The sequence below is a fragment of the Calonectris borealis genome, chromosome 6, assembly GCF_964195595.1.
Source record: "Calonectris borealis chromosome 6, bCalBor7.hap1.2, whole genome shotgun sequence".
NCBI classification, from domain to species: Eukaryota; Metazoa; Chordata; class Aves; order Procellariiformes; family Procellariidae; genus Calonectris; species Calonectris borealis.
In genome coordinates, this window is record NC_134317.1 from 8,378,473 (window position 1) to 9,475,031 (window position 1,096,559).

Sequence of the window (1,096,559 nt, forward strand, 5' to 3'; positions counted from 1 at the left end):
CATGAATAATTTGAGCTCTTTGTATATATTCACATAGGAAAATGGTATTGCCCTGGGAAAAAAGAATGGGTCCTCCTTTCCTGGCCGGATACGCCTTCTTCATTGTGGTAGGTTTGGTCTCTCAGTGTAGCTTTTTATTCTCTGACCTTAGTGTCAAAAAGCTTCTTTTTTGTTGTTGGGTTTTCTTTAACTTGTTCCCAGATGTCTGGTGCAACCAATGGCAATAAAAGAAGTAAAATAAAGAAATTTAGAATTCTATTAGAAGCCACGGAAACAATTCCCTGAGTATCCATTGGCTTAAATAACTGTGTAAGTAATTTTGCCAAAAGACATCTAATGGACTGTTTTAAAAGTAAAATCAGCTATAGCAGTGGTGTCTTTTTTATTTGTTTTTCAACAAATACATTGTTTTAGTTCTTTCTTGTATTATGGCTGTATATCTTACAGTATCAGTTATTAAAGAATGAGTGAATATGCTGTTTAGGTATGTACCATAAAATGTTATAGGTGTGCTATGAAGTATTTTTATAAATATAAAACCAGAGGAAAAATCATGAAGTACAAACCAGTTTAAAGCTCAGTTAAAATGAGAGGTGGTCCAAATTGTCAATGAAATTTTCACAGTTCATGTTTGCAAATCTAAATTCTATGAATGATTTCTATATTTTTTAACTACTTATACTAAAAGCATCTGTAAGAACATGCCTGAATTTGGTGCAGTCAGATTCTATAGCAAGAGCTTATCCCAGTTAGAAGTGCCCATTAGTAAAAATAACTTGTACATTTACACACATGCAAATCCCTGTTTATTTATATATATTTATGCCTTTGGAAGAATAGAGAGACAAAAGAAATGTATGAAATCAGACTAGGTGAGAACATTATACAAATTCTTTACACCTCAGCAAATAATTTGCCTTTGTGCACCTGCACTCCAGTTTCATGCCTTTCTCTTGGACACCTTTGTAATGCATTCTGTAATAGGACAGATACTTAGTTGAAATAGTAGTCTCCATTCTGCGGAGGGGAATTCCCTTGCATAAATTGGTTCATTGGCTCCCCGAGGCAGATAAGTCACTCTCCCAAGGGGAGAGGGACAAGGGAGTGCTTCTGGGTGCGACATGCTGAAGGAAGTATACCTGCAGAGGAAGATGGGGAAGAAGGTGCGTGAGTGTTCCTCCAACGGGATTTGTAGAGCAGAGTGTGAATACTTCTCCAAGAACTTCTGTATGTCAATGACCTAGATGGTTTCCCTTTAAACATAAAACAACAGTTCCAGTGGAGAAAGTTAAGTGCCTGAACTGAGCAATTTATAGAAACAAATGGTTCAAGAAAGAGTAAAAAAAATGGGAAAGAGTATAAAAGAAGCGTATAAAAGTGGGGAAAAATTAAGTTGCAGGAAGATTGCATCATTCTCTTAAACTGTACTATATGAATAGATACCTTGGTCAGAGATGACAGCAGCAAGCCCTCTGCCTCTGTATCTTCTAGGCTCTGTGTAAAAGGTGTATGTGCTGGAATATTACTTACTATGGTAATTTTATTTTAAAAATTAATCTAGTTCTGGGGTTCTGCTAATGAACCAGTTTTATTTAAAGATAGCACTGATGCAAGTTATATCTTCAGTCTTACAGTTTGGATCAAACCCTTAACTGCTGTTTATTTGATATCCCTACTTTGTTCCCCTACTCCCCAGCCCTTAGGCATAAACTAAGGTACGAAACCATATCCTGAGCTCCTAGGAGTGCTTTAAAATCACATTATTGTCATTAGCATCTTCTAACTGAGTTGGCCATACAAAAGAAGGTATTCTTTGTCTTGTGAAAGATTTCCCCAAGCCATGATCAATCTAGGAAGTACTGCTAGATCAGTATGGCAGTATTCCATGGATGTTAATGGTTCAATTAGGCCCTGCATGTATGGAGTAGTGTGTCCCTACTAGTCATTGTCTGTCTTTGTTTTCTTAAACCAAGCAATGTCTCTTTCAAATACAGAAGATTAAATTTTGCTTGACAGCCCCAATTTCTTTTGCTTCCATGTTTCTGAGGCTAATCCTGACCATTGTGAATCTTCCAAAATGCAATTTTGATTTATAAAAATCCTTCAATTAATTAAACCCTGACAACTTTCATGTTTTCCCTTCACATGCTGGCAGCACTGACGTGCTGTCCTTGAAAATGTACACAACATGTAAATTAGTATGACAACAACTCTGAAAAGCAAGATTCTTTTAGACAACTGCAAGTGCATGTGTCTCGTTCTCTTCTTTGTCTGCAGTTTGAAAGCTTTGGCTATGGCTTTGGAGGTGTTTGGCCGTCACTCAGAGACTGGCTGGGCATTGGTGTATTTTGAGGGAAGTGGTGAGTGATGGCCTTTGCATCACTTGTTTTGGTTTTTTTCTTCCACTTTCTTTCAGTTATTAAACTGACTTTATCTGGACCTGCAAGTTTTCTCACTTCTGCTCTTCCTAATCTCTCCCCCATCCTGCTGCTGGGGCGAGCAGCTGCGTTGTGCAGCTGCTGGCTGGGGTCAACCCACCAGAAGGAAGGGGTGGGAATGGAGAAGAAAAGGACTGGGAAAGAAAAGGAGGGCCCTCATTATTACACAGTTTTAGACTTTGTCTACTGTGTGGAAATATCTGTATGGATGGTCTACCATGACAAAACTGGATAGTCTACCATGACAAAACGTTAGAAGCTCTTGACTCTATTACTGTATTATTTACCAGAAGAACTTCTTAAGAAATCTTCTTAATGTGCAGGAAACCACCATTTTTGTAGTTTGGGTTCTGGCAGTATCTCCTGCGAAAAGCAGTAGTATCTTATAGTAAGAAAAGTATATGAACACCATAGTTGCAGTCCAGGAAGGGGCTTGAGATAGAGCATGTTATATTTACATAAACTTACTTATTAGATAATTTTAAAATTGGTATTAGCGACACTTTATCATAAGAATTATATATATATAAAATATATAAGAATTATAAACAGACTTGAGGAATGGCCTAAAGCATCACAATTAGTGTTAAAAGGAGTTTATGCTGAAAGGAGAAATATAATACTGGAGAAGGAATAATAATGAAGCTCCTCAGTTGAGGTAGTAACCAGTTTTATTTCGTATTTTTTCTAAGAACTAAGGGGTAAAATGATGCCCCAAAGATGGAAAAGATTTAATTGCAAATGTATGAGAAGAGCTAAACTACCTCGCTTGTAGAAATGGATTTCAATTTAGTGATATAAAATGCAAAATCCTAATTTCAGTAGATAAAAACAAGAATGTTTGCTATCAACTGGGAGATTACCTGTTCAAAATGCCAGTAGCAGAGAAGACTTAAATATTGTAACAATATGACAGACCTGACTGTATGATGCAGCCATGAAAAAAAAAAATCTTTGAGTTGGGTGGATAGAGATGAGGAGGCACAGATCCATCCTATAAAATCTAGATACAATACTATATCCTGTTCGCACTGTGTATAGGTGCTCCTGTTTAAGAAGGATTAACTAATACTGGAATATAAGCCAGAAAAAAACCTACAAAGGCAAACAGTCTAGGATAAAGTCTTTTTATCCTAAGAAAGAAAGAATAAGGTTTGTTTAGCTTGACAAAGCAAAGGCTTAGAGGAAATGCAGTTGCTGCATACAGATGTATTGGTTGAAAAACACCAGAGAGGGAAAACAGCCATTTACCCAAAAGGAAAATTTGGCGTAAGAACAACCTGGGTCATTACTACATTCAGGCAGGAAATCAGAAGTTTCTAAATGTCAGATGTTTGAGGTTCTGCAATGTCCTTCCCGGAAAAGTAATGGGAGTAAAAATCCCTCTCTCCCCAGTTAGTTTTGGGGATGTTCTTTAATCAGCGTATGAAGGGGATTCATGACATAGCTGGCTGATAGTGGGGGCTGAATTTATTAATTTAGGAAGTCCATTCTAGTATCTTGTCGTATGTATTGATAGTTTCTTCTAGCTGCCAGAAGCAGGTAAGCACACTGTATTAGCTGTATGGCAGGTATTTATACCTCTCACAGAGAGCTGTCATGCTGTCAACATTATCTGTAATGAAACCACTCATCACTTAGAAGGCTCAGGAATGGCAATTGCAATTGTTATAACTCAATATTCAGTTTTCCACTGCTGGGAAGTGTGCCTTATCTTTAGTACTTAGCATTTGGAAGCTTTTAGCCTAATCAACAGGCTTAAGTAAAGTGTAATTTCTTTTTCAGTTTTTCCATTTTTCCGGCCTATTGGACGTGTGCACTCTAAAAGAGTCTGAGAGACACAACAGGAGATGTGAAGCCCACATAACCAAGAAGGCAACTGCAGATTTTCCATTTAGTGTTTTAGTTAGACTTTTCCTTGGAAGGTGCAGTCCATCTTAGAAATCCCAAGATAAGTGCACAATGGCTGAGGAACTTTTTTTTTTTTATGTAGTCGACTCTTCCCTGTAACACCACTGCTTAGTAATGTTCCCAAAACAACATGCACTTAAATATACAGAGAGGGATTTACCTAAAAATACCTAAAAATCCAAGGTTACTAAACACAAATGCTCTTGACTTACTCCATTACATCGGTTTACTAAGTTCAGTTGTATTTACTGAATGCCTTTTAGAGGGCAGCTGATGCTAGGTGTCTTTAGCACGAGAGAGAATGTTCCAGAATTGACAGTATGTCTGGGCTAAGGTCTTAGTCAAGTAGCGCTTTGAATATCCTTAGAAATTGTCTTCTCTTCAGTTATGTAGAGGAATCAGGGAAAACTTAATGAGTGACTAGACAAGCAAATTGTGTTGTCTCAGTTCTTTCTCCTTTCTATAAAAAAATTTAATAGAACCTTTTTTCTCTTCTGTTAAGATGTTCTGAGTAGAAGCACAGTCCACTGTCCTAAAGTGGTTTGTAAAAAGTGGAGCTTGTACCTGAGAAATATAAAAGGCGTTGTCTTTGTAGGTGCTTGTCACGGGAGCCTACAATTTTTTCATCTGCTCGTTTTCCCCACCAAGCAATCCCCTATGATCTGAGCAAATTCTTTTGCTCTTTATTTAAGTTGAACTTCTGGATGTCTCATCCACTGGGGTAACTTGCTCATTAGGTTAAGTTGCTAATGGCAACATTTAATTTAAGTAAGTGGTGTACTTTACATAAGGGGAGAAAGAACAGTTAACGGATACGTAGACCGGTTAGGTTATTTAAAATACAAGCTTTATTTGTGAAGTAAGAAAATACTATCGGTGGCTGTAGTCAGAAGCACAATGCTGAACAGACAGAAAAATTGACTTGTAAATAGGTCTTTGGGAGGTTATAACTCAAGTTACATATATTATTCATGTAGTAGTAAAGCCTGGAATCTCCATTTGGAGATAAATATTTCATTGTGCAAGGCACTGCACAGGTAAAATACAGGGAGGGTGTCCTCTTTCCCAACCACCTTTTTCAATCTAATGAGAAAATATATGCAATAAAGAAACAATGGGACTGCACCATAATAATGAGCATTTTGAAAGCATAGTTTAAGGTTTCTGAAGACAAGATGGTAGCTTTGGAATTTTAGTTTCTACACTTCAGCATTTCATATGTCCTGTTAGTAAGACATGTCTTTATTTTACAGGAACTAAACAAAATGTACCTCAAAGGATGGGCAGGTGTAAGCATGATGGGAGTTTTCAGGTAGGTCATCTGCAGAATTCCTATTCCTTTTAGGTCAGATTTGTTAGACAATCAAAGTCCACATCTATTGGTTTTGATTTAGTTCAATATTTAGCATTCATTTAGATGGGTTATCTTTTTTTTTTCTGAGTCTTTTTATACCAGGGAGCAGCTAATACAGTGAGAGTCAGATGTGCAGTGGCCCTGCAGAGTCTGATTCACCTGCTCATATCCTGCTCTCTCAATGATTTGCATGGATATTCTGCTAAGAGCACCCACTGAGATAATCTGGCAGCCAAATAACTTAATCCTTGTCATTCTTTCTGTGGCTTGCTGGATGTTAAAAGGACAGGGAAAAATAAGAATGAAAGGAAGTAAAAGCTCTGGTTTTGCTTGCTTGTTTTTATTTCTTTTAGCTGCTGTAACAGGTGCCTTATTATTCAGCCTAAGCAGTAGGGACTTGTAATTTAGGACACATGACAATGGACGATAGATAATCTACGTAAGAAACAGGGCATCAATGAGCATACATTCCATCTATACTGATTAATACAGGAAAATTTCTAAGTAGACCACTATCTCAGCTTTGCCTGACGTTTTTCACAGGAAAGGCGTGTCAATAACCCAATCTTTCACTCACCATCTCTTTCTATTAGTGGACTTTAACAATAGCTTTGGGTCATAATTTGAAAATGTAAGCAGTGTTAAAACACAGAAGCTATATCGTCCCTTTCAACAGTCTATGGGCATGGTTCAGGTGAATTAATTACTTACATTTGAGTAAGTAATTTGAGACTGCAATCCCTCTGTCCTCTGTTAGTAGTAGTGGAGGCTGGGGAAGGATGAATGCAGTTCACAGTACATCATGGCATTAATGCACTCCTCCTACTGAATGGTTTAGGATGCAGGGATTATTGGGCAGGAAAATGGACTCCTCTCTTGATTGCTGCACTTAAGTGTTTCTCTGGGGCACTTATTACACTAGAAAATACAAACCATAATCCAAGAAATACAATGATATAAATAAATCCCTGGAGAAAAGTTTTGCTGCCGCTGTCTGCAAATAGTGCTATTACCCATAAATGGAGGCAGCAAATGGAGAATGCATGGGTGAAATACTTTGTGGTTATTCAATTTTAGTACCATGTATGCCTGTCTTTTCCCAATCTTTGCCACGGTAATTGCAAGGAGTTACTTGAATGAATCATCAATTACTAGATATGACTGGATTTGACCAGGGTAGGGGGCAATGTTAAATATTGATCATTTGTGTATCAGGTGTTTGATGGCATATAAGACCGTGACAAGAAAAAGGTGTGGGTTTTTCTCCCTAAAACAGGACACAAAGATAGTTGATACAGGGGCATGGTATTCATTACTCAAGTGCCATAGTACCTCTGTAAATTCCCATTTAAAGAGGTCTTGCCTCCACTTGTATGATACATAGCTGGCAGTTGTTAATCAACTCTTGCTGATAAGTTATTTTGTGCCTCTCACTTTTTTTTTCAGGAAAAGGCATAACTACATGCCTCCAAAAAGTTTATTTTGCTATGCCGATGGCTCATACAATGCTGCAAATTGTTCTATTTACCAAAGCATCTCTGGCCTCAGCATCTGTGGGCTGCTGACTGGCTGCATGAAATATGCTGGGCTGATAACATCAGACTTTCTTTTGTTGTTTCTAATTTGGCTCATGTGTACTTACAAATGTCCTGTGACATTTATACCTACTCACAACTGTAAAAGTTGTTTTCGGCTATATCAGAAATGCTGGTTTAAGTAGGATTGGCATAAAGCCTTCTGGATACAGTCTTTTGAAACTACTTCCAAGGTTTTTCCTGTAACAAAGCACAGAGCAAACAACTTCCAAGTTCTCTAAATGTAGCAAGAGCATCTGTTGACTTCAGAAATGAGCTTAGTAACGGTAATGTCTTTTCTGCTATATGTCCTGGAACCAGCAAATGCTTAAATTGCTTTTCCTTTCCTTTTTCTTTTTCTTTTTTTTTTAAATTTTCAAGTGAATTCTAATACCTGTATTTTGGATTTGAACACGTCAAGGGGCACTTCTAACAGTCATTTTAGCTGTGTCTAGAAAAGGACATAGGAGATTGGAAAAGGAGGTGATGGGTATAGGGAGGGAAAGAGCAAGATTACAGTGTCACTATTCTGGTCTGTAAAAATCTCCAGTCACTGACTATTTCTTGTCTGCCCCTCTCCTGGTAAATGTCACTGTGCAGACACTGAGCAGACAGAATGCTTAGTAGTTTATTTTGAGTTAATGGGCTGGTGGAAGTCGAAACTGTGCAACATGATTAAGAAAGCTATTTTTCTTTGCAGAAGCATCAATTATTCACAACATAGTCACACCTTTGGAAAAGAGGAAGAAAAATGGACTCAATTTATGGGAAGCTCGTATACACAGTTGCCAGGAACAAGGAGGGAAAGGAAAACAAGTACAACCTCTATTTGCAAAAGTGTGTTTTGGCATACCTTCTGTATCACAATGACTGTAGCTCCATGCAGAATTGATTTACACCATACGTTTGAAAAGCAAACCCTAGAGAGTAGGCATACATTTTTTTGGCCAAATGTCCGAAAACAGTGTTGATATGAGACTGTCATCCTGAAGGCAATGAAATGTCAATGAGGATAGTGCAGTAGAAACTGTGGCTTGAGAGGAAAAAGAGTCTTTCATTCAAAGCCCATAAGATGTCTTCACTATTAAAATTCAGCACACTTTCAGAAAACAGACTGAAGGAGGAATCAAATAGAGTTTTATGACTTCATAACTTTTACAAGTCTCTTTAAAGCTCTCCATTATTATTCACTCTTCAAAGACAGTCTATGGCATTACAGAATATCAAAGGAGCAGTCTGAAAAAAGTAAGCTTTGAGAACCAATTACTAAAAAGCGATAGTACAAAATGCATTTATCGGTTAGCTTATCAAGACTCTGATACAAGGATTGATTCGGAGAGGAGCAGCATGCCTTCACGACATTCACTGATGATAAATCACCTGTGAGAAGTCCTTGGGGAACATATATGTAACTAAAATTAGTACACACATCCTAGCACAAACGACATCTATGGCTGAAGTTGGCGGAAAACAGTGTACTTACATTGCTACATCTTCAGAATAAGTCAGGGTAAGTGATATCTGGCTGCATACCCTGGAGTTGCAGGTTGTCCCTGAACACTGTAGTCTCTGAATAATATCTTGTAATTTATCCAGCACAAGAAGTCCCTAAGAGGACTACATGATATCTTCCTATTTCTCCCCTTTTCAGGGTCCAAGCTCTGCTTGAGAAATTAATGATGTGGGATATGATTTTACTTTCAGTTTTTAATAATTTCATTTAGTGTATGTGCTTTACTGCAATGTTCTAAGGTTTCAATTGAAAATGTGTTTATTCCCTTCCCCCACGCTCCCTGCATCATTGCCCCTTGCCATAGATGTGTTTGTGTCTGGGAAGCAGGGATTGGTCAGTATTGTGGGAGTCGTTCTTGTCATGGGAGGACTTATTTAAAGGAAAGCTTGTCTTGCCATCTTCTCTAAAGATGCCTGGACTCTAAAATCATCTAATCTCCTCTGCAATATTCATAGCTAGATCCTTCTGACTAACCGTGGTCTATCCTTAGCTCTCATGTATGTCACCCTGACCTCTGAAATCTGTATTATAAGTCAGCCAAGTGTAATACCTTTAAAGGAAAGTTTTTAAGAGTAAGAGGAGCGAGGTAAGAGTATGTATGCATGTGCATGTATGTGTTGTGGGAGACATGGATCAAAGGAATTAAGTGATATCCAGTCCCCTATCATGAAAAGCAAGCTCTGCATGACTCAGGAGCTACCTTCCAGCCCTTTCCATATTCCTAGTTTGAATGGCAGCTTTATATTACAGTTCTTTTATAAAAACAAACATTGGCATAAGATTATATTTTTTTTTTTTAGCACTAACACATTAACAACAATCGTAGTAGCAGCTTCGTCAGGGGTATGTAGAAGTCCTTGTTGCAGAAAGAGTTGGTATATGCAGTTTGCTGTAGTGACTGACAAATGGATTGACTGAAGCAAGAAAAAACAGCTTGGGAAGAAAGAATATGTGACTTAGACTTTTATGTCTACAAGCCATTAACATCCGCTGTTCTGATGTGTGCCAGTGGGGCAGGGAAGGAAGGAACAAGATGAGATTGGCCCCAGTGTGTACCGGTAGCAAAGCCAGTTGTTGGGCAGTGGGATATAAGCTCCCTGAGAAGTTTTGTCCCTAGGAACAGAGCTAAGGCTCTTGGAACGCTTCTAGGTGAGTGTGGCTCAGCTGGTGGCCTGCACGATGCTTTCATCTGGCTTACCAGTGCTTCCCTGGAGGAGACAGGGAGCAGCTGTTCAAGGCATGAAGGTAGCCCACATGGCTGAATCAGCCCTCCTGCGCCTGCCACAGAGAGACAGGCAGTGGCGGCTGTTGTTGTTGCTAAAGGTGAGGGACTGCCAAGTTTAACCCTGACTCTCAGTGAGGCTGTGGCAGGAACAGGAGGGTGCATTTGGCGATCGCTGCTAGGAGCACTGGGTAGGTAGTGGATTGGGGGTGGGAGTGGGTTTCGTGGAGCTCAGAGACAAACATATCTGCAGATAGGTAAGTGGGAAGGGGAGAGCCTTCCTTCCCAAAGCCTGAATCTGGCCACAGTAGAGCTGAAGGCTGGAATGCTCTCTGCAGTATCCTGCCAATTATGCCTGAGGAGACAGTGTCATTTTCCTCCTCTTCTTGCATCGCATGGGCCTGCCAGACCATCCTCACAAGTAAAAAGAAGCTCTAGGAGGTAAGTCTTGAATGAACTTTGACTCCATGTGACCACTGGTTAAGTAAAGGCAATGGGCACTGCTGCTCTGTGCACAACACATATGAAATCATGATTGATTTTCCATGCTTCTAACTTTACTACAGTGTGGCCAGGGTAGGAGACTCAGCTGCCAGAATGGTTTCTGGAAGGAAGAGTGCACACTACTTACAGACATCTCTCCCTTGGCTTATGAGAGTTTTTTTGTTGTCCTGCTTTGTTCTGCTTGTTCTTGCTAAATGCTAGACTGTAATTCTAATAGGAGGCTGTTACACTGAGACATGAATTTGAGCGATTCACTGTGGATTTACTAAGAAGTTCTTGTGGAAGCAGCCGTGCACATCCTGAAGCTATAGACTGAGGTAGATAATAAATTAAAAATATGAATCCAAGACACAAATGAAAACTTCTCCTCTTCCATTTGCAGTCTTGATTGGGCAACTAAAAATCGTGAAAAGGAGGAGATATTAATTGTTTTCTACTTAACAACAGGACAAAATGTTTGTGTGTTTTTTTTTTTTTAAATGTGAGACTCTTGGCTGTTTGACACAATTATTTGGTTTTTTTCCTTAATATTCCCTGGATATTTCTAAACCTTTGAACAAAGGGTTTGATTGCAGGTAAGTTTCAATAATAGCTCTGCACATTATGAACAGCAACATCAGGCACTAGTCAAATGAAAAATACAAAGCTCTCCATCTATTTTAGACTTATGCAGTCTTATTTATATGGTCAGTACTAATCCTTCGCTGTATGCACACACAGACACACTATATGTACACAGATTGTAAGACATTATATCTCTCAACTAGTATCAGAGCAGGGCTGAACCCACAATGAGACGCTCTGCTACTTGTAGCAACTTCAGTCATCTTTTTTGAAGTGTGTTATAAGGGATTTGAAAGGCTTGATCTTTAGGCTGAGAAAGGAAGGAATTAAAATTATCTTTTGTTTCTTCCCTCTTTTTTTCCCCTCTCTTCTGTCTGCCTCTTTCCAAGAATTTATATTCAGATTGGAACCATAAGTGGTTTCTTTCTGCCCTTAGATCACCCTGCCCTAGAAATACCGTGGTGACTCACAAAAGCCCGAGATAAAGTGTTTGCATTCAATGGTGCTATAAATTAGTGATACATTATCGTAATAAAGAATAAGGGATGTAAAAATGCACGTTTTAAAAGCAAAAAAATAGTAAATAGATCTAATAAAAACCATTGCCCTGGCACAACACCCGCTTCCCTCTTTGAAAAACAGTAAAGCTAAGTCCTTCTGCTTTGTAATTATTTTTTATTTAAACTGAAATTGTTATAGTTGTTTATTTCATGACCAGAATGTTTCCATCTGGTGTATGATTCATACCACTAACAAAGCAGACAAGTATTAACTTTGTGATTACTCCCTACCTTATTAAATAATTTAGAAATCATTTTATTAACTTTATAAATTAAACAGTAACAGTGCCTTCTGCAAATAGCAAAATCTCTTTAAATTGCCTTTGGGAATATTTCCTAAAAGTTTATCTGTGTTAGTTATTCCATATGAAAAAATGTTCTTTTACTTGTAACCAGCTGCCACATAGAGTAATACTGAAAGCTACTACTAATGTTTCCCAAGACTGTTTATATACCAATGACTGAAAAGAAATCAATCCTTTTGTGTCTATGTCAAAAACCTATTTTAGATCACGTAGGCTATATATATATTTTTTTACATAATAAAGATATATATGACCGTGTCACATTGTTCTAGGATTCAAAGATAGTAATCTCTCTCTCATATTTCCAAAGGGAAAGCTTTGTCTGATGATTTAAATAGCAGTAATGTGTCATCTTTTAAGATCTTGATCACCAAGGCATTAAGAATAAGAATGTGAACAGTTCCTGTAACTTTTATATACACAACAGACTTAATTGTCTTACAGAGTAATTTCACAGTATTCATTTTCCTGTGCATTAACACCACATGTAACACATACTTAAGGATTATTGTTTGTCGCTGCTGCTGCTGCGGCAATATATGGCAAGATTTTTCATTCTACCAAATCAAAACAAAGTTTACTGGAACACTGGCAGTGAAACTTAAATTTTCCAAGATCAGTAGTTCTAAGGCAGACCTGCCAGCTAAACTGCTTCAGGCTTGGCAACCCTGAGAATCCAAGCAGGCAGTTTTTCCAGAGATCTCAGGATCTGCATTGGGAAGTTTAAGAGCCCAGTTCTAACTAGCTGGTAACATAATGCCACTGGGCGCAGATAGCTTATTTCATATCTGAAACGTGTTTTATATTATTTCGGAAACAAAATTACTGCCAAATTTCCATCCTTGAAGATTCTTGGATTTGGTCCCAGTGGACTGAAATCTTGTTTCAGAAACCAAACTCATCCTAAAACTGTGTGTGTAACAGAAACTTTCCTTTTCCACCTGTTTCTGCTTTGGAAGGAAATACAGCTGTGCTGCCTAAGTCTAAAATCTCCTGTCCCTAAATCAGTTGCATCATCCAAGCTAGACATAAATTTCTTTCTTCAGATTTTTCATTGAAATACTTAGTGATTTTTTTTTCAGCGTCTTAAGCTTAGAATGCTTACATTTAAACAATCTATTTAATTTAGTACCAGAGGGCTAAATGCTGATCAGTGACCTCATGAAAGCGATCGCTTTATGTCCCCTTTGTTTTAAAATCTGTAGCTTTCTCTTGTGGACAATTACGTCTTTCTTCTCTACCCTCCTCCTTGACAATAAGCACTGCATACTTACCCTGGGATCCAAAACTGTCAGCCTGGTTTTTTTTCCTGACTCATGCATCATCAGTGATTCTACTGAAAATATGTAACCCAAAACTGAATATAGGTTGCTGCGCTAGCCCTGAAGATCTGACAAAGGTTGCTGGTAACAAGTTAGGGTCCTTGTCTTAAAGTTGGCTGTTCACAGGCTTCTGTGGAGGTACAACACCGAAAAGTGGAATTCTCATCTGCTTAATATACAAGGCGGCATTGGGTGTTATGATACATAGTTCAAAAGAGCAACAAGTGATTTAGTCAGCCAGTTTTCCTCATCTGTCAGAGTCAGACGACTTATACAATCTGTGGTGAGAAATAGTCCTCACCCAAAACTAAGCCAGCCAGCCGTGCTGCTTAAATTAGGCACTCCAGCAATCTTGTATCTGAGATCCCTAGTTACGAAGTGGAAACAAATATACTTCCTGTAGATTTTATTTGTGTTTTGGAGACTATATCCCTCAATGCATATGAATTGCAAAGGCACAACCTGATGAACTCAGTAGAAAGGTCTGCAATTCAGATTATTTGTGAAGTCTTCTAAAATCTAGTTTTAAAACATTTTTTGCATGTATAATATGGAGATAAGAACTAAGAAATACTGTGCAAGTTATAACTTATTTTCTCAAGTTCTGGGATCAGTCCTGAAGCCCTCATGCAGGCAGACTTCTAGTGGTTTTTGTTCATAGGTGGGAATTCAAGTTCACCAAAGGTGAAATGGTCCTACAATATAAATTTTATTCAGTTTTTTGAGGGAAATAATGCCACCTTTCCCACTGTTCTGGTTGGTACAGCTGCTGCAAGCTCAATGATTTTTAATGGTATTTTGAAGTGACTTAGGAAAGAGCGGGGAAAAAGAAAATTAAAATGTACATTAAAATTTAAAAGCACATAAAAGTACTTAAAGTACAAATCATTAAAAGATATAGTCAAATTTATATAGAGAATGATGATCTCTAATCATGGCAATAAATAGTGTGGGTTTTGTAACATCATGAGACCTGTCAAAAATACAGCCACAGAGCAGGAATCACAAAATCAATCATTCGTCAAATCCACTATGAATGAGCTGCTAAATCACAACTAACCCAAAATTATTGCAGATTATTTTGTTTAATAATTTAGACAGATGAATCCAGAAATGGAAGCCCTACTTACTTTGTTCTCTAGTGGTATAAGTCTGTAGAAAATCCTAATCTTCTTGAGACCAGTGGGAATTTTACTGTTGATTGAGCAAGGCTATGGATTTACCCCTGATTCTTGCTGCTGTGAAAGGAATATCAGTACTAGTGAGTCCAGATGCTGGAACTGCCCAGACAGCAGCAACTGTAAGAGAATTACTGGAAACTCAGTAGTTGGATAAGCACTCAACAAGGAGGAAAGACAGGCATAGAGACTAGCAGCTGTTACATTCAGTAGATGACATGCCTGAGATGGGATGGAGAAACAAATGCATCTTCACAAGAACTGAGCCTCTTCCACTGTAGGTGGGAAAATAGGTTTGTGAGAAAGAAGAATAAACAGTAATTCACAGCCTCTACAGAAAGGGGGAAAGTATGGAAAGAGAAGTAGAGGAAGTATTAGAGAAGTATTATAAATTCATTAGAAGTAAAAAAAAAAAAAAAAAAAAAAAAAAAAACAGAAAAGGCGCTCCAGTGTTACACAGTGGTACATAGACTGGTTAAATGTTCTGTGGGGAACAGAGCTACGGAAGACTGAATTTCCGTCTGTTATGTATTTATATCAGCAAGCCATCAAAGAATGTTTCATATAAAATAAGGAACCAAGATTTGATCTTTCTTTTATTAGGGGAAAAATCAAAACCACAAAAAGTTTCCTGTTTGGTTTATTAAAGTGAAAAACCCAAATTAGTACTTTTTCGAGCTGAATCAGGCCCACAAGAAATTTGCTAGAAATGGAATACCATGGGAATCACATTCATAATCAAGAAACTAAAATCTCCAGCTAGCGACGCAGAGTAAAAAGCAGTAACTAGAACTGTAAACATGATGGCATTAAAAATTCACTGTTGCAAGAGGGTTGTCCAGAATGCCTTCTCAGAGAGGAAAGAAGTTTAATAGCCGTAACTTCCCGTGAAGTGCATATGCTACTGAGCATTCCTGTTAGGAGACAGTTTAATAATTTAAAAAGATGCAGTTTCAACAGTGGCTTTTGTGGTGCTTAGAATGAGATAACCTTGGCAAAAGGTCCAAGGTAAAAATTTTATAGCTGTAGAGTGAAACTCAGACATTTTAGTATGATGCATATAAGCCACCTTTGACCAACTGTTTTGTTTCCCATTAGTGCTCCACATTGAGAATGCTGATATTTCAGCAAATCTGAGATCTGCATTCGGCACCCGGGACATTTAATGCCCAGACTTTTTAATGGATATCTAATTCTTCAAGTTTTTTACCGTTTCGACTAAGGCTTTGAGATTTCCTGGTTCTCTATGAAGAATGCACTGTCGTAGCTGGGAGGTCCTGAGTGGTGGTGGCCATGTTTACGGACAGGTGTATTTTTTCCTCTGTTGTGTTCGACACATTTTACAGTGACATCTAGTGACTGTTTTAGTTAAATGCAGGTAGTACTTCAGATCTCGTTTCTGTCATTGTTAGCTCTACTTTACTTCCACTGTGGTGAAAAGTCCATGATCTGAAGCCAAGGACTTTGCAAAGGCACTGAAGTTTCTCCATTTCTGGACTCTCGGTGCCTTCTTCCTCACTGTCCCCCGCTGGATGCTTGCAGAATGGATGTAGCAAATTGGGCTAGAGCTGCTTCAGGTTTTTCACAGTCTTTACTGAAGTCTCAATGTTCATCACTTTTAGTATCTGTCTAGTGTAAATACATTTAAGGAGTAGAGGAAAATCCATGAGCATTTGTATTAATCCTCCTGCTTACTTTTTGTTTATACTGGGATGATTTGAAGTAGGAACTTGCTGATCTCCTGTTCTGGTAAGCAGGACAGAGACAAGTTTCCTAATTTCTAAACTCAAAAACAAATCTTATGAAAAGAACGAAGAAAATTAGACTGGGAAAGTAGACTGGGAGAACAGTGTCCCAACATTACTATCTGATATACAGATGTTTCTTCCAAAAAGGCTTTTCACAGGGCAGGGAGAATGTGGATCAAGACACACCTAGGTTATAAGCAACCTTCTCATTCAATGAGAAGGCGTGGACATCCTTTTCCAGGCTGTTCAGAGCCTGAGTGCAGTAGCTGCCTAGACCCCTCTCCTGCTCAGTGACTCATTTTGCCTGTTCCCACCTTACCTGTTCCTCAGGTAAGGGTGGGAGAGGAATCTTGCCGTTCTATAAGCCTAATCAATAAAGTAAACTGTTCACGGACTGCAGTAATGGAGCAGCTTGTCCTTTATGGCCTACTTCATGTTGCTTCTCATTTTATGAGATGAAACAAACAGTGTCAGAGATACAAGCCTTGACTCCAGCATCAGATCTGAATGTGCCTGAGTTTGAGATCTGGGCTTAAACTGAGGCATTCCTAAAGTTTGAATTCATCCCAATATGAACATGAGTTTATTTTTCAAATCAAGATTATAGTCCATGTCTGTCCTTATCAACTGGTACTCTAGTTTGCAAACTTTTAATTTGATATTGTTTATCCCTTTTGCACTTTAACAGGGATAGGGCTGAGGGCTTAAACCTAGCAACTTTGCGTACATTTTGACTCTTTTCTAGAAGTAAATAAACAGCGGAGTGTTACCCATGAGCAGCCCTGGTGGTCCCTGGAGGTAACTGGTTTGGCACCATATTGTTATCTTACCATTAATCATACAGTTTTTGCTTTTTTCCTTTACTGTCACCTTCATGTAATAAGGCCCAGATGCCAGCAGCAAAGTGCTTGCTTATAAATGCAGGCCTTTGCATTGTTGAATTTCTTTCCGTGTCTGGACTCTACACCATAGGGCTGTGCAATTCTTTTCGCATGAAAACTTGTTCTCAGTTATTGGCATTACCTTCCTACTCTGTGTTACCTGAAGCTTCAATACCATGCACCTTCTTGGACCATCTTCTCCTTTGACCAATATTGTTATTAAATACTAAGCAGAACTGGGACTGGCACTGATTTCGGAGAGACACCCCTTTTCTTCCCAATAGTATAAACAGTTGTAATCTTGTCCTCTTACCTACCTAATAGTTATTCTTTTAATCTCAATTTTTTCCACTTTAATAATTAATCTCCCTTGAGGCAGTGAAAGCAATTCTTGGTTTAAATCTATAGAGATTAGTTCCAATGCATTGAGCTTGTCTAAAAAAACAGTTATCTTACTGAAGAGAGACACTATAGACTGCCACAATCTAGCTTGATAAAACCATGTGGCATTTTATCACAGTTTTCATTTACCTCTGTCCTAGATTTACTCATTCTACAGTAATGGTACTAAAGTCTTGCAAAATGTCAGTTCTGTCTCCTCACTTGCTCCTTTTAAAAATACACATAGCATTTTTTTTTTCTCTGGGTCATAGGGTATTGCTCTCAAATTATAGGAACAAATATCCTATCTGCTGTACCAGTGATTTTTTTACACCTTTGGATGGAGACTATTTACCCCTTTATTTTCAGTTTTATTGTCATTATCCAAATTTTGGTAATTCATAGGATGTGGTAAATGCTTCATTCCTATGAGGTGCCCTGCTCTCACTCTCATGAACGTAATCATCCCTACTGAAAACAGAAGAAAAGCTGTATTTAATTGCTAGGCCAAACCTAAATTTTCCTTTGACACCACTGCATTGTGACTGGCTAAAGACCTCACTTCTTCCCTCTTTAGTCTTTCTCTACTTATGAACTTAAGAGCCAGGGTTCTGTTTTCTTTATAAGTCCATCTAAACCCTTCTGGGTGTATTTCTGTACCTTTCTCATCTGAAGAATGCTTTTTGCCAATGAATGCCCTTTCCATTCCTGTACAAGCTCTCTACTTAGTCATATTTTATATTGAGGTGTCTATTCTGATGAGTTTTCCTTTCTTTTGAGATTTGATTTCAGTTTTTTTCATTATTTACACACTTTTCAGGTCAGGGGCAACATACATATCTGCTCCGGCCTCTCCCCCTTGGATATCATGCACTGTGGATGACACAGCTCACAAGGACTGGCTTACAGTCTTTCGAAGCTAAGGAAGCAGTGTAGTGATCACAAGGCATATTGCGTGTTTGGGAGTGAGAAATGTATGAAAGAAAAAGGGAGTGAGAGACAATGGCCAAAACAAAATAAAATAATTCAGCATGGTATCTCAGATGTGTGCGGAATGCAGAGAGACTTGAAGTAGCCCATAGGAAATGCTAAGTGCTATCTATACCTGAGATCTTTCCCCTTGTTTAGGGAGATTATGGCATCTGAAGTGGGCTGATGCTCTAAGTTCACAACCTGCTCCCAAATACAGCTGCCAGTGACTTGAATGGCTGTAATTTCCCATTTCTTTTTCACCAGTGTCTCTCAGTATTAGGCTATAAATGGAGGCAGAAATCTCATATCCACTCTGATTTTCGACATTTAAAAAGTGGGTCACTGTGCGGTATTCCTGGGGCCAAGAGGAGATCAAACAGAGATGAAAACCATTGTGGCGTCTAGTGTTCAAGGTGCTTGGCTGGAATGGGAAGCTCCTGTGTCTAGACTCTGCTCCGGGGCTTATTTGGTTTTTTATCTAGTGGTTGTTTAATGTAAATTGTGTGTGCAGTATTGACAGCTGAGACTAGAATTAAATGGAAGTTGTTTCTTTCTGTCCTGCACTTTGCCCAGACCCGCAAGCTCAATGCTGAGCTGTGCAGGATAGGTCAGTCCTGAGTGTTTGCTTTGCACAGAACCCTAGACAGTCAACAAATTATTGCTTGAAAAAAGATATTTTGTGATTCTCATTGTTGAGAAAGCTGTTCTGTATTGGAGTTTTTCATTTGAGCAGGAAAAATTCCTCTTTTATAGACTAAAATCCCACCATTTGCTTTATTTAAGATATATATGAGATATATATAGATTCTATTCAATTACATTTTTAACCACCTGGGGTTATCCACAGCGGTTCAATCCATCGGCATCATGCCAAATCCATGTTTCTTTAGACAGCTATGTTTGTGAAACATAAGAGTACAAAGCAAGCAAAGGAGAAGGACATATTCACAACAATTTCTCAGGCTCCCTCAAAACTTCATTTACTTGCTATGGACTCTTCACTGAAAGCCTCAGGCATAATACGAATGAAGATAATGCACTGTGGGTTTTGACAATTATAGAAGTTTCAAAATAATTAAGAATGCAAACTACTGATTAAAGAGTTTTTGAAATGCTGTATCAGTTTATGAATCATCTGCCCATTGGTCATAATATACTGGCGAATTAAAAATTAGCTGAAGGATATCAATTAAAGAAGATTAAAAGAAAAATGCTACTTATCATGCAAGAGAATGGAATGTACTCATTGTTGAAGCGAACCTCTAACACTTTAATATGTGTATAAGCTTATGATGTGTGATTCACTCATTATTGCAATATGTGGAATTTGAAACAAGCAGTATGTGCTCCAGAATTGGCAATTTCTTACAGGATTGAGATTCTTCTGTCAGCCACTGCTTTTTGAAGTGGCCAGTTAAATTCAGAGCCAGAGACAAGCTGGCCTTTCCAGATGGATTCTTTAACCCAAGATTTTGAAAAACAGAAGTTCTGTCTTTATTTGTAGTCCTTTAGATATGTCTGTAATGGTGGGAATATTTTGTTTTTATATCAGCTCTTAAATATTATTGTATATTGTATTTCTGTTTTATAATAGCAAAAACTACCTGTTGTTTAGTGTCCAGCAGTAGAAAATCCTAGATGTTGTGAGCAAGTAACCATTTGATTTTGGGTCAAACAGACAAGCATTTGATCTCTCTGTTTCTGTTTTCCATTTTCTGAACTGGGATGGTAGTTTTTGGAGCATGTAGCAAAGATGTCCTGGGTTTACAATCTCCCTGTAATGCATGAATGAAGTGCTACCTTCTGTGAAAGCATCTTTCATTAAAGTTCCAGATAGTTTATGGGAATGAAAATCTATTTTAGGAACCACTTGTGAGTGGGAGAAAGGAGGAAATGAGCTCTCTTGGGTACCCCTCCTTCCAACAATGTTGCTGTAAACTTTTCTTTCTGAGGAGAGAAGGATTCCCATTTGCTTTCCATTCATATATTTTAAAATGACCGGAAGAGTAAATTACCCCTACTAACAAAATCTAATACCTCTTATACCTATATTTCAGTGCATGAGAATCAAACTCAAATCTTGGGTGCATTAGATAACAAGAGCAGAAGCTGTGACATATCTCCAAAACTAATTTTCTACACAGTATCTGTTACTTTCTGACATCTCTTTCATCTAAAATGTTGAAACCAGCATACACAGATGGTTGCCAGGTCAAGTCTTACAGCTTTGGTACTGTTGTGACTGTGGCATTAGACCAATGGAAAAGCCAGTCAAGAAGGCTGCCCTGGCTTCGCTTCACTAGTCTGCGCTGGAGTGTGTCCAGACCTGGAATGTTTGGAGTGTATGGAGAGTTAGATAGCAAACATGATTCAGAAACGGAAGCTAGTTTGACTAAGGCTGTTGGTAACATATTGCAGCAGATGCGGCTGGGTTAAAAAAGGCCTGTTTATTTCCCACTTACAATAGTATCAGAACCCAACAGTGCATGAGGGTGAAAGCCAATGGAGGAGAACCATTTCTTTGCTAAGCCATATTGGCCTGCAGTTGTTCACTGGGAAAATATGCTTGCAGACAGAGCTGGATGCCACTGCTGCATGTGTGGCTGAAGGATGGGCTGCCAGGCAAGGGGACCTTGTCTCACTGCCGTGCGACCTACTTTACATGCAATACTGGGAAGTGCTGGATATTGTAGAACATTTTATTGCTGGTAAAATCTGAGAGGAAAAGAAACAACAGACTGTATTAAGCAGAAATGCATGTCAGAGGGTAATCACTCCTTGCACTGCATGTCTCATCCATTTCTATTCCAACGTGCATATGTTCTGGGTATCTAAACACCTCTTCTACTACAAGAGTGACGTTTTCCAGTAAAGGAACCAAAGTGCTGAGAAACTGAGGGAATTGTACAAGGTCATACAAGAACTTGTGATTAAACAGGTAGTTGAACCTAAATTTGTGTTAGGCTAGTGGTCTAACTGATGCCCCATGCTACCTCGATGGAAGGAAGACATCCTGTCATCCCTCAATAGCTTCTGGGGAAGGTGCACCCAGAAGATTAGCACCTCTGTAACTGGTGCTGATGGAGAGGACTCATTTCCTCAAATCGAGGATCCCTTGCAGAGTGTGAGTTGCCAGCAATCTACTGATTTGCACTGAAAGAGCGCTGTTTTCTGGACTCCTGCAGTTCCTACCTGCAACAATGTATAGACACAACAGAATACCTACAGGTTTTCCCATTTGTCTTTTTCTCTGGTAGTAAAGGGCTGAGAAGTGCTGTGAATCAAAAGATTAGCTACAATCACACAGCTGTCACAGTGAACTGTTCTGCATCCTGCTGCACTGGCATTGCTTTGTGTTGGAAGAATGAGTTGTGATGTGCAGGGACAGGTAAAGCGTGTTGTTGCTTCAGAGTAAATGAATGCTAGAAAGTGTGCATACACATGATTTGGACATGTTTCCTGGGTTGCTGAGGAAGGCAACAAATGAGCGGTGAAGGAAATCTTTTCTAAAACATTTATGGCAGCGTGGAGAATTCCTCTTCTGTAATGTTCTTATAATTGCTGTGATGTAGAGCTGGTTGAACATTGATCCCATTGTAATGTTTTGCCACTGAAAAATGTTGATTTCAATAGTCAAGGTGTATCTTTGCTTGTAAACTTGTCTGTGAAATTCTTTTGAGGTTATTTGTTTTGGTAAGATTGGAAACGTGCAAAAATAAAGTTATTCGGATATTTGAATACAGATACTTTCTATGGAATATTGGGAATATTAAAAATATTTGTCTCAATGAAACAAAAATAAAACATTTTGCACAGAATTCTGAAATTTTTGCTTAACTTGTGTGTGATGAAATTATATCTTGCAATGTCAAAATTTCTCCACAGATGTTAAGTTCTGCACTTAGAGCTTCCCTGTAAGTCTAGAGGACATCACTCTGTCAACTCTCTAATAAGAAAATGAGCACGGAGAATATCAGGGTCTTCCCATCCTAGTCCAGGCTTGGCCATGACCTCTACGGGCCTTGGTTGTCTGTAATGCTGCTGTGTTGACAGGCTTCTCAGAGCTTTGTAAAATGCTAATTTGAAAGTTTTTGGATGTGAAGTTTGTTTTGTGGCAAGAAACTCCATTTTACCTCCTCTCACCAGAAGGACTTATTACCTATCTGGCTTCAGAGTAAGAGGACATACATGACTCAAAATTCTGTTCAGGCTGTCCTGACATTTCCTCCTTCCAATCATGAAAAGCCTCCAGCTTTGACACCCAGCTTTGATCTAGCTTCTCTTTATGCCAAACATATATCATTAGTCTGCATTTCCTACATTTAAAATTTATCTCTAGAATAGCACTAGGGTATGCTGGTATGGTCGCACAAAAGATGTAGTGATTGGAAGCTGCATCACACATACTTACCAGTGTACCTATGTGTTTGATGATAATGTGTATTAGGCTGTCTGCAGTATTAGTCAGGAATTGGTCTCAGATCAAAGTCTGTCATTTCTTTAAATACCTTTCAGTTGCTTCTGCATCTATGAGCCACTCTGTTCTCTTCCAGTTCAAAGAAAAGCTGGTTGCTTTTAACCATTTGTAGTTTGTACTAAAACAGAAGAGGAGAACACAAATCATACAAGGTGACTATTGCTTGTGCCTATTAAAAATGGTCAATTTTTGGATGGAGGCAGGTGTTGTAGAGGCATCTCATCAGTACAAACATTCTCATTCCAGTGCTTAGTACCTCTGTGCTTTCTAAAGAGTTTTTCACTATATTATCTGGAAACCTGGAGTCCTTTTGAGTGCTAGAGCTGCTGTACGTGCTATCTGTTGCATTAGTCATGATCTTCTTGCTGTCACCTTGTGCCTCTGGCCAATTGATTGTCTTTCTCTGTATAGTTCAGCTGTGAGAGCAACCAACAGTCAGTTTGTGGGTGCCTTTCCCAAAAAGATGTCAATCTAACTCCCCCTTGTCTCTCTCGCTGTAGTGATTCAATATAAATGTTATGAAGCCACATCAATGCCTAAAGAGCTTTCTCTCCCCAAAATGCTTTGCTGCTTTTTAAATGTGCTTCCTCACTCTCAGGAGACTCCATCCAAGGTTAACGAGTTTTAGGAGAAGCTTGGAGCCATTTGCTATCTAGCTTGAAAGAAGCATGTATAAGAGCAGTGGCTCCTGTTCACTCGTGGACTGGGCTAGGCTTAATTAAAATTGTACTTCTTAGATTTGAATGTTTAATTTTTAGCAGGATCAACCCCAGTCACTCATTTAAAATAATGTGAGACACCATTTAGCCTCTGAATGATGATTTTCAGTTATTCTGAAACCTTTTCTCATCACATCTTGTTTTCTTTTAGCTAAATGAAGTGTAAGGAGTGCTGATATTCCAGAGAGAAGTTAGCCGGCCTAGGTTTCTTACCTAGTGAATAGATTCTAAGACAGGTCTCTGTGCAATCACTCCGCAGCAGAAAAACCTTGCTAGATGACACCATGCAGGTCGTTTTGCATTAAAATAAATATGCATTCTGTTCCAAATCAGGATGAGGTTCCCTGCCTTAACTGCAAACCCTTTTATTACATGTGGCTACAAAGTTCCCTTCCTTCCTTAGGCTCACCAGCCTCTTCACTCACAAGTAAGCCTGTTCACTCAGCAGAAGGGACTAATCCCAGTACAAAAGTGTTGCTGTTGCAAAAACAGGGAAATTTTTTGGCCGACTAACATCCATAGCAAAACTTTGAAGATAACTAAAGATAACTAAAAAAGATAACTTTAGTGGACTGCAACTTTCGTCTAAGATCTTTTCTGCAAAGAAGCCGTAAAGTAAAAGTGAACTATGGTCAGCCCCCAGGGATAGATTATAGAACCAGGTGCCTCTTTTTGCAAGCCTTACCAAAGAACTCTGAAGCTGTCCAAGGCCTGTGACAAAGATTGTTTCTCTGTTCTCCAGTGAGGGTGCATGCACCTCTTAAAGGCTATAAGTGAGGTGCTGCATTATAATGGGTAGTCCAGTTTTAGAATTCCCTTGGTCCTCTGTCTCTAACAGTGTGCCGACTTCTGGAGAAGGTATTGTTCTGCTCTGCACTGTGCCACTTGGACACATTGTACTCTTTAAGTACGTAGAGACCTGAGATGCAGCAAAGAGCAGTATGGGCAAAATAAGTAAAAAAGATCTGTTAAATACAGAGGTCTTTTGACTTAATTTTCTGCTTACCCATGTAATTGCAGGAACTAAAATGATTGTGACGCATGCTGTTCCTTATGGTGAATTACTGAGATCCTCTGGGGGTGACCTAGCTCAGCTCTAGTTATTCCTTTCAGATGAGGTTTCAGAAATTACCTATTATTTGACAAATCTGGCATTTGGAACAATCACTTTTTTTTTTTTTTTTGCAATGCCTTCACAGTGAATGCACTTCCTCTGGCAGGGAAATCAGTGTGTAACTTCAGACTTTGCAGTTGGCTTTTCTGAATGTCTCAAACAAGATTCACAGAATGCTAACGCACGGAAGCTCACGTCCTGTTGAATATGTCTCTTTGCTCTTAGCGGCTGTCTTGTACTTCTGTTCCAGCACTTCTGTATCCATTTTTTTTTAATGTTAATAATTTTCACAACAGTAAGAAGGGTACAAAATTTATGTGGCAGCAATGGTAGCTACAGTCCTCAAATGAGCAATACACTTCATAGTGAAACATGACCAGCTGGCCCAGCCATATGAGTCTGGTGATTCTTCATAAGCTTGTTTTGACTAATTTCGAAGGTCCCTGATGAATTGCCAAAAATGAAGCCACAGCCTTTGCTACAAGGGGACTCTCATCACCTTTTTGTTTCTTGGTTACAAAGCCACCAGAACTCAAACCAAGATGGCTGCTTTCACCTCTAATTGGAAACCTTAGCTGAGTCATTTAATTGCAGTCAATTATTGCTGTCTTGGGTAATGATACGATGCCACCTTCGAGGCTGATTGGCCACTTGCTCCACAGTAGAAGCACCAGTAAGTAATAGGTTTAGATAAGAGACTTATCTAACACTGCAGGTGCTGTTTATGCCTTCTGCAGAGAGCCCTTCTTTTGTTCTGGCATTGCTGTTTTGACACAATTTTATCCAAGCACTTCTGTACATGTGCACTCACAGCAATAGAAAATGGAACACATCAAACCTGTCTTTTGACAGAAAATGCCTTTAAAAATCTTTCCAGAGAGTATTCACTTTGTTCTGAATCCCTTTTCCCCCAATGAGATGCATGGGAAAGAACCTCTTATTTTAACCCATTCTTCTCTTCTGTAAAATGAATTTTAAAAAGTTGAAACTCCTTGTTTGTCCCTTTTCTCTTGTGCACCTACACAGCATTGGATTTTTCTTGAAAGTAATATGCTTTATTACTGTTTTGAATGTTGCAAAATGCTTCCTTTCAGCCCTAATCTGTGCCTTGCCTTAGCAAAATTGCCATTAAGAGCCTACTGCTGCCTTTTGTCCTAGTGGGTCAGTCTACAAAAAAATTACTCAGCAGATTCCTATAATATTAAAGATGCCTTAGATGAGGGTATCAGCCGTGGTACCCGTCAGGCTGTGGGATGCCTGGAGTACATTAGCCAAGTGGCAGGAATGCAAGGACAGACTGACTGGGGCTGTGGTCTGGTGTCACTCTCTGCGTACCCACCTAATCTGGGGTATCCAGAAAGAGATGGCGGATTTCTCTTCTCACCAAGCTCCCAGCCCCTGCATCCATCCGTGAGATTTTTCTCAGGCAAACTGTGGGAGTTGCAGTTTTGCAGGAATCTGGCCCAGCGGGGGGGAGGCTGAAAGTACCGATCCCAGAGAGCAGTGTGTTGGCAGTGCCGTGACAGCTTCTTACGATGTCAGGCTGATCTGAAACAATATAGTTAGGGATAATCTGGGAAAAAAAAAACTAGTTTGGAGCAGTTTTCTTTTAATAAAATAAAAATCTTGTGTTAGAAACCAGAAAATTAGTTCAGTAGAAAATTCTCAGTGTTTTGCTGGCATTATTAATAAATTTGCCACCTTTTATTGCTTTCAATTACTTTAACCCTTTCAATACCAAACCCACAGTAGTAGATTATTACCTTTCTTTCTTATTCTTTCAGCGTTTAGAAAAATCCTTTGCTTCTTTAGTTTGGTTTATATACCTAAAGATAATAGAAAAGGAAGATAAAACTCCTTTCCGACACTGTTGGAGCTGCTGTTTGCTTACATGGGGTTCATGGAGAGGCACAGCAGGTGTCGGGGCTGCCAGTCAGCCGGAGGGTACTCACCACATTATTCCTCTGAGTTGCTTCCCGAGTCACTTCTTGGAAAAGTGCTGCCATTTCTCATGCAATAACAGAAGACAGCGGAATGGAAAGCTAGAAAAGCAAAGTCTGATTAGTTTATAAAGGATAGCACAAACAATAAATGAAAGTTATGACCAGTTGTGAACAGGAGAAGCGTGAAGGACTGAGACGAATTTATACTCTTCTAGCTACCTTCTAAATGAAAAATGGGCATAAAATCCTCAGTGTGCTGATTTGCATGCATGAGAAAAGGGGCTGGCTGGGTGAAAAATAGCCGATAGTGCTCATCCTTCACTTGTTAAATAATCTAGACAAAGGATAGGAGAGAGATTCATCGCCAGTGTGTTTGTACCTGAGTGATTGCAGTGCCATTCTCCCAGCTGGATTAGCCCCCATGGCTTCTCGTCTGTAAACTGTTCCAGCTTTGTGCACCCCTCTCTGCTCACAGTCATACCGAGGCAACCTGGAAAGGCAAGACAGGCCCGGTTTGAGGCCGTTGTTTCACACCTATGAAAGGACACCCCCTCCCCAAACAAGGGGGCCGGGGCCGGGGCCGGGCCGGGCCGGGCGTCGCGGCCGCTGCCCACCAGGTGGCAGCAAAGGGCCGGGAACGCCGCCGTGGGCATTTTGGGGGGGCCGTGGGTGCGGTGGGGGGGACGGAGCCTGCGGGCACCAACGTGGGGAACAAAAATACCCAGCTGCAGCCGTGGGAGCTCTGAATGGCTTGCATGGGCATGTACACGGCTGATGTTTTTTAGATGAGCTCTGTCTGGTTCCGCAGGAGTTAAAAAGAAATACAAAATCAATACGACACTGATTAATTGCAGTGGCATAAATAATTGTAATATTTATTTTTTAAAAACATTTCTTCAAATACATTTTGATATTCTACAGATCAGGTGTTAATAAGTTGCGTTTCTGGAGTGACCCTTACTTCAGAGCTCATGTATACCCCCTGTAAATGAGCTCTCTCAAATTCCCTGGCATTCTTCCTGACAGTGTGCGTAATTCTGTAAAGTCTTTAAAGTGCCTATTTCATGTTTGCCTGCCTACTTATTCCTAATGAAGTGCATGAATTCATAATGCATCTTGAGATAACATTAAGATTTGTAGCCTAAAGCAGGAAAAAGTAGAATGGCAAATACTTGGCCTTTGCTGATAACTTGATTGGTTGTAAAGGGAAGGTCAAAATTCATATGCTTTACAATTAATTTCTAGCAACTGTCAGCTGCTTCCCAAGACCTCATGTCACTCTACTTATATGTGATTTTTATATTTAACTTCTACATTAAAGAATTTATGAGAGTTCTAAATCTCCCTCTGTTAACCACAGATGAAGATGCGCGGTCTCGCAGCCCTTTAATCCTTATATATCAGTCCATGCTTTTCAAAAGTTGCGTAGATAGGTATGTATTAGCCTAAACGTGCCTATTCACTTTCTTCGATCTGATGACAACATTTTTTGGAGGCTGGACTAAAACTAAGAAATGCTTTGTTTTAAGAGGTGTTCTAACATACACCTCAATCCCACTTTTATAGATGGTTTTAAAATGTACTTTTTTTTTTAACAAGGAAAGCGATAATGCCACTCTGTAGATATTAATCAAAGCTGTTGAAACTGTTTTCAGAAATTGCTTGGGTGTCTGGAAAGCTGTCTTATTAGAAGGCAAGGATGATGAATAACCGCTGTCCCGCATATCTACTTTTGTGCCATAGCACTTTTCATTCGCAGATCTCAAAATGCTTTCTTTTCAGCAACTCAGGCACTTTCATGATCTGTCTCTTTTATAGACAGTTGTGTCAGATGAGTGACTTCTTGTTAATGACTGGCAGAGCTAGTAGGAAATCCCCCCTCATGATACTCTAGAATTTAGGAAGACAAATTTATCTCCTTTGAAATGAAAATGCATCTTACCATTGTCCTTACTGGGACATTTCTTCTTTGAATGTGTTCACATATAGTAAATTCATTTCTTTGCAATGAGCAGAGGGAGGAGTTAGCTGCTTGCTCACTGACATAGTTAGAAACCTTTATTGGAGGTCATTGGATTAGGTTGTTCCTATGTGCGTAGGGTTGTTTTTCAGCCTGAAGTATTGTATGACAAACCCTGGGCCAGAAAAATGACTTTGGGATGCAGGTTAACCAAGTGAGTCAGTCTTCACCATGGTGTTTGATTGTTTTCAAGAGAGCATTCCCAGCTGTGAATGTCCAAACCAGTACTCTTTGGTATTGTACTGTAATATGTTTCTAAATATTTTGGTGAAGTGATATATGGCAAGACTATATCAGATATGCCTATAAAATACATACGAGTTGGAATAGGTTGGCATGTCTACCTAGCACAGCTGGTTTCTGTACGGAGTTACTGGGCAGGCACCAGGAGGCTGTGTGGCTGCAGGAGCACGGTGCTGATGCTCTCAGCTGTGCTCATCAGCCTAAGGACAAACCAGCTGCAGCTCTTCAGGTCCCAGTACTAGTTCATTTAGGGTTATCTCTGAGCTGACTTGTGAGAGGTAGGTATTCCCCTTACCCTAACTAGAGAAATGTGGAAGAATCCAGCACAGCTCTTGGGCCTTACAACGCATTGCCCTTCTTTTCTTGCTTGCCCAGTTATCTTCATATATGGATCAATACGTTGCAGTGTGGTACACAGCTGTGTGTCTCTAAGTGGAGAGTTGTTCAGAGAGCTCCTCTGTGATTACTGCAGGTGAAAGCAGGCACCTGGGATAAATGTAAAGCAGTGGATGTGCTGCTCTTGTCCAGGACAGCAGGACAGGGCTTGTTTTCTGCAGGGAACATGTCAGAAGTCGCTTTGATATTGAGATTTTGCTTTAAATTAGGGCAAAAAAAGAATATGATCATCTTTATGTGAGCAACAGGAACAGGACTGTAGTCTCCCATTCCCCTGTCTAGCTTCCATATGTCTTCCACTTCAGTAGCATGCTGAAGCATAATCTCATTTGCCTTTTGTACGTATTTTTAGTATTTTTTGCTTAAGAGCTTTGGTCATGCAAAAATGCAAAAATGACTCTTTGCATTCAAATAGAGTCAGTACTTTAGCTGATCATTCTATTGATCTTCTCCAAAAGATATTTTACCAGTGAAAGTTGATTGAATTTAACTGAAGTGGCAGAAGATTTTGAAAGATGTAATGAGGCCTCAGCCTTTTTCCCCCCCCTCAGGTTTTATTTGCTAAAATCCTAACAGCTTGAGCATAAGTGAGAGAAAGCAAGATGGATGGGAAAAGGCAATTTAATGTTGTAGAATTAGTTTGAATTTCCTTCGTATAGCATATGTGGGCCATCTTGGCATCTTGCTGTGTACGTTTAGAGGATGGAGTACTCAAATAAGCTGAGCTTTTTCCCCTTCACATTGATCCAGTAGGGTTCCACATAACCTATCACCTGGCCAAAAGCTCATTACTGTGTGAGTGAGTCAGCTGGTATAAGCAGTTCTCCTGCTGAACATGCTGATCCTGTGAAGCTACAAGTGATTTTAAATCTTTTTTTTGTTTTAGCCAGAGATATAAGGAAGCATGTATCACTTCTGCAGGATCATGCATTTCTTGGAGTTCACACAAATCAGTTTACAAATGAAAGTGTAAGGGCAAGTACAGCCTTCGCTTCTTTGCTGAATCAGTAACAGTACCTGTTCGTGTCAAGGGAGGAGGAGAGGAACAACAACAAATACTGTTCCAAGAGCACAAAGAAAAGGGGGAATCTTAGTAGTGGTACTGTGAGGTATGAACACAGAGTTAAGCTGGAACAACAAGGGGACAAGTAAACTGTCCCCAAAACAGACCTGGCCCAGCTTGTGCCTGGCTCTGGCCACATCTGTCATTTGTTGTATCTGGCCTCAGGGCAGCCCTCAGGAAGAGGGTGGTTGGAGCATGTAGGGACCTGTATGCCTGGGCACATCTGGCATTGTAGTAGGCATCTGGCATGTGTAGTTAGGCTCCTGCACAGTGAGGCTTGTCTGGCAGCTCTGTACGCAGGAGGTTGGCTCTGAGGGCAGACAGGCCTACAGCTGTTCTGGAGTTGGCCTTGTGCAGTCAGTCTCAGATCTGTTCCTGTTGTGCTTCCAGAGCTACGTGCATCCCATCTTTGGGACTGCCCGCGAGCTGAGTAACTTAAAAGCAGTGGGGAGTCAGCACTTTGTCTAAGCATAAAAGGTCATGTAACTGACTTTTAAAGGGCTTCCCAGTGCGTCTCTCATAAGAATCAAACAATCCTGATGATACGTCAGTTTTCACAGGGTTTTGAGGTAGATACCATATTGCTCACAGACAGGCTGTTCTGATCACTTCTGTAGGGAATAATGTACATTTTAGCTACCCTTCCGCCACGAAGTTTCAGTGGAAAACTGCATAGATGATTAACAAACTTGTGCCACTGGAAATTTCTGAGAGCTTGCTAGGTATGCTGTACAGGGCAATGGCATTATACAGTCTTGCAGCTTCATGTGGTGGCTGCTAAAAATGAAACCTGACTATTCAATTAAAATGATATTAAATGGTATTAAAAGGCAAATGCTTGTCCTAAGCAAAATTGCAGCTAGGGGTCTCTGCCTATATGTAGGAGGCAGCAAAATGGCAGACTAAAATGTGTATCAGAACTCATTTGTCACTCTCAGAAGTTTGTCTGGTAGTATACTGGAAGGATTTTCTGATTCCAGATAGGTAAAAGACAGGCTTTATGTTTCTATGGCACGTACACTTAGGCATACTCCTGCTAACACCTTTCCTTTGTGTGGCTCTGCATTATGCATCTACCAGCACATAAATGATTGTCGCAGGTATGTTGTTCATTGGCTTCTCTGGGATTTAAGATGCTCCTTCATGGGTTGCCTAGCAAGGAAGGACAGGGTATGGCTGTCTTGTTGGCTTTACTGTATGGCTGCCAACAACAGCTACTACCCTCTGTTGCTACTTTGCCTAGGAGTTTTTTACCAGAAAGTGTCATTTAATGTGAGGCAAAAAGCTCAGATTTTAGCCCTCTGTTAGTGGTGTAAGCTCTTTCTTTCTGCAGGTCTCCATATCTTTCCCACTGCAGAGGACTTACGTTCATTACAATGACAGCGTATCCATCTTTGGCTAGAGGTAGTGACACTTCTTCTCAGAAAATTTTCTTCAGAAAAAAAGTTTGGCTGATCAAAGTGCAGTATTACTAATTTGGACCCTTTTCAGCAGTGAAACACGGTGTAAAACTATGGTATGCATTTGTGTAAGAGTGAGGAACCCAGCACCAAAGTAATTTGCATGGATCCGTGGCATAGCGGGAACAGCACCTCAGTTTCCTAATCTTGAGGTCAGTGGGGGTTTAAGAGAGGCGGTCTCCTCTGCTAATGTCTGAATTGTTAAAAAGTGCCTGCTGTAGAGAATGTGATAAGTACCCAAGAGTGAACAGAGAAGCCACGTAAATCTCCTGGATTGGTTTAGTCCCCAGTGGCTGAGATTTTTTAGATCAAAGAAACGGAAAAATATAGAAGTAGGAACATGACAGCTCCCCAAATGTAACTGCTCCAGGTTTCTCTTTTTGCAGGGGAGCTGACTCACAATGGAGGGAATGTGTTTTTTGCTTTCATTCTTTCTGTATTTTTGGATCTGAAGATTGTTAGTTTCTCTTTGAAGAGTTTACTTTATAGCTTCATGATGAGCTGCAGGTGGCTTGTGGAATCGGGGTGACAATATATCATTCATTATGACACCTTTTGCTGACTAAGAGTGTCTTTTAAAAATGAATTGGTTGATTAATGCGCATTTTTATTAACATTATTAATTCTCAGCCTACTTTGTACATGGAACTGACCTGGAAGAAACTTGCTCAAAAAAGCATCAAAAATTCCCTAGTAGCATAAAGTGAAGTAGCAGCCTTCTCTCTGCTGCGTGCAATCAGTGCGAAGGAACTGTAAAACAGCAGAACCAGGTATTTCTCATTCTAAAATTAACAGTGTAGTTTTTAATGAACAAGGTATGTGAGGAATAAACATTTTATGTGTTATATATGATCTAGCTCATAATAACCACAGGAGAAGTTATCCCTTTTACTGATACAAAATGCATATGGGAAAGTGCTGAAACAGTAAGAGGCATGCCTGTCATAACTGACCAACTCTGGCAAAGTGCTTGGTACTTTCCTTTCTTACAGACATCCACGGGAGTTGAAGGCATGCTGCACTTTGCAGTAGGCACTTAGCACATCTATTGTAATCCATTTTTAATGTGACTTTTACTTTGAAGCTGCATAGGAAAAACAGATACAGCAATGGGATATTATTGCTAATGTTTCTAGATGCAGCGAGGTCAGAAAGTACAAAGTCTTATAGCAACTACCTCCTTTGACTCTAGATAGAAAGCTATAGAAGTTAGGAAGATAAACAAAGTTGTTTCACAATTTTCAGCATGTTAATGTAGTTTGAAACACTCGCATTTCCAGTTTGCAATAGCAGGGTGTCTTCCCCATCAGCAGAGAGTAGTCTTGACCCTTCTTACACTGACATCAAAAATACTATTGTTCTTGACTTTGCTGGGGCAATTTTGATCCTTGCCTCTGATTTTTATAAAAGATGAAATCAAGGGACATGTGTTTATCAGGGAAGATTGTGGTTGTACAGTTGGACCTCTTCTGTTCACACACCAAAGTACATTTACAGCATTATGAAAGCGCATTTCATCAAATCATGTAGTCAAACTCTGCTCCTTCTGTCTGCATAGTTGGGATATGTCAAGTATGAGTGCCTCCGGATGTCCACAGTCATTTCCTCCTATCTTTGATGGGTACAGGGAAGTGAGAATAGCAAACACAGTCAAAGATGGACTTCTTGCTACTTACTCGTTCAGAGATGCAAAGGTTGCACATGTATGGAGTGATATGCTAGAGGTGTGTAGCTCTTTCATGTCTGGGCGGCACGGCTATGTCCTGCACCACCACACCCAGTCCAAACATGGTTTCCCCTACTGCTTCATGATGCTGTGAAGAAAACGGAGAATGGAAGTTTGGGTAATTATAGAAGGTCTTGTCCTTACTTGGTTGCTCGTAACTCTGTGAATAAGATGCTTCTTCCTGCCTTCATTATTGGTTGAAAAAAAATTTGGGCTTACCCTGCATTAACTACAGCAGTCGTGATCATTCCTTGATTTGCAAGCTGGTTCCATAGAAACAAAGAGGGCCCATTTTCCTTTTCCACATCAAAGCACACTAAGCTTCTTGTCTGTGCCTCATCAAAGGAATGATTTCAGCACATGTATTCCTCAGAAAATGACAGGAGGAACTAGGAAACAAAATTGAAATGAAACATTAATTTAAAAGAACACAAGCATCCTAATTGGAGATTTACTTTAACAGATCTCTCCATGTCTGAAAAATGATGGCTGGGAGCATAATCAGGCTTTCGGCAGGCACCTTCCCTGGATTGTTCATAACTCTTAAATCTGTTTTCTACGATTTTATAATGAATTTAGAAGCCATCATCTGTGTGGGTAATCTAAGGGACCACATCTTGATCCTTTGCTCAAGAAAGATGTATTCATTAAAACTGCTAAAAACAACAGAGAACAGAAGGCATGTCAAGGTCACTGTAATATTCTTGTTCTGAAATTACTGCAGTAGTCTGTACAGTATATATATAAATCATATCTGGGCCAGCTAAGTTCCACTGACTCAGCTAACGTTACACCAGGGATGAAGTGGCATAGGGTATCAGTGCTTTCTGTGACAAAGCAAATACAATGTGTTTCCGAACTATGTTCATCTTATACAGTCAGAAAACCATTGCAAAAGTGAACACCCCAAATTCTCATCAGTCAGGGTTCACGGTGGGTATAAAAACTATTCCTTGTGGCTGAGGAGTACAGGCTGTCACAGTGCAGTCAGCAAAGAGAAGCTGCCTCTGTGTCCTTTACAAAGAAAATAATTGTCTCATTAATATTAAAAAATACCCAGCCACATTCGTCGGGTTAAATTCAAGAACGTATTGTGAATGTTTGAATATATTGCAGCTTACATGTGCAAAGACATCCAGTACTAATTCTTTCAGAATACCCTGATGATGGATTTTTGAGCGTTTATAGGCAAGAGATTAGAAAAGCCACATGTCGAGAGTGACAAGGAGACAGACACACAAACACAGCGTCTGGGATGGAGGAGCGTTTATTAATAAAAAGAGACGTCCATACAGTGCTGACTGCTAGCAAGTGATGCACTCCCATGGAGTGGGTGTGAGTTTCCCATGGAATTAAATTAAGTTCCATTTAATCCTGTTTATTATTTAATTAAAAGGCAGGGTAGCGGGAGACCTGCATCTCCTCTGTTGGAGCCCTTCACTTTTTAGCGCTCAGCTTTGTGTCATGCAGTATGAGGTGGAAAGCAGCTGCCCAAGCAGTGTCCTGGATTTCAGGGCACAGTGACACTACTGTGTGTTCATTGAAAGGATGTATATCATTGCATCTTGTTGCTTCATGACTAATGTTCAGGAGAAAAAAATAAGGAAGGCAGACAAAGGACTTTTCGGTAAGGTGGACAGACAATGTAATCAGAATGGTATTTATACTGGGGGACTGCTTTCAGAAATCTCTGCTCTCACTTTCCTATTCTAGACTTGGGCTATGCCTTGGTCCAGATTTACTGCCAGCTCTAGATCCCCTTTATCTGAAATGATGGCTGCAGCAGGGCCTAAATTAAGCTTTTAATACAAATCCATTAGGAAAAGAAAAAAGAAACTCATTACCTGGACTCTACAAGAGAAACAGGGGAACTTGACAAAGGGCTCTGAGGATAGGCGATAGGCAGTAGGCGATGCATGGCGTGTGGCATAACAATGTTTTACGTAGCATTAAAGGTCAGGATGCTTATTCGGAGACTTCATCTGTTTCCTTTTGAATCTCTGTATTTCCTTAAGGAAAATGCTATGCAATGTCTGTGTTCTCTGGTCAGGTTTCTGATTAAACTCGCTATCTGAGGAAGGCCAGATAGAGTAAAGCAGTTTCGGTGGAGGCAGTTAAGGAATCTTCCTACAAACGTATTACTACTGCTACAAGTACTTTAGCAAAGTAATCTTTGCATTAGTTTTTCAGGTGTTTGAACTTAGAAAGTTAGCAAAAGCATTACTTTCTAGTTTAGTTCTTCAGTATGCAGGACAGCCTATTGTACTAGTGTTTAGTGTGTGCGCTATGTGCGCATGATAGTTGTAGATAGATGTAATGGAGTTCTTGCTGCTGACTGCTGTTTTTAGGTACAACCCGAATGCAAATATTAATAACAGGCTGCTACAATAGACAATGAGATATGTATCTGGACAGCTGGGTACGCTGATCCATAGCGTTCACTTCAGTCCCAGCGCAATGATGTAATCTTGCTGCTTTCTCAGCACTTGATTTAGAGGCCTGCCTAAAAGCAAGCTTTTCCAAAGATTAAGTCAGAACTAGACCGAGATGATGCAAGACAGTAGGACAATGTGGTGAAAGGGATATCTTTTTCCAGAGGAAATCCCCTCCGTTAATGAAGTTGGCAAGTTACGCGGTATTTTCTGTTTGGGAGTGGTGGGAGGGTGCAGACTCCTAAGGTAGCAAAGGCAACTAGAATAATTGGTTTGAATTTTGTTTGTCTTGGAATTTGCTGTTTTTTTGATGCAGACCACGTGTTTTGTTTGACCTCAGGATTGAAGATATTCTGGGTGATCACTTTTTGTGTGGTGCATCTCTTTGCTTCCTCTACTGCGCCAGCTGCCTGTTTCCAAACACAATGGAAAATGATGACTAATCAGTGAAGCTGAGGCTACCTTACAGGCTGTTTCTGCCTTTATTCACCCTCTTGAAAGAACATCTGGGACTCTTCTTCCAACAGTGCTTTGATTTTTAGCTCAGGAGGAATGGGAGCAGGATGTTCTCTGTGAATCAGCCCTAACCCCCATTGGTCTGACAAACCAAACCCAAGTTTTTTGACCTTGTTGGCAAGTTTTTTCTGTTTATTCATGAATTTTGCTGTGGTCAGGACATGGGAAAGATTTTGGCTTTTCATGTTTGCACTGGAAAATGCTTCTGCTTTTGTTCATTCAAATGGAGAAAAGGGTTTTGTTCTTCTCCTTGTACTGAGAGTATGAGAGGAAACTGCCTGTATTTCCATTGCTGTTTCTACATTGCCATGGGAACAGATTTGAAGTGCTGCATCCATTAAGTCACTTAATTGAAAAATGGCACAGTTTATCCATTCAAACTGCACTTTTGCCACTGCTCTGTGTATGTCTACATGGCACAATGTAGTTTTTGAGCTAGTTTGGTCCCAGAAGCAATATAGCTGCATTAACTGCAGTTGAGTATGATGGTTTGGGTTGGGATAAATAGCATAGGCAGGGCAGCGTGCTGACATAGCTATGCTGCCAACTCAGGCTTGTGTGAGATGATTCAGAGTTAGTTCAGGTATATACAGTGATATAATGTAACCCAGCATAACACTGCATTTCATTGCACAGGACTTTCTTGTAAGACTTCTCATAACACTTTGCATCCAGTTACTGTTTACTGGTGCAAAAATTTAATGTCCTACCTACTTTTTTGTTCATTTTTAGGTTGGTTTCTGGTTCTGGAATGCTAAATCAGACTTCATGTTACTAGAATAAAGCTTTCAAATGTAATTCTTCTGTAGTATAGTAATTACTGCTTCTTAAGCATGGCAGAATCAGGAGAGAGTGAGGCACGAATTGAGGCAAAATGAGGCCTCCGGAAGAAACTGCAGTGCTTGTATTCTTGAGTGCAGAATACTTAATTGCCAAAGAATTTCTAAGTGTATGTTAATATGATAAAATCTATCAAAACTGTATGAATTTATGTATTCTTACCTAGTAGTGTTTTTTTTTTCTCTTTTCCATTTTAAAACCTACCTCAAGAGTGAAGAATAGAGGAGTAATCTTTGAGTACATTCATATTTCAAATGAGACCCAATTCATAGCCTTTTAACCTCATCTGCAGGATCTGCTGGTACGAGCATTTTCTATGAGGAATAGCATTACCATTTTGAGTTCTCCATTTGAACAGAGAGAGAATGTAGAATATTGATTATAGAAGTTTACAGAGGGAGTTGTAAGTACTTGATAAATGCTTTTAGTGTTCTGCTACTTTGTGTTTGTCATCCTTGGTGCTGTAGGTACTTCATATAAGGTTGTTGGCTGGGTTCAAAAGGGCAGTGATTCTGCAGCCAAGTTGGAGAAGATGGGCTACTAGCAAATCATACTGAAGTCACCAAAGGAGTAAGGGGAGGAAGGAAGGAAGAAAAGAGAAGATTTTTTTTTTCCTTTTTTTCCCCTGCATTACTATTGACAGCTCCCTCTTTAGTACTGCCAGCCTTTCTCTAGCAGTCAGTAAAATGTTATGTCTCTTTATCTCTCGGACAGAAATGTGTAGGCTAATTTCCAGATGCCTGCCAATGATAAATAATTTAAAACTCTGCAGAGAATTTATGATTTTTTAAAAACTGTTTAAGCAGTTACTTGACAATTTATGAAGAGGGAGCTGGGTACAAGTGAGAAGCCCTATGGTAGTAGTTCATAACGATTCTAGAAGGCAAGAACTTAAAAAAGACTAACCCTGAAATAGCGGTTGAAATACTTTTACACTCCCTAGAGGTCTGTGGTCGAAATCACTCACCAAACTGATTCTAGAGAACACAGAGCATTTCAAAGTGTGAGGAAGGGAATGGTTAAGTCTGAGCTTTGACTTTTTAACAACAGGTTAGAGTGCCACTTGACGCCCAGTACAAATGTCTCCTTTGAGCTCTCTGCAGTGGGTTCTGTGTGAGGGGAATTATATTTGGTAGCTGATGAACTGCCCTTCCTGTGAAATCTACTTGAATCGAACTGATCCACAGCTGATATTTATCAGTAGCACAAGAGCGAGTGAGTGTTCATTTGGGACGTGTCTCAAAAAAGGTTTGATGGATTAAAATGAGAACTACCCAGTTATATGAGTCTCAGTGATGTTCGTCTTATTTAGTGAGGTGAGTCCCGAACGTTTTGCTTGAAAAGGGGTGTAAAAGATAACCAGTGGGTTCTATGAATATATTAGGAATAGGAAAAAAAGAAAAAAACAAAGGAAAAATGTAGATTCCCTGCTTAATAGGTGAAGAGAGGAAATAAAGGGTGAGGCAGAGAGGACTGGAGTAGTCAATGCCACCTTTGTTTTGGTCTTCACCAAACAGTTAATTGTGATCAGATGCTTAATGAAATTAATAAGGGGATAGGCATGCAGGCCAATGCAAAGAAAGAATAAGTTTTGTGTTTTCTAGTTAAAGGGCTCAATGAACCTCAGGCTTGGTCTAGAGTACCTAAGGAGTTCACTCGAGTGATTTCTCAACTATTAGTGGCTATCTATAAGATTTCATGAATTGTATCCCAAGGGAGAGGAGAAAAATGAGCATAGCAATTACCTTTACGGTGAAAAAATATGGAAGATCTAGTGGATACTAGAGCAGTCAGTCAAATTTCGATTCCTTACAGATTCTGAGCTAAGACATTCAAGACTTTTATCTTGACAAATAATGTAATTGTGGTAGAATAACTGAACTACCAACAGGGTGGAAGCAGTATCTTTGAAATATCTGAGTGTTTTTAAGTACTTTTTAGGTAAAGATTTTTTTGACAGTCCCAAATGCCATTTCTCATAAGCCAGCTAGGTAAGCTGCTCTAGAGATCGTTGCCATAACACAATAGCTTTTTAAAAAATTTTTAAAGCCAGTTGTTAACCTGTCTGTGTGGTTAGCGGTGGCTTAGTATGGAACGGGGAGGGCTTCTGGAGTTGGGGCAGACCAGATCTGTTGTATACTCAGTTCTGGTCAGCATTTTCCTTTAACAACTTGGATAATGAAGCAGCAAATGCAGTTACAAAACTTGTTATGACTCAAAATGAAGAAGATAGGGGGAATGAAACACACTGAAGGATGACATCAGAACAGAGGCTAAACTGGAAATAAAGTGAAGTTCCATTTTTGGAAATCAAATACATACGTACCACAAGGCTTTGGCTACTCAGCTGTGTGCCAACTACATGATGCACTTGTAAAAGGCAAATATCATTCCAGAATGTCATAGGAGGAGTGTCAGATGTAATTACTCTGCTCACCTCAGTGCTGGTGAAGGCTCAGCTGGAATCCTGCCTTCAGCTCTGGGCACCACACTTCCAGAAAGAGTTAGAAAGAGCTGAGAGGAGAGTAATGAGAACAGCAGGTGGTTTAGAAGACATGAGATTGGAGGTAAATTATGATTATTTCTTTCCCCTCAAAGAAAAAAGGAATCACTTAAGTTGCAGCAAAGATTTGCACAGGATTTGAGGTTTCTAATTGGATTTCTAATTGCTGTCTGAGGAGAGAAGCGTTTTTAGGCAGAGGTGAGGTGGTGGAAATGTAGCCACAGTCTCACTGCAGAACAGCTAAACCCCTCATGGGGTAACTTTCAACATGCTTTGAGGAAATTGTGATTGGTGTTAATTTGACTAAATACACTGGGCTAAAGTTTCTGCAGTTCAGAGCTATCTTCCTAAGCCATCCTGCAGTGTGGCTGGGGCAATCATCTCAACTGGCCTCACCACCACAGTTCCTGCCTCTGAGCGTGAGACGTTGAGCGTATTCCCCTCGGGAATGGAAATGGGATTATCTCAGTGTTATCCATGATCTATTCTGAGCTTTTTTCCCACAAGCATTCTCTATTTTTTTAATACCCTTCTAGTGCCGTCTGACTCTCTCCAGTAATACCTTTCTTTCCTCCATATTTTTCAAGCTTTTTTGCTTGTTCTGGTTTTGCCAGCCATACCACTGGCCTTTCCTTGCTGTGCAAATTCTTGCAACCACAGCGCTTTCTCATGGTGCTAGTGCAAAGGCTGTTGCTGTGGGAAGCCAGAAACTGTTTTCTCACTAGTGATGACAAAATAGTTGTTTAGACTTTCTAAGTCAACCACCTACATGCTGAAACAAAATGCAGGATAGTATGGAGGTCCATTTAATTGCTGCTTTGGTGGGGCTTTTAAATGACACAAAGCTTGTGCAGCTTACCAGGGAAGATACAGTCATGTCTTGATTTTTTTCCATGGAAAGATCCTAGGCTTTTTTCAGAAAGTGTTTCTCACCTAACTCATTCTGTACAGTGTAAAACAGATGTTCTTTTACTGTTTATATGGAACATATAGGGTTCATAATATCTAGGGTTTTCAGGCAGTACCTAAATTCAAATTTATGTATTTAAACTGAATAAGGACCTTGAAAGTATTTCTCTTACATACATATTTTAGGCTCACTTACCTATCCCTCTAGGCTAGGTAGGCTGTTACTGTTATCTCAAGAGTTGCCATGGAAACAGTTTTACACTCTACTTCCTTTTCATTCTGTTTCTCTTAGACAGTATCTGTCTCTTTAAATCTGTGGCCATGCTAAAATGGAAGTAAAATCCTAATAATTAAATACTGAGAGTTACCTCTCCAGCTGATATTGAGCAAATAAATTTGTTGAAATCAGTGAAGCAGTGTCAAATGACAAGGTGAGAACCTGTCCCTGGATTTTCAACTCTTCCTCTCCTCTTTTTCTCCAAAATTCAATATAAAACTGCTTTGAGATCAAAGCCAGGTATTGTAAGGTAGAAGTTTTTCAAGTGATGAATGGTCTCTTTTCAACTGTGATGTGTACATCTTCTTCATCCTGTTGCTCTTCCTGGGTAATGGCAATGGTTTATGCAAACGTAACTGACAGAAAGTCTTAATGATTTTAAATTTTGAAGAGTTTTCAATGAAGTCATCAAAGGAAGATGTTCCACTTGGATAGCATTTAAGTACTGGCATATGTGTATGAACTCCACATGGCAACCAGGTATGAAGGTCACTCGCTAAATTGAAAAATGTGTCAGAAACATGGGTTTATAATTTGTAGACATCAAAGCAATCATACAGAGCAAAACACATTGAAGGGGAAGTGGCTTGTCTCGTCCTTAAAGCTCAGATTTCAATAGGGAAATTGGAGCTAAAATGAAAGAATCAAGAAAGCCTGTATTCATGTGATCCTTTATCTTGTAGGGGAAATTTTATCAGTGTCTGATGAAAAAGGCTTAGCAATACCCCAACAAAAGGTTAAGATTATATGTTTGCAAAGTGAACTCCTAACTTTAAGGACTGTTTGACAGAAAGGAACTGTAGTAAAGGTAACCAAACAGAAAATGGCAGCCATCAGTTCAGTCTGTACCCGGTCTCAGGAGGACCGATATTCTTGCCCCGAGTCTACTGATGAGGCAGTGATGGTATGGTAGTTAGTTTTCGGAATACAGTGGGTGCCCTGTTTGTTTCAAATTTATCTAATAGCGGGCAGGTACTGTATCAGCATGATTCCAAAACAGTACTCCATGCAGCTACTACATGGGTTAACAGAAAGTGAGACACCACAAACAACCTTGACTGAATTTCCTTTTATTTCAGAAATAATTTTCTAGCACCTTTAAAGATGAGTGGTTGATACAAATATGGGCTCAGAGTACAGAACATGGTCTAGAGTATGCATAGAACAAATCTGACTTAAGAGTAGGGGGCAGAGCTGAAGGTCAAAAGGGCTGATGAGCTAGGGGTTGTTGGGATAGATACAGGGCTGATGCCTTCAAGAATTACCACTTAGCATTGGGATAGCATTAAGGACAGAATATGAACTGGCAGAGTCTGATGAGATAAATTCACTGATGGGTCTCAAAGGGACCTAAGACTTCTAGGGTTCTTGGGTTATGGCATGCATTACTGGAGGTCAGGGATGGGCATCTGGTCTGATTTTAGGACTGTTGCTTGTCCATCTGGGCCACAGGTTTAGATCTGGGTTAGAAAGAATTACTGGGGTAGATAAAGGCAAAGCTCGAGCTTTGGGATTGGAGCTAGGGTTGTTACTAGGTTCAGAAAGACTGATAGTGTGAGTTAAAAATCTTTAGCTCATGCAGCCTTTTATGTGGGCGTTATTTCATGCAGACCAAATCATGTGGCACTTGTTGAGAGAGACTAACGTTCAACATATCATGTCCTCACAGCTGCCTTGTCATGATGTTGCAAAAAAGGATATAAAATAAATCTCTGTCATCAGGTATTTATTTTTATTTCCTTTATGAATCCTCTAATTGCAACGTGACTGTTTCAGGTGGTATGTCTGTACAAACATCTGAGCTGTGCTGAAGTCTATTGATTTCAGCCTGAATATCTCCAGTTCTATAATTACAGCTGACTAAATCTCTATAAAAATCATCCTGCCATACCAAATCCTGTAGTGAGAGCGCATTGAAATAGAACTATGGTAAAAGCTATTCCCACACTCCATATGTAGTAATGAACTAAACATTTGTTGGGTTTCAGCAGGTTTAGAATTGTGTTTGGGGTAACACAATTTTTAAGGCAAGATGATGCAAGTTTTGAGGCCATGCTATGAATTCCTATAAAAAGGGGAATTAAAAATGACTAGTGCAATTAAAGCTTGTCAAAATAATTACAATAATGATAGGAAATACAAGAATTTATCTGCTTCTGCATAATATAAATGACAAGAATACATAAGAAAATCAGCAAATGCGAGAATTATGAAAATTAATACTCTAAAAAAAATCAGAGAATCTATCATTAAAGGAGGTTTCTTTCATCTTCTTCTGACTATGTCTATTCATTTAAACTTGTATTGTATTATACAAACTTCTTTGTATGGTTCAGTGTATCTCAATTAAGATTTTACTGCCCTGTCATAAAGCTTATCACAGGCTAAAAGTTTTCTTTTATTTCTCTTTCTGTGAAGCCTGCCAAGTTCTGTATAAGCTGTCACTCACTGTATTACACTCAGTGGATGAATACAACAAAGAAGTTGTCCCAAATTTCTCAGGTTTTTTTTTAGACCATTTACAGTCTATCCCATCTTCCTAAATCCCCTGCACAGAGCTTTTGAGTCAGAAATTATATCACTGCGGTGCACCAAAACATCATACAATAGACCTGAAAAACCAACAAGAACACCTATCATTTATTAGGTATATCTAGCAGCGGCTTCTTTTATATATGTAATTTATAATCAAAAGATACGGTATGTTAATGATGAATACAGAAAAACTGATTCACCACTTCAAACTGTAAATACAAAATGTTAATATTGTTACTAAGAGTGCTATCTCTTTGACCCAAGACAAAAGCAAGAGTTAAGAAGTCAGTACCTGTTGTCATGACATCACTGCAGTGGTTACTCTTATAATATGCATGGGAAACCTGGCACAGAGGCATAGCCTTCCACCTGCAAAAGCCTAAATAGACTACGCAGTGTCAGCAATACAGAGAAGGGACACTGAAAAATGTTTGCTTGCTTATGTGCACATTCAAAGTACTTTGCAGAAAATCTCACACCAGGTAATAAGTCTTTCTAGTGTCTTTATTTCTGAGGTGAATAACATTCAGTAATGACCAATGGGCTCTGAATGCATAATAGAAGTATATTTGGTGCTGAATTGCATGAAGATGTTAAGCATGAGTAACAATTTAGAGTATTCCTAGAGAATTTGCATCAATATAAAAATGTAAAAGATCAGAGGGAGTTTTTGACAAAAGGCTCACAAAGGGTGCTCACATTTGTCTTCGGCTACAGTGGGATGTGAGTGCCCAGCCCCATTGCCTTCTATGAAGATGCAAAACCAGATTTAAAACAAAATAGTATTTCAGTGGTGAGAGAGCATTCAATGTTCAAAGAGGGAGAGTTTCTGAAAGTGTCATCTACATCTGTTCTGTGCCCTCTGTTAAGGTGGACGAGAATGTAAAGAATTAAATGTTTGGGTGACTGAAAAGGATGAGCGGTCTTTCTCCTAATGCTACAGTACCTTACTCCTCTTATCCTGAAATAAGTCTTGTCTTGTGGATAAATAATGTCTCTGATTTCTTTAGGTTTTTATTTGAGTTTTATTTGGTATTGCACTGTTGGGTGCACATATACCATGGGGTGAAATTAATGCCCATATTGTCTAAGTATGTTAAGCCATTTACAGTATTTCTTTTAATTAGTTCTCTTTTCCCAGCGTTATGCAGAACCATGGCAAAGAGCTGGGATATGTTTCAAGCTGACTATGAATGAATGAATTGAAATAAAAGGAGTGCTGCAAAGATCATTGCTAAACTTCTCTGGAGCATTCCTGACATCTGTGTCTTGTCTGGATTGGATATTTTAGTATGATTCATTCTGCTTTCATCTGGAGGGCATTGATCATATTAATTTTTAATGCTGTAAATAAACTACTTTTAGTTATCTGTGATTTTTTGGGGGATGACATTAGCTTTGTGTCAGCATCTCAGTGAGATTCAAGCTAAAATTCTGGCCCTTCTGAAGTTAAACAGGAGGTTTGGCATTGACGTCAGTATATCCAAGATTTTCACATGGTTTTTTCTGACTGTCCTTCTCTCATTATACTTAAATGTCATGAGGCACAGCCAGATCTCAGCAGAGAGGGTTCAGTTCTACTAGAGTTTAGTAGTATGATTTTCAAATCGAGAAGGACGATAATGTTTCACCTGTGAGAGTTACCTATTCTTTTCCTTTACAAGGAAAGACATGAGTATATGGTGCTATGCATGAGCTGCTCTATGCATACACACAGACAGCTTTACCACCTGTGTAAATTGTTAACAAGGTCACCAGGAGCTGGGATAATTCTTGCACCCTGAATGAGAAAGTAGAAGAGGGTGCGCCATTTTCCTTCTTCTCCCATCACTTGCACGATGAGTTGTCAGAGTATGACTCTTGGCAAGTACTGCAGCAAACTGCTGAGATTCACGTGGCAATTAAAGGACATACTAAATAAGTAAATGTTTATTTATGCAGTTGCACTGCAAGATTGTAATCCCTGCTTTCAGGGGCGTGCCACACTGAGCTGCAGAAAACTACAGCAAAGTTCACAAGATGAGTTTCACTTGTCATGGTCACTTTGAACAAATATTCTCAGCAAAGTAAACTAGTTAAAAAAAACAAGCAGTCAACAGTAGCATTTCATACGCACTCTTCCAAAACAAAACCATTGTGCTGTTAAATTGCATCTCCTACTTCTGGTTTTAAATTTTTCAATGTTTTCTCTCTCGGGATTCCTGCTGGAGGAACTATTGGACAAATAATCATCATTTCTATGTTCCCTTGTGAAAATCAAATGCCTGGCCAGGCCATAAAACATGAGTGTCTTAGTTTTAAAACCACCAGACATTTGCTGGAAATCAGCTGGAGAGAGATCCCTATTCAGTCCTCAACCCTGCAGGCCTTCACAAAGAAGCCGCACAAAGAAATATATAGGGACCCACACACAGTCTTGCAAGATACCTGGGCTGAACTGGACAGCTGGGCTTTTAAGGTGTCTAGGTTAGACTGAAACCCACGCTGTTAAACTCCCGTGTGTGAGGGAGAGGTCAGTTCATGTAGATGGAGGCATATTAACTCTCTGAACTCAGGGACTGGGGTTTCCTTGGCTTTTCCAAGTAGGCAATCTGGTTGTCGGGGTTATTGCCGTGTTAGAGCTCTTGGGAGCTGGAGGTATTATCCAGATGGGGCTCTCCAGTTCTGTGGGTGCGGCTTTGTCCTGGTCCCTGTCTACAGAGAAACTGCTCCTCATTCTCTGGGTTTAGGTCCAGGCAGACCAGTCAAGCCTAAGGAGGATAGATCTCTCTGATAATTTGATCTAGGATAGAAAAGGTTTGTGAACTGAAAACGATGCAGACAAAATCCCCCAAGAGATCTGTAATTATATGTAGTAGCATTCTACTAAATTGAGAAAGCGTTATGCAGAGGGGATGGCTATCATCCGTTCTCCTGCCCTGGAAGAAGGCTCTTAATGATTTGGGTGGAAATTGTGTCCAAAAATCTGTATCTTTCATCCAGTAGCTAGACATCTATATAAACGCAATTATTTTTATTTTAATTAATGATTATGATAAATGGGAGGTCTGCCTTGATCATTTTCCTTGGGTTTTTATGCTTCTTGAATTACATTTTTAGTAGCGCTGAAGTATCTAGAGGAGGGGTGCAGTGAGTTTCCATCCATGTATTAGTTGACAGGACTGACAAAAATATTTGAAGCTGTATTTTTTCATGGGGGATAAATTTTTTTTACAGGAAGGATGATTTTACTGAAAACTGTTGATCTTGTATATCTGTGACTTCATCCTAATTTCTGAGCATGAAAAATGTGCTTTTTTTATATTTCCACAAGTATCATAAAAATATAACTTTAAAAGTTTTAATTTTTTTACAGATTTTTTATGGATTTTTATTTGGTTTTAGAACACTTTTAAAGAAGCTATAAAAGAAAAACTACCGAAAAAAAGCTTGTAAAAAATTAAAACATGTGATGACCTATTTTGGAAATGTAAAAAATAATGTTTTCACACTTCAAAACTCTTAGGGAAGGTAAGTTTAACCTTTATGATATGCAACTCTTCTGTGAAAAATTTTAGAGAGCAGCAGCACTGACTTTTTTGCAATAATCTCTATGATAGATACAGTTCGCTTTGTCTTTACAGACTTTACTAACACTGTAATTCTAAAGGTAATTACATTCAGATAATGACAATAATAGCAACAGAAAAAACATTCTGAATCACATAAGGGATGATGCAAATAGTTGTCATTAGGTGTTACCTTTCATTTGTGCCTCAAGAACACTGAATTTTGTTAGTAATAATTCTTTGCTAAAAATTAGGACAAAAGTGGTTTTACTCTTAATACGAGGAGTCTCAAGTTTGTGTTTGACTGTGTTTATATGATGTAATTCTCTAAGACGTATTTCTGCATTACTTGGCTGCAGAAACTGACTGAGGGTTTAAAGTGCAGCCTTTGAGGAGTACTGTGAATAGGTTTTCAATATAATGTGTATTTTTAAAGCTCTGAGATGAGAAAGATGATGTATCTTAAATTGATTAGAGAACATCTTTTACAGTTAGAGATGCTGCATGACCACTGTGAGTTGTGCATAAATCTTATTTCTTTTTGGCAATGATTTTTATATGTTGTTTGATTTATATTCTGAGGTGGATGCCAAGAGACTAGCAACATAAATCATGAAAATGAAGCAGCCTAATATGCAATAGCTAGTTACAAAATTCATACTTGGTATTAGATGAAATAAAGTGTAAATACTCCGAAGATGATCGAGCGCGTTAATCTACAGAGTTAATCCAGCTCTGCATGCAGAAACTTCACAAGATGACTGTGCTGGTTCCTTTGGGCACTGGAACCTTTGCACAAAGTCTTGCCTCCTTTGATGTTAACGGCCACTTGGCTTGCCTGATGCCAACATTTCATCTTGGATTGTGATCCTTCCCAAAAACATTTTAATAGGAGGAGCAGAAAGATGTTTCAGTCCAACTGACCAGTGGAAAACAGGGAGCAGAGCATTAGGAAGGAAGGTTTGCACAAAGGCCGTCTGTGGAGCAGATTTTTTATGTTGTATGGTGCCATCAACCTGTAGCAGTTGGTTGTCTGTGGAGTCCTTCTCTGGGGTACATTACAGGAGCCTTTTTTGCTCACAGGCTTGGCACTTCTTTCCTGCCTGTGGTCGCAGATTATATTTATTTGGGAGCTGTCTGAGGGAGAGCGCTTTGAAAGCACAAACTGTATTCACTGGAAGTCCAGCAAGTAGTAAAGCCAGCACACTTTTGTATGTAAGAGTTCATATGAGCTTATCAATGCCTATGTAAGTAAAGAGGGGGCATCTCCCCCTCTTTTTCTGGTAAGGATAAGGAAGATTGAAATGGCAGCTTTAGGAAATATTGAATATGAAAACACGACATAGGCAAACAAGCATACAGGGTACAGGATTTATGGAATCGTGCAGCTGGTATGAAAGAGCTCTTAATAAACTTCGTGGACAGAAAAATCTACAGAGTAGAAATGCAATCAAAGAAAGTCCTGGGATTTCCAATTGAATTTTGAGAGGCTATTGAGGGCGATGAGCCTGGTCATAACCATGGAAGTTGCAGATAGTGAATGTCCAAGAGGATCTAAATAGCAGGCCTTTTTGTGAGGAGGTTAATAAATGGAAGAATGCGAATGCGAGGAAGGATCATGGAGAGATCAGTTAGTGCAGGAAAACAGAGCTAAATAGGATGCAAGGGGTAAAGGCTACCAGTAGTAAGCGATGGAGTGTCAATAGGAACAGCCAGCCCGTCTGAGACAACGAGAGGAAGGAATGAAGGAATTTCTGAAAGAAAGTATCTGTGGAATATATCAGAGATGATGGTGGAGTTGGATGTGGTGTCAGGTAGTATAGCAATCTATTAGATTACAAGGAAAATAAGTAAAATTACTAGCTGCGCAATAATGGAAGAATTTAATATCCAAGAAATAGATTAGAAAAATAAAAGGCAGGGCTGAGATACTCCTGGACTTGATGGGAATTAGGTCTTTACATTGAATAGTTAATTAACCACCAAGAAGTACCAGTTTTGGCTGGCCATTGACATCAACTTGGACTGAATCATCACAAATCGGTTTTGTTCAGTTTTAAGACAGAAAAATGTAGGCATAAAGCTGAAGTTGAGTGCTGTGATGCTTATGGTGTTAGTGGTGTTTGCAAAACTAAGGAGCACAAGGATATCAATCCAGAGAGAGCCTGGAATTACTTTCAACTGAAAATACAGACACAGTCTGAAGCTTTAAATCCAGGCAGACAAAAAGGAAGAATTGGGGAATGGGGCAAGTGTCTCTCAGTGAGCAAGTACTTAAAGCTGGACATTAGGAATAAGCAAAGAAAGGAGAAGGCCTGAAAACCTGGTTGAACTGGATCTTGCACAGAGAATCTCAGTACAGATATACAATCAAAAGAGCTAAGAGGGCCTGTTGTGTACAGAAGCTCAAGGGCAATCTATGTAAAATCCATTTGACGTAGTTTTCAAAAATGTTGATGACATCCTTTAGGATGATCTAAATAATCTCCATTGTAGCATACTGAATGAACTAGCAGATGAAATTGCATGGCTAGTAACAAGGGTGTTTAATCAATGTGTAAATAGGGAGATACCTGTGGCTGGAGTTTTCAAACATTCAGAAGAGGAGAGGAGGGAAGTGTCTGCACAAGCACAGACATGCTGCTTTGTATTCTAAAACTATGCAAAGTCTTGGATTTTGAAAGAAAACTATTTAATGACATGGAGGCAAACTTGAATTTGGAATAGCAGCAGAAGCAGCTAGAAGATTTTGTGTAGTTATCTAGTGTCAGCAATATTTTTATAAGGTAATCATTCATACTTTACTTTCTGCTACATCCATGCTGTCTCTAAATGTACTTGAGGTCTTTTAGTTCAACGGACACAAGGATTAACAAATGTTGTGTAGTTAACATTAGTGTTGTTTCACCATTACCTGGTCTAAGCCAATTGTAAAGATGGCCATGACACCACCCTTACAGAAATACTTGGTAGATCTTAACATAAATAGAATTTGAATGTCCAAGATTTCAACCTCAAAGCTCCCAGTAGCTTATCCCCAAAATTAAGGCTATCTTAAGTCTATACTGTGCAAATTATGTCTTCTGGATTCCTGCCACCTATCTTGTCACATCTTGCTCTTTCTAGCGTTTCGGCTCTTTTCACGGTATAACCTGAAGACTAGTAGCAACATGAAATACACTAGACACAAAAGAGTATTTGTAAGAGACAGAGAGAGATTTTCTTTCAATGATGAGATTTCAAATGACAGGTGTGGGAAACATTTCCCCCTCTTTTTTTTTTTCTCTTTTTATTTATAACTGTTTCATTCCATTTCACCATTGGATTTGTGGGCTTTGTGCCAGTAGATATACATTTTAGATATATACGATTGAAAATACTGTGGTCACTGAATGAATGAAAAATACACTCTGTGTGACTAGTGAACAGTTATACGCATGCTTTCTCTGGCTGACCTTGCTGACGAGACCTGTTAGTCAGCATGGGAGCCATTTGGAAGGGCAAGAGACAAACAATTACAGGTTTATGTGCCTAACCTTTCTGGCAGGAAATATCCTGGAGACGTTAATAAGATGTGAGATCACAAAACATCTGGAGAAATATCAGCTGACAAAAGCGAGCTATTTCTGGTTCATAAGGAATAAATTGTGTCTGACAAATCTGGAAATGGAGAAAAGCAGTAAAAATGAGACAGTGGATTGGCACTTTGAAAAGACTTGAAGAGGAATTGCAACATCAATGTTATGTATAAGGATTTGCAAATACAGCTGTAGAAATGACTTTAATAGCCATGCTCAGATAAGACGACAGGCACTTGGTCTGGAGGTTTCTTTATGCACAGTCTTTAATTAACCTTTAATTAAATTAAGACTGTAATTCATCTTTAATCCATAGCTGATCTGTGCTCAGTGGGCTCTGATCACTTCACTTGAACTATTAATATTTCTAAGAGGACAGTATAAGAAAATGTAACAAGTTAAGACAGAATGAAGACAATATGATCTTAATTCTTTAGCTGAATGCAGCCCTTCATGGATAGGGGCTTTTTGTAATTACTTGAACTTTAGAACAGACCACTTTCCCCACCTATGTGGGGATCCTAAAACGTGCTCTTTCTTTGTGTCCCCAGCAATAACAAAATCCTTCTATGTGTGCCTGTATCTCAGAGGAAATATAACCTCATGTAACCCACAAACTTCCAGCCACAGGGGAAAAAGTTACATAGCTAAGGAGAGGAGATTATTCTGTTTTTATACAATATCAGATAATCGATTACTGTTTTGCAACCTGGAAACAATTTCATATTGATCATCCATGTATGTATGTTTGCCACAGTGCTGAAATTAACATTGTTATTCATTAATTTGGATAAGTAGCTGATACTGTACTACAGGGAATTAACTCTAACCGCCTACCTGCTATTTTATCTTCCTGGAAGAGGCTGTGGGAGATTTTCTGCGGTGTCCAGGAACCTACAACACAGTTTACCATCTATTCTGTCTGCTTATCACAGGCTGTAATTTATTAAATGCTTTGATATCCATTGAGATTTAAACTGCTGTGCATGTAAATGACTTAGTGTGGTCTATTTCATCTTGTAGCTGTTTGTGGGGAATTATTATTATTTTGTGTGTAAAGCACTGAACTGTCTATACAGAGTTCTTGCGTAGGAGCTACAGAAATGATCCGTTTGAGTCCTATAAGAAAGCAGTGTCTTCCTGTTGGTTTTCACAGATGTGTTCATAATGTTGATTCCCTGGTTTTCTGCTATTGACTTCCTTCTTTCCCCAGCTAGCACATGATTTTGAGCAAGATTTGGTGTAAACCTCAAGTCCGTGCAGGTTATTTAGCATAGAAACTGAATGGGGGCAAATGGGTATCTGCTTTCTAATTTCCCTGTTGACAGACATTTGGGAGCCTGAGCTGACTCCCATGAGAAACTCTTCCCTCCCAGCTGAGGTCCTAAATCAATAAAGTACTCGAGCATATATTTAGCCATAGGAAGGTGCCTCAGTCCTGCAGATTTTCACAAATTCTAAGATTTGTTTTAAATATATACCTTCTAATTGCAGTTGGTTTCCTCAAGCAACTTTATAAATCCTAAAGTCTGAGCTTCAATTCCACTTCCACTCCTGGAGGAGACAGGAGTTCCAGTCTCACGTATGCCAGTGTTATCTAGCGTTTGAGGGATGCCTCCCAGTGGAGGCATCTGAAAACAGAGCATGATGCTTTTTTTTTTAGCTGTGAAAGATTAAGTCTCTTGTATAATGATGAAGTTTCTTCCATAAATTATAGTAAACCAGTAAATCTTTTTTTTTTCCCCCTTGTTTTTTCTCCCAGAGAAAAAACATCTTCCTATTGCAGATGGTTAGCATAGTTTTTGACACAGGAGAAAGCTTATAATGATGCTATGCAGAGATAAGAGGGCTGTGTGGTATAAAAGTACTTCTATATTTCTCCTTAAGAAAGCCTACACGCATCAGTGTTGGAGAAAGCAATTTCCCATACATGCCTCAGAAGGGTGGTGTTTGAGGATGAATGTATTTCCCCAAATGATTAAAAGCCAGTGTTTGCAAAGCACTTCATTATCTGTGGATGGGCAAGGGTGCAAATTTAAGATTGCTTTGAAATACTTACTCACATCTATTGTGCGCAAACAGCATAAAACAGTGAGTGGGACTATCGTTCAGGTAAGAATGTAATTTGGGAAGATTTTTTTCAGATGATATCATCATTTAGTTCTTCGCTTGGCGAAACCACTCACAGAAGACAAAACAAGTTTTGCATATTAAAGCTGTTTACTAGGTGTCAGATGTGACCATATGAAGGCCAGTCCTGCAAACAGTTACTGTCAAGCATGATACTTCCCAGTAACCCTGGCTGGACAATGATGCGGTACTATGTCACATGTATACACAAACATAAGCTTTAATTGTGCTGACTTTGAAATCTATGGCACAATACCTACCATTTCAAAAACTCACATTCCACCATTTTTGTTGGATTTAGTCCTGGTTAAACTTCTGCTTCCCCTTTTGTTCTCTACCTCATTATCTTTTATCTTTTTATGAGGACAATGGATGTAATTTTGTGTCATCATTACACTTTCTCTCAAAAAGGCAGAAATGTCTTCTCTTCTTTATACTGTGGGAAACCAACATAGTTATACAAACCCAGAGCCAAAATAATCATATGCTGATAAATAGAGACCTAAACTACCTCATGGACAAATAACTCCAATCTGGATTTTTTCCCCCAAATGGGAAATGTTCCAGCAAGTGAGGGTAGGCAAAAATCGTGTAATGAATTATAAATGTGAAGTGCTAGCAAACTGTTCAGTAATGTGCTATAATGTTAAATACATAAGATATTAACATAAATTTTCTTTGAAAGTTATATGCCAGTGCCATGATTTTTAATATGGATACAGTAAGATATTAATTGATTGGAAATTTAAAATGTTTTATAACTTTAAAACAAAAATGTAGTCAAACAGGTTTTCTCTCTGTGTTTACTTTAAGACTCTTTTTGTGTAATTAAAAATGCAAGACTTCTGCATAAGCAGGTAAATTAATTGGCTAGCATAGAAACCATATCCAGAAGCTCTAACAGGTGGAGTTCTTTTACTTTACAGATGAGGGTAAATCAACGTAGTTCAGCATCAATTAAGATCTGTCTCCAAATTCACTCTTATGCTCGATACCTCTAGAACATATGTCCGTCTTACACATTCAGCATGGTACAGTTACTGATGGGTATACTGTAAACTTTATAACAAGTTGGCTCCTAAATTACTAACACATTCAATATTGCACAATAACATTCACCTAACATTCAAATACATCCCAATGAGATGTAGAATCTGTGTTCAGAGAGAGGCATTTGAGAAATACAAACACAGACAAGGTACCAGAACAGGGGTACCTCTTTCCAAATCTTGAGATGTATAATGTAGTTTTTCCATAGAGATAGAAATATGGGAACTGCTGAATGAACTCTCCATTTCTTGATGATCAAGGGTGGAGGAATGACTTTCTGGAAGATATTTGCTAACTAAACATGTTTTGCTGACTGTATACAGAAATGAGTGGGTGAAATTCTGGGGGGGGGTTGTTGTGTTTTGTTTGTTTTTTTTTTTTTTTTTTTTTAAATGCAGGTGTTAGATGAGATGATCTAATGGTCCCTTCTGGCCCTAAGGCAAAGTGCAGCCTCCACTTGACAATTATTCATGGAGCTCTCTCAAACCCTTTTTACCAGGCCTTTGGGGAAGGAGGTTCCTAATGGGGAAGAATTTTATAGAGCAGAAAAGTGTTTGCCAGCAGAAATATTTGCTGTTGGCAGTTGATTTTTTGGGGAGGAGGGGAGGTTTGCCAAGGTTTTAATTTGAAATGTCTTTTAAAACTTCATTAAACATGCCTGTAGCAATATTCAGGCATGTCTTTGTATATTTTGCCCTGGTAAAAATAAATAGCTTTTTTTTTTTCAAGGCAGAGAAACAAGAGTTCGCATATTATTTAATGGCAGAGGTAAATTTCATCTTGTATTTGTGTGTCTCAGGGAAAAAATAAGGGAATATGACTAGCATCTGTCTCATGTCACCTTTCTTGGAAGCAATGCTTTCCAGCATTGCTAAATTCATCCATCTCTTGAGCAAACTGTCAGACATTTAGAGAACCAGAGCTGGACTTTTGTTAGCTCTGGTTCACAGTGATGACTGTGGAATGCTTACTTTTGGAAATCATGGCCGTTTTTTAAAAGCAAGCCTAGAAACATTTATAAAAGTAAAGTAGCACAATATAATGGTGTGATTTGTAACCATGGGTAAGTCATCAAATGTACAACGTGTCAGACAACCAAGGTGTTAGACAGTCCATTGTACAGGTTACGCACAATCACCAGCTGGTTCTGTATCTGCAAAGCAATCTGGAAAACTGAGGATGGCTTGTTGGTAGGACCACCAACAAAATGTTTGCAAGCCTTTTGCACCATTTATCCATTCATAATTTAGAAATTATAATAGCTTTTTGGAAAATACTTTGCTTATGACCCACTCCATTCAGTATGATGCTTTGAGCAGAAGACAGTGCAAGGAGCCATGCTGTGTCACACAATCTGTCACTGAACTGCATGAATGGTGCCCGTGTCAGCCTTTTGTCCCCGGCCACAACAGAGACAACTGGCTCTCCCGCATATAGGTGCTGCTGGGGTGGATTGTCCTGCGAAGAGACAGATGTCATTAACGAATGATATACAGCAGGCAGTGTGGCTTGTGGGGCTTACAATGGCTGCAACATCCAAAGGCCATATGTAGTGATCTCATTAGTTTCTTGATTGCCTCCTGCACAGGCTGTTGGAAATGTTTAAAAGTGCAAGTTCAAAAGGGAAAGTAATGTATCATGTTTGGATTTTATCCTTCAGTCATGCAAAGCAAACAGAGAACCTGCTGAGTTTGGAAGCTAGAATTTTTAGAGACTAGAGCATATCTTAATTGTGGGTCTGTTAAATGGCTTTGCCTCACACCGTATTTCACCGTTGTCTCCCACAGTCAAAGAGTCCAAAAAGATATTGAAGACATGCAAAGTCCTTTGGGTATTTTCAACCTGAGATTTTTATCCACTTGGTTCTGTTTCAGCCCCCACAGATGTTTATCTTTTGCTAGGAGTTTAAGGGAGACATCTGCAGAATTCCTGGGATGTTCACCTTTGGATACGGCTGTGAAGAAAAACAAATAATATGGATAATGTTTTATTGTATTCCTTTTAGTTTTATTTCTCCGTCCTCGGTTTCAAATGAGTATTATAGGCACAGCTACATTCTACATCTTAGTCTGCTGGGGTGGTTTACCTGTAGTCTGCTTTGATAACTTTGGGAAACATTTTGATCTTGGTGCTCAACAGCATTTTGCATTGTCTTTACTCCCTGTTTTCATCAATGGGAAGTTCCCTTCCAGTCCACTCTTTGTTATTTCATTTTAACTATGATTTCCCACTTTCTCAGAAGAGCTTGTTTCTGCCTGAACTGGGCAGCCCTTTTACAGTAAACACCAAGTGGAGAAATTTTCCTGGGCAAGATTTTTTACAGGGGCAACATCTTTGTTTTCAGAAGGATATATTCAATTGTAATTGGCAGCTTTGAAACCACGGTAGACATTTAAATTTTAACTGTTAAACCTAACACAAACACAAGCTGTTATATTTTTTACCTACAACTCAGCATCTTTAAAAGTGATGCAAAGTAAAAGCAAAAGCATCTCTGATGCTTTGAAAAACAAAAGCATCAGTAAACTTCTTTCTATCCTTATCCTTACTACATAATTTACAAACTCTTTAGTGCAAATGCAAACTGTTGTTTAAAAAGTGTGATTAGATATTAATTGTTTAGTGGTAATTACAGAAAATAATTAGCAGGAATAGCATTCCGTAAGGATCCTTCTGTTTTACCTTCATTGTCCTGCTCTCTCAGATGGTTTTCCTACTGGGTGTAAAAGTTAGTCTGAAAACTTGATTTTGAATTCCAAACTTAACTGTTCCTGGAGGAGGGTGATGGTTGAATTATTAATGGCTGATGTCTAGTTCAGCTTTTTCCTGAGCTTTACTGTCTCCATAGTTCTGAGTTCAGAGTCACCGTGATCCTTATTGCCTCACATCTAAAATCTATCAGCATAACCCTGAATTATTCTCTTTGTTCTCCACAGACTCTCTTTGCAGAAGAGAGCATTTATGCCTTCCACCCACTTTACAGGGCATTGCATTCCCTCTATCTCGCAATGAAAATGTCTGGGTAGACTGAATTTAAGATTAGTACAAGAAAATGGTATGGTTTTAGTGAAATATGACAAATAGTTCTCTACCTGATGTATTAATTCATCCTGTAAATGTTATACGCCTGTATCTAAATTGTGGTTGCAGGCCACACCGGAGTGGCTTTGAAAACTATCACAGTGGTGGGAACTTCTGAAGTTTGTCTGACTGGCAGAATGCAGGGTAGTGTCCAAAACCTGAGGGCCAGCACAGCCTTGCTTCTTCCAAGTAGTGGTAACTGAGGTTGGAGTCGTAGCCCTTGTGGCTGTATAGATTTCTGGTGGGATATCCCAGGGCAGCACATTAAAATTGGCTGCAGTATTAGTCATCTCCTGGCTGCTCTTTCCCTTTAAAGATGTCACTATCTATGCCCGTGACATAAGAATAAATACTTTTATGTAAATATTTTCCAAGTGGGATTACTCATTATTAACACAGACAGTTCTGAAGGCAAATACAAACAATGTGTGTCAGCAAAAACATTATTATTAAAGAATTCAGACTTCAAACCACATCATGATTCATAGAGCACCTGACTGATTTTTTTTGCTTCTCAATTTCTTTTTTCCTCTTCACTGAATATGAAAATGTCTTACAGGGCATATTTCCTCTAATTATGGATCTGACTGATACTATACCACAGGTTTACCAGAAGGCTTGTGTTGGTGTCTGATAAACTGGAAGCATGGGGGAGGATTCCTTGGGTAACATGTCTGCTCAAATGTTGTATAAGTGGAGGAGAAATGGAGCAAGTGACATTAGGTTAACATAAACTGAAACAGAGCTACAAAAGGTCCATCTGAAATGAAACTGTGTGGTGAGATGGGGACGCAAGCAGGGCTTTTTTTACTGTAAAGGAAAGGCTGCAAGGCTCATCTTCAGTGAAACCTGATTGAAGCCTGTGCGTTTTAGTGCTTTCTGGCATGTAAGCCTCAGCTGCTAGTGCCTTGGGTCAATGGCTTTCTGCATACATGTAAGGCACTAGGAAGGTGGTGAATACTATGGTAAAATGAAGTAGATAAATAATCATTAAATAAATTCTGAATTCCCCTCTTATTTACCCAGTTTTTTAGACTGTACTGAGAAACTCTCTTGCAGGGAAGGTTAGGGTTTTGGTGCAGGTCTGAACTTCATTTCACTGGCAGAGGGATAGAGCAGGACTTCCTCCTGTGCAGCCGCTGTTGCTTTAGTCTCACTGTGCTGCAAAAAGTACTTCTAAATATTTAATTTTTTTTTCTTCCTTAAGAATACTTTGCATGGAATCACATCAATATAGTGATAGATTTTTACACTCTTTGGAATGGGAGAAGAAGAGAAGATGAAAGATGTAATATATAATTAATTGCAAATTACCTTGTTTATAACGTTTTAAGTAACTAAATTTGTTTTGGTTTTTTTTTTTCACCAAATGAGTCTGCTATGCTCTGTGATACCTTCCTGGCTCAGGTCTCTTAAATCACAGCTGAATCTCTTTTATGAGGCCTAAGGGAAAGTCGAAGGTTATGTTCCTTGGTTTCTTTTGTAAATACGTTACAGTCCATTTCATCTAGAATCTGGCTCTTTTCACAGCTGGTTGTTGAGTCAGTTCTATAGGCTCTACTGTGATTTAAATCACTTAATATCCTGTCCTTTTTTTTTTTGGTAATGTTTCTTTTTCAAATATGAAGAACACTAACATTCATGTAGATGTAGATTTTAAAAAGTACACCGTGGTTTCACTGGACATCTAAAACTATATTATATTTCCTTTATAGGTCTGGTATGTGGAAAATAAAAAAAAGAAGTCTTCATCCTAATCCACATTTTTAAAAAATGACTACATATTCAGACTTCAGTAATACATCAAATAATTCTTTCACTGCTTAGTTTATATCAAAAATATACCAAGTTTTATCAGATTCTTTTCCAACTCAAATGAAGCAAGAGGACAGGAAGGTATATTAAGATGAACGATGCTTACTTCAGAGAAATGTATGACTGAAACACTTTTCATTGTCTGAAACTCTTCATGTTCTTATTTCTGTGAAATTATTTTCTTCTCTATGCTCCCTCAGTGCTAATCAGTAAATGAGCTATTAGACCTTATGTAGAGACCCATAAAATAACTGCAGATTAATTTTATCATCTTGGTTTTGGTGCAAACTTCATGATTTGAGGAAGTCAGGAATTTTGTTTTCTTACTTCTGCTTTTTCGTAAAAATAACTGTTTCCACAGATTTCACAGGCTATGTCAATCTGAATATAAGCATTTTGCTTACAGAGCTGAATTACAGCATGTTGTTTGAAATCAAGCAGGTAATGAAGTCAATAGAGGGAAACAATACCAGTCCACTTACTGGAAAGATCCCTAGTGGCACCTCTTTGTGCACTTGGGGCTGCTTTACATCCGTCAGACATGCACTGCAACACCTACACTTGTCTCAATTTGCCACAACTGCCTTAAGGTCTTTGACTCTTGGGCCAAGTTCACAGGTTTATGGAGGCAACTGAATTTCCCAGACACAAAAATATAAAGTTGATGGTTTTGCTATTTGTAAAACAGAAGAAAAGGAAAAGGCACACTGAGAAGCACCATGGTCTTGTGTGTAAGGTATTTACCAGTGTTTGTGGGGATGATCTAAACTTTGCATGCATTACTGGATTTATCTATGAAGCTTAAATCGGGATCCTGTTTTATCTGCAGCTGAAGCTGACAGCTGGTGAAGGAGAATAAAAGACCTTTGGGGTTTTGGCCCATCATGGACTGCTTTATAGTGAAAGCTTCTAAGCATCTGAGCTTAAAAATGCAATGTGCATCCTCCAGTAGTACATGTTTGTTCTTGATTCTTACATCTTTCATTTTCTTGCCAGAGGGGTAGGTGGATTTGCTGTGCTGGGGAAATATGACTAAACTTGGCCTGAAACTTAACAAATTGTACACTCTTTGCTGATGATTATTAAACCACAGATTCACAGATCTATCTTTAAATCAGCAGCGACCCTGAGACTCTGCTTTCTGCACTAGGAGATGACATGAGTAGGTGATAGAGCAGAAGGAGCAAAACTCTTCATCATGCAACTCTGAGGAGCCCATCCTCCCTCTTGTTCACATCTATCAAAGGTCTAATTTCCACTCAGGTCATTGTTTTTTGCTACAGCAGTCTTCCAGTGCTCCAAGATCTTTTTCTATAAAGTGCTCCAAGATCTTTCTTTTCCTCCTCTCTCCCCTCCTAAATCAACTTTACTATTCTATGCCTTGGTCAGCTTTTCTGCATCTTTTTCTTCTATGAAATGACATTGAGTCCCACAAATGTCCAGTGTTTTCTTCTTGTACAGTCAGAATAAATAGGAATTATGGCAGCAACTCCATGGCAAATAGAATCCATCCCACAACACAGAATGGACAACCTGGAGATCCTCAAAGACCAAAATAGCTCCTGTGCTGCAAAGCTGTCATCACTTGTACAATGATTTGTAGTCCTGGGATTTCTCTCATCATTGACCAAATGAATGGATCTTCCTTCTATTATATTTTTCATCCAATGTGTACTTTTTCCATACAAAAACATTGCTGAATCCCTGTAAATTCCCACTGTGCAGCTACAGGCTACTGCATTGGTCTGTAGACAAACAGTATTGCTATTTTCCTGTATGAATGTAACTCCTTATTCCAACTTGACTTGTGACAATATCAAGATAAATTCCCTCTACATTTCGTTATAGATTTTTTTTTTTTTTTGAGTGCTATCTGGCATGCCCAGCCAACTTCCATCTGGAGATTTTTAATTGGGAAGGAGGTGGCAAATCTTTCCTTTTAATTGCAACATGACAGTAGAATAAAAATAGGATATCAAATATGTTATATCTGCTAGGGTTGCTAAGGCTTATAATCTGGGTCTTCATTTTCAATTGCTTTCTGTGCAATGAAAAGCAAAACTTGTACAATTTTTTTTTTAAGAAAAGTAATAATCAGAACATAGCAATGGTAGTTCAGGAAAGAAGTAATGTGATGTCACTGAGGCCCCATGCAGCCCAGTGCCCCATTACTGTGCAGAGTAAGTCCAAAGAATAGTGGCAGAAGAACAGAACAATGAAATGCTCCCCACGTGCCCTCGCGTTATCGACAAGTCAATCCATCATGAGTGCACAGCGTAGCATCTGGGAGATCCAGATGATACACACTGTAGTTTTCCTGTATCAGCAGTAGTGTCTCTATTGTTGCCTTTTAAAAGAGCTTTTCTAGCGAGGCCTAGGGCATGATTGAAATGCTTGTTATTGCAATTGCTCTGGCTCAATCAATCTTCATGCGTGATACAAGGCCAACCCGGTCTTGGGCTCTTTATCTGCCCCTTCTGCTTGCAATTGTTAAGAATACACTTACTGACCTAAGAGCTAACAATTTTTTTTATGTGAACCATATGCAGGTACCACATGGTGAAGAGAACACATTTTAATTGTGATTCTAATTGCTCAACGCAAAAATATTTGTTTTAACTGACTAAATCCCAGTCAAACCTTCATCTTGGTATGTTTATGGCTGTTTTTTTCTAATGTACATTCCTGTGGATTATTTTGCAAGACACCCCATGGGTGTGTTGAGCATCTAAGCATCCTTGCAAACAGTTACTGCAGATGTATAGCTATAATTCGGGTGAATCATCATTCCTCTTGTTAAAGTTTTACAGCAAAATATTTGGCTAAATACAAATGGGAGAGGTCTATTTAGGGATCAGAATAAAAGCAACCTAGGTTTGTCATGCAAGGAAGAAAATTGCCTCAGATATGCAGTTTATTTAGATTTAATAAGTCCACAGCTGGGCAGTATATTTAAAAGTTAAGTGCTGTTCTACTGTCAAAATACTCAGGGCCTGATTCACTGTCAGTGTGTATCAACACAAGACCCTTGAATAGGATTTCTGGAAAAGAAAGCTGGTGCAAGCAATCATTTGCTGGAACATAGTGTGTTTGAATCTGCGTTGTAAGTGGAGAAGGGTTAATGTGACCTCAACATACATGGTACTGACCTGGGTAGTTAGAGGATGCATTGACTCAGAGCATCACTGCTGAGGCTCTGGAAACTCCAACTGTAAACAAACCCCACATTTGTTCCTGCAGACATCCAGCTGTCCTTTCTCAGTCCTGCAGTATGAATATGCTTAAAAGTGCTTTGTCATCAGGAGATGCTTTAAGTAATCCGTTGTATCATTTTGAACTTAGATAAAACCCATCTGTGAAAAGTTGTATGTGAGCTATGTGGTCAAGAAGGCACAGGGCAAAAACTGTCCTGGCACAAATCTCATTTGATCTAGTGAATGCTTATTGTCGTCTTGGAAATAGAAACAGAACAGAAAATGCAGCTGCCCATACTAGAGCACCTAAGGGCCTCAGAAAATGCAGGAATGATGTGAAGAAGGAAGAAATTCCTTAAACCTGAATCTCAGGTCTGGCAAACTGAAATGCCAAACTTGCTGCTTCTTTCCAGACTGTGGCTGTTTTATTTTCATCCTTTTTTGTCAACTCTTTTGCCTTTTTCTTTCTGTTGTTCATTGACCAAAATGCTCTCGTTCTGGTTGGAGTGTTTATACATGCTCATGTCCACTAATTTGAGTAACCGTAAATACCACTATCCTACAGTGCTCTCAGTTTGTTCAGAATTCAACCACATAATTACTTGGTGCAGAAGGTTTGACCATATCATTCTCTGCTGTGTTCAGAAAGCTTCATTGGCTTTTGGAGGAAGAGTGAAGCAATTGGAAGATCTTACAGCTAATATACAGCGCACAGTGTCCTGCTTTATTTTTATAACCTTAGAAAATTTGGACTTGTTTACTAGTCATGCTGTAATTCTTTGTCCCGCTCTCTTTCCCATGCCTCTATAAACAAAGAAAATTCTGCTAAAATGTCACCTATGCTCAGGAAAATTTAGTACAGCATTGTGACTAGAATAGATTTTTAAAAGAATGATATTTCTCATGTAATAATACAATGTTCAGCTCCTGTAACTGCTTTCAGCAGAGGATTTCACAGATAAATTCCTTGCCTCTTGCCACCACAGTCATTTGAGGAAAAGGTTATCCCCATTCTGCAGAGCGAGGAACTGAAAGAAGAGACAATGACAGTAAATCTGTGGCTGACTGGCAGATGTCAGTTCTCTCATTTCCATCTTGTGGCTGTCATTCCTGGCCCAGCTCTTCCTTTCCAAGTTGCGTTTTGCCTCTGCATCACTCTGAAACTCAAACCAACAACTACGCCAGCGGCTGCTGAGAGCGCAAGTCCTCTGCAGAGAGGTCCAGTCACCCACATTCATGCAATACCCGTTAAAGCCTTCCAAACCTTTGCAGCCAAGCCTAAGGCCACCTGTAACTTCACTATTTAGGTTCATATTTTAACACAAACAGGCTTTCAAAAGTTTTTCCACCTTGTTTTACGCTCTTATTTAGTCCAAGGGAATAATTCTACAGGAGCCCTAAAGTGGATGTAAAATAATCAGCTCTCAATATTAATGCCGCCCAGCCTTCTTGGTTATATTCCCTTGGCAAAAGCCATTGCTGGTCGACAGTTTTACCTGGCCAGGTTGGGCCAGGGCACTGAGTGAACGGACTGCCCTTCTCTCGCCCACCTGCAGTGGAGGGGGAGGTCTGTAGGAGGGGGGTCTCGGTTCACCCCTTGCAGGGCTCTGTCTTGGCACCTAGCTGGAAATTTAGCCTTTGAGAGGGACTTGTGCCTGAAGCACAGACGTCCCGTTCATCACAGCTAACCATGAGGGTCTCTCCAGTAGGAACCACGCTGTTGGGGTATGTGTCTGTTTCTGGCTTGCATAGAAAATACTGACTGGTGGCACCTTTCCTCAGCGCACTTTATCTTTAGCTGCTCTTTGGAAAACACAGAGTAGTAGGTTGCTTCCTCTGGTAGCTTTATGTGTAAGGCTTTTCAGAGAACTGTTATTGCCAAATACCTTTAAGAGATGGAGCCACAGATTAGAAGTAGGCAGAAGGATTTCTATACAGCCCTGAATCAGTGCTTCAAGTACAAGGGGACTGAGGTTTAATATGTGACTTCATGTTAAAGTCCTGACTTCAGCATGTGCTGCTAGTTTTTTGGTTTTTTTTCCAGTTTCTCCCCATGCATCATACTGGACACTGAGGCCAGCCATCTTCTCAGAGATCTCACTCCAAATATAAAGTGACCAACACTAAGTTTATATAGTGTTCAGTAATGCAGTGGCTGACACTCCCTTTTTGGATGTACTTTCTCTACCTACAGCTAGTAAGTGGTGAGTACCGCCATAAAGAAACCCAGTTGTTAACCAAGAAAGTTAAGTAACTTGCCCAAGGACATACTTTGAAGTGGCTGGTTCCACCCAGGTGGATTTTTGTGGTGCACCACTGAATGCAGTACAGTTTAGCATGAGCAGAAGGGATCACCCATATAATCTTTTAGCAGTGTGTTACAAAAGTCAAGTTTTCTATACTAAGCAGAATAGATTGACTCCTTTGTTTCAAGGGATTAGAAATTAGTTCGGACTGAAATGGGAACAGGTGGAAGCAAAACTTACTCCCAACTGTTACTGTATTTCTCCTTTGCTGGACTGAGAGACTACAGTTGTGTAATCGTGAAGACAATTTTAGACTCTTTTGAGAATACAGTAAGTTATGTTTTACCTGTCTGTCTCTGGAGAAGAAAAGCTTTAATTAAGTCTTACTTTAATTATGTCCCATCTATACAGTACCTAAATGTATTATGAGAGTATGACATTTGCTGTTTGCCTGCCTTCTGGGAAGGTTTAGATGCTGAATCCTCTAAGTGCTATTATTAAAAGAATATGTGAAATCAGATTCTTAATATATGCATTGTTATAATAATTGCTAAGTAGTGGTGAAAACCAGAGTGATTAAAGTATGATCTGGAACTTTCTTCTGAAATAATAGAATTCTGTGTTCATATAAAAATTCCCCAACACTGGTGGTCCTGATGATCTGCTGGTATGGCTGGTGTCCTGGATCAACGCCTTATTTCACAAAAATCAGTATTTTAGCAGTCTCATTGGTAACACTGTGCATTACCATTCTGTGCTGTTCCAATACATAGTTTAATTAAAAAAAAAACAATCTTTGCAGGTTGTTTTATCTTAATTAAGCTAATGAGAATGTCATAGTTTCTAATATTTATTGAAAATAATGTCCTTGAAAAGAACTTTCAGGCATTATTTATTACAAGCTGAGTGAGTGTTTATGACCAAGAGATTGATAGAAGTGTGCATAAACAAAACATTCAGCTTTTCTAGAGGTCCTTAATCTCCTATGCTGAGTATCCATTGGTCTGCCTCAACCTAACTGTGCGCTTATTAAGCTGATAAAGGTAATAAGAATGAGCAGCCATGGACTTCTCTGTGTCTCCCCCGACTTCTGTAACTTAATCCTCAGTGAGAAGTCCTAGAATAGCAGTAGATGTTTTAAATATTTTTAAATATCTACAATGGAGTGTTACATGTTGTCTACGAGGGAAGAGTGACACAATGATACTTTTTCGCTATATATAGTTTTTCTATATTCTTTTATATTTCTTTTCAAGTTGTCACAGCTTGACATGTGAATCTGCTTGGTTGTAAGGTAAGCCAGCATGCAACAACTGAAAATTACATCTGTCTTAATGCATCAAAGAAAATATTGTTCACTTGAAGATGATACATCTCTCCAGGGCCGCAGACTGACTCCCCTGAAGGTGAATGTGTATCCACGCAGGATGCATAATTTGGATTGGTTTTGCTCCACCCCTGTTTACTTTTGCCCTCCAGTCAGTTATGTTGTCCAGACCTGTTTGTAGTCAGTTGCGTTATCCCACAGCCTTTGGTGTCTTCTGCACACGCCTGTCTTCTGCCTTGAAAACTTGAACTGTCAGACCATGCCCTTGCAAAGGAATGGTCTGAAGTTTTTCATATCGACCATGTTTGGTCTTATTCTCCTCTTCATGAGCAGATTACTACCTTCTCCAACAGCAGTGATTTGCGAGGCACGTGATTCCAGCAATTCTGAATATAAACTCAAATTTAAAATATCTTTTCCCTTTTCAAGTGATATAAGGCAACAAGAAAGTGATAATATTTTGCAGGGAAAAATTGAGAAGTGATGGTGAGAAGTCCATGGACACTGATATTACAATAAGCTTCCAAATTGATGTTAATGCTGAGTAATATGACTTTGTGCCTAGCCAGATTTGCTGAGGATATGAATTTGGCCTTGGACACAAACTAATTGTTATTTTTTGAAAAATCTTTTCCACATTTAGCACTGTTTGGAGCCTGCTTAGAAGAATGTAATAGGGCTGCAAATACCTTGTTGCAGGAGTGTGCGTAGCAGATAATAGACCAACAATGCATGCATCTTAGTTTTAGGGAATTGATCTGTCAAAGGATGTCTATCATCTCAGCTCTTGGTATTTCCGTAACATGCTCTGTGTTCCAGTTCCAGTATCAGATATTTTCTTCCTTCAAAGGAGGTACAGACAGATGACATTTGAACTTCCAGTAGAATGACGACATGGAAGTATTTCTCAGAGTGCTGCTTACTGCGAAGGAGAGGGTTGGTTTCTAACATCCCCATATCCGTTGCTGTTGCTCTCAAGAAGGTGAGGTGTTGATGCACAAGGAAGGTGATTGTCTTCCTCACCCATTCCACTACTGCACAGTATCAAGGTCTTGCAATCAAGTCACCACCATCCAAAAAAAATCAGATATCTTTTGTACACATTCTTTCGTTTATAAGGCCTTGACTTTGCTATTCAGAAGCATAAGACATAAGAAGCATCTTGCTTTTGTTAAGCGCTGTTTCCACTGGGGATATGTCAACATGAGTAAGCAGTGCAATGCAGCAGGAGTGGTGTAGTGGAGTATAATTGTGCCAAGGACCTGGCATCCATGCTGTGAGTTTCAGGGTTTTTTTATATGGTCTTCATGAAGATATGCCCTATATATATGTAGGGCTGAATTGGATGTAGTTCCTTCAAGGCAGAGAGCAAGGGATAAAGAACCAGATTTCAAAAGAAGTTCAGAGAAGGAAATGTATTTTCATAAATATACATCCTTTCCCATACACGATAGCATAGTGGAGTTGTGCATGTGCTATGATGCCTTTTGGGTGATGCTTAGGAAAATGTTATAGGCCAGTGGAGCTTAAGTCTGCTGTTATCCTACACTTGCCTGCCCAGACCTGGAAATCTTGACATGTACAGAAGGAGGATGAGGAGGCAGAAAGTGGTGTCAAATGTACAGAGGTAATCCCACTTTGTGAGCACAAAGGCTGCAATTTGTCCGCTGCTTTCCTTCTGCCTGCCCACCTCAGTTAGGACCAGGGAAAGTCTGAGCATCCAATTACTTGTCTTCACAGCGTTTCCCATGGGCAATCTCTGGATTAAAGAAAAATAATTGAGTGGTCAGTGTTCTCATCTTGTTTTTAAAAACCTGCAATAAGCCTTATTTTAATATTTCCACCTCCTAGTTTCTGGCATATCGGTGAGATGACATATTCTTTCTAGGGTCCTCTTCAGAGACATCATTCTTCTTGTCTTTTGTCATATGTTTCACTAGGACTCTGCTGGGCTGCTGTTTTAATAAATCCTACATGCTTGCACTCTCATCCCCCTCACCTCCTTCATTTTTAACCAGGTATCAGTTACACTAATAGCCTTATATATCTCCTGAAGATGGTTCTGTTAGACTGGAAACTGGTTCATTGATGCATAGCATTTGCATAAGATAAAACCAGCTTTTCATTCATTGTGGGGTTGCTCCTTTGCCATAGTTCATTTTTGCTTGTGTGTACTACTGTAATGGTTTTTTTTTTCTCTTGTCCAGCTGAATGCCAACAGCAGTTAGGGAAGGAAGGCAGCGAAGAATTGCCATTAGGCATGGTGGAAGTATTCTTTACTGCTTGATGTCTCTGCTTTTGAAGAATTGATTATCTTTCCTTTGATAGTACCCATATTTCTCTCTCTGCCTTCTTTTTTTAACAGTTTCTGAAATTTCATAGTAATGCTTTTCCTTTTCACTGTTCTTAGGGCTATTAACTGTCTTAATAGTAAATGTTTCATATGCTTAAGTTTTGTCAATGCAAGGGTTTTCTTGTGGAACTGCTACCAGAAAATCAGTTTAGTGTACAGCTTTTCTGAGGCTTATTGTGGCTGTGACTCGAATCTCACATGAGGCTTGAAAATAAATCAGTCGCCCTCTTTTGAAAATCACACCAGTACCGTTTCTTTGGAAACATTTGCCAGTGTCTCACATCTAAATAATTGTGAAGATAGATATTGAAGCTAAATAATGGCCAATTGTCTTCAATGTCCTATAACAATCAATGGCACGTCAAGGCTTCATGGCTGTCATCACGCAGCCCATGACAACGCAGGGGATTCCCAGAGTGACAGCATGAATAGAGCGCTGACCTTTCTCTTGCCAAAGTTTGTTGCTTGCCACTTGGCAGAGGCAGGAGGACAGGAGCAGGCTGTTACACATGCTGCCGTTTGCCCTGTCTAGCACTCCTCTTCATCCACCACACCATTCATTTTGATACTTCCCCAGATATTTACACTGCAGCACTTCTATCAGGAAGATTTTTTATTTTTTTAAACAAACACATAAAGTCATGTAGGCAAAAGTGTAAAGTTTTCAATTATGCATGAGTATGGATTCAAATATGATGTATGTTGGTTGCTTGTAATGATCTAGGATTTTCTTTTCACTTACAGCTGAAGGTCACAAATAGTTCTGCAATTTTATTCTCTTCTCCCATCCGTATAATCTTTTGAACTTGGTGGGAGTTTTGTCATCTGTTTTGGTAGGCTACAGATGAGATAAAGGTGAGCGGCTCTCTAATCTTCTGTTTCTGCTTGGATGAGGGTGAAAGAAGTCTGGATTTAAGCCTCCACTTCTGTTTCCTTTGGCTTTCAAAGATCTAAGATGCTTCCTTGTGCTTTTCAGCTGTTAACCTGAGTCAGCTCTGATCTGGGTTATAGCCGCAAGTGTCTCTATGTGGGACAATTATAAATGCATGACCTAATGGAGGAAGGAAGGCATTGCAGAGCTGGGTTCATGTCCCAGTTTGGTCATAGGCATTGTGCCTTCAAAAGGAGGAAGGCAAGAATATTTCTGTATGTCATGAATATATTTGAGGATGAAATACATTAAGTGAGTGTGATATGGGTTACCATAACAATGCAGGCAGAGTCTGGACAGTTGCTTGGCCCTCTCTCAATGAAGTATCATAAGGTAGTTAAAAGGTAACAAATGATTGGGCTTCTCATAATTTATCAAATGGCTTTGGCCATTTCTGTGTGGTTTTGTTTGGGTTTTTTTTACGTCCAGTAAGTTCCCTTAAGACGTCAGTACACTGAGGTTTTCCACTTCTTAGGAGTATAAGCCAGTTAACTATGGAAATTTCCAGAGTTGGATGGAGTCAAATTATTAAAATATGCAGCTCTTCTGTAGTATAATGGTCTCTCTCTGTGGCATTAATCCTTCTCCTTTTCATACAATGCACTTGAAACGCTGCTTTTCTCTGTAGGCGGCAAGTATTGTCATAACTTCACTTCAAGAACTATTCACCTTTTAAATGTAGAAAACAGTTCTCATTGTACTTCAGCTAGAGAATAATCCCTTTTCTTTCGCTTGTTCATCCTCCGTGGTGCACTGATGATAAGTGAACTCTCAAGCAGTTAGTTACAATTTCACAGGAGCTTTCATGGATTGCAGAGCTCTGGGTTTTTCAGATACCATGCGTTCAATCAGCATCACTTGGAACGTCTCTCTGTTTTTAAATCTGACTTGTTAATGTCGTTACATTCATGCATTTTACAGTGTGAATTCTTGTGGTTCTCTCCTTAATGTCTTCTCATTCTTTTTTTCTGAGCAGCTGTTGGTAGCTCTCCCTACTGCTGTCAACTCTTAAACCTCTGCGTTACAAAGTGCAGAGTAGGGTGAACTTAAATTAAGGCTCTGCAAAGTTGGCTTACAATACACATTAGGAACCCAAAAATAAAGAGAAATCGAAAAACGAGCTATTCCTAATATAATGTACTAAACTTAGTTTATACTTTGATCCTTGAATAACTAGCACGTTAGAAGCTTTTAAAATAATATTATATACAAAAATCCAGCTGGTAACATTTTTGATGTGCTGCAAGTATAGAAACAATAATACCAGTGTTAGAGCCACATCGCTGTTTAGATCAGATAGAGGAAAAGCACAAGAAAGGCCTCTCTCTGGAAACGCAGTGATGTTTGAAAACTAATGCTGAGCGCTGTAACTTTGCAGACCGCTCTGTAAATGTATCAGTTGGTAATACATTCTGCTCCCAGTATAAGCAAAAATTTAGCAGAGAATTATTAATTACATCACCACACCTATATAATAGAGTTCACTGTAGTTATGTAGGAGTCAACGGTATTCAAGCAGTTTCTTTTGATGAAGTAATCGGGCTGCTTCTGGGGCCTGTTTCAGCTGCTAGGGGCGTGCTTCAAATGTAAATGACTGCCAAATGGATTCCTTCTAAATTCCAGCCAATTAAAATACATTTAAAGTGCAGCTGGTGGAGAGCAAAAGGCTTATAATTGCGTAAGAAACGTTTGGGCATGAAACAAATCCCTGAAGTTTGGTGAACGAAGATTATTAAATAATGCATTTCTGTAGAAGTAAAGCAATCAAACAAAGAGCTTTCTGAAACTGCAGTCAGAAGCAAAGATGACACTTTTACCACCACCTTAAAAGAGACAAAGCGGGAGTGTGTTTGTTAGGGTGTCAGTTTTCTACCCTTGGCTCTTTAAACCATGCAAGTTTGGCAGCTTGCCCTATGTGGTGCTGCATACAAATATTGACAGAACAGTGTGGTATTTGTTAAACGCCTTCTTGGGAAGCAAATGATTAAAACTCTGAGGGAAGATCTGAGAACCTCAGACATTATATTTTTTCTCAGTGGCACTATAATATTTACAGAATGAAACAGAAAATAGTGAATGGGGTGTAATGAATGACCTTCCTTTTCTGCTTTGCCTTGTAAGTAAGGACAGATTTTTTGTTTAATGCTTTAAATGTTATTATAAAGGAGGTTTACAGTTAGTAGCACTGAAAGATGCCATTAACGCTTTTGATTTAACCTCATGTTTTGAGAAAAAGCTCAGCTGATAAAACAGACGGTGTAAATAGGTGAAAGACATTACCCAGGAAGTAGCTGTGTGCAGTCACTGCTGGTATTGTGTCTGATAGACGCACAAACCTTTACAGACTTTTTAATACACAACTATATTTGAATGTTGGTACTTTCCAGATATGTCACAGTCATGCTTGCATCTGCCTAAAAGTGAAATTTCAATTTTTTCTGCTTTTAATATGGCTTTATAAAATTTTATCTTAATCTGTTTAGTAGATCATTGTTCTGATTTTAGAAATGGAAACAAAGATTTTTATAGGCAGTTCAGAGTGGGTTTTTTCTATGTAATATTTTATCTGAGAATACTGTCTTTACCCGTTTGGTATTAAACAGTTGAAATTAGGTGAATGAAAAGTGTTTCCTATCTTATCTCAGGTTTTTCTTAATTGTATCAGGAAGTAGTAAAAGAAATCAGAAAAATGTCTTCTAGAACTAACAAGTATTGGTTTCTAGCTGTTGTTATATCTTATCATGTGAAATTCATATGAAATCATTTGAAATTCCTGATTGCTTCCTGTTCCAGCATACATGGTCAGTCAGTCTGTTTTGGCTTCACTTTTGTTAACTGTGCGTAAAGACTCCCACAAATTTCAGATCCTATTGCAGCAGTAGGGGTTCCATTAAATGTGCCTTGTTAATTGTTAATGTGTAAGTAGCACAGAGCACGTGCCAAAGGGAGGCTCATAAGAAATAAGCTTATTGTCAAAATAAATGTCAATTAAATTATAAAATCAAGTTTTAAAGGCATTTGTCAAGAAAATAAATATGAGTACACATATACTATAAAAATAACTGTAATGCAGTTAAACCCAAGAAAATTCAAGAGAATCAACACTAAAAATCTCTGAATTGAGGGGTTGGTTTTCTTTTTCAAATACCCTTATTGATTGGCAATTATTCACAGAGGGAAATCTATTGAATAGATTGAAACTATTTTGTTTGGGTAAGTCCTACTCATTACCAGCCACTGTTACAAAATTAGGGTCAATGTGTATTTAATTGCAATAAGTATTATGGAAATAGATATGTCTGTATGTTTATGAAATTTATGAAATACGTAGTATACATAAAATAATAAAAAATAATGTACATAAGTTTTAGCAGCACCTGGTCAATAACAGCATTAAAGACTTGATACAAGCCCAAAGGCAGTAGGAGTACAGAAGAGTGCAAAGAATAGTTAGCTGATCATAAGGAAGTGGGATAGACCCAAACAGCTAAGACTGTGATAGTGTGCTAATACTAATAGAAATTTCTTTTGTATGCTATCTGACTTTTAATAAACTGCCAGTTTAGGGTATTTTTGAGATCTGCAGAAGAACAGTGCAACATAAGTAGATTTTTATTACAAAACACCAAATAACCCCTTTCTAAAGTTGGTAAATGGGGAAGCTGATAACTGAGTGTAGACCCACCAAAAAGCAGGCTGTTAGTTGTCTTTTTTTGATGGAACCTCAGGGCTAACAGTGACACAATTTGTTTCAAACTAAGCCTCTGTCTTAAACAGGCTTGATTCACTCAGTATAAATCAAAAGATGAATCTAGGTCCTCCTACATAATAACATTTTTCATGTCATTTACTTTTCCTTTACACATACGTGCAATGATGGATGTATCCCCTAGGTCCAGTGATTCATCTAATATACCAGTTACCTTAAGGAAAGCAAGAGAGATGCTTAGAAAGTATACAAACAGGTGAATAGGATATATTAGCACTTCTGTATTTCCTTCTTGATCTCATTGTACCAGCGTTTGGCTGGGGTTTAGCTGTTTGCAAATCAGAGCGTCCTTTGCTGCACAATTAAACAGTGAGCAAGTGTCTCCTCAGGGAACTCGCTGACCTGTAGGCACATGCTGCCTGGTGTCTGGAGCTTGGTGGAGCTTAAGCGGAGCTACGTATGAAACTTTCCAAACTGCAGTGCACTTCTGCACAGGTGTTGAGGAAATAGTTTGAGAACACTTAAAAATTTTTAGATGTCCCCAAGGTTAAATATCCTTTGGAAAGCTGGCTTTCTGGATTGTTTCCTTGGATATTAGCCCTTAAATTCTGCCAAAACATGGGCAGGTTTCTATTGGGCTTTTCCCCAGAATGACTTGCTGAAAACTTGTACAACTTCGGTGTGTCTCCACAGGGAAAATTACATAAGTCCAACTAAGAGTCGGTGTAATTTATAATGGCAAACAGATGAGAACTTTCCTGGAGTTTTCCCCTGGGTGGTATTACTCAGTGATTCTGCTACAGTAAAAGCCACTACTACTTCATGTCTTTGGCAGGTCAAACTCTGAAATCTTTGAGTATCTGCACATATACCCTCCTTTATTAAGAGACTCGCATGGAGTCTGTAATGGTTATACTGCCCGTAGGACTAGAGAATGGCTATTCTGCTGGTTTCCTAAAAAGCAAAGTGCTCTTTGGTTTCTACATTAAAACATCCATTAATTTTAGGTAGGATTTACTATTCCTTCTCTTACAATTTTGCTGGTGCTCTAGAGAACTCTGGAGGACAGAACTGGCCCCATCCTTATGGGAAGTGGTACAGCAGCAGAGGGATGTTAGTACTAATTAGTGGATAAAGATGAAAGTCTCGCCCAACCTGAAGCCTAGCTAGTAGCAAAACTCTTTCTACCTGGGCAGACGGGGGATTTTTCCTAAGTGTGTGGTATTCTCCAGTAGCTGTGAGGATAGAGGCCTCTGCATTCAAATCCTTGATAATGACTCATGTATGATGCTCAGGTACAAGTGAAGGTATTGACCTAAGGGAGCTGTTGCCCTGTGTCAGCCCTGATAACTTTGATGTTTGGCACTTGTTTCTGTGACAGGAGCTGCATGACCCATGCTTCTCTACTGCTGCTCTGTCTTCTACCATGGTCATCAGAGCTCGTCCTGAGATCTGCGGTCCTCCTGGCACAGGGACACAGGGACAGAAAGAGGCTGTATACAGTGGGAGACTGTGGGATGAGTGTGTTAGCTCGGAGTACATTTGGTGCATCTTTCACATTTTCTTCCTAAACTCATTATCACTCCAAGCACACTTGGTCTGTCCTCAAATGAGGACAAAATCCCTGCTCACATTGACGTGGGATTTGAGTGTTAGCATTTTGCCTCTCAATGGGCAGTGGTCTAATGGTCTTTCCAGGAATTTGCCAAACACTTGAACTCTCTTGAGTTGATGCTGCTCTCTGACCAAGTGATAATCACACCTGGCCATGCTGATGACAAAACTGGTGCCTGGGAAGGATCAAACCCTATTCCCAAGTCAGGTAAGGATGAGGAAATCTTGGGGGAAGCAGGAGAGAAGAGGTTGAAAATGTGATTGTGGCTCTTTCAAAGAGTGGCAGAGAGTAAAGGGAAGTAAGATCCTCAAATCTAGATCCTTTTCCACGAATGCAGTGTAAGAACACAAATGTTTCTGTAAAAAATGGATCTTCAGCTCTGAATATCTAGCAGGCCATTAGGTGGATTATGCAGGGTCAGAAAGATGAAAGAAATAAGAAGCTATGTGCTTGATTTTTGTGTTCATTTCTGTTAACTGGAATTACGTTGCCTGTATTTCAAATTTTGCAAATGAAATCTTCATTTTACCCTTAGTCTTAGCACACTCAGATTCCAGTAATTTCAGAGTAATTGGTAAACATGATGACAGCCTTTTCTAATAAGCATGGTGAACATTTGTCCTGGTTTCGGCTGGGATAGAGTTAATTTTCTTCCTGGTAGCTGGTATAGTGCTGTGTTTTGGATTTAGGATGAGAATAATGTTGATAACACACTGATGTTTTCGTTATTGCTGAGCAGTGCTTACAGTAAGTCAAGGCCTTTTCTGCTTCTCACACCACCCCAGTGAGTAGGCTGGGGGTGCACAAGAAGCTGGGAGGTGACACAGCTGGGACAGCTGACCCCAACTGACCAAAGGGATATCCCATACCATATGACATCATGCTGAACAAAAAAACTGGGGGGAGTTGGCCGGGGGGGTGCGGGGCCACTGCTAGGGAACTGGCTGGGCATCAGTCAGTGGATGGTGAGCAATTGTGGTGAGCAACTGCATTGTGCATCACTTGTTTTGTGTATTCTTTTATCATTATTATTATTATTTTCCCTTCCTTTTCTGTCCTATTAAATTGTCTTTATCTCAACCCATGAGTTTTACCTTTTTTTTCCAATTCTCTCCCCTATCCCACTGAGGGGGAGGGAGCAAATAGCTGTGTGGTGTTTAGCTGCCTGCCAGGTTAAACCACAACAACATTAAATTTCCATGACCATTCCAGGGTCCTGGAAAGCTCTGATAGTACCTGTTGGGCTGATAGTCTCTACAGAATCTTGAAAAGTAATTTCATGGTTCTGCATAGGCTGGTTTGGGTGATGTTCCATGCAAAACCCTGTATTGTTAGGAGTCTTCCGTCAGTGCTAGCCAGATAAATACCATTGCAGCAATGTGCAACATGGTGTGGAGACATCTTTTGAGACTTGAGAGTTATGAGGGAGTTGAGAGTGATGTTCAGAGCATGAACAACTTGGAACAAAATGTCTTGAAAAAAGCCAAAAGGGTGGTGCTTGTTTTCCAGATTAAAAGTGAAAATCTCTGATGTTGATTACAAAGTAGAATTTGTCATTTACACCGAAGTTGTGTCTGATAGTTTGCTCATAATCTTGTGACCTGCGAACGGAAAGCAAGTGCAACTACTGCACTGTGTATTTATAGAGAGATTGCTGGAAGAAACTAGAATAGTATTCATGTTTCTTCAGCTTCATCAAACAGTAAGTTTTGGTCCTCAGCGAGGTGACCCATTCTTTCCTCATTCTTCTCTTACTTGTAAAGGACAACAAAAGAACATTCCATGTCCCTTGCTGGTGGTATCATAAAGCCACACCATGGATTGCTGTTGCACTTTGGGCATGTTTGCTATTACAAAATAAAGCCCATTGGGACTTCAGTTCTGGGATTTTTGGTTTTGTGGGATTTTTTAAAATAATTTTTCCATTTTGTTTGGTCAGTCATTGATTTGGCTAGTATTTTCTATGGATCACATGTAGGAAAGTTGGGGGACAAGTTGTTGGGAGGACAGATAATTATTACCAAACATAGAAGTTGTGTAATATGTAGAGGAAGAGAAGAAATACTAAAGTAATATAAATGGTTACACCCTCTAACATGGTTAGTGGAAAATCTAAACGAAAGAGTAATGTATACCAGATGTGTATATCACAAGGAATATAATTTTGGTAGGAATGATTTCCAGTAGGAAATAGTAGAAGTAGGGCAAATCAGAATGTATTGCGGTAGATCACTTACTGGCAGGGCTCTGTGAGCACTTGTTAGTATTTGTGGAACTAGTTCTTTGGTAAACTTCTTCATGTTACAGTTTTATGTCATAAGGATAAGGGGGTGATCAATAGTCATTGACTAGTCAATGACAAATGATCAATAGTCAATGACAAAGCATAAACTTAGAGCTATCCTTTAATTACCCAAATTATGGGACTGGCAATACTGGTTCAGGTTGTCCTTCAAAATCTGGAAGCTATAAGAGCTCTGGCAGCTATCTCTCTGCAGAACTTCACCACAATGGTGAATCTATCCCTTAATCTATAATAGTCTTTAAAGTGATCATTTCAAATCTCACACTATCTGTCTGAGAGCCTATGGATAAACTGAGAAGATTAACCTTCTCAAAGTTGCTTATGCAGTTTGTTGGTGGCAGAACAGGCAACTCCCCAGCCTCTCACCTAAGCAATAAAATCATCGTGCATACAGTGAAGTTGCTGACGATCCTTTCCTCTCTAGAAAGCAATTCTAATGAAAATAGTATTTTAGTTATCCAGAGTTGGACAGTTCAGCTCAGTAGTCCGGAACCTTAATCTTGTTATGGTAACTAGAGTTGATAAATGAGGACGTAGCACTTAAATGACATTTTAAGGCCTTGGTGATCAGTGCGGGTAGCTGTGGTTCACAAAATGGATCCTGGGCCTTAATGAAATTATTGTTTCAGACACACACCCTGCCTACAGGACCAAAGTAATTTTCCTGTCCAAAGTCAAGGAGTTGTCCCCTTCCTGCCTTCTGTGGTAGGAACCACTAAGCAAGAATTCAGGGTAATTTTTATATGACTTCTTCTGTGGTAGCCCACATGAATGTTGTCTTTGTCCCATCAACCCAGGAGAACTTCGCCTGGATAGGCAGCCGGACTCATTACTGTGAGCTTTGTTTCTGTAGGGTTAGGCTGTGTCTCTAGACACCGATTTGTATAAATGTGATTGCTCCAAGGAAGGAACTGCCTTTATTTCCTTCATTTGTTGGAAGAAAAGTAATTTACTTCTATTTTCCAGCCTGTCACTCACACTGGCTCAGTTTTGTGGCTGGTCCTAAAGGAAAAGCCAATTTTTTATTCTTTCCAAATTTTACTGAGAAAATAACAGTAGCTGTGTAGTTCCTACTCTTTCCACTCCATCCCCTCTATGCCTGTCAGGGATATATGCAGAGGCACTATCAAAATAATACCTGTATTTATAGTAATCTTCTTTCTTCAGTCTAGAAAGGCTGTGTACAGCTAAAAAAGAAACTGACCCACTGCAAAAGATTGCATGGGGGACAAAATGCATTCCTGGAACCACGTTCACATTCAAAGCAGCACTTTTAACTTTGGCAACACTCTCTGACATTGCAATGTGCAACAACCAACTATTGCTATGCTTGTTAGTGCAGGTTAATTTTTAAAAATTACTTTATACCTCGTTGATGCTCCTACGGAGAAACCCAGAGCTGATGTTTTTTTTCTTTTGCCATTTTTGTTGCTAACACCTTACTTTCAATATTGCGATGTATATTTAGCTTTTCAGAAATGCATGAATTGTTATGCACTTTTGTAACATAGAGGTACATGTTACGAGGAATATTAAGTGTAAAATTTCATGGTTTACAAAATCCTGTAGAGAATTATGTAATCCTTCTTTCTTTTGCAATCTAAATCCAGCTGGGCTGGGTAAGCACTCGACTGGGAGGTGTGAAGGGTTACCCAGGCTGCGCAGGTAACAGCCATGGTGATCAGACAGTGCACGCCCCACGCTAACTCAGTGCTGCAGGGTTGGCTAACTCGTGTGGGTGGGATGTACATTTACAGCTGTTCTGTGAAATAAGGTATTGTGAAGTGCTTTGTGATTGCCTGGCTTGACGTGATGCAAACATGATGTATCACTATTGACAGTAAATACTGAAAGAATATTTTATTGACTAGCGCTCAACGACAGAGCTTTATGAGAACAGAAAGCAAGTCCCCTGTGCTGCTGGTCCCCTGAGGAGACTGTGATGGAGTGCCAAAACTGAGTAATTTTGAAACTAAGTATCTGTAAATGGATTCTTTGTTCATTTAAAGGCGATAGAGGGAAGAGCATGGAGGCTTCTATGGGGAATGGCAGGGCTTTGTTGTGCAACACAAAGACTGCGTTTGAATCAAGATGTAGGTACTTCTAACAAGATCTTTTCTTGCAAGGTGAGGCATGCCCTACAATTTCTCCAGAACCCGGTTTATAACCCTGAAGTTTGTATTAGCTCTTTGAGATTGCCCTCCATCTCTTCTTCTGAGCTAACCTCTCCTCCATCATGGAGGATCTGTTAATGAGGTGTTTCTTTCATTGATTACTAAGAATTTCACACAGGTTGTACTGTGCGCAAAGACACGTTTTCTTTAATGGTAAAACTGTTGATCTTTCTGCAAGGCAGCAGGCTGATCTATGTGCCGGGACTTTTAATTGGAGGGATTTTTTTCCACTACAAAGCTATTTCCTTCATACACAAGAAAAAAAAATAAGGAGGGGGAGAAGGGAAGAAAAGAGCAGAGCAAACATGAGGAAATACTTTAATTTTTGTCATTGGAATGGATCCTAAGATAGGATTTATTGTCATTGCTATATTGAACTTGCTTGCTGAGCCTCAGTGCAGCTGTGACAATTGGTGTCATCCAAGAATATGCTTTACTGACAGATGGAGATGGCTTTAGAGAGTAACTTATTCTTCAGTATGATTTAAGACATCAGAATCTAGGTGCAGCTTCATTTGGACTTTGTTAATACTGAGAAGATCCAGCTTCATGCAGCAGGTGCTGGACAGCACAAGAACTCCTGCGGTGGTACTCCAGGTGCTTGGTTAATGTCCTACTCCCCAGGGCATTTCATTCATCCGGCCTCACTGCTGCTCCTGCTGCTGCCTGCACCAAGATTTTGACAGTCAACAGAATCAACAAAGTTGGAAAAAAGGCTATTTCAAAGTGAGAGAGGTACAGGGTGGGGCAGAAGTGCAGACAATTGGTTGGCCAAAAGTCACACAGGTGACAGTGGCAAAGTTTAAAAAAAAAAAAAAAGGCAGACCCAAGTCGTCTTAATTGCTTGTGCTTTAACAACCACTACCACAACATCGCCCTTCCTCTGATTGTGAAGCTCTTAACTAATTTTGTTCATTGCAATGACAGTCCTTGTCATAGAACTTCTTCAAAAGATGAGCGTGTCCTTGCCTTTTGACAGTTACAGGTCAACTTTTGACAGGTTATTTTCTTTGAACTATTATAATCTTTAATTTGCAAAAGAAGAACTTCCAGAAATGAATGCTGATTGTATGAAGCTGCTGCTCTGTGCCTCCTGTAGAGCAGTGTCTTGTGAAACACCTGCTGAAGTTTGAGTCAATAGCATAGTTTGTCATTTGTCAAGTGTCCCTCTTAATAAAGAAAAGGGAATAAAAAGTCATTTCATGTGTCGTCGCTCACTAGGCAGACAGCTGCATAACACATTCTGCTGTGAAATCCTGCTGATTCTGTGCAGTGAGTACTGAGGTTATGCATTTGGTCTTCAGGGCCTAAAAGTGACCCACTGCAGGGGGACTAAGTTCATCAAAGATTTTAGTGGTTTTGATTTTAGAGGATGACAGTGAGGATGTCCAGGATGGGGGGAGAAATACTTCTGCTGATTTTGGGAGATCAGGATTCCACCACAAGCAAAAGACCAACAGCAATCTGAAAGGATGGCCGTGCAAAACCAGGTGGATCTAGATGCTTGGCCCAATTTCTCCCTCTAACCCTGAATCAAAACCAGTGTGAGAGCTCCTGCTTTTGACATATGGGACAGTCACTGCACCACACTATGTATGTCTTTTGCAAAACAGAGATGCTAAGATATGCTGGGACTACAAGTAATCGACACCACAAATCTTTTGGGGTCACTCATTATGAGGGAGTGTATGCCATGCCAAAATTAATTCTGCAAACGCAAAATATAAGGTATTATCAGTGGAAAAAATAAAGGGGAAATACTCTTGAATGAAATATCTGGATGAATTAAGAAATAGAGGACAAATTATATTGGCACAAACTTTTGCAGTCCATATGTGCCAGAGGAGCCAATTTAGACCAGAAAAGAGCTGGCACCTGTGTATCTAGGGTGTTTTTTTTAAAAAAGCACATGCTGAAGCCAAATAAATGTATCTAATAGATGCAGTTGGAAAATAAAGCTGTTTTTTCTCAATGAAGTATGTATGCTAAGAAACTCTTCCTTTGTGACTGCAATTATCAAATGTGATTTTTCTTGGCCTGTTACAGAATTACATATAAAGCATATTGGGATCTCCTTATCTGCAAAATGTAACTTCCTTCATGCTGAGTGAGTGGTAGGAGTACAGGACTGGAAAAACTGTCTATTCTTCATATGAGTCAACTTGTATTAAGAAAGGTTTAGTGATGCAGATGTGGATCACGGTAACTGGTGGCAATGTGGCAATTTGAGTAGCTCACCAATGTCACACACATGATTTTTATCCTTTTCCCATTGAAATGACCAAAAGAATTCTTGAACTGCTGAAGTTTGAGTCAACAGCATAGTCAACCTGTTAATTCCCTTGCTAACAAAATATGGCATAATGAATCATTTACATGAAAAGTTTAACTTGGGGAGTGGAAGTTCATCCTTCCTACTTTTACGTGGGAAGAAATGTTACATAGAGGGTCTTGTTCTGGGACAGACAATACATCCTGTGTGTCTGATAGTTCTTCAGGTTTAATTTGGAGTAAAAATTTGTTCGACGGATCAGAGAGCTTCACTAGTGTGGCCCAAAGGTCTGCCTGTTATATAGTGATGAAGGGGAGAACAAGTGGACTTCCCTAGAGATTCACCATAAAATCCCACCATCTTGGCTCTTTTTTTTCCCTCTACACTTTGTATTTTGCTTACCACCTTGGGGAAAATCTCATAAACTGTTTTCCTCTGCAGAACCCCAGTACTTACTGCTTAGTTTTTTTAACAACATTTTTGACCATTGAAGAGGATTGCTTGAACCGACATGATTCAGAAATAACTATCCTGAGAACAGTCTGCTGAGACCTCACGGACAATTTTATTTTATGTACTGGAGGTGGAGGCTCCAAGCCCCTGGCAAATGCTGTCACAGATCTCAGTAGGGTCATTTTGCGGCTTTGCTTGAGAGAAAACAATAAAATAATTATTCAGGAAAAAAATTTGAGAGCTTGAAACACTTTTTCTTTATGTATACCAGAGCCACAACTTGGCAAACAATAAACAATGGGAAAGTTTGTCTCAGTAACACAACTTAGCAGAATAAAAAAGCTGGAATTCTTTCAGCAAAGTATATTCTATTCTTCTCAGATATTATGAAAACTGATGTCACTTGTAATTCCTCAGGAAAGAAAAAAATCCCTACAGTTTGCAGTACATCAATGCAGTCATTTTTTCCTCTCACTAACCTATAAAAAGACATTGTATACGAATGTTATTTTCTCTGCCAGAAATGCATTCCTGGAACATAATAAAGGCTTTTCTGTTGTTGTCCAGTAATTTGGATAATAGTTTCTCCATGAAGTTTCATAACATTTATTTACTACCATAAATGATTGGACCAAGTGGTTTCAGCAGTCAAAACTGGAATCCCTCTGCAATAAGCTTTCTTACTGAATTAATTTTGTAAATATTATGCCTAAAATAATTTCAAATGACAGCTTTAGATGAGTAATATAACATGGATATGAAATAAATCTGTAGAGCTCTGTGTATAAAGCACAGAAAATTTTAATGGAAGAGGCATCAGCTATGTAGATTCAATTAAGCAAAACTTTTTCTAGAATTATTGGCACCCTTGGATAGTTACAAGTATTTCTTACTTGGATCAATTAGATGGCAGTAGTTGTGGCCAACAGCACTTTTTTGCTTTATATGTGTAGTGCCTCAAGAGTTTCTCTTCCCACAGAATGAGGATTCAAATTTCTGAAAAGTCTTCCTAGACTGCTGTGAGGCAAAGCCCACTCCTTAATTTACCAGCCAAGAAGCAGCAGCAGGGCACGCTGCCTTACACTTATCTAGGGAGATCATAAGAACAGCAACTGTGTGAAGTATCCCTCTTTATGCAGGGACTCACACATCTTTTGGTGTTGTAACTTGTGGTTATCCAGGAGCGTGGCTTCTGTGCGATGCCTCAGCTGCATACCAGGCATAGCTGGTGGGCAGTGCTGGCTGTAGGAGCTCCCAGAGCAGGAGGGAAATGGCATTTTCCTGTAGCCCTGTGGTCAGCCCTGTTAGTTAAGGCGTAATGGAAGTGAATTTGAGGGGACTATTCCTCTCATACGCTTTGGGAAGTGTGGGAAAGAGAGGGAGAGATGCAGCTTGGCTTACTGTGTAAAATATATTGTGCTGGGTAACATAAAGCTGAAGGGTCTGATATTAGCAAAGCTGACATCTTTTGAGCTGGAATCAGCATTTACACAGCCAACCGTTGGGTGAAGCACATGTGACCTAGTTTGTGTGTATCTGCTGTAATTGCTGTTTACAAGGATATTTCAACTTTGCTTGGGTAGTCCTCATTTGTATATAACCCACTGGGAAGATAGTGGTATAATGAGTAATGCTATGCCCTCTTGTCTTTACTCATGTAATTGCAAGGAAATCAATCAGAGCTCATCCTATCTCTCACTCTAGCCATGTATCGCTCAAGAAAAGTGCTTCTGCATGTCAGTCTGGCTGAAATTCTCCTTCCTTTTTGATTTGCTTTGTCTCCTTGGCACCTTGCCTTCACATACTGGTTGTGGTTTACATTGCTCTCATTGCATGCAGTAAGTAATAATCACTGAAGGTGACCAGAACAGTGTAAATTATGGTATTTAAATTCAAGATGATGCCTGCCCATTTTGTTTTTTGGGGTCTGTTCTATTCCACTATTTTCTCGTGGTGCTCATTTAATCTGAAAGATGAATCACTTGCTGATGGATTTAACAGTCTTGATTTTTTTTCACAGAGGTACTAAGCATCATCCCCCTTCAATCAAATGAACTTTGAAGTTTAAATTAGGTTCAGGAAGCACAATGAAGTAAGGGTTTAAAACGTAGTATATTATATAGTCTTGGGGACTCTCCAATGTGAAACAGAAAAAAAATAAGGAGGAGGAGGAGAAAACAACCACAACTTGTGCTGTCTGTGGGAGCATCGTGAAAGAGTTTAGTGTGGGGGTCCATGAAAGTGACAGGACAGCCCTCTGCTCTGCCACGGCTGCTTCAGATCTGGAATTCAGGTAGCGAAGAGCAAGCTAGATTTAGCCAGACTCTGTTTTTCCAAATGCCTAATGCAACCTATAGCTAGAAATATTATGAGTAGCGTCACGTATCATCACAATGACACTTTTTTTAGCTGGAAGCATAACTGATTTCAAAGTTATTGGAGGATGAATGTGTTATTTCAAGTTGGTTTTTTTTTAATAAAGGTTTTGCTTGATTCTCATCTGTAGGAATATTTGCCATAGTTTTTGTTTTTCTGTTAGTTCAATAATATTGTTCCCCAAAGAATTTGCCTTTTTCCTTAAATCAGATCTTGATTTTAAATAACTTCACAAGGGTGTTTCATTTCTATGAGTGGCTTTTAGGCCTTACCAGGCCCTACGGGGCTGAGCAGAACCAGGTCCCTTTGCACTCCCTTGCATCTTCCCATCGACATCAGCGGCCGTTGGTGCTTGAAACAGAATTACTCCACTGAGTCCTGAAAGTAGGTTAGACTGATATTTTTCACAAGCTTCCCTGGAGGGAGTTTTAGATGTGCAAATCCCAGTGAACTATCATCTCAGTGAAATGTCACCGAGACATCAGATAGACAGAGATGACTCCCTTTGCTTCCTCTTGGAAACTTTTGGAAATTGGAAAAGGATCTGTAGTGTCAAGAGAGGTCAGAGTGCATGTGTAAAGTGTTACTGTATGTGCATCTTGCTCAGTGCTATTCCTAAAATTTCCACTGGGACAACGTGTTCTTTTTACCTTGCCATTCCTGGGCAATTAGAATATGAAATAAAAAGAAATGTCATCTAAATAAGGCCCCTTTATAATTTCTTGCATAATATTCTGGAATATTCTGGAATGAAAAGAATGACATATTGACTCTACTTATGGCACAGGGGGATGACAGGCAGTTTATAATCCTTCCATCCTTCCCAGAGTATGGCAACAGACAGGAGTCTGGCCTGAACAGGCAGCCGTATTGCTTTCAACTTGGTGATACTGCGTTTATTGAACAAATGCTTTTTATATATATTTAGTGTGAGGAAAGTTAAGGTTTTAAGAAAAGAGACACGATAACTAAGAAGGTCATTTCCACTTTTGTGAGATTTCTATCAAATCAGGTCTGTAGTCTAATCGTCATGTAAATCATTAGAAAATTTTATAGATTTTAAAATGAGCTTTGGATCTTACCCTTGATATCCAGAAAAGCCTAAGTCACTTAGGCCCGTATCCTTGGAAAGACTAAGGTATCCTAATTCACACCTAAATACTTTACCTCCTGGACACTAACTGCACTGAACTGCATGAATATATTTCAACTTTCCTTCACATTGGTGGAAAAATAAGCCTTTTCTTCAGTTGTGGGTTTCATTTAAAGTTCTAAATTGAAAATTTGCAAAATTCTCAGGTTTGGGCTTGTTTAACACATCTGAAGACAAACAACGTAAGAAAAGCCATTAAATGATACATTTCCACAGATAACTAGAAACTCTCTCTTCACTGAAGGAAGTATTTTATTAGAGAGAGTAGTGAAAACTTTTGATCACTGAAACTTTTTAGACCTTTTGGTTCATATCATGTTAGGATCTTACTCCAACCAACCACACAAGGATTCAGTCGTTGTAAATGTGCAATGTGTTGTTGATGTCCTTTTATTTATATTTTTTCTTTCAACCCTACCTGTAGTGCATATGCTTACATACATGCAGATCTATTTCTGTGCCTGTGCAGAATCTAGAGAAATAGTGGGGAAATAATACACTTTTACATATGAATTGTGTAGTGCTTCATTCTGCACAGGCAAAATGATGTAATGAAATATCTCTTTTGTCAGTCATACAGAGCTACAGGCTTTTAATTTCCAGAATTATTAGTCACCTGGGCTTGCAAAAACACCGGTTGGCTGTGTAAGCCTGCTGGTCCAAATACCCTCGCTGTGATGAAAACACCCTCGCTGTGATGCCCCCTATCCCGTAGGTCTCATTTTCCCTTAGCTTCAAAAGAATATTGTTCTCTTGGTACTCGTGATTTCCTGTCTAACAAGTAAATGTCAGAGACAGTGGGGGCTACAGACCTGAAAAATAATATTCAAAAGGAAGACCCGTGATGTTGCAGTGTCTAGGGTCTTCCTTTCAGCAGTTACAAAGGGCACATTAACACCTGATAATAGAAGATTATTCTGTTTCACAGTTCTGCATGTAATTGTAATGGTGCATCGGTCTACTTTTATTTATTGTTTTTTAAAATAATGCACAGGTGTGGTCAGTTAAAAGCATCCTCTCCCAACCCTTCTGCAATGCAAAACCCAGAAAACCCTTTAAAATAATTCGTTATAATTGAACCCCATCAGCTTTGATGCATTTTCCAACTACCTGCAAAAACAGAGCACAAAAACATTATTAATAGACTAAATGCTGACTGAATGTACTGAGCTAAGTAGCAGTCAGCAGAAGGTTGGTCTGGCTGTTCTCGCTGAGAGCTTTTGAGTAATGAGACCTTTGGAAAAAGATCTGATCTTTTCCTGCAAGGTGCCTGAACCAGGCATCGAGGTGTTTTGATAATCGGTCCTTTCATCTCCATCATAGTCTTCTGTGCCCTGTTAGTACGATGTAACAAATAACATAGTTTTTCCTCCAGTGCCTTTAAAAATAGATTTTGCTGTGGTTAGAAAAGTTATTTTGCAGTTTAATTTCCATAGTCAGAGGCTTTTCATTAGCACAGCTTCCTATGACATTAGTTTATTCTGCATGAAGTTCAGTTACATTATGGAAAATCGCAGCAGTAAATATCTACTAGGTATACAGGTTTTCGTAATCAGTCCCTGACAACATCTGTCAAAACAATGTGGGAAAATCCTGGCCTGCTTTGTCATTACAGAATGGGGCTGTTTGTTTATTCAATAGAAGAAATAAAGCATATTGAGAGGAGGCCAAAAGAGCCACACTGACTCAGTTACTGAGACTTCCAGCTTCCAGCTACAGGATATTTTGGTTCCAGCATTTCACATCAATAATAAACAATCTTTATGGGAACCATCGAATGATAAAAATGAGATCATGAATTGAGAGCTAGGCTATATATTTTTTGATCTGTTGTATGCCATAGTTTACATTAGGGTCGATCTTAAGACTGGAAAGAGGCAGGTTCTGTATCACAGCATTTCAAATAAATGTTTGTCAGCTATGTGAGATACTATCAATAATTCATCACTGTAGTTCTTCCGAGATAGTCTGTTGATGCAAACTGTCAGGGCACATGGTAATAATATGAGCATTTATGTGATTTACAGATCTACAAAATAGCAAATAACTAGAAATTTCTTCAACTGACAGTATGCATAGGCTCTTGAACGTCAGAAATAGTGTGTGTGACAGCTGCAGCGTGTATAAATCACGGTCGACTGTTTAAAGTGTTCTCTGGGTATAAGTACATGCACTTATACTGGCATTTTCATAGTCCATTTCCAGTATATGATTGACAGATTGTATTTTATGTAATTGTGCATTTTCTTATGTTTTTATCAACTCTTTAATCCCGCGAGGTGCTCAGTAGTATATCTTGGCGAATAGAATTGATAGAGCTTAAAATACAAATGTTTCCTTGCCATGCAGTGTCACCCAGGCCTGTGGGTTTTTTAGTAATTTGGGTCTTTGGCAATGTACTGGAAATTGTGTTGCACTGAGTGGTTTGTAAAATTTTTGTGTGTGCTCTTGTTCGGTAAGAAACTTAGAAATGATGAGTCATACGGTAATTTATTTTTGTGTCTTGACAAAATTCGGGTGAGAGGCATTCTTTGAATGCAGCTACACAAGTAAGTGCCAGTAGCAACGGGAAAAGCTTCCTTATGTTTCAGCTGAATTCCCACCTTTGTACCAGCCTTGGTCCCGGAGCTGTTCAGGTCTGTATGGTGCAACAAAGCACTGCCCTAACAACAAACTGAAGTTGTTCCCACTTGTCCAAACCTTTCACTTCTGTGCAGTGTATGTTAATCTTGAACTGGCTCAGTATTTATCAGACCCTGCATACGACCAGCCTATGAATGTGTGATTGGGAATGTGAGATTAGAAGATGTATTTACACTAAAAGCAGTAAGGACTACTGGCTTTTTTGGTCTGTTTTTCTCTGGCATAGTGTGGAGGTAGAGCTTTCGAGCACCACTATGGTTGCTGAGTGCTATGGAGGCAGAGGACCTATCTCTTGAACCTGTGTGTTTTAAGGGTTCTTAGCAGCTTGAAGCATTTTATAAGAGCAGCGTTTCTACAGTGAAGGAAGTTCCATTCTTCCTAGGAGTATGTCCACTATGTACTATCGTACGTACTTGAGCAGGAATGAAGAAAGAGAAATGGGAATAGGGGGCAATCTCTGGCATTCAGTTAAGGTAGGAGAAGGGGTGATACATTGGGTTCCTCCTTGTTTTCCTCTCTTCCCTCATATAATCCCATGAAGGCACTTGTATAGTAACTAGGTAAATGACTGAAAGCTGTAAATACTGGATAGATTTCTGACAGTGCACAGGTGTCTGAGACTTTAAGGCCAATCTGTGCAAAAGAATTGCCTACTATAACCCTCTTCAGTGGATATTGGTGGGATTGCAATGTCCATACACTTGGCTCAGTATAGATGATAAATTTGATTTTTGTATGGGGAAAATTTAATAGCTTTATCTCTTTTATTACAATAGGGAATAATACCAATATGCAAGAGTTTGAGGGTATTTTGTGCAAGCATAACACACCTCACTGTGCTGAATGATGTGCAATGGAAGATCACATAGCAGCATTTTTCCTGGAAATCCACGTGAATGTAACTTGATTTTAGTCTAGGATAGCTGTGGCTGTGCGTGCCAGTCCAGCTCTCCCCACCATTCCTTACAGGTTTCTCTTCCTCCTTTTCTTTTCACAGTGTCCCGTGATTGCGTGGCCACAGGGTGATGCCACTCCGCATAAGTGTGCGTCTATCTCTATGGACAGAGAGATTTCATGTGCGTGAGCAGCAGGGATGATTTCCATCTGGGGGGTGAGCTGAGTCACCCTTCGGCTGTGTGACGGGGCACAGGAGAGGAGGCGGGAGGGCATTCCCGGCATGGGGAGAGGGACCGTGGCTTCTGGCAGCTCCTCTTGCAGCACCAGGCCCAGCGTAACGCGAAACTGCAACGTGAGTGACTGTGGATTTGTGAAACCGCTGCCGTACCTCATTGTTTCTGTGGCTTTGTCCTGAAACAAAACTGGTTTTGTATGCCCTCCGCAGTGTGCCATGACTAAACTGTTTGTCTGCCGTTTCCTGGAGGCTGGGAGATTTGCTATCTGAGGCAGGACTGCATGATAGGGATCAGCCACAAGCAGGGTGTGACTTGCCCTTATGGTTTTGGGTCTTGTTTGGGAATGCTCTTTATGGAGTGCTCCTCCTTTGGCAGCACTTCACACTGTGCAGCTTGTGGTACACTTACCCAAATCCCGCGGAAGGTAACGGATTCCCATTGACATCAATGGGCTTTGGATCAGGCTTTTAATCATGGTGTTAAATATATGGACAAGAGGCAGTTTCTGAACGCCTGTGACACAGACGCTAATGGAGCAAGCTCTGTACCCCCCGTGGAGGGGCCTTGCCCAGCCCTGACATCTCGCAGCATTTTCTGAAACTCTTGGTTGCAACTCAACCAAGTTGGGCGGGAGTGTTGATCTGCTCGAGGGTAGGAAGGCTCTGCAGAGGGACCTGGACAGGCTGGATCATTGGGCCGAGGCCAACTGTATGAGGTTCAACAAGGCCAAGTGTCGGGTCCTGCACTTCAGCCACAACAACCCCAGGGAACGCTACAGGCTTGGGGAAGAGTGGCTGGAAAGCTGCCCAGAGGAAAAGGACCTGGGGGTGCTGGTCGACAGCCGGCTGAACATGAGCCGGCAGTGTGCTCAGGTGGCCAAGAAGGCCAACGGCATCCTGGCCTGTATCAGAAATAGTGTGGCCAGCAGGAGTAGGGAGGTGATCGTGCCCCTGTACTCGGCACTGGTGAGGCCGCACCTCAAATACTGTGTTCAGTTTTGGGCCCCTCACTACAAGAAGGACATGGAGGTGCTGGAGCGTGTCCAGAGGAGGGCAACGAAGCTGGTGAAGGGTCTGGAGCACAAGCCTTATGAGGAGCGGCTGAGGGAACTGGGGTTGTTTAGCCTGGAGAAGAGGAGGCTGAGGGGAGACCTCATCGCACTCTACAACTACCTGAAAGGAGGTTGTAGCGAGGTGGGTGTTGGTCTCTTCTGCCAAGTAACTAGCGATAGGACAAGAGGAAATGGCCTCAAGTTGCGCCAAGGGAGGTTTAGATTGGACATTAGGAAAAATGTCTTTACTGAAAGAGTGGTCAGGCCTTGGAACAGGCTGCCCAGGGAAGTGGTGGAGTCACCATCCCTGGAGGTATTTAAAAGACGTGTAGATGAGGCCCTTAGGGACATGGTTTAGTGGGCATGGTAGTGTTGGGTTGACGGTTGGACACGATGATCTTAGAGGTCTTTTCCAACCTGTATGATTCTATGATTCTATGATTCTATGATTCAAGTTTTTTTGAAAGGAGGGAGATTTCACCTAAGCGTGTAAATACATGCCTTTAGGAAAGCTCCACTAAATAAATCCATTATACTGTTATTCAATTCAATTTATTGTTGTCTGTTAATATCTTGTTTTTAAATATGTTTTAGATAGGAAAAAAGTATACGTTTCCATTTGGGATTGTTGAGGGGGAAGCAGTAGGGCTGAAGGCAAAATCTGTTAGGCCACTTTAGGAAGGGTGGCAAAAAACCCCCAAGAACTGCACTTTAATGTCTATTAAATAGCTGGTGTTCTCAGTGAAGCTGCCTCTAGGAAATGCTGTTATTTCATTTCAGCGTCATGCTAAGAAGAGTAACACAATTTTCGAGCTGTTTTCTCCGGCTTTATATAGGTTGAAGGTTTATGTTCTGCTTGTGTTTTGATAAATCTTCCTTCAGGCATAAGGTGTAGAAACTTTTAATTAAAGCTTAATTTCTAGAGCAAGGGGTAAGTGTTGTGGTAAGGCGCAGACACTGGTCGTTGTGTAATTCCCAGACCAAAAGAAAAGATCACCGTAAAGTCAGTACACAGCTGAGGTGGCCAGTGAGACTGTTCGAGCAGTCATGCGTACTCAGGTGGAAGATATTCCAGGTGAACATCTGTCTCTGAGAAGTGTCTCTGATGCTGCCTTCCTCCCAACACCTCTGTTATTTTCCTCAAAAAGACTTCCAGAATATACTGTCTTGAGGGCAACTATTTTCCGTAGACATCCGTAGAAAATGAATACTTCATAGTTGGAAGAAGTGAAATTAATAATTTCGAGGTGGCTTCTTGGCATTTTCTGGAGAAGCCAGGCACTACCTGCTACCCAGCCAGGCCAGGAGCTGTTGAATAGCAGAGGCAGCTGCAGGAGGGGCAGCACGGGAGCGGCGCTGTTTCTCCTCTGCTTTGGCATTGTTTGGGGCAACCGGTTTTCTAGTCCATCACCCCAGACCACACTGCTATTCCCCGTGGAAGTAGGGACATTCCTATAAGTATTTAAGGCATGACCCTTATTTTGAGTAAATTAAAGTTGTGCTGGCTCAAGTTGCTTGAGAGACAGGTCTCCCTTGTGAGGGGGTCACAAGTGCCTGGTGTCAGACAGCCCTGCTCCAGCACACTGTCCTGCCTTACCCACAGCCTCGAGCAGTGTGGGGCATCTCATCCTAAGCATCTGCTTGGATAATGAGCAATTGTGGTTTCAGCTCCTGACACCAAACATTTCCGAACAAAACCAGCTCTGTAGGTCTGGTGTGCTGGAGCAGTGAGCTGAAGTCATTTAATCTCCCCATAACGTTTGACTCTCCACTCAATTTAGGGAGAATTATGCCTGAGTCAGGTCTATAGGAATAACTAAATCCAAATTCTTCCTTCTCTTTCTTGAAAACTGATGATAGTATTTTAATAACTGTACAGAGACCCTGAATATGTAGACTAATTTGCAAGATGTATATAAAAAGTATGTAACCTTCAAGGGACTTGATGGACACTGTCTCTTGCTAAGTTTGTCATTCTAGGTGATAAAAACAAATGGCTGCATATGTATGTAAAAATTGTTGTGGCTGCAGGGAAAATATTGGAGCAATGAGGACATTCTCACTAACTTGGCGATTAGAGAGGCCTTTTTGGCAGGAAGAAAATGTAGTTTGCTTATAGCACCTGCATATACTTGCATGTCTATGATATAGTTTTTACAGCCTTTGGTGTCTATTCTCTCCTTGATATATTTGCAAAATTCATACGATGTTCTTCTGAAAGTTATGCTGGGTGGAGAGGAAATACAGTGCCTAGTACAAACAGTTCCTTGTAAGTGCTGCATTCCTACAGTTATCTGTCATTTAGAAAAAATGCAACTCAATAACCTATTTTTAGCACAGTTTCTGACAGTAGTAATTAAATATATTTTTAAAAATCATAACATGTAATATTAAACCAACTCCTGTCATTATATTTACCATTTCTGCTTTGCATGTACATAGTCCCCAATAAGTTACAATGGCATTTACTGTTAATCTTGCCAACTATCTGGTTGTTGAATCTTTCTGAGGAGAGGAGAAGAGGAGAGGAAAAAAGATACCAAGCTTGCTTGTCTCAGTTATGCTATATTTTAATAACATTGGTTCAGCTTAGTCCTGATTGTAAATTTCTATTTTGTAATGCATCTAGGTATACTAATCCGATATTTTTCAATCTGTTCTGATGGTTGGGATTCTGAGTTTGGTGGAAATTTTTGAGTTGGTTAGGTAGCAGCTGGAAAATACAGTGAACATTCGTACTGGATCAAGCAAAGATGCTGAGATTTAATTCAGGCGGTTTGTAGTGCTGCAGGTGGAGAAAAAAAAGGTGAACTGTAAAGTTAATTAGGAGGAAGTGTCATCTCATCATTTGCCCAGAATTGCTTGGTCTTAAAATAGTAAATAATCACAGCAAACTTCTCACGAACAGGACCAAGTTCAAAAATTACCGTAGGCTTTTCAAGCATTCATAAACTGACTTTTTCAGGGGGGAGTGGTAACCCTGGAGGTCCTGCTAGCTGAATAAGCTATAATTAAGTTATTAATCTGTGATGTTTTATAAATACTGTTTTTCATTGGTATCATTTTATGCAAAAACTTCTGAAATGCATAACCCTTAAAAATAGAAACCTAGTTTGAGGGCCTTGTCTACATGGAGAAGTTAGTGCAAAAGTAGCAGTAAATCACTACGAAATAGCTATTCCACATTGATTCTCTGCAGATATTTCTAATGACCTCTACGTGGTAAGATTGCACAGAGTGACAACTGCACTGTCACATCTTATTTTGCAGCACAACTTTCATGGAGACTAGCCAAAGACTGTCTAGCTCAATAAAATTACTCTGATTTGAAACCACACCAAGGTGTAATGCTGATGCTGCAATGGGAGCAAAAAGTCTTTTATAGCAGATATTTTTTGAATATAGCAGAATACCTACGTTTCCTGTAGAATAAGAATGACTATCATTACTTATGTTGATATTGGTTTAGATAATTATAGTTAGATTATATCATGAAAGCACACATCAGCATTACAGTTCTGGCTGAAATCCTGATATTTTGAAATCCTTTGAGTGGCAGAAAGTCCTAGGTATTAATTGGGCCTCATTACAGAAACAAAAAGAGATCTTGATATGTCCTAAGGCTGCATAACAATAATTTCCATCTGTTTAAAGACATATGCCAAAGTTATTCACGTCCAAGCTTTGGAAAAGCTCTGAAGGGAAATTGTCGATATGGTGGATGATGTACAGAATGTATTGGGCCTCATTTAAAATTCTTAGACATTGTCCATGTACCTGTGGCATCATATAAATGATACTAACTGATAATGCCAACTCACACAGAATAAGATACACTTCTGCATGCTGGGAACTGCTGTCTCTGTAATGTTGGAAGGGTAAGGAAGCAGCGACAGGGCAGGGGAGACGTCAGAGGAGCAGTTCCAGGTGTCTGCAACGGCTGACCTCTCGCCAAAAGGCAAGACTTTTGATCCAAGTAGTTCAGCAAAGCAACTTAGAACATAAAGTAGAGCAAGAATATCTGGGCTAAAACTGTAAAGGGTTCATATTTTCAGGATGTACTAAATATACTAAGCAAGTGGTTCTGGCTAGTGACAGCTAATCCCTTTCATTAATACATATATCCATGAGTGTATGAAAGCTAAGTGTATGGCACTCAACCTTTGAAAGCAGGTTGGAGTTGCTCATCTGAATTGCTAAGATTGTATTTGAAATCAAGGGAACATGGAGCAGGCCATAGCAGTGCTGGTTAGTATGCACTTAAGCTTCTGGATCTTTAGCAGGTATAGAAATTCAGTTAACTGGCCTTAGCCCTTCATTTGATCAAAAAGCAAGGGTGAGTCTTGCTTCATGTTATCACAGACCATTTCAAAGTTGGTGCTCAACTTCAGAACTGCTTTTATTCTTTCAGCTAAGAATAGTGTTTTATGATGAATCAAATGAGCTCACACCATGACTAGGAAAGATTTTTCAGGTTGTGGCTTACACTGTGAAGATAAAGCATTTTCCTGCTTTCTCTTTCTGAAAGCAAAATGGACAGTTTTGACACTTCTGGTGGTCATACGGCAGTGCCACGCGGAGATAACTGAGCTGGCTCTGAACCTGCTCACTGGACTGGGGCAGGACTGTAACCGCGCTCACACAGGGCTCTGCTGAGGGTATTTCCTGCGTTCTGCTCCACACTGGGGAGCTAACGTGGCCAAGTTGCTTCCCAGAACCAAAGTAGCCTATTCAAAGCTACTTCAAACATCTCTGCAAGTCACTGCACCATACTGTGTGAATATCACCTAGCACCAGTCTTCTGCACTTCCATGCACTTTCCATAGTCAACATATGTTGGCACAAAGGGAATGGAAAATGCAGCTACATTGACTTGCTAGCATGCTGCAGGACTTCATCAGGTTTAATTTCAGATGAATAAGAATTTATCACAGATCTGGTGGTGTCTGTTAGTCACGTTTGTGTTTATACTAACGTCACTGAGCAAAATTTGGATCGTGGGATTAAAGTAAACAGTGAATAACGTATACGCAGGGACCTGTTGAAGGATTTGAGGAAAGTTCCATGTAAGATATGAGACCAAAAGTTGGACAGTTATTTTATTTAGATCTAATTCACATGGAAGTCAGCAGCATCTGAATGCATTTCTCTATTGTGGTTGTTTCTTTTAACCATGGATTCCCATTAAAACAGCTCTTTGACATCAAAATCATTCAGTCATTTTATTTTAATGTGTGGCATTAAGTAAGCTGGGTGGCAAATTGTCTTCTCAAACAGATTGACTTGTTTTACCTGTGGGGAAGGAACAGCTGAACAGCTAGGAGGGAAATCTGCCAGTTCAGAAAATTTATTGTAACTTACGTAGCAGAGATGGAATTGTTTGTTTTTGAATGCTAGTTTGCTTTTGATGCTTTTAATCTAACTGAAGTCTTTATCATACCAGTTGAAATTATCCTTGGGGGTTGAGGCTATCACTGAAACTTGCAAAAGTAATTGATACTTATTCTGTGTTGTTCACTGTGTTTATATGATTACAAGATGAGTTTTTCCTCTCTTTATAGCATGCAATAAAATCTTCAGTACTGTAGTAGAGAAGGCAGTGTGATAAACCAGAACAGCCTTTGTTTGATATACCTGCCCTTTTCTATCCAGACAAACAGAACAGAGGGGTTTTTTCCTGCAGGAAGACTAAGAAACCTTTCTCCTCACAAAAATAATTTCAGGCTGTTTCATCATCCTTTTTGCAAAGACACACTTTGGTCTCCTTCCCTGGAAAGTGTCTAGCTAGCTGTTACGACTTGTTATATTTCACAGATTTAAAGTAATCACAGCATATTGTTGAAATCCTAGTGTGTGTACAGTTCATTACTGCTTTCCACAACAACCCAGGATTTTTCAAGAGGACAGCAGAGAGAGGCCTGAGGACTTGCATTGAGGTACTTTTGGGTAAGACTTCATGGTATTGTCCAGGGGTCTGTTGACAGTATTGGGAGCAGTAATTCCTAGACTTTAATTTGTTGGTGGCTCCACTTGGGTTTTAAGCAAGCAGCTTACCCCCTGAGTATTTTACCTGTGACATGGATCAACTTTCTGTGGAACTCAGGGGTGTTAAGAGACAGAATGCTGGCAAGGTGTTTCAGATAGATAGACTGTTGTTGATAATAGTCACTCGGTAAAATGGGGTGCTTTTATCAACTTATATTGTGTGTCACAATATGAATTATATGGTATTAAAACAAGGCATGTTGTTGCAGCTCTTATTTAATAAGTCTCATGCTGGTAGTGGTTCCTCCCTGTCCTGCTTTGAAGATGGAATTGAAAAGAACTTTAAATTATATGAATATATCTCCAACAGTTTTAGGATTGTTGTTTTCTTACAGCCTTTGGGAAAGGATGTGCTGAGTGCCGGTTTGGCTACACGTGACCTGGTGTGGTTGGGACCCATGGTGACATGATGTATTATTTTCACAGGCCACGTTTTGGCCAGTGACCAGAGCTACTTGTGGGTTCTGATTAACTGCGTGTGTGTGTGCTTTGGCAAATAGAGTGGATGATAGGACTGATCAGGTTGTTACTAGGTCCTCATCAAGGGATCAATGAAACACGTAAAGGTAGATAGCGGGGAAGGTTTCTGCCCTCCTCAAGATCTCTCTGTGGCAGGAGCAGGAACTGGCCGGTTTGTGCAGTTTCCTATCCTGGTGAAGATAGAAATAACAGTACTTGAGCCCCACAAAAAGAACTTCACATGGCAAGCGCAAGAAGAACACAGAGCAAAAGCCTGGCAAGGGAGAACGTAGCCTGCCTGAGTCAGTTCATTACTTATTTTTCCTCTACAAGCAGCAATACATGGAGGAAAAGGAGGAAGGATATCTATCACAGAGAGACACTGATTATCATTTGGAGTGAAAAGGTGGAGATGGGCTTACAAATGGCTGAGAGGTAGATGGCAGCTTTTGATCTTTGTGGAATCCCTGTAAGAACTCCTTTTTAATATTGTGTTATCACATTCGGTGTTAGGAGTGCTGTGTGCTCATTTGTTCAAGGGAATGACTTGGAACTGCTTGTTAGAGTCTGGATTTGCATAATATGTTTAAAGGCAATTTAAATAAAATTTAATTCCGATTTATGTAATCTTCTCTGAAGAATTTTTTCTCTTAATAAGTTGATGTGCTGTTACCTCTGTGCCACACAGCGTAAGGCTAAAGCTTCCAGCCAGATTCTTATCTCCATCTGGTGCGTGCACATGGGAGGACAGTTTATAAAGCCATCTGAAATAAATAAATTGTATTCCTTATTTGCTCTGTTTGATCTGATTACCATCTCCTGTAACAAAGCAGGAGCTATGAAATCCTATGACTGAGGGATGAAGAAAGCTATTCTAGTGCTTGCTCTCACTTTGGGAAGGTGACCCTTCCTTTGGTGTGTAAAGGTGTCAGGACGGCGCAGGACGAGGTCAAGCATTGAGTCAAGAGTGCAGGGTTGTGTAGCTGGCAGTCTCCAGGCAAGAACCTCTGCTCTGACATGTACAAAAATGTAACTGATTACTCCAATCCAACGGCCAGTTCATTGATTAAAAGGGCAAATGGGCTTTCATCCAGGAGTGCAGCAGAAAACAAACAGCTAGGCTAAAAAACAAGACTATTTAACCATCTGAGAGAGCATGGAGCCATCACAGCTGCTGCAGAACCTGTCACGACTTGGCTGCCAAGAAGCCAGATGCTTGCATTAGAGGAATGTGTGTTTCACAAGCCGATACCTCTGCTTTCTGACACACAGCGACATGTCCGAAAAGGCAGGAGGAGAGCGCAAATTAGTCAGCCTTCCATTAGGTGCCAGCCTTGCTAAATTAGTCAGCCTTCCATTAGGTGCCAGCCTTGCTGGAACACTGACGCCTGTAGAAATGCATGTTTTCATCAGAAATAGATTATGGAAATAACCTTCTCGTCTTGATAGAGACCACTTTCAATAACCAGCAGGGGACCACTGTCCATATGTGAACTTAAACACCGCATAATGATTGGATCCATTGGAATCCAAATTTGCGGAGGCTTACTCGTGTGATTAAAGATATACAAAAGCCCTTGAATGCACGTTGGTTTTGGGCCTGCTCCAGAATCCACTAATGCCATTGATTTCAATTAACTCTGGATAAGGTCACTGGTGGCTGAATCAATTGCATGATTCCAGAAACAACTGGAAAGGCAAAGAAGGAATAATGGCTTAACCCATGGAATTAATGAGAGCCAGTCCTATGTACTTACTTTTGATAATCACATTTAAAACATTTCTGAGTTCTCTTGTAAGTCAAAAATCCAGCTTCTGCCTACCTCTTCCAGTTTCAAGTGGCAACACTCAAACCAGACTTTGTATGATTTGCTTAACATCGTATTTTACAATGAGGCAATTTATAGTGAAAGCCAATGTCCTTTAAAGACATCCCATCAATTTTCTCCGATGAATGCTTTTCATAGAATTCTACTGAAGCAAAAATTATGGAACTGAAAAAGATTTAGAAATTGATTGCAAATCACTGCTATGGCTGGAAAAATTGTTCTCAGCTCATCTGAAAAGGTTAGATAAAACATTTCATTTTAGCCGTTCTTTTTCTTAAGTGTCAGAATAGGGTGTCAAGGCTTCTTCCTTAAGGACAGGATTTCCCATAGTATAGGATGTTCGTATATAAATGTCCTCTTCCAGGAGGTAGAATATCATCTTTTTAGCTGCTGGAGTGACAGGTACTGGGGAGCATGCAGGTCATTACAGAAAGCTGTCCGGGAGTTCTTGGAGCAATGGCAGTGCCAGGCGTCGAGCACAACTGAGAAGGACAAACCAGACTGATAATATCCGATGACCCCGTATGTAGCGGAATGGCTGATCGGAAGGCAGTTATTGTTGTTATATGTTATTTGCTGCTTTCTCTGAAGCTTAAATTCATAAATGTGACAGAGGAGAGAGCTATTGTTTGTTCCAGTGGTAAAACCTGCCTTTGCTAAAGACCTTTCCCCTATTCTTGACATGCAGGGGAGGTAAAAAGCTTTGAAAAATCACCTAGTAAGGTTGAAAACCAAACTATCTTCGTGATCAAAAGCTTACCAGCCTGATCAAACCGCTGCAACTGAAGGCCCTTTTTTGACAGTGAGTATCTGAGGAGATTCATACACCGCCCCCACACACCTCCTTTTATTCTCTCCACATATTTTTACTTGGTTCAATTGTTTATCCTCTCTGCCAGCTACCCCAGGCTTAGAAAAGAATTTTCTGTCCTAACTTGTGACGATCCCACATGCTTGTAGGTATTTGTTTTGTGAGACATACTTAGCTGTGTTGGTAAAAGTGAGAATAATAGTAATTTTCAGAGAGCATTTTGCTCTTCAGTACCCTGGTGTCATTCGGGAGAAATTTCTGTGATATTTTAGGAACCAGCTCAAGACTTCCAACCATGTGTGACTCCAAGGAAGGCGAATTCTGCAGCCTGCAATTTATTTTACTATTTTTTAAATTTGCCCTCCAATGATCTGAGTATTTATTGTGGGATAAAAATATAACGGTTTAGGATGATACGATATGATATGATATGATATGATATCATATCATATTATATTACAATCTGTTGGAATTTTAAAGTCCTGCAATTTAGTCCTTCTAGACTAAACTGCTCTTCAGTCTGTCAGCTTGTCTGTCCTTGCCCCAGGAGTAGTATCAGGGGGTAAAACAAGGCTTTTACGTGGCCCACAGGCTCAGGCTCACCATCTGAAGCTGTACTGAACCACACAGGACTCGTGGCACAGTTAGACATCCCTCCAGGGAAATACTCTTAGCTCTTACCACCTCCCTTTTAACTAGCCGGGCTGTGAGGTTGATCACCTCGTGCCGCAGCTTTATGGGTCTGTAATGAGAGAGTGGACCCGGAGGCACCTGGATCCGAGCCATTTTCTGCTCTTGTGCTGGTAAGAAGCGAACACACACATTGGGCATGTGCGACTGCAGGGACTTCTGCAGTGCTTCAGGAAAAATGTTGTGCAGTTTAGGTGACTTGATCCCATCCACTTATTGCATTTTCTGAGAAGATCAGACCTTTGTTTTGGCTTCTTCAATGAGGAGGAACTTTCTAAGTTAATAATAAGGAAAAATGAAATGTGGACAGTGAACCTGAAGATGGTATGGATTTTGTGTTAGTATGAGACACGGGGTCTTTAACAGATCCTGGCTATACTGCGATAGGTTGACAAGCTTTACTGATATCCATGTGTAGTTAGATCGGTTCGTTATGTCTCATCTTACCTGTTTGCCCATCAAAAATGAGGCAGTATGAAGCTGAATTATTTCCTCAGATGCGTGACTCAGTTCAGCCTACTGCACATCAGTCCAGGAGCAACTACTGCAGCTCATGACTTCAACTTCTTTATCTTTTCACTCAACCTGTAGCTAGTCAAGGACTGAATTATGCCGTGAATTTTGTTCTAACAAAAGCCACAGCATTCCTGCCAAAAATAAGCTGTATCTGCACAGCCAGTAGCTATATCTTATGATGACTTAGAATAGAAATTAGATGGATAAATGCACTGACAGGGTGAGCTAATGGCCACTCCCTTAATAAGGGCTGTAATTTGAAGAATGCAGAATCTGTTTGTCCACCCGCATGGGAATTCTCCTCTTAGGAAGAATAACTTGCTGGTTAAACCCACAAATCTCAATCCTTGTTTCCTTGCACATTTATTTTTACAAGATCCACCAGTTCTGAAAAGGATTGAGATAGAGCTTACTTAGATGGAAGTCTCTGAAAAATTGCTTTCAGGCAAATTTCAGCCTCTACAGTGCTGCCTGACCAGAGAGATGTGAGCAGTGTGTCTGCTGTCCTGATCCTGCTCATCTAGGTGTGCTTAGCCTGGAAATGCATTAACATTCTCTAGAAAGTTTAGTAAGTGCTGAATTTTGCTAAATAATACAAATTCTTCCTGGGAACAGGCTGCAGTTTTCCTTAAGGCTGGTCCTTTTTTATTTCATTAAACATTTGGCCTTTTCGATTAAATCAGTGGTTTTCTTATTTTATGAATCTATACACTCTTCCTTTCTTCTACATGTGTGTATCTGCATTAGTGTCACGGGACAAGCCAGTTTTGTTATCAAGAGAGCTGGAGTGTAACCTGTGTTTTGCCATTTTATAAATACTTCTAATGGCAGGTGAAAAAATGAATCTTATCCTTGGTCTGAGAAAGCACACTGTAAATCAGCGTTAGGTTTAAACAAAATCTTACTCTTCTGCTGATCTTATGGATGGGCTTGTTCCTGCTGGAATGAGCTGAAGCCTTGTGGAGATGTATATGCGAGCACACGGCCTCGTTCACATTTGCTTAAATGGAGTAGCTGCACTACGGCACTTGCAAAGCTGGGACTAAAGCTGTGTTTTTTGAAATTCATGTTATTATATGTTAGTACTTATTACTCCTATAGCCCACTTCATCTTCAAAGTATTTTGAAGACTTCCTGGATCAAACTAGCAAGCTCTTAATGAGCAAGATATAAAACCTCGCTGACTGCAATGGAAGAGGAACACAACTCTGTAATTTGAGTCAGGGTGGTAAATATAACTCATAATTACACAGTATGGTGTTTCGTGTGTGCTACAGGCTGATTAGCCACAGGAATAAACATAGGGGGATTTATAACAGATCTCCCTCAAAAGCACAAACTTATGTTTTAGAGGCAGCAAGCAGCAGAGGTAGCGATGTGAGCAGTTCCAGCGAGCTCAGCAGCACTACGTCAGCAGGGTATTGCTGCCACTCAGGGCAAGCACCAAGAAAATCAAACACTCTGTCACTAAGGTCACACAAATTTTTTTAATGGCACTGTCTTGCAGGCAAAAGCAAGATCTTCAGCTGGTGCTGACTGCTATTGTTCAGGTGTGTCATTGCATCTAGCTTAATTTACATCAGCTGAGGATCTGACCCAAGATTAATTTGCTCTCTGTAAATACAGGCAGAATTTAGGTTGATGCTCTTACCTGTAGCAATTAAAAATGTAGTAAAAACTTTGCTTCAGCTCATCACTGTGCTCAAGTTTCGGTTGTTTTGTTGTTTGTGGAACGTGCAGTCTAGGGTGTTTGGATGCGAGTGGCCAGGTGTTTCCCAATATTGAAGCTCTTCGTGTGGAAGCGTGTAGAGATAACAGAGCTCAACTTGTCACAACCCTTGGTGGTACCCTTCCAGCATTTGAAGCTCTGACTTGAAAGGACTGACTTCTGAGAAGTCAAGGCACAGAATCCCAGCCCCTCTCTTTCAGCAGGAGGGGATAGATTCAGATTAGTAGCTGAACTAGTTCTTGAGCAAGTACCCCATGCCCCGCTGGGAACTGAGTGTGTGTTTCAGCTCCAAAGCGCTACTTAGTCTTGGACCTCCACCTCTGAGAAGGAAAGGTCAGTATTTATGCCCTTAGCACTTAGTGAATAACTATGTTTGATGCTGTTTCTTGCTTTCTTATATTTTCATCTTTGGAAAGTGAGAAAGTTTTCTTCAAAACACATTGTAACTGAAGTTGAGCTGTCTTAAATCTTGCAAAGATCATAGTTTGTAATTCTGTAGCTTTTAAAATTGGGAATGAGTTGAAACTTTCATTTCAACTTACTAAGGTCCTCTGCTCTGTGCTTTAAAATCCATGCAGATTTGCACCCCTAGTTATATATTTTCAAATAAACAAAAAAATTAGGAGAATGCAGGGGTAAATTCTGAAAAAGGCACTGCTGGCATTTTTAATTTTTCTTTTTCTCCCTGCGCTCTTTCCATGTTGAAGCTGTTTAAGTTGTTCTTACTTTTCTGCTTTCCCTGCAAACACTGTTTATTCATCCTAAGAAAACATCAGTTGGGTAAACAGAAGTATTTATATGTGTAGCACTGCAACTCCTACTAAGATGCAAATTGTGCTGCAGGGAAGATAGTTTGTGCTTTTCTTTCCTCTTCGCTTTTCTTTTTTGACAGTCGGTTAATAAAGACTCAACAATAAGCAGCTGCCTGTGATGTCATTTGGGACTTTGTCCACAGAGCTTGTATTTACAAGTACTGAGCAACTACATAGCAGCAGCAAACCCAACTATCAGCAAACTTCATGTCTGCTGTTACTGGAGGACTTCAGTAGGGCTGTGGAAGGTGTAGAAAGCTAACTCTGTTCTTCTAACCACAGACTTTTAAAGCTTGGTAAATAAACACTGGATAAACTCAAGAGAATTTCTGGACTGCAAAGACTTCTTACGGTTCTGAGTTCTCCAGGGCTGGCATGTTTTGACTGAACTGCTGCAAGTAAGACTTTTGCTGTTTTGGTGTTTTTATCATCTCTGTAAAGCTTATTTTTTCTAGGAGTGTGTCAGCATTACTATTTGTAGTTTTGCTTTAATTAAAAGAGCAGCAAGTATGTAGTTGTTAGGAGTAATTACAGCCATGCGTCTGAGTGTGGTTCAGCAACGGAGTAAAGGACAAATGAAAACTTGTTTCTGGCTTTTGTTTGCATGAGATTACACTGAAGTGGCTCTCTCTTAATTTAAGTGATGAAACTCTAAGATTCTTAAAATCTCATAAGTACTGTCATTAACTGAAGAAAAACTAGTCTGTCTTAAGATTGTTCTTTTATCATTTCATGGTATTTATTTGAATACTCAAAATTAATTTGAATTTTTAATATAATTTCCTTATAGTTTTTAGTACAGTTTTCTTTAAAATTTGTTTTGCTCCTTATGCAGGCATTGATTTAAAGCAAAACTTGACTATTTTTACTTTTAGCCCCTGTTCAAGTTCTGGAGGTATATAAGTTTAAAAGAGAATCATACAGTGCTTTGAAATCTGACACCTTTTGGATAAAATGAGTTGTCAATTATGTGAGAAACAGTAATTTTTGTTTTGTTTTGAGTGTTTATGTTAGAAATCCAACAAATCCTGAAACATCAGAGCAGAAACACTAGTACACTGGTAACTGCTGTGGAAAAAAACTGTTCCTATACTGCCTGCTGTTTGTGGAACAGAACTATGTTTCTGATCACCGATTAACTCATTTTCAGGACAACTAGCTGTGATTGTTATGGAATTATTCCCATTTTGCAAAGGGAGAAACTGGCCCATAGATGTGATTTAATAAAACTTAGTTTACCTACTTCAAAAGCTGGTAACAAGCCCCAAGTCTCCTGCTTCTCATTTCAATCCTTCAATCCTACGCCCATTCTAAATTACTGCGTTTGTAGTGGCTTTTCCAGGGAGTAACCAGATCACAGTACTGTGTATGAGGAACTTTTTTATTACTCTTTACCTCTATTTAATGATCTGTCTTTGTGGAGAGAAAGCACATTTCTGAAGAATGAAATCAGAAAACTGATTGGCAAGTATATAAGGGTAAGTCAGTACAAATCAATCAAATAGGAATTGGAGGATTCCTCCTGAATTATTAGCACTATCGATTTTGTTTTGCTTTTCTTGCTACTGGCTTTGTTTACAAGGCCTCTCAGCCCTACACAGCAACAGATTTTTGGGCCTTCCTATTAAGGTTTGGGTGGCTACAACTGTGGACACCCCTCTTAAGTGACCTTGTTTCTACAGCAGATCAAAACCTGTCTGTCTCTTCTTTTGATATTATAATGTGGCTTGGCACATCAAGATATTGTGCAACTTAGGAGACGTTGTTCTGTCTTTGGAATTGAAGCATATTCTCCTGGGGGTGGGGGGGAGCCCCCTAAATTTAGCTCTGCATTGATGCTATGGGAATGGCAAAGTCTTTTGGGGTTTTAAATAGGCGCTTAAATAAGAGCATAGAGTTTTATTCTTTAGGTATTCATCCTCCTTCAGAAATAGTATAAACAAAAGATTTATATGTTCTTTAAAAGACCTTTTTGTAGCTCAGAAGCTTCCACTGAATGCAAGAGTGAAGACCAGAGAATCGCGATAGAGCCTTTCCCTGGGAAGAAAAGATGGGTTTAAGGTTAGGTGCTTTGGTCCCTACCATGCTGACTCCTGTGGGCCAGCCTTTCCTTCCCTCTGTCACCTTGTGGCCAATAGTGATGATCTACTGCTGTGATAAGGGTATTTACACTTGCAAAGTATTCAGGTATCCTGTTGGCAAATGCCTACAAAAATCTTCAAAATAATTAGAACAAAGCGAGATTAAAAAAAAATGCTCAGGTCCCACTTATCTTTCTCACTTAAATTAATTTTAAGTGCAAGTCAATCACAAATGTGAATTTTACTGCTTTTTAAGAAAACTTCATGGACTTCTCTGCTATTGTTCTTTTGCATGAGTTGTGTATAACTGTTTAGAGGCTTAGATTTAAACAAGTAGAAATCCTGCCCCAGTAAATGTAAAGTGGTAGGGTACAATTCCACTTCCACTTCAGTCAAGAGAAAATCTTCAGCTAATTACCTTAAGAGCAGGAGCAGACTCTCAAAACCTGATGAGCCTGGGGGCATTTGATTTTCATTTTCCTCTCTTACATTTCCCTTCTCACATTTACATTTTCTTTCTTATATTCCGATGTAGCAAATTAGGATATAGAGCGAGCTCACTTTTCAGCAGAGGGATCCCCTGGTTGAATTTTCCCTGGGCCTGAGAAATCTGCCCAAGGATACCGCATATAATCTGATAACATTCTGGGATGGCATTAAAGGGGACAATTGCCAACAGAATGTCAATTCTTTGGGCTTTCTCGCCATCTGAAAAGAAACGGAATAAGTGCAGGCTCCAGCCTGTCATCATCTGACAAGTGGGACTGAGGTTGGGATAAAAGCCACAGAACAAAGGTGCCAAAGGGAAGCACAGTTGGCTGAGGAGCTTAGCGCAGCGCAGCCAGGGCCAAATGCGGCGCAATGCTCTGCAGCTCCTGTGCAGTTCTGCACGTGTTCAGCTCCTGGCAGAATTGGAGTTATGCTTAAGAAAAATCCATGCCAAAGCTGCCAGAACACCTTTGGAAGTTACAGCATCTAATATGCAGTCTTATTACTAAAACAGGATAAATGTACAATGTAAATAGAACATGAACCATTAACACTTATAATACTCTGTTCTGTACTGTCTAATGATACCACTCATGTAGCATGCAGAAACCTGAATTACATTCAGTATTCCCTGATGGTTACATAAATTAGTCATGATGTTTTGGGGATGAAGAGTTACATAGCTATTATGTGAAAAATACTTGGAATCTTTTATGATTCCATTGACTGGCATTCAGGTGAATCACATAAACGTGGTTTGTACAGCAGCAGTGGCTTCTGGAAACTGGCAGTAACGTTGTCTATGGGCTATGAATGATGCAGACCCTGAAAAGCAGGTTGGATTATAAAGCAGTGGATAAAAATTATGTTGCTGAAAAATGGTCTATTAGTATTGACATACAGCAAGAACAAATGCTACTGTTAAACTGCATGTTTGATAAGCTGTCCACAGGACGACACCATTTGTTTTCCAGAGCCAAACTAACCTTGGACAGTCTGCACACACAATAGGTCTGTGCAGAATCAAATGCATGTCACAAATTATTTTCTTTGACAGCGCTAATTGATTATTATAATTCATCGTTATTTAAATTGTTAAATACAACAGTTTACCATATCCTTTTGTTTCTTTGTTGCTCAGACATAATACAAATAGGAAGAGTTAATTACTGCATGCAACAACAGAGGCGAATTTCATTGTCTGCTTCACTTTGATTGAAGCTGTGTTGAATCACCACTGTGGATTTTCAGTAATGATGGAGAAAAGAAGGAAGCAGGAATTCTTTTGCAGTGAAGTTGCTTTTTGATGGTAGTCAGCATTTGTATTTTGAATAGTATGCTTTTTGCAGCTGGACTATATTGTGCTTGCTCCGCCTATACTAAGTATTACCTAATTGTGCAAACTGAAATCACATGTGTACATTAATCCTGCTGGGAATCAGTGACACTCCTTGAGGAATATAGCACAACTTGACATCAGTAAAAGGATTGGATTTGCAGTAAAAGTAGTGGATTCTACTCCACTAGATATGAGCACTTGGCTTTTTTCTTCAGTGCTCTGGTGATGTCCAGAGCTGCATCTGCTGGGTAAAAGGAAGTAGTGCTCTTGGTGCAGGAGCTCTAGAGAGCTTAAGCGGTGGCTTAATTTATGCACATTTCTAAAGCTCCGATCTACGCTGCTGTCTTCTAAGATTTGGTGTAACTTTGCTGTAAAATGTAGGATCTTTTCAGCTGCTCTGAAGTGATCTGACAAAATGGTTCATAGTGATAAGATTTCGGGGGGTTATTTTGCCAGTAGAGGGCCGTGTTAAACTGGATAAAATAACTCCCTCTTGGACTCACATTTTCAGTGAGTAACAGCTTAAAGCATATGGTTGTTTTCAAGGGCAAAATGAGTAAATAATTGGATTTTTTAGAAGCTACTGAATGATTAATTATTTAAAATCAGAATCACATCACTTTTACAATACAACACAGTTCTGTGTCAGTCTAATTAGACTGAATTCTGGTCTTTAAAATACATCATACCTACCTGTTTATTCTAAACTGTTCAAGGTTGATAGATACAGCCCTAATAAGTCATTAAGCTGACATGATATACAGCAGCAGCATGCGCTTTTACTATAATGACACAAATGAGAAAAGAATTGTTTTTCAGAGGTACGATCACGTTTGTTTTTGGTGTGGCCTCTAAACTAGCAGTCATTATTCAGGCTCTAGTGCTGCAGGAGTTGACCTTTGGCAAAATATTTTGTTATCCTCAATCTTTTATACAGGCCTTTTGTGAACTCTGCACAGCTCTCATTTTGCTGATTGCATTTAAAGTCATTTATTGCACAGTGTTTGCCCTTCTAGCAGATGTTAAAGGATTCCCTGCCTTCCCCTTAAAGGCTAGTCCTCCGCAGCATCTAATTATAACCTACACAAAAGATTAACAGATGTTATAATTGTCTTTACTCATTGATTAAATAGTTTCTGCATGATTTGCTCTCTCTTCCCCTCACTGCTGATTTGTGAGGTCTTTCTGGATAAGTCTCATGCATCTGCAATTTGTTAACGGTGGCTGTCTTCAGGTTTTAACTTTTTGGTTTTGTGGTTCAGTTTGAGCAGGTTATAGGTGTTCTTCTGGACAACGTGACAGAAATGTGTTAAAAATGGGTACATGAATACTTGCTTTGATTCCACACATTCCCGTTTTTCCTCTTCCTTTTAACCATTCTGTCAGAAATGTATGTAAAAAGCAGACTAATTTTAATGCATAAATTGGAGACTGGAGGGGTAAATGCTGAGATTTGCTTAGCAGTAGTTTTGTCCCCATATTTCAGTTGCCACTTGCAGAGGAAATTAGTGGCTGAGGAAATCAGTTTAAGAAGAAAATTCCTAGTAGGAGAAAAATCTAGTAGGACTTTCCTAGTAGGAGCTAGTAGGTCCCTAGTAGGACCATTAGAAAACTTTGGGGTTGCTTGGGTTTTTTTGTGTGGTTCTTTTCTCTTTTCACCTTCTTGCAAAATTAAGGTTACTCGATTCTTGAGCTAACTAATCTCTTCTCTGTTGTGTTCCCACACTGAGATGAGGCCTCTTTTCTCGGATGGATCCATAGTCCTTCTCCTACAGCACAACAGTGCCAAGCTTAGCAACTGTTATTTTGTGTTCTTATAAATTTTTTAGCATCTTTAACTAGGTCAGACCAAACAATGTTTCTTTTCAGAGAGGTGAGACATCTTGCACATGTATTTTCACTACTGGGGATTTACTTGTACTTAAATGTCCTTCCCCATTGTTTGGATTCCATATAACATTTTCCTTACATCTTTCATTGACACAGATGTGAGTCATTGGCAAGTCCACAAAGATTTCCATGATAGTTTCTGAATGTCCCACAGTTCTACGAAGCTGCATCTGTCATAGGGCCTCAGCCTGAAGTGCTCTGCCTTGCTTAGTTTAGAATTAGTATAAGTAGAAAGCAAAGTCAATGGAGAGCATTTTCTTGCACATTGTCTGACAAAACCTCTGAATGGGTTAAAGAAGAGAAACAGATTAGAGGCTTGAGGCTTGAATTACGGGATTGGTTATTCAAAAGCCATAAAATATTGTGCTGTTCCCCCTACCCATCCCCCAAATCCTACTCAAACATAAAACTGTTGCCTTGATTCCTAGTCAGAGAAACCACCTGATGTTGAGATTCGGCATACCTTCTCCTATCAAAACCCTTTTTGTATTTTTGGCTACCAAAAATACTCGAGTTCTGTGTGGATGTCTGGGAATATTGACTCAATTAATGCAGATTCATGGCTATGTGGGACATCCTGTGTGATTCTGCTTCACTGATACTGCGTAGAAATATATTCTCTTTACAGTGAACACCGTACATAGTACTGGCTGTGAGATTTTGCAATATAACCTACAGGGCTCTAGGTTTTTATCAGTTTTTAAAGTTGATCTTTTACTCATAATTCATGAGTTTTATTAGCCTGAATAATAATCTTTGCAGTGCACAAAAGCATTTGTCTGGGGATTCAGAACTGCTTTAGAAACAGAGGTACTTTGTTTGTGGGATTAACAAAGAACACTGTATCCTCCTTGTTTTTAAATGACATCTCAGTGCTCCTGAATACTTTCCATTTATGAGCGGGGGGGGGGGCAGATTATAGATTCGTAATAAGAAAATTCCAGGGTGCCAACTGTGCTTGCGAAGTGTATTTTAATTATATAGACACCTGTCCACTACCAACTTGTAATATTTCATAGAGGTCACTGAACAGCGAGCTGATGGAAATGACTTTTATTCAATACCAACCTGGTCTGAGTTTGAAACAGTGATCCAGAGGTGAAAGGCTAAAATTCCAACTACCAATAATCAGATCTATCCAATCCCCATATTATGCTGGTGGTAAAAGGCCTAGGTGCTCTTTGCAGTTACACATGAGAAACATTTAGAAATTACTAAAAGTTCAGCTAAATCATTAAGGATTTTTAACATCTGCTAGTAGCTGCTACTGAAGGAAAGTATTAAAGTGAAACCTGGTGTAACGTTTTACTAAACAGCTCTCTGTTATGTCACTGGCTGTTCGCCCTAATATTTGAGACTAAGATCTTCATCTTTATTTTAAGGTTGCACAAGTAAATGAAAGACAGCACCAAATGAACTCAAAAGAAGAGACAACAGTAGCACAATCTACAAAGTCTTGGGCTGGCCATTCTCCTTGTCTCTCTGCTTGAAAATCTGTAGACTTGTCTTGTATTTAATTATGTGCCTTTCCTAAAACTAATAACTTCCTTCCCTTAAGCTGCAATTCTGTCATGGTGTTATTGATTGGGAATACATCACGATGTTCATAGGAAACCATTTCTGTCATTTATATTTACCAATCTTTAATCAAGTGAATTGCTTTTCTTCTCAATTACCACAAAAATCTCCTGTCACAAGAAAAAGCTTTAAACAGACATTGATAAGGATTTATCGACTAGATGATAGTTTTCAACACAGCCCTGAGAAGGGAATGGTTCATAAGGTACACAGCCATGGGCAGCATGACAACACAGAGGCAGGTGTATACCACAAACCCTAGGCAATGTTTTCCTTGCTCTTGGCAGGGAGGTAATCTTTCTGTCTCCCTAGTAAAGCACTAAAGTCTCACTTTCACCCACTGGCTATTATCTGTGGCAGAAGCAAGTTATTCTTTACTTGTTTTACTTATTCCTCTCTGCCTGAATTCCAGGTTTGGATCCTGTGTGTTACAGGGGGATTCTGAGCTTGGGTGCATAGTTCAAGAGCTTATAACTCCGGGGAGCATATTTGAGACTCTCCCCTGAGGTATCTAACTTAACCAGCAGCAGTAGGAGGCTAGATCCCCTCAGCTCCTATCATATTCAGCTGAGATGGGGTGGCTCACCCAGGCATGAGGCAAAGCAGAGGTTAAGATTTAACTCGGAGGATCCCTACCCAAGAAGACAGGAAGGATATGACATCTTCTTGTGGGTTTAGGACACACCCTTGGGCAAGAAGTCCCATGAAGACCCCACCTGGCTTTCTCGTTTCTTTCCTCTTCCCCTTCTTGGAGTCCCATTCAGAGGTTCTCCTCTCTCCGGTAGCTCCAGGTAACATCACTGTGAGCCAACAGGGAAAACCAAAGGTGAACAGCACTAAAAGCTGCTTAAGACCCCCAACTATTACAGGAAAAAAAAAGGGGGCCTGTTCTAAATAAAAAAAAAAATGCTGCTTTAATGGTTCCTGGTTTGCCCTGCGGGGAGCCAGGTTTAAATCTGTGGAGGGAGTCAAGGATCCTTCTCTGGCTCGTTGCCTACGTAGCTGCTTTCAGTTTGTTGGTGGCAGACTCTTCTCTGCCTTTTTGTTGGGTTTAATGATGTTCTAGTTGCATTTCTACAATCAGATTCATTTTGACAGAATAGCCAAGAGGTGAATGAGAACTGAGTGTCTTCTGCTGCATCGTGCAGAATTTGGAGAAAGAATCATTCCCCTGTTTGGATGCGTGGTGATGTACATATCTGGTAGATAGAGAAAAGTAATGACACAGAGCAGCAGCGCTAATAGAAAGTTTCACTATTAAAGTTTTTGACAAAGAGGAATTATTCTGTAAATGGCACTTATATATACTATATATTATTACCTTCACAGTATAGTGGAGAAACTGAGACTGCAGAAGTTAGTGAATCAACCTAAACCACCCACTCAAGAGCAGGGATTGAACTCAAAATATGGGCAAACACTTAGGGCTTACCTGAAATGAACCAAGTACACTTTCTTTCTTCCTTGCTTATGTCCCAAACTGTTTCTCCCCCCCAAATTAATAAACCTTATGCAGAACAAAATACTTTAAATGTTTATATTTAGTCTCAAAATGCACTTCAAAATTCAAAGTGGATCATTTAGAACATGCAAGTGTATTAACGCTTTCCCCTTGCCCACTAAAAATACTTTTTTCTCAGCTGAAATTCAAGCTAAACAGTAATATTGAATAACTTTGGTTATTGGAGGTGCATGAACTATAATCTTAAAAGCTTTACCTAAACCTGCACAGCATTACTTCCAAGAAATAATCTAGAGGGGAAAAATCCCATTTGAGGCATTAACATGAATTCTAGAAGAGAAGGTGGAAGAATAGCCCTGTGCCAACTCAACTGTTGCTGCTGCAAGCAAAAATATTTTTCAAATTTTAGTGACTGACGAACTTCTGAAACGTCAGTGGTTTTTTTTTTTTTCTTTTATGCTACTTTTGGTAGTTTAATCATTTTTACTTTGCATTCTAAACAGACAGATGCTTGAGAGAGAGAGAGGGGGACTAGAGGATTTTAATAGTATGCCTCCTCTCTTTCTAATATCTTCTGGATAGTACTGTATCCATAATCCCAATGTGTCAGATTATTATCTGTGATGGCAGTCTATATGTTCTCTCCCATTTCACTTGGTAGAACTGAGTGCGGATGAGTTAAAGACTGGAAGAATGACATAAAACATCGGAGAGTTATGAACCTTTTAAGTAGGAAATTCATGAATGTTTTTTAATTTACATTTTTATTAAGTTTCTGGCAGATGGAAAAATTTGAAATCGGTGTGTGACAGCCAGTCTTCACACTGAGAAACTGGAGTAAGCACTGCTGGCAGCTGACTGCATGGGGGGAAGGATGGAGTGGCTCTTTTTTTCCCCCCCAAAGCAAAACCCTTTCACTCTAATTGTCTCTAATGTGGATCAACCACTGCAATGTATAAAGAGAGACTCTGAGAAGAAAGGGAAACAGGGCTCTCTTCTTTTCATCAGGGTCTTCGGACAACTCATTCCTGACAGCATCCTCACTTTCAGTGTATTTTATTGTACTTCATCCTGCCTTATTTTTTTATATGACAAATGTTCCTTTGATTGTCTGGGAATCAATCTGTATTGGATTTCACTTTAGGTAATTTCTTCAGATACTCAGCATCATTTCCCCCTCTATTTCTTTTTAGCCTATTGTCAATAACCTAATCAATTCCTCACTGTCCCTAGTGTTAGTGTCAAATTTGCGTACATGGTCATTCCTTCCCATTTTAGTCTCCTCTTTGTCATTGTTTGAAACTACTATGAAGGGACCTGTTAATTGTTTCCCACTGAGTCAATACTTCAATTGTCTTTGCTGCTATTGTCTGAATTCCATCAAGTTTGTCTATATCCTTTTGGCCCAGAACTCAATTCAGCATTTGAGATGAGATCGGTCTAGAATTGCAGAGAAAAAAGAGGTGAAGGGCTGTTCGGTATGCTGGCACTGTTCAGTGTTCTGTCACCGTCTAAGGAAATATGGATGAGGACAGAACATCTTTCATTTTTAACGTTTTCATAATAGTTTTCTTGGCCATAAGCTGAAGATGGAGTTTAATCAATGGGTATCTGTTCCTTTTAATTTTGCAGTCTTGATATCCCACAGTCCTACATGCTCTGTTGTGTCAGAATAAAGTGAATTTGAATTGGCTGGGGAAATCTCTCTGCAGTTTTTCTTTATGTATGCTCATTGATAGAGAATACATCCCACAACAAAACCGGAGGTGGTAGAGCTGATTCGTACCCTGTCGCCTTTCTGTTGTGAGCATGAGCATGAAGGAGAGAAGTCACTGAAGTGTGTTTGGGAATGCTGGAGATGAATTCCTTTGGGTCTGATCCTTGGATGATGTTAGGCCAGCTGAAATTAGAGTAGACTGCTAACTTCTGCAAAGGCTGAACAGCTGGGGAGCCAGCTGAAGGATTTTTAGTGTCCACCCTTACAGGAGTGAAGTTAGCTCTGACACCTCCAAATTCAGCTCCAGTACCACATCTCTTTTATATGTCTTGCCTGTAGCAGTGAACAGAGGTGACCGAAGAGTCCAAGGTGCTGCAGCTGTAGTTATAGCTGGCCTAACTGTACAGATTTACAGGACTCAGTGAAGGTATTTACACAGCAAAATGAATAATATATGAAGAATTTTTCTGATAAAAAATATGCACGGTGTCCTGTGCGGGAAGCACCTGGAGCTGCTCAGCCTAATGAGGCTGCATCTTCTTGCTTCGTTCCCCTGCTATAGTCCATTCTTTCAAACCAGGGGCTCAGTTCTGGTTTGGCTGGCACTGGAAGAGATCGGCGCTGTCTTTCCCCTCTTGTTCTTCCCCAGAGTGGACTTTAGTCATGGTGGGGTGGAGGGGCTATTTTCAGATTATGCAGAGGGACAATTTGAGCCCTTTCTCAGTTACCCTCTTCCTGGATCATGGAGGGATGACATACATTTCACTGTACCTTATTCTTCCTTATTTTTCATAGGACAGAAAGGGATTACAAGCTTGATTCAGCTGCTTTTCTGGGCTGTTATTGAACTAATACCTTCATTATAAAGTTATTGCCTGTAATGTAAGGATAGGCCCTGGTCCACGGGGAGTGCCTGTACAGCAAGGTGAAATGTGAGACACCGTGTTACAACCCACAAAACCCCAGATTCATTAGGAACAAATTCTGTAGTCTAGACGTTGAAATATTCCCTCTGATGCAAATGACTTTGCTTATCTAAGGAGGATGTGCAGAGCTGGGTGCTGAAGATGTTCCTAGTAACTGAGGAAATATTTCTACAATACTTATTTTATATTGAGGGTTTTCCTTTGAGCCACGTGAACATTTTTAAGTGTTGCCCAGTGCTCTGTGGAGTAAAACCAGATGTCTGAACACTATCACTAAGTTAAGATGATTTTAATAATTCCTCATATCCATGAGCTGGAATACATCAGTAAATAAATCATCTTTCATTCCTTTCATCTCTGCTGCGGGGGAGGACCAAACCAAGTAGCATACATTTGGGACATTTCATCTCACAAAACTGCTTTCCTTCACCAAAATGTACTGTTAGAAAATGTTTGTAGCAAAATACTTTATTGTGCACAAACTGCAAAATGGGTGAATGAGAAACAAGAGAGGTGATAGTGACAAAAAGCTCCTAAGTATATTCAGTCTCTGGTGTCTGACAGGCTTGTGTCTGAATCACAGAGTCATCCTGTGACCGTTGCAGCCATCGTCCCTTTTAGCTGTGCAGGTGGAAGGGGTGGAGTTGCACAAAGAACTGCTGATTTTTAGTGGTCCCTCAGGACTATGATTAGGACAGATGGGCAGGCAGAAGAGATGCTGATTGAAATGCATCTGTCTCAGAGAAGGGATCTTTAAGCACATTTCACAAATTCCTAGTTCTAGTTTTAAAAATTGAATTGGTAATCTACCATTGCTTCCAGTAAAGACCCCCATACAGGTCTTACACGTGGGTTTGAAATTCTTGGGCTTTCTTGAGTAGTGCCTTGAGTTACACCAATGAAAGAAAAATGAGAAGGAAACACAAATCGAACTGAGCAATATGTAGGAAACTTGACTGTATCTTTTAAATTCTTCCCTCCAGTTAGTTGTCTGTCAGGTTGATTCAGATGTTGATTTAATTGCATGCATTTTTCTGAACATTGCAACATATTAGATGAACATATATGAATTTGGTACGTTATCTTTCTTGGTCTCCTAAACCAGATGCCACTTCCTCTGATGAATATTTGTAATTCAGTGTTTGAAACCTAATGAGATTCCCGTTTGGCTCTCCGCTGCCAGCCAGCCATTTTACCGTGAGAAACAAATAGCTCTAATAATGATGTACTAGATTACAGAAGTTGCATCTAGCATTTCATATTTGGCAGCCTTAAGCCAGAAAATGCCAGAGGCATCTTTATGGGGATATAAATGGGACATTTGTTTTTGAACCTCAAAATCTCCACATAACCCTTTAGGTGTGTGACTAGTAGCAATTCCTCGAATGAAATTTCCTCAGGTCCTGGGGTTCAGCTTCTCCAGTTGCCTGGAACTGCCTGTTCCCGACTTAAGCTCAGCTGTAGTTCTCAAGGGAGACAAACGTGTGTTCAAGCTCCCAGAGATGGCTGATGCTCTAGCTGTGTTCAGACCATGCCTTTTGCAGATTGACAGCCTAGACTGCAAAACTTTGCTGGAGGAGGCTCCATGGTTAAGGGAATCCATTTTACCATATAATAATCTGTATCATATAATTTATAATACTATATAGTAATAAATAATATATAATAATGAGTGGTTAGAAACTTACCCAAGAAATGGGAGCTTTGGATCTAATGTTTTCTTGAGCCTGAATAGCCTCAGTTTTGCTTGGATATCCTTTTCTTGGCTGCAGGTCTTACAATGTTCAGAAAGATTTTATTTCAGTGCAGAAACTAAGGATACACAAACACCATTGTCATAATCTATTTTTTATTGATGATAACACTGCAATATATCCTTTTCTTCCATGCTGATCAGTTGCTATCCTGACAACAGATTCATGCTTTCTGTCTGCTTATCTTTCATCGTTTTTGTCTCAATAATTTTATTGCATGATACGAATGCTTCATATGTCCCATAAAACTAAACAGGGGAGGGTAATCCTTTGACCTTTCCAGCATTCTTTGGTGTAATTTACTGGCGATTCTTCTCCTCCCTGCGGCATGGCCCTGGAACCCCGTGATAAAAATGGACAGCCAATCCAAACAGAAAACACTGAAAAGGTTAAAGCTTTGATTATGTTAGTCTATAAATGTTCATAGTCCTTTTTTTTTTTTTTTTTTTTTTTTTGCCAGAAAGAAAATGAGAGCTGAAAATGGCAATGGATGAATCATGCTTATTACAGAATACAGAAATGATATCGGTTCAACCTGTTCTTGTTAATGCTGAAAGAACGTAATCTTGTGCCCTCTCATTTTATTTAACTGCAACCCACCTTATCCTCTTAAATGAATGCATGCATCCATTTAATTAACCTGGTGAGATACTGAGATATAAATCTTTTAAATGCTTCTCATGCAATTCATCTTGACAGCTGTCACAGTAATAACATCTTTAATGCCATATTCTTTATTTTCTGATTTATTGAAATTCCTGGTATTATTTTGAGCACACCGATAGGTTTGCTAGATTTAAGCCTTTAATCTTAACTTGTTTAAATCCTAGAAGCCATGCTATAGAAAGCTTTACTGGTTGTTTAGTTTGCTGAATAAATGGAAGATTATCTTGCATGAAGAAAGCATGAATGTATATTGAAAACAGGTTGGTTGAAACAGGGTGGAATTTAGTAGCTGAGACGCTTTATTTTAAATGCTGTGTTTCTAGAACATTGTACTAAGAATCTGTCCTTTGCTGGCAAGTGATCACCGGTCAAAAATTGTGTGAGACCATCCTATGTGCTCTACTGATTCCCTTTCAAGGGATGGGGTAAGGGCAGGATTGATCCACAGCATTTGGCTCTCCTATTAGTCAACCTTTAGTTTCTTAGTAGACTGCCATGTGTCAGTGTCATCATACTTAATTAAAATCACAACAAAGATGAGAAGGTTCCTTGTCTAGCTTTGGCCCTTCCCACACTTCCTTGGGGCTACTTTTTCACGGCCTTGTAGATGACCACTGGACCGTTTTCAACCAGAATTAGAGCACTACTGGATTAGGGAGTGTTTTGGATCACAAAATAACTTGCAGAGCACGGCTGTTAGGGGGCTGTATGGCCCATGGCAAAGCTCCAATATCCTTTGGAACAGTTTTAGAGATTGTAAGAAATTCGGGGTTTATAAAAAGGAATTATCCCACAGGAAAACAAAAAAAGAGGACTGGGAAAGAGTCTTTTTCTATCTAGATACTTTGTGACTGACTTGACATATTTTATTTTAATATAATTTTCCAAAGCCAGTCAGAATATCTAGGTATGTAGGCAGAATGGTATAGCAGTGCTGTGTTTGCTGCCTTGTAATTACCATAGTATTCTACTTATCTAAGCATTTTAGGTTCCTGCATTGGAATTTTTCTAATTTAATTAACTCATTAATGCTGGCACATGGCACATTCTCCTTCCCTCTCCGCAAAAATGTGGCTTGCTTATCTAAATAGCAACCTAATCCAGTGGGTGTGAATGTACAATGCATACATTAGCACTAACAAACTGCTGACCAGTCTAAGCAAATACCTGGGAGTATTGGGCATTAGGCAGGCAGGCCCTGCTTACAGCATTGCTATGAAATACATTTGTGGGCGAAACAAAAAGCATTTAGCTAAGTTTCAGGTTGCATAAATGTAGATGTCGCTGTAGCTTTCTATTTCCCAAGTGTTGAAGTTTGAAACATCAACTCAAAAGAGAATTTTGGAATTATTTTTCCACTTTATCACTTAAAGTAATGACTAGGCTAAATACCATGACCGGGGGGAGATAGGAGTGTGGTAATGAAACCATTTCATAGCTCACTTTTAATCACCAGGCAGAATTTTGTCATCTTCTGTGAAGGTGGGGTTTTCTGCTGTTACTGCTCTGATGGTTGAAACACTCTACCATTTTAAAAAACAAGGGAAATACTCAAAAAGTTTAGTACAAACCTAGCATTTTTGACTGGCCTAGGCCTGGGAAGATAAATGTCGTGATTTTATAGAACTGAACAGTCTTTGATCAGCTGAATACACATCAAGTCCATAATTCCGGAATCTTTTTTTCTTCCAGTTATGAGAAGGTCCAGACAAAGTGTATAGTACTTATTTCTACTCCTTTTCCTACAAATACCACAACAAAAGCAAGCATACGCACATTGGTGTTAGCACCAGAGTCAGCAAAAGACAGCTGGACAATGACAGATTCAATTCAATTCAATTAGGTTCTCAGGAAACTGAATCACTCCAGAGATTGGTAATGAGATACAAAATCTTTCACCTTTAGGTCACCTGTTCATTCTAACTTACATTTGCATTGATGACAATTTTTACTTTCTCATAGCTGCTTCCTGACCTATGCTAGTGATATTATTTTCCTTCTCCGTTCATTGCTGAGGGATAATACCAGTTGTGGTTATTCCCTTTCAGCCCTAAAGTATGGCTGTCGAACAAGCAAGACTATCAGAGTAGAAAAAAGTGTTTAGAGGTGATCACTGTATAACTTTGGCCTCATTCCATTACCCAACAGTTTGATGTCCACATCACAAAACGTGTCCTCTCATTAACACCTCAGGAACACTAGCAGACTGCTCAGAGGGAATACCTTGCTGCCCTACGGGTGTTTTGCCTTCTGGCAGCGTTAAGGTGTGCAAAGCAGAGGGTGGGGAGGTTGCACTATATCTATTCTGAATTTAAATGAAAGGATGCTAGTTTGCAGAGCTGTCATTTTTGTCATGTGTAATAACTGCTAAATTTATACTAATTTGTAAGAGACAAAAGTAAATACAGTCCATCTCCAGTTACCAAAGAGGTATACTGTGTGCTAGTTCCCAACTGGCATATGATGGCATAGCTCTGTTGAAATGTAACTGCAGTTTCAAATTATCTGAAAATATCTTGGATGCTTATCTAAGGAATATAATGTTATACGTTTTCATCAGCTAAAGCAATATAATCAATTATCCTTTGTTACTACTAGAAATGAAGAAGGTAGTTGTCCTGGTTTCGGCTGGGTTACAGTTAAATTTCTTCCTAGTGCTGTGTTTTGGATTCAGTATGAGAAGAATGTTGATAATACACTGATGTTTTTAGTTGTTGCTAAGTACCCTGCTAGTCAAGGACATTCAGCTTCCATGCTCTGGAATAGGCTGGGAGGGAGCATAGCCAGGACAGCTGGCCCAGCTGGCCAACGGGGTATTCCATACCATGTGACGTCATGCTCAGTATATGAATGGTAGGCGTGATCCAGGAAGTAGCGATCGCTACTTGGTTATTGGTCAGCAGGTGGTGAGCAATTGCATTGTGCATCACTCACTTTGTATATTCTATTATTATTATTATTATTATTTCTTTTTCTGTTCTATTAATCTGTCTTTATCTCAATCCACGAATTTTACTCCCCCCCCCCCCCCCCCGATTCTCCCCCATCCCACTGCGTGGGGGGGAGTGAGCGAGCGGCTGTGTGCTGTTTAGCTACCTGCCGGGTTAAACTGCAACAGTAGTATAATCCAAGAAATTTCTTGCATAGATTTTAGAGAGTGCTTTTCTATGTTAATCACACCATTTCTCTGGGGCGTAGTTTTAGAGCCATGTCCTGAAGTAATGAATAATTCTTGTACTGCGTACTAAAAATGCTACACTTTAGGATATATAATCAAGCTGATGCCGCTGGCTTGCTGGCTTTATGAACAGTGAGGGTATACCGTATTGAACCAAGATCCCACTTAGGTCTTCCCCCGAGGGTTTTTTCTGTGTCCATACAAAATCTTCTTCCCTGAGCTCAATGCAAAACTGAGAAGACAGTAGGCAAACATCTGGGACCTGCATTCTCTTAGACTGATCCCCATACACTTCTTGAGGATACAGGCTTAATCGCCAAGTGCCTCTAACTTCAGTGCCTTCCCCAATACGCTCAGCACAGATGAAGTCCATAGTCCCTTAGAGAAGAGTCCTACAGTGGAAAAATTTCCTGCAGCACAAAGAACTGTAAGATGTGCCCCCAAAGATTTGGCAATGTACATACATGAGTGCAGTATCAGCAAAGACACCATAAATCAGAAGTGACTTTGCAATAGTTCACAGTTCAGCCGAGCTAAATGGGACAGTCAAGGTCTGAATGCTGATCACTGGGGTCTCTGCTGTAAAGATATCGACAAGCAAATTGGTCAGGGAAGGTGGATAAATTTCTACAGTCTGTTCTCTTCGTAACACAAAAATAGTATTTCTGATGATCCGGCAAACTGATTCTCAGTGCTTTTGCATTTCAGGACTGTTCCATTTGGACGACCATTCTCCTCTGCAGAGCTTCCCGGGGGATGTGTTACCTCCGTTTTGAATTGTTGTTAGTCTTTTGGTTGGTCTCAGAGGAAGAGAGATTTACCTGGGAGGGTCATTTTTAATCTGTGACAAACAGTAGGATGCACGAAAATGACCATTCCAAGATGGAAGCTTGTTCTGGTTTTATTAAGTACTTCACTCTGATGATTAGTTTTCTTTAAAGGTCTCCTGAGTTGGGTACTTTGAGGCACCAGCATGTGTTGGTATGATTTGTTGTATTATCTTGTCTGATAATTACCTTTGATTCAAAACTTTAAGTGGGTTCAGCCTTAGGTTTTTAACTCTTCGGGAGAGATCTGTGACAGCCTGCTAATGGTAACATGCCCAGAGATTTGAGCTTCCGTGGTGTGTGTGGGGGAAGGAGTGGAGTCTGCAGGTCTCAGGCTGCTTCACCATTACATGAGTAGGTCCACGTGCTGTGCAAGGTGGGGCTACAGTAAATCCACTCCTTCAAGTGCCCAAGGCAGCATGGCATATAAGCTATAGGAATAATTAATAATAATCCTTTATCCTTTTACTTCTAAACTAGGATTTGGGGTGGTTCCACCAAATACCTGCAGACAGAGACTTCAGGCACTTATTCATATTAAAAACTTGACCTTCTATGGGGATAATTGGCTCCTGCTGTAGCTATCACTAGCTCACTCCTAAGTGGTTCTGTGCTTGCTGATCAACAAAGATTCCCCCTGTGGAAGTCGTGCTCTCCAGGCATGATGAATGCACAGAAGAATGATATAAAGATTACACAAGGTCTTTCTTTTGCTAATTTCTGGCATAATCACAAGAACAGTGTAATACATTACCTCTGTGTTTGTTCAAGTCTATTGTGGTATTTCTTTTGAGACATGATAGCTAATCAGGAAACAATGGTAATTACGTGATAGCACACCACTGAGATTCCTTATTAGCTGAATTAAATAGTGTGTGTAACTTTAGAAATTGTACTACAGAAAGGAAGCAAAGGCTTACAGGTAAACCTGGAAAAAAAACACAAGGAAGGAATGATCACAGTGCAATAAGATTTTCCTACCATTGTGTGTACGTGTTCTCATTGCATGCATTCTTTATATGAATGTGTATAAAGGCTAATTTTTATCCATTTTGGAGAAAATGGCCTGAATTCTGGTCTTGCTTAAGTGTAAACCAGACGTACAAAATAAGTGTAGGAGACACCAGATGCTGTTTAATAGAAGGCTGAATTTACCACTGGACTAATTACAGTTTCCCCGTGGGAAGTGTTTTACAAGAGCAGTCCCAGTTGTGATGTCCACATTGTACCTGCTGATCCCAGGTTGTGTGCCTCCGGGAGCCCTCTGAATTCCAGCTCGCTTAGGAGGCTTAGCCTGGGGCATCCTGCTCTCCTTGCCGGCGGCCTGACTTGGCCCATATTCAGACTCCTCTGTGCCCTCATGGCAGAGCATTCGGGGACAACTTGAGGAAAGAGTTGAGGTGGTTTTATCTGCTTGATGTCGCCACAGCGACAGATGGGCTCGTTCACAGGTGCATGAGAAGTCAAGTCTATCCGTAGGCATACAAATACATCTGGAGGTCACATGCAAGGCTTCTTTTGGGGATGCCAGCTGCGTTACCCTGCAGCCAAGCCCAGTGGTACTCATGCATCACCTGGCTGTTTGTGACGGAAGGTGCTGTTCGCAATATGTAAAAAGGATCAGAAACAGGCAGATCTGTCTTTTGCTTAGTCTTGTTTTTCAGTCAAATGCAATGAATTTCTCTAGGTTGAGCATTAAGTGACGCTGTATGAATACCTCAGCCTTACTGGAATTATGTTTTTAAATAGGCTTCCACATCAAATCTTGACTAAAAAATGTGGACAAATTCTTGTAGTGAAGGTTCTTTGTCCTTAATGGGAGTTAGCCCAGATGAAGAGATATAGGATGTTGCCCTGTGATACAGTAAATGCAGGCAGTATGAGATGCAGGAGAAAATTCCTGTATCTGGTTCTGTATTTATGAGTGTATCTGCCTGCCTTAATTTAGGCTAGATTCTGATTTCTGTTATTATTCTACTACTTTCTGTAAATCCTGAATAAATTCATTAGCTTTGCCCATGTTCCTGAATCACACACAATAAATATTACCTTAAAATACAAGCTAAAACTTTCAAATACATATATCATCAGGAACATTTAGGAAAAGAGAGAGCTGGTAGCTGTTACTTGTAAGCTGTGGCTTGGTTTTAGTAGAAACCATCAGCCAGGAATAACCAAACCCTGGAAAACTGGAAAGGCTAATTCCCTCTGTGATAGCTTTACGGGGTGAAGTTCCTTGGCCATTCTGTACAGGCAGTGGGACGGTCTGGTTATCATAGCAGGATCTTTGACCTTAAGAATCTAAAGAAATTGCTGAGGGCATTCATCTCTCATTAAGGATAATGGGAGTTGAAAACTTTTAGAAGTCTTCAGGATTAGGTCCAAAATTTGTACATCATAGTAGCAGCACAGATGTGCCAACAAGCAGGGCTTACTGAGGAGTGCAATTAATGTGAAACGAACTGTTTTCCTCCCTGCCTCCCCCTCCCTGGCCCCAGGTAGTTCATTGGCTCTGCAAATCCAGCTCCCAGCCCAGTTCAAAAGAACTCCATGAAAACATGGAATGCATTGATAAAGACAGTAGTAGTGGATTTTTTTTTTTTTTCTTTGAGAAGTGACCCAAACATATTAGTAATATTTCTGTCTGGAGTGTTTAGCTTTTTTGGCACAGAAAATTTGTTCCTGGAACACAGCCTACTATAGACACAAAGTCATTAGCTGCTGGGTTATTACAAAGTTAATGATGAAAGACAGAAACTGTTAAGTAGGATATTGAAATGTGCATTTAATTTTTTTTTTTGCAGTGATTCTGGAAACAGTCTGACATTTCAAATCAAAAGGAAAACAAATAACCTCAGCTATGGAGAGAAAGAGACAGCTACAGAAAAGGGAATTTGGGAAAAGACTTTCTCTGGACAGCAGTCTTGTGGTAAGAATGAATATTTACTGAATTTACTGAATATATCTTCTGTCATAAAAATATAGTTGTTAAGAGGCAATACTCACTATGATGTACATTTTAAAGGTGTTTATCTATTCATCAAATATCACAGGCTTTCCTGATTTTTAAGATTCTCCAGAGCAGAAGTGCTGGAGGAATTTTACAGCATCCTAAATAGTAACATGTCATCATATAGAAGCATGTCCCTGAATTCATTGGATTTACACAAGAAAGGAATCCAGACAAATATACCAAACGTGTAATTAAAATCCTACTCAGCCTCTGTGGGATCACTCTGTATTGCTTTATACTTAGTGTATGAGATCTGTAGGTGGCTGAGGTCATCTAATCAGAAATGCTTGTTTTACTATTGAGGATACTAGAAAAAACTTGTTCACCATAGTGAATGTATAAACTGTTAATATACTGTAATATCACCTGAAAGAGAAACATAAATGCCAGATGCTGTAAAATAATTGGTTTTGCTCTACATGGGATTTGAATTCATTGAGATTGTATTCTAGATTTACTTTTAGGTAATGTTTTCAAATGATGACTGAGATTAACAAGGAGTTTTTATAGCTGTACAATGGATACATGACCAGAAAATGGTCATAGATGTTGAACAGTTGTGTAAGAGGATAAACATGCCAGTGTCAAGTACTCAGCATGCTAGTGTAACAAATACTGATACAAGCAAAGCTGAGAGCCAAGGAAACCCATGCCACCTCTTTGACATTCACAGAGGTTGTCTTCTGACAAAGAAGTTTGCTCCTGGATGTTGATAATACAGCTGCCTCTTTTTTTGCGTACTCATATTGCTGGGACTGATGCTGGGAAGTGCTGGGAGCAGGCGGATTTGGCACTAGTAGCTGCAAGGGCTTGGTTCAGGTTCTAGGGGTCACTAGTGAACACCGGTTTGGCTCCTCACACGAAAGCCACAAATATTAAACTTCGCCCAAGGAACTGTACTACTTCGCTCAATAAATAATGAGTCAAATAATTCATGAAACATACTTGATTAACGGGAGGAAAGGACAGCAGCAAGGTAACAGGACACTAGAGAATAACCAAACACTCCCTTCCCAGAATGTACCAATAGTCGTCTGAAGTCCTCATATCTGAAGACTTCTCAAGCAGATATTTCTCATCTCCTTACAGTGTGGGACTGTGGGACCCCAGAGCCCTGTTGCCTGCTATCCTGGGTAGCAAGGCCTCATCCACGCCTGTGTGAACCCCATTGCGTGAGCTGCCCACAGCCCACTCCGGCCAACCAGTCCTGCCTCACCTGCACTGCGGCTTGCTGTTGAGGTTTCCTCCACCAAAAAGGCTAAAAAAACCTCCTAGAAAATAGAAACTCTCCCGTCGCATCTCTTTGGTCTGACTTCTGTATCCCCATGCTGTAATGTGTTGCCCTAATTTGTGGTGACCATTTGTCTCAGGCAAATTTAAGATGATTAGTCTGCCTTGAATTTTACACATTATTATAACGATGTAATTTCCTTCATGTTATGCTACCCTTGTGTTGTGTTTTGTTTTGGTTTTTTTTTTTCAAAGTAAAAAGCTCACTGATGTGCAAAAAGCAGTGAATATGGACTGAGCAGATTTCAGTCTATCCACTGATGCCTTTCATTCATCTGCTGTGCTCTTTAGCAGGGGTCAGCGGAGCAGTCCCTCCCTCCCAGGTTTCCACTGCTCTGCAGGCCTTCAAGGACTCTGCTCTTCTCCCTTAGGCCTTAGCTAGCAGGTCTACACTTCTTAGATAGTGTCAGTTGGCCAGTGAAGAAATGTGCAGAGCATGTTTCAAAAGGGGTCTGTCCTTTTCCTTAACTTTGAAATGACACTGTTTCTTATAATAATGAATTACATCCCTTTATTTTGAAAAATAAAAATAGTGTGAGAGAAATAAAAGTTGTGAAGAGTAGCGAGTTTTCCCCCAGACTCAGAGCTGATCTCAGGACCATAATGAGAAGCTGTTTAAGCTCCCTCCTCTTCAGGCCTTGCAGCTCAGTGCTCTGATGGTGAGAGGTGCCGTTTTCAGGTTGTTCAGCCTGCAACAAAACCTGCCTTCTCAGCTTGCACGCACTCAGCAGGCCACGTCATGCTCCCAGCGCTATTAAAACTATTTCAGTTGTCTTCTAGCTTGTGGGCAGAGAAGGAAGGTTTGGTATGAACTCACAATTTTATTTAATACACTCAGAGTCAAACAAAACCTAGCAGGTTTTGTACGCTCAGAAGTGTGTTTATTCCTAGGGCCAACATCTGTTATTAGTTCTAGGCATGCACACCCCCGAAACAGACTCCAGCCTAAATCCTGCAGCTAAAATGTGCTGCTGTGATCCAAATAATTGGCCACGAACTATCAATATTTATCTGGAGAAAAGAAGAACACTCATAGAAACTGGGTACTGAAAGCTAAGGGAAATGCTAGCAGTTGTGAATTTTGCACAAAGATATTGCTTAGTATGGCAAATCAGTACTGTTTTTCCCTAAATGTTTTCACTGATGCAATGGACTAGATTCAGCCTTTACTTAATGCATTTAGATAGAAATTTTCTTTTCCCTGAGGTGACAACGTGGTCTGCTGTGTGGATGGGAACAAGGAATTAGGTATTTCTGGCTTCCAGTCCCACCTACTGCTAGTTTAGACTTAATTTGTAGCCAAGATAGTGCACTGTGCTTAATTCTTACTCTTTCCTATCATTAAGAGGGCAACAGAGAGAGACATTTGCCAATGTCATAGGGAATATTGTGTGTGTAACACCATCAAAAGTGCTTTGTGTAGTAATCATATTAAAATGCCCATAAGGACTTAATTAGAGGAGAAACAGAAATTGTGGCTATATGAGAAGGTGATGCCTTCTCCCTGCTCTTCAGCAAGTGGTAAGTAGGGTAGGAGATTGTACACAGCTGAAAAACAGTCTTCAGGCACTGGCTTGAGGTCAATTAATTTATACCAATATGTGCCAGCTGAAGATCTGTGGCTGATTAGCCCATATTGGTGCGAAAGTGTTGAAGGAAAGATGTGAGCGAAAGAAATATTGCAGTATTTCAATATTTTGAACACATAAACCCATCATACCATCAGGGTGACACACCCAGTTTTAAAACAATGTCTTCTGCTACGCGTGGCGTTTACAGGTTATGCTTGCCTGTAGAGTTTCTCAGTGCGTACATCCTTTTTCAGTACTTGTATATTACAGGTTGGTATCTGTTGAAGCTTTATATTGAGTAGAATATGTATAACTAAAGAGTGTCATCCATACCTTTAATTAGAAACATATGAGCACTGTTCATTGTTTACTGCCAGCTCTTATTTCATAACAAATTGGGAGAGACATTTTCAGATTGGAGTGCCTTCAGCAGCCTGTGAAATCATACCAGATTCCCTATGACTCCATGAAATTCAACTGGGCAAACCCAAGCACTTTGTGTTCCTCCCATTTTCCCCAAATTCCTGTTCTATCATACCTCCTCTTAATGTTGCCTTCATATCATATGTCTGTATTCATTACCCTTGTATCCACTCTGTTACCAAATTCCATCTAGGCACTATGTTTTAGTCCAGTCCCCTGCCTGCACAAGTCCTTACGTCTCTCTTCTCGTATCTCTTCCAAAAGGTTTTGTGTTTAACCTCTTGGGCATTCAGGGCTGGACGCTCTGCTTGGAAAATCTGGCCCTGATTTGCTCAAAAACAGCTTCTCCTTGTTTGGTGGACTCTTCCAGCATTATCGTATCTCAGAAGGAATTCTGATTTCTGTGTGTTTAAGGGAAACATGTTTCTATTCTTGTACTCTGGACCATGAGATACAAATAGGCGTGTCTGATAACATTCCTCACCCTGCCTGGCTGTGCTGCTTTTTCCATCTGCATCAGATTGTAATCTTCTTGTGGAATGTTTTTTCCATGATTTAATCTACGAGTATTGCATAGTGATGTTTAAAACAAAAAAGTTCCCTCTTCCTCCCTCATCTCTTAGACTCTGAATATATAGGCTACGATGGTATTTGATGGAAGAGCAAGAAAAGGAAAGAGTTGTTTCTGAAAAAAAAAAGAGATGGCTTCAAACTCCTTAGAATACGGATCTGGGCCTTCAAAATATGAACATAAGTTTCATCAGAGTGTTTTTTACTCAGGCCTATCCCATCAAAGAAATGAGGAGGATCCATTTCAGAAACATCCTTCAAACAACATGCCACTGAGAAATTTCATAGACATTGAAACACTCTTCCTTGCACCACAGGCACAGTAACTACTTTTTGACCACCTCAGATAAAGGAGTAGAGTTCAGTGTTGTTTCATATACTACTCTACCCCTTTCCAGCTGGTGTCTTGGGGGAATAAGCTTTACAATGAGGGCAAATAAACCTTTTTAAAATTAAAAAACATAAATGCACAAATATGTTTATAGAATGTGCTTCATAGGACATATTTTTTTAGTGAGTGATTATGGGCCTCATGAATATTTGAATTAATGCTTTACTGGAAGTTAGTAGTTTAAAGCCATGTATTTTAACAAAATTCAGAATCCTACCACTGTTAAGAAATGCCAGATAATGGAACAGAGGAATCGATACAACTGCTGCCCAGGTCAAAGGGGAGTCTTGCTGTTCGCTTCAATGAAATTAGATCCCTATCAGCTTTTAGTCATAATATCACAGGTATTATTCAAAAAATCTCTAGTATAGCCAATAGCTGTTATTGCTCTGTAGGTTTCCAATATTGGCAACAGGTTGGAGATTTTTTTATACACCCAGACACTCATTTACATTTGTAGACAAAGCAGGTAAGCTTGCAGTGACAAATAATGTTTTATAGCTTTATGTTCAGGTGAAACAATTACAAAATATTAATTTCATAACAGTTCTTACAGGCAATCCTATGAGATCAGTTAAGGAAAATAATATCTTTGTGATTTCTGCCTGATATTTAAAAACCAAAACATATCACCCAAGAAGGTGATACGGTTTCAATATAACTTTATACTATCTTATTGTTTCATCTGTTGTACAAGTGATGCTCCTGTATTTTGGTTTTAAAGTTTTCTTCTGCAAATTGATTACAAACAAAACACCATAACTCTGAAAATCAAACTGGTTTAAGGTAGGAGGACTAAAGAAGATCTCTGATTCTTTTTTAGTTCTAAATAACAGGTTTCTGTCCCGTTATATTATTATGACATTAATAAAGCTGTCATATAGCTCCATGTCAGATTGTTTTCTATTTAGACTGGCATATATGGCTATTAAAGGAGAAACAGATCTTTCTGAAGAACATTCTCCCTTATGTGGCTTAAATCCTTAAATCCTTCAGGTTTTGTTAAAAAGAACAGCTTTACAAAGTGAAATAGTGTGAATATTTAATGATTTTAAATTTTTTCATGAATAATTTTTTCATGTTAAATCTTTCATTTCAGCATATGTAGTTGAAAATAACTAGTGAATGAAACTAGGTAAAAAGAGGATGGAAAGGGATTTTTTTGTATTCTTTTTTCACTTCAGGCTGAAATATATGAAGAAAATTAATATGAAAACACATAGAAAAGTAAAAATTGTACTTTAATAAAATTAAAGCACATATTTCCTTAATACAGGTATAATGAAGATGTTTTTTATGTGACAGGGTTTCTTCGATAATATTTGCAATTTATTATTTGGTATGTGGGGGAGGCAGCTTAGACAGGGAATGCTATTAAAAAGCTAATGAAAGGATTGATTGTATTTCAGGTTTTCCCTACAGAAGTTCTTCAACAAAAAGAAAAATGGAAAAACACCAAACCCTAAACAGACCCAAAGCCAAGCTTTTAAGTAACTTGTGTGGGATGAGGAGAGTGTTAGAACCTATCCCTGCCACCAGGGCCACGTTGGCTGCTCTATTCACTGGGGTGCTCTTTGAACATAATAAAAGCCCTATCCTTTGCCTGATCCAAACTGTCCAGTTGTCTCCCAGACCCTTTTGATCAGGAAGAAGTCAATGTTTCAAGCTGTGCTCTTTATTTGTGTGGATAATTCCCAGCCTGACTACACACGTAGTTGGCCCTTACAGCTGTGGTGGCATTTAGCTGGGGAGATTTGAGAACAGAGTATCTTTTTGAAGCAGCCAGCATTTATCAAAGTAAAAGTTGTTTTGTTTTATTTAAAACGAGGCTTTTACTTCTGAAAGCAAGTGGCAGTAAAGTGCTTCTCTGGTGGCTTGTGAACTGTGCCCTGCTGCTTTCATTCTGGTCACACGCTCCTGTGGGGCTCTGTAGGATTAGCTTTAATGACACCACTTTGTTGTAATAAGGGTAGCGGTGTAATATGATGAATTGTGCTGGGGCGTGGGAGTAATACCTTCATCTAGTCTACCTGCGGTTGATTGGCGTCATATGCAAAAACATTAAGTTGAATCGGAGACCTTTGTTGAGAAGTGTGCATCTGTGTGTTATCTGTGAGTAATGCACGGGGCTGGGAGCCAGGCGTTTGGGGGGTAAGTCCAATATCTGTGATCTCTAAATTTCTAACTCAGTTCAGTAAATTTCTAATTCTGTTTTCTCATCAATAAATTGGAGGTTATGATAATTTCTTACCTCGTAAGTTGAGAACGGTCTGTTATTAGCATGTGGCTGTCTACTATTAGCATGTAGTTTGCTTTGATATCTTCAGATGAAGGGTGCCACAGAGAATGTGACATTAGAGCAAAGCTGTGAAGAGTCCTGCGCCAGCAAGGCAGGTGGGGAACTCTTTGTATGTTGGAATTAAATTCAGCGAAGGGAATAGCCCTGACTTTTTGCTAGTTGACTGTGACATTCACTATGTGTCTAACATCACTATGTAACATAATATAATCCAGCATTTAAAAATGAAAGATGGCATTAAAAATATTGCCTACTCAGATGCTGGCTAATGTTCTAACGTTTGTAGCCTGATTATTTTTTTCTCCACCTAAAACTGCTGCCAAATTCCTTATGAATCTGCAAATATTTTCAGTCCTCTCAAACTTCGATTTTTATTTGTGTGTGAATTTAGTATTTAGAATTTTATTCAGTCCTGCTTGGATACAGCATCAGAAGAAAAGCATGTACCGAGAGCATAATCAGGCACTGCAAAAGCATGGTGCAGCACTGGAGAAGACATGCAGAATGTGAGCCTCAAACAAACAGTTTTCACAGCATGCTGCAGAGGCAAGCGAATACATCCGTAACATTCAGAGCATACAGTTGGAGCGTATGTCAAGGAGAATGGTTTAATAAAGGTGACAAGTGTGTTGTTTTGAGGTAGAAGACAGAATACAGAATACAGGAAAGAACAGCAACGAAACACATATACTGTTACTAGCTTAATAGGTTAATGTTTGCACATTCACAGGGAAAACCTTAAAATATAGAATTGACACTTGGTAAACTGAATTACTAAGGGAATATCAGAAAAGTCTATTCCTTATGGCAACATTAGTATTGCCTGCACTATTCTGCAAATCTGACAGTAAGGACATCTACTCCACAGGTTGGGCAAATGAAGTGCTAATCAGTTGTCTGTATAACAGACAGCCCTGGAATCTGTGTGAAACTTTGTTGAAAAAGAAAATCCCAGTGTGGGTAGACTGTGTAAAAACCTTCTAAACAGAAGATCAGATTGTCTGTTGTGCACACCCAGTGCCTTTAAACATCAGGAACTTGCAAGAATTGAGCTATCTATAAATGTATGGCCAATAGCACGTACTTGTCAGTATTTGCATTTTTAATAAAGTGTAAATCGGAACAAAAGCTCTGGTATGTCAGGCATGAGAAAATACACAAGAAAAGAACCATCTGAACAGGTCAGTTCACAGCAGAAGCCAGGGAGAGGTAAGGAGAAATCACTGGTGGGACAGCAGTCCTTAGGCTTTACTGGTATTAGAATATCACTAATGCTAGTAATGTGGGAAACACTGTGGTCTGCATGGGTTTAAGGACATTTACGAGCACAGCAGTCCATCTAGGATACTAGAAGTACAGTCCACATCAGCTTGGATAAAGACAGCGTAAAGTCACCAGCTTCACCAAGTAAGACGGATGATGGCACTTCATGTAGCAGTGGTGGAGATGTCTGGTTTGGATTTCATTTGCAGAAGAGAGATTTGAAAATAAAGCAGCGTGTAAAGCACTGGACGTCCTGGTGGCAGTCAGTTACTGTAAGTGCTGCTCTTGGACTCTGGAGTAGCCTGGCAAAACCTAACATCATAACTAAAAAATACAGGGGTTGCAAGTTCAAAAGGACTCAGTGAACCCAGGGAATTACGTTAGAAGTAAGTGTCGGGCCTAATGTGAAGAAATGGCTCTATTAGGTGGCAGTGCCACGGAAAGAACTGAAATCCTTGCTTGGAGTAATACAGATAGTGACCTATTACTTTGATTAAAGATAGTTTATACCAATAGAAACCAGTGAGCCTTCTCAAGAACTGGAGATGTGGATAAACAGTGAACAGTAGCTGCATAGCAAGCTAGAGAAGATACTGCCTGAAGAGAGAATAAAAGTAAAAACCTCATATATAGCACTGAAAACAAGGAAATAGTGCATAGAGCATGTTGTTCCTGAACAACAGTAGGAACAATATTCCTGCCGGAAGATGGCTCAGTGGTTTATTGATCAAAAGCACTGACACCAACACAGGCAGAAGTGCACTCCGAGAGAGGAATTATTTACCATTTGTTGCTGCACATCAGAAGTTACATCAATAGGTATATACGGCGACAGGGTGACAGCTGAAACAGAACCCAGATCCCTAGAGAGCATGCTTTGACAAACTGCTGGCTTTTGCTTTCTCATGTCTTTGGCACATAAACTTAAAGCAACAAACATGAGACTTGAAGGGTAAAATAAAAGCTTTAAGAGAAATTTCTGTAGCTGATCTGTCCTTGTTCATTGTCACAGAACTTGATGCAAGAGCGGAGGAAAACTAAGAAGTGCAGAGAACAGAAAAGATGATTTTACTAGTGCCTGCAAATTAGCTGGCAGATGGACTGAGGAAAACAGAGGGCAATGATATTCTGTGGCCTTTAAAAAAAAGCAGGAAAATCAGTCCATGTTGCTACAGAATCTCAGCAAATTCCTGTCAGACTTTCAACATGAAAATATTAAATCCTAAGGAATTTCTAAAAAGCTTTTAAAGACACCGATTTGGCTGCAGAGAGGGAACTAAAATGAAAATGAAGGAAAAAGAAGGGCAAATGTCTGCATGTATTTTGAAAGAGATTCAAGAAGGAAACCCCGGCATAGTACAATACAAAATGGGGGTGCAACAAAGAGAAATGTGTGTCAAATGTTCAAGTCGACAAACGCCAGAGACTGAACTACGGTAATTTACAGTTGTGCATAGCAAGGATCAGAAAAAAACGGTCATAGATTCATCTCAGTGTAGAGGACACAACTGTGTGCTGAGAGCTGATTTTTACAGGTTTTCGTCAAAATCATCCAGTTAGGGACATGTTAAGGAGAAATCTTGCTGTGGAGCTATTTGACTGATAGTAGATCTTTATTTTGGATGAAGCCTCACGTCATGATTCGGAGGAGTTTTGATGATTTGCAACGTGCATGCCAGGCTCTGTTCCCCAGGGCCTCCGGGAGTAGCTGGCGGGTGCCTGCTGTCTGGTCCACAGCCAGCTCAGCAGCCTCCTGCCCACTCCTGCCCTCTCCCCGAAGATGCCGTCAAGGAGCAGGCTGCACGCAGGCGAGAAGAGCTCAAGTGGTGCGAGCCTGCTCCTGGCCATGATCTTGGGCTGCTCTCTCCCTTTCCCCATCAATTTAAAAGTATAACTCTTACCAATGTAAGTCCAGCCACAGAAGAGGAAAGGTCACGGAAAGCTTTGGATTTAATGTGAATATGCACACACGCTGCATGGCCTGCCACGTGATTATGTGCCTGGCTGTGACATAAAGGCTGCTTATCATCGGACTAGCCAGAGATAAGCAGTTACCAAGGGAAATGGATATACCAGGGACCCTTATCTAGGTCTATTAAGCTACCAAATACAGCAGTGTAATTGGAGGCTTTGCCTGCCCAGATGTTAAGAGCAGAAGGCTGCCTGTACAAGAGATCTGAGGAGATTGGGGTTAACTAAATAGGGATTTTATTGACAAACCTTTTAAAATGCTTCATGCCTTCAGCAATTAAACATAAGATACACCCTGAGAAGGACAGGTCTCCTCTGTCTCTCACAGTTGCCTTATTCCGCTTGAATACAATCCTGGGGAGAAGAGAGAGACAAATTATGTCCTATGTTGTTTTATTGTGTTGATATAATTCCCTACCCTGCAAGACCGAGAATGAATAGTGAATCTACCTCCTGCTTGTTCAGTCAGGGCATCCTCTCAAATGTCCTATTTTGAATATTGTTGCATCCCTAGAAGAATCTACATTTCTCTCACAGACTTGTGTGCATATAAATGTGTAAAAGGAAAAATATCTTTTTATGATGAGGTATGTAGACATATCCAGATAGATTTATTTTACAAATAGTGATGGTCAACTTCCCCTGGTGTTCTTGAGTTTTGCTTATTTTGTCTGCTTACTCACAGTGAATGTGGGATAGCCTCAAATCAAAGCTATAGTTTTGAGCTGTCTGCAAACCAGAATTTTCAGCCTGTGTTAAAAATTCTTGATACTTGGTTTAGTCCCAGTCCCCCAACTGGAAAATCCTGGTTCTGTTTTAAAAATATATGTATACTTTTGGCCCTCTTGCTCATTTAGTTCTATAGCTATAATAGATGATGTACACTAAAAGAGATGATGTACACTGTTTTGCTCTGCGAGTTTACAATTTTGATCTTTAGATAAAGTGTGTCTTACTGAAAATTTCAGTTAAATAAGTATATGTTTTGCCTTTATGGAATAAGTGTTTTCTGGTTAAAAACCAAGCTGCCAAAGAACTGGCTAAATCTTTCACATAGAAAATATTCTGTTTCACGCTGTCAACACACCTACGCAAAACTGCAGTGTAAATATGTCTTTTGCTCGGCACCCCTGGAGGCAGGGACATTCAAGGGTAGATACTCGAGACCAACATTTTTCTTTTCTGGGGAAAGTGCTTGTCGAGCTCTAATTGCTGTGAATGGCTCTGCTAGCAGTTCGTTTCTACTTACTTCTGTTCTTGCCTCCGAGCTTGCCTGTCTGCTTTTGCTTTTAGGGGCTCGTTTGACCCAGATAGGAAGTGAGCTGGGATCATCGTGAAGCATTTAAAATAATTGGGTATCAACAGCTGGCTTTATGGGAAGCTAACAGTGTAAATCCAGAGTTTTTATGATTTCAATGGGTATTTTTTCTGGCGTACAAAGCGGACCCAAGTAATTTTGGCTGGGCAACAGTTTCCCAACTTATTTCTATAATAATACCTTAGAGTTTTTCATTATAGTGAAAATCTCTAGCAGGTCTGAAGGGAAAAATTACCTCCACTGTTTCCAGACACCCAATATGTTTTGCCTTTGCTTGAATTTATGAGTTTGGGCAAAGATAACTCACAATATGATCGTGTTTCAGGGTAGTGGTTTCTCGCACTGAATCCCAAACCAACATGTAACTGTTCAGAAGGCTTCTATGTGTCTTTAGTGATGTACGCATATGGGACATGGGTCTCCAAAATTCTACCAATCTGTTTTCGCCTCCAGTGTATTATTCACTGCATAGCATATTGAAACAGTTTTCTGAAATAATATTTACTTCCCAACTTCTTGCAAAGTTTTACGGCATAAATTGCAGTCCTAGTCAAAAAGAGCAAGATTTGACTCTTAATGAAAATACTTTTGTTTGTATTGCTTTGTCAGTAGGTTTACCTGTTATCAAAGATCTTTCCTGAAAGACAAATGCTTAAATCAAGTGACTCCACAAGGTGTAATGTAGAATTCCTCTCAGATTTAAGTATTAGACTGAGACAGAACAGGTATTTCCATCCTGGGAAATTTGCTTCATTATTTTGACATTTTGTTTTCAACTAAAACTATTTTTTTTACTTAGAAATGTTAAAAATATCTCCTCTTAGACTGAATTTACTTTCTTCCCATTTTTGCTGCAATGCCTTCAGAGAGTCATCATTTATAGGCCTCACGTTCCCCTGCTGCCCAGCTACGCTACGGCACGTGTGGAGCACCAGGTCACACGGCTGTCAGCCTCTGAAGTGCTGTCTCTGGAGGGGAAGCAACCCCAGACCCTACCTGGTACGCGAGATGGAGGCGGTGGGGTGCTCAGCAGGTGAACTACAGTGCTCTTTCTGACCTTAAACACACCACGCTTGAGAGTACAAACAAAAACCTTCTGACTCAGTAAGAAGGGGTGTGTGGGCGTGTGTGTGTGCATTAAATTCGTGTAAATTGTCCCCAGAAATTAAACATTTTCTGTTATTCTAAAGGAAATCTGTTTTTTAAGAATGATATTGGCATTTTCCTTCAAAAAATCTGATTTTTCTTGTGGAAACTGCAGTCTCCTGTAGAGTAGTCAATAGAAAATTCCTGAACGGCTTTACCAAAGCTATACAAGATGATACTTTTACCTTTAGCCAATCTATCTATTGCCTTATTCCACTAAGTAGAAACTTCAGTGGCACTGATTAGATAGATATCTCAGACAGAAAAGTACATACTCCATATAGGTTAAGGTGACAGAATCTGACATTGCAAGTGTTTGTGTCTTATCTCACTCGTGTCTTTTACATCCCTTAAACTCTAGGAACGTCAGTGGACTTTTTCCTGATGTATATCTGTCTAAGTTAGACAAGAATCAAGCTAACGTCCTCTGTTTATTCTATAGCTATTTTCATTCAAACATTTTTTAGTTATCAAACTGGTATATTATACCTGTTTCTCTGGTTGTTACTGAGGGTTGGATAGGAGTTTTGTCTTGTGTTTTGTATTTGTAAATTGGATTGTCTTGTGATACTGAATCACGCTGGTTGTCACTGGCTAAGCAGCAGGTTCCTCCTAGCCCCCTTCCATGTATGGTTCTGTTTGATGGGATTGTTATTTACTTTCCAACCACCTTGTAATCTCAGTTTCATCTGCAACTTCAAGCTTTCCTTTGAGTACCACATCAACTACATTGTCAAGGCTTTTTTTTTTGTCAGTGCAGGAATTCAGCAAAAGCTCAGGTCTTGCAGTCTCAGCAGGACGCGGAGGGTTTGATTTATGTCTGGATAACAGCATGAGTTGAATTATTGCAGTAGCTGGCTCACAGCCTCCCAGATTGGCTGCTACGTGGTATTCTGAAGTTTGTGCAAAATTCACAGATAAACATGTGCAGAAATCAGCATGCCACACCTATACAAGGCATTATTTTTGAATGTGGCATTGTTTAAACCTAGAACATTTTAAATATGCTTCCCTCCCCATGTGCCTGTGTCTTGGACTATCCCAGTGTTTGTATGCCGTATGAATGAATTTTATGGACATAACATACATCATTGAAGAGGGTTGTCTCGCAACCTTCGCTCTCTTACTGTCCTTGAGGGAGTCGGACACCGCTGGTGTCGTTGGGTTGCTGTTTCCCTCTGGTGCAGAAACTCTGTTTCCTTTCAAAGTCAGTCCTAAGTGACCTGGGAGTCTCCTTTGATGGAGGCTATGTGATTCAAGTAATTAAGTGTTCTTTGCATTCACCACTTTTATGACTACTGTTTAGCAACTAAATTAAGCTTTTTGATTTATAATTGCTTAGTTCTTGTGATTTTCAATTGACTAGTGACTGCAGGTGTATTGCTTTGGGCATTCAACTTTGGGTACTTTACAGAAATGTTGGAAATCTTGAAACACAGGTCCCATTAAGTGGGACACTGTAAACTTTCAGACACTTTAAGTCACCAGTTCCTTTGAAAGTCTTAACCAGTAAGCCTTCACCTCTCCAGAAATTACATTTACAAAGACGTGTTTAACAGGGAGTTGCTAGTTGCAGAAATGCAAGCCTTACCTACCATGCCAAGGTAAAGATTTGTAATTATGCACAGATCAAAGTGTTCTTCATCTGCCAAAACTTTGCTAATGCGAATTTGACAATTAAAACTACTTTATTATCTATAAAGAATAGTTTATGTGGCACTAAAATTACAGCATCTACTCTTTTGAGTACAGAATTAACTTTCTGAAATGAGCAATTATATTAGTTAATTCATTTATACATTAAGCTTAATTAAAAAATAAATCCTTTAAGTATTTCAGGACTGTGAGATAATTTTAAAAATTATATTAATAGAGGAATAGTACCAACTCTTTAAACTTCAAAAAAAGTCAGGCTTAGAGTAAGTACATTTAAAATTTTTTCACACTGTTCTTCATAGCTGGAAGTTACTTCTTCAGCAGAGACTCATGCATAATATTCTTCTTCCTTCCAAATGGTAAATACATACTCCATGTTCTGCCATTTGCATAAAGCAGAGGCATAGGTGCTTTCTTGAAAAATGCACTATTCAAAATAACCGTTACATCCTATTGGGATGGGACAAGACTGGAAAGATGCTCGCTGTTTATCCATGCGCACTGCGTCTCTACTACCTGCAGAGGATGGGCAAGGCAGAAGGTCAATTCCAGCACTCCTAGAACTCACAGTCGTTTAAGGGCAGACTGGGTTAAGGTATGATGTGTATCATATTGACCCATCTCATATGTAACATCGTCAGGCCTTTCTAAGAAGGATGCTGTGACTGACTTGTCTGCCCATTATCGACTATAGGTGTTGCTGATATTTGGGCTAAGAACAGTGTCCCTCACAACTCTATACTGCTGGTCGGGACCAATTTTAGGCCATGGAAAGGGAAGTCCAACACAGCCGGCAGCTTTCTTACCCTCCGTGTCCCCAGTGGTACTCGTAGGTGTGGACTTCTGTCAAAAAGAGTTTTACCACTTTGAGCCTAAATTCAAGATAGTCTTGAAGCAATCGTAATACCCTGTACTTTGATAACACAATGCAGCCAGAAAAAAAAAAAGTTTTGAAAATTAAAATAACCAAATACAGAGCTGTAGTCAGCACTATTGCTGATCACAATTATATGTCAAATGCTTTTCATTACCAGAGCTAACCTCTGTGCCTGTGAGTTTTATACCCTAACGTGCATATATCTCCTTAAATCTTTGACTCTAAATTTGCAATGCTTGTTTTTCAAAATAATTAAAATTCAAAATAATTAAAAAAAAATTTCAAAATAATTAAATTTCAACACTTTTGCTTGTAGCCTTCTGCTGATAGCGTCAACTCTAGTTTTAGCCCTTTTGCCTGACAATTTAGTTAGTATAGGTCTGTGGCTCTGTGCAAACATGCTGTCAGGTCCGCCCTCACATGGAAAGCTCAGTCGATGCCGGCTCTACAGGAAGGTTGGAGATGGGGTGCCCTATAAGCTGGCGCTGGGTCAACTGACTGATTTGAACATGCTTGTTGCACTTAATTCAGTGAGGTGCATTTGAAACTTCTACCTGTAAGCCTCAACTTACCTTGCAGAGATACATATATCATTAACAACCATAAATGTGTCCAATCCTGTTGTAAAACTAGCCTCCGATATTTATTTCCACAATGGTCTGCAGTCCCGAGGTGGTAGGTGTAATCAGCTGAGGTTAATGATACTGTTTGGTGGGCTTTTAGTCAGGTGTGCTCATCGTGCTTTACATGTGCTCAGACAGATGCCCGAGAGAAGGAAGGAAGACACTTTCTGAAATGAAAGAACTACTGCGAATTAAAACTATGTTCACCCATATCCTTGGATTTCTTAATATGTCCAGCTTAGGGCCCATCTCAAATAAGAGGCAATAACTAAGCCAATATATTGTCCCCCAGTGGAATTCAAGATTGCTGGAGATTGCTGAGGTCAATACTGTGGATGAACTTTTAATAGTATTAAATAATTTTCTGACCTTGGCTAATGGTGATAACCGTAATTGGATCTCTTGCTGCAGGGCATAACATGATGTCCTGTAAAGTCAGGAGAGACTCTGTCCTTTCCCTGTACTTACGTTTCACAAAGATCCCGGTTCTGCAGGTCGCTGACTCAATAGGCAGCTGGTTTGATGTGGGTTTTGTCACGTGTGTTCCTATAGGATTAAAGATAAACAAACATTCAAGAGATAGAGTTCAGTGTTTTAATATGTATGAAGTAGAACTAAGTTTAATACTACAATGAATATTAAGTTCCTTTTTCTCACATTAAGGTTAAAACTTAGGACATATTTTGGGAGATGTCTTAATACATAGAAATGTGGAGATACACGTTTCCAGTTACAAAACAGAGATGTACCATATTTGAAAGTAGCAGAAAAAAAATCCAATTTTGTTGCGAATAAATAAGGGGAAACCTTCTAACTCTTGTTTACCTTGTCTTGACTGTTTGAGTTTGTAATTTCAGTTCTTTTCTTCCTTTAGGACTGGAGACTGATAGGTATTTTTATCATTGCCTGTTACGCTTATTAAAATACAAAGTTCTAGGCACACTACTTGGGCTTTGAACTTGCTCTTATTTTCATTCATATACAATCATATGTAAAATTTTAGGAAAGTATCAATCCCTACAGGCAAGATAGGAACATATAAACATATATACAATATATATGTTTAAAATCACTTTTAATGTGATCTTGGAGCACCAGAAGCAATTGCGAGATAAAATATGCAACCTGAACCAGTTCTTGTTTATTTAAAGAGCAGGTTAAATGATATGGTACTGAAGACAGGCAGAAGGAGGGAGGGCAGTTAAGTTTAATGCTAACTGGCACACTTTCTGCCTTGTTAATCTACATATTACAGAACCTCCTTTTCAAAATCAGGCTTGCAGCTTGAAGCTTCAAGGTGAAGAAGAGACAAAGCCTGATTTCACCCCCATAAGCTGCAGCGTAAGTCAAGAATAATTTTAAGAATGTCAGTGGACTAAACTCTTAGGTGATATAAATCGGTATTGACGATAATCAAGCTATTTCAGTTTATATTAAGTTAGAATCAGCTGCAATTACAAGCTTAACAGTCAAGTAAGTGTGACTAAAATCAGGTCAACAGACCAGAAACCTGAAATATTTCCTTTTGCTAAAGCTGTTTCAGGACAGGTTTGATGCTGTTCCATGCAGGACAGGCTGGTGTAATTTCTACAGATTGATGCTGGTCTGAGTGAAGGCGGGAGCCGGGCCCTGTAACTCTGTGAAATTGCTTTGTTCCCTTGGTGGAAATCTCATCAGCATACGCGTCTCTGGTTTTCGTGGATCTATATCAGAGAAAGAAGTGTCGATAGCATAAGCACTTAAGCCTTTTTTGGTGTTTTGAACAGATTGCTTGGCTTGTATAACAACTTAAGAAGTCAAGTGCTCAGTGTAAGTATCCTTCCAGTCATCCTAGGGATTCAGTCTGGGTTCAAATGTTTTATAACCTGTAGGTATTAGAAGTCCTCTCCTGTATCAGTCAACTGAGAGCTTGAATATTTTCACCCCGTGGCTACACGGTCCTTGTAACAACTTATGATGTCTTATCTAAACATCCCTTGCTCACTCTCTGATGTATGAGTCAGGAGGACGAGTGTCACACAAGATATAAAATCTGTTATGTTAAATTTCCCTTTCCTTCAGGGAAAACCTATAAAAAGTGAAAATTACTAACTACCCATTTCCAATTCCCTTAACAACAGTAATGATTAGAAAGCTTTATTTAAATAAAACTGAAGAAATTCCCTATATTTTCTTGGAGGAAAGCATTTCTTTCTCATGGAGGACATACGATTTTCAAAGACTAAAATTTTTACCGCTCTTTATAGGAAATGAATTCCAAGCCTGTGTGTTGCAGCCACTGGGCTTGGCCGTCCCTCAGTGTCCATGCCCTATCTGGTCCAGAGCCCTGGGTGCTACTCGCTAGCTTGATATAGGAGAAAGTAAAAGGTGTCAAGATTAATGGTGCTAAGTGTAATGGTTTTTGCTAAGTTGCTACCTGATATTTGTCTGTGTTGGAAGGACGCGTACTGTGTCGGATGGTGCGATTTTAGTTGACCATAAGCTTGACCTGACAAAGCCCTGTTCACATGCAATTTGCTAGTAAGGTCTTCTCAGACTCCTGAAGGGGAAAAGAGGCAGCTCTGTAGCTCTCTCCCATCCCACGGACTCCACGGCAGCAGGGAGCATCTACCCCGTATCTGTTTTGCTTGTCCAGAGAGCCTGAGAGTTCACAGGAGGAGCTGGGAACTAAACAGATGTGATGTTTTCATAAAATATTGTGTGTTCTGCGTCAACGGAGGGAGCCTGTTCTGTGGTTCTTGGAGGAATAATACCCTGTCTTTATACTTTCCGAAGTTTATTTCAATAAGACTGAACAGTAAAGAAATAATGCAACAATGACATAGTTAACTTGGACAAGCTTGTTGAATTTAACAAGTCAAGGAACTGGTGTTGTTTTGTTGCTCAGTTGGTGTTAAATATTCCCAGTGTGCATGCAAGATGTGTCAAAACCATGTGGTAAGGAAGGCAATTAGTTGTGTAGAGAAGATAAGCAGGGAGCTGGTGCTCATTTTGTATACTTAGGGAATAGCAAGGTAATATAATGTGTGCTACATTTCCACCTACAGTGCTTCTCAGACCCACTAATTTTTGTGTGTTTAGTCTGAAGATTTCCTTAAGAAACAGATTGACTTACAGGCGGCCTGGATTTTATACACTGCATTGGAGAACGGTTTTGCACAGACTGAAACAACAAAGCACAAGGCAACGCCGAATCCGCTGAGCACAAACATGCCTCAGTGAATAGCACTCCCTAAGCTTATTTAGCACTGTACACTGCAAAATATACTAAACAAAGAACAAATTGCTGCTCTAAAAAGCTTGCAGACACAAGAACCTGAATCCATATGATACAGTGAATAATCTGTGCCAGATAAGCCTTCTAGCTGAAATGTTCAAAAGAAGTTCTTAATTGGAGGGAGCAAGGGAGTAAGTGGGAGTTATGTGTATATCATTAGCAAGAGAACAAATGTCTCCAGCTTTAACTAATGTTGACTACAATAAATTAAAATAAAAAGGAACAAACTGACACTTGATTTGAAGCTTGAGATGAGTGTTAATTTGAATTTTCTTGCCGCACCTGGCTTGTTTCATAGTCTCAGGATTACTTAATTGGACTCTTTGTACTTCAATTTTTATATTTTAAGAAATGTCAGGTTATTACAAGTTCCAGAACAAAATAATGTAAAAAAAATTCCTTTCAAGTCAGATACTGTTACAATTTGTTATTCTGTAACTTTGAATGGAGTTTGACTCACCCCGCCTAAACATCCCCAGCTCACTCTCGGCTTTTTTTCTATCTAAGCATTGCCTTCAGCTCTTCCTTCAAACATGTTGCTGCTGATAGGCACCCTATGCTGCCTTTGAGTGTGTGGTTCTTTCTTGAGGGTGACTTGCTGCCACAGAAGTTCAGCTTTTCAAAACGCTGCAGAGTGGATGGGGGAGAGGATTTGCTCATCTGTAACTTTTAAATCCAGGTGATTGTCTAAGGAATTCACATACCATGTTCATTTACTGAGGCTCATCTTTGATGGGGGGGAGGGATAAGGAAGGATCCAGGGGAGGGAAAGTATATTTAAACTTGAACCAAAAGCTTTGACATTACAGTGGTTAGCGTAGCATTACATTAGCATGCTTTGTTGATACTTCTCAAGAGCTTGTGTAGCAGCGCTGCTTAGGCACCCATTGAAATCGGTTTTAAGGAATGCCAGAGAAATGATAAGGTGAATTATACTGAATTAAAGTACAAGGGTGTCCTGGTTTCGGCCCTTTGTCCTGGTTAAACCACAACAAAGGGCAGACCATTCAGAGTTTTGCTTTTTCATATTCCAGAGTCAGGTAAGAAATTTCATTTCTGGTTGGAAACAGAATTATCTTCTCTAAGACCTCTTGAAATCTCCTGTTCGTTTAAAGTGTGTATTTTCTCTTCGCTGATTTGGTGCTCCTGCAAGCTGCAGTTCTTTTCATGCTGTGGGGAGGATAATACCGTATTTAGGGAGAGACTGTAGATTGACTCCTAACTCTTCATGTTTGGGGAGTTTGCATGTTGAAATGCTGCTACATGTAGTACCCAGCATTTCTCATCTCAGTCATTTCCCCCACTGGAGCTGGTCTTATCTTTTCACCATAGCATATATCACAATGATGGGTGGCTGTGGGTATAATAAGTCTCATGGCTGCGTTTTCCATAAGTAATCTGAGCAACTTGACTGTAAATAATGTCAAAAATGTGACCTTTGTCCCTAATCCTGTCATTTTGAAGGATATTTTTAAATGCGACATTTCTATATCCTACAGCATTATCAAATTTACAGTGCACTCCTTGCTTCTGTAAACTTTTAAAGCAATAACATTGGCCGGTCAAGTAAGCAGAGTTATTCAGTTCTGTGCAGATCTTGGGACACAATGAAATTATGATGTCAGGAAGATTCAAGCCTTGCCTTAGTCAACCGAAAATATTGACAGAAAACAAATAAGATCCAGCTTTTTCTAGTGAACCCAAGCATCTTCTTCTAGTGAACCCAAACATCCTTCTTGGATGTGACGATGTGAGTTGAGAACATTGTTTTGTCAAATACAACTCCAGCTGTAGAATTCATATAATGCAATTCAAAAACATTCAATATTTGGTTTCTTGCAGTTTTCTATGATGTCCATTGTAGCAAATATTTCTAAGATAAACAAGCAATAAACCTGTCACTGAACAAATTCTGTTTGTTCAAAAATATAATGGCTGTCCTTGTTACAAAAGCTGTATCTTCAGCTTCACAAAAGATGAAAGAAAAAGACATTGTACTCATAATACGAGTCTGTAAGCACTTGTATTTTAAACCTAATGTTTTGACAAAGTGTATATAACATTTAGAATAATTTTTCTTTAATGATAAAATAAATAAGTAATTAAGCGTAGTTTAAAATTGGAAACTTTTTTTTATTTATTTGATGTCTTAATTTAACATATTAATGTGTTATAGCTGAAACAATGGAATGCTTGGTGGAAATTAGTCTTCGGATTCAAAGTGCCTATAATTAAACCTGAACTGATGAGGTAAAGGGAGACTTTTGCCATGTTGTCAATAGAGCCACTGGAGGGCAAAATGGTTAAAATTGGGTCTAAATCCATCCAGTAGAGACAATGATGCTTATTTGCCAGTAATTCCGCTACAGTTTCATGAGAGAAGACTTCTTGTATTGCAAATATTGCCTATCATCTTCTTAAAAGTTTGCAAAATATAAATTAAGGGGGGTTTATTTGGAGGGTGAGCTTTGTTCTGGGGTGCACAAATGCGATGGGACTGGAGCTTTCGAACACTTGAACTATTTTGCAAGTGGAGGAAGCCACAGAGATGGCAGGTTGCCACAAGCAGCCCTGACCAAAGCAGGCAATTACATGGAGTCTTCACCTGGCATGCTCGATGTGAGTTTAAGTGTGCAATAGTTTCATTTGATCAATTGACATGTCCTTACAACTTCATGTGTGAAAGCAATCAAGAAAAGAAAACAAAACATCCAGCATCTGTGTGGAGGCTTTCAAACAGCAAACAAATGGCTAATAAACCATTGATCCAAACCAATTCCTGCCAAATGGGCATACAGAGAGTGCAGCCAACATGTCACAGTATGGATAGAGGAAAGCCACCTTTGTAAAGTTGCAGCATTTCCACACATACAAAGAAGGAAGTAACTGCAGTATTTTCAATATCATTAAGTTACAACTTTCCGGATGAGTACAAGCCTGTGAGTTACATGGGGGGCACATTTGAAGTGGTAGAATGTAACATTTGGTCAAATTAGGAGGCCTGGGGCATGACTCGTTATCATCAAGGCCTCTCTGAAAGGAAGTGAAATGAGGTATTCACAGGAACCCCCTGAAAAAGTAGGGCTGTCAAAGGAACCACCACTATCATCATAGGCTACTGCAGGAAGACGGTGGTTGTGGGATGCCTTGGTGCAGGTACAGGCATGGGTTTTGGAGATTTTGCTGCCCTGGCAGAAAAGGAAAAGTCAGAGCTCTGTGAGGGACTCATCTTCTTGTAGATGTCCTCACTGCAGCTTTGGGATACACACGGTGTTTGGGGAACGGACTCTCCTGCTGTTCCTGCAGCCAGCAAATGTCCCCAGCCTGGTCACGGTGAAGTGATTCAGAAGAAACTCCCCAAGTGGGAATTAGGAAAGCTCTGCAAGAGGGGTCTCGTACTGGGAGTAGCATCTGTTGCAATGGGCTACAGTTCATTTGCTTAAAATGCAGACAACTTACAGCTCATGCTGAATCTTCTCATTTGATAAATTGGCCCATGTTCTGGACTGTTTAGTGTGGACACTTCTGTTTATGTACTTGCTTGAAGGAAGGAGATACTACTGTGTATTTTACTGTGATTTCTCTTCTGCAAATTTGATGCTATTAGTGTTTTCTAGTTTTTCATTCTGCTCATTCGCCATTGTTTTATCCCTATAAAAAAAGTATAAAAGTAATCCTCAAAGCAAGGTTTATACAATGTTTTTCTAGTATGATGTTTTTCTAGTATTTGAGATACAAAAGGCTTGCCAAACTTCTTTTCAAAGACTGTTTTCCTCCATTTTCTTTCCCTTCGCTACTGAGGTTTCTGAGGCAGTACAGAACTGGAAACCAGCAGTAAGAAAAGGCATTGTGCATCCCCAGCAATGTTTTGATTTTTTGCTTTTTCTGTAACTGTGAAAAATACACAGTTTGCTTTTTGTTCATGACAAACAAGCAATACATGCTACCCTGGAAAACAGAGGGGTGTTGGGTCTAGCCTCAGAACTCTGTCTTTGGTAAATGTGCCTCTTTAAGTTGCATTTTCTATTAGACATGGCAACAACATTAAATTCAAATGCAATTTTCAGGCACTATTGTTGCATATTCTATCAGTACCAAATTCCCTAACAATGTCAGGAGTTAAAGTAATTCAGAACATAAAGCTAAATTCGTAGGGCAGCTGGCCTTTGTCTCTGCACAAGGCTAACCCTGATTCAACGTTACTGAACTGAGATGCTCCAAGTCGTATTAGAGATGCCTAACATCTCTAGTCAGACCTCGTAGCCCTACCAAAGCTGCTTATATGGTTGTGGCCATCTATGAATTCCTGACAGACTTTCTGAGCTCATGGCATATGTTTGTGCAAACAAATATAAAATAGACCATAGAAAAGTGTGTATTAGAAGGGAGACGGTGAAAGGGATTGGCTCATCTCCTTGGTGAAGGCTCCAGGACTGGGCTGGACTGTGGTTAGATTTAAGCAAATCTGCTATATAGCTGGCCAGTAGCTCAGGGCTTCAGGGTTGATGGCTCTATCCTTGTAGATACAGCCTGGAAGAGTTGATAAATGAAGCAGATAGATAAATGAGGATAAAGGCTTATAAACAAAGTCTGCCAATTTTTATATTCGGACAGTACAGAGTTAACCTAGCTTTTACTGTCTGGAATGGAGCACCCAACAGATAACCTTATCCTCCTTTTAACCTTACTACTACCTCAGTAGTCTCAAGAGCTGCTTTAGCAGGCAGAACCAAGCATCCCTTCACTGACTGCATTACTGAATGAAATTCTGTGGCCTTCATTATGCAGGAGGTCAGACTTGAAGATAATGATGGTCCTGCTGCCTATGAAATCTAGTACTTCTGCAGTTCTAGAGGGTTAAGGATCAGGAGCTGGATTTCGGTATCATGCCCTGGTATTACCTCTCCTTGTTATTCAGCTCTGTAATGCTATGAAGCCACAATATCACTAGTGTGATTCTCAGAGGGAAAAGAGATTTGCAGCAGTTTATTCTTCTTTGTAAGCAAACAACCAGGAAAAGCAAGATCTGGCATAACTTTTCAAAGATGATGGGCAAAATGGTGGTGAAAAAGAGAAACCAGTAATTAGTGACTGCTTCCACTAATGGCTGTCCTTTTACCGTGGCTAATGTGTCTTAATTTCATCACCAGTAACTTGAGGCTGCTAGTTTATACCTTTTCTGAAGTGTTTTGCAATCTTGTGAGAGTGCTCTGGAGGACAGGGTATCATTATGATATGTCACTTCTATTTTATGGGTAGAAGTGGCTACCAATAATTTGACACATGGACAAACTTTCATCATCCTGAGTGGAAGCAGCGCGTGAAGAGTAGCTGGAAGCAGTGTATGAAAAGTAGCAAGGGAAGTTGTGTGAAGGGAAGCAAGGGTAGTTAAGGGAAGATGCAAGACAGAATTGTTTCACCATCTAATGCAGCAGCCGATTGCCTTGGGCTCCTCTCCTCTCCCTGACTTTGGGGACAGAAGGAAGAGCTGCTGTACTTTTAACAGAAATGTACCAGCTGTAAAATTTCTTTGACCTTTTGGCCGGAGGAAAATGCCGTACTCAAAACATTAATTTAAGTTTAAACCAATTTTAAACCAAGAATTCCTAAAAAAAAGTATGCATAGTGGGTGAATTTTTTTCACCAATGAGAGGGCCGTTTCAAAGAACAAAGATGCTTTTATATTTATTTTGTGTTAAGCTGGTTTGTAGAAAATCTGTCTGTTCGTGTTCTCTCTGGACTAATGCATCAGATTGTGACTTGTCTTGTCTGCTTGCATTAATAGCATTGATTTATGATAAATGTTATAACACACTCATCTGAGTTTTCTCATGCCTTCAGTGCAGGACTGTCACAACGAACCCTTAAAGAATGTGTGTCTTTTGATTCACTACTCTATCAGCACTGTGTTGATCCTCCAGCAATTTTTAGAGCTATTTGTTTTATCTTTGCCATGTATTGCATGTGCTTTGCTTTTGCTTTTGCTTTTGCTTTTAGAATCCCAATGGAATTTTCAAACTGATCTATCAAAGACCAAGGTGATCTGGTATGAATAAAAGAAAAAAGGAAAAAGGAAGAAGAAAAGTGGGATGTTTGAAACATGCCAACTTGTTGCATCATGTTCTTCATATTAGGGCCAAAACTCAAGAGGGAAAGATGGGGGAAATCCACAGTTTGATTTTTAACTATGGATTTTCCAAGACAGAGAAGGATTCCGAAGAAGTCCTGGGGAACTGTTTTCAAGGACTGTCCCAACCAGTGCAGACCATGTGATGAGTCTAAGATAGATGCCTTTATCACTTTGTATTGCATCCAGTAGAATTAAAGGAGTATAATTCCTTTTTTTTCTTTCTGATGTAAAATGCCAGTTTAAAAATTATGAAATTTCTTGCTGAAATGTATCAGATTTTTATTTATAAAGGTCTCTGTCATTTCCCAGTTCAGCATAGGAAAATTCTAAAATCATGTGTGCTGAGACATTTCTTGCCAAACTCTATTTGCAGTATTTGCATCTGCTGTGGGTATCTTAGGTTGTGCCATTGACATATCACATGAAAATTACCTTTTCCTAGGAGAACTGGCATAAATGGTGTGAACATATGCTGAAATGGGAGATTTCTTCAAAGAGGAGCTATAGGATATGAGTGGGGTGAACACTGAAACACAAGCTAGGAGATTATTCTGACACTGACTTTCCAGCTAGTCTTTCCACGTCACAGAAATAGTAATACTTAACCCGCAAAGATTTGCGAATCATATTCGAATGAAATAGCAATGTATGAATATTGTGCCAGATTTCTATTAGCTATTTTGAAGCTATACATTTTTTATCATACAAAGTATGATAAAATTGGTCCAGATCTCCTGCTTGCCTGTTTTATTTTAACCAACGTTGACAGCTAGAGCTGGTAGAAGCACTCTGAATTAAAATTAAAAGTCAGTGCAAAGATAAACCCTAACTTTTTCTTTAAAATAATTAATTCATTTTGTTGATGAACTCCATTTGCAATACACTCTAAGTCTTGTTAAACAAAGATAACAATATAATATATCTCCACAACATTCAGACACCTGAGGCAGACATTTCTTTATAAAATTCAGGGGCTAGCCTGTCCTCTCATATTCTGTCTGTTCCCTTCACTTTCTGTACGTACACATACACACATGATTATAAATGACACATCATTTTTTGAGGGCAGAATTTGGTTCTGTGTTAGGTACAGTGTGTTTGTGGAACTAATAGCTATAATATTTCTTTGAAATGCTATATTCTGTCTTCTGTTTCTATTTTTTTTTTGCCCTCTAGGTAAGCAAAAAAACCATTTATAGTCAACTGATATCAAGTGAGACATGACTGTAGTGATTGTATAAGGTTAGGAAAACTGAAAGCTGAAGTTAAAATTTTTAGATTATCTTTCACTCAGCAGTCAGTGCATGTACTGTTGACAAAAGAAGAAATCACTCTGCAAAAGATGAGGCATATATTTTGTTTAAAGATCTCGTATACATACAAGGTGTGCATGAAAGTGGCAGAGGACTTAATTTTACTGGCAAAAATAGTAGTTTTGGCACCAAATCCTTGATGTTGTCTCTTTTGAAGAAATACCATAGCTCATAAAGCTTATACGTTAGACTGGTAATGCTTAAATATTGAATATACAAGGGTGAAATGAAAATCAAATGGAAGTGTGGTACATGGAGCCACCCTATGGATCTGTTCCTGTGTGTGTTATAAGCGTGATTCTCCGCATACCGAGAAAAATATGCAGCAGTGTCATTTCTGGTATCCTTCATGCACCATGTGTTACAGTTACAGTGTGTAGTAAAAGGTCTTAGAAATGACAGACTGGAAAATCCTCTTGTGCTCTTGTAGGGTTTGGAAAGGTCCCTTCCAATCCAAACTATTCTATGATTCTATGATCCCAAGGACCGTGGGTATGCATCTGTGTGGGTGCTGCGTTCCCCACATCCCTATGGGTTTCCCACTTCCAGTTGCGAGGATGGAAGAGATAGAGGATGGGGGAAAGGGAAGGAAACCAAGGGAAATCTTGATCTTGGTGGGACTGGATAGCTTCAGCTGTCATCGTCCTGTGCTAATTACAGTCCCAATATACAGTCCCTTCAGTGTACGCCATCCCACCTGTGTTTGGGCACGCTACCTTTTATATTCATGCAGGCTAGAACAGTGAGTCAAGAGCTGCTGGGACTCAGAAAAGCCATTTTGGCATTAAGTAGTCCTGTTTTCTCAAGTGGGATTCAGCTCACAGGTGGAGGGGATGCCAGGGACTCAGAGAGGCTATTCCCTGCATGCTTCTCTCTCCGGGTTATGCTGTTTGTTCCAAACACCTGTGGAACTTATTAGTGTAGCTTTGTGAAAGAGAAGAGCAAAGCACATGTAACAGTAATGAAAAGTTCTTCTTACTGTGGCCCTTGAAGGGAGTGTGGAATCTTATGCGTTTATCTTCACCCGTCCAGTTTATTTAACAGAACTTTAAAAACTAATTTAACATTACTTAGATCACTTCATAGCTGTGCTGAAAATATCTGCAGTTACATTTGATGTATTTATAGGATGTAAATCCATTGAAAACAGTAAAAAGTCTAATTGAGAGAGATGAGTTTTGAATCAAACTTAAATCAATCTAATTTTTTTATCTTCTTTATGATTACCTCCTACCCATCTCCTGAAGGTCCTTTAAAAAGCTTCCTGACGTGCATGCAATAATTCATAACTCCTGTAAAGGTCCCCATTGCTTGGGAATAGAAGGCACTGAATTAGCAGAAAAATGTAGGCTACCATCTAAGGCTGTACAACTGACAGCCTGATGACAAGCCAATAGCCTGCGAGTTTAAACCTGGACTAGATACTTCAAGGCCAAAAGAAATCTTGTCCATGCATGTGTGTGTGTACATGCTGTTGCAGTGGCGTGCTGCTTTCCTCGGTGCTAAGAAGTTCTCCCAGTGATTGACAGGCTCAGGGCAGGAGTTATGATGTCGACTTGTTCTTTGACTGATAAATTCAGTCCCCAAAAAACCCCACAGAAGCCCGTACGTGGGGTTGAAGGCTTTGCAATGGGGTGTATCAGAACTCTTCAGTTTTTTCTCTGTAGTAAGGTATCCCATAGTGGGGTACTCCCTCAACGAACAGGAAATGAATGGAGCAAGGATGCTGTATGTTAACAGCAAGGTGAAGCTGTCCCCTGGAACCCCAGCTCCTATGGCATTTATGCTCTGTATAAATAAACATGGTGTCAGCACAGCGCACATCAAGACTTCCACAAGACACAGCTCACCTTCACCATTCAAATGATCCAAAGTCGCTCCTCTCTTTTTGACTTGATTGTTTTTAGATCTTCTTTCTTAAGGAAATAGAGCAGTCTGAAGATTTTTTCATCCCATTCTATTGAAATATTCTGCGTTTCAGAGACAACTTGTGTGAATACTGTGTCAGGGGATGCCACTCCTATCTTTGGTCCAGGTTCTTCACTGAAGATCCTTCCCATGTCCCTGAAGAAGGCAGCTGTGCTGTGGACTTTTCTGTATCTGATAAAAGTTTTATCATTTTTTTGTTTTCTGGTACAGAATTGAGAGATAAATGCAGTAGATCTACCTCTTACTGTTTCGCTAGGAAATCGTTTTGGAAAAAGCTCATTATTGCCCATGGAAGAGGAATAATGATTTTGTTGGAAAGATGCTTTTAACTTGTAGTTAAAAAACTTTCAACTTAACTTGTAGTTGAAAAACCCTTAGTTTTTTCTAATTTGTTCTCAGCTCTGGATACAAATCCTGAGATCATTGCTCTATTACAACACCATCTTTGCTTGGAAGATATTATGCAGTTGAAGATTTAGACTCTGTACTGTATAGTTGTCTTGTTGGTGTTGATAAACAGCTATAAGAAGGCAAAATTTGTTTTCAAAGCAGATTTTTATCTTTTGGATTTCTTTTCAATTAAGCCTACAATTTCATAAATTTATCAAATGAACACAAACTTATCTGCTAGTTATTCTTTTTCCTGTGGAGTTTGCTTCTTATGAAATGTTATTTCTATTCAAATAGTAGCTTCTGGAGTATCATTTTTAGAAAAGAATAAATCGACTGTTGAATTAATGAACTTTGGATTGTAAGAACAGTTAAAGATACAATTCTATAGAAACCTACTTTAAAAGATAATCGTCACAAAACTTCCCTGTAATAATGAGTGATATGCAGGTTTCATGGTATTATCACAGTTCTAGAAATACGCAATATCAAATGATAGAAAAATTATTAGGTGTTAATACTACCATGATACTGTGTTATCTGCATTGCTAGGTTTGCAGACCTGGTAATCGAGACCTGCACAGAAGACCTTGTCCCCAAAACTGGGGGATGCTAGCTGCGTGCCTGCCCCACCACGGAAAGGTTGTGCTTTTCCTTTTCCTCCTACACCCCAGCACTGCACCAAGGCAGAGCTCTGGCAGGGATGAGATCTATCAGTTCTGGAAGAGGCAATGAAGAGGCCTTTCCTCCAGGTGACCGAAGAAGAGGCAAATACTGTGACCTCCAGCACACAGAAAATTTATTCAGGGATAGGACCCTGCCTTCCTATCCTATCATAAGATCACATAGGCTAAGGAACACAAACTGAGTGTGTCTTCCCCTATCTAAAGTCCTCTAAAGCCACACTGATCCCTTCCCCCAAAATGCCTAATTTCAATATTCAATAATATTTTGATACTTTTGCTATTAAAGACTTCTTCCTCTGGAGCAACAGTTGTTTCTGGTTCCTTGAATTGCTGTTTAAGTCTTGCCCGGTCATCATCCTAAACATTGATTTGGCTAGCAGCCTAGAAACCAGGCGGATTTTTATGGTTTGTGAGGCTGTAGAAAAGTCTGTGCTCAAAATTAGTAATCTTGGGCATAATTTCTTCCTGCTATCTGGGAGGACAGGTTCTGTGCAGAATTACTTGAGGCCTCTGTGCAGCCTGTCGCAGCTGCCAGTGTTACATATACATGGACAGTAACTGATGTTCTAACTTTAGAAGAGGCTGTCAAAAAACATTTTAAAGCTGTATTACTCTCAGAGGTGGAGAATCAGACTTCGGCTAGAAGCCTGGAGCTGAGCTGAGCCGTAGACTTTACCCTCCTGTGGCTTTCGGTGAACTCCCACCAAGGTTTTCTTCACCTTCTCATGTTTCTGCTGCCTGGGTGAGAGGAGAGGAAAAATATTGTTATAGAATAATGCGCTATAATTCTTAAAGGAGAAATTTTGCTTTAGGGCAGGGTATGAGATAATCAATAGGTTTAATATACACTCTTCCAGATGATATGTGGAGTTTCTGGGCTTGTGTTTGTAAATAAGCAAAGAACTTGTGTGAGGAGGCCTGTTGGTTTAGGAATTGTATGTTTGAGGGGTAAAATGCAGAAAAGCTGGAAAGTCCTCTTTTTTTCTGTTGTATATGAGGTTCAGGATCGGCAATCTAATGTTTTACCAACATTAGTTATTTAAAAGGAAGGCGATGATAATGTTATTTATAGCCCAAATGGATGAATGTTGTAAATGAGGCAAGATTTGAGGAATGAAGCAAAATGTTTCATTCAATTGGTATTATGAAAAACAAATAGCTTATTAGGAAGAAGTTGTTACAGGAGGCTACCTTTAAAAAGAAAACGAAATTGCAAAAGCTTATAATGTCCTTTTTGGCTGAAGTGACTGCTGGTAAGAATGAATCAAGCAATGGCTGGGGATTCACAGACCCATGGGAGAAGCAATTTCAGAGTCAAGTTGCAAAAAAATCAAAATGGAAACGTATATTAGTTTTATCCATTTTATACAGGAAAAAAAAAATCATTGAGGATATGTACATCATCTGTTACACTGACCTGCCAATACAATAGTTGCAAATGATGGGATTTGTTTCTGGTGAGCCATTTACTCAGGGCAAGGACAGTAACTGCAATATTTCTGTGGTTTATGGCCTCTGAACACTCCTCTGCTGACATTATTGGAATCTGTTTTTCACTGTAGCTTAGCAGTTCTTATTTCACATGAATTGAGTTGCTCTTATATTTTTAATCTACCTTTTTACTCCTCTTGTTTAAAACTGTATGCAATAACTTCTTTGTAAATAGATTCAAAGCAGGAAAGCAGATGATTTCTGAGCAACTCGAAGTATTGATTTAGAAAATTCCTGGCACAACCACAGCTTGAGCCTGTGGTTCTGTGAATGGCTGTTGCTCAAAGGCAAGAAATACTGACACCAGTTGAGAAAGAGAGTTTGTTAGTTGTTCTGCCTGGTATACTTTAAGTCATGGCAGTTTATTTCAGAAACATTGCCCAGAAGCTGATAAGCTTGAAAGCCCAGTGTTAAAAGTGACTTTTCCCGTGCAATTCTATAAGAATGAACAGAGCTGAATATTTTAATGGGACTTGTCGTGGGTACAAAATGGTTGTGGGTTTACTTGCTGTGAAGAACGTCATAAGAATCTTTGTCTAAATGAATAAATTATCATCTCTTGGCACATCATAATTATTTAAAAAAAATAATTGGCAAGTAAAATTTTTATGGTCCTATGATCTTTTCAAAATTTCTGAGGGTTTCAAATGCCATTAATTATCTCTGTGAACTGCTGGGACCTCACCTGGTCTTGTGTCTGCAGGATTAGACTCTAAATCTGACTGCTGCAAAACCAGAAAAACACAGTATTCTTCAGCCTTTCACCCCAATTTCAGATCAATGTCTCCTAAATGTTTGTGTGTTATGGTTTAAAAAAATAATAAATAAGATTGATAATATAATTCTTGGACTCACTGCAGACTCTTCCTCCCTTTAGTCATTAGGAAAATATTTTCTCTGACTGATCATGTTGTAAAATGTGTTATTTCAAACCACAGATATTGACAATTATTATAAATCACGCTGAACAGGGATAATTAAAATTTAATTTTAAGTTTGTCAAGGTCTTTGGAAGCATATCCTGAGGGCCAACTGTGTCTAGGTTGTGGCTTGTTTCCAGCTGACTCTGGGCCAAAAGTTGACATTGTTGTTCAGCCCCCTTTCAAAAACAATTCCCAGGCACTTCAGAGGGTGAGCGCCTGTTAAGCTGAATAAGAAATGAATAGAGTTTCCAGAATTTGTCCTTAAATATGGGTTGTGGGAAGAAATGGTTCTAAGAATTGAGATAATTTTACCCAATATTGCTCTCTAATTGCTTCTGATTTTCTTTCCACTGCTGACAAATTCAGTGCCTAGCATTGCTACCATGCATTTTCTGAACTTCCTAGTTATTTCTCTGAGACAACGTTGTACTTCACTGCCACCTCTTGTCCTGCTGTTCAGACTGAATAAAGACAGCTCTTTCATATACCCTTGTGTGAGTATATGGCTTAAAACCATACATGGTGTATGAGGACAGTTGCATATAACTAATATGCAGTGATAAGTGGCGTTCCTCTGGGGTTGGTATTCGGACTGGCGCAGTTTAATATCTTTGTCGGTGACATGGACAGTGGGACTGAGTGCACCCTCAGCAAGTTTGCCAACGACACCAAGATGTGTGGTGCAGTTGGCACGCTGGAGGGAAGGGATGCCATCCAGAGGGACCTTGACAGGCTTGAGAGGTAGGCCCATGAAAACCTCATGAAGTTCAACAAGGCCAAATGCAAGGTCCTGCATATGGGTCGGGGCAATCCCAAGCACAAATACAGGCTGGGCAGAGAATGGATTGAGAGCAGCTCCGAGGAGAAGGACTTGGGTGTGTTGGATGATGAGCAGCTCACCATGACCCGGCAATGTGCACTTACAGCCCAGAAGGCCAACCGTGTGCTGGGCTGCATCAAAAGAAGCGTGACCAGCAGGTTGAGGGAGGTGATTCTCCACCTCTACTCTGCTCTCGTGAGACCCCACCTGCAGTACTGCGTTCAGCTCTGGGGCCCCCAACATAAGAAGGACATGGTCCTGTTGCAGCGAGTCCAGAGGGGGGCCATGAAAATGATCAGAGGGCTGGAGCACCTCTCCTGTGAAGGCAAGCTGAGAGAGTTGGGGTTGTTCAGCCTGGAGAAGAGAAGGCTCTGGGCACACCTTCCAGTATCTGAAGGGGGCCTACAAGAAAGCTGGAGAGGGACTTTTTACAGGGGCATGTAGTGATAGGACAAAGAGTAATGGCTTTAAACTGAAAGAGGGTAGGTTTAGATTAGGTATAAGGAAGAAATTCTTCACTACAAGGGTGGTGAGGCACTGGAACAGGTTGCCCAGAGAAGTTGTGGATGCCCCATCCCTGGAAGTGTTCAAGGCCAGGTTGGATGGGGCTTTGAGCAACCTGGTCTAGTGGAAGGTGTCCCTGCCCATGGCAGGAGGGTTGGAACTAGATGATCTTTAAGGTCCCTTCTAACCCAAACAATTCTATGATTCTATAATAAAGTGGTGCAGTTGTACCCTGAACTTGTGCTAAGTTGTCGGTGTAGCTTTTACACTTTCTGAGCAATGTGGTTTACAAAGTGTCAAATGTTCTTGAAATGCATGTGGGAATGTACATTTATAGCAAATACCAAAAATCTATGAGTTGAATGATGTTTCTGTAGGCTCTCCTCCTACAAACTCTTATATATGTTTCACTTCTTATTCATTGTGTCTTTTCTCATTGACATCAGCCAGCCTATTTGCAGTACATAAAAAAGCATGTGTTTAAGTCTGCAAGTTCAAGGCTTTACTGACTCCAGCATAGTTGTACAGATAATATTCTGAACAGGATTGGCTCTAGGTCAAAGAATACACAATGTAATTCATTGTAAGCTAAGAGCTAAGCTGATGCAGCCCCAAGCTAGTGTAGGTAGATTCCTATGAAGTTACTGAAGTAATTTATTTGTGAAAATAAAAAAAACCCAAACCCAAATCCTTGCCTGGTTTCAGCTTTATGTTTACTTTTGGTTAGCTCAAGTACTGTTGCAAATTTTCAGTATGAGTTTGCTTAGCAACTCTTACAAGATATAAGTAAATTAGTATTATTATTCTTTCTTTTAATATAGGCACAATCCTGCAATACTGTCAGAAGAAATTCTGCAAGCAGATCAGGGAGGCAATGACCTTTAACTTTCAATGACTCATGAGCAACAATATTTAGCATGTCTTAATTTTTTTTTTTTTTTACTTTCCTTTTGGTTATCTCATAACTATTTGTGGTATACAGTCAAAAAGCCAGGGATTGCTTGAGTGAGAATATCAGGACATACCTGTGAGATAGTAATTCTAATGTCCACAGTGTGATTTTGGTGGAAAAATCAATACCCCAAGAAACCAAAACCAAACCCTCAAAATCTTAGAACGTCACTTTCTTTCTGCTTTTGAATGTCTGAAAGCAACTAAGAGATCATTGGATGTATTTATTGCTCAGGTATATTTCACAACTGTATTTTAATTTTAAAAAATAATGATTGCTATAGGGATTAGTGATTAGCTGAAAGTATTCAATGTATGCAATATACGCAGATGTGAACTAAGTAGTACTGTTCACGAATGAGCCATTATAGTTACTATAGATAGTTTAATGAAAATGTCAGCTCAATATTCAGTAGCAGTCAAGAAAGAAAATTGAATTTAGGAATTATTAGAGACGAAATTGAGACCAGAACTGTCTGAAAATGTCCCACGAATGTACGACAATATGCTTGCCATCCTCTTACATTCTTCCTTTGCCACCTTCTGCTGGCCACCTTCAGAACCCTTGATCGGACTCAGTTTGGCTGTCCTTTCCTTTTCTAATATTTGAAACTCAGACTGTGTTTTGACATAAATCACATTGCTGTAAGGTGTTTTTATCATATGGTGTAAGATTTTCGCTGATTCTTTTTTCTTGATCTATTTAAAAAAAAGATAAATCAAACAATGCTGAATGTAAGGAAGAAAGGGGATACCTCTTGTTGAAAACTTATTCCTAAATATCCTGTAGCAATTCTGGAAGAGGAAAACCACATCTGAACTAGAGGGTAATTTTACTCTTGTGATCAGCCCGATGGAAGTCAATGAAACTTTTCCAGTGTGTAATGTCTGGCAGTTACTTGAATGTCTGCAACTTGTAGCTCGTAGAATGCTTTTCAGTTATTCTAATAGATAGCATTATATGCTGTTTAAATTAATTTATGCACATTTTGTAGGCAGCAAATGTATGATTTAACTGGAAAGTTATCTTGTAGCGATGAAAAATCTTTATGCCTTGCATGTAGATATTAGTGCAATACGAAAGACACTCTAAAGCAGCTGTTGGATTTGTTTCTTGCAGCTTGACTCTCCTCCTGCCAGCAGTCACAATCCATATAACAGAATGTTTCAAAATGTATTTGGTAGGATGGGGTCAAACAAATTACCCTTAGAAGATTAAAACCTTAATTATTTTGATTAAAGATGATGATTAATTCTACCAGCACTCCTATTGTGTTTATTAACTGTGATAAAATATCACACGGGATTGTGAACCAGTGGCTACTTCCGGTACTGAACAGAAAGTAACGACTGAGTACATATTTGAAGATTAATTTCATTAATAAAATCTGTCACCAGTTAAGACATTAATGGGATAGGACAGTATCTGTGAAATCAGTGCGGTACAAGATTACTTATCCTACATTGATAACTGTTCTTGTAACCTAAGAACTTTGTCAGCAGAATTGGCAACTTTAATTACATTGGCATGGCCATTAGAGTGTTTGAGTGTCAGATGATTAGAATTGATGAACCTTGGTTAATGAAAAGCCCTAAAGGTTAGTCAGTCGTATTTATATAATTGAAGACAATCTCAATTAACTGATAAGGGTTTTTTTTATTTTTTAATTTTATTTTATTACTCAGTTAAAGATAAAAGTAAGATTTCACTTTGTGTTCCATCCGGTTAAGAGGTTTATTTAGATGGGATTGGTGAATTAGTGAATTTGACAGTGTTTTTCACTGTCTCAGTCATCCACTATAGGAAGTCTCTTTATGCCCTTGTTTATGCCCTGCATTACCCCGTGGGCTTCTCTGGCTTGATGCAGTTGTAAAGGAAGGAAGACTATGGCTTCATAATAAGAATGACAAATGCCGTATTAGTTCGCTGGCTAAACTGGTTGCCAAAGCATGCGGGTGTTTCAGGCGTTTCATTGAGTTAACTGCTGTTGCAGAAGTGGCAGACGTGAAGACAGTAATTTCAGCAATTAAGATGGTCTGGATGTGAAGTGATTCATAATATGCTTGTTTGTATCTCATCAAAGCAGATACCGGGTGTTATTATCTATGAATGCTAAATACAGTGATTAATTACACAAGAAAACAAGATAACTTGGATTTTTATGATAAGAAAATGCTGATTCCCTTTGTCACTGTAATAAATGGTTCTGTCTTCCCTTCCTTGCCTGTTTAGATGTATTGAGATAATACTAATTACTTTGTAATTAGTTAGGTGTACAAACGAATATGGCCCAACAAATGCATAGATTTCAAAGCCTCTCTTTTCAGTCCACTGGGAACAGGAATTTGGGGCTATTAATCTAGATTTGTAGTGAAAGAATAGAGAACCTAATACTTTTCCTATGGTGCCAGGACTCTAAGCCCCTGAACAGCGGAAAAATACTGTCAAATTAGAGACAGTTCAGAAAAAATGTAAGCCACCTACTGTCTTTCATTAAGCTGCTTAGAAGTGTGAAGCTTTAACCACAGAGAGTTGAATCCGAGATGCGGAGTGCAATAATACTGGATACTCGTGCCAGGCTGGCAGGAGGCCACTCCAAGGACCATTTGGGAAATCAGGGCCCATCAGGCTTCCCGGGACCTGCACTTTCACAACCAAAATTGCGAGTGGTTTAGGTAATTCATGCTGCCATTGTACAAGGTTGTGCAAGTTCTGCAGAGCTGGCTGGGGCTTGTGCGTAGCTAAATTATCTAGACGAGGAAAATGACTAACTTCTCTCTACTAAAGAGATTATGGGCTGGTTAAATTTTAACTCTGTTAGTATGTGGGCCCCAGAAAGTGTTATTTTATATCCCATTTCCCTACAGGTACCTCTCAGACTGGCTGTACAGACACGGCAGCCTCTGCCACACAGTGGGAGAGGAGCTGCCTGGGCTGTGCCCACCACGGTGCCACACAAAGCCTGTGCAGTACAGAAAGAGGCTTTTTGCAGCTGCAGTTTTACATACTCATTAACCACATAATCTTTAATTTTATCCACCTTCTAGTTTCTTTAATAGGAATATGTAGTTGAGCTGGTTTTTGGAAAGAATGTGGTTAAGGCTATTCTTACACATAATTGTGTATATCCATGGGAAGTACTTTAGTTTGTATTCTTGTGGCCAGATATGACTTGGCTTGCTTTTTATCAGCACATTGTCTATGGAGGCCAGTGTTTCTCAAGAAAGTGGACACTTCAGAATTGCATTGTCTATTTGAAGGCGACTGTCTCCAGATCTTATTCACATCAGTTTCAAACATGTTTGAATCAATGCCTATCTTAATAGGCATTAAAACCTTAATTTTGGTTTTATATCTATGAAACTGAGCGGAAAAATAAAGCAGCACACAAGCAGCAAATAGGCTATTTTGGCATGCATGTGATGTGAGCATCTTCTTGCAAACTATGTCATGCCTCTACTGAAGACCATCTTTTTACAAAATATTTGTTTTAGAAGAAGGAAAAATATACAAATGAAGTCTATGAGCAAGGCGAATAGCTACCAAATGTATGCTATGCATTTATATAAAATATATATGTATAAATTTACCATAATATACTTGCATTTGCAATAACAAATAAAGTGGCCTGGAAGATGACTGAAAATAGAACAATATGATTAGGGGAGTTAAACCCTGATTTTTAGATGCACTAAAAAATGTAGTGTATGCTCATTTATGTGCAAATGTAATGGAAAAAGGCTGCAGGTAAAGTGGCGAAAGCCTAAACAAAATAAACACTTAATTTTCTTTTATTGTACTTTGTGACTATTAATAATATTACGGTACTAAGGCAGAAACATTAAACTAAGCAGGGGAGCAATAAATGTTCCTAGACTGTGCAATGCTGTTGATATTAGTGGCTAATAGCTCCAGAGTTCACATAAAATGCAGATTGAAGTACAAAGAAGATGTTTAGTGGAGTCAGCAGTGGCAGTGAACTGTTTACAGGTGAAACTAATAACCAGAGGGCAGACACAGCAGGGGCATTTTCTGCAAAAGATATCTAAAAGGAACTTTTCGAAGCACTTAATCAGACTGTCTCTGTCCTCAGGGAAGAGATTTGATAATCCCAATTTATTTCTCTTCTAAACTAGCTTCTGAAATAATTAATTATAATGTGCCATGTTTCCATTTATAAATATCATAAAAAATGCAAGGACTATAGGGTGTGTTGATACAAAAAAGATCCACATTGATTTAAGAACATCATGCTGAAGTTATGAGAGGTGACTTGATACCACACTATTGGGTACGTGAATGAGAAACTGGATTTGGGGTTAATGAACCGTAATTAAGTTCACTCACTGTGACATACAGAAGAATGTAATACTCGGCAGAAGTCATACTGTGTTTTGTTTTGCCTTGCAAATCTGGACACAAACTGTTTCCCACATCTTTATCTGAGAGACCATAAAGAAAATACTGACTGCAGAAGAAATAAATAGCCATATATTTAATCGAAGAAAGAAGATCTCCTCCTCTCCTGTGCCCTCAATACTGAATGGCAGGGGGCAATAAAAGTAAAAAACTGACATAATGTTAGATTATATTCATCTTAACACTGATGCACTTTACCAGTGTCAGTAGAATAACTAAAATGAAAATGGGTGTAAAATTATATTAATGTGGAATATGATCATTCAAACCACAAAGTAAAAAACAGTTGGAGGAAATATTTTTTTCTGAAGTGGTTTTATCCAAAACAGTATATCATTCTTTTTTTGGATATTTTATCGAACAATATAATCTGTATTTATTGGCCAAATTGAGAAAGAAAGTATCATTCTTTTGCCTGACTTTGATCAGCATATACATTTCTTTAGGTTTTTCCCCCTTGATTTGATTTATGATTGGAATAGTATGATAGGTTACCTGAGTCATTAAAATACCTTATCAGTGTGCACAGTTGCACAGTAGATTAGATAAGTACTGATTAGTGCATCTCTCTAAATGTATCGTTCTCCAAGACAAAGAATATAGTTTAGGGGCTGGACTACTAGCAATAATTAAAAACACAAATGAGGCAAACAAAATAAATTGTACAGATTATTTATGCTCCTACCCAATTCTGCAATGAGCTGCCCTGTTGGGTTGCTCAATGCAAGAAGGAAGCACAAGCTCAAACGGGATTTCTTCTGTGGACGAAGAGCTGGGGTGCAATTACCCTCTTAAGTATCTCTGTCTTCATACACATGTATCTAGGAAAAATAGGGAAAAGACAGCTGGTAGTACTTGGCATATCATTTAACTCAAGGGCTAATTAACGTGGCTTTATCCAGAATTAGAAATGGATAGAAGTCTGTTACTAAATAAATTGGTTAAACTTTAAGATATTAAAAGATTCCAGGCTTCTACTTTCTGCTGTGACATTCAGCCTTGTACTAAAACTGCATGGCTTGTCTCCAGAAGATAATCTCAGCATTAACTTGTCAGCAATCTGAGAGTCCCCCTTCCGACAGAAGCAGTCTCACTGGAAGTCCTGAGGATCTTTGTCAGTACGCAAGCCCGAGCCATCATAGCAGACTATCAGCATATATGATGATGGTCACCCAATATGAGAGAGTGAAATGTGTGAACTTGACTGGAACAGTTTTCTCTAAGCTGGTCAGAGAGTGCAATAGAGGTCAATTTGTTTTTTCTTCAGTAATCTGTTATCATAGAATCTATTAGCCAGGTTAGAGGTAAAACCCACTATTTTAAGTCTGTCAAAGGGAGAGAGTCATTTTCCTATCTGCTTGCTCAGTCAGATCGTCTCTCTCTTTGTGGTCCTTCATTAGCTCACCTTTCCCTAAATGCATTTTAAGGAAATCCACCTCTCGAGGCCTCCTGTGAAGAGTTGACTTGGCTCTCTGGCCCACCATTAGTATAAAGCTCAACTCTCCACTCTGCTTGGAGAGGTATTGAAAGGCATTCGTACTACTTCCCAGGTCTTCCTCACGCTTCATAAAAACACTCCATCAATAGCCAAAAGACACTTCACTGCTCTCCTTCAAAAGCCTTTAAAACACGTCTTTACTGCCCCATGTACTGAAAAAAATGGTTAGGGTGGCTAGGATTCTGAAATCCCTCCTTATTCTGTTGCCCAAAATCCACAGTTTACGCAGTATCAAAACAGTGAGGGTTCTGGATAATAAGTGGGTCTTCTAGATCCTAAGATAGCATAAGGAATTAATAGTAATTTCATATAACAGACTTGGAAACAAGATTCTCAGTGGTGGGGGGGAAAGGATTCCCATCACTTTCAAGATCTGGATCATTATCCTTTGGAGATGAAAATACATCCTGGTGATAAGTATTTAGTGTTTCCTCAGTGACAGAAAATTCTCCTCCCTGCCTTTCAGAAGTAGCAGGCTGTCCTTAGTTTACCTCGTGGTACGACTGCAGTCCATTATGTTTTTACAGCAGGATGGCAAATAGCATTTCAGAGCTTAGTTACATGTTCCGGCAAAGTTCAGTTGCCTGGAAACTGCTTGTGAATTTGGGTCAAATTTTCCTTCTCATTTCAGAAAAAAAAAAGCAAAACAGCAAAAGAGCTCTGTTATCCAGGGAGAAGGAGATGATTTTGTCCTGCTTTTATAAGGTTCAGTTCTCTCCTCTGCCTCGAGAGCATCGTAGCCTCTGAGCGATAGGTCATTACATTGCACGGGGCATTCATGGTCCCTTCTGTTGACTCTCTTCTACTTTGTATAAATAATTGACTGTCCACTGGTACAGGAATAGGAATCTAAATCTCCCACTACAGAATAAGAAAATCTTTCTGGCTAATTAAGTATTCTGTGCAAAGTGGGGAAGCTTGAACACAAAGAGAAGAAGAGACCCATTATCTCAGGCTTACTCAAATTATCAGTTCCAGTGGCATCTCCTCAGTTCATCATTTTTGTCCAAACCACACTTTGGTCCCAAGCATGGGACATCTCCAGCATTCCGGGTCTTATGCTTTCTATTATTTTTTCTCAGGGTGTTGAAATGAATTTCTGGCCTCACTGTCCAGAGAAATGAGATGCTGACAGTAGTAGGCAGCTGCAATGCACTGTCACACCAGTACAAGAAGAACCTGAGTAAAATGTAATCAGTGAATGTTCAACTGAAAAAGCAAGTTAGGCTTGGTCAACGCTGTACTAAAAGACTGAACACACCTCTTCAGATCCCAGAACTTGTTATAGCTGAATAAACTGAACATTTCTTGGCATGGTATGGTTCAGGATTTCCAACGCTGTCAGTCTTAAAGGAGCCTGTAAGCTTTTAAAATAGCAGCATATTTACCACCACATACAAGCCATCTCTTTGTCTAGGTCATTCATTCAGATTATTGAAATGATACTTTATAAGCAATGGCTTGACACTACATTTATTTATGTTTTTAAGCCACAATCCGTCTCGTATATTGCATTTTATACCTTTATTTTTTAAATGTCTTCTTATCCTGGTTACATGATAGCAGTTGAACTGCAGGTTGTATTCATAAAAACAGGAAGCATTTCAAGAACATTGGCACTTAATACATTGCAGGTTACAGGTTTTGATTTTAAGCCAAACTGTTGTTGTTTTTGGCAAGTATATTTTCCTCTGAACCTGATGCATTTGAAATACTGATGCAGCGGAATTAACTACATGGTTCCAGCTCAAGAGACTTATTCTGCTGGATCACCTGCCTAAATGTGGTCTTTCCTTTTCATCTCTTTAATGATGCAGGACTTTCATGCACGAGTCAAGAGGTGACTTGACCCTCTTTTACCCTCAGCAGTGCACGCTGAATTTGTGTAGAATCAAATGGGAATTGCATGCTGGAATGTAGATATTAATACAATATTTCAAAAAATGACACAAATACTGCTAATTTTAATGCATCTGGTTGTGAAAATAAGGCAGTGGTGCTTCTAGAGCTCATCGTGCCCTGATACTCAGGTAAAGGATTCATACCTATTTCATCACCATTTTTCACCTTCGTTTTGATTCATTTGACTACCAGCACAATTAATCTAATTTCAGAGCTGACAAATATATATGTGTTTGCATCAGGGACAAATGCTACAGTTAAAAATTTTCCAGCAATTGTTTTGTTAATGTTTGAAAGAGAACAGAGTGGAGTTCTTTCCTGCAGGATTGTTGGCTTAAAGAGTTAAAAGTAATAAAATATGTTTTTCTCAATAACTTAGGCAAAGGTGACCTCAGACTAAATAATTGGATATGCAATTATCCTTACAGTAACTCTGATTACGAACCTGCACTTCTTAGACAAAACTTCTGTCCTGAGCAACTTGCTAGTGCATTCATTTCAAAAGCCCTCTTGAGAACAGAGTTTTGAACATCTTTGACCAAGTACAGAAAGAGAAAAATTGGTTATCTATTTTGTATAATATATAAAGCCCAGCAGTGTAGAAAATTTGGAGTAGCGGTATATGAACTTTCTTCTTCTTTTGCTTATGTATTCATCTTGAGTCTTGTGGCATCTCTGATTCCACATGCCTGGTGCAGCACTTAGGATTTACAGGTACATAGCTGTGTTTGAAAGTCAGTGCAAGTGCGCTTTATTATTTATTATTAGATATAGTTTCTGATGGATATATCTCAGAACTGAAAATAGGTAGGAATGGAGACCAAAGCTGTGCGATGTGACTGTGCGGTTTAAGTGAAATTCATCCCATGGCGAAGATGAGAGGTACAACATCCATGAACCATTTACACCCCGCTGATATTCAGGTCTGAGGACAGAAGGGAGAATTCAAACACTTTCCTGCTGGCTTTTGTTAACATTGAATTTCTCACAGCTGTGGACTCTATGCTGAACATGTTCATCATTTGGTTCACAGCTTCCCTTTCTACAGAGGTTTCTCGTAATAGCATGCTGCAAAGAAACAAACTGAGGGGTTAAGCATCAAAGCAGTGGAGTAGAGGAGGAGGAGGAAAGAAGTCATGTTGGAAATTATAGATGTAGCAGATTATTTATAGTTATGCAAAACTGGAAGTCAAATACAGCCAGGAATCTGCTGTCATTGGCAAGGGAAACGGGACCTGACCCTGCATGAGTAGAGCACAGGATCCCATCTCTGACTGAATTAATTCAAGTTGCTAGAATGTGGGCTGGCTGCTAAGTCTTTTTTAATTTTGCTCTTGGCTCTTCTGATGTCTTATGAGTCACAAGTCTTTTACTGGTCTTGTTTTACAGATCTGAGAGCAAGGGAGTGACAGTGTTTACCTATCTCATATGGAAAATGCGAGGCTTAATTAACTTTTTTAAAGACCTGGTGGATCATCCACCAGAAACATTACATCTGTGCTGTGTTATTCTTATCCGTTGCATAAAGTTCTCCCTCAACCTTTGCTCACCTTCTAATGACCTTTTAAAACTGAGCAAATATTATTGAAAATGGCTCAGGGTTTTATATAATATGGATTGCATATTTTTCAGGGCCGGTGATGTGATGACATATGTCACTTAGGGCCCAATAAACTTGCATTATGGTGCTTTCATAACAATTACCATAAATTGTCCAGCTCTGCATGAATTGCAGGACGGCACTTTGAAACGAGGATACAAACTTGAGGAAGTATTCACAAACCTGTGAATCTGGGCTCACAGTATACAAGGTGAACTCTGAATGCCGTGAATGAGAAACAAAAGACATTTTTTCAATTCCTTCTGCATCAAGGCTAAGAGTGTTTTTCCCAAAGCATAGTAGAAAACAGGAAATTCTCATTGATGGGAAGAAATATGTCTAATTGACATTACTGATATCTTGTGGAATGACTTGAATTATTTATGATGGTAAAATTATTGTTTATACTGTACTCACAAAATGGAGGCAAGGAAGGAAATATGGAGAACAGTGCTCCGTATTAGACACAATTACCATCTATTTTTAGGGGTATTCTTAAAACTCAGAAACACAAGGTCTTTATATCTAATCTATATTTATATATCCATGTGTATGGCTCAATGGACTAATGAGCAAAGCTCAGGAAGTGGTGCCAGCAGAGATAGGGATAGAGGGAAGTGAGAGATGAATGTCTGACAAACCTAAAAATAGGGTTAGTTACTCTCTATACACTTGTTGGTGCCATACAGAAAGAAGAATTGTGCTTTTCTGCAGCACCTCAGTTTGGGATACACATTCTGGGTATTTGTGGCATCCCATATTGTACCACAGGATTTTCTAAACATCATAAAATATAATTTTCTAACCTCCAAATATCTCCCTTCCCCAGTGTGAAGTGTGTCAATTTTGGATGTCGCTGTTCTGGCTAAAGATGAGTTAATTGGTGGACTGGAAGCTGGTGTTTGCCCACAGACCAGTGACCAGAACCTAATTACATTCAGTCTGCGCAAAGCGAGGCCAATGCCAAGCCTGCGTCACGTCAGTGCATCTGAAAATTGTATCTCTCGTGTATGCTGGAGTGTGAAAGTCTTTTGTTACTAAGAAAAGCTGCCTAAACAAGTGGAGGGCAGGGCTGGTTAAACTCAGCGGAGAAATCTTCAGACAATGAAATTAAGCTCTTCCCAAGTGTTGTTTTTTGTTCTAGCCTTACCAAGTCATTCCCCTTGACTGATCAGCTAAAACCACTGGATTTGTGATCTGCCTATGCAAATACTTGGATTGCAGAAGTCAGTCCCGCTCTCTGTTTTTTTTTCGTAAGCGAATGAGCACCGTGGGCCTCCTCCCACCAAACTCCTTGTGAAATTATTGGACTGTATTCTTTCAAACTGGTTCAGGATTCTATGAATTGCATCTCTGTGCACCTGCGTGGGGCACCTCCTGTCCCCAGCTGGATTCGGGTGGAGAAGGAAAGGTGGCGATGGCCCTGTAAAGCTGTTCCTTCCCCTGCGGTGGCTGGACACAGGCTCGTGGGCGGGAGGAGCTGCGGGAAGGCAGGGGATCAGGCGCAGGCTGCAGATTTTTTCTGTTCATTTTAAGGGTGTGCCTGGCGGATCCCTTTTCCTAAGCAGACTTCAGCCTTTTCTTGTGATGTGGGTCTTCTCCAGGCATCTGTTGCCATTGTGTATTTTTTTTAGAAGGTAGCACATCTCCTAAGACAAATGCAAACAAGTGGCTTAAAAGGACACAGATATTATAAAATAAAGACCTTTAGCTGAATCCATGGTAAAGAATTACTGCTGCTTTGTATCACTTAATAGGAAGTGCAGAAAGGGTGTCTCGTATTTACAAACTGGGGATCCTCACACACTCATGAGGCTGAACAAGTGTGCTGCTGTGGTGATGGGATTGCCTGGTTTTCAGGGCTTTTGGGTAGGAATGGACTTGTTTTTCCAAACTCTGAAAATAATAAGCATTATCACACATTCATAGATTATTTAAGCAGATTCTGTCCTGATTTACAAACCTCTCAGAAAGTCCTGATAATTAATAAGCTTCCAAAAAGAAATTGGGGGAAGTATCTGCAGTGTGTATGGCAGTTTTCATTATCCCAGTATTTCTTGGGATATAAATGATGACTTGTTTTCAGTGAAGAGCCATCAGAGATAAATTCCACCCATCCCTATGAGAAAGAGCAGAGACTGTTAAATAGAGCTTTATTTCCCCAGAATGGTAATACGGGGGTTTATGAGCTAATCAAAGGCAATGCATCTATTGCCCTTTATTGCAATCCTTGATAGCCTTTCAAAACAGATAAAATTTTCTTCTCCTCTTCATGACACGCATTTTGCCCCACCCATTTGTATGTAGGCAATTTCCCTCAGCACAGATGGCACTCACCCGAGTGCGTCCCCACCGGCAATGTCCATTACGCTGTGTCAGGAAGCCAGGCAGTGAATGGGGGACGGACACGTGCTTGCTTTCGCTGTTGTCATTGCTAGGTGAACAGAAAGGATCCCATCTTAGGCAGATGTGGCAAACTGAAAATGTGAGTAGCAAAAGGCATTTATATTTTCTATTGGAAAAAATTCCCAGCATATGTGGCTGCTCTCAAAGCTGGGGGTGATGTAGCTTTTGTCCCTTTGGTGGGGTAACCCCTTTGTAAATGGAGGCTTCAGTCTGGTGCACAAGAGCACTTAAGGCCGGAGTTAAGTAGTCAAGGAAAACAGCAACAATAAAAGGTTACAGATAAAAAGAGGTATATTTTCTTTTCTGAGCCCTGAGGGCTTGTGATCCCAGTCTATACTTGTTAGGATATGGCACAGTGTAAATTCTCAGTAAGGAACTTTGATCAGAGAGAGGTTTTGATGGACTTTGAGTGAGGCAGTGGTATTATAGCTAACAATAATGTACCTGTCTTCTTTCTATAATCTTCCAATAACCCTTTAAGGAAGCAAATAATTAACTAAGACCTTTTACCTTGATTATGGCAGTTACCAAAACATGATGAGAACAGAGGATGGTACACTGATGAGATCTATTTCAGTGTATGTGGCAGCATATCACTGACAGAGCCTGTAAAAGAGCAGAGTCCAATCTAGAAAAGCAGTTTATAGAAATTCAGAGCCAATGAACTCAGTATCAGAGAAAAACAGGCAATTGCTCAGGATAAGGATTCATTCTTTTTCCAAAATTTGCAGTACAGTTGGTATGCTGAGAATGGAGGATCAGGCTCAAGAGGGAACAAGTGTCAAAGAAAATTCAGGTTTCTAGTGGCTGTAGAGATGAAAATGGACTGAAGAAATGAAATTCTTAAGCAAAGATATGTAGTCTACTGTGCTCATGGTCCTGGCGTAAAATTGATCTTACCCATCTAATGCAGATGATATCTGATGCCCTCTCCTCGGTTACAGAAAAATCCTTTTACCATTTTAATGTTTAAAAAATATAAATCTTGCAAATGTTGCCATATTTTTTAAATAATTAATTTGATAAATGTTCAAATGCTTGTAATTTGCCTTTTTTCCTAAGTTCCTATAGAACATACTTAGTTGGCCAAATAAAACACAAAGCTGTCAGTAGGGTGGAAGATAATTTTCATTTCAGGCATAGCAGTAAAGATTGATTTCCTTTTCCTGAATCAGATAAATCACTTGTTTTTTGAGGGGAAAAATAATTCTTAAATATTTTGTCCAGCTTTAAGTATGAGTACAGGGGCAGGAATTTTGTTTTTATTGTATTTGTGGAGAATACTTATTAGATTGTAGGTGCTGCAGCAAGCACATATAAAAACCAAATCTTAAAGCAGCTGAAAAATCTGTTGACTATGTTCGGGAGCAAACTCAAATAGAGCTCTCAACTTTGATCACGTAAAGACTGAAGTGGAGGCTTTCAGGCTCTCCAAACTCAACTGGGTTGGGAAATGCCTCATGAAACTTCTTGTTTAGTCCACGAGACCAAACACTGAGTCAATATTTAGACTAAGGGCTGGGTCCTCAGCTGGCACAAAATCACATACTTCCACTAATGTGAGCTGGAGCTGGACAGATTTTGCAGCCACTAGCTCTCATGGTTTTGTTACTTGCCTTGTGATGTTTGGTTCCAGGTTTTTCTTTCATTCCCTGAAACCCAGACTCGGGGAACTACATGCAGTCTCCATTTGCGTGAAGATGAAGTGTGACTAAGTGTCTTGCCTGTCTGATGTTGGAGAGAGCCTTGAAAACAATAGCCTAGAGGCCCTTAAACTATAAGGCAAAGAAAACAGACCCCAGATTTATCTTCTCAAATAATATGGTTTATACAATGATGTCAAGATTTTTGCAAACATAGGGCTAAAGATGCTCTAATTTATCCCAGTGGAGAATCTGATCCTAAATATTAGTCAGGAGACAAAAATGAACTCTGTTTATCCAATATACATAACCTCCCTCTCTCTTTCTCACTCTTTCTGCATCTCTGAGTTGACTGTTCCTATGGAGATGGCCAGTCTCTTCTGCAAGCTCATTTTATATTCTGTCTTAGATGGCTACTTAAAGTTGAGATCCACAGGATGTTGGCTCATTCCCAGTTGCTTTGGAGACAGCAAATTTTGGCGGTAGAACAGCTTCAAGTGCCAGTTGGCATAAGCCTTGACACAGCTGTAGTAGTGGGAGAAGAATTTACTTACAAACAAATCTCCCTATTTGAACCCTATTACTATCCTGACAAATTGTGAATGTACTGAAATGTTTTTGCTGAACTCAGAGGATGCTCCTGCAGCTAAGATTTGTATGACTCAGAGTCCAGGAGGCAGCCAGTTAACTGAATCCCTGCCTCTCTCTGCTCTTGAAACACTCTACTCAATTCCCATTCCCTCACACAACCCCCTTCCACCTTGTAGGTATTCAGTGACCTATAGTAAAAGTAGGTATTTGCTCCATGCAGTTCTGTGGACTACCTTCTGACCTAAGGTGCTATGTCTGCTCTTATGTATTTATTAGTTACTGGTAGGACCCACTGGGGAAGATGATGCATTATCCAGCTTTGCCTTACGTGGCTGTGTTCTGCCGTTTAACTTGGGTGTTGCAAATAACCTTCTGTTTAAAAAACACGCAGAGGAGAAGTCAGTGTTTCCGCTTAGTTTCTGAGGCTGAAACGTGGAAAGCAAAGGATGCAGATCCATACATGAATGATCAACAGGGAAGCAAGTATTTCCTATATTAAATTCAGCCAGTTCGTATTAAGCTTGCTAAGGGCATTCCAAAATAAATATATACTTTACCGATACTGTTATAATGCATATATTTTCATTGCCATGGTTTTATCTCTCTTCTGCTGGATTTTCTTCTAGAAACAAAAGATTAAGAGAATACAGCCTCATTTAAAACCACTGCCCTGAGCTTAACCCGCCCCTTCTGCTTCTGTTTCCCATTGGTAAAACCCTTTGTAATGTGGTAAAGCAACAAGAGAGCCTGAACAAGGAACTTTTTTGTGTAAAACAATATATTGCATCCTCAGAGCTGCTCTAGCTCTCAGTCTTTAATCACTTTCAAATCAGCCCTTTTCTTTGCCTTTACAGAGCAGTATTCCAACACCCATTTCTTCACATGGTGGAAGCTGTCCTGCTGCAAATGTTCTCCAGAGATTCGCAAAATATCAGGGTAGAGTCTTCCCCAAAGGGAAGAGAATGATAGGATTTGAAATAACTGAGAAAACAGGGTTCAAATTTAGCAGAATTGAATGGATTAATCAGTTTTCTATTCTATATCTGCATGGTCAGAATGAGGAAAAGCAATAACTAATGTTACCATGCCAAAATGATAACATACCACCAAAAATGATAAAACTGATGTACAAAACAGGAGAATGAAAACATATATTTGAGATTTGTTGTGTTTGCCTTGTAGGCTCAGACCTTTTGGTTTGTGCATGGATAGTTTCACGTTTGCTGAGTATTAAGAGTCCCAGATACTCACTAAGAGTCCCATGCCTCCCCAGGAAAGCAAACAGAGAGCAGCCCGCGTGTCCTGCCCAGCCCCGGGAGCACGGGCTTTAAGAAAGGCGGCAGCTGTCACTAACCAACTCCAAGCTACAAATAATGCTGTATCTGTACCGTGTGCTTACTGTGATTTTAGAGAATAGTTTGGTTTCAAAGTCTTCGAAGAGTTCTGACTGGTCTTGATCTATGCTGCCGTAGAAACAATAGTCTGTCAGCTACAGCCATATTTATTTTTATATATAGGATATCCTAACTTAGAGGTCTGTCAAAAGTCTGTCTAATGGAGGTCTACTGGCTCCTCAAGTCCCGGGAAGCCCATTTTAAACCCTGTTTTACAGCTTCTTGATTCTCCCCCTCCCAAGGGCAGCCTAATGGTGAATGTGAAGTGTATCATAATGGATGTTTTCCCTCAAATCCTTCAGCTTTAAATCCTTTCTTTCTCTAATTCTACTGTGAGTTCATCTCATACTTCCCCTTTTGTGCTATTATCTGCTGTCTATGGAGACCTAGATTTGATCTAGTAAGAAAGCACTGTGTGTCACAACAGGTACTTTACACATCCTTAAGGCTTCTACTTAGCAATAAACAAATAAATAAAGTCAGGATCAGAAAAACTTCCCAGAATAAGATTAGAATGGTTTTGTTTGTCTTTTAACTTTACAAAGAAGCCAAGGAAGATAATGCAATAGTCATATGTTCTTAAAACTGCTGTAAACATACTTAAATCAGTGTTTACGTGAGTGTACTGAATTTGGTCATTTCAGTGTAGAGGCTCATTGCTCTTCGGACTTTTTCACACATTCTGCCATCATATCCTGGGCCAGGTGTAATAGATGCTTCTCAGCTGGCCGGTTTTGGACTTTTACTGATCTTTCCTGTTGTTTGGTAGCTGCTAAGGAAAATTAATCCCTTGATAAAGCTTGAAAGAGTCACAAGCTGAAACACCTTCCAAAGAAGCTAATTTTTCCTCCAGCTATTCAAGTGCACATCAGCATTTTATTTTCTGTAGCTACCCTGGTGACGTGCAACTCTGACCAAAAGGTTCAACTTCCCTGAGTTTGTTTCACTAGCCTGTAATTCTTAAATGAACTTACGAGTTAAATGTTTATAATCTTCTATCTTACTGTAGATACAGAAGACATACCTTGGGTCATAGGCATTTTCATCATGGATTAAAAGTCTTTTTCTCCATTTGGTTTAAATCCAGCAAATTTCTACTCAATCCAGCAGTGGAGATGAAAAAAAGGCTGGCATTTGTACTGCCAGCAAGCGTGGTTTGATTCATACAGGAGATAGTGGTCAAATTAAGCAGATCCTGTTTATTCAGAAGTTATTTCATACTACAGTGACCTGATGTGTTGCACAGCTGACGGTACCTGCACTTAGGCGTGCAAAGTCTCCTCCACTGCTTTCAGGAGCTCTGAGCTAGCGTCTTGTAGAAACAACATTCAAATCCCCTCTAGCTCTTGACTATTCACAGTCAGCAGGCAGCCATTTGACAGTAAGTAGTTTCACATTTCTTGAACTCTGCTTAAAAAGTTTCCAGAGCACTCTAGAAAGTTTGGCCTTGTTATAATGTTTGTGCTGCGAGCGCTCTCTCCGGGTGCTAGTTAACTGATACGTATTGACAATAGTCACTCAAATGAACAAGGATTTTTTTTTGGTGTTCCTGGTAATTTATAGTTTATTACTGCTTTCCTTGCACAGAGTAGGCTCACCATAATATTCAGCAAATCCCTTTTCTTTTTTTTGAAAGAAAATTTTTTCAAATCTATGTGGTTTTCCTTAGTCCACTGTACCTCCCACTGGTGACTATCAGCCTTTCAGAGCAGAGTAAAGGAGAACTAAGGGACTTTCTTTCTTTAATGATCTTCAGCTGCCCAACGTTTGATTTAAATTGTATGGGTATAACATGTTGTTAATCGCAAAGTTATTTGCATTTATGGCCTGCAGCCATCCTTCCCTGGGCTGTGATCTCTTTCAATCTCACATTAAGCCAAGTTTGACTGGCCAATATTTGAATGTTAGATTTTCCAGCCTTTCAATATATGGACACTATGGGAAACGGTGTTTGTAGCTCTTGGGTGACACACTCACCTCAGATCCACCACAGAACCCCAGAATGAGCTAATACTGACTGTACTAGCTGAGGTGCTCTCTCTTGGATGAGATAAGGAAAGTGTAGGATGTATTGGGTGAGGCACTAAGGAGATAAGCTTTTATAAGCACTACTGTGACCACTCTTGGGAAATAGGGAGACATGAGGGGGTATGGGGGGGGAAAGGAAACAACCAATTTCTTCATCATTCTCCCTTGGCATCCATGAATACAGAAAAACTGAGAAGAGTGAGGTCAAAGGAGGGTCTTTTCCGACTCAAGAAAGTTTAGATGCTTTCTCGATGAAAGGCAATGAAGGGCAAAGAATGAAAGAAGTGTCCACTGCGCAGGTTACAGTGTGGGGCAGAAGGCAGCAGAAGTTTGGGAGGGACATGGTGACGCTCTGCAGAGAAGTTGGCAGAGGAGGAAAGCAGTTTCCTTGTTTTCTCTGTTGGTTTGAAAAAAGCTTAGTGACCTCCTTGTAGCAAATGTCCTTATACAGAAGAATGACCTTCAGGTCATTGAAAGCTGCACAGGCAGAGTGTTCCCACTCATGCGAGGGAACGCTGGACTGCAGGACTAATTACTTTCTCCACACTGTGTATGCCATCAGTTTTATCGACATTGCCGCATTCAAAAATATTTATTGTTTCAGAGATTTTTTACCTAATTGGTTCTTTCTGAAAAGATAAAAGCAGAGGATATGGAGAAAGTATTATTTTATTTCTGGAAATGCTAAACTGCCTACTGCATTCTGTGAAAGGCAGGTATTTATTTTTTAGCCCAAGGCCATAGCTGTGTGTAGGACGGCAGTGAGGGTCTTGAATTCCTTCATGCCTAAAAAAGTGAACTATAGATGTCAAACAATGCTCTAAACAAGGTATCGGGGTGGCTGGGCCTACTGTAAGAAACCCCAGGTATTTAGTGTGTTCATAAGTGACATGTAGAAAGAGATATTTTATTTTCATTTATATGTTTTTTTCAACCATACATACTGAAAAGAAAACTTTAATAATTGATGAACATTTTTTACTATTCCTCATGAAAAAGTCATGTTTGGTTTGTTGTGTGACGGGGCAGACATGGCAGTGTTAGAACAGCAGTTATGTTGGATGCTGCATGGTGTACACTGTTCAAAGTTCAGTGAGTACATTCTAAGACAGAAAAACATTATGAGCTTATCAAAAATTGTCTTTTCTTATTCAGCCTGTGGCACAATACGCAATTTATTTAAGTGACATTGAAAAACAATTGCGCTTATTCAGTCTCTTCCAACATCTACTGCAAAAGATGCATTGCCAATAGATTTGATGGAGAAAAGTGTTTATAGTAGTGCTCGGAAAGGTATGTAGTCCAATAGGTAAAACCTGCACACTTGGATTTTAAAATGCTTAACGTGAGTTTAAATCTGTTCCCACTGAGGTCAATGGAAGTTTAATCACTGACTGATTTCACTGGGAACAGAGGCCAAAAGTAAGCACCTTTTAAAATCCCACACAACAATTTCTGGCACACAAATGTGGCAGCTACCAAGACAGTTCATTTTTCTCCCAAACACAGAGCATGGTCCAGGTTTTTTTCATTTCATTTTGGATAAATTTCCACTGGGGGCAATGGGAGTTGGACAGAATTAGCTCAGCAGTCATTGTAAGATGGTAAGACCTCAACTGATATGTCCAAGATGCATAAGTGAATCTGTGAGTTACATTTGTTGCAGTCTGTACCGGGAAAATGTTGCTTCTATGCATGCGTGAAACCATTAACATGCGTAAATGGGTTTCAAGAAAAGGATGAAAAATCTTCAGTGAGATTTTTCGGAATTTACTCTTGTTCCCCAAAAAACGCAGAATGTCGAGCAACATAAATATAGCCTTCAAGGTCTCCATTTCACTTAAAATATTTTTTAAGAATGCAAAAATGGGGACTTGCGATGGAACCACCGGGTAACTCCTTGACATGGATGCTGTGGCAAAGGCAAGTTTTGGAGATAATTGCCAGAAGCCATATGACCGCTGAAACAGCTGCTTTATACTGGGCTAAACTGCTCCACAGATCCATTTATTAAAGAGCTAATTCTGCTCCATGTGAAATTTTTGGTCTTCAGCTCTGAATACCGTCAGGGGAGACATCAGTTGGCAGCAGATGTGGAAAGCTATTCATGTTGGCAACCCGAACAGCTTGGCTGGGGAACTAGTGCAATACTTTTAAATAAATAAATAATAAATAAGCAGTCAGAATTGCATTAAGTAAACAAAGATTTTCCTGTACCAAATTCGTAGTATTTTCTTCTGAGTTTCATGGTATTTTATATTACTTAAAATATTAGGCAGAATTTGACTATTTTCAGGTTTTCTGCACTCCTCTCTTTGTTTGCAGACTTTGAATCAAATTATTTATTTGCAAAAAAGCACAAAACGCCCAAACTTCAACCCAACCTGAAAACATTAGCAGTGCTTCAGCTTCATGATAAAAATCATTATAGGCTCAGGAATGTAGTCTTTTCTGTAGGCTTTTTGATGTCTAGCATTTTTGGCATTTTCTTGAATTTTATAAAAATAGGAAGTTACTAAAGATTCGTGTTCAGAACTGCAGATTTCAGGTATTAAATAATTTTCACCAAAGTTACATCTAATGATAGTTTTTTGAAAATAGTAATTCAATTATGCTGAAAATGGCCTCATGACAAATTGATGTACGTTATCTTGTAAGCCCAGCAGCTTGGTGAGCTCTATCACACAATATCCTTGTGACAAAACTGCCCCCCCCAGTATCTGCTTCCTCCCCGTGACTGTATGTGCTGATAGTGATGAGTCCACAGAGTTTCCCCAGTGAAAAATAACATTTAATAAAACATAATTGGAATATCATCTCCACTTTTTTCTTCTTTAACCAATTAAAAAGATGTAAAGAACCACATGAAAATCTTCTGTCAGGTGAGCTCCAATGCATTTCCTCCTGTCGATACCACGTGCAGTGGTCTTGTACTCAGTGATCGGAGAAGGAGTTTTGCTCCGCGATCCAGCTCACAGCCCCCAGCAGCTGAGTGCTTCTAATGATAGTGTCAAAGAAAACTTCCCCATTGCAGAGCTCCACTAGTTATGAAATATGGGTCAGCTGCTTTTGCTATGACTATTGCACGTCAGTTAATATTTATCAAAGACAAAAATATCTTGCTGCAAGAGAGTAGCATTTGTTCCACTAGTTTCAGAGACCAATTGTGCATGGTTTGGATTTAGAACTACGAAATTGCTTTTGACTGTTTGAGGCTCAGCATCTATTTCAGTGCAGGTTGTGGGTTTCAGAGAAGCACCAGGGAAGGGGGTGGGGAATTAAGTTGCTCAAGAGATTGGATATAGGTTAAGAATCCCTTTCTATCTAGAATAACCATTTGTATTCCATACACAATTTCACAGGCTGATAACTGTAACCTGAAGATTAGTGGCCATCTATCTGAATGGCAGGTGTGAGCTTCTACCAGTTTTTGGTGATCTGAAATCATGTCATGCTGGACAAGACCCTATACATCAACCTCGAACCATCTTGTGATGTTTTTGGTCACAGAGAGTTTGTTCTCTCGGAGCCAGAGGTACGGGAATGGAAGTAAGCCACCCTGAATACCTCCGGTGTAAGTGTGCGGGTGAAGCCTGGCCCAGTCCAAAGCCTGGAGAATGAGCAGGAAAACTTCCAGATGCTTCAGCGGCCCTTGGGTCAGGCACGGTTATAATGGTTTTGACCTGCTAACTTATTATGAGAACTCAACATGTACATCCATGTGTAGATAGAAATTTTCAGACCTGACTTAGTCATTAATAATGACTAGATAACTTTGGATAACTTTACAGGGATGTAAATATTCTGTATTATCAAAGACATGGGAAATTGTCCAGCAGCCACAAACTTCCAGAATTTTAGCTGGGAAGTACGACTAGGTAGACTGCACCTTCTTGTACCTTCACGGCTCCTTGCAAGCAGTGTCAATCCTGCTTTTCCCATTATTTGGTTGGACTAAGCTCTTTGGCTCCAAATACCCTTTTTTTTGTGAAAAAGCTTAAAGGGAGGACAGGGAAGAAGAGATCTATGAGGAATATTTGTATATATCATTCTGAAATCTTTTTGCATCCTATCCCTTTTTGGAATAAGCAAAGTTTGTTGTTAAAAGTCAGCATTTTCCCCCAACAAATAACTGAGACATTGTAACATTTCTTTAAAAGATTCTACCTCCTGAGACAAAATATTGCAGTGGCCTGGTAATAATTGACTTTTTAATGTTAACTACTGTAGCTTGAAACAGCATATGGGCTTTGCATCATTGTTGCTGCTTGATATTATTAGTGCCTTTAAATTTGGAGAGCAAAATTTTGTTCCATTGAGGATGCTGTTGGCAAATTGCCTGTGCCTAAGAGACACACTTAGCCTGCAAATAAATGTACATAAGTGGAACAAAAAATGAATTCATACGAGCCTGTTCATAGTAGTGCGTAGTTGCATCTTTAGCGGGTCAAACAGAAATGGCTTGTTTGCAGTCAGCCGAAATAGCTCTGTCACGGAGAGGGCGGCTGCAGGCCATATCTGAGGGTGGGATCAGCCCTGCAGAAGCATTTCCTTCAGCCTCCTTTAAAAAAAAGTCTGAAAAAACACGTTATTTTATGCTAGTCTGTTGAAAAGTATGTATATATTGGAATTTCTCCTGTTGCTGTGAATGATGTTTTTATATAGTCTTCATTCTGTGGCAAATAATCATGAAGAAATGCTGAAAATCCAACAAAGTCCTTGTTTTCTGTGCATGTTGCTATGGAACACAGAAATCATGGCTGTTTATTTACCATGTTGGTTTCTCTGTTGCATTGGTTTGGCAAGCGTATCACCTATATATGATAACTCACTCAGGAAGAAACCTTTCAGGTCAAACAAATGACTTTGATAAGCTATCAATATTTGACTAAGAGGCTGCGTTGAAAGCACACCCACTTAGCTGGAATTAAAGGAGTAGGATTTAGGACAGGCGATATAATCCAACTTGACAAACTAGTTAAATATTGACAAGAAGCGGAAGAGCAGCAGTGCTCGGGCTGAAGAGAAAAGCGCGCTCTTGCTTTTCTGATTGAGCACATCCAGGATTTTTGTACTCAGAATGAATGGCTGCAGGAACCCGAAGGATCCAGCCCAGTATAATGATCTGCGTGGCTTATCATTTCTTCAATTGTTAAAGGTAGGTCTGCTCTCCCAGAAAGGCAGCTCCTGTAGGGACAGCACCTTGTGAGGAAGCTGGGTGGATAACTCAAAGCTGGTTTAACTTCAAGGAGGTATTTTTATCATGGGTCGCTCAGTTGCATGCAGGCTTACGCTGTTCAAAATTTAATGAATGAAAAATAGGCAGTGAAACATAATGTTGTACATTTTCTGCCTTGTAAATCGGGACGATTATGCACATGTGTGTGTGTCTTAATTTTAAAATGTTTATTTAGTTGGTAGAATTATCATAAGACTGTGTTTTAAAACCGGCTATTAGCTAATGGAGAGACCTCGTTGTCAGTGGTATTAGGAGATTATGGCTTCATTTGCCATAATACACAGAGATAGTCCAAGTGTTCAGCTTTCTGTTTATGTGTTTGTTTAAATTTATTTACATACTTTAACCCATTCCCTAGCATTTTATCTTTCAACAAAATCCTTTTATAATCCAAAAGGTTGGTTGAGTTATCATGCTCCACATGATAACTGAAGAGCTATGTAAATAAAACCTGACATATTAACTGCCTTGGATTCCTGTAGTTTCATATTTGGAAATAAGAAAATGTAGTGTAGATATGGGAAACAGACGTGTTTGCGTTTCCGACAGGGTAATTAGTCAGCAGCTGGAACTTTTGAAACAAAATAACAGGAGCCAATCACCTTCTTTCTATTCCCACAGCAGCAGTAAAATTAGGACATAGAGGAAAATAAAAAATAAGTTGGCATTTTGGGTTATTAGCACAAATGATTTTATAAACAAATAATATATAAACCAAATTTTAACAAGCACACAAGAGAGCAAGCAATAAAATATTCACTGTTTATTTTAACATGTAGTTAAACATGCGATGATATACATGTCAGTTATTGATTGTTACGTACCCCCATATCTAGAGCGTTGTACTGTACAATTCCAATGTGCCATATGGCCTGAACATACCATGCAATTCGTTAGTGAACATATTACAGCTTTATATAGCCTCAGAGAAATGTGGCAACATGGGATGTAATGCTCATGGACAGTAGTTTGTTGGCTCATTTACCAGTGCTTTAAATAGAACGATGCTGGGCACGTTAAATTTGAAGTTTGTTGCTTCTAAAGCTGGGAAATTCCCTGCACTCTTTTTTGTTAGCAGTCCCTCAGTATGAACTGTTGCAGGAAAAGAAGAGGGTTATGAAAAGGGGAAAGTCTAACATGTATATGCAAACTGATGTACAATCGACATCGCCTGGTTCTGCAAACGCTGGGCCCAACACTGAATTCCTGTTTTGTTCTTAGGCAGAAATCACAAGCACGTTGCTTGATAAAAAACTTGGAGCCTGTCCCATGGTACTATAGCCAAGGTACCAAACTGAGAAGAAAGCCATATGTGACACTATTTGATTAAGGATTAATTATGCCATGACATCATCTCATTAGGAAAATTTAATCAATTTTGCTGCCTTATAACATGATAACCTTTGGTATCTCAAATAGCTTCGGGTCACTGATGTATATAGATCACCAACATCAAAATCAGCTTTGTTTTTTTGTAAGTTTTCTAAGTGTACATTGGCATATTGAATCCATGTTTCGCAGTGTAATGCGGCTAGCATTTGGTAAAAAATGAAAAGCATTCGTTGATTACTCTTTGGACGCATCCAGAACCCTTCCACACGTAGAGCTGCCTGGGTGTGCCTCACTGTTGCGTTACTGGAGTTTTCTGCTGTTGCAGCTTTATTGAGATCAGGGGACTTACTGCGGCTTAACCCAGAATTGCACAGTGGTGACATCAGCCTTGTTAATCCAGGAGGGAATTCTGCACATGGAAAGGCTTCCAAACTGAATATAGTTTTTCAGAAAGGAAAAATGGGGCTAGGAATCCAATCCAATATAAGGAACTGACAGTATTATATATAGCAAATAATGGAATGGCATCTTTTCTACAAACAATTTAGTGATACAATTCAAACAACCTACTTCAAAGAATGATTAAGAATATAAAAGAATACTGAAACCAAAAGCTGCAACAATATATATGGGCATGGGGAAGGGCAGACGTGATTTAAGAAAAATACTCTGAGATACTGTACAAATCTTCCTATAACTTTTGCATTCAAAGTGTTTGTTGTGATTACCTGGGTTGAATTTGACCCTCCTGGGGCAAGTGTCTGACTGTGGGTTATATCTGCTCTATGCTGCTGTTGGTGACCTCATGTTCCTGCTTTTCTCGTGCTGATGCAGAAGGGAATGCAACTATGGATTTCCCACTGGGGATTCTTAATATAGAGAGACTGCTTTCACGTGCCCTCAAGCTTTCAAGAGGACATAGATTTTCTTTAAACAAAAGCTTCATGTAGAGGAGCAAAGAAAAGAAATATCCCTCAAATTTTAGGTATGGATGAAACTAAGAAAGAAAATCTGTAGATGGGGGTTGAAGCAGAAATGCACGTTCTCAGGCATGTTCTTTGCCAGAGCACAAGCTAAAACACAGAAAGGTAAATTACTGGGAGAAGTGTGGACATAGAGGACTGTCTGCTGGGAGTGATGCACAGAGCTCCCACATATGTTCCCATGCATCAAAGCTGTGCAAATACTTTGGAAATCTGATTAAAAAAACAAGAGGGAAGAGTCATGATGGCCATGCAGGACAGTCAGCACGGTGAGCAGTCTCATTTTCTTTTGGCTTTTATTGAAGGAAGAATCATTTCTTTTGCAAGGAAAGCCCAGCCATACCGTGAGTGTAAGATATCCTCCACTCATTCTTTTGGCAGTTCTTGCAAAATGTTGCAATAAGCATTAACTGGGAGGACGAACATATGCAGGTGGACAAAATGCAGTATAAGATGAAGTGGGGGCAAGATTCAAGGCTTTCTCATTTTTCATTGCTGCAAGTGGACGGAGTGTGCTCAGTTTTACCTCTCGTATGAAAAAAAGGGCACAAGTAGCAGAGAGCTACTTATCATGAGACAAGCTCCTTGTTTCGTGCCTAGCTCCAGAAGAAGCACAGCACTTAGAGATGCGCAGACAACTTGCAATAGCACGTCTTCTCCTTGGTAACATTCTTCCCAAAAAGAGCCTCATTAACTTGAGTGAATGGTTCAAATTTGCAGGACTGGGGTATCAATCCCTGGGTCTAAAACCAGGTTAATAAAGAGACAAAGAAATCAAGAAAGTTGCTCTGAGTTGGCTAGAAATGAAGGAAATATCAGGAGATTTGTGTCAGTTAGAGCAGGAATCTTACAATAACCACTGCTAGGGACCGCATTCCATGCATACTTGAATGTTAGCTCTGATTTGGCTTTGAATCTGAATGCTGACTCCGTTCTCATGCCGAATCCAGAGCCCAAATATATTTTCTCTATCCCATTTATTTTCCCAGGCCTTGTTAATTAATAAGATATGTGTGCATTCCAGTCCAAGCTCCAGATTTTGACATCCTATGGACTTCAGCTATTTAAAGCACAATTCCCATGAATAAGTCATAGTAAACAAGAGTCAGCAGGAAGTTATCATTTGTTGCTCAAAAAGTAGTGAGTGCTAAATTAAATAAATACCATGTCTTTTTAATGTTCTGTCACACAGACTAAAATCAGATAGAGCTTTTATTGAATCTGGCCCAGAGGTTACGAAATAAAATAAATATAATGAAGTTGATTTGATTCTCCTGTTTGTTTCACTGTAGTTGGAGAAAATGTTTGCTTATGGAGGCATATGAAACATTTTGAACAAATCCAGAAATACTTCTAATCTGCATCTCAGAAACTTGTAAGAAAGTATGGTAGCTTGGAGGAAACTTAACTTTGAATGACCAGACTTAACATATTATGTTTTAGTCACTTGTCACTTAATATCGTACTCCTATTTATGCAGTGAAAACCCTGTAGCTATTTTGTGTGATTGAGCTAAGCCAAAAGTTTGGCAGGAGAATGGGGATTTTAAAAATTAGAAGCTGCTCCTTGTGGTGTCTGGTTTTGTTTAACTATGGAAACAGAAGCTTGAGAGGAACAAAATTTTACTTTGTGATTAAATGGGTGAAAATAAAATTGAATGTAAATTTTCCTATATTAAGCAAGGTAGTTTGAGTTTTCATGCAAGTTTGAAAAAGAATACAACATCTGTTTTGGTAATGTTTTTCATTGTATTTTTTATCAATTTAAACAAAGCCAAGGAGAACAGCAAAGATGTTGTAAGAACAGATTTCTAAGCCAAGTTCACAAATTGGCTTTAAAAGTGATTAATAACCATTCAACATAAGCAGGCAATATAATGTAATCACATTTGGGTAAGACACAAGCGGTTTCATCAGGCTCTCCCTGCAAATGCAGCAGAAAACAGTTTTCTTTAGTTACATTTTGTGTTTCTGGTAAAGTTCCCTTTAGCATCGAAAGAAATTTTGCCCTGGGAAGAAACACGGATTTGTCCATTAATGCAGTATGTTATCCTCATGCAGAACCAGCCACCATCCCGTAAATAAATAGGGACGTCTCTGGTTCTGTGGCAGTAATATAACACTGATCCAGTTGCTGCACTTTCTTGATATTCCAGTACTGTGTTGTTCTCCCTAATCATAATATCTCTGTGTAGGATATAGTTTCAACTCAGGCTGAGTTTTGAGGAAAGAATCTTTGCAACTTGTATTTTCTTTGGATTGTGTTCTGATCCTTGGCCCTGCCTAGGACAGAAATAAAATTGCATGGCAAATCCTCCCTGAGACTGGGGCTTTAAAATCCAATTTGGGGATTTTAGTTTTGAATTGTGACTTGAATCCTTCTCAAACTTCTCCATCTACTGTGTTCATTTCTTCTATGTAATCCACTCTTTAGGCTCCAAAATATGACATAAAATGATATTTTTAAAGATGTATTATATGGAATGTGTTGAATATCTTCAAAGCTTAATAGGAAAATAAACTCTGGAAATAGCTATGTGTTTTTAGAAGCAAGAACAGAAATGCAGTGTGTCAGCAGTGTATAGTAAAAGAAATTTACTTCTAAAAATAAAAAGGATGGAAGATTTTATTTATTTATGTGTAAATAAATCTTAACTTGAACTAAGGATTCTCTATGTTCTATATGAGAGTAAAGAATGGCTTTGTGAATTATTGGCTGTTTTATGGAAAAAAGAGGTGCAGTAGCACCTTTCAGGTAAAACTGTTGTCACAAATAGCGGGCAAAGCCTGTCTGACCCTTCAGCGTATCATCCTAGATAGTGATGGTCCCTCCGTTACCGCAGTTTGCTGTGATTCCATATGGTCTCTCTGCAGACTGCCAGACATGTGGGAAGAGAAAAGCTTGGATTGCACATATGATGACAGGCCAGCTAAAGCCTTCAGATATTCTGCAGTAAGGTCCAGTTGGCTCAAAGGGTTTGTTTTTCTCTGTATCACATTTGAACATGCTGATTGTCAGGTGAGTCGCTGCAGACATTTCTAGCCTTATTGACTTATTACTGGACATCTCCTATTTTTAATTCATAAGTATTCAAAAGCAGAGAAGTTATATACAGTATACAGTCATGGGCACAGAAATCAATCCATAGTTCCCCCGGTTCCCCCATAATTTTAATCAAACAAACATCTGTTTGGCAAAATATTTACTAGTCAAAGCCAGTACTTAGTAAGGCACATACAGAAAACACTGACTGAAGGAAGTGAAGGAAAAACAGGACAAAAAAGACACTCAGTGAATGTAACTGCTAAAAGGTGGATATTCCCTGTAACTGCTACTGATAGTTGGGGACATGATTTTAGAGATGTTTTGGTAGCTAGCAAACATTAACTTAAGGGCTTTGCTGGACTGCTGGTGGACTGGACTGTATGACACAGCAGGTGCCTGTGGACCTCGAAGGCAGTGTACGCTCAGCTTTACCTGCATTTATTCATGTTACATCTTTTTTCTCAAAACTGAACTTTTGCTTCACATACTATATGTACACGTATATTCATGGAAGTCGGTACTGATATTATTAATTTCCTCACTCCATTTACCAGTAGCAGTCGTTTTCACTTGTGTATGTTGCAAACTGCAGTAGTGCGAGACACAAGTCTGTTCTGCAGAAGCTTAGAAGTCCTGAGGAAACGGGTCAGATAGAGACACCTGACCTGGGCAAAGAAATCCCCCAATTTAAAACATTTTTGAACTAGGAGTAAGAGTTCTTGCTGGTGTGTTTGATGGAGCGATACTCAAAAGTAGACAAGTGTAATACAGGCAGAGAAATCTCTTGTGAATGATTTTCCCCTCCAATCCTGACATACATCTAAATCCTGGATTTGTCTCTGGTTTATAAAAGAACTTTATTATTTTGATGTGTTTTTTTCCCTTGCAGTCTAAATTGCAGAGTGTTGTCAATGCTAACAGCTGTACCTACACACCATTGGGTTGCTGGGTGTAGCTCCCGGCACTGCACTGCACTTTCAGCTTGTGCTGGAGAGGCTCTGTGCAGGCACCTCTCTCTCTTTCATGCTTGGCGTTTGTTATCTTTTATCTCTTGTGCTCTTGTGTAATCTTTCCTTTCTTATTCCAGGTCTTGGCTGTGTTTCCTGTGGGATCGTTTTTCATATTTGACATCCTGAAATCACATTTCTGACATCAGCCAAACCTCTTTGCCCCTCATCACTATCCTCACTATCAGTCACCAACACAGACAGCTGCGCTCCCAGCATCGGTCCGCCTCTTCCTTAACTCGTATCAATTCACATCAATTCTCTACATCGCACAGAGTTCGACTGTGGCTTGACATAAGACATTTATTTAGAAGCCACCAAAATATCTATGAACAACTTTTCTATGAAATATTTTGTCGTAATAATCAGAACTTCTTTAGCGTTCCAGGGAGGTATTAGGAAACCTAGCAGATCTGCTAACATCTGGATATTGTGTTGTTTGAGAGATGAGATAATGCAATAGCATTTTAAATGTAATGACCTAAATACTCTTTCAGCTGACTGTAAAGTAAATGGACAAATGAAGCACATTGTTGTTTATGCTTCATTGTGTAATGTTTTAATACTCTGTCATGTTTGGTGACAAGGACTTCAGTTTAACCCATACATTTAATAACTTCATTGAAAATCTTAATTAGAATTTTATAATCCTGAGGAAAATCTATCAGGTAGCTGGGTTTTTTTCCCTGAGTTCTCTGAACTCAACAGCTTGTGACAAAAGTTAAGATAAGAAAAAGTATGTTGCTGCACTGTGCAGTGCTCCCCAGTGCTTCTGCTGGGCCAGGATAAATCAAAGGCTGAGCTAGAGCCATACCTTTCAGCTGGCTCTCAGCACTTTGTATGACCTCTCTGTCACCAGCCCGGGGATAAAGTACTGATGCTCTGTCAGTTCCTAAGTGTGAGCAGCTGGGCTCAAAACATGACCCTCAAGAAAGGCTCAATGAAGGCTCATGTCTTAGGTAGGGAAATACCTCATTCAGCTCCTGTTGCTGTCTGAGCCGAGACTGCAACAACAAGGATCAGCTCACACCGAGCTTCGCGAGGGAAGGGGGAAACTCTGTTGGGGGAACTCTGCTCCATTCTCCAAGACAGCATTTAAGACTGGGGTCCATAAAAGTCTGGAGTGTTGCAATGTCTGACTTCCATGGCTATGGAGCCCAGAGCCCGGCACGAGGTGTGGGTTGCTGCATTTCTGGTGCATTTGGAGCCTTCACAGAATAAGGAAGGGGGGTTGCCTCAAATGGGGCTGCACGGTAGCCAGCACACCGAGTACGGAGGTGCCTTGCTCTACTCACTGCAAGTCAGGTGCCTGATTCGGAGGCTGCAGGCGAGCACCATCCTGACACTCATAATCAAGAGTCCAGAGCTGTCTCTGGACAGCTATTCTCCCTACAGTAATAATCAAACAAACATCTGAAAGTGCAAAATATTTACCAATCACTGCCAGTACATAATAGATGATAGGTACATTCTAGTTCTGCTTTAGAGGTTTTTTAAATTCAGTGGATACCTAAAGCAAAGACACTGGTTCATCCTTCATAGCAGAGCATCCTCTAGCTAGGGTCCTGCCAAGAGGACCATGTTGCATAGCAAACTTTCTGTCTATTGGCTGACTGAAGCTTCCACAGAGATCGATAGTCTGTGGGTTTACCTGTAAGTTTTAACCCTGGCAAATGCTTCATGGATTGTAGTGAGGGAACAATTGGTGTAAGAACTGTGGAGTTGGGCTCCTGTAATAAAAATTTGTGTAAGTACAGAACTTCAAGGATTGACATGTTAAGGATATATATAGCTATAGCTAATGCGCAGCATTTATTGGAACATGCCTCAACAGATCTTCCTTTTATAGGATATATAACTACAAGGAGAAGGGAGAGTGGGAAAATTATAAGTGGAAAGTCTTTTACTTGCCAAAGCTCTGTGTTTTAGACAGCTTGCATAGTCGGTTACATACTGTACAAAGACAGACTAGGAATAGAAAATCTGGCGAGCATCACAACGGTTTTTCTGTTCTCGCCTGACATTAATCTGTGCTTTCTTTACACTCCGATTATCAGGTTTCGGTTACTTTTTGTGCTCCCAACTTGGAATTAAATGAGACAAACCATGTTTAAAAATCAGAATTCATTCTGGCATTCAGATGCATTCGTTACTCTTTCTGTGCTGTGCATGAAGCCGTGTGATCTGCTCAGAGGTGTCCCCGGTGAACAGAGCTAAGGCCACAAATGGATCTGTGGAATTGAAGATGTGAAGTTGAAGATACTGCCTGTTTAACACCAGAAATAACATGGGGTATTAATAATGCAGGTCTCGTATGTTATTAATAGTTTCCTTGGTTTCCTTTTAATTACACAAAACAGTCACACGTCTTCTGGTCCCCCACTCCGCAGAGTAATTTACAAGCATACTCTCTTTTAGACTCTTTCAAAGTCTGCTGCACGAGTAAATAAATGGTGGCAGCTTTATAAAACTGTTGACACCGTTCCAGCATTTAAAACTTCTGTTTATCCAGGATTCAGCAAGGACAGAAATGACTTTCATGACAGAACTCTAGTAATGCTCCCCGCTAAAGCTGGGCTCCTTGAGATACCATTCATTACCTCTGAAATTTATGTCTACTGTGTATTGGCTTCAGGCAGAATAGGGCAAACACTCTTAATGAAGGAGAACTGGATTTTTCTCCTTGATTCATGTAAGTCAGCATCTGATGTTATCCTGCAGATAACTAACAAACATCGAATTTAAAATAGAACAGCAACGAGCTGCTCCCCCCGTTCAGGAAGCCCTCCAAAGCTTCCCAGTGTGCTGCTCTGCACCCCGGGGGGTTACTCTTCAATGTGAATGTAAATATGTCCAGGGAATTATAAAGAAGAGGAAGTTTAAATGTAAACAAAATAGTAAAACCAGCACAAATAGCATGGCAAGTTACCAAGAACTAACAGTACTTATAAAGAGCATTGAAAGAAGAAAGAGATGCAGAGGGGGCAGATGAGTGCAGTGTGTCAGTGGACACGAATTCCTGTGGGGAGAAGGGTGAGGGTGGGATGGGAGCCCTGAGTCCAACCCTTCTTCCCTGCCCATCTCAGTGAGAAACCCTGTATATGGAGCAGCCCTGGAAGTCTGCATACCTGCATGCTTTAGGGAAACTTGTTTTTTATACCAAGAGAAGCCTTACATTTTAAAAGCATGTGAAATGAAACTCTAAGTGGTATCAAGCTCACAAAGGACACCAGACTAAAATGACAACTTAAAAACAATTTCTGTTTTCGGTGTGCTGTTCCTTCATTTGGAAGTCATCAGCCTCTTGCAGGTTAGGGAGCTGTTTTACCTTAGCTGAGGTAAAGGACCTCACTCTAAGGACCTGTGTGTGCTTTCTTTGCAAATACAAAATGCAGTATGGCCATCTCCTAAGTCTTAGCTAACAAAATTGTGGTAGCGTGCCATGATGTGAGCATAGCCTCAGAAAGAAAAGAAATGCCACACAAAAAAACCAATTAGTGCTGGTCATATTTCTCTTCATAGCTTGTATTACACTTCTCAAGTGCTTTGCAGTGCTTGAATATTTCTTTTAGCCTGAAATAAGTTGCAGTTTTTCTGTATGAAGAGCAAAAGTAAGAAAGACAAGCAATAACTTAGAAGTTACCTAATGAGGAAGCGTCCTGTCTGCCTCCTGGAGACTGGGTCTCCCACCTGGGATTCTGCCCTTTACTTCAGCACAGCTTGTGGCTTCACATTGGCTAGACCAGAGGATTTGGATACCCAGGTACCTACTGTCATGTATTTAAATAGTCTCACCAGCACAATGTGTTGCTTTGGTTGAATGCCCATAGATCCTCAGTGCATCACTGACACTGACAGTGCTTCAGTCACACAGTGAAGGAATTAAATAACAAGTAGTATGTGACCGTAATAATGAATAATACATACCATGGGATTAAATAACAAGTAGTATGTGACCGTAATAATGAATAATACATACCATGGGATTCAGAATAAATATAAAAATCTTCATTTGTTAAAATAGTTAGATGAAGAAACCATCTTTTGTAGCGCAGACTGTTTTGGAATGTGCATTTACATGATTACTATATTAATTCATTATAGCATCTTTTTTATTGTAGCTGGGGATGTATCAATCCAACTTTAAAAGTCTGCACCTTTAAATACTACCAAAGGCCCTAATACATGGACAGTAGCTTCCCTACATCTATTGAGCTTCTCTTTATTCAAGAAGGGGCTTAACTGTATATCTGAGGGTGCAGAGCAGGCAGGCTTTGCTTTGGTAAAGAAAGGCACATCTGGATTCCCCAGCCATGCTTATCGGTTCACTGATCTGTTCTAACCTAGATAATGAAAGGTTACAGAATTAGACTGTTTTTTATAAATAATAATCTACTCTATGGTGAATGGATTCTCTCTCTTCATACTGTAGATTATGAGTATCAGTAGAGTATCTGCAGAGTATCAGTATCAGTACGTACTCGACTGATTACATGCTGTAGAGAGACTCACTGTTACCTCTTTACCTTTTTAAGCAGTATTTCAAACATATGTAAATAGCTGTAATCTGTATTACTGGGTCAGAGTTGGTAGATTATTTTCTAGAGTAAACTACGCTAGTCTGCAGTTGAATTGTCATAGTGGGGCCAGTCTTAAGCAAAAGCTACAACAAATATCTCCTGAAGTGTGTCGCAGTCTACACAAAAGATGTGATCTCCGGAGGAACACAGTAGCTTTACTTACTTTATATTTCTTATTTAATCTGAATGAATGTAACCAAGCATGCAGTTACATTGAATATCCATTTAATGCTTTTTAAAATGCTGTGTACAGGTTTTGTCCAACTCATTTCAGTGTAGGACCTTCAGAAGAAGTACATTACTTCGGCTGTTCTTTGTACCCTGAAAGGTGCTCTGGGAAAGCAGGTAGACAAATCAGAAGTGTAACAGAGGCTTTGTGAGCTTTTTTCCAACTGCTGTTTGGATTTTTATGTGAACAAAAGTTTGCTTGGCTTGGGGTTTTAGTTATTTGTGACAACCAAAACTCAGATGCTGTATTATCCTGCACTTGCTTGGCTGCCTTCGTAGGAATATTTGTGAGCTTGGCACACCTTTCATTTGAAATGAAGTGGAAAATCTCCAGCACTGAGTCTGGTTTTGGGTTTCATCACATAACTTTCAAGCTACCATAATCTACAGGGAATTTTCACTAAAATAAACTACATATTTCCTCAGAGTTAGTGAAGAGAGTAATAAAATGTGGATTAGTTGCTAAAAACTCTTATGAAAATTTATTTTCGGTATGCAAAAGGGAAAGAAAATGATTACTCTGTCTCCATGATGAAATGGAGAAAATAATTTTAAAATCAGCTCAGTCCTTTTCTCACTATCTCTAACATCCATGATACTCCATGCACTTTTTACTAGTGTCAGATACAGAAAGCTCATGAATAATGTACCTTTGTAGGCACAGTTGCGACGGCTTCAGCCTACATGTCTTCCTATGAAGGTTAAATAAACAAGCAGTCAGTAGCTGGTTTTTGAATTCCTGCTGAAAACCAAGATTTAACACCCTTTCAGCAGTGTAAAGTTGAATTTATTACAAGAGAACTCATTTGGACTATTTCCCCTTCACAGATCAGGTGTCAATCTACAAACAGCAGAAGTTGAACTTTTTCCATAAGTTTTTGGGGCGTTCTTTTTTCCTAAAATCCCACAAAGCACTTCCTGGCAATGACAACACAGTTATGTCACACTTGTGTGAAATGTCAGAACAACATCACCAGAATTCTGTGTAACCTATCAAAATTTCCTAGGTACCCTTTTACACTAATTTTCTCTCTGCTAATTCACTCCAAAGCATGAAATAATTGCAAGTTTTCATGTGTCCTGATATTATAGGTCACTACAATTTTCTTCTTCTCTCCAGTGTGTTTACTAGCCCTTCAGCTTTGTTTGTGAGCAAATCTGACCATGGTTGAACTTATATCAAAAGGAGCATTCAACAAAGCACTACTCGTTAGCCCTTAATTTCATTGTTTGTTAGCTGACTTACATTCCTGCGCAGCAATCCAAGCAGACAGAGAGGCACACAGGGAGCCTTGGCAGGAATGAAAGGACTCTGCTGGAGGACTGATGAATGCACAATTGACGCTTTCTACAAGAGCGTGGTGGCCTCTTCTTTAAATTGCACTCCAGTGAGTGGAGCTGCTTTGTGCGCTTGTGGGAAGTGCTCTCTGGCAGCTAATTTTTAAGCTTCATCCGCAAGCAGTCGATAGGTTGCAACCCGAGCTATCGGACATTCACCTGGCCAACCCAATGAACACATTCATGATTCATAATATTGATTATTACAGAGCATTATGTACAGGAATGAAGCCGAATAGCCTGAAAAATCTCCAAGTGGAGTGCCAGTCCTCATAACAACATATGTCGTTACCGACACCACCCTGGTTCTCTGTTCTCTGTGCTGACTCTCTGATGAGTAGATAGATCAGTCCAAGCTCTCAACCCCTCATCCTTAAAAGCCATCTATTGACTGGCTCCTGCTACCTTTGAGATCGCTTCTCCTTTCATGACTAACATCTTACAAACAGCTGCATACCAAAGAGCAGAGAAGCTACTTTTTTACTGTGGGAAGTTCAAGACTGTAGGAAATACAGATTATTCCAGAAGCCATGTAAAATAAAGATAATATCAACTCTTCCCAGAATTAAAGGTCAAATTTGTTTCTTCAGTTTTAGATTTACATCAGTAATTTCATCCCACATATTACCTACGCAGCTGGCTCAGTTGAGTACACAAATGGACACACAGTAAATTAGGCTATTTCTCCTGTAGAATGAGAAGGGAAAGATAAAGTGGATGGTTTATTATTTCTTCTTTTGGATGTCCTGAGTTTCTTGGATAAGAAACTCTTGGTGGAGGGGACTATGATTGCAGCTTAGGGAAGATGTATGAAATAGGCCAGAAAGAGCTGCAGTTGGGTGTTTTTTCCATGATTTCCAATTCTTGCCTGTCAGTGGGCATATGTGCATGTATGGAGTGTGAATAGGGATACTTCACTAACGACTCCCAGCAGTTCTTTCTTTTTTTTTGTTCTTTCATGCTTGCTTCATTTGAAGCTATCCAGGCTGCATCACTGAAGACAAAAATATTCAGCCTTGCAAACGAATAATAGATGTAATCATGGATTTTTATTAATTAACCCAAAAGACTGAAATGTGGAAATACTTTCTCTCCTAGTGACATTAAACTAAGAATATGACTATGGTCCTGACTGGCAAAAAATCTCATGTTTAGTTAGAAAAAACTTAACGTGCTATCCTCAATGAGATCAGTCCCCTCAGATCCTCACGTCGGGGAAGCAGCAGGCAGGAATCAGCAGGGCTGTCACCTCCAGAATAACAGCACTGCCTATCACCAGGTGCTTAGGGCCGCGATGCAGCCGGCATTTCAACATGAACCTTGCTTCAGAAATGTCAGTCTTACAGTTGTTCTGCTTTGGGACAAGGGCTAGTCAAAGACTGGCAGGGTGGCTGTTCAGAGAGATCTTTCTATTTGGTGTATATATATAGGTATATAAGATAGGAACACAAATGGATGGTCTCGAAAAGCAATGCTGGAGCCCATATATGAAGTGTGTGATGGGTTCAGTGGTGTTCAAATGTTCATTTTCGGTTTGCTGTGTTAGAGCTTTGCATAATTCAGATCCACATGGAGGTAGTGAATGCCTGTACATTTTGAAAGTAGGGTACATGTCTGGTTCAGGGTCCTGGCTGAGCCTGCATGACATGTGCAAAGTCTTCTTTGCTGTTGCTTTGATCTTGTGATTCGGAGGTTTGGAAAGCTGATACTGAGGGAAGATGATGCATCCCAGAATGATTGTTTGTTCTGTCATGAGCAACCTAAAAGTTGCAGGCTGCATTCTTTTCCAGGTCAAATTTAATGCATATGCAGAATGATAGCCAAAGCCTTTAGCTTCTCCTTATGGTGCTCAAATCGCTGAGCTGTGAAATAATGCTTAGAATTGATCACAGATGCATAACACAGCCCACCTAATATGATAAAACTCCTTTTGGTAAAGGCGCAATTGCATAGAATCCAAGCGCAAGCACACGATGTGTGTACTTTATAAACTGGATAATAAAATAAATGTTCATTGTTACTTTAGGACTCTAGTATTATTCACAAATGTCTATAGATCTTAATGGAATAAATGCAGTATCTGAAGGTGGAGAATACTAGAGGTTATTTTGGCATAAATTGCTTGATTATTGGAACTTCCTCTTAGAATTTCCTGTAAAGCTCATTTATGGAAATAATTAGAAACAAACTCTTCAGATCCACTTTGCCAGACTAATCTTCTTTACAAATTGCCACTCTAAAGTAATTTTGGGCTCTCTGTTCTGAGAAACTTTATCACAAGGAAGAAATGCAATATTAGGTTTGAAAATTAATACATGATAATCTTCTGATGAGTGTTGGACAGCGCGTAATGAGCTTACACTTTTGCAAGCAACTGAGTGAAAAAAATACTGCTGAAATGAAGGAGGAGAGCTGGGATGAGTCTGAATCCTTTTGAATTAAATTTCATACCTTAGAGGATACGTAGAGCTCTAGTATCTGGTTTGCAGTTGAACAAGGTAAATAGTGTTGTGACTCTTTGGAAAGGTATATTCAGTTTTTAGGGAACTGGGGTTGAATACAGGTGATCAGGAGTAGTTTTTTTAGAGACTTGAAACAATACTGTACCCTCTCTGACTGAGATAAGTATAGAGCTGTAAGTGCAATGTTCTGGCTGAACACCTCTGCAAACATAGCTGGCAAAAATTGGCAATGCTGGACACTGGGAGACAGACAGACTTTCATTTTCTCACTCCAGCCAGAAATACAAAGGGTTCACCAGTATCCATCTGCAGAGTCCACTTCTTAAGGCATTTGCTGCTCGCTACTCTTACACCAGCTTTCATGGTCAGGCTTTCCCTCCATTGGCCTCGCAGGACGGAAAGTTGAAATACCTCATTTAAAAACAAGTTTCATCAAAATATTTCTCAGATATTTCTCTGTAGTATTTACTATCTTTGATGAAAATCACTTAAACCTAAAATGTTTACTCTCTCCTGTGATTGGACTGAACATAGAAACATAAAATTGTAGAATAGTTTGGGTTGGAAAGGACCTTTAAAGGTCATCTAGTCCATCCCCCCCTGAAATGAGCAGGGACATCTTCAACTATATCAGGTTGATCATATGATGCATAGCTTTTTAGGTGAGCTTGAGCTTTGTTGCGTTCAATGTATTGAGCACATAAAACAGGTTCTACCTTACTTTTATTTACTTATTTTTATTAGTTTAGCTTGAAGTGTAAATGTAGGTGTAAGTGTACAGCTCTCGCCATAGATGAGTTGCTCATCAGTAATTTCTCATATCTTATATTTTCTTATATACATTCTCATAACAGATAAATAATTACCACTTGCTGCACAGCAAAATGGAAGGAATCTGATATGCTTACCGAATGGAAGGTAAGAATTTCAAAGGATAACCAGGTATACCACTTGAGGAGGAGAAAAGAGCAGCAAACAATATGACTGCTCTGTGCTTTTAAGAGAATACATATCTGTGAATTCTTCCCTTGTTAAAATGTAGGTCTGTGATTGATGTCAGCTGGTAACATCGCTGTCAGTTGCACTGCAACTTAAAACAGACATCACCAGGAGCTTTTCAATGTCATTTTATTTCTGCAGAGTCATATCACGAAGCCCAGTGCCTTACCAGATAACATGTTGCCCTCTTCATTCGTCTCTGGCACTCTTCCAGTGTAGCTATTGTAATTCTTTGGCAGTTCAAATTCAATCGTTTTTTTTTCAGACCATAGTTTACTTAAGAAAAGGTAAATAAAAGAATCTTGTGCCATATGCAAGAATTTTCTCAGGTAAAAGTGCCCCAAATTAATTGGGCAAAACAAAAGTGACCTCCTGCAAATGTGCTGCCTGGTGAGACGTGCCAAGGGCATGGCCCAAAAAACCTGAATCCCCCATTCAGAAATGAGGTGAAAAACTGAGGTTATAAATATACTGTAAATACCAGGATGATTAAAGGTGATGTGCAGGAACATTTCCCAGACTGACTCAACACTGCCTCAGTGCAGACCCTTAATAAAAAGCCCACTTGCTACCGGAGCTGAAGTCAAACCTCTAGTTTCTGACAGCCTGGCTGTCAGCTGTAAACAACCTGTTTTAAAGAATTATTTATATCAGTGGGTAAACACTTCACAGAGCCACAGAGCAAATGGTATCCTGCAAGGTCCTCACATTACCTAAGTGCACATTACCTACCTGCACATTTCTGTTTTAACCTGGAGGTATCTGCTTTTCTGTCCTCACTAGATGTGGAGCAAATTTAGGAGCCTGGATCTCAGCTTAGCTAGGTAAAGCAGAGGGTGAGACTGTCCCTTTCACTGTAATCTGGAAACTACTTCACTAAATGAATTTTATAGGGAGACTTATAATCAGCCAAATAAACCCTGTTTGTGGTAGGCGAGAATAGGGTACAACTTTGTGACCTTGCTGAGGCCGATGCGAGCTTTAGACATTGATCTATGCAGGGATCGAGATTTCATCCCAGACACTGATCAGTACGTTAACTCCCAGTAATTCACAACTGCTGACTACTGAAGTAATTTCTGGAGCTGGGGCAAAAGTGGATTTGCCACAGCCAGTACCTGAAAATTACAGTAAATATTTTCTGCAAACAGATGTTGATGTGAAACAACACATTTTTCTCATTTCTCTACTGTAGAACTACCCAAGACTTGGGTTTCATTATTTCTAATGTGTAGATGCCTCTTGTTCATGACTCTGATTTTCTGCTCACAACTTACTCTTAATTTTTTTAACCATCAAGTGACCAGGAATTATTTCTTGGAAATGCACAAATAGTATCTGCTGCTTAGAAAGAAGTGCAGGAGAATTTTAACTCATAACCTCATTTCTTCATTGAAGGTCAAGATGGGTCTGTTTTCCTATATGAAGGTGCCAAGGCGTAAAAATCTTGTCCTGAAAATATGTATATACCTGATGGTTCGCCTTTGAATATTTCTTTAACATTTGGCCAAATATGAAGCTTTTCCTCAAGGGCTTTTTATTTCAATAAAATGACAGTAATAGGATCTGAATACTGGAAACAATAGATTCTTCTACAAGGCTTCCAAGGGTCGTATGGACATTTTTCTCAATTGTTACAGATATAAATGATGGCTCTGTGCTTCTTATAGGTTTGTTTATTTAAGCCACTGGGTATTCTACAGGAAAGAGAGATTCACAATACAGTTCTAAAATCCTGCAGAAAATACCTTTTTCCATTAAATTCATGCTTTTTTCCAGAAAAGCTCTTTCCTTTAATGGGGGGTGGGCAGGGAAAATAAATAGGGAAAGGGAGCATTAAGACCTCTTCGGAAAATTAGACTTCAAAGCACCAAATATACATTACTAAAACTTAAAATTGGCTTCATTAACTTCTCTAAATTATGCAGGCATTAATAGGATTCTTATTATTAATTCATGTAATTATTTATACTAGTTTTTTGATGGGGCTTTATATGTTTATTTATTTATTTCTGCTATTCCAGCACTGCATTGATGGGACTCATTAATTGTAATGGCATTTGGCAATTTATCACACAGATTAAAAGCCCTTTCCAGATCACCTCTACTCACCCTTTTTTTTGGAGAACATCTTTGGCGTATATCCGGGACGCAATAAATTGCACAATTTTCTTGTACGCAGCATTTCAAAACCTGCATGCCTGAGCTGTATAAGGAAGGCACGCAGTTGAATGTTTAACCACCATTCCTCGCTTTTCTCTCATTTATTCTTATTTTAAAAGAACTCTTTCAGACTTCTGTGTTAATTCTAACCACAAAAAATGTGCTTAAAAATGCATAGAGTAGTATAACAGCTTTGTTAAAGTCAATAATTGGCTTTTCCTGACTGTATTTTATCAACTACCTTCAAAAGGTGCTATAGAAGAGCTTTTCAAATACTAAAAAGCTCTATTATTCAACACTATTGTAACATTAGCAATATAGAGAATAATGTATTCCCATTTGTGCATAATGAGGTTGTAAATTCCTTCGAGGGTTCTGGCAACATTATGAACCACCAGAGCAAACTCCAATTTTTTTTAATGTCACCAAAGTCAGGCCAATCAATTTAGGCAGCTTTTGAAGCAGATTACCCCTTCAGAGCATGGTAGGGCAGCAATCAAAGTATTGCAAACATCAGCCAAGCTGCACGGTAAGCGGGCAGTGTAGGGGATGGAAGATAGAAAAGAATCATTCAAAGTCCTGTTGCTTCTGAAGTCTAAATCACTGAATGAAAGGATGTCATATGGATTTTTTTTTTCAAAGACTTCGCTGTAGTAGTTATATTTTTTATCAAAAGTCAGGTTTTAATTAAGGAGTCTCTCCATTTCAGATTTATTCCTGTGCTCATAGTCAGCAGTCCTGAGCAGCAAATTGAGATTACGTGAGGAAGACAGCAGTCGCTCTGCATAAAGATGCATACACCTCAGGGTGTGTTTGTCCTTCTGGTACAAGCTGCATCTTAATGTTTCTGTTACTGGTGATTTGAGAAATGCTTAAGCCAGCAGACATTCATCACTAATTGCATAAAAGTAAAAATTACAAGGTGATCTGTAGGAGGGCAGTAAAAATGATGAGTGTCACTTACGAGGAATGAAAGAATGGCAGATGATGATGAATGTTTTGAAGTTTTTGAAGATCTCATTATTTTTCTGCACCCATACTTTTTGCCCCTTCCCTTCCATCCAGCGTTACCAGGGTAGTAAAGGATATCACACCTGCAAACTTAATGATGATGACCTGAACTGCAGAAGCTTTGGATTTTACTTTGGAGTTGCCACATGAACAGGTTTTTTTAAAACAGCTCCTTGAATTGCACTTTCCTTACGAAATCCCTGTTTCTATGAGTACATTTCTTCACTCCCAGACACTTGCTGTCTTTGTGCTCTATCTCTGCCTGAAATGGGAGGGATTTTCCTATGAAATCCCTGTGATTTCTTTAGTTGGATCTTCCATGATGGAAACATTTGGCATGTTTCTGTGTTTTCCTGCCCGCTTGCTATGCAAATATGTATGCTTTCTGAGATAGTCCCAGCCTGAGGAAGGAGGGAAGTTGCTAGCTGGGGTGAGGAAGGACTAACCCATGACCTTGGTTGAAAGCTGTGTGTAAGCCTCTAGCTATTGTTCAGCCCAAACTGGATGGTCTGAATTGCTTGTGACTGATGTGCAGTAATCAATCACACTGTAAGCTTTCCCAGCTCTGAAAAGGATACAGAGCTAGGAACGGAGAAGTTAACGTTTCAAAGTACTGTTGTCTACATAATTTTCAAAATTCCGTCCACTAAATTGTATCTAGTTTGAAATTATACCGCACAATATCTTCTTCATGGGAAATCATGAGCATTGACCAAAGACCTTTTCACCAAAGGAAAAAATTAACTTTATGGACACTTTAAAACTACCTCTGAGGCATTCTTCAAAAACATGGACATCAACATTTTGTGAAACCATCACCTTGTACCAGTTCATATCCATCTGCCTAAAAAAGGTAAAGTTCTTATCCTCTGTGCAGAACACAAGCTTTTCTGTTTATAAAATGTTTGGTTTGTAGTTGTGAACATCCAGGCAGGTAGCTTCTCCTAATCCCCAGGGCAGAGGACAAGAAAGATTTGGCGGTCATTAGCGTGCAGAATTATCTCAAACACAATAGATTTTCCTCATGACAAATCACACATAATCTCCATAGCAACCTCACATAATTATGCACAAAATTTCAATGTAGCAACAAAAATAAGCATGGCAGGAGTTGTAAAGAATAGCTATATAGTGTGAGACAGATGTGGGAGTAGATGGTGTATAGAAGACTGAAATGCAACTCTTCCAAGATGTAAAAAATTAACAAAAGACAGAAGGATTGCCTGCTTTGTATTGTGGAGAGTGGTGATTAAGTCAGTATATTATCTGGAAATTGGAGATGATGGGCTCAAATATCTCCTCACAATATAGAGGTTCCTAATAGTGCCACAACAGTTTGAGGAATGCCAGCAGCAGTTTTACCCCACTTTCATAGGATTATTACAGCTATAAAAATGATCTCTAAGTTGGAACTTGGCATGCAAGATCTAAATGCAGCAGGGTTTCTTTTTTTTTTTTTTTTCCCCAAATTTTATTTCAGTCTGTTTGGACAGATTGATTAACAGGAGCTTAAAAATATCATGGGGAGTTTTGTCATCATCCTTATTTATTTATCTATAGGTATCTATCTATCTATTTATTTATTTATATATCTGTTCTTTGGAATTCAGAGATTGCCAATACCTTCCACATGAGCAATTGCTACTGAAAGAAGGAAAGAAGGGCCTTTTCATAGTTTTTGTTTTCAAAACTGCACATGGATTTAGGGAGAGGATGGGAGAACAAGGGAAATTATTTTTTATGCATACTACAATGTTTTTTCTTTCTTACTTTGCTCATAGTACTCTGCACGGCATCCTAGATTAACAGCCAGCCCACTTGTGAATGTAATCATGCTGTATCATTAACGAACATGAGCGGTGTAAATGCAACACAGATTATATATCCTGCTTATATATTCCCGTGCTGATGAACCCAATGATCCCATTATTGGAGTGGGTCCATCTCAGAAGTGGGGGCATCTCAGAGGCCCTAAGTACTTTCAGCTTCAATAGTATTTGAGGATTCCCAGCAGCAGATGCAATAATTAAGTTCATGCTTCAAGGGCAATAATCCTGTGTAAAGACATATCTATGATTAAATCATTCTGATGGTGATTTGCTTTTAATTATCATGGCCTGATCCAGAGTTCTACATCTAACCTGGCTCCTCTGAACTCAGTCAGGTACTTTTAGTCAGCTGATTTTAACTAATGCCATATAAAAAATGGTATAATCATGTTAATTAAAATTTTGGCTAAAAATATGGGAGAAGATATACTAAACTGATCAATAAAATTTCATTCAACTATTTCCATTCAACTATGTAATGTGTTTTATTTAAATTCAAAGATATATTTCAACCCAGAACAAATTTAAGCCATAGGATTTGATAATTTCTTACGTTTAGTATTTTATGCAACAATGCAACTTCATTCCAAGCTTGTCTTCCTCAAACAGCAGATCACAGGGATAGCAGAGGTAGTTTTAGTATGTTACCGCATTAACACATTCACATTGTTAATTTGTCTCATTGAAGACTCTCAGTTTTGTTTATAGACAAGAAAAGCTAAACCAAGAACTGATCATGATTCCTAATCCATGTTTTTCTTGTCCATGAGCAATTAATAATTTTTAATTTGAATAATTTTTAATTCTATGTGAAACTCCGAAGTGAGAATCAAACCAAGACATTTCTCTGCCCTTACACTTTCCAGTCTTTTAGAGACATCATCTTTTCCTCTTCAGGTCTCCTGGATCTTTCCTTTATTTAAAAACCAAAGGTCTTGTCTTCCAAGAGCCGGTAAATATCTTCACTTTCCTTATGGCTGATGGCAGGCAGTGGGCTGTTGCTTTGGGCATCTCAGAAACAAATGGCATGGCATGGCAAACTCCAAACCATCTTTTGCTATAAAAATGAGTAACAAGCTGAACAGATATTATAGACAGGTAGTAATAAAAGAGTTGCTTGGACTATGGACGAATCATGAATGCAGGTGCAAGCAACTTCCTTTTTTTTGTTTAAAATATCTGGTAATTATCACCAATTGTCTGTTGCCACGTAGCCAGATGGTCATCAATACTCAGATGTACAACTAAGACTAAGGACAAAAGTCTGTGTCTTGCGAGTCCTTCTTCTCATGAATATCTAAACATTCACATGACTGAAGTGTGTAGTGCTAAAGTGGAATAGCCTTGGCTGTCTAATGATGAGCTATGTTAACTATAAGCAAGGTTTATCCCAGGATTCTCTGGGTTTTGGTTCTATTGACTTGCACTAATATGAATTAGTTGTTTTGAATCCTCTTTTATAGAGTGTTCAAGATTACGTTAGCTTCTATTTTTAATTTATGTAAATTCTGTTAAATAGGTTTACTAATATTAAGTATTAATGAGTTTTAGATATTTTTCTTGCATTTAATGTATCACTTTTTCTTACTGTTCAGTTAAAATCCTTTCCAAATGAAGCAAAGGTGGCTAACAGAAAATAATTGGAAGTTTGACTAAGATTTTATAGAAACAAGGAAGCAAGTACCGCATCCTGTTGAACTCTATTAACATTTCATACCACAAGATGTTCCATCTGCTAATATAAAACATAATAAGATGATTTGTCAGTAGATATATGCCGAACTTTTTATTCCACTCTCAGTCCACTTTATTTGCATATAAAGTGGCACATTTACACTCAACAATAACTAGTCCTGAAGGAATGGTATTTAAGAGGAGAGTATAATTAATCTATTCAGGTCATAAACATTTTCTTCAGGGCAATGGGCAACCATCTAAGACAACCTTCATCATCATTCATGTACATTACTAAAATACTTTAGAATGAGCTGGCAAAGCTGAAGATAGACAGAATGTTGTCATTTTATTCCAAGGAAATGTTTATGTTTGTCTTATGCAGCATTTTGAGAATTATCTTAACAAAAAATTCCTCTGCATTTTTTATATATGGCTTTGTGTTGATGCTGCATTCTGTTGCATAGTGTGCTTAAATGATGCATGTATTGTGTTTTCTGTCATTTTATGTCAGAGCTCAAAAAGCATACAGGAATTTTGCTATTTTTCAAATATTATGACTGCCTTATATGGAAACTAGTTACAAAGCTACTTAGCAGTTCTAATTATGATAAAAGGTTTTCAGCAGGTCTGGCAAAAGAGAGGGCATTTTCCGAATACATTTTCATGCCACTTTGTCTTGGGGGTCTTGACACGTTGTTTTATAGACTTTAACTATTTCTGTATTTTTCAAAAGTTACGCAGATTGAAGAGGAGGAAGAGAGAGGGAATTGGACAGTGTGTAAGGGAACGCTGTGGTCCACTGCAGTATTCCACCTCCTTGTATTACTGTGAAGGATTTTCGTGTCCTCTTCAGCAAATGTATTAACTTAAGGTACAAGGAGGGTTTATACTGATTACCAATTACGTACAGAGGGAGTCAGTACATAGAGCCAGATTTGTATGGGCATAAATGAGATCCAAATCCGTGTAATTTTTCCCATACTCTGCTTACCATATTTGCTCTGGAGAGCAGTGTTTTGCACTGGGATCTGATTTAAACCTTCTGGCCCATTTCCATAACTCCAGCCCCATAGTTTATAGTCATAAACTAATTCATATTCCAGGAGGAAAGGTCAGAATATCTGCAGTTCACCCAGTGCGCTCGCTCTCTGAACTGGAAGACAGCTCTCTCTCCCTCTGCAGGCTGAGCACATCCTCTCTCTTCCGCTTTTAGTTTCTAGCAGACGTGAAAACAAGGGCCCAAACCACATGCTTTTGCAAGGAGGTCTCTCAAAGTTCAGTACAGTCTGCTGCCACTCACTACGCATGACCTTTGAGAATTTCACAGAAGCAGCCTTCAGTTCAGTTCTGCTGTTGGAGCTTCAAAAAAGTGGGCTATTCACTCCCCAAGAGGCAATGCCTCTGTGCCAGGGTGTACACAGTTTGGTAACAGGGGATGATAAATGGGTAAATAGGCAGAGGGTGTGTGAGAAAATATGGGGGAAGCAGTCATAGCTACCTGAGTTTACATGTGTACATATTTCGACATAATATTTTTAAAAAATGAAAGAAAAAAGGAAAATAATGCTAAGCAGTCACAAAAGCCCCTAGTCAACAAAGCATTTGTTTAAACCACTATATTGCTGTGGCATAGGCTCAAGCCTGTGCACTCAGTTCACTTCAATGCCAATGGAAGTTGTTTATGGAGCCCTATGAAATAAATGCTTTACTTAAAAATATTTTTTAAATATTCATTTTATTTTCTTAGGCACAAAAGAGCCAACAGATAAGCTTTAACCCCAGAAACTGAGTATAGACTGAGCCACTTCTGAGGCATCGTTATTACCCTACGATAAATTGGCTTACCACACATAGATAAGTCACAGACAAGTAACAGTCACAAGAGTGAATCTGAAATAACTGGTAATTACTGATCACAGTACAACGCGAACCTTTCATACGTTGATTAACTGTAACTAATTATGTGAGTTTATGATCTTTATAATCTATTTTAGATATTCTGTGGATGTAGCTGAAGAAAACAACGGCCCACATTTACCAGTTAGGAACCACTCAGTTATTGCAAATGCAGCAAGCGATTCAATCTGATCTTTAAATTTCAGATTTGCTTTAATCTTATGTTCCCAACAAATTCAGACTGCTCTTAGAGCAGCGTCAAAGAACTTGCGACAGCAGAAGATCAATTTGTCATGCTCTTATTATCGCCGCACTTCAACTTGCAGGGAAGCAGAGTTCAGTTGGAGCTTGATAGACAGAGGAACTGATGGCTGTATACTGTGTCATAAGGCAGATGTTAGTGTGTGCATTTCGCTCTGTGCGAGGGAGAAAAAGTGTATAGCCACCCTCATACCATTTTCCTTGTGATTGGATTTTTAATAGTCAGACATCTAATTGGCCAAACAGACGGCTGCTCAGAGGAAAATGAGAAGGCTGTAGGGACAGAGCTGCCTTTCTGAAGGCCACGCATCTATTTGGGACTTAGGCCTTCTCTGAAAATGTGTTGCTAATTTTGGCATATCAGAGGGAAAGAAATTCTGAGCCTAAGTGGGATGGAGTGAAATGTTTTACTTTTTATATATAGGGTTCAGGCTCTTGAGTTTTAGTGGCTTTTAAAAATATAATCACATTTATCCTGTGAGGAACCTTCAGGTTCTCTCACTCTTAATTTTCTACTGACACCCATACACCCATCTCGTAAGACACAGGACAATGCACGCTCAGCGCCTCTTGCTGAGCAGGTGTGCGGTTACGATACGGCCGATCTCCCGTCAGCGGAGGGGCTCACACTGTCTCAGCCTCTCTCTGCTCTGTCCTCTGCGATGGGTTTTTACCTTCCTGAGGAAGAATCAAGCCCTCGGTGGGAACACAGTGGGGTGGATTGCAGCAAGCAAATGGCAGAGCCGGCGAGGAGAAGGTACAGGATTTTCCATTAGCTCCATCTCTGCAAATTTCCACTGGGATAAAGTGAGTTTCAGCAGCAGTAAAATTCATTGCATCTGGACTAACCTCGCAGAAGGAGGCTTTGTGTCTGCAGTATGACAGGAGAGGCATGGCCTAGAGAAAATCAATGATGAGGCAATTGAGAGCAGTGAGCTGTTCCTGTAAAGTGCAAACTTATCACCATCGTAGGCAGATAATAAGAATCGTTTCATTTACACTGTAGAAACTTGTTCAAGGCAGCAGCAGAGGTGTAATAATGGACTTTGCTTCTGGAACTGACAGCAGGGGATTGAGGGAATCCTCAGGCAAACATTGGTCCCTGCATTTTCCCCCCCTATTTTATGAAAGGTCATATTTCTTTCCTGAAACCTGAGGCCTTTTTGAGCTTCTTGAAATCTTGAGCCTTTAGTGCAAGGGCTGCACGAACAAGTGCCCAGGACTGCTGACACCTCCCGCCTAAAGTCTAAACCTACCCCACACCACTGCCAGCAACAGAGCTTATAGAAATGGGAGCTTATAGCAATGAGCCACCTACTCTTTGCCAGCCCCAGTTCCCCTCCCTTGATGACAACAGCACAGGCGGATCCAGTTGCCGTAGCCCTAGTACATGTATTACTGTTCTCTCTGTTCTTGTTCTGGTGGAAGGAGAGAGCAGCGCACTATATATTGGTGACTTATCATGAACAGAAATTTTTGACATGCTTGGATAAAAGGTAAAATTCAGCTGGGTTCAGTGCTATCTTTTAACTATTAGAAGCCCTGCAAGGAACAGAATGACTGTTTAAGGGACTCAGGGATTTCCCTAACTCCTGCACTAAAATTTACCTGTTATTCTGAAAGACATGTAGTCAGTACTACCAAAAACAGAGGACCCAAACTTCTCCAGCTCTGTCCTGTCTTCATCTCGATCTTCTATGCATTTTAGTTCAAAGAAATGGGAAGAGGTCATCTTGCACATAATATTTAGGGAACATAGGAAGATGGAAAACTGTCAGGTTATTCCGCTTGGAAGTCTGGGGACAGTCCGAGGTTAAAAGCCTTTCAGAAGAGGTCAGTTTTGAAGGGTGTGCTCATTTGTAATGGGGTTCTCTTGAGTAATTTAAAGTTCCTCCTGAGATCTTAATGATCTGCCTTCAGTGTTTCTTTCTGAATGCCTGCACTTTATTACCTCCTATGAAGCTCCCAGGGCTCTCAGTGAAATTTGTTCAACTGTTTGCAATCACACCAACCCACCCGCCCATCCCCATGAAGTCATGCACAAAAATCGCAGGATGTCAAATGTCGTTGGCATTTCTTCATTGCCTCTGGAGCCTGAGATCCCTCGGCTAGCTCTGACCCAAGCCCAGACTTATTTATGACTTAAAACTAGAGTAACGTATTTGTTTTTTATTAAGTAAAAGCCCATGAGACCAGTTTTAAAATGAAACTAAAAAATGCTCAGGAGCCTAAATATCTGTCATTTTTGTAATGTACAAGACTCTCCAGCAAGTCATAATGCAATTGATACATTGCACAATTGATGTTACAAACTCATCATGTCAAGATGGCTAAAATGGGCTGTTAATTCATTTATATCCTTTCTTGTGTTGTTAAGGATCTAATACATACACTTTAATAAAGATGAATTGCATAGTTGTTTAAAAAAGGAAATAACTTTTATTTAATCAAAACATTTTCGGTAAAGTACATTTTTTGAAGTGTTTATGGTCTGGATGTATTGCATGACTATTGCTACTGTTCTTGCTGTTTCAACCATTTTACTGTTAGTGGAGTCAATGACCAAATTTTCCATCAAGCAAACGGAAATTAGACACTTGAATCATTTCTTGTAAATTAAATCGTTCTTATTTGTTTTAAACATAGGGGTTTATTGCATGTTAATATTTAACCTAACACTAACAGCCATCAGGATGAAATGAAACATTCACAGTACTCAGCTTTTGGGTAACGTGCTTCAGAACCTCACAAGACAACTTACATCTCTAACTACTGCGGCAATAAAAGCTGCTTAAAACAAAGAAAATTGGAAATACATCCAAAATTGAAAGACTTAAAGTTTTAGAAAATCAGGTATTCCTTTAGAAAACTGTATTGAGTCCTGATCTTAAAAATTCTTGCACATACTTGTGTTTCTGTTTCTGCAGTTTTCTGCCAACCTGGGATAAGAATCTGCTTGGACAGACTTAAAATGGCCCCAAAATTGCAGGCATCTCCAAGATGTGGTCCCCTAACTCCTTCCTCCTCATATAATGATTGCCATGAAAGAAATGAGGTTTTAACCTCAAGGAAGTGACCATTCCATAATTCCAAAGTTTACATATCTGACTGGAGATGCCTTTATGAACCCTGACTTTCGTAACATACAGAGGAAACAGAAAATCAGATTCATTTAAAATGTTCCAAGTTGCCATTCCCAGACTGAAAACTTCAGTATCACTCACTGCTTACACAAAGTTCAGCTGGTGGCTTTTTTTCCTGCACAGTTTTGAGGGTGCTGTAAAATTGTAAGTTTGTATGAACAAATTCTTCTACTGATGTACACAAATTCATGTATTTGCACATACTCAACTGCATCATAAAATAACAAGATTACTTATTATAATGTAAGGATTTCTGAAAGCAGTTGGATATACTTGCAAAGTTGTTGCCCAAGTGAAAAAAAAACCCAAACAACCTAGCCATTGGTTTGTATTACATATTTGAATAACATAAATGATCTCACAGCTGTTCCCCAGGGACATATCACTGTTTGTTGGGGGGCTGGTTGTTTGTTGTAGCAGTTTCCAAGAGGTTTCCTACCTAGCTGGTCCTAAGCAAACAAAAAAGGAATATGGAAGAATGTTAGGTAAGGAAGTGTCTTTGTATTTGCTCCTCCAGCTTGGTTTTAACTCTTATTAACAACATACTCTACCTGTGCTTGTCACCATGTGAAAATTGTGGTATGATGATATTATGGCATCTGCATTTGATTCAAATTCTAACTAGATTCACTGGGTTGAAAGGTTGTATAAAATAATGTAACTGCAGCCTGGGCTGACTACTGTTACAGGTATGAGGCTGCATTTTGCGTTACATCGCTGGAGTCTTCTTGACTTCTGGACAGTTAATGACAAAAATTATACTGCGATGACATTGTCATTTACAAACTAGCAGAAATGTTCTAAATAATACCCAACATCATGTGATGAAGTTAAGCATCCACTTATTTTAATAGGTTTATTTATTTCGTTCGACCCTTAGAAGCTTTCATTGACACTGGACCATTGCTTTTAATTGCCTCACTTAAATAGCACATTTTGAAGCCTGCAATTGTTTTTACGATTGTTAAAACATTGGTTTTAACAATAGTACAACTAATATCAAGAAGTGATTTTTTTTACACTTCTTGAATTTTCAGCCTGGCAAATGCTTGAACACTAAGTAACATTCAAATGAGCTGTCCCACGGAAGACAAATTTTAATAGTCAGTTTTCTTATGCAGCGCAGAGGTAGAGAATAACTGTAGAGTCACCTAGTATTTAATGCAAGCTGGCAGGAGCATAGCTGGTCCTGACATGTCACAACACATAGACCTACCAACATATATCTAAGGCAGCCGTAGCAACTGTGGTGGGCCAGCAACTGAAAAAGGCATTGGCCCCTTTATGTGTCTGTTTCTGCATCTCTTCTTGGCATCAAGGTGCATTTAATTCCCTACAGAAAGGATTAGGGTTCTTTCATGAACATATTTCTGTGCACTGCTCTGTGACACTTCCAGGACAGTCCTATTTTTTTCAGCAAAATCTATTCTCATATAAATCTATATGTAAACTGTCTTCCATTTAGACACACAACCTGTATTTATTTTGCTCTGCCTAGAAGAGAATAGGTTGCTTTAGACAGAAAGTTGGTTTTGCAGCATCTTGGATAAACTCCATGCTTAAAACTTCCTACAAAATACACCGAGGTGATATAAACTTTTTCATTTACTTGAAATAATGCAAAGGGGAAGTTCCGGACACCCTGTGTCAGGCATAACACTGCTTAATTTTTTTCCCGTCTTATTACAAGGACATTCTGTTGACATCTATAACTTTGTGAATGTATTCATTTGAATGTGAATTTGTTTGGTCTCATTATGTATAGCCATTATGTTGGGTAATTTAGCAGCGGTATACAAAGAAAACTGGTGCAAGAAGCTCTGTAAGTTGGAAGGGCAGGGGGGCATTGATTTGGAAGATTATTAGCCTGAATCTGTTAACAAAAATCTGCCAAACACCAGCAGCAGGTTCTTAGCAAGCAGTATGGAGTATGGAGAGCCACAGAGATCCAATTTATCCATGACTAGTCTTCACTCTCAAAAGTGGGTGAAATTAGACTTAGATAGGACCACCATGCAGGTGAAGTTGGTTCTGATATTTGACCTGTGCTGGGCAGTCAGTGTGGTATAAAATCCTTCAGTAAATTAATCTTCAGTGGCATAATGCTTCCCTACCCTTTCTTTCATTTCTTATCCCCTGCTGTAGCCTGCTTGTTTCCGTGTACGCAGAAGAGAAGAATTTATGACGTGAGACTGAAATGCAAAACCTTGTCAAAGCTCAGTTGCTTTGGTACCTCAAACCACTAAATATTTAACAAATAACACTGTGACACTGGGGTTTTCCCTTTTGGTTAGACATTATTCCTAGAAGGTAAGTTCTGCTAAGAAGTCTAAGACTTTTTGATGAACCAAGATTTATAAAGTAATTTAGAGATGTAAAGAACAATATAAATGCTAAGTGTTATTATTCATGAGTAATCAACTGAACAATTAACATAAAGAATGGCAGTCCTCTTACTTGCTCTTTTGATGTTAAATGAAGAGAGACCAATAATACATAATGAATGGAGATAAAGCCAAATGAATTTCTGAATTTTGTTTGTAGATGAGTACATACATCAAAAGGCCATCTGCCCATATAGAAAGGATTAGTGGTTTGGTACCATTTCTATCAACAGCTGAGAAAAGAAGAGAAATACAGTATTTCTCTTCTGTAGTCTCCAGTACCAATATGTTGTAGATTTGACTGTGATACTAGCTGTGACTCAACATTAGAACGCCATACGAAGTTAGAAAGCAGAGGATACAAAGTGCTATTTCAAGACCCATAGTGAACCTCATGAATTTTCACAGGGCATTCTGAGATGGCTGTGATTCCCTGATCAAAGTGGGTGTAATAATGAATCTGGAATTAAAAGTCAGTTTTTCAAGAGTGTTTTAAGAAAAGAGAAACAGAAAAGGAATTAAATGAAATTAAATAATGAACAGAAATGAAATGAAATGAAATGAAATGAAATGAAGAAATTAAATGAAATAATGAAATGAAATGAAATGAAATGAAATAAAATTAAAATAAAATAAAATAAAATAAAATAAAATAAAATAAAATACATCCATATGTAGATTTTGGCAACTCATATACACAATGATTTGGAAAGGAAGCACCCAGCCTTGTTGTGTTTATATTATCACTGAATCTTTTGGTATGTCTCAGCAAAGACTATATACTGTATTTATTTTCAAAGTCACAGCTTAGGAAAGGTTTTACAGGTCAAGCTGTTAAATACCATTTTATTTCATGGGCTGCAGTTTTGAACAATTACCTATGCATATGCCAGTGTTTGAATTTGGCTGAATGCTAAAAGCCCTTGTTTCTTGTGTGAAGGAAAACATGATCTGTGATGTGTACCCTCTGGTTTTTACTGATCTGTTTCTGGGCTTCTGACCAGATAAGGATCATCGAAGTTAGGTGAACAGAAAGTTGCTCTTCAGCATGGCAATTTCCTCTGTCTTTCCTAATAATAAACTATATTAAAGCACAATATTTAATTTTGTGATAAAAGACTTCACTAAGAAAAGTGTTTTGTGGTACAGAAAGGGAAAAGCTGGGGCAATATTGTATATACTCTATTACACAATGTTCCTTCTTCACCTCAACTTAATTCTTGGCCAACAAGAATTGGTGTCTTTGGGAAAGTATACCATGTACATTCGTGGTAAAACAAAACAGAGAAAAGGCTGTCAGTAATACAAAACACTGCAAATAGAATTTGGGATATTTTTTAAAATAAACAACACAAATCTAGTTCTTCATATAGTTTTCCTTGCATATTTTAATGTTAAATATTTAAATTTAGATGCTAAGTTGCAGCATACTATGTATGTTGTACACTGTGTAGTGGGTAATACATGTCACCTGCAGCCTTCAGAATTGGAGAAGGATTGTAGCACTTCAGGTCCTTTCTGAATCCTGCTGAACACTATCAGCAAGTGAACAGTGTGTCTCCACAGCTAATAGCATTTCAACAGCAAAGTTAATAGGTGACTAGTTCTCAGTTGCTGTTGAAGGAGCAGCCTGCATACTGTATCTGAACTGGGGAAGATGTATAATTTATTATGTGAATACTCTTCTCTGAATCTCTCTATTCAGCGCTAGCTTGCATAGGGGTAAAATTTCCCTAATGTGTATTCACTGAAAACTTTTGTGTGGGTGTTTTGATGTCAACAGGCTCTATCCAAGATTTACAGAAATGTGATAGAAAATATATTGTAAACACTATAGATTTGAATACATAATTCATCTGTGACATTACTTACCACAGATTTCAGCAGCTATGTAGATTTTAGGATTTAGACATTCATATGTCTCTAAGTATATCCACAGCTACTTAACATAAAGTAGGCATGCTAAAGAATAAATATAAAACTCTGTGATTCAGAGCAGGAGCTGCCTAGCTGATGCGAAGCCAGAGGAGTCCATCATGCCCAGTGGTTCTTTACTGCTCCATACGGGACATCCTGGAGCTGGTCCAGAGCTGCCCACCAAGATGGGCCTGGACAGCAGATGGAGACGGTTAGAGAGCGGGTTTGTTCAGGCGTACGAAGAGAAGGCTGAGGGGAGATTTTATTGCTGTCTACACCTACCTAAGGGAAAGGTAATGGGAAAGATGGAGCTAGTCTCTCCTTGGAGGTGCGCAGCGAAAGAACGAGCCATGGACGACAGTTGCTTGAAGGGAAATTCTAGTTTGATATTAGGACAAAATTTTTACCATCAGGGTGATCAAACACTGAAACGGGTTGCCCAGTGAGACTGTGGACTCTTGGAGACATTCAAAACTTGGCTGGATATGACCTTCTTTAACACGATCTGACTTTGAAGTTGACCCTGCTTTGCGTCGGGGGGTTCCACAGATAACTCAGAGGTCCCTTTCAACATAAATTACTCTACTCTGTTCCTGGGGTTCATATACCTTTGTCTGAAATATCTGGGCCTAGCCATTAACAGAGGCAGGACTAATGGAGTAGACAAACTGGGTTCAGTAAATCTCAGATACCCATTTTTATTAAGATACAGGAGGCGGCAAAAGTATCAGTATAATTATTATCTGAGTAAACAGATACTAGACCTTTGCGGTCCATCCAACATGGTTAACATAGGACAGATACTTTAAAAATGCCTATAAATAGACAGTTCTCTATAAATATGGTCACCACATGTAGTGCTTCATATGAAAAAATGGCTTTCCAGCTTGCATTTGAATGCTTTGTTAGAAATGAGAATATGTATACATATATATATAAATACACACATTTTGTGAGTTTGGTTCTTTTATTGCTTTTGGCCAACTGCAAATGTACATGTCCAGTTGCTTTATTTCCTATTTTGATTATAAGACTTTTTCTGTTTGATAACAGGAGATTGCACAGAGAAATAGCATCTGACAGTGTGCAAATAAAATACCTGTCCGTTTGTCAGACAGGTTTACAGTCACATAAAAACACACAAAAGGAGTGAAAACAACCGCACAAATTCAGGGCAGACATAAATCTTGTTTGAGTAAAGCTGAAAAGTATAATCTGACTCCTGGAATAAGGGGGGAGAGGGAGAACCTAATGTTTTGAAGTGTCCTGTGCAGAAACTAAGAGCACATAATTCACTTTTACTTTCCATTCATTAGACACAGTTACGGGAAAGGCACTCGGGTTTGGCATCTTTCCCTGCGCTTAACAGGCGCCAAAGGTGACATCCAGGGGGATCCCAGCAGGGGTTCCAAAGTGCCTAACCGCTTACACTGGCACAGAGCGGGATGTTTATATTTTTAAGCTCTAGAGCTCTACACAAATAGGCCCAAGATTTAGCAAGGACACAATAATTGCTTTCCTTTCAAAGCAGGTGACACGTTTCCCCCTGAGAAAAATATAATCCTGCTGCGTTTAGTCATAACAGGAGCAACAGGAGAAAAATAGACGAGGAAGTGGGAAATGTCACCAGTCATGTCTCGGAAAAGCCGTTTGCAGGCATGAGTGAGCCTCTAAGTACACAAAATTAAAACATTGACAGGTCTAAGTTATAGCTTATTGCCCATGAACTGCAAGACCCCAAATGATATTATTTAATAATTAACTGAAATTTTCCAAGTTCAGAGAGTGGTGTGAACTCTTTACTGCTCCTTTTCCTCGCTGATTTTGCCCTGGGTAGCTTGCCTCGACTGAGCAGGGAGAATGTGTGTGCCCCGGGCGGCGTGAGTACGGGCAGCAGCTCCACGGGCTGGTCCGGAGGGAGGATGAGCACGGAAAGGGCTTCGACACCCTTCTTCACATTTAGCAATGCAGACACATGCTGTTCTATCATTTTGATCGATAGCAATAATATTTAACCTCTCTTACTGAATATCTGATATAGTTACCTGGCTGCATCCTTTTCTCTGTTGTTGTTCACGTAGGCCCTGAACCTGGAGTTCATTTCAAAACAGAGTCCTATCTGCAGACTCAGTTAGACTGAGGTTTTCCTCTGACCTTGGGGTGGCCAAGGCAGGAACAGTGCCTTCATATGCCAGTGTAGCTGGATTCTATGTCTGATTGCCTCTCTGGGAGCTTATATATGCTGGTGAAAATAATAATGTAATGTAAATTGGTGCTACCAATGGTGAAATCTAGCCTAATATTGTGCTCCTTTGTCACTGGAATTGCAGTGCTATCCACTGGAAAGCAGCCTGGTTTACAAATTTTCCCAAAGGTTTGAGGGGATGCAAATAATCAGATGTCATTGTGGAACTAATTAGTGTTCCCATATAGATTATAAGTTAGTAAATACTTCCGGAGTTTGCAATCATGTTCAAGAATTTCCTCTTGGTGGATATTAGTATGTGTCTCATATCTTTGGTGTGCATAACCATTTTCAGATAAAGCAGCTATAGCATATCAATGCTATAAATTAAAATTAGATGAGGAAGAAATCCTCAGATCTCCCAGGAGAATAGTACATCTCCACATTAATCCAACTCCAAGATGTACTATATCTGTTAAGAGTTGAATGCTGTCTTTTTTAAAACAAAGGTTTCCCCCGTGTAGCACTAATCATAGCTAAATGAGTAATACTGATTCGTGGAAAGCAGAAAACTCTGCCTTGATTAATAACTTAGTATTAGATTTGAAAGAAGCAGCTCTAATCAGGAGCATTGTAGGAGACAAATAATCTAAAGGTCTTTTTCATCAAATTTTAAAAGATAAACCAATTCAACATGGCTTGAGATCTATCAGCTGATACCTCTTAGCATAGGCAGTACAATCTGTCAAAGCAGCAAAAAATCGCTCTTTCCTGCGATGTCGCTAGAGCTGACTGCATAACTCTCTTTTGGAAAGGGCCTCTCCAGTTTTCAAGACAGTAAGATTAAGTCACTGGATCTTAACTAAATACACACTGTTTGAATTAGCTTATTTTTTGTACATGTGCGTGTGAGTATGTATAATGTACACACACACTTGGCATGTTTTTGATGCCAGGTTAGGGAGATGGATGTAATCAGATTAAAGGACTGGAAGGACTGAGGACATTCTGCTTTCAGCCACGGTCTTGCCAGAATGAGAACGGGACTTGTTCAGTGACTCAGTTTCCCCCGGCATGGAGATCAGTCCAATAATCTCTGTGAAATTCTTCACTCTTTTGGCATCGCAGGAGAGCCTGCAAAGTTTTGCAGTCTGAAATGGCAGACTTATTTGCCTTGTCTTAATCCTTCCCTTGCCCCATATTTACTTTGTGGCTAGACAGATGCTCTCATATTCAGCATGTCCTTCTGGCCCCAGGCATCTGATGCGTGAATGCAAAGTAATATATGGGGGAATTCAGCTATCCACATAAATGATTGTGTCTTTCAAATATGTACGGAGGAGGGTTTTTTTACCTTATGCGGTATGAATGCAAGTATCAAAGGAAAGGAATTTATATGCGCTGGGCTTCCTTGCCCTCCCCCTCTCAGAAAGAGAAAAGTAAAGCTGTTGGATACATAAGAAGGAATGGGGAGACAGATTTGAAAATTCACCAAAAGTCTAGAGGGATTTCAGAAATCTCCAAGGGGGCAGAATGCACGTATTTTCATGAAAATCTCATTAGGTGCCTATCTGCATCTTTAGATGTTAAATGCCCCATCTAACCCATGCTGGTTTGATTCCTTTGTGATTTGTGCTTCTCCCTTTAACAACTGGAGTGACACAGGCAAGAGTGGCTGGACTGATAGACCCAGCCCATACCAAGCTCTGAGATACACTCGTTTATGTGAGCACTGCAGGGGTGGGTGTAATCTGAAATCCCACCCTGAGCATCCTCATCAGGAGAGACTACATCAGGAGAACTCGTTGGGATGCCAGGTCTAGGGCCTTTTCTGCAGGGAGGCTATTTTAGGCACATCCCAGGTGCACGAAGGAGGCATTCTCCTTCAGGCCCTGTTTCTTCACTGCTACCGCAAAGACCTTTTGGTCAAACAATTTTGTTTTATAAGACTCAGAATTATAAAAGGTGCTTGAAAGAAAGAGAGGTGAAAGCAAGAGAAATGTCTCTGTTCCCCAGCAAAACTTCTGAGTGCTTCCCTACAAGTCTCCAACCATAAAGCGTTGAGGCATCTTCCTGCTGGCAGTGCGTGCCGTGCTTCCATAGCGTGCCACCATCTGCACATCCAAATAGTGAGTTTGTGACACTTGAGTTTGTGACAAAATTTCTTTTGAGTCCCGTATGACCAGAGGACAGTACTGTTGTGCAGTGAGGATGTTTGATATCTAAACAGAAACAGTTGGAAAGCAGAAGAGGAGGAAGGTTATTATTCAGTGTAAGGGCTTTTTCTTTCAGAGGGGGATTGCTGAAGTACACATGATATGCATTTATATAGAAGTAATTGGAAAGCTTTATACTGACTAGCTTGCTTTTGTTCTTAAAGCTTTTGTAGATGATTTATGTAAAGTGTTATTTCTATTACTCAGGCATATGAAAAGAAGCAAATTATCTTATTACATTATGTGGACAGTCAAAAGAAGAGTTAAATGGACCATATGACTTTCTCTTAAAACATTAATTTTCTTGTGTTGTCTTTAATTTCCTTGATAATGAAATGTTCACAATAGCCACTGGGTATTACTGTATGAAAGATAAATTAGATCATTCCCGTTAGATGTAAATCCTCTCCTAGACTTGTCATCAGGATATGATTACTGTAAATTTCTCTATACATGTGAAATACCAATCCCTGAAAACATTTCCTGTTGGAAAACAAGAGATTTTCAGAGTGTTTTCATTTAAATACTGTCAAGTTGATGGCTATGGAAATGCTTTTTAAAGGAATGATTAAGGACTGTATCTAAAGTTTGAAAATTGCTTTTCCTCCCCTGAATAAGTTTAATTCTGCAGTATCAATGAGACTTGCAGATGCTCAGCACTTTTCACAGCGAAGCCACACAAGATTACATGACTACGGCTGAGTGGGTCCAATGGTTCAGTTTTATGACTACCTTGATGTCTGTAACACCTTAAAACCCTAATTTCGTGATAGGCTTCTCTTTATGCGAGAAGTGAGATCTGAGAAGTTCCTACATTTCTGCAGGCTTCCCGTGGGAGCTGGATACCTGCGAGATCTGCCCCGCCGCCGCTGTACGTACTGCCTGCTAGCGGCGCTGCCACTGCCGAGGCCGCGAGACAGGGCAGCGCCTTCAAGACTAATCAACCTTTTTCCGTAATAATGCGTATGAAATGCATGTTAGTGTAGATGATCAAGATTTGAAAGGGAACGCATACCTAATTCTTTAGCACTTTCTGGGCTGGAATCTCTTAACTTTTAAAATTTCTTAAAGTTGGTATTTTTTTCCTCCTGTGATTTAACATAAGCTCAATATTTCCGATCTAGATTATGCATGCAAACATCTTAAGGCTTATGGAAAGTAATCTAAATCATCAGCCCTTGCGAAGATCATACAGTAAATTGTCTGTGATTCACGCGTGGAGCACCTATACAGTTCGGATGCAGTATTTCAACCCTTCTGTTGTATATAAATTATTGCCACTAGTTTTGAATACTTAGAAACACGAGATGCTTAAAAAATGCTAGATGACAGCAAAAGGTCAGTATGTGTCAGAGTGCTTATGTAAAATAATTAGTATCCCCAAATGACACTTTTTTTTAAACCAGTTATTTAAAAATCTTTTTGTCCAATTACTCTAAAAACCACCCATTAACAGTAGAGAGGAAAAACTGATTACTTTGTGTATCTCTTGTCTGTCTTCGTTTTGGACTGACATGTCCTCAGTTAATTCCATCAAGCTCGGCATGATTCCAGTTGAAGCTGACCCGTAACACCCTTACACACAGGAAATGGGATGTCAACTTCATGTAAAAAAAGAATGCTTTTAGGTACAGGATTGATACGTATTTTGTTTTAATTTGTCCTCTGTGTCTCAGACCAGAGAACCAAGGCTTCTGCAGGAAATTGTGTATATGTCTCTGTTTCCCAAGAGAGAGACGCAGTATCTAAACATCACAAAGTCGGCAGTAGAGCAGCAGGTACACTAAAATGACTCATCACTTGTTGCCATAGATTTTCTAGCTGCTGATGATAAAGATCTTTAAAATGTAATTCAGTTAAATATTGTAAAGAACTTTTCCAGTAAGCCGCTGTTAGTGACAAGAATTAGATTAGCAGAAATAAAAAGATTTATGCTTATGTTCTCACTGTTAATTCACATTAAGTTCCCTGTGGATTGAAAGATTCATGTTTAAGAAACATGGACAGCTAAGTATTTCACACATAAAATTAAGGGCATTTTTAAAGTTACATTTTTGAATACTAGCTGGTAAGACAGTGTATAAAACAAAAAGCTATCATGTAATCTGAACTGTCACTATATATCCTGCATAGCAGCCAACAATGAATATTTATCTAAACAAGTATTTTCAAGCCTTTCATGCTACAGTTTGTGTTTGTTTCAGTCTTACTTGAATAAACAGAATGTTTCGCAGTAACTGTAACTAATATCTCTAGGCACGTAACATTCGAGATGGATCTGCAATTTAGTGCAGCAATATTTGACTGCAGAAAAATTATTAGCATTAACCAGGGGCTAAATTACAGCTTTGATTTCACTGGTACGGCATTGTACCTGTGAATTCTAAAATGCTGGATGAAATTAAAGGTTCACTTTAATTTTTATAAAAGGGAAATAGATTCTCTTTAAATTGAGTAGTGTCATTATATTTGTTTAGCATCTACTGTACATGGCATACTGAGGTTACAAGCGTTCGGAAGACAAAACATTAATAATATGTTAGACCTCTTATAAAAGCACAAGATAATAATGATAATTAATACAGTTGTTATATGCAGGAATTGAAGGGGGAGTTCTTTGCTTTGTTTGGAACATAAGTGAGGAGGAAAACCTACCAATTTCTACTTTATGAAAACCTTTATGTTATGCTCAGTTGCTCCTACACATTAAACTCAACAATTGGCATCCATGTTCACCCAAGTGCATCATCTCCCTGCTCCACGTCTGACTACAGGTCAATAAAGGGCTCCCCCAGGATCCCCTCTCCATGCGTTGCAGCCGCTCTGGGAGCACGGCTCTAGCTCTCAGCTTTCCATCAGAGCAACCTTTTATACTCGCCTTCCTCGGCTGGTGCACAGCTCGCGCTGGCTGTCGAAAGGACACAGAAGCTGCTGTATGGCCGCTTGCGACATGCGTGTCACTGAGGCAAACTGAAGAGCTGGAGCATTGCGCTCATATAAAAATCCAGCCTGCAGGGAACTGCACCCAAGCAGCACTCGGCTGTGTCATTTTGCATCCCATTTAGTCCACGTATGCTCTCATCTTGCCAGTGCATCTAATGGCCACTACTGTCCCAGACTGATATGGCTGTAAGTGTTTACAGCATCGGTAGGGATGACAGGGTTGGAGTTGCAGCCCAGCAAGAAATCGTGCTTTCAGTGCTTTTGTGCTTTCTGTTCCAGCCAGAATTTACCAAGAATTAGAGGATATAACTAAAGTCACTGCTTTGGCTTAAGTATTTAACAGGCCTACACAGCATAAACGCATGCTTGTATGCTGTTTGCTGACACAAATGTTCCAGTTCTTATTCCCTTTCTGGGACCTTACAGAACTTTCTGCTTATAGCTTACCATTAAAGTGAAACATTTTCCTTCCACTAAATCCACTTTTGCTAAATCCCTGATATACTTAAAGTTTATCTCCAACCAGTATCACATGGTGCCGTCTAGCCTATACACCACTTAGGAAATGCCAAACTTCTTATGGTTAATCCCCTGACCCCAGAAAGTCAGGTTCCATAGTGCACTTGCCTGAACTGCGCTGGGACCGCAAACTCGTCTTATAAGCGGCGACAGTCGGTGGCTGTCAGAGAGCTGCAGAAGTTGGGATCAGAGCTCCTTGTGGGAAAACTGATTTGCAAAACTGTCAGGGAAGGTTAGCTTCCTCACACGCATTGAATTGAATTGTTAAATACAAGAAAATACATTGAAAATTTTACAGGTTTTTTTTTTCATTTGCACAAATAAATACAAGCAGGGCCAATCCTGTTGCATTTATGAATGCTCTTATTTTCTTGAATATCTCATGGAAATCAGTGGGAATTTTGGCTGAATAAACAGTGTGATTCAGGCCACAGTTTACAAGTGATTCATGCCTTAGACTCTGTTGTGTCCTATAATCAATCAAAATCCTAAGTTGAACCTGCAAGCCATGGTAATGACAGCTGACAATACAGTGCTCCCTGTGAGCACGGCTGCTGGTTTTGCTTATAATAAAACTATAAAAATGCAAAGGTATATTTATGTGTTAGCTTCTGACTTATTTCTTTTTTCTCTGCACAAACACAGGGTGAAAAAGCAAACCAATGAACAGGGGATGTTTAGGAGCATATTTATTTGCATGTTCCATCATTTATCTGTGTGTGTATGTTTGTGTATCGTATAGATGAAATGGATGTTCCACTGAATTCAGCATACCAGGAAGAGCCTGAGTGCTGGAAGCAGTTTCTGAGATTTCCTGAGCATTGCTTCATTTTTAAAGCTGAGATAAATTTTTCTTGACTATAGATATGCATGTGCAAGGCATTGCAAGCAAAGCCATTGACACAGAGATTAATTTTCAAAATGTGCTATAACAAGTTCCCTCCTCTGTTTGAAAAAGTTTGTGGCTAGAGCAGAGCATGCTGGCAGGCGGGCGAAAGAGGGGTGGCAGGAGAAAGCAAGCGAGACCTGTCTGGAAAGGAAGTCTCAGCCTCTGGCGCTGCGCATTGCCTTCTCTCTGCTTATCTCCAGTTTCTCTGTCTTCTGCCCATACAAACCCTAAAGGGTCGATAATTTGGGTTTTACTAAACCCCGAGTTACCCTTGTACTTAGAGCAGGGGACAGAAGCTGGAAATCCTCAGAACTTTTTCTTGCCTTGTTTTGCCCACTGATGCTTGGATGCATTTTGGGATCATCAGATTGATATGCCTATAGCATTGTATTGGATTTTTATGTTACATTTATATATTTTATATATGTGCATACAAATTATATTTTGTATTTTTACTAGGGACTTTCAATAAGAGAATGATTGAACTGATGAGCATATACTGCTTTTTTATTTAGTTTGTTTTTAAGTAGAAATAAAACCATATGAAGATACACTTGATTTGTGTGTGTGTACCTTGTTCCTTCTCAGAAGTTGTCAGAATATACGTGAGGACAAGTGATAATGAAGCAGTGAAAGAAAATGATAGAAAACTTCAGGTCCTAAGGTATTTGTTGTTAGGCTGGATGATAGCGATTATTCCAAATGAGTTAACAAGTCTGATACATACTGAGAATGAAGCGTCTTTATCTGTGAATCCCAAATGTCTGTAAAAACCTTAGAATTAGATCTCCCCAACTCTGCAATAGATCCCATGAATGTTTTTCTGTCTTTGTTATAAATAACAATTATAACTCCTTGTCTTCTTTAGTCAGCGTGAGTCACATGCAAGTGCCATATGTCTACGCAAGTCAAATGCCTCCAACCAGCAGTTCTTCTGTGTGTTGTGGTTGATTTATATTCAGAAAAAACATCGAAGAAATGGTTCAGAAGTTGTAATTACCTGGTAATGTCAGAAATGGATTAATTAAATGCTCCAGTGTTTACTCTGCATCTTTATGGCTGCTAACATTCCTGGGCATTTTCTTACAGCATCAGTGTCTTTGCCGGGTGGCGTTTATTAATGTAAATTGGTTTTGACATAAACAACACTACAGCTAATTATTTCATGTAAATATGCACATTGTGCAGCAGCAAACTCATAAAATCTACACATCTTCTTGCACTCATTTTTCTTGATTCTGAATGTCTGGTTTAGCTATATAGAAAATTCCTATGGCCCTAAATAACACTGACGCCTTTTCATTTGTGGAATTTCTGGGATATAAACATTTCTGTCACTCTGACACCTCCTTAAGTTACACATGGTTATCAATAACTTTGAACAAGCAGGAACTGTCACATGTACCACTATGCTAAGCTTCACTTTGTATGTTCATTTTGTATTTCACTATATAGAGATGTTTCATACTGGCTGAGGACAAGAACTTTCCATATGCTGAAGTAACTGGGAGGCAGCCCCAAATCTGCCCAGGAAACATGATCATCCATACCTGTTCCTCTTCCTGGCCAAAAGGCAGTTTTTTCCCATCTCCTGCTAAAATCCTTGGCTGCTGCAATTGCCCAGTTGATTTTTTTGGTAGTTTAGAAGCTCGAAGAGTTCTCGGTGCTTTTTCTTCCTCTGGGACTACCGTGGGTTAGCACAGGCCATAATCTGCTCCATCAACTGCATCTGCTGCAGTTCCTGCTCCCTGCCTGTCACTCAGGATCAGGCCCTAACCAGCCTGCTCGAACCTCATTCACAGTGAGCTACACTCAGGATAGATGGGTACCCATGGACACTCGGCCTTTACGCAGACCGATTACCAAAAGGATCTCCTGATTTGACCCCAAATCAAACCAAGGGCATCCACCTGTCGATGCTGTAGGACACACTTCTATATGATCTTGGTTTTTGTTCCCGCAGTAACTGCGTGTACCTCTGATGTATTGTTCAATGAAGCTGTTAACTGGTGTTAAAAGCTCCATGGCTTAGGGGATGTCTAACAAATTCAAACTTTTCTGGTATGATATCATCCTTTTCTATTTCAAGATAATTCCAGTAAATTCCAGGTAATGCTTTGTATTTGCTTTTACTGATTTATACTTCTTTTTTAGGGAAAGAAAATCAGCTAAAAATAGCATGGATTTGCCTGTTGGACAAAATGTCCAGTTTCCTTTACTTACACAGCCAAACAGAATAATTTGCTCAGTATTTAGTAGAAATGACAAACCTTGCATAGACTGTTATTTGCATAGAGACTTCTAGGCCCAAGGAATGCTAAATTTTTGGAGTAAAAGGTATTTTTACAAAAAAATCTGTCAAGTTCTAGACATCTTCACTGTACTTACTCACTCCTGCTGTCCTTCTTTCTGTTTTAGTTATCACTTCCTCTTGTATTTCATCCATCATCTTGGTTTCTGACTTTATTTCCCACTATCTTACTTTATATCCTATCTTATTTTGAAAAATATTCCAGTCTGTCAAATAAGCACATATTTTTTTAATGGATCCCAGTTTGAAATGGTCTGTCCAAGTGCCTATTTTCTGTAAAATATTGTTTTCATCTATCTGTTTGATCTTAGGAATTTGTCCTAACATTCACCTACTTTACTTTGGGTTCTGCTTCATTGCCCTGAAAGAGGACAGCTGTCATACTGTTTTCTAAATTGACATTTGTCCTTCAACCTAGCTGTTGCTTAAACCATTAACTGCTTCAAAAGTTAGGGGCCAGAATATTAAATTGACGTGAGATCCAGTACGTTGGTTTTACCACTGCCAGAGATTTTCTAGGCCATGGAAAATCTGGGCATCTGCTGGAGCTTCTCCATTTACCTTGATCCTAATGGCTTGGGTTACAGACACACAGCCTCCAGGTGACGTTGCGAGGATTGCTGTGGCCTCTGCTTAGTCATCTGGTTTTGGTGAGGAATCAGGACGCTGAGAAATCATGTACCTTTGAACTGCAGCTGTGTGTTCTTGCTAGGGGACAGCAGGCATCCCTTCCTTAGAAGGAAAGGTCTTACAAGAGAGATACAATGTATTACTATGAATTTTGCAGCATCCTACGAGATTACAGCACTCACTTGTATCAAAAAAGGCGGAATTCAGCAGATTCAGTCCAGCTAAAAACTGCTCTGCTATTTTTCTGCCTGAATCCATCATCAGGCTTCCCTTTGGAAAGCTAACACATGTATTTTTGTCTTTAGTTTCACTCTTTAGCATCACAGGGTAACACCTGGGACGCTCTGGGATTCTTTCCTTCATCCCCAGTACCAAGATACTTAATTGATTTACTGAAAATCTACTTTAATGTAATTAACCTCAATTAGGTCAACTTTTTTAGCTTTTTCTCTTCCAGAATTTAAGTCCAGCATCATTGCTATCCTCCTATCTGCTATGATTTATCCTTCATGTCAAGGCCCACGTGGGTTGTATAAGTGATATGTAAAACCTGTAAAAAACTGTAACCCTTAAAGTGTGAGCAACTCAAACCAGCCAAGCTTCTGGAAATCTGAATGGTGGCAGTGGTTTTCACCAAATCTGTTCTTCACTTTCCAGCTACGGTCTACTAAGCCAGGGAAGAGCCCTTGCAGAATACTGGTCCGTACATCGCTCCTGCACATGCCTGCCTGAGCCATGAGATTTCCTTGTAGAAAATGTCTTACTGGAAAACAGAAGCTTTTATAAGCTGGTGGAAGATAACATAAAATTACAGCATTCTCCATGGCCCTGTGTGGGAAGAACACAAACATCAGGTGTCACTGAGCAGCAGAGTACCCACGTCGTTATCCCAGAGCTTGTACTTCTTTGGGGACAAACTGGCAAAAATTCAAATGCAGCGGGGCTCTGGATACCAGCTGCGAATCTGGATAGCGTTCCTCTGCGAACTGTCTCTGCATCCCTGTACTCAGAGTGCACAGGGGTGCAGAATCTGTCCGCTAGCTAACGAGCTTGTGCTATTTCAGGCTTTATTAAACTTGCTCTCCTCTGTGGATAGTGCCATTTAATAGGGTGCAAAGCGGAAGCCAAGCAGCAGCAGGAGGAAAACCCAGCTGATTTTTTACGAAAACAACTGGCTTCAGATGAGTCAGTAAATCAGTTTTAATCAGTGCAGCTGAGATGTAATATGAACTGTTCACTGAGGCTTAAGTGATTTTGAACAATTAAGAAATTTGCTCAACATATTTATTAAAATAATCATTACTGTTTTTACCATAATGGTGTAATTCCACAGTATGTGCACAAGAGCTCTTGCCAGCCTTCTGCTTCGTTGCAGATGCTCTAAATGTACACTTTCATGCCAGTTGTTAATAAAACTGACAATTAAAATAACATGTTGAAATCAGGTAGGAAAATAATAAATCAGCAATAACGGCAGTTTTAAAAGATCTTCTTTCCTTAAGCCGCCCGGTTTAACTTTTATTGCTATTTAGCACCAAAGGTGAGCAGTCTAGCCAGGTGTGGTATTGAAGGGAGTGACAGAATTATCTAATGCAAAGAGGTTTTATCTTTTTTTATACCTGATTTATTTTTAGTGTGCAGCTGAGTAATGTTGTATAACAGACAGCTCACTCAAATCCTCAATTATAACGCTTTCAGACATGCGAAACACATAGTCCAGACAAGAATACATATATATATTTATATCCTCTTGGGCTGCTGGAAAAAAGCCTATTTTCTATCAAAGGTTTATGCAGCAGGATGATAACAAAAATAAATATTTTACAAAAGTTACAATATTCTCTGAAGGCACTCTCCCTAGATCTAAAGCTTTATCCCAAGGCACTCTTCCAAGATCCTTCAAAGATGACTTGTGTCTCTGCACTTCGTGTAACAGCTTAGATCTCCCCCTCACAGGTCAATCCCATCCACTCTTTGCTTTGCTAACATCATTTCCTAATTGCAACAGTCTGCGGTTTGGCTGCAGACAGCTTTGTTGTTGTTTGATTTCTAATAACCTCTCCCTGTGAAAATACGACTTTCCGCATTGTAACAGATGATCGTGGGCTCTCTATGTAGTTCCCTGTCTCCAGGGCTGGAAAGCTCCAGATACTCGCAGGAACTTGTCTGTACATTTATCAGGTTGTTCATTCGGTGTTTTTCTCTCGTCCCCACGACAAACATCCTCCGCTGTGAAGCACAAGAGCCTGAATCCACGCTGATGTTTTCCTGTCTGGTTTCAAATACAAATACCAGCAGAGTCAAGGGGTAGTGTTGCAGAGGACTGCAGTAGGGCTGTCTGCTCAGCGTCCGTCCCAACTGAACCAGGAGCGGTGTTAGATGTGCCAGAGGGAGAAAGGGATGCTTTGGGCTCTGCAGGGCTAAGTATGACTTTTACCTCCCAGCCCTGCTTCAAAACCAGTCTGCAGGACGATGAGTGCTGGCCTAGGCTCTATCCCAGTTTCCCTATTTTCTGCACAACTTGGGCATCTCAGCTCTGCACCCAGGTCGTACGCTGGGATCTTGTTCAGGACAGGCAGAGCAGCAGCAGGCAGGGCAGTGTCTCCGCATGCCTGGCTGAGGTGTTGGGTTTAGGAGAGCCGGGGTATCCCAGCTGCGGGACAGCCCGGTCCCACCGCAACGCCGCCCACCTCCCAGTGACCACTGCCCAGCAACAGCTCTGAAGCACATGCTTAACTTTTAGCACATGAGTAGCCCTATTGAATTAAGTACATAATCAAGTGATTTGTTGGATCAACGACTGTATCCTTAATCCTTTTCACATATTGCTAAGCTCGTTAAACTCTCTTTGATACCAAGCTGTGCAAGTTCCTTAAGAGAGGCAGAGACTACATGCTATTTCTTTAGCTTAAATTTATCACCTCCAGCTTCCAGCGAGGAACTCCTGTCTTATAAGCCTAAGGTTGCCCTAAGGGTTTGTTCTGTAACAATGGATGGGAAAATGTTCTGTGCGCTGTATAATTTTTGATACCCTGCCCAGCACAACAACATGGATATGCCAGAACAAATACCCACGTAACCAACCGAAATACCGAGCAGTGGATCCCGGGCCTCAGTGGAGGCACTTCATTTCCTTTCTCTTCCCCTTTTTTTCCTGACAGCCATCCAGCTAACAAAGAAAAGAAGGGGAAAAAAAAAAAGGCAAAACAATTAAGCATTGCAACGTTAGATATTTAGTTCTGTCAAAAAACATACTTAGGTATATTTGTAGGCTTGTGCTTCAGCTCAAAACAGTGACAATTTTGGTAAAGCAATTCTCTAACGCTCTCTAAATTAGGTGAGCTGGTATGTGACATTTGCATACCAACTCCTCCTGGATGCCAGAATCTACACAGCTGTTAGAAAGATTTTCTACTGCATTTAAATATATTACTAAAGGTTTTTTCCTTAAAACAGTGAATAGCATCACAGAATAGATGGAGCAGTGAAATCCTCCTGGCTGGAAGCTAACTAATTGAGAAGAAAGGGGACAGGTTTCTTTCTTTCTTTCCATTATTCTTAAAAGGATTTTCAAAAACAATTTTTTTTTTAATCATGGACTCCTCGGTAATCCTGCAGGTTGGGAGGAATCGCTGGAGGTCAGAGTGGGGCTCAAAGCAGGGCCAACGCAGGTTGGCAAGTGCTGAGGTCTAGTCCAATTGTGAGTAACGGCATGGATGGCTATTCCAGCATTGCTATATAATATCATCAGATTTATAAAAATACACTAATTTGGAGCCTGCAACTTCAGATTAAAAATGCTGCATAATTTTGGAAATGTTGACTTGGTCTTACACAGCCTTACTCCCTCCTGCTTTGCAGGTGCTCAGTGTTTAGCCTTCTAGTGGGAACAGGCAGATTTGTGAGCCACTTTTGAAACCCTGGGGCCACTGTGCTTTCACAGCCTTTCTCTCCTATTTGATTGATCTGTCTTATTAGTAGCTAGTATAAGTACCAGTCATGTCTACCTAAGTGATTCTTATCCTCACTCAGTTATTGGATCTTGTCTCTGTTTTCATAAGGAAAAGATATTTTTGTTATGTATGTATGGGTTGCTTGGATCCTTCTTCCAATAATGCAAACTCCTGAAGACGTACGCTCACATCAGAAAACGATGCTCCGTGTAATTTTTCAGACTTGAGAGTTAGCCATGCTACTCAAAGCCTACATGGTACAAGCATTCGTATGACAGAGCTCCAAGGAAGCTGCAAAATATTTGTATTACATCTCTCGTTGTGATCTATTGGGTAGTGAAAAATGTCGGTACTTTACTAAACTGTATATATAGTCTTTGTGAAAAAGTATGATTACTATAGCTTTTTTCCCCCCCAGATTTTATGCTTTCACTGAATGTGCCAAGTTATTCTAAATCAGAGTCGCTCTAAATCTCAAATCGCTGTTTGCTATTTGCTTCACGTTGACAAAATGATAATACTGGGTTCTGATTCAGGGTTTGCAGAATTTGGCTTACTGGGATAGCTGATAACAGAAAAGAACAGAAACCTGGGCTTGGGAACAGAGACCTTGTCTGAAGCAGATGGTTTGCTTTGGACACGGCTGGCACATGAATGTGCCATAGCAGCATAGAAGAAAGGAGGTACTTCCAATCACGATGTTTCTATCAAATTATGGTTGATTTTTTATATCACTTTTGCACACTGACAGATTACATACTCCTGAGTTGCAGGTCTTCAAAGAGAAATAGAATAATATTTCTGATTTGCCACAGGAAAAACTTAACATTAAGGCGGCAGTCATACAGGATAAACACATTGCTTTCTTTTTCCCTATTGTCTTTATTTCTAGATAATATTTTTGAGAAAATTGCTTCAGAATGAGTTTTTTATATTATCATGGTAGAATTATGCAGAATAAAACTGCTGATCCTATCCTTGCCTGTAGGGCAAAGTGCACTGATGAATAAATCAGGAATATTGTTTAATATTACATTAAAAAGATATAAAGGTATTAATACTAATTTATACCAGGTTCGTTGTAGTAAAAAATATTAAGTAAAAAAAGGCAGCTTGTTTTAAAGAACTTGGTACTGCAGCTAATCATCATTACACATTTGTACAGTATATCTTTTCTGAACTGTAATATGTGTGTATTACAGAATGACTTTACTTGTATTGGCTTAGAAGCAACTTGCTGCTTAATTGATGTGGTGTACGCTGAGTAAAATTCAACTCAGTCAAGTAACACTGAGAGCAAGAGCCGATGCTGAAGCCAGCATCTAATCTAAACAGCACTGGTATAAAAGCGATATTAATGCCACTGAAGTTCACCGAATAATGTAAATCTCAGGATTAACATTATTTAATGTTTTCTGAAAGTAACCTCTACAAGATACGTCTATCTACAGCAGTTAGACTAAAATTTAAGCTTGGGGCAGCCACAGAGTTTAATGGAAAGTTTCGCAATACCCAAAGGTTTTCGAGCAACACAGGGTACGGCCGAGATGCACTTGCACAGGCTCCTGGGGAGCAGCTCCTTACTCTGCCTTCTGTCGGTGCCAGGGACCGTTTCTTTGTGGCACGACAGACTTCGATGAACCACTCTCTCTCTCTCTCTCTCAGTCAGGACAAGAAAATAATTACTGTGGGCAGAAGCACAGAATCTCTTAGAACAATTCCAGTCCTGAAAAATAAAAATGTACATTTATATATAAATTACGATAATTAAAATCAGCTAACATTTGTCTTCACCTTGAGAAGACATGATGATGTACTGTCCCTGTAGTAGCTATCTCATTCTCCTGGTCATGAAGATAAATGGCTGAGAAGAACCAACTACTTTGAAACAAAAATCCATATTTGTACACAAAATAAATAATAATAGTAGAGAACCAACCCCTAATACAAACAAGAACCCCATGAAGTGGTTTTGTGATGAATCCGAAGCTAAAAAAGTGTGGCTATAAAAGCGGAGCTTTTGTCTCCAGAAAGTGAAGATGGATTCTTTTCCATATATTACTCCAATACTTGTTATTTCCTGAAGTATGAGGTTTGAAACATATTTTTGCTTTGGTGAGATATTTCAAGAGAGTTATATTATTACTGATAGGTTTTCAGAATAATAGTAATGTGGCTGTGTTGGTACCGCTGTCATACGAATATATCATATTATATCACATGTTATTCTGTGGGTTCATTCTGAAATATTTTATATAAATAACACTGAAGTTGCCTTCCTCCTGGAAATGAAGTGGTATATTTCGATTACTGATGTATTTCTCTGAATAAACATCATGTCTTTGCATTGAGTTTAAAGAATAGGCTTCAATAAGAAAAAAATCTGAATTGTTCATCTGATCATGATTATTTATCAGAAATACAAATACAGCTTTCATATAGCTGATATTGCAAGTTATAGCATCTGCAAATGTTGAGCTGAGTTACGGTTTCATTTTCAAATAGGGTACATGCTATAATATTTTTCATACCATCCATGAAATAAAAATTTGAGTCAAATATTCAGTTCACTTTGATTTATATCTAAAGTAAACAAAATGTGCACCCAAACAGTGACTGCATTGTCGAGAAGTTATTTTTCAGTCTGGATCCAGGGAAGATAATTCTGGGCTTAGAATATGGATAGGTATTTATATGTACACTACCTTATTTGTGCTGCTTGCATATCCTCATCGCCTTTTGTCTTCCCCTCAAATAATCTCTGAAAAGTGTATTGGGCTACTGCCCTGTTCACCTGGTATGAATCAAAATTTGCCTTTAAACTAGATTTTTACATCATTGTGATTTCTGTGTACATGGGATAACCTTGGGTGCAAAATGAAAGTGGACTCCACAAACTGACTCTGACTGTCTTTTACTCAAAATTTTACAAATGCTTTGAACATTGAAAAACTAACCTTTTAATAATTTTTCATTTAGGAATATATGGACTCAAACAAATACATAGAGCATTTAGTGACACAGCTGGAAGAACAACGCTGGAATTTATGGAGGCGAGTACTATCCACGTAAATATTTATTTATGTTGCTATTTTGGAAAAAATACTGCACTCCATAGTTTTCATTCTTGAGTTCAAATAAATGATTGGGTATTCAGTTTCTCCACTTTTTAATTCTTTGCAGACTAGCAAATCTTGCCTAAGTGAAATAAGTAGGGCATCACACATGATTTGAATCTTGCCTTTGCTAATCAGGGCAGTTACACACACGCACAGGTTTCCTTGTGTTCAATTTTCTAAGCAGTGGGTGCTAACTCTATTTCGGATTCTTTTAATTGGACTGAATTTAAGAAATGGTTTTATATTCTTGTATAACTGTTTTCACTGAATGGCACACAAATTGTAGCCAAAAAACCAGCATAGCAGCATGAGAAATTTGGAGTTTTGAAACTAAAATAAGCACAGTTTTAAAATTTTGCAGTACTCTTGGTAGTGCAGAATTTCTACTTCTCTATTCATGTTGCTCGGTGCAGACCGCCCAGACTTAACTCTGGTTTAAGCACAGCATGATTTCCACATGCTGCTGTGCAGCTAATGGGCATTTCTACTCTGCCGTACAGCAAATGTGATAACTGCACAAGCACTTCTGAAGATCTTCTCAAACTCTGCATCCCTCTGGTAAGATGGCTATAGGACCTTGCAAACCTCCATGCATTCATCTGGTCTAGTAAATGTCGTCTACTCACAGGTGGAGGTCGTCAGCTCTTGAAAAAAGGTGCTCACCTCATTCCAGTCCGCGTTTCCTCTTTACAACAGCAATTTTATCACATATGGTACTTCAGTGATATTGCTGGTGTGTTACTGTTGATGCCTTCGTTATCTAGGATAAGAGGTTGTGCATTGTTTGCATCTTTCCAAAATTGATCAAGCATCATTATAACAGCGACGTGATGGCAAAAATGTCCAAATCTATAGATTCTTTATTGTATTTCAGCAGTACTGTTCTCTAGCTGTTTCAGGGCTGTTCTGATATGAAATGGTAAAGATAGCCAAAAAATTACCTAATCTTCAAAAGCCTCAGAAGTCTCACACCCTTAATGAGTTAATTATCTCTTGATCATTTTAAAATTAGTTCTTCCAGGCTTTTCATTTGTATAGAATTGTTATTATCACAGCTGGTCTAAAAAGATCTGCATGACAGCACTTTGAAGTATTTGCTTGTACTTTGTATTTTCAAAGTGTTCAGTATCTATTTATTAACTACTCACTATCTCATATTTTTATAGTTACCAGCTAAATTCCTATCTGGGATAACATTTAATACAGAGGAAATGGAATAATACCAGTGATGAAACTCATTCGACATTCACAGCCATATATTTTTTTTCAATGCAGTATTTAAATTTTTTTTCTAAAGGCATATGAGCAGTGACAATTTTTATTAATACATAGTCAAATATAAAGTAATCTTCAGGGAATAATTTAATCTTCATAGATCAAAACTTATTTCACCTTCGTTCTGATCAAGGAAGAAATAACGATCTGCCTGATTTTTCAGTTGAATGGCTCTCGTACCAAAAAAAATAGCTTTGCACATGACAGTACTAGTTGGTATGCATCTCATAAACTTTGTGGCCTATAGGATATAAAGTAATATTACAGAATTTACAGCATACAGCATTTATGATATGGACTTAGTCTTATTTATAGGCAAAACTCAGAAAGCTTTCTTTTGAAAGTAGTCAAAATAATTGGCACAAAAAATTGAAGTTTACATTTAAGATTACAGAATTCAGGAGATTATTTTTGTAAGAATGAAGGTGATAACATTATATGTAGATGACACTACTGTGGTTACATATAAATGAATAATAAAAAATTAAAAGATTAAGAAGTCTTTGAAAAGTAGCGGGGTAGTGACTTTATTTTATTATAAATAAACATTCAGATGCGTTCTGAAAATTCCGTGGCTTTGGAAAACTGAAGACAGTAATTTATTTTAAATATTATTTTTACAGGGTATTGGCATAAAAAGTTAAGACTTACAATGAGCACTACCAGATAAACCCTTCTGGTTTTGCCGGTCTTCTTTGAACACTTTATTTCTCTCTTTTAAATCTCTAAGATGTTTCATGGTGAGGATTATGCTAATAGCTTGCACTATGCAGGGCCAGTACTAGGCTGTGTATAGCCAGACAGATGTCCTAATAAATCAGCATAGCCCTCTTCTCAGACTTCATTATGCTCTTGATTTGTGACTACCACGATTTTAACCCAGTGGGTCACTAGGCGCTGAACCTGACATTGACCGATAACCCCTACTTTACTCTAGGCGAGCTAATAAAAAAGACAGACACAAATTCTGACCATTTAGCTCCTTCAGCGTTACTTACAGCCGGGAGAGATTTATAGCGGCCAGGCTAAGACAGAGGAGACTAAAGCTGATGTCATGGTGCGCATATCAATTTTACATTTCCTTTACATTTCCACACGTACAATGGGACCCTAAAAGACATGTGGGGGCAAAAATTTCTTTTCATTTTAGAGGACGACTGTTTATACACAGTATTAGCATCTGCTGTGGAGCATTCATTGCTGTAATTGCCGTCCCAGGAGAACTGACTATGGTTAGGTCACATTTTATAGCTTTCTACTAAAATAGACCTCTAGCCCAGCTTCAGATGTTCTGTTCTTTAAAAGCTTTACAGCAACGAGTGAAGGTACCTCACCAGTATGTGGAAATACAGACTTTTTTAACACAGCTTTTCTTACACTGAACATTTTACAATAATTATTTTCACATGAAGAATGATGAAAATTATAGCATATTTGACTTGTCAGTGGTTCCCCCATTTCTCAAGATTGAACAAAATAAATTTATCCAGCATGAGACAAATTTGACCCCTGTTGATGTAAATCACCAACATTTATCACTGGAGATGATGCACAATAGTGATTGTGATTGAAGCTTATCTCATCCACACCAACAAAAATAGTGATTGTGCATCTCACTGTATCAGCTTGAACCAGAACACTTTAGATTATTTTAGATTTCTCTGCCCTACCCTGTCTGGAAATAACTTTAAATAGGATGGAATTGGGTCAGGGGTGGGGGATCCCCCTGCAGTCTTGTTTCTTACATAGTCATTTAATGCTATATCTAATTGAGCTAATATGTATTACTATGTATAATTTTTATGGCAGAATCACATGGACAATCAACATGAGAAGCAGAAATTTGCTCCTGCAATCTTTGCTAATTGACCTTGACAGTAGATCATAATTTTTAAGTCTTGACACATAGATCATGACAGCAATTGCTAGTTCCCTTAACAGAAGAATTTGTATTTCAGCATAGGATGCTTGTCTAAATATGCAAGGGTCAGACCCTGTTCTTAAGACCTTTCAAGGAAATGTTATTATTAGTGCTACTGGAACCAGGACCAAACCTTTAGTCTGTCTTGGTGAAAGCGTTAGGAAAGTTGCCGGGGGAGGGGAGCCTCAATCCATCTCGCTCCTACCAGTTTGATACCAGTGCCAGCAATAGATGCCCAGAGCCTGGAGAAGGATCACAGGTCAGCAGGAGAGAGCCTGAAGAGCAGCACAAAGGAATTCCAGCCACTCCAGCCAGTAAGTCAGCTTCATCAGGGGCCCAACTTAAATGCCTCTATGCAAACGCACGTAGCGTGGGGAATAAACAAGAGGAGTCAGAGACGTGCACACGCCTGCAGGGTTATGATCTTATTGGCATCATGGAGACGTGGTGGGATGCCTCCTATGACTGGAGTTTTGGGATGGAAGGATACAGGCTCTTTAGGAAGGACAGGCAGGGGAGACAAGGAGGGGATGTTGCCTTCTATGTCAATGACCAGCCAGAGTGCATGGAGCTCCACCTGGGGATGGATGAGGAGCTGACTGAAAGCTTATGGGTCAGGATTAAAGGGAGGGCAGGGACAGGTGACATTACGGTGGGGGTCTGCTACAGGCCATCCAACCGGGAAGACTGAGCAGATGAGACCCTCTATAGACAGATAGGAGCAGCCTCATGTTCACAAGCCCTGGTCCTCATGGGGGACTTCAACGCCCCTGATATCTATTGGAGGGACAACATGGCAGGGCATAAGCAATCTGGGAGGTTCCTGGAATGTGTCGATGATAACTTCCTTCTCCAAGTGGTAGAGGAGCCAACAAGGAGAGGTGCTATGCTGGACCTTGTTCTCATCAACAAGGAGGGGCTGGTGGGGAATGTGAAGCTCAAGGGCAGCCTTGGCTGCAGTGACCATGAAATGGTGGAGTTCAAGATCCTTGGGGCACTGAGGAGGGCGCACAGCAAGCTCACTACCCTGGACTTCAGGAGAGCAGACTCTGGCCTCCTCAGGGATCTGCTTGGTAGAGTACCGTGGGATAAAGCCCTGGAGGGAAGAGGGGCCCAAGAAAGCTGGTTAATATTCAAGGATCACCTCCTCCGAGCTCAGGGGCGATGCATCCCAACAAAGAGGAAGTCAGGCAAAAACGCCAGGAGGCCTGCATGGATGAACAAGGAGCTCCTGGACAAACTCAAACACAAAAAGGAAGCCTACAGAAGGTGGAAGCAAGGACAGGTAGCCTGAGAGGAATACAGAGAAATTGTCCGAGCAGCCAGGGATCAGGTTAGGAAAGCTAAAGTCCTGATAGAATTAAATCTGGCCAGGGACATCAAGGGCAACAAGAAAAGCTTCTATAGGTACGTTGGGGATAAAAGGAAGACTAGGGAAAACGTGGGCCCTCTCTGGAACAAAATGGGAGATCTGGTTACCTGGGATATGGAGAAGGCTGAGGTACTCAATGACTTTTTTGCCTCGGTCTTCACCGGCAAGTGCTCAAGCCTCACTGCCCAAGTTGCAGAAGGCAAAGGCAGGGACTGGGAGAATGAAGAGCCACCCTCTGTAGGAGAAGATCAGGTTCAAGACCATCTAAGGAACCTGAAGGTGCACAAGTCCATGGGACCTGATGAGATGCATCTGCAGGTCCTGAGGGAACTGGCAGATGAAGTTGCTAAGCCACTATCCATCATAATTGAGAAGTCGTGGCAGTCCAGTGAAGTTCCCGCTGACTGGAAAAGGGGAAACATAGCCCCCATTATTAAAAAGGGAAAAAAGGAAGACCTGGGGAACTACAGGCCATGCAGTCTCACCTCTGTGCCTGGCAAGATCATGGAGCAGATCCTCCTGGAAATTGTGCTAAGGCACATGGAAAATAAGGAAGTGACTGGTGACAGCCAACGTGGCTTCACTAAGGGCAAATTGTGCCTGACAAATTTGGTGGCCTTCTACGGCGGGGTTACAGCATTGGTAGATAAGGGAAGAGCAACTGACGTTATCTACCTGGACTTTGCAAAGCATTTGACACTGTCCCGCATGACATCCTTGTCTCTAAATTGGAGAGACATGTATTTGATGGATGGACCACTCGGTGGATAAGGAATTGGCTGAATGGTCACACTCAAAGAGTTGCGGACAATAGCTTGACATCCAAGTGGAGACCAGTGACAAGTCCTCAGGTCGGTATTGGGACTGGCGCAGTTTAACATCTTTGTCGGTGACACGGACAGTGGGACTGGGTGCACCCTCAGCAAGTTTGCCAACGACACCAAGCTGTGTGGTGCAGTCGACACGCTGGAGGGAAGGGATGCCATCCAGAGGGACCTTGACAGGCTTAAGAGGTAGGCCCATGAAAACCTCATGAAGTTCAACAAGGCCAAGTGCAAGGTCCTGCATATGGGTCAGAGCAATCCCAAGCACAAATACAGGCTGGGTAGAGAATGGATTGAGAGCAGCCCCGAGGAGAAGGGCTTGGGTGTGTTGGATGATGAGAAGCTCAACATGACCCGGCAATGTGCACTTACAGCCCAGAAAGCCACCCGTGTGCTGGGCTGCATCAAAAGAAGCGTGACCAGCAGGTTGAGGGAGGTGATTCTCCGCCTCTACTCTGCTCTCGTGAGATCCCACCTGGGCTCTGGGGCCCCCAACATAAGAAGGACATGGACTTGTTGGAGTGAGTCCAGAGTGGGGCCACGAAGATGATCAGAGGGCTGGAGCACCTCTCCTGTGAAGGCAAGCTGAGAGAGTTGGGGTTGTTCAGCCTGGAGAAGAGAAGGCTCTGGGGAGACCGTACAGCAACCTTCCAGTACCTGAAGGGGCCTACAAGAAAGCTGGAGAGAGACTTTTTACAAGGGCATGCAGTGATAGGACAAGGGGTAATGGCTTTAAACTGAAAGAGGGTAGGTTTAGATTAGGTATAAGGAAGAAATTCTTCACTACGAGGGTGGTGAGGCACTGGAACAGGTTGCCCAGAGAAGTTGTGGATGCCTCATCCCTGGAAGCGTTCAAGGCCAGGTTGGATGGGGCTTTGAGCAACCTGGTCTAGTGGAAGGTGTCCCTGCCCATGGCAGGGGAGTTGGAACTAGATGATCTTTAAGGTCCCTTCCAACCCAAACCATTCTATGATTCTATGATTCTATGATTCTGTATCCTGCATTTCAAACATGACAATCAGAAAATGAACAAAGGATCAACAGCGCCTTATCACCTTATTACCGTAATGAAAAACACAGAGGGGGAGGACCACAAATGAGCACGAGGACCGCATGGCAGTTCTCCAACACTGCATATTAAAAACAGAGTTTGTTAAATAGATTTGCTATACTTTCATCACCAGCATTAGCATGCTTCTATGCTCCTGGGTTTAATGCTTGTATAATAAAGAGGTGCCAAGTATTAAACAGGTTGCTTTTGCTGTAATCATGAACTTCCATTGGGAGACCATAATTGCTAACAAGCAAAATAGCTCTGCAAGAATTCTTAATGGTGAGCACAGATTAAAATAACAACTGTGATTAGCTTTAAACTGCTTGACTAGAAAAGGACTAATCTTAGGGGAATAAGTTGCATGGCAAACAAATTAAAACCCCTGTGTATGATATTACAGTAATGAAGGCTGTGAAAAAACACAAATGCTACCCCAGCTAAATAAGTTCATGCTCTGCACAAGCATCTTTTTCTTGTCAAGGGCTTAGTAACTTGGCCAGAGGGGAATTAAGGTCAAAGCAGCCAGGTCTTGGGGCTGAAACCCCATTTTAACTCTTTCTGAAAGTTTCAGATAACAAAAGTTACCTCTGGTCTATGATGGTAATTGTGAGTTATAGACTGTATTTGGAATGAATTATCTTGCAAAATTGTTGTTGTAGCCCATGATCAGCAGGCAGAGATTGGTGTGGTGTGGTGTGGTGTGGTGTGGTGTGGTGTGGTGTGGTGTGGTGTGGTGTGGTGTGATGTGGTGTGGTTTGGTGTGGTTTGGTTTGGTTTGTAAGAGCATAAGCTTCCTCCTTCTTTGCTTCTTGATCCACCTGTCTTGTCACACCATCTTGCCTGTGGATAAAGCCAGGGAAAAGGTCTTTTGTGCTATTAGCCACCGACACCCGCCTCTCATCTCTTTCTCAGTTTTTTGTATTGCTGGGTTTTTTTGGGGGTGGTGGTGGTGTTTTTGTTTTTTTGCTACATCTCTACAATACTGCTGGATATAGCAGTGGATATATATGATAAATTTGTAAAATTTATGTAAATTTGTAAAATCCATGATGTATTCCTTTCAGTTCCCTTAGTGTTTGGAGGTGAGGCTGGCCGAGGCAGAGCAGAACTGAGTTCAGCAATTAGGAGTCATTCAGTCACCACAGGTACTCAGATGTTTCCAACTAACATTATAACATCATATATGTCTCTCTAAATCTGGGGCTTCTGATTTCTGACTTTATATGTGAAAAAATTCACAGAAAAATGTAAATAAAAAACATATAAGGCTTCCAAGTTGTCCAACAGAGTTGCCAATACGGCTTCAGATACACATTTCTACCAAGGATTAGTATTTGAATATGCGCATTAGGATACCAATTAAAAATGTATCTGATTTTTGGCCAAATGTGCTTTTCTTTAGCTGACTGTAAATTTGGATGGTTCAGTGAGCAGTGCAGATGTAGTTACAGGCCACAAAAAGCGCCGCCATTGTATTATCTGTGAACGAAAACCGCTCGCTTCCTTTGACTCCCCGGTACAATGCCGATCTCACACCACACTTGTTGAAGATACTTTTTCATGACTGAACTGGATGAGAGTAATGTGAGTAACGAGTATATAGAAAAGCAAGTGTTTTACTGTTTGCCTTATAAATCATATTTTTAATAGAATCACAGACAAGTAAGAGAGAATAAGTTAAAGGTGACAAATGAACCTCATGTACTACCTAAGTCCATTACAGATAGTAAACTTGTAACCAAGGGAAAAACTGGACAGCCGCGAGAACACTTGTTGCAGTTGCAGTGAAGAAGTGCATATTTGAGTATAATTTATCTCAATGCTCAAGGCGGATCACTGTCTTTTAAACAAAAAAAAAGTAAAACGGGCATCTTACAAAAGTTTACAGCTGTTCAAAATTTATCCGTTTCATTAATTAGTCAAAAAAAAACCCTGACCTCAACTGATTAAAGTTGATTGATAGTCATTTTAGGTGTGCAACTCTTTTCCTGACCAATAAGTAAATCTCTTTCAACAGTGAGTCATTTTAACTCTGATTGGGCATATTTTTGTGGAGTATTTACTAAGCTGATTTAAAATTAAGCTCGATTTGATGTGCTGTGGTATATGAGAAATATGACATGGGATGATTTTGGCATTATACATTCATAACAAATATGAATTTTAAAGAATATGACTCTCAGCCTGTTTCCTTTAATTGGAGAAAACTCCCATTAACACTGGCCATCAGTGCTGCATGAGTCAGGAGTGAAGTGTCAAGCCTCAGTTATTGACATCATTACAGAAAGGATTTGGAACCATCTGAATATAATTTCGATACAAGCAAATATCTCCGTATCTACGCTAAACTACTCCGTATCTATGCTAAACTACTCAGATTTTAAAACTACAGACAAAAGATGGAAAAGTATTCTTTAAAAAGTAACTTCATATGGTCATGTTTATAAAATTAAATAAATTAACCAATGTTAAATTTAAAAATGTTAATAACACCCTGTAATTAATTAGGGATTGGGCTATTTTTGCACAGATGTATGCTTGTCATAAAAGCGAGACTGCCAGGGCCATGAATTGATTTGTTTCTCTTAAATTAAAAAATAGAAGGCCTTGAGCAAAATATATTCTTTAGATATATTTGGTAGAATAAGGATCACAAATGTTCCCTACTAAGTTGAAAGGAAAAAAAACTCCAGCAGGGAAGTATGTAGAAGGTCTATTTGACATATGGATGTTTGTTAAAAGCAAAATGCATGAACAGCCCAGAGTAAATTAGATCCTCATTTGTATGCTGGGAAATGAAATGTATAATCTTGGCATGGTTCTCTGTTTGGTTTAGATTTTTTATAAGAACAAACTCTTTTGTGTATGCGGATACACGTATTACTGTAGTGGCTATTTAGGGTTAGAAAAAAATATGCTTTGAGCTGATTTTATCTGAAGCTCAGTGTGTATGGCAGGTTTTTTGTCTGTCTCCTGAAGTGTAGACTTTGGTTCAGGCAGCAGGCAGTGGGCAAACCGCAGACGCACTGCACAACCGCTGCATCGCTGCATGGGGGAAACACCGGCCATCCCAAAAGGATCGGCATGTAGGGAAACATCAGACCACCTACTCATCTGAAACGGTACCCCAGTTTTCAGATACGAAACCAAATAACAGATCAACATAACAATCTACAAGAAATGAATACGCAATTATCTGTTGTTGCTGCTCAGAGATTATCTAGTCCTTTTCAAAAAATCAAACATTTCCAAATGGAAACTTCTCTATTGTCTTTTATTATTATTTGGTGTTGAATTTAGTCTTCCACTAATGTCTAGGCACAGCCACGCTTATTCATGTTGAATCATATTTCACTCCTCAGATAATTCCCATTATTTTATTGGAATTATTTACAGAGCAGAGAATAATTCCTATGAGTAACGGTGACATTGCCCTGAAGTCTTCTCTAAGACTGAACAACCCTATCTTTACACAGAGCCTCCGTTTCCTATTTGGCAGAGGAAAACCCATGGATTTACACCAAGGCAACAAATGAGAATTTGGGCTCTTACAAAAACAGGATGTTAAAATGTATTGTAGAAATGAGTAGTGCACAGACACAGGCTGTGAGACGGGGTTTTAGATGGGGTGCTGGGTTAAGGAAGGAGAAATGGAAAATTTATGAATTCATTATTTTTAAAGTAATGGTATGTCACTGATCTGTTTCACTAATAAAGTCTACAATCAGGGCAGCGCTGATGGCAGATGTGGAAGAGGCCAGTGAGAAAATGTATATGAAGTCATGCAAGTCAGGTTAGCACCTTTCCCTGTAAATCAGTTTAACTCATGAAAGAGAAATTAAATAATCATGTTTAGCATTTCTGTTTCATTCAGTAATGCTCAACCATTTTTATTTTTTCTAAATTACATTAAAGCACGACTTTAAGACCCCAAGTGAGAACAGGGCCTCGTTGTTCCACACAAAGTGAGAAATGTTTTTCATCTTCTCAGCCCCAAGGATGAAACAAGAAATAACATAATTCCCTTTTTACAGAGAAAAATAGTTGTGAATATACTAAGTAATGGAGCTTATACAAGAGATCTGTGTCTAAGCCAGAGTTTTCCTGTGTTCCAGTTCAGTGTATCAGTAACAAGGTTGTATTTCTCATGGCACAGCACTGCGTGTTGTCAGCCTGTTCACTCCTATCTGGGGGATGATCACTGCTTGAATCTTTAAAAGGTTTTACGGCTTAAAGCAGGCTTGGTGACAATCTTATTCTATGCTCTGTGACGGAAGAGCATTTTCTTGTGTCTGTGGTTCATAGCGTGATGAGGCGTGGAGAAGGAGACCTGTCTTTGGAAGTGTCCCCTCTAACTCCTGTCCTTGGCCTTTGTCATTCCACAGTATAAGTCCATGTAAATGATCTGTGTCAGGAGATGCATATTGGCAAGGGGACAAGAGAAGGTCTCTACCCTGTTCTCTTGAAACAATTCATTTTAAAGTATATTGATGTTGCTATGCTGGTGCAAAGCTTTTTAATATAGAGAAAACCATGGATCCCTGTGACATCTGGCTGGGTCTATTACAGGACAAATACCACTTGAGTTGAAAGCAGGACACCTGTGCAACCACAATATTGCTCTGATATCACCTCTTCCTGCTATTTAATGTTAAGCGTGTGCCGATCCATCACTGTCATCCTCCTGGTTTCTACTGTGACAGTCAGCACCGCTCTCCAGGCTCCGTGTACACTTGGCAGTTAAAGATCCAGATGTACTGGAGTGTAGTTCTGCAGAAGTGGCATTTAGATCTGTAGCTAGCCTTATCCAGGAGGCTCACCTGATCTCCTTTGTGGCCCTAACGCTGACTCTAATCAGGCTGGAAAAGCTTGGGGAGGTACTTCACAGCTTTCTGAAAGTTTCCTTTAATTCTATAGGATTTGGCTGGCTTCCTGTTTACACACGTTGCAGGAGATCCAGGGTGTGCTTCCTATCAATTCTGCCTGCTGTATGAAGCCCTTTTTATGTTAACAGATTATATTTTCCATTGCTTTATTTGTTAATAAAAGGGCATAGTTATGTCTATAGCAACCCATATTCTGGGATATGGCCCATTCACACATTATTTTTTTTTAATCAGGAGTAAATTCCAACATATTCTGCTGTAGGGAAAATATGCATTTATAGCATAAACTTGTATAAACATTATTGTAATGGGTTCCACTAGGGACAAAGTTTCAAATCTAAGGCAGCATTCATCAGATATTAAAGACCCGAGCATATTTTTTTCCTACTTAAATCAGCATAGCTCAGAATTTGCAAACTCTTGCTTATGTAGATATTCCCCTGAGATTTTAAAAAATGAATAAAAGCTTGCAAAATACAGACCTCTTAGTTTTAGTACCACCTGATTAGCTAAGCAGAGTCTAGGAAGTTTAACTTAAATAAGCAAAAAATAGAAAACCTAGATTGATCTCCAGCAAATGCTTAGCAGTAAGGGGATAGCAGCTTTTGCAGGATATTTAGTTTGCTGTAATTTATGTAGGACCTTTAAAGACAACAGAGGGATAAGCCTATCTGCTTCCATGTGCTGCCAGAATAGGCACATGCTTGTGCTGCCCAGTACTTGAGGAGGTTTGATGCTAGTTTGATGCTACCTCTCAAATTCTTCCCAGTTCAGTTCCTGATAATGCTGTAATAAATCCAATATTGTTTTTCATTCAGCATTCAGCAGATTCTTAGTCCTCTACCAGGCAAGTCGAGAGCCCTTTTGAGAGAAACAAGTATGTACAGCTTGGTTCCTGTAAGGCTTCCTGTATTTTTATGATCTTCCACTCTTCCCGGTTGGGGAAGAAATATCAAATGCAAAGGAAGTACCTATCTTCCTGCAGAGCCCTGGAAGAGATTGGTCCAGAAACACAGATCAAAAGTTGTAAGCACTCTCAATCCCTCTTCTTTTCTCTAATAACACTGTTATAAATGCTTGAAAAAATGGCCAAATGCTGTCCTTCTCTCAGTGGCAGGAACGTCAGGATTTCCTTCCGTTTCTGTTCTGCAATGTGGAAATGTGCAAATGGCAGCCAATTCAAAAGATACGCAGAATTCCCACGCAAGATCTAAATTTCCATTGAGATCAAGAGAAAACTTTTATAGAATCCTTTTTAGGCTGAACGTAATCATCAGCAGCAGGAGCTGACGGTAACAGATGTCAGCACAAGGCAGCAGCCAGACTGCGAGTCTTCCTGTAGTCCTGCTTACCAGTCTGCACTGGGTTATTAACCCAACGTGGTTATTGGGGACCAGTTTATTCTGGAACCTCTCCTCGAGCGACTGAACTGTGATTTTTTCTGCCAGCACAGGGTGCTCAGTGAGTGTCCCCATCAGCTACTATCGCACAGCTTTTTATGAAATAGCCTGCCTGGCAGTTTTCCTAGATGCGCAATCCTCCCGACATTTGAATTGAAGTCCCCAAAAGGGCAGCGCTGCCACAGGTCTCACTGAACAGTGTCCTGTGTCAGGCTGAAAGAGCAACTGTTTCTATAAATGACGTCAGTACATGCGATTTCTACCCTACTCAGGTATAATAGTTTTGGAACACCACTAGTGTTAAGTGCTAGTAACCTTTAGGTAGAATATCTGAAAATCTAGTATTACATCACCTAGATATAGCTTCAGTCCTAAGTAAATAAATCACTATTAAAAAAGGACAAGAAGGGAGTTAAACTTAGTAACTGTACATTTCCGGAGATTTCCCCCCCCAAGATTTTTAAATATGAAGTTTCTCCCTGAAGCTCTTGAGGATTACATGGTCATTGATTACTGTGCGAATCAGTCACTTCCAACTTGTCATCGTACCTGTTCTTTCCCAAGCATCTCCCATTTGAAAGAGCTGCAGAATGCATCAGCAGGCAGAGGTAAATCACCTCCACAGGTATATCGTGCCAGTCGAGAATCAGAAGTCAGTTTAAGAAGCATCTGTCCCATCTTTACCAGTAGCTTGGCGTCTCTGAGAAAATGACAAAATTCCTATACTGAGCAATTACTGCATTTGTCAGTGCCAGCTATTAGGTTTCTATATTTAAAGCTATGGCTACCATTAATCTATCGAGCTAATGGTATCATCTACTTCATTTTAGTGTTTTGAAGTATGAGCATTGCATTTTTAGTATCACTCCAAAGCAACAGTAAGTAAAGCCATGAATTTTGTTTGAAGACTAGTGTATTGTCTTATAAATGTCTATGCTAGATAAAATTGCACAAACCTAGGGACAAGAAGTAATTAATGATTTGGAACATGTACTTATGGCTGTGTATGAAACTGAGATACTATTCATCTTAAAGAGACACAGAAGAACAGTTATCTCAGCTGTCAGGAACAGTGCAGCTCGATATGCATAAAAAATACTTTCAAGTTGTAATTATAGCTTTACATTGTAGATAAATACTGGGGTTTTTAAATTCTAAATCACTTCTAGTTACCGAGTAGGAGATCAATTCCCTTGCTCTTGATTTCAGTGGATGTAAGCCCGGGCCTGAAAATAATTAAAGAATGGCAATACATTTTTTCATTCTTGTAGACCTGTTTAATCTAGCATATCTGGTGAAATCATTCAATGATTTCACTAGGAATTTGGGAAAGGAGAATTGTGGATAGATACGGTCTTTAAATAAAAGCTTTCTATGCAATAATTTGTGGACTGATAGAAAGACTTGTTGACTAGACTAGCACAGCTTTTTAAGATCTGCAGTATCACACTTACGCAGGGATCATAATTATGCTGGTGATTTTACTGCATCTTGAATTCCAGTTGCAGTTCTGGTCCCCCACTTCAGAAAAGGTGCACCAGAACTGGAAAAGTTCAGAGGAGGGCAGAAAAGGGTAATCAGAAACACGAGATGGCTTTCGTTTATGAACAACTAAGACTCTTGAGACTGACAAAGCAGTAACTTAGGTGGCGGAATGGCACAGCTAAAAACGTGAGTAGCATGGAGAGGAGCAGACTGTCCACTGCTTCTTTCAATGCAAGAAATACAGGGTGTCGGATGAAGCTGGCATGAATTAATCGAAAAATGAATTAAAGGAAGAGATTATCATGTAAGCAAGGTTCAGAGTATCTGCAACAGGGTATCGTAGACTTTAAAAGTGTACGTGGGTTCAGGAGGAGATCGGACAAAGTCATGGAAGAGATCTAGTGAGACGTACTAAACGCAGAGAGGGCAAGTTTGGCTCAGGACATCCCTGAGCTCCCAGACGGCTGGAGAGTGGAAAAGTGTTGTACCTTTCCCTGGACATTTGTGTTTTGCCCTTGTTAGAGAAATGATACTGAGCGACACAGGCCTTTTGGGCAGATCCAGTGCAGCCACTCTTATGTTACCCATGTCTCAAAAGCCATTTAGCCTTTGCAGTTTCAATCACTAATTGTAAAGGAATCTGGATAGGCGATTTAGGTTGACTGTGCAAGCAACAGGCATTATAATGTGATTACATTTTATTGTTAAATATTTCTATTTAAACAGAAAATTAACGTATTTTAAATTCAGTAATTAAAATTAGCTCTTAGGAGAGTTGCTCAAGGTGTTTCCCTGCACAACAAAGCAATTAAACACTTCAGTAGACATTACTTCAGTACTATGTGACTGCTACAGGATCATGGTTTAAACCATGACAACCCTGTTCTAACAGAGAATTAGAATCCATACAGAGACCCCAAATTCTGCTGGATTTGGAGATTCTGACCTTTCAGCTGCCATTCTGCCTAGTTCCCTTCTCATGCTTTTTTGCAGCTTGCTTTCACAGAGTTTTGTAGTGTTTAAGAACATCACTATATCATGTACTCTGATTTGCAGCATAGTATAGGCTTTATACTTCACCCAATTACACTGAATTAAACCCAAGAGCTTTTACTAGCCCAGGACTCTAGATCAGCCCTCAGGAAACTGAACTGTTGTGTCTCATCAGGAGAGACCAAGGTGACTGTGTAAGCTGCTGTCCTGGACATTTTAAGTTTGACAGATTCAAGTCATTTTGGAGGTTCCCATTCTACACTGGAAAAAGGAATTCCCAACCTGGAAGAAAATCTGCATTAACAGACCTGGCTACTGGTTTATCTAAGACAACACAGTCACATATTTGGCTGCAAAGATTGTTCTCTGTACCGCCACAGGAAGAGGTTCCTTCTGCAAAATGCACTGTCTCCAGCTACAGCCAATCTGTTAAGTAAAAGCTGAGCATTATTTCTGGTGGCATATTTAATTCCAATGATTTATTCATTCTTGAGAGTGTATTGCTCCTCTGCTCAGAAACCTCCAAATTCAAAATCCAGAAAAACTCCTGCCACCTTCATTTTTGAAGCTTTATTTCTCCAGTACTTCTTGTCTCCGATTCTCAGATACAGCTCTACCCTTTATTTCATGTCTCAGCATAGTAAGGATTTACTTTGCACCCTGTGATTCCTGCAGTCTCTTTACTCAAGCGTACCCAGCTCTCTTGTTTGCATCATCTCAGGTTTTCTCCCTCTGTTTCCAAAAGCTCTATCTCACACTTTTTTTAATTAAACTAGCAAATCCAGCCCGAGCTCTTGCTTGCTCTACACTTACGTTGTCTTAAATGTATTGTGTCTAGAAATGAACTGATCGCATCCAAAAATAACACCAATGTCATCTATTGTAACTGGGAAAATGTTTTGACTTGCAATTTTTTGACTACCAGATGACAAAGCTTTCAGTGGTTCTTTAGGAACTGTTTCTCCATAAAACACGACAGCCTGCCGTGCATGCCTGCAAACCCCATCCATCTGAAGCCTTCTACCTTCAAGCCGCAGAACCAGGCTCCCAGCAGCCTTACCGGCAGGGACCTCGCCGGGCAGAGCCGCACCACTGAGCGCTTCCCAGCTCATCCAACGCCACGGGCCCGGCGGCTCTGCCACGCCGAGCGCCTTCTCTCCCAACTTTCGAAGACAGCCGAGACGGTATCAACTTGAGATCAGGGTTTCATTTTGGGCTATGCAGAACGAGGGCTTTCTTCGTGCGGTGCACACCGGCGGGCAGGCTGTCCCGCTGGAGGGAAGAGCTGCCCAGACCCGCGCAGAAGCGCGGCCTGAGGGCAGCTGCCCCGGTGCCGCCGGGACGACGCTGCGCGGTGCCCGGACACCCCGTCCCCGGGCAGCTCCCGCCCGCCGCCCCCAGCCTGGGGGAGCCCGGCGGCCCCGGCCCCGCCGCCGCAGACAATGGCCGCCCCCGCCCGGCCCTCCCCCCCGCCGCGGCGAGCCCCTGCTGCCGGCGCAGATTTGCCGGAGCCATTCAGTTGCGACCGATTGCGATCGCGGCAGATGGGCTGGATCTGACAGCCCCGCTCCTCCGCGGGGCCGGGGGCGGAGGGGCCCGGCCGCCGCCGCTCCCCGCCCCGCCGAAAGTGCCACCCCGGGCGCCCGCCCGCCCTCCCCAGGCACATGTTACGCGTCCCGCGGCTGCGGCGGGAGCGGGAGGAGAAGCCGCCGCGGCGAAACAAAGCGGAAGAGGCGAGCGGCGGCGGCGGCGGGGCGGCCGGCCCGGGGGGCGGCAGCCGCTCTGCCGAGGCGGGGGGCGGCGGCGGCGGGCTCCCCGGCCCGCCGGGACGCGCTGCCCCCGCCCGCCGCAGCATGCCCCACCGCCGAGCAGGTAAGGAGCCGGCCGCGCCGCGCCTCCCCTCCCTCACCTGCCCGCCGCGCCTCCTGCCCGCCCCGCCGACGTCTCCTCCCCTTCCCCGGCTCCCCCTGGCCGGCCCCGGCGGCGCCCGCCGCTCCCCCGCCCGGGGGGCGCGGGGCTGCGCGGGGACGGGCGCGGCCCGCAGGCGGGGGAGGCACCTGCCGCCGCTCCGCGCCGCCGGCCCGGCCTCCTCCCCGCCCCGCCGGCCACGCAGCCCGGGGCGGCCGCGCCCGCCGCAGCGCCGTGCGGAAGGCTGGGCTCCGACCGGCCGCCCTCCGCGGAGCCGCCCGCGGGCCGAGGAAGCCCCGACACCCGGCGAACGCGGAGAGCGGGCTCCCCGGGCGGCCAGCCGCGCCGCCTCGGGCGCGCTGATCCCAGCGGCGGCCGCCCCGCAGGCACCGCCGCGCCCCCCCGCGGCCCCCGCCCCGCCCGGCGCTCCGCACCGCGCCTGTGCGCGCCCGTCCCTGCCGCGGGGGCTCTGCCCCTCCTTAGCCGGGGGAAAAGTGCAGTACGCTGTTTTTTCTTCTTTTTTCCTCCTTGAGCCGCCGGGGGAAGAACCGGCGGTGTCTGCATTTGAGCCCTGTTGCTTCACAGGCAGCAGATTTTCTTCTTGTGCTGCGACTCTGGCAGGAGCATGCTAACGATCTTTATTTCTTTTTTATTTTTATTCCTGTTTGCTTAAAGATTGACTCCACCACATCGCACAAATGACCGGGAGGAGAGTGTACTGATGGAAGAAGTACATTAGGCAGAAAAGAGATCTTTTTTGAAATGAGTTCGAGTTAAACTACGCAAAGCAATACTATGTAAAGTAAATGCAGAGTGCTAAGTGACCCACTGCTGTCCGACCAGGCTTTCAGTCGTTGATTCTGGTGGCTTTAGTAGGGTGTTAGATCCACTATCCATCTTCTGAGGTGGGTTTACCCAGAAAACGACTGACATGAGGTAGAATAAGTGTGACTGGGCCTTGCGTTTTCCTTTAGGATAGATATCACATTGTTGCTAACTTTATGTATTTGCAATTCTTTTTCTCCATGTGATGATACAAAATTGACTCCCAAATTGAAATGGTTTATAAACATCCATCATAAATTTTTACATCCCTTAAAAATTGATATTCCAGATAAACCCCTTGTTTATCATTAGAAAGCCAGCAAAGTTTTTAATGAAGTAACATTAAATAGACAAGTGATTTACATCTGAGGGATTGACTGTATACATTACTGGGTTGCAGATAAGCTATGTAAGTAAACAGAAGCGCAGTGCTCTGTTATTGTGCATGACTATGGAGATATCATGGGACTTTTTTGCTAGTTAATAGCATAAGGCTTCGTGGGAACTGTTTGATCTGCAGGACTTTGCTTGGCAGTAGTTTACTTAAGGTTATTACACTCTGTTTGGAGACTTGTATTTGCTAGCCATTATTGCATTCTTAGCTCCAGGCTTCCCAGAGTTACAGGTTAGTAGGTCAATAAAAATTGCACTGAAATGCTGGAATGGGCAGGCCAGATTTTTAAATGTGGTTGGGGAATAACTAGGCGGTAATCAGATTGCTGAGGAATTTTTTTCTGTGGATTTTGATGCTGGTTATTGGTGATGAACCAAAAATATTTTTTTTTTGCCATGAATACCAAAAATGTTTTTCCATTTCTTGTTAAAAGAGGAAACAAATCATATAAGCTAAATACAGTATTCCCTTTCAGGATAAAGCGACCAGAACCCTTAGTTGAATTTACCAAGACTTAGTTCCTTTTGCCAGTGAACACTGGGATTAATGCCACTGGCATTAGACGAGGCTTGCCAGTAGCAAGAATAAAAATGTCATCAAGTCCCTGCTGTTGTAGATTTATGTGTTCCTTTTAAAACTTGAAAAATACGGTGCTGTGCAGGGAACCAGTATGAAAAAGTACATTATTAGGTTGCCGTTGCATTAAAAATACTTTAATAAAAGTTGAGTCATCCAGGTTAAAGCACTCCCAGAACTTCTTGTGACCCAGCAGATTTCAGAGGTGCAGAGCAGAAGCCTGAGCCTGACTTTGTGCTGCCCCTGTCCGAAGCCCTGCTTGTTTCCAAAGCGGCCACAACGTGCGGTGTAGTCCCCATTCCGCCAAATCCTGGAAACTGGTGGTTGTCTGTGTACATGGAGCAGTTCCATTCATGTCACAGCGTACAATTTACGCGGTTAAAGTGAGCCATATGGTGTGTCCCCCCCAGCGCAGTGGTGAGCTGATCATTAAGGATGAATTGGAAGTTCAGTGCAGAGCTCTGATGCTCTGATGGAAAAATGAAAAAGATCAAAACTTCAGGACGGTTTCGGCATGTCTTGTGTAGTTTCCTATTTCACTGAACGTTGCGGACAGAAACTTTATATCCTTTAGCTCAAAAATATTATCTGTTGTACTTTTTGGCTTTTTCAATCTGGTCTCTTTGTACCTCGGTGTTTTTAGAGAGTTTCCTAGGAAAGTTATTCCTGCTTCAGCTTTTTCTCATCTGCATCTTTGCTGTTAGATGCATATAGCACTTACTTATTGACAAGTTTTTCTTGTTGGAGTGAGGTATAAATGTATGCTTTGTAGGTATTTGGTGTCACCTTCTTTCTTAAGCAAAGAGCCTCGCTTTCTGTAATAATTATTAATGGTTAACTTCTCCACTTTGGTACTGTGCAGGGTTAGTTACAACTGTTGTAGAGCGTTACAGCTACACCACTGCTTGACTCCGCCAGATAAAACCCTACACAGATAAGCTCAGCAGCAGCAGCCAGGTGTTGTGCATAAATCCACTTCTTACGCTGATTAATTTTCCATTTAAGACCCTGATTTTGCAACCAGTTAGACACCTGCTTAACCTTAGAGTTCAGCATTGAAACAGATAGGCTACTCTGCCTGTGAAGTTAAGCCTGTGTGTCGTTGTTCACAGGATTAAAGCTTGCCAAAAGGTGCTGTATAAAAAAACCCCAAACAACCCAAACCCCTTTTGCTATGCTCCTGTTCTCAAGAATTGTGGTAGGTAGTTGTGCTATTAGTTTGGTTACTTAGTTAAAATGTAATCGCATAGTGTGATGAAGCTGGCTCAGGACTGGTGTTTAAGCAGCAGGAATTGTGTTTCTGCTTTTGGCTTATGTTTCCATGGAGGTTTGAGGCCGCTTTTTCTACCTGAAACACCACTGTGGTAAAGCTGAGGTTGTCAGCGCACTAACGTAGAATTGCCACTGCTTGGAAATCAAATGATTAAAAGGCAATTTTAATAACATTCATGTAAAAACATCAACTAGAAGCCTGGTAGGTTTTGCATTTCTGCTTCCAATCTGAAGAAGGTCTGGAGGGATTACTACAGCAAAATTCTGTTTATTGTTTCTAACTCTCTGATATTTAGGTCTCATTTACATTGTGTAATGGAGACTCCTAGGAATGGCCAAAGAATTGATAGTGTTAGAATATTAGGTGATGGATACAGACCCAAGCTGATGTGGATGAAATTAAAAAAAAAAAATCAGGCAACTTCTTTCTTTTTTGTTTAAAAATATATTCAAATGATTTAAACATTAAGAGAAAGACTGGGTGTTCTGCCAGCAAGACTCATATTTGCAAAATTCTTCTAAAAGTCAGAGACCCTAGAGTTCTCTATTTCTTTGAGAATTTATTTTTCTTCTATCCCTTGAAGTGAAAATGGGAAGGTTTTTTTTTTCAGAAGGAGAGAATCTTTAAAATACAGAAATAAATGGCTCATAAAGGAGAGTCAAGTTCTGCCTCTTTTGCTGTGGTGTGTGCACTGACAGTTCACATCTGAAACATAAATTATTCCTCCGAATAATCAGAATGCAAGTAAGATCGGGAAGGAAAAACCAAGACATGGAAAAAAAAGTTTGATATATCACAGAAACAAAGTTTTCAGCACTGCTGTATGCTGTGAAAGAACAAAAAGAAACATTCTTCTTTTACCCATCTCTCTCCTCGGGATTTGTCTTAAATCCATGTGGTTCTGAGTATCTAAGCCAAACATTTACCAGTTGTTTTCCATGTACATCTTTGTTCCATCTTCTAATAAGTTTCCTTGCATTGTGTATAAACCCCTTTAAATAGACTCTTGGCTCCTGGTGGCCTGTGTTGTTCTAAATAGACAATGCAGCTGCTCTCTCATTATGTTCACTTGAATCCTTTGGACTTTTCAGTTCTTCTCTGTGCCAAGGTTTTGCCCATGTTGTTGGTCTAAGCCACTACAGGAAGCTAAAATCGTTATCCCATTGTATATTTGCTGATAATAAAGTTACTTGTGACTGAGTATGCCACTTCGTTATTTTCAGCGGTTCTTTTTTTCTGAAGATGAGCTATATGCTTTAAGCTTTTAGAATACTTCCAGGTTTCTGTGGCAATAGCAGTTGACTGTTACAGAACTTTCTGCTCTTTCTTTCCCTTTTCCTTTGAATTAATTGTCTGTGTACCTCTTCTCCATGCCCACTGTGTATGTCTGCGTTCCAGCCTCTGTTCCCAGTCTCAGGTATAAAAGCCAACTTGCCGCTTGTGAAATGATGACCCCGCTGACTTACTGCATCCTGAAAGGCAGCTATATGCTTAATAAGGACATAACTTGTGTAAAATGCAGTAAGTGGTGAGTGTAGGCCAAACCCAGTGCCATAAATGCATCTTTCTCTTGACTTTGGATAAAGTCCAAAGCTACCAACTGAGCCATACTCAACATGTCTTAGTAAAGTGATTCCTGGTGGCTGCTGAAAATGAGATTGAGCCATAATCATTCCTGTTGGTGTTAATGGGAATCTGACATGCCAACTTTCAAACAATTTACTACATATAAAAATATTTTTTAATGTAAATAGCACATGTGGTAGTACAGGGGGCTGCTGGGAATGCCTCTGGTATCTAAGCCCTGGATGAGTATTTGTAGTTCATGAAGTAGGAACAATTTGCTCTATGTTTTACTGCAGGGTTCTCTCCCGTGTAACATCGACTTTACTACTACTGCTACAGCTTGTCTCTTGTAGATGAGTAAGTTAGTATCCAGTTATCATTTTCAGATTTACCTAAAGAAAATGAATAATTACAGTATTGTAGTATGCTGCTATGGTTTGATTTTATTTTTTTTAATGCTCACTCTTGTTAAAAGAAGTAAGTTTAATTTGCATTGGCATTGAAGTAGAGGCTTAGCCAAGGACTCAATAGGTGCATCGGTGTTGCCAACTGACATGGCCCAAGTAAGAAAAGAACTTGATTTTTGCTGCGATCCTTTGTGGGTCCAGGACCACTCCTCCACTTTGTCTCCCAGCTGGCCCTAGAGGTTGCACCAGCTGCTGGTCCTGGGCATGCACCAGGGGGTCAGCTGCTGGGGACCTTGTGTCTACGTTACACCTGGGGTACTCTGGTTGTTGTCCTGGTGCACAACTGCAGGAAGGAATCTACAAGCTTATGAATGGTGTGCTCAAGACTTTAAATGTTGATGCAAGTTTTCACCTAAGAAGTACCCCTCCAGACATTGAATTACCAGTGCAAATGCACCTAGTGGATTAAAATATGGTCAGAAAGAATGTGGCCCAAAAACCTCACAATGTACATGAGAGATAAAGGTCAGCAAATGATCAGAGAAGTAGACCACAGAGTACAAGGAAAAATGAGGAAACATTGGTCAGAGAGCAGCAGTAGCTTTCTTTTGAAATCGAGACTTCTATTTGTTCTCAAAGTCCGACATTCTCACAAGATCAGATGTCTGAAGAGTGACTTCAAAACTGCTAAGACTATCCGTGGCTGGCATTGTGTCTTACAGATCCATATCAGACTGTTAGGTAACAGGAGCCTACAAACGCTGGTGTCTCCTAACTTGTAAACATGGACTGCCTCTGTCCAGACTCCGTATCTGGAAACCAGAAAGTCCCAAAACATCCCAAGGTTTCCAGTCTGCACTCCATGTAAAGGAGCTCCTGGTTTGAGCTAGGATTTGTGGGGCTTCATGGTTCCCTGATGAGGAGCTAGGAGTTGATTCCTGAAGAGTCCAGCCTCACAGAGGGTTGAACACTGGTTCTGGTATTTTGCTAGGAAAGACATGGGTGACAAAGGGCGAGGATGAGTAGCAGTCTCGAGCATATTCGATGATCCCCGAGAATGAAGTAGGACCAAGGATGACTGTTGTTTTCTAAGCCAGTAAAGACTGTAATAGACCTGTATGGCAAGGAACAGGGGCAGCAGAACCCTAAGGAAGAGTAAGGCAGGCGATGTGAACAGATGAGAGGAGGGACTGGGAGATCAACACCATCTTGGTAGGTGAGAAGGAAGAAAATGGCCTTGTTGGATTTTGATTTACTTCCTCTTGGAAGAAAATGGTGAAGTTGTGTTCAGGAAGAGAACTACAGGTTTGCAGGAATTAATCAAAGGTAGAAAATACTTAACTGCAAAGGGATATTCTATTAAGTTTGAAAAGCTGTGTTAGGAAACTGTCAGAACTAAAGGAATAAAAAAAAGTTGCAGTAGAACAGTCTGTCAGGTCTTGAGGTTCGTGATACAGATGTTACGAAGTGCGAGAGCAAGAGTGGAGAAAGATATTGGGATCTGCAACAGCATGTATTTCAGTGAGGGAGGAAACCAAGTTGTAAAACTGGAGGAGAGCAAGTGTGGTATTAGCAGATGTTAGAAATCTTTCATTTTACTGGGACTTGTTTTCTGGCGTGGAGATACTTGCATCAAAGAAAGCTAGTTAAAAATATTTTTGATAAAAGCTAATGCTGTAACTCATTGCTGTAGTATGCACTTAACATAAAGCAAATGATGGCAGTGATCCCTGATGGATTTACTTCATAAAGTAATGAAAATACGCTTGGGTGTTTATTGTGCATTTTGTTGGCTGATTTTGGGTTTTGTGCTAGAGCGAAGGTTGGGTAGGTTGGGATGTATCAATATGTGAGTTTATCTCTCCCTTGTCATGTAAAGGCTTTTCTGAGAAAGATATTTGTAGCAATACTTAGATAAATATTAGAGTCTGGATTAATCTCCTTAACATCTTCACTTGGCAGTGGTGTAGCTGTGATAGGCTTAAGGACGGTAAGCAAGACAAGGTTTTCAGTCATGGGTGTCTCTTATGAGATTAACATGGAAAAGAAGTCAGGCTTTTGGCACATAAGCCCTATTGTCTGTCCTTTCAGTTCTGTTAATCTCATCTTTTTTATGATGGCAGCATGGACCACATATTTTTGAGTCAGATCCAAGTTAGTTGAAACATAATGTGGTTTAGTAGTAGCTGGATCAAACCTCAGTGTGAGGCACATAATAAATATTTCTGGTGTGTTTTGCTGCAAACTTACACTGACAAATCTATGTAAAGGTAACAGGTGAATTAACGAGAACTATTGTTCAATCTAAAATATAACCCGTAGTTCCTGTCAGGCATGGATTTATTGATGGCACTGAGGACTTCTAAGCATGGCATGGCCCTCTTCCCTCCAGTCTCCCCAGTCAATATTTCAGATGCAGAGCTTCTACATGACAGGGTGAAATCACAGTTCTACAGCCGGGTGTCTGCACGCTCTTCCCATTCGGAGCAGTAGTGAATTTCTCTCTGCCTTGGGAAAACTTGCCCTTTTTGGTTTTTTACAGTGATATTACAAAATATCGCATCATTGAGGTCTGGGTAGGAAATGTGAAAGCTCCTTTCCCATATGGTGAGACGAGCACTTAACCAGTGAAACAATTTGGATTAAGACTGCGTTGAAGGTCTTAATTTATTTCTTTGACTTTCTAATATGCAGTGCAACTAAATACGTATTTATGAGAGACTGCATCTACTGCTGTATGGAGAAAGCTGCTTGACCTGATGCTAATTTATTAAAAAGAAGGAATGGACATTCATTGCTAGATCTTTAATAAATACAGCTCAAAAATCTTCTTTTCCCTAGTATGAGAAAGAAGCTTTCACCTGTGGAAAATCATATAGCACCTGAACGATTGGTGAAGGTTGTGACTAGGTTACAAAGAGACAGACTGGGGTGGCTGACCAATGCTGCGTGGGCTTTCCCCGGGGCTGCCCCTGGGAAGCTCTGGCACCTCTGCCTGTCCCCCCAAAGGGATGGCTGTACCTCCCTGACGAGGGTCGTAATTTGATTGTTAGTTGTGAGCGAGAGAAAATGCAGCAACGAACGCGGTCTTGACCAGCTTTGATTCTTATAATAATCCTTATTAGTTTAATGGCCTGAAAATAGCATGCCTGGCTTCAATCTAAAATGCATTGGCCAGTGTAGTAGTAACTTTAGAGAAGTGGATCTCCAGCGGGCAAAATGGAGCTACACCAACAGAGGCCTGCTGCGAACCCAGCCTGTGTGTGCAGATCCTCTTGAGGTAAGGAGGAGATGATACGTAACTTCTCTGTGGAAGCAGTGGGATGGAGGTCTAGATGTTCATGAATAATGGTGATTGTAATCTTTGAGCTAAATTGAATTTTAAAGTTTCATAGGTATCCTGTATTTTAGGCACATGCCTTGCTTTTTAGTTATCTTCTGCCAATAGGCGTAGATTTTTTTGAATGCAACCATAATTGATTGTGCTTGGTGGTTACCTGGATAATCAGCTAACAGCCAGCCCAGTGCCTCTTTTGGTACATTAGCCCACAAATCATACACTCATGTTTGTTTTTTGTAGTGCACTTCAAAGTACCAATGTTTCAAGCCAGATCCTTCAAGATGTTGCATTTTTCCATAGCCGCCAGTAGACCCACACCCAGCTAGTGTCACGTGGCACTGGGGAGAATTTGGCTCTTGCCTGAACATCAGCCTGATCTCTATAATTCTGTCCTGCCTGGGTAGTCCCCATAAGCTGTTTAAATAAGAATTCCTGGTGTGGGCAGAAGTTTTTCAGAAAAACGAGAAAGCTATCGGAGTACCGCAGTGTCGCAAAATGGTACAGTTGAGTGAAATACCAACTTCGGCAAAGATGGAGATGTATGTATACTTGAAGTATATGTATACTCTGGCTTCCTTCCTTATAGGTAGGTTTTGTAATGACTGAAATCTTTCACTACTTTTTGAATGCCATTCTGGATGAAAAACGTATTTCTTCAAAAGTTTGAGAGCCTCATTAATGACCTGTGATTGCTGTTCTACAGGAACTCTTCTGTGGTTGGTGATCAAAGTTGCCGCATACATTTGCATTAGTCAACCTCTGGCTCATTTGTGTCTTACCTTTTGAGAGAAAAACCCTTCATAATGTCTCAGCATTCATAAAAAAAGATGATTTTGTCAGACTGTATTAGAAATCACAGCTTTTGTTCAGGCTAGCTATATGGGATAAAACCCTTCCAAAAGGATAGGAGTTTCACTTAGTGAAATGTGACAGTTAAATAAGATTAGAGATTTCCTCTTGGGCTGCAAGTATTTACTAATTATTTCTATCATAATAATTAACAAAATATTTTCTCTTAAGAAAATGGATAATTTGCACATCGCTATTTTAGATATCTGTCTTGTTTTACATGTTTTATAGGTTCTTTGTAACAGGTTATCATAATAATTATCAATATGAGCACAGTTCATAAGGCTCTGTATTAACTGTTATAGTACTATAATGTCATATCAGCTTTGCTCCCAACAAAATTAAAGAATATGTTGCTCTAGCTAACACGCAGCAACGTTGTAGGGGTTGACAGTTAAGGCTGGTGCCACTGACTAACCCACTGAAAGTAGCATTTTGATTTTTTTTGTGTTGTACTGGGATGAAGGCCAGTTGGCCTCTAAAGATAGTTTCCATAGCTACTGTCCTACAGAGAAGGAAAATGCTGCCACAGCATTTTTCCTTTGGACCTTTATAGTTTTTATGCAAGCTGTCAAGACAATTAATTTTCATCAGATGTATTGGTTATTAGGAGTTGAAAGCAGGGAGGCATGGGTGCGTACATATGATGAAAAAAAGCATTAAACTAAGTGAAACATCAAGAGATTTCTTTATGTACACAATATGAATGCGTTTCAGATTTACAAAATCCCATTACTGCAGCATCTGATATGCTAGAATGCAATCTATGCTCAAAAGACGAGGTCCTGAAACTGCTCAACTTTATTTCTGAGAATAAGCAAGCCAGGCACTGACTTTCACTGTTGCTTCATGTTTGATGTTGTGATCTAGATTTTTAATTCCTTTTAAAAATGAAATGGAAGAAACCCCTCAACCTGTCAGAAAACCTCTTGAACTTCCACTGGTTTAAAATAAAAACATTTTTTTGTACCTCTTGTGTATAGAAGAGCATAAAAAGGGCGGTAAATACTAGGGCAGTATGTTGTATAAAAACAAGCATTGAATATGAGATTATTTCTTGAGGTTAGCGTGAATAATGTCTTCATTTCACTCTGCAGTGAGGCTTCAGGGCACACCATTTCGAAGTTGGGGCTGGTTCTGGGAGTCATTAACATGTGGTTGTATTACCAGCTCAAACTGCGCATTTCCCGTAGATCGCTGAGGCAGAAATAAGTATTTGAGTACTCAGATCGTAATATTTGAGCAATTTGTATAAATTTATGGCACCTTTTCCCATTCTCTCTATGTAAAGTAACGGAAGAGGCTCTGTCTGCTCCCTGTAGTTATGGATTCCGCTGCAGTTACCGTGCTTCCAAACAGCCTCTGTGCTCTAACCTCTGCAGAGATTTTAATGTCAGCTCTCACTCCCCAGGTTTGTCCTCTTCTGTGATGTCTAGGGACAGTACGCAGACCTTACTGAATGGCTTTGACCATAATCATTGACTTCAGGGTCAAACCCAGTTTGCTTTGAAGAACCATGACCGAAACACGTGTATTAGGATTGGTGAAAACTTGTTGGCTTCAGCAATATAAAAATACTAGTGAAAAAGCAGTGTGCTTCGGAGAACTAGAGAAAGAGAGGATGTGGAAGAAGTAAAATACAGGCGTAGAGAGGGTGGGCTTTAGGGAGCACAGTTAGGTAGGTGAAAGCATGGCCCTGTCCTTCAGTGTGGCTGTTTGATGGCTGGCCTGTGAACTCCCGGGAGAATCCTCTGGCCATTGAGGAGGGAGCAGATTTACAGCCTGAAAATGAAAAACTCCAGCTAGACCGAAGAGGAAATAAATAAACTAAAAGTCTGAAGGGTCAGAGGGACATTTTTGCTTTGTAGCAGTGAGAGCATTTTCTTCCCCTACCTCTCTAGTAAAACTCTACCTGTCTGATTTTTGGCTGGCCAGCTAGGCATTAGCAAAAGAGATTTTATATGCCCGAGGCTACTGGAGCTCTGGCTGCAAGGATCGCAGGCTTTCAAGGAGGCGGCTGGGTGTCGGGGCGGTAATTAAGACCCCAGCTGGCGGATCGCGGCCGAGGCTGCAGGAATGTCCCGCAGGTCCTGCTGAGCCGCCGGGGCTTCCAGCGGATGCCCAAATTGTCCTGCTGGCCCAGGGAGCAGGGCTGAGCCTTGCCACCTCCGGCCTGCCGAGGGCTGGCGAACCCCAGCCTCAAGTCATTTCTAAACCCTGCTGATCTCCAGCTCTAGCTATCCTGCTCCGTCACTGTCTCTCTCTTAAAAATCCGGGCTAGTTATTTGTCTGGGGTAACTCAGCTGATTAAATACATGTCAGTGGAAATGGGCTGACTGAAACCAGCCATCTGGCTGCCTGTTTAAAGTACTAAATTGCTGCTTGATATGGTGGCCATAATTTTCTAGCATTTTTAAATACTTTTCTTCATTAATACCTTTGACACTATGAGGTACATGTGTGCGTTTACTTAGCAACTTTTTCCTCAGAAAAGGAAAGTTGATTGATGTTGTTGCAGGGGATGCTCTAAAAGATATCACTGTTTTTAAAGAAAATATGTCTTTGGGAAACTTTGTAGACCGTGACATGTATGTAGCGGAAAATGGAAATTATTCAATACCTATCTAGAAAATAGATAGTTTTCTTTATCTGTCACTTGCAATTCTGAGAGATTGAAGCTTTGGATTTTTAAGTAAAGCTATAATTTTTATAGGTGCATACAGAAGTACTGTCTATAAGTAGGTAAAGTTTTTCACAATGTTTTCACAAGACAGTACCAGGAGAAAGTACCTGTTGATAGACCTCATGTACCTTGAGAGTTTATCTTTTCCTACATCTGAGATTGCGAAAAAAGCATGAGTATGCGAACTAAAATAATTTTGAATTTAGCAAGTAGCTGTATAGTCATCTAACACACTGGGACGTTGTATTGATGCCGAGTGAGAACCTTCTAGACAAAGGCCAGCGGAAGAACTGCGGGTGCAAAGCCTTACCTTATTGCCAGATCAGCAGCAGGGCAAAGCAAGACCTTTGTCTTGGTCACGCATTCTCACCGACAATGTTTGATGAAGGGGTCAATATGTGAGTATTTTGTGCAGAATAAAATCCTAGCATTTCATTTCCACGTGAGATTAGATGTTAACAGCTTTCAGTGTCACCTATGAAAACTGTTTTTATGGGATGTGCAGTAATGAGCAGGTACTGGTTTTATAGTAAGAAATAACATGCAATCTAAAACCATATGTTTTTTTCTGCTTCACTAAAAAAAATCCTTAACATGTCTTCCAGGTAACCTCCAAATGATAGACGAAACTAATTAAGACAATATCTCGTTAAGAAAAATATGTCAACATGGGAGTATCTTAGTGTATCAAAATATGCTTGTTCTTGCAGCATAATGAGAAAGGAGAAGCTATTCTGTTCTGCTTTGGGGACTTTCAGAAAGGAAAGTGAATCCAAACATCTCTTAGATATTGATCCCCTGAGTTCGGAAAAGCTCTGAACACCTGTATAGCAATTTAGACCATTAATAACATGTATTCTGTATATGAAAGTACTTTCAGTTCTTTTTGCACTCTTGTAAAACACCTGTTAAGAAGAGCGACTGTTACAATTTTGCTAATGAACCCCAAGTATGGAGAAGATTGCTTCTGTCAGCTTTCGCGCAGAAAATTCTAATTATTGGTGGTGGATGTTAAAGTAGGTGCTTATCGCAGCCTCATTCTGATTCTTTGAATTCAAGGTAAATGTGTACCTTAGATTTAAGCAGCAAAAATTCAAAATGCCTATGTATGTATTTTCTGGCAGCTGTTTTGATCTCATGTAAACTAAAGGCATGGCCATGTAATGATGCAGGAAATTTATCTACAAAGTTTATCACCAATTTTATATATGGCTGTTTTCCTTCCTACTCTATTAACATAGGTACTTAAAGTGTAGTTCTAGTTTTATGATCTCTAATACCTAAGTAACTTAAAATCAAGGTTAGGCTCACTTGCTTAATGGGCAAATGCCCTTTACTGGCTTTATTTTCTTAGTATAGCTTTTGACTGGGGAATTCAATTTTGAAATAATCAATACCTTGGTTTGAAACTGACTCTTTCCTAATTCTGTAAATGAGGTAATACTTGTGGTGATGCTACGTGAACACTGCATGTGATTTTTATTTTGCTTCCTACTAAAGGTGATGTAGCTGGCTGTGGTGATGACTGTAATAAGTCATTTCAGAGCACCGTTCATTACCCAGATATAATACTGGAATCTTTCTGCTGTGAAAAATGGCAAGGAGCTTTATTCAAACATCAAATCGGTTTCAAAACATGTTATTTGTTGTGGAAACTGGAGAAATGCAGGTTTGCCTAAGTATCTGGTTGACATTTGAACTGCTGAAAATCTTTCCATTTTAAGACTTCAGACAGTTAATATTTTAAGTATTTCTTAATATACATTTAATATGTTTGGAAAGGCCTGAATGCTAACACATCTTAATCCTTATTCACCCGTATCTTTTAAATTACTTGTTTTGTTTGCTAAAGTTGAACTTCCATTGAAGTTGATGCTCTTTGAGCTTTGGGAAGCCGGCCTCATTCACGAAGCAGATCTGGCTGATGTCTTTGGGGAAAATAATTTAAAATGCCCCTTTAAAAAAAGAAGGTTTAATTTGTCTGGGGTTTCTTGGAGGTTTGCTTCCCTGATTCAGGTTTTAAACAGAAAGCTATTTTTTTAGATGGTGTTTACTTGTAACATGATGGCAGTAGACTTTTTCATAGTAGGATTCGCAGTCACATCACGAATAATTAGAAAAGTTTTAGGTAACAGTTCTGGCCCGACTTTGTTGAGCAGCACTAGCTGAAAGGATAGACAGTACCCAAGTTTCAGCTGATAATGTTTTTTCATTTAATATTCAGAGAGCAGGTTTTAAAGATGCAGGCTTTAAAGGAAGTTCAGGTCACCACATGTGAGTTTTTTAACCGAGCTCAGTAAAACAACTTGAGCAAGACAGGTGGATCTTGTGCCTGTTGCTATTCAGTCTTCTCTGCTTCATTCCTAGGCAACCACCGAGGTTGTGATTTGACTATATGTGAATTTAAATGGCTTCATAAATACACACAAAAATACTGTCATTGCTCCACTAATATTTCTGATGTGCTCTGGATTTCATTTTCAGTGTTGTTAAGTGTTAGACTGGTATATTATGTGGTAGAACTGTCATTGATAACTTGGTTTCTCCATACCTACTTGAACATGTTGGAAAGCATTTTGCATATATTACCAGATGCTGTGGCCATTATTTAAAGTGACAACTATAATTTCTATATTAAAATTAGACTCTGTGCATGCCAGCCGCTGTTTGGTTCAGTACAAATAATGGGCTCTCAGTCTAGGCTGGGGTCCCTGTAGATCCGTGTCCTTTCAAAAGCAAGTCTTTTTTTCTCCCCTTTTAGGTCTACTGAGACAACGAAGCTCGAGTTTGAGGTTCCAGTTAATAATCTAATTTGTCAAAACACATAATCAGCCAGAGGCCACTGCCTTTGACTTTATCTAGTCTGCCTTTATAGACAGAGTGATAGAAGAAACAATTATATCATTAGCATGGAACTGATTTTATTGCTGTAAGGCTGCATGAATATGAATTCATGTGTTGCGTTGCTGAAGGATACTTCAAAGTGATTTTCAACGTGCTGGTTTTTTTCTTTCTGGCATAGTGAGACGTGGTTCAGAGAACATTATTTTGTTTAAGGCATACTGAAGCATTTTCCCTAGCCTGGGGGAGGACTGAGGGAAGCCCAGCAATTTATAACTTTTTCCAAGGAAATTTGTTATTAGCTTTCCTCTTTTTTTCCTCTTCACAAAACTAGTAGGTTACTGAAGTTCACAGAGATTTATAGAAAAGTCTGTGTTGCCTTTGCTCTCCAAATCTTTGCAGTCAATAAACAGGATCACATTCCTGAATCTGAAAACTAAGTGGCAATTACTGCCTATCAGTACATCCAAAATGTATTTTATGTAGACATTTGAGAAATGCTCTCAGAAAATAATTATTTCATTAATTTTATATCTCCCTTGCTGGGAGCCCTGTCGGAAGGTCCCTCCAGGGTCTGTATTGATGCTAAGCACGTGCTATGAGTGACGTGTTCGTGCCAGTGGCTCTTTGCAGGTGGCCTGAGAACCAACTGTTGCACATCGTTAAATGACCTGTCGCTCTTAAAGTACAAATCATCCATTTTACATTTTTACCAAAAGTGGATAATTTTACAAAAGATGATCTTGGCAGAGTTTATCTCAAATGTCCTTCAACTATGAAACATGCTTTTTACTTTCAGAATTACGAAAAATGGATGGATATCTGAACTTATTTTCATAATTGGTTCAATTTTTTTTTCACTACTACAGTATAAATTCAAATGCTTGAATAGATGCATTAATGCTTTTAATAATAGAGATCATGGATATACATATGTAAAACCGAATAGCTGATTTCACAGCAATGTTGTAAACATGGCAAATATTGCATGTCTTTCAGCATATATGCTCAGTATTGATCAATTATTAAATTGTATGCTGCAAACCATATTTCTATCATTTTAGGAGCCTTTTTTTCCCTCATATTGGTTGTTGCTTCAAAGTGTATTTAAAAAAAAATGTCTTGTGTGCATTCATTTAGTTTTTACTCCACTGCCTTTGCTACATTTTCTCATTGGGCACTCACAGTCTCCAGTGGTTTCTATACACTGTACCACAGAATGGAAATTTAGAAGTGCAAATACAGGAGCTATGTGGTTTACATGTGGATGTTTTCCCTTGTATAGAGAGCATCTATATTTATGTATGTATCTGATAGGCTGGTTTGGCATATGCTTTGACCCATTCTGATGATTTCCTGAGTGCAAGGTACTCCATGTTACTGCTCTGTAATCCTAGTGCCCGATGCGCAGTCTAGAGGTGGGCAGGTAATACCCATGGAAATCGGTGCTGCTGTTCTTCTGCTGTACCCAAAGGTGTATGTGGCATCTCACTGTTCAGTTTATTTGATTTCCTGTAAAATGATGTGAGACGAATCATAGAATCATTAAGGTTGGAAAAGACCTTTAAGATCATCGAGTCCAACTGTCAACCTCACACCACCATGCCCACTAAACCATGTCCCTTTTAAATACTTCCAGGGGTGGTGACTCAACCACTTCCCTGGGCAGCCTGTTCCAAGGCCTGACCACTCTTTCAATAAAGAAATTTTTCCTCATGTCCAATCTAAACCTCCCTTGGCGCAACTTGAGGCCATTTCCTCTCGTCCTTTCATCCCTCAGGTGAGTTGGTAGAGGAAAGGAAAGATGGGCTGCAGGACAAAATGCCATTCCGGGGGCCTGATCCGAGTTCCAGCTGCCTCTGGCCTTAAAATCGAGACAGTAGAAACGTGTCCACTGATTGAGCAGTATTTCTGGGTCTTAATAGAACAGTATTCCTACTCTTGAAGGTGCAAAGTGAAATTACAAGGAACAACAAAAAAACAATTTAAGAGTAAAGAAAAGGACTCTTTCTGAACAACTTTGATTCTCTTCTGTATTTTCTCTTTGAGTAGAAGGTCATTGCAGATTTGCTAGCAATTTGTGCCAGAATACTTAAGTATTGAACAATTTCATAAAGGAAAAAAGTCAAGAGAGAGAGAAGTCTAGTGAGTGAAACAGAATAAAATCACTTTGATTTTGTTCCTTGTCCACAAAAAAAAACACCAGAGGATGATTTTTCCAAAATATTTTAATGTTCAATTAGAATAGCACATGAGTGACAACTGGAAGGTTACAGAGTGTGCAATAAATGTAGCTCAGAGAAAGAAAAGACATGGTAAGTGCAGCCTGTTAAGAAAAACAGAAGTCTTCATGCTGTGGGCTTTCTGGATGGATAAAACCACATCGCTCTGTAACACCCCCCAAAAAAAGAGATTACAAAGAATACCAGGAGTGTGTTGTGATGATCTGGGAACAAAGGAGTGGAAAACAGAGGTAAGAGGTCAACCAGTAATGAAGCAAAATCAGATACCTTCTTTGAATTATAAAAGCAAAACTGAAAAGCTTTGTAGAGAACAGGGAGAAAAATCTTTCTAAAAGTTCTCACAAACAAATGAGAGCTGGATGTATCACTCAGGCAGAGCAGAAGGAAAGCTAGTTATGAAGAAAGCAGTGGGATCTAAAGAGTTTGGTTGAGCTTAGTGTCCAAAACAGTGTTGGACTTAGTGTCTGAAACAATGTATTTGGTTTTTGTGCTTTACACCCCATTTTTCTTCAGTTGTACATTTGGTCCTTTTTTTCTGAAGAAATGCACTTCTGCCTTTTTTTTTCCATGGAAAAAAGATGGATACAAGAGATGGCTTAGTGGTGTGTTTCTGGGACCTCTGGTTTACAGACCCAGTTGTCTACAGCCTTCTTGCAAATTCAGTGAGTTTCAAAAGCTGGTAATTTACTAACAGCATGTGAAATCAGCATTTTGCGTGAATGTTAACCACAGAATTTAAGAGCAATTAGGATTAGGACTAAGCACAGATCTTCCAATAGTGGTAAAAGACTTGCATGGACAGAATAGGCACTATAAGAAGTAATGTCAGTCTGCTGCCATTTCTTGCTCTTAATTTGCGGCTGAGTAATTTCAGCTATGAAGAAATGTTTCCACGATTTCCAGCCTTATGTTCTGACTTCATTTTCCTAGAGGATAACCATATAAATTTCAGCTAGCACCCTCCCAGACAGCCTCAGGGGGTAAGACTGAAGGAGTGAGAATTCTTTTGTGCTTTGATGCATTGGTTGGAAAAGTTACATTCCTGTTAAGCGTGATGCCTTTTATGTTAATAAACAAAGATCATTAACTGAAGACTGAAGTGCTGCCAATCCTGAATCTTTCATGAGCAATAAATTCTCATTAAAAATCCTTTAGGGAAATGCATATCCTTTCAAAAGAACTTCCACAGCACATCATCTCCATGTGACAAATCTCCAGAGAAAAAATATATATGAGCAACCGGTGATTGGGGGATTTGTTAGCTCAACTTCCAAGTCCTTTGCAAAAAGAAGATCTTGTTTGCTTGTTTCTTCCTTTGTTTTTCATTTTTCAAGGTCTTCTTCAGTCCAGGCTTAGTGAAAAAAAGAATTCACTTTTACTAGAAATGGCTGAAGGGGTTCAGGATTCACAGCTAATTCTGTTTGGGTCACAATCCAGAGAATTCTTCATATATCAGAAGATATCTCCTGGATTCCAAATATTTATTATTTTAAAAAAACTAACACAAGTAAACAATGCAATAAAAATAGTATAAATCTGTGTGCTGTAAAGGTCTAGTACTTCAAACCATACAGAATATCCCAACCAGAAACACAAGGACTGAGACTCCATCTAGTCTAGAGAAAGGCTTGACCCAGCTTAAAAATGAACAGCAGATCACCAAGTAAGAACTTACACACTCACAAGCTGAAAGACACTGCTAGGAGCATTTAAACAGAGGAGAAAGAGCTACAATTTCCCTAATGGCAATGCAGTGCACAACCTACAACAGTAGGCTGGTGTTAAATCTAGAGTAGAGTAGAAGTTCTGACTGATGTGCTGAAGAAAGGCAAGATGCGAAAAGTACCCTTAGGCACAGTGGCTTCTTTCTAGTCCCTGCTCCATCTCTTCTTTCTTGACTGTGCATTTAAAAGAAAAAAGAAAAGAATCTTTCGATGGCTTTGTAGAGGGAGTGGCTGTATTTATATCACTGCTGTTACTTTTAATTTCACCAGGTCACAGAAATCAAAATCTGACTCTTTTGAAAGTGGCATCTGCTTTAGCAGCATCTTCCTTGAGTTGGTGGCTGATGTGTTGCCAGGCTCGTGTCAGCTCTGCTGAACAGCCAAATGTTACCGGCTTCGGTACTTCCAGCAATGAGAGCAGGTGTATTTGGGGATCAGGAGCAGAAAAGCATCTTGTGGGCATGTGAAATGAAGAGTGGCAATTGTGCGTGTTGGAAATAAGAGGGAGTAAGAGGTGGTGGCTTAAACTGTTGTCTTTTTCCCATTGGCCAAATGGTCACGTAGCAATGACCCTGTGCCTCTTTCATCATCCGCTTTGAACCCAGCTGCACTATAAAGCTAAACTGGGAGTTTTTCAGCAACCTGTCTTACTGTCCTATTGTCCTATTGAAGGAAATGGAGCTCCTGGACCATATACTTCTACAGAAGGTGGTTTAGTAGTGTACAAGAAGGGAAAGGTTGTAGTGTAAAATTTGCTTGGAGAAGGTCATAAGAATGATACAGTGGCTCTGAGAACGCTGTCAAAAAGAAGATAAACACTTCTGTTTTGTTTCAATTAGAAAAGTGCTAACTGTAGGCCTTGTACTGTGAAAGAGTTCTCAGAAACAAATTTTAGACATTTTAGAGCATTTTAGGGCTTTCATTAAACAGATGCTTTCGTTTGTATAAAATATTTTAAAATAGCACCTGAAAAGAAGAGCAAGCAGTCATTCTTGTAGTAGAGGATGGGGATCTGTGTGCAACAGTTGCCTATATTATAATTTAAAGGTTTTTTTTCTGAATTAATATTCCAAACTGACTTCTGTTAGTCCTTTTCTTCTTTTTTTTCCTGTTCGAACACTGGGGTTTTCCATGATGATAAGTCTTCGAGAACTTGGCAGCTTGCCTAATCATACAAAGTCCCACTGTATGCTTTTTTGATTGCAACTTATTGGCAGAAATAATACAGCATTAAATACAAATATTACTGTTAATGTAACATTAAAATTGATAAATCAGTCACTTGTGTCAAGAAATTCCAAACTACAACAGTGTGAATTTGTCAAATTGCTTTTGCTAGGTATTTTGTGGTGTGGATTGCAGAACAGAGACAATAAGGTTCATGGTTAATGTACCACTTTCAATAATAACAAATTCTGTGGGACAGATCCTACGCTCATTTACTTGTAGTAGTGTGTTTTAGTAGTTTATGGGATATATTGAATCAAAAGGTTTAAACAGGGAGCAGATCTGCGCAGAATTGGTCCTGCTAAAACCTTAACTATACTTTTCTGTAAATGCAAGCTTTACATAATGCATGGACTATTTAATTTATAATGTGAAAACCTGTACTTTAGATGTATTTCAGAGTTCAGTACTGTAGTGCTGTTTACCTGGTGTTTCTTGGCATTTAGGTGTTTGATGTTTCATACTTGATGTTGCATTAAAGTTGATAGCCAGGTGTAACTCCCTTGCCTGCTGCAGTTTATTGTCTTGTGTTTGGGCTGATTTTTAAAATAAATCTTTCAGTATCTTTCACTACTGTCCACAAACCTTAGAAATTATTAGGAAAATATTAATTTTTTCTCTCCATTTTTGTGTTTCATAAAAAAATCCAGCTTTTTTTTTCCCCACTGATTTTCTTCTTCCACCTGGAATCTCAGCCCAAAAGAAAGGCTTCAGAGGGATATAGCTGAAAAAAATTGCAACCGAATGCATTATCTCGTGAATAATGGTCATAAGTGAGATGTTCCAGGAGATTTGTAAAATGATTGCTTGGTATAATTCATAATTATCCTGATGATTTGGCATTGTGTCATACAGACATTAATCTTTTCTCCTACAACTGAATGTGTGCGTCATAGGGAAGGAATCACTTTTTTTTCCTGTTTTTTTTTCTTAATCAAAAACTGCATTGATTGTGGTGGTTGGTACCGTCTTCTTGTCTTGTGAAGGAACTGAAATGGGGGTTGCTGGCTCTGTGTATTGTCATTCTAATTATTTAGCAGTTACTAATGAACATTTTTTGAAGGTCTCTGTTTAAAAAGCTTTTACTCTTCACTTGCTGGCTTTTCTACATTACCAAGGTTAAAAACCATCTCAAAGCTTGAGAGGAAAAAAAACCCAACACTTTAAACTTTGGGTCTAGACCTCCCTAACTATGTCTGATACTGTTGGCCCCAATATATTCAGAATTTCAGAAGTGGGCTGTGTTGTGGAGTCAGCACAAATAGTGGAAGGAGACACCCCAACATTAAAAAGTAGATATATTTGAAGTTGTCTGAAATATCAGTGAATCATTAAAGTGTATAGTCTTGCACCCATAATTTCAGTGTTGAAAACAATAAATGTCAATGAAGTAATAAAGATTGCCAATGTGAGAGAAGATGCTTCTGTTGAAAATGCATCGCCGTCTGTCCCCATGTACATGCTTAGGACAGAAGAATTACCGTGCTTAAGTGCCCCGCTGACCTCGGCTGCCGTGCTGGTGCCGAGAGAGTAGTTTGTCATGAAAACAATCCCATCATAATCTGCCATGGACTCGTGATAACCTTTCCTTTTCTAATTTCTCTGCCATGGCTCTGCCCCTCTTTCCTAGCCAAAGGCAACCTTACTGCTTTTATAATGAAGGATCTGCCCCCGCTACGTTCCGCTCTCTCTTATGGCACTTTTTGCCTCCTCCTTTCTGACCAAGGACGTGACTCAGCCCTGTGTTACCCCGTTGTCTTCTTCTGTGGTATTTCTTTTGCATTTGGTGTCTTGTTTGGATGCTTCTGGAAAGTAACTAGATGATCTTTGAACTTCTAATTCAGATTTCATATACATTAAAATCCGTGGAAATTGGTGAGGAGCCCCTGGGGATTGCTAATACATATTTTAGATTATAGTTACAATTCCTGGGTGGCTTTTTTCCCTACTGTTAGTGTCACCCAAAGAAAATACAGTTTAAATAAGTTACTACCTGTTTTGTTTGTCTGGATTTGGGAGTATCATGTCTTGTAGAAGAAAAGTTTAATGTAAATGATGTTTTCTGTATGCTTATCTTTCATTCAGAAATGAATACAAATAAATTAGCAATAAATAGGAGCCTGTGCCTTGCTGGTGGCTCATCCTATCTATTCTGCTTCTGCTTGACAGCATGAGTACTTCCCTTATTGTAACTCCTGTCTTTGCAATTATTGTAAAAATAATTAAATAAAGCTCGTACTTTGCTCAGCTTTAAATTAGCAATGAATATTTCTTTGCAAGATGACTCTTTTATTGCCAGATCTAGTTAAACTGTTGCAACTCTAAAAGACTAGTTTCAAAATGCGCACGATGCTGACGTTTATAAAGCACCAAATGCCTTCATTGTACGTGACCTTCAGTAGGAAGGAAGGTTGCAGCATCGCTAACCACTGCGACCGCAAGAGGAGCTGAAAGAGGCGCATTAGTTCACTGCGGTCGTTCCACCCGCAGCTGTTCCCTTGTGAGGTCTCATAGACTCGACGGGGTCGAGCCTGCTCAGCGATCGGATGGGAAACCTCCCTGGAAAACCAGGAGTTGGAGGAAGCGGGCTTGTGGCTCTCCGCACAGACTAGTGCCCTGCCCCTAGGTGTTGACACCGTGCTGGAACATGAGTTTAATGGATTTTAGTGGTGTTTTTTGTGGTTTGTTTGAAAAACAATGCCATGGCGACAAGTGATGATATGGGGGGGGAAAAAGTTGTAGAGAAATAATTTTGGTAGGTGATAAATAAGGAGTGGTGCCAAGGCACAATGGTTAGAGATGCCTTGCAATTTCATATTCTGTGTCTGTCTCTGTCATTTTTCTGACTGTTTTTTCCCTGCATGAACAGAGTATTTACTCACTTTTTGAATCTCCCAGCAATAGTGTAGAGTGGGAAACTCGGTTTGAATTTCTCTGCTCCAAAATAGCCTGCAGAAGGACTTGCTGGTGTATAGCTTGGCCCTTCTGATTGAACACAATCACCAAACATAAAACAAATGTTAAAAGCATATTTTCAAAGCTTGACTTTTTCAGTGGGTCAAGTGGTGATTTTCTGGCTTTACAAATAATGTAAGTTATAAAATGAAAGGAAAAGCTGGGCTTCATTTTATGGTGCAGAACGGACCACTTCTAAATGAAATCACTTCAGAGTGAAAGTTCAAGGAAGGATGAAACATGAAGAAAATACTTTCCACTTCATGAAAAAAAAGGTGAGTAGAGAAACAAATGAGTAACTTGGGAGCTGTCCACGTTCATCCCCTGTGTAGGAAAGTAATAATTTACTTAGGAAAAAGGAAATAGGACAAGTTTGAAATCTTCATGTGTCAATGTTGAAAATGCAAGACCTGTCAATGCACGCTGGCAGGTCGTGGGGCTGCTGCATGCGATTGAGGCAGGAAAGGACAACGTCAGGGTTTGATAGAGCCCTTGTCTTCCCAGTGGATCATGGGGGTTAAGGTTCGCTGAAGCATTAATTTACGTTTCGGACAGTGTTGCTAAGACATTTTCAATTCATTCTGAGTTTTGATTGTGTTCTTCATTAAAACTATAAAATTATTTTTCTTCATTAAAACTGTAAAATTATTATTTACCACTGAAAATACATCCTGATACGTATGGCTGAGATCTTGGCAAATGGATGTAATTCAGCACATTTTAAGGGAATCTTTATTTCATAACTTTATCCAGAAGCTATTTTAAGTAATACCTTTCTGTGTTAGATGCAGAAGCAAAGCCCTGTATCTAAGAGCTTCTGAATATGAGGTTTCAGAATAAAAATGAAAGTGTTATTTCAAAATTTGAAAAGCTGAAGTTCACTGCTAGAGTTTTTTGTGGTGTTGTATCAATAGCAATATAAAGAAGGAGAGCTAAGAAAAATGGAGTCTTTCACTTGTCTAATGTAGCTTTTATTGTGTTGTTTGATAGGAGGATATCTGTTACCAAGTCAGGAACAGTATCGGCATTTAAAATTATGTGGTAGAGGGGGGCTTGTGATGGCATCGACTTACTTACCTACCTTTATCCCAGTGGACTGGGAGAAGTTCAGGTAGCAGAGTTTTGTAGTGAAGCCCTGAGCTGCGTGTGTTAGCTGTCACTGTCGTATGGTACAGGGTTTTTGTCTGGTGCTTGAATGAGTCAAACTGATGGGAAGGGAGAGTGAAGGAGAAACTTTAGTTTGAGAAGAGTTTAGAATTTGCGGGATTATTTAGCACATTTATGTTTTTCTTGGACTAAATGGGCTTTCCTCAAACTGTTGTTTTTTAGAACAAGCTACTGCAATATCTACTAGCGATACTGAGACTTGAAATACATCTTTCTTCCATCCACACAGTAACTACTTGTGTCTCGGTTCCATCTGGAAAGGATATAATTGAATCCTTGTTTGGCTCCTTTAATTATCTCTTCGCAAAGTCCTTGGCTGGGAATTTTGCCACTTACAATGCAAATATTCAAACTTAAGAGCATAAACTGCGCTTTCGAAGAGCATTTTTGTAAACCTTTCATCATTTGGTGGTTTTTCAAAAGCGAACATGAGAACTTCTCAATGAACACGTTTTAATTTTTTAAATCCTCAGAGAAAATTTTGTTTTCTTGCAGGTTAGCTGTAGTTGCTGATTAACTTCGTTAATTAATCACGCTGTAGGGATGAAACATGCTTGATTAAAAATAAATAAAACCGTATAGCAACAAAGTAATGCTACTGATTTTTTCTATTTAAAAGCAAAGATTAAAAAATGAGATTAACTTTGAAGCTGCATGTCAAATGTTCTTTGCATTTGAAACGTCTGAAAGGTTAAAGCAGCTAAAAGCTTATTATTTTTGCAGCTCAGTCATAGTAAAATGCTTATCCAATTGTAACACTGTGTTAAAAAACGAGGGCTGAGAATAGTTGCTGAAGGTGCTGTCTTAATCAAAACTGCCTGAGATGGTGGGTAGTAACCACTGGGTTTATTTGGTCGTGCTTAGACGTGAAGGTCCTTGCTCTCCCTTGTCATGTATCTTATATGAAAACTTCCAACACTGCAAATTGGTGTTAAATGCTGTTGGCTCGTAACAGGATTCTGACCACATTTCTCACTCATTATACTGGCATACGTTTGAACAGAGGTGGTGGGAAGTAGCTTACTGCGGGCGACGGGCCAAGTGCATCACAAATGAAGCTCCCTGGAATGATCTCGCGGATGACTGTGGTCCAGAGGCACGCTGAGCCTCTGCCGTGCGTCCTGCCTAGATGAAGGTAACCATCTGCGAAGGTCTGGCTGCGAGCGCATGGCTCCTTCGCCCGGGGAGTGCAGGCGGGAGGGAGAAGATTTGCTTGCCTCAAAGTTGACTTATTTTTAGACACCGTTGGAACAGATGGCTCTTCTGTATCCGCTATTGCAGTTTTTTTCTCATACGTGATAGGATTCTTTTTTATTTTCTTCAGTTGAAAAGTGGTTCTGTTCCTAATAGCAGCAATATTATAAGGGCAGTATGAGAATGCCGGTCTTTGCTCTCCTTCGCTGGGAAAACTGTTAAGGAAGCCCGTTCTGAACCTCAGCTAGGATCCTCACCCAGAGAGGGAAGAGTTAGGAGGAGCCCTCTTTGTGGGTGGAGCTCGAATGGAATTTACTCTGATAAAATTCCAAGATTCCAGAAATGTGGAACTGATTCCATGTTGGAGGTAACACGGAGAGAGGAAAGTAGGAGTATTCCTCATGTAGGAGGAATAACTAAATAAATCTTTGCAGACCACTGGCAGGAAGTGTATGGAAGAGTGATTTGTGGGGTTTTTTGTTTGTTTATTTTTTTCCTCCTACATCTTTTCTCATAAAATACCTTTAGGCATTTGTTTTGCAATTAAAAAGTCAAAACCCCCTCAAAGGGTATACTTGCCTTTTCCACTAAAACATATTAAGGCACTGAAGTGGTGTAAAAATGTAACGGGCTATTTCCAGCAGACGAACTAAATCCTTAAAATAGAATTAACCAATTTTGTAATTTGCCTGTGATAGTATCCGAGCAAGGAAGAGGGAGGGCAGTACGTGTCTTTTAGAAGCTGTTTTTAGGATACTTTGGTTAAGGCTATCAATGCTGTACTAATGCCACTTCTCAATTTTCAGTAATTTTTCAGATGCGCAAAAGAGGATCTTGATACTATGCTGGAGTAACACAAATGCAACTTCCACTGGGCTGTGGCTGTATCTTTAGGTTTTGCCAATATTCAGCGGTTTTGACATCGTATACGTTTACAAATCACAATATTAGCAATGCCTGGTATTAATCTGATAACCGTGCTTGCAGGGTGCCACCAGCCGGCTGCGCGGGGAGCGTTGTGGGGGTGCAGCAAGCGCGTGGGGGCAGGTGACTGTTAGGGAGACTTAACTTAAATACCACGTCTTTTACTGAAACGGGAGGGAGGACTGGTTTGGTGACCCGGGCGTATGTTGAGCTGTGGCTGAGTGACATGAGTGCTGTCATTCCCACAGTAATTAGGAAGGTGCACGCAGATCTTCCTTCCTCAGCAGGAACAGTTCCTGAGAAATGGCTCGCAGAAGTGGTTTAAAGGCTATTTTTATTGCAAGATCAGGAATAAAATATCGTGGAGCATTTAGCTTTTCCTGCTGGATGAGAGTCACCCAGTCCATGCCAGGAGTGGCTGCAGAGTCTGGGGAGATCATCGGCCGCCGGGCCCTCCCTCAACCCTGGCTGGGCACCTTTGCAGGTTTTTGGGGGACGGGAGTTTCCAGCCCCTGCTCTTCTCTGCGGCAAGAGAGCTGGGAGATGCGTCTGTGCGTTTTCAAGACTTTGTATACTTCACTGCAGTGCACGGCAGGACGGTTTTCTTTCCTGAACCCAAAATGTCTCAGGAAAGCCGGGCGGCGTGGCTGCCGGGCTTGTGGCTGGAGCCCTTCGCGGGCGGCGCGAGGCTGGCCCCGCCGGCCCTCGAACAGCGTAGCTGCGCGGCGCCGGCGCTGCCTGCCCACTGCCATGTCTCAGCAGGCCTGAGCCATTGGCACTCCTACGTTTGCGTTATACTACGTAGTCACTGGGGCAGAGATTTTAAATATCCCAGGTAAGTGCCAGGATGCTGCACTGGGATGGTTCATATCTTTCTTTCCAATTAGACCACGTAGAATTTCTGGGCAATACACGAGTAAATGGAAAATTTCCAACTCGATAATGGATATATTCTGATTTAAAAATCCTTTTGCTGGAAGTTTTCAAAGCTGATCATCTTTTGTAAATAATTTATTTATCTGCAAATTTATGTTTTGTTGTGTACTGATAAATTCTTCATGTGCTGATAAATTCCTCCGATGTTTCTGCAGGGTGCTTTTCTTTCACAAATAGATAATTCTTTAAAAACAGGCTACTTGAAAAAGTGGCTTTGTTTTTCTTAAATCCTTTTAAAATTATGGTAGGTTGCTTAAGTCCCACTTGTTCTGTAAAGTATTTTCTGCTTTGCTGAGCTTCCAGAGCAAATTCTCCTCTTCCCATACACCTCCTGTAGCGGTTGGCTCCTGCACCTCCTTCCACTGTCTAGGTTTTGCAGTTCACATACTTGGTACGTGCTACGTTTTCCCAGTCCATACACTGTGAAAATCTCTTTCTGTTTCTACATATGCTAAAACCCTACTTTCATTCCTTTCTTACAACTGTTCAGGTGAAAGTGTGTTGTGATCACCAAATTCTTAATTAAGCAAATTAATTGCTACATGAGTCAAGCCAAATGTTTGGGTAAGGACTTGATAGGAAAAAAGGCTAATGAAAAAAAAAAGTAATAATTCAGTAGTTACAAAATGCAGCACAGAATGTTTAGGCATAGAATAGTTTTTTTTTAAATTTCATTTTTATGCATACATTTATTGATAATCTAACAGCCTTCCAACTTGTGTTAATATAGTGCAGAATAAAGCTGACGTGCAAGGCTATAGGAAAACAAATAACACAATCTGATCTGCACAGTCTGTTTCCATATCGCCAGCGTGATGAGCTACTTTGTTATTTGAATGGAACAAATGATGTTTAGATTCAGTTGATTTATTGACAGTTCTGTCAAATTGCCACAAAATGAAACAATAACGCAGCCGCTAAATATTGCAGAGAAACATGGTGAGGAGAGCAGGGTCTGCCGGGAGGGTTACCCGAGCGATGTGCAGGAATGCCACCCCGATGGGCAAGCGGTGCATTCTCTCTGCCAGTGAAAAATGAACTGCTATTCACATGCTTTTCTTTCCGTAGGGAGAAGCTGTCTGTGGCTCGGCTGCAGCGAGAAGTTGCGCAAAGTAAGAGTGAAGGAGCAATGGTAAGCTGCGGCAACTCGCTGCTTTGCAATTCTTGTCTTACTGCTTCAGGCCTTAGGTGCGTTTTGTCTTGCTGAAGATGGTCACCAAAGCATTAAGGCTGTCTTGGACGTAATGATGGGTTGTCAATGATGTATTCATAAATCTGAGGAAACTCAAGGCTTTCTCTTGGCTTCCTTGGAAGAGCTGCAGTAGAGAAAAGCCGTTTCCTTTTCCCTGCTGATGGTGCTTACTGGAATTGGAAGCAAGGCAAGCACAGAAAGGCAATTTCAGATCAAAATGCAGTCAATTTACTTGCCTGTTAAATCTTAGCCAACTGCAGAAAAATGGAAGAATACAAACATGGAAGCTTAAAAAAACCTCAATCTGATAATTTTGTAAATCATGTAATGCTCCTTATATCTTCATTTTTCATGTAGCAATTTATGAGATTAGGCTTGTGAGCAAAAGTTGAAATGGCAGATTTTTGGTTAACCGCAAATCTCAATTTATAGCGTGCCTTATCTCTTCAAAAGAATTTTCTTTAGGAGCCAACACGTGCTGAGTGTGCTTAATTACTTAATATCTAAGGAACTCTTCCCATCTGTTAAGGAGTTTGTTTGTCCCTGTCTTCAGATAAAATGTCTTAGGCTTCCATGGAATAAAGCAGACCCATTCAAAAACCTTAAAACCCAAAGCAGTCCCCTTGAACGTACTCGTGAAACTGCTGCTCATTTGAGGGAGTTGCGTAGTTGGCTGTGAGAGAATTTGGTCCAAAGTTTGTTTAACTTAGTGGAGAGAAGCTGTAGAGGGTCTCTGGGGAGCGGATGCTCTGTTAGCTGTGTGATGCAGGGTCCTTAAAATTCCACCTGCCTCCAGTGAGTGCATTTTATAAATCATTATTAGTGATTAATACAATGAAATGAGATTTGGAGGGACGTAAGAAAAACCTGCCATGAATCTATTGCTCTTACCATGGTCACACATGGCTCCAGAAGAGCTGGTGGTGCCTTGTGGGGGGCCCTGCTGGGACAGGGGCTTTTGGGGGGTCTGAATGCCTGGTAGTGGAGGGAAGGAGACGAGCGGGGTTTGCTCAGGCAGATATTGCTGATTTGCCCCGAGCTCCCGCTGCGTGCCCAGCTCAGCTGTGGGAGCCGCTGCCCTCTCCCATCCCAACACCCCCCCTGATGCGCCTGCCCCTGGGTCTGCAGCATGGCCGGGTTGGCTTTGAGACGGGGTTTAAGCAGTTGGGAAGGCTGGCCACTGGGTAATGTTTTGTGTGTATTGGGGCAGGAGTCTTGTAGGAACTGAGAAACAAACTTTTATCAGGTTAAGCCGTAATCCAAGAGTCTGTGACTGAGATAAAACTCCTGCTGCCTCCAGGAGGAGTTTTGCCTGAGGAAGAATGGCAAAGATCGGGCATTGGATTTGCAGTTGCATTTTAGTTTTCAGTGTAAACAATTTTCAAAATCTGTAGAGCTGTTTACTCTATTTGAAATGTTTCCTTTAAGTTTTTTAAACTAGCTTTCCCTTGGAGGCATAGAAATAATATAATATATTGAGTGTAAAATATACTTAGTGGAATAATTCAAGACTTTATGAAATGAGCAATATTGATTAACCTTCTAGACTTGGTAATGCTTTTGGTATATGCACCCACCTTGTGGCTTCATCTCATCAGGGTCAGACACTTCTCATGCCTTTTACTATGGGCTGGTGGGATTAATCACATAGCCCTGCTAACCAGAGTGTAATTTTGTATAATTTGTTGAGAGGCCGAGTGTTGTAACCCATTAGGAGCTGATAGGTAGCTCTCTGGGGGTGCAATCTTCCCCCCAGGTAAATACTAGGTAGTTTTTCTCCTCTTCCCCGAGGGGTAATTTCCACAGTTATCCTGCAACTATGGCCGGGGACGAGTGTGCCTATAGAGACAATTGCTTTGAAGCTGTTGATGTATGGAAACTTCTTTGTGTCTCAGAGCTCAGAACTGGTGATTTTAATATGAAACACAGCAGTCATTAATTAACATTAATGAACTTGCTTGGCTGTGAGCAGTACAGGAGCGGTAAGGGTCCAGGGGATGGAGTATTTGAACACAGGGGAGGCCAGGGATGAAGTCACTTGTGTAGGCTGCGTTCTCGGGGCGTGCAGCAAGGAGCCTGCAGCACATACCAGTTTCGGGGCAAATACTTTAGAAAGATTCACAGTGAAATTTCGGTGAGGGATTCTGAGCAAGCAAGCCTTTGGCAAACGGCAAGGCTTTCTCTGGAGAAGTGGTGGCAGCCAGCAGCATGTCCGCAGGGTACCAAATCGCATGTGCTGCTCTTGTTGGTGTGATGGACATCCCCCCAGAGACGGCACGGAGTCCTCTGGGGCTGGTGGCAAGGATGCCGGGCAGTGGTACCAGCCAGCCGCAGGGCGCCCGAGGGGTTTTGCTGTGCTGTCACCGGCTGCGACTCTGGATAAAAGGGATGGCACCCCCCGCAGCCTCCCTGCCAAGGCAGTCAGTGACAGGCCACAGCTTTATTTAATCACTAATTAGCTAATCGCCTTTACTTACTCCCATTTTCTTTTTTGTTTGTTGTGCTACTTAGATTGACATGAAGGTTTTCAGTGAACTCCTTCATTTGGGAAGGGCGCAGGTGACAGCACATGCCACCTTTAATGCCACCTTTAATGCCTCGCTCAGTCTCATGGAGAGCGTTTCTTATACGAGACGTGAAGGGGGGCAGAGGGCAGAGAGCGCGAGGAGCCGTGCTGCCACGCTGCTGCCCTGCGTCCGGGAACTGTGCAAAACATCACGCAAGCCTTTTGCAGGATGGCACCTCCTTTAATACTGCATTAGCGTTTCTTGCTTCTTTTCAAAAAATACATTTTATTTGGGTTTTGCAGTCACAGGTAGGCCATGAGGGTAAGAGGTGACCATGTTATGTCAACCCACGCCCGTCTTTAGGATGAGCGGAGTCAGTGAATAGGAAGCGTGTGCCCTGTCCCCGTGCCTGCTGCCTTGCCACCGGCGTGCTGGAGGGACACATGGTGCGGTGGGTTTGCCCTGTCCTTCCTGCTTCCCATTTGGCACCTTTTTGATCACAGTGTGAGAAAGCTGTGGATACTCTTCCCTATTGCCTTTCCAGCACAAATCAAGGGGAAAATATGCTATTTAGGATTTGTTTCCCTGCACGGGGGATCGTCAGTTAGCATTTGCCGTAACCTGCAACCAGCTGTTGCCTTTTTGCATGCGGTCCTTGGAAGCGATGGGCGGGAAAGGCTCCTGGTGCTCGGGTTCGCCCAGCGTCACAGGAACCGCTGCAGCGAGGCGGACGTGTACATAAAATCAATACTGTGCTGTAGAAACTATTTAAGCTGTGGTATCTTTGCTCAAAAATGGATTTGCGCATCTTTATAAATAACATATGGTGAGTGATGATGAAATGAATGTTTATGAGGAGACGTTTTTCAGAGGAGACTTCAGCTGAGGTAGAAGATCAGGCAGTATGTACTGTACGCAGTACCAGTGTGTGCACCCCACAGCGCTCCCTGTAAGAAATGTGTTTTTTAATATGTCCCAGAGTTACATTTTTCATGGCTGATTTATTATTGGATTTATTATAATTACTGGAAGGTACTACAGAAGATTAACTAAAGATGCTGCATTTCAAGAGAAATGTTTATCACCAAAAATATATGAATAACCTGTAATATGTTTTTTCCGTATAGTTCTATGGAAAATCTCATACCTCATATATAATATTGAGTGAGTATGTATTTAAAAATTACTTGAATTAGGAGAACTGAATAAATTCAGGCTGTGAATACCTGACAGTTGCTCAGGTTTCTTTATTTTATGAACCACCATCAGTTAATATTGATTATTCATTATCAAAACGCACAATTACTCTACTGCCAGTCCATCTACTGAAGGTTTCAGCAGCACTGAGCCTAGATTGCTGGGTGGCTCTTCCTGTTGCTGATGGTCTTTAATTTCTTAATGTGCATGTTCGCAATTTTCTTAGTCATGTTTCTTCTGACTCATCAAGGTTATTTTACCTTTTTGTAAAGGAAAAGACGATCACTTCATGTGCGTACAGTTCTTACAGCATTTGATGGAGACTGTGCAGGTGTCTGTGGTGACAGAGATTCCATGATTAAAATGAGCAGCTTTCAAAATAGATCACAAGTTTATTTCAAAACATAGTAAAGATTGAAAATTGCTTTAGTCATCAAAGTCTTTCTTTTTTTTTTTTTTAACTTTGAGTCCATGACTTTGGACTTTTGGACACAGAACAAGACCAAGGATAGTGTTCATTTTTGTGAAATTTTCTCAACAGTGAACAGTGCCAGGGTAGGAAAAACATGAGAAAAATGCTGCCACATAGCAGAGTTCTCGTGGCAGAATAAGTGTTGTGTTAGCAGAAATCTATATTAAAAACCTAAAATGAACCAAAAGTATACACAATTACATCATGTTTTAATAACTTGGATTCATTTAATAATTACCCAGAAAAAAATGTTAGATTTTTTATTTTATACCTTTATTTACATCTGTGTTACACAGTTTTGCTACATTGTACTTCTGCATCCAAGTCCTTTAATTCTACTCTATTTTCCATTAGTTCAGTGGCCTGTAACCTACACAAAAGAAATTGTACCACTCTGGCAATTTAGCTGTGAAGGTTAAAGTGGGATGATACTGCCTTTTATATCTACATGGGTTTCACTTAGGGTGGGCCCTAGGCTCTGATTTACCATGTGTCCTGCTGCGTCTTTAAGTGATGCAAAGTGATTATCATGGGCTCTTCCCTGTACCCGTCTATTCCACACCTGCACCCTTTTGTTAAAAAACCACCATGTTAAGTGAATGTGAGGTCCCCACTGAATAGGTTTCCACCCTCTGGTAATCCTTCTGCATTAGATTGATTTATGAATGTATCAGATTCTTTGTTAGCATGTAAACCACTAATTAATTTAAAGCTCTCTGTGGAAAAATTAAAGCCCTGGTTAAGGCTTTCAACAGGCTCAGATGGTGCTAATAATGGAAAAACAAGTTATATTAATGAGTTTTGATGCGATCAGCACAATTCTTGCTTTACAAACAGTTTTTGCTATAAAACAGTAGAGACTGCAAGTTTTTAAATAAAGAGTGGAAGAAGTAAAAAGGAAAGACAGAAAAAAAATCGCAGCGTCAGTAAGATATCCCATTATTACTAGGAACTGAGTCACTTCTGCTTGTTACAACTTTCTTAAATATAATGTGTTTAGATATATGCAACAGCCTTTTGCAAAACTACGGGAAGCGCAAACCAGTCTTTTTTCAAGATTGAAACCGAAGTTGTGATGTAATCAGCTTTGAAAAGATCTCTGCCTCTTCTCCTCACCGCGCGCTGCGTTCACATGGGGACGGACGTGTTGAAGTGCAGAAAAGGTCTTGATTGAAATCATATTAAAATCAGTAGAAAGTCTGACCATATTCTCTGCTTTTCCAAACTCCAGGGTGTTTTGTATGTAATTTTAGTTGTTTGCTCTTTCGATCAAATTTAGACTTTCAATGCGGGTGTTAGTTTTTGGCGAGAAGAAAGAGGACATCAGATCCTGGCTTGACGATGCTTTGTTGAGCTGAGTGAAATGAAGTTGAAAATAGCAACTCAAATCTCCATCTTTTTGGGAAGCTGGAGATGCACAGTTATAGCGGCAGCCCATGATTGTAGGAAATTGTGTTTTTTCCACACCTCTCCAGGGACCTGCATTTACCTCTCCTGGCTCTCGGCACTGCCAGGGCACTCTGTCTCGGGCCACCATCCTGGCTCTGTGGTCAGCACCGCAGCTGATATTAATGCTGCCCCATTAATCAGCTAGCAGGGAGCCCTCTGAAAGGAGCACGGTCAGCATGTTCAGAGGCCCAGCTCCTAACATCTGCAGTACGTACCTTGTTTTTTATGCAGGAGAGAGAATCTTGAGGTTGCTCTTGAGCCGGGGTCTTACAGATGGCAGCACAATGTATTGCCAGTAGCGCGGAGGCACTTTCTGTCACCGGCGTGATGAATCTCTGCAATCGCCTCCAGCAGCTGGGAAGGCTGTTGTTGCAGAAGCACCCGGGTCATTCAAAAATAGATGATATTTAGTAATAAATGAAGTGTTAAAAGATGAGATACAAAAGGCTAAATTGTCTTTCCCAACTTCTGGGTCTTTACGTCTATGAAAACATCTATCTGTGCTTTAATTAGAAAGTAGCAGAGAGAGAGAGAGGCAAAGTCGCCGTTTTAAACTGTCTATTCAAAGAATATTAAATATCCTAAACCGGAAAGAAGCAATCTCACCCTTGTGCTGTCTTCTCTGTGAAGCTGTGTATTTATATGCAGCTAGCCATGCTGTCTAGGTCCTTTTTCTTAGAAACTTCATCATATAGCCCTTACGGAAACTCAGTGACATTAGTAGTAGTTAGCATCAATAATGATTATTGAAATTCTTTACAAGCCTAGTTTAATGCTCCTGGACCTCATTAATTGTTCATACTTCATTAGGCCAAATGTCCTCATTCACAACTTTGCAGTTTTATCTTCAGTGGTTTTAAAATAAAAGATTTTTTTAGTTCTTCTTGTGTCCTGAGTATTTCTTCTTGTTTGCTTCAAATTTGCAAATATGTAGATATTTTCCGTTTTTTTATTTTAAGGCTTTTATAAATCTAAGGATTCGTTATGACTTAAAATTGCTGAGACCTTTCAACAGTCATTTTCCAGTGAAAAAAAATCAACCCGGTTGCTCCCTCTTCCCAAAACAGTACCAAGAGCCCGATTGCCTCTGCTCGGAATCGTCTGCCTTTCAAAGCCTGTGTTACTCTTTCCCGGTTAATTAATTTCAGAGTCCGCTTTATTCACGCAAATTGTTAAAATCAATTTACTTTCATTCCATTGTCGTTTATGGTGTGGGCGCTCCTGGGAGGGTGCTGGGCGCTCCCCGGGCTGGTGGGCTCCTGGCTCTGGCTTTCCACCGGGAGAGGGAGCTGCAGCGTTGGAAACAGCACCCACCTCCACAGCCCCGGGGGAAAGCTGGGATGCGGCGTGCTGGAAGCGCGGTCCTTTTCGGCTTCACTGCGGTTTAGGTTTTGTGGAGCTGGAAGGTATTAACCGCAGTATTTTAAAATGCACAGGACTTTGAAGGGGCTCTTGGTACTTGCCATTGCAAAGGCAGCGATACTCCGTCCTTGCTTTTGGTGTTTTCTTGCTCTGCTTGCCAAGGATGTTGTCGTAGGCACCGGCACTGTAAGGAAGACCGTTACTGTATCCAAAGGAGCGGAAATAAGTTTTGCCCCTCAGCTGGAACTCACGGAAGTTGTCCGCCTCTTCAATAAGTTTCTGCAAGTATTTAGTTGACATAAAAAAAGAGTCAAATAGAGTTATGTAAGAATCAGTGAAAATAGAAAAAAAAAACCATAAAAACGCATTTCTATAAGTAAAAGAAAGTACTTCTGAAAGTAAAACAGAGGCAATCTGTAGAAAGCATGTCATATCAAGTAAATTGCCCGCAAGTAGAAATTGCCATTTATACATTAGATAACAAAGGCAGGGGATGTTAAAAGCACAGAAAATCTCATAGCATCTATGTAATATCGGAGTGGCAGTTGGCTTCAGCGTGAAGCAAATCCCACTTTATGACTAGAAACAGATGTATCCCGCTCTAGGCGATACCTCACCGCTTAATAGGAGTGATGTGCCTATGCACTAATAACAGTGAATTGCAGCCATTTTCATATCAAAGGTTAAGCTCTGCAATCCTGAGCTCCTCCAGGCAATGGCAGGAGTTGGCTCGAGGAAGCCACACACTCACTGGATTACTATTTTTGCAAGGATGACCTGAATAGAGCCACCGATCTGCAGGCTGAAGAGGCAGAACATTTATGGTCGGGTTTTATCTCATGCAAGAAAGGGATCTCAGCTAGGACAGAATTAGTCACAGCGTCTGAGGCTCTGAAGAGGAAAGGTGAATGTATGCACTGGGCCAACAATTTGAATTTTATGCAATCTAGGAAGGTAAATTTACACAGATTAATAGTAGTGAAACTGCTGTGATATACTTGGCGTTGCAACTTTTTTCTTCAAGTAGCTGGGGAAATTAGCATATTGCAAGTAGAAGAAATCACTAGGTTTTTGGTGGTGGTTTTTTTTGTGACCAGTAGTTAAACTGTTCGTGTAGAATTTATAATGCTTACCAGCACTGTAACTTCCATCTAAAAGGTCTGTTTATAGTGTTAGTTCTGGGAACACGGAAAATCCATTGATTTATCTTCTTAAGACTTTGTTCATATTTATTTTTTAAAAATAAATATCTTTTCTAGTGTTTTCAGGTTTTGTGGTTAAATCTTGCAGGCCCACTCGTAAGATCTAAGAAAAACTCTCGTCTTACTGGTTTGAGTCAGTTAATTCAAATCTGGTCACAATATGCATCACAACAATTCCAGCCTTTTTCTGTCATTTCCATATTTGTATCAACTCTTCCAGGGGTTCTGGGGGTGCATTATAGTCGCCCTCATGGTGATTTGGACTCGTTACTGATTTCTCTTGTAAAGTGTGGCTAAAGCAAGGCCGAGAGAACGAGATGGTGCAGAAATACCGATTCCCCAAATTCGCTTCAGTCTAATCAAGTCAATCGTGGTAGGTGAGCATTTTCACTGCTGGAGAGGGAGTACGGTCTTTAATTTCTTCATTGTTGTCATCTAAAGGTGAACTTAAATATCGCTGTAGTGATTTTTATTTTTTGTGATATGTGGCACTAGTCCCTGCACAAACCAAGGTTTTTTTTTGTCTGGGTCCAGAAGAATGACCCTTTTTTTCCCCAAATGGAACAGAAAGGTTATCGGGAGGGAGAGAAAGTTCTGTATAAGGAAAGACAAAGTTTATGTACAAGACTATTGCTCAGTTGTGCTCCTTCCATTAAATGCCTATTTATTGAAATGAATGCAGTGCTCTTGGAGCTTGTACCATGAAGCCGGTGCTGACCCTTGGAACGAGTCAGCTGAAGCAGTGCTTTAGATTGCCTCGTGTTAGAGTAAAAACTCTTTACTGCAACAAGTATTGTTCAATGCCTAGTGCAATGGAGCCCTGACCTGTAATGGAAGCTCCAGGGCACCGAGACAGCATAATAAGGTACCGTTGTCTTGTCCAGTTCCCTCTGGGCAAAGACCAAACATAAGCATACAGAAAGTAGTCTGTTGGAGATGAACAAAAGAGAGATGATAGAAACTGGGAAAAATCGTTGGCCCATTTCCGACCACAGAGCGCTTTGCAGGTAGACGTGAAAAATAGTCGCAGCTCATCTGGGCAAGATTTGAACTTGTGCCATTAAGCCCCATTTGCTTTGTTGTTTTTTTTCTCTTGGCATAGCATAATCACTCCCCTCTCTGCAACTTCTGTTCAAGATTTAAAAGAAATATTAGAACACAGTAAGGAAATAATGTCTTCGTATACTAAACTTACGTAGCTTTGTATAGATTCATATAGCTTGAGCTAGCAACTGTGATTCTTCCTTTCTTTCCCTCCCTACTCCAGTCTCATAAACTTTAATTCAGTTGTTGCTTTGTCAGGAATTTGCTTTTACATACTTTCTGTTTGTTTTGGCTCTGTGTCTGTTGCATTGTGATAAGGCATCTTTTGATATTCTACGGGATCTTTCATAATGAAGATCTCATGACATAGTTTTCCAAGTCTGGAACTGGTGATCAGGCTTGCTGCATGTCCTGCGAGAGGAGACTGTCTAGACTGTGGGAATGACTGTGATGTTTGGGTTGTGTTATTTCCATACCGCTTGGCATGATGCACTCTGTAGTTGTTCTGGAAACTAATAAAAGTACCAAGCCTGATACAGGACCTCACCTGGCTGTGAAGTGGCTTTCGCTCATTCTCCAAACTGTGCTGATAAGTTGTGCTTTCTGCACAGTACCTGTTGTGTGACTTTAAATAACCAGCTGCTTAAAACCCCTGTTCACTATACTCATTAAGGGTCATAGTCTTTAACTTTGATGTCCTGCAAGGCCTGTTACTGCTTTTGCCGCCTAATTCCTTTATAAACTCGGAAAATATTTAATTTCTGATCTAAATTGCTCGTTTGTAAACCAGGCTTTATTCTGACTCTTCTGCTGTTCGTCTGATTGCCTGTGAACTCTTTGGGGAAGAGGCAGGGTCTTATTGGGCATCTAAACAGTGCCGAGAGCCGTTTGGAGCCTGGGGTGCTGATGTGCCATGAATAATCACAGCCTGGCTACTTGGGATGAATACCGAGAGGGGATTTGGCTCAGTATACGCAGTCCACACAACTGTCATTTCGTAATTACATCTTTATGCTGCACATTTGTGATCGGCATCCCTGCTGACACTGCTTATTTAGAAATGATTTCTGAGTGCTGGAGAAAAATTATTATCTCTTGGGAACATCCTGTTCCTGGTAGTATCTATTAACAAGTGCCCTGTGGCAGTGACTGGCAGAGTTTTCCGTTTAAGAAACTTCTTCCATGGCCGCTGCGAGAGGAGCAGGTCAGAATTCCCAGGTGGTTGTTGGAAATCTCACATTATGTATGATTTCCCTGTCATTGATAATGAACCACCTCAGAAGAGAAAACTTGTGATGGAGGAGATACCATAGGAAAATACATGCTTTAAATGAGAAGCTGAAAAATAATTTCATCCTAAAACTAGACTTTGAGAGTTGTGATAGTGAGGCTGTGATAGTCTAAAGGCAGGTTTCCAGCGGTTGTATCTTCCATCAGTTGATAAGGGAAACCTGTCCGCAAACTGAAAAATGGAGGAGGAGGCAAGCGGAAGTCAGGGTGTGAAGAACGCGTGCGGTCTAATGCATTTCAAAAGGAAGAGCTTTAGAAGGGACATAAACAGGCCAGCAGAAATATCCTTGTGAACCCCCAGGAAACAAGAATATCAGCTTATGGAAGTGTGTTTAATCTAGCAGAGATAGGAAGGAGAAACTTTTCTTAGCTTTGTTCTTTTTGTGTAGCTACTGACTTACATCTAGGTGCCGAAGCAGGAGCAGCGGTACTCGATGGGGCTTGTCCCCTACTCCCACTGCTGCAGCTGAAGAGTTGAACTACACACTCGAGCACCCTGATTCCCACGAACCCTGCTCTGCTTGACTTTGCTTGCATGGTCAGTGCACCTGGGGTGTTTCTTTTCAGCCCCATTTAGACAAAGATTGTTCATATTTCACCCGTATTGAATTTGATACCAAACTTGATGTCTTGAGTTAGTGATAGGAAGTTGTTTGTAGTAGTATATTACAGCAGCCCACAGAAGCACTAGTAAAGAGCAAATTTCCTGTTCTGCAGATGCACAGCAAAATTTCTTTCTGGCCAAAGCTTAAAACTATATAATTACAAAGAGTTTGCTAACCCATTCTTCATACTCCTTGTACACAGTGGACAGACAAACTGGTATGGCCACGATCCAGGAAGTCTGTAAAGCATTGCTGAGCTGTCCTGGTCTGGGGCGGGGGGGGTTCACGCTCTTGCCTTTACAGAGCATCTGCCACTGTGAAAGACAAGGGAACCATGTGTGGAAGTGATATGCAACCTTGGTGTGCTGGCCAAAATGTACCAAAAATGTAGAATGACTCCCCTGACTCCTATTCTAGTGCTCTATGCGGTAGAGAATGCACATGGAAAGTCCTGCATCTTAATTAGGTGATTATGTGTTTTATTATCCAGGAACAGAACTTCTGCTCAGCCTAATAGCTGCAACTACTTCTGTTGGATTTTTTTCAACTAGTGCTGAAGGTGGAAGAGGCAGAAGAGAGGAAAGCTGCACTCTTTGGTTTTAGCAGTTGGTATTTTCTGTAGAAAAAGAAACATCTTTTCTTTTTTCTCTCCAAGAAAATCAAACAAACACTTGTAATTGTCAACACTTGCTGTTAAGTTGAAAAAAAACCCAGCAGATTTTTTTAGTCGTGTCTTAAATGAAAGACATGTACGTGACTACGTGCAATTAATAGATTAGAATAAACTATAGTTAGATACAATAAAACAGTTACATCCTATGTAAAAAGATAAACATGGAAATGAAGACCAGAGAACTAAGTTAGAGTTTTTATATCTGTTTTTTATCTTCTGCTGTAGAAGTGTGTCTAGCCTACCTGTTCCAGTAAGGAAAGGGAACTAACGGAGTAGGGTCTGGCTGGTGCTTAGAGTTGAGCTGAATTTGGTCTCTAGAAACATGAACAGACATTCAAGTGAACCTGTTACTGAAAGGAGGTACCACAAAATGGTATCAGGTGGAGACACAGTCTTTCAATTACTCCAGTTTGACCAGTGAACGAATTAAAAACAACATGTAAACTTGTTATTTTATTTTTTCAAGTTCTCCCAGGTACCAGGCTTGCAAACTTAATCTGGCCTCTGAAAGTTGAGCCAGTTCTTCTGCATGTGCGCATCGTCAGCACTAATAAAGATTTTGCAGTGGCAGCTCTGTTAAAAATACCATTGAAGGTGCGCCAGCCAACAAAAAAACCCACCACATTTCCCTATTGCCTTTAGCAGTGCCTGCAGTGCTAAAGGAGTGAATATGATAGAGAGGTACATTTGTCAGAAAACTAAAGCGATAGGACTCTGGCATACATGCAAGGAACAGCTGAGTAAATGAGGTATCTTTTTTTGCAGTTGCTTACCGACTATAAATGGACTCTACAAGTGAACACAGAAAAAAATGTAATAAGATCTGACATACTCATGAGCAATGCTGTAAAGAGCCTGGGAAAAAGAAATGTTCTATGGAAAGGTAGCTAGCAGCAAAGTAGTGATGCCGGAGGTGTTGAGTGTGTCAGCTGGGAGAGGCAAATAGAAGTGTGTGAAAACTTAAAATATTGGCATATCCCAGATCCATGGGGGCCTGGTGGCACTGCAAACCGTTCTGAGCTACTTCTCACAACTGGCATACTTCTCCCATCCTCCCAGTTTTTGTTTAGCCTTACATCTATTTCAGTTTCTTCATATCCTATTTATTAGCAGGAAATACAAATACCTTCATGAGAAATCCAGCAAGTGAGGAAGCCCTAACTCTCTCCAGCACCAAGGCAAGAAACACATGCTACTCCTAGCTTGTGAGTAAATCCCAGAGCTCCCTGGAGCAACGAAGCGGAGTTCCACTGACCGATCCGTTAAAGCCAAATAAAACTCTTACAAGTGTGTTTTTTTTCTAATGCTCATCCTATGCGTGTCCTGCTACCTAACTCCTATCTCACTAATACAGATCCAAGTGCGAAATGCTTGATTCAGCCACATGCCCATTTGTTCTGTGAGCATCCAGTCCTTTAGAAAAGAAACCATTTATATCATCTAAAGAACATGTTGGTTAGTTACAGGGGAAAAAACCCATTTGCTTCGGGCACAGGCTTACAGGCATTGCAGATAAGGAAGAGTTGTTTAGGATGTCACTGTCTCCCTGCTGGGGGTTACTGTCCCCACAGCAGAGTGGGTGGTGATTATGCTAGTGCTCCATCTTCTGCTTCATTGCACAGCCTGCCAGGTTACTTCAAAGCACGTTTGGTGGTGGGTTCAGTTAAACCAGCTGCCTTGTACCCCATCCTGAGCCTCAAGCAATTTTCTGCTGACTTGAACGGCTGGTGACCTCCAGCTAGTCATCAGGAGTGATCAGACTGGGGCAGTGACCTCTTCTACCGTTACAGCTGGATCTAGAAGAAACCTTGTGGCTGGGCCCTCCTTGTCACTGGTACTCTGGGACTGTGTCCCTTCATTGCATACTTTGGAAAGCATAGCAATAAATACTGCAGATATTGCAGGTCCTGCATATTGCTTCATATGAATTCCATAGGTTAAAATCAATGCCAGGTATAAACAGTGTAGCTTGAGTGACATGTCACCTTTCATTGTCTTTTTACATGTCCTTTGTCTTCTTAGTCTCTTTTGTACAGACTATGCCTTATTTCTGCCCCACAGAATAGTGGGGCACTCTTCTATTGCAGCAAGTCACCTTAAATGGATAGGCATCAATGTTTCAGAAATCAAAGTCCAGCATGACCACAAATTCATGGCTTTTTTCTCCCCTCTCTGTCTAGACTTCATAGCCATTTGCAAGTCTGCCAAAAATGCTGGTTTGCAGTAATGTTTACATAGTGGCTTATCAAAATATCGTTACCTGGTTAAAAAGGAACTTGAATACATTTTCTGAGTCTGAGCTGGCCATTGGCTGCCATAGTTCATGGGATTATCTTTTATAGACACCCTAAACAATGCAGACGAGATCTGGAAACTGCCTGCCTTTTAAACCCCCTTTGAAAATCTTTCTTAAATTTTGCAAGAGTATCAGCTGTGGGACTATACTGGTTTACGGACCTCAAGGAAGCTCTTCCCTCTTTCCTCTTCAAGTCTATGCCTACGCTGGAATTTCATCCAAACTGACAGCAAATACCTATTAACTATAAAACAAAACCATGCCATATCAAAAATTAAATGTAATCTGAGCAAGTGCAACTGTGGAAGCCACCCTAAATCATATGGCCTAGAGCTCATCTCATGCACCTGTACAGTATACAGTTGTTTTGAAAGCATTGCTGTAGGTCACAAAAAGTCCAAAGAACATCTAATGCACTTGAGAGAACTACAGGCAAATCTTCTGGCCCTCACTGCAAGTCAAAGTACATTCTGAAGTCTTGGACATGCTGTTAAGCAGGAGAGAGATGTTTAGGCAGGGAAGATCACGAAAGATGCCCTAATATTTGCTATGTGACCACCACGAAGGGTAAAAGTGTACGTAGAGCAGGTTCCTTCAGTGGAATGCCATACTGTTAGTGTGCCTTTCTCCTGTGCACATAGTATTAGGGTTTGTTTGTGGTTTTGAGTTACAATTTTTTTTAATGTTATTTTTGTTTGTTTGGAATGGTTGATTTGCTGCAGATCCACCCCCTTTATTAAAGAAAAATTATTGAAACTTCTCTTCTGACCCAAGGTGGAGTTTCTGATTACTAAATATAGGCAATATCCCATGGGATAAGCCACTTTCTTGAACCTGGATCCTTTTCTAAATCACCTGGGTTCATTTATTCCTAATCTTTGTTCTGTGAGGGGGGAGTTCAGTCCTATGGCCTGTTTATTCAAATAAATCTACTAGAGAGTGACTGAGAGACTTGCCGTCCGGCATCAGTAGAGCATTCAACTCTACAGATGTAGTTCTTCAAGTCTGTGAAGTTATTAGATGTATAAATGCAGGCTGTAACTGTGTTACTACTTAATGTTTTGGTGTGACTTTTATTTATTCAAAGATTTAGTTTTGTTCTGATGAAAAAATCAAATTGCAAAACCTCAGTTTTATTTCGGTGACCGGGAGCTTTTGTTTCGCCAGTCAGCCTTACCTTCTGTGTTTCATACCTTGCTACCTTGATATCCCTTTAGGAAGTGTTCAAGAATTGCGGATCTGATATAGAAAATTGTAGGTGAATCAAACAATTGACAGGTTGCTGGCCCAGGTGGGTTGGCTGTATTCTCTTGCAAGTTGTTGTCTACACACACTCTTTTGTGCTGTTTTATGGTTCAAACACCATTATTATAAATTTTCTTGAATCAAACAAGGGGGAAACATAAACTGGCACAGACTGGGGATTTTTGCTTGTTTGCAACTGAATTAATAAAGACTCATTGTAAACAAGTTACATTGGTTATAAAACTTTGTTTCTAATAAGAAAAGATTGTATATACCTAGTGTTAAAAACAAACACACACCTTTATGCTTGGTTAGACATCTTAATGTAATGCAAGTCACTTACCAAAAAAGCGTGTAGCAAAGGGCTTGGAATTATAATTAGCCATTATCATGCAAGATGTTCAGGGGAAAAAAAAATTACATTATATTGCTTATTAATTCCACTGTTTCTCATTTTGGTATTGACAGAGGTTTTTTCCTCACACTTGTGAATACTAGGTATTCATACGAATTATGTCTGTCTTAATATTGTTTCCAAGTTTTTATTTGATCTTGAAAAACATTTCATTATATTTAATTTAGAGAAATGAGATTTCTTTAATTACTGTCTGTAGAAGCTGTTAGAAGCTCAATTACATTTGCAAATTCATTTTTTAAAAGTGTTACCATTTTAAGATTAATAATTAAAAAAAAATCCATGATCTGACTATGTGGGACTTTCAAGTTCACTAAGAGTATTCTCTCTACACCCCTCCCCCTTTAAGGAAATCATGTCTAAAATGGAAAAATTAATTATCCTAAGAACTGAAGATCAATACAAGGCTTTGAAACTGGGCTATCAACTGTGAATTTGAATGAATAGCAATTGTTTTATTAGGGAGACAGGATTATCAAAATATATATTGCTTACCTTCATTCAACATTGAAAATACGATACAGAGATGACCTTTAAGAAGTCGAGGGAATGACGGCTATTGGGAATGCAGAAGTTTCACCTGCAGAAAGCATGCCTGCGCATATATTGCTGTCAGGGATTGTGTATAACTACTGTGTCTATAGGTGTGTCTCCAGGAAAGGTGCTAAAAGAGGTCCACATAGTTGACTCAAGTTTATTAGTATCTGGAAGACTATGAGTGGGTTTTTTTGTTTGTGTTTTTTTTTTTTAAAGGTGACTCCAGTTTTGTGTGGCCTGTCATTGCGTGTTTCACAGAACTGAAGAGCTGTTGGGCAGTAAGAACTCCCTTTCAGAGGGCTGGCCATACACCATAGCTGTTGAAAGCGATGGGCAGACAGTATTGCCAGCCATCTAGCTCTGTGCTGAAAGGTTTTATGAATTATTTAGGGTTTTTTCTTCTGTAAAATAAATGTTGTCACAACTCCAACTATATATACAGTACTGTTCGTTTAATAGCCTGCCTAATTCAGATTAATTGTAGGCTTGCAATGATAAAGGAGCTTCAGCACAGCAGTTATTCTGTCGTACAGATGCAATTAAAACCATATCAGTGCAGTATAAATAATGCTAAATTAAGTTGCTGTCCTGCCACACGGTGGCAATTTTGAGCTAGTGCACAGTGAAAGCTAGCATCTTATTTTATTCAGAAGGAGTAACTACACCAAGAAAGAGTTTCTAATTTACTTGAATTGCTCTGAAGCAGTGTTATCACCCAGGAATATAAAGTGTGTAAACTACTGTCACTAAAATATCACTAATAATAATAATAAACGTTTCCCATCTTGCTATTCATCTTAGAGCCAAGCAAAACTTGAAGTTTGCATCTGGTAGTCACGGGATACATGTGCTAGTCTGATATAAGGCCGAAGAGAGAGATGTATTAGTATATTAAAATTTCATCGTGGAAAATAAATTATTTGCTGCAAATTATTTTCTTTAACTGTTTTCAAGGCAGTTTTAGAAAATGCTAATACAAATTATTTAGTGTCAATTAGATTTTCCTGGTTTATTCGGGCAGCCTGTCATTTTGGGAGCAGAATCTTATTCTAAAGAATCACCATTTTTTCTTCCTGGAATGAAAAAGCTAGAAGATACCAGCCTAAAATTAGGATACTGCTTTTTTATACTATTTATATTTTGCTGTTGCAGAGCTTTAGCAGGAAGAAGTTTAGCAAAAATGATTACATCATAAAATAATTGGGGAAAAAAGTAGGGGCCTGATACAAATCAAGGAAATTTCTTCTCTAGCCTCTGTAGTACAAATCTGTATCAGGCGAAAGGGCAATTCATTCTGATAACAAAGCAGCCACACAACTTCACCCTTAACTTTCTTATTTTGAAGAGATGTGGAAATAAAGCTACCTCTCCCTCCATGAACCCTCCCAGTGCTTAAGTTATTACTGTTTATACCTTACTGCTTCACTGTGCTTTAAAAACACCTATAACCTCATCCCTGGGAAAGCTTTGAGTGTTTAAGGGTACTTGTCAGCATTCCCAGTATAGCTGGAAACAGTAATGAGGGACAAAGGCATATTAACTGCTACTGTCGGAAAGCTCTGGTTTCAATAGCTGGCTAATTTAATAAAGTCTTGTTACAGTAAAATGATTCAGCTGTAAGCAGCCTGTAAAAATTGTAATAAGCACAATAAGCAATGCACTTCTTTTTTCCCCACTCTTTGGGGTAGTGTTTTTTCATGCTGTCAAAGTCCACTACAAGGAGCGCTACAATGTTCTGCAAAGTTGTTTGTCAGTGCCTCGGTTTATTTTTGCAGAGGAGTATTGATTACAGAATGAGAAACATTTGGTTTAACAGCGATCGATGAGGAGCAAACAAAGGACACTCTGAAGTTTGACTCATTTTAATTTCAATGAAAATACAGTACCTGGTGCAATTTATGATGAAATAAAAAATGATATCTGCTCTCTGTTCTTGTAATCACATTTCTTTCCTGTTGTCTGTGAGTGAAATAAGTTTAGACAGACAGCGGACTGTAGTCTCCTGTGTGCTGGGTTTGGGACCAGGTTGCACAAGGGGAGTTTGGAGGGAGGACTCCTGCCTCGCGTAGGAGCCCCAGGCTTTGCAGGAGGGTGACAAGCAGGTCCGTCTGCCTCTGGAGGTGACCACACCAAAGAGATTTCACCCACCTTTGGTGTAAGACAGATGAGGGTGAACCACCTCGGACTTCTTGACCTGTTTTTTTTGCAGGACCCAAGCACAAGCTCTCACAAGATATCTGTAACATAGAGAACACTTGCACTTTAACCTACAGCTTGGGCCGTGGGCCGCTGGGGCTCAGGCGTACTCTGTGGCACTTGAACAAATACCATTTGATCACCATGCATTATGTTGGGGGAATTAAATATTCATTGCATTGGAAAAAAAAGAGTTACTTTGTTAAAGTAACCGACTAGGAGACCAAGTTGCAAATTCCGGTTTCTATTTCAGTTAATATTTCATAATTAATTGTTGAAAATGGAACTGCTTCCCCATCCCTCTCTCGTCCCTTATCCCAGGCTGTTTCATGGCTCCTGCCTGCAGCAGTCTTTCAAAAGTGGCATACAAGGATGACAAAATAGTGTTTTTGAGTACTTTGAATATGCATATTTATTCATAACAGTATTGGGCATTGACTTGCTAGAAAAATTGATTTTAATGTGCTTCTAGTAGTTGCTATTTGTTTGCTTAATTCTGTTGTCGTTGTTGTCTACTTTTGTGGTGGTGGTGGTGGTGTCTACTTTTGTGGCCAGTTGATTCTCTCTGGCTCATAGGATGTTGTGTTACAGACCAGGCTATAATTCTATTAAATTACTACTTTTATGGCAAGGTATCAGATGCGTAGCATCAGAAAATGCATTAAAAATACATTAAAATGCATTAAAAATACATAAATACTCAGTTTAGGTTAGCAATGACTTAATGGTACTTCAAACTGTAAACAAAAAATTTTATATTCTTTTCTTCCCCTCATTTAAATTCATTGCAAAGTATCTGTTTGAAATCAATATTCATTACACAGAAATTGTGACCCTCTTTAGCAAATGCTTTAAAATAGTTGTTAAAAAATTAATGTGAAGGTTATTAGCCTGATTTTGAGCAACATTAAGCCTGTGTTAAATATTCTCATGTAGACTTTTTTTGACAAAATAGTGCTCCCATGTTAGCATAATTAGTAGTACCATAGTAAAACCCTTCTTATGATGCACTGGGGAAGCAAAGAACAAATTCAAGAATACAGAAGAATCTTATTTCTATTTAAACAGTAGCCCTTTTCACTACTTATAAGGTAACCTTAAAGATGAGAAGAGATTACATTTGTGCCCCTTTAAGACATTTTTGATATTTGAACTAATCAGTTCAGTTATACCTAGCTGTTCTTAAGAATTGCTTTTCATAAGACTCAAACATAAGCTAAACAGAAAAAGGAGGGACCAGTTCCTATGTTGATGTTGGGTTGGCTCCCTTATGAATAGCAACACCCTGTATAGTATGCATGGCATGTGTATACTGAATCCTTTTAATTTTTCACTTGCAATTATCTATAGTTTTAAATCTTGATGCACAGCCATGTTTTTGTTTAGCATATAGATAACATTATTGATCAAAGGAGTAGTATGATTTTTATATGAAAGAAAAATTAAAAAGTTAAAATACTCTGGTGTGGTGGGTTGACCTTGGCGGCTGCCAGGCGCCCACCCAGCTGCTCTCTCACTCCCCCTCCTGAACAGGACTGGGGGAGAAAATAAGATGAAAAAGCTCATGGATCAAGATAAAGGCATAGAGATCGCTTATCATTTACCCTCACAGGCAAAACAAACTCAGCTTGGGGAAGATTAATTTATTGCCAATTAAAATAGATTTGGATAATGTAAAACAAAGACAAATTTAAAACAACACTCAACACTGTCCAAAGTGCAGTTTGGGGAATTTGACTCCCCAACTTCTCCGCTGAGCGGCGCAGGGGGATGGGGATGCGGCTTGAGGTCAGTCCATGACAGTCCCTCTCTGCTGCACCTTCCTCCACACACCTTTCCCCTGCTCCAGCGTGGGTCCTTCCACAGGCTGCAGTCCTTCGGGATAAACCTGCGCCAGCGTGGGCTCTCCACAGGCTGCAGTCCTTTGGGATAAACCTGCGCCAGCGTGGGCTCTCCACAGGCTGCAGTCCTTCGGGATAAACCTGCGCCAGCGTGGGCTCTCCACAGGCTGCAGTCCTTCAGGAAATGTCCCCCATGGTCCCTCCGCGGGCTGCAGGGAAATACCCACCCCAGTGCCGGGAGTGCCTCCTCCCGCTCCTTCTCCTCAGACCTGGGCACTCGCTGGGCTGTTTCTCACACTTTTTTCCTCCCTCCTCGCTGCCTTTGTGGTGTTTTGCCCTTTCTTAAATACATTTTCCAAGAGGCACCACCAGCGTTGCTGACGGGCTGAGCTGTGCCCTGCGGTGGGCCTGTGGCAGAGCCAGCTGGAACCGGCTGGAACCGGCTGGAACCGGCTGTGTCCGGCAGGGGACATCCCTGACCTCTCCTCACAGAGGCCCCACAGCCCCCTGCTGCCAGCAGCCCCAGACACACAATACATCTGACCCACTGATGTTAAGAAAAAGTAAGATTATTAGGGTGACACATTATGGAGGGGTAGGGGAAAATGTTTTTTTGGTGGGGAGGCAAGGAGGAATGAGCTGTCAACAAAGCAGTTTTAACACGGAGGGTGCAAGATCGTCAGCACTGAGGAGGGGAGTCGAGGAGGTCTGGCAAAAAGCGGGGGATGAGACTAGAGGGTTTGGAATAAGAAATGTGCTTGAGTTAGTCAAATGCTTGACCCTGGTGGAGACAAGTCCCTGAGAAGGTATTGTCATGGAGTCGGTCCCGTCATTCAGAGGAGACATCTGCTGATTTTATTTGCAATGAGAGGTAAAGGAGTTAAACTGCAAGCCCCTGACTTGGAAGGCTTGAGTGTCATCCATGTCTAAATTTAAAGTTGACAGCGAGATAGCCCAGAAAGGAAAAACGGTTAAGAAGGCAGCCTCTCCGTACAAAACCTTAAGGTTCCACATGTTCGCTGTGCCTGTTGTGTAGCTCCCGGCCCCGCAGCACCAGGCACTGCCATCTGCCTCCCGTGGCTGCCACCCGCCACGTCCGCTTTCATGTTTTATCACTTCTGCGTTTTCAGCTGGCTGTCGCAGCATCAGGGATTATTCAAGAGAGGAGACGTTTGCAGTTTGGTAGAATGTGAAAGAACCAGGTCCTGACATTTGCGACGCATCCCAAGTGAATTAAAGCAGACATAAATGGTTGAGCACCTCTTAGGAGACGCTCATCGCGTGGCTGCACTGGGTCAGTCCTTAGACCGAGAGCACGGCTATTAACCAGTAACTCTGAAAATAAGTCTTGGTCTCTTCATGGAGTGCTGAGGAGTGATTTGGATTTTTCTGTCAAATACATGCGCTATTTTCAGTCTAGCCATAAAAAGTTTTCATGCGTTTTGTTTTGATCATGACTATCTCAAATTGGATTCCTTCCTTAACTTTGAGAAGACGAGTTAATGTGTGGTACGTATCCCTGCCTCCATGAGAAATGAAACATTTTGACACAAATGTTTCTACAGCTACACAAAAAGGAACTCGTTGAAGTGCAAACGCTGGCTCATGAGCATAATGAGCAGCTAGTGAAACTTGATTGCTGAAATGTTCATGAAAAAGTAATTGCAAACAGTATTTGTTCAAGTGTTAAAATATTCCAGTACTTGCATAAAAGTATTGGTGGAGTTTGCTAACCCTGTCTTTCACTCTAGTTTGTTCACATAAAATTTTTGCATATTTGGAAAGTTATCAGAGATTTGACAGGGTGATGTGATGAAAGTCAGGCTATCTGGAGAGGCTGAAAAAGGGAAGCAAGAGTGAAGTAAGGGTTATACTTCTAAGAGGACAAGGTTATAGCTGTGCTGCAGAAGGTGAGGAGAGGAAGCAGGGAAACTAGTTTGAGCAGAGCTCATGGAGAGAAGAAGCTGCAATTAAAGAAGAATTGGCAAGTGGGAACACATATAACTTCATTGGAAGACGGCAGTGATTTTTCTGGTGTAAAGACATACTGATTTATTTCACGTGATACTTTATTTATTTATTTAACCTTTTCTTCACATGGCATGCTAATTGTATCCCTTTCCAGTGAGCTTATATTCACTATAAAACCTTGAACCATTTCTGGCTAGTTCATTTCCTTTCACACACCATTATTTTGCACAGGAATAATGTGGGTTTAGCACAGAGGAGCTTATAAAAGAGGTTACGATGATGCAAAATTTCTGGAGAATTCAGGGATATGCTAGCTGCTTCCAGGAGACCAAAAAAAATATATATCTCTTTAATCCTGGCATTTCTGTATGTTAGGCTCACTTCTCTCTTGTGACACTTCATTATGGCTTTTCTGGGTTTGAATAAAAATTTAGTTCTCTTTTCTTGTAGATAATATCACTACTGCTAGCAGCTACCTTCTGTGTGTAGTATACATTAGTGTTTTGTGTCCTGGAGACCTGAAAACTTTCCAAGGGTGGGTGGTCTCTTACTCCTTTTTTTCTACCTCTACACTATTTAGTGTCTGTGATCTGGCTGAAAGCAGATCTGCTTTCTGCAAAAAATGGCAGAAGTGCCTCAAGGTTGCCGGTAAATTCTTGTGAAGAAGCACATGAATGAAGGCTGATGGTGCTATTGCTGTGCAGCTGTCCTGTGGGCAGTCTCCCTATTCATACAGGTAGCTGGGAAGAGAAGCCAGAATTTCAGGGCCATAGGTTAGTGCTTTTGTTTCTGGTCTTGTAGCCTTGTGACTTGTTTATTGTTCATCTTATACCGTGAAAGAAGCGTAAGTTTTGTACAGCAATAGTATGTGCTCATGTAATATATATGCTGTGTCATTATGCTTGCTCATGAGGTGGCTGAATTGGAACTGGACATTCAGCTCATTCCAGAAGTTCCTAATGTTTAAGCATTTCATTCCTGTAACGTTATTGTTCTTGTAATGTGAATTTGTTGTTGGTTTATGGGTACTTTTCTTAAGGTAATTCCTAGGTCCTTTCTTCTTTTTTAAAAAAAAAAAACGTGGATATGCTGATCTTTTTGTGTGGGACGATAATACCAACTTCCTCACATGAATAAAAGGAGTAAATGGTAGCAACAGCATTCTCTGACCTATCGGTAAGAAGCAAATGAAACCTAGAAATAGCTTATACAGCTCTTTGACCTGTAGGGGAAAGTTTGGATTTGTGAATCTTTGCTGTATATTCTGTGCTCTACGAGAAAATGTGGTTTTGTGATTAGCAGCAGCATGGCCATGCACATAGATACGGCACACTCATTCTGCAGGACAGTCAGTGGGGCTGTGTGCAACCTGCAAAACATCCTGGCAGTGAGATGGAGGACAGGATACTCATCTGCTTTCTGAAGTGTCATGTTTTGTCTCTCCCCCCCGTGGAGATCTGGCTTTGTACCTAATGTAGAAAGAAGGTTTATTTGAGGAGCAGAGCATAGTCAGCATAGCAGACATGTAGTAGTTGCTGTATCAGAATAAGATCATTGTGGCAGTAGTGACGCCGAATGAGTGTTGAAGGCATGGCTGAATCTCTGGTCTTCAGTGTATTATCATCGTTAAGCTGTTACTGCATCGGGTAGCTCAGGCACAGCCTGGTGCTTTGAGTCAACTTGGGCACTCCAGTTCATAGTGGTACCTGATTTTCCTCTAAAGTGGCTTATCAGTTACTGTAGGGACAGTTATGTATTTGGTTTAAGCCCAATTTCTATAGACACCAGTATCTTCTGAGAGCTTTTCTTAAGCCCTGGGTAGTAACTATATATTTCTTTATGTCATTTTCCTTGCTACTTTCTGACTTTCTGTAAGCTCTAGATGTCTCTTTAGCAGCAGTGAAATGCTTCTATAAGAGAAGATGCTAAGAGTATTCAGCAAGGGCCTCTGGAACAGCATAATTTTGAAGCTGGCGTTGACGGGATCTAAGCTGGAGAAATACTAACTGCTTTGGATATTCTTCCCGTATCATTAGCCTGAGTTATCCTTTGTGAGCCATACTCTGTACTGAAGGTGCTGTGTATCTTCTGCCTGGTGCTGAGCACTCTCTGCTCTTCCTAGCTTGGCAGAAACCAGTGGTTATTCAGCACCTGGCAGAACATGGTTACGTAACAGTAAGAACAGTAATTAGATAATTTAGTTAGAACAATGTATTTGTTTTCCAGTAATTTGTTTCTTGTTTTGCAGTTTTCCATTTTCCAGATATTACATATGACCAACTAGGCAGAAGCCCTCTGTTCTCTGAGTAATTCCCCATATTTTTTCACAAGCATATAGATATTTCATTTAATCCTTTGCAGCCTCCCTTTGTGGCATCTGCTTATTTATCACTGTCATTAAGATCCCTTTTCTACTTGGTAATGTTCATATTTTTGGTCCCTTGGTTACTGCTATTGTAAATTATTATCCAGTAAGATTTATAGCGGTGAGACTTGTACAAATAATCTGTCTCCTCCATTTAATGGCTTAACACTAAGATATATCTGTTGTTTTCTAATGAAACTGTATGTATAATTTCCAGATAAATTTTTGCAGGTATATCATGAAAATTTAGGTCAGCAGTGGAACTACGTCAGACTGTCTGACAGGCTACAAATCGCACTGCACCATGGGCACAGAGATTTTTCAAAGCATATAGGTGGTGACCCCACTGTAGCTTTACAATGACTTATCCTTTTCTTTCTTAGACAACTGACATTGGAACCCCTTCACTGACGGAGTATAATGTAGTACCACGTAAATTGCTTGGGATTTTTTATTGATTTTTTTATCTCATTTAAATGCACAAGGAAAAATTTAATTCCATTTAATTTCCCTGTAACAGGATCACATGGAAAAGGCTGTATATACAATTTTTTAATTCCAATAGCATTTTTTATAACTTTTCTGTTCATTCCCCTGCTCCTCCTAAATTGCGTTTAGCTACTTTTAAAATAGGGTTTTGAAATCATTAGGTATCCTTTTATATGATGTTCTTTCTTTTTTTTTAAAAAAAAAAAAAGATTAGGCCATGACATATGTAGATTTATCTGGGTAGCGCAGTATGTTATGGATTGCGTTTTTTGGTCCTCTGTTTTAAGAATTAACAACAAACATATGCTATTTGCCTTTGAGAACTATGAGTAAAATTAATGACATTTTTATTTCTCCCCTATTTGTTTGATTGGTACTCAGTTTTTAAAAACATATTCTTTGTCATAGTATTTCAGTAAATAAATTCAAATAGACTCTGTCCTGCTGATAGGGATCCTCCTCTCAGCAAAAACAAGAAAACCAGTGGTGCAGAAGCAGGTCCTTCTCTGCTCGTGAGACTGAAACATTAAGAGATGGGTGACAAGGTGTCCTCTTGACTTGTTTCATGCTTCCCATGTCTGCATTCAAGCAAGATAGATCGCAGATCTCAAATATGATTTCTTACATTTATTTTGAGTGGAGGTGAAGAAAAAGAGCTTTGAAGGAGAGGGCGGGGGTTTGTTTTTAAATATGCTGACTTTAGTGAGTCTGAGCCGAGTAAGAGTAGCTCAACATGATGGGGATATTCTGAAAGGCTTTCCATCTCTAGTTTGTTATTCTATGTAACATTGCTATACAAAAAAAGATGGGACTGGAGAGTTAGGGTAATTATTCTGATTGTTTGATGATTTTTCCCAAATTAAATCTTAAATTTTTGCTAAAAGTATGTTTTATGTGTACAATTAATAAATCACTTTTAATGGTCTTTCAGCGTGAGAAGCTGATACATGAGTTGGAGGAAGAAAGACATTTAAGACTTGAGAGTGAAAAAAGATTACGCGAGGTGACACTGGAGTCAGAGCGTAGCAGAGCTCAGATGCGTGGGCTGCAAGAACAGTTTTCCAGGTATGTTGCATAAGTAAACTATGTTCAAAATACGGGAAGAACATACTTTGGTGCAAAAAGATTGATCAAACATGTTGATAGCTTGAATGAATGGAATCTAAGGCAAAAACTGCTCTCCCTCTGAATTTCTGTAAACATTACGGGCTTTTGGTTCAATGATTGTTAGCATCCTGTAAAACTTAAAGGGCTTATGTCATCATTCTATGTAATGGTGAAAATTTTCATTTCTGGAGATTTTGCATTTGTTGGAATTCCCAATATCTTCACTTCTCAAAAAGTGCATGTCATTGATAAGTCAATATTTGGTTGTATGTTTCTGTTAACCAACAAGAATGGGTTTGATCAATCTGAATAAAGGAAAAAAAAGTGATGCCTTGTACCAGCTGGGTAGTCATCCTGCTTGGACATGCTTCAAATCCCTTCCTGCGTTGACTGGACCAGAGCTTTGTGCTAGAACAGAGCTCCACTTACAAGGGAACCATCTTAGAACCGGGATTTAAGACAAACCATTCATATGACCAAAGGATTTGAGTTATTTATTGCTTTCATAATGCATGATGAGATCTTGTACATCAACTAGAATTTTTATTGTTTTTGTCACATGAACAGAAATAAAACAATCAAGACAAAATCAAAAGAGACAATGGAATTTTATGTTGTATATTTTCCATCAAGACTGAATATTAACTCATTCCCTCAGGCCCCTGAATCATTGAAAAGTTCAAGTTCAGCTTAATATGGTGAAAACAAGCTGTGGGGTGGTTTTTTCTTTGGTTATTTTTTGTTGGGGTTTTTAAGGTTTTCTGTGTTGGGCATTTTTTGTGGTTTTTTTCCCTCAGTGTCTGCCATGCTGCTCCTCTGATCTAAGATTGGGTTTCTAGGCAACGCTGCAAAAGCCGTTAATAGCAATAATAAAATTTGTTCTGATCTGTTATTTTGTTTTTGGAAAATTTCCATTAATGATCTTCAGATTTTAAAAAACTATCAAAGTGTTCAGATAAGTCTGAAATTCTTTTGCTAAAAATGCTAAGGATATTTCTTTTTTAGTTTTTTCTTACTGTTCTTCTTCTATGATCTTTGATTTCAATTTTTACTTATTCTGATGAGACTCCTTGAGTAATATATACAAAATAAATCCATCCTATGAATATTCTTGGTTAGAATATTTTGCTCTATTATATATTAATCTTCGTTTATGGAAGAATTTCCTGAATTTAGGACAGTATTATTGTTACAATAACTAAAAGCCTTTGAAATAAACTTTAAAGATGGTGCAGCCCTGATTAAGAAAAAAAGAAAAGAAAAGGTGAAGGCAAACCAGTCTCCAGAGTAACACACCCAGTAACTTGGTAAAATTTTAACTGTTGCATATTCAGATCTTTTCAGGATAACCCTTCATTATTCCTGTGAAACTGTGGTAGTCTGATTCAGTTCTACAGTGTTTCTGAAAAGAATAACTGTATTATTAGTTTAGGATCCCTGAAGTCCACTATCTTTAAATTAATCCATTCTTTTTCTTCCGTTACTATTTGCAGTCTAGCTTGCTCTGATTTATCAAGAAGCAGAGGGATGCAAGTTCTTTGGATTAAAGTTGTTTGTCTCTTTATTTTTGTACCTCTCGTTTAGATAAAGGTGAATGCCATCTAAATCAGTATTATGTTCTTTGTAAGGCTGTCTGCGCGTCAGCTATACTGTTTGAAGGCAAACTTAAATATCACTTTTCATTAATGGCACCTGAGGTTGGCCCTGTTATTACCAATGATGAAAACTGCCGTTCGCTTCATCTGGGTATGATTTTATTTTAGTGTAGACCAGATGCTAGGAAAAAAATGCATCACTCAAATACTTCATTTGCTTTTAAAACATTATGTTTGTTATGATGAATATTAGAGGTTATTTTTTCTTATATATAGTAGAATATTAAGGTATTTGCTTACACAAACAGACTTTCTCCCTAAATGAGTGTATTTTTTCTTACCCTGCTTGAGCAGATAATGAAACTGGCAACTGGATAATCTTGTGCTGCTTAGAGTTTCTATATTGTTTGAAGGATTTGAGACTTTTCTTTTTCAATTTGAGAACAATTAAGTGGGCCAAGGCAGGTGGTGATGGGAGGAGATGTTAAAATCAAGCAAATTAGAAGTACTTTGGAAGAAGATGGCAAGAGAATAATACTTCAGGCCCAAATGTTCTGGCTTTCAGATCCAGATAGACTAAAAGAAGAACATATATTATAGCATAAACGTTTTAAATCTGTGTCATTCATGAACGGAGGAGATTTACGTAGTCATTCCTACATATACATGCAGTGCAGTAGGTTAAACTGTGATTTGGAGGATGTTTCTTTGCATCTCAAAATATTTTCTCTGCATCTTTGAAAGAATGAAACATGATACTTTGTGGAAAGCTGTAAGTTGACCTTTGTAATCAGGGGAGGAAAGCTGCCTATTCCTATCTGAAATTGTGTGAAAACTTTAATCTGTCATATAAGCATATAGTTTGAGATTGAGGAGTTCAGAAGGCAAGGGTTTTTTTTATTGATTGACGTTTCTGTTCTTACCGAGTAAGCAATATTCCAGGCTAGGAGTCTGAAATAAATCGAAGTTCTCTTTCTTAACATCTGTATAAATCTGCCAGAGCCTTAAAGTGACACAGTGGTTAGTTTGATAAATATGTGACAGTTGCTGTAGAAGGAGAAAGAGCTTTTAAAACCAAATTTCTTTTCTAGAATTGTAATGTGGTGTATCCATGTAGTTTTAAATTTGTTTTCTAATTTTATTGGAGGTGAATATATTTAAGATGTAGAAAGATCCTGCAGGAAAACCATTTAATGCTAAAGCTAGGATTTTACACTGTAGTTGGATGCAGTTATTTTTGCATTGCCTTAGTATAATCTCACCTTGAGGTGAAATTCTTGATGTTTTCTTTCTCAAAACCACTGAGATCTGTTGCTTTGCTGCAGCTGTTCTGTTAAATTCTATAAGGCCCTTTTTGGCATGACAATGTATAGATGAATGTTGCTCAAATGCACAAAGACTAACCCTATAAATACCTATCAGCCCAGTTTCTTCCAAGACAGTGTCATGCAGTCTGACTTTCCCATTTTGATTGTCGGTAACTGTCATGTGTATACTGGCGAGTCACCATTTACGTTAGTATTATGCCTGCTGCCTCTTTATCCAGCTCTGGAGGAAACTAGGTTAATTCTTTTTGGTTTGTTTTTTGTTTGTCCGTTTTGGGGGTTTTTTTTTGATTGCTCACAGTTTAACATCAGTTCCTCCTTGAACTTCTTATATCTCGGACTTTAGAGAAGAAGATACACCGTGTCTCATGTACCTCCTTGTTCTTGGTTTCAGGTGTGCTTTTCCTACTTTCAGCAGCTTTCTACAACAGTAGGAACAGAAATGCAACAACCCTGCCTGAAGCAGTAGGTGTGATTTATAGTATCACTCTAAAAAGCACACTAATACACACAATATAAATTGATTACATTTGTCTGCTGTACATCAGTAAGCAATAGAAATTGTTGTCTGTTGAGTACGTACAGTACATGTGACTCCAAACTGGATTAAATGTTAAAGCAGTAAAAGGGGTAGCTTTACTTAAGTTATTTTGATTATTATTTTGGTCTAAATGAAACAAGTTCAATAAACACATTATTGTAAAGTATATCTGTAAACAGTAATTGAAGAGGCTAGTATTAAATCTTAAAATCCCCTTTGGGTAAATTTCAAAAATTCTTTCAGTTAAGATGGTGTTGTTTATGTGACTGGAAAACTGCCTCGGGCTTTTAAGAATGGATGTTACTGGAAAAATAGGAAACGGTCCTTGTTTGATCTGCCAGGGTGCTGCGAATGGGATGAGTGCAATCCTCATTAGATTGTATTTTAGTGTTCCCCTCGCATTAATATTGACTGTAGGGTTAAGCCTGTCACTTCTGACAAGCGGAAAAATGACTACTACAAATCTGATAACACTTCACATAAAAAGGACTGCGTGGCTGTTGGTTTAAGCACATCCTACTTGGTTTTCTCCAATTATTGTTAATTGCCCCTGCTCCAATCTGGCTTTTCAGCAGGTGAGTGGAAATGATAACTATTTTCCTAGCAGCTATGGTAAAGAGATTTTTTGCATTGCATCAGCATGTTGATGTTGCATCATCACATGGTAATTTCTAACACTATCACATCTGCTTGATCTAGAGGTCACCACCTGCTTGCACTTCAGTGGCCTTACTGCCATGACTGGTAATCCATATACAACAGAGACCGTGTCTGGAAAGCATAAACCAGTAGGATGCCTCAGTAGCCCTTGTGGTCAGTCAGTTTGTCTAATGCCCATTGAATGCCAATTTAAACCATTAAAAACATTTTAATCTAGTTTCTAGGGAGATTAAAATGCTCTCCTGGCAGCCATTGATGGTATTCCTTTGATCTTGTCATAGCAGTGATGAGTAAAATACAATGTGGGAATTCACTCCTTGTCTCAGAGGAAGATTATAGAAGGAGCTGTTTACAGTTCTCCTCTTTTGTGTAGTTTTGCAGTAATCTCTTATCATCCTCCCTGCATGGCCTGTATGCAGGGTTATTGCGGGAGGCAGATTGTCACAAAGATAGACTTTATGTCAAAAGCTGACCTTGTCATCCTGCCCTATGTTTTTAGATATCACCAAATTTTATTAGATGTGACTGTGTGAAATGTTACAAAGAAAACTAGTGAATAAGTATAAAACACAACTTGCTGACATGAAAGTGCTCCATGTCTGGTGTGTATCTCACTTGTACACTTCCTGCTTTGCTGCTGACTAGAAGATGTCCATCTTCAAACAAGTTGTGGATTGACCTTGGCTGGCTGCCAGGTGCCCACCCAGCTGCTCTCTTACTCACCTTCCTCAACAAGACTGGGGGAGAAAATAATAAGAAAAAAAACCTCATGGGTCGAGATAAGGACAGGGAGATCACTCACCAATTACTATCAAGGGGAAAGCAGACTCGACTTGGGGAAGATTAATTTAATTTATTGCCAATTAAAAATAGAGAAGGAGAGTGAGATACAAGGACAAAACTAATAACACCTTCCCCCACCCTTCCCTTCTTCCCAGGCTCAACTTCATTCCTTTGTTCCCGACTCTTCTACCGCCACCCCTGAGCAGCATGGTTGGCAGGGGTGGGGGGGGGTGGGGGCTGCTGCGATCAGTTCAAACCACTTTGTCTCTGCCTCTTCTTCCTCCTCACACCTTTGCCCTGCTGCAGCGTGGGGTCCCTCCCGCTGGGGTCTTAGAGTGCTGGGAGGCCTCTCAGGTGTATGGTGTAAGAGAAGTGGGGCTGATGTCTGCTTCACAGGCACCAGTTCTGGAGCTGCTGCTCTCGGTGCGCTGGGCAGAGTGCTTTCACGGGAGGACTGCTTAGCTCTTGGCTGGACTTGCTGAGCCTCAGGACGTGGTGTGAATACCGTTTTACTAGGGCTTTGACCTAATGCTTAGGATATCGATCTTGTCTTTTGATTAGAATTGACAGAGTAAAAGGATGAAGTTTCTTTTAACACTGATGGGGTGAGTATATTAGTATTTTTATTTATGTGCATGTACGACACTTAGATACATATTTCATCTCTAATTGTTTCTCAGAAGTGTCAAGCACTATTTTAAGCAAGATCAAGGAGCTTTTGTGTGAATAGTTTTCATCTGGCAGAAAATAAAGGAATGGTTTTACTAAACCCATGAAATTAAACCCAAAGAGGAGGTTGCCCCAAGCTGTATATGGAGTTTCACCCCACTCAGTTCACGGGCTACTTTGAACTAAATATGCTGGTTTCCTGTAGTTTGACCAACAAGAAGAAAAAAAGGAATTTTATAATTTTTCATACCAGGCTTCATTTTTTCCACTCTTCTGTTCTGTGTATGAATACAGTGGTTTCGAAAGCACATACACATGAGAAATACCTTCAAAGAATGTGTTACCCCAGTTTTCTTCAAAAACTACAGTTCTCATTCTCATGTTAGAAACCATCAGGTTGAAATACATTTTTTTCATACAGAAGTTGAGAAAGAACAAAAGCAATGAGGCCAGAGTGACTGCAGAGGGCTGAAGAACCAGTGTAAACTGAAAACAGAGAAGTCATGCAAGGACCAGAAGTTATAGCACACTGTATTGCATGACGTATATTGACTTACGTAACACTTTTAGATAGCAATGGATTGCTTTGCTTCAGGCATTATTAAAGACGCACGTAGAGGTACATGCAGTTCCTGATCTTCTGTGGACTCTTCAGGCGCTCAAGCTACATTAAGAGCCAGCCCTATTTCAGTACCCCGATGCACAAGTAAATCATGTGGTGGTGTTTCATAGCAGCTCTTAGTTGCTGAAAGCTTCTTTCAAGGGGTCCAGGGAAATAGGTAATTTTTGTCTTCCACAGACAAAGACATGGCTATCTGTGTGCTCAGAAAATCGTGGGTTTGGTTTGTATTTATTTAAGTGCTGACAGTATGCATCATACTTGTATTCCTGGAAGGTTGCATCTATTGCCTTCTGCTGATTATCAGAGCATGAAATGATACTCTGCGTCCTCTGTTCTAGCTAGCACTACAATTTAATAGGATATAGTGAGTTTTTTCCTTTGCATAATGTAATAGATGAGCACCAGAGTAGTACGAGGTTACAGTGTAATCGTTTGGTTTACCCTGTCTTTTAAAACATACAAGACAAAGCCTAACGTAAAAACAATATATCAACATTTTCACCACAATTTAACAGTAGGTTACCAACGCCATATACAGGTCCACACACAACATATAATCCCCTTCCATGCATTAATTTTTGTAATAGAAAGATGGTTTGAATATTCTCTGCACTCCCGTACCATGGTCCTGACCAAGCAGAACCTATCTATATTAGATAGTGTTGGTATGTATCCATAATCTCTCTTGTTATATGACTGTTTCACTCCCAAAGTGAGACATCTCTACCGATGTTGAAGGAAGCTCCTGGAAGCATGTATCAAATAATACTGTGCTTGAGAGTAAGGGTAGGATTCCTGTGCAGATGTAGTGTTTGGGTTTACAGACCCTTTTATGTTAGAAGACAGTGAAAACCTCATTTTGGTGAAATTGCAGACTGCCTTGCTACTGCTGTTTAAAGAGATTGACGTTCATGTTCAGTGTTTATATACTGTGAAATCCTGTACCTGTCGAAGTTCACGGCTCTGTGCATTTTATTTTGCACAATAATAGGCATATTTTTGCAGGTATTTCTACCTACAGATAATTCTCCATTATAAAACATGTTTAGATTTATGAAAGGACAGTGCTGATATAGGAGCTAAGTTCTATTACTGAGTGATGTCGCTGCGTAAGGGCTGTGCTGGTGAGATGTTTCCAAGGTAGATAGGACCTGTGGTTGTCAGGAGAACTTCTCTTACTTATTGCTGGTTTGCTGTTCTTATAGATGTTTTTTTAAAATTGCATTGGAACATGGAAAGTTAAAGTACTGACTGTTTCTTTCCTGTGGAACTTGCCGTAGTTTGGTTTCTTTCTAACTTGGGAAATCGGGAACGTCACAGATGTGTCATGTGCTATTCTGCAATTCCTTGATGCCATATAAGGTAAAGAGTATTCAAAGCCAGCACATTCCTTCACATATATAATAAAAGGATTCCTTTGCTAGACATGATAGATACCTTAATTCCAAGGATCAGCAGAAGGATCAGCAGATTGCCAGAAAAAGATCTGCAAAGATCAGCAGAAAATAATTTGTTTTCCTTTAGTTTGTTTTTTCCCTTAAGTCAAGCTATCTGATATTAATTAACTGTGGTCTAAAAGAACATCTTTTAAAATGCTTTCTTTTAACATTATATTCTTAATTCTGAGCCATTTTTCAGGAAAGAACCTGCCCTGATTACACTGGAAGACCGTCATCACTTTTTCTTCATACCTTGCCTTGATGCTCCCATGCATGATTACCCCCTCTATGTGAAAGACCAAACTCCTTCATACTTAGGTCACCTTTTTATTTGGAGGTATGAGAGAGAGAGAGACACACACACACACGCTCACAACTAAGGCATTTTTACAAAGATTATAAAAGCATGAAAAGGATTATAATGGATGAAAAATTTAAACAGAAAATCATGTGGAAGATAGGAGGATAGAAGGGCATATAATAGATGAGAAAGCAGGAATGCGTAACAGCTGTTCTGTCTTAGTCTTCCCTAAAGGAAAATAATAGCATACATACACCAATAAAGATTGGCAAGAATGATCTGAGATCACAAGATAGAATGTGGAAGGTAACCAGTTAAAGAATTAAGATTAAGTAGATTCAGCCAGGATTTCTTGATCATATTCACAGGCACCAACTGTAGTCAAACAACCACTGACAATTATATGTGTAGGCAGTTGAAGAATGAGTAAGTCCCAAAGGAGTGCTATTTACTTATATATTGTATATAAGTGCACTAAGAAATTGTGCACAGAAGATTAGACCAATTTGTTTTTAATGAAATTTAGATATGGTTCCACAATAGTCTTCATGAAGAAGATAAACAATTATGGTCCCACTGCTCAGTTCAGTTGCCTGTGCTCTAATAAGTGGCTTCTGAGAAACTCTTCCAGGAAGAGATTTTTTATTTAATTTAATGTACTCAGAGGAGAACTGCTGTGGTTAACAATGCTCTGTAGTATCTCTTGAAGTGCTTTTGGAGTTAGAACATGGCTAGAATTAGATGCAACATCCTTAGTGACAGCTACAGATGATCTGCTTTGGGAAAACTTTTTCATGATGGAAAAAAATTGTGATATTCCCATGTCCTGCGATGTGAGGTTAATCCCTTACTTGACCCATTAGGAACTCCTTCCAACCAAATGTATTAGAATAATTTTACAATGTTTTGCAGAAAAGATGATAATAGACAGTATATTTAAAGGTGACAGGCGTCTGTCTAAATTGCAATCATACAACTGTAAATCACTTTTGTATATGTGTTGAAAGTTCATGTGTGCTTTAAAAATATTAAAATGGAAGATTGCCTTTGCTTATAAGACCTCCTAATTTTGTCAAGTCTATATACTATTTCTCTCCTTGTTAATGAACTTCACTATTGACATACTTTGAAGAAGTATATAGTAATGGCTCCATACAATCCGAAAAATCTTCTGTTTCAAAAAAGGCCTTTCATGTAACTAAGTGCTTTTAAAAATACCATTAATTCTTTCTGCCGTGTTTCCTATCAAAACAAATAAGAGAGTTTTCTTTTTAATTGTGGTGGTAGAGAAGTCTTCAACAGTTTAGTTTATTCATGTAAAAGCCGGATCTGGCTTCTGAACCTGATCCTTCTGAACCTGAACATGGAAAACTTCTCTACTTCAGATTGTACGTGTACCTTTGTCTTTTAAAAGTATTGTCTTCATTTCATAATATCTGTATAACAAAAGAATATTAAAAAGGAAATGGCAGGAATACCTGTGAGAGAAGGACAATACGATGATAAAGATCTTGAATCCTTACAGCAGAATATACTACAGAGAGTCACCTTTGAAACAGCATTGTCATGTACATTTTTGAATCCAGTAATTCAAAGAGATCTGTGTAAATGGAAATTATGTCCCAGTAAAAGGGTTAGAGAAGTTAAACTAGGTAAGAAGAAAGCTGGCAAAGAGCAGAGGTTACCTTAGGGTCTGTCATGGATCACTGTGGTAAATTTAAAGACTCTTTTTAAAAGCATCAATCTGGTTTGAGCTACAGGATTATCTGCCAGAGTTGTTTTCCACACCAACACAAGGACTCAGTCTCTCTTTAAAGTCTTCTGTTTCCCTGTAGTGTTGTACAATGGTACCTTTTATTAATTATCCTTCCTGGGAAGGGAGAGGATATGAAATGGAAATGACAGGAATGTTTTGAATCCTCCATTGCATGTGCCTTTCACAACTGGTGGCCTTACGTATGTTCATGCCAGGCATCCATGTGCTGTCCATGCTTTGAGACTAATTTCTGGAAAGTGAGCGGTTATCTTGGAGAGTCAAAAAGACACGCATTTTTTAAATCAGTATGTGTAATGTTAGTTAAGACTGATGCTCTGATTCCATGATTAGATTTAAGTCACTACCCAGATAATACGGATTTATCCCATTTTAATTTGTTGATCCCATCACAGTTGTGGTTCCTTTTGTCATATGATTGTAAACCTATACTTAAAAGCCGTATCTGGCATGCAATTTGCAGCTTATAGACTGTTTCTCTCTACTAATGGGTCAGAGAGAAGCGTGAGTTTATGATCACGATTTTTGTGGTTGTTTTTCTGTTAGATGCTTGAGGTGGCTTGTATTAATAATTTTCGTATACTATAAAAATTGTGCTATAAACTGTAAATGTGTCATTAATAGGCAGTGGTGTGTATTCAGATTGATGGTGGTAGGTACAGAGCAAATTAAACCATGAGGGAATATTATGATTAAAAAGCTGACATAAAACCAAATGATCTTGATAGTGATACTTCTCTTTCATGAGCATGATTGGAATCTTCAAAGGATCATTGGTTGACTGAGTCTAAATTTTACCTTTACAATTTTACAACAAACTAAAACAGGGAGCCTACACTCCCATTCTAATTGCAAGCAGATAAAATCTGATCTAGAAAAGTGCTCAGCCTTTTTAAGATACTGGTGTGCCTTCTGCTCTCATTAAGGGCAGAAGGAAAGGAGTGCTGCAGGTACCTTTGAGGGGTTTGGTGCCTTAAATAATACAGATGTGCAGATTTGTGGTACAGGGGATAAGAACATGAAATCCTGAATGTTATCTCTCTGAGTAGAATAATAGAGAAATCCTTTGTCTTCGATTTCAAAGCAAGGTTTTCTGTTTTTCATGTGTGTATGAGGCAGGGAGGAGAAAAGGGCTTTCTCTGAAGGAAATGGTACAGGCAACAGAACAGGAAAACATGCGACCTGGTATCGCCTGTTGAATCTGAAGGTGGGCCCTATAGATTGGGACTTTTGCTTTCGTCAGTGAGAAACTGTTGTAGAATCATATCTTTACTCACAGTTTGCATTGCTGGCTTTCTAATGCTGGTTTACAAGTAAAGAGCTGGTCTTTAAATGTGACCAATACATAATTTGTAAATATAATCAGTTCGTCATCCTGCTCTGCATAACCTCTTAAGTACCTACACTAACTAATGGAAATAGAATAATTTATCTGCCTGACTTGAGGTGGTAATATATTTTTTCAACCTAGTAGCAATTTGTAGTTTGCATAGATTGGATTCACAGGAGAATTGGATGTTTCACAGGAGAATTATTATGGTAATTTTAATTTTATCTTAGAACTTTTAATTATTCTACAGTATTGTTCTAATGTAACAGGCTATGCAGCAGTTTTTTTGTTTGTCAGTGCTCAAAATTGGACAGGGCAACTTAAAAATTTACTTTTAATCTTTTTCTTTTATCAAAATGTTTTTGGTGTGTGTTTTCTTCTATGAGCACATTTCAAATATGATTATTAAAAGTTGCAGCAAGTATATTTAAAGCTGAAAAGCTATTACATTAGGTGCAAACTGTTTTGGAGTTTTACTTCTCAGAGTGTATGATAAACATTAAGAGAACAGGATGGGATTTGCTTTTCTTGTATAGGCTTATAGACCTAGGTCTTCCAATTATTCATCCCTTACTCTGATACTACATTTTGCAAGGTACTCTACAGGTATATCCTCAGGGATTTATGCCTTGAAGCCATACGAAGTTTGTTTCAGCTGCATGGATGTTGCTTGTGCATTTTCTTGATATACATAATGGAACTTGCTTAGAGGAAAAACGGGATTTAAAAAAGAAAAGATGCTTGTTTTTAGTCCATCAGTACCAGTAGGAACAGCTGTGAGGTCTTTCTTCATTCCTGTTTGAAGGAAAGGCTTAGGATCCTCACTGAGTTTGGATCTAGACCTAGCAGAGGGAATGTCCCCTGGAAAGGAATGGGCATTTCCCTTCTTAAGGATGAAGAAAGCATTGAAGGACACACGCTACAGTTTTAAGTCATTTCACATGATTCAAACTATTCAAATAAATAAGGAAAATTCATAGGCCAGATCCTCACCAGCTCCTGAACGGTGCTAGATGACTGCACTAAAAATGCAACAATGAGAGTCAACTATATATGGCTTATGGCAGGAACGGACCTAAGTAATTACCGTGGGCTTTGCCTGTAATGGGTTTATTGCTTAAAATCTTGATATTTTTTTCAGTGTCATTAATCATGCTGAACTTATATGACTAATATGGTTATAATTTCTAACTCCATAGGGATTCTGTTACAGTTTAATAACAATTACTGTCTACTATTGTAGATAGCTTTTATTGTAAAGCATTGCCAAAAATCTTAATGTGATTATCTTTGCTCATAATGTGAGCTTCAGTTTGCAGATACTGTAAGAAAATGTAGATTGATTTGAATGATTGTTTCAGTGTAACATGGTTTTAATTCCATGTGTAGTGCCTGCCTCATAATCTCAAATTTTACGAATTGGGCACTGCTACCCTTCAGTCAAATTGTGTATTAAATAGCGTTAATTGAGTATATATTTCAGTAAGCATCCGTTATCTTCCAAGCATGCAGTATAATAACTACGGATAGGTTATTCTGAAAAAATTGTCCGAAGGATGTCAATAGAATGTTGTGTTGCATAAAACAATGAGCTCCTCTTGTGACAATCAGATAACTAAGGATACGCTGCAAAAGGATGCAGAGAAACTACAAATCCTGTTCCAAACAAATCACATCGTAGAGAAAACTGAGTATTTTAGGTTCTTGATACACACTCTTAATTTACAAATACCTTGGAGATTTTTCTTTTGCATCATTCTGTTTCATAACATGAATCCCAGTTCAATTGCTTTCTTCAAGATAAGGGAATTTACTCTTCTTGGTTTTCACCACTATTCCAGATAGGAAGGAAGAAGTGGCATGCCGAGGAAGAGTTGCATTTGTCATGAGAAAAGTGGTTAGGAGGAGATGTGAGATGACGAGGCTTAACACTGCAAGGCAACAGAGATTTCTGTAGTCTCTTGTTTTGGCACAGGAGGTTGTGCTGCATTTTAGAACTTGACATACCTTTTTCTGCAAGCCGTTTTAATCCTCCTTTTTGTTCTTCTATATTTGTGGGATTTAATTGTCCAGTTTTTCATGCCAGTACATAGCAGAGAAAGCACATTCTGCCGTACATTGTGCCTGCATTGGAAATCTAAGTAAACTGTGTGTTTGAACTAAGTTTTCATTTGCTAGGAATACAGATTAGATCATTAAGTTTGTAGTGCCCTTATCGGTGTTTGCAAGCTGCGGAGTCTATTAATTGAATGAATGTGGCATGGGTTGATACACTGTCTCAACTGATCAGAAGGTAACCTTTTTCTGCCTTTAGCTATAGGTTTCATCCTTCATCCTAAAGCCTTTTTAGAGGCACTGAGTTGATTGTGGTTTTATTGCTGTGTTCCATTTGTCTTCAGTTGGCAGATTCCTTCCAGCTTTTATCTACTAACTATAAGAAACCTAATCATGTATAGATCATGTATAGATGATAAGCAAATAACAGTAAGCCTTTGAGTATATTACTTTTTGCTGGAAAAAACAGTAAGAAACCAGAAAATTCTGACCACCTGTACTACTTTCTGAAAGGTAGGTAAGGCAGAGCAAGGTAATCAGTAGATTAAAAAGCCAGGGGGTTGACTGACTTTAAAATTATAGTTACAATTATGGTATATCAAAGTACATCTGTGTTAAAAGTGGTCTACAGTGGAGATCCCTCCCCTTGGCTTGTTGAATGCAAGTGTATCTCAGAATATGAATTCTGTTCCAGACAAAGTATTTCTTAATCTTCTCAAGCACTGTAAATGTCTGCTGCTACTACACTTGTATTCTCAAACTGAAGAGGAAAAAACCCAAAAAACAATCCAACTGTCAATGTCTTCCTTAAAAGGCAAATGTCTATCAAATTCAGTTCTTATATCTTAGTCTCAACCCTTCACAGAGAAAAGAGCTCATTTTGTCTAAGACTGTGCAGTAGTGAATAGTGGGAGAGTATGTTATATTGGTGTGAATTTACTGTAGAACCTGTTAAAGAAAGAATGAGGGAAACTTACATTTTTTTGAAAAATATGAGTTTCATGGAGGCCATTTGGATCCGTTTCTGAAATATTTGTTGAAGACAATTTTAGTGTATGCAGGGAAGAATAATGCGTCACTGGTTTCACTAGTTTCATACTTCAGTGAGTATTCTTGTTGTAAAAATACTTTAAATATTCTGGGTCTCATTCAGCTCTTGTGGTCATGTACTGAATTGCTGAAATTTATAGCATTGCAAAATAATGAGCAATATTTTCCCATTCCAGACTTGCCTGCATTTCATTGTGAGCCCTCTGTTGCATATTTTGTGACATATTTAGTGTTTATTGCAGTGCTATGTGTATTTTCTCAATCAGTGTGTTTGTAATAGGACAATTATACTGGCAACTGCAATGTGAAACACATGCATCACGATCCATTGTAGTGCTGGCAGGATGAGAAATGGCAATTGAGGTTGTTGTAAGAGGTTTCCTAATCCTGCTGAACTAAGGAGTGAGATTCTTTCTGAATCATTGCCATCTGGAGTATATAAAAATGTGAAATAACCTTTTATCATTAGGTTGGCACATGCTACTGGAGCAGTATTGGCATTGATGAAGTTCTAATGAAATGAAATACTATGCACTGAGAAAAACTCACTGCTTCATTATTTTGTCTAGGTTCTTCAGAACCCTCCCCTCCAATTTATGAAGGTTATTGAGTAGTTAATAATGTTTTAGTTCTAAAAGACACAGAGTCTTTATTTACAAAATCTGGCATTTTAATACAGATATTAATCTAGTTATAAATACAAAGCAACATGCATGTGGTGGAGAATAATTTGTAATTCACACTATAATCAGGTAATTTAGCTCACTCTTTCTGTTTTCTTGACTTGCTCTACATATTTGACACATATTTATTGCCCATAAATTTTAGGGTCTAAAATTAAGCCAAGAGGCTTCATCCCCCACCTTGTCAGAAGCAATCATGGCACATAATCCTTCCATAATCTGATCACACCCACTGTAGAATAGTTGTTCTGTCCAATTGTTGCTATTGCATGCCTGTTCTGTACTGAACTGCTGTTATTTGTAGTGCATACAATACTGCTCAGTTTATGCATATTTGTTCTTATATCAGGTTCATTTTATAAATACATATTGACTAATCCTGTCCCCACTGAACTTTTGCTTTACCAGACTAAACTTGCCCAGCTTTTTTAGCCTGACTCTTTCCTGTGCCTGTTGCAATATAAGTTAATTTTTCTTGAAGATAGATGGTCTGAACATGTATTTCAGATGGATCTTAGCAATTTCACAGGTATTGTATATCTGTTACTGCCATCTTCCTAGAGCAGGTGCTTCTCCTCACATTGAACTTAGTTGCTCACTACTGATGGGAGGAGAATATTTCCAGGAAATACAGCTGGAACCCTAAGATACCTATAGGCATCTATAGGTGACTTGTTTGAGAGTAAATGCCTGGACTTAGCAATACCCTTACAGGTAGTAGAAGCACAGGCTAAGTTCCCAACACCCTTAGTGTTCACACTGCCCCCACGTCTTCCTTCCTGATCTGTTCTATGTCTTCTCTTGCTGCTGTCCTGAACCCTTTCCTGTCTATCTTCTCTTACCTGTTTTTCCTTCAGTCTCTGTTTATCTGGATTCTCTTTCACTTAAAACTCTCAGCTGAGTTTCTGAATGGCCAGAATTATAATTCTTGCATTCAGGAGAGACTGATATTTGCTTTGTATTTGCTGTTGTTTAACAAAGCTTATATGGTTAGGCACATTTCTAGTTAAAAATACCGTCTGAGTCGAATGTGGAATCTTAATCACTCTGAATCTTCTGTCTGTGCGTTACGTTCTCATTTTGAAGGGTTAATCATTGTGGAATTCAGGGAACTAGATCACAGTCCTTTTTAGTCTTCAGATTAAACAATATGAAGGCTGAGAGATAGGGCTGGATTTAGAAGATGAAGGATTAGGACTGTTTAACTAATTCTTTTGAGGATGTGATTTCATTCTATGATGCTTAATCTGAAGTGGGCCAGTGATTTTGTGATCCCATAAATACAGTAGATGAGAATATATTTTATTTTAAGCATCTTGTTTAGTGTCCATATATTCTTATGTAATTCTAACAGAAATTTATGTCTGCAGTATTGAGATTAATTTAACATTTAAAAAGTGCTAGCCAATTCTTGTGCTAATTGTGTTTATTTCTGCTATAATACACAAAACCAAAACATTGCTGATTTTTCTGTAAATGATATCACTGTCAGTTTCATAAATGCATTGGGATTAAATAGAAAAGATGCGTAACATATTCTTTTATCTTTTTTTTCTTCATGTTTTGTATTAACACATTTCAGTAAAACTCTAAATGCATCTGCTGCTGTGTGTTGTATGTACATACTATTGCTCAAGTTAGTAAGAATGCACAAGAGCACATTTTAGGCGTTCTGTGAGCATACTTGATTTACCCGCTCTTTTATGATTTTCCAAGACAAGTGTTGGTTTTACAGTTAACTAATAACCTGTAAAGCTACAGAGATAAATTAAAAAGGTAAATAGCACTCCTCCTTCCACCAGAATATTTACAGATAAGTCCAAATCGTGATGGTAGCTAACATGCAAGTATCTGAGCTAGCATTCAATGAGTTACACAGCACCAGAAATAGTGTGTTTATCAGTGTATTCTCTAAACCTGCCTGTTCCGCAGATGAGTATTCTGTTGACTGCCCTGCACTGAGCTCCTTGATGCAGTGCTGTTGGTCAGGATCTAAGCCAGCTCATTTAAAGTTAGCTTGGTTATTTGAGCTGCAGCAATGGTTTTGATGAAGAGCATGCATCTCTTGAAGAAATAACATTCAGCAAATTATGTTAGGAAGATAAGCAGTGCTTTAGACGAGAAATAATCACACTTTCAGAAATTTAAAATCTACATTTGAAAAATACATTAATTTAAAAAATGGAAGAAGGATTATCTCATGGTAGTAATAGTGTCATTGCCTTCCTGGTCCATGGAAATAAAGAAAGTTTGTAAAGATTGGTATTGTCTTTTGTTACAGAAGCTGATACAAGTCTAATAAACAATATTATCTCTTCCTAATAGTTCAGTCTGTACTTAGCTTGAAATTTTCTGTTTCTGACCTGAAGAAACACTTGTGTAAACATGTTTCACTCTTTGTTTTTCTGTATCTAAATCAGTTGGCTTTAAAAAAAGATTATGAAAATTATTCAAAATCTTTTAGGATTTATTTCCTCTGTTGGCTGCTAAATGAAAATAATGACGTTTTACAGCTAAGCAAGCAGAGAAATTCTGAACAATTTACTAACTCATATTGTTGTGAAATTATACATAGCATTAAGAAATAGAATGGGCAATATTTAAACGCTGAAAGAAAACCTTGGTAACTGCCAATCTGATCCATCTACCTGGTGAAAAAAGATATGTGTGCAAATGAAAAGACACAAATGAACTCTAACCGAATGTCAAGTCTTTCACAGGCAGATTGCGTTTAATGGAAGCCATATAAATGTTTCAAGTGGCTACTGACCCCATTGTTTCTAACCCCATACTCAGTGGCAGGACATCAGACCTGATGTCTTTCAAATGGTTGTACATGTATGCTCATGAAAAATCTGCCTTGTGGACGTCTGAAAAGGGCCCTATACATACGTAATCCAGTATGTCGTTTGGTATTGTATTCTTGATGAATCAGAAACAAAGTGCACAGTCCACTTGAATCAGGTGATTAATCAAAATCGCATAGTTATGTTATGAAATGGGATCTGTGGGCAGAGACAGTGATTATACCATGGAAAATGTATGCCTTTGCTCAGACCCAGCCAACTAACTCCCTTTTAAAAGGATCCAGAGCAGCCAACGCTGAGGGAATCGAGCAGGAAGAGGGAAGATGCTGTCTATGTCTTGTCTCCCTTTCCAGAACCAAGGATGGGAGATTCAGGTAACTTGTGTTTAGTGAGGAAGCAAATACCAAAATGCTTATTTTAAATAAAATTTTGAGAAACCATATTCAAAAACAAAGCAAGGCCAAACACTTCTCACAAAATTTTTGATTTGATGACGGTTCTTCAAGACTTAGGGGTTCAGAACAGGGACACAAGAGCTTCCGCAGGAGTTTTACAACAACAAAATTAAATTCCCCAGTAGGATGTGGGTAGAAACGGCTCTTACAGCTAGGTCTCCTCTCTTTAGCCTCATAAACAGGCTACACTTGCCACCTGATAAATGTCTGTGTCGGCTTTTTTGGGGGGAGGGGGTGGGAGAGTGGAAGGCTTCATTTTGTCACCCTTTTTTAGGAGTGGAGTGAAAGGTTCTTGATTTCATTACAGTATTCACCATGGGCCTCACTTACATGGGTTTCTGATGCAGCAGGTGTACCCTGGGGCATCATCATGAGCTATTCTGGGTAGTGCAGCTGTGGGAGTTGAGAGCTAAATAACCCCATAGATCTCCGAGTTGGGGATTTCAGCCCCCATCTTCATGTATCCTGTGGAGACAGCAGAAGAAAATACTATGAAAAAAAACCCAAATTTGTTTGTCAGACTTCTCATTTGTAGAATTCATAGTGTTTCACAAAATAAATCTTCAAACAATGTCAAATGTGAGACTAAAAATCATGGTCTTGACTCTGTGATGAACTTCATAAGGTGCCTACTAGGACTGAGTTCTTCATCGAGCATTGAATGCTTTCCTGGAAAGCATACTGAGGTAGTAGTTGATCAAGCCTATTAAGCAGCATTGAATTAATTAAAAAAACACTAAAAAGATTAAAATTGCACATGAAAAATGGGGTAGGTGGGAGAGAACAGTGTTGCTGGATGCCAGGAAACTCTTTTCCTATCTGAATTTACAAACTGTGTGGTCTGACCACCAGTATGCTACTGATAATACAAGACCTTTTACAAATACTTTTTTTTCTAAAGGGGCGAAAAAACCCTAAATTGAAAAATACCTGATACACATTTCTAAAGTTGCCTGTCCACTGTAATGAAGTTTCAGTCAGTGCCAGTCGTCTTGCTAATTGAGAAGATGAAAGCTCCAATTAACTGGTGCTCTAAGTCTGCAGGCTCCCAAATCAGCTTAAGAAGAAAATCTTTGGAAAGAAAAAAAATTCACTGTATAATTTTGGGTTTCAGAATTCGATGTGGCATAGATGTCGGTATTTCAATAAACAAGTTGCAGGTTCAGTACAGAATATTACTTACCGTAAGCACATTCTGATTGAATTCTGTTAAAGCTGATTTAAAAGGTTTGTTGTATTAAAAACTACAACAGAGGTACCTAGCTTTCTGATAAACAGAGTACTGGCAGATCATATCTTTGTAGTTTATGAACATAGTAGATTATTATAAATGTCATTAATTCATTCTGATATATTTTTGCAAAGAGAACAAGAGGATATGAAAAAAAAAGTTGAGGAGCAGGAATATTAAATAAAAGGTGGGGGCAGGAATAATGCTTCTTGTCGCATGCCTGGCTTTCCTGTTTGGGGTTTAAGAAAGTCTGGCTATTAGGATGTGGATTAGTGGAAGATTCATTCTTCTTCATGATGTAGGTCAGACACTAGCAAACATGTGGTGAAGGAAAAGCCTGTTTTCCCCAGTAGCAAGTGGAAACAGTAGCTCTGCAGACTTTGAAACAGAGGACCAGACGGAATGATTAGTTTTGATGTTCCGAGTGCTATGCAACAGATTTGAAATGTATGAGTAATGAAGGCTTCATGCAGAAGAGTCTCTGACTGCACAGTGTGGGGCGACGTTAATGCTTTTTTAAAAAGCAGCTCAGTTCCTGAGTAGCCTTTGTGAGGAGTCATTTGTCCAAGTCAGAAAAAGGAACTGTAAATGTCCCGGAACATGCACAAGAGGAGTGTCCCCGGGAGAGCCTATTCACAGGAGCCTGACTTTAATTTCATGCTAAGAGAGGCTGTTTGCAGGTACTGCATCTTTCTGGAGAAACTTTTCTTATTGATTGGGTTAAGTCTGAGAGAATTTAAGATGAATGATACAGCGAAATTCATAAAGCATGATTTTATACTAATAGTTAAGAGTTCACACTTGTGTGCAATCAATTAGAAGAGGTCTTAAGACCTCTTTTACAGCACTTTAAATGTTGGTCTGAAGAACTGTTTCTTCTTTCAGTGTTTTATGTGAAATCTCATCATTTTTCATGCCATGGAAAGCATATAACTCTGATGTGTCGCAATGTGTGATATATGCAAGCCACAAATTTCAGTGTCATTTACCCATGGTTTAGATACTTGCATTATATTTATAACAGTTTCATAGATTTATCATGGGCTAGTTCCATTGCAGCAAAAACATTCAGAAGGCTTTCTTAATCTCATCTGCAAGTTGTGATAATGGTATTGTTGACTTAGAAATGAATTTCCAAATTGTACTCTTCTTTTGTCTTCTCCTTCCTCTCCATTTTTAGTTTGAAATTTAAAATTCCTATTATTTAAAAACCTGTCACGACAATGACTTCTGAGAACTGACTGCACATAGATCAGCTCATTTGCATCTCTGACTGTGGATCTTTGGAAGTACTGCCTTCTTTATAGACAAATTTACAGTTGTCATTAAGCATCCATCCTATTTATAATTTTTTAGACGCTTTCACTCTTACAGTTAACATTTACATTTTTTAGATTTTTGCTGCTCAATTACATGTTCTCTTTTAAGGGCTAGTAGTTAGAAATATGATCAAAGACAGACCGTAGTTGTAAACAGTTTAAAAAAACCCATACTAATAAACTCAATACTAGGCGTCTTTTTTTTTTTAATTTCTTGCTTCCACTGTGAAGTTGCTCAGTTTAGTTATCAAAGGTGTAGAATAAAAATGGAGGATTGTTTCTATGCTGTTAAGTCCCTGAGGTTTTAATCTTTGATATCAAGAAAGACCCTTGGTGTCTAGGAAGAGACAGTGCACAGGTTTGTAAATTATATGGAAGAATTGCTAGAAAATGAGAAGTTCTTGATACAGTACTGTGCAGTCTTAAGAAGCAGAAAATCTGTCAGTTTGTAACTTTTTTTCAAGTAACTGTTCTTCAAGTATCAGCAACTTAATTTTCCAGCCCCGATATACTGGAAGTCTTAAATTTCAAGATTAATTGAAACATAGTCAGGATCAGATAAGGAAATCATTGTTATCGTTTTCTTTATTTGGCTTCTCTAGTGTCTTTTGAATGGATGCCTCACGAAAAAGACAAGATCGGCTGAATTTCAAAAAAAATGTAAGAATTAAAAGTAGTGGATTGTGTTTTCCAGTTTCCTGATCAAATTAGTTGTGCACTGATATTGTTGTTGTAAAAGCAGTGGCTTAAACATCTTTGAAGACTTCTTGTAGGCATTTTTGATTGTAGAACATTGTGTCCATCAAGTATAAGTGTTCTCATTGGCAGGTGATAAACCTTGCTAAGTCTGTTGATGTTTTAGTGTGTTTTCATAGCATATAAGTCCTAATAAGTCACTGGAAATGCGTGCATACTGTAGTGAAATTAGTCATACCCATCCAGGTTAACTGAATACTTTTGTCACATATAAAAGTAGGTTTTCCTCTTGTCAACTCTTCTTTCAGATGCCTCACAAAATTATACTGGCTGGTATTATTTTAAGGAAGGTTACTATGGAAATTTTGGTAATGGGAGTATTGATTATATGTTCAAAGCATGGCACTTGGAATCATATCTTTATTTCACTTCTAAGGAAAGATTATATCGACCCCCTGCAGGCATTTTAGTAACTAATCTGGATGAATCAAATTCTTCCTCCTGAGTGTAATTAATTTTTAGGCCAATCTAATATTTTGTAGACTGCTTGTTTGGTATAGATCAGCTTGATTGCAATGATCCTTGAACTATGCAATTTCTTTCTGGTTAGATCACGGATCTATCTTTCAGTAGATGTATGTGTTTCCTGGTATGGCATCAGGAGTCTGTTTTCCACACGTTTCTGGGAAAACACTGTCTCTTTATCCTCCTTTCGGTCTACTGCCAGTACTCTGGGACGACAAGATTGATGTAGAAGTTCTGGGTATTTCCTTTCTTTGTCTTGTCAGGATAGGCACCTTTCTAAGAAGATTCTATGAATAAAAAAAATTTTTAAAACTTTGGCCATATGTAATATCTAGGGATGTCGAAAATAGTCTAGGTCTTTTATCTACAGTGTTATCCTATGTAAAAATAGTTGAGGTGAGATGGTGAGAGGTTTGTTTAGACAGCTGGGATTTTTTTTCCTTTTGCTAGGCAGTTTTTGATGTACAAATGTATAATAAGATGTTCTAATTCCAGGAATTATGTTCTTCCCCATCAGTCCCTTTAAGTTCAACTTCTGCAGTTACATTAATACAAAAGGCAATTTTGCTCATATAGCAGCTCTAACAGTGCTGCTTACATGGGTATATGTTCCACTCACTTAGTGTAATGCAGCAGTAAAATGGCAAAATTTATCTATAGGCATTTCTGTATGTCTCAGCACTGCATAAAATCCCAGCAGAGGAATTCTGTGGTAAGTGTGCAGCCTTTCTTTCTAACTGGTGAACTGTATTCTGGGGGATTGTTTCAGCTACAACAGTGGCTTTTTTGGCATGTGAAGTTAATGGTTTCTGACAGGAATCACTATGTAGGCTTGTCTTCCTCAGTTTGAGCTCTCATGTGTTAAGCTTTCACATGTTGGACTTAAACGAACTTATTTACAACTCAAAGAATTATAAATAGGACAGGTTTTGATATTGCCATTCTAAGATTATTTTATGAATTTTCTGTTCTTCAGTAGTTTGAATTTACATTTCAGTTTTCATCTGTCTTCTGAATCATCATTTGTGCCTGAGATAAAGGTACTCATTTGTTAAATCAAATTCTATCAATGATGAATTCTCATGTGCTTAAAATATCATGAATATCTTTTGTTCTTGCAGGGAAGTTACCTGGTATAAAATCTGGTGTTTAAGCATTCCATACTGCAGTGCTGCTGTGCCCAGGAGATACTTCATTGACCATAAGCCTCTGTCAAAACATAATTGATGGCGTTCGGCTCCAAAAATGAAGAGACTATATAGGGGAAATCCAAATTTATCCAATTAGTCATACAAAATCTTTTCCAGTTAATCAGGAAATCTGCTTCTATGTCTTTAAAGGGCATAGCAAGTTGAGATGTTTTTAGAGAACTATTTTAATTGAAAGGATAAAACCCACAAACCAAAAGAAAATTTCACATATTTTTTCCATAGCTGGGTATATGACACCCGTGACTTGTAATTGCTGAAATATGGACATGAGAAAAAAGGAAAAACATGACAATATCTTTTGTTCATATAATTCCCAACTTCCACTAGCAGGTGAAAAAAGTAAAAAGATTTTATGTAACTGCTATAAAGTTTGTTGATTATATCAAGTCTCTTACAAATATAGTAAAAAAGCAAGAAAAAGTCTTTGTTGCAACATTCTGCAGTTAAATATTCTAGCAGTGATTCTAAACTGTGAAGTTGAAGCTTAGTGCAGTGTAGATGAGCAAAGTCCTAACATACTCAGATTTTGTGGAGGATTATCAACTTGTCCAAAGACAGATACATGCCTGCATGTGTTATTAAAACTATGCGAGAGTAAAAATGGAATTTGTTTCATTTATAGCTTTGAGAAGTTATCTCAGTGGATGTAGAAGGAACACATAGGGAAGATATTTGTTGATAAAGAAGTGGAGCACCACTGTGGCCATTTGGAGAAAAATAAACCAAGATACTTAATCAGAAAAAACAAATACTGCTATCTCACATTTCACATAGAAACTTTCTTTTTGGTGTTTTGCTCCTATTGATCTGATATGTAATTAATTTAAATTGAAAATCCCCCTAGAGTGGAGTACAACAGGCATGTAGAAGCAAAAAGACGTGAACCTACTTAACAGCAGTCAAAACCTAAAATATGTGAGTTGTGGCTGTTACTTTTCTACTGTGAAGCCATACTGTTAGACATTATGTGAATAGAGGTAAGTAGATATTCTATGATATATTTTTTGGCTCTCCTTGCACTTACATAATTTATAGGCATGCATTAACATGCACATAATCCAGCCTTTCATAACACTTCGGAATCCTGTCTTTGTACTGAAATATATATGTGAATATAGATTGTAACAATCCCTGTGGCTATTCCTAAAGAGAGGAAGTTGCAAGTGAGGAAAGTAAATGTCTTCCAGCTGAGGATGAATGTGGCAGCTGATGTTGGAGTAAGTTATGTTAATACATGGTTAGCATTTAATTTGCTGCCAACTGTCATCTTCGTTAGAAGTTCTTAAGCAAAAGCTTTGCCATCTACAAGAAAATCGTATCTCGAATACTTCCTGTGATTTTGCATATGAGCCTGATATCCTTACTAAATTTCTGATATTCTTACTAAATTTTTATTCTATTGAGAAAAACCTCCCACTGATTTCAGCAGAGCTTCATACTTCTGTGATGCAAGTTCTTGCCCATGGCTGGTTATACTTGTAACGTAGATGCTGTTATAATTAAAATTATTTAAAATTATTTTATTCAAACCTTATTGGCCATTTAAATGGTTTTCAGCAGCTTGTTGATGTTCCTTATGATTGCCAAAATATTGATGACAAGTAAGATCTTTTCCAGTTACCTGGATTTCCTCAGCATAGCCCCAGCCCAATGCCTGTGCCATTAAAGTTGTTTCATGGGATGGCAGGCGCTGGATAGGGGAGTTATATAGAGTGAGAAAGTCGAACCCTATTGTCTTGTTTTGCTTTTTAATGAGAACTTCTGTTTGCGTTTATTGGAAGAGGCCACTTTATTCCCTTTAGAAATCTGATTGATTTGCTAGTGATGGCACTCCTACAGCAGAGATCGCTAATAACAAGCAAAATAAATACCAAGAGAACATGTGGCAGTCAAATGTGTTTTCACTCAGCCTGTTCTTTGGTAATATCCTAATTCGTTTCTTAAAAGGTTTATTTAGCTTTTTCTTTTAAAATCCTCAGTTTTTTTTCCAAGGACTTACAATTCATCTCCTTTAAGTTGCTTGCTGGTGATCAGCATTATATGCCTTTATTTCTAATTAAAAAAAAAAAAGCTTAAAAGTACACTCCTGGGAGAACTTCAATTTCAAACTCATCATTTCGTATGATGTTGTTTAGTAATAGCCCACTGGAAGCATAAAACAAAATTCTGCTTCTTTATTAACTTGTTTTTACTACTGAACATGGTTGTTACTTTATTATATGAATTCCATGTGTATTGGTCCAATGACAGTTTTCTTGACATACCCCAAAATTTCATGTACTATCTTCTGAGGATCTTAAGGTCTAGCATTTGATAAGTATATTTCTTTCTATAAGCTTTGTCAGGTTCTAAAGAGAGTTTTATGCTTTTTGCTCTCATAGATATACCTTGCTTTCAACATATACTGTCTTTCTGGTTTATGAAACTACATTAGTAGCTCTCCAGCCAGCAGTGTCTAAGCATGACTTAATGAAGAAATGTAACTGAGACAATGTCTGTCTCATCTGTTCCACACCCCTCCCCAAGCTACACATGGATGTGTGTTTTCTATAAAGAGGAGAAGAGGAAATTTTATGGACATTACCTCAGAAAATATGGCTACAACAGTAATGTTAAGTCTTTATCCTATTTATTAGTTATTTCTTCTTCTGGAGAGGGAAGCTTGTACCTAGCTTTCCATTTCTACAGCTCTAGGTACCTCTGAAAGTGACAGAGAAAGAAGCAGGCTGCAAAATTTCAACAGAGAAATCTCTGCTTGGGAGGGGAAACTGGTAACTAAGACAAACCTTATCTTCAAAATTGATCGGTGTTTTGCTTAGTCTCCAAAGTACCTTGTATTAGCATCTTTCATGCTATAATTGGCATTAATAATGTGTTGTGATAGAATTGAAATGCCTCATTGAGCTGCACACTCTCTAATTTTTTAGAGGGTGTCCCATGCCATTTACTGCTGGAGACTCGTAATGGCTCCATACTGATTCTGAGTTAGTTTAAAGGAGTTGCAGTCCTAATACAAGGTCACTGCAAGAGTCTTGTACCCATTTCTCTTCCATTAGTATTTCACAAGCAGGAAAGGACAAGAAATGAAATGTGTTTCCTAGCTTATCAGAGCTATGAGGGGAGTTGCTATTAATTACTGGAACAGAGTGATAATATTAATATCCTTGCCTGGCTGCTCCTGTACACACAGTATCGTATTAAATGGAGTAAGAAAGTGTTTGCTGTCTTTAAGGAATACGGGCACAAATTAGTTCCACTTTCTCTGGGCTTTGTCTGTCTGTTGTATAATTGGAATATAATATGAAAAAGTAAAGGACTTTCAAGTGAAATAAAAACATACCTGCAGAGGGAATAAAAAAGTCAAAATTAGGTGCTCAGGTTCCCTTTATAATGCACAGAGAAAGGTGCTTCTGAAGGGTGATTCATAAAGCCTTCATGCTGAGTGAGAAACCAGCTAGAGCTGAGGGAAAGACTATATCCCTTCATAGAGCTCATGGACGTAAACCAGTGCTACAGGCGAACTGCTCGGAATTTGTCTTTAAACTGGTTGGAAGAAGAAATGATGGTGGAGGGGGTCATCTCTTCTGACTGTTTAATGAAGGCAGCACTTGAGCCAGAATTGGAAGACATAGTATCTACGCACGGCTTAGACTGAGGGAGTCTAGCTGCTTTATCCTGGCTTTCAGGAGAGTGTCCCCTAACTGGCACATGGATGGCCTCCTCGTGGAAATATTTTCCTCTTTTGCCCTAAAGCTGGGCTCCTTCTGGACTTAGTTCATTTTTCATGGATCTATATAACTATGCAGTCACTGGATAAAAATTGCCCACGTCTCTTAGGTGAGTGTCCCAACCATTAACTTAGAGACCCTTCATGCCGTTCTTCACACTGGCCGTGGCCTGTTGTTGAATGTGTTGTTGAATGTGTGTTCTAACACCAGACTGTTACACAGAAGGTCAACATCACCTTTCTCTCCCCACAAAATATGGTTATTGTGACTATGTTTTAAGACAGTTTCTGTTCTTGGCATAAGCAATAGCTGTACTCAAGTGCGCGCACCACATCTGGTGCTCTTCAATGACTCTAGTGCTGCTCTCCTCTGTTCTGATTCCTCAAGACTCAACTCTCTGTCTCAGATGCACAAGCTCGCTTATGGATCCAACTCGCAGTGATCTTAGTGATGAAGTCCTAAATTGTCCTTGACAGGGCTGGGCTTTCTCCTCTATGAGTTTAATTTGGCCAAAAGAATAAAAATTTGCTACAGTGCTTAATGTTTCAACCTTCTTTATATTGTGCACAAACCTCATTGAGTCTTGATTGCTGATAGCAAGGAAAATAATTTGTTAAGTATGTATTATTTAGTTGGTTTATGCCTTGACTTGTAGCCATGTACTAAGGAGACTAGTCTCATGATATATTTAAACTACAAAAGCAAATAATATTAAATAATTAGGAGGTGAGAGACCTGTAAGAGTATACTAAGCATTGCCAAAAATAGGGATTTTAGAAACTTAAACCAAGGTATAAGCAAAAGAATCTGAAACTTTATTTTGAAACCTACCGTTTAGGCGGCTTAGGCAATGAAAAATTATCATTCAGCCAGGGAGAGTTTAAATAGCAAAAAAAACCGAGGTAAGACTTACCAGGCAAATGATGGTCATGGCCTGATGCCACATGGTTCTGACAGAATGCACAATTAACCTTTTTGTTTTATTATGCCTGCTTCAAATACCTGCAAGGTTATAATATTACCCTGGGAAAATGAATTTGAGTGACCTACGGCTAAATAATGACATGAATAGTAACAAGAGATGATAGGTGCAGTGAAGAGATAAGTATTCTTGCTTAACTGCTGAACCTTATTAACTATATATGTTACAGTATATTTAGTTCAAGTACTTGGTTAACATCTATTTATTTTCTAACAATTTGTTACTATGGGGTAATGTTAGCGCTTCACAAAAGCATTACTTGGGCACACTTCGTCATGGAACAAAATTAAAGGTATTGTGTTCCTACTTTACAGTATGTAAACTAATAGTATTACCAAATTTTCATGGGTAGCAGTGATGCAGATATGTGAACATTTATTGAACTTATCGTCTGTTATTGTTTGTCCTAACTCCCCATGTCATTGGGGAAGATGCAATCCTTGAATTTATACGTATAAGCAGTGGAAAAATTGCTGTAACTATTTTGCCTTTCTAAAATACTTTTTTTGATTCTTGTAAGTTGAAAGACATAAACTCATATTCCTTTCCTCTTCCTTTAAATAGAAATTACTGCTGTTGCAAGATACTTGCCTTGGTAGTAAAGTTACATCACCCAAAACGTCAACCTAAATCTGGTTGCGTTTCACTGAACTCAGTCAGAGCCTCCACAGTTTCGTCACCTGTTACCAGCATCGTTTCCGTTCAGGGGCAGCTACTCTTGCAGAAACTAAATTACCTCCCTGACACTTTGCAGGGAGTGGCAAAAAAAGAACTTTTGTAATGGCTCCCAGCCAATGACTATATTAATAAAAAGTGAAAATTGGGGATAGAAGAATAAGCTGAGAGCTTCCAGACAAGAACTGGCCAAAAAGAGATCTAGGAAGTGGGTTATACAGCATTTCGATGTTGATGATTTGGAGAAGCTAATGACCAACTAGTAAGAGTGTCCTATGATTGTTTCATCTTGTCATGGTTTAACCCCAGCCAGCAGCTAAGCCCCACACAGCCGCTTGCTCACTCCACCCTGGCGGGATGGGGGAGAGAATCGGAAGAGTGAAAGTGCGAAAACTCATGGGTTGAGATAAAGACAGTTTAACAGGTAAAGCAAAAGCCACGCACAAAGACAAAGCAGAACAAGGAATTCATTCACTACTTCCCATTGGCAGGCAGGTGTTCAGCCATCTCCAGGAAAGCAGGGCTCCATCACGCGTAACGGTGACTTGGGAAGACAAACGCCATCACTCTGAACGTCCCCCCCTTCCTTCTTCCCCCAGCTTTATATGCTGAGCATGACGTCATATGGTATGGAACATCCCTTTGGTCAGTTGGGGTCAGCTGTCCCAGCCGTGTCCCCTCCCAGCTTCTTGTGCACCCCCAGCCTACTCGCTGGTGGGGTGGGGTGAGGAGCAGAAAAGGCCTTGACTGTGTGTAAGCACTGCTCAGCAGTGACTAAAACATCCCTGTGTTATCAACACTGTTTTCAGCACAAATCCAAAACATAGCCCCATCCTATCTACTATGGAAAAAATTGACTCTATCTCAGCCAAAACCAGCACACATCTTAATGCTATGTGAATTTTAGTCTAAGAATAAAATAACTACTTTTTTTTTTTTTAAGAACGAAATTTCATTATGATTGGGGAAATGAATATATGAATAATTTTTTGGAAGTGTCTGTTGTGATTAATGTAGGAAAGCGTAATACTTGGACAGTATGATTGGTGATATTTCTGAGAGAGGGATCCCGTGAAAAAAAGGCTTGGGTTTACTAACAGTATGTTTTAAATACGGATTTCAAATGAAGTTTTCAGATATTGTTGATTTCTTTTTCACTTGTTTACTTGGGCTGGAAAGAGCTATGTACTGACCTACCGCTGAACCCCAGAATTTAGCTTTGGCTGACTTCAGAGAGTGCTTTTGTACAATGGGCTCCTGTTCATGCCTGAGGTCTTGTTACATTTGTTGTCATCAAACCAGCAGATTTAATATGCTAATGATTTTGATGTTACAGAAATATCCAAGGTAGTGGGAAAAGAAGCATGTTTTGCCTCTTCAGATGCCAAGATTAAAAGAAAAATCTATTTCACTGCTCAAAAATTTCCCTTAATCACAGTAATGTGTCACAAACACTTGCTGTTTGTTCTGCAGCAGTTAAGTCTTGTGTTCCAAGAATTACTCAGAGAAAGAGAGAAACAGAGTATTTAAGATGGGGAGAGGGAGACATGGAAGGGGACAAAATGAAAAATGTAACAGCCATGCGTGAAAGATTTTTTTCTGAACAACATTTGATTGTACTCTTGCTTAGGAAAAAATAGAAGGACATTGGTGTTCAATGTATTGCAGTTAGGCAGTATACTAAAATCAACCTATTGCCGTTGAAGTTGAGGTAAAAATGTCTTTTTCTTCTTTATTGCAATACTCTCCTTCTAGGAGGAATCCAAAGCGCATGAACTCTGTTTTGTTTGAGGAAAACAGTGGGGATAGCATCCCCACAACATAATGTGCCATCCTAAATGAAAAGTAGGAGACAGCAAGGGAAACAAAAATTTCCAACAGTGTCTTTCTCTTGTTTGGAAGATCAGATCTTCCTTACACAACTGGAGAACAATTTTATTCATTATTACTTACTGATTTGAATTGACTGTAATAACTGATTAATCTGAACCATTAGAGTGAATGGATGGCTGTTGTGATGGATAATCGTAAATGTTGACTTACCGGTCCCATTTGAAAACAAACTGGCTGAGCCATCTTAATGAGGTTTTCCTGGAGTGTGTACACATTTCAAATAATTAAAATGAAATTGAATCTGAGTCCCATGTAATTACAGCTGAATTTATTTGATTATATTCCCCACAAGGAGGGTAGATACAAAAGGTTTCAGTAATTTTAAAGCTTCTTGCAGTTTGTAGAGGTTATGTCTCTGCTAATTGTCAGTTTTGAAGAGTTAATGACATTGGAAGTATTTCTGGAGTGCTTACGTCATCTTTTATCATACTTTTCACAATATCCACTTGATTCTGGCTCCCATTTATCCTTTTCTAAGGATGGTTGTATGCCGTGGGCTTGGGGAAGGTTGGATAACACCCTGTGACTGCAGACTGGGATGGGCCAAAAGTGGGGCAGTTTTTTCGCTTCTATTCAAGCTCTTAAAACATTTTTAGTACATTTTTTTCTTAACATTCAATAAATAAATATTTGCTTATAAAAGTGAAAGCTGACCATAGAAGAAAAGGTAGCAGCCTCCTAGAGCGTTTATGTATTGGTCATCACTTCTGTGGTCCTCCTTATGGGTAATATCTGAGTGTTTCTGTTCATAATGGTATGTATAGAACAAAAAAAGTCAGCAATAAAAGAAGGGTCTCTGTTTAAAAAGAAAAAGTTGTAAATTACTGTTAAACTGGTGTGAATTGTTGGTTAAATTGGTGTGAATGTGTAAACTTTGAAAATTTGTACTCCACTGTTCATTGGACTGGACCCATAATAATACATTCCTCAACAAAGTGATAATCAAAGTGAATCTTTAGGATAATGCAGAATAGGCTGTCAGAGCATCTCCTGGAGGATGTGTTATTGAAGTTTATTAATAGATTTTTATTAAGTGTTCCTAAGTAAAGTGTGCATGTATTATCTAGTTCAGAAGTTAGAAAAATATCGCATTAAGATCCCCAAGCTTGCTTTTATAGTGGTGGATATATTCAGTCAGTAACTCTTAGATAAAAAGGAAGTACAATCATAAGTTCTTGTAAAAGTAACACTAATTCTCTGAGATACCATTTTCTTAACTGTAGAAACAGAAGCAGTCAAAATATTTAAGGAAAACTGTCCAGCAGAATTTAAAAAATTATATTCATGGGAATTCTTTCTTTGCAATTTTTTCCTTTAATTAAACATTAAATTCATCTGAAAATTCAGAGTAGCTCAGGATTTGAGTAAATTAAATCTGCCTGTCTTATCTGTAGCAATATCAGCACTAAGCATAGTAATCTAGCACAGAGACTGACTTTCTGTAGAGATTTAAAAATAGGGCACCAAGAAGGAAGCCCTGGAGCCAGATTGGTAGTGTGCACATGTAATGCTGTAAATACCATTCAGTGAAAATGACAATGAAACTCTAAAGTAGCAAAGGTAGAGTTAAAAGATTCTTCTTTAAAAAAAAAAAAGATCCAGCATTTCCTAACACTGCTTAAATGCCACAAATCCTGAACCATGTAGTATCTTACCTCACCTCTGTGTCTTTCACAAGTATAGAGTAAGGCAGATCTTTAACATTGCAGATGCTGTATATTGGTGAATGTTGTCTTTTTTCCCAGTAGTCACTGTGTGACTCTAGCTATTCAATCATCCAACTCTAGCTTTGAACTTTTTCTCACTGAAGGAAGTTGAGGGCCTGTTTTGAACTTTACTAAGACTTGTGTTGTAGGAGATGGCCTGAATTAGGCAATTATTTTAAAAACATACATGAGTGGCTTTGTCTGTCTGTCATTCCTGTTGCATCATGAAATACAAAGACCTAAATGCAGGCATGCTCACCAAAATAAACAAAAAACTAAATACTAATTGTAATTAAATCCACTTTTAATGTGCATGTCTTCTTATTTAAAGTACAACAATACTTTAAATAAACATTTTTCTGAATGTATTTTCCTGTCAATATTTATACATACAATATATGGCAGAATTGTTATATACTGCCACAGGAAGGCATGTCTTCTTATGGTGTTGATCACAGATACCTCCTGAGAAAAGGAAAGCGACAAAAATGGGCACCACTAGGTTAAAGCGAAGTCTTGTTTTTATGACTAGATCATATAAGAAGTCTATATACAAATGGTATTGAAAATTGTATTAAAAGACCTTGGCTCAGAAGATGATTTCCTCATTCTTTTGAGGATGGTACAGTTTCAGCAGTAGCTGAAAGAAGCATTAGCTTTTGGTGGTACAATGTTTTGAGAAGTCCATGTGAGAGTGATTTGCTGTATTTTTTGTTTATTTTTTTAATAGGCAGCTTATATTCCCTGGTCATTGAATTTCTGGTTGTGATTCACAGCGCTGTCCAAATGTCAAATTTATCTTGCAGAAGTGAAGCGCTACTGACCTTGTGTTTATAGTTCATAAAACTTTAGCTGTCATTCGTTTATATATGTGGCATTTAATCTTAATTTTATGCAATGTGTGGGCAGAAATATATAAATTTTATTATGAGGTGACCATTCATTAGGATATATACTTGTGAGTTTTAATAAAGCATGAATGTTGTAATTCAGTATAATCTGTGCAGTCTACATGGCTTGAAAACCTCAAACAAAATTTTGCATCCCAAAGTAAACATGAGTGAAAAAATAGATACCGATAAATTTTTTCCTATGCTATTTTAAAAATAATTAACAGTTGGAACTGGCTGTTCTTCAGCAAAGTTTAAGTTCAACTTCCATAACTTGAATAGATTGCCATTTTAAAAATACTTTTCTTCAAAATCAGCCTTTCACATTTACAGTACTCTCACATTTATGTATTACTACACATTCATATAGCATGGATAATAATGGTTTTTTAAAAACAGGTTTTATGTATGGATTCGCAATGTTTTTGTATGTTTAGACTGAGGTTAACCTGCTCATTTCTACTGGCAAATGAAATAACTTTTTAATTGTTAAAAAATGAAACATTTTTTTCCATATGTTTAAAAAGATAGTGTTTTTAATCCAGCACAATATTATGTCATAAAATATTCATTATCCTAGATCTATACTGAATATAAGTTTTCAAAGCCCAGTTCAAAAGGAGATGATACTTTTTTCTTTCCCAAAATTATTATAGTTAGTGGTTCTGCATTAACGTATATGGATGCTGTAGATGATACTTTCCTCTTGAGCGGTACTAGAAAAGGGACTCGCACACACTGATTTTTGTTAGGTGGGCTGGTTCAGTTTCCCTTCCACTTCTGAAGTTTCCCCAAAATCCTATTTAAGTGTGATTAATCTAAGTAAGTTTGCATCACTTCTCTGAACTGTTTCTGTTAAGGCACTAAGTACTTGGCATTCTGCTGGAATTTATATGAAAATCCTATCCGAGCAGGCTGCTAGTATCAAAGCAAATTTCAAGTCAGGATTTCTCCTTGTTCTTCCTTAAGTACCTGTTGGAGAGGGATGTGTAAGCTCTGGTTCTGACTCTTTGAACAGAACAGGCTTTCAGATTGCCTGTTTGTATGTGGTAATCCTGTAAAATTTTAACGGAATTCAAAGGTTTTTCTCCTACTAAGTGCCATCTACACCATCTATCACCTTATATCCTGATGAGTTTTCGATTTATTTTTCTAAAGCTCTGACACAGGCTGTTTCATACCTTGCTGGGTAGTGGGGTGTCTTATTCTCCACTGACTGTAAGCCATGAGCCTGCCTTATGGTTCTGACCTGCTGTAAATAATGCTGCCTTTGAAAAATCTCTTGTTTGGTGAGGAGCCTGAACTCATGATGCCAACTGCTGTCTTAATCCAGTTGTGTGTTGTAGGGACGGCACCAGGGTTATCTAAAGCATGTAAAGCCCGGTCACACCAGCGATGACTCCATCTGGCATTGCTGAGGAGTGGAGAGGGAAGGTGCTTACACCACTGACATTACACGTCCGGTGCTGATGCTTGGACTGTTGTTTGCAGTAATCTAGCAGCAATGTAGAGACATGCACAGGTTTTAAGTGCTCTGAATTTGTATCTAAGTTAGACACCACGAGTAGCTCAATGTAAGGAATGACACTATCTGTCTGACTTAGTGTTAAAGACCAGGCACCCTTACAGGGTATTTTGGTAGATATCACCTGCCTGTCTTGGTTTTATATTGCTGTCCTTCATGGAATATGAATGGTTTTTCAACTGAAAACACTCTCTCAGGAGTAATATTCAGGCATGTTAAATGTTGAGTATGACAAGTAAAATAGGTCTGTGAATATTCTAGCAGTTAAATCTGTTGGTGCAGCTCGTATCCATCAATAGCTTTTCCTTCCTCTGTGTAATGACTGGCTGGTTGCTCTGACAGAGGTAAATCTTAGTCAACTTGGTAAATAGCCAGTCATGTATGCATCTGACTTTATTATCATTTTCACACTTACTTGCAAATTTAATTGGTAAAAAGATTCCCCAAACTTTAGAATAAACCTGCTTTTTTGTTAATCAGCTTCCCTGTAATGCTTAATGTACGTTTCTCTCATACTGTGATTGTATCTGTAGCTGTGCTGAGACAGTACAAATAATTAACTCTTACTTGTTTATTATTTCTGTTTCTGTTTGGTTCTGCATGTGCTGTTCATATGCTAGGGAAAGTCACAGGAAAGATTTAATGCTTAGCCAAAAATATCTTGTAATTCACCTTTGCATTACTCTTTAAATATTGGGATTACAGAGCAAAGATTAAACCAAACCAGAGAGTTCATATTGTGTCTACAATAAAGGACTAACATGTAAAAGAATGCCTTTACATTATTAAAGAAAATAGGAGGCAAAGTATAGTTGGTGTGGTTTGGGAATAGAGGACTAAGCTGGACTGCTGGGTTTTGTTCTTGACTAAATTATTTACCCAGCCAGATATTGCTGTCACTGAAATCTGAAAGGAAATTTGAACCCTTCTGACTGACTGACTCTAGGCAAGTTACCTAACTTTTCCTGTGCCTTTTATTTTTAGCAAAAATGTGAAAGCTTTTAGGACAAAACCCAGGGTGTAAGTGCTGAATGATTTTGGATGTCTTGTTTCTTCGTTGCCCAACACAAAGTTTGCTAAAATGTCCTTGTTTTCCCAAGATAGAAGTTTATTGCTGTGAAACCTATGCCTGTTTAAAGTAGGCTCGGAAAAGACAGCATATACAGCCCAGTTGCTAGTTTTGAAAAACTTTTGTAATGGGCGGATATTCGTATAAGTGTAAGATACTGTTCAAGCACAGATTCCTATCATTAGCTCTTGGCGCCTAGAACAACTCAAAATTATGTTTGACTTTTTAACTGTGTGATTATAATAGTGAATTAAGTTATAACAGTAAAGGAATGTTGGATATCTTTATATCATCAGATATTCTACAGAATATAGGAATACATGATTTTTATATTCACAGTTGAAAACTGTTGTTCAATACAAGGCACATTTTTACAAGATATACATTCATCATTTAGATCTACTGATAATACACAATCTTTTAGGCGTATTAACCATTTTTCAGCCCTTAATCCTTGTTAACACTCAGGTTCCTCCAGTTTGTATTCGTATTTATATTGTTTGTAAGCAGGTCCTTAAAACAACTCTTTTAACAACAGCAGCCTCTGATAAATAATAAATAATAGTCAATAATCAAATGAGTAGATGATTGCTTACATTTTAAGTTAACAATAGCTTTTTTCTCTCTCTGTAATTTTTCATCAGTGATAGATTGGAAGATTTGTTCCCAAATGAGTTTAAAATCCAGAAGCTTTCCACTTGCTCAAAGAGGTGTGGATATAATCTGTAAAATCAAGGTGTATTTGCTCAAATTTTAAAAGATTTGTCTTTAGCAAACAGTGTTAGGAGTCAAACGCTGGAAGTGATCACCCCACCAGATATAGATTTGTCTCTCTTCCTCCCACTAGACTGTTTTCCATTTGGAGGTGCATCAGTGTAAATATCAAAACAAAAAAGCCTGTGTTTTACAGAAGAATGTGGCCTTTATTGCAAAATGAGTTACCGTATTCCTTCAGCAATTGCAAATATTGTTGGATTTATAAGTTTATTTCTTTAGCAGGTTTAATTTATGCCATTTGCAGGCCAAGCAATTTCTCAAAACATACAATGTGCTTAGTGGCATGAACAGCAAATGAGAGCTTAGGATGATGACGATTAAGGAAATCTATTACACTTCCTTTAGTAATCTGAAAATACTTTGAAATGAATCATTAGCAATGAGCTTAACAAAGGTATAAAAATACTGTGCTAGCACTGTGCTAATAAAAATACTGTCAGCATCTTTATTTTATAATAATCTTGAAATAAAAATGCTATTTAGAAGACACTAATAAAACAGGCAAATAAGGGTATTTTACAAATTACAATTATAGCAGTTATTTTAAAAATAAAGTGAACATGGATGATCTAAAATAATTCAGTTTCATTTCAGTTTCATTTTACAGTCAATCCCAGTATTAGATTTTCTGCAAGATGACATTGCTTGCGTTTGTGTCAAGTAGGATTTTTCTTTGCTGTAAAGGTAACCAGCAGATAGATCTACACTATAAGCAAAAACAGTGTCTGGTCCGGATGCAATTTTTTGGCAGAGATACGATTTTTGCCCTCTTGCTTTATTCTTTCTTCTGCCTCTTATTGCCAGTCGTCTATCTAAAGCTAACTAGGCTGGTAAGAACTATGTTTTCCAAAGTACCTGCAGCCCCATAGTGGGAGGTTTGGCCCGTGCTGGTTTCTGTTAGCCAGAGCGCACCCTGAGCACCTCTGCCCAGCTTGTCTGTGGCAGCAGGAGGGCACAGTGCTGACTTGGCCTCTCTGGGTCACATCTGTAAGAAACATGATCTTTTTTCCTTATAACCACACAACATTAAAACCTGAGTGAATTATTGTGATTGTGTCATAAAACAGCTTAGCTTCGTAACCGAGCAAGCAGGAATCTTAGATGTCTCCTATACCCACAGGTTATATTGCGTTTGTATAACTGGTTAGGGGTCCTGCCTTTTCCCCTGCCCAGCTATGGATATAAAAGGACCTGACATACCTTCTTCTCACATTGATAGAATCCCCTGTCATGCACAAGTTTTCCTGCCCTATGTGGCGTTTTTGCTCATGATGAAGGTAAACTGTCCTTTCTTTCTGAAGAACAAATGGAATTTCTAAAGCTTTGGTACTGTGAGATGCTGCTGTTCAGCACTTACCCTGCATTCCCTGCATGTCCAACCCAGCCTCTCTCATGTATCAATCCGGACTTTTTTGTTGTTATTGCCCTTTTCCCCTCCTGGACATCTAAATTGGTTTTTCAGAAATCGGTCTCCTGCATTGTAATGGTGTATTATAAGATAATGATTGTTTTCTTTCAACTTTTTATAATATTTAATTAAGGATTCAAAAGGATCTTTTTCTTTGTGTTGATTCTTGCTTAGAGGGGGAAAAAAGTCCCTCAGGGGAACTACTAAATTATTTCTTAGTAAGGCAGGCTTGTGAGGCTTTGTTTCCACCAGATTAGCTAAAATACATGCTGTCTGTTCACTTAAGTCACAGGGCCCTGATTCTATGAAATGAACTGTTAAATTCAATGGAATGACTTCTGCCCAAAGTTACTCAATTTTGCAATAATTCATGCTGGTACAGTTTGAAGCTGGTAGACACAGTAGTTTCCAGAGTCATCTAATTTTTCTGCATTCCACTGACATAAACTCAGAATCTTGCAAAATGCAAGTATTTCCCAAGGTTTTCATAGTAGACCTTTATGTCCAGTATCTGTTCTGTAATTCCAGGAAAAAAGTGCTTAACTAGTTCATGACTGAAGAATTTTATTTGCCAAGCCCAATTCTCTGAGATATCTTCAAATAAATGTACGTATTCTTAAAGTGATCTTCCACCTTCACGGTAGCACAAATTGCATGGATAAGGTAACGGTTTATAGTAAACTGTTGATATTAATATTACATCTAATGTTCATTTCTAAAGCCAGAAATGTAGGCTCTGTATGTTATGTTTGCTGTTCCTTGGCTAAACTTTTGCGTAGTGAATGTACCAGCCTTCTTTTCTCTGCTGTAATACTGTTCTACTTTGCACAGGTTGAGGAGGTTGAGGATCTGTCCCCTGAAATTGAAATCCCTTTTTATATAGCTGAGCCTATTTCATTCATATTCCAAAGGATGATGGAATATGATCTACTGTTTGGGTGCATGAAAACTGATTAAAATTGCATCTTCATGTATTTATTCTGAATGCTGCTTCTGAAAGGTGAAAGCACAGAAACGAAGGTCTTTTCTTTATAGAGCACAGATGGCAAGGATTTACATTTCTCAAAGCTTTCATGGTGTCTCAGACCTGATCACAGAAACAGCCCTCCTTTTGAAGGGAAAGAGGGAGTTAATATTGGAGCATTTTTTCTGTGTCTGATGAATCTTTGGTTAAAGCTTCACTGGTATTTATTATCATTATAAAGCTGTTATGAAATAGAAACTGTTAAATCAATTTTCAGAGGAAAATCTGAAACAAAGCCACAAAGGTATCCCATGACAGTGCGAAGTCTTGAAGAGGGGATGCTTGAATCTCAGGCTGAAGTGTTAACTGCTGGATCTTCCTTTCTGAAGCAAATGTGGTTTGAGTTGATTTTGTTCTCTGTTTTAGATATTGTGGAAAAAGTAAATCCTAAGTAGTCATGTGAAATATTTTTACAGAGGAAAAATATCCCTATAGGAAACACTGATGAGCTTCCCAATAAATATTACTGTAATAAATGACCTAACCTTTGTTTCATTTTAGTCATGTCCTACGAGAAGTAAAGAGGGTAGTGTTCAACTAGTGCATTATTTAGAGATTTTTGGAGTACATTTTGAAAGCCTCATACAGAGCTCTGTCCACAGGATTCCCATTAAACAGAATGGGAGCCGCATGGCTAAAATCCTGCAGAGCAGTTTGAAAATGTATCCCGTGCTGTGCTGAAGATAGATGATTAAAGAATGAGTGCTTGAATGGGGAGGATGGAGTGATGTTGTGATTCTCCATTTAGGGCTATAGTTAGACTAAAAATCCTTCTCTAAACCCTTCTTAAATGATCTTCTGTGAATAATGATCTTAAATGATCTTCTGCTAGCTAATAGCTCTCCTGTTTTTGCAAAAGAAATACCGATACATTACAAATAATTACAATAAACATTTGCACCTTAGAAATGTCTAGATGTCCTTTCACTTCTCTTCTCTTTATGCTTACCTTTTTTGTTGCTGTTCCACTTCATTCTTTTTCTGTTTTCTTACATCTTGCTTACATTTTCATGTCCTTTTTTCTTCTCCTCAAAGTTCTCTTACATCTTTTATGCTACTGTTGCCTTTATTTCTGGTCTCCATGTCTTGTGCTGTTCTCTTCCACTTCATTCTCTCCTTAAGATGCTTTCTCAAAATTTTTTCCTCTGCTTTCCTTCTCTGTTTGTATTTCCTTCTTCTCTCTTCTCTTAATCCAACTCTTAGTTTGTCCAGTTGCTCTACTTTGTGGGCCAAAGTAATGGGATATGCTTTTCCAGAGCCCTTTACTCTCCCCTCTATTCCTTTTGTTTTCCATGTTGATAGCTGGCCATCCCTCTGAAGTGTTCTTTACTATTCTCACTGGATTTCTGGCATCATACAACTTAACCTCCTGAACCTATGAGGTGAGAGAGATTTCAAACACTGTGTCGATACAGGGGCAACATTCTGCATGACTTCAGCAAGGGGAAAATGGGAGCAGGCAGTAGTGGAAGCACATAGATGCAGCAAAAAGCCAGTGTTCTTTCTGTATATTTCGGTGCAAATCCTACATACAGAAACTTTCCCCTGCTTTTATTCAGCTCGTCTCCAGGATAATGCAATTTAAAGAGATGGGCCTCAATAGTGACGAATTTGGTATTTTGAGCCTGAGCATTCTGGTGTGGTTTTTTCCTGTTGTTACTTCACACAATGGATAATGGCTGTGACAAAGTAATGTGTTTGGAAATATATGAGGAGTGCTTTATGGCGCTTAACATAGAGGCATGAAAGTGTCCCTGCCTTTTTCTTTTCTTTTTTTTTTAATGCAGTTATTCTTTCTTTCTTCTTTCATCTCATTTGCACCTTGATATTCTTTTTCTTTCCTTCTTTTTCTTATCTTCTTTTGCTTTTGTTAGGCTTGCACACATGCAGAAAGGGAAAACATTAGAAGTTATTAATGACAAAATATATCTAGGTCCTTCTTGGTTTTTTTGTGACCAGTTCACAAATAGTTTAATTCAGCCCTTCTTGTTTGTTGGCATCAAAGCTGATGATGCTGTATGTGATGCTATTCCAGCCCTTTTCTGTGTGCATTGTCATGTATTTTTATTGCCTCATTATCAACTGCTTGTTTGTAGAAGAGCTGTCAATATAATTTTAGAGAGACTACCCCTACCTAATAATACAGGTAATTAAGCCCTTGGAGACCATTATTCTAACCATATATTACTTGTTTAGGCCATTTTGCTATGTTGCTAGGGTTTGGAAATCTACAACCAGTAAGCTTTCATTCTTCTGTCTCCGACATGACTTGTTTTTGTGGTTGTTTTCTAACCACCTGAAATTTAAGACTGGAAGAGTAATTGCTTCTACATCTTTGTAATAGATATGTATTGCTGTCTGAATCTGTCCTCCAGAAGGGTAAACTCCTTTTGAGCAGGGCGGAATTAGAATAGGAAACTGTGTTGTTCCAGGGCAGTGCTGCAGGAAACCCGCACAGAAGGAGGCATTCTTCAGGCTCAGGAGAAGAAACTTGGCATTCACTATCCTGGCAGTCATTCCTGATCTACTTTGGGGAAAAACATATGGAGACATTTTATTTATATATTTTTCATTCCGTAAGTTGGTAATTTGGAGGGTAATGTGAAGGGTTTGTTGTGTGAGAAGGTCCTAGTCACACAGAGAGGGTATCAGGGCATCACCTGTTTATGAAGGGTACAGGGAAAACATTCAATCATAGCTGATCAGCCAAGAACTGTCTCATACCCTCTGTTTGTGAGTGTCTGTCTGAACGTCCAAAGCAAGCTTTCTGCTGAGGAGAAAAAAAGAAAGACAAATTCTAGATATATCTACAGCAGCACATTATCCCTGTTAGGAATTAAAATATTATCATATTATTTGTAGCACAGACATCCCGTGAAATATTCCTACACATTTCATCCATCTTTGCTGATTTTCCATGTAGAGACTTTCAGGAAGTCACAGCTGAATTGAAAATCTCAATTTTTTTCTTTTCTTATTGTAGTCTTTATCAGCTGAAATTTGGAAAGGCTGAAGTCCAGAAAGTCAAAAGAAATTATATTTATTAAGACTCCGTGTTGTCTTTAAAAGTACTTTTAAGCGAATCTCAGGGTTGGGAACCAGAGTCATTGTTTCTTGCTGTTCACTTGATTGTTACTGTTCTTTGTATTTGTGAACATCAGAGGTGACCCATTTTGGGGGGATCCAAGTTCAAAGTGGGAAACTTTCCTGTCATACTTGAGTCCTGTGTAGTTACATTTGCAGGAGTTTGGCCTTTGAGCCTTTGCAGTTGGCTAGTGCTACCTTGTGAATTTGATTTTTGATGTAAGATTTAGGTTATTGAACGAAACCAGGAGTGGTTTCTTGAATGTTTATTTATTTTAAGTCCCATTATCTCCATTAGTAGTTAGTTTTTAAAAGACATTAAATTTAAAAATAACATTTTAAGGGAAAAAGAATGCAAGAATTTAATAAATTTTACAGTCTTTGCCTCTGAAGGCATCAGGACATGTTGCATGGTGTTAAATATAATGAAACTTTCTGAACAACTTTAATGGTATGCATACTTAGTAGTCACTTAATCAAAAGAATTATATATCTTTCTGTACAGCAGTAATATGCATGCTCACTAGCCACTTAATCAGAAGAATTATGTATTTTAAGTGTTTTGCAATTTTTTAATGCTAAACAATTGTAGAATGGTGAGATATAAATATCTCTCTATATCCTCCCACAAATCCTCCAGGTTTCATTTTAGTGCAGAAAAGCAGAAATGTCAGAATGATAAAAAGACAAAACAAAGCTTTTGATACCATGCTTCATTCCAGATCAAACAGTTTGTTTAAGGTTATGCGAGCACTAGCATAAGCTATTCATATGAAATGTGTGAAACATTAACATATCAGTAAAGAGATAGCAAAACTGCCAATTTATTTGAAGATACTGAAATCTTTTTTAAGATACAGAGCTCAGATCACTGATGGAAAGAGCTGAAGATTTGTACAGTCATACCAACAAAACGATATAGAGAGGACACGTCATCTGCTGCTTAGACCCATCAGGGTGAAGAGTTGGCGTCCTGGGTTCTAACAATCACTGGTATTGGCCATGTTAGTTAACCTTGCTCTGCCTCACCTGTGTTCATCTGTGAGATGAAAACTCAGTATATTATGTTAACTTGCATATTCACAGCACAAAAGCTGTGGAACTCAGACCTGTTACGAGCAGTGACTTAGTATATCCTGGGGTGAGGCCTCACATAGCTGATCTTTCTAATAGAATAACCATGTTTGCTAGCACCTGGTGCGTTATGATAATTAAAGCTAGTGTGATTTGTCAGTTAGAAGAACAAACTCAACTTTGTGATAGATGATCCGTGGATTTTTACTGCAGTTGTTCACTAACTAGAGAATGTTAATACTTTGCAATGGATTTCCCAGTCGTGTAAATTAAAAAAGTGGAACATGTTATAGTCAAGAAAATACTATTATTTATTGGTTCCATGAAGTTGGGATTTTACTTACAGAAAACCATATCCACCCATCTTCACAGGGTATTGCTCACAACAGTGGAACCGTCTTAAAACTCCTATAAGATTTGCAAAGAGGTGGAGCTATGAGGAGAGTGAAACAACTTTATATTACGTAGAGTTTAAGATTGGAGTCCAGAATCCAATGGCCTAAGAAAACCTTCAATGGGGAGTCAGAGAGGCTGAAAACAAATCATGATAATTTCTGCAGAAGAAAAAAAAAAAAGTCCCTCCTCTTTTTAGCTTCCTTCCACCTGCTGTCTGTACTCTGGACAGCACAGGTTGGTGTCTACCACAACACTGCGCAGTCTGAGCCTGAAAGCTTCGTGATGGGCTGTGTAGCATAAAAATACATTGTTTGCATTGTGGAGGGTTCTGCAAATGCTTGTGGATGACAGAACTCATTTTCATCTTGCATTTCTCTTGTACCTACTTCAACCCCCCAAATGCTGCCTCCCTCCACATAACATCTTTGCTATTCATGGAAAACACATAGAAATGTATGTAACTATGTCAAGGTGGTCTTGGTACCCCCCTGTAGAAATGTAGAAAACAAAAAAAAAAGTTAAAACCCCATTATTTGAAATTGGAAATATTTGCAGCCTGATTGTGTAGTTGTCTGTAATTTTTCTGTTGCTTTTAATTATGCTGAAACACTGTGACTATTTCTGGTGCCTCCAGCATGAATAGAGTTTGAACTTACGAGCGTATGTTTAAACTGACAAGAGAATTAGCTTTCTGTACGTGTCTGGCTCTACCTACTTACAGTTAATCTGTCCCAAGGTCCCAAATATGTTACTGGGGAATTGTAGGAGGGACAGTCCTTTCATTTGAAAAATTCTTCCAGTTGCCTGTGAGAAGCTTTTCTGTGAGGCTTAGTCTTGGGCTGTTTTTTTGCCTGTAACTTAAAAAATCATATACGGGGCTGGTGATGGAAGACACCCATACAGTCCATATGGCATTTGTCTACCTGTCAACACAGAAATAAACATTACCACTGGTTTCTATTGCAGTTCAGAAACTTTTTGCTGTAGGTGTAAGTTTGATGAGTGAAATCTGTATGGCTGAAAGAGGCAATGGAAACATTTCCAACATTTCCTGGCTCAGATGGTAGTTAGAGCGGTTTCAGAGAAATGTCAGGTCTGCCATTGTGTGATAACAGAATTCAGACTTGTGTGGGAGCAGTGGTATGCCAATGCTAAGGTCTTTCAAAATCCTACCCTAGTTATCTGAGGTTCAAGGCACATACTCACGTTACTTTAAGGATACCTTGAAAATTTCCAGTGGATTCAATGATCGTTCAATTATGTAAATGTTGTGCTCAGTCTTTCAATTCTGTGTAATTTTCAAGCGGTGGTATGGTCTAGCGGACAGAGCACCTGATTAGATTGTCCATTCAAAAGAAGGATCCTTCTCCACTCGTGTAGAGCTTGAGACCCATTTCATTCCAGCATGGCCTTGTGATAGTTGCCGTTCTCATGCACAAGATACTTTATTTTACGTGCTACTCTTCTTTAGATAGCTTGCCCTTCAGGCAACAGTTTGTGTATGCTTTGAGTATGTTTTTAGAAGGAGAGTTTAGCATGAATATGTGAAAAGAGCGTGACTTGTGCACTTTGGATTTGCCACTCGCGAATGCCACAGGGTTGAACTGGCTGCTCAGAGCCTGTGGTGGGGAAAGGGCCGTGATGGTGCTGCAGGAGGATTTGCCTTGGTATTTCTGGATTGATAAGCACCTGTACTGATGAACAGAAAGAATACACATAAATTATACATTATATGTGTGTCTTCTGTTGCTATTATGGAGGATATTATTACTTTATTTTCCAACTGAAATATTAAGGATGGATATTGTGCATTCTGTAGGCTTTGCCCAGCACACTGCTATAAGGCATGTACCAATGTCATATCCTAAGCAGAACTGAAAATGCGGAGAAAACCCCTTGGGGTTTAAAGCCTCAGCATTTCCCATCTGTCAGTTCTCTTTTTAAGTTTATCACGTATCTGTTTTCACTTCTCTCTTTGCTTTTTTAAATCCATTTTCAGTATCTAAATTCTTTGGAGAAGCTTGTGTCTGTCTCCTGGCTACCTACCCGTTTGAAGCAATGGCCTAACAGCTTGCTGCGGGCTCTCTGCAGTAGGTGCACTGAGAACAGTGGGCTTGGACACAGCCCCAGGAAGGAGGGGCCACTTCATCCTGGGGATCACCATGGCTCATGGAGGAGAGCAGAGGGGTGGCTGGCAGGTCACTGCACAGTCTGGAGATGAGCCTGCAGATCAGGGGGACAGCTGAGGAGAGCAGGCAGCCATATCTAGAGGTAATGGAAATCCTTGGGGCCAGAGGGGAGAAGGCAGAGTCTGCAGTTCAGAAAGCTACTAATTTAATTGAAACCAGGTAGAAGGAAAGACATTCCTGCAAGGATGCAGTGAACAGGAACGGTTGTTCAATGAGCTCTCTTTATTTCTGTTATGTCTTGTAAAGCCACTTTCATATTTTTCCTCCTTAAAAAGATTTGATGTTTAATCTAAAATCTGGATTTTTTATTTGTTCAGGAAGGGGAATTGTGTGTGTTTGTTTACTTTGAAGCCTTTTGGTAGCTTGAGGAACTCACTGTAAAAAGAAAGTCTAACCTGATCCATTGGAGAGCTTTGAACGGAGCGGTGAGGGAAGTGAGATGCAGGTAACCCCAAACCTGAAGTTTGAAACTACGTACGAGTAAGCAAACAAATTTATGTGGGAGCTGAGTCAGACAAAAGCTTTTTGTTTGGCTGGATTGTGGCTTTGGAAAGAGAGCTGCAAGGCTTGCACAGAGGCACAGAAGTCTGCCACCAAAACCAGACAGATTGCAGTCTCCAAAGAGACAACCAAAGTCCAGCTGGCGAAAAAACCAACTGATTCACAGCTGAATCAAGAGCTGAAAGAGCTGAGAAACCACATGGAACCTGTTCCTTGGTCCATGATCAGGCGCTGGGGAGGGTCAGACAGCTCAAGGAGCTGAAAGCCAGGCCACATATCCAGGGAGGCTGTAACCAAAAATAGAAGTCAAGAGATTGAAACCGGAGGCTGCCTAGGAGAGAGGCAGGAAGCTTCACTGTCTCACAGATAGGAGCTGGAAGAAAATACCCACCTGAGAATTTTGATTACACAGAAGTAAGTTAAGCTAAAGATGGAGAACGGTATGTTATTGATTTTTTTTCTCTAAGACTTTAAAAATAGAGTCTTGCACTTGTTGCATGGCATAAGGAGATGGAAAAAGCTGAAATACAAACCTCAACTGCTGCAGTAAGATTCTGTAGAAATCTTTGGACACGTCTCCGTGAGACTGTAAGTCAGTATCAAGTTGAAGGAATTCTTGTGACATGCATTTGAAATAACCACCAACTACTGTCACCTCAGCTTGAGGGTGATGAAAAGGGAAGGTGATAGCACCCAGCAAAAGGTAGCTGCCAGCCTGTGGAAATCATGAAGGAATTAGATCAATGGAGAAGGGGTTGAAACCATCATGCACCTTCTAGAGCTGGAACAACAGTGTGCTACCTGTCTCTTGGAGGGAGAATCGTAAAAAGGGCTGTGTGGGACGCAGCTGAACAGAGCACGAGCTATAGAGAGTATTCCCTATGCTAGAAGGGGAATCAAAGATCAGGATATAGGGGAAGGATTTTTTTTAAGGAAAGCTTGCTCTGCCAAGGAATGGTTTTAGGTCTGGGGAGATCGAACCCCTGTAAGGGATATGCTACAGAGGACCAGAGAAGAGAATGGGTTTCCTCTGCAGTGAGACAGGACATAAAGGCATGTCCTACACAGTTGAAGGTTGGTCAGAGAAAATCTTCTTCACGTGTGAAATTACTGTGGCAGACTGTGAGAAACACCTCTCTCAAGGAAGGAAATCAATAAACCTAACTGAAAGGGGTCTGAAAGACCTTTTGGCGAAGTGGGAAATATGTGGGGAAGGTTCTGCAGAGTTGGAGGGCTGAGAGAACTCCTGTGCCTCCTTGCATTAGTGTATTTGAGGAACGATTAATTCCTGTATGGTCTTAAAATCTGTTCTTGGGGAGGACCCCAACAAAATAGCGTAGGGCTTTGGTCCATTTGAAATGACAGAACTGGGAGAGGCACAAAGCTGGCAGGTTTTCTGACCATGTCCCAGCATTGCTGGGGGACGTCACAAAGGAGGTGCCCATTTATGAAGGTGATGGTCCTGAGAAAATTGGGAGGAAAGTCAGGAACTTGATTGCCTTCCAGTGATGCGTCAACCGCAGCAGGGTCTGTCTCACGTGGCCTGGATGAAACTGCACTCGGGCACATGCCGTAAGTTGCAGCAGCGGGGCCCGGCAGGAGATAGAGGCAGCAGAGCTGTCAGAAACTTAGTATCAAGAAGCCTTAAAAGCAAGTCTCCTACAGCTCAGTGGGTCCTTGCAGACAGGTCCTGGCTTACAGACAAGATTTGAGTTGCAGCAAAAATACAGAGTAAGCTTCCTTCTGCCATCTTGGACGCCTGAGCATCTGTGCCCCGTGTGCTGCTCCCTGGGCAGGGAATGATGTTTCCTCCTTTCTAAAGATTCCTCTGGCCCCCTTGCCCAGAAACACACACAGAAACAAAGCCAAAATAAATAACTACATTGCAGTTGGATTGATTTCTTGGTAATCTCTCAACAGCTCAGGACAAATTACATTTTTTGAATGTAGGAATGACTGATTTCATTTCAGGAGGAATAGAGCAAGGACCTGTGGATCATAAATTCAAGTCCTCGGCTCTTGACCCTGCTGTGTAATTAATTTCATAAACTGCTCAACTCTGACTTAAAACTGTTTAGGTTTCTCATCCCGTTACTCTACGTGGCAGGTTGGTTCAGAGTCTCACTTTTTCAATGATTAAAAACATCCTAATTCTAACCTAACTGTATTTGTAACCACTATATTCCCATCTTGTTTTGTCAATCATTGGCCTTAGGTTGATGTAGTTTTCTTTCTCATTTTACTTTTTCTCCCTCGTTCTTTTGTGGAAGTCATACCTGTATAAGCCCTTGGTCTCTTAAGTTTAGCAAGATAAGTTGTTTAGTCTCTTCTCATGACACAGACTCTCGATTCCTCTAAACAACCTCAGAGCCGTCTCTTCACCAAATCCTCTCTGAACGAGACGCTCCTGGACACTGGTGATTCTAATTGCAGATAAAATTTCAGATGAAATCTTGACAGTGCTTTCCACAGTAGCATAAATATTTTATGTTCCTTAAACTCTTATATTCCATGAACAGATTCTGGTCTCACAGTGCCTTACTTCTTCTTCTGTTTAATGCTTTGAGAAATTTATCCTTAGGTTAGGACTGGTGGAGGACTGTTTCCCTACTGTAAACTGACATTTTGTCAAGAAACTTAAGAAGCTTCTGTCAGACATGGGTTTCATTTATTTTTCCCCTAAAGAAAATAGGTTTTTAAAAAAAGAAAAATTGAAAGGAACACTTCAGTTTTACAAAAACTTCAATTTCCTATTCAAATAATAGATATAACAAAAAATGTAATGGTACTAACTGAGATACTTCAGATGAATAGACAGTAAATAGAACATTGAGGAAAGGGGAAAATAAGTGTTCTTAAATAGTGATTGAAGAATGTAGGCTCGGGAATAGTGAGCTTTAGAGACTGTTTTTGCAGATTGTAACAGCTTGATAGTTACATAAGATGCACAGAATCCTTGGCAAAACAGGTTTTTTAGCATAGGCCAGCAAGCAGGCAGAATACACGCGTGGGGGATAGCTATTCTTGATGTGATGTTGGGGTGGGTCCATCTAGGATATTAGAATCATGACCAAGAGAAGATAACCTTTCGTGGTTACCAGAAGGGGGAGAAATATAGGTTGATGTGTAGAAATAGCCTTTCATAAAGCTCCTAATTTTTCTGCTTCACTTCCAAAATTTACGTGTCCTTTGGAACCCTTGTTCAGGGAGCAAAACATGGGATTTCAAGTTAAATTTATAAAGGCTTAACCATTCTTGCATGCTTTAAAAGAATTTATACTAAATCTTTCTGGCATGTACTGTCACTGTGGAGAGTATTATAGATCATAATATAACAATCGCTTTTCAATTAAGGTGCCATGAATTCATGCTTCAAAGATTCTAATTTATAAGAAACAAGTCTCGACTATTATCCTGTGCCATGTTTGGTTAAGCAATCCTTCCTAAAAATGGACAACTGGGATGCTAGTGAAGAAGCAGCAGCCTATAAACTGCAAGAGCACTGGCCATCAGAGCTTTGCAGTAAATTTGACTGTAAGCAGATTTCACCTCCTTGTTTGACAGAAATTACTTTCCTCTTTCCTTTTTCAGATATTCCATGGGTACCTAAAGCTTGTAAGATCCTCTCGGTGCTGGTTTTCTAGTGATATGACCACACAGACATTGTCTCTGTTATGCCTGCGGTTCAGCCTTATCGCTGTCAGCTCTTACAAACTTATGTAATAGCTGCAAACAATGAAACAACAAGTCTCAACTGTGTTTAGCTGAGCTCTTTGTCGTGTTGTAAAGATTATTCTGTGGCATAGAAATCTGAGTGCTGTTGGGAGGTGTTTCTAATTGCCACATGAAGCTGTGTGCTCGCCAGTCCCTATAAGGCTGTTCGACAAGATGGGCCTGTTGTCCAAAATAGACTGTCTCAATTTGACTGAAAATGAAATGACCTATTGAATTTAAGAATTCTTCATAATTTTTCTGAGCTGGTTTAACTGATGATACTAATATGCAAATAAACTACACTTTCATTAATACTGTTAGACCTAAACTGAAAAACTCTGATTTTAGTGAGAGTTGAATCTATTCTTTCTCCCATTTTTGCTTGTTTATTAATTCATAAGAACTTTATGGAGGACTTGAGTTGGAACTGTATATGCATATATAAACATAATAATTAAGAATCCTATTACATCATTAATTTAAAAATGAAATTATGAGCATCTTAAGAAATGAAATCTTTTAGTGAGGACTGCACAGGAATTTATATTACGAACTAAAATGATTTGTTCTGTTGTGTAAAAGGCATCTGATTAAGGTCAGCCTATGAGCAGAAATGGTTCCAATCTGCAACTGAAAAACTGCACCACTGTCTGCACTAGAGATTAGAGCTGGCTTGTTTTTATTCACATTTGGTCAACAGATGGTCCAACTATTCTGTGGGCATTCTGGCAACGTAGAAGTCTGCACATCAATGACAAAAAAACATCATACGAATAAGTAAAATGTCAGTGTTCATCTGAGTAGAATGAATACCTAGTGTAGGCTTCTCGAAAAGTAGCTAGCTGGCTGAACTGAAAGGAGAGAAGCTAGCAAAATATCATGTTATTGCTAAATTAGCCAATACCATTCATTCTGATAAGACTGAAAGAACAGAAACGAGGCTTATATAAAAGATAATGTTATTGGCCTTTGGCCAGAGCAGTTAGCTAATATTTGCTGTCTCGCTGGATTGTTACCTTAGAAATAAAAAAACATTTGATACGCTGTGAATAATTCTTCTGCTCAATTGCATTTGCAAAGAATGGTACACAAAAGTCATGTTTCCCTAAACACAGTAGAAATAAACAAGAGCAGGCAGTTTCTGGTCTGATATGCCTAAGAATACTGGCGCTTTTTTCAAGGTCGCAGTTTTAATATACAGCGTATCTGGCAATATGGCTTAAGTTATTCCTCTCTCTCTCCTGCCTTCGTGTCACCCACACACCCATGCCACAGCAGTTTCCCTTCTCCAGCCCCTGTTCCAGCCTGGCTGTTCTTCCAACTCTATCAAGGGATGGAGACAACTTCAAAGGAAAAGAACAGAAAACGTGAAAGTGAGCGTGAGGAAAACTGTTGCATCCGCACAGCTGAAGCTGTACAGGAATGAGAATTTGCATGAGGAGATGGGGAATGGGAAGAAGCGTGAGGACCTTCAGCTGGAATTGGCATTCAGCATTTTTTTGTTGTAAAACCCAGCAACTTTGTTGTTGTGTCCATCAGTGCTTCTCTGGCTTTTGATCCCTTTCCTCCTCTTACCGGTACTCACAGAGCTGAAACCGGCTGTAGCCCCACACCCTTTCTTTCTGTCAGCCTCGGTGACATCTCCTAAGCCCATGGGTTTAATTTCTGATCTACCTTGAATGGGACCAGTGTTTCCTAGGTGGCTTCAGTTATCTTCCTGTTGTGCGAAGGAGCAGAACTCTTTATTCTGTTCAGCCTCCATTCAGGAGGGTTAACGTTATTACCGGTTTTAACATGCTTGATGAATGCATGTAGATCAAAGACAACTTTTGATGGTGTCTATTAACACCTTTTAAAATGAAAGTGCAAACCTTCCTTCTTTCACTGATGGAACTGAAGTTGATTACGTTTTCATGAGATGGTAGTTCCAGATTGTAGCCTACACTTGCTTTTTACATCCCTTTGAAAGGGCAGAGAAGGGTGAATGTGTTCAGCAGCTGTGCCTCTATAAACAAATGTACTGGCACACACTGCTGCACCTGTAACATAGAGAGTAAATACTAGTAATGTATTTGACAGTCTGTCTAAATTACACAAAACTGACAATTGGCTAGAAATACAGCAGTCGTTTTTTTTTTTAATCTGACTGATTTTGTTCCTAAATGACAGTAATTTTATCATGGTGTTTGGTTACACTGTTGACAAGGTGATGTCTTTTGCACACATTTGTTTTTAATTTTTGTAGCTGAGCTCCAGTAGGATTTTAACAATACAACTAATTACTGTGCATATTCAAAAGATAAAAGAGTGCCCTTAATGTGTTATTCATAACATGGAGTATGAGAACATTGTAAGGCCAGGATTGTCTTTAAATATTAATTTTGTGGTAGCCATGGATGCATTAGGCTCTTGTAAAGAACAAAAACACTGAATGCAACTCTTAATTTTTTTCCGTACAGTTGACTTTTATAAATATTTTCATTCTCTAGAATGGAGGAGACAGTGAGAAATCTGCTACAGAGCCAAGGATCCCCAGGCCAGAATGGAGAAGGAACTGTCAATATCATGAAGATATATCAGGTATTAGTGACTTACTAGCTGTTTTCTTGTGATTGAGAAAGTCTTTAAAACTAAAATTGCACTACTGAGGTAAATGTGTCAGGCATTGTTTTTCTATTTGTTTATTAGTTATGAATACTTGTAAGTGGTGGTTGGTACCATCTACATTTTTTCAGGTGTTTTCTCACCACAGTTTAAGGTTTTTCATTTTTATTGTCATTGTTTTATCTGCAGTTGTTGCTCCTCACGGTTAACAGGGGACAGAGAAACTAGTTTTGAAGACTATTAAAGCACTTAATATTTTAAGTAATATATACCAGCATCTCTAGAAAACATAGATGGTTTTGACAACTTCACCTTCAGATTGTGATGGGTAATTTTATCCACTTATATTCTTACTGAGTGTGAGGTTTCCATATCAAGTTCCATGGTTTCTTATCACTGCTTACGGCAGGTGTGTTTTATCAGCCTCACTTGGGGTAGAGAGAGAGTGTCTCAGGACAGAATTTAGGGGAGCAAAGATTTTAGAGGTTTTTCAAAGGGAACCAGGTCTGTTTATGCTGTTTGTAAGAAAGGAGAGTTTTACATTTTCCTAATGTACTACTGTATTCTGGAAGCAGTGAACCTGAGGTGGTGGAAAGGCTTTTTAAGTGTCTGGAAACAGGAATGAGATACATCCCAGTTAATCAGATAGTCTGGACACAAATTCTTAAAAAAAACGCTTAATGAAGTCAGTCCTATCCTGTATCTTTTTAAACAGAATAAGCATTCCTTATAAAGATATAAAATGCTGAAATAATATATTAAGGTCTATACTAGGTAGCGATCCTTCAGATAAAACACTTCTCAAAAATTCTCATTATATTAGTCCATTCTTGCAACTGATGGATCAAAAATACAGCAATATAGCTAAACAAAAATGTATATTAAAGAGTATTTATCACTGTAATTAAATTTTCATTTTAAGCTTGGATTGAAGGGAAAAGAATCTTTTAGATTAACCTTCCAAAAAAATCAATTTTTCTTGTTAAAATGATAGCCGGTAAAATTTAATTTCAGGACAAATTAAACTTTTTGTTGAAGTTATAATAGAACATTGTGCTTTTAGAAACTGATGATAAAAGTGTCTATATTTTACTCACTACCCTTTTGGGATGCAAAAATGAAACTCAGTTCCCTCCTCTTGGTTCAGAGTTTAAATCTATGCTTCCTGCTCACTCCTGCCACCATACAGTGGGTGTTCTGAAGTGGGCTTGGTGTCAGTCTCTCCTTCGGGTGGATTACTTGTCTGTCTGTTTATAACAGACAGCTGGAATGATTTTATTATCTGCTTTTCTGTATGCTGTCTTACCTTGGAAACCACGATTAGGTTTTAGCTTCTTTGGGTTTTGTTTTTGCACTTTCAACAAGAAAAGCAATAAAGTATTTTGGTTTCAGTTGAACTGAGGGTTTGGGTGTTCTTTATTTTTCTTTTGAGCTGGAAAAAGATTAGCTATGGAGTCTTTTTTAAATTTGAAATTTTGTGTGCTGCTGCCCTAGAGGGGAGATAAACTAGTCATTCGAATTTCAGTGCTTCTATATTTCTGTGTGGTTTTTCCTCCATGTTTTATTTGTTTCTTAATTTTTGAAAAAAGAGAGAATTTGGTTTGGTTTTGTTTTGTTTTGTTTCCTGTGGGGCCATACTGACATAGGCGTTTGTTGTCTCCTGCCAGCCAGGAGAATGGGAACCGTGGTATGTTTAATGTAAAAGCTCTTGGGTTTATTTTCTGACCAACAAAAGAACAAGGCAGTTCTGCCCAGTTAATAACAAGAACAACAATTCTTTGTTTCCCTTCAGCTCTAGCAAACAGCCCCCTCCACCTAGCAAACTGCTGTCTAACCCTTTTTTCCCTTCGTTCTGGACATGGGATTTTGTTTGAATCTGCTAGGTGATAGTCAGGGCTGATTCCCTAAACCCAAGCCTAGCTTTCTTACAGAGTGAAGCCATCTCTGTCCCAGGACATTAAATCACCCATATACCTGTTACTCTAGGATTATTTTTAATCTTGTACTCCACATTGCATAACAGCTTCCTTCTCTTCCTGTTGTCTTCTTGTTCCTGGGAATGTTTTTGCTCATGATATCAAAGTCAGCTTGTTTTTTAGCAATTTTCATTTCTTCTGTATTGCCAATATGCAATGTTCTTTGCTTATGAATTTCTTTTCCTAATTCATGACTCAAAAGCAATGTTTTTTCCTTTCCTGGAGGAATAGCTAGTCCACTGCATCATATACCAGTCTGATTGGTAAAACAGGTCAAAAATGCGTAACATTTCCGTGAATGATGTGTTTTTTCTGAATGTCTCTTTGACTCATTCATCCTCACATCCCTTTTGTTCACTTTTATGACAAACTTCTGAACAAATAGTTTGTTTTCTGGGTATTTCAAGGAATGGCTCTATTCACATGCAAAACAGCGTATTCCTGCCCTCGAAAGGCTACCTGCTATGTAGGTCAGAAATGGGTTCACTTGATGGGTGTTTGTTATTCAGTCACGTGGTAAAAACTATGCAGTGTGATTTAGGCAACAACCGCATGTTATAATAAAAGCTAATACCTGAAAGGCTCTTCAAAACAAATAGTTGGCAAAGAATCTGTGATCTGAAATGTTTACAAAGTATTTTAACATTGGAAAACATATTAATAAGCATTAAATGAATCATTAATATGCTATTGAAACCAACTGTGTGGAAATCATGGACAAACATGTCATCTAATTGTATGATGAATTTTATTGCAAATACTGTGTCCAGGTTTGATAAGAGGCATCAATATTGCAATAGAAGCATTTAATTTGTATCTTTCCAAATGCATCCAGACAGTTTTTTGATATATTTATAGGGGTAATTCACAAATGGGAATAGGGAATAGAACTTGAATGTACAACCTAGGTAACGTTTCCTAAAAACACTGATGTATTCAAGTTTTTGAGGAGATGGTAGCAAATCATCCTGCATTTGTAAGTGAAGTAGAGATGTGAGCTAGTATGTGAAAAAAAGATTTTTATGATCTGAATTCCAAGTTTTATATATATATATCTTCATATACATACACAAAACTTAATGAATATATAAATACTACCATTGTTTTGAAAGCCATCCTTTACAATCAGTTACCTTATAGAACATATTCTGAATCATACCTGTTCTCTGTGATTACTATGATATGATCAGAACTATATGATCAGTATTCAGTGCAATAGAATATCAGATTCTATTGCAGTTGCACAACGATATATTTCATAACAAACAAGGACATGACCTAGGCGATTTCCAGTGTGACTTATCAACATATGTCCCATATTCTCTGACACCATGGTAAGTTAGTTTTAGTGTGTGAAGCCTGTTCAAGTTAATATCTGAATAGTCATAAAAGATACCTCTGTGCAATAAACGCTTTTGATCTATTGACCATTGTCTACATATTTGTTTTTTACAAATCTAATTATTGTTCTGGGAGGTATGAAATTGAGTTCTTATTATAATATCAATATGCCTGACTCCAGAATAAATATTCTTGCTAATAAACATTAAATGTTGCATAGTGATCATGTTAGAAGATTAATAATAATAAGATGGAGCCCAGAGCGTGCAGTATTATTGCAATATTGTGTTCGGTCTTGCCGGGATTCTCACCTGAAGCAAAATGTTCTAACCCTTTCCATAGAGCTAGCTGCCCTATGGGAACTTAATTTGCTGGACTTACAGATGGATGATGTGATTTCTTTAGGGTAAATGAATTTAGAAGCAGGATTGTAAATAAAATAGGTTACCATTTTACGTAATAATAACTGAAGATCTATAATGAATGCTCACGTAAATGTAGACAAGAATATGCATGATTTGAATTGCCATGAACCATCGTATTTCTTGCTTAAAAGTTTACTTGACTAAAAGGCTCTAGTATGTAAGAGCTTTTATGATGTTTCCAAGAGGCGTTGTCCACCTACGAGTAAGACCATGAAAGGCCAAACTAATAGCTCATATATTAATATTATTCTCAGTCAAGACACAAGTACTTTATCTAAGAGAGAGAGTGATCCCCAGAAATAATTGTGTGCAGTACTTGAACTCAAGACATTAAAACAAGCACCCCGCAGACTTGTCTTCCTAAGTTTACGGTTGGACTCGATGATCTTAAAGGTCTTTTCCAACCTAAATGATTCTATGATTCTATTCTATGATTCTAAGTTTGTCCTTGTGATTTGGATATCAAAAACTAGAGTCTCTTTCCTGTTTGATCACAGTACTGGATATCTAGGTAGAGTCTTACCTGATTACAGATCACTCAAAGTCTTCCAAGGTTTTTTTTCGCTCCTTTTGACTTCATGTCAGTGTACAGTAATCAAAATAGATGAGGAAGAGAGTGTGTTGTAAGTTCACAATTTGTTATAATTCTGGAATCGTCAATATGTGCACTAAAGCTCACGTCAGACATGGTGCAGTCACATCAGAGAGGAAGGACGATCTGCTGTTTAAAGCACTGTGTTTGGGAGACTGGATTTTGATTCTTTCATTTGCTACAAATTTCTCCATTTCCTTGGACAAATTCACTTTATCTGTCCATCTGTAACCTTTGTCTGTAAAAAGAGGATAACAACATTAATCTCAGGTATATTTAAGATGTCATCAATATATACGAACAGCTGCTTCTGTGGTAATTGGAACTGTTATAAGTACTGAGCCAGATAATGAAGAGATTTTTTAAAAAAAAAGGCTTTTCGTATTTCCTTGTAAACTTGGAAAAAGGCGTACTTCCCCCAAGGAGTTTGCTTAACATACGAATACTTTTCATAGAAAAGGAATCAATTTCAAAGTGGAGCATGGATGATCTTCAAGCGAGACTATCCTGTCTTGTATTAAAAAATATGGAAGTGAGTTTTTGCTGTTGGGAATTTGGGCATTTTGATGCATGAATTCGTATGAAGAACTTAGGGAAATAAAAACTCATGGCTGCAGGGGTTGTAACCTTTTCAGAACCCCACTGTGCTTCTTTGAGATTTACACTCCAAACAAATACTGCTGTGGGGACCAGTCATGTTCTTTTGATCAGCAGGAACTGAAATCCTGGGTTTTAGACAGCCTGAAACTCACCCCATCTAACGTCACGGGCCCACCCCACCACTTCTGTGCTAGTGCACAGTCTCCCTGACTGCTTGTGCACCGGCTGACATGGTCTAGACTACTTTTTAGCAGAAGGGATTTTCATCATGGTGGACAGTACAGGTATTCAGAGGTTGACTATACAAATTCAAGAGGAGAAAGATAGGAGTAACGGGGTAGAGTTTGTCAAGGAGAAGATCCCTGTGCTGATGTCAGTACTGTTGAGTCTACACCAAGAGAAGTCTGGCTCAAAGACTCAATGGGGATTACAGGTAGCCTTAATAGTAAGGCACTTTTTCAGGTTTCTTTGGCCCTAGGTGCAATGGAGAAGAGCAGCTTGATTCCTTCCATTTCTTTCTGAAAATGGTATGTGTCCTGTCGCATTTTTGCTTTACTGCTCATTTCTGCTTCACTGCTCATTTCGGCACCCATCTGACTACTCTGACATCAAAGTGGTGGCAGACAGTTTGAGCAATTGCAGCCTAAGCATTTTGATGGGCTCTTCTTGCCGAGTAAGAGCTGGCCGTGTGACTGTGGTTCAGCTCTGTTCTTTTTCTGACTCTGGAGGGATGACAAGATTTTGAGAAGTAATGCCTTCAGAAGAGATTTCTCAGGCTTTAGTGTGCACCATGAGAAGAATGGCACACAGCTCCATATCTGTCCTATTTGCAGGGCATCACTACCATTGCAATCATTAACTCACACTGCAGCTTCACAGGAGGAGTGGCTTTGAACATAAGAAAGTTCAGTTCTATTTCCTGCCCTCTTGCTGGATATAAATACGTGTATATGTGCCTGCCTTATCCAAAGCTAAGAAGGAAGATTCATCTGTAAAAATTCAATACTGATAACTTCAATACAACGACTTCTAGCTCTTAGTCATGAAGTCTGGAGTGTTTTGCCAATTGCTTTCCGAAGCAGGTGTCAGAGAGGTGTGACTACGTAAGTGATATAGGCACATTTCAGGTGGCATTGTTGGCCAGATCAACCCAATTTTTTGTCTGCGTGCTTTGTGAGACTCAAATATGAAACAGTTGTTGTGACTGTCACTTCTAATTTGCACAGCCGTTGGTGTCAGCAGCTCTTCCATGAGAAGAAAAACTGTATCTATTGGCAATATAATTTTATCTTAACACAAAATTATACAAGCTTAATGTTCAGGCCGTTGATATATAACATTTTATAGATGAAGCATGGCCATGAATTGAAAAAAAGACACTAGTTGTGAATTCCCTCGCTGAAATCCACATAGGATTTTTAATGCTAACTTCTATTGCAGAAAGAGGACATACATCCTTAAACTTTTATCTCTGGACTGGAAGTGCACACAGGAGACTGCATCAACCAGGCCTTCTAAGCTACTAAGGAGAATATGACTAGACAAAGCTTAGCAGTTTTGTGTCTCCCAGAGAAAGACAGAACAGGAGCACTCTTGGGAGCTCCACCAGAAATCCTGGGCTGTCAAGGACACACACATCTGCTGTTGGACTTCTTTTCCATATAGAGAAATCCAGAGCTAGCTCGGTAACAACTAATTCCTTATGGTTTTCTTCTGGTAGTTTTCCACCACTGTGCAAAGATTCTGATAAGTATTTTTTCCCATATTTAACTAAACTGAGGTTGGATTCTTGCCCCCAAAGGAGAGTGGTGGTGCTTAAAAATTACAGTTTTGTTGCAAGGAACATATGTGCAAATAGTTTTCCCTTTTCGATTGTTTGTAATATAGTAACAAAGCAATGGAGTTATGTTTAACACAACGACGTCCCATAACTGAAATGTGCCATTTGTGTGGCTGTTTCTCAGAAAACAAGCTGTTCTTTCCTTCCCAGAATCCTCTATATATCTACCATAACAGGAGGTGAAGATTGACTGATTTGATGATACTATTATGTATTATAGTGATTGTAATTCTACATTCAGATTTTCCTCTACAATATAGTTTTCTATCTTTTGCTATATTTTTCTTCTAGTTCTTACTTTTGGAATGAATCCACAAAAATCAGCCCGTATACATTGCCTGGACCCTATACATATGAAACAGGCATAATGGAAAGTCAGAGGCACTCTTTGGAAAGCAAGATGATGATGTGGCTCACAGCCTGACTGACACAGGTCACGCTAATGCATACAGGGTCTTTCCATTTATGCACAGCAGGTTGTCTGCAGCCTTAATCCTGCCCTTACTGGTGTTCTTCTGGGTGCCTTTTTTCTAATTCAGGGGATGTATTTGAGAGAAGAGAGTATGGCTCTAACGCGCCTCTGCTTGGTAGTCCTAAGAGACTGGAATAACCGCCTGGAGTTTATAGCAAATATCAGGTTCAAGATAATCTGTCTGCTGCTTGGAGAGATGCTGGTGTCTTTGTATGTGAAGGCTAACTTGTTGCTCTTTTCCTGCATGTATTTCTCACACAGGTAAAATCCGAGCTACCAGCAGTGGGGCTGTGCTGGCACGCAGGCTGAGGGCAGCCCACGCTTCGGCTATGTGAGAAAGCAAGCCTGCGGGGCTGCTGCGGCACGCTTGCCATGGGACCCGGCGCCACTTCCAGCCCCGCTCTGTTTCTCAGCAGAGCAATGAGGTCCCCAGGGAGTTGTTGTCATCTCCCATCTGGCAACTGCTTTTAGAGCTCCTAGGTCTGTAGTGTGACTCCTGGCTCTTGACCAAACGAAGATTTTACTAAGGGGGTCTTATCTCTCTGCAGCCTATCCAGCTCCCTGTCAGGACCCAAATGTGCTTTGTTGACCTGACACAGCATTGCCCATCCTGGGCTGGTATTGAAGAGGTTCTGGTTGGGCAAGGGCATCTGGCAAATAAATAAGAAACATTTTTATCTATCTAATCCTTTGCGGTTTCTGAGTAAGGGTAATGAATAAGAAATAATAAATGGAGACCATTTACTGCAATCAGCTGTCTAGTGACAGAAGTGTTTGGACAGACAATTTGAAAAAACAGTTTGTATTCCTTGGTATTCCAAGGTTGGGTCTTATATATGGCCAAGTCACTTGCTCTCTCCCTATTTCCACATCTCCATAAAGTATATTGTTCACTCTGCTTTTTGAACTGTGATTTGTTTATGTTTTCAAACCAGCAGAAAGCAGTGCTATTTTTTAAATTTTAAAAAGTTGAAAAAAATCTAAAATTTTGCTTATTTTCTGAGGGAAAAAAAGAAGAGATTATGCTATGTATTCACAGACATTTTGTCTTTGAAAGTTATTTTAACAGAATGCACTTACCAGTACACCAGTATATTTATTTTGGAAAGAATGTGCACTGCTGATCAAGAAAAATATTTTTAATTTCAGTTAAATGTATTCAATCTAAACTATAATAACATAGGTGAAAAGTTGAAGTTTTGATCTGATCCAGAATGATTGTTCCTACATTTTATTTTTGTGTGAAGATGCATTCTGAGCTTCTTTCAGAAGTTTTCCTGACAGGACTGTGACACAAACCAACTATTCCCTGGCATTTGCAAAAAATTACCTGGTTATGTAATAATATACTATTTTTTTTGTCCTTATTCCACAGCTTACTTCTTAGGTCAGCTTCTGCAGTTGTGCTTATGGTGAGAACTAGTCAGTTAATATATTGCTGTCATTCCAAAATACTAGTTAATACTCATCTTCAGGTATGTCCTTTAGAGCCTCTTTGTGGTATTCTCTAAAGAAACCATCTATGGAAAACTGGATCAACAAGTATAAGTACTTAGGAGACTTTCTAGTGGGGAAAAAAAAAATTGCACTCAAAGTTTTTCATTTCATTAAAAAGAGTAATTTGGCCTTCATCCAAGTAGTGAAAAGACATTATTAAAAAGAAAAAGTGAAGGGCTGCAGAGGGAAGGAAAATTGGCTTATTTCGAGCAATTTAAATCCAGAGTAATTCTGTTGCCTTAATTGCTGTTACATAACATTTACTGAATTTAATTTTCAGAATAGTTTGGTTTGTTTGTACTTCAGTCAAAGGTAGCTATTTTAATACCGTCACTTTAGTCAAGTGTAGTTACTTTCATACTTACAAACTCCTTCAGGAAAGTTTAAATGCTGCATATAGGTTTCCTGGGAGGAAGGATGATTACTTTAAATATGGTACTATAATGAACCAATTTATAAGAGAATATGTGCATGGAAAATCACACTGCATATTCTTCTCATAATATCATATATACACATATGAAGAAGGAACAACTTAGCTTCTAGAACAATTTTTTTCATCTGCTGATAACTTTGCTATTCAGTGTAGCTGGAGTCTTCCATTTTGAAAAGGAACAACAAACATGATGAGCTACTGCCACACTGCCCTGCCACCACCATGCCTGAAACCTGGCTTGGAAGAATCACTTCCAGAATGGTCAGTCTTTGATTTCGCTTCTGACAGACAAAGTGCCAGAGGCGAGGGTGCTTTGATAATCTGAATGTGCATTCACTAGAGACAAGATGGTGTCAACAGCAATATTTGGTCGCAAGGTTAGCATAGTTCACTTTGATGCCCAGGACTGACGTTCAGCTGGGGACCTGAAGACAAGAAACTCCATCTACGCTTACTGATCTGATAAGTACACTTAATAACGAACTTCACTGTGAAGGTTTTCTTCTTTTACAGTCTTTTTTGATCTGAACTTTTTCAAAAGAAATAGATGTTTCTGATGCATGGAACAGCCAATAAAAGCATCATCAGGAAATTTATTAATGTTACTGCAGAGATGTTCAAGAGGGGTGATAGCTTGTACTAGTGAGAAGTGTTTTGAGTGAAGAATAATATGTAGTACATTTAGATTGATATGCGAGTGGTAGGAGGCTCATATCAGAAACATAAAGAAAGTACTTTGTTCTCTTATCCATCACATGTATTTAATCTAGGGAATGTTACTGCTCACTCTGTTCACTTTGAGAGTGAAATCCAGAGATGAAAATGAAGAATTTTATATGTTTTTCCTGACAACAGTAACGTTAAACTGTGAACAATTTGGGATGTTTCTGTAAAATTTAGTGATATACATGCATTCCTTTCTTTTCCTTCAATTTTGGTCAGCTTGTTCTGAACAAAAGCTGTTAGCTAAACAAAAATGTATTATTATTACACTTGCTGATGTGTTGTCTAAAGCAATGCTATATTTTAGTCTATCCTTCCACTGGGAGAAAATAAAGCAAGAGAAAACAGCTGAACACATAGATAGAAGTAAGCAAGGTAAAACCAGAAGTCATATTTGTAGCCTTATACTCAGAGATCATTTAGATTGCACTGTCTAGTTGCATGTAATTTTTTTTTGCATTCTAACTTGTTTGCTCAGTTACATTCTTTTTTCAGACCTGGGTCATGGTGTTTAACGGGATTCCTATTAGCAAATAAAGAAAATTTTTAAAAAAAGTTGCAGATGGAACAGACATATTCAGGTCACAGTGATATCAGTGACTACTCCTGTACCAAGCATCTTGCAGGAAACACTTGGTGAATTCATCAGTCTTACTTCACATTGCTCTAACTTGACGTAGATGTCTTTTATACATCTCAGGTTTCACCAAATGAAATAGGTTATAAAGCATATCAGAAGATACTGCAAAATTTCAAAGGGCATATTTAAGAGGGATTGAGCCACAGTAAACAAGTGTTAATTATGATTAAGGAAAAAAAGGTCATGGTGGGGGGGAGAAATGCCACTGGAAAACAATTTTAACCTTGTTGGAATTTTAAGTCAGTAGTCCTTGGAGCAATTGCTGCCTTTTTTCAGCTTGTGCAGTCAGACTGAGCTACTTGTGCATAGCTTGGGGCTGTTTTTTTCATGAAAGTACAAAGAAGCCCTCATCTATAGTTTTTATGTACAACAGTCTGAAAATTCTCATTTCATATCGCTCAGTGGCAGTGAAGAATAGTGCTGAACACTAGGAGGTCTGCAGCGGAAATAACACTGAAAATACATCATCTAAGAATACATCAAGACTATAGAATGGCCTTGCAAGAAACAACATTCACAATTTATTATTACATAAACAATTCTGTATATGAATTTGTAAATTGCAGTTTGGGTTTGGAGGTTAAGCGTCTGCCTTTATTATAGCAGGAAAGAGTGTTAGAAGTGTAGTGTAGTGTACCTGGATCACCAAATTCAGTGACTGAAATCTAAAAATAACTATTTAGTAAATATCTTATTTAGAAAGTCCTGTGGAAGCTCCTGAGACACCATGAAAAGTGCTAGATGTTTTGAGATGCTAAGTTAGCCACGTAGCTTGAGTCCAATATTGATTGGATTCTTGGATGCCTGTTACCATTGCCTCTGTATGTAATCTGTTAATAACTACATTGTGAATCATTTTGAGTTTTTTTCTCACATAAGTGGTTATGAGCAATCATAAGCACTATTTAATTATATGTCCTACATATATTTTATTCTTGGGTTAAACGTGTGATTAAAGTGTGGTTTTGGAAAATTGCAGGCGTGACTCTCAGAAGAATTTGAATTTGTAACCATTATAAAACCATTGTCTCTAATAAATTTCAGAAGCTGAAGAATTAAAAGGAAGTCAGAAAAAAAAGCCCCACTCAGGCATCACAATCTGACACTGAAAATTGAAATAGAGATCTTTTGTAACTCAGGGATCTTTACCGCATTGCATCTGAAACACTTCACTTCTCTGGAGGACTTGTGTTTATCACATGAAAATGATATTTAGCTGCTGTAAGCAAAGATGTCATCTCTAATTATTACTTATCAGTTTCCAGACAAGCAATTCATGTCATCCAAAGCTCATTGGGAAAATCAGTATTTCAAAGATCTTGATCTTTTTTTAATTCTTGTTTGGTTCAAGCAGAATTTTGTCACGTGTCCTTGTGAAAGATTGCTGTTCATAATCAGTACTCTAGAGTCCAGATCCAGTTCTATCAGGATTAGATTATGCAATGTTGTATTATTATAGCCACTTGTCCAGTGAATTTTGTAATATCTGTGATTCAGGAACCTCCCTGGGTATCCTGTTCCAGTGACCATATGACCACCTTCATGGTAAACAAACAAACAAACAAACAAACAAACACGTTTTCGTAATACCTAATTGCAATTTCTCATGTTGCAAGCTGCGTGCATGGTATCTGGTCTTTTCGTCGTGCCACTTCCAAGAAGAGTCTGGCTCCACCTTCTCTCTTCCCTGCAACAGATCCCTTCCTATGCAGTTGGCTCCCCGGTGCAGGACTTTGCATTTCCCGTCGCTGAGAGCGACGGCAGGTGCTGTGCTGCTGCTGGTTCTGTTTGGCCTCCTCCCATGGAAGCCCGTTTGCTTGTTAATGGTGTTAATGATTTCTGTTTTCTTAAAGGCTTCTTTCTTGGGTGGGTGGTTCCTGTGTTGTAAAATCTCAAATTAGGAAAAATTGGAACATGAGCTACCTGGGGAGCTATATGATTATTATATATCATGTATTCATTGTTACTACCAGAGAAGAACCCTAATTCCAATTAGTGCCTAATCATGTAAAAAAGAAAATCTAGAATAGATTTTTGCTAGCTGCCTTTCTTTTTCTTTGTGTCATCTGACATTTACTCTTCTTGGTTTGAAATTTCATCGTTACAAATTGAAATATTTTAAAGTGAGTTCATTTTTTCCAATCTTTTATTTCTTTGTGCATGTAGTGTACATGCTTAGAAAACATCTTAAGAAAGAAGAAAGGGCAAAGGACAGACAAGTGATGGTACTGCCAATAAAAATTTAAAACTACAATAATTTGTGAAATAATAGTGGTTAAGAAATAGCTGGCTAAACGTCCCTTTGACACTTGTCTGTTTCTTGAAAAGGTGACGAGTCTTAGAGGAAAGGCATCCCAATGACTCACGCTGCATCCAGAGGAGGGTCAGCCTTTTGCCTTTCTTGGGATGAAGGAGGAGGTAATTTCTGAAATAGGCAGTTTGGTCTCATCTTTTGAAAGCTTACATGTCATCTTTTCTATCACTATAGTTACTCCTTTTGTTTGTAAACAGTGAAAACACTTTCTTGTTCAGTATTCTGAAAGGTGGGTAGAAGGGAGAAGATTGGCTTTATACTCTACATATTTCTTTATATTCTACAAATTTCAGTAAATTATCATTTGGAATTTCAGGTGGATTTCCTGCTCTCTTAATTTATTGTTCTTTTATTTATTAGTGGAAAGAGGGAGTATTCTACTGCTCCTTCCTACTTCATCTAACTGAAAACAGCTTTCTGATAAGTCTCAGTCAGGTCGCTGCATTGTACAGCTTCATAGATCAATGTCTTCAGTGATTTATATCTTCTCATTGATTCTAGAAAGCTTGCCATTTCCAGACTGCAGGGTCTGTTTTCATCTGTTGTTTTCTATTGGCTATAGGGTCTATAGTGTTTGATCAAAAGGTTCATCATCAATGTACTATTTGTTTGATTTATAGAACAAACTGAATACTTAGAAATAATGGTCAGGGCAAGATGTCATTTTAGATTTGCAAATACTGTTGGTTTCAGAAAAGCAATGACAGTTTAAACCAGCTTGAAAAGCTCACACAAGGGGGGACTTGATTGTAAGTTTCTCATTAATTTCCGTGGGAACAGGTCTACAGTGAGCAGCATAATCCTAGTTTCCTTTTAGTAAAATTTGAATATTTAATATCTTTATTGTTTCTCTGTTGACCCAGAGCATTAGAGATGTAGATGAGCCTTTACTGTAGAATTCTCATCAGTCTGCTGTGTTTGCATCCTCTCGTGGTACAGGCATGTGTCTTAAACTCTTATTGGTCTGGGGAAACTAAGAGCTGGGTTGTTGCTTTTTTTGCCTTTTTTTGCCTTTTTTTTTTACCTGTCCAGCTTACTTCCAGAGCACCATTTCCATCTGTTACCTTTTCATAGAAATGAAACTGCATTGATCAGCAGGATAGCACTTACTCTGCCTTTGCTGGACTTCTGACCTGGAGAGTATTTTGCTATTCAGCTTGAAAACCCAGCTTGCCTTTAATTGTGCAATATGTGAGGCATACAACAGAGACTGTTTAGAAGATTCAAAATATGGCCTTTAGTCGAGGTAACTCAAGAAGTATAGGAATCTAGGAAAAAAAAGAAATAAGCTGCTCTACGCCATTGTTTGCTACCTTCAGCACGCTCTCTCCAGAGCTTTCTGTAGGATTTGATCAACATCATGCAGGAGATACACATTTCCTCCTGCAACTCACTCTCTCTACCCCTTCCTGCCTCCTCCCAGCACGCAGCTGCCTTTGATATTAGCAGATTTTTCACTCTTAAGAGGATTCTGTTGTTCCAAAGGCCTTTGTCATCCTCCCTCTTACTTGACTTGACTTTAAGCACGAAGGGTGTTTAAGAAGCACCTGTTTTCTTTGCTTTCTTGATTTTCCACTCCACCCTTACTGTATGTCACCCAGGTAGAACTGGTTAAAGTGACAGGACAGCGCCCTCAGCAAATTGCATGCCTAAGCACAATTTCTAAGGTTAGTAATGCTTTCCTCAATTCTGCAGCTTTTCCAGGTAGGTGACATATCAGGGACCTTTTTAGCCCATGCCTGAAACACTGAAACTCGTTTATTATTACTCAGTGATAAACTAGTTTTGAAAATATGTGAGCTGTACTTAAACACTCATGCAGGGGTTACAGCAGTAAGTATCTTGACATATTCTAGTGCACATCAGAGTAAAAGAGGATGTGTATTCTTGATTATGCCACTAGTGTGCAAAGTTCATCAAATTTTGTAATTAGAAGATGAATGGGTTACTTGTTTAGGTGACTGGGATTTACTCTGTGAGAAGTTGCATTACTCCCTTTTCTGCGATGAAATGTCATAACCTATGCTTTCTTCTACCTGTCCTTTGAAATTGCTGCCCTCAAGTTTGAGCAGGAAAGGTGTCCCTGTGCAGCTGTTTATATTTTATTCCATTGCTAGCCACATCTAATTCATGTCACATTCTCTCCTAAAAATGATTGTTTGTGTTTGAATTACATCAAAGAGATACCTTTGTCAATTTTTTTCCCCGAGTTCATCAAAGTGTTTTATGTCAATGCACTCATCAGGGCAACCTGAAGGGAAAATGGTTTAATGGCTCTTTTACAGATGCTTGATCGTTGCACCAGTGAGTAACAAGCAAGAAAAAACAAAACTCCAACTACTATATTTATGGTTCCTTTGTGATCAGGATAGCACTAATGCTGGAAACCTGATGGATTGGCTCTTTGACATCTATGTTTTGAGGCTCAGAATGAGATCTGTGCCTCATGGTTTGTGTAAGAGTATTCAGTGATTAAGCCCATAGCTTATAAAATTGATTCTTGATTAAAGTTTTAACATAGTAATAGTCAATTTCTAAGCTAGTTAATATTTAAAAAAGACCATTGTTAGAAATGTGATTCACAGTGCTGATTTTTAATTCAGTTGTGTTTATGGGTTTTAATTAAGATAATGTCTTGCTGTTAACTCTGGAAGAGTTATATTTCCACAGTTATTCAAGCTGGACCAGTTCTTCATGAAAATACATATTTTTATGCTTAGATAGAGTTTGTGTTTTGTAGTAGTTACGGGAAATACATCTCATGGAGTAACCCAAAGATCATGAAAGTATGTGCCTTTGTATATAAGAATTATCAAAAAGGGACACAAAGAAAACTAAATGCTCATTAAAGGACTTCTCTAGATTTGTGTTGACACCCATTATTTAATGTTGATTTACCTCACATTTTCCGTTCTTAATCTTCTCATTAGTTGTCAGACTGCATCTGCTTATGTAGTTAGAGAATGTGGTTTACAACGTAGAGGCTGTCCACTTTGTGTTGCACTCAGATGATAATTCACTCTGTACATCTGTGTAGTTCTCTTTTTTCCCCTTACACTTGCTTTGTTGTTTTGAGCAATATTTTATATTGCCTGCTTGTAGTCTCGATGTTTTTCGTGCTCTATCTCATTCTCTCTCTTAACACAGAACTTGGACACATAATTAATGGAGTTAGGATTCACTGTTCAATCCTATGATTTTTATGGACCTCTTGTAAAACTCAGCAGCCATAGTCCACTCAGCAGCAGCAGCTAATAATAACCCAATCTGACTGATTTGTAATAGACTGGGGCACTTCTGAAAATTTTGCTGTCAGTTTGATTCTCTACAGTTACATATTAGTGTGAATCTTAAATCAGTATTCAGGTGGTAGTTTGGTTCTTAGCCCATTATTTAGTAATTCAGATATTAGCTCTAGATGAAAAAAAGGTGAAATGCATTAGGCATGAACATATGTTAGCTTTTCTTCAATAAACTGCTTTATATCTCAGTGGCAAAATGCTTCCGTTGAAAGCTGGTATGCTCAATTTTCTTTGCAACTTTTAAAGAAGAAAATGCAAGTTATTTTATTAAAAAGATTATGAGTTCCACTTTTAAAAAATCTTAAGTAGATGTAGCAGTTAAGTTGGGCGTACGCTTTTGCAGAATTGGCATAGCAGCATGTTTCATAGACCCTTCATGACTCCACTTATTTAGTACTGTAATCATGTAACTAGCAACTTGCTCTGTCTTTTTTTCATTCATATACAAGGGAGATTTGAAGATATTTGCACAGTTAACTTCATTTCCGCCTGTGAGTAATGACATTTTAAAAAATCATTTCAGGAAAAGCTGTCAGAAGACAGTAGGAAATGTAAAGAAGACATGGAAAAAATTCATACGCCAGCAGATGAGGATTCAAGAAATGAAAGCAGCAGCACTGAAGAGGAAAAAGAAAAGACAAAATTGCTACTGGAGCGTTTGAAAGCTCTGGAGGTAAGAAGTTTCACACATAAAAGACCACCCTGCTCCCTGCCTCATTCATTTATTTGCACTGAATCACCCTGTAGTATAAATCTAATCTTTCACAGTTCACCTGTACTCGTGTTATAGAGTATTTTTTTTATGATTCATTTACCAAGGATGAACAAGAAGCTTAGACTTATAACCACTGAAAGGATCCCTCTGTAATGTTGAGCATCAGATATCTTTAAAAAGAACTTAACGCATTATTTTAATTCAATTGAGACCATTTAATAAGAAAAATCATTTTTAATGGTTTTGTTTCAATTATTAATATTGTAAGACTAATACAGGTGGTTTAACAACTGTCATAAAACCAGTGTTGCGTCATTGTAGTTTATTGCTCAACTTTTAATTGCTGGACTGCTTGCTTGGGAGAGCTCAGGTCTTTTTACTGCTAGATTGTGGAAAATCTATTTCCTTGTAGGCCACATGGAGAACTGCACACTGTACATATTGAGTGCATTTCTGGAAAATTAGGATGTGCAGAATAGTACGCCTTGTGGTGATTCCCAACTAGAGGAAAAGTTTTAAAGTTTTGTTAGGCAACCGTGGACAAGGTGCAGGTAAGACTATAACCGCTATATATATGAACTTATTTTGTACTCCTTGATAGAAGAATGGGTTTCAATGTGTATGAAAAAATAAGGCTGTGCATATTTTAATATAATTTTGAACTAGTACAAAGGCATATTTTTAACTTCTCAAGTGTTTCCTCCATTCTCTTCTGTTCAACTGTTTATGTAATGTTATCTGTATGGATAAATGAATGCCTCAGAACGATCTTAGTGACATTTTGCCTATGTAGGATCTCAGTAAACAAAGACTTCATCACTGGGCCTATATATTTTTCGTTAAGTCTGAAGGCTCTTTTGCATCATAATTTTTCTTTTGAGTCGTACTCTGATCAAATGAAAACTCTGGACTTTTGTTCTTGAGGACTTTGTTAAAAGTAAAACATGAACAGTAATAATCATGTTTGGATCTAAATACAGAATCTGAAATTTGAAAGGTATAGGCAGTCTCTGCAATTTTTCTTTCCTTTAAAATCTTAGGCTGTTTGTAATATAAACATATTTAATAATAATTAACTATAATTTTGCTCTGGGGAAAAACCATATGATGCTAAATTTTTAAGCCCATAAAACTCGGAAAAATATACAGTTTCATAGAATCATAGAATCGTAGAATCATTAAGGTTGGAAAAGACCTCTAAGATCATCGAGTCCAACCATCAACTCAACACCACCATGCCTGCTAAAACGTGTCCCTAAGCACCACATCTACACGTCTTTTAAATACTTCCAGGGATGGTGACTCCACCACTTCCCTGGGCAGCCTGTTCCAAGGCCTGACCACTCTTTCAGTAAAGGAATTTTTCCTAATGTCCAGTCTAAACCTCCCTTGGCGCAACTTGAGGCCATTTCCTCTCATCCTATCGCTTGTTACTTGGGAGAAGAGACCAACCCCCACCTCACTACAACCTCCTTTCAGGTAGTTGTAGAGTGCGATGAGGTTTCCCCTCAGCCTCCTCTTCTCCAGGCTAAACAGTCCCAGCTACTAAACAGTTCCCTCAGCTGCTCCTCATAAGACTTGTGCTCCAGGCCCTTCACCAGCTTCGTTGCCCTTCTCTGGACACGCTCCAGCACCTCCATGTCCTTCTTGTCATGAGGGGCCCAAAACTGAACACAGTATTCGAGGTGCGGCCTCACCAGTGCTGAGTACAGGGGCACGATCACCTCCCTGCTCCTGCTGGCCACACTATTTCTGATAGAGTTTACTATAGTCTTGCTTTATCTGTTGATGGAGAATGATTGTAGGTTCTTTGTGGTCTTTTATTTCCAAATATGCATGATTTGTGTTTGCTTTGCCTTGTTCTTAATCAGTCTGCGTGACAGTTGCAGTTCTTTATGCCCTCAATTGATAGGAAGTTGTTCAGTAATGTCACAACCTTTATCAGTTGTGGCAAATTGCCCAGATATATAGCGTAACGTTATGGACAGACAGAATCTAGTTCTGGAAGGTCAGTGAATAGGTGTCCTCGCTGATGTCAGTGTTGTGCAGTGGCTTGTTCCAAAACACGTATTAGTGAATGCCAATACTTCAAGAATTAATCTACATAAATAGTCTAAGGAGCTATCAAAGAAGAAGGATGAACTGCAGGGCCAACATTAATTGTCACCCAAGATAATTACAACAAAGTGTTGTTAATTGTGTGTTGTTTAACGTTATATATTCTTGTGCTTGTTTTTTCTCTTGAAGAATATAAATTGTAATGTCAAAGACTCTATGGTTTATTAATTGAGAGACATACTTTTTTAAAGTTATATGCAATAAGCAGTTCTAATCTTTTACTATTTGCAGAGTAATTATTCTAAATATTTTATTAGTCTATATAGAAAAGAACAAAAATTACTGTTTGTTAGTTCCTGTGCTGTGGGTGTCAGAATCTTTAATCTTACTTTACATTATTAGATGTTACTGTATCATATACAATTAATAAAATCAGCAAGGCTAATAAAGTACTTTCTAAAGTTGGTCCTCCATCTGTGCACTGTAGAATCTGAAGACTATATTTCATGAATATCATGAAATCTTTTAATATCTCTTCATATTAGTTTGTTTGTTATTCAAGTGTGGCTCATGACAAGATGTAGCCTTGTCTGTTAGACCATTGTAAAATTATTCCATCCTCCTCCCTACCTATATTCATTGTCCTATTGCTAGAGTGAGCTTCTCTTGAAATGAGGGACCATATGTATGTACGTATATACATGTATATAAATGTATGTGACTGTACATCTAGGGAAAAGTTTGAGCAAGTGGTGTAACATTTTTATTATATAAAAGTTTAGATTCAGCAGGTAAGTTTTTTTCTGGTTAATACCTTCTTTTGACTGATCACATTAAAACAAAAAAAGCTGGATAAGTCTGAGCTAAGTTTCAAGTGAATGAAGTACCAAAAGAGAAAAGCTATCCACCAGCACAGGGATAAATGGGTAGTTTAGCCAATACATATACAATATAATAGATTATTTAGTTTCTTTTGTTTTGAATATCTATATGGGAAAAGAGTTCCTATTCCATACATGAATTGTTTCTGCTCTTCCTGAAGTACTGGCACAGTAGATAGGAGGTACATGGTGGTTTTCTTCAGGAATTTCTGACAAAGTGAGGAAAACGGTAGTCATCTTGGACTGTTGGATATGGACCACGAAATTATCAAATCTGAGTGTGATTTAAATGGCTTTCTTTAAATGGCTTCCATATCAGTGGAGTTGTATTTAACATTTCTTTTTTTTTCTTATACTTGGGTGCTGTCAAATGTATTGCCAAATAAATGTCTGTAATGCCTTTTAGGTTTTATTAACTTCTGTTTAACCTAGAAATTTTCTCACTGAACAATACAAATCAGTATAATGAAGTGTCTTTGTAGTCAGCCCAAGTGAAAGCTATCATATAATTTGATAAGAAATATATATACATATTCTCTCATTACTCCTTTTACCTATAATCTTTTTACATCCTTTATCATTTACAGCAAATTCTATTTCCACTCCACTGACTGATAAATACCATACATTTCTAATCAAATGAAACAGATGACAAATAACAAATGGTTCATACCATCTTGTATCCCATTTTATGTAGTTGAAATTAATTGTGATTTCCTGGATATCGAAACTCCTTTGTGCCTTCAGCATTTTTAGTTGGCTGCTCTTGAAATGCCACTTAATTTACTTCAGCAGTTATGATCAAATGCCTTCTAACTCTTACAAAGCAAAAAAAAAAAAATTCTCTGATAACTTCTCTGTGTATTTGGAGTGCCTCAAAATGAAATATTAATGAAGTATGGTGAATAACATATCAGCTCCTTGGTTGAATTTAATTTTTTTAATCTGCTTTCATCACCAGAAGTATTGCAATTTTTTTTTAAATGGTAGCCAGAAATGTACAAAAAATATAATTTATTCTAGACATGCATCAACCCCCATACCGCAATTTCAGATATATGTAGGTATATACACAAATACAGTAAAACAATAATGTTATATTTCCAAAGTCATATGCATATAAGTTGGAAATCGTTCACAAAACCTTAATTTGCCCTCCTGGGTATGTTAGGTATTATATGGACTCTTATTGCAAGATTGTATACTATTTCTTGTTTCCAGCAAGAACAGTTTACACAGTCACAGTGCACAGAGGAAGGCTTTGAGAATATTCTAGGTTTGAAAAACAGGGTCTATAAAGGCCTTAAGACTGTCCCAGGGCTTCGTTATCCAATATGGAGCTATGGGCTCTTTGCCCCAATTTAGCCTTAAATGACTGAAATACAGGTTGCCCAAGCACCTGCATAATTGCAAGTGAATTAAACTGATACTGAGTTAGTGTCAGTCTTAATCTAAACAAGTCTGTAAAAGCCATAGTTACTTTGATTTTAAAAATTTAATCAGTGATAAATACTGTGTCAGCGTTGAAGGCTTATTAAAGTCTGTCATTTGCACAGACATTTATGCAATGAGCATAATTCAGTATGAATTAACTATGTCTAACTGTATGAAATGTTCCAGCTCTTCCGGACTTCCTTCTTTACAACTGCAGTAGTGCAACTTTCTGAGAAAGTATTTGCATTTGGTTGATTATGAAGAAAGTAAGCTGACTGGGATTGCTCCAAACTAAATGACCAAAGAGTACTTAATGAAGGTTCTTTTGGACAATGCTCTGCTTTGCCAATAAAAAAAGGGATTCTGTAAGATACACAAGTCTTTTTTTGTGGTGTATCGTCCTTTCACACATTGCATGTCCTCTCAATTCCTCAAAAAGAAAGGGGAGTGTGAGTAGGTGTTGGATGAAGACTCAAGAAGTCTGGATTCAGTTCCCATCTCAGCTGCAGGTTTCCTGCATCCTGTACAGTCTATTTCATCTATTTGTGCCTTGGTACCACATCTGTAGACAGGCAAAGAGCTAGAATGTGGCATGCAGTCAAATACCTTGGGAAGCTGGCTGGTTTCCTCTGGCTTCTTCCATCTGAATGTATTCTTATACTTTGACTCAATGCCCTGGTTTAGTCTGGTAGGGTAACATGTTTTACACAGGAAACAGAGGAAAACAGATTACAGAAGGGGCGGAATTAAGGTTTCGAGTCTAGATGTGTCTATCCAGTTCTTAGATGCTGAGTTACCACATATAAGGAACGTCTAAACAATAGATCCTAGATCCACTCTGCAGGAAAAAAGAATATGAAATGCCTCTACTCACTTCAACACTCTCTCTGTGCTGGTTCCCCTATGAAGATAGGCACAGGATTGACTTCTTAACTGCATTGCTGAAGAGCCCACAGCCCTTCCTCCCAGAGATCACTAGAAGTCTTTCACGTAAGCAGAGTGCAGGCGTGCTCCCTCCTGTGAGGCTTGTGAGTTGATCTGTGTGGCAGGAGTTAGCACGTACATTGCATCAGATGGTGCACCATGCTTGTCTTATGACAAGATATCCATCTGTTATGGGATGAGTAGTGCCTGCGTTTGGGATAGGACATCATGTTTTTGCTAGCACCTCTTCTGTTTCATGGCTGTATGTGCATGCCTCATTTGACCACACACGGTCCCATTCCACTCCCCTCTGTTAGATGAGCAGTGTACCATCACCTTGTTATGGGGAATTAATGAGTTTTGGTTTTGTGGCGGCAGTGTCCACTCTTCAGAAGAGATGATTTACCCACCTTAGCCTATGATGGCGTGCAACTAACACCTTGCTAAAAATGCAATGTTTACATTCAAATTAAAATAAACACTGTAAACAAGGAAGTGGTTCCCCTGGTTTGCTGAGTGTCCCCCTTTCCTCCCAGAAGTTCTGCAATGGGCACGAGTTCCATTGGCCTCAAAAAATAATGATTGAAGGCTGCCCACAGCATTGCGTTTTTCACCAAATAGCAAGCCACTGGGGTAGCATTAAATTGTAACCTTGAAGTTATCAAATGAAAAGCCTAATTCATGTGTGAAAATCTCATTGCTTGTGGGTGAGTGAGACTCAATGAAAATTTCAGTAAACTAAGCTGCAGTAGAAGCAGTATCTGCTAGGGAAGAGTCACGAAACCACTCTAATTTTAATTATAGAATTTTGCCCTCTTGCCCTTTGCAGTTCATCATGGAAAGATGTGTTTTGTTTTAATAAATTGAGCTTTGGGAGAAAACTCACTCAGGATAATAAGCTAAATGTTCAAATATATTAGAGGGGTAATTTCCCTTGTATCATCACCATTAAACAAATGAGGAAGTATGTCAAGTATTTCCCATATTATGTTTTTACTACCCTGCAGAGGAAGAAAGACATGCTAGCAATGAACTGTAAAAAAGATGAAAAAGAAGTATGAGAAGGGTACGTATTTCCTTTCAGTGGATTGAGAAGACTTTTATTTTGAGTGGTGGTTTTTGTTTTCTCTTACATTATTTTCGCTTCTTTTTTTTTCTCATTTTCCATGTACTACAATGTAAAATGGTAAGAAAATTAATAATTATATTATTTTCCATGGAAAGAAACATACAGTATGCCGGAGCAAAGAGCCTGAGTTTCTGAAAATAACTGTGAGGAAAAACTTTTTGTTAATTGAAAGTCAGCTGCTTCACTTTGGTTTACAGGAAATTTGAATCACTTTACTTCGATGCATAGAAATTTCTTAGATCATGAAACTTCTAAATATTTTGTAGCAATGTTCTAAATATTTTGTAGCAACCAGTCTTGTTCCAGCCAATGCATTTAATCTGATTCAGCCAGAAGTCTCTTCTTAGTCCAATGCCTTGGCCATCCACATAACTAGATTCATTATGCTGATCAGTCACCAAAGACTAACCTACTTAATCCTAATTATTGGATTATTTTACTTTTAAATCTTTTCAGTAGGAGACTTTTATAATTAGTTTTCTGAACTGTGCCTAAGAACTCTTTTTTTTATAGCCAGGGATCAGACAATGAGGCAGGGAAAGTCTTATTTCCAAACTTACCCAGTGGCTCATCACTGGTTTCAAAACCAGCCCAATTTATTCCAGCTCTTTGCTGGTAATAGTATTGGCAAACTATTTTAGCTTCCCAATAACTGAGTAAATTTTAAATTAAAACCAGACAAGTACTATCAAGCTGAACGTATTATCTGTTGATGCTTGAACTCTTCTACTGTAGGTCTTCAGTGACTCAGTTGTCCCTAGTCTTTGAGAAGCAAATCTCATGGCTGCTACCTGTTTCTCTTTGCTTTTGTGCTCTGGGGTGCTTTCCTCTTTGCCATCTGTCCTTACCCACTCCTGCCGCAGTCTTTAAATGCACCTCCTTCCCAGAGGTTTGTACCTTCCCTCCTGCCAGCTCATGCCCTCCTGCTGTTCAGATCTTCCACTGTGGCTTTTCCCTCCTTCCTACATGCTGCCCGCGAGTGCATAAAGCTGCATTCTCTGTAGCTGGCTGAATAGCTTTCAGTGGTTTATGCACCTTATCAGTTGGGATGTTAATAGAAATAATATCTTCATATAGGAGACGAAGACTAATAGATGCCTCTTCTGGGCAGAGAGTTAAATTCGGTTAGTATGTGATGAGTATTTAAGAGAAGAGAATGTACTTCTTGCAGACATGTAAAATTATTGAGGATCTAAAAGGACTTTCTTTTTTTCTCTCTCCTTTTACACTTTTTTCCCTAAGCCAGTCAAAATTCATGGCAAATTCTTTTTTGGCATGCAAAAATCAAGATGATCTAGTAGGGATACGAATTTACACAGGGATGTTGAAAATAGCTCTGCCCACTGGATGTAGGAAGAGCTGTTCAGATTTGCTGTGTTTTTCATTGCTGTAACCATTTGCTGCTATCATTAGAGAGAGACTGCTGATCCACTGTTCCACCAAACAGTTCCATCTCCTGAAATGGGAGGGTGCCTTAATATAAATAAGTCTGTACATTAAGTCATTACCTCCATGACTGGTGGAAGAGGCATGGAGAAGGCCATGCATATCTGCATTTTTCTGACTATTCAATTCAATGAAAGCTTAAAATACTTAGTTTCTAAAATCAACCGTGGTGCCTCCTGGGAATTTTAGTCTGAGTAACAGATGGTATTGTTTTCTTTTCTAACTAAGTCTAGGGGAAAAAAAAGAGTATTGAATTGCATCTCCTATGAAGCACCACAGCAGTGGTTCAGAAGTTAAATGTTTTGGGTCACAACATGCAGAGCTTCTGAGTTTTTGGCACATGTTGAAAAGGTAAAAACTTTCAGATCGACTCTCTGCTTTCTACTATACCCACGAAGCAGTAATCTGTCAAATTTTGCTAATGCAGCGAAGTGCTCAACAGAATGTGCTCTGACCAGTGTTCCTATGCTGTTAAGTTTTAAAACTGCATTTAATTGTTTTAAGTGTGACATCATGTCATACCACATCAACTACTTGTATAAAGGGAATTTTGCTGCATATCAGAATTCTTCTCCTTTAGCCTGCTTATGCAGTCAATTTAGGTTTTAATAAAAGTTACTAGCTTTCTAGCATCAGATATTTCAGTGCTCTTATCAAACACATCAGTCTACCCAAGTGAGGTACAAGGCACCTTGGAAAGGCAGAGTGAGTAACTTATACTGTTCCTGATTTGTACCTTCTCAAGGTAGAATGACATAAAATACCTTTTTCCAGAACAGTGAATCCAACATCTTCCAGGTAGAAGAAACATTTCTTATATGCAGTTTTTAATTCACATTAATATTTTAGTCAGGATACTGTTCAGAAGATCCTTTAGTTTACCTGTAGTGTTGATTTTTTGCCTAAATTATGGTGCATGCCGTTGTGAAAATTATTATAGGTAAACTATAGGATCCTCAAGATAGTATATTGAGCTCTGGAATTTTTACAAAAAAGTAAGGAGAACATAGATAAGCATTTAATGTTCATTTTAGCACAACCAAATGTAATTGCATATATTTATTGTAAAAGCAGATTATAAATTCAGTTTTTTCTATGATATTCCAAATTCCAGTACAATGGCTCTTTTCTTACAATTATGTACCACAGAGAAAGCTCTGTGGTACTTGCTTGGCTGACATAACAAACACTCTTTAAATAGCTCAAAGTATTGAATATGGCTACAAGAATAATGATTTGATGCCAGAAGGTCTGAGAAATGGGTGTAGTCGGTGAAGAAAAGGTAAGTCACGGAAGTCAAGGAAAATCGTCTTGGTTTTATTAAACCTGTCAGATTTTCACTATTGAAATAAATGTTAACCGTGTTCTGCAAAGAGTGCTTGCTAGGCTGCAGTGAAGGAATCTGATATTTCAGTCTGACTTTTATAATTTAAATAATGATAGTTTTTCAATGCCCTTCTCTCCATGAATAGTGCCTTCTTGCACATAATCAGTAGATAATGTAACTTACCTTTTTTAGCAATCAGGCATGTGGTACAATTGAAAATTCACTCTCCCCACTGAATGAAATGAGATTTTCCAACACTATGTTATAGATCTAGGTGACTGTTTATCCCAACACATCTATCATTTCAGAGAGAGAGACTCAGTAGTTTTTTTAAATAGTTTCTATCAGGTATGCACTCCAGGCCCAGTTCTACAAAAGCACTTTCTGTGAGCCTTCTCATTGCTCACAGCGGCACTTCTTTCGGAGGAAGGATTCTATGTGACAGAGATTTTAGAATCACGCCTTATATTTTCAATTTACATAATAATGCATGCAATTTGGCTGACAGTAATGACAGTTGTATAGTTCATTAACTAAATAAATAGCTGCAATTCATGTCAAACTAACATTATCAAGAACATCCCAGTATTCTGTGGACATTCTCCACTGGCTGCATAGGAAATCCCAATTAATTTACCTCAACTGTTAGAGCTGAATCCCTTACAACTCTTACATAGCAAAATAATCTCTCTTTTTTCATTTCTCTTTACTGGCCTTGGAAAATGATGAAACAATAATGAGGTCTGCATGGTGATGCACTTTTCCTTAATTTGATAGTGATTTCCTTTTTGTTCATCTTGCAGAAATACAGAATTGGAGATTATAGCTGGTATTCTGGGCAGGTATAGTTACACTCAAATTACTAGAATTACTGGAGCTGTGCTGACTTGTAGCATATAAGGGTCTTGGCTCCTGTGTTGGCCATATGTTTAACTATACATGTGAAATCTTTATGATTAACATACTCATGGAATTCAATATTCACTGGCTTTATTATGCAGCCACTTTAATAATCCACACCAGAAAATACTCAAACGATTATTTTTAAGTCTGCTTAATCTGTCATCATGACAAGCACAGATTTTAAGATTAGTTATAAATATATAAAGAGAATAGATAAATCAAATGTGGAATAGTCTGACTTCGGTCCATTACGTGGGACTCTGATTTCCATAGATACCTGATGGTTCCATAGATACCTGATTACTCACTAACTAGTTATTTAATTTCAATGTATCATCAAAACAGTTATACATGGGTCCAATATAACCTTACATGCATTGACATGTATACCTACATGCATACATACATGCTTTAGTATGCCTTTGCCTGGTTAAGATCTGCAGTACTTTTAAATGCCAAGTAGTTGTTTTTCCATTAGGACAATCTTCCTCCGCTCCCTCCCCAAGTGTTTTTGAATTAATGTTTTCACATATTGCCCATCCCTGCCAGTTTTAAGTTGCCTTTCCCCATACGGGGTCAGGGAGATCCTCCATTCTCTTTCTTCTCAGATGGAGCACCTTTCCTTTGCTTCCCACATCAAACAGCTAAAACAGGGACTCTGCCCCAGGATAGCCTCTGTTCTGCTGTTTAGCAGTGTGCAGCTGTCACCTTCCCATTGAGACCAAGAACTGCCATCTGATCTTTTTGACGTATGTGCCCATGTTTCCTATGCAGGTGGAGAAATGATTAGATTGCCTGGCAGGACTCTCCAGTTGCATCTGGGATATACAGGCGCATAATGCCATCTAGAGGGCAGAGTTTCTTCCCTTCCCGCAGGAATACCTGTGATATCTGCTAACCTTCCATCACGTGTGGTGACAGCGCTCATTCATCTTTGCGATTCATGCATTTTTCTATTCCTCTTCTGGTTAGTATGTATTCATACAAGGCCAAGACTTGGAAATTATTTAGGATAAGAGAAATGCTCAATTAGTAATTACAGCTCTTTCCCTTCAATAAGCCTGCAGGTTTCCTTGTTGTCTTCAATCAAATGGTTTGTTCTTCCAGAGTAGTTTTTCTGATTTTAAATGCTCTTGGTCTTAATGTTTAAGTTCTTTAGGAAAAATTTCTTTTAAAAAGAGGAAGCAAGTAAGACCTAGGTTTGTCATTCAGCTTTTTGGTAAACTGTAAGAAAAAAAGTACTTACAAATCGGTTATTTTGCGAGACAAAGTCCTCTGTAAAGTTACTGCAACAGTTTCAGGTCAGCTGAAGAAATGAGTCTGAGGGTTGTGCATTATGTCAGACTGTTGTGCATTACAGAAGAAGCTAAAATCTTCCTTTCTTGTATTGCATCTCTTCCACTGAAATACTTGGTTAGCATTTCTCTTAATAGTTTATGGTAGGCTGGAAATGAGCAAAGAAGGGCTTTTCAATGAAGAGGTCATATGGCTGAAACAGCTAAAGTTTCTCCTTACCTGCCTCTTAATAGCTCCTTCTTTTTCTTCTTTTAAACCTCACGGAGTTTGCTTCTTTAGACTTTAGACATGTGCCAGAGAAAAGCCTGTTGCCTCCTCCTTGATAATTTCCTTCAGTCCTATATTGCTTTGATGTCATTATGCTTTAGCCCAGCTGGCTAATGGGGTATTCCTTACCATGTGACGTCATGCTTAGTATATGAAGGGTAGGCATGATCCAGGAAGTACCGATCGCTATTTGGTTATCGGTTAGCGCGGGTGGTGAGCAATTGCATTGTGTATCACTCATTTTGTATATTCTATCATTATTATTATTATTATTATTTTCCCTCTTCTGTTCTATTAAACTGTCTTTATCTCAACCCACGAGTTTTTTTCACTCTTACCCTTCCGATTCTCTCCCCGTCCCATTGGGGGGGCGGGGGGAGTGAGCGAGCGGCTGCGTGGTATTTGGCTGCCTGCCAGATTAAACCACGACACATCTATTACCAATAGTGACAGTTGTAATATTCTTTTTCTTAAATAAGCAATGAATGTTCTTTCTGTAACCTTAAATCTGATCTGTGTCATCATGAAAACAGTTTTGTTACACATTGTAGCGTCTCCCCAGTGCCATGCAGAGATAGCTGATCACTACCTACTTTAATTTGATTAAATTAAGGTAGGATGAGTGAAACAGAGAAAGAGGCTGTGTTACAAGCTTTATAAACAATATAGTCTTTTTATATAGTGCCCTGCCATGCATGGTAGTTCAGGTAGCAGAAGCAGTGTAGCTGCATGGCATAGTTTTCATGTGAACTAATTAACTCTTCTTGGAAACCAGGGTGTTAGCCCCAGTAGAACAATATATTAGCAGCCTGAGCCAGCTTTAGTGGATCTTCGCTGAGCTGCTTGGTGTAGTGTTGATGTAACTTCACTGCTAAGGAGACAGCTTGTGTCTTCCTCTTGGTTCCCCATGATGTGGCAGAATATATTTTTTTTCATTCCAGTGGGGGTCGTCTTCGTACTCTCTTTATCAAATGTTTTGTCCTTCACAGTGACCCCAGGGCAACCATTCAAAATTGTACCCAGTTAGATGGGTAAAAACAGGTATTCTTAGTTCATTGTAAAAAAGAACTTGCTAGTATTAGGCAAAAACTGTATTTTTCACAGACAAATCAAATGGAAATAAGAGATGAGAACTTCTCATGTTTTTAAGCAACTCATTTGCCCTGCTAGTGACCTCTGCCAGGCAGGAATATTTCCCAATTGCAGGCCAATTGACAGACCAGTAATGTGATTGATCCTAGGTATATATTACATTGCATAGTATTTCATACATTGATTTATTTTTGTTCTTTTCTCTGCATTTTCCCTTTAGGCCAATTAATTACTGATACTGCTCTTGAACAGCAGCTTGGAATAAGATAACAGCAACATTTTCTCATGTTTGATTCTAATGTATTTGGCTATCTGGTGTCAAATTTGGACATGTGAAGGTGGGTGCAGTTCCAGTGGCTGCACCTGCATTGTGCTTACTTATCTGTGATGTGAATTTGGCTCATTATGTAGATCAGAGCTGGGCTGTTGGGCTGCTGTTGCTATGCTTTTCATGCCTGAACTTCTTACTGAATCCCATCGACTTTGACTTAATGTATGTTCCATATGAGACTGTTATTGTCATCCAAAGCTTGTTTTTTTAAGAACTTCTACAGTTTGCTACATTCTCCTAAAGTGTGTAGTCTCAGGCTTTTCTTGGACCTCCTGGGGATGCAGTTTACCAATAAATATAAGTACAAAGAACAAAATCTGAGATAAATTTTATATGCTGAAGAGCAAGGTTAAGTAGATAGTTGGAAAGTATTTGGTATTGACTGTAACACTTATATAGTATTTACTTTCCATGTGGCTGGCTTTAGCATATATGTTTCTGTACAGTTTCATATTTTCTGTTTTCATGAAATGTTTTCTATTTTCAGTACAAAGCTGTAAAAATATCCAAGTAAAAAAATGCCTCTGTTGTGTGTAGGAAAACACTGTCCCAATAGGCCTATCTTTTACTTTGGTGTTATGGGATACATTCTTGTTCTGGCAGATGACTTCCTTAGATCTATCACTATTAATTTAGGATCTGAAGATAGCCTGTTGTAATTATATGTCTACCTTAGCAAGCAGTGCAGTGTAACAGGAGCACATCCGCAGAGCCAAGCTGTTGGTGCTAAGGACCTGACGTACACATTATATACGTTTTGGGAAGTTTACTTTGGCCTAGCTCTTGTTAAGCCCAACAGCATTTGGAGTTCCTTTTCCGATTTCTTGTAAAAGAAACCCAGTCCATTGGCTCCAAGGCCATACTGCTGTGTGAATTGTAGCCTGGTCAGTGGAGTGATCAGAAAAAACTCTTGAGCAGGACACTCACTGCTCATCCAAGCCAAAAAGCCAGCGTAGATGCACCTGATGTCAGCCAGCACAATAGGAGACATTTCCTATGACCAGTTAGGATAACAGTCGGGAACTGCCACATCAGACATTTTCTAAGGGATCCTCATCGCTCTACATCCATCTTCTCTGAAGTGAGCACAGTCTGCAGGGCAGAAAAAGCAGACACAACTCCAAACTGTTGAAGCTTTTAAAAGAGACAGAATTTGGGGTCTGGGTTGTTGTTCTTTTAAGCCAAATACAATTACTCTGCAAATTCACTAATCCACTCTAAAAGATTAAAAATAAAATGAATCAGAACTTTTAATTTAACAAATGTCAGTGCAGAAATCAACCTCGCGCATATTGCTGTGTGGAGTGAGGGGTATTGTTTGCTACTTACCATGTCTGTAAAACAAAAAAGAAAAATGTTCAAAGCTTTCGGGAGAAGCAAGGTGATGTTTTGCAAATAGAGTTTTATTTCAGTTAGCCAGAAATGAACAGTAATTTTGTGATTCAGTTACTAGAAGTTAGCTATTGGCTACAAAACAATTGCTGCACGTTATATGGTATTTGATCCTGTTCGTAATGCAGTGCACCAATACCTGCTCTACTTTGCTTTGCTTCGCAACTCCTTAGCTGGAAGGGAGAGAAATAACTGAAGCCATCAAAAGAAGTTCATTTTGAAATACCTGGGGCAGTTGACTTATGGGTGACTTCTGATGAAGCAAGTGAAATTGCAGGAAACATTGCCTTCAGAAATAACTCAATGCTCCTGTGTGCTTAAAAACAGAGAAACTTGTTATAAATTTATGTTATGAATTGTGAAACAGTTGACATTAATAGCTTATTGTGGTGGAAACCTTTTAACTCCAAGTCTTTAAAGGAAAAGAGTAAAATGATTCATCATAGGAGAAGGAAAATGATGTATTTTGTATTTTATTATGTTTAAAAATATTTTGTGACAATATCAATTATAACATCATGTAATACTTTAAATCTATTGCATAGTATAGCAAAGAAAAGTCATTCTTTTTCTCAGAATTCAAATAAAAATAAGCTCAAGGGATATTTTTAAAAAGGAAAACCAGCTGTATATTTTTTCCCATTTCATAAAAAGTCATACATGTTTCTTTGGAGAAGCAAAAATCAGATTTTCCCACTTAAAGAATCATTGGATAACAGGGACCTAATATGAGTTTCCCATCACACAGCCAGTGAATGTGACATTTAAGCATATGGGATCAGTGTTTTCCAGGTTGTCAGTTTAAATCACTTTATTTCATAATTATTTTTGTTTGAACTAAATGAAGACACTTAGGATAAATAATTGGGAAAAAATATTTCTTGGTAAAAATTCAGCAACCACTTTCTCTGAAGACAGGGCAAAATATCTGTTGTTTCACCTTCCAGTGAGAGCCAAAATAGCTGGTTATGGGAGACAATTGTTGATGATACATTAAAAGACACACAGGGAAGAAAGCAGGAATGCATTAAAGTGTTTAATCTTCTCTTTCTATCAATCATGAACCCCCAGCACATTCAATTGCTTAGTTTCCTGGGGGAGGGGAGTAGGTGAGTGGGGAGGAGGTTGGTGTTGGTGTTCCTTGAAGATAGTGCCAAATTTAGGTCCAAATTTGAACTCTCTACTATCATTTAATAACAGCCCTTCAGTTCAGGTGCATGGAGCAGCCTAAAAGTACCAGTTACGGCATTAGGGCCATTTTTAGCATTAAACTATGAAATTGTATTTCATGTTCATTCCAATGATATTAGAAAAAATATATAAAAGTCACTTTAAAGGAGAAGAGCTGCTCTTGATAGATAGAATTTCTAGAAATTCAAAAAAATTTTCCTGTATATACGTATGTGTAATCCTTGGCTTCCTGGTACTTAATTTCAAGGTTTTCTACTTAATTCCATTGACTATAATTTTTAATTTATCTTCGTTTTTAAAGAAAAATAAATCACATTTTTAAAAAATTAATTAGATTCTAAAACTACGTTCTGTTCCTGAATTGAATATTTTAGTGTGACCTGCCAAAATTTGAAAAGGTAAATTAAATTTGCTAAAAGGAATAACTAAATTCTTGAATTTCAACTTTTGAAGAAAATGAGCTTAAGGCCATTGTGGCTTATTCCTATACTTAGCTATTGAGGTGTGTCCTGTAAAGACAAACTGTTTGTCTCTTGGGCTTCTTTTTCCATACCCACTTCCCAGCACCATGAATCGGTAGTAATATTGCCTGTATTTACTATGAGCATCTCAGCTAGACAAGTAGAAAAAAATAAGAAATGGGTTCTGTTGGAATAAAGTTGCCCAAAGATTAATTTTCATACATAGATCTGAAACGCCCTATTCTTTTCAAACTCTATACTTAGATTAACCTTGATGTTGAGTGTGCTACTCAGGAAGGTGTGGATAATGGAATCAAAGAAAGTAGAAAACTTTCTCTGTGTCAGTAACCTCATGGTCAAAATTGCGAAGGTTTGAAGGATAACTCCTTTAAAGTAGATTCTAAAGTTGCCTTTCTTATTGCTTGAAAAACTGTCCTGAAAGTATTTGAGTTTTCCTCAAGATCTGAATTAAAAACAAAAAACCTTCTGTTGTGTGGTTAGGCAAGTGAATTTTTTAAAAAGTGGTTGCCATATGTATCATTTCAGAAGGACCCAAAGCCCTGGAAATATTTGTACTGGTTTCAATGTCACTTTTAAATTTGACCAAAATCTTCTGCAAAATGTTTCCTTTCAAATGAAAGCAAGTATTTTCTTTGAAAATGGCTGCACTGAAAGTTTTTTATCAAGCCTTCTGCATTGGATGTGTAGATAGTCAATGGTTTTCAACTAGTCTTTACTAATTTCAAAGAATTAGTATTTCAAAGAATTAGAATTCTCCCTGAAAAGTTCGGTATTTTTGCAAGAAAAACTGAAACAAATGCAACTGACCAAATGTGATATGATTAACTCCTATATGAGTTTTCAATGCAAAGATATTTTTATATATGTTAAATACAATTTGATATTAAACGCAAAATGCCCCTTAAGATGAATCGGGTCCACACAGCTTGCCTTTCTCTCCCTGTGTTAATTGTAAGAATCTTAGTTTCACTTACAATTTCAGGACCTCATACTTTTTTAATGGACCAAGGATTTTATTTTTAGTTCTTTGATAGAGGAAATAACTGTCTGTTAATATTACATGGGGAAGCACAGTAAGTCTGTCAGAGTGAAATGTTCTCAGTTCTTAGGGAGAACAGTTCCATAAGGGAACAGATCACTTAAAACAAGAGGAAAAAAAAGAAAGGGATGGAACAGCTATCTCTGATTCACAGTTTGCAAGGGGAAGGATCACCAAATGTGAATATTGGAAAATCAGAAAATAAACAAATTTCACGACATGCACACACTGTTCCTTGCATAAAAATTCAGTCTTATGTCTTACATTTGTGTAACGGCGTTGTGGCCTGTAACGTTGTGCCCAGGTGCACACTTTTAGGGAGACGCCCTGCACTGTTAGCACAGTGGCAGTTTTGGGAAAGGTGAATGAGTTTCAGCATCCCTCCTTCCTGACTGCCCAAGTCAGTGCTGCTGTATGACGGGATGGGCATCACATAGCTTCATGGGTCTGCCTGACTGTGAGTGAGAGGGCTTTCTCTTGTCTGTCATTTTACCCCTCATTAATAGCAGCTGCTTCTCTTTAGGCAGCCTAGGAATATCGTTTGTGGAAGGTAAGTGCCTTGGTTCTGTGCAGAGCAATGCATCGCACTGACGCGCACAGCTCAGCACTTTATTCAGAGGATGAGTGGTAAAAAATAGGAGTCATGCTGGACTTCTGGTTTTCCATGCTTGTACTTCTATGCTTTATCAAGTGTGTATGCATTATATAGACCATCATGTGTAGTATGTATGTCTTTAACTTCAGGAAATACGCACAGCTTTATGCTGCCTATCTCTGCTTGTTTAGATCTCTTTTACTCCTCGTCCTCAAAAAATGTTTTATATGTGATCATTTGGAAGAATTTTGGGGGAAGAAAAAGCATCCTTCATAATTTTAACCTATTTGTTCAAAGGCCTGTATTGACAGTGCTTTACCTGTGGATATATTGTAAGTCTGTTACATTCTCTGTAAATAATGGTAGAATTTGCTGTTTTATACAATTTGCATGCAGGTAAACATACAAAGCTATTATTGATACATCTTTTAGTAGCCTAGATATTTATTTGCTGGAAGATAAGCCTGGGCTTATAATGCAGTCTGTTTTGCTAGATCTATTCCTAACCTTCTCTTTAAAATGTCAAGTCCAGACATTTCTATGGTGTCAGAAGGGAAAATGTTGAGAATTTTAAAGGCTCGTCGTTCTTAACTACTTTAGAGTTAACCAAAATAAAAGGCAAATATTACCATTCTTGAACCAGTTAAACATTTCCAGCCCCACCTTCTGAAAAATAAAATAAAAAAGTAAAGGTATTTCACAGAGGAATTCCCAGGAATATGAGGTTTATTTTTAGTCGTTTTTAGGAGACAGTCTCATCAGAGGTGTGTGAATCTCATTTGGTTTTGGTTTGTTTGATTCAACTCCTGAAGTTCATATGTTTATCCAGTATAAGTAGATTTGAAGGATTAAATTCTAGTTATCCCCTTCTTTCAAAAAGGAGGCTTCATTTAGGTTGAACACCCGTTGTTTCTTCTCATGGGAACTGAGAAACACTCTGTGGTTATGAGCCCTGGGTGGGAGCCTGTCCCTGCGATCTGCTGCAGACAAACTAGCAAGTTCTGTTTTCTGATCTCTGGCAGCATGAAATCCATACAATTTGTAAGCTGTTACATAATTTCCAGTGTAAATTCATGTTTAAATACATGAATCAGCTCATCAATAATTTGTAAAACATCATATGCAGCTGCACAGACCTTGGCTGCTTTTTGTTAGGAACATTTAAGCCCAAGTTTTTACATAATCTTAAGTGGTTAGCTTTCTGATCTTGAATAAATTTCTGATTTCTAGCATACATTAGAAGAAGGTGGTTATACTGCTTTCTATGAGGCTTCAAAACCATTTTATTGGTAGCACAGCTATAACATAGTGAGATAGACTGCTTATGAGAACTGTTGGTGGCTTGTTCTAATGTCACTATATTTTTTGTGTCAGTAAAGAATTAAAAAATGTATTATTGACATTTTAAATTGCAAGAATGATCCCCACCAGTACTGCCCAGTAAGGTTTAATATGGCCTTTTTGCAGACAATTATAATTAACACTTGTATGGTTCTGTATTTTAGTATTTAACATCACATATGTGTTGCTTTCATGCCATGTTTTATCTGAATGTGAATTGAACATTGAGTAACTATTTCAGATAAAATGTGTCAAGTGTTTTAAGTGTGGTTAAAGAGAATAGCCTATTTTATCATGCTAAAAAAAAATCTGAAAATGATGCAACTGAGAAGGCTAAGGGCCCATGTGTTTTGAAGCAAGGGTGAGAAGCCTGGCTGTCATCATATCACTAATTTGTCCTTTTGGGTTTTTTTCCCCTATCTCCATGAGGCAGAAGAAATAGTTAAGACTAAGACATTTGAAAAAGCATACAATAATACTTTGTTAAGTATAAGTCCGCTAAATTCACTGCTTACTTCATCAGTAGTGATGAAGCTTACTTCATCACCTAGCATTCTCCAGTCTCAGTTACTGTCCTGGGGATGGGGGGCCAGGGAGCAGAGCTGTAGCACATGGGCTGCAGTTCAGTGGGGAGATGCTCCATGGTTGCTCCAGTGTTGCTTTATTGTGGAAAGTGGAAAGCAGAAGGTGGAAACATCCAAACGTTGACAGACAGGTTGTGAGGTACAGTTCCCATTTTACTCCTAGCAAAGAGCTGTCTATAGCAATATAAAAGGCACTGGAAAGTGGCCAGTGGAAATGCTTTCATAGTGCTAGAGTTAAGGCTTTTGTTGCTATAGTTATGTTGATTTAAAAATGCAAATGTAATTTTCAGTACTTCTAACCAGCATAACTATGCTGTTAAACTTCCCTCTGGCAATTTGTTGGGTTAGCCTTTCAAAGGACAAATTTTCTGTGTAACATGGTCAGAATAATACAAAGATATAGAGATGGCTCAAGTGGTAAACTCTTCCTACAACAGCAGCTTACCAAAAAAAATGCCATAAGGACCTAAGGAAAGATTACAACAACATTACTTCTTACTTTACCAACAACAGGCTTTGACCTAGGTTTTGTCCTCTCATGTGCACTGTATGAAGCTGTGACCACAAAAATATACAAAATCAGAAAGCAGGAAAAAATTGCTGAGCACATTTGAAGTGCTTGGACAGCTATTAATACACTGCGCAGGGCATGACAAATGAGTGTCTGTGTAAATCAATAAAGCTTTCTATAAATGGACAAATGGTTTAGTATGAATAACAAAGAAGTGCACATGGTAACTGGTGGTGTAGCATTCTGTCAGGGATTTTAAAGTTCACTGTCATAACTTTGTTCCTCTTGACCTTTATTGATGATACCTTCAAAGCATGTTGAGCTGCTAACTTGACGTACAACCTTTAGACCTTCATCTCCTGCCCATGGCGGGGGGGTGGACTAGGTGATCTTTAAAGGTCCCTTCCAACCCAAACCATTCTATGATTCTATGATCATCTTTTCCCTTAGTGCAAAATACATACTACTCTCCTCTTTCTTCTCTCTTCCTCCCCCCATCCTTTTGTTTTATCTCAACTCTACCATGGTTGAGTAAGGAAAGCTGTCTTGTATGTGCTTCTCTTTTATTCGTGCCTTCTAGTAGAAAATTCAGTGTTCTAATTCATTTCATTGTGGTTATAAAAGTGTAGAGGATTGTCTGTTGAAGAATTCCTAATAAGTACCTGAAATAATTCTTCACTTAAAGACCCCAGTGCACCAAATACATCCTAATTCATAAATCGTTGGAACAGGCTAGGTAGATAACAAAATGCTTTTGTTCCTGTTCTCTTGACTTAATAAATCAAGGCACAGAAAGGTAAAGTTTAAACTTTTTGAAAAACGCTTTAGGGACTTAAATCCAAATCTTATTTTCAAACATAATTTAAGCACTTCAGTTCGCTCTGTCAAGAAGCACACAGAAATGGCTTTTGCAGGATGTTAAGTGAAAGTTATCTTCTCAAGTGCCACTTAAAGAGGCAAACCTGGAGGAGACATGGGTGTCTCATGACATTCTCAGACATGAGAATGTGTCTACCACTTCTACCAAACACAGTTAAATGTTGAACAAAGTACATTTAGCAGACAGTCCTTAACCTGTTGTAATAATCCTCTCTAAAATCATTAAAAACGAAGAGGAGAGAATGAAGAAATCATCCTAAATGTCTGTATCAATGTAAGAATATGTTTATTAAGTGTATATTTATTTCAGCTATTTGTAGTCTGGTGTTACGATTCAGCTGAAAGGTGCCATGATCTATGAGTGTAGGTGAGGATCGAACCCCCAAAAAAGTCTCAGATGAGACACAATGAGAGTGGTGGGAGGTCTCGTGCTTTGGCCATGTAAACCCAAAAAAAGACTGTGAGCTGGAAAGGAGCAGAGCACTTTTTGGCTCAGAGCCTACTGATAATAAATATGTTTTGAGAGGCAACATTTCCCTCTGTTTTGGGGCAGGGAGTGGGGAGCTTGTATTTGGTTTTTTCCTATGATGCAAAAAACTGTAGTTTCTTTTGTTGTTCATTAACAAAAAAGTAAATATGACCACATTAAGGATATATTTGAGATGCATTTTAGACTTCAAGTGAAGATGCATTTTCACAAGAATTTAAAGTTTAGTGGCCGTACTGCCTGAACGGATGCTTTTTGTGTTTTGGTGTTAAGGGTATCCTAAAGCTAATTATCATGACCATTTCAGAAATTTTTTAAAGAATTTTAATTAATTGGCTTGCCTTTACTGATCCAGTATATAACACGTTTTTAGAAACATGAAAAATGCTAAGGCTGCCGTCTGTCTCCTTGTTTCTTTTATAGCATCACGAACAACAATTCATTGTAAACCAAGGAACTTCCTCTTGCCCCAAAGGAAAATTAATTGATTTTAAGGAAACATTGTGTAATGTGAAAACAAATACAGTTTATTTCGTTGCACCTGACTTACGTCTACACTCGTGGGAAATAAATGGCAGATTCTTATTGACTTCAGCAGGAACAGGACTAGACTTCAGTGCATCAGGCGTGTAGTCTGTTTGTTACTAGTCTCGAATGAAACAGTGCAAACAGCTGCCCCATAGGAGAACATACAGAGTGTTCTTCAACATCTGTGAAGGAGAGAGAAAGCTCTTAGCTGACCTGAACATAATCTTCATCATTACTAGGGCTATGTTTTCCATCCTGAAAAAGGGATTAAAATTAGTTGACAAAGTCTCTCGTAATGACTGTATCTTAGCAATGGTATCAATACAAGGCAATCTCTGTTTTATACAAAGTAGTCTGAAGTTTTCACTTTCAAATTGATTTTCCATAAGCTCAGTCTCACAATTCAGAACAAAGTTGTCTCTAATTAAGGCAGTTGAAGGCTGTATAGCATTATCCAAGTCATGATTGAAATCTTTAAATTTTCCAATGTTTGGAGAGACTCTTGTGCAAAATACTTTCTTCCAAATCAGAACTAGGAAGTACCTCTGTTTTGACATTTGTAGAATCCTTGAATCTATAATGATCCAAAAGCAACATGCAATGTTTCGTTTAATGGTAAGTTATGCCATGGTTATATTTGGCTGACTGAATGATACTGTGCTTTGAGAGCTGACCCCCCAAGAAAAGACATGCTTGCCTATAGGTGCTGGTGGCAGGCATTGAATGTCACTTGTCTGCAGCAGTTTGCTGGGCTGCATCACTTTTAGCGTTTGTAAGTCTGAGGACAGAGATGGTTTATTTCTATGTGTAACATAAAATATACATAAATTCCTAGAGGACAGCTACACCTGAAACTAGAAATCACTATAGAAATCATCTGATACCTAAGAGGTTATGTACGAACGAAGTGACTGCATTAGGGGTCAGTACTTCTCTACCACTGCCCCTGGGTGCCAGCAAGTGTGCAATAGCTTTCATGCTGTGAGAAGCGTGGGCATCTTATTGCAGCTTAGCTTACTGTAAGTATGGCCTGAAAATAAAAATGAAAATAAAATGTAATAGTGGTTTCCTCCAAGGAGACCTACTTTGCTTAACTGGCAAAAGATACCTGGAATATGCAATACTGAAGGTAGGCAGATCCCTCTGAGCAAAAATTGAGCAGACTTACAATAACATCAAAACCCAGTGGTTTCTGTTAAATAAATGAAGGTTTGGATTAGGAGGCAGGGTTTTGAGACCACAAGTGCTATTACAGATTTTCCAAATGAATACTTTTGGGGGAATGAGGATTATTATCAAGTATTCAGTTGCAATATTGAGTGATTTAGTATATGAAGTACTGGTTTTCCCATGTTGTGGGAACTGGCACACGATCTTAAGAAAAGTCAGTCAAGTGTCCCCTTCTAGTCAAGTCCTCATTACAAAAATGCCAAATAAATAGTCATGATTTGCTTGGCAATCAAGCAGCACAAAAGTCAAGCTAACACTGACTGCATTACATCCTTTCACCACACTTTCGAAGCCAGTGGTATGAAAAACTGTTTTATTATACAGATGTTTCCACTGTGGCTTGATAAGAGGGGAAATGTAGCATTTATTTATAATGCTGTCAAGTTCAGATTTCCTAATTTTGGTAGCCTATTTGTAAAGGAATAGGTCACTGAAATCAGAGATTCAGCTAACAGATCCAAGAAGACTTAGCTTCCATTTTACAACCTCACAGCATTCAAAAAAAATGGAGTAAGAGAAATATGGGGAGCTCTCTGGGTATTTTGTATAGTACAACTATGTGGTATAGTTCTTTTAGAGATCTCTATATGGGAACAGTCTGCCCAGACTATTTTAGGATAAAATCACACAATATATTTTTATGTTAGTGAAACTGAAAACTAAAAAAATTAAACCCATAGTATGCCAACATGCGTGAGTTAAAGGCTGTGCAGGCTAATCCTTTAATGATTGTTTCAAAACAGTAAGAAGAGAAGGCTCCGGGGAGACCTTATTGCAACCTTTCAGTACTTATAGGGGGCTTATAAGAAAGATGGGGACAGACTTTTTAATAGGGCCTGTAGCGACAGGACAAGGGGTAATGGTTTTAAACTAAAAGAGGGTAGATTCAGACTAGAGATAAGGAAGAAATTTTTTACAATGAGGGTGGTGAAACACTGGCACAGGTTGCCCAGAGAGGTGGTAGATGCCCCATCCCTGGAAACATTCAAGGTCAGGTTGGACGGGGCTCTGAGCAACCTGATCTAGTTGAAAATGTCCCTGCCCACGGCAGGGGGTTTGGACTAGATGGCCTTTAAAGGTCCCTTCCAACCCAAACTATTCTATGATTCTATGATAAGAATTTATTTTGGATGGCATTTTAGGGTAATATTCCTAGAGAAAAATCTGAAAATCTTTAACTCATAGAAATACATTTTTATGTACCAATCATCTCTTTATTTTTATCAATCAATCTGCAAGAATGTGTCTATAAAAGCAAACTGATAACTGTATATGATAGCCTCTTCAGTATGGAGGACTATTTACCCTCCAGCTACTGATTTCTTACTGCTGCATTTACTTCTGCGGCTTCTGCTTCTACTTTGCTACTTATTTCTGCATCTGTACTTTTTGCTGCCACATCTCACATGCTCTCTGCAGGATCACCCATAGACTTTTTATAGCCATATGTTGAATCCATTGGTAGGTGACATTGTGAAAATATGACGCAGAGCATTTTACCACCTTTGCTGGCTTTGATTGTACCCTCAAGATAAAGCACGATTCCATACAGTTGTTTACTTAGACTTGTAAATAAGTAAACTCTATATGCCCTTGTTTCTTACCTTCCTTTCATTCTTTACTCTTTTTCAATATGCTGGATAATTATGTATGTTTACTTTTTCTTCCTAATCTTATTTTTAGGATTTAGCTGAATTTGAAATTGTTGTTAATCAATTTATTGGACTTTGGGATTTTCATTTTGTTGAATCATTGACTTCTCTTAACAAGGAAGAGAGGACTGTGAATCTTTCCATAGAATCTTTCCATACAGTACATTACATTAAATTTTTCTCTAAGATTACAGATGTTAACTGTATTTATGACTGTTGCTTTGTATAACCACAATTCTTTTGAAACAGCATTCGTTTAACTTTATAGGTTGACAGAAGGTTAAAGTAAAGCAAGTAATGTAAATTGTATAATAGTTGTATTTATGTGAATGCATTGGTTTTGGTGTTACGGTTACGTGATGCGTGGGAGACAGAGAGGTTTCCAGAGCCACTTTTAACTCATAGATTTTTATATATTGTTTTAGTTTCTCAGTCTTTAAGAGAAAACTAGTTGAAACTTGTTCTGATGCAACTGTATACAGCACACTTTAGAGATTTTCCTTCTCCAATACTGAAAGAATTCCTAAAGTCAAGTCATAATATATAGAAAAATACGTTGATTTACTGTAATTTACATACCAAATTGTGCCATTTTGAAGTTTGTACTATGCAAAAATATGAGTGCAATGGAAATTAAAGATAGATGAAAGGCACTACTATACAGGAAACTTTATCATATTTAAACTGACATATACAAGAGAAAAATTTTCTGACTTTAAGATTGCATTTAGATGTAGTAAAATACCTCTCTCACTCTTGAAATTATAGGAATTGTTTTTTAAGTAAAGACTAATAAATTTATCTGGTTCAGTTAAGGGGTGTAGTTCACTAATTAGCTATAATATGACCAGTGCATCTGGAGTTACCCATGGCAGAAACCAGGCTTATGAAGAGCTGCCACAGTCAAAAGTTTACATAAGATTGTCTTTTGTTTCCTTTTGATAGTAGCTGCCTCTGTTTCCAAGTGGCTTTCTCAGATAGCAAGTTCACTCTAAACAGAAAAGGGGGAGGAAGAAGAGATACACCAATATCTTCTATAATGTTTCCTTGCCAACTCTATTGCATCTGACAAGATGAGATTGTGGGCATATTTGGAATATCTGCTCTGATATTGTTCTAACTTGTAATGCATGGTGTGAATAATCTCATAAACGAATGTCGCTTCTGTTTTTACTCAAAGTAGCAACTTATAGCAAAATAAATTGTGTGGTGCTTTTTATTCTGGATCTTAAAGAAGTACATAAGTAAGCACCCTGAGAATTTTTATGAATTGTCATGTAGTACAAGATACCCTTTGATTAATTTACATATTTATTTATTTATTCTATTTTACTGTAGGCAGAGAATTCAGCATTGGCTCTGGAAAACGAAAATCAGAGAGAACAGTATGAAAGATGTCTTGATGAGGTAAGGTAGATAAAAAGGTTGTTCTTACCTGGTACTATAATTAAATGAATAGAAATTAATCTCTCCCTCTCTTACAAGGTTGACATCGTTCTGCAATTTTCTAGTATTACCTCATCCTAATTAATTCCAAGAACATGTGTCTAGCAGTCATAGATAATTGTTCTCCATGACCTCTGCTGTAAATCCTGTTTTGACCACATCTCTTCACTGAAAAGTTGATATCCGTGTGACCAATATTTGGAACCGGTTTGGTTTCATTAGGAGGAGAAAATGATAATTTGCCTATTAGGTTTTGTGTACTCCTTCTTTTCTGTAGAGTGGAACACAAGTGGCAGTGGCTTCTTCCGTCAAAAACCCCCAGGCTTTCCTAAGTAATATATTCTGTAACCAGGGAATTTAGTCTCTCAGCTCCCCCTTAGGGTTACATACACAGCTTTTTATGCTGGGTTTTTTCTAGCCATTGGCTCACTTCTACTACATGGCTCAGCTTCTGATCAGACCTTCCAGTTACAGCTACAATGTAATTCACCCATCAGTTACTGTCTGAGCACTCCAGCAATGCTTAACCGTTCCAGAAATCTCTAGTATCTCCTATTGCGTGCAGCTTCCTCCATATATATACTGATGCTTACTTGTTCCTCCCATTTATCCTGAAATAAGGCTCTTCAGCATACACAAGAGCTTAAAATAGTTTTAAGACTTTTAGTAGCTTGAAGAGTTGCTTAGTAGAAATCATTTACCTGTTCCATAATAAGAATGCATAATAACGTAAGTAGTTAGCTAATATGCAAACAAAACAAAACAAAAACTACACCAGCATCTCCGCTGTACCGTTGAGAAAAGAGTGCAGGAGTGTGCAAACCACACATAGCAGATGAAAATTTATGTCTTCATACCAGCTTTCTAAATTTTTAATCAGCATTTGTTGATGTATTACTGGCACGAGCAATACAGTTCCGGTACAAGAAGCCTCCAGTGTAGTGCAGATTTTCATCAGCAAATCCGCACTTTTGCCACTATAGCATATTTTTATCAGGGAGCTGGAGTAAAAGACTTGCAGATACACTTTCCCACTAGGTTATGCTCTGTCTGTTCTGTGGCACTGGGATACCGGCAGAGCCTTGGTCTGCATTGGCCTGAGTCACTCCATTCAGTGCACACTTGAATGATATTTGGATATCTTGGTGATAAGGATGAAATTACCATATAATTACTAACTTTAGTTTAAATTACAGAGCTTAACTTAAAATTATTTCTGATTGTCTGGAACAAAATCTCCCTATATAATTAATTTTGGAAATGAGAAAAGCACCATAATTGTCCATTCCAGCAAAACACTCCATACAGATGATAAGGACAGAAGATACGTTTTTATTGGGTTTGCAGTAACATGATGGATTTCTGATCCAGGGTTGTGTTTTTTACACACTGTTGCAGTTTAAAGAGTGAATAATTAGATCAAACTATGCTCTGAACTTTATTATCTTCAACATTATGTTGGCTATTTTCAGTTCTTCAATATTATCACAGTTGTATCCATCTTCTCCCACTGTGTCAACTTTTTCAGGAGAAAGGGCTTCTCATCACCTGTGGTTTTGTTCTTCCCTGCTTTATTTTTTGTTTGCTTATCTTCTTCCTTTTTTTGTCTTCTGTTTTGTGTGCACTGACCTCTCTTGTCCTTCCCCATGGCTTGGTATCACTTTTTTCTTCTCCTTCCCCTTTCAGCCCCCACAATGCTTTGGCAGTGCAACCAGCCTTGTTTTAGCTGACACAAACTTGGACCTAATCCTTTCTGATCGCTGAGGTGAAGAAGTTGTTGCAAGTGACTCAGGCAACAAAACCATATTTGATAATTGCAAGTTCTGCAGGAGTCCCAGGTTAGCACCCACCTGAGCACATTCCCTTGGTGGAGCCTCACAAGAAATCACATATTCTCACCCTACTTCATTATAGTAACAATAAAGAGAATAGGAGATGAGACATAAATGTAATTGGTGAATAACCCAATCAATGATTGTGAGAACCTTCACTTCCAACCAGAGTTTTCTGAGGATGTGTTGTATGTGACAAAGTCCTTTCCAAACAGGATTCTTACTGGAGATCTTAAGAAAATAAAATGCTCTCCATAAATATTTTTATGGAAAAAAAAAAAAAAGTCTTCCACTTGAAAATTTCTTTCCTTTAAGCCTTTAAGTCTGATGCTTCCTCTGTTCATAACTCACCTTACACCAACCCCACTTCTTGAAGGTGAAAATCTCTTCAGGCCTCCCCTAGTTTGGGCTTCAGGACTTCTTCAGCAGTTTTTAGGAGCAGATGTATCCTCTACAGTTATGTATCTGTCTGTGCTGCAGATCCATTTTGCCCCAGGGAGACCTGATGGGTTTAAAGGGAGGAACACAGATGTTCCTGAGAACACGAGGCTGTGACCACACTCAAACCTCAGACAGCTAAGCCTGCCACCAAAAAATTTGAGTGCCTACTACAGCCATTGTTTTAATTTTGCCTCTGAAGTCCGATTAGTTATCAGTGTATTGAACGTCTCCGGGGCCGATACACAAGAAGCCCTTACCTCTAAAGCTAATACCTAGCCATTCTGGCTGGTTACATGTTTGGGATGCTTGACAGGCCCTTGAGGTAATGAAGGTTGGGAACATTGTTTGATAACTACTGAGAGAATGCTGCCATCTTTCACTCATCATTGAGCATCCTCAGATTGCAGCTTCTCTCCCATGGGCCCAGGCAAACTCTGCTCAGGGCACTGAAGCATCATTTAATCTGGCCACCATGCCAATAGTGTCCCTGCTTGATCCCTCAGGCCTCTACAGCAATGTGATAAGGACAGTTGCTATGCACACTGTGCTTTCTGCTGAGGTGTTGGTGGCCATTAAGCTGCATATGAAGGTAGTAAAAATAATCACCGTGATTTTTCTGTCTGTGTGACAAAGAGATACCAGAGCTGAGTTTTTAAAGCTATGCCTGCCATTATTTTCTCTCATTTTTCTTTTTTTATCAATGATTTTACATAGTTCTTTTCATTCATATAATGTCCTACATTTATTATTGTATAAATGCTTGCACCTGTGACTTAAAAATGCATGCTCTGTAATCATTTTCATGGTAAAATTCAATGAAACTCAAATGTTCATAGAGATGAAATCTGAAAAGAATATGGGTCAAGCTGAAGTGAGTTCTTTACGAATTTTAATAAATATTCACTGATTTTTAAAGTAATTGTTTGTCTTTGAAGTGTATATATAAACAACTTTAGAACCATATTTGGAAGAAGGTGTCATTGAAATATTCCAGTACTTGATAAATAAGAAAAGAGCTCATTGAATTTCAGAAATACTTCATAAACATATCTTTCTGCCTGCAAAATTTAATGCAAAAACCAGAATTGTCTTATTGTACCTTTGGGGTTTGAGGTTAACATGCTTAATCCTAGTTTCCTATCCTGGAATTCAGCTGTCAGTTTATTGGTAAGTGGTAATGTCATGTTTATTCACATCACTGTGCCAGCTGAGATTTCTGTCAAGGTTCACCATACTTACATGCAGGAAATTGTGCAACTTAGAGTAGACAATATTTTTGCTGATGTTTTAAGGATTAGCTAATCAAAAATACATAGTTATCTTAAAAGGGCATTCTATTAAGATCTGGATAAAATATAAGACCTTTCATTTTAGTACATTTGAAATGTGTAAGGAAAAAGGGAATCTGGATCTTTTATCTCTTTTTATTGCAATCCACAAAAGGAAACCTCACCTAAAGATCTTGGCTATTAAATTCAAAGGAAAGGCAGGCAGTGTGAAGGCAAGCAGTGTCATCTCCTACATAATAGCAGATTAAGGAACCGGCCATCTCTATTCTATTCCTTGTTTCACCTTGATTAACTGAATCACAGGTCAAGTCATTTTACAACCTGCTTTTTACTGGGATTGAGCTGCCGTTCTGCCTCATATCAGTGGGAATTTCACATATTCTGCATCTCAGAAGTCAGTCCCTCTGCTTTCAACGGTCTCAGTTTCCTCAGTTTTTGGTAGTTGTGACTATCAGTTTTGTAGTACTGGCTTATGTTGTTCATTCATATCCGTGGTGTCTCTTGATACCTGTAAGTAAAAATGAAGTAGATCTGCTAGCTTAGCAGTTTATTTCCATCTGGACACTAGTGCTGCTGTAGGAGTGGAATGGCAACCTCATTTGAAATACAAAAGTTTGGATATGATTCCACTTATTGACTGCTAAATTAATTTTAGTAACTGCAGAACATTTCACTGAAGGCTTCCTACCTCTGTTCCTGCTGAAAACCAGGAATACAGACCTGAAAATCTTTGAATGGTAATACCAACAGAGTTTGCCCAGTTGCTAGCTACTAGAACAAAATAACCTGATTTTGTAAAGAAACTGGTTACATATCTCATTGAGATCTATGCGAGCTATGGATCACTCTCAGGTACTTTCATTTAAATACCTAACTTCATACACTCAAAGCTGGAAAATTTGTCACATATGCATCAGCAAGTTCAGTTTTTTCCCATTTGGAAGATTATGCCATTTACGCTACTCTCTGCAATATATAAAGCTATAGGAGTAATTTTGTAGGCTATTCTGCTGTGAGTGACTAGTACACACTTCAAAGAACCTTTTAGTTCTTCTTTGGTAAAGTAACTCTATGTCAGAAAGTAAAGAAATAATGTATTCGATATGGTTTTTTCAGTTTGCAGGTAGAGCAAACAGACGTTGAAAGTACATGCCAGAAGGAACACTGTCGGATGTAGATCCTGAAAGCCTATAGGGCAAGGCACACGGTTTTTCAAAACTGTAACATATTTACTTCTGTTGGTTATTACTGTTCTAATATTAGTCTATGTCTTCTGTTAAATCATGTATAGAGCTATTTTATGAGACCACTGTTCCACGGGGTGCCTTAAGTTAGGGACCAGTTTGGAGAAAAAAATTGATACTAGGCAATTTTATGAGAGTGTGAATCAAATGTAACTTTTGGATCTAACAGAATTGAATTATTTACAGAAATGAATTGGCTTCAACTATTTCCTCACAACTCAGTTCACATCAGTGGTGTGGGTTTTTTTCTTTAATCTGCCAAGAGTAAGAAGAATCAATGCAGATTTGGTGATACCTGCATATGCTTTACTGTAATTTGTGAAAGCCAAAACCAAACCAGAAATCGTAACTACTGGCTCTTTTTGCAGAGTGAGATCTCTAGTTGCTCTGCCTAAATGCAAGAGCAAAAATATAGGCAAACACATGGTGTGATAACATATACATATATAGTTTTAAATTACATTAGAAACGTAACATACAAGTTAGACATCATCAACAGAAAATATTATCTCATTCCCTCTTTCTGTCCCTCCTTCTTCCCCTTCCCTGCCCCTAACCCTGCTGGTAAATATAAATTAGAAAGGATGTATAAAATAAATAACTTCAAAAATTCCCTGCTGAATATATAGTTCTACTAATCAATGGTGTGTAATCTCATTCAAGTCAATTATGCTATGTGGTGTGAATGCCTTCCAACCACATTCTGATGACAGTAGGTACTTTAATTTTCTGTGACACTTTATGGTTTCTGCCTGTCATGATAGATGTACCATTTCGTCAATATTGAATCAAGAAACAATTAAACTTCATGAAAACATTCAGGACTCCATCCTCGGCTGGTAAAAGTCAGCTCTAGTGAATGCAGTCAATCCATGCTGATGCACACCAGCTGCATATAGAACTGTGAAATTTTAATCTAGTCCAAAGAAGAGATGACAGAAGTTAACCAAATGTCCATCATATCATACTGCAATTGATACAATACACGTTTGTTTATAATGAGGACTAGGACAGAAGTTGTTAACATGCATTTCATGTATTTTTACTAGTATTATCTGATGAAAATACCAGTAAATAATGAAAATACTAGAATTGGTGGTGGTTGTAGATGGGAAGTGGAGTATAAAGCCACAAAAGAAGGTATTGTTATACATAAACATCCATGATAACATAATTAAACTATTTTATTTATTTATTTCAGGTAGCTAATCAGGTTGTTCAGGCTCTACTTACTCAAAAGGTAAGTTGTGTTTGGGGTATTGTGGTATTACTTAAAGTTTGCAGATGTTCATTGTTCATTTGAGAGATATATATTCTTATATACCATACATTTTTTAAACGATGTTCACACATTTAATTACCAAGGCTGCCATGTATCAGGCCCGAAGTCAAGTTTTTTGTAATCCAAGTGAACAAAAATCTGTGAGACTGTACATTTTTAAGGCTTGATCATATAGGACCCATATCCAATTTTTATTGTTCACCTGTATTGAGACAATAGCAACTGAAAACCCTTCCTCCAAATGATGATTTTTCCATTCCCTATCCATAACGAGTTATGTGGCTCCCACAGTCCATTCCTGTGGAACATAAAACAGATAAATTACAGTGCATGTCAGTAGCTGGCACGCTGACTCGCATTCAGTGGAAGGATAGAATAGGGATTCGGCTACTCTACTCGTGGGCTGGGAACCAGCAATAGAGAACATGTATTTTGTCTTAAAACACCTTTCGATGTTCTCCTGCTCCATTCTCCTGGGTAAGCAAGGGAAGTACTGCACAGGCAAAATTATTGTAGGGTGATTGCAAACCTGGCAGAATGAGAATATTCACTATGGCTTCTGTAAAGGTCAGTTCTGGATCAAGTCATGTCTGAAGTTTCCGTTCACACTCCAAATGGTTGGATATGAAGTGTGGTTGTTTCAGCTAGAACCTAATGGGAGGAGTCAAATTAAAAATTAGCTTGCTAAAATGAAGAAGTGATCTGGAAAAAAAGTAAGGTGAAATTAAACAGAGAGAAGTAAGGTAATACATATAAGCAGAAATAATCAGCTGCCCAGAGAAAGTAGGGAATAACTGGTAGGACAATTCTACATAAAAGTTGAACATGATTCCATGATGTCATTTTGTTGAGGGGGAAAAAAAAAAAGACAAACAAAATATAAGGATCTATAATAATAAGCTATGAACTCTTCAATATTCATGAAATGATCCTTTGTGAGGTCTAGACCACTTGATGAATGTGACATTATTAAATTCTTTGGATCATTTAGCTTTAAAAAGAGAGTCTGAAAGAGACATAAATACAGTCTTTTAGTGCAGATAGTGCAAAGAAGAATATAAACTGTTTTGTCTACACTGAGTGACAGGACAAGAAATAATGTTCTTAAAATGCAGCAAGAAACACCAAGTTAAGATAATCAAAAACCTCTGCCACACACCCGAAAGCTTTCTAGATGCAAATATAGCAAAGTACTGGAATAGATTTTGGAGAGTGGCTCCAAAGCCTCCATTGTGGACATCATTCAGAACAGCAGAACACCCCCACAAGGGGAGTGAGCAGGGACTGGGGTGACAGCAGCGCAGACAGGATGCTGAACATCAAGTGTCAGGGTCAGGCCAGGAGGCACTGATCAGGGTCTGCCTCGGTCCCGTGTTCGCTGGGCAAGTCCATGGGGAGGAGGCAGGTCCGAGTGAAGCCGAGCCAGGGGGTCAGGACGCAGCTCAGGATCAAGGGGGCAGGAGACTGGGTGTGGGCGTAGCTGCAAGGTGGCTGCATGGCTCAGACATGAACAAGATGACCTTGAACTCTGCCAACTAAACTCCTAAAAGTGGGGAGTGTGCCCTGACAGCAAGGTAGACAAACATCCGCACCCATAAACATCTGCACCTAAGTGAATGGTAACTAGGTGCAGAAGGTTGCATTTGGCCATTTGCACATCAGGGAGAAGGCTGGATACCCTTCTCAGCTCCTTACTGGGCAGATTTTTTGTGAATCAATTTTATGACATTCTGGATAGATTAAAAGATGCGCAAGGAGATGCTCTGATCCCATTTAGTCTGCTCTTGGGTATCCTGCCCTGAAGACAGAGATGTCCAGGTGACCTGTGGGTGAGTGATGCAAGACTCTGGAGGATGCAGTTGACCGTTATATAGATAACACATTGCTGTGGCCCAAGCTAGCATCAGGAATCCAGAACTAATAACGTTCCCTAAATCTCTTCACCCGGCAGTTGTGGCCACAAAACAGCAACGCAGCTGTTACCACAGGTTAGGGATGAAAGTATCATTGTTCAATCCCATGGTTTTTTCATGCACAGCAGAGCCTTTTACTCTAGAAGAGAGATATTGCCTTGCAGCAATTGGAAGTATTGTAGCTTGGAGGTGATTTGTGCAAACCACAACATATGGGGAAGCTTGCACTGCTGCTATCTGTGCTGTATTACTCTTCCTGTACTCTGTATACACATATGCTCTATGGTCTCTGTATCATCAAAGGAACTGCAGTCTGCAGAGCTATTGCTGTAACACCTTTTAGAAACATAACTTCAGCTATTTTTAAAAAAATCCCAAAGCTGTGTGTCAATACAGCTTAAATGGAAATGGAGGCATTTTCTCATATTAATACACACAAAAAACTCATCCACATTTTGTAATATAAAACCATATATGATTAAATATTTACCAGTGGGTTAATCTCAATATATTAATCCCTAGTTTGGGAATATTATGGTTGTTTCCCAAATGAAGAGAGGAGCTTCCTGAGTCCCTTTGCAAAGGCGTCAGACATTTTGATGACTACATACTTTCTCAGTAATTAATCCTCCCAAACCCATAGGAACCAAGGAGTTCATATGGATACAATAAAAACAGATTTGAATACATTTAATAAAGTGATTTACTTAGTATTGATGGGATTTAACAGCTGCTTACCTATTACTGAGTAATAACAGCTAATTTAATATCCATAGAAAGAGGAAAGAGGGTACTCTTCTAAATGCTAATGAATATTAACTGTTACAGTGCTCCTGACACCATTCATACAAGTCCTTTTATAAGAAAAGACAGGAACACAATAGCATACAATAAAGAGGAAATTGGACTCCTCACACCAGTCCCAAATAGGTAGATATCAGAATCCAAATAGTAACTGGTAAACAGATAAATCTACCGTTGTGCAGCTAAGCAGTAAGACAGAGCCAGTCATGCCACGGTGCGATAACACACCTCTGGGGCATCGTGAGACATGAAGAAAAGCTGAGAGCTTTCAGAAAATGGAGAAGAGTAATTTTGTACAGTAACGCACACTGCGTAGGCTTTGCTATGAATTTGAAATTGTCCCTCAAGGACTAATTTTTGTTTAAATTAAGTACATGCTGTAATGTAAGAATAAAGCACTGTGTACTCGCCAGTATGTGGAAAGACTGTGATTCCACTGAGAGATTCTGGTGACACAAATTGAGTGAGCAAAGCTTGAGTGATTTATCAATGTCAATGAAACCTTGAAATGGAATTACAGTCTTAAATGTGCACTTTTCAAGTCTATAATTTGTTACAATATATACAGAATTTCTCTAATATGAGAGGCTTTTTTTCACTGTGACTATGGAGAAACTATATTAAATTGAGATTTCTGCTGAATTAGCCACACAGCAAAATTTCACAATTCTATGTAGCAAAATTATGTGGATTTTTTACCACTTACTAATAGAAAATGTTACCTCTGGGAAATTTAAGAAGTCAGAAAAACAACAAAATTATTTGAGACAAACTTGTATGCTCTGATACTTACTGGAAGCATCCATTCTTTCTCCTTCTACCCAAAGACTTTTCATATCACGAGATGATTGGAGTGCTGGGGACTGGATTTTTTTTTTTTCTTTTCTTTCCCATGTAAGACCTGGATCAGCAGTTTGAAATTTGAGTTACACCACTTAATGAAATTGTTTTGTGATCTATGTATCTGCTCTTTGCATGTTACCCTCCTCCACAGGAGTGTATTCAGGAGAATACTCCTTTACTCTAAGTTCTGTATGACAGTTATTTCTTCTTCTTTTTCATCAATGAAATAAAAAAGAAGTGAATTAAGTGTTAAAACAGAAGGAAGCATCTTCAGAGGAAGAGCAGTGTACTTCTGGAACCTCTAATGAGGGCATTGAATCCCATTTTGGAGAAGAGAGAGTCTCGTACTGAAGAGAGAAAGAATAGAGAGATGCTCGGATATTACTATAGTGAGACCATAGAATACCTTAGATATTTGGGAGATTGCTATCTTAATAGCTGGTCATTTTGGCCACAGGAGAGGAATTACATGCTTCAGACATTTGGTAGTTGTATTAATTGGTAATTTTAGGACTTCCACTTTCTAAACTCAGACTTTATTTTACCAGAATACTGCTATCTTAATGTGCCTCATTTCTCCTCTGGACTATGTGTGGCATTACCATTGGCACAGTTTATAGCATCTGGGCGGATAATATCCTATCTTATATTTCACTTTTTACAGAAAGTCTAGAGTTTGAAGCATAAATCTTATGGTTTTAAAACTGTACGATGGGGAGGTTTTGAGCAGAGGCATTGCTAAGATTTAAATTTTTTCTACATTGTCAGTTTCTGTGAATCATTTTTCCCTCTCAGTGCACTTAGCAGTGTTGAAATGTTTAACACTGTTGTAACAGCTAAGAATTTGTTTTAAATTCTCTGATTATTTGTGAAAGGCAGATAGTGATGGGTTTTGATGCTTGCAGTTTCCTAATAGAGATCGCCTTGTGTAAGACCAGAGATAAGAGGTCTCACTGACAGAAGTCAAAGCTTTAGGCCTTTACAAACCATCAAACTCAAGATTTTTGGGGGGTCACGTTGGAAGGCTCTAGCAATTTTACTTGAACAGCCACTTGATAGCCACCTAGAACAAATATTAAGAAACTATCAAGAGAAAATAACTGCATTCATCCAGAAGTATCTTAAAATCTGATACATACTATATGCATAAAAAGATGTTCACAGTTTTCTGAAAGTCTCAAGATGAGCTTATTTTAATGTGTGTTCACCTCATAACTTCAGTGCTGGTTACAGTGGAGACTAGAGCAACTGTAGGCAAGAATTTAATCTACATCTGACTACAATTTCCTCCTCTGAGTTGTTTTCTCATAAGGCTAGGTCATCATGTTGATAACAGTATTGACAGGACAGTGGGGGACATATGGGGATCCAGAGGCCTGTTTCTCCACCTTCATATGGTAGAAAGTAATATCAGCTAGGCAATACCACAGGGCAGCAAGTGTCCTAAATTTAAAGGAATATGGGAAAATATTTTGGAGATTTAATTTTTTTTTTATGGCTGCAGTGTATTATTTTTATATGTAATCTTTATTTGGAGACCGCTCTTCCTGATTTATGAAGCTCTCACACCTCAAAATGGACAACTGCACAAATTATGCTGAAAGGCTGAGTGTCAGATTCTGTTCTCTCTCCAAAATCCTCTTTCTGATAGAATCCTGTATTCCTTCAAGTGGCCAGGAAAAGCAGGTCTTAGGTTGAAGACAGATAGATAGATAGATAGATATTTGCTGTATCTGAAAGTCATCAATGGCTTGTTCATGATTGAACCTGACTCAGCCTTGGCTAAAAGACCTGCATCTTTCAGTTTCGACAGAAATGTCCTGTGCCTTAAGATGCAGAGGTTTTACACTCCACCTCTGCTTCTAATGGCCTATTTTAAGGCTTTCTGGTACCTCATGTTGAAAATGTCAGGCAGGATCATACTACCACATGTCTCTGGTGCACCAGCATCTTACTATGGCCTAGCCAGCTCTACAGTGGCAAGTTACAGACCATCCACAATATGCCAGCCAGAAAAGCTGACTTCGTTATTCCAGAAAAAGCAAGGAGGGGATCAGACTTCAGAAGAGTACCTTCAAGGCACAGTACCACTTTGAACTTCTTCCTGCTTTAGTATAGCTTTTGCTTTTTCCTTAGCTTATGCTTATTACAATATTCATATCTTAATTGCTGCTTTCTGCTTTGTGTCGGCTGCAAAATGAAACACATTGCTAGCAAAGTCACTTTTTATACTAACAGAAAACTCCAAAAGGATGTGTCAGGTAACTACTGTTTCTCATTACAAGATTTTTTTAATGTTATCCTGTGATGATCAAACAACTGGAGAAAATGAAGTAGCACATTTTTCTGTTTTGTGCTATTTTAAAAGTTGTATATGTATTTCTTCTTAGTATCTGACATTCCTTAGAGCTTTTTAAGTGCTTCCGTTACCTGCTTTCTAATCTTCCTATTTTCCCTTATGCTGCAGGATTTGAGGGAGGAATGTATAAAGCTGAAAACACGAGTTTTTGATTTGGAACAACAGAATCGAACATTAAGTGTGCTTTTCCAGCAAAGAGTCAAACCAGCTTCTGACCTCCTTCTTCAGGTAGGAAATGGCCTTTGCAGAAAGAAAGCTATGAGCTTTATATTTCTCACAATTATAAATATTTTCTTCTTTTTAAGGTTATGTCAATAAGCGGGAAATGACAGTTGATAGATTTAATATCTTAGAAGAATACCTATATTCTGTAGTTATCTATAATCTGATACCATTGAAACTGAAAGTGTATGCCAATGAGCTATGACAACATATTATGTGCAAATGTGGAGAAAGGAGCACACCTGCAGAGTAACTTACTTTTTTAGGTGCTTCTTCACTATGATAAATGGAATGATGTGGGTTCATTATCCCTCTGCAGGGGAGAAGCTCGGATTCCTTAACATTCTGCTTGATGGTGAACAGTGTAATTTCCTGTAAGAAGACAGCCCATTTATTTAACTTTTGCCATATGTGTTACAAGGACTTAAGTACATCTTCACAGGCTTAGAGTGATTTTTTTTCCACAGTGTTTTATGGGAGGATATAGCTGAGAAACCAGTTGACCCATCTCCCAGTCCTTTGCCATTCTGGAATAATAAGGGATGTTTCAGTATCCCTTTTCTTTTGGCCAAGTCCATTAATGTGAATTAATCCATTGCTTTGTCATCCTTTTGTAGAAGTAGAATTGCTTTGCAGAAGTTCCAACAAATCTGACCATGAGCTAGGAGAGCAGTAAATGAGGACTAATTAAAACTTTGCAGCTTCTAACAATAGGGCAAATTTTGGTTTTAGCAATGTATTTTATTTCTCACTAGAGAAAAACTAATTCATTTTGGAGGAGAAATTTGGGTCATGTCAGCTAGGTAAGTGATGTATATCTTATTTAAATCGTCTGATGCTGTGCATCTACATCTCAAAGTAAAATTGGGCCCTTGCACTGTTGCTTGACAGCTGAGGGCTGCTAACTCTCATCAGCTTGGGCTGTTTATTGAGGAAACATGGTCTGCTCACCAGTTGGTGCTTAAAGGCAAGGGAATGCCCACGGTGAGGGCAAATAGCTATACTTACTTACTGTGAAAGTCTAAAGCACAGGCAGAGTGGTGCCAGATCACCATCACAGGGATCTGGGTTCTTGCATTATACTCAGGTTCTTATTCTGTCTCTTGATTTTGTGTTGATTTAGGTATTGCTAGGTCAAGACCTTCTCTCTTCTGATTTCTTCTCCCTTGGCCCCGCTTTCTTTCCTGTTTGTTCATCCTTCATAGACTTCTGTGTAGGACTGATTTATCTTTATCCATTCAGAGTTTCTGACACATCTACCACAGCATGAACTTTTATTGCTCACTTCTTCTGCTTTTGACAGTTACATCACCTGCTCCTTCTTCCTGGTTTGTGGGTTTTTTTCCTTTCTTTCTTTTTTTCTGTTTCCAAAGTGTCTGATTCTAGTCTATGTTAGTATTGGGTTAGATTGCACAGAAGTCATACATTGCACATTCTTTATTACAGATACAGCTCTTCTTCCCAATTCCTTGTGTGGCAACAATAAAGCCAGGTTATTCTGGGAATGTTATAGAAATGTTAGATAGCATCTGAAAAGTGGGATCAATGCTTTGACTTGAGTTCCTTTAACTGGATTGTGTCACTGCTGTGAAAGAAGTTGAAAGAGATGAACCTGCATCAAGTAGAAGAAAGAGCAAAATGATCTAGCAGGTTTTCCTAAGGGATTCAAACTATTTTACATCATTATTTGTTGCACACTTTGGCAGGAACTAATGTGTATAGATTTTTTTCTCCCCTTTTCACTTGCTCTGTCTTTATTGGCTGAGGAAGAAAGAAAATTAAGATCATTCACAAAGTCCAGGTCTCCCATACAGCAGCAAAATTTGTTATGTCCCTACTCTTGCTATCAACAGATTTTAACCCCCCTGGAGAAAAAAGCAGAGAACAAGTTGCAGTATACGTCAGAAAATGAAGAACTTCTGTTAAAACACTTCATATGCCATTTTTTACCAAAAAAAAATTTTTTTACCAAAAATTTTTGAGTTTCCAGAAATTTATTTATCCTGTAACTGTACTCCAGACTTGAATAGTGTGTAGTCTCTGATCTTGCAATCAAGATGTAAAATCTGAAGAAGGGTGTTGCCTTAGGACTGAAATTAAGCAAATATTGCTGTGTGGCTCTATAGAATTGAAGCACAGTTTGGATTGTGTCTTCTTGGAAATGCATACATCCCAGATTTAGAGCAGTAGCTAAATATTTGTTTAAATCTGTCACTCTACAGAAGAGTACTAACTATGTGGTTAAGGACACTCCTGTTAAATCGTGACCCTAATCAGTGTGAATGGGCAAATACTGCTGACGGGGACGGAGGACACACACACGTGGTGTTAATTTCACCTTTCCTGTACTGTCTGATACAATACAGTTCCATTTTATGTACATGCGGATCATCATCCTAGGAGTATTTACACTCAGTACAATTAAAAATCTTGAGGAATGCTGCAGAAGACGGTATAAGCTAAAAATAAATAGTATTAGTTAGTTTTTCTGCATATCAGCTTCTGTGATTTGATTGTATATTACCATCAAATTATTCTGTAATTGACATTAGAAGACTCTTGTATTGAAGAGTAAGCTTATTTTTAAACATTCTTGACGTCTTAGATTTCAACAGAAACATAGATTTCTTAAAAAAAAAAGATTTCACCATTGCCCTAGGTTTTTTTATATTTGATTTTAAGCAAATAATACATGACTCAGATGTCGTCTTCTCAGAAATCAGATCATTCACATTTTTTTCAAAGAAAAGATTGGTACCAGTGTTCTGAATTTGACTGCAGAATTAATGGCCCTTATACCGTACCAATTGCATTATGTTGTTTTTCCTCATACTTCTCACACAGATCAAAAGAAAAACTAATTGCTACCAATTTAAAAAAAAAATCATGTAGTAAAGTTTTCATGACTGCTTCAGGAATCCTTCACTGTAAAACTATTATTAAAAGTATTACACTTTCATGCATTTACAAGTAGTATAAGTACTCATGAAATTGAAGGGCCTAATAGTATTTTAAAAGAAATATGTGTCTTTTCTTGAGGCTTGTGTTTATGTATATTGCCATATAAGTTCTTTGCTACTAGAAATTTTGACACAGAGGACATGTCACTCCTGTCATGAAAAGATTAAGTAATGCTGATGCAAAGTGTAAGGAGGAAAAAGAGATAACTCAAGCTTTTTTTTTTTGTCATCTCTTTCATACTGTAGATGATTTTAAGAGCTGCCCTATCTTTCTGGGGATATTCTTTCTAGCTGAAGGGTGTGATTTACAGAGCTGGTATTAGGGCAGATAAATAAAGACGAGCCTGATCACCAATTTTTTTAAATTTTATTTTATTCAGCCAATCTCTCTTCTTAAAATGAAGGAGCCTTGGAAAAGTGTTTCTGTCTCAGCACCATCTGAAGAAGAGCAATAGTTTTAGTTAAAAGCTAGCATAGAGGCGCAGCTTCTGCCCAAGCAGCCTTCATTTTCCACAGTTAATGTGATTGCTAGAAAGATAAAATTCTGCCTGTCATAGCAAGAGAGGTTTGGGAAAAGAAAACCAGGAACTCCCATTTTAGTGAGCCACCTTGTATTTCATCCGGCAGCGGGAGAAATAGTTGGGAATAATAGACTTAAGATTTAAAATTGGGTAGAGGGAAACTGGTTGGAAGTGAAGAGGGAAATGTGTGGAAGTGATATACATAAGGTGCTGAAGGGATAAGATAAATCCAAAGACAGGATACAAGAGTTGGAATAAGAAGCCTTAGATGAAACTTAACACTTCTGCTTTGCCCATGGCCATGTATACTATCTATGAAATATTTTTAAATGTAAATGTCAATATCACTATATTTCTGTCTTTGCCTTATTTTTTCTAAATGATGCAGTGGTTTCTTCAAAGAAACTTCAAACTATTAAAATCATCAAATTACAGGGTTTTTCCACTTCTTAGCTATGTTATCTCACAGACTGGTTTTGACTTTATCAGGTATAGGCTGCTCAGTCTTGAGACACAGATCTTTTCAGAGATCTTCTCCTTCTAGTTAGCCCTCTTTTTCCACTCCTACCTGAAATTATAACTAATGACATTGAACCTGATTCTGATATTACATATCCTCCTTTTACAACAATGATGACTTGTGTAAACTTACTGAGGATAACAGGGGTCAGGGTTTGCCTTCTCTTAGGTATCACAGTAATTTATGTATCTCTGTTTACATAAATTCAACATGTTTGTTAGCTGAATTCTTCCCATGGATGAAAACTTGCTGTCACTTTTCACCCAAAAGTTCGCTGTCACAGTTCTTTTATAAAGCATGCAGGGAACCTTCAGTGAAATGTGTTAAAAAGTGGCAAGTAGCAACATTTATTGAGTTGATCTATTTGATTAAATAAGTAGTAAAATTTTCATAGTTGGGAACTATAAAATAATATTTCTCATAATAAGATTTACAGCATCTCTTGATCCTAAACTATATTTTCATTGCCATTTTATTTCCATCGTAAAAATTCTACTTTATCAACTCCAGAACAAAGCAGGGAGGACTCTTGAAGCATCTATTTTCTCCTTGTGTTTCTCCGGCTAGATTAGTTTCATTTATTACTTACGGACCATCCACATTGTTTAATTTTATGTCTAAAATTTTGTCTAGAATGCTGCAGCACAGTCCAATGAATTCTCAGAAGGTCAATTTAAATAACAACTTTGTTATAACTGCATTGATACTAGCCCTTTCAATAACCTGACAACTATGCCCTGACATATGAGGTAGAGTGTAGCTGTTTCCATACTTAGATGGAAACAGTTGTACAACTTAGCAGGAAAGGGTAAATTGCACCAACGTCATTATTATATATGGGAAGAAAAAGAGGACAATTAATTGCCCTAACACCTGACAAAAGGAGATGGAATATCTGGCCTCAGAGTCTGACCTCTAGTTCAGACATCATTAGACATGATAATGTCTGAATGCAGAAGGTTAAAAGTGAAGTTGCATTGCTTTACAGCAATCAAATATATGAAATATTTAAGTATTTCAGAAAGTAAGTATCTGAGGGTTTGAAATTAAAACTAAAAATCATCACATACTGTTAGAAAATAGTTTGTCAGCAGTCCAAAGTGTATTTAAATAACTGGATCGTTATATGCTGAGCAGCAGCATAATTCCCATCTGACAGAAGCCAGCTGCTAGTCCTGCCTTGTGCCTCTGGGGTCTTCAGAGAGCAGGCAGACTTGAGACCAAGATCAGCAAATTGTATCTGAAGTTTTGAAACTCCTGCAGTTGACCTGCTTATTTTCTTACTTCACATTTGTTCCTTTGTATCCATCAGATTGTCTGGGTACTCTTATCTGCAAATCTTCTGAAAAGTTCTAGCTCCAGAACAAACTCTGTCCTTTTCTTCTCAGCAAACGTATAAATATAAATCAGGTGTTGCAGTATCTGTAGTGATATGTACTTACTCAGGAATCAGGACTGGTGGCTTGAGGGAGAAATTAATTTCAGATCTGCTGATTGGTTCAGCAGTAGTGGAAAACTGCTTAAAAGTTATGACAATCTCAAGGGCTGTATCAACAGACAAAAAGATAATCGCATAAATTTAAATCATGTTTGAGATAATAAGTTTAAACTAGTACATTAAACTTTAACCAAGAATTACATTCTCACCTACTGAGAAGAGAGGTGATAGTTTTTACACCATTTGCAGTTCTCAAAAGATTTCAGGCCATAGCCCTGCTGGAGTGCTTTTTCCAGATCAAGTCTACCAAAGGTGCACAATTACTGTCATGAAGATCCTGTCCCAAGAAAGAGCATCCAGTCTTGTAGCAGTCAGAAATTATAAAAATGCTTCTGGCTATCAGGGATCAAGATAGTGATCTAGTAAGGATCAAAGATTTTTGAGACTTTCAAGAACAAATTAAAGGAATATTTCTTCATGTGAAGATGCTGATGTCATTATTTCCAGTCTTGCATTTTCTCAGTAAACTGGTACCTACTTTCTATTTCTGTCATGTCCTTACTCACCAAGAACATCTGAGAAGACAGAAATACAAAGCTCCGACTCTGTATTTCATCTCAGCTTAAATCATCGACATGTAATAATACATTATAAACCATATTTCTTACTTGCCCTATTTGCAGCTCCAAATATATGCTGAAGAAACGTGACAGAAATAAAGTATTCATGAGAGCCTACTGGTTAGATGAATGGGTTACCAAAGTCAGTGATGACAGAAGGAAAGGAAATAGCCCCCTCTGAAGAAACTCCGTCTGACCTCCCTAAGTTAAGCCCCATGACTTCTAGTTTTAACTGAACAGCAGCAGCATAAAACCTGAAAGAATTAGGCTGATATCTGATATCCAGCCAGCTCTAGAAGGAGGCTCTGAGATAAGCAGATTTTTGGGAGCGCACTGAGAATCACTGGATGTCATCCGCAGCAGTGGCTCTCTTCAGGCCGTCTCTTGTCACAGGGATTTACGCTTTTAAGTATGTAAATCACGGCCGCAGTGTGTAGACCTCCAAGAAGCTTTGTGAGATCCCTTGAGCGAAATGGCTGAGGCGGCTTTTCTTGTCCCTCAAGAACACCAATCTGTAACATGGGGGAATCCTGACATACTCTTTCCTGACTAGGGAAACTATAAAACTTCCATTCTTAAAGTAAAACATTTGCCAAAATGATTTGCTGGATCTAAATATAATTCAGGCTAATAAAGGAACATCACAAAAAATTTTGTTATAGACTGTGGCATGATGTATGAGAGGAGAGGTAGGGCATTATCCCTCACAACATTTAAAACTAAAGCAAATAAAGCACAGCTAGAGGTTCAGAGGAGAACAGTATTTTATTATGAGGGAGTTAGGTCAACTGACCTTATAGGTCTGCTCCATCTGTAATTTGTGTTTTGGTGATCTCCCTTCTTGTGAAACTGTTGTCCCTTATTTCAGCACTTAAATTCTTACCAATTTGCTCTCAAACAAAAAGAAAGTATTAACTAAAGCTCACTAGGCATGTAGTTCTGATGGAAATGATAATGCTTTTAAGAGAAAATTACCCCCACTGCCAGAATTTCATATGTCGAAGTACTTCAACTAGCCTGGAGAGGTTCCAAAGAAAAGCACTGAAAGGCTTTCCGTATCTACCAAACATGACATTTTGTGATACAATTTTAAATACCAAATCTAAAAATGAGCTTTTTCCATTATCCTAGTGATAATAAATTGCTACAGAGATACCAAAAACAGTAAATCAAATGAGCAAATAATTTTTAGGAAAGCCACAAGTGATCTTTGGTGACGTATTTATGAATGATTTTGACTGAGGAGAGCAATATTTTTTAAGTTTTGAAGAAATATATAGGCATTGTTCTGAGGAGCAAAGAAAGTTTTTCAGAGTAAGCACGTGTCAAGGAAACCGTGGGGCTGTACTGGCCTTAACTACAAAAGTCAGATTTTACTGCCTATTTTTTAGACAAAGAAAAATATGCAACTGACACTGGGTGAACCATAGAGTTCTCTTTATTTTATGCATAGTTTTTTATTATCAGTGATGATACACATCGTGGCAGGAATCCAATATGGCATTTGAAACCCTAACCAAGTATGTGGGCAGACTCATTAAGTACAAGAATGTTTTTCATGGTTTTTCCTATTGTTGTGTACATTCAGTATGGGATTGAATTTAAGAAAAAAGGAAGGAGTTCCACAACATGAAGTAGTATTGCTATATTCCTTTCCAAACTTGCCCTGTGCTTCAAACCTCTAATAAGCATTAAAAAAATATCCATTTTTATTCCATGCAGTTATATTTAACCTATAACAATGCTTAACCTGTTGGATGCTATTTCAGCCTGCTCTGTTTGCTGAACATATTAGCAAGATGTATTAGCAACTTATCATATAAATCCCTGCATAAATGGTTAAGTGTAAGGATAGAGGCTGCTTAGAGGCAGCCTTTATTCTAGATTGTGAACTGTGTGAAAACTCTGTGAGATACTCATGTGTTTATGTTTTGTGTGGCCAACAGATCCATCTTTTTATCTGATATGTTCTGGTTTTGAAGTTTACAATTTTTTTTTAATACATTTGGTCCATTTAAGTCAAGAGTCATTCATTCAGGTTTCCTTTCTAAATGGAAAAATCTTTCTCACTGACATTCTGATAGCAAAAATTAGCATGGATTTTTTCTAATGTTATCACAGTATGTGATGTGATAAGTACAAGCCACATGTTACATATAAAACTGTAAGTTCATGTCATCAGGTCAACTTTTAAAGCCTCCCCATTTTGGATTTCACAGTGGCATAAAATAGTAGCCACTGCAAGCCCCGCTTAAATACAATATGCACAAACAACAGGTGTGCTAGATAATTGTTTTCTCATCATGGTGCATATTTCACACTCCATAACTCCCAAATGAAATACCAAGAGAATGCATGAAATTAAATGATTCAAAGATTTAGAGGTCTTCTTCTTGTTGTGGTAAAGTGGGAATCTATTGCAATTCTAAAGCAGTATAGAAATATAACCATTATTATTACAGACATGTCGTTTTCTTACTGCACTAATGGAGCTAAGTATGTAGTTCGTTTTTGTTTTCTTAAGACTTTGAAACTTAAATGAAGGATAACTGCAAAAGTGTGTGTATATGAAACAATAGATAAAGGATTAATTTAATCTGTTATTGCACTCAATACGTATAAAAAATTTATATTTTACTTTATAATTGTGGTTTTGTTATTATTATTTAATTGTAGTGGCACTTTGCAGACATGAAGCAATATGGAATTATGGCTCTTTTACTTAAAAATAGGTGTGCCAATAAGTACTCTACTTGGTAACATTTAAGCTGTTCAGATTATATCAGTGTAATTTGCTAGTAATTTTAAATTATACATTCCATCAAATGAATCAAACTAACATTATGCTAAGTGGTTTATAGCACATAAGATTACTCAATAGGTATTTTCTGCTGCCATCTGTTATGAAAAAATTCATTTTCCTGTGATATACTGTGTATGTTTTCTGTACTCTTACGGATACGGCGCATAGAAGAAAAAGGTGGTAATTAGAATAAAATGCTATTCATAATGAATCATAAAACACCTACTGAACCAACCCCATCTTTTAGTATTGAATTTTACTAATGCTCTCCTTTGTTTCCCAAATGACCTATCTTCTTTAATGATGGTTTAGATACTGGTAAGATTCAAACCCTCATCCAAAGGCCATGACACTATTGACTAAATCTCTGATGACTTCGCTGAGAATGTGAAATACTGTATTGCAAGATAAAATCAGCACGTGGATGCTCAGTGAAACTGAAGAGTCCATTAGTGCCTTAACTCTTAAATTACCATCTGGGTATCTCTTTTGATAAGGACAAGCTAAAAGGAAAAGTTACCTTTATCATTAAATCTTTAACGATGTGATATTGACAGACTTGAGTCTTTCTACATTTTTAGCATTTTTAGATTGCATTCATGCTCATTTCTTCCTCTGGATGTGAGCAAGCTGTGTTTCATTAGTCACTAACCAATGTCTGGGTGCAAGGAGGAGCAGTGATTTGTCTGTGTCCTGTGTGCATTACAAGGGCATTGTCAACATTATGAATTAAACTCCATCTTCCTGCATTACAAGTATGGCAACCAGACTGCCAAAATAATGGCATCTTGAATTAATATCAGTGCTTTAAAAATCTCAAATATATGCCCACTTTTCAGTTCATCTTTCTGCTATACAGTTTCAGAGATGAACTACTTAATATTGTAGTGTTTTGATCCTGAATTTTTATATTCAGTCGTATTTTAAAAGCAGAAATGCTCCATCTTTTTTTTTTTAAAGTTTCCTATTACTTACTTTTAACTCTTGTTTTTTTCCCTAAACAAGCCGTGTGTACTTTTCCTGTAGAGTAGGTACAGGCCCAGGCACAGGTCTAGGCACAATTATTACGGATTATAGATACTGCAAGTGTGAACATGAATCAGAGATTAGCACTGTATTTTAGAGGCTCACTTAAATTTATTCCACTAAATGGTCCTTAGGAGATCTTGACAATAATTAGAAATCTGGGTACTCTCAGCTCTGTTACCAGTCTTCACCAGTTCATGGGGGAATAACAGATGGAATTAACCTTTAATTTAGGTCTTTAGGTCCTTCATGCACATGGGACTAGACTTTCAGGTGTTCAGGCATTGTGCTGAGCTCTTCTAAAAATCTGGCTGCTTGTTTGGTGCCAAACTGGGAGCTGACCCCTTTTGAAATTCTTATATAATACCTCCTAAGCCCTGCTTTTATCTACCGTGAAAAAACGATCAATTCACAAGGGCACAGATTCCTAATCAAATGTTGGCACCGCTTCTTCTGAACACAGACAGCTGCTGAAAGGGCCTGCAGCTATCGGCCATCTATGCTAGAGGTAAAGCGCACAGCTGCTTCAAGCCTGGGGACAGGCTGCCTCTGGTACAGGCTGCAGAGGGGGATAGGGGACTCTCTTCAATGTCATCATATGCCAGGGCCTGGCACTCCCAAGGCTGGTCCAGGTCCTAAATAGTGCTTAGAGGGCAACTCTGCCTTCCCTTGCAAGAGCACAATTTGGCCCAGGAGCAAAGACTGACATTTCTTGTTTTCCATTTCCTGGTATTCCTCCTGGCTACAGCAGTAGGAACGAGGTGCAGATGAACATGGGCAGTGCAGGTCCATATCCTCATATCGTCCAGTATGGTGCACGCTCCTTGTTGGTACCAGCACTGGCCCTCCCACCTGAAACCTGTGTTTCAGCCTTACTAAGATTTCTTTGCTTGCATGGCCAGGCTGATTGCAAGATCCTTTTGTGGTTTCTCACCACTCGGGAGTAGGTTGGTGGAATTACAGAGGTCTGAAGCCAGGATTTGAGATGCTTATTCAGATCATCAGGTCTACAGAGTTGTACTCCGTCCTGCACACAAGCCCTATGATTTTTGTATATCAGAATAAATGTTGCAGAACTTGAACTGCCATTTAGAGATCTTGTGATCAAATTTGAGACTTTCGAGAATGAAATGCCACAACACATGCACACTGTGACCCTCTAGAAGCTTTATTTCTGAAAAGCAGCAAAAGTTTGGGAAGTCTATGGGACAATTCCTGACCTGGCAGAAATTCTTTTAATTTCAGTACAAGAAGTGGAGCCAATAATTCTTACCAGCTGGGAATCTGCCCACTTATTCTTTCTAAACCATACGTCAAATAAGTGCTTTGAGGAAAAAGGATAGAATAAAGTACCTTGTATCCAGGTATTCAAGAAAACCTTCTTAAAAAGTCTCGCCTTATTTGAAATTATTCTGTCAGAGCCAAAAACAATGCATTAGAGTTGGAGAGAAAATATGTATGTAAAAGCCTTAAACTAACAGTAAAAGTATTTCTTGAAATCCTCCTCCTACTTTTAAACTCCTTTCAGTCCATCTGACATTTCAACAATATTACACCAAAAAAAAAAAAAAAAGCGGGTGGAGGGGTGGAGAAACCTTTTAAATGCATAATACTGAGGCAAGGAAAATATGGCTTGTTCAACATTAACCTTGACAAATTTGTGCTCTTGTCATTTAAATGAATGAACCTTTCCAGTGTCTAGCTTGCTGGACCTTGGAAACAGCAGTGAGGAAGGACTGTAAAAATGATGCTCATCTCTCTTAAACTATTTTTCTGAGTAAATGAATTATTTCAATGAAATCCAAATAAGGATGAATTTGCTCGCTTGAGTCACCTGTTCACAGCCAATGAAATTCCATGTGAAACAGCGCTTACCCTCCTCTGTTGCCATGTATTGATCTCAAACATCTTCCCTGAGCCTTCTCTCTTCTTTTCCTCCTACAGGCAAAAGGTTAGAGTAAGATAATAGTATTAATTTTCCAGACATCTGCACATGTTTTAATAGCCTTTAGAAGGTTTGAAATGGTTTCTGTTTGACCACCACAGGGCTAAAATGCCATTAAGACTTAGATTGTAGCAATACATAACAATCATAGCCCCTTAGTTCAACCTGGCAATAAAAAAGCTAATTTATTTTATCGGAGATTTAAATTAATGTGATGAACTCCTCTCTCAATAGGAGCTGTAACACCACTCTTACAAAAATACCATGGCCCTGCATATTTTCAAAACCAGATAAAACACTTATGACAAACCATGTGTATGTATTTGTTCTGTGTGCTTTTTTAGTGTTTGCGTGTATGTTTGTGTGTTCACATAATACTACTTACCATTCCTGAGACCATTTTGTTTTTTCTGTCATATCTTCATTCTTAGCCTCATTTTTTTTTTCTATCATCTGACTCATAGACTCAGCAGGAAGAAAGTGATTAATAGATCCAGGGCAGTCTCCAGTGTTAGCCTTTTTTTTTACCATGCTGAGATCTGGAATTTTCTTGTGGGCGAAAATTATTACTGGTTAGGTAAATTGAGTTTAAAATAGCTTTTAAAATAGACATATGCAGTTAGTAAGGATATTTTTGAAAATCTGTGAAAGAAATATTTAGAGCTCAGACAGTTTTCATTTCCAACTATATGCTAGAGGAAAGCTTCAGCTTATCCCATTATAAAGTGATAAAGCAGCATTTGATGGCAGCAGCTTCTGTGATAAAATGATCATGGCAGCACTGAGAACAAATCTAATAAGGGAATTGATCTGTAGATTCCAATTCTGTAAGAGCCAACATCGATCAACATAAATGTCAATAACAAGATCGTACTGAGGTCTGCCTAATTTCTTTAGATGATTTTGGGGCATAGTCAGAAAGTGAATGTGAAAATGAATTTTAAACTGTAGGAATCACCAAGACACAGACCGAAATTATATTGTGCTACCAGGAATATCACTGACTGTCATAGTATCAGCAATTTAGCAGCATGTTGAAATTAGTGAGTAGCATTTAATAAGATAATGATTGATAATGCAATGCCTGTTGTATAAGTGAGACTGAAATATCAGTACTTTTCATCTGTGTTTTCATGTTAAAGCATTTCTTAAATACAATGAAATAATAAAAACCAGCCCACCTTTTTACTGCTAAAGCATAGATAGCATGTGTAGGGCATGCCATAAAAGATTAATGGTACAGTTCTTCCTTGTCACAGGAGTTCAGTATAGAGTTGTTTCCTAGACTGAGTCTGACCATGCTGAAATGTTAAAAAAAATGGTTTTGTTTGTGAGCAATGTGACAAGAGGAGGTGTCAGGATGTGCAGGATTCTGCTTTTCACTCTTTGATGTTCCCATAATTCATAGCACCTACGTGATGTTGGCACTCATTTAGCAAAGTGGAATTAACATATTAATTAGTATTAGATCAATAGGAAGTTATTTACAAAAAGCATTTACTGTTTTGTACCAAATTCATAAGAAACATAGGTACTTAATAAGAGTCTCAACTCTTCTACAATACTATTCTCATAAAACTGCTGTTTTACCATACTCCAAGGAGTCTTCCATAAGCAAGCTCATTGAAAACATTTATTTCATTAATTATTTACATTCTGACTAGCTGATTACTGGGTCATTGATGTAAACTGTTGACTTTACAGTAATTACAAACCACAGAGAACTTTATACATACATTTTCCTATGAAATTAAATTAGCTTATTTTATTATTACTGCAATATTTACGGACTCCTACTGTAGTCCTATTAAAGTGAGAACTAACACTTTGGAGTCTCAGAGCTTGAAAACACTGATAGATTTATAAAATGAAAACTAGGATCAGAGAGGATTACTTCGTGTCTTTCAATGTATCTTTTATTTAAAGCAGTTTATAAAAATTAATAAAACTAAGGGATTTGGAACAGGAGTAATTTTAGGCTTACATTAATGTTGTCAACTCTCTGGAGAACACAGAGAGATTATGTTATTTATGTTTGTGCATCAAATGTCTGCTTAATACCTCCCAGTTTATACCCTAGGATATACGTTTCCAACCTTCTGAGTTACTTTGGAATCTTACTCACTGGGTTTTGCCATCTCTGGATAGCTTGATAATAATGGAGAGCAGCAAGCCTAGAAAATCTGAAGCAGATGCAAGTGAAACTTTTGTTTTATTTTTTGTGCTGATTTGCCTTGTTAACAGAATTTTCTGATGTAGTTTTAGCACCCTAATCTTCCATACAAATCTTTGTAATATCATACCCTTGTAGTTTGTCTTGGATGTTGTCAGTTAAGTTTCAGTAAACTCGCCTGGAGGATTTACCAGCAAAATTGACAAACCACTATTAATACTGGCTTTAAATTTAAAGTCTAGCATCTTCTGTATCACCAGGCTTCTAGGTTTTTTAGCAAAGTCAGTCTAGTAGGAGGGAAAAATAACAAAAACAAATGGCAAATATCAAATTAGAACTTTCATGGAAGTATTTTTATTAGATTAATGGAAAATTCAAATCCACTTGACTTGAAATTTCTGGAATAACTGGAAACTTCCTTTTTTTTGTACTAAGAACTGATTTAGCTTATTGAAATGTATTTTACAGTTAATCAGTTTAATATTCATTTTATGTATAACTCTTCCCCTTGTTACCACTGAGCAATACTGCAAGTTTGTGATTGTTTCCTGAATTTTCCACAGTTGTAGGTAAGACCAATAAATAACAGTCTCAAACTGCCTGCTTATAGCACTGTGAGAGTTATCCCGGGGTTCACTTACTGTGTATTAACACCCTTCTCCCACCAAAAATAAATCCAACCAGCTATAGTGGTAAGTCTTCTGCAATACCGTTATTGAGAACCATAGCAGCAACATATAGGGCAACCTAATTTTAGTTAACCTGTCAGACAGACCTTGAGAAAGAACAGAATATTAAATATGAAAGACAACATATATGTTCATACTAAATACTGTGGGGTGTAAGACTTCTGAGTTGCTTTGCCGCTTTCAGACTGAGCTGTATAACCTTCCATGTTACACGCTTTTGCCAAATATCACGTACCTTCATTAATAGCTTGGTCTGTTAGAAATGGTGCCTGTAGCAACAGAGAAATAGAAAAAATAGCATAGTGTGATGCATTAGCTTTACAGTCAGAAGTTTTATGTGCTTGCCTGCACGGAAGTGTATTAATAGCTTCTAGAGGTCTAGGAAGTGATAAGCATATAATTATTTTGGGGAAGGGAGGAGTACTTTAAAGGGTCAAAGGCTGTTAGTTTTCCACTCCAATTTTAGCCCCAATCCTGTACATGGTTAAACATGGCTGAGCGGTAGGAGAAAGGAGTTACTTGACAACTTGACTCCATATCACATGTTCTTCTAGATATCTCCTGTGACAAACTCCTGTTACCCATATTGCAGAGCTTTATTCACTTTCTCTAGGGAATGTTCTGCAGCAAAAGAACAGGACCAGAACAGAGCTGTGGTGAGCCTCTAGTTGCTCTTATGCTTCATTGATACTTTGCTTTTCCATGGCTGCTTATTGATGCAAAATTTTGGTGCACAGGTATAGATTAATTGGTCGTGTTTGCTATATGTACAAGTGAAAATATGAGTCTAAATATTTGTTGCAAAATAATCTCATATAGTCAAACCTGTATGTTTTACCTGTGAACATGTAACGAATTTTATAAAGATATAAATCCAGAAGCATAGAATTATTGAGCTGTTATGTTACTACCAGTGAATGTGAACATGGACTCAGAATGCTACCCTAATGCTGAAAGCAAGAAAAGTTAGTATCTGAACCTAGTGTTTCTTGCTTTGAAAATGCTGATTTTTTAAATTCTGCCCCCCCACCCCCCAGCCCCCGAAATAACAGTTGTTTTTTTATTTCCTCATCCTTTAAAGCTTGGTCTTTTTTTAACGCACTTGTGAAAAACTAGAGAGACATACACCCATATGGATGTTTCTATGTCGCTTATAAGATAAGTCCATGTTTTATTCCCACAACTGGCACAAAAAGTCACATTATTAACTGTTTACTTCTGGGCAGAAATACAAGAATATGATTGCGCATAGGGGACCTTATTACATGTAAAGGCACTGCTGAAAAGTGGTAAAAAGGACAGGAGTGCTTCTTAAAGACACACCGTATTCTGCAGCTGAACCACCATAATGCTAGACTTCATGTTAGTCTAAAATATTTATAAGAAATAGCCACAGTCAGAAGTAACTTCACACTGTTAGGATAAATGATGATTGCAAAGCAAATTATTAGAGCATTAGAAGGAAAAAAGCACGGCTATTTCCATAGTGAAATGTCCTTGAAATTACCTTAAAGGATATAGGTATAAAAAGGCATCTGAGCTGGCATGTATCATGCACAAGAACTCTGCTGGGAAGCTGCCTTTCTTCACATGCAGTAAGCAGCTGGAAAGATCAAGGCAAGTTCCTAACCAAACCGGTTAACTAGTGGAAAGTGCTCAGTATCACAATTGCTATTGCCATTATAAACTGTGAAAATGGAAAGAATAATTTTCTTTTACTACAAAGTAAACAGTGATGGCTGTGAATTCCTCTTTATAAGAAGTGAGTAGTAGGAAAGTAGGTCATCATTCTGAATTTTCTATTAAATATATAACTTCCAAGAACTGAAAAAATTATTATAATTTTATTTTCATGACATCAATTATATACAATAAACCGTCAGACTTTGCTGTATGTGCACAGTATACAGTTGCAAATACATTTCCTATGTTAGTGATTATTAGAATCAAATAAAATGGAAGCATCTTTTTGCAGCTTTCACTTTTGCTTCATATTTGGCTGTTTTATGTTGACAACCACTTGTTCTGCTCTCTTTAAAAAGTGGAATTACCATATGTCAAAAGCATATGTATTACAAACTCTGGTTTGTCTAAAAGCAAAATCTATTTCTACTCTCAGAGGTTTTATTATTTTTTCCTTACACTTAACTTTCTCCTTTATTTCAAAGTATTTATTGTATGAGAAGTTCACACTTCATACTTTGAATAGTGCATGTTCTTAATCTAGGTAACTTCTAATGGAACAGGTGAAGGATGTTCTCTTATCTCCAGCTGAACATCCCTTCTGCAATGTATCTAAGGACTAAAAAAGTCAAGATTTAGTTTCATGACAGATTATATTTCTGCATAAACTAATACTACGTAAATTGCATAGTTAATGGTATTTTTTTCTTTCTTTGGTCTGCTATCTTCTCTGGTGTAACGGAAATGTAGTGTAGAGTACTATTTCTGTAAGACCTTTGAAACTAAAGCTCATCCTAGATGTGATTAATTCATAGCTGCACTCTGCTTCTGATGGATATGACAGTTAAAGATGAACAAGGGAGCAGGAAGAGTGAGATAGGTCAGATGATTGTGAAAAAAAGTCAGCTAGAAAGAGCTCTTGCCTTTCATAAGTCTCTGTCACACCTATAAAGAGATCACCGTATCAGCACTCTTCTTGTGTTGCACATTTTTTTGCATGTTTTTGGTGGAGTTACTAAGACTTAACTCATTTAGTACAACAGGAATAGAATTGGAGCGGTGGTGTTCCTGCCTGTGGACTTGAGGGGAATCTTCTTTGTGCATAATTATTAAAAATGAGCGGTGTGAAGGCTGCAGAAAAGGTATTCCCTGCCAGTCCAATTACAATGGTCAGGCTATATAGGAGAGCAGTCCAGAGGATGCCTGTTCAGGTTCGTGATGCCCCAGATAACAGCAGAAACGGGAGGAGGCCACGCGCACCAAACATTCACAGCTCTGGCACAGAGCACCAGGATGAAAATGTCTCATTAGAACCTAGAGAGAGAATTTCTCTCTTGTGAATGATGGACTTTGGCTCCTGTGAGAAAAGCAAAGCCAATTGATTTAATAGCAATTAACTCATCCAATATTGGAGAGCCGTGTACAGTTTGGCATAATTCATTGAAAATTGTTCTGGCAATGCTGCAGGCCATTAGGCGCTTCAGAAAGGAGATGGGAACGGATAGATATTCTGCACAGATACAGTCAAGAGGCACAATAGTTAGGGGAGTCTCTCTGTAATATTGCCTGGTGCCAGTAGGCAGTAGCCTTCTTTTGTCTTCCTCGAAAGCCTTAATAAGGATGCTGCGGGGGGGAGGGGGAACTGGCCTACTATTTGATGGATTGGTTATCTGCCTGCCAGATAATTGTATTTCCTATTGCACTTGATATAATAGGTTTCCACCTAAATTATCAATTACTTTGTTTTTATTTTTTATGTGGGTTACAGGAGTTAATCTTGACATTGAGCCACAAAGGGCACGGCCTTTTCTGCATCAATCTCACAAGTGAAGGAGGAGCTTTTCTGCTACTGGTCACAGGCAGCCACAGAGAGGCCCCTTCTGCTCTGCCCTGGCCTCTGTACCTCTCAGCACCCACTTTCTGTAGAGACATGGGTCCAGTCTGGCTGAGATGCTATGAACTTTTTAGTCCGTAGGTGCCCCAGCAGTAGTCAGTACAGGGTAATTTCCAAGCAAGTTGGCCCAGCCCATACTGTATGCAATTCCATAAGGGTTTTCTGTTCTGCTGCATCCAGTGCTCCTGATGGGTTTCCCGTGTTCAGAGGGGCCCAGACGTTCCCCACCATGTACTAATATTGCCCGGTTTCCCCTTACCGTTATATAGGGCACCAACAAATGGGGCAAATCTTCAGTTTCATATTTAAGTATTCATTTAAACTGATGGGATCTTTTCTGTGGAAGTCATTCTGTGCTGTGGTCTACCTTTTGTTGCATTGCATCATGATAGCATCAACAGTGATTTTAATATTGTACAATTTTCAAGGCAGCAGTAACTCCTTGATCTAGTTATGTGACTGTCATCTGAAAATAACCATAAAGGACACAGTACATTTTGTGTATCTGAGAAGAAATCAGAATCAAAGTACATAGCACAATCTGTTACTTGATTTTAAATGGATCATTAATGAGGTTTTTTAACACATGGTAGAGTTTTTCCATTTTTGAATTAGAAAATTGAGAAGGAAAAAGAAAAAATAAATGAAAGAAAAACATTTTTCTTATCATTTTTCTTTTGTAATTGGATGACTTGCTTCAGTGCTGTGTGACTATATTTAATTAATGATCTCAAACTTTGTTATGCTGTTTGTTAATGCTAGTCATTGTGCTGGCCATGAGTCTGTTAGTTTATTTGCGTATGTGTGGGGGGGAATATTCCCAATGTGATGATCTTTTGTTTGATACAGAAATATAATCACATTATACATCTTGAGAACACACTTTCCTTCTCTGTTAATCATTTTAGTCTGCTGATTCACCTTTATTATTATAGTTTTATAGTGTCATAGAGTTTAACGCTGGCAAAGATGATTCAAACATAGCATGACGCATGTGCAGCCCAGCCCTTCTGGTCACTGGGCCAGTGTGGAGGGACCCTCGAAACTCCAAGCTGTTTACAGCGTGCTCTGCTGGGCTACGTCTTATCACTAGCCAAAAATTGTTTCTGTGATCCAGTTGGGCTCATCTCTGCTGTTATATCTGATATGGACAATAACAGCAGCACACTAAATTCCATTGGATGACATTATAGGGGTATATTTAGTTTCCCTTACTGAGATGCATATATGTTCCCATTTAAGTAATGAAGTTGGAAACTTCATGAATTCCAACTTCATGAAGTTGGAAACTTGCTGGAAAAATGAGAAGACAGTTTCGCAACTGTAAAACTCCTATAGCACTATTTCTAGGATACTTTTTTCTGGGAAAATAAATGTTCAAGTATAAATGTTCATCCATCTCAGATGTCCCCAGTCATCATCTCTAATGCACAGATCTGGCTATAGAGACTTCTGCTAAAATATCTCTGGAAGCAAAAATCAGGTGACTTGTTTCACTGAAGAAAGTAATTCCTTTGGAAAGAGCAAGTACACCACTTGTTCATCGGTGACTCCTGGTTCTGAAAACAGTGGAATTCTCTTGTGGTTCAACGATGCAGTTGGAATTATTGTCAAGAATAACACGTGTACTAAGTCAACAAATCTGTGAGTTTGGAAAGGCATTTTACCTGGAGCTTAAATCTTGAACAAACACCCAACAGTAACTCTCGTAATAACACTTTAAAAGGTGTATACTCAATAGCTAGGCGATAGGCATCACTGATGTTCAAAAACATATAGCCTGGAGTTAGTTAATATTTATAATGAAAAGTGTATTGGATACTAAGTGCTTGTAGCATTTTAATCTATTCAACAATATATTGGACAAAATATGTTTATACAGAACATTGATCATTGAAAATATTTTCCGTAATCTGTCTGCAACAGATAGTACCTCCTGAAGAAACTTGGATGAATATGTAACTCTTGAGAAATTCCTCCCAAATTTATAATTAGTAGTTTTTTTTAAAAATTGCTAGATTGTCTGGAGTAGATGCCTGAAGCACAGCATGCAAATAACAGAGGCTGTAGGAATGGCCACCTGCTTTGTTCTCTAGCAGATGAATTTCTGCAGTGGGTACCAGGAGAGCGGGCTGGGGAGTAGCTGGGCATAAGATACTGCATGACTGATGTTTCAGGGCCCTGCAGTTACTACTACACAGTGTGGAAAGGCTTTTGTGGCTACAGATTCTTTTTCCCTCTTTGACCAGACTTTTCGGATGGACAGGGTGATGGGCCACTCATGCAGCCTCGACAAATCTCTATGGTTTGAGATCTTCACAGAGTCCCCGTAGCAAAGCTCCCTGGCAGGGTCTGCACCATTTGTGCCTCCAAGCTGAGTGCCCCAGTGCTGAGGAGGGGGTAGATGTGGTCTCTCAGGTTGCAAGCCTGGAGAATTAATGGGAAAAATGAAAAAAGCCTGATCCACGTTCCTTTTGTTTGGAGTTTTTTTTAAGTCCTTTTTAATTTATTTCAGTGGACTGTGAGTCCGATCCATACTGCCTGTTACATGATATGTTGATCCAATGACTGACAAGACTGCAGATATTTCTTTTTTTGAAGTCATCAGCCAAGGCATTCACATAAATCGTGGATTTTATTGAAACTGCAATTAAAACAAATCAGGCTTAATGCACACTGAAAGCTTTAGTAATTAGTATACAGGTGAACATGGAGGAAAAGGCACAAGCTTAGCCATCCTTCCAAGAAAAACTGAAAAAAGAGCTGTGTATATAATCAGAACAGCATGTGAATATTAATGCAGAAAATCCTTTGAGTCCCTAGTTCCCTGATGCAATTATTTTCTATTCACATTAATTGTTCCTAACAGATGACATTAATGACTTTGAGTTAAAATGTGTGCAAGGGAGGCCTTCAGCAGATCAATGCTGTTTAAAAATAGGGTCACTTTTGCAATCATTCACTCAAGGTGTAACAGCTCGTAAATAAAACAACATTAACATGTTGATTGATTTATAAATGTTAATTTTGTAGTTCATTTTTATGCTTTTTTCCTGAAACCTGTCAAACTCTATGGATAATGGTGGGACTTGTGTTCATTTGTCATTGTTGCGTGAAGTAGTGATAAGTTGCAAAACAGTGACTAGAAGAAAATGTAGAGTTTGTTTTGGATAAAGAATGATCTGTTCTGCAGACGGGAAGTCTTGGACAAAGTAAGCACAAACAGCAACATTTCAAATTAGAACAAATCATCTTTTACCTCGGGGTCTTCATTTCCCTTGAAATTTAACAGCAGAGTTTGGAATTTTAAAAATGCTGATCTGCTGCATATTTGACAAATGTTTATGCTTTGCTCATTCCCTTCTGCCCCCCCAGAAACTCCATTCACGCATCTTAGACCTCTCATCTGGGGATTTGCTTTCAGAAGTAGAACGAAACAGAAGCCTGATGCAATCTCGAACTGCTGATGCTCAGATTCAAGTGAGTTTTTGTGCTGTCCTTGTACCCCTCATTTGGAACTCTCCTTTTTGCTCTGAAGTCTGATGTCAGGGATGAGCCATAAAGCTGATCTCTGAATTGAAACACTGTTGAGGCAGATAACAATACTTCTTCTTCCTTCTGTTCTCTGAAATTCAATATTGTGTCCTCAGTTGATATAGTAAGCAGATAGTGTCACTCTGTGCAAAAAAGTGTAAATCTTATCAATGTCCCCAAGATACCTTTTTGGGTATTGATTACATCTCAGAATCTCTTGAGAAATGGTCAAGGAGCTTTTTATTAAAGCCCATACACCATATTATTCATCCTACTTTTATGATATATTATGTATGAACTTTTAAAAATTCATGGGCTCTACACTTTTTTTTCAGATGGGGTTAGCTTTGTGCTTATTTGGCAAAACATTAGCCAGTGTGGCTTTCATGTTTCATTGTCAAAGAGAAAAGTAGCTTAAAAAACAAAAGTCACATAAAGATAGAGAGAAACAAAGAGGACAAGAACTGAACATTGAACCTGTGTGTGCCTTTGATCTTGAAGTATAGTAGTGTCAACAAAAATGTCATCTCCTTTGTAATACATACTTTAATGAAAAGGCATTGTTTCAAACGTTCACAAAAATGCCAATGACCCTTTGCATTATATGTAATTAAGCCTTCAGGTTAGGTTTCTCTTTTGTGTCTTTAATAGTCTGATTCTTTTAATTTTTTGTGATTTCTAGTGAAAATTATGTATTTAAATTGTAATACTAGATTCAGACCTTTTTACTCTAATCTCGTTAAAGGTAATGACTTAAGAGTCATGATTACAAAAAATTAAAATTTCACCATGTCAGTTAAGAGACCCATATGCAAGTTAAATATATTTAATTAATGCATCATAAACATACTGTTCAAAGTACTTTCTCTGATAATGTAGAGAATAAAGGCAAATTGCAGGAGAAAATTCCACACTCTTTAGTGATCTGAATGCAATCTACAAATTGGGCAGATACCCTACTTCAGAATCTGTAATGGCATGATATTTTTTGCATTTTCTCATCTCTTAAACAATGAAGATGACTACAATAATATACTGTTCTTCTGCTTTGCTTAGATATCTCCATTTTTCCCATTGCTAAAGCTGTAGGACCAAAAGCCTTTCTCCTGGAAAGGCTGTCAGACTAGCTGAAGATGACAGGAAAGGCAGTACTTGTCAGAAGGCTGTGATCTCCTCTTTTCTCTTACAGGAGGTTCTTATAGGAAAGGATTTTACAGGCATCCTTCCCTTAAACACTATGATGACTGGGACATAGCCTAGAATAAAGGGCAGAAATTTGACATGACATGTTTTCCCAATGCCACAGCTGAAAGGCAACGAAATAGCCAGGACAAGCAGATGGCTGCCATGGGCCTCTCTACAGTCAACCTTACAGGGAATGATGCCGTCATAGCTGAAGAAGCTGATGAGAGAGGGTCTCCCATGGGAACCACAATGTCAGAAATAAAGAGTAATTTGTTTCAACAAAGCGAGCAAGTCTGTTTCAGAGCCAAAAACATAGGCATCGGCCTGCCTCTGATGCTGAAAGATGTATTCTTCCCAGAGCCAGTGGATTTAAAGGCTATTCCTCCTGCATCCATTTGACTTCCTAGGAGAACATGTACCAATAACTCCCAGAGGTGAAATGTGCTCTTGCTACCTCTAAATGATTTTCCCATTCATAGGTTTTGCCTGTGACAGAGAATAATGATTTGCCCTGTAGTTACGTTTGTCAAAACCAGAACATTATTATGTCAGTTGAGCAATGAACAGCTGTACTGATGAACTCCTCAGCAGTAAAAATTCTTCTCTCTCCCATTTAACTGAAAAAAGGTTCAACCCTAGTAGTAATAAATGGAAGGACATGGGGGAATAAATGGAAGAAATTAGCAGAAGGCCAACAAACATGTTAGTGTGTGAGAAGTGCCTACAAAGTGAGCATTTTTCCAGAGATTTGCATGAAGAAGCTGTGTCTACTGCATATACAGTTTTGATAATTGTTTTGTGGATTCAATAACTTTAGATTTCTTGTGTCTTCCTGAATATAAAGGTAAAATTTTCATCTAAGCAAAATTAATTTGGAGTATATCTACATACAAAAATCAATAAATATTGTTTGAGCTTGCCTTAATGAAATCCAAAGCAAAGTTTTATGAAACAGTCATGTCACTCTGTCTGGTGTTCCTGGTAATTAAAAAGATGTCTGATTCTGTAAGGAAACTGGAGAATAGCATAACAGAATGGTGCAGGCGCTTAACATTAAAGAAGCTCTAACACTGTTAGGCACAAGAGTATTAGTTTGAAAACAAATTAAAGGCATCCTAGATACTCCTACAGAGGTTTAATATTTTACCTAAAGTGCTATCTGCTCTTCATTACTCTCTTCCTCAAAGCTGGCACTTAGTCACAGTCAGCTGAAATTGCATTTGGAGAGGGGTGATAACTACACAAGTACTAAAGGCAGCCATAAAGTGTCAATAAATTGCATAAGCAAGAGGCTTCAGCTGTCTGCAAGCGACACAAAGATGGATTGTCCTACGTCAGAGAGTTTCTTAGACAAAGCTTTGAACTAGATAGGAAACCAAAATTAGACTGTAATGGAGAGATTCCATTCTCAGTGGACATTCTGGTTGGGATACTAAATTAATTTACCTTGTTCAAGATGTACAGCCTCATCTGTTACATTGTAGGGCTATAATGCAGTTGTCAAGATGTACTTGTATTCTTATAACTTTGTTTTCTGTATCTTACTGGAGCACACTGCTTATGTACAAAGCATAATTCAAATAGACTCAGAATAATCTTTAGCAAAAGAAGAGCAGAATACTGGTTTGAGAATAAAGAAGAAAAGATGGAGGATTGTGGATCTTTACCTCAGCAAATTCAAAAGTTAGCAATTTTTAATTTAGTTCTCTGTAATAAATTCACCAGATGCTAATGGCATAACAAGAAGGTGTAAGTAGCTTACTTGCTTTTTCTTTGTCCTTCTTAATTAAGGGGAAGTTAAATGATCTTTTTCCACCCATAAGATATTTCTATTTCTTCTCATATTTTAGGAATGCCAGCAGAATGTGAAATCCAGTATACCTGTCTTGAAATGCCAGAGTCAATTAAATATGACAGGTCCTAGCCGCCTGTATCCCCGGAGCAGCTGCAGTAGCAGTGAACTTTCCCTCTCAAGTGCTTGCAGTGAATATTCCAGTGGTTCCTCCTACACCTGGAATGATGGAAAGACATGCAGCAAAAGGGTAAATGGAATTAATTTTCTTCGTTTATTAGCTTAAGTTAATCTGAAACAAGATTAATTGAAAAGCTGCCTATTTCCGAATTTTTTTTCACTTTCTTCTGTCTTTTATATTTAAAACAGTTGTCACTAAACTCAGTAAGGGTTCTCTCCCCGATGTCTCCCTCCCTCTCATTCCCCCCTCCTTTTAATTTTTTTTTAACAATTCCTTTATCACTCCAATTTGCTCACAGTTTCCTCATTTATTCTGACATTTATTCTGTCTTTCACAGTCCAAGTTGTTCTTCTTCTTTATCTTAATCCTTCCATTCATATTGTTCTTCCTACAGGTTTTAAATGCACTGCAGCCTTCACACCACTATGAAATCCTTTATTAAAAAAGAACATTGCTTTTAATAGCAATGGATGAAATGTAGTGCCCTATGCAACTCCTAAATCTCTTTACTAAAATGGTAACACTTTTTATTAACAGCACTTGTGAGTAATATGTGAGTTTTATTTTGTTTTAACAGTCATCCGTGAGCTGGGATAAAAGAATAAGCATTGGTTCTTCGCTCCCAAGCAACCTCTCAAGTCCTGCAGAGGATCTACCTCCAACTCGTATCAAGGAAAACCATATCTTAGAAGGGCTGAAGAAATTACAGAAGCAAAAAATATTACTTGAATCACCTTCAGTAATATCAAAATGGGGTTACAAAGATTGCATGAACTCTAATGAAGGAATATATTCCCCTGGAGTTAAATGTGGCAGCCATAATGAACAGACTCATTGTAAGCCAATGGAAATAGGAAGTATTTGCATTGAACATAACAAAACTTTCTCTTATGATTCAGATTCGCATGATGATGCAGATGATGACTCTTCATCCTTACTGTTGCTGCAGGAAGTACCAAGCAAAGACTGCAGGACCTATTGTAACAAATTAACTCACAGCGTTTCTGACAGTCTGTTTGACTGGGATCCTAGTAGGAAACATTTGCCAGAAAGAAGTTCATATTTTAATTCAAAGGAAAGACCTGAAAAATTGACTAGTTTTGTTAGTGGATTTCAGGCAGAAGTAAAATCGTGCACCAGAGCAAAGCTGCCTGAGTTACAGTTAAATCAAAGCCATGCTGATATAGGCTGGAAGGACCTTAATTTTCAGCTTTCAGATACTGACGACAATGAAGTGTTGGATGAATTGCATATAGAAAGCAGTGATGAGAAAAGTCCATCAGATTTATTAGCAACTCCTTTTACTGAGAAGTACACAAAGACCTCTGACATGCTCAAAGTCACAGAGAATTCTCAGTTTGTATCTACTGACAAAGAGGAAAAACAGCTATCTGCTCACTCAGACATTAGGCCAAAGACATGTAATTTCATTAAACAACAAAAGGTTATAAAAAAGACTTCTTCTGAAGAGTGCATTACTGTAATATTTGATGCTGAGGATGGTGAGCCTATTGAATTCAGCTCACATCAGACTGGAGTTGTCACTGTAACAAGAAATGAAATTTCAATCAACCAGCCAGAAGATAGGTCCAGTACAGAATATACTGAACTTACACCTCAGGGAATAACTGATTTGCAGACAGGAACCAATGCTAGAAACTACAATGCTTTAGGAAGACCTGAAGATGAAAGCGAGAAAAAGACTCTTGAAGATAATAATACAGGGACTAAAAACACAGTTGTCCCCATGACCTGCAGTGAATCTTCACACTGTGGAAGAGTGACACTGCAAAGTACTCCACCACAAAAACTAGTGAAGCCAGTATATGATGTATCATCCAAGGCCAATTCAAGCTCCACTGTGCATGCAGGAATCAATCAAAAGCCAAACTTGACTAAAATACCCAGCAGAGGTAAATTTTCTCCACAAAAAACTGCGATGACGGAGAGTGAGGAGACACCTGTAGCTCAATCAGTGGGCCTTGCAACCCTTGAAAAATCACCTGCTCTGCCACCTGTAAAGCTTTCAAGATTCAAAAAGGCACAAAGTCCACCTTGTAATTTTGACTCAAAAGTCAACTTCCAGGTTCCAAAGCCCGCTGCCCACCTCCTGCCTGGCTTGAAACGTCCAGGCAGAGGAGACGGGTCAAAGTATCCAAAGAGTCAGAGTCCAGCATCACCACTGTTGCCTCAGCACCTTATAGAGCCCAGTGACTATGGAGAACCTCCAACCAGAGACTTTCATTGTGATTTAGCAACTGCAGAAGCCCGATCACCATCCCCACCCCTTCCTCCAGGCAGGTCAACATCCCTGTTGATTCGGCCTAATTATGCTCATTCACCACTTGTAGCAGTAAAGTTGGGAGGAGCTGGTCCCAGTGAAACAGCAAAAAATATACTGAAATCATCACCATTAAAAGGAACTGTGAACTCTGGCTTGCATAATCAATCCAGTCATGAAATACAAGCAAAAAATGTATCTTCTGGGGCCAAAATTGAATTATCTTACCTTCGAGAAAATGCAGAAGCAATTATGCAAAATAAATGCATATCTCAGCAACCCCATAGTGCATGCCAAGGACTGTCCAAAGTTTCCACAAAGCAAGTCTGCCCAAAAAACCCTAATCAGCTGGGTGTCCGCAGGAATCATGAATTTTCCAACACAGATTTTCAAACAGCCAGGTCCTTTTCTCTAGGTTGTCCATCATTGGAAACAACTTCTTCACAAGACGCATATTCCAGCAAAAAAGATATTCCAAGTGACAGTGGGGTGGACCAGCCACAACAGATGCCAAACATTCTCCCTGCAACTCCTCAGTGTCATACAACAAGCACAAGTGAGCCTTTACTATCTCAGGTAAACAATTCCCCGTTGTCAACACTGTTTCATGGTAATGACGCTGCACATGCTGCCCAAAATTCTAATGAGAAAGGAATGAAAACCCGTCTCCCTGTAGGACTGAAATTATTTGTCAAATCTCCCCAACTTCTCCGAAAAAGCTCTACTGTACCAGGGAAGCAGGAAAAAGACAGTATAAATGCAGCTTCCAAAAGCCATGTGAGTTCAAATAAGTACAAGCAAAATGAATCTCTAAGTGTAACCACTAGAGGTGCAACGGTTGCTGAATTAAAAGACTCTACATCTGATTCCGAAGGAAAAAATAATTTTACTGTGGGACTTAGTATGGATACAGCATCACCTCATTCACATGAAAACTGCAACTTGGTGGTAGACAGAGAAGATGGATTAGAAAACAAATTAGTTAAGAGATCTGTTTCTTCTAGCAACAAGTCGCACTTGAAGCCAGCTCTGGGCATGAATGGAGCAAAAGCTCGTAGTCAGAGTTTTAGCATTCATACAGGGGAAAAGCCATCTGCCCCTGTGACAGAAGGTCTCGGAAAAGTACGGACTCAGATTATTACAAACACTTCTGATAGAGGAAATTCTCTAACAAGGCAGAACTCAACCATGGAAGGACTTCAAATCAAGGCCATTCCTGGGTCAGCAGTGACACCAGAGACTCTTTCATATACTCCTAAAACCACAGAAAACTCTTATTCTAGACAAGGTTCTCCTGGAAATATGAGTAGTTGCAATAGCCAGCATGGAAGCCCAAGCAAACTGCCCTTCAGATCATCTTCAAAAGTAGACTTGTTTCACAACACTTCAAAATGTGATGGAAACAAACCATTTTCTCAGAAAGATGCACGCAGTCTATCTGTCCAGAGTGAGAAAAGCATTGAAAGTTTTAAACATGAAGCTTTAAGTAAAAAAAGTGTTCTGCCAGCAGAATTGGAGTTAGAAGTGTCAGCTACTGTATCTTCCAAACAAATTTCATCATTTCAAAGCTCGGATGGAATAAAGTGTCCTCATCAACTGGAAGCAGCAAAGTCACGAAGACAGCAGATGTCTTTAAAGTTAGCAGAAGCCTCTGAGAAGGTTACTGATGTTTTGAGTTCACCGGCTCTACAACCTACAATAGAGGAGAAAGTCATGTTATGCATCCAAGAAAATGTGCAAAAGGGTCAGGGACAAACCAAATCTCCCACTGCGGAGACTAAACAAAAGACGGGGCCCTCTATAGCTAGTTGGTTTGGCTTTCGAAAGAGTAAGCTCCCAGCACTGAGTAGCAGAAAAACTGATGTTCCCAAAACAAAGGTAGAAAAAAAGGATGCAAAAGTTTCAGGATTTGGAATTAAGCAGGCAAAATTAGAGAGAAGAAAAGAAAAAAAGAAAACTGAACAACACTGTGAAATAGAAAATGAAATTAACAGGAAAACAGACAACGGTGACATTTTAGCTGATGTCATGGAGAGCAAAATTATGAAACCTTCACAAGACATGCCTGGTGAGATTGAGTGTGAACAAGTCAAAGGTTCCACCACAGCTACATACTCACCAAAAGACAGTTTTATGAAAGAGCTTTTAAACAGGTAAAACTCTGGAACACAATTTGGGATGTGGTGTTGTACACTATAGCTTTACAGATGCTAAGTTCAATGTATGTTCCTTTTAGACTAAGAATGCATAGTAGCAATCAGTAGGTACACTATCAGGGCTTTAATCTGTACAGGAAAAAACATTAATATTGAGATGATAATTTTGTTCATGTTATTTTGTTAACCAAACCAATGGCCTTTGAAATTAAAGAATGGCAAGTTACATCCAAGTTGATAGAAATTCAAATAATTCCAGAAATCAAGAATCTAGGCAGATGGTGTATAAAGATAGAGGATAATTAGGTACATGTTTTAATGTATTCCATCTTTATGTATTGTAACCAGCAAACATATATTTGGTAACTAGTCAGAATTAATTACATTTCTAGCTACCACAACCTTCGGTCACAGAAGAACTTAGCAATTGCTATACTGTGTTTTCACGTTTGCCCCACAGCAGTCCCAAATATAATATAAATCATTATATGTGAAAGACTAAATTGATATACTACCTGAAATTGCAAGTGACAGATTTGATCAAGGCTAGTTAGAAACATTTATCACTCAAAGGTCTAGAGACAGAAAGATACAGAGAGGTTACTTTAAACATTAAAGGAATGGAAAAGTAGAGTGATTGAAGAAGGGCAATGTAATTTATCAGAGGAATCACTCTCTACCTGCAGAGTTGATAAGAAAGCAGCTCAGCAGACAGAAAGTGGATCAAATAATGTTTCCTACAGGAGTGTGTCGAAGGGCAGCTCCCAGGGCTCCTCTCTTCATGGCAACTCTATCAGCTCTCAAGGAAACCACAAGAAAAACAGCAACACAAAAGCTGATATGGAAATGCAGAATCAGACCCTGGTAAGTGCTTTAGTACATGAAAACATTATTACCTTCCTTTTAACTTTTGGATGTATTCCTTATTGCCAGTACAGACAAACAGGATAATAACTGTTTATATATGATAGAAAGATTTTGTGTAGCTAGAGAATTGTAAATTAATACAAAAGTTGGCAGCTTGACTATAGGCCAGATTATACAGCTAGTCACGAAGATCCTACTGCTTCTGCTGGCAATTCAATTCCAGTGGAGATACATGCACAACGATGCTATAATCATACTGTAGTAGCGTGAAATAATAGGACCGTTTTCTTTTCTTTCATTTTTTCCCTGAAAATTGCATGCCAGGTTGAACATTTGTCTGAACATTATAGAAATCATTAAGCCTAAAAAGTGCACTGCTGATGGGGAAAAGGCAAAGTATTTGACCACGTTTGGAAATATTTATCACTTAAGAGGGAGTCTTTCAAAGGCAAAAACATACATTTGACCCATGTCTCTCTTTGTACTGTGGAAAATCTCCCTGTTAATGCCCTGTAGTTAGTTTTATGCTTCAATAAGGTACTAACTATACCTGATACTTTAATTTACCCAGAGAGTAGGAATGTTGCAATTTAGAAGAAAAATAATTTTATTTTCTGTTAGCTGCTAGATTCCGGTTCTTGAAAGGTTATATGAGTGGCTAACTTTTCTGCATAGAGAAGTGTACAGAGTCTAGGATTGTAGCCTAAAGTCAGACTGAAGGGGTGCCCTTCCTTGTGAAGCTTCTAATAATTAACCTTAGAATTTAGTGAGCAATTTCTTGTCTAGCAAGGGCCTTTCCCATGATGTTTTAAAGTCCAAGCACCAGGAAAACAGAGATGCTTTAACTCGTTGATTCTTTTCTCATTCCTGATAGCTGTCTTGACCGTATTATTATGATGATTATTATTAACAATAATTACAATTTTCACAAAATAGTCTGAAAACTTGTGCCAAATATAATGCTGAACATGAAGTTGAGGCTATTACTTTTGTTTTTCTGATAAAACTGAGTTATTGTTATTTCTGATAAAACTGAGTTATTCTGATAAAACTGAGTTGCAGCACATGCAACTATTTCATCTGAGGAAATTTGAAATACAAATTCTTTGGGATGTGTTTCAAGGGTAAAACAAGTTTCAAAAAGCTTCATAATGGAAACTGGAAAAACTCTTAGATGTTTAGGATGCTTAAGGTTAAAGTATCCTACACATGGTTTCAACTTCAGGCAAATGGTGTTTTTACTTTAATGCAGATGTCTTTCCTAAGAACATCTGCAAGGTCGTTTTTTGAAACTTACGGGGAACATATGCAGAATGAATGTGTTTGAAAACTTTTTCGTCCTGACTCCTGTGGTATCATCTCTTCTTTGAAAATGTAGATGTCTCCTGCATTATAAAACCACAAATTATAAGCATATCTAAGGCTGTCCTTGTAGTGTCACTGAAAGGAAAGAGAGAGAATGAAAGTCTGGAAATGTGCAATATGCAGGAAATTCAATCCAACTGATCTAGAACTTTGATAGCAAAGCAGAGCCCCTTATCAGAGCCACTCAGTTTAACTATGCCCCATTTAATATGGTCCTGACAGCTTAGGGTATATCTTCACTGTACAGAAGTACAAAAAACTCTACACATTGCTTCTACAATTTCTTTCTAACTATTTTCTAATGCTGCTATAATTTGCTGTGCTTTTTGTCTGTCATTTTGTGAAGTCTTTCTAAATGCAGCAATAATAGTCATTTAGGACTTTAAGTATATCTTCAAGAAACACACTTCGTTTTATCAGGGAACTACAAAGATTGTCCTTAATATACACAAATTATGGAGAAATGCTAATTATACTATTTAGTTTTTAAGGACATGTTAGTCATGGGGAAAAGGCATTACCTGTCCTATATCATACACTCTTTTGTTAGCTGGGAATCAAAGTATTTTTTGTATTTTTTTTTGAAGATTAAGTTATATTATATGCTTCATCGTTCTGAGTTTCATATTGTGGTTTTTGTGGCAGTTAATTCCTGAAAGAAATATCTAGTGCCAAAAGACTGAGGACATCTAGAATAAAAAGATTAAAAATGTGCTTACAGTTCTTAATGATAACTTATGAAAGAGATATACCTTAAGATTCCACAGTACATGATATTTCATCTTGTCCTCCAAACTTCTACAAGAAAAACAATGGAAAGTCTTTAAATTGAAAGTTCACGCATCTTATTACTATCATTTCCAGTTATTCTTTGGTGTCTGCTTACTTTGAAGCAGATTGCAAAGGACTGGGAGATAGCTGTGACTGGAAACAGTCATGTGCGGTAGAATGGCCTGTTATGCATTTTTTTACTTGTAAAAAGACAAAATGCTTTTGGAGAAAACAGCATCTATCTTTTGAAAAGCCCTAAACTAAGAAGATTTCTTTTCTTTTTTGAACAATGCAAAGTGCATTCAGTCATATGGGTTCAGCGTGGAAGCTGCTATATTTCAAAATTGCATATCATATATATACTGCTTCTTTAAATCCTGGCCGTAACATTTTTTAACATTAATTTTCTAGCAATTTTTTCCTTTAAAGCCTATTTAATTTTTGATGATTAAATCTCTTCTCGTATGATGTGCCAGGTAAAGACTTGGGGCACTATAATGCCATAACATATGCACCAATTACCTCTGATTTCTGTTCATGCAAAGAATGTTATTGCTTGACTGCCACTGAATTTATGGAAAAAGCAATATTCCACCAATGGCGGCCTTGTGCATTCACCTTCAGAGGCATACGCTTCCCGTTAGTGTTCATCAAAAAAGCACTTTGCTATAAAGGCCAGCCAACAGAAATACATAATCCTTTAGCCCAAACCAAGGATATTCCACATTCTCCAATACTTTTTCATGTCCTTGGCTGGAGCTTAAGGTGAGATACAATCATTTTGTGCTGCACTGCTTCATTTCATCTTTGTGATTTTATTACAGCCCAGTGTAATTTAGAAAAGCCATGGGCTTTACTTTGTGAGGTGGAAGTGTGGCACCAAAATCAAGACACCAGGAGTTTTGTATAGCACTGTCTGTCTGCAGTCTGTGTGTTTGGGGAATACCCAGAGATCTATCCTAATATTGTGAAATGTCACATCTGCAGCAAGCCACAGACCGCCATGCAGTCTGCAAATGTGAGAAATTGTTTTACCCGTAATTTGAAGCCAAATGATCACATACCCTCGTCTTCATTTTCCATAGCCTGAAGAGCCTCATTTCAGAAGAAAAAAGATGTAATCAAATCTCTGGGATTAAGAGATTATAAATGCACTTTTATAAATATAGAGAGCGAGTCTTTCACGTCTTACTGAGGCTCGTCACAAGAGGTCAATAGGGATACTGCTGTAAACCAGACAAGCAGAATATATACTATGATCAAAGATACATCATGCAAATGATGATAAATTCTACTGGTTTAGATACAGAACATATTTAATGTTATTGTGAATGTGCTGTAAGTGGTTTAAAACAGCAGAGAGTGATTAACAAATAATTTAAGATCTCTGAGATATTGAAAGTAATTTTTTCTGCAGTGCTGGCTTTCCTTCTCTCAACAGCCTGAAAGTATCTTCATTCCTGTTTGATTTATATAGCATGGCAGAAAAATATGTCCCTGGATCTGAATTATGGCCGCTGATGGCATGTAATGTTTTCACTGTGTGCTAGGAAGATACTCAGATTATATATACACTTGGGAAATAGGAGTGCAGAAGAACAGCAAAAATATGCCTTGATCTGAAAAATAGAATATATAGGGGATTTGAATAACACATACTTGAATAATACATACAGGCTCTTAGTGTGCACTGCATTCTTAAATGAAGTTTTTCTCTCTGTTTAGCTAATAAATGCTTTTAAACAAATGTGGAAACAAAACTGCCAAAGTTCAGTGTTTGCAAACTGATCTAGAGAGATACCACCACATCACGTATTAAGTTCATATTTTTTTTAGCATAGAATCTGAAACATGGTATTTCTAGAGAGAAACAAATAAGAGGTCAGGAGACCTGAGCATAATTCTTTTTTTTTTTTTAAATGCAGAAAAAGACTTTTCCTTTTGAGGAATTGCATCTTCCAAGGGTATTTTTTGACTGCTGCATATTGTGACTTTGAAGGAAGTTAAAGGTGTTATCCTCAGATATCGTTCATAGAATGAGACGGGCTATGTATGTCCACTCTTAGCTGCCCTGTAATTTTACTGTGGTTTATTTCTGAAAAGATATTCTGTAGTTATCATGAAGCAACATAAACAGAGTCACAGATGTTCTTCACTTTTGTTGTTGTACTATGTACAGGCTAAAGTAGTCACAGAAAACCTGCAAGAAGAAGAGGAGGACACCATGACAAGGACTACATGTCAGAGTCATGTGATAGGTACAAAATTATATTTTGCACTGGATTTTATTGCTGTCTCAGTTCTTGGAAAAAAACTTGTTTGATTCTCATTACTTTATTTGTTTGCCCACCTAATGTCAGCTTTAGCATTCATTTAGCTCTGTTCCTGGATAGCCAGATTTCACCAATTATATAGAAGATGAGTACATACCATTACCAATTGTGGATCAATGCAATGCTTGACAGAAGGGCTTTGGAATCTGGCTGTGAAAAGATTTCAGCCTCCAAAACTAGTGGGTTACATATAGTGGCTTAACTCGAGGGTTGTTGTGCACGATACTTTCAATGGGAATAATACTGATATACTGTAACTCTGTCATCTGGCCTTGAATTAGTAAAATTCAGAATAAAATTCTGAATAGCAGAATAATTACTGTGATAAACTAAACCAGAAGGAGTAGCAAACCAGGTGTCTGTTAAGAAGACCTTAAAGGTGTTATTGAAAATAAAGTTGCCTCTGCTTTATGCTTTTCAGGAGGGTAGCACCATCTGCCCTGCTTCTTGATTGGCATGTACTAATTTTTAACAGCAGTACGTGTTAAAATATCTAATAGGCAATGGAGGACAAAACAGAAGTCTGTTTGGGATCTTTATTAGAGCAGTATGTCACCAATATAAGGAGCTGACTCTGAACAAAAAAGATTCTGCTTTAGCAAGTTTCTTTTGCAGGCAGAGACTGCAGCAATAGTTAAAATCTGATCCAGTGTTTTCAGGACACTGTAAGTGATTTTGCTAGCCAGAAGCTCTTTCATTTCGCTAATATTGTCACCACAGCAAGTGGGGCTGAACAGAGGTATCGTGTCAGAACACATTTCTCTTTGGGGGTAGTAGGAAAATGTTTGCATGCTTTATTGATTTGTACATCCTTTTCAGTCCCAAATTCAGCCAAATAAACTCTGGCTGTCTTACTTGCAGAAAAGATCTCTAAACTCTTCCCTCTCTAAGAACCCAGCCATAACTTGGCTCCATTACAGCAACTAAATAACAAGAACTTTGAACAATGCAGTGAGGGGACTCTGGGGGGATTCTGTGAGTGGGTAGGCACTAGCCCTGAAAAGAGAAATACATGCTCCTCACTCTGTGAATAAAGAACTGACTGACTTTCTGTTACTAGAAATTGCCCAAGAGAGAATAACTCACTTAAGATTGTTCAGAATTATTTTTCCTCAGACTGAAGTAATTATTTTGCTTCCGCCCCAAAATTCTCAAAACTTTTATTTTTAACTGATGTGAAACATTTGGTTTTAATTTTTTAATCCAGATATTGAAAAGGGAAAAACAGCTATTTGCAGAGCTTTTTTCTGAAAAGACTCCAGTGCTTCCTTGGTGGAATTGGTGGTTGTGGCTGAGACCCAATTGCTATATATTTCGATATATTACTTCATTATTGGGTCCCGTGATATGTCATGCAGATGGCTTTTGAGGGTGTTAATATTTTGCTCCTCCCACAGGCACCAAATCTGAGTCTCTGGCAGGACATAGTGGCTATGGAGCAGGTTGGTTGGCATTCCCCAAAGTCAGACTTCCGTTGTGCCTTGGGTTTATGAGGCCCTCAGTTAGCTGGGAGAGGTCATCACTGTGGGTCCAGCCCTCCTGTGCACCAAAGCCCTTTTTTGCAAAGGAAAGACCTTTTTCTTCACCTTTTTCAGGGCTGGTGACATGGATAAAGTGACAGGTAGGTCTGTGGCCCGGGTCTATACAAGTCCACAGTATGTACTGCTACAGAGATGCCAGGCATTGCTGCCCTTGGGAAATTCCTATAGCTCGTACAAAGACCTTTCCGTCGTTTGAATTATACCAATTACAAAAGCATCTTCTTTTCCCTAGACAATGACATCTCTTAAAGGCTCAACACAGGATGCTAGCTATGTTCTGCCTTGTCAAACCACCTAGAATAACTCAAGGAGTTTGCTCTGAGGATCTAATTGTTTATGTCAGGAAACTCTTTGATGATGGGAGACGTTATGTGCAATAGGTAGTATTGGCACAGTAAAAATAGTAGAAGTCTAAGCAAATTTTTTAACATTAGCACAGTGAATCCTAATGCAGAATGTACCAGTCATTACTTATTTCAGCAGGACAAGCTCAAGCCTGGGAAATTAGAAGCATGATCTAAGTGCACTTCCTGAATACTCCTAAATCAGTAACTTGCTGTGTTTCATACCACTCTCATCAGGCTATGTTTTATCTTATGTTGGTATTTTTGCTGCTGTATGTCTGCATTGCTCTTTGTGGATAGCAAGCTTTCCTAGGTCTTGTTCAGATTCTTTTATCAAATTCCTTGATAGAGGTTCTGGCATTTTTCTAATACAAAGGTTTTTATAGAAAGATACTGATTTTTTTCAAGACTGAAACTCTATGCAGTTTTTAGTCAAAACCATACACAAAGAAGAACTTGTGAAGATTATAAAGAACTTGTTGGTATGGAAAATTAACTGAGATGTGAGAGAGCCAGATTCGGCTTTCTTTGTTATCAACTCCTAAGCTTCTGGTTGTCAGAAGCAGAACGGAATAATACAGGAAGGATGGCTCTGTAAATGCTATGCCTCACTGCCGTCAAGCACCTAATAGTGAGCCAGGTCCTTAGTCTGATCAAAGAGGGCAGTTGCTCTGTCCCCTGAGCAGTTCATGTCCTGGTGGAGGCTTTTGGTCTGTTGTTTTCATGGAACAGTTTCACAGTGTTGGGGGTTCTGCCAGAACAGGAACATCTTTGAAATCTTGAAAATTTCAATCGGCTGTAAATTCATTTCTTAACTGCATTCTTCACCATCATAAGCAGTTGTTTTAAGAAAACGAGGTTCACTGTGGTTTTGTAGCTGGACTTTAATGAGTTTATTCTACTGGTTTTGATCTAAACTTAGCAAAATAGAGCTGAATGTATAGAAGATGTAGAAAGGCTATGATTAAGCAGGGAAGATGTTCTTTACTATGGTAAAATAATAGGAAAAACATGTGTTCCTGTAGTTGTCACTGTAAAATACCTAAATTGACATCGGTTCTGCCCAGTTAGCTAATAAACAAGATACATATAACTGAACAGTCGTCAAGGTTGGTTCATGTAAGGCAATGCTGGTTCATCACTTTCTAATAATGAGATACTCCTGGGTGTGTTAAACAAAAAATGTGTAAAATGCTAGTTGCTAGGTTTTTAATTTATTGTCAGTTGTTGATCTAAACAAATTTTAAGTATTTTGCTGACTCTTTGGATTTGCTAAATTGAAGGAATACAAGAATGCACAGAAATATAAAATTTCCCTTCTAGTGTGCCTGTATCTCAAGAACACATGATCATTTCCATATGAAGCAGTCATTTATATTGTGCTATATTGTACTTAAACATATATTTAAAACATTTAAAAAATTTTTAAAACAAAAACATGTTATACCCTGGATGCTTTTGCTGTACTGTCAGTGAGGATGCCAAATGCGGCCCTGGCAGCACAGATGCTACCTGTGCTCCCACTTCCCACAGACAGGAGACCTAAGAATCCACGAGTATCACTTTCAGGTCCAGTCATCTTCAGAGCTCCTTCCTCAAGCCCTTTGCAATAAAGTAGTTGGGTTTTGAAAGAGTGATGAAGTGGGAGATGCTAAAGTACCTAATAAGAGGAAGGTTGACTTTCCCTTTGTCATGAGAGAATCCCCAGCTCAGACAGGTACAGCAGGGTCTCCAAATATTCCTATAAATAGAATTCTTCTGTTGAATGCAAAGACGATGTGTCAAGCTCCTGACAGTATTGCTCCCATGTAAACATAAAAAGCCTTCATTTTACAAAGAAAATGAGTTCTGTTGCCCCCAAGGCAGTAGAAATGTCAGTGTTTGTCTTGAATTTCTCCATTGTTACAATGGCCAAAAAAATTACAAGACAGTTACAAATGACATCTTTACATAGAGAAGTTAATAATTGGACATCTTGACGAGAAAAAAGCATTTGTGAGAAAGTTTAATGTTTCATATTTCAAGTACTGTTTCAAATTAGCAGCCACTCCTGGAAAAGTGTGATTGTATTAATTATAACGTATTAAGAATTTTCATTGATAAACAGCTTCAAGGGAAAAGCCCAAAATCCATGGCACAAGCAAACAAATGTTAATTACTGAAGAACTCATTCTTGCAGACAACTTCACATGAGAATACTATGGTATACAGTAACAGTCATACCAAAGACAGTGTCCTTGATTATAATATTCATCTATGCTGGCTAAAATACAGGCACCATGAAGGAGCAAAAGTATTTTTGGCTCTACAGGTCCCTACACAAATTAAAAGGTTCCTGACCTTGTCTTCCTTTTAGGAATATATGTATGTAATGAAGAGGAAAGTTAGTCGTAATTAATCATATCATTCTTCAGTGTTGATATAAAGCTATGCTGAGGCTGAAGGAGGAAGGACTGAGTGTGCCATTTTCTCAGACATCAACACTTTGGTGATTTACCAAACCCCATGTTTGAAAGCTGCATGATAATAATTTCTCTGGGTCCAGTTTCCTTTTCTCTTTGTCACCCCAAATGGGTGACAACTTCGCTAGAGAAGCGAGTCAACATTGAATATGCTTTTTGCTAATGATATACTCAAGCTTCACACAAAACACAAAATCTCAGCATATATTCACCAGCCTAAATAGGCTGATGAGAGGTGTCTGAGAGGGTTTCAAGTCTATTCTTAAATTTATACTCAGGTTTCAATACAGAGAAAGAGGATTATTTTTTTGTCACAGATATTTCTATGTGTAAATACATTTATTTACCATAGTGGATTTCCAGTGGTCATTCTATCCTTAGCAATTTCTAAACGAATCAAACAAGCACTTCTGGTCTAAAGCACTGAAGTTCAGGGAGTATATGAAAGCATGGACAGTTCATCTAAAGGAATTACTTTATTGAACTGGAAAGTTTTTGCTTTCAGATGTTATCTCTAATATGTCACTGATTGAACTAAAAGGCCAGATTTATTCTTTAATAAAAGCTGGTTGAGCTTTGACATCAGGGACATCACCACAGGTAGGTTTTGTCCTCAGAATGACATCACTGGTAAAAATAAAATAAATTTAAAAAATCTGAATAGACTTGCAGTTCGCTTGAGCATTATGGGTAATCTAGAGAGCAAATATTTGATGACGGCAGAATTGGTAGTAGCAATCCAAAATATATCTGGGTGTTGTTGGTACTATCTGCTCCACTGGAAGCACAAGATACTACCTACTGAAGTTGTACGGGGAGTTAATTCCCTGAGGCAGGCTGGAGTTAGACTCCACAGTAGAAAGATTCACAGTTCTTGGAAAGAAATTCTGTAACTGTGGCATTGACCCCTATTGTTTGTTTGGAGTATTTCAGGTGAAATTCAGAGCCAGGCAAACATTATGAAGATAAATGTAGTCAGAATTTTTGAAACTTTGAAGAAAGACTTAGGTCTAATTTTTGTCAAATTTTCATTAGATGTCTAGGTCAGTTGCTCAAAATTGATTCATCCAACATTAAATGGGAACCTTGTAGAGACTGGCATTTCTATAATACAGAGAAAATGCCTGCAGATCCTTAAAAGGGTTTTGAAAAGTCTCTAGCTAGATAGAGGGTTGGGCTTCCACACTATCAAAGCAACGTTAAAAGTGCATTGTAGACTTTGCTGCTTTGTGCTAGAAAAAAACACACACTGAGGTCAAGGGATGCTTTTGTAGCTCTGCTGTAGCCCAGCACTCAATTCCATTAAAGTTCTTGATAATCATCTGCCTTATAGCCCATCAGCTTTATCATCATTTTTTCTACTTTCCAAGAACAACCTTGGAGGAGGGTTTTGCAGTTTTATTTAAAGGCAATCTGGTCAGAAAAAGGAAGGTCTGTCTTGTAAGCAACTTTGTGGAGATTCGTCTTCTTTAGAGAACATTTGGTTGAATCCCTTAGATGCCTAGTGTTTCAGAAAGGAAGTGGTGTTGGTATTTTATATGTTGTGTTCTGTTTTAAAGTCCACCCCTTTAAGCTTTATATGCAGCAAAGAAAAGTGATCAAACTACATTTTCAGTAGAAACCAGGAATGTCCTTCACAGCAAGTTTTATAGAAAGTTGCTAGCAACTTGATAGCAATTTTACAGATATACTGATAGCAAATGTAGGACATATAACATGTTGTAGATGTAAGTGGGTTTGACTTAAAATGAAATGTCAGCATTATAATTGATTGTATTGAGGTATCAAAATACTACAGATGATCGCCTTACCTGTTTATTTTGATATTGTTTTATTCAGCACCCCGTAGCCATACTATGAAACTATAAATAAAAAACCACACTTCATAAGCAGACCTTTCTATGAGCAGAAGAAGCTGCATTCTTTCTAGTACCCCAGGTAAATTTGTTTGTCTCTGACTCCTCTTTCTAGTTCTTCTGTCTGTTCTTCCCACAAATATACCCATTTACTGCCAAGATATTATTTTCTCACCTTTCCCCTCATGTTTGTTCACCTGCATCATTTAAAACTGGTGGTCACTCTTTATTGCTTGTGTGGTGCCCCAGTATTGCTTATTATCTGGCTCCCCACAAATCTAAACCACGATACAGAGCCTGCCTTTTTGTTTCCATACCGATACCATTTCTAATCAACAGATCCTGGCTCCAGTGTCGTCTGCCTTTTTTCTCTTGGTTTCATTCTGAAATCTAGATCTGATGAACACCGGAACTGAAAAAGTATGTTTCAGATTTAATTTCTGAATGTGCCATTGAATGTATATACTCATAATGCTTAATTATAAGTTATCCAATTGCCTATTCCAAAGCTTGATGAAAACAATAGCAGTTCATCTGTTTGTTTAATAAGCTTGCACCAAACAAAAGACTTGGTTTTATCCACCATCATGTAAACTACTAAAACTTCGGGTGTTTTTACTGGAGTACTAAGTAAACAGCTATTGAATTCATGTTTTCTCATTCTCAGGCAATGGAAATAGATGTGAAGGAAACAAGTCTGATTAATGTGGTAAATACATTAAGTCTGACATGCATCATCCTAAAACATGTCCATTAAGCCTGACATATTTGAGCAAACACATTTACATTAAAGAACCCTCAAAACCTGGAGACAGATTAGGTGAGGTCTGTAATGAATTACTGAGATAAATGTAACAGAATAAGTGACAGAGGAAAGATGGTGAACAAATTGATCTGCATTACAGCCTGTGCATTCAGTAAAGAGAGGTGATCTACATCACTGTGGAGAGGCAAAAGGATAATCCAGAAGTTGCTTAAATGTCAGGCAAATCCTTGGACGCCTCTAATGCATTTAATGAAGACCAGTATTCAACTGATAAAATGTCTTTTGACTGCAAAAGAAATCCTCTCTTGTCATGAAGTCTCAATGCCTGAGAAAACAACTTATCACTGTCAGTGTTAATTCCTTTCATCAGGACATTGATAGAAGTTGAGAAGAACCATTTAGCAATCATCTTATCACTGATATAGCAGTTGAATCATTCATTTACACATGATCAGATAAAGGAAAAATGTTTGTTTTATCTTCCCCATCACCACCCGGAAAAGCTGTGGAATACCTAGAAGTCCCTACATGTGAGGTTGCTGTCTGTAAAAGCCGTCAAACAAAACCAGTTATCACTGAATCTGTTTCCAACCTGGGTCTGTTCCTATTTCGAATCTGCATGCTCAAAAACGTTATGTTTTGATACAAGTTGTGATAAGGTATTAGATTTTTCATTAATCCCCTATACATGAGCAATGGTACAAGTATGCATGCATTTATACATCGGTAACAAAGCCATTTTCCAAAGCCCTGTGTGCATGCAGAAGCTGAGAGGTAGGTGTTAAATCTGTAGGTGTTGACTGTGTTGCTCTAGTAAGTGTGCTTCCTGGGCTGGAGCTTTGGAATGGGACTTTAGTGTAGCGGACAACAACATGCTCACTTGCTATAACTAACCAGTTTGGCTGTTAATCCAAAGAACTAGGTTCCCAATTGCTAAAATAATGATTAATTAAAAAATACTAAAATAAGCTGTTTGCCTCTAGCAACGTCAGGATCCAAACTTGTTCATCAAAAAAAACCCAACCAAAAAAGCCTCAAAACCTAGTGCCATCAGGGGCCTGGAAGATATGGGAGAGACCCTCAGAACCTCCTTATCTGTCATGTCCCCAGGATACTTCAGACAGGAGGTATGCGAAAATGCACAAACCGAACTGAGCTCGGCCTCGTAAAAAGCAGTTACACGTGTGCTTTCACTCACCTAAATGTCTCTGTCAGTTCCTCAAAATTTATGCCATTTCATGCCTCCATCTAATATCCCCAGAACGTTTACATTTTAATGCAATTATCAAGCACTGTTCTTCCCCTTTTGTACTTCAAAATCTTCATTTGCTGATCCTTCAACACCATTGAAATGACCTGTGTCTGTGGTTTACTTACTTTTCTGAACCAAAGTAGCTAAAATGAGGCTTCACTGAGGGGAAGTCTTGTTTAATAACCAGTAGACATTGCAAGAACAACTGATGGTCTGGTGTGTAGAAACATACCCCTAGAAGCACATATGTTAGAAATTCTCCTGCTCAGGGACTTCATCAGTTGAGTTTTGAATATCTTCAAGGATATTGTTCTAAATCTGTCCATGACCAACGCGCCATTTCTTTGGGAGGCTTTACACAACATTTAGCAATCCTGTGTTCTTACGCTGCAATATTCACGTTACTGAAGATTTGCTGTGGTCATGCTGTTGCGTGGCCTTCCAAGGCGGTGTGGAGCAGCATTCTGCAATGCCTCATTTACCATCCCAGAACTTGCTCATCAGAAACAACTCACACTGGTGCATAAAGCTGACTAAATATCCTCTCCTTCTACTGAGTTGCTCTGCATCTTTTCAGTGGAATTTTATTAGCACGTGTTTTTCGTATGGGTGAGAAGATGAACAGGCTACTCTGCAGGATGGAGATAGCTGTGAGAGGAACAGTATTATGTGGGTTTGGGCCACTAGAAGTGGGATGAATAGTGTCTGCTGTTCTGTGTTCTTGATTCTTGTTTGGCATTTGGGTATTTATGCAGGGATTAATTTTGAAATGATGGTCTGAAGGAGTCTATGATAATAGAGTGAAACTTTCTGTGTGTTTTTCTAATTGTTACTTATGTTCCTTGAAGATGATGGAGAACCTTGCCAATGTGAATAATAAGAAACTAACATCCATTAGTGTCTTCTAATTTATGTCAGCTTACCTTCTTCACAGTCTGGCAAAGACAAATAATTTCTTTGTACTTTAAAAGAAAGTACACATAGCACTTGTCTAATTGCCAGTTCTGCAGCACTGCTGCAGCCTACTGTTTAGCTTGTCTTCCTTCTGTGGAGAGAATTAATATTTTGGATCAACACTTCCTTATTAGCCACAATGATTTGCTGTTAATTTACTTCTTTGTCATTACATTTATTCACCCAGAAATACCAAATTTTATCACTAGAACAAGAAGAAGCGTGGCTCTTTATACATTATATATAGGATACAGTCTAATTATTATTCAAGATACTGAGAATCTGCTGGTCTCATTCAGGCTTAAAATGTCAATTAAACAGGATGTCCAGGTTCTTCAACTCTGAAGTTAATGCTGGTATGTTGATTTACACTACTTTACAGTCTGGCCCAATCTATATTCATTTTTATCACTCAATTCAGGACTGTGCCTGATTATCATACTTACTACAGGATAGTACATGCCAGTATTCTGTATAACAGTTTGAGTCCTGTTTGAAACTTTTCTACTTTACATGTTTTTTGCTTCTGGCTAGGCCCTTCTGTAGATGTATGTATGGAGCTTCAGTGATGCATTTCCTATTAACTTTAATTCATATATCTGAAGTACAACCGAGCAAACTGAAAAGCATTTTGAATGAGTATGTGTTGAGTTATTTTAAACATTTGTTTCAACTGTGCTCACACGGACTTTGTGCTTTTTTTCTACAATGACATCTAGTAGAATTTTTATGAAAAATAAATTTTCACCTGAATTATCAATTATATTTGAGCTGTATCATCATAAGCCTTACCAAATTCTCACTCTGGGGCTAGAATGCGTATCCCTAATTTTGTTGTTGTCTTTGCCTTTTTTAATTGAGTTTGAGGAGCTTTGATTCTTGTCTTCAGTCAGTGACCTGAATTGTTGACATTTGATCATGCAATTAGCCATCATAGCATGTCATAAAAAACCAGGCTCTTAAAAAAAAAAAAATCACTATATTAGATAAAAAATACCTATACAATTAGTGCATTGTTTTTAATACTAGGTGAACTTGAGAATTTGCCAGTGTTTGGACAATCCACTGTGAGGAAAAGAAAAAGACATCAACAAATACATTTATAGTGGATAATTTCCCTGCTTCCTATCTATAACATGCAAAGAGGTCCAGTATGTTGTTTCAAAATGGTCGTTCTAATGGTGTTTTTGAAACACCACGTAACATTGCATATGGTTTTTTTTTGCAAAAAATAGACTTCCTAAAAAAATCTCTGCTCATTCTTCTGGCTTTAAATCATGATGGTTTCTTACCAACTCCTGCTTGGATGCAGTTAGTTTCACGGTGATTCAGCTGGTTTGGAGGAGCTGAACTTGAGTACTGAAATGGAAAGATTATAATTCACCTAAAGGTTGCTCAGAGCTCTCTGTGCTCACTCTGTTAATGAGTGTTCACTTAATTAGTTAAGAAATAAAATGAGTCTGTTTCAGGTGTGCATGTATATTTTTAACTGTTTATTAGTAGTACCCTTAAGTAAAGCCTCTGCAGGGCAGAACTAAAAATAAATTATTTAAAGCTTCATTTAATATGCATGTGTCTTTAATTTCAGTCTTTTTTTGTACTAATAAACAAAAAGCAGTGACATTACTAAAATAAATATAGTATGTTCTCCTATGCATTTGCGAAACACAGAGCTTCCTATGCACTTATAAATTGGTCTGTGTTTACCAGAGAGCATTTATGCTTAAAGCACTGTCACTAGTCCTATCTGTTGGGAATAGAAAATCAAAGGAAGTATCTCAATGTGAGTGAAACCAAACTCCAATTTATGAGCTTAAGAGCAGGTAAATCAGTGGTTCCATCCCGTTATCCTTAAATGCTTCAACCACACTAGTCAGTGAACAGAAACCCTCAATGGAACAGCCAAATACCAGCAGCAAATGCTCCCTTGGGCCCTGTGTGCAGCCCGTTTATCTGAGATGCTACGTGTGACCTCTTCTCTTTTGTAACTGCAGTCTAATGCAGTTATTCCCAAACTAAAGTTAAACCAGCTACCTCTAAAAATATTAGCAAAAATAACAACCTTAATGCTTCTTGCAAGTATTTTGCAGCTTGCTATTGATTCCTGAACAACCTCCAAAAAAGCTAGAGTAAAGCTATTTGTACAAAGCATTATTCATTCAAGTGATTGCAGGTTCGTTATATACTGGTTGCCAAACTCGTAGGTTCTTTATCCTCATGATATCACCGCGTAATGGGGAGGTGTGATTAGCTCTGTGTTTTAATATGAAGAACTGAGGCATAAAGAGAGAAAGAGATAGGCCTGCGGTTACATGGAAGAGGATGTTGTATTTTAAGGTGGGACTGGAATTAAAATGAGGCAGCAATTATCTGTTTCAACTCAGAAAATACATTTCAAAGATGGGATTGTGGTCATGTAAAACTGTGAAGACAACTGTCAAAGTATTGGACAAATGACATATTGAAGTTGGTGGGTTTTGCAAAAAAAAGCTTGACTAGGAAGAAGCAATAGAAAGAACACTGAATAAGTCAGTAAAGTCTGTATTTATTGTGTTTGTTATTATTATTGTTATTATAAATAAGCATAAATTGTAATCCCAGATTCAAGCAGCCATGAATGAAGTTCACCTGTGGATCCATCATTTGAAAATACACTGCACAGTCCTTCTCCCATTTACCCTTCCTTAGTATACATTAGAAATAATTCCATTTCTCCAGTGCAGCACCCATGGGAGTATCAGGGCTGTGAAAACTTGTGTCTTTTCTAGTTTTACCTAGGGTAGTTTTTGGGGTTTTTTAGTTTTGCATACTGGTTATACTTCGTATCTAGATAGAAAACAATAATGCATTCATCTTTGACTAATTGGATCAAATTATAGTGTAAACCCAGAAGGAATAATCTACTTAAAATTGACATTGATTTGGCAGAAATACGTTCTTTTTTTTGTGGTTGCTTTAGCATTGCAGATGAAGAGAAGGATGTGCAAATAAAGAGATCTGTTTTGCCATCTGTAGTTTAAGTTATTCCTGCCAATGCCACATGTAGCTTAAAGATGTTTATTAACTGATAAAGCAATTTTGCAGAGACCTATTTACATTTGAAATATTATTCTGAAAAAAAAGAAAAAGTATTAATTAATAATTTGGCATGTTTCAAAATACTGGAAAAATTATACTCCCTTTGTGTTTCAGAAGAAAATAACTATGTGTTCTCTGGTTCCCTGTGTCAGTTTAGTAGAAAGTCTTGAACTTTCTAATGCAAAGAAAGGTAACTTGTTAGAATTTGTGTATTCTGTTACTGATGGGAATTATGCCCTTTCATTTTTAGTGTGCTAGATATTCCTTGCAGAAAGCCCATTCAGTCTTACATATCTCTCAAAACCTTCTTTCAAGGCTTAACTGAGTCTGTACTTCTGAAAACAGCTTGCTGGAAATTTCCCAGTGAAACTGCTCTTGATACAGAGCTATTTTTGACTGATTTTTTTTTCCTGAAAATGTCTGCTTTCTGTGGAAAATTCTGGTGTTTCAGCTGAAAGTTTCAGCTGAAATTTGTGTCAATCATTTGCAGTTTTGTAGGCCAAAACTTGAAAATTTATGTGACAAAGATCTCAAACCAGCTGTAGTGGTGAGCACAGGGGAGAATTCCACTTTTTTCATGAGCTGCGGTGATGCTTTGAAAGAAAATACATTCCTGTGCTACTAACATTATACATAGAAAGCCTGATTTAAGCAGAACTACCTGTGATCTTTTGACCTAAGATACAGTTGTCCTCTTTGTTGCTGTTTATTTTTAATGGTAAAGTAGATTGGCCATCAAAGCAGCATACACACTTCTGTAGCTTTGCCACCTCCAAATAGAAACTGTTAGTTTGTGTCAGTCATTTGAAGTAGAGATAATGTCTGTTTGCAGTAACTGCATCTGGTATCCATCAGTATGTTTCATTAGTAACACTGTGGTCCTACCTGGCGGGGAATGGCTCAGGTTATTGAGCTGCTTCTGGAAATCCTGACTCCCTCAAGCAGCACTGAGAGGTGGCTGCCTTCTGTCAGTCATGGCACAAGTTGGTAGAGAGGCAAAACTGTACTTAGAACACATTAGGGCCTATAATTATTTCTTCTCAGGACCTGTAAGTCCTTCCCTATATGCCCACATCCAGAAATGTGTCCTCTTATTATGTTTAATTCAAAGTGGGTGAATTGCCTGACCATTTTGAATGACATTATGTATGCACATAAGACAATATACCTGCTTAATAGAATTGCTGATTGACGCCTTATTATTTTAGCTCTGTGGGTAAAACTTTGGATCTTGTGGTTTCCATAAAGATTTTTATGGATAATTTAAGCATCATAATAAAACTCACATATTGTTTTAACTAGATGGTCAAAATAACCGTGGTGAATATATAGACTTCTTAAAAGTATAATAGTCCCTACGTGAAGAAAGAGTGGTATGTGATTTGTGAATAGACTAAGCATCTGTGAAATTCTTTTTAAGATACGACATTAAAAGACTTTATTAGAATGTGAATCTTTACTTTACCTGAGGAAACATTTTGAAACACTCTCCAGTTACTCAGTTAAAGGTTTGTTTACAATAACATGTGGCATTATATCCCCTTAGTAAAAGTATCTTTTCACATTGTTGAAGAAATGTGTATCAGAAGCTGTATTTAAAAGCTATGCCATCACCTTGTGTCTTCTGTTGTATGAAATTCATGAAATCTCTTGGATATGTGCTAGGACTCAACACAGGTTTACAGAAGTTCAACATTAGAAAGACTAACATGTACCTAATCTAAAAGTGGGACAGATTTTGCTCCATTGCTTATTTTGAGTAATACCCTATTTTGCAACCATCAGTGTGGAACTTAGCCTGAGGGAGGCTGGACCTACGTTTCTTGTGTTGTGCTGGAAGCAATTCCCTTCATAGTAGGTGTTCTATGTTTTCTTTTATTTTTTACCCCAAGTTTATTTTCCTTTAACATGCGTTGTATACAAAGAGTAACAGAGAAGGGTGCTATATAACAACATAAAACAGTGTGGTACCAGGTCAGACTGGGAGCTCCTCTCACTCTGAGAGTGTCTCTGAAGGAACACAAAAGCAACGTCAGCGGTCAGCTTCCCTGGGTATTCTCTCCCAGTCTCCAATGACTTGTACCAAGGGTAGTTTCTGAGCTAGAGATGGTGTATTTTTGGTATCTTTGTGGAAAATGTTTCAGAAGAAAGAAAAAAAAGTTGAAAAATAATGAGGTTTAATGATCTGTTGCTGGTATTTAAGATACATTTTTAAAAGATCTATGCTCAGGAGAATGCCCTAAAAGACTTCAATGAATTCTAGGTTGTCAGTTCTTGTCAGTGGGCTATGTTTACTTCTAAGTCTTTAATTTTTGCTTTTCAGAGGAAGATGTAAAAATCCCACAGAAGGCACTGCTATTGTAGTTTTCCCCAGCGATTATCTCATTTTTAGAATTCCTGATACCTACCAGGTTAAGTGTATGTCCCTTTTCTATTCTCCTCTTGTCCGTACCCTCAGAATGGTGCACAATTTTCAAAGATCCTTTTTATTCCATCTAATTTGGGTGCTGACTCCATGTTGAAGAGGTCTTGGTGGTCTATTGATACCAGAAAACTCTGGTCAAACACCAGTGATGTTGGAATATGCCAAAGCCTGTCCAACTGTACAAATTACCATGGTGTCCAGCTGATGTAGGACATGAACTGCACAATCATCTTGCCTGTGAAAATACTAAACCTGAAAATTATTAAGAAGTAGGGAGTTCAGCAAACTTTCAGAAAACTTTCCATGCAGTGTTAACTCCTTTTGCTTACTAGCTGAGAAGCTTCTCAACATTAAAGGTCTTCCTCAGATTGTTCACAAAGCTCTTACAACACCCTGTCATCAAAAGATTCCCATGCAGTCAGGAGTTTCTTGATTTCCAAGAAATTTCTCTAAATCCTTCCTTATTTCTGTTTTCAGTTTTGAGAAATGTTCCTCCCCAGTAAAAACTCACAGGGACTTACAGGAACTTTGTTTTCTGCCCAGACTCAAATCCGCATGATGGGAGGGAGGGAAGAGCCTATTTCAATATTTCAGACTTTTGATTCTAGTCTGATTGTTCAGTGAGATGGCAGATGGTGAGTCTATCTGTGTCCACTATAAAAACTAATACCATTGCGTGAGCTTCTTTCTTCCCTGGCAGGGAAAGAGGCAAAACAAAATGGAATCAGGCAAGGAATTTGGCTTGTACGCCAGGAAAAATTCGCAAGCAAAAGCAATTAAGCTCATATATAACTCTTTTCAGACTTCAATGTCTTGCAGAATCATTTTTCATCTATTGAGATTTAACTTTTACATACTTTCATTATGTAGTCTTGTGCAGCTCTCGCTGATAACAGTCATTTGAAGTGTCAGTGCAACTGATGAAATCAGATGGGCCATGAACGGTTCGGTTTGAAAGCTGTCACTGAGATCTATAATGTATTTTTTGATTTTGCAGCCACTTCATAAATTTAAAAACAATGCAAAATAATGTATATTCATTCATTCAGTAATACAAATTGTTCTCAGAGATACTTTTTTATTTGTATAATATAGCTTTAGGGGTGAATTAGTTACTTTTATTAGGGGAAAATTAACATCCATGAAGAATTTTGTGGTGTACTCTGTGGATTTAGGACTAGATTTTTGAGGATTGCTCAACATAGTTGAATCACAGGATTTTTCAGAAATCTATCTTTAAGTGTCACAATGGGAGCTGCTGAGCTTTGAGCACTCTGAAAGCCAGACCCTTTTGTAGTTGTTCAGAACTAAAAATTAGTGAGCTGTTTCAAAAATGTTTTCCACATGGGGTATTTCATTTCTCATGGATAAAGGTCTCTATGAAGAAAGACTATAATTGATTAAAACTATATTTCCTTTTAATTAAATGTGACACTTCTGGTGTGCTCCTCCATCACTCTCCCAATTATTTTGGGAACAGCAGGAGACTCTATTTTCTTGGAAGTATGGCCCTCGGTATTCATTTCTCTTCATTTTATGCTGTTGCTTTCATGGTCCATTCCTAGACATACACAGGGTAACAGTGGGCGAGACAAATCCTTCTGTCATTTTAAGAAACATGACCTTAGAAGATAAAATAGTGTTCATCTTCCAGTTTGCCCTGAGCAAAAGACTTAGCTTTGCTGTCTGGTATATGTTTTGAGTCTACTTAATTTTCCTGTAATAATTAGGAGGGACTTACTTTTTAGTTTCTTAGAGAATGCTCAAAAAGGAAACAATGCTACAAAATCATTCAAAGTCCCTGTGGAACTGGGTTGCAAAATCAGGTTCAGCGTTAACTGTACAGACAGCAGACAGAAGACTTCAAATTTTTGTTTTCAGGATGTTCTTTTCTGTGGTGCTTCCAGTGCACTCCATGTCTCTGCTGAAGAGCTCTGCCTCTCCAACATAATCAGTGTTGCGCAAATGTCTTTCTTCTGGTCAAGAGGAAACTAATGGAATTCCTTTCTTATTCTATGTTTTCCTTTATTTACTAACTCTGTCACTGATAGTCATTAGTTGAAGCATTGCCTGTCCATGAGCTAACACGCTGTTGAAGCTCAATTATCTACAGAGTAAATGGCAAGGGCAGACACCTAACATTTTACTTTACTTTCCTGCACTCTGTTATATCATGAGAGGAACAGTTCACCCACTTCTAACTAGGTATTTTACTATTCAAAAACAAAACAAAAATCTTAGGGGAAGGATAACTAGAGTAAGAGGGTTCAGTGGATGGGATACCTCCCTTTGACGCAGCAGAGCAAATATAATTCTTTTTCACGTTCCCTGGGTAACCTTCAGCAACTTCTAAAATCGTTATGACACATTAGCTCAAAAATGTGATGGAAAACATAGTTGCCAGCTAGCCGTGGCTTCCACACCTTATCTCCTTATACCTATGGAAAGAATTAATTGGGATGCAGTAATTGTGTGAGAGAAATCAGAGTCACTTGTTGCCTTTTTAAAAGATAGTGCGTAGTTCGTTTTGCAGCTCAGCTAGGCCCTGTGAGGTCAACGTGCTCAGTATGACTTTCAGTCTTTCTTTGATCCTGAGTGACAAGGATAAGGTGATGAGGACCGTGTAAATATAGACTGCTCCTCTTTTGACAAGAACCAGGAAACATAAATAGACATTTAATTTATCTGTAAGTAGTTTCTTACTTGCTATCAAGTAAGGCCCATTGAGATTAAGATATTAACAGAAAATGACCGTGTTTATGTTCTTATTTAAAAAACAAACAGGCAAAGCCTACAGAGGAGAAATATACCTGAATTTCTGAGAGTATTAGAAACACTGCAGAAGAAAAAGTCATGAAAATGACTTGACAGAGGACTGCTAACTACAACAGACTTAAATAATAAATGGGCATATCATAAAAAAAAATCAATACTCAGGAACACAGAAAATAGAGATGGAAAAGATATATTGGGTCATATTCTGCATCTCCTGCTAGAGTACAATTGTTCATTGCAGTATATCTTTTATCCAGTGTAGCCTTAAAAGCAAAGGAAATTCCTCTACTTCCTTTGGGGGTGTCTGCCACAGACTGAAGATCCCACTGTCAAGGGATGTTTCCAGACGTTTAACCTAAATTATGCTCATTTTCCAGCCATTAGTGCTGAAGTTCCCTCCTTGGTGTTTATACCTTTCAGAAGGACCTTGCCATCATAGTCCCTTTGATATTGTTTGCTCATTATACAAACAAAAGGCAAGTCTCTGGGAATCAATAGAAAATGACAGGGCAGGGTGGTGCTGTTGCATCCTAGTTGCTAGAATAACAACATGCATGTATCTACACTTGCATCTTTCCCTTTTCCATGGTTAGTAGAGCAGCTTTCCAGCAGGATGAATTAGCTGGAGGGCTGTGTGTGACCATACTGCTTCCAAACCAAGTACTTAAAGTATCCCTGTCTGGCATTGTGTTGGAAAGTGTACACTTACCCAAAATGGGATGTGCAGAACCGGCGTGTAACAAGGTAAACAAAGGCAAGGCTGTTGCTATTCAAGTTTTTCAGGACGCTCTGAGAGATGGCTATCTCTAGGAGATTCTGTAGGTTTTAATTTTGTGTAAGAATAAATGATACATTTTGATTACCACCTTCTTGTAAGAGAAACAATGAAGAAAGCAGAGGTATGGGGAGGCCAAGCTTTTGTGCAGTGTGGGTTTATGTAGGAAGAAATACATTACACTACTCAATCCCTCACATTGGTACTCTCCAGACTTTCTGTGGGCCTTCAAACTAAATCATTTAAAAATTCCAGCTGTAATCACTTTCTAGGATATGCCCTTCTTATTCATTATCACATCGTAACTCTGAAGCAGGCCAATTTCAATGTTTTGGCATCTGTTAGTTAGTTTAATTGCACCTCAAAATGGTATTCATTGTATTCAATTAGGTAGATGTATTGTATCAAAACCATACAAATGACAGGTAATAACACACTCACCAAATACAAAATATTTTTCTTTCCTTGAAACCTTCCCTTGAAGATGCCCTTTTTTCCCATAGACCCTTTGACTGTCTTTAAATACCAGCGACACCTTTAGCTCCACCCCGTCACAAAATTTTCCTGTATCTTAGAGTCTTGTTGCCAGATGAGGACGCTGGACAGCGGGATTGGAACCTTCCCCCTTCCCGACTCAGGGAACCGATCTACAGGGCGACATGTTTCTAAGCAAGAATCAACTTTGGAAACAGAAGTCCTTGCACCGTCTGAGCAAGTTCTTCCTTCAGCTCCTTCAGTAAAAGCCAAAACTCTTGAGCGAGAAGTGCCTTCAACAGCTAAGAGCCAGGAGTCTGTGGAAAGCATAATTAGTCACTCAACATCTGATCCGGCCATGACTGCCAAAGGTATACGACCTTTTCAAAGTCGCCTTCCAAAACCAGCTTCCTCAGGTAAAATGTCAATTACACTGAAAATCACATTATTTCTGCTCTGACGTCTGTTTTGATTAGCAGAAGTCCTATAATAATGACAATTGATAACAGAAATGTTAAACGCAGTGCAGAAGATATTCTTTTTATGAATGCATAAGGTTAACAAGTTTGTGACCTGAGCTGTATGGAAATTTTATTACACATAATGCTTATCTGAGGAAGAAAAATGTGTTAAGTACTTAAATCCTTTTCTCAAGAAACAGTACTTGAAGAAAAAACATATGCCAGCCTCGGAATTTGACTTGAATAAGAATGCAGATGTTCAGCAATATTCAGGATCAGATTTTGCGGTGAAGTACAAAGCATAGCCATGTTGTGACATAGAAAACATATATTCATAAAGACTTGCTTTTGAAACCAGATTTGGACTAAAGACTCATTTGGCCTCAACGCATAAATTCTGTCCCAATGAATATATGGCCTTGACCTCAAACAAGACTCTCATTACTTTTATTACATTATACAAATACATTTCTATATTCGAACATAAAATACCTTACTTTCCTTACCAGCACGTGTGTGTTTAAACTATAAAACAAAAGCTGACAAAGGAATAAAAGGACTAGCAATCCAGCAAAGCACCAACAAATAACTTTGTATTAGTAAATAGTTTCATTGAACTCTGTGCAATTTTTTATAAATGCACACTGACCATTTATATACATTTTTGAAGGGTTTTGAGTTATTAATATATATGTCAATAACATTAGAAATCATTTGTTGTGATTTAACCCGGCAGGCAGCTAAATACTGCACAGCCACTTGCTCACTCCTCCCCCAGTGGGATGGGGAGAGAATCGGAAGAGTAAAAATGAGAACACTTACAGACTGAGATAAGAACAGTTTAATAGTTGAAATAAAATATACTACTACTACTACTAATAATAATAATATGTAATGAAAAGAACGATAACAAGAAGGGAGAGAAATAAAACCTAAGAAAGACGAGTGATGCAAATGAAAAAAACCAATTGCTCACCACCCGTGGACCGATGCCCCCCAGTCCCTGAGCAGCGCCCCCCGGGTAGCTTTCCCCTAGTTTATATACTGAGCATGACGTCATATGATATGGAATATCCCATTGGCCAGTTTCGGTCGGTTGTCCTGGCTGTGTCCCCTCCCAGCTTCTTGTGTATCTCCAGCCTTCTCAGTTGGTAAAGCATGAGAAGCTGAGAAGGCCTTGACTCTGTGTAAGCACTTCTCAGCCATAACGAAAACATCTCTATATTATCAACACTGTTTTCTGCACAAATCTAAAACATAGCCCCATACTAGCTACTACGAACAAAATTAACTCTATCCCAGCCAAAACCAGCACATCATTACATATAGCATTTATAACAGGGAATTTTTCATAGTCAGCATGATAGATATGGTATAAAACGCAGTAAAAGTAATTGGTTTAATGGAGAAGAGTATTGTTTTATCTTGACGAAATGTAATGTCATGTATTTATTGGGGTTATGCTTGTTAGCACTTTGTTAGCATAAGTATTTATTGCTCCTATAAAAGTTGTGAATGTTTAACTTGCAAAAATCTGTATCCCTCTATAAGACACATTCTATGTAATTAGCATGTAAGGTTAAATATCAAGTTTAAGCTTAGTTTAAGGCTCTCAAATATGTGTTCTGCTAATGAGCTAATGTATATTGAGTCTAGGAGGAAAGAAGCCTCTTTTATATGTTCATAAGATGCATAACAGAAGAATTCTAATTAAACATCTTAGGACTTAGTTGATTTAACAATATTCCCAGTGTAGTATTGTAATGGTATAATAGGCTGCAAACACACATTGTATGCTTCATTGCAGACTCCCCTGCTCGTTTCAAATCACAGCTAAATAAAAGATATTTTAATACTTAGTATTTTTAAAATAAATGTACTGTTAATTAATGATACAGCTAAGAAGGATTCAGAAGAGAAATCTTAGTTATAGATTATATGCTACATGCTTGAATAGCCACATGTGTGACCTCAATTCAGCAGTGTGCTATAGAGTCGAGTCCATGATTAAACACTGTCATTATAACAAATTGAACAGAAACTGCAAGCATTGAATTGCTTCATAAGAAGTCAGTAGCAGTAAGATTGTTCTGATCTTAATGCTAATATTCACTGCACCAACCTTGTAAGGTTTGTATCTTAATTAAATTGTCATGAAGAGATGTTAAAAAAAAGTACTATACATCAGATGGTGGGGTCAACTCATTCTTTACTAGAATATTTTCATTCGATTCTTCTCTCCTTCACTTTCTCATCCAAATTACAATTATCACTTTATTTCATATGCACCATCTATCTTTATTGATGTTCTGATTTTACATAGTGCAAATATAGCAAATAAAAAGGCTAGCTGATTGAGAATTTCTGCTAGAAAGGTACTTCTAATTATATTTATGTTAACAGACTGTTCTCTCTCTGAGAACGTAAAATAGCAAAGCAGATCCTACAATGACTAGAAGTAGTTATTGAATGTTGTTTCTTATTTGAAAGAAAATATATTTTAAAACTAATAGAGGGATTTAAATCCATGCCTTCCTCTTCTCTTGTTAACTGGAAAAGGCTTTGGACCAAATTCTGCCACTGTAGTTGTTAGAATTATTCCAGTAAGTTAGTAAGTTGTTCCTTTGAGTAGTAAGATACTATTTGACATAATGAAAGTATCGTGACTTGCCCCAATTTTTACTGAATTATAATTGAAACACTGTCATGAAGATGCTGATGACACCTACAATTTAAATAACATCTCTCTTAATTCAGGAATAATTAACCTTGCAAAGCAAAGTGAACAAGAACGAAGTTCTGTGACCTCTGCCTCATTAGAGCATACTGAAGAAACTGTGGAAAATAGCAAAGTTCTTCCAGAGTGGACCACCAAGAAAACTACTAAAACAAAGGTATAAATTAAGAAGTGTCATCTATTAAATGAGATATGTGTAGTGGTGGAAAGAATCAGAAATGGTGAACGTTTTTAATATAGCGGGAAGAGTAACTAGCAATCTAACAGCTACATTTACTTTCTTGCCTTTCATTTGCAATCTCATTATTTATTAATAATACAGCACCGAAAGGTACTTTGTCCTCATGGTTTATAAACATGTTTTAACTAAAAACCTCACAGGCATTTTATGGACAAGGAAATGGAGACCTTTTACCCTGTTTTTCTCTCGAAGAAACTTGATCTTGTTTGCTTTCCATGAGATTCAGGTCTCTTTTTTTCCCGAGGCCGAGGTTTCCTTGTCTGTATGGCTGTGTAGTATAAGCATTTGAGCAGATGTATTATGAAGGTATTGTGAAAGGGAAAATACTCTTCTTACATGTCTAGTTTTGATTAATCCGTGCAATGATCTGTCTGTCCTTCAATCTTTTCATGAAAACTGCAGAAAGAACGAACAGGCAAATGCATATATCTGTGTAAAAGCTTCTGCGTATGGTTGTCAAGTTACTCATCTTCACAAATGCCAGGCTGTCAAGCCCTGCGAGAAGTACAGGGTCAGCAGGTTAGCAAAGAAAGAAAAAAACTTTATCAAGAAAGGGGGCATTAAGCAAGGAAATTGTCAGACTGCTACACTTGCATCACAAGAGGCTAAAAATCTTTTGTTGTGTAACTTTTTTGCATGTCTGCTTTATCCATGTATTTACCGACTGGAGTATCTCGCATTTTTATATGGCCCATGCTCTGGATATTTAGAACAGAGAAATGAAATTACTTGTCTTGTGTATCATTGACAAACTGGTGGTGAATCCTCTGTAGTGCAATAGTGTTGGCTTCCAAGTAACAATCATATCAGTATGGTCTTCACCCTGAGCTGATCATGACTTACCACCTCCAGTCCCAAAACCATCTTAACACGATACATGTGTTACCGCTAATTAGTCTGCCCAAGAGTCAGAAGGTCAGTGTGGGTGTAGCTGGCATGTGAATGTGTCTAAATGGCTTCAGGACTACAGCTGAGTTACACTCTCCCAATTTTACCAGCAATGTTGGGCATACCTGGCTACATGCAGGTATCCTCAGGTCTGGTCCCCTCTCTGCGAGTATGTGCTTCCTATTAAATGGATGTCCTTCTGCATCAGTTTAAAACTGCAACATGGATGGGAAGATGGGGAAATTAATATCACTCTTTGAAAAACAGAATTTAAAAGTCTTTTCAGCCGCTGATAGGCAATTGGGGCTAGGATAGTAGGTGGTATTTGTACCTGTAGCTGCCATTAACTGAGCAGTATCAGGCTTAGGTTCCCCATACCTGTTTTGTGGGTTTTATTGTACTGAGCTGCTGCTCCTGGAAGGTTTAAGCCTTCAGGCCTTCCATGATTAGAAGCTGTCCAGAGCTGTCAGCATTCCTCTTTACTCCCAGAAGAAAATACTTAGTGTTGCTTCCTGAAGAGAAATGGGATAGGAATCAGCTGGGAATTAAAGGCTCTCCAGTACTGTAATGTAAATGCCAGGACAAGGGACATGAATTTAGGAAGAATTTAGGATTTACTGGTATAGAAAGCATGAGTATTGTCTACTGGCCTTCCTAATTGCCTTTAGAATTACTTGCAGCACATCATTTATTGTGTGATAATTTTATATGTTACAAATACGCTGTATTAAACATACTTGAGAAGTTTTAAAAATGAACTTGGTGGATGAAATTATCTGAAAATGTGGTATACTGATTTGAAAACAATATTACAGTGAAGAAAATGGTAAAATCTGGACTGTGTCTGCCAGACTAACTCGGGAGACTTACCAGGACAAGAATGTGTTATTTCCCCCATGTTGGACTGATAATTACTTACCTGAAGGAGAAGTGGTTAGTGAAACTGGTAATGCAGATTTTTTCCCAGTTGAACTATCCATTTATACTGCATGATGAATATAAAATCTTCCACTCCTAATACCATCTTCGGCATTATTTTGATATATATACATCATCTGAATGACTGCAATACCCTTATTTGTACAGGACAGAGCTCTGAGAGTGTGTACTTATTCTGCGAGCAGCAGTGACACGGAGCCAGAGTATGAAACAAATTATTTTAGAACTGCAGAGGAGACTTTAGTAGAGTTAACAAAGAACAACAAACAAGGTAATTGAAAATTTGTACATAAAGATGTATATCCCTCATCTCCACTCTGACTCAGCAGCAGATAGTGTCCTTCATTGAACTTTCTGTCTAGTTTTCACTTTCTAACTCCAAATCTTACTTCAGTCTAATTTTCCATTAGCTTTTTATTACTTTTTATTTTCTATTCTGTGTCTGTATCTTTTTTCCCTCTCTTTTACAGTTTTTGCTAGCAGGGGCTTCACTTGTAGGTTATTATGTATAAATCCCTGCAGTGTAAGTAAAAAGAAGTCTTCTGTTACATTATCAGAAAATTTAAAAGGTGACTATAAAGATAGCTTCCCTTTTTTTCTCTTTAATTATATTAACCAGTTGAAATAACCCAATGATCAAGGCCATAGTTCCAAGCTCTATATCAAAGTGATGTTGGTTATGGTGCCATAGTGACGTCTCTCTCATTGTCCTCCATGTATATATTGCCATTTTTAAGTATCAAACCTTTCTGCGAGAATTGATGGCAATTTGGAATTTACTGAATTCCAGTAGATAAAAACACATTAACTGAAGTTCTTGAGATAATAGTTTTCTGTGTGTTTAATAACCCAAGAAATTGCTGTCTTGTCTTGACCACCAGCTTGCCGTGCTGCAAGCCACCTTTCAGTGCAGATGCGTGCCCTCTGGGAGGGGGAGGAGAGCATGGCTCATATCCTTGCCGACGCAGCTGATGGCTTCCCTGCAGGAGATAAATTCTGGCGAGTGCAAAGGCCAGTGCAAGGTCTCAGCACCACTGAAGACCTGAGAGCTTAAGCAGTACTTCAGTGATTCATAGGATTTGTGCTGACCCTCTGCACAGCAGTGAGCTTGACCTAGCGAGATTAGCACCTACAGTAGCTACCGCAGTGATGAACACATTAAAAATGCCGTGGAGGACTAGATACTGTCGACAGACATATTGTGCTCTTTAGTGTCTGCTAAGAGTTGGACTTAAACATTTGGCATTTTCAGAGATAATCCATTTTTTGTGATTCCACCACAGAAAGAGCAGAGTAAGAAGCTAGGACCGTTTATTTACATTATTCCTGTAACTTTGTATTTTTAATGTTGCAAGTCATTTACCTCAGCCCGTAAACACTTCTTTTTACAGATTTTGCTTTTGACAAATCATGTTCTAATACAAGAAAGATGTGTTTTGTTAAAGAAGTAGATAAGCATTTTTTTCTGTATTGATCACAATTTGCAAAAAAAGGATTTTATCTTGTGTAAGCAGTTGCATTAAATGGCAGCAGATTCCAAGTTTAATGATACCTAAGCATGACTTGAAGTCACCATTTTATATAGCAAATCATTAATTTGCCTAACTTTTGGGCTAGTTACAGAACTCAAATTCATAACTGGGATTGAGACAAATAGAAAAGAAAATTATAAAGCATTATTGCAAAAGTATTTCTGCTATGGTCGTTCCTTATGGTCAGGATTTCTGTTCCGTGCTCTGTAACTGCAGTTCTCACTTCGTATTAATAACAATACTTTATTCCATTCTGGGTTCAAAGATCTTAGCTTCTTTATGCACACAAGCAATATAACCTCAAAACATCCACATGAGGCTTAGGCAGGGACTGCAGCAACCCAATTCATAGAAAATATTTCTATATGTATAAATAATTATATTTATTAGATGAGTCCCCAAAACAGTAATGAACTTTCACTGGTTGCACAATTATAATGTTGGAGTGATTTTCATTTTCCATTTATGAGCAGGGAACAGAAAGACTGAGGGACTGAGTGCCCGATGCAAAGACTATTAACAGTCAATGATAAGACCTTAATTGATTTAGTGGGCTTTGGATGAGACCCCCAGTACATTGCCCAATATTACGGAGAAGGTCAGTAGAATAGCGGGAAATAAGCCAAATATTCCAGGTTCTTCTGTTTCAACCATGAAAATGTTTTGATTCCAATTTCATGAAGGTTTTATCCTGATGCGACTCTGTTGGAGGCACTGGAGTCAGACGCTCTTCTAATGCTATAGGTTATAACGTAGAGTTGAAGTTTGTGAAACAAGAAGTGTGAGGAAAGCAGCTAATGATCATGTAAGCCTCTCTCTCCTGTGCGTTTTCATGAAGCTGCAGAAAATTTATTTGGTTTTTGAATGAGTTTTCAGCCTTGGACTTTGGAAAGTGAGGTTTTATTCCTAATGTTCTTGTATTACAGTAGGTTTTATAACAAATGGATAAGACCTGTTTCTTACCTTACTAGTGTATTTTTTATGCCATTGTATTCATTAGCTAAAAATGTAGTGAAAATGGAAGAATTATCAAATATAGTCAAACTGAAAGACATTCTAAAGGAACTTAACACATCTGCCATGTAAGGCTATTAAGAGAGAAATACGAAAACTTACAGCAAAGAAATAAGTAGAACGATCCACCCAAATTAACCATCTTGTCTATAATTAAAAAAGAAGGAAATTAATTCTGGCTGTCTCATACCATCTCCTTCACCTTGACTATTAAGTATGAACAGTCCCCTGTATATGCATTGATTGGAGAGTTAGGAGCTAGTATTTTAATGCTTTTATTACATTGAATTCCAGATACTTTAAAACATTTGAAATAAATTTAAAAATTGTAAAATTACATTACAATGTATGTAGACTGCATTTCATCAATTAAATATACCATAATGATATTATTTTTAACATCTCTTACAGCTGAGCATGAAAAACAAAATCAGAGAAAGTCGTTTCTGGGGAACCCAATGTCAATCTTGGATTTATACCAACACAGTCTCTATGGCCATTTTGAAGAGGATGGACCTGAACAATTAACACATTACAGTTTAATTGAGCAGCTGAGTGGAGCTTCCAGTAAAGACAGCAAGGGCAAGGAGAGCCCAAGTGTGAGTTATTGTGATTTTTATATTACTTCTCATTTTCTTCATGATTATATTTATTTGCCTCTTGTTTTTTCCTCAGTGTGTTGATTGATTACAAAATCCAGGCAGACTTGAAAAAAACAGCATGATCTGCAGAAGAGTAAAGATCTAAATATTTTCAGAACAGAATGTTACATTGTGATGCTCACCTGTCATAGAATTAGACTTCCAAAATTGACAAGTAGAGACAGGCTAATGCTAGCAGTCTACCATTAGAGAGGAGTTGAAATTTAAGGCTAGCAAGAAAACACAGAATTGATCTTTCAAGGCTGCTCCTTCACATATGGTTAGATAGTATGTATAGCACAACATGTAGTAAATGACTTAAACATCTGAAGTAGTATTCCTGAAAATTCAAATGAAACTCTGCTATGGAAGACAGCTATCTTCTGGTCTCTTTTGAAATAACTCTTGGTGTTAGCTCTGGAACTCCTCATTTGAGGGTTTTAGGCATTATTTTGATGACGATCAGTCCTGATCTGATTGGTGGATCTTGACGCTAAACTGAAACAAATTTGTTTTCTCCCCTTACTTCATGTGAATCCACTTGCTATTTCTGTCTCTAAAAACGTTAAACCTGACATCATGCAATCTCAACAACCCTGAAAAGCAACTTCTCAACCTACTCTTTTCCCCCTCTTATGACTTCTCCTCTCATCCTCACACTTCTTTCTCACTTTTTCTCTCCTTTGCTCTAACAAGCCTATTTGTTTGAAAATAGAGCCACCCAGCCATGATCCACTGTAATAATTTTGCCTCCAGGTTGAGTCTCTTTCCCCAGCACTTCTTTTTAAGTACAAGCTCTTTCATTTCTGTGTGTGGCACTCAGCACATTTTGGGTACGTTACAGTGTAAACAAAGGTGGTAGCAGAAAATAATGAATGAGTTGCTGTTTTGTAGCATACTGGCGTAGTTTATAAGTGAAGAAGAATTTTTATCTCTTCCCAGACCCCAGTTTTCAGCTTCAGAAAATCACTGTGCACTGTATCTTCAGAGATGATTAACTCTAACCAAAGTTAGAGTCTTACAGTTTTCAGGAGTCTGGGCCAACTGTGCAGAAGGATGTGTGGAACAACCTGGCAATGCCCCTATTTATTCCAACTCTGCTGGCATGAAAGCCCTGCTTAACTGAATATTACATTGACTCACAAACTTGAAAAGAAAAATCCTGAAATGTATCTGCCTCATTTCCCAATCAACCAAATTTCACTAGTACCTAGAATATGATTCAATTTGAATATATTTGGGTCGTATTAGAAAGAACAATTTTAAAGAATCTGGCTTCATAGTTGGGAAGAAAAAAAGGGAAAAAAAAAGGTAGCAGAAGAGTATTAAAAAGCATAGATTAAGGAAAATAAATTGAGCATCCACTTAATTCCTCATCCTGAATATCTAGAAATTCATAGCTTAATTATGCAGATGAGACAAATTATATATGTATGTATGTATAGATATAAAAAAATATAAAAATCATTTCTGCCTTCTGAAGGCCAAGGTCTTTTGCTATTAACACAGCAAGTAGATTTGGTTCCACTATAGAAAGTGGCTCAGAGTTACATCTGCTTTTAGTTCATTCTTCTCAAGCATTTCTTGTATATGACATCTCTGCAATGTGCCCAATCAGCATCAAGACTTAAACAAAACTCATTGAAATAGCCTTAGGATCCGTGTAAAAATCCATCATTAAACTAGAAGGCAACAGGTATAACTCAGCACTAGCATTTTTCATGCATTATGTTGGGGGGCTTTTGAGATTACTTTTTGAGGATCTGAAATAGCTCTCAAAACAGCATTGCCTCTCGGTGAACAGTGAAAGCTCAATAAAGCACTAGAGATTTGCCTATTAGTATTAAACTTTTCAGAATGACAAATGAGATGCAGTAACCATGAAAAGCAGGTTGCCCTGAACTCCTTGTTTGAACCAGCACGGCAAATTTTTCTCAGCTGTAATTTGTCCAACCCAAGAAGATCCACATTCTGAATTAGAACTGTGTGATCTGGAACATTGCTCACAAAAAAAGGGGGACACCAGAAACAACTCTGAAAAAAATCAGGTAAGTTTTGAGGGAGGAAAAAATGCAGCTTTCACGCAAAATATTTGGCATTTTGAAAAAGGAAACGCTACGTGCTTTGAATTTCATTCCCAAATGGTGTGTGTGAAGCCTTTAAAAAACAAACAAACAAACAAACAAGTGTCATGATGGACAGAATGAGTTTGCGCTGCTTGTCAAAAGAGCAGTGTGCTGTATCAGTTCCTCGGCCCAATTAAATTGGACTGTACAGCACCAGTACGATAGTGGCTTCAGAGTGCGTGCTCTAATGAGACATTCTGGCAGGAAGCTCTGTTAACCCAGACTTACCGTCATTTGAATTGTCTCCTTCTCAACGAACATACTCCCCAGCGTTACCCCCAAAGTATACACACAACAAGTTTTATCAGCAAAAAAGTATTGCACAGAAGGAGCTTCAGAAGGGAAACAACCAATGGGCAATTACTGTGATAAAGGGACACTGAATGGACAGTTTGAGGAATCAAAAAAGGCTTTTACACATTGAAAGGAGAAATATTTATTGTTCCAGTTTCTTATCTGCCAAGTCTTAAACAGCATCCTGGTTAAACTCTCCTGGCACTAAGACCAATTTGATGTTACATTTATTTTGACCTGGGAAACATATTCTGAAATAATATCATCCTTTTGTAGACTGCAGAATTTTGGACAAGAAAAACAAATCACAGTTTCAAAGAAAGGAATAAAATGCATTGAATAGTGGACATAAAACTTTCACTTAAATTAACATCCATGGTGTATTTTTCTCATGTAGGGTTTTGAAAACTAGAAACAATGATTTTTATGTGTATCAATGGAATTAATTTTAATTAAACAGTAACTTCTCTGATCTAATAAAACATATGCAGCACCTGATCCAAAGTCCACTGCAGGCACCCCATGGGAGACACCTATTCAGTGAAACTTCAGCGAGGCCTGCATTAAACAGCTGTTCCTCTGCCTTATAGCAGTAACTGGTGGTGTCTTGAGCAGTTTGCTGATGTCATGATTGCTACCAATTTTTGCAATGAAAAAATTATTTCACATTTCAATTAATTTACTGTTTAGACTTTAAAAGCTCAGCGATTTGTTCTTACAAGAATTCAGAAAATGAGATAAATTTCTCTCACCAAAGCCCGTTGTTTATTAACTTACTTTATGATCAAATGAGAACCGACACAAGACTTTTTATTGTCTTCTTTGTTCTCTTGGAGAATTAACTGAGTTGGTTAAAGATTTTATTACTTAATCATCCTTATGATCCCAAAGCATCATGAAAAATGTGTTTTCTTCTCTGTCGTTAACCAACCATCACATACTTTTTTTCTGTAATACAGCCCTTCTTGCTTTCTTTTGTCCCTGTGTATTACTCAATTTGAGTTACCACCAAAGCTTGCTTGTATTTCAAGGCACGACTTGATGAGCACTTTAAATAAAAGATCCTTTAGGGAAGGATGGTTGGTACCCATCACAAGATTCTAAAACCTCTTGTTTTCCCTCAGTTGTGAGGGAAATGTGACATACATGAGAAAACTGACATTTCTGGCACAGTTACAACGTTAACTACATCAGCAATTTAACTAGGGGGCTCATTTAATGGAAGAGGCTTGTACATGCAATGTGAAGTTGTGGTCTTATTCAATACGGCAGAGTTTGTATGTCTTATGTAGTTGATTCATGAAGGAGATCAAATGCTCAAATCACCGTGTCTTGTAATTCAAGCAGATGTTAGAGCTTGCTGGCACATACAGGAAAAGGAAAAATTAGAGAAGTTGCTGCTGTTTCGGCTGCACTTACAGATGGGACTGACGTGGCAGCATTCCTGGATAATCTCAAGGTTTTTTACAGCTGAGTAAGCTGATTGGGAGTTAATGCTATATGATTGACTCATGCTCACAAGCCTTCTAATGCATCATATTAACAGAAGGGAATATCCACAAAAGGACTAGAAACAAGAATAACAAAGTTTGGTAATTGCACACCACTTGCCATCCTCAAGAATCTCAGAGCATTAAGCTGATACTATAGAAGACGTTCCAGCATTCCTGAATTATAGCAGTAGTTAAAGCAGCCTAGACACCTCTGCAGGCTACACTAAACAAGAGTAAGGGGAGAACAAAGGCAGGCATGAGCTGCTTCTGCTTGCGTCTCATCTCCTACGAGATCAGTAAGTCTTGAGCTAGGGTATGAACTGGCAGCACACTGGGCACTTTGCACTGTTCACCTATTTAGGCAGCTCTTGGAGAACGTGCCAGCAAAGTTTATGTGCCTGATTTGGGTTCTCTCAGTCACTTTCTGAAGCTGCCTTATTCTCTCTTGATGAGAGAAGCTCTTAGGCTCTTAAGTGGCGCCCCTCTTAAAAGAGACTCTCTGTATTTAAATGTCTGAATTAGTTCCAGGGAGACCGTGTGCACTCTGCTTTCACAGAGAACTAATTTTTTTCACATTATCAGATATGCTTAGGGAGGGATTCTGCTTATCACATGTGAAAAAGCCTAAGATAATGATTTGGGTCCAATTAGCAGTTGAGAGGAGCTGCATCCCAAGAGTTTAAAGTGGGAAGGAGGTATTGACCTGTGGAACTACTTGCTCCTTTGCCTTGTCCAGAGAAGGGGAGCCTACGCAGCTAACTTCTACTGAGTACCAAACTTTCAACCCGAAGTTAGCAAGATGAACATTGCCCCAAGTTTTCCTCTGTGGGGAACTAGTAAAGAGCAGCTATTGGAGCTACCATTTGTATTTTAGAGAGTGAAATTGCATCTCAGTGCACCCTCAGGTGAGCACTAAATAATTACCTTGCTTATACTTTCTTAATAACAAGAGTTCCTGCAGCTGGGGCAGCACTGGCTGATATTTGGCTAATTGCTTGGTCTCAGGATCTCAGTTTCACTGACTGTAAAGTGGGGACAGCAATACCTATCTCATGTTACAACCAGAAAGGTAACCTAGGTCTTAGCTTTGTTTTGTACAATGTGTGTCTTACTGCAAATATAGAATTTGAAGCGACTCGTACAAATTATTATACTAGAAAGTAATAGAAGATAGAAGGCGTCCCTCGTCAATAAGGGAAAGTATCTAGATGGGCTGGATCAAATCCGGGAATTAGTTGATTATGGATTCCTGTGTACTGGTTGTATAATTCAGTTTACTGTGTATGAAGCACAGAAACCTCACCTCATCTTTGCTATTTTCCTTGCCAGGCTTAAGAGAGAGGAAGATGATGAAGTGAGGAGGGAATCAGTTGTATTTCCTTTCCTAGCCCTGATGAACCTAAGATGTTAAGGAAGATACTGCCATTGTACAATTTGTAGATGGGGAATAAGTCTGCAGACTCATTCACCCGTCTTTTGTGTTTTAAGCTTTTCTTTCATCTAAGAAATTAGTATATCAAATCATTGCATATGTTTAGGGAGGTGGTCTATTAATATAAACATTAGGTGATGCCAGCCTAGAACCAGATGTTCTAATTCAGTCAGGATCAGATACCCTTTCATCCTCCCTGTCACAAAACCTGAAAATAATGTTTACTGTATTTATGCTTTTGTATTAGGTCTTCAAAACTCACATCATGTTAGCACAGGGTGTATATAGAAGATCCAGCAACAGTTTTATAAAGAGCAGTGTTACAAAGGGAAAGTAAACTACCCAGCAGACTCATATGTCCATCTAGGACTCAGCACCTCCATTTTGATAGAAAAGCGAACTACCTCACCCAAAGAAAGGGAGCATGTTCTGAGCACCGTGCTCAAATTGGCTAGGACCCAAGCCAGAAGTCTCATGGTGGTGTAAAGCCAGGCAGACGTACCCGCTCGGGTCAGAGTACAGTCCAGTCATGGCAGCCCCGAAGTGGCCCAGCTGGGGCTAGGCTGCCCCCGAGCTCGCTTGCCTCGTGCATGGTTGCTCGGAGCTGCCCTGGACCTTTGCCTCTGGAGCTGGTGCTGCCGGGCAAGGTCGCATCTGTCTGCCGCCACCACAGGGAGGTCACTGAGAGTGCTCGCACGAGGCCTTACTGGGCATGGACTGCGCTACTGAAGTAGTACTGCGCTACTCTCTGCACCACAGCCTGCCCCGTTCCCTAAACGTGGTATGTATGGGGGTCTTTAAGCTACACGTTTCCATTTGTCTGTCTCAATAGAATTTACCCACTGACAGGCTTGGGGCTGCGAGACTTTCTTTCTATTTAATCAAAAGTTTTTGATTCTCAGATGAATGATGCAATACTTGTTCCGTCAAAGCAAAGACTGTCTGAGTAATTACCCAAGTTGATGTAAGATCTATTGTCAGGGGAATTTTACAGGAGTATTTGACAACATAAGTGACAAAAACCACAGAGGCATGATCTGATAAGAAAACAGATTTTACCATACAACCCACGGGAGTAGTACAGAATTAAATATATTTTTTATAGCCTCAAGTCTGATTCAACTCATGTGGGGAAATGTGAAATTAGAAATAGGCTAGGATGTCTCCAGACATCAACAAATCCCATGTCTCTGCATGGTTTTTTCCCCTCCATAGGGCAAGTTCATATTCTGAGATCTGCTACTGAGCCTTATATTCCTAATCAGGTCTTATTGTTTCTAGTATCTTGCCATCAAAGTTGCCTCCAAAAAGTAAAGTGAAGAGACAGCAAAACAAGCAATTTGAAGACTGCTAGGCAGTCTCCTGGGACCAAAGTCTCACTTGACGTGTATCACTTAAAAGAAATGTTGTGTAGTGTGGAAGAACATTCTTACAGTTAGCCTGAGGAACTAGCTTGGCAACAATAAAAAGCTGCAGTTATACAGAGACTCATTTCTTTCCCTGTGCCTTCTAGGTGAAACAACTGAGGCTTCTTACACTGCTGAGAGTTTTAGTAAAAAATCATGCAATGGAGGGTGGCTCAGCAAGGAGGATAATAACATTCTCCATAACTTTTTTAAGTTTTTAAAAGACTTTGGCACGGCAAAACGACATTTGGAAGGCAGAGTCCGCCAGAGAAGATAACTTTTTTAATGGTATGCAAGGGATATTTTTAGGAAAAACATACCCTAAAAAAACTGGAAGCTGTTATCTGCTGATACAGTTCTGCTTCTAGCACTAATGGACTCAGTAGTTTTAATACTGTGCCACCAAATCCCATTCTGACTAGCCCTCCAGCTGGTGTAAAAGTTCTATTTTATGTTTGGTTAGTGTATTTATGGGGATGGGTAGGTGGCGACATTTTAACTCAAATATCTTTTAGCACAGCGTTTTAAGAGAGTATTTGGATATTGGTGAGGGACAGAAAGTCTTTGGCATAGTACAGCAGGCTGTGTGGCATTTAAAACACATGGTATGCAAGGATAGCAGGAGAATAGTTTGGATGTGACTCTGAGCGAAGACGCGGAGGAAGTGAAAAGCTGTAGCTACGGGAGCAAAGTTAAGGACTTGAAGCATCACTGGCATGTAGGTGCAGTTCTAGTGCCTATGGTACAGTGTCACGTAACGCTAAATCCCCATATAACTCAAGCACCAAGTGCAGTGTGCCTATGTGGTTTGCCAGGTGCCAGATGCAGATGTGTGGGCTCGTCTGATTGAAGGCAACACACTGAGCTGTTCTGTGGCCACAGCTGGAGCGTTGTGCTCACTGAATATAACCCCTTTGGCACTGTAAGGAGGGAAGAACTTTGCCCTTTTTTGAGTGGAAAAACTTGATCGCTGGAGCAGAAACCCCGTATCCCACCATCTCAGCAAGTAATTTCAAATTACAGGGAGAACCTTGTCTTTTCAGCATGTAGGAGCTGCATAACCACATTACACACTGGCCCAGATGTCGCAAAAGGTCCTGCAGCTCATTTGCTGGAGTCCCTGGAGAAACGGTCCAAAACTGCTCATGTACGAATGCCCAGAGCAACGCAGAGCTGTACAGAGCTAATTTACAGTGAGCCTGCTTGGGCACAGTGTTAGCGCAGCTCCTTATGGCCTGGTTACTCCAGGCTGTTTCTCAGCAGGGCTGGATAGCTGAAATAAGCAGAGTGTTGATAAGACCTCACTGCATTCGGTCCCAGCCCACCCAGCTTGCTCACCGTTATCTTCGCATCACACTGCACCATGCCTTGCAGATGCACCCTGAGCACTGTAATGTCTATTTGTCTATGTAACTGAAGATTACATAAGGATTTAATAGATACTGTGGCTCTTAGGTGTAAGTAGGTAGATCCTTTAGTCTAATAAGAACGAAAAGTACATATTGAATAAAAATACCATTTGCTAGTGATTTCCCTGAGTGGAAAATGTTCTGAGCTGTTTTTCAAAGGTTTGACAGATGGAGCTGCTGTGATTTGCAGCATGGCCCAAAGTGCACTAATGTTTCTGCCATTTGTAACCAGACACTCTTCAGTCCTCCATCTTTGGAAATAAAGCTTCAGGTTTCATTTCTCTCTGTGTTGAATTGGAATATTATAATAACACTGTAGGCCAAAATGGAATTCAGGGCACATTAACAGCAACAAATGATAAATATTAGTAAGCTTGTGAGATAGATAGTGTAATTGTTGTAATGGTAGAAATGATATTAGTAATAAAAGAAAAAGCTAAAAAATAAATTGGATACAATAAACATTGGATTGACTCAATCAAGAGAAGAGCAGTAAGGCAGAGAGGTATTCAGTGAGCTGTTTGTTTTCTGAAGCTGGAAAATATTTTGACTCCAAGAGGAGCATCTGATTAGCAGAGTTAAATGAGATGAATAATGCTCTAATATTTTTGTGAATTGTTTTTCCAGCTGAAACTTGCCTTCCCCATCTATAACAGTGATATGTTTTGCATAAAGCACTCAAACATCGTGCAGGGAAGGGTAGGAAATGACTGATCTTTTAGTATGAGAGTTTTGTTCTGAGCAGAATACATGAGGAATAAGTTACACAGCTGATGGTGGCAGGAACTGAGGCAGTACGCTGAAAATATGTTAGTAAACTATTTCTTTGTTCTTTTTTTAACAGGATGCTTTTTCTTTTCATATGTACACAGACAATAATATCCTACTCAACATACTCTTTGAAAAGAAGGCAAATTTTATGTCAAATATCTGCAAAAATCATATAAATAATTTGCAGGTGTTTATAGTTTGTTCCACAAGCTGTTTTGATCTCCCAAAAGTGATTCACCTTTTATTTAAATGAGAAGTTATACTGGATTTTGTGCAATATGACACACAGATTGTCTAAATCCTTAAGAAAAATATTGGTTAAATATTTTTTGTGAACTCCAACACTCTAATTTATAGCAAGTCCCAAAGTGAAATATTTTATTTCTTGCTGTATTTTTAGTCCCTGGTACATGAATTCCAGGCCTTTTGCAGCATGCATATTATTTTCATGGAAGATAGTATTTCTGTTTGGTAGGAGAAACAAACATGGGATTTAGCAGGCTTATTAGCAATAAAGTGTCACAGGGAAGTTTGGGAATATTTTAAGATATAGCTATGTAATTTAAATGTTTAATTATCTTTCACAAAGGCTAAGAAGAATGATATAAGTTTTCATAGACATGTCAGAGTCCTCCCAACCTGAACTGCCCATCAATCCATCAATGACTGAGACACATCCTGATAGCTCTGCTCCCATTAGTGCCACCTTCTCTGGATGACTCGATTCTTTGCCTGATCATTAATAGAGGTCACTAAAACTTTTACTATAAAAAGCTGTAGCCTTAAGAACTTCCCTTAACTACTCCAGAGTTATTCTCAGCAAATAAAACCACAAGTGATTATTTGAAGAATTATCTGAATAATTGCCAGTCAAATATTTTAAAAGTTCTTTTTCTGACATCCTATTACATATGCACATATCGTACGGGTTACTGAATGCTCTGTAAAGCGTACTCTAAAACAAGACCTCAGATTGCTTGCAAGCTGGAATTGCTATTCAATTTCTATTCAGCATTAGAATAGAATAGCATAGAATAGAATAGACTCTTTCAGTTGGAAGGGACCTACAATGATCAGCTATTCCAACTGCCTGACCAATTCAGGGCTGACCAAAAGTTAAAGCACGTTATTAAGGACATTCTCCAAAAGCCTCTTAAACTCTGACAGGCTTGAGGCATCGACCACCTCTCTAGGAAGCCTGTTCCAGTGTTTGACCACCCTCTCGGTAAAGAAATGCTTCCTGATGTCCAGTCTAAACCTCCCCTGGCGCAGCTTTGAGCCATTCCCACGTATCCTGTCACTGGATCCCAGGGAGAACAGATCAGCACCTCCATCTCCACTTCCCCACCTCAAGAAGCTGTAGAGAGCAATGAGGTCACCCCTCAGCCTCCTTTTCTCCAAACTAGACAAGCCCAAAGTCCTCAGCTGCGCCTCATAGGACATTCCCTCCAGCCCTTTCATCAGCTTGCTGCCCTCCTCTGGACACATTCAAGGACCTTCACATCCTTCTTAAATTATGAGGCCCACAGTACTCAAGGTGAGGCCGCACCAATGCTGAATACAGCGGGTTCATCACCTCTTTGACCGGCTGCTTATACCGTGTTTGGTGCACCCCAGGATGCGGGTTGCCCTCCTGGCTGCCAGGGCACGCTGCTGACTCACACTGAGCCTGCTGTCGACCAGCACCCCCAGATCCCTTTCTGCAAGGCTGCTCTCCAGCCACTCCTCTCCCAATTTATACTTGCGCCCGGCATTACTCTGTCCTAGGTGCAGAATCTGGCATTTGGACTTGTTGAATTTCATCCCATTAATTATTGCCCAGTGCTCCAGTCTCTCTAGATCCCTCTGCAAGGCCTCTTGTCCCTCAAGAGAGTCAAGAGCACCTCTCAGTTTGGTATCATCAGCAAACTTGCTAATGATGTATTCAACTCCTGCATCCAGATCGTTGATAAATATCTTGAACAGGACTGGTCCTAGAATTGAACCCTGAGGAACACCACTGGTGACGGGTCACCAGCCAGATGTAGCCCCCTTCACTACAACCCTTTGAGCTCTGCCCTTCAGCCAGTTCTTCACCCAGCACACCGTGAACCCGCTAATCCCATAGTTGGACAACTTGTCCAGAAGGATGCTGTGAGGGACAGTATCAAAAGCCTTACTAAAATCCAGAAAAACTATGTCCACTGCCTTCCCTTCATCCACTAGGCGGGTGACCTTATCATGGAAGGATATTGAATTAGGTAAACAGGACTTTCCCTCTGTGAACCCATGTTGACTGTGCCTGATGGTTGGATTATTGGATGGATTTGGGTGGATGAAGAGTAAAGCAGAAGTGGGTAGGAATGAAAAAATTAAATATGAATATATTATATTGCTAAGCATTATAAAATTAAAATGTTAATCATGCAGTAATAGTTCATGATATTTCTTACAACAGGAGTGTCTAAGCTTCACCAAAACACTGCATCCACAGAAGTTACCAGCCCACCGAGCTATAAACAGTTCACCCTTATGTTGCTAGTCCAGATCCACCTGAGCCACTTCAATCTTAGCAGCCTGGTCCACCTGTTGGTTCTTTTGATGTTCCTCAGTGGCCCGACTTTTGGGTATGAGCATCTACGTGACGTACTTTTACAACCAGGTTCTCTACCCGGGCAGCAATATCTTGCCACAGTGCGGCAGCCCAGATGGGTTTACCTCTGCACTGCCAGTTGCTCCGTTCCCATTGCTGTAACCACCCCCACAGGGCATTTGCCACCATCCATGAGTCAGTATAGAGATAAAGTACTGGCCATTTTTCTCGTTCAGCAATGTCCAAGGCCAGCTGGATGGCTTTCACTTCTGCAAACTGGCTCAATTCACCTTCTCCTTCAACAGTTTCTGCAACTTGGCGTATAGGACTCCATACAGCAGCTTTCCACCCCCAATGCTTTCCCACAAGGCGACAGGACCCATCAGTGAACAGGGCATATTGCTTCTCGTTTTCTGGTAGTTTGTTATACAGCGGGGCCTCTTCAGGACGCATCACCTCCTCCTCTGGGGATATTCTGAAATCTTTGCCTTCTGGCCAGTTCATGATCACCTCCAAGATTCCTGGGCGACTGGGGTTTCCTATTCGGGCCCGTTGTGTGATCAGTGCGACCCACGTAGCTTCGGTTGCATGATGTGTAGAGGGGACCCTCCCTTTGAACATCCAGCCCAGCACCGGCAGTCGGGGTGCCAGGAGGAGCTGTGCTTCAGTACCAACCACTTCCGAAGCAGCTCGAACCCCTTCATATGCTGCCAATATCTCCTTCTCAGTTGGAGTGTAGCGGGCCTCCGATCCTCTGTATTCCCGACTCCAGAACCCTAAGGGTCGACCTCGAGTCTCCCCTGGTGCTTTCTGCCAGAGGCTCCAGGTAGGGCCATTCTCCCCGGCTGCGGTGTAGAGCACATTCTTCACATCTTGTCCTGCCCGGACTGGCCCAAGGGCTACTGCCTGAACTATCTCCTGTTTAATTTGTTCAAAGGCTTGTTGTTGCTCAGGGCCCCATTTGAAATTGTTCTTCTTCCGAGTCACTTGATACACAGGGCTTACGGTCAGACTGTAATTTGGAATATGCATTCTCCAAAGACCCACGCCTAAGAAAGCTTGTGTTTCCTTTTTAGTAGTTGGTGGGGACATGGCTGTTGTTTTGTTGACCACATCCACTGGGATCTGATGACGTCCATCTTGCCATTTTATTCCTAAAAACTGGATCTCCTGTGCAGGTCCCTTGACCTTACTTTGTTTTATGGCAAAAACAGCTTTCAGAAGGATTTGGACTATTTTCTTCCCTTCCTCAAAAACTTCTTCTGCTGTGTTGGCCCATACGATGATGTCATCAATGTATTGCAGGTGTTCTGGAGCCTCACCCTGTTCCAGTGCGGTGTGGATCAGTCCATGGCAAATGGTAGGGCTGTGTTTCCACTTCTGGGGCAGTCGGTTCCAGAGCTTCTTTTGCCTCCATATCCTGTTCCTCCAGAGGGTTGTAAAGCATGGAGTCTGGATGTCAAAGGACAGAAGAATACAGATTTACGAGTGCATCATTATATAGATAATTACCATTCATATTTACTCAGGGACGGAAACTACTCAGTGACCATAGGCCCTAGGACACAGGGCATGAACAGGAACATCTCCATAGGCTCCATAGGCTCTGGATAGCAAAGCACCCCTGAGCTTTTACGCAGGGCAGTCCAATAGAAATAAAATCACAGACAACTCCAATTGATAGATCAGAGTCTGGCTTGCTGTTGCTGGCGGCATTAGCATTTGCTAACCTGTGCTAAGCCAATTTTGTAAGACAGTTGAGAGTTTAACAAACCTATTTCAGATTGTATTTTGGAAGATTCTCAAGCATAGGGGAAACTGGTCATGTTCTGTTCATTGCAGCAGATGGTATCCCATTTGGTGTTTGTTAGCTTTGTTTGCAGCTCAATATTTTGTTTCTAGGGGAACTCAGTAAGTTAAATAATTTATCTCTCTAATGCATCAAGAGTCTGATCCAAAGTCTACTGAAGTCAGTGCAAAACATTTGATTAACTACCACATACACTGGATAAAATGCCAGGTCCTGTATGTTGAAGAGCATTTCAGATGCTCTCTAGTGAGAGAACAGGCCTCTGTCTTTCCACAGAGAATTTTCTGCCTGCGAAGAAAAAAATAAATATTCAAATAGTGATAAAAAGCTTAGCAGTTAAGAGTGCAGGACTGTGGAGATCAGGGTGATGTTCTGGCTGACTGTCCAAATTGCTAAACTTCTCTTGCTATTAAATTCCCCATTTTTAAATAAAGAATATAAATAATACCTTCCAGCTGCATTTGGAATTTAATCCAGTACTGTTAGCAGGCTGCTTTGAGGGCTTTGAAGTCCCCATAGCAGTGCTAAGCAAATAATCATTATCACTTAATATTCTCATCAAGCATTCTTACTCAAGATGGGATCTTGCACTACAAGGGCTAACCACAAACACATCGCCCCTCTGCTGAGGAATTTTCAGAATGTCAGAAGCAAATTCACACCCTGATCCTGCAAAGAGTTTTGCATGAGCAGAACTATACCGCCTCCAGCAGTCCTGCTGTCCATACAGCGTCTGCGCATGGAGGAAATTTTTATTCCATTCTTATAAGTATTTGAATTCTGAATAATCTAAAATATTGAAGAAATCAACACTTTTTAAAGATTTTTTTTGTATTCCAATAAATATCAAATGCCTGTTCATTTTCAGCAACACTTCTCAAATTATTCATTCGCTAATAGGGCCTGGGAGCTGCTTTATTCTTTATTTTTATCCAAGTTTCCTGTTTGTATCATCTTTGGTCACTCAAAAAATGAGTGCATGTTAGCTGTACAGTGTGTCTGCATGAATTCCAGTTGTATTTTAGTCCTCCTAGTGGCCTATTATATTAGCAATATTATAATCTGTATTTTAGACATAGGAACATGTTCTATATTACCACTATCTCACAACAGTTTGCAGAGTTAATACTGCAGTAACACTTCTGTATTGCTAAAGTCAATAAATCTTCTGAAGCATTTGTCCAACGAATCCATTCATGTGGCTGGCTATCACTTCACGTACACATTTCTTTATTTATACAAAAATTGTAGCAAAAGCAATACAAAAAATACTACATTATTCTGTCACTGCAGGAAGCCCAGTGGGGTGACAGGAGCCTGTCCTGGTTCCTCACACTGAATTCCTTCTTTGATCATTCCCAACAAAGGTTTTCTCACAGCCAAATAGGGGGGTCAGACCCCACAGAACTGAGGTTCCCAAGATATATTTTCCCTGTGCTTCCTTTCTCTGAAAAAGCCTCCAAAGCCTTGTCAAAGTAACACCTCACATTCTAAGAGGGGACTCTTCTAGCCCAGGTGGACTCAGCACAGATGTTTACCAGCCTTTTAGATCCTGTTAGCTGCTTAACCTGAACCTGGCTGGTGTCCAGGGAAGGCAAAGGTGGAAAAGCAAGGGTCTGTCCAGCACACTTGTCCTTGACTCCTTTCTGTTTCGAGGCTGTGCCCCTCGCAGGGAGTTTGCAACCACTAATGCCTCCTACCAGATCACAGTGAGAGACATTTTGTATGCCTGGCTGAACCACAAAGTAGGATAGAGGTTCTCACAACCAGAAACAGATGCACTTGTATCTAAAAGATGAAGCAAACAAATCTAAACCCATAAATTAACTAAAGTTCCCCTCGGATCACAGCCAAATGATATGTGTATTAATCAAAATGCATATCACTGTTTTAATTTTGTGAGGAGGCAAGTTGAACACTTCATAAATCTCCTGGCTGTAGGAACTTCCACCTGCATCTCTAGCAGTGGTCATCTTGGTGTCCAGCATTACTCTGCTTAATTCACAGTGTTTCTTTTTGATCATCCGTTATAGCTGGGCAAAGGAATATCATCTACAATCTGTATTTATGACATTAATTGCCTATTCCCTGAATGTAGCCCTGTCTCTCTCATTTCCTTTTGGATTAACCCACACGTTGCTGAGTCACAGCCCAGGACTGTATCCCTGAGTTGTTTGTTGGTAAGCAGTTTGAGACTAGTTACAATCTATATTTTTTCCATCAGATATATGGATGGATGAAATATATAAAAGATATATTTTAGTCCACTGGCTAAATTATTAAATTATTAAATCTAATCTTAGCATGTTTCTGTTCTCAGTGTTATCACCACAAGCACAGGCATAGTGCTTTCTCCTGGTAACCATAGCAGACGCCCCAAATGACATGGATTCTCTCAGGTACCAGGCGTACTGCAGTATTTGAATATACACCAGGTACTCCATAATCCATAAATCAAATGAGAAGACCTGTTCCTTGACCCCGGTCTCTCACGAGACAAGTGAGAAGGCTGAGCCAGGAAGCACCATTGTTATAGTTAACTCAAGTCTTGTTTCTGATGGATGCAGGCAGGATGGCTTATGTATTTTGTATACAGAAAGTAGGCATTTTGAGAGTGTGAAAGGCTGGCCCCAGCAGTGGTAGTGGTCAAAGTAAACTGCAGCAATTGTGGAGGTGAGACCAGGGAAGGAAACAAAGAGGACATGAGACCTGGCTCCGGTGCTTTTTTGATACGAGGAGCAGGTCTGTGGAATATGAACAGCACAGGAATCACAGTAGTGGAGTAATACATCAAAGGTGAAGTAGAAAATTTTTGTAACATAACTGATGGGTAACACTGAAATGAGGCCTTGCAAGTAGACACAGCCAAGAACTCTGCTTGGCTGGCCTCTGAGGTGCCTTACTTGACTCAGATCATATAACCGTGCTTCCCAGTTCCACCATTTTGGCACACTTCTTCATCCTTCCTTCTATAAATGGTGGGGAAGTAGTTCTTGCTCTCCTCATGGGTTATGCCACATCCTACCACGTGCCGTGGTCTTTGCTCCTTTATTGCCTCTGTTTATTCCCTGGTTCAGCAGATGTTTCTATGGTTCTTGTTCAGCTTTTAGCGGGAGGTGCCCAGGGTGCAGCTGTAACCTTTTGTTACAGCGGACTTCTGCTCTGTGAGAATAAACATAGGCTTGGGTCACAGAATGATTTCCTGAGCCAGCAGCACACGGGGCACATCACTGTGGCCACGTGCACAAGCCTGCTAACACGCCTCTCCTCTTCAGCACCTTGAGTGGGGAAGCCACGCAGGCAGACACCTGCAGCTCCCCGTGCTTTCACAGGGAATCCGGGAGCTCAAGCCAGTGGGGCTGAGTTAACAAACATGTCCTCAAGCACATCTGAAACTCAGCCATGACTTTCTCAGCTTTTAGATTACATTTTTTACTTGATTATCTTCCAAGAGTTTTTTTAATTCTTGATTAATTTTGGGTTGGCTATTTAATACACTGTTTGGTTAACTAATTCATGTAGCTGTTTATAATTACTGCCTTACTATAAAATCATCTTAATAGAGGTTGGTTGGTCTTTTTGTTTTCTTTCCAGTAGAATAACAAGTTATTTTATTATTCAAACAAGGCTTACTTCCTGCTGTTTTCAATAAGATTTTTAATAAATATGTAAATTTAAAAATTAATTTACTGCATACGTTTGGCAGCACGATTCTTGAACTGACAAAAGTTTGATGGATTGTAAAATTATCCTCAGTCATAGTAAACAGAATTTATCAACCTCTGGTAATTTTACAGCTTTTTCTTCATCTTATCTTCTGTTAGGAACTCACTTAAAATTGATTATAATATAGTATGTTTCTAGAACCGTAATTCATTCGTAGATTAATTAGATTTTAGGTTAATACCCCATCATGGTATAGGACATGAGCCAACAGTGTTTTCCAGTTGTTACAGAACCGCAGTAGAGAAACCTTGATTACTGTTCCCATGTGGTTTAACCACCAAGACTAATCACTAATCAAATTCAAACGACATAAAATGGAACATCCTTCATAGCATTTATTTTCTAGCTGACTTATACTATGGGCTCTTTATTGATACAACTTGGTGTACTGAAATGAACTAAAAATTGCAAGAGAGGTTTTATCCCTTCTACTTTAATTTGGTTCTGCAACCTATATCTGAAACTCCTGCTCAGATTTTTGTGCATGTTGTGCCTCTGTCCCTCAAAATATTCTGCCCTACAGCAAAGATAAATTGTTTGCATAAATTGAGAAAGTACATGTAAATAACTGTATTGTTATGTAGGATTTGATGGCAGATGAACTTAAACATAGGTTTCCATTCTGCAATTCATGCTTTGCTTGAATGAGTACTGAAAATTGTGCAGATCATAATGTCAGCTGAAGAGGTGGCAAGTGCAGTCATGTAACCAGCATCATTATCTGCACCTATCCTGGCCCAGTTTTCTCCGACTGATTACAAAGGAACTTTTGTAGTCTCATTGCACAGAGTCAGAAAAAAGTATGCACATAGTTCAGGCTGCAACAGGTTTACTGGGAAGGCAACCTCGGATACAGGCTCTTCCTCTGCTGCCCCCAGGAGCACTTACCAGTGCAACATGTGGCATGATTGCCCAGCTGCATCCCCTAACCCTCACTTAGGGAAGGTGGTATCCACATCCTTATAGAAGAGGGCACACTTGGTGGGTTTCATTAGTGCCTTCCAGAGGCCAGAAGGGGAAAGAAAGGGCAGTGGTTTTTGGTTAGATTCATTAAAGGTAAAAAAACTCTGATATTTAGAGAGTTGATTAAAATCTGAAGTGGAAAGGAAAATGACAACTTCTGGCTCCTAAAATAAACTATTTTGTTGGGTGGGGTTTAAGCATGCTAATTCAGATTTTTTTAAGAATAAAAATCCTGCTTCCAAATGTGAAAATTATCACCTCTGTATTTCTGCTTGGCGAAAGCTTGGACGAAGTATCATTCTAATGTCTGTGCACCATGTACACGAACATGGAGGCTCCCTCCACAGTGGCTAAATGCGCAGTCACGCAGAGGTGGACTGATGGGTCTGGAAAGATTGATTGTCTCTTCCCAACTGGCCTTCTCAAAGACTAACAATGAGAAAACTATTTGCTGTGGAGCTCACTCCTTTGTTTAAATGACGTCTATGAATCATCTTTAAAACTTGTAAGAAGGGACATTTCTTTTCTCCCTCTGCAGGTCTTCCTGCAGAGATCCATACTCTTTGAACTGCCCTGCAGACAGCGTGGCCCTCTTACTGCACGCAACAAGCCAATTTTCATAGCTGGGAGAATTATTTCTACATGGTTTCTTCATACTGCTGATTTGCTCTTGATGCTGCCACATAACATTGCTCCTCCTCTATCTGCTGCTTCTATCTTTTTGCCCTTAGGTCAGCTGATGTACCTTGGATAGTCACAGGCTAACCTGAAGTGAATCTAGTCCAGTACTCAAACGAGAGGATTCCTAGTGTGGAAAATCATTGCCCACTACCAATTACCATTCGCAGTACAGTCTTGAAGTGCAATTCTGTTTCCATCAGTATGCTGGGTGACTGACATACAGACATTTCAGGCCAGGAACTCAGACATCACTGGAGAGTGAGAGGCTAAGTGTCTTTGTAATTACCAAAATAAATAGTCTTGTTCAAAAAAGCCAAAGGTGGAAGATGAAGACGGGTAAGAACACAGCTAATACTAAGGAACAGTAGTCTGAGAATAGTTCAGCCATACAGAAAAATGACCCCGATTACTGAAAATGTCAGTGAGATTATATGTTGTATGAGTACAATCCTGCATTTACTGAGTTTGAGAGGAATTTTTTGCTACAGTCTAATGTGGGATAGAATCTGTCTCTTTAAGAACCACATTTTGTATTAGATTTAAAAAATCTTTCTTAAACTCTATTTTTTTCCCCTTCTTGATTCAGTTCTGAATAAGCATCCCAATTTAAAAATTGTAGCCCTTCTTTTTTTATAAAGCCCCTTCTTTATTGAAACAAACAGCATACTTTCATCAAGGTAAGGACAACTACTTTCATTCAGCAGGATAAACCTCTGTGTACATAAATGCTGTGTGGTGAAATACAGTCTAATGAAGACTGAAACAGTGAAGTTAGTTAGGACTGCATAGTTCCAGTACCATTTGGTAGGTTATCACTGGCAACATAACCCTCAACATAATTCTGTCAAGGAATAGTATTGAACTTCAAATGGTTAAGTCGAGTTCAATAACTTTGTCAGCAATCTTATCTTTCAGTATGAATTTTTTTTCACTGTGATTTTTTTCCCATCACGAGAAAATCAGAAGAATTTTGTTATCTAACTCCCTCTACAAGTAGAGCTAAAAGGATCTCTGAAGAGTAAAGTGTATCCTATGCATGTCTTGTTCATTTTCAGTCTATCGGGTTCTAAAAACTGAGTATCAGCTTCTTTTCTCACCATGGATATTTCTTCCTTAATGCCTTTTGATGAGTCTCTGATTGCAGTGAGCATTGCTTTTAGTGGGTAGATTCCCTCTGTGACAAGCAAAATTGGCGATTCCACCAATGTGAACAGAGTGAGGCCCTGCTTTACCTTCTGGAGAAAGTACTGGTGTTTAACTGTTTTTCTTTTTAATAAATCCCCTCAACACACTTGACTGAGCACCTGCATTGTGACTATTCTCCAAGGTATTACCACTTAGAATTACATTTTCCTGTTCCGTTTTAAATAAACTTTGTCCATGCACAGTTGATGCAGCCAGTGGTCATTCTGAGGCACTATGAGAAAACAAGCAAATTTGTGGCATTCAGTTCATAACTGGTAAAAAGATAGATTTACCTGAGCTGGAAACTGGGACCTGAAAATCCTGGTTTACTAAATTATGCAAAAGTTCAAAGAGCGTTGGTATACACCTGATCAGGTCAAACAGCCTTGTCATATCAAGAAAATAATCGTATACTTCGTAAATTACGAGGATGATATTCCTGGCATTAGAATGCTGAATGTACCTAATCATCTCATCGTTTTATTAAAATTATGCTTTTGAAAGCATAAGGCTCAATTCACTAAACTATTTTTTATCTCCTAAAACACGCAAGAATTCAAGCTATAGACAACGTAAGTCTCAACTCCCCAGTCACCTATTCATTAAGTGATAGCTGTTTTGTCCAGATCTGCAGTTATGAATCATACAAGTTCATGCTAATCAGCGTTATTTCCATTAAGGTAATTTATTTACAATTCAGGATCCTGAGAAATGCTGTCCTTGCGATACTAAAATATATTTGTAGATTGTTGTACTCTTAAATACAGTAGGCAAGCCTTGGTTCTGTTGTCATTGTTATATTACCCAGAATGCCGTAAGTGTATGATAAGTACCTATGTATATATGGCTTTCCTATAAACTGCTGAACAGACTAATAACTTAAAAATACTTCATATTGATGCATTTTTTCCAAGAAAAGAAACTGGCACTTATTGTTTATCTTGAAAATCTGATGGTGTGTCTTTGAGAATGTCATTGTCTGCTACAGCACAATAATCGTGGGATTTTTGCTCAAGTAGAAAAAAGAAAAGTGATTCATTATTTCAAAAATTATTTTACTGTCAGTCCGGAAAATAGATGAAAGCTTCTGACAATATACAAGGGAAAGCAAGGCTTATCTTACTATTTAAGGTTATGCTCTAAAGAGAAAGAAGTTAAAACATCACATTTTTAGCTAGCTGTCATGCAGAGGTCATGCAGTTACAGCTTTCACCTTCGTAGTTTCCTGGATGTGACTGTACAACTATTTTCACTGCAGAGTGTTACCTGTCCAGCTGATGTTAAATGAGATCTGGAGATAGTTCGCTTTCCACAGAGTCTACCCTTGCATTCTGTCCTGGCTAGCTGATAGAAAGCTACTTCCTGGTAGCTCAAAACCAACCCTTTTCACGTTACACCTTTCTACTGCAAACTGGTCTTGTAACACCGCTGAATTCAGTGGGAAGTTAACTTCTGATTACACCAGTATATCTCTGACGAGAGATCTCAAGACACCTATTTTACAAGAAACTGTGAACTTATTAAAAATGTCATACTAAACAGGTTATATATGAGCAACCTATGTAATGCTGCAACTGCATATCCCATTTAGACCGATTGTGTCATAAATACAAAGCAATTATAGGACTAGAGGATATCTAAATTGGTAAAACTCTGAATTTAAAATAAGAAACAGTGGCATTGTGAGATCAAGTTTACCTTGAACACATGCAGACAAAGTAACTAACAATTTTTAAAAAGGTAAAAATCTAGAAAATTGTTTTCCTTCACAATAAAGTTTTAAATAATAACTAAAAAAATAAAAAGTGAACATACTTTGTATCTCCTAGACATCAGATCTGAAATGAAAGACCTTGAGTTATACAATTAAGTATTGATTTTGTTGCTCTATATTTAATTCTCATAGCAATTTAGTTGTTTTTACCCAATAGTGTTTTGCAGTTATACTTCACTTGAAGCAATGCCCTTCTTGCTTTTGTGTTAATCTAAAAACTAAATTGCCCAGTGCACGAGAGACATAAATAAGTTCATTTTATTCTTGTGTGTAACTGATTCTGAGCCCTTTAAAGTGCTGGTTAACTAAACTTAGACAGCTGGAAAATACATTTATCCTGCAGAATGGTTCATTGCTAATTCTGGGCTCTGGCATGCCTTATAAGCATAGCTTGACCTCTAGGCAATCGGAGCTTCCGCGTGTTACCATGTAGAAGAAATGGACTTGCTGTTGCATTCCTTTCTGCATGCCAGCTGTGGGCTCCTTTGTACCAATGAGCCAGCCCATCCTTCCTCTGCTCCTATGGCAGAGTCTTTGTGCCATTCAGAACAGCTACAGTTGTGACTGGTCCTTGATCACACAGCACTGAAAATGCATTCTACCCACATGTAACCTCTTACTTTTAAAGTTTAAAAAAAATCTAATTTGATGTATTAATGTAGAAGTAACACCTATTTATAATGTATCAGTGTAACTGCAGGCTAGTTTTGTTTTCCTAATTTGCTGTGCCTGAAGTGACATGCCAGATTTTATTATATCACTAATGGGTTTTAGTTATTCCCTTTAGGATGTTGCCAACAAGGAAACATTATTCTGATTCATGACTCATGAGTTTATTTCAAAGCGATGTGACTCGTGATGAATGTCTGTATTATGTCAGATAGAGTTTCTCCTCTTCTGACACCTAGTCACTGCTCTCAGGTGGTATAAAGCACCCCGTACTGACTAGCTAAGAAACGCCAGTGGTGGGAAACTCTCCACTTACACAGAGTAGAACAAAAAATGCTCCCCATACCCTAAGGCTACAACAGCATGGATTTTCTATACAAAAATATAGTTAGTATAAGTAAAACAAGCTATACATTGATCTGCTTTAGGATGATGGGCCAATGCTTTTACAGAGGCACTGTGAAAATCACAGTCCTTTTCTGCACTGAGCCTTTTTTTTTGCTTAGACCAAAATCTGTGACTACATCTTTTTATCTTTTCCCTTAAGTTAATACTTAGGAAAACATATAAGTGACCACACCAAATGCAGCAGACACCTTATTTATACATAGGACAGATGCAGAACAGTCAGCAGCAAAGTCAACACCTTCAGGCTGAAACGGCTTTAAGTATTACTTCTGAGAAGAATCCTGTCTGAGAGCAAGCATGTACTGTTGGTCCCATCTTGGCTCTTCTAGCAACGCTGAACAAAATCACCAAGCCCTTTTTTTTCCTGTGATGATAAAACCGCCTGTTCATTGTGCAGAAAGTCACTACTAACATAGGAAAGATTTGATTGGAACCTATGACCTAGAGGTTAGATGCTCTCTACACCGTTACCAAATCTCACCCAGTTCTCGTGGATACAAAACGCGTCTGATCTGCTGCCACATGTTCCTATCTGCAGGAGAAGCTACTGATTCACATTAGTGTGACTCTCAAATGCATTAATGAACAAATTACTTTAAAATGCACAATACTAACATTTTTGGGCTAACCCTGGTTCTTTGTTATATCTGTGACTCTGCTGAAGTCAGTAACAAATCTACATGAACAAAACTGAAGACGCTACTTAACCACATACGCAATTTATCAAACAAATTCTAATAATAGTTGCTCTGCGTTTGCCTTTTGATTCATCTAGCAGCTGTTGTGACTGCCATGAAAAATAAGAAACTTAAGGATGAATAAATACTCTTTGGTAATTTTTTCCAAATTGTATCTATAGTAACTACAGAAAAAATTGTTAAAGAACTTGGGGTAACATTTGTTCTGACCCACCAAGTTTAAAGAAATTAACAGTGACTTATCAACTCTAAGAATGTACATAATTTTATTACTGTGGGAGAAAATGATTTGTTGATTATGCAGATTCTTACATTAATATCTCTGCTTAAAGTTTTCTTTATTTTTGCTCATGGAGTTCAGGCTGTGAATGAGTTTTCTTGTGTGTGACAAGGACTAGAATACCGTATTTTAACTTTCTAACTACAAATATATCTTTATTCCATATACGATTTAACAGAAAATTTAACAGATTTAAGTGCAGCTGTACTAATAAAATCGTGAGATAAAATCATATTGTACATATTGTACTTCTGATATTTGAGTACAGTTCTAGAATATTAATTCCCTACCAAAAGTCCCATCCAGATGACCCCATATTCTTACCTGATTATAAAATTAGCAATGGGTGGCCTGAAACAGTGTATTGTAGCCAAACAGATTACACCTACATCAAATGAAAAAACACAAAGTATTACTTTCCACATCACATGAGCATTACCTTTGCATACTTGCACACTATTGCAGTAATGTGTTAAAGAAAGGAAAAATTTTTTTTTTACAAAAGGATGTAACTGGGCATTAAGACAATCTAAAAAGGACAACTGTATGTTCAAAAAATATCCCTAACTTATTTCTGAATTCTGTCTCTATTTTAGTAATAAATTTTGCAACTTTTAGAATTAGTTTTTCCTTTAATTCTTGATATATCGTAGATGTACTGATCACTACTCTGTGTATCTTTTGCCAGTGGGTTTCACTGATGGGCTTCACTTCAATTCACTTCAATTTCATTTGATTCAATGATTTTACTTAAAATTTGTAGAGAATACTTTTGTTGCCTGCAGTTTTCAAATATATTTTATAAACTGTTAGCCTTATATTAAATGACAAAGTAGGGTGTGATTAAATGGGATTGTAGTCTAGGTTGTGCTTGTGGGGCATAATAAATTATTGATACTACATATATGCAGAATATACCACTGAATTCACTCCAGTCTGTCCTGTGGTTTAAATCTATCCTTCAGCCGGCCAAAGATCCTACTGTTATTTTGATACTTTATCTGGACTGCCCTGTGCAGCAAATACTCTAGGTGTCTCTGCTCCTCCTACCCCAGCGCTGAAATTGGCTCCATTTCAATCAATAAAAGTTTTATCATAGACCTTCCTAACACCAGTATTGACTTCTTGCATTCCCAAGTCTGTGCTAAGCAGCCACATTCAATTTATCTGAAGAAAAGCTATGAAGTGGGAAAAACATACACAAAGAAAAATCATTTAGTCTGTCATATAATAAAGTATTTTAGGTTTAGTACTCTGAAGAGCAAAAAGTGCTAATATGTATGTTATTGATGCCATGTCTGAGCATTTTCTCATCTGGCCTCCAGAGAAGTGAAACCACTGTTTCAGAAATACTGTATAATATTTTAAATGAGGGCAAAGGGAAGAACATTTTAAGCTGAAATTCTGGAGAATTTATATTGAAGGGCCCTACATTTGTGTTTGTTCCCGTTACCAAGGGTTATATTCCTCTATTTCAGAACACATTGTAATTACAGATATTGAAGACCTTAGTTTTAACTGGCATCTAAAATCAGAATCTAACATAACATCCCCTAAAACCTTTTAGACTGAAGATTAATTAATGAACCACACAGAAAATTTTCATTTACTAAGACTTTAGTATCTCCTGTTGTTTTGCTTAAGTTTGTTGGAAACATTTGATAAAAATACCAACCTAATCCAGGTATTGTTAGCTTATGAAATACGATAAGATCACAACATAAACAGTCATTGGACTGGCATTTCGATTTTCATCTAACTATCCATAAAAACAAGCAATCAAACTATGTAACAATTTGTCTTCCTCTCGCCCAAGATTTCCAAGAATAAGCAGCACAGCATGCACAACATTTGACTTACTTGAAACTTGAATTTTTCAAAAAATTCTAATGACCCTTTACAACTGCATATGTAATGACCCACATCATCCATACATCTGGCCATGCTATATTTTCAGTATGCTTAAAATACCATTTCATTTTCTATCTAAACCAAAATATTAATGTCTTGGGTTGACAGTAATTTACTGATTCAGTCTTTGCTATCTGATGATAATGACAAAAATGAGGAACGGCTTGCGCTCTGACAGCGTATCTCAGAATTCTTGCATCTTACCACTCCGAGAGTCCTATAAAATGTTGAATGTTATCTCATATTTCTGTGATAATATTATCTACAAGAGGAGTTGGTTACACAGATTTTGAAACACCCTGGTTGAAACGGCAGGTCATTTTTATTGAACTGCTCCCTACGCAGTTCCCTAACTATTCCTTGGTCAGATCTCTGATTGAAAATACCAGTAGCTAACAAAGGGATAAAATTACTCTTGTATAATCCTACTGTGTATTTTTAATATAATGTGCTAATACATTGTCTGGTGTTCCCGCAGAATTACACCACTTCTCCGAGTAGGCCTGGCCAATATCTGATTGATTCTGGTCTGTGGGGATTGGCCCAGTTCAGTGTAATTTCCTGTCATGTTGCTTTCTTGTCTATTAGAGAGGGTTTGGGTCTGTGGAAATCAATAGGCTTACACATGCAAAATGTGAGGTTATTTTCTAGCAAGTTTCATTTGCGTCTATAATTTATGGAAAATGCTATTTTCTCCTCTGAACATGTCTATGCACCTTTTTTTTAGCAGACTCCAAACTCTACTTAAACAAATACCTGTTTAAACATACCCCTCAAAGTATTTGTAAAGGAGATGTAAATTACTGTGAAGATGCTGGAGATACTTAACACATGCATACCCAGGACCTGCTACTTAAGACGTTAATAGCACTTAACTGTTTTGTAAATCATTAAAGTTATGATTTATCCTAAATGGACATTAATGTTCCATTGAATTATAACAGATATTTAAGCATCTAACAATCTATTTCCTTTAACCCTGTGAACTTTGGAAAGATGGTAATTAATGGTGTACAGTAGGATAACTTTATAAGACATATGTTTCTAATATTTCCCTCACTTATTACAGAAATTGAAGCAAACTGAAGAAACAAAAGAAGATTCCCAGAATAGATTCTCTAAAATTTCCCTGGAGTCTCTCAATAAATTTAACAGCAATAACGTACTTTTATTAGAAAAAGAGAAGAACTGTCTGAACAAGGTTGAAGGACAAAAGGAAGAAAATGTAAAGAAAGAAGCAGCTTCCTTGAATAGCTCGGGTAGGCACGACGTGGACAATTTAGAATCCTTGAGCGATTCTCTATACGATAGCTTCTCCTCTTGTGCCAGCCAAGGCTCGAACGATGTATAGAGACACTTTCCAGTGGGCTGTGACTGCGGCACGTGACGGAGCTGAGTGCGAGTGGGGAGTGAGGGGGAGAAGAGACAGTTGTTGAAAATCCTCACTCCAAATCGCTGTACTCACAGCAGGGTGTTCTGACTTTTCACCACACAGCAATAAGGCAGGCAAGACGGCAGTCATCGCGACGCTGAGACTCAACACTGAACACAACGAACCGTTACACAAAATAAAGTCTTAGTTTTGCACTTTTGTGAATATTTGTATAGTTGTAAATATCTTGGGAAAATATATTTGTAGGGATAAACGACAGCAATAAATATTAAACTGGTGCTATGCTCCTGTAATGGCAGATTACTAACTTAAAGAAATTGATGTTAATATTAACAAGAAAAGTTAGTAGATTTTTTTAAAAAGATTTATAATTGTTCTAGTCTTAAAACTGTATGTAGAAACACTGCGTTACCATAAACCTGAGCCTGCCAAATTGTCTGTAATAAACTTTCCTGGACTCCCTTTTACAAAACTTTTTTTTTTTACTTTTAGTGCAATTCCATACAGGTGTTCTAGGGAAACGAGCATTTCAGTTATTACAACTTCACAACAGGTATCTTATTTCGAAAGGGTTTTGACTTTTGACAAGGCAAGGAAATTGAATAGATTAAAAGGCCTGATACTGCTGGTATTGACTTCATCAATCATGTGCATAACTGTTTGAAAGATCAGGGTCAAAGTAATTCACTGCTGACGCAAACGGGAGTCTTGTATGAACGAGAACTACACAAACCGCCCTCTACTTCTGACTGCAGCATAGTTTCTCTACTTCCACCTCCTCTGTACTCATTTCCTATCAAATTATGAATGTGTCATCTTTTGTAGTCCCCGTTTGGTCTTAATTAAATTGTAAACGCTAAAATTATTTTTAAAACTCGAAACTTGACTCCTGTTTGTCACACACCTAAAGATGTTGGTGCTAACCAGTACGAGTTCAAACATATCTAGTAGCAGGGGGATTGGCCTGTATTGGGTGCTTTTGTTTTTTCTACAAAGGTTGTTTATATGTAAGGGAAAGTCTATTTCAAAGGTTCTGTGTATTTTTTCTAGATGTGAAGTATTTATAACTGCTTTTTGTACAGCGATCTGTAAACTAGATATATTTGGGATATTTCTAGACTCTACAGTTTCTTTATAGCACATGCCTGTTAATCTTTGAAATATTGTATGATCAGTGTTAATATTTTGTGCAATTTGTTATATTTTAAGTCCTTTCCGCCGTAAACTTGCATCGTCTTTTTCGATTTTTAAGAAATTTTCAGTGAAACATCTTTCGTAAATAAAGCTTCTCTTGCGTATGTGTGCCTGAAGCGGGGATTTTAGGAGGGGTTGGTGTGACGCCCAGAGTGTACGCGCAGGGTGAGCGCACTCAGGGCAGCCGGGCAAGCTGCAGGGGCAGGGATGGGCGCCAGACAGGGAATGCATCCACGACTGTCTGCAAACTGCATCCCTTTCCAGTCAACGAGCCTCCCCAGCTCCCAAAACGATGCACGCGCAGATGGGATTCTGTCATTCAGACGCATTCGCGACACGGCGACTAAAAAGCAATTTAAGCTTAATTCAGACTCTTCACTTGCAGAAAAGGCTGTGAAACGATCACAGAGAAATGCGTGGTTATCCGGGGAGGAGACGAGTCACCCCCTAAGGCTGGGTTAAAACACGGCGAAAAAGACCGTTCCAGCACCGACGACCTGCCCGCAGCACCCCGGCCTGCCTCTCGCCTCCCCTCCCCTCACCCCGGGCGGGCGCTGCCCGCTTCCCCGCCCTTCCGACGGCTCCTCGCCGCTCCCGCCGCCTCAGCCCTGACCCGCCAACGGCTCCCGCCGCCTCAGCCCACCCCATCCCGCCGCGCCAACGGCTCCCGCCGCTCGCGCCGCCTCAGCCCGCCCCGCCCCGCTAACGGCCGCCGCCGCCTCAGCCCGCCCCGCTCGCGCCGCGCCAGCCCGCTCACCCGCACCAACGGCTGCTGCCGCCGCCTCAGCCCGCCCCGCCCGGCACGCGGCTCGCGCCGCAGCCCGCCCCGCCGGCGGAGAGGCGTCAACGCGCCCCGGGCGAGGGCCGCCGCGACCGGCCCCGCAACCGCCGCCTGCCCGCCGGCAGCGAGCGGCGGGGTGCCGACCCCCCCGCCCGGGCCTGTGTCCGCGGAGGAGGCAGGGGCTTGCCGCACCGACACGTACGCGGCCACCGCGCCCGTTTCCCCCCCTTTTTTTACGCTTGAATTCCCTTTAAGGGGGCCGCGGGGAGAGGACGGCGCCTGCCTGAGGGGCCACGCCCGGGGCCGCGCCTTCCCTCAGTCCCTCCCGGGGAAGGTGGCCTTCGCGGGGCGTTTGTGGGAGACGAGCGACGCCGCGCAGCGGGGCCGTTGCGCTATTCGGGGCCCGCCCTGTAACTCCCTCACAGGCGCGCTCCGGCAGCCACCTGTGGGCTTCGGGCGGGCGGGGAAACGGAGGGGGCCGGGGCGAGCCGCCGGAGAGGGTCGGGTGCCCGTGCCTCGCAGCCGCCCGCCGGGGAGCGGAGGAGGAGGGAGCAAGCGACCCCGGCGGGCAGGGGGTCGCGGCAGCCCGCCGCAGCGCAGTTGGACGCCGAGTTGGCGGTGCGGGTCGTTCTCCGGACTGCGTGCGGAGGCAGGTGCGGGGCGGCTTCTCCGTGGCTGAACTTTCTCTTTCCCCGTCTCCGAAGCGCGCCCGGCGAGGCAAGGTGCGGGGCGGCTGGCGGGGATCCCCGCCCCGCTCCGCCGGCATCACATGGTTCTGGGGGAGGGAGGGGGGAGCCGCCCCCCAGCTCTCGCTTCTCGCACAGTTTCTTCCAGTCTCAGCGCTCAACTCTGGCGAGGCTGGAGCGCGGCGCGGGGCTGGGCAGGGCGGGAGCCGGGCGGGCTCCGCCGCCTGCTCCCGGAGCGCCGCTCGGTAGCGGAGGCGGCGGGGAAGCGGCACACGTGCGCGGCGCCTCCGCTGCCTCCCTCCTTCTGATGCCCCTTCGCGACTGCACGCCAGCCCGGCGGCCGCGGCTCCGGGAGGATGCGGCTCTTCCTCTTCGCTGCAACTTTCTGGGGATTGTGCCTGGCTCCAGGTAAGGCGCTCGGCGCCGCTCGCCCGGAGGCGCCTCCGGCGAGCCCGGCGCTGCCCGCAGCGGCCGCGGGGAGGCTTCGTCCCCTCGCAGCCCCTCGACGGAGCTGGCGCCGGGCGCTTAGCGGGAAGCGCGCACACCGCGCGGGGCAGCGGAGCCCGCCATCCTGCCCGCGGCCCGGAGAGCTCCCCGCTGCCGGCGAGGGCGCATCCCGGCCCGGTGTCCCCGGCGCTCGCCGCCCGCGGGGAGAGGCGAGGCGAGGCGCACTCCGCGCGTAGCACTCGGCACCGGGCTCTGCGGGTGCCGCCTGCTGACCGCCAGTGCCGCGCACACCTCCCGTGGGTTGGCGGTCTCCCCTGCGGGGAGCAGCCTCGGTCCCGCCGCCCCAGCGCTCCCTGCGGAGGGGAGACATGGGCTGGGGGTCCCCGCCGCGGGACGAGGCGCTCGCTGCTCTCCGACGGGGGTCCGGGAGCCGCCGCGCTGCGGAGGGCTGGGAGGAGCGGCTCCTGGAGAGCCGTGCGGAGCGCTTCGTTTGCATGATAAAGGAGGGAGGTGAAGGATGCTCCGGAGCTGTAATTGTGCATGGCAAAATAGTAATTAAATCATTTGTAATTAGTAGCTGAGTAAACCCGTCGGCACAGATAAGAGCCGAAGCTTATCTATTAGCCGTGTTGCTCTCTCTGGAGCGCGGATAGTTTTCAGCCCGCTGCGCTGAGGGCAGCCGCGGGGCTGGGCGGGCGGGCGAGGGGCAGCGGCTGCCGTGCCGGTGCCCCGCCGCCTGCTGGCGGCAGCGTCCCCAGCGCCGCGCCAGGGGAGGCAGGGCCGGAGCGGCGGTACAGCCGCCTGTCCGCCCCGGAGTCCCCGCGGAAAGGAGACCGCTGCTTAACCCGGTGCTGAGTACGTAAGGCATAGCCTCAGCTGAGTGGGCGACACGTTTATTTTACGTTATTTTTGTCAAAGATGTACTTTTACTGAGCTGTTGAGTAGTTAGGAACAGCAAAATGTGATGAGGAAAAGATAAGGAAGATTTCTGGCACGTGTTGATTTTTTTTTTTTAATATTATTACTATTATTATTCTGAGCAAAATTCTTTCTGTTTCAGGTTTGGGTTTGCAAATACAGTGCTACCAGTGTGAGGAGTTCCAGCTAAATAATGACTGCTCTGCTCCAGAGTTCATCGTGAATTGTACAGTTAATGTTCAAGATATGTGTCAGAAAGAAGTAATGGAAAAAAGTTTTGGTAAGAATTTAATAATTATACTTCTGTTTATTTGTGTTGGATGGCACTTGTTGCTTTTGGCTCCACCCATTCACTGCTACAGAGGAATCTGGCATTCCTACCTAAAGGAACCAGATTCAATTTCTTACACTTCTGAGTGACTTTGCAACTCAATAAAGTTAATCGTTTTCCTTTAAAACTGGTGTAAAAACTGAAGGATGCAAGCCAAATGTTGATAAAGCTGTTAATACGCAGTCTTATGGGTCTCAGATTTAGTTTCCCAGCACTGGGAAATTAATAACAACAAGTTAGTTTAATCTCATTACAGTTAATTACACGGGCTTTTTCCCCAAGAGATGGAAGAGCATTAAATTAGTAATTCCCTCCTTTCTTTTATTTACTCTAGCAATTCATATACTCTGAAGGTTCATCTTAAGGGAAGGAAAGTGTAGTCATCTTTGCTTTCATCCATAAAAGAAAACATCAAGCAAAATGGAGAGCGGGATAAAAAAAACATTTTGGGGAGTTTGGGTGGGAGAGGAGGGCACAAATGGATATATTTGCCATACTTGTTTTCTAAGTCTAAGGGGGCTTTTCCCTTACTGTAATTAATATTAAGTTAGCATATTGGGAGATAAATGTGTTCAAGAGAAAACTAGCTGTGATTCTGCTTCTCGCCTCTATTGTCTTTTGAGATGTGCTATAAATTGCTTTTTGTATTCAGCAGCATGGAAGGCATTTGAGATTCAGAGAGAACTGTCTCGGTTTTTAGACCACCACGTTGCTCTGTAGCCGTCTACGTGAGTAGAAGACTACAGCTTTATTAGGGACTTCAGGGCTGGGCCGGGTGGCAGGGAAGTGTGTTTATAGGAGTTGGAGTTCACGTAGCATCCTGCTCTTACTGCAGACAGCCGTTAAGACGCTGGGCATTAAAGAGGGCAAGCTGGCAGTAACTGGTGTGCCTCAACGTAGACGTGACCTCTGTACCAAGCGGTAGGCTTAAGGAGCAGAGGACAGGTTGGGACCAGAACCCTGATTTAAGGGGAAGCTGCTCTCTGGGATTGCACATCTTGCAACTGAGGGCAATGCTTTGGAGCATGGAGTTTACTGATGTAAAGGACTGTTGTTATGCTGTTAATATAAATCAAGCTGCAGTCTGTCCTTTCTCAGTGAGTCCTTCAGTAACAGCAAAATCCCTCTCTACCTAGCAAATGTGTGCAGCCATCCGTCTTGAACAGTAACATTGGTTCTTTGCATTAGGAAACTATTCATTAGTATTTTCAAAGTGCTTATCAATCAGCTAGTTCTGCTTCTGCTGGTAGTTTCAGATCACTACATTAGGAATCGTAGAAAAATAATAAGAATTGTTGTTACCTATCAACAGTAGCTGAACTGCTGGCTCTTTTGTTTCATCCTGGGTAACACCACCCACAGTGACTGTATTTCTGTAAAACATTTAGAAGCTCTCCAGTGTGGAGAAAAAAGCTATATGTTTAAAGGAAGATAAGTCTCTTTCAAGCTATATATTAGTGGAGTATTTTATTTCAAGTTTACTTGGAAAGGGTGGCAGAGATGGGCAATAGTTACGGCTTGCAAGGTACTTCTAAAGTACATCTAAATGAACGTTTGAAGGCTTTGCTATCTGCACACCACAGCTTCTATAGTACTTTTAATAGGTTTGAATGGACGCTGTGGCGATTCGAAGGGCTGCCAACATGGTATATAGATACAGACAAAAAAGTCAGTTCTCATTTAAGAAGTTAAACATTCTTAACAGTTGTTTGGTGTTGCTTGTTTGTTGGTTTTTTTTTTTTTTAAATATCTTCCCTGGTTCCTACGTTTTTTCATTTCAGTACAACCTCAGACTGTATCAGCCTTCCAGAAACGTATCTGTAATCTTCCCTTCAGGTGAATGCTGGAAAAGTGCTTTCAGTCAAGTAAGCCCCTCACAGATTAAAGTGGAAGTCTTCTGCATAAGTGGGCTTGCACGTGTGCATACACACACCCGCGGGTATGTTAAGAGGCAGCCACTGCTGTGCTGCATGTGTAGGACGGGATAGTCAGTCATGCATCTTTTCTCAGCCTAGCAGGCAAGGTTGCAGTCTGGCCAGTGTGACTGTGGTACATTGAAAATGCAAACTGGAACTGTTTTAATAGATTTTAGACATACATTGATGCGTAACTTGTCCTTACTCTATGAAGAAATTGGTTTGCAATATAGTAAATAAGGAGATCTTAAAAGAAACTTCTGGGTGTTTTGTTTTTTTTTTTTTCTGTGCAATTTTATATTGTCTCTGAGCAGATCCTTGGATTTTCCCTTTAGGAGGTAACTAGCATGCTGTGCATAGCCCGTACCACTGTTCTATTTTATTTAATTTATTTCTGTAAATGCAGTCCTTATTCATTTTAAGCTTAGAGATTGTAAATTTCAGCTAGTGAATAAATTTTAATTTTTAACCTAACTATTTCAAAATGAGTGAAATTTACATTGCAAGCTTAGTTTCTCTGTTATCCTCAGCCAATTCTAGAGAGGATTGGTTGTAAAACAGAGATGATTCAGTTCATCATCCTTTATTGTTTTTTTTCCTAATTGATATTTAAATGTGTGTCATATAAATGCCTTATTCTCCCAAGTTTTATTTAATAATTCATTCTACTTCTACCAGTATATTTCATAACTTGATTCTTTTGGATGTTGCTTATCAGTGAAAGCTGAAATGTTTCAAATATTGATTTTAATTTATAATAGACTTGAGTTTGAATTTTTAACCCAGAATATGAAAGATGTGCATTTGCATTTATTTGACAGCACAATCTCATAATTAGAGTTTTTCCTCTTGACTAGATACAGTCAAAGGAGTATAATTTAATTTTTATAGATGAACCCGTTTTTGTCCTTAATAATATATAGCTGTGTCAGTGAGCAAAATGTTACAAGTTCTCCTAAACCTTATTTAAAAGTTAAATGCAATATTTTGAGATAAAGTTCATGGTCTGAATCAGTAACCTATTGATGTAGTCACCCTTCCTTTGCAGTATGCATTAATCTGTGTTTGTTTTGCTATCAAGGGGGCTGCTGACTTACATTCTGTGGTATGCCTACAATATAGTCCTCAGCGTGTAGCCGGTGACTTTTTTTCTTACGTATTTGTTAGTGTTCACTGAGTTGTGCGATGACAGCTCTATGGTTCAGCTTCATTTCTGTATTAAACTTTCTATAAATAATGCAGTGGAGAACTAAAACTCTGTGCAGGTTGTTTTTTTCGTTTTTGTTGTAAATAGTTCCTTATGCCTGATCATAGTTAAACAGACCTCGCCTCTTCAGTTGCTATAAAATTAGGGTTAGTGCTTCAAATGTCACTCCAAATGTGTTCTCCCGGAACATTATCTCAGTTTCTGGAGAACCGATCTTAGGAGGTACTTTTTGGCTTCAGGTGAGAAATAACAGGAGCATAGGCATGTTCCTAACCCAGAGCTTAAAAAGTAGCTGTTACTGTGACAGCCTTTGATGTGAGTAGCTAAGAATGTAGGTATTAGTCACTAATATTTTGAATTGGATCAGCAAACATGTTATCCCAGCTGTTTGTAGTATCAGGTAGAAATTTGCTCCATTGCACAACTTAAAATGAATTGAGCAGTACATCAGCATGTATCTGATTAAGTGATTATGTGGAACTAGTATCATTCTGCCTCCCCTGCAAACATGCACTTTGCTATGGCAGTTTATATTTCGGTTGCACTTTGGGGATCTGTCAGTGCATAGAATTGGAGACTTTGTCAATTTTTCTCATTTTAAGCAGAGTTTTATTTAAAAACTTTGCTAGAACAAGTTTTATGCAGTTATGTTAACATTCTGTTCCAGTGGGAGATACAGAAGGACAGGACAGTATTTTGTCTGCAATGCAAAATCTTACAAACTAATTTGTTAATTTAATCTTAAAAAAAAAAAAAAATCGGTGCTTTCTTCCTTTAGAGGGGTGACTGGTGAGCATTGGAAGTGGCACTGAAGACTACACCAAATAATCTTTGTCCGATAGAAATTAACGTAAGGGATACATTTCTAGTGCATTCTTCAGCTGGATGAGCAGGTGTTTGAAAACTGTGTAAATGAAATGTTTGACAAAGGATCAAAGTGCTCGCTTATAATAATTCCACTTGCAGATACTTTCTGGAAATACCCATGGCAGATTCCCCTCTCCCACTTGCCTCTCTCCTTCCCATCTATGAACTTTTAACTTAGAAATGTCAGTGCTCCTTCATTTTTAGAATGTATGTAGGAACAAAGACATCCCATAGTATATTGGGATCAGATGAAACATCTTGATGATACGTAGGTGAGTATAGAATGTATATATGCTTTTATACATACATCATAAAAACCATACTGATAATGAAGTTTACCTTTTACTGAAGGCAAGAGCTATCTGAGCATTAAGGCTGATCTAAAACCTACTTAAGGCAAAATGAAACTTGCAATGTGAATAGATCAGAAAGGAATAAAGCATGAAGGATGAGGCAATCAGCCCAGAAAGGTAGCCAGGCTAAGTTTCTCAGAACTCACTGTAAGTAAACCTGCCCGTGTGTATGTTTTGAACAATACACCTTGTGCTCTAATGTAGTTGCGAATGTACTTTTACAAACTTACTTTTGCAAGGGAAAAAAAAAAAGATCCACAGTAGCAAGACTGATATTTTAAAATGTCTGTCTGTATAAAACTAAGATTGCTTATGAATTTTCCTTTGCAAGTGAATTGGGAAACAACCTCATTATTTCTGTTAATTTGCAGAAAGAAACTTCTCTTATTTGTTTGGTTTATCAATGGTCCTTTTAAGGTATTTACATAGTATATTATCCCACAGTGTAGTTAAAGCAATTGCTGTAGTTGTGTGCTTAAAAGTAGTGCATGGGAACATCATAAACAAGATCATCATCTCATTGTTGAACTACAATTTTATTTATTTATTTATGTAACTCTTCTCAGTAATGGTTTCCTGGTCATTCATTTTATCAGGCAGAGGAAAACAGTGTCTAAGTTGTGTGATGTGTTGGCCTACGTTAAATTCTTTACCTGTGATTACTACTTTTTTTTAATCTTACCATGTGGCTGGCATGATTAAGTTGCTTCATGTACGGCTGTCAAGGATTACAGAAGCACATACTTTTTTCTGTTTTCATGTATAGCATCCATTAGCACTAACACTAATTGCATACTTGTATCAAGGGGAGATTATACTCTGGTGTACATTTATTGACAAAATGATTAAAAGAGCAAACAAAGTTTAATGTCTTCAGAATCACTGTAGGCATTAAAGTTTTATAGGTAGTAGCTGCATCCCCGGTATCCATTTAGAAACAGTAAGAAACATCTGCTGAGCTGGTGGTGGTTTTTTAAATTTTTATTTTCTTCTACACTGTCTCTTTTGGTCAAAGCACCAACATAGCTTAAAAGAACTTTTGATTTTTTTTTTTAATCAAAGTAAAGCGTAATATAATAATCTTTACTGACAATTAAACAAAAAGAAAATAAAAACTTGGCATATGACAGTTGATACCTGTAACAATATATCTTGTGCTACCAGGTGCCCAATGAAATGAAGACATAGTAACCAATACTGGAAACATGCAATTCCTTTTTGATGCTGAATAAAAGACTTACAATATATGTTGTTAATTTGCACTGTATGCTGAAAACTTGGAGCTGTGGATATATTACCATTCAGAAACACTTTTTCGATGCCAAAGCTGTTTTCTTACTAGTAAATTCCTTCCAATATTTAGGCTGCTCAGAAATCTTTCAGCCACATATGGGATGAACTGAACTAAGTGCATCAGCTAAGGAGGAATTACAGACAGTATGTAGTAGATTGCTGTTCTGGCTGCCTTTAAATGTAGAAAAGCAACAGTGGAGTTAACAGTTCAAGCAGTTTATGACTTGAAAGTCATGACAAAGATCCAAGTACAGAAGTGATGAAGGGCTGTATTATTTTAAGGAAGTTGTGGTATCATTTTTCACAGGACATGGACAATAGCTTTTTATGTTATTTTATTTCTCAGACTTGTATGAAAGGTATACAAATGAATTTTGTGAGGATACAGTGCCTACAGCCTGGTGTCTCTTAAACGTCCTTTAAGAGTTTCCTATTGCATTTCACACACAAATGAGTCTCTGTTTCCAAAAGCTTCTTGTGGCCTGACCCTATCACTTGTCTTAGCTCCCAGTGACCTTATCAAAACATTGGCAAGCGTGTTCTAATTAATCCAAACTGTTTTCATTTCCGTTTTTTCCTTTGTAGTCTGGATATTTTTTTGAAAAACTTGATGTAACGTATTTTGCCAAATTACCAACGAGTCTTTGAATTGTGGAAAAAGTAACATAAAAACCAGGCAAATCCTACTCTGAAGTTGAACAGGCTACAAAACTGTAAGCATGAAAATAGCTAAAGGTGTAAAAGCTGAATGGATTTCAAAGGTACTGGCATGCAAGTGTAAACATGTGAGCCATTCCACTGAAATTGGTAAGGACATTAATTAGTAGGATGCAACAAGACTATTCACGTGTAAAATTATTTATGGGACTTACTACAAGGGTTTAGCATTTCATTTGTAAAGGCATAAGGACTGTGGCTTCCCAGTTCATTTCAGCAGATAAGAATTGTCAAGAAAAATGCTCATACACGATCTGAAAATTAAGTCTAAGTTCACCTTTCTTGCTGGAGGATAACGTGTATTTTGATCTTGATATCCAAGGCATTTACCTACCTTTATATCAGGAAAGCACAAATGATGGAAGGCTGTGAGCCAGCTGTGTTTGAAAGATTGTATGGTTTAGTGCTTGACTGTAAGTCCACATTAGTGAGCAGAGAAATGCATAAGGACAGTAGAAAAACAAAAAAATTAAGATATGCAGGTGAAAGTTGAGCTTTGGCTTCTGGTTTGTGGCCTCCTGTGGCTTTAAAAAACTATTTGATAAGACCACCATTAGCAGCTGTACTTAACTTTCTCAGCCTATGCATTTTTAAGCAGTTTAATGCCTTGCTTCTGCTTTGTGATACTGCAAGCAATGGCAAAGACTACTTTGTGCTATTATTTATATTTTTAACAATGCAGTTTTGATTCATATTTCCAGTACCAGAATTAGAAGGCATGACTTACAAAGCGATACCATGGTAATCCAAACCCTTGTCCTCTGTCGGTCAACAATTGTCCGGTTTTCTTCTAAGATGATTTAGACGATTTTAATTTTTAGATTCTTCTAAGATGATTTTCTGCAAGATGCTGTGTCAGTTAGGGTCAGAAGGAGAGCGAGGAGGCCAGTCTTTCATTGTCAAAAGCCTCCTATTAGTTTCTGCAAAAAAGTGCAACTTTTTTTAAAAGTGCAAAATATATGGAGGAGTTGTGATGATATTGAGTGAGTTTTCATAGAAAATTATGATACAAATACGCTAATTCAACCAGGTGGGGTTTGGTGGGGAGGTGTTTTATTTTGGTTTTGTTTGGTTGGGTTTTTTTACAGAATTGTATACTTTATAAGAGCCTAATGGCATGAATATGCTTTTATCTTGTCTACTGAATGCATCAAAGGGAGGGGATAGGGAAGAAATAACTGCAGTCCTAAAACACAGGATTTAAAATCAGGAAGTATGTGACGTAGCTTTGCAATAGATTTCAAGTCCCTGAATTTCAGTGCCTCTGTTTTTTCATCTGAAAACACTGATCATGGTTGCTTACAGTATTTAATTAGCTGTTTATAAGGCAATTAGTAAATTTCACGATAAAATTTCTGGCAAGGTGCAAATTATTTAAACCACTCGTGAGCTCCAGAGAGAAAGTTAAGACGACGAGTATAGGAAGAGTTAGCGTAAAATGAAACACAGAGGACGTGGTTGGATATGGTTATACTTCACTGTCTTAAACTGTTTTTTTAACAGTGCATTTACGATCATGGATTAAAGGATTTGTGTTGGGGAAGCTTAACTCATACTTTAAACCAATAAAAACATGATCTGACTAAAACCACAACTGTTTGGGGAAGCACAATGTCAGAAGAATGATTGCTTTTCAACATTCAGTCACCTTCTAAGATATTTAGGACCTTATTAGATAAAATATTTATAGTCACTTTCTCTAGAAAACAGAGAGCAAATCACAATAGGATCTTTTGCAGCCTGTCACTGTATGATGTATGTGAACAGGTACTAGCTAAGGAATACACAATTATCACAGCAAAACCACTGAAGGCATAAAAAGATGGGCATAAAACCTAATATGAAAACTAAAAACCATAATTTAGAAACCTATTGTGTGTAGTCTGAACCCAATTTTGAACATTACTGATATAATAAAACCCAGAAATAGTCACATGTATATTTTATGTTCCTCAGAAAGGGATATTAAATGTTTACATGTTGTTCTTGCTAGCATAAGTTCTCATTTTGGATTTCAGCAGACATCACAGAGAGAGCTTTTATAACTCCTACTGGTTACTGAATGTCACTTAAGTGGAGGGTAAGCAAGTGACAGTTTAGGGCAAGAAATAAAGGATTAACTATATAATTGAAATCACAAAGCAAGCATGGATAGTCAGCAAGACACCAAATCTAAGCACAACAAGAAGGAAAACTTGCAGATTCTCCAAGACCAGAATATTGAAAGTTTCAGTGAAATAAGATAATTGGAACTATTCAGGATACTAAAACAAATGGGGAGTATCAGTTCATATACATAGTCCTTACGCTTGTCTTTATGAACAACAACGTTAAGAGAACACCCAAAACAAATCACATACAAATCATGAGAGCATGCTAATGCTAGAGCTGGGACAAGTGTTGGGGGCTTCTCATAGGTTGTGAGACAATTCAAATATGAAGTGTCCACTGTTGGCCAGTTTTCTGCCTTCCGCTTGGAGGAGATGGGCAAGATGAAGCACCAAATCTAAAAGAGTTGGGTCAAGAAATTCTGCCAAAGTTGTAACGGCACGCCTCAAAACTTGTCTTGATCTGCCTGCTAACTTCGAGTTCTTTATCTTAAGATACAAAACTTCTCTACAAGCCTGAAGCTATGGCTCTGTGTATGCCTCCAACTCCTGGCCCAGTCTTGAAAACGCTGTTTTGTGACTGCTCCAGGATGCCTTGTTCCTGGACCCTAGTTGGGCATGGACTGTTTTCTAATGCTCCGAAAGATTTGATGCAGCAGGCATATCAGAGTACATGCAGAAGATTGTGCTAAAGCAGTATTTGTGGAATAAGTTGCAGAAGACAGATCTGACTTCATGCATGCCTATGGAATTGGGTACATACAAAACACTGTAGCAAAAGCTTTCTTTAAAAATGAGAGGTGTCAGTCATAGCCCATGAGATAGATAGAGTATTTGGCTCGGAAAAGTTAGTGTTGGGCTAAACAACGTCGTCTACTTGATAGGAGTCAAACTTACAGCTAAGAGTTTGGTGGCCATTAGGCCGTAGACTGTTCTGGCATGAAGCAGAGGGCTGCAATTTCCTGCTGAGGTGTGCCATTGTAGAACACAGTTTCAGAGTAGTTGGGTCATAGAGTGGGGAGGTGACTGTCTTTTTTAGAAATTAGGTCACTGATCTCAGAGGTGGTATCCTAGTTGCCTATTTTGGCTCCAGAGACTATGTATTTTGCTGAAGGACAGTCTTGAGAGTACAGGTGCAAACTAAAGTTACAGACTGCTAGGATTATGGTTGGCTCTTAAGTTGGAGAGTCATGCTTACACTTGCTCTTTTTTGTCTGAATCTGCTGTAACAGAAGAGTCGGAGGTGCCTAATAAGATCCTTTTCAAGCAGGAAGAGAAAAAGCTTGGATCTTCTGGTGCCTTCTACATACACGCAGTGTAAGAAGTAGGTGTGATGTCACCTTTTTTGGTTGTCCTAGTAACAAGTTAAGCTGTTATTCAAGAGAACATGTACTGGGCTCTGCAGACAGGGTAGGTGGAAGAACTCTCACTTTTGGATTTGAATAAATTGTAGCATGAATTGTTTGTTGCTGTCAGGACTGAATGCATCTCCATGGGGCCAAAACAGAGCGCCAGCATGCGGATGCACAGGACTAGACTGCAGCTAAGCAGGGGGATCGAGCTTGGCAGTTGCAGGGCAGGGGGATGTATAGAATGGATCTAGGTGAGAAAACCAATATTACAGTATTACTATAGAAAAGCCTTGAGATTTAAACCATCACTTCATTGCATGGAATAAGGCAGAAATCCTGCAGAAACAGTAGTTTGGGTCTTGACACTATCTAAATGTGTGATCACAGGTGGGGCAGAAAGAGGTGTAACAATGGGCAAGTTGCTCAGTCTGGGAGTACATTTTCAATGCCCAATTCAAGCCCAAAGCTTTTTTTTTTTCCAAACTATAGTTGCAGTAGGTGTATGTGGAAAGAGAGGGTGTGGAATATTAGTGCTTTATCACACAGATATTCTAGCCTTGTGCACTCCCCTCTCAAAAGTACTTGTACTTGAACTACATCCTCAGCCAACCCCACAAACCTTGAAGCCAAAATGAAGGAAAATCAATTGGTCAGTAGTAGGTACTTCATAGTAAAACATCGTTATAGTACCTACGCCTATGCATAACCCACACTGCTGTCAGGGGGCTGCTGAACCTGTGAAAAAGGATGAATTACTCGGTACTCATCCATCAAGAGATTGGGCAGTAAATATACTAATTGTATATTAGTAAGTATACTAATTGAGCACTAGTGTGAACTGTTGAGGGTAGGTTGATGGGAATGACCCCTTCCCAGTAAAAGCAGAGTGTAAAACTGTAGTCTCCTTGCCTAGCCAGCAGCTCAAGAACAATCTGAGGTAGAAGAAAAGCTCCCAGAAAGGTTTGCAATTATATTTCTAGGTGATGTGTTAATGAACGTATCAAGCTGATTGCTCAAGCAAGAATATCCGGTAATTAGCAGTTACGTCTGTGGTATGAATCTTACGAGGCAGATAACCACTTTGAAGAACTGTCTGCAGTTCAGCCTGCTGGTGGAGAGTGATTCAGGAACATCTCAAGAAACAGTTTCAGAACTGGCTCAACGGTACAATGAGACACCGCAAGAGAGGAGTCTGAGGAAAGACATCCTGGAGATAGAAAACCAATTATAAAATTCTCTCTCTAGAGATAATGCAGAAAGGATGCTGCTGTCCTGTCTGAACCCAGTGGGTGAACTGCAGTAACTGGGGTACATTAACCTGTTTGCTGGAGCAAGGAGAGTAGTGTCCCTGGCATTAAACTATCAAGTCAGTTGTACTAATTTATTGCCTACCACAATTAGACTGGAATCACAATATGACAGGAAGAAGATTTAAGAGTATTTTTCCTGCCTTTCTTTAATTCATACTATTTAAAGTGTCATTGCTTTTTCACACTCATGGTAAAAAAAAAAAAAAAGTGAAGTCACGGCTGAAGTATTTTAAAAATGTCACTCCCGTAGTCTTAACATTCTCTCTTTTCTCCATCAATCTTCTATGCCTGTTTTCATTGTATCTTGCTATAAGGATACTGCAGAATAGAGAAAAAGCACAGCCTTCGTAAAAAGCACAATTAGTGTATGATAGCAGCTGATTTGCGAGCTCAAAAGAATCTATCAGTACTTAAAGAAAAAAACTTGGATGTGAAGGGCATGTCTTTAGCCAAGTAGCTATTGAAAACCTGATAGAAATGCTGACTTTTTTAATTATGTAAAGAATCTTGTTACAATTCAGATTAGTAGAGCTGGGAATGGGAATAAACAATCATTTGGGAATGGAATTTCCTGTTGTAGACATATTTACAGAAAAGCCACAGAAGAAGCGTTTTAATGGGATTTTACTACTAGTTAGGTTATTCTATTTAGGCATGAACATGGTCCATCTGTGCATGAAACTGAGTTGTAAAATGCCGGTCTGTGCAGGAATACCGTGTTTTGGCTTCAAAAGGAGCTCAGGATTATGCTGTGGAATTTATCCTGGAGAACAGAGCTGTTGTAAACACATGGAGTTAAGCCGCAGGACTTTGATTTTTTGCAGGAGAGGTCTCTCAGAGTTGCCTGGTGAAAACCATGCCTCAGAGGGCATTATCTAATTGTTCACAGCACTGAACAATTCTAGTCTCCTAGTCTACGGGAAAATTGCAAAGTATATGATATTTCAGGGACCTAAACTAATAAATCACTTACTAGTTCAAATTGTGAACAGGGCTTTGCAGGAATCCTATGAAAAGGAAACGGCAGGAAGAGAGTGATGTATAAAACAACGGGAACAGGAAATCTGCCAATGTGAAAAGCTTTTTAGAGGCTTGGTCTGTGAGGGGAAAGTCAAGATTCACTGCTGTTCATAGGGAAGGCCGAGGCACAGCTGAGTTTGGTGGGTGGCTGTAGCTGCAGGGAAGGAACCTTGTGATGAGGAGATGCAGGATTAAAGATGGAAGAACAATTGCTGTGCCTAGTTCCATTGAATACAGGATTCCTTTCTCAAGAGGGAAGGGGAAGGAAAAAAATTACTCGTAGCTATGGGAAGGGTCTTGTCTGCCTCAACTCTTGCAAGTCTGCAGGAGGAACATGGACAAAGCACCAGGTCTTTGTGGGGAACATCAGCTGAGATTTCGTATTGTAAGCCTATCCGTGGCAGCACAGTTGAGGCTCCTTGACAGCAGTGGTTTGTCAACAGAGACAGAGCTCTCTTCTTTCTGCAAACTATAGTAATAAAGATTGTGCCTCTTGATCTGTGTGCCTTTGCTGTTACAGCTAGAACAGCCTGTAGCTCCTCTTCCTTCTTGAGAAAAGGCTCTACCTGCTGTGTTGATTGATTGAAGCTCACTGGAGACAGAGGAAGATTTAACACTGACTTGAGGGCTTCTCTTCATAAGTTTAACTAGACAGATAGCCTTAAAACATGTTTCAGAGTTTAGATTTGCAGAGGGAGAACACAAAACAGGGAAACGCCTGCATTGTTGGGATGGCAGCAATGTTGTGACAGTATAAAAGAATTGCTTTAATTAAAATTCTCTAAAGACAGGAAATCTTTCTTTCTAAGCATAACCCAAACAAACAGTGTTTTGCTGCCATACACAGCACTTAAGTAGCGCAGTGGCAGTCGCTACTGCAGAGGTATCTACTGGACTGTGTAGGTCCTGTAGCACTCATTTTGCGAGTCCCCGGGGACTGAACAAGTATCCACTGGTACTGCAAGTTCAGTACCTGCAAGTCATTCCTGCTTCACTCCCTCCAAAAACAGTCTCGATCACTGTGTATTTAAAAACATCCCGGGACCGTGTTAGAGGATGCAGAGGCACCATTCTCCAAGGGAATCCTGCTCCCATGCCCTTCAGAAGAAAAAAAACTTTTGAGAATCCCATATTCAAAAGGAATAGTGATTTTATTATCTTTAGAAATATTTACCTCTTTTTGTAACCACAAGGCAATACAAGCAAACCTCCCTTATTCTATTTATGTGTTATGTCTATGTTTTTCCAACACACAATTTCTACTGTATAACTTGCAGGAAAATTTTAGAGTAGTGAGAGGTAGAACTGCCACAGCCATTTTCTACTGTGACAGGGGAAAATGTGACTATGTATTTTAAAGCCTTTATAAACCATTTTAAAATAACAGCTATGTGCATTAGAATGTACTTTTTTTCAGGTAAAAACAATTTGAGAAATTATAAATTTAATTATATTAATTAAAATCAGATTAAATTAAATTACTTTAAAAAAGGGAAGACTTTCAACTCAGAAAAGCCATTTCTGTGAAAATGGAAATTTTTGTTGTTGAGGGTATTAAGCTTCAAAGACGGCAAGAACTGAGATTACCTGGAAAAGTACTTCTAGTTTTTCTTTAAAAAAATAAAAGAGGAGGGGGGAGATGAAAGTTTTGCTGATAGTCATTCTCCTTTTACTCTTGGTTACTTGTCTCTGTGGGGCAAATGGAACAAGAAAATGAAAAAAAAATGCTCAAAAGACAAATTAACAGTGTAGAAAACTGTAATTACTTAGACATCTTAAACAACTCGGACATTCTGTTCAGCAACAGAAACAAAAGTCATTTTAAAACTAACTGCATTTCTGCATTTCAGCTATAGCTATACAAACAGCTTATTCCAAAAGATGAAGAATTCTGGTTATAAAATGCATCATTTGATAGACATTTGATAGACAAGTTTGTAATATTTTTGGTTCCAACCAGAATCAAATAAAAGAAAAATCCAAACCAGAGTGACTGTGCCTCTCCTGCAGTGCAGAGCTGCAGTGTCACAGCTGAGGTGTCTGGCTTAATCACCAGCATTGCTTTGGAGATGTAAACTGGTTTTGCAACAGTTTTCAAGCATGAATCGTGTTGTAAAGCAAAACCGTGTTCCTATCAAACTAAGTAACCTTTGCTTTGTGTCACAGGAATCATGTATCGCAAATCCTGCGCATCTTCAGCAGCATGTCTGATAGCCTCTGCTGGGTACCAGTCCTTTTGTTCTCCAGGGAAGGTGAACTCTGTTTGTATCAGCTGCTGCAACACTCCACTCTGCAATGGACCCCGGCCGAAGAAGAGGGGGAATTCTGGCGTGGTGCTGAGGGCCAGGGTGATAACCACCGTTCTGGTCCTTAAATTGGCTCTTTTGGTTTTGTATTGCTAAACTTCAAGCAAGTTTTTTGCCCTGACACAGTTTGTTCTGTTTGCTCCTTTCTTCAAAGACACTGCAATTATTTTCTGTTTGTTTCCAAATCCCTGTCAACAGCAAGGGAAGTTCAGTGGTTGTGGGGAGAGAGGGGCTGATATTTTTGGCAGCTAATGAATTCCGTTAGCAGATTGAATTTCCAGTGTGCACTTAAAAATCCCAGCAGCAGGATACAGAACTCCTGCTCTTTTTGCATAATTGGAAACAAATCCATCTGTGTTATTCCTTTTAAGATGTAGTCAATTCCTCAGTCATTTTAATTCAGTGTTTTTAAGTTCATTGCTAATCATTAACTTTGCCTTATGAAGTCATACTTGATGTTCACAAAGGCCGTTTTGTGCGTCTGGACTGGGCTCTGAGCTAGTCTCTAGTGGCACTGCTTCCAAGCTGGGCTCCGGTGGTTCAAGACCCGGTTTCTGTGGACTGCAGTCAGGCTTGGTCTCATTCTGAAAAGTACTTAAGAAAACTTTGTTATTGCCCCTTGTAGAAGAATTGCACCTAGATGAAATGAAGAGCAGTGGGTGCAGAGACCGACTGCTCCTTGCTCTGGAGCTGAGGTTGGCTCTGAGAAACTTCTCCTTGTTGGCATGCTCTATTGTCAGGTGGCAGCGGAGGACCTGCAGAAACACGCTGCGGAACTGCTGAGAAGAGATGTTGTACAGGAGGGGGTTCACCACCGAGCTGAGGTAGAAGAAGATGTCGGCGATGGGAAGAAGAGTGATGTACGCTCTGAAGTAGGGGACAGTCCAGTCCTGCTTTGGTTTAGCAGCAGCCAAGATCCTTCTAACCTGGTTTGGCATCCAGCATATTGCCAGAGTTGCAACAATCAGTCCTGCGAACAAGAAGAGGAAGAAAGAAGTGTGCATACATGGGGGAAAAAAACATAAAATACTTAGTATCAGTTCTGCACTTACTTGTTAGGAAATAGTACCGATTTTTCAATGTTTTGCGTGACAGCTTTTTCTGCCAGTAGCATTTTTTTGTTTGTTGTTTTTAATAACTGTTACAAGGTCATTGCAGTACCTGCTCTGACAAAAGACTGCAGAGTGCTTGGATAGTGTTTCTTTGTACCTACCTATTGTCATTTATTAGTTTTCAAAGTGTTCTTTCACTGATACCTGTATCTTTGGAAAGAATGCATTTTTATTTTGGTTTGTGTTCTTACATTTCTTATGTCTTTCCCTTTACTTTGAAAAACAAACAAAATAAATAGAACCTATAGCCATATTAGATCAGGCAATACCCAGAAGAGATCAGATTCTTGTTTGTACTTTACAAAAAAAAAATGTATGCATAATAATATATTTCGTGTTATTTTTGGTAAACTTCCTCTTACAGAAGATATTTTTCAGTAAGAATACATATGGATCTTTTTATGGTAATTAAGGTATGTTGGGCTTTCTTAAAAATCAAATTCCAGTGGAATTAAATTATGAATGTAAATGAGAAAAACCCAAGCCTAGTCATGAAAGTGTAAGCAGTTTTAGATTATGAATTATGCTTAAAAATGTGGTACCTGACCATTTTGTATTTATATGTAAATATAAATACATGTTGCTGCATCACTAATGGCATTAAAAAGGGGGTGACTTAAGTGTTGGATGTCTGAAAATTCTGCCTCTGTGGACCGGCGTTCCCTAGGGTCACAGCGGTGATGCCGTCTTCAGAACGGCAGAAGAAACGTGTGAGCGAACTCGAGCAGGCTGTGTTCCTAGGCAGGAGACGGAGGAGGGGAAAGGCGCTCAGATCCTCATTGGCATCCACTGCTTCTGGTGCACGTAAGCACTGGAAATCCTGACACCTTGCATGAAATACCAGGTACAGAAAATAATTCCTCTCAGTGCTCCCCCCACCAAGCACTACTTTTGAAACACAATACAGCCACTGGTTTACTGTTTCCACTTTGTTTTTCTCTTTGCAGGAAACGTGCCTTGTATGAACACTTAGAGGGAGCAGAAGTTGCAGGTTGGCTTCCCTGCTGCAGAAGCGCAAAATAGTAGAGAGTGTCCTGATGGTGCGCAGTTTTCAGTTCCAGTAGAGCTTTTGTTATATTCTCTAGCTTCCTCTCTCAACAGAAGCACAGAAATGTTTTAATTCTTGCCTATCTAGGCTAAGTCAGATTGCCCCCATTGAACAGATCACTGTGGGAATGCAATTCTGAAATAGCGCACACTGATTTTTCAAGCCAGGAAAATGATACTTCACTAGTGGGAAGACATAAATGTAACGGGGAAGGGGGGCAGAAAAGAGAAGAAAGATTTTTCATAACTTTGAAACTGCCAGGGCTTAAACAGGGTATGTCCCAAGTTCTCTCCACCACCACCCCCAAGCAAAGAAAAGGTATGAAATGTCTTTTTTTTTTTTTTTTTAAGAAATTAATTTTCTTAATGAAAGCTGTAATTAACAGATTTATGATCTCACTGAATGAGCTACCAAATAAAAGTTGTCTTTTTGAACATTTGCTTCTGTAATTACTTAATGTCACAGTAATTTGGTAGGATGGGGAAGTAGCATATCTTAAACTTAGAGCACTAGATTAAGAGCCCTGGAAGGCTGTTCTTAGTAGGCAGGCGATAAATGCATTTGCCTTTGCCATTTTCTGTTCTTCAACTACCGTAACTCTCCTCAGCCACAGTCTCTTTAGTCTCATTCCCGTTCCTACATAATCCCATGCCCTTTTGCTTGGCTGCCCTACTCTTCCCCTGCCGCCTTGTTTCATTTTTCAGTACCTCTTGTGTCTCTGTCATAAGCTGATCTGAATTTTGTATTAGTCCTGCAGATTTTCTAGCCTTCAGTGCTTTTTCTCTGCTGTCAGCATAACAAATACAGGGATAGCGGTCCTCGCATGGACCCACAGCAAATACGGAGCCCTGAGCAGTGACTTGTGACAGGCCTTGTAAAAAGACAGCGAAGAGATGCTACTGCTCCGTTGTGGCTTTTTCTCCTGTGCAACTGAAATGCAAAGGCCACAAACCCAGATCTGCAGAATTCTTGTCAAATTTTACCAGATGATCTCTTTCAAGGGAAAAGAAAATAAGCTCTATAGTGTAATTTTTTTGTTCTTCGTTAGAAACGGGGTACTTCAGCATGCTGATTAATAGTTTCCTAAATTATGAATGCTGCTGTGAAAAACTGAGCAAACAATGCGTGCCTTTAGTTTTAAAGCTCAAGTACAGTGCTCCGAGATGTCTGATTTTTTGTTTGTATCTGAATTCTTTGCCATTGACCTTTCTTTTTAGTTCAAACTGCCAAATGCTTAAGGGTCCCCCTTATATTCTTCAGACACTTTTGTTCTGGGGAACTGAGTATTTCGTTGTGTGTACAGCAAGTGAAAAATGAGCTGCTTGTGCCCTCGCACAGTGCAGTGAGGTTAGTCTTTTGGGGGGTGGGAGGAGATGTCTGTAAAACACTGTTATTTTCCAGGGATGAGTGATTGTTCATTTTTACACTTGAAAAAAATGCTTGTTGACTCAAAGGAGATGCACCATGTAAGTAAACATGCTGACAAATTCACAGTGTTTTTTCCAACTGTTCACACTTGACGTGGAGGTATGAAGTAAACTGAAGTGCATCAGAAGAAAAGGTTTATGTTCAGACCTTAGCATACTAATTATTTTGACCGAATCACTGTTGCCATCAATTTGAACTTGTACACAGGCTGTAGCAGTTCCTGTTGTACTGTGATGTGCAGAAGGTGCTTAAAAAACATTGTATCCGCTTGAATGTAAACGAGACTGCACCGTACACCAGGACCGATGGCATTTTTCCCTGGCGCTTGCTGCCTGCAGGGAATCAAACTCCCTCACATTTCACCTCATATCCAACGTTCCCTTCCACTCCTCCTTATTAAAATGAAAAAAAAATCAGTAGCTCCATTTTTTTCCCCATGTTCCTGACTACTGCGCTGAAGTGACACACTAGATGAGAGCAGAGATTTATCTTCCATGGAATAATGATGTTTATAAACAAAGTAATGCTGTGGTCCAGCAGCCTCCATCACTGGTGCTTGAAATTTCCAGCACACGTTTGAATCACTCGGTTTAATCATCAAAAGTGCATTAGACCGTGCCAACAGAAGCCAGGAGGCCTCGTGTTACCTAGCTGACTATGTGTAAGTGAATACATCTCAACCTTTACGTGTTTGAGCTTATAATTCATTTAACATTGACGTCGATATTTCAAGGTAACAAAAAAAAAAAAGACACATGAAAAGATCCTTGACTAAAACCATTTTAAAAAGCTAAGCCATAAACCAGCCACAAAATAGTTTACCCAAAATAGGAATTACCACATTCAACTACTGTTTTAATCTGGAAAAAACCCCATCCCAAACCTCTTTAAAAATAAAGCATACAAATTTAACAATGATTTAAATTTGGGAATTGTTATTGTAACTTCCCAAAAGTGGATCTTACAGTATTAATTCTTAATATGTGACAAAGGATCATTTATGTAGTAAAATAAACCTAGCGTTTAAGTGCCAATAATATAAATATGCATTGCTGGCACAGAACAGGAGTTTGGCAGTCATCTGTCCCTTAGCAATACTTTTTTATTACTCAGAACATTCCTCTGGGCCATAGGGGACTGAATTAAATTCATTATGAACTTTATTGGGAAGGATTTTAAATACATGCAAATGCCTGGTAGACTAGAGAGGGCTTCCTTCTCCACTCTTCCAGATTTTGCTTGGTCTTCTATTGAACAGAATTTTGGGGTTTTTTTTCCTGCACCTGAGCACTTAAATCTGTCTCCTTTTGTAGTCCAACATTTCCCCTCTCTCCTGGCCGCTGCCAGCCATCCCACAAAATTTGGAATTGTCTACAAAATCACAGTTGTCACTGGGAAATGCCAACAACACGCTTTATTTGGCTGCCATAGTCCATTAACTGAGGCTGTTGCGGTGACCTCATGTACATGCTCCTTTGGCCGTGCACTTAACCCTGACCGCCCTGGTCCGTCAAGGTCTGCTGGACTCTGCTGCTACTCTCGTCATAGTTAGCCTAAGCAGCACTACACCTCAAATTTGCTCTTCTGTGATTTAATTAATGGCACAAAGGCGCGTTCTCAACATATGCTTGTAAACTGACATTTAAATGGCAATTGTCAGTGGAACATAAGCATATGGTTACTGAGCTATGAGTCAAGTGCAGGCAGTGATGCAGTTGGTTCAGAGGGAGACTTTTTTTTAGTGCTCATTTCACGTTCACATACTTGGCCCGACTATACTCAAAGGTATAACATGACATTAATGCCCTATGCCTTACTCACAAAGTCTTCCAACCATGCATCAGAAGTATCAGCTCCCAAAAGAGGAAAGTACTGAGGTCACCCCTTATTATTAAGTTTACCGTCATAGAACAATACTAATCATGAGGAAAGCACTTGGTCCCTATTTGATTCTGCTATAACTGGCTTTGAAAACACAAGCAAATACACCGTCTCGCTAATCAGGTTCTTGATGGTCATAATACCAGTCACTACTAACTGGGAGAGGCAGAAAAGCAAAGACTCCAGTCTTTTAACAATGTGACTTTCAGGAGGTGGGGTTTTGGCATGTGTTTGTGTTTATGCTATGTTTATTATTTTAAGCAGGACTCAAAAATCTTGCTTTTCATTTGAAATAGGGACATAAAAGTCATTAGTTTATTGTCTGTCTAGCTTTTAAAAAAAAAAGTCAAGCCACACAACGCAACCTTCAATCACTGAGATGACCTTCCCAACTGCAGATCAATGCAGTGCTGTTTTCCAGCATGTGCAGCTGCTCCGTGCCTCTGCTGCTGCAGTTGTCTGCACGTGAGACGTCAGCTACCATATGCTTATTGTCTACTGACAATTGTCATTTAAATGTCAGTTTACAAACAGCTGTTACTTTCATTGCTGCGAGTCTGACTTGTAAGTGCAGCAAAGAAACCAGCCAGAATGATACCGAATGGCTGCTGGCACTGCTCGGCCATGCTGTTGGCAGCAGGAGCGATGCAGACTGCCAGTCCTCAGCGGTGTTGAACTGAGGAAGACTGGAGCATCTCAAGGAGGGGACTGTCTTCTCTGCTCTCCAGCCTCAAGGATTTCCTACCAGTGCTTCTTCTGGTACGTAAGAGTTTGGAGAAGTTTCTCTGGTCTACCAGCAGCTGGGTAGAATTTCAGATCCAAATTTTCAGCTTCTAACCGCTTCTCGTGAGTATCTGGTGTTCAGCCACTATCCAGATCAACACGTGACTCAAACCCTCTATCTCTGACCAACAGCGACTAGCTGTTGATGAGCAGACGGGTGTGCAGGAGGTAGGAGGGAGGAACACACCTTCTACTACTGTTCCCAATCGGGTTATTGCCTACCCTTTCATCTCCCTTGTGTTTAAGGTCAGCAGGTTTAAAAGCAAGACCCAGAGAGGAACAGCGGCATTTCTTCAGTGCTTCTGTGGAACTTACAATGTTTCTGCCTAACTGCCAGAGCTGGTATCTCCACAGAAATAGGTGCCTATAGCATAAATCATGTGCTAAAAGGCCTCTGTAGATCCCAAACAAGTCTTGTGACATTCAGTGCCGTCATGCCTGCATCCTTTGTGCAGCCTGCCCTCATCGTCTAGCTAGGAAACCTCTGTCGTCTTGTTCTCTAAGATCTAGAATTAGGATGAAAAAGCAATGGGACAGATCAGAGGATAATCCTTCAGACACAGTGAAGTGGCCACACTCTTCTTCCCCACACACACTTGCTTCTCGGAACAAATGCGAGAGGCCCAAATAGGCCACTGTGTTCTCTACGCTATTAGAGTGCCCATAAATAAAGTTCCAGCTGGCACGCAGACGCAGAGTGCCACACGTAACATAGGCGTGAGGTAAGCTTACCACAAGGTTCCTAACAGATCTGCAGGTGTCCCCCTGTTCAACGTTAACAGCATCATTTCGTAGGCAGCGATTCACAGCCAGATCTCAGAATCAAAGTCTTTGTCAGACAAAGCTCTGCGCTACACCCGCCTTCCGGTGAGCTGTTAAGTAGCTCTGGCTTAGTTACAGAGTTACTAGAGGAAGGCCCACCAAGCAACTAGTCCACAAAACAGAAGCGGTGGTTTTGCTGCCCCTTCCACTAGTGACAGTGAACTTCACATTTCCCAAAAATCAATCGCTCAATCCTGTATTCAGTGCATAGAGTGTCACAACCATCAATAAGGGGTTTGCTTGAATGAGGGCTGCGGTGTGCTCCATCTGCAGGATAAAGTGTCTGATGAAGTTTAAAACAGGAAAATACTACTAATACAAACCTCCCTTTTCCCTCTCAACCACATGCAAGTTCCTTCTGCTGAAGGACAAACATTATAATAATAATAAGCACATATTGATGTATGCTGAGGTGAATATAAAAATGTATTAACCTGAGAGATAAATATTGATACTGCTTTGTCTGTGTCAATATTTAGTTCAAGGGACAATAAATTTTGATATTCACAAAACAAGTCAATACATGCATTGCTACATACATTTTGTATAAGCTCAAATTATTCAGCAACTCTGTTCCTGTTATCCTCAACTTTCAGAATCGCGTATTTGCCTTTCAAAAATGCTTCTCTGGAAGGGAAGGGGGCAATAAGTAAACTATCCCTACTCAGCAGTAACTACAGGGAGAAGAGGAGAAAAGATACAGCCAGTGTATATCTCCCAGTGATTTCCCCATCAGAGTTTTTCTAACCACCAGAGAGATCTGCAGGCTCCCTTTGGGATCTGACACTGGATCTGGGCTGGCTGCTCTCCGCAGAGAACAGGAGTTTCCTCATCGCTGCACATCAGCGACTCGCTGCCTTTGCTGCGGAGCCACCTTGCATACAGACCTCATACACAGGGGTTCCACTGGCAAAGCAAAACGGAGATGAAATCCAGCCCCTGCTGCTGCCTGTGCTGGTACTGCAGGGGTAACAAGGACGAAGGAGGTAGCAAGACAACATTTTTGTCACCAGCACAAGCAGGCAGATCTCCAAGCGCTCACAGAGAGGCTCTGGCAAACACACCACAGCCCTTCTCAGAATGGGTTTAAACTGAACAGAAGCCATAACAAACTAGTTTTCTTTATAAATACTGCTGGAAGGATTAAACATATGGCCTGGGACAAACAGTTGAAAACCAGCTCCATGTACATCTGATCCTGTCAACAGCTTCCAGCAAAAAACCAATGGACCAGCAATTCCCATAGCCTTAGAGGGATGTGGGTCCATCTAGTGTTCATGATGCTCCTCCTGGGCTCAAGGGTGCTGTACAATGAGGCCACGTCTCATTAGTGAGCACCGTTGGGTGGTAGGACAGTGCTGTCCCACAAAGTGGTGCAATAAATGAAAGGCACTGAGAAGAACCAAGCTGCCTCTTGGTGCAATAAATGAACCAAACCAGGTTTTAATAAATATGTTGCTGTTCTGTCGCACATAAAGTCATCTTCCAACTGAAGACACCATTAATGGTCTCACTAAACTACAAATGCTAAAGCAATGCATGCATTCTTCCCGTAAACAGCCATTCTTACCTCAAAACAGCAGTGTGTTCAAGTGTGGGGCAGGGACAACACAGGCATTGTTTTTTTCTTTATTAAAAGCTTCCATAGATACCTGGAGTTGTCAGGCATATTGAGAAGAATTTCACAGAAGTATTTGCCACCCCTGGCATCAGAAAACCACCTGCAGCTGCTTTTGATACTTCATTTCACAGGTGACTACATGCCAATGCAAATCATCACTAAGACCCAGGAGACGTTAACAGAATCTGAAGTGTACATCTCCTCGCTTGGATCAGACTACACTCTCCCCCCCTCAAATACCCTTAAGGGTGCTACAAGATCATTGAGACCAAACTGGCTTGTCAGAGGTTTTGGCCCAGAACAGCACGTGCCCACAACTCCTCTCTCCGGATGAAATCCCTGCATCACCCAACGGTTTGCTCAGTTCAGATCCTCCCTGCTCTGCTGCACACATTTCTTCTCCTTGACTGGCACCAAAGAGCTGCTCTAGGCTGGACGCAGCACAGCAATATCACATCAGCTACTCAGTGGCAAAGGGTGAATTTTGTGTTTCCAGCAACCTGATCTCTAATAGAAACTAATCCTGAAGGAACCTGCCCAGAAGAATACCTGCACTTTCTTGCAGGGTGATGATGCTTCAGTCTCCATTATACTTCAGTCCTCTACAATTGGTAAACAGTGTATTGGGTTGAGAAACATGAACATTCCCGTTAGACAAGGAGAAGATTATGAGAGACTTACATGGAGCTGAACCAACGTTTCAAGTCTGCGTATCATTGATCCATCCAGCTGGGAATTACAGGGCACTACAGTAAAATCTTTTCTGACTCTGCAGCATTAAAACATAACAGCTTCCAGGGATCCCATCACACACTTCTCCACAAGCAATGGCAAACAGAGCTCTTCAGAGGAATAAGCTATTTTTGCTTTGCACTGTCACTTAACAGCCCTCAGCCGTTAGGTAGAGTGATACCACATGCATCAGAAGTTGTCAGGGGAACCTAGGTATGTAGAACATAATTAGTGAGGACACAAGTGTTACTTCTTAGCAATTTAAAATATCTGACAATTATCTTCAGTTCTTAGCAGGGTCAAGTTTTGCTTCTCAAATATTTTTAAATACTGCCATTTCACAGTGCAAACACTAGAAAAAGCTAAAAATACTCAAGGAAGTTTCATACAGAAGTATTGTTACAGAACATGAGCAGCCTTTTTGCAAAACAGTGATTGAAGCCATGATATGCCTTTAAAAGCCATACGTGCTTAAACATTACCAGAGGAAATCATGTTAGTTTTAGTACTTTGTATTGGGTTTGTGTGGCAAGGTTTTGGTAGAAGGAGGGGGCTACAGGGGTGGCTTCTGTGAGAAGCTGCTAGAAGCTTCCTCTCTGTCCAATAGAGCCAAGGCCAGCCAGCTCCAAGATGGACCTGCCGCTGGCCAAGGCCAAGGCCACCAGCGACAGTGGTAGCACCTCTGGGATAACGTCTTTAAGAAGGGGGGAAAAAAAAAACACCTACGCAACACCAACAGCAATTGCAGCCGGAGAGAGGAGTGAGAATATGTGAGAGGAACAACTCTGCAGACACCCAGGTCAGTGAAGAAGGAGGGAGAGGAGGTGCTCCAGGTGCCGGAGCAGAGATTCCCCTGCAGCCCCTGGTGAAGACCATGGTGAGGCAGGCTGTCCCCCTGCAGCCCAAGGAGGTTAACGGTGGAGCAGATATCCACCTGCAGCCCAGGGAGGACCCCATGCTCTGGCATGGGGTCTAGGCAGGGGGATGCCCAAAGGAGGCTGTGACCCTGTGGGAAGCCCATGCTGGAGCAGGCTCCTGGCAGGACCTGTGGACCCATGGAGAGAGGAGCCCACACTGGAGCAGGTTTGCTGGCAGGACTCATGACCCCGTGGGGACCCACACTGGAGCGTCTGTTCCTGAAGGACTGCATCCGTGGGAAGGACCCATGCTGGAGCGGTGCGTGAAGAACTGCAGCCTGTGGGAAGGATTCACGTTGGAGAAGTTCGTGGAGGACTGTCTCCCGTGGGAGGGACCCCACGCTGGAGCAGGGGAAGAGCGTGAGGAGTCCTCCCCCTGAGGAGGAAGGAGCAGCAGAGCCAACGTGTGATGAACTGACCATAACCCCCATTCCCCGTCCCCCTGCGCCGCTCGGGGGGAGGAGGTAGAGAAATCGGGAGTGAAGTTGAGCCCAGGAAGGAGGGAGGGGTGGGGGGAAGGTGTTTTAAGATTTAGTTTTTATTTCTCATTATCCTACTCTGATTTGATTGGTAATAAATTAAACAAATTTCCCCCCAATTGGGTCTGTATTGCCCATGACAGTAATTGCTGAGTGATCTCCCTGTCCTTATCTCGACCCAGGAGCCTTCTGTCATGTTTTCTCTCCCCCGTCCAGCTGAGGAGGGCAGTGATGGAGCGGCTTGGTGGGCACCTGGTGTCCAGCCAGTGTCAACCCACCACATACTTAAAAATGATTATGGAGGCAGTAACACGTTTATAGCCACTGTTATGCAGTGACAATAGCACCCTTGAAAATCTTCCCCACACAAGTTCTTACCTTTAATAGTCATTTATTTCTTCTGTTCATTATGTTAAAAATTGTACTTCAAATACCAGTTTATCTTGCTCTTCGGCTTTAATCTTCCAATCTCAAACTTCATCTTAGCTCTCCTCATCAGCTATAATTTAGTCTTAAATATGCACAACTTTACACAGAAATGATGGTTTAGTCTATGATACTGTAACTGGATAATTCATTTTCGAAGCGGAGTGCCAAAGCAGCATCCCTGTGCGGGTTTGCCTTTCAGGTCACTGCGCCAACACGCCGCAGCGCTTTTCTGGGGACCCCAACTCTGTGGACGAAGCAAGCTGGTCACTGCACAGCCAAGGCTGCCGCGAAACATAAAAGCTAATTGGAGAATTTCATATACTCCCTTGTCCTCTTTGGTGCTTTCCCTCACATAGGTGGGTAAACAGTCATGAAATCGTTATGCCTTACAGTAAATACCAACTTGGCATTTGAAGCAACAGTCAACTGTTTCATTCGGGTGCCCATCTCATGCGGTTTGTCACTAAAAGCTACAAAATCCAACATCTACTTTTGAGTCATTCATTTCCATTCACTACAACAATTCTCCAGTAAAAACATAAAAGAAATTTTAAATCAGGGCTACTTTGGCAAAAAGAAGATCAAGAATATTGTGGAAATATACATAGATTCAGCACCAGAAGACACAGCATGGTAAAATAAATATATTTTAAATTGTTCATTTTTAGAAATTTTAACATTCCAGCTGTCAGAAAAGACATGCTTATTGGAAATTGTTATTTCTGCATTGAGAAAGTATTTTTAAAAAACACTAATATGGTCACAAATGTGTAGAAGGGAACGGGTTTAGCTTTTATTGATGCTTCTTCCTTGCAAAACAAATTCTTGCCATAGTTGCTTTGATTTTCTTTTAGAAAGAGTGAAGACTTGTTTTCTTTCTGCATTGGCGAAACAATGGGAAAAATACATCTTCCATATAAATCTCATTTAAATTCTGCGTTCTAACTAGCAAATACAATTTGGAATTGAGAGGTTTTTTGTTTTTACATTACAAAATCAGCCGTTGCAACATTAAACAGCTCATCTATTGCAATTCAGCAGGAGAAATCATTGAACAATCAACTGCAGAATACAAATACAGAAAGACAATATATTAGCTCTGCAGATACATAAGATACTCGTGAGCTCTGCCAGAAAGACAAGCTTGAGCTATACGTTATATGGAACCGATTGTCATGGGGCAATCGGCAAACCTCTTCCTAAACGAGAGAGAGATTATCAAGCTCCAAGTCAGATTTTTGTACCAAAAACCCTCAAATGAAGAAAACTTGCTGTTTTGTAGCAAGTGCGATGAAAATGGAATTATTGATGCACAAATGGTAGCAAGACCATGCTTGCCAGCTGCTTTAAAAAACAAATGCAACTGGAGTTTATGTTCAGCAGCCTAAGTGAGAAGAGAAACCAAAGCAAATTGCCATTAAAATTACGTGCAGTTATCCAAATTCTACACCAAAACCCGCAACAAGAAGCAGGATCCAGGGAGTGGAAGAGCAGAAATGCACCAAGGCAGACGTGGCACCCGTGGCACGAAGGCTGGCAGCTCGGTGGCTGAGCTTTGGGACTGAAGGCCAATTTATTGTTCTCCTCTGCCCCTGAGGAAGGTGACTGTGTCAGTCCAGTAAGATACTGGTACCTCAGTTTCCCTTGATGGGAGGAAAAAGAGTTAGAGTGCTGCATTGGATCAAACATCCCATTTCTTCCTCCACCCTGATTTACAACCTGGCCACAGCAGTTATGTGTGCCACCCAAATTGGTTTTGGAGCTAACCCCCACTGCGTATGGCTTGCCTTTGCAACTCTTCTATCATAACATAATATATTTTATATATTTATTGATGCGGGTGAGGCTGTCCATCTCGATCAGAAGGTACGTTTCTGCCGAAGGGAAGGCGGGTGGATGCTGCAGAGCGGGGGCACAGGGTGGTGTAAGAGGGACGGGGCTGTTGCAGCAAACTGTGGGTACAAACAGGACCCACCCCAAACCAGCACATGGGAGCCACTAGTCCCCAGGAGCTAATCCTCAGGTAAAATCATCCAGGAAAACACCTACGCAGCACATATATTTCTTTTTACCCACTATAAATCTGGCATGGGCAGGTGAAAGGCTGCCTGAAGGACTCGCACATTCTTCTAAACACACCAACAGCCTGCTCTTTCTGACAACAGCGAGCCCTTTTCTGCTCTGAACAGATTTCTCTTCTTTTTGGAGGGAAAACAATAAACAAATGCAGTCAAAATGAAAGCCGAAGTTTCACACATCTTCAGAACCAATTTGTTTTAAGATTTAAGGAAGATCACAATCTGCATGAGAGCGAGGAAAACTTTCTTGCCTGGAAACAGTGTCGTGAGAAATGAAATGAGGTGTTTCGGGTTGGCAGACAGCTATCTTCTGGAAAGGGTGGGGAGAGGGGGAATCTCTCATTCAGCCACCTCCAATACAGCCACAGCAGCAAATCCAATGCCGCAGGTGAATGAAGACCAAATTCCAGTCTGACTCCTTGAAGCGTGTCCTGGCTATCATGTTAATGGGGGAAACATAAAGTAACTATTACACAACAAGGCAGTTTTATTTTTTAAATTAGGCCTAACCTTTGATAATTTGGATCAAAGCCTTAGGTAATGGTGAAGCTACTCGAAATCGCACTAAGAAAAATGTCCTGGCCAAACACTGCTCGTTTGCAGCTTGCCTCCGAGAAGGCTGTTCAAGGAGCAGCAGGATTTCCATTGCAGCAAAGTCTCTTCTCTGCTAACACCTGAATCTCCTTTTATTTACGTTTCAGAACTGTCCAGAGAATCATAATGAGTGCAAACATGTCAAAACCTCCTTTCTCAAACCTTTTCAAGGAATATATATACAAGATAAAGAGTATTCCTCCCCCTCGCCACAACCTTGGCAGCAGCCTAATTCAAAGTCTGTGAGACTCAAAGTCTCCCTGTATCAGGTGAGAAGGCGAATGTGCTCTGCGAAATGGCATTCAAATAAACACCTGAACATGGATTTGCCGAGCACGCGGGCGCTGTTTGGTTTGGGAGCCTTGTGTCTGTGCTGTGATATTTGCACTCTGCTTTCAGATAGCTGCTGGGGACTTCCAAAATGTCTGAGCTAGCCGGCACGCAGCAATAGCTCACAGCAAACATCAGACAGCGTTTCTTCCTCTCCTCCACAAGTGCAATCTCAGTCTTGTATCTCAGTACTAGTAAAAGATGTCAGCTCATTTTGTTATATATAATTTATTTGAAGTAAACCTCCTTATAATGATTTTTAACTTTAGAAAAAAACAGTGCATGTTCCTTTTCTTTATCCAAGCCATACAGGGTACATTTTTGCTGGCCTTTTAACTCTCTTTTATTTCCCTGAGGTGAATCCACAGCTAACTAGAGTATTCCAGGTGGAATTGGAGCGTACAGCTCGCTCTATCTTTTGTAGCACCTTTCCAAGAAACACGAAGAACTATAAGATATTACTGCAGACCTGAGAAACTAATTAAGCCAGAGCTCCAACTACCTGACAGCTTGCTCTCTCCCTCTCTCCTAGAAAATGCAGGAAAAAGACAGTGCTTTTTAGAGGAAATCCTATAAACAAAGAAGAGCAATCAAGCTGTGGCAATGCATTTGATTCAATTACACCATTTTTAATGTAAAATCTGGAATCTGGTGATAAATATAATGTTTTCTGAGCACAGTGAAGATGCAGGGGATTTTAGCAAGGACTAAATCTACCCTACTGTAAATTACAAAACACATTTCTTCTTCCAGCCTCATGCAGCTGGCTCCAACTTAGGGCACACAGGACCACAGTGATGGAGAAAAGACTTTTACAATAACCCTTTCACATATAATAAATATATGTGAATAAATATATGAAAGCGAGAAAGAAGATCACTAAATATCAGTATTCACAGCAACTCAGAGGGCAATTATAAGCATTTGGGGACTTTCCTATGCATTTATATAGCACCTTAAGTTCAACTGCTGGTCTTCAGTTTGACCTGTACCATGACAGAAATAGATAATCCTATTGCTTCTGACATTGCTACGTAATTAAATAGCTGCTCTGCCCCCATTAACATAGCTATATCCACTAGACTTTCATTTCTCATCCTCTTTCCGGAATGGCCTCTTACTTTGAAATAAGTTTTTCTACTCAGACCTATCGACTAAGACATCTTGGGAGGAGAGGTTTTTAGATACCTTCTTCTTGAGCTTTATAAGGTTTTCACCTACTAATGAGTGAAACTCTAACTCCCAAGAGCTAACAGAACTAATTTTTCTTAAAATATTCAAGATTAAGAGATTAAAACAAAAAGTCTAAATCATCTTCTCATAAACTGCTTTAACCAGTAAGTCATGTAACAAAAGACAAGCAGCTCTCTCCTAAGGTATCAGAGCAAAAATGGACTCTTACCTCCTTGAAGTCAGGGAGCCAAGGGCCTAGACTTGGTGCTACAGTGAACCCCGGGCAGCTGTGCTGCAGGCAGAAGGCTGCCCTTACAAACCCTGCCTCCCACCTCTGAAGTCAGGGAAAATGATTTTTGGTAGCTGCACCGGTAAAGCCTATTACAGCAAAACACAACAGGAGATCTGCTTTGGGGCACTGATGGGATCCTCGATCTCTCTACTAAGGCAGCTGGAACACGAAGGTCCTCTAATTCCCTGCCACACACTAAGCAAATAATGTCACCTGATTTGCTACAAGAATCCTCCATCTACAGAACCTCCCTAAATCCAGAGGCAGCATCTTCAAAAACCAGACATTTCTTTCCCACTGCTTTCCATTTACCCAAGTTAACTTTATCGGACAAAAAAATCCTGTGGAGGTGGAAACTAATTCAAGGTAGGTAAAAGCAATCATGTTCACTGGTAAACAACAAGAAACAACATGGAGGAAAACCGTATTTTAAAAGGCCAGTGCATAACACTGGGATCACACTTGCTCTGCTACCCTACGCCACCTCATTACCTCAGTGATTGCAGAAATCCTGTTACACTCACTCGGAACATCGCAACAGGATCAGATGCTGAATGCAGCTGAAGACCTATTTAATTAGTAGCTGATCACAAAGACCAAAATTTACTCACCTGTATCTTCTGCTAATAGGGAATTGGTTTCAGTTCTTACTAGTGTAGCCATATTTCTACAATATACTGTATTATTTTTTAAATTCTTTGTGCAGTCAATCATATTACCATGCCCTACAGGAGGTTTTTGCTAAGTACTTTAAAAAAACCGCAATGCACACAGTGTAAAAAAGCATCACAGCGTACTATGAAGACTCGTGCTTAATTTTACATTCTTTATTTGGCCAAAATAGTAGTTGTTCTGCATTCAAACTCATATTTGTAATAAAAACCCCACTCAGCTGCTCATATACTAAGGAAACAATTCACGACTGAATAATGTACCAATTCAAAAGCAATCTCTCTAAGCTACAGGAAACCTCTCGAGTTGCTAGTCTGAACAAAATGAAGCCTCAACAAAATGAACCACTTTGAAACTGAATGAAAATTTAGCAAATTGATCTGAACAAGAAAATCTTATGTATAATGCAATGTTTTTAGCCACAATAGAAAAGCCTGTTGGAGATCACCTTTGGAAAAAAAAATCATACCAATAAATCAAAAGATGGTGTTACTGTTTGTTTGCTCATCTTTCTAAAGCAGGATATTTCATTTTATAACGGGATAGTGGGTTTATAAGTTTGTGTTTAAATAGCAACTGAAAGGAAAAAAACAGGAATGGAAATGTTGGGTGTTTTCTTAAAAGGGATGTTCTCTGTTCTGGCTTTAATGTTTTAATCCACATTTTGGTGCACCTGGCACCTCACAAACTTCTCAGCTCCGAAGTTACTCTGAGATCAGTACACTGGTAGCCAGCCCGGTCTAAAACGAAAGCAAGTGTTTGGTTTGTGCACTGCCATAAGCTAGTGGAGCAAAATGATTGCAGATCAAAATTATGAGGTTGCTGGAGCAATTTATACTGCCAAGACGAGGAGCAGAGGGAGGGACAAGATGCAAATGCTGGAGGTGCAGTCATTCAGCAGCGCAGCAGGAGCGTAAAGGGTAATACAAGAAGGGGAGAGAGGGCTGGTAAGAGAGGAGGGTTGAAGGCAGTGATTGTATCAAGAATCACTTATTTTTCAGAAGCGGCATGCCATGAGAAAATGTTATTCCCACTGATCCAGTAAATGATTCTGTTTTCCATGGAGGTGGCCTCAAGAAAATAAGGGGCTGGTAGAGAAGAAGGTCTAGTCATGCAAAAGCACACTTTGCAGTTGGAAGCTGATTTTTGAACAAGAGTCAGACGAGAACACCTTTAGGGAAGACACATAGCCCAACCTCATCTAGGACTACTAAGACTTAAAATGGCAGTTACAAATTAGGAAGCACAAAAGGCTTTTTTAATTAAAAAAAAAAAAAAAGTAAGGTCAGCAGGCTCAAGGCTGGGTTAAGAGGTGTCAGTGCTGGTGTATGTGCCAGTGGCAGGCAGGGACTTTTTCCCAGATTGAGATTCATACTGGGGTGGGCTTTAAAGAAAGCTACTTTAAAGATCTGGTCCCAGGGGCAAAATTAAAAGTCTGTTGTAACAAGATGAGTAGCAGCATTAGACATGTGGGACTCAAAAGGACATTTTACCCATCTGAAGCATTAAGAGAAAGGATTTGCATTGTACATTTGTATGGGACAAGGGATTTTTTTTTTCTAATTAAGTGGTATTGAAATATGCAAACTGTGCGCTGTTCTCTCACTCTGCTTGAATTAGTGATTTACAATGACAGTTTACTTTTAGTTCCACACCTGGAAATAGGAGATAAATCAAGTGATAAGCTGCCGACGATGGTCTCAAAATGGAAAGCACTTTACCCAAGAGTTCCTTGGAGCTTGCTGAGCTGGCACTGCATTATAGCAGATCCGGCAAGATTATCAATTAATGACAGGAGCTGAAGCCAGTTACGACACCGTAACGAACTCCATTGGTGCACACTCTGCCTCGATGTTTTTAAGGGAGAAGAAAGAAAAAAGCTACTGCCTTCAGAAGCTCTTTCAGGAACAAATGAACATTAGCAACCTGCTTTTCATGAGCACTAAGCATGCCTTGTGGTAAAAAAAATCTCCTGCAAGCCCAAGAGCCACAGGTACCTCTCAGATCTGAGACAAACACCTGGAGAAGGGCAATTGCCTCCACCCTCATGGCCTGGTGATAACTGGAAGCAAGGCTCAAAGCACTTTCCCAGGCTGATGGGCTGCTGAGCCAAAGCAGCAGCCAAACACTGTGGGGACCATCCCCAAAACCAGTGTGATGTGCAGAGAGGAGCACACACCGCTCCTGGTTGGTACCACAGAGCTCACGGACATGAAACGCTGGCTGCACCCACTTGCCCTGCCTGGGAATAGGGTCAGGGACAGCAAAATCTCTGCCAAAACAGGTCCATTTTCTAACGCCTCCAGTTGTCCATTCAGAGGAGCAGCTTCCCCGCACCGCTGGCTGGCAAAGCTCACCGAGGCTCCCTCCTCCCACGTCTCCTTGGGATGTCCCTGTCCCGAGCCAGGACAGGGGTCTGGGGAGCCTCTCTCACAAGCCAGCAAACATTTACGCCGTATTATCAACGCCCTGGAGCAAAGAGAGGGCATCAGAGTTGGGAGAAAATAAAAACAGAAAAACCCCCGAGGCCAGAAAACCAGGCGCAGTAGTGAAGATTGACTTCTGTCTCCTAGAAACAGTTTCAAAAAAATGCCACGTTTATGCTGATCCACTCTGGGTTTTGCTTGCCCCCCCACCAGTCAATTTGGCGTCCTCCCCAACAGTATGCCATTGGTTTTCAGTGTAATGTGTCTGGGAAATCTAATTGTTTCTCAAAGCACTTTCTAGCTTGTGAAGTTCTTTAGAGCTGCCATGCTCCGTGGCAATCAAAGTGTCTAAATAAATATGCAAAAGTGTGCTCAAGCCAGAAAGCCTTCCAAGGAACCAAGAGAGTTTTTTCCCCCCACTCAGTGCAGATCCAAGTAGTTCGCAGTTTGTTTTTGTCAATACCAGTCATGCACTAGAGCACACATACCGGTACAGAAGGTGCAACATCTTACACTCTTGCAGTGTGCCAATACAACAGGATTAACACCAGGGACATGAATGCAAGATATTAGCAGCCAAGAAACACACACATACACTCTCACACGTACACCCACACACACAATTTAAGCTGTTCTATTTCAAAGCTAATGGAAAACCTCTCTTAATATTGCATGTAGAAATGCCTGATAGTTGTAAATAACTTTTTCTGTGTTTAGTTCATATATAATGAAACAGCAGTGAGTAAATGCGGTTCAGTACTCAAAAGAAGAGGCTGCTCAAGCAAATGGATCTTCAGGCCTGTGTGCCAGAGCCACTCCCACTGTGCCACAGATCCACTAATGGATTTCAGTGACAAAACACGAATGTCATACCTTTAACTATTAGATGTGTTATGCAGCTTTAAAAACAAAACAGTTGTTCCCACTTCCAAGCAGGAAGGTCCTATTCTCTCCAAGTGAAAATGCAAACCCTAAGTTCACTTTTGATTAGGAAAACAAGACCAGTGATAACACACAGCTGTAGCTGCACTTTAGAAAACAAGAAAACGTAAAGCCTTGAATCTGAAGGTGTCACGGTTGCTCCTTCCAAAGGCCTCCTTAGTGGAGGAGTTTTAACATTTCTTGTTGTTTTGGTTAAGCCACAAGCTAGTTTTTGGTTTAAAGGGCTCATGCTGAAGTTAAGCACAATGCATGTCAGCACTCCCTGGCTTGGTAGAGCACCAAGGTCCTTCAGACCAGTTCTTGCCTCCTAATTCACATACAGTTTGAGTTATCGGGACCAGGACATTGCACCAGGCTGGGGACTGCGCCTGTCCCCAGGTGAACAAGTGTCTCGCATCCAAACATGTACAATTAGGACTCCCTAGCAGTGGCACCACGGACAACAAGCTGCTTTGTTTCAGTGAGATCACAGCTGTACTGTGCAGGGTACGATACGGACCTAAGGCAGAAAAGTCATTCTGCCTGAACACAGGAAAACCAGGTGAAACAGGGAAATGCCCAGGTAAACTGTAGAGGCCTGCATGAGAGAATGCAACTGGTATTTTTTCTTGCTCTTTTTTTTTTTTTTTAATAGATTGGAAATAGGAAGACACCACAGGTGTTAAGAAATTTCCCCAACATCACAGAGAAAGCACTATCCTGTGGCAGAGCATCAAACAGACCTGGATGTCCACATCAAGCCCTTCCTCCTCAGCTCTGATGTCTTCTTGGACAAACTTAACAGCAAGAAAAATGCGAAAGCATTACTCCAGCCCTTTCCCATGGTTAACACATTCAGACTATGCTGACAGACGTCTTTTCAAACATCTTAAAAAAAAAATCAAAATCAAAATCTTACTGTTTAAAAAAAAGAACCCCAAAATTCCATAATTTACAGAATAATGTTTCCATGCCTGTTAGATGTTAAGTGCTTTACCACAACAATTAAATATTTGAAAACAAAACCAAGTGACAGGTATATTTTTTCAAGATCACTGATCTTTCAACTGGGGGGGGAAATACCAGCTTTAATTGCATGAAGCTGCATAACATACTTTCCTCTCTTGAGATTTCATTATAGGACTGAAACCAGAGAATTGCATTGCCAGCTCTTGCCTGCTCTTCCAGCTATTTCTGGTTTTTAATAATTATTCATTAATTGCACACTATGATAAGATCCTTGCTGTTTTGAAACATTTTCCCTCTGGCCCCCATACTATTAAAGACCCTGATTGCCTGCCAACAGCGTAAAATTAAAAATCAAAGCACTACCTCTGAAAGGTTTAATATGTGCCACATTGAAAGAGTTTCTACAGCTTACAGCCATGTAATTGCATCACCGGCTAACTGCACAATCTCTCTCAACGTTTGAAATGTTTTCCTTTGAAACATTAGCCAGCTGAGAGCAGAGGTTTTGTTTAACACCCTGATTTACTCTCCGTGCATGCCAGAGTTTTGTACGTCTCCTGTGTCCTTCGCCACTTCTCTGCTCTGCCTGGGGCAGGTGCGAGGGAAAGGCTCGGCCGCCCGGCTGCCAGGCACCCTGCTCCCGCTGGGGAGAGCAACGAGGGAGAGAAGAGAAGAGTCACCAGTTCAAGCAGGAGATTAAAACAAAAGCATTTCATCAGATGAACCTCTTCTCTACCCACCCCTTAAAAACAGATGTTTTCTGCCTGTTGAATCCTTCCCTTCTCCCCCATGTTACAGACCCCTCTCCCCCTTTCCTGGTGCTGCAGGGACCCGCTGCTCCCACCAAACCGGCAGCCCCTGAAACCTCCCCTCCTGCCCTGGGCTGCCAAACCTGGCTGGAGCCAGCCTGCTCAGCCCACGACGGCTGGAGGTATTTCCATGTAACCATCAGTCTTTCATTTATGGCTCTGCTCTTGAAAAGGGATGAAGTTTCCATATTTTGCCAGTGGCCATGCGAAGGAGCGGATACCCCGTGCTGCTGGCTGGATAAACCCCAGCGGCTCCTCTGACAGGCAGCAATTCACAATCGTGTCCTTTCGCTGAATCCGCTGAGATCTCAATGTTATTTCTTCATCTAAAAATCTCATTTCTAAATCTTATTTCTTCATCGTAAGGGTCATATGGATAAGGACAGGTCACCAGTGACCAGCCTAGCGCACACATTCTTACTACGGAGGCAGCCTGAAGAAATTTGTGCAATTGAGTTGATCAAAGCTGGTTTAGACAAAGAAAACTGTGGAGACGTAGCTTGCATTGATCGAACTGTAGTCATGATGTGCCAAAGGGGAATAAAGATGCCCTTCACACAGTTTGGCTGCTTTAACGATTTCAATATTAACAGTGCTCTTTCCCAGAAAAAGGCAATTTTCTACCTTCGGTTTTTTGGACCTTGTGATTATCATGAATGCCAAAAACTGTTTAATGCTTATAAAAGCGTACCTTAGAAAGATATTCCTCTGCAAGCCCTCAAATGAAGAGGCTTTGGTTATTTGTATCTGCTTGTGCACCAAGACACACTTTTCTTTTAACTCAAAATCTTGGTCCTGCCCGCATTGTAATCAGGTTGTCCTTCCAGCTCATCAGGTTTCACTTTCATTGTACTTCTGAGATCAGCTCCTGCAGCCTCTGTAGAGCCTCCCTGGAAAGCTGGGTGGGTTTGTCTTGATCCCGCCCTAACCTACAGGTCGGTATTCGGCTCTGTTATTCCCATACTATCATAGCAATTAAAAACAGGGATTATTGTACATAAGATTAGATATTTTGTTAAGACAAAGTATATCTCTCTTCACAGTAGCTTTAGGGAGCCAGAAAAGAATCTGGCCTTCACTTTGTTTTCTAAATTGCAATTTAGAGGTTGTATAATAAAATGTGCACTTTGTTTTGCAGAGACTTTCTGTATTCCAGGCTGTTCCCTGAAGAGGAGGGAGGCTGCTGGTGCCTGCGTGCAGGGCAGGAAGGGGCATGGGGAGAAGTTTGGAGGGGTAAATCTGTAAACGTGGATTTAGGCTCATAACATCAGGTACTGAGACCTTAAAGATCTTGGCCTGACTCAATTCTAAAGCTTGGGCCTTAGAGTCTAACTTAAAACAAAATTCATGTGTCATAGTATTATTTTGTTACCTGGAATTGTACAGATTTATGTTTGAAGGAAGTTTCTGGAGTAGAAAGTCAAACTGCAGAGACAGAGAGCACTTTGCCCAGATTTGTAAGGATTTCCATGCAAATTGGTGCTCCGTAGGGCATGTTCAGTTGAAATCAGGAGATCATGAAGTAGAAATGAACAGTACCATGTTAAGGACAAAATTATTAAATGAGAAATCCCCCAATATATATAAAATAACAAAGCACTTTCATTCAGGATCAGTCTCTGTTCCCAGAGGAAAGTCTCTGCAGCGGTGGAACACAGGACAGGCTCCGTATCGAGTACTGCATTGCACAGGGTCATCCCCACCGCAACGCACCACCGCTCCATGGGTGAAGGGCCATCCCCGTAACATGTGGCAGGGCAGGATCAAGGGCCCTGAAAGCTCACAGAGTTGGTCACCGATTCTTCTGGGAGTGCTCCTGCTTCTCGACCTTCCCCATCTGGCGCAGCAGGCACACTGTGCGGGGTGCATGCTGCCCTGGGTGCACACCATGCTGGGCACATGCTGCGCTGCACCCAACTCCCCAGCGTGCAGGCAGGGGGAATTTGCACCTCTTCCTTTCTGATCTCCCCTCTGATTTTGTGTCTCTCCCTTCTGGACCCACCTGGTGTCATTTAGACATCATTCCTCTCCTGGTTTGGCTCTGCACAAGCAATGCAAGAAGGAACCTGGTGTGTGCAAATCTGCTTTACGCCTCCCCACCTTTTCCTGCACCGCAGTGTGAGCCCATAGCTGCCCCTTCTCCCTGAACTCCTGGTCTTTGCACACCGATCTCCCTGTGCACAGAGGAACAACAGAGATGACAAAACCCCATACTCCTGAGATGGTGCAGACAAAAAATCCATTGTGCGTGGACCGTTCAGGCACAGAGATTTTTTTTTTCTGTCTAAAAGGACGGTACATAGACTCGTATCTTGCCTATGCAAATGAGAGGCATTGAGCAGCAATGTTTCTGCTGCTGCCTGTTTCCAGGCCTGGGGCAGTGAGGAGCGAGGCCACACTGCTGCCCTGTGTGCTGTCGGGGGAGAGAAGCCCTCCCAGAGCTGGTGGGGGGACACATGACGATGGACAGGGAGTGGACCGGGGGCTCTGAGACCCCGAGAAGATGTACCACTGTGAAGTGAGATGATTTAAGCAGTTATAGCCATGATGTTCACGCAGCCACTGTGCAGCAACCTGCTATACTAATTTCATATAGCCACTTCGTCTTGCAACCAATTAGCTCATTAAGGAAAGTGCCTATTAAGAAGATGATGAACCAGATCTACACAGGTTGGCTATTCCAGATGTTAAAATGTTCTCCTGAGCAGCATACACAGGTTTTTTCTTTCTCTTTTTTCTTCTTTTCTTTTTTTCAAATACTGAAAGATTGGACTGTTCACTGGCTGGGTTTGGTACACACAGAACAGGTAATACACATGTGGAAACATTGCATCTACCTTGTCCCGCAGCTTATGCGTTAACTCCTCTGTCACTTTGCTTAGCAGCAAGGAGCAAAGGCCTGACCCCGTGGTGAGGTATTTGGGCTGAATTATCTCCCCTTGCCTCTCCTGATGGTGGCATCTTACATAAATTAATAGCTGGAATACAAAGCTGAAATGAAAGCAGAGGGAAAGCACTCAAAGTAACACCGAGGTTACTGTAGGCACGAAGTAACAGATCAGGCTCTCAGCTCACAGCTGATATATGCTGTCACGTCAAAGGCAGTGCATCCCTCCAGTATCTTTCCCTTTACCGGCACCATCCTCATTCCCCTAGTTCTGTGTTCGGGATATGATAATCATTAACTCGAGGGTACTGCTGGAGCCGAAGGTGCTAACCTTATCTCTAAAAAGCAAGCCCCTTGTGTCGCAAAGGGAAAAAGGCTTTATTCCAAGTTGTAATGTCAACTTCTCTTTACTGCAATCTGGCATTGCTCACACAGACAAGCTGGAGATACAGCTACAAAGCCAAGGAGAAAACAGAGTTCCCAGCAGGATTCACAGAGCAGGTTAAACTTTAAAAGGCACATTTGTACCTGCAGGACAGACTTAAGAAGTACCCAGGAATCCTGCACTTCCCACAAGAAAAGTAATTGCATTCTGGGGCTATTTTAAACTAAGAACATTGGCCTTTCTTTCACTCTCCTGCACTGGAGCGGCTGCCTTTTTTTCTTCCCCTTTTCAAAAATCAACAGTGAAAAATCTCTCCTAACTTTCCAGTGTTGTAATGCTGCAAAGGCCTCTCCCATCCCTGTTAGCCAGCAGTATCAGAAAGATTGCACCACTTTTTTTTTTCCTTCTTCTTCTTTTTCAAGTCCACATAGAAAAGGACAAAAACTTGGGTTCTAAAACCTGGACTCCGCCATCCGCCACCCTGGACGGACAAGCTGAGTCACTAACACCTGAGACAGGCAGTGCCTTGGGCTAACCCGCCTGTTTGCATCCCAGCACTGATACGCAGAGGCGCCTGTCCTAAAGCTGTTTATCGTTGCTGGTGATGTTACATGAGTTGGTAACACCCCAAAGTGCTGAGGCTGAAGAGACAAATCCCTTTCAAGACCTGTTTATGTCTCTGCCAGCTCTTGCCTCCATGCACACAGACCTTCAATATGCCAAGCCACCAAGAAGAGGGTGGCATGAGGGGACACCCCAGCCGAGCACAGGAAAGGCTCCTGCCTGTTCGTGCTGGGAGGGATCAGATCCAACACACTCCAGCATCTGGAATAATCCTGGATTATTTCTTACCAGAGACACACGGCAATCTGCATTTAATCCACAAACCATTAAACTGCCCGGTGTTTCTCATGCAGAAAAGATCTGGGGTTTTGTAGCTACTCTACAAATAATCCCATTAATAAACAGGTTAATGTAGTCTAGTTCCAGTTGCACATTTCTGAATTGCAATAACGGCTAGTCCTACCCACAGATCTTGCAACTGAATCTAATGGAATGGCTCATTTGTTAAAAATAAGATAAATACCCCTTTTTGCAAAATTATTGCCTAGGATGATGATATAGATATAAGTGAGGAAAGGAAAGACTACACCATATTCTTCCTTTATTAGGCACGTGGGAACAATATGCTTAATCACCTGAATAAAACCTGTATTGCACAATGCCAAACAACTATTATGCTGTACTGAAAATTTCTTTAAAAATTAAAAATCTAAAACTTCATCAAAAAATATGTTTCTGGCTCATGCAAATATTTCTGTTCAGTCTATAACCCAAGGAACTATATTATTCTCTGGTCACATCTCTGATTAATGCTAATGAGATTTTGATGAACCCAGAAAAATACCAACAGTTGTAACGTGTCACAGGTAAAATATCATCCTTTTGTTTTTTTTAGTATGCTTGGAAATGAGCTTGAAAGATGTCACTATCTTAGCAGAAACCATCTAATGGGATGTGTACGCTCTGGGAACCAAGTAGCACAGTTATAATTAAAGTTTCATTATCATTTCCATTAGAAAGTAGTTTCTAAGGGATTTGATTCAACAGTAAAAATTGGCTCCGTGATGGTACTTTGTATGCAAGGTCCCCATACGTGTCAGAAGCAGTAGGTAATTCATAACATGCTACAATCATGCTGGCTTTAATAGCAGTGCTGTATGCATAGAATGGGGCATCATAAAAATGTCAGAGAACCAACCCCAGCTCGGCGGATCAGACGCATGGCTTGCAGCAGGCGCCGCAGTGACTTTCTGATGGATGGAAGCGGCTGCGCCCGGCTTTGCAACCCTGACCTCTCATACGGGTCCTCTCAATAGCAAAGGTCAGCGCACACAATATACACCCTTGTGCATAAATATTCTCACTGCTCCAGGGGAAGAGGGGGGGGTCCTGGCCCTTATTTTAACTTGGTAATTACAGAGCACAGAAAAGAAAATTGAAAATATCAACAGTTTGTAAGAGAGAGATCCCACCCATGCGGCACACAAACCGGGCTTGCAGTTATGGCATGAGGCAAGTTGTCCACCCAAGACTGATGAGGAAGATCAGAGCACTTTACTTGGTAATGTAAATAGGAAAGCCCCCGTAATTTTCATTAAACACAACTCATTCACCCCATACCAATAAAAGCGTATCCAGGTCACTGGGGAATTTGCTGTTGACTCAGTCAGAGTTGCCGCTGGCTAAGCCTTCTCCTGACAGGTTATAACCAAAATGAAGCTCAGACCAGGCGTGAATTTATTAGAAGGAAGGACCTGAGGCTTTCCACATCCCTCTCACTCTAGTCCTCCTCCCATACTGCAGCTCTACAGAGTATCTCGGATTTTGTCACCACACCGCAACTTTCGTTTACAGCAATAAAAGACTTCGTGGGTATAAAGGCAGTATCACTGTAATATTAATACAGCACTATGATACATTCAAATGTAGAAAATAAAGATACAGAGGGGAAAAAAAATGCCCAGTGCTGGACCAAATACTTTTCAAGTCTACAATCACGGAGTCACTCAAGTGTGCTGTATACCATCTCGGTGTGCAAAAAGCCTCAGCGAGTAAGCAGAAAGCAGCATTTGCAATGGAGATCGGGATTCCAGATAAAAGATCTGAAAACACAGTTTGCATGGGTGAATTGCTTATTAGTTCAAATAAAATTAGCTGAAAGCTTTATCAGATTTAAAAAAAAAAAAAGTATCAGTATTTAACAGAGACTGTGTGCAGGAAAACAAAACCACAGTAAATAGCATGATAAATCCACAAGTTCAAGCATACACTGAAGGCCAGAAGTGAAGATTTATCCCATGTGAATAAGAGGAACCAGGTGGCAATACTGCAATCAGGTAAAGAGAGTTGAAAACCTATTTTACTTTAAGCAGTTCATACAAAATTAATGTTTCACTTATTTATGAGTTGAGAGGTGCACATTGCACAGTATCTCAACCCTGGTGAGTGTCCAGAGGCACCGAGACCACCTTTCATACCAGAATTAAGTTACATCTATAAGGCAGCATGTACAAGATCTTTTTATTAAAAAGTCAACCCGCCTTTTTAAACTATTCATCACGGTTGATCCTGTCCTCTTCATAAGCATTTACTGTCAACAGAGCTCTCCCACGCTGTCCAAAGGCACAACGTGCTAATGAGACATTGACATGATCTTAGTGAGTGGGAAACAGAGGCAGAGGAACTCGCCTGACACCAGACACCGGTCATTGACCCACGTGTCGACCTTCTAAGGCCACAAGCCAAGAAGCCTAGCAGGTGTAAATCAACAAAACCCATCGCCTTGGATCCCACTTTCACCTTCATGGTGGAGACACTAAAATTCACAGCAAACTGGACTCAAACGGGCCAACACACATCCACAAATCTGGAAAGCCTACAATGCTGCTGAAATATGAACAGGTTGCCTTTTCTGCCTACTTTGGTCATTTCACTCAGCACAGCAAACGCACAGGGCTAGACTGAATACTTTTCAAACCTACAAATATGGAGCCACGCAGGTGTGTTTTGGAGCGGAGCAACCTGCTCATTTCCCCACTGGCCGCGGAGAAGTTGCTAATTTGTCTGACTCCTCACAGGACCTCCAGCACAAGCCCAAGGTGCAGCTGCGGCGGCGGCACCTCCTTCGTGCCACCACCAGCAATGCACAGAGAGCAGATGGAAAACCCAGTTTACACCAGTGGAGGTCTAGTGACAGTGCAAGGCTGGCGGGTCAGAGGTGGCGGATTCAGTTCAACTTGTCAGAAACATTAGTTTGCTTTCCTTGTCAGTGGAGTACTTTACAATGGATCTTCCTGAATAATTCATTGAATGGGTCTTCATGTGTGCATTGTAGTGCTTGATTTTCCAACATACTGCACTAATCTATAAATACTGACTATAAACATTCCTAGCAGATAGCTTTATTTTATGTTGCATTGGTCTTTTTTTCTTTTTAAGTGTAGCAGGAGACAGCACAGATATTTTACTGTCCCTCTCTTTCAGCAACACCAAATGCTACAACATTAGTGTTATTAACATATGCATTAGCTCAAGCTGATCCGCTCTCCCAGCTGCTGCTCACAGCTCCCAGTGAGAGGCTGCAGCAGTGAATCAGATAGTGCTAATGAGTGTGTTAATGAAGTTCCTGCAGTTGAATGCGGAGCTCAGAGAGGGGCATTAAAAGCATATCCTGTAGTCTTGAAAACTGAAATGGTTCATGGCAATTGATTTTATTTATTTATTTGCTCACTCGCCATTCAGTGTAAAATTCCTGCTCAGGAGAAGAATTCTGCAAGAGAAATGCACATAACAGAGAAATGACAATATTGCAATCCACTCTGAATTTAAAAGCGGAGAATTAAAGTTAATTAGGAAACGTATTCCAGCTGGACTTTTGCCAGCTCCACTCTGCCCTGTAGAGGGCTGCCAAACCCTTACTTGCCTTTCATTAGCTATCTTTCTGCTCTCGCTTTCCACTATTTTGTCCTCAACAAATTGTTTCTTTCACTTTTATTACTTTAATAACATAGTTTGTTAGTACTGTAGCAGATATTGTTTCTGCAATTTAATTAAAACTACATTCCATAAGTCAATTGCTGCTACTTTTTATAAAAATTTCTCCCACACATCAAAATATTTAAAAATAAAAATAACTGAGGACCCAGGAGAAAGTTATTTTTTAAAAAAAAAAGGTCTTCCAATTGGACTGGGAATTGTTTCCATGGCAGTCTGCAACTGCATATGGGAAATATAAAAAGACAGTCCCTGAGCTAATGCTGCTGGGAGCCTCATATGTGTCTTTATAAAAGAGAACATAACAAGAGGTATAAAAAAAATTAAGGTAGTGTAAATAAAACCAGCAGTTGGCATTGCTATAGAAAAAAACCCTGCAAACTTTCAGCAATGCAACCCTTAGGTTAATAATGACAGTTTTGTCCCTTTTCTGTTCTTGCCACTGCTGAAGTGACTGCTCTTCACACGTTTTTCTCTGCTCCTTCCCCAGTAAACCAAATGATTGCAAGGTAGTTTGGCAACATTTTTGCTGTACTTCTGTTTGATTATATGGCAACTGTGCTGGGTTTTGTGGCAAGGGAAACCTAAGCACTCTGCAGCCTTTCCAAGCGATCATGCCAGGACAGAAGAATAGGGTCAGAGGGGAAAATGCTAAACAAGTCTTTTTACTTCCTGTTGATTTCCTCTGACAGACTGATTTGCATGCAAACATCTGGGTTTCTGTGAATTCCTTCTTCTAAGAAATAGCTTTGAAAAGATAATGATGCTCCCAAAGTCATAGGATTTGGCCTTAAAACTCATTTGCAGTCTCCGGCCGCTCTTGGTCTCCGCTGCTCCACCTTCGATGGAATTTCCCACCCGGCAGGTTTGGGGGACAGATTGCACTCAGCTCAGTATCCCTTCCTCTGTGGTTTGTTTCACACCAAGATATTGAAGCCAAAGGCAGCTCTTAGTGCCAAAAAGAGGGAGGCAGCAGCACCCATTTAATCCCTTACTACGCCACTGCCACACACCTCCCGCTGGCCACGGCTAGTGAACTCACCAAGGCTACTGCCAGACTCATGCATCTTCCAAAGCAAAGCACCCTACTGCCTTCTCACCAGCAAGCTCTCTGCATTAATTGGCTTTAATAATGCACAGCTATCACAGATTCAAAGTTCAAAAAAAATTCAAAGCAACGTGCCACAAGAAGATGCATATGAGGCAAATTTCCTCCCCCCTCAGCATCAGGAAGCTACAGCTCAGCAAGGAATCCTGCCCACAGCCCTGCTTGGCCCAGGGCAGGGCACCTGTTTGCCCTGTTTATCTGGGAATTTTGGTGCACTGGCAGGACCTTGCACAGACACTGGAGCGCTCCCTCTCCTTATTGCGTGCATTGGTTCACTGTGGCTCTCTAGAGCGTACGAGTCTGACAGCCATTGTGGAAGTCGAGCACGGGGTTTAGCGTATGCAGAAGCTCAGCACGTGCCAGCTCCATCCAGCCATCGTTCCACTTGCCAAAGTGGAGGTACAGGCAAGGGGAGAGATAACCTAAGGCAAGACAAGGCATGGGATTTTGAAGAGCTGCAAGCACAACATGCCACTGCTAAAAGCCACGTCATGCTACTGAATGGTGACAAATATACCTCCTGCCAATGCAGGGGCATTTCTCTCGGTTTTAGATTACAGCTTTGAGAGGAGCAGCCGGCCTGCTTGCGTACAGCTGCCACCATGCTATTTGCTCTGCCAGTACTCCTTGATCTTTGCCTCTCTGTTAATACATCCGTAGGGCTTTGATGTTTGACTACAGTACTCATAGTAGAGCGATGGCTGTGTGTTTTACCAACCACACTATTCTTCTCTTCTCCACTTGTCTAGCTGCTGCTATATGAAAAGAAAATCTCCATTATTGCAAGGGCATAAACAGCTCACCGAGCTTGCTGCGGGCACCCTCGCACAAGTGAGCTGAAGATAAATGATCATCAGAGCTGGTCCAACAAATCAGCGTGTTGAAAACATTTGTACTGCAGTTTTGTTTTGAAGTTTTGTCCACAGAACTTCTAGCTGTGCCATATTGGTTTTGCTGATGATGGGAAAAAGCTCTTTGGTCGCAGGGTGGATTTTCAGGTTGGGCACTCCTTTTGGATGCTGTGCTCTTCTAGTAAATGTGAGGCTGTTGGTTATCATCTGGAGCATGCATTTCCCAAAAAAACTTTTAAAATGCAAAATTAGTATTTTCAATCTTACAGAATTTTGCTAAATGGAAAATATTCCACATCCCCAAGTAGCTCAACCTCTTTGATTTTCTTCCTGCTTCATTTAATCTCCAGAACAATTAATTCCTCACTCTCCTTCCTGTAGGATCACACAGATCAGTCCCCCCTCTGCCGCCAGCACAAATTCAGCTGCCATTTCGATGCTGACAACTCAGATCTGCCTCATCGTTACAGACCTGTCTCGATGTGTCCCAGCGAGAGGCTCAGCCTGTCTCCCTGACGTACCCTGGAAGCCCAGCTGTCAGCTTGCGAGCAGTTTGGCTAGAGCAAAAATTAAAGTTGCCCTCTCACCACCCCCTTTTTTCCTGATTTTTTCCAGACCCTGCCACCTCACTGCCCATCTCCCTAGCCCACAGCTCAGCCTCCTGTCCTGCCTCCAGCGGGGCTGGCCAACCTGGGCTTCATCCTCACTGAATGGCTGGAACCAACCTGAGCTCTCAGTATACAGCACACACTGTGCTCATTTCTGCTTCAGCCTTACTAGGCAATGTTAGCATTGTCTTAGCAAATGTTGCTGTGCTTTGCTTGCATCCATTCAAAGTGCTCAACAGACCTTTTTCCCAGGCTGCTGAGATGAACACCTCCCGCTTCTCCCTTACACCAAATAAAAGAAGGGATGCCAAGTTGGGACATAGTTTGCAGCCTGTTGCTACTCAACATTGACTCCTCATTAGCAGGTGAGACATTGGTGTCCACATCTCCTCTGCTCATAGCATCAGGCTTTCTTATACTCTCTTGGTTTTAGTTAGCAATTTGTGCTCTGTCCCAGGCGTCTCTTCACACTGTGAACATCTGCAAAACTGAACTCAGCTTACTCCAGAAACCTTTCAAATCCCTATAGAAATTTTTGCAGTATTTGGTTGTTTACATTCCTTTTTAAAATTCATCGTTGCACCTACAACATGGCGCCTGGTTACATGACCAGGGCTGCCATGAGCTTCAGTGCTGCACACTTGTAATACTGACACTCTTTACCATTGAGATGAAAACAGAATAAATATACTTCAAGGAAGTGGGGTTTAACTAGAGCAACAGCAACCCAGAGGACAGTGCCTCCAAGGGTAGTGAGCTTCACAGCATTTGCTGACCGTCTTCGAGCATTCATTTCCAGGGGCCTGTGCCCAGGTGAAATCTCAGCTGCTCTCTGCTCCTTCTCACTGACAATCAAAAGGCCAATAAAGCCTCAACCATTATTCACCATTTTCCAGGATGAACTCCTGACTTGGGAATTTATACATGTGGGGCAGAGCAGCTCATGTGGTGGGAGCTGTGGTCCCTGCGGTACCCTCTCTCCATCCCCTCCTGTAGCAGCGCCTGTCCCATAGTGCCCTCAAAGCAATGCTTTGAAACCCACTCACTCCCTTTTCCTAACAAGCCTCTGCCAGGGGACAGGGAAAATCCATTGCAGCAGGAGATTGCTCCATGGTAGATTAGTCCAACATCATGTTTCTCAGAAATAACTTCTTGTGTCAAAATCCCTCAGCTGGGGTCTTACACAAGCTCAATTTACTGTTCCTGCATGGTCAGGCTGCAAAGGGCACAGAGTAGATACTAAAGGACCCAAGAGTGTTACCAGCATCACCAAAGAGAAATGCTCAAAATGCATTAATTTGGTCTAGCAGGTAATGAAATTAGTTGTACCTACATTAAAAAAAAAAGTTTAAGCTTTGAAAGATTTCTTTCCAGTTTGAGTCCTAAGCATGCATCTGGCCATATTTCCTTTCTTCCCCTGGAAAAATGGAGATTAAAAAAAAAAAAGTACTTTATTCCTTATTTGCATATCATGCTCAACAAACTAAATTTGAAGGAGAAGTTCAGAGAATAAGAGTATCAGATGGAAAAGCACTCCAAATGTCAAGTCCTGCAAAACACCATTTAATTGGGGTTTTCCCTCCTAACACTTCCCCCTTGGCTAGAAGGAAAACAGACTCCAACATCAATAAATAGTAACTCGGTTAAAGGAACTAGAACATATGGAAATCTGGGGCTAATCTCCAGTCATTGCAGGACACCTACCGATTCGATGTAATTTGGTAGTTGACTACCATTTTCTTCCTAGTAACTGAACTGCTAATTCATAGTTCTCTGAGCAAGCATCTACTGCAGATACAGCCCCAAACCAGCAACCTTTCCGCGTGTGCAGAGCAGTTGCACTGTATGTATTGCAGAGGCAATGTGCACACGTCGCAAATCTGATATATAGAGCTCTGTCAAAATTTGAGGCAATTATTGACTGGGGACACAAAGTAGATCTGACTTGCATGAACGAGATCCTCCACTTTTATACCTGCCAACACGAGCGGCTCTGTACCACACCGTGCTTCCCCCTGCAGGGGGGTGCAAAGCAGAATTCAGTGCTCAAATGCAAAAAGCTTTGTTACACCCAACAGTCAATAAGATGCACAAAATCTTTTAAAACCTACATAAACAAGTTGCATTTTATGATTGCACATCCTTCGTGCAGAGGGTATTTTCTGAGCTTATATGTGGTTTTATTTAGATTTCTTTCTTCTCTCACTTACTTTGATCTGCTTATTACACCTTTTTTAAAATAAAATTGAGTTTTGGGACCAGTATTAGGTTCTGCTGACAGTCACAACTAAAGCACTCTGTTCAATGCAAAACAAATTATTCCCTCAGACTAGTTGTTTATAATGTTCACACATTAATCATTGCTGGAATTTCAGCATTGTGGTATATTCATCATCATTTGACTTAATTTCTGAGACCTCTTAGCCTAGGAAGAACCAGGCTGTTGATTTGCTTTTTAGCATTTCAAAAAGCAGACTCAGAATCTAGAATTTGTTTTCAGTTATTTAGCTATTGTTGTGAACTCTGGAAGATGATGAGTGAAGGAAAAAGAATAGCTTTTTGCAAGGTGTCGGTTTTCTCCCAGTCAGGAATGGAGATCTTTCGTCTCCTCACCATACCAGTGGCAGATGCCAATCACATTCAATTAGTCTCACAGGATTCATTTTAAAACTCACATTCCCAAGTACAAAACTAGAGAGAGGGGTTTGGGCTTTTTTTAGCAGCCAACTGCTTCTTCCATTGCAACTGTCAATCAATGGATCAGAAGGGAGGGACCTGAGAGTGATGGTACTAGATATTCAAAGGAAAAAGGGCAAAACAATTTCTAAGTAAGAAATTGCTTTCTCTATTGCTTGAAGTGTCTACCACTATGGGAAGTAGCAAGCAGTAATGATTAGTTTCTGGTCTTTTTGCGGACAAGGCTGTGCTAACACCTCGTGTATGCGATGGCAGCTTACTGTCCTTAATCATACAGTAACCTTGAATATTATATATCCTCTAACACTTCCAATTCTAAGCAGCCAATATTTTTTGGAAGCTCAAGTTTCAGAAATGAAATTAGTTATGGAGTGGGGAGAGATATAGCCAATGTCCTCTGAGTAACTAAAGCCATTTAGTTCCCGGGTTTCATTTTAAAGTAGGTTAAATAAAAAGGTGCCTAGCACTATGCTTATCCCTGTGCCTTTAGAGTTTGATATGCTTTTTGAGAAATAACATCGCATCAGAAGAATACAGCATTTCTCTGTCCTCAGTGCACTTTGGCAATTCAGAGAGAATTACTAAATATAATATGTAGAAACATAGCACTAAAGGGATGTATAGGTCAAGGAGCCCAGTCCCTTGATATCGGAGACAACCACATCACACAATCCCTTTAATAAACTGATTAAGATCCATCTGCAAACTAGTTAGGTTTTTGCCCCCAAAATCCCAGTGAATGGCTTTTCCAGAACCTCACCTTTTTACTGATTAAAAAGCTGCTTCTAATTTCCATCTGAAATTTATTCACAGCCAGTTTATTACCAGTTTGTTCTTGTGCCAGCACTGTCCTCTAGCTGAACTAGCTCCTTTCTCTCCCTGGTGTTTACTTCTCCGATGTATTTATAGACAGCAATTCACATCCCCTCTCTACTTTCATTATGTTGGGATAAATCAGGAGGCTATTCTGATACCCTCGTGCAACCAAACCGCACCATCCCTGTGTTCATCCGGACATCATTGCCATCAGAGACCCTTTGTTGAAGGGCCCCCAAAGTCCCCACCATATTCCAGAGGAAACCCCACTGCCACAAAAAGTATCCATTTCTCCAGCTTCTCGGGAACGCTCATCTTGGATCACATTTGCCTCATTGCTAAGAAGCCTGAAGGAAACCCCCGTAGCTGTAAGTAGCTCATCTGCAGTTCTGCCCTGTACAAGTCATGAGCTTACAGTGGACATACTTGTCATGGATCCCTCTATTTTCTCAGTATGAGAACCAAGTGCTCTATTTAAATCCACAATTTTAAATCTCAAAGATTATGGTTGGCAGACTCTTATCCGAAAAGACCTGGGACAGGTGAAAATTATGAAGGCCTCTCAAGCCTGGAACACTCGATGCCGGTGTCACACAGGAGCTGCAAAGCCCCTTCAAGCTCAGGTGCCCAACCCTAGCATGGTGGGCCACTCTCATGGGACGTCACGGGCATGGGAGCACATGGGGCAGCATGGCGTTACTTTGACTCTCCAGGCTGAAATGAACTGGGGTCATGTCCATGGACTCAGTCCCTTGGGGATCCAGGAAGGGGCTTTTCCCTTCCCCAAAAATCCCCTAAGGAGGTGAATTCCAGAGAGCACCTCTCCTCCAGTGCCTCACAAAACATAGCGCCAGCTTTTTCCAAGCCTGTCTGAAGAAAAAGGCATTTCTTCTCTGCATATTGGCGCAGTGGTTCTAGAGGGGGCTGGGGTACAAAATGCCCTCATTGAATTGTGGCGTCTACAGCTCACATCACTGCTCTGGGGAGACCACACTTACACACCCGTGGGCTCTTCTGAGCTAACAAGCCTCTGCACGAACCAGGCATCAGGCAGATGGGAGTCAGTAGGGCAGGACAGCTGCAGGGAGGAGGGGATGGGCTTAGCCCTATGGCGCAGGCCTCACCAGGATTCAATCACAGCTTGTGGCTGCTGTTTCTATATTATTAAACATAAAAGGATGTTGACTGTTATCAAACATCAAAGGATGCAGTACAGATCATCCCATTAAAGCCTTCAATCTGAACATCATCATCTGTACTGCAACCTCTTGCAAATCAAAAAGGTAGTTTTCAGTTAGGTCATGACTACACCTGCATTCATTTCTACACCGTCTTCACATGACAGCTCTCCATAGGTCTTGTTCAGAGAGCCCAGATTCCTGTAACTCTGCACATGCTTTTTACTTAATGGAGGAGTACGATAAAACTTCAAGAAGTCCATCTGATTTATCTTTTATTGCTCATTTACCTCTGAGATAAAAAAAAAAAAAGGGAAGGAACTGCCTTCCTGGATTTTACAGATCCTCCACAAGACCCTTTGCATCCTGTCACTTTCCCTTCTCTCTAAACTTTTAATATTTGCAGCCTTTAACATTGCAATCTTTAACAAAAATAAAGAAAAACCCAAGTCAAATTAAGTCAGACAGTGATCAAGACAAAAGGGTCATGCACAGTTTAAATGGACTCTTAGACTCCTTCCAGTACTTGTAGCTGAAGAGGCCTTCAGTAGCCTTAGAAAAAATTAATGCTATAACCTCCAGGCCAGGTACTCCAACAAAAGAATAGAGCTGAAAGATTTAATGGGTTTGGGATACATCCTTGCACACTGGGAAATATTTGCTATTCTGCACTTACGAGGACCGTAGCATTCAGTGGAGGCCATGGAGGTGAAAGATTGGACAGTGGAAATTGGTACAGTGACAGCAGAGCGAGCTACTTCTGTAAAGATTTCCTCAATTCCCTCTCTGACTCCTGTTATTAGTAATGTAGCACCATAAATGTGAAGGGCACCAGAGCTCACCTGCAACTGAATGCTACAATTCATGAGTGACATCTTTAAAGTCACTACCATCTGAAATATTATTTGTTCCCCATACACTGGTTCTTTGAGGGTTTTTTTTTAATTTTCCCCCTTTTCTCAGAGGTATTTCAGATTCATAACCAATTCAGTAAGCAACAAAATAAGTTTTTTAAAGTATAATAATAAAAATTGCATTAAACAGGTCCATATTTTCTGAAAATAACCTAGGTCTCACTGGGACCAGAACTCCAGAGGATTCTTTATCTGGGGTTTGTTTTCTCCACTCCCAACCTTGGAAAAAATATGTATTAAGTTTTTATAGAAATATATGTATAGTTTTAAACAAAACTTTCCCCAGGAAAAGATCGTTCAGTTACAGCGGAAATTTCTGATGTAGCCACAGAGACCCAACCTCAAAACAGCCAGTAATCTGGAAGTTCAGACCAGGTCATAGCAGTGGCTCTGCTGTTTACCTTCAACAATACCCCTACCATCAAATTACTGGTAGAGAAGGTTTTCTTTTGAGGCAGTAAGGAGAGGAAAGGTGGAGGCAGTTCATCCTAGTGCAGAAGAGGAGAAAAGCACTGATATTTTGAAATGGAAGATGGAAGGGAAATTTCATCTAGTTATACCTCTTGTTGCTGCCTACTTTATTAAGAGTCTTCAGTTTCTAAGCTTCGATCAAAGCATCCACATCTGCAAAGAAACATTTGCCATCTTCAAATGAAAACATGTGTAAATTGGTCTTGCCTGTCCCAATTCAATGTCAGTTGCAGTGTACTACTGACAATCAAACATACTGTAACGTCACACGTTGTACCAGAGCTGTCTGCTGAAGTCTCCATGTTCACTTTCTTCTCAAGCACAGATGCCACTGCTGCATATTAATAACCCCAAATATATAAAATTCTCTTTTCTTTTGAATAAATTACTTTCCAACCCTTGTTTTTCTATTCCTCCCAATTTCATTCCTCTAGATAAAGATGAGAGGACTACAACTTCTAATTCATATCCTTTCTTACTTTGAATAAAAGTATTCAAAAGTAAAATTTCAGCCTTAACTTCTTGCTCTAAGATGTTTAGTACAGCACCAATTTTGTGGCCATAGTAGCTGATCCTTCATACAGTTGTAACACTTCACAGTGCCTTCAGGAAATGCTACCTGTGAAGAAGGCCAAACATCAAAGTTTCAGGTAAAACATTAAAATATTCACCTTGCAGTCATTGGCAACAAAGGCATTTCAGCGTTAGAGTTTGGCATTTCTCAATGACGAGGAAAACAATCTGAAAAGATTCATGTCAGGAGATGGACACCAGCAGCAGTCGTTTGGGATAATGTGCCAGTTGGAATGAATTCAAGTCTCTCATCATACTCAAAAGGAAAGTAAGGTTTTTAAGAGGGGTGAAGTTTTTCTGCATTTATGTAAATTAAAAAAAAAAACAAACAAAACCTAACACAACAAGTTGAAAGGCAACTGATTTTTTTATCGTGTACTTCCTTACAGCTATCTCAAGTAGGCAGAGCCCATAAGCCCTCTGAAATCACTCGTCACTTCACATCTCTTAATGGACTGGAAGAACCTTCTTTTATTCACTAGATTTGCTACAAATAAATAAAGATTAGGGATTTGGTTGTCTCCAGCACTGTTCCCTAAGAACATGGTTTCCAAAACCTCTAATATGCACCTGTAGATTAAATAGCTCCTCTCTAGATGTCCTTCCCTCACTAGACTGTGGGACTAGAAATTGGAATGTCCTTCCAGCAGGTCCAAAAGAAAGCCACATTGAAGATTATAATACAAAACCAGAACTTTCTTCACAGATTGGTATCAAAATTCCAGAGAATGTCCCCAAACTCTGGATGAGGACTTTGATATAGAGAGGCTACTGTTAGTAAAGAGATGTAATTTCAGGTTCAATGTTTGCATGCTAACACCTTTTGTAAGCACTAAAATAGCGCTTAAAATAGGTGCTTAACATGCACAAAGGCTTCAGCATAGGGAGGAACCTGCATGTGGAAACATCCAGTTGAGTTTTATTTGTTTTTTTCTTACTAGCTAGAATGACTTAAAGTAACTTTGATGCTTCAACAATGTGTTTTCTAAACAATTTGCCTGATCTAAATTGGCAGCATTACATTACAAAGAAACCCACTGATACTGATGTAACTGATACAGTTTTTATGCATTTAGCTTTGTTAAAGCCTAACTCCCTCCATCAAGCAATTAAGGCCATTTATAAATGTGCAAAGTTAATTTAGAAATTATAAAATTAAGGCTAATGGACTCAATTATAATAAATGCATGGGTCAGTGATCGTAGCAATTTCTCAACCCTTTCTTTATTTCTAGGTTCAGCTTAATAACACACTCCATCTCACAGTGGAGATGGTGTGGCAGGATCTGATCTTCAGGGTGGTTGAGAAAGCAGGAGGCGACGGAGCCAGGCTGGGAGGGACCGGCTCCCTCTGCCTGGCAGGAGCCCACCTGCAAGCCTCACCCCACAGCGGGTTCAAGGCCCCGGCAGTACCCCATACCCGCAGCTGCATGTCTCCTCTCTGCAGGGAGATGGGTCCATGCATCTGTACGGCAGACAATTCATTGCCTCCCAATGATGTAACGTGTTGGGAGTGTACAGCTTTCACATAATTGACCTAGAGCATGATGTGCCTGCTCTCACGTTGGGACTTTGAGGAAAAGCGACAGCCTTCCCCGAGTCCTTCCCCAAGCACACGTGGCACACACCTGGGGATCCTCGGGGCACGCACAGACCGACACCTCCCCTCCCTCCTCTGCTGCACGCCTCCTGGGCGTGCGGGCACCCACATGGTCCCTGTGCCATCTTCCAGGGAGACTTGAGAAACCTAATTTTAGAGCACTTCCACTTACGCTGACTAGGTTTTTTTTCATTTCTTCTCCTTCTCTTGCCTGGAGTTTCTTTGTAGATCCAAAGACCTTGGTGATTTTATTCTCCTAAACACATCTGCTTTTCCCAGACTGAAGTCCTCAAAATCCTTTTTGCGATGTCACACTTGGTTACTGAGAGTGTTTTGAAGTGAGTAGAGGGTTTTAGCTTCAGAGCTAAACAGCAGGAGATGATTAACACTTAGGGAGCAAAGCTGTTTATTGTGTTTTAAATAGTGCAGAAGAGTTTGGTTTTTAAATTGCCTCTAATTAGTATAATGTACTTGTGCGTGCATGCGCACACCTGATCTCTACTTCACAAGCACCAATGATCTCTACTTCACAAGCACCAAGGTCCTTATCAGACTACTGAACAGAAGCACCAAAATCCACAACATGAAAGACTGGCTGCCTTTTTCTTCTACAAATACATGCTTAGGTGGTCTCCACAGGTGAGGAGGACACAAGGACTGAGCTACCCTCACCGATTCTCAACACTTATCTTCAGGCAAAGGGAAATGCAAACAGCAGATTAAATCTTCAGTGGGTGCAGGCAATAGCACAAAACATCAATTGAGCCTGGCTCGTCCTTCCTGCATTTTACACTTGTTCCCAAGATGCTTTCCTCCAGGGATTTTGAAGCACTATTTGCCTCTTGCTGCTCCGAGTAACAAGGGATGCAGCAAAAGAAAAATCAGGGGCTTGGATGTTCCTCTCTTCCCCAGCTGCCTCCACGAAAGGCATTTCAGGACACAATTTGCTTGCAAAAGGTGGCCCTGGCTGAGGAGACACACAGGTGAGTGCAGGCAGCTGGGACACCTGATGGCCACGCTCAGTTCTTCTTTGCATTTCTTTCATCCTTGCCTTGCTTACACCCGAATTTGACACTATTCAAGAAGGGGTGCTCTCTCTGCAACTTCACAGCTAAGACCACATACCATGAATGTCCCCAGAGCATAACACTGGGGGCACCAGTCTGCACCGCAGAGTGGCACACCAACACCTTGGGCCGAGCAGAGGCCGTGGGAGCCTGCGAGGCCTGATCCTAACCCAGCGATCCCAACTGCTGCTGCAGAGGAAAACACAAATACTGTGCTTGTGTTCACATCTTCCTAATCATCAGCACAGCTTGGCATGCCTCTGGTTACTCAGCATCCATCCATGGCCATATTAAGGTGACAGAGGCAGGAACCCCGGTGTTAACCAACAGACACTTACTTCAGATGTTGTTCATCAAATCCCTTCCCTATATTTTACTGAAGTTTCTGGAAGGAGATTCAGAAGCAAAACCCTTACCCACAACAGCTGTGGGCTGTTTGTTAGCAACAACATCTCTAACCTATACTACCACATCCATAATGAGAAGAACACCGCAATATCTCACCAAGAATAATCCATGCAGCTTAAATGAGATCTTTCCGTAAGCAGCAAACCATCAACTGTATCTATTAGCCCTACAGGTACCTGATAAGAAGCAAATTAAAATAGGGGAGATCAAAGAAATGGGAAATTATATTTAGCTGGCTCATATTAAATAAAGTTTTTGACTCAGGCTCACTGGAGACTGATGCTTAAATTGCTACAAATGGAACTGCCATAAAGACAAAAGAGATTATTAAATCTTTGTGCCAATCATTCAGATACAGGACCAGAGCTCTGCATTTTGAAAGCATCTTTCAAGCAAGAGAGAGTGAGTGAAAGATATGAACCAAATCTAACATTAGACTTAAAATACCTTCTGGTATCCATTCAAATCATCTGGAAATCTATTTCAGAGATGCTATCTAAAATGACAACAACCTTAAAATATACGTTTGAGAGAAGGAGGCCAAATCTAAACAGTGCAGTCTAAAATTACGTATTGCGACATGACGAAGCAACCACGTTTCTCTAAAAAAGTAACAATTAAAAATTCATTGAAAATGGTGTATAAAATCACCAAGACCTAGATTTATCCACAGAAGTATTGGGGGTCACCCAGGTATAAGTCTCATTCAAAGTGTGACCATATTGTGGGGACAGTTGTCCCAGCCCGGACATGTGGGTGTACAAGGTCCAGTCCCAGTGCCATAGCTATCACAGATGGGAACAGTTACACAGAGCCATCCCTTCCATTTACTGGAGTAAAATATGACAGGTTAGACAGGTTCATCTAATGCAGAATTGATGATCACAGGCTGAATAAATGCAAGAGACAAAAAGGCAAGTTGGAATTCAGAGAGAAATAACAACTGGCAAGAGCTCCCGGTTTTATACCTGAGTCCAAATACTGGGAGGGGGTAATGGAGTGAGAGAAAAGTATCTTTACTGATTTTAAGAAAAAACCACTTTTTTACTGGAAAACAAGGAAGGAAAAAATATTCTGAGTCTAGCATGACGAATCCCTCCAAGCTTCCTATACGCTACAGGAATAAAGTAGACATTACCGATAGGACTTGACATATGTTAAATTTCCTCCTTTGACAGAGACCTGAAGAATACAGAACATCTGTACAGCTTTATAGTGATATTATCCTATACTCTTAATAGCTTCTAATTATCTTAATGATCCAGTCCTCTCTGTAGATTGGAGATGCACTACATGATTAAGGTATGGCTGAAAAGTAATCTTAAATTAAAATTAAGAACCAAAAATAATACAGTGTATCTTGCTTCACTGTTGCTTCACTGTCAGACTGCCCGGCACAATTACAAAGGCAACTTTATTGGGGAAATCTGGGCCCTGAACAGTCGTTCTGTTGGCCAAAGGGGAAAGATTTTGGAGGGCATTTCTCTTAAAAGAAGTGTATAAAATCCTGATAAGCCTTTTCTGTCATTATGATGGAGTTGATACCTGGCACTCCAGAAGTCCCTTGGTCTCTTCTCCCACCCTGCTGCACACCCTTTCAGACCGATCTCGGCTCAGCATCTCCCCACGGTGGGAGCGCGCCACTACCCATTGGCAGGTATTATGCACACACATACCGCAGCGGCAATAATGGAAACACCTGTTGCTGCAAACGTAGCTGCCTTTTTATTGCTCAAACACATGCATATTTTTTGGAAACTAAAGTCACGACACCACACACAGTGCCACAGACGCAGGTTCTGGGATGGCGAGTACAGCAATTATTTACCCTATGGACCCTAAGTGATGTACAGAGCAGCACAGAGTACTTCATGCTGTGCAGTACTAATCGTAAATCAGACTAAAATAAATTAGCGCTATCTTTTCAACTGTATCAAATGTGTAGTTATTCCTTTACAGATATATCATAGGTCTTTTATCCAGGGTAGCATCAAGGTTAAGATGATTAAGTAAGTAATTTCATTAACAATGATAAATGTTAACGATGATAGAGAGGGATTTTGGATACATTTGCACAGAAGCGGGTTATGCTGAAGGGCTACAATAACCCGTGTCATGTAGAAGAGTCAAATACATCCACCCGGACTTAAAGAACTGTCTTTCCAAGCCACAGTTTAACTATCAAATTTTACATTAGAGATGCGGTACATTAATACAGCACAAAATTGGATCACTCCCCCAGACACGCAAATGCAGCCACCTGGGTTAAATGCTGCAGAATAAAGGTGTTTCCCCAGGGCTTGGGAGCAGGCACCAAAGTGCGTGTGGAAGGGGACATGCTGTGCTGCCCAGCACCCACTGCATGCCCTCTGTGCCGCTCAAATCTTGAACCCCATCCTTCCCGGGACTTGTCTGTGCTTTCACCAGCTGCCTCAAGCCTAACATTTCCTTTGCTGTGCCAGCAGTGATCCTCCCCATTTTCGTCATCTCTCCTGGGTGACTGTGGGGAGGGAAGGGGCAGGGGCAGGCATCAGGAGTCCCACTCAATGGCTAGAGAAGAATAGTGAGGTGAGGAAGAGGGAGAGCCTCCAACTCCTTTTCTTTCCTCCTCTCCAGTGAAAACAGCTCTGAGGTGTGAATTATTTTGTGCAAATAGGAGTCCCTGTTAAATTTTGTACCCGCTTGCACTTGAAGGCAGACAGGGATCAACTTAAACGGGAAAGGAAAAAAATAATGTGTACAGACAAAAATAAGGAAGTGCTCACATTCAAAAGGTTGTGGTCCTGAAGCCCAAGCACCCCAGCTGGAGAGAGGCAGTGCTGGCTGGAAGGAGGCAGCAGCATTTCCACGCTGGCAGCATGGCCACGGGAGGAAGCTGGGTCTTCACCCAGCAAAGCTCTTTCTAAGCAAGTAGGCCAGGAACTGCTAAAAGGCTGGGTAAGGACTTTGTGGTTAGGTTAATTTGCTTGTTATTTTTAGCCTCCGGCTCTTAGCACTCTATTCCCAGAGTTAACCTCAGCCAATACTTGTCTAAAGCAGGATCTGTATTAACAGTGAGTCCAAGTCTTGAAGCAGACTAAGTTGCAGGGTCTGAACTCTGGCCGGGCTGCTGAGGCCACAGCTGGGACCGCAGGGACAAATTCAACCCCAGAGAGAGGTACAAGGCTGGTACCCACGGGGCTTCCCCAAGAGCATGCAGGCACAACGAGGTGGTATGCATCGGTGCATTTAAAGCACTTACAGATTACTGTACACCTGTTTGATACCGTGTGCTACAGAGCGTATCATTCCACAGCTGCCGTAAATGTTGTGGTAGAGGTCTTTGAAACAAATCCAATCATTCTGAAAACGAAGTATTTCCCATGGTTAACATTGCATTAGAAACACTAGGCTTGCATTATTCAAGATTCCCCACTGCATTTTGGTTCTCATATACGTTTATTTAGAAGGAAGGAAAGTGTGCTACTTTCTGCACCCATGTGTGACCAAAGTGCTTTAGCAAGACAGCTTGAACAGAATGTAAGAGTCTCCTAGCAATGCATCCGTAAATGCTCAAAGCTGATTCAGGTTAAAAGCATTAGGGGAAGGAGTAAAAAAACCAAACAAACCCCACCTAATGTGTGTACATGAAAACGCTGACTTCCAGCGCATTCAGAACTTAAAAACACGGAACCAATTTTCTCCAAAACTGGGAACTCCCCACTGAGGGTTATAAACAAGCTAATTTGACATCGCTAGTTCCAGCCAGCTTAGACTTATGAGTGTGCACATATTTTATTCTGAAGATATGGGAAAAACATATTTTCCCCATGCTTGCATAAATCAAAACCAGCTGAAACAATTTTGCTTAAATTAGAAAAAGAGAGAGAGAGAGGAAGAAAGGATGGGTGAGGAAGGAAGGAAGGAAGGGAGAGGAAAGAAGGGAAAGGCTAAATACAAAAACTTCAACCTGGGGGGGGAGGAAGAAATCCCTAACAATCAGGAAACATTCAGGGCACACTCAACATTAGCGGTGAAATAATGCACTACCTTATATCCTTGTATTATTTTATTTTAGGATTAAAATCTCAGAAAGTCATTGAAGATCTTCACATCACTTGAGCTAGTGCCTAATGTGCTACACTAAATCTTCTCCTATTCTTGCATTTAGTTATTTCCTCTTCATTTCCCCCACTTCCTCTCCTGTCCTGCTGAGCCTCCTTACTTCTCTCTAGCTCCTCCATTCTTCCTTGCCATTCATAGGACTATGTATTCCTGCGACAGATATACAAGTTGGCTCTCCCCCTACCACTTGAGGCAGATCCAGCCTCATCCATCCCCACCACAGGAATGGTCTCTTAGATTTTGCAGGTGCTGTTTGGGACCCTCTGACTCAGAGATTTGCAGAGATTTGCAGCCACACTTGCTCCATCACCTAAACCTGATCTTCCTTTCTGTGCTTTTCAGAGGCAGGAGCTGTAAGCCTTGGGGCACGGGAGAGGGTGTTACAATATAGGACAGGAAGCAGCAAGGAGTAGGGGGAAAGCATGCTGTGCAAGGCAGAAATGATGGGGATCCTGTGCAGCCTGGCCCCAGCACGGGCTGGCTGGGCACAGGGCAGTGCTGCAGGCCGCTGTGGGCACAGCATGTGGGTACTCACCGAGTCTCACCCAGGGCATCCCACAGGGACAGGCATCCCTCACTCTCCAGTGTGCTGCCGGGAGTTATCCCTATGTCCTCGCTGAGCCCCTTCCACTTCCCCTTCCCATTTCCCCCTTTCCTTGCAGCACCATGGCACCCAGTTTGCAGTCCCACAAAGCTGGCAATCAAATGGCACTGCAGTACCTGGAGGTGTTTTTTTAACTCTCATTTTAAACCAAAGATCCGATTAGTGCCATAACTCCAATGCTAGCTGGAAAGCAAGAGAAGGGAGAGACTGAACTTCCCAGAGGTAAGTGTCTACTGGCCAGTGCCGCATCTGGCCACCCAAACCACCCACCGCTGCCTGCAGGGATCTGGAGCATCAGGGACAGAGAGAAAGTTCTGTCAGGATTTTTAATTTTCCTTCCCCTCCCTTTGATGTTCTGTTCCCACTCCCACCTCAAGATCACCCCGCAGGAAAGCCCTCTGCCCCTCAGCTCACCCATCGCACCCTCCTTCCCCTGTCAGAGCCACTGCAAACCCTAAAGCAGTAAATGCTGGGGATGCAGAGAAATGCAGAACTCAGTAAGAACTCAAAAAAAAGCCTAAACGTTATCAAGCCACTGCCCTACCCAGCACTGCCACCACCAGCAGTCGTTACACCCAATTTCAAATTTCTGAGATGCTCCCTCTGTTGCTGAGTCCTCTTCACTTCCAGTACAGCCTTCCCATAAAAGTCTGCAGCGCTGCTTCAAAATCTGACTTCTAACCTTCCCTGAACCCCATCCCGGCTCCGCGAGGGCTGGGTGCTGAGGGGATGCCACTTGCTGTGGTCCAGCTGTAGCACCCAGCACCCTGCTGCCCCCAGCAGCTCTTGCTCTCTACAGCCACATGCACAGGAACAGCCTCTGGCACGCCGAGGCTACTACGTGTACATGTCAGCCCCACTATTATGGTCGTTTATAGTTGATGTCTACAGCACCTGTTTAGCTAGTTTGTTTATAAATAAATTTGGAATATCCAAATTACAGTAATCCACGCAGATTTTAAGGAATTTAATACATGAAATGCAAATCGGAGAGTAAATGAAAAATTAAGCGATCGTGAGAATCAGTTTTTACCATGCAGAGCCAGTTTCATAATAAAAATGAGAATCATAATCCCACTTTACATACAATTTTCTGCAGGGTGGTGTAATTTACAACTTACACAAAGCAACAGGAAGATTAAAGACATCTTTTGAATTAAAACTAAAGCGCTCGGTAGACTCCCTGCATTAACAGTTTATTACACCCTATGCAGCTCTGAGGAAGCAAAAAAGCATTTGTCCAGGGAGCTGACGGTGGCATTTCCAATATATTTCCTTGGAGAAGGCACAAGCAGCAGGTATAAACCCCTCCCAGTGCATCCCCCTCCTGCCCTGGACGCCTTCCAGGCAGCCGCTTGGTGAGCCCCGAGACCCTCTGTGCGCTGCCAGGCACTGCCGAGCACTGCCGGGGCCCTTGCAGGGGCTGTGCTTTCTGCGCTTTCTTACCTACCCCACGTTTTAGAAACTCTCATGCTGGGAAGAAGGGCGAGACGCAGCCCGCTGTGGGGGTGGAAGTGTCCCATTCCAGATGAGAACCCACTTAATAGTCCTGGGGATGCTCTAAAACAGCAGGTCTGCAGAGGGCTCTTCTCCAGCATCTCACCCGCAATTCTCACGTGCACTGCCGTGAGCTCTTACCCTGCTTTTAAGAGGAAAGTCATTGCAAGAGACACTTTTTAAAAATTCCCAAACACTCTATTAGTGTTTCTGAAGAAAGTATGACTATATGAAATCACACAGGAGAGAACAGACTTTCACAGGGGCTTGTGTAATTTCTTTGGATAATGGTTTTTCTTTTCATAAACATTTCATACGACTAGAACAAAAAAAATTGCCACCAAGATGGCAAACTCCTCTTACTTGTGAGTTAGAGGATGTCCCAGTTCTTTCCCCACCAATGCCTTTGAAAGACTGGTAGACTCAAGAGAAATCCAAATCTGGACATGTAAACACCCCACATTTATTTTTAACAGTATTGTGACGGCTCATTGTAAAAGAAAATAAAGCATTAAACGATTAGTTAAGAATATAAATCCATAAAATGAGCATTTAGGGTCCAAGATATATATCACAGATCTCCAGTGATCCAAGCAAAGTTGTCCAGGATGCACAGTGTCTTACAAATTCAAAGTGAGTAGATTAAGTAATTTTTTTACATGTCTCTTAGGTAAACACATCAGCTTAAAAACAGTGGGGGTATCTTACAGATAGATCTAAAGACAGCAGTCTCATTTCAAAGAGCTGCTTGGTAAGCTCCTCATCCTAGAAAACATTTAATGCCCCACAAAGAGCTTCCTACTAAGCAACCAGCGGGACTCCTCGCAAGAGCAAGCATTCCAGTTTGCAAACGCCCAGCATCAGTATCTTTCAGTAAAAGAACCCAGTTGCCTGGGCTCCTTAATCATACTTCAGCTTTTAGTATTTGTTCAGAACAAGAGACTTACCAAGAGCTTTACTTTACAATTCTCACATACACAACATTTAGCAGCAAAATGCCCCCAAACGACAGAGTAACATTTTCTTCCAAACTTTAACATGTTTGAGAAAAAGGCTCATGAAACAAGTCCACAGAGTACACTGGCTCATCACAGATTTTTGTGACCATAAAATATTACATTCAGATAGAGAATAAACCAGGGGTCAAAAAAGTTTCTGCAGACATTTTTCTACCTTGCAAGTTCAGTGAGAGATACGTTAATGTACAGGGTGCAGGTGTGCCTTGTGAACTGCACAAATTAGTCACAATGTTCACAATGGAGCTCTCCTGAATGCCTTTATTTCATTTTAAACACACATCTGTGCGTCTCCCCTACACTGCAAGGCTTGATCTAACTTTGGCGTCTAAGTGCCAAACGAGGGGACTGGGTCGATCAGATTTGTCTTACTTCCCAAGATGTCCAAGCTTCATTGAGCATTTCTGTCTCCAGGACTTGCAAGTGCTCACTGTGCCCTGGGAATTGCACTTTGGCAGCAACAAGAACAAAAGCCCTGCGGTCTGGTTGGGCACCTGTGTCCCCTTTTGATCCCCTCTCCCTGATCCAAAGCAAAGCTCCGTGTCATCCTTCTCCCACTGGGGCACGGGTGACTGACACCCACCCCACGGCCGGTTCGCCTCTGCTCCCCCCACACCTGGGAGGGCTTCTGCTCCCAGCTCCCACCCCTCTCACAGGCCCACAGACCCTGTGATCTGCACACAGAGATTTTAAGAGATTTTAAAGGGAGGAGAGGGATACATATGAACAGGTAACCCTGGGATTCAGTGAGAGCTGAGCCAGACTGCAGGACTGTGGGCTTCTCTTCTAATCATCCCCCCCTCCTCACCCGCTCCCCTTCCTCCACTTGTACCCTGTGGGTCTCCAGCTCCTCAGCAGCTTAGTGAGGAGCCTCACTAAGAGTATTTCTGTATTTTCCAGGTTCCCTGAACAAAATCCGTGCTTTAAACTTCAAGAAAGTGCTCCCAGGAGCACCTCCCAAAAAGGAGTTGGTTGGTTCAACACTGTTCATTATATGCCCAAATCAAATCAATATCCTATTTCTTCTATTGAACAACTTGGTTCCCATTCCCCATAGCCCTTTTATCTCAACCACGACTTAATGAGTCCTCATGAAAATGTATGGGTCTGTACGCGTATGTAAAAACTTGTTTCCAGTCTAATTCCTACTCTCAGTGAATTGCTCCAAGTCTTCCTGCAAGTCCCTCTGTGATTACACAGCAAAAATCGCTTCTGCTGCACCCTCATGGGCTGCCGCCCACTCTCAGCACCGGCACACACATGGTCCCCACTGGGGGAAAGCACGCACTAATGAAAGGGGCCCTAAAGCTGCCAGGTTTCGTGGCAACTTTAAAGCTCTCTGCTGGAGCAAAGCATTATAAATAAGAAGTCTTCCCCACTGCATTTGCAGGACACAGGAACCACAGCACTAATACGGGAGCACTGAGGTGTCTTGCGCATACACTGCTCTCCGGAACACATCCATTTTCTCCTCCTGTGTTTTGCACTAGTTTCTCACAGCAGCGAGTTTATAAGCCTGTGCCACATAAAGTTGTTTGCTGTTATTTCTCTGGGTTCAGAGTCCTTAAACTATACTTTAAATCTACTGTCAATGGTTTCACTGTATTGCTATTCCATAAGTCATTAATCACTGGGAATGATGGTCTGTTTAATGGAATAAAATGCTCGCAGACAGTCCTCTCTATGGCAGCTTATGCCTCTGGTTTTTCCATGCAGGAGGTGGTACCTGTTGCCGCTCACGGCTGCAGCGAGCCAGCGGCAGGGCTACTCGCTCCCAGCTCCCCACGCGGGGCAGGTAGGACAGAGCAGGATCTGTCGCTCCTACTGCTCAGCCCCTGTTTCAGCCAGCGGTCATGGTATTTCTCTGCCTCCGCTAACAGCTCAAGCGTTGTGTGAATACAGAACAAAAATACACTCATATTAGGATGCTTTCTGTGGGTGAGTTGTTCTGGAGGTGAAACCCAAACCAATTACCAGCAGTTTAGTTCTAGCGCAAATCATAGTCCAGTAAAAAAGTTTTACTGGACACAGCAATTTAAAAACACAGCTTGGATACACAGAGTGAAGATACTGTTGCTAAGTCCTCATTTCGTTGGGTTGGCAAAAAACATGTCATCCTTCTCATCAAAAACTGGGGGTTGAGGAGGAGGGAGGGAGGGAAGACTAATAAATACATTGAGACAGGCCGTTCAGAGGTTGGGCCTCCAGACCCCATCATTTATTACATTTTTTTGCCAGTCTGATTACTGGAAGGCAATCTGTAGCTCAGGCAGAACACTTAAAAATATACCTATTCTATACCATATACCTACTCTATTTTCCCCTGTCCCTTGCAAATGTACTTCCTTCCTAAGGAAGCATATCTTAAAAGACAGACACAGTCCTTAATTCAAACACAGGGCAATTGTAACAGCTCTTTAGTATTCATAATTATTTTTTAGAAAAAAAATCATTCTATTATAGATGTACACAGAAGAGTAAAACCTGTAATATGAATGAGGACACAGCACATTAAAAATGTAAATTAAGAATTAAATAGCAAAACAATGGAGTTCTGCCAATATTTTTATAACCATACAAATTGCTCATCAGTATCCAGTGTCATGTTGGCAGATTTGTTCAACAGGGAGTATAAAGCCAGAGACAAGATGATAGACTATCCTTTCTAAAGGATGCACTCTCAGTGCTGTCCTGGCTGTTACGCATTTTTGTGCTTTAAAATAGAGAGGTGAACACACTTGGAGCATGAGCGATGTGTTACAAAAAGGAGCTTTTTTTTCCCCAGGTTGTGAAAAATTGGACTCCTCTGCTTTACGCACATTCATCTGTAAGCTTTTGTCATCAAAAAAGCAACAGTCCCTGTTAAAAAGCCTCCCAAAAAGCACTGTTGTCAAAACATTACTATATGCTCGAAGTCCTTTTTATTTCAAACCATGTGGACTGTAGTGAATGCAATATTTTATGCCAGCACCATTGTACAAAGGACTGAAATTCCTACCCCAGAAGAGCAGAGTTCACCAATAAGATCTGTATTTAACATATTCCTGTTTCCAGGTCTCCTCAAGAAATAATTTGATGCATAGGACTTTGACACTTTGAGCAAACACCAGAGTTTTCACCGAGACTGCGAGGGGGGTGTGAGCCCCACACGTCCTCCCCAGGAGGAAGGCCAGCTCTCCTCCCCATCACGCTATACAGGCTGTGACCGCAGCCACGTGTGGGGCAAGGCCGGGAAACCTCTATTTGGCTCTTTCAAGGAAACCAAGGAGAGAAAAGGCAGCATTTAAGTCTAGAGATTCCTACTTATAAAGCAGGAATTGACTTCTCGCCCTGAAATCATTTGTCCCCACATCACTGGTGTAACAGAAAACCCCGTCTCTTGGAGAGCAGAAAGCTGGGGTTTTTAGCTGGGTAACTGGAGCTCTCACATCACCGACTGCGCACACATACGTCCTTTTCCCTTTACATAGTAACGAACAGAAAGCAGAAAACCATTTTATGACCCAGACACTTTCTCATCAGCATCTCTTTTTCACAAGGGTCAGATGAATGACAGTAGTCAGTCAAGGGCCCTACGTATCCTTGCCACACACGTAATATGTCCTGATTACACTGTAGAAAGGTGCTTTGTTTTAATAAATTAAAATGTGAACTACAGCATATATCCAGGTGCTCAGTATAGATTCATGGTTTTAGTACTGATTTTCACCAATCACTAAGTCATGTATTCCCAATCACAGCAATGACCACAAGAGGAAAAAATGGGATGGATCCTGTTACTCCTGGAGCCTCTCCCTTCCAGTGTAACTCCAACTATTAATCCAACTGTTTTGCTGGAGGGATCTTTGAGCAGACATCCAGGGGATCACTGCTTCCACCAGTGTCACGGTTCCTACCCTCTCCCTAACAGCACCTGGAGACAAATGCTCATTAATGACAAAATCAGGTGTCAGCGCAAGGTAAGACAGGGTTACTAATGAGGAATGAGGGAGAGCAGATCATCTCCTTGCTCGTGCAAAGTCAAAGGCCATGCTGGCAATCAAAGACAGGGTCTCTTAAAAGTCAAGTCTTGCACCATGCCACAAAGCCAACAGGAGTAATACATTGTAGAGCTTTGATTTTCATAACAGAATGATGAGGAAGGGGGAAGGATCATTAGCCACACTTACTCTTTGAGGGATGCAAGTTACAGAGAAGAATGTGGCTTGTTCCTTGCCATAGAGTTAATTTCATGGCTGAAATTCAACTTGGGGCACAGGCGAGCATCATGCAAAAAACCAGACGGACCATTGCAAGGCAATGTCGTACCACAGGGCTGCCGGACCCGCAGGGCAGCGTGCTGAGAGCTGGGGCATCCGTCCCACTGGGCCAGCACTGGCTGTGCCGCAGCCAGGCAGGCAGGACGTCCTGCCGGGTTTTCAGAAAGGGGATTCAGTGACAAAGTGGCTGGCAGCGGGTGTGTGAGAAGGACGGCATGCAGGGGCCTCACCCTGCCAGGAGGGACGACACTTTCTGACAACAGATGTGACTGCCTGTCCCTCCCTGGGGTGCCTCCTGTCCCCCCATCTCCCACCGCCCCTGGGACACCCAGTCAGAAGAGGTTTGCATCCAACCAGCACACCTTGTTTGATCAATGAAAAGGAAAAAAATGGACATTCATAATGCACGACTGCTAAACAATTCTTAGAGATATACACTGATGACATTTTAAACCCCAATGCAAACACTACATAATTCATGGTAGTCACTATATCAAAGCACACTGGAAAATGGATGTGTTGCTTTTCTCTTAGGAACTTGAATTTCTATATTATTAAAACAGTTTGGGAGGTGGGAGGAGGAACCTGATAGATTTAAGGTTTATACTTTTCTCCTAGTACATTGCCAGGAAGATAAAATATTTAGTGGCTTCATATTCCCTAACCATATTTTTGACAATATGCTTCATGCTCTATTTGCCACAAAAGTTGTGACACTGCAGTCAGTCTTCAAAGACTAAAGTATGCATTTTTCATGGCAAAAGATCAAAAAAATCTCATTTTTTATTACCCTGCCATTGGTTAAGTCAAGCTCTGATAATTAGGATATTGGATATTTATGAGGAGCTATTCTGCCTTTATTACTGCTTTAGGTGCCTGTTGACAGATGCAGCAAGACAATTTACATTGATGTGTGAATTTGCCAGTATTTCAGTAATAATATCCAAGTCTAAGTCTATTAGGAAAAGGGTCCATATCTCACTCTTGGAATATATATTTTCAATTAATTCTGTTTTTGTAGCATTTCCTCTGGCATGCTGTCATTGAGGGTTTCTATCATTTGTTTGTGCTCTGATCGAATAGTAGCTCAAATTAAAGTCCAGAGGGTAACTGGATAAAAGCAGGTTATTAGATTAGAAAGGCAGAATGAACCACTATAATCTCCTAGTCTGACCCGCTCAATAAATACGGGCCATAGGACTCTCCCTCTGAATCGATCCCTGCTGCCATTGCAGCATGGAGGAAGGAGAGGAGAGCAACGCTTCCCCACACCACACTGGTGGGTAGAAACTCAGTGACAGCGAGCAAATTACCAGCACCCGGGCAGGTGAGGGGAGAAAGCGCGGCTCCGTGCCAGTTCCTTTTCCCTGTGTACCCCCTCTGTTTTTTTTTACTTCTGAAATTTCACTTAAACTAGGACTGAAGTCTGCTTACAAATATTTAGTTTCATTTAGAGGATGCAGGCTGCCGTGCATCTCACACCATGCTCTCTCTCTCCTTGTAACTGCAAACTAGTATTTTTTTTATCCCAAAGAAATTTTCAGTCTTACTATTGATGCTATGTGATAAAAGCGCACTGATCCATTCCCAGTTAATCTATGTCTATTCTACAAGTAAATGGTTCAATACTTCCTCTAATGATCTGTACATTTCAGATTTACTTATGCCTGAAAAAGCTCCAGCAGAAGTTTATGTGAGCAGAACCATAAAATCAAGCATGGAGTTATATATAATTGCAGTGGACTACATGCTTGAGACCACCGATTTAAGCAGAGCCGAGTAAAACCTTAATGCCTTCAATTACAGACACTTGAAATGTCCTGCCTGTCTCGAGCATTTCCAGGGAGGAACGAGACAGAAGGAAAGCTGTATCATTACAGCCTTGGCATTTACTCACGTCAACATCATACACCTTTCCTGCTCATTGCCAACAACAGTTCAGTGACTTCTAGAAGTGTTATAGCCCCGGAGACAGAAGGGAAATTTGACCCTCACAGCTGAAATGGCTCAAGGCCCCGTATCGCACAAGGAGCCTGGGCACATAAAGAGCAAAAAGCAGCTTACCCTTCTGGCTGAGCCCTCAACGAGCCTCTGGAGAGTTTCTTAGTGCTAAGCAGGAAAGGGTGCCACGAAAGGAAGGTGAAGAGCAGCAGTACCGACATTTAAAGTGGGAAGTTCAGGGTAATTTATTCTAGCAACAGCCCCTCTCGCCAGTTCTCCCCTTCACCTTCTCACCATTAATCCGCAAAGTCCTCCTTAGTCAAGATGACGGGGAAAAAAGTTTTACATCACATGTCCTTTGCACATCATGGCAAATTAGGGCTAACCACTCTAAATAACTGTGTTTTATTAATAGGATATTTACAGCACTTAATGATGCTTTGGCATTTTGCTGTAATGGTCAACACATTTTTTCCCACACTCTGGCTTCCACCTGAAACACTCTACTGAGTCAGAGATATTTACAACATGGATGGTTAGAAAAGAGCTTAAAAGGAATAGGCGGGTGAAGAATAACATCCTTCTAACTTGACCTTTAATAGGTTTTCAGAGGGCTTTAATAGGTTTTCAGAGGGCTCTAATACATTCTCCCAAGTTTGATAGTGACTACGCTCCTTTGGCCTCACTGACACGGTGCTCTATCAGTTGAGGTAGTTGTGAAGGGGAACATATATATGGGGAAAGCAAAGAGCAGTGTTTAACCCTACCTTATTTGAATAAACTTTCCTCAGCTCTCGAGCTCTGTCAAGTCCACAAAGATCCTCCAAGCAAGAGAAAGGACAGACAGAGAAGGCAGGAAAGGATGACTTACCAGGAAAAAGTCCCAGTTTAAATAATTTGATTTATTCATAATAGCCAGACCTACCATGGCCACACAAAGGACAATGCAAAGGCTCTGTTATCACTGCTCCTCCATAACACATTCATTTTGCATGAATTTGCCTGATTGCATAAGTTATCATAATAAGAAAACAGATTTTGCTCTTGTGCTGTGTCTTCTCCTTCAATTGACAGGAATAAGATGGGCAGGGCAGAAGCTGTGGCCAATGTTAAAAGGTGTAGTTATACCCAGGTAAGCGCTTAACAAGCAAACATCACAAAATTAGTGACAAAAAACAGATTTCATGTGGAAATTGTTAGAACTCAAAAACATTGCATCAAATGGATTTCAGAGATCAATAAGGAACAAATAAAGGAAACACAAAGCAAAGCGTCACCACTAGGACCCAGCTCACTTCCTGAAGGCTGAAGCATCCATTTGTTACAGGGCATCAGCAAGATGCCCAATAACTTTTCAGTAAGTTACTACCCTCAGAGGTCCATGATATTACACATTAGGTGCCCAAATTGAAGAAGTCTGGAATGAGATTAAAGCTATCAAGCTTCAAAAACACAGGAAAGTCTACCCACAAACCTGGAGGAAGAGCAGAAGAAATTAAAGGAAGAGACCAGAAGTTATTTTCTACGAGTTTCTCACTTGCAGAAGTACTTGTGGAAGATGAGGTTGCACAGGCTTCTTCTACTTGGCAGACAGGATTTTTTCTCCTTATATGAGAAAAGCCAGTGTAAGACGTGTTTTTAAATAAAGTAATTGATTAAGGTTAGCTTTTCTTTTATAACTCTTAGACGAAAAAGCCACATCTGAAAGAGGTTCAACAGCACTCAGATCTCACTAGCACATTGATTTGCTGCATGCTAAAGAGAAGTTAAAGTTAACAAAATAAAGACAAGATTGAAGCTCTGCGGACATGACCAGTGAGGAGCAGGGCTGCCAGGACACCGGCTATGGGAGAGTAGTCCACGGGGACCACATCACCGTGCACGCAGCATACCTGAGACCTAGGGAGCCACAGGAGTGTTATGCTCCACTGAGCTAAAGCAGGCACAGCCCAAAGCACTTGTCTTGCTGCTTTTGTGCAGGGGCAGATATACATGGCACTAATAGCTAGAGTTTAGCATAATTTCTCTGTACTTCAAGATTCCTGTCTTATGGCTTGCAGACCCAGTTTCTAGAGGGAAACTCACCCCGCAGCCATGAGCTATGCCAGGAGCCATGGGGCTGTGATCACATTCTTCAGGATTCAGGCACGATGCAATAATGTCTTCTTATCCAGTGGTTACACCATCTTTTGTTGTAAACTCTTAACTTCTACTTAGACAGCATACTCTGCCAGTCAGCTTGTGAATAGCCTGAGCCCATCGGATAGGAGCGTTAAGCACACTGTAAGCCCCGAACAGCTTGTGCTTGGAGAAAGCATGAGCCAGCGGCTGCCTCCCGCGGGCCTCCAGCCTCTGCAGAGAGCTTCAGTTGTGACAATGTTGCACCGAGGGCTTTTATCACCAGACCCAGCGGTGTCTCCAAGGCAAGCTAAACATCCAACCATTCCTCTAAAAGGTAATTTGAAATCTACCCTGCAAGGCACAGGGCAAAAAATGCTTAATTCTGCAAAGAGACTTAATCATTACAGCTCAGGCCTGAGAGATGCCAATATTGAGGCTGACACTGAGAGCAGCCATAAGCTTCTGCACCACAGTAGTCATCTGACTGCTGCTCAAGGCATGCGAGGGAAGAGCAGACAGTTTGAGTCCCAGTACAGGCTTTGCTTGGGATAAAGTCAGCATTTGTGTTTAACCCCTTTCTGACCTCTGTGTAAAATGAAGGTGCCTGGAAGCAAAGCAGAAATAGTAATGAAACAGTTCATTGCTCAGTTCACAGTAAGCAAGGACATCAGAAACTTTCATTACAGAAACCAGCAGCTACAGTAAGATCAGTCTATTTGATGTTTGAATTAGAGGTTAAGGGCGGAGGAAAAGGAGAATTTCGCTGTTTGTGATAAAACTCATCCTTCTCTCTGGATACTGCTAAGCCATCCCTGGCAGGGATGGACTTTTATCCCTGGCTCAGACTTCTGAAGAACAAATCTTTTTGCATTTTGAATGCACCAGATGGTATGCCTTTACAAAACTGGCCTCCAGGGAAGATACCTCTAAAATCCCTCCCTGCAAGGACTTCACTCCCTCTCCCCCTGCAAATTACTGAGTTCAGGCACTGAGTAATGCAGGACAGAAGCATATGCCTTTCCTTTGGCAATTGCATTGTGTCATGCTATTAAGAAATATGCCCAATCTGCCTTCTTTTCAGTTCACTATATTGTACTTCTCCTAGATTGATGTCTACCTCAGACCAAATAGTTCTGCATGGCCTAGACTGGGGTAATTGGATTACATTTATGTGAAACCCAAAGTGCTAGACATTCTCAGGGGTGATTTTCTTTTTCAGATTGCCATTAGAGTCCCAAGGAAACCAAGTACAAAAGTCTAAACTAATCTCACGTTAAACAGGATTTTTTTCGACCAAGTTGCACAGGGAGGTTGACTTTTAATGGGAGTTGTGCAGCTGAGAGACTAACATACAGAAAAAAAAAACCCAAACTCCTTATGCCAATGGAAGAACTTCAAAACAAGAGAACTGAGGAAATCTGCGATAATGCCCACACGTGCTCAAGCTCACCGTGCTGTGCCCACGGCTGCTGGTAGCTGGTAATTCATGCAGTGGCAAAAGCCAGGATAATTGGACTCTACTGTAGCAAATAAAACACACTTACAAAGGAGTCAGAAATCATTATCCCTACGGTGCAGAAGTGTCTGAGGCACAGGGAGACCGTACAGGTTGAACAAAGTCACTCAGCGGGACCATAGAGGAGCTGGGATCAGAGCCCAAGTCTCAGACCCTGTAGCCAAGGGGCAAGTGCATTTACCGCTGACAGGTGCTGGGAAGATAAGCTGCCAAGTTATTGGCAAATTTGCTGTTCTAACTTTGCTGTCACGGTGCAAGAGGAAAAAGTCCTCCATTCCTCCATCTTGAACATAATAAAGGAAGATACTTGTGACACATTTGAGTGCCTGAGATATTCATGAAATATTTCGAATGGGTACTTTGAAAGGCCCAAGGATGCATTTAGATGTGCCTGCTAGGAAACACAGGGCGCAATCAAAACTGCCAGGTGAGAAAGTGTACCTATCCCTCCTCGTTCCCAAAGGAGAAGTATTGTCACAGCGCCTGGATCTGCACCCTGTGGCTGGCTCAGGGCCAAGGTGATTTCTTTGAACTGTATGATTTCCAAACTGTAAATAACCATTTTGGACCTTAACAGGATTTTGTTATATTTCCAAAGGGAAAAGATATTCTTGCTTGGAAATACAATTCAGAAAAGCCTTTCAGGACTACTCTGAAGCAGAGGGGAGAGTATTCTTTCACAGACATGAGGGGTATTAACTATTTTCCATTATCTTACTAATTGTCTCATAACATCCCAGCAGCATTTATTTTTCTTAGTGCAATGCAACTGAATTACATCTGAATGGGGAGTAATTAAACTAGTTTGCTCTTTTTATTTTGTCTCCCTCACAGACACAGACCTAATTTGGGTTCATCTTGAACGCTGTTGCCATAGCATGTACTGTATTTGGGATTGAACAACAGGGAACATGGAGTAGTAGTTTAACCTGTAGGGCAATTTGGGAGAAGAAACACATAAGAAGCCCGGTCAAATGGAGTCAGAAAGATTCCTCTGACTAGATTTATACCTTTTTCTTTGGAGCGGAAGTCCGTCAGCAGGGAAACTATACATCATGTCTCAGAAATTAGCTAATTTACAGATTTTTGCATGCGCTCACAACCCAAACCAGAAGCTATGACGGAGCTGCAAAGACAGGGAGTGATTGGGAGAGGCGAATGAACCCAGAAACCGATGCAGAGATCTAACAGAAATCTCCCATGCAGCAGGCTTATAGTTGTGGGCAGATCCAACTCAATATTGCCAAACCATACTGCGTAGGTACCTCACTGGCTGTTTGTACGTGCAACGTGCAGTGCCCATACATAAGCTTTGGTTTCAAGCAGACAAATACATCTGGATTTGAAAACCAGGCCTTGCAAATCACTGCAGAGAGAGGTGACGCTGTTCGGCTCCTGACTCTGGGAGCCGAAGCACCGTGTGCGGGGAACAGCAGTTGTCCTTTGTTTCACACCTCACACAGAGGCACTTTTTGGGTGGCTCCCCAACAACCCCCAGGACAAGTCAACATGCAGTAACTGACTTGTGCAGGCTGAGCTGTCCCATTCACACGTGCCGAGTCTTCCTGATGTGGCTGAGCCCTGTCACCTCCGCAGGGCACCTGTAACGGGGCACTCCCAGCGCTCCCAGCACTCTCCTGGACTTTTCCTTGGGGGGAAAGAGGGAGAGGCATCTTTTAACTCTGATTTCTTTTTCCTGTTGGCATCACCTAGTTTGCCTTTCAATGGTTGATGTCATTTTTATGTTTGGAAAGGAAATCAGTCAGAGGTCAAGGGTAACAGCAGTAATTTCTGGTACCGCAACAGGTGTACACCTCTGGGCTTGCGCATGAGAGAAGTGAGGTTAGTGTGCATTAGTGGGTTAGGGAGTGTCACCACGGATGTGATACAACCTGGAGAGCCCCAAAACCAGGCTGTGCCCTCAGTTCTTCCTTCTCCCCTACCCCACATGGGTTTGCTATTTATGGAGTGGGAGGAACAGGGGACACCTCAACTGTTGATTTTGCAGGTCAGACCAAACCATCATGGCAATGCCTTTTGGCTTTATCTTCTTGATATATTAGGGGCTTCGTATTCCTAAGTGCTGAGCTAAAGAGACCAAGAACTTTTATTTTAATCTTTGTGAGAAAAAAAAGATTTTTAAACAACAAAATTCTTGTTCTAAATATCTCCAGTTTGATGAGAAAAAAAACCCTGAGCTTCAGTTCTGAAACAAATGGGTGACCCTTTTTTCCCCATTCCTCTCCTCCCCCTTCCCTTCCCTCACGCTCTCTCCCGATAACTGTATGGTCACCCCACCTCAGCCCCATTTCAGCTAATAACAGGGAATGGAGAAACACGGGAGGGAGGACAGGATGAGAACTAAAACACTGAAGAAATGGAGGAAGTTACTCCTTTCATTGGGAGATTTTCTAACAAAAGCCCATAGAGGATTTTCCTTTTTTAGGTTTTAAAGACAGCCCTAGAGCTCAAACAAACCCTAGCTTCAAAATGGGAATCAAGGAGGGTTGATTTTTTATCAACCTGTCAAAATAAGCTGCTAACATGGGCTGGACAAGTGATGTATAAATGGGAAGAAGGTAAAATCTAGCACTGGAAGTCATAGAAAGAACCTTGTTGGACCATGCATACCTTATTAAAAAACAGATTTGGAAAGTAACTAGCCCAGTAAATTACTTTTGGTTTCAATGTTGTGTTTCTAAATTTGCTCCAAACTGAAAAGACCCTGATAATCTAAAACATTCTTCTTAAAACCGAGCAACCAAATAAACTCAGACTTACACAGTAAGGATATTTAACTTGGTAGTTCTCATAAAGAATATTTTCTATAAGAAATGTGGCAATATGACAGTGGATGTATCATTGACAAATTTACCTATAGATCTGTATTATGACAAGCATAAAAAAATCTATCTACACTACAATACAGCTCTTCATAATAGGTTTTGATAGTTGGATATGTAGAAGCTGTCATGAATATAAATGGAGGGAAACCCTCTTTCCAGATAGCTTTGTGTGTGTCATCAAAATAATTTCTGCTGCTTTTTAAAAGAAAAGAAAATGATACTCGGAAGGTTGCTCTTCCAGCTACACCATCTGAAATTCTGTCCAATCCTTCTATAGCAAAAACTCAGAGGACTTGAGGGCATAGTCCCTGACTGTAAGGGTTACAAATTTAGCAAAGTTATTGCTAGCAAACGTGTTTACTTCAAAAGGAGTAAAGAATGAAACTTGTTAAATAAAATCACAGTGATGGTGCCTTTGAGACAGAACAACTTAAGATAGGGGCTGGGGGAATGAAATTAAATCCTATTTACTTTTGATTTGGGGGAAGAAGGGGAGGATGAGGGAAAGAGTTTGCTACTACTGAGCACTGCGAAAATTGCTGTTTGCTCCATAACTGTGAAGGGGTAAAACTAGTTTTGTTTTTAGAACCCTAACTGCAAGTAAGTTAAATAATAAATAACCCTGGCCAGACGCTAAGCAAAGTATATGCATATACTTTGGTGTATGGTGCTGGGGCATGGAAAAGGTGTTTTAAAAAGAAAACCCTTAACTGGTTCTCCAAAAGAAACAAACAGGCAGCTGGACAGTAGGATAAAAATTTGAAGTTGAAAAGCTTTGGGTGAAGTCAGAATCCTGACTTATGAAAGGAATAAAATCTTTAGTATGCTGTAGATGGGCAATTTCCCATATAGAAAATCTTCTTCTGTCCAGTGCTTTCTGTTATTGATAGTCCTTGTGTTTCAGATTATCTTCATCTGTAACAGTTCACAAGTAATACGGCTTTATGAAGCTGCCACCGCTTTCTCCAACCAGAGAATTAAAAAGTCCGTTAGGCCTGGCTCCAAAACAAGAGAGCAGACAATATTACCTCTTCCTCAATCAGACTATGCATATACCTCTGGTCAACAGATTTGGTGCTTCTTTTCAGGTGACTGTCCTGCCCGCTTGAGGAAGAGCACAAGAGCCGTAAAAAAACTATTATGGCTAGGATGCAAGAGGGAGCCATAGATTTTATGAACATGAGACATTCCTGGCTTATAGGATTTTATAAGCTACAGAGAGGAAGTTGTCTTTGAAGCATAAAGTGGTGGACACTTTGCAATCACTTTTGCTTTTACAGGCATTCAAGGGGAAAACATCCTCTGTCAAATCACAGCCTATATAATCATATTTTCCACATATAAACTACCAAATTAAAGGCAGGGAACATACTCAGGGAGAGAAGGCTTCAAAGCAATTTCTTGTATTATCTGCAGGTACATACTCACAGACTGCTGTTCAGCCAGCTGAGGAGAAAGGGCTTACAGGTAGGGCAAAAAGGAAGATCAGTCTCCAAAAACTGATTAATTACTCACGTTTGGTCTGAAATCAAGTGCCAGTAGTAAACTGTACGCATTTATCCCATTCAGAGATCCCGCACATTTGTTCATTGCTGATTGACCTAGAACCACCACATGGGTGGAAGATGTAAAGGAAGAAGGGGAAAGGAAGGAGAGGTTTCAGCTTCATTTCTTCACCTCTTGATATCATGGGCTCAGAAAACCTGGACTATTAGCATCAGATGCTGGTCTTTTCAAAAGTCCAAAATATTTGGTTGTGCAGCAAGCATTAAAGTGACACCCACATCACTCACACAAATGGCTGTTCCTGTGAAGTGTGCCTGAATTAAACTGTACAATTTCACTGCTCTCTTAATTTTTCTACACTCCATATAATTCTTTTGCACATGAAACTGCAGATTTATTAGAAATTATAAGCCTACACCCTACGTGTCACGGGAAGCCTGCCATCCCAAATGCATAAAACACAGACATCTAATGCACCAATGTGTCTTAATGTGCAGGACTACGAACAAACAAGCCTGCAGGCTGCCCCTGTGTTACTCCAAGAGACAATCAGACAAAACAGACTCACCCAGAAGAGCATTTGGAAATGCTCAGTCAGTCCATTTGGAAATATGACTGCCCATCAATGACAAACCAGAGACACTGTAAAGTAAATAGTTGGACTATTGCACAGGCTCAAGATGGGGAAAAAAAAAACCTCCCAACATCTCCATGCTCAAATGAGAGAGAAAGAGAGGAAGTGTTTGAAGCAGAGAAGTCCCTTATCTAAAAGAGATAAAAATGAAGACTGTTCAAATGCAGATCAGGGAGAGATGAGGTTTTCTAACACTGCCAAGGGAGAAAAATAAACAGGCTGCATTTCAGAGCCTCAATGCAAGTTATATTAAGGAGTTTTCTTCAGAGAAACAAAGCCTATGTCTAGCCTAATCTGCAAATACAGAGAAGTTATTTTTCCTCTGAGCAGCTACAAGCTGGTGCAAATAATCCTCTTCATCTTCCAACACCAGCATCAGAGGTGGCTGACAATGAAAGTCTACTAGCAGCATTTCTTGGTACTCAAATCCATCTCCCCTTGACAGCTGACTGCAGTTCATTTTCATCTACTGACCCATGATGAGTATCTTAAAAAATGCAACACATGTTGGAGCTCCTGGTAATGGTGAACTCTTCAAAGAAAAATAATTGTTTTTACAAAAGATTCTTGCATGTGCATTTTCAGGAAATGCAAACCTGAATTACCTAAAACATGCTACACAGTTGTCAGTGTGTAGTTCTCAGAAGTACCTGGGCCACTTTTCTTCAGTAAATAAACATTTCTTATCTAGTTTCAAAATATTTAATACATGCACTTAATATGCAACAGCTGTTTAATAAAAGCTAGTGAAGATCAACTGTATATGTCAAATTTCCTTTTTACCATTCTTTCTGGTTCTAACTATGTAGATTGCGTATGTTTTGACAAAGAGATTCTTTCTTCTTGTCTGCATAATACAATGGGCCCCTGGTCTCAGATTGGGCTCCAAAATACCACCACGTAATGGATAAATTATAAGACATGTCACTGAAGTACCTACATTTGTACAAATCAGTACTGCTTCTGCTAAGTCAGGATAGGCTACCGGATATCGTTGTTTTCAGAAGTTGGTGATTCTAAATGAGCAGCATCCAGCTGCTTTGAATTTTTGTAACTTGTTATTATAGCCATAATAGGTTGCTTGCAGAATTACATTTTATTCATGAATTGTCTGCACATCTGCAGAATGTAGAAGATTTATTTTAACTTGTGTTTTTACAACTGGTCTGAGGATGAAATGCAACTTTGCCATAAAGTTCACCAGCTGCAGAACTTTCTTCTGTCCCATAATACTCCTTAGATGAGGTTCAAGTGCTTTGGCGGGGAAACTTCCAGAGCAGATTCTTTTTGATTTTCCCCCAGCTTTTAAGTGGTGTATGTTCCTCTATGGGTACATACACAGAACTTGCAAATATTAATGAAAGCTATGCATGTGTTCCTGTGGGAAGGCAGACCTAATACTGAAACTCTCTGCTCTGTTACGCTGCTCACGTCAACAGTTTCATTTATTTTGGCTAGAGGTGCCTATGATTTAGTCATTAATCCTGAAATAGAATTTTCATACTGAAGTGATACTTAATATAAAACGGTGTTACTACATTTAAAATAATAACATTGTGTTTAAGAATCTCAGTGTGTCTTTTCCTTCACAATTTTGCATGCCCTTACAGATGATTACCAAGCATGAGGAATTAAAAGTGTTCCCAACACAAAGAAGACTCCGATAATATCTCAAACTATGCAAACTTAAAGAACAACTTTTAACCAGGTTAAAGGGATTTCTGTTCAACAGCCAGCTTATTAAAGTTAACAAAAGGGACAACCAGGAACAAGCCTGCAAAATCTCCACAACTGCACAGCTCCTGGCCACCTCTGACTGCAGCCAGTACCTGCTCACTTCTCTGTTTGTCTTTCTCAGTCCTGAGGACAGATGGTTGGAGAGAAGGGAAGATGCAATTTTAGCAACGATAGACCTAGAGTAACTTTTAACCTGCTTGGCCCAACTAGCAACAGGGCAGAAGCTATGGCTGCCTCTACTAGCAAGCAGAGAATAAATTCTCATTAGACTAACATAACAGGAAAGCCCAACACATACAAGTCACTTTATGATGATCTGCTGGAAAATAACTCTCAGCCAAAGCACCTTGATCCACCCAGTGTCAAATAAAGCAAAGTAGCTTCACCTGTTTTAAATTTTGTATCAAAAACTGTTTTGTTTTGCTGAAGCTATGTTTGTAATTTAATTATGCTGAATATTGAATTCTACTTGTGTAACCCCAAATTGTCAATACATTATTTTGCTCCTAAGGATTTCAGGTCCTTTCCTGTAAGACGATGCATCACAGTTTATTGAATTTCTATAGCATTGCCCAATTTTTCTTCTTTGCTTGTATACCAGAATTACTTATTGTAAAATACTTATTTTAAAACTCTGATCATGACAAAGATATGTCCCCAATGTGATTTCAAGGATACACTTTAAAAAAACCCAAACCCTCAGTAATAAAGAAGTTGCATGTTCATGGGATAGGAAGCAGAACAACTACTCAACTGCTTTAAATAAATTGTGGTACCTGATGTTAATCAGCTTTAGTAACCTCAAAAAAAGGAAGTGAATGTACATTCATTTATATTCATTAACTAGGCAGGTCTTCTATTTTAGGAAAGCAGAAGGGTTATCATGAGATTTTTGTTTCTATTCCTCCTATAGAACATCAGTCCTTGGATCAAAAGCATGATGTTTCACTTGAAACAGATTTTTTCACGCCTCAGAACTTTCTCCTCAAGACAATATTGAGCAAAAATGATCAGAATCATTGATACATTAAAATAGTAGGAAAATTAAATAAAGAAGATTCGAACCTGAGGGACACTGACCTTCTCAGTGTTGCGTCAAGGGATAAAGAATTTGAAAATGGTGATGTAAAGATGCCAATTATTCCTGACCTGAAATGACTCGAAAGTAGAGTTCAGTAGAGTTCAGTCAACAAGATTTTTGTCACCAAAAGTCTGAAATGCTTCGAGCTCCTACTGAATTCAGTGCATTGACCTCCAGCGCACCCCGACAGGCATGGTGTTTGCCTCACTCTGCAGGCTCTTGGGGTTTTTGCTAATTGAGGCTTTTTTTTGTGGCTGCTCAGGATGGGAGCTGAGCCCCCTGAGCTGGGTCTGCTTAAAGACTAAAACAAACCAACAAACCAAAAACCCACCCCAAAACTGAACAGAAACCTCCAAAATTTCCAGATATACACCCGGAAGCAATTGTTTCAGGCCCTATTATTTTGGGCTGCTTTTCTTGTAAAACGCAACATGTTGCCAACCAAGAGGGCTCTGGACTGCTGTAACTCCAAAGTGTGAGGAAGCTGCTCAGCATGAGGAACGTGCATACAACAGATGGTTTGGTGAGAATGACTGCTCCTAATTAGTCAATACTCCTATACATGTATGTATAAATACACATAAAACATGTCTGTGGGTGTATATAGATATAGACTGTTTCAGCATTTCCTGGTGTCAAAAAGCCACATTTTTTGGTGTCACGTGAACCCCCAGAAAAGCAGAGGCAGAGTGTATCTCAGTCTACTGCTCCCTTTGTTTTAGCTGGTATCAGGTATTGGGCCTTGCATGCCTCAGCGGTGCAGGCAACTCAGAGGTTTGAAGGGGCAGTGCAAGGTTTAACTAAATGAAGCAGTAAAGCCAGACTGATCAAAAGCTCTCGGGAACACAGTGCTGAACTTTTAAACTCATTTGTGAAAGGCAGCTGAAATGTGATGTAGGAACCAAAACACCAGAGCAAGCTCAGTGCTTGCTACCCAGTGTGCATTCCCACACTAGGAATTTTAGGGGTCAAATACCACACTGTGTACACACTTGAGGGTTTACTAATTAGTGCCAATTACAGGTAAAATATTCCGTTTATACAAGAGGAAAACCCAGGACATCTTGGCTTTTCCTGAGCTGTTCAATGCAGCTGACCTCCTACTGCTTTCTCTACAGGGCAGGCTGTTGGGCAGGAGAGGCAGAAAGCACACCATAAATTCACTTTCAGTGCAGAGGAAAAAACCCTCCCCAATGACTACTTTGTGTTCTAAGACAAAGAGAACCAGAAAACTAAGCATCCCAAATTACCAAGAAAAATACATTTTTCCCTCTTTTTTTTGTTTCGTTTTTTTTTGTTTTGTTTTTAAAGCAGCTCTTCATTAGAATGTAGCAGAGCATCCTGCTTTCGATGAAAGCACTGGGAAATGTTTCAGAGAAGCACAGTGGCCAAGGGGTCAGGCTATCAGTTTCAGCTAATATAAGACAATTGAAGTGAAAAGTGGTATATTTGAAAGATAGAAAATAAATGCAGAGCTCTATTACCAAGAAAGTGAACCAGAAAATAGCATACAAAGATATGCAGACGATTCAGTAGTAAGGAGAGGGGGAAATTCACCTAAGCATTTCTATGGACAGGAGTCCCAGCCATGGGCTCAGACTACACAGTGTGAGGGACTATTCCCTAAAACTACTTGGACCAACATCACATACTTTTAATTCTCTACTGATGCCTATTAAATTGCATTAATGCAGTGGAGCTCTCTCATTCCCCAGGAGGTCCCTCATAGAGAGCAAGGCACACAGGTGCCAGGTCCGAGAGAGGAGCATTTCTGCCCGATTTCCATTTCCAACCAGAAACGTCAGTGCTTTGTGGAAGGCTTACAAGAGTCCACTGTGGCTCCTTGACACCATCCATGCAGTGTGGGGAAGCTGCCTTCCTCCTGACATTTTAACAAATTTGGGAGCAATTCTTCACTTTGATTGTTAAAGACTAAAACCAAAGCAACCATAATCAATTACAGCGCCAAGGCCCAGGAGGAAATTTAAAAACCAGCTTTCAAGGTCAGGGTTTCAGTGGAAATAGATCCTTGCTGACAATCGGCAGAGCTTCCCTGAGCTTAGCAGAGCTGACGGCTACATTTGCAGGACGACTGCACCCTGTATATTTTCACTGTATTGGAGCAGCAAATAGAACACATTTAGCTGATTCGCAGCACACAGAAGGGTTAACCTTAAATTTCATGACAGAAGTTAACCCAAATAAGGTCTGTGCTATTCAGTCTGAAGGGAAAAGAAATCAATTCTGGTTCCCGTGGGTAGGATTTCACCGCTTGATTAGAGAAAGAAATGAATCTTTAAAGTATACTTACAGGAAAGGTATTTGCCATTTGCATGAGAGATGGGAATGGCTGCATCCCAAGTTAATGAAATCAAGTCTTCTGTGCCTGTTTGAGGATTTCATCTATTTGAATTATGCAAATATCAAATATAACTTCATTGTATGAAACTTCAAAATGAGAATGCTATCCATACATCCAGGGAGGCCAAAATAGTACCTCCACTCCCCAAACTTAACATTGTTTCATTGAAGGCCAACAAGAGGTTATGATTTGGTCCTACAGCACTGCGTTCGAGCTGTGACAGTCAATTTAGACGACATTCCTGCCTGTCAGCAAATAAACATTAAGTCATTTTAAATTTCACTTCCATTTGATAAGGTTAAAGCAATTCTCTCTTGGAGATAGGGACTCAGAGGCAGGCTTTTAAATGCCAGTCATCGGGCACAAGGGACTGACAGCCACGTAGGTTGTGAAGGAGGGTATCAAGGCAGGCTGGCAGAGTGGATCTGCAGCAGGAAGAGGAGGAGCAGCACAGGTGGTATCTTGCCCTTGATTCAGAGACCAAAACACGCAGGAAATGGATCCTTAATTTACAGGCAGAGACCCATGTATGCACCAAACTGTGTGGTCCCAGGCCAGCTTTCTGAAAATCTCCTTTTGGCAACAGGTATTTGCCGAGAAAATGTTCAGCTTGGGTAAGCTTGCTGGACCTTCTTTGCAAGTTCAGCACCTTCCCAAAGAAGGATACAAAGTCACGCAGTGCCACACCAAGGAGCAATAAACATAACCTCTTCCTTCCAATCCAGTGGAGATCTGGGCTTTATGACCAGAGACACACCTCCACTCCTGGCACGGGCAACTACATCATGGACTTGCAGAAATTATCACGTTCTCTACCCCAGAAACTGAACTAGTTTCGTCCAGCTCTCCATTTGGAAGGCTGTCCCTGAACATGTCCTTCTCATGATTAGAAATTTTCTCATTTCTGTCTGTACTCATTCATGGCCCCTATAGACCTATTAGTTCTTGTGCCAACGCCATCATTTAGATCAATGCAGAGAACATGGCAATATTTTGTAATATCAGAGCGTTTGCACTGCAGGACAATGTTTCCTAAATATGCTCTTTATAATAAAAAAGAATGCATTTAAATGTTGGCTTGGACCAGAAGACAAATAGAAAGGGGACATTTGAATTTCAAGGCGCTATCAAAAAGCTTTTTAGAATTCAGTAGACGTGTATATGAGCAGGAAGAGGAAAAGGGAAGGGAATCAAGACAATGGAAAGTTTCAATCTCCAGACATTAACTTTTAACAATGAACTCCCAAGGCTGCCTCCAAATACAGTAGGTGGGGAAAATCTTTTAAGAAAGGGCACAGGAGAAGCACTGAAAGAGGGAAGAGGTATACACTCACAAACCTCCACAGGCACAGAGATCAGATCTGCTCTGGCTTGGCTCAGAGACTGCTCCAACTGAGGGGTGACGGCCCTTTCTATCCACCAGACCAGCAGACAGCAGTTTCAGAACAACTCTCTCATTATGCTCTTCTGTTACTGTTTTTTTTTTTAATAGACCAAATTAGCAAATCCATACTCAGCATGGATTTAAAGCTCTGTAAATTCAGAGTTAACCAAGGGTACTACAACTTTCAGACTTAAGTCTCTAGCTGAAGAGGAAAATTTCTGCACGCTGGAGAGAAGGTCCTTGGCCTTACAACTGAAAAAAAGGCAGCTTCCTTGACGTAAGGCCTAACTTAAACAGGCTGGGCTCCCTAGGCAATTTCTAAAGATGCACAGCAAGACTGCTAAGCTTAACTCATTGCACAATGAGATCAGATTGATTGTTCCCAGAGTCACTCTGCATATGACTGTTCCTGAATCAGTTTTCAAGATTTTCAAACAAGGGTACAAACCAGATCTTCCTCTTTTCTAGTTACTCACTGCCCCAATGTACTTACAGACAACTCAAAGCCAGCCATATTCTTCATTTTGCTACATTAAACAATACAACTTCTTTAGCTTCTGTTTTAGCTTCTGTTAAAGGTTTGTCTCCCCATTCTCCAGTCATCTTAGTAGCCCTTTTCTCCAACCTCAACATGGGTAGTTAGACATCGCATTTTTTCAAAAGTTCAAGTTTAAAAAAAGATATATTTTAACCCATTATACTTCAGTAGCTAAGTTACCCCCACAGAATCATTGTCCAAGATTTTTAAAGGTATGTGTACATCTGCAAATACCAATAGATGCTTTTACCCATTTTGGCAGGAGTTGATGTCATCATTACTACCACTACAATTTAGGTATTTCAGCTGTCAAGACAAAAAGGTCACTTAAATGCCATCTTTTGAACACCTGTGACACAATCCATTCCATCCACTTTAGACCTGCATTTCTTTCAACTTATCAGAAACATCTGTTGAATAAACTTGTGACAGCAAGTTGGAAGGCTTTTAGCAATTTCACTGTCTGAAGGGCAAGGGCAAACTTGACCAGCGTGCTTGCTTTTGACTTCTGTTTGTCCTTCACCATACCACATTAGTTCTTATCTAATGGTTAAAAACCTGACATGTTAATGACACAATAAAGACTGTTTGAATCTCCGTGTACCTTATTGCTGAGGTACTGCGATCTTTAGTTACCTTAAAAGTTTAATTCTGATTGTTGGCTCCGTCATAGCAGTTTCAAGAGCTTCTCTTCTACAGATATCCTTAAGCATTACTAAGAGACTCAGTGAGGACGTTCATTCTTAATGCCTTTAAGAGACAAATTTAAGTTCAGTTTTATTTTCAAAATCAGAGAGCTCAAAAGTTGTCTTTATTGGAGAGACAGAATGTAAGGCACAGGAAGAAAAAAATCAGCAAATACTGGAACTGATCAAACAAGACACATTTTCACACACACAGAGAAATAAAAACCACACCCAGTAATGAATATATTTTTTTCTTGAAAAGTTCATGGTTGGGGGGGGCAGGGAGGTGTAGGAAAAAAAACAAACTTTGAGGAAGAATATTTTAGTTATTTTTTTCTTGTCCAATCAAACTTTTTGTTATATTGTCTTAAAAAGCTCATGTTCCTGTACCTGGCTGAAGGCAGACTGATTACTTGACTATTTTGGCATATATAGAAAGTTTCAGATTAAGAGCAGACATATTCGGACAGATCTAGGACTCATCTGTCCATTAATTTCTCTCCGTGATGATCCCACATAGACATCTGCGGGAGAAGGAACAAGCGTAGAGGGATTTTCCTGTATTATTCACACCGCGTTTCTGGCACTCAGCAATATCCGGACTTTCTAAAGTGGAGATTATATCTTGTTCTTGACAGCACTATCCTTCAAGGTTATATTTAATCTCTTTTGGAGCCCACTTTCACATTTGGCCTCTACAACAGTAAGTTTCACAATTTACATTTTACACTTTCTGGAAAAAGTGCTAGAATAATTGTAGTAACTGCAATTTAATAGAGGGGTACACATATACTGAACTCCAGGGATTTTTCTAGGAAGGAGCAATCAGGACAGTCTTCTAATATTTCTTCAAATCAAAATCACCTTCAGCAGCACCATGCTAGATATACCACTAAAACAAAAGACTTAGCGTGAGGCAGACCCTCCTTTAGCTATGTAAGACAACCATTACATTCAACAAAATGCAAGCTGGCAATATTATATGGAGGAGCAAAGCAAGGTGGATTTGCAGAAATGCTGTATGAACAGGGTCAAAGTATTTAGATTACTCTCTGAAAGGGGCTGTATCTGAGTTCTTTTGCAGGTTTCAGCTAGAGAAAGGAGCAGAACGGCTTCCTGAATATCAGTGCAGATGTTACCTAATAAAACATGAGAAAAGAAAGCCATTTATGCTGAGTTAGGACAAGGATGGATAGCTAAGCAATGTCATCTTCTTTAATGCACCTCTCTGTCTGGGTTTCTTTATACTCATGAGTAAAGTTTAGTTTCCTGGTAATTATTACATATATGCACCTGTTCACAGGTGGATGTCAAGTGGTTTTTGACTGCTCACGTTTACAAGCATACACTTGCTGTCAGAGAGATCCCCAACTCTAACCCCAAAAGCTGCACTTTCAACTTTTTCAAATACCTTCTTTTAAAAATTCATAAAAACAAACATAGTAAGTGCTTTTAAGAGAGACTTAAATGCAGCAACCACAGGCCTAAAAACAGCTTAAGGGGAAAGAAGAAAAGTTAGCTCATAACAATACCAGCCCTCTTTCTCAGTTTCAACTTTCCTTGTAAGTCACTATTTATACGATTAAGAGGTTCTCGGCAGACTCATTTAATGCATAATATTTTGACCTTGATATTACTTACACATCCACAACAGAGATCAGAAGGATAACTGCCTTCTCACTTAAGTGAGAAACTGCTTTCTCACTTAAGGCTGGCATCTAGCAGCATAAACATGCTTATGATGCCCTCAAAAAAGGCTAAAAAAGTGCTACAGCACATTGTGCCAAAATGTAAGTTGAAATCTTAACTGTTTATATTCAATGGAAAACATAATTTTAAAATTCCTTCTTACTAGGTTTTCAAATGTACTACCTATCCAGTAAAATTATAGATTTAGGAACTCACAATAATGAAAGGGAAAAAAATAATCTTTAACCTAATGGTTGGCAGTTGGTTGGTTCTCAGTTTCTAACACAAATGTTGCCTTTAGGAAACCAAGAAGTTATGTAGGATAAAATGGAAAGCTTCACTTTACTAACAAATGCTCAGATATTAAAGCTCTCTTCTATTAAAATTCACAGGCTAGCAATCATTGTTTAAAGATAATGGTCTTAACATCAGCTAGGAAAACAAAAGATTTAATTTTGTGAAATGCAGTATAATTGGAATATGAAACAATAGAGGAATAGATAATGCATTTAGTTTTCACAGGTGAAGACTTCAATAAATCATCTGTGAACTTGCCACAAATGAGTCCTGTCTACTGAAACTGGGGAGTTGCAAGAGCAATCTGCATTTGAAATGGTGTCTGGCTCAGAAGAGATAGCAAGAAAACAGAGAGAAATTGGAAAATTAATGCTCAAGACAATAGTCTCTTGACCAAAGAATGAGGGCAGTAGACCAAAACTGATGGGACAGCGTTACGTAATGTAGGGCTGCTGTATTCTATCTGAGGGCTATCTCCCTCAACTCATTTCATACCTGGAGCAACATCTGTATTTCTCCACTTTGATGGAAATAAATCTTCCTGCTTTCTTATCCACTATTTGAAGAAAGAGACAGCTTCCAAGGCTTCTACTTGTAAGAAAACATGCCCTAGAGAGGGTTTGCCATGATACAGATTGTTTTTCAGAAGCTGAGATGACACAGCCAGACCTCAGCTCCCCAAAGGCAGCAGCCCCCTGCCTGTTTCTTGGCTTACGCCGCCACAGCGAGGGATGTTGCCTGCACTTTCCTCCTTTCTTCTCTTAGCGTATACCTCGGGGTAGAGGAATAACCAAGAGCTGATAGGTTTATTATCTACAGCTTGTAAAAGAGAGAGAGAGAGATTAGTAATACTAAGTTTAAGGCCAACACTGGTAACTGTCTTTAATGAGGCTTAAAGACTTTGGGCAGAGGCAAGTATAGGGCAGAAGTACTTAGGAAATCTCAGCTGTCCACTTAGTCTCTGGACAACACAGATGATAGAGCATGAAGAAGTGGAAAGACACTTGTGCTTCCTGTGCCACAGGATGAGCTTGGCTGATGCAGCGTGCCAACACCTATAGCTCACTATCAGACCAGACGAAATACTAGTTTTCTTGTAGAAATCCACTGAAAGACAAAAGCATGGCCGCGATTTTCACTAAGCACCGGTAAAGCACTCATTGTCCTTGTGGGCTTCTCGTGCACAGAAGCAAAGACAGTAGTCATATGTTCCCAGAGACCGTATCTGCCAGGATATCACAGGTAGAGAATTATGTGGATAACACTAGTGGTGAATTTGGTTTTCTGACTACAATATTTGCAGGGTTAGGTTGGTTTTAAAGCTGTAGACTTTTCACGTTGAAGCAATTTTTAAGTGGTCTAATGCAAAGTGTAATCACACATTGATTTTTCCATTAAAACTACAAAAGTCTTAAATACCCTGGGGGTGCTGGCCTCAATTAGTCCCTATTCTTCCATTCTTTTTCTCTCTGTATCATTTTGCCATCCCTCGGCGTAGGAGGAAAGGAAGACTGTCTACTTAAGCAACAAGCACAATCTTCTATTACATGAGTCCAGTTAAAAGCAGCAGCAGATAAATTGCTTTCTGTACAATAGGGAGGAAAATTATGCTGGTTTCTGCTTATGTTCATTTTTAAATTACAGTGTGGGAAAACTGAACATACAGATATCTTGATTTTGGAAGTTTGCTTTGAGTCTATTTTACTGTGGCTATGTATTTTTTTTAAAACCAATAGAAGTCCCACAGCTCTTCAGAGGAGGTTGTTTATACACAATTGCCCCAAGAAGCCATAATCCCTGAATGCAGCCTTTGCATTGTCATCTGTTGAATAGCTGAGCTTTAGTTTTGTGCTACCACCATTCAGTAGCATTGATCGGTTTTGCCGTTGACACCAGGTTAATACTTTTGCAGAGAAGAGGAAAGCAAATTTTACTGAACACCAGTAGGTAAATCCTTTGCTTTTATCTCTTTTCCAGAAAGCAGCACCTAAAAGAAAAATCTTACTAGTGACAGAGGATGGGTGTCCCATTCAACTGAATGGCCAGACCCCGGTCTGTGGTCTAAGTGTTTCACGTTCCCCACTCAGCCCCTGCTACCCATTTCAGTGCATTTAGTCTCCTACTTCTGTCATTTGAAGCCCTGCTCAGGGAAATATGTGGATGGAGACACCATATAAAACACAGAGATGAAAATCATATACAGCCTACAACATACTTATTTTCAGGCACCTCTCCAACAAAGTCTCTGAAGAAAGGCAGCTGAGTGGAATGATTAAAGAAATGAACCAAGAGGAGTCAATGAAGCTGAGTTTAAAGAACATGGGCTGAGGCTGTGTTCTGGAATCTAATCAGTTAGGTTATTCTTTCAATTTTTGTCCTATCCCCAAGCTTTACCTTTTTCAGTACGGAAAAAAAACAGCCAATTTCCAGCCTGTGAAGAAGCATCTAATTTTCCCGTAACAGAAGTCCTACCATTGTCAAGTTATACTGTGCCTGAGTCATCTCTAGATGACAACCACATATTTTTCACAACCACTTGAAGTAATCTGCCTCCTGAAAACCTATTTGCCAAGCGTGTTACGAAATACATTTCCTTTATTCTGAGCAAAATATTAATCTGCCAGCAGATTATGGGGGAAAAAAATGGTGCTCCGTCTTAAGTTCTAAGAGGTCTTTTTAATTTCTGACTTAAAGTTTTACCTAGATTTAGCTTATGGCCAAGTACAGCTGTGCCCATGGTGTTTAGAGTGGCATTTGGTATTGTTATAGAGTAGCCTGGCACCGTTTTAACGGTCACCACCAAAAAAGTGGCAGGAGACGGGCCAGGCAGCCCAGCAGATAGGGCAGTAGCACAAGATCCAGCAGATGCATTTGTGACTCTCCATAGTATTTGTGGCCTTGGTCAGGTCACTGTTTTCTTTCTGTCTAGCTTTTCCAGCCCTTCCCTTTTGCCCATTTTATTTGGATTTAAAGACAGGGACTCTGTGTCCTTCTACAGCACTTACCAGAGTCCCAGTAAAGCCTCTAGCTGCTATTGCTCTGTAAAGCAGACCAGACCTGAAGCTACCTGTACCATACCACATCACAAGAAACCACTACTGCTACTGTCTTCAGGATGACACACAGTGTATTTGACATAGTTAAGCGTTAGACCAAAGGAAAATAAAAAAAAAAAAACCACCACCACCACACTGCCTTTCTCAGATGGAGGCACTGCCTTAGATTATGATAAGCAATTCCCTTCCCTGCTCATTAAAGAAGCTGTAGGATATTTGCTGTCCAGGCATGTAGGTAAAATTCGTCTTGCATCAGAAGGTCCCAAAGCAGAAAAGCTGCAGTTCTGTAAGTGATGGGAAAGAGACAGCAGAGAGAATTATCTGCCTCACTTGGCCTGGGGGAGCTGGTGGGGCCAGGCTGGTAGCAGCAGGGTCCCCAGTTAGGTAGGTCCAGCTGCAGCTCTGGCTGTTGCCAACTGTTGCAGCTACAGCAGTGGTTTAGTGCATCTACCTCAACACCTTCATAGTAGCCAGATTACTTTGATATTTCTCTTTTCTGGAAGGAAGAGCTCGAGATGGATGGACGTTTCATCACGGTCAGGAGACAGAAAAGCGCTGCCCAGATACTGGCTGGCAAACGGCAAAGCACCCACAGTGCCTAGCCCCACACAGTGGGACCCCTCTGCTGTGCAAATACAAGAGTATTGCTCCAAAGCAATGTGTATACAAAGTGTATACAAAGAAAAGCAGAGGATGTAGCAACTCTAAAGGACTTTTTTATTTCAACATATTTACTGTGGTAGGCTTGAGGCTGCTTTATACAAAATAATTAAGGCTTTTAGCAGAAGCACAAACCTGAAGCTGCCAAGGGAAATATCACAAAAGCTTTAGAAGCAATAAATTTTTCATCTTGGATAATCAAAACTCAGTTCATTGTAAAGTACAAGTTCAGGTCAGAAAGATCTGCTCTGATGACAAACCATACTGCTTTTGTATAAATGTGGCTTTATATTATTGACCAGATTAAGAAGGATGTAGCCATGGCCAGTGAGCAGGCACTGCTGGCATGGAGCTGCTGGTGCCGAAGCCCACCCCACCAGCAGCTTGCATGGAGGCTTGTCCCACACTGCTCCCCTTTCCCAGTGAGCAGGCCACCTGTTAACATTTCCTAAAGATTTTTAACTTACATAGTTTCAGCTATGAAAGTGCCTTCTTTTTTTAACATTTGTAATTATTGCACTAGCTGGATCTCTCTTTTACAGGACCTTTCCACTACATTCTCCTTCTTTGTTTGCTATAACCCAGTTATAATATATATAATAATACATATAAGTCTCCAAATTCACCCTTTCTTAAGAGCTCACTGCTACAGTGGCAGGGGCCTAAGCTCAGGTGTTGGAGCAGCAAGAGGTCCCCAGCGGCACCTCGTGACCATTTAGGTAGCCCTCTGATCAGTGCCCTGCCCTTTACAGCCACAGGAGAAAGACGAGATCAAGCAGCCACAAAGACTGAATCAATCCCTCTTGGGGTGGGCCAAGCATTAGGAGGTTTTAAATACTGTTAAAAGCTTGCATTTCATCAAACTGCCATCAGCCAAGTATTTTCATAAGCACTATAGCTATCCAGTTTCTGCTGCTGGGAATGGAGAAACTTTTATTACCAAATGCTGCCATGAACCACTCAAAAAATTAAGTTCGGCTATATTTTTCCTGCTATTCATGACAGGCCACACTCATCCAGATCCATGTAGCCCTTCACTAGAAGAAGTGAAGAACAACACTACAAGAAAGATCTGCTAGGCTGACACGAACAAAGCTGCTTTAAGAGCAACAAATATAGGTAACCCACACGGTGTCAACCAGTCTGATCTATGCTGCTCATATGGATGGGCTGACCCACTGGAGGCAGTGGAGTTTTACCACATGACTCAGAAGATGATTAAATAAATCTCACACACAGAGATTGTGGGAAGTATGCCCCAGTCTATCCAAAAGCACAAAATGCCTGATTTCAGGAGCAGGAGCATTAAGCAGAGACTTACACGTGCTACCATGTTTTTCTTGAAGCCAACAGCAATAGTGGGAAGGAAGTTGGAAGGAATAGCACTGCACAGCCTACTTTATAAAAACAGAAGTGATTTTCTCCAAAATACAGGGACAAATTTGCATTCCTCCACGGGGGCAAATCTACCAAAATTCAAGCTGAACAGCCCCTGGAAGTAACCCCTCCCCAACACCAGGCGTAGAGTTGTTATCGCAGCCACTGGGCCAGTCCCTGCTCTCCACCATGAGTGTAGCAAGGTAGCCAGAAACAAAAGGAACTGACATCTCTATATCAAGGACTTCAAATCTCCAACCAGACCGTCTGGGCTTTAAGCTGAAATATTTGAACCTTGCAGCCACTTTCCTTGGACAAAAGCTCTTCCCCACGTGAGCTCAGCCTGCCCAGCACGGTGGTGCTCTCCTTGCTTGGCCCCTTGTCACCTTCCTCCTCCATCACAGCAGTGGGGTCACCCCATCTGGAGCCCATCCTGCAAGCATCAATATTACCTACAGCAAGTAGTCCTTCCCTTCCAACATTTACAATTCATTTCGTGAATTTTCTGAAGTGCCACACAATAACGTGACACTAAAAAAGCGTTAGTTCCTTCTTGTGTCTCCTTCTACTTAGCTTTTTCTCATCGTCAGGAGATTTATGAATTTAATCTCTGTTTTATAGAACTTATCACTTTTAACAACTAGAAGAAGAAAATGCTAAATTGTTTTTATTGCTGTTAGATGTTCAAAGACATTATGCTATATACTGTCATTTACATTTCACATTAAAAGTGAAATATGTTGGGAATGCGCAAGTATTTGTTTTAATTTGACCCATCTGTTAAATGAAAAACAAAGAGGACTTCTAAATCACTATATTTAAATTCAGCGATTTGTAAACAATTTATATGTTCATTTCTTCTGGGTTAAAACTGCCCTAAAGCATCACTCTTATGAAATCTCCAAATTAAATTGCTTTGCATTGTTCTCAGGGATGCGGGCCACAGTTTCTTCCTCCTCAGTTTATTAATTTATTTCCCAACTCAAGTAAATTAGCAAGACTCATATTAAGAGTCTTTGCCACTAAAATAATTTTAGGGAATTCACGGAAGTATCTACTGGCTCCAGAAAGCTGAGACCACAGAGAAAGCACCAGATACTGGGGGTAAATTCTCTTAAGATAAAGGACAAGCCAATCACTTTCATTTAGCTTTTTAACACTTCTGCAAGCAGCACTAGGTCTGCCCTATTCCATTCTAGACCATTGCCAAGCAAAAACAATAATCAAGGAGGGGAAGAAAAGCCATGGCAATTTACCTTCATCTCTTAACCTAGCTAGAACTTGCTACAGGATTTGCATCTTAGGCTGGGCTTTAATGTAGCTGTGGATGGTAATTTACAAGGGGAGAGAGATCCAGAGACATTTAAGGATCCCACAGTGGCACTTAAAGAGCAGTCTTATCTCTTTTTCTGCTTTGTGCAACATGCTGTATTTAGCATTAGCTGCTAAGCCTCTACCCCAGAAATCAGTACTTTTGGTGGAGTAAGGATACTGAGCGCCCTTTTAATCACCCAGATACGCGGCCTGTCGTCCCAGACTAACGGACACCTTGCGCAAGGAGATGATTTCTTCATTAGATGTACACCCTGAGCATGAGGAAGAGCTCTGTACATCCTGGAGTATCACACTTCCCATTTGAAGCCTTTGAACCTCTCTGCTGGTACAGTGTGCAGCTCCACCCTTTCCCCAAACCTTTCAGTCATGTGCCTTGTCTGTATGACAGGTTTTCACCATGTTCCCAACTCTAATACAGGTGCAGCGTAAAAGGAGCTGGGTACACCCTGGGCTCTTTATCCTGCAGCTTCACGTCCCAACCATAGACTATGGCAAAAGCAGGACTAGCTGAGGAAGCAGAGAATGCTCAAAAAAAAAAAAAAAAAAAAAAAAAAGTACTTAAAGCTGTAGAACTGGACAGACCCACGAGTTTCAATTCCCCCTCTGCAATATCAAGCAGAGCACCAAAAAGCAACACAGAATACTAGGTCTACTGTGCATTCATACTCTAGATGGTTCATTTATTATATCCAGTATCATGTTAAGCAACCCAACAAAACAGGAACTAGCAGTAATTCAGCCAGGGCATGATTAAGGGTGCCTGTAAGAGTATCAACAAACGTGGAGACTACATGGATCACAGCCCGGAAAGATTCCAAGTTGGGGAAATGACAGCTTGATTAGTTTTTGTCTGACAAATGTGGCAAGAGAGATCAGAATCAAACATAATTCCAAGGTTATAGGCCTTCAAATAAAACCAGGAAAAAAAATTCAAAGAGGGCAACAGCAATTTGCAAGACCAAATCAACTCTCCAGTCCGGCTTTCTTAACACTCGGATGCAACACAGCCACAACTGCCGAGGCTAAATAAGTACCCTCCAGGGAGCATCTTGAATTAACAGGGACATGCCTTCGGAGTGGGACAAGCTTCAGATCTTGCAAGACAGTCTTCCCTCCCATCAAGAGCCTTACTAAACATGCACATATTTGTAATTTAATGGGAAAACATGCAAGTAGAGCTACTTTATATCCAGGCAACTGTTGCCTATTGCTATCCCAAAGGTCAAGCAGCAACACCCTGTTACCCATATTGCTGCATGTAGGCATGCAGTATAATCAAACAACATAAATAGCAGAGAGTAAATGGATTTTTCCTTCTTCCCTCCCACCTGTTCTAACAATAGGAGTTGTTAGAGCGAGTCAAAAACACGCAGGGAAATCACGTTTCTTAAAATATATCATCGCAACCAAAAGTATCCCTCTCCCTCATTTTGCACCAGTTTCAAACCATATATCCCCCATTTGGGGGAACTTGGTGAGATAAAATGGAGGCTTCTGGGTTTCCTTCCCGTGTGGAAAGGGGGCAGGGGAGAGGAGGCGGAGTAGGACAGGGCTCTTACCCAGGAATAAAATGATCTGTCGCCGGGAGCTCTTGGCCTCTGAGCTCTCACTTTTTCTTAGGTACTGCTCCTGGTGTCTTAGTCCACCCTTCACTGCCACAGTTCCTTCCTTGTGGATCATCAGGGTTTTCATCATGCTGCGGCACATGAAGGTGACAGATCCCAGCACTATAATGTACACAGCAAAGGCACTGAAGATGCTGGCCTGAAAGACAGGCCACTTGGAGGAGAGGTTGGTACAGATGGTCATATTGTACTTCAGCTCAGGGGGGTGATGCCTGGGCATAGGCTTGGTGCAGGCAGTCTTGCCTTGGTAGCCCTCGATGGTTTCCAGGGGATATTCTGTGCCCATGGCAAAGAGCAGGGGTAGAGCCACTACGACAGATGTACCCCAGACAAAGGCAATGAGCAGCTTCACCGTGCGGGGTCCAGAGACTGCCTTGAACTTGAAGGGGTGGCAGATAGCCACGTACCTCTCAAAGCTGAGGGTGGCCACATGCAGCACAGTGGCATAACTGCAGGCTTCAAAGAGGAAGTAGTAGAGCTTGCAAGCCATGTTGCCGTTGGGGGTGGAAAAGGGGCTCCAGATGGCACTGAAGAACTCCATGGGCATGCCCAGCAGGATGACCAGCAGATCAGAGCAGGCCAGGCTCACCATGTGGTCCGTGACCTCCTTCTGCAGGTAACCTTTCTTCTGCAGGATCCTGGTGGTCTTGATGGTGATGCTGTTGCCCAAGATGCCCGCAACAAGGATACAGACATACACTGAGGCCAAAGTGATCTTGATCCCAATAGACACCTCAAACTCAGAGATATGGCTGTGGTCAATGAGATGAGAACAGTTTGAACGGGATGTTTGTCCTGCCATGAGTAGCCCCCAGGGCGGGGGGGAGGCAGGAAGAGCCTTCCTGCCCTCTCTGACGTTCAAATTCACAGCAAATAGAGCCTTTCTCGCTTTGCCCCTCTGACCGAGATGCACAGGTCAGAGCAGTCAGGTACAACAAACGAGTCTCAACTAGCCACACCTATGGGTTTTGTTAGCAACAGCCACTGAGTCAATAAGCCGAGTAGGAAAGTGTTTCAGCTCTTACCTATCTTTATGGCAAACTCCTCTTGCTCCTTTTGGATTTTCCTGCTCTTTTCTCTACTGAGTGAAGCTGCCGTTTTCCAGCCCTTTGCAGTGTGAACTGCTCTCCTTTCAACGCTTGCCTCTTCCTCTGCAAGCAAAGGCAGCTTTTGGTCCTGGCCCCAGCAGAAGGAAGTCAGAGTTTCTGTGTGGTTATCGCTGCTCTGTTAACCATTAACCTAAATCTTGGCTATCCCTAGTCACTGGCAGCAAAGCAGGTTTAGGGAAAAAAAAAAAAAAAAAAGAAAACCACCCAAGTCTGAATTCACTTCCTGTAATTGGAGCTCCTTCTCAGGGACAGAAAGAGGTGTTTCTCCTAAAGCTGTTAGACTGGTGGGGTCAGGCTGAATGTGTGAACAGGTGCTGAAGAAAAAGTATCTGCTCATGAGTTTAACATTAACTGGGCTTCAGACTTTACTTCTGTATGCGCTAGTGCCAACATGCTTCACTACTTTACATTTCCTTTAATGAAGACCTTGGCGTCTGCCGCAGCAGTGTTTGTTACGCAGTTTGTGCAGCCACAGACTGATTTACATCAACAGGAGGTTCTGGTTTTTAGTTGCTGCTAATGAACTGGTAGCTTCTTAAAATAACTGTTTAGACTGTAAAGAGTCTTCTCAGAAGTTATAAAATAAGCTGAACTCTAGATTTAGACACGTTGATTGTCTTCCTTTAAATTTCCATCTTCTCATGTTAGATAACAAAAATAATGAAGTTAGTAATCCCAATCATGCCCATGCTTTCAAATAATCCGGACTAGCAGGGTATGAAAATGTACTTCCCCCTCCTGTGTCTCACCCCAGGGGGAATGAATTTAATGCACTCTTTAGTCATAGCACTGAAGGCTCCCAAGGTAACCCCTGGAAACATTTAAGTAGAGGGTGTGTATATGGACTAGGAAACCTTTAAATTACAACGCAAAACGGCAGAACAGCTTTTGCGGCTATAATCAAGAGAGAAGCCCAGTACAGTGATCTGCTCCAATACCAAATCTAAGAACAGTGTGTTCACAAAGTGATTTTTATTAACTAGACAAGGTCATGTGACACTTTCAGCTCATGATAAAAGAGCAACATTAGAAAGCTGTTATTAAGCAGTCTCCTCACATTCAGTGGTTATCATTGTACCTCAGCAGCCCAAGTATATAATGAACAAAAGATGCCCAAAACAGGATAATCAGCACCTGTTTCTATGCATTATTTATGCATTCGCGTTTCAGAAAAATCACCTCAAACCTTGCACAACTTCAAGCCTGTAGTCCCAGTCATCTTTCCTTATGTCTGATAATTCATATTTGTTCTGCTCAGACAAGCTTTCTATTATTACCCAATTTCTTTCACTTAATTTTACTTTATAAAAGTGTGAACAAAGATTACATATGCATGACTGAATTGTGGAAATGAAGCTAATTAAAATTTGCTGCTTACCATCAAAAGGGAAAAAGGGAGAGAGAGCAAAAGAGAGTGAAGGCCCAATAGGATTAGATCTCCCGCTTTTTTCCACACCAATTATAAAATGCAGAACACAATTTTGCAGTTTTCAATATTATCTTTAGAACATATACAAAGTTTATTAACTTTCTAATAAAGAGCTGGTGCCACAAAAAGGATAGGAAGGAAAGAGACAATTGTGGATACTCATAGACTGAGACCATTAAAAAAAAATCTTACATAGGTTACTGGACTAGATAAACTAGCAGTGAGTATTCCAGAGATAGGTATAAAACCCCTATCGTGGATGATCATAAAAAAATATATCTTCCTGGAGGGAGACATTTCTCCCCAACTAAATATGCTTAATGCCTCTTTGTGGCATGGAGGTTCGGAGCTCATAGTCTTTACCCTGGTGGATATGATACCAGTTTATAAACTTACGATTTGTGTAATGGTCTAATTTTAGGGATTTTGTTAAGTTTTTCTCAATATCTTGTAGCAGTGAATACCACAAGTTAATTTTTGTGTTGGTGCCTTTCCCTTAGCAGTTTTGAAAGTGAATGCAGCCTGTGTAGTTGTACCTGGGAGAACGCTCCAGGGAGTCCCTCCTGACCCAATTTGTTGCAACTGCACACCATGACTTCAGCCCCAGCACCAAAGAGCAGTCAAGAGCATTAAGGATAGAGATCACCGTATTTCTTTCTAAAATCAGCGCACATGAATGCTGCATACTGCAGCCAATCACTTGTCAGCCCCATGGTAAGAAAACAGAGTATCCTGAAGATGCAGGTTACGTGGCACAGGGTGGCAGCTGGCTCTGCGTGCCACCCGCTCGGCCACAGTCACGCTCACCTGAACGGTTGCAGCGATGCAGTTGTTGGTAAGAAATGACAAGTGGTGGGAGCCAGAGAAACATTGAGAAGGAGCACGGATTGTTGTCGCTGTAGTATATAAGGTGATTTTTCACTTTCAGAGATAATAAAGCTGCTGTGATCATCTGCCCCAGTTTGTTATCCAACAAAGTCTACAAGGTTTCCTGAAGGGCTGTTTGTTTGCTTTCTTGCCTGGTCCTTGGATAACACCCTGGTGAAAGGCCTTTTGGGGCAGAAGGAAGGAGAGCTTTATTGCCCATCCTTTAGGCCACTGCACAAAGCTCACCTTCTGCACCTTGTGTAGTGCACATCTAACACCCTGCCATGCCCATGGACCACTGGCTGAGCTGAAGGGCAGGAGGGGCTGCAGGGCACTCAGTCCTTGGCCAACTGCCATCTCAAGAAAAGCCAAGTCCCCCAAACTCCTGATGAGGTTGGGCCCCCGAAAGCGGCAGTTAGCACAAGTTGTAGCTAGAAAGAATCTTGGAAGAACAAACTCATTTGACAGATGCTGTTGCATTTTAGGTAAATGAATTGCAGATTAACCTTTTCCAGTGGGCAGGGGTATCATATTGCTACTGCCTTACAAATGCACTTTCTTCCCCAGCTGCGTAGTGTCAGCACGTGGATTGGCTCGGGGTGCCCAATCTGCAGAATCGCTCTATGGTTATTTCTCAATTACCATATAGCATGGGAGCCAGGGTGCTCTGATTGGCAGACAGGCATTGCCACACTTGCGTTATCTCTGCAGAATTATTTCTCGATAGCCGTGTTGTGAATATGCAAATCTACCCTAATTGGCTACGCTAATCACACTGCTCTGACTGGTTTCTGTTCTCAAACTGTTCAAGCTACTTGACAGGAACAAAGAAAATACCTCAGTTTCGTGCTTCCTTTAGCTAAAAAACTCTAAAACTTAAATGAAAAAGGAGAGCTATCTCAAAAGCAAAGAAAATGAGGCTGTGAAAAGGATTAACTTTTTTTCAGATAAAAACACATATTGACTTTTTTTCCTTGCCAGTCTTTACTGTTCTCCGTCTCAACAAACCTCTTGTCCCTAGAATAGCTGTGATACCTTTGTCTCGCCAGTATTTGTTTAGAGAAGGCGAATCCTGGGCTTGTTCAATTCTCTTTGAAACACAAGGTAAACAAAATGAGATTGCTGTTCTGCAGAAGGCAGCTACTCTGATCTGCACAGGCAGAGGGGAAAGTGCTGTGGGAATAAAAGGAAGAAACAACACAGACAAAAGTGAAGCGTCCAAATTATTTAAAATGTTTTAAGAAATCAATTTGCGTGAGACAGCTCATGTTGGCTTTTAAAATTATTTTTCATTAAAAATTTAAATAATTAAAAACTGCATTCAGATAACTTAAGGTTTCTTTCTGTTTTCTGAAATCTAACAAGCCTCTTTTTTACTGTTAAGATCCCTTTGTATTCTTCTGGTGAGTTATTCTTGAATTACATTTTTCTTCTTTGGAACATAATGATGATAGTTAATAATATAAATAAGTACAAGTCATTTGTGAAATTTATTTCATCTTAATTTCCCTAAGAGTTTGGTTTTGGGCAACACAGTCTAACAACCACCGTGCTGTTAACTAACTGCTTGGCTCCTTTTCTTCTGGCAACATGAGAGATTGGGTTATGCAATCTGGGCAATGGATGTGCTGTGTAACCTGCATACCCGTAATGAATTCTAATCTAATTAGATTACCTCTAGAAAGGTGGCATATGGAAAGCTGCCATCTTCTATTTAACGATGTGCAGTGTTACCTGCTGTAATGCCATCCTCTTGGAATATCATATTGTGAGTGTTTGCTTATCTGGAGGATAGAGAAGGGGGTTTCAAATGTGCTTCCAGGATACACAGTAAAAAGCGATCTCTGCTCCAAATCGTTCCATCTAAATAAATAGATCAAAGCACTTCACTACTTCCAGTGTATTTTACAAATTGGCAAGCAACATGAGAAGAAACTGGGGACAGTGAGACTAAATGGTTTATCCAAGATACAGAAAATCTGTGCAACACCTGAGCCTCCTCACCAATATGCTGGATTTCAGCTAACTTCCTCACATGACCTGCAGCATACAGACTACAGAGCAAGAAAAGCATTTACACAGCTCTTCACTAGTTGCTCTGGTGGTTTTAACTAATGTTAATTCATAATAATTAAAACACATTTACAGTGCCAAAACACATAATTATAGTACTTAGTCATATCTGGAATTGTTGAACAATATACCACCTGCTTTCTGATCACCTTAGTCAATTAAAGTCATCAAAGCTGTTCAAAGCTTTCACTCAATTACAGCATTGTCTGAAACCAAATGCACTGGGAGGTCTGTGGATTGCTGTGATTAGGTGGGAGTGCACTCTGCCTGGCAAGAAAGTGAAAGGGTTAATATTCCACTCTTGGAGTAAGGAAAGAGATGCACTTCTCTCCGTCCCTTGACACTGCAGTAGCTGTTAGGAGGCCAAAAAAAGGCTGGCAGCTGTGACCCCAAACGGAGAGAAGCTGATTAGACAGGCTGGGAAAAGCAGGTAAAGCCAGTCTCCTGCTGAAACGAGATGGTCCTTTTTGCATCCTTTGGGAATGAGCACCAAAGGAAATGAGTTTGTTTATATCCCAGGCTTGACAAAGGAGCTGTAACTTAAAAACAAAATGAACATATACGCTAAGCCCAGGTCTCAATAATCATGAATCGACTCTATTGAACGCATTTCCTGAAATAATCCATTCAGACTCCCCTTTATCTGAAGCACAGTGGCACCCAAGCACAACATCTGGTTCAAGAAATCACCGCTGTGAGCCTTGGGGCCCAATCCCCAGCACACTGAATCAAATCTCATTTTTCTCTGTGTAACTTCTGAATTGCCTTGTCCAAATAGATTTAATGGCTTCAAAATACAATTCAAAGCTCCTGTTTAAGAGCATACTTAGTTCTTCATGCCGTATTTTTACACTGTCAAGGAAAACTCTTATATGCAGTGTACTTTTCCAACCCATCTCTTAACAGAGGTTCATCCTTTTAGATCTTGTTATGCTATTGCCCTAGAAAAAACTTCAGATTTCTTTCTCTGAATGTGGCTAGTTGGTTAAAGTTACATGATAGAAGGAACTTCCATAAAAATGCATCTTCTCATAGTCTGAATTCTCTGTAATTTTTGTTATGAATCTGCGAGGCCAGTAATCTATGGAAATGGCTGCCACACGCAGGTACCAAAACACTGTAATTCAGAGTACACGCTCTTCTTTGTTTGCGAACAAATCAATAGGGAATCTTCTAAAAAATAGCAGTAAAGGCTCAGCAAGGCTCACTGCCTCATGTCAGGGCCCTGTGGGCACAGTGAAACTACTCCCCACCAGTCCCCAGTAGCTCTGTGTGTCTCCTGCCATCCACTTACACTGGGCAATGAATTAACTCTGTGGCAGTGGCATACTTCCCCACCAGTTCGGTACTGACTCATGGGAGGACTGCATTTTTTCTTCACTGCATTTTAGCTGACGTTGAAATGCAGAGGCAAATATTAACAGTGTAGTGGGACTATTTGGCAATTTAATACTATATTGGTAAATGTAAGTCAAGCAAAGAAAATACAAACCAAACAAATGTGCAAGTGAGCTGATTTAAATTTAGAGCACACACTTTACCTAGGTGTTAACGTTTGTGTTGCTTGCAATGCTTATTTCTGATGTCCCTGGACGGCAGGGGGGTGGGGGGTGAGGGGGTGTCCTCATTTGCTTTGGGGATGCAGTTAGGCTTACTTTATCTGCGTGACTTCCTTTACTTCTGAAATTCTTCTCCTAAACATTGACAGAGGAAGTGGCTGGTCACTGTCCTACAGATTCAAATCCTGAAACTGAACATGGAAATAAATAGGAAATGGGATCCCAAACTGTTTTTTCAACGGTGTTTTCACCTGTGTTTATGTGGTACCATATTCTGTCCAGGTAGTTGTTAAAGTACAAACAGGACTACCTGTCAGTACATATATATGATCAATAAATTGTTGTGACTTCCCATACCAGCTAAGTAGAGCTCTTCTGTTTTGGAAAAATACAGAAACTCCTTTGTCTGGAGCAAACCAACTGCTATTATATAATTTTTGAAGCACGAATTATATAAAGTTCATGTGAAAATATTGTAGTTATCAATTTTTCTCTTTGCTCTCTGAATCTCTAATTCTCTCCTCCTCATTTCCTCCCCTCTTGACAATAGTTTCTATCTTTGTTCCTTGGCATACTATTCCTACTAAGAAAATACGTGCTTTAAAGAGCTGTAAATGCCAATGTGCTGCCACAAGGCCCGCTGTGACATCTGACACTGTCACTCCAGGATTGCCTGATGTCAGTGAAGATCTTCCTCAGTGGAACCAAGACCTGACTGATACCATCCTAAAGAAGATGTGTAAAATATGCCTGCAGCCCCAGGAGTACCTATTTCTCTCTGTTGACAAAAAGGGCTTCTAGCACAAATAACAGCTGTAGTATCGACACTGTAGAGGCAGTATGTAAAGGGATGTGAGACAAATCCAATCTTTGTATATATATCAGCTGATATATCCCACATGTTTTGTGAATGTTACTTTGATTGCCCAACTGTTAGGTGACTTTTCTTTGTTATTGTAGCTTCCAGTCTTAACTTCTCTTTGACTTAAGAGCTATCAGGAAGAATCATTGCATGCAGAAAAGAGCTAGCAATACAGACTGCTCAAGAGTCATTAGTTTTACAGGACATCCATTCAAATAGATAAAAGACTTGGCTCTAGGCCAAAGGAAATAATTCTTCCAGGATGGAATTTGCCTGGTTTGCTCCTAAATAAACATTTCATACGGAGTAGAAGTTATCTGGAGACCCTATCCTACAAAGATAGTCTCTCCAGATATTATCTCCAGATAATACCCGGAAAGAAGGAACTGGAATTTGTAAAAATACTAAGGTTTAACTCTGATTTGTGTACTACCTAGAGGAAGAAAAGACTGTCTAGGAAGAAAGAAACTGCAACTGCAAAACATCAATCAAAATCCTAAAAGGGTGCTAAGGCAGGAAGGTCTCCTAGGAAGTGTTGTGTGTGTAGGTGGTTGCAAGTTTTAGAGTTGGTCTTGGGTTCCGTCTACATGTAAGTTAAGTTTAAAAACACATTTGCAAAATCTGTGTGACACTTGCACAGAGGTCTCCAAATGAATGATTGACTCAAGAGACTTTGCAGCTACAGTGAAGCTCTGGAGGCTGTGCAGGACTTAAACTGCACTCCAATTTTCAGCACCCATCTCCAAAAGAAATCCTTGGTAGAGGATCTGGACCCAAGACTAGCTTAGAGAGACAGAGCCAAAGACAACTTTTCCACATAGAAACCCTAAAGTGGGTAAGATAGTACAGTTTCATGAACATCCTCCTCTCCTAGGTGAGATACATGTACACACACTTTGGTAAAGGAAAGGAAATAAGAAGTGAGCAAATCAAGAGACAGGCTTAAGGCTTGGTGGGTACCAGAGAATAATTGTTATCTTCCATTTTAGACAATGCTCAACAGACTTGCAGTAAGAGCCTCCTACAGGCTGAGGTTTCTCTCCTGTTTTGGGCTCTGCCTGGTATTTGTGTCCTGAAATGGCGAAGTCTCGTATTACCAACACTGAGGTCAAGCCTGACTGCAGGGATTGTAGGAAGCCCCAGACTGGAGGTTGCTGCTCTGGAAGTTATATAGTGCTGCAGTAAAAATAAATGTCAGTATTAAATGTAAGTACTTTATGTCTTTAACACCACTATGGGATGAATCCAGTGAGAAGGAGCTGAGGAAGTACTAAATGTGGTCAAAACAGCCATTTCCTTTTGTTAAGTGAAAATACAAGCTCTTTTATTTGCTCACTTCGCTGTTATTGACTGAGATAATTTGCCTCCCACACTGAAACATTTTGGAATATAGTATCACGCCTGTACGCTTTCTGTGACTGTGCAGTGTAAAGCACCATTGTTTCATTTCCACTTTGATTGCAGCATCGCTCATGGATACTGCTGTTTCCAAGGCATTGCATCTCTTTCTTTTAAGTTGTGAGAAATGACAGATCCAGCTTCTCAAACTGAGGGGAGGCACATCCTTCCCAGGGGACTTGGGATGTGTCCCTGAGAAATGCTCCTCTCCACAATGCCTACCAGAAATGTAGGAAGCAACTCCCATGTGCAGAGGGATTTCTCTCTCTCCCTGAGCAGGTGGCCATAAAGCTCTTCCCCCTTTCTCCTGGGATGTGTTATGGGGTGGACGGAGGGGTCAGCTCTGTTTTTAAATGCTGAGAGGAAGTGGGGGAAAAAAGCCCTGCCTCTGGAGTGCCATACCGATGTGGCTGTATTATTTTTCACGGTGGATCTGGCTCAGTTAGTGCAAACTTTAGGGTTTCTCTTAAGAACACTCCTGTCTAATACGGCCATGAGCTGACCAGGAGTGACACCACCATTCGATACCAGTTCGCACAGCTGAAGGCACTACTGTCTTTGCAAGGCCTTCTGTCTGAGGAAGGTTGCACCTGCTCCACAGCGAAGAGGTAGCCGTTGCACAAGATGGCAATGTTTATCTCAGTAGAGAGGTTGTCGAAAATCCAGATGGATAATTTCCAAATATTCTAACCTTCCAAATTATTTTCAAGTATTCTAACCTCTGGGAAACAAGTTGTTATGGATTTCTACAAATATGGAAGCTCTAGCAAGTCATTGCTCTTTTTTTCAGTCACAAGCTTTTTGAGACCATTTATGTCTCTACTATGTTACAAATTGCTTAATAATTGTTTTTGACAGGTTAAGCTGCTAGTGAGTATAAAAGAAAGTAATCACAAGATAGTGAGCTGAACAGTTCAGCGATTCTCTAACACGTTACAGTACTGGAAAGCCTTATGGAACACAAAAGATGGGAATCCCACAGACTAAGGTTAGATATAACACAAGTTAAAAATGAAAATTAATCCCTAACCCTAGAGCACCCATAGGAAACCAAAAGTCTTCCGCAGAATTTTAAATTTGCAACATTAAAAAATAACTGCATTAGAATGCCATGATTTGTGTTACTAGTCTATGCAACCACTGTAATTCCTTTTTATCTCCTACGAGATCCTTCCCATAAGGATTTCTCCAAATTATACCTCCTGTCCTTCAGTGTTGTGGATTAATAATGCTTCACTAATGAGGATTAAATAGCTCAAGAATTCTGTGTTGTGTGCAAACAGCAACACTCTAAGGCAGGATTTGTATTCAGAACCAAGAACTTTGTTCAATTTTCAAAAACCTGGAATTATGCTGCAGTACTTCTCTGGGCAAAATTTAACTGTCTTCAGTGAAAGCTCTGCTTTTTCATTCGTAAGTTCATTACATTTAAGATCAGAAGTGAACAGGCTAGTTGGATCCCATGACAATCACCCAGTCCCCCTGCAGTGAGTACATTAGCTTCTGTTTGGCTAAAATATCTATACCCTTCTTAACCTGAAGACCTCAAGAGATGAAGACACCAACATTTCTTTTTCTAGTTCTTTAAAAATGTAAGGACAGTTTCTCATTTGTACTTGTTTGATTTTTGCCTCCAGTCACTAGTTCTTGTTGTGACTCTAATTTAAGTTAAACAGCCCTTAAAAAAGTATTTATAGTCTATTCCAGTCACCTGTGTATTGTCACCTATGTGTGGTCTTTCTGATTATTTCTTTCTTCTATCAAGGTGCTACCTCTGGCCCCCTAGTCATATTTGTTTGTTTTCTACATAGAATCCAGCTTTTTACATCTTTTAAACCAGGGTTTCACATCAAAAAGCATTATTGCATTTAGTCTTACCAGGATGGTACATCTGGGATATACCTTCTTAGTCCTATCAGCTGTACCTCAGCTTGTGCTTCTTTCTTCCTCCTCCTCCTTTCTGCTACAGTATCACATTGACAAGTTGCATTGAATTTCACTTGATCGTCTAAAACATCTTTAAAGTTGCTGTTTTCCAGGAAATAATTCTCTCTTCTGCAGATGTGTCCTTTAAAGCTTGTCTTTTTGCATTGGTTGCATTTTGCAGGTGGGCTCAGATTATCAAATAACCTATACAGCAAACTGGGATACTCTACCCTCATCCTGCAACACTGCCCCAGGCTTTAATTCATGTATTTGCAGCTGGATCGTTGATGAAAATGTCCAGTAGTTTCAGATGTTGTTTGAAATACATCCAAGTTTCTCTGATTCCCAGAGAGGATGCCTGGCTCCAACCCTTGATTAGCCCTAGCTACTCGGTCTATCTATCTCCCACGTTTTGTTTAAGGTTCCCTGAACAAACCTTCTTAGAGCACTTTAAGAGTTCTGTAATAATTGCCAATGATATCTCATTTTTGAGATCTATCCATTAGCTCATTTGTAACGCATGTTTCACTGACGCTGTAGAATGCAAAATTTTTCATCAGAATATACGGAAAATATTATCAAAATCTACACAACCACCATTATCAACACATTTATAATCTCATTCAAAATCAGGTTTGCTGCATAAGCAATATTTTTCAGAAAAACTGTGCTGATTAGCATTTATTATATTTCTGTCCTTTGAATCCCTATCATTTAAATCCCTTATTAACTTTTCCATTATTTTGCTCAGGACTGACATAAGGCTAAGTGTGTAGTTTCTTACCCATGTCAAGTTTTTTAAGTCTTTGGAGTATGTTATTACATTAGCTATTTTACCCCACATTTCATGATTTAAAAAAAGCATCACAAGGCCAGAGATGCCCTTTTAAAAATCCTCTTTTCAGTTTTGTGGAGTGTAAGACATCCAAGTCTGATGATTTAAACTTGTTAAAAGGAGTCATCCTTCTGTGATATTGAACAAGAAACTTCATTGAACATTTCTGAGTCATTACAAACAATTTTGCTGTCTTCACCTGGAAACAGCCTAACACTTGAGGAGGGTCTGAAGGATTTGGCTGTGATTTGACTGGAATATTCCATTGCATCACATGGCCTTATTTTGTTTCTCAGCTCTTCTCTTCTCTGTCTGTGTAGTAGAGAGCTGGATACTACAATCCTACCGCAATCAACTGCAATAATTCTTCGACAGGTTTGGGTGCAACCGCAACTGAATTATGAATGAAAAAAGCTGTTGAAATGAGCTTTTCCAGCTCCCCCCACATCTCTTTACTATTCCTGAACTAATAGTAGGAAGCCAGTATCTGGAAGAGATGAATCACTTCCATTTGCAATTTTAGCAAATTGATGTATTAGCTTTGATGTAGGCTTTTTGGTACTTTTGGGAGATGTGTAACTGTGGTTTTTTACTGGGTTTTGGTAGGAATGCAAACAGAGAAATTCAGGCCGAGGATGCCAAATTTCTTTATGTTCTTTATGTTAAACAACTTTATGTTACCAAACTACTTCTAGTTTGACATATAAATAAACATATACTGAGCTACAAATGGCTAACCCATTACCCAAGAACTGCAGTGACTCTGTGTGAAAGGAATCTTCCCTGTGTTCTGTTGTCTTGTTTTAGGCTGATTATAAGGACAGTTGTGTGCTTTTGCAGCAATAAAGGATTAAGACTTTTGGGTTCTGCTGAAATAAACCTGCAATCTTTATGCTGTAATTTCAGAGTACTTCATCAGAAAGACAGATGTAGCAAAACACCTGATAAATGTATTATCAGTTTTACCTTATCTGTATAGCTAACATAAACACGCTGCTAGGAAAAGTCTGGCTGTTTTTAATGATACACAGGCTGTGTTTTCTGCACGGGTTTTGATCCTGAAGTACTCAGATTGGACTGCAATGCCCAAAGGATGACATGTAAGTGTCTCTCATTTATGATAAAAAGTTGTCAGTGTAAATTCTGAAGCAAAAATTGCAAAGCTGGATTTCATGTCCGACAGTAGATTTCCAAACAATATACTTTGTACCATGGTCATGTTTCAGTGCTGAGCTGTATAACTTATCCTACAGATGTCATTGCACACTCTCAGATTACTGTGACCTTCAGACATTGATATAAACATTTTATTAAGTTGTTCTAATACATTGCTGCCATGACAAAGCTCTGGAAATAGAATTGATTTGGCTTGAATGTTTGAGTAAGATATTTCACAATGACCTCAGAAGTATCTCCACAGTAAAAATACTGTGAAAAAGAAAAATTTCAAAACCCAGACTTTAAAGGGAAAGGAAAGATGTTGTTGCGTGGACAGCTTAAACTCAAAACTGGTCAAGTAAGAACTGAAATTCATTGCCACACTGGGACTCTCAGGGAACTGTATGAAACAAGATACTGGTCTCAGGATAGCTCCCTGTCGACAGGGCTGCACCACAACTCCTGCCCTGTTGCTAAACATCAGAGAGAGGCAAGAATTAGAGGCAATCACTCCGACGCAGGCGAACTGCCCCTTGGACTCACCGTGGCAAGATGCAGACCAAAAGCTGCTCTTGTGCAAGATTCACCACAAAGCCAGCTAGGGCAGGAGGAGTCTTCAAGCAATTCTATTGCACGAGCTTCTTGCTGTTAAGCCTAGCTCCACGCTGTCACAACTTTCACTGCTGTGAAAATTGATTTTATCTTTGGCCACACCAACAACTTTTGAGATCCATAAAGATCCTGTTCCCCGGCTCCAGTCCCAGCTTGGCCTCTCCTGCCTCTACCCACAGTCAGGACTGGGGTGCTTTAGTTACGCATGGGATTACAACTAAAATCAACTGCATCCCTTCACTGATGCCAGTTAGCATAGGGCAGTAATAAGCACATGTTTAACCTTGATTTATATTGGATTAGATCTTTAAAATAAGGTAGCTACCTAAATGGTAACTGAGCCATAGCCTTGTCGATGGCTGAAAAACTGGCAGATCCTCAATGAAGCTCTTTCTGGGGCACTCCGCATTTCTTCCAGCTCCATGAGTGAATCTGGGTACTCCACTGCACTGGGTTCCTCCTTCTAACGTGAAGGTAGAAGAAGGAGAAAGAAAAAGTGGCCACTGTCCTCTAGGGACATTTGGCTGGTCATGTTAATGCTGACAATTTCAATTACCCTTATCTTTTTTATCCCTCTCTCCCATATGGCAGAAAACCTAGCCAACTCGGCGGAGAAGCAAAAGCAGACTGGGAGCAGCACACACCTGGTTTTCCAGGAGGAGATGAAGAATATGATCTATTGAACAGCAATATGACCTTAAGTAAGAATATGCAGATTCGATTTAATAATCAGCTAGGAAAATACACACTGTCTGTACTTGAAATTGGATCCATACAGCCACTGAAGAGTTTAGCAAATTGCTTCTTTCACGTTTGTGTGTGTGTGTATCAGTGGTCAGCTTCATAGGCATTTGCTAAGACTACTGTTCATTTCAGATAGTTCTTGCCATTTCAGCTCTGGAAAAATCTCACTTTTTGTACCTGTATGAAGTATTATTTAAAAGTCAAAGACTTCTGGTTACCTGGCAACCTATAAATGAAGTCTTTGGAAAAGGAACCTGAAAGGAGGGACCTATTCAATGTCAGTCTTCTTTCTACATTGTAAATGAAGCTATCGCACAAAAGATGTCAAATATAAATGGGTCTTTCCACTCTGGGACTAGTTTATAGTTAGACATATTAGCAAAATACAAAAGTATAAATACATTCATATGAAAAAATAAAGATGGTAAACCTTCTCACTATCCTGCCCCAGCCTGTAACTTCACCTGAGCTGCAAAAAAGCTTCAGCTCTCTTTGGAAGGCTGCAAGTGTTTAAGTAAACTTAATTCATTTAACTGTACTGGCTAAGAACAGGTAGAGGAGTATGCCTGAGTAACTGGTGCAGCCAGACCATTGCAATTTTCTCCATTTCAGACTTCAACCCTGCATGGAAAAACTACCCTGACCTCCCATCAGAGATCCATCAGGACCTCAATGCTGGCATCTGTCCAGTTAACAATATGTTGAGAAAACATTTTTATTTTAATTGCTTTCGTAATTCTGAAGCATAACCTGACTCTGGATGTGAGCTAGAGAACGTTATGGGTGTCCGAGCAAGCAAGGATGAAAACTGAAGAGTGAAATGCCAAACAGACCTTTTTGAATTGGGTGGTGAGCCTGGGCACGAAGCTTGCTCTTTCCTCTTGCCATTCTTTGCTAAGCACAGGAGGAAGCTCAGACTACTCTCCAGATGCAGCAGCAGCACCACACTCGCAAGCAGCTGAACACATCTAGCACACAGATGTCTGATTTAGTATTAATATTATTTCAGATGTACATTAGAGGGGCAGATGTATAATCTGGGACTACATCCAAATTGTCTTTTCAGACAATAAGATAATCAATAAGAATTTCTTCCTTTTTATTGTTGCTCATTCCTCCTCCTGTCCCTTAAAAACTAAAGCAAGGAAAAAGGAAAAAAAAAAAACCACCAACCTTTTTTTTAAAAAAAACAAAACAAAAAACCAGACTGGAGCATCACAGTTGATGCAGTTCTATGGCACATCGTTAAAGACTTGATTATGTCTGGAAGTGCAATGGCTTTTGAAGTAAATAAACATTTAAACCTGCCATATCGTAAAATGACCTTATTTAACTGAGGATTAGACCCCACCTAACAGCTAGTGCCTATGAAGAAGAGAAGAGTCTTAAAATGTGTTTAAATGTTTCCTTTCACAGTTCCTATCAATAGCTACCCCTCACCCTCCCACAGAGGTGTCTGTTCTCTCTGCACTCTTGGCTGAGAGCACCGTAGGAAGGCGGGCGTCAGACAGGACTTTGTGGTTGTACAGTTACTTCCCATTGATATAAGTAGTGAAGCAGAAATGATAAAAGCTCATCTCCCTGGTAAAATTCAGAGTAGGGTGGGATGCCAACGATCCTGCATTGTTCCCGAATGCACACATTCTTACTGAAAGAACGGTAAAGCCATTAGAGAAATTTTCACGTGTTCCTTTTGAATTATATAGATCACCAGGTATAAGTGTAGTAAATAAGCTGGAAGGGGGAAAAATCCCTGCCTGGCTTAACCCCACCTGTAACAATATTCTTCAGAATGTCTTGGAATAATACAGACTACATGATTTTAAAAAATGAAGCTTCTTTCTGCTACTTCATTTTTACTATACAAACAAGAAGAACAAAAAAGGCTTTGCAGTGGTGCAATCAAAATTCATTCTTCCTGGGATTTGTTCTTTGAGGCCAGCAAGAGAAGTTGCTGTGGTGGAAGATGCTAACAAGAAAGAGGACTATTGTAAGGTTTGTTATCTACATTATAACAACGGCAAGTTCATCAATACAGATAGGAAAAAGATCTGCTAGAGCTACTGTTCGTTATACAGTACTTTCATCCCTGGCAGGGAAAGAGAACTACAGAATCTTGTGGTAGAGTAATTACAATAATGTCAGACTCTATTTTTTCATCCCCCAAAAAAACCCAAGCCCCGAACCCAAAGCCATTTTTCCACAGAAATGTCACATCCCAGAAACATCATAAAGGCTTTATAATGACTGAGAGCTCTGATACTGAATTCATGACAGCAACAGAGTGCTGGCCTGGGTTCCATTATTGGTGAAAAGATGGGAAACAATCAGATCACTCCTGACAACTTGAAAACTTAGCAGGAGAAAAAACAAAGTACAACAGGACTTCACAAATCACTAAGTCCACAGTGATAAAAATGTTTTACTTACTTATAGAGGAGGAAATAAAATTTTTCCTCATTCTGAATCACAGGCTGTGTTCTAGCTGGATGCACTGGTCAGATCCAGCAGACATAAAATACTCAGGAAAGAAAAATAATCAAATTGGAAACAGCTACAGATTACTGAAGTAACAAGATGAAAGTCCACCAGTATCATTCAGCCTTAAGAATGCACAGATGAATGTAAAAAAACCTGAACCGTGTATTATTTAAAGTTACACTCCTAAACCCCAAAGACCTTTCATAAGATTCTTGCAGCTGAAATCAGAAATAAGGCTCCAGTTAATTTTGGCAGATGCCCATAGGTAGCCCATACAGTATAATTAGTCATCTGGGAACTGGAAACAAAAAAGAGAAAAAATATTCTATTATAATTATTTTCATTTTTCTAGGACAAAAAGGCACAAGCAGATTAAACAAGCATATATCAAATACCACCAGCTACACTTTTTCACAGAGTTCAATAAAAAAATGTAACAGAATGCAGCTGAATGCCTAGAATATAGTACTCTGCACCATGCAGTGCAATAATTATGCACAATTAAAACCTACTGTGCAATTTTGTTACCATAAAGCTCACTGACTCACACCAATTGAAAAATCTAAAACAACTTGCTGCAGAATCACTTTCCACGATTAAATGCCAATTCACAATTTCATCTCTATGGCCAAAATACATTTCTCAATTTGGTCTGAACTTTTCACAGTTGTGGTATTTAAAGCTCAAGCTCTGAAAAAGTGAACAAGAATTAGCATTAAAATAGCTTAGAGAACACTTCCATGTTTCATTTCTAGGAAATGTGCTTCTCATTCCGCTCTTGGAGGCTCATAATAGGTACTGAATAATTAAGACCATCATGAAGATTTGTAAAAAATCTTAGAAATATAGGAAAGCTGTGTTCACACTGTACAAGAATGAATAGTACATATTTATTTGCATGAAATCCACAGTGTTTAAGTGCATGCTTATGTTTGTTATTTGATGCCTGACAATTCATTTAGCCCACATTTACTTGGAGTAACGATACTACAGAGGCCAGCTGAATATGGTTCCTTTGCAGAATACATTACAAAGAGTAAGAAATTTAAGACTTCTAAGTCTTAAATACAAAGTACTTCTAAGAGTAAGAAATTTACCCACATTCCAAAACTTGCTAAAAGGCACTGTAATGGGAGCTGGAAAGGGAGAAATCCCATGAGGACATAACAGGTACTATAGTCTCTTTTAATAGATAGCATCGTAGTTCTCAAGGTGATGTATAAAAAGAGATGTAATATATGCACTTATATTTATGGATGTCCAGCATTTCCCAAAATAGTGATCTTTTATCCCTGCCTTTGAAGAAGGTGTTTTCTCACTGGCTTCAGTAAGGTTATAATTTCATTCTTTGTACGTTTTCACAACTGGGGCTCAAGGATCCTGAGCATCACTGCTCTTGCACGGATAAAAGCTCATAAAGGGTCAGTTATCAGTGATGATGAATGTTGTCAAATTTTAGTACAAAAAATTCTTAGGTCTAAATTTATCCAAATAAATATTGCTAATATTACCAAGAACTGTGTTCTTATTATGAGTAGAAAGCAAAAGGAGAATGAACTAGAAAATCAGTGGAACAAATGATACGCCAAGATTAAAAATAGATTCTTGAAAAAATATAGTAGTGGTAGTTAGTTATTTACCAATCCCTTCGGGTAGCTATAAAAGATTTTTGTTAGGCACTCATATAAAGATGAACTCAAAACAATTTGCTGCTTCTCCTGACTTGTCATCCTCAAGAGCTCCTGAGATAGTATGACACTATCCAGATCTCATCGACCTGATACTTGAAGAACTCTGACCAGACATGGAAGTAAAGAAGAAATAATCAGAAATATTATCTCCATCAGCTTGAGCAACCCACATACCGCCAGGTAAATGAATTTTTAATTCCTGATATTGTCCTCTCCCTGATGTCTGTAAACTACTCTTCTTACTGTTATCCCTTTTCTTTAATGAGAATCTGGATTAGGCTGCTAAGCCTGTGTCTTTGGCAGCTGTGGGCCAGGAGAGAAGCTTTGAAAAGCAACAATTTAAAGCAGCCTGGCTCTCATGCAAACTTGCAGTCTCTGAGTGGCTAAGACTACCTGCTCTCTCTGTAACTCTTCAGCTGTGAGGCTGCAAGCGAGAATTACCTCTAGATGAGAAATTTTTATTTTGCTGTTCTGTATGTCTGTTTTATTTACTTTTCAAGAAAGATACTTTTTTGAGCAACAGCAACTCTGGCCATTTGCATTCACTTCCTTTTTTATGCAGAAGAGCAGTTTATAAAACCGCTAATACTATCTGAAAGACTATCGTATGTGATGGACACGTTCTTTCTTTGCAAAAAAAGACTACACAAAGATGTATGTTATTGCTAAATTATTCTGCATTTAATACTTTATATTTCATGTCCTTTAGCTCCTCCCTTTATATTTTCAACAATTTTTACTAAAGTAAAAAGTTGCTGCATTTGGACAAAGAAGCCAAGGTCTCTTCCTCAGAAAATCATGATCCATGGATCATGGACTCCTTCCACTGGAGCCATTAGGTTTGTTTCACTTTCAGAGTCTACTTATTTAATCAAAAAATACAAAATGCTATCATGCTCAGTCACTTCAGGCCTGGCTTGCAAGACAACACAATGTCCTGCAAGAAAGGATGAGAAAGAGGTTTTGAATTTTAAAATTCAATACGCATTTGTACATTAAATTTCAAATCAGAGAACACAGCAGACAAAATACATTGTTTGCTGTTATAAAAAGGCATGCTTTGGGACACTGAGCTCTACCCATGAGTAGGAGCAACTGTGCAGGATGGAGAGAGATCTGTCATCCATTTGCCCCTGCTCTTTCAACCCCAGGCTGGATTGCTAGCGAGGGAGTGGACAGGGCATACCTCGTCCAGGGAACACCTTTCCTCTTACATCCCTGTGCGGGAGCTTAACCCAGTGAGGTGCTATTGACTGAACCCAGATTCAGACTTACGTGTTTAGGGGCAGAGGCAATCTCTCTACCTGCAACTTTCAGCCTGAGCCTTAAAATCTTTCCAGCACAGGGCCAAGCTCAACTCTGCTAGCAAACCACTGCCCACCAAACATCTGACCGAGCCAAGCAAAGACATGCTCTCATCACCACAGCAATAGATGCTGGGGGTGAATTCTCGGACTTCACTAAGAAAGCACATACCTGCAAACTCCCCAGTGCAACGAAACCACGCCAAGCCAAAGGCACTGCAGGGTGTATGGGAGGAATATAGCTCCCGGTCTATGAAAGCACATGCATACTAAGTAAGCAAACTAGTAATTTCTGTAGTGTTTTTCTGAGCTTATTTACATGGTCAGTTGATAAGCATATCAACTGTGTGGGATGGTATCCTGCTAAAGCCAGTGGTAAAATAAATTTAGTAGGCATTTATGTAGGCCACACTGTAATGTCCAGATGAAACAAAGACAATGTTAAAGCAAGTCTGTAGAGACCACATAAGTAGATCAAAATGAAACAGCACCAATATGAGCTTATGTTAATAAGATTATGATTTCAAGGCCATATTTTGGCAGGTCCTTGAGAACCACTTCATGTCACTTAGGCAACAGGCAGAAACACTTTGTCCACGAGGACCCATGGGTGTGCAGTCATGACTACAAGGCCACCAAAGGATGAGGTTATGGAAAGACACAGGGAAAGATGTTTCCTCCTGGGGAAGAAATAAACTAACAGAGCCAGATACCTATTCAACGGCTTAGCCAGCCTCTTAACTCCAAACTGCACTGTGAACCCCCCATACCCACACAGATGGGTCCCTGACAGGAGCCCCTGCAGTTTACCTGGCCCTCCTGGCGTCAGGAAGATGAGGCGCAGCCGCTGGGGCTCCCTCTCCACAGCCGTCGACACCAAAATCCTCCAGAAACGTACCTGACTCAGGGCCACAACCCAGAAACCCTGCTGCACCGGCTGTGCACGTCCAGGTGCTGGCTGCAGGAGCTGCTCTGTGAGGAGAGGCGGGGGCTGCCCCGTGCCAGACACAGCCGGTTCCAGCCGGTTCCAGCCGGTTCCAGCCGGCTCTGCCACAGCCCCACCGCAGGGCACAGCTGAGCCTGTCAGCGACACCAGTGGCACCTCTGGAAAAATGTGTTTAAGAAAGGGCAAAACACCACAGAGGCAGTGAGGAATGAGGAAAAAAGTGCGAGAAACAGCCCAGCGAGTGCCCAGGTCTGGGGAGGACGAGGCGGCGCTCCCGGCGCCTGAGCAACAAATTAAATTAATTTTCCCCAAGTTGAGTCTGTTTTGCCCATGAGGGTGACTGGTAAGTGACCTTCCTGTTTTTATCTTGACCCACAAGCTTTTTCCTCTTATTTTGTCCCCCGGGCCTGTTGAGGAGGGGGAGTGAGAGAGCGGCTGGGTGGGTGCCTGGTCCTCAGCCAAGGCCAACCACCACACCTGCCTTGCACAGCACGGAGGCACCTTTACAGCCTTTACATGTGGACAAATAATTTTCCCTTCATTAAGCAGAAATTAAAACAGTGGTTATGAGCTCTCAGAAGCCTCTCCATCCACACAGGTTGCTGGCAATGACCTGCAGCTTCTCGCTCGTCTCCCTCTGATGTTTAAACCTGGGAGGCTGAGCACAGCTGTTAGGATTTTGCTCTCTCCTAAACTTCCTGGAGTGCCCCGTGCAGCACAGCTGGCTTGCCGGTGTGGGCACACTGCCCGCCATCTCCAAGAACACCATAAAATAACCAGCCAGGATATGAAAATGGGACTAAGATAGAAGGATACATTTATGTAAATCTAGCAAAACAGTCCTCTGAACTAAGTGCTTGAAGTGATTAGAAAAGATGACAGGGTCTAACAACTAAGGCTTTTCTTCTCATTTCTTGATGGAGACAATATTTGGTGGCACTACTTAGACTAGCATCACAATGGTCAACAAGAGTACCATGTTGTTAGTACTCCTGCCTGGGTGAGCTCACTTCGTGATAAACTCTACGACACCAGCACAAACTCTGCAGGCTGGAAACCGTGAGGGCTGCATGGAATACCTGTATAAATATACCCACTTGGGTCTGTCTTTGTCATAGTGTTTTTATTTAATTTCTATTATGCCATGTAGAATTGCAATTCTATGCATTTAAGCCCTTTAACATCAGTCAATACTACACGTGATTACTTCGTTATTGCACCTTACATATCTGGACCTGTTTCCTAAAGTGAATTTGAATGACACACTTCAGTATGATGATCCATTAATGCAACACATGCATCTTCTCCCTTTCTGACTGATCATGTCTTGCTATCTGTAAGGCCAAGGAGGAATACTGAGCTGAACATCAGGTATTGTGTCAGCTATCAGGTTAGGCTTCCTGCATTTATCTTGTAATTCTCTGAATATTTTAATAATTGTGCATGAAACAATACTCCTATTTAGATAAATCAACTCATACAGTGTATATTTGATAACATGATCTCTGGCTGATAACTAAACACCTGAAGGGTGAATCAGCCTCCTAATTCTTGCAGCATACTTCACTGCAAGGTGTCTTCACCTTTTTTTCTCTTGGGACAAATGATAATTGAACTGAGTGAATAAAGCTAGACTCTGAATACCAGACCAGCCTGCTAGCCTGGAAAATCCTATACTGCTGTTTGAGCAAGATGGACATTTACAGGCCATCAACTAAAGCCAAGGGGTTCAATTAGTTGTACAACTTTCTCTCAAGCAACTGCAGGCAAAGAAATTTAAGCCAGCCCTGGATTTAAAATAAAAGAACAGACAACCAGTAAAAGATCATCAATAGCCATGAATAAAACTAGCACGTTAATTAAGAGTAAATAATTATTCTAACGTATGTAACTGATTCTTAAAAGGATGCTCTGCAGACAGAAAAGTTAAAATAGTAGCAAGTACCTACTTACTTTACAAAAGGATCAAGAAGTGACACAAGAACCAGTCCCTACAGGAAAAACAACAACAATATTAATAAGGGGAAAGGGCAGTCTGCCCTTCTGCTCTCCTGGCATGTTTTGTTAAGCCACATCCAGAAATTTATAACAAGCATATAGCCATGAAACTGCTAAAAACAAGAAGCTATGCACTTTAGTTACTGAATGATTAGTAATAATATCATTATGGTTAACATGAATATCATTCATGAATTATTTTTCGAAATAATATTAAAAGACACCACTCCAAGTACAGTCAGAGAACTGAGGCAGGAATTAAGATAGAAATGTAAAGACAAAGTTTAAAAATCTGTGTTACTTTTGGGCGGTGGACAGCAAAGAAGCCACGCTAAATATAAGGAATTAATTCACGTGATCCACATTGCCTCATGCAATCAGCAAGGAGAAAGACAAATCTCTGTTGCTCCTACTCTTTCACTTTCACTGTAACAATGAGCCACAGGTATATCCCCCTCTTCCAGTCATATAAATTTTCATTTGCTACAAAAAAATCTACAGAAAAGTTACAAAATCAAATTAACAGAAAATAAGTACCATAAGGGCCACATTTAGAGACAGTTACTTACCCACTGTAGGGTGTAACTGCGGATTATCCTTTAAAATCAGATGTAAATTAGCACAGCTTCTTTCAAATAAATGGGGCCATGCCTTTTTGTCCCAGTTGATGATCCAGCCTGTAACATTCTTGGAAGAAGTGGGATTTTGTTCACCTGAACAGAGACTCAGTGGGATGCCTCTGAGCTCAAAGTTGTAAGTCAGTGTTCACAGCAAGCAGAGTTTCACACCACACCTGCTGAGATGTTTCAGCTATCCTGAATTCTCCAAAAGTCCGCTTTGTCTGCAAAAGAAAGTAAAAAGCCCTCAATACAGCAGCAAATTAAGAAAGGGGGGAGGGACACCCTGTTTTTAAAGCCCATAAAATGCAGAGATAGCTCAGTGGGAAGGCGAGTATGTGAGTGAGGGGTAATTTTTGAGATCTATCTTCAGAGAACTACAATGTACATGTAAGTAATTATTCCTTCTGTAAAAGACACACATTTCAGACTCCCAACTTTTGGAGGCTAGACTATCTCCAAGGAGTAAGTTTGTGCATACAAGGATGGGGAGAAGAAAAATGCAGTAGGAGTGTGGACTACCACATGATTAAAAAACAGACAAAAACCGCACCAGGGTACGACTATAATCAGTCCATTTACCAGTGGAGGAATTTCTCCTACCTAACCTGAGCTTGGTGATTTGCAGAGTGCAGCAAAAGCATTTTTAGAGGCAGATGAATAGGTTTAGAGGCAACGAGCTGGCTCAGAGGAAGCAAACATTCAGTTTCAATAGATTGTGGGTGGAGAGTGATGAAATAATATTGCTACCAGGATGTTTTCAAAATGTTTTTTACTATATGCAGATTTTTCTAAGACAGAAAAATAAATATGCAGACATCTCTTAGGTGTTTTGATGCTGCAAGGTGCATCTGGGCTAAGGGACATTGAACATAAAAATGATTTCACTGCTTTGAAAAGAAATAGCTCATAGAATTAAACTTTGAAAATGTTGCATCTAGACTGGGCCTAGTTTTGTCATGTCCTCTGTGAGTTCGCTCCTGGCTATGAAAGCAGCCAAGTAGGTGGAGTCATACTAGGATAAATCTGTTGTTACAGGTTCTCAATGCAGCATTAAAGGTGTAGCTGTGCAGAAGGGGATGCTGAGGTGACTCTCCAGAATTAGACATATCTCTGAATGAAGATAAACCTAAAATCAAGATGCCATGTTCAGCGTGGTCCAGCTGGTATTACAGTGTTTGGCTTACTCCAGAACTTGAAGATCAGGCTCTGCTTTACTGCACTTTGATGAGGACTGCTGCTCAGCATACCATTAGATGCCTTGACTTCATCTAAACATTGCAACGTGACCCATTAGGTTCCTGTGAATTTGATTTAAATGTTATGTCCTCTCCATATATTGGTATCACCTCATCAAAGTCAAGTTAATCTACAGAGATGTCCTGTGTGAAGGAGCTTTCAGACTTGGGCTACATCTGATCCATCTCTTCCAGCTTTGGGAGTTGCTGGTAACTACCTTAAGAGGCAGAATTAGAGATGGGCAGATAGAGAGGACTTGCACGGCCTTCACTTCGCCTCTACAAAGCACCTTTTTGGGAGCCTCGGTCAGTTCTCCGAGGACTGTGAATCCCAGCCATAGTTTCTACCTTTTCTACATTTCCATTACTGTGGCTCTGCTACCCTGATCCCTTTGATACAGGCACAGCTTCTGCAGTAGCAGCAATCGAGATAAACTGACATTTGTTACATTGGAGAAATAAGTCTTTCAGCTGTTTGGAGCAATCCCTACTCTCTTTTTAAACAGCTAAAAGACTTCCTTTAAAAATCTAACAAATAGTAGTTAATCTTCATTGCTGTCTCTCTAGCGGCATCTGTATTAAAGGTCCTGGCCCAGCACTGGCAATAGCACTGATCTATTACTGTTGGCATCTCCGGTGAGGACTGATTAAAGATTTTTGGGAAGTGGATTGACTGCCCAAGTAGCGCAGGTCGGGCAGGGCAGGAGGAATTGGGGAGATTTAAGGGAATACGAGAAAAAAGTTGGCAATGTTGCTGCGGGGCTTAGGCTGAAAGCTGTAGTTATTACTTCCGTAAGAACTGAGGCATTCTTAAGGAAGTATGAACTACAGCTTTCTGCCCAAGCCCTGCAGCAACCTTGCCAACAATTTGTTATCATGTTTTTACCTCATAAAAAAATAAAATTATAATCACTGTCTTAATTTTAGGAAGGGGAAAACGCAAACCACTGAAAGGGGAAGGGACTTTTCTAAGTATAGTATGTAATGATAAGGAAGGGGAAGAGGTAGTATTGTGTCCACTCTCAACATTCAAAGCATCACATAAAAGATCCGGTCCTTGGTACCGTCAAATTCAGAAGGAACACTATGGAGTTGACTGTAAGACTGCAGAGTTTCTTTAAAGTCCATTTTGTGTTGAGTTTACATACAGCAACCTTCATCTCAAAACTATTATCCTCTACTGAAAACAAAACTAAGCAAAAAAGTACAATGTTCTCTAAATGTGTAGAATAGCAAGCTCCCAAATATTGTTATGCGAAACAAGAAGCTTTGTTAAGAGCTTTCTTGAAGATACACTTCAAGGCCAATGTACACTTTCAGATTTAAAGAGTCTGGTATGTGAGGAGAAATACGCAAACCCAGTGTTCTCAACTCCTCTGTACTTGTGCCTCTTCATTATACTGCTAGGATGCCTCTGTTGCCAATTTTGCAAACAATTTAGCATTGAACAGTCTTTTTTTAAACCTGTGAGAGAAGGGGGGGGGGGAAGGGAAAAAATTGAAGACTTTTTAAAGGGAGATATAAATGTGGCAGTTTTAGAAATCATCTGCAAAGGGAGGAGGTAGTTTGGCAGGTATAATGGCAGACCAGAGCCAGAAAGCAGACACACATCATTAAAAGCATTAACCAGGTGTTTTGAGGAATTACTTAGGCAAAGACCCAATGCGACTTAGTATTATTTCATGACAGAATCTATGTGTCACCAAACCTTTATATGAGGTAGACCACTAAAAGCAAATTAGTGTTTTTTAAAATAATGAGACACTTCTACCATTTAAGTTTTTTGGGTGTTTTGAAACTTGTAATCCATGAAAATTTTACGTTTGTTCATCCACTAGTCACAGAACAGTTGAGATTCTCACAAAATTGTTCTGTCTTGAAGCCTTATCAAGAGCTCCACCTCTTACCCTACCCTCAAGTACAAAAGGAATGGACAAGGATAGAAATAATTTCAACTTAGGCTGACTCCTTTTGCAAGAGCTCAGGTATACTGAGAAATCCCATTATGCATCTCCTCCTAGTCCTGAAGGGCTGTTCTTTCCCTTACCATGGCTCTGCATCAGCTCCTGGTAATCATCACTTTTGTTCTTTTTCTTCTCCAGGTATAGCTGGACCTGATTGCTCCTTTGCATCTCAGAAAGGACACTGGCTTAGTCCATAACTATTTCCTTGAGAAAATACTTTGGCAAGGCTCTTTGTTACCCTATTCTAGAAACACATTATTCAAGAGCTTCTCTTTCTACACTTGGAATTCACTGTGGTCAACACGCTCCTGTATGAAGAGTAATGAATCCAACTTCATTTTTAAGCACTTCTTGCATACAAGAATGACCCACTTCAATTAAACAGCACGAGCTACTTAAGTCAAGACATATTTCCATTCATGGGTGGCTGATCATATGCAAATTATGGGAAAAACAGTCACATGCAAAAGAGTGACAGATGGAGAACCACCAGCTTTTACCTAATAATGAAGAGGGGAGGTAGAAGTCAGTGTCAGCACTTTTGTCAGAATGTGTTTTTAACAATAGTTAAATTACGAATTCACTTCCATAATATTTTTAAATATTTATACTATGAACTAATTATGTCCTCTCAACTGGTGAAGAGAGTCTTCTGTACATTCCTTTGTGAGTAAGGAAATACATAAAAAGTCAAGGGGGACTTGGGGAAAGGTATGCGTAAGATCAAACTCCATTCATCAGTGGTCCTTGCATCAAACTTCCTCCTCATCTCCCATTCCTCTCAGATCATCACACCTTCCATGCTCAGAAACCTGTCTATGGTCTTGGGGCATTGCTCGCCTGTTCACCTGCAACACCACAGCCACAAAAGCCATCTACTTATAACTTCAATTTAAAAAAAAAAATTTTTTTCCCTTCCAACAGGATTAAAAAAAAAAAAAAAAAAAAGATCTACTGGCACATGAGCTTCTTTCTACATGGGAACACTGTTACAGATAGACAGAATGCTCCTTTATGTTTATGACGCTTCCTTTGCATTGTGTAAATGCACACTTGCAGTGTAATCATGAGTTTTTCATCATCTTTAGCAGCATGATCCTAGTAGTTAAATCAAAGAAGCCTAGTAAATGACACAACACTGGAAGGTTCCCACAAAGAAGAGCCTATTTAGATAATTAAAGAATCTTTATGGTATGAACATCTTCATGTCACAGCAAATTGTAACACAGTAGATAACACTACCAAAAAAAGTCCTGAAAGTTTGCAAACCCACTAATTAGAACTGGGTTTTCTTTCACATAAGCTTGCAGTAGAGGTTGGGAGCAGAGGAGAGAAAATGAGGGAAAGCAAGGAAGAAGAGCTCACATTGAGGTAACAAACCATAGTTTCTTTGGAAACCTTAAGCTTTGTCAAGTTTTTTAAAATCAATATAAATGGGATATACTTTGGTTGCAGATATAAATAAAAACCAAGAAGAATGTCTCCCACATACATACTATTGATAGAAAAGTTTGAAAATAGGGTTTAAACCATCTTTCTCAGAAGCTTTAAACCTCACCTACTAGCAAGTGACATTGAGCTTCTGGCCAGAGGCAGTTTCATGTATGAAACATGTCTCCTAAAACTGAAGAGTATGCAGAGTAGAATAAGAGAATACGTCAACAAATTACGTCCTAGAGATTGAAAGCAACCTAGCTAGCCTGCACTAGATTATCCCGTTGTATACAGAAAAGTACTAGGTGTCAAGATATCACAGAAAATAGTTTAGATCTTACTAGCTGAATGGAATAAAAATACATTGATTCACCTTTGGATAAGAAAAAACAACCAACCAAAACCCAAACAAGCAGTAAAAAACCCCCACAAACAAACAAAAAAAACCCCACCAAACTGCAAAACAACTTCTGATCTCAGCCATTTACCCAGTAGCTCCCTCGCTCCCAGGGCTAGTGAATGATGGCAAACCATTGTCAACTCCCAGCATTCCTTATGGGCGTCCACACATCTTTATCAAAACTTCCACTGAAAAGCCTACTTAATATGGTTTTGTGACCACTTGCCCTGGCCATTTATGCAGCCAGTTGTTTATTCAGCACAACTCATGAAGTACTGATACAGCCTAAGAAAGTGATACATTTTAGGTTATGTTTTAAGGACAGAACCCGCCAAAAATGGAAAATTATTCCCCATTTTACATATCTCTATGACTTAAAATGGAGGGATCACACAATGACTGGGATTCTAGCCATCAGTTAGGACACTAGAAAAAAGAACAGGCATGTTATTGCCAAGTTGCCTTTGCAAGTATACAGAATTTTTTTATGCCAACTTGCTTCAGATTCTTGAGTTGCAGAATTCCTGTTCCTTATAAGTGATGAGATGAACTCCATGTTAATTAGTTAAAAAACATCCCATCAAAACTCTAAGTACTGAAGTGCACTACAGCCTTGACTAAGAAATTTTGCTGCATTAAATGTCTCTCAAAGTTCTTTGCCAAGTAAGATAAAACAAAGAACTTCCCACATTGCAAAAAAACCAGGCACATATGATACTTGTCCATTTGGTGTCAAGAACAAATTGTTGTACAAGTGACAATTTCGGTGGGTTTTTATAAACCCTTTTTAGAATAGAAATGTTTTCCAAAGCAGTTAAGCAAGCAAGTTTCTTACCACAATTTATTAGTCTACTGTAAAAAAAAAAGAAGTCACAGGCCTATTCTTCTTCAATTTTAGTAGTTCTCCCTGGTCCTGCAACATTCACAAGACAGTGCAGTCACTCTAAGAGCAGCTTCCATGAAATAACTGTTTTGATTACATCGTCCTTGCTCATTACAAATTTTCATTTTAGAGATTAGGACATAGCAGTGGCAGGTAAACCCATGGCTCTTCCCAGTGGATTTTTGAAGGTGAAGATGGCCGAGACGGGAATCCTCCTTGCATTACACTGTCCCCAGTCCTTAGCTAAATTACCATTTATTTCACACACACTCTTGCTTCTCCACATTGTGATTTATATTTGGCATGATATCTTTATGCCTATGCTTATCATTTTTCTAAGAAACTCTGGTCTAAAACTTAAGATTCATCTATTTGGTATCTGCATTGTCAGTAACATCATATTGCATTTGTGCATATTTTAGATATGGCACAGCAAGTATCCCCTTGTTTTAGTGTAAAAATCTGCTTTTTGCTACAGCTGTGCCGCAACATTGATTATCAGGAAACAGAATTCAGCTGTAGGTAATCCAGAAAACTCAGAAAAGCCTATAGTAGGAAAATACTTTTTCTATTTTTTCTATTAAGTATTTAGGGTAAATGCCTATCATCCCCAAGAGATTTTTAATTATTAAAGACACTGAAAGTTCAGCTGTATGAAGGAAGCTCAGCATCAAGTCCTGGTTAACTCCGAGAATCAAGGATGATAAACAGGTAAGTTAATTGTCTTTTTACCGCTTACAGAATTTCTTATACTGGAGTTCTGGAACGCAATAGATAGATGGATACTACAGTAGCTCCCCCTGCTGATGAAAGAGTCTTCTTGTATACTTTATAATTCATGTATTAGCAAATAAAAATCACCTGCAGCCATGAAAATGGATTAAAAATTGGTATTTTACTACTTAAATTACCAATCTGAGACCAAATTATAACCTTTTGGTATCCTAGGTGACTTCAGGTAAAACAAGACATCCCAAGACTCATTTTTAAGCATGGAAGAGGGGGATTAAGTGGGTAAATTCAAGACTTTTTTTACCACTATGCTATTCTCCCAAGGCAGGCCACCCTTAGTGACCATTCATTTTTTCTTAACTGATGGTATAAAATATATTAAGCATTAACCCCAACCAAATACTAATTCCTGTTAAGAAAATAAGATTTATAATCTTTATTGTGGACTTACATATAATAAATATAATACAGAACAAAACATCACACCCATTGATTGTATTACACAGGCTGTTCATTAGAATACATTACATTTTCTTTTCATTAGCACTTTTATAGGGTTTTGGTATTGGATATTAAGAATTTCATTTTATAAATCTATCAACAGAAGAGCAATCTTCCAATTTGCACCTTTACGTATGTTTCAAATATTCATATATATACTGATTTTGTTAAAAATATATAAGCACTGTTTAATATTTGCAATATAGGCCTTTAATTTCCATTCATTAGATCTCTATCAATATAGAGAATTTCATAATAATTAATAGCTTAAATCTGATTTTAATTAAAAATACTTTGTCTATATTTCTCATTTAACCGACACCTCCCCCCCCCCCCCCGAAAATGAAGTGACAGGGCAAATACACTCCAGGCAAAAGCAAATGTTCACTTTTAAAAAACAAAGTGTAAAAGTTCTGGTCCTTGCTTCACCTGTATAGTTCTGGAATAATGGAGACACTGATTTGGAAAAAAAGAGAGGGAAGAAACCAGAAGCCAGAGTTTCTGAAGAGACATGCATCTTCATTTCAGGTTTACTCCTGCCATACTGCTGTTTTCTTAGCTTAAAATCCCTTCACCACGCCATGATTATATGTTTTTCTCTGCATGAATATACTTATCATTAAATGGAAATTAGATAAAAATGCTACATTTCTTTTTTATCAAAAATAGATCAAGGTTTAACATACTCTGAAATCAGGTATTTAAGTGCAAATGCAATACACATCAGCAATTCAGGTTCTGGTCTCACTAAAGAAAATGGTTAAAAGATTATGCATAAAGATGTTTCAGAGGATATATACCTGGAACTAGCTGTGCTCTCAGAACATCTGAATTATCAGCAAACCATACAGACTTCATGGAAACAAAAGTTTTTTTCAGTTGAAAGTTCTTCAGTTAAAGCAGCTTCTGCTTTAAAAGCGTTATTCAGAATTCACTGGAACTTAGTACAAAATGCAATGCCAAAAAGACCATAAAAACTACTATTGATTTTGTGCATCTTTTAATGCACAAAAGCTTTAGAAGTTTCACAAATCAATCTCTATAAACAACTAAGAAGAAGTTTCATAAACAATTTTGTTTTACTAATACCCACTCGAAAGAGAACTTACACAAATTTTAAATCATTACAAGGACCCCTTCAGGTGTACAATGCTGAAGTTGTATCGCATACTCATTACACTTATCTAATTCCTTTCACTCTCTCTCCAAATAGTTTTTTTCCTTTTTTTTTTTTTAAAAACAATCACAGGGCTTAATTTAAGCGGCTTCAATATGAAATGATTATTTAAAATATCTACATTCTGTATTAAATCAACATCAACCAGAGAGAGATCAACCCAGTATGCTATTTGCTAAGCACTTCCTATATGTAATTGTGCTATGTAAGATTCTTTATTTTCAATTAAGATTTTTGTGGGGGTTTTTTGTGTGGTGGTGATGTTTTGTTTGTTTGTTTGTTTGTTTGAAAGTTTTCTTTTTCTTCTCCAGTAGGAAAGGGATACTGTTTGGCTGGAAAGCACCTGCTGTTCCCCTAGCTAGAGGAAAAAGAAGGAGATTCTAAAAATATTTTAGAAATTACTCATTCTGGTAGAGGAACTAGTTTAATTAGCATGCAAAAGGTCAGACTTAGGTAAAAGAGAAACATCACCTGTAACACAGACAAGGAAGAAAAGACTTGTGGGCTGGCAACATCAGTAATATATTGAAGGATATCTCTAATGAAAACACAGTAATTTGCATACTATAAAATTAGTTCTATGCTAAATGGCCACTTCCCCTCAGCTTGATAAGTGTGTTCTTTTGTTTTTGTTTGGGTATTTTTGTGGTGGTGTGTTTTTTTTTTTTTTTAAAAAAAAAACAACAACCACCTGTGGAAAAACTGCAGGAACATATAGAAACATCCCTGAATTATTATTTCTGAGGCCAGTATCCAGTCACATTTCTTCTGTGGAACATATACCAAATTTGTCCACCTTCCCTGACAAAACAGTCAAAAGTTCATTAAAAAATAAAAAGAACATTGGATGCAACTTTAAAAAACTGAGATGCAGTTAAAGAACTGTGCACTTCTAGAACTAAACAGCTGCTTTCTATAAAAATCCTCAGAGAAAAGCCTTTTATGCTTTTAAAAAGTAGGAAATGAAAACTAGATGAAATTCTGGATGTGTTCTACATCACGGTAGGCATTCCAGAACAAGTCTGGTTACCTACTAATACCAGATGTAATGATGCAATACTTTACCTCAGAGGAGAGTGAGAACACAGATAACTAAGTAGAGTCACATTTGTATGTTAGATTTATGTTTTATGTTAGATTTCTGACAACTAGGGCAGTCAAAATACAATTACAGTAGCTTTACCTAGAGAGGAAATGCCCTGTTGCATTCTTTGCGAAGTGAATGTAAATGGAAACGTCAAATCAGAAATCATCAAGAGGAAGTTGATCCTCAAGGCTATGATGACTATGATCACATATTCTCACTATCGACAAAAAATTCTCCTAGAAGTATACAACTAAGTGAAGGGGTTAACATTTCTTACACTGCTGATTTTTAAGAAAAGTCATGTAGCAAGACAAATTTGCCTTCTAAATAATTAAGCTGCATGCTGACTATAGGGAAATACTTTTTGTGACCAGTTACAGTAGTATGTTTACCATTTTTACCAGCACTAAAATCCCTCAAATTTATATTACTGAAGTCTTAAAGCAAACCACTCCAAATGTATGCTGCAGACAGAAATAGTGCAAAGGCATAAAGGTCAACCTGACTGCGGAGTTTCTTTTCAATAAAGTTTTACTTTATTAATGCTGTCTATGACTCTCGTGGGCTTTGGATCAAATCCCAGTCTAGCCAAAGTAACTTTACTGGAAAAAAAACCAAAAATCCCCAAAGTGAACAGACTTTGTACAAATTTAATGATATAAATGAATATATATATGTTAGAAAATTTATATTGGTACTCTACCCCAGAATCAGATTATGTATTACTATAGCACTGCCTAACCCTGAAAGTTAATGTCACTGTCATGCCGTAAGTGCAGCTTCGAAATCAGCAGTGCAACTATTAATTTATATGGCGCATAGTACAATAAAGTAGAAAAACCACACACAAATTGCAGCATCAGTTTAGAATGGATGTTTGTCCAAAAAGTAACGAAGTGTTGGGCAGAGTGTATTTTACTGACACCTTTAAATGGTCTTAGCATTGTCATCATGATTTACCTGATAAGCCTAAGGAAGTTCAACATGAAAGTTATGTCATGTGAAATGTTTGAGTGAAAATGTTTGTAACAATTTTAAAAGCAGTAATTAGTTATCAGCTCTCACAACGCATGGTATCATCCATATTTCCCTGAGAAATCATGCCCTGCAATAACCATGTAAAACAAAATACAGCATTAATGCAATTCTGGATTAGATAGGAAAAAAAAAATCATGCATAACAACTGTTTATGAGCCAATACTTAAATGCTACTGTAGTTATAACTATTAAATTGCAGACACTACATAAGACAGTCATAACAGAAACGGTAACTAACTCAAAACTTATCCCAAATAAAGAAAACTGATTAAAAGTACCGTCCTATAGTTAGCCATATAACTCAACATTGTGATATTAACATTAGTTTCTGTTTCTTGATTTTTTAGTATGCCGCTTCTTAACTTCATTTACAAACAAACACTCTGCCTTACTGAGGACTATTTTCATATAAAATTTGAAAATGTGTCCATAAACTCACCCTATGTCTAAAATTTAACTGGTTTTCCCCCTCGTCTGATAGCTTAATTTAGCTCAGTAACTTAATTTCCCTAAGACAGGAGGAACTTTTAGTAGGGAATAGGAATGGTAACATTCAACACAAAGAGAGATGGAACCAAGAATTACAAAGAAATCGTTTTACCACCTTATTTAAAGCAATCATAGTTGTGAATTGCAGTACCTAGGCATAATGGGGATCATGAAAGAGAATGACAATTACACCACCAAACACACACCAAGAAAAATAATTTGCAGGCTCTCCTGTTTTTGCTAGTACATTACAAGGAGGTATGCAATACATACACCAGCATACCGGGTCAAGTATCACATGCAGCACCATGGTTTGTCATTTGAAGAACACCACTGCTTAACACCATATTTCTGCAAAATACTTTACCATTTGCAACACCACAGTGAGATAACCAAGATAACCAGGCAGCGCCTTAGCCTCCCTGCTTCTGAGTTGCAGTGTGCTGTTCACTCTAGCCCAACCAGTCAGATACTACGACCCCCACCCCCCTACATGGATTTCCACAGGCGAAAAGCCAACAAGCAAGATGCAGTGCACACTGGGCAACAGAAACATTTGAGCCCTCAGTGTTTTCACTGGCATTCATGTGCCCCATACTTTCCAAGTAATTGCTGAGTACTGATGTTGCATGTATTTTAGTCCTTTGCTGAATTAGTATTACATCTATAGCAGCCCCTCGTAGTGAACACATTTTCGGCATGACTGAAACCTAACAGAAAGTAGCCAGAAAAACTGAAATCCTTTTTTCGCCTTCGTTCTTGAGTGCAGTACACAGTGCAAACTATGCAAGACTCACCAAAACCCTAAAAGCGAAGGCATGCTACACGGCTCTTGGCAAATTATCATAATTTCCTCCATATATAAAAACCAAACAGTTCCAAAACATCAATCACACAGAGAAGAAATTGTTGGTTGTCTCATAGGATTACAGGGATTAGTTTAACTGTTTGACAGAGGAACACATGTAGTATTCATTTTCCATTTTGTAGACATGGGAAATCACTGTTCCTTAAGCATCTAATGACATTCAAATAAATGCTTGAGATAAAAATTCCTTTTTTTTTTTTTGAAGTGTATGTGCTTCCTACAAGAAATAAGTCAGAATAAAGACATTCCCAAATTGAAACAGTAAGAGCAATGACAATTTATGCCAGCACACAGAGAGTAAAGCATTTACGAGAGAGCTCCTTCACATTCCAGTTGTGTCACGAGAAAGAAAAACCCAGCATGTCTCCGTTACGTCAGAGGTACCTGAGAATCAAAGCTAAATCTCTTGTGCATTTACCAAGCACCCATTAGAGAGCTATGCAATTTACATTTCAAATTAGACATTATATTTATAAAATATTATCGTACTAAAAATCACAAGATTTTATAGAAAAATCCTCATCACATTCTATTAAATGCAGGAACAATGTTACATATCATAGCTTCCGTAATTCAAACTGTAACACATTTCTTGTAACTACAGGGGCACCACTGTTTAAAAATCCTTTCAGGAAGGACAGTTTGCTTTATTTCTTATTCTTTAAAGAACTGTAATTTAATGCAAAAAGACTGCTTAAGCTACCTAGTGCCATGAGATTAAAATATTTAATATCTTTTAAAAAAAAAAAAAGAGAGAGAGATTAACACATTTTTGTTAAAAACAAAAACAGTGGGAAGGCCCTAACTTTGAGTTTACTGAACAAAAACACTCTTCAACATTCCTGGGGTCAAAGACAGAAGAATATTCTCCTAGTACTTATTTTCTTAACCTCTCAAACTAATGATTAATGCAAGTTAATTGACAAAAGTCATATGCATGGGAGACTAAGATGATCTTTCACTTTAAGCCATGAACATAAGGACAAATATGAATAGCAATTGCCCATTATACATTATAGCTCCAATTCTATCAGTATGACCAATCTCAAAAGACAGTATTAGAATATTTTGCTAAAAATACTGTAATTGCCCATCCGAAAACAAACTCAAGTTTTCCCAGGCTTAGTTTGCTGATGCCACAAGTCCCAACCGATTCAAATTTCTAGTTAATGCCTGGCATTATATATTCGGTATGATCTCACTGAAACATATAATTAATTGAAAACTGACATTAGCTTTCTATTGCCAATAGGCCTTAACATTACTTCTTGGAAAAAAGTTGAAGCTAACATCCTCTAATTTGTCATAATTCAGAAGGAAAAAAAAAAACCTTAAAAAAACCCCAAAACTAAGGAACTCCACTTACCAAAAAGTGGTATTCGACCTGAAAATTCGACCAAAGTCAAATGTAAAATTAGTTCTACATACTGCATTTTCAACCCCTCTACTTGTGAGGTTTGGGAATTGAAATGTGAAGTTTCTCAAAATGCCTACACATATTTAATAAACTTTTTTGTTTGTTTTGGGTTTGTGCTTTTGTTGTGAGGTTTTTTTTTAATTCCTATTTCAGGTGTCCAAAGAAGGACTTACTATCTCATCTTAAAGAGATGCCTCAGATCGCTGAAACTTGTAGTGTAATCCAATATTAAAAATTGGAAGGAAAAATTTGATAAAGGTGCAGTATTTGACCAGAATAGCCACCAGGTTCTTTTTTTTTTTTCTTCTCTACTTACAGATTTTTACATTAAGTTCTAGCTGCTGGCTAATCAATCCTTCTAAATGTATAGCTAAGCATGTTGCTTTCCTGCATTCCCTCTTGTCTAGTAGTTGTATCACCAAACCACCAAAATTTCTTTTGGAAGGATTATTACTGAGCGTCAAAACATGAAAAAGCATTTGTGTTATGTCATCCTTCTATACTTGTGTGGAAGGATAGTAGAAATACCCCGCATTATTAATAATCTTGTTATGTTTAAAAGAATACTGCTGGCTGAAAATCCATCCTACCTTCATTACAAAAAAAAAAAAAAAAAAAAATCCATCAAAAGCCAAAATTAACTTCAATATAAAAGTGTCTTATAGGCCAGAAGTTGGAAATGGCACTGACTAATTTCAGATATTCCTGATGTAATTATTCATAACTTTTCAGAATCAAATAGGACAGAAGCACTGCAGTGGAAGGAAGATAGAGGTTATAAGGAAAATGATCAATTTTAGAATAAATTTATTAATGCAACTGGGGGGGGGGGGGATCAATGCAAATACCTTTATCTTTCAGATTTTTTAGCAGATTACTAAATGGGTAGTACCAACCTATTGACTGAAAACTTTGACAATTAATTTGATCTCTTTTGTAAGTTGGCAGCTATACATGTGAAAATTTTCAAATCTAGTTTTCCATGTGAGATAATTGGGAATAAGAATGGGTTACAGAATCAGTCTGTTTAAAACAAACATTGATTTTGAGAATGTACACCCAAATGTTCTATAGTTAGAAATATTTTACCATTCACTAAAATTTTAAACATTCCAGATTGTTAGGTAACAGAAGATTTTTAAACATTGGCACCCGTTGCCATTACAAGGCTTCTCAAAATGGTGTAAGACAATATATGTGTAGTGTTCCAGGACCGTACAAAGATCCTGCCTCAATAATTACAAGAATGCACTTAATAAATTATTTTTCTATTTTCTTCTATTAATATGCAAATAGTTTATACAACATAAAAAAGTTAATTTGTACCTACTACAGGTAACATATCTATTTAGCTTTTCATCTGAAAGCCTGTAAGACTTGATGACCTGCAAACTTATTTACATAACTCATTTGAAAGTATTTTTAAAAAATAATATTGTCCAGCATTTAACAAAATTGTGAGTTAAAAAAGGAAAGAAATCACTTAACAGCATTTGTTTTCTTGATTTTGTCAAGTAACTTCACCAGCTCAGTATTATAAGGCAGGTTGGTTGCTCAGATGGACTAAGACTCCCTATGGTGATAGGCATGTAGTAAATTTGTTCATTTATAAAACCAGATGAAAGCAAGAAAGAGGAAAAGTTTAGAGTTTCAAAAGAAACTGAAACTTCTTATTTTTACTACAAATTCAGAATAGGCACTGAAACATGATTCCTTAGGGACTTTTCCAGAAGATTGTCTCTTCGCTGGGCATCATTCCATTTTTAAACTAAGGAGAAGAAAAGAAAAGAAAAAAAAAAAAATTATCAGGGCTACATAACTAAAGATTACAAAAAAGGAATCACCTTATTTTTTTTTTTCCATCTTATTAATAAAGGAAATAACTTGTGTGTTTTAAACTTAAGACATCACAATTACTGTTTTGGTTAGAATATTTTTCATTATAATAATGAAAATATTCTAATAATATTTCATTATTAGATTTAAGCAACATTGGAAAATAAAAATATACTTCTTATCATGTAATTCTGCACGCATGATTTGAAAACTAAAGCCTTGAAGCACAGGGCTAAGAGAGTCCTAAACTATGTTTATCTTTATTCTCCAAGACAGTATCAACAAACCATGTAATGTTCCTGTTAGAGGTTTGCGTAATCTTCTCTTAGAGAGGGATATTTTGCAAACTCCCTAGGTATTCTACTCTAGTTTCCCTATCCTTATAATGAGAAATATTTTCCCTAACACTTAATGCAATTTAACAACTTAATTCTTGTCAACCACAAACACAAGGACTCCTTCCCATTTTCTAGATCCATAATGATGAAGTCTGGTCATGTCCCCTAAACTTCCTTAAATGCTCGATGTTTTTCATGAACTGCAGTAGCCCAAACTGAAACCTCAACAGCATTAAGAAGGTGAAATAATTACTGCAAATCTCTTCCCACACATCATCCATACCAAGAAGTTGTATGCCTCTTCTGGTTTATTGACTCATGTCCAATTTTTGATGAATGTTGTAATACTCTTAAGTAAAAAACTACTTTACATTTCAAAACCATTGACCAAGAACTGTATCAAGGTGAGAATAATGCTTGGTAACGAGTCATAATAATTTTGAAGATACCCTTCAAAACTCTATCCATCAATACAGAACAAGATTAACTGTATGCTCTGTAAAAACCTGTGCTTATATAACACAAATGCCATCATGAAAACCAATCCTCACCTTTCTCTGTACTGTTTGAAGTGTATTAAGCATACCTTTTGTCTATGAACAGCAACCGTCCCCATCTTGTGAAACACTATGCATAGGAATGAGACTTTCACACTGCTCACTTTCTTCCGGCATTCTTAAAAGAAACAAATTTATTTAAAGTTATACAGTAATATTAAATTGATTGTTATGAAGCCAACATAAGTACTAAGTATGCTAGTAGTTTGAACTGCAGCCATTAAAAACATAAAAAGACCTCTTAACTTCATGAAGTATACCCAAGTTTGCACAATTTTCACTGCATGTTCTGGGTACAGCAACTATCATAGAAGCATTAAGGGAAAAAAAAAGAAAACTCTGACAGCCACTGAGAAACTGCTTTTAAAAGGTAAACAGACTTCACATCTTTCCATTTTCTGAGCATTACATAGGTTAATAAATGGATTGGCAACAAGTACCATTAAGAAATTAGTATGTGTGAATACACCTGAATATAAAATTAGATGAAAATAAATACAGTATGAGTACTGTGGCTTATAAAACAATATCGGATATTGGAAAGGCTGAAGAACAGATAGGATTATACTTTGTAACTGCCCTACCTCTGAATTCGATGTTTTCTACAAATAAAGGCAAAAATTCTTCGGATTCCCACCATCACTGGATCCCAGTTGTTATAGTGACATAAGAGAGTTGCAATGAAAAAAGAAAAAAATACAGGGACTGCCCCTGCAAAAAATAACCAGGAAAACTGCACCTGGAATTAAAACACAAACATCATTCACTCAAGAGAAAAAAAAAAAAAAATTGGCATTCTGTCTATTTGAAATAATTATTATTCTAAGTTTGAGATGAAGTTTCTGTTCTCATAAACTGGGTGAAATATTAAAATATTTTTGTAAGTTATTTGTACAATTTCTATAGCCACTGCTACTTCTAATAAATGAATAACATTTCTTCACTGATCTATTCTTTACAATGGAAACACATACTGTTTGTGCAGTGGAATGGATGAAGACTGCTATTGCCAAATAGTCTCATTTTTAGGTTTTAGCTGTCTGACTGGTAGCAGTGAGAAAGTCCCCTAGACACTTAAAAATTTTGAATAAGAGATCTCACCTGAAAGATTTGTGCACCTGTTTATTCACTATGAATATACTGTCACTGAATGGTAACAGCTGAAATCAATGCACACAGAAAGACTATTCTACTGAAGTTTACAATAATTTTCATTTAAAAACAGGCAGGGCACATTATTAGCCCAATATAAACTAAATTCTACTTGTATCTATACTACTACTTGTATATATCTACTACTACACTCAGAAGTGATCATCTGAGACTGTTTAAAACTTAAAATTATAGGAGGTTAGAGAAATCAAGGGTACAAGAACTAGCCTCTGAAACGCCTTTAAGGCTAACAGAGCAATGACCCATAAGCACGGCTCCCCCTTGTGGAGAAAATGTCCAAAGTTGAAGACTTTGGAGAAAAAAGGCACAGTTTTGATACCTAGCACTGATGTTCACTCTCAAAAATCTAATAAACTGCAATTGTTAGAGCCTCATGTTATCCTTACTGATTTCTAACAGAAATTCAAAAACACATAAGTTACCAAAAGGAGTATTTAAATAGTTGTTAAAAATTTGGTTGTAATTTCTTAAGATTCAGATTTATGTCAGATTATTACAGAATAATAAAGACCCAGAAAGTTAGCAATTATGCATATTGTATAACTACCATACCATTTGACAGTCATATGAAGACTGCATATATTCATAGTCTAATCTAGTTCAATCTTTACATTACTATCCATGACAGTGGCATTTTTACATAGGTTCCTTTTAAGAAAACTGAAATGTGGTGTAAAGACAAGGCTGGCCAGAAGCACTGACTAGAAAGTGAAGTTGGAAGCTTAAATTTCTATTAGCCTATGAGACTTCAGTGAGCACAGGGCTTGGCTTAGGATATTTTGATGTTTGTATGACAGAGACATACTTGCACAAACGCACTTGTACAAACAACCTCAAAGTCTACAGGAGTTTGCCTTTAATTAGGGTCGCTCATTTGTGCTTCTAATACTAGCAATTTCTTTTTTAGAAAAGTAAGAGACAAAGAATTTATGTCCAACAGCAAGAGAAGATACAGTAGGAAATGTACTTTGTTGTCAAAAGTCTTAATGGCCCCCCAATGACCTCATGCTGAACAGTTCAGTATGAGAAGGTGGTAAGAGTTTACATACCCTCAAACGTACAAGAAGCAGCCACAAGCTAAAAGCACCAAACAGGTAAGAAAGTAGAAACTTTGGACAACAAGTACACAACAGCCAGGGGAAGAAGGAAGAACAGTAATGTAGAATGCATATATGAATCGGAAAAGGAACAAAAAATAAGAGAATGAATGCCCAACCCCTCCCTGATTACTCTACCGCACATAGCAAGATGTAAGAGGCATCACCTGATAGCCAGCTGCCTAGAAACAGTCAGGCTCTGTATTTGCCCAGAGGAAGACAAAGCAGCCTTTTCAAACAGAGAAAAAAAAATTGAAAGGAACAGAAGGTAATAAGTACGTGGACCACAAACTCCAGAAGGAACCAAGTGGTGGCAAATGAAAAGAATGGAGGATGAAATACAAGAGGCATGAAGATTCAGATCATGAAAGATGTTGCCAGCACATAAACTGAGACAACACAGGAAGGTGAAGATTTAAAACAAGAAATAGGAAAAGAGCAAATACAAGGTGTACAGGAAGTTAGATTGACATTTGTGGGGCTTTTTGTTTGTTTGTTTATAAATACCAAATACATAAAAATTGGAGCAACTCTAACAGTGATAAACTATAAAAACGAGTTAAAAATATAATTTGCCCTTGTGTTACCAACATCCAACTGAAAGTCATCCAACAGAACCTTAAAGATGTTTTGGCTATTTCAAATGGCTCAATATTGAATGAATGAATACATGAAGAATAAATTAATTTTAAAAGACCTGGACTCTGTGTTTACTCAGATTAAATAGCCTAGAGATGAAGTTGTTTACTTAGAATTAGAAAAGCATATTCCATTTTTCAATGTATTTCAAAAGAAAGTTTAGATTAATCACTTCAGAAGCCAACCTAAGCTTTTCGTATCTTGATATGTGTAACTATATATATACACACACACATTTCTCAAAATGTATTTGCACACACATACATGTATATATAAAAAAATATGTATAGATGCACACATATAAGCATACAAAATTCTTACTTTTTGCTACCAGCATTAGCTCACATATAAACCTAATTCCACCTCACTAAAGTGAATTTTTGGGGGAGAAGTCTACAAATTTTTTTTTTCCTTGTCTCCTTAATAGCTATCATTAGTTATTTCTTTCCTGTTAAAATTGATGTCCCAAGTGTATATTGCAGATACTTTAACAGCAACACAAATACAGTTATCTTACCAACAAATGCTTTCTTATTGTTGGAATCACCGCAGGTTTTACTGTATTTCCATGTTGGAATATTCAGCTAATACTAACATGAAAGATACTGTACCTCACAGGTTCATTATACAAGTACTTATTCAGGGTCTGACTCTCCTTTTATTTTCCAATTTGACTTTCCTTTTTTTATTTTTCTGCTTTATTTTCCAAAATCCAAACTGACATTAAGTGAATGCAAAACAGAAGTCGTGTGGATTTTTTTCCCCATTTTTACATGCCTGCAGAAAATTTCAGTAGTCAAAAGGTTCTATTACAATTTACACACTTTGCCTGTGAAACCATTGAGCAGTAAAGCTTCTTTTTGGCAGGAAACATTCTAAGTGCAAGACTTGACTGATTTCTTTTACATGAGTCAGTCTTGTACAAATAAGTACAAGCCTCAAAGAAAAAATTCAAATGTAATGATTGAAAACAAGTCATAAATTGAACCACCACAGATAATGCACGAACCCCACTTGTTTCAGGGAAGCCACTACTCAGAGAATGCTCAATTTAAGCTATGTTCCAGGCATCGTCAGAATTTTTCTCTTCTCATACTTTTGCACTTCTACTTGCACAGAGCTTACAAACGAAGCATAACTGCATTTGCTACAAGACCCAAAAGAACATCAAAGCAGTGTAAGCAAGCAGCAGCTGACAGAGCAAGACCACCAGTCTATTCAAAATTTCAGAAGTAGTATTGTATAGTTGGTTCTAAGTTTGGTCAGTTTTGCCCATTTTTACTGATATAATTTTCATAGTTTCAGCTGAACTATGACATGACTAAACTGCTTCTTAATTCACATAAAGATTTATCATCTCGGTAAAGAACTTCTTGTATTTCAGTAACAAACTGTATTTAGGCCAACGTGTTCAAATACTGACTAATTCGCTATTTTCAGCCCACAAAACACAGTACCAGGCACCAGTACATACTCCCTGCTTTCTAAAAAACTCCTGCAGCCTCTCCATACCGCATGCCTATATGCACATTTAACATCAGTAAAATACAGGTGTCACCATCGGTCAAAATGCACACAAGCATGTGATGGGAAATGCTTACACTTTAGCCAAGTGACTAATACACCTATGTCTACACTGAGAAGTGTCAAAAGGCATAGCCATAAGGACTATGTGGGGATGCCCCACCAAAAAAGAAGGGCATTATCACTATAAAAAAAAGTTAAGCTTGCTTTAACAACAGATGCATTATAAAATCAGGTTGAAAGCTATTTCAAAGAGTTAAACAGGTGGTTTAACTTTCAAATTAAAATTTTAGAAGTAGGGATTACTTAAATCCAAAATAAAGAGCAGAAACAAGTGATCCTGTCTTCAGGAAATAGAAACAGTTATGTGACCTCAATTTAAAGGGGAAAAAAAAAAACACCACAACCAATAACTGCATGCTTGCAATATAAGCTAAATAATAATTATTCACATGAAATTAAGAATTTGATATTCCTTGCCCTGATTAAATATTAAATTCAAATATTCAAAGTTAGAGTTGAAGTTCATACATAATTAAATATTTAAAACCGAGAATTCTACCCCACCAGGATGAAAAGTATCTATACAGCTGGAAGAGTAATATAAACTAACTTCATACAGTTTCTATTCTATACTCATATTATCAGATTCTTTTCTTTCTTTACATGCAGGGTTTTTCCACAGCTATTACCTCAGCACCAATGAAACTAGACGAACTTAAAGGAGGACAGTTAACTGGAAGCCTAACATCCACATGAATCTAATAATGCGCAATTAAGTCTTGTAGTTGCTACATTCCTTTGTGGTAAATCTGCAGATTTTTGGTTTTGTCACTAATTGAGTATTTTCAAGATAGGCAGTCTATAACAATTCTATAATTGTAGGGGTATTAATTTAAGGTGCGCTGTACTTGCAGTTGTTCTTTAATTCTGGAAAATGCCCGTTCAAGGTAAAGCATTCTGCCAGGCACTGCTGGTGACTTTGGGTACTTTTCATATAAGCTGCATCTTAATCAAATATATTTAAGTGTACAAGTGCATGCTTGCAAGTGCAAAATTACTGTAACTGTCAATATCAAGAGAATATTAATTACAATGCAGTTCAACAATTATTAACAAGCAACAGACGTAAAATACTGTTCATTGTATACATTGTTAAAAATACCACTGCCATTTAATTCAAAGAAATTCTGTTAATAATGCTCAAAACTTAGTAGTACGTTACCTTTTGCATGCACATGTCAGCTATTATGGACAGAGGTATTGTAAGGCTTAGCGCAAGTGTGCCTATCAGTGATGAGGTAAGAAAGCAGCCCCTAAAAGATAAATAATAATAATAAACAATAAAAATAATAATAAATAATAATAATGAGGTCTTCTTTAAAAGTTAAAGACAACTAAAGTAATACATCAAACTACAGAAGACATTTGATCAAGCTTAACTGTTAGTCATTGTTTGTTTTAATAATCAAAAATTAGATACCCACACTCTATCATCAATCTATAAAACTGCATAAAATTCTTAACTAGACTATTCTTGTCTTCTGGAGTGAGGTTTAGTTCCCATACAAACCTTTTGAGATAATGGCAAATTCAGTACTTCACATGTAGTGACTTCACCTAGAAAAATCTGCATTTTGTTTCCATTTTGAAGTAGTTTAATACCAGCTTATAGCAAGTATATCTGTTTCGCCCCAGTCTGGTTAATTAAAAAAGAAAGGTCACTGATGTCTAGAAATCCTACCCAAAAAGAGAAATATTTTTTTACACATAGACAAATTCTTAAATTAACAGACTGTGCTTTTTAAATCTCACTCTAAAATATACCCTTGAAATCACTCTTCGGAGTCTCGGTAAGACTTCTCTGCATTCTACAAGTGGTCTCATCATATTTCCCAAGCAGGAACAAAGTCGTTAGTCTTCTCTAAATCACTGAGTCACAAAAAGCCATTACAATTTATTTAAATGACAGAAGAACAAAACTACATGCATACATCAGATTAGTACTCAATAACAGCCACAGAAAACTGACCCTTTTTCCCAAATTCCTTTGCAAGTCATTTTTAGTTTGCAAATGACTGATTTACTGAATGAAGTTTTAAAAAAATAATAGTAATAATAGAACCTCAAAGTATATGCAGGACAGACCTAAGAGAACACGTGAGCTCCTGAGATCTTCCGCATTTCAATATAAACCTAAGGCTCTCTAAATAAAACTTGACTAGGCTGAGCCATTTTGATACCAAGTGAAGAGCATAACATCCAGTGTAAAAAACTTCAGTTCCCATTTTATGATTGACCAAGTCAAAAGTTACCAAGCATAGTGAGGCTTGTTAGCAAATACTCCTCTATGAAATAGACTATTCTACCATATGAAGAAAATAAATACAAGGGGGTCTCTACCCAATTCAAATCAGTAATGCCCACTACTGAGTCAGCCTCTTATTTCAAAGGCATCCAGAATTTATTTATTTATTAAGATAAAGGGAATTCTCATCCTTGGCAAGTACTGAAAACAGTACCAGCTATGCTTTTTTTGTGGAACAGCCATCAGTTCTGCAGACAACTAATTTTAAAGAAGGAAAATCTTGTAGTTGCAATTTTTGTTAGAATTCCGAAATTTGTTTTTTACCTACTCAATCTTTATTCTGGTTACTGTAAAATTAACCGATGCAGCATCACTGAAACTATATTCATGAAATGTTCATGAAGAAAATACTATTTTAATCCACCTCACAGAAGTTTGTTAACACCTTTTAAACACAAAGATCTGAACACATATTTGGAAAACATTTTCTAGAATATGACTTCATGCAGGTATTTCTCTAATTAAACTAGAAGAGTACACCCAAACCAAGCCATTAGGTCCTCCCATAAGACTGACTTTCAGCCAAGCAAAAGTGACCAGTTTGGATATTTGGAATCACTTTGCATTGTTCTGTGTCTTTAAAACAAAGCAAAATGTACACTGATGCAAAAGGAAAAAGTATTTCAGATACTCTACATTTTTGCAAACTTCCTCCCCAATATTCTAAATCCCCTCCTATACCATAAGAGAATACTTGCGTATCTCTGCACTCACTACTTCAGAATTAGAACCAACCTGTCCACCAGAACACCGTAAATGAATAAACAGTACAGAAACCAATGAAAACTTATCAGAAAGTTTAAATTTAAAAAAAAAAAAAAATTAATTAAGAGTCACCTCTACCACTACATTGTTTAGTTGGCATTATGTGGTTGGGTGGAGTAAACAAGCAGGTTAAATAATATTATTTACTTCCAAAGAAAGAGTAGAGGACCGTACTAGTGGCACACTGGACAGGTAAAAGGATGATGTCAGCACAAGCTCTGAAATTAGTCTAGTCCAAAATTCTAGGAAAAAGGAACTGGAAATAAAAATACCTCTTTAATTGATTAGATTATCGTTCTGAGTAATTACATAAATAGCATGTGTATAAAAAGTCCATGCACACCCATGTACTTATCCCTATGCTAGTACTTGATTTTTGCGACAAGAGCCAAGTTTGGGTTTTTTGGAGTTTTTTGTTTTGGGTGGTTTTTTTTTAATTTTTATTTTGCCTATGTTGAAATTGTACTTAACTTTTTTACCAACCGATAGTGAATCGGTTGATAGTGAATCGGTGATAGTCTAATCTTACAGGATGGCATTAACATCACAAAAACATTCTATCAACAAACAAACTAAATTACAAAGGAACATATGCTGCAATGCATTTATAACTAGAACTGGTGTAAGAGTTTGCCAATAAACAAAAAACGTCATGATTAAATTGCCTAAATAACTTTAAACTTGATCTGAAAACCAAAAAAACCAAGGGTTTTCATCACGGAACTCCACCTAAATTTGTTGTAGTACTGTTGCAAATTTAGGATTCTAGGATTACAGATGTCTCCGATTCAGAGTAGCTATTCCATGAGGTTTTCCAGTCTCTACCACAGAGCTGAAAGTCTGAACCCCAAGGGTTCTCAGGCAAAAGCTCACAAACTGCCACACCTATTCAAAATGTAGCACTGAAACTGGAATCGTTCGCTGAGCAACTATATGGCATTGGAAGCATGTCTCTTTTTAGAAACTCTTCCTCAGTGTTTCCAGAATAAAATAGGACTTTTTAACCTAACACTGGCCCAAAAGAAACTCAATTCTCTCAAGCTGGGAACACTGCCTACCAACAGTTCTCTAGTAACACTGTCCTTCCAACAGCTATACAAAGGTTTAAGTCTGCTACAGCTTTTGAGCTGTGCATCTAGAAGTCTCATGTTCAAACCTCTGTTGCCGACCTATCCAGATTATCATATAACTAAATTAAACAAAAGCTAAGCTAATTTATGAATTGCCATATCTTCATGATTAATGCATTCTAATGAAATTTAGCTCATTAAGTCTTTGAAGATTTAAACAAACATGTCAACTATAGAATACTAGATTCTGACTCATACATATCCAACATGCCCAAGGCCTTGGAAACTGAAGAACTGTTACACAGAAATTAATGCTCTTCTGTTACTACTGCAACTCTATATCACAGTCTTTTCGTCTCAAAATGTTAATTCTAGAATGAGCTAAGCACATAGTATCTTAATAAATACTACAAGACCACATCACCTGCTTTTTAAAGTTAGCTGTTGCTCTTAAACAAGACATTGTGACATGATGGATGACATCCACTAACTCAAACTGGATATATAGACAGAAAAAAGAAAAAAAAAAAAGAAAAAAAGAAAAAGGCAAAAAAACCTACCTAGACAATTTGACACATCAACATTTGAGAACACAGGTAAGACAAGTTATGTGAAATATATACAAAGCATGTAGTACGTACCACAGCCAGAGGAACTCTGACAGAACTGTTCCGATAAGGCCATTAATGACAATGCACATCCAGATCAGTTTATTGGGAAACTCAAATGCTTCAAACCCAGTATAGTGAAGCAGGAAAAACCCTGGCCACAGGAGCAACAGATTAAACAGCCCTACAAAACCTGAGCATAAAAACAGTATAAAGGAAATCACAATAAATATCCTTCAACATAACTAAAATCTCAGTTAAACTCTGCTATTTTGACAACATGTATACATAAAAGCAGCAAAAAAGCGGTATTTTAAATGTTTCAAAGGAAAGGAATATAGTAAACTTTACCTGAAATTCAAAAACAACAATTACATCAGATATTTACAGGTTTGAAATTGACAAAAAAAAATTTCCATTGAGTCCAAAGGGGCTGTCTGCACTCCTACAGGTAGTGTTATCTTTCATTGTTAAGACTGTAAACAAGAAACAATTCACACAACTATTCTCAAGTACTCATAACCACGGGAACAATAGGCTTTCTCTACTTCCTTGGCTTTTCTGAGTCCTTTTACCACTCATACACATTTCAGTGCCTGAAAGGAAACGATTTAATCACACACTGAATTAAAACTTTCAATAGAGTTATTTTTAGGCTTACCAAAGAACATTGGTATGTCAAGTTTATCTTCTCTATCTACTTTCCTTTTTATCATCACTATGTACACAGCATACAGCATTGCTCCTACCAGAGACCACAGGGAACCTGTAAAGATGAAAAAAAAAAACCACTCACTTAAGACATACCAAACACATTATGCACACTAGGATCAACTCTCCTAAACATACACCTATTATAAAACTGTCAAAGATAAACAATTTATTACAGAATCCATTACTATATGAGAAGTATGGAAAAATGCAGAAAGCTCAAAAATCTAAATACTTTCCCAATTAAGCTATATACATGGTGGGGGGCAGGGGAAATCATCATAAATGTCCAGTTTCACAAGTTGAAACTAAAAAGCCAGATTGTGAAATGTTACACAAGTAAGGAATATATAGCTTGCTATATGACTTGCTGAGTATTGTCAAAAGATGGTACATATCACTGCATATTCTAGGATTAAAAAAAAATAAGTAAATACCTATTGTATCTTTTCCAGCAGATTTCTCAGATCCAGAAAGGTTAACAAGTACCACACCACCAATGCTAACAAAAAAGAAGAAATGCAAAACGCTACTTAAACCCAAGATTTTTTTTTTTTTTTTTTTTTTTACAAAGACAGAAAAAAAGGGGAGAAAAATATCAAAATAGAGGTCTGTCCTTAGGTATTTTTAGTTAACCAAAACCACCTCTGGCAAAGCCAAAAGGAGTTCTCTATTGCTAAGGCCTGATCCTAAGCTAAAAACAAACAAACAACCCACCCCACTTTTAACTTCCCTAAACAACGCACCAGGCATTTAATGAAACAGGCTCACAACACTGAATGTCAAGCCTCTTCCTTTTTCCCTTCTACACAAAAATAGAGAAACCATAATTAAACAACAAGAAAATAAGTTCACATATTTCCAACAGAAACCTGATTAATCTAATTTCTTATATGAGCATGAGATTCAGTAATTGTTCACGATATGAAATATTTAAAAAGACTTAGTTCACTTGCTCAATTTATCTGTGAAACAAGGATTTTTAAAAAAGTGAAGCATATTATATATTGTCACAGGTATAGTATGTATAGTTATCCTCTCACTGTATCAGGGAGTTTTTGATCAAATGTCTTACCTTAAAATAACAGCTAATAATTTGGACAGGGTAAACCTATCTCCACTGTTACTGGGAAAGACTGCAGCTAAGATTAAAGTAAAAAGCCCTGCAAGAGAAATTAAGAAGAGTTTTATACAATCAAGTTTTGCTACTAGTTTGTTCAGAAAACTGCTCAAACATTTTCTTCTTTATATTTCACATACTTGTTTTAACTACTTGATCTTAGCATCCATAATTTTAATCAGCACTATTATGAAACTAACACCTCGTGATGTGAATCCTCAGATAAGCAAATACATGCTCAACTTTGAGAAAGGCTAGCCATACTAACAAAATAAACTGCAATAAGCCTGAAAAGTCAGTGGGGAAAAAAAATAAATCACATAATTGTGCTTTTAAAACTGATTTTAAAAAACAACAAAAGTTACTCCTCAAAACGTGGACTGTCACATAATTTCAATACTTTAAAGCTCGTATTAGAGCCTTTCATAAAACCTGTAAAGCAAGTCATATGCATAATATTTAGGTGGTTTAAGTTCCTTACCCCTAAAACCATTTTTTTAAAGCCAAATAATTAGCAAGACGACTTTACTGTGAATTGTATCTATTTTGATAAAAAGTTATACCACCTTTCCTTCAAACCTATTACACTCCCAATATATCTCTTTAATACACAGACATAACCGCAGAAGTACACACACACAAACTTGAAAAGCAAAAGCATGAAGGTAGCTTAAATCCCCGCAATTACAAAATGAAATTTTTAAAAGCACATATTCAATGGCTTTAAGCCTTACAATTCCCCCAAAACCACAGGTAAATCACTACGCAAGCCCATTGTAACCAAAAAGATTTTTAGGTTATAAACAGCCTTATAATGCACATCTGATGATGTAAATAAAACTTACCAGAGGTTGAAGACAAGATATTAACTATGGCAACTTGGGTATCTGACAGAGCTTCTTGGTAAGAGAAATTTGCCAAAAACCACTGGGGGAAAAGAAAAATAATTTTATGATTATATGGATAGCAACAGCAGAGTTTATCAGTGCAATAAAATCCTACTTAAAGAAAAAAACCCAACTATTTGTCCAAAAATAAAATCAGAACAAGACTTTTGCCTCAAATAGATTTCTAACTTCTATTAAAGTGGCAGGTACATTAAAAGACAGAGGCAAAATTAGAACTGGCCCAAACCAACCACATTCAACTACATGTTTAATAATGAAATAATATACTTCAGAACTTAAACATAATTAAATAATTAAAATTAAATTATAATAGCTATTCTATAGTAACTGAAGGTACTTTTAACTTGTTCTGCAAGTGCTTCAAGGTGATTACTGCACAAGGGCTGCAAAGAAATTTCAGAGATACATGGGACATTAGTCAGCCTATTAAGTTTTTTTAGAGTACTTCAAACAGGCACACATCTCCACCCTAAAAAACAAGCATCACTTACATTCAATACCTCAAAAATATTTTGGAAGGATTCATGTCTGTGAATTCCTTCATAAATATAAAAAACGGCAAGTGTTTTATCATTTTTTGATTAAGATCTCATTAATGAGATCTCAGATATATCCTCAGGGAAGATACCATTCTCTAAAGTCTTAGGTGGAAATACTTATACTGTCCAAGAAGAAATACATATACATGACAGTAGTAGCAGCATCCATGAACAGCATAAACAGGATTTGTTTTGAACATAAGGACTCTACCCTAGAAAATCTGCATGTGTATATATATGGAAATATACTCAGATACACAGAATTTTAAATAATTTTTTGAAAAGCTATTTCATCCATCCAAAATCATTAATGAGTGGCTTATTATTCCCTTGGTGCTGTGTGCACGTTCTTTATGTATACACACAGAAAATTACATCACTGTTTTCTGGTCTATGCATCAACAGTACTAATAATTTTTTTTATTATTATGATTTTAAATGTTTAAAGAGCATGGCTTCCTAAAGAAAAGCTCTGGTGGGTCCACACTACGTATAACCTATTCCGCAGTATCAGTGAAGCTACTTCTAGAAAAGCTATCACTGATCTGCTCTCTACATTTTTACTGTCTCTCAAAAATCCGGCCACCATTAACTCTCTCTCCCCCCCAGAACTGAGGCATGGTACAGAAACAGCAGCAACTAACAGATTCGTAAGTAAATCGTGCAGACCTCAATGGAGCTAAAGGACAATTAACTATCTTCTCTTCAGGGCACTGAAGGGCACAATGCCACAGTGAGGCATAAGATGGTACTCTTTCATTTACCCATTTCATACAGTCTCACTGCACCTGTTAACAGCCTGTATACATGTAATCCCAGATTTTGCTGTACAAAACATACCCAACATTGGACAACACAGCACAAAAGCATGGCATATCTTGCAACTGATCTTACAGTTAACCTTACAGTTAACTACACACCCAGGATCTCTTTTTATTACCCTCCCTTTAAAAAGTTGCACCTTCAAGTCCAGCACGTAAGGAAGGTTTTACTTTTTATAGTATATTTATAAAATGAGGCATAAAGGATACAAGTCATCTCAATACTGTTTCACTGTTATTATACAAGTTTTAATTGCATCTATACTTAAGCTTTCTGAAAGAATGGAGCACATACCACAAAGCAAAAGAAAAAGCTAATTTTTGCTACTTGAGTTGCAGTAAGTTTTCCTACAGTTTTTAATATTGATTCCTGCTCCTTAACCGCTGGATATGACATACGAGACAGCTTTGCTTCCAATGCATGGCTCGATGGGAGTTGTCGAATCTCCATAATATTACTGAACCTTACACGAGGCTTTTTGGGAGCTTAAGAGAAGAGGAAAAAAAAAATAGAAAAAAAAAGCTGCATATTATCATTAAACTTTTCAAGCCAACACAATATGCAAATAAAACTATGCTGTTCTAATACGGCATTGATTACCATACTTCACAGGTTTCTATCCAAATAGAAGACATGCCATTATTTTTATTTATTAAACTAGTACTTTGCTGTTTGATAGGCCACTAAGAAGACAAAGCTCGATTATAGTTTTCAATCAGTACAGTTGTCCATCCACAAAAAATCTCACTGAAAAGCACCATCCCTCCTCCCTGTCAAAAAAATCCCCAGGCAACAAAAAATTTTTAGATAGGAATTACTCTGTATTGATAAATATCATATATAAGATTTTCTTTAATTTCTTAATAGTCAAACAGCCAAAAACTGCACACAACTATACCTAACTGCAAGGACAGTGTTTCATTCAGAGGATGAGAGTGTCCAACAGACCTCAAAGCTTAGCAGAGATCATAAGGTCACATGCTCATTTGAAATCCACCCTCTAACTAATCTTGCAAACCAGAATCAGATTTTATTTATAAGGGTATTGTAAGTATCATTAGTTTCCTGCGTAAAGAAAACATTACATGCTACATATAAATATTAGCCTAATGCAACATGAAACAATAACTAATTTCCTAAAAAAAGTAAAGGGAAAAGCTACAGCTCAAACAACCCTGAACTGATTGGTGCATGTTATCACAGGACAGCAGAGCCTATCAAAGCGGTTCTGCACGTGTCATCCAGAAATTAACAAAGAGACTTTCCCTTTTATAAGCAGGGACTCTTTTGCTGAGGATCAGATAATTGGATTCTTTGACAGTACACTGTTCTATAATTGTCTGGGACAGTTAGGCCCATTCCAGCTCCTATCACAAGATAGTGAGGCTTAAATAAAAATCAGAATGCACATAGACTATTAAAATTCTTACTTTGACTGCTTTGCTCCTGCTCTAAAAAGGACAATAGCTTGTTTTTCCAGAGGCTGACTCACTGCTGCTGGTCATACAAGCCCAGAAGGAAAGAATCACAAGTACTGAACCCAGCTGGTCCCTTGAGATAAACATAGGCTGGATCTGTAGTGACCAAGAAAGGTAAACTGAACGATAGGCCTATGTTTTCTCTACCTGAAAGTAAATATATGAGACCGCAATTCATGCAAAAAGAGATTAAAAGGATTTAAGGGAGGGGGGAAGATGCAAGTCCTGCACATGACAGCAGTTATACCAACAAATGGGAAAACAATTCCTTCACCAAAGAACTAGCATTTCAGCATTCCAAAAGTCTTTACTCACTTTTCTCTGCATCACTATTATTACTGCCATTTTTTTCAGTTGGCAAATCATGAAACTTTACAGGAACATACAAAGGTTCACTCTGAAATGAATCAGTATAAGTAAAAATACCGTTAAGCAGGATATTTAAATTATAAGCAGTAGAATTAATTTAGTGAATTAGAAAACTAAATAAAGAAAAGCTTGGTGAATATTAAGAGAATCAAATTTAACAAAGTGGTTTTGCACAGAGTGGAAACACATGTCAACACATGTCAAACACGTTCACACATAATCTATATTCTACGTTAAACTTATTGGTAAAATGCAGTACTCAAAAATAACTGTGTGCTTTTGTGTATATCCTCATGAACACAAAACTCATCCCCAGAAAATTCAAACCTACTGATTTAAAATTAAAAAATAACTCAAAATCACAGACATTTCATTAGATCTATAGCTTCTGTCCAAGTGATAAACTGGAAACATAAAATACACATACATATACAAAAATGAATACATACTCCTTTTCCTCCCATGGCCCTAAAAGCTCATGAACTAAAACTAAAAGTCAGAAAACTTTGGGAAAGGAACTCCAATATGTAAGGCACTTAGCAGAAGTTTTAATTGCTCAAAATACTTCTAACAGACAAGTTTTAAGCTGTTTGTTTAAATTAAATTAATAAACTGTAAGAGTGAAGTAATGAAAAAGATCTGGTAGCTGCGTTTTCATTAGGCTCCTTGTTTAGGACCAGAATTTTTGTGGATGTTTAAATCAATGCAAAATTGTCCAAGGTTAACAATCAACCCTGCTTCTAGAGTCAGACGATCTCAATGAATTGAGCAGACTAAGAAGATTTTATTCTTAAATGTAGATAAATAAAGTTGGAAAAAACCCAAAGAATGAAATGAAGAATATTTCTGAAAAATCTCTCTTCAACTTCCTATTCAGTATAAAATATCCATATGGTAGTTTGTCAACACTCAACTGCCTCCCGCTGCTCTATTACAGAGATGGTACAAGCTTTAGAAGTTCTGTGTTTTGGATACATTTCTGCATGTGGCCTCTGATTTAGGTATGCAGATTAAGCAGCAATCTGATCAACAGGGGCATAACAAACTGTCATTTATGGATGATGAAAATCACCACAAAAATGTCATCTGGCAATGCAGCTTATCAGCAGAATACCAGTACTGACATTCGATTCAGTAAACAGTAGTCACTCCATCCACTGGAAGGAAGAAGGCAGTCCATTTCTCTCTCAAAATGCAATCCAGGATCATGGTATACAAGATACTCAACTAACTGAATGATTCCGTTGTGGATTTTAGTCTTGAAAACTGCTTGGCTTTACCACTAGCTCTCCACATTTTGCTTTGGCAGCTACTGAGCTGAATATGTAAAGGTTTCCTTTGTACGACAAATATTTCTTTCACAACCTACTACAGAAACATTCAATAAGTGTTTTATTGAGCCAAGAACCTGTATTTCTCACAACAAGCAATGTAATTATTTGCAGCACTTATTAGTAACATATAAGTTACCAATCCCCTTTGCCAAAAACTATTACATTTAAGACCACCATATTGTAAAAACAGCAAGTCAGGATAATGGTGTCATGTTACTGCAAAGCATTGACCTTCAGAAATGAAGGCACTTACCAGAGAACTGTTTACAGTGTTATCTGTTGTACAAGCAGCAAAATAACCTTCAGCATCTGCAAACTAATTACAGAACCTTAAATGTAATAATCTAACAAGGCAGAGTTATTAATAACTGAATTTTTTTGAGAATAAGTTTTTTAATGTCTTTTTCCATAATTCTATCTCCAGCCCTCCTCCCCAATAAACACGAGGGTTTACAAGTTCAGTAAATAATTTCAGTAATTCCTTGTACCTCTTCCAGAACCCCATTGAATTCAACTACCCAGGTATCAATGCAGGATCAGCCTGTTAGAATGTCAAAACCTGTAAAGTTCAGTCTTAGCAAGACATGCTTTACTAAATTACTGTGTATGTATTAACAACAAGCCTCTTGTTTCTTCACTTTATTGAGGCAAAGTTCCTTTGCATAAAAACCTAGAACTCTGCATTAGTTTTAACAAGACCTAAATTAGGATCAGGTCAAGTATCATTTTTCCTCTCCCTTTCTGCATTTTAACAAGCACTACTACCCCTGTTCCCTGATCTGCAGCTTGCTGTTCTACCATGCTGGTAAGAAATTTATTAAACAAAGCCTCTGATGTGAAGAGAGCTTAAAAGTAAGGTATGGGTGTTTACCTAAGCAATCGTATTGAAATAAAAATCTATAAATGTATAAATTTTGTTCCAGATTAATAAACACAAAACATTTTAAAGGCACTTGTAATAATTATACAGTTGAACATTTAACTAAACTCGGGGGGGGGGGGGGGGGGGATAAAAAAAAAAATCTAACTGCACACTACAGTCCTGTCTCTGCACTGTTCTTTTGAAATATGCTAACATCACAAGTAATGGCTATTTCCTACAAATTATTTTAAAAATTACTTTTTATAGGATTAGAAAGAAAAAATAATGAGATTCCAGTAGTAGTGCCATGAATGCCACACAAAATGGGACAGATTGAGCACTCTTACTCATTGCTGTCCAGTTCATATGAGTTCACATTATCTCTTTCTTTGACAGAGCATGAGATTCAGTTGGTCAATATAACCACTAGAATTCGTACTAGGCAATAGCCCCTTATTCTGCTCATCTGCTCAGATTAATAAATTTGGTCAGTATAATTGCTCTGTACGGCTAATCATCCTTGAGCACTTTCATCATCCTTATTTGTCATTACTGCCAGTAAAGAATCTGTAAATTTTGTTTATTTCCCAATTATCTTATGACGATCCTTAACAGCATCAAGTCTAACACGTGCCATACTATGCACAGACACTTGGTATTAAAGGCTGATCTAGCAAAAATTATTTCAAGATATCAGCCAACTCTAAATGTTCTATGTGTTTAACACAAGATTTTTTTTAAAAAACAAAAGGTTTAGTTTTTTGGTTTTGGGGTTTTTTTGTGGGTTGTTTTTTTTTTAAATAAAAAATCATTTGGCTTAATGTCACGTAACACTTCAATTGAAGTATGTTACGCCTACAACTGTCAGTGAAGTCTAATACATCCAGAAGAACTGAAGTCAGTTCCTTTCATACAAGCTATTTTCTATAAAGACATGTTGATTAACAACATGTTCTTGGATCACATTTTCTGTTATTTTAATGCGAGATTAATATCAGGCCAAATGCCTTACTGCTTCCTGAGTCCTGCTGTTCAGTATTCTGAAACACTGGCACAGAACAAGCACTCTCCTCAGCATCTCTTAATTTCCTTGGAAAAAAGTATTTATTTCTGTAATATGACAATAATTTTAGACTCTAGCACAAACTATGCATAGTTCTAGAATGGAAAACAGAAGGTCACTCGTGCATAAAGGCTATAAAAATACAATATTAACAACAACAAAAACATGATTTTACCACCTTTCCTAAATAAAACTTCAAAAACCTCAAAACCTCTTAGCAAACAGTTCATAGTTCTGCCAGAGGCAAAAAGAGTCAGAAATAAAAATCAACTACAAAGTTAAAATACTGGTTCCATTGCTTACAGATGCTGGGGAAGTAAAAGGGAACCAAAAGCCAACAGTGGTGAGGCTCATAAGCTCTTCCTAAAAAGAATTATCCCCTCCAACTGTTCAAGATAAAATACCAGGCTAGATGGGCCAAGGGTCTGGCCCAGTAGAGCATTTCTTATGATTCCTGACACATTTCCTATTGCTTTTTCCTTTCTTTTCTTCCTCTCGCAAGACTATTATTACAATTGCCATGTCTTCCTGTGCCGTGATTCAGTTTGTAATTGCTTTTCTGAAAGTACTATTTCACAAATATGTAAACTTTGCTTTTCTCTAGTCCCTATTTTAAGTTTTTTCCGTACAAACTTCAACAAATATCAAAACATTTACAGAGTTAAAATACTTACAAAAGCTGCATGCCTTCCACGAAACCCACGAGTACACTGTTGCCTCCATGGTTTCCAAACAATAAAGCCCAAGAGGTATAGAACAAACATGGATGTTTTTGCAAATGTACTGAAAAAAGGTTTGTTGTACTTTGTAAAAACATACTGTGGAAAGAAAATAATTGCAGTATCCAAAATTACCAATTAGGTGAGAATTCACAAAACGAATGAACAGGTTTAAGTATATAGCCCAGAACAGTCTGGTTCCCAAAATGACAGTGCTGCCAGTATTGGCATGTATGACCTAAAGACACAAGTGGCCCTACCTGTTCTGGGGGTACCCTCTCCCAAGCTATCTTAAATGCCAACAAGAAGGCACTGAGCCATTTTGTAAAATACAATGCCACCAGAGAAAAGCTACTTATTACTTGTATCTAGCCAAGCAACATATTGGTATGCCACTGAACTCAAATAGGACTGAAACTACATTTACATACAAATATTTTCTAAATGAAAGACCACTTTTATAAGTAATAGCATAGTAATCACAAATTAGAGAAGATTACTTTGATTAAGTAACATTTCAGTAGCAATGGTGTTCACCAGCTCATTGGAAAACATGTTCTATTAATATAATAGCATGTTAAGCACATTTTTATATGCTTAGTTTCAAAACTGATACAGAACATAACAACTTAATGACAGTTCAGAAACTTGAATTTGACAAGAATGTATTAAAAACTTTAATTCCATTGCCAAAGCTCTGTTTCACATCCTAAAACTTATAATGAAGTAAACACCAGATCAGTTTCATGATGGTGAATATATAAACTAGATTATGAAAAAATTGTCTGCAATCATAGGGCTTAAACTCCATGACCCGAGTCCTTTGGTCCTAGACTTCTAGATGTTCTGAACTATAATCTACCATACCACCTAGCCTCCAATGTTACAGCTCATTTACTACTTCTCAGGAAACATACGGGCATTATTTTAATCAATATGCCAATAAACAAAATTAACTCCCTAATTACAGTACATAGTTATGAGCTTATGCTGTTTAATTTTAAAGCCATCGATAACACCTTCTGTCTTGAAAGCAACAGTCACCAAGTTGAGCTTGTTTGTAACTTTTACTGGATACAGGTTAGTTCACTAAACCAAAGAATATTGCCTTCCCCGTACTGAAAAGGTGGTTAAACATTACACTAGTGAGTACATTCACTGAGTGAGTGACCATGTTTCTGCTGCATCTTTCTCTTAAATAGGCTTTTATTTTCCTTTTAAGATGCATGGAGCAATACTTACAGAAGTGAGTTCTGAAGAGGCAACCCATATCACATCAACGAGGAGAAGAATGACAATTCCTAGAGCCATTCGCCTACGCTGAGTGGATGAACTGCTCTGGGAGCTCATTCGATTCATGATAAAAACCCACACCATTTGTAACCTATTCAAGATTGATAAAGGAATAAAACCCAAAAGATTATAAACAGTGACAAAAAAACCCAAAACCAACAAAAAAACCTCAAACAAACAGTAGGGGCAAGTGTTTCATATATATGAAATGGACCCAATGTGCCAGGAAACACATGCTTATGTTTGTTAAAAAGCAGATCTTTGACAGATCTGGCATGAGATTTTCAGAGACATTAGGGGCAATTAGAAAGTAAATCTCAACTTCTCAAAAATTTATCAACTGTTCTACCACTGAAGTAAGCAAAAGTAGGTAAAACATACAACGCCTTTTTGGAATCTCTATGCTACGAATTCTGCAAAATTTGAAACCACTACGTTTTGGTAAATTCAGATACTCTAAGCTGAGAGTAGAAATTAGTTTGATGTATTGTGTCAAATACAATTCTACTAAAGGTAGTCAGAAACATGTTTAAACTTAAGCATTCAACAAACATTTCCGAAGATATAGCAACACATTTGGGTAAACTGTGATCCCTCAAAGCATAAAGTGATTCAAGAAAAAAACCCAAAGAATATTTAATTGTAAATTTACAAAATTAGATTACACATGCACTTGAACTCAAAAAATTTATATATCTATTTGGTTATTTATCAAATACAGGCATGCACCAATTCTAGTGAAAACCTATCAAACTAAAAGTAAGCATACAATATATGCAACAGAAAGCTTTGCCTATTAAAAAAACCCCAAAACATTTATAATTATTTTGACCATGCTCCGGTATGTTACACATAGGAATAATCAATTAAGAACACTTCAAAAAACTACAGTAGTAAACTAGCTTTAAGCTTGTCATCTAGTACAATTTCTGGCAGACTTACCAGAAATTATAGCATAAACAAGTTCAGCTTTTGATACACACAAACCTATTTTCCTTTTCCTATACACACCTCACAGCTCCTAGAAGTCTTTGTTCAAGGTAGTAATAGAAAAGTGTCAATTTAAGCAATTCTAGTGAATTATCAGAAAAGCACAGCTGGGTTTAATTGCTTATAGCCAACTGCTTTTACATACTGGAAGAGTAAGAGTATACCGCTCAACAGAAAATTCTGAAGATATGGCCTGAGCTGCAAAAATTCATATTAGGAAGACGACTATTTGCAGCTAAAACATTAAAATTTATGCAGGAGATGAGCACTAGAGCAGTGTGTAAATAGATCATGACCAACGTTCCTTCCTTCTCCTCCAGCAGGCAGAGTACTGCTTTAGTCAATGCACAGAGTAAACCCAAGAGAAGAGAACCGATATTGCTTGGGTTGGCCAAAAAAGTGGTACATTGTGACTTTAGAGGGCTTGACTTTGCACAACTTGCACTAAAAATAAGTATTAACATTACTGAAAACACTAAAGTTATGTTAAGAGATCACTAAAGTACTTTCCAAAAAATAACGCGGGCAAGGCAAATAAGCTTTTAAAAATGTTGTGTTTTAACTCAAAAAACTCACAGATCCACTGGACCTACTCCAAACAAGTGCTAATCATGAGCGTACCAGACCTACATGTGTTCTTATATCCACTAATGCTACTAGAAGGGGATTTAGATTTGTGATACAGCTTTATGAGTACCCATTAGAAGACCTAAATTTAGGAAAACCTTAAATTTTATGACTAAAAAGTTTCAAATACAAGTGACAGAGACTGATGTCTCATTCATTGGTCTACTTGTACTAGAATCTTTTACATACTCTCTAATGAACCTCAGTAAGATATATATGGTAGTTCTATGATTAACATTAACTTATTTATGTATATATTTTAAGAACCAATTTATTAAGAGTTAATTTGCTACAGATTACATAACACCTTGCTATTTATCATCATAAACTCAAAGCACTCACTATCTTTGAGAGAACTCCTCAAGGAACTGAAATCTAATTCACCTTTATGGAGCATCCCCCAGTAAATAGAGGTGATCTGCTTTGCTAATACAGTTCAGTGAATTTAAATTACGCTTTGTTTTTTCCACGTGTCAACATAAAAACACTTACTGTCTTTTCATTATTTACAAATTATTTATGAAAGAAACAGTGCCACATGTCTTCTGTGAGGAAGCTACATTTCTTTTTTCCAAACTAGCCTATTCCTCAGATGAATGACTTAAATGCCTAGAAATGCACAAGTGCATTTGAGATCACTACACTGCTCCGTGCCTTTGACTCGTGCCTCTCCTTTGCAATACAGTCTTTGCCATGTTCAAATCTTGATGCTTTTTCCTCCATTTCTCAAAGGGCTTCTTTCCAAAGAAAAATCAACAGGCAGAGTTCCTAAAGTATAATTATACCACTAGATCTATGTTGATATATTCCATGTGTGGGCATCAGTTCTGGATAATTATTCTGCTTTTCTGATAAAATGGTGGGATTGACAAAAGAAAGCAGAAGTCTGTAAGTAGGAAGGGGCAAAATTATGAAAGACTCAGCAAGGAATTGCAGTTTTCATTTGATACAGAATAAAGGAGAAAACATTTGTTCTCAAAGAGAGAATAAATAGGGATATTATCTTTAGCTTGAGTAAGCTAACAGAAAGGTTTTCATGCTTGAAAGCTTACAAGGGTTTTTTCAGTTTTTATGAATTGGTCTAATAGATACTACATATTATACTCTACAAACTTTGCCTTCATTTTATTACGACTAATAGCCTACAAGCCATTATATTAAGTTTTATTATATATAGCCTACAAACTGCTCGTGTGTTTGCGTAATATGCAGCAAAAATGGAAGCTGGGCATAAAAGAATTCCAAAGGAGCTAGAAGGAAGAAATCTCATTCCTTGCCAGGCTACAAGGAACAGTGGTAAGGTATACCAGAAATGGAAACCACTCCACCCTCTCATCAGTTACGTGCTGCAGATAGGAGAGGGAGAGGTAGCTAGAGGCAGGAAGGAATCACAGTAGCCTAATCAATTTGACATCTCTACATCAGATGCTCACATCCCTAGCTCTTCTGTTCTCACCACAAACTGCTTCAAAGCATATAGTACATATACAGTGTGCATAGAGATCATGCACAGTTATTGTGCACATTCTGTAATTGCTTAATATTGTACTCAACTTGTCTACATTAGGCTTGTACAAATCCCTTGCTTTAAGATCCCTCAGCTGGATGGAAGTAAAGGACGATAGAATATCTAGTACTTCTTAGACAAGAGGTTCCATATGATGTAGTATTACTTATTCAGAGTATAAGTATACATTGCACCATTTCTTTTCTACCTATGATAAGTAGATTTTAAAATTCTAATTAGAGAGCCCATACTTATGTCTTGAAGTTGAAGGTTTTTATATGTTACAGTAATAGCAGCTTTCTCATCTGACTACAAAGTGTCTGTTTAACCTTTCTGTGTGCCTAATATAGCCCTTTGCTTGGTTCTTCCTTAACAAGGAAAAAAGCTTAACAAGAAAGGGTGACTACAAAGTCTTCATCATGCAGCATGATGCACCTTCAAGTTAGTAGTTGACTAAAAGAATTACAAGGTGGCAATACTAAAATGCCTATAATGTTCAGCAGAAAAACAGAACCTTAATGAAACTTATATACTAAGTTTTAGGACAGAATTAAAATATGTAAAACTTCACACAGAATGCAAAGACAGATAGAAACTACTATGTTGAGAAGTTTTAGACACATTATCCCACTTATTGACAAAGTACCAGTATTCATGAACTTGTAATGAAATACAATTCCACACATTTCTTTGTATTTGGCTTCTGTACATTGATGGCAATATGCTCTGATAAAAATGAACACAGAAAGAACAAGGTTTACTTTTCTCATACATACCTTTCACAATAACTGTAAAAAAACAAACAAACAATGCTGACTAACAAACTTCACACATCATGTCAAAGTGAAGATAGTCTCCTAAAAAGCAAAAACAAAAAAAAAAAGCACAGTTTGAAAAATTGTGTGCATGTCTATATTATGCACTTATGTTTTATCTTTGCAAAACATTTTCTAAAATTTCAAGTTCTACAAGTGCCTGCCGCAGCTCAAGTCTTAAATGTTGGGGACATACAGATACAGAACCTTAAGAATCGGTCCGCATCAAAAATGCTAGCAGGACAGCACTGAATTGCAAGAAAATAGGATCATTTACTATTTTTGATATTTCAAAGAACACGATCCCTTCCTTATTAATTGAATATAAGAGATTCACGTGAGAAAGAACCACCTGATGATGTTAAGTTCTAATTTTTTAAGCTATGCAGAGAAAAGCCCTATTTCTTAAGCCTGTATTCCTAAGCAAAGAATTTAAACATTAGAATTAGGAAGGTAGTGGAAGAGCACATAGGCTGTTTGGCCTTAAAATAATCTAGAAAGATAAGACACCTCCACATTATTTCTTATGGAAGCCCAATATCTTTCCTTAATTTGATACACTATTATTACTGTATCTAAACAAAAAAACAAACCCATCTTAAATAAAAATATTTTTTTTAAATTTTAAACTCAGATCCTATAAAGACATTCAACAAAATCCACTTAAAAATTGTTATATAGGAAAAGAAACATTATACATAAGGGACTTTGGAAAAAATGTTATACTAAACCAATCAGAAGCCCATTTAATCTGCAACTATTTGCAAATCCAGATGTTGGAAAGTATATTGTGCTCCAAGAGAAGGCACAACAAAACTGGAACTGACAACCAAGAATAATAAAGCCGTAAGTTTTATGGCCTGGAAGTGCTGGAATTTTTTTCTTTTCTTATTAATGTGAAACCTTGCTAAGCTCTGTTTTAGGGATATCCTGTATCAACAGGAGTCATACCCTATATTAATGAGTCACAAATTAGTGCACAGAACAGAGGTAGCAGTAAGGGCAAAACTAAATGCTTACCCTAAATTTTGCCTCTGATTACCTGTCAAGCATGGCTGAAAGTTTATAAACTGTGAATAGGAGGCAAAAGTGAAACTGATGCTTTTTACCTATTGCAAATTAGATGAAAAGGTAGACTATAAAGATGGACCACACAAGCCTATGATTCAGCCCCCACTGAACTCATCAAGATTTACACACTGCTTAGCATCCAGCAAGTTCAAGCCCTTTACCACACAGTTTACCAAATGACTGTAGCTGGTTAAAAAAAAAATTGAAGATGTAGTTTTAAGACACCGGCATATGGTTATCCATCTTCTGCACCACAAAGCCTATGCTCACTGTAGATCCTGAACACCACTGAACATTTAGTTCAATGCCCTCATATACAAACAATAGCTGCTGGTCATATTTTTCTTACACTACCAACTTAATTAGAGATTAAGATCAGTATCTTGGATCACCAAGACTTAAACGAGAAGACTTTTATCCATACAAAGCTCAAACAGTTTGTGCATGCCTAATTTATGCACCCAAAAGAACTGAATATAACAATAAATAAAAAAAAGAAAGCAAAAAAGATGCTTAAAAATTCTTCTCTCCATATACACTGAACCAAGTATCACTAAGAGAAAGATACTATTCAGTTACCTACTTTCGGCCCCTACTTAATCCATATTAGCTATACTCAAGTAACCAGGTGCAGAACTTGCACCTAAATTTGCTTATTATCAAGACATATATCTTACCCTCTATGAGCATACAAGGCCTGCTATGGGCTGTAGTTCTGACTGGAGGTGATCACACAGAACCCTGTTCAAAGCTTATTACCAGTAATTAACCCATCTCAGGGTAAGGATAAACTTTAGCATATTAATATAACATCTGACACCTAAAACGAGAAATGTACAAGACAATTCTCTCTACGAACATGGCTTTACCCTTACAAAACATTTAATTCATCAAGGGCACAGAGTTATGATAAATTTAAGCCACCAGAAGACATATAGGCTGAAATAGAAACAGTAGTTTAAAAGTAAATACAATATTCTACTCTATTAAATACAGTAGAAACTTCAGTGTATGTTTGCCTTTTGTTTCCATTATTAGGAAATAAATATGCTTTCCACATAGTGTAACTTTAAATATATCAGTTGAAATTTGACATTTGAAGGAATATTCATTTAAAAGGCATTTCTTAATATCATCATAGTTTTCAGCAAATAGCACAGAAATCTTTTTAAGTCTTTTCTTTTTATTTTATTTACCATTTTAACAGCGTTAGAGTTGGTGCTGTCATCTTGCGGAACCATTTTTCAGCCAGTTACATGAAGATCTGCTGAAAAAAAAACCCACAAAAAAATGCTTAACTTTCCTTGTCATTACAATGTATTTTGTTTTTAAAATGTTACAGTATCCTAGATCACTTAAGCTGAGTCACCACTTTAATTTACGATACACAAAAAAGACAAAAAATGGTCTTACTATGTAGTCTACAATGTGTGTTCATGTAGCTGATTACACTAAAGCCAACAGGATCAATAGCCTGTCCAACTCTACTGTTCTGAACATGCAATAAGTGACTTCTGAGGACAGGATGTGTAACTCCACCATTGATACTTAATGTCCAATCTTAATTCTATAGCACTAAACTAAATGTTTCTTTGTGCAGTTTATCACTTTTTTCACATTGAAAGTTCCACCCTAAAAGAGAAAATCATATGAAGCTCACAAAATATGAGATAGCTGTTATTGTATTGACAATTAGGGAAGAGAAAATTATAAGTAAAAGAACGGCCAAATCATTGCAAAACAGGAATATTGCTTCTAGCTGTTCTATGAAATAAACACACACCCACCCAAAAAAAGTACATAATAACAAGAATAACAAGAGACCCAGAACAGCAGCTCAGTCGCAAAACATGGTGCAAGCAAGTCAACTTGAAATCCTTCCTTGTATTTACTCAAGATTATTTCATATGCAATTTGAAAGACAACATACCAAGATAAGGTTTGCACACAGAAGAAATGGCTTTAGTTTTTCCAGTTATACCAGCTGCTCCAATAATACAAGTTCTGGGATACAAACCCCCTCCTTTAACATGTGCTGTCATCAGGTGATTCTCATTTCATATTCGATTACTTTCGAGATAAGATAGAGACACTGCGTTGACTCTAACCAGAAAAAAGCTGAAAGTAAATGGACAGATATTTTACACCCATCCTTCTAAATCTAGAAATGTACATTAAAGCAATGTTAATTGAACACAACTCTGACCTCCACTCAACTTTCAAGGGGTATCACAGGATGACAGCAAAAGCAAGAATCTTCAGAAGAGATGGAAAGGTGAGCCTTATGCAACATGACAATTACATTCACTACAGCCCTGTAATCTTTACTCAAGGAAAGTTTCCGGTAGAATCTGTAGAATATAGTGAAGCAAACGACCCAAAAAAAGAAACGGAAGCCAAGTTTTTCATGCCAGTACTGAGTACTGCAAGTAGAGATCACTGTTCCTAGCTAAATAAAAAGTTATACAAGACCGAAGTTTGCACACAAAACACATTAATTTTAGTACCAAAGTAAGAGAATTTAGCTTAACATAAATAGATGTTTTAGGAATCTGGCAGTGCAGAATGTAACCGTCATACTATCAAACTGTCATGGCACAGCTGGATCCTGGTATGGAACAAATAAAAGGAACACTTGAAAAAGTTCCCTATTCAGCACTTACTCAAAATTCATGACACAAAATTTCAAACAAATTTTCTTATATAGAAATAGTAATGCAGAATATGAATCTACTGCATACTTCGGAGTCTTTACCGCTACCAGAGTATCTAACCAATACTTCTCAGGTTCATTCATACAGCATCCCAGCATGACTACAAACATACACTTTCAGGTTACCAGAGTGGAAGTTGACAAGTGGAACTGACATTGCCCTCCTCCTCATGCTCTTCCAATAACATTAGAAGAAAAAAACTTCATGTCAAGCTGCCAAGGCCTCCTTAAGTATTACCATGTACAAAGCAATCTCTTAGCCACCAGTCGATATATATTTAATATTAGCTAAGAATTACAAGTGACATCCGTTTCACATGCTACCCATCTAATCTTGTCTAGTGCAAGATCTAAACATATCACGCTTTGTCACAGGATAAACAGCCACAGATCTCCGATAAGAACAAACACAGCAGCCTTCAAAGCTACACGTCACTCTTGCATCTGAAAGCTGAGCCTTCCAGGCGTGCTAGAAATCAGCAAACTCACCACATTCAGAAACGTACTTTCAGAGTGAATGGGATCTTTCTCCTTCCTTCCTGCCGACAGATATCTTTGGGGAAAAGTAGCAGGAACAAAGAAGAGAAGGAAATGAGTATCTCCTTAACACACTCAGAAAAAAAAGTGGATGCCTGAGGAGAAAGAAATATGGCTCAAGCCCTGGGGATCACAGAGGAGGAAGAATGAGTATCCGTCCTGCACTCGCACGTAAAACAAACACTGGAGACGGCAGGGCGAAAGAGAGAGGCAGCCCAAGCAGGGGGAAGCACGAACCTCCTCGCACCTCAGGCGAGGCGGGACAGAGAGCTCGTCACCTGCCAGCTCGCTCCCGGGAAAGCAGGACCCCTCCACACACATCCCCTCCTTCCACGGGCAGGGCGGGCACCCTCGGCTGACTGAGGAGGAGAGAGTGAAGCTCTTTCTCCAACACCGCTGACACAAACGTGCGTGGGATGGGGCCGAGGTCCGGCAGACGGACCACGGCTGGACGCCGGCAACGGCCGGCAGCAAACGGGTCACGCACACGGGTCACGCACCGCCGCGGCACTCCCCGCCCGGCCCGGGCAGGCGCGGTCCCCCCGCCCACGCGCGACGTGAGGGGACAAAGTTCCCCTCCCGAAGCGAGGCGGGGCCCGGTCTCGCCCCCCTCAGCCCTGCGGACCGGGGACGGAGCAGGCGAGGCCTCTTGCCTACGACACACCCGCCGACGGCTGACAGGGGCTGCGGGGGCAGCAGCCGCGGAACCCGCGGCCCGCCTCCCGCCGCGCACGGCCGCTTGGGGCTCGCCGCAGCCCCGTCCCCGCGACGGCGGCGGTACCTGAGGCCGCGAAGGGGCCCGGAGCTCCGTCCGGCGGCGGCACCGCCCGCTTCCCTCCCCTCCCTCCCGCCCGCCCTCTAAGATGGTGGCGTGTGCGAGCGGCGGCAGCTGCGCCGCGCGCCGAGAATCCATCCCCGAGGCCGCGAGCGAGCGCCGGCCCCGCCCCGCCCGCAGGCCGGCCCCATCGAGCCGCTCGGCCGGCCGCTCGCCACCCCTGCCGGCCGCGCGGCTGGCTGGGCCGGCCGGTCCCTCAGCGGGCGGGGCCGCGGCGGGTGTTCCCGGGCTGGCGCCGGAGAGCCGCTTGCAGGGGCGGGTGGGAGGGCGCCTGCCCCGCCCCGCCGCCTCTGTCCGTGCAGACACGGAGCCGAAACGTTGCGGTGCGTGAAAGCCTGAGGTGTCGGTGCCCGCGCTGCGCCGCAGCCGGCCGCGGCCGCCGCCCCCACGGGGACAGGCAAGCAGGCAGGGCCGCGAGGCGGCGGGACGCAGCTTTACTTCGTTCCTCCCTTGAAGACGCTTCGCGTTCCGCCGCCGGCCACGCCAGTGCCGGGCTCGCCTCCGGAGGGGCGGCAGCAGAGGGCCTCGGCCGGCAGAGGCAGCCGCAGGCAGGCGGGGGAACCTGCCCGGGGGCGGCGGGTGCCCTCTGACCGGCGAGAGTGAGGAACGCGGAGTCGCTGCTCCTTACGATGGCGAAAAGCCGCCAGTGGGCTGGGAAAAAGTGTGGTAAACCCGGGGTTTTGCTCGTTCCATCAGGAGCGTGGGTCATCCCCCTGCGGCTGGGTGTTTGTGCCCTGGCTCCGGAGCAGCGCTGACTGCGGTCTGCAGCAGCAGCGCCGGCGAGCCCATCTAGATTGGCCGCCTTCGACGAGAGAATGGGTAGAATAGCTCTGATGGAGGAGAATTTCCGTCGGATAGATGAGCCATCTCCTAGCATTTATACAGTCGTCTTCAAAGCAGTGAGATAAGCAGGACAAAAAAAGAAAGAACCCATAGATGGAGGAGCAGATAAGTCAGAGGAAGAGAGCACGAACTGAAGAACTAGAGATGGAGAAGTGGGATGGAGCTTGAAACTAGTCTGTCAAAAAGAAGGAAGAAAGAAAAACCAAAGCGAGGAAGACCCTTGAGAAATGTCCTAAAATGCAGTGAGATGGTGGAATCTTTGTTTCATAGTTACCGTAATCTTTACACTCTGCGATACAAAATCTCACAGGACTGGGAAGTAGTGGCAACTAATTAAATTCTCAAAATAGAGGTCTGTTTTGCTATCAACACATTTTTGATAGCATTAAAAAAAAGTGGAACTGTATAGATGTATAAGCTACGTTAAAGCACAGCTACCTTAAGTTCAATTTTGCGATGCGTAAGTTATTGACTAACCAAGCTGTAAAAGGAAGTATTAGGCAAACTTAAAATATACCAAAAAATAGTGATTAAAATAAACTAACGTAGGCCTAGATGAAATTGCAAAATTAGGTTCTGGTCTTGTTTGTGTTGGTTTTGTAGTCCACATTACCTCCTTGTAGTCAGTGTTGATTAGTATTTAAGATTTGAGCTTATAATATCACTTAAAGATAACCAATGGTGTATGTAATGTGTTGCAGATTATTCAGTATTCACCTGCTAAGAAATGCATCTTTTTGCAAAGTTCAACTATTACATATTTTGGGAATTTTAGAGTAAAAACTGCTAAGAAATAATAGTAAGCAATGTATACAGACGAGTGGAAGGGTAAATGATACTTAATTGTAATTAGGTGATACATATGATACAGCTGTGAAATTAATTTAAGTGCTATTCATACTCACAAACTGTTGAAATAAAACAAGGTGTTTCACCCTTCCTACAAGTTAGTGATTGAAGAGATTCATTATTTCTCATATAAAAATGTCTTACCATCATATGTCTGGGTGAGTGTTGCTGTTGGACTTGAATTATTTCCTGTATATAATAAAAGTTACTTCTTAAGAAAAGAAAAACCTTTTAAGAACTTTTAGTCTGAAACTGGTTTGTTTTTTTTATGAGCCTTCATTTCTTAATATAGCTGTATTTTTATTTGCATATAGTAGCACTAAGAGACATCCAACAAGCTTGATGCCTCACAAAATGGTTCAAACTGGTTTTTTTTTGATGTATTCTGAGTATGTATTATAAATTATACTGTATTGATTTGTTGTGCTTCTGTCTTCACTATTTGGCCTTCACACTTTGGCCTTGAAGCCAAAATTGCCAAAATATGCAATATGGTGCTTTTATGTGAAATTTTGACTTCACAACTTTCGAAAGATATTTTAGGTAAAATGAATTTCTTAGACAAAACTGCAGGAAAATAGCAGTCCTCTTGAAATGGCGCTTTCTGTGGAACTTGGAGGAGCTGAAAATTATATAAAATGTAATTACAAAAATGCGTGTGCATCTCACAGTATCTAATTTTCTTAGGTCGTGCACATCTTTGCTCTAAGTATTTATACAGAGACTCAGTAAACTTACATGGCTTATCCAAGGTCAGTTAGTTAATAAGCGGCAAAACCTGAGAAGACAACCAAAGAGTTATGACTACAGTACTCTGACAGAGAAATTACACATAATATTTTTTTATAGCTAATAGTGCTTTTACTAAATAACATCTTGAAAACTATTATGCATAATTTATATTAAAATGGAGTGAATGTTTTATATTAAAAAAAAGCTGCATGTGTTTTTGTGAACAGGGAGAATAAATAAGGCAACAGGGAAGGTGCAGATTCTCAGCCTCTTCTGTCTTACACAGTGATAGAAAAGCTCTGGAAAAGGGGAATTCACCTTTAAGAGCTAGCGTAACAAAGCTCAACTTGGTTTGCTGCCCCTGGCAAATGCTGTCCCACAGTGAGTAGCAGTAGCTGGTGCTAGGGATGGCAAAATATCTGGAGATGCACAGATCTTTTTTCCTTCAGTCTCCTTTGACAGTGGAAGGCATATGAAATCCCAACTGTGAATTAAAACCATCTTTCTGAGTGTAGGTCCACATGTCCTCTCTTGTATGTGAGTTTTCTTCGTTATTTTTTTAACAGGCTATGCAGTTGCATCTCAATGCGGTCACACAGCTAAATCCAACTTGTTAATGCTTTGATTTTAAACATTTTGACTGAGGCAGGCAAACAGGAGAAAACTGCAGTTCTTAAGGTGGAGTGCCAAGCTTCTCTTCATCACAGGATAAGGCACTTACGCTGTGGCTCCTAAGGCATTTGAAGAAAAATGGGTCAACATTGTCAGAAGCCCAGAAGTTTGTACTTTTTACACTTAGAAATATCAGAGGACTCCTGTATTTTTAGCTCTTGACTAAGTAATTTGCTTCCTGTTATAAAAGTTCACATGATGATCTTGTGTCTTCTCTGAAAGAAACTATTACAAGAATGATTTCTTTTCCTCTTTTTTTTTTACTGTTCCTTTTTTAGGAATTAGAGTTTCAGTAATCACATGTAATAAAACTATGTATGTTGCAAATATACCCATATTGCATATTTATTTTTCTTGCTGTTTTCATTTCTTCTTTTACAGGCAAAGCAAAATTACATCTACTTCCCAGCAGCACTGTAATATTTTCATAAATGAAATCATCCTCAATTGTATTTTACAGACCTGCTGAATTGCACTTATAAAGAAAATTAGAATTTAGTTTCTGCTTATGTATGTTCTATTTATGAGAACGTAATAGCTGATTTGGATTAAATAGATCAGATCCCAAGAAGGAAATTTAATATTCTGTAGGTCTCATAATAGATGAGGAAAGGAATTGAATCTACTTATTTTCGAGAAATGCTTCCTTCAGAAGTATTTGGATCAGATCTTTGGTGAACAAGATGTTCACGTTGATGAACAAGACAACGCAGCAGAAGAAACTGTATTAAAATTTAAACTGATAGAGTCAGTTTTGATCAACTTCTGTCCTCCTTAGGGGGATGTAATCTAAGTGTAAAGGACTAGACTTGGTGTAGGATGCATGACAGTAGAGTTTTCCCCTGTTCTGTTGGGTTAGACCAAAAGTCCATCTAGCTCAGAATCGTGTCTCCATGATGACTCGTAATGGAAGCCTGGGAAAAGGGTATTGGAAACAAGGTGCTTGGAGAGTAGTTGTTTCCATGGCACATCCTTGTAGTTTTTAGAAATAAATGTTTACAGCATCTTTATCTGGAAGTCTGTAATTCAGCCAATATATTTAATAGCTCTTGATGGACCTATGAACGTGTCTAATCCCCTCTGTGAACCCAGTTGTGCTGTAAAACATTAGCTGTTACGGATTTATTTAGGTAGTGTGGTGGCATAAAATAGAATGCTTTGTTTTGCTTGGGTTTAGCCCACTGGTTAATAATCTTATCACGTAACTTGTAATAGTTGTTCCACTTCACCTTCTTTGCACCATTTGAGTTTTAATGTGTCTTATAGTTGTCCTCAACTGCCCTTGAAGTGTCCTCGCATCCTAAGTCCCACTTTGCATGAAGCCACTTGTGATTAATGGGCCGGTGCTATTGCTCGATTATCTTCACTGCCTTCCCCTGCTCCCGATCCAATTCCTGAGATGCTGAAATGAAAACATCAAATTTGGGGTATATTATGAGTTAGACTGTGATAGTTACAATTTCCATTTTGTTCTCAGTCCTCTTTTGTGTACTTAAGAACATTTTGTATTTTTGACCCTTGCTGAGCTGTTACGTGGCTGTTTTCTTAACTGTTTTACCTTATGATAAGGCTCTAAGAAACTTGAGTGCTCAAAACTGTATTATTTTGAATAAAATTTATGCTGATTACTATGAAAACTACCAGTACTTACACGAAAAATGTTACGCTGCAGATGTATTAGAAGCAAAAACCACAAATATTTTTGCTTTTTATCAACCATTACTTTTAATAGCTGTAGAAAATGAACTAGAATCAAGAGCTTTTTCTGCTTCCTACTGAACATTACTTGCAAATATTAGCTAGTAATAAGATTACAGACTAGTAAAACAACTCATTTGGGGAACTTGTCATCATTTATTTCAGTCCCTTTATTTTGCTGATTTATAATAGTAAAGAAAACAGGAACCTTAATTGGCAATGGAATTTCCCAGACTGAAAATTACTAAATTGCTATCACTCAATTATTTTCAGTAGATGAACTGTGATCATAATTTGTTAAAAAAAGACAATTTTTAAAACCAGTTGGAAGCCTATCCAAGCAAAACACAAAGCAAACTGAAAGTAAACCTTCAGAAGTGTTCCGAATTACAGAATTACCATGCCATTTAGAAAAGTCATATGCAGGAGGGGACTGCACACGTAACCTTCACGCGTGTTGACAAGTAGAGAGTCATTTGAATGCCATAGCTAGCAGAAATGCATGTGTGAGCAGGAGTACCTGCTCTGTCTGGAGATGCAATCCAAAAAAACCAAACAGGCCTTGACATAGAGTCGAATGTAATTTTTACTTACACCAAATATTCCCACAAAAGCAACTTTCTAAAGGTCAAGTCAGGCAGTTTTCCCAGCACAAGGCCAAACAGTTGGAATTGCATGTAATCTGACCCCATATGTTCAGGAGAGTACAGAACAGATTTTGATATTTGTGCTTTTGCACATTCCTGTATGAATAATCACAATGATTCACTGAGGCTCATTGCAACATAAGGTACTATTCAAAGTGAATTGCAGTATTGCCCAATATGGTAATAGTTAACTGATCTCTTGCTGGGCATACATAATATTCAAGATAAGTCAGATATTCTCATAAGAAGGGCCTAAAGCAAAGGAACAAATGTACCATATTGATTCTTACAGTATTAGCATGGGAGACGTACTGTGTATATATAGGTTCTACATATAGAGCACACAAGTGGATTAAAGTGGAAGTTATTCTGCAGGGAAATACAGGAGGGAAAGTTTCTGGTTTACACATCTTGTCATGTTGACAAGTATCTATGGTCTTTTCAACGCAGACTCTCTTAAACTGCACCAAAAGTGAAAGTTTATCAGATGAGAAATTGCACGGACAAAGCTACTGATTCTGGGCTTTGCCAGGGCATTGTTTTCAGACAGTAAGGTTTCAAAATACGTTGTACATAAAGGTCAAGTTGGTTGGCTTGTTAAGGTGGCACACCACTTGATAAAGCATGTAGTGCTCCACATAGGTATTCTAATGCCCCTATTCTTGCAATAAGTGCTAACGTAATTCATGTAATCTGTTTGTCTATAAGATTTTGCCCAATTTACATATTCATTTGATCATTTGCCACAGTGTTTGCTTTTAAGTACAGTTTTTAAAGGCAGTAGAGTGAGTGAAATGCTTGGACACAATGCTTCTGTTAGTTTTGATATATTTCTGATACTAGACATGTGAAGAGCATATTCTTACAAATTGACTGTGGTCTTCTTCAAAAGACATGCATATAATCCTTACAGTGGCTGGCACAGCACTGCAGAGTTGCAAATCAGCTTTTATACTTTTTGATGATCCATTTTTATTTCACGAAAATTTCCTACAGTCTTTCAGCAGGACAAGCAGGAAACCCCACCTTTACAGAAATGAGTTAACCGTTTCTTTCTTGATATATTACCAAACAGACTGAATAAACCTTGTGTGGAGGTTTAGAAATAGTGCTTTGAAATTGTTTCCATTTTTTATGCATGCAGCATTGTCACTAGAAATGGATTTATTTATTTATTAAGGAACACAGATTTTTAAAGTGTTTCCACTGTTGACTAATTTGACTATTATTGTTCATTGTTTCTAAATAAATCATGCATCTTAACAAGAAACTTGGGCTCCAGATAGCTGTGATAATTGAAAAAGGTACTGCACGAGCTGTTCATTGCTATCCCCCAGCGCTGCTGGAGAGAGCGTTCCTTATTCTGCTAGAGAGAACATTCCTTATCCTGCCAGAAAGAAGGCAGCCAAATTATTTAACCCATCAGAGAGGATATTTTTAGTTACGTCTCATTTTGTCTGGAGACAATTAGGGAGTGCTTATTCATGCTTCTGCCAGTAGAACTGAGGATGCTATAATATCCAGCTGACTGGAAAGGGTGGCACCATTTTCAAGCAGCACACTGCTGCATCCAGAGAAGGACGTCTGTCTATGCGAGTTTCAAATTCTCCTCCTAGTTCTCCTCTCCTCCCCGCTTTATCTTGAAGTAAGTACAGTAAGAGTAACATGGCACAATGACCATAGTTGTGATATAGCAGCCTGTAAACTCTATTGTCTTCTAAAAGCTAATCTGAGGAGTCAACAATTTGGATCAACTGAAGAGAATGTATTTTTTTCAAAAGTCACAGAACAAGAAAAAAACCCAAAAAGGTATAACACAAGTGTTTCCAAACAATCCTCTTATAAAAAGCCATTTAGAACGGGAGGTCAAATATTAGCAGCACAACCTTCTCAAGAGTGGGTAAACATCTGTTGAAGTCTGAACAAGTGTCTCAGAACAGAAACTAATTTGTTTACCTGTCATACATTCAATTGCTTGCAGTTTCAAATGTTTGAATAGCTCAAAAATCCATGGTGCCATTGCATGCTCTATGATTCTTCATGCTACTATTTTTGTGAAATGAACCACTTGGATCATCTTGATCCTCTGCTTGAAGCATCGATGATCTGGCACCTTTCTTGCTCTTACACTTGCCACGGTGAGCTTCTGTGCTCTGCTGGAAACCTCATTGATTACGGATCCCTGCAATGTCTGCTAAACTGCAAACTTATCAAGTAGTGACATACTGATTTGATTTAGCGCATGGATGACATCTTTGAATAAAAATTAAAAGATCATTAAATTAAAAATGGTGTTTTTACATATGTTTGCAAGTTATCATAGGTTTTACTCAAAGTAATGGTTCATGACATGTGAACAGGAAAGTTGATGCCTAAGGTAAACCGCTAAGGCAAGTCAGATACTTACAGCTGTGATTGATTTGGGTTCTCAGTTCTGTTGAAGTGTATAATAAGCCATATGACAAAAGGTAGCAATACACATTTGTTCCAGCCAAGAAAGTAAATAGGTACAATTGAGAACACATAATAATGTCTCTATTACACGAGAAAGCACAGATTTTCTGATCATGGCCAAGCTATGTATTACTATTGCTTGGCTCCCAGGTGTGACTGTGTGGAGCCTGTGCAGTATAGATACAACACGAAGGCAGAGAATTGTACCCTGTTTTGCTGTTGTAGGAATCCTGCTGCCATCATTCTGCTAATTCACTTACAGAAGCTTTATAAAAGAACAAGACGTATTTGTTATAAGAAAGCACAAGAATAGCAACATAAATAATTTTGAATGGAAAAGCAAGCTGTAAATAGGAATGCAGTGTTTCTCTAGACAGCATGACTTCTGCAGATTTTGCCGCTGCCCAGAACATCAAGTTCCTATTTAAGTCGTCACATTTTCAGTCAAATTCTTTCTTTATATTTTCTAGGTTGATATTTTAACACACATTTTGCTGTTATTCCTAACAAATATAATGGGCAATAGTGGTGTTATCATCATAATAGTCCAAGGCTATAAACAAGCCCCAGCTGATGAGTTTCTCTCTCTCCTTACATACCTTGTTTCAGCGTACAAAGAATGATAGTTGGTTTTATTCCATTTGTTATTTTGAAAAAAAATATGGTTGGACTAATTATATTTTGAAAGTTAATGGTTTTAGTTGATCTAAGTCAGAACTCTTGGAGAGTAGCCACATCAAATGAGATCCTGGTAATTGGCCATGACTTCACCATGTGCAGCTCCAAGAAATTACATGCCTCCCATATGGCTGTTGCTATAGCTATGCCAAAATCAACCAATAACACTATAATTTTGCTTGTGGCCCTTCCTGGAAGAAATCTACATACATCATATATCAGGGTAGATAAAATGTTTTCTTGTTTAGCTTTCTGTAGTATTCCACCAACTATTGGAAAAACTTAATTATATTAAAATACTCAGAACATGATGGATAAATTATTAAGAGATGTCCTTTATAATAAACACTTACAATAAAGTGAATATTGTCTAATGGATCATCTAGACCTGATTTTCCTTGGCTGTTTCTCTAGCTTTTATTGTCAGCTTTACCTGGCTTAAGGGATGTTCAGTGTGATGTACTGGATATTAACCTGCCTTTTAAATTCAGTTTATACCAATCTAAATGGCAACATTCTGATCTGGGCAAGATCAGGTTCTTAGCCCTCCTGGGAATTTCCAAAATCCCTTCACCCCTGAAACTTTTACTTCCTTTTGATTTTTTTGGTCCTTGCACTTTACTGTGCTTCCCAGGCCTCCATCTATATATGGATTCACAGAGTTGTTCTTTCTGCATGCTCAAGGGCAGGCCATTAACTGCATGAAAATGATCCAGAATGAGCAAGATGCTGAAAAGCTTCCCACGTGGTTTAGCAAGTGATTTGTAATGCTTTTGTCTAGGTATGCACTTCTTCAGGCTGAAGGACTTGTGAAATTTTAATATGTAGTATTGCCAGAGCTAGTAAATCATACCTGCATCATGGAAAAGTTTGGGGCCTCAAAACTTACTTACATAAAAATTGCAGAAAGTTGTCTGAAAATCCCCTCCCTCCGAATCAAATTGTTAGACTGCTCCTGTGTTTACTTGTTGACTAATAGAAATACTTTCCTTCTGAACTTTTATTTTCTCATTCCTTATGCATTTGTATTCATCTGCATTCTCTTGTTTTATATTTACATTGTAAACTGCCTGGAGGCAGACAGCAACACAAGGAGGATGCTCTGCAATGGTAATTACTTCTGTTATCATGGATATTCAGGAAAAGATCACCTTTAACCCAACTGTGCTTATAAAAACTGGACTGTGATGCATCACAGAATGATGATATACTGGATTATATCTGCTGTATAGGATGGTACTAGATAAAGGCAATTTAGGGTTTTATTCATTCCCATTCCATTGGTAAGATTGAGAACCTACTAAGACATTGCCTCTACACATTAAAAATTTGATTTCTGGTACACCCTGAAACAGTGAAAAGCTTTGCATAAGTTTGGAACTGACTTCTGGCCAAATAAGTATGAAAAAATTCAGAAAATTACACCATGAAAACAGACAGTAGGCTTTTCCTACTGCTCCTGTACTGAAGAAATAAGTAAGGGTTGGAAAACATTTCAATGCAAGAAAGTTTTGAAATATATCAGTCAGCACTGCAATCCTGCTGGATCTAGCTGAATTTTAGCTCAATTTTGTAATTTGAGCACAAGGCTTCTACGCTAGAAATATCCACCAGGATAATCTAGATGCCAATGCACGAAACTACAAAGGGTCTATAGAGGAAGCAGTATTGAAATTTAGATTGATCTATTTGAATTTTGATGAGTAATACAACAAACTTGTGTTTATCGTACAACAACATGAGATAATATTGCTTAAAGAGAAATCTTGCACCTTTATTTTATTGGACTGGGGCCTGGGTCCACAGCCACCTGAAAAACTGCATCTGGCAAGACTAATAAAATGAAACATGAGATCTCATGGCCAGGGAGTTTAGTCTTTCAACTCCTTCCCTTGCAAGACTGTGATTGACTTGGCACCTTGATATTGAGAGAAATCCTATGCTTTTTGGTTCTCACATGTAAATTCCACTGTAATTCAGTAAAACAAAATGCACCAGCACTGCTCTTTAAATCTTAATGCAGACTCAGGAAGAACACAAACTGATAGCAAGAGATCGCAATGGAGTTACTTAACAGATTTGTTTCACTTTCCATATGAACTGCAGTATTTTTTTTTTCCTGCTCTGTGTCCTACCATTTTGCAGAAAACACTTGTACTCACAAGGAGGAAAAAAATAAATCTAGCTGTGGGATATTTTCTGTAGAGTGCATTACAGTAAGTGCTTGTGGGTGTGATTTAATGTTTTATAGTGAAATGATGCTTCTGTTAGCAAAAAGTCATCAGCATACTTTCATAACAGTTCTACTATCTGTCTTTTGACTTTGCTATTATAGCATAGCTAGACTAATCAGGAGCATTATTTGGAAACACTAGGTAATAAAGAACAGTCAGCTATGGTACACTAATGATTACACTGTTCAAAACTCACTGCAGCTGGGCATACTAACTCGGTGGTGCTGATCCCCTCTGTGCCGGCTCTACGAGCTGTATAGCCAGGACAAGACCTGCCAGCTCCATGCTTTTCTGGCCCTTGTCTCACACTCCTCTGGAGGGTTGCTTGAACTCCTGCAACTGGAGCGCTAAGCTGCTCTCTTGTTCCGGGACTCCATCTGCCAGACGCAGCAGTTGAACCTGCTGCATGTATAACCCTGAATACCAGGTCATAAACCCAAGAGGAACATGAAAAGTCCACATGGTACTTTATATACTAACTGTATTTATTTTAGATAAATACGTACCTATGCACACACACCAGCATGTGCACTAAAAAAGGGCTATTTGCACTTTCTCTGAAAAGCTTTCAGAGATACTCATCTTGCATATTCTAGCACAGCATAGCTCACAGGCCACACAATATCCTGCAAAAATCCCTTTCATTATCTGTAAACTGCCTCATAATATTCTAGTCATAATTTGCTTTGACATTAAAATAAAAACGTTAGTATTCTCAAGATCTCTTTTCCTTGCGTGTGTTCCTCAGGAAGATCTGGCAGCCCACAGAAGCCAGATGGTGGCTTGAACTTCACAATTGAACTGTCTAGCTGCTGCTATAGAAAGGGATGTTTTTGCTCCCTCTTATCTCAACCTGAAGGGCATGTACCTAGCCCTTCCTTTGCACTGGCACTGACTCTTGTTTAACCCTACAATGAACTCAGGGAATGAGCCTATTCATTAAACTAAGTGAGGAAGACCAATGCTTGAACAAGGAAGCAAGACCACTGTGAGGATACCTCGAGGGCTAGTGGCTCCCTAAGGGACATGGTGTCACCTGCAGCAACACAGCCAGCAGGGCTGGGGACTCACCAGCCTGGGCATGTTCCACAGTACATGGTTGAGGTGAGGTGGGCAGACCCAAAGATAGTGGCCAGGTTCAACCAAGAGTCCAGATCATCAGACAAGTTCTGGTGGTGACACAGGTCCAAGGTGAAGCCAGGATGTCAGTCTGCAGACCAGGACTAGGGCCAGTGATGGTAACCACGGAGGCCCATAGGGACAACACAAGTCTAAGACCAAGCCAGAAAGCAAGAGTAGGACAACACACCCCTACAGAATAGCTCAGACAAAAACTGGGGGCCCAGGGCTGAGTTTAAATGGGTCTCCTGTGCCCTCGGGCAGGGAGTGTGGGGTGGAGGCCCCAGGTAAGGCTGATTAGGGCCATAAAGGCCCATTAGTGCACTCTGAGCCCTGACAATTACTCCTTTTGATGGGCTACCAAATTTGTCTTCAGTAGTGACATCGGATTATGCCGATGCTCACATCCTCACATTGCCAAGTTGGTAGCAGCAAGCAAAGGACTGAAAATACCTGAAAGCCATGATACCAGAACTGTTAAAACATTAAAATACTTTGAAAGCAAACAGAAAATAGTATGTGGCTACAGTATACCATGGGGCAAGAACTGGGCCGGACCCGGTAGACACAGCAGTCTGTCCTTCAAAACCTGAAAGGCTGTGAACGGTGGAAAGAGAGAGAAAGAAAAGAACGAGCCCTTGAACAGATTTTTTTACTTTGTCCACCTGAACGCCAGAGCCCCAACAGTGCATGCCCTTGCCCCCTTTGGGACGAAAAGTCCTTCAAAAGGAGGATGGGAGCCTGTGGCTAAACCCACGAAGCGATGGACAATGGACACGGCTGATCCTGTTGGTGGGTGTGGTGGGACTGCTGATCGGGGCAGGGCCACGCTTGTTTGCTCTGGCTACGTGGGAGCTTGGCATGGAGATGGCGGCGCCACTGGTGGGTGGCAGAGCAGGCTGGCGAGCGCGGGAGCTGACGTTGCTGGGAGGCTGGGAAAAGCTGCTGGCCTGGCAGTGCCGCGTCACCCTGCCGCAGGCTGCAGGGTTTTAAAGGCTGAGGAGCGCGAGGTGTGGGTTGGGTGCTCCTGTGGAGGTCTATGGGTGAGAGGGGCTTGAGGGTTTCCCTTGAAGGTGGCTGAGGGGAATCGGGTTTTCAGGGAGGCTGGGCTGCCCGGGGCCGGTGCCGCGGGGTGTTTGGTACCTTCCCCACGGGTGTTGCGTTCGCCAGCCCAGCTAGCGTCTGGCAACGCCAACAAGCACCGTGAGGAGCGCGGCCTCCTGCATTTGCCCTTCAGCGACACTTTTTCTGGGGAGGGATTTCGGCCCCTCAGTGGCAGGGCCTGCGGGAAGTTGTCCCCTCGTTATTTTCAGCACCCTCCGCACACCACACAACGCCTCACCCCCTCTTGGCTCAGGTTTTCAGCATTAAAACACTACTTCAGCCGCCCTCCTTTGCTCGCCGCCCCTGAGGAGGCCGGCTGCTGCCGGGGCGGGGGGTGGGTAAGAACCCTCCCGCCCGCTCCACTTCGCACCGCCTCGCAGGGGCGAGGCCGCGAGATCGGACGTCATCGAGGGCTGGGGTTGTCGCGCCCGCCCTCGCCGCCGCGCGCAGGGAGGGGCGGGTCAGCCATCTTGGGCTCGCCGGGCCGTGCCTGCGAGCGGGCGGGGGAGGGAGCGCCCGCCTTGCGGAAGTGCCCTTACTCCCCGCCGCCGAGCCCAGCCCAGCCGAGCCCCGCCGGAGCGCGCCCAGGGCTGCCCGCCGTCCCCAGCACCGCCGCTACCGAGGAGCATGGCAGGGCGGCTTCCGGCCTGTGTGGTGGACTGCGGCACGGGGTGAGCGACGGCCGGGGCGGCCGCTGACAGCTCGGTGCCGCCCGGGGCGGGGCCGGGCGGGTTCCGCTGCTGCAGATGGCGGCGGGGGTCGCGCTGCCCGCGGCGGGGCTGGGGCCGGGGCCGGGCCGGGCAGCCGCGCCCGAGTCGCCGCGGTGCCGGTAGTGGGAGGGCCGGGCCGGGCCGGGGGGAGCAGCCGGCTGCCTTCCCTTCCCTTCCCTTCCCCTCCCCTCGCTCTCTCCGTCGGGCCCTTCGCGGCCGCCCGGCGGGGAGAGGTGTCCCGGCGCGGCCCCGCTCCCCCGCCGTCAGTCTGCGCCTCCGGCAACCGGGTCGCACCGGGGCTGCGCCGGTCGCTCCCCCCGCTCGCCCTCGCGGAGCCCCTGGACCGCCCCGCCGACCGGGGCCGCTCGGAGCAGCCGCCTTCGGCTCCTCGGCCGGTGCCTGCCGGGGTGCGGGGGACCCTGTGCGGCTGCCGGAGCCGGGGGTGGCGAGCGGGGAAAAAGATCTTGTGGCCGCCGTGCAGGGCTGCCTGCGAGCTCCTGAAATGCCCTCGCTCAGAGGAGTCACCGCGCTGTCGGGTGCCGTCTGGGGGGGTTCCTGTGTATTTTTTTTTTTTTTTAATATGTGGAGAATGTCATTTATTCTGTGTTACTTCTCTCTGTGGAAGGAAAAAACCCCTCCCCCTCCAGCGAGCAAGCGCAGAGGAACTTCCTTAGTTTTGTCAAAGCCTCTTCCTGCTTTCGGGCTTTTATACCTTATAAGGCAGTTTTCAGTGTCAAACCTGAACCAAATCCGTTTTAGAAACTCTTCTTTTTATTTAGCAGCTACCAGATGATGAAGAGAATGCGGTGCCAGTGATACATAGCATAAAAAGTGATTCGAGAGAAGGCCCTGGAGATTCAGACTCCCTTTTCCGCCGTGGCATGGCTCCTGGAGGCTTGGGGTTGGGGAGCAAGCCCTTGGAGGTGTCTGTAGGAAGCCAGCCTGGAAGGGTTACGTGGTACCGCTTACAGGAGTGCTCTCAGGAAGTGAAAACCGCTCTGTGACCTGCTGTCTGCGGTGTGATTTTAAAGATGAAATATTTCATTTTAGGCATTATGCATGGGCTTTTACTGGAAAGGAAAGTATTGGTACATTTTCAAGACTCTAGCTAGCACTGATGGCATGCTGATTCTGTAACTCATCTTTTTCTGTCACTTCTTATCCATCTTGCTAAAAATAGTCAAAGAAGTTTCTCAGTGACTGCAGTGTAGGTACAAATATTTACAATACTCTGAAAGGGCATGTTCTTTGGAAATCCAGGCACTTGTTTTTTGAAAGCATATGCTTATCTTCCCTTCAGGAGAATCTATTTGGTGTAGGACATTAATAAATTGGTCTTCAAGAAGAGCAGGCATACATGTGTCTATAATGTATGCATGTTTAACAGTTGTATGAACAAGTCATAGCTGTAGTTAGAGCAAGAACTAAAACCTTGAATTTTGTGGGATGAAGGAACAGCGGGAGTGAGAGTGTGTGTAGCTGAGTCTAATGGAAGCATATCTGAGTTTAACATGATGTGTATATGCACTGTTTATCTTTCAAAACAAAAGATCTGCAATTTACTCTGCCGCATCTCTAGAGGCTTTTTCCCATCCTACATGTTTGTGCATTGCAGGTAGTCCCATTAAAGTCAGTAATTATGCCTTTATAGGTTTGCAAAATGTGACCACTGGAGTAGAGAGATCACTTAGAGCTTTCAGTGATGCCAAGCAGGAACAACATGCTAGCATATAGCTGTGTAAGAAACGACTTTGTTTTTTTAATGTGAGAGGTATACTGAGGGACCTGAGCGTTAAAGCAGATGTTCCAGGGGAAGATCTGTACCCCATTAATCAAATTCAGAGCATGAGGCATACTCTGTAACATTCTTGGATATGATGTTAACCAAGTCTTGCTCCTGTTTTATTTATTCCCCCCCCTCTTCAAAGATCTCTCTAAGATACTGTTTTATTGTGCACCTGTATTTTTTTTTTTTAACGCAGCCCAACCTATTCTGCTTTCCAGGCTTTTCCTTTCTGGTGCACTTCGTAGTCCGAGGTGGTTCTTCCCTGAAGTTCTGCTTCAGGAAACTGGCGGCAAAGATTTTTAGCGTTGGAAACATTACAGAGCGTTGGGGTTGTTGGAATTCATTGATTTCGGTAGACAAAGATATAAAGTGGTGAATTTACAATGGAAAAATCCAATACTTGAGATGAATAAAGAACAGGTGGGTGGTAGTGCAGTGGGATGTGATAGCATAATCATGCTCGTAGCTTTTTTTTTTTCCTAATTGGTGCAGCCCTCTCAGCCCATCTCATTTTGTGTGTATAAGCAAGAACACGACACATAAATTATGTCAGCCTTGTGCTTTGTGCAGATCTGTTGAGGTCTCATCTAAAGTACTGTCTTGTCTATCAAAATGAAAGAAAGCAGACAAATTAAAGATAGCCCCTGAAAACAGGAAAAGAAAGAGGTTTCAAAAATACAACCAAAGCAGAAAGTTTGAAAGGAACTGCCTTGTTTAGAACAGGCAAGGCTTTAAAAGTGCACAAATTTTCCAATCAGTAGGGTTTTTTTAGAGGGAGGGGATGATAATTAATTTACAGTCCCAGGGGAATATACCTTAATCAGCAAAAGGGCAGACGTAGGAGAGGTATTAAGGGTGTCTTCCTATGTGTTTTGTGCATGTAGCCACAGGTTCAGTTTGTTGATCTGAGTGACTTCTTTTTGTATGTGTGCGTGTGTATTCATCTTTGCCAGCTAAGATTGAGAGGAAGGAGATGGATAAGAAAGGTGGCAGAGTTGTGCTTGTCAGCATCAGCCTGCACAGATTAGACAAATTTTAAGAACCTCTTTCAAAGCATAGAGACCAAAGCACAGAAGAGGTTGGGGAGATCATGCGATCCCTATTGTTTGAGGTTTTAACAGGTTAGTCAGACTTTTTAGGGATCATCCGAGTACATGTCATACAGCTGGAGCTGGCAAATGGGTGAAGTCAGTGACATGGCAATCAGATTATGGGTGCAGCAAAAAATCTTCCAGTGTTACGTTTGTTATCTTGAAATTTGCATTCTTTGCTTAAGCAAACCTGATATCTAGAAAATAAGGTAATGGATACCTAGTAAGAGCAGGTAAATACTGTGAATGGGACTTACTTTAGACTGATGTATCTAAGGATTACATGCATTTTAAAATAAAAATACAAAAAAAGAAAACTAATGTGGAATTATTTCCATAAAGTATATGAACAACACACCAAAGAAAGAAAAAGGCTCTTACTCATTTTTTAATCTCAGTAGGTCGCAGACTTTTCCTCTGTGCCTTTTTGAGTATTTGAATAGTTCTTGCCGCCTCTTCTACAGGCGAACACAGCACAGCCTGCAAGTCATGATTAAAAGCTCTTCCTATGCCACTTCAGAATTTAGCTTGATTAGGTTGACAAGTAGATTTTAGCTGTGTCTTTCTGTGTGAATGCTGCTTTTTTTTTTCCTTAGTATAAACTTCTATAACACTGAATTAGCTCATTTGGGATGACAGATAATTGCAAGTGTTCAAATTAATGGCTCTTCAGCTGAGCTGAAGTAAGTGAGTGTGTAACCTACTGCAGTTCCAAAATGAGAACTTAATTTTAGCAAAGAAAGTGATTTAAAGAAAAGTATTTGTATTTTCTGTACCTAAACTTTCCCTTTTTTATAGGCTTGCGTGCAGTTTTTCTGTGGCTGTCAGTTGGATCCATCACCAATCAATACTTGAGTGTCGTAGGTGACCAATTTCTCTAATGTACCCCAGAGTCTTTTGTTAGTAGGGTCAGTATGTTGGTTAGCCTTCTCTTGAGTAAATTGGCTATGTGACTGTGAAAAAAAATTCTGTTGTCTCACATCTTGCTTTCTTATATCTCTTCTCATATGCCAAGCTAACCCCCTTTTTCACTTCCCTTACCACAGGTTACAAAAATGAGTGGGTTTTGGTTTTTTTCTTCCTTCTTTCCTGAATACTAGGGGAGAATAAAATGTTTCAGAGTTGGCTGGAGAAAGCCCCGCTGTTCGTGGTAGGAGCATGAGAGTCCGTCGAAACCTCACAGCAGTCTGGGTTCCCTCTGAGCTAAGAGCCTGGAAAATTGAGGCTGCTCAGGATTTCCAAGCTTTCTTGACATGAAGTTGCAAACTGTTCTTTGGAATGAGTCACATCTCTGAGAGTTTCTTGGCTGTTCAGTTTCTATAACCAGTTTTGCTGTAAATGAAAGAAGGATAAACTTGGGCACATGAAAGCTCAGAGAAGCCAAAATCCTGGCTGGTGCTCGGGTGGTGTGTGCAGTGGAGCAAGCTTTGCATTGGGGGACTTCTCTACATATCCTACTTCTCTAGTTAATCTTAATGCAACACCTGCATAGCTTCATATTCTTAAGTAGAGTGAAGTATTTAGGGGTTGAGTGTTCTCTGATGTGAGAAGTTACAACAGAATTATATTGTTCTCTTTCTCTTCTGGGTTTTGACCTGGTAGTGTAAATGAGTATAAGATCCATAAAAAGCTAATAATCTTCAATAGACAGCAGATACGTGAGATAAGAAATTCAGTCCTATAAAAGCAAGGTAAGGGGAAGTAACAGCCTGTATTTTGTTTGCTCTGCAACTTTTTTAGTATCTTATGCTGGACCTTGAAATGATTTTTCTTTCCTAACGTTCCAAACATAGGATTTTCAAATCATAACTTCTATTGAGTACAAATATTTCAGCACTCTGATGTTCTTGCAGGTAATATTTCAATTGGATATCTTGTCATGGCCTTTCATGGGTTCCAGTCTTCATGAAAACGTTCTCTTTTGGGATGAATTTTCTCTCTGTTGTCTCATCCCAGAAGTAATTTTTCAGTATGGAAAGCATGAACAAAATAATTCCTTAATGGAATATGGAAAAAATACTCTTCCAGGATTTTAAGAGTTTCTTTTGCTTGCCAGTAGCTGAAGTGGTTAGGGAGGGAGGGGGAAATGCTTCGTCCTTAACACGGAAAAAGGAGTAGTGCTAGATGGAGAGTTGTGGTTTAATGTATGGTTTTTTTAGTAATTGCAAATAGGTTCTGAAGACCCATGATGACCTATGGTGTGATTCTAATACATCACAGTCCATGTTGTAACACTAAATGCACAGAGCATACAATATAACTAGCAATAATAGGAATTCAGTTAGGAATATATATATTCCTATACACACACACACATCTATATATTTTGGAATTCCGTTATAGGAATCAGTTTATATCTTATTGGAATGCGTGTCAGAAGCCATCCAAGATGCACGGCACCTTCCAGTCCTTCTGTTTCTGCTTTTCTTTTCCTGTGTCCCACTTACGCTTGAGAGATATATATATATATATATATATATATATATATATATATATATATATATATATATATATATATAAAAATAAAAAAATGCAGGGGGTGAGTGGGGGACGGACACAGACGGACAGCATTTCTGAGTAGAGGACAAACCCGCTTGCACCCATGGATTGAATCTGTAAAGTTACTGATAAGCGAGCCACCTTCTATGTGCAGCAGAGCTCCTACTCGTGTGTGCGGGGGAACTTGCGCAGTCCCTGAGACCGGAGCATGGCCCTGGTTGTGAGGGAAGGTTTGAGGGAGGGTAGGGTTGTGGCTGTGCATGGGTGGGAGAGGCCAGGTTCCCTTCTTGTTTCTTGGTCATTGCGTAGTACCTAGCTTGACCATTCTGCCCAGAAAGTATGTTGATTGCATGAGTCTGATGGATATTTGCTTGTCTAAATTAGTTGAAAATACAACTTGTGGGATTTCAGAAGTACTGTACAAGTTCCTGTGTAGTAATCTATCCTCTGTATTATTTTATAGGCACATATAAGAAACTTTGCAGTTGGTCTTTTAGATCATGCAATTTAAAAGTTTCGACATAATGTTTCAACATTTAGTTTCATCATTGCAGACTTTCTTTGGGAAATGCAAAAATGCTTCGACAATTTCAAACAAATTTTTTATTTTTAAACTTTAATTTTGGACAAACATTCTTCATTTGAAGACTTTAAGGAGAAAATGTTAAATTCAAAGGTGAAATAACTAAAATCATATTTCGGTTTAACCCCAATGAAATTCATGAGTCCTGCTCTGCATAGGAAAAGGAATCTCTATTGCTTTAATTTTTGGTTTGTTTAATCACTAAACTAAAATATATTTAGATGTACTGGTCTAACAAAAATCATCCTTGGGTAGATGCTTAAAAATACCAATGTGATTGCAAACTCGTTAGTGTCCATAGCAGGATTATTTTAACCATGAAAATGAAGCATCTGTCCTTTCCAAGTGCGCTTTATTAAAAAAAAAAAAAAATCACTTGTCAGGGAGGTTTATATCCAAAATTGAAAAAGTTGTCATTCATCCACTGACTTAATGTAGGGTATAACATAAATCAATTTTTTTCTTTTTGTTCTGATCATGAGTTTGCATTTTTAGACTAGACATGGAAAAACTCTAGATAAATTTAGATTCCTCCCCCCCGCCCCCCGGGGTTTCCTTTTTCTCTTTATTATTCTCTTGTGGTCATTGCAAGTGTTTGCAGCTGGGCACAGGATGTGTTTTGGCGTGCTCAGTCTGTAGAGAGCAAGATGCAGGCAGGAGGTTGTCTGATGATACTTTATTTTCATTGTACCCTGCTATCAATGAATGAATCCAAATTTTAATTCTTTAGTTGATGCAGTATCTCTTATTTATCTATTTTTTCCATATAAGCATTTTATTTGTTATGACTTGCCTTAGATTTATCATGCTGTTTATCATCTGCAAGAGCTTTCACAATATGACTGCTTGCATATTTGCAGTCGCACTTCAGAATCTGAATGATCTTATTAAATTAAAGCTGCTTTTTATATTAAGCAAAATTCAGTGGTATGTCTTTGTCCACAGCTTAGTGAGGCATTTTTTTCTACAAGACAACTGTTTCTAATTGGAAGCTGTCTTTTATTAGAAGCATGGTGTAACATGATAAATATGTAAACTGGTGTTTTAATGCAAGTCTATTCTTGATGGAAAACATTTGGTTACCTACTGAAATGCTGAAGTGGTAACCAGTGTACTGGGCAGATTGGAAGTGTGCTGAGTGTCTCCTGCAGTGCTTGCTGTGTGCTCCTTCTCTCCTGTCCATGCTCTACTTGTCTGTTTGGTTTCATCTTACCCTCTGCTCAGATTGGTGTGATTGGGGCGATACTGTAGTAGCTATTGATTCAAAGCTGAAGCTCTCAAGTGCTGAAATTGTGCAAAGAGTAAGCACAAATGCTCAACTTTTTAAAATGTGGAATAACTTTACAGTTTTAGCCACTGTATTGCATTTGTTTGGAAAAACTTCCAAGTTAAGTCAGGTTTATATCAGCTGTGGCTTTTTCTGTATCATATGACTCAGATTTTGCCTATTTCTTCAAGTGCAAGATTTTGCTTACCTGGAAATCATGCATTGATTCAATTGATCCCTCCTTGTTTTCTCTTGAAAAGTATGTATAGTTAATACTATATGTTATACTATATATAAAAGTTTATACTTTCTCTTGAAAAGTATGTATAGTTAATCTATTCTCTTGTTTTTTTTTTTTCTTCCTGATAAATGTCTGTGCAATGTCAGCTCATTTTGGACAAATAATATAGAAAGTTGCCAAATTAATCTCCCTCTCATAATAAGTAATTTATACTATTAAGTAATTAGTCATGCAGACTTCCAAACTTTTGGGACATTTGTTCTTTGATATTTGGAAATATCACATGCTCAGAAAACTTGCATAAAAATTAAATATAAATTTATTAAAAACCTAGCAGTATAGGTTAGTATTGTGTGGGTGTGGTGTAACACAGAGGCACTGTTAAGACACTTGTTAAAATGAATTAGTCTAGAAATCTCAAAGCAACCAGTAAGTAAAAAGAGAGCATTCTGCTTTTGCCAAGACAAACTACTTTCATTATACAAAGATAATATCCAAAGCCCTTTGCTCTTCTTAGTTTGAGGAAAATGTAGTCAAAGGAAAGCTAATTTTATTTTCTGTGTTAGAGTACATGTCAGCATTAAATATTTGAAACGGATTTTACAAATATAAATAAAATTGACTAGGATTACAAATTTAGGTGGTAATATCAGAATGCCTGAATTGGATTTTGTTAGTCTTAAACACTTAAATATGGACTGGTTTTCAAGTACACTTTTCATGACTCAATCATAAGCTAGACTCTTTTGGTAATAAACGCATCTTATCTTCCTGTTTACTTTTAGGAGAAGACAACTTTTCCAGAGTCAAGCTATCAATGCTGTTGTTTGTTTATTTTTTTAAAGTTTTGACGCAAGTAAACATAGAGCAAATTTGAAAGTCGATTCTCTTCTACTCCATCCAAATGTTAGTAAAATTAGAAGCTGCACAATGTGGTAGCTTCCTCTCTTCTCCAGACTGGTGTAAAAACTGTCACCTGGAGACTCTTATTGCAATGCGTGTGAATTTATTCTGAATGCTGTGTAGCACAGGCTGCTATTGCCTCCGTGTTCCTCTTAGTCACGCACCTGGAGGGTTCCGGTCTGGCTATTTGTGGCCATGACTTTGCGGTTTTTTGCTACCCGTTTTAGCTAGATTTTACTAGCAAGCATTACAGTCATGTCTGTGCTTTGAGTGGTAGATGTAGCTGCTGATAAAAAGCAGCACTGGATAAATATTCTAGACAAAAAATATAGATACTTTTAAAGATAAGTTAACCTTTTTTAGAGACTTGTTTTTTTTCTGTTTGGGAGAGAAATGTTTGTTAGAAGCGTTTCTCTTTCAGGCTGCTTTTGAGCTTACTTTTTAAATTGCACACCACTTCAATCTGCTGATGGTTTGTTTTACTGTGACAGTTACAGTATGTGGCGAAGAAGTATTTGTTGTTAAGGTGAAAGTTGTTGTTTGAGTGGACTGATATTTTTTGGGGGAAATATTGTAAGAAAGTAGTTTCAGATACACAGTAATGCAGTTAATTCCAAGGCCAAGGTTGCATACTGCCAGATTTGTAATGCCTCTGGTGTCTAGGGGTCCCATATGCCTTCGAAATATCCCCTTTTATCATCCCTTGATGGGTCTCATCTGCAGCTTAGCAAGATTCTTCCTCTGAGAGCACTTGTAATCTTGCGTGCTTTTTCCATTTATAGAGCTAATTCTTTGGTTACTTAAAACATTTTTGATCAACAAGTGTGTTAAAACTTGACAGAAGCAGTTGCTATTTAAAAATGCAAACTAGTGATGTGTAAAAGGTAATATATATTAGCTAAAGATATAAAAATATGAAAGGCATGGCTCATTTCAAAGTCTTTTGCTATCTTGTGTTTTATCAAGGACATTTGAAAAGAGATAGTAAACTAATTTATTAATACAAGTCCCATTTTCCTAATATAATTGGTTCCTTCAGGGACTTCCGATCTGCTGCTGCTTAACCAATTTGCACCCGATGCTAGAGCTGGGACCTTTTTTAAAGGGGCAGGATGGCTTTCCTCTTCCACCATCATTTTCTCATTATTGCACTTTATGGGGATTTGAAAAGTAAATATTCCCTAGGCTTTTCAGTCTCATCTGGTGTACAACAAGGATGACAGAAGAAAAGCAACAAATAAAACCAAAGGTTTGTTCGGGCTTTTCAGTAATATGAGGCTCTATATATGAAGACTAAGGGCTTGTCCATGTTTCAGCAGTTTTCCACATCTTTTTAAAGCAGTTTTGTTATCTAAAGACATCAGACAGGAAAAACACTGTATCTATCTTATAAATTCTATCTACGTAGAATTTATCCAGTTAAAACAGGAAAGGATATGAAGCCCTTTTTGGTGAAGTCTTTGATGGACAGACCATCTGTAAGGAGCTGGGGATTGAAGAGCAGAATCCCTTTCCATTCTGTTTAAAAACTTGGAGTTTTTGCCATTTGATTTATTTTATGCCTTTTTGAATATATTACCACGTGTCTGTGTCCTCCTTAGAATCTCCACACTTTATGAGCTTTTCTGTAGTGCCTTCTACAACCTGCTCACTTAATTACAATTTTCCTAGAGTTAAGGTAACTTAGCCAGCAATGAATTTTGCTGCTGTATGCACACCTATAACAAAGAATTTACATGCTTCAGCGAACTTAAGTGGCGTCTGCACTATCTTGCATGCCTTCACACAGTGGCCTGCTGTGAAACTATGAAATTGTGAAATTGTAAAATGACCTTTCTTCATTTTGTATCTTTTATCTTGAGCCATTCATAATAATGTTATTTCCTTAACAGTAATTTAAAGATATAAGTAATGCTTGAAATTTCATAAGTTGAAGTATTAAAGAAAAGTACTCTTTTGTGCAATCACTTTAACTGTTCCTCTGTAAAATTTGTTATGCAGCAAAGTGTCAAGCTATGATGGAGGAGATATGCATAAACAAAGTTTATTTTAGCAAGCAGATTCACGTACAAATATTATAATGGTCCTTGCTGGTGTTGAAGTAGTATATATGGAGAATTTACTGCTGTGGTGTCTTGAGAGAAGTGAGGTTATGAGATTGGATTTAAATGGTGAGATGGTTTGCAGACCATGCTAATGAAGGCAATTCATGTGCAAAGGCAACAGACTTCATAAGATTCTTCTTCTTTAAGATCCAAAGAAATGGCCCCATGCAGCCTTTTTCTCAGTTAAATTCTTTGGTTTAGACCCAAGAAGGAGCTTCAGAAAGCTGTGGAGTGAAATCCAGGTTGGTGCATCCGACTGCCCAGCACAGGATTTGGATTCCCTTACTTACCATGTAAGTGGGAATTGTCTAAGCAGGACAACAGAAATGCCAGGGTGCATTTAAAATTTCCGGGTCGAGGGCATCTGATTTCAAACTGTAGTAAAATAGTTTAATCAAATAATGATTCCCAGGCCTGAAACTCCTGGGCTCTGGTATTAGTATTGCATTCAGAAATTAGCAGGCGTTACTTCTTTTAAACCACCCATCTTCTACTGTGTCTTTTAAGTGGCCAGTATGCTGTTGTGTGAAGCTGTTAATGTGTGGTGATAACTTTTGACTCCCATTGGCACAATATCACTTGGAAAACTCAAAGTTTCTTCCAGGAAGCAGTACGTAGCATGTCTGTAAGGTATCCATATCCATGCCTGTATGGTCATGGAATAAAGTAATTAAACAGTCTTTGGAGTAGGGATCAAAACTCTAATCATACTTCTTCCAAGATGTGTGTTCTGCTACTGGGCAATCATCTTGCTTTCTGTCTTTGGCCCCTTGGAGTTTCTTGGAGTCTTTTCCACATGGTTTCAGGAAAGAAATGCAAAGCACACTTGCCTCAGGAGAGTTCATAAGCAAATGGCAAGAGGCTCTTATGGGAAATGGGAGATTGGCTCTAAATCCATTTTGATGGAAGAGGATATGCAGTACAGATCTCCTGCTGCCTAGTAAGTGTGGCACCTTGCAAAAAGGCAGTATCAGCTTACTTTTAAGAATAAATGCAGTTTAACTTTGTGTAAAGCTTAATCCCATCACTGAATGTTAGACTTGCTTGGAGCGTGACCCCTTGGACGAGTTCTGCGTAGGACTTTGCAGAAGTGTGTTTAGTTAGAGAAACCTTGCTGGGCTTGGTGCACAGGCTGTGGTATACACCCAAGCAGAATTTGAGGACTTAGACACACAAGCTAACAAGTATGCTGTACAGGTTGCTGTACTTGGGAAGCCCACTGCATCTGCAAGGTAAGATACAAGGCAATGAATGTGTTGCATTTTGATTGAAAGCTTGCACAGGAGGATTGCTGTGGCTCAGGTGGTGGACAGTAATTCAGAAGCATCATGAAGAGACAGCAATTTGATGAACCAAAAATAACAAAAAAAGCCCTCTGAAAAAAATACCCTTCTATATATATATTTGTCTTCCTAACTTTATGCTCCTTGAAGGTAAACCAGAAAGAGACCATATTGATGTCAGCCTAGTCCTGACTTTCTTTCCAGAGAGTTTCAGGTTTGTTACTCCCACTCCCGTTACTGCTCCCTCCCTGCAGAAGAGTGGTTCTTTTTTTTTGTTTGTTTGTTTTTAAAGTTGCATTGCATCTTTCCAGTGGGGCCAGTGTTGGAGGTACATCTTATTCCTGTTTCTGTGTGCATTTAAAAAACCAAAGTGTCCTATACATGAAATTGCTTTTAGACCAGGTCATTAGGAGTAGCTGAGGGGTAGGCTGTAACCTGGATTTGCTCTACAGAAGTTGAAGATCAGGTGACATTTGTTCTCTACTGCCCTTCTCCGCTTGTGCTTGCTAACTCGTGTCTTTTCATGGAGCTGTCAGCAAAATGACGAGGATACAACTCATGTTGGGCCACCCCATTTCTGTTGTACTCAAAGCAGGTAAACAAACACATTGCCCACGAAGCAGTTGTCCCCCTGTTCCTCATCCTTTTTTAAAAATTGCAGTTGTGCTAGAACTAGGGTGAATAATTTGGGGGAATAAACTTGAGGGAATATATGCAGAATGACACTTGTGGACAGGAGAGAAGTGGAGCAAAGGCGCATGGTCATGGTTTGAGGTTTGCAGATGGAGGTTCTGTTAATGACATTCTCATTAAAAGTTCTTACCCTAAGTGCTGTTTCCTTTTGGCTTTAAAATTGTCTGCGTGACTAATATGTGAGTAACCTTCAAGTGACATTGCTTTCATGTCAGAGCTTCAGAAACATCTATTCTAGGTGAGAGAGCACATATAAGAAATCCCATTAGTGCAGTTGAGAACATTGTGTAGAGCCTTTGGGCTGTCCTTCCAGAGATCTCTCAGAGCTCAGTACAGAGCTACTTTGCAATTTCAGGGTGTGAGTTTGAAGTGGATGTGACTCTAGAGGAGGTTTCTCCACTGATAGTTGAGGCGTGGATTAGTAGAGTTAACTTAGAAGGAAACTTCATTCGTTGCTACCCCCGCCCCATTTGTGGTATGAATGTTCCCTTGCAAAAAATTCGTATTTTGTTTGTCACATTATTGCATCTGCATAGGCCAGAGGATAGCGTGTGAGACCCCACTGCCTTTTGGAGAAGACATTGCAGGGAAGTCACTGGGGAGTATCAGCACCATATATATGTATATTGATAGATAGTGTGGGGGTGTGTTTATGTGTATGGTTCTCTGTATACCTACAGGCACATATGTATCCAGACTTTGTGGGCTGCTTTTGGATACTTTGTAGCTTATCTTCTAAAGTAAATCTGAAGGTCATGATTATCCAACAACATTTTTTGCCATGTTTGGGTTTTTTGTTTCTTTTTTTTTCTCCTTTCCTACTTCAATGAGCTAGTAGGCCTACAGAAACACTTCATGTAGCTGAACAGGGAGAAATAAAGGAAAACATCTGCATGATCAAGGCTGAATTCAGGTTTTCACTTTTGGGTTTTGTAAATCTGTTCTGTGTTACAGATTTTAATAGAAATCTGCTTATACGTTTATACTCATCTGTACGGTGCCTTGCTCTCTTACTGCAGAGTGCCCCAAATTCAGTGTGGGAAAGCTGAGTTCATGTCTCATTGACATGTGCCTGCCTGTCTCCATGGAAGTCCCTCCTGCCGCTCTTCAGTGCTGTGTAGCAAGCAAGACAAGCTGTGATTTACTGGAAAACTCTGATCCAGTATTGGTACTGCCTTATGATATCTCTAATATCAGGATTTTTTTCTGTAGTGGCAGTGATTGCTGCTCTAAAGAAGACAGGGTGTGCCTCCATTCCCCTGTGAATCATACATTAGTCAGACACACTTTGCCCTGTATGAACCGCTTGTGGAAACTGTATACTTGTGAAATCTAGCTTGCCCATGGTATCCTTTTTTCATGTGATTTAAATATTTACTTCAAGTGAAAGTGGTGGAATAGATTTGATCAGTCTGAATAAAGCCTCATCTTTGCAAAAGTTAATTTTTAAAAAAACCCACTGTTACTAGATTGTGCATTTGGAGAACCGAAGATTTTTACCAACTTTTATTATTTTTTAACTTACCTTTTTTGCCTCACCTATCACATTTTTAAACTCCACTTTAACTCAAGAGTATCTATATATATGTTTATTTATATATTTATATATATATATATATATATGTGTTTAGTTAAGAAAATCAAGCTTACTGTTCATTATGTATATTACCATAGTCCCTGGCAGCCCTAGCTACTGTGCAGAGCCCCATAGTAGCAGTCGCTGTGTGAGTCCTGCAGAAGACTGGCTGTGCCCGCCAGCGTGGAGCTGGAGGGGCAGGTCTGAGGCACAGGAGGTAGCAGTGGGTCCCTTCCCTGGCCCATGGGCAAGCGGAGGTGGCATTCCTGACGCGGAAAGGAGAGTGTGGCAAGGAAGTCTTGCTTGGTATACTAGAGATGTGAAGCCTTGCGTTGGAGACTACATTGAAGACTTATGGCTATAATGTTTTAATATTCAGAGACCAGATGCTATGTGGGTTTTTTCCTTTTTTTTTTTCTTTTTCCTTTTTTGGAAGCCTAAAAGTAGAACTTTTTTTTTTATTTTTCCCCATGAGTCAGGAGACTTCTTGCTGAGTAGGCCATAGTATTTTTATTTATGCTGATTTTATGTCTGAATACGGTCTTTTTATGTAAAATGCATCTTTCATTTGACTGTGTTTCTTTCAGTCTGCTGGCTGTGTGTGTGCTGGGCAGTCTCCCTCACCACAAGTAGCTAAGCAGCCTGTTACCTGCAACAGTTTAGCTTTTGTTTTCTTTGAAATACTGAGTTTAATAATCAAACGGTTTTAACTTTTTTCTTTGTTAAAGCACTTCTGATCTAGTTGTAGGTTTATGTAGCCTTCAGGCTCCAAAGTTCCCCTGTAGATTTAGGTTTAAAATACACATGCCACAGTTCCTGATTTGCAGGAGAAGGTAGAGGGAGTGAGTCAATATTTGCTGGTTTTCTTATTAATTTTCTTGTGGAACTAAAAGCCTCTTGAAACATTACAGTTACAGTGAACAATTTTTTTCTGCATGACAGGTTATAGAAGCATCAGATTGTGGAATTCTTGAGGTTTCTTTTAGGAACTACATATTTAAGAAAAAATTTTAAAAAATGTGCTTGCTTATAACTTGAGTCTGCAAAATCTGAGTTGCACGTCCTGAGTTCAGGCACGTACAGTGCATAATGCTGATCTCTTCATGAGCTGTAAATTTCTTTCAGGTGTTTAGTTTCTTCTTTTCTTTTCCATTATGTATCTGATTTTGCCAGTGAAGTTTTATATTTCAGTAAATATTAGTGCAGATCAATATGAAGTCACATTTTTTTGCATGGTTACTCCCAACTGTTAGTGTGTTAGAGACAAGATGGGTTTTACAGCTTTAAAAATACTTCTCTTGCAAAACATTTTTGGTGTTAGACGAGGTCCTGTGCTAACTACTTTGTGAAAGATACCTTCCTTTTGAGGATAGCATTTCTCCTGGCCCAGCACTAACGTGCGCAGTTAATGTCAGCGATAGAAATTGTGTAGGCGTTAGCGGACACGTGAGCGAATTGTGAACCACTGCATTAGTAGCATCACAGCAAAACCTACTGCAGCAGCACTCCTCTTCTAGCCTGTAAAAAACAACCTCTTACTGTATTTGTTGCCAGGCATTTTGCTGTGTTATTGACATAAATTTATGGATTGTTAAAGTTAATACTGCCTTATACTGCCTAAGATCTTCCAGGTTTATATCTGAGTGCTGAAAAATTGTAGAGGTGCTACTACAGTGTTTCATGCTTTTGCTGATGGTGCTAATTTAGTTAGTACAGCTGTCTGACTGTATAAAGAAAATGAGAACTTTGTCGTGTCTGTAAAACTTGCGTGTAGGCTGTAACTCTTGAGCGTAGTGTGCATTTTGGTCTGCACATTTTAGAATTTGCCTGTGCTGTTAACTCTTTTGTAACAACATTTCTAGCAGCTGGATAGTTTTGGTACTGTGAGTTTTGTAGTTATTTTTCATGAATACATTGGTGATTTCTTCAGTTTTCTTACATCACGACAATGAAAATGATGTATATATCCATAGCACATTCTGGAAATTATGTGGGTGAAGGTATGTAGTTCTTTTCCTCTTGCTTTCCTTAGTCTTACTAAACACGTTTTCAAGACTGTTTTCCATTTGTTAAATGGAAATTCTTTTGCTACCACTGTCATTATCAGCTGTCAGTACTTGCCACCTACGATAGTACATCTTGGGAAACGCTTGTGAAGTAATGATGGCCAGCCCTGCCACATGCCCAGCTGGCAGTCCATGGGCAAGGGAATCTTTTCCCCTATAGTTAGCAGTTACAGAAACACTTCTACCACTAACGCTTATTATATGAAAATATTTCTGTAGAAATGCTAACTGCTAAGCAGGGAAGAACTACTCTGACTCTAAATTATACTCCTAAGCATTGATAAATTGAACTACATACTTTGTGTTCTGTAGTAAAATTTTACTAGAGTAGAAGTTGGCAATGATGCTTGATTTGTGGCAGGGACCATCGTTTTACCTTTTAAAAAAGAGAAGTTGTTTTTCATTTGGTGGTTTTTTTGTTTGTTGTTTTTTTTTTTTTTAGTTTTGTTTTGTTTTTGGTTTTTTGTTTGTTTGGTTTTTTTAAGGAAATTCAGTGGGTCTTTTTGATATGGGAAGAGAGGTATGTTAATTAAAAAAAGGAGATATCTTTGGTACTTGTGGTATTAAATATTATAACCCAACCTTTTTTGCCTTAATAGGTATACAAAGCTTGGATATGCCGGTAATACTGAACCCCAGTTCATTATTCCTTCATGTAAGTATTTGTTACTTGTGTATGAATGCTGAAGTTACACTTAAGAGTTTCTGTAACATCCTATGTAAAAAAAACAGTTAAAAATAAGCAACTTGAAAAGACCTCTGAGTGATGACACAGAATGATAGCATGCCTCTGTTCTGTTTTGCTGTGGATGCTCAGTTTAGAAAGATACCTTTTTTAAAATGGTATACTAATATTTGAAGTTAATATCTTGGAAATTGAAACCATATTGAAATAGTCGTGCGACTATACTTATTTTTTAGAAGATTTTTTGCTTATTAGGAACTTCTCAGGTTAAAGTTTAGTTGATTGTAACTAGAAAAAATAATTAAAATTGGATGTTTTAATGTCTTCAGGGTTTAAAATGTTATACTTCCCAGGTATTTTTCAGTATGACAGCTATGTTACTTAATTTACTGGGTTTTGTAAATAGAACAAAAAAACATTTAATTGGGTTTTTTTACATGTAAAATTGCTTATTCACTCCCTGTCTTCTGATCTGTTTCTTCCACTTGAAGTGATACAGCTCTACTCTAGAGAGTGGAACTCGGTCAGCTTCCTTTAGAAATGCTTCACCTTTTGACCTCCTACACCACTTGGCATTTTGTCATTGTTCATCTGTGCCAAAGTAATCACGTATTACATCCTGGTAAAAAGGAATAATTAGTACACCCAGTTTTCCTTATAAATGCAACAGGAAAAGAGCTAGAACTAATAATACTTAAGCATAGTTGCTGTAAAATGAAACGTGATAGTTGAGGCTCTATGTTAATTTTTCTTGAAAACATGCTTAAAAAAGCAATTTTCATGGAAAGCTAAGGTTAATTCACTTAATGCATTCTCCTGTTTTCATACAAGTGAGAGAATCCTTTCAATCTTTCTTATGTAATTCTTCATTTGGTTGGTATTCCAATTGAATTTCATTTGGTTTACCTCAGTGGCATATGAAATATACTCTACAGTTTAGTTTTTCACACAAAAAATAGTTTTAACATTAGATTTTTAAAAAAAGTTAACGAACCATTAAAAAAAACTTACATTGCTCTTTAAACTTCATAGCAGTCTTTAAATTAAAAATGGGCAAATGGTTATTTTATTCAATTTTAGATAAATAGAGTTTACATACTTTTCCCGCATCTTCAGATTTGGCTTATTTAATTTTAAAATCACTTTCTTGTTCCAAAAAAGGAAAAGAGATATCATGACACTTTAAACAAATTCTGGGAATGAAATGAACTGTCAGATCATTAAGCAGAGAAATTTGTACAACAGGGATGCTATTAAAGTAGAAGAGAAAGGGGAGAGATGAGATTTTTTGACAGCTTTTTGATATAGTGTGGTGTATTTTAAAAAAAAAAAAAGTGCTCTAGTCTAGATGCTCCTACAGCTGAAATGGTCCTTGACTGCAATTCTCGTAATGAAAAAGGCATTTTTCTCATTTGTACTGTAGTCTAAGTTAGATAATTACACTAAGCACGAGTTTGCATTAATCCTCTGCCTTAAATGAAATAAAATAGCACTGGTATAATCCACATTAGAGAAACGAAAATAGAGTATAGCAGTACCTAGTTTCAAAGTAAAACATTACAAAAAACTGTGGATCTTTTTCAAAACACTTTGGTGTCTTTAATTTCCTTAATATTATCCACAGAGGAAAATTAGTTTGGTTTCTCCTTTGACTTCCAGCAATGGTGGTTGCATGTTATCAATTTGATTCTGAAAAATGTTTGCTGTTAAACAGGTTCGAGCAGCATTCCTTCTGCCTTGTTCACTTGCTGCTTATCTTATTCACTCCTGCTCTTAACAAATTTTTATCTCCCAGTCCTCTCCTATGTTGTGTTCTTGGTTTAATTCTGAATATGCTTCTGTAGACATGAGAAATGCTTGCTTGAAGAGTGAAGTAAATGAAAATATATTGGGCCAGTTTTTTGAAGAGACTTGGGTTCACTGCTTTCTTCCCTGGCTGCTTTTTAGATCTTAGCAGATCATTAATTTTGCTTGATTTTTATTCAATTAATCCTTTTTTCCTGCTTTTAAAATAGGAGTCAACTTATTTCCATTACCCAGTAGTTCTCTTGATTTGTCATGTATTTCAGTTTATCTATGATAGTTTACATGTTAGATGGCCTTTTCTTTACCTTTAAAAGAAAAAAAAAGTCTTGAATAATAATTAAGCACAAAAATTGATTTGATGCAAGTATGTCCTCTTTTTTCTAAAAGCTCTTAATTCTTGTGCCAAGCAAACCAAAGGCAAATGCTCTGAGATACCGCTGGAGTGCTGCCCATCTTCAGACAGCGCGGTAGCCTAGCTCTGGTTTCAGCAGTATTTATTTTCCTGTTTGTATTTTCAGGATATGATTCTTGATTCAGGTTGTTTCGTTCTCATTTCTGACTTTCAAAACCAGGACTGAACAGGCTAGCCTCAACGTCAGCAAAATATGAGAGCTCCCATCTTGTTTTAGGCTTGTAACAGGGTGAAACCACTTTGACTTAAAAGTTTCTATAATTCTGTGGCAAGCGATGGTATTTTACTTAAAAATTCTTGAAGATAACACATACCTGGGCAGAAAAATTTCCCAAAATGTGTGAGTTCTGTAAGGATGACCTGAAAAATATTTGGCAGGATTCTTCTTTTCACTTGCAGCAAACACTGGCCTTGCGACATCTCCTTCCCCACGATTTTAGCTTCTATTTCCTATCTACCCCCCCATGCTTGTTGGCTTCCTCCAGCCTTTTGCTTCCTCTCTGCTCTCCTGTAAGCTGCTACAGAAGTTACAGTATGATTCAGTTTTCTTCCTGAAGAGCTCAAAATAATGTCTTCTGTTTAATCCTGTTCAGTCTTTCACAACATTTAACTTTGGCTGTGCAGCTCTGCTTTTGTTGCTCTTTATGGGAAGAGAAGGGAGAGGATGGGGAGCATTAGTGAACTAACAGTGCTTTACCCTAGCACGCTGCTGATTTCCAAATCCTGTAGCTGTGCCGCCCTGAGTCCGGTGGGCTTAAGCCTGCAGCAGCTGTTTTCATAACTTTTTTTAAATCTTAATTGTGAGCAAAGAGAACTTCTTCCTGAAGGTGAGAATTAGCAAAATAATTCTGCCTTTGAAAGAGCTATTGGATCATGACCTTTGAATATTTGAGGCTGATATTAATGCTTCTTCTATATATGAATTTCCTCATTTGTGTAAAGGATTGTGTTTAAAGGCAATTAGTAAGACTTGAAAAAATACAGCAGGTATTGCTGGCACTGCAACCCTGATAGCCAGGGGGCTGATGCAAAAGATGAGGGAAGGGAACATCTGTGTTTCTGTGACATCTAATCACTGGTCCATCTTTCCAGGATCCTGTGTTTAGCCTTAGCCAGTATTTTTCTGATAAAAACTTTTTTCTTTATTTATGATGAGTAATTATCCTGGAAGGAATAAATTGCCAAGATAATACAAGCTCTTAACTTTTGCCAGTTATTCCTTGAAGTGAAGGAGAGATTTATAGTCTTTTTTAAATGAAATTCTCCATCCTATTCTTAACGATAAGATAGGATTAGGATTTAAAGGAAGAAATTAAACACAGACTTTGTGAAAATTTGTTTTAAAGCATCTAAAGATGCATCATGTGGCCATACAAATTTCTCTCCTTTTAAAAATACGCCTTTTATTTCTGCCCAATTTTCTTTTTCTGTATGCCTGAGTTTTCTCCTACTTCTTCCTTCCTGCCTTCTTTCGTACATGTTTTTTGCTTATTTAATTGCTATTCAGTCCCTTTTGTGTGCCATATCTCATTTTCATAACTTATCCAGAAATCAAATTGGTGCAAGTGAAGCAAAACATCCGTTTATATAATGGCAACATGTTTTCTTTCTTGCTCTTTATACAACTTCTACAACTGCGTTCCTTTTTTTAATTATTATTAAAGTGTGCAGAAAATTAGCACCCTTGTTGAATAAAATGAGATCTATAGGGATACCCTTAGTGATTCTTTTTATATTTTATCTCTCTGACTGCATGTTGAGTGTCTAACAATTAAATCTGTATTTAGATCTGTATTGTGTTACTTTGTAAATCCTAATTGTGTTTATCTATGGTTAGAATTCAAATTATCTGTGTTTTATTTAGCTTTTCTGTGCTTATACCTGAAACAAAGGATGAATACAATTACAGTTTGTTCCTGTTCTTGAATATTGGGTTTTTTTTTTTAATGCAGGATATATGATCTACAATATTGTTTGTGTTCTCTGTTAAAGGTATTGCTATCAAAGAATCCGCCAAAGTGGTCGATCAAGCACAAAGGAGGGTTTTGAAAGGTGTTGATGATTTAGACTTCTTTATCGGGGATGAAGCAATAGAAAAACCAACTTATGCAACCAAGGTATTAAGAGAAATGTTTAAAATAATTTTCCAGTATTCTTTAGAAAGCATCAGCTATACAGTAAACAGCTTCTTATGAATGCTTTTTGGTTAATTTTAATCTTATTTTTGTATTAACTCTGTTTTAATGGAAAATAAGGTTTGGTATTAGTTTTGTTGACCTTCAGGAGCCTGTGGGAATTTGCAAAAAAGTATGTAAATATATATTTCTTTTGAAGTGAAGGAAGGCTGGGAGAGTGTTAAGCGGAAATATTGCATTCTTTCATGTTCCTTGACATCTTGAATCAGCAACGTCAGAGTCAGGATGCTGGGCTGGGGGAACCTTTGGTTTATCCCAGTGCCACCATTCTGTTGTACTGAGAAAAGTGCAATGTATTGTCTCTGCTATTCAAGGTTGGAATCTGAATTTCGAATAGGTGTCAGATTGGGCTAGGGAAAACCTAAAGCAAGGTTTCTTGCATATGTAGATCATATGCTTTTACTGCAGTTGAAAACACTGATTATTTTTTTTTTTTCCTTCCCCCCCCTCCTTTCTTTTGTTTCCAATTATATTTTGATATTCTTCTGCAACAGTGGCCCATCCGCCATGGTATAGTTGAAGACTGGGACTTGATGGAGAGGTTTATGGAGCAAGTAATCTTTAAGTATCTAAGGGCAGAACCCGAGGACCATTATTTTCTTTTGGTAGGTAAAATTATGTCCTACTTATGAAATTGCATATGACTAGTAAGAATGTTTGTGCTGACTTATGTAATAATTCTTAAATATGAATATGCTTATCTTGAAAACGAAAGTAACTATAAATTACTTGAAACTTTCCTGACCTGGCTTATCCCATCCAGGTTCTTTAATTTTCTAAAGATGTCAGAGTGTCTGAACTTTTTTCTGTTCTCTTCTTATTTCCCTCCAAATTGTCTACTCCATCCCTTTTTTTCTATTACTTATCCACTGAATTCAATAACCATGTTTACATTTTTGAGGCAAAAAAGTACCTGTATGTTTTGACTTGACATAATTGCAATTATTTTGTTTTTACAATGCTGCCACCTGGATGGTGTGTCTAGACTGTGAAATTTTTTTTTTTGTGAAATCAGAAGGATTGATTGTCATATTTGGGCAAATTAGGTCTGAATTAAGGACAATGTTATTCTGAAGCATCTGCTATTCCTTAGTATTTTATTTAAGGCCATTAAAATAGGCGATTTGTTTTAGTCTGTTTACAGAGCAAGTTTGGAATTAGAGGTGTTGGCCATACTTGTTAAAGAACATCTATTGCAGTCTCCTCGAAGCAGGTCTAATTAGATACGATTGCTCAAGGCTGTCTCCAGCCAAGCTTTGAACATCTCCAAGGATCAAGATGCCATAACAACTCTGGGCCCCTTTCCCAATATTTGACCACCCTCATGTTACCTTTTTTCGTTCTAATACCTACTTAGGATTTCCCCATGTTGCAGCTTGTCTCCATGGCCTCTTGTCCTTATCACCCTTGAAGAGTCTGGCTCTCTCCTCTCTTTACCATCTTATTACATAGGTGATGCAATGAAAGAGTGATTTTTTTTTTTTTTTTTTTCCTTGAATATTCCGTAGCACTATGCAAAATGCTCTTTCAAAGGAGAGTCTTAAGTATGTTTTGTATTTTAATGAAAATTACAGCATACTATTATAGCGCGTTGTATGTTGTTGCTAACTTCAGTTTAGTACATTTCTACAGCTGATCATATCAACTTGTTTTATAGTGATTGCCTCTGAAGAAAAACAGCTTTTTTTCTTTAATGAATCACTGAGAAATTTTTGAAATAATTGTCATTCTTTAAATGTGCTAAACTGCATCCTTTGACGTTTTTAGGTTGATAGTCCTTGATTCTTTCGGTGAAATCAAAACTTGTAATGAGCTAAGCAACCCACAAAGGGGGCCATCACTGTAAATTCTTAAGCAGTAATTACTATAATATTTTTATTGCACTTCTGGTTTTCTGTTTTCACTCTGATCATCATGCTTTTGCAATGCAGTTTGCATAAATTCTATTATTGTCGGAGGAGTTTCTAAATTTTTTTAATTGCACTGTTTGCCTTTAAAAGCACCTTTTGCACATTACTATTTTTACATGCTATTGTTGTTGAATGACTCATATTTCAAAATTTAGGATTTGGTGATTTCCCCCTCCCCCCCCCCCCAAAATCAAGTGTGGGATTTGAATGTAAGTAAAACTTTTTTTTTTTTTTGTGTCTCACAGACTGAGCCTCCATTAAATACTCCAGAAAATAGAGAATATACTGCTGAAATCATGTTTGAGTCTTTCAATGTTCCAGGGCTATATATTGCTGTTCAGGTAAGGGCAGGGCTGTTGAAAGTTAGAGCTACAGTATTTCTCCTTGAGCTAGAACGAATTTCACTGTGAAAACCATGAGTGGTGTTTGAAATACTTTTATGTACTTCTGTTTAGCAGTTTCACCACTAAACGTTTGATATGCATTGATTCTGTGGTCTGTTAGCTAGGTACTGTTCCTCTATTACCTGTATGCAAGAAGGCCTCTAAGCAGTAGAGTATCTGTTGCATCATAAATAAATTAAAAAACCCAAAACAACACACCAGATCATAATAATGGTATTAACGCCAAGAATTGAATCCGTCTCTATATGAAATAGCAAAAAAGATGTTTGTTTGAACGTGGCTAAAAAAGCATTAGGAATCAAAAACTACACTTAAGCAATCTCTTTTTCGTAAGCTGTTGTGTACACATATATAATATTTCTAAATCAGTTTCTATGCTGTAAATTAGCATGAGGGTGTCAGTCTGGGTATTGTTGGGAGGGGTAGTGGAAGGTGGGATCTGCAATGCCGTGCTTTTATGAAGATTTGGGTTTTGTGTGTGTTCTTTTACAAGGCTGTCCTTGCCTTAGCTGCATCTTGGACGTCAAGACAAGTAGGAGAACGAACACTGACCGGCACAGTTATAGACAGTGGTGATGGCGTCACTCATGTTATTCCTGTTGTAAGTATACATCAAAACTATAGAAACAGTTTAACTGGAGAACAGTTTGTCCTGTAACTTCTGTGAAGTTTATACTTACACAGACTGAACTATAACTAGGAATCTTCAAAAATGTCAGATAATTTCCAGGGTTGTGGGTGTGGTCTTTTGTTTATTTTGTAGTGCCGAAACTGTCAAAGAACTTCTCTGCACCCTGACTTTGCAGGGCACGTTGTCTTCCAGTGACTTATCTTAAAAGGTGATTCACCAAGGCTGTGCTAAGCGATCAATGAATTTGTATTACTTTATCATATTTCCAGTTTGTTTTGCTGGTAAGAGTGAATATGCTCTTTACAATAGTAAGTCCAAAAAGTTTGGAAACTTTTTTTGTTTAATTCAGTCAATTCATATATAAAATAGAAATAATACAAAATATTTGAGGGCAGATGTAGTATTGTTTACAATTTTTTTCCATCTGTTGACCAATGTTTAATAGTATGCTATCATGCATCAGCGGTACAAGCTAAAAGAAAAAAGTTCTTACCTGACTGAAAAAAAAAATCCCCAAGGCTAATTAATGTTGAATATCTGTTCCAACATATCAAGTTGCTAAAAGCAAAAATTACTATGATCATATGATGTTTTATTAAATAATTAACATTTACAGCTGCAGTTTCTTAATTGTCAAATTATTGTTTTTGCTGTAAGTATGTATTTCCTTTTACGAAGCTACGTGTTTGAAATTTTATAATTGGAATATTCAATAGTGTTCCTTATTGCAAGTGGCTGGTCTCTCTGCCCATCTTTCCTTGGGAAGTGAAATGCATGTCTAGCTACCAGACACATTTTTCTTTTCAAAATGAAGTTAGATTGCAATTTTTAAGATTAAAATCTATACAAAGGTTTATCATGCCGCAGTATCCTCAATTTTTAAAAATGATTTGTTATACCAAATAGTAGCATTGATGGTGATCAAACATGCTGAGATGTAGCAATTTGTTATTCATCTTGGTGGAATATAGTGACTAAATCTTTGTTCAGACTGTTCATCCAAGATGCATATTTTTAATAAGACATAGGAAACAATTGACATTTCAAACCTTTTATAGTTAAACTTTTTTTTAATTGTACTTAGTGGTTCAAATTGCTGTTTAAAACAGTTCAACTTTTCCTGATTTGTGGGTTTGTTTTTTTTTAATTGAAATAAGAGTAGGTATTCTATATCACTTGAAGCATTAAGCTCCTTTGTAGTGACATTTGCTTGATTTCTGGAATTTTTAAATGTCGAACAAATTGACAGCAATAGTATACCACTTTTATTATAAAATAGATAGAGGAATTAACAAACGGTTATCTCTGTGGTGAAGCTAACAATAATCATACGTTTTGTATGACTTTATTTTCTATGTTAGAAAGAACATTTTACATGAATGTAAGGTGTATATAGGAAATTTTAAGCATTTAATATTAGTGTGATACCTGGATTCATCTGTTTGGATGTAGGAGGCCTCGTGAGGTTGAAAGCCAATCTTGGACACTTTTGGTTTCTGTGTTTAGACCAGATATTTTTAATGCCCTGATACTGGCCCCCAGAACAAATGTGACTTACAAGGGTAGACTGATGGATGAGTATGGGCCAGTCTGATGTTCTAAGCCGTCTCAATTAATGTGCTGAAATGATGCATTTTCTCCCTGCTTTCAGAAAATTAATTTTGGTTCATGTGGATTGTAACGTCTTACATCAGTGGCTGTGACTGCAGAGCCACATCATTTATTCTAAAATAATATTTCACGATACAAGGTTCCTTGACCTTTTTTGGTAAAAGTAACCTCATTTTGAAGAGAAAATAAAGGCCAAGGAATAGTGAGTATAGCTATTTGTCTGCCTTATGTACTAGTGACCTTTCTGTTCCTCCTAACCTTGTAAGAATTATGAACCAATGCAAAGCGAAACACTTTAACAAGTAAAATAAGGATACTGAAGAATTGAATTTCTGGTAATTAAATGAACCAGTCTTAAAGGGCTTCAATCTCACAATCACAGGTAGTGAATAGGAGTTTAGACTCCATCTCTTTCTCTCTCCCTCCTAAGCTTTGTTGAAAGGAGTTCTTGACAATATCTTTATCCCAATTAATTTTCTTTACAGGCTGAAGGATACGTGATTGGCAGCTGTATCAAACACATTCCAATTGCTGGGCGAGATATAACATACTTCATTCAGCAGTTGCTGAGAGAGCGAGAAGTAGGAATTCCTCCTGAACAATCCTTGGAAACAGCTAAAGCAGTGAAGGTAATGTGAACATCGCAGACGTTAAGGTTATTTTAGATCAGAGCTTGATACCTATTTTTAAAATACAATAATCTCTTAAAATCATTGTCCTTCCAAGTGATGATGCTCTGTTTCTAAATAATATAAAAATCTCTAAATAATACATTAACATGCAATACCTTAAATTTAAGGTATGCTGTTGGATTATACTCAATTTGGCCTAGAATTTCACTCTTCACTTGTAGTCTCCCCTTTCTCCTCCCCTCCCTTATTACTATTATTATTGTAATATTCAGTAGGAAATGTTCTTGGTGGGATGTGTAATGTAAAGAGCTCAAATTACTCTTTTATTCTTTCTGAATGTTCATACGTTCTTTTTTTGTGGTACAAAGCTATTCTGAAAGACATTCAGCTTAAAGTATACTTAAACCTGTTTCTATGGCGATTCTTCAACATACTTTAGAACTCATTTCTCACCATCGTAGAAGTTTAGAGGAAAAGTAGATGAAAAGTAATTTAGCTCAGCAAGATGTGCTGCTTTCAGTGCCGCACAGAAGTGATTTGTAGTAGCAGAGCCATTATCTAACTGTATACGGTAAATGTCAGTTCAGCCGTTTTTGAGACCTATTCTGTATCTGCCAATTTAGAACTCTTATTCTTAAAGGTTTAAATTACTACACTTTTTTAAACTTCATACCATCTTTTCTGCTATACTTAAGAAGATACTTCTAACTGTACATATTCAATTTTCAGGAACGCTTTAGTTATGTTTGCCCTGACTTAGTAAAAGAATTTAACAAGTATGACACAGATGGTACAAAGTGGATTAAACAGTATACTGGAATTAATGCTATCTCAAAGAAAGAATTTACCATTGATGTTGGCTATGAGAGATTCCTGGGGCCAGAGATTTTCTTCCATCCTGAGGTAAGTTGATTTGAGTTGTGTACACTTACTGTTTTAGGTGCATTTTAGATGATAACATATAAATAAATCTGCGAACTTTTAAAGAAGTGGTTATCCCGACTTATATTTCTCCTTATTTGTAAATAGATACCAGCTATTATTGTAAATCAACATGTTTTTGATTCTTGATTGCTAATAATCTTTATACAAATTCAGGTTGATATCTAAACAAAGCACTATATCTGAAACTTTTAATGTAAATGGATTACTAAACCCATATTTTCGTCTTGCATTTTTTAATAGAATTTCCAGGTCTCACCACATTCTACCCTGTTTTCTTACCTGTTTGTTGAAAAGTCAAGTTTCTAAATATTCTGTCGCCTTGCCTTTATTCCCTCAGTCTCTCTTCTAGTGTTGGGAAAAATTAAATGGGAATAAAGCCTTTTTTTTCCTTTTCTTTATTCCCACCCCTGAATCCCTCTCTATATTCTCCTGTTGCAGCTTTTGTCATGTTATGCTGTTTTGCTCTGGTGCTCAGCATCTGAGAAGGGCATGTATTCTTTGACCTGTTATGGTTAACAAAAGCTATCTTAAGAGAATAGCTGGCAAAATAGATACTTTAGGTTTATTATTCTTTCAGACTTTTATAAATGGCAGCAAAAATAGCTAACATAACTATTTCCATTATTAGTTTTCATGATATCTCTAGTATAATAGGATGATTCTTTCTCTTCCCTTTTTTTCTTTACCCCCTTTCCTTCGCAATATGTGGTCCTACATGTTGACTCGTCTGTTTTTATTCTTGATTGTAGTTTGCTAATCCTGATTTTACGCAACCAATCTCAGAAGTAGTAGATGAAGTTATTCAGAATTGTCCCATTGATGTTAGACGTCCTCTGTATAAGGTCAGTAGCTATAATGAATTTTTTTAACACTTGTTTTAGAAGGATTGTGCTTTATATTGAAATATGTATTTGAAACTATATTTAAAAAAAAAAAACCAACATCAAAATTAACCATTTTTCTAGAAACGAGTCCAATATGCAGAAGGCTTTATGTTTTTCACTTACACTTTTTTCAGAATGTGGTGTTTCATTTCTCAAACTCCTTTTTTAAAAGAAAAAGAAATAAGAGAAACATAAATCTGAGCGAAAGAAGTGAGATGTACTAAGATATAAAGGGATTTTAAAGCACAGCCAATTTTAATGTGACAACCTCTTTGTGAATTCATATTCTGTCATGCTTAAGTGTTAGATAATTTAAAACTTAAAGTAAAAGCGTACCTGTTAACTGTAATTTTAAAAACTATATTTAGATATTTAGAATTTAAGAACTGGGTAAAGTTGGAGACTTACATTTTCAGAAGCAGTTAATAATTTTTGTTACTCAAAACAGAATATTGTCCTCTCTGGAGGCTCAACCATGTTCAGGGACTTTGGTCGCCGTTTACAGCGAGACTTGAAAAGGACTGTTGATGCCAGACTGAAACTTAGTGAAGAACTTAGTGGTGGCAGACTGAAGGTTAGTTCTTGCCACTAGTGCATTTAACAAGCATCTTTCTCTCTCTCGTTACCTGGAAAATGCGAAAATAACATATTGCAATGGCGTTCTTGTTTGTCGAAATGTCTTTGTTTTCATTTAAAGTTCTTATAGAAGCTTTTCAGAGATTCGTAGAGAATTGTAGGCTGGTATTGGAAAATATTTATACAATCCTTTCTTGTAAGAAGCTATAGTACTCTTTCCCCTGGTATGCACTTGCGCTGCCTGTCCATTATTATTGAACTGAATCAGCCTCACCTAATGTAAGGATGGGACTTACGCCTGTTATGTAAAAGCAGTTGGTCACTGCCCAGCTTTTTTTTTGTGCTTAATGCTTATTGATCAGTTGCAAGTCATCGTCCTCAGTCTTTTGAACTTAAAGATAATAAGAGAGATGGAGCAAGCTCATTGTCGAGCCACGAGGGTAGTCAGAGGGCTGGAGCACTTGTCCTATGAGGAAAGACTGAGGGAACTGGCTTGTTTAGAGAAGAGAGGGCTTTGGGAGTCTTAATAGCAGCCCCTCGGTATATGCGAGAAAGTGGGACCAGGCTCTTGACAGTGCTGAGTGGTGGGCGCGTGAGAGGCAACAGATATACATTGAAACAAAAGAGGCTCAGCTTGGGTCAAAGGAAAAACCTCTTCATCGTGGGGATAATCAAGCATTGGAACAGGCTGCCCAGAGAGGTTGTGCAGTCTCCATCCGTGCAGGTTTTTGAGATTCAGCTGGATAAAACTCTGAAAACTTCCTCTGTCCTCCTAGCTGACTCTGCTTTGAGCAGGAGGCTGAACTACAGACATTCAGAGGTCCCTTCCCACCTAAATTATCCTCGGATCCTATGAAGTGACTTCATGTTTTCACTAAACTGCATGATCCTTAATTTATGTTCTTTCCACTTTTGACCTCTGATCTCACTTTTGCATTTTTTCTGTTGACTCTGCATACATAAAAGATATCAGCAGAGGTGAAAATTATTTTGTGTTTTTTCCTTTTAAGGAAAGTGATTTTCCTCACTTATTTTTTAGTAGTAATCTAGCAAGATGAGCTCAAACAATCCTTAAAACCCCCAGTATAGCTTCATAATATGCCATGTAGACACCTCTGAAATTTCAGTTAATGTACAGTTCTCTGGTTCAAGTAACCTAGTTTATTCTTAGTTCTCCTTATTAGATTTTTACCACTTAGTAAGGAAGCAGGATATGAATAAGGAAATCTGATGCGATTCTTCCTTCTTTGCAGTACTAGGCATTGCAAGTAGTCACTGGCTTGAGTTTTGCTAATCTATTACAAATGATTTTTTAGGTAATGTTTCAAATTGTTCAGATTTCAGCACTGTATTGGAACTAACAAATTACTTCTTTCTGAAACTGTTATGTACGGTGCCATTTTTGATAAGCACAAGTAAGGAATGAAGGTTTGTGTGGATATGGAGGGAAAGGGGCTAACTGGAATGAGTGGTGCAATTTTGAAAAGCAAGACACTGACTGTATTGGTCCTAGATAAAGTTTCAATCAATCTGCAACTGATGCTTTGTTAAAATAATGACATGAAACTTAAAAAATTAACTTTCTGAAGTGTTTTTTTTTGAAAGGGGTAAGTAGTACCATCTGTTCTTACAACTACATAAATAAACAGTCCCTCAAGAAATTCAGCAGAAAATAGAACATGGATAATTGGAGAGGAACACTGTATTGGAGCTCTTGGGAGAAAATTGGTTTGAATGCAAGTATCTCTTAATGTCTGATAAAGTAGGTAACTGGCAATTTATAAGCAAGAGCTATTTCTTAGTCTGGGTTGTACACGAGAAAATCTGATACTATAATTGTAAGTTTACATACCCAGCATTTAAGAAAATACTAATTTGTGAAAAGTAACGTTGGAATATACACTTCTTCTAAAAAAGATCTAATTTTTACCAGCAAAAGTGACTTTTAATGTATTCCTTTTTTTTTTCCTTTTCTTCCTCTTTTATAGCCTAAGCCCATTGATGTACAAGTCATTACACACCATATGCAAAGATACGCTGTTTGGTTTGGAGGATCAATGCTGGCTTCCACAGTAAGTTAGCTGTAAAACTGAGCATGTTTTAATCATTCTGCTTTTGGAGTTCTCATCTCTCCTTCACTTTATATTAAATGCAGTTAATGCAGGGGATTTCTGATACGCCTCAGGTAGCAAATGTACCCTCCCTGCCCCCTTTGAAGTTTTTGCATTAGACTTTAAAGATTTGAAAGAGCAAATGAAAGCTCAATTACAGCTTTGTGTGAGTTGTTAAATAGTGCATTTTAGTTTTGTGGCAAAATACATTGTTTGCATTGGTGTTTAGCCATGCGTGATGTAATACTAATTTCAGCACTTCCATTTGCTTTTTTTTTTTTTCATTTGCTACATAAATGTTAATACCATTGACTATTTTTTTTTTCCTTCTTCCCTTTACAGCCTGAATTTTACCAAGTATGCCATACCAAAAAAGATTATGAAGAGATTGGTCCTAGCATCTGTCGTCACAACCCTGTGTTTGGAGTCATGTCTTAAAGCTGACCTTGGAGGGGTCAGGGATAGGGAGGTGGGGAGGAGGAGTCTTTCTGATTACTTGTTTGTCTGATGGCTGGTATTAAGATAACAAACATGACTTGACAGTAAGAAAAAGACCAAACACAATTAAGCAGGATTATTTTAATAAGTGTCTCAACATGCGGATGTAGTGGAAAGCCAAAATGATCACGTTTTTTCTTTAGATTGATTATTTGAACCTGTGCGTAACAAAACAAAAAAGTGGATTTTAGTTCTTTCTGTGCCCTGATATTTTGTATATTAATGAATTATCCAAGATTTGATGGGATTTGACAGTGTGTAGATAGTCAGCTCTCTAATGCTTCCGTTGTACCCTTTCATGGGTGCAGTGCAGGAGCTTGTTTATATTTCATACTTTTTTATACTTTGAGGAAAAATATGAATTAAAGAAACTGTAATATTTGAGGAAAAAAATTTACCAGTGACCAACCTGAAAGTAAATTTAAAAAAAAAAAAGTCATGACTCATGCAACTAGTTCTTGCAAATCATGACCAGTCTAAATCCTGGGTTCCATACAATGCGAGTGCTTTTGGAACTAAGAAGCTAGTATCTTGGATTAACCGATGCCTGCTAGTGCTTTCTGATTACTTGGTGCATTTTCATACTATCTCTTGCTTTAAAAAAAAAAAAAAGTAAAGACAAGACTGTTGGACCAGTATTGCAGTTCTGTAGTGTCATTTCTAATTAAAACCAAATAATCAGGTATCAAAATTGGTGTATTTAAAGCCTAACACCATTCCAATAAAGGCACAAAATTTCTTTTTATGTTTGTGTCAGACTTGTTAATCTCATTACATGGGAAGTTGTGAGCATGGGTTCCTACATATCCGCTATGGTTTTTGAAGAGTAAGATTGGTCTGTAAGGTAGAGATCATTATGTGCATTGTGTAAACTGAAGTGTGAGCATTTTAGAACTGCAGTTTATATGTTCATTTAGATAGCACTTATCTATATAAACCTAACATCTCCTCCATTGTTAGGTTTGTTCATCTACTTTGTTCTGTAACTTTTTTCCCCCCCACTTTCTTTCAAGTGGTGGTATACAGGAGATAGCACTGCGTTTTAAATCTCTGTGGTTTTTCTGCAAGAAAATACCATGTAGATAAAAATAAAGTGAAAACAATCTCTTTCTCATTCTTTCTAGGAAGAACACTTCATATATTGAATGGAATTACTTACGATTTCTGTTAATATTTGATGAAAGAAAACTCCTCTTTAGACACTTCTGAACTCAGAAATGTAGCTAAGGTTGTTTACATAGAAGACCACAAGAGGGAGATCTCTTGTTTTCTTCTGAGTTGTAAAGATTCCTCAGATTTTTTTCGGGGAAACTTATCAATTGCCCAAAGTTGCTTCAAAGCATGATAAATGAGACTCCAAAACGAGGATAAATATGGGGAAGTATTTTTACAGCAAGCATTATAAAACTTCACATGCTGGAATCGAATAGAACCTTGGTGCAAACAAGAAAACGTTAAATAATTGTATTACAAAACTATATTATTAATGTTTCCCTGTCAATGATACAATTTTTGAGAGTTTTTCAAATACTGACTTTTCGAGTCATAACTGCTGACCGATTCACGTGGTAAGAAAGACTGATAGGCAAATATGTGTAAAATAAAGAAGTTAATTTAAGCGTGCTTTTCCAACAGTCCTCTGGTTCTGCAACTGGTTCTGTATCATGCTCTAGTGACCATATTTCCTGATACATACCTTCAGGTAATGGCCTGAAGATAAGGCAAGGTTGTGTTTTTCCCCCTCTAGAAAGTAGAGTCTTAAAAATTCACTTGAAAAACTCAAAAATTCCTGATACGTAGATACATAGTGTAGTAAGGAAATGTAAAGAAAAGGAGCGAGTGCCAGTTCCTGTCTCACACAGCTCTAGGATTATGTGCAAAGATGCCCAGAATGTATAGGTATGGAGATAAACTTAGCTAAAAGACAGACTTGGCGTATATTAGCTGAAAGTTGTACTGCAGCTAGTCCTAGGTGCAATTACAGCTCTGGTTTGTGGATCTTTTGGAACTGTGATTGGAACATGGTTTTCCCCCACTTCCTTTCGCTGTCGTGTTCAGACCTCTGTTGCCGGGGCAGTCAGTGAAAAGGCACCAGCAGAATTCAGTTGATGTGGAAGGAGCCCAAGGGATGGGAGTTGTGGTGCAGGAGCTGAGTGAGTGGTCAGGGACGATTTGGGGAGGCTCCGAGAGGCAGTGCGAGCGAGGCTCTCTTAAGCAAATCTGGTTCCGTACAGATCCTTTACAGGCTGTGAGTTGTTGAGATGCCCTGGGCTTGGGTGCTGGGTGGATCTGCTCTGCAAAGCGCTGTCTGGATTAGAGAGTGGTGGCATCCAAATATTCAGAATTTGGCTGTTTCTGGCTATGGTGGGTAACAAGGAGAGACAGGCGGTTCTCATGTACTGTGTTTCAGGAGCTGGGCTCTTGCAGGAGAGGGGAGGTGGGAATAGAGAAAAACGGGCTGCAGGAGGGGACGGTGTCCAAGGGACTTGCTGCATCAGGCAGGTCTGTTAGCCTGGTGTTTTGCAGAAAGACGCGCTGCCCGGTGGTGGGGAGCCCTCTAGAGCTGGGCTGTGTATCTGGCTCAATCATAACTGGATTAGCAAATCACTTGTATGTCAAGGAAACGAGCCAGCCCATATACGAGCTCTTTGATGGGAGGAAGAGTTGACATTTGAGCATGAAAGCTGTCGGGCTGAGAGCAGCAGTTGTTGCCAAGTGTAAAATAGGATTGGTTTTGCATTCCAGCTGTATTCAATGGGGGAAGCGCAGGTACTACCGGGGTTTTCATCATTCATTCGGTATGTTCAGGAGTAAGGTCAGGAGTTGTTTTTTCCCTAGGCTGAGGGATACCTGCTGCCAAAACTGACTAAAAATAGCTAAGCAGCCCAGGATGGTGTAGTTTTAAGCACCTTCCACACCAAACTCTGGATCCTGTGTACAGAACTAGAAATCTCATGCTCGAAAGAGCAGCTGGGTGGTCTCAGCATTGTCTCGCTGTCGCTGATGGGCCTCAGCTCTCAGAAGAGGAGGTAGTGCCTGTGCCCTAAGTGCGGCTGAGCAGCCCATACGTTGCCTTACTTGCTCAGGTGAGACGTGTACAATTTTATCTAGCTATTTCCACATTAATTACAAAATCAGGGATGTAGGAGCTTAGTCTTTTGTTCTACTTGTTTGTTCCAGTATGTGTTCATCTTCCTGTGGCTCCAAGAAAGTTGCTTTAAACTTCTATTAGTCATTCGTGTAGAAGAGAAAGGAGAGGAAAGTACCTGTACCCTCACACAACACTCGTTTTCTTGTAAGTGTAATTTAAAATGATGTTAAGCTTCTCATAGAATGAAGTAAGTGGGAGGTTTTTGCAATGTGTTTTCTATTTTTTTTTTATACTGTAGAGATCATTTCAGAGAAGGTATACAGCCATGACTGATTTCGGGTGCGTTAGGGAACTAAAAATCTATGAGCAGCTCCCATTAATGACTTGAACTGAACAGAGAGTCATCAGTACTTAAACACACCAGATAAAATACTCAATTACAGTCTTGTACGCTGGGAATAATTCTTTGGGAATGGTTCACATCGGTGTTCTGCACCTGTAACACCGGATCCGAATCTGAGCTGCTGTTGCTGGTGAGCCTGTGGGTAAGTCATCTCAGGTAAAACGTAAAACGGACACTGTACTGTGTGAATAAAAGGCAATTTCAGAAAAACCCTCTGCTCTCCTTAAACTTGTACCTCCCATTGTTGTTCTGTGCTGCGCTGGGTTTAAAGCTTACACCTCCTGCTTCGGAGCCCAGGCTTGCACCTCCTTTGGTTTTGAATGGGGCGATTAATCCCTTTTCACCGCTGAACTGGGGGACCGGCTGCTCCTTCTGCCCTTTCCCAGCTGGCTGGGGCAGGCACCTCCCGGCTCCACTTGCTGCCTTCGGGGCCTCAGCCTGGCACTGCCCACAGCGATGGATGAACCTGGGCAGGACCTGGGCAGGTCCTCGGGGACCCAAATTCTCCTCTGGGGCAGCATCTAGAAACTGGGGAGTGCAAGAGCAGTAACGACCCACAGCTGCTCCATTCACCGCTGCAGTCGCTGCGCAGTCAGGGCATGAAACGCAGGGACGGCGGGAGCAGCTCTCCCTCTCTGCTGCGGGTACCCCGGGCTGCAGCCCCCTTCCTGAGCTGCAGAGCCCCACGTAGACCTCCTCCTGCTTGCACAGCTGGACCCTGCTCCTCCCGCGCCCGCCCAGCTCCTGTAAAGCGCTCCTGGAAATTCGGTGTTTTAGCAAGTCCTGCCAGCCTCCGAGGGAGACTTTGCCGAACCCATGGCGTGTCTGCACTGTTCGTTGTTGGGACAGTTCAGTGCGTTTTACTTGTTGAAATGTTCCAAGCATAGGTAGGTCAAGGTTTAAATAAACATGGAGGTCAGGTTAAAATAAGGCATCCTGATCTCCGTTCAGATGGAAACCCCATAGACATGGACTCAATGCTCTGGAACAGCGTAGAGGTATCGTGTCTTACGAGAGGTATTTTTGATGTACTGATGTCTAAAGTTTAGTGATTCACGGCGATGGCAGTCTGGCTCTTCTGAAGACGATTATTTCCTGAGTTGTGCTCGGTGCCCGGGGAGGAGGAGTTTCTAAATGGGCTTGAGCTGGGAAGCCAAAAATGTGTGCGGGTGTCCAGCTTTGTGTATCCAGGCAGGCGTACCAGAAGTCTCCCCATCCCTCCCTTGTGGCAGAGCCCCGAGGCCGGGCGCTGCTGCCCACGGCGCGGCAAGGGGTCTGTCGGCAGCGGCTCTGGTCTGAGATGAAAACCCCTGAAGCCCCCCATCTGGCTGGGTGGTGATTAGTTTTGGTTTGTTTTTATTGTTTTCTCCAACTTCCAAACTCTGGGATTTAGGCAGACCCTGTTAACGGTGAAAAATAACAAAATAACAAAAGTTGTGCCCCAAAGAATAACAGATAACAAATACGGAGCATCTGGTAAAACTCCAAGGAAGCCTGAAAATAAGGAAGACGCAAGAGCCTGTTACAATGCAGCTTTGCTGCTGAAACACTGTGGGGATGGGAGGGGGGCAGTTGGCCTTACTGCAGCATGGCTGTGCTTAAATGTGTATTTACTGGTTACGTTATAGTTGTCTGAGGAGGCTTTGCCTGGCGCGGGTTTGCAGGCGCGATGCAGTCAGGGTTTCACACTTAGCCACGGGATGGCACTTTTCCACAAGAAATCCTGCATCGCTGCAGCCTGGAAAACCCTTTGGCACAACCCGCCCGGAAAAAAACATCTACCTGAAAGCATCTGATGGCAAACCTTCATGGAAAGGCTGATGCCTTCTAGTCACGTCAAAGTGAGGAAGATTGGAGCTTTGTCTTTCTATTTGGAGCCAATAAATGAGTGTCTCCCTGCAGATGTGGGTGCTCGGACACCTGCAAGATGCTCCAGCTAACAGAAGTGGTGTGAGATTATCTATGGACACTGAGCTGGACCGAGTCCCTCAGCGCAGGGGCTGTCAGAGGTGCTTTGGAGGAGAATCAACGTACGGGGAGATGTCACACGCAGTATGTGAAGCCACTTCAGGAGATAACTACGAGGAGGTTTTTGTACTCTTGTTGCAATTCTCTTCTGAATTAATTCAACCTTTCCTTGCACCTGGTCATAGGGAGGGGACAGGAGGCACTGGAGATGCTGTGGGCAATGCCGATGTCTCGCAAGACCTGATGCACCCACAAGCAGAGATAAAGCCAGGCAGAGCTCTGCTCTATTAGAGTCTTGATAGAGACCTGCAGCTAGGTGCCATTAGCACGTTGTACTTGTCATCCACAAAGTGTAGATAATGATAATATTACCCCGATGTGGTGATACTTACCGCACAGATGTCACAGCACTGATGTCAGTAGAGCTTGTCAGGCGTTCTGAGCAAAACGTGCTTTTACCTGAGAGCTGCTGTGTAAAAGAGGAATGTTTTTGCAGGAGTTTACCATCAATATGATGTTTTCACCAGGAAGGTTTTTCTGGTGCTCGATCAAATTTCCTGCCAGCATCCATCCCCCGCGCAGCCCCTGGCCTGGGGTTACGGCTCTCCCGGGCCCAGATCCTGACCCCATGCTCCTTCATTCAGGCCGACGAGCAGCGGCGGGGAACCTGTGATTTCTACTTTTGTCCTGTTTCTGACTAAATTCCTTCTCTGAATGCCTGAGAAGTTTTGTGGGGCAACCGTGAGGCTTCTCCGGTTTGCCCAGGCTGCAGAGAGCCTCCCGCGGGCTGGGAAGCACCAGCCCGGCTGCCTGCACGCCCATCCCGCAGGCAGGGCGGGCTGCTCCGGGTGGGCAGCGGGGACGGGGCTGAGCCTCCCCCAAATACAAACATGCGGCATAAATGCTTCCCAACTGTGCCCGCCTAAGCCAGCTCAGTTATTTTTGCTGGGAAGAACGTCGTGAGTGGGATGGGTAGGTATCTCCCTGCCCATTGCTTTTGAAGCCGTTCTAGTCTCTTGCTGCCGTAGCTGCTGCAAAGCCACAGCCAAACCTCCTGGTGGGTGCAGGGAGGAGACACGGCGAGGGGGAGCCGGCGCTGGTGGCCCCCGCGCCGCTGAGCTTGCCCAGCTGCGGTCACACGAGCCTGGGAGCCAACCTGGAGCAAAGGCACTGGAGTCACAGGAAGGTCAGAAGTCTACAAAAATACATTAGGGCTTGTTCAAGAAGAAATGGGGCATTAAGGAGCCACGTGCCAAGACAGTCCTCACCCTGCAGCGCTCTTTTGGGGAGCTGAGCCGTAACCAGGCTGTTTTGGAGTAGGCACAGTGCTCAGCCTGAGCAGACGCCCTGGAAGTGGTCCTGGGCTGGGGCCGGGCGGCAGCCGTGTGCGCCTCTCACCTTTAATGGACCTCTGAGTATTTTTAGAACTCCTCCTCTAATTATTGCCTAATGCACTTTGATTTTATCAAAGTCGTGACCTGACGACCTTCTGCTCCTCTCTCACCTCCATTAACTTATCTGACTTACAAAATATCAAACGTTGTTTATTTGCCAAACTGTGCAAGCTGACGGCAAGGCTCAAAACTGGAAAATACTGAAGCACCTTGAGGTGGGGTATGATTTTGCTACGTCCGTGCCATCAGGCCCGGCTGACTGTCCTTCCGCTCCCCTTTCCCCTGCTCGCCCTGCAGGTCCTCTGGTGGGACAGAGCTCGCTGCAGCACCCTGCACGTCGCTGAAATCTGTCAAAGTGAGACGAACGGGGGCTTGTCTCTAAGTTTAGGGTGAAAAGTGCCTGATGCCTCGGGAGCTGAGCTGGAGGGGCTGAGCGCGGGTTATGGAGCGGGTGAATGGGAGCTGCAGGGACCTGGTGTCCACAAAGCTGCATCCCGTAGCGCAGCCCGTGCGTTTCCCCGGGTGATGCCGGTTCTGGGTTTCTCCGGTGGACTCGGTCACTTGGTGATTTAGGTCCTTGCTGCGCGGACGTGCTGCACCGGCAAACGCAACTGAGCTTGTGCATTGGGAAACTGCGGTAACAGCAGCTCTCTGCTGGCACAGATACTGCCCGTTAAATACCTACAGTCCCTCGCTCCCTCTCCTTCTCCTGTTGTACCTAGGGAAAGGCTTTCTCATTTATTGTCTTTGCCCTACAGAGCTAAATAGGTCAAAATTAATGATCGAAGGGACGACAGGAGACAATGCTCCGCAACCTGTGGGGTCGATGTCTCATTTTGTAGCGCCCTGCAAATGCCTTCCTCTGTCTTCCTCTGTCTTTTTCTTTTTTTTTTTTTTCTTATTGCTGTGTGCCCATCAGTCCCTTAACGAGCCGGGTGGGTTTGCTGTGGCATCAGAGCTGAGCACTAGGCTGAGAAACCGGAGGCGGTGCTGAGGACCGGGGGACCCTGTGCCATTTGTGGTGAGGTCCAGGCCGCGGTCGCCGGCCAGGCACGCTGGCTGTATGCAGCGTTCCCCTTCACGCCCGCTGCCTACCCTCCGTCCCAGCTGAAACCCTGCTGGGTAGCAGGGCTGTCTAAACACCTGCTCCGGGTAACGGCTGTCAGAGACCACGTGCTGTGACCCAGTCCAAGCCTGATGAGAAACGCAGCAGAGGCTTTTCCAGCCTCTAAAAGACAGAGAAACCGAATGACACGCTATTTTCCAATGGCCTGAAAGTTTAAGCATGTTGTAAATAGGTGCGTTAGAAGGACAGATAAAATATACCTAGAGCTTGTGTAGACAGAGAGGTCGGTATGCAGTAAAATGGGATTTAAATCGACAGCCCCACAGCTCCAGCGCTCCCTGTTTCGGCAGGGTTTCCACAGTTTTCCCCGCCGCAGCCCCTGTGAGCAGCCCGACCCCCTGGCTTTTGCCCGAAAGCTTAATTATCCTTTAAATGAGAAATGTGCTTGGTCCCGGCAGTGTTTGCCCGGCAGTTCAAGCAAGGTTAAGAAGTTGCAAGGAATGATTGCCGCTGGAAGAAGGGGCAGCTTTACTCGCTCGCTCCTCAGCCTGTCCGAGCATCTCGCCTGCCAGCTTTGGTGGCCAAATACATGCTTTCGGCTATGTATGCAGGGTGCTGGTCTTAGGAGTGGCATTTAATTTTGGTAAATAAATAGCTGAGTAACGATTTATTAAGTTTCACGCAATTCTTGTTCTTTAGGACAGGCTGGTGTTAGGAACCCACTTAAGCGAGTTGGAATAGCTTAAATAAAAACTGAGGAATATTGACTGGAAAAAAAATGCAGTTAAAAGTTTCATTCAAAACATACCGGAAATCTGAAATTTTGTTGGGAGAATACACTTGCACCTCTCTGATATATCTGCGGGCTTTTTCTCTCCGGCGGGCAGCGCTGGCTGCCCCCGGCAGACCCAGCCCCGCTCTGGGCGGAGGAGGGGCTGGCGGTGCAGCGGGACGGGGGCCCCGGGGCTGCCGCGAGGCCCCCGCGCCTCCTCCTCGGCGGGACCCCTGCTCGTGCGGCTGAAACGAAAATGTCATGAAAGTCACTTTTTGCTTCTCTGTTTGCTCTTTTTTCCTCAAGGAACAACTATTTTATTGTTTCTATAGTTGGAAAACTTCAGGGGAATTAATGAAAACGCAGGATTTTTTTTCCTCCGTTGTGAAAACTTTTTTTTTTTTTAGGAATGGATAATGTTCTCTGGGAGCAAGGCCTGTACGCGCAGGTACATCTGCCGTACAGCTTTCAAAAGGTGGTGTCGGTGCAACCTGCGAGCCAAGGAAGGGGCACTTAAAAGGACTTGAATCAGTTTGGGCTTGGCTGGAGGGGCAGCAGCGCACACCAGGAGCTGGAGAGGCTCTGTAGGCGGCACCCGCTGCGGCCAGGGCAGAGGAGCCCCCGGGGTCTTCTCTCTTCACCTTTAAGCCCTGATTTACATTGAGTGTCGGTTAATTTGGGTTTGTTTGGTTTTTCCTCTTGCTCAGCGCAGGGATAACTTCACATATTTTGTTTTGGGCGTGTTTGAGCAGCGGAGGAGGGGGGCTGGAAATTCCCAGAGACCGTCCTGAGGGGGGAAACAAATGCCTAAACATAGAGTGGTAACGGTGCAGTGGCTCCTGCTCACCCCGACTGGCATCAAGAAAGGCACTTTTCCAATACCCGAGAAACGATCAATAGCTGCTGAGGAAGCAGAAGGCAGGGGTTGTGCAGCCGGGAGACTCCTCGCTCCAAACCGCACGTGTCAAGCCTTCTGATGGCATGTTAGCTGGCACCGCCGGCCTGGCCCTTCCAGCACCTTCCACCCTCTCGGCCACCACTTCACCGTCAAGATCCAGAGCCGCCTTCTGGGGGCTTTTGCCTTTTCCACTGCAGCGAGATTATAACCAGAGGTGTCAGTGTTTCAGCAGAGGAATGGTGCTCAACGCTTCACACGGAATAAAAAACGAGTAAGAGGGTATAAAAAAAGAGGCAGCTGCAAAGATATAAAAACTGAATTAAGTTTTTCTATAGTACTTGTATTCATCTTAATAACGGCTTTGGCTTGCCTCTGAAATAGCGTGCTGGCTTAAGTGAGCATATAAAATGCACATGTTAACTAGGTAAACAAAACTGACTTTTCAATATTGTCTTTATATTGATATGAAAACAAAACTGCGTACAGGCAGTATTGAAGTGAAAGGATATTTTGCTCATTCATGGCTGGATCACACACCATGAAGCTCATAATGTATATTAGACTTTAGATAGCAGTGACTCTAATAACTCTATATCTGCCCTTTTAAATGAAAAAATTAAGCTGTGATGGAAAAGACCATTAAACAGCCAGGTCTTTCCATGATGAGCGTGAGCCTTCTGTGACTTGCTGCATAATGTTTATTTAATATGGTGCCTCTCCACTATGATTTTTAGGTATTACATAGAAATAAGGTGATAATTAAAATCCAGTATGGTTTTTGCATAAGTCATACGATAGAGGACTGAGTCGCTTACGGCACGAATGTGGCTGAGCTCTCTATACTCGAGTGGAGGTGCTGACCCTGCAGCGTGGACGGCTCTTGGCCCCAGGGGTTACAGCCTGCGTGCCCGGGGGCTTTCCCCGCAGACGGCCGCTACGCGCCGTAGCGGGTACTACACCGTCCTCCTCCCCTCGCCCAGCCCGCGGCTCCAGCAGGGTCTGCCCCAGGACCTGCTGCTTCCCTGCCTCTGCACGGGGCCCTGGGGGCGGAAACGCCCAGAGGGTCGACGGGGGCTTCGTCCCACACGGGTGACAGCGGAGACCCGCTCCCCGCTTCGGCAGGTGCCCCGGCCCCGGTATGGAACAGCACCTTGAGGTCTTTTGGGAGGAAATGCTGAGAAAAGCCAGCATTTTGGGAAAAGTCCAAACCAGATCATCGGTTCTTTCTGAGGTTTTTCAGTAGGATTTTTAATTGACTTTTTTTTGTTTGTTTTAGTTTTCAGTAGTTCAGTGCAGAGGTTGGATAGCGGGGGGCTGCATATCTCCAGGGGTCCCCAGAAATTAATATTTCTCCAATAATAGCAGCAGGTTTTCCCATGTGCCAGCAGCACTGTTGGAAATCTCTGTAATATCTCTTATGCTGCATCACAACCGGGTTTTAGATTTTCAGAAAGCAGATCTGTCCAAGGAGAACGCATCGCTGGCACCAGCACTTCATCTATTTTCATATCGTTGCTTTCGACGAAATTTTTAACTAAAAAACTAGGGAACTTCACCAGGGAAATGTGCTAGTGATAAAGGAGAGCTCCCCCGTGCTCGCCGCTCCGCTTTCCCACCAGCGGGAAAGGCGCAGCTTCCCGACACGCAGCAGAGGAGTAACTCGTCCGAGGTACAAACCAGCCCGTGGTACCCTGGGTCAGCTCGTTTGAGATGGAGTTTCAGATAAGCAGCTCCACAGTAAAATCGTGAAGGCAATCAGGAGAAGAGGAGGGGAGGGAACGGGCTGTTGGTGTTCTTAGTGGCTAGAAAATAATAACAGTAAATAGAAATTTAAATTAGATTGCTCCCCAAGATTACTACACAATAATTGGTCAAGGAGCCACATAAACTTACAGAAATGTAATTTTTATCTTTTATGTCTATAAAATGTCTGTTGATGCATCTTCTCTCTACTCTTATCTTGCAGGAGCACAGATTATTTTACCTGATAAGCCTTCTGTCAGATACAGACGCTAATACCGCTTGGGTCGTTCATCTCTCTGCGTTCGTTGTGCAGCACTGTCTTGGGGAAGACCACAAAACCTTCGGGATACGATGTACTACAGCAACAAAACTTCCTCATCCCTTCCTTGGCTCACCTGAGTTTAAAGTAAAATCTTCTCTTAAAACAACCCTGTAGACAGCCGGGTGTAATTCAGCCCACAGCTTGTACGGCCGTAATTCACCAAGATCAATTTACAGAGCCGAAGCCAACAGCTAACCTGCTTCAGGAGGTGGCTTCCGAGGCGGGGGTGACAAATACAAGTGGCCTGAAACAAATCAAAGGATAATGCTGCGCCGCAGAACGATGTCGGATGCCTTCTGTCTGCGGGTATCTAATACAGCTAATAAGCAGCTAACATAACTGCCTGATTTGGCAGGAATTATTACCTGCTGAATAACTTAATAGATTTCTAGTCCCTGTGCATATAATTTTCACTAGTCCCCAAAGGAAAGCTATATAATGTTTGCCATAGTTGTTTGTAGAATTTTGATGCACCACAGGCGTACTTTGAACTTTATAAACTGCACTAGATTACGTCCCATTTGGCCTCTTGTGGGGCTGTAATTACGGTGAGCTCTTCTGGGGCAGCGGCTGCTGCTCGCGACTTGATTTTCCAAAGCAGGACCTTACCCTGGCTGGCCTCTCTTTGTCACTGCGGTCGCCGTGTTGATTAGCTGTAATGCATGGACATTGTTAAATCAGCCCAAGTAACTCTTGGACAGCTTTGAAATATGTTTAGTGTTTTCATTCAGAGGTTTTTATGAGAGCTATGCTTTTAAATAAAGCAGGATCTTGAAAAATGGTCTTGAAGAGATGTGGACCTTTAGCTTTTAAAAAGAATATATTTAAATAAACAACATAGTCACAGGTTTAATCATTTAGGTAGCCTACTTTATAGGAAAATAATTCACTATTTCAGATTCTAATTCAAGAGGAAGAAATAAATTCTAGTAGTTCTTAGAAATAATAAATTAGATTCTGACAAGACGCCATATACATCTGTCCCTATATTAAAAGGGGAACGGTGTGATGTGGGTGTGAAATGAAGAAAAGGACCCAGGCATTGAACGAGGAGGGGTCCTGCTCGCAGTCATTAATCAAGATGATCGCAGCAGCCAAATATTTGATTAAAAGGATGTATAAAAATAGCCATTGAAGAAAATAAGCCTGCACGGGTCTTTGGCTGCTGTGTCTGGGAAAGGCATATCCCTGGAACTGCAAAGTGAGTTAAGACTCTCTTAAGTGGCCACCTAAGGGACCAGTGAAAATTAACGGCACAGCAGAAAGGCTCTTTAAAGGTCAACCAGAATTATACATGGAGGCTTGCATTTGGAAGTAGTCATTTAGCACAGGACTGCCTACTGCAATTGTTTTTCAGCAAAGGGGTTTTAATTACAGTAACACTTTGCGCATCTGATAGTGCTTTTTGTCTGAGAAGCTCGAGGAAGTCTCCACCTAACGAATCATCCCCACTCACCACCCACTCGAGGTTGATGCGCTGCCGCTAATTACTGGTGGTTAAATGAAGTCACGCTGAGACTGACTGACCTGCGTGGCCTCGTGCACTGCGAAGGAGGGTACGGTTGCATCGAAGGGGATGCGATGGGGTGGACTTGTCTGCTCCAATGTCACCCTCTGCAGTGGGGCTGGGACATCGGGGTGCCCGGTGCCAGCTCCCTTTGCAGCCAAGGGAGAGAAACGGGGAATAACTCGTCTGATCCTAAAGGAGCCATCTTACACCGCACCTGCAAAGCCACTGTAAGGGACGATGAGGGGCTTGATTTGTGAAGGCACCTACCTTGGCTGGTACCCAACCCGCTGGGGGCTGATGATGGCAAACATGAATCCTACATCGCACATCTGGCCGCTCCAGCCAGGCTGCGATCCCTGTGACCCCAGGCTGCTCTGGGTACCACCAGGTGCAGGCAAAACTATGTTTGTACAAAATGGATACTGCTTGTGACCTCAGGACGTTGCTTGTGAAATGTCTCCTTAAAAATATATCGGAAGTAATCCTGACAAATTCTGCCTTGAAAAAACAAACAAGCAAAAACTTTGATGCTCTGAGGGCAGATATGAGGAAAATCAGAGAGCTGTAAAGGGTCTTTTAAAGCTCCATTGTCATTACTACTGCTACTATCGTTGTAGAGATAGCTTAAAAAAAAATGCCCATGTCCAATGGTTTTTCCAAGTAGGAAACGGAATGACAATCCAAACAGCCATTTAACGGTGAGGAAAATCACTCTCTCTTGTAAAGAAAAAGCATGTTTTCTTGCTATGGACAAAAACTAGAAATGCCCCAAAGGATGTCATTTCTGTAAGGATTTTTCATGCTGAAGCTTCACCAAAACTGTGGAAAAGGGCAAACGGGAATGTTTTCATTTTATCATGAGATAAGCGGGAAACTGCCGGAGCAGCACTGCCTTTGGGGGGGGCAGGAGATTATCTCTGCAGCCCGGAGGCGGCGGCTGGGCCAGGGCTGTGGCCATGCCCGGGTGCCAGCTCCTGTGGGGAGATGGCTCATGCTGGTCCAAAATGGGTGCGTGATGCTCCCATCCCACCTCTTGGAGGCTGCAGGACTTCACAGACAAACTGATCCGGCTGTCAGGGAGGTTCTCCTGGTCTTCCAGCTGGCTATTTTACATTCCCTCCACACACAGTTATATTGAAACCCGTTTGCATTTCTTTGGATACTCCCACTTTGCAAAATCTTCAAGCATGTAGCTGTCATGTTTCCTGCGTAGCCCCTCCAAGGCCATTCTTGCTGGTCCTCAACAGTCCTTGCCATCCTCCTCCCCGATCCTGCCGGTGTACCCATCCAGTATGGGTGCCCCTGCCTGTATTCCTAGTGGGGTAGCAGAGCTTGCAGCTATTCCAGGGAATGGTCCCAAGGTACGGTCATCTTTTGGTGACATCCACCAGTCTCTGCTTACGCTTACTTTATTTATTGTCCATTCTTGTTCTTAGACTACTTCTGTGTTATTGTTTTCCAAGCTTCACTTTCTTTCTGAATAAAAATCCCATATTTTGGATTATATTTCCTAGATAGAAAAGGTGGCCTTCTTCCACTCTCATTTAGCTGATACCTGTCTACTTCATTATCCTCTCTGGATGTCTCAGCCTCCGAATTAGTCTCCTCTACAAATGTCATGAATCTGCTGCTAACTCCCCTAGCCATGTGGTGAGGGAACATATTAAATAATTCCGGTCCTAAGCGGTCCCTTTGGTGCCCCGCTAACGCTTTAGCCAGTAATATTGCATTAAATAAGAGGCAATGAAACAACCCAGGGAGGTCTTACCCTCCGCGGGAACTCGGTAGGTGCTGGAGATGCGATGAGAGCAACGACTCTTTCTTTCTGGGGCCGGGGAGAGGAGGCAGCGTATTGATGTACCTCATCCTGCCAGTCCTTCTCCTTTTCTTAAAAAGGTAACTGAGGTCTAAAACCCACACTCCGCTCAGAGACCTGGAGCAGGGCGCTGGGGAGCCGCTGCCCTGGACTACGTATACAGCGTTGCTTCACGGAACCCGGTGTGCAGTGTGTTGCCTCGCACCCACTGCCGGGTGATGCTCCCTCTGAGCGTTGCTGCCAGAAGGGAACGCCAGTTTTTATTTGCATCTTTAACCTCTAGGTCATTGTTTTTTGCTTTTCTCTGACCATTTCTAAAGATGCTTTCGTTTAACCCAGGTGAAAACAACGGGAGCTCCTGAAGCCTCATTAATTCCCTTGGAGGAAAATGCCAAATCTGTCCTGCCAGAGGGAAAGGACGTGAAGGGGAGATTATAGCGTTAAGATGAGGTTAAGAGATGGGACATCTGAGACTCATGGGGGGTGGGCTGCTCTTCTCTGCATCTATTAATTGACTGCATTTCACATGCAGTTGAGCTAGAGGAGAAACCTTGAGTCTAAACAATAATAATAATAATAAAATAATAATTCAACAAGGAATACAAATCATGGGAGCGTGAGTAAAATGTAAAGCCTTTTTGCTAGATGGACTGCAGAGCCTCAGTGTATCCTGGAGAATTTCATAAATCTAATGAAGCTTTCACACCTTCGGGGACAGGGCTTAAGCTGCCTGGCTTCCTATCCATCTTGGGATCAATAGCGCAGTTAAGTAAAAATCGCCTGCAAATAAAGAACACAGAGCTGGGAGTACAGCTCATCTCTCACAGAGGAAACAGAATAATAATCAAAAAGCCCAAGCCAGCGATTTTCAAACTCTCAGCTTCATCTGTGATGGTGCTTTTTCTGGGAGGACCCAACAGTAAATCAGGAAAATGATCGTGGGGGTGCAGGTAATTTCACATGTGGTGGGACTCGCTACTGACACGTGAAAAAAATGAGTGTGAAGACGTGTATGAAACACAAAGGCAGTTTGCAAACTCCCCCCTTCTCCCCTCTCACCTGCCACTTGCTGCAGCCTGCCGATCCTGCAGTCCTCTCTGTGCAACTGCTGGTGGGACTGCCTTGGAAACCAGCTCCTGAAATTGCATAAATGAAGAGCAATCCTTGCTTTCTCATTTTGGGGAAATGGGGAGTCGGAACTCTCCACCCCTGTGGCCTTGCTGACCGCCTGCTCTGGGAAGCCCAGGGCTTAGCTCAGGTTTAGGGATGGGATTTGGCTCATGTTCACCCAGTCCCAGGTGTGCTTGCAGACAGGCACTTCGCTTGCTAAGGTGTTTGCATGGTGGACTTTTCTAACCCCTGGCTTTCAGTTTCAGCTGCTTTTCCTTGGGGCCGCAAGCCCTGTCCACCCACCTGCCAGGACACTGCTGGCAGCTGCAGCCCCATCCCCAGAGGGGGAGACCGTGAAGGTGTTGGACCATGGAAACCCTCTGAGATGGGACATGGCAGAAGAGGGATTGCCGGCGGGTGCTTAGGGGCAAGTTTCCTTCTGCTCACCCATCTCCCTCAACTTTGGGGGCTAGGGCTTCAAGGCGCTTGGTAAAGAGCAAGGTCTTGACTAAGTCACCAAGCCTGGCAGAGCTGGTTTGTTGTTACCTGTCTAGGTGCTAGGTGTGAGCCTTAATAATGAAATGTCCTCAGGTACGGGCAACAAATCTGTGGTACACAAACATTCAGCTCTCACTGAGGTAGGACTCATCCTTCCATTCCAGCCCAAACACAAAATTAACTCAGATTAATTACCTAATGACTGAGGTGCCTTACAGCACAAATTATTTTATTTCCTCTGAATGTGGAATTGCTTTTCTTTCTTTCACACTGTGCAGTGTGGCCCTGACAATGGGTAAGTATTAACATAATGGAGTGCAAAGAGTCCTGCTTTAGGAAAGCAAATTAAATTTTTGCTTTTGATTTGCAGGGGTGGGAGAGCTATAAATTTACTCATCTCTAAGAGGTCATTGCATGGCAATGCTCTGCCTTCTGCTGAAAAGAAAAAATAAAATAAAAGTTATGTTCTAGAGGGTGAAAAGTAAGGGAGCTGACTGTAGTGGTTAAATACATCATATATCCCTGGGTTATCTAGTTGACATGAACCTGTGTGATGCCCAGAAGTGAAATCAGAAGATCCTGGTAAGGGAGAAATCAAAGGAAAAAGGGACAGCAAAGTAGAGGACAGGTCCTGGGGGTGGACACCTTCAGGGGGCAGGTAACCATGGGGAGGACATCAGTGAGGCTGCAGGGACCTCCCTCCCGGCCACTTGGTTTTCTCCTCCAAGCTGGCAGCCCCGATGAAAGGGGACGTTAACCTTCAATCTTGCTGGTGTCAGGGAAAAGGGAGGGAGAGCTGGTTGTCAGCCCACTCCTGCGGGCCCACTCATGCGGAGGCGTGCTGCAGGAATGACGGTCCTGTGTCTCCCGGCCAGAGGAAAGAGCTAGCTGGGCTGGGGAGGGCACAGACAGCTCGAAAAGGAGTCAGAGGTGTGAGAGAGGGCCCTGCTCAGAGACCTTGGAGGTCTCACTCTTTCCTCTGCATGCTTTGCACCTCAGAGGGAATGAATATCCTCATGCTTTCTGCCCGAGTAATAATCTTGTGTTGCTTTAATCATCTCTCAGGTCCCAAATCTTTGTAGAAAGAGAGTGGATGGGTAAAAAATTGGCCTTTTTGTGTTAACAGTGACTTTGTTTCTGTTTGCAAAACCCGTCCTTTATGAATTATGTCTATCTGGAACTGGAATGAAGGATGGGAAATTATACGTATCATTGATACAGGCTCAAATTTCATGGACCATCAGTCCCTTGGTGCGTAGGGCTGCATGTCTAAGGTTGTCAGTGAAGTGGTTGTTCACAGAAGGAAATGGGGCTTAGCCATCACTCCTTCTGCCAGGCTGGGTCTGTCTGCAGGCAGGATTTTATCTTAAGACACACAGATTTAAAGATAACTTTTTCCCCCTCCTTTTTTTTTTCTTTTGCTTTGGTTTTCAGTCTGGCACCAAAGCTAGAACATCTACAGCTTGTCACAACATACAGGGAGAGCTTGTGGAAGACTGATGACCGAAAAGCACAAGATCTGCCGGTAACTGCTTAATAACAGAGTGTTTCAAATTGCTTCTCTGACACTTCCATTTTTTATTTATAGAATGCAGAGTACATGCAAATAGAATGTCTTTGGGATTGCATGCTGAGCCCTGGGGCATCCACAGATCCCAGCTATAAATCTGGAATAAGGCAACACATACTGACTGTGATATTGTTACTGTTGTAATAAACATGATATGTTTGCTCTTTTCATTCTTTTCTTCCTTCAACATACTGCAGATTTCTACTGCCCAGTCCAGTACAGGCACCTTTTGAAGACATCAGGGCTCCCAAACTGGCAGGTCAGCCCTGAGCTGCTTGCTTCCCCTTAAAACTGGTGGAAATTAGGGTTCAAGTTGTCATAGGTATGTAGGCACCTAACCCATGTTAATAGCCGGTGGTGGCAGCAAGAATTATTTGGTGAATTCACACCAAAACCTTGCCAGCAAAATAAATTAAAATGTTGAAAAACATAAGAACTGGGGAAAGCAGAAGGTGAAATGTAATCAGTAGGATGATCATATAGTCAAGTCGGGAGGATAATGTAAAACAACAAGACTAACAGAAATGGCAACTGCCTGGAAATACAAAATAAATGATGTGAAATAAAATGAGAGGATCGTATGAGAGAGATGTGTAGGACCGTGTAAGACACGATGAAGTCCTGCCTAGCAAACTTAAAGAGACAATAACATATAGGCTGGTGGAGACATGACAGAGAAGAGTGACGGGGGAAGACTTAAAGTGAGGATTTCCTGGGCTGCAGTAATAATGAAGAGAGATGCTGTAGCTGACAGAATGAGATAGATGATAGATAGAAAAATTATATTATGCAGACTTATATGGAAAGCAGTATATTATTCTGCCCTCTCCCAACTATGAAACAGACTCAAACTTCACACCTGATCACCTTCAGAATTTGGAAAAGTTGTCTCTGAACTCCCCTCTCTACAGCTATCTGAAAAAATATCCAGAAAATCCCAAGAAGCGACTGTAGCATTTGATACCACTGCCTGTGGCATGGGCTGACTCAGGTGCAGGTACAAACAATGGGCAGGGTACGGCATTTTTAATAATTCCTGTTCTGCCTCCAGGTTTTTCTCATTGGTCTTTCTCACTTATTTGAAAAGGCGATCTGGAAAGCAATGCACGAAGAGAAATCTTTGCTCAAGGAAGACCTCAGCTGGGACCACGTGTCTTGGTTAAGTCCTCTTTTCTTTATTATCTGCCTCTTTCCCAGCTCTACGTTGACCAAGTGCAGTGCTGGTGATTGGAGACAGCTAGTGAAGGCTTTTGGCTTTTAGTCACTCAGGCATATCCTCTTACGGATATCTCCTCACCCTTACAGCATAAGTGAGTTGGTCCATGTTACAAAGAAGCTGCATGTATTTTATATCAGCAGGGATCGGTTGACAGGACATCTGTGCCATTCATTCATACTGAGCAAATGGATATCAGGAACGTTAACAGTGAAATTCGTTTGGAGTTTAAATAACTAAGAAAAAAACCACAATTCAACATGCAGATTTTCTTAAATAGTGAAAAAGATTCCAGCTAATAAAAAACTTCAAGAGAGAGAATATGCTGAGGGATCTATTTAAATAATATGTCCAAAAATTAATAACAATAAAGTATATGTCCTGTTGTAGTTCTTGCTGTTTTCAAAATGAACAAACCGCCAACCACGTTTCGGAGAAAAGGAGGGTTATGTCTTTGAGCGGATTACTGCTCATGCCTTCACAAGGTGGCTTGGGTCATCAGAGAATGCCTCAGCTTAGAAAAAAGTGCTCAGAAATGTCACTTGGCAGCCAGGCCCATTGCTGAAATCCTAAAAGAAATGACTTGCAGACAGTAACCAGACCAGGCCTTAATTGGCCTAGCTGAAAGGTCTTGCTTGGGAATAATGACAGGCAAAGTCATCACCTGAATCTGTAATCTGTATCCCAACATGACTGTTGAATGATGTTAAGGTGCAAAATGTGCATTTTTGGGAACTGCGCTCCCATGCTGCAGTCCAGTGGGGCAGACATCTGCAAGGCAGACGCTCAGGTCAGCTGCTTAAACACGGGTATCTGGTGCCATTTGAGATGCTCCATGGGGCACCCTGTTACGCCTTCCCGGGGTCCTGTGCCACATCTGCCTTGAGGATGTCTCAGATGCCCTCGAATCACCCCTCAGATGGCACTAGCCCTTCAGGCAGCTGAAGGGAGCCCTTGATATCATTGCTGCAAGGAGTGGCCTTCTAAGATGACAACATGCGAGTGCATCACACGCTGAATCCGTTGCCACCGAAATGAGAGCGGAGAATTACTGGCAGAACTGAAGAAAGCAGGTCCAAGCCTCTCTGTGCCACCTTCCCAGGATGCTGTTTGACATCGCTCTGGCTGTCCCCAGCACCGGGTGTTGAGCCTTTGCGCTTGACCCCTCTCCATCACTAAACCATCCTGCTATCAGCCAGGGAAGCATTAAACCTGCCTCTGCCCCTCATCTTGAGGGAGAAAACAGAGAAGCAGCACCATTTGAAATGGAAACGGCACACACGGTTGCTGTCTTGCTCGCTGTAAGCTGTGCATTATTAAAGACCGAAGTCGTGTTTATCCCAGGGCTCTTTGCTGGAGCTGCAACAAGGATAGAGATGGGAATGAGGGCACAAGAAACCCTTCCCTGAGGCAGCCCTGGGGCTATGCGTCATCTCCTCAATCAGCCTGTGCCCCGGCACTGACAGGACTTTGAATTTCTCTAGTGCTTTCCATGCAAGTCTTGCAAAACCTTTATTTGAGACTCACAAACTCGCGGGGGTGAGGAAACCCCCTTCATTTTCCAACGCTGTGTGACAGACATGTCTGAGGAGCAGGGAAAGCAGGAGCGGGGAAACAGAGGGGCAAAACATCATTGCTGCTGCCTGCTCACTGGGCCACCTTCAGCAGTTTTCAACAGTCAAAAACATTTCTTCATGCAATTTCTGAATGCTTAGAGAAAAACCCTTAAGTAGGGAGAAGCTGATGTCTGTGTAACTGCTACCCTGGAGCCTCTCCTTCGCTGTGCTCTGGCCCTTGCGAATGGGTCTGGGAAGTGTAACTGCGGAGAGAAGGGGAAGATATTTACCCTTTTCAAGTGTAGATACCTGCCCATGGCTCTAAGTTAGGCGGAGTGTCCTGGGGCTCTGGGGCTTGTGGTTGGAGGCACATTTTGGAGCCAGGACCCTCCAGGTGATCATTCAGAGCTTCTCATTTGGTTTCAGCTTGGAAGTGCTCACCAGCCTAGAAACCTACAGGAAGCTCAAGCACAAACATGTATTTAATGATAAACCACAATTAAGACAATATGCCCTATAGCCCATCCAAAACGTTCCATCTGAGTCAATGACAATATGGGGTTCAAGGGCAGCAAAATGGGACCATAAATGAAGAAGTTGCCATGCCCAAGCTGAGCTGTGCCTACGGTTTGTGTGCGTGGTCTGAGCCCCCTGGAAATACTAGATAGTTGGACTTTGCTCATCCTTCCCTCTTGCAGACGAAACTAAATCAATATCCTCCTGTTTGACTCATGCTAAAAGCATGGACATAGACAGTTCCTGTGGCCCAGCTGCTCCTTGTAAACTTTCCAAGCGAGGGTAACTTGTTTTTGTGTCTGAACCCCTACTTAAAGTCCAATGTTTTTTGCTTACTTCTATTTCTCTAAATCTCAGCATGCTGTGTGAAAGGAATCAGTCTACTAATCTATTAACTGAAGTCTACAGAGTGAATTAAATGTGCTGTGTACTGGTTGGTGATCTTGCTGAAAGAAAAAGCAGAAAAACACAGAGAGGATAAAGAATGATCAGGCTTGGTATTTTAAACAATTAACATTTTGAGGCTCTTTAAAATGGAAGAGAACATCTGTTAATAAAAGAAGAAAATGAGAAAACCAAAACCCCTAAAAACAATTATGTGAATTAGCAGCAAAGGCTCAGATCTGTCATATGTTACTTTGAATTTTCTAGTAACTTTTAAAATCCTGAATGCGAAGCCACAAATGGCTTTATTTGCATCTAAAGCAATTTCCAAAATGTGAAAGGTGACCAGCATGCATAGAGGCAGAAGAATAAATGGGAGTCAGACAGGAGAAAGCATGCAGCGTTTGGAGAGGCAGAGCTCTGGCCACATTCAAAAAAAAAAAAAGGGAAAAACTCCAAGTTCATCAGTTCAGCAGAACTGATGGAAAATGGAAATTTCCATCTGAAATGGAAATCAGATTTTCATGGAAAATCTGAATGAGACTGTATTAAAAAAACAAAAATAAAAATGAAGTGGAACTACCTGCCCGAACACATCAAAGTATTGATCTGATCATTGCATCCAAAGGGAAATCACAGCAAATCAGTATCTCTGCAGTGTGGCTGCTCCTTTACAGACCTGTTTTCCCCTCACTACAGCCATCTTCCTCCATCCCAGGGAGCTCCCGGAGTCTGCCCCAAAACACAGGAGTGGGGCACCGGTGCACTGCCCAGGCTTTCTGCCAGGGCTTCACTTAATGCCACTTTTTGCTTTTCTGCTGCTCAAGATGTGCATTTCTTGTAATCGCTGCTCTTCTGGGACCAAAGAGAACTAATTTCTATACCTGCAAAATGAAAAATATGTTCCAAACTTGAGAAGGCAGAAATGTAATGGCTGCACCTCTCAAGCTGACAGGATGACCTAGAGGTGGAGTAATTTGAATTAAAAATCAATTCCAGTAAGTACCAAGAAGAGTCCTTGTCCGGGAAAAGGAATAAAACCAGAAAGAAGTTTCCAAACTGTTAAAAAAACATGTTTCACTGGTATTTGAAAGACTAAAACTGTTCAGACTTTTATTGCAAAGTGATAGGGAAAAGGGAAATACATTATCTGTCAGCCCGCATGTTTCTAGCCGTGGATGTCAAGCTCCTGCACAGGGATCTTACAGAAAGACTGACCTGACTTTCAGCGCTCCCCCGCGCTGTTTCACACACTCAGCACTCCAGAGGAGGTGCATTTCATCGAGCATTAAAGCTGCTGCTCTTGGCTGCTTTGACTCCATTAGCAAATAAAACAGTAAAGTTATTACAGATGTGTGGTTGGAGGGGGAGGGAAGGAAAGAAAGAGAGTTAAAATGTGTTAATACTGCACGGTACTTCAGACCATCTGCTTTAAAATTGCTTGCCACACTGAGGGCTGAATTGGCTGTATCGTGTATCCTCCGGCGCTGTACCAGTGTTTTCCCTGCACGGTGGGAGCAACGGACCCCGCGCCTGCTGCACTGTGCCACATAGCAACCACACCAGCCAGGGAAGATGCGATGAAGAAAACTTGGCGTTTGGCGAGCGTTTCTCTGATATTAAGTTTGCCTCCAAAAAAAAAACTCCTGAAGTATTAACTTCCTCCCTCCCAGAAGGTCAGGTGAGGCTCTTCTATTATCTTTGGTTATAAAAACCTAAATATTAACTCAGGTTTTGCTTAATGTTGACCCCTGTGCACCACAAAGGAGGGTGTGCGTGGCCAGAAACCAGCCACCGCTGCCCATTTTCACACTTGCTGGTATCTGCTTCTCTGCCAGCTCTGCGCACACACAATCCTTTATTTGCCAAATTATAAGCTACGGCAGGTCCCTGAGTAACGTCTGCCTTAACTTAAGACAACACAAGAAATAAGGAGCTGTAGAGAGCTTCCTAGAGAGGCTGTTTCCCAGATGATTTCAGTCATGGAAAGATGCTGTCCTGTTATTTCCCCGAGGAAGCCCAGCAGGCTCTGCCTGGCAGTCCTGTATATAGAGGAGCTGCCTTCTGCTCAGAATGGCAATAGTGTCTTTCTGGCACTTGTTTTATTTTTATTATTTATTTTGGCTCTGGTTTCTAATTCTGCAGCTGCAGATCCCATAAAACATAGAAGCTAAATCACATTACACCCTCCTGGCTCAAGGAATGCATAAAGGTGAATCCTGGGAGGGATTTCACAAGGCACATTCTGAAAATACAAACAGATCTTTCATTGTAACCCCATTTCCTTAATTCCCCCAGAGACAATCTAAACTCCATTGAATTATAAATATGAAGCACATTGGGATTGTGTCTGCAGCCCTGGAGACATCAGGGTGTGGAATCCACATTTCCTCTTTCACAGAGTTGAAGTCCAGAAGGTCGGGCTTCTAGCCATGGCCATCACTGGGCCTGGAAAAATGGCTGCTCCAGGTGCAGCAGGCGGGATCATATGAAATGGTGGGGGTGAGGGAGAGATGGCAGCGGCAGAGAGCAACACATTCGCTGCCACCCCCAGACTTCACTTTCTTGATGTCACTCTTGTGTTGCAAATAGCAATTTTAGCTAGGCTATTAAAATCAATCAAGGAACTATTTCTGAGCTGTTTATCTTGAATGAGCTGGACACACCAACACTACTGGAAAGAAAAAAAGATAAGGCACCTGTAGAAGTACTGTAATGAAAAAATATGATACCTATGGCGGTTTAAAAAAGGAGATCTGTAAAATGTTGAACAGCTGAAGTTGATCTCAGCTTTACAACTGCTCGGTTCACATCTCCTCATGGGTGAAGTGGTATTGGTGTACAGCAATGGGAGCTCTGGCTGCACCAAAGACACATCAGCAAAAACCCTGTGTTGCGTGCCTCACTTGTTTTATTTATTATGCTGCCTGCATGGAAAATACCTCGACAAATGTAGAGGAGTGTAAATACCATTGTACTACATACACCTAACGGCTCTTGTGAGAGAGGAGGGATGGCTGGAGCTGATCCGGAGGGGGCTGCAGCTCGCCTGGCCCAGCTGGCTGCACTCTGCAGGGTCAGATACAACCCCAGGCAGTCCCTCATCTTGCTGTCATGGGTGGGATAGGTCACAGCTTCACAGAATCAGGCTGGGAAAAAGGCAGATGTCATGAGGGATCTTATTAAGCGTGCATTGCTACAGCACTGCATGCAGAGCTGCCACTTGCCCCAGGTGGCTCTGGTGGAGAGGAGCACCCCCCGGCACTACTGCACTTCATCAAAGTAAATATAACAACAAGGATTATAAACCTGTGGCTGGTGCAAAGTGAGAACTTTGCATGAGGAAGGAGAAATCTATTAAAGTCATGCAAATCACTTGGGAGGCAGGGCTTATTTGGGCAAAATGCATTTTAATCTGATTTTAATGAGGCTGATATTTTAAAAAGGATGTTGAAGAACACTATTGGGGATATAGAAAAAAAAGCTGTACACAGAATTTCAAGCAGCAGAATTGTTTAGGCTCCATCTGAAAGTGGCAGCCTTAAAGAGTTTAAATTGTTTAGATTATCAAAAAGGAGATGGAGAGGTAACTTGATTACGGTGGAAATCCACAGGGAAGAAGTAATGGTTACTATAGAGTTAAGTGGCTCAGTGAAAAAAAAGATATAAAAAGAATGAATAGCTGAAAGCTGAAGCCAAATAAATTCAAATGAGAAATCCAGCACAGTTTTTAGCAGTGAGGATGATTAATCACTGGAACAAATTACCAAACGAAGCAGCTGATTCACAGTCTCTCAATGCTTTCAAATCACAACCAGTTGTCTTAAGCCCAGAGTGGACATCTTCGGTTAAATAGAAAGTATTTGGCTTAATAGAGAGGTAACAGAGTGGTATTTAATTACTCACAGCACAAGTGGCCAAGCTGGACCCACAGACTTTTGTAATCAGATGCGAGGCCACTCTTGCCTCCCTCCTTCCTCCCAGCACGAAAATCTCCACGCGCCCAACCACACCACTGGCTGGGGACAACGGGACCAGGCTGCTCCTCCCGTTCCTGCGAGGGGTCCAGGGATGGCACTGAGACCAACAGTGCAGGAAGCAGGCGCAGAGGCTGCCAAAACTCCCCTTTAAACCTTACCTCTTGCAGTCCCTGGCCCTGCCAGGGCCCCATGCACCTCCCGCAGCTGCCCTGTGGCTCCCTGTGACACCCCATCCTGTGGGACGCATCCTCGGCCACAGCTCTTGAAAGCTGCCTGGCTCAACTAGCCCAGGGCTTGTTTGGAAACAAGTCTGGGCTTTACCTTACTGTTGCATTTCTTGCCACTTTTTGCTGGGTTTGTTAAATACAATTATGTTTTAAATACTACACAGAAATCTGGACTGGAGTTCTCTCCAGTTCAGGAAACCCACCCAAATGCACTGAAAAAGAGAGATTCCCACATGCGAGGCAATAACTGACAACTTCTATCTTTCCTTAGCTGCAGTGCTACATTTATAACATTAGGTGAAGCTGTGCGAGGAAATAAATGCCAGAGCCATCCTCCCACAGCCCAGCACAGAGTCCATTAAGAAATCCCGTTGGCTCTCTGGAGAACACTCAAAGCACAGGCACTAAGATGCTGCTTTTAGAAAGATAATGGATAAAGATGAAATCAGTTTTTCAGATGAGTCTTCCATTTCCATAGGGGCTGTCTTTATGGTTTCAATGATGTAGAATAAAAAGAAAGAGTATTCACTTCCTAATGAAATGAAAAATTTCATTAATTTTGGGATATTCATTGCTTTAAGAGCTTCACTCCTTGAGTTCATTAACTCTGAGGATGTGGCTTGCGCAGACGCTGCCCTGGAGTCCTTGCCAGGATTTGCTTTCTGTTCTCTGATCTGGGCCAAGACGTAGACAGTTTGCCAAGCCCCAACGTAATGCCTGCGGTTACCGAGCAGATACACAGAGATATTTCCTATTGAACGATGAAAGAAAAATCCTCTGATATTCTCAGCTGCTGTCAATCTCAACAGTTCGATATGGCTGACTTCTGCAGCAATTACAGAGCTCATCCTGGTCCTGCAAGCTGTCCAGAGCTTGGTAATTTGTGAAACTTTCAAGGAAAGTTTTGTAGGCTCGTTTGTTGTGAACCATGCAAGATGTGGCGGCAGTCTCAGCCAGGCAGCCGGGGAAGCCTGTGTGGAAGTGCTCTGCAGAGCTGGGAAGCAACTCCGTGGGGCTCCTCGAGAGTCTCAGTCATGCAGAGCCCCATTAGCAACACTGAGCATTGGCTTTTGGGTTATTTGATGCAAGTAGCCTTCAGTGTGTGTAAGGTTTCAGCAGCAGCATGAGATTTGGAGAGTTTTTCTGTTTACAGCATCAGGAGTGGGCCATAGGATAAGCATAAATCCTTCAACTACAAAAAATTATTGGTGAAACTGTTTTCTATGTAGTTGAAATGATGAATAAAAAAACTGGTGAAGAAGAAGGTGTTACAGAGGTTTAAAAGTGAACTTCTGATCATCACCTTCCTCTCTCTTTTCTGTCCCATTTCTCTTAAAACACTTAGTATTCTCGGAGCTGCATGGTCCTTTCTTAGCATTAGTTAAACAATTTTTTTCTTATTCACCTTCAAGGGATAACAGACTTTCTGTGATAGAGATGTGTCCACTTGTAAGTTAACATGCTTGCGTAGCTTTGCATTGTGGAAATCATCTTCACTGTAAAATTCTGCAGTAAAAAACCTCTAAAAATCAAACCAAATACAATTCTGGACTGAAACCTGCTATTCTTCCTTAGGCAAAAATGTAACTTCATTGAATGGGTGTTCTACTGGTGCAAGATCAGCAGCATTTGGTCTTTTGTATTCAAAGTAAGTGTCATGTGATATGTAGGTGAAGTTTTGCAGTATTTTTGGATTTTGTTTTCTAAAACTAATAAATTATGAAAATGTGCTTGCAGGAAGCTAGACTTTGATCTAAAGAAAGGCCATCTATAACAAAGCCAAAGGAAAAAACACTAAAGGGAATATATTCTGATGATGAACAAATTTATGTTTTCTGTTCTTGTTCCATCAATGTTAAAAAACCAGGAATTATTAAAGTATGTTTTTCTGGTTCCAAAACACTGATTATTTGTTTCTCGCTAACCAAGAGTTTTGTGAGAACCTGCCCTCTTACATCAAATATCTAGAGTAGAGTGATTCAGTCTATGGAAAAAAGGTGATGTGAAAATCAAAAGATGGTCTAAAATCTAAATGTTGGAAAGTGTATCTGTGGTTGTAATGTTGCTAACTAGTAAATAAGATTTGGGACTGACAAGCTGATCCTTGGACAAAGACACAAGAGGAAGAGGGGTGGTGATGTGAATTTGCATAGTCAAGGTACAGCATTGGGAAGGACAAGAAGAAAAACTGAGGTTCATTTTTCCAAGAACCTTAGGTATGTGCATACTATCCTGGGGGATGAGGAAGAATCAAGAAAGGAGCTGCATAACTACTTTGAGGTCCAGAAAGTAGTAGGCAATAAAGACACTTAGAGTCCCTGGTTAAATGTGAAAGGAATGAAGGATAAGGGTGTCAGTGGTAGGGGCCAAGGTAAGCACATCAGGTGGATGGGACCTCAACAACAACAAACAGCATCACCTGAAGGGAGGGCTGGGATTGATGAGGCACTTTATGGGAGGGAACAGACTGCTCAGGGACACAGACTGAGGTTCCAGAAGTAAGCTGCAGACAACTTTGGACAGAGAAGCAGAGAAAGCGGGGAGAAGGACTCGTCTAGCTTTGAACTGATCAGCACAGGGGACTTACTAAGAATAGGATGGGGAAAGGCACTTTTGTGATCATGAAATGATAGTGATAGTGTTCTTGGGAAGCCAAAGAGGGAGAAAATAATAAAAAGGATGAATTCAAGACAGCACACTTTGGTTCCCTCCAATAATTAGTAAGATTTCCGCATGGGAAACAAATCTACAGAGAAAAGGTACTCAGGAGGCTTGGCTGTTCCTTAAGGAATTTAAGAGCAAAGTATCCTGCTGTGGAGAGGGGGTAGGATGTTAAACTGTGAGCTTTTTAGTGACCTGAAATTTAAAAAGGAATTATTATAGAAAGTGGAAAGCAAGTGACAAACGATGCTTATAAAAAGGATCTTTGAGCCACACTAAGTTATCGCCCAGCTGTTCTGCTATGTCAGGGAAATCATGAACATCATACTCTTGTACCCCTCCTTTCCCCCCCAAAATAGCAAATACTGCAATATTTAAGGAGGAGTGTGGCATTTAAAATGTTTGAAGTAGTGTGTACACAGCGCTCTGGGAAGGTCTCACTGGTGTACTTAGCGCTGTCCTTGGTAATATGAAGTGGACCTGTCCAAAGGAGTTCAGAGCTACTGAAAGTGAGATGTATGAGCAAAGACTGAGGTGCTATATCTGCGTCCTGTAGAGAAGAGAGGATCGATGGAAGATCTCAGCCCTGAAAAATAGCTGAGAAAAATGTTGCAAAGAGAAAGAAACTGTTTCTAGGGATATGACAGGTAAAGGAAAATGTGCTGGACTTAAATTGCAGCAAGGGGGACCTAGGCATTAAGAAGACGTTTGTACTTCTGGGCTAGCTAAGCACGATGGCATTCTGATTCTATGAGGATGCTCAAAATACGTCACGGTGTCCTAAAATACAGCCCAAATCAACACTTGTCAGACTGGCAACTGGCTAGTCTGTCACTCTCCCTTGGTGAAGGGGTCACGGGCAAGGATTTTCTTCTTTCTCCATGTCCCTTTTTCATTTGAACCGCAGTGAAAAAGGCTGTAGGATTTCCACTGCTGAGGTTTAAAGGATAGATTAGGCAGAGATTTGCCAGGATTTTTTCTGCCTGTGTGGATTTTATATATAGTTTCAATCCCAAGTGAAGAAAATCTGCAAACTTTCAAAATATCCTACCAACCGGAAATTCTAGGAAAAAACCCAAACACCCAAATAAAGGAGGCTCCTTTCCAGCCTCAGTCCCATCTCTGCAGCAAGAATTTGGAAGCTGTCAGAGCCCAACTCCATTCAGCACTCGTGGGGCTTTCTAACTTGCAGAGCTGGAAGGCCATTTTCCTGAGTGTATGGCAGAAATAAAAAGGCTTGGAAAGGCTGACAGGACTTGGAGATAACATCCCTTTTCAGAGGAAATCTGTCTTGTGGCAGATCTGCCTTAGATCTAAGGGTCCTGGCAAGGTTTGCTGGACATCAGCCCTGCTCTGGGAGCCAGACCGAAGATTCGGCAAAAGTCCGCTGAGCTAAAGATGTTTAGAAAGAAATATTTCAGCCTTCATGACTGTAGCTATCTTCTGATGAATGCGTCTGATTAAATTTGACCAGCTTAGGGCATGAGCTGTTTCTTGCCTCTGATCTCAGAAATTCATTATTTAACAGCATTGAATTCCCTAGAAATTTGCCAGGGTTTTTGATATGAGGAAAGACTCCTACCCCTTGAAGTGCTACAACGCATGTGCTCCTTGGAGGTTTGCCATACAAGCATGCTCTGATCTGGCTTCTGTCCATTTTGAATTGTGCCAGAACCGCAGCCTACGGTGCTGTAAAGACAGAAGGGCCAATAATCCTAAATGGTGTGACTCTAACGGCGGGGAGGGGGGGTACGAAACAAATCGTGCTGTAAATAATTCAGTCAATGAATTGAAGTAAGATATCCACCATTTTGGCATGTTGAAGATGTACTTTGCACACGTGGGGGGTTGCAGTCTGTCCATGACAGCTCCTCTCTGTCGCTCCTTCCTCCTGACATGTTTCCCCTGCTCCCGCGTGGGCTCTCCACAGCCATAGCTCCTTCGGGGGACGTTCGCCTGCTCCGGCATGGGGTCCTCCATGGGCTGCAGTGTGGGTGTCTGCTCCCCCGGGGTCCCTTCATGGGCTGCAGAGAAATACCTGTCCCCGCCGCCGCCTCCTCCTCCTCCTCCTCCTCCTCCTCCTCCTCAGACCTGGGCACTCGCAGGACTATTTCTCACACTTTTTACCTCACTCCTCACTGCCTCTGTGGCGTTTTGCCCTTTCTTAAGGGCCACCTGCGTCGCTGATGGGCTCAGCTGTGCCCTGTGGTGGGACCACAGGTGCAGCTGGCTGGAACCGGCTGGAACCGGCTGTGTCTGGCGCGGGGCAGCCCCAGCCTCGCCTCACAGCCAGCACCTGGACGTGCACACCTGGTACACGGCTTGACTAAAACCACTCAAACTTTCAGTCACAAGTGTAAAAAGAGAGGGTGGTAGGCGAGCACGTGAGAGCCGGCAGCCCAGGCGTCGCCAGGAGCAGCCCTCCAGCAGGTCACCACCTCCCCATCCTCTGCTGTAAGTTGATTTTTTTTTTATTTTATTTTTCCTTCCTTCTTTTTTCAGTTCTTTGATGATTTCAGACATCCCCTTTCTTCGGGAACTAGGTTTAGTAAAGCAGTGCTTCTTTTGCAGCCATGCCTGCGGCTGTGACTAGCTTGGGGCTTTTCTTCCCCCGTTACCCCTAAAAGGCTGCTGCCATCTAACACCCTGATGGGGTTATGGCCGTCCCCTCAGGGCTGACCCCAGCTGGGTCGTTATTTGTCTCCAGCAGCATCTGGGCTCTCTGGGGTGGCAGAGGTGAGGGGAGCATGGGGAGGCCTGGGGGGTTTATGAGCCCCTCTCAGGCAGCTTTGTGCAGTCAGACTTTGGGAAGTCGGCAGCAGGGGATGAGCCAAGCCTGGAACGGGGCTGAGCCAAGCCTGGAATGGCCACGCTGCCTCAAAATGGAGAGATGAAGGGGGGTGTGTGTGTACTTTGGGTGCCTCTCTCCCCCCTCAAAGCCTCTGAACAAATGTTGAACCGTGCTACTCCTGAGCTTTCTGTTGGCAGAGGTTAGTGGCCTTCTGGTATCAGTAAGGCTCTGGGAGAGAGAGAGATATCTGCAGCCACCTGCGTGGTGGACAACCAAATTCCTGCTCACAGATGGCGGCATGGGTGGGCACCCTTTGCTGCACGGGCACTGGAGAGAGCAGTGCACCAGAGGGGCCGCGTGGCGCGGTGACCGGAGGGACTGGGGGCAGCTGGCCTCGGCACGGCCAGCGTGCCCCATTGCCAATAGCGATCTCTTTCATTTCTACCCCTTCTTTCAAGTGGATGTCTGCATTATAGCAAAGGGAAAGAACTTGCAAGTTGTGGAAGAGGCAACTACTTCAGCCTTGCTCAACTTGTTTCAAACTTGTATGCACACCAGTGTTTCTCACTGGTGCTAATGCCATATTCTCAACAAAAAAAGGCCACAAAAATGATTAGAGAATATCTTTGTGAAGCAGATATGCTTATCCATAATTACAAAAGATACACAGTTAAAATGACTGTGGCGCAAATATGGCTGAAAGGTAGCAATTCAGAATTTTAAACTTTAAATTTGTATTAAAAAATTCTCTGTGGAAAAATTTGAACCTTAATTTATTTCATTAGCTGTATGGAATCAAAACTTTCAGATATTTCCTGTTTTATTGTGGGGAAAATGGTACCGTTGAGTGCAAGGAGCCGGCATGATGTCACAGCTAGTCTAATTAAACTTGTCATTTCTTCTAATGTTGGATGTGGTCTAGCATCTAGACAGAGTAGTGTAACAATTTATCATCAGTGTGGCTATTTCCAGTAAAATAGCAAATCTAATAAACCATAATTGCTTCTTGGCATTGGAACTGCTATATTGAAACTCATTATAGTAGTCATTGATTTGTATCTTTAAAAAACTTGTAGTATTTGTTTAAAAAATAAAAACATTGGCAAAACAATTTACCTGAATAATACTAGATTTTTTTCCTACGATAGGGTGGCAATTGTGGTACAAGAAATTGTGGGCCTGAGTGTCTGCAGTGTGGCCCCGGTTCTGCATAGGCCAGGGCAGTAATTCATTTCATAAAGCTGAAAAAAACCAGGATGCCATTCAAATAGAAAATACTATAACTGCTAACAACTTTCTAGCTTATACTTTTTTGTTTTCTTTAATTGGGTAACTTTATTCTTTCATAAATGCTATAATTCTCTAAGTGTTATTGTCATTGTCTACAAAACAACTTCAGCTTTGATCAAGCGTTTGCTTTAGCTTCAGTTGTGATCTTATACAGTGGGATGGTAAATAAGCAGTTTTAAACAAAAGCCAGTGTGAAGATGCATAATAATAAAATCAAGTTTCAGAATGCATGAATCTAAATATGCAAGCTAAATATGACAATCTCACCAGTTGAAGGGAAGCAGAGATTTTATTTTTAAGGTATCAGAATTTTTTTTATATGTTATCCTAAAATTAATAGATGTGTTTAAGGTCTGCTACCATTTGAATGCTATTATACTGAGGACCTCAATTCAGCAAACACTTACCTCTACCTGCCACTAAGTACTGCAGGTTTTAAGCACGTACTGATAGCTAGCAGGTCTCTGGCACCTGCTCTGAGCCTTAACAGCCTGCGATTGCCTTTCTATCAGAACATGGCGATTAAGTTACCCATACCAAAATTCCCTCTTGACCATATCTTAACAGATAAATGTGTATTATGTGCTCGCCAGGTGCGATAGCAAAAGTACTTTTTCCTGGAAGAATCTTCTTCCTCCAGTGAAAATGTTGTATTCATCCAAAAGCAGTTCTGGAGAGAAAAGCTTCTGACATTTCCTCTTTGTTCTTTCAGAGATTGCTGATAAATGTAGCTGTAAATGCTTTTATTTTGTGATTTTCATGAAAGTGATGCCCTAGGTTTCTATACTCTCTGACAAGCTCTGCAGCTCCTCCTGGCTGGTGAAGCAGTTAGCGTTTCCCTGGCAGTGCAGCAGTCCTAGGAAGGCAGGATGCTAACGGGATTGCAATGGGAAAAGGGGTTTACCAGATTGCTGCAGCAAAACACTTTTCCTTCTGAAATTATTCACCAAGTGCCACAGCAGAGATTGAGAGGACCCTACTTATCCAGCAGGGACACGGGCAGCAGCTGCTATATTTTCCAGTTGTGTGTGGGTGTGCGTGCACATACGGGTTGGTGTCTCAGCCTGGTTGGATGCAGCAGCGAGGAGCGCTGAGTCATCTGAAGAGACTTTCTCTGAGTTTCTTTAAAATCAGAAAGGGAGGGGGAGAAAAATATTGTTCCTAAGTGATTGCTTGGAATTACTTCTGGTAGGGGCCAGATTGCAATTACAGATGTGCTGAATGCAGTGTCAGCTCTCTTGACAAATTCACTATTTGTGCTGCTGTCCACAGTATCTATTTCAGACAGCTTGAGGCTTAAAATGTTCTGCCTGTAAGATTGAGAGCATGAGTGGGGCTTGCAGATGCTGACAGAGTCTTGGGTTTGTGTTCCTCGCGTACGATCACACTGATTGCTGTAATGAGAGGACCAAGCGATTTTAAAATCAGGGCACCATCAATTCGCACCTTTTTTCTGCAAGCTCTATGCCTTTCTGTAGACTGAGTAAAAATTGAAGCTTAAAACTTCACTTTTTTTTGCAGCTAGGCTGTTCAGTCTTTCTTTACATTCTGAAGGAGTAAAATTGATCTGAGGACATTATTCTAATTTCAGTATTTTCTATCACATTTTCTAGGCATCCAATTGTTTGATTAGATTTTTTCGACCATTGCTGTAGCCTGGAGCAGAGATTTTTTTTTTAGCGACTCAGGAAGATGCTTCGTGAATTTAGAGTTGTGCAACATGTACAAGTAGCTCTTGCAGAACGTATCACTTGCATTAGCCAACACCGGTACTTATCTGCCCTGTGTGAATAAAGAGGGTAGCTAAAAAGTTGAAACCTTCACATTCTAACAGTGAATGCTCTTAAGTGTATGATTTTAATGTATGTTAGAGAATAGGGAAAGCTGATGCTTCATAAAAAGAAATGCACTTAGAGAATTTTAACTACTCTTAATCCTGCAGACACCACTTTTTTGAGGTCTCCACCGCTTATTGCTTTATGAGAACCTTGTCTTGCAATTACAGTTGATCCATCCATGGCAGAAAAAAAATGGCTGGCTTCATGTCTTTCATGTCACTTTGCATATGACTTTTTTTCCTGAAAGAAGATTTTAAATGTTAGTATGCTTGGAGAAGGAATTCTTTCTGAAAGATCCCTCAACACTGAGCGGGCTTTTCAGGCCTCCAGAAAACAATCCTTTAAGACCAATTCTCCTAGCTATGAACTGGTTTCTTATGAGGAACTGTGCATTCAAACTTGGTTTGATCATTGTTTAATTTCCAAACATGAAGTAAATGAGAGTCAAGATGCTCTGCCATGCAATAGCACCCTTTCTGTGCTCCTTTCTGTGTTTATGCAGGCTGAACAACTAACAGAAGAGGATGAGACTGCAATTGGTGGCAGTCAATAGTCAATAACTCACCTGTTGTTAAGCGAGTTGCTGTTGAGCAATAAATATCAACTTAGACCAAACGCAGCCTCAGCTGAATTGCAATTGGAAAAAGGGAATGATTGGAAGGGAAATATCCATCAGAGGTCAGATAGGCCTTTCATCAAAACATTTATTTTTGAATGCACTCAAAACCTCTAGGTGGGTTGATGCTGCTTCAGAAGTGAAGGGAAAGATGTGAAATACGGAGGAGTGCTTTATGTTCTGGGACGTGGAAAAGGATGAAAAACTAATCTTTCACTGCTTTGGGTTTCATAGATGCAAAATGGATCTCAGGTTAGCTCAGTGTTGATTTGAAATACACTGTGCCTTGGGTGGGTAAGGGCCAGCTGCCTGAGTCTGAGGATGCAGATTCAAGAGATGAGGAGGTGTAATGACTCCACACCACTAGGAAGGGGGAGTTTGGCTTCTGGCTGTGTGCTCTCCCCACCTGCCTTATACCTGCTCTGGTCCTTGCTGCATCACTTTCTGCAGAAAGGCAAAACCAGCACAGGGAAGCAGCCAGTGGTCTCTTACTTTAAATTAAACAGTTTGGTGAAGGATGAAGCTCTGGAGCTGGCAAAGGGAGGAGGGGGATCTGCACAATTGTCATGAAGCAGAGGGAGGTTAGAGAGGGTGGAGAGCAATGTGGCCCTGCCATGTCAGGGTCATAAACTGCTAAATGAGCTCTACTGCCTGTGAAACCTTTGCTAAGCACCTAGTATGTGAGACTCAACAGGTCTGAATAACATGAAGGAGCAAAGAAAATGTTCTTGTTTCCTTATTAAGTCCAGTCAAACATGTGGAAATTAAAAACGCTGAATTTAGCCAGAAAGGTAATGCTGTATACCAAGGAGGTCCGTTTCTATCCTGTTTGGAGGAGTTGGACTTGGTACCTAGCGGCAGCAGTTTGGAACAAGGCAGCGGGCTTCTTGCCTCTGGGGTGGTTCCTGACTGTCTCAGGGTGCTGAAGGGAGACTCCTTCCCTCATCATCATTTTCAGTATTTACTTAACAATGCTATTGTAACAGAGAGGAAATTTTCTGCTAAGTTTGTATGTGGGTTTTTTCTAATTATAGGAGATAACAGACATCCGTCCCATTAGACATGAGGACTCTGTGAAAAGCAACTTTTGGAGTTGCATGCATTACTTCTTTTTATGACAGCGTTGATGTTCTTCTCAGTCACCTGTACTTGACAAAGAAGTAAAAAGCAATTCTAATTTAAAAATAAGTGTCTGTGAAGCTTAAAACTACTGAAACACTGTTTTTCCCACCTTTTTTGTTAAGGACCATTTGCAAGTTTCATTGCACTGTTATCCTCAGGTTTGTCATGGTTTACAGCCTGGATTAAATTGAAATTTGTGATATGCTGGAGCTGAAATTTCAAAGTCCTTCTTCCTAAAGTATCTTACCTAATGAGATATACCTTTAAAGTATCATTTATATTAACATGGAGAGCAGAAACACTTTGACTAAAATCAGAGCATTGTTATTCAAGATATTTAGACATTTAAGATGTAATTAGAAATATGTGCTAAAGTTTAGTTATGTCAGTGATTAGTTATAATCATCTGTTCAGTATACGAGCAAGGATGTGAAATATAACATGCAACCTAAATTTTTGTTTAAAAACTGTCTTGCAAACAGAGTTAGTTGCGAGCATTGTTAATTCCTCATTTTCCCATAAAGCTGCTTCACTTTGATCTTGTTCTCTTCTGCTTTTCTATTGGCACAACGAAATGTCTTTCAGTCAAGTTGCCCTCAGCTTGTACCAGTCAATATAGAAACGAACTGAATTGTGTCTACATGGATACCTTTTCTGCTCCTCTAGCCCTTGTGTGACGTGTGCGTGAGGTTAGCCTTAAGGAAATGCTTACAGTCAACTGTACATAAAGGATTGTCCAAAGAAAGGTGTGTTGACTGTAGGTATGTGTACTAGGGACCTGCCTTTAGGAATCAGAATATATGCTGATAAGAAACATACAATCCTGTTTTGTCATCAGAAAGCCTACAATGACATTTAATATGAGTAATTTGAAGTTGCTGAAGTGTTTTACCTTGATACAAACTTTAACATGACCATATCTGCTAAATGCCGCTAGTGCAGACACAGAACAAAATATTCATAATAAAGCCTGTATGGGGTCTGGCTGGGATGGAGTTAATTTTCTTCATAGGAGCCTGTATGGTGCTATACTTTGGATTTATGACTAAAACAGTGTTATAACACACCAATGTTTTAGGTATTGCTGAACAGTGCTTGCACAGTGTCAAGGTATTCCACTTTCCACTGCATTACCAGAATTACCAGAAAGTGAGAAGCAATATGCTTCTCTCTTTATGGATGGGTCTTGTTGTATTGTGGAAACCATTGACGTATGGAGTCGTACTTGACAAGTCACAGAAACTATTGAAGGAAAATGCAAATTGAGTCAGCCTGTGGAAGTGAAACCATCCAGCTGGTCCTGGAGACTGTGGAGAGAGAACATGGCCAGTACTCAATCTCTATACTGACTCCTGGATGGCGGCAAATGCCCTGTGGGGCAGGCTACAGTCAATGGAAGCAGACCCACTGGCAGTGGAGAGGTAAAACCATCTGGGCTGCTGTGTTGTGGCCAGCCACTGTCCTGGTAGAGGACCTTGCTGTGAAGGTACATCAGGTAGATACTTGTACGCTCAAGAGCCGTGTCACTGACAAACACAGACACAATGAGCAGGTAGACCGGGCTGCCAGAATTGAAGTGGTTGAGATGGACCTTGACTAAGAACGTAAGGTTGAGCTATTCATAACTCGGTGGGCACATATAGGAGGAGATGCAAGGTACAGCTGGGCTCCTGATTGAGAGGTGGAATTGACCACACAGTTGCACATGTTATCTGTGAATGCGAAACATGTACCATAATCCAGCAAGCTGAGTGTGTAAAGCCTCTCTAGCATGGAGGACAGTGGCTGAGATATTGTCATGGAGGGCCTGGCAGATCAATTGCATCGCACTACCAGAAAAACCACATACTTACCATGGGGGAAGTGACTAGCAGATGCTTGGAAACATCCTCTGTAACTCATACCATCGCCTGAAACACCGTCTTAGGCCTTTAAAACCAAGAGCTGTGCCAACATGGCACCTCAGAGAGAACTGAATCCAAAAATGGGACTCCTGAAACAGCCTCAGACACCTGGGCCAAGGAAGATGGCACTGATTGTGTGTATTGCATCCCCTCTCAGGCATCAGCCTTTGGGAAGATTGAAAGATGCAATGGACTGTTAGAGACTGAGACCAATGGGCAGTGGGACAGGCAAGAACTGGGATGAAAATTTAGCAGAAGCCAGTTGGCTGGTTAACACTAGAGGCTGTGCTAACTGACCTGGCCATGCCTTAACTAACCCACGATGTAGTTGTATGGAAGTGAAGTCCCAGCACTGTCTGGGAATGACCGCGTGGGTTCCTTCTTCCTTGGGAAAAGGCAAACCCATTCATGGGATTGCTTTTACTCAAGGACCAAGGTACACTTTGTGGGTAATGCAGAATGATGGGGAAATCCGATGTAAACCTCAAGGGGATGTAATCTTGGGGAAAAAGAACCTGTGATTTGAGTGAGGCCCCATGGTCAGCTGGAGCCATGAGTGGGTAGGTGTGAGTACAGTTGTTGGCGTCCAGGACTGGCCCCAAAAATATCTGGGTTCAGGGACTGGTCCCTCAGTCATATGGTGCTGGTGAGGGCAGCCACACAATTGTTGGGGTTGGGGTTGTGTCACGAGGTTATATTGGGGTTGGGGTTGTGTTAGGAGATTTCATTGGGGTCAGGGGGGTGGGATGCAATTTGTTTGGGTCAGGACCTAGTCCCAAATTTTTTGGGGTTGGGGCTGGCTCCAAAGGTATTGGGAGTCAGGGGGATGGCCCCACAGTCATTTAGGGATGGAGGGGGATGGCTCCTCAATTATCTGGGGCCAGAGGCAGCGGTCCCACAAACTTTGAGGTCAGGGTTGTGTTGTGAGATTATATTGGGGTCAGTGGGGAGAGATCCAACCTTTTGGAGTTGGGGGGAGGGATGGCCCTGCAGTTGTTGGGTTTGGGAGATAGCCCCAAAAGTAGGTGCAGCATGTGTTTGGCAAATGGGCATAAACAGCCTGTCCCCAAGGCCTGTCACTGGTCACCAGGGGACTCCCGGGTTGCGTGGGTGGGAGGGCTTTGCTGTCCTGCAGCACTGATGATGTCATCTTCCTGGTCCTTGCCCGCTCATGGCTCTCCTCATGCAACTGAGAAACAGATACCAGATTTTCCCCAGAAGTTTTGTTACACGTGTGTTTACACACTTGCTCATCTCTAAGTATTAATCTGAATTATGAATACCTTTTGAAGGTAAAATGCAGTTCTTCATACGGCATCTTCTAAATGATGGCACCTTTGTTAAGAAAGTATTGAAATAGGATTGTAGCGCTGCAGAAATGCACAACGAACATACCAAAGCTTGGTGCGAAGTGGATGCTTGCGAGAGACAAGTCACACTGTTGGAAGGACAACATTTTAAAAAATGCTTGTTATTTCCTTGAAGAAACCTGGTATGAATCGTCTTCTCGTTGATATTCTAATGGACTTATATGGTACAAATATTCTGATTAAATCAGAACAAGCATAATGACTTCATTATCAGATACATTTTTGTTCTATTTAAATTCATCCATCTATCAAAAATGCTCAGTGAAATACTAGAAGGGCACTCACCAGGTGCAAAATAGATTAATTTCAAATTCTAATGGACAGGAATTGATCTAATCATCACTCCAGGATTCTTGGAGAATTAAAAAAGCAACCAAAAACCCCTCAGAAGTCAAATGTTTTACTTTTTGGACACTGATAGAGGTCAATAGCTACAAAACATCGAGAAAAATCTTTTCCCTTGCTCTGATTTTAAGATATTTGTCTACATGTGAATTGTCTACGTGAAAAAACCCCAACTTCTTCCTTGTAATAAAGCTGTGTTCTCCCTACTCCAACCTTTAGAATATTTTTTTTCTAGTTAGATAGAAAAAACAAGCATCATAGAAACTATGTAACATGAGACTGTGGCTTGTCTTGGATGAATGCAGAATTTCAGAGCATAAAGGCTGGTTCACTGGAGAATCCCTAGGACCTGGTTTTCAGTCCCTGGACCTGTGACTGTTGTTGAAGTACTCTGTGAGTGGGCAGTGCCTGGGATATGACTGTGAAGGTAAGGGCAGGAGAAGTGCCTGGCTGTGGAGAAGCACCTCAAAATGTGCAGGGAACGTCGTGAAGGGCTGGGATTGTGGGCATGGCTCCTCTGCTGGTGGCAAGCTGGAGGGGCAATGTACCTCTCAGGTTTCTCCTGTGTGGTACATCTGGGAAATCCTCTCCTGTAGGTTTGACTTTGATCATGTGATCGTAATCCATATTGCTAAATTTTAATGGTCTTCAATGATCTTCACCCTGTTTTCAACAGGGTGGCCTGGTACTGTACACAGTAAGTGGGATTTTTGCAAATCTCCTCTCCTTCCTTCCCTGCTCTCTGGCCTGTCTCAGCCTCAAGCCACCTCATCCTGTTTCCCCAACACAAAAATATTTTGCATTCCTGTGAAGTTGGTCTTGGCTGCCTCAAACCCTTTCCTTCTGCCAACAAATTTCTCCCAGGGAAATTCTTGCCCCTTTTCAAATCATTCCTTGTTGCCTACAACCCACTTTAGGCAGGGACCCCACAAGCTCAGGTACCAGTAGGTTCTTCCCACTTCTGGCAAAGTGCTCCTAACCTGCCCAGGTAGAGGATTGCTGGTGGACCTGCCTCATCCTGCAGACAGGTTGCAGAGTGGCCTCCTGGTGAGCCAGCTTGTCCCTTGGGAGACATCCAGACTTGCCATCAACAAGCCAAACCGGGGTGAAGGGGGAGATCTCCAGCACGTGTATGCATGAAAGGCAGCGGAAAGGAAAACGGGCAGTCAGCAGTTGAATCAAATTTGTCTGAAGGTCCTTACAGTTCCCTTCTGACATCTAAGAATGTCTCAAAATATCAGTGAACTTTATTCCCTTATGGGAATATTACACAGCAGTTAACAAAATCTGTTTGCATTTTTCAAGCTGCTCTTTTAAATGTTGCGGAGAACAGACAACTGCTGTATGGTCGGCATCATCCATTCTGCTGCACTCTGGTAACTCTGCTTAGCCATGGCATCGTTACATGTCCAGTAAGAACTAAAAGAAGTTCCCATTTCTACCTCATAAATAAATGCATGAAATTCACCTGTGTAGTTGCAGGCTTTTACCCTTGTTACTCTTATCTCCCACCCGTACTTCAATGCCTGTTACACTCATTCGCAATTACATTGCATAGAACTAATGTAATTACTTTGCACAACTGATAAGTGTCTAACACCTGCTGTACTTCTAATTTAAATAACCACCTTAAAATTATTCATGAGGACAGTATTTTGCTGATACTTCTCTTAGGACTAATCCTTGCTTTGGCAGTAGAGGTAACAGCGCCCGGTTGTATGTTTGTTTCTTTCCTTAGGACTGTGCTTTCAGTTGCTTATAATTTTGTCCCACTACTAGTCCTTTAGTTTGTCACAAGACGTATTTTTCTTAGGAATGCTTCAACTGAAATTGTTGAATTAGAACAAAGTTAAATGAACAAAATCTTGTTTTGTTCACGCTAAAAATGTTCTTATAACAATTTTCAGCAGTGTTAGTAGGCTTCTTGGTCGTCTGCAGGCAATAGAGCACTGAAAGAGTCAACCTTTTATATGAAGAGATCTAACCTCAGTCAGTAGCAGGGGAGATGTTGAAGCAAACCCCAGTACAATCATAAACCTTCCCAGAATTTCAGTGAATTGATTTGTGCGGTGTAGCTAAGTGAGTGTTTCCTTGTCTGAATAAGTGTTTCTAGCTGACAAGGTCCCAGTCCACAGTACTGATCTCCTCCCGATTCTGCTCCTGCCATCGCTCCTTCCCAGCTGTCAGGAAGGACGATTGAGGGATGCCTGGCTCCCCTCCTGCTGTCCCAGCTGGAGGATTTATCTGTCAAGTTCTGAGCACGTATAAACTCAGATAACAAAAGATCCTAAAGGTTTGAATGAATAGGGATACATTTTCACTAAAATAGCAAGAAACACGTCTGTAATACTATTCTGTTCCCTTAACCAATGTTCCTCTGCCCACTTGAAAGCATGGAGACAGCAGAAGTTCTCAGCAAAGCACAGAAAAATATTGAATACCACTAAAGAAGAAATAATCTGTTTTTCCAGTCTTGCTTTCAGATGAGCCAAACTTAGCAGAGACTTAAATCTGGTTCAAAATAAATGCTTGTCGCAAAAATTATCAATCCAAGTGTCTAATCTGGCAAAAATTATAAATCAACAAGGTGGGGCTAACACCTCTTGCTAAATGTACACACACACACACAATGAGGGTGAATGCTCAGATGAGGGAGAAGGGTAGGAGCTCTGTGAATTACCACCATGGCAAATATTACAGTAAAAACAGGTGAGTTGTGCACCTTAAAACACTTGAATATGTAAAAAGATTTTCTAGAGGAAAATACAACATGGGCAAAGATGTTAGGGAGACCTCCCAGAAAGCTTCTACAAATCTTATACAAGTATCAAAATCTTCTACAACTTTGCTTCTCATTTTCGTGGGGAATCTCTAGGTGTTGATCTCTGTATGATTGCTTCTCAGTAGGTCAGCTCAAACATATCCATAATGTGTAAGGCTTTGTTGTTTCCTGTCTCTCCAACCATCCATTTCTTCCAAATATTAAATGTTTTGATGTATGAAGATGTCTAAATTCTGTAACTAATCAAATATACTTTGTAAATATCAAAGTTTTATTAATGTATTTCACAAGGTACCAATGCAGTAATCTTCTTCTAAAAAGCAAGTGTTATTTTGGTGCATTTTATACAGTAAGTGAATATTGATATTAAAATAACTGGATAACCCCATTAGACATAATATCATCTATAGGAAAGGTGATTTCTTTTGGGAGATCAAGCTGGTACTTGAAAATCTTCCTATCTCTGTAATAATTGTATTGCTAACAGGAAAAAATGATGCAACTTAGTCTATCTGAAAGGGTGCCTGAATTTTGAGAACAGCACAGTGCATTTTTCCCCATGCCAATCCCCTTTTTTCTATTGTAAGCAAGTGTTCCAGCCACAGAGGTGAATGTGTCAGACGCCCTTTGTCCTGTCCCTTCTAAGTGAACATGGCCTTTGTGCTGCTGAAGGCTACATCTTAAACCACTTCCTTTTCCTCTTAAACCACTCCCTTCCCCAAAGTCTGCTTGACATTGGTTCTGAAATATTAAATGTTTGTGCTTTACAGATCTAGCATTACTGAAAAAGGAGAGTTAAGGCAAAAACAAATCAGATTAGAGCCCCTCCTTAAATAGACTACGATTCTAGCATTGATGCACTTGAAGAATATACATTTATGCTAATTAAATCTCAGGAAAATTGTCATAGAGAGAGATTTCGTCTTTCTTCCCACCAGATATGATTTTGCAACATGCATCAATAATTTCTGGATGTGTTTTTGAATATGACTGTACAAGACACAATTTTTCTTCTACATGTAGCAATTTGGAGTAAAACAAAGTGCTGCCACTTAAAATTTTTCTGTGCCCTTTTACTGAGCTTAGGCCATTTCAAATGACATTTCACAGGTAGCACAGGGACAAATCATCAGCAGGGCAGTCATGTTCAGCTGCTCATTAATGAAGTCAGTGTTATGAAGCATGGATTGGCAGAATGAACAAAGCTAAAGCAATTACTAAACTCTCTGCAGAAATGTGTAGAAAATTGAGGGTCTCATTTAAATTGTTAACATCTTACCAGTATTAGATTTGAACCCAGAAACAATTAATTTGATCATCTGCCATACATATTAATTATAATGATGCTGAAACAACCGAGAAGAGACTTATCTTCTCATTTGGCGGGGAAAGGAGGTAGGAAAATAATGTAATATGTAGTTGGTAGGGCTGCTCTTAAACTTGGAAAAGTGTATTGAATCGCTTTCTCTCCTGAGCATCACTTTCCCCTCTTGGTGGGAGGGAAAGCACACGGTGGAGGAGCAAAGGGAGGACACACAAAAGATGCCACTATGCTGCATTTTGCTGCCTGTGCCTCAGTTACTGTCACTAGTGGTGATCTCCAAGCAGCAGGGCTTGCTCATCAGAGCTAGCTAATCACCAGCAAAGAGCCTTTCTCAGGTGTGGGAGTTGCATCCTCACCAGTTACTAATCCGAGGTGCCTTGCAGGAGACCAGGGTAGGCATTACTAATGTCTCACACCACACCAGCCAAGTCATTAATTTTCTGATTAACAGCAGCTCTTACAAAAAGAGACTAAACTGTGCATTACTCTAAACATAAATCTATTCCAGTGGCACTAAATTGGGTAGGAGTGAGTGAAACAGCCCAAATGAAGCTCATACCTTGCTAACAGGCCAGTTAGATAGACAGGCCATAACTTTTGAACAGCCTGGAACAAATCTGTGGCGTATATAGTTTCCAAAATGCCTACATTATCTATTGCTTAATCAGTAGTTGTGTAAGAAATCACCGTGGTTATCGGAGCATAGGAAACAGCTTTACTGCTTCCATTAAGAAGTACCATTATGCTATAGCAACGCATTATCTTCATAAATCATTTGTACTGGGAATATATTTGTCAGGTTTCAAACAGATTGTGTAATTATCACATAATTTTATTTCAAGGGTTCATAACAGGGAATTAGATATGACATTTGGTAATATAAACAGTGCACTTGACTCACATAGCAGTTAACCATAAATGTTTAAAGAACTTGGCTCTAAAGGATTTTTATAATGCTGTTTGACAGGAGGTTCTCAGAATTCATATTGTACATATAACATATATAAAAGCAGCTTGTGAGTCATTGGATCAGCGATATGTGCTGAGTGTTGTAAGGTGAGCACAAGTGCTTTGCAGTGTGTCAGAGCTGCCAATGTGTCCACAATGCTTCTGGTGGAAAAAGTTAAATGAAAAAAAAGAAACTTAAGAAAGGTTAGAACTCTAAAACTTCCTACATTTGTTACAGAGAACCTCTTAAATGTGGAAGATTCAGAAATGTGAGAGGTAATGGACCAGTAGTACGGTGGCAGTGTTAATGATGTCTGTCAATGTGTTAATATTACTTCGTACATTAGACCTGTTCTGCAGAAATACATAGACTGATATAAAAGGACCAGTGATTTGTCATGTCTAGCTGTATGTCACATGCTGCTGAAACTGAACAGTGTCCAGAATCTTTTTTCCTGTGAGTATTAGGGTTTTTCATTTATTGTACCCTCAGTAGCTTAAGGAGCTCTAATATGGCATATAGGGTCCTGTAATTTCACTTATTTGCTGAAGTGTTGCAAAGCATCCTTTAGCAAGTTGCTTGATTTCATGATTTCTCAATTTATTCTTCTGTAAAATGAATGTGAAATCTTTTGCCTCCCGTGGGTGCCCAGAGAAGCTAAACTAAGTGAAGTCTTCAGATAACTACAGTGGAAATGCAGTCTTGTTTTCACAATGCAACAAGGCTATATGGCAAGTTGACAAAGGGAAGAGTTATTTCTGGAAACAGTAAGCACTTTCCCCAGCTCCCAGGCCAACTATAAGACTGGATATCCACACTCGTTACCAAACATATCCTGCTTTCTGATTATTAGATTACATTGCTAAGTCTGAATGTATGATCTTTCCAAAGTAACAGTTTGCCCATCTTATTCTCCTGGTAGCCCTTTAAATCTGTGATCCACAACCAGGGAGCCGGTAGCTCTGAAACTGATATGTTTTTCTGAAATGTTATGATGAATTGGTTATTTTTTTAGTAATCCTAAAGTAGAGATTGATGTCAAAATGGACATCTGTTGTTGGACTGCACCCACTGGAGTGACAGCAGGGTGCAAATAAAAATGACCATTATTAAGCTTTTTTCTAGATAAGTTTTGCTTGTAAATCCTGGCCTTCACTGCTTTTGAACTGTTTGTTTCTGCATTATATGCTAAGGGCTAGATGTTTCATACTTCTCAGCATTTACAAATTAAATAGCACTGACTTCAATTATTGCTATAGCTTTGAGTAATACAACTTTAACAGAAAAAGGCTTTTCCTCCTTTACATTTAGGTAGATGTTTTAATACCTTAAGTTATGATAAAAGGGTAGTGCATTGTGCAGCTGAGCATTCCAAATACAGACTTTTGAGGAGAGGATAGTCTGGCAGTGGTGTTCTGGATAACTTGCTTTTCACCCTGGTCCTACCTGATCTTACCTGGTCTTAACTTGTAGGTCAGGAGTGGTGTCCTGCTATATATTGCATCTGGCACAATGCATCTATGACACTGAAGCCTAATAGTACCGTTGTGATACAAATAAACAATAAAACATCTTACTTTGTTTAAAGCAGGTGCCCAGGTTTCCAGGTAATGTTCTTCACTGCTCGTGTTGTAAGTAGACTATAAGGTGAGGGCAGCTCTTAAAGGGATAGTCGTGGATGGTTTCTCCAGGCTAGCCATGGGTGCAGATACAGCCCATACTATATATCCAGATACACACCACAGCCATGCAGTGGCACTTAGGGTCAAGTGCAATTTGATATTTTAGGCCTTACCCACACAAACACGGCTGTGTTGTTTTTGCATTCAGCGGTCTGGAGGCAGTACAGGTAAGCCTGGTTTGGCCCCGGTTATGCCCAGGCTGTGCCCACTGTGATGTTTTCAGCTGTGCTCTCCTCCTGGTAGCACTGAGGAGAGCTGCCCTCATCCCTCTGTGGTTTGGATTAACGTTGGGTTAACTGGGTCCTTGCGGCCACAAGCTGGCAGTGGCATGGCTGCAGGGAGGGTGTTTGCTGCAGTCACTCTGTGCCCAGCTCTGTTTTGAAGTCAGTGAATTCTTGGGTGTGGGGAACAGGTGCAGAGTTTTGGCCAACTGTGAGCTGATTTGGGTGAGTTTACAGTGTTTCTTGCTCTGCCTATATTCTGAAGCTTTCAGTTTCCTGAGATATCTCAGTCCCCTGTTGCTCTGGATAAAATTACCAGTGGAATTTGACGGCTTAAGAAATACTGGGAAGTGTGCACTTCTCTCACTGCTGCTTACTTTTGGCATTATTTGTGGAGCTTTTGTTATTTCAGAAATGCAGATCATAGCTGGCTGCTGCTGAGGCTTTTGCTAGTTCATTGTTTACCCAAGGCAATTTGTTTTTACTTCTGTCATTGTCAATTACAGCAAAATCCATTAGCCTCATGATTAACAAGTGGGCTTTATTTCCATCTCAGGAAGACTAAAGGCTGCGGCAAGGAACTTGGGGGCTTAGCAAATTGGGTTGATTACAGGAGTGACACATGGGTGATGTCCTTGACACCAACATACAGATGGTGATACTGCCAAACTCTTTATGTCTGATTAATTGAGCGAAGGCCTTTTGAGAAACAGTGTATCCTGAAGGCACTACGACTTGCATTTTTAATATATTGTTCCAATCACCTCTCTGGAAAGATGGTTAGTATTTTATTTTTAAAAAGCAAGTAGTAGACAACTCAATGGCAGAAGTTTTAAGTGAAATTGCTGCAGGCTAATGAGAAACAAGCTATGGCTGCATAACTGGTCTTGCTATTTTTTCAAATTTATATTGCATTTAATTTTACATAAAATCACATAATAGTTGGTAAACCTCTGTCTTCCAGCAATAACTGGGGGCCAAAAGCAACTGAGGAAACCAAGCGTTTAAAAGGAGTGAATTCAAACAAATTTTGAGAATCCTAATTAAGGAATGCAATGAATAAAACTACTGTAATAAAAATGTGTAATAACATACTTACAAACAAGATCACAAGCAGTATGTCCTGGGAATCTAAAACGTGAAGAAACACTAGTGGTTGGTCAGCCTGATAGTGATAAACCTTACCCAGTCTCATTGAAAATCTTTATTCATTGCACTCCAGGTGAACAGGAGTTTGGTCTCAGGGAAAAGGTTTGCAATGCTGAACCCTTCCTTCGTTATCTAACCTGTGAGATAGCACTTTGGTTACACAAACAGTTGTGCGTAAGGTGGATCCCTGTTTCCAGATGTGCCAGGTCTTGTTTCAGACTGTCCTTGCTATCCTCCAAATGCCCGAACTGTGCTGATCCCATCCCTTGGATGAAACCAGCTTGGTCAGGTACGAGACGCTCACCACGTCTGAAGCTTCTTGAGTGTGAAAAAGGCTTTTCCCCAGCATCTTCCTGTTCTTCTGCTAAAGGCTTTAATCTACATTGACTCATGTTCTTATAAACCACGGTAAGGCCATCTAAATGGCGTACAGAAGTCCATTTGCACTACTGCATCCCCACTGGTCTTTCCAGATACTTTCTCTTTGTTTGGGATGGTAGCATGGTTTGGCTCTCTATTGCACAGCACCCAGCACACGGGGCCCAGACTCAAGGGTCAGCCACTGCTCAAAAGTTCACAGGTCCCCTGTGCGTTGTTAGCATGAGCAGCACTTTTCTTGTGAGGATGAGTGAAGACAACCCGTTTTCATGTCAGCCTCGGCTACATTACGACACTAATCGGGATTGTATCTCTTCTGTCTGAGATATGCGTGAAATTATAACACCCCACATTCTTCAGCACTTCTTGTCTTGCATTACTTCCAGGTATTTAGCAAACCATGGGTAGGATTTTGTGTTGTGTAGGGGGCAAAGTACAGAAAATACAGCCCAGGGAGTGAGGCATTAAAGTGGCTTTAACTGCTTTGCTGCCCTCCGATTATTCACTGCCTTGGGCCACTGCTGCCTGCTGCAGACCTGTATGAAACTGCTTGCTCCCGATGTGGTCTTTCCAGCAGCTGCATTCCCGGCACAGCCCCAGGTTACCGTTTGCAAGAGAGTGGCCTGTGAAAAGCCTCTGCAGGGCTTGTGTTAGGGCTCCTCTGTGCAACCCAGCACTTTTCTATGTTGTTCATGTGGATACATGCACAGCCTTTATCATAACAGGACAGCCCTACCATCTCTCTCCATTGCACCTCTCTCCATTGCCTCTCTGATATCTTCCTTCCGGCAACGATCACATGTCTGCTCACAATTCCCTTCACCTGTTTCTGCTCTTGAATCAGCTGGTACTCATTAGGCCACCTCTTAATTCTTCTCCACATCTCCCCGTTTTTTGTTTATGATTTTGTAGCATTGCCAAAGTCCTATCCGAAACTCCCGATTCCAGAATTCTTCTCCACAGTTCAGAGACTTGAGCATGGCAAAGATCTTGCCTTTTGTAAATATGCACGTGCATAAATAATGCATGTCCCTGTGCAACACAGCTGGCAAAAATGTTTGCAGGACATCAGGAGCTAAAGGATATTGGTGTGAACGACATAGAAACAAGCATTTAATTGTAGTGTTTTGCTTTAGTTTTTGCTTATTTTGATGTGCATTGAGGGTAGAGAACCTTAACTTCTGCGTTATTTTGACCTTGTCAGACAAGATCAACATTTTATACATTTATTTGGATTATTTTCTTAAAGATCCAACACTAGGCATGTCTTGGAAAAATTTCTGAAATCAGATATCGAGCAGATCTTTATAAATTCTTCTCCACTCCTACCCCAAATCAAATAACCCACTACAAACATATGCACCAAAATAATTCCCAGAATTTCTGTTCAGTTTCCCACCACTGTAGTCTTTTTCAGCGCAGTGGTGTAAACCTATGTTTGGCAAGAGTGCCTTGAAGGTTTACTGGTCTCTGGTTCATAGGGGAGTGGGTAGATATGAATTTCAAAGGCCAAGGAATCTAAAGGAGAATGTTTGCTTTTTTCATACTGACGATGCTCAGCTTGTGAGCTCGACAACAGCCCCAGCAGTTGTGTTGCTAGGAAATAGAGAGGTGTGACGGTAATTTAGGCTTTGTCTGATAAAACCAACTTCTTTGAGTAATTTGGGAACCTGCAGGAAGCAGGCGTATACTATTTACCACGTGGGCCATCAAGTTCTTCAGGACCACTCCTAAAGCTTTTAATATAGGCTGTTTTTAAGATGCTAAAGGCCTAGGTCTTTATTACTTGGTCTTCCTTTGTGAGAAGAGGTGCCAAGCCTTCAGGTGACCTTAGCTGGGAATAGGTTGCCTTGGCTGTGGTAGCTTCTTGGTCTTTCAGCAGCGACTGAGAGCATATTAGAAGCCCAGGAGGCATTGTCTTTAATTAGGTCCTTAGAAATAAGCAGTGTCTGATTTTCCCTTATTACCAGGATAAGGTCATTTAGCAGCCTGCCTGTGCCATAGAAAAGCTATTAACTGGAAAAGCAAGGGTGAGGGAATCATTGGACCTCACTACACCTTTACAATATTCTTAATCAAAACCAGAGTATACTCAGCCTAATCTTAACTCATATTTACTTTGGTGCTTTCATTTAGAGGGATAATGAAAGAGATGTGCAGGAATATTTAGTTTGCAAAGAGGAGTGACTGGCGTTATAACAGCAATGACAGCACTGGAGAATAGCAAGGGAATAAGAATGACATACTGTCTGAGTGGCAGAGGATGCTCTAGAGGAATAGGTTTTCTGGTCTCTGACTGGGGGTGAATGCTTGAGCCCGAATTGGCTGAGCATCCAAACTATTTTCAGCAAGTGCTGGAAGAAAGAACGTTTGAGGTTGCACTTGCAAATTTGCAGCCTGCAGAAGGCTGCGCAGCTGTGCCTATTCAGTGCTTTGGTGGGTGTGATGTGCAGTTAACACTGGGCAGACAAGTTGGCCTGGACTATTCCTCCTCTCTCAATGTGTGCAGCAAGCAGCAAACCACTGTGGGATGTACAAGTTCCTGTGTTACCATGTGTAAGGCAATGGGGAGGGGTAGAGAGCAAGCTTTGGTGTCCCTGCTCCCTGGCCTGCACTCTCCCAGCAGCAGAGGTGCAAGATCACGTCTTCTCTCTTAGCCTGCCTCTTAAAGTAAGTGAAGTTATTGCAGGTAAGCCCCTGTGAAAGCTCTGTCAACAAACATATGGGGAGTTAAACAAAATCCTCTTCCTCTGGGGAAAATTCAGTACAAAATGAATGGTACTAAATAATTCCTGCCAGAGATGATTTCGCCCTGGTAAATCATAAAGCTAACGTTGAAGAACAAGTTTTTGTCAGATTGTACAGGGTTATACTCTCTCACTGTTTTTTGGCAAGATATTCTATACATAATTACAAACAAATCATCTACCCCATTACTCTCATTTGTGTTTAAAGACACAAATTGGATCCAGGGCTTACTCATGTCCTTAGGACATGAGCTTTCTTTTAAAACAAACATTTTTGGCAAATTTTACTCTAATTTCATTGTGGTCCTGGTGATGGAGGAGGTTCTTTGGAGTGAGAAATTGGAGGAATAGGTTCTCTTCATTGGAGGAATAGGTACCTTCACCCAAGCACCCAAACTCTGTCAGAGACCAAGCAGAGTTTTATAGAACCACCTTGTAACTCAATAAAAGCTAGCAAAAGATAGCATTAAACAGGCTAAAAGCCTGTATTTAGCTCTGTCCATACAATGAGTTGCTACCCCAAAAAATTCACTGAACAGATTACTCAGGGACATATAATACAATAGAACAATGTGTAAAATACATCTTTAAGAGGAACAGGAGCAAAGAAATAAAATTATGTGTGACGATGAAACTTTAAATGACAGCAACCTTTTACAAGAAGCAGCTTATGCTGAATTTCCATTCTTCTAATGGAGTCCTGGTAGATGGCAATAAACACTGCCGAGGTCTATTTTTGTAGCAAAATCACACCAAGTGAAGCCATTCAGAAACTTTTTGAAGGTACGTTTCTTTGTCAGAATATGCCAATTTGTCATAAGCAAAAGGTTTCATGGAAATGTGTTGAACTGGATTCATCTTTTAATGCAGTGTAGGCTTTGTTGGAAACCTGCCCGGTGTCCCGCCAGCAGATGCACCAGGCTGCTGCTCTGAGCCAGGACCTGGTGAATGTCCAGAGTTGGCCCGGGCTGCACAGGGTGGTCTCGGGAATATACTGTAGTTGGAAAGATACTTGCTTGGGAAGAGATTTTCTTTCTTTGAGAAATGTGATTTTCTTTCTGGAAATGCTAAAATATCACAGAACTGAGTTTTTTGGGTTTTATCTCAATTTTGTTTTCTAGACAGTTCTAATACAGAGCCCCTCGGAGAAAACGGATTTGGGGATTAGTCTGACTTGTTTGTCCTGACCCATGCAGCAGATGACCAGAGAGGCAGTCTGTATGCAGATATTCTTGCATTGGATTATCTGCTTTGCACCGCCTGTACTGTGGAATAGTATTTACTATTGCTGGAAATCAAGCCCTTCTGCAAACATTGGGAGGGGAAGAAACATAATTATGAGATTCAGATTAATTATGCCAAAGAATTTATGGAAATATTCATTTGATTTGGCAATGAATCAGGTTTGTCAATGGTTGCATAACTTTAGAATTTGTTTTCTAAAATCATCCATAACATTTAGTTTATTGGCAAGATGGTGTTGGAAAGCAGTTCCAGGTTTCAAAGTTGTATGTCTGACTCTCGCAAAGTGGCACCAACAGTACGTGTTTGCCATAGAAGAGAAAACATTCGTATATTTATCTAGACAAATGTTTCATCTGATTAGTCCTAATCAAGCCAGCAAGGATGAATTAGTAAGATGTGGTTAAAAGGATATAAAGTTTCATTTAGAATAAAATGTAACCAGCAAATACATTAAAAGAAATACTGAGATTTAATTTGGCAAACATCTTGCAGCAAATAATTAATCTCTTATGGTTACATTTATTTTTCTCTTTCTATAATAACATCTCTCAAAATGTCATTGTACAATCCTTGTCTCTGTCAGCTTACTGAATTAAGCTGTATTTCGGCAAATGAGCATCGTGTTATTACTGTTTTCTGCATGGTAGCTGCTCACAGACGTGCTGGGGGGAGGCTTGGCTCTCACCAGCCCGCGGCTGTCATCTGTTAGTCACTGTATGTGTTGGTGACACTGCGTATCTGATGCCACCTCACGCCAGTCAGCTCAGTAACACAAGAATATCAAACAATACAAAAAGCCACTGAGAGAATGACAGTTTGGCCCAACAACAAGTCGTTAGCTTGCCTTATCTGTTTAGCCATGTTTTCCCATTTTTCCTTGCTGCAGAGAACAAGAGGGAGGCAGCTTTATAGGGGCACTCATGTGGCACCCACCAGTGGCTGTTGCCTGCCCGATCCCCATGGCACATCTCAGTCTAGGACACGTTGTGAAACAGCAAAATTCAGCCTTGCCTCCTCTTCCCTTTGAAACTACTGAAATTGGAAGGTTAGCAAAAATTAGAGAGAAATGAGGGATTCAGTCCAGGTTTTTTAAATGCATGGAGACATTCAGAAACCACTCATTACTTCCCAAGAGGTTATGATTAGCTGCTTTTAGGAACGAGGCCATGTGAAACTTTCAGAAACTCACAGGGAGTGTTGCTTTGCATTCAGGAGCCTTAGAAACCCTTTGTCTCTGTGCTTCAAGTTATACTCCTCAATTGCCCAGGTGCAATGTGTGAACTATAAAATGGTGTCAACCCTGCGTGCACCCGGGACGCGCGGATGTGATGTGTGATTGGTGCATGCACCGCTGCTGTGGCATTGCTCAGTGCGTGAAACTCAGGGTGGGAAAAATAGTCTCCAAATAGATTTATCTTTGTCTGTGGCTGACAGTTGTGTCCTGCAGAAAACATGGGTCGTGGTCCTACGCTTCAAGGTAATTGTCCAAAAGTTTTCTAGGAGTATTCAGTTGAGGGTTGTACATGAGAGCAAAGGCTTTCAGGGAACAGCCTTACCACTGGGGCTTTTCTTCTGGCAAAGAAGTTCATTTGCCTTTTGGGTTGTTGCTTTCTGTATCCAGGAATATTGCAGCTTTGTAAAAGTTGGAGGAGCCCCTCCTGCACTCCCATGCAGATTGACTCCCCTCCGAGCAGCTGCGTTGCTGAATGCCTCAATCTCTGAAAATGGTGGGTTTTTTGGTAAACATTTCTTAAATTACCTGGCAAAACACGTAGACTAATAAGAGGTGAGTGAGGCATGTACTCTTTACTCCTGCAGTGAAACCAGCTGCTTATAGATTTAAGAAAATGGGTTGTTGTGTTCTGTGTCTTAATCCTTGTTATTACTGTGTAAATGACTCCATCCAATTAAACTATAATGTGTTGACTTTATTATGTGATGGCAGATTGTGCTTATGCTCTAACAACCACAGTAGCTCACTAGAAAATAGGTGTGCTCAAAGCATGGTAATGCCTTGTTCAAACCAATGGTGCAAGTAAAATTGCTTTCTCACTGTGCATATTATGGGGAAGATCTTAAAAGCCTCTTCCCGTTGACTTGCCTGTGCTCGTACTGCCATCAGTAGGAGCTTTGCCACTGACTTTAAATGGAGCAGGCAGAGGTCAACAGTAAACACTTCTCGAAAGTGGTGTGACACCAAGGGGCAGTTTGAGTAACGACGGTTTTACTACCAAGGCCTTCAAGGGGGCTTGAGAAGGAGCTGGCTCAGGTCCCTGTTCTGGGGGAGACTTCCCTTCCGGACCTTGCTCAGAGATTAAATTCTCTGTCAAATGGGGTTAAGGCTTTTCCCTCTCATTTGTTTGTCTCTATTTAGACCATGTTCTGAAGTGGTCTCACTGTGTCTGTGTGAGCTGCTTGATCTTTTTTCCCAGGTGTGACAGAGGCTTGTTTGTAACATACGTTGCTCTTAAGCCCAACTAATCAAAACATCTTCAAAAATTTCTAGAGCTAAAGTTATCCAGATATTAGCTTATGTCCCTATGGCATACGTTAAAATTTGAAGAGTCAAAAAACCTGTTCATAAGTATATGCTCCGTTAATGCACGAACGTATCACTCCCTGAATTTGACAACAGGCACTGTACTTAATCAGATAATGAAGGTGCAACTGCAATTTATAGAAGTATGTACTTGAAAGAAACTAATTTCTGCAGTTGTTTAAATACAAATTAATTTTGATCTGCTAATTTGCTTTAAAAAGTAGCTCTTGGAGATAGCATGTGAGTCCAAGTGGATACTTGCTCATCCAAATCTCTGCAACACTCAGTAGTATCAGATCAGAAACTTCTATATGCATTAAGATTGTATCCAGCTACTTGAATGACGTTGCAAATATTTCCCAAATTCATTGGATATTTACATGAAGTTGGAAGACCATATCTTGAAAAGAACAATTTCAAAGCTGGATTTTTGCCCTTTCCCTCACTAATCAATACACAATCTTGTTCTCAAATCAGAACTAAAACCCCAGCAGAAGTTCAAGGGGAATAGTCATGGCGTGTAGAAGAAGGGTTCATCCCTGTGAGAGGCTTTGATGGGGACTGTGAGAACACTCTGCTGCAAAATATTACCTTTTCTCATGTTTGTTTTAAACTCCTCATGCTTCTTCACAAAGCAGGCCATCCCTCTGTCAGGGTCCAGACATTTTAACTCTATCAGCAAGTAGCACAGTGAAATCTGAATATTAGGCAAAACTGGGTGATTTGAAGTCTTTCTGTTAAGATGCAGATGGGGAGCTTTGGCTGTCACTTATGCTTGCCTGAGCATCATCTCCAGTGCTCGTGGCTCTCTGCTTCAGGAAAGTCTTGTCTGAGTGAATTATTTTTATGGACTGTGTGGGCCAGTAAAGACTGTGCAAATATGCCAACGGCTGATCGAGGTGCTGGTTTAGCTCAGAGGCTGAACCCCTGTTTGCTGCAGGGGTGTGAGTTAGCCTGGAACGGGAGGGGGCTGCAGGCGACGGTGAGGTCAGTGTCATCACCCAGGACCACGCATGATCGATCTCTCTGTACCTCTGCGTGCTTGTTTTTCCCAAAGCTCTTTAGAAATCTAGGCCACTATCTTCAAATGGGGCTGACGAAGACAAATGTTTAGCTTCCATTTGATTTTTAGACTTACTGCAGACTGATTTACATGTGTTTTCTTATGTAGGGAAGCAAGTTTTTTAGAAACTATCTTCTCAGCAGTGTTACTGACATTCACTAAGCTGGACAGACCTGGAAATCTAGTTTTTAATGTAAGTTCATGCTACTATTTTCTGTAAAGTCTTTTTTTTTTTTTTTTAAATCAAGTGTTGTATTTGAAAAAGAGCTATGAGATGTAAATGATAATAACTCCAATTCAAAAACAAAGTCCGAAGTTCATTTATTATATGTTCTGGTCCTAGGTGGTTTAGTTAAGTAAACTTTCGTTATTTTACCTATTGTAATATTTGAATGGGAGTTGTAAGGTATTACTTATGCATAACTTTGTTTTAAATATATGACCAGCAACTTACTAATATTTCTGAGATCAAATGTACCTAATCACTTGTGTTGCATTATGAATCACCCTGTTCTTTCCTGTAAGTTTCCATGGCAGAGAGGGATGCTCAGGGACTACTAATGGTACTAAGAGATGCAGAAAATCAGAGTACGGAGCAGTTCTTCAAATTTTGCACAAATTCAAATGAAATATTCCCTATTCCTTCCAGGTCATTAGTTTAAAAGGTCCTTAAGTTAGGATAACTGTGTTAGTCAAGAGAAGGCTGTATTAAGCAACTTGAAAATTGAATTTATTATCAGTTTTATGAAGATTGCTTCAAGGCTGTAGAATTTTTAATAACTTTCTTTTATGTTGAACTGCTTGCTGCAGCCTTCTTGGGGAAATAGAAGGAGCTGAAGATGAAATGAATGCTAACGTGTCTGCTTCCTGGCTTTACCTTAGCAATTTTATAACTGGAACGAAACACAAAAACCCTTTACTGCTGTAAATCAGTGTCGTCGTTGAAAAAAGCCCTGGGATGGTACAATTGGGTTACAGTTATTCTGTACTGTACTAATGGAAAACAGAACACTAAGTTAATTGAGAGAGCAATCACGCTCTATTTCTGAAAAGTCAAGATAAAATCATTTTTCATAATGAAAGAGGAAATAAGGAACATTTCTGGCATTCGACACAGCCAAGCTTTTATCTAGGTTTCTGCTGACATTAACCTTTGCGCACAGGCTACTAAGGTTGAAATGTCTATCACAACTTACCTGCAGCCCTGCATTTCCCACAGAGGGAGGTTTCTGAGCTCAAAAGGGGCTTTGCTGGGAAGGAGCATGGGGGAGGCACCTAAGGAAAGCAGCAGTTTTGCTCCTCAGCCCAGGCTGGTGCAGGCGCAATTGCAGGAATCGCTGAGGCTGTAGTGCAACATGCAGTGCCGGGCACAGGAACGTGCTGCCCCAGAGGTGCCCCGTAGCCAGTGCCGAAACATAGGGGCCACGTGCTTGGAGGCTGGTAAATACCTGTGAAAGTAGCATTTCACCTGCTATTATTTTTTACATTACTGAAAAATTTTGTTTGTTGTTTCTCCCAAAATACATTGTTGGGTTTCAGTTATTGAAAGTTTTCTGTTTAATTCTTCCTCCTGCTTTTCCTTTTTGTGCGTGTTGGTTTCCTTCCATGTGACCTTAGAAATGAATGCTGAAGGAGCTATTGGTGCCGCCCGTGCTGGCTTCATAGTATTAGTTTGAGAACTGGCACTACAGAATTTGCAGGGTTAATATAGCACAATATTTAATGGTTGTAGATCTATTGCTGGTGCATTTTGAAGTATTCCTGCTTTCAATCCATCATATTAAGGGCTTTGAATAACGAAGTGGGGCAGAATTCATATACAATTTGGGAAGTAGTGATGCTGAATGTTTTCTTGGACTCAGAACAAAACAAGCTCTCTTCCTTTCATGGTCGGCTCTCGCTGATTCTTCACTCTTGACACAATGCCAGATTCACTCTGAGAATGCTAAATAGAGCTCAGATAAATGCTGTTTCTCAATTCTGACAGCTTTCTATATGAAGCACTTCTATGTTATATACAGGCTTCTGATGCCTGGCATATCTGAAGTGTGTTCAGAGTTTTTAGAGTTTGCTTAATTAAATGTGGTGGTATGAATGTTGAGAGAGAATCCAGGCAGAAATAAAACTAATGGTGCCTTTAAAAAAGAAAAGAAAAAAGGACATGTAATATGAAAATAACCAAAACATTGAAAATATTTGCTTAGTAGCTATAACTGTTAAAATTTTCAAGGCCGTTTGTGTGATTTGCACATTTTAACCATTGTGCGAGTAGTTGCAACTGCAAATCTAAATCCTCTGTCTGGCTTTGAAAATCTTAGCCCTTTGCTTGTCACTGATGTGTGGCTCACAGAAGAGAGGTGACTAAAAATGTTCTTTTTTTTTTCTCTTTCTGATATTTAAATAATGAAATAATTATTTTTGCTACTAACATCTGATAAATATCTCCTATTAGGTTTCTTAATGAAAATACGGTTTGGGGAAAATCTTCATATATTTGTTGGAGAAGCGCTGTCAATGCCAGGTGATAATGTACTCAGACTCATTTCTCTATGTGAAGAACAGGCTTCTTTCCTCTGTTTGTGGCACCGCAGTTGTCCGTCAGTGTGAGGTCTTGTGCCTGCCAGCTGCACCTGCTGCCATTTTGTTTTCCTCTTCTAGTAGGGAAACATCAAGAGCAAATTCATGTTAACATTTGAGGAAAGCCACAATGAAGCCCTTGATAGCATGTATAGCTTAAATTTTTAAGGTCGACTATATTGCAATATCTGTAATGGATTGAACAACCATCCAACAAATTCCAAACATAACTTTGAAAATGGTTGTTAAGGTAGCGTTAGTGTTTCCTGATGGCTTCTGGTTGAGTTTTCATTTGAGCTCATAAAAACTACTGCTTTCTCGGTATTGCTACCTGTGGATTTAACCTCTGATTTCAAAGACTTTCCTACTTAACCCTGAGGAATTTTTCTTTCCTCCTTGAACATGAGTTGCAAGAGCAGGAACACTAGGTGTTTTCTTCAGACAAAACAGATTCAAGCAAGAAAATAAAGTACAAAAGCTGCTTGTATTTAAAAGGGGTTCTCTGCCGTGGTCTTACAGATAAGTGTACATGCCATATTTTTATATCTAGAATACATATATTTATATACTTGTATACCACTGTAGGTGTACGACACTAAATTGGGGCTTTGGAAGTACAAATCTTTAAAAGTATAGTTACATATCAAGACTATGTGCAGCTATTCTGTCTGTTTCTGACAAGGGAATCTCTCTGAAGTGCCAGAATAGCATGCAGGTTTATACTGGCCCACTTTAATGCTATGTATAATACATATGCATGCGTATATATGTATATAGTCATGTCGCTATATATGCAGTGTGTACTCACACCTGCAGGTTAGTCGATGACAGTCTTTCCTTGGGCTGGATTTCCACATCTGCCTCCGGGGTGCGGTTGCTCAAAGACAGAATTTGCTTGGAAAAGTACAATAAGTAAAACTGGTGACTGAAGATGAAAAACCATTTCATAGCTTCAGAATTTTCTCAGATTTTGTACCCTGCTTGTTAGTGTGATCTTCAGTGATTTATGACAGAAATGCCTGCTGTCTGTTTATTTCACGAGCCAAGATACTTATTAAATGCTCTTAACTTCAAGATTCAGGCTGAAGTAAATACCCCAGTACAGGAATCTGAGAAGACACTGCTGATCCTTGAAGTCCACGATGCCAAAGGGCAGCATTTGATCACAGGTTTCTCCTTTTTGGTGGTTATTGGCTCTGCATGTGCAGTTTGCAGCTCAATGGTAGATTAATGTGCAGAGCAGTGAAAATTTAACTAGGAAAGAGAATTTGATCTCTCATACTACAAGAGAGATCCCACTGCTAGAGCTAAATGCAGCCTGAATCACCACGGTTTTAGATTTGAAAACCATTACTCCTTTCCAGGAATCTCATTTAGTTTTACCCCCTCTCCATGCCAATTTAACCAGGCTTTTCTACTCCAAGGTTGGCAAACAGAAAAAGAGAAGTTAGAAGTCAGCTGTCTAGTTACTACCAGCAGAGAAAAAAGATGGAAGTGCTGAAGTTCTTGTGACAAACCTGATCTTGGAAGGTTTTCACTTCTTGTTTAAGTCTCAAAGGATTTGGATAACAACAAGAGAAACATAATTCTTAGTGAATCAAGACTTGAAACTTTAATGTCTCTTTCATACTGTTGAGTGAGGAACCCAAGTGATATTTGAATGTTTATTGCTCAATACACATGCTTAGGATGCTAGCAGGGAAAAAAGAGGTGGAAAATTTTGGATTAACTGAAGAAAGATGCAATATTAACGAATCATTGAAAGCTATTATACAGCTTTTCTATCCTCTTCTTGGAGAGGTCTTGCTACTTTTCTAGTTTAAAAAGCATTGAAGACATGGATTTATAGTTCCTTCCTATCCCAAGCTAGCTTATATTTTAAACCATTTGACATCAAATAAAATATTTTTGGACTATTGAAAATAACTTTGTTGCATACTTTGTAGTTTAGACTTTGATACGTTTTGGTAAGACTGCTGGATTTTTCTTTTTCTTCTTGGACTTCTCAGTCAAAGAAACAGAAAACACCAAGAATGTGAAACAGCCTGGAAATGTATTCTCTCCCATCAAGAAACACAACATGTCCTTTCAAAGCTTAATTGAGCAGCACAAAGCTAATTAGCTGTCCAAAGACATGCCATTTAATTCACAATCCAGCATTAATTTGTTCTACAGACTGAGCTTATCTCATATATAAATGCCTTTGCCCTGTGGCTTTCCAAACAGCTGCAATATACAAAAAAGACTGATAACCCTGTCTTTTGAATGTTGCTTGCTTCCTTCACTTGTGCATAAAGTACTGAACTGCATGTGAATTGTAACTGGAAAGTTTTCACTGTCACAATGAAAAAATAATTCGTATTTTTATTTCCTTCTAGCTGGGAATAATGTTATCACTCTGGGATGCAAAAGCCACCATTTGAGGTTTGCACTAGATTATCATTTACAACCTGCTAATCTAATGTGTAATTTTGATGGTATGTTGAATAAATAGTTTCAAAGCTTTTTGCGGGTAGTAACTAATTGCCTTATCACTTTCCCTTTATTGTAAAAATCCTAAGTATATTTGTTAAGCTATTATAGCACAGAAGAATTGCTACAGTTAATATGAAAGAAATTTTGTGTTGCTAATCTTTGAAGCATATAGCATCATTTTCAGAGACTATTTAACAGATTATGTCCCTTCTCCATCTTCAGTAAGAAAGTCATGATTTTCTCAGGATATGTAATGAGTGAGTTCATGAAGTATGACTTCTCATGCCCAAATACTAAAGCCTATAATATTACACTGGCTGTCTTGCTGAACTCATTGTTCTAGCCAATGTTTGCAATTTATTTCCCCTCCTCTTGGTATGAGTTGATGCCTTTGTACATTATGCTATTTGTGTAAAGTCCCATTAGGAAAGAAGTTTGGAGCCTTTTTCTCTTTGCAGAGGCCAAATGATACCTTAAAACACGTTTACAGTAAGGATTTTTTTTTCCCCCTACAAATTTTTCTTTGAACATCCGCGTCAAAGAATTTGGAGGTTCTCGTATGGGACCCTAGGTTTTCCCCAGGCTCTGACGCGTCCTCAGGAACCAGCCTCCAGTAGAACTTCTCTTTTATGATGAGCCCTAAAGGCCAAAGGGACAGAGCTGCTGCTTACCTGGGCTGCCAGAGACTGGGAGTAGGGAAGGAGAACATGAAAGAGGGGAGGAATGAGAGAAAAAAATTATTACGGAATGGGCTGGAAGAGACAACTATGTTAGTAAGAGTCCTTTTGCCAGTGTTAGTAAGAGTCCTTTTGTCAGTGAAGTGAGATGTAACTTCCCAAAATTTAACCCTAATCCATATCAAGTGACTAGGGACAGGAAATAAAGATTTATCTCTTCTATTAACATTTTTTCATGCAACCCTTTCTCACAGATGGCTTGTGTGGTCCAGCTGGCAGGAAAGTAAAATATAACTCCCTGTCAATGGTCATGGGTGGCTGTATGGTCTATATGTTCTTTGGGGTTTGAATTTCAGACTGACATGTTTGAGCCTTAATTGGATATGGCAACCTGGGCCAGAGGGACTCGACATTTCCCTTTTGTGGGCTGGAGGTTTTGGCAGCCTTGCAAAGCTGGAATTTGCTACCTGCTTTTTTCACTCCAAGCCGAAACCTTCCCAATGCCCAATCCCAGCTAAGTCAGCTTCCCTCTGGCAAGTCTGACATTCACCTGTGTGACAGTTGCTGCTTGCTTGTCATAGGAAATGGCACTATTCACCCAAACCAGTGCAGATCTGGGATCTCTCCTCTTTCTTCTGAGATTACTCTAGTAGAGTCCTGTCTGTAAGTGTCTCTTACTAACAGATCAGCACTGGCACGAAATGCTTAGGGCATCTGGTGACCCAGGAGCCACTTGTCTACACGTGTCCGCTGAAGGGTTATCCCTTATCCTCTGAACTCAGACTCCTGGTCCAGATGTGTAAGACTGCTACACAAGGTGAAAGGCTGGTCTGCAAGGGGGAAGAGGTAGAAAGGCAAGAAGCAAAACCTGAAAGTAAGCTCACATAAAAGCATTAGCAAAGGCAGACCTCCAGTTGCATGCAAGCTGCATACTGTGCTTTATCCAATACACAAACCTGACGGTGTATCTGTATGTAGGCTGAGGTTTTTATTCATAGCTATCTATCCCTTGATTTTTTTCAAATAAAGATGAGCTGACAAGTTATTGAGCTTATTATAGGTGTAGATGAGTGAAAGGTAGAGCTGTGATACCTAAGGAGGTCAGGCAATTTGTTCTAATGGTCCATACTGGTTGGTGACTGAGAAGGAATGGATATTAATCTGCTGCCTGTGAGCATGTTACACTGCATTTGACTGTCCTGTGTATCCTCACTGGCATCCTCTCTGGCTCACATGCCTTTGTCCTCTACTCTGTCTTTATCCTCTACCTCTGCATCTTCCTTGGCCTTGAGTTAGTCAGCTCTGTGAGGAAATAAAAAGTAATGAAACTGCATTATTATTTGCTCATATAAATTGGTTTCACAGTGTAGACTAATGGAGCGCCAGTGATTTATAAAGCTTATATATCAAGAAAAGAGATAATGGAAAGATATTTTCCATTTTTAAACCTTAAGCAAAAAAAAAAAGGCATCCCTATGAATTTTATTGCTGGGTCATAATGCGTCTTTCCTGTAGTTAACCTCTTTCTATATTTAGAGAAGCCAGTATTGAATTTCAGGATTTATAGAAAGCTGTGGGCACTGTCCTCCCAACCTCAGCTTGCAGCTGCACACCTGGATGAGGTCTCTGGGGCAGGCTGCATTCATCCAGCGACTGCTCCTCAGCATCGTCTGGTCCTGCACTCTGCTTCCTCCATCCCCTTACCAACCTAAGGTGAAGGAGCTTCCCATGGGGTCGTGCTCCCCTCTCTGCCCTTCTGCAAGAGGAGAAGTGGCTCTCCCTCTCCTGAAGGACAGAAGTGATGATCCACTTGCCAGCTGGTCAGTGTGCAAACGGAAAAGAGTATTTTTACCTAGCTGAAAGATAGAAGACGAATTATCACCTTCCCAGGAGAACAGGTGGGAAGGCAATCAGTCCATCCACAGATCAGTTTTCCTGGGAACATGATCTCCTGCTCATACATGTTGATATTGTTGGTTTATTGAGCTGTTGATCTCCCTTTCCTGCTGTGGAGACTGCGGCAGCTCTGAGTGCAAGTCACGGAGTGAGTAGCTGGGAAAGGGCTTTTCTGCTACTGGTATAAGAAGTGCTTTGGGGTAGTTGTACACACGGGGCACTTTGTCTTGTTTCACAAAAAAGAAATATGATGAGAAAATGTGAAATATTTATAGAATCCTGATATATTACAAAAAATATGTCACTTGTCACTTTAAGATGTTAAAGTTTGAAAGTGGTTAAATAATGCACAAAGGTCCTTTTGCTGTGGAGAAACTCAGGGGTGGTCTATGCCAGGGCAGAGTGCTGAAAGGGGTAACCTGACTGGAGTGAGAGGCGAAGCAGTGATTTTGGTAAAGACATTTCATTTTGGTCATCCTGGTTATTCCTAGAGACTGTGTGCACGCTTTTCTGTGTAAGCACTTGATGACTCCATCTAAATACAAACTATGTCTTGCAGAGAGGTTCATATCCAATAGTTCTTGCTGACCGTGTTTGAAAGCCTGGCTTTTCAGACTTCTCTTGTCTTCTGGTATGTGATTTTAAAAATGTGGTGCATATCTGGCTGTGGTCATAAGCTCTGCAGACTTTGTGATGTAGCAATTTCCATGTTGGTTGTTTAAAGTTGACGTTTAGCTCAGCAGTTGATTGAAAAAATCTAGAAATAAAGGCCTCTGGCAACAGCCTGATGGTCTGAGCTAAGCAGGACAGGACTGAAAGAGGAATGCTTCTTTGGAGGTCCTCAGAGTTTCCTGGGTGAACAGCTTATAGCTTCTTTGCAGGTGAAATATTAAGAACACTCAGCCTTGATTTTGTTGTTTTTTTTTTTTAAATTTAGTTTGTGTTTCTGACCAATTTTTTTATCTTTAAAATACTTGGAGAGTGAGTTAGGATTATTACTATTTATAACTATTTATATTTTAGAAAAATTTGGATTATGTATTTTATTACAACTAAATTAGTTTCTTTTTGTTGCCAAACTGTGTTATCTACATAAATAACTTCACTGCACATCCTCAGTTGCAGCAATCCTTCATTTTGGCAACTTTAATATCATTGTTTATTCGTATCTATTATGTTCCATGTGAGATTAAGGAAAGATTTATTTTTTTATTAAATGGCAACAGTTATTGCTGATGGATGATAATTTACAACTCTGCTACCAGTGAGAAAGAAATAAACCTTTTGTTTTTATTATGCTCTTGGAAATGATTACTGGTATAAAAGAAATAAAACAACTCATACATCCAGGAAAGCTTATTGCATTATCAGGCAATACACCTGCCTAACTGATGAATAGGACTCAGTCTTGCAGTTAATAAAAAGCTGGAGTTATTTCAGGCTGAAATATAGTAGAATAAAACAACGCAAATATTGTTCATGACAATTTCACCATCATAAGAGAATCGGAGGTGTTAGCTGTGAGTTGAAGGAAATCGGTGTTCTGCTCTAAGTCTGGACTTCTGGCTTTTCAGATTAATCTTTTGTATTGTTTTCTAAATGTCAAAATGGCCACTTTATCTTTAAAATATGTTCAATTTGAAGCTGAGAATGACTCCATACTAATGTAAGTATTGTAAATATATAAAATCCTATAATTTTTTTCTTAAAAAAAACCAAAATTGCCTGGATAACAGACCCCAGTCATCCTAACAATAGCTAATTAAGAATTAAAAAATTTTGCTCAGCAGTATTTTACAGTCCACCATTAGACCACTGTCTGGTGAAAATAAATATCCAGCAGAAGCAAATGGAATCATTCCCCTTCCAGGCCTCCACCTTTGCCCACAGCAGCAGCACTGTGAAACAGGCTACACAAATTCTGCAGATGAGAGAAAGGAGAGAAGAAAGGACAGGGGAGCAGGCTGAAGAAAGTTCATAAAGAAAAAAACAAACCAAACCAACCGCTTCCCCCTCCCCAAGCTGCAAACCCCCTTTTCTCTAAGACAAATATACTGATTCACTCCTTGTGATACCTGTTGACTTTATTGACCTTTTGGCAAGACATTTTCGCCTTGGTCAGGACCTGAGTTTTGTAGCTTGTCAGGGCTCAAGGACAAGCTTTGCACACCCTCCTTGTCTTCCTCCTTGCTGACTTCTTTGCTTTGCTTTTCAATAACTGAAGATAGGACTGGGCTCATGAGATGCAGTTTGACATGATCCAAGTGTCTGGTCTCACTTAAATTTTGAGGGAGTGCATGTCATATTATTAATGGGAAACACAAAGCCTTTTGTTATGCTAGTCTACATGTATTTCATAAATGACAATTCCTAGCTCATGGTTTCCATAATTGTTTGAATTAAATTTGAGGAAGAGGCTGACATTACAATTTTTAGGTAGGAGAAATTTGTAAAGCCTTTTTGTCTTTGTGTGCCTAGGGCAAGCTTTCTTGGATGGTGTTGCAAAGGACAGTTGGACTTGGCAGCTTACACGTTCAGTGAAAGTGTCTCTTACTCTTTTGCCTCAGATACATACACCTTCAAAATAAATTTTAAGTAATCTCTTGGGCTTTCCATGCCAATTATTCTAGTCTCCTTCTGCATATGGAAAACCTTAAAAGTATAAATTAACTGTTCCTTCTTTACCTCCATCTTGTTTCATTAGGTTTTATGCTAACTTTTCATGGTTCCCATTGGACATTACATTCTGACTCCTGTCCCCTTTGAATGGGTGAAAACATATTTACTTTGTAAATAGATGCTTTTCTCCATTTAATGTAATTCAGGTCTTTAACGTCAGTGCAAGTCAGCTTGGTGAAAGAACTGCTAGGTGACTTCCGAACCTTTTAAAAGCAAACGAAAGAAATTATTGGGAAGTAGCTGTCAGATTCAAAGGTATTTGACTCCATATGGTATGTTTGCAGCCTTCCCAGAAGCTAAAACAAATTGCTAGTTATTAGAAAAAGCAAACTAGGTCTCAACTCCCATTTCTTTACATCATTCTGAAACATTAATGCATAATATTTGTGGAAAAAAACTAGATTGACTATTCAATGAAACAGAAGAAGAATTATCCTCCTGAGAGGGCAAGGGCATAAAAATTACATAAATCTTTTAATCATTTCTTTCCAAGACCCAGTCCCGTTACTCTACCTGACACATTCTGGCTTCTCTTTCAGTCTCCCTTAATAAAAAAACCATCCAAGAGTGGCAAATACTAATGTGTACAGGGTGTTCTTGGTCTATATGGGGAGTATGGTGCCCTCACAAATCAAACACCTGAATTACCTGAAGTAGTATTGCAGTGGGTTGACCTTGGCTGGCTGCCAGACACCCAGTTGCTCTCTCATTCCCCCTCCTCAACTGGCGAGAGGGAGAAAATAGGATGAAAAAGCTCGTGGGCTGAGATAAAGATGGGGGGATCATTCACCAATTTCTGACATGGGCAAACAGAACTCGACTTGTACAAAATGAATTTAATTTGGAGCTGGGCTGCAATTCCTGTCAGTAGCACCTGCTCCAGCGTGGGCTCTCCACAGCCACAGTTCCTTCAGGGAATATCCACCTCCTCTGGCCTGACGTCCTCCATGGATATCCTGCAGTGTGGATATCTGCTCCAGTGTGATCCTCTCCACAAGCTGCAGGGAAATACCAGCTCCAGTGCCTGGAGCTCCTCCTCCCTCTCCTTATTCTCTGACCTTGGTGTTTGAAGCATTGACCTCGGTGCTCCTCACTCCTCACTGCTATGCAGAATGTCCAGCACAGGGAGCCCTTCTGTGAGAAGAGGCTACCGCCACAGCCTTCCTGCTGCCAAAACCTTGCTACCTATACCCAATGTGACTACAAAAATAACTCTGTATACGCAAAGCAGTTCTCCGTTCACAGGACTTCACTGTATGAAAACTACTATAGTGTTTCAGGGCTTGTAGGGATCTGCAGAGAGCCTTCACTGGACGTGTTCACAACTGAAACCCTGGCAAGTTTTATGCTTTTGACACTAAAACATGTTTATTGAAGGTAGCATTGACTCTCTTACAAGGCTTTGTAGAAAGCTGCCAATTGAAAAAGCTGTTAGTTTACATCCCTGTCTTCTGGATGGCATCTAAATTGTCCTTGTGTTGAACTCCCATCGCCATCAATGAGGCACTTCAAAGGTGAGCACAAAGAGAAGCTAAGTTTGTTCTATACATTTGATAGTGTAGAATTCAGACACAAGGCTGTACATCATCTCAATATGCAGTTCCTCTCAATTTACATTAGGGTTCACTGGAGAGTATTCTGTCTTTTGTCATTCTTATAATGGACACTGAGTTTTCTAAAAGAAGTCTGACCTAATTCTCTTGGCACTTTTGATGGTATTTCTAAGGCAGTCAAAAGAGTATAAATGAATATATCCCCTCTGATCATAAAAATCAAAGCAAGCACCACTCATTAACAGCAGACTGTGACCCCAAAGCTTCAGTAATCTAAGAACAGTGTGCATCAGCCAGGTTTTGCATGTTCAAAGTCTTCAGCCAAACCATAAGGTCTTGAGTAGGGGCTTATGTTCTTTGTGAAGAGCTGGCATTTAGACTTGACAGAGTAGGACACTGAGAATTAGAAAATTCCAGCTTTTCCTGGTTCAACACCACAAGGAGCAGCTTCAACAAAATACTTGTCAAACCTTCAGCTGCTTTTGTGTAAGGCCTTCTCTTAGGCCTTCCTTTTAGCTCCTCATGGTACTGCATGTTGACATATTTATTCTTGAGAGACTGTGATGAAGTTTCCTCCATAGAGAGAGATTTTCAGCATCTTGACATGGTTCCAAAGAAAGTAAAACAGCTTCTGCTAAGGCTTGGGCTGTCAAACAGAATAGAGGGGAATGTACTTTCTCATAACACCTTCCTCCTGAGAAGATCAAAGTAGATGAGCTTTTTTAATCACTAAACTCATGAGGAGGTTTCTCTTCCCTTGTTTTGGAATTGCAAATTTTCTTTGATCAGAGGGAAAAAGATTTTCTGAAAGATGCCTGTTTTGTACAATGGTTAACTTGTAATAACCTCATTTGTTCCTAACATGACATTTCTTAAAATAATAATAGCATCTTTAATACTCACCAGTTTGACCTTTCCTTATTGTGTTATGGAATATATTTCTAAAAGAACGTGCTAGAAATGAATGTGCTTAAAACACTGTTTAGATAAGTGCAAGTACAAGTTTTAAAATTGGCAGTATATTAAAAATTCTGCAACTGCAATCAAGTTATTTCATAAACTCAGGGAGAATCTTAAGCGTCAACCTGTACTTAAGAGCAATCCTGCAGTAATAAATCATTCACATTCATATAATAAATCACAAGAAATACTATAGTATTATTTTTAGGCTAGAGAAGCAACTGACTTCCAGAAGGTTTTAGAAATAAGACTGGGAGAAAAAGAAAATGTTTTTAAAAATGAGGAAATACACAGCACACCTTGACAGTATAATTTAAAACCTAGAAGAAGAAAAGAAGCTGGCTGTATGTGTTATCAGTGAGTATTCTCCAAACAATTTAGTAAATTTACTGTTTTCTCATTTCAGTAGGCAGTCTCTAACAAGGTAAAGTGCTACAGCTTTTTTCAGATGTGATATCATTTAGGTCTTAATGCTCAGTCATGAGGTCATTTTACTGTATGTAAGAGTGAATGTTCTGAGAATCAGAAATTCAAGTAATTAAATCAGAAATCAATTTCAACCGCTGAATCAGCTGAACCTTCTTTGCCAAGTACAGAAAATGGCATGTGGTAGCTTTTCGTGAGATCTATTTATTTACATGATTCTTCTATGGAATTGCATTTACCCATTCTTGTGGTCTTGTGTCTGCAAAGAGCTCTTTCTGAACTGCTAACATACTGCATGCATCTCCAGATAAAATTATGCAATTGGTTACAGATTTCTTTTTCTCATGACTTATTATTTCTCCTCATATAATGTTTTAGATTTCCTTAAAATTTTGCAGCTGCTAAATAAGAAAATTCCTTCCAAGGAATTTGTAACATCTTTTACCTGTATAATGAGTTAGGCTTTACCAGCCTTCTGGACTTTGCTAGTTTGTCTTTGCCCACTAAGATTTCACCGTGAGCAAAAATATTGCCTGTAAAAGATATGCATTTTTTTTTAGCTTGGTACATTCTGTGATGTTGTAATTCAGTAATGTACTTCTCAGCACAGGAGTACTCCTACTGGAGCCTCAAGGGACCTATACACACGCTTAAATGTTTTGTTGAACAAAATGAGGAGTGGATTTGTACTATATATGTGCTTTTCCGTTCTAAAAATTGCTGTAAGTATTAATGCCTACTGACATTCAGGACCTACTGGACTAGAGTGAACTTCACCCAGAGGCACAAAAACCGCCAGCTAGAGTGGGGGGAGTCACCTTTTGCTCTTGAAACGGGGTTACGGTGGCTCTTGCAATGCAGCAATGCACAGCTCAGCAGCAAGCTCAGCTCTTTGCTTAACACCCATACTAAAAGGCAAAAAATCCTCCATATGTGCTAGAAGTGTGTTTGATTTAACCATTTTTGACTGATTAGTTGGATTTTTCCTGCCTTTTATACAATGGTACTGTTATTAGCTCCTCAAGTTTTATATTGTACATTTAAAAATGTGTTAGAAATTATGATTGTGCAAAGGATCTTCATTTACTTAAAGTGGGCCTGGCTTGGAAGTCAGATGTTGTTGACTTTCCATTGGATCTTAGCTATGTAATCATTTTTAGCCTATTGCATGCATAAGATAAAACATATCAGTGTAAAATAATGCACGAGGACACCCAGTCTGTGAAAGGCAAAACTCAGACTGCAGCTTGCATAGCGAGACCAAAGACAGCGTTAAGCATCCGACAGCCCAGGCAGGGGTCAGAAACCCACCTAGGATTTAGTGCAGGTTTTCCCAGCTGGCACCTGTGCTGTGACAGGAGTATCAGTATCAGTACCTTGCACAGTTATCTAGCGCAGAGTTGCCTATCTGAATTACAATCGTATCTTTGACTGAACTGAAGACAAGTTCTGAGCATTGAAGTCACTTTTGAAAATGAGATTTAGCCAAGTTCGAAAATTGGATTTCCCTAGTCTATTGACAGGCTTCTAAAGGACCAGCCAAGTGGGACGGAAAACAGGTTTATAAATGAAATATGTTATTTACTGGCAGAACATTAGGGATGCCTCTGGTGAAGTGTTTTGAATAAGTTTGCTGCTGAAATTATTAGTGAGCTGAATTCAGAAAAAAGTAATGGCTTCATTAGTTGCTATGATACAAAATAAAGCAAAAATTCTCACACTGTTATTACTGCTGCTGTTGTAAAATAAAATGCTTTGCATCTTATGGATACTGCATGTTTAACCCATGTTTGCAAAACTTCCTAGAATATATAAACAACTATTCTGTTTTTCCACATCAGGTGCTTGCAAAGCTTATTACAACCTGTTTCTGGGGCTTAGCAGGTTCTCTACTATAGACAGTGATTGGTGTTTGATATGTGAATACATCAGACAAGACACACCACCGAATATAAAAGGATCAAAAAGGGAATGCTCCTCATTACCCCTGGTATGTGCTCTCAGAGCTGTAACAAATACCTGACTAGCACTGGAAATATATGCAAAATTTCATGCATCAATAGGTTTCTGTGACTTTCACCAGCAAAGTGTTTAAACTAAAGCAATTCTTTTGTACAAGCGTATAGACCCATGAAAGTGTTTGTATCTTAATCTGAAATGAGAAATTGCCACGATTGGAGAAAGGCCCAGTGTTCTAAAAAATGACACATCTTCATGAGGAAAAGGAATTTATTATTTGCATGGCAAAGCACTCGAGGCCTCATCTGAGATCAGGGCCCCATTGTGCTAAGCTGTTTATAAGCAAAATTGTAGACATTTCCTTCTCCCACTTGTATGTGTTTTCCTCTAAAAGATGTTTCCCACCTCAGCCAGAATTCCTAGACAAGATGCAAGAGCCATTTGGCTCTGCTTTGAGTGTTGGACCCACCTTACCTTAAGCCAGGTGAGGATGACCTGGAGGAGGAAAAGAGTCAAAGTAGTTGTTAGTAGAGAATTCTTAGAAAAATCTATGTTCCTCCTTCAGAGGAAAAAAGGATTATTTACTGCATTCTTATTTTAATTCATCATTGTTTTCTTCCCTATCGCATATGTCTAAGATTGAGACATCCTTACCTAAAAGAAAATGGCACCATAAAACGTGTGTTAGTCTGTGGAAGACCTTAGTGGAATTTCCTGTATTTTAGCTGCATTTAGGAAACCAAAGACAATTTTTAAATGGATCTGCTGAGGGGGGCTTCGGGGAACTGCATAGGGGGAAAAAAAATATTTTTAGAGTGTCTATTACATGATGAATCATTCTCTCCACTGAATTTCAGAGTGCTAACCTTTGTTGGACTGTTTCTAAGAAGACTGGAAGCAAGTATTTAGCTAACATGGAAGGTAGAAGGGAAGGTAAACTCTCTTTAACACAGAGCGGTCAGACTTTAATTGCTCTTACCCTGGTATAACTGCACAGTGTCACCACTGATGTATGAAGTGAGTGATACTGTGATACCAAGTATTGTAACCTGGGTCAACATATTAAATTTGGTACAACAAAATCAACCTGTACTTGAAAGGAAGTAAATCCGTTAGTGTGTTCAGGACTTGAAAAACATCATATCGAAAGTGAGTTTCTCTTGAACATTTGAAATCCTTGAAGACATGGATGGTGGTGAGAAAACAATGGGTGAGGCCTACATCACACCTGCTTTATAAACTCAACTTTATACTTTAGAAGATGTAGTAGCACGGAATGACTGTGGTACATGAAAAATTTTCTCTGCTCCTCCCCTACCTCATATTTTTCACATAGTGAATCTATATGAAAAGTGGTCAAAAATTCATGAGTTTCCAGATGAATTCATATTTTCCCAGTTTACAGGTTATTCACCTACAGGTTTTGATGTGCACTGCGGTGCACATCAAACAGTCTTACGGACTCGTGTTCCTGATGTTGTGCTGTGCCTGGGTGCTCACTGATGATGCCAGGTTACTAGGGATGATCATTTGCTGGATTGTGTTTGTGTCTCTTTTAATTGATCACTTGAAAAATACTGAACAGGAGCATATGCAGTGCTTAGATGGATGGCTCCCCTCTGAAATGGGTGAAATCGTCAGCTTGGATGTCCCACACCACTTCACTGAAGGTGAAGATTTCTAGTCTGTGGGTCAGTAAGTGATTCAGTCTTCATTTTCCCAGGATTTTCTGCAGCCAGAGAGTCATTTCTGAAAATTGGTGGCATCTTGTACCAGAGGCTGCCTTATCTCTTCCGCCCCAGGTTGGCTCCCATAGTATCGGGGAGTAGGTTGACTCATGCAGGGTAGGACACGCTTTCTGGAAAATCTGTGGCTGGTAGCAGCAAATCCTCCTGTCCCCTGGTGGGTTCTTCCAAGGGCTCCGGGAATGGAAAACAGTGCAAAAGTGATACAAATCCTTTGTATAGAAGGAGGAAAAACATCCACTTAGTTGTGTGGGTGCTGCTGATGATCTGCACATTATTTCACTGAGATGTCTCATTGTATCTTGAAACGTGGATTCATCTTTCTCTTATGAGTTCTTTCAGAAATTACTCTTCAAAAAAAGTGTCAAGCCATGTAATAGATTTGTGTGGCTATGACAAATTACGGGAAGGAACAAAAACATTTTTTTCTTCTTACTAAAAAATAGGGTAATTTCAGACACTTTTTAACAGGATTAGTTCTAATTTAATGGCATCTCAGTAGTCAGATCTTTTCAAAGTGTATTCCGTGACAAAACACGCAACCATTTGCAGTGGCCTTTCTGTCATTAAAGAAATTGAACATATTTAGTCTTCCTGATGAATGCTCCCAAAATAATTTTTCACTGTTCCTAAGAATGCAACAATTTTCAAAGCAGTTACCTAGGATTTCATTTCAGAGAACGCTGAAATTCTTCACTGTTACTTCAATGTGCCCAAAGATGTCAGCAGTTTACGGTGTTCTTCAGAAACCTGTGCTCACTGAGAGATGTCCATAGAAGTGAAAACATTATGGTCTGGGTGCAAAGAGGTGTTCAAACACTTTGGATGGTACCATCCAGTAGAAAATTACCCTAAACCCAATGGACCGATACCCGGAGGACATCGGGGTAGCAGCCAATGTGGCTGCTAGACTGTAGTAATCACACCGAGTTTTGTGCTGCTCTTTGAGGGTGGTGTCAGGAGAGTGTCCATGACTTCTCCAGACTTCTGAACATCTTTGGACTGGAGGTACCTCTGATGGTGAGAGATGCCATGACTGTTCCAGTTGCTGTTGGGGTGATCTTGCTTATGCATCTGAAGAAATGAGATTTTGTAGGTGGTGTTAGCAGTACTGTTTTCCTCTGTCACATGAACCAGCACCTAGGATTGCTTCTCTCCCTGCCTGACCCATCTTCTGATTAGGATGGACAAGGGGAACCTCTTCTGGAGTTGCTGATGTCTGCACATTTACATCTGTCGTCTGTGTGGCAGTGTGTTGGTCAGGGGACATGGGGACACTGCCATTTCTCCAGGGGCATGACAGGAGCAGAGGACCCAGATGGTGTGAGCAGAGTCTACTTGCCTGTGCTGGGTTAGCAATGAGGCAGACAACCAGGAGGCAGGAGACCTGAAACGTGTAGTGGATGTCTACACAGTCACTCATGGGGTATGGTAAAGACGCCATGGATCTCCCATGAAAGAAGACAGCAAGGAGCAAGGCCAAAACTGCCTTCACTCCCCTCTGCCTGCAGCCCTGGGGAGAAGTGGGCTCTGGGAAAGTACATCGTCCCTATGGGTCAGTCCCTGCCCATGGGCCATGTGGGCCAGCTCCCTCTTCTGACACGTGTACAAGCAGACAATTATATTTAAAAGGACTTTCCAAAATTGACTTTGGCCTCCTTGCCCACCCTGTTGACCTCAGCTTTTGCAAATGGAGGGAATTGTTATTCAGCTATTGGCCAGAACATTGCTGATATGCTGCAGGGAATATTAATTGGGTGAGGAAACACAAATTTTTCCTGGGGATGAATAAATTTCTTCTGGTCTTTTCCTGCTACTGCTGGTACTTGTAGGAGAGCGCTGACCAAGAGCGAAGTATTTCTAGTGGAAACACTGATACTCAGGTAGGCTGATTAACCTTCTCCAGTGCAGGCGTGAGCACGGCTCAGGTTATGGGACCCTCCTCTGGTCCAAGGTCTGATCGAATAGAGACTCCTACCTGACTTCAGTAAGTCCATTTGCTTTTTTTCTGAGGAGAAGAAAGCGTGTGACAAACCTTTGTGGTTCTTTTGAAGGAAATAGAGAGACCACAATCCAATTAAGTTAATTTAAAAATGAACAGACTTGCTGGAAAGGAACTTGCTAGTCTCAGAAGAGCAGCTTATGGAAAATCATGAGGGTAAAACCATTCTAGTTTTGAGAATATGCACATTCACAAGCTAACTAACCCTCATCGCTCTTTGAGGTAGTTCTTGCCAGCTGAAGACTTCATTCTATAAAGACTCCCTCCTACCTGCCAAAGGGAAGAATTGCTCACATAATGATAAAAATTTCCCTCTTAGCCCCCCAAAAGATCTATATGTACTTGTTAAAAAGTCAGTATGGCTACTATCACTCCAGTTGTAAGAACTTTTTTTGAAGGCTGCAACTAAAACATCCTAAACTTAAACAAAGAAATATGAGATGGTGCCCTCCAGTCTTTTACTCCTGAGACAACTGAAATTCATTGTTACTGTTTTCTAGTTTGGGAAAGATGAGAATAAAGGATTGGTGTGTTCTGCTCTCTCTGTACTGTTTGTAAGCCTAAACATGTCAGTGTCAAAGGATTTTGAATATTTTTTCCTCTTGATTTTCAGTATATTCAATCATTTATCAGCAGTCCTGGCTAACAGGAGAGGTCCCAATTGACTGGAAGTAGGCAAATGTGACGCCCATCTACAAGAAGGGCCAGAAGGAAGATCCGGGGAACTACAGGACTGCCAGTCTGACCTCGGTGCTGGGGAAGGCTATGGAGCAGATCAGCTTGAGTGCCATCATGCAGCACGTACAGGACAACCAGGAGATCAGTCCCAGTCAGCATGGGTTTATGAAAGGCAGGTCCTGCTTGACTAACCTGATCTCCTTCTATGACAAGATGACCCACTTAGTAGATGAAGGAAAGGCTGTGGATGTGGTCTACCTAGACTTTAGTAAAGCCTTTGACACTGTTTCCCACAGCATTCTCCTGGAGAAATTGGCTGCTCATGGAGTCCTCTTTGCTGCGTAAAAAACTGGCTGGATGGCCAGGCCCAAAGAATTGTGGTGAATGGAGTTAAATCCAGTTGGCGGCTGGTCACAAGTGGCGTTCTCCCGGTCTTAGTATTGGGGCCAGTTCTGTTTAATATCTTTATCAATGATCTGGACGAGAGATCGAGTGCTCCCTCAGTAAGTTGGCAGACGACACCAAGTTGGGCGGGAGTGTTGATCTGCTCAAGAGTAGGAAGGGTCTACAGAGGGACCTGGACAGGCTGGATCGATGGGCCGAGGACAACTGTATGAGGTTCAACAAGGCCAAGTGCCGGGTCCTGCACTTGAGTGACAACAACCCCATGCAACGCTACAGGCTTGGGGAAGATTGGCTGGAAAGCTGTCCAGCAGAAAAGGACCCTGGGGGTGTTGGTCGACAGCCGGCTGAACATGAGCCAGCAGTGTGCCCAAGTGGCCAAGAAGGCCAACGGCATTCTGGCTTGTATTAGAACTAGTGTGGCCAGCATGACTAGGGAAGTGATTGTGCCACACCTCGAATACTGTGTTCAGTTTTGGGCCTCTCACTACAAGAAGGACATTGAGGTGCTGGAGCGTGTCCAGAGGAGGGCAACGAAGCTGGTGAAGGGTCTGGAGAACTAGTCTTACGAAGAGTGGCTGAGGGAACTGGGGTCGTTTAGCCTGGAGAGTAGGGGGCTCAGGAGAGACCTTGTCGCGCTCTACAACTACCTGAAAGGAGGTTGTAGCGAGGTAGGTGTTGGTCTCTTCTCCCAAGTAACAAGTGATAGGACAAGACGAAATGGTTTCAAGTTGCACCAGGGGAGGTTTAGACTGGACATTAGGAAAAATTTCTTCACTGAAAGGGTTGTCAAGCACTAGAACAGGCTGCCCAGAGAAGTGGTTGAGTCACCATCCCTGGAGGTATTTAAAAGACATGTAGACGTGGCGCTTAGGGACATGGTTTAGTGGCGGACTTGGCAGTGCTAGCTTAATGGTTGGACTTGATGATCTTAAGGGTCTTTTCCAACCTAAATGTTTCTATGAGTCTATGATTCTATATTTCTGAAAAAAAACAAAGCTAAAAGTAAAAGATCACTGAGGCAAGCTTTGACGGATATATATTCTTAGTAAAATTACGGTGTCTTGAATACCGATTTGTTAGTACAGGTTTGCTTATAATCCTGTACTGTCACCAAAATGTTTTGCTTATCAGAAACATGACAGAGAAAATGAGTCTTCTTTAAAAGAAAACACAAAAAATAAATTGGTAAATGTTTCATCATGAATTCTGAGAGCTTTCTTCTTAAACTTTTTTTTTTTTTTAACCACTAGACTCAGGTGAGAACTCTTAATTTCACATCATTATCTTCTGAAATCTCTTTGGTAAGTCTGGCTAGTATTGGTCCTGCTACTTAGCCAGCCTGATTTACAAAGGCTGTCAATGCCTTCAGCTCCCTGTGACTTAAATGGGACTTGCAGACGTTCAGCAGTTTTAAATATCAAGCCAATAATTTTTTCAGCAATTTATTTTACCCTTCGATTTTTCTAGTCTTTTGTGAAATAGTATTTTGGCTGAAGATCTTCATTGTTGGCTTGGATCCTCTTTCTTTCCCGTGGGAAAGAACCAGCGTTGTAGCCAGTTATCTCATCTGAAAGGTATATTTTAGTGCTAAGAATAAATTAACTTAATCATCACAATAAGTAAGAAATCTATCAGCAGTGCTTAGTTCGTTATTCCATGACTGTCATTCTTTTCTTCTTTATCGTTGTTCCTCTTTTTTTTTAATCCCAGTTCTTTTGGGACTGTTTTTGCTACTACACAAAAGCGTGATTGGAAGATGCCCGGGAAACTGTAGTTATCTGCCCCAAAATAGTTATAAAATGCTGACCCTTGAGTTGTAACTTTTTACAGAAAATGACTGAAGTCACTGGAGTTCACGTTACTCCAGACCAGGACCTGCCTCGAAGTGCAGAGGTGTGCAGTCAGTTAACAGCTCTCTCAGATTTTGTTTCTTGATAGAAACTTTTCTGTCTCAGCCTGAGTAGCAGTAAAGGCAGACTGGCTGCTTGCTGGGATTTCTGCTAGACAAGTACTGCGTGCCCCAAACTGTCTTTTGCTCCTATTGCTTACACTGTTTTGTCCTTTCCCAGGAGTGGTGCAGATGTGCTCATCATTGGAGGAGTAAAAGCAACATTGCTTTTTATTTGTTTCTTGAAATACCTCAGTTGTAAAGCAAGCTTTGGGTTTTCAAGACTCGCTCTCTCTCTCTACCTTTCTACAGATCCGTGTGTCCATGACAGACATGTTTCTGTGTCCTATCAGCTTATATCAGGTTAGTATCAGTGGAGCGAGCTCAGATCTGCGTGCAACCACCATTACCAACTCACCCACTGTCACTTCACTGTTCTTTTGGATTTTATATCTTGACTTAGTTTTTTTACTTTGTATGCAGATTCTTAAATTCTCTCTTCTTATCCCAAATTAGTCAGCCTCATAAGTGTATTATTGGGTTTTTGCAAATGCTTGGGGGTGCAGTTTTAGTGAAAAGTATATTAAAAAGCTTTGTGGGATTGTTCAAGTAATGATCTCCCTGAAGTGGTATTCAATTCACTCTGTGTCTACTTTGCTAATGATGGTCTGAGATACTGGTAATTAGATCTGTGTCTGTTTAGTTTTATAGAAGAAGAGGAAACCAGGAAAAGCTGACCTGAGAATAAGAAAAGGCTATATAATGGTCCTAGATTTGAGGTTTTTCAAAGTGTATATAGAAAAAGGTCCCCTTCTAGCTGCTGTGTAATGCAGACACAGGAGTAGCAGGAAATCTTTAGAAAAATATTTTGTGGGATGTAAAAAAGCCTCAATCAGAGCTCAGCAACTGCAAGCTATTAATAAACACCCAATTTTCATTGCATATGCATTCATGTCAATAACAGATACTTTTATGCATGTATGTAGCAGAAGGAGAATGTGTGAACCGGATGCTGAAAGGCCTCAATTCAGAGATGACGGTGAAATGAAAAGTTGGAGATGAGGAGAAGTGAAGAGAAGTCAGGAAAGAACGATCGACTCAGATAAGAGACAGAACTGGGAATAGGAAGCTTGAAGTACGAGAAAGGTAGACAAGGAAAATAACACTAGAGGAAATGAAAGAAAGAAAAATTGCAAAGAAAGTGGAAAGAAAAAAAATGGGAAAGAAGAAAGATAGGAGAAAATAGGGCATATTTGTGTTGCTGCCAAAAAGCTTTGCACTGTCACACTACAAAGATTTAAAAAAAAAAAAATCCCTTTTTTCTTCTGTAGGGAACAGCTTTGTGAGGCTGAGGCTGGAAAACACTGTTCCAAGCAGTGATTTTGGGCACAGTGAAAATGATTATTTGGCCCTATAAATTTAGACATGAGCAGGAGTGACACTGAGGAAGAGGCTGGTGGGAGAGCATGGTCCTAGTAATGCAGTTGTTGCTCTAAGTAGCCATGTTGCCTGTAAATTAATTTCATTTATGAACAGATAAAACACCAAACCCTTGCTTAGTGTTGCACATGGGATTGAATGATCAAACCTTCCAATGCTTTTATGTATCTATTCAGGATTTAGTTTTGGTGAGGCATCAGCTCCCAAACCTCTCTAGCACTTTTGGCAGTCCTAACTGCACTACGGGGCGGTGCAGGCTTTTGGCAGGAGGCTTGTGCATAAAGCAGGTTCCAGCTTCAGAGCAAAAGTACCGAAGATGTTGCTGGAGCCCATCTCTGTGGGAGAGTAACAGGAACCAGACATATTAGACTGCAAGTGAGATTTCCTATTTTGGGCTTCCAGGAACTGCAGTTTGGGACGTATCAGGAAGCTGCAGTGTTTATATGGCAATTGTTCATCAAGAGCAATTAGGCCATAGATGTGCACCTATCTTTGGTGGCTGCTTTGATATTGAGATCTTTTAAACTATTACTTGGTTTTCCAGCTGTAGGTTTAAATCTGATCAGTCTTTCTGAGGTTCAGATAGCACCATACGCTCAAATGGAAGGCCACCTCCGTGAAGGTGTCAAGGATTTTCTGATTTTTATCAAAACTGTATTTGGCTTGGGTTTGTTTTCAAACTCACTTATTCATGGTAGAATTTGTTTTTTACTTTCTAATACGTGCTGGAATTGGACAGGGCTGTTTCTTTTAGCTTTATTAAGATATGGAAATCTTCCTGTGATAGTTGGCATGTAAACAGTCTGCCTGGAAAGGCATGTAGGGAGGGAGCATGCGAGGAGTTAACACACTTAACAATCTCTGTGGTTGTCAGAATAATTAATGCTTCCAATAAACATGCTAATTAGTTGACATGGAGAAAAATCTTCCGGCATACACGCTGGACTTTTTCATATTATCCTGAATGCAAACACCACCTTATCATATCCTTACCTTTGAACGCTACCTCTACATCATTTCCTGAGTTTAGACACTTGTTATTGACTATACAAAGAGCAGCAAAAAGACTTAATAAAATCTGACAGCAGGCAGCTTTTCCTGCCTGGAAAGATTAAGTGCTCAGCACTTTGCATTTCAATTACCTAACACTAATGGAAAAAATATTTTACATTTTAGCCCCTTATTTGGCAAATTGCTTGGAGGAAAAAATATTCCTGAACTAGAATTTGCTATTCTTTTAAAAGTGGTTGAAAAGTGGATTAATCTATTGGCTGCAATATATAACACTGCTTTTTTAATTAAGCAGATATTGTGCAAATTTTAATCAATACTATTGTGTGTCTTCTCTTTGCTAATGCGGCCACTGCCAGAATTGTAGCTCTTTCCTGATCTAAAAGTATATTTTAGAATTGCTTATATAAATTGTTTCCTATAAATCATGACTATTCTAATCTTCATAAAGTAGCTAAAATAGTTTCTTATCCTCACCAAGGCCCATAAATGAATGTAATCAGTAGAGATTTTTCTATTTGAATGGTCACTGTATGGAATAAAACACCAACTTGAATTCCAGTTCTTCATTTCTTCTGTTTGAACTCAGAGTTTTTCATGCAGAAGGATGGTTATTTAAAGTAGCACATATAAACGACTTGAATCAAACTGTTTACTGAATACTCTCTCCATAAATTATAATTATATCCTTCTTTTTCAGTATTGCATATTTCAGTTTTAACAAGTGCAACAAATATCTTGGCTTATGGATAAAGGACTTGCCAATTTCAATATTTGACGAGTTCTCTTGCAGAGCAATCATGTATTTCTCTGCAGGTACATCATAATTTAAATATTGTTAGTAAGAGTAAAAATATAATTTTTAATCATGAAATGAATGATGCAGAACGTGGCTTGAAATTATGTATTAAGTATAGAGTAATTTTAAAGGCAGAGGAGGCCTTGATGCTTCTGAGTTACTTAGTCAAATGTTCCCACTGTAGCTGACAATGGTATCTCTTGAGTGATATTACCCTTGTAGCCTGGGCAGTTGTCAGTGTTACTGTCATTTGTTCTCACCCTTTGGGAGAAGAATTGATAATATGGGTCAAGTATTCCTTTGGAGCAGCTGTGTTTATTAACACAGATTACACAAAATTCTGTATCTCTGAATGCAGTGGAAATGGACTGTTTTAGGGATGCCTCTGCAGCAAGTCCTACATGAGAAGGGACAAAATTCACTCTGCCCTACACTTGCTGCTGCCTCTTTCTTACTTTGCTCTTGGCATGTCTTTCCTGCAGAAGTCAGGTTACCTCACAAGAGCTGAGCAAAGGCTTTGATTTTGGGAACCCACCAGACAATTACCTAAACGACAGCCAGACAGAGATGTTGGGGTTTCAACTGATGTTCTCACTGTAGTAGGAGAAAACTGTTTTTTAAGAAACAGAAATTTGAGAGAATTTGATTATTTTGGAAACATTTCTGCATGGAGATGAAACCCTCCTTTCCATGAAAAATGGTCGAGACAAACATCCAGTCCAATGTATCTGTTATCTCTGTGGTTATGGAGCTTGCTGAAGATGTGAGAAAAGGCTCCAAATCCTCTCAGTTCCCTGGTGAGAGTACCGCCTTCAGCTTGCCCTCGCACAGCTCTTGTGAGTCTGTGACCCTGGGGACGTCTTGAGGGTCTCCCCACATCTTTGCTCATAGCTGTTCCACTTTGCGTAGGTGTGTTGTTCACCAGGAAAGACTTGAGGCAAGCTTTCTCTTTCGAAGATGAGCTGGTCTCCCTGTGTCCAAATGAATGGTTGTGTGCACAGTCCTCCTCTCCAAGCGGAGAGACTGGCTCTGGTGCAACAGTGAAGACCCCAGTGATACGGGAGACTTGGGAGCAACTCCTTGCCCCTAGCTCAGGCAGCACAGGAACACAAACCAGTGTCTTTACCTCTTGGTTTCCAAGTGCAAAGTATGTCCAGCTGCCAGCAATTTACGCGTTAAAACAAAAGAAGAGGTTTCCTTTAAAAATTCCTGGCTAGCTTTGTTTTAATTTTTTTGTAGAAAAACTGCAAATGTATTTTTGTAGCTAAGAATAATAAAATGATGACAAAGGTAAAATAAGACAGTTTTGGTATGTTCTGATTCTTTACAAATGAGAATTGAGACCTCCCCTCCATGGAGCCGGCTTTTTATTAAATCTTCTTGAATCGAAGTTTTCAAGTTAATGATATGCAGTTTAAATAATGTCTGATATCTCCACATTATTTCATGAAATAGAAAAGTGACTTCATACGTAAACATTAATAAATGAAGATTTTATAAATTGCCTCACATGGATCAGCAGTAGTCTGTCAGATGACAAGGCACAGTGGCTTGTGAATACCTCTGCGTCTGGGAAATGAGTGATGGATCATCCAGTCACCAATTCCCTGAACTATTGGGTTATCTGCTACTATATATATTTAAGTAATTTTCAGTTAGGGAGCATGTAATCTGATGATTGTGATTGTTCTGAAGAAAAAAATAGCATAGCACCAAGTGAGAGATCCATCCCAGAGAGACGCATTTCCCCATGGCATGGTTGAACAATTAATAACTAAGTGGACTTCCACTGTAGCAAGGAGTCATTTAACATGTTGTAGCACGGCTGAAGGGAATGGTGAGACAATTATAAAGACGGATTTTGTGAGTGGGAACCTTCTAATTTCTGAGGGTTTTTTCTGTTTAAACTGGAGATATATACTTATAACTCAGTGGACTGTACTTCATGCAAAAATTTTATACCAGTAGAACCTTTCTCTACCTGTTCTACCTCACTGCACAGTCTAACACAAAATATTCATTTTCAACCTTAAGATTTTAATCAGAAGGGCAAAGACATTTAATTAATACTTCAGTAGATATGTTACTCTTCAATGGAAAGGGCTGCATGCAAATTTGTTAGGCAGTGTTTGCTATACATTTCCCACTTGCTCCAATGTATTTATTTTAGAGCCTGCATAATAATCGATAGTTAGCAATCTGCAGCATGGAAAAGATAACAGGGTGACTTGGGATTGCTGTTTCTGACAGGATTCCATTCTCTTATAATTTTAAAATATTTCTACTGAGATAGGGATGGTAACAGGGGAAAAACGGGTGTTCCTCAGGCAGAAGAGCTGTGGGCAGAAGCCCACTGATAATCTCCAGTATCTCATAAAATGCTCTCATTACTGACAAACAAAATGGGCAAAGAGTATCATGGAAGTGAATCATGGCTGCTATCACCTACTTGTCATGGGAACACGCAAGCGTCAGCTCTGAGACCACAGCCTTGAAGCAAATAGATCGTTTCAATTATCTAATTTTCACAATGAACGAGACCTGTTTATTGGAAATCTATAGGTGGTTGGCAATGGCAAATAGTAACTGTGAATATGTCCAGTTCAGTGCTGGTTAATTTACAACCTCTCCTGAACTATAGAGTAGCAATGTTATTTCTTGAAATGAACAGAGGCAGAACAAGCAAACTTTGTCTTTCTCCTTAATAGCTTTAAGTTGTTTGAGTTTCTATTTATTTATAAGTAAGCAGTGGCTGGAGATCCTCGTCTGGGGGTCAGGACCCTTTGTGTCACAATGAATAACTGAATATTATCTTCAGTTTTTCTGGAAGTTCAGTCAAAGTGTATAACAAGATGCCACATTTGAAAAACAAGCAAATAAGGGTGACATTTGCCACAGTAACAGCTTAACAGAATCAAACAAATAAGCTGGCAGCAGCTCGTGACAGCTTTACTATGAATTGTTCTCAAATATACAGTGACATTTCACTATTAAACAGCTCATTGTTTTCTTAGGTTTTGCATGTGGTTTTGTGCTATAATCCCTAAGAATCTCCCAGTTTGTTTTAGAATTCTGTGCACTAAAAGGATGGCCAAAACCTTATTCTTGGACTCTGTTTGGCACAGAGGCTTTTATGCAGTGAAATATCTTGCTCAAGTCAGTGAGGAAGTGCTGCCCCTTGCCTAGGCAGCCCTCGTGACAAGACGTGTCTTCTCACCTGCGAAACAGATTCTGACCGTGGTCTTAATCCTGAAGCCATGGGAAATCTCTGAGATACGCGAAGCCATTGATAACTTGAAGGTTAGAATGGGGACACTTTCTGGGAAACCACCGGAGAATGGAGGACATTCAGGATGGCTCATAACAGCCTACGTGGCTGTGTCCTGTATTCCCCTCCTATTATCAATGGCTCCATGTCTGGATAAATTGTTGCACTGTTGTACAGACAGGAACATGTCTAACAAAGGGATGCAGATTGGTGCTAAGACACTGTCTGATAAACTGAAATTTTCTAGTCTACAGGGATCTATAGAAACTATTAGTCACTGTTGCTGCTGTTTGACAGGAATGCGGGACCATTTTTTGTCTGTAGTGGTCTGAGTGATCATGATGGGCATCAACCATGGGAGGGACCAAGCTATGTCTGTTTTGCAATTCTTTTTCCTGCCCAGTGGTGTAACTCTCTTCTGGTGTGGATTCAGCTTTAACTGTTTGATCCTTACTGGTGGATTGATCTTTTGTGCCTCCTTGTCACGGAAGGACTAGAGGGTGTATCATCCACATCTCATTGGCAGGGGAATTGGGTATTGTCAAATTTGCTTTCTGTGGAGATATTGAATAGGACTCCATAAATCAAGCAAGTGTGGCATAAGCGTGGTTTCCCTTCACTACTCCTAGGAAGGCATCTTTAAGATTAGGAATCAGTTAAAGAAATGAGCCTATTCCCTTGAAATTGAGCTCAGGGAGACCTGCAGCGTCTCCTGACCAGCAGCACAGACAGATAAAGGATAAGCCTTAGTGGTCTAAGTACTAAGCCGTACTACGGTCTGACAAACGCTGTGGGTTTGGCTTGCTGCCTGCAGAAACTTAAACAGTTAACTAGCAAGAGGGCAAAGTGTTTGGGACTCTGGCTGGTTGTGAGACTTAACATGGACATGGCTTTATATCTTGTGTGTCCCCCTAGACTTAGGGACTTAAAAAATCTTAGGCAAAAGGCATTTTCTTATTTTCAAAGTAGTTCTTTCCTTTCATGTGAGATCTTGCCAATATAAGTGCTGAAATCTCCCAGGATGAGTCTGGGGCATTTCACCAGCATGGCTGACAGCATATCTCTGAATGCCTTTTGTGGATTTGTTTACTCTCTGGTCTATAAATGAACATCAAATGAGCATGGTACTCTTATAGGAGACTCTCGACTTCACATCCCTTGAGCAGCTATTATTAAAGCCTGTCAAGGAACCTATTTGAGCTTTGGTGAAAAATATAAAGGCGGTCAAATCCTTTGAGAAAAATATTAGAAAGGCGGATGAATAAAATTCTGTCTGAGCAAGGTAGCAAACCTAGTGCAGGGGCTACAAGAGTACATGGAAAAGCCTTGCAGAGCCTATACTGGTATCTGTGTCTTTGGAAGCAGCACATTCACACAGTGAGCACAAACCAGCTACATGCAAATTGTCTCCTGCATACAGCAAATGACCACCAATGTCTGGTTGCCTTTGCAGAGTGGTTAGAAGACTACTTCTTCTGCCTTTTGTGCCCTTTTCTTCATGTCATCTGCACAACTTAGATATGATGAATGCATGGCTATAGCAAGTACACTGCTATTTCTTTTTCTGATTATTTTTAACCTTAACATGTACAACTCTCACGACATTAAAAGGAACTTCATAGATAAATCAAAACCAAAGACAGAGATTAGACATGGACACTTCTGGTACACTGATGACAGAGGGCAATTAGAAGACTTAGGGTTGTTTATTCTGTTGAACAATTAAAAAGAAGACTTAGAAGCTGCATTTAATCTCCAGTTTCAGTTATGACACTCCATGTATTTGATTTCAGATGTATTGATCTAAAACTGATTATCGTTTTTTTTTAATGGCTGATAATGACTGTAAAAGAACAGTGAGGAAAGTGATGTGTCTGCTAATGGCCAACATACTACCCCTAAAATAGGAGCTGCCTGCATTTGTGCTAAGTATAGGAAGTTGCTTATTGATATCTTCTGCCAGTTTAGATACAAAGATAATCAGTCTTTCTTTCAATAAAATGGCAGTCTAACATCCAGATCAATAACTGTGTCCCTCTCTGTTTGGAAGACAGAACAGATTCAACCTTTTGCTGATATTTTGTTTACAGATATAGAAAATGCCATGCAAAAGGATTGCATCTGCCTGACTTCTACTGAATACTGATCAAAGAAGATCTAGCATTTGTTAACCGGGGAAATGGGCTTGAAAAGAAAAAGAAATGTAAATGTTGTGTTCAAGGCAGCAGAAGGCTCAGAAGTGAATCAGTCAGCAGCAAGTGAATATCCCTCTTTTACTGGGGGCACTGGGAGCACAGGTCAGCCCTGCTGCATTTCCCTGGATCCTGCTGCCTGCCCAGAGTGCGGGGTGTGATGGGACATGGCTCCTTTTTGCATGAACAGCAGACAACGTCCCCTATATAGCACTCAGCATCTCCTATGGGCATTTAGATCACAGAAAACTGTGTTGCCCCCTTGTGCATGCAGTACAGAAGAGATGCTGGGAATTATTTTTGCAAATGTAAAATATGGGGGAATCCTGTTCAGCAGCAGCTTGTCCATGATAATGACCTCAGAAGGATATAGTGACTAATGTATTTTCACTAAGGATTAGCTCAAGCTTTAAGATAACAGTCGAGCTGCAAACTTGAATCTGGTATTTCTAGCTTTGCCTTTTTTCTGCCTTAGACAAGCCACAAAATTTATTAAAATTTGATGTAATTACATCTCTGACCCGTGCAAATCTGCATGAATGATTTTAAAGTCAAGGATGGTGCAGCCCTGAGATAAAATCTTTAAAGCTGGCTGTGAATTATATCCTTAGTTATAAATCTTCATGGGATTGATATATGATAGAAGAGTGTTTTCTGTCATAGCACAGTGTAAGATTTGCCACTCTTACTCAAATTTAGTAAGTATGATTGCATTCAGAGTCTGCTCACTGAAATCAGAGACAGATGATGAAACATGGTCCTTTCTAAAGAGCATCCCAGAAAGGTGCATAAATAAGTACCGGAACCTGTTGGAAAATAGATGGGTGTAGGTAATGCTTAAAGGTTTATGTTGTGTCCTGCCAAAACACTGGATACTTTAAGATAACGTGACGGAATAGTGGTCTGTGCTATTATGCATTTAATTTTGTTTTTATGGCACAGTTTTTCATACTATACATGACAACTGAATGCAGCAGCTGGATTAAAAACATTTATGTCTTGTTTCCTATGGAGGGAAATCAATCCTTTCCTTTCCTTGATATATTTCCTATGGAAGCAAATCAATTTAATGTATTTTCTTTTATGTGAGTTGGTTAGTGATTGTAGGAGGGGGAAAATGCAATGCTTTATGTGAGTGTAATGAAAGCAAATTCTATGGCTGGCAATTAAAATAATTAAATTTAGAATGAAAACAAATATCTTTTCAAGAAGGATCCAGGAATACAGTTTCTGTGAGGTCTGAAATGAACTTTGTAGTCAGCCAGGACAGTCATGTGTCAGCCACCAGAATTAATTCAAATAGACTGCAAGGAAATGAGTTTTAGTGAAAGCCAAATTTGACAGGTGCCCAAATGCCAGTTCAGCCTCTTGAGGACATTCCTCTGGTTCCAGCTAAGGGATGAGAATAAAACCCAGCCTTGCTGACAAACACCCAGAAGATCTTTATAAAGAAAGATGTTGCTGTCCCTGCAACGTGATTGCCTTGTTTTCTTTTTCCCCAAAGAACGGATGATTGAAAACAGGGAGAATAACTCATCGTGGTCCAGTTCAGGGCAAGAAGACGGGATCATGCAGCAATGAAAAAATGTAATACAAAATAAAAATAGCCTGATCAAAGCTATCTTGATCTCCGATGAAAACAGAAACTCTGCACTACGCTGAAGGAAATGAAGTATGGAAATTCAAACACCCCAATTGCAACTGCAGCCTCCCTCTCTTACCCTATGCTGACGAGTGTCCAGCTCTGGGGGTGCACATAAAAAACAAGAAGCTGCAGCGAGGTGCCTTCCTATAGGGGACACTTAGCATGGTAAACTGCTTCATTTGCAGCGAAGTGCTTAGAAGTAATACTGTTAATGGATAGTAAACTGCAAAGAGAAATTTGTGTCCATGATGATTTAGTAAACACATGGCAGAGGCTGGAGGTAGCCTGGACTTCTGCAAGCAACTATTTCTTTCACTGGAAACAGTTTTGAAAAGGAAACTTTCTGTTGAGAATCTACAGAGGTTTCCCAGGACAAATTTCAGCATTCTGAAACAACCGAACAAAATAATGGGCTTTACTAGTATATTCCTCTAGGGCAAAAGCAGATACACTCTCTTTATCTGTGGTGTCGATGTCGGTGATTTTTCAGGCGTTCACAGTCACATTGCTGTTTTTCCACCAGTAATTATTCAGTTTTAATCACTGAAGTATTATTTACCTAGTGAGGTAATATTCTTTAAAGTAGTTCTCATAAAATGGCATTAAACTTTTCTAGGTTTTAATATATTTTAATTTCTTTGTAGCAAATCTGTTCAGTAAACATTTTAAATGGTTTTCTTTGCGAATCCACAAATCAAGATGCTGTCTGCCTGACAGCACCTCATTTGTAAAGACGTTGTCAGTCAGATCTTGTCTTCAGCAACATCTCTCGTATAAAACTGTTATTTTGGGGAGTTTTCAGTCAAGCGGAGAAGAGACACTAGAAATTAGAGCTTGGGATCTACATATAGTATACAGATGGGGATATAATGATAGCCAGGAGTGCTCAGCACCCACGACTGGGGCATGTTAGCACCTCCTGTTAAGATAAGGCACAGTCAGATTTCTCTTTGCTTTCTTAGAGCTGTTTTCCTTCCCCCCCAGGGCTGGCATGACGGGGCCGGGGCTGCACGCCCTGGGCGGGCAGGAAGAGGGGAAGAGGGCGCCCGGAGGGGTCTCAATTCTGGACAGGATGCCTTCTCCCGCTGTGTCTGCAGGAGAAGGTCTCTCACAGGCTTATGCCCTGTAACCGTTGCTCCCTGCTTTCTTAGAGCCAAGCTTCAGATATCTCTGCTGCCGTGTTTCCCAAGGAGCTGGGAGCCATGCCGGCCTCTGAATGCCCCCCGCACACTGTTTGCTCTGGGTGCGTTGAGGATAGCTTAAATCTAAAATACCAGCCTGACAGAGGTCAGGAAGACTCAGTAGGCTATGGCTCAAAGTTCACAGGAGAAAATAGCATTTACGGTGCTTTATATGCCGCAGGGCAGTGTTTAGCCAGGAAACCTCTGTCTTCTGGGTCCATCCATTCTCTCAGCTGGAAAAAAATTGCTGATGTTCATGTCTTGAAGTGCTGTAAAAGCCACCCAGCATTTAGACAACAAGCTCTGAACAAACTTCAGAATTGAGGTCAGGCAGTTCATGAGGGGGATTTAGCAGGCGTGATGTCCTGGGCATCCCTTTGGTCCTGCTTTGGGCAGCGTCTGCCATGTCCTCGCTGCTGCGAGACCTGGGTACGTCCCTGGGAAGGAGTCGTCCTCTTCCCACTGTCAGTATCTGGAGTTAAACCTGGTGACTGCAGAGATCTCTTCCCTCCCTGCCAAGTGGGTGTACGGACAATAAGCAAAGCCTATCCATGACTTGATTTATGAGAAAAAAGTTATTAAAAGAGACAGTATAGAAGGGATGAGATTGTGTGATTTCCTTTTTATTGTTTTCACTGTGACTTGATGCTTGTGCCTTCGAGAATAGCCTACAGGGTGCAAAGTTCTCTGGATTTTTATGGAGAGGAGGAGGAAATAAAGAAAATACTGCACTATCCATGAATTTAGTGGCAAAATTTTATTGTTCTCCTTCTGTCTCAGACCATAGGATTTTTATCAGTACTCAGACACTTTGTTTAAGTAATTACACTAGAGAAGATTTGGTTCTTAGTGTTTCCACTGGAAAGTTTTAATTTATCTGGGACTAATGTTTTACATGGTGTATAGAAAATAACGTTGACTTTTTCTCACTAAAAAAAAAAGGAGCTAGCTTTAAATAACTGTGTTGGGTCATATGGAAATTTTGGTTTCTTTCAAGGTTACTGTTTCTCTACAGTGACAATAGAAATTAAATAACCTACAGAATTCATATTTTGGGAAAAAACTCATTCACACCTAACTTTTTATTAATGACATACTTCAGATCATTGATTTTACATCCTATAAGGTTAGCTAATGATTACAGAAAGGCCTTCAAAGAATGTATATTAATGACATCAATTATCGCAAATGATAGACTTTATGGATTGTCATGAATATCGAGTGACTCTTAAGATACAAACAACAATAGCATGTGACGTGAAGTTATGCGAAGCAATTAAGATCATGAAAACTTAGCTTTGTACCTCTTTTTTAAAAAGGTTACACAATTATAATAATGGTCAATTCTCAGCAGACATGGTTTCCTCCTGGGCGTAATGGAGCTCCCACCTGCTGTTTAACATCTTATCACGTCATTACCAGTGAAAACAATTTGCCCTGGCAGCACTAATTGAGTAGAAGCTTTCAAATATTATTTTTATAGGAATAGGTACTCTGATTTTTGCATGCAACCATGTTCTTTGCTATCAAATTCCTCACCTGTAATATGATTTTTTAAAAGTCTAATTTTACTCATTTTTAAAAAGAAAAGACCAAAAAGCAGGGAATAGCCGCTAAGGGGGTATGTGGTGCTGCACCATGGACCCATCGTGCCGGGCTATGTGTTTTGCTTGTGTTTGGCCCCAACACACCGCTGCTGTAGTGGTCTGGCTTTGCTCGAAGAGCTTGACCTTTTGCAGGATGTGTGCGCAACATCGTTGTACAGGAACCGTCACGCTGCATTTTGCAGCGGAGGCAGAGTGAGAATTAGCGCTTGTAATTAATTATCCAATAATAAGCATTTGTGGCGAACTCATAATCAGTCAAATTTCCCAGCTCCCTGTCATCTGCCCAGGGAGCTGCCTCGCGGTGCCTCCGCAGTGGTGGCAGAACGTGATGTGGCTGCCTCAAGGCTAAGGGCTGAGTAACCTGCTGCCCTCCTTGTCAGGCAGCAGTGAGGTTTGGGGTGCGGGAGGGCAGTCGAGGGGGGCACTGAGCTGGGTGAGGGGCTGGGAAGAGCCACCACCTGCGGGGGGAGCTGCTCCCTCAGGGGCTGCTGCAGGCTTCCTTGCAGCAGGACAGGCTGCTTCCACCGGCAGCGTGGGCATGATCCAGCTGCCTGCCCCTGGGTGAGCAAATGGTTTCTATGTACCCCCAAAAAGCGGCGTAAAAGAAATAAGGTGATGTGGTGTGTGAACTGATTTGGGCTGTCCTCAGCACTGAACTCTGCGCATGGGAGTGACCAATATACCTGAGGTATCTTCACTGTGGGCTTTGCATAACTCACAGATATTATGGTATTTCAGTGTAAAAAAAAAGAAGTTAAAATGCAGTCTTTTTTTAGCTGAGAAGATGAACCATAAGAATTTTGCTCTTAGGAGGCTTATAAATGCTTATGAGCCCCATGGATCTGTTTGATGCTCTGTTTCACTGCGGTTTCCCTTTGAAGTGAGAGACTTTTGATAAAAGTGAAGTACTTCATGCTTGGAGCAGGATTTATATTGTAGTAAGATGTGAAATGCCTTGGCCAAGGATACGGAGCTCATTGCACAAGTTCCTGTGGACAGACAGATACAGGCTCTGTCCTGAGGAACACCCAGGCTACGCCAACTGTTATAAACTGCTCAACTGAAAAAAAACCCAAATTGCGGTTAAGGGCTATTACACTTCCAAAGAGCTCTTGAAAAGAGGAGTTTATCTATTCTGATGCCTTTTCTACACGGCCTAATAAGAATCCCAGCAAATATATCAAACAGGAGGTAAAGGGAACTGCTGTGGCGAAAGCAAGGTTTGCTCCAGCTGGGAGAGACGGACTGAAACCAGATCAGTTTGGAGAGGAAGGGATTCGTGCCCTCTTGCATGTGTGGTGTTAAAATCATGTGCAGAGGTGAAGAACTCACTGCCTTTCTTGGCATGATATTATTACCAACATTTGCCTACAGTTTCTGCCTTGGATCGATCCGTTGGCTCTGCGTATGCCTGTAGGGATGCTAGCCTAGAGAACATTTTGCCTAAGCTAAGTATCTACAGAATTGCACTGGGCAAGTTCCCGTGGATGGCTGTGCCATGAGGATGTTTGTTCACTTCTACAGACTTTGAAAAGAATGATTTAAAGTGTTTGCTGACTTAGGGCCCAGTGACACTCATCATGGATGCACTGTCACTGCCACTGCTCAGTTTATAAAAGCACAGAAGTTAAATCACATTTCGGGCTGTGGGATGGTTTCTCTGTGGTTTCAGGAAAGCTGCTTTGCTGCTGCCTGTCTCCTTATTTGAGGAATGGAGGGCAGTGATGTTTGCCAGCTTCACATAGAGTTTGTGATAATTAATATTTGAAGATGAAAAGCTACTTGATTTTGTAACAGGATTTTGGCTTACATGTCTGCTGATGGGAGACAAGAAGAGCAATAGATGAAATTGCGCAAAGACAAAATCCAAATAACTTCAAACTCCACTGAGGTTTAAATAAAGCCACTGTAGCACATTCATTTTTCTTAGGGATATGTAATAACTTAGAAAAAGTATTATAATGGACAAATATAGATTTTAAGTCTCACTCAGCACTGCACTGCCTCCTTTCCTGTGCAATGATGCTATGAATTTTCACTTCAGGCTGCCAACCACTGATTCATCTTCACATCATCTCTTGCCATTAAACTCTGGGTGAGTTCAGTTTTAAAGCAAAACTCTGAAGTGGGGGTTATAAAGGAGACGGACCTCTTGAATTTTGTGTTTGAACTCTGGTTGTCCCACATATCTTTTCAATGTTTATTTCAACTGCAAACTCTTCTTTGTACCCTGTGATCCAGTATATCATCTTGGATCCAAATTAACAAAAGTACCCAAGCCATCTCTATCTCCCTGGCTTTGATGTTTTGGCACTGCTTCGTTCCTCATCTGAACTTAGTCCGTGGCTAAAAATTGTAGTGTCATCCACAAAGGTGAAAAATAATTTGGTTCAAACAGATTTTGGTCCCTTCAAGGATCAAAAGCGTAATAGATGAAAACACAGTAAGTTAGAGGGTTTGAGTGTTAATTTGAGACATGTCAGACTCAAATTACCTGCTTCTTTCTTAGAGTTAAAATGAAACACAAAAGATAGGCCAGGCAGAATCTGAAGTAAAATAAAGGGTCTTCCAACCAAGCTACAGAAATCTTGTGTCCTCTGATCCCTTCCCCTGAGCTTGTGCTGATAGTTATTTAACACTTTTAGAAATGCTTTCTCTTGTGCGCACACAGCTAATGTGAACTAGTCTATAAGAGAAATCTGAGCATTTGAAGTTGTATGCCTTGACACAGCATGACGGTGCTCATGCAGAAAGATATGAAGCAATTTAATGTTATTAATTGCTAGTTGGCTGATTAGATTTACAAGAAATTGTCAAACCTTAAAACCCCAAATAATCATTTCTCACAAAAAAAGAATTTATTATGTCATTAACTTTGTTCCTAGCAGGTTTTCCAAAGTGAAATCACTAACTGCTATAAAACTTTTATTGCATTGTTTTAATTGATTTCTCCCTCCAGTTAGGAAATGTCTTAAAGACTTATTTTGGTGTTCTCTACTGTCATTATTTTTCATACATAAAGAAAAATATTCGTAGCTACTTATTCTATCCATTGTGATTTTGAAACCTGTGTCACTTTCATCTCCTTTCTGCTCCTGGAGTGTCAGAGACGAGAGAAGTCAATAAAGACTTTAGTTTTCAGAGGACTGAATGGGAAGGACCAGATGCCTTCTGCACATCTGTGGCAATACAAAGGAAGAGGATGAACGTGAAGGCGAGGCAGTAGCAATTCAGTGCATTTTAGTGCTAAGACTACATTAAAGGGATATGGATTTACCTCACCTGAGGCATCCAGGTTAGGAAAGTAATTGCACTGGGATCTCTGTAGAGTCAGTGGAGAGAAAGGTGGTTCCAGGGGGAATGATTGTTTTCCGTGGATTACATGGGGTCATCAGCAACTTCATTTCTACCTAAGTTCTCTAAGTGCCCAAAGCTAGGTAAGTTCTTGGTGCTCATAGTGTTACTGTGAGTGGCAAATGCTCTGCTTAACTGAAGCCGCTGAGGCCTTAGGTGCCTGTGCCCGAGAGGCCACTTTCAGGAACTCCACAATACAAATTCTTACTGGGGTAAAAATTTTCCTACATGATGAGAAACCATTCTGTGAGAAATACATCGTGTGAGAATAAAGTACTGGGCTTGCTTCTTTAGTGTTGTGTGGATGACTATGAAAGGAACCTGGAGAAAGGGATTAAATACTTTAGAGTGAGACCAACTGCTTTTTGACCTCAGCATAGGTTTAATACTCGGTAAGACATGCATGCAGCAGTGGCAAATCAACTCCAGTACAGGGGGGCTGCAAGCTATTGGAAGCCTAAATTTTCAGTTAAGGATGTGAAATTTCAGCATCAAAAAAGCAGGCTCTGATACTTATAAGAGTAATGTAAAAGCTTTTGATGGAGAAGTACATAAATAGAGACCTGAGAGTGGTTTTTGGTTGTATAAATAATGAATATTTCCCAAGTGCTTAGTGAAGGGTTCTTCTTTTCTCCAGTATAAGGAGCATCTCTGTGGATAAAATATCTCAGGATTTGTCAAACCATTTATCGTTTGCGATATTCCTGGAAGATTTCCATCCAGTTGCAAGTAGCAGTTGATGTAAGAGAATACAAAAAGGATCAATATTAAAACCATCTTCATAGCTCAGAAAATCTAGTCTTGGAGTCAGATTAATCTGAGCTTTGGAAATATTGAAACAGTGAAATGCTGGTTGCCTCTCAGTGCATTTGGCAAATGGACATTTCCACTCCACGTCGTCCAGGCTGCCAAACCCTTGAAGTTTTTCCCTCATGAATCTGAGTTTGCCAGCCCCTGGGCAAGCATCCCAGGTCTCTCCGGTCCAAGGCACCCGGATATTTTGGTGCACGTGGCTGTGGGCAGCACGGTGGCCACGCATGGGACTGTTGTGGTCAGAGCAGCGGGGGGACCCACTTTCTATTTCTGCCTGAAAGTTTCTGGTTTTCACTTCAGGCTCACTCATAATCCTAAACCACAGGGATATACGGCCAGTCGTGTACTTGTCAGAGCTGTTATACTCTCCTGTGTTCTTCTGATAAAGATATGATTTAGTAGGCTATGGAAACTGCTGCCGGAGCTAGGGACTTTTGCAGAGGGGTGAGCATCTCCGACAGCTGGTATTGTTAGACTCCAGCCTTGCTGAGGAGAGTTTACGGGATTGCCTTTGCAACTTACTGCATGGGTCAAATTCAGCCTGCTTTCTCTTTCATTCCTGTCAAATCCTGACTCTGTTTTCCCTGCAGCTGATTGTCAGTACGAGATACCAAAATAGGAAGAGTACACTTTCATTATTTACGTGTCAGACAGAGGGATGCGTAGCAAAAGGAGGTGATGGGAAGTATTAAACCCTTTGAGCAAGATGCTTAGGAAAGCATTAAGGCACTGCTAAAAGCAGCTGAGTGCTACACCTTAGTGCACCAGCTCTGCTAACACCCCCTGCACCTAACGGCAGGCAGAAGGTGTTTGTAAAAGAGGATAACGCATACGTGGGCATGGTGTTAAAAAATGACACGTCCTCTAAACTGTCACGTCCTTCATCCCATAATGGACTATATATAAAACATTGCTTTACAACGCATAGCATTGCGCTGCATTACCAGTGTGCCCACTCTGGGCCCATAATGCTCTGCTGCTCCTCTGCTTCTGCTGCATCGGCTCCTGTCCAGCAATGCCACTGCCCAGGGTTTCTCTCGCCGTTGGGCTGGCAGTGCTGAGTAGGACATGGGGGGAGGAGCAGGGAATGCAGAAATTGCGGCTTTAACAGATATCGATCTTTTAATGCTGCATAATTTTAATGCACCTCTGCCTTATATTTCAGTGTCCCTCAGAGGTGACAAACCCAAGTGACATACAAACTGCACAGTAGGAGACAACTGCAAATAGGTTAAAGGCCTCAAACGCTCTGCTTGCAGGTGTGATTTCCGTCTTGGTAAACTTTCATTCTTTTGACCAGTAGAAACGTGTTGTGTGGATGGATGGGTAGACGATGGCATACAGTCCCCGCACTTTGCATGTGTAGCACATAGGTGCATCCGGGGTCTTCTGAACAGCCGCTTGGCCTGTTGGAAATGGATCCAAATGTGGTTGGACTATAGGTTGCAGCATGAGAAGAACCAGAAGACCTCACTTTTGTGCCCATGCCTGGTGCTACTGTACGCTGGGGAAGAACTGAGATGCTGGCACAAATTCACTCTTTTGCTATAACCATTTTTAAAAATTGCTTTGTGCTATCTAGAGCTGCATTTTTTTGAGGGGACAGACTCAGAGCATGCTGCGATGCCTGTGCACTGCAGCGTGACAGGTACAGCTGTGTCCCCTCCTCCGACATGTTCTTCAGGTTGCTTTTATAAGCAGATGAATTCTGAATGGGTTTCAGTTGTCAAAAAAAACCCAAGAAAAACATGACATTGAACATCATGCCACTTATGGCATCCAGAAGTTATCTGAAAATTAATGGAACATTATTTCCCACTCAGCCCACACAGACATCCGAATCTGGGTACTGTCAGCTACTGCAATGTTTTACATGAGAGCATGTGCAGAATGTTTTTAAAAAAAGAAAAAATCTTCCTGGCTTTTTTTTTTTAAATCTTTATGCAGTTGCACAATTAGCAGTTTCAACACTGAATCAGTTCATGAGTACAAATGTTTAATGTGCAAGCATGCAAATACTATGAATTCACTGAAAGCTAATATAATAACATGATAGGAGCAATACATATATTCTTTAGCAAGAAAGAACACACGTTTAATTTTCTCTCATCATGAGAGCTGTTTTTAATGCCGTTAATCCTTTTTAAAAGATGAAATGTTGACAACACTGTTATATTACTTGCTATAAGAATAAACGAATATTGACTAATGTGGGTGACTTAATTTAAACTGAATTGTCATGTCATGACATTTAGATTTCTTCTGAATGATTTTAAAAGCAAGAGAAACTTCAGTGTTACACAAATACATGGCTTTTTATATTTATTTAAAATTCTTTTTTGTAGCTGTCTTCTTCAAGGCTTTCTTCATCTGTATGCATGAACCTTTGAGTCTTGGTAAAACTCTCACGTAGCAGCTTTTACCCAACTAAACTTGTCCTTAGTGTAACACAGTAGAACATGTCATTATAAGTATTATTCCTCTCTTTCTACATGTGTCCATATTTTAATCATTGCATTACCTTGACCAGGCACTACAGGGCTTTCTGGGGTAGGGTGGTTTAGTTAGATTTTAAAACCTTTATGGTTTTGATGTGTCCAAAGAATTTAAAAATTTGCATTTGCAATGCCTGCGCTAAAGTTATTACAATGCAATTCTCTCAATTGCTTCTTCATGTGCATTTATGTAAATGAAAAAATTCTTTTTTTATGTCATTTCTTAACATTTTCCTGTCTCTTCACACACATATGAAAGAAAATAGCATGCTATCTCATTTTTAAAAAAAGTCTTCTAAGGTATAGAGACTGTGAATGTGGTGTGAACCATTGGTTTGTTCGGGTTACTTTGAATTAGTCCTTTGACGTGTCAGGTAATACTTGAAGGAGAGCACAAAAATGAGACAGTGTTTATTAGGATTTTGAGAAAACTGTTATAAATATTACCGTGTGGGACAAGGTTCTGAATATATCCAAAGTTTGATAGCAGAAAGATTAGAAGGGATGCTGTAGGAAATGTATAATTTCTCCGTTTCCAGGGCAGAACTGGCAAGAATGAGAGTATTAGTTGAATAAGAAATCGTAGTGTTGCTGTGTGATAGGCACAGACGGTGTCATGATGCTCTGTAAATCTGCCGTGACAATGACTTTCTACTTTTTGGCTTACATTTTCCAGATCCCAAATCAGCTAAGGAGTGTAATCACATGCTAAGTCTGTATTTATTCAAGATGCTCTTGAGGATGCTTATCTTTCAGAGACTTCAGCGGGACCGAGCATATATTTGAAGACGGCACACATTTAAGTGCTTTTCCAAAGGGTGATGCTTTCCTGAACCAGAGCGATGTAGTGAAACTGTTTTGGAGAAGGATACAACTCTCTGCTATCTGTTTCTGCCTGATCACATCCTTTTTGATCTGCAGCTGTCTGTACTTTTTAATGGACTGCTTTCCAAATACACCAGTGAAACGTCACTTGCCACTGCTGAGGAGCGGTATAGTTTGGCATTGCGGGGAGAGCAATAGTTTGGGAAACACGAGGCCTGGGTGCCCCTGCGTACCTGTGCCCGGGCATCGTGCGGCTCTGTGTAACCCAGTTCCCTGCACCTTGATTCCTTTCCAAGCACTGTAATGCAAATAACTAATAATAACAGAGCTGTTGCTGGGGGAAAGAATCATCCTTGTATGGGTAAGTTCACATCAGATTGAGTGGGATGCCTGCAAACTTGAAAATTAGACTGGGGAGAACAAAGCAGAAACCGTAAGCTTATTAGATTCACAGAGGCAGTTTTGTGTAAGTTTTCCCAGCTTCCTGTGAGAAGAAATATTTTCAAAATGGGTTTGATTGCTAATCTGATTATGGCAGCTCGGAAGTTAAATTGAAACATGAAATAAATGAAGGCTTTTGGAGTTATGAATTAATTAGAAAACTAATTAGGACAGATAAAAGAAATGCAAGTCAGTGAATTGTATTTCTTATCTTGGACTAAGAACATTTAAATTGAAACGATGATATTAAACAAAGCTTACAAACAACTGGAAATCATGTTAGCAGGAAAGATAAGTACTAAGAGGGGATTTTTTTTTTTTACATCATGATATAGCTTTTCAAAAATTATTTCCGAAGAGGGAACATTACCTTAGAGTAGCAGCTGTCTATAGGCTCTGGGACAGCTGGAAGAGAAACGCTGAAGAGAGACTAAGTCGATGGGGAGAGAGACTGGGGATTTTTTCTCTTGGAGCAAGTCATTCAGGAATGTACCATAATTGCCTGAACCATCTGTCCATAACACCTTTTGTATGAAAATGTTACTGGGCTCTTTCATATATTTAACACTGAATATAAACAGCAATAAGTGATGAAATATCAGTGCACTGACTGGAGGAATCGGAGATAACTTTCAGAAATCAGTTGAGAAGAAACTGGTTGCTCTCAAGAACTGGAAAGCAGCTAGAGGGAAACAGCCAGGATGCAACACACTGAAACCTCGGTGAGACCCACGGTCACCGAGTCTCCCATGCTGCTTTTGGCACTGTTAGCATCAGTAATAAATTATCAGGGAGGGCTGCTGGTGGTACCTGCAGCCTCACACGGTGAGCACTGCAGGATGGGGCGGCGGTGCTACGGCCCCGATGGGCACAGGCGGGCTCTGGAGAGCACCCCTGGCATGGTGCTGGGGGCAGAGAGGCAGTCATGCTGTGCCACCCCTCCCTGCAGGATCCTTTGGGTGCCCACCAGCTTGAAAAGTCCTTGAGTGCCTCACAGACCCAGGGCACCCCAAATTTATGCTGCTTTAGAGAGGTTACTAAATCCATTACTACTGCTCTCTTAAAATACAACAACTGTCACTGTAATACATTTCAAAACCAGAATGAGCTTTAAGCCCAAATGGTCTAACTGGTAAGAAAGAGACCCTGCTCTGAAAAGCTGGAAGCAGGATAAGTATTAAGGAAGTATAAAGCAATCATTAACATTAATATATTTCTCTCATCGCCTACGTGAACATGAGAAAGAGAACCATAGAGGTGATGTATAATATTCATATTGCTTAATGCATTACAGGAACGTGTTCAGACACTGCAGAGAAAAGACAGATAAAAGGACCTGTACAGGACAGTAAATGAATAAGCCCCTGAAATGTGTTGCAGTATTGGGTGATCACTCAGCCTGGAAGACAGAGACTGCGTGGCAGCTACCTGGCTCTTATTTATTGAATTACCTGGCTAGTAGCTTGCAATTCCTTGTTGAATTATATGTTAGCAAGCAACTTAAAAAAAAAAAAAAAAGGAAGAAAAATAATTTCCTGAAGTAGTTTCTCTCTAAGATCACAGTGAACAGCTTACAAACAACATATTCAAGGAATTATGAATAGCCCATAGATTAAAGCTTCTAACAGGTGAAATAGTTGCAATGATTTCTGCAAACAGATAACCTGTTCATATGATCTATCAAGCATTTAACAATGATTTAAGCCCAGGCCAGAAACTGTGATTAGGGTGGGAGTTAGATGCTTAAATAACTTTAAGGACCAGCACTTCACCCTTTCAGCCAAGCCTGTGCGTTCGGCTAACCGAGATGAGGTGAGCCCTTATGGTTTTTGTCTGTGTGTTCTCTGGCTTGGTGAGCTGGGTTTGTACTTACCAAAATACAAATACATTTCTGCTGCGGGTTCCCCATGCAGAAAGGCAAATGCCATTTTCATGATGTGGATATTGCTGGAGAAGTGACAGAAATGGTCTGTGCTAATTCTTGGGAGAAAGTTTCTGTTTGTTAATTATTTTTCTCAGTGTTTGCTTGTGCCTGCTGCTCCTTTGCCCTTGTGTAGAGAGGAAGATGCTGATTCTCTTTATTATCTCCTCTCCGCAGCGTCTGCTCTCCCGATTTCCACCGGTGACTGCTCCCTCTCACACCTGAGCTAGCGACCGCGGCTTCTTGTCAAGGCAAAAGTCACCCTCCTCTCTACATAGTGCTGACAAATAGCTTATTTTAATCAAGAAGAAAATGTTGCTTTTCAGATAGCACATAATCACTTTGTGGAACTTACTGCCTCAGGATGCCAAGATTTTATTAAATATATTTAAGGAGTATAGGTCCACTGTGATTGTTAAACAGTAGTCTTTATACAGACATGGACTCGGGAAGGTTTTCTGCTGAGGCTGTGAAATGGAGAAATAGTCTATGTATGTACCGATCACTTGCTGCCAGCATTCGTTGGATGGCATGGTCACTGGTCTCACTGGTCTCACCTACACCTTCAGCGATAGTTCAGGGTATGTACATGTACGTACATATGTGTATACATTCATTCACTGCCTCTGCTCCTCTCACCCCGGGTCTTCTACCTCCATCCCCAAGGCTGTTACCTACCTCCCTTCCTCATAATGTTTTGTAGTGCCTCAGAATGACAGTTCAAGACATGCAGGACTGTTTCGCAGGGTGTTAAAGGCCATTGGTAGAACAAATCAAGGACACAAGTGAGGTAGGTTTTTTGGATTACTGCTCTAATCTAGATAGGATCATGGGAGAAGTTGGAAGGCTGAACTATGCAAATGGTAAACATTGCAAAGATAAGTGCTGTTATACAGAGATTGAGCTTCCTGAGTCCTCTGAGGAACTTCAAAACGGACCTGTCCTTATGCCTTTTGGTTTTTCATGAAAACGCTATATGTGTATAAAGGGAATATTTGTATACCAGTGCAGTACTTTGTCTTCATTATTGTTAACTCATTATTAATTTTTCATCAGTAGATTCATATGTCTTGAATTATTCCAAATGCCCTGTGCATCAGGGAACTCTAGCAAATTTGAATTTAAAACTCTTCTGGGTTTAGGAAAGAAAAAACATCTTAAAGTTCTAGAAATTTCTGTTCTCAGGGATTGCAGGTGCATGGGCCAGTAGCAGAGCTATGACTCCTGATCTCTGGGTAAATCACATAGTGTATTTTCTGTTTCATTTTCCTATGTGTGAATGAAGGACAGAGCTGAGAAGCTACCAGTAGCTATTCAGACAGACAAGCCAAGCTGCCAGCAACTGACTGCTGAACTTTTTGCTTTGCATTTGCTGGATAAGCAGTTGTACAATCAAGAGCTGCATCTGCTTCAGTTTCATCATATGTTGAAGTGCCCCTCTTTGGCATTTCAAGTGCTATAAATGAATTATAGGCAATAGTAAGAGGATCCTAATAATTCTCTCTGAGTTAACAGTCAACTTATTTTTGAGTGTGCTCAAAATCTTATGTTATCATAGGGGAGTAATTTCTGACATACAGCCCAAAGGGAGAGGGGAGTCCCTTTCCCCAGAGCCTCGTGCCTGCCCATGCCTTCAATCTGTGCTTCCTAGTGGAGCACTTTGGGAGGCTAACTCTGGTACGAACAGCGCAGGAAAGAGACAGCCGTGCTATCCTGGAATGGTCTTTGCCTTGCTGCAAGTGAAAAATGGGACGTGGCAGTTTGTCCAAGTGGAGTTGCAACATCTCTCTGGGGACTTGCTTTTAGAGAGGGCTGCTGTGCTGTGCTCCCTGTGTGGCTTGCATATTACTTGTGATTGTAGGTCCTTTGGCAGTAACTGCTTCAACTGAAAATCTCAGCAGCCCCAATAAATGTCTGCAAGGGAGGAATGTACCAAGGAGTCACCAGGGAAATCAAAAGGTGCTCTGGAATAATAAATGTATAAATGTTTTTCTTTTTTTCTTCTATTTTGCATGGGATGGGGAAAGTTATCCTTCCCCTGAACAGCATCATTAATAAATACGGTCTCAAACATGCCCACAAAAAATGTCTAGCCCAGCAGCTTGAGGTTAATCCTCTTCTTTTGTGGCTCTCTTTTTCCTCCAAAATAGTGAGTTTGTAGCTAGCACCCACCATAGTTTACCTAGCACCAACAGGATGCTGAGTCAGTGGGATTTTGCAGGAGGGTTTGAATTTAGTTTCACTGAAAACAGAGGCAAGTGGTGTAGCCAACTCTTTGAAGGCAGGTGCAGTCAGCACTGTCACATGAAGGCATCTGAAGTAGCTTCAGAAGGGCTAGGCTGCATACTGGAGCATGGCTATAAAGTTCAGAGCTAATTTAAACCACATTCTTGCAGGGCAGCTGATTTTAACCTTAGCTGGGATATCTTTCAGTTATGCTGTAGCTGTGTGGTAAGCACATGAAATGTTAGTGGCTATATGAAACAAGGGAGTGGCTTTAAGACAGTAGCTTTCCATCCCAAAATAGGCAAAACACCCTCTAATCAAGAGTTGTGGCACACCTGAGAGAATTGGCAATGCTGGGTCAGTACTGAAAAGAGAGCTCATGCCAACACTGCAGTTTAAAAAATAACCCTGAAAGAAGAAGTTCTGAAGAAGAAGAAGTTTCTGACTGGTTGGAGAGGAGAACGATGTAAGGACCTGCTACCACAACAATATCCACGCCTTTTCCTTTGTCACTGGTATTGCTCCCAGGCAATAGCTAGTGTCTGAGTCAGGAGTTGGCATGGAGAAATCAGTAAAATAAGTCCCCTCAATCACCCATTAGCCCCAGATCTGTTACATGTGGCTGCAAGGGGCAATTGCTCCACCCTGGTCCTAATTTGGGAGAATCATGTGTCCTTGTCCTCGCAGCCCCTTGGGTTGCCCCACCACTGCTACCCACTACAGAAGAGCCAGAGCAACTCCAGTTCTGTCATACGTCTCCCGGATATTAATATATAATTAATAATATGGCTATAATGCCCTTGCTCACCTCCAGCAGATGCTGAGGAGCGATGTGAACACTGCTGAGCCTGTGTTGCTGGTGCGGAGGGACAGGGCATTAAATAGCACTGACCAGTGGGAAGGGACTCCTGCAATGAGAGTCAGGAGCTAATACAGTTTTCTTGGCTAGCTGTGAGAAAGAGCATGAATGGCCTTGTTTTGGGAAGGGAAAGGGAAAAAGTTCTGCCTGAGGAAAATCCCATACATCCCCAAAGTAGAAGATCATGGAGAGTTTTTATAAAACGGTGTTGTTACATTACAGAGCCTTATGAAGCAGTCTACCTCTGTGATGTAGGAATTTTAAAAAAACAGACAAACTTGAAGGAAAAATGCAAAAAGAAGAATTACAACAATAAAATATACTGTAGGAAGCCTGAGAAACTGAAGCTTGGCTTAGTTGACAAAAAGTGTCAGTGAATAAAGAGTATGGTTCAATAATTGATCTTCTCACATTTTAATATTTTAGTCCTAGTCAGATATTGCAGAAACTGGAGATAGTGAAAGACTTTTTTTAACTCTCTGTCTCTTTGAAGTTTATGACAGGTTGATCGTTGCTGTTCAAAACATATTTTTTCATCATTATAACCCACAGAAAGTAACACAGCTTGGTTTGGTTTTAGGAGTTGGACATGGGAAGAATTCAAGTAACTATCAGAGCGATAAGTTATGCATCGTGTCTAAATGAAGTAAATCCTGCCACTCTACAAAGATATTGCCAGAAAATGTGATCAGAAACTATCTAGATCAATAGGAACAGTAATGAAAGTCAATGTCAACTTTTCAACAATGAAAGTTCTGTTCAAGTTAACCTCACTTATGTTTTGTGGAAGAATTCAAACACTATCCATATTGATTGGATCAAACAAAATGGGAAAAAGGAGGATTTCACTTCTGAGTTTATATTTTTAGCCCATGCAAACCAGTCTTTTCTGATCATAATCGGCACAATAAGTTCACCACTGCTGGAACTTCAAGCTCAAAAGCATGTAGAAGTGCAGTATGGGGATTAGTCAGGTTTTTAAAAATCCCTACAGCTCCCAAGACTTTCTCAACTGCTGATCTCCAAATGGACTTTCTAAGTTGCATTCACTTAGTCTTGGTTTTTAAAGTTAAAATACTGAAATAGCAAAAGAAAGGTCATTTTTCTTAAACTTAGAACTATTGCCTTGGCAATAGATTTTGGGTTTGCATTGGCTATGGGCTAGCCTATTTTATGTCTCTTTTAGACTGTTTATACCCTCTGGGTGGCTGAGACATGTGACTGGAGCAGCTGTATGTGGTATTTTTAACAAGTATTGTCAAAAACATTTAGAAGGTCTTTTTCTTTTTCGCCAAATTTATGGCCAGCAAAGCTAGGTTCATTGTCTGATAAGGGGTAAAATGAGAAAGGCTCTGCCTCTGATTTGCCTTCCTGCGTGACACTGTAATATTTATTTCAAAGATACTTAGAATAATATTAAAGGAGCCTTAGAATACAGTGCAGAGTAGGGCAATAATGCTACAGCCACAAATACAGTTTGGAAATAGTCTCAGGTGCAACTGGAGATAATATAAATTACCTCTGTATCCTGAGAGAGTTTACGAGTATAGCTGGACGAGCAGTATTGCTGTATTAGGGGAGCAGAGGCATTGCAGAACATCGGCGAAGCCACTGGTCAGCTTGAGCCTGCTCTTGAACTTAGAAAAGTGCCTTTGGTTGCCTTGTCTGAGCATGTGAAAAGAAACCAGGACGTGGACATGCTACGTGAGCTCCTGCCCTGCAGAAGCACCGAGTCAGAGTCACAGCCGAGGGTCCAAGGTCCTGGTCTAGGGCTATCTGAATGCTAAATAAATAATTAGCCAGAGCACAAGCTCCAAGGCTTGTTCAGTTTGTGCCGAGCAAGCCAGGCAAATCCTTGCTGCACACAGCTTCCTGCAGGCAGGGGTTAAGCTGTGCTGCGGTGGTGCCTCTCCCACGCCGGGACTAGCGCTGGGGAAAGCGCCTGCAGAGCAGCACACCTGTGCGCGGCAAAATTCATGCACCATAACGATGCTGCAAGATCTATTTTGTTTAAAAAGACATTGTTTTAATCTTTTATTAATTTTTAATTTTTTTATATATTACTATTTTCTGCTTTTTTAAAATCAACAGGGAGACTTGTCATCATTTTACCGTGGAGATAGAAAAAGAGAAGGGAACTGGCTTTTGAACCACTAGACTGTCGCCTGCCATTTGCACAGGCTTACCTCATGGTAAGATGCAACCTTTGGATACAATTTTGTGAAGGGTGTGCTGCATAGATGCAGGCATGCAATTTCAAATTGATTTTTTGAGACTGTAAAATTATAATACAGGAGATGATAGCCTTATTCCACCCTCACTTCACAGACCATTATGCCTTATGTGTGTATATATAAGTATGTCAAACTGTGTTTGAATAAATGCTAAATCTGCTTAGTGTCAAAATACCCACAGTGATATTACACCACCAGCAATTTTCATTCATTAACCTGATTTAATGCAGTACCAAAGGACAGAAACAAGCACTAATTGGATAGCAAACACATTTAAAGTATCTGTGCTAAATTGCCACAAGCAGAAAACACGCCCTGGGCTTTTAACTCTGAATCACTCCTGGCTCCTTAGAAGTTTTTCAGAAATAGGTTGCTGATTATTATTCAAGGATAAAACACAACAGATATGCATTGTTCTGGGATGGCTTGTTTGATAAACCAGATAATCTACCTCTCATAAAACTTCAGAATTCAGAGTGATCTTTTTCTAAAGAGTAATTTAGCTAATCAGCATGTGCCATCCTGGGAAGCAATGAATTGAATCACCTGTATTACAGATGATACTAACAAAACCTGTACTAGTTAATAAAACAGAATGGTTTGCTTACTCAGCAAAAGCAGAATGACTGGTAGTTACCAACTGCTTTACTGAAAGTGCTGTATAATGCTTATCAATAAAATAGGAGTCAGTTTAGGAGACTGTTGCCAACTTGAGAAGTAGTGACAGTAGAGGAACAAATTAGCTTCCATGTGTTTTGTGTCTCCAAAATGAAGAGCATTTTGTACAGGCACATTTATTTCTAATAGTTCTACGCAGCAGATTAGTGTGATTGCTAATGATATGGGGCCTTTTCTATACTTACGTGTTATGTGTCTTACATCCATTACGTAATTTTGAGAAAAGATGTCATACAATTAAGATTAAAAAAACCCAGCTAGCATTACTTAGCCTGATACGTGGTTCATGCCCTTTGCAGTTTACATTAAGTGAGTGAATACAAGATCAGGACTATTTCTAGGATCAGCTCCAAAGTAATTACAAACCTATCAGTCGAAGTGTGCTGTGCATGGTCCTAAGTCCAGAACCACATTCATGAAAATCCTTGCTCAACTGTTGCCTTGCAGTGGTGACATCTAAACTGCATGCAGCCTTTCCGTTGGTTAGCTACACTGAATTAATCAGGAAATGTCATAAACAATACACCATATTTAAATATTTAGAAAGTGCATTAAAGACAAATGACCTCATAAAGTCTGTGTTCATTTTCCAAGGTAATCCGGGAAGTGCTTTAAAAGCTACCCAGAGATGTGAGAAGACCTGGGGTCTGAAATGGGCCAGGGGGAGGGCGCTGTATGAGCACACTCACCCGTGGGGGCTCTGGAGTAAAACATGCCCTGTGCTTTTCACTAGAAATCCCACTGGAAAGCAAAAAATTGCCTCTGGTAAATCAAAACTGACATGTGCAAGACAAGAATTAATTTCTACAGACTGGCATTTTTTTATGGATAGCTGTTCTGTTGGAAACTTTGTGACCAGCTACAACAGCAGTCCTTTAGCCTGTTTGGATGAGGTGCAAGGGCACCAACCCCGCATGGGCACTCGGGGGAAAATACATCATCAGAAGCACATGCTATCCCTGTAACTGGGGTGTAAGTATTGCACAGATGGATCTGACAGCATCTATCTAAAAGGAGCTAATCCATGCTGCTGAGATGTTTGGAAATCCTTCTAATTACAGATATTTCTGACAACAACAGTGCTTGTAGCTGGATTCTTCACCAGAAATAAAACTGCAGTATTAAGCAGCTGATCACTTTGCAAATCACCATCTTTTTGTCATCTAGTTTGGATATGTTATTTGATAAACGGGATAAGTGACTCATGCCTTACTTTTTTCTTTCAGAACAGGTACAGAACGTCCCCAGCGGGACTGTGATAAAGTACCTCATTTCTGAACATTTCACAGGCTCAGCCCAGTCCCGGTGCTTGTGAGTCCTTCTTTAAGGATGCAGCCACCTAAGGGAAAATTCGATGATAAAGGACTTGTTTCTGCTGGCTCATTTTATATCCATTCTTTTGTTGGCCTTTTGAAATGTAGTATTATGCCAGGACTTAATTGCAGTGCTGTTAATTGCATGCAGAGCCATAAACACTGAGTTAATATATTGCATATGACTGTGTGTGTGTAAATGTCAGTCACAGATTACTTAGCTACCTTTTTAGACATTAAATTTGTGAACATTTCTTAGGAAAGAAATCTTCGACAATATGAAGTCGTTCGAGCTACAGCGAGATTTAAGCCATGTGGAGAGCTTACTTCCCCCACTGCAAACAAATCAATATTGGCATGGAAAAGTTTAACATATCAGTCAATGATAGCTCATCTCTGGGCAAGATTCAAATATATATACCTGTCAAAATTAATGAGGGATATCTCTTATGGGTTAGCAGTAATATTTTAAGAATGCTGACAGAAATAATTTCACAGAAAAGGTGCGCTGAGCTCCTCCAAATCATGGCCAGGTCTAAATACAGCATTTGTAGATGTTTACTTCTCCTGCAATTTTTACTTCTGTCATCTTTGTAATGTGTTAGGATTATTCATTCAACATGCTCATCTGATCATTGTGTTTGCAAATGTTACAGCACTGTTGTACATCGTACTGCCCAAACCTGGTGGAGTTTCTAGAGAGCTGGTGTTCACATCTTGGGTACCAAACTGAAGGCGCTGTGCATAGGGCAAAGGGAAATTTGCTTCACCCTGTAGGTGGTGTAGGATTTTAAAAATTTATTTTCATTATGCATGAAGCAGGGTGGGGTGTGCCAACTTTTTCTGTCAGAATTGTCTTTTACTGGGAAATTAGTTTGCTGATAAATGAATATTTTTTTTTTTTGGGTGAGAAGTGTCTGCTTTCTGCCAAAACCAAAGGTGGTCTTTTGTTTGTTTGTTTTAAATCTAGAATTGAAACGTAAAACATTGAAAATGAAAACTTTTAATCCAAAACCTGGAATATTTTTATTTAGCAATGCTTCCTTTTGGAACAGCAGTTTAGGATTGTCTGTTACTATCTCCTGTTATTTTAGCACAGGTTTGTATTCAGTTGCTGCTGCTGCTCTTGTCAGCAACCACCTGCCTCCCTGCTGGCCTCCGGCCGGCTGCCAGGCTGCCTTCCTGGATTCCCCCAAAACCGACTGCCTTCCTGCGGCAGGGGTTTGCTAGGGGTTCCCTTTCTTTTTGGACCAGAAAGGGGCCAGGTGTGTCCTGGGCTGTCTGCTCAATTGTCATCTTCCAGCAATGCCTTTTTAGGGAGGTGCCTTCTAAATTATACACAGTTTTAAGTACTTGTATGCATAGAGTTCACAAACATTTATGCACCTGGCTTTTCTCAGAAAAAAAATGTTATCTCTTGGGATGGAATTGAATACATTCCGCTTCAAGTAATTTGTCAGAGAATTTCTATTTTTCATGCAAAGGAGGGATGCATTTTAATAGTCGTCTTAATGCATTCAGATCATTCCCATGGAAAGATGGAGCCAAATCAATACAGCAAAACCCTGCTCTCAAATTTCTCAAATATTCTCAAATATTTTTTCATAATTCACTTTGATCATTTTCCTGATTCATTTAAGAGCATTCAAATTTTGTCTGGGAAGTGAATTTTAAAGTTAAAACTAAGAAACAAGATTTGATTCTTGTGCATGTACATATTCTTACTATAAATCCTTATGCTTGTCTAATATGGGAACAGAAATACAGAAAAGAGGCCAAAATACACCCAATTATAAATTTCTTACTATTCAGGGGAATATTATGGAAGCTGGTCCAGAACATGTAGTGAATTTGGTAAAATACATAAGTAAAGTGGACATAAATAGGAGAGAGTTGTTTTTCTCGGGTTCATCATAACAAACTTTATTTATTTACCTGCCTGTATCATTTGCCAGTCAAAATCAGGGCTAATAAGGCATCTTTAAGGCAACCGCTTGCTAGTCTTCTGTATGGTCAGACAGGCCTGGACTTCGGAAAAAGAGAAATCAGTCTTGCAATCATAAAGGTGTCACAGGGAAGGATCAATTAAAATATTTGAAAAATTAATTGATCCGTGTTCCAAGGTGTATATCTGTTGTGCAGGTTAGGAGAGCATCAGAGGCGTGGGCAGCTGATGGGAGCCCGTCACAGTGCCCTGTCTGCAGCCAGCGCGGCAGCCTTCTGAGGCTGTAAACCACACAGTAAAGGGATGGTGCAAAACGCACCCGGTGCGCTCAAGCCCAGAAGGCACGATCAAGCTTCAAACGTGCCAGCCCTCGCATCCCTGTGTGGTGCCTTGCAAAATGTCCCAAAGCAAAAACCAGCCGTGCTGGGGCAGCGCCAGAGTGACAGCACAGCAGTGGTGCAGCTCTAAATGTGGGAATAATTTAGCATATAGATTAGATAATTTTGTTGAAACAGAATGGCGGTGCCAAGAAAGCTGTCGCTTCTTGGAGGGAGCTGAGAGTTTTCTACTCTTCTGACAGAAGTCCCGCGGTATTTAGGTGCAGGAAGTTATTATGGTGCTTGGAGAAAGGGGATTTGACAATCACATCAATTATGCTTCGTTTTGTGAGCAATTTCAGGAGCATAATAGGGGTCAGAGAAGAGGACAAGTCTTGTTCTATGGTATGTTTAGTACGGTGTTGCAGAAATACTTTCCTCTTTGCCTGCGCTCCCCTCAGTTAAAACAAAAATGCCTCATTAAAACCCAGTAAAAGACACTGAATTTTTTATGCACCCATAGATTTGCCATTGCTTTCTGTCTTCCTTGTAAGAGCTCAGACACACTGTAATGATTCAAATCTGTCCTTTATGTAACTCTATTTTCTTCAGTTAAATTAAAACAGGGGAATTAGCCCCTTTGATATTTCTCTTCCAAAGCTGGTTGGAAGTGATGTACATGTGGAAAATGAGGTTTTAAATGGAAGGAGAATGACTCATATTAATTTAAAACCCAAACTAAAGAGAAAATTGCATATACTGTAGCTTCTGTTATAATGAGGAGTTAGTCATAAGCGATTACATAAATTTTAGAGTTCAAATGATTTTTTAAAAACATTTTTAGGGTTAAATCCTGTCCTGGCTGGAACAGAAAATGCACAGGCATCCTGCCTCTTTGGCGGAGAGGCTGCTGCTGGCTAGACCACAATTTATTGGAGTGGGCTCAGGGATTTGCTGAGGAAACATTTTGTTGTTTACCCCCGTCCACTCACTTATCCAGCCAGTCTCACTGCTTTTCGGCCAATACGGTAATTATTCCTTACTCCTTAGAGTTTCTTGGGCTTTGCATTCAGATTTGCCCTCTGAAAGCCAAAAAGCTTTCCCTATTATTTCCCCCTCTCCTCTTCTTTTTGACCAAAGGTTATCTCTTATTTTTTTAAAAAAGCAATTCCTAATGCGAAATAGCAATATTCACTGTAAATACCTTTTCTATACGAACTGCGGAAGAGAGGCCCAATTCTGTGGAGATCCAGTTCCTTATTCAATTAGATTTACTGGATGATTTGAATTACAGTGGTAGGCTTAATTAGCAATAGCTGATGAAAAAAACATTATGCTTTGTATCAGCAAGCCTATATTCCAAATGTCTTGGCAAAACCAGATAGGTGGCTAAACCATCATATGGGGATGAATCATGCAGATGGCTGGCAAAATCATAGCAATGCTACGTGCTGGTATTTATTTTGAAATGTTATATATGTCGGAGTCTCATTTCATCTTAACACAAATCTGTCTTGCCAGTACTGATGAACAAAGCCTTTTTTCAAATTTAATATTTTTTCAATGCTTATACTTAGATCTTACCAAATTCCAAGTTCTTAAAATAAAACAACAAAGCAACAGCTCTCCCCAACCCAAAGCCTGATGTTTTGTATGTACCAGAGTAATTTGGTTTTAAAAGCAGAACTTAGATTTGAAATGTCTCAGCAGTTTCTTTTATGGTCTTTACAAAGCTTAGTGTAACAGCAACTCTGATATTTTCTTAGGTCTTACTCATATTATTAGAAGTATTTCAGTGCTCTTCACTAAGTTATCTTCAGTGTTGGCTCTTCCTGTTTGTGGCAAATACCTCAGGGAACGAAACAACTAAAAATGTTTCAGTAACTTAGAAGGGCATGTTCCCATCATTTGACATTCAGACCCTCCACTGACATAAAAAGATATTTTGCTTTTAGAGAGATGTCAGTGTGACAGCTCTTACAAAATAAAACTGATAGGCTGCTGCCGCTGCATGATTTTTTTTCTGTAACAGGACGATTTAATTCCAATAAGTGTGTCCTGCATGAAATGACATTGCTCAGCTGGGTGTTAGGATGAGGACTCACTAGTTTTTCTAGTCAGGGACATTATGGTGCCACATGCGTCCTATGTCCTTCTGAATAGGGTCTCCTTCCTCCTGTGATACCACGACGGGTGCCTTCAGCCTCCTGGCAGCGATGCTCAGCTGAATGCCACTCGCTGGCACCTGTGCTCGGGAGGGCATCCGAGACCTCGGGAGGTCATTGCTCTCTTTTTCAGCCTTTTCTTCGATCTGGGGCAAATGACGAGGCTCCTCTATTCTTGTGTTTCTGGACTTTGTTTTTAGGAGGTGGGATGGAAACAGTGACATCCTGGAGTGTGATGGAAATACCAGTTTGTTTGACTGGGTGAGGAAGTTCCTTGGAACTAATGAGTTGTGTCACCATTACCAAAAATGTGCAACACCCTTAGCTCTGATAGGGATGCTCTTTTACAGTCGAACAGTAAATAGATACATATGTTCATCTCAGACATTTCTGTTTTCTGTTGCAATTTGTTATACACTAAATCGATTTCTCTTGCTTTTTTTTCTTGCAAATTCTCTCATTAAATTAAATAGTCTGAGAGGAATAGCCATTAAATGTTCATTCCTTATTAATTAAGTGGTTTAAAATCTAGGTCTTTGAACACTTCCGTAATTAATTGTGTAAAGCTGGATACAAAGTTAACAGGGAATGGAAGAGTATTGCTTTACAGAAGTGCTTTACAATAAACAAGCAAGCTATCTACCAAGTCAGTGCAGAAGCTGTAAGACATCAGTGTTCTTACAGGCTAGAGGCAAAGAAGTCTCTTTCCAACAGTAGCTTTGACAGGCGTGAAACCTCTCACTGTTAGGTCCTGATTATAAACCTATGTGATACCAGGTGAGCTCCAAGTTATTCAGTACTGATGATATCCCCGTGTCCATCACACAACTCGTGTGTTCTGTCCTGCCCTGTTCTGCCTTCAGCCTCCTCTTCTTCCCTTCCCCTTCTCCAGCATTTTCAACAGCTCCTTGAAAAAATGTGAAAAAAATCCCTCTTGGGCATTTTGGATTCTGCTTCTCATGCAGCCAAATATTTGGTCTGCCCTCTCTCCTGCACTTTCTCAGTTGTGGATGTCACATTTCATTGGGGATTTTCTATGACAAATCCCTTTCATTGTCAGTGTGTCCAACTATTCTATTTCCCACCTTTTAAGAAACTTTAATGCTTGACATTTTGCAGTTTTAAAATCTTTCTTACTCTGCCAATTGATTTACATAATTGAGCAGTTCCCAAAGTTATTGACTACCTCACTAGTTTTTAATGTTACTATGAATTTTATTAATGATCGCTTATATCTGCTTCTAAATGCAATGTACAGCAGCACTGAACTAAGACGGATATTTACATTTAAATTTATGCTGTAAGATCTATCGGTTCTATAATTTTAATCCATTTAGCACGAACTTTGTTGTGTAGTGTCATGGTGCTCTTTTCAGTTAGAGCATCTTCTGGAAGCAAATCAAATGAGATACAGAATTTTATTCCATCAGCACAGCCACTTTTACAGCCAAATTTGTACTTTAATGGTGAGACAACTTGAATTTTGTTTGAGAAGGCCTATTTTCCATACAGTCATGTACACTGTAAATAAGTATACTCCTAAGTCCCAATTCTTTATTGATTGCATGTCATTGGTATTTTTTGATACTGAGATGTTTGCTCTTTCCCAGAGCCATGGAGCTCCATGTGTTTCACGGGCTGCTATGATTCAGCATGGGAAGCACACAAACTCTGTCTCTCGAAGATCCCAGTGCACAGGAGAACATACACAACCTCCCAGCCTGAGCACAGCATGCTGTGGTGCACAGGTGTGTTTTGCCAGGTGAGTTTGCACCCACACCACTCCCTAGGCACCACCCAGTGTCGGGCAGTAAATGCACACAGCCACTCAGGCAAAGCAGACTGCAATTATATCAGTATGTGAAAGGCTCAGATCTGTATTAGATATATATGAAGGATTAACTTTTTTACTCTGTTTAGCTCAGGTGAGAACTAGCATTAGATTTGCTGTTCTGAAATAAGGCAAGGAGGAGATGGTGCTTCTGAATTTTGAAGAATTCAGCTCCTTTTAAACGACCTTTTCTCTTAAGGGAACCTAATACAGTAAAGTTGTGTCCGAACTTAAGGATCCTCTTTGGGCCTCTCTCTTTTCTCCTTCCTTCCTTCCTAATGCTTTAATATCCCGAGAGTGCAAAAGACACTTCCATCAAGACTATGCCTGGCACTGATTGAAAGTTTCGGTAACTAGAAATAAAACTACAGGACATGAAATGTCTTATGACAGAAGAAAGCAATCCATCAGTTTATAAAATGGATTTTATTATTTGGTCACCTGCAATAGCAAGGGACTGGACCGAATACCCCAGAATGTCTTTCCAGTCCAGTGTACTATGATTAGAAACATAGGAAGCAGCAAATATGTACTCCCTGTTATCAGGTCTCTGCAATGATTCTTTATTGAACTCCAAAGTCAGTGCAAGACCTATATTGCTGATAATCAAAATCCTCGCTATTTCCAGACCAAATTCTCACAACGGCTGCACTCCACGAGAGCAGTGAAACCACAGATGAAGATTTGTACGACCACTAGGGTCATCTAATACACTCCCTCACAGTTACAACATCCAAGTTATAAATCATTTTCATAAATATATGAACACAAAAGATAAAACTGAACTACGGAATTAACTCCCATCTGCAGTAAAGGCAACGACAGAGCCTGTTTTATCCAGAATTTACTACAGAATCTTAGTTCTTCAGTCCATTTTTTTTTTTGCCCTTGCCTCCACTCACTTTCACAAATCCAGTTTTGAAGTCTGTTCTGGCTTAGATGTTCCGGAGAGAATGGGAGAGAAAGAGACAGCGTTACTGGTGACACTCGGGTAATACATTTCCAGATCCAGGCTAGTCCCTTGGCAGTTATATGTCAAGAAATGGGGATGAATGAAACAGATTAGCACGGGGTGAGATTCCCAGGTGGTATAAATTGGCATCGCTTCTTTGGGCAGCTTTTCTACTAAATGAAATTGTTTTTCACCTCTTGAAGATGTGAACCACAAATTGAAGCAGTATGAAGATTGAAAAATAAATAAACCCCGTATGTTTGCTGTTTTAGTTTCAGGATTTAGCCCAAACCAGTCTCATTATGAGGTCTGTCATTTATTCATCTTTTTTTCTTTGGCATCTCTCTCTTAACAGACAACACTGAATACCTGCAATTTCTAAGGACTCTCTAATTAAAGAAAGATGTTCATTTTGTTGCCTCTTTGCCCCTTGAAAAAGAAATGAGGAAAAGATATGCAATGTGAGGCAATGCAATCAACCATCTCCAGCATCCCATTATGAAAACTTGAATAATTCACTTGTCTTGAGTGTCGTTAGTGGATCAGCTGTCAGCCCAGGGATCATGAGGAAGGGCAAAAAAAATTCCCACCCAATCACTTTTCTCTCTGTACTTTCATAGCAAACTCCTGTCTCCCTGCTGAGAGATGCTGCAGCGGCCACCCAGGAGTGAAACAGAAATGTGGTGCCATGCGGGTAGCAAAAATGGTAAGATTTCCCCAATGCTATTTTATTAAAAAAAAAACAAACCAAAACAAAGACACCCCCCCAAAACACAGTTAGCTTTTCCCCCTTCCTAAGCCAGTAACACTCCTGATGACAAGCAGTGAGGCCAATCCTTTTCGGTGATCAGATTGACTGCAGATGCATTAGCCATGCAGATCAGATGCTGCAGTCTTGTTGTATGTGCTGTTCTCATTCAATCCTTTAAAAATCCTGTATTTCCCTGACAAGCCTATGTACACATTTTGGTAGAGAAGTACGTTACAGAGGTCTGAGCAAGGGAAGAGAGTAAGTTTCCTACCCCTGAGACCAACGCGTCCTGTGGCATTAAGGTATTTTGATTCAATTTCCCAGTTTTAGAATGTGGTAATAATATATAGCTGTCCCTTAAAATGCTGGGGTTTGCAGTGATCTCTTTGGATCTGAAGACTGCCAGGGAGCTTTCTTATTGCTGTCATCTATAACTCACATTGCAAAAGATTCTGTTTTCCCCAAATTTGCCTTTTGGGGATCCTACAAAGTGAACAGCTAATGCTTTCGAAGTCTGTGTGCCCACACTTTGTCGACTGAGGAAATCCAATACAAAATCCATGTTTTATAATATAGAAAGAGCCAGTAGCCCTTTTCCATGTGAAAATTGCCTTGAAAATGTAAATGGATTACGAGTTAATTTTTAGAAACACATATCCGTTCAGTTCCCCAAACTTCCTTTCACCCAGCGCCCCAGGGGTGCGGTTTGAGGATTAGGGAAGCAGCAGCTATTTCACAGCTATGTTTAAAGACCAATTTATACCTCCATGGCCTGGTGCTATTGACAGTGTTGGGACTCCAGCAAGCATCCATAGACTGTCTGCTTTAATTTGCTGAGCAGCTGGTAGGTAAATGATGATATTTCAGAGCTAGCACAGAAGAAGCAAGGCTCTGCCTGTAGGCCAGTATTTACCCAGAGCCAGGATGGATCAGAAATAAATTTGATAAAGGAAAAGGGAAGTAAGCACAAAAATGGAGACCTTTTTTGCCTCCAGAAGAATGTGTTAATCCTCGTAGCGCTTCAGATGAGCACCTCCTGAAGCTGGATATGACATCTGATGGGCAGTGTTGTATCAAGTCCCTTCCTTTCTTGATTTCTCAAAATCATCGACTGAAATTAAAGAAAGGTTCAGAACACGCCTGTCCATGCCTAGACTATTGCTAAATTTGGGACAGAAGGTTGTAACAGATTTGGTTCAAACTGCTAGCAGGGTAATGGGCGTATGTAAAGTTTTGGACTGCAAAGATCTGCACGGTTTAGAGAATCCCTCCATTCCCAGGCAGCTCCTTGGCGTTATTGTTTTCATATCAGCCACATCTATATTGTATATAAATTGCTTTGGGATCCTTAGGGTGAAAGGCTTTAGATAAGTGTAAATTACTGTGTTGCCTGTAATTATTTTGAAGTGGTGATTGCTGGGCCATGCTTTTTATTTGTATTGCGGGGGGTTATGATTCTAGTATAGAGATATGGCAGCTTTGGAATTGGAGAAGAAATATGTTCTGAAACTTTGATTTATATTTTCCTATTCTACTCTTTGAACATAAGTAGCAGGGCAAGAAGGAGAGCATGAACGTTTAGTGAATGTGCTCCTGCAGTGTAATTCATCTCTGAGACTGAAACAGCAGGTTTATAAACCTGGTTAAGCAAGCTCCAATTTCTCTGCTCTTTTTCTTACACCTGCTGGAAGCGCTTTTGACAAATCATGCACTTTAATAAAAACATATTTTCAGAATGATTTGGAAAATATACTGCAATCAAAATAATGGCTGGATTATTTGTTTGGAGCTACTGTCCTTTTATTGTGTGTGCAAGGTGGCTGTGTTACATTGGTCTTAGAAGTTATAATGAATGTAATGAACAGCGCTTGCCTACAGGTACTGTAGCTGTCAGTGAAGCCTATGTTTGAGGCCTTCAGTATCACAATAAGCATAAATTATAGTATTATACTTAAACTGAGAGCAGGATGATATAATTTCTGGATTTAGTTATTAGAAGATTGCACAATTGCTGGAGAATATGTAACTGCGTGTGAGACTTGGTTGTTCTCCTTGACAAATTCCTCTCAACGCTTTGAGTCCCACAGGTCTTCCACACCTCTCTGGGATTTACTAAAAGCCTCACAGCCCAACAGAAAGAAGAAACCGTTCTAATTTCATATCTTCCTTGGTTAGTTTAACCACTGCAACATTGAATGTAATTTCCACTGAAACAGTCCTTGGTTCATTGCAAAGTACAGGAGTGGATGATCCATACTGTTTTCCCCCACAGTGTTCTACTTTTTTATAATTGGAATATAAAAAAGATGCTAAAGTAAAAGGAAATGATTTCTATGCATGTTTAAGTGGTATTGAAATGAGCAGCTGGCAGTAATGTTGCGTCTCATTAACAAGGTAGTATTTCCTAACTAGTTGGAAGCAATACTTCATGTCACTAAAACTCACTGATGTATATGTGTGAAGGTACATTGGTACACGGCAATGAGATGCAAACATCACATAATTCTGACAAAAGGAAGTAAAAATGTTCACAATGATTTTGGGCAGCCAAAACTTTCACAGCTTGTCAGCTGAAGTGCAGCAGCAATCATGGTGGCTGAGTAGTGTGGGCTTGTGACTGACACACTTGTGATTGAAAAGAAAAAAAGAGATAAGGGGGATTTCAGATGTTTTCTTATTGAAAAGGCATCACAAAGCTGAAGAGACTGAGAAATGTTGCACATGGAAGAAGAGGACTATCTTCCAGAAAAATGCTAAACAGCAGCATTTATGGCTGTAAGCACCAGCAATCAAGGGCATAGCATGGCCAAGTCTGGTCCTGGACTGCAACCCTAGCATCATCTTCATAGCCCTACGGCAGGGATTATATCTAAAATGTGAGTTTTATTGCCTCTTTCATTACTGGTGCTTTGGCCAAGTTCTTCCTCAAATTCCTGTGATCTGCCTTCTCCCAGCTTCATTAGGTAGTTTAAGCTTTTTCCCCACCAGCGCTTTCCTTGTACCATCTTGCATTTTCCTTTACTGAAGCAATGATTAGAGATTGTGCAGAATCCTTAGGTGACCAGGTAGCTCCAGTCTCAGATATCAACACTGCCAAAATGACTGCTAGCAGCTTGCATGAAGCTACTGCTATTTTCAGGTTGCCCTCTCTTGCCCAGAGGTGGGGAGACAAAGCAATGTCCTCGTAACAGCCACCTTGGAAACCTGAGCTGCAGTCCTTCTAACAGGGTTGTTTGCTATCCCATCTTTCATCCTGTTTAATTAAAAAGATGGCTTTTGCCATGACAAAGAAACATGTATACAAACTATGACCAATAAATTAATACTGTGAGGAAAGAATAAACCAGAAGATTAATCACTCATCTGTTATTTTATACATGTGGCAATGAGTTACAGCCTTATTCAGCATCCTGGGAGTTTTGTAAAAACATCTTTAAAGTGAGGAGACAGGAATACATGTGTTGTAGGGAAAAGGGACTTTGGGTTGGCTTGAGGGGCAGAAAAGCATCTTTTCATTTATGATGGCAACGGCTCCTTGTTGCTCCTTGAGCAAACTGCTCTGCAATGTTTTTAGGAAAAGTAATCATTTGATTGTAGATTATTTTTCATCTGTAAAAAACCCCATCATGTTATGTGCTATGAGATTTACACTAAGTGAAGGAAGGGAGAGTTTTGGTCTGTTATTCAGTAACGTTGAAGCATGGTGTTGGGAATAATTATGGTTTCAGTATTATGATACTTCATCAATGACATAGACAGTGAGATCGAGTGCACCCTCAGCAAGTTTGCAGATGACGCCAAGCTGAGTGGTGCAGTTGACATGCATGAGGGATGGGATGCCATCTAGTGGGACCAGGACAAGCTTGAGAAGTGGGCCCATGTGAACCTCATGGGGTTCAACAAGGCCAAGTGCAGGGTCCTGCATCTGGGTTGGGGCAACCCCCGGTATCAATACAGGCTGGGGGATGAAGGGATTGAGAGCAGGCCCGCCAGGAATGACTTGGGGGTACTGGTGGATGAAAAGCTGGACATGAGCCAGCAATGAGTCCGCTCGCAGCCCAGAAGGCCAACCGTATCCTGGGCTGTGTCAAAAGAAGTGTGGTCAGCAGGTCAAGGGAGGTGATTCTGCCCCTCTACTCTGCTCTGGTGAGACCTCACCTGCAGTACTGCGTCCAGCTCTTCAGCCCGCAGCACAAGGCCTGGACCTGTTGGAACGGGTCCAGAGGAGGGCCACAAAAATTATCAGGGGGTGGAACGCCTCTCCTATGAAGAAAGGCTGAGAGAGTTGGGGTTATTCAGCCTGGAGAAGAGAAGGCTTCGGGGAGACCTTATTGCAGCCTTTCAGTACTTAAAGGGGGCTTATAAGAAAGATGGGGACAAACCTTTTAGCAGGGCCTGTTGTGACAGGACAAGGGGTAATGGTTTTAAACTAAAAGAGGGTAGATTTAGACTAGATATAAGGAAGAAATTTTTTACAATGAGGGTGGTGAAACATTGAAACAGGTTGCCCAGAGGTGGTAGATGCCCCATCCCTGGAAACATTTAAGGTCAGGTTGGACAGGGCTCTGAGCAACCTGATCTAATTGAAGATATCCCTGCCCATGGGAGGGGGGTTGGATGAGATGACCTTTAAAGGTCCCTTCCAATCCAAACTATTAGAATCATAGAATCATTAAGGTTGGAAAAGATGTCTAAAATAATCGAGTCCAACCACTAACCCAACACCACCATGCCCACTAAACCATGTCCCTAAGCACCATCTACACGTCTTTTAAATACTTCCAGGGAATGTGACTCAACCACTTCCCTGGGCAGCCTGTTCCAAGGCCTGACCACTCTTTCAGTAAAGAAATTTCTCCTAATGTCTAACCTAAACCTCCCCCGGCACAACTTGAGGCCATTTCCTCTTGTCCTATCGCTTGTTACTTGGGAGAAGAGACAAACCCCCACCTCACTACAACCTCCTTTCAGGTAGTTGTAGAGCGCGATGAGGTCTCCCCTCAGCCTCCTTTTCTCCAGGCTAAACAGTCCCAGTTCCCTCAGCTGCTCCTCATAAGACTTGTGCTCCAGGCCCATCACCAGCTTCGTTGCCCTTCTCTGGACACGCTCCAGCACCTCTATGTCCTTCTTGTAGTGAGGGGCCCAGAACTGAACACAGGATTCGAGGTGCGGCCTCACCAGTGCTGAGTACAGGGGCACGATCACCTCCCTGCTCCTGCTGGCCACACTATTTCTAATACAGGCCAGGATGCCATTGGCCTTCTTGGCCACCTGGGCACAAGGTCTCCCAAGTCAGGGCTTGGAACAGCACTGCCGGCTCATGTTCAGCCGGCTGTCAACCAGCACCCCCAGGTCCTTCTCTACCGGGCAGCTTTCCAGCCACTCTTCCCCAAGCCTGTAGCGTTGCCTGGGGTTGTTGTGGCCGAAGTGCAGGACCTGGCAGAATTCTATGATTCTATGATTATTCTTCTAAAGTGTTTTTTTTTCCTTATGCCCACAGGTGATAACATGCTTCTAAAATTTTGCTTAGGTTTGTATAACCTAGACAGATGAAGGAAAAGGGTCTACAGTAGCTAATTTGCTTTCTCTTTTTTTTTTGCTGTTGTCATTGAACTTTTTTGTTTTGTTTAATCTGGAAAGCATCATTTCTTTCCTGCAGCCTCTGAGATCTAACACAAAAAATCCTACTCCCCCACTTCAGTCTCCATAGCTACTAACTATTAATTAAAACTTCAAACCCTTTAAAAATGTGAATTTTCCTTTTTTTTTCATTCTGGTTTTACTGCCAGCTGACTTCAGGATGCTACCTTTACATAAAACAGCCTGGGGTAAAATTTCTCAGCCCAACACAATGGCTCAGAATGAATTTTGCTTGCATGGGATATCTATTGCAGATATCCCAAATGCAGAAGGAATTGCGGGGTAAAAGTTCTTCATGTTGAGGGGACAAAGAATTTGATCAGATCAAGTTCTGTCATAGTAAGCTTGGCAAAGCTTTGACAAGTTTGCAGGGCTACCTATTAGGTACATAAATACTTGGAAAGCTGGACTGACTCTCTGTGTGGGAATTCTTATAGTGTTTCAGAAGTTTAGCTACTAGCTGGGGTCTGATCTTTAAAAAGGGGGGTTGCTTCTAAGCGGCTTGTTACATATACTGAAAATAAAGGAGAGGATCCTGCTTAGACAAAGTACCCTCAGTCTTGCTTGACATTTTATTCAAGCTTGTGTCCTAATCTTGAGCCTTCAATAAAGCTCCTCTGAACTGTGGATTTTGGATATGGTCTCAGCCCAGAAATACGATACCCAGGCCTATCTTCAGCGAGCAAAAATGTCCCTGGAGTATCAGGCTGTGATGTTCTTGCAGACTAAGTGTTCTGCATGGGGTTCAGTGTTTTCCACAGCAAGCAAGATTTTAAGGCTTAAAGAGGCATAAACTTGTACAGAAAGACACTTCACACTACTTTTGGCATGTCTCCAGTATTCTGTGGCAGTTCCTCAGTGCTGTGCAATGAGACTGGGAACTTGGCTACACTCATAGGTAGGGAGATGGTTAGCTGTGTTCCTGTAGTCTTCACGTATGCACATTACTCATCCCGTAGCTCTCGCGTGGCAGAAATATTGAATCCTGTTAGCAGTGTGAGTAATAGTTATGCATGAAATTAAATCTACTTCTCAAATCAGTCAGGTTCACCTTTTTCTTTTTATAATGCAATAGCTCCTGCAGAGAGAAGGCTAAGTGAATGCAGTAAGATGCAGCATTGTGCTCTTGGGGTCTATGGACTATGGACTTCATGTGAGATTGAAGAACAAGCATTTGTTCTTCTTTCCTGTTCCTCATGTGTAAAGTATGTGTACCTGTCAATTTTTTTTTTCCTATTTCCTACATTTTTGTGCATTTTCTGGCTAGTTTGTAAATGCTATGTGACTGGTCCATTCACGCTGAGCAGAGTATAACTTTGGTCTCTGGTGTTTAAGGAATGACCACAGTGTAAACTCTTGCTCTTTTCTCATTCCCTGTTTGAGTCTGGTAACAGGCATAGACAGACTGAAGGGATCCTGAAGATACTCTTTGCTTCTGCCACTGCTTGTGATTCATCAGAATTCATTCAGCAGCCCGGAGAGACCTGCTAAGAGGTGCACTGCGAAGTACCGCTCATAAAGTCACCTACTGTCTGTGCAGGTTTTTGCAGGCGACACGTTCAGTTCACCAGACTGTTTTCTCTTGCCCCTGCTTACAGTTTTCTATCTCAAAAACCACTTGCTTCTCTCCCCTGGTAACAAGGCAGTTGTATGCAGGCTGTTTTTCACTTCCATCGCTTCTCACAACATATGCCCCGCACTAAGTCAGTGATATGTAGACGTTACTGATCCTATTTTCATGATATCCCATGTTTGCAGGCAAAATCTAGTCAGAATAATTCATTATTACTGTAACAGAGAGGATTTTTTTCATCTTCTGGCTGTAATTTAATACTATTCACCTTCACTTTTGCAAAAAATTAATTGAAGGAATCATTGTGCAGGTACCAGAGTATTTTAGTACACCTTTTGTTTCTAAAAAGAGGTACAAATATTTCATCTAATCATTTTCTATTAAAATAAATGTAGTGAATATGAACAGAAAGTAATCATAACAGATGTACCCATATATTTCTGCGGATATTGGCTTGTACAAATGAGGAAGATCTATATTTGTTTCTTCATCAGTTCCATATATTGGACTGGATATTATAAGTTTTGAGCATGTCTTTCAATAGTGTGAATTCTCCTTGGTTTTGTTGAAAACACCTATTACTGAACCACACCCCCAAAACCTGAAGACAGTAAGCTGTGAGGGAATTTTGGGGTGGTAAAAGGAGTGGAAATACAAACAGTGAGTAAGACAACACCTTGCAGGGATAACGCCGTGCTTTCCCAGTGGGGAACTGTCCACTCTGAGGAATCTTTCATTCCAGTAACCAAACGCTGACATTGTGGTTTAACAGAGCAGCAGCAGTTCCTGGCACTGCAGCCAGACTGAAGCCTGGCATCCTGCTGATTTATTGAGTCTGTCTGAAGTTTTGCTGTACTTGAGGGAATTCTCCTCCACATTCCCTCCATCAGCTGCAGCCAGACTGCCAGCTGCAGGGGATGTGGGGGTGTGCATGTAGGACATGCGTGCGTGCATACGGCCGGATTGCCATCCTCCAGAACAGCTTTTCCTGGGGTACCTTCAGCTGCATGTGAACTTGCTGGCCATGACCAGCAGCGTATGATAGCTGCTGGCCTTTCCATTGACAGCTGTTTGGGATAAGAGGAAAGAAATAGAGGATTTTTGCACAGTTGACTGGGGGGAGGCTATGCCCTGTCTTTGTTTCACACAAGCCCAGCGTCAACACACAGCGCAGCTCCTTGTGGTTATAATTCTGAGGAAGCCGGCAGCCCAGCAGCAATCCCGGGTCAGCCTCCCTTGCAGTATTAAAACTTCTTCGTCCATAAACAGAGATGTCCGTAATGTGATTATGAACCAGTGTGAATTAGAAATTGAGTTCACTCATATCAATAGCTGCCAATGTATGCGAGCACAGAATTAGGCCCTGGGTATGTGCAACAGCCGTAAGAGTAAATTTTATGTACTTGCATAAAACAGAAAAGAAAGCAAACAGCTATAGAAAAACATGTTGTCATGAAGTATATATAATTACCAATATACACTTTAATTTTTTATTTCTCAAAATGGTGATTATACAATGTAATTCATGAAATGTGACTTAAAAAATGAAGAAAGGGTTGTGGGGATTTTTTAGAAGAACGTAAGGCTTAGAAAGCAAGCGAGCAAGCAAGAGCAGGAAAATATGTGGCCGGGGAACTATATCGGGAGTTACTAACAGCAGGTTACTGCAGGACTTGAATAGTGATCAGGAACCTTTGGGAAATGCTGCCTCCAGCAGCAGATCCGGCTGCCCATGGCCACTCGCTGCGTTTGGACAGTGAGGCAGGCAGGGTTTTCTATCTGAAACAGAGATTTTCTTTTCATTTAAACTTTCTGGAGAGCTTAATCAATTTTCCTGGCTTATCATGTTGATTTCTTAATAATTTTAAATATTTTAGGAAGGAGGTTCATTCAGTGCGCTGAGGCGCTGCTCCAACACCAGCAGGTACCACCTGCTCTATTGCAATATGTAACAAGAGGCATCTGCTCACAGCTTTAATATTCTCCAGCATATTTTGGTAATCACTCAGTTATTTAATTGCACCCTAAAGGCACTGAAATTTTTGAAAACCTCCTTGCAGGGCTAATGTGGATACTCGCATTAGCAGTCAACATCCAGGGTGAACTGCATTTTGCTAAGCAGCCAGTTCCCAAAGAAGATTACACACTATGGAGGATTAACGGCTGCATCAAGGAACCGGAGGGATGGCCGTGAATGACATTACCGGAGAAGTAAGCAGTGGAGTGGTGCTCTGGAGGATTTCAGTCGGCATGTTGTGGAATCCAACTCTATTGATCTAACTTGTTTCTGAGATATTTTATAATGACAAACGATGCACTTACTTATAGAGTCATTACAACTCCTGATCACCCTTGTTAGGTTAACTCTAATTAGGTTCCACCTTGTGAGAGCAGGAGGTTAATCAGCAAAATTTATACTTTCTAGGAATAGATATATTAAAATTTGTAGAAGTTCATTTAAAAACAACGCCAGCAAATTATTGATCTTATCTCTGTCTTTGGCAGCTTTTTTACCCAAGCAGCTTTTTCTTTGTTATTATAAGGAAGAGATTTCTGTGTTAGGTTAAAGCTGGTTTTGGGGCTTGCATGGAAGGTCAGCCACTGAGAAGCATAAAATCAAGCGTAAAAACTTTATGCAAAGTTCTCATAGGAGCTTATAAAAATCCACAGATACTTAGTCCAACTAAAAATATCCTGAGTTCATTCTTTTGGCTTAAAGTAGTTCCCGTCTGAGATTGTTAAACACAAATATATTTCAAGATGAAGAAGAAGAAGAATGTCGTTGAATCCTCCAGGTTGCCTCTGCTTGCTTGAGCTCCTGGTGCCAATAACTCGAAGCCATCATTTTCATTTCAGAACAAATGTTTGGGCACAAGGCAGAGTATGGTGAAAGTTAGACTGTTAGCCCTTTTCCCAAACAGCCGTTTACTCGTTCCCTCCTCCTCAATACCAACCAAAGGACCTTCAAGTCGAATCATAAGTCTCATTTTTCTGTGAGTTTTTTTCCCATCTGTATCCATTAAGTTTCACTCCTGCCTGCATATGAGGGAGAGAGGTGAAAGAGCACTGCTGAGCCCCTGATATGCTTGCTAAATGTGTTTTTTTATTGCTCAAAATCCAATAAATCTGATAAGTGAAGGAGGCTAATGCGAGCAAGTCCTGCAGGCTAGAGGCCAGCCTGGATGCCGCACTTGTGGTGCCCAGAGGTGACCGTGTCTGGGCCAAGAGGAACCCTCTTGCTGTGCCTTTACTCTGCATTTGGCTTCCATCGGAAGTTACATTTTTCTGGGTATCACTGGAGTAAACACTGTCTGACTGCTCTCTCCTCTCTGGAGGGGATGTTTGTACCCAGGGCAGGTTCCTGTACAGGGCTTCCTCGGCAGCCTTCTGCAGACTGAGCAGAAGACCAGTCTTTTCCTCAGCAGTTCAATCTCTTTTGGATCCATTTGCAGCAGTACCTGCCTTTGAGTCTGAGTTAAGATGTGCAAAATGAATTTTGACTTTGGAGATATCGGATTTGAGGTGATTTAAAGCAGATTTCCTTTCAGGAAATTCAAATCTTCTGAAAATGAACCCCACTTAAAAGAGCTCAGGCGATATCTGAAGTCACGATAAGATTTACAAGCACAGCTCAGGGTCCCTGTAGTCCTCCTGGAGTACGTGTTGAGCTGCGAGCACAGCAAGCTCTCAGCCCTCTCTCTTGGCCTGTCCCTCTGGGCAGGTGCTTGGCGGAGATGAGTGCCTGCCTGGCGTTTCTTCATGCTGCTCGAAGCACCACTTGAAGCCTTTAGCAAAACTTGGTTTTGTTTTCTTGCATTCCTACTTTTTGGACACGTTTTGTACAGTTTCTTCAAACTACTTAAAAAAAAAAGGGGGCTAGGGAGGAAAACCAAGAGACAGAACCAGAGAACGAGCTCAACCAGGGGCCTGAATTTTTAAAAGCTATTTTATTTTTGAGCAATAGCTTCCTGCACTGGGAGTGTAGCTTTTGATACGGTATCAAATAGTGCTCAACAGCCTCCCTCTTGAAAGAAGAGATGCTTCAAAGATGCCTGAAGCTGCAGTCTCATGCAGTAAGAGACTCCAAATCAGCAGTTTCTTTGGGAGATTTGTGCCATGGCTTCTGGCTCTAGTCTGTCCTTTTTCTTCTTTGCTTCCTCCTGAACCAACTTTACCTGCCCCGGCTGCAGTGTCACGCACCCCTCAAAGACGTCCCAGGAACGCCTTGGTGTGTGGCACACTACGTCTTGTTTCACTGGGAGGTTTCTCTAAAGTAAGAGATCATTTAAGAATGCTATGTATATATAAAATATTGCTTGCTCATTATCAGCCTGAGGTGTCACAATCTGCTCACAGAGCTTACCAGCTTCCATCCCCAAATCCTCTGGCTTTGATACCAGCTCTGGGCTGGACTCGTGGAAAGAGCATTTCGTATGTTTCTGGCAAGTCCTGTTCATGACTCTGGAGGGGACAGTTTTTTAGACTGTACCACGAACAAACCCACAAAAAGTTATTTGGGTAAAAGTCTAATCAGAGCTGCATTTCTTCTGATCTATGGGAAAGCGTGGAGCTGTTGCAGTACTTAACAAAGCCCAGAGATTTCAGAAATCCCATGTGTGCTGGCAGTGGGTGTGGGGCTGATGCTTGTGTCCCGTACCTGTGTACCATAATAACGCCTGTATTCTGCTACTGCGGTGGGCCGGAGTTGTTTCAGAACCGAAGGAAGAGGTGGCAGAAGGGAACGAGGAAAGGAGAAAGGACAAAGATGCCGGGGAACAAGAAGGAGAAGCAGCCAGCATAAACTTTCTTTTGCAATCTTACTCATTTCAGCTAAGAGCACTGCGGGGTTTGGCTTTCGCAGAGGGGGGCTGATCTCGCTCAGCCTCTGCTCCCCGACCCCGGGGCCGAGGGCGGCGCGCATCGCCTGGGCGCGACCCGGCCCCGGTCCCGGTCCCGGTCCCGGTCCCGGCTCGGCCCCGGTCCCGGCTCGGCCCCGGTCCCGGCGGGCGGCGCGGGGCGGTGCCGGGCGGGGCGGAGCGGGCGGGCGGCCCCCGCCGGGCGGAGCTGTGGCGGCTCCCCGGGGTGCGGAGCCGCCGCAGCCGGAGCCGGAGCCAGAGCCGCAGCCGGAGCCCCCCGGCCGCTCGGAGGCGCCGGGAGCCGCGGGCGCCCCGTGCCCGCCCGGCGCCGCAGCCCGCAGCCCGCCGCGCCGCCGGAGCCGGTGCGCGCCGCGGCGGCAGCAACATGAACCAGACGGCGACGGTGTCCCACCACGTCCAGTGCCAGTCCTCCCGGGCCGTCAAGGTAGGGCCGGCGCCCGGGCACCGCCGGGCTCGGGCGGGGCGGGCGGCAGCGGGGCTCCCCCGGCCCCTCGGCGGGGGAGCGCGGAGCTGCCGGCTCTGCGCCTTCTTACCTGTCGGCGTAGCGGGGAGGAACCGTGCCGGGCGCGGGGAAAGTTTGCTCACGGTTAGGGCGAAACGCCGAAGAGAGCGTGGGGCGGGGGCGCGTTGCTGACAACTTTGGCCGCTGGTTTCACCTTGCGCTGCGCGGCTGGCGGGCAGCGCCTCTGCGGGGCCGGGGCTGCGCTGGTGCCGGCTGCGCTGCCGCCAGATCCCTTCGAGGGTCGCCTCCAAAAGTTTGCCCTGGAGGAGGTGGCTACTGGGCACGGAGGTGGTGTTGCCTCCCTAATCATTGCTCAATGGTATGGTTAAAGGCTGTGGTTGAAGCATACAGTGTAAAATCCACTTGTTAGTCATGATTTTGCCGTTGCCCGGTCTGAACGATCCAGGAAGATACCAGACTGTGTGTTTGCTGGTTTTGTTGTCCTCACGTGTGAGATGTGTGTGGGTGCTGTGGCTGGGCAGTGAGGACCATGGTAGGGGAAGATCCCAGGGGAATAGCGGGCTCTCTCCTTGACTGCCTTCTTTCCCAGCCTCTGACACGAGTCTGCCTTTGCATTGATCAAAAACTAATTTCTAGCCGAGTTACTGCTCGCTAAAGTGATAAAATGAAATCCCTAAACAGATTTGTATTCACTAGGAAGTATCTCTGTAGAAATAAGTGGGTTTTTCCCTGAAATAAAATAACAATGCAATCAGTGACAGTATTTGATTATTGATTCTTAGTTCTGAAAAAACAACATCAAGAAATTTTACACCAGCTATTTTGTTTCACAAACTGATGTGAAAGCCTGAAAAGTTCACTTCAGTGTTTTGCTGTCAGTGAGTCAGGATTGCCCAGTGCGAGGCTGTGCAGGTTTGTGCAGGGCGAGGAAAGCTGCTGGGGCTTCACTCCGTTTGCAGGCAAAAGTTGGAGAGTTTGGGGTTTGTTCGTCTTCCCAGAAGGAGCAGCTGGACTGCACATAGTGTTAGCAAATTGTCAGTTGGGCTTTATCCAGTTAGTGCTGGGAATGAAACTCATGACTTAGAGCTGAGGCAGGAGGGGATCAAAGGCATAAATCTTCTATTAGCACTGTCATTTTTATATAGGCTGCATTACACTTTGCAGTGTATAATCAGTAATGCAGAATGTCTGTAGGCTCGGGGACGAGGTGGGGATTGACCTGTGGCTCTAATGACCAGTTGTGTAACGTGTAACTATATCCATCATACCATAAACGGCCAGTTAGTTCATGCTCAAATGGGCAAGGTCACGGGAAGTGATGAATTACAATTGCCCTGGCCACTTCAAAGAGTCAGCATATATAATATTAAATTGCTTAAAACCATTTCATCCTCTCTAGGTCTATCTCTGAAAGTACCAGAGAACAGAGAGCAGTGGGTACTTGCTCTGGGAAGTATTCCCCTCTTACTTTTGGGACAGCCAATGCTAATTTTTCACTGACAGCAACATTTATTAAATTCATTTGACTGGACTTCTAAGCCAAAACAACAACAACAACCAATATCAATATGCCATTAAAAAAAAAAGACCCAGACGAGTCAATAGTCTTCAAAAAGAGAGAACATGAATCAGAGCCTTTTAGACATGAGTCCATTTTACAACCAACACAGTAATACTGATGCCATTAGAAAACTGTCTCATTTTTCTGCTCTTAATTCAATGTGTCAGGTGTAAAATGTGCTTTATAAATAGTTTCAAGTGCTTCCATGCTAGGCAAATGGATACTCCATGAGAAAGTATTTATGACCGTAGACAAGCAGTAACTGCCCTATGGTAATGAGGACCTTGTATTAGAAATTACTTCGAAAATACGTTGTTAGTGACCAGACAAATATAAATTGCATACTAATCATAACTTGCCAAGAAACAGTGTTAGTTCCAGCAATTGTGAAGATTCAAGGAAAAAAGGTTACAGGAAAACTTCACACCTACTGGAATGAGATCTAGAAAAGCCCTTTTTTTTTCTCTTTTTGTTACATTTTATGTTTCTTTTCGACACACGAACCCATGACATCTCAGCTCCTGTGTATTACGATCTATGTAATGTTACTTCTCAATGTTTTTTGGATCAACTACTTACTGCTCTGTAACGCAGCATAAACTTTTGAATCCACATCACAAAAAATAGAATGATCCACTTGTCCAGTAAATTGAATCGTGCAAAGTTTATCCGCGACAGTTCCTGCTCTGAATCACCCTGGGACTGCAGGAGGGCTGGTGCCCAGACGTAGGGACATCCCGTCCCTTTCTCACATCCTTCTTCGTTGAGGGAAGGGTGCAGCCTTTGGCATCCATGAGCACTGAGAACTGAGTGTACTGCATCCAAAGTAGTTTTGGTGATGGAGAAACAAGTTGACAGAGGAAATCTAATATAAAGCAAAAAAAAAAAGCCCAAAGATACCAAACCCCTTAGATAAAATGCAAAATCTCCTAATAAAGCCTTCTTTTACCTCTAAGCCTTTTTACAGCTTTTCTGAAATTATTGCGATCTTACCACCTTGCTGACGCTATTATGAATAATGATCTTTCACTCTGAAATCTGTAACAAAAACTTTTAGGGTCTAGCAGGGAATGCTAAATACCTGCCTTATTTCTGTATCATTACAGCCTGGACTTCAGGAGCCCCCTCAGGGCAACAAACCTGCTTTTATTCTTCACACTCTTGGCTCATCTTGTCAACGTGGCAAGTAAATTAGCTCTTCCATGGGAATCACTCTGTTGTTGTGCACTTTCATGTTGCACTAATGGCCAAATGATTTAAAAATTTTTTTTTCCCCCTGACAGAGAAAAAGTCTGTTAAAACATTGTTTGCCTTGTTTGGAGGAGCAAAAGAAAAAAAACACAACCCAGAAATAGAAGAGAATTATTATCTTGGCTGGCTAGGGTCTGCCATTATAAATTCTTTCAAACCAAACATTTGTACTGAAATTACAAGCACTGCGGAACAAAAATACTTATGTGTTGCTCTTAACACAGTCGGGACTACAATTTTCACTTAAAAAAAAAAAAAAAGAGGAGTTAAGCTAATATTTCTGTGGCTTTCTACATTCTTTAATAATAAAACATTCTCTACCAAATCATGACGCTCTGCTGTTATCAACCTAATATCGATCTGACTGTGAGCTGGATCATGGAAGGAGTTACTAATTGGCATTTCAGAAGCACATAATTACTGTGTAATATAATATGTATGTTATACCCTTTTACTTTACTCTTCCTTCTTCCCTGCCTTCCTTTCACTTTTATTTATTCATTAGCTTTTAGATTGTAAACTATAAAAGGCAAGTGCAGAAAGGTCCTTAGCAAAAATTCTGCAGCAAGTTTCATCAGTATCCAGGGACAATATCAGGAATTTTTACATTTCAGGTTTATGGTAGTAGTGTTTTAACACTCACTAATTGATGAATAGTGGTTTACTAATAGTTTTCTTATTTACAGTTAGGTCGAGGAGCACATATTTAAAGGGGGTTTGTTGTGTTCCCTGTGGACTTATTTATGTGTTTATAGCAACTAAGATTTTTACACCAAACTTGCACCTTAGCAGGAAACATTTGCCTGCTCCTGCACACTGCTATACACGCACCTCCTCCTCAAGAGAAAGAGATACTAATATGTAGCTGTACCTGTTCATAAAGGCTGCTCGGTAATACTTCTGAGGTTGAAACTTCAGGTCATTAGATCTTTAAATGCCAGCAGGATGTGCACAAAACAGGCTTTGTGCAGGTATGGGAATCATTCAAATCCACCAGCTGTTTGGGAAATAAATCTCTTAAAATGAGAACAGCATTTCTGAAATCCATTATATCAAAACCAAGTCACTAACAGATAATCCAGTGAGTGTTCAATTATGAATTAGCCAGGGTAATAGGTAACAAAGGGCACAAGTAATACAGGGCTGTGTCGTTGTTAGGAAGGCAGTCTACAGCAACATAATAATGAAAAGAAAAAAAAAAAAGAAAAAGTGATACACTTAAAACTAATAGGTTTGCATGGTATTTTAAGGCGTTGGATGATTAGAGCACTGCTGCGCCACGTGGAAACACGTTTGTATTGCTATGTGAGGAACCACAGCTCTGGGGAAGCGCAGTGCGGAGGTGGCGGTGGAGGCTGGAGGCAGGCTGGCGATGCGGGAGGCAGGTCACTGCCATGCCTCTGGACGTAGCCATCTCAAAATGCACGTTTAGAACAAAGTAAATATTTTTATTTTCCTAAATGCTGAGCAGATGTACAGTGCCCTTGTGTTTATCCCATTCTTGAGATCCCGTCTGAAGGAGCATAGTGATCCGTTACGGGACACCAAAAGTGATCATAGCACTAATGAAAGAGACTGACTTGCAGCATGATAGAAATGCCTTGAGTCTCATTCCCTGGAAGCATTTTGGGCTGTTTTGCATCTTCATTATCTGCAGTTACTTTTCCTCCATTCTGGTAAATTGGTTTTGATCACATTTGGGTTGAGGGGAGTTGCTGGTGTGATTTATTAGTATTTTGCAGATGAAAAATACAGCCATGATGACACATGTGTAAGTATGGGGAGAACAAGCTGGAAGTCTGTAGATGGAAATTTGAAGAACTAATCACAACTTGTAAATCTTCCCATTTCCACATATTACTTTTCTGTATTGTTTCAGTCTCCTTGCCAACATCTGTACTACCAGAGAATAACCAGTGCCTTTTCCTTTTAAAAACAACCCTTCCTTCATCGTAAGAAGATGCACAGTTACAAATAAAAAGCTGCAGGAATGAGAAGAAAACCATTTGAAATACTTTTATTTTCCCCTTCCAGTTTATGAAGAAACAATTGCTCTATGTCAAAGGTGACATCAAGATTAGTTTTATTTAGGTGACTTTAGTTTTATTTAGGTGACTTTCAACTGGTACCAATTGGAACAAAACCAGGACTAGTAAAAAAAAAAACCCACAATACTATTAAAAAAAAAAGAGAGAAGGGGGAAGAGATGCTATCAAATCCCAAGTTTATGCTGTCAGGAGTGGCACAGCATCAGCATAGGTCTGATGCTCGGGCACAGCATGTCTCAGCAGCAGCTGCCCAGCTCCTCAGCAGAGATGGATGCGATCGGGGTCGTTCCTCGCAGGGAAACGCGGTTCCATTGCCTGCCGTGAACTTGCTGGTGGGTTACGTTTGTTGGCTCTTCCTTGCACGTACAAATGGTTAATATGCTTTCAAAACTTTCCATTCTTAATTCCTTGCTCTTTTCATAAAAACTTAGAAGCAATTAGCAAAAACTGTAAATGTTGGATGCTTCTATATGTTTAAGTATATATACTGATTTGGCAGTATAGATTTGATATATATAACATATGGAGCTACACACATGCATATCAGTCTATTGTAATACATATGCAATTTATAGCTTTCAATTTAACGATAATGCTAGGAATTTAGAAGGCAGTACTTTAAAACTAATATACACAAATATACATGAACATTATAATAAATTATATTTAATAATAGGTTAGTACTTTCCTGGATTGTAATCATATAAAAATTTTCCTACTGCAAATCATTACTTTAAGAAATACGGCATTAAGTTTGATTCTCTTTGAAGCCACTTAAGATATAGGTCTGTGAGTGTTAGATAACACTTTCCTGAAAGGATACCACATCATGAGGAATTTAATCTTTCTCATTCTTTAATCCAAAACTGTTTTACTAAACACATGTAAAGATAGTTTTGTGCTTATTTTGTTCACTATTTCATTCTTGAACTTAGCATGGTAAGGCTTGCATGCTGTCCACCAACTGAACATTGTTTTGGAATTTATTTAGGATCTTTCATTTTTAAAGATTTTTATCTGAGGTTCTCAAATTGCATTATAAATGTTAAATTATGCAACATCCAGGTTAGTGATTGTGCTGTGTTAATCATTTGTCAGTTTTTTGGATCAGTGACTTTGACTTCTCGTGTTGACAACACCCAGTGTTACTGGCAGTATGTGCCAGAAGCAAAGAATCATCTTATGCACCTACAAATTAACATCTATGATTCCTAAAAATGAGGCACCCGATAGTGGCAGAATGCCTCAAGGGCTTTTTGTTTCAAAGAAACAGAATTAGACTCGCAGGTTCCTTACACTGTGAATGGAGTTAAGAGTGATTCACAGCAATATACTCCAACCCGAGGTACCTAAGGGAAGGCAACACCTAGAATCAGAGTCATCAGCTTAATTAAAGGACTCTCCACAGTCCTGAGCTGTGAAGTTAATGCAACTGGTGCAGATGAGGGCGTGATTTATTTCATATTAAATTTAACCAGTAAAACAGTTTGAGTGGATTGTGCTGTAAAATGCTCATTTCTCAGTGTTGACGGCAAAGGGAGCACCAGCTTAACAAGTGCTGAATGGTGGGCAGGTGCTGTGAGCATCTAACGGGTCTCATCCCCACATCAGGAGTGCCAGAAAGAGGGAGGTGCCATCCAGGGGCCTCAAGGGAAGCAGGATAGAGTCAGAGGACGTTGAAAGCTTAGTGTTAATGAGGTTGGGCTTGAGCTGCTGACCTCTTCCCTGAGGATATATCTGAAAAATAACTGAAATTTCAGTTTGAAAAGAGAGAGACTGGAACTGAACTGTTTTGTGATTCCACAACACAGAGACTGCCGTTCAGTTTGAGTTTGTGTGTGACCTTACCGAGGGAGAAGGATGTGGAGGGCGAGCCCTGTGGAAGTTTCACAGAAAGTTGAGAAGGAAACAGAGATGATATCTGAAGGACACCTCGAGGCAGTGACGGCAGCTTGGCAGGAGAAGGCAGAGACACAGGAGTCACAGGAAGACGGGATCTCAGAGTACGACTGACTGTTAAAAGGCAGCTGGCAAGTCAAGAAAGATTAGGAAGGAGTATTGTATTTTAGCTTCAGCTAAAAAGACGTTACTAGAGATATTGGCTGTTAGATTAGATTACATTGCTAGATCTGGCTAGTCACACTGAAATTGTTATAGAAAGTCACTGCCTTAAAGAGAAACCAGAAGACAGAGATACCGTACTTTTATTGCGAAGTGTCAGAGGTGAGGTTTGCAATCTTATTGCAGTATGGCCCCTTAGAAGCAAAGTAGCACAGTGTTCATAAACCATGCTGGGGGAAAAAACCAATGCTTTCCTCACATTACATAGGCTTTCTACACCTAGTTTTATTTAGTTTATTAGAGTTAGGTAATAGGGGGAAGAAACCTAGAAAAATAGAAATACAGGGTTAGTTACAACTAGGTCCCTTGATTTGTGTGGTAACATAGAAACAATTACAAAAAAAGTCAAACCCATGCGTTTATTGGAAAAGTTATGGCAATAATTATACATTTTTTTCCCCCTTCAAAAAATGTTTGGAAGTATACAAACATAATATTTTGGTAATCTTTGCCCAAATTTAGCTACTTGTGGAATTATGTTTTAGCACTGTGAGAGGCAATGACAGTATGTAGGTGTTAAATTCTTAGTCTCTTCAAAATTATAAAAATGAATATGCCAATAATAATAATAAGCCTATTATTTCTTGTAAAACCTGAGCTACCTTTGTAAGTAAGAGATGTCAGAGATAGTAATCCAGTGACATTTCTGTTCCCAGATTTCTAAGAATTTTTACATTAACACAACTGTGGAGAAATCAAAATTAAAACTATTTGCGTAACAAAAGTGTGCAAGCTCCTGTGATTCACAGTAGTGAACGTCAGAGGTGCTTAGAGGGTTGCTAAGCATGGAAAAATTGATGCTATTATATTAAAGGACAACACTTAGATTGTTTTATTTTCCTACAGCTTGAGAAAGTGACGACATTCTAGCACTTAATATCAAATTTGCTTTAAAGTTTATAACATTAAAAAGATGAACTTTGTCTTCAAAGGCGAGCCTATTCTTTAAGGTGGTCATCCTGTTCCTCCTCCTGCTGCTGACTCCTGGGCAAGTGCCACGTCTAACCCCTTCAGTGATCCTAATTCTCCTTTGCGCTAATTGTGCTTTGCCCAAGGGGAAGTCCCTGGCTGGCGATGGGTCCTGTGGTTGTTCATCAAAGAGCCCTGGTTTGCACCTGTAGGTGCGGTAGGTAGAGAGTTTTCTCACCCTGTGGATAAGTGAGATGCAATCATTTTCTGTGCTGACAAAACCGAGACCGGCTGAATGTTTTTCATGGGGGAAGGAGAAAGCGGGGGCAGACGCCTGTGCTCGGCGGTCGCACTGGTGGCAGTAAATGCTGCATTTGTGCACCTGCACAAGGTGGGGGAATTTCCCGCGCAGGGGAAGGTACCGGAGCCTTGCTCTGAGATCTCCAATGCTGTGCAATTCAATACACCAAAGTCCATTAAGCTTATGGGAAGCTGGTCTCCAAAACCGTTAGATGTCAGTGCTGAGGGCTCCGGGCACCCCATTTTTTCGTCCCCTGCTGTTGGGGGAAATGATCAGTCAGTGATCTGGCAACTTGGTGTGTCCGGCTGGATTTACTCTTCAGTACAACAGTCAAGGCATGAAGGAACTTTATTTAAATAATATTGGTTTATTAGCCTTATTTATGTTTTTAAACTTGTGGTTTCAGCAGTGTAAAGGCGAGTGTCTATCCCTTTGCTTAGTTTTCCCTGGATATTATAGATGAATAGCAGGTTTACATTTTGAAATAAACTTTTTTTCTTTGTAAAATCAATTGCTTAGACAGGAGAATTCCTGACTTCCCAATTAAGCAATTTATCTAAAAGAAATCTTTTTTTCCCTTCCCTTTAGAGCATTAAACACTTACTCAGCTTGAAAGCCGCATCAGTCTGCCAGCGTGGGATTAATGCCACAAACATTTCTCTTCATACTTGCTGCAGAGATGACCTGCAGACATGAGCATCATGTTAAAAAATAGCTTTTATAATTCCTTGTGCGTGATAACTGAGAGCCGAAACCTGCCTCCGTTTTCCTTTATTTCTTCTTACTGGCTCGAGGAGGGGAGCAGGCGTGAGAGCCGGCGCCCCCTCCCCGATGGCCTGTCCATCCCCTCGCCCAGCCCCGCTGCCTCCTCGGGCTCGGGCAGTTGCTGGCATCGCTTTCTGGCTGCGGTGGGTCTGGCTTTGCCGTGTCCCCATCTCTGCGTGCATCACGGGAGCATCGGCACACGTGGTTCCCTCCACGTTCAACACTACGGGGCTGTTTATGAGCGCACACAACCTGGCGTCCTAAAACCTGAACCCAGGCTGGTCCCACTGAGCAGCAGGGAAGACTTCAGGCTTACTTTAGCTTTTTGGATAAATCTAGGGAAGGGAGGAGACTTTTTATTTTTTTCTTTAACCTGTTTGCCTGTTGTCAGTATAAATAAGTTTGGACATGTTTTGAGATTACCATCACAGCTCCCGAACACTGAAAGGAATCAAATTCTCAAAGCTTTGAGCTTTCCCATCACTCACATTTTACCCATACAAGCAAATCGAGTGTGCGTGGCGCTGAGCAGCATGATAGTCTGTTTATTCAATCTCTGTCCTAACCTTGCTCCTCAGTTGGAAGGAAATTGCTGTGCTTCTGCGTTGGCTCCTTGTGAGACGTATTAGTTTCTGCTGCTTGTAAGGATCCTTTTCCCCTCTCTCCTGCTAATCCAAACCCATAAAAGCATTTTAGCAGTGCTGGGATGATTGACTAAAGGTTTTCCTCCTGTAATTTATACGCATATCAATAATTACTTAGTTGACTTTTTTTTGTACAGGACACAATGTCTAATGGCTGGAGCTAAAAACTGGAAAATTGGAGTTTGGGGTAGGCTCATAAGCTCTGTTACCTCTGGCGATAACAGTGTTCATCCAGGGAGAGATCCTGCTCCTGTTTATTTACGTTGAGCTTTTCTGTGGAATTAAGGCAAACTCTTTCGGTTAACTGTTCCTCTTTCGGAGGTGGGAGGAAACTTTCTGCTGACTTACCACGCTGACCCAGCTCACCCGAAGGTCAGAGTGACCTTTGTGCTGTGGCAAGGGGAGCTGAGGCCTCTGGCTTTCTTTCCCTTCGTGCTGTACTGCAAGGGGTTTGTGGCTTTGCGGTTCCTTCTGGGTGCGAGTCTTTGTAGGTTGTTTGCATGGGAGAGTCATGAGCAAGTGAATGACCATGGCATAAAATGAGATTATGTCTAGCCGCTGGACAGGCTGGAGGGAATCGACTCTTGGCTGTGTTCAGCCAAACCTGGGGCAGCAGTATTTTTGCGGGGAAAGGGAGGAAAAAGAGAAAGGATGACAAGTGGCAGAAAAAGACTGAGTAACAAGAAGAGGAAGAAAAGTGAATCCCTCAGAGCGACTCTGGTGACCTCAGGAGGTATGTACATTGCTGGCTTGTGCGTGCACCTGTTAGACTCAGTTTGATTTTTGCTTTCAACCGTGAGGTGATAGGACTGTGCTCATTGAAGAAATATTTTCAACTAATTTTTCACACAAAAGCATCTGACTTCTGGAAGTCAATACAACCAAGGATTTGTCCGTTTAAAGACCAAATATATGCTACCCATGACTCTCTTTCCCTGTGATAATTTTTGAGCTGTGAATTCCCCACAGTTGCCTTCAGTAAAACCTCAGTTTACATCCATGAGTAAGTTTTTTTTTTTAATAGATTTAGTCTGTAGTTTGAAAAATCTCAGTTTTATAATTCAACAGCTGTAATGTGTTTTCTGGGAACATTAATGTTTCTGAAACTTGATTATGCAAATATTTGCAGAGGGCAAACAAAAGCTCAGCGAAAACAAATCCATAAAATAATTAAGGAAATTGGTGTTTTTCTGTTTTTACACTTTGCTCCTCTCTGAATGTTTCCCAAACTCTCTGGATGCTTCTTTCCCCTCCATGATTTACAGAAGTCTCTGGCGACACTAGGTGCATCCCAAGTGAGGTCATGATTAGTGAAGAAACCCATCAAGCAGCTGATACCATTTTAACATATGAGCTCTTTGGCAATATTTTATAATTTCAGACAACCTTACCAGCATCATCAGAATTATGATACTAAGCACGGTTCAGATCATTAAGGAATGAAGAAAGGTAATTTTAGATGGCCATTGAATTTAGGCCCCTTGGTTATTGGTGGGCAGCTGTGGTTTTCACCATCTAGTACTAAATACCAAGTCATTGACTTGGTGGTTATGCTGTGAAAGGTGTATTTTATGAATTATAGCTAAACTGCTTTTTTTCTTTCCTCTCCTTCTGTAAGAATTTTGGACCTTTCAGTTGTTTCTTGTCATACATGTTGACTTGAAATTCTGTAGGGTCACTGTAGCAATCCTGAGGCAGACAAGTTAAATTTGGATTGAGCTTCAGACACATTGAATCAAGCTGTTTGTGTATCGAAAGCACCAGCTGAAGCCCCAGGCAGGGCTGCAGTTGTGGTGGTCTGAGTCAAGGATTCAGCTGAGCCCTGCCAATGTACGAACGTGGGGAACCATGTCAGGGTCGTAAGAGGTGACATGGGAGCCCTTATCTATCTTATGTGATAGCTTTGGAAGTCAGAGACTTGTTCTCTACCTGGTCTTGTGTTCCTAGTGCGGCTCTGTAATTTTTGTACTGGATTGGCGCTGCACAAAATAAATGTATTTACACTCTCAGGCAGTGTTCAGAATGAGTGTTATGTATAAAATCGCTTGCTGAAGTAACTCTCCCAATGCCGCAGGAGAACTGGGCCAATAGAGAATTTGGGTCACCATACCTAAGAAGATTTCTGTAATTAAAACAGCTTTTATAGAGCATAGTTGCATTTTTACATGGAATAATTGAAAAAGCTTTTAAGTTTCAACCAACCTATCCTCTTTCCTCCTGAAACACATTTTTACAGCTCCAGATCTAAAGCTGAAAACCATTTAACACCAAATTCTGATAAAGAAAAAAATCACCATTGCAGGATTTTCAAAAACTTATTTCTCAGGTTGAGAAAGATTTATAAACATGTTTTTTTCTGCATGTGTCACCCTCTGAGTACTCTATGTACCAATCCCTACAAAATAAAGCTGGCATGGGTTGCATGCCATGGAAATAAAAAAGAACAAGTTTGAATGAAAAAAAAAAACATTTGAGACTCAGGATCTTTATTTTTCAGTTTTAAACTGTAATCAGAAAAGTACTGTATACTCTCATTTGATGAATGCTGCACACACTGCAGAAAAAATGCATTGCAAGATTTTGGAAAAGTGCCTGCAACTGATACAGTGGTTTTGGACAGAATTTTATTTTTTGTGGTACAGGATTTTTAAAAACACTAATAATTCTCAAGCCGCCTTGCTCAGCTCAGTTATTTTTTTGAAGAGCAGTGCAATATGCTTATTATTTTCCAGTATTCTTCTGTGTTGTTACTGTGGAGAAAGCAGACGTATGTATTTGAAACCTCGCAGATCAGTCTTTAACGATTTCTAGGTTTAGAGCAAAGGAATGAAATTACTAACATTACAATTTAGCACAAATTTTGACTTCTATTTAATAATTGCTTCTAATGATGACCCGTGTGATCATGCACACTTACACAATTAGCATTTATATTTTAACTTTTTAAATTAAAATGTTGAATACCTACTGGTATAGAATATTTAGAGTAGTATGTGATAATGTAAGAGTTTTCCAGAATAGTACTATGAATGTTTGACAAAGTCTCATAATGTCAAAGTTTAAATTATTGAATAGCTACAATTCTCCTATAGAAAGTGCAATGTAGGTTAATAGACATGAAAGAAAACATGTTCCAGATGAAGTAGCTGAGTAAATATATCATCTAAGTGATAGATAAAGTAGCTAAATTACTGTAAACAATAAAGCATCCTAGAGGAGGTATCTTGGAGAAGTTGCATATTGAAAGCGTAAAAAGATAAATGCAAATTGTAAATATATAAAGGGAAAAGCTGGATGGTGGTCTTTCGATTTAAAGTGTAGGTTCTCTTGGCTATCTGTCTAATAAAGTTGGTGTTCTTGGACAGTAATGACTACCCCTCTGACACGGAGTAATGCATAGCAGATGCCAGTCAATATAAGATGGATACAATCAATTTCTGCCATTAAAGACTTACAATGGAAATGTTTCTGGGCATTGTAATATGAAAATGTTCAGTAAAAGTAAAATGTTGAGACTGTCTACATCATTAATCAATTATAAGCCATCTTAATGCATAATGGAGTGAGAAATCAGGGTCCCTAGATATTTGTTTTATTAGTGAACCCAGTCCTACAGAATATCGATTCACTGTATACCATGCAAACAGCTTTTTTTTTTTTTTTTTCTTTATCATTATCTTTGATAGTTTTAGTTTCCAAGAAAGTATCCAGGCTGGAACTGATCACCCTCTACCTCTAAGGCTGAAGATGTCAAATATATGGTTTTATGCCAAAGATATTTGTGGAAGCATCGAAGTTCTTGCTGCCAACCAGTGGCCAAATGCCATCAGCAGCAGGGACAGCTGGGAGTTTTCAAGATGTAGCTAAGGTAGAGCTGTGTTGTAAAATAGTCCTACTTCACAGAGTAGAAAAAGGTGAAAATTAAAAGTTCTAGCAGTGGCAGCAGGGTTGTCAATAATATCCCCTCCCAGCTAACTAGAGGCAGCCTGGAAGGGATGGAAGAATTTGTGTCTTGTGGCATTGTACCTTACTTTGTGCTAACTTCTTCTCTTTTTAGTGTATTTTTCATCCTTCTTCCAGTGGAGAACTCTCATGTAGATCAAAAGGTAGCGGTAATGAGCTGAGCTGATGAAGCTTTCAGAAGAAAAGGGGAGGAAAAGAGAGAAAATACTGTAACTGTTTTCAGTAAGGGGGCTTGCTTGAATATATTAAATTTCTGATTCTCAGTGTTTTCTCAAAATGATGCTTAAAAAAAGATGATAAAAAGTTTCCAAGAAAATGAAGATAGTAAGAAGTACTACTAAAATTACACTGGTAACTATTCTAAATTCAGTATTATTTTATGTAACTAATTTATTCATTATGATTTATGGAGAACATTGATGTCTACAAAAGCTAGATAATAGACTGGTTTTATCTTTTTAATAACAGACCTAATCCCATAATCATTATTTAATCAAAAGTTCTTCTTTTCAGAAGTTTTCTTGCATGTGTTTTCCTGAGTCAGGTCTGTGATATTTAAAATTTTCTGTAGGTGACAATTTACATTTTCAAAAAACACATTAAGAAATAGTCAAATTCTTGCCACATGCCAACATGATGAACAATTAAGCACTATTAATTCCCTTTTACGATGGGCACTGAGGCAAAGGAAACTTAAATGTCTTGTGAAAGGCTGCTGAGGAATTAGTGTTAAAGATGATGAGACTGTGAGGATTCCTGTCTCTTTTCAATACCCAACTGAAATACAGCAATATTCAAGAGGGAAAGTACTGGCATAACAGTTTGTAAAAACCCTAGGAAAAAAGAGAATCAGAAGATGGAAACTCAGCAAAATGAAGGATCGCCCTATTTCGACCCATCCTTTCCACCAAGTGACAACTCCCTGGTCAGCAGAGACTCATTAGGTGTCTCATCCGGGTGGAGAGCTTTTTAATCCTTAGCATAATTGCTCATTCATTCTAGTTATCTGTTGTGTGTATTAGCCAATAAATAATGACTTTGTCCTCTTACACTGTGTATATCTGACTTACAGGCTTTTTGCTCACAGTAAAAGTTGCCTGAACAGTGTGACCCAGAGAAGAAGCGTTGCACATCTTTATACGATCAGTCCCCGAAACCCCGGTCTTGTTCCTTTTTAAGACAAAGTGGCAAAAGTCCCATTGATTTTTAAGAGGAGAGAGTCACTGGGTAGGTGAGTTCTGAATTCTCATATTAAAATACAATTATGTTGTTTAAGTAAGGCAACTGCCTCTAAGATAAATCATACCTGAACATGGAAGGACCATCGGTGGGCAAAGTGTATAAAAAAACCTCCAAAGTCTGAACTTGAATGGCCTCTAAAGCTTCATCTAGAATTTAATATTTGCTGCCAAATTTTCAGGTATCCTATGAGCTATAGGTCAGCGTTAGGCTCTCAGGCAAGGTGTAGAATGCTGCTGTCAATGTATTTCTCCCTGTTACCCACAATATCACCAGCTACGTCCCTTTGCCAGCGGCACAGCAGCCAGGAGGGAAGAGTCGCTCTGGCCCAGTTTCCTGTTTGCATTCCTTAGCAAGAGCAGAGAGCTCTGCAGGGGCAGCGGTGGAAGCGCAGCGTTTGTGCGTGGGAGAAGCTGGAACAAATGCCCTTTGGGATCACATACTTTTCATTTACTACTGTGTTGAGAATTGCTTATAAACATTCCACTTTCAAATTGCCACTTCCTTCTAATTTCCCATTTTAATTTATTTTTGGTCTTCATCAGTAATGGTTTTGGCAATCCAGATTATTTCACTTTATTTCCCTAGATACTTTTTATGGCTTGCGTTTTTTAAAAAAAATCCCATTGAATAATGTTTAGCATTTATGCCTAGTTTTCTTCAAGATGAACAAAAAAAAATCACTGTGGCAGTTCTGTGTTCAAAGTACTGTTTGTTTTTTTGTCTTTCAGCCAGGATTTATATTATTTGTATTCACCTTTCCTAAAGAGATAGAATGATCTAAGATTTGGAGGGAATATATTCTGTATATAAAGAATACTAGTATCAATAATTTTTAATTATCTTTGTGTTGCTGAAGTGATGAACTGATGTAGTTATGATCTTCATTGCTGTGTGGAGAACGGAGTAGGGATTCAAAAATAAGGAAGACATCTAATGAAAATCTTCCCTGTCCAACCACATTTGATTGATTTGCTTGTCTTTCAGTGAGAAATGCCACAGAGCTGGAAAATCTGTCTGTCTCTGTCTCTGCTGAAGGAGTTTGAGTTATGTTTCTTAATAATGTAGCTTTATATTTAGTGGTGACTTACAAAGATTTTTCCCTTCTTTCCCTGAAGGCAAGATATGATCCAAGTTGCCTGATCAAATGAAAGCTGGTGTTGTTGAGTGTAATCAACATGTATCAAATGATCTTATTAGGCAACTTGATAGTACAACTTTCTTGAGACTGACTCTAGGGCTTATTGGATACATCATTTCTCTGTAGAATACCGAACATGCTGGAGGAATATACAGCACGTATAATGCATGCTGTAGTAGCATGCTGGTGAAATGTGGATGGAATCAAATAGTAAAACTGGAGTAATTGTTGAAATCTGCTGCAGATGCTGAATGTAATTGATAAATAACTACTAATAACCAGAGTAATAACAGTTTTGCTATTGCATATGCTCAGAAGAAGCTTATGTTTTAAGGGGAAGTTCAAGTATGTCTGGATTTTTCTCATGTTTCAATAGCAAGGCTGCACTGCAGCTGCTTTGCATTGCCTTTTTGCTGCACAGCAGCCTCACGACGCCACGCTGGGAAGGGGAAGGTGCTGCACAGCGACTTTTTTGTGCTCTGGTGAAGTTGGGCTGGGTAGGAACACACAGAAGGTTACACTGGCTCGGCCGATGTATGGTGACTCTGTCAGCTGCTGGAACAGGATCACATCTGACCATGGGTTTGTACCCTACATTACTTGATTTCAGAGCTTTTTTTGAAAACGTGTGATTGCGTTAGCAATAGCTGAGAGCAAGCTTAGATGGTCTCTCCACTATGGCAGACAGGCTTCTTGAATGTTTAAGCATATTAAATTAACACAAAATAATGGGTGACTTTATGATTTAGTGTGATGATAGGCAACTCCCACTGATCTTCTCTTCCTTAATCCCATTTGAGTAGGTTCTTGGACAATTAAGACTAGTAGCCTGCCAATGATTATGCCAATTTTAATGCCAGCTTCTAAATTTTATTTAATTACTGCGAGATTTGCTTTAGGTTTCTGATCCAATAACATTTTAGTAATTAGTGACCTAACAGACATACAATACTGCAACAGTCATTTTGATGAAGATTTTGTTGGTTAAAAGAAGATCAGGCACTGTTGCTATAACTAAGTGTGACTATGAAAATGGAGGACCAGCACAGGCAGGGGAAGACAGGATCTTGCTTCTGTAGATCTGTGCTGGTGGGGCAACCAGGTCTGCCAGCCAGAGGGACAGGCAGCTACCAACGTGTCTAAGGAGAAGGGGTAATTCCCATGAGCAGTCAAGACCTTCAGCCCCTTAAAGAGCAGCTGAGGAGATTTACCCATCCTCTGGCTGAGGTCTCCTCTGGAGGTCTCCTAAGGCTGGAAGGGACCAAAGATAGGTCTTTTGAGAGAGTTGGAAAGGGCATTTACAGCTGCAGCTAAAAGTGTAATGCCAAAAGCGGTGTTTGTGTGAGCAGGGAACAGTACAGCTGGAATCCTGGCCATGGACTCCTGGCCCCTGAGGACGTTTCTTGGACAGTTGAAAAGGCCACCTTGAAGTCTGGGATAGTGATGGGGCAGAGTTGATGGTGTAGCCACAAGCTCTGGGAAGGAACTACTGGACTCAAATGTCATGTCATGTGTTGCTAAACTGGAAATTTGCAGAAGCCTTTCTAGAACAGATGTTTATATTACACTCCCCCTCTCCCCCCCCCCCCATATCTGTGAGAATTAAGAAGTCGCTCGTTTCAGTGAGTAGTTTTGTTCCAAAGAAATTCCTTAGGGAATAAAATGAAGGAGATGTTTCTCATTTTTGTATTAATACTTCAGTTAAATATTTATAAATAGAAGCTTCTGTATTGTACTTTGAAGCCAGACTGTTTCTTAGATATGTGTTAGTGTCCAAATCTGTCACTCTAACATCCTAAATCCTTTAATTAGGTTTGCCAGTTCATAAGCAAAATAAAGTTTCTACATCAAATGTTTCTTTGAGACACAGAAGATGTTTCCTTGATGTTCTGGCTTATTTAAATTTTCTGCAATGCAAATTCTAGACATAGTCTTACAGAAGGCTAAATTAGCTTGAAAAACAGAGGTCATATCAAAGCTGGTAGTAGAGCTTTGACTTGCTGTTTTTGGCTTTTTGTTGTTTCTACATAAACCTTCAGAAATGAAAACTCCTCCTTCAGCTCAAGAGTTCATGCAATAGAAATTGCTATGAGACTTCTCTCTGTAGCAAAAGACTTTCTTTCTTTCTCCTTCCTTTTAACATTTTTACCCAGATGTTACAATATAAAATTCCCTATAAATTAACAATATAAAAATATACTTAATTCATACACCTCTCTTCATTTTCCAGGAGGAGCTGTAGCATTTTATAGCAAGACCATCTTCTCTGTGGATGGAAAAGCTTTTTAGATTCAGGGTTGTTGGCTGTGGTGTGAAACAGCGTAGCTAACATGATGAAACAGTCAGGGAGCCAGCATGTGGCATGGCTTCCTTCTCCTGACAGGGCATATGCCAAAAAAATATAAAAGATTTACAAAATGATGCAAGCTTTTACACTGCATGGTGAGCAAGTATTATTCCACTGGGTTCTACCATGCATGTTGTTCCAAGGAACATTTGAAAGAAAAAATGCTGGTTTGGCTCATCTGAGGGTCCTGAAGGTTGAAAGAATAAGCAATATTTCTCAACTTGTCTAGATTGAAAGATATTTAAGGGAGGGGAAGTTTAAGATAGATTTTAATGAAAAATATTTTCAGAGCACTTATATATTTTGCATTTAATCTTACCTTTAGAACTGCAAGTTTTCTGTTTTTTTCTCTAAAATAGAAATGGAACTTTAAGTAGAAGTACTCGTGCTTTGCACAACCCTATACTGTCGTATTTTGCAAGCTCTTTGTGTTGAACTGATATCAAATTTCACAGGCTAATAATGATGTAAAGATTCAGATTGTGGTGTCAAGTTGATGATCAGTAACAGCTGATTTTGGTAACCAAGTGAAGACTTAAGAAAATGTTATAATTTCAGAATAGTTCCAGCTCAAATTTAAGAATAATTTAACCAATTCTTGGGGAAAAAACCCAAGAAATGAAGAATAATTTAACAAAGAATTTGTTGTTAATATACAGTCTTACACATAGGAATTAAATGCAACAGAATTTGTCTTGAGTCTAAAACACTTGACATGATCCAGCTGACAGGTTCAATATTGCCTTCGTTTTGGTCTTTAAGCCGATATAAGGCAGGGAAGACTGACTAGCATTTGCTTCATTAGTGATCCCCCATGTGCTGCTTCTGCATTCAGAATAAGGTGACTCCAAAAACTTATGCTTATCTGTTCACCTGGAAGAAGGATAAAATACAATGTAAATATAGGTACGCAGAGAAAATCACATGGGAGAAAACCAGCATTTGCTTTGAGCATAGATTATTCAAATAAGACTTTAAGGTAAGAGTAGTCTGTAAACTTTACATTTTTGGAAACTTAAGAGATTAAAATGCTGTAAAAATTAAACTTTTTGCTCTATAAGGAATAAGAAATCTCAAAGCTGGTTTTGTAACTCAAACTTGACAGCCTGTCCCCCAACTTAATGCAGTGGGGGATATTGAGGCATTTTAAGAGTAAACAAATAAATATTCATTCTCTTTCCATGCACCTAATTTGTTACAGTTTGTGGGATTAAACAGGTGAGCAGCAGAAGGCTTACAGGCCTTGCCAGAAGAGGAGCAGAAGGGTTGCAGGCAAAAACCTCTTTGGAGCTTTGAAAATGCCAAGTACCTCTTAAAGAAAAGACAGTCTTATTAAAGTTTATTTTACTGAAAATGGTGATAAAATACCGAATGTGCAGTGTGTGAAGCAGCTAGTTTTGACATTAAAGATTCAAAACAAATTCAAAATACCACAAAATTGTAGTGCTTTACAAAGTGTTAAAAGACTGACATTTGCCTTCCTCTGTCTGGGACTGTCAGAAGTTTTTGAATCTGACTTCTAAAACTCTTGTTACTGCCTTATGGCACTGTTCACAAATACAGTCACCTCATGGGAGCCTCTCTGAGGATTTTTCTTGGAGATAAAAATGATGTTTTCTTTAGATTCAATCCCATAGCAGCCCTGAAGATATTTTTTGTTAGGTGCTCATAGGAAACTGGAGACTTAAAAAGCTAGAAACAACACTTAGAATTCCTCTTCTAAAAATGACGTAATTTCCAGCTTCCAATGAGGAACTAACATCAATATTGGATGAATTTTGTCTAATTTTTTCCATTTGGCTGGCTTCTCAAGATGGCCCGAGAGGGTTTATGACAGGAGCAGTTGCTGGTGCTCCCTCCAGCTGCATCAACTTCAGCCAACCCACCACGTTGCGCTGCAACCCCGTGCAGCCATGTGTTGTCTCTGTCTATTGAACGTCAGTTGAAGAGCCTTGGTCTAACTCTTGGTGTACAGTAAATTAATTAGTTTATTTGAGAAGTAAATGAAGTCTAAGAAAAATTGACAAAATGAGCAGCTGTGCATTGATCTGGAGTTTGCTCTTCTGCGATAAGAAAATTCATGTAGGTTAGTTTTGGAAAAGGAGGAACTCCCTACGCTGCCTAGCACTGTATCAGTATGTGCAGTGAAATGCAGATGGTTGAAATATTCCATCAGAAGTAGCAAAAATTTTCAACAGCAACAGGATTTGTGTAGAAGCAGCTGATACAGCCATGGCTGTAATGGACATGTTTTTGGGCAGTCCTGTGTTACTACTGAGTAGCTGTCCAGGGAGACAAAATTGAAGGCACATTTCTTAAGCTGATTAATAATGACATATGCATAATCTTTAATAGGCTATTAATTAGAAAGGTGCCTGCGTTTACAGCCTCAACAGATACCGCAGAACTGTGCTCTGGAATATCTGCTTATGCATGAGTAGCATAGGCAGGCTGAGCCGGAGGCAGACAGAAACTGCGGCACACAAATCCTCCCAGCGTTTGAATATATGCAAATAATGCATTAGTGTTCCAATCTGTGTTGGAAACTGCATTTTTTTGTCCCAGGCTAATCTGCTTGTGGAGAAGAGTGGTGCTCGCGCCATTGCCACCCCCACACCACTCTGTGGAAGGCTGTCATTAGTGATTACAACTTTCATGTCTTTAATTACAGAGGTACTTTAATTCAGTGTGATACAAAATGAACTTAAGGCTCTGTGGATTCTTATCATGCTTTTTTTAAAACATGTTTTCGTAACGGAGCCTGAAATGTAGTTCACTATGAACTTTCTAGAAGTTGCCAACTGTCAGTGAGTTTGGGCCTGGTTTTGACCAAAACAGTTTATTACTTTCTGGGAACCACATGAAAATTTGAGGGTTTGGAGGAGTTTCCTCATTATTTCATGTCAGAAGGGAAAGCCCAGGATATTCATTTTTTCAGGTTACTGTTATTTTTTAGCCCAAGTCAATAATTGCTTCTGTCCACAAGGGCCCTCCAAAATAGACAGTCTATATCTTCATGCTAAACAGAAAAAAAATGGCAAAGAAAATATACATGCGGAGAGGAAAGTGATTTATGAAGATTGTAAGTGGATCGATGGTGAGGCCAAAAATACTGCCAAGCTACATACACTACTTTTCCTCCTCTTCTGTCTCTGCCAGTCCAAAGCCTTCACTGAGCCTGGCTGTCTCTTGACTCAGATGGGTTTAAACAATACTGATGTTTATTAAATATAAATACATATGTAATAGAACAGCATTATATTGATGGCTGTTGAATTTAAATAGGACTCACTGATTAGAGTGCTTTATTGTAGCAACACAAGTACATGCCATTCAAGTTAGATGTAGGACTCCAAAGTAACAGGCACTGCACATGAAAATAGAAAGAGATGGTCCTTGCTCCTGAAGAACTTGCCAGCAAAGACAAGATGGGTGGGATTGAGCTGCCTAGACATGGCTATTCAGTCATTTAGTATAGCCTTGGGTATCTGAAATATCCCTTTGGTTGGCACTTATGACGCGGTACCTACAGGAGACCCGTGTCCTTCTGGGGCATCAGCTGGAGGCCAACCATGAAACTCTGAACATATAAAATAGCCCTACAGACAGGTTTAAACACCAGGTTTACTCCAGGTTTGTCCTGGAGAGAGAGAGGTGTTTGCAAGAAAACAGACATCATCTAAGTATAGAAGTAGCTTAACTATTGTCAAGGTTCTAGTAGATATTACTACGGGGTAAAGTTTTAAAGAACAATGTGTCCTTCAAACATAGCTTTGCAGAGTTTATAGGGAGCTGTCTGGCAATGGAGGCAGTACTAATTTATGTGCAGAGTCGTAATGCATATAAGCAAAAAGATTTTCCTAAATGCAGTTGAATGGCATTATCATGTAGTCCAACTAATGCAAAATAACAATCTCATTATCTTCCTTTTGTCTTGCAGCATTCAGTATTGATCTAACACCAGGAGCCAGATAAAGAACAGCACTGAGTTAAGTGACTAGTGTAACTCATCCTCTTAGTTAAGCGTTTCAAGAAAGAAAAAAGTGCTTTTCTGGAGTCAAAGCTGAAACTGCCTGTAAATTGCTTGAAGAAATGCCCTTGGTGCAACCCTTAGAAGGATGTACTTAATTTTACTTAAAATATGGATACTTTGCTTTGAAATGCAAAGAACATGTCATAGCATGAAAGTAATTTTAGAACAGCACAATTAAAGGTACCCAGATATTCTTTATTTTGCTGTGGTCAGCAATGATATTATACTCTGCACCCCTATTGCACCTGCCAGGCAAAATGGAGAAACAGTGATGGATGGGCTTGTTGGAAAATGTCAAGAAATGGATGTATAAATTACTAAGGTATTTTCAGTGCTTTCCTTTGAAGGTCTTGCTTCAGGAGGGAGATCTGCGCTTCATAAGGTACCGGAGAAGAATGAGAATCAAAATTATGCATGGAGTGAGGGACTACCTACAGCTAGCTAATGGAGTATATTAGGAAAAAAGGGTTTTCCTTGAACTTTTGCCATCCCTTTAGAGCTTGTGGGAAGAAGCATTCCATTGCCACCCAGAGACTTGAATCTTCTGAGGACCTGCCAGACCAGCGCTTTTTCTCAGCAAATGAGTTTTGAAGAGGAAACACCTACAGCTTCATTTCGCAGGGGCTGAAATCCTATTTTGTGAATGACGTGCCGCACTGGGTGTGCTTCATGGCATGAGGACCATTCCCTGTGGTGTGGCTCACGTCCCTGCTGAGCCCCATGTTGCTCCTCAAACTGGTCTGTCTCTTTGGGCTCTCAGTTTGTCCCAGTTAAGCCATTTTCATACCTTCCGCGTGCTCCTAGAGTAGCCAAAGTTGAAGCCCAAAGACAAGTAATACAGACACAGAACACAAACAGGGAATCCTTTAATGATTGTGTATCACCAGAGACTACTGTTTCATTATAACTAACCAGAATTATCAATTACAAGTTTTTTACTCCCTGCACTTACATGTCAGTACCATAAAGGAATTAGTACATTTTCTGAAACTAGAACCCAAGAAAATTGGCTGGCACTGCATCTTTTTGTTCCTGTCAGCAGCAACAGCAGAAAAAGCAGGAAAACATGAAAAATGTGGCCTGTGAGCCTTTTGAGGAGAGATGAAGTGGGAGAAGAGGTGCCAAATCTCAGGTGTAGATAAGGTATTCTACAAGGGTCAGTCTGGTCGGTCAGTATTATAAATCATTCCTGCCTATAAGTTAGCTACTGTTTTCAGCTGCTTCTGATGAAAGCAAAAAGTGCAAGTTACTGTACCATTTGCAAATAAGGAACAAATTTTTCTGCAGAAATTGACATTTTCATTGCTTTCATCCTGCTGTGGAGGAACAATATGGTACAATATAGTTTTCTATTTTTAATCTTCTACTTTGCTCTTATACTATACCAGAATCTGCTGGGGAGGGAAATATAAATCTCTATGCTCCAACATATAGTCAAATAGGATTTTTGAATATGTAAATTGTAAATCTAAGTGGAACTGGAAGTTCATTAGCTCGGTTAAAGGTTGTTTTCAAGAAAAGTTTAATAGACTCTAACCACTAGTCTTATCACTGGGTTACACTTGCTACATGTATCAGTGAAATTTAGGAAGGCTGAATAGAAGGAATGTGTCTTGGGTTGACCAGAGCAGCACTGTGCTGAAAAAGAGAAGATGCAGTTCATAAACAACTGTGGTTTACAAGGCAGAGGAGAAGATAACCTCAGTATAGACAACTAAAATCACCTGAAACCTTTTGAGGAAAGATGTTAGGTTTCCCCAGCAGGTTGGCCAGTCTCCCTGTGTTACCAGGCCTTTTCCATACAGCCATTTCTGTTCCTTGCTGGGACAGATCTGCACTGATGGTGCTGAGAGGCTGCTTTGCTGCCTTTCTCATCTGTGGCAACTATTTCTATATTCTGAGAGGGGATGAGACCCAACTTAAATTTTCTGCAGTCTTCATTATTTTAGCTGACTTCACCTTTTCAAAACCAAATATTCCCATTATTCTGATTTTTCCTTATTTAGTGTCATAAATTTTATGCTTGGAAGCTCATCCAGTGCCATCTCCTGTAGATAGCAGGCTTTGAAATGTTTAATTACTTTTGTGTTATGTCTGGTAAGTTAGGTTGGGCTGCAGCACAGAGGTTCTTGGGAATATAAATGCTTGGTTTGGTCTGCACCAACAGCGATGCAGAGGGACGCCCGTGTCCCTGCCCCTCTGACCTCACATCAGTCAGCTGAAATTTTGGTCTGCTTTAGCCCACGTACTTCACCCATCCAACATCTCTCCACTCCTGTCGTGTTGGGTAGGAGTGGATGTGTGTGGTGAAAAACAGAGGCAAAGGAGTGTACCAGAGCTGTTAACTGAGAGATAAAAATAGTATCTGTACTTTATGTCATCTAAAATGAAACTTTTGAACATCCCTGGACCAAGATGTTTAATTTTATCTCAGTTGTACAGTAATCTATGCCCTCCGAGACACATTAATGCACCATGAAAGCTTTAATTTTGATGCAACCAGCCAGACTTCTCTCCTAAGGGCTGGGTTCCTAGACTGCTATAAAGAAAAAGAGAGGGAGAAAGAAAGAGAGGTTTAAAACACTTTTTTAAAGACTGCTATCCTGTGAAACTTTAAGGGATTATAAACCATATCAGTAGCTACTGAAATCTTTAGTCACGAGTATTTTTTACAGAAAATGTCAGAAAAACATCACAGAATGTGCTAACTGTGGCTTTCTCTTACCACATGATCCTGAGTGTACGTGCAAGTGTTAAAAAATGAGTATTTTAAAAGAAAAATTGGCAGCAGAACATTAGCATTTTCAGCAGAAAATGTATATTTCTTTTGATGTGGATCATGTGTTAGCAAGGAGGGATAATCAGAAAATACCATATTCACTCAATATTATATCATATATAATTCTTTTATAAATAATTTTCATCAGATAGATAGGCCAATTTAGCACACTTTGTTGGCATTACCTGTTGCTGCTATGGGATATGCTTGCAGCTGTAATTTCAGGTCCTTCATATTTATTCTGTAACCCTCTGTTTTGGTATTATTAAATCTTGCCTGATTGTTTCAAAAATTCTCCAAAATTTTTTATTCCCATATTCATACTATTCCTGTTTTTGCACAGTTTCTTAAAAGCTCATATAATATTACATGTTAAATCATAAAGCATGTGTGGTTTTGCTAAAAATTGTGCCAGTAATCATGTCTAGTACTTCGAACATAGATCCCTTGTCTGGCAGGAATGTGACCAGACTAGGGATATAAAAGCCTACAATCTTAGTGTTAGAAGAAGAGCATTCAAAAGTCATTCAGGCAAAACACTTAGCAGAGAGCACAACCCATTGTACAGGTGAGCACTCTGTAAAAGCACTCTCTATATGTAAGCTGAGACACTAAAGAAACACTCAAGAAAAATTTGAATTATTTATTTCCACATGCTATCCTTTAAAAGCACTTTAAGATCACTCCAAAACACTCCTGTCAGCACATAGTAATCTCAGAAACAGGAGGAGATGAAAGACATACTACTTGGGACAGGCTTTGGAGAATGGAAGTGCAGATAACTATCACTTAAATGGGTCAGCACTGTCTTTCTCTAGTTCTTTAGATACTGTGATAGGATTGAGACATTTATTTTAATTTTTCAAACAGTTTTGCCTTCAAAATCCCCAGGCCGTAGTGATCACCACATCACACTGCCGAGCTTTGATCCACACAGAGAACTTGTCTGTCCTCAAAATGGGGCTCAGCTGTGCTGTTAGCCCCAAACCTTTCTTCCTGGTTGGATGAGCTAAGGGAGTGGGGGTGTCCGTGCCCCAAATGGATGTGAAAGTGCATGGATCATCCCCGATTTTCTTTCAAGAGAGACAGGACATGACAGACCCTGAAATGACAGAAGTTATTTCACTGCCTAGCATAGAGCCATGGCGCAGGCAGCCCCTCGTTCCCTTGTGCCATTTTCAGTTCGGCCTCCTTACTGAGCAACTTGCCTCTGAAAAATGTGAAGACAAACCTGCAGTTTTACTCCCCTCTAGGTGTCTGCTGGGGCCGTGCAATGTTCCCTCTGGATCTGGCAAACAGGCTTGAAAGGTAATGAAACACTATGTCAAAGGCGATCCCGAAGGGTCATTCTTGCAGTTTGTTGTGTTGGTGGTCAACATTCGTGGCAGCATTTCTTGGCATAAGTACAGAGTCCCTTACCTTGCTTTGGTGCTACCAATGTGTGAGGGTGTGCTCAGGTCTCTGTCACTGAGCTGTCTTCAGGGCTTCTTCGTTCCTTTTCATCTGCTTTGTACTAACATGTATTTTCTTCTTTAAAAAGATAAAAGTAATAGATCAGACAATTTATTCCTACCATATTTTTAGATTTCTCTGTCTGTCATTTTAAATAAAAAGGAAATGAAGAGGATGAAATTCTGGGAGAGTAAGTTGGGTGTAAATGTTGATTGCTAACAAGTGTGAAATTCTACAGTTCTAGTTTACAGTGATGCATTAACCCTAAGATTTTTTTTTTTTAAATTGGCTTTTTCATAGTGCAGAAAGACTGCTGTCAAAACAATTATTTGTGTGGAGTTTCAAAAATCATAGATGTGATTTACACTCTATTGAAAATCAGTGGGATACGTTTAAAGTACTGTTGTGCTTTTTAAAATCCCACCAAGGATGTGGGCTTCCAAGGATGCCAAAGTACTAATTCAGCTACTTAGAATTATAACATCGTTTTGAGGTGAGTATCTTGCTTGCTCAATGAGAGAGGAAATACATCGATCTGTTTTTGACAATCCTCACCGCAGATCTGAAGGCATGACTGAGACTGCTGGTTACACTTACGTCTGTCTGGTGTTCAAACGGAGTCTATGGCTGTTTTGCCTTTTCTGTCGGAGCCTAGTTTTATGTTAGGTGATATGGCCGAGGTCGCAGGAGAGAATACCATAAAACTTGGATAGTTTTGCATGGCGATTGAAGCCATCTTTTTTAAGTGGTAAAGCCGTTCCAGGAATATAATGGAACAGCTGATAACCTAATTTGACCTGCTTTTAACTGCCTGAATTTCCCTTAAAATCTATGGTATTTGGTGCTATTGAAAGTCGGAGAAAATATTTGTAACAAGACTTCATCTTTGGAAAATACTGATTTGTCAAAATGGGAAAGATTCCTTTTCAGTGTGTTGCCTTGCTCATTAAATATGAGAAAAAAGTTTTGAAATTGTGGGAATATTTTATTTAAACAATTTTGTGGAAAAAATCAAAATTAGTATCCTCTCATAATTCAATTTGGTGATTAATATATTTCTAAAATTAAGCTGAAGTCAAATAAAACATTTACAGAATATTGAAAAGAAACACTTGCCTATTTTGCAACTTTTTTTTTGTATTTTAAAAACTTTTCACCCTGGTTCAGGATGAGAAAAAAATTGTCTCCTTTAGCTCTCCCAGACCTCTTAAAATGAGAGAGATTCAGTACATAGATAATATCTGAAAGCACTTGAGTTTGTCAACTTACAATATGCAGAATCATAAAGCCTTACCACGAAGCAAGAACAGAATATGGATTTCCTAGAAATGCTGTTGAGCTAAAAAAATCAACTCTCCTTCTGCCAAAGAACCCCCTGCAAGTCTCTTACATCGCTAAATCAACAGTGCACTGTAATTTTTTAGAGATGACCTTACAAGGATTTAATTTCCCCAGGTTTTCCAGTAACCTCTGCTCATAGGTTAAATGAGCTTTTCTCTTCTGTAATGGAAATATCCGGAAGACAAACCTGCGATATTTATTGCACTTTACTGAATAAAATCTGTATTTCCCTTCTGAAATGAAGCAGCTGAAATTATTGCGTGCAGTATGGTTTACAGACTATAAAAGATAAATTGTGGAGAAGGCTCTGTCCCCTTTCAGGTAAACAAATTTTCATTTGGAAAGAAAGCTATACAAGTAGGTAATAAACTAAAATAAAATGCCATTTGCTTTTGTTAGAACTTTGTTTTCCAGATGTACCACACATCATGTTTACAAAGTTTAACATTAAACTGGGTGCAAAAATTTTAAATATGTATAACATTTAAAAGTTATGATAAGTAGCCCAACAATTGTGCATTTGTCTAACAAGTTAATGAACTACCATTGTCCTTATATGCTTTAATGGAACTTCATAATTTGAAAACTAGATTAGCAAAACATTCCAATGTTTTGGGAATTATTCATTGGTTGCACTCTTTTTTTTTTTTTTTTTTTGGACATAGAATTTAGTCACACCTAGATTGGTATCAAAAATCATAAAGGTCTTTGTGTATCACTATCATCTTCCCTATATGTGGGTGATTAATTTTTAACTCCTCCTGAAATAGAAATAGCATTCAGCCAGCAGTAGAAAAAAGCTGAAGAAATGGTACTGCATCTGTTCTTCTTGGTGTAAATCAGGGCCCCTGAGCTCAGTGAAGAGTTCCCTCCAGGTGAAAGGTTTAACCAGATGAAAATTAGACTCGCTGAATTTCACATTTTGCCTTGAATTCCACCTGTGACATTCTCAAATTTTTAAATATGGAAAATCTATGGTTTTTGTGGTTTTCCTGAGAAACAAAGCTTTTTATTTCCCATAGCTTGGGAGATGATCATTCTGTCAGCATGTTTATATCCAATGGACAGAAAATGCCCCCAGAGAAAGAAAAATGTCAGTCTCAGCTCAGTCCTCATTAAACAACACTGAGTCCCCAAGGAAGAAATTTTTTTGGCTATGATGCCATGGAGGAGACTGGGCTTCCATTCCCTGGGATCCAGCAATACAGCCATGCTCAGAAAAACTCTGAAAACCCCTTTTCATCAGTTTTGCTGCTCGGGGAACTACCTAACTACCTATAAAAATGATCTGACTCCAGCATATTATGAACACCTATAAGTACAGTCACTTCATTTTGGGGCCAAAGAGGGACCTGGGTTCTTCTGATAGTCTTCAAAATTACTCTCTGAGAGGTTGCTGTGTGTTTATCCATAATCAATCTGTTAAGTTTCTGACAAGGGGTGCCAACATAATATCCCATGATGTGGCTGCTGCCGTCATCCTGTGTTCTTACTGTGAAGCTAGAGGATTAACCTCTGTTCAAGACATTTGTAGTTTGTACTACAACGTGTCCTTTTCTCTCTAGAAAGTTAATCTGAAATTCATTTGAGTCATTTGTGTGGATTCAATATACGATTGATCAAAAAAGCACTGGACACTATCATATGTCTTACCAGAGAAACACGATAGTCTTGTCTTATCTGTGTGTCTTGTGAGGGCAGATAGATGCCTCTTTTTTAAATCTGGCTAGCTTTAACTTTATGGTGGTGTATTTGGAAGCTGAAAAAAGTAAAATTAAGTTATACCAAAAAACCCCACCAACTTGCCCTCAAAACTTGCTGGCAAAATAAGGGTGAGGGTGTCATTAAATAGATCCCCATAAACCCAATTTGTACCTGCTTATAAATCATACAATCATAGAATCATTTAGATTGGAAAAGACCTTTAAGATCATTGAGTCCAACCGTAAACCTAACACTGCCAAGTCCACCAAACCACGAAGGTAATTTTGTCAAGGCAAATGAAAGCAAAATAACAGTGGCAGTCATTATTTACAGAACCACCAGTCCTGTTTTCCAGTATTTTAAAACACATTTAGTGATATTAGATACTACCGTACCAAATCTTGCATTGCATTTTGCCGTGCACCTTAGGAAATGTAAGTTGAATTTACTTTAAAAAGTGCAGTATCAGTACAGAATGAAATGGTAAGTCATCCAGTGGAAGAGGTAAGGGTAGATGTATTCTTGGGATCTCTGTCTGAATTCTGTTTGAGGAATAGGGTTAATAAGTCAAGTAAAAATCAGGGAATTATCTCTGGGCTGAAAGGATTCCAGTTTCCAAGATAAAATTCTCATGAATTCACCTGTTCTAGCACAATTACTTTAGAATAGGCCTTTCTGGGTTTTGATTTGATTTAAAGCCAACATAATGCAAAAAGGCAGAGCTGTGGATTCACTTTCTCCCTCTTCTAATATATAACATTTCATCCTCATTGCAGAAATTGCAAATGCTAATTTTGTCCAGTTTTTCATGGTGGCTCTTTTAAGCTGGTTACAGCCATGGGGGCTCATGGCTAATGTTTGATACTGAAAGTCTGGCACGCCAGCATGTTGTCTTGCCATTCTCAGGTTGAGACAGACTCTCTGATCAGGCTAAGATTAATTTCAAAGTGATACATGGATATTTTATTATAAATTATCTGATTTACTAATGTTTAGAATTTAGACTTAAGTTGGTAAATGACCATTCCCAGCTTGCAAATGCTGTGGAGATTTTGATTTAGTGAGATACCAGTAAAAGTAAAGTAGGTATTTGTAATGGATAGAAAGAGACTTGAGTGAATTCAGGAGACATCATGAAAGGCTGGGCTTTAAATCAGAAAGGGAGTTGAAAAAATGAAATACTGCGTGATTTACTTTCTGTACTTCCTTATGATAACTCCTTGACCTATTTTACCATTATATGACATAAAGAGTTATTCTCTATTAGGTAGAAAACCATATCCTTTTAAAAAGCAAGAGAAGAGTTTATTATAACTTGCTGTAATTATGTTTCTTCACTATATATGAATGGGGCAAAGAAGAGTGTAACAAGGAGATTAGCCTGGCAGGTAAGAGCAGAGCCTTTGCTGGGCAGTAGAAGGGGTGCGGAGCAGAAGGCTCATGCAGGTCACTTACCTACCTGGGAGCTGCAGATAATTCTCCTCCATGAGTACCCCGACAGAACTGCACTCCTCTACAGCATTAGACATCTCCAGCTGCGAAGTGCGACTTATTGCCCATGAATTGTAGAGATAGGCAGGAATTCACGTACTTTACTCCCTGAGAAATGCCAGGAGGAATTCTGACTTTCCAGTCTCCTGCCAGGCTACCTGGTCCTTGGGCAGCCCGACAGAGTGGGTAAGTGTCTCCTGGAGAAACGCCTTCATGCTCTCTCCAAATTTCAGAGTACAGGGCTCCTGCCTTACAGAGGGGATGCTGTTTTAAATTTTTCTGAAAATTAACAAAAATCACATGGGAATTTATTTTTTATTAAAAATTCCAACATTTTCTCCAGAAAGGAACGTTTGATTGCCATATGTCAGGCATGTTGAGTCAGGTCTCCTTATTGGCAGCTGTGGAGCCCTGTGCAAAACACATGGTATCTCTCTGGCCCTGCAGCAGCTCCTCTCCGGCCAACAGCTTCAGGGAGGCACCAACAATGAAATTAATATGCTCAATATTTTTTGAGAAGAGCAACAAGCTCTGCTTGAGTCTCGGCAGGCCGGAGATTGCTTAAGTGGCTTCTCTGCAGGCAATTTTTGCCTTGGTATGAAAGTCTGTAAATCTTTAATGGCAGCTATGTGCCCTTGCTTTTGCTGCCCAATTATTTTTCATGTATTTGGGTGTGCCTCTGTGATTCTGTGAAATTATTTAAATATGTTCGTTTAGGAAATAACACTTGGAAATATAAGCTTTTGCTCTGCTAGCTGGAGCATTTCTTTCTTCCCATGCAGGACAGCTTTTGCTGTTTTATAGATGTGTCTGTAGTTCAATCCCCTGGAAAAAAAGGAGCAGGGAAGACCATTTAATAGTCTTACCACTTGCTCACCCACCTTTGAACACACATCAAAGCAGTTCAAGGGGGAAAGAATAACTTTTATTTTTGTGGAATAAATTTGTAAGGGCAACTTAGTAGTCTGGTAACTGTGGCAACAAGGGGATATGTTTGCTATTTGCTTTTATGTAGATTGGAAAAAAGGAAGTAATTTCTTCTAATAAAAATGTGGGTTTTTTTCTGTTGACGGAATTATGGAAATTGTGCAAACAGATTTAGAGCCGCTAAAAATGTTTTAATGCATTGTGTCACATTGTAACTATTACCTTCATGCAATGTTTTCTTAAGAAATAATAGTTCCGGAATTTTATTGAAAAACTTAGTGGAAACATAAATTTAAAATCTTTTTCTCTGTACTGTGTAATTGAATATTTATTTTCAATGAATTACTCTTTAAACTCCTAAGTAATTTCTACCTGGAAATGTAGAGAGATGCCCTGATTAACTTGCACTAGAATGCTCTAAAAGGTGAAAAAATAACATTGCCCTTTTATGCTATACTGTGAATAAATATGACAGATTAAGGTCAAAACAATTAACCTAACGCTGCCAAAACAAGCATGCTAAATTTGGTCACTTAGGTTAATTTTCAGTGCAGAGCACAGGCTTTGATTTAAGCAGTTAAAAAGAATCTGATGGCCACAAATTATAGTTAAAATCCATGCATGGCCAAATTCTAAAAATAATACTAGTGGGTGAAAATTCAGTGGTGTGGCTGTAAGATTTGTCTCATTGTTAAGTTTTTAGTTAAACCTTTCGTCCATGATTATTGGCAGAAAAAGTATGACTTAAGGTTTAGAACACTTGACTATGGTTTGAAAAATACATTAATTTGTCAAATGGCAGGCTAAGAAGTGACTGAAAGAGTACTTTTGATCTGCAAAGAATACATATGTACTTCCTTCATGTCAACAAATGTTTATCTTCCACCGTGTTCGGATATAAATAAAAATAATAGTTAACTTCTGAGTACATCTCATTTGCAGTATTCAGATGTTAGCACCATGCTTTCCTAGTCAGTATCTCCTTCTTCTGTACCTAATCAGGGAGTGCCCATCAGAAAATTGCTCGCTGCCTTGTTTCACATTATCAGTTTAATTAGCTAATAAGGATCACCTTGCAAGCCATGCAATATAACCTTCTTCTAAGGGTGTGCTGCATTTTGCTGTTCCTCTCCAGACCTATTCACTGAGGGCAGGCTTTCTCCTGGTAGGCAGATTTGCTAATACAGTTTCTACTGCTTACAGCTGGCTTGTAATAATGTAGATGACTTGGTGCAAAAAACCAGGTTCCATCATCACTGTCCCTGAACCAGAAACTTCCTTGGAAATCTACTGATACTTGCCGCTGCCTGGGTTTGACCTGCTTGTGAGTGAGCACTCATGATCTTCTAAAGTACAGAACAAAAGTACCTAGGATGCAATTTGGTTTTCATATTATTATTCTCTGCTGTAGCTTAGCTGGGACTAGTGAAAATACTTGATTCATAGCACTGCAGGTAGGACCAGATTCAGATTTTTTTGACTTGCAGGCTCCACTCTCCCAAAGTTATTCTACATTTATTTTTTGTTTCTGTTCATATAAAATAATCTACAAAATGCAGCCTAGGCAATCCAGTGTTTCTTGTAAGATTTTCTTCTCTAGCTGCTTGGGTGAAATTTTTTAGTGTGGACCTGCTTGAGGTAAGTGCTACGGTAGTGCAGAGCAGGCAGGAAGCAGATTGTAGGACTTGCTTGGTTGATATTCCTTGTCTTTTGATACTGTACTAGAAAAGGGATAAAAGTAACCAATTTAAATGCAACTATGCAAATAATTTTTAGCGTATATGTGGTTAGAATTCTGTGAATGCAGCTTGTGGAGGCTGGGTGTTGTTTAAAAATGCTGTGATAGGGCAATATAGTTTCTGGTAGCTAAGCCAAACTTCTGTCTTGAATATTGATGTATTTAAGATGCAATGGGAAAAATCTGGTTATCCATGATATCTTACAGAGGTCTATGATAAGGAAGATAATAAGGGCAACTATGAACTTCATGCTTTAAGCTCAGAAAGAACTGTTTGTAAAACCAAATAAGATTATCCATTATCCAGCTGCTGAAGAGATAGGGTGCCTAGTTTTTGGTTGTGGGTCATATAAAGAGATAACAAAATTGAATGTTAGATCTACTGAAAACTCTAACTTCTGGTTTAGTTTTGAAGGTGAAAATTTCCATTTCAGTATTCTTTCTCAGCAGAATATCTGCTTTAACCTGTAATATAATGTTAGTTTTACTCCAAACTATGGGTTAATTCTGAATGAAATGTAATGAATCTTAAAATAGGAAGATGTTGTTTAAATATTTATGGTGCCTAAGTGATGTTGCTATCTGTGAGTTTACGTCTACTTTGAAAATGAGAGGTAGTCTTAGAATTAGGATTTCTTTAATATTCTTTTTCTTGTCTGGAATATCTTCTAAACATCGAATATTTTTCCTTTGTTCAGAGCTCTAAAGCTAAATCAAGATGGCCTATCTGTCAAAGGCTTGGACTTTTATTTTAGTAGTTTGGTTAAATATGCTCTATCTACAAGTTTCAATGCATGTACAAATCCACCTTTAGAATGATATTTTTGCCTTTAACCTAAAGGGCAGGAAAACATCCCCACTGATGAGGAAAGCAGGGAAGGAGACTCCCATTTGGCAGGCACAGGTGTTTGCTGTTTGGGCTCCTGTATAGCTTGTGACCAGACTCTCTGCAAATTCAGATACTAGTAAATTTATCTACTGCTCTTTGTCTGAAGCTAAAAATAATGTTTTTTGAGTGATCCTTGCCAGGAGCCAAGAAAGGACAAAGCTTCCCTGGAGCACTATAGTAATAGCTATGGTCTGAAACAATTTCAGTGTAGTTCTGTAGGAAGATCTATGCTGGTATACCATTATGTGTGTTTATCTTACTCAGAATTGAGTTTATTGTAAATAATGAGCATGGTGAAAGTATGTTAAAAATGGTTGAATAGATTTTTTTTTTTTTAAATTCCTAAAGTATTCCTTACTTTAAGTTGAATCTAACAAATGTCAGAGAAAAGTTGGAGAAAAGGTTTATTAAAGATTAAGAAAGTTTAAATAATGGAATTCAGTATATTCAGAGAAGACCATTTTTTGTTTTGATTTGTTCATGGAAAATAAGTTTAATTCCTATATGGACTGAGGTCACAATTGCTGGAAGACCTAATCACAGTCACAGTGTAATTAATATTGTAGCCAGCACTGATAACCTTATAGGTGCATAGTAAACCAGATCAATGAACTAAGCCATTGGAAACTGAAGTGGCTGAAAAACCCAAATGCTGGTGCAGTGCAGGAGACCTCAGGAACCATTAGCTCGTGGTGGAGCTAGGGCAGCTGGTTATGGGGACACAGCAACTGGCAATAGCAGTTTTTTGATGGAGCTTCCCATAGATTGGTTTTGGGATCAATCATGTTTAATACTTTTATTAATGACCTTGGCACAGATATGAGTATGCTTATATGATTTGCTGAAGATGCAAAGCTAAGAGGGATTGGCAATAAGGCTTGAGATGCCCTACAGGAAGAATTATACGACCTTGGTTATAGTAATAGAAATGAAAGGAAATTCAACAATACAAAGTGAAAGGTCCTTCCCCTAGGAGTTAATCGTAAGAATGCTAGGTATCATCTGGGAGCTAATTTTGCTGTGGGATACAGGCTTTTAATGTACAGTAGGTACTGTCAAGCCTTTTTATTCTTACAGTTGTCATCCTTTAAGCTTATGAAGCAGGTTTTGTGATCATGAAAGGGTTAATACATGTTGTGTTTTTAATAGTGTTTCTTATGACAACTATTAGTTGTGTGACTTATCTGATTCATGAGCTGTTACGTGTTTATGTATGTATGTAAACCTGATGGGGTGAATGACACAACCTATCTCCTTGTACTTACCTGTGAGATAGGGAGGGGAAGGAAATGGAGAAGAAGCAAGGAAAGAAAATTCAGCATTCATATACCTAGTCTTGATCAGCAACTCATTTACACTTTAGCTGAATAGATGTGTTTTCTCCCTCAAGATCAGAGGGTTCCTGTAAGAGCTTTGAAGCTTCACTTTAATGCTCTCGTCCCCAAACACTTCATGTGCATAAACACAAGGGCAGCGCTGAAAAGTCACTGTAGCCCGTGGGTGTATGGTTTAACTCACCCGCGTGGGCTCTCCACGGGCCGCAGCGCTTCAGGAAACGTCCACCGCCTCCCCCGCGGTCCCTCCAGGGGCTGCAGGGGAATACCCACCCCAGCGCCTGCAGCTGCTCCCCCCGCCTGACCTCGGTGCCGCAGGGCTGTTTTTCACACTTTTTTCCTCACTGCTGGGCAGCGTTTTGCCCTTTCTTGGATGCATTTTCCCTGAGGCGCCGCCGGTGCCTCTGAGGGGAGCTCGGCTCTGCCCCGCGGCGGGGCCGTTGCAGAACCGGCTGTGTCCGGCAGGGGGCAGCCCCGCCCGCTCCTCACAGAGGCCCCACAGCCGCCGCGCCGGGGGAAGCGGTACCGAGCGTCAGGGGTTTGGGAAAGCCGTGGTGCTGAGGTGTGTACCTTACACCATTTTTTGGCAAACCACGAGAGATGGAAAATGGTCCGTGACTCAGGAAACGCCATCCCCCCCCCTCAGCTTCGAGGCGGGAAACGGCCGAGGAGGAGAGCGTGGGTCCTGTCAGGGCGTGCCTGTCAGGGGACGCTGATCCCCTGTCCTGACTTTGCTGGAGGGGGAAAGGCAAATGCAAGCCCAGCTCGCGTTCAGTGGAAAAACTGACAAAATAGGTATGTAACTAAAGTTGCAGTGATATGTGTAGTATTACTGGTATGGTACATATTCAGAAGCCCCCACCCTCCTCCTCCACCACCAGAAATGCTCCTTCGGCTGTATGGTGAGCTGTTTGGTGGACCAACCAGCCGATAAGGTAGAGACTTATCATCAGGCTAATGGTTTTAAACTGAAAGAGTGTAGATTTAAATTGGATACAAGGAAGAAATTTATTACCATGAGGGTGGTGAGATGCCAGAACAGGCTGCCCAGAGAAGCTGTGGGTGCCCCATCACTGAAGTGTTCAAGGCCAGGTTGGAGTTGGCTCTGAGCAACCTGATCGAGTTGAAGATGTCCCTGCCCATGGCAGGGCGGTTGGACTAGATGATCTTTAAAAGGTCCCTTCCAACCCAAACCATTCTATGAATGGTTCCTAACGAATGTCAGGAAAAAATTGCAGTGGTTATGCTTCAGACTTGTTTAATATGTTCATTAATGGCCTTGACATAAATATTATGAGTGTACTTAGAAAATTTGCTGAAAATACAAACCCAAGAAGCTCTAGAGGAATAAACCTGCTGGCCCAGGAGGCCTCGTTCAGTTTGGGATGACCTGAAATTAATTTTTCTTTTTTTTTTGGTCATTGAACTGAAACTCTATTTTTCACACTGTTCTAGTAATAATAGCATTTATTTGCGATGTGCTTTCCTGCCTTTGATATAGTGTTGCTAGCAGGAGCAGAGAGGAAAGATGAACACAAATGTCTATTTCTGGAAGAGAGCACAAGGCCAAAAGAAACCAAATGGGGAGAAAGAATGTTCAAGCTAGTAAAGAGTAAACACCATGGGGAAGAAAATGTTATGTATTTTGCTAAAGCATCCCCACGTTGATTTATCACAGTGGAGAATTTCCTTCAGGAGCAAAACTCAGGTTTCTTAAGTTTCTATCAAGGTCTTTAAAAACACGTATGGTTGTTACTGTAATAAGTTCAGATATCCAGTGGAAATTTTGAAATTATTCAAGTGTAAAACTGTGTGGTGTGGGTGCACTTCCTCGCCAACAGTGACCTGTGACTATCCTGCTTCACCTCGGATGTTCTGGCTGGCAAGTAGGGAATAAAGCCAAAGCTCTGTCCTCACTATTTGCTTAAAGGAAGTCAATGAACACATAAATATAGTATTTTGTACCAAAATAGATACAGGGATGAATAGTCTCTAGATGATGGGGGCTCCTGTTCTTTCTTGAGGTTGACTCCTTCAGCAGTCCAGGATCCACATGACCACTTAGACATGGTAGATGTACAATAAAGCAATGATTTATCTTGAAAATCTTGGCATGAATGGCACTGGAGAAAGGAAGGGTCTGCTTCTGGCAGGTATTTGGACCTTGTGAGGTGTTTTATCTTTTTGCAGTGTTTTGACCACTGCAGGCATGGCCACAGGTGGGAACCAGCTGAGCAGATCTAAACCCCAAAGGGGTGGAAAGAGAAATGGGAGAGCCATGAAGGAAAGGGCAGGGAGGTTTGGAAGTAACCTCCATAGCAGGTTCATATTCATGCTGAGGTGTTGACCTGTTTTTTCGGTAAGCATGCTTACCAGTGTGACCCTGGGCATGGTGGGGAAGGTCTGGTTGGGGTTGTAGCATACTTGATGGCTCTCGGTTTGGATTTCAGCGTACTTCTGGCTCTGTAGTCACCTGAGCTAGCAAGCTGCTCTAGGATCAGCAGAGGTGACCCATGTTGGCCGCCATGATAAGCACTACTTAGGGAGTACCCTAAAATAGTATTATAGGCTTTATGGAATTTCCACTTGAAAAAAAAAAAATTCTTACGAAGGGAAGGCTTCAGTACTGTGCAACAGATGTGCTTTGGTAAGTGTGGGAGCGTATCTGATGGCTTTCAAGGTCATTTTTCTTTATTGTACATTTATAGCAACTGTGTAACAATTATTGAATAATTGATATCTGCTTTCTCTAGAGTATGCAGAATTGATTTTTTTAGTGAGTTACTGATTGGATTGATTTTATGCTTAAGACAGTATTGGACAATTAAGTGTATAAGTTACTTTGATCTCTCAGATACTTTTCTTGATCTACTGTGGGAAGCTGGAGCTTTAGGCATATTTATCATGACAATTACAGAATCTAGAAATGGAAAAAGCCTCTTAACTCCTCTAGTCCTTCTCCTGACTAATCAGGAATTTTGCTACTATGTGTTTATTACTAGTTTCCTCCTTTCTCCCCCCAGTCCTAGACTTAACTTCTCAAGGGATGTGGTTTTTTTTTTTTCTTCTCTCAGTAGATTTTTTTTTTTAACAAGATACCAGTAAGTGAACTATATTAAGCACTTAGGTGAAAATTTCATTGGAGTTGTATCTGTTTCCCTTGGGATTAAATTTCATCTTTAGTCAGGATGATTTTCCTGATATTCAGGTTCAAGTCTCTGTTATAGTTTTGTTTGTTGCCTTTTAGGTACTCTGAGAGGAAGGTGGGGGCGTGGGGTGGCCCTGACAGTTATTACTGTTAGTGGGACAGAGAGCTTGTTATTAGATTGGAAAAGAATTATACAGATGCTAAAGCAAGAGACAAGAAGCTTGAATCTGTAGAAAAGATGAGGAGGGACTCACAATAGATTTGTCACAGTGTGAAAGGTACTGAAGTATCTGTGTTTTCATGAAAAGGGACAGGAGGTGACCTCCTAAGTGCAGTATCCTACCTTTTCAGGGTGGATTTTTCACTTGCTGATTTCATATAAGTAAGTAGACAGCCTTCTGTTCTGAATAAGTTGCTAAATACTTCTGCATTTACCTCCTGGACTCTTCTTTCTCTCTCGCTGGTACTTGCACAATCGTGGTGTTGTGTTGTATTATTGATAGCACCCTGACATCCAGTTGCTTTTTTGCCCTCAGTCTATTCTTCCTCTGTGTATTTATGTACCATTACTGCAATATCCAAACACCTCACAGTCTTTATTGCTTTTTCCAATCCCCCTATGAATTAGGCAAATGCAGTTGTTCTCACTTGAGAAGTACAGGACTGCGGCACTTGAAAACCAAAGGCCATAAACTGAAAGATATTTAGGCGCCTAAATGTGTAAAGTGCCTAATGTGATTTTCTGAAGCATCCAAATACATTAAGCATCTAACTCCTGCTGACTGTGATGGAAGTTAAGTACCTAACTCATCCGGATGTTGTCGAAAAATGCAGATGGCTGCCAATCTGTCTCTCTTCATATTTAGTTAGATAAATATTTGAAAATACAAGTCTAGATGACTCGCTCTATGCTACACAGGGAGACCCCCAACTGGTAACCTATTACATTAACATTTTTTTCTTCAGCTTTTTAGTTTTATATCGATTGGTTATTCTACTTATAAGATCATTTGTAATACTTTAATCCTGAAATATTATAAACATTGTACTTTAGCCATCAAGTTTCTTAGCAATTCAGCAACAGTACCACACTTAGATTGAATCATGTTTAGATTATATCGCTCCTAAACCAGCTATTTTCTTAATGGCATTTATCAAAGCATTTTTGAAGCTGTTATGTCTAAATGCAGAATGTTACTTTTTCAGTTAGTAGCTGAGTAGGTAGGAAGGAGATTGTGTACTGATGCTTAGGTTTCTGAATAAAAGCTATGTTTCATATTTCTGTTCTTTAAATCTTAATAGTATTTGATAAAGTGATAAAATATACAGCTGCATTTTACACTCCTGAATTAAATCACTTAAGTCTGGGACACTGCATTATTGCATCTTTATTGCAAGGTTTCTGGAAGCCTCCAGAGCGCCACAGGTGCAACATGTATCTGAAGGCTGTGTGAAGCTCCTGGCAGGGTCCCCTGTGCACCTGTGTACTCCAGCAGCTGCTCCATGCGCACTTCAGACATCCTCCATAAAGGGCCTTTCCTTTTGTCATCATCCTCCTGCCTCAAGGCAGAGCAGGAACGAGCAGCAGACCTAGACCCTGGGCACATCTGTTCTCTGGTTGGTACTTGCATTTTGGAGGTCGACGTCTGACCCCACTGGACCAGCTCACCCCAATGCGTGCATTCAACCCCCAAACCCCATGGCTGCAACAAATCAATGCCTGGCACTGGCCTCCTGCCATCGTCTCCATGGTGCATGGCCTCTGTTTTAAGCAAAGATCAGTCTTGGGCCTTAAAACCTTCACCTCCACGTGTGCCCCCAGAGCAATTGAAAAGCACCTGGCAAAGACCAGCCTGACTTCTGGCCATGGCTGGGATGTCCTGAAATGAGGCATTTAGCTGTGCCTGAGTCATGGCTGGGGTATCTGATCCTGGGGTGAGGGCTCTGGGCAGAAAAGGGTCAGGGTCAGGAAATAGCACTGGCACTTGCTCTCTCCAGATTACCCCCAAGAAACTGCTGGATTGGGTTTCTGCAGTACTATTTATAAAACAGTAACTGTATCAATTATCAGACATGTTCAGCTGTAAGGGCCTCACCTTCAGGTGGTTAAGGGGCTAAAAAGCAGTTACAGGTGTTACATCAGTACCACTTAATGGTAATTTTACTTTAACCTGAACTCCAGCATCTGCTGGTTTGGAAGCAGACAGCTACACCTGTCCCCTTCCCTGCAGATGCTGGCCTCTGCACCCAGCAGAGCTTGGTTGGTGCTGGCTTTCTGATCTGCCACAAAGATAATGCAATTAAAAATTGCCTGCATATGTTTAATATCATAGCTCCCTTTTGTAAAAAACAGTTCTCTCAAAATGAGAGATTCCTGAGAGTGCTCTGATTTTTGTTATTCTTTCATATTCAAACATTTTAAGATTTTTTTTCCTTCTCTGTATCACACTGTGGAAAGGACTTGCATTGAAAGATTAATATTAAAGGGGCTGCAACTTGCTAAAAGAAGCACCAAGTCACTTTATCAAGCAATAATTTGGTTTCCTAGTGGCTAAAACATGATTGAAGTCATAATAATTTATAGCAGCAAGCAACACTTCTGCCATTGAATTCAGATCTATTTATAGCCTACAGCATTAAAGTTGCAATTAAAACCCCCACACTTCCTTTTAATGAAATAATTATTCATCTTCCACTCTCCAATTAATAGAATATAATTGTATTTTTTACTAAGAAAATTTCTTTGTACGTCACTGGAAGTAGTTAATACTGTATTTGATTTTAGCCACCTATAGGACATGTTCCTATAGGAAAAAAAGAACGTATATGTCCTAAAAAAAAAAAAAATCCATCTTAAAAAGAATTTTGTGGGTAGCCCCTTCATATTAAACTGAAGTCACACTTCAACTTGAAATAGCTAAAACCTACTCTGGCAGTGGATTGCTTTCATAATTTTATGTGGATAGAATTTAGGAGGTTTTTTTTAAATGATTGAGTAACTTTTTCATGTCTTCTGCTGCTGGAACAAAACTGAATATATCTTTTAGTCAAATTCTTAAGACGGGCTATTTCTGAAATAAAGAAATGAAGAAAATCCAGACTGTAAAAACTGACTGTGCCTCCTGGTGGCAGTACGGTGCAATTCAGCTTTCCTGTCTGCTGGAAGGCATAAGACTGTAACTCCAGTGAGTGGTAGATTATGGAGAGTACATTTTGCTGCATGAAACTCAGATTCTTCGCAACTCTGAAAGCAATCAGCACCACTTCCAATAGGTGAAGAAAATCAGCATCAGCATCTTTTCCATTTTGCATGTGGCTTTCATGTTTAATGATATTTTTGAGTATAAAGATGACAACTTCATTCTTTTGTCTTTTGGAATTCAAGTCTGTTTTTATTATAAAATATGGCATATGCATGTGACATCATAATATAATATATTAAATGTGTCTTGGCTTTGTATGTTACTGGAAATCAATGCCTATGATGCTGAAAGGAGATGGTCACAAATATTTAGCTGCAGTTACGCTGCCATTTTACTCTGACATGGCCCAGAACAACCCCATACCCCTCCCAGAGGAGGGGGGGTTCTGTGTGGTTATCCAGTAAGACCAGGGCATGGTTTGGCAGAAGACTGGTATGTCAAAAAAGCCCAGATTTCTGCTGGGGTGGAGAAGGAGAGGGGAGAGATGTCTCTTGGCAGCAACAGCAGAGTTCTTCTCTACGGTGAAAGGCTGATGCCACTGGCCATGCCATGGACCTGGTGAGCCCCATGGTGTGGAACATGGCCGCTGCCCCCCGGAGATAAGACATGCTCCTCCAAAAGGCAGCTTTTAGAAATGAAATGAGGCTCCTACTTTGAAGTGCTGGTGGAGCCCATCTTTTCCCACTGACTGTAGATTAAGCCTTTTGCAGACTCAAGCCAGGTTTTCAAATATCCTTCTGGAAGTTCATGGAGACTTATAGATACTAAGGCAGATATAAGAAGTCTGGAGCAGAGGGAGTTTCACACATCATTTTCATAACATTTTACAGGGGGAAGCCACAGCATGCACTGTGGCTGCTTTTTTCCCTGAGCACATTTTACAGCATTGTTCCCATGTCATGTTCACACAGTACTGTACAAGGTACCCACAGACAGTGCATCTTTCTGTAGGTTGTTTTCTGTCATCAAAGAATCTATGCTTGAAATAGAGTCCAAGAGTGATTACCGAGATAGGCGCAGCCTCTCTGCTTCTACCTCCTCGTAGGATAAAGTCTGGTTTGAGTTACGTTTTAGTGTCTTCTGATTTGCCTGAAGCATTTCTAAAGCAAGTAGAAAGACTAGGTTATAGCAGCTGCTGTTTAGCATTTACCATAAACAACATCACACTGTAATATCCAAGGTAATGGAAGTGTTTCGTACTATGTGATGAAGCTTGGTATAGTGCAAGGTTTCTAACTGCTCCTGAAGACTTCAGTGCAAAGAGCTGTTTTGTTGTACTGATCTTACTGATTCCTGCCCTTTAATTCTTTTATAGTTGAATAGTCTGTAGCTTGTGAAGAGATGAGGTTCATATTTAATTGTAGAATGAAAAGATTGTACTGGGCAACAGCTCCGAGGCTCACAGCAAATGTGGAAAAGTATGCACCAAGAGCTTGCTTTGGAAAGTACTTCAAATTTAGAATTTCACTTTTGTAGTAGAGGTGTGTTAAATAGCTGAAATTTTTTTTTTTTTCATTTGTTCTTCTTTCTCTGAATATAAAACTGTCATTCCATCCCCGGTGGCTAAAACTTACTTTTCTGGAGATCTCCAAGTTGTTTCAAGTAACTGTTGCATGTCATCTACAAACCTAAAACACTTTACGCTTTTTACTCCCCCGTTTCCAAAATAGACCATGTTTCTAAGGTCAAACTGCATAAAGTATACATAAATGAAGAGGACTACCAAAATATACTTACCATGTTAAATATTAAGATTTTTCCACTAACTCAGTAGATCTTTAATTTTATTCATAGGAAACTTGACGTGAAAAGACAGGCAATATTTTTTTTTTCTTGAATTGTGTGGCAGACTTTCTGTGTCTGTTCATAGCTTTTCAGATATACTGCAAGTTAAGCAACAGGAGAACTTTGTTCTATGGAAATAAGTTGCACACGTGGGCGTGTAACCATGCTGCTATGGCAGATAAACACTAAAATTTGACTTTCTTAACTATCCAGTAGTATTTGGAAATAAGTCAAGACCATTTCCTATGGAAGAACATACATGTCGGGGAGACGGGTGTGTGTTTTGTGTGTTGTGTGGTTGTTTTTTTTTTAAATGTCATCATTAACGGAGGTTTTCAGCTGAAAGGTGTGCTTTGTGAAATGGTAGTTATTTATGAGGCATAGCTGATGTGGTAGAAGTTTGACTTCTCTAGTCATGACTTCAGTTGTTGGAGGTGGCTAAAATGGTGATCACTACACCTATAATGACATTTTTTTCCAGAGGAAGTTTTCAATTATGTTTAAATAGTCCCTATTTGAAAAAGTAAAGCCTTCCATATCTAAAGTATATCGTGCTCTGGGGATGGGAAGTACTTGTTAGTCTTCAACTGATCAAAGTTTGTTATATTGTATGTTCATAGAATTACTGTGGCTGCTCAGCCGTGTCTCTTATCTACTTGCCTTGAAACGGGAAAAAAGAAAAGAGCTATTTTTCTCTTGGGAGTGCATCACTGAGTTTCTCAGTGTGGCAGCTAATACAGAGAGTGAGATGGTTGTCTTGTGGAGAAATGGTTCGATGCATTCTGGTGAGAGGTGCCAGACCTCTGGTAATTAACTGCTGTTAAGGAGTATTTTTGCCTAGCTCTGAATCTTGGTGCTGGGGCTCCTGTTGGATCAGTAAGTGAAGAGGCGCAAAGGTCCACTTTGTTGTTAGTGGTCCTCACCTGTCTCTTAGTTTGTCTCATGTATTTGTCAGATTCCAGATGGATTTTTTTTTTTGTTGTCTGCTTGATTTACATCAGTTAAATTATGAAACATACTGCCAGTGGAGGCAAAAAAGCATCCAAAAGTTACTGTTTTAAGTTAAAAAATATATATGCATTTCTTATTCTGTGACAGCAGTTTTGTCATAAACTGACTGAACTACCCGGAGTGGGAAAAATTGCAGGATGGTTGCTAATGCACCTTCCTTGAAAGGCTGTTGGAATGTCCTGACCTGTCGGAGATCCTGTCTGGTCATGCAGTGGAAAAAAACTTGGAAAGGGAAAAATCAAAAGCATTTCACGTAACTATTTTGAAGAGTCTTTGTATTCCCTAAAATTGAGAGGACAACAGGTTTGTCTCAGTATTTCTGAGTAAATAAAAAACACCCAGCTGTTTGCATTTCTTTAGCAGATTCATCCTGCTACATCATAAAATTCTTTTAAGTTATGTTCATATGTGGTGTGAAAATTACTGTCACTTTTGTCTTTTTTGAAGATTAGAGAGTGAAGATTAACTTTTCCAGGGCTCAGCAGAGTAACTTGAAGGTCATAGAAATCTCAGGTCAGACTGAGAAATATTCTTAGCACTCCTGGAGGGTGACATAGTGAGGGACATATTCCCAAATATTCACACTTTCCTTTTGTGGGAGTGGTTGGATTGAGAGGCAATCTGAATACTTGCAGCTCCATCTAATTATGACAACATCAGATAATTAGAGTAAGAAAACTTCCATATGTGCCAGCAATGGGTTCCGTCACTGCAAAAATGTGAATGTAGGTATTGCCTTTGACATTAGATGCAGTGGCTGTTGCTGTCATGAGGAGTCTTTTCTTTCCACTTTTATTACTGAATTTTGGGTCAGAGAGCCAGGGCCTTCTCTAGTTAAAAGTGTACCTTTATTTGTGAATGATCAGAAATAATCCCAGTCTTCTATATGTATCTAATACTATGGCAGTAGCCTTATGTAGCATGTTGGATCTTTCCCTTTAACATCTAGAGTTAGATTTGTACTTCGGTGGCAATAAATCAGGCTCTGTATCAATAACCTAAGCTTATGAAGTATACATCAAAGTTTTTTTTTCTGTTTTGCAAAGCCTTTTTGCTTTTTTAATGTCTCTTCTCTCTATACATTTTCTGCTCCTGCCGGTTATATCTTGCCAACTCTCCATCAGCTGTCCTCATACACACTTTTCATCATGTCTTATTATCACATCCTTTGTTGTTTTGTCTTCACTTGAAGTATTTTATCTGCTATATTCATCTGCTGCTTAAATTCTTCAGAGGTTTGAATGACTGTATAGCCTTCGCTTCATTTCTAGAATGGCATTTCTTTGGCCAAACTTTCACATATGTTTTGTCTGTCTTAGATGGATGGAGGCTACTCTTTCCCCACAGTACACGCTGTTTTGTTTTTTTTGTCTCCAAAGTCAGTTACTCATCTCCTTGCCTGTAGTTGTCACAGATCACTGCCAGGTGAAATCTTATGTATAGAAATTATAGCTTCGACTGCAGCTAAAATCTCTTGGTGTTATCTGCGCACTGTGTTCACGGGGAGATGCAGTAGAGGAAAATAACAGTTTTCTAGTGACTGGAGTCATAAAATAGCATTCCTGATGGCAAATATTTGTGTGAGTCGTCTCTGGGCTGTGGGATTTTGTAGTCTTCCTGGAATAGACCAGAATTTGTGGAGAATGACTGAAGTTTATTGCTATGAGAAATACTGATAATGAAAAAAATTATCTGGGCATTTTTTTTTCTTGATTTTAAAATGAGATGTTGAGCGACCTTAGTCAAAATTATGAAATATTGAGGTAACTGTACTACATTGTGAAGCTGATTCACATAGAGCATCCCAAACCTGAAGATGCTGTTTCCTGGCTTTGTCCTGATTTCATGCTGGTATGGCCCTGTGTAATTCTTTCAGGAGAGGTGATGGTGCTGTTGCTGTTTTTTGTTCTTTTGGCAATCTTTGTCCCATGGAGATCCTTACTTGTACCCCTCCTTTTCTTCCACTTCTGTCTACGTTCCCTCATTTCATCTTTCTACTCCCTATTTCTCTTCTCTCCCTTATTCTCTCAGTACCTTCCTAATGCTCCTCATACCCTCCTGTCACTTCTGGCAAGTGGTGTCCTGCGGGGTGATGCCCTTGTGCATGTCTTTTCTGCGTGGCTCAGACTTGCATTTTTCCCCACCTGCCCTATGGCACTACCAGGAAGATGCAGGTGGCTCTCTGGAAACCTGTTTCAGACATACTAGTAATCTCTGAAAAACTTCACATCAAGAAAGCAGAAAACAAAACAAGGACATGGTCATTTAAATGGAAATGCTGAACAAGTAGCGAGTTGGAGAAATGAGCTTTAAAGTGCTGCAATTAATTTGAATTCCTCTTTACCTTGATGTACAAAAATGTTTTTAGAATCAACTGTTTGAAGATGCATGTAATATTTAATGATGTGCATTTAGTCCTTGTGAAAGTTAATTATCAGAGCAGCCATTATAGCCAAGAACAACATATGTTTCCTCTGGAGTGCCTTTCTGAACTTGTCTAAACATTTTTATTCTAAGAAAGTCATGCTGGAAAGTCTGATGTCTCCAGAGAATTGTGGGCTAACCTTCCCTTGCTCAGAAGGTACCCGCTGCTGTTGGGTGTGCATTATTATTAGGGTTTATCGCCTTCATCTATATGGGGCCACTTTCTTCCTTTCTCAATTTGGTAATTGAGTAAGGTGATTTAGTAATTATCCTTGTTAGCATGTGAAGACAATCAAATTATTTTTGGTGTCAGAATGGTTCCTTTCTGAGCTTTAAGTATTTTTACTTTTTGCTGATACTTTACTTTCTTGATGTGCAATATGCTATTTCAAATAAAACCGAGAGAAACAGTTTGTTTTCAAGGAAAACAGTCTAAAAGTTGCACTGGTCCATGCTGTCACTTACGAATGCCTGAAAGTAGATGCATCCTAGTCCTGAGCATCATAAAGTGCTTCCTAGGCACAGAGGTGTGATGTGGAGTTTAGAGGAGTAACGTGCTGTATGGCTACCAAAAAAAAAAAAAATCACCCCAAATTGAGCAGTATTAGCTTGCAGTGAGGCCAGTGAATATGTGCTAGGTATTTATAGCTTTGTTACGACTTTCTCAGGGGGAGGAACTGTGCTATTAAGTAGATTACGATACCTTTTCTGTGGAGTTCTGATCATCTATGGAGATTTGGCAAGCCTTCAAATTTCTGTTGAACTCCTTAGGTAACGTAGTTTTTCCTAATAAACTTTTCACTATTTGTTTAGAGCCTCATTGGTTTCATCCTTATTACAATCTAAAGGATTTTTTCCCACAAAAATGACCCTCTGGGATAATTATGAAGTGAAAAAGGGCTCACAAGTTTGAGATTACCAAACCATCAAAGTAGTTTTGAAGGAAAGAAATACCCAGTCTTTACTTACAGTGACTGAACTGTAAATTTACTACTAAAGGATAGTTTTCTTTAGGAATTCATTTATTTAGAAACTCTCGGATTCAGAACCTATTATACAGACTTTTAATGGTGGCTATTTTTACCTTCTGAATGAGAATCTGTTTGTAAATGAAATCTGGTTGCCAGTTGCTGGCAGCAGTGTACTCCTGTTGAAATGTTTGCTGGAAAGTTAGTCTTTCAGCAGTCTCTGCAGTTACTTGCACCAGTCCAGTGCAATGAGGTGTTCTGAATTTAATTTGATCAAATATTTGTTTTGAATATAACGTTTAGAATCAGGAAGTAAATGAAGCTTCCATAGAACACACGCTGTTGAAGGATGTTGTTATTTATTCAGTTTATAAATCAGCCCTGTTTTGTGCTGCTGAATGTAATCCAAACATTGGCAAAGAAAAATAATGATAACATACATCATTGCTGCATAATTTTAAGGCATTTTATAGCCTGGAAAATGCGGTGGATTCTATAAAAGTGACAAATGACACAACACTGTAATAAATAGCCATAGTTTATGCATTGTGAATTGGAGTTTAGATTCAAATGGAAATTCTTTTTCAGCAGGTTGGGTATGAATTCAATCTCACAACCTCTCTACGGAAATTATTTTGATTTCGATATATTTTTCTGTATTCTAATCAACAATGGTATGCACATTCTATTAGATATAAATACAGTACAATTTACTCATATTTAAAAGGTATATGAAATCAGTTACTATGAATATAATACATTAAAATATATTTTACATGTGTGTATCTCCAACAATAGGACAAACTGTCTTGACTTAATTCATAATGACTTGATTCATTGTCTGTTTAGAATGTTTGGCTCTTACTGAGTTTGTAAATGAATGATTCAAGTATGTGGTGCACCTTTATCATGATAATTAAATTGATCTTACTGGAAAAAATTCTATTTCCACTTTCACTTAACATATGATATAAATATTTACAAGAATAAAGTTGTTTGAAACTCTTAAAATTATTAAAATGTAGGATGTCTCTTCTGGAAAACAGTGTTCCAGTGGTAGTCTTATTAATATTGGACAGACGGATTACAGTTAGAGTATTTGCGGTTGATTTTTTTTTTCATTGAATGAAAATGCATTGGTAAGTATTTTTTTGGCTGCAAAGAATTGTTAGGAGGTAGAAAACTGTGAATCAATATTAGATTTGATACCTCATGGCTAATTAAGCAATGTAATAAGTAATCATAAGGCCCAAATAAAATCTGTGAGCTTTGCTAAATTATTCCATGAGTAGCTTGACTTACACAGTATCACCTAATTATAGTTTGTATGGAATATTTTCATGACTGCATAGTTCTTCCCAAATGAAAAGTAAACTTTGGCTGCAATTATATTACTGTTTACCGGACTAGAACAGATTCTACTCAGCCTTGAACAAAATTAACTTCTAATGGTGCATCGCATTGGGGTTCAAAACTTCAGCACTGTGGCTGAATCAGCTTGAATTGGTGTTAGTGGCACAAAAATCTTTCAGGTGGGCTCCATTTAAGGGGAATATGGTAAGTCCGCATAACGCCGATATGCTCCATGACAGATAGGAAAAATACGCAATACTAAAAGAAAAAGGTTTCTAATCATATCAGTAGACCAGTATGGTTGGGTCACAGCATCAGTTTGCAAGACTCTGCAGTGTAACATATCTGAAAATGAAATATACTTCGGAGAATGTTTTGTGTGGGAGTTGTCATATCAGGCTGGGCTGTGCCAGATCGAATCGGGTGTTCTGTTGGCGCCTGTTGTGAGCAACGTTTTGGTCAAGAGAAAGGTACAAATAATCCTGTTACAGGAATTGTAAACTTGCCTTTGGAAAACTGGTCCCATCTCCCAGATGTTACCTTAAACTATGAATCATTAGTGTTTGCAAACTTCAAAATTTTTATGAAATCCTTAGTTGTAATTCCAGATGTTTCAGTAAGCTTGCTACTGCTCTAAAAAAAACAACCCCACATAGGCTGCTCAAAATTACATCTACACATTGAGGAATGAAGTTGAGGAAAAGATCCAGCATCAACAAATTAATTACTTATGGACTGGAGAAGTAATATTTTGGATGAAGTAGTAAAGGTAACATTGAAATGACTGAGAAAATCCATCAGAATGTTTGAAGTCTACCTTTTAAATTTTTGTAAATTAAGCACCTATGCAACTACAGTGATGTGTGTTTTTAAGAGTTTTTTGTTTTACTCTAGCATAGGTAAATATGGGGAAATTGCCAAAGGGTTAAAAAGATGTGTACATCAGGTTACTGAAGGTATAGGGAGTAAACCACCCTATACGAAATGCAATCTGCAAGAGAATGGTACAAAACATACTGGAGAGCACAAAATTAATATGAAATTCTCCTGTACTAGTGCTCTCTATCTTAGAAAGTTTGAAGTAGCACAGTGCTCTGCTAAGAAGGTTGCCATAGGCTTTCAGTATAGTAGCATTTAGAAGCCAGTAAGTGTCCTATAAAGATGTAAAGTTTCCCATGATTTGAATGCATAAATCCCGAAGGACATGCTATTCCAAGTTTTGTGACCATTTAAGCTCCAGGTCAGTAAATCACTTGAACTTGTGCCTCATTCAGTTTAAGAGGGCTTATCTGAATATAAGTAGAGCACTTTGACTCAAGGCAGGCAGTGCTCAAATGTTCCTTGAAATCAATGTCATTTGTTTGACTTCAAATTGCCATAAATTAACAATTTTTTTTCATTTAAAGGCAGTGCAGCTCTGCACTTTGAGTGCTCAGAGCATCAATTTCTAAGCAAAAGTATCCAACCCATGTAATAGTGTCCAATGCTTCCCTGATCTAGGAAAGTGAAAACAGTACCTAAAGCGGAATCCTTTGGACTTGAAACTCCAGGAGCTGTTAAAGTATATTTTTCATTCAAGCATATTTTTGACCTATTGCACTTATTCTAGAATGCCAAAGCACCAATAATTTTAAACTGTCCATGACAACCATGAACAGAAACTAAAAATATGACTAAATATATTGACTCTAAATGGCCAATTAAAAAGTGCTGTAGAAATGGCACATTTCTTCATGTAAATAACTAACTTGGTAGATTATTGAACCAATAATCTGCAGTCTTCAGAGCCGCTGATGTGTAAATCTGTGGCCTTGCACACTGTTTCCTGGCGGATTTCAGATTTCTGATTGAGGATGGTAAAGTCCTGCTGGATCTGCGGGAGGGCTCTGGCTCTGCTGCCAGCTGCTAACACTGGCAGCCAGTGCCGCTTCATATTTTGAGGCAAAACTGCAAAAACAACCTGGGTAACAGAGCAACAGTGGTGTGTGGTGTTTTTTTTAAGCTTTTATGGTAACAGTGTTGTACACTATAGTATATCTATATTATATATTTAGATGTTCTTTTTGCATATCATTTTTCCCTCTAGAAGAGTAATATGTTTCTAGATAGATGCTAATAGTTTTGCTTCCTGTATCCAAACCTGGAAAGACGACCTCAGTCGAGGGGCAGTTGGGAGACTTTTAGAGTACTTCATGTTGCATTTCTACAGCTAAGAGGCAAAAAAGAGCTATGTATCTTGTGTTCCTCCTTATGTTACTGGCAGAAAGTAATGTAAAGCAATGCATCCTGAAAACTCAACTGCTTTTTGTGCTATGTGCAACTGCAATACTGAGGTGCTTATATCTTCTTTTATGTTTTTGAAGATTTATTGCAAAATAAATTCATGTGGGTTGAGAGTTAAAGATACCTTTTATTCTTGTAGCTGCAAGTAGTCAGTGAAATGAAAGTTCATTCGTAGTGAACTTTCTCAAAGACTTTGCTTTTTTTCCTTCTAGGAGGCTTGCTTAGTGTAAAGTAAGCCCTTTTAGAGTGAAAGTGTATAGTTGTTCATTAAGTATGAAAAAAGAACATCTTCAAATGTTGACATTACAGGGTTCCTTTGGACTAAAGGGAAATTCACCCTGCTGCTGTCTTGCTTATAATTAGTCTTGAATAAATGATCAAATGTATTCAAATATATAATGATTTATTTTGCTTTAAGAAAAGTGTTCGTGGAATTATTAGCTGTTTTTATTTTTGCTGCTATTTTAATTTTTTTTTATTTTATCAGCTGGCAAAGATGTCACTGTGCCCAGATCTTGCAGCTGTATCTCCCTTGATGGCAATTCTCATTTCAGTTTTTCAAAGCAATCTTGACAAGTAAAAATGTATACTAGTACTTTACTTTTTTCATAAGCAGCTGTTACCCAAGATGTCCATTAGTGTAAAGCTTTTCAGTTGCTTAACAAACCCCTTAGCTGAACATCACCAGGGATCTGATGGGGGAGGATAAGGAGGAAGGTGGCATTTAGATTTCCGGGGGCTGAGATCCACTGTCAGAGCAAATGCAGTCAGAAGGCAAAAGGTGGGGGAGACCCTACCTGACACTTGAGGTTTAACTGATCTCCAGGCTATATCTAGCCAGGATTGTGCTAGAGCAATCAATCACCTGTCCCACCTTCACACATATTGCAAACCAGCCTTTTTCACAAGACTAGTTTCATCAGCCTTGAATATACAAATGAAATTTTAACACTGAGTTAAGATGTTGAAGCAGAGTAGTTTTTAAAAGGACACAAAGAGCTGGTATAATTAAGAGTTGAAATGGCTGTTCTCTTCTCTAACTTTGTAAATCTTGATGCTGTTAAGGGCATCACTGCCACAGTGAAGTAGCACGTAAGACAACACGTGCACTGCTGACACTCAAAAACATCCACAGAAGTGACAGTAAATACCCTACCTTGTGTCTGAGGGATTCGTGGGTGGAGGCCAGTGGGAGTGGAAATTATTTAATGCATAGCAAACATTAAGGACAACCAGAGATTGAAAGAAAGGGCAGAGAGGCGGACTTAGGTTAAAAAGAAAAGGCCTATGGGAAATTGGAGGTGATAGTGTGTTGAACTTCTTTGATTTAGTTGCTGCATTCCTGGCAGTAATAGACTTATTTCCAGTGTATTCTCTGGGGGGATAGGTACAAAGCATGGATCTCGTACTGTTTTCTAAAGTGGCTTTTCGTGACTGGACAGTAAATTGAACGGCAGAGTTTAGGGGAAGGTTAGCGATCGTGAAGTCTAGACGCAAGTCAACATGAGACATGTGAAGGAGGAGTGGGCCAGGTCCTGGTGTAGCTAATGCTGGTGACTCTGGCAGTGTCTTCTCAAGGACGTGAAGCTGCATAGTGGTAGGTCTTTACAGTGGGAAGAGGGTGGTACTGGCATCCATGTGGGACACCTTTTGTGGGCCATGGCTGTGGTCTGGTTGTAGGACTGAGCACCCATCAGCAGCCTGATGTGTACCTTTGGGGTGCCCTGGGAGTGTGCCAGCCTCCCTACTTGGTGCTGCAACCCCAACTTGGTGAGCTGGGTGGGAGGCAATGGGATTCCCTCAAAAATGCATTCCTAGCCCAAGCTAAAACATTAGTGTAACTTACCCTTTAGCTGTAAAATGAAAACTTTACCTTTATGACCTCCTCTTGTTTTTTCCCTGTCTTTGCATCCCTGTTCAGATTGGGACTCTGGCCTTAGCAGTGAGTCTAGAAGATCAGGGCAAGGAAATAATGTTTTTGTTTCACCACTTTGTGAATCCCTTTACATCTATGTAATCAATCAGTGGATCTACTCAACTGAGTAATTGCTTGCTATGTATACAAACACAATTTGTATGTGTGTCTCTATATGGAATATAGATATATTTGGAAAATTAGTTTAAAATTTTATTGCAGCAAATATTTACTGTACTAAAATATCTCCTTTATTAAAAGTATTAATATCATGAACTGTATTATTTATCTGTATAATCATTGCTTTTACAAGATGAACACTATAAAATATATATTCTAATAATTTATTGAATACTTAGAATGTAAATTGACTAAAAAGGCCTTGGGCAAAAATAAAGATGATTGCTGAATTCTTGTCATTAATTTTTAATTGTACAAAAAATTAGTATCTGAGCATTTGCCTTATTATGCTGAGGGATTAGAGCTGCACAACAAAGCCCTGGAAATAAAGGAATTTGACATCGGTTTTGGATGATGTCCTACACAAGCACTGCTAATGCAGTTCTTATGATTAATTGTGCTTTCTTAAGCACTTTCCTATACCTCAGTAACAGGAGTTTGGAAAGAAATTCTGCAGCAGATTGTGTACTGTACTTCACATACAAACTGTATTTCAGGCCATAACAGGCCAGAAATGTCTTGTCCTGAAGGGGGGGAAGCCATGGGAAGGTGTGTGTTTTAATGAAAAGAATTAATGTCAGAAAATCAGGAATCTCTATCCCGCTGTCTTTCAGGTAGGTTCAGGTGTCAGCTTCCTCCCTACAGGAAAGCTGCTGCTTTGTCTAGAGCCACTAATGGGGTACCTGGGGAAAGGAGCTTGCTCTCATGCTTTTTTTAATAAAAAACCCCTTAGTAGCTCGCTTATATTAAGCCAACAAAAATGTTAGATAAAGGACTGTCATTAACAGTGAACATATGCCTAAAGCGAAATAGGAGCTCAAATGAATAAGGCCTGAATCTAAGACAGTGGGCAAAGTTCAGTAAAATGTCTGAAAGGCCTAAAAAGAGATTCCCTACTTCCACAGTGAGAAGAGGGCAGGGAGATCTGGCCCTGAGGTTTGGGAGTGGTGGTAGCCTTCCAAAACTTGCCACTGTTTCCTCAGCTTGCTGTAAATGTGGGCAGGATTTGGGATAATGTACCTCTATATTCCAAACAGTTTTAAAATCTGTCTCACACCTCCATTTTGTCAGAGAAAAGTCAGCTTTGGTAGTTTCTGCACAATCTTGTGACAAAACAGAGTGGGAAGAGTGCTAGGCAGAGGCATGTGTCTCTCTATGCTTCTACCCCATTCCCAGTCCCTTTGCAGTCATGGAAAAGGCCAGGATGGAGACGGTGCTCTCAGGTATATATGGTCAGAGGAATGGGAGTAACTTTACCAGTATGAACTCTTCCTGGTAGGTAGCAAAAGGGGTCAGAGCAGGCATGACTGTTACCCTCTGACTGCTTCTCCTGCACTTTCCTAAGTAGAAATCCAGTCCTATGAAGACCAAACTGCTCCATAGACCTTTATTTCAGATACTGCCAGGTGGCTCAATCTTGTACTTATCCAGATAATTTAAGTCATTTTCCTTATAACCAACTTGACTGGTCAGAAAAATGTGTCCTGTTCACAAATGACATCTTCATGCACACTTCGGCACCTTTTGTACATGATGAAAAATGCTCTGTGGACATCGTTCCAATGGGCAACAATAGAGAATCAAGACAGTAGGAAATTTGTTTTAATTTTTTTAGCTGATCTAAGATGTAATTGTACGAGTCAAGTAATGTTAGGCCAGCCAGAAGTGACAAATCCACTAATGCATTTTTGATGATTTTATGTTGAGATGCTGAAGGTTAGATATTGCTAAAGCAAACGTATGCATATATATTTTCAGCTAATAGGGTCCATTTAGATGGATTTGTTTATGGAATGTAAGGTTTTCCCTTTTAAATGTTACTTTAACTAAATTGCTTGTGGTAGCGTGGGAATGAAAAATCTTATTTGTTACCCACACTTAAGAGTCAGATAACATTTAATAATTTTAAATTGCCAGTAAATTTATACTGGCTTGAATTGTAAGGATATGAGATTAAAATAATCTCCTATAATGACAGAAGGTAGTTTAACATTTATGGGGCCTCAATCATTCTGCCATGATTTTTTTAAACTTTGATGTGATGGAGTTTGGTCTGGCTGATTCATTTTGGTTCTCATGTTTCACATGAAGGAGAGAATCACCATGATAAATTGATATATTATGGATTTGATGAATGGTTACTTCCTATTCCATATAATTATCAGGCGATAGTTTCAATGAAAAATGCTGGGAAATGAAACTTTTCACTTCAGATAACCATCCACCCTGTCTGGCAAGAAAAATGGATCTCTATTTTCAACATATTACTGTGGATCAAGGCCAACAGAGGGAGGGCAATTGTTTGTACGTTGTGAAGGATAGGATGGATTTGAAAAAGTGCCTGTCTAAATTAAGTTGTGAAAGAAATTCTGATGACAAATAAATGTACATGCAATGTTGAGAAACTTGATTATTTAAGAAAGCTGGTTTTAATTCATATCTGGCAGGGAAAGGATTAACCATTTATAAAAGGCACCCAAATGTAGTGGTAGCCATTACATTTTTGATCATATAGATAAGAGAGGTATCTCATCCATTAAGAAATGGGTAGGCTCTTAGAGGGATGCAAAAGGGACTCTGTGTGTCTTTCAGAGGGGCTCTTTACAGCCTGCGGTTCTTATGAATAAAGGCACCACCCGTGCAATCTCACCGTGCTCACAGAAGTTGCCCTGATGCTACTTTTAGGGTGGTTTGATCCAGAATGTGCAGATGGTATGCTTGGAAGAGCACACACCTTGTTTTTCCAGATTTTGAGAGATGGCTGTGGGGAAACATGGTGCAAATGGAGCAAACAGAAATACCAGGACTCAGTCTGCTGTCTATAAATGGAACTCAGCCACTACATTTGTGTTTGTAGTTGTCAGAATTGCAAGTGTTTGGATAACAACGGAAGCATTTTGGAGAACGTGACTGTTCTCAGAGACATTTTGGTCTTATTACTGTACTGAGTTGTATGCAACTAGCAGATCTAATAGTAGTGAATGAACTCAGTTTACTGTGAATGGAAATAGGATAAGAGATGGTTATATTCAGATGAAACATATGATAACATTGTTTGTTTCTAATGACTCCAAGTCTCAAGGACAGTTTCCTCTTAGCGAAAAGCAAAATTTGTCATCTTCAATGAAAAAAATTCCTAAGTGTTAAATACATCAGGAAACGTTCATGAGGATCAATTCAGGAAGAATAAAATTAATATTTTGTCTTAGATTAGTTTAGAAAGAGTCATCTATGATTTTAGCTTCATGTTTCTAATTTTCAGTTCATTCCTAAAAAGACTTGTGTGGCAATGTCAATTGGTTATTATATTGCATTAAAAGCAGGAGAAATAGCAGGCCAGGTAACAGCTTTGCCAGGGTTTACTTCACCTCTTATTACAAATCCTGTTAGAATTATAAGCAGTTTGTCTTTTGCAACGTTTTAGGGAAAAGTTCTTTTCTGCAGAATTGTGCCAAGACTTGCAAGAGTTGATGTTCACATTTCCTATATTAAGAACCATTACAAAAGATAGATAAAATATTCAATTTGTACAAAAGTGTTTCTTTTCAAATGCGATCTTATGACTTAAGATTCGGCAATGTTCTGTACTATAAAAATAATTTTGGGAAAATGTATTCATCATCTTTCAATTTGTGAGGACTGTGTGTTGAGCTCCACCAGTTGAGCTGTGGTGAATGGGAGTGGGCTCTCCGTGTCTTTGGCATTATCTAGTCATTTCCCCATAGGTCTTTATTTTAAACTACCTCTAGATTTTATTGCAGCTTAAAAAAATAATAAGTTTTGCCTTTTCGATTTGTCTCCTTGTTCTTTTAAAGGTATTTAAAGCAAATCCAGTAGAACAAAAGTCACTTTTTTCTTTTCCATTTTTCTTAGCCTTATAAGGGCAACTACATGGCGGGGGAAATATTTCTTCTTTTCAATTTGTGTTTTCATTCTTTTAAGGCTTGGATATAGAAAAACCTAGAAAAGAATCTATCCTTGATAGTATTCTACTTGCTTAAAGGACCACCCATTCTGTGGAGTGTACAAATACGTAAGCAGAGAGATGAGTTGTGAAAAATATTAAGGTTGTATGTGAAAGTTATTTTAAAAATATTTTTCTTAGTGACTGATATTTAGAAACATCAAAAAATCTTTACTCAAAGTTCTGTTGACTTATGTGAATGTTTTATGCGTGTGAAGGAAGAAGGTTTAACACATGGCAGCTGAGTGAGACACAGCTGCCACAGTGAAGTTTCTTCTGTGGTTAGGTAGAATGGAACTGGTTGGATTAACAGCTCTGCTGCCACGTAGTAAATCTTTCATTCAGGACTTGCAAGTAAACTTCGTGGTTTAAAAATATCTAGCTGCGAGAACTTTGTGATTTGTACCGTGGAAGAGCTTACAGTTATCGGAAATAGATGGTCAAGAAAAACCCATAATCAGAATAACTATTTGTAATCATATTTGTCTAGCAGTCACCAGATCTGGGCTGTAGACATCACTGAGCAAGTATTTCCATTAGCGGTGACAGCGCAGAGGCCTTGTTATCCTGGGATTTTATAGCCTGAGGATGAGTTTGTATGTTGATTTCCTCATCTGTAGTAAAGAGAGAACCTAAGATGCAGCCTTTCACAGCAGGAGCATTTCCTCTGCTCCTTCCTACAGAAGATGGGAAATTTGTTGCCAGATTTGGTTGAGACTCATATAGGTCCAAAACATGTTGGGGTAGGGACAAAATGACTGATGGACATCACAGGCACCATGTCCATCTGCAGAACTTAGGCCTGATTTTCAAGCTGGTCCTATACTTTTATTTTAAGAATAGATGGAACAGAAAACTCCACACTGAAATGTTGAAAAGGAATTATTACCTTACAGTGTGATGTTCCAGTAAACTGAAATTTATGATGGCTTTTCTATTACAGGAGAAAAATAAAGAACAATCAGCTACAAGTATCTGTACTAGAGATACAGTACTGCAGATGAAGCTTAAGGATATAATGTCAACATGGAATTATTAAAAAAATTTTACAGTTGTCATGAAACAATAATTCTCTTGATACAAGGATTTGGTTAAACTTCAGTTTGAGTAGACTAAATAAGGCATATCATATTTTAACCTTATGATAGTATAAAATACATATTAGGACAAGAGTGAGTTTGTTTAAAAAATTACAACAATTACATAAAAACCAGAAAAAAACTATAACTACTCTTATCTTCTTTATAGAGTAGTGTAAGAACTGAGGAAAATTGCCATTGCGGAACTTGTTATTGTGATGTGTGTTTTGATGGAAAGGTATAGAAAAGAGTTTTTTCAACTTGAAACTATCTTTGTATTTCTTTTGTAATGAACAAGAAATGTTCTGTAACTCAGCTTGATTGAAAACCGAATTGAGTCACTAATTATCTGACGTTCCCATTAGTATTAATTTATATTTTTACAGGAATTCAATTACGTAGGACTTCTGTTTTCAGGGAACATACTGGTAGATTATTTTATTCACATAAGTATACATTATTTTCATGTTTTGTGGATTTTGAGGAAATGAAGCAACAAACTGCAATGATGAAAGAGAAATGGCTATACTGGCAATATGATCAGAAATATCATGCTTGCTGCATCCTGAGGAGCACATTTTCAGCAGCCTTTGTAGAAAGAGGGATTTAAAGGATGACAGTTAGGCGTGTTTTCAAATGTAAATTAATGTCACTGTCTTTGTAGACTTCGATGGCCGCTTTTTAAAGTCGCAGACTTTTTTTGAACTCCACAGACTTTGGGCCTCATTTGACATAAATCAGTTCACCAAAATTTGGATACTGAAGGTCTGATATTGCAGGTCTGCCTCAGTGGTTATTTTGCTTCGTTCTACGGTTTGTATCATACTCTTAATATTCTGTTTCTTAATAGAACAGCTGCTTGTTCTGTAGGATTTCTCTGGAAGAGTGCACTGGCCACCTTTCTCCACTAGGGTGTACAAACAGCCTGTGCAACTCCAGGCGCTGGGATAAACGTGATCTTAATTCTGCATAAATTTAAATAGTAACAAGCCAGCCCAAATTAATCATTATTCTCTAAAACAAGCAAGCAGATGGAAAGATGTTGATTTCTGAAGCAGAAATTGCTCAAACAAAATCTAGAAAACATTGCATTTCAGAGTAAATGAAAAGCATATATTTCAGTCTCTACAGCCCCTGGAAACTTGACATATTGTAAATGTTATCATGCATTTCAAATCTCTTGAAAGCTACCATCTATTATGGCGAGATTAAAGGACCAAGAGCATCATTCGAGTAAACCACATACAAATCTATTCTGAGTGGATCCCTCAAACATGTTGAGTAGGATACTTAAAAGGTGGGTATCTATCTATACATATAGGAGTACCAATCTTTATTCCTCTACTGGAGTTAACCTGAATATTTTAACGATAAATAGGATAAGAACCATAACTTGAATGTGTAAAAGCAAAGTCCTCACAAGTGATTACTGATTTGATGACTTGATTTCCCCCCCCCCCCCCCCCCCCCCAGCTTAAGTTACCTTTAAAGGCTTATTTTCCAGAGCATCCTTATTTTACGGTTTGATTTGAACCACTATCTGGTTTAGGATCTACTAGTGAAATGGTAACCCCCTGCATGCTGTGTTCCTTCATTCTTCATTCAGGGAGGCTGTGCCTTCTAGTTGTCTTCCCCATGTTCTTGCACAGGCTAGCTTTACTGGGGAGCTTGTAGGCAGTCTGCTGTTGCTGGGAAAACTGATTTGCTGCTCCCATTTAGTGCCCAGATCCTGGTACTTATGTGCTGTGTCTGAAGTGCGACTGCCTTGGGTAGAGAAATTGAGATGTGTGCTATGAGATATTCAGGAGAAGGGGGCGGGGGGAGCGAATATGGGGCCTGAGCTGACGGGAGAGTGGTGTGCTGGAGTAGGAGGAAGGGGAAATGCAAGTGCAACTTAGTGTTGGTCAGTTCAGCCTTTTCAGGCCACTCGCCTGCTTGAGTTGAGGAGATGTTTTTGTGCAAAAGACCTGCATTTTCTGTGCCCAGACCTACTGTGTTGTTTTGGTTTTCCTCCTGATTTAGCATTTTATGCACCTAGTCTGAGAACTTTAATGAATTAAGGATATCTGTCTTTCCTGTTGTATGGCCTAATTTAGCACATTCAAATTCAATATCAGTGTGTGGCCCAAACACTTGAAAGCTATTTAGAAGCAAGAATACTGAAACATAATACATCTTGCTTTTCTGTCAGAAAATTTGTAATTAGTCACACAGAGACACTTGAACATTAAGGCCAGTGTTCAGGATTTGAGGGGGAACAGGAGTTCAGAGTGCAGTGTAATGGTTCTGGTTGCACATTTTTTGGAATTCATTATCAGCTCATTTTAAGCTGATAACTGATACTACAGCTGAAAAATGAGATCAAGGGGATGCAAAAGGCATAAATAAAATTGTGGTAAATGCTGGTTTGTACTGTTTTATTTCCCAGCTGAAAGGAATAGCTTGCACTTTCTTGGAGCAGAATTGTATACACCTTGGGTGAGCAGAAATTAGTTAAATAATGTGATGGAGAAGTCAGGAAAGAAGTGAAATAGTTGTTCTCAAACTTTAAAGTTTTTCTCATCTTGGGAGACGTTTTGGGAAGGCACTTGGAGAGGACAAAAGCTGAAGTATCGTATTTTATTTGAATCCAGGTATTACATTTTCAGAGCAGATGTACCTTCATTACACATACAGCTGGGGCTATTAGGAAACAGCATAGTGGTTGGGCTGTGCTGACCAGTCTGGTAATAATTTGAAATGGAAGGAGTGCAGGTGAATGTGAACTATTGGGCTCCATTCCAGCCTCTGGCTAGGCAGCTGAGATGGTGCAGGTTTTTATGTATTATTGAAACAAATTTATTGTATCTTATATTTTAATGGTTTTCTCAACTTCAGCATGATGAGGATTTTTCCTCAACCAAGGAAAAATGTTGGGGGGGTGGCGGGGGGGGGGGGCAGGCGGGTTGTAGCTCAGGGTCAGGGTGGGCAGCACTCCTCCAGCAGTGATGAGTATGTACCTGGTGGGTGAAATGAAACCTGTTAAACACAGCATGTCACTCTCTCGGTGCACCCTTCCTCATTGCTCAGCCCTGCCAAGACAGTGGTTCCTCTTCTGGGGCAGTGCATTTAGCTGCTGTTGTAGAAACGCGCTCTCATAGATACCAAGGACAGCTTAACAAACAGCAACACATATATTATTTCATGTTACGTTGGATGATTATGGGTTCAGTTTTCCTAAAGGCTGGCCCATAATGTCATGAGTCCTTCCTGGCTCTCCCCATCATCGCTGTGCTGGAGAGAGGTAGCAACAGAGGGCTGGTGCTGCCCCGTCTCACTGGGAAAGGGCATGGCTGCCTGCTGAGCCTCTATCAAAGGCAGGAGTAATAACTGTTAAGCTGGAAAGCATTAAGTGTATTATAGAGAATGGAGGAAATAAGACTTGTAAAGGGAGAGGTGCACAGCACAGGTTTGTTCAGCTAACTTGAACACTACCTTTTTTCCAAGGGAAAAGGAAAGATGTAATCAAAAAATCGTTAATTATAAATGATCAGAGCATTAATATTCTTAGTTTAACTTTTAATCTAAAAGCTCAAATATGATGTCATAAAAGTAGAAAATGTGTCATAAAACAAATCTTGAATTCTTTATGCTAAAATATATAGCTGAATAGTCTGATTTCTGACATGGGTCACAGCAAATTGTTTTACACAGCTACATGGAAGATACATTGGTTTTGGAGAAACAGGTAATTTGCTTGTGTGTACATCCATGTTAGCAATAGTAAGGGGAAATAAGACCTGTGATACCAAGATAGTTTTCTCACCCCTTTCTAATCCATCTTTATGACTTCAGGTGGTTCTGTGCTTTTGCAGTGCATTATAAGAAATGAAACATGAAAGACAGTCTTGGCTAAGTTTGAGGTAAGATCAAAGCCTCTTTTTTTTTTAGTAATACTTTATTTTCTAAAATGTAGTTTAGACAAAAATAGACTGAAGCTTCCCTTCAATGAAAATATAAAATAAGATATATTAATAAAAAATATTGAAATGAAATCTACTGTGCATTTCTTTCTTAAGATAATGTTTCCAAATGCTAGTAACAAATACAGTTTATTAAATTACAGCTGAAGATTAAGGCAGCTGTCTGTAGTGCACTCTGCTTGTGAATGCATGAGTGCATGTATGACGATGTGGTTTTCCTACGTAATTACAATGCTGTTCTAACCAAAACTACTTTTTAAATTGTGGCTTCTAAGCACAAAATATATTTAAAAATATACAAAGACACATTTAAACATGTAGTAAGTGTAAAAAAATAAGTGTTTGTAAGATATTTTTAAATATTAAAATGATGCTTCTGAAAGTAAATGAATACAGTGAACAGTAGAAGTATTAATCTCTTACAGCATAAAGATTGTTTTGAAATAGTATCTTCTAAAACACATAGCACTTGCTTTTTCCTGAAATTATTATGTTGGTAAGTAATAACTTCATAGCTGTTCTACCAAAAAATTTCTGTTTTAGGACTTGGGCTATAAACCTGCAAACATATATGGGATGCACTTAGCTTTTAAGCCCATTCATGTGAATCCATTGCCCCACTAAATGGGGAAAATGAGCCAAATTATACCTTTTTAAGCAAAATCACTTTTTCCCTGGTGTACATCTCCTATATATTGAATCATTTTTAAGGCTACAAAACAGCTTGGTGGAAGCTGTTGTCTTCCCTTACGTAGTGTTATGGCATAGTGGTGTGAACAGCTTGGTGTTGAGATGGCTCTGTGCTAACAATGGAAATAAAAGTAGGAACTGGAGAGGAGCGTTTCTGACTGATTGCAGATACGGTTCCTCCTCTGCATTCATTCTGCACCACTGTCTTGTCCAGTCATGCTTTGCTTTGTACAGAGCTTATAAACTCTTGGGGGAAAAGACCATCTGCCTCTTCTGTATTTGGAAAGTACTTAACACAACAGGGTCTCCAGGCAAATAATGGATACCTTCTCCCTTCTCAAGCTTTCTTGTCATCCTTGTTTGCATGCTATGGTTCAACTGGCTGTGCAGGAGATGTATATTATAGTCAGGTGGATGAGAAGAAACTGAGCACTAGCATTTTGGAGGAGGTTCCAGGTTGCAGCACTGCAAGACGCTGACTCTGGGACTTGAAGAAAGCATAGCCAACATCAGACATGCTGGCTGAACTTGCTTATGCGCTCATTTAGCCATGGCTACTCTCTGGGAAGTATTTTTAGGTGCTTATGCAGTGATTTTTTTTTTCTCTTGTTGACATTTATAGGAATTTCCTATCTAAATTTATGCACTTTATTTTAAATGTTAACTGCTACTTATTCAGCACATAAGCTGGAATTGAAATACTAGAGAATTTTAAGAATCCATGTCTTCAATATTGCAGGTCACCCTAGTGGGTGGATCATGAGAATTGTCTTTGAAGTAGTAGGATGGGTTACCAAAGAAGTCCTGTTTCTTGCTGAGATCTGAAACTGTGTCACTTGGGCCACAGGATTTTATAACAGCAAGCACAACAAGGATGCTGCACAATAAAGATGCTACACACTCGGAATTAATTCAGTCAGTAGAGAGGAAGGATTTTCTTTTCTTACCAGTCACTTTTAGTGTAACTATAATAGAGAGAAAATGAAATATGGTCTGAAGGTTAAAATTGTGTCTGGTGATCTGTAATATATGTGAATAGTAAAGTGAAAAGTGTGAATTAGGGGTCTTAAAGATTTAGATTTAATATCCTATCTTGAACGACCCTTTCATTGAAACTCTTCAGTGAGTGCTGTAAGCATTTTTCATTCGACTAGTATGTGCCTAAACTGTAAGGCAGTTACACTTCTTGTTTTTAGCGTCATGGAAATTTCTTGATTATATACTTATATTCTGCTCATATTAGGAGCAAGTGAGAATTCTGACATGTTTGTACTCTTCAAGTTATTTAAAAGATGTGGAAAATTCAGCACTTGTGGAGTTTGCCTAGAAATTCTTGTAAATGAGAATTATACCTCCACTTTTGGAAAGTGCCATTAACTACATATTCATAATATTCACAGGTTCTCAAATCACCTGTAAACCTTAGTTTAAACAGCCTTTTTCTTCATCAGGAATCTTATCTGTTAGTGGCATGAACTGTCTCAAAGGCCATATTTATTGCTCTACCTTTCCCTTACGCCCACTCTTCTTCCCTACACAATCTTGTGTCCAAATTACCACCTAGCCATGAGGATGAGGTAGTGGACCATAAACAGGCTTTGTAGCATGTTTCCTTTCATTGATAAGATAATGCTAAAATACTTAGCGTTACAGGATACCAGAGCGATCAGGTTTCCATTTCTGTTTCTCAAGCACTGGTTGCCACACAACTAACATGTTGTGCTATGTGGGGTTTTTTTTGTTTGTTTGTTTTGGGTTTTTTTTTGCTTTGGGGTGGTTTTTTTGTTGTTGTTTTTGGGTTTTTTTTGGTTTTTTGGTTTTTTTTTGTTGTGGTTTTTTTTTTTTATTTTCCCCTGACAGCCTAAAGACATCTCTGTTAAGGTGTTATGGACAGCTTTAAGAGGTTTGTACTATTCTGTACATAGGTTGCTTGACCCCTTTACAATGGCTGGTTGGTCTCCTATTAGGAGACTCCTGTTTTTTCTTAATTAAGATTAAGAAAATCTTAATTAATCTGATTGTGGTGGGTTGACCCTGGCTGGACACCAGGTGCCCACCAAGCTGCTCTATCACTGTCCTCCTCAACTGGACAGGGGAGAGAAAATATAATGAAAGGCTCATGGGTTGAGATAAGGACAGGGAGATGACTCACCAATTACCGTCATGGGCAATACAGGCTTGACTTGAGGAAAATTAATTACCAATCAAATCAGAGTAGGATAATGAGAAATAAAAACTAAATCTTAAAACACCTTCCCCCCACCCCTTCCTTTTTCCTGGGCTCAGCTTCACTCCTGATTTTTCTCTACCTCCTCCCTCCCAGCGGCGCAAGGAGATGGGGAATGGAGGTTGTGGTCAGTTCATCACATGTCTCTTCTGCTCCTTCCTCCTCGGGGGCGAGGACTCCTCACACTTTTCCCACAGGAGACAGTCCTCCATGAACTTCTCCAACGTGAGTCCTTCCCACAGGTTGCAGTTCTTCATGAACTGCTCCAGCGTGGGTCCCTTCCACGGGGTGCAGCCCTCCAGGAACAGACGCTCCAGCGTGGGTCCCCCACAGGGTCACAAGTCCTGCCAGCAAACCTGCTCCAGCATGGGCTCTTCTCTCCATGGGTCCACAGGTCCTGCCAGGAGCCTGCTTCAGGTCAGGCTTCCCATGGGGTCACAGCCTCCCATGGGCATCCCCTCCTCTGGTGTGGGGTCCTCCCTGGGCTGCAGGTGGATATCTGCTCCACCGTTAACCTTCCCTGGGCTGCAGGGGGACAGCCTGCCTCACCATGGTCTTCACCAGGGGCTGCAGGGGAATCTCTGCTCCGGCACCTGGAGCACCTCCTCTCCCTCCTTCTTCACTGACCTGGGTGTCTGCAGAGATGTTCCTCTCACATATGCTAACTCACTCCTCTCTTCAGCTGCAGTTGCGCAGTTTTTTTTTCCCCCTTCTTAAATATGTTATCCCAGAGGTGCTACCACCATCGCTGGTGGGCTTGGCCTTGGCCAGCAGCAGGTCCATCTTGGAACCGGCTGGTGTTGGCTCTATCGGACATAGGGGAAACTTCTAGCAGCTTCTCACAGAAGCCGCCCCTGTAGCCCCCCTGCTACCAAAACCTTGCCACGGAAACCTGATAATGCTTTCCAGATGTTGCTTCCTAGTGTTTTCCTCCAATTGCCCTCAAGATAGAGTTTTCCGATCGTGCTTCTCAGGTGTGGTTTCTTAATTGCTTTTCCTTAATCACACAATATGCATGCAACAGTAAGGCTGCTTGAATAGGTCATGTATACATTTTTGGTTTAATTTCTTTAGAACTCATTTTACACTGCCATGATTCATTTAAAATAGCAAATATATGTAAAATAGTTTGTAGTTAATTTATTAATATCTGGATAATTATGGTGTTGTTTCTAATGTTAGCAATTTTTTACTGAAGTTTATTAATTCTCTTCAGGTTAGAACAATACCTGAACCTGTATTTTTACTGTAATGTAAGCAAAGGTGTTGAGAGCTTACAAAATAAGGTCATGACATTCATTACCAGAGAGATATCTTTATTTCCTATCTCCTTTCAGAAGGTCAGAGTTGCAGATGATAGCTCTGGTTAACATGGCCAGGATCTGTGGATAATGTTATTAGCTTTGGACAAATTTTTACGGGGTGTCTGACAAAAAAAAAAATACAGTAGGGATGAGAGGAAAGTGTTATATGAGAACTCTTGGAATGAGATGTCTGTCCATATATAAACAGCTAATAAATAAGTAGTTAAGATAATAAATGATTATTCAGGATATGTTTCAGGTTTTGTCAGACTAGTAAAATTTATCCTTTGCAAATGTATAATTCATCACGTCTCAAAAAAATACATTATCTTTTGCTGTTTCCCTTGTGAGATATGCAATTTGAAGCCCCAGGGGAAAGATCAGGAGAATATCACTTTATTGCTACTTATTCTAGTGGCAAGAGAAAAAGACAGACTGCTTAAGCTTCATTTTTCTTGCCAACAAGCAAGAAATATTTTTTGCTTATTTATTTTTGTTAGATTTAAGTTTTGGATGAGGAGTTATTTCATTGCTAAGGACTAATAACAAATAAGCATTACAGCCTTGATAAATACACTCAGGACTAAGGATCACAGCAAGGAAACTCCTTTCTTGGACAATAGCGGATGGGAACATGGGTACAGAGGCAGCACATGGGGTTTTTCATGCTGTGGTGTGGAGCGTGGCTGCGTGAGGCAGGGTCCTGCCTAGGGCATCAGCATGCTCTCAAGTCATTAGTCCCATCCCCAAATTTCTGTGGTAGCAGCTAAGATCTGAGTGCAGGTCCATCCAGATGTATTTTAAGACATAAGGCATGTTCTACTAATGTCTTGAAATGAAAAAGTAGTTCGCACTGTTATTTGAAAACATATATTAAAGTGATGTGAAATTGCAGTGTTTTCAAGACAGTAGAAACTGAGGCAGCATGTCTGTTTACCCAACTGAATGTCATACAAACAAATTGTTTGGGAGATCTCTGGTTTTGTGGTTTGAATGTGTGTCGTGTGTTTGTTTGTTGTTGTGGTTTTTTTTTTTTTGTCTAGAAGCTATTGCTGAGTATCAGCACTTGCTAGGACTCACTCAGTAGTCTCAGAACATGGCTCAACCAAATGAATGAAATTTTGGAAGAGATAGGGACTCTTCCAAAGAGAAGACAGAAAGTAGATAAAATACTTCCAGAGTTCACAAACTGGCTAAGCTGTCACAGATCTACAAAGTATCTGAGAGGAACTTCAGATTGTGAATGTAGTGCAAGACTGGGAAGAAATTAGAATCCCTGAAAAATAGTGTTTAAAAAACCTGCACAACCCCCCTAGTTTGACTAGTCCATATCCATGGGCACAGCACAGCCTGGATTAATCTCCCCAAATTTCAAGAAGCTATCTGGGATGACTACGTTAGGATGCTCAGTTTTCTTGTACGTTTGATACCCAGAGATCCATGGCTGAATTGTTCTCTAGAAGTGCATTGCTCTCTCCATGGGAAGAAACCATGAGCAATTTGCTTCCTAATTCAGTGGCTTTAGAGATGAGCCTGGTGACAGGCAGCAGAAGCCTGGGCCTTGCTGTCCCACAGCAAGGGACATCAGCAAAATGCCCTTCAACACCAGACTTTTTCCCATGGTGCTGTCAGGAAATGACTTACAGCTTGTTGATGCTCTGCATCATCTGGTTCCCAAATGGGCACCTGCACTAATGACAGTCGTGCCTTCCTGTTTCCTTGCGCTGCTTGAAATGGCTTGTGCCCATCTTCCCCATCCCCAACGTGCTGCCTGTGCCGGGTAGTCCTGGGAACAGCTGTAGCTGGGATATGCTTTCTTCCAGGAGAAATCTCTCTAAAAGCATTTGCTGCATAATTGTGCCTGTGTTATATTATTTTGTGCTGAGAATGACCACAGACTATCTTGCTCCAATTGTAGTAGAATTTATTGAAAAACACCTTTTGGCTTCAGTGTTGCCCCTCTCAGTGCCAAGTGGATGGTCCTGTGGATTTATTTACACATGATAAGCCTTTTGTCCTGATGTTCTTTAACTTACGCTCTGACTTGAAAGAACAGCTGTTGAAGTATAGGTCTACTTTTATATCAGTATCTCAGAGGAATATGTTCTTTAATTCAGCAGTGAAAAGGCTTAATAAACTGCCAGTGATCAGAATCTAATTGAATTTGCTCAATTAAGAAAAAGCATTAAATGGGTTTTAAAAAAAATTGGAAATATAATACTGAAAAATTAAGCTTTCAGAAATAAATTTTAAACTAGACACCAAAGAACATTTTTATCATCTTCCCATTATTACTTAAAAAGGGAATCTGATTTAAATGGGTTACACGAATGATCTGAATGTGAAAAGCTATGGCCTGTTGCTACAAGAAGGCAGCAGCAGGGACTGGTGGGTCCAGTACGTAGCTCATGTTGAACTGCACAAGTTGCAGTTGTGCTACAGTTATTCTTGATCATTGTACCTCTGTACAAAGTGCCTTTTTGTTTTTTACACTCCCTCCTTTCATGAATAGTAGGAATATACTGGTATGATTATACTGGGTAGACTCTTATGAAGTTTTCCCTTGATATGTATGCACAAAAAGTCAGAATATGCAGGGTTTGATTTTTATTGGTTTAAAATGCTTTTAATAGCATTGCTATATTAATATATCAATTACATTCATGTGATGCTAATTTAATTGGAGGAAAAAATTCTAATAGAGCACTTCCGGATTTCTTGTCAACATAAAATAGATGACCTAAATAGATGTTGTGGTAAGAATATTACATGAATGAAAATTAGGTCTGATTTTATTAATGGAATTATTGATTTTGATGCATGATTAGACATGCTGTTTATACGTGAATTTTAAGTTAGTAAGTATATTATATAGTTGAGTATGAGTATGAAGAATCACATTCTTCAGCTAAAATTGGGCAGACTGTAAGTGAATTGCCTATAATAGCTCTAGTAACTTGACAAATTATTATGGCATACTTAGCAATGTTTGTAAATGGGCACACCATGCCTGTTGAAGTCTACCACTGCTAGTACTGTGATTTAGCTGGTATTGTTTCTAAGCTTCTAATAACCTATTTGTACAACAGCAATATTCTCTCATTATGTTTTTTAAAATGACTGTCTTAAAATTATGATGATTTCCCAGGATTGAGGCTTTTGACTGAGGCACAGAATGACATTAGCAAATGTAGAAATGAATTCTGCCTCTTGGTACTTTCTGCTATCATCCCAAGAAACTCTTTATACATGTACCTAACTTTGGGAAAAAGAGTGGTTCCCTTGAAGATTTTTTTTTTAATGCTTTACCAGATTAACATATCTACATGCTGCTCCAAATGTGCCATATTTTCAAATGCTGAATCTTTTTTTTAGTGTGGATTGACGATTACTGTCTCTTGAAAATAACAGAAGTTGCAAATTGATAGCAGTATGGGGTAAGCCTTTGTAATATGAACCTGTGTGAACTTGTGCAACAAGCCACAATATCTGTAGTTGATAACATTTTGCTGTCGAGAATAAATTTGAGCCTCTGTTTTGAAGAGACAATTAAATCATTCAATGCCCAAGTCCTTGTGGATGTTGCATGATGTAGTATGTAAGTTGGCATGTACTGGGTAAGATGCACGAAGGATTCTTGCTATATTCAGCAGTGAGAAGAGGCTGCTCTGCTTCAGTTCTGAGCATCACATTTCCTGAAAGATACAGGGGAATGGAGAATTCAGATGAGGCCAACAGCTAGAAGTCTTGAAACCATGAAAGAACTGTAGTTTATTGGGGGCCAGGGGGGAAGGGTAGCAAGACACATCTCCAGTCCTAGGACATACAACATGGAAAGAAATAAGCCACATACACTTGTGGATGAGACAGAGGGTCATGGGCTTAAATTTAAGTGGGAAACTTAGATTTGATGCTCTGAAAAACTTTCCATCAACGGTTAGGATAGTGAAGCATGGGTTACATGGGAAGACTGTAAAGTTCTGCCACTATGGACTGTTAGAAATCACACAGGTGTGACAGCAGGGGTTGGACTAAGTGGCCTCTTTTTTTTTTTAATTATTTGCAGATACTGAACTGTGAACATTGCTATATTGTTATGGGAATGCCTATGAGGTAGAATATGACCTCAGCATACAGCACAGAGTTAGGGGCCACTGAATTTTACTACCATTTGGTGTATCCTTTGGGTTTCCAAATTCTGTCCGTGCTGTTCAGTGCAAACCTGCCCCGGCTGTATTTAGTGAGAAGGTGCTGGGAAGAACAGAGAATAGCACTGTCAGAATGTGATCCTCCTGAAAAGGCTTTAATATTTGCCAAGCAATTGATCAACAGCGTAAAGTTATGATTTGCAGAGATCTGAACGCTTTAGCAAAAAAACTTGAATGTAAATGAGTGGGGTCTTTTAAAAGTCAGTGGATTGCCAACCCATTCAAGAGATCCAAATACTTTTTCTCTCAGTTCTGTATCACTTCTCACAATTGCATTGATGCTGCTGTTTCAGAGGATGGCTGTAGCTCATGTCAGGACTCCTGACAAGTATTTGAACCTTCAGGTTTTTGAGTGCTCTTACCTCCTGCGCTCTTGTGCTAGTGGCACTTTTAAAACCTACTTTGTCACTAATAGCTCTAACTCTGGATGAATAAGAGGATCCCACTGCTAGTGAGTGCTTTTAATAAAGATACCCATGTGCCATAAAAGAATGTGAATAGAACAGACACAGGCAAATCTGAATTTGCTTCAGTGATAATCCTGTTTGACCCTTCTTCTGACATCTATTTATTAGCATTTAGTTAGATTAGTCCCATGTGAATGTGGAAACTTGCTGTGGTTTTGCAGAAAAGGAAACACTTCGTCTCCTCAAGATTTAACCCGAAATCTGCCTGAATGCTACAATTTTGAGGATTGCATTGATATTGAGTTTCCTGGTTACTAGAAAGCTGGTGGTTTAGCACTACTTTTGTCAGGTCTGTGATAAGGTTTGCATATTTATATAAACGTATGAGTTCTTCAAAGACTGTTTAGAGATTTTTAATTTTTTTAAAGAGAAATTGCATTTGTATCTGTAGTTGTGATACATAACTGATGAAAGCAGAATTTGTGTTTTAACCTGGCCGGAAACAAGTCCTGGTTCCCATGAAATGCTCATCTTGGGTGGTTCTCAACTGAAACTATTGCCTGAAATTTTGGGGTCAGGAGCGTGGCACTGTTCTGCATTGGCTTGAATCTGCTCTCGCTGAAGACACTGGGAGCAGAAATAGCCCAGGGCTGCTGCTTTTCAAAATCTGCCAAACTTTGGGCTTGTCCATGCTGTGCTCTGGAGTGCAACGCATGGATTTCTGAACTAGTTACTAACCCAGCTTTGGAGCTCAAATCGGTCCGAGTGAAGCTGTGACTGAGCTGCTAAATCCTGCTTAATTACCTTAAGCGTAATACTGAGAAAATATAGTTATATAGCCTTCAGGTCTTGAACTAATAACAACACAGTACTGCATTAAGCTGCATGGTTGTACTGTAATAAGTTTGAACTCCTGTTGGGTTTTGAACCTTGCTCTATTACACCTTATAAATCCCTCCTTTATTCTTTTCTGTTTGAAGATGACCTAAAGTTTTAATACTTTCTGTTTTCTAATACCTGGGGAGTTTGTCCACCAAATGGAAAAACAACATTAAAATAAAACACAATTATAGCTCCTTCACTTCTCTCCGGACTAGGAACACTAAATGCGAAACTAAAAACCAGCTAGTCCTCTTTAACAACAAAATATGTTTTTCTGAGAAATATGTATTATATATAATATATATATAAAAAAATAATGTTTGGAATATTTAATTTTAATATGAACTGTAACTGTGATTTGCAATCTCATCTGGTGGTATTTTTCTTTGTTAATAGTTATTCATTACAGCCAGCTAGTGTGTGTTGTATATTATGACATAAGCTTTAAAATAAAATATACACCAGGCATTTCAAGTTGCAGTTATTCTGGAGCCTCTGTATTTGGTTATCATTAGTTTCACATACTTGTAACAGCAAAACCTTATAGCTGTATAAAAAATTTTTGAACATTGTAAAACTGACCTCCTCAATGGATAACGCATGAATTGCAGTTTATGAATTGGGGATAACTAGTAAAACTCAGCTATGGTAAATTTGGAGATGAGCAAGTTGCTCTAAGTCTCTTGTAGAGGCATATCTAACCCTTGTGAGAAAAAAGCAGTTCAGAGGTAGCAAACAATTGATTGAAAGGGAGGAATTAAGCCATTAACATTGTCTTAGTCTGTTTTTTGGCAGGTTATCATTTCCCTGGTGGTACAGTAGGTTATGGTTGCTGCAGTAGAAACAGAAATGTTAATTGGAGCCTTGATTTGTGAGAGCAATGAAGAGGGTGGGTGTGCAAGTTTGTGTATTCACTCAACTACAAATATAACTCTCGAGTTTATGATCATGTAACCTCAACGCGTGTTACTTCCATAGCTGTCTACCCAAAGTGAACCTATTGACTGAAATCCTTTTTCACTTTTGTTCTCTTGCCAAATACCTGTATTGCTAAGGGGGGGGAAGGAAAGAAGTTTGCATGTTCAGTATCTATTTAAATGTTGCTGGATCTTTTATTTTCTCCCATGTGCTTTCCCCTCCAGAGTCTTGTTCTTCTCTCTTGCTTTGCAGTTGGGCTGCTCCATTATTGCAGAGAAAAGGTTCTTTAAGATGCTTTCACCTTCTGGTTATTTTTTCCTTGTTTGTCTTTTCCTTTCCAATCCACATTTTTCCCTACTACCTGTAGCATAAACAGTTGTTTGCTGCTTCTGTAGACTGAAGCTCTGTTTACTTCCTCGCAAGGGAAGACAGAATTGTCTTTCTCTTCGTAACACACTGTCAATCTTTATCTGCTTCCAAGATCTTTCACTTAATCTTTTTTCCTCACGCATCTTGCTTTTTCTTTCAGCTGCCCAAAGTTCCTTTCCTTATTGCAACACTCATAGGTTCCTTTAATCTCCGCTCTTCTCCTTCTGCCCTAAAACCTCAGGGAATCTGTCTCTGCATCCCACTGCTTCTCTGCTTTGCCTCTGTGTCCTTTGTGCAGTGCTACTGCAAGGATCCTGAGCTGTCCACTGACACCCCCTCCTTCTGGTGCCAGTGGGCATCTTGAAAACTCTCTGCAGCCACTTTTTCTGGGAGTTGGGTGAGTATATATATAATTTGATGTACTCGGGGCTGTAGCTAAGCTTGGCTTAAAAGTAAAGAAGACACATGAAAACATTAAAATCTTGGAGCACATTTAAAAGTTTTGGATGCATAAGGTTTGCAATCTGAGGCTTTTTTCGTTCTATGTTGTAATAAATATGTGTGTGATGGTAACAATACACTGATTTTTATTTCAAAAAAATTTAATATTTCAATTACTACAAAAAAGCAAAGTCTGCCACCCAGTCCATGGTAAGTGTTGTAGAACGTTTTAATAAGGTTTCCTGGCTAAAGCAAAAGTCTATTTTAAAGTTATTAACGTTCTATAATGAGCTACCTTTCTAAGCTCACTGATAAAAGTATAATATTCTGTGGCTCAATATAATAATTCAGTGAAATTAACCAAGTAAGTGGTCAATGAAGCAAATGATTAAAAAGCAGAGGATTGAAAAATGAAGATTAAGAAAGAGTAAAATTGCATTTTCTATTACTGTACATTTTGTAGGTCATAATTAAAGCCCACTGCATAAAGAGTAAAAACACCCTTTTAAAATGTGCAAAAGTATGTAGGGGTTCTTACATTTTTGCCTGCTGTATCAAACTACGTATGTGTTGCTAACTTTATGAAGTGTATGTAATAGGGTTAACAATCTTACATTCATCTCTGCTTCCATTGCTACAACGTAGATGTTCAGCTATGTTCATTGGTGGCTTCAGTCTTTTATATTTCTGATAAGCACTTTTATTTTAAATTAAGTATACAAATTGTCAAAACTGAAAGTATGTTATCTAGAACACCTGCTCATTTTTCATGCTCATGTGTAAAGAGGATTACAAGGTTTAAAGCCTTTGCAAGAGAATCTGCAAACCAGGAAAAAAGTGAATAAATTATTGAAATGGTTTTAAGCAGCTGTTCCAGCTTTCCTGCCTTTCTACTGTTTTTTGCTAAATATCCATAGCTGGGTTATACAGGCACTGGAGGGTATAAGAATGACCAATATACTTGAGGACAGAACATTTTTTTTCCATTGCTCATATGAATATTTAGGAAGATTATTTTATTGGCCCATACTATCAGATCTCTTCCTTCTTATTCAGCACTGAGGGATGATCATTGTAAAACTACTTAGTGGTTTGGGAGAGTTGCATCACGTTATCTTCTGCAGTTGGACAGGGTTGTCTTAAAATCAGGAGGCTGCAGAATACAGTGACTGAAGCTATCTCTAATTTCTACATTGCCTGTATCAAGGGTTATTTCAGGAACATATCTTGGCTACCTCATGGCCTTTCCCCCCCACCCTGGGAGTCTGGATGTGCTCAGGGCATGTCCTTGGAGACTTGAAGGGTCCCACGGTTCAGGTGGACATTGTAGTGTACATTTCAATAACAGACAACTTAAGTCTGGATTCTTCTGAACATACTAAAAGGTCCTGTAACATTAGCGCCTTCTCATGCAGAATGCACTGTGTGCAGCGTGGTTTAACAGCAGCTACGTTGCCTTTTCCTGATCTTATCACAACTGCCTGTATTCCCAGTCCTCTTGAGCTTTGAGTGTGAAAATAGCATTAGCCTGTTTCTTCCGAAGTCTTCACAGAAAATCTAACAATAAGCTTGGCACTAATTTGTGGCTTTGGTGATTGCAGCAGAAATGCTTGGACTGGACGTTAGAGGTAATCTATTGTGATCAGTTTTTATTTGATAGGCTTCTATCTCTAGGAGTGCCAATTCATTATCTTGTGCATTAAACAAATATTTACAGTTATATAATATTAAGGCATTTTAAGGCCATGTTCAGCCCTGATGTTTTGCACAGAGACAGGCTATTTGAAGAAGCAATGAGGACACACGCAAAATAAAAAAACCCTCCAAAACCACCCCAAGCAACCTCCAAACTCTTTGCAGCATTGGTTTGATAGCAAGCAAGGGTGGGTGGGCTTGTGTGAATGGAGCAGCTAGTAAAGGGAAGGAAAGGACTCAAGGTTAGAGATCCTGCGAGCGGGGATATCAGTGGAGATATGTTTGGAAGTCAGCAGGGGGTGTAACTTGACAGGCTGGGCTATTTCTTTTAAGAGCTAGATGCTCTTAAATATTATTAATTGTCACTCAGAAAATTTCTTTTGACTTCACAATGCTGGTGGTGATAAGCAGCAGCTTAGAGACTCTCAAATGTGCATTACTGTCATTTGTTGGCTGTGCTACATGGTTGACCTCATGCGAAGACACTGGTACAGGCTTGCTTTACATCAGCTTTGGATATTGGCTCCTTGCATTGATACTTATATCTGGATCTTTGCTTTCATCTATGGCTGGAATATTTTTAACTTTGTGTACTTGGCACCAAGAATAATTTTTAGCTCTGTGCATAAATTAATGGCCTGGATTTTATCAGTGTCAGACTTCCCCAATTCTTACTGGTGTCAGTGGAAATCATTTGAGCTTAACGCTGCTGAATTTCAAGCCATTAACTTTAAATATGTAAACAATTGTCCCCAGGCAATTTGGTGTAAATGTAATGGCTTGAGTTTTGTAACACTAGTTCTATAACCAATTAACGACTATTACTCAATAATTTTGGCATTATTAATTTCTTTTAACTAATATTTACCAATATTTCACCACTATGGGTATTACACGGGAGTCTTTGAAAGTCTCAGTGTATTCAGTTTTCATAATTAAGTATGATTTTTGCGGTTACCTTTAATATCCCAACTTGGGGACCTCGATTGAATCTAATTATGTTTCAATTGAAAATAAGATATTCCACAGACTGAAGCTGTAGATCAGGGCTCATTACTAAAGCAGCTCATTATTTTTAATGAGCAACCTCATTATATCTGATTCTGCAGAGAACAAGACATAATTCTATCGATGCAGAGAAGCTTGTTAAACTTTGGTAGCCAGCAGCATATGACTAACAGCCTGAATTGGGCAACAAAGATTAGTAGGGTTAAAGAAACTACTTCATAGGATTCTAGTCTATCCCCACAGGTGAGTTAGAACAGTCAGTCTGCAAAATAATTTTCTATTTCTTTTCGGTTGGTGTGAACTTTGTTAAGCTGGAATAGTTGTATATTACCTTTTAAGTGGTCTGTTTTAGAAAAGGAATTGCAAGGAAAATTCACAATAAAACATAATTTTCAAGGAAGTTCTACTCTAAAGAAGGTGATAACAACATCTTTCTGCCAATCTGAGTGCCTGCTGGGAGTGTTACGATATGCGTACTATTCCCTAATGCAGCATTTTGTGTTTGGTCTCTGAATTAGCTTACAAATATGTAAAATCATGTTACCTAACAACTGTCTGGGGAGGGCACAAATTAGCAAGGTATCTCAGGTAAACATACTGTTAGTACAGCACGATGCAGGTATTTGTGTGCCTCCCGGCAGGGAGCTCCGTGCTATTCTGCTGCACTGAGTCTATTGGGGATCCACTGTGAAGGCACAGGAGCCTTGTCCTCTGTGCTGAGAGGAAGACTCTGTGGCTCTCCAGATCTGCTCCTGGATTTCCATTATTAATGCATTGTTAAAAAGGAACAGGTATTATTAAGCAGTGAGGATATAGCTGAAAATGGGCTTACCTGTAAGTCTGATCAACCTTTCTGTCTTCTTGGACATGCAAGCTATTTGGTGAAAAATGCAAAATTTGAGCTAAATTTATTAGGGACTTCTAGCTTATTTGTTAGTGTCTAGGGTCATAAAATGGGTGTTGTAGTGTCACTGGCTTTCATGCTCCAGCCCTGTGGCTATGGGTAGTTGTCCAGGGTGTGGAGAGCTCAGCATCAGTTTGCTCCCCTTTCTGCCCAGACAGAGTGGAGCCAGCACCAGCCCAGACCTGCTGATACTGGGTGACTGGGCTTGCCTTTGTGCTCTCCTACCCCTACTTAAAGAAATATTTGAAGACCTGGGTGATAAAAGCAAACTGAAATTCTGCAAACTGAATTTTTGTCAAATTTTTAATTTCAGCCAATCTGAGCATTGGTTAACTGGAGGAAATTAAGACAGACGGTCTCTTCCCCCTATGCTATGCATCTTCCCTGCCCCAATGGTGGTAACATAAAGTATTTCTGCAGGAGTTAGGGCTGCAGATGTGTGCTGACTGCTCAGGCATGGGGACCAGGAGGGGCCAGAATAGGGTTATTAAGTGTTCAAAGAAAAATAATAAACAACACAATTCATATTTCTTCATCTTGTTCTGGGAAACAGTTGAATTATTTGTGAATGAGACTGTAGACACCCTGAAGCAGACCTAGTGCATACATTTCAATGCAGTCACTTTGGCAAAGTTATAAGCAAATGAAAGCAGGGCTTTATAATAGGAGGTGCCTTAGCAGGCAGTCCTGTTAGCCCTGTCTATAATATCTTTTTAATGATTCAGATTCTACAGAAAAGATCGCTAGGTCCTGTGTTTAAAAAAAAAAAAAAATTATATATATAAAAGGAGCTGGGACAGCTGCAATAACAGATGATGCAGAAATAGCCTGTTAAGACCAAAACAGCTGTCTTCATGCAGAAAAAAAGATTAATTATGACTAGATCCTTTTATAATTTAATTCCAAAAAGATAGATGTGAACAGGAGAAGAAGTTAAACTCTACTTTTATAAAAGAAATTTCAAACTGACAATTCTTGATGAAAATTTCCACAGAAGAAGGAAGAAAGCAAGCAGGAATTTTATAATCATTAATCATTCTTTTATTATCTACAGATTATATTTGGGGGGGGGGGGGGGTGTCCACGGGGAAGGAAGATAAGGGAGGTCTCTGAAGATTCATGTAAGCAAACAATATCCATCTGAAGTGGAGAACAAAAGGACTAAGCAAATTGTGTCCAAAGAAGCCCCTATATTCAATCTCTAGAAAGACTCTGGAGTAATTTTAAAATTATCAATATGTAAGCAGACAGGGAATGACAAGATGGTAATAAAAAAATCAACAGCGATAGTTCAAGAAGGTAGCACATCAAACCTGCGTTGTAACTGCCTTTGTGGTTTGTGGTTAAGGTGGAAGCAGCATGTGATATATCAACTTTAATACTTTCCTATATGGCAATTAGTTGACTTGGCAGATATAATCTAGGTGAAATCATTGTAAGGAGATCTCAGAAGAGTATGAAGAACCACTATAATAGTGTTTGCCAATTGAGACTTTTGGTCCCCCAGGGATTTCGGGATCCAGCCCTATTTAGTATTTTCATAAGTTGGCTGCTGGAATAGAGAATACATTTAGTAAATTTGTAGGTACTATTTGAACTGAATTCACTTATGTTGGAAGAATCTCCTGACAAATCGGAGAGAATATAAATAGCCTTGATAAATAGTGACACGATCTAAAATCAGCAAGACAAGAAACACAATAAATACAATTGTGTACTATATCTGGAAAGGTGAAGTTAAATGCACAAATAGAAGATGGGGAAAACTTGCCAGGCAGCAATACAGTGGATATTTATTTGGGTGTTAATGGAAAACAAAGTAAATATACATCAACAGTTTAATGATGATTCAAAAAAATAAGACCTGATACTGGTCAAGCTCTTATTAATAAATGACAAAGCTTCTCCATGTTTAGGTAGAAGTTTTGTGTTTTCAGTGAAATAGGCACAAAGATTTGTGCCTCCCACTTCTCTTGTCTCTTCTTTTTATGTGTCATCTTAAGTTACTGAAATCGGTAACTGAAACAAAAACAGAAAATAGAGGACTTTCCTTACTGCTGTGAGTGGACTGTTTATAAAACATCTGACTCATCCCCTTACTTATGTGGGTGATAAAGCAAAATACAAAGCATTTAATGTGCAATGCGTTTAGTATTCTATTTTTCCCATTTTAAGGATGTTTTCTGTTGCAGAGGTGTTAATGCAGTGTGTATGAGCATACCAAAATCAGTTAATCTTGCAGTACAGATAATTACAACATTGAAACCACTGTGTTACAACTTATATGAAGGGCAGTATAACATTTGTCTGAGTTCTCGAGTATTCTTTAGGCATTGAGCTTAAGTACCACCTAATCTAGCAAAATCCTGCTTTGATGTCACTGAAGTTGATATAATTATCATTGTAATTATTATTATTTCTTCCCATCTGCAACTTTAGACATCAGTTAAGACTGTGAAGTGCTTTGGGATCTCATTGATTTTAACAACAACAGAATCAAACCCTAATTATATTGGCTGCACTATTGGTCTCAAATCAGTTTTGTGATTTGGTTTCTGTGACTGGAATTAATATCACTGACCACTAGTAACACAGTGTTTGTATTTTGCATACATGAAATTTTTATGCAAATCCCTCAAAGCAGGTAAAGACCAACAGGAGAACTACAGGAGTATGTTTTTACACAGAAGGGAATCAGATTTGTTACCTACCTCATAGGTACGCCTTCACTTTCTTTGAACTTCAGGTACATTTGTCCTGTCTTTTAAGCTCATGATAAAACCTTCCTTCCTGTATATCTATGCTATTTATTAATTCCTTTCCTTATGATAGAGCATTGCTACAACATATAATCCTCTATTTAAGCAATTTCTTCTCAACCTAAAGCTGAATGAACACAGTTTCCATTTTGCTGGACAATTCTTTCAATTTTTTTTTTCAAATAAGAACATGTCAGAATTGATCAGCAGTGATGCTGTCTATTCAAGTCAGAAGTAATTATCAGCAGACTCAAAAGATAACAGTATCTGCAGAACAAAGGCAGCTGATAACAAGCCTGAAATTACATTTAAAAGGTGTACTTCATGCACTGTTTTGATATGCTAAAAGATGCAGTGAATACGCGTACTAGCTTTGTAACAACACCCGGTAATGTAAAATTTCTGATCTCTAGAATTCTTGTTGTTTTGGTTTCACTCCTTGAAAATCAACCTATAACCTTGAAAAAGTTGTCTCTTGAAATGAACAGCCCAATACAGAAGTCTGCATGATCAGATACTTCTCAAAACCTATAAATGTGATAAAGCAGAAGTCAGGCCTAATAAAAGCTAGTCTTTCCTGTCTGTTTTTAGTTATACCTATTTAGTTCTGTATGGAAATAGAAGTTGCATGAATCTTAAGGAATGCTATAAAACTGTGTAACAAAAATTGGCAAGTTACTTGGGAAAGAAAATGTGGAGGAGAATAGTTTACTGCTCCAAATCTGGAGCTTGTGCTTCCTTGATCCAGCCATAGGGTCTGTAATAGGAGTGGTTTAGTCTTTAGTTTTGACACGTCACTCTGTTGTTCCCACTTATCAGTATGGAGTGTCCTCAGATCTCAAACTGGATTCCTTTCTGATAAAATGGCATCAATATATGCTCTCCAGGAGTGGAGCTATGGTTCCAACTCCTGAATCAGACTCACAGCAACACTAGACCAAAATAAGTCCCTGAAACGCCTATGCTGTGGATGTTGGCTTCTCAGCATGTTTTACTCTACATAAGTGTAGACATTGACTGTCACCCTTGAGGTCGTCTTGTCTGAATAGATGAGCATTACAGATGAGTGCTGTTGATAGCCTGTGATTATTTTAACAATGAATAGTTCATGCTCCAGGATTCTTTTGCCTATGTGCAAACCCTACTAAATATTGTACAACACAGTTTTACTTTTCAATCTTAACTCTTCCTTTGGTCGCCCAAAATTCATGACAATGAACAAATTAAATGACAACTATTTGATGCATAATCAAATAACAGTTTCATCTTAAAATCTGAATCTTTAATGTATTTTTTGTGCAAACTGGAATTATTTTTTCCTTGTCTCAGGTAAGTCTGATATTGACGAATAACTACACCTCATTTGCTATGTATAAGTATATTTCTTTACCTTGCCTCAATCTAATAGTCTTTTGGAGTAGACTGTGCTTACCATGTTTTATAAATGGTAAAACCCTCCTTATTTATAAAAACAACTTCAGTAGTGCTTGTATAAGAAAAATTTCTGACTTCACTTGCACCATTCTTCCCTTTTGTGATACAAAAACGTTTTTCCTGGGTTCTGAACAAGAGATGGAGGAATGTTTGATTTATTCAACTTTATTCTATTACTTTAGTACTAATGGACACTCAATCACCAGTTTGATAATTAAGCTTCTATTTTAATACACATTTCTGTATTAAGGTACACTATTTTGAAGTATTTACAGTTAAAGATTTGCATGGAAAGCAATACATTTCAGAATTCATTCTCGGATTTTAAGAAACAGTAAATAAGCCAGTATACTCCAAGATAATACTGTGCTATTAACGATACCTTGTTCTTACTGGTATTTCCATGCTAGCCTTTAATCTCAGCATGGATATGCTATAGGAAAGAGATTATCAAGTTTGGAAACCAGATATTTGAGAGGGTGTTTGTATAGTAATTTAGTGGAAAGAATTAGTTTCTCTCCTGGTCTTTGTCTGACTTAGTGTAGGAGCCACAACTATATATACATCTATGAAAATGAATGTCTCAAATGAGATATGCATATAAGAAAAACACAGTTTGAGTAAAAATGATTGTGTTTTAACTCATTTCAAGGCAGGTCAGTTGAGTTAATAGTTGGCTCTAATTAACATTCTCATAAGCTGTCTGTGCTTTGATTAGAATGGCAATCAAATACCTGAGGCTTCATTTACTTGCCCTTAGAATCATTTAATGAAGAAAAAAAAAAAAATTCATCCTTGTTCTGACAAGCAACAGTCTTTCCAGTCCTCAACAAATACCCACACCCACGAAAACTCTGTATTTGGAATGTTGAAGTGAAACAATCACACTATCTAGAATCAGGTATTATATTATGTATGTAGTTTAACTTAATAAGCATAGTTAGTTATCAATTCAGTTCTAAATGGGGTGAAAAGGAATAAAATAGTATTAATTTTTAATTATTTTTAATGACTAGTCTGCCTGAGAAATATAACATCATATTGACATTTTACATTTTCTTTTTGAAACATTTGTATAAATCAGTCCCCAGAAAAGCAGGGAATGTATTGGACTGGTAACAATCTGGGAAGAAGAAAATGTTGTTGTGGGTCCCCTTCCGTAGTTCTGCTGTCATTCGCTTGTTCTGAAGGTACTGTCCTTTTGAGTGAGAAGTATATATATAAAAAACAAAATCCCAATGAGTTTAATTTAAGGAAATTTATCAGAAAGGAAGAACTATAGTTTAGAAAGCATGGACACAATCTTCTACAAAAATTTTAGAAGGAAGACCTTTATAGGCAATTCATAGATTTGGAAGGTAGTTTGCTTGCTTAATTGAAATGGAAGTCATTAATAGCTATCTAATCTCAAAAACAAACAAAAAGCAAAAAAAAACCCCACCCACCACCAAACCCCACAAAACCCCATACAAAACCCAAAAACCCAACACCCCCAAATGCAAAAACCTCAAACAGAAAACACCGTCAAACATTCTTTTTAGTGTGGTATCTGGTACACAGTAAGGTGTGTAGAAAAAGGACATAAAATTACTATAGCAAACCTTAAAGGACCAACTCTGCACTTGTTTGCATGTTGTTCATGTTTTTGTCAGCGAGTTACTTAATGTGAGAGCTGCAAGACCAGGCCACTGAAGTGGGACTTAAGGAAGGAATCAATGTTATCCTTGCAAGTGTTTTTCTAATACGGCCAAAATGAATTCTGAGAGTTCAGTGGGAAAGTTCTTACAAAAAAATTTAATGGGATTGTGTGAGCTGTATACATTGCTAGAACAACATGTCTTTATTTGTCTTTTGCAGTTAGAATCATAGAATAGTTTGGGCTGGAAGGGACCTTTAAAGGCCATCTCATCCAACCCCCCTGCAGCGAGCAGGGACATCTTCAACTAGATCAGGTTGCTCAGAGCCCCGTCCAACCTGACCTTGAATGTTTCCAGGGATGAGGCATCTACCACCTCCCTGGGCAACCTGTGCCAGTGTTTCATCACCCTTATTGTAAAAAATTTCTTCCTTATATCTAGTTTAAATCTACCCTCTTTTAGTTTAAAACCATTACCCTTGTCCTGTCGCAACAGGCCCAGCTAAAAAATTTGTCCCCATCTTTCTTATAAGCCCCCTTTAAGTACTGAAAGGCTGCAATAAGGTCTCCCCGAAGCCTTCTCTTCTCCAGGCTGAATAACCCCAACTCTCTCAGCCTTTCTTCATAGGAGAGGCGTTCCACCCTCCTGATCATTTTTGTGGCCCTCCTCTGGACCTGCTCCAACAGGTCCATGTCTTTCTTGTGCTGAGGGTTCCAGAGCTGGACGCAGTACTGCAGGTGGGGTCTCACCCAAGCAGAGTAGAGGGGCAGAATCACCTCCCTCGACCTGCTTTTGTTGCAGCCCAGGATATGGTTGGCCTTCTGGGCTGTGAGCGCACATTGTCAGCTCATGTCCAGCTTTTCATCCCCCAGTACCCACGAGCCCTTCTCAGTAGGACTGCTCTGAATCCCTTCAGTGGGAATCCTACCCTTCAGTTCTGTGGTAGGATTCATTCTCCCGGAGTCAGAAAGTACATTGGGTATTAAAATTGTACAATACATGCATTTTATTCATAATACTGATCTGGAGAGGTGGTGCTTTATATTCAGTATCGTCTATAAATATATATTGCATACATAACTGTTTGTGCAAGAACATTAACGTGGGCTTACCTGATTGCTAACTGTTGCATGACAGATGTGTAGTACTTGAAATATTTAACCTGAAGTGTTTTACTGTCGTTTTTGTGCATGAGTATGTAAATAATTTTTACCATTTGTTTTAGATATAAGTGGACACTTCATCATGATTGTAATATTGATAGATATTAGTTTTTAAATGGAGTGGAAAGGGGTTGATTCAGCATAAAATTGTATGATAGACTGTTATCTATGTGGTCTATAAATACTGTTGCTTTGTTTTGAATGGCCCTGTTCCAAATCTTCCAAACATCTATGGGTGTTTAAATCAAAGGATCATCATAAAATGAAGACTGGTATGCTTAGTTGAATTTTCAGAGTTAAAGTGGGGTGGAAACGCGGATTTCTGTTTAATGAAATAAATTGGTTCCTGTTGAATGATTTCAGAAAGCTCCTCTTCTAATTTCTTACAAATAACCTATAACACTTTTTAAACATGGACTTGATTATAAAAGAAATGGATTGGCATTTGACTTTCAAATGCATAGTCCATCAAACTATCAAATGAATATTAAGTAAAATTAAGCTTCATGTTTTGAAAATGCTTCTATATACAGCCATGACTCTTAAAATGAAACGAACAATTTCTGTTAATTGCAGGTATGTAAAGGATGTGGTTAACTATCACTAGCAAACTTCAGTGACAATGTTATACAAAATACGCCTATCTACTTCAAAAATTTAATTTAAGTTTAAGAAAGGCAGGAAAAAAGTTCTTAACTCTGCTCATAAAGGTGATTTTTGAATGTGTTTATACTCTGAAATGTAAAAAATGGTTATTACTTACCAGTAACATGAGTGATATTAATTCATATTAGAGAGGGTTTTATTCCATAATTACATAAAAAAAGATAATGCATTCCAGTTTTAAATGCCAAGTTCTGATTTTATGTATGCAACACTTCTGGATACCTCATACTTTTCATATCAGCTTTTCTTGTTTTATGTTAAGATTCCTCTTCTTGAGAAGTCCCTTCAAATATCTTTAAAGAGATCGGAAGTGGGTTAAATCTAGGGGAAATAATTATAATTTATTCAATGTTTCAGGCTGATTTTGCCTTTTCTTCATGTGACTGTGATCCATATTTTTCCAATGATAGCTAATCCAATAATCTATGTCTAAGTGAGCTGCAAGAAGAGACCATTGACCCAATGCTTCTCCCACCATGTCTCCTAGGTTGAAGCTTCTTCAGGGGGCTAGAAACCCTGAAGAATCACTTAAACTGACGATCTGTGCAAAAGCAGGCAGATCTGGACTGACAGGCATTTAGATATAGCTCTGAATCACTGCAATGCCAACCCTCCCCAAATTTAGAAGTCCTCAGAAACTTAAGCTTTTCTTTGAAGAAATTATATTGGAAACTTTCTTATACACCCCATGTAAGACTGGCTCATCAGAATTTCTGTTGGCAGCCCTGCAGGTTTCTTGTTTAGAACAGGTTGTCCTTGGCACTAGCCTAGTTACACAGTTTGTCTTGCATGTATTGACAATTTTAAGATGATGCTTCAGTCCAGGATACTACTGTGCTCTTGTTTGAAATGTTCCCTTTGGTTTTTCCTTCTTTTTGTAGCAATAATTTATTGCCACAAAATGTTGATATAGGTTGCTGACAAAAAGGAAGACCTGGGTATTCTCTCTCTCTCTCTCTCTCTCTCTAAAAAATTAATAACAGAATGCTGTTTCCATTGACAGTAAAGTCAATGAACTAGAGGATTCCTAAGCACCTTATAGAATATTCATGCTCACTAAATACTAGTTTGTGTACTATTATTCTCTAAATAGAACTCAATGGGTGTTAAGTAAATGCTGTAGCTGAGGTGATAAGAGATAAGACTCAAGAAAATAAGTGTGCAAACAAACGGTGTGCATTTTTGAGGAAGACAGTTGCATCATTGTTAAGAATAAAACTGACTTTTTGACCAGGATTATTGGAAAAAAGAAGCGTACTCATTTTTCAGGTGTTCTGTTTGGTGTTTCTCAGGGGGGAAAAAAAAAGATATTAGTTGAGTAGTGTGAAGGGGATTTTTTTTGCTTAAATTTATATGCTTTTACAGGTAGTTTATGTTAACAACCAATGTAGTAAGTAATTTAAAGAAACCTAAGGAAAAGTAGCTAAAACAAAAATTGAGTAAAAGCAAAGATTTTTCTTAAAGCAGGTTTCAAAAAGAAGTGCTACTGTACCAAATGTATTAGTCTGAACTTCAACAACGCAGGTTGTCACGCAAAAGCCTGAATTCAAGAGCTAGCTCATGACTGGCAGTGGGACAGACTTTATGAAAAAAGTCAAAATTTGTGGTTAAGTTAGTAGTGACCTTGTGCTATGCTGTGCCAAGTAGGATGGCGTACTGAAACACAAGCAACGCAGGGGCTTTTGCAGATGGAAACAATGATTAAAATAGGTGCCCAAGTGGCATCTGGCCATGGAGATCTAGAGGAAAAAGGGAGCTAATCATTATAGGATTAGAGTTTCTTAATGTAGTCTATGGATTACTGCAGCTGTAAATATTCTTTGTGAAAGAGCCATGCTGCCAGGGTCTCTGTGATGAATAGCTGCCCTTGGAGCTCTCCTCCGGGGAGTATTTAGAAACTGTGAAGGTAGAAATAGCATAAATAGAGCACACTCCCTGTTCAATAACTTACCCTGGCTTCACATACTGAGTTTTTTATTGGTTTGTTTTTTTCAGTAGGGAAAATCTAGAAGAGTCCAAATAACCTTCAGCCTTGCAGAATCTTATACTCACAGCTTCTTTTTGACTCAAGTCTCATGGAGGGTTTGAAGAAGGATGCCACTGGATCAAGGAATATCATAGATTTGGTGGCTCCTTCACCAGAGATACTCTTGAGAACAAGCTGGCATTTTCATTTTTTGCTTTCCTCTCCCAAAACCATAACTTCTGAGAAATGTTTGTATTCGGAATTAACTAAGTACCAGATTTGAGAAGTTTCTAGATTGTTTTAATGAATTGTATTGGGTAATACCACGCATTTAGGAATTGCCTAGATTCCTATGGACTCTTAGATCTCTAGGTATATCCCAGGAAGACAGCAATAGGCATCACTTGAATTCAAGTAATCTCCATTTGCTCAAAGCAGTAATGTTAGTAACTTTTTAGAGTTAGTGACAGCAGATAGCTGAAGATTTATCTTTCTGTGCAGAAACTGTGGTATATAACAATCAAAATTTGTTTTAAATAACATATTGAGATCAATAGAAGAATGTATTTATATCAGCTGCATGCTTTTATTTTTATTATCAACATAACTACATTTCTTTAAACATTACTGGAAAACTAATTCACAAGGGAAATAGGAAATGGTTTTGTACTTACCACATGATACAGGTGATTTATGGAATTAATATCAATTAAGTTTTCAGAGGTCATTTGTGGAGAGAAAAGACCTGAACACCTGGCTTAGTTGTCCCTTCTGTAAGGAAACTGTAAACATCAAAATGTAAAAGCTCTCAGTTAGGAATGCTGCTTGTGATTACCCTGAGGTGTGGCCTAATGAGTACCAGCTGATTCAAGAGTCAATGAGCACCAGCTGATTCAAGAGCCAAAACAGGTGAAGGGAATTGTGAGCAGACATGTGATCGTTGCTGGAAGGAAGATTTAAGAGAGGCAACGGAGAGAGGCAGAGGGGTGAAGCAATGGAGAGAGACAGAAGGCTGAGACAATGGAGAGAGAGAGAGACAGACTGTGGGACTGCCCTGTTATGATAGAGGCTCCAGTATTGCTGCGCATATATATATGTGAGGGTCTGTGCTATCTTACACCACAAATGGCGCCCGAACAGGGACTGAAAGAGGAAAGCCTGAAGAAAGAAGGTCTTGAAGAAAGGAATTAGAAATATCCAGTGGTGTATCCCTGTTGAGCTGGACGGAGGACAATTCGGGTGAGCAGCCACAGGGAAGTTATATGAACTCTATACATTAGTTATGGGGCAGTCGGCATCTCAGTCACAGAAGCTTCAACTTGAAATGTTTCAACGTATTTTGAAGGTAACAAGGTAACAAGGTTTTGAAGGAAAGCGAACTCTGTAATGGAGAACAGGAAAGGTCTCTGTATTAGAAGTGTTAAGTTTGTATAAGCTCTGGATTAGAAGTGCTAAGTTTGTATGCTGTTTTGTCATGTTAAGATTAATATTTGTCTGACTAAAAGGAGAATGACCATGCCCATATTGGGATTCGTCATTACTCTGGGTTCGCACTCCCACTCTGACCCTGAGTCACTCCGACAGTCATTGATAGCACTTAGTGTTGTTTTTTAAAGCCAAGAGTATTTTAAACTTTTCATATTTAAAGATTAGGAAATTATTCTGCCTTGCTCTTGAGAAAAGCCTTGCTGTAGTTGTACCAGTTTTCTGGTTTTGTCTCTGTTTATATAATTTCAGAATTTTGGTGTTCTCAGTTGCAGTGGGTTACCTTTAACCATTATAGTTAAAGCAGTATGAATTTTTTGCAAATGTGGACCACATAGTGACTGTAATTCCTGTAGCAGGAATACGCTATAGGGTGATTTATAGAGGCATACTATCAGGAATTTTGACAGCCTGGATGTGAGTGCAGGCCATTATCACCAGGTTGGCGGTTAGCGATTTAAACCTCTTATCTACATAAGGACTTACTACTGGCATAACAGTTGCACGAAGGAACAAAGTACCAATTGATTGCAGCTGGTCAACAAAGAGGAAGTAATGATTTTTTTTAAAACGTGAAACTATTTCAGAAATATCTAAATTGCTATCCTTTTTTCTTCTTAATGAAATGTTCAATTAAAACTCCGAAAGGTCCATGATAAGTAGGTAACTTCGTTAAGAGATATACATTACAAGGGACATCAAGGTTCAAGTCTTCATTCTCAGCAGAATGGAGACTTTCTGCATAAACGTAGTCCAAGCTGGATAGTCTGGAAAGAGTACTTTCTAGTGTGCTTCCTCTGCTCAATCTCTAATCTCACTTTTTTTTTCTGGAATTATGCTAAAACTGTCTATATCTCTTTTCCTAACTCAGAGTGAAAACATGTCAAAAGCTTAACATTTTTTGTGTGAAATATAGTTCTTGGTTTCTGGCCAGCCCTCTGCTGATATATGTGGCAGTCACTTAATATTTATTTTCTGCAGTAAGTCCTGATCCAGAGAAGCCATTAAGGATGTGTGTAATATTAACTGAGTAGTCCCATTGTTTTAAACAGGGCAATCTTAAAATGTAGGCATTTAACTACTGCTTGTACTGGGACTAGTTCAGAGAGTCTAAATGTATATCAGCAGGTATTCATGAATCTGCTATGTGAGCAGTAATTAGTGCCTTCTCAACTGCTATGTCATGAAATGATGGAAAAACCCCAAATCTATTCCCATGTGGATTTCAGTATTTCTGAAACTTCCTTAGCTTCTATAGCAACATCTCTTCTCTTAACAACATCCTGTTCCATAAAGCACTTTGAAGTCTGGTTGCAAGATTGTGTTGCAATGGGAATGCATATATAGCCAAAAATTTGCATTGTGTTGTCCATGTTGTGCCTCTAACTTAACTGATGTAGTGCAGCCTGTCAGCTGACCTTGTAACTCTCAAGTTCTTATTTTTCTTCCCTTGTACAATTGGTTCATGATATGTATGTGATTTACTCCCTTTCCACAGCATCTGATGCCTCTTTTGCTACCCTGTCCATTGTTTGGTGCCCGTGGGGGTTTTTCGCTTGTACATGCTTTGCTGGCTTACCATACTTATACTTTTGTTTGCCAGCATAACTATATAAATAAAGGTCTGGCTGTGTTTTCCATTTTAGATATGTTTTAAAACTTTATCTTTAGTACAGAAATTTTGTGCACACTGAAATTTGATAATAATGATTGCTTATGAGAATGAAAATATTCTAAAAATTCAAACAGTGCAAAGCCTCAAACTACTACATCTGTCCTGAATTTTTAAAATAGGGATATATCAGCTTCTGAAAGTCTAAACTGAGGTTCCCTCAGATAATGAGTTTTTCAAAGGGGGATGATCAGCATGTTCTGAGAAACAGTACCTGTTTCTGAGTATCTGAAAGCGCTGAAACTACTAGTAGAATAAAGTATCACCCATGGAAACATGAGTGGCAAAATTTGATTAGCTAATCTGCCCTTTAAATTGATTGGTGTAGCATTTTTGTTGCTATTCATTGCAACTTTTTGTCATGCAACTTTCTGAATATATATGATCTTTAAAAGGGAATGGCACATTACAGTCAATATTGCACTTCAAGCTTGGAAAGAGAAGATTATTTAACCAGTCCAGCTTACCTAGTAGAAAGTGACTTTTACATTTGACATCTGTAAGAAATTAGGTAACTAATAATGATTGGGCTGACAAGTAGCTATTTGGACATAAATATATATATACACACATGCCTAATATATAAATACATATGCATTTATGCATAGGTATACACATATTTTAAATGCATGCAACTGTCACTAAATACTAAACTGAATATGATTATTTGTCTTTTCCTTTGGGAAAAATAATTATTGTAGTTGTAGTGTTAACAAGGTATGTGCCTTTGTCAGTTTTTATTTATTCCTGCAGAACTCATTAAAATGATATTTCCAGCCTAACTAGGATGTTCCATTCTAATATAATACTTAAAGAAAAAAATAGCTAAACTACTCTAATGATATGCTGTGTCCTGCTATCCATCTTCCTGTTTGGCTCCCTGGCCTGCAAACATTTTAGGCCAATGGCTGTTATTATCTGCTTTTACAATGCCTGAAACAATACAGCACGGTTCTCAAAAAGAATTATAGATAAAATAATAATCACTTTGTAATTCAAAATTATGACTCTTTGTGGGTCTGTCATTTCAAAGTTGTGTCTGATTGTTTTTCATCTGCATTTACGTTTTGGCATTAGGAGCAGTATCAGTATTTCTGCTGTACGGGTCAAAATGAGAGTCCTCCTCCTGAAATCATTGAGGAGCAGCAGATTAAATTTAAAATGAGGCTTTCCCAGTACACATTACAGGTTTTGCTTTTGTCTTGCAGTAATTTATAAAACCTACTATTTGGGACCTAATGTTAATTAGGCTCCTTGCTGGCTCAGTCTTTTCCAGCCCGCCTGTCCTAGCCTTCCTCTAAGCCATGGTCAGTCTGGGCAGGCAAGGTGCCTGTTCCCTCCCTCCCACCAGCACCACCCTGTGTGCAGCAGACAGGTCTCCATGGTTAAGAACAGGCCCCTGCTTGAAAGACAAAAGAAAAAAAAAAAAAAGAGAGAGACTGCTTTCCTTCCTCTTGGGAATGACCAGAACTGACCTTCAGTGTGATTGATCCTTGAGAAATACAGGAGAACAAAGTTACTGACATTCATACAGTTGATTCCTGGTAAGACACGTGAGCAATTACAAGCTGCTGCTACTCCTGAGACACTGAGCTAATCTAGTAAGTGCACCGTCTTCTCTGCCTCCTAAAGCAGGCATGTTTTTATCAAATATATGGACAGTCCTTCTGACTGAGTGCCCTCAGAAGAGAGAAAAGAAACAGGTATTTCTTTCCTTCTTGGAGCTGAGCCAGCTATCAATGTAGAGGTGTGTGAGCAATAGCAGGGAAGGTTCACTCCAATTGCTATATTTTATTTTTTACTCTCCCTTTGAGGATCTTATGGCACTCTATAACCCTCTCAAATTTAGCATGACATTCCCTGAGGTAATATCTGTGCCCCCACATGTAACTTATCTGTTAAGCTGTGGAATTTAGGTACATCTCAGCTGCCTTTAAGGTAGTTAGGTCTGGTTGTGGCTTCAGGAGAGAAGACTTAAGAAAGGTTTATATACCCTGTTTTCAACAATCCAGGGTGTAGACTTACATAGGACCTCCTTTCAGATGCTCGATGGTGCTGGAGCTGTGGGATTTTGCTGTTCTGGGGCAGAGAGGTGAGAGCTAGGCTGTTACAGGAAGAGAAAGAAACTGGCAATAGGGAGAGAACTGGAAATTCAGACTTAAAGCTCTTGTGCCGCATGCTTTCAGATACGCACTGAGCTCCTCCATGGTACCCTGTGTCCCTGGGAGGGAGAAGCACCCTTCAGCCCGGCGCTCTGGCACAGAGAGAGCGGGCAGCTGTGCTGTGCTCATTTTGCTGCCCCAGCAATCCACAGTCCCAGGCATCTGCCCACTTTGTGCATAGAGACAACTTTGAATGTAATTTAAAAACAGAAAGAAAAAACCAAACAATAACAAAAACATAAAGCCTAAATTTCAAAATTTAGGAGTCCTGAGTAAATAAAAAGGTATTATCAAGACATTCTTTAGTGGAGAAACCTTTAGTTCATACTTGTATGTAATATATTGTAGACATGGGCACCAAAAAAACTCAAAACCCCAAACCCTTTCTGAGACAAGAGTAGCAGTAATTAGTGTTGTTGCACTTGTAGCCTGAAAGTAACATACTGGCTGTTTTATTTGCTCTGTAATATGTAATGAGTATTCCATTTGGATTATAAAGCAACATGATGAATGAATCGGGCTGTATCGATTGAACTTCTGTACCAGTCAGTAATCATTTTGTTTCTCAAGCTTTTATGCCCTCGGAGTAGGAATTAAAAAATGTTTTAATTAGAATGTGGGGAAGTATCCTCTCTAGTCAGCATCTGCTAACAATAAAGATAAAAGGGCTTAAAGCAGTAAGGCCCAACAACTTGTCAAAGGAATTGGGAAGTCATGAAAGATAGTGGTGTTTGTTTCTTAATCAGACTCTGAATAATAATAATAATCTGTTTTACTTAGATTTTTTTTTAGTTTTTTTTTCTCATTTAATATCATCTATTTAACCAACCTACTATTTTTCAATAATTGGCCATTTTTTAAAGACTTGTAATTAAATTGTCAGTATTTCAATTAAACAAAAATATTGGGAACATCTAGTAATAGAGAATTGAGGAAACCAGTTCAAAACTAAAATTTTTTTTTTTTCTTCAGTAACTTCTATAACCAGCCTGTATCTAATGTTCCTGTTTCTTCTACAAGTTAAAAACTAAACCAAAACACAGCTGAATCCTTTAGAAGTTAGTGGGATGTCCATAGTGGTATGTCCTTTCTAGTACTTTTTCTTACAGTTAGCTTTTCTGAAGAGCTGTTGACTAACAAAAACATATTTCTGTCAAACTTAATTCCAACAAAGAGTCTTCATTACAGAACTGAAATAATTTGGTCGTTTTAGTTTTGTACGGTCTGGTGATTTTCTGTATCCTAGCAAACAGGAAATGCCTTCTACGCTGTATGCTGATGCCATGCACATGGAGGGACTCTGGATTTGCCCTATACACGATCATCTATCTCTGCAGCACTTGGAATTCAAATTCAAGAGGGATTCAAAGCTTTTATTTTGGAATCAGCATATTTTAAAATACATTAACTTGGAGCTGATGAAAATATCAGTGGTGACATTTAGTCTGCCATGGGAGACCTCACCTTCTGTAGCATCATGGGTCTTCTGAAGACCTCTTTTTAGAGGTGAAAGTCACCTTAACAGAGGAAGAGCTGTGAAATATAGCAGCTGAATTTTTGGTGTGGAAAACTCACCTAGTGACAAAAATGAGTAGCAGGTCGTTCACTTTTCTGTGTAATAGAATTCAGAAATAGCTATTTAATACCCCCATTCTGCTTTTGTTGAAATGACATTGGCTTTCTGTGCTTTGAGTTCATTCTGCTCTGTGATAGCACTGGTGATTTTTCTTTTAAAAAAAAAAAACCACAAACAAAAAAACCCCACAAAACCCCCACAAAAAAAACCCACTCTCAAATTGGATTGGAAGTGATTTCACAAAAACCAATAAATTCAGAAGTGTATGACTGAAATATGGTTTTCTCCAGGTTATAAGCTGGCTGAGGACAATAGGTGGGAATTAAGACTCAATGCAGAGCACAGGGAGAACAGAGGTTCAGCTGGTGGCGGCCAGAGGTTTTGCGTTGTGCATTTTGGGGCCACCTCCTGCAGCTCCTGCTCCCACGAGCTCTCAGCACTGTTGGCACTGCAGCAAGGCTAATGAGGAGGGGCTGCAGCCCGGAGTACAAGGAAAGGAGAAAACCAGCAGGGTTTTAAGGAAGATTAAATCAAAAAGATTAGCTCTGTCTTACTCCAGAATGATACTTGTTCAGTGTCTTCTGGATGCTGCGGGAATGGTTGGAAAAGAGAAGAGAGGGACACGTGCTCAAGTAATGAAATTTAAGATGAAGCAATAGTGATTTTCAGTAGAATTTGTTGAACACCTTGGGACGGGGATGCAGGGATGGCAGAGTATGTTACCTAGCAACTGCTGGCAGGTGATTAACTCTTTGGTACCCATCCTTTCTGCCTCTCCAATAAACTGAGTGTAGAAGCTGAATTTCTACAGGGAAAGATTGGGAAGGTTTCCACTATTTGCAGTGTAATGTTTTATAAAGGCTGTAATTAAAATGTTAGTAAATAAAATATAATAACCCTGAAAGGTTGTGTTTGTATTTAAACTACCATAACTATTTTAGGGTTTATTAGTAGGTTGTTTATAACCATGATTGATACATCTATCACCAGCTGTAACATTCCTGCATTTCTGAGGTGTGAATTTCTGTAACATGTAACAAGTGTGGGATGTCAATCACTTACTGACCTTCTGCAAATGTGAATCTCTTGAAGATCAGAGATTTTTTTGCTACAAATGAGAAGTATAGAATACATCAGCTCTATATTGTAGGTCAGACTCCCAGTGGAGTCAAGATTCTCCAGTCAAGAACAATGGTTGTTGTTCCAGTTAAAGCAGTTAAATCCAGTTAAATCAAAGTACCTAAACCGGCTGAGGATGTGACTGGTAATATGGCATTACTGGATAACAGAACTTGTTGTTGAGATGAAAATGCCTTTTGGATGCCATGGTTTTAACAGGTTGCTAAGCAAGATTCTGTGAAATGTGTGGAAAGATGGTGGCTGTTTAGAGGGCAGTAGAGGATAACAGATCAGATTCAATTATGAGTATTGTGAAGCAAAATAAAGACAAGTTGATCTTAAATTACCATAGTCTAGTTTTTGTTACTTAATCTGCATAGCAATCAATATCTTTGTCAGGGTGCTTGTGGATATGTGATATTTTTTAGGTATTCCAGAGGAATACTAAATGGGCCTTTTGTGGCAGTTAAATAGAAACATTGATAACAGTGTTACTTAGTGTTTATTCAATTTTCCCAAACTGGCTTGTCCTTCAGGTAGCTGTTACTACTTATTAACATTATGATGGTAAAATCACTTGGAGATTTTTGTATTACCTAAGTATATCAGAATACCACTGTTGTTATGATTTTCCTAAAAAATTGCCATGGTTTTTTAATTGCATAGAACATATCTGTAAAGAGGCACCAGACAGCACAGTCCATCCTGTCTCCTGTCAACAACAGGGGAAGGAATTCCATTGTCTGGTGGGTAGATAGGCATATGTTTAAGTATAAAGGTGAAACAAGAGGGTGTTGTACACAAATGAATGTATAAAAATTTTTCCTAGTAGCATTGCCATGTTACTCTAACTGTATCAGCTGCAAATTTATAGCATAGAGTTGCAGGCAGTGTGTCTTAGTAGTCTGCTACTAGTGGGCAGTCATTAGAGCTGTTGGTTTGTGAGCCTCCATTCTTTTAAACGTTCTCATGAAAACTTAGATGGGGAAAGTTATGTGATTTTCTCTTTGGGGTGTTTTTTTTTGTTTGCTTGCTTTTTTTAAACTTGTTTAACCTCTTACAGTTTTCTCACATCTACTAGGTGAGTAGGGATTTAATAATAGTAGATTTTATTATGCAAAAGCAAAGATTAGCTGAAAACAGGGATGAAAACTCCAAAGAATAACAGGAATACGATGTGCTAATAGCTACATAGGTAACTTTAAATTACATCAACAGACTGTAAAGTTGTTACTGTCTGTATGGCTGAATATTGACTTTGATTTTGATTGTGTGAGCTAATGTTTTGTCACACTTTCTCATATGAGAAATGTAACTGAAATTCTAACTTCTGGCACTTCAAGCATTATTCATGTTTTAGGTGACAGTTTAGGAATCTCGTCCAAGAATATTTTTCCTTTTTTTCTTTTCTTTATTGTTCATGATTCTATCTGACATGGCTGTCTCTGCACTGAAGCAGAGTAAAAGTGTTCATCTGAAAACTCAACAGTTTACCGTGTCTACAATGGAGGTAGTCCAGCCTTTCATCTTGGCACAGGTTCTTTCAGGTGAGATGAAAAAGTTCTGAGAGAGAATAAGAGCAAAGAGAACTTTGTGTTCATCTTGTGTTTGCTGTAGCTGATGATGACAAGGAAATTGTGGGGTGGTCATTGAGTTAATTGCTCCTGTTTTTCATTTGAATTTTGAACATAAATATAAGCTTTGCAATATGTAATTTTCTTTGCATTGTACTATTAGCAGGGAGCTATTTTCAAGAAATGTATGCTTGTGAAGGGGTGGTCATAGTAGCTCTACAGGGGTTACAAAAACTCAAAACTTAAAGGACTGTAGGAGCTATAGAAATTTAACCAGCTCACTTCCAGTTACATTGTGCAAGCCCTACAGAAACGAAAGCCTAACAGATTTGGCAATGTTTTTATCTGAAGCATGGCGTAATAAACCATCTTTTCCAGATTTACGGCTATCTGTAATTCCAGTACTGGGAAAGGGGCACATCTGAAAGTTGGAGTAGTTGGGGTGCTGGCCATAACATGTCCACTTTGAAACCGTATTTTTCCAAAAATGTTAATTCCTCTGAGCAATTTGACTGTGGAAAGAATACCCCTTTGAAGAGAACCACGGTGCCATCATAGGGTCCAGCAGAACTCCTTTAGGCTAAACTGGGCACTTGTCCTGCACTTTTGTGTATTGCACCTCCTACATCACTTCAACTCCAGTAACCGCAGTCCCAGTATGGTATATCCAACCTTTCCTATGATTTTTCCTCTGCAGCTGAGATAGGTATTGCAATTCCATTATTTGTTGTTGACACAGGCTTTTGTCACACTCTAGTTACTATTTTTTCTGACTTCATGGAATGTATTTAATAAGTTTAAATTGGACGGTTATTGTACATAGTTTTAGCAAACTTGAAGTTTGTCTTATTTGAAATTTCCCACTTTGCGTGGTGAGCTGTAGTGAATAACATCATACTCTCCAAGTGTCTTCTGCCTTTCTCTCCCACACAGAACAGACTGACAATTCTGGATTTAAACCTTCCATTTCCCAGTTTTCCCTCGAAACTCAAACCTGTCCAAGGTGAAAAGAAAGCAGAGTGTCTTGTAAGATGATATGTGTCACTCTGGCTGCTTCATTTCTGTGCTTCCAAGTCTTTTGAGGAATATCCTTTCTTTGATGTATTTTTAGATAGTATTTTCAGATAGTGATTTTTTTGAATTATTGAGGTGTCATAGCCTAATAAAGCAAAATATTGTAATCCATTTCCTTTCCATCTTATTGACATGGGACTGACATCTCCTCTGCAGCATTCTTTTTTACTCACATGAGCATCTTGGGATGCTTTCCACTGTTATTCCCCACTCTGTGAATAACCCAGAGTGACCAGAGACCTACTTCACCAGGCAGTTGTGCAAACACCACCATTCTTTGTTTTGAGTAGCTTTCATTATAGTGCCATCAATAGCAAAATCTTTCTAGAAATAATTTCAACAGAGGAAGAAACAGTATAGACCCTGGTAAGAGAAAGCAAATCTCCAACTTCACATCCATCGGGACAGCATTTGTGTCACTGTGAATATAATCTTTCCGGTTCCTTTCTCTCATGTTTGAGAACTGACCCTCTTTTATCACAAGAGGAAATCTGTAGATGAATTTTTAGAGGAATATGTATCTATAGATGAATTTTTGAAATGACTCCATTATATTCAGAGACTATCTAAATGTCTGTTTATGCCATCCTTTCTCTTTTCAAGAGCCTTTCTCAGAAACAACTATTAAAATTGGACATGATCTAAAACTATCAGACATTATAGGAGGGTGTCACAAATGGATTTTACTGAATACTTTCTAATTTTAAATTAAAAAGTATGGGATTTTGAGATGAATTATTTCATAAAGATCTACTTATATTTACTGTCACAGTACAGATTTTTAAAAATAGTCAAACAAGACTGAAGTCTTAAAACATTTCTCAAATATAAGTTTGAAAGGCATCAGTGGTTACTGAAGACAGTCATGGAGACAAATTTCAGTTTTTAGGTGATGTAGACAAACTTAGTTGCCTCCAGCTGCATCATGCTTTTTTATTTAAATACAGTAAAAGTTAGTTTTTGAAGATTTACTGATAGCGGAATAAGGATGTTCTCGATGTTTTTCCTTCTCTTTCTGCTGATTCAGAGAGTAATAAACAAGATATAGAGGAACAGAACAAAGCTGAAATTAATTGCTCCTGTTTAGGAGCAGTTTAGGATGGCTGCAAACAGATGCAGCTATCCAGGGACATCCTTCATTCCCTAAGTTGGAAATAATCAATCTGGAAAGATGTATCTACTAACCAATCTTAAGCTGCTTCATTTTACAGTACAGACAATAGCACTTTGAAGACAAATTTTTAATTGCAAATCCTTGCATGAAGCAGCTACGTTCCAGGGTAGCAAAACCTGCATTTCTGTGATTTCTCTGAATCAATCATGTTCATCCTGGTGGGAGACTGAAGGCTAATAGAGATCAAAAACAGAGAGGGGAAAAAAAATGTTTTATTTCTCGCTCTATTTGCTCTCCATTGGGCTGTGTTTAGACAATATAGGAATTACCAATGAAAATGATCAGTGATTAGTTTTTGAGTCGTGACTTGTTGGCTTTTGGGATACTGTGATGTTTTCTTATGCTCCTGAAAGGCAAACAGTAGGAATTTCACACTTATCCTATGCCTGGCAGCTGGGTGCAACGAGAGGGCAACATGCACTGTTGCTGTTGGCTCTGCTCCGACTTCCTGGGCATTCCTCCTTTTGATCCTGTGCTGAAACTGGTGCAGTAGCACCTTCCTTCTGAGAACCAGGGCAGCAGTCCTCAAACAAGGTAATAAATCAGATAAATACTCCTCATATTTTGCCCAAAAAGGCATTTCAAATTTGAGGGCTTTCTTCCCAATTCAGTCCTGCTGAGTTCAAACCTTTACCTCCAGGCCCATACCTACGATCCCAAATCACACACCGGAAACGTACCGAGTGACATATTTCACATATAATCAATAATATACATAACTGGCACATATATAATGAGCGAAAGGGAAATATTTTTTTTCCCCTGTACAGTAAATCTTTGTTGGGTGGTTAATTTGAGGTAATCATAAATACCCATGAATTTTAATAGTAAATTCTTCAGCTCAGACTAAAGTGTTTGCTTTATATTTCATTTAATGGTTCGAATTTGATTAGAGACATGCTTTGGAGTTGACCAGGAAAAGCATGGAGAGATGTGACAAAGTTATCTTTGTACATGCCTCTCTGATTTTGCTGTACACTGCTCTTCTACAGAAGCAGATCTCTCCAGATCATTTTTCTATGGATATGTAGAGTTGAACTGGGTTTTTGTTTCCCTGTGGCTTTTCAGTATCTAGGCTCAGTGTTTTTGTTAATGTGAAATGTTCAAAATAAGATATCATTTTCACAACAGTAATATAAAGAAAAATTCCCATTACCCACTGTGTGACATCAGACTAAAGACTAGGTTTTCTTTCTGCCTCCTTACGGTGTTCAGTTAAATGATAATTACTGATGATTCTGTCAACATCCTACCAAGTAACATTGCATTTCAAAGGCACATCCCAATGTAGAATGTTAAATTGCAATAGGACAACAGCGAATATTTTTCTGTGACTATTTGAAAGGCTAAGCTACACAGATTTCTTTCCTTTCTGATTTTTCTCATTGTCCTTTCGCAGGCATTAATGCAACTCAGGCTTAGAATATAACATGACATGAGGCAACAGCAATATAAAAGAGGTCTTTGAAGCTGTTTCTTTTTATCATGCTTTACCCTTAACAGTGTTTCTTTTGGTCTAATTCCTTTGCAGTTCTAAAAAGAATTACATTTCAAGTTCCATAATTACACCAGGGAATTTGTTGTGGTTTAACCCCAGCCGGCAACTAAGCCCCACACAGCCGCTTGCTCACTCTCGCCCTGGGTGAGACGGGGGAGAGACTCGGAAGGGTAAAAGTGAGAAAAGTTGTGGGTTGAGATAAAGACAGTTTAATAGGTAAAGCAAAAGCCATGCATGAAAGCAAAGCAAAACAAGGAATTCATTCACTGCTTCCCATCAGCAAGCAGGTGTTCAGCCATCTCCAGGAAAGCAGGGCTCCATCATGCATAACAGCTACTTGGGAAGACAAACGCCATCACTCCCAATGTCCCCCCGCTTCCTCCTTCTTCCCCCAGCTTTATGTGCTGAGCATGACGTCATATGGTATAGAACATCCCTTTGATCAGCTGGGGTCAGCTGTCCCGGCTGTGTCCCCTCCCAGCTTCTTGTGCCCCCCCAACCTCCTCGCTGGTGGGGTGGGGTGAGAAGCAGAAAAGGCCTTGACTGTGTGTAAGCACTGCTCAGCAGTAACGAAAACATCCCTGTGTTATCAACGCTGTTTCCAGCACAAATCCAAAACACAGCCCCATACCAGCTACTGTGAAGAAAATTAACTCTACCCCAGTCAAAACCAGCACAAATTGAAACCTTGTATTCTGTCTCCAAGACTGATTTTATTATCAACTAGTACTGATGGTGATGTACCACAAGAAAATTTTTTGAGTATTGTAAAAGAAGTTTTGAGTATTATAAAAAAATCCTTCTTATTATGAATGTCTGTGAAAAGTACAACAGGCATTAATTTAACTACTTTTTATACATGCTTTTTGACCTCACTGGAATGTATTTGAGAAGTTATATGCTAGCACGAACACTACAAACTTCATAATCCTAAGTTTTTTTACTGAAACTGAATTATGACATTCATTGCTTATTATCTAAAATGTGATGTCTGTGATGCTGCTTTGTCTGTGTATTTTTATGGTATTTATGCAAATATTTACATTTACTACTAGTTAGCTTTGTAAGTACAGATGGATGGTATATTCACAGTTTTTATGAACTTTGTGCTGAATTCAGTGTGACTTTGCAATAATACATATTTCAGTACATCACCTGTTTTTTCCTAAGCAATTGCCTGTGAAAACTTGATTGTATCTCTGTGTGTTTTTTGGAGTATTTAGGAGAAACTACTGAAATGGGCTTGTCTTATTTGGATTTCCAGAAGAGGGTATGGGGTACGCAATTCCTCAGAATCCTTAGCTGATGCAGTCTGCTTCCTTTGGTTGTCCTCACAAGAAGGCTTGGTGAGGCTCTGCTGTATTCAGTCCATTTACATATGTAGCGGCTTTACAGATGATGTAGGTCATCTTTATCTCTCCTGGAAGTATGCAAATAATGTTGTATGTTTTTTTATCATAACTGGAAAAACCTTGTGTAGGTCAATCCAAATACAAATTTCTTGAGAAAATGAAAAACCCTTCCTGCAGCTGAAGCGTATGATATAGGGGAACTATATTTGAGGCTTTTTTTCTTTTTTAAGGGGAGAGCTTTTTTTATCTCCTGAGTAACAGTTGTGGAACTGAAATTTATTTATGGTGCTAAAAAAGTGTGTGTTCATTCTTTGCTTATTTTATCATATAAATGATGAACATATGGTCCTGGATCCTGAAATGGCATCAGAAAACTTATTTTTGTTAAGGAGTGAAATAGCAATTATATGACAGCCTGTAGTATCAGTTTTGAAAATCCAGGCTGATCTCTGGCCAAAGAAAACCATGACGAATTATTCTTCTCAATTTACAACTATGTTGTTTTCAACAGAATATCCAGGTATACTGCAAGTCATTTGACTGCTACTCTAATTTAAATATGCATCTAAAAGATCAGCATATGATCTGTGGTGTTTAACAATAAGGTCTGTGTTTGTTTTGAAAGGTGATACTTTAGTATTCTTTGAGAACGCATTAATTTACATCTATACTAGAAAGTGTTAAGTTTATTTAAATAGTTGGTAAATATAAATAGGTGGTAATTTACTAATTAGAGTTACATTTCAATGACAAAGGAATAAATATTGGAAAACTACAGATGGTCAAGCTATTCCAGATAAGCTTGTTACTTAGTATTGTAACAGAGGTATGGAAAATTTTATTTTGCTTAAATGAAAATTACTTATAGCTGCATGAACTATGAAAGGTTAAGTCTTGATATCTTGGTACATAAGTAGTAAACTATGTACCTTCCATAGAAATATTTCCATTCATCAGCAGAAAATCCTGCGTATTTTACTTCAACTTCAAGGGGAGAACTCCTATAGACATAATCTGAGTGGTAGATACTGTCAGAAATAGATGCTGTGTTTTAGGGATAATATCACAAACCCCCAAATTTTCTAGGTAACATCTTTTTCTTTGGCTTTAAAAATAATTCCATTTCCGCGTACTGTGAGTGGGGAAGAATACTTCAATACAACTAAAGAAACACACTGCTCTTTGTTACCCTTTGGGTACCTAAATGGATACCAAGCTATACAGAAGTAGCAAACTATATTGGGACATCAAATTATTTTTAAATATTATACTGCAAAAAAATGTAAAAATGTTGCAATACTGTTAACAGAATTAATTGTAGAAATGCACAGCTGAATGCCATGTGAGCCTGCATTACTGTTCCAACACAGTGATACAGCAAATGACTTAGGTAAGCGTTTTATGTCCTTAAATACAGCTGTTGAAGCCTGTGACATTCATTATTTGCCAGCTGAAAGCACGCGTGAACTTAAATTTTTACATGAATTAGAGCTATACGGATCATAATTTCTGATTTTATAGAACATATTTGTTCCACTAAAGATACTACTTATAGAAAAAGTGGTGATTATTCTCTATCTGTATGTATTTATTTGTAGTCTCTCAGTTTACACCAAGATTGTATATGCTGATATGTTTTTGCCTGCAGTGCATAAGCCCCGTTGCATTAGTTGCTAGTCTGTAATTGCAGCTTTTATGTGATCACAATTCATATAATAACTGTGTTCATTTTGGGGAAGGATGCAGTTGCGCACATCCTTACCTCCTTAAACCTACCCAGAATGATATATTTGCCAGAATCCCCCAAAGAAATTGGAAATTTGATGGTTTTGTACCAAAAGTGCTACATCTCGTTGCATCCTGTCTATTACTGACCTAATTGTTCCTTTCTTTCTGTATTATGAATATGTTATTCTAACCTCTTTTCCTGATTTCACTGTAAATGGCTAATTTCTGATGTCTCTCCTAAGCTGCTGGTTCCCTCTTTGATCAACAAAAATTATTTGTAGAAGACCAGCAATAGAGCTCCATTTAGATTATTGGAGAAATGACTGAAAACCAGCACAGCTTTGTACTGCCGTAGCACTTTTGTGAGCATAGGTGCAGGTATCGTGCCCAGCTTCCCTGCTTACACCAGGCAGCTTCACCGCTCTGAGGGAAACATCAGTTCCAGAACTGATCGTGCTGAGAGCAATTCGGTGCAATGACAGAATTGCCCCATTTCTGATTTGGATGTGAAGTTAGCCTACAGCCCCTTTAAAAATCAATTATATACAGTATATGTAAAAAAAAGACAGTAATAGGAGAGAAAACTGAATTGCTCATAAAGTTTTCTGTAGAACTCAATCAGGAATTTTTATTATCCTCCATACAAACCTCTACAATTACAGTTTGGCTTTTTTCTTTAGAAGCGTTGAGCTCTTGCCTGTACCAGGAACGCAGTGTTTGCAAGCACTGAGACTCTAAAATAGTGTCTTATTTTATTTAACAGTGGGAAAAATCCATTGAGTAAGATTATCCTAAGGAACAGTGGATGGCACTGTTGGTTTGCAGCTATGAATCTGCAAAAACGAAGCAGGACAGGGCAACCTTAAAAAAAAAAAAAAAAAAAAGGCAAAACAAAAAAACCAACACCAAACCCCCCAAAAACCAAAAAAACCACCCCACCTCCAAAAAAAACCCCAAACCCAAACTAAACTATAAAGCAGTATCTTCTTAAAATGGATAGAGTAATTCTCAGACTGTGTGTCTGTGCTCAGAAATTCTCGGACAGATGAATATAACATGTAAGATTAATAAATTCTTTAAACAAAAAAAAAAGTACTAAATTGGGTCATTTCTGTCTGTTAGCTTGATGTTGTGGTTTTGTCACAGGAGAAAAAAAAGCCCATCCGGCTGAGGTGGGAGTTAATGGTGGTAAATTAATTTGGCAAAAGCACTGGAAGTGCAATGCCTCCTTCACTCCAGGCGGGGTTGGTAGTGTTTGTGGGTTTCCGAGCTACTACAGCAAGATCACACCTATGCAGAGGAGCAAGGGGAATGTGTTCAGTCATTTGGAAACTACTTACAGATGTTGTCTAGAAAATAGGTTGTAGTTATCAAGTCTGGTTATTGTGGGGAGGTGTGTGTGGGTGAAGGAGTGATGTGGGCTTGGATTTTGTGAAGAAATAGGTAGCCTGGGTTTTAAGACCCTGTCAAAAGCACAATGAGACCTGTGAGATTTCTCTCATTGAATGTAGTGAGCTTTGCATCAAGAAATTAGACACATTTGAATGTTTGGTTCTTTGTTTTTGAAAAGATCAAATGCATATATGTTTTGTCAATGTTATTTTAAAATGCGTGGTACGTGTTTGATCAATGTGCCCTGGAGAAGTCAGATATGGGCGTGGCCAGTCTCCTTGTGAATGTGCCGTATTCAGTCCAAATCATGTGCACAAAAAGTCTAATATTGAGCAAAGACTTTGCTATGTATGGACTCAAGGCCTTTATGCTTGGTTGTCAAACACTGAAATTTAATTTAATTCCTATCATGTAAATGTCACTTAAAGAGAGAGTGAATCTATTAAGGGGAAATATCACCAAAAGATGAATACGACTGCCATTATCTCTAATCCTTTATTTCTGATAATAGTAACATCTCCAAAGAGAGAGAAAATTTATTTGCAAAAGTTTTACTCAATTTTAAAATTATGAATTTAATGTTACAACATTTCTACAGTCCACCAAGTATCTAAGCCCTTGAGAATCATATAGATGCTTGGTACCTAAGAAACATGCAGCACTATAAGTCTTTTATCCTTCTAAAGAAAGAAGATGCCTATTGTAGTTTGTAACAGTGATGGTAAGAGCCCATTTAAAATTATGAAAAACTATTGGTTGGCTAATTCACCACAAAAATAAACCCAGCTGCTGGAAAGAGAAGTAGTACCCTTGTGAATAATACCAAGTAATTGAATTCAGCCTGGTATAAGTAACACTGCAGCATTTCTTGTACAGAATGAAAGACAGGATATGAACTATAAAGTTAGTTTTCAGCATTTCATTCAGAAATGCTTTTTATAATTTGTGTTTTTAAGAGGATTAGCATCAAATCAGGTCCAATATTAATGAATTTGAAATTCAACCTTTTCCTAAGGTTGAAAAAGAAAAAGACCCAGTGGATTTAATGAGGCAAACTGTTTACTTGTTGCTTAAAGGAGCCATTTCAGTGAGGTGTGTGTATGTGTATGTCAGGTTTGCTCTTCAGTTCACTGTTCACCTTATTACTGACAATACATAGAGACCCAATGAATGCAAAGAGAAATGGCTTAACTCACTGTGACTTCTTAATTTTCTATTAAACAAAAGCACTGAATAAATCCCACAACATGACAGATGGTGACTGTGCAGAACTCTGAAGTCAGTGCATTGCATATGGGTGTAAGAGTTGCTGCTCTTCATCCATTGCTCCACGTTGACTAGAGGTAGGAAACTTAAGATGTGAAGAGTAATAGGCTGGGCACTGCATGTTACTTTGTTTTGTTCTCCTGAAAACTTCTGATCATGATTGTATTTCTTCCTGTAGATCTAGATAGTTCCACAATAGTGGTGGAGAGACTGACTTGACTAGTTATAGGTAAACAGTATTTTGATCAAGGGTAGCAGTGTTAACTATCAATCCATTGATGAGACTCCTTCCTCCTGTAGGCACAGACTTCTATGAAAGCTATAACTCAAAAGCGATAAAAACATTCATCTAGGTTGATAAAATTGTATTTTAAAAGGAATTAGGTAATCATCATTGGACAAGAGTTATTTTTTAAAAAGAAGTACTGGTGCATCACCTGTGTTTAAGTTCTCTTTTAAGATTGCATGTGGTTTAAGAAGGGACTTGTCCTAAATTAACACCTTTTAACACCAAAGTAGTACATAATATTGATTCCATAGCTATTTAATCTGCATCCTGTAATCATCATGAAAGACAGTTTTTATTTACCTAAACACATTTATAGTCTAATAATACATTACATTTAGGAGATGGTAATGAAATTATACCACTATCAGTGTTAATTTTCCGTATCTGAATTCCCTACAACATCTCTCTAGCATTTGTGCCAGCTCCAAAAATACCACACACAGCCGTCATCCTAGCTCCTTCTGGAGCATGTTTTTAATGCGCTGTGGGGTGACAAGGGATACCTATACTGCACCTGCCAAGAGGACAGTGCCACTTTTGCAAACTCAGGCCATGAAGTGATCAGTTCAGCCTACTTTTGATCATTTGTATGGATCCTTATTGCTTGTATAAGACTAAGAATTACTGATCTGTTTTAAGTAGTAAAACCTTGCCTTTTCCAGCCTGGATGCGAGGGGAAGAGACTTCTTTGTCTACACCAACGTAATTCAGGATTAGGTGGTAGGAAGCGTCATAACAGCCGAAGAAATCTTATGCTGATGTTTGTTTTTCTACATGGTTAACTCTAAGTAAATATCCACCTCAGGAAAAAAAAAATGTATTTGGACTTTCAGTGTTGCGTAGGAACTTTGGCTAATGCGTTACCTTTGGTTTTCCTTTTTCTTTGTTTTCCTGCTACACAAAATCAAGGTGGCTTCAACTGACAAGCTAAGGACTCTTACTGTCAGTGACGTGCCTTAGATTAGAATCCTTTGAGATGATGAATATAGTTGCCAATTAAAACACTATGGGAGGAAATGAAACAATTTAGTCATGGAGGAGGATAAGAAAAGTGCAGTGGTGCAATTCAAAGAAGAGAGGAAAAAAAAGATAATGATGAAATAGCTAGCTGAAACTAGCGTCAAAATTTAAGAAGAATGCCGAGCCAATCCCTTTTTCTGCTCAAATTCCCAGAGAGGAAATTGAATGCAGCCCTCTGAAATGCTAGGGGAAATAGGCTGTGCTAATAGAAAAACCTCAACGTGGATATCAGCCAGCAGTAAAGTAGAAAAATATGGTTTTGTGCCAAAAAATCAGGCTAGAGATATTGAGTAAAAATGCAACTTCATTGTTGCACTTGTCCAGCCCGTAGATCCTGATACATCTTATTTCTAAATATGCTTTTTTTGCCACTAATTTACAAATATGCTGTGATTGATGCTGTTTATTATTTAATTTGTTAAAAGCATAATATCTTCAGGAATAGCTATGATGAAGGTAGAAAGTCTAAAGTCTAAAAATCTAAAACTCAGTCTGGTTAGACTGAGAAGTGGCATTACACAACTTACTGATTCGAGATTATTAAATATGTACTATTATATACTACATATGTATAATTGCATAATATGGTCTATCTGGGTTGATGAAGTGTTTCCATTACACGAGTGAAATCTTACTCCAAAGAGGGAGTCTGTTTTAAAAGCCTTTTTGTTGCACGAAACCAGTACTTGGCTAATATTCTGGGTATCACTTTTAGTTAAATCCACAAAGTCCTCACTTCAGAGTTAATATAGATAAATAGGGCTTTCCGGGAGGTGACAACCACAACAGGGTAAAATGGTTAAGTAGTGGTTCCAGAGCTGAAACCGTTGTTTGCTTTCTGCATGGCTATGTTGAAGTGTCTATTTCATCTAAAGATAACAGTAATTTTGGGGAAGAAGGAAAAAAAAAGTCAGCAATGGTACAAGTAACAAACCTTGAAAAGGATGCAACCAGTAAATGGTAAGTTGCCCTACTGGCAATATGATGAGCTAAATGTTATAATAGTTTTTCAGGTCTAATTCCTGTTTGCATATTAGCAGTCACTCTGCAGATTTCACCAAACCTATGTCGGGGTAAAATTGTTATAAGCAAAAACAGATCTTATGATTTGTTTGTTAAAACCATGTTTAGTTTAGGAATTTCTGAAGTCTAGGTTGTGGTTGGCTAGTACATAGGGCTTCATAGGGATGTGACCCCAAGAAGACTTAGTTATATGGTCTGATCTGGTAAACACTTAATTAGAGTCATAAACCAGATGAGGAGCTGTGCTGAAGGCTACAGGACTAGTTATGCTATTAAATCTTTGGAACAGGATGATGAGATCTGTGTGAGCTAAGAAAGAAAGGTAAATATAGTTACCTTCCATTAGGGCTTCTTACTATTGATGTCCTTTTCCCTTCATTAGATTTTTCTTTTTCCTTCCCTCTTTTCCAAAGTGCTTTAAGAGTCCTGGGGTAGTCTGTCCTTTCCTGTACTGGTTGCCAGACAGGGAGATGTCATTCAGTGGTGTGATTTTGTCTAGAACTGGTCCTTTGGACTATGCTTTCATAGCCCAGTATTCATTTTTACTTTTTCCCTGTTCAGACCTATGTCTCTTATGAGAACTGGTTGGAAATTTTATAATTTGATGCTTCTTGGAATATATCAGTTTGTTAAAATAAACGTTATGTGAAGGGTCCAGTGTACCTGGTTAAAATGTGAGATTCGCCTATATTAGCCAACAAGCTGACACGTCAGATGGGTAGGAGATATAGAGCCTAATAAATCTCTCCTACAGGAGCTGTCCTGCTTAGTGAAACTCTATTTTTATTGAAGCAATGACCTGAATCCTGGTTATGCACATTTGCCATATTCCTAATCACTGAAGTCTCTTTTCTTTCTCTTCGTTCTCTCTGCTTTCCTGGATATATAATTTACTTGACAACCTGGAGGAGAAACTGCAAAATAGACAGTGAATTGGGACTTCAAATCTGTGATCAGGATTACCACTCGGGGAGCTCTGGTGACCTTTAAGATCCCATTTCTAAACAGCATATTGCTTCTTCTGGATAATCCCCTTTTTGTTTTGAAAAATTGGGATGTTTTATGGTTGTTACAGTGCAAAATGGAATATTTTTAATGCTTTGAAATCTAAGGAATGCTGTTCATGTCTAGATGAGAAACGTTAATGATGTTTTTTAGGACCAAATGTGTTATGTTTCAAATTCAAGCCAAAGGAGTGGTCTTTGTGGTAAAATGACATCATGTGAAGATAAAACCCATTATTTGGATGACATCAGTGTCAATGATATGAGAAATAGGGGATGGGAAGGAATTACTTCATAAAGAGAGAAAACCTTTTAGAATTACAGAAATAAAGTCAACATGTTAGCAAAATAGATTTCAAAAAACTAACAGCAAATGGCTGAATCATTGAATATTAAGTTCTGGAGAGCTTTAACAACACTTCTACAAAATGTAAAAATGTATTTTGATATGTACAGCTAAACATCAGGAGATGGCAGTAGTGCTTGCTGAACTGCAAAATAAGAATATTGGGGAGAAACCCCTAGAAATTAAAATAAGCCATTTTTTAACTTTGCCAAAGCAGATAACATTATTCTAATTTATTAGAACTGTATACAATCATCCTATTTTAATTGCAAGTTTTATTGACTATTTGGTATGCTTAGTATATAATTTATTATTTTTTTATTTAGAAGCATTGAAAACTGCTATGTATGTTTATCTATAACATATTAATACCAGGATTTTGAAAGACTTGCTAAAACAAATGTCTGATTTTTGTCCTTGGCCAAATTTATCATTTATATCTCTTGAAAGGTTAAAACATCAGTCTTATTCAGGATAGCAGCTTTTAGCAGGTACTACATAAAATAGTAATCACTGCTTCCTAGATGCAAAACTATACTGCTTTATATACAGTTATTTAATTTTACTGAGTATGTGTGTGACTCAGAAATATGTACTTGAACTCATTCTATAAAATAATGAAAAGGGAAGCTCTTCTTTTGTGTGCAGAATTTCCGCATATGATCTTTGCATTGTAAAGTACCTTTGGCTTCCTTCAGCATGTATCTGATACTTGAAATTTATTTTGGAGGCTAATCACAGTTTAAATGCTTTGAAATGCCCCAAAGGGAAAAAAAAATCTTTTTATGAAGTTAAAGGAAGCAAATTTTAGAGGAAGTGGAGTTTGTTTTATTAGTGAAATATAATTCAACAATAAACGTTGAACAATAGCATATAATGTGTAGCTAATAAATAAATGAGGCTGTGTGGGTTTTTTGCATTTATGGAAGAGAGAATACTGAAATGCAGAAGCTCAAAGTATTGTGACTCTGTGTGGAGTAAGTATGTTCATAGTAGCTCATTATTCTAAGAATATTGTCTTTATCCTTAAGATCATGAACAGCCTTGGATTTTTAAAGAAAAATATATCCACACATTAAAAAGTTAGCATTATGAAATAACAGTCCCTACAAAATACACCTCGGTATTACCGAGCAGGAGGATGGGATACTGAGGAAGCCTCTTGGTAAACTCTGTGCACCAGTCCAGTGCAGAGCCATCAGCTGAAGAAGTTGTTCAGGCTGCCACATGGTTGGGTCAAACCTGTCTGTGCTTGATCCTGTGGCTGCGTAGCAATCCAGACCATGGATATGGATCCGTGAAAACGGAACATCTTCTTTTTTTTTTTTTTCCCTAGAGGAGGACATGGAGACAAGGGTGAGACCTTCTCTTTCGGAGGCAAGCAGCACTTGGGTTGGTTTAAGTCCATCAACACGGCTCACACAGCTATGGCAGATCCTAAAACTTGTGGGCTGAGCCCTTTGTGCTGTTGTTTCGTCCCAGGACTGAAGCTGGTTGCTCTTCCAGTTGTGCTGATTTAGTTATTGAGAGACCATACTTGAAACTGTATTGTGGCAAGTTCAAAGGTTAAAAAGGAATAGCAGAAAAAAAGAGCAGTCAAAATACAAAATATCACCCAACTTTTGGCAGGCTGCAGTGCTTCCTCTACTGGAGGAAGTTGCATTCAGCCTATTATGTTAATCACCTTTGAATTTGTGTAATCAGTTTTTAAATTCATCTTCATTGTTGGCTGCGGCAATCAATCCAATAATTTATTTACATGTGTGTGAAAAAGATCTTCCTTTTGTTCTAAACCCGCTGCCTGAAAAATTCATTTGGTGTCCGTTAGTTCTTGTTTTATAAGAAGTAGTGACTAACCATTCCTTATTCATCCTTTCTCACTCAGCATTTTTCCTCAGCTGAGGAGACTGACTCTATTTAAACTCTCCTCATATTGAAGCCTTTCTATATCTCTGATCATCGTTGTCGCTCTTCCCTTTTATCATGTCCTTCCTGAGGTGGAACAATCAGAACTACATGTGCGGTTCAGGATGCAGGAACAACATGAATTTATGTAGTGGAATAATTATATTATTTTTGTCCTTTTCTCTATTCCTTTGCTAAGAATTCCTGGCATTCTGCTTGTCGTCTTGCTGGCTTCTGAATGATGTGCTGATGTTTCAGGGAACTATCCATGAGATACCCTTCCTGAGCAGTATAAGCCAAATACTGTGTGGGTATAGTATAGTTACTTTTTTCTCCATTTACAATGTTTTGTATTTGTCAACACTAAATTTCATTTGGTATTTTATCACCCAGCCTCTCAATATTATGAAATTCTCTTGCAATTCTTTGTCGTCTATTTTAGGTTTTACTACCCTGAATAATTTTGTATTATCATTGGATATTATCACCTCTCTTCATCCTCTTTCCAAAGCATTTATGTGTGTCTTAAATAGCACAGGTTCCTCTACAAAGCTGTGAATGTGACCTCCATGTTTTGAATCATCTTTTACTCCTGCTGTAATCCCTTTCAGCTTTTGGGGGGATAATGAAGTAGGAAAAAGGCTTTTAAAGTCACAGCTGTTAAAGTAATTTGTTTACTCTCTCTATTGTGTTTCAGTTCACACTATCTTTTGGCTACTTATAATTTTCTTTTGGTAAGTTTTGACACTCATGCACTTCCTCTTTTTGAAATGAAACTGGTTTTAGTAGGGTTTTTTTTTCTTTTTCATTTCAGGGATGTTGAATTTGAATACTATGTAATACAATATCAGAGTGGTTAAATCATGGGACATGTCTTGCACAATTTTTATGTCTAAATTAAGAACTCTTGGGATTTTCTGACCAGTTGCTTCAAAAGCACACTATTTATGTGTTTAAAGATGCTTTTTTTCCTGTGATCTCACTTAACATTTCACACTCAATGCATTAGTTGGTTGTATTTCACTTGCACAATCTTTTTTTTTCTTTATGCAGGTAATGAAAATCTGTGGGAGTTCTGCAGTACTCGTTACACTGAATTTATTTTATTTGGCTGTAGGCTTTCTTTCACAATAAGGCATTTCTCTGGCACAACCAATTCCGTCATTCCTACCAAGTCAGTTTTGAAATATTAGTGTTCCAGTTGTTTTCAGAGAAAACAATTTTGCAGTATTTTTGTCATTAGATTATAACAGAGTTGCTGAAAGTGTTATTAATTTTGTAGTGTGAAGACCTGACATCATGTCAGTATTATGTCTCTTTATAACTGGACATTTGGGAAGATATATGTGGTGACTGAAAGCTGTTATATCTGTCCATTCTGGGCTTCTCTATGTCAGGGGTTTATTGACTTATCAGGGGAACTGGAAAAATTTTTTGATCTAACTTTATCACACTGGTGGTGTGTTTTGGTTTTTTTTTTTGTTGCTTAGGAGAAAATATTACTACTATGTTCAATCCTGCTATTAACCAGAAGACTGAAGGGTTTTTTTTCCCTAGGCTTAGTTCTTCCTTTTTTAATACTTCTTTTTACAGTAGGTGTAGATGGAAGAGTTTGAAGAATGGCGGATGATGTGTGTGTTGGGCTGCGTTTGACAGCGCAGCTAACGAAGGCAGCCAATAGACATGGCAATTTGCTGTGCACACAGAGGGGGGGCCAAAATCTTGGCCAAGGACACTGTGCACATGTTCCACAATGGTGGTGACAGGTCACAGAGCATACATGGCCCCTGGTATGTCAGAGGCCTCGACTCAGTGAGCTGCTGGTCTGTCCTGCCCAGGATGAAGCTCTTTAGGCTGGGGCACCGGGAGTGCCTGGGGCCTGTCACTGAGCCCTGGGGCAGGGGGAGATGATCTTCTCATGTGCTTACAAGGTTGTGAAATGGAAGAGTCCTGTGACAGTGAAGGCTGGAAGCTGGTGTTTTCTGGCACCAGGAGGAGGTCTGCTCCTCTGCCAGCAGATTGGCAACTACAGAATAGGTTCAGTGCCACAACAGCAGGTGGGGGCCTAGGACGTTGGTCCATCAAAGTGTCTATGCTGGCTTAGCCTGAGCATGCAGAAGGTCTGTGAGGGAGAGGTGAGTTATCATTCTGGGAGACTTTCTGCTGTGTGGGACAGAGGAACCCCATCTGTTGACCTGACCAGCTGTCTTGGGAGGTTTGTGACTTGCCAGGGGCTTGGATCTGGGATGTTGTGGAAAGACTGTGGAGACTTTTCTGGCCCTTGGACTATTATCCCCTGCCATTCTTCCATGTGGGCACCAACATTACTGCCAGAGAAGACCTGGAGCATATCAACCATGACTGCATGGCTCTAGGGATGGTGGTCAACAGCATAGGGGCCCATCCGGTTTTCTCCTCAACCCTGCCCATGAGGAGGAAGGGTTTGAGGAGGAGTGGATAGATTCTGCAGGTCAACAAATGGTTGCACAGCTGATGTCAACAACAGGGATTAGGCTTTTATGAACATGGGACTCTCTTTGAGGATCAAGGGCTGCTAGAAAAGGGACACAATCTGTCTGACAAAGTGCATCCTCTCCACTAATGAGTAGAATAAAATCCTTTCATGCCCCAGGTATCTATAAAACCATATCTTGCTGTGAGAAGCAGGATCAGAGCTTTCAGGAAAGAATTTCCTACCTACTTCATGGGATGGCCTGCTCAAGTTTGAGAGTGTTTGGCTGTTCACTAGAAGCAGACTTTGACAGCAGCAGGGAATATTTTCTACCAAGTTCCACTAACGACAAGTTTAGTGCTATAAGGGGATCTATAGTAATGCAAAGCTTTCACCTTTGTAGATTGTTAAAGTACTTGACAATGTTATTAATCTGGCGATGGGTAAGATTTTTTTTTTAATGCCTTTTTGTAGAAATTGAGAGTTAGATTCCTTGGAATGAACAGTTGTTAGTTCCTAACTAAAAAAAAAAAAAAGATAAATTGTTACTTCATGCTGAGAGTAATGTCAAATATTGTCTTGTCTGTGATTTTCTTTTAGGGAACACTGTTGAAAAAAATCATAGCAAAATGTTATACAGAAGTCTGGTTTCCTGGAATCTTTTCAGTTTTAGACTAATTTTTGATTGTGACAAGATTTGGGTCTGTTTAAGCATTGCATTGCTCAATAATCTTCTCAGGGCAGTGACAATAATATTAGATATTCCTGCTGAGTAGTATTATTGGACATGTTCTCCTACCAGTAAACATACTGCTCTGCGAAACTAATTATAATGCTGCCTTAATGGAGAGGGCTTCTAACACAACAATCATTAATGGTTCTGCAACTAAGTTACAATCCAGTAAACTAAATACTGGAAAACTATTTTCATTAAAGTATTGGGACACTCTTAAAACCTGAATAAAAATTAAGAGTGTGTCTGAGTAGAGAGTACATCTTTAGCAGGCTGTTGTTTCTTCTTTTCTGATCTCATTTCGCAATTGCTTACCACTCTGAGATTTACTTAGAAGGTTTCTCAGTATCTGAAGTGAATACACTCCAGTATTTGAAGTAAATTTTGGTACAGATAGTTAAGCGGGTTGGTTTGGTTCTCTCCTCTGTCTCAGGACTTGCAAGCTTTCAACAGAGAAGATCGGTAGATGAAAATGACTGATTGCAATTTTCCTTTCTTTTCCATATTACCACAACAGATGACAAGTTGAAAGCCTGAGGTAGGAATTGACATAGAAGATGGGTAGAGAACCAGTCCCCCCACCCCCAATAGGAAAAGAGGGCATCAAAAAAGGAAGATAAGGCTTAAAAAAGAAAACGAAATATACAGAAGAATTTTTTAATAAATGTGTACCTTTTCCATAAGACCTCTCAAGTCTGCTGCTTTTAACCCTGTGGTCCTCAGCTGCCATGTCCTACCATAGAGGTGTCTGACCACATGCTCTCATCCCCACTGTTTAGTCTGTTACCTTCTCTCTTTGCTCTTTGAGCCATGAAGAAGGAACGGCAAATGATAGATTGAGCTACAGACTAACTGATGCTTTCACAACATGGTAGCAGGACTATGCTGTTGCTCCAGACCTTGCTTACATCAGCATTAATTTCCTTAAAAAACAATGCAGATAGTCATGGCAACACTTTTTCTTAAATGTCATGGTGAGTAGTGAGGACTTCATTTATATAGTTAGACAAATCGGGATCTGCATAATCTCTGTTAGTGCCAAGTGTCTTTGGAGTGGTCATTTTGCTGCCTTGACCTGATTAGGAGACTTTCTTTTGGTAGAGATGAATCAATTTGTTGTACAGTCCATAACAAAGCTTATGTTAATACATAAAGGAACACTTTCTGGGTAAGAACAGAAATGTTTAGTTATACAATATGCTTTCTCACGTATCCTTTTCTGCACAGGCAGTGAATTCATGTTTAGCCTTCATTGAATGAAATCTTTAAAGATCTAACACCTTTCTCGTAGCATTTTCATGAATATGAAAATGCGGAATGCATTTCAAATGATGAATAATAGTGAAACTATTAGGAATAATAGTGTGACTGCATTGTATGTACAGGGATGTTGTCAAGGTGAGTAAAATCTGTTTTAGTATATTGACTTGATTGGCAAGTAACCATGGTTTCTGCCTTCCTCCTGCTCTCCATTCACACACTTTCATTTACTGGATAAATACCCTATACTACAGGAAAGAAATTGTTTTTACACTTTGAGGAAAGAGAATCAAAGCATTCCCAGAGACTGAATGGCTATGTGAATCATGAAAGGGTTGCAAAAAATACTGTATAATTATTCTAAGGAGTTTTTATCACAGCTGATTGGAGTAACATTACCAATGGCAAGACTGTCAAGCACATAGTCATCTGTCATTAAAACGGTGCCAGAAAGCTAAAGCTTTAAAGCTCAAACTTGAGCTTTAGGCCAACTATCAAGGGCTACATGTATGCCCCAGAGGCAGCTATTATTCAAAATTCCTTTCTATTTTCTAGTTGAATTGTGGCTAGTGAAAAGAGAAGTTTCACTTTTTATTTCTAAATAAGATGACACCAAACACAGTGATCTGAGTAGTAAATCTCTACTCCAAGTCATACGTTAAGGGTCTACTTTATGTTAAATAACAAATAATTTTGTAAAGCTTTGTATTACTAGGTGCTGTTTTTCCGGTTTTGTCTATGAAGTATACCAGAGATCTGATTACTTTTAATTTTAGATGAGAATAAAAATAAAATCTACACAAAAAAATCCTACCTTTAACTAAAACTCTGAAGTATGCACAATTCTCAGAATTCAACCCCACAGTGATAAACATCCATTTGGCTTTGATAGGATTTTATCAGGCACTTACAGTTACATTTGAACTTTGCATTAATAAATTTGATGGCATAATACATATTGGCCAGTTATTTTTCATGTGCTGTCTACTGGTTTTCTCATTTTTTTAACTTTGCTAGAGAAAATAATTCTTTATTTAATCTGATTCCTTTGTCATAACAATTATTAATATGGGAAAAGTGCAATAGCAGTCTCAATAGCAAAGCTAGACTTTTCAATCAGTAATTAAAATTGATCTGATTAACATTTGTTTTAAGTTCAGATCTTCACAAGAGAAATAATGGGCTGTATTTAATATTCTTCTTTAGATATTAGCCTTTGAGATGTCAGTTGAAGTAATCTAAACATTCAGAGCTTTAAAGTTGATTCTTTCAACAAGATAAAGCAAAGATCTGGCATCTAGAAAGAATAATTTCTTTGGGGTATACTGAGCTTCGTCTGTCTCAAACCTCTTGAAAATGTTAATTAGCACCAAATAAAGAACAATGAAAAATGTCTGCAATCTTCCTTGGAGACTAAGATTTGGGACAAGTAATTTTGCACGTGAGTTGAATATGCAAGTGTAAAGAGATTTAAATATCTGATTTTAATAGGTTTCATCCCACTGGGAGAGACACTTTTGATTATCTATGACCTATACCAATTATTGTGATTCTCCCTGTAGGCTAGCCATAATTTTAATAACTAATCAAACTAAGCCTGAAGGTTCTGTAAAATGCCAAATATGTACTGTGCTTTTGCTAGTTACAGAGCTCATACTTGCTACCTGACCTTGTTTCAGTTTCTTAAACTACGTATTCTCAATCCATTGAAATATTTACCTTTTAAAGTAGGATTTCTTGGAAAGCAAATAAAATCGGTAACATATAGTCACTTTTTTGGTTTTGGCTTCAGATCAAGCATAGTCATGAAATAGTGTTAGACTCTCAGTTTAAATGAAAGTTGGCTTGATGGATGCTGAGGCGTGAAGTGTGTCAGTAGTGCAATGGTATAAATTAAATCAAATTCTAAAGCAGTAGCCCCATTAAAATTGACATGCAGTTGACAGTACCAACCTTGCCTTACTTTTTAGGTCAATAGCACATCTTGTCTATTAGTACATACACTAAGAGGACTTTTTTCTGCAAAGTAGTCTTCAGGAAGCCACCTAGAATAGGAACTGAAAATAGTGCTCTGCTGAGGTGACAGTCAGGACTGCTCTTCTAAAAATACATTGGCTGAGCTGAAACAGGGAATTTTGCATTTATTCATGAGAGTGCTCAATTCAGGAAAAGTTATTGGGAAGCTTTAGGTAGTCTGTTTCTCTGTTCAATCTGTGTGGCCCTGTGTCTTGGTAGTATGAATTGGAGGAGATTTTAATATCGTCCTGTAAGAGAGAATGTGTTGAGCTTATGCTGGTGTAGGTCAGGGTAAATTTATAGAAGCAAGGTGTAGTAAACAATTCTAACTGTATATACAGTGTTGCATATGAATCCCAGAGTCAAACCCAGTTCTTGAGGTGAAATGTTTTTAGAAAGTCCCCGTTGAAATGCTGTTCACAGTTGTATATAAGGTGAATGCTTGTGAAAGCTTTTCACAGAAGTTAGCATGTTATATATAGTGAAAACTAGCATTTAAATGAAAGGAAATATTGTCCTTCTTATTCTACTAAGCATTGTGCATATGTAAGAATACCTAAAATATATGTACTTATAAGCTTGTGTAAATGTAGGGATGAAGACGACTCTGGGCTAACAGAAATAACAGGAAAAAAGACTATTGAAGGGAAAGACACTGAAATCAAGGAAATGAACAATATTAATCTGTCTCACATATGGCCATAAATACCAATTCTGTACATTTCAGATCATCTCTGAGCTCCAGGCTCACCTGGTGGGTGAGCTCTATGTGAAGATGTATGTACACACCATAGTTATCGCTTAGTTCCACTTTTAATGACATTGTTTCTGTTTGACGTCTTAATTGTGCCATTGTAACTATGGAACAGAAAAAGCAGGAAGAACAATTTCTTGTTCTCCCTTGCTCCTCATATTTTTCTATTACCTGTATCCATTTTTACTTTTGTATCTCCTACGTACAGGTTCATAGCTTGTATGTGGTGGATAGTGCTCTTTTCGCTAGCATGGCTGTACAACACAAATGCAGAGACCTTCTGAATTTAGAGTGTCTTTGATATAAGCCCTAGTGTTTGACCATGGTAGTGGCCATCACATTCACATTCTTTTTCCAGAAATGAAAGAGGAATTGGTTTGGGTCTCCCTGGACTGCCAGAATTTCTGCAACAGCCCCAAGGAGAGGAATTTCCAAACCTGGCAGCTTGCTTGCATGTGCATTTGTCTTTATCTCTTTCCCATGCAGGCTGTATGGTGTTTGGGTGTGGTGGAAGGAGAAAGGAGCTCCATTCTTCTGTGTCGTTTCTGGATGGTTGTATATTCAGTTTGATTGGAGACTGTAGTAAGTTGAGTGCTGGAGAGCTGATGCTAAATCCCTCATCTTTTACACCCAGTGCGTTTTGTGTAGAAGACTGCACAATCCATAGTAATCAGTATCTTTGTAGGAATCTTTTCCCAATTATAGTTTCTCCATATTTGCATTTTTTCGGTGTCTTTGATCTTCTGACCTTGACTAAGTTACAAGACTTTTTGTATAAATTACATCACTTTTTTAATATAAATTACATCACTTTTTCTCTATTCCTCTGTTGCTTTCTCTTCTACACACTTCTCACCCAGGTGCCACTGTAGGTGCCACTCCCCTTTGTGCACGCCCCTTCCTGTCAGCTTTCTTCTACTCCTGTCACAGGAGCCTGTTGTCTCTTCATTGTGTTGCTACAGACTGTGCTTATGGCTGCTCTCTCTCATGTTTCATGGCTACCTCTTAACCCTTTTGGTCTCTTTTACCTGTCCTTTTCAAGCTACAGTTTTTCATGACCCATTCTGCATGCTCCTATGCATAACAACAGCAGCACCAGACTGCCCTGTTGCAATACACTTGGTGCCAAAAATCATGGTTACTGCACTCAGAGAATGCAAACCTTGAAAGGAGGTTTAGCTCCATAAAAATAAAAGTCAAGCCCATAAAGTTTTACAGGTTTCAAATTTACTTTCATGCATGCTCCCATCCATAAAAAAGTAACACTTCTATCTCAAACCAATTAGAGGTGTTTAGGAGTGCAGCATTTTTAAATGTTAGAATTTCAGGCAGTAAAGTTATGCTAGCTAGTTTCTGTTACTCTATAGTAGATTTCAACACATTCTATACTGACTTTCAAGGCTGATACAGTCTTGAAAATGGGGGGGGGGGGACACACTGAGTTTTTTTTCCCTCCCTGTACACAAGGCTGCTCAACATTTCAAAATGTAATCTATGTCCTTTTCTGTCAAATGCATGTCCTCTGCTTGTTCTGGGGCCCATGAATAAATGCTAGTTTTTAAGACTTGCTTTTGAGGAACAGTAAGGACTACCAGTGCTGGAGTGAATAATATAACTTAACTTTGATTTTACATTACAGGACTCAGGGTGGGGACCTTAGGTTTAGATTCAGTCTTCATCTGCCAGAAAAAAAGACAACACAGTGGCTTGGAATGCGTTCCTTTTTCTTTCATTTTCCTGTTGAAATAGTGTTGCTGGATTTACATGGATTCCGTGCATATCTAGATATATTTATTCATGTGAATAGCACCATTGATAAAATCCAGCCCAACTCGCAGTAAAACCAGTGAAAAACAGCTTTTTCAGAATACCAACCTACAAAGTGCTCCAATAACATTCCTAATGCATTGCTGGCTTGCTACTGATCAGATTGGACTATAGGCAGGGAAGCGCCAACATTTCTGTCCTTTTATAGGTACTACTGTAAATTCTGTATTAATTACTACATTCTATAGTTCAAAATATTTCCCAGGTGATGCCTTATAAAATACTGTCCTGAAATCCATGGAGATTATATCTACAGTATGCTCTTTATCAACCAAGTCAATTATTCTTCAAAGAAGATACCAAGTTTATCTGGCAAATCTACATTTGCTAAATCCACATTGGCTTTTATCTCATTTTCTGTTTACTTTCTTTTCTTCCATTGCACATTGCTTTAAAATGTTTTCTAAACTCTATGTGTTAATGAAGTCAGACTAATGGATGTGCAGCTGGATGATCATCCCATCCTCTTTTGTAAACTGAGGTACTTATTCCCTGTGCAACATTTGCCTGCTTTACCTGCAGCTGGCTTGGCCAACTCCTTTTAGGGTCAGATTGCTCCAAGGTCATAAATCAGAGTTCCTAAGCGCTATGCCTGAAGCATCAGAATTCAGTCTCTGAGACAGAATTCTGTATTGGTAAAACAAAACATTTCAATTGCTGAGAAATGCTTTTTTATCCTTCCAAGAGAAACTTAAAAATGTCTATTCCTTAATACAGAACAGAACATAGTGCTTTGGGTTCTCCCTCTCCCTCTCTCACCTCCCTGAAGGTGTTCCTGATTAATAGGAAATGCAAAGGATCTCTGGCTCAGACGGTGTGAATTTTCTTTAATTGTTGCAGGCAACAGGATGGCTGTCATATGTAAAGTTAGTCCAGAATTTGAATTACTGTGGCCCAGTGATGCTTGTGCACAAGTGCACTTTGAACAAAGAAAGTATATGGCCTATTAGCTGAGACTGGGACTCTGATTGAATTTCATGTCTCACCTTTAATGGAAATAAACATTCCCTAATTAGAAAACCTTGGCTATACCAGCACATGCTTTTGGGCTGCTGCTATTTGATTCGCTTTGTGGTGTGTCAGCCAAGGCAGTACCTACAAAAATTACTTCACCTCTCCATTGATAATTTATAAATCTAAGTGCACACACAGATTTTACTAACAGGATTGTTGGGTTATTAAATCATTTGGCCAAAGCTTGAAGTCTTCATTGCTTCCTGAATCATGATCTCAGAATTTGCCCATTGATTGGCATATTTAATCAACCATCGAAGAACAGGAACAATTTGAAAAATAGTGTATAGTAGAGGTTTAAATTTCCATCATCTTTGCTTATATTAATATATATCAGTTTTTATCTTAAGAGTAATTTAAAATGCTCTTTCCAATGATGATTGTGTTTCAATTAACAGTCTTAATTTTGCATAAATTTTGTGTAGCATTTCATTTTAACTTAGTTTTGTTTGAACTTAGGGCATTCAGTGAGAAGTATGCCTAGTTAAATGATATTTTACAGAATATATATAAATAAGCTATTTTTAAAATAACAAATAATATGCCATTAAAGTGCATTAAGCATGATATAAAAATATATTTAAAACTAAGAAAAAGTTTCTTTGTTTTATGTGAGATTGAATATAATAGAATGTAAATATTTTGGTAAAATGGATCAAAAAGAAAGGTGCTGTAGGGCTATGTGGAAGAATATATGTAAGAAGTAATAGAATAGATTTTACTAGACCAACTAAGGTAATTGGAAAAGACTTGATGCCACTGAGAATCGAGCTGACATTTTGAGAACAATGCACAATGACTTTATTGCTCAGTTACTCATTATCATGATGCTCTTTGCATTTTCTTTTTTTTACAGTTCAAGTTTTGACTGTTGAGAATAACTTTTACATTCTTCCAACACTTTGTATATGACTTTTAACCAATTAATCCAAGAGAACTTTTTTCCTATCCTGATTTACCTGGTTTACTTTCTTCAAAAATATAGGACAGACTTTCTCAAAAGATCTCAACAATCCAAGATATTTACACTTAAACGTAAGAGAACTAATTTTAAAATAGCAGAGTGAACAAGGGAAGAGAGTAATAGGAACTCTCAAACAGAAAGTTAAACATCCAGCTGAGCACTTCACTTCTGAAGTGATTTGAGGTAAATATATAGTAAAGAACAGCAGTAATATCACTTAATCTGGAAGGAAAATAATATTTTTAATGCTTATAGACCAATTTGATTTGAAAACCCAAGAGAATATAAGTTGTTGTTTTTTCAAATTCTTAGTAATTTCTGAGTTTTATTGGCATTACTCCAAATATTTGGTCACAGGGTGAGCATTATGTTGCCTATATCTATATAATTAGTGCTTCAAAGTCAGCAAAAAGTAGAATTGTCTAATATTTATAAAATCCATTAAGTAGATTTTCAATATATTTAGGTAGTTATGTATCTTAATCCTGCTCATTGTAAGAAAGAGATTGGAGTTTTAGCTCTAAAACTAACCTAATGCAACCCATAACAATGTCATGATTATAAGTAAATGGGGCACACTGATGGTTATAAATTGAATACTACATAACTGAAATTTTGTAAGAGTTTTGGAATGATTTGGCTACACATCATCTGTAATAATATTAATTTTTCACCAAGCCTTGTAGCAACAATACAGTGGGGTACTGAAGTGCTATTCCTTAGTGAGAATGTATTGAGCAGGATATTTCTGAAACTGAGTCACCATAACTGAGCAAGAGCCAGTGTCAGCTGCCATCACTCCATGAAGCCGATCAATAGCCCTCTGCTTATCGTCATTTTACCAGACAGTCAGAAACAAAAATGTATCAGTTCAGTTCTTCATCGCTCCTCAACAGCCCAGTTTCAGTAATGTGGAATAAAATGATATGTAGAGCTGCAGTGTTGGGTTGGTTTGGTGTCGTGTCATGTTGTCCAGAATAGACAGTGATGAGACTCAAACATAATATCGGCTGTTTCTGTATAAGGGTCCACTCCCTTCAACGAGTCTCTTCTGCTCCCTTTTGCTACATTTGTACTGCTGAATGGAAGAGGACTGGGGATTGATCGCTGAAGCTAAGTGGCACGGCCTGATCATTCCCATACTGTTTAGGGCTATCCGCCTTTGGAGCAGATTTATATTGGAAAGAGAGAGCTGGATCCGACAAAACTGAATTACGGAGTAAGCTAAGAATTAAGCAGTATGGATGATCAGAGATCCAGTTTTTAAGTTTGTTGACAGAAACCTTTTTTATTTATCAATGTAGATGTAGCTTATGGAATCACCTGAGTATTGAGTAAATAGTAAATATATTTCATCCAGTAATTACAGTCATGTTTTCATAATCTTGATTTGGAGACTAGTTATTATTGAGCCAGTCATGCTCTGGAGTTGTAGGCTGCGTAATATTTACGGCAAAGGCTTACTTTGTGTCTTAATTGTGTATGATAATGAACCTTTCACTTTGAGTATGCATGTGAGTGTAACACAGGAGACAGGGCTGTAGAAGGAGCCCACCATGCTGCTGACACAAACACAGCTCTCCAGCCCATTTTAGACTTCTTCTGTCAATAACACTATCCTTTCAAGGACACTTGATCTGATGCCGTAAGTTGTTCAATATGCTGAATCAGAGACCTGCCAGAAATCTATAAAATGTGCTGTGCAGACTTATGAAATCCAGTTATTCTCTCAAAAAGCTGTCTCAAGGTGAAGTGTAGGTCAATACTGGAATGACCAGGTTTAAAACTGCCCTGAATATCCCAACTTTTGCCACAGAGCGCATCATTGATTTGAGACGCTACTTCAGGAAAAAAGACACTGTCTTCTCAGGGACCAAGAGCAAAGTATCACCGCTTAGGTTGCTGTACTTGACAATATCAACCAGGGGTGCTTGGGACTGATGGTAGATTACGATATGGTCTCCTACTCAAGAATGTACTTGTATACCAACAGGGATAATCATACAGTAAATAAAGATTGTGTATCTCAAGGAAATAGTAGCCTCGCATAAGAATAGTTGACTCCCTCTGTAATTACCCAAACACCTCAATACAGTTAGGACTGTGTTAAAGAAATGTGTGATCTGGCTTTGGAATAGTCAATACTGAGATAATGCTACATCTGACAAATAAGGTAAATTCCAGAGTTTTTGTATGTAGTGACCGTTACCATTGGGTGCAAACAGAACATTTTTTAAATGGAATTATTTTAAGAGAAAAAGAGGAGGGCAACAGAAATCAGTCAATCTTTCAGTACATATTAGCAAGGAACGGTGAAATTCTCTTATCACAAGTAATTTTTAACTAAAATATGGTAATTACTGATTTTAAAAGGCTATCTGTTGACTATTCCTTGTAAGTGAGGATTTAGGTTTTTCCCTAGTGAAATAACAGAAGTTCTAATACTTGTAACACTAACTTCATTGGGGAGAGGGTGTCTATGTATAAATCAGGTATTTTCCAGAACAAAATAGTGTTTGCAATAATCACTGTAATACCTGCATGCTTGAATTTTTGTTCTAAAACTGACCCTGCAAAACAGGCCTTGCTGCATAATTGAAGGAAAGAAGGATTTTTCCTGTTTACTAAGGCTGTCCTTGATTTGCTGCTTTATGTGAGAGGCAAAGGTCTGCTGTTTATGCAGGCTGTTTTCTTGAATGCTATCTGAAATTATTTTCTCTGTGTTAAGCTGTCTCATTAAGCCTTTTTACAGTGAAGACGTAAATTGTGAAAGATACTTCATTTAACTTAAAAAGATTTGTATTTCCACATAATTGTTTCTATAGTGCTTGAAATATCTGACTGGTTTTGGTTTTCATTTCCTTCCAAGCTCTTAAATACGTGTGTCACTTAAACATGTTGTTTTCAAATTTTAAGATGATTGTGAGTAATGCTCTGGCCTTTTCAACCTCTGTGAATCTTGCTGCTGAAAAATACAGATTTTTATTTTCGCCTCTTAAAGAAGGGGAGAGAATCTCCCAAACACAAACATTCATTTGCAACCTTATCATTCGTAACAGGTTGAATGTCTCAATATACCATGTAGTATGCTCCTATGTCTATGTGAATGCTGCACAAGAGAATATAATGTAAAATCCTCAATCTGGTTTTGTAACTGAGAATCGTATAACCATGTTCACTCTTGGATGTCTGCATATGCATACCTGGGCTCAAGATTACATATTTATTTAGCTTTGAATTATTTGGGATTGAAATAAATTCCCAAAGAGTTGACTTTTGTTGCCCCCAATTCAGTAATTAATCATATTAGGCAATAAATAGTGAATTATACAGCAGTCAATGTTTCCACATTAGAAGTAAAAAAGAGTAGATTTGTCCAATGTATGAGCCCAAGAAGCAACTTAGTTATTCTGCCCCCAAATCAGCCAACTTCCATCACTTCATCAGCACTGTGAATTTAGGGATCTTGTAACTCTCAGGACAGTATACTCTCTGTGGGGCAACTCATGTAATAGATGTCACCAGAGAATGAGTGAGATGGACTTCTGAGCTGTCTTTCTGAGGTCTGTGTGTCTCTATTTCCTGTATAAAAGCTCCTAACCTGGGTACCTTAATCAAAAGCCTGAAGTTAAGTGGGCATCTGTTTAAAGCTTAAATCATTATCCGTATTCTGTTTCATTATATGTCTGTTTAAATTAATACATGTGACAAATAGAAATAATAAACTTACAAATACTCTAGAGCTGTTTATGTCCAGGATAAGAAAGAAAATTTCAAGCAATTTCCTGCGTTCTTGTCTTATTATATGGTCTTGACGTTGATGACTTGCATTTGTTCACAGCGACAAGCTAACTCGGTGGAGGCTAGCAGTCTAGTTCTTGAAGCAGAATGAATGGTAAGTGTGCCTTAAATTGTTTGAAATGATAGATACCTGCCACTGTATGGTAAATGCAATTTGAAATTACATTGTGGATAGCGCATGCACATTTTGATTTTGAACTTAGTAATAATACATATAGCCCCAGTGCCTCCAAACACTTTTTGTGTCACCTGTTGTAATAAATGTAACTACATTCTGCTCTAGTAGAATGGCATAAATCTAAAATAATTGTCTTCAATTTGGTGGAGTTGCACCACAGTATAACTACATTCCAGTTTTGGTGTGAAGTTATTGTTCCCCTCTGCTTCTTAAATTAGAATTGACCGTTCTTTTGTAAGTTACTCTACTCACATAATGTCATCTAGAAAAGTAGACTCCATGAATAGAACTTTACTAGTGCTGTTGAATATAATGGAAGATGTTTGTCTTTTGTGGTAATGGGCAGTGGTATATAATTATGTGTTCAATTTGGAAAAAAAATCCTCTAGTTGGGCTATTCAGGTCTAATTAATTCTTTTTTTTTTCTTCTCCCCTGACTTACCATGTAATTAATCTCTTATTAAGAAACTAATTTTTTTTTTTTGCTAAATTCCAATTTAAAAAGCTGCATTACTATATTAAATGCAGATGCAAGTTTTAACTTTGATTTCTTAGCAATCCTGCTGTGTGAGTCAAGGTCCAGATATCTGATGGTTGTCCTGGGCAATCAGGTAATAAATCACTAATTTGCCACGTTTACCCCAAGGCACATAATGAGAAAGGGTGAACTACTTAGTATTCCAGTATGTGCAGGGCAATTTAGGTTGAATGGGACAAAATCTATCTGTGCATTTTGGAACTTATTGGAGTGGAGAGTCCCAAAAGAGCTGCTGCTTAAGAAACTTGTTTACTTTGTTGGCAGTTAAAACTGATGCTATGTTCCTGAATTTGTGGGGGTTTTTTTATATGTGGGCTTGATAACTGCAAACCCCTAGCCCTTTGTTGCAAATGACAGTATTTCACAGTGCTCAGTTTATTTGATAATGCCTAGTATACCTAGTGTATGTGTAGGACCACATGAAGCAAGACAGAACCTGTGAATTAGCACATGCTATTATATTGAGTCCATATAAGTAAACTTGCTACAGAGCAAGTAAGTCTGTCATTTAAGTACAGATAAGCAATATATCTGAGTAATGTGTAAGTAGTAAGTATCATATCAAAATGAAAATTTAGTAAAGTTGTCTTGGGTGATTAAACAGTTACGGCTCCAGTCATCCCCTGTAGTTGAGAAAGGGCTACCATGAATATTTGTGAAGTAAGGCATGCATTTAGCTCATGTTTCAGTGGAAACCATAAGCAGAAAAAGAAAAAAGCATAGGAACTTTCAAAGATTACTATGCTTTAAAGCAAAATGTGGATTTTGGATGCACACAGAAGACGTGCTTGCCTTACTTTATTATAGTGGAAGTAGTTGTTAAATATGTGCCTTTTTGCAGTAGGACTTTGTCCTTCTGTATTCAATATGAAATGTAGAGAGTGAGAATGGTATCTCAGTAGTGCCACAAATGTCCCAGAATGTACATATGTTCTGGGTACCTACATATGTTTCCATAGTGTAAACTTGTGTTGAAACTGGTTGAAAAATGTGCATTTTCTACAGTCTACAGATCTCACATATTTTTACTGCAGAAGACTGTATAAAGTATGCATTTTCAGGAATATTTCCTCAAAAAATTCCTTTAGTTCTTTCTAAGATTGTGTAGGGACTCTGTGTAAATTCCCCCCTGTAAAATTTACTTTTCAGCCTCTCTGTTGTACTTAGGGGCATTATCCTCAAAATATCAATCAGCATTTCATTGCACTACTACACTGTACTGCTGCATGAAAGAATACAAAACTTTTCTTATTCCTCAGCCCCACATCATGACTGCTTTCAGCAGTAATCCATGGTTACAATATAAAATGAAAATACATGATTGCAGAGGAAAGTTTTTATAGCATTTCAGATATACCAAATTGTCCAGATAACAGAAGCATAATGTGCGTTTTTGCCCAAATGCTTGCTAAACATACTATAATTGTGGTTAGGAAATGTCACTCACCAGCTCCTTTTGCTTGGAAAACTTCAGAAGAAGTATTAGAAAGGCAATGAGGATTACTGAACTATTAAATTTTCATGAAAAGATCAACTGTATGTGCAATGAATATAAACAGTTGATCAGTGGAAATTTGGAATACCTTTGTTATGTCAGTTAAGATGGTAATAACATATGAAATAAATAGGAACACTTATGATAGGCTTTTTGATTTATGCTATATTCAGGTGTTATTCATCAGTCACTTCTGGCATGTAGATGGAGGCTTGTCTTTGGGGATTTCCATGGCAGAGAAAGATGTCTGACTATAGCTCATTGTTTTGCTCATCAGGTCCCTGTCACTGCTTTCAAATTCACTTGCAGGAATCCTCTCAGGATGGCCCATCCCTGTAATAACAATTGACTTTATAAAAATGACTGACTATTTGTAGCTTCATTCTATATCACAAGACAAGATTTAAAATTTAAAAGCTGATTCAGTAAGTGAAAGCATTATATTACACTGTGTGTGATGTCACCTATATCTCAGTGCATATATGACTATATGACATAAATTAAAAACCTTAAACTTGCTTCAATTTGATCCCACAAAGGTAACAAAATCTCACTTGCTTTGGCAAAATTACAGCAACACTAATACGGAACGTTTTCTGTTGATTGTTGTCTTTTCAGTGTTATATGTGGGAGATAAGAATCATGAAGGAGCTAACCCTTTCTCTTTCATTGGTCTCATGAACTACTTAAAACTCCTAAAATGAATTATTCAGCAGATTCAAGTATTTTTAGATTTAAATACAGATTATTTATTTACTACTTCAGTAGGCATTGGGTATCAAGGCTAGTAGATCCCCAAGGAGGCTTACTCAAAGTTGCAGCAGTGAGCTCTCAGGTGTCTTTGATCTGAGTTGCCTACATTTTCAGTGAAATGGTCAAGAAGAGTTAGCCTAAGAATGGGACTTGCAAAGGTCTGGATGCTTGGTAGGGAACTAGCAAACAACTAGCTATTAACTAATCAACACAACTAATTCCATCTTCTTTTGTAATGTGGACGTTTATCTTCACTGGAGATACCTGATTACTTTCTACTCAGGTCCACTTTTCAATTTCTTTGTATGTGCAAGGAGAAGCAGCTGGAAGAAGATTGTCTTAAGTAGGGCCAGGTGAAATGTCTGCAGTCATGACCAAATTTTGAATAAAATGGCCCAGTTTGCACCACCTCAAACAGTACAGAGGTGGGATCTGTTATTGTTCTCAGTACCACAGGGTACTTAATTTATAATAGCTATGTGTCTATTCATGTTGTGGGAAATGAGTGAACTTTTCACCCTTATAATACTAGTAGAGATCTTTGAACATTCCTTTTCCGCCAGAGTAATTCAGCACAATTATAATTGCAATCAATAAAATTACTAGTTTATAATTAAAAAAAAAAAGCAGTTAGGAAAAATAGAAATAGACTGATTTACAACTTAAAATGTATTTCATGGTTTTTGGGTAAAGTTATTTTATGGTGGTGAATAAAATTCAGCATTTTAAAACCTAGTTTCATTGTGTTAGGCATTAGTAATAATCAGGAAGGCAAGAACAGTAATATTTAATTGGCTTACCTATATCAAATGAACGTGGAGATTTTGCTGGATAGTATAGTATTTCAGAGCTGTTATTGAATTTTATTTTTAGTAAGAAGAGTTTATGTTGAATTTCTGAGAAGTTTCAATACTGGATTTTTAATATCTACTTCAGTAGGTAAAATGTTCCCTTCAATGAAATACACAGTAAATCGAGAAAGCTTGGTTCAACTGCTTGTGTGCTATAAGCACAGTAATCAAAGAAATAAGGAGGTAATATTTTTGGTACTAACAGTAATACTTCTTTTGAAACAGATAGGACTACAATACATGGCGGTATTTCTACTTTTCAGAATTTCAAATACACTGCTGCCTCACTAGCAGGCTTTCTTCTTCCAAGAATGAATTTTCAGAGCTGTTGAATATTATGGGGAAGAAAGCATCTCTTGCAGTGTCATTTTTGTTTCTGAATGTGGTCCTCTTGGCCAAAATGTCTTCCTGTCTCCCTTGCGTTTGATATACTGTGTAATGTTTGATTCCGATCATAGCATCGAAGAGGTGCAACTCCTACACTTTCCTAGGACTGTAAAGTCTTTGTTATGTATTGAGACTTTGTCTTCAACCTGAAATGTGTCATATATGTATACAGTAATGATAGGTATTATTATAGATGAGGTACTGAGATAAGTCACTGTTACCCATGTCTGTATTAAACCTACCTGGGTTATGTTTTATTTCTTAAAAACTGGAATGAAAAATCTCCAGCATTTACCATCTATAAACATAGCTAATCAAAACCTGGTAGATTTTGTTTCTGGGAAAACATGGCTGGTAATGGGTTAGGGACACAATTCCAGCAGCTGACTAGTCCCATACCAATTTCCAGAGGAAGCATGAGCACTGAAAGCTCAACAAAGGGAAAATAATATTTGAAGTTGATGAAAGAATGCTGTGGACAGCTCAGATGTCTGACTATATTGAGCAATCATGGTTGGAATGACTGACCATCCTTTCAATAAGCTCAGATAGCAAGGCAAATCAGTGAGGCTTATTACGAAAAAAATCCAAAAGGATTTAAATTGATTTTGATCTTTAACTCTTAGAAAAAATTCTTATTTCTGTAATCAACAGCAAATTTGTGTGATGGGGAACTAATGTCTAGTCTTTTGAGGAAAAACATATTATATAATGAAACATTAGTTCATTGAAGATATGAGGGTAAAATCCTATGAATCTTCTCTGGGAGACGTTAATTTTTCTAACCTCATGCTTTAAGAGGTGGACATTTTGTGACTCCTTTTGAGACTGTAAGCTAAAATAAAACAATACTTGATAACTAATGCAAAAAGGAGACTAAACTAACTTTATGATGGAAATATTCTGTGTTCATCCTCATTCACCTAGTGAAAATAAAGATCAGCTTTGAATTTACCTTTTGAATGCTTCAGGTTCACTTCTGAAACAGTGTACATGATAAATTACAGAATTTTAGCCTAAAAAGTCTTACTGTCTTGCTCTTCCACTAAGAAGCTTGAAGTTTAGTTTAATTGCTTGAATTACACTAACCTCAAATATTCTGAAAGTTAGAATTAATTTTTCCTACATCCCCTGGAGATCTGAAGACAATTCTTAGGTCAGTTTCACTAGGAGAAATGATATTTGATTACCATTAAATGTCATGCTGGCCCTGGTGCACTAATATGTGAAATATTCTGCTACATAACACTCCTGAGGAGATAATGCAGTAAGACTCATTAACTTGCTTCAGTGCTGCACTATGCCTGATGAAGGAACTGAACAATAAAACGAAATAGGTGCATGCAAACTGTGAACCTTAGATGCTGGAGTTCCATAGATAAAGTTGCTACATGCAAAAATTCAGATACTAAAGCCTAAAGATACTAAATATTGCTGGTATCTTTTGGAGCTGTGCTGCATATTAATAGCTGCACATAGCTAAAACTTAGTTTCCTTTTTGCATTGGTTATCAAGTTAGAATAGACAATGTTCTCTGCATCAGAAGAGACTGAATACTCTGGTTTAGATTTAGGAAGATCACAGTTTATACCCGAACAGTCATCTTGCTATAGTCTTGGTCACTTTGTTCAAAACCCACAACTGATCGGTTCTCTTCCAATGTTCTTACGTCTGGTAGGTGTTGGCTAAGTTCATGTTGTTACAAAAATGTCACGGTATTTTATTTTCTTTAGTTATTGTTCATACTGTGATCTATAAAGCAACATAAAAATGTGGAAAACAAAAATTACAAATAAAACCTCCTTAGCATAGAACTTATGAGAGTCATAAACAGGAGCCTTATGGGAATTGGTGTTGAATGAATTAGGAACACCAAATGAATCAAAATTAATTTTTCTCTCATCTATAAGACACTTAAGATTTGGTTTCATTTCACCTTACTGCAGGCACTTACCTGAGATATCGAAGTTAAGAGTCTAGACTGCCAGTAGCCCTTCTATAATCCGAAGAGAGGTAAGCACTTGTTCAGCTTAGATAAGAAAGGCAAGAGGAGGAGCTCCCTACTTATCTGTCAATCATCACAGAATAGAAGGGGGACCAAAGGTGTCTAAGAAAGTGTTTGCAAGGTTAGACAGATTACACAGGACTTCCTGCACTGTCAAACCCATTGTGTACCTGCAGTCATTATGTGCTGCTCTGTGTATTTAACTTTTTGTTTGTTCGAGGTTTTTGTTTGTTTTTCCTCTATGGAGATGTGGAAATGTTGTGGCACACGTGGTTGGTAAAAGGGAAACGGCGTTCACACAGATCTCTTGATTCAGAGAATAGCATGCGAGATGCAAACCTGAGAAGCCCTCCCAATTTCCAGAGCTTACAATTGCCTAAGTTTTTTTCACTGTTGTAGTGATGTGATTCATAGAATGATTCTATGCCTGAAGTTTAAAATTCTTTGCTTGCTTTGGTTTTTGAGATTATTGGGGTAAAAATAGAGGTGGGCAAGTATTTTCCATGAACCAGCTTAGACCTATGTGTAATGTAATAGAAACATGCTTAATTAAAAAATGATTAATTCCTAAAGATGAAAGAAAAAGCATTAAAAAGACATGACCACTAAATATTTGGATCGCTTCAAAGTATGTAAAAAGGAATTTCATAAACAGGCTTCTCATTCTGAATTCCTATTTAAAAAAAGAAAATCTTGGAAACTGTATTTATTATACGTGCAAAATGTACAATGGCTAAAATTTGATCATATAAAAAAGTACTTCCACTTTATGGCAAGTTCCTAAAAGATTTTGGAATTTTTTTAAGTGATGGAAATGTATCTTTATTTGTGGTACCCCAATTTACATGAGATTACAATAGGTGAGATTAGCACAGAATACTGTCTCTGGTGAACATCTCTGTGTACTCCTAGTGCCAGAATCACATGCTGAACTGTACAAATAGACATACTTTAATTATATTTTATAAGTCTATTTTTACATGGGATCTTAGGACCTGTTAGTATAGTTTTACTGCTCTTATGTTTGATTTCAGTGGATTTTGAAAAGTTTAAGCACTTTATTATATAAAATTCCATTCCTTCCCTCAAATTACCTTAATTCATTGCCTTCTTGCTATGATAGTTTAATTAAGTGTAGGGTATAAAGCTAATTTATTTCTCTTTGCTATCCTAATAGTTCTCACTTTCTTTATTGAAAAAGTAATTACTGCCTTTCAATACAATAACTGGGAAATTACTTCTTCTAATAACTCAGGTCATCATATCATCATCATCATCATAGTAAAAAATCATTGATGCACCAAAAAGAGAGTTTTGTTACTTCAAATTAGTTTAAAATAGCTGATATTGCTATAAAAGTTATATTTGTATGGTCACCATTTAACCTTCTGCAACAGACTTCAGTGTTCTGTACAGAAGGTCATAGTCTGGGAAAATGTTTGAGTTTACTTTTCTGATACTTCATCTACTATTTTTATGTGTTAAGGAATGTGTCCAATTCTTTTAGACTAAATTTGCTGTTTTCACAGAATTTATCCCTCCATCAAACATCTCTGAGTGATGCAAGTTAAAGAAACAAAGATTTAGTGATCTAAAAGCAGATCTTTTTTGCAATTACATAGATATATGCCATAAAATAAACTTTAAGTGTTAAAAAATAACAATGCAGGGTTGATAATGGCTTAAGATGATTATGTGAGGTCTATGTTAACTACTTTGAAAAATTAGAAAACTGACACTTTTAAAATGTGTATCAGAAGAATTACTATGTAAGCACTTACACACTGGATATGGGAGCAATTAAAGCTGATGCAAGGAGTTTTTGATTGCTCAGCTTTTGCAAATTGAAGGCACAATAAGTGGTATAGAAAATAAAATTGTGACTTCTAGTGTATATAGAACACACAACTGAATTTTCCTCTTGCGTTTGCTTAATTAAGTAATTCAGTGTAATGCATTTTTATTAACATGTTCATCAGGCAAAGTAAGGTATAAATGGGATTGTTTTCCTCCCTTCGGTTCTGTTATCAATAATTATTTTGCATGTAATAATTAAATGTCTTCCTTTAGAGGTCTGTATGTCTCAGGGTAAGCTAGAAGGAGTCATTAGACAGTCAAGTGGGAAGGGGCTGTGTGGGACAGGTAGAGTATGACAGGCTCCAAGTGTCAGATCTGAGGAACTTCGTAGCAAGGTATATTAAATGTAGGAAACTAGGTGATGATAAAAAAGAAAATTCTGTCATCTACTTTTAGGACTCACTGCCTGATGTAGTGTTGAGTCTTTCTATGACTTCAGTGGGCCGCAGTCCAAAAGACTTGAGTTTTTAGACGTGCATAGAATAATATACCAGTACACGTTCCTACACCTGACATTGTGTGAATACTCTTCGCCAGAATGACAGCCATGATTTTTCAGGGGAAAACTGTGCAATACAGTATCATTTCATCCGATAATTAAAGACCATTAGCAAGCCTGCTTTATTAATGATTATTACTGTCATTTGGCAGAATGAGGTCACCTGACTGGTATTTAGGCACTATTTTAACAATAGATGTATTAATAATAACAAGAATAGTGGTGCCTTACCAGGGAACTGGAATATGTTTAGGATCTCATTATTGAAATTAGTCATAATCTAAAATTAGCAACAAAAAATTAAACCCTGAATATTCTGGGTAACAAAAGTGGCCATCCTTTTTTTCAAAAAGGTAACTGATTAGATTTTCTTTCACTCTAAATTAGTCTCAATCATGAAACTTGTTCCTTTTGAGAATAGTTCCTAATACTAGTTTTGGGTGCGCTGTGCCATTGTTGAGTCTCTGTAAATCTCCACCTTAACATTTGTAACTCGAGGAGCTGCTGTCTCGGTTGCTTTTCCAATGTGTGCATAGTCTAATAGTTCCACTGGACATGTTGAGGAGAAAGTTTCCAAACAACATGTAGCGTATGTGTTGTCTGAGTCATTGCAGTTCAGGTAAATGACGTTGTCCTTCAGTCTGTACTGAACCTCAGTTCCCGTGACAGTATTAGCCACTATTTCAATTGTGCTCTCTCAGCACAGGCAGAAAACATAGTTCTTGGTGCTTCTTATCATCCAGGATCTCCCCATGGCTTTCCACAAGTGTTGATTTGATCTCGTATTCTTTACTTCCATTTATAATTTGGTATCCAGTGTGAGATGCATCTGTATTAAAATCTGGGGCTCAATACTGAATGCACTCTGTGTCTTTCTTGTGTGTGTATATATTGGCTTCCTATGCCATCAGTTGTATAGAAAGACTCAGGCCAGATGCAATGCAAACACAGGCCACATTTCCTGCTGGTCTGAGCTCTGTAGTCTCTGTCACCCTTGATTGGCCTCAACATAAAGGATCTTCTATGCCAGGAATGGAGGAGTCGGAAGAGAGGTCTTGTGACTCGAGGTTGCCCCATGCCTGTTCCCAATATCCAGCTGTGGCTGCTAATGCTCAGTCAATACCATGTGTCTGTTACTAATCAGAAGACCCAGTTTATTGGAGATATGACAGCACTGGGCAAGTGGGTCCAAGCCTGTGTTATGATATCGATATAGCCTCATGCAATTGCTATGGTTTGTCCCAGAAGTGGGTGGATTTCAGTGGCAAGGAACTGATCTATTTAAAGCATACTAGGATGGGAGGTAATGGGAACCTTCAGGAGCTGTTGTAAAACATGATGTACCTTGGATGTTGCCTTGTATCGGGCACCCTAAATTAGACTCTGTCTTTGTATGTGGCAAGATTAATAGAATTGAGCAAAAGATTATAGAGTAGTTTTACTGTCATATGGCCACCTAAGACCTAACTTTTCTCTGTGTTGTGGTCTCTTACAAAATACCAAAAGAAAATAAAATCACAGTATATCCCTTCTTTCTTACAGCATTTCATCTCTTTGGAGACATAAATTTAGTATAATGATCTTTACTTGTAGTATGGCTTCTAAAGACTTAAATTGATCATAATCATGATTTGCACAGAATGGTGTACAATTATCTATTGCTATTTTGTGATACAATTTTAAATAATACAATGTATGTGTAATTGGTTGTCCTCATCTTTTTGTATTTTTACTCTTAAATCCCGACCTTTCTATTCTTTCTACCCTTCTCTGCAGCAGTACACACATCAATACTAGTGGTAGAAAAGAAATTATGATGCCACCACACGCTTCCCAGGAGCTTTGGCTTAGTTAATGCTGGAAGTGTATTTCTGTTGTATTGTGCAAGGTCATTCTCTCTTCTTTTACTGGTAAAAGACACCAAATGCTATGTGCTGCTTTTTGCCTTGCATATTGGCTAGGAAATATGACACAGCTCACGGATTTCCCAGTAACAAACTATATGTTTTCAGTACTTCCAAAGTGAAGAAGATGGCAATATCTTTGAATCAAAGACACTGCAAATAGAGAGGTCTTTCCCTGAAGACATATGTATCAAACATTTAAAATGGAATGGGAAAAGACAATAAAGAGAGTCCCATCTGAAACATTTTGCAACGCATACAGTTTACTTCTCTAAAGAACATTGCACTGTGTTTCACAGAGACAAGCTAAAGCTTATGTTGTAATGACTTCAAATTGTAAAATATCACCAGGGTAGTTTATCCATGGCATAACTTTTGACTTCAATAACCTTATGTATTTAGCACGGACGCTCTAATTTGCCAGAAAGAAAGGAGTACATATTGTGACAGTTACGTTATTCCAGTATAGTGCTGGCTTCAAAATGTGAAGAATAATGGCAGGCATGAAAGAAAGCAGCTTTGATGCTGTTCATTACAAATAACAGGAAGAGAAAACAGTTGACTGCATGAACAATGTAGTTCTTACTCATAGTAAGAACATGTATAACTTTATTAGGCACCTTTAATAACAAGTGTACAAAGGTGTGTGGTCTCTGCACATTGGTTTTGGTGGTGCTTCAGCACTGAGAAGGGTTTGTGTATCAACACCCCACAAGCAGAGGTCTGAGTGTGCAGAGTTTTCAGATCTCTTGAGGCTTGGAACAAGACTCCCTGGGGAGCTGCAGAAATAAAAAACTTACACCTGTTGCAAACTTGGTCATTCACTTGACTGTGTGTTGGATTAAGTCTTAGTAGTTCAATAAGGATTTTTTACCCATGTTAATATACTGCAAAATTCATGTTCTGCAGGACATTGTTTCATAATTGTGAGATTTTAACCAACATCATCACTTTCTTAGGAGGATGTGGGAAAATACGTCAGAGAACCATGCTTGCTTCTGAGTTTATTGATGGGATCATCTGGAGATGTATAGCTGCTTTGAAGTGAAAACTCTGAGTTACTTTTTTCAGCCAGTGTTTTTACTGCTGTTTCCCTGAATGTATCTGTACGATTTGATAAATCTGTTGGCTTTTGGATTTGGTGGGCTGACCTGTTTTTGGAATGGGATTTCTGGTGATGAGAGCTGTTACAGCATTGCTTTATCAGTATTCTTAATAATGCGTAATGTAGTTGCCACTAAACATACTAATCAAGCTCCAGCCTCTGTTACACTAAACAGGAAACAGACTCTGACCAGCATTTTTAACCAGATAAGGTAGCTTTTGAGGTTGACTTACCATCTGAAAAAAACATGAAAGATCAATAGGGCCAGAGAGAACATAACAGGGATCTTAATTTCGTAGCCTAACATTTGCCTGAAAATGTGAAGTCCTGGGTACTACCTATGCATATTTCATTCAGGTCCTCAGCAACCGCATCCACCTTTGAAATTAGCCCTGCTTTGAGGAGGAGGTTGGACTAGATGACCTCCAGAGGTCCCCTCCAATCTAAATTTTCCTGTGATTTTGTGATTTTATATTTAAACAGTTGTTAAATTAGATTATTCTCTAATTCATTTCTTTGGTGCTCTGACCTGAGTTACTGGAGTATGCTATGCAGCTAATACTGTTAATAACTAGGGATGCAAGCTGGAAGAGTAGAACAAATTACTTTGATTTGATGTTTTTATAATAAAGGTTCCCAGTCTCTCTTGCATATTCTAGATAAGCAAGAAGGTTTTAAATGTTTAAAAATTGTAAAAACCTGAAAAGTTCTTTAAATATTTACCCTGAAAATAGAATTATATGATACTACAGTAGTACATCCTTTTAAAGGCCAAGTCACGCTTCACTGCTTAGCAGACTGTGTCTTTGAAGCTGCCAGCCTAAACGTTTGAGCTGTAGTGCAAGCTCATTTGGCTCTGAAGTACAAAAGAGAATGACAAGAAATAAGAGCAAATAAATCTTGGTCATGGGCTAAGAAGAAAGTCTGGATCAAGAATCCTGCCTCTCAGATTTGGCTGCAAAACACACAGATAACTATTCCACCTGCTGTGGCTCTATAGACAGGAAAGAAATGATAAAGCTGGCATGTTACATCATCAAACACAATGTTCTTTATGGTTATATTCGTGACTTTTTCCCCATAGGGGAGTTTTCATGATGTAAGGGCATGAACTCAAACCACTTGAAACTGCTTTCTGTATGTACAAACTGACCTTTAATCACCAAAGATAATAGAATATAAAATCTACATTTGTATTAGGATTGTCATGCTGGCAGAAAAGAGGAGTCCCTTTGTAGCTTATGTCCTTTCTGACTTAAAATTTTATAACCAGCTTTAATGCTACCTCTGTGTCAAAGATGAAGGTACATGGTTTAATGTTAATGAAAAGCTGGACTTTAGGTATTCCCCAGATAACTATTCTGAGCATTTTAACTGTATTAAAAGTCAAAGTAGTTTTAGGTAAGTTTACTATTGAAACTCACAGTTTCCTTCTGTTCTAAATTTTAGACAAATAATCTTATGCAAAATACTTTCCATGTTTGCCGTAGTCAAAGTGGACTTGCAATTTGTGCTGCTTCTGCAAATGTCTTTTTCACAGTGTACTGCAGCCACTACTTTTTTCTCTAATTGTTTTGCAAAACATTTTGCTGTTGTGACACACAAGAAGAGTGTTGAATGGCGATGGCTAGAGTGAGCCACAGTTTGGTGTAGTTGGTATTATTCATTTACTGAATTACAAAAATAAAAACTATAAATGGTATGAAAATAATTGGAGTGATCAAAGGCTTGATATGATGCCCATTCAAGCAGTGGGAATCTTCCTGCTGATTTCTGTCTACTTTTGATCAGGCTCCTCACTAGCTGTTGGGACCTTGCATTTACATTGTCTTTACAGTTGCTACTGCCATCTGCTCCACTCGCTTGTCACGTCATGTTTAACATTAGATCTGTAAACTCTTAGGGTGAAGGTGACCATGTCTTCGTTTGCTTCTACTATAGCAAACATGATGGTTCCTTAATCTTGACTAACAAATTTAGGTCCTATAGGGATACAAATAATAATTTAATTAACATAATTTTATACATTCAAGTGTGCTTGCTCACGTCTGCTACATATACTTCAAACTTATATCTGTATCTGTTCCGGCTTGTACAGGGCACATGCAATTGCTTGTCAAAACAGGAGGCTCTGATATGATGAAATTGTGTATATCCTTAGAAATACAACTCGTGTCATTCAACTTCATCCCCTCGGCCCAGTTCCATTAAATATAAGCAGAACTTGTTGACGGGGATTTAATATGTAGTATCTGAAATGAAGCCATGTAATCAGTCTTAGCAAAGACTTAACAAAGGTTACAGTTGTACATTTTCCAGTTTGGGTACAAATGTTGTCATGGGAATGGATTAATGTCCTGCTATTTTCTGTCCTTGTTATAATCTGTTTTTTCCCAAAGCATGTCATATCAGAATTTTAACGTCTGGTATAATCTGTGAATTATATCATTGTGCTCTACTGCTTTGACCTTTTTTACGTGCTGTAATTTGATTGAGTAGCCATTCCGCTGCTCTCTTTTTTAACAGCTTTATTATCCCATAGGGAATGTGTAGACTGGGCAGACGTTCAGAATATACTCCACCCTCATTTTGACATCAACTGTCAGCCTTTTCATTGCTTTACAGGGTGTTACTCAGGCTTCATATTCATTAACTGGTATCTAAAAGGGAAGTAGCCTTATCAAGGAATGATATAAAGAGAAGAGCTTTGAAGGAATGACGTGTACCAGGATACTGAAAAGTCAAAGTAGTGTTGCATAGGTAACATATTTCTTAAAGTAGCGTAACTATATATGTTCCCAGATGACACAGAATTAATCTGTGCTATGATAAAGGTGATATCAAAGTGGAAAAAGAAATAATTTTCACCGGCTTTCATTATGATCCAGAGATAGTACACTTGTGGTCTTAATGCCGCAATAATAGTAAAAGGTATGATGAATGGGAGATAGCACCAGACATTACATTTTGAAAGGATATGGAAATGATGTTACAATGTTATCAATGCCACATACCCAATGTTATCAGCTAATCTGTGGCTTAATGAGATCTAAGCATTAAAACTATAAGATCAATGTTTCGATTTCACACTGTTTTCTTTTGAAGGTTCATCATGAAGGTAAGTTATTTCACTTTCTCTGATGCCTTGACAGAGTGATGTCAGTATGCTGTGCAAATGCTCGTTCTCTGGCATGTGTCAAGAGTGCTTTAGGTGTATTTTGTCCTCCTGTTTTGTTCAATTTACTCTAGCTTGTTTATTGTACAAAAGAGTTTCATGAGCTCTTGTACTTACTGTACACTTTGAAACTGAAAGAAAATAATGGAATTCGCTATGACTCTGAAACATGGCTTGAAAAGAAGAGTCAGTTATGGCTGAGGAGAAACTAGTTTTAAAAAGTATAGACAGATTATGAGCACAAGTTATTTGCAGTGTACACATAAATGTTTATCAGTGGAGTTGACTCAGAATCAAAATTCTTAAATCTTACATTTACTGTGCTTTCACTTAAAAAGTTTGAAGCAACTTTTAAGTCGTAAGAAAAAGAAAGAGTATGTATGTACTCTTGAAATTAAGCCAAGATATTTTAAAATTTGGGAATGTATTTCTGACTCTTCACCTTACTTTGGAACAGCAAATATTTTTAATTGCCAGCAACAGAAATGTTCATAATACAGAGAAACATCTCCCTTTCACATCTTTGCTGAGTGACTTCAGAAAAGTCTCAACCTCTAGGCTTTTTCTTCTCTTTGTGCTTTGTATCATTCCTTTCTTACCTTGGAAGCCCTTGAGTGCAATGCTTTCTTGTGTGAAAGAGAGGGCATAAAGAGACTCTCATTTAGGTGTGCCTTTAGGCTGTACTGTAACACATACAATTAATCTAGTCAAAATTCACTTAGACTTCTGTGTGAAAACAACTTCGATATGGAAGCTTTTTTTTGAGAATATATATATGTGGGACACAATAGCGTTCAAATACATTGTGCATATAGTCATACATCCTACCACGTGTATTGCATAAACTAATTGCTTTTCTGTAGCTAACTATACAAAAGTTGACATCTTTGCTATGTTATATAATAGTTTAATGATTAAACGTATTCGATAACATCAAATTCCATTGAAGCTTTACCGAGTGAAGTGTTGTTCTAAGTAATATACAATTTTTCGTGAAAACACAATTGCTACTCTGAAAATTTTGCAAATTAAGTACATATTACAAGTACAAATAAAAAGCAAACCTGATTAGGTTAGTGACGTTAATTTTTAGGTAATTGGTAAAAATATATAAATTGCAAGAAATATACTTTTAATTTTAAGGAAAGTTGGAAAAGAAAGCTTCTGTTTCCAAATTCAGTCTGTTTTAAGGGATTATGTCCTTCTCTTCTGACCACGCTCTTCTCGCTGTAATGAAACTTGCATGTACTGTATATGAGCCAGAAGTCAGTTAAGTTCAGATTAAGTTGGTTAAAATCAATCTCCTGTCAAATTTCAGTGAGGATCCTGTGATATAAAGACCATGACAAAGCTAGGCATTAGTAAATCAAAATATGATATGTGATGATTCAAAGAGGGATTTGAGAAGAGATGAAGACTGAAAATGAAAAGGAAGTTCAATAAAGGAATATAAATGCAGGTGAATGCTTACAATTAAGAAACCATCTGTCTTAATTCTTTCTATCAAACCCAAAAGATTTTCAGCTACTTTTCAACAAATATTTTGGTAGCACTTCTTTTGCAGTTAAGAAACAGTGACGAGAGTTACAGAGCTCCATTGTCCATATACGTTGGCACTGTAAAAGAATTGATTTTTGTCTCTTAGGCTAGCAGCCATGGCTCTACGCTGGAGCATCTACAAACCGTATTCTGGCTTGCTGTTTAATAATATGCAAAGGAAGCTGAAAGGCTGCGTAGGAACCAGGCCTAAGGCTGAGCTCCCTAGACGTTGTGTCCAAATGTGCTGCACCATGTAGATGCTGTGACCTGGCTTTGTGAGAATTGATCATCCTTCAATTACTCTTTGGTGCCTCTGCACTCTGAACACAGATAATAATTCTCATTACGTGTCTACATCTGTTTGTTTCCACGGGGTTGATGGTTACAGACACAGAAGGTTTGAAAAAGAGATGACCTACCTGATGGATGCACAAGGACTTTCCCTGCAGTCACTGGGACTTTTTCCATTGATTTGACTGGGAGTTTTGTTCAGCACTACTGTTTGCAGAGACGAAATCAGAGGAGAGGGAAAGATTGGTTTTTTACTTGTAACTGGAAAACAAAAAATACGTTCCTGGGCTAAGAAGGATGTCTTACAGTTTCATTCACTTCTGAAGATTAATGTTAAACAAAAGAAACTTTAGGAGCTTTTGTCTGACTTCAGTTTATTCTTTTTTAATGTATTCCCTCTCTTTATTGCTATTCATTTTCTGTCTTTTCCTCATCTTTTGTACACTTACTAACCAATCAATGTCTCTCTCAAAACTTCCCTAGAAGATTGTCTTTTACAACAATTTACTATAATCACCCATCTTAGTGATACACTGCAGAAGGCACAATAGCTCCAAAAACAGACAGACAATTGGTGCTTATTTTCAGACAATTTTCATTTATGTGATTTTTCTTTTTTTTCTTCTTTCAAATGCCCGTAAGTAACTACTTGACTCTTTCAAGGTCTCTTCGATGTGACTCTGCCTTAGGAAGATGAATCATTGTTCTGACCTTCAGTTCTCTCTCCTCACTTTGATGAGGCAACTTTCCATTTTGTAAAACAGAAAGCTGTTTTCAATTGCAAAATCATTTTATTTTGCCAGTCAAATTGCACAAGTCATAGCACGATGAATCTCTCTGATTTACCATGAAGGCTAAGGGAACATGTAAAGAATCTTGCTTTGTATGCATGTGTATTGGGCTTTTCTTGTTTGTTTTTGAGAGCCAACTCAAAACATGTGCAACACAAATCCTTTTTTTTTGTTTTGTTTTGGGTTTTTTTTTGGTATTTTTTTCTTTAACTAGTTGGGTAATTTTGGTGCAGATAGCTCTTATTAGTGAGTATTTAAAAGTCCTGAATATGCACAATCAATTCCCTTTGGTAAGAATCAGGTGTTCTGACAAACAGACATGTAAGATTTTCTTGATTTAAGATTAAGGGAAAATACAGTTAATGTTTAAAAAAAATGGTCTTTTACTTGATGGAGCCTACTAGAAAGCACACATATTCCACACAGAGGATTCTGTAAAATTGCTAATGTTAATTGCATGTGTTATTGCATTGAACTTCTAGCAGTAAAAGGAAGAAAAGTATTTATTAGAATAAACTTCAGATAAATTTGGAGGAAAGAAATGCATCTGTCCTTGTAGTTCAAGTAGTATTTCAAGAACAGTTTCTTACAGTTACTTTACTCTGATCCTTTTAACCTTTCCGTAATTACAGACTTACCACTGTCCCATAAAAAATGTCTGAATTATCAAACTTTTATAGTGATTGGCATTGCCAGTGCCACTATGTTTTGCTCGTTACAGTGCTAAAAAATTTTGTGCTGTATGGCTTATCAGAGACATATCTTCGTTAGTGCCCATAGGTAAATGCACTTGACTTGATTTCTGGCCATCTTTAATTAGGAAGCACCTGAATTATGCTGAATTGTTTGAGCAGACTTCACGTATTTTTCTACCTGGGGAAAAGATGAAAAAGAGTAAGAGCAAGAGCATCTAACTTGTAGGAACCGATACTCATCTGGCCAGTGATGTGACTCCAAGCCAGAATAGCAGTAATTGCAAGTCAGTTCTATCTGAGGATTTTTGTAAGACTTATTCCAGTTTTGTGCAGTTTCCATGTAAAGCTGTATCAGTTGCATTTTTTTGTGACAAGACTGAATCAGGGTATTGATCTGGTAATGTTTAGACAACAGAAGTCTAGAATGGTTTCAAAGTGAGTTTTAACGAGGAATTAAGTTTTTCCACAGAGAGTATTACATTAAGTGTGTGTGTTGAGACAGTATCATCTATACGTGCACACTCTATTTCCTGTGGGTTGTCTCAGCCCCATAGATTGGCTGTACAGGGTCCAACAGGGACGTGTGTGATGTGGGTTGCTGCAATACCAGAGATATGAAGATATTCTCTACACATGCCCTAATGGTGATGACATAAAAATAGCAGCAGGAGACAAAAGATTGTCTTTGGGATGTCTTCTCAGATGACATTCATGGTGACCACTTTTACGATATTATAATGAGTTTTATTTTATATATATATAAAATGTGAATCTTGAATTTATTCAATTTACCTCAAAATCTTAATCTTGAATTTATTCAACTTAAGGACAAAGTGAATTAATTTCAAGTTAGTGTTAAATCTGAAGAATTTTAAGTCATTTTCATGATCCTTTGAAGCCTGTTTCTTGATACTCTGAATTGTCATTACGGTAAATTGTTATGTAAGTTTTGTTTCTTCTGAACTTCCTGTTCCTCTGCTGATTATTTCTCACTTTCACAAATGACAAACTACTTCTCTCTTCTCTTTTCTCCCCTTCTCTCTTCTCTTCTCTTCTCTCCTCTCCTCTCTCCTCCTCTCCTCTTTTGAAGATGAATGCTAAGTTCTTTAATTAGGGTATAATACTGGAGAGAGAGACAAACACAATTAGCAAATTATATTCTATTAAATCATCATTACTGTTTTTTTGATTGCAGTGGGTTCAAGACATTTGCTGTTGAAAACCACCACCCTCATTTATTACAAAGATCTCCAGTAGTGACTTGTTTTCCATATTATTTTCTTTCTTCACTTTCCTCATACGGAGCTATTTACAGTGAATTTTATTAGCTGTATGACAGGTAATAAACACAAATGCAGATGCCATTCTTTGTCATATACACAGTATTCCAGTATTTCAAATTTATGAAACTGGTTTTAAACCGGCTTTTTTGTTTTCATACTTAGATTGCCCCAATTTATAGTTCTGTTGAGACCTATGTAATAGGCATCTAGTGCGAAGAAACTGTTCCTCTGAATCCCTTAGAGCATTTCACATTTTCAGAGAATTCTTCTCATACGCTTAGTTTTAATTGTTGGCCCCATGTTCCTGATAGAAACAGCACTGCTGTTATTTGAGTGCATTTTATAATTTTTCAAGCTGGGGAAAAACTCTGAAAGATTATAAGAAACAGAAAATGTATTAGTTATTCTGTGCATATGCTTTCTCCAACATCGTGAAGGCACAAGATTTCATCAAAGAACAAAATCAGAATGCCACTTAATGAAGGAGGAAATTAAGTTACAGAGAAATACAAAGTCACTAAAATACTGAGTAACACTTCAGATAATTTATTAGAGAAAACTCTGGGCTAATGGTATATCTTGATAAGGTTTTTAGAATAATATGGTATTCATATCTCATAGAAAACTTCAATAACAAGAAGGGTCCTGTGTCCTTTATGCCTTTCCTTTTGCTTTACATCTCATTGTCTATAGCATCTTCAAATTCTTTCACTTTTTAAAAAGCAGCTGCATGAGAAACTCATTTCAGATGCCTTTCTCATTTAAAATCATTGCTGTCTTATGCTTTAATAATTGTTGGTGGTAATTTATTTGCTATTTGCACATAGACCCTCTGGATTTGGTAGTTTATGAATGTTTTAAAGGTTAAATGGATCAATTTTATCTTTTTTCATTATTTTAATTAGATTATATGAAGCCCCTTCCTTCTTCGGACCATGATCTTCACACATGCTGGTTTTTTTTCTGTTTTCTCAGTTTGGGAGTATAAATCCAGATGCTAGCATACACCACATCATTAAAAACTGACTTAATGATCATTGCCTTTCAGACCCAGATGACAGCACATTAAGAGAAGATGGAGCATCTTACCACTTCAAGCCCTTCTTTCCCCTTCAAACACTTCAGCTGATGGCATTCTGTTTGCATAACAGAGTCACCACGTCCTGGAAAGAGATTGTAGCTCCCCTGTTTTATCTGCCAGTAACATTGCTGTACCTGATCCCAATCTAGTATCAAGGAAAGAATCAGACCTGTTGCACTGTCTCTCCTGGTTGCTGCACCAGACTGTAGTTACTTGTTTGGGAAGATGCTGGACGTGCTAGGCTCTTGAACTGATATAGGAATCCCAATACCTTACAAGTGTAGATTAGAAGTGAACATATACTTAGTTTAATTTCTTAAACAATATAACACCTTTCAACATGGTTGAAGCTGACACTGAGGAGTTGTTAGAGCTCACTGTGAAAGGAGCCACATCACTAGGTTTGAGAGAAGAAACAGCTTTTCCCCACTCCCCCATTTCCTAGAGGGGAAGGTTTTTCTTGCGTGTTGGGAAGTGTCAGCTGTGCAGCCACTCTCTTTCCTTCTCTAATATGCTTGCTATATATATGAATGCTTGCTAAATGGAAAAAAAAATGATGTGAATTGTTAGATTGTTAAACTGGTTTGACCTGGTACAACATACCATGTTTAGTGTACTGTCTCTTACGAGCTCTGAAGAAGGACATCTTTGTATCCCTGCGGTGGATTTTATTGGTTATCTCTAAAACTCTCCAATTTCTGCTAGTATTCCTAGCATGGTTTTCTAAGGAGCTAAGACACATATGGTTGCACTCTGCGTCCTATACTCCCAAAGCTTTTAAACCTGTTGGCTAATTCTATCTGAATTTGACAGAAGTTTTGATGACATTCAATACACATATGTTCTGTAAAAAAATCGGCGGTTGGTTAGAGGGTAGAGACTGAATGAGTGCTGCGGTAGGAAAGGCAGGCAGAGCTCAGTTTGGGGGAATGGGGCTGTACTATGGGCCAGCAGCCAGTGTGTCCACAGCCATGGCCGCTGTGTCTTCAGCTTGTAGTAGTACCTGTGGAATTGTTAATTAATTGGGAGTCTTCACAAATCAGGTGTTAACTTCAAGTTCATAGAAGAATGTGTTTCTTTTTGAGTGTTCAGGTCTGTATTTCAATTGTGGACCTGTTGTGAGTGTGTATAATGAAATGATACTTTTTTCAGTGTTACCTAGATCACTGATTTTCTTCCAAATTCACCAGCCAATCCATTAATTTTATTTTTTTCTGTGCTACTTGGAGGCATAGATGCACAGATAGTTACATGTATCTCAACCTGTGTGAACACCGAAATGCTCATACCGTATCATTACAGGGCAGTAAGAAAGCAACAGTATTTCCCCTTGGAGACTGTGTGATCCTTGCACTAAGATTAGACTTTTCTTATTATTCTGACTGAATTAATAGTTATCCTGAGCTGAATTCTTACCTTTTGCTAAATATACCCTCCCTTGAAAAATTGTAAGGACAAAATCTATAGAGTATGTATTTTCTTTCTTTTGTTTTGGAATTTAGGTATAGTCACACCAACAGTCTTGGGAGGAACTCTTGATACCTGGGTATCTCATTAGGTGATCCTTACCTGTCACAGGAGATTTGCTTCCAGTGTTTCCTTTCTTTTGGAATTGATGACCATCTTTGATTGTCATTGATTTTGGTAGGAACAAGGTTCCAATCTTTAAAAAAAGTGATATAAGAAAGTATGTAAAGTTGTGCAAAGCTAAAGAAAGACTGTTGGAAAATGTTGGGATGTTTGTAAATCCTTTTCTGTGACAGCCTTCATGAAAACTACTTATCTGAAATCCAGATTTTTTTTCCAATAGACAAAAATTTCCAGTCAAAATCTGAAAATCTGTGCAAAGTGGATGGACCTTCCCCCTGGTGTCCTGTTAGAATGAAGTTTCTGTGCAAAAATTTTCACCCAGAGCCCTAAAAACTCCCACGAGGAGTTAGGTATAGAACTCTCATATTTTTCTAGTAAATTGCTGACTGTCTACTATCTTATTTTTTTATGAATCTATATTTTTTACTCTTCCTGCTGTGAAATTAACTCCACTAAAATCTGGAGGGAAGGAGGGGAATTGTAGCAGATGGTAGATAATGCTGAAGAGAATAAAGCCCTTTTCATTTCTTCTGGATTATTTAGCCATCCATCATTAGATGCGTTCTGTTTGGATTTAGGAAATACAGTTTGTGCTTTGTTAAATAATTACTTGATCACAGCCCAGAGACATAACTTTTAATGTTTCATTTGGTGCAATTCCAGTTGAAAGGGAGGTAACTTGGTTTAAGTGGAAGCTGAGAGGTAAAAAACCCCAATAGTTAGTAATTACTGAAAACTGCTCTTTTCCTGCAAGAATGTTGGAAGTTACCCTGAGTATGCAAAAAAAAGGTTTAAAAATGTGGTGCATCTTACGCATTGCGATGTTCCTGCTCTTGGTACTGACCCATAACAAATCTGTCAGCCTGCATAGATATTTATAGGACTAATATCACTGCCTGACCTGTGATGAGTTTTGCATCTAGTAACGTTTGTGAAAAGAATCAACGAATACTTTTGTTTTGCACCTCATGACTCATCATTTCTGGGATTCCAAGCAGCAATGCTGGTTGCTAATCATACACGCATTTTCTATCAGAAGAAGTGTAAAAACAGCTAAAATAAAATAATTCCCCCAGTTCTGGTTCAAATCACACACATTTGCCGAGGTAAGGGATTTTTGCCATTTGCAAAGGCAGAAACTCCAGCTTCCAGTGAAGTTTAGTTGTCAAACTACCTCTAGCCTTTTAGAAAAAGCATTCTAAAAAGAAGTATGACTTATTGGGGAGCATCCTTATCTTCTTAAGGTGTTGTCCTGCCACTAGGCAATCTGGGTGCAGTGTCTAACCTTGGAAAGGTTTGGGGATGATGTAACATGTTTTAAATCACAGTCTGACCTCATCTATCAAGCTTTTTACCTTCTTCGGGAATGAAGGGTCTCCTAAATACCACTATTTGTGGAATGCTTAATGTATTTGAAGAATGTCTTACCCGATGGGCTAATATCTACATTAACATGTGCAGCTTAATAAAAGCAGTAATATAAGTCAAACAGCAAACCATAAGAAGATATGAACTATATGGATGAAACAGTTTCCTCCTGTGTAATTGAAATTCAGGCTCTGTAAAGTCAGTAGCAATGCACCCTATTTGCAGAATTGTAATATAATCTAATTGTATTGCCATACTTATAATTTGAATTAATCATATGCTTCCTTACTTGCAGTTTAGTTCTAGCTCAGTCTGTTAAAGGGCCTTGACTTTTTCTTCTCTGAGCAAAGACAACTGAAAACAGTTTTGAAGGTAAAACTGAAATTCTGTTGGAGTGGTATGTAATTGAGTTTCTTGTACGTTTGCTTCCAGTTCCTTTTGACAATCTTTTTAGGTGTAAAAGACTGTTGCATGTCTGCCATGAGTCTGATGTAAGGAAAATGGTCCTTTCTATCTGGGATAATTCATTACTATCTTGTGGAGTTGCATTGAAAAAATCCTGCCCTTTCCCCCCATGGTGCATGTCTTAAAAGGAAGTGGCTGTAATTTGAGGGAGTGGAGACCATCATTTGCTCAGATGCTGTGCTGATGGGGCCACAGAAGTATCTTAGGGATATTTATATAGCTTTGAGTGTTACAATTTATTGGAAAAAAGTATCAGGAGAGATCTCAGAGGCTTACTCTTAATGTTGCTTTTATTTCATTTGAAGTCTGATGGAGGAACTGAGTGTAAATAATTGAATTCTAATGATGCCAAACTCTTCCTCTGTAAAACAGACACAGCACTGAGCTCATGTCTGGTAGCAATGACATTTAGAAGAAACGTACTTTATAGGCTGTGCTGGGACCTTCACTATTGGTTGTGTGGAAAGAAATTAGTAACTTACTTGAAATGTGTTAGCTTCTTGAATGTTGATATGCAGAGTGCTTGATATGGAGAACTACATTTTCTGTCCACACTCACAGAGCCTGTCAATCCGAGCTGGGTAATGTCATGATTCTGTAGAGGCATGGGACTGTGTTCCCTGCTGATTTACTAGAAGGGCAGTGAAGTTCATTCACAGCACTCTGCTGGAGTCTTTGTCCAAAGACATGCTTTGGTCCTATCAGTAGTGATGTTCTTATGTGGATGTGTACATTTATGAAATCTATACTCACCTGCTCTTCCTGTCAGAGGTTATGTTTTGAAGTCTCCTTTTGGGAAAGTTTGATTCCTGTTGGGGATTAAAATTTGATAAATAGAAAATACATGGCCTCCATCCTGAGTTTTAAGCATTAAAATCCCATGAGGTATTTGTGTAATGAACATTTCAAGGTAAACATGCTCTTTCTTTCCTATTTTTAATGTACTTCAGTTTGTTAGGGATCAGTAATGGAAAAGGTGTGCAATGCCATGCATATAATGTGAATGTGTATTTGCCATGATGATGTGCTGGACCTCCCTCTTGAAGTAATGGGGTATACATGAATTTGGTGCACAACTGAGCATGAATTTTTGATGTTCCTCTAAGCAGCAGTTTTAATTTTTACTATTTTAAACTGCTGCTTAAATTAGCAAGATTTGGTGGGAGTGGTCTAACAATAGTTTGAAGATGATGAAATCAGCCCTCCTGGGTATTCTCTCTAGTTTGGATACTGGTTTATTGTGTGAACTTTGAAACTGTGTAATCTCTCTTATATATTCATTTTTCAGATTCTGAAGCGAGGGATCCAATAATCACCTCTGTGGAAGAGCTGTGCTTCTCTAATGAGGGTTTTCCAACAGTTATTATAGGCTTTTGGTACACACTGAAATTTTTTGTGCCTACTTAAATACCCAAGCATTGACTGATTTTTCTCATTATTTTCACAAGTTAAAAATCTTCACTCAAAAATACCATGGGTTCTCCTCCACACAAAATATTAGCTATATGAAGAAGCAGTACAGAACCAAAATGTAAAAGCAGCGTAATAGCTTTCTCATGCCCCCATCCTATACACTGCATGTCTCCCAAAGGCCTCTTCCGCAGTCCTGTGACTGCTCAGAAACCTGCACTGGGTAACTAAAGGTGTTTAATAAGGATATAAAGACGGGACAGTTCTGATCAGGATTTTTAAGGCAGCTGCTTCATGAATGTTTACTTTGGTCCTTTTCTTTTCAGTATGGAACTGAAACTACTTGATTTGGTGACAGTTGCCAGGTTTTCTCAGGGGAATTCTCTTTATTTCAAGTGGTTGATACTGGCAATTGTAGAAGAGGATTTACTTTCAATCTTTGATGTCTCAGTGAAATTCCAAGCGGCCATGGTGTGATTAATGTGAATGGCTGTTGTCCTGTATAAAACTAAAATACATATCCCAAAAGCTTACAGTGTACCAACGAGTTGTGGAGTATGCAGAGATTTGCAAAAGTACAGCAATTGCACCTAAGTCAATTAAAGGTGGTTAATTTTAAGTAAGTTTTACATGGTTGCATTGGTTGGATACATTCACCTAAATCAGAGGAAAAAATAAAAGCCAGCCACAGTTAGCATTTTATGCTTAACTGCAATAAATAAATAGTCATTTTACTTTTATTTGGAATGTCTGATGTTGTTCAGTGTAAAAAAATCATTTGTCTACAGAGAGACAAGCCAAATGAGGACAGGACCCCAGCGTAAGAAAATAAAGTGCTATTGGAGAACATCAGGACAGTACGAGTTTTATCCTGGCTACCTTTTACTTTTTCGGGCTCTCTAGGTTTAGAGTTAATCTATAAAAGGATAGCGCTTTGCATTAATTAGGTTGCCATCTAGAGCTGTGTCGTGAAATTTGCAGAGCAATTGAAGTTAATGAGTTTTCTCAGAAATGCAGCTGTGTCCTCCTTTACACTACCGTTGGTACAGTCTAGCCACAAGCAGGCACTGGAATCAGAAGCCAAGGGAATTACTTCCTTTGTAGTAAATAAGTAATGGCAGGTGCTTACACAGAAAATATGTGATATGTATGTGTATACATACATGTATATATATATGTATGTAATTTGTGTGTATATACACATGCATTTATATATACACACTGAAATGATTATTTTTTATATATCTATATAAAACAATATATATGTTTTTAAGTCCTTGCCAGTACTAATTTATATATAAATATGTATACCTGCACAGTGAATCAGAGAAAAGGATATTTTATTCATTCAGTAGCTGCACTCAAGTAATAAAGCAACTTTGTAGGTCAAGAATAGTATTATGTAGATACTGATTTTGCCTTCTGGCCTCATCACTATTGTCATGTTGTTAAAACTACAGAACTTGTGATTATAACAAAAACTGTCTTATCAAAATGTTTCAGACGGTTCCTTGGTTTAATTGCAACTTTTCTAGCCACTTTTAATAATAGTGTGTAAAATGAAGCATGTAAATATTTTTTTCAGTACTGAACTCTACATTTTCAAAGAAAAGAAATTATATGTCACATGAGATAGTATTAAAAATACAAGTTGTTTCTATAATAAGTGATGCAAAGGACATGTATCTTATTCTAAATATTGTAAGCATTCTCATAACCATGTGAAATCATTGTAATTTGTTATTACCTTAGCCCATTCATTCGAAAACAAGTAATGTAAAAAAAAATGAAATCAAATTTAGTATAAAACAAAGGACAGGAAATTTCTTTTAAAAGCTCGGAAAGGGAGATCTACTTAAACAAAGCAATTATAATTCTAGAACATGCAATGGAAGGGGAAGGACATAGGTTTAATTATGGGATTAGCTGTCTCTGGTAGTAGTTCACTTCAGAATATATCAGCATCTTACAAAAATATCTTGTAGTACTTGAAAAATGGCAAGAGTGGTAATTATACTGATGCCAGATTTTAAAAAGGAAAAAGGAGGTGTGTGTTAGGGAGGCTACAAAATGTAGTCACTTTAGGAAAGCTTAGTTAAATTATATGATATCTTAAGTGTTATAGGTAACGTCCTTTCAAGTTAGTGTTTCCAGCCTAATGCAGATAATAGGATAATGAGGCATTTATGGAGATTATATTTTAAAAGTTACAAATGTACTACTTTCTAGCCAGCAAGACTGCTCACAAAAACAGTGGGTTCGTTCAGAAAATTAGAGATGTTCATAGTGTAGAAGAGAAGGAATTGAACTTTGCTGGGCTTAATAGCTTTTACTTGTGTCCTAAAAGCTTCTTATGTCCTTTTAAAAAATAGTTCTCCCTTCTATAGTGCAGTCACACTGCGGTTTTAAAATGTGTTCATGTCCTCTGTCACAGGGACCAAAATTTCACATTTTTTCAAATCCTTCTTAGTCCTGTAGGTCCTTTTGAAAGATGGGGTTATTTGATAGGCTCAATCAGCTGCAAAGAGGCAGGGAGTTTGCCAGGTAAGATTTTTGCCATCAGCTGGTACCTCAAGTGGTGTAAGGCATGAAGTCCTTCATGTGTGGGAGAGCCTCAACTTGTTACACAAACTCATCTGTTCCTCTGACTTGTTTACTTTGCTCTGCAAACACATGATGCAGTTTTAATTTCCCATCAGAAAGTTACTGCATGACTTAGAAAACTGAAATTCCTTCAGAAAAACAGAGGTCAGAGTTAGAAAAGTTTCTAAGTAGTCTTCCTCAATAGACTGGAGAAATAAAGTTGATGCAGAGAGTATAAAAGAGTAAAGAGAGATGTTGTAATATATCCTAATATGTAAGTGCTGGACTTTCCCTTGACTTGGTATTTGGATCTGGTCATATGTGAAGATTATGGAGATAATGGAATGTGATACAGAGGGAAAAATAGAGAAAAGATGAGGAAAGGAAAACATCAGACGAACAGAAAAAGCATGTATTGCAGCAAATAAAGATACGTTTGAAGGGGATGCTATTAACGATGGGTGCTTCTTGTTCTGTGATTGTCAGTGAAGGATTTAAAGCAGAATTGGACCAGACTTTAGATCATGACTGATCATGGCACGGGTTGGGTTTTGATGAGGGCAGGGGGAAGAACTTATTCCACGATGACACGGAAGTCATCATTTTAGTTTCATTAATTATGCAGCTACCTTTAAAGTAAAACAGTAACTTCAAAAATGTAGCAAGGCACGTAGATAGGGGGTTTTTTTGGCATTTTAAAATATTTTATAATAATTTTTTCTCTTGACACTAATTAGGAGTAGCTACCTATATCACAGAGGTGAAAGGTATATACAAATTCTCCTAGATCATGAAGAAGATATAAAGCATATTACCTTCTCACCTGCTGTCCCTTACTGCTAGGATGGGACTTTTCAACCCTATCATTTGCCATCTGTTCAAAGAGCTTATTTATTTTGAACTCATCTTTTTCTTCTATGCATCTTGAAGATTTCACTTTCTCCAGTTCTCTTAATCTTATTTCCTCTCACAAATTTATTATCACTTTTCCACTGTTTTCCCAAATAGACCCTCAAAACCCATTAGTTGTTCTTGTTCTCCTCTGGATCTTTTCTTTGCTCATGGCACCTTGTCCACGGCTCTTCTTAGGAGACTTGGAAGAAAGTGGCTTAATGCTGCCTTCCAGGTGATTTCTTAACTCCTTCTGACCTCATTTAGAGGTGAGCGCTTACAGATTTGTAGTGATGGAGTCCAAACTGTCCTCTCTGATCACCTCACCTGATCTTCAGTATGTCACAAACTATTACATTTCACCCTGTATAACTGAATATCCTTCCCCCCTCACCCCTAAGCATATCTTCACAAAAGACATTCAGTTTAGATTCACAAACATCCTGGACATTTTCTTGGTCTCTTGCTGTTTGGCTTTTAAAAATGTGTATTCATTTTCTAAGATGAATTTATCTGAATATATCTTGCTGTCGTGGTTTCTCTCTAATGCGCTGTTCCATTTGGTAATAAAGACATAACCCCTGACCCTCTTTAGTAGCTGACGGAGTGTGTTGACACAGCAGTTGAGGCCTTTTGCTACAGATTCAGAGTGGTAAATTTGTGGTTTGTCCCAGTTACTTCCTGACCACCAGTCGGAATTGGATATTGGGGTATAATGTCAGTTATGTCGTCGTGTTCTCACAGAGAAAAACTGATGTTGTTGGGTGGGATAGCTTCAGTCTTACACTTACTAATCATCTCTCAACCTTTTTGAGAAAATTGAGATACGTGTTTTTACCATGTGGAGCGAACTGCAGAGTTAGAAAACGTAAGATTACGTCTATGGGATTAGTTTTTCATCCATGGTGCTTTCTTATCTGTCAAGATATAAGCTTTGTTCTGTAAAATCTATTTTCTATGAAAACCATGTTTGCTTGTCCTTTGTTCATCACCCTGTAATTTTTATTAGATTCAACCAAATGCCATCTTTTCTATAATTTTGAGTGGAACTGCAATAAAATTCACTTGGCATTAGATTTCAGGCCATTCCTTTTAACTTTCTGAATATTTACTTGAAACTTAGTAGTCTGTAATCTTAACACTGTAGTCCAACTTACCTTAAAAAAAAAAAAAGAGTAATCAGTAATAAAGACTTGAGGAGTCTTCACATTATCCAGACCAGCTTATTTTAAAATATTTACCCTACTTGGGATGGTATAATGTTTACACTATTTGTGCACTGTCCTACTTCTTACTAAAGACAGAATGGAAATAATGATGGAATAAGTCTATCTTGTATGAATAATTTTTAACAATATATTATTTTGATAGAATAATTTTTCTTGTTATTTTCTGTTTCTATTGTTAATGCTTCTCTTCTGCCTAGAATTCTCAAAAAACAAACATTTTTAACTCTTGCAGTGATTCACTTTCTTTTTTGTCTTTCCTGTATTGTCTAAATGTATTTTTCCCTGTTTTGTATTAATTGCTCCAGAGAAACTCTTGTTCTCACACTTCACCTTTCTTGTTCATGAAATTTGGGGTTAAGACCATCTAGTAATCTCTTTCTATGCCCCAATTTCAATTAATATTTCACTATCTAATTTTCTTCTTTCAATTCTTTGCTTATAATGTTCCTCCATTCAGATGATTATATTTTATCCAGGATGTCCAGTAGTTGTTTACATTGTATGTAATCTACAATCACTTTTTCCTGGGTAAAGTATTTATTGCCAGAAACTAGAAGAAAATTTGGAGCCCAGAATAAAGCTACACTCTAACTGCACTATCCTTTGTTTTAAAATTTTGACATGTATAATTTTCAGAAACAAATGGCATTTTTTTACTGGATGCATGAGACTTAGTTTGTGTATTGCAAACAACTTACCTACAGAAAAATGTTTTTTCCAAACATTTTAAATGATCTCTTTTTAGATTTAGGGCTATTTAAATCATCATATGTGACTGATTTTTCTTCCCTCTGCTGTATTAATTAAGGCCGAAATTCACCTTAGATGTTTTTTCACAAGACACCATTATACTTCCACTTCTGAGAATCTCTTTTGTTTTCTCTGTCCAATAATGAGACTATTAATCCCTTAATTCCCATATCTCTGTTTCACCCTGTTTTTGCCCGGGTGATCCTTTTCTTTCCTTTGAGGTCTCTGCAGTCCCTTTGGAGCTGACCAAGCTGGAGTGTGTGGAGCTACTCCACACTTAATGCTCTTTTGTCTCTGGGGACAAAACAGAGGATTTTGTAGCCTGTACCCAAGGAGACCAGCCTCACTGCACCTGCAGTTTCTCCAGGCTTGTCTATGGCACCTCACGCTGCTGGTGGTGGATCTTCGGAGTACTGGTTATGGAGCCCTGTTTGTACTAGGGGTCTGAGACACTGAACCCTGTATGTCCGTGCCTTATAGAAGCATTGCATATGTGGACGTTTCAGGTCTGCTGCTCCTCTAGAGACTTGCTGAGGCACTGCTACTCCTCTTGCCAACCATTCCTACAATGAAGGAATAAATTTGAATAACATTACTTGAATATTAATTTCTTCCTGTCATTCCTACTTTCTGTCAGTAATCGGTAAGACAATTTCTTGCTCTGGGAATCCAGTTCTCCCTCAAGCAAGGAAAACTTGTCCACCAATTGCAAGCAGTTCTTAATTTGTGTTCTAGTTGTTCAGTGTGATTGTCTTCCACGTTCTTGGGTGAAAAAACTGCAAATGAAGCTCACCAGCAGAGGAGCAGGCTGAAGATCTGTGAAAAACTTGTACTTGACCTTTAGAGGTGGAATAGCATACATAATGGATGTATGATCAGATACTTAAAACATGTACTTTAAAAAAAAAAACCTGGCAAAAAATATTTTCTTCTAGCTAATTCATGTTGACACTAGAGACAGTCTCTAATTGTTAAGTAGATGAAGTATTAATTTCTTGCAGTATACAGCAAGCTATAAAGAATTAAATGCAGAATTTATCTTCTGTTTTCTCTATGAAGAACAAATGTTAAGATATTTAAGGAGATAGCTGCATCTTTAAAATTGTTTTTTAGGTTGACTTAATTTCAAGTGTGGGTTTTTACATTCTAAACCTCTCAACTGATAATATGCTGACATTAATGTTCAGAGTATCATTAAGCACATATTGTTACAATAATATATTGAGTGTAACATATTACCAATGTAATGTTCTTCTGATCATATATCAATGAATCAATCATTACTCTGAATCAGTTTGATGTATCAGCAAAATGCATCATTACCTTGAACCATCTGAATTTTTTGCAGTGTAATACATCATTGGTATGGTGGAACCCTAATGATAAACTAGCATGCAACCAGGCTTCATTATGTTAAATTATCTAAAACAAGATTCTTTAGCTTGATAAATATATCATGTAAGCCATCTCATCAGCTGGGAGATGGAGAGATAGAAAAGATTGGTGAATTAGCATATGTCTGAGTGTAACAGGAGTGCAAACAGCACAATTTGATGTGTTTTGGAAGTAAAATATAAGCCTAACATGTCTGTGGAAATAATTGGATGAACTAGCATTTACTTCAATCATGAAACTTTTCGCTCTGTAATTACCTTTTGAATTTAGCATTATCATGTTGGTCTGTCAAATAAGAAATGTGGAATGGTAACTGAAAATGGATATCTGAAAAAGTCAATATAAAAGTCAATATTTCTCTATATAGACATGATCATTAAGAAGGGTGCAGGCTCTGAAGGTACAGTCTCCTGTATTTGCAAGAAAACAAATAACATTTTAGTCACAGAGAAAAGAGAAATTCAGTCATATATATTAAACCAGAGTATAATATATTTACTTCCTCCCAGATAATCTCCAATATCGGAAAGTGGCCAAGTTCCATGCACATTTAAACATTATCTGATTGATATGGAAAATAAACCATGTCCATGAGCCTGTAACTTTGCTATATTTTAAAATGATACCATGAATTCTGACACTTCTAGCATCAAAACCATAACTCCATCTGTCACTGAGTTAAGAAAATCTCAGGTGGTACTTTAAAAAGTAACAAATCGAAATAGTTGCTGATAGAAGACTATTCAGAGAGGGACAATCAAGTACTTTTAGTCATGTATTTAAAGAAGTAATTGCTTATCTAAATATATAAAGCAAAAATTTTCCCATTAAAACACGTTTTAGTAAAAAATGTAATTTTTCACAGGAAAGGTGATTTTAACTTTTATGGGAAATAATGACATTTTTGTTTTTCACATCAGTTTTTGATGAGACAAAACAGAAAATAGTTGATTACCGTCAGACCAAAATGCAAATGGTCACTTGTTTTTACTTCAAGTCTATTGTAAAGAATTGAAATTTTGAATGAAAAATAAAAAGAAAAATTTCCCTTTTAATTATTTTGTAGAGTAAGGAAACATTTTTTTAATCGGCCCTAAACAAAAATAACCATGATATTTTAGTTACGTAAACCTGTTGGAGTATAATAAGGTCAGGACTGGAGTCAGTCAGATTGGTGATGAAATATATTCTCCCCTAAAACTGGAAACACCTTCTTTTTTCCTGTTTAATTATTTTCACATAAATATTTGTCAGATTATTTGAAACAGCAGTGTGATCTTGGAGAGGTAAACACAGTTTATTTCAATGGACTTACCTACAAGAAAATGGATCTATTTGCAAAGGGAAGACTTCATTCTGAAGATTGAACACATGCTTATTTGTCTGATACTTCAAAATGCTTATTGACATAGATTAAGCAAGCGAATAATCATTTGGAAGATCAGTAGTCAATGTACTACTCGCCATGTGAAAAGGTGAAAAATCTGGCCTTTTAGCAGGTAGCATTGCCTGAATTTTAAGTTACAAACTTTGCAAAAAATTTCATGCGGTGGTGTGCTGTATGGAACAACCATACAGGGATTCCTTTCTCAATTCATTTTTGTTTGGTAGATTGGAAAACCATCTCTCACCTGCTTATGTAAGAATATCTCAAATAGTCTTTTGTGGTGTTTCGAGATTTAAAAATCGGTATGTGTCCTTCACAAAATGTTGGATGGCAAGGTAGCATCAAACAAAATGCATCATTTTGAGTCAGTATCTTTATTCATTTCCTGAATTTAAATTTGAATATTAATAGGGTTTGCAGAAAGTAGTTAACTAAAAACATCAAATCTAATTCAAAAATTCATAGGCTGCATAAGTAAAAGGATTTGTGGAATATAGTTAAAGATTCAAACTAATTAAAAATACCATACTACATTAAAAACAAGGGAAATGTTTTCATGATAACTATACTTCTGCAAATAAATTAGCTTTCCCATTAATACTATTTGTTTAATGTTCCCCATTAAGCTAATGAAATGCTGAGAGATAATTTGGGATACATAGTTTTGTGAATTTTTCTTTTTAGCCTAATCCTATGTGTGTTTTAAGGTCCCACAATGATTATTTTTCAGTAGGCTGTGAGGCTTATATCCAGTAAAAAGCCCCACAAAAGATGCTCTGAATCAGCTATGTAAATATATTTGAAATTTAGCTCTGTTAAAAAAATGGTACTGTTCTCAACAATGACTGGTGGGTATTTATTTATTTCTACAATATTTCTGCATATACAAGCAAACAAAAGAAGTTAATCATTCAGAACTGAAGAGCAAAGCATGTGTGTGCGTGCATGTGTTGTGTGTGTACATATATATGTGTATATATTTAAAAAAAGCATATTTGCTGTGTCCTGATGTTTCTCTTTACTCCTCAAGCTACTGCCAATGAGAACAGAAAGGTAAGAGTTGATGGATGGAAAGGATCACACTTGAAATCTGGTTCCACGGATACCTGGGCAATTAAACACCTTTACAGATCTCTTCCTTTTCTACTTCTTCTATTACCATTTGTTTACAATAGGACCCAGAAACTTCAAGCAAAGATCAGTATTTCTTTTAGACTGGCATAGGCAGGATTTATTGTAAAGACGACTTATGCCAGATGCCACATCCATCTCTCACCTTCATCATCTAACGAAAAAAAAGAAAATCAGTTCAGTGGTTCAGACCTGAAGAGCTGAATCCATGATATAACTTTGACCAGTCATAACAATATACCTTTTTTTTCATGAGGAAGCAGACTGTCTTAAACGGAAAAAGCCCAGTACAGACAGAGGCCACTAATGTTTTAGCTATCCCACATTAAATTAGGGTTGTTAGGCAACAGTTTAATTACAAATATGTAAGCTACTATTTGAACTACCAAACAAATAAGCATTAGAAATATTAAACAAATTCTGTGCGATTATGAGCTATGCAAGCTCTTGGTTAGGAGGTTAACGTTAAGCTGAAAAAGGCAGCCAGAGAATTGTTTTGACACTTTTTTACTCTCTTCCTGTCACTTATTGATAGTTTTATAAACTTTCCACAAAATAAAAATAGTTGGCACCCCAAAAAAAGAACCAGGACACTGTTTTAAAAACCTGCGAATCCTATAAGAAGCCCACATTTCTGGTATCACAGAACACATCTAGCATGTGAAAAATGTATTGTTTGTATGCAATAGATTAGTAGCACTAAATAACTCCTTCTGAATAGCAACAGTCTAAAAATCTACATATCAAAAATTAAAAAATCAACAGAGCAGAAAGTTATAGCACTTGGTGTCCTGTAGCATCATCCTTCTTTGTTTGCTTTGCATTTGAAGAATGAAATGTGAGAAGAATGAAACGTGGAGAGTGACTGAAGAGCCACAAGGGCTTTGCCTCTATATATGATATGTGTGTATGTATGTCTGTATACATATAGAGCCAGTAGGCACTGTGGAGAAGAGCATTTGTGCTTAAATTGCATCATTGGATTTTTCTTTTCAATGCCATTTTGCCTCTTAATTTCTTTCTTTTCTCTCTGGAATCTCATCAAGAAACTAATTGACAGAGTAAGAGAGCATTGGCTTAGAGTACCTTTCATACAGCTATTTTAATCAATCTTCTGTAGTGTATATGGATTCATATAAAACCTTCAATTAACTTGTACATTAACACTGGTAAAACAATTTTAGATCCTTAACTTATCAGGAATGCTGGATGCAAGGGATTTGAATAGCTGAGCAGAATTTGTCATCGGACCCATTTCATCACTGTGCTGATATGATGCTGGTCACCAAACAGAAAAAGAAACAGATGAACTGAGAATGTTGCTTTTCTGAGATTTTCCATTCTTTAAGCATAAATGCTATCTGCATATTACTGTCTCACAGGTTTAAGCAGGTTTTCTGAAGGGAAAAGTACTTGTTCCTGTTGACCTCATACAGAATTGAGGGTATTCTCTATGTAAAGAAGCCCACCTCATTTGGTTTTGTAGTGGTTTGTAACGTTTGATTTCCTCTTTGTATTGCACATTATCATAACTCTTATTAGTAGTTATCAGGAAACTTCAGTTCTAAAATGGTGCTTAACTTTACCCATTTGAACAGCATTACCAAAGTCAATGGAACAAGTCATACAGAAACCCCCTACCTGCGTTGAGTCACTTGCTCTCTTGGGAGTAGAAGTTGTTACCTAGACGTGCACATAAAATGGCTAACGCATCTCCTCAGTTTTTGCAACAGTTAAGTGACGAGATTAGATGCGCTGATCGCTATTCAGCATTTAGGCATTTGTTCTAAAGTTGTATACACATCAGAAAAATTTACTAGAAAAAATGACCTGTTTTTGTGCTTTCCTACTTATTTTAAGCACTGCATGAAAAATATTCATATGTCTGATGCTTGTTTCTAAGGCCTGATAAGAAAGAGGAACCTACTATAGTATAGACAGTAAAAATGCATAGTACCCACTAGTCCTCACCATGAAGGACCTGGATCATTTTGCAATCTGGTTTAGTCTTTTGATGTCAAATTCTGCTTTCAGAAACTGCGAGGTAAATCCAAATCCCATGAATGAAAAGTATTTTACTGCACTGAATATGAGCTAATGCTTCTAATAATTCAAAGGTGCCTACAGTATTTTAACCTGTAGTGCATTAACTTCTCCAAATTATTTTGTGTCCAATCTAAAATGATATAATAGTCCTTTTCCTAGGACTATTTCCCAATAGTCAGATAACAAAGAGTGAATTTCAAATCTAATTATTCTGTTATCTGCTCAAAATTTCTAATGACTGGATGACATTATTTATGGAAGTTTGCAAGGATACCTATTGGGGTTGCTGTCATTGTAGCAATGGAAGATAACTGTCTGTTATTTTGGAGGTATGGCAAGGACCTTCATTTAATGCTTGTTGGTGACCCTGTTGGTTTTGAAACTAATTGAGCTCTGAGTGGGTGTGATCAGTTCCACTCAAGTGAAGTGTGTTAGACATGGATTTGGCCCCTGAGATTGTAGCAAATCTATTTTTCATTTAACTTATTGGAGTGATTCTGTGACACAATAGCCGTATGCTCGTACAATAAAAACCAATGAACTTTAATGGAATTTATAAATTTATGAGAAAACTGCACAGCATCACAAAGCACCTCTTGGTGGAACTGTGTGTATGAGATTTATTTCTTGACTATATTCTTTACAGAACTCAGGAAATATGAGCTTGATAAAATCTTTGCACTGGTTTACTGATGGTTTTCAGTCAGGTATGATGAATTATGTATAAAACTGAATCTCTGTCATCCCTGTCATACATGTAGCTCCAAGAAGCTTGAAAACTGTATGCAATTACCAGATACAAAAAGAAGGCAATTAAAGTAGTGCATTCTCAACACAGAAATGCATAATGTGCTAGAGACTAATTAAAGATGTGAGCACACAGATCACTAGGAATTGCTCAAGAATAAAAGTTCACTTGAAAATAAAGTAATTAAGTTAATCTTCTGATAGTGGAATTTTGCAGTAAGTGCATGGATCAAATATGAAAGTAAGGAACTTAAGAGGTAATTAAAAGTAATTCAGGCATTAAATTAAGCTTCTAGCTATATGAAGTGGTAGTAATTACAGACATCAAAATTAGAACCATATTGTAATCAGGGTAACTACAGTGTAATTAATGTACCTACATCACAAACTATCTACAAAGTAAAATGCAAGGTGTGGTTTCACAGAAACTATTACTGCTTTAACTGGAGAGCAAGTCAGTCAAAACTTGGAGCGGACATCAGTACCCAAAATATGAACAAAGCTAGCTGTGCTGAGGATATGCACCATTTCCCAAGCGCTGAACCAAAACTCTGCACTTGAATTTCCAGGAAGTCTTTAAAAGATTGGCATTCTCACCTGATGTTGCTGTCCTGGAGGTATACTTGTACTGTGCGTAAGCTTTGCAGACTATCTGGCAAATCAGGAGTTACAGCTCCGTCTCAGGCAGGCAGAGCCTCTACAGTTGCTTTCTGCAATTAGGCTTGACAACATCTCTGTCAGGAAAGTACTACTGGCTCATTAAGGCTAATTGCTGGCAGACACCTGATTCCCTTAGAGGACGGGGAGAGGAGCCAGGCCGCGGGGAGGGCTGTGATGGGCGAGGTTAGCAGCGCCTACCAGGCAGGTGGGTGCACCTTTAATCATTCCTACAATTGACTTACAGCTACAGGAAACTTGACCTTTTCTTTGATTAGAATCTGAGCTGATGAAATTCCCCTTCTTCTCTGCAATCAGTTGCCACATGAATTAGGCCGTTAGATATGTGTATCTACCTATCTGCCCTAGGCATGTTGTTAATGCTGCTGTGATTAAAGTAACTTATTACAAATTATTGGGTGTGAAAAGGGATCTGATACTATAAGGTAATATTTTAAAGTAGACATTCTAAAAGGTACAGTCAGTGTCATGCTTTGTTTTCAATTATTTTGTATGGCAATCTTGACGTTTTTATCTCTGGCATGAACAGTAGATTACCCACTACAGGCCTATGTTATAGTGCAGCTTGTACATGATCTGTGAAGCAAATGGAACAAAAAAAAATCTGATTACATCTAAGTCTTAGCAGAAACTGCACGATTTTCCTGTGCTGTTGAAGCAGATTAAGCACGGTGAAGTTTGATTTCTATGTATTCTTTTAGAGTTAAGCATAAGCCATTTTGAGTTTCAGGAAAGGTTTCTTGCATGTTATTCCTCTCTCTCTCCCTCTTTCTTCTGTGTCCTAATTTATTTCATGTATTTACCTAGAAAATATTGAAGTTTTATTTTAATATTGAGCATTTAGCTGCATCTATTTACACGTAAGCAAGAAGTCCAGCATTTGCCCCACCAAATTCATTTCGAGGATTTTTACTGTAGAGTTGGCAAATTTTTGGCCCAAGGCTGTTACCATGTAGCGAGACACACTGAAAGCGCTAGGATGGTGCGGGTGTACATGAGTCTTCATAGCGTCAGTCATACATCTGAAAGTTGATTTTTCGAGCTCCAAGAGTTTTGAATGATTTGGAGATTTCTATGGATGTGTTCAGGCACACTTCTGTTGTGTGTAGAGGATCAAAGAGGCTGGGACCCACATTAATACCTTTGTGTTTTTAGGACTTTACTCCACAGTTCATTATTGACTCTAGCTGAAAAGGTGCGAATTGCTTTGTGTAATTACCCAACTGAATTACTGGAATTGCCTGAAGGATAGATTGTATATCACATTCATGGCATTTATTACTTTTTCATCTGAGTGAAAAAAGCAGCAGATTGCTGTATAAGTCTGCTCAAAATAAGCACAAAATTGTATTATCAGTAGTTGTGAGTTAACACATAACATAAACAAGATTCACTGAAAAGTCTGAATTTAACCTTAAAACCTGTTTCATTACTGCATTGTGGTCCGACAATAAAAAAAATGTCTTTTTGTAATTGTGGATTAAAGTAACAGGATAATGAACATAAGAGCAAAGAACCAGTGAAGAAAGAAAACATATCTTTGATTTAAAACTGTGGTTAATTCAGTAAAACATGATGCTTCAATGTTTTCCAAAAGAAAACTATTTTTGTACTTGGACTGTAAGTAGCTTTTATGTCCAATGAAACTGAAAAGAAGCTATTAACTCTTCTCCTGAGAATTTTTTTCCGAATTCCTGTAAAATTCTTAGACATCTTAAGAAACAATCTTATCATGTTATTTGTTGATGATTTAGGGTGCCATTTTTTTGGTGAATGAAAATCAGAAATAATATAGGCTTATAATTATTGTTTTGTATGCTTTGATCATAAGGACTGATAATCTTTTCTGTTTCTCATCTGAAAATGTATATATATTTCTCATATAGCGATTCTATCTGAATATTTTAATTCCACCTCTCCAATTTTGTTGGTCAGGAGAATGTAGTGGTTTAAGATTTTGAAGAAAGCATCATAACTTTTCACAGTCAAAGGCTGTATGCTTTTCTCACCATGTTAATCAAAAGTACAAGAAATTGACTCCTTATTGAAGAGCAGTGAGGAAAAAATTGGGGTTGCAGGATTGCTGCAAGACTGGACATTGCCAGATTTAGTGGTACTGAAGTTCTTGCAATAGTTGAGAGGCACGTAGCTTCTTATAGAGTCCTGGAGCTATAGGAAATTCATGTGTTGCTAAGTTCAAAATATCCTTACTCTGCGTCATGGTTGGACAAACTTGTAAACAAACAGTGGAGGCAAAAAACTCAGGGGTTTGAATGTGCAATATGTGTAGGTGCGACCCATCTGCTATGAATTCGAGCATGATAGAAATTGCTGTTTATTGCATGACTTGCTTGCACAAAACATAAATTAATAAATTTTCTAAAAAGCCTGACTGACCATTAGAGTTTTTGCTTCCAAGGGCCTCAACCTGGCTTGTAGGATTGTGGCCCAAATTTTGTGAGTGTAATGAATGGCACACAAACCAGACATCAGATCTGCAGGCATAAAGGGCAGCAGAATTTACACCTCCAACCGAGTCCTTTTGTGATATTGCGGGTATTAAGTGAAAAGTAAGTTGAAGACTGTGGGAAAATGTGTTACTAGCTACAGGTGTTGCCACGGAAAAGGAATTGAGATCTGTGGGCAGTCATACTGTCTCTATGGTGGGTTAGTGCTGGAAATGCCATTACTACGTTTAATTCTTACGCTTTAGCATGCATATCTGGGAAATTGCAGGAGGTTAGGGATAATTTGCTGCTTGTGCTATTCTCATCTTTTTCAGGGAGTTTGTTCCAAAAAAATTGTAAGTATAGTTCCACTTGCAGGTATTCTATAGTTTACTAAGCAGGCAGTTAAGGCTGTAGGAAAAAATGTCCCTTTGATCTGATTCTGGGGAGGCTAATACGCTGTACAGAAGACTTCAACGCGTTAAACAGAAGCAGGTAACATCATTTATTTCCAAATGAGCATAAGCAGTGGCTTAGTCTTTCTCCTTTATTTTCTAGATCATCTTATTACAACAGTAGAGAAAACCTTAGTGCATCTCTGTGCTGTAATTTGGAATGGTGGATACTAAATTTTTGAGAAACCTGATTTTTGCATGGGAGGTAACACAATCGGGCACTCCAGGCCATGTTTTTCTAAGGAACAGCTGCTCCCACTAGGAATTAGATTATTTCCTGTATGTCCTTGGAAGCACTCGTGGGTACCTGGAAAAGTTGTGGAGCCAGGAGGCAAATTGTCTGACAAGGGCTTTTAGGAAGGGCACCTGAGCATGTCTGCTGTTGTACCCTGCACAGCAGACAGTTCTGTTAAAGAATTTATAGTTGAATGTTTGGAGTTGATTTCTGAATAACAAGAAAACAAAATTTATGTTTTCTTATTTTTAGGTCTGAATTCAAACTTTTCTTCAAAATTATGATAGTGTAAAATGTCTAATGGATTTTTTTTTAATTCTGGGATTTTTAATCAGTTGATACCATAAACCAGGTTTAAATTTTCAAGATCAGAAACATTGCATTTCACTTCCATCTTAGATTTAGCTGATGCAGAAGGAGACAAGCTGTGAGAGCATGGGCTGCAGCTAACCCATGGTGCAGGAATGGCTTTGAATTCAGACTCAAAGCCAAATTTGCTAATTGTCTACTCTGGGTCCTTAATAGTGTCCTCACAGCTCCAGAGCAAACAAGCCAGTACCTCAGAGCTTGTCTCAGAGCACATTTGTCTGCAGTGTGGGCAACCTCTTGTATAACCCATCTCAGTCTTGTGATGGCATGTGAACGATACTGGGCAGAAGATACTACAAAGCCCTTGGGGATCCATAAGAGCCCCAAAATCACCTGCCACGAGGAACAATGAAATTTATGAGCAGTCTGACGCTCCGAATTTAGACTGCCTAGGTGGACAATGTGGATGCATGGAACCAAATGTTAAGACTGCTCTGGGCTAGTGGCCACTCCAGGGCCAGTGCAGTTGAATCTGGATTATCTCTCTCTTGTGCCTGACACCTCAGCCCTAGCTGGAACATGGTGCAACAGGGCAGCTGGGGACACTCTTTGCCCGATATGTGCAATTGAGTTGAATACCTTCACTTCATACAATAATGAATAGTAATCTCGTTCCTAAATGTTATCACACATAGGTTTGCTAAGTGTGCCCCATTGATACAAATAAGGTAGCAATCACTGATCCACCCCCAATCTCTTTTGTTTTAACATTGTACTGTATGAATTAAAGTGTCTCTTGAGTAAGAGCTTTGGATGCCACATTAGACTGCTGTCAGGTTTCTTTTCTGTTTCCCATTCCAGCCTGAACGGCTGGCTCTTGTACGGCATGACCTGATCACCAGGACAGGTCAGCCAGAATAGAACTTCAAATTGGGTTGGATGTGTCTTGAATTTAATTAACTCCTGCTGTTTAGGCCACTTAGACCTCACTTTCTGAGCTGAATGGTTTACTCTTCCACTTTCATCTCTTCAGGATGAGAAGCTGGGTCCAAAGACCAGCGAACTGAAAGGAGTTCAGGAAACTTTGTACCCTGTTACACTAATAATGGGGGGAGGGACGGCAGAAACTACCTTTTGAGCAGCTATGCACCAGGTGAGAGCAAACTCTCTAAAGCGGAGGGCAAGACTACTGTAGTGCGCCATTCCTTAACTTTTGTTCCTGGAGCTGGAGATGAATAAGGCTAGCTTCTGCTCTCTGCTCCATGCGCAGCCGAGACTTTCCAGTAGGGAGCAGAGGAACGGACTGAAATGAATGATGGGCTCCCAGGTTATTTAAGGTCCTCTTGATTTGTCTTTGTTTTGTTCCTTACTAGAATCATGACTCAACAACCTGTTTAACCAGTGGTGCTTTTAAAGTCTCAAACAGTAGAAGGCAGCCCTCCTGCCCCCAAATAAAAGGCTGTGTTAGATTTTTCGAAGGGGTATTCATATATATTTGGAGGACAATACTTGAGTTCACTCTATTATTGACCTGTCATTTGTAATGCTATCAGCTGCCTTTGGAGGGTGACCAGGACTGCCCTTGCAAGATATTAGGGGCCAGACTGGTGTGGAGAGCAGAGAGGGCCATGTGTAGGATATATGCAGCTATTTTGTTCCCCAGACTGTGCTGTTACCTTGAGATAACGTTATCTTTATTAATAAGGAGAGTTAAACCCACAGAACTGTCTCCCCAGGTTCTAAGGAACCACTCTGTGGTTGAGGTGACGATTTAGTGGCTCTGCAGCATGGGTAGCTGAGGCTTCTGATTCCTGTCCGACCATGCATCTTCATAAAATGGATCAGACCTGGGACAGCCTGTTTCCCTTCATAATCTAAGGCTACTTTGGAGATATCATTCAAAATTTTTGCCTTTCAAGCCCAATTTTCAGCATCCATGTTCCCAAAGAGGAAGAGGTTTAGGCTTGAATACAGCTTGAATGCTCTGACCTGCCCAAAGAGATTAGTCCTGTGATTGACCGAGCTCATATAAAGCTGATAATTCATTGTAAGGGACGGTGTTCCTTCCCAGTGAATGAATAGATGTCTACATTGTACCTTCACAATTATGTAATGTGTCTTCCTTTTTCATAGATCTTTTTATGTATTTTGTGTGATTTTTTTTTTTGTGCCACACGTTTTGTGCCATATGTCTATTTCTTCCTCAGAATAAATGTTTCAATAGTCACTTAAAAGTACCAAAAATTAGTGTCTGCAGCTGAGCTCTCAAGGGCAATAATCTAATAACAAATGTGTAGATGAAAGGGAAAAAGAGACTTGATTATGCATTTCTAAACCATTATGACAGACAACAACAGTGAGGAAATGTTTTTAACCTAAAACTTAATTAAATTTTATCTTCCACTATAGAATACTCTGGCCGTGATCCAAGAAGGACTTGAGCGTGAATGCCTCCTTCCTCAGTCCCTGGCTTCTCAAGTGGCTTGCATGACCCTGTGTTAAGCAGTTTGGCTCCCTAAGCACATCATGAGAAGGGCTTGGAAGAATCAGGCTGTAATTTGAACACTGCTTTCAAATGTTGTGCTGGTTTAAGCAGCCCTGTTGATACTGTTCACTCCTGCCTCTCTCCTTATCACCTTTAATCTGCATCAGCTCCTGACCAGGTCCATGATGTGGCTATATGCAACATTGTACACTTGCATCTCGTTGAGGTGACGGGCATGAACACAGAAGGGGCAGAGAGTGAAGGGCTACTGAAACCAGCTCTGCCTCTCGAAGGCAAGCCTAAGCAGGGCTTTCTCCTTGCTTTTATGTGGGACCAGAGAAAGAAGACAAAGTGCTCTTTCTCATGAAAAGGGCCTCCTAGCCATTTTTTTTATATTTTACATAACATACATAATTTACTTGGAACCATCATTAAATAAAACATGCAAATGTTCTTGATGCAGGACCTAGACTGCCCTTCGCAGCTATCAGGGAGACCTTCCTCCCTCTGTGCTCCTGCTCGGGCACAGTGGCACATGGTATCTTTTCCACTACGTGGAACAGCTTAAGGGGGGACACATAAGGCTGTTGAAGCTAAAAAATAAAGTACCATGGAATTTGGGTGAAGTAGAAACTGACATTGTAGCTCTGTAATTTTTCAGTCCCCACGTTCTACCCGACTCCCACTGTAGATATGCAACTTCCTTTGTTAAACAATTACCTGGGTGGTGGTTGTTGTTGTTGTTGTTATTAAAAATACACCCCTAAACTTGGTTTCTCAGCAGTGTTTTTCCAGTCAATGGTGGTCTTCAGAAAGAAATACTGAATTTTTAGAATTATTTAAAAGCCTGTGATTCAGACTTTGGTCTGAGTGTCCTTTTGGTGAAACATTGATGTGATGACAGACTATTTATATGATTTGGGGGCCAAATGTCCTCCTCTTTGTATTTGTTGCTTTGAAATTCTCTATTGGTAATTAGCAATTTACTAAAATCCTCCATCTATGACTGTGTAATATGTATTTAGGTCTCACTCACACCTTTCACATGTTTTGCATTTGACTCTTGGTGTCTGTTTCTAATAATTTCATAGTAACATAAATATGGGGAATATCAGGAAAAAATTAATGATAATATTTTTCTAATGGAATTCCCATGCCACAGCAGGTGTGGGTAGGAAACCAAAAGGGTGTATGAGGGGTATTTCAGACTTAATGGAAGGAGATTTAGGCTCAGCATCTAAGTATGATAATGCCTTGTTAAGTAGTCCTCCTGACAGCCAATGTTACATTGGAGCACTGAGTAGAGGAAAAAGAAGCCCTTAGGAATGCTTCCTTGCATGAGACAAACACCATCTTGCAGAATAAAAGACAAGAATAGATACTCTGATATAAATTAGAGCAGATGGGAACTGACTAGGCTTAACTGTGTTGTCCCAATATTATAAACCACTTAAATTATTTTTCTAGTTGTTGTATGATCATTGAAGCTCTTTAATGGCAATGCACTTATGTAGGCATAGTATCTCAAATGATTAGACATAGTAAATTTTATCTTTTTTTTCAGTTCTGTTATTTAAGCAGTGAGTGGGAAATCTGTTAAACATTCTTGTAGGATGCTCAGAGAAAAATGTTTGCCCCTTGCTGTCTTTTACATACCTAATACTATAGTAGAAAAACCTGAACAGTGTCCTTCACTGAAAAGAGATATGCATAGGCAATCTACTCGCAGCATACTAAGCCTGCATTTTCTTGACTTTTGGGATTGTAAGCTTTGTAAAAGTGTCTTTCTATACAAAATTCCATTTTCCACAAAATATTATTTCTACATTTTTTCTGTCTGTGTGAGATACCCAGACAAGACAGTGAAAATGTAAATAAAATAATGATGTAGCAATTGTATCATGTGATTTTTCAAGGACATGTAAAGGGTTACTTCCTTCATCTGAATTTAGTCTCACTGCAAAATCCATGCCAGCAATCTTTAATATGTTCTCTGGATGGTGGATAAGTACCGTTATCCTCAGTTTATACCCATGCCCTAAAGAGAGGAGCTGAATTTAATCTTAGACAGTGAGTCAGTAGCAGAACCAGATCCAGAACACAATTTTTTGTGCATGTAGGTTCGTCATTTTGATACAGCTGCTGAAGCTCTTCCAAAGCTCCGAGATGCTTCTAGCATTAGTGCTGTTGCAAGCGTACCACTGAGATGATCTCTGCAGTACAGAGTATTGTACTTTATAGGTAATTTAACTGCTGAGTGAACAGCAATGTTGCAGTAGAGAAGGAGAAGTTTAAAGAAATTAATTAAAAATAGGACAAAAATCTTCTAAATGATGAACTTCCTGTGAATCTTGAGCCCCACTGAAATACTGCCGTGTATATACCCATGTGCAGGGTATATAGCATTTAAAGGAAGTTAGTCTTAAAATAATTTTGTGTCTGACAAAAGTAGGTTCTGAAGTACGTTCTAAGGCCCCTTCAGGGAAAGGGAAAATAACATGAAAACTATATTACAAAAATTTGAGGCAAATTCTGCTCTGCATTAGAATGAAATATCTAATGGATGTTTGTAATGTAAGTGGAAATCTGAACTACACAAGAATTTTTGACAGATCAAACATGGAGGGGCCCCACAACTTGTGCCATTAGGAGAAACTTTTTCCGCAAAAACAGGATTTAAAAAAAACAAATTACAAGAATTGTTGCTACAGCAATTGGAAATCACAGCATGGAAGGACTAGCAAAGCAAATGAACTCATGGGTCTCTCTCCTTTGATTTGCAAGATTAAATACACGTGAGAAAAGCATTATTTCCCATAGAGGGGATGAAATAGAGGAGGCATGTTTGTTTAATGCTAAATACTTGTCTGTAAAGAAATTGTCAGAGCTCATAGAAGAAAAAGCACCTGTGGTTTGTGCATTTTTATTCCTTTGGGAAACTTCTGCAAAGTATTACTTTGATTGCACATAGCATAGGAGGTGTCACCAAAAAGTAAAATGTGTTTTTAATGATTCAAAGGTTACTAAGGTTATTATTATTATTATTTAATCTGAGACAGAAAAGTGTAAGTGTTTAATTAAATTCTCCATGCAGTTTTAGAAAGAGCATGTAGTGGGTAAAGTAAAACAAAACTGCCCAGGTCCAGAATTGGATACAAGTGCTTAGGTATCACAAACAATAACAATATACCAGTCTGTGAATTCAAATGGAGGTGGTGACTTGGAGGAGTGATCATTGGGCTCAACGTGAAATGTGAAATTTCTCCTTTTTGTCATTTCTCTTTCCTAAGCTACGAACTGTTTATTGCTTATCTTGGCTGTGTTCTTCTGGAAATGATCTCCTAAGAATGGTAGGAGTATTTTTCTTTTCAGGTTACAGAGGTGCAGATTGTAACTCTGGAACAAATTCAGAAGCAATTTGATAGCAGTAGGTACATTTTAAAGCATACTTTAACTTCCAACAAGTTTTGTTTAGCATTAGATAGTCAGCTAGAGATGGAACAAGAACATACTAGATTTAATTTAATATCTTGGTTGCTGAATTGAAAGATTCAGAAAAGGTTTTAGATGAAATGGAGTTGTCTGTTTTTTAGGGTTTGCATTTGATTCTCATCAGACAGTACCAAATTTTATTGTTGCTTACTTTAGAGAAGAGTAGCTAGACATATTTTTCTGTTCAAGCAAAAGCTTGTGTTTTTCACAAACTGATGGAACCGCATAAAAAATGCAAATAATCAGTTCAGTCTCTGTGAGTTAAGTTGTACTGCATAAGGCATGGCAAGAGCACAGAAAATAAATGCAACAAGCAATAGAGGAACAGCTGTTGCAGAAGATGGATGTTTTGCTGTAATGATGTTGCTAAGATTATTAATTTATTTAATAGAATTCAGAAAGGATTCATCTGTTAGCTGTCATGATTTTATCACTGGGAGTCTGTGGATTGCCATAGGCTACGGGCATGCTGTTTGCCTGTTAACGACATTCAAGGGGGGTCAACTGACAAATAGCTTTGTTTATTACCATTTGGTTTATAGTTCAGGATTCATTTGGAATGTCCTAGCTAACATTTGGTCCCTCAGTTTCCTAATACTGCTGACACTAGCTGTAACAGCAGCCTTTCTCTCCTGGAAAATCTTTCTTCCTTTGATGAGCTTGTTCCCATAATTGGTTAGGTTGCTTTTTTCCTCCCTAGATTTTATTAATGTTGGTATTGTAGGGGTACCTGCAGGCCAGTTAGAAAACATGACCTTGCTATTCTAGCCGCAGTCTGTACACTTCACAAAAACATATGTTGTTCTTCAAATGTCTTACAGTCTATGTTTAAGATGAGAGAACAGGTGGATAAAAACAGCAGATGCAAGGGGCGCAAGGTAAGTGAGATGATAGCAATTAACATAATAAGCCCTTTGCCTCTAGTCACTATCAAGCAGTTTAATAAGAACTTATTATCAAACATGTTGAGAAAAAATGATGAGAATTTTTCTTAAATATTAGGTGAAGTTTAGAGGATGCCATGGGTTTTGTTCACTGCTCCTTTGCTGTTATTTTTGGGTTTGGTCTTTTTGTCAGTCTTTCAATGCCATGTAGTAAACCGAACTTTTCCCACCACAGCAACGTCTGCCTTAAAGTATGCTGGCATCATTTGGAGGCAGAGAGGTGAAGGTCACAGTGATTTAATCCTGATATGTGTGCTGATGGCATCCACGTAACCTCAGTCGCCAGCAGTTATTGATTGTAATCTGGGGCTGTAATTCAAGTGGTCTGATTGAATACGAGGGGTGATAATGCTTGTTCTTATTATTATTATGGAGAAGAAATACCAGCAAGTGACCACGTAGTCATAATTCCCTCATCACCTGAAAACTGTGTGAATCAACATTCTCTGATTTGATTTCTGAGAAGCTAATGAAAGAAATTGTGGTAATTTCTTGTTCTTTATTTTTTTTTATTTCTCTCTGTATTTCTTGCTCTGTATTTTTTAAAAAAATATAGGAGCCTTGAATGTCCATCCTTTACCTATCCCCTCAGAAATCTGACATAGCTTTAGAAAATAATTTTACTTTAATTTCAAGTGATTTGTTTGTAAATTGCCTAAGGAGTAATGCAAATAACGTAGCAATTTGAGCCATATCATGAGGATGCTTCTTATTGCAACTCAGGCAGATAACCTAGTTGAATTCTCTCTGTGCTTGTTGAAATATGGCGCAGTGATTCATGAAACTAAAGAAAAGCCACAAGTTACAGGAATTACACATATGTAAACACTTGGCAAATAAGGAAGAGAATAGAACCTAAGTTTAGCAAGTTGATGAAAGAAAAACAAAGAAAGTAGGAGTGCTGGAAAAAACCCAAACCCAACAGCTTCATATTTGGAAAAGGAAATATTTTAGGCAGTGTTTCTAAATCTTATCCATGTCCTTACAAGGTTCAAACACATCATCATCAGTCCCAAGATGAGGCTGAATAATGCAAGCTCTATAACTTGAGCTTGCATTATTGGGCTGCGCTGCTAATGTCCTTGTCATTGCTAACCTTGTCTTCTGCCTTCCCACGTTCCCTGCCAAGCAAATAGCACAAAACCATGACAAAGGAATTTATTACTTCTCTGACTTACATATTGCAAACGAGTGAAAGGAATGTAGCAGAATTTTAAAAGTACTGTGAAGCGACAAGTACTGTGTCAGACTGAAAAATAGCTGTACCCACAAAAATTAATCCGAATTCAAATGACCTCTTACCACTGTGCCTTGAACAGTGGAGGAGGACCTGCCAGTCTTTCCTTGAAACTCAGGTATCTAAGGTGGTTGGCAAGTCAGATGGTCCTATCCCAGTGATTAAGGTGGTACTGACCAGCTTCATCTGGTTAATTATTAATTGAAAGTGTAAAGAGTTTGTTATTGATCAGTGCTACTCTTCTGAGATATAAGAACCATGAGCTTCAAGTCTTTGGTCTTTCTGCACCAGCAGCTATGCTTAACACCGGGCGATTGGGGAAGGATGGTCTTTTGTCATCTCTCTGCTTATTTCAGCAAAGCATAAGCCCAGCTTTCTGGAGACCCCTAAACATGGAATGGTAGGCTTGCAGAAAATGGCAGCCAGTTTGTCAGTAAGGGTCAAAGAGCTTAACTTAGCTATTCAAAGCTATTATTACAAATACACAAAGAAGAAATAAATGCATTCAAGCAGTGGTTCAATATATTGCAATATTTTTACTCTTACTGGTTTGAGTAAATGGATTTTTCCTTATAAATATTGTGTGGATACTAATTGTATGACTAAAGTATAACCTGCATATTTTTTCAGACCCATATACTTTTTTTCCATTGCTGCATTGGCCCTTCTAGAGCGGCTCAGTGAGGAAATGTGACTGGCTAGGCTGAAACTTTTATTTTTACCTCCTTCATCTCTTCTAAGGCATTTTGCATTTATTAGGTTATGAAGTAACTTAAGATGCAGAGGGTTTTTTTTTTCTCTCTTCTTAAAAAATTAGAGTAAAATTGAAAAAAATTAAATTAAAATGAATAAGTTGAAATGATTGGGGGAAAAAACACATTGATTAACACAGTAAGAAACATGACACGTATTTGGACATAAATTGTATTTTAGAGGATTTTCCATAACATACTCCCTTTAAGTGAATAGCCTTATCTTTGGTTGGACTCGATAATCTTAGAGGTCTTTTCCAACCTTAATGATTCTATGATTCTATGATTCTTTATATATGTATGCATAAACACTCAAAAGTGTGGACCCATATTTCACTATTATATCTTTTTCTGCGAAATAGCAGTATTCTGTACAAGTGATATAGAATACCTGACAGTTATGATATTAGTATGTATTGTATTTCTAAGGATTTTCTAACGGATATATGAAACTCAGAAGAGCTGAAACATAAAGGTTTGGGGGCCAATATGTACTGTTTTCTGTGCCTTTTAAAAAGGGAGATTTAGAGAGCCGTTTGAACCTCTGGAATATTATGGTATCATTTAAAAGAACATTGGGAGAGAATTTAGCGCTCATGATATTGAGAGACATAACTTAAACCTGGCGTGGTGAAGGTGGATGCAATCAGCTCCACACATGGATTTCTGGTGGTGCCCCTCAGGCCTGACCTGTGCCATATTTCGTATTGCAATCTGAGTCTTTCTGAACAAGACAAATGTCTCTTATTTTGTAATTTATTCGGTATAATAAATAAAATACATTAATTAATTAAATTCTACTCTGAATTTGCCAAAACATCATGGGTGTTCAGGTCCTGTGTTTCAGTTTGGGCTTGTTTCTGCTTGTGATGCTACAAGAAGATCTGGCTAGTTTTTTGGAGAGGACAGGGGAGAAAGTATGAGGGGATGCTTAATGAAAGATTAGGGATGGAGAGAGGAAAAATCTACATCGTCAAACCAGGGCATCATTAGTATCGGTCTATTTTTCAGTTGTTTTGTCTTCAAGATCTGTACCTAGATTAACAAAATGATAATATCTGAAGAAAGGTTTTGTGAAGGATGAGAGAGAAGGACACATCTGCATAAATTTCATCTATAATGTAATACAGTAAAGCCTAATTTAAGTGTTAATAATGTTTTTGTATTATTTGTAAAATTTTGTCTGAGACAAAATAAAGAATATTGTCTCATTAAGAAATCTGGCAGTATTACTGTGACAGTAATCAAGAAATCTGGCAGTATTACTGTGACAGTAATCACGTTTTCATTCTATTTTCATAACAAAAGCTTCAAAGCAGCTTGAGCAATATTCATTACTGATGCAGGCTTGAACACGCAAGTGGATAGCTGTATCAGCACTGTCATATATAATTTCAGCAACACTATCAAGCACAAGAGAAGTTTAGCTAACTGCAGGACTGCTGGACAAGATTAATGCAAATGCTCCTTTAGAAGAAAATAAGCATCTTGAAAACAACAAAACAAAGCAAATGGTAATTTTTCATTAAAGTAGTGAATGCTGCTGGTTTATTGTTTGCTATTGATAAATTCTTTCATCAAGGATGTAGTCTCCTGGATTTTAAAGTTGTATTTTTATATATTTTTACTCTGAGGGGAAACAATGCAAAGAAGACAGAAACTCAATAGTTCGGTTACACCTTATATGTTTAAAATCAAATGTGGATTCTATCTTTATTTCTGTTACTCCTTTAGAATTTTTTGTCATTATTAAGTGATAACTCTGAACTCCTCTAAAGCCTTTGCCTTCATAGAAGGTCCTCAGTGAGAGGCTTTATGCGTTGCTTCTGCCTCTCTCTGTGCCTTTTCGTACCTAAACTTCACCCTCCACAACATTTTTGTTTTCCTTGCTCTGTGCTCTTGGCTTGAAGAATAAGCAATAATCCTCTACGCTAATTTTGGATCTTGTCTGGGTTTATTTAAATTTTTCTCCATATATTCTTTATATATGTAGGTTTCTAATTTTTATCATTAATTACATTAAAAAATACAAGCTGGTTGCAAAATGTTTGCTTTAAAGTTCCCTACCCAAAAGTCCTTGATGTAAAACGAAAACTGAGTGTGCAATAGGCTGATGTTGCTCCATTTGTAAGGTACAGTTGATTGCTCACATCCTTTTGTATTATTTCTGCTAATTATGGTAAATAGAACTTTAAAAAGTGTGACTAGTGAATAATTTTCGTCAGTTAAAAATGGAAATTTATGAATACTTTGTGGTTATGCAAAAGCTCAGAATATTTATAATTACTAAGAATAACACAATCTCCTTGGTTCTGGGCTGTATTTGAAAGTAATCCTGATTACTTATAAAAGGAAAAGACCATTGCACATGAGCTCTGAAAACTCAGAGCTCTCTTCTGTTTCTACCGAGTCAAGGTGTCAGCTTTGAGACATACATATATATGTGTATATATATTGTTTCTTTTTTCTTCTTATGACCTTCATCTTAAGTGCAACAGAGCATGATCCTTACAAAGTTTTGTTGTTTTTGACTATACTATGAGTGCTTTTAAAGTAATTTATCTTCTTTTGATCTACTTTCATTGATTTAGATGACCTTGTTCACCTTCCCCTCATCATCGCTGTTGGTCCGATAGGATCGGCAGTTAGGTGATGAGCAGTTGGTTAAACATGTGACAAAGTCTACCTTTTCCTTATGTTAATTAGAGAAAATGAGGCAGAAACTACAGCCCCAGCTATAAAAATCCATTTTTATCCATTAGCGAAGGGCAAACTTCAAAGGGGTTAGAGGTTTTGCCAATTCAGGAAAAGAAATGTGATGCTCCAGGACACTACACCTCTGTGGTGTGCTGTGTGGCAAAGACGCAGAATGACACAACACTTCAAATTAAGAAGCATAATGCAGGGGTGACCACAGTCGCCGGTGAGGAGCTGGGGAAGGATGCTGCTGCCCTGGGAGGGGAGCACCCGGCCACTCTGAGATGTGCTAATAGAAGTTGGTGAGGTGTGGTGATGGTGAACAGCTTGATTTGGCTCAGGCAGTGGGAAAGGTCAAGGGAGAGTTTGTTTTTCCTTCTAGAGTACCACGGGGTTTTTTTTGACTGGTTTTCCATTTCCTTCATTAACCTAGAAGCATAAATTAGTCTACTGAAGAAATTAGTCTACTGTAGAAATACAATTTTAAAATTATCGGGTACTGTGGAGTTGCAAAGAGAAAGAAGGAAAATGAGAGATGAGTACTATACTTTTAATTTACATACCCAAAAGATCCAAGGGATGCACAACAAAGAAGGTAAAATTAATTCCCACCGTGGAGTCCTCCTCTACCCATTCAGGGTTGTGTAGTTGTAGTTAGACAAATCTAATACTAAAACTGATGGTGACTTAAAACTATGATTTAAATCACATTTGCCTCTGGGCCTGCCTCCTGGCTTAAGTTAAAACAATTTTAATGCTGCTGTAATGAACATTTGACTCCATATAGCTACGAAGGCTTTTTTAGAAATGGGTAGTATCTGGAAACCAGGAATATTTTGGCTGTGGCTCAAGTTTTCTCCCTTTTCCTGCATCTGTGATGAGGAAGGTGGGAAGTAAAGTGGGAATGGCACCACTACAGGAGCTCATTTGCACATGATGCATCCTAAAGTGGGCTGCCACTTCTGCATAGTGTTCCACCTTTTCAGGGATACTTTTTCTCAAGGTAGAATTTAACCTTAAATTACAGGGTTGGAATTCTCTAAACTGCTTAAAAGGAGGAAAACCAGTAAATTTTTCATATTTGTTTTCTGTTGGAATTACTAAATAAAGAAGTTGGAATTGATATAACTATATTTTTAAGACTAAATATACCTTCATAAAAAGTAGTTCAGAAAATTCGCAGTGATTTTTAAACTAAATCCTTTTCCTGGTATTGTTCCAAGTAAAGCTTTGCCGTCACTTCAATCGTCCACAGCAATGCAAACCAACATACAACACTGGGAACATGAATGAGAGGAGTAATGTTTTCTAAATCATATTTATCACTGTCAAAGATCATCTTTATTAGTGTAGCTATACCCATTTCTGTAAATCTGCTATCAAGCTAAAACTACAGCTCTGATTTATTAACTTTGGGATCAACCATGTTTTTCTTTGGAATGCAGTCATTTTTAGGAATTTTGGCTTTAAAACACACCACCATGGTATGTCCTGATTGTAACCTTGTGTGGCAAAAAGCAATTACAACACGTTCTTGCTTTTTGTTCTGCAGTTGTTAGCAAGGTCTGATGTGGTGTTATGTCATTAGCAGCCGATTGTGCAGCCTAAAGACCTGGTGGTCTTCCAACAGAGCATGCACAAATTTCCTAGGACACTTCATTTCTCTGCTGTTTTTCCTCTGGGATCTTAGTCTTCTGTGGGCTATGGTTTCAAGTTTTTTTTTCTCCTTAATATTTAGTGATAGTTATAGCAAATGGGAAAACAAACTTGTGACATTCCTCCTTGTTACTGAAGAACTGGTTGCAGAGTTACAACTCTCTATATTTAAGGGTACCTAGTGAGGTGATATTTAAAATTGCTAATACAGATTTATCTGCTTTTGTCCTTGAAATCAATTTTTCATGGTGACTGCAGTTCCACTTCTATTACAAATATTTAAAGAAGTCAAATTAAACAGGTGGAGTGGGAAGCAGACATAGTGACGTGGGGTTAACAAAACCCAGCCTTGACATACTGGAGATTTCATAAATTATATTGTATGCTTTCTGCTCAGCTGTTCACAATAGCAAAATTGTCCTGTGTCCTCGGCTAAAGTAGATATTACAGGACTCTGTAAAGCAATGCAATATAAGAAACTGTTATAAGCAGTTTTCTCAAATAGTGACCCTGAAGAGATTACCCTATATAGGGATTGTGTTTAGAAAGGTATGAAAAAAAGGGAGAAAGAATTATGAGTCAAAATTAATTGGAGTGTTTTTTGTATGAAAAGCTTAACTTCTTTGAGTTACATTGTTTTACTTTAGCACCAGCTTATTTTTCAGACGTTTCTTCCTAAATTGTAGAAGCACCAGACTCTGTGAAGCAGCAGTTTTTATGTAACGTAGCAGAGATTGCTGGTGGTCCCACACAAACTGCCTTGTCACATTTTACATTACTTCCCAGCTCATTATTAATAGATACAATAGGTGCTTTCCCAATATTTAAGTTTTGTGGAAGTTACCACGTATGTTGCACAGGAAAGCTGTATCTTTGTTATTCAAATGCTGTGCGTGGTTATTACTCAGAACTATGAAATAAATGAGAGCCTATATTCAGTTGCAGATGTACTGCAGCTCTCAGGGTGGGTTGCTATGTAGGAAAAGACTTTCCACTGGTGTAGGAGATAATGGAAAATCCTTTCTTTTGAATCAGGACTTGGAAACTGCACGTTGTGTGACTTCTGCTAAAAAAAATAATTGAGACCTTATTTATTCTACAGCAGCTGTGCTGAGTATTGGTGGATGTTTTTCTTTGGATCTTCAGATATTTTTGCTTCTTTTGAAGTTCTCTCTTCACCGTTGCCAGACCCCCCGAGCACCCCCGCAGCACTCCTTGGGTCTCCTGCAGGGTGTGCACGGCTCGTGCTGTGCTTGCCCGCCCGGGTGGGTGAGAAAGACAAAGCTGCAGGTGCTGCTCTGTGCTGCAGCAAAGGGCTTAGTGCTCTGCCCGGCCAGAAGTGGGCACAGCACGAATCGCTCTAACAGATGCCATACTTGGGGCATTACCATGCGTAGTTTCCTGAACCAATAATCAGACGTTACTTTCCTATTGTATTAGTGTTGGACCTAGAAATACAGCTAGCTCTGAGCTTGAAAACGCCTTTTTTTTTTTCTTTCCAAATTTAGTTCACTTGTCTCAGTTCTCTGAGAGTCTGTGTTGTGCCATTTCTGTACACTGACTGTAGCAATGTTTCTCTATGTCTGCCAGCTACTGAGCTACTTTTGTTTTGAAGCTGACCTCTAGCAAGGAACAGATCCTGCTTCACCCCTCAATGGTATTTTAAACATTTTAGGGAAGAGTGAACATTGTTTTGCCTCCTGAGTCTTCTGCCAGGTCTTGCTACTGCCAGTTACTCCCAAGTTTTCTTACTCTTAATTCCTTTCCTTTCCTTAAAGCTGCGCTTTCCAAAACAGTGCAGGATTCATGATGTTTCCCAGAATGATTTTTTTAAGGAAGTGTATAAGATATGATGGCTGTCTAGGGCTTATTTGAACTTGCAGGGTTTACTGGGAAACATTTGTAGAGGAAAGGTATTCTGGCTGTTAGCTGATTCCAAAGTAAGCCCTGTTTTGCTTGTGTTTAACCTGTGGGTTTTTTAAGACTTTATCTACAAAATATTTTATAATGGTCCCTTAAAATTTGTCTGGTCATAAGAGAAGAAGAAAGGATTAAACAAAATTAAGTAGGACCTTAGTTAAGACTTGAAAAGGAAAGGTTAGAACAGCAAAATATCAAAACAAGTGAATTCTAATCTAGCTGACAGTTTTAACTGCACAGGAAGACAGATGAATGGTTGGTGTGTATGTGTGCATACATATGTATATGAATTTCTAGTACATTTGTCACTAGTACTGAAAATCAAACATTGCTCAAAAGGAAGCAGACTCATTTAATAAATGAAGAAAGATGAGACTAACGTGGTTTGCAAATAGCTGTATGAATAAATAGGACCAAAAGTACAGGAAAGAGGCATTGATGATTCTGGAGTAATGAGAACCTTGGTAATGCTGAGAAAACTGAGAAACTGAAATGTGTATATTTGCATGTAAACGTAACTGCAACAATGATGAGAGCATATCAGTGGTAGGGCCCAGGAGGAAATTATCTAGCTATGCTATTGATTTTTTTTTTTTTGTAATTGTGTTTCTAAAATTGGGAGGTATTTAAGTGCCTATACATTTGACTAAATGGACAAAAAAAAGTGGAACTAGCTAGACAGGAATCAGTCTGTTACCTAGTAACATCCTATGTTAAGTATTAAAATAGTGAAATGCATGTCAAAAAACAAGGTCTGGAATAATGTAGGAAAAATATACCCATGAGGAACAAACAGTTTGAGCACAGTGATTTGAGCTCCCATGTCCAATTAAGCATAACATAATACTGGCCATACTCAACAACTATCTTGCCTAGTATAGCTGTTACTGGCTATACTAACATGATTATTTCATGTAAGCCAGTGAAATGAATACTTGTGTTGCCTTCTTGCATATTCCTAGCCTCCTCCTGTCATTTAAAACTAATCTGGACAAAGCACTGAGACACTTGTCACCTGGCGTGGTTCAGTTTCAGAAGTTATGGAGGGTGGCCTAGGTGACCTAAATATGCCTATTGTATTTCAAACTTTTATCATTCCATTAAAAGTGTTTTTCTCTCTGTGACTGAGCAATATAGAGATGTCTGTAATCTGTGTTCCTCCATCTTGTCCTGAATGAAGTATAGATACTATCTGGGCAGTAACTACCCTCGTGGTTTTGCTCCCTCACTGTAGTTCTATTTCTGGGACCTCCAGTTAGTTTTTCCCAATATCATTTGTTCAAACATGACATTTGTCTGCTATCTCCAGAGCCCAGCTTTCACATTTACAGAGAGTTTAGCATTAAGGACTAAGCCAAGGTTCATATCATTCCGATTTTGTGCTTATCAACACAGTCCGTTCCTTTTCCATGAATGTAAACTGTTGCGGATGTCTGGCACACACTGGAACAATCTTGAAATATTACCAGGTAAAGGCACTTTTATCTGCTTGCTTTATACATTTTCTGATAAACACACAGGATTTGTCACTTTATTATTTTAACTAATTATAGTGCATTTATACTAGAAAGTACAGTCATGCATTAGAGAGTGAATACTGTATTGCATTAGCAAATAATTTATGCTGTTCCTTCAGCATCGGGAATGTTATGTTTCCTCAGATTTACCAGTGAACTTATTCACCTTCTGATTTTATCTGATTTTTCTGTTATGACTAATGCTTTTATCAAAACTTTACTATTAGTAACTTTCTGGCATCCTGTTCTCTGGCTTTTCTTTTTAAATTCGGTAATCATGCAGTTCTAGTTACAGCAATAAATGCAGCACAAAAATTACACTTGGCGCACAGGTAGGCAGGGCAGAATTTTGGCCAAACTGTCCAGTTTTGGTTTAAAGTGTCATGTTTCTTCAGACTTTGTCATAAAAAAACTACAAAATTTTTTCGGTTGCTGGTGCCACAATGACCTTAACCTTTATTATTGATGTAATAATTATTGACTTCCCTGAGGTGCAGGTTAAATACTGTAAACAGTAGAAATGGGAGCCAATGTGAGCATTGACACGTGTTTATAGCATTGATTTTACATTTCCTCAGCCCAGCTTGCAGTATATTTGTTTGCAGAGTAGTTAACCTGGCAAGGCATAAGTATTTCTTTCCGGTCATAATGTTGAGATAAAATGTTAGTGGGAAACTCACTGAGAAACTTCTCTTTTTAGCTGACTTCTCTACATCATTTTTCTCCTTTCCTTTCTAATCTGCAGTCTGTTATTTTCCTGCCTACTTCTTCCCTTCTGACTCTGAGTCAGATTGGATCAGAATAATGGTCCACCAAGTCTATTATCCATCTCTGGTGGTGACCTGTACCTGGGATCTTGTGTACTTTGTGATATTTTTGTTTTGGTTTTGGTCTTGATGTTTGCCAGAGAATCATCTTGTTACACAAATGCATTAATAAATCTTAGCTTTCAATTAAAAAAAAGGTGTTTGGACCTTTCAGTTATGTAGAAATAATTTTGAATGCAAACTGGAGGTGAATTGTAGCAGCTCTGCGTGCATGAGTTTGCTGGTATTGTAAAGCAACAAACACGTCTTTACACTTCAGGGTGGTTTAACTTCAAAATGTAACGGTTACATTATAAATATCACCATGACCACAGCATCCAACTTTTTCCTTTGACTTTTAATACCTAATTTCTCCTATTCAGAAATCTCACACCTACTGTAGTGACAGTGGCCAAGAGACAGCAATCCCTTGACCTTTTTGTTTCACCTGCAAAAAATCTGTGTACAGGTCTCTTGCAAGCTCTTGCTGACAAAACCTTTCTGCTTCCCTCTTGTACATGCTGCTTGTGTTGCATCTCACAGATTAAAAGGGAGTTAAACTTGGAGAATTTTGTAAGTTTTATTGAGATCGCTTATTGTATGACCTTCTGTCTGTTGAGGGCAGATGTCTTAGTTAACACAAGGCTTTTCTACAAAACATGAGCTATGAATATAAAATGAATAAATACAAAACTATCTACCTCTACCCCTTAAAATGTAATGATTATAAAGAATAATGTCTCTTGTTTCCCTGTGAGGAGCCTCGTGTAGGTACTGGGTTCCTCGAGATAATTTGATTTTTGATAAGCTCTTAAATACAGCTCTTTAGCTCTGTATGACACTGCGGTCTGCTTGAAAGCCTGTTCTCCCTGAAAGGCATGTCCCATTAAATAAGATCTCCTTATAAGCCACAGTGTGCCAGAAGAGCTGTCCTACAGGTTGCATGATTTTACCCAAAGGTGCAGAGAACGAAGCCTGCTCCCTACAACAGCTGATGTGAGCAGTTGGCTGTGTTGGTTTGGACTGTGAAAGAGTGATTTCAGACTTGGTTCTCTTTTCTAGAGGTACGAAAAAGGAACAGTTCCTGCTGTTCTCCTAAGAGAATGAGTTGAGTTTGCATGTTTGAGAGAGATGCCCTTCTGCAAAGGGCAGAAAATTATGCTTTTTATACTTTTCTACTACGTACTCTTGTGCCAAAGCAAGGCACAGTCTGCTTATAGGGCACAAAGTCAATCACTTTGCTGCCATTTATTGCAAAGTATTTCTTTCTGCTTAGGATGATGTATGCTGAGTCCTGAATGGATTGTCCCTTTTCTTGATGAAACAAATGGAGATTGTCAATAAGTGAAGCAGAGATAAGATAGATAGTGGCTTGTTAGTGATTTGGGAGTGAGGTGATATGACACAATAGATTAATGCTTTGCCTTCATTTGTTGACATTTAATCTCTAGGCTTCGGTTTGTATTCAGTACACAAAGTAACTGAAAATCTCTCCCATTTGATACTTGTGCAGTTGACTCGCAACCAGCTTCTTTGCTCTGTAGCATTTCTTTTTTTTTAATAAGTGTTTTAATCTGTGTTTCTGAAAACTGATTTCAGAATTTCAAAATTTCACCATTTTCTCCTCAGGGGATTCAGTAACTATGATTCCGTAGTATACCCTTTCTTTTTGGACATCCTTTCTCCTACCAGTCTGGTTGGAGGCTTGTAGTTTTGTTTGTTACTCACTGCACTGCCTGCATTTCCCTGGTAGCCACTTGCCCTTCTTTGCACTACTCCTTCATCTAATGAGGCAAAGACCTTGGGGCAGAGGGGGCTGTTCCATTTCTGGACATAGGATGGATGAGAGTGCCAGCCTACTGCCTTTCCAGCTGGATGGAGCAAAACTTTGAGGCATTATTTGCTGTCTCAGGTAATCCTTAAGTCCTCTTAAAGATAAATATTCTTATTATTCATTGATATCTTGCTATATCTGTTGAGTCTGAGGACTTTCTGGTTTCCAAGTGCCCACGTGAAGGAGTGAAGATAAGTCCTATGAAATGGACAGAGCCTTTCTGTGCAAATATCCCCACCACACAGCTCTGAAAGATATAGGAGCATGCATAAGAACAAAATTGTATCTGTGTTTATGAATCTCATGACAATATATAGTTATACTGTTTTTCTGAAATGCTATTAATAACAGTGTGGTGCTGAGCTGATCATTAATTCAAGTTGGGATAACAGCACCTCTACTTAGAACTGCTGCTGGAAGCATACATGGCATCCTCTTTGTGTTTGAGAGAGAAGCCATCTTAAGATCACTGATGATCAAAGTTGCGTTTTACTCAAAGAATCTGTGCAGTCTGGGCAGTAATAACTGCATGAGCGCAGCCTCCTCATTCCTGTACCAACAAGCTTCATTAAGCTCTAGAGAGTTTACATCAAACACTGAACTAGAGAGAGCAATTAACTCTGCAGGTCTGGTGAAGGGTGCCAGCCCTGTTGATGCATTTGATGATGACCCTTCTCTTCTGGAAATTGCCCCTGCCATTAAGAGATTTCTTACTTGTCAGTGACAAGATGACCTATTCCACCACAGGACAGACTGGATAGCAGAGAGCAAGGCTGAGAAGGGCTCTGTGACAGCATGCAAAGAGGGAGGGCGAGCCGTATAGTGCTTCCTCTTCCCATAATATCTTCCTCGCACAAATGATGATGATAGTCACAACTGTTCCTATCCAGCACACAATTGTCTTTACCACTGCCAAGATTTTACAGGCACAACAGATCCCTAAGAAAAGAAATGGGATGGCAAAATCAGGACACCGATTTTTCTCTGCTGGCACAGAAGAGCCTTGTGTGGCATGCTGCTGCGATGTGTCTTGCTTAGAGCTAATGTTCTTATTCATTCAGAAAATATCAGTTGAGGCAAAAAGCCAGTTCATTCGTATATTTGCTAGTGATGGAAACAGACCCCCAGATATTATCTTGTCTTAATACAAAATAAATGAATAAAGATTACATGCTCTGGATCAACATAAAAATAACATTTTGCAAGGATGATCCCTTTCCTTTGAAAACAACTAGTAATTGAGTCTTTTTATTTTAACCAAGCTTTCTCAACCATGTCTATACCTTCTATAGCAGATTTTTCTGTGCTTAATATGCATTACCATATTTGATTATTAATTCATCTAGTGTCTCCTACATCAACCTTTTGTGTGCAGATTTTGTTTCTAAATCTTCTAATGTACCATGAAAAAGTCTGCTACATGGCTGACTTCTGCCTCTTAAATATTTAAATTAGTGTACTTCTGCCTGCACAACTCATTTGCATGACCATTGTTTGGATATGTAGCTACACGGCTATTGTAAATACTGCAAAATCCCATAATCACCAGAAAGAGCCGGCAAAACCTCTTAAGAGACTAGTTAAAATAAAACTTCATGAGGTTTCCACTCAGTTCTGCTTGACTTGTTTTTAAAAAACATAGGTCACGTTCTTTTTTGTTTATAGAAGTATATATCCGCCATATCCTCAATGGCCTTAGATTTATCTTGACCTCCCTGAGATCAAAATCTATTATAGTTCTCCTCAGCAGCCTTTCCTCTAGTTTCTAGGAAGGTCAGTTAGGATACTTGTTTCCATATATCATCTCTCAGGACTTTGTTAGGTTTTAAGTTCAGCACTGTTTCCTCCATTCCCAGAACCAATCGTAATGATGATTCCTACGGAGTATCTGAAGAATTATGCAGAGAGCAGTTTTCTCTTTCTTAAGCTGCTTGCTGCTGTGTGCTATATTCCCTCTTCTCCAGCCTCTCCTAGGGTGCCCACCATGCCTTAGGTGCTCACCTGCGGAGAGGTTGGGGAAGAGTGGCTCTGACATCCTCCTGCTGCCTTCTTGAGAGCTTCCTCAGGTTAATGAATATGTTTGTCATTTTGGTACTGATACTATTCCCTGCTACCTGCTATTCCCAGGGAAGGGGAGGGCACCATTTGGCTGCTAAGTACTGCTCTTTTCCTCTGTAGATCCCCGATCCAGCATCAAGATTTAATCTGAGTTGATAGAACCTGTTTTCTAGTCTCAAAACAAACCTTTTTGCCTTTGACACTACTGGTTTACTTATAGTGGCTGGTACCCAATATGCTAAGTAATGACATTACAGGGGTTGCGTCTAGCTGCTCAGACTCCTCAGTAACAAAATCACGAGTTCAACCTTAGTTGTAGAGACCTTGAGTTGTTATGTACTTTGGTGCTATTCTAAAAGTAGATATGAAACCTTAAGCAATATCATTTAGCAGTATGTGTGTAACACCCTGAAGAGGATCCTCCTTTGAGGACTTCCTTTCTCTGTTAGCCACAGTACAATCTGGAAAGCAGGATAAGCAGAGACGTGGTGCTTTTCATGTATTCTGCATCGTCATTTTAATTTCTATTCTAGCTTTTTTTAGCAGCACTACCTGTAAAAATTCTACATTAAATTACTTTCTATAAAAGTAATTTAATTGTCTCCTTTGGGTTTTGGTTTCTGAGTTTTATTGGTTTTTTCTCCCCAGTATTTTTACACTCTATTCCTTAAAGCTTGTTTTCTTTAATTTTTTTTCAATCCTTGCCCCAGTTTGATTAGATGGACTAACTTGGGTTAGATGGCTGTATACAGCTTGAATCAGAGCACACAGCTATTAGAGTGTAGACACCTATAATAGTGTTGTATTTCCTGTAGAAGAGCCAAAATAGGAAGAAAATAGCATTCTAAAATAGATTTTGCTCCAGTGCAGATTCGATAAACAAACTGTGCCAAAATATTTGTGATGCTGATTACAGGAAGGCTTGCAAAAATGAACAAAAAAGGTCACTTGCTGCCTTCTTGTGATGTTCATGACTCATTGATCAGAATGCAGAGTTTGGATTTATAATTTCTCTAATCAGACAGTGAAGTCTTGAAGGAGCAGGAACCATTAGAGTATATAACAGATTTAATACTAAAATGGTTAAACACATGTCAATTCAGTGTAAATCAGAGATTTGTGGAGGTCATGCTTTCCTCCAGCAGCGTAGAGAGCCAGTACTCCCATACGCTCCCTAGCAGTTGATTTAAAGTTGAATTACTGCTTTAGCGAAAACCGTTAGTCCTTCGACCTTTGAGGTCACTGCTGTGATGCAGCAGAATATAGATAAGGAAGAGAGGAAAAACTTAAAGGAATGTGGGTATTCTTTTAAAGTTTCAAATTATCCTTTCTGCAAAAGAAGGTAAATCCCACACAGATGCCATTTGTTATTTAAAGACTTATTTCACTAATTGAGGCTTTGGAAGTCCCTTAGACGATGCCTTACTAGGTCCTTTGACATGGAGAAATAGCTGGCTACGGTGTGCTTTTGGACATGCAGAGCCTAGATACGTAAACCTAAGTTTACATTAGGGTTTGGTTTTGTGTTCTTTTATTTCTCTTGTGGCTATGTTGACTGTATTGGCTTCTCAGCCTAACAAGCCCCTGAGCAACCTACAGAGATTCATGCCAACCACATTATCCTATGATTCTGTGAAATGTTTTCATTTCACCTTAAAAGGGCAAGAATTTTATGAAAAGAAGGTGGTGGTTATGAAATGTGAATTGGTTAAGGGTTCATGTTTGAGCAAAAGGCATTTACAGAGAATTAACACTGTTGACCTTTTAACATAAGTGCTCTGTTCCCTGCAGTGAGTTCACAGTGACATTTAGTAAGCTATATGTCTCTAGTGCGGGTCAGTAATCAATATTGCTGCGTGGGTAAAACAGCACTGATACAATTTTAGGGGATCTTTGTGACAACCAACTTAATATGTCTGACTGCTGCCAATTTTAATTTATAGAATACATTCTCTTATATATATTGGCACAAATACAGACCTACGTTTTATTATTCCTGGCTATTTTGAATAGAAAATTCTCCTTGTTTTCATAGTGAGGAGAGTCCATGAGGACCGTTGGACTTCTAGTCTATTATGAGATTATGGGTTGAATGGCTGTTAGTGAAGATGCTATTGTGTGTTGACATTTGTACATGTTTTCTCATCTCGGTTTGGCCTTGTTCCTTTGATTTTGCTGCTTGCTGTTCTAAATATTTTCCTGACTGTTTGCACAGATCCTTTCAAAGAAATATTTAAATCCAGCTAGCTTAGCTCCAATGATGGCAGGAGCCTGCTGCTATTCCAATATAATTGCTTCAACACTATAGGAATAAGATAAATAATATAAAAGGTACGTTAAACTGATTTTTGCATTCATGAACATCTACATACACAGTCTGAATAAAGAAATCTAGATAGCAGGAAAGGTATCAGTATGTCCCTCTTCTTTTACCTTGCCTATCGCCTTACATTTCATGCGTATACAGGGAACTTTGCTGACTGTGGAGGGGAGGCTGCTAATTCACTCGGGAGATATGCCTACAGAGCTCTCTGCTTGTCCGCTTCCCTGCTGCTTTTTGAACTGCAGATAATGTGTGAATGTGTGCAGCTGCTTTCTTCCTCCCTTTCTGACACTGGATTGAATGAGGGCAATTTTTCTGAAGAAACCTGGGTGACTGGGAAGTTTGCAGATGTCAGGTCTGTGCATGGAGAGAGAGGTCCCAGTTGCAGGCCACCTTGAAGCCCAGAGCCTGGTGTCCATATTTCCCCCACTGAGTGCACAGTCTGCTAACAGGTCCCCTCCTGCAGCAGGCAGTATCGCATACGATTTGTAAGATTTGTTTAAAATGGGAAAAAAAAATTCCTTTGAAGCTTCTGACAGCTGGGAAAATGGCATACAAGCTTTCCACAAGCAGTTGACAAGCTATTGTAGCTATTATATGCATTATTTTAACCCAATATTGTTTAGACCTAGTAGATAAAATTCAGCATTTCATTACAATGAATGTTTAGAGTATCTGCTTTATGTGTTTTATGAAAGAATTTTTTTTTTCTTTACAATACTGAAGAGGAATGGATAATATTTTAGTCTTTTATGTCAAGGAATTTATAGGAATTTATAGAAATCAATTTAATAAATGAAAATGACATTTGGAACTAATTTTAAAAAAATCTTTTGCTCTGTCTTTCACTCTGATTCTGAACTCAGATATTATCATAGCTGCATTCTCATTTCAGAAATAATTATTCTCGACTCTACAGAAGGTTCAGAATCAGGTCTGAGTTCTGTAAGCTAAAACAAAATGCCAGTCTGAAATCTAGCTCCTCTTCTCAGGATCAAGCACCAATGCTTCTCTTTCAATATAGGTAAATCTAGCTATTCAGATAATCTAAGCAGAATAGGAGTACTATTTTAAGTACTTTTGAAAATGTGTGGTTTTTTGAGTGTTCACCAGGAATGCCCAACCCAGTGCACTGTGTTGGTGACTATTCTGAGCAATAATTGCAGAGAGGAACCCCCGGCATGAGCTCAGCAGGGCGCTGTGCTGCACAACCATGAACTATGAAGAGATCTATGTGGTGAAGAGTCACTGCTGTGCAGGTTCACTTAATGTCCTTTGTCTTTCTATAAATTTGGAGAGTTATTGCAAAGGTGTTTTTTTTTTTTTTAATTTTAAGTATAATATTTCTAAATTTCTGTGTATGTTTAAGAACTGATTCTTAGTTAAGGTAATAGAAATTATTTAAGAAAGCTAGGATGGTAAAGTTTTGGCATGCATAAAACACCAGCATTTCGTAGACAAAGATGCATATCTGGACCACTTATATACACTAATTATGCAAGATGCAAGGCATCGACAACCTCCTCCAGCTCCATCCTTCTGCAGTTTTGAGGTTTTAACAAGTCAAATTCATTTCATAAAGCTGCTTAAAGTTCTCTTTGATGTTCAAACCTTTGAAAACACTGAATATCTTGTTATGTTCTCATTGATGCACTAATCAGCTAAAGGACAAACACATGTTTTATTATAAGAACAAACAAAGTGCATCTGCTTGAGGGATCAGAGAGAAAGATACAAGGTTTGATAGCTGTAGACTTCTAAAACAGGCTGGACTAAAATGAAATTTTACAGAACAAGAGCTGTTACTGTTGCGATAATCAGTTTTCATCTAAATAACATTTGCACTAAAGACATCTCTGAAACAGTGACATTTTAATAAGATATCTGCATGTTCGCATTTGCGCCATAATATAGTAGAGCTACAAATGCTCTATCAAGATCTAAAAATTGATTTTGTTGTATGTCAGGAGAATATAAATGATATAAAAAAAATTAAAATGTCAAGGTTAAATAATAAAAAAATAGTAAGTGGAAGCACAGTGATGAGAAAACCATCACAGTATCATGTTTATCTTACATTGACTTGGATTAAGCGCCACAAGGTTAAAATTTTAATCTTGTCCAGATGTTCTAGTAAATTTATTAAATCTATTTTTCAGGAAACATGATTTCTAAATATTTTCTTCAAAGTAACTAACATTTTCTTTTTTTTTTTTTGTAAAATTCTTATTCCTGAGGTAATTAACTCTACTTTTAATGCAAATTTTATAGTGGTTCACAGAGCCATTGAGTTTTAGCAGTGCTGCTGAGATACAAAATACATCTGTAGGCCAGCGTTTGGACAGTAATGCTACATAGCAACTGACCTTTTGAGAAAAAGAACAATAAATTTATTCTTTTGTAGTCTCAAAAACTCTTTCTAGTGTGTGAGACTTGAAATTTCTGATGGAATCTGGTGTAACAGAGGATAAACTCCTGCATTTCCGTGCAGTGTACTCATTCAACTTAAATACAATATGACATTTTATTTTTTTTTTACCCCAAAAGAGTGAGTTAGAATATATTGTTCTTCAGTATGAAAGTTTTTAAAACATCCTATGTTTTTCTGAAATATGCTGTCAATCACTTTACGCACATCCAGAAAAAGAGAGACCTAATAAAAAGTGGCAGCTGAAAACTAATATTCCAAACTGTCACCAACTAATTAATTTTCTCATTCGTATTCTAACTACACTCCCAACTCACATGGACTGCTGCCAGGGAACTTGACAATAAAATGTTCATTTAAAATTCCTAACAATAAGAAAATATCGAAAGACTGGAAATAAACAGTCTAATCTTGGATGAAGCAGTCAGAAAATTCTATATTTGCAAGTATACAAGAGACTGGCCATCACTTTGAAATAATGCTAAAACTATAGCAACTGAGATTGTCTTATATTTTAGGACAAATGGAGTTGCCCTTCGCACCATGTTAGTGTAATTTTAGACTTTCAGAATTTACTGGGTTTTTTCCCCCAGTGTCTTTAAGAATATCAGACAAACCAATTGTTCATCATGCTCTTAAAATTTAATATTACTTACATTAAATGATTTATATGGAGACTGATCTGGAAACTTGGTATCCACCTACAAGTCATTATTTTAATCTGCAGATATTGAATTCAGTTACAAGATTTTTTTTTTAATGTACTGATATACCTAAAGGTGCAACTAATGAGATGTATCAGAAAATGTCTAAGGACCTAATTCTCTAAATACTAAAGTACTTTAGAAACTCCTTGAGACATTACCTGCCTCACTAAATATCTGTAAAACTCCAGCACTACAACGCATATAATTGTAGCTTGCTGGAGCCTGGCTGTGTTCTTACTTTCCCCTGTGAAATCCCATTCATTTAATTATGTAGTGTATAAAATTTATACTCGTTTATGTACATGATACCTGGAATTATGCACTGGTGTTCCTCAGGAAACCTTTCTGTAGAATTTCTGCATTGGTAACTTTTGCATAGCGGTTTCTTGTGTTTTGCTTTCTGGTTAAATAGTGTATTTGTGAGAGCAGCATTGTGGGATCTCGTGTGACACCATAAAAATATACCAACAAACAATATATTTTCTGACATAGCAAGGAGAAAAATCACCTAACTTTTTCTAACATGCTGCTTGGTTTGGAAATTGAAAAATTGCTTGAAACTATGCTAAGAATTGACAGTAAATGAAATGGAAATACAATATATTATAATGAGACAGATGTGAGCTCGTTTTCCCTAGTGCAGGTTCATGGACTGTGCATTTACTTGGTCCGCCTGACATTTAAATTTGAGTAAATTCAGTGGTTTATAAGAAAAGCATCTGTTGTTGGAATGACAATAGCAAGATACAATACCAAGGAAAAGGAATCTAATTGTTATTAGATATTACACCAGAATGTCAATGAAGGGGCTTTCATTGTGTTGAGATTCTGGCATCAGCCTGGATATTAAATTGGCCAGCTCATCAGGGAATATAGCACATTAGTGAGTGATTCAGCTGTGACTCAGTGTGTGCATTAAAATGCGTGACTTAGAAAGTTTCTAATGACATAAATCAAGAACAGACTTAATACACAACACATTCATGAAGGGAATATAATATAAATTAGTGTGCTTTACTTCGACTAAGCTTAACCTTTAATCACATTAGGCTCAACATTTAATTTTTTATAATGATACTCATTTTATTGTCATGTTTGCTGTCCACACTATAGCACAGGTAAACTCTTGAATTTTGCCATATATTCAACCTGAGCAAGCTGTAAAGCCTGCAACTTATAGCTTCTGGTTTAAGATCTCTATTTGGGCATCTTCAGTAACTGAATAGTGGGGGTTGCTGTTAATGACTTTTAATTAAATCAAAAAGCTCTGAGATCATAAACCTCCTGACTTAATTTCCTTTTTCCAGTGCACTTCAAAAAAGTAATTACTGTACTGCACATACAGGCAAATCTTGTAAAATGCCCTCAAGATGCAACTCAAAAATTAAGACTTCTGGTAATGAACAAAGTCAGTAATGTTTTTCAGTAAAGAAATGAACCAAAAGTTAGTATATTCTTCAAAGCACATTTGGGAATGATTTTATTTCTGTTCCATTTTTAAATAAAAATTCACAAGAACCTGCATTTTCAGGCTGGGAGAAGGTTAAATGTAAATCTAATTTAATTTTTTTCATGATTACTTTGTAATCACTGCAGCAAATGTAGGGTCTGTAGTGTTGTTTGAGTCTTTGTATTTGATGTACTTAGGTTTTTTCTTCATCATTAAAATTAGACTAGGAGCCTTGACACAAAACATTGAAAAAGTATAGAAGATAAACAGAACTTTGGTCACAGGGGTGTCACAAAAGTGAAAGACCACAAAGAAGAACAACAAAAAAAAGAGAACATCTTATTTTACCCAAAATATCTAAAACTAGTTTTGAGATAATTTAATATCATCTCCATCATCTTCTGTGTCTCCCCCTCTCCAACTTTTTTTTTTTTTCCTTTTTTTGGGCCACGAGCATTTTGAAGTAAAAGATCTGAAAATTGAAAATACCAAACAGATTTTCTTTTCTGAGTAAAATCTTGTCCTGATTATGATTAGACTATTTTCTGAATTTGGAAAGCAGATGCATCCATTGAAAGCCTGCATTTTTGGGCAGGGAAAGGAAGTATTTATTGAAAAAAATTCCCAGCTTTGTATTTTCTTATGGAATAATTCTTAGTACAAGTTACTGTCTACGCCCTATGCTTTCTGTTATTCTTCCAGTTTTTTCTGAAACTGCAGTGGTGGGTGCAGGACATATGGCAGTGCCCTGTCAGCCTGGTTCTGCTTACATACTTTTATCTCCCATGCATAGGATTTTTATATTTAATTAATCTTAGTACTTTTTTCATTACTTTATCTGCTTTTCAGCAGGATTTCTTGTGCCCTTTATTCCTCTGATAGAAGCAACAAGTACATGCTCAATTTTTTTTTTGTAACCCTATTCTTAATAGACAAACTGTTACTTTCTACCCTCCCGCTCTCTTGCACCAGTGTTTTCACCCAAACTCATATGGAATGAAGAAACTTGGCATTTTCTTTTGAATTTTAAGAACATAACAAAGTGTTTAATCCGTGAAGTTGAGGTACAAGGAAGTCTGGTAGCTGAATATTCACTTTAGGTGTATTTCACTTTCTGCCACTCCTCCGTGAATATCCAATAGATAAAATTATCTTAGCAGTTAAAAAACCTGTTGTTTCTATAAATCATTTTAATCCACATATTTACTACTTTCTGGGTTTGTATAAAGCTAACACATCTGTAATATTAATCTGAATTGGAGGAACAGGTTTGTGTGTGGTTGCTTTTGAATTATGACAACACTATTTTGGAGGCAGAGGTGTGAAATACTTTTTTAGCACATAGCAACTAAAAAGCAATGTCTGTACAAGGTCAAGAACCAGGACAGTCATTGCTGGAAAGACTAAATTTTTTTTTTTTATTATTCCTATGCTTTTTTTATCATTTGTATTTTTACAAGTAGCCCAGAGCAAATGTGTTAAAACCCATAAAACATACAATGCTGACTGCTCCTTCCCAGATCTCCCAGCCTCTAATGTTGGAGGCAGGGGTTGCGTTTATGTCTTTAGAAACTTCAGAGGATTTCTCTTCCTTGACCTGGCCACCTTCTCTGTGAACCACTATAAAGCATCGGCATCTGCAGTATCGTGAGGCAAGGACTTCCTCAGCCTAACTATGTCTGCGTGAAGGACAAAACCTCCTTTTATTTGTTTACAGCCTTCCCGTCGCCTGTGTATTGGAAAAGGCAGTGAATAGCAGCCATCTGACCTCTCCCTTCTGCTCATGAAGGGCTCCATGCAATATTTCTAGGCTGTACCTACACCTGAGACACTTAAGAGAGAGATGTGTCTAGTAGACAAATATGTGACTTGGCCAGATTTGCAGGATGGGCTCTGATGAGCACTGCCCACTCGGGAGAATCTGGTCAGGAGTCTTAAAACAGCCAGAGACTGTCCTTTGGAAACATTACCCAAGCCCCCTTCTTCAATATGTACGCCCTCCTGGCTGTTTTTTGGTAGGAATCGGGATAGTGAGTCTTGAAAGAGAACTAGTTCTTTGCAGATAGTCTCCAGGTCAGCATTATGGATCACTTCAAGATGATCATTTCATGCATAGGAAGTAGCACTGAGGAACGCTCAAAGGCTGTTTTTCACAGTGCAGACAGCTTTTCTAACCCCTAGACTATGCTATCTGCTTGCACCAGTAAGATGTAGTATCTTCAGCTGTAAGAAAATCTGCACTATGTAGAAGAAATTCTGTTTGCTTCATTGCAATTCCAAAATATAATTATCTGGAAAGAACAGTCACTGTGTCCCAGTATTATACCTTCCATTTGCACAGATGAATATAAATGTGAACGTCTTGTACCTTGCAGTACCCTGCTAAGTTTGGCAACCACTTGAGGTTTTGTTTTGGTTTGGTTTTTTTTTCTGTGTTTTTTAAGAGAGCTGAATTAGTTATTCATTTAAAATGCAAGCAAGAAGGTAAAAGATGCAGCTATGCAGTTAATATTCATTTTATAATATCAGCCACTTTGTGAGGAGATTAGTAAGTTGGTTGGTATTTGAAAGACACTATAACATCCAGAAGTATGAAGAATATTTAGAAAATACCAATATAGATAGATTGTACTGACATTTATTATTTATGTTCTTTTTCCTTCAATTCTTACTCTTCAAATGAATTGAGAATGTGTACCCTCACATGAAGGAGTCATCTGTAGACTAGTGCTGTTGCATTGCCTCACTGTGTAACCTACTATGATGGAGGAATTTGGAAATATATTTTACTTTTAGGAAAGTAAAATGTCTTAATTTTATTCTAATGTAACTGAGAGAGTCAGTGTGTACTTCAGCAATGCAGCCCGTGGAGAGCAGGCAGAATACACAGGATCTCTCTGCTGTGGGATTGCATGCTGCTGGACGTAAGGGATGCTGGTCCATGGCTGGGGACTAAGGAAATGAATATAACTTATTGTAATTGCTACCTGACTAATACAGCTAACTTCTAAGACTGCATCTTGTCTTTTCCTCAGCAATAGTGCTGATAATCACACTTCATCTAAGTCTTGATTTATTGAAAATATTCAGATGGTATTAGACTTCAGTTAAGCAGTAATTACTGGAAGAATACTGATCCCTTTTAAAAGACATTTAGATACAAGAATTTTTTATTAGATTACTGATCATTACCTTTTGAACTGAATAGAAAGCAAACCTGAAGACAGTTACTAGACTAAACCAGGTGGGGTTATCTGAAAATTTAAATATTTTGATTAGCAAAAATGTATATTGTATGTTTTTTTAAAAAAAATTGTGATGATGTTTCAATTAATTGCTCAGACCTAGACTCTCACCTGTTCATGCTCTATGGAAATTATTTTTTTCCTGGGATTTTCAAAATTTTATTAAATTTGATTTTTGGTTTTACTTGAGTATATGGTTTTGGTGTTGTTTCCAAGGAGTACTTTTTTATTTTTTCTACCTCTCCTTTCTGTCCCAACCCCATCCCAAGAAATCATAGAAAGCCAGGAGAGGTAAAAATAACATTTAGTATCTGTACAGCTTGTGGTTTTTTTGTCTAGTGAAAATAGTTCAGTAGAGATATTTTATTGAAGATGTTTGGATCCTTTCATCTTTCTGTGTTGAAAACGTTTTGCTCAGCTGGACTGCATTTAAAAAAATTTGAAACGCACGATACAGACTCAATGATCTTAAGGGTTTTTCCAACCTAAATGATTCTATGATTCTATATATCATTGCTGCATATAAGGACTAATCTGAGCTTTCTAGAAAATATGTGTACAACTTAGTAATATCCAAGGAATAAATCCATCATTGTCAATTATTTTAAATCAATAATAATAGTAAAGATTTATAAACATTTTTGAAAGAGCACAAGAGTGCCTGGGACCAGTGTAAGAAAATACATTCGTGGCTTTACAGTAGTAAGTACCATAGACCAAAAATTCATTTACATAAACGTCACACCTTAGTAGGCATTTTGGCTGCAGTTGTCTCTAGGAACTTCTGCTTTTCAGAAGATAATATGACTGACAACAAATTACTGCTATTTAAATTATATATCTAAAAAAGAGGCTTTAGGAAGAATGCAAATGTTAAAACTGGCTTTTTTTTCATGGAAATTCAGTAATAATACTGGCCTTGTAAAATGCATACTTCGCTACACTGGATTTGCCCACACAGGTGATGGTGAGGTGAGTTTCCATATGCTCTGTTTGCAGCGAACCCCATCCGTCACTAGTATGGACCATCTATTTTTGTTGATAAAGAAACTTACACTTTTCTTATTGCATCCTTTCTGGGGATCTGCCAACCAGGGAGGCATTTTGTATGGAAGAATGCACAGAGACCAGCAAGGTGATGCTTATCTCTAGCTACTGTATAGGGCTAATGCTATGTAGAAGTGAAGCAACGTCTCTTTAAATGGGCATCATGAAAGCATCCTTTCAGAGCAGCAATGTGCATATATGTATATAGCCAGGACTTCCCAGTGCTGGCAAAATCTTGGTTTTTTTAATGTATTTCAGTTGACTTCTGTAATAATTTACACCACAGGATTAGTCTGCTCAGTTGTACCATCAGCCTGCAACAAGTGGGATCAACAAATAGTAAAGAATGGGGTTTATACATGAATAGCCATTTATGCATTTGGCATATAACCTTTGCGTATTAAGGGTTTTTACGCACTTATTCCCAAACATACAGAATTCACTATTTCCAAGTAAATTATGCAGTGCTCAGTCTCATTAACTACTCACTCCCTGCTTTGCTTCCATGGAAAGCAAGCTCCATTAAACAACTAATGGTGTTCATGGGAAGCAGAGGTAAAAACAGGCTGATAGGAGGTGTTCTCTTCTTGACTGCACAAACTATGTTAGGTTCAGTGCATATAATAAAGTTGGCTAGGGTCAGATTGAAAAAAAAAAAAATCTATCATTTATTTACTCTATCTGTGTTTTAAGCAATGACTTCATGGTGCTATGCAGTAAGAAATTAATATCCATAACATATCAATTAGTGGTCTGCATGTAGCTATAAGGTAAGGGGTGTAATTAATAGAGAAACGCTAGGTTTGAAACAGTGGAGCACCATGGACTATATACTGATTTTAAAAGTAATTAGAAAAGACAATAAAAATTACAAATAAAATTTTACTGAGTATGGGGGTTGTTTTGGGAAGGTTTTTTGAAAAGGTGACACCTTGGATAAATAATTGACCAAATGAGAAATTTGCAGCTTGGAAGTGTAAAATGTGAATGTCAATTCAGTAATGGGAAAAAAACCCCATAGCCATCACAACATCTTTACTGGCATGATTATTCCACACAGCAGCAAGCTACTAAATCTAATGTCTTTAGCCAAGCAGTAGACTGGAGCTAAAAGCAGATCTCATTGTCCTTTGCTGGAAACATAACTGAGTACAAGTGAAAATCCCCGAATCAGAGAGCCTTGACTTGACTTGAAAGCTATTAACCAACCTGCCAAAAAGTGTGGACTTTCATATTCTCTGATCCCCAGAAGTCCCATGCAATGGGACAGTATTCATAACCAGTGAAAGCTGAGAACAAAAGAGTTATTACTGTTCCTCTCTTTTCCCAGTAATAGAAATAACTGGTGCTTTCTGCAGGACGAGGCAGGAAATGGTGCCAGCTGTCCCTTGAAAAATGCTAATGCAGCCAAATCCTGAGTATTAAATCCACCAGCACCTCACTGCTTTTTAACTGGGCAGTGCCTTGGGTACAGAGTGGAGGCAGCATGTATAGTCCTAAACTGAGTTCTTTCTGGTAGGGGCAATGAAATGATTTTCTAGTTCCCTAAGATGTAAATGGCCAGAAATAGGAGCAGGGCACTTTCAGCTGGTGAAGACAGAGACCAGATGGAGGTGCCTGCTAGGACTCCCATCTTCTCTAGTTGCTGGGTGGCTGAGGATCAGGTGAAAACAGCTGAATCCTTCTCACCATTGTCCATTGTAAAATGGACACCATCACCCTGTGTCTCAGCAGCGTGAAGGTATGTAGCTGTGCGTGCTTAGCAGCAACCAGAGCGAAGGAGAGAAAGCACGTGGGGAAGAAGGAGGGAGAATGGGACATCAGAAAGAAACCTGAGATTACAAATTTGAACAGCAGAGAAAATAGCATAATTTCCAGTTGTGATGAAGGAGAGAGAGCAAGGAAGCTTTTAGAAGAAGAGATTGGAAAATGTTGAGGTTTTGGCATGCTGATGACATGCTGGAAATGGCTGATGCTGAGACTGGAGGACATCTGGGATCAGACAGAAAGAAGAGTGCCTGAGTAGGAAGTTAGACTTGTGAGTGTGCTACATTAAGCTAGTACTTGTAAGTAGAACCCTGTGTGTTACTAACACTACTAAGTGAATGAAGAGAGGTGAAGAATCGAAAACAGAGCACTGAAGAATGTTGGAACAGAGTCTAGGTAAGGTGGGAGGCAGCAATAAACGTTAAAAGACTGTTGAGATGGTGGAGAGGAGGAATAGGCAATGAGGTGAAAGCCAGACCAAGGGAAGTTTGGATAGTGAGGACCCTCCAGAAAAAGGTCAATTTTAGAGACACACAGAAGAATGAGCCCAGAAAAATGCTTCGCTGCACCAAACTCTAGTTATGGCCAGTAGATTGGTTTCACGTGATACTGCATTTTCTTTTTGTAGTGAATGAGGCATGATTGCACAGCTTGCAGTAAATTATCAGTACTTGCATAATACAAATACAAAGTTCCTCAATTATTTGATTGAAGGTCTCTGGGCACCTAACACAGCTTTCAAGAAATCATAGAATCCCTGCCCCATGCTTTCTTCGCACAAAATTTGAACAGAGGATGAATTTACTGCATTATCTTTGTTGTTTGTTCTAGGATCCCACTATTTATTTCACCAAATTGATGTTTAAATTCCCATCAGTTACTAATGCAGAAAGCATTTCATAGTCATAATTATACAAACACGACAGGAGGTTATTTAATTTGCATCTCGATATTTTGTCCACATAATGATTCATCTGGTAACTGCTTTCTTACTATTTTGTAAAATCAGCAAACGAAAATGAAATAAAAATACACTGGTCCTCCCTTTAGTTTCAGCAGTATAATCAAAGGTCAATAGATAAAGACTAATACCGTATCCTGGTGGCTGAGAGGTGAATAGGTGTTTTATAGCTACAATAATTTGACTTGCTTATGCCAAGAAATATGGTATTACTTGGTATATGTTACCTTAGTTATAACAATTATGAACAGCTGTATTTTCTCATGAAATATATGGAGAAAAATCTCTAGTGTTGAGACACTGATTAAATGAAAGTTTTCTGCTGAAAATCCTGTGAAGCCTTTTGAAAATAAAGCATTTTGGAAAATAAAATGTTGCATTGTATGATTTCTTGTTGGGAATGTGATTTCTGTGGACCATATATGGATATTTCAGGCTGCTGCTGCCACTGGTCCACTGAGATGCTCCATCTATCTCAAAGCAACAAGTACGTGAAACTATGGGGAAAAAAGAAGAAACAAATTTTTTTTTTTGTTTGAGTAGTATAAAATTAAACCTACTAAGTGATTCCATTTTCCCCTTTGGAGGTGTTTAATTAGACACATTTGTTGGGATCTCTGACACAGTTTTTATATGCTTGATAGTTAAGATTGTGTTATAATTGTGTGTCACATCATAAAAGCTCTTCTGCCATAGATTTTGACGGTTACTATCAGATTTCAAAATAAATTTACAGAAACTAATGCTAACCAGGCTGTTGAATATTCTTAAAATTCCAAAGAGTAAACGATTTTCATGATAACACTTCTGTTGTCATAATTTTTAAGCAATATACATAAAAAGATGATCTAGTGTTGTAAAGAACGTAAATACAGGCTTGAAACATGTTGCAGACAGCGTATATTTTAAGTAACTTGACTCTTTTTCAAACGGCACGTTTGGGTTATGATGCTTGTCGTCGAAAGAAACTCAGATTTAACATGTGGACACAATGCAATTAAAATGAGAAAATAGATTTTTAAGTAAATGCTAGCATTCGCAGGTGGCTGGGAAGTTGACACTTAATCTGCAAGCCTTGATCCTTATTGTCAGATCAGCTGAAGAGATACTGTATGAAGTGGCTGTCAAATTACATGCTTTAGCAGTCTTTGTAATTGAAATGGTTGCACGTAATAACTGTATCATGTCTGGGTACTCTGTATCTAATGCAGCGCTGGAATAAATTTTGATTTTTCCTGTACATTTCTTGTTCTTTCCTTGAATGCTAGAATAATTGCAAAGAAATGGAATATTACATCTCCAATAAGTGTCAGAATGTTTTGTTGTTAGTGTTACTTGGTTGGCTTTTGGGTTTTTTTAGGAATTTATTTTTGTTTCAAGTCTTTAGAAATGTATTCCAAAATACCAGATGAAAGACTATGAGGTGGATCTGGGGCAGCTGTGATGAATAGCTAAAAGAAATAGTTTCTACTGCGTAGTCCTTAATCTGTACTGGGAGATGGAACATTGTAATTAAATACAAAATTTAAAAATACCTAAGCAGTCCCTATAATTTCAGTGGGGATTCCAGTGCTGAGGAGTTTCAGATTTTGTGGACAGAGGGAACCCTCTGACCTGCCACCTGGAAATAGATGTGAGGCCGAACAAGCGGAGGTGGAGATGGGCTTCATTCATCCGTGTGACGGTGTAGTTTTTGTGTGTCTATTTTAACCTGTTTATCCATTTCTCTGATTCTATCCTTAGATCTCAGTTTTGTACAACATATAAGGAGCAAGTAATATGTTAATCACAAGCATGAGCAACGAGGTAAAATCTTCTTTCCCAGTTCGGCAGAGCTACAGGCTGATGCAGCCGTTTATCAGGCTGCACGGTGCTCAGGTTTCCATAAACACAGCTTGTATTATCAAAAGAGTCAGCCTGCTCCATAGATGCTGCAGTCTAAAGAAACGGGACTTGTGGATTGTTTTATTCTCAGTTTTGATCCTTTTTTTTTTTTTTTCATATTCTCTATTTATTCTTATTTCTATTGATTACACTTTGCTGCGTTACCCTTTACCTGCTTTTTGTTTCTTTCCTGTATCTACATTTTTTTCAATTGACATCAGTGATTTTGAAACAAACTCTTCCTATCCTTCTGTATCAGTGTAAATGGAATATTGGAGCAAAGCAGAGAACATGTGCAGGGCGTTATTTTCACTGAATTTGTGTGCTATAGCACTAAATAGTTGGTACACACGTGTTGGGTTACAGTAATTCCTGTAGGTCGATCTGCCTCTGAAGCTGTCAGACTAAAGTGATGGCACACAATTACCAAAACTTCCCTGTGAAATTGTGTCCCAGGGACTAACTGTGACACCTCATATGTTTTACATTATTTGTTGAACTCATAACCCCAGCATTAGTTATTATCTTTTCATAAATATAACAAAGGCAGAGATCAGCATCTGTATACTGAAACTCTGCTTGATGGTATAACTATGCATCAGCCTTTGAAGAGTCTTTCTAGTATTGCATTTCTGTCCTTAAATTATTTTTGCAATTTTCTAAGAAATAAATTAGCAAGGAAGATGTCTAACCTAGTAGTGTGGATGTGCATTGCATGTTAGCACATCTGGTTGTAGTGGATTATTTGCCATTCCCCGGGGAGAGTGAATGTTAACGTGAGAGTGACAAATGAGCAACTCTAGGCACCTGCAAATCACCCTGTCATATTGGCTTCTAGGTTGGGTGGACTCTCAGTTGAGGCAAATAGAAGATCCAGAATGTGCTTTTTTTTTCTCTACACTCTGAAGTTGTTATCGTTTATCTGATCAAGTCACAACGAGAGCTCTTTATTGATGAAGACCTGTAAGATCACCGTAGTGGCATCACCTGATCAGACAAGCATAGACAGAATGGGAGATATGAATGAACTATGATTGCCCCCTATACATATCTGTGATATTAACGTGATCTGTGCTATGTTTTTTACAAATATCTTGCGTATTTTTTTCTGCATCTAGAGAAGTCCTATGAAGACAACAGACAATGTTGTCCTGAAATTTCTTTGGAAGTAAAAAGACCCTGTGAAGCTTTTTGGGGTCAAGTAGCTTTAATTTTATGCATTAATTTCTTTCATTTGTGGTTATTCTGTTTATAGGTAAATAAAAATGTAAATTGAGTGGAAATCAAATTATTCAAAATGAAAGCTGAAACGGAACCTTTCAGTTGACAAGATCAAAATTATTCATTTTCTACATTTCCACTGCAAGATGGTTTTGATTTGATCAGACTGCATTCTTTTATGGAAAATTATTCCATTCATTTTTTTCTAACTGTAGTCTCTTCTATGAATACTGCAAAAATATTGAAAAACTCCAGTATATGAAATCTCTTCTGTCTCTAACACTGTTTTAATATGATGGAATATTAGAGCTGGAAAACAGTTTTGTTTTGAATGGTTGAGCAAGAATATATGAGATATATAAAGTGACAGGTAAAGCTCTTCCAAATCAGAAATTAATACACAATTCTGTTGGAATACCATGAAGTTAAGGTTAATTTAGATTTATTGTTATGTAATGTAGTTAGGGTTATTGTGCAATGTGTGTGGTTCTTTGGTTTGTTCATTTCATGAATTTCCACAGGTCATCCATAGAAAATGAATTCAGAAGTTCAGGACAGAGGCACATATTTTATTTGTTGAACAAAAAGAGCAGCTGCCTAAGCCGGTAATAGTAGTTGGTTGTTATCTTCTGAGTCTAGGGTATATGGCACATATTTTTGTATATTTTTGAATATTTTATTTTATTAGATCCATTGGTATTTTTTATAAACAGTTCTGTGCTCAACTTTGGGGAAATTTATATATAGCAGAATCCCTGACTTGATTAATGCTGGTTAGGAATTTTTTGAATAAACTCTTTCCAGTGGAAAATAAAGATGCATCGATTCATTTCCTAGTTCCAGAGTGGAATTTGTGGTCAGAGAGAAAAAAACTCCCAGAATAACAGACAGTCCAATAGTTACTGACAGAGAACCAGTCATTCTCCGTTTGCTCAGCTGGCTAATGTCTCACTGTTAAAACGTATGCATCGTTTCAATTTCCCTGGCTTAGCTTCCAAGCACTGGTTATTACTCTGGCTTCACAACTGGATTAAGCAGCCTTTTAGTACCAAAAGTTTTTCTTCTTGAGCAGTACATACACTCTCTAATCAAGTCTCCTTCCAGTCATCTTTCTGATGAGCTTAAAAAGCTCTGCCTTCAACTGTAAGGCATTCTTTCTTGCCTGCCATATAATCTATAGTTTTAATGAAAAATAGTAGATACTCGATCTATACCCAGTTTCACCAGAGTGAACAATACCTCCCTATTAATATACATTTAGTAATCACCATTTTTACCCACATTATCATGGTGGTAGCTCACTCATAACCGCTTCCCCTTTCAGGGGTTCATAGTCTCGTTTTGTGAAGATGTTCAGTGTATATGGCACAATTTTGCATTTGGCTATGTTAAGATACATCTTCCTTGAATACTGCTGGCTTATCAAACGGTCTGTATTTACTCCTATGACTGCTGTGTCCTTGATGTTTATCACCTGGTCATTCTTTGCATCATCTGTTGATTTTATGAGCATTGACTTAATGTTTGTTTCTAAATCATTTAAGAATATCTTGGTTAGGACGTCCTACTGCTTTTTGTTACAGAATCTCTTTTCAATTCCCCCCAAATCTACTTCTGGTAGATAACTTCTTTTTGAGTTTTATCAGATAGCCAGCCAGTTCTTTGTCTTTGGGTTATTTCCTAGTAAGAATCTTTAGGTCAAATATTTTATAGGGCTCTATTACAACTACACAGTTTTCCAGTCTTCTGGAGCATATGTGAAGCCCCAAGATTTATTAAGCTACGAATCTTGGGTACGAGCGGCTTACAAGTCATCCCAAGTAGATGTTGTCTGCTATGGACTTTGATTACTACTGAAGGGAGAGGTATGCACGTCTTCTTTCCAAATATAGGTGGGAAACAATTACTGAACTCTTCTTCCCTGTCTTTGATACTACTAAAAGTGTTACCATCCTGCCTCATCATAGACCTGTATTATTGCAATGTGTTTAGAAAATAAACAAAAGCAAGTCCTAGCCTCTCTCTCTCTGCATTGTCCTACTATTCCCCACCCTCCCCTCCATGTCTTCAGTTTCTCTTCTCTTACTGGTTTTCTACATTTAGAAATTTCTATTTTCTATTGATCGCTACTTCTTCTTTTTGTCTTAAACGCTCCTCTGTCTTTCAAAAATGTGCTACTTTCTTTACATCAATCCAGTGGATTAGGAAGATTGTGGTCCTGCTCTTGTGCATTGGGACTGAACAAATAGCATCAATGGCAGCTCAGCCCAGTACAAAATCTGATTCCCAGCCATATTTTTTTTCAACCCTGCACAAGGATGAAAATGGAAAGGAAACTGGCTTTGTTCACTTCTTAGTTTTAGACTCCTTCCTTCAGAGTTTGTCTGTAGGTTCATTAGAAAAAATTACAAAAAAAAATCCCAATAAAAAACCCTTGTGTGGAAAGAATCTGATCTAGAGTTGTTGGCATATTCAAAGTACTGTCGGTCAACAGTACTGCCCTTTTTATGCACACAAGGGTAGATCTACTTAATATTTAATTCCTAGGATACAAAGGTTTTTGTATAATGGATAAGACAAATGTATTGCTTATGATACTCATATCTTCTAAAAAAAAACCAAAAAAAGTTAAAACTAGACTTTGTCTCTTCATACTATGTTAAAGTAATTTCTGATCTAGGATTCTGGTGTGTATAAATCAAGGAAAAAAATAAATAAATAACCAAACAAATGAAAAAAACCCCAAAACAACAGAAACCATAGTTTTAATTTAAAAGGTTTCCTGCTTTTCTAATATCTTTGATTCTGTTGTTTCTTTTCCCAATGACAACGATGTGGAAGTGTTGTGGAAAAAGTATTTGCAAAGACAGTTTTATCAAATGGCAAAAGTATGCTATCAGCAATATGTATGAACACATTTCCTAAGCTTTGCTGCTCATAGCTTACTTCTTGCCTGCTTTAGACATGCACTCCACGGAGTCTGCTAGAAGGGATCCGCTGCAAACTGATGTTGGCGCGTGAGGGTCTGGGGAGGTGCAGCCTTTGTGGAAAAGCTATGATCATGGCTGGAGCGATCTTTTCCTTTATCAGTTTGTGAGTATGAGTATCAGTGGCCTGGTAAGAGAATTAATGTTCAGGACAGGTTTGTGTCAACTGTTCTACTCTAGCAAACATGTTATGTAGTAGGAAGCAAAATTTTCCAAAAGTTCAGATGAAAGGCCAAATCACTGAAGCAATTGACTTAGGCAAGCCTGGCTTTTGGTCCTGCCTTGGTATTTTCACCTGCAGACTTATATCTTGAACCATCAAACTTGTCTATGTTCTCATCACACATGACACTTGGAGGCTACCTTATGAGGTGTGGGGTTATCTACACTGTACCTTCTCTCAGCATTCCCGTCTCAGCAGGCCCTGAAAGCTGGTGGCCGGTTTCATTGGCTTACTCTCTTATGAGATCTCACCCAAATTTTGATCCTTTGTGGTTAATAAAGAAATGACTAGGGGTTACCTCTGGAGCTTGTTCCTCACTCATATCTTACTCATCTCTGTTAGACAATGGTGTCTTAAAAACAGGGCTGCTGCAAAAGTTGGTGGAGATGATTGTAAAGGAGCATTTTCCACCATCTTCATTTGCTCCAAGCATTCTAGGAGGGGAAAAAAGGTGTTTCAAGATGAGTAGTGGTTCAAGACTTTGGTGGTGGTTTGACTGAGAGGATGAGGATGAGTCAGAAGGGTTTACTTTCTGGGAATGCTGCTGGAATTTCTTGTTCTGTGCATCCAAACTGTCTTGCTGAGCCAGACAGTGTTTACGGTGCATGACTTTTAATATTGGCGTACCAGTCCTGCTGACACATGGCAGCTCCCAGAACTAAGATGTCATATAACCAAAAAAACCAGCCAAGACTGTAATGATCCCACTTCTCTTTGGACCACATGTACTCTGTGCTGGGCAATGGTTGTTCAGACAAAATCCATGAATAATCAGCTGTTCTAAGTGATCATTTGACCAGGAAGTAGGCTATGCTTGTAAATGCTTTCACACAGTAATGTTGACAGGCTGAACTATGCTATAGATAGCACTAAATGCCATTTTTTTCTTTACCTCTTTGGAGAGCAAATGATAGGAGAAGGCAATATGTGATAGATGATTATGTTTTCCACCTCTGAGGAAACCGATTCTGTGTGGGAAGACCCCAGCATGGGCCAACAGCTGGAGGGGACAGAAAGACCCCATGTATTTGTGCATATAAAAGGACTGTGGATTTCCATGTCTCATACATGGAAGACCAGGATCTTTTATTAATCTCTGGTTATTTTACTCCTGCTCAAAGGAAAAGAGAGAGAGCCCTGATGCACTTGCTCCCCTCCCTGTGGGTGAGTTATTTCATATGCTCTCCTTTCCTAAACTTCTCTAATGGTGTCAGATGCCTGCATGACCTCTAACAGATGGCTGTGCACAGACTGCGCCTCTTGGGCTCTAATGCACTTTCTTCAATATCTGAAATGCATTTCTTAATATGCTGTGTCATAATTTTGGGGTTGCTTTTTTCCTTCCTTCTTAAAACCAGAAAACAAGTGCATTTAACCATGAAAGCAGGTACAAATGTATTCCTGTTAGTGGATAATAATGAAAAGTCTGAGAGATTAATGTGCTGTTACTGTTTATTCAGTACTGCATTGCTTGTGACTAACTACAATGGATGAGACCTTCTTTCTGCCTCATTAAATAAGTTAATCATGTAAATCAGGAGAAAAAACATTTTGGATAGTGTGAGTACAGGGTGAGCATCAGATAAGCACTTTTTACCACCATGTATTAAAGGAGATTTGACAACATACAGGTGTCCCAGCTACAAAACATTAACATCAGTCTTCTCTTATCTCTAAAGTAAATGAAAACAAAATTAAAAGGTCAGACTGGTGCATGTTTCAATCAGGACTACATGGCCACTGACTGGAATTTCTTTCAGAGAAAGAGGGGAACTCTAAAGGGAACTGAAGTTCTTGAAGAAGACAAATTATAATGGACATTCCAATATATTCAGAAAAAAAAAGCCTTTATGGCTTTTAAACTGTAAATCAAAAGTATAATTCATTTTCTATAAAGTAGGATTTACTAAAACTTCTAGGTATTGTTTTCTTGGCTTACCAAAAAACATGCACAAATTTGTTCTATAGGTTTGAAACGAAAAGAATGAAAATGTAAATTAGGACATAATCTTGACAACCTGGGAAGGAATAGGAATAAAACTTTTTAGATGAAACTAGCAATACAGTGATAAAGAAATGTAACTCTCAGGATTACAAGACAGAATTACTAAAAAAAACCATCTTACGTGAAAATGTGTCCAAAATACTTTTTAAGCCAAAGCTGAGCTGCTGAGACTCAAGAAACTCCAGGTTCTGATATGTGATTTTTAATAAGACCGAGTGCTTGCATTTTGTGATTGCAGATGGAATAGAAGAAAAGATTCCAAACATTACTTTTTTCAGCTCAAGAACTGCTAGAATTCTCATTTTTGTCATCACAGGATTTTCAATCCAGAGACTTCAGATAAAGAAATCCTAACGACTGGCCACTTTAACTCCAACACAGGAATAAAGTGGCCATGTAGATAATTGTCAGAAGTTGGATTAAAGGTTATAGAAGTATTGCAAAAGTATTGCCTTCCTTCCTTTGTTTTCAATTAAAAAATAAAGTAAAATCCATTATCTCTTTTTAGAGATGGTAGCGATCACAGGGGAAGCAAACAAGGAAGCCTGCAAAAGGATATTGAGAAAATGCCAACACTTTATTGGTTGGAAGGAAATGAGTATGGATCTAATGCAAAACTTACTGAAATCGATGGAGGATACTCATTGGTTTCAGTGATATTTGGGTAAGGCTCAATGTGAGCTTGAGGTAATGTTACATAATTAGGCTCCTGACTGCTATTTAACCCCACAAATTGAACTTATACTTAATTGTTGGAACAAAACAGAGATTTAAAACAAAGTATTAAGTTAAAAAATAGGTTATGCCTTTGCAATAGACTTAATCTACATTTCAAATCAGAAATACCTATTTTTAGGATCAAAACCTATTCTTCCACTTCTGAATGACACTATAGCAGCTAGTGTTTGCCTTTTTTTTTTTTTTTTGTTAAATCGAATGCATATACAAGTTTGATATTAAAACCTTATATAAAATTATTTGTCATTGATTTTTAACCCACATCTTCATGCATTTCAATTTCATAACAATAATAGATCTAAATGAATTGTGCCAGTGGGTAATAATGAGGAAATTATAATTGTTTAAAGTTGCATCCTAGATTCGAGTTGGTAAATACCTGGAGGCTTTGTTATAACTGTTGCAGTTTGGCCTGGATGCATTGGGTTTGTGGAAGTTTTTATTTTGTAGCATTCAGCTGCAATGTGGGAAAAGTCAAAAGTAGCAACAGAGAGTGCCAACTGGGGCCAACCAAGTATCGGCTCACCTTCCATTTTGGCTGTGATCAGATAAATTCTTTTTTCTTAATCTAATTTGGCTGGGGTTTGGATTTGTCCAGAAGAGGACCTATAACCAAAATAAATATGAAGTGAGATCGTGTAAGAACTGCTGTCCTGATGACATTTCTATTCAAGGTGGTAGAAAACCAGCCAGAATGCCTCAACTTATGACATTTATAGTATTGTATGCAGAAATATTTTCAGAACAGTTACTGACATTTTGACATTCCTGAAACTAATCCTTAGCTTTATTTCATCTCTAATGACATTCATTTTACTGATAATTGAAATAATATACAACTTTATTTTTTGCAGTAAAAATAGGTACAGATTTGATTTTTTTTTCTATTGCTATCCTGAAGCAGTGCAAGCTGTAATACATTTTATGGCTTACAATGACAAAAAATTATGTTTTCAATTTGGTAAGGCGTTTTCAATTGAAAATATAATGCATTCCTGCATAAGACATATTACAGTGTGGCAGACTGTAAATATTAGGGAAGACCTACTATATTTGAAACAACATAATTAACACCCTTTGTTCATGATAGGCAAATAAACAACCAAGGTAGGTCTTTTTCAGTGATGGATAGCATCTTTATTAAAGGATTAATCTAGATCTTAAACCAGGATCTATCTAGTACATAAATCAGGGTCTTGTGATTCCATTTATGGTTCCTTTTACAACCTAAGTGTTAAGTTTATTGCTGTATAGCCCAATAATTCATTGTTGAGGGATGCCAAGCCTGTTCTCCCTTCTCTCTATTCTCACTGCAAATGGAGAGACATTTAGTTCAGAATACCATCACCTATTTGCTGTATTCTCAGCAAGTAGCTTAAGTTCTGACCATCTAATGTTAATTATATTCTTTATAAAGAATGTTGAAGTTCTGCTGATAAAATCTATTTATATATGCTAAGTATTTCATTTCTTCAACTCATATGCAAAGTCAAGGTTGCCCTGCCAGAGAGCTCCTATGCCAGAGAGCTCCCTCTGCACTTGCTCTTCTGAGATGGTCAAGTTTGGAATAACAGAGGAACTGCATAAAAGCCATAGTGATTTATTAGCTCATGTTTGGACATGATGGGCCTAAATAATCTATTCCAGCTCTTTGGTAGATACCATGATCTGTGAAAACCTACCTGAGCACCTCTGGCCAACATCTTTTTTTTTTTTTTTCCTAGTCAATAGTTCCCTGTGCATATTGCAGATGCTTGGGACCCCAAAAGGCTTTTTCCTTACCTGACTCAATTGCAAGATGAGCAATTAGAACACAGGGGGTGTATATTCAAAGCTGTACTTCACCTTCCATTGATCAATAGCAGATCAAACTAAGGGACTATGTCAGATCATTGTGCATGTACAGTGAAGTATAATCAGTAGATAGCTTGCAAAATCCTTTGGGGCACTCATAAAAGCTCTTAGATGCCTCACTTCTTTCTAGTTTAAAATACTGTTTGGGATAAGGTTTGTAGGTTGTTTGGACTTTATTGTATGTATTATATTTGGCTGTAAGCAGACTATTAAATTAATTACTTAAGAACTTACTGATGTTTTTGTGCTTTGATGTGCAATGTATTAGCTGATGATGTTGTTGTTTAAAGAATCATCAGAGATATGGGAGATGGCTGCTACCGAAAGGTCACATCAACTGTCGTTTCAGATTTTCAGCAAATGCACGTAGATACATCTGCAGGGATTACACTCCTTGGATTGGAAAGTTTCCAGTACAAACATAGCAACGTTCTACCTTTTAAAAATTATATTAATAGTAGTATTTTAGTGAAAACTGAGATTTTAGAAAGCATTTGAGAGGCTTGTTTACAAGATTCTTAGGCAGATGTTTCTGCTCATTAGGAAATGCCACTATAGAAGTTCTGTATCTTGTTGGTCTATAAAGATTGCGGATACATCAAGGAGAAGGAGATGGATTATGTAAGCACTAACAGCAGTGGAAAATCTGCAGTCTGCATAATCTCTTCAAAATACATACCATCTTCCATTTCTCATTCTGTTTGGGACCTTGAAAGAAGGAAGGTCTAAAAAAAGATAAAATCCTTTTTATGGAGAAATTTTTTGTTTCTATTTAGTTTCAGGAAGGCGGTGAGCTAGTGAACAGTGGAACTAATCTGGCAACTGTGAAGTAAATTGTAAAATAAGATGTTTTTCAGCAGAGATAAGGGAATAAGAATTTGATTCTATATAGCCAAGCTATGTTACTTTCCAAGAATATGGACATAAGATACTGTAAACATTTTTAATTTGAAAAGGCTTATGGTTCTCAAAAATCAATGGCTTTTATGATTTTATATCTTGACATCAAACAAAATAAGGCCCAGATTTCTGAAATAAATAAGTGGATTCTTATTTAAGAATTAAATCCAAGTTAAAGATAATTTGTGATCTGAGCAAAGATGTGCAGCAGTATGTTCTTTTTAAACCACACCTTTCTGGTTTTTACACATTTTTCCCAGATAGAGCCTTGGTCAGATTTCTGTGGTCCTTTTCTCATCTTCTGAATCATCCTACAACTTCTTCAGGAGTTCTAAAAATACAGTGACCCAGATCCTCTCCTGCAGCCAAGGTAGCAGCAAAGGCAGCTCCTGTTGCCCTGGTGCCGGGTTGCCCTGGGTTTGACTTTGAACAGGGGATATCACAATCTTGATACAACTCAGGTCTCAGGTAACACCAATTTCAGTTGGCTGATTTTGCAGCTCAGTATTACCATGATAAAAGAAATTCATAGTCATGCATTCTTCCTTATGTACTGCCATTTCTTTCCCAGTTGCGAAGTATGAAGTAGCTTAGGGACCGTCACTGGGCTTGTATATGTTCCTCCTAAATATTCTCACATTGGTTATGTGGTGATGGGGCTATTAATGCCATTAAGTAGCACTGTATAATACTGTGACAGGGTAGATGCGAGGAGAAATCTTTTAATGATGAGGATGGTGAAGCACTGGAAGAGATTGCCTGAAGAGGCCCTGGAGTATTCCTCACTGGAGATCTTTAAAGACGGATTAGGCAGGAATTATGTGCATATAGCTGATCATGCTGCAAGTCTGAAGTGTGTCCTAGATCAGCGTTTTCTACTTGTGATCTGTGATTTCTTTTTTTTTCCCCCATCACTTTTTTCATGGCTTTATAACTGAAGTTATTACCCTTTAATAATGTCCTCTAATCAACTTAGTCTTTTTCTAATATTTATTTAACTAGATGATGATTTTAGTGTATTTTTTTAAGACCTGGGAGCTCAGAAATAATAAATCATTGCAGGATGGGTGCTGGCGGAGTTTTAAGGGGGCTGTCAGCACTGCTAGCGTTCCCAGCCCAAGCAGCTGCTTGCAGATTCAGTCATCAAAGCACCTTATAGAGAGGAAAAATTCTGCTTTGGAAAGGAGGAATGCAACTGGAAAACAATGTATGAAAGGAAAGAAAAAGAAGAAAGATAACAATAACTATTAATAAGACCCAAAACTTGGTGTCATTAGGGCAGCATTGCGGGAGAACAGGAAAAATGAAAGTGGTGCGGTAACTGCATGTTCTGCAGAGATCAGCTCTGGGAGAGAACAACTTCCTCCTTTGTCCTTATTCAGAGACTTTATAACTCTAGAGGGGAAGGTAAGTGAGAGATTGCACACATGGACCTACTGAACTGGAATGCAGGAGTAGTGGCTAAATATAACACACGTTTCCAAAAGAAAGAAAATCAAAGAGCTGTTGGGAGGCAGCTATGGAAATAATACACTGTGCCTCTACTATGCAAGTCTTGGTTTACAAGGTTCCTCTGAGGTAAGACCTCTCTGCAGTGACATCTAGTTTCACTGAAGTTCATTGTAGAGTAAATAGATGCTACTTTTATAAGTCACCTCCTGATAGAATATGCAAATTTCATAATTTCCAGGAACATGTTGTGAGAGTGTGCTGAACTCCAAAGTATCAGATTTTTCAGATAGATAATCTAGAAAATCCAGCAGTTTTAAAAAAGATGATTCTTTCCTTCAATGCATGTTTTTTCTCCCAGTTAGTTGTCACAGGGCCTTCCTTTACTTGCAGCATGATGATGAAAAGCAGTGGGGAGGAGGTCAAAGGAAAATGACACCAGGTATAACATAACCACAACATTAATATTTGAATGGCTCTGTTTTCCTCTGTTGCTACATCCTGCTTGATGCAAAGGAAGGAGATGTGGGCATTCGGGGAGCTGATTGGCATGGTGGGTTGTATGCTTTGTCATATGCTTCTCCTTGAACTCATTCTGGAGTGAGTGTCTCTGTGGCAGTGGGACTGGAGAGTCCATCCACCCACTATGCCTTAGAAGAGCTAAAAAAGGTGGGAGAAACCCCCGTCAAACAAAACGCTAAAGGAGCTATTAGCTCATCCAGTCCTACGGAGCATCTGAACTCCGGACACGGACTTTCATCGCACTCTGTAGTCAGGGAGCTGCCAGGTTTGAGAGGCAGCGTCACATCTCCCACGCTGCTTCTCAGACATGGCACTGTCTCCAGAATCGGTCACAGTTTTCGGTGTGGTCCCATTCCTAGGGGCATGACTTGGAGCAATCCAGAGGAAAAAAATTTCAGGTATAGTGTAAATTATCTTTGGGAAGTAAGTAGGATGTTGTCTATTGTACGCTAATTTGTTTCCTTTGGCTGTTATCTCCTGAAACCATCAAATCTTTTCCCACTGTGCTTCTATACTACTGAGGGCACAAAAATATCTTGTTCCTTTCCTTTGGAGAGTATTCCTCAAAACAAGGTCCTGTTTATCATAGTCTGACTCTTTTACCTTCTCTTTCTACCCCCTTGCGTCTTTGTGTCATTTATAAAAAAAAATCCTTTTTCTCCCTGATAGCATGTGTGATGGGTGACTTTCAAATTCATGTCTAGAATATCACAAGTCTTCTGAGTTCACAACTGCTGAGTGAGCATCAGGATATTTTGTACTTCGCCTTGATTTTGCAATAGCATTGACCAAATTCAATGGGCTTCTGTTTCAAATGCCTTACGTGGCTGTTGTCAACAGCAGAATTGTGCCTTTAGTGAGTATTTGTATAGCAACATCTCTGCTTCCTGGTGATAAATTATTTCAGCATGTTCAAATATAGGTAAATTTGAAAAATAAAGAACCTCCTGTTTTCTAAGAACTTGGAATTTTAATGAAAGACTGTGTGGTACAAAAGCGATATGCTGTAAAACCTTGCTGTACTGAAACTAGAGAGCATTGAAGCTGGAATAAGATTACCCACATGGGTATTTTTAATAAGTTCAATAGTGTGTTTTCCTGCCTGTTTGAGGAAATAAATCTCTTGCTTTCAGAGCACCTTGCTTATATTACTTGGAATAAGATATGTCAGAGCTTAAGCAACATTATCTTCAAACAAGGAAGCAGTAGCCATTTTTTCTTCTAAATTTAAAAAAATTACTAATGTAAAAGCAGTCCTGATGAAAACTGGTTCAGCTAAACTGAAATCAGCAAATCACACCTGTCTAAAGTGGTGTTTAAAATGTTATATGCCCAAATTATGGTTCACCCAGATCATCATTCTGCAATAGGGTTTTTTCTGAGTCAACCTGGCGTGCAGGCAATGTCCCTTTTCTATTGCGACAGGATTTTGCAGAAGCACAGGATCCATCTGCTTGAGAATTACTGTAGCAGCAAGGCCATACATAATGTTAGTGCAAACTGTAAATAATACATTAGTATGCAACATAACAGGCATTAACGGTGGAACTGGACAAGCCAGGTGGTGTAAGTCCAAAGGAGAAAGAAAACTTTAGAGTGGTGAAGGCTAGCAAATAACAGTTTCTTCCAGATTAGCATTTTTTAAAAAGCATTACATTCTTTGGATTAAATAAAATGACTACCGTTCTTTTGTAGGAAGCTGCTTTAATTGCTATTTTGTTTCCATAAGTCACTGCATAAACTATATCTTCTCTATAAATTCTCTCTGTTTTTGGCTTTGCCTCCTGGGGTTTTAATTTATCAGACTTGTCATTTCTTGAATATTATCACAGATTGAAATGTACAGTAGACACCTGGAGGCTTTTACTTTTTTCCATCCTTGGGCTTTGTAGAAATAGGACCATCTGGCCTGTAGGTCTGGAAGCATCAACATTCACTCATTAAATGTGTCTGAAGCCCTCACTTTCAATCTGCCTCATTTAGCTACCTTAGGACTGTAGTCAGGTGGTCTGTTGTTTTCACCTGTTGTTTAGAAGCAGTTTAAATGTGTGCTCCAAACTAGAGGCAAACGTCTCCTACACCCATCTCCATCTTCATGTTTCATTACCACTTGGCTATTCCTGGAATAAGAATCTGGGGGTAAAGAATGGTGGTATTTCCAAAATTTCTGTTACTGCTTCAGAAACGGGTATCAAATACGAAGCCTAAAGAGGACCCTGCTGGGATATCTAGTGGATGCTTCTCATAACACAAACAGCAGTGAAGTGTCTACTTCCAGTAACAACTGCTGGTAAAAATCCCTGAGGGATGAGCGGTGCAAACCTTTGCCGTGTCAAACAGGGCTCAAGTGTCCCTGCGTTACCTACCAGGCTTGGAAAAAGAAGCTCAAAGGAGAGAGCTCAGCTCTCTGGTTGTTACTGGGAAGGAGCACAATTTTCACGCTGGGAAGGAAAACGTGTTCTCGTTGTGAACTAACTGAAAACCGTCATCTTGCAGAGTATCCCTGGGAGCAGTCAGACCCCAGACAGGAGCCTTCTTTTAATTATTAGCAGTGACTTACCTGCCTGTCAGGAGACGGTGACAGGTTGTAAAACCCTCTTCTATTTTGCACGCGCTGGAAGAGTTGACAGCAGCTTATTGTGAACTCAGCAATGATGTGATTGCGCTGTCTTGCTAATATAGTTTTTTTTTCTTCTCTCTGTAGTTAATAAATACCCTTTAAAACTTTTTAATAAAAATGGAGAGTATAAAATTCCAAACAGAATACCAAAACGATTAGCTTTGTCGTGTGAATGTGTCCCCTCATGCGAACAACTTTGTGTTCACTAAGGCTAGTTAGAGGACAATCGTTACAGGCATTTGGGCCAACCTTGCTTCTATTGCAGATGGTAAAAAAAATCTCCTGCATAAAAGAAAAAAAGCCTGAAAATGTGCTGCTGTGATGTAAGCATGAATAAGGCTTAGCTTACTCTGGAGACCCTCAGGTTCAATGAGAAGTTTCAGTAGGAGGTTCTCTAGAACATAGATCACATTTACTGAGGTGAGGTTTATATTTTTAAGGCAGACTGCTGAAGATGCCAAGTGCTACACCTTGAGTCCAACCCTTATGCAAGATGCTGGGACGTGAGGAGTCACACTGAACTGCATGCAGCTGAAGTTACACATGGGTACAGGTCTGTGAAGGACTGAGCTGATCATTTTTTATTGGCATTTGCAGACTTTTTTTAACCTTCACTTTTACTGCCTATGATTAAAAGTTATGCTTACCCTGCACAGACTGCTTTCCACAGTGATTCCAGCAGTTCATTTGCTCCTTTCTGCATCGCTCTACCTTATTGGTACCTTCAAGGATTAATTTATCATAGGTAAAGCAGATTTATAAATGTGAATTTACACAAATAAGATTTGAAGGCTGTGATTTCACACACACAGTAGTAACTTCAATAACTAGGAATACTTAGGGAGTCAAAATAAATATTGATGTTCTCTTCCTTTCCTCATTTTGTCTGAAATATATGCAGGTCTAGCATTTACACAGAATAAAAGTAGATCTGCCAAAGCTTTGGAAGATACAGACCATTCCTGTTTTTTTGCGTACTTCAGGCCTGTTTTGATATAATTTCTCATTGATTATCCCATTTTCACCGTAGGAAGATAGCTCTCAAAATTAGCATTCCATGAGATGGTTCCAGCAGAAGGCAAAATGCACCATGATTGTATATAATAAGTATTATTGTGTTTAGTTTTTTAGATTGTTAGCAAGTGTGGACCTAAATCATGCACCTTTTGCCATAAAACTCAGAAGAAGTAGGGGAGAAGGTAAAGCTGGGGAGTTTTACCTCCATCTCCTGACATCCCCTCAGCAAGGGGGATGAAACGCCCGCTGGGTCAACTCTGTAGGCTGCAACTAGGCAAGTCCCACTGGTCTTCCTCAAAAGCGTATACTGCACCAGCCGTTTTTGACGTGGCATCTGGTGCTCATTAGCCCCTGTGGAAACATCCCTCTACAGAGGGATCTGACTTCTCCGTCCTCTGAAGAAGGCCACAAGCAAAGAGGATGCTGTGCCCTCCAGCCTCGCGCAATCAGACTGACTGTGGTTCATGCCAACTTTCCTGTGAACAGAGAAAGTAAGAATGTGCGGTGGGGCAAGTTTATCAGTTTACCTAGAAAATATTATTTGGCAGTAAATTGCACAGCCTGAGTCAACAGTGTCTTCCTGATTATTCTGCCTTTTGCTGTTGTTGTACACCTACTTTTTTTCCCTGGTGTAACCTGTTCCCATCCCAAGGATGTGTACGACACCTCACGTGCAAGTGCTCGGCGGAGGGGTCGCTGAGGGATGTGTAGGGGAGGGCGGTGATGAAAAGGTGTCACTCCTCCTGGTGCACCAGGTGTCAGAAGCCTCTGTCCTTCACTTCCAGCTTCAGTGAAGTCTTTCTTTAAGCTGCCTTCAACTCTTTGTACAAGAAGTACCTGTGCTGACTGCCAAATGCAAAATATTTTTTTTATCCTTCTTGTCTAGTGAGCCATACCATAACTTGCTCTGGGAAGGGGAAAAACAAGCACTTCTGCAGAGAAAGGATTCCTTCTGGTGCAGCACTCACAGCTGCTCACAGAACTTGGCTCTGCTCTAACTCCCAAATTTGGGGTCAGCAAATAGAAGGGCTCAGCTGATGGGGATGTGGAGTTATTTCTTCTCCTCTTCTACCATTATTAGTATTCAGTTTGTGTCTATCCTTCTAAGTTAAACTTCACCAGGCAGGATGAAATGTTGGTGCTTTCTCCCAATCACTAGGTAAGCGACTTCACGAGTCATGTGCATCACCCGCTGCCAGAGCCCGCGGGAAGACCCCCAGCAAATCAAAGCAACGAGCTGAACAAAAGCAGTCGTTTAACCCCTGTGCTGTCCTTGAGGGCTTCCTAGCTTCATAAAATGCATTTTGGTCTCTGTTGTGATGATTTGGTACCTGAATGATCTATGCACCTCAGGCAGCAATGGTGAGGTAAAACGACTGAAAGAGAAACCAGGGCCAGAACACCTGCCTCAGCTTGAAAGAGCAGTACCAGTCTCTCCTTTCCAACTGTTCGACTGGGGTTTGAAAACGAAGGGATAATTTACTGAATTCTTAATTTCTAATAGTTATAAGAAATAACCATCTATTGAAGTAATGCATGCATGGATATTTATATACTTCAACAAGAAGAAAGTTTCATAGTTGGTTCAGAGATAAAGCATAAATAAAGCATCAGCACTAATCTCCAAATAGGAGTTTGCACTAAGGGAATCTGTTTTATGAATGGTAAAACTGAGGCATAAAATGATGCACATGCCTCCGTGCAAACTTCTGTCAGCCATAACCACTGTGCCTGAGAAGAACAGACCTCGTTCTGCCGGCACTGTGCAGCTGGACTGTGCAAGTGCTGTATCTGAAGCGTTCAAGGTGTGACAGACTGGGGTAAACTGTGTTGAGTCAATTTGTGCACATGAGCAGTCACATTTCCAAATACCCCAAAGCTGTCAGACCACTGCTAAAATAGCAAACTTGCCTTGTTGAGCCTGTGAGGTTGGAGATTCAGCTGGAAAGCCTACAAAAAATTTAACCGTTTGAATTTTGCATGACCTTTTTCTGCATTAGACTTGAATCTGCTGTCTCATAGTTATTCCAGGGAAGGCGGTACCAAAATCATTTTAACTACATCACTGTGTAACTAGCGTGAGAACAGAAGTGGGATTCTTACAAAGAAAGCATTGTTTTAGCTTTAAATCAACTCAAAATTAACAGTAATACATAGTAATACACAATCCATCTTTTATTGCAGCTTGTTACTGTAAATGTGCATAGGTTTAATGCATGCTTTTAGCAGCTGCTTAAATTTCCATATACAATTAAACATATACAATCAGTACAAACACTATCTAAACTTCCATACTTATTATAGGAAATATCTGAAATACAGTAAACAACTGCAGTGGGCTCATTTAGTCTTCCAGGCTGACTGCTGAAACCATTCATTATGTTGCAAACTGTTTTGTGTATACTTCATCCAGCTTCAGCTGAGAAAAATCCCAGAACTTGGTACCCTACTTCCAGCACAAAAGGGTAAGTTAGAAGTTACTGTACTAGTGCCAAGTTACACCAGCCTGAACCTGGTGAGGGTGGACAGAATAGAGCCCTCTCTGTTCACTCATGCTTCATGAATGTGAGTGAGTATCTTGCTCTGTTTCCAAACAGAGAAAGAAAAATGTACTGTTCACTGTGAATCTGCAAAACCGTATGAAGTGAAAACTGCCAGTTTCTGTTTGCAGTAGCGAGATAAAACTCCAATGAACGTAAGCCTGAGAATTCAAGTAATAATATGACTGCTGACTGCTATATAGGAAAAACTACGCCAGAGTATAACGCTAATTAGCATTAATCACAGACAAATCATTCTGTCTGATACAAGTGAGTAGCAAATAGCAAACACCAGAAGCTCTCATTAAAAGTTCAGTCTTTTCACAGTGGTTTTTAACAATACTTTGCAGTATATAGGTAAAGACGATGCAGGGTTAGACACCTGCTAGTCCTCCTGACTATGAGTAGCTACCCAAAAGTTGCCCTACAGATGCAATCTGTATGGATTAAATAGACTTAGTAGCATCTACTCGTCCTAACATTTACAATTTCAGACCAAACTTTTTCATACTATACAAAGTTGATATCATGAATGCTTTAAAATGGGAGACACCTTATTGTAGTATGTATAAATGCTGATAGCACTGATTTATATCATATGCAATCTGAAATGTGATTAACATTTTAAGCTAATATCCAAATCAAGTTGTTATTTTTATAACCTATCAAATTGAAATTATGAGGCTCTTAAAAAAACCCTCAACAACAGACTCATAAAGGGGATAATGAGAGACATTAGCTGTTTATAAAAGATAATATCTCATGCAAATTTGACATTACATATCTTACTGCATGTTATTAGATGTTCATTGGCTATGCAAATATTCACTTTTTGTAAATGTTGTCTGCTCTTCAGTCAGCATAAGGAAACATGAGCTTCAATGTTATGGTTTAGCATTTTTCAATGAAAATAAAAAAGAGCTAGACTACACTCTTGTCTTTGATCAATGCTTAGAGTAAAAGGAAAATATTAATCTTTATTTCCTATGTACTTCTTTAAGAGGGCAATTGGTTGTTTAATGCCTGCTAAACTACATAAAATGTTTTAAATTATAATAAAAATACATGATACGCTGGGTTCATAATTTCTAAAATTTTTATCTATTCATATTTATCATATTCATAGCACAAATATTTCTGAGACTTAGAGTACCTGTAGATTGGCATGAAGAAGACCTAACATTGACATCTTTCATTTGATAAGATTCAACAAAACAATGCGTTTAAGGGTAGCTTGCAATAGCATTTTTCAGCTGTGGTAAATATACGGTGTCCCATTCTTTTTACATGAAAATTGACACGGCTCCATAGTGTGGGCTGGAAGAGAATCAGACATGAATTTTCTCAAAACTGAATAGACCTTGCTTAAACAGAACAAGTCTTGATTTCAAATAAAATTGCCAGTGTACAGGGGAGGCAGGATTCCCAGAGCTTCTAGGTCATCAAAGCAGTCTTCTGCTATGGTGTGTGAATATATCATATAATCCTTTTAATAAACTAAATAAATCCCATCTACAAACTGTTCTGGCTTTTCTGCCCCAGCTACTCCCCCTGGGAGGCTGTTCTAGGATCTCTCTCTTCTGATCAAAATCATCCTCTAATGTCCTGCCTAAATATACTCAAGAAGATTTGTTCCCATTTGTTCCTGTGCCAGTATTATCCTTTAGCTTAAAAAATGTCTTTTCCCTTACTGGTGTGTCACTGAAGAGTTTTCTGAGAGCAATCATACTTCTTCCCAGCCCTTGTTTAGTTAGGCTAAACAAGCCAAGCTGTTTTAGCCTTTTCTCTTAGGATTGAAGACTTTCCCCTGATTATGATGCCTCTCTGCTCTCTTCAGGTTTTAATTCTTCTTTATATTTTAACACAGATAAACAGAATTGTTCAGAGCCTTCAAGACGAAGACTAGCACCTTGTGCAATGCTGGTTAGTACTTGCCATATCTTCTTGGCAATACGTCTCTGCTCACACAAGAAATAACTTTTTTTCCTTTTCCTTACTTTCTCCACAGCTGACAAATGCATTTTGATCCCTTGCCTACCAAGCAGTTTCTAACTTTAGGATGCTTAGTTTGTAACTGAAATTCTTGCCAGTCTCTACATGCGTGGCCTTGTACTCAGTAGTATTAAATTATGTCGAGTGCCCATTGGTTCCGTTTTCAGTCATACCATTCTTCTTGTGTGATATCCCATTCACTTATGTATCTACAGCATTGCAAAATTTGTGTCATCAGCAGACTCCATGAGGACTTTTCTACCTGTGCTACTGCTGCGTTTGCTGTATGGACGTCCCCAGGGCTCTGCCATATGCAGCTGCCCTTCAGCAACTCCACTGCACCGTGGAAAGCCAATTTTAACAAGTGCATTGCTTTGCTTTTGTCCGGGAGCATGCAGAAACTCCAGATCAGGGTGCTCTCAGACTGTTTCTCCACAAATAAAAGAACACTGCAAACACTGACGCATACTCTAGGGGTAAATTAGTGGGATGGTGTAATACGGGACAAGGTGACTGGCTTCGGTGAAGTTACGGAGCACTGGAAGTCTGCGTGTGCGTTTGGGCTGGGGCCCGTCCTTCTTGTGCATGCCTTGCCAGCCTGCTTCCAGGAGGGGGGCTGCTGCTTGAGACTGGGTTTTGTAAATCCAGTGATCCTGCAGCTCCAGCTACACTTCACCCAGTGTAGCTTTAAACATCCCTAATCTGCGCAGTAGCTATACCGAGCAAGGGCCAAGTAACTGAAAGAAAAGCAAACGTATTAATTAGCACAGGACCTAGGCTATGCCCAATCACCGGGTATTTTGGACCATAGCACAGACAGTTCCCTTTCTTTAAGAAACAGCCTTGTATTATATTTTATTCACAGAGACATTCCCTACGCCATTGCCTTGCATGATTCCTGCTGCGTACAGATGTGAATATAGTGGCTTTAAATTCACCTGACTGCTGCATATGTCCTTGAATCAGCAGTCTGCAGTGCACTTAGCAGCATTACGATAGCTATTATTTTCCTGCTTCCCAGTGGGCTACCATTCATTCCAATCCTGTCAAAGCCTCCAAGTGCCAAATCCAGAAATTTAACATTCAATTAACACTCTGTTTTGTTCAGGAAGCATTCTACAATGGCAATGTGCTGCTTGTATATCATAATAAGATAGTAGTCCTTCTTTGCTAACACCTTGCTGTAATCTGTGTCACAAAGGATGGCTAAAATGGAGCTATAATTATATATCTTAATAAAGCACAACCCTGCTGATAGTTTACCTTAAATTCCAGCTTAAAGCAATCTATCTCTTGAAACATATTTTCTTATACGGTACTTATACATGAGAGAATTTCTTCTTTGCCTTTTTTTTTGTTAGTAAGAGAGTTGCTATTATGATCTGCTTGTGAGTTTGTACGATTTGTATGCCTTGGTCTTTGCACCAACCACTATTTTTTGTGCAAAACTCCCTCTTCCTGTGGGAGGATTTAGGATACATAATATATGTGTCTAAAATATAAAGGATGTTGGTGTCTTTGAGCTAAAAAGAGCTTCAGAAAGTCAGAGAGAAAAACTTCAGCAGCTGTCTGAAGTTGAATTACAGCCTATATGAGGTTCATATATATTAGTAACAAGCATAAGAGGTTCCAAGGTAAAGCATGAATTTGGGCTTACTCAGGGTGAGTAACTGAGCAGATCAATTCAAGACAAAATCTCTTCCAACTAGATGGAGTTTCATTGTTTATTTTCCCATACCCGATTTGCATTTCCTCAACCTGGTTTGGTCACTTAAAAGCCTAAAAAATGCCAGATAAGTTATTTGAGGAAGAATGCAGTTCTCAGCTGGGGAGAGCAAACCAGGAGAGAAATCAGGTAATTAACAGGCCTACGAAAGTGTGGGACTACCAAATTATTTTCCTGTCTAGTCTTGCATGAGAGAGTTATGGGTGGATATGCAAAACTGCTGCAGTGCTACAGGGGCTGGTGCAGACTGACGGGGGATTTATTATCTGTTCAGCACAGCTGATTGGGCTGTGGGTGTAGGAGAAAAAGGACTTCAGAAAATGATCCCAACATTTCACCTGAGGTTTCACATTTGCTAGAAGCTTAAATTCAACTCTGTTAAAAACATTACCATTTTTCCACCTAGTCAGTCAGAATCTGTAGTGCCTGTGCAGGCTTTTACTGTTTTCTGTCTTGCTAGGTAGTCAGCTAAGAAGATGACTGACGTTTATTAGCTGGCACTGGCAAAATAAATGGGAAGAGCATGTAGTAAAGAATGTTGTAAGTATTGTGAGCTGTACAAGAGTGGGTGGTATGAAAATGCCCTGAAAGTCCATCAATTTTTCTTTTCCCACCAGTTCTTACCTGTCCCTGGATCCTACAAGCAGATAAATGGTCCCAGAACACCCAAATGCCTTTCTGAAGTCTTTGAAAAGGAGTAGGATTTACTCTACCTCTTATGGTGGCGGTGACTCACCAAGAGTGTTCTCATTTGAAAGGTCTCTTTCCTGCTCCTACTCCTGCTCCTACACCTTGTCTAATACTTGAAGAGGGAAAATATTCCTTCCCCATTGAAATACAGCAGCTCAAATGGCATGTTTGTATGAAGATGTTCTGCTCAGTATTCTTGTGACTCTATCTTTCAAATGCCTCCTCGTATTTCTGGCTGAAATTGAGTAACTGAGCATTTTTATTATTTTATGTTCTTTATATCGGAGAATGGAAATTATCTGATTGGCTTACTCAAATGCAAATTATATTGAAAAAAAGGAATTTGGCATTAGGTTTGATGCATAAATATTTTTTCTGTCATTTTTCAGTGCATTTGTGTGCAACTGTTAGACCTTGGGAAATTGAGAGATACGTGTGCTTCCTGGTAGGTGATAGGAGATTGGGGAAGTGGTATTAGGGGTTTTCAGTAAAGGAGAAGAGCAGGAATAGCTACTCTGCTTCTAAATTTGAAAGGAAGCTTTCCCTCCATCAGGTTTCTGCTATCTTCTCTCTTTTCCACTGAGTTTCCTGTTGTGGATAAAAAACACGTAATTATTAAAAACATTAAAGGATAATAAAAATCTTCCTAAATCTGAATGCTATAGACTACATAAGACAACATTGTATTGAATTGTTTTGTGTCCAGAGTACTTTGGTATCAGCTGATGGCAATTCCCCACTCATTACATGCCTACATTTGACTTTGAGTTTTAAATGGGTTACCAATTTTCAGGAGTTGAGCACATTAGCCAGTGAAAGTTTGTGGTTGAAACCCATCTCTAGTGAGAAACTGAGCAGTAATATTTACTGGTGGCCAGGACCTAAGGAAAAGAGAATTATTATAATAAAAATGCAAAACAAACCCTACAGAACAAGAAATTGGATTGTGAATGTACCCATTCTGGGCTTAACTATTCTTCCTGATAGGATGAATATGTTTCCACATGTAAGGCACTTTGGCTGCACAACTATGCAAACACTAAAGCTATAGAGTGCTCATGAGATGCATCTTTATCTTTGTTTAAAAAAATGTTCAAAATCCTCCTCTCTGTAGTATCCTAGAATATGACAAAACTTCCATGGGTACCCAGCAGAGTGCTATTTTGCAAAACGTGCTTATTTAAGAGATTTTCCAAATGCACGTGTCAGTATAAAGTAATAGGGCTGGCAAACATTACACTAAATGAAAGATCTGTATATATAAGTATATATGTATTTGAAAAAAATCCATTACTGCAAAGATCTGCATTGTGTTACTGCATACTGGACCTCTGAAAACAGAAGTCCAGATTATAACCAAATAATGCTCTTAATATAATGGAGCTGAGAAAAATTCATTACAATGGAAATCTTGAATAATGAAATCACACATGAAGTATAGATTTTTTTTCTTTTGAGTTTTAATTCCAATAACAAGCCTTATTGTAATTTTCAGTTAACACTGTCCTATTAGCAAATACAACAAAATAAATAGTTCTTGACTGAAGATATAACTCCAGGTATGGTCTGATCGTTTCATGGAAATGTATCTTCAATATTTAATTGAACTGACTCATGCTGAACTATTTTGAGTGAATTAAAAAAGAGTGTTTCCAATTATGATTGAATTTATCCAAATTATAATATTTCACTAGTCTTTGTTTTCCTGAGGGAAAATCAAGTATTCTGAACTTCTTACAGTTGTAAATTGTTTTTAACAGCTAGCATAAATATATTAAGTTATTGTATTGTATATGAACGTTACTGAATTGTAAGATGGAACAAATAATCTAGAAACTAGTCTAGAAGAAACAAAAAAAAAGATACAAAGCACTAGAACAATGAACAGAATCTTCAAGCTGTTTTCACTAGAAACAGGTATAATTCTAATGCATGTTTTTAACCAGTTTTTTAAATTGAGAATTGTCCTGGTTTTGGCTGGGATACAGTTAAATTTCTTCCTAGTGCTGTGTTTTGGATTTAGTATGAGGAGAATGTTGATAATACACTGATGTTTTCAGTTGTTGCTAAGGGCCCTCCTAGTCCAAGGACAGCTCCCATGCCCTCCCAACTGAGCTAGGTACACAAAAAGGGAGGGAACATAGGACAGCTGGCCCAGCTGGCCAACGGGGTATTGCATACCATGTGACGTCATGCTCAGTATATGAATGGTAAGCGTGTTCCAGGAAGTACCGATCGCTACTTGGTTATTGGTCAGCGTGGGTGGTGAGCAATTGCATTGTGCATCACTCATTTTGTATATTCTATCATTATTATTATTATTATTTTCCCTTTTCTGTTCTATTAAACTGTCTTTATCTCAACCCACGAGTTTTTCTCACTCTTACTGTTCTTATTCTCTCCCCGTCCCACTGGGCAGGGGGGAGTGAGCGAGTGGCTGCATGGTATTAGGCTGCCTGCCAGGTTAAACCATGACAAGAATCATAGAATCATAGAATCATTAAGGTTGGAAAAGACCTCTAAGATCATCGTGTCCAACCGTCAACCCAATACCACCATGCCCACTAAACCATGTCCCTAAGGGCCTCATCTACACGTCTTTTAAATACTTCCAGGGATGGTGACTCCACCACTTCTCTGGGCAGCCTGTTCCAAGGCCTGACCACTCTTTCAGTAAAGAAATTTCTCCTAATGTTCAATCTAAACCTCCCCTGGCGCAACTTGAGGCCATTTCCTCTCGTCCTATCGCTGGTTACTTGGGAGAAGAGACCAACCCCCATCTCGCTACAACCTCCTTCCAGGTAGTTGTAGAGCGCGATGAGGTCTCCCCTCAGCCTCCTCTTCTCCAGGCTAAACAGTCCCAGTTCCCTCAGCTGCTCCTCATAAGACTTGTGCTCCAGGCCCTTCACCAGCTTCGTTGCCCTCCTCTGGACACGCTCCAGCACCTCCATGTCCTTCTTGTAGTGAGGGACCCAAAACTGAACACAGGATTCGAGGTGCGGCCTCACCAGTGCCGAGTACAGGGGCACGATCACCTCCCTGCTCCTGCTGGCCACACTATTTCTGATACAGGCCAGGATGCCGTTGGCCTTCTTGGCCACCTGAGCACACTGCCAGCTCATGTTCAGCCGGCTGTCAATCAGCACCCCCAGGTCCTTTTCCTCTGGGCAGCTTTCCAGCCACTCTTCCCCAAGCCTGTAGCGTTGCCTGGGGTTGTTGTGGCTGAAGTGCAGGACCCGGCACTTGGCCTTGTTGAACCTCATACAGTTGGCCTCGGCCCATTGATCCAGCCTGTCCAGGTCCCTCTGCAGAGCCTTCCTACCCTCGAGCAGATCAACACTCCCGCCCAACTTGGTGTCATCTGCAGACTTACTGAGGGAGCACTCGATCCCCTCGTCCAGATCATTGATAAAGATATTGAACAGGACCGGCCCCAGTACTGAGCCCTGGGCAACACCGCTCGTGACCGGCCGCCAACTGGATTTAACTCCGTTCACCACAACTCTCTGGGCTCGGCCGTCCAGCCAGTTTTTTACCCAGCGAAGAGTGCACCTGTCTAGGCCGTGAGCCGCCAGCTTCTCTAGGAGAATGCTGTGGGAGACAGTGTCAAAGGCCTTACTGAAGTCCAGGCAGACCACATCCACAGCCTTTCCCTCATCCACGAGGTGGGTCACCTGGTCATAGAAGGAGATCAGGTTGGTCAAGCAGGACCTGCCTTCCATGAACTCGTGCTGGCTGGGCCTGATCCCCTGGTTGTCCTGGACATGGCTTGTGAGCACCCTCAAAACCAGTCGCTCCATGATCTTCCCCGGCACCGAGGTCAGGCTGACCGGCCTGTAGTTCCCCGGATCCTCCTTCCGGCCCTTCTTATAGATCGGCATCACATTGGCAAGCCTCCAGTCATCCGGGACTTCCCCAGTTAACCAGGACTGCTGGTAAATGATGGAGAGCAGCTCGGCAAGCTCTTCCGCCAGCTCCCTCAGTACCCTGGAATGGATCCCATCCGGCCCCATAGACTTGTGAGCGTCCAGGTGGTGTAGCAGGTCATTAACTTCATTCTCTTGGATTATGGGGGGTTTATCCTGCTCGTCGTCCTTGTCTTCCAGCTCAGGGGGCTGAGTACCCTGAGGATAACTGCTCTGACTACTAAAGACTGAGGCAAAGAAGGCGTTGAGTACCTCAGCCTTTTCCTCATCCTTGGTGGCAACGTTCCCCCCCGCATCCAATAGAGGATGGAGATTCTCCTTGGCTCTCCTTTTGTCATTAACATACTTATAAAAGCATTTTTTGTTGTCTCTCACGACAGTGGCCAGGTTGAGTTCTAGCTGGGCTTTTGCCTTTCTAATTTCCTCTCTGCACGACCTAACGCGATCCCTGTACTCTTCTTGAGTTGCCTGCCCCTTCTTCCACAAGTGATAAACTCTCCTCTTTTTTCCTGAGTCCCAGCCAGAGCTCCCCGTTCAGCCAGGCCGGTCACCTTCCCCGCCCGTTCTTCTTGTGGCACATGGGGACAGCCCGCTCCTGCGCCTTTAAGACTTCCTTCTTGAAGAACGTCCAGTCTTCCTGGACCCCTTTGCCCTTCAGGACTGTCTCCCAAGGGACCCTCTCGACCAGTGTCCTGAGCAGGCCAAAGTCCGCCCTCCGGAAGTCCATGGTAGCGGTTTTGCTGGCCCCCCTCCTTACTTCACCGAGTATCGAGAATTCTACCATTTCATGGTCGCTAAGCCCAAGCCGGCCTCCGACCACCACATCTCCCACCAGTCCTTCTCTGTTCGTGAACAGCAGGTCAAGCGAGGCATCTCCCCTGGTGGGCTCGCTTACCAGCTGCGTCAGGAAGTTATCCTCCACACACTCCAGGAACCTCCTCGACTGTTTCCTCTCTGCCGTGTGGTATTTCCAGCAGACGTCCGGAAAGTTGAAGGACAGGAATGAAGGACAGAAAGTTCAAGGTAGGTGAATAGAAGATGGAAAATACTGTAGAAAAGAACAAAAATGGTGAATGGTCCCTAGGGAATCTGTAAATTATTCTTATCCAGCGGGGAGGACCGAATGCTACTTTATTCTCAATTAAAAGAGTTGGGATTCCTTAACTCCTGAGTGCACTTCCCATGAGCAGCAGTCCGAGAGTATGCTCACTCTCACAAATGAGCATTGATAGGCTGTAGCAGTGAAAGGCATGCCAGTGCTGGTTTTTTTAACCCGTTTAGAAAGGTATCAGTAATGAAGATATGGTGGTACAGATTTCAGCTCTGTCTGTGGAGCTGGAGCTTCTGGATTTCAGCATGGACTAGCAATCGATGCCAAAAGGTCTTCGCGGTTGTTAGTTCTTGCGCTATCTATAGCAAAACTGTGTCTTGATACGGGAGCTACAAGTGCACCTACCTTTCTATGTATACAAGGTAGATGTTTATTTAGCATCTACCTGGGTTTTATTGTAGTCATTTGGGGTTAGATTCATCTAGTACTGTGGGCTATTTAAAATAAGGAGAACAGATAGGAAGGAAAGGGTGTGGAACAATTCTGGAAAGGAGTATTAAAGCAGAGCATAACTACAGAAGTGCTGGATGTGAGCACAGAATCATGGTCAGAGTGTATTTACAAACACAGGAGTCATGCTTTCAAATAACATTAAGATTCCTCAGCAAACTAAGTTATCATCATTGCCTCCTCTTTGAAGTATTACCTCTGTGTGCCAAAAGGCTGAACAAGACCATCGGAAAGAATCCAACTCATATTATTCTTCCCTTAAAGTCTCATTTTGAAAACAGGAGGAATCAAGGGCATAAGCATTACTTCAGTATTTCTTTTTACTTTTGTAAGGCAAAGAGCAAAATGTATTTTCCAATGTTCCATGCCTAACACATCATGTTAAAACTCAAAGACAAGGAAAGATGGTTTTAAAGAGCCAAGTCATTAGTTGTATTAGGTGTAAGATATGTTCCCAAGTAAAGGCAAAAAAGATCATCTGAAGATTCAAAATCACCATAAACATTGCGGTGTGAGAAAGATCAGGAACCTTTGAGATTTTATCTGTTCATACACTCCAGACTCCTTACTCCGATTAGTCTGATTTTTTAATTTATTTTTAAAAACAAACAAATAGGCAAACAGGTGCACCATTAACCTATCCCTTTTACCAGCAATTTATTCTCCCCAAGGACTGAAAAAGAATTGTACCCAGAAGAATGAGATTCAATATTTTATCCACACCCTCATCATTTATGTACTAGAATGGATTAAATGTTAATCTCTTAATAATCCTTAATGAAGCAAGAAAGATCTTCAGAAATTAGCACTGTTTAATTGTCAGATGCCACCTCAAAGGAAACACTATTTGTTAGTCAGGGCAGGTCCCAGTCATTGCTGGGTTTGAAAGCAGATTGTTTATTTCTCCAGGACAAAGGACTGCTGCACCAGCTGGAAACTATATGGTTTAATGCCTGCAGATAAATGATACGAGTGGTATAAGGCTGTCTATCAGAGAAAGGTAAATCAGCAGTTTGGAAGCTGTTGATAAGCGGTCTTCCTCATTTGAAAAGTGAGGTCAAGGAAAAAGCAACACATGGGATTCATAAAAGCAGTGAAATTAGAGTACAGGAGGACTGCGTGCATAAATCACAGCCCCCGTGCCGTGGAGTCCTCAGGTACCTGGTGTAAGTGAATGCAGCAAGGGCAGTGATGAGCTTTGACTCAAGAGCGATAAGATCTTCAAGAGCAACAGGGATTTAGCAATTAAATACAAATCAACAAAGATTTTTGTGTTTTTCTGTGAACCATTTACTATTTCTGTTAAAACGCAGTAAGCTTGAGCTGTCTGAGCTCTGACGTTACAAAAAAATATCTGGAAGTAGCAGACTTGCCAAAATATATGAAATTTCCTAAAAACTTTTTGATAAGTAATAGGAAAGATTCTTAGAGGTACTCCTAGCAGGAGGAAAAAACTTGTGACTGAGATGTCCATGGTCTCCTTCACTTTCCTTATCAGCTATGGAGCCTTTTGCAGAGAGAATAGGGAATAATAAATCTGTCACAGAAATAATCTTGAAGGAACACATCAAAAGGAGTCTGTTCTGTTTATCTTATTTTTATCTAACCCTGAACAATTTTTTAAAGTTGTTATCTAAAAAAAGTGTCTGTCTTCAGACTAATTCATGTCAAAACTGAAGTGTTAGCTCTATGTTTGCCTGACTTGAAAAAGCTGTTTTCCCAAATATGTTTTGGGAAAAATGGGCAAAAGATATTTGTATTTATAAATGAAAAGGAATTGGAGTCTCTTGGAGTTGGCTATGCAACTTCATTATTTAAAAAAAACCCAAAGCGACAGACAGAGGAATATTTAGTGAAGAATGTTTTTATTATTCCAAGGACTTCCTGCTATCTTCTCAGCCTAACTGTAGTAGGAATACTGAAAATATTGCTAGAATTTCGTAGGAATAAGAATAATAAAAAATCTCCAAAATGCAAATGTAAATACAATGTCCATTTTTAAACATTATATCATTTTATGCCCCCTAAATAGGCACATGAAAACCAAGCACACACAGCAGAGCCTAATACTGAGCATCACCCATTATTATATTATATTAATTATATTATATTATTTTTATATTATATTATTATAATATATCACCCAGTGATATATTGTTTTCCTTCCATGAGGATGCATAATGCAGATAGTTAAGTCTTTAACCAAAACCCTTCTGTCATAACCAGAAGTTTCAAAGACTAGAAAGCAGTGGGATGTATATAAAACTGGCTCTCTGTTCATCTCCATCTCTAGAAATATCATGGAAAACTTGGTCTCCCTTTTCTCTGTCTCCTTCAAGCTAAACACCTTATATCTGAACTTTTCATATGTACAGCTAAGTTTAATAGGCAGAATGGTCTTTGTCATAAATAGCATTTGCTAATTATATTTTAAAAAAAAGAAAATAAGTACAGTTGTGTGACTTCTAATATTTTCATATCTGGTATTTATAAGCTTGAACTTCCTAAATAAACCATACTAGAAAATAACACAGTTCTGGAAGTAAAGGAACAGAAAATAATCAAGCAGCAGATGGGACAATTCAAATTACATACGTTGGAAAAGATAAAGGGAAGGAAGGAAGAGAAAGTGAAGCAGGAACATTTCTTATGAGTGATGCTCATAAGTATGACTTGTGATATCCCAATGATACTCATAAGGAGAGTAAAAAAAGAAAAAGTCTATGGTAAATGTTATTTGCAAAGGAAAAAAAAGTAATTTTTGTTTGTTCCTCATGTTACTGAGTTGAATAAAATACTTTTTGTTATCTCAGAAACATTCCCACATTGTGGTTTAAAAAATCCATTGCAGGATGAGTTATATATTCATAAACAGAGAGTTCAGGAGCTTGTTCTGCCACTCAGTCAGATCAGTCAGTTTTTCACCCTTCCAAGACCTAATAACGTCAGGATCATTTTTCTTCAGTCGCAGTCTGTCTGTGAAGGCACAGCGGATATAATTTAAGCCAGAAGAGAAGTGTGTTTATTTCAATGTAGGAGATGTAAAATGCCAGTGTTTTACCATTAGATAATGCGCCATATAAATCTTCACGTAGGCCAAAGCTGGAAAGAAGCCCTTTTCTCCCAGAACCTGAGGCGTGGGAAAGGCTTTGCACCAGGCGCTACCGACTCAAATAAACCCTTAGATGCGTAGATGTTTGCTTTGGACTCCTTACTGTCTGTTTTCTGTAGTGGACAGGGAGAACAAGAACTTCTCTCATTTCACTAACAAGTTCAGGGGCTTTACTTTTGTAGTAGATATTTATAAATAAAAAGTCTTAATGTCTTAGCTTATATTATAAAATATATAAATAATAAATCTTAAAGACTGTTTCCATGGAAATCAAAATTTCAGCTGCAAAGTTGACTTTTTCATTCTCATATTATGATATGGTAGATAAATAGAATTTTATTCTGATTGAGCTGTAGGTTTCTTTTAAAAGGTTCATCAGTACGTGGGCCTTGTCTTTGCTCTAAAATAAAATTTATTGGGCAACGAACTCTATTTCAAACTTAAATGAGAAAATTAAGATTTAAAAAGTTATGTCTATCTGCAAATGTAATTAATGATCAAAGATGCAATTAAACATTAAAGAAGTTTTAAACTTTGTTGAATAGTTTCCTTAACGAGTTCCTAATAATATAGATATTAAATAACTTTGAGAAATAGTTTAAGTAGGCAGTTGCTTTTGGCAAATGTAATGCTTTAACACATTTCATTTTAAAATGGAGAATAAAAAGTATATACTAATGGAAGATGTCCAAGATTGATCAATGGCATATTTTCAATATCTATCAGCTATTGCTAAGGTGCTAGAATTAGAAATATATAGGTGATATTGGCATGGATACCAACACTTTGTCATTATAATAGGCATGATAAATTAATTCCCCATTTTGTTGCTTTGGAATATTCCCAGGATAAACTCTGCTCAATAAAATAGTGCTTTAACTCAGTAAGTAGACTAAATATTTAGAAGATAGTGAAGTAGAAGCTACTCTCTTTGAACTAGGGATGATTGATTGAAATGTTTCCAAATGACAGTTTTTAATCAGAAAATGCAGTTTTATTGGAACTGAATCACTTCAATAGGAATATGTCCATTTCAATAACAATTCTAGAGGAAATGGTAATTTATTTTTCTCCAATTCAATTATTTATTTCAGTTAAGTAAAAAAAATTGCTAAAGATAGTGGTTTTTATTTTGACTTCTTAGCTCCTTCTCTTTTGGTTTTACGTTTACAGAATCCAGTTATATTTCTTACTTTAAAACTTCATAGTAAGATTGCATTTTTTCATTCTTTTAAATTATTTTTTAATGAGACAACTCTATCACTCAATTTAGCACCTTTTCTCATTTGTCTAACAAAAAATTAGTAAGGATCAATACGTTTCTAGGAGGAAACACGTGTGATAAAGTTAGTTAAAAAACTAAAAGAGCTTTTGGTGATTTTTTTGATGAATTTTGAAACCCATTACAGCAAATATGACTGAAAGACTATCAACACAGAAGATGCAGATAGGATGGTGAGCTTTACGCCCATCTCTATTACCTCATATCCTGTTTCTTAAAATGTTGGATCTGAATTTTCATGTTATAATAGTTATTAAAACATTGGTTTCGAAAATCCCTCCCCCAAAGAAAAGTGTGTTAAATTGAGGGCTTGTGCTATATCATATGAGAGAGAAAAAAGAGACATAACAGGAAAGAAACAGGTACAAATCAGGATTTGGTTTCTGAAGGCTATCCGCATGGTTTCAGGGCCGTGTCATCTGTTTTGATGTCACAACTGGTTTTGATAAACTAGGTTTTGGCTAGTTTAAATTTGTTATGCTCACCGTTGCTTTAAATATTTTCCTTGAAAACTGAAATTTGTGAGAGAGTTGTTCATTTTTATAGCGTCGCCTTGGATAAACCATCCTATTCTGAACTGAGAAACCTTAATCAGCGGATCAAGATTATTACACTTGAAAAGGGAATAAATATTTTATAACATTAATGGCTACTTCAAAATGACTTTGTGAATAGACTGTTTCAGGCTTCTTTTTGAGTCTTTGTCTTCACCACTTGACATCAGAACTGTATCTGATGTAAATAAAGTGTGAAAGTAGTTTTATTTGTGATGCTGGGTTCAAGGGGATGTTCTGTTTAACCTCTTTTTAAATGATCTCTGATGTCCTCTTTCTTTTCACATCGGGATGATATAAATTACTGTGATTTATTTATTATTACGCTTACCTAATCCATGTGGATATAAATACTGAACATTATTTAATGAAACAAAACTAAAAACATTACACACACAATTAGCCCTTTCCTGTAACTTTAATAAAAATACATTAAATTATACTGAAGAAGAATTACAGCGTGTTTAAGGCCAGCCTATATAGTGAGAATTTGGGGGAAAATAGTTGCTCTTCTTTTCTCTGTAATGAATGGGCCCTACAATCAAGAGTAGCCAGTGCCATGATTCCTGGAGGGGCTTACCCGGAGTAAGAGAGAAAGAAAAGATCTGTGAAGTTGTCATCACTTTGCGTTCATGCACAAATTGCACAGTACTTAGCTCAGGCTCTTCCGTTGCTTGCATTGTTCACAGATCTGCAATGTTTAAGGTGTGGGCTTTTTCTGCTCCATTTTGGTATTTTGGTATGATTAGCTGGGATTTCTTCTGAGGGGAATGAAGTTTGCCATCTGTGACCAGTCTTACGTATGAACATGCTATTTCACTAGGAGTACAGATGCAACAAATATTTTTGGTTGTGTCTGAAGAAATGCAATGTGTTGTGATTTTTTTTTCTCCCTTAGTCTAAAAAATGCTCAGAAATTATTCCTGGTGTCAGTAGTTCTATTAATGATGATTTTTGCCCATTGCTATAAAACCTTGGAATGTATCTATTTGTTCAGCCATATGAAACTGAGTATTTTCTTTCATAAAAGGAAAATCTACTTGCATGTCTATATGATGGACATCATATATATCCAACGTGATATGCCATATCTTCAGGGCTTAGAGCAAGAAAACCAAATGCAACTTTTTATTTCTTTTCCCAAGATTTGAGCATTCAGTAACTAATTAAAGAGTCACTATGAATCAATGCAGAATTCTTTTATTTTAGACAAGCTCTGTTAGGTTTTTTTGCCAACAGTGATAGTTATAGGCTGATGTCTTGCAGTAGCTTCATTGATCCAGAAGTCCACTATTGTCAGTATTTTGAAATGAAGTAATGGCTCATCAGATACATTGTTTTATCTAGTGTTCTAGCTTTCAATTTCTGTTTTCTCTTTTTTACCCCAGTCTGTTGAGACTTGGCATGTGTGAATATTAACCTTTTTTTCAGAACTGAAAGGAAGGTTAAAACATACATTGTTTTGGGGCTTGATGTGTAACACATCTTTGTCCATAATGATGTCCACAGAGAGTGCTGTTTCCATTAAAATCAAGGAAAAAATATTGCTCACCATATACATCCCTAAAGGCATTTCTTCATACAATAATACTAGAACCTTGTGATTGTTTGGCAGGTTTATTTAAAGGTTGTGGTACATAGTACTCATTTCATCTTATTGCCAAATGCCCATTTATTAAATTTTCTCTAGGAAGTTAGAATTGCTTTCAAATTAAGTATTTTGGCGCTGTCATTCTTTTTTAGGATTTAATGGCGTTGTAATGAGTGACTCATATTGACTCATTGTTTCATTGTTTCTACACGTTACCTCTGCTGACGCTTTGCAAATTTTCAGGGTCTTTAGAGATTTATGCATTCAATTTGGTTGTACCCAGTCTTGGAGGGATCAGTTCCTCTGCTACTATGATTTTAGGGACTAATTATTGGTCAAATTAGCTGGTAAAGACAAAAACCAGGAGCAGAAACCTTTAGAAAACACAGGCTGTGCTATGAAGGATAAAGCACGAGCAGGGAGCAGTGGTGGCACAGGTATGAAGTGCTGCTTGAGAGCTGTGCACCGATTTACTCAGTGTGGGGGGTCGTAACAACCACTCGGTGCAAACCCTACGTCGGAGGGAGGGAGGAACGAAATGCAACGCCACAGGTCCATCACAGCATGGCTTTGAGCCCGTGACGAGGCTCACACACACTTTTTGGCAGCTCTGTGGTGCAGCTTCTCTTGTGCTTCAGTATCCCACCTGCCAGCCGCGGGTGGCAGACACCTGCATCTGTCCTGCAGCCGGAGAAAAACCTTGAGTCGTGTTGGCTGCGAGCATCGGGGTGGGCTAACATGACTGGGGAACAGATGTGTGAGACTCACCCATTAAAGGTGAGATTTGACATTATTAAAACAGTTAAGCAGGCAAATGCAACAATGCCAGCTTACTCCAGCTCTCCTATTTTTACTAGGGTAGCATGCCGGCATGAATGCTGCTCCTTGCTGCAAACACACCTACGCTGCAAAGCCCCAGGCTGAAGTCAGAGGCGCACAAACTTCTAGCAGGCTTTTGAGCAATGAAAAAATGTATAAAATAAGTGTAAAAGGTATGAAAAAACGTGGACTAGGTTATTAATGTTAATGATTAAAAATGAAGCAGATAACTGAATTAATTAAAAATGGTAAAATGGGAAAGTTATTGCAGTATAATAAAATTTTTGAAGTCTTGTTTACTGGTACAAACAAATACCATATTTTTCTTCAGAGGTGGGGTTTCTCTAGTAACATGGCAAGCATTGAATTGTTAGAGAGAGAAAAACTTGCTCTTATGCCAGTCCTTCAGCACAGCTTCTGCACCCACTGCTGGTTCTAGAATATCTTCAGTTTTTCTAAAAATGCAATGAAATTATTTACTATTTTGTGGAACACAGGTTCGTGTACAGGAGTAAAGGTACATGTGACTGTTTTCTGATTTCTTTTTTGAAAGTGTGTCTAACATCCAAAGCTATTAGTATTTAAAATTACGGTGGTCAATGTATATTCACAAAATTCGTGATCTTTTAAGACTCAACAATTTTAGGGCTTTTTTCTGAACATAAGGACTTGAAGTTTTTATCCCATAGTCCACTTAGTTTCACCTGGTTTAAGCGATCAGTTACTAGGTGATGGTTATTGCTATTGCAAGATGTTGTTAGTGCTCACTGAAATTCACAGAAGATTTTCTTTTTAGAGGGTGAACTTTATTTCCAATATTACAATTGCAACTTGGGAGAGGTTTTTCTTATTAAAGAATATGTAGGAAAATTAATTTAGAAATACTCCCAGGGCAGAAAGGGTGTCTCATTTACTGTATTTGTGTATTTTGGAGTGTCAACCCTGAGACTAGGGAGAAGGAACAGTGATTTTTTTCAGGGAACTCAGATGACTCTGAAGGAGCTTTGGCACATTGCTTTTCCAGTAGTTACAAATCCATAGCACGCATCTGTCATTGGATAACCTTTCAGAATTTACCTAGACCACATCATTACTGCTATATGGCCATACATTGGGACTGCTGTCAATCAGCAGATAAAAGATATCTTTTATAATGATGTGGAAGGGCTTCATCCACCTGATGCTTTTTTGTTGCCTTTTGCCTAGGCTATTGCTTAGAAAATAAATGTTCCTCTTTGTACACCCTATAATATGTCCTGTATTCAAGTTATTAGCTGCACTCAATATTAGGATTTGCTATTATTCTTGCAGTAGATACTGGTTTCTCCAAGGCAAGCATGCTTTCATAAAGCTTGTGCTATGTTAATCAGTTCTTTATATGGAAATATAAAATGATTGACCTTTTTTGACATGCTACCAAAAGAATGGCTTGCTTCTCTTTTGTTCTCCTTTTTCAATTTGGAAATGACATTCTCTACCACTAAACAGTAATTTGCAAGGATAGAAAAGAGTTAGGAGTTAACAGAGCAATTTGGAAAGAATAATAACCATATGTTGTGGGCTTAATTATCCACTGGTTTCCACCTTTTGTAATTCACAAAATGAGTTAGCATAAATGTATATGTTGCTTGGTTTACAGAGATGTAAACAATTGCAAAAAATACAGAAGAAAAGGAAAGTAGGCTCCATATTTGGCATTCATAATACTACATAATGAATAGAAATATTCATTCACTGAAATATTCACTAGAAATATAGCTTGAAGAGTTAACATAACTTGTTTGCTTTATTCTCTGGAAATGAGAAATAATTGAGTTTTAGCAAAAGTGGGCTACCTTCTGCTGCCACAGAGGCAAACCCAGCAGACCTCTTGTCATGTTAGAACAGAACAAAACTTGAACAGTTGCTCCTGAAATGTGCAGCCTCATTTTCTAATTTGATTATTGCTCTAGTTGACAAGCTCGTAAGAGGGTTTTGAAATGTTAGTGCTCTTTCAGGAGCACTAACAGGAGGAAAGGATGGAAATTCAGAATGTTTTTTTCCCCTCTTTTTTCTCCTCTTGTTATGAAGGATGGATTGTCTTATGTTAAGATTAAGAAGACAAAACAGCTTCACACCTATTCTGTCTTTAGGTATAAAAGTCAAAGATTAGGTGTAAAGAGGTGGTTGGTTAAAGGTACTCATAATAGTTTTATAAGCGTAACAGTATGTTAAGGCTGTGAAATACTATCAGTGTCCCAGAGATGCCAATGATGCAAGAGGGCATGAAACCAGTTCTGTCTCCCATACTTAATTACTGCTGATCTTCACTTGAAGGCTGAGCCTAAAGTCTTATTTTCTGCTTTAAACAATCCACATATTGCACATTTGCCATGTACTTCATGTCAAATGGTTTCAGATTAAGCACTATAAATTAATGCTTCAGTCATGTACATTGAAATACTGAATTGTTTAACCAAACTTGTGGAGAGATGGAAGCCCCTCGAATCTGAATAGTTTCAGTCAATTAACATTCATAGCCTTACAATTTTGGTTGGAATGAGGTACACAATTCTGCATTTGGAGGCTAAGATCAGCACTGATGCAGCAAAATACCCATTGCTGGTGGGATTCAGAGATTCTTTTCGGCTGTCAGTGTCTGAATATTTACCTGCTGCTTCCAGAGTCGTGCTGGCTGAGGTTGGAGCTAACAGAGTTACTCTGAAGAAATGTAGGAGTCTGGAAAAAACTTTAACTTCAGTGAACGTTGTCCAGAGCAGACTCTAGGAACAAAATTATTCCTGAATGTCAAAGCATTCACAATTTTCTTTCTTGTGTTAAGAGGTAAATGTTATAGGACATTGACTGTGGCTACTGGATAAGATAGTGTAAACCCTAATGAAACTATTTCATTAACCATCTCCAAAATGTGCACTCAAGCTGATATTTTTTTAATGAAGCAGTGTGTAGTTACTTTTGTTTTCTTCAGTTAGAGCTGTGATTTTTTTTTTTTAATTAAAGGGCAAGAAATGACAAACAAGGACAAGTCCTCAGTGGGAAATAAGTCACATTTTGGATGTGTTATCAAACACTTACTTTTGATCACTAAATGTCATTAATGTATTAAAAAAGATGTCAAATTATGACCTGACCCCAGTGGTTAAGTGCCATTTTAGATGTTTAATACATGAACATACATAGAATTTCTATCACTTAAAGCTATCTTGGCATCATTGTGATGGCCTAATGTACTTTTGCAAATTACTTTGTCTTCTTTGTGGCTTTGCAATTCTTCTTCTTGATCACACGTCACTGATAATGCCACTTTCAGCAGTGACTGTATGAACACTAAGAATTACTAATAATTTTCTGACGGTCTGTTTTTTAGATAAAGAGTTTCCTGCCTTCCTTTCTATTTCCTATCTTTTTTCCATGGAAGTCCAATGGTGACAGATTTTCTGAGAAATAATGTTTAAGTCTTTATGTTTAAATACAATTTTCTTTACATGGTAGACTGTGCTTCAAGATTAGGAAGATACTAAGACATCTCATTCTTTAAATAAAGTCAAGTTGAAAGATGTGATACAGAATACCCTTGTAAAGATTTCATTCTACAGCAAGTAATTAAGTACAGTTTAAGCATACCATAAAATATGCAATTAAAAAAAAAGATTGTGCACCCTGACGGGTAATACAGTAAATTGCAATCCTGCAGTTTCTTTTCCTTGCTGCCATATAAGAAAATGCAGATATCAACTTTTGTTGAAGGTCTTTTGATCAGATAGCTAAATATTGACTAAACCAAAGTAACTGTCCATGTTTGAACCCAAGGGTCAAAATAAGTATATGTTTAGTAGGAGTAAAAGAGGGAGCCAGAAAAAAAAAAGATGAAAAGCATATGAATTGTCATAGATTTTTTTCCCCCAAAAAGTCATTATGACCAGTCATGTTTGGTGGCGCTAAGACAGCCATCTAATTTTTTTTTTTAGGTTGAAAACCCTCAAATATTAGAGAGCCCCCACTTTCCTTCTGCTTTATAATTATATTTGAGTTTATTGCGTAAAGCTGCTTTATCAGGTGTACACAGCTTGTTCTTAAATTCACATATGTGTACTGGAGTGCTACGGCCTGCAGTCACCTATATACTAGGTGAGCATTATTGAACCTAAAATTCGCATGGCAATTATTTCAGAAAATATCTATCTAAGAACAGGACTATGCAGAAGTTTATTTCATCAGTTTGCTCTGAAAAAAAAGTGAACATACAAAATGAAGATTAGCATTCTTTTGCTAATTCGTCCTTTGCATTCTTCTTCCCTTTTCGAGGTCCCTTTCTTATAGCAGGCAATTACATTGCTGTGTAGCAATAATTTAGACCCATGTCACCGTTGTAATGACTTTGGAAAGCTATAAAGACACAGTTTGCAGAGTGTTAAAGTATGTGCTTAAAGTATATTGCTGTTGAGCAAAGCACTTAAGCATGTGCTTAATTTCAGGTATGTGGTAAAGTGTAATTGGATTTATTTATACAGCAATCTAAGGATGGATGAAAAGTTAATTCAGGACCATATTCAGCTACCATGCAGAGCAGCGTGTGGGAAGGAAGGGAAGGGGATGCCGGGAGTCATGGAAACTGAGAGTTTGAAGGAACTCCTCAAAATCCTCTTGTCAATCCCCGACGTGCCTGTAAACCACCTTTGACAGGACCTAGTCAATTAAGATCCAGTCAGCAATAAGGGAAATTCCTTATCATTAGAAACATGCTCCTGAACCATTCCCGTGGGTCCTGTACTGAAAATGCTTATCGTTCCCTATACGAGGCTTTTGAAAAAAACAGACATCCACTATCTTTTAATACCTTTTCACATACTGGGAGATTTACCAAATCTAGGCAAATCAAATCTAATCATGTTTTCTCTAGATTAAACAAATCCAATTTCATTAACTGCTTCTTAGATCTCACGCTTCCTTAATGACTTGTCTTGTTGCTCCCCATCTTGTTTTTTGTAGTGCAGTGACCAAAATTAACCACAGACCCACAAGATCGACATTAAGCAGATCAAATAATTTTTTTGCTGGCATATATATAAGCCCTGCTCTTCATCTGTCCCAGGACTGACGTGTGTTTTTTGAGGAACAGCATCAGACTGCTGAGTCGTATTTAGCTCGCGACTCACTGCAACCTGGAGCGTGGGACAATGTTTCTCTGCTACTTTTGGACTGCAGTTCGTCCTCTTGTTGCTTTTGTGCATCTAATTTCAGCTCTGCATGGGTAGCACTTTACATACTTTTTGATTGAATTTCACATTGTTGATTTTGGAACATTTCTCCAGCCTGTTTTCAATCCTGATCCTGTTCTTGACATGGTTTGTAATCCACCTTTCTGCACATTCCCAACTCTGAGTTTTGTACTTATAAACATCTGTAAGAATATTCTCGAGTAACTGAAATAACGATGAATAATGATGGACTTGCACAAAAGTCCCTGAAAGGTCCTAATTGAAAATACTTCCCCTTTTGGCAGTTAAATATTAAGAATTGACATTTCACATAGTTTGTCAACCAGCTGTGCAATACTAATTTCATCTAAACCTCATTTTCTTATGAGAAAATCATGTGGTATTGTTCTTGAAGTCTTCCAGCACTTTCCTCTGATTATCCACAGTTTGCCTGTTAAAGAGCGAAACTAGATTGGCTGGATATTACCTGGTCTGGATAAACTAATGATGGCTGTTCTTTTTATCACTTTATCTTCTATAAACTTAAGTTCTGTATTTATTTTTTTTTCTGAGAATTAAAGACTAAGCTCCTTTTGTATACTTTGTTCTCCTCTTCCTTGTTAAAGGCACGCAGAGTTTTTGCCATTCTCCAATCCACCAGAATTACCCCATCTTTTTGAAGTTCTCAGAGATTTCCCTTAAATGGTTCAGAGATGGCTGAAGCGTCAAATATTTCTGAGTGAGATTGATTTGTTGATTTGAATGTTGATTGAACGAATTATTTATTTACCTTATTTATTTATTTATTTTCATGTTCTGGTTTTCACAATTAGTGAGCACATAGTTAACTAAGTATCCAGTCTCAATTTTTGTGTGTGACAAAAGAATTAGAAACATCAGCCTTTACTCCTTTTCTCTTTCTTCTTTTGAAGTCTGACTTTGCTTAAGACTTCTATCTTCTTTTACCTTTTTCTCATTTTTCCTAATCATCTCATCAGAATAACTTTCCAACTTTAGATTCTTAACCAGTTTTTTATGTTCTTTCTATTTCGCTGGTGGGCTCTCCTTTCTTTTGGAAAATAAAATACTGTCCCCAGTGTATTCAGAAAGTTGACGTATCATCTTTGTCAGCCTGTATTGCTTTTCCATCTGTATAATAAAAATCCTCCTTGCTGCCTGATCCTTCCCTAGGATGTTTCTGCATATTACTCCCTTCAATACAAAGACATGAATCTCAGGATATTTGTGAAGACTAAGGCTTGTGCTTGATTTTCAAGGTTAAACAGGGAAAGAACGACTCCCTGCAGTATAGCACCCTTATTTGTGGTCCCTTTTATCTTTAGACAGAGTCATTCAAGAAGACAGTAATTCCTTCTGACTTATTGAACTGCAGACTTCAGAAACAGGGTATGTGTTATTGATACGGAGGCAAGGCCGCCTTTTTTCTCTCTTCCTGCTGTTCTTGAACAATTTATTACCCTTTTACAGCAAAATCCCAATTCCGCAATGCATCCCATTAATGCTATAGAGCTGCTTATGTTGTTGACTGTGTGCTTAAACTTCAGCTTCTTGCAGCTGTTTTTCATTTTCATGGCATTTACATATCACTACCTTAGATACTTAATTGGGGGCTCCGTTACTTCCTTTCCTATAATTCTATTTCAATTTCCCAATCAAATAGCTGGCCTGAGAGTTTCAGACTTTCATAATACCCACTTTTTTGCTCATTTGTGTGATTTTTTTCACTGTATCAGCCTAGCTTAGGGAGCGATGTGAAGGATAGCTCTTCTCCTTAATAGCATTTTTTTCTCAAACCTACTGGATTCTCCAGGGTTAGAAGCATCAGCAATTCTTTATCTGCCTCTCCTGCCCGACAGCCTGTCCAAATCCTCAAGAGGGTTTCTGCATGTAGCTCCCAGATGAGTAATGATGCTGAGGCCGGGCTTTAGATAGTTATTTAGAATCAAAGTACCGGTATGCCAATACGTGGTCCTCTGTAAGTCTCCTGAGGGGACACTATCAACACAGTTGGGAAGTCTGAGGTTTGTGAGGTTTGTGTCCAATTCTCAAGGTTAAAAATAGTCCCAAAGTTTCTGTAACACTTCTTCTTAATGCGTCCTCCTAAATCTCCAACTATATTAACTTTCCCACTGTCTGCATTTTTCTTACACAGTTTGCTTCTAATTAGAGATTCTTGATAATTATATTGAAAGGGAAAGAGCTCTCTTCTGCCTCAAATCACAGTCTATGACTTCTGCAAGTACCCTTAAGTATCTCTGCCACCTTCTTTATTGAGCAGAAGTGCTGAAATGACTGCCAAACTGAAAACACTGTGAAAAATCACAGAATGTTATCCAAATGAAATGTCTGGTCACCATAATCAGAACTAGGACCGAAATGAGAGTTCAGCCATATGCAATCCAAATGGCAGCATTGAATTGGGGTGATATTTTTTATTTTACAAACACTTGGTTGCATGAACTTGTGCCTATAGAAACTGAGTAGACTATTGCTGAGTAAAGTGCTCTATTAATTTAATTATTCCTTTCTAGCTTTTCTAGATACTTCTATTTCTGGGATAAACTGCATGACCAGAACTTTTTTTTTTTTAAAATGTGACAACAGTATTGTGAAACATGAATGAAGACATACAGTAAACTAGTCCCAGAACTGCAAATAATACATATTAGAAATTTTCCAGGGAAACCATGCGAAATTATGCTTGGATAAGTATGTGTAGCTTATCCAAGCTCTTAATTGGTGTTAGACTTCTCAGTCATCCTGTTGACTTTACTCGCTTTTGATCCCAAAATGCGGTCTGTTTCCTATTCTGTCAGGAGCAACTGGCATGGTCCTTTCTAAGCCAGTCCTCTAGTATGAGGCTGGATATATCGCATTGCTGTGTTTTCATACAACTTTTATTAATTATTAATATTTAATATTATATATGCTTAATATTATATCTATCATTCTTATTACTATACTTAATATTCTTAAGCGTTTACTTCTTTCAGTTAATGTTGTGATTACCAATGTTCAGGAGACATCCTACTGTATTCTGTTCAAGAATAAGGATTTTAAAAGCAAGGTTCTCCCTAAATCCTACTTATTTACATACTGTATACTTAACATCTTCCTCATCGTCTAGACTGAAGAATACTTGCTTCATTTACTAAAGTTTTTTGTGTGTATTTATATAGTTGTTCTGCTTTGCCTTGGGCTGTAGTTGTGTTTCCTTGATGGATGAATAGCTTTCTGCATGGATAATTTGTATATCAGTTTGTAAAACATTTGCAGGTCCTTTGGGAAAGAAAAGGTATTATGCAAATCTTGGATAATATATGTGTGTATTATTATACAAATGTTTGATACCTTTCATTATATAACATCTGCTATGGATGAATAGGTTCTTATCATATAGTTCTGTGACAGCTCCATTTCATATTGTAATAACATAATGGAAAAAAGCTCAGTGGTATAATTTTATACAAAATCTTTTCTCCTTCCCTTTGATGTAGGAATAAGTCTTTCGGGAGCTAAGACCTACTCTATCCAGTGACTGCTAATCGGAATTAAGGGTACTGAATAGAGAACAGGCCCTGCTGTTCTCTACTTGTTCCCCACAAAGTTTTAAGGCATCTTAGAATTATGGTGGCCAACAGAGTTACCATTTTTAAAAACAAACTGGTCAGTGTTAGATGATTTTTATAATTTTCAGCATAAAGTAAGTGCACATAGTCATATATCTATTTCAAAGGAAAATATAATTCTCAGTAGAAAATTGGTTTTTAATTATTGCTAGCATCATAAGGCTTGTTGTAGAGTGAATTAGAGGTGGATGGAAAATATTTCACAGGACAATTGTCCTGCAAGAATGAAGTCTGATCAAAAGGGTCTGGGGGATTATGCAGATTTTTACCAAATTTTAGAAAATGGGAAGAGAATAATTTGTACTGGTATTGAAATGTTTTCTATAACTTTCTGGCTTAAATTAATTCTGACTTTTGCAACGTAAAATTAAAATAATATTACTTCTATGTAATATAAATAATGAAACTGAATTAAATAACATAATGGGGAAAATGTATCGTTTTGCTTCAGTAATAACAAAATATTTCAATGCTATTAAAACATTTCACTTAGGTTTTTTTTCCAAATTTAATTTTATTGTAGATTATGGCATTTTATTATGATTCTGTTCTGATTTTTAACTCCCCTCTTCTCTCTTTTTTTCTTTTTCATCCTACTCTTCCTCCTCCCTGACCCTCAAATTAGCAAATGAAATTTGGGCTTCCTAATCCATCCCTATTGATTTATGTAATGTATAAAGGCAACATTTTCAAAATTCCTCAATTAAATTAAGCATTCAATCTGGGTAATTTTTAGTAATAAATAGGTGCCTAATCTATTGAGACTCTTTTTAATATTCCACTTACTTCCTAGTTGCATCCCTCATGGTTAAATACCTGTGAATCTGACAAGTCTTCCAAGAGTAGCACATAGATACTAGATTCCTGAATATGCCAATTTCATTTCTGTTAACTGTGGTCGAGGTCAGAAAATGGGTTTGAATATTAGTCTGAATTCTTTATCAATTATTCACCATTGATAGGAGATCCTCAATGAACCGTTTAATGTTACTATAGATGCATGCCATATGAAGTTTCTCTGAATAGCAGTGGTATGGCAACCACCAAGGAGAAAAAAAATCAGTCTTGCCACTTGTGGTTTTAACCGTGAGGTTACACTAGTAATCTTTTTGCTTTTTCTAGACATACTTCTGATTTATACCTATGTCAATATGAGACTTTTTAGTTCCCGGGCCAGTCAACTGTTGATCAAATTTAACGTGATTTAATCTGTAAAAAGGTGACAGGTTTGTCAATATATGATGATAATATATTTGTATTTCTGGGTTCATATATTTTAGTACAAATATGCAATGAGAGAATTTTAAAGATCTGAACCTTAAAATTTTTTTGCTCTGCAGGTCGATCCTCAATACAAATGATACTGTTTTCCCCCTCAATTACAGGAGTGTTTTCTCAAGAATTAAAAAATAAGCCAAAAGTTATTATATGCAAAATCTGCTATAACAGATCTTTCACGGGTGAGGGGTTCCTAGAGTAACTTTTGCCAGATTAGAGCTATGGTGCGATGGCTAGGGAAGGGGAAATACATGTTTCAAAATCCAAGATTTGGTTTTGCTTCTTCCCCACCTAATCCATAACTTTTATAACTGCTTTCTTGAGTAAAAATAGCTTTAGTGACGAGCACAAGTAGTGCTGTTTTATATCAGTGAACTGCTTGTGAAATATGAATCAGTATATTTAGTTGTGAGCTACCATTAGGATTTAAAATCCACTAATACATTTGTATAAAGTTTACTTCACACAGACTTCTGGAGTAGGGCAGGCCTTCCCTTTGAACTTTGAACAAATACTATTGTCAGAATATACTTTATTTTGTTTTTCACTTCATAGTTATGTTTTGCAAATTTGCTCCTTGCAACATTGGTAAGAAGAAATATTTTATAAATATAATTGAGCAAGGTGGCAGGAATTGCAGCAACTCAAAAACTTTCCTCTGAATGTGTGAAATTCCTCCCCGTAGCCATAAAGACATCATATGAAACCGTGCTTGGCTTCTGACTACGGCTCACAAAGAGGTGGGGGAGCAAGGTCCTGCAGGACCCTCTGTCAGGTCAATGCAGATGGTTTGGATACCTCAGGACATCTACAGTGGCACCTGGTGACCATAGTAGCCACCTGAGTCCCGGTTCCAGGCTGTGGTATCGGACGCACGTGTTTGTATATCTCTGTTTCTCTTGGAAACTACTGTTGTGATTTATGACTCTCTACGTTGTTAGGTAATCAGGAGGGGATGGCATAGATCTGAAATCACTGCTCCTGTGTTCTTCCGTTATGAACTATTCCTTCAAACACTCTCGAATGCTGGCTGTGCATTTTATTGGTTAATGAGCGGTATTTTTGGAAATGCGGTCCTGTTCTGTATACTTTCGCTGAAATATTTGCACGCGTATTTTAATAAGTCCTGTAACTTTCCAGCTGGAATATATTTGCATTTATTTGTATTAACTCAGTGTTTGCATTGATTGTTTTTCTAAAACAAGACAAGGAAAGAAAAACATGAGTACAATTTATTCACAAAGAAAATAGCCTTTCACGGAAGCAGACATTAGAATATAATGTGTTTCTGAATGCAGAAGGTGCCTGGAATTTTCCCTCTATCAAAGAATTTCTTAAGCAGCAAAGTTCAAACATTCTGTCATTTAAAACCTAATTTAAAAAGCACTCTGTACAAAAAGATATTCTGTCTGGTTTTCAGGTTTATGTGACTCAGAGTGGTTCTCCTCTGGACAAGTATTTTTAGTTTTTGTAAGCCCACAGATCCACTTAAAACACCACTGAAGAACAATCATCTTAACTTTTCTTGGGTTTTGGTCACATTGGTTTGATTTTTAAATTCACCTTTATAATTTCAAGGATTTTTTTAGCCCAGCTGCTAGAGCTTTAAAAGGAGCCAGAAATCGATAATCAGAGTATGTTCATAAGATCTGATTTTAAAAAGCCATCGACAAGCTCTCAAGCCATGACCTTGCAGCTTTCATACACTCATCAGCGTTGGGCTTTATAGAGGCTGTGGGTAGTATGACAGGAGAGTTTTTTCCTCAGGTTGTAAGATTCTGAGCAGTGAGGTTGCTAGCAAGAGAGATACAAACCTGAAGTTCTAGGCTAGAGCTGACTGAGAATCTTCCGATCTCGATCAATTGACTTTGTGGCAAAAAAACAGACAAATGTAGGAATGGGTCAACTGGACGTAAAAGATGTAATGGGCTTCGTATTTTTATGGGAATGCTTATAATTAGCAATCAAGTAGTATTTACATTTTCAATGGGCTGTACAGTTATCACACAGTGATGAGGGCCATATAAAA

At 39.4% G+C, this 1,096,559-nt stretch overlaps 5 protein-coding genes across 12 annotated transcripts; 3 read left to right on the forward strand and 2 right to left on the reverse strand.

Annotated features, from left to right (window-relative positions):
* Window positions 1–102,776: 102,776 nt before the first annotated feature.
* Window positions 102,777–500,845, forward strand: NCKAP5 (NCK associated protein 5). Its single transcript, XM_075152767.1, has 20 exons — window positions 102,777–103,026; window positions 123,340–123,464; window positions 230,962–231,035; window positions 276,412–276,475; window positions 302,623–302,756; window positions 354,994–355,084; window positions 371,790–371,939; window positions 398,319–398,387; window positions 404,434–404,472; window positions 410,542–410,661; window positions 432,303–432,407; window positions 435,497–435,688; window positions 436,197–440,053; window positions 440,743–440,920; window positions 445,239–445,317; window positions 464,196–464,510; window positions 467,313–467,449; window positions 469,508–469,631; window positions 472,318–472,505; window positions 499,225–500,845. The coding sequence occupies exons 2-20, from the start codon at window positions 123,396–123,398 to the stop codon at window positions 499,504–499,506; spliced, it is 6,267 nt and encodes a 2,088-aa protein (XP_075008868.1). The 5' UTR covers window positions 102,777–103,026; window positions 123,340–123,395; the 3' UTR covers window positions 499,507–500,845.
* Window positions 500,846–502,295: 1,450 nt separating this feature from the next.
* Window positions 502,296–520,086, forward strand: LYPD1 (LY6/PLAUR domain containing 1). Its single transcript, XM_075152769.1, has 3 exons — window positions 502,296–502,617; window positions 503,717–503,854; window positions 518,215–520,086. Exons 1-3 carry the CDS (start codon window positions 502,566–502,568, stop codon window positions 518,448–518,450), a joined length of 426 nt encoding a protein of 141 aa, XP_075008870.1. The 5' UTR covers window positions 502,296–502,565; the 3' UTR covers window positions 518,451–520,086.
* On the reverse strand, window positions 518,801–600,662 carry GPR39 (G protein-coupled receptor 39). The gene is made up of 2 exons (XM_075152768.1): window positions 599,795–600,662; window positions 518,801–519,324 (listed from the first exon to the last, which is right to left on the reverse strand). The coding sequence occupies exons 1-2, from the start codon at window positions 600,660–600,662 to the stop codon at window positions 518,801–518,803; spliced, it is 1,392 nt and encodes a 463-aa protein (XP_075008869.1).
* A 29,879-nt stretch (window positions 600,663–630,541) lies between these two features.
* On the reverse strand, window positions 630,542–669,005 carry SLC35F5 (solute carrier family 35 member F5). 8 transcript variants are annotated; one of them, XM_075152770.1, is made up of 17 exons: window positions 668,933–669,005; window positions 666,098–666,168; window positions 663,792–663,872; window positions 659,841–659,982; window positions 658,554–658,697; window positions 656,208–656,270; window positions 654,567–654,648; window positions 653,068–653,258; window positions 651,350–651,431; window positions 650,460–650,547; window positions 649,822–649,886; window positions 649,335–649,439; window positions 648,707–648,866; window positions 645,088–645,178; window positions 640,014–640,168; window positions 639,459–639,547; window positions 630,542–638,466 (listed from the first exon to the last, which is right to left on the reverse strand). In XM_075152770.1, exons 4-16 carry the CDS (start codon window positions 659,973–659,975, stop codon window positions 639,466–639,468), a joined length of 1,443 nt encoding a protein of 480 aa, XP_075008871.1. In that variant the 5' UTR covers window positions 659,976–659,982; window positions 663,792–663,872; window positions 666,098–666,168; window positions 668,933–669,005; the 3' UTR covers window positions 630,542–638,466; window positions 639,459–639,465. The 8 variants fall into 8 exon arrangements, with proteins under 8 accessions (XP_075008871.1, XP_075008878.1, XP_075008879.1 ...); XM_075152777.1 differs by lacking the exon at window positions 656,208–656,270 and adding an exon at window positions 666,832–667,019 and having other exon boundaries at window positions 666,098–666,165; window positions 668,933–668,989; XM_075152778.1 differs by having other exon boundaries at window positions 658,554–658,662; window positions 668,933–668,987.
* Window positions 669,006–682,465: 13,460 nt separating this feature from the next.
* Window positions 682,466–714,864, forward strand: ACTR3 (actin related protein 3). The gene is made up of 12 exons (XM_075152779.1): window positions 682,466–682,687; window positions 699,419–699,474; window positions 703,715–703,839; window positions 704,412–704,522; window positions 706,073–706,168; window positions 706,725–706,832; window positions 708,959–709,102; window positions 709,835–710,008; window positions 710,800–710,892; window positions 711,383–711,508; window positions 713,499–713,582; window positions 713,964–714,864. Exons 1-12 carry the CDS (start codon window positions 682,644–682,646, stop codon window positions 714,057–714,059), a joined length of 1,257 nt encoding a protein of 418 aa, XP_075008880.1. The 5' UTR covers window positions 682,466–682,643; the 3' UTR covers window positions 714,060–714,864.
* The last annotated feature ends 381,695 nt before the right edge of the window (window positions 714,865–1,096,559 follow it).

What these genes read in the sequence shown, in the direction of transcription:
- ACTR3 (XM_075152779.1), top strand. Translation starts at nt 682,644, where the DNA reads ATGGCAGGGCGGCTTCCGGCCTGTGTGGTGGACTGCGGCACGGG. An exon ending in TCACTCATGTTATTCCTGTT is followed by an intron (nt 706,833 to 708,958) that starts GTAAGTATACAT and finishes TTTTCTTTACAG; the next exon opens with GCTGAAGGATACGTGATTGG. An exon ending in AGATTTTCTTCCATCCTGAG is followed by an intron (nt 710,009 to 710,799) that starts GTAAGTTGATTT and finishes TCTTGATTGTAG; the next exon opens with TTTGCTAATCCTGATTTTAC.
- GPR39 (XM_075152768.1), bottom strand. Translation starts at nt 600,662, where the DNA reads ATGGCAGGACAAACATCCCGTTCAAACTGTTCTCATCTCATTGACCAC. An exon ending in ACAGATCATTTTATTCCTGG is followed by an intron (nt 519,325 to 599,794) that starts GTAAGAGCCCTG and finishes TCTTGTTCGCAG; the next exon opens with GACTGATTGTTGCAACTCTG.
- SLC35F5 (XM_075152770.1), bottom strand. Translation starts at nt 659,975, where the DNA reads ATGGTGTGGGTTTTTATCATGAATCGAATGAGCTCCCAGAGCAGTTCA. An exon ending in GTGGAAGGCATGCAGCTTTT is followed by an intron (nt 656,271 to 658,553) that starts GTAAGTATTTTA and finishes TTCTGTAATTAG; the next exon opens with TTTGCAGATGCTGAAGGTTA. An exon ending in TAATAGTGATGCAGAGAAAA is followed by an intron (nt 653,259 to 654,566) that starts GTGAGTAAAGAC and finishes TCTTCTCTTAAG; the next exon opens with CTCCCAAAAAGCCTCGTGTA.
- LYPD1 (XM_075152769.1), top strand. Translation starts at nt 502,566, where the DNA reads ATGCGGCTCTTCCTCTTCGCTGCAACTTTCTGGGGATTGTGCCTGGCT. An exon ending in GGGATTGTGCCTGGCTCCAG is followed by an intron (nt 502,618 to 503,716) that starts GTAAGGCGCTCG and finishes TTTCTGTTTCAG; the next exon opens with GTTTGGGTTTGCAAATACAG. An exon ending in AGTAATGGAAAAAAGTTTTG is followed by an intron (nt 503,855 to 518,214) that starts GTAAGAATTTAA and finishes TTTGTGTCACAG; the next exon opens with GAATCATGTATCGCAAATCC.
- NCKAP5 (XM_075152767.1), top strand. Translation starts at nt 123,396, where the DNA reads ATGGAGAGAAAGAGACAGCTACAGAAAAGGGAATTTGGGAAAAGACTT. An exon ending in AGCGTTTGAAAGCTCTGGAG is followed by an intron (nt 371,940 to 398,318) that starts GTAAGAAGTTTC and finishes ATTTTACTGTAG; the next exon opens with GCAGAGAATTCAGCATTGGC. An exon ending in GAAAGACATGCAGCAAAAGG is followed by an intron (nt 435,689 to 436,196) that starts GTAAATGGAATT and finishes TTGTTTTAACAG; the next exon opens with TCATCCGTGAGCTGGGATAA.